The 1049270-nt window shown below is 43.1% G+C and overlaps 13 protein-coding genes, 2 long non-coding RNA genes and 1 pseudogene across 34 annotated transcripts; 7 read left to right on the forward strand and 9 right to left on the reverse strand.

The window, feature by feature from the left end:
* Nucleotides 1-6303: 6303 nt before the first annotated feature.
* Nucleotides 6304-53005, reverse strand: LOC140910216 (uncharacterized). Its single transcript, XR_012158462.1, has 3 exons — nt 52836-53005; nt 9462-9496; nt 6304-6863 (listed from the first exon to the last, which is right to left on the reverse strand). It is a non-coding gene; the product is annotated as an uncharacterized lncRNA (long non-coding RNA).
* IBSP (integrin binding sialoprotein) lies at nt 14024-25372 on the forward strand. The gene is made up of 6 exons (XM_073340649.1): nt 14024-14078; nt 14211-14261; nt 14375-14446; nt 18309-18371; nt 23341-23469; nt 24536-25372. The coding sequence occupies exons 1-6, from the start codon at nt 14025-14027 to the stop codon at nt 25112-25114; spliced, it is 948 nt and encodes a 315-aa protein (XP_073196750.1). The 5' UTR covers nt 14024; the 3' UTR covers nt 25115-25372.
* Nucleotides 53006-101980: 48975 nt separating the features above from the next.
* On the forward strand, nt 101981-109458 carry SPP1 (secreted phosphoprotein 1). Its single transcript, XM_073340651.1, has 7 exons — nt 101981-102123; nt 103475-103541; nt 103647-103697; nt 106289-106393; nt 106803-106847; nt 107546-107815; nt 108644-109458. Exons 2-7 carry the CDS (start codon nt 103488-103490, stop codon nt 109070-109072), a joined length of 954 nt encoding a protein of 317 aa, XP_073196752.1. The 5' UTR covers nt 101981-102123; nt 103475-103487; the 3' UTR covers nt 109073-109458.
* A 4726-nt stretch (nt 109459-114184) lies between these two features.
* PKD2 (polycystin 2, transient receptor potential cation channel) lies at nt 114185-186012 on the forward strand. Of its 8 annotated transcripts, XM_073340655.1 has the most exons (18): nt 114185-114715; nt 124508-124618; nt 128855-128988; nt 131016-131266; nt 132005-132229; nt 133505-133733; nt 135651-135821; nt 139118-139299; nt 140111-140231; nt 143517-143615; nt 147049-147170; nt 148546-148663; nt 148902-149065; nt 151114-151261; nt 151767-151816; nt 165900-165961; nt 174972-175008; nt 181392-181759. In XM_073340655.1, the coding sequence occupies exons 1-18, from the start codon at nt 114253-114255 to the stop codon at nt 181414-181416; spliced, it is 2712 nt and encodes a 903-aa protein (XP_073196756.1). In that variant the 5' UTR covers nt 114185-114252; the 3' UTR covers nt 181417-181759. The 8 variants fall into 8 exon arrangements, with proteins under 8 accessions (XP_073196756.1, XP_073196755.1, XP_073196758.1 ...); XM_073340654.1 differs by lacking the exons at nt 174972-175008; nt 181392-181759 and adding an exon at nt 185758-186012; XM_073340657.1 differs by lacking the exons at nt 174972-175008; nt 181392-181759 and adding an exon at nt 153024-153117 and having other exon boundaries at nt 165900-165966.
* On the reverse strand, nt 155767-193769 carry LOC140910221 (broad substrate specificity ATP-binding cassette transporter ABCG2-like). Its single transcript, XM_073340664.1, has 15 exons — nt 193049-193769; nt 191910-191969; nt 191206-191320; nt 186243-186395; nt 185015-185172; nt 179591-179742; nt 176850-176966; nt 175357-175601; nt 165863-165945; nt 165204-165293; nt 161642-161766; nt 160307-160461; nt 158766-158855; nt 157046-157143; nt 155767-156158 (listed from the first exon to the last, which is right to left on the reverse strand). Exons 1-15 carry the CDS (start codon nt 193255-193257, stop codon nt 156011-156013), a joined length of 1998 nt encoding a protein of 665 aa, XP_073196765.1. The 5' UTR covers nt 193258-193769; the 3' UTR covers nt 155767-156010.
* Nucleotides 193770-195889: 2120 nt separating this feature from the next.
* Nucleotides 195890-234555, reverse strand: LOC140910219 (broad substrate specificity ATP-binding cassette transporter ABCG2-like). 4 transcript variants are annotated; one of them, XM_073340660.1, is made up of 16 exons: nt 233784-234555; nt 226106-226323; nt 221691-221750; nt 220992-221106; nt 217099-217251; nt 216444-216601; nt 216024-216175; nt 215103-215207; nt 213468-213715; nt 211046-211128; nt 209283-209372; nt 208470-208594; nt 206610-206764; nt 205468-205557; nt 204181-204275; nt 195890-202782 (listed from the first exon to the last, which is right to left on the reverse strand). In XM_073340660.1, the coding sequence occupies exons 2-16, from the start codon at nt 226303-226305 to the stop codon at nt 202632-202634; spliced, it is 1980 nt and encodes a 659-aa protein (XP_073196761.1). In that variant the 5' UTR covers nt 226306-226323; nt 233784-234555; the 3' UTR covers nt 195890-202631. The 4 variants fall into 4 exon arrangements, with proteins under 4 accessions (XP_073196761.1, XP_073196762.1, XP_073196763.1 ...); XM_073340661.1 differs by lacking the exon at nt 233784-234555 and adding an exon at nt 223515-223626 and having other exon boundaries at nt 226106-226195; XM_073340662.1 differs by lacking the exon at nt 233784-234555 and adding an exon at nt 223515-223623 and having other exon boundaries at nt 226106-226173.
* Nucleotides 234556-266169: 31614 nt separating this feature from the next.
* On the reverse strand, nt 266170-294042 carry PPM1K (protein phosphatase, Mg2+/Mn2+ dependent 1K). 2 transcript variants are annotated; one of them, XM_073340666.1, is made up of 7 exons: nt 293864-294042; nt 285020-285538; nt 283932-284032; nt 275441-275606; nt 274757-274901; nt 273472-273606; nt 266170-272852 (listed from the first exon to the last, which is right to left on the reverse strand). In XM_073340666.1, exons 2-7 carry the CDS (start codon nt 285457-285459, stop codon nt 272721-272723), a joined length of 1119 nt encoding a protein of 372 aa, XP_073196767.1. In that variant the 5' UTR covers nt 285460-285538; nt 293864-294042; the 3' UTR covers nt 266170-272720. The 2 variants fall into 2 exon arrangements, with proteins under 2 accessions (XP_073196767.1, XP_073196768.1); XM_073340667.1 differs by lacking the exon at nt 273472-273606 and having other exon boundaries at nt 293864-294041.
* Nucleotides 294043-302360: 8318 nt separating this feature from the next.
* LOC140910228 (uncharacterized) lies at nt 302361-325459 on the forward strand. The gene is made up of 3 exons (XR_012158463.1): nt 302361-302429; nt 309251-309326; nt 322202-325459. It is a non-coding gene; the product is annotated as an uncharacterized lncRNA (long non-coding RNA).
* A 2655-nt stretch (nt 325460-328114) lies between these two features.
* Nucleotides 328115-362071, forward strand: LOC140910224 (probable E3 ubiquitin-protein ligase HERC6). Of its 4 annotated transcripts, XM_073340673.1 has the most exons (23): nt 328115-328433; nt 330229-330388; nt 333237-333313; nt 335604-335831; nt 338594-338688; nt 339953-340080; nt 341025-341170; nt 341812-341885; nt 343875-344002; nt 344704-344763; nt 346081-346174; nt 347711-347900; nt 349243-349391; nt 349485-349601; nt 350277-350387; nt 352027-352188; nt 353224-353370; nt 355391-355557; nt 357207-357273; nt 358293-358363; nt 359667-359850; nt 359955-360057; nt 360602-362071. In XM_073340673.1, the coding sequence occupies exons 1-23, from the start codon at nt 328178-328180 to the stop codon at nt 360811-360813; spliced, it is 3126 nt and encodes a 1041-aa protein (XP_073196774.1). In that variant the 5' UTR covers nt 328115-328177; the 3' UTR covers nt 360814-362071. The 4 variants fall into 4 exon arrangements, with proteins under 4 accessions (XP_073196774.1, XP_073196777.1, XP_073196776.1 ...); XM_073340676.1 differs by lacking the exon at nt 352027-352188; XM_073340675.1 differs by lacking the exon at nt 344704-344763.
* A 3831-nt stretch (nt 362072-365902) lies between these two features.
* LOC140910225 (E3 ISG15--protein ligase HERC5-like) lies at nt 365903-412349 on the forward strand. Its single transcript, XM_073340678.1, has 23 exons — nt 365903-366477; nt 368616-368748; nt 370186-370262; nt 371549-371770; nt 372677-372768; nt 373660-373790; nt 374721-374878; nt 377288-377364; nt 378391-378491; nt 379877-379936; nt 380881-380986; nt 381772-381955; nt 382320-382492; nt 383781-383879; nt 390829-390930; nt 391023-391145; nt 401833-401976; nt 402763-402929; nt 405377-405443; nt 405661-405743; nt 406635-406818; nt 408230-408329; nt 410174-412349. Exons 1-23 carry the CDS (start codon nt 366225-366227, stop codon nt 410386-410388), a joined length of 3051 nt encoding a protein of 1016 aa, XP_073196779.1. The 5' UTR covers nt 365903-366224; the 3' UTR covers nt 410389-412349.
* On the reverse strand, nt 394226-394961 carry PIGY (phosphatidylinositol glycan anchor biosynthesis class Y). Its single transcript, XM_073340681.1, has one exon. The coding sequence runs from the start codon at nt 394959-394961 to the stop codon at nt 394746-394748; it is 216 nt and encodes a 71-aa protein (XP_073196782.1). The 3' UTR covers nt 394226-394745.
* On the reverse strand, nt 395027-398506 carry PYURF (PIGY upstream open reading frame). The gene is made up of 2 exons (XM_073340680.1): nt 398243-398506; nt 395027-395168 (listed from the first exon to the last, which is right to left on the reverse strand). Exons 1-2 carry the CDS (start codon nt 398458-398460, stop codon nt 395027-395029), a joined length of 360 nt encoding a protein of 119 aa, XP_073196781.1. The 5' UTR covers nt 398461-398506.
* A 12091-nt stretch (nt 412350-424440) lies between the features above and the next one.
* On the forward strand, nt 424441-537211 carry HERC3 (HECT and RLD domain containing E3 ubiquitin protein ligase 3). 5 transcript variants are annotated; one of them, XM_073340669.1, is made up of 25 exons: nt 424441-424728; nt 444081-444344; nt 466209-466368; nt 468492-468568; nt 469206-469427; nt 476092-476183; nt 476960-477090; nt 478722-478882; nt 480973-481049; nt 482728-482852; nt 483667-483729; nt 485930-486041; nt 492022-492211; nt 493795-493958; nt 495965-496078; nt 497616-497639; nt 497729-497818; nt 499511-499681; nt 500495-500638; nt 502075-502241; nt 503473-503539; nt 505486-505568; nt 513382-513565; nt 515380-515482; nt 535595-537211. In XM_073340669.1, exons 2-25 carry the CDS (start codon nt 444119-444121, stop codon nt 535801-535803), a joined length of 3156 nt encoding a protein of 1051 aa, XP_073196770.1. In that variant the 5' UTR covers nt 424441-424728; nt 444081-444118; the 3' UTR covers nt 535804-537211. The 5 variants fall into 5 exon arrangements, with proteins under 5 accessions (XP_073196770.1, XP_073196769.1, XP_073196771.1 ...); XM_073340668.1 differs by having other exon boundaries at nt 424648-424728; nt 483670-483729; XM_073340670.1 differs by lacking the exons at nt 515380-515482; nt 535595-537211 and adding an exon at nt 513985-514577 and having other exon boundaries at nt 424648-424728.
* Nucleotides 537212-545322: 8111 nt separating this feature from the next.
* Nucleotides 545323-729299, reverse strand: FAM13A (family with sequence similarity 13 member A). 2 transcript variants are annotated; one of them, XM_073340682.1, is made up of 24 exons: nt 729127-729168; nt 725750-725939; nt 719366-719575; nt 710318-710498; nt 695274-695433; nt 688284-688364; nt 651726-651898; nt 604395-604436; nt 593273-593317; nt 590804-590983; nt 587380-587566; nt 583777-583853; nt 582660-582702; nt 576174-576324; nt 567013-567226; nt 565414-565552; nt 564315-564396; nt 563968-564188; nt 562527-562610; nt 557345-557440; nt 555562-555645; nt 551492-551688; nt 551099-551200; nt 545323-549113 (listed from the first exon to the last, which is right to left on the reverse strand). In XM_073340682.1, the coding sequence occupies exons 1-24, from the start codon at nt 729151-729153 to the stop codon at nt 548987-548989; spliced, it is 3093 nt and encodes a 1030-aa protein (XP_073196783.1). In that variant the 5' UTR covers nt 729154-729168; the 3' UTR covers nt 545323-548986. The 2 variants fall into 2 exon arrangements, with proteins under 2 accessions (XP_073196783.1, XP_073196785.1); XM_073340684.1 differs by lacking the exon at nt 555562-555645 and having other exon boundaries at nt 729127-729299.
* A 4191-nt stretch (nt 729300-733490) lies between these two features.
* Nucleotides 733491-733702, reverse strand: LOC140911005 (U2 spliceosomal RNA; annotated as a pseudogene).
* Nucleotides 733703-796031: 62329 nt separating this feature from the next.
* On the reverse strand, nt 796032-852288 carry GPRIN3 (GPRIN family member 3). The gene is made up of 2 exons (XM_073340685.1): nt 852204-852288; nt 796032-800550 (listed from the first exon to the last, which is right to left on the reverse strand). The coding sequence occupies exon 2, from the start codon at nt 800437-800439 to the stop codon at nt 798004-798006; it is 2436 nt and encodes an 811-aa protein (XP_073196786.1). The 5' UTR covers nt 800440-800550; nt 852204-852288; the 3' UTR covers nt 796032-798003.
* Nucleotides 852289-1049270: the final 196982 nt, after the last annotated feature.

The following is a 1049270-nucleotide window of genomic DNA, read 5'->3' on the forward strand; positions in this document are numbered from 1 at the left end:
TATGAATACTCTTGTCTGAACGCAAATATAATAATACTATTCATAATAAGGGCAGCCAATCCCCAAACATGGGTGTGAAGAAAAATACCACATCATATAAAGGTTTGCAAATTGTGAACAACAAGGGACACTAACAACTGTGCAGAATTCAAAGTATTTGTGAAACCTGTTTTGCAGTATTTGGTCAGTTCTAAAAATGAAACCTGCAGGGAAAACTGGAGAAGTAGAATGATGCATTACACTTCACTATACTAACTTTACTAGGGGTGGTTCCTCTTTCATTTCCTAGTCAAAGAGATACACTTATAGAGCCAAAGGTGTTAAGTGTGACTCCCGCTGCCTCTTAGTGATGTGGAATGTACAATAGGCACTTGGTTGGCATTTACCCCCGGCGTGAATTATTAAAGACAATTACTCGGTTGTTAGTGTGAGTTTAGAATCTCCATACAATTTGCTCTGAGCCCAGAATAAACTGTATCTAAAATGGAAGAGGGTATTTAAGCTATTAGTTTTTATTTTACATATATCAGTGCTCTCTGCTGGTCTATAACTGATACACTAACGCATAACCCATAGAGACTTGTAGCGATGGAGCTGAGGATACTAATTTTGAATGCTGCTCATGCCACCAATATACAGCTGGCAGCTGTCTATGGTGCATGCATGTTTGTGGCCATGGATCATTGCATACTGTGGGAAGTCCGCTCTTTCTAATGATCGCTTCATCAGTGACTTAGCCATGCTTAAAGGAGAATGCCTCCGATGATAAGGAAATAACTGAGCAACAGGGCATTATTTCTGACCTGGAGGATTTAAGGGGAGACGTTCAAATGCTTCAGTGCAAGGAGGAGATCCAAAATCATATCTGGGAGGACTAAGAAGAAACTCTTCATATCAGCTATACACAGTCTCAGAACGAAGTTTATGCTCTTCTACGTTTCCATTCTGTGTTGCTCATGTATAAGATTTTATATTTCATTCTGCATTGCTCATATATAAGATTTTGCATAGCAATGGGACTAACTGTCAACTCAAACATCCACATTCAGATTCCAAACCCATCCAAGTTTGGATCAAATAATCAATTGTGCTAAAATTTTTGAAACTTTCACGATTCATGAAAATTTTCCCAAACACCCAGTGGCTAGCTGAATCCACACAAATAACATTTATGGCCAGAACTGGTGTGATAGTGGGGGGAAAACAGCACCCCAAAACCCACTGAAGAATATTTTCACAAACTAAAAGTGCTGATGGGTATTGTAAGGATAAAGTCATTAATGGTTGTGAGGTGCTTAGTATTAAACTGAGGGGAACAGATACAGAATTAGAACTGATTATTTGTACTGGAAGTGCTTTATTCGTTATTTCCCTGTTTTAAGGTTTCAGTCACCTATGTAGGGAGCAGAAACAGTCCTATGCAACTTAAGTGACCAACCCCAACTAATGACTATTGAACAGCAAATAATCTTACCAACATCCAAAAGTAATACACTTTCTTCCAAACTATTTAGCAAATAGGTATGAACAATTAATATATTTAACGGAAAATTAGGATGAGTGCACAAACAATTGAGTAACCAAAATAAAAAGACCAAGTTTGTAAGAAATATGCTTCATGACAAATAGTTAGAGCAACGTTAAACATGAGGCCACTAGTCACAGTACGCATAACCTGGTGTTTTGGAACCATACGGTGTCACTGATTTTCATTCAGAACTTGCACTGAAATCAGTAAGGAGATCTGCTTAAGATGGTACAATATTGACATTCATTTCCAAAAATATTCACAGATTATTTTTTCTCTATTCAACCAGCTCTACCCAGGATCATGCATCTTTTAACTGCAATGCTGTGTGTTGCAGGAGCACTAGCTGTAGGCTTGAAGGAGGGCTCCTCACAAGTTAAAAATGGTCTTGGTTCTGGGAATGATGCCCCAGCAGCACAGTGGTTTGGCGTGGCCCTTGGGTACATGGATATTTTTGTGCTGGCTCATCTCTAGCTCTCACATGAAAAACATTCTTCTATGACATTGTGAGTTTCTCTAACCTATTTTCTTACACTGCTAACTGAATCTGTCAATATAGAGTACGTATAAACACAAAGGCCATATATTTTTCTGTTTTAATGGGTCGTCTTTACTTCCCCACTTCCAAAGAAAAATTCTCTTTCCGAATAAATCATTGTATTAAAATGAATGATTTTGTTGATTAATGATGTTCTCCCCCAACCTATAGACATCTATAAATGGAGTATTTAATGTGTATGTTCAAAGTATGACTTGGAACTGGGCTATGTATATTTCCTATACTATTAAAATATGTACAATGATGGTAAATTATATTTATTTTTCAGCACAGTGCTCCTGTTTAGTAGATTTCTTTTTTTGCTATTATTTCAGCTACTGCTAGTACTAAAGCTCAGGTGCAGCCAGTTCAAACAGCTTCTTTCATGTCTGTAATTATTTACACTTTGGTTCTGAAACTCTCCGTTATGGCTGCTAAATCCATCATAGCTAGGCCATTCTGTACACTATCTATTACAGTAAAAAACCTTGTTTTTATTGGACCCTTCTACGGGCACTCATCTTCTCCTGCCCTCTTGACGAAAATATGAACATAGATGCTAATCCAGCATGCTGACTATTTACGTGCTTTGCTGGATCATGGCCAAAATGTAGATGTCTACTTGTAGAAAAATTCTGATTCATCTTTTGACACCAGAAATCTTTTCTTAGTTTTTTTTTTAATAGGCTCCTTTATTTACATACAAAAATTGTTTCCCTCCATTATCCCAACATTCCCTGGCTCCAATTCAATTTAACCATGTGCTAAAATGCTTTGCTGAATAGGTACCCCTGAGATGAGCTACCTGGGTCGGTGAGGTGCCTTCAGGGCCAACCAATCCCCACCACCAAAAACTACTTTTTAACATTGCTAGTATTGTACATTTTGGTATTTGGGGAACAGATTTCATACAAATCCAATCTCAAATTTTTGCCTCTATGTGGGTTTTTTTGTTCGTTTTGTTTTTAAGTTAAAACTGGGAAACCCAATACAAATGTCATTTGACACAATGCTCCCAAACTATTAGAAAGTCACATAATGTAGACTGAAATTTTATTATTAGCTTGATCTCCATTATCTGCCAAATATTTTTGCAGGAAGTTGTTTGCTTTTACATGTAAATTAATGAGCTAAGATATAATTTTTTAAAAGAATTAGGAATATGCAGTTTAGTCCCCAATTCAGCAAAACACCAAAAACCTGTGCTCAAATGTTAAGCATGTTCCCAAGCGCTTTGCTGAATCAAGACCTTAGAGAGGGTTATTCTGCTAATCAATTCTTGGTAGAGAAAGAAAGGGGCAACATATTTATATGGCTTTTATCAATCTAATGCAGCATTTTATACTATAAATAAGAAGACTTGAGGCCAAAAAGTGGGACTATGGACTTGTCTACATGATGCATCAATGCGCACTAGAAGGGTGTGATTGCTAAAGCACACCAATGCACTGTGCACTAACTGGTCTATGTAGACCCTGATGATGCACGCTAATAGTGCATGATAATGGAGTGCACTACTATTTGTCCCAGCAGGGTCCACACGGGCCAGTTTGCATGCAACATGTTGGTGAGCTTTAGAATTCACACCCCTCTAGCGTGCATTGTAGGCACTGTGTAGGCAAGCCCTCAGTGGAGTAGCTGCTGAACTGAAATGGGAAGATTTCTGCCTATCTACTCCTAGAAGATACTGTTAGAGTAGACTGTGGAGGACCAGTTCCATTAAGCCAACCTCGTGGTACTGAATGAGAAACGAATGGTCTTGCTACACTATGTGCTGAGACCAATTATGTGGAAAATAAAAATTTGCCTCTGAGAATTTTCCATTTTTAACAAAGGGTGGGGAATGTTCAGATGTTCATACAGTTCTACCATCTGGAAACCACAGCAACGACACGTTGATTGGCACTCAGAGGCTAAATGGCACATCTCTTGAACAAGTGTTTCATAAAAGGTGAAAAACAGCTGCTATGCCTGGCTTTTTCCCTACTTAAGTCTGCTGAGCTGGCATCAGATAACAGGGTCTGCTTTTGATTTTGTGGGTTTTTCTGGCCTGAGGCTTCCATCAAAACCCAAACCAGCTCTAGCTCTGCTTTGTAATTAAAGTTCATTACAGTAGCACACTGGGTCTTCGCTAGGCTTTGAAATTCATACTTCATTAAGATGAATGGCTAAAGTTTACATTGACAGTCCACTTGGGAGCAGAATATGTATAAATGCACTGGTTTACATGGTGAAACAATCTTGGACACCAGAATGACTAAGAAAGTTCATTTTTGAATAATAATGAACATTTAGATCTGGAGGAAAGGTTGTAACCCAGAGAAAGACCCATAAGCTGACATTTTCAAAATTAAGTGTCCAACTCCCATGAAATTTCAAGTTAGGTGCCGAACTTACTAGTTTAGGCTCCTCTGAAAATCCTGGTGTAAATTCTCAAGAGTTTAGGTTTGGAGATGATGAAGAATAAATAAAATTTCTTCTTCTCCTGGATACTAGTATTATGTTTTGAAGCCATATTATCAAACTGGGTCTCTGGTTTTAGGCTCTAACTATCCTGCACTAAGGCCTGTTTTTATATCAGAAATAACTCATACCAGTTTTCATAACTTGGTAACTTATACTCCTTCTATACATTAGTAATCATCACCAAGAAACTGATTCTTTAGTCCCACTGTTGCCAAAATGCACAATTTTAGCACCAGTTTTGCGATATTTGCTGTGTTTCTTAAAGCTCCAGCTCCTAGAGACATGTGATTAGGTGACAATCTCAGCTTTCATTTAAAAAACCTTCTAGTCTTCATGGTTCCAGAGAAAAGCTTGAAAACTTGATCCAGGTACTTAGAAACTCAAAACCCAGAAGGCAAATTAAAAGGACCTAAAATTTATTATAAAAAAAAAACCCGTGATTTTTAAGCCGATCTCACGATCTTCTGGGGGCCCGATTTATGTTTTGTAAATGCTTGGGGTTGCAATACTGTAGTCCTATAATTACTGTAGCAAAATTCCTACTAAAAATAAATGGAAGATTAGCCTGTTTCTCAGGGAATTTGCAAATCAACTGATTAAAATGAAGTTGCCTCATTTAAAACCTTAAAGAGCTTTTCTCTTACTCTGTTAATTCAAACTTTGGCAGCTCCAATTTTTTCCTCATCGTCTACATTCCATTTAATTTTCTTCTTATTAACGCATCAAAGATTTCTTGCCTTTAGTGGAGCTGCTCTACAGTAGAATCTGTCAGTTTTTAAGGAATGAATTAACACTTTAATTACCAAATGGAAACTGACCCATCTTTTGCTCTACCAATTATGCAAAAGTACTTTAGTCACGGCTAGAAGTTCAGTTCTATAATGAAATCAGTCGTGTTGACCCTTTCTGAGGAAAGATTACCTAGAATATCACTGGGGTTTCTTCCCTCAGTTAATCCCTTTTTCCTTGAAATGGGTTTAGATATTAGATAAAGTTCAGTCCCTTACCCAGGAGAATATTGGAATATCCCAAATTTCATTTTGTAATGTGGCCCCTCCTGATTCTTTAATACCACCTAACCATTCCAATGTTCACTAATGATCAGATCATTTGAAGAAAATTTTCCCCTCAGCCTCACCAGATGCTCCTTTAACAATATCCAGGGGACCTGTAATGAGTGTACATACTTACGAGGTTTACAGACATTTACTTTAAAACCCATCCAATTTTGCTTGATGATTAAACTACAACAACGTGGCAATAGTCTGTGCTCGTACTGGCCAGGCCACCTCTGCTTAGTTTTCCACTATTTTGTCAAAAAATAGAAATAGGGAAAACAAATCACAATTTAACTAATATCCCTACAATTCACTAATATCAAATATTTACAAGCCTTCCAATCCTTGTCCGATAATTTGCTGGGGACTCCTGCTTTCATCGATTATAAAGGTTTTGTTTAAAATGTAGGCATACTTTGAATATCCTGCTTCCAGAAAATAAGGAGTTAAAATTAAAACTACTGAGATGTTTTCTTGATGTTCTAGGATTTCATAAGCTGTCCTTGGAAAGGAACTGAAAAGCTTAGTCTTTAGTCTGTGATCCAAAGTCCCTTTCACCTTCTTGCTTCAGACTGGTACAGAGCATGCTAATGAGACCTGGTTTATACAAGAATCCCTTAACTGTATACGTACAAAAATCTGGAAAAGCAGGTAAAATATTCCATAGACAGTCAAAGTAATGTAAGAGCTACAACAATAGTCACACTGGCACTTCAAGAGATAGTAAAAATATATAGGGAAAAGTTTAGCAAGACAATTACTCTTAAGGAATGATAGATTAACAGGGTAGTATAATTGCTTCTTTCAAAAGGCACCTACAAAGTCACACTCCCTACTCCCATAGGTTTTCCGTGGTACCTTAACTCACCTAACAGACTCAGTACAATAACACCAGCACCAGCAAACTCCTCGCAGGAATGTTCCTACTCAAAATAAACAAAACCAATTTAAAAACTAAACTTTAGCTTCCTAATGTCCAACCCAGGTGTTTACAACGTAGCCCAGGGGAAACAGCCGGTCTTTAGGAATTTTAAGTGACATAATCTAGGTTTTCCTGCCAGAAGGAGCTTTCCAGTTTGCCATGAATTCAAAACATTTGATTCTTTTCTTTGGCTCTTTTTCATTAGGTGGCAGTCACACTGGTGTTTGCTTTGCTGGTTTGGAGAGTATCCATCACAGTGTCATCACCGTGGCTTCTATACTAGTGCTCCCAATCTGTGCCTAGTCAGCCAGAGGTTCATATTCAGTGCTAGCCACCTTACAGCTATCACAGCTGAAATAAAAATAAACAAAAGTTACAGTCAGTAGCTAGTGCATTACGTTTTCAAAGTGTGTCAGGGCAAAAGTTGGAAACTTTGGTCCTGATCTAAACCCCCAGATCTGAGCACAGTTTGGGTTCAAGTTTGAGAGAGAGGCAGCTGTTCAAATTGATCCTTACTATAGATGAATTGGTTTACTCCTCTAAATGTGGCCAGCTCTGCCAAGTAGTTCCTCAAATGTCTAGCTCCCTTATCAATGTTCTGCGGGTGGGGTGGGGGAAGATGTCTGTGGCCATACGAGAAACGGCCTAGTTACCCAAATTGCTACACTTCACTGATGCTTATAAATGTTTTCAGCGGCAGATCATGCAACTCTTTCCTACTCATGGCCCCTGCTCTCAACTGGGCACCGAACACTGTCTGGAAGCAAATGTGAAGCACAAAGGAGACTGCATGATGGAATTGAACTTCTATGTCAGCAAGAGATGAGGGGCCTGTCTGCCCCAAATCAGCTTGGAACAAGGATTCATTCTTTGGCTAGACTGGGTCTTGGAGCACCTTTGGCCCAATCACGAGAGTGAGGAAAGGAAAGAAAGGGGAAAAAATGAGGGAGGCAGGGAATGGAAAAGAAGGATGGGGAAAGAGAGTGTGGGAAAGTAGAAAGGGGGAGAGAGAGAGCAACAGAAGAGAAGAAGCCTGACTCAAAGCCCTGCAATCAATGGCTTCCACTGACTTCAGTAAGCTTTGGATCAGGCCCAGATAAAGAAGGAAGTTGTAACTCTATTGCAGCATAAGCCCTGCGATAGCCCTACTCATGTTAGCAGATGCTGGGTTTGGTAACCTAGGACTTGAGCATCTACACTACCGACATACCCAGAGAGTCAGAGTTGAAGGCCAGAAGGGACCCACAGATCATCTAGTCTGATCTGCACATCACAGGCCACCATTAGCACCAGCACACTAAATGGAAAAACTGAAATTGAAATTAAACCAAAGTATTCCAGTTTACAGCAACTAGACCATTGTGTGCCATAGGCAGAGAACAGGAGTGACCCAGGTGCACCAGACCCCCACAATGGCACGGAAATGATTAAGTGACATATACCCAGTTAATTCTGCCACATGCTGCAGAGGAAGGCGAACAACCGCCAAGGTCAGTGCCAATGTGACCTGGGAAAAATTCCTTCCTGACCCTACATGTGGTGATCAGTTAGACCCTGAGCATGGGAGCAAGAACGAAGCAAGCAAGAACCAAGCACCTGAGAGAGAGAGGATACTTGACGCTACCTCAGAGCCCAGACTCTTCCCAGCTAATGTCCAGTGTCTAGTTGTGGCCCCCAGGATGCTTCAGAAAAAGGAGATTAAAAACACACCAAGAATACATTGTGTGGAGGGGAATCCCTTCCTGACCCCTGCAGGTGGCCAGCTGAAACCTGAAGCATGAGCTTAGGAACATAAGAAAAACCAGAAGTGAGCCTCCCCGCCAGCTGTTGAGCACCCTACATCACAAGCAACCCCATTATACAATTGCACATAATTTATCCAGAAAGGAGGAGTGAAAGGACATCTAACAGAGACAGGAGTGGGTTAACATGAGGGAAGAGAGAGGTGATTAGAAACAAATGTATACTACATGGACTTGGGATCTGATCCAGAATGACAAGTCCTATTAAACCTCAAATCTGAGAGCCTTGATTCTCAAATCGATAGGCATTGCAGGTGCTCAGCACCTCTCAGGATTTCACCCCAAGGGCGGTATGACTCCCAGCGAGGGTAGGCAGACAAAATTGCAGTGTGAACATTGCACTAGCCTGAGCTGCCACAGCCATGTGGCTATTTTTAAGACACTAGCTCAAACAGAGCTAGCACAAGTCTGTCTGCCCACTCTGGGCATCACTCCTCCCAGCCCCAGGGGGGACACACCATAAAAGAGAAAATGCCAACAGGAAAAATAAGTCAGAGAATAAAAGACCCAAAATAAATAAATATATTTTGCGGAGATAAAAAAAGAGAATGGATTTAGAAAGTAAAAACTTTGAAGATTCAAAGATGTATTAAAGAATCAGTTTGAAGAGAAACTGGTGTTGAAAAAGATTTAGAAAAAGGGAAGGGTAGAGAAAGAAAAAGAAAGAAAGAAAAAGAAGCCAGATCCTCAGCTGATATGAATTAGTGGAGTTCCATTGAAGACAATGGAGAGGTGCTAATTTACACCAGTCCTGGATTTAGCCCAAGGGGTGAAGGAAAACCACCAGCCCCCTTGCTTTACTCAACTCCCCCCCACAACCCACCAAGAAATATAGAGTTTAATTTTTAAAATTGGTATTTATGATTATTTAAATGAATGTGACTTTTGCCTGAATAAGGCCCTAAAGAGCAAACAAAAGCACATACACACCCACACTTTGTGCACATATAATAAACATTGCCATTGTATTAGATAACTGATATCAGACACACCCAGGGATGGGCCGGACAATTCATTCGATATCAGATGTCCATTTCAAATATTGCTAGTCTGCTTTGCCCAGGGTAATGGGCACATTTTAAGCCCCAACATCCACAAAAAGTATAAAATCAGCTCTGCCCTGGAGAATTAGGGATAACAAACATACCTGTAATTGCCTCTCCTTGTCAGCATCTTGACTTCCTGAGAGAAAAAGATCTGTCTTAATTATTCAGTTAGTAAAACCCCCTCCTTCAAGCAATGTCAGCTAGTCCTTCCTGCCACTTGATTCCAGTCTGAGTCCAGTCCATTGTTCAAGGATTTCCTCTCTCTTTGGTGGTGTGCAATACCCTCCTGACTGCAGATACCTGACCCCTCTAATTCCCCTAAAAGTCACCCAATTGGACTGCACTGCATCACTAATAAATAACTGAATGCTATCCTGTACATATAGTTACACTCTCATGCTTTGCCTCTTTGTCCTTCCTGGTATCAGTAATAACCACCAGGTTTGGCTCCTCACAGCCAATTGTAGAATCCAGCCCTCCATATTTTGCTACTAAAGTCTTAGCACTAAAACAGATGAATGTAACCCCTTTTCCAGATACCTCAACCCATACCGTGTGACCACCACATTGGGATATCAGCATCTGTTAGGGCAGTCATCTCTTAAGTGGTCCTCACTGTTTATTGTAAGGTTAGCCTTTGGTCAGAGACAAGCCAACACTCATGCCAACACACTGAAGTGCTTCATGAGTGTAAAATCCAGCCTGGACAGTGCTTTCATGGAAGACCACCAACGAACACTTAGCGGCTGTTGGAAGTGGTGCTAGTAATTCAGTAGGTGGTCATTTACCCTCTGAGTCAGTAATGAACCAGTACCCTATCATGGTGTTAATGGACACCGCTGCAGTAGGTGGCATCTTTCACATGAGCCATAAAACTAAGGTCCTGACCACTTGTGGTCATAGATCTGAAGACATTTCTTCAAGAGTAGGGTTGCTAACTCTGGTGTCCTGACCAAATTCTAACTTGAATAACTACATTCTGCCTATTTAGCTTCCCCCTGTACTTTCCGTTGCATAAGCTGTTCTTCACATTAGGTTCTAAACAGTTGTTTAGCTTTGCAGTACACCATCAAACAATTGCCACGTTTCACCTGAGAAGTAACTGCTTTTCAGCAGTGGGTCAAGTGATCTCTGTGTATAGTTTGTAAAGTGCTTTGGGATTCTTTGAGTTGATAAACAAATTTCTTAGTCTCTAAGGTGCCACAAGTACTCCTTTTTCTTTCTATGTACATTGTATGGTATCCAATGGTTGATAGTAACAGTTTTCTTCCTTTCTTTCTATAAAACAGTAAAATGGGCCAGGTTCTCCAAAGGTGTAAAGTAGCAGAACTATGGTGAGCATCTGGCTTCGTATAATATATATGCTGTGTTTAATTCATATTCATGAGCTATATCAGCACAAATGACACTATTTGTGACCGAATAGTCCTCTCACACTAGCCTTAAACCAGATTGATGCTGGTGTTAAGTGAGAAGAGAATCAGGACTGTTGTGTTTCCACTTCTTTTGTATATAACATTTTCCAAAAAAGAAAGAGAAAAAGCCCTTAAAACAGAATTCCCAATATTTGTTTTAATTTATATTCAGAACATTATTATACATCTCAGCATCCAAACCCTTCATCTTACACGAGACCTTTAATTAAATGAAACGATACAACCCTCTTGGCACTAGAACAGAGCTTTATGTTTATAAACTAAATCTGTGTCTAGAAAAATGTTGAAACTGGGGGGTTTTATGGTGAGAGTCCACTTGCTGACATCACACAGGCAAGGTGATGATTGGCTACTGGAGGGTGAAAAGAGAGTTTATATTCCAGTAGGATGACAGTGAGCAAGCAAAACTATTAAATCTGTGTCCACTGACTTCTTTTAACTAGGCTGTACACTTCAGGACTGCAAACTGGTAAGATTTCTTATGTTTAGTTTCTTTATATGTTGTATAAATTGAGACCAACTTTTTCCACCTGTTTTTCTAACCTGTTGATTCTCTATTTCTAACTGGATTGCAAAATTATGCTTTGTATACTTTGTAAAAAAAGGTATGAATTTACAGCATGATCGTTGTGATAAAGTTGAATGAAAAAGGTAACTAAGTCGTGCCATACCTAATTATAACTTGTCAACCACTCCAATATGAGACAGAAAATGTGAACAAAAAAATTTCATGAGTGAAATATAATCAAAATCCCTACTGAACAACCTAAGAAAACAATTTTTCCTGACTCTTTTCTAACCTGTGTTTAATACAGCATGGGGAAAATTTGCAGAATGGAAGAAACAGATTTTCCCATAGCTTAAAAAAGTTAATACAACTAATCTTGTTACAAACTGAAATATAGAAATGATCCCAAAAGCAGAGTTTTTAGGTGTTATATTACAGACAGGTGTAATTTGCAAGTTTCAGACCAGATCCTCAGTTGGTATAAATCAACATAACTCCACTGAAGTCTACAGAGCTACACTGATGTACTTCAGCTCAAACTCTGACTCCTTATGGCTCAGTGTCTTAATGAAATAAACAGTTGTGCAAGTTATGGATATTTTTGCTTTCAGGATCTGTGTTTATTACCTCTTCCACAGAGAAATCTGTAGTTCAGTGAAGAACCATGACAACCACATTAGAACCAAAATCAGACCACTGCAAGTTCTGAAATGTCACAAACTACAGTGCAGTTGCACCCACTTGCACATGTCTGAATTTCTTTAGTGTTTAGATCTCTCTGATTTACTTTTACTGGGGAGGCGGGTGGGTAGGAGTAGGAGTCTGGTAAGATTCCTAATCACCTTAGCACTAAAAGGTAATTTCCCACCAGGTCTCAGAGCCCACCCAGCTTTAGAGGACTTAGAGAGAAAATTGAATGAGAACTAGAGATGTGTTTCCTGGTCCTGTTCTATAGAACAAGGAAGAAGACACTTCTTCACTTCAAGACATAATTGGGTGGATCTGGCAGGGCTGAAGAGGTAGTAGACCTGCTAGCCACTTATCTCAAAGACAGTAAATAATGGAGTCAGCTGTTCCTCAGAAACCCTACAGCAGGCCACTGTTTCCCCCTGGAGACAACTAAAAGTTAAGAGAGTGATGTCCAGAGCCTGTCAAAGTCCTGAGGTCTCAAGCAAGTTTGAGGAAAGGTGCAATAGACCATTATTCAGATCAGATGATTCAGGGGTATAAATATCATACAAATATCAGGTGTTCTAAACATAAATATTATGTAAGCCCACATTGTGACCTATACTCTCATTGCTAATCAGCTGATTACCAGGGTTAGAGCAGTTGATTACTTGGAAGGGACACCTATGAGGAAAACCCATGTTTGGCAGCCCTGATCGTGGTGACATTAGCATTCTTACTATAGCAAAACCTCAGCTTGAAGTTAGGAAAATGGTGATACAGGAAGTGCCTTCAAACATAAAAATCTACTCGAGATCATTAAAGTTTCCTTTCAGAAGGATGGAGGAATTAACCCAAAGGAATTGGCCAAATTCCAGGGTGGGTAATTACATGCTACCAATCTAAATATTTCCTCCTGAAATTTCAACATTCTTGACTTCCTGCACTAACATGTTACTGTGTACTGTTGAATAATGTGTTGAATAATACAGAAAGTGACTCATTAATATTTTCATGAATTAATGTGACAAGCTTGTGCTGCATAATATCACCCTATGAATTATTCATGAGGATTCAGACAATGGCCAGTTTATTTGTGAAAATGAGTGCAATTCCCAGAGGTTTTGTGAATTCTTATATGAAGGATTATTTGGTCAAGAACTCAAACTAGATGTACATTATTCATTGTAATTGCTCACTATTCATCACTCACTAGTCTCCCGTTTTAAAAACCAAGTTGTCCAATCAGGGAGCAGAAACATTGCCATGTGACTTAGAAACCCAGCCATGCAATGCAAACGAAGGATTAGTTTGCAAAGAAAAACACCGACTAAACATTGTTCACAAACTATTTGGTGAGTACTTGCAAAGGACAACTACATTCACAGATCAGGATTTGTTAATGAATGATCCATCTACAGAGAAAGAAGGCTAAATTAATCAGATAATTTAACTGCAATGAAGTTGACATGCTCTAGGGGCATATTTACTCGGCAGTGGGAAACGTGCCTCCCAGCCTGGGTAGACAGATTTGTACTAGCTCTGCTCTAGCTAGCATGCTAAAAATAGCAGCATGGATATTGTAGCTTGGACAGCAGCTTGGGCTAGCGGCCTGAGTCTATGCCCTCCCAACTCAAGCTTGGATGGCTAGCCCATTCCATTGCCTGAGCACTAGATCCATGCTGCTCTTTTTGGCACACTAGTTCAAGCAGTATTAGTGCAAATCTGTCTACCTAGGCTGGGAGGCACGCCTCCAGCTGCAGTGTAGGCATACCCTCAGTGACATTCAACCCCAGAAATGGCAGTATTCCATTGATGGGAGAAGCGATTCCCCTATGTTTGTCTATCTCCATACATATATATTTGGGTGTGGTTGTGGGTGTGCGTGTGCACACACTTCTGTCTGTCTGTCTAAATGTCACTGGGCTAGTTCTGCATGAAAATACTGCATAAGTCAGTAGCCCAGGAGCTCCCTTGCTCTGCTGATGTTTCATAAATGTGAAGTAAATATACTGACATTACCCTTCTTGTTATTTCCAGAAAATACAACAATGAGGACTGCACTTATCTTTATCTGCCTTTTGGGAATAGCCTGTGCTTTCTCAGTAAGTGGCTTCAACAACTGACTAACTCTTCTAGATCATTTATGAGGCGCTAGAATACCACTTGCCAGTGACTTTGCCTTGCTGGTGTTTTTAAGTAGGAGAACCATTCATTAAAATAACCTTTTCCAACAGGCAAAAAGCTTCTATAGAAGAGCAAAATCAGATGACTCAGAAGAAAACGCGGTATGATATCAGCCTTGTTGGATTATTTTTGTGTATTAGAATTACACTCACTTGTTTCTTAAGCACCAATACCGGAAACCAAAATTGATTTAGTTTTTTTACTTTTTTGCTAGGTTTTCAAGAACAGACATCGATATTATTTTTACAGATATGCCTATGTGTATCCACCACACAGAAGAATTCAGGTAAATGCAGCTTTTTAAAAGGAGTTATAAACATTGCCTGTCACATTATGATCCACACACTTAACATAATTAGATACCTCTTGAACAAAAATAATTGCCAATTTTAGATAATTTAAAGTTATTTGGAACAATTCACATATATTTGAACTCAGCTCTGGCATAAGGAGGAATAATTCCATCAACATCACCTGAAAGTAGAGGAGTTAAACCCATTTGCACCAGGACTGAATTTGGCCTGGGGTGTTCCAAAGACAGTTAGGGATGTTAATTTATTCTTATTCAGATGGGTGAACCTAATCTGCTTCAAGATCCTGCAAATCTCTTAAATTCTCTTTTGGGTCCGTGAAATTTTCTCTATATAGTTTAAAATGGAGCAAAATGAACCATTCATATTGATTTATATATATAACTGGTTCAGTTTTTACAAACAAAAGCCTGTGGGTGAAATCCTTACCGCATGCAACTCAATCCTTACCTCATGCAAAAATCCCCTGGACTTCAACAGGGCCAAGATTTCACCCCAAATGTTTCTCTAGCCAAAACGAAACAATACCAGCTATGCTTTAGAGAAAGAAACCTCCAAAAGCTGAACTGGCACAAGTGCGGGTCCTATGGTGTGTGTGGGGGAGTTGGGGGTGCGCAGATTCTCAGCTAATTTAAATATTGTAGCTCAGTGGAGCTACAGAAATTCACAACGGATGATGATCTGGCCTTCTGGGTGGTGTACATGCACTGGGCCTGATTCTGATCCATCTGTAGTGGTGTAAATTAGGATTAACTCCACTGAAGTCAGCAAATTTATACTAGTGTAAGTCTGGGGTAAGTGAAAGGAGAATCAGGCTCATTATATCCATTTTTTCAGCCACCCTAACTTATGCCGAGGTCTGGCCTTTGGTGTTTTGCTGCCAGAGGAAAAAATATTTTTGGCACCACCCAAATGGCCGAGTTTAAAACAACCCCCCCCCACACACCTCCCCAAAAAAATCCCAAATGGCTGCGTCAACCATTCAAGCAACAGCAACAAAAAAAGAGATGAGCAATGTGGTGCCCCTGAAAATTGCCATCCAGAGCCCCCACCTTGGCTGCCCACCCGTAGGGCTGGCCCTGCTTATGTGCAGTTGACTGTGGGGCTGGCTGACATTCAGAAATAGTCAGATGTGGGAATGCCCCAGGCACACCTCTTTCTCCCTGGGATTATCCCCCAGTGTGACCCCCTGAACTGGGGGCTGCTGCAGGTAACAGAGGAGAGCCAGTGAATTCCCCAGGAATTCCCCACAGTATCTTTACAGCCTTTTATGCTGTCAGAGCCAGTGGAAAGGAGCTGGAGGGCAGTCATAAAAAGGGCCAGGTTTTGAAAAGGGCCTGGCACCCAGCTGCCCCCATTGTAACACTTATGACCAGATTTACAAAGAAGAGCTCAGCACCCCAATAAGTTGGGATCTTTTGAACATCTAGCCCACGAGGTTCATGTTCCAAAGACATTTGGTGTGACTCACAGGGGCACTGACACAAAACATGTCATTTAAAAGAGACTCACTGTTAAATAAGATAAAATAATTACACTCATTTTAAAGCAGTAAACAAAGGCCACTTAATTCCCAGACCTGTCCAGAACTGTGGCCAGTATAGCCGTATGGATTGCATCCTGCCTGACGGTACTGCCAAGAATATGACATCATTTACCTCAGTATGGCCTCTGGAAATGGCACAGACTGGCATGGCTCAGAGTTACAGGAAAGCAGGATGTGTAATTGCATAATTACAAATTATGCAAAGGAGACTCCACTGGAAGAAGTAATTTTGCTTACAACTGAAAAAAATAGGAGAAATGGCAGAATTTACTGTATGCTTTAAAAAAAAAAGACAGCAGTTTGGAATTATTTTTCATAGACTCAATATCTGTATCTTTTGACTGGCATGCAGTTAGATGCAGAGGCACAGTCAGAGATTTCCTCTGAAGCTAAAAACAGTCTTGTGTCTGGGAATGATGCCCCAGCAGCACAGTGGTTTGGAGTGTCCCTCGGGTACAAATATATTTTTGTGCGGGCCCATCTTTAGCTATCACTCACAATGTCAGAGAAGAATCCTGTGAACCCATCTCTCATCTAGTCCCTAATTACGCTGAACGCAAATGTCAACGTACAGAAGATACAAGCTCCAAGGCCAAAAAGGCTTGTGGGCTTCCTGGGTTTCCCTACACCTTTCCTCTCCCCACCTCCAGAAATAATAGTCATAATAAAGCCTGTATGGAAAGCTAATGATTTGGTTCCCAGATAATGTGAGTAGAAATGTTTACTGCCTTTATAGGAAGTATTAACATATCCAAACAAAAAATTACTTATACCTTCAGTGAAAAATTGAATGATGAGAACTACATCTATTTCAAAGCACATCCATTCTCTCCAGAAATCTATGTTTACATACCTATCTCATGGCGAGCTGCAAGTCTAAATTAAAAGGAGTACTTGTGGCACCTAAGAGACAGTGAGCTGTAGCTCACGAAAGCTTATGCTCAAATAAATTGGTTAGTCTCTGAGGTGCCACAAGTACTCCTTTTCTTTTTGCGAATACAGACTAACACGGCTGCTACTCTGAAGTCTAAATTAGTTAAGGCCAGATTCTGGTACCCTTTCTGCCTGCTTAGTAACAAATGGCATAAATCAATTTAATGGCCGAGCAGCACTTTGAAAGTGTTATGTGCTGGGTAAGTAACTGGATGAACCAGGGCGGAAAACCACAGCGTAGCACTGAATGGTGGCAGGGGAAAGGGAAGCTTCTGTCCCCCTATAGCTTATTGTCCGAGGCCGCTATTCTTTTCCATAAAGCTCTGTGGTTCCTGGGAAAGTCTGATGGTGGATAAGTTGTTGGAGAGGCAATATATTTGGCAGAAGATGTTCTGTAGACAGGGAAGCAGATTTACAGTGAAAAGGAGAGGGAAAGCGCACACATACCAGCAAGGGAGCTTTTCAGTCCAGAGAGTGGGATGGCTTAGTGGGCTACACCCCACAGCTGAAGTGTTTAGTCTCCCAGGAGGACAGATTCAATCCGCTCTAGGCCAGGTTGATCCTGCCCTCCATCCTCAATGTACATACTCTGAGTCCCACGAAGTTTTCAGACAAGACCATAAAAATCTGTCTACTGTGTCAGAGCAGCAGCCGTGTTAGTCTGTATTCGCAAAAAGAAAAGGAGGACTTGTGGCACCTTAGAGACTAACCAATTTATTTGAGCCTAAGCTTTCGTGAGCTGCATCCGATGAAGTGAGCTGTCGCTCATGAAAGCTCAGGCTCAAATAAATTGGTCAGTCTCTAAGGTGCCACAAGTCCTCCTTTTCTTTTTGTCTACTGTGTGTGGACTTTGAAGGACCTATGAGGCCATTTGAAAGGCTCAGGGTTTATCAGTGCACAGAATCATTGTGCAGCTCTGGTGTGCTGGCTGGTGGCTGTGCTCCCCCCAGAAGGTCAGTCTCGTTCAGTAAGGTGCATGTATATAATCGGTGCTGAAAGGCATAACATAATTGGGATGAAAGGCATTGTCCACACCAGCCATTTTTTGTACAACATACTCCCCTGAGAAGCTCGTGGAACACCAGTATAAGTGTGGTATACACACGTCTCAAGGGTTCATTGACATTACAAACCCTTCTCCGCCTGACTCTCCACCACTCTCTGCATCACAAGTTTCATGTGCGCCATCATAAGGTCACCAGAATCCTTTAACTGTCTGGCTAACCTTGTAGATCAATTATCCATGTAGAATCTTTTCTGTGCTTTATATGTAATTCTCAGAAACTCTCTCTCTCTCTCCCTCCCCCATTAACTGGAAGCACAGGAAAGGAAATACTCACAATTTTCCCTCTGTTTAGAGCAGTGACTCAGAAGAAGAGGGGGATGGTGACAGCTCGGAGGAGGAGGAAGAAGAAGAAGGGGTATGTAACTTGTGTGGCCATTGTCAAAACAAACCAAGTAGCACAAAAAAATCAAACAAAAAATGGGGATTTTTTAATAGTCTGAACTCTGTGAATGGTCATTGTCAGGATTGCTAACTACCCACAGGTTTCCATTCTGGACTGCTGCTATGTTTTTTAAGCCCTGAGTCATTTTTTTTTAAAATGGGGGAGTAGTCTTTGAGATACAGTCCAGCCTTTCTGTTTCCAACAGTTTAGAAATGGGCAGGGCTTGATAAAATTGCAGAAAAGACCAGCTTCAGGCCTAAGAAGATGAAGTGTTAATAATGTTCAGCACTTCAATAGTGCCCTTCATCTAAGAACCTCTTTAAAAACAACATTGTGAGACAGGTAAGTATTGTTACTAGCTTTTTTACAAATGGGTAAACTGAGGCACTAACAGTGGAAAGCCCTGCTTAACGATTAGACCATAGAACTAGGTTTACTACATTTAGATCAGGATAATAGCAAAGCAAATTGACTGTGGAGAATTATGGAACTAAACTCTTCTTTCCTTAGAGAGTCTGTGGGCCAGATCCTCAGCTGATATAAATCTGAAAAGCTCCATTGACAGTAATGTAACTTTCCTGATTCACACTAACTGAGGATCTGGCCCTATGTCCAGTTCTTTCAGCTGTATGTGTTTGTGTGGGACGTTATGTAGAGCAGCATGCAATCTTCTGCACTGTTCCTGAGTTTGGTGATTCACCAGTCCTTATTTTACCGACATAGAAGTTGTTCTCCCTGTTGGCACACCACAGAATTCTGCAACATAATCCTTAGGGAAATAAAGTGACCCAGAAACAAGAGTGGCCCCAGTGTTAACTCATAAAACAAGCCCATCAACACAGAAAAGGGAACACTGACTACAGAGAGTACTTCCATCACATAACCATGGGGTGTATTTGCAGTACTGGGAGTTAAACATCCTCTCTCATTACTATTTACCTTCTAAATTGTGTTGTCTCCTTCAAAACTGATATAATCTCTTGTGTAAATATGTATTTTGGTGTAATACTATTTTTGGAAATGTATAGTTTGACCTGGACAAGCAGTAATAGCTTCTTTGCTGCCATTATGGTCTCTTGAGTCAATGTGTGCTTAGACACTACTGTATTTATAACACCGAATTTTTGGCTTGAATGACTGTTATGGGTTACAAAGGTGCCATTATATATATATTGTGCTTACCTGGCTTTCCACACACTTATACATCAACCATTGGTGTTAATTATACAGGTATTCAGGGAAAGGAATATATCACACTCCTAAATCTACATACTGAAAATAATCGTGCAATTTTATTTGCAAATACTTAGGGTTAAATCCTGAGGCATGCTACATGGATGCAGAATGCCCAACGGCAGTTGAAAAATCAATATGTCAGGTTCACGGGAGGCAATAATTATCTGAGAGCCTGGTGCATAGAGATTCTGCAACCTATGTGCTGTGGAGATCTCTGCAACTCAGTACAGGGGCAATGGGGGAAGCATAAGCAAGACAGGGCACCAGTGTTTCCATACAAAGCATAAATCTACAGGATTGAAACACCACAAGCAGGAGAACAAACAGTGGACCTTACCCCCCCGACTCACCTCCTTGGCATGTATTAGCAGCTGTGGCCCAGCTAACCAGATATCCTGAGTAGTTGAGTTTGAGTCCACTCCTCAGTCCTGTGGGGCTTTCATGTGGAGCAAGGTGTACCTTCTTTTCTCCGTTTCCATGAATTTGGCCTTTCATGCATAATCAGGAAACCAGGATTTTAAACAGAGTAACTCATTTGAAATTTATTTCCCAATTGGTACCTTTGTTGGCAGAGAAGATGAAACTCGATCTGATGGCGAATAAATTGCCATATCAGTTTGAGAGAAAAGAGGAAAATATATTTCAAAATACCCCCTGCAAAGAACATGCCCCTTGTGGTGGAGCGCAAATAGCTTAAACATTTATAGACCAGCACAGCTAAGATTTTCCAAAGTGAGGAGTTAGTTTTTTTGGGTGCCCAACATGAGTGATTTTAAAGGGACCTGATTTTCAGAACATGCTGAGCACCTACCCCTTGAAAGTCTCTCAATTTGAGTACCCACAAACTGAAACATCCAGGACCATTAGTGTGTATGGAAAATGTACACCTACATTTAAAGATGGGTCTTATCTGGAAAGGGCTTCAACATGGTCTCTGTTCTGGTGGGCACAGTATTAATTATGTGTTCATTGCAGTTGCCATCAGGTAGGTGAGCATTTAATCTCTAACTTTGAGTTTACAGTTATTCACAAGGATAAAAATGGTATCCAAAAAAAACAGAGGCCACATTTTAAAAGGCAGGGCATTACCATGTATATTGTGTCTGTATTCATCTGTAGGCAGAATACTGTCATCTAAAAATAATCCCTCTATTATCTACCTGCCAAGACTAGAGTCAGGTTTCTGCCTTTCCTTTGGGAAGTGTTGATGACATGCAGACAACCTGGAGCAGAGCCAGAATCTGCATCCTGAAACTGTTTAGGTGTTGGTGATATAAACAACTCTGGCAGGAAAAACCCAGACCCCTGAAAGCATAAAACCAGGTCCTGGCTGGATTAAAAAAAAACAACAACAAAAAAAAAACCCTTTAACTTCTCCTTTAAAGTGCATCTACTTGTAACTCTTAAATCTCCATATGAATTTCGTTTACATGACTTGAGGTTTCAGATAGTAAATTTGTGAAGTGAACCAAAGTGGCTTGAAGAAACATTGACTTTATTCTCTATTGTTTTTGTTTTTTTAAAAAGCCGTTTCCAGGCTATGACAATTCTGTGGCAGGCTTTAGCCTTAAAGGCAGTGGAAAGAAAGATAATTTATAATGAAGAGGCAGAACCTCAGCAATGGCTATATAAACAGCATAACTATGATAATTATTTTATTGGGCACATGACAAGTTCTGATACCTATCCGCACAGACAACCACACCATGCAATTTGGTGGCTCTTTCAAGAGAGTAGAAAATAACTTACGTTTTAACTGGCACTAAATTAACCCAAGATTTTAGGTTTACCTTCCTTGATTCCTCTTTAGATACTGAGCAGCGAGTGTTGAAGGTGATCACATTAGATTGTTCCTCTCTTTAGTATCTTACTACTGGTCATGTAAACAAGGCAGTCCTCAGAAGACGGGGAAAGTCTATGGAATTTTTACAAATTCTAACACTAGCAATTGGCTGTGTGCAAAAATAAGAAAGAAAAATTGAGCCAGGCTTGACAGAGGAACAAGAGGAATTACTAAAAGAACCAGCACAAGCACCATGTACAGGTATCTATCTACAATTTGAGAAATAGGTTTCTCTCTTCCCCAGTCTCAGCCTTGAGAACAGGTGAAGCTAGCCATCAGTAGCCTCAGAAGTCAAATGTCCCTCCCATTCAATTGAGATAGAAAACAAACCTTAAAAGTCAGTCTGGCAGAAGTGAGCCTCCTACATCATTTTTATTTGTTGATTACAATTTTTCACTCTTCCCTCTCTGCTGCTTTGTCATTGTGTCTCTATATTTTTTCCAGTCTCCCCAACAATCTGATCCACTTTGCACTCTATTTCTTCAGTGGTGTTTTTTCATCTGCTCCCTTTTCCAGAGGTACTCCAAAGCAGAAAGCAAACCCATTGATGTCTGAGTTCAAATCAAAACTTTCAAACCCACTATGTCTGGGTGCATTTGAAGCAAAAAGAGTTCACCCATCCCTACTTCAAAGCTTAATTTGGTTCTTTCAAATGATATACTTTGTTAAACAAGAGACCAAAACAAAACCATTCAGCTTCAGTCCCTGATGTGTAATTACAAAGGAAGGATGGGACCCGTTTTGGTTTTAATTGAAGTCTCAAAGCAAAAATTCCTGGGAAAATACAAAACCCAAAGTAGTCCCAGTTTTCTGAAGAGTTCTTTGAGATGTTGTGTGATTGTGAATGGGACCTTAGCGGTCAGTTCGAGGATAGCTATATTAAGATATGGTCTGCACTGTGAAAAAAGTTGGACAAACCTCAGCTCTAGAAACACAAAACCAAAAGTGGTCCCAGTTGTCCAATGTTAAAGTAGCATATTTAAATACACACAAACCCAGAGTCTTACTTGAACTGCTCATTATGTAATTACAATTACTACATGCACTATAGCGGTAACTGCTTGTACATTAGGGTTGCAAATGCATGTGCTTTTTTGCTCGAGCAACTACCTGCATATATGCAGATTTAACAGTTTAGCCATAGAGCTTACGTTTTACCATAGAGGCAGTGGGGCTGGATCAATTTTTATAATGGGGGTGCTGAGAGCCATTTAACCAAACTGTAAACCCTGTATAGAATGGAAACCACTTCAAGCCAGGGGGCATGTCAGCACCCCCAGCACCCCTAGTTCCAGCACCTATGCATAGAGATACAAAATTTTACATGCAACTGTGACTACTAAATGGCCAGTTGTGTATTATATGTGCATAATACTAACGTATATAAATAATCATGGTAGCTGAACACACCAACTCAGGCTTCTAGAAAAAATGTGCCCTGTAAGGTGAAATTATCAACGCATCCTCTACCTCATTACTAAGTGTGTGCTTGTAATTTTGTTCACACAATCATTTCGTCTTGCAGATAATGGGATTTTCATGCAGCCTGTTTGTTTAGATTTGCAGATGACTGTGCACACTCAATTTTGAGGCTGCTTTTGAAAACAGAGGTCTAAAATTATTTGTTCTTGAACTCCACAGCCAAGACACAAATTCAGGATTCTTTGTTTTCCCTGCAAGGATTGGCATCGCAAGCTCCTAAGAAAGAGTGCTTTCCTTCAGTATTTAAAGCAGACACAGCAAGGACAGAAGGGAAAGACAATTCCCTCTATTGAAATGTTTACTGCTCACATGATGAGATTATTTTTACATCTCTGTCGAAACTAAAACAGCCTCTGTGACCAGTGCCATGTAATATCTCAGCAGGAGCAGTCAAATGAAGGAAACAATGGAGAGAATGAAGGTGAAGAAACTACGACTGAGGCTCCCACTGGAAAGAAGGCTGTAGGCAAGAAAGGCCTTGGTAACGGAATAACCAAAATCCCTAAGAAGGTAATATTTGCAGCCCTCCAGTAAGTTTATAAATACAATGAAGCCAGTACAAAAGGCTGCCACCCACCCCACCTCCTGGCCCAATAGACTGGCCCAAGGAATCCCAAAATACATTGAGATTGATTCTCTGCTCACCCATTTTACACCGGTGTAACTCAATGGACTCCTGATTTACTCTGGAGAACAGGCCCAGTAAGTACAGTTCAGCTCCTTTATTAGATGGTTCCCATTGTTAGACCTCAATTTGTGTCATAACCATTAGTAGTAGTATTTATGTTTCCAAGAGTTCCTACAGGTCTAGACCAGGTAAGGGCCCTCACTATGGTAGGCACCATACAAAACACATATATAGTGACAGCTTACAATTTGAAGGCAGGCTTTACAGTGCCTTAATGTCTTTCTGTTCCCACAAACCAGGGGGAAATACCAGTGCTATAAAATACAGTATGTATTCAATGCTTCTTAGTCTGGAGCACATTCCGCTTTTTGGCATGGGCTTAGGAGCCAGGGGATGATATTTCTCGCTGTATCTGCTGGGAGGTAAACATGCTGAAAGGAGCCTCTGTCTGCAGCCATGTATTACCAGCTCCTCAGCTTGTGTAAGTCAGCGGAGTCAACATGTGCCTTTCAGACGGGCACAGCGCTTTTTGCACGTTCCCAATTGCACGGGGAGTAATTTATTGCACCATTTTGAAAGCTCTGTCATATTGCTGCCCAGTGGGCCAGCCACTGTGGCTGGGTGTGGGTAGAGAGCCATCCCGCTGCTTACTTCCCTGCCATTTCCCCCTAGAGTGTGGGAAGCTTTTGGAATGCAGTCCCTGCCCCACCCCCGCCCCCAAGGGACTGAGTTGCAACTAACCATCCCTTACATGGGCCATGCAAGAAGCCGGGAGGGAATCTTTCCTTCCTCCTACCCATCTGTGGTCCATTAGGGCAAGACACACCTCGCCTGAAGTTCTCAGAGCTCAGGATCTGGCCCCATGTTAAAAGTTTTTGAATGACTGCGTCTTTCTCTTGTCTATTTATCCCTTTGTAAATCCGAACCCTTTTGCCATATGTGGCACAGGAGCAAGACTGCCAAGGTCCTGAGAATGCTGAAACGGGTGAAAGCGCTAAGAAGGGGGGGGGATGCAAAGCTCCCGGAAAAGGCGGGAAGAGCGAAGGCTCTGAAGGCGAAGAGGACAGCGATGAAAATGAGGAGGAGGAAAATGAAGAAGAGGAGGAAGAAACTGAAAAAGTGGATGAGAACGGGACCGGCGGCAATGGCACGAGCACCAATGGTACGGATACAGAGAATGGGAATGGTGGCAATGGAGAGGCTGAAGAGGAGGAGGAGGAAGAGAATGAAACTGAAGCCACAACCATCGTCATCACCACCCCGACAGATCCGGGGCGAGGTGACACCACGCCAACTGAGGATGAGGTTTATGACACCACCACCCCTGGGGATCTGTGGGGTTATGAAAACGGAGAAACCACCACCCCGGGCTATGAAAATGGCTACGAAAGCCAAACAGATTATAACGACGGCCGGGAGAATGGGTATCCCCGAGGGGACAGCTACAGAACATACGAGGATGAATATGGCTACTACAAGGGGCATGGGTATGATGTATATGGCCATGATTACTATTACAATCAATGAACAGCAAGACTGTGATTGATATTGTTAATGCTCATACTCTGCATGGCAATTGTTTTCAATGTTCTCAGGAAGGTGCAGCAAAATGTAACTTGATGCCGGTAAAAAAGGGGAAGGGGGGGATCCACCTTTAATGAGTGGCATTACTGCTAACTACTAAAATGTGCTCTTTGTTAAAGACATGCTTTTGGACATTATATATGCTCCTGGGGTTTGTAGATTTTTAATCCTGGTACTGAGGAATATTGTATGTCAGGTGGAATTACCCAGTGAGTTTTGTTGTATCCTATATATTTGCAGTGTGTCTATCCATTGTTTATATTAAAGTCAAAATGAATTTTAAAGCAACCAAAATGACCAACATGTTGTAATGAAGAAGAAACAACTTTTTAATTATCTGCCCAATATACCATGTCACTTGCTAGTTTTCCACGAATGGGAGCAAATGCTCAGCTGGTGTAAATCTGCATAACTGCACTGGAGGCAAAGGAGCTACACAGGTTTTTACCAGCTGAGGATCTGTCTCGCTGTGTTTTGAGACTGACTTATTCCTATCTGACCCCATGCCAAAATGCCCACAAGACACCCTGGCAAGAGGAAATGATTGATTAAAAATAGAAAAACTTCTCTAGTCTAACCTCAGAATAAATGAAGGGCCCTCTTTTAGGGAATACTTTATCAACAGATTCACAGTTTTCCTGCTGGCATTATAATAAGATATGGCACTGACCTGGTGCAACTGAGATGAACCTTTAAAATTTGGAGTCAGTGAAAATCTTACATTATCTTTCGTTGCTACTTTAAATGACCATGCATCAAGGCCATATCATATCAATAAGCAACCAGTGGGCTAAATTCTTCTTTATGTTATGCTGATGCAAATCCAGAATAACCCTCTTGTCTTTAATAGTTACTCCAGATTTACATACCGGTGTAGTAAAGAAAAGAGTTTGACTGTAAAATCATAACTGCATCCTGACAGTCTCTGTGTGATAAGGATGGTACTGTGGTTAAGGCAAAGAAAGGACTTTTGGCTAAGGCACATAGGACCTTCTTACGAGGTTCAGGGTGCAACCAGACCAGTAAAGGTTTGTGTCACCACTTGCCCCTGCAACATGGGCGCTTTACAACACTTTGCTGGCGCAGCTGCCAGCCAGGGACCCTCACAACCAACCTACAAGCCTGAAGTGCCTTTGTGCTGGACAGTCCTGGTTCAACAGCTCTGACCCTAGCAGCCTGTCTACAGCCCCACTCTGTACCCCATCCTGTTAGCCTGATAGTTTTGTTTGCCAATATGTGAAAATGGACTTTCATTGTCTTTCTCCGAACACGAGGCTGGTCAGAGAATCGAATACACAGTCCTTTGTCTAGGGCAAACCTGTTTACCAACACCTCCTGACATGCCTGCTTTAAACACACTTAAGTCATAATTCCAGCATATATCCATCCATACACATGGTACATACCCCACACCAGAACGTTAGTGATCAGTGACAGGTTTCAGAGTGGTAGCCGTGTTAGTCTGTATCAGCAAAAACAACGAGGAGTCCTTGTGGCACCGTAGAGACTAACAAATTTATCTGGGCATAAATCAGTGAGTTATTAGTTTTCAGATGATACCTTTCAAGGCATATTTTGTACAAAGATTACCACAATAGTGAATAGGCTGTGAATACAGGAGTGTCCAGGGTCACTCCCCTCCCTTACAAAGTTTCAGGAGAGTTAGCCACTGGCTGACTTAGAGGCAGCAGGTCAGAGCCCTCTTTCCTGGACGGAGCATCTGCCACCACACTTTATTTCCCCTTTGTATAGAAGAAACCTGTTTTGTCACCCTTGTGTACAGTCTCCAGGACATAATCCCAGAGAGTATCCATAATTTCACCGACTGAGTTGTTACAAACATTTCACAGCGACATTAATGATCAGCATGTGAGGTGTAATGAGTATGTCAGGCCTGACAAGAGTTGCTGACACAGTAGTGAACTACCAATGGGCCTTTGTGACACAGTTCTGATATTCAAAAACCGTGTGTCCCAACGGCATGCTCAACTTCTGCAGTTTTGCACACAGATACATCATTCACACCCAAGTGGCTAGTTCTTTGTTTAACTTTGCAATTTTGAAAAACCAGGAAAGCCCAGGAGGATATGAATAAGCCTGGTGGTGTTGGGATTACTCCAAAGGGCTGAGCGAAGGGGAGAGGCAAACCTAAGCAACCCAGCGGTTGACAGTGATCAAGCAGCTTCTGTGCCATGACGACTGCTTTTCTTGCTGATCAATATGGTGTCATCGTTACTTTGGGCTCCCCAGTCACTATTTCTAATAGTTGCACTGTAACCTCTTCGGGCAGAGACCATCTTTTGATTCTGTGTTTGCACAGTGTCTAGCATAATGGGGCCCTGATCCATGACTCAGGCTCTTAGGTATTATTGCAATAAAATCCAACAACCAAGCAACCAAAAGGCAGAGAAAGGAAGGGAGATGCATAGCTGTGAATGGAGAGAAGAAAAAGGAAGTTAGGAGCGATATTAAAGAGAGTCTGTAAGGAAGGTCAGAGATCATTATTTTGAGTTTACATTAGATATGGATGAACTCTCTCTTTCATCCCAGACCATCTTTGAAGACACGGAATAGTTACAATGTTGCCATTCAGTGTTGTCCATGGCTTGTTCCTCCACTGAGCCCAACTTGGTCATAGAATCATAGTACTGGAAGGGATCTTGAGAGAGGGGTCATCTAGTCCAGTCCCCTGCACTCATGGCAGGATTAAGAATTATCTAGACTATCCCTGACAGGCGTTTGTCTAACCTGCTCTTAAAAATCCCCAATGATGGAGATTTTACAATCTGCCTAGGCAATTTACTCCAGTGCTTAACCACTCTGACAGTTAGGAAGTTTTTCCTAATGTCCAACCTAAAACACCCTTGCTGCAATTTAAATCCATTGCTTCTTGTCCTATCCTCAAGGGTTAAGAAGAACAATGTTTCTCCCTCCTCCTTGTAACAACCTTTTATGCACTTGAAAACTGTTATGTCCCCTCTCAAATCTTCTCTTTTCCAGACTAAACAACCCCAATTTTCTCAATCTTCCCTCATAGGTCATGTTTTCTAGACCGTTAATCATTTTTGTTGCTCTTCTCTGGACTTTCTCCAATTTGTCCACATCTTTCCTAAAATGTGGCTCCCAGAACTGGACACAATACACCAGTTGAGGCCTAATCAGCATGGAGTAGAACAGAAGAATTACTTCTTGTATCTTGCTTATAACACTCCTGCTAATACATCCCACAATGATGTTCACTTTTTTTTGCAACAGTTTTACACTGTTGACTCATATTTAGCTTGTGATCCACTATGACCCCCCAGATCCCTTTCTGCAGTACTCCTTCCTAGGCAGTCATTTCCCATTTTGCATGTGTGCAACTGATTGTTCCTTCCTAAATGCAGTATTTTGCATTTGTCCTAATTGAATTTCATCCTATTTACTTCAGACCATTTCTCCAGTTTGTCCAGATCATTTTGAATTTTAATCCTATCCTCCAAAGCACTTGCAACCCCTCCCATCTTAGTATCATCCTCAAACTTTATACTTGTCCTCTTTATGCCATTAACTAAATCACTGATGACGATATTGAACAGAACCGGACCCAGAACTGATCCCTGTGGGACCCCACTTATTATGCCCTTCCAGCATGATTGGAACCACTGATAACTCCTCTGTGGGAATGGTTTTCCAACCAGTTTTGCACTCACCTTATAAGTAGCTCCATCTAGGTTGCATTTCCCTAGTTTGTTTATAAGAAGATCATGCGAGACAGTATCTGAAGCTTTACTAAAGTCAAGATATAAGATTACTAAAGTCAAGTCATGTCCCTACATACGATGTCCTGCCATCTAGTCAGTGGTTGTCTCTAGGTCTGACTGACCTTGGTTGCATTTGCATTATTTTCTTTGGCATTCTATCACCTATCTTCTGCAGCGTTCACACCACTGTAAACTTTTTGATTGTAACCAATCCCATACCTTGACTTCACATTTTGAGACCTATCAGCAGGTTTTAATGCATTTAATGTGTGCCTTGTTGAGTATACCTTGTGCTGTGAGATGCACAATCTGGTTATTGGCAATGCTTGGTTTCCTCACAAAGACATGCAGAAGGTTACCTGGAACTCATTAGGTGGCCAAACCAAAAACCAAAACTGAGCACATTATCAGTAAGATGTACAGATGGTCACTGTTGGATGTCAGAATTCATACAAGTGCCGAGTGTCGTAGTGATCATGAACTACAAATGGAAAGATTAACTTAAAGATGAATAAAAAGATGGGTGCAAATGGAACTAGATTTGCTCGTGATAAATTAAAGATTAGGTCTGTGAAGGAGGCATACAAGGTGATGCTTGGAAAGTATTTCAGGCCATTCATTTGTGCTAATGAATAAGTCTCATTACAGATCAGATGGGGAATATTCAAAGCTGTGATACAAAACACAGTGATACTGGAAGGCATAAGCAAACAGGGAAAAGTTGGAAAAGCAACAAAACAAGAACGTTACAGGAAAAGTGCAAACAAGCCAAGACCTCTGGAAAAGTGGAAGAAGTAAAAGCATCCTGCAAAGTAGTGACGAAATCACAAATATTGGGACAAGCATAAATTTTGGAAAGAAGAGGCTCAACAACTAGAGGAGAAATCAAGAAAACAAAACATGAAAACAATATACAAAAAAGGTTAAGTTGTATGGATGAACTATATGCAATAAAAAAGCTAAATGACACAAAATTCATGCTTTTTGTTACAAATTTGACAATGAGAAGTTTTGTGAAACATTGTGCAAAGGTTTGAACGTTTTTGGTTACAAGCAAAACATGGCCATTTTTCACTGATAATGACCCAATTTTCAAGCAAACATAGGTCTTTTTCCAAGCTAAAAGGGGCAAAAATGAGCCTGCTTATCAAATAAACAGAGCAGCTGCATCAAAAAGATATATAAATATATGCTTTTAACATACTTTCATTGTGAAAATAGCCATTTTGCCCAAATAGCAGATAAAGCAAAATTGGAGGAGAAGTGAAATCACTGGGCATGGAGAGCATTTTTCAGATGAAAACAAAATGTCAATTTTTGCACAACTTCATCTATCTTATATATAGTGTTTTTGTCTGAGGAGCTAAAAGGGCTGAAGAGGTGATTAAAACATCCCTCTAAAGTAGGTAGATATTAGATACATTTTACAGATGGGGAAAGTGAGGCCTCGTATGTAAAGTGATATCACCAATATCAAACATTGCATGCTCACAGCAGCGCTGTAAATAGATTAGAATGGAGGCCTGACCCACATTCTTCTGCTTTGACCACTTGACAACACTCCCTTGTCTTTAACTTAATTCCCTTCCATGTATCTTCTGTGGTAAACATGCTGAAAGTTGCCACAAGCCTCTTATTAATCACATAAGTGGAAGCACAAGACCTAAAATCTATTCTAATTATTGAACAGTTTAAACTTCAAAATAGATATGTATATACTGTGCTTTCTGTTTATTCAACTAGACGGAACATTTGATAGCTGCCTTTTACCACAAAAACATTTTTAGAGTAAAATTACCCCCCATAGTTATCTGTGGGCACTTCTGGTTCTGACAAATTGTTTGCTGGTGCTAAGGTAGCAAGAGCTGATTGGCTACTGGAAATTATAACAAACTTTACATTTCAGCAAAGAGCACAAAGCCTACAAAGTCGGCAGAAGAAATCTTGCAGTCTGAAGATAAAAAGGTAATTTCTCTTGCCCCACTGCCCTATTGCCTTTTAACATTTAATTTTTCCCCTAGTAGATTTGCTCCATCTTTCTCTGCAAGCACAAATCTATTGATTAGTGAAATGAAGCTGATAAACTGTAGCTGAACTTAGTCTAGGCAGTGCATAATTTGCTTAATGCATGCCGAATAGAATAGAATATATAGAAATGTCTGTATACAAGTGATAAAGTATGTTTTTTCTGCAGGTGTTTTTTATATAAGCGTTAACGTAACAAGAATAATTCATGGACTACACCTGTGTAATCCACCAATGACCAAGCAGGACAAAGGGAATATGCTAACAAGCATTAATAAACAAATTATTTGAGTTTATTTACATATATCACAGACACATGGCACCTGGCTTTTATTAGTTTTGGTCCAGCAACTAGCAGCACTCAGAAGAGATAATATTAGTGAAAGCTTTCTACAATAGATGAATTTAGAATGATAATGAAGCACATGCTAAATTAATTACTTCATTTATCATTGTATTTCTTTCCTTACGCATATTAATATACTCATTTGTTTACAACATTCCCCAGAACCTCTTTCATAAAAACTGATCTTTAACAAGGGGTGTATAACAATACCTAAAATAACTTTAATGTCAGACACAAAACTATATCACTATAACACTGAGCTGACATATACTTGTACTACACATTGTAAGACACACACCCACACACCATATTACTTTGTTCTTAAACAACAACAATCCCTGCCATTATAGGCTTCTCTGAGAGAGACAGAGCCACAACAGGGTCAGGTACCAAAGGTCAGAGCACACAAGGGACACCTAGGTAAGTTAATCACCATGGAACTGCCTTTGGTCACTACTGCTCTGGAATGTATGAGAACCAGAGATTCAGAGGAGAATGACTCCATGTTCTGGTCCCTCTCAGACATCCAGTCTCTTCAGAGCAAGTGTTTTACTTCTGAGGAAGTTACTGTAAGTCACCTGCAGACACTTCTTATAGTGCTTTTGATGAGTCACTGCACATCTCTAGAAAAATGAAACTAGGTGAAGCCAGTTGGAAGAAAACTTTAATTACTCAAAAAGAAATTCAAACAGGCTGCATTTTGAGGTTTCAGCAAGTTCTTCCCTCCAGTATGGAACACTTTAATTGTTATGGAATACTACAATTTATATTTGAGGTAAAACCATGTGCCAAATAATTTATTGCTCTGTGTCCTTAGGAATCTCTGAAGATGAAAGTTTCCCTTTTGTGCCTGTGCCTCGTTAGCGTAGCCTGTGCTGAACCAGTGAGTATTTCCTTTTCTGGCTTCTAGATGTATATTTAGTATGGCACGAGACAGTAACCTGTCACAGCACAGTCAGAAGAGATCAGAATTGCCAACATCACCATTTCTGCATCCTTAGGGCTCCTAAATTAAAAAACAACAAAGAACGTGAAGGTGTCTTTTACATTCCAAATGCTTGTTCGGTCATTTTGTGAAGCAAAGCGAACACCCTACATTGACCATATCCTGTCAGATATTAGGATCGTTTCAATGCCACTGGTGGAAATTATTTTTTTCCAGTTTTCTTATGACAAGTCTCTACCTCTGATAAGTGCCACAGCTTTTTATAGGCACAGTAACTGAAGTGAACCAAGCAATACAATGTACTTCATAATATAGTTGTCTAATAGATCATTTTAATGTCATTTTTTGCAGATCAAGATTTTTTGCAGGTCTTCATCCAAAGCCCACTGAAATCAGTAGGAATCTCTCCATGAACTTCCATGGGTTTTGGATCAGGCTCATTTGCTTTTTATATAGGCACTGGGAGGAGTAATAAAAAGGCAAGCTGCTCAGGAAGTACGCCCAAGGTATTAATCACAATGGGATGGATGGAACAAATATCTTTACAGTGAATTCCTATGTTCTTTTCATGTTATGAACATGAAATATTGCTAAAACAAAAGATGAACTAAGATAAAAGTGTTTATTAATCTTCTATGTTTAAAATGTTTTGTAATTTTTTGCCAGGAACTATTCCCAACAACAATATATTTGGAATATAATGGCAACATCTTAAATACATGATCAAATTCTGCCCTCAAATACACGGTTGCAACTCCTAATGGGGTTGAGCAGGATAGGAACTAATCCATTAGGCTAGAATTAAGGCCCATAATATGTATAAATTACTGTCTGATTTAAACTCTGTACAAGCCAATCATCTTCAATAGGAATGCATGGAGGGATGGATATAAGTCACAGCAGAATTTTGACAATGTAGTTACAGTGGTTACCATTACCAAATAGAACTGGTTAAATAATATTTGTGAAATAATTTATTTAATGCATTCCATTATATTTTTCAAACAAATTATTCAACATCTATGGCATTTTTCCATTTGTATATATTCACTAGTAATTGAATAATTCAAAATATTAAATATTTTGGAACATTTTTCTAGGTAACTTTCACTTACTCAAAAATGGGCCTATTTTGAGGGTATTTAATTTGAAATTGCCATGTAGAGGGCTACAATGACACAAAGGAAAGTCGTTAGACAATTGTTTTACCCACTGCCTTTTTACAGTACTTTCACCCCAGCTTTCATACTATTCTGGTAAGTTTGTTTTCTACCTCTTGTTAAAATCGCAGTGTTGATGCTCAAGGGGGTTCCTTGTTTTCCAGTTTAAATGCCACACGGTAGTCACTAAAGTACTTAAGCGGCACGGGAAAGATTTTCAAACGCTCCGGGCAATGGTCTAACCCTGCTCTCACTGAAGTTAAGGGGAATTTTACAATAGATTCTGATGGGAGCACAGTTAGGTTGACACTGAGTGCTTTTGAAAATTCCACCCAATATGAAATTTACTGTAAAATTTACTGTAGCCAATTTAGGCACATGGCTATTTTGCTGTGGGGGATAGGCACACCTCACTATACCTCTGTAGCTGGTTAGACTAGCCCTCCCTCCTCCCATAATTCTGTGTGGCTAGACACCTCAGGGTGCCATTTCCCATGTGATGAGGCCACTACTCTTTGCCTGCCCTATAGGAACACTATCCCTGATGCATAATCTATCATAAGCCGGTTGTACAAAGCTCAGTCATGTTTCTGTGATGGTCCTAAACATGGGAGGGTCCTAGCTACACTTACACAGTTTTCAGCACCAGGGAGTTTCACCAGTTGCTGACACCTATTGTGAAATTCGATATATAATGAAAATGGTTTCCACTACCTTCCCTCCCACTTGGAAACCATGGGCCAGAGCCTCAGCTAATGTAAATCGGCATTGCTTCACTGACGTGAATGGTGCTACACCAGTTTACACCAGCTGAGTCACCTCAGATTTTCAAGACATGTAGAACTTTCACCAGCTATCCCTCAGTTACTAGAAAAAAGAAGCATCACCACAGCACTTTACAAGCATCTTTTTGCAGCAGCCTGCAGTGTTAGAAAAACAAGTTACCACCTGTCACACTCCCGTAAAGTATATGATCACCCCTAACACTGGTCTGAGTCTCTTGTATCAAATCCTGTCAGATGCCTAATACAGACCAAGGAATGCTGTTAAATAAGAATTAATTTATCATTACACCCAAATAAATTATTGTCCGACATCAGATTAGTCAAGGAGAACAGGCAAACTAACAAAAGGTATCTGACATAAGCACACATCCTTGCTCCCAAGAATTCACTCCTCTTTTTCCTCCCTTCTCCAATTAACATCCTGAGTAACCTGGCACAGAGCATCTCATCTAAGTCTTGCCCATCTAGTATAGCACCTTCCTCAATGGGGTCCTGGTCTATGACTCGGCTCCTAAGCACTATGGGAACACAAAAATAAATACAGAACTACTAGTAGTAGTCAATAGGGCTCTCTTTATTGAAACTCTCACTTCCAGTATAATCTCTCCCAAACTCTCAGAGAGGGAGCAGCCATCAGTGCTACTGGCCAGTCTCCACAATGCTATGGCAAGTCTCTTATCCAGAAGAGCAGTCATTTGCATGCGTATATTTCTTGTGCTTGGTCCACATACTCATAAATTGCCCATTTTCCTTAGCATATGTAACTGTTCCCGAGGTACTGTGTGATTCGCCACCCAGAGTGCATTCAAAAACATAGTGAGGCAGGTTGTTTATTGTGAATGCAAGCACACAATTATGGCACAAAAGTTGTTGTGTGGATACAAACCAAATGTTCTTACTTGTAACTGATTAATGGGGCCAACCCTCAAGCCAGGAACAAAATCATGGCTGTAAGTTACAGCGTGGGCATGATAGTATTATGAAAGTCTAACTACAGCGAATTACTATTTTCAGAACATCTGTAGAGAATCCTTCAGTTGTAGTACAGAACCCATTACTTGATATCTTTGCCCTTTTGTTCCTCTCAGGTGTTTCATTCACACTCTGGGAAAGCTAAAGAGAACTGCGGTGAACGCCACAAGGTAAACTCAGTTATTATCCTAACAGAAATCTAATTTCCCTAAAGTGCTGTTAATACGTGTGTGGATATGGGGCAGGGAGTAAGGTGGGGAAGCGAACCTAGAAAAAACATATTCTTTTTCAAGTTAGCCAAGAGAGCACTGGGAAAGGAGACTGAAATTTCACAAGGTTCTTAGACTGTTGTGTTGTATAGGAACATTGGAGGATCAGTTCAGAAAGATCTATGGTGGAAGCGAAAAAGTTATGGTGAATCCAGACAAGAGAGAGTCAAGAACTGTCTCTATCAAAGGGCGCTGGAACCTTTGTAGAAGTGGGGGGGGCCAAGGCCAAAGTGCCCCCTCCCTCTCTGTGGCTGGCTGCTCTGGCAGTGAGCCAGCTGCCCTCTCTTCTGGTGCCGCAACAGCCCACTGGTGGGTGAAAGGTGTAGTTGCAGTGCCTCCCTGGCAGAATCTATTATTCTGCAGGGGGAGGAGGGGGTGGAAGAGGGGGAATCTGCGGAGGACATGAATTCTGCGTTTATATTTCTTGGGACTTGGCTCCCTGGCTCTCCTGGTTCTGACACCAGTGTCTCTATCACCTCCCTGGACAGGACAAATCTGAAATCTTTAAATTTTCGCTACACTGAATTCTATTGTATTTTGTCCCTAAGTAAAAGGAGTGGACCCGCTCCATTTTCACTACAAATACAGGCCCCAATTCAGCAGTCCATCACTATTCAGCAAAGCACTAATGCTTAAGCTTTTTGTTGAATAGGGATGGACTTAAGCACATGCTTAAATGTTTTGCAGGGAGCGTTCACCCTCAACCTTGTTTCGATAGGCACTAGTTTCCTGAACCATAGATGAGTAGATTGACAAAGGTTTTAGAAAAAAGAAAAGGAGTACTTGTGGCACCTTAGAGACTAACCAATTTATTTGAGCATGAGCTTTCGTGAGCTACAGCTCACTTAATCGGATGCATACTGTGGAAACTGCAGAAGACATTATATACACAGAGACCATGAAACAATACCTCCTCCCACCCCACTCTCCTGCTGGTAATAGCTTATCTAAAGTGATCATCAGGTTGGGCCATTTCCAGCACAAATCCAGGTTTTCTCACCCCCACCCCCTACCCCCCTCCAAAAACCCCACACACAAACTCACTCTCCTGCTGGTAATAGCCCATCCAAAGTGACCACTCTCCTCACAATGTGTATGAAAATCAAGGTGGGCCATTTCCAGCACAAATACAGGTTTTCTCACCCCACCCCCCACCCCCATACACACACAAACTCACTCTCCTGCTGGTAATAGCTCATCCAAAGTGACCACTCTCCTTACAATGTGCATGATAATCAAGGTGGGCCATTTCCAGCATAAATCCAAGTTTAACCAGAACGTCGGGGGGCGGGGTAGAAAAAAACAAGGGGAAATAGGCTACCTTGCATAATGACTTAGCCACTCCCAGTCTCTATTTAAGCCTAAATTAATAGTATCCAATTTGCAAATGAATTCCAATTCAGCAGTTTCTCGCTGGAGTCTGGATTTGAAGTTTTTTTGTTGTAAGATAGCGACCTTCATGTCTGTGATTGCGTGACCAGAGAGATTGAAGTGTTCTCCGACTGGTTTATGAATGTTATAATTCTTGACATCTGATTTGTGTCCATTTATTCTTTTACGTAGAGATTGTCCAGTTTGACCAATGTACATGGCAGAGGGGCATTGCTGGCACATGATGGCATATATCACATTGGTGGATGTGCAGGTGAACGAGCCTCTGATAGTGTGGCTGATGTTATTAGGCCCTTTGATGGTGTCCCCTGAATAGATATGTGGGCACAGTTGGCAACGGGCTTTGTTGCAAGGATAGGTTCCTGGGTTAGTGGTTCTGTTGTGTGGTATGTGGTTGTTGGTGAGTATTTGCTTCAGGTTGGGGGGCTGTCTGTAGGCAAGGACTGGCCTGTCTCCCAAGATTTGTGAGAGTGTTGGATCATCCTTCAGGATAGGTTTAGATCCTTAATAATGCATTGGAGGGGTTTTAGTTGGGGGCTGAAGGTGACGGCTAGTGGCGGTTCTGTTATTTTCTTTGTTAGGCCTGTCCTGTAGTAGGTGACTTCTGGGAACTCTTCCGGCTCTATCAATCTGTTTCTTCACTTCCGCAGGTGGGTACTGTAGTTGTAAGAATGCTTGATAGAGATCTTGTAGGTGTTTGTCTCTGTCTGAGGGGTTGGAGCAAATGCGGTTGTATCGCAGAGCTTGGCTGTAGACGATGGATCGTGTGGTGTGGTGAGGGTGAAAGCTGGAGGCATGTAGGTAGGAATAGCGGTCAGTAGGTTTCCAGTATAGGGTGGTGTTTATGTGACCATTGTTTATTAGCACTGTAGTGTCCAGGAAGTGGATCTCTTGTGTGGACTGGACCAGGCTGAGGTTGATGGTGGGATGGAAATTGTTGAAATCATGGTTGAATTCCTCAAGGGCTTCTTTTCCATGGGTCCAGATGATGAAGATGTCATCAATATAGTGCAAGTAGAGTACGGGCATTAGGGGAAGAGAGCTGAGGAAGCGTTGTTCTAAGTCAGCCATAAAAATGTTGGCATATTGTGGGGCCATGTGGGTACCCATAGCAGTGCCGCTGATCTGAAGGTATACATTGTCCCCAAATGTGAAATAGTTATGGGTAAGGACAAAGTCACAAAGTTCAGCCACCAGGTTAGCCGTGACGTTATCGGGGATACTGTTCCTGATGGCTTGTAGTCCATCTTTGTGTGGAATGTTGGTGTAGAGGGCTTCTACATCCATAGTGGCCAGGATGGTGTTATCAGGAAGATCACCGATGGATTGTAGTTTCCTCAGGAAGTCAGTGGTGTCTCGAAGGTAGCTGGGAGTGCTGGTAGTGTAGGGCCTGAGGAGGGAGTCTACATAGCCAGACAATTCTGCTGTCAGGGTGCCAATGCCTGAGATGATGGGGCGCCCAGGATTTCCAGGTTTATGGATCTTGGGTAGTAGATAGAATATCCCAGGTCGGGGTTCCAGGGTTGTGTCTGTGCGGATTTGATCTTGTGCTTTTTCAGGAAGTTTCTTGAGCAAATGCTGTAGTTGCTTTTGGTAACTCTCAGTGGGATCATAGGGTAATGGCTTGTAGAAAGTGGTGTTGGAGAGCTGCCGAGCAGCCTCTTGTTCATATTCCGACCTATTCATGATGACAACAGCACCTCCTTTGTCAGCCTTTTTGATTATGATGTCAGAGCTGTTTCTGAGGCTGTGGATGGCATTGTGTCCTGCACGGCTGAGGTTATGGGGCAAGTGATGCTGCTTTTCCACAATTTCAGCCCGTGCACGTCGGCGGAAGCAGTCTATGTAGAAGTCCAGTCTGCTGTTTCGACCTTCAGGAGGAGTCCACCTAGAATCCTTCTTTTTGTAATGTTGGTAGGGAGGCCTCTGTGGATTAGTATGTTGTTCAGAGGTATTTTGGAAATATTCTTTGAGTCGGAGACGTCGAAAATAGGATTCTAGGTCACCACAGAACTGTATCATGTTCGTGGGGGTGGAGGGGCAGAAGGAGAGGCCCCGAGATAAGACAGCTGCTTCTGCTGGGCTGAGAGTATAGTTGGATAGGTTAACAATATTGCGGGGTGGGTTGAGGGAACCATTGCTGTGGCCCCTTGTAGCATGTAGTAGTTTAGAAAGTTTTAGAGGTTTCAGGCCCAGTTGTTAAAGAGATGTACTTAGGATGGTAGAGGCTGCATTATTAATTGCATTCAGCTGAATATATGGCTTGAATTGTTTGTTTTGAAAGAGTGAATTTGTCTAGGCAAGGACTCAGACTCATAGACTTTAAGGTCAAAAGGGATCATCATGACCATCTAGTCTGACTTCCTGCACATTGCAGGCCACAGAATGTCACCCACTCACTTCTGTAATAGGCTCATGTGTCTTCTTTTGTGTTTGTACAGGGTTTGTGTTTGTCACAACACATTGTGAGCACTACCAGAAACAAATAAATATTAATGGAAGAAAAAAACCTATTACCCTCACAGGAACTAAATTATTTATATTAAAAATAATGTAATTTCCTCCTGTTATTTCAATCAATTTGGATCTTAGACAAATTTAACTCATTTGTTTACCACCAGTGACTGAACTGTTATTTTGCCTAACAGAGAAAGTCCACATTCTAAATGAAAGCAAAAGATGAGAGTTGAAAACAGATCCATTTAAAAAAAAAAAAAGGAAGAAGACAAACTAAATAATTCCCTATTCAGATGAACATGGCCATTATCCACCCTGCAATGATGTTCTGCAGAAGACAAAATATGCCCCCTGGTGGTCATATGGCTGTCATCATCATGAGCCACTTACATCATTCAAAGTGACAGGAACAGACTTGATTGAAATAAATAGAAGGCAGTGAACTGTAATTAAAGCAGAAAACTTCCTCAATAATATTTAAGTTTTTAAAGTCATATTCTGTTGTCCTAGATACTGGTGAGAGGCCACAATCTCAAGCATGGGTATTATATATTTAAGTATGTGTATGCACCTTCAATCCAAAAAAATCAGACCCAGATAAAGGTAAGAGGACTCTAAATTGATATTTTTTTAGTGTGTGTGTAGGCAACAGAATAGGAGAATTGCAACCGAAGAAACCACAATTTTCACTTTGTCCTTAGGAGTCCAGTGGTTGAAGAGTAGCCAACACTTCATGGGCAACTATCTAAGTAAAATTCTTTCTAAATAGATTCTGATATATTTTCTGATTTCTCTCGTTATATTTTGATTGTTCATGATTTATTATTGCCATTTTTGTCCTTAAAGTACCCATAGCCCTCTGAAGAATTAGGGAATCCTCGATTTGTGACATCACACCTGCTTCTTGTGGAAAGTAAGATTGTCACAAAGAATGGAAGTGTACTGTGCCTGTTTATTTTAAAATTGACTGATTAATGCCAGGATGCAAGGACTAGCATATGGCATTATTATTTATTTTATATAAAATAATCCTGTGCAAAACATATTATAAAGTTAAAAATGCAGAAGTCGACGTTAGACTACAAAAAACTAAGTGCCCATGTTGTACTTTAAGCACATGAGTAATTGTACTGAAGTCATTGCACATTGATAGGTGCCTCATTGATATAATGACTGACTAGTAATGACTAACTATGAGGTTAACTTGTACTGAAGCTCACCCATTAATATAGCAAACCTACTATTCTCGCAGTATATTGCTCAAATCGTTTGAAGGTTAGTCACAGGTGGGGGCTAGAACCAACTTTCTTAAAGGACCATCCCATCCGCCCTTTGTCACCCCCTTTATGGTGAAGGAGTGAATGAGCATAGAGATTGAACTCCCTTCCTTGCCTCCAGATCAGACTGGATGCACAATGGAGGACACACTGGAGAAGGGTAATAGGGCACAATGGAGAAGAGTCTACTGCCACTGTCCGTGCTGAATGTGTTCTGGGAATAAATACAGTATTTCAGTTTCCAGTACTACCCAGATAATAAATTCACAACACAAATTTGTGTGTGTGTTTGTATATACAGATAAACAATAGACACAAAACATATACCTATAATGTGTGTATATATATATCTAATATTGCATAAGAATATTCTCAAATCAAATCAACCACCTCACTTTTATACCACAATTTAGAAAGAAGAGGAAAATAATAAAAGCAATGTTTCTACTCACCGGTTTAACAAGGGAGATGAATTAACAAAGCGGACAGAAGAAGACTCCAGGTTCCGAGAGAGAGGTGAAGACCAGAAATACATTGGTGAAAATGGAATTGACAGAACATCTGAGAACAGGAGCATTTCTGATAGCAGACAGAAATTTATTGGAGCTAATGGAAACGCCAGCAGCTGGGACACCCATCATCACTTAGAGGTCATTATACACAAAGATGACACTGAGATTACTACTGGGAATATTATTGCTGACATAGAGGGCAGTGGTGACCTAGATTTTCTAGACCACATTTCTGTTAATGCCCACCATGCTAGAGGTAGTGGCCATAAGGATACAAGGGGCACTGGTCACAAAGATGGAGCTGGAATAACCGGTACTAATGAACCAGAGAGGACTGATTCTAATGTCACTGGAGAAAAAGATGAAGCCAAGGACAGTGATAGTGCTAGAGATATCTCTAAGAAAGACAAAGACATGAGTCAGGACCCAGAAAGCACTGGCTATTCAGACCAAGATGGCACCAAAGATAGAGAGCCTGGCAATGAGGGAAGTGGTTACACAGGCTTTCTAGACAAAGAGGAAGAGGATGTTGCCACCAGCAATGGGAATGCCCACCATGATATAAGAGGCAATAGCTCTACAGATATTCCAGAAAAAATGGAAGATACTAGAGTTGATGCAGAAGGCACAGAGGATTACACATATCTTCCAGCCATAGATAAAGTTAAGACAATTAAGGGGAAGTCTGGCAGTCATGTGGAAGGGCCTGGTTTCACCAAAGAACATAAAAAAGGTGAAGTTAATATCCTTAGCGTGAGGGCTAGTAGCTGTGGAGAAGAACCAGCTGTCACTGACGCACATAAGAAAGAGGAAGGGAAAGGTAACGTTAATGGGAGAGCTAGTAGCCAGAGAGAGAGACTTGGTTCCACCAAGAAACATAAAAAAGATAAAGGTGAAAGTAATATCCCAAGCAGGAAGGTTAGCAGTCACATACAGGAACTCGATGTCAACAAATCACTTGAGAAAGATAAAGGTGAAGGGAGCAGTATGAATGTGAGTGGTAGTGGTCACGTGGAGCAACCGGGTTTCACCGAGACACACAACAAAGACAGAGGTGATGTTAACAAGAGTAATGGAAATGCCCATGATGGTAAATTGGGAATTAGTTACACAGAAGCTCCAGGAAAGGGGAGAACCATTACTGGAATTAGATTTAGAGATGGCCAAAATGGTTTGACAGAAAGAGGTACCAGTTACAGTAAAGCCCTTGGAAATGGTGCCAATGTTAAGACCAGCGATAGAGTTCCCACCACAAAGACAGAAAACATTAGTCACAAGTATATTAGAGGCAAAGATGATACTCGACTCCATGCATCTCAAGACCACAGCAAGCATATTAATAAAATTAAGAAAACTGATGAAATTCATACTTTTTATGTCCTTGGTAATGATGGAAATGTTATAAAAACAAATGACAAAAGCAAGAAGAACAATGCTGGAACTGACCGACAATACTCAGCCAAGACATATCAAGGGAGTGACAGAGTCCTAAGGAGAAAGGGCATTTGTCATGATAAAAAGGACCAGTCAGCTAAGAGCTTCCGTGGCAACAATGACGACAGAAGCCAATCGTCTGACAGTCAAAATTCAAGCAGGAGTGATAGTCACCAGTCCTCTGAGGTTTACCAGAATGATCAGCCTGGCAGTTACCAGTCAGCTCAGGGTATTCAGGATGAGTAATATGGTCTCTCAGCTGAGAATAATCAGAGTGACAACCATAGCTAGATGGCAGAGCAAGAGACTGATTATTCTCACGAGCACTAGCCAACAGGAACAGTTTCATTTACTGAGGTATCATTTCTGAGAACCAAGTTCCATCGTCAGCAGGTCTCACACTGAAAGTGATACTGGAATGTCAAAGTGGGATACATACTACTAGCAGGACATGGGCTGCGATCACCTGACACGAGAGTTGCTTTAGACTATAGTTGGAATAAGAAGCCATTATAACCACACTGATTAATATTAAACATGGCACACCAACTACTTTTGAGTTTTTAGGCAGGGTAAGTTTTAAAGTCTGGGAGCCACTACTATAAACTATAATAGTAGAGCCAAAATAGAATATATAGGTTGAGGGTTGACTACACTTCATATTTTGAAAGCAGTTTATAAATTTGCTGTAGCTCAAATATGTTATGAAGTAATCGAGCAAAATCTTAAAATACACCATATTTTGGCATAAGATGTTGCAATTAAATAAGCAATAAGAAAGTCTCCTGTCTTAGTTATTTCTTTTAAAACGAAAACATTATGTGCACATATTATGGAGAAACAATTAGTTTAGGCTGAACTGACATTTGCATTTGAAATGTAAATTAATTTGGCTTCTTATGCCTGAATAATACCATGTATGTCACTCTTTGGGCACAGAAGGAGTTTTCTGAAAATATACAGAAGAATCGCCTCATTAGTTTAGGAGCTAATAGCGAGTGAAACCTCTGAAGCCATTCCAGACAACACCATTGATTGAAAAGATGAATAATATAAGAACCCTAATCCTGCAAATATTTACTACGAAACATAGTGGTAGATCCTGTGCTGTGTCTTCTGAGAGAAATAGCACCGAGAATGAAGCCCCAGGAATAGGAGAGGGCATTGATGGCTTTATGCTACATTTGTGCCATCTGGATTCTGGACTGCTGTGGTGGCCAATAGCTCTTACCCTGGCACACCCTGGACACCAGAGTCTGTGAGACTAAGTTATTTAATAATAATATAAAAATAATACCTAGCTCTTGTGCAGCCATGCTTTCACCAGTAGATCTCAAAGCCTTTCACAAGAGAGGAAAATATCATTATCCCCATTTTATAGATGGGGAAACTGAGGCTTCAAGTTGCAATGACTTCCCCAAGGTTACCCAGCAGGTCAGGGGCACAGCCATTAATAGAACTCACATCTCCTGCATCCCACCTAGTGTTCTACCCACTAGGCATCTACCCAAGAGTGTAACTAAGGCTGCTTGCATTGGCCCCATGCTGCCCACGTGTCGGGGTTCTCCCCCTGCTCCTTTGCGACTCCTTTTCAGACACCAGAATGAGGCCTACAGTAGGGCGCAGGATCAGCTCCACTGTGTCAGTAACCAGTGATTAGAGCAGGAGTCAGGTTTAGTGGTTAGAGCAGGAGTCAATAGTTAGGGATTGGAGCCAAGGGTCCAAGCCAGAATCAGAGGCCAGATGTCAGAGCCAAAGTTAGGAATCAGAACCAAGGGTCAGAACCAAGTTACCTGAAGTAAGGCAAGGCTGGGTCCCAGGCAGGAATAGGCTCTATCAGAGCCATGGGCAAATGTTCTGAGCATCCACCGAACTGCTGCTGCTGGGTTTAAGAGCCAGTCTGCTGACTCTTCCAGCCAATCAGGAAGTATAGCCAGTCAGGTAGCCTACTCCAGGCTAGCTGCACTTGTTAGGTTGCCTGGAGACTGGCTTTACTGCAGGCCTTGATTCCTGACACGCAGTGCTTAGAACCTGGAGCAGTACCGTTGACCCCCGAACATTTAGAAATGTCTCAGTTAATGCTTCAGGTGAGCATAAGGGGACGGTGTGTACCCTTGTGCTGCTGAGAGGGATCCAACTACATTGCAAGTTGAAGCACAACTTTGACCATGGATAGATTCCTATATGCTTCAACCTGGGAATGCATTTTCAGTCCTTTTCAGTAGCACAGGAAGCACTAACTCAGAACATGCAAAACACTGTGGAGTCTGCTCTTCACTTTGGAGGTCTATCCAGGAAAGTCTGGTTAAGGCCATTTTCAGAGCTGGCTCTGGCCTTCCCTTTCCACAGAAAATCTGTGAGTTTTTTGTATTTTTTAGCCTGAGTTAGCACTGTAATATAGCCCAAAGACAGCTCTGCAGCTGTTTATTACCATCCATGGGCCATGTTCATAGCCATACTTCAGGCCCTGGGCTGTTCATGGGCATGTGCCCTTCTGATTTGTAGAAAACCAGAAAGGTAAAGAAAAAACTCAGCTTTCATTGAAAAGTAAGTAAGTGTCTTTTCCTTGCAAAAGTAGATTTGAAAATGTAACACCATTCCTGGGGTTGTACGGAACATACTGTCACAGTTCAGGGCAACTGCATCTGTCTTTCCCCTTCATGGTCCAGCAAGGGCAGACACCAGATACACTGAGGCTTCTGGCTCCCCAGTGGTCACCTTGCCTGGGTGGAGACACACGTCTCTCTCCCTCCTGACCAGGGTATTTCCAGGATGCACAGCTCCCTGCCTACACTGTGAATTCCCCAACAAAGGGGAAAGTAAGCCAGCCTGCTCTCCTTTTCTCCTCAAAGACATATAACGGTGTAATCGCCACAGTGAAGTTATCACACAGCTCTTTCCAAATCAGCCCATGTATTCTTATGGTAAAAGCATTACAGAGAAAACATATAAAAACAATAAAAAGAACCTACACGCATGCCAATAAGCTTACCAGAGATCACTCCAACTCCACAGGGCTCCGGCTGGCAAACAGTCCTTCAAACCCCACCAAGGGGTTTTTCAGTAATCACAGGTTCATTAACAGCTGTTAGCTCAGAGCAAGCACACCCAGGACTCGAGCGTCCCTCCTCTATGCTCTACGTCCCAAGGCTTACATTAGTCACGTCTCCTTACGCAAAACAACACAAACACTTGCACTTCGAATATGACGAGCTCTTAAGATACTTACATGTAATTCAGTAAGGTTTGTCCAGGACAGTGCAGGCAATTGCCGCACCTGTCACACATACAGCTTGCTCCAGTTCTGCAACAGAATGTTGTGGGGAGCGGGCGTGGGGGGGCGGGAGGGGAGGAGAAGAGTATCCAAGAATTCGCCCCGGCCCCCAGCGTACACAAACTTTGTGTGTAAAGTGAGGCAGTTGAATTTGGAGTGTGTACCTCACCGAATCATTTCACTAGCACTCCCCAAAATCTGCAGGCTGGCTCTGCACACATCAGTGTGATAAATGACCACGAGTCAGTTACATTGTGGGGTGGGGATCAGCAAACAAAATGGTTTCCCAAGATGCCTCAAAACTGCTAATGGTTCTGTCAGCCTCCTCAGCTCTGCAGCCATCCCTAATCCGTAGGGAAAATAACTGGTAACTTAACCTGCCTAAGCCTGTCTCTTTCCCAGTACTGCCAACCCCAAACCCCTGATCTTTTTTTAAAAATGTTGTCTTGTTTTTTGGTCCGTCTTTTGATTTTTGAACCCCCTACCCCCAGTGTGTGTGTGTGACAGCTACAGTGTCACCCACTGTCCCGGATGTGTACAGTGAGGTGATGCTGACCCCTGAGACCTTGCTGGCTGCCTGATGGTGCAGAGCTTCCAATGTCTCCCTAAACTTCTAATGAATTTTGTGCCCCCCCTCCCGCCACTTGGCAGCTGCCCTTGCCCCTCAGGGCACCTCCTCTTCTGCTGCAGCTCCTCAGGTTCTTGACCATCCACACCCAGGTCTGGGGGGTGAGCTGCAGAGGGGTGCCCTTCTCCCCTTCCCAGCTCCCAGCATTCTACACACACCCCCACATTCCCTATCCCAGCCCTGGTGTTGCATGGATGGGGAGGGTCAGTCTGAGCCATTGTTCACTGGAAGGAAGGAGGAGGAGGGAGCGGAGCCACTGGAATCTTGCTGCTCCCTTTTCCCTTCCCCTCCCCCGCAAAAGTCCTCTGGGCTCCTAAGGGGAAGGGGAAGAGTTTCGCCTGTTTTCTCCCGCAGCCCTGATTAGCTGCTCTTCCCCAGGAGGTGGGCAAGTGGGCAAGGCAGCCAATCAGATGGGGTTATTCCCTCCTGCCAGGGCTGAAATTCCCATGAGGGCTGGAGCGTCTCACATCATTCCGGAACTGGTTCCATAGGGGCCAAAATCCCGTCACTCACAAGAGTTGGCAACACCATACATATGCTCAGGGTTTAGCTGATCGCCATATTTGGGGTCGGGAAGGAATTTTCCTCCAGGGCAGATTGGAAGGCCCTGGAGGTTTTTCGCCTTCCTCTGTAGCATGGGGCACGGGTCACTTGCTGGAGGATTCTCTGCTCCTTGAGGTCTTCAAACTACAATTTGAGGACTTCAATAGCACAGATATAGGTGTGAGGTCTTTTTTAGGAGTGGTGGGTGAAGTTCTGTGGCCTGCGTTGTGCAGGGGGTCAGACTAGATGATCATAGTGGTCCCTTCTGACCTAAATATCTATGAATCTATGAACACTAATTTCCCTGGGACAGAGTCTGCAATCCAGCCCTGTGTGGTTGCCAGTAATGCTGGGGCACATGTGGAGCAGGGAGGCAGTGAGGGAGCAGAGGATTCTTTTCGTGCTCATTGGTTTGAGGCAGTCAGGGAAGGTGTTTTTTAAAAAGGCCAAGTGCCAGAAATGCCCGTCTCAGACTGATAATTTAGAAATGGAGTTTAGCCATGGAAGACAGGAAGAATGGTTAAGAACATAAGAGTGGTCATACTGGGTCAGACCAAAGGTCCATCCAGCCCAATATCCTGTCTACCGAAAGTGGGCCAATGCCAGGTGCCCCAGAGGGAGTGAACCTAACAGGCAATGATCCAGTGATCTCTCTCCTGCCATCCATCTTCATCCTCTGACAAACAGAGGCTAGGGACAGCATTCCTTACCCATCCTGGCTAATAGCCATTAATGGACTTAACCTCCATGAATTTATCCAGTTCTCTTTTAAACCCTGTTATAGTCCTAGCCTTCACAAGCTCCTCACGCAAGGAGTTCCACAGGTTGACTGTGCGCTGAGCGAAGAAGAACTTCCTTTTATTTGTTTTAAATCTGCTGCCCATTAATTTCATTTGGTGGCCCCTAGTTCTTATGAAATTAAGTGGTTCAGTGGTTAGGTGTTAGTTTGGGAGACCCAGCTTCAATTCTTAAGGTGATGGGAGCTGTAGAAGTATCTCAGATAGGCCATACAACAAAAAGACATATTTGGAATTCCTCTATGTGTGTGTTTTTTTTAACTTTCCCAACTTGCTCCAAAGGAAGCAAAGGATGCATTCAGCTTCACTGACTGTTATATATAGTCATTGGAGATGCCCTTGCCCAAACAGCTGTAAGACAAAGGTTACAACAATGAAAGATAAAGAGAGCAAGGTTATGTGTTCACACCTTCCAGGAGAGACTATCAGACCATCCTAGCTCCTTCCTCGTCCCTCCCTCCTTTCTTTCGACACTCATTCTCACTTATTTCCCATCATGTCTTGTCAGTAAAAGCTTGACTGGCATGTTGTAAAATAAATGGAGTATTATAAAGAAAGAAATGTGACCTTTCTGTGTACCCAATTTCCACTGTGAATCTAATCCTGTCAAATCAAGATTATTATACAGATCTATCAAAACTAAAGTCTGCTAGTTGACAATTATATGAAATACCATGGCGCCATCTCATGGGGAAACTATGAAACATTCAAAGCAAAGGGTTTTATTTAAATCTCTATTCACATAACAGATCTCTTTCTGTAATGTTCTATGAAAGGCTGTCTATGCTCCCGCAACACACAGGGGGGAACAGTAAGTAGTTCCTAATATAGAACACCTACATTCAAACTGCATTTGAAACTCCTGTCAAATTTGGATTTTTCGTGCCCGAATCAAGGTCTGACAATTTACTTTCATTTTATATAAGCTTTTATCACAGATTCTTGAGGCACAACAGTCTATCTTGGAAGGAAAGTTAAAGGATATTTTCCTTAAAAAGAAAATGAAAAATAATGTTCTCTCATTAGTTTCTAGGGTATTTTTAAAAACTTGAATCTACCTTTCATTCGGTGCCACTTAACTGTATCTATTACCCACTGGCAGCACCTTGAAGTTCTGGTCCATAGTGATTATATCTGCATGCTTTCACATGGCAGAGAGATTTAAAGCCCTAAAATGACATCTAATACCCACTGGCCTCTAGCACTGCCAGGTTCAGCAGCATTTCAGTTTTCTGAACCAGTTCAGCCCATCTCTAATGCGGCACACTCAGTACATTTCTTAGAGGAAATTAGGGTCCATTACAATACTTCTGCTCGTCTCTGGAGAAACCAAAAGTTCAAAAAATCCTTTTGCTCTCTTCCAAAATCTAGTTGCCATATGGAACACCTTGAAGACAGATGATTAATTGCAGCTCGAATATCCAGTAGGGAAATTCTGTACTGTATTTTTAGACCTATGTATACATCTTGTATACTATTAATAGGAATAACTAAATTAAAAATATTCTTGTTAAATATTAAAGCACGGATTTCCCGTCATGCCCAGGAGACTGTGGTCACAGCTGAAGGGTTGGAGGGCACCTGATTGTAATGCCTTGTTCCTGAGACTCATTCCACAACAGTATTGGCCCCAACCTATATTATAGCAGCCTCTAATCTATGCACGGCTGGTGATGGCTCCCCCGAGGAGTACTCCACCAGTCACGGATGGCTACAGTGCAGTGAACTCTGATCATGGATCCTGCCGGCCATTCCCTTCCCTAAGACATATGCAAGGGCTACTAGGGGGTGGCAGAGAAGTCCCCACCTAAGGAGACGCATCTGCTTTTTGGTCCCTTTCCATTATAGGCGCAGTACAGAGGGAATGGTGTGTAGCTCAGGGTTTAGGCCTCTGGATTTGGGGCTTACCTGCACTTCTAAGGCACAACCCTGCATTGGAGGTCAAGACATACCACTTCCCCAGAAGCCCTGCTGAGCACTGTGCCTCACAAAGGCACAACCAACCTGATTCTTCACTGCATTTGCACCTGAGCAAAGGGGGGTAAAAACCCTGCCACTCACCTGAGAAAATGAAGAGTTCTGCTCTAGTAGCACTTCACACCCTCTTTGTATGGGCACAACTGACTACACAAGGCAGGAGCCCGTAGGGGCGTGTAGGAAACACACAGCTGCTACAGACCCCTCTCAAAGGGGGCCATGCCCACTTCCTTTCTCTGCTTTCTTATGCACCAATGCATAAAGGGTGGGGCCTCCTCGCCATCTCCTTTTGGGAGACTAGTCCTGCAGATAGCCCTATACTCATGCAGTTACTGAGCAGAAGGAAGGCCACTGTACCTGGCTTCTGCATGGGAGAAGTAGGGAGGTGGTGGCATGCTCTCAACCCCTTATGCACCCACATAAGGGCCAAGCACAGTCTTGCTGCCATCGACAGCTTGCAGCAGCAGGAGACCCTTCACAGACTAGAATGCAACACTAGCATGCTAGTGTTTTTGACCATTACTATAGAATTCTGTAGGGCTTTTTTAAATAGAGGGCTTATGGATAAAATAAGCCCTACCGAGGAACTTTCAGACAAAGCTTGAAGTGAGCTTTTTATGTGATTAGAAAACAGTTCAGTTAACTACTTCCCATTATTTTATGTTTGTAGTCATCTCCGCACTCTGGGGATGTGTCTGGGTCTGCAATCTCATAGGGAAGCCTTTCCTCAAGAGAGTCCAGGTTTAAAGATCCAAGAGTTTCTGATAACCATTTAAAGTGTTGATGTTTATCGGGCCCAAACACAAACTCTAAGTTTTTTGAGGTTCACCCATTGGTAAATACTGACCAATACTCTGTGTTCCTTGGCAAGTTTTATTCCTGGAGCTGTAAAACTATATATACACACGTCAAAACCAAACAAGGATTTCCGTTTTGTGTTTCCTTTTGGTTTCTTATAGAGAGGGAATAAACTGGTTCAAGACCTTCTGCCTGTTTCTGACTTACACAGTTTGGAGCATCTTATGGGTCTGCTGCTGTACTTGCTAGCTAACGATTGGCAGGTCAAGCAGGTCAGACTATAATCCGCTACACCAAGTTCAAATCAAAACAACAACACTAGTATGACAAGTATGTCTTAACAATCATGCCATGAGTCAGAGCTCCACCAAAACAAATCTGGCTTATTCTCACAACAGCTCCACCCACTTCTTCATGTACTTTTCTTACATTTTTCACTCTGTTTTTCTTATTTCATTTCCTTTGCCACTAGCGGCTGCCATGTCTAAGTCTTAATACACAGGACAGCCATTCCAATGTTGGCTTTTGTACATTTATATTCCCTGCATGTTGTGTTTTGTCATCACCTATGGTATATATTTCACTCCTGAAAGCTCCTCATCCCATCCTTATCTGTCTTTGTACAACGGCCATACAATGCAGCCCCAATCCTCATTGGAGCCTTTGGACACTCCCAGAATAATTTGCCCCTCCAACACCCTTATGTGTAGGAGGAATTCTGTTTTTCTGAAAACTCCAGTAGTCTCTATGAGACCTGGGAGCTTTGTGGTATGTGGCACAGTATCATCAAAAGAGCATAAACACATGATTTTCAGAAGAGCTCTACTCCCCTTTGAACCGTAATGAACTGTCCAGTATTTCAGCCGTGCTCAGATCTTACCTTTTGGTGACCTACAAGCTGTATTCATATTACATCCTCCATACTGTGCTAAAAGGACATTAAAGTTGCAAATTCAAGCACTCAAAAGTTAGTAAATGTCAGCATTAAGGTTGCCTGTGCAACCTTCATTTGCACCCTTTGATCATGTGCATTAAGATACAGTCTTTAACTACAAGATCACAATACATTTTCCACAGGATCTTCTTCCTCATTCAGTGCATAGGATGGACAGTGCTGACTGATTGAGCAGCTATTCATTTTTTTGTTTTAGCCTCATTGTTTGGTGTGTGGCCCCATGCCTGTCCCTTCCAGCCAATCCCTGCTTGAGAGCATACCTAGGGTCCCAGGTGGGTGGGGCTTGCCCATGCCACCACCCATGATGCAGCAGCTTCACTACTATTGTTATTCAAGCTAGCTTTGATCCAAATCAAAAGCTAGACCAAAGCTTACTGTGACATCTTGGGTCCTGAACCCAGGCCTGGGAGTCCCCAGACAGCTGCCACCTCCTAGACTTCACCCAATGTCTTCTGAAACCTGGAAAGCTGAGAAGCCAGTAGGACTATAGCCTCAGCCAAGGCACCACCCATTGGGAGCCCTGTCTGGAGAATCACCCGGCTCCACCGGTTGGTCCAACCACACTATTTAAGCCAGAAGGTGGCACAGGAAGTTTGTCTGAGCAACAAAGTGGTTTCCTGTTGTGCCTACCTCCTGCACCCAACCCTATTCCTGCTTCCTGCTCTGCTTCTGCTTCATCCCTGCCTTCGCTCCTGCTCCAGGCTAAATCCTTGCCTCTCCTCCAGTCCTGCCCTTACATCTTGCCTCCAATCATCAGTTACCAGTCTTGGCTCTGATCCCAGCCTCTGACTTCTGACCCTGGCTCTGGCACTTGGTATCTGACCTCGGCTCTGACCCTCAGCTTTGATTCTTGGTTCTGGCTCTGGCTGGATGCCTGGCTCTGGTAACTGGGGCTGATTCTTGGCTTCGTTCCCCAACCTGGGACATACTGCTCCGCCCACTAGACCTGACTCCTGCTCTGACTACTAGACCAGGTCTACATCCTGTCTATAACACTAACTCAGAAGTGTCTCCCCATGCAGTCAGGCTTCCCAGTTGCAATGTAGACATACCCTGGGTGGACCTCTTCTTGGCAGCCTCAGGAGAGAGGCCAATAATTGAACAGTCTAGGGCTCGTCCCTTGCTCCGTACTGCACATCTCCAGCCCGCTGCCATAGCAACGATTTGCAGTAAGAGAGAAAAAGCTAGTGGGGGTACAACCATTAGCCCAGTGACCCCAAATTACCTGGCCCTGTTCTTTCACCGAGGACCTTGGCATTTGTACCCAACCAAACGAAATTTTTAAATTAGCCTGCAGCACTCATTTCCTTTTACTGACTGTACAATTATTTCATTAAACTGACATCAGTGGCAGCACTACTGAAAGCAACAAACCTGGAACTCTCATCACACCCTCCGAACAGGATACTCTTCTGTTCTGCCAGCCTTCTTTCAGCTCTTCATCCACCAAATTCTATGTGCCTTACAAAACTGCAAAAGCCTTTCGAGCTCCATTTTACAAATGGGGAAACCAAGGCAACTGAATGATACGCAGATTGTAATAATTTATAACAGTTCAGATTGATAGCTCACAGACCCCAAATCCCAACGTGCATTACCAATGATTTTAAACTTTTTTTCCAGGACATGCCTATGTTTTAAACAATTAAAAGGATACAGTTAAACAAAGACACTTGGTTACTCATTAAGCAAGGAATTTGCCTGAAAAGTGAAATATCTTTGTTAGATACTAGAAATCAGTGATCCCTCACTAAGTGCTCTATCCTGTGAAAAGCTGAGTGCCTTCTAAAAGCTGAATGTCCTCAATGCCTATCAAAAGCAATGGGAGTTGAGGACCTCCCCTGTTTTGAAAGAGCTGCTCACAGCAGCAGGATCCAAAGTTTGGGCATGTTTGGATCCAGGGTTTTAATTTGGGCTCATTTCTAACACACACTAAAGTTGTAATGCAAAAAGCAGACATTAAAGTCCTAGGGAAACAGGAAAATTAAGTTTGATAATGACTTGTCACGTGAATCAGACTTGGGCAATGTGATCTATGTTTTCCATGATGATCCAAAAAGTGGAAGTTACCTAAGAAAAAAGCAGGCAAACTGGTTAAGGCGTGGGTCACAGCTGTGAAAATTACATTTCCTTGAAGCTTGCATGACCAGAGAGGTTTTCCAGTAGCACTGGAAATAGCCTTCTGCTGACAAGGTCAAGATGGCATCACACGTACACATCACAATTGGAGAAAACCTGTTTACCACAGCATTTTTATTTCTGTCCTGCTGTGCAAATATTTCCAAACTGTTTCTGGATACTGCCAGCATGCCCTGAGATCTCTTCACAGTTACTGACTATTAAACAATATCTAATGTTCTTACAAACACAGATCAAAATCCTGTCCTGTGCCATAGGGATGTGCTAGGGTGATACTGGGAGGGTAAGAAGAGAGCGTATAGAGACTCCTCCACCCAACACACCTGCTCAGCACCAAAGCTATCCTTGGACTGTTCCGAGCATTAAGAGAGGGGTTCTGGCTAATGCGCTCACATTGCACAAACCCTGACTGTGTGTGGTCTAGCTTGATCAGGACACCTCTGTGTATACACTTCAGTGCTGAGCAGCTGCTAGAGTGGTGTGCTGGACTGCTCTTTTCTGATGGAGAACTCCATGTTTTCAATATAAATAACCTTTGTAATAATTTTTCAGCCACTTTAAAACCCTTGGGGCTTCTCTAGGGCTTATTTTGTCTTCTAAACCAGTAGAGTACCTGGTCAATTATTAAAATGGAGCAGGAATTTGTGCAACTGTGGTCATATGCAATTTTCCCAGACCGGTTAGCCAAACCTTAACTGGCACCGTTCTGTCACTGGGCACCTTGAGACTTGTGCTGTGACCCGTTCACTATCCAAATACCATCTTTAATTACAATGCAGCAATTATTTCTCTTCACCTTCACTGCCAGTAAAATAGTTTCATTCATCTCCTGCCATGGTTGGTCTAATGACATCAGTGACAGTGCTGCTGTGAACAATAGCCTAGGGAAACTATTATTCTGATTCACTAGTTTTATTTATTTATATATATGAATGACTCTTTCAATGAATACCAGAATGGGCAAACTGTATTATTTTGAATAAGAGATATTATTAATCTCTTACATTTCTAAATCCGTCTCTATCTCTAGGGATTGCAGGGCACTTTACAAATTGTACATTATCTGATACACCTTTTCTATCCTAACCAGAAGGTAGTAAATAAAGTAGTCTAGCAAGTCCCTCACATGGGTTAGAATTCATATTAGTTCCTTCTCTCTCTCTTTCCATGCCTTATAAAATAAACTATGTCAGATTAAAAAAGGGTGAACATTTTTAATATTCAAAAATTTACAACCAGATTTTCTCAATTCTTTATTCTGCCCAACTCCACCCCAAACCAGCCATCTATAAGACATTCAAAACTGGCTTCAAGAATTCCCCCAGGATGCTGAAGGTACAGCCAAGAAAGTGTTGCCAACTAAGTTTCTGATTCTGTCATTGCTGAGTGCCTCCTGTCAGGTGGTGAGTATCTCTAACTTCACTTGAAATTAAGGAGAGTTACGGATGTTCAATACCTCACAGAACTGGTCCCTCCCTGGTACATTTTTTGGTCCTGATTGGTCATAAAAGCACAATATTGGCCAACAAGATTGTCCAGGGTTTGCGACAGGAGGGCAACTTGCCAGGAGCCCAAGGGCCACCCCTAATTTTCATATATAATGATTTCATGAGAAAGCAATGCACACAAATAGTTGACCTAATTGCCATTTTGTCACAGTGGTATTCTGCCAGGGTAATTCCACTGACATCAATTAAATGGAGCAGTGAGTCAAGCCAAGTATTTGCTTACATTTGAGTCTTCCACGAAAGATGATCAGAAACTGCTTGCCATTTGAGTTCCCCGCAATAAAATCCTACGAATGAGCCTCAGCTGCATTTATCTGCATTTTAGGACTCCTTGGACCACCCGTGATATATGTAGTTCATGCAGCTGTAGAATTTACACTTTCTACTAATTTTGGTACACTGGATACTATACAGGATGGTTTGCTTTTTCTTGCTAAACCAACCCTTGTGAAAAAAGACATGTGTGGTAGTAGGTCTGTCACGTTTTTAGATGTCTGTGAACTATAATATATGAGACTATCCCCTTCCTTACATAGGTCATATAAGCTCATTACAAACAACATATACTGACTTGTATGTCATATATGTTACATTTATTTTTGTTTCAGATAGGAGGTGGCTTTTCACTACCAAAGTAACAGCTAGGGAAACTGTACTGACACTGGAAAAATAAGGCTCAACCCAGAGATGCTAAATAGATGTCTGAAAATCACTATTATTGTTCAGATAGAAAAGTTAAAGCTGCATTAGAAAATATGGGTGAACTGATTATTCCTTTGATGAGCATTTCAGTAGCGTATGCTTCCCTCCCCCTTTGGGAGGGGGGTCTGATCCAATGCCCATTCAAGACATTGGAGTGTTTTCCATTGATTTCAATGGGTCTTTGTGTTATTTTTATTAGTTGATATCGTACAAATTGTGACATTCATAATTGGTTTTCTCTCCTATTTTCTTCTAAACAAATCCAGTGAAGATTTTTATTTAAGTTTTAAGGGACTCCTATCTCACCTCTGAACATGTGTTTATGTTAAATCAACAAAAGGAGATGAAATATTATGTCAGTGATATTTTGTTTCAGCTGGGTTATTTTCAACACCTCCACATTGCATCTGATATGTTGTTGCTTGTGGGTATTTTGAATCAGAAATCTGTAGGTTTGTTTTTATACTAGCAATTCAACCACTATGTTGTTTAACCTTCTGTATGTTCAATGTTTAATCAGAGCTGAGAACAAGAATGCCAGACTGTATGAAAACATGGGTTGCAGACGTGTTCAAAAAACCAAAAGTAAACTGTAATTTACTGGAAGAGAAGGTCCTCTTTAAACTTACAGAAAGGGGCATATATAGATCCCTAACAAAAACATGTAATGATTCTTTGTCACTGTCCACAGTGGCATCCATTTGCCTTTGCCAATGTGGAATCTGTCATATCCGTCACATGTTGGACACAGTTTGTTTTCGTCAGATCATTATACCACATCCTTGTTGGGGCTTTCTCTTTCTATTCCCATTGTCTGCCTCATCCCTCTTCCCCCCCAACTTCTGGGGGGAAAGTAAACTTTCCATGTTGCTTGTATATATTTTTCCTGTTCAAATATTTTTGCATAGGCTTTTCAACTTAATCATATTATTTATCTGTATTACAGTGGCACCTAGTGGCCCCAGCCAAGATCAGGACTCCACTCTGCTGGGCACTGCACAAACATATAGTAAGAGACAGGCCCCTGCCCCAAAGAGTTTACAATGTAAGCCAACAAGTGAGGCAAAGGAATGCTGTTTTCCTCGTTCGTTACAGGTGGAGAAAGCATCTTGCCCAAGGTCACACAGGAAGTCTGTGGTAAAGCCAGGAATTGGAACTAATCTCCTGAATTTCAGTCTGGTCCATTTGCCACAAGATCATCCCAAACTTTTTCTACCAGCCCAGTCACAATGCAGTGGAATATGACACCTTCAGTTCTATGTTCTTTCTCTGAATTCATTTGGAATAGGTTATTACAATATAAATACAACTTAATCTCTACACTGTTTTTTCTACGAGTCTTTGAAACTCTTTATGAACATTAATTCTCACAACATTCTGATGAGGTAAGTATTACACCATTTTTCCCCTGGGCAAACTGAAGCACAGAAAGATTAAGTGACTTGTCTAAATTCACATAGCAATCCAGTGGTTGAGTCAGGAAGGGGACCCAGTTGTCCCGACACAAAAGTTCATACTCAAACCACTAGGTAGCATTACCAGCTAATACTTCCCCCCATTCAGTCAAAAATAACTCCTAGAGTGACCTTTTGGGCTCTGAGAACAGACTGTGCAAAGATCCCTGGCAGAACTACCAAATCATAGATGAATGTGAAGTAACAACGATTCAAAGCCAACATCTTAATTGTGTAAGCAGTGTCAGGATGAGCTCCACCCTGACATCTGGTGGTGAGGTGTGGCAAGTTGTGGAAAAGAACTTCAGGGGCCGATCTCATTTGTATAGGCACACCCACCACGCCTAGAATGAGACCATAGCTGCCCAAATGGTCACTTTGGCTGCTGTGGGATCCCCAGTGTCTCTGTTATTGGGGCAGGAAGAATAAATTGTTATTACCCTGATTATGGGAACTGTGCTTGGAACTGTACGTGGCCTTTTGTTATGATGGAGGGATTCACCATCAACTAAGTAGCACTCGCTAGGCAAGGGTCATGGGTTCCAAAACTGTGTGAATGGAGAGAGGCTGGGGACAAGTATTAACACTTGGTGGCATGGGCCCCTTGGTGAGGGCCTTACATGCTAATTGCACTTTCTCCTCTCTCCACTGTGGAATATCAGAGCTAATTTTGATTTAATTAGAAGTCTAGCTATAGGCTGCTGAGCTCATTTTGGGCTGACAGTGCACCAGCACTGGGGCTCCCCTACTACAAGCTGAATTCACCTAAGAGCTGAAATCACTGAGTGTTGTGTTAAGTAGTGGGGGAGCCTGAAGATATATTGTGGAGCGGTTGGCGGGCCGGCTGACGGAGCAGTTTGTGGAGCTGAGCGAAGGAGTTCGTGGGGCGGCTGGCAGAGCGGAGCGCAGCTGAGTGAAGGAGTTCGTGGGGCGGCTGGCAGAGCGGAGCGGGGCGGCTGGCGGAGCGGAGCGGAGCACAGCTGAGCGAAGGAGTTCGTGGGGCGGCTGGCGGAGCGGAGCGGGGCGGCTGGCGGAGCGGAGCGGAGCACAGCTGAGCAAAGGAGTTCGTGGGGCGGCTGGCGGAGCGGAGCGCTGCTATGGAGCTATGGGGCGGTCAGCTTCAGATCATGTAAGGTGCCTCTTACCCCCGTCCCATTTCCACCCAGGTTGGGAGATAAAGCTCCGCAGATAAACTTTCGAACTCTGGGGCTGCCCTGACCAGGGACAGAGACTTTTGGGGCATTGGACTTTTGGGACTTTGGGTGATTTGGGGTTGCTGGACTCAAGAACCAAAGGGAAGAGGGCATGCCCCAATTTGCTTGGGGTGGGTTTTTTTGCTCATGGGTTGTGTTATGAATCCTGTTGGTGGTGTTTCCCCAACATAATGCCACATTGTTTCTCTCTGTTATTAAAAGGCTTTTGCTACACTCAGACTATGTGCTTGCGAGAGGGGAAGTATTGCCTCTTGGAGGCGCCCAGCGGGGGGTGGTATATATTTATCCCAGGTCACTGGGTGGGGGCTCGAGCTGGTTTGCATTGTGTTATTGGAATGGATCCCCTAGATATTGAACCCGGCCCTTGTTGCTGCCAACTCTGACGGGCAGAAGGGTTACAATTGATTAATTTTGTCTTTTTCCTTTCTGATTTCACATTGTTGTCCAGCAGCTTGCAATTTTGTCAAACTATTGATAATTTCAAATAATTTCTTAAATATGAGTGCCACAAAAATGCCCATTGAATGTTTGTGAGCAGTTTGCTGCAAATATTCTATATTTGAGAGATGTTAGACAGTTTTCAATAGACACAGTCACACAGTGTTGTTTCTGTTCCCTGATTGGACAAGCATAACTCTTACAATCAAATTTATGGTGCAAATTCTCCTATTTTGAGTTCAAAGCCCTCTTCCCATGAATACTGGCTAACAGTCACTTAACAGTCAAAATGTATTAAAAGGAGAGATGGAGCTGACTTAGCTTTGATTTTTCCAAGCTCAAGCAAAGATACAGTGCATGCCTTTTAATAGTAAGGCAATAAAACCAGCATCTTTCTAGCCAGTTATGGGTCTCTGTACCTGTTTTCAGGATGCTTAAGAATTGCTCAAGGAGAAGAGCCCATTTGGTTGGTTTGTTGCAGTCAGACAGTGGAGCTGCGCTCACACAGTTTCCACAGGAAGGGCCAAAGAAATTTGATTCTCCACAATTTATTTTAAAATAAAATTATGCCTTTTAAGATCCTTGGTTGGAATTTTAAGCTTATTTCTTTTTTCAGCAGGACAACTGAACAAATGCATTAATGGTGTGGGGGTGGAAACTAGTGGAAACCAACACTGCCTCTTTCCACTTTAACACCAGCACACTGAATGAAATGTGTGGGGAAATCTTTTTTGTCGCATGGAAATATCCCTAAATGGGCTGTTGCAGCCCTACTAATTCAGGCTGTCATCTCATCCCCAGTCATCAACTAAACAGGGTTGTGCCAGGTCAGTACTCTGAGGGGAGGTGACCTGGAAAGCAAATACAAAGTATCCACAGGAAGTGGTACTGGGGATTCATTAGGTGGCTCTCTGAGTCTACAGAAACAATGATCCAGCGTGGTGTTGGGAAGGCAACGTGTCACTGAAGGTGATGCAAAACAAGGTCATGACCGTATCTAGTGGTTAAAAACTCCTTTGCACTTTTCAGGAGAGTGGAGGTGTTATGCCACTGTCTGGCCAAATTCCATCAGGGTATTGGTAACTGCATGCTGCCCACTTAAACATTCAACTCCCTCTTCACTTTCAGCTGAACAAGTTTTTCTGTAAATGGTTCCTCTGTACTGTTAAACAGTCACCACCCTTTCCCCCAGCCAGGGGTTAGAGCACTAGATAAAATGAATTCCTATGGCATATAGACTTTGTAAGTCAGTCAGTAAGGTGTGACGGCAAAGTATCCCTTATTATCCTTCTGGCTGAAAGTTGCTATGTTATTTGTAGTGCCCCCAGAACTCCAATCTATGTCAAACCAGGGGAAAAAATATTAGTTAAAGAATGAGCAAACTTGAGAAAGATTTAACCATATAGTATATGCCAGTCACCCAGTATTTAATGTTACTATCTAGTAACCACTGCTTTCTGTCCAATTTTGAGATATCCTCCGAGAAGGACTTTACTGCAGTCTACTCTCTCTTTCTTAACTTGGGCCTCTGTCCTACAAACTTGAAATGAATACAACTACTCGCCTGGCTAAAGTGAGGCACACTACCACTAGTCCACATATCCATCGCTATTGTGTTGACCCTTCCAAAGGCAGTATTTCCTCAAATGGACTGAATGGCTGATTCCAGGTTTGGAAGTGCCAAACTGGGACTTGATCCAACATGCGTGGGACACTCCAATTGACTAAGCTCAAATCCTCGCAGCACTATGACAACGATGGAGGCTCTCAGTACCAGTGGCAGTGAACTTCTGTAAAATTCCTAAACAAAACAGTGTTGCAAAAAGGTGCAGTTGCAACTGTGTTTAAGTGGAGTCCAGCTAACACCCGAACCCACAAGCTATACCTTTAAAAACCAAAACAAAAAACCACCCAAGTTTAGAATATTTGGAAGTGTCATAATAATAATGTCATTCTCCCCCCTCCTGATTTACATCATCCTCCCACATTTAAGTTTGCCCCTAAAATTGCAGAAGTTTGTTCAAAAGATCAAAACAACAAATTACTAAGAGTCGGTTGGGAATGGATCCCTTGAATAGGAAATGAGATTTCATAATCTCCTAATAATTTGTAATTTTGACTTTTGCACATATTCTTGCAAGTTTTAGAGGGTTAACTTAAGGTTGGGTGGATGTTGTAATATTTTTGGGGGGTGGGATCAGAGGGACTCAGCTGAACACACTCTCAGCCTTATTATTAACTGAGTTTTTTGTTTACTAATTTCCATGTTTTTTGACAGAATGCAAAATGTTTGTCAGGTTGATATATAAGGTTTGCAGGAGAGGATCCCTGCTCCCACATATCTTCTTATGTCCACCAAGTCAAGGCTTCTCTTCTGCAGACTTTAGGAAGTTCATAGAAAGTATGTGTGGTGGAGAAAATTATACATGGGAAAGATGTGGGGGAGGAAAAGAAGGGGGGGGAGCACTTTTATCCATACAGAAAACTTTAAGGACTTCAAATGTTTTATTGTATCTAGAAAATCTATATCTAGAATGTTGTTAACATGGATTTCAAACTGCCTTTCCCAGTCTCCCTGTATGCCCCAGCTGGTGGTCCCCTCCATCTAATCTCAATCTAGAGAATATGGGTTTAGAGGTCTACATGTTACAAGGCATATCTGCCCAGCAGTTCACTAGAGAAGTAACTAAAATCAGTAATGGAATTAATTTTCCTGCATTCTCTCTTTTTTTTTTGGTCTCAGAGAGGGGTCTTCTGTGGACCATCTCAGGTGTTCCTCCTGAAGCTCTTTCCAGGTGGAGGAGGTAGCCACCTGGTGTCTTTCTGGAGATTTGAGGGAGATGATAGATGGAACCCAGCGCAGAAACAGATGGCAGGCCATTGGGCTTAAGACACTGAAATACATGGTAAGTGGGAGATCTGTGGGTCAAGGGGTGCTGAGGAGGAGGAGGAAGATTGAGCCAGGTGCTACGAACAGTATCAGCAGATGTTTGACAACATTTCTGAACTTGGGCTGGTGTCCAGGCATATTAGGGAACCTGAAACTCATCCCAATTGCATGTGGATTCTGGGTTTGATGCAAAGGATTTGCACAACCGTAGTGCCAACCCACGTAAACCAAAGCCATAAAACAGGTTTGTCCAGACCCCTGCCAACTGAAACCACTGAATTCTGTGGCTCTCTAGCTGATTGTTTCCAGGCTTCCCAGTGACAAAGGCTGAACTTTTATCCTGGTTTGTGTTTAGTTGCTGCCATTGTTCTGACTTAACTGCTCATAGTTTCACTCCCACCTACGTCCTTTCCTCACATACCTGTACAAAAATTAAAAGTGAACAGCCTGCTGCTATTCTTGTGTTGTGCTTAATCATTACATCAAACCCACGCGAGAAAGGATGGGAGGAAAAGAAAGGCTTAATTATGAGCAACGCAATCAGAAGATCACGGAAACCTGCCAGAAAAGAATCGATGAGCCAGTAACAGTCACTAGTCAGCGGTGCGTCAGCAAGCAGCAGTCGGGATGTCTGGACTGCACAGATCTTTTGAAAGGCTATTCAGGACTGGATTTAAGGATAAAAGTCTATTGGGCAGGAGGCTAATGCTTAGCAAGGGCCTGGGTATTGCGAGCTGGAGAACTGGAGTGAGGGGAACAGCAGAAGGAAAATGAGGTTGACAGATAGTGTTCAAAGGAACTGGATCCAGTAAAGGAGTGTCACCCCTCCATAGCCACAAGCTGGGAAAAGTTTTCGATTTTGTTTTCCTGGAAACAGCAAAACCACAATGAAATCAGATTCAAAACACAGACTAAAGTAAGCATTCTGTACAGGGAAACAGCAGTCATTTAAAGTCTCCCTGTGGTTACTCCTTTCCCCATCCAAGACCTTGATGAGTCTCTTCTTCATTCTTTTATGTTGTCTGAGTTTTCCCTCTGGCTAATTATCACTGATTTTCAATCCCCTTTTAAAACGTTTTTTCTCTCTCTTTCTCTCCCCTTCTCTGATTCAGCTTCTTCCCTACTTACTTTTACTTTCATTTTTTTCTCTCCCTCCCACCTTCCTACCAACCCTCATTCTAAGTTTTCCCTCGTCCCCCTTTCTGCAGTACTCCCTCTCCCTGCTCCTTTCTCCTCACCCTTGGTCCTCTCTGCTGTCCATTTCATCCATGATGGTGCTCTTCACTCCTGTTTCCCTAACTGCATATTTGTACTCCCTTCCATTTTTCTCCTTCATTTCTCTGCCCCATTTTGCTGGCTCTGTGGCTTTGCATCCTGTGTGGCTGCCCCGCTTGCCCTGTCCTAGTTACGATCCTGTTCACATCCATACACCCTATTAGTCCTTTCCTCCCTTTTCCCCTCCCACTGACCATCTCCCCCATGGTCTCTTTCTGCCCCACCCACCTTCACTCAGAGAAATGGGGGCTAATGTTTTGCTAATATATTACAGAAAAGAACAGCAGATTATTACTTAGAGTTTGTAGAAAGCTTGGGGATCATTTAATGAAAGATGTTTAATAAACATCAGTTGTCACTAGTAAGCAGCAATCTTCTCTTCTTTCTATATTTATTTATATCAGGCTCTCCCTACATTTATGGGATTGGGGATCCGCTTTTTAAAACAGAAACAAACCAAAAGAGAGGAAGGATGATGTTGTGACTCCGACCCTGGGCTGGGACTCAGGAGACGGGGGTTCAATACGTGGCTCTGCCACAGACTGTGATTTTGAGCAAGTTATTTAATCTCTATTTGCCTCATTTCCAACCATAAAATGCGGTGATAGAACTTTTCTCCCACCTTTTGTCTGTCTCGTCTATTTAGACTGTAAGATCTCCAGGGCAGGGCCCATTTCCTGCTCAGCAGACGTACAACATCTAGCACAGCGATAGGCAACCTATGGCACGCGAGCTGATTTTCAGCGGCACTCACACTGCCCGGGTCCTGGCCACTGGTCTGGGGGGCTCTGCATTTTAATTTAATTTTAAATGAAGTTTCTTAAACATGTTAAAAAGCTGATTTACTTTACATACAACAATAGTTTAGTTATGTATTATAGACCTATAGAAAGAGACCTTCTAAAAATGTTAAAAAGTGGCACGTGAAACCTTAAATTAGAGTGAACAAATGAAGACTTGGCACATCACTTCTGAAAGGTTGCTGACCCCTGATCTAGCAAAATAGGGCTCTCCTCAGATGGGGCATCTAGGTGATACTGCAATACAAATAACAAATAATGACAAAATAAAGAGTGAGAGCAGAAACACGTCAGAGAGCTTACTGGGCTGGCAGTTCATTGCTCTCAGAGTTCTCCTAACTAGGAGGACTCATTTATACTGCAGGAACAAAGGCATTTTAAGGGATCAGTCTCATCTGGATTATATTTGCATTTTCTATTTACAGTATTTAAGCAATCCAAAATTTCATGGACTAAGTGTCCCTTTTTTGGTGCTGCTCCTCTCCAGGCAGTGACTATAAGACCATATTGAATCACAGTCCTCTTCACTTGCACCTAAAATTGATTGCTAAGTAAATTACATTCTTGTTAGTTATAACTTCAAGAAAAAGCTATAAGTTCCTTACACATGAGTTAAAAGCTGCAGGATGCAGGTCAGTCCTAAGAGGAAAAGAAAGAAAAATTTGCTTGCTGTTTCAGCCTCCAAACATAAACAACTGGAGTGGCTATTTCTCAGCTGAATTCTGAATTAGCATTTCAGGGTCCTACATCTCCATGTAACGTTTGTTCAAATACTACACTGGTAGGGAACAGCTTGGATGTCTAAGCACCAGGTGAATGTAGGCTTTATAGAACCCACAGTTCTAATCCCAGCAGGATCCACCTAACCAGCCTCATTTCCATGGTAGATAGTCAAGATCTATGTTTCTTACGCTACAGTCTTTCAAATTAGGTTTTAAAAACCAAGGGTCTATTCTTTTTTCTATTAACTTTAATGAGACCTTACTAATTTTTGTCAGACATGGTGTTGGCTCTAATGTCCAGGGAGTTCCTTCCCCACACGGTTATAGAAGGTTCTGTGCACTAGTGGTCCATCCGGGGACACTTTCGTCCCAGGAGGTGGTTGTATGATTCCAATCCATACACGCTTTGCTAAATGTTCCAGGCAGACAGGCACTGTAAGAGTACGGCATTAGTACTGGTCTGAATTCTGAGGGGCTTATTTAGCTAAACTCTTTCTATTGTCCTTAATAGAAGCTTGCCTGAATAAGAACGCAGTGAATACCCTGAGATTTGGTCCATTTTATTACAAGAGGTACTTAGAACTGGCCCACTACATTCCAACACCACACATAGTACTGTACATAGCACTAAATCAACATCTTTTAAAAATGCCCTGTACAATATTTGCTATATGTTAGGAGCTGCCTGAGCAGCTGTCTTGATGTAATTTATTCCTGGTATAACTAATGAATTCAGTGCAGTTATATCAGGGATACATTTGGCCAGGGGCATCAAGTTCAAATAGTTAGGGATGAAAAACATTAACAGATCTGCTAAAAAACAAACTAAAGGAAAGAAGCTGAAACAATTAATCACCCCCACATGAAGGGAAACCATTGCAATGGAAGAGACATTCTCCAGCTATCACATGAGCAGCTGATTATGTAGTCATCTCTTTCTTTAGACTCACTGGATCAACTGATCATAGACCAGTCTGAGATAACGTAGGTTTAAATCTATCAGCAAAGAATGTTAAAATTGAAAGTGGGCAAATTTCGGATAAGAAAGAGAAACGGAAAGATAAATCAAAATCTCCGTGCAACAACCTAAGCGAATTCTCTCCCCTCTGCTCTTTCTGGAAATGATTAAATCGTACAGGAAAAGCAAGATAACAGGCAAAGCTTCCTGAAGGATAAAGAGACACCTGAGCTTTGCCAGCTATTCCTGGTGCCGATGAGGGTTTCAGTAACCAATGACAGTGTGATAATCCTTGTGTGTCTAACTACTTTATGTTAGCAGCACCCACTTCAGTACAGGCTTCTATAAGCTTCAGGACTGCTCCTCTCATAAATTTAATCCGTGAACAAGGGGTGCTCTGGTGCTTCCTACCGGGTGAGTAGAAAGAGAATGGAGCCTTTGAAAGAAAATGGCAATGGAGAGATCATGATGAACAAATCTGTGCACTGAGGTAGTGTCTGGGTTTTAAGTAAAGTGCTTACAACCAGCATTTGGATTCTTCTAGTATTGCACATCAGGAGGAGTGTAGGAAAACCCAAAGGCATTCCAAAGGAGCATCTCTAAGTGAGGCTGAAAATATCACACATTAGCCTGAATACTGAAAACCTCAGACCTGAAAAACTGGGCAACAGGCTCAACCATATACTATTAAACAGTGGAGTCACTGAATATTGTTGCAAGACTATTAAACTTTGGAACTGTAACCCTGGTCATGGGATTGTGACCAGGAAACAAAGTTTCTTGCCAGCACTCCTATGTATCAGCCCTTTATTACAAACTATACAACTCCATTCTGACCCCTGTCTGAGCTAGCAGAGATCAGCTGTGTGGTGGGACCAGTGCACTTGATGGATGTAGAAGGCAAGATGGGAATGGGTGCCGTGACTTCTCTAATGGTGCCTGCCAGCCAGTCCTACACTAACTCCATGGGAGTGGCTCATTTTTAAACTTTTCTCCTGTTAAGAGACAGTAGATTTGATAGTTCCATGTCAGCCACAGAATGCTTAGGAGGTGGGGATCAGCCTGAGACACTAAAAGAGGAGCAACCATTCATTCTTGCTTGGGGTTGGGCTCCATTTATAGAAAATGGGCGGAGAGAACACAGCAGTGAATTGGGGACCTCCAGCTGGACTCAGTGAGTCCCCGTCTGTAGTTACATAATGACTGATACATATGGGGCAGGAAACTAAAATGTCATCATTTGAGAACAGCCACCCTGGTGCTAAATGGAGATACTTGTGTAACTACAGTTTGACATGTTCTGATGTTTCCTATACAGGGGAACATTCTGAAGGGTGCACATGTCACCGCTCACTGCTGTAGCATTTTCAGACTTCTTTGGTTTTGAAACCAGACAACTTTTTTTCCTCCCCCAACTCTATGGGTCATTAGAAAAACATGTGAAAGGAAAGCCAAGGCAGTCACTATTTTACCACATACACAGAAGCCCCACCTCAATGGAATCTGATCTGTTTACTGGAATCCAGGCAGAGGGTTTTAAGCTAATTCACCTATCCCAGCAAACACGCCCACTTTGATTTGCCAACAAGTCTGTCTACTGGATACAGAGGCTGGAGTGTGGGGGGAGGAGGTGTGAAGGAAGCATAAGGACATAACACAAGAGCAGCCATCATGATTGCTTTAAGACTGCAAGCTCTCCAGCATTTCTTCTTCGGTGTTTGTGTAGTGCCTAGCATAACAGGGCCTCAATCCAGACTGGAGCCTTTGGTAACGTATATGCCAGACTGTATACCCTTACTCACATTCAGTAGTGATTTCGTCCAAAAGCGAGTAATTACTTAGGGTGAAAGCCATTATTCAGGGTGAGTAATGGTATTGCTATCTGGCTGGAAATGATTAATAACAATGAATTACTGTGGTGGACGGATCCAGTGTGACAAATCCCACAGGCCAGTGTGCCAAAGCTAATATTTTCTGATCTGAAGTTTAATTAATTCTCACACATATTGTAATGGGGATCTACCAAACTGGAAGGATGAGAGAGTCTTTACTTTCATATTTTAGCAAATAAATGGTTACAAATCTTCAGTACTGAATCCTCCATGTGGATAGAAATTCAGTACCTCATGAGCACTGAATGGTGTAGCTGCCCACCTTACGCGTGTGTCGTATTTTCATTGTAATAGTTTATATCTGGTAATCACTCTCATGTGACAACAGTGAAGAATCACAGAAAAGGTCACTTTCTTCTAAAAGTGAGCTAGGAACTTTAATAGAGTAAGGAAAACAGTATTATCTGTGAGATTAAAAATAATAATTAATAATATATTTGAGTTCATTTTTATTTGCCATTTGGTTTTTGAGCCTATAGGACACATTGTGATCATATTTGTGCACTTCTTTTTATAACCAAAAGTGAGGGTAGAGACTTACTTTTAGAAAAAAATGAAAACTGAGATTCTCAGTCAGATGGCTCCAGGAGCAGGGGTATCAAGTAAAACACCAGATATTGAGAGTTGACAATACTGTACCCATAAACTATCCTTTTCCTTTGATACACTGTAGAACTCCTGCCTTAAACCTTTTTCAGCTCCCTCTTGTCTGGATTCCTACTACAGAAGTAAAGAAACACTATCCTCACTGATATCCCTACATCTAAGCTCTGGCAACTTTCCTTATTACAGCTCTGCCTTCTCTCACTCTTGACTGTGACTTTCCCATGCTTCCTCCTACATCTGTAAAGTTCCCCCAGCTCCATTGTGCCAAGAAAACTCACTCTGTCTTCATAATTACCTTCTTTCAGCTAGACTTCCAACCATACTACCTACTCCTGCTCTCATGGCAAGTCCCCTGTCCGTACCCAAGCAGAACTGAAGTCAATGAAAGTTTGGTTCGAGTAAGAATGGAATATGTTCTGCAGGATTTGGCCTCTTATTTAGCCCCCATACTCCTAAATTTTAACTCACATTAACAATGAAAATTATAAATACAAAAATACAACACATATTTGGAGCTAATAAGATGCCCGCTAAACAAACTACATCACGCAATATTTCTGATCCATCCCATCCTCTTCTTATGATTGATTCAGACTAGAAGCTCCTCAAGGTTGTGCCTTTATCTGTAAGATGCTATGCACAACTATGGTTTGGAGAAATACATTTATTTGCCCTGCTCTTTCCTTCTCAGTGGCTGACAGCTATCTCCATTAGACATCTTCCCACACTCACCTGCCTAACTCCACTGTTCTGAAACACATACGGTACTCATTCAAAGGAGGCAGGAGACAGCACAACTGGAAAGTAGAAGTCAGCTGTTCATTGTCAGTTTCCTTATCCTCATTGGTGGTCTCGGGACTGGGAAGGGTACATAAATTGTAGATCCATTCCCCAGAGGTCTCAACAGAGATCAGTATGGAAGGTTGCAGAGTATCTTCCTGTGCTGCCTCACACTCATATACAGACTTTCACCTGCTTTCACAAACAGCAAGTTCACCTATGACATTGTAGCAAAATCTGTCACTAGATAAGGTTAGATTGCAACAGATTTGGTATCAAACGCTACAGCCTCACTTGTCAACTTATCATAAATGCCAGTGCATTTGGGGAATGTAAGTGAAAGCTTTCAAGTATGCATTTATGCCCCTCACCTCCCCATGCGAAAAAGAGATACAGGTCTTGTCTACATGGCACCTTAGTCCTCATTGGCTGCGGAGTAAATTCTATTAAGCGCCAGCGTGTTGCACACTAACTAGTCCATGCAGACCCTGCTGGGATGCACTAAAAGTTCCCGAGTGTGCATTAATATAGTCCTGTTTCAAACAGGACTACATTAACACTCATTAGGAAACTTTTAGTACATGCCAGCAGGGTCCACGTGGGCCATTTCGTGTGCAACACACTGGTGCTCATTAACACTTTCTCCACAGCCGGTGCGGAGTAGGCACTGCGTAGAGTGAACCCTCAACAACAAAGCTGGTTAACAATTTCTCTCTGGTGCCCATACAGGCCTTAATAAAAGGGTTTCATATAAAAGTGTCCCCAATATTTCTAGTGAGGGAACAGCTATAAAAGTCATCTATAGAAATGCCACAGAAAAAAGGTCAAGGTGAGTGAGGTGATATCTTTTATTGGATGAACTTCTGTTGGTGAGAGAGACAAGCTTCTAAGCTACACAGAGCTCTTCTTCAGGTTTGGGAAAGGTACTCAGAGTGTCACAGCTAAACACAAGCTGGAACCGATTGTTCAGTGTAAGTAGTTAGCACGTATTCTAAGGGAGAATTCAAGGTGAAATGGCCCGTTAACACCCCTGTTGTCATACAACAAAAGGAAACGGGGGGGGGGGGGGGGGGCTTAGGGGGTTACAGATTGTTGTAATAAGCCATAAATCCAGTGCCTTTATTAAGACCATGATTTTTAGTGTCTAGTTAAGTTATGAATTTAAGCTCCCAGGCTCATCTTTTGAAAGTGCTGTGTGGGTTTCCTTTGAGGATGAGGACTGACAGGTCAGATATAGAGTGATCACTCTGTGAAAAGTGTTCACCCACAGGTGATACGGTGTTTTTGTCTTGTATGATTTTCATGTGTGAGTTCATTCGAGAGCGCAGTGATTGCTTGGTTGCACCCACGTTGTCGTTACTGGGGATTTAGTGCACTGGGTGAGGTACACAACGTGTTGTGATAGGCATGTGTAGGACCCCTGGATCTTGAAATGTGTGTTGTGGGGGGGTATTGATCATTGTATCAGTGGAGATATGTCTGCAGGTTTTGCATCTGATGTTCTGGCAGAGTCTGGTGCAGCTTTGAGTTGGTGTGTCCTGGTCTGAGGGAAGCTTGCTTTGTCTCCCTCATCAGCAGAAGTTGGTCCAAGAAACAGATATTACCCCACCCATGTTGTCTCTCTAATATCCTGGGACTGACACAACTACAACTATACTACATCAAAAAGAGGAACATTCTTCTGTTCAGGGTGCAGGCAATTCTCTCCATAGACATTCCGTTGCTACAGAGTGTAACTGAACAGTTGGGTAGAAATGCAAGTGTCATCTCCAGATCAAACTTGATAACCCTCTTCACTATTTTGAAGACAGTTGTGAGCTCTCAAAGTGTGTTCTGGGGAGAAACTTCCTTAACCTTTCTTAAAATCATGGATTCTTGTGGCACTGTCTTAGCCACACTAAAAGCTGCACATTCACTAGGCCAAAAATATCCTTTGTATGATAGGGACACTTGTATTTTACATAATAGCACAACAAATATTCTATGGATAACAATGTCTAACCTTTTGATTTAAATTATTCCAGGCTTATCGGGTCACAGGAACATCAATAGTCCAGCATCCAGTCTTCCTATTGAGAATTTCAAGGAATTCCCGTGGCTCCCACGTCATTTTTCTGAACAGTTAACAAGTTAATGTTTGTAAAGCATTTGGAAGGTGAAAAGAGCAATAAAGTGTCAAGTCACTGTCCTGCTTCAGACCCTGATCCTGACTGTCTTCTGTATACAGAAAGCTCTTCCAAGTCAATGGAATTCTGCACATGGAGGGTTTTCAAAATATGGCCTATAGTAATCAAAGTCAAATCCTGTTTTCCTTACTCATATAAGACTTCCATTGCTCATAGCAGGAGTTTTGCCTAAGAAAGTGGAACTGGTTAGTGTGTATTGCATATCCCATTCTGTGTCTATCCACAGAGGATGAAAATCCAATACAGCTTTCTGCTTGGCAGCTTGGCTCTTTAGCTCAACTATAGTGTCTCATGCTTTTAGAAAGACCCCAGTTCAATCCATCATGTTGGCCAAACTGGCAGATGCAACACAAGAACTGCAAGATTTGTCACTTAGGGACAGATCCAATGCTCTTTGATATCAATGGCAGCCCTTCATTGGGCCCTATCCATATTTATCAGAGAGGAATATACCAAACACAGCAATAAAAGCATATCCTTCAAGGGGAAAAAAGTAGTTTCTATCTCAGGTATATATATTCTGTTTCTGTAATGTGTTTCCTATAGAAAATGTTTCTCATGTGATAGCTTTCTTTGGCTAGATAGAGTATCTCCATGGAGATTTTCTCCTATAAAGACTCTCTAGCATTTTAGAGATGCTTAGGCTGCATCTTGCTCCCACAACAGGAGCACTCTCAGGTCATTCATAAGGGACCACCACTATTGCATCCTAAATGAAAAAAGCAGAGCAATGCTGAATATTCATTAGTACTTCGGTCCCCTCTATCTTCTCAGACTAACTGCACTTTGAGCCTGAGCCTGAAAGCTGGTGACTGCTCTCAACTTTCAGTGATATCAACAGGAGCCGATGGCACTCAGCAGCCCGCAGGATGAGGTCCTTGTCACTTTCTGTTTCCCAGAGCACTGTACAAAATCCCAGATAGACACAGCTGTTTACAAGGCACACACTGTGCCAAGCCTGCCTGTAAACACAGACGCCACTATTTAGAGCCGATTGCTTCACTCAGCTGTATTTCCTGTGTAGTCAGACTGGCATCATCACGTGTCCACAAACAAAGCAATTTACTCTTTTCGATCTGTCTGCAAAGTAAATTTTGTAGAATTCTATTGAGGGTGTAGGAGGAAGGAGGCAGTTAATTTTTCACTTCCTCTTACTGCAATAAAGAGCTAACTGTTACCACTTAATGCACTAAGTAAGAGACTTTGTGCTATCACTTTTAATTAGCCATACATCACCCTACAGTATTTTTAATTCAAAGGGCAAATCCTGTTAATCAGCATAGTTCCACTAAAATCAATGGTAGAATATAATCTACACCAGACAAGGAGCAAGGTCAAAGTGCCCCAGAGCGAGTTTCCCAGGGGACCGGCCAGAGTTAAACTGTAAACAATTGCAGCAAAATATTTTTAAAAGATCAACCTAACAAAAAGATCTGAGCAATGACTCTGTTCTTTCAGTATACAAAGAATGAAATTCCACAGCTAAGGAGCAGAGAAATGTATTCCCTTCAGCCTCTCGATCACCTTCTCCAGGGATATGGGTGGCAAACTCAGCTCCCACCCACTCACGAGATGGGCCCAACCTACAAAAGTCAGACCTGGATCTGGAATTTGAGAGCAGTTTGATTCAGAGTTTAACTTTGGTCCATTACAGAAATACAGGCCATTTGTGAAATTCAGAATCCAAACTGGATCTGAACTTTCACCCAGAACATTTGGGAATGTTCCAATATGGAATTTTTGTTCAGACCCATCCCTAGGAAATGATACGATGGGCCACGACTATTGACATATGAAAGATCTTAACATGAACGTTTTGGGGAAAGGAGGAATATGGCTATGCCTGAAGCCTTCACTGAAGTGTATTAAGGATGATGGACCATTTGGTATACACATGGAGTGTATGGAGAGTTGAGCTGGAGAGGTGATCCATATTTAGATTAGATTTAGACTGATTCCAGGCTTTCACTTTGAATTAAGTCTGGCGCTGGGATTCAGGTTCACTGTACCTGAAGGTGCTGAAATCTCACGATACCACTGAAGTTGCTCTGCTGTGTCCGTTGCCAAAGAAAGGACTCAGCTCTCCATCGTACTAAGGCTTCACAGAATATGGTTTTCATTTTTTATAATTTTGATGGATTCTACCAATGTTTATTTGTAATCATTGTTTTAGATTTTTATCTATTTAAATTTTCACCGTTGCAGGAAATTATGGGAGGTGTCACACAATAATTAATATCAGTAGCCCAGAGATTCAAAAAGTTAACGCTTTTGTTAAAACACAAATTGTCAACATCACATGTAAAATATACAAAGCAAATATCCTTAAATCAAACTCTCATAAGTTCTCAAGCAGCATTTTTCTTACTTTGCCTACCTGTAAATTTCTATGGTTATCAATTGGAAAGATTTTTTTCTGTTTGTGTTTGGACAGTGAAATCAACATTTACTTTCATTTAATCAATAAAAACGGAATCCTTCCAAGCCTAACTGCAGCAAAGGCAACCTCATTTAAGCATCCCTAAACTGAAAGTCTGGCGAGAGCAGCTGTTTTTGCAAGATTTTGGCCACATTTTTACAGGAACTGGGAAAAAGCCCCAATTCATCTTTACATCTGACCTAGAACCAAAACCAGTGTCAGATCCAGGGATTCAAATCTAAAAAAAAGGCTCCCCTAAACTGGAATTCTAAGCATTCAGGTGTGAGATCCATGGTTCTTGTCCATGCTGAGTTTCTGTACATAGGGGATGCCACTTGTGCATTGTCTAGCAGCGCAAGAGGGACAGAAGGCTGCCAAATCTGTCCAGCTAAGAACTTGCCTGACCTGGAGGTGTGGCACTGACATCCCCTGCTCTGGCCACCTCCATCACCACCCTAGGTATGGGGAGTGCCAAGGAAGTTGGTGCTGGACCGTGCCATGCTCCAACTGATGTACACCCCTTGGGGACTATTGCCAGCAAAAGGAGGTTACAGCAGTCTGGAAGCTGCTCTGACTTACATTGGGGCCAGTGCAGATGTACCCTGAAAATCATGGAGCTGTAAACAGCATTCTGACAGCTCCCCCCAGCCCAACTTACACTCTGCCAAGCAGAAACTCAGTGGCAACGCTGCTGGGAATCTGGGCTATAGTTCTTAGAACAAGCAAAAGCCACCTAACTAGTATGTGAAGAGAGATGATGAACAAAGAATAAAATGATCTCACAAATCCAATAGAGCCAAATCATACAGTGACTTCCTAGGCCTTCATAGCTCCCTAATTGTTTACTAGAAGTTGATAAAACTTGTTTCAGGTAGAATTAGGGATTAATCACACCCTGTAGACGTCTAGCTGGAGAATGTGGTACCAGCTGCAATAGCTGGAGGGTAATGTCTGGAACGCTCTCAAACAAACAAAGAACTGCAGTGTGCAGAGAGTGGTATTGCGACAGGCTGAAAGAGAATGAGGCTCCCAAATTCAGTCTTTGAGGTCTTTAAGCTTAAGGCAGTTTATTTTCAAAGTATGCAGAAGTGCAAGATGCAAACACCGGTGAGCAATATTTTATGGTGACACACACACAGCAGTAATATACAGACTATTTTATCGCTATTTATATGTGGTTAGTCTGGACCTTGCAGGACTGGAGACACTCTAGCAGGCCACCCAGGGATCTGACCAGTTCAGGGCTTCTGATACCCTGCTGGCTGCTTTCCCATTCCCTCCTGTCCAGCTAATTTCTTACCTCACTCAGTCTCAAGGACTAGCATGGTTTAATAGCCCACAGCACCATTCATAAACAGTTTTCTCTCTCTAACGTAGACTTCTGGCCTGCTTTCAGAAGTCATTATACATTTACAGTGGACGGTTTAAAAACACAGACAGCATCAGGTACCGTTCTGGCAGCAAGTAATTTAATAAAATTCAGGCAACCAATAGCTTATAAACAGCCACCACCCTAGGCCAGTCCTAGACTCTGGTTACATTCATAAAACAAAATTGTGTGTGTGTGTATACGTGCACTCACAAACACACACAAAGTTCTCTTAAATTTTACATCAGCAAGATGCACCATTAATATGACTCAACAGCAATTACATCTGACAACAGGACAACTCAACAATATATCCTTATGGGGCTAGACTCTATCAAACTGCTAATGACAGAGAAAAGAAAGTTCCCAGGGCCCAATTCTCCCCTCTCAGGATAGGAGCAATAACATACCAGATCCCAAGGACCTTATTCTGGGCCATATTCTGTTTGGCCTTTTAGTGGGCGTGCAATGAGGAAAAGTGCAAGAAGATCCCTCTCCCTTGAGCAGCTTATGTAGGGACCAGGCAGAATTGCCACTCTGGCACTTCACACCAGCCAATTGAACTGGCCATCTGTGCAACAGGGAATATGCTGAATCTCTGAATGGTGTGCAGTAGTAAATATACACCTTCTGTGTGCCTAGGAGCTCCAGTAGCTATTTTGCCTCCCCATAGGGCAATGTGGCTCTGCCCCAGCCCTTGCTGTGGGCTATGCCTAAATGGGGCAATTCTAGCCCTCATGTTACCACGGCAACCTTCCCCTGATCTGCCTCAGTCAATGACAAACAGAGCAAGCCCTCCAGGGTGCTGTCTAGAACTCAGCCTCTAAGGTCCATGGTTTTAGGAAGGAAGTGACTTATGTGCTTGTGATTTGATTTTCCTTCTATGTTTCCTGTTAGGAAGACAGCAGGCAAGCATGGTGACAATCATGAAATCTGCCTGCCACACCAAGCTCAGCCCAGCACTGCCTAGAGTTTGTTTTACAGTGGGATGATCAAGTTTTTCACAGGCAGAAGGCCAGTTCTGAGGGCATTTAGTGCTCACACAGCGACTGTGTTCAGAAATGCAAGTGTATATCTGTTCATAAAAGGAGCAGTCTTATTCCTTACTACCCATCACGGCAGAAGAAGGCTAGACACATATTCTAGTTCCTTCAAATTGTGTTACAGAGACTAATACTGCCCTAAATTTTACACATAATGATCAGATCTCCATGAAAACACATATCTTATCAAGCTGCACCTTGTAAAAGCACTGTATTCATCCTGATATCCGTTCACTAATATAATAAGGATCACCTAATTAGGGGACAAACACTTAAAAGTCATGGGGAGGAGAAAGATTTTTAGAAATGATTATGAGATTCAGGAGCATATTGACTTTCAGTGTTTGACTTTCAATGGAACTTGTGCTCCTAAATCCCTCAGACTTTTGAAAAACTCCGCCTTAAGCCAGTCCAACTTGCATAATGCATTATAAGCCAAAGTATTCTTGTTCATCTTCGTTCTTTTCTCTTTTCTGCAATAATCTTGCCTTTGTATTTTGTAGGTACCTGTGGATTTGCCATTTGATGAAGGCCACTGATGAGCTATCTGAGTAAGTCTTTTCTCCACAAAAAAGGGGAAAGATGATTACTGGGTTTTTTATTTTAACATTACTAGAGTGTATAGTATCATTATGCTTACCAGTGGGGTATTGTTCTTTTCATTGTTTTAATCTGTACAGAGGTTTTTCTGTGATGGTATGAGCTCACCACACTAGCCCTGGAAGAGCTGAATTAGGCCTGCTGAATTAGGGCCTAATCAGCTAATTAGGCTACAAACTGGGAGCTTTAGGCTGGAGGCAGTTAATTACAGAGAAGCTCACCTGTGAGGGACAGGCAGGGCTTCTACAAAAGCCAGGAGGCTGGGAACAGAAGGAGTAGTAGGGAGAAGTATGCAGCTACTTCCTGGGAGGTGTGCCTGAGGGGCTGCAGAGATAAGCTGTCAAAAGTTTCCTCTTTTGGGAGGAGGGATTGAAGAGACTGGAAAACCCAGAGGAGTGGGGAAGGCCAGGAGGTATGGAAGTGGCTTAGGAAATAGACCTTGACTACTGTGTAGAGGGTCCCTGAGCTGGAAACTGGAGTAGAGCGTGGGCCTGGCTTCCCCTGCTAGCCCCTGTGGGAGTGGCACCTGAGGCAGTGAGTGGAAAGACTGCCTAGGACTGTTGAAGGAAAAGGGGGAAGGATCACTGAGTGACCTGGAGAGCTGAGTCATGAAGAGGCTGTTGTGGTTTCTGGAGTGAGAGAGGGGCTGCAGATCAGAGAGAGAGATGGAGTGATGGCACGCAACTGCAGAAATGAGTGTTGACCTGATGAGTTAATTTACTCTTGAGTGGCCAGGAGGAGGTGCTAGACTGGTGGTGAGTGAATTCCCCTGTTACATTTCCCCACATGCTATAATGTGCATCGTATTGCTGAAAGAAGTTGTTGTTTGCTAATGGTAGCACGCATGAGGCACTTTCCAGACCTTCAGGTAAGGGTGGCCAATGCATCAAGGGTATCAGTGTCTGTCCAGGGATGGATAGAGAGGCAGGTTAGTACACAGGTCATGGAAGAGAAAACTCAAAGGGATTTTTTTTTAATGGAACTCAAGAATCTTGATAGGTAGCACTACAGAAATAGGCTTTAAGAGGGGCTTAAAAGATCGAGAGGGTAGGACCCTTTCAGATGAATTCAGGGAGATTGAAACATGCATAAAAGAAGGCACCAAGTGCTGGTTTGAGGGATTGAAAAATGGACATCTAAGGGTGAGATTGTTGGTTTTAAAAAGGGGGAAAGAGGCTTACAGCCTTGCATTCCATGTTGAAGATATAGAAGCAATACATAAAAAGAAACGTGAATCTCTGGAAATGGTATCTCTGAAGATCAGAGGTCTAGATCTATATACATGGCTCTGAATGGCAAAAGCTTCCCATTTCCCAATGACCGCACAGATCTCTTTGCATAACCCTCAAACAGAATTGGCTGACTGCCTCCATCGTGTCAGGTGCCCCAGTATTCTGGGTAGCCCAGTGGGAAGTTATTATTGCCATATTCCTTTTTCTTCCTTGTTTCTGTGCATTTCACTTGAGTAGTCATGAAAGGTGAAACATTCTAGCATTGTTTCATGCCCTCATAAAAGAGGGGACATCCTCCTGTTAAGCCAATATCATCACATAGACTGTAAGCTCTTTGGAGCAGAAACAGTCTGTTTGTGTGTACAGTGCCTAGCACAACAAAGCTTCTAGGTGCTACCACAATATAAACAAAATGTATGAATTTCAACTATGCCTGTCCCTGGAAAGTGAATTTCTAGATATGGTCTGATCTTGGGGGCTAACCTTCACTCTCTCTGGGGTATTTACATATCACCAGTCACTGTGGGAGCCCAGCTTACGTGATTTTAAAGGTGTTAAACTATATCCCGCACAAGGGGCCAAGAGTTATGTGAAACCATTCTAGCTAACTTGCTTTGAAAAGGCTTCTTTTTACCTAACAGACTCTTCTTCACCACTTCTGTGGGGGGGGGGGGGAACCCTTGATGAACTCCAGGTCTGACAACCCTCTCCCTGCAACCTCTAACATGCCTGTGACCTCTTGCGGTCTCTTACCCTTTCTCTCCACAGGCTCATGAATCTCCCTCCCTGCCCTCTGCATTTATTACAAATAGTAATAAATAGTAAGAATAGTAGTATTGCTGTAGCACCTAGGACCTCTGTCATAGGTCGTGCCCCCATTGTGCCAGGCACTGTACAAATATAGAAAGACAGTCCCTGCTCCAAAGAGCTTATCCTACATACACACACCCCGCTGTTGATGCATTATGATAAGAGGAGTTCTATTCAGTGTTCATGTTTTCTGGGGTTTCCGTGTCAGAGACCAGCCAGTGTGTTCTGCACACCTCTGATAAGAGAGCTAATGAGCAAGAAAGATCTGAAAGGGTAAGCCAGCCCCAGAACACAACACAGATGATAGAAATTTGCAAGACCCTGGGAGGGGACTTTTTTTTTTTAAATAGAGGGAGGTGACAGGTGGGGAAGACTAACTTCATGGAGAAGGAAGGGATATTCAAACATTTGTGGGGAGCTCTCGAGGTGAACAGAAGGTGTAGAGAAAGGAGGGCTCTGGGGGAGAAACCAAGAAAAGGATGCTTAGCCAAACAACGCTTGAGGGGAAAAAGTGGAGATCAGTTTGAGGACGAGTCTGAGGTTCGGGCCTGTTGTTCCAAACTGTTTCACTCACCCACAGTATAGCACAATTGAAAAGAGTGATTATATATCTTCTTGCTGTTACTTAAAGAATGCTTTGTAGGTAGATGGGAAGGGAGAGTTTGGCTGACTGACAGGAAGTCATGTACATCTCCTGTCCCTACTGGAGCCTACACAGGTTTAAAAGATGTCTTGCTATCTTCCTGCTGCTACTGGCCTGCATTCAACACACTTCCTGCTAAAGTTTGAAAGGTTGCCCAGCCACACTTGGGTCTGACATAAAAACATATGACACAAACACAGGAAGAGTTGGGCAGGCTTCCATGGTGAGAGGAGAGAGTGCATAACAACAACAGAAAATGTCTTCCCATGGTGCTACAAATTCCCTGGGAAAACTAGGCTCCCAGCTGAGGAGTGTCTCAAAGGGACTCTCTGTGAATCCACCTGTCACGGAGTCCCCAGGTGATGCTCTGGAACTGCTCCCTATGAAGCCAGTCAGGACTCCGGTGAAGTCTCCTCTCTGTGAGCAGACTGTCTTCAGGACAAGAAGCTCACACAGCTTCCTGGAACTGACCTTGGAGCGTTCAGCATCCTCTGCCCCTCCATGCACTTCCCACAGCGAGTCCGCCCAGGGGGGGTCCTGGGGAGCCAGAGGGTCCTGCACTCCAACTTCGCAGTCAGATGTGACTCTTAACCAGCCAGTAAAACAGAGGTTTATTAGATGACAGGAACACTGTCTAAAACAGAGCTTGTAGGTACAGAGAACATGACCCCTCACCCGGGTCCCTTTTGGAGGGCAGTGAGCCAGACAACCACATCTGCACTTCACTCCACATCCCCAGCCAGCTCCCAACGGGCTTACCCTCCAGCCCCTCCTCCTCTGGGCTTTGTCCCTTTCCTGGGCCAGGAGTCACCTGATTCCTTTGTTCTCAACACCTTTAGCTATCTCCTTGCAGGGGGGAAAGGCCCAGGCCATCAGTTGCCAGGAGACCGTGTTGGCCATTTATTACACAGGCCCTTTGCTCTGCAACAATTACACCCCCTTATCTCACCACCTGGAGTCCTAAGAAATGCATAGGGGAAACTGAGGCACCCCTACAGTATTCAGAGGAAACATTAAGAACAGTCCCACTTCTTCACACCAACATGTATAGATTGAGTAGAACAAAACCAGACATGGGGACTCCCATAAGCAAATTCCTCTCAGCTTTATGACAGGGCTACTTATGCAGCCACCTGGTGTATGTGATGTTAGGGACATACTGCCGTCTCTGCTGAATGAAAGCCAGACGTGAAATAAACAATATCAGTAGTGTCCTTCCTTAAAACTGCAGCTGCTTAGAAAGATTTGTAACCAAAATGAGATTGGACATATGATTCGTTGGCATACTGAAGTCAGTGGAGCCATGAATACTAACTCTAGCTGAGTATCTGCCCTATAGTATCATTCTTGTCCCATTATTGGCATATTCGAAGAACGCTGAGAAATAATTCAGATATTAAAATAACCAGATAAGCCATTTTCTATCTGCCTTGATTAGCTCTGGCTCCATTATATGCAAGACTACAATGGAACTACACCTCTCACTAAAATGACTCGTGCAGTAATTTGTTTTTGATTTTTTGTTTTTTTCAGGATCAGATTCTTAGGTCCCAATCTTGCAAACACACATTTACTTCCATGTGAATAGCCCATTGGCTTTAATGGGAAAATGCAGTGGCTTAAGTTATACATCTGCTTACATGCTTTGTTCGTGTGGGGGCTAAGTGTGAAAACTTCTTGGGGAAAATAGGATCAATTTCAAATATGTAAGGGAATGGGAAAATGTTCCTATTTTGAGTCCTCCAAATTTCATTGCAAATATCTTGGCCACCTACCTTTTAGTTTTTGCAAACTTTTACTGTGATGATTTTTCCTAAAATCTGATTCATTTCTATGTTTGCCCAACACTAATACTTTGGGGGTTTGTCTCTCTCTGCATGAGAAACCTCATATTTCTCAGTGGGTAATGTTTTTCTACAACTTTTTGCAATTACTCAAGATCAAAGTTTGGGTTACCCAGTTCATGTCGACTCAGGGATCACAGCACAATATGTGCCTGTGGTGGTGTCTGTTTAATCTTCCTGAAACAACGTTTATAGACGGAGGGGAAACAAGTTTCTTCCAGTGAGCAAACTGTCATTATAGGTTACGGCGGCCCTTCCCAGACTGTTGACTAAAACAGGAAGTAAAAGAGACATTTACTTTTTTTCTTAACAAATCTAACTTTACAACTTATGTTGAAATGCATAAACCATAACCCAAAATAACTTCATTCTTATGCTTCAATTTACTTTCACAATTATACCTCATAACAGGAAGAAAACTGTTAATTACATTTTACTAAAGAAACACACGTCTTATTGTGCTTTCCTAAATGTTGTGTAAAGGAAAAAATAAAGATTCCTACTGCTGTTTAAAAGATCATAGGATATCCATTTTCATCGGGGAGCCCAATCTTGCCATCTGTACTCCAATGAAGAGTCCTTGCACGCTTGGGTAGACCCAATATTTAGTAGCAATCTAAATGCATGAGTAAAGGCTCAAAGGTTTGGGGTGTCGGGTACCACCCCTGTATACAGTTACTCACATGAGCAACGTTAGGCCCAGGTATAAAAAGTGTTTCCAGGACTGATGCCTCAGATACCAATCCTGTGAGTTACTCCCTGAAAGCAGGCCAATGCTCAAACCACTGAGCTATCCGTGGTGGTTTGAGCATTGGCCTGCTAAACCCAGGGTTGTGAGTTCAATCCTTGAGGGGGCCATTTAGGGATCTGGGGCAAAAATTGGGGATTGGCCCTGCAGGGGGTTGGACTAGATGACCTCCTGAGGTCCCTTCCAACCCTGATATTCTATGATTCTCTTTCGCTGCACAGAATGCTTAGGGCAGATCCCTGAAAGCAGACTCCTATAATTGTGCAAAGCCCCACTGACTTCAGTAGGGCTCTGCATGATGATGGGGTTCACCCATGTGGAGTTACTTTTGCAACTAGACTCTTAATTTGTGTGTATATATGGTGCTATGTGAATTACATTCATGGCTGACCAACACATAGAGGGTCTTTTCTTTTAATTCTAATTCTTTTTTTACTAGAGGGATTCTGGACATTTATCCTCTCGATTCATGGAAAGAAAAATCTTAAGAGCATAACACACTGCATTCAAATTTCTAGTGTATAATCCTGTTGCGTCAGCACAGATACAGACTTGATGATTTAACAGGTCTTTTTAGCTCTAATTTTTATTCTGGTTTTTAAAAAAGAGGCAAAGAAAAAAGTTCTTTGTGGATCTCAGAATTCAGCCAGGGCAATGGGGGATGGAGGAGAAACACATTTCCTAGAAAGCCATTGGTGGCAGCAGCAATAAGCCAAATATTGCTAAAGATCTATGGCTCAAGTGTGCTGATAGCATGTAAGAAGGGGCAGAGCACAGCTGCATCACACTAGAGGGAATGCTAGAGGCATTGTGCTTCTGAATCCAGATGTTTCCTGCAACATCTCAGTAGAGCTGATTGGCCATCAGAAAATACTTACTTGATGGAATTGAAATAGCCCTTGGGAATGTGTTGATTCCATCAAAACTTTACCAAAGTTTTCAGTCAGACCAGGCACCTCTGGCTCCCCAGACATATATCCTTGGGCTGCCTGCTCCCTGGAGAGCTGGGCTGCATGCGGGGGAGGCAGCTCCTTGAGAAGCCAGTTCCTCAGTGCCCTGGGTTGCTGGATTTTCCCTAAACAGACTGGTCTCTGGGGAATGAGGTAGCATGGAGAGACAGCTGCTAGTTCCCTGACACCCTGAGGGTCTCATGGCTTGGAACAAGCCACAAATTCCACTTTAGGAGATCCAAAATGGAATATTTCAGAACTTTTCCTCTCCCAAAAAAACCACCAAGATTTTTCATAATACTTGAAATTGCATTTTTCAGCCTGTTCTACTCCCCAGTGAGTGAGGCAATGGACAAACCCCTATACTCCTTTAAAGGGTGAAGCCAGTTTCCTGGAGGAATGACCTGTTAGCTCCACAGGCCAGAAGAAGGGAGGGAGTCACAGAGTGGCGTACTGTCTGACACGCACCCCACCCTTTGTGAGCAGGAGTTAGAGTAAAAGGAGACCATGGAAGCAGGGGAACGGTTCTCCTTCCTTTCCCTCTCCTGGCTTCTGGGAGCTCGCCTCCTCCTGCCTCTTTCACTGCCTAGAGAATTGAGGACTTAAATTCTCCAGCCTGCTGAAGTGGGAGCGACAGGAAAAGCTGGTACCTGGCTGGGGAATTTATTGGGGGTCCTAGCCTTCCTATCTGCAGGTGGAGTAGCACTGGGACCTGATGGGAAAAGAATTGTCCAAGCTGGAAGTCCTCTATCTGTCCCCTTTGCCTTCCTGTGGAAGAATGTTGCACCTTCTGATAGCAGTTGTGAATCTTGTCCTGTGTGCCACATGGTGTGGGGGGGTTTGTTTTGTTTTTTAATCACCCTGGGAGGTAAGGAATATCTCCCTCCTGGAATAGTGAAGGTCCAGAGGGAGAAACAAACACTATAATCTGCTACCTCTAACTCACTTTGAATAGGACATTTCTCCATGGGTTGTCCCCGTTAGGCCAGATTCTGAATTCAGTGGAGTTACTCCAGCTTTACGCCACAGAGATCAAAATCTGACTAATTGATTTCAGTGAGCCAGAATATGCCACCCTTACTCATGCTGAATAGGAACTTACTCCATAATTGTCTCCGCTATTGGCAAAATAATGGAAAAGCTTACACAGAATTTGATTATTAAAGGATGGGAATATAATTAATGTGAATCAACATGGTTTTATTGAAAATAGCTCTTGTCAAACTCAGCTGATTTCATTTTTGATGAGATTGTGTGATTGATAAAGGTAACTGCATAGTTGTAATATGCTTATACTTTTGTAAGGAGTTTGACTTAGTACCAAACAACATAAAAAAAATTAACACCATATTGTATCAATAAAGCGTATCTTAAATTAAGAACTAGCTAAGTGACAGATCTCAAGAAGTAGTTATCAATGGGGAATCCTCAGCAAATGGCCGTGTGTGTTGTGGCACTCCACAGCGGCAGTATTACAGCCCAGGCTAGTCAATAATTTTATCAATAATGTGAACAAAGAATGCAGGCCACACCTGCTGAATGGGGCACGGTATCTGGAAAGAAGACACCCCGAAAAAGATTTAGAGGTCATAGTGGACAAACAACTTCACTTGAACTGCTAGTGTTGCTGTCGGCAGGGAGGGTAATAACGTGATCTTTGGACGTATAAACAGGGGAGTAGTGGGTAAGAAGAAGGAGGTGATCTTACCTCTGTGTGTGGCATTGGTGAGACCCATACTGGAGTACTGCATTTGATTCTGGTGTCGACATTTTAAAAAGGATGTTGAGAGGATGCGGAAGAGAGTCACCAAAATATTTGATGGGTTGGAAAATATCTTCTAGTAAAAGATTTAAGAAACTGATTCAGCTCCTCAAAAAGATCAAGAGGTGATTTGATTGCAGTGTATAATTTACCTTCACAGGAAGAAAATACCAGGTATTATAGGTCACCTTTAAGTAATGGAGAAAGGCATAACAGGAACCAATGGCTGGAAGCCAGACCACTTCCAGTTAGAGATAAAGCACTCCTTTTTTAGAAAGGAGACTGATTAGCCATGGACACAGACTACCAAGGGAAGTGGTAGATTCTGTCTCTTTAAACCTTCAAATCAATACTCGGTGCCTTTGTGGAAGATGTGTTTTGGCCAAATACAAGTAATTGGGCTTAATATAGGGAGTAATGGCATGAAATTCTATGCCCTGTGATAGACAGCATGTCAGATTAGATGATCTCTTATGGCCTTTAAAATTGATGACTATATGAAAGCACTATTTAAAAAGCAGCATATATTTTGTGTGTGTGTATGAGAGTCCTGCTAGCTCAGCATGAGCTAATGCACTAAAAATAGCAGTGTGGACATTGTGGCAGAACAGACTACCCGCCCGTGCTCAGGCCCAGGAGTCAGGTGGGCTTGTACTTGGAAGGCTAGCCTGAGCTGCTGCCTGGGCCACACTATCCCCATTGCTATTTTTAGTGAGCTAGCTTGAGCAGAACTAGTGTCTGTCTGTCTGTCCAGGCCGGGAGGCACCATTCCCACCTGCAGTTTAGACAGACCCTGTGCTTCAGCATCTACAGACAGTACTACCGGTTTCTCTCTGACCCAAAATATCGCTCTTTGTGTTGTTTCCAAGACACTTGGCCTAATTTTCCTCCTCCTTGCATCAGTGTAAATTGGGAATAACTCCACTGAGGTCAATAGTTACTGTGATATAAAACTAGTGTTCCTGGGAGCAGGGGCACAACCAGAATTTTTATAAGGGGGAAGGGGCCCAAGTTATCTGCCAAGTAGCAGGTGTTTCCATTTGGTGGGAGCCTGCTTTATGCATGCATTGTGTTCCAAAGGCGCACACCTGCATGGGGTTCCCTACCTATTGCATTGCCATGCAGCACAAGTGTGTCCTCACTAGACAGCCTGGAATGGACCCGGAAGAGGTGGAGGAGGCAGCTTGAGAAGTTGCTGGCCCAGGGTTCTGCAAAGTATGGAGTTTGGGTGCAGTGTATGGCCAAAGGATGGGCATGTCCCCCCTCAGCCACCACCTTGCTATGCCCCTGCAGCAGAGGAGAATCAGAAACTGCTGTCTCTCAGCCCCACTGCAAACAAATTAAAAGTACTGGCCTTCATGGCAAAAAAAAATCCCTGCATGCTAATCACAGGGTCTGAGAAAGTAACAATCAATTCGGGGGAATCCACTGAGTGAATCCACTGAGGCTTGTTAGATGACAAATATTGAGTGACTTCAATTGCTCTGTATAGCTGTGAACATACATGCCTAAGCATTGCTTTTACATCTAAGGACATCTCAGGTAGGCTGTAAGTATTTTATCTATTAAGTTAACTTCTAAATAGAATACACACACACACACACACACACACACACACACATATATATAAATTCAGACATATCTATCACTGTTTGTACTGAGATCCATTTGACCTCCATATTATAAAACCAGCACTGCTTTGTTTTAGATCTAATTTTATATTTATGATCAAGCAATAAATTTATTCTACCCAAAAAAAAATCCTTGCAGTTTAAGTTTGACTTGCAGCTGTTTTTAAATGAAAAATATTGGCCCCCCAAAAATGACTCGGCTGCACAGAGTTAGAGCATGTGAAGAACAAAAGTCCCGACCCACCAGCGGCTTACCCTGATGGGCCAGGAGCCAAAGTTTGCCAACCCCTGAAATATAGCGTCAGCTTATGAAAGCGTCATACAGTTTTTACTATTTTTACCTATCCATCTTGGAGTTGGCTTATAAACAAACAGGCTAATAAACAAGTATATACGGTAATTCATTTGGAATAATTCATCCAACCCTTTCCGCTTATGACATGAGTACTACTGCCACTAATGCACTCTTCTGTCTCATTCCTGTATCCACCTAGGAACAGGTAAGGTGACCAGATGTCCTGATTTTATAGGGACAATCCCAATTTTGTGGTGGTGGTCTTATATAGGCTCCTATTTACCCCCCTCTCCCCCCGGATTTTTCACATTTGCTGTCTGGTCACCCTAGGAACAGGCCATTGGTAAGGCACTGCAATAATATCTCCGCCTCAAAAGGTTTTGGACAACATGAATAAAATATGCAATCAGAAAACTTCAATCAACTTGTGACGTAAAAAAAAGAAGAGTGTGGATTATGAGACCGCTGGGTCATGAGTGATCCCTCAAACTCTTATCCTCTGTGTAATTTTACAGTATAGTCTCACTGTTTCCAACACCTCTGTAATTTTTGCAGTAGGTTCTACATAGCTGGTTACGTTATATTATGTTCCAACCTTTCATGTACAGTAGGGCACACATGTATTGTCACTAGGGCTGAGTGAATCAGTTTGGATGAAAGAAGAAACAGCCTGAAACTTCACCAAAAACTCTCTAGGAGGCTATATGCTCAGCTGCTATAAGTCAGCATAGCTTCATTTTCTTCAATGGAGCTAAACCAATGTATGCTAAGACCCTCTTCTGAAGTTTGGAAAAAGTATGGTGAACTTTAGACTGGATGCTGCTCCTATTAGAGTCAGTGGGACCTATCATTTCCACAGGGCTCTGCACTCCCACTTCTGGTCCCAGTTGGAGCTGGAAGTGCTAAAATACTACAAGAAAGGTCTATTTGACTTGGCTAAAACCTGGGGGTGCTTGTAAGAAAGGCCCTTCTAAGGAGATTCCCAGCCCATGACACAGTCTGGGCCCCCAACTTTTTGACCAAGGAATTTCCAGCAGTCTTTGCGTATGTGAGCAAATGGCAGGGTGCTTCCTTTCACTTGCAGGTTCTACGCAAGCAACTGGGCTCTCTGCAGGTGAACAAACTACCCCACAACAGAGCTGCAATGCAGACACTCCCCCAGCCCACCATCAGTGCCCCTTCCATACCTGCCTATAGGAGGCCAGGGCCGAGACCATCACCCCCACAGTGTGAAAGGGGAGGACAGACCCTACCTGCAAAGCTAGTGGGGCCAGAGAGCAAATACAGGGTGTAGGGTTCGCACTTGGGAGCATGTCAGAGTTTGAATGCTGCCCTTCTTCAGCTCCATCATATAGGAGGAACAGTCTTCTGACCTGAAGAAGAGCGCTGTGAGGCTCAAAAGCTTGTCTCACCAATAGAAGTTGGTCCAATAAAAGATACAACTGGGCCTTATGCCTCTACTATTCAGCAAGGTATCGGGGGTGGGATGCTGAGTTGATGATCCATCTTTTTCCCTTTTATAATCTGTTTATTATGGTGGTATTTTAAGACTAGCTCCCCTCTCTCTGGATTCTTATTGTTCTGCTGGCTGAGATAGGACCAACACAGCTCTAACGACAAAAACTCTTACTGCTCTGCATTGTCTAACCAATTGTTTAGATGCCAATTAGGTCATCTTTTTATTTTTGGTTCAACAGAACAAGTTTCTCCCTTTTAGGAAAGAGGTCACTTCCCAAAACTGCCTGTCACCATCCCTAGTCACATTTTTCCAGGGGTGAAGAGATGTCATTTGACTTAAGTGTGTTAAATAAGATTCTATGAACAGCCAGCAGCACTGACTTCATGCCTTCCAGTGATCTGTTCCCAGATACTGAATACTTCCCAATACATGTCTGCCTCTCTCATAGTTTGTTTTAGAGCCTGGTGACTCGAGATGTTCGTTTCCTCTCCTTAATGTCTGTCTACTAATCGTTTTCCTTCTGTGTACATGTGCCAACCACAGTTTGCCATTTGCTCTGCCAAATTTATATTTACATGCTCAACCGATAATCTTTCTGTAGAGCTAGCATGAAATTACATGCAAAATGTTCTCCTTAAATCTGGATGCTATTATCTTAGAATTTTACATCCCAAAACAAACTCTCTTCTAAGATTTCCCCCTGTGAAGAGTAGTTGTGAGGAAGGTGGGGCCTCCATAGCAATGTATTGCACGCAGGTAGAGCTGGTTGAAATATTTCCAGCTGAATAGTTTTGTGGGGGAAGTGCTGATTTGATGGAATTAATGCATTTTTGTGGAAATGCATTGATTGTCTAAACTTTCAACAGAAACTAAGCAAGCTGTGGGAGGCATGTTTCCTACCAGTCCACCCAGCTCCCCAAGAACCCAGGCTCCCTGCTTGGTGGGTTGCCCAGCTCCCTGAAGGACCCTAAAAACGGCCATACTGGGTCACACCAATGGTCCACCTAGCCCAGTATCCTGCCTGCTGACGAGGGCCAGTGTGGTGCCAGATGCTTCGGGGAAATGAACTGAACAGGGCAATGATTGATTGACAGGCTGTCTGGTTCCTACCCCTACTCCCCAGCTGCCTGCCTGGTAGACTGCTGGGCTCCTGGCTACCTGGGCTTCCCATCTTACCTGCTGCCTAGTTCCCAACGCCTGGGTAACTGGACAGCCCAGGCAATGAGACCTTCTTCAATGCTTCCAAAATGAAATATTTCAGCATTCTAGTCCTATGAAAAATTTTCACTCTTCATCCCAGTTTGAGGCACTTTTTTTAACTTCAGGATTTGTCATGGAACAAAAAATCCATTTCCTGGCCAGCTCTACTGGGAATCTCATTTTGGCTTAACGTACATTGGTTTCAGTTAACACCTAGTTCCTGGGACGTGTGTACTGGGCAAAATATTACCAATAAAATACCTTCAGGCCATGTCTGTATTTCTACTTCCAGCCCTGACCTAAAAAAAGAAATGCATGCAAATTTTAAAAAAATGTAAAAAGTTAACTAAAAACTTTCCCTAAATCTCAGTACAAAACATAGTCAGATATGAGTTTGGGACAGTTCTCACTGTATCTACTCTGGTTATCCTACCTGACTTAAAATCTACAGAGCCAAAATATGGTCATGCACACTTCCACCAATACATCAACTCTGTCTTGTTTTAATACTGGAGCTGAAGAAACAACAAGCTTCAGTACTGAAGCTTAATCCTGCAGTACCTCTCACCGGGTCTTTTTCAATCCAAAATAATCCCTTTACCATTAAGCTTTTTTTTAAAAAAATTAGAGAATCTGCTTGTGAGTCAGGGGGATGGGATGGGGTGAAATCTAGGACTCATTCAATGAGTTCTGGTTCCACCACAAAATCAGACCAAGATACTCCCTGGCCAAGATACTCCCTCCCAATTCTGGCCTAGCTCTTGAATCTTCCTCCCCCAACCCTACAATTGGCTTTTTTTTTTTTTTCCCTCTCTGCCCCCTCACCATGAACCTCCTTCCCCCACACATGCACACACACATCCCGTAATGGATTATTGGTGTTTTTCTGACTCACTGCTACATCAGTTCACCTCAGACAACACTAGGCTGGGATCTGGAGCTAGGCAAAACCTGAAACCACACAACAGTCACTTGGTTACTGGGTTTGTAACCAGACTTGGAACATAGACTGGGCTAATTGGAAAGACCACAAACCATTCAAGCAAGCCTGAACCTATCACAATGCCCCTACCTTAATCCACCCCAGGAGCTTGTAGAGATAGTGGAAAGGTCAGAAAGGATGGCAGACAAAGGGTCTCCTGTACAGATAACCACACATATGTGGCCTAGGGTTCAAGGGATTAATTACATAACACTGGGCAATTTTCCAGATTCCCAGCTCCAACTGTTACCAGGGAAGTGGACATTTAAAAAGATTTGAAAAAGTCTGCCTCAGGGGATTTGTGGCCCCATCTTGCAGACTAACTCTTCCCCGCACTCAGTGTGTGCTCACTCCCCAATCCAGGGGCCTAACTGCAGCACGTGTAGATGTGTCCGAGCTACTTTATCATAGCTAGTTTGGGTACTGATGAAGTGAAGCTGCACCACGGCGGACTTCGGTGTGGACTAGCTAGATTGGACAATCTTGAGTTTGTCACTGAGCTCTGAAGTTGCCATATAGCACAGGGGTATCAACGTAGGGTATGTCTACACTTGCAGTGGTGTGTAGAGTACAGATGTTGCATGTCCAGCTAACCTGGGTATAAATAGCAGTGAAGCACAGCTCCCAAGGGTGTATAGCCTACGTGGGCTCCCTACATGCCCGAGCAGCACTTCCGACTGCAGTGTCCTGGTGCCTCCCCCCCTTGCTGGACCCATTCCCGGCAGCAAGCAGCTACACATGTAGTAGCTGTGCTCTACACCCTGCCCAAGTGTAGGCCTGCAGGTTAGATGAGATGACCCTTGTGGTCTATGCTTCTACAGCCTTAGCGGAATGTCTGCAATGTGCTAAAGGAGGGCGGATACAAATGTATCTCACCCTCTGCCTCGAAAAGGGTCAAATGCACAGGTGTACCTAGCACACTGTGTAGGCTTGCTCACCCTTGACTTCTTGTATCATAGCTCTGGAATTTAAAAATAAACACAGAGCAGCACCCTGCTTTCAGCTACTCTAGTTGTAGTTGATTGAAAAGGATCATTTCATTAATCAACAGCTTCAGAACATGGGCCATCCTCAGTGTGCTCTCAGTGGCTTTACATCAGTGTAACCGAGAACAGAAGTTGGCCCCTAGTCCTTCGCTTACACCTGCTCTTTGCCATGCTCTCCTGTTACCTTTTCTCCCTCCTGTTTTCCTGGCTGTGTGAGGGCTGGAGGTTTCCTTCATGCTGTGGCAGCAGTGATGAGTACAGATGAGGTGGGCACACTGTAGCCCCAGATAGTCATTTCCATCGTGCTCTGCTAACAAGTTTCCCGCGGTCGGTGAAACAGACATCTTGTGACTTTCCAGTTTCACAAGACCAAGAAAAAACCCCTTTCCTCCCTTACACTTCTGCAGCTGCAAAAAATTCCATTATTCCCCATTTTGTGCTTGGTGGAAAGAGAAAATGTCATTATAAGGACCGAAAAGAGGAAAATAAATGAATTCAAGAAAGTGTGTGGGGGGGATACCATTTTTATGTCACCAGCATTTTCTCCCCACCCCGAAAAAAACAACTCAAAGTAAAGTCCCAGCACTTTCAACCAGCTTCAGTTTTCTTTGGAATTAGGGCCACTTCTGGCAAGATGCTAAGTGTCCTCAAATCCCACTGACTTCATTTAACGAGAGATTCTCCAAAGCACCTAAAGGATTGAGGAGCTCAGGTCCCATTGCCTTTCCTTAATTCTGGAGCATTAGATCTGCAGTGGTGCTGAGGCTTTGGGATTAATCAGAAGGGTAGTTTCGAAGCTCACTTCAGTGGGCGCTGGTGGCACTCAGCACCTTGCTGGAACTGCTCAGTATGCTGCAGGATTACACCCTTTTTTTGGCTCTCAAACACTTGACCCGAATGGTATCCAATACCGAGAGAGTCCCTAACAGCATACTCAATTGCCCCACTGGGAACGCGGAATTTCCTGTAGGTAACAGGGACATGTTTTCTATTCTAGTTCATATATAATACTAGTGCAAACTAGAACCAGATTCCAAATTCATGTATAAAGTCAACACGTTTAAACTTGGCACCCAAATCCATAGCTGGACGCCTAAATGAAAACTGCCTGATTTTCAGACTAACTTCAGTCATCCAGGTTTGAACATTTGTGCCTATTTTTGTTTTTGATGGGAACAAAAAACTGCACCCAGGGCAAATAAATATATGTAGATGTTTTTCAGTTATTTTAAAGCTTATATTAGATACTGAAATATATGGTGACTCACTTTTCACACCAGTGATTAAAGTGACTTGAAAATAACCTGACATTTCTGAGTCAAATTAATCTCTGAGCTGTTACTCCATAGATGGCAGTATTAAATATGTCAACGGGGAATAAGAATTGGAGAAATATCTTGCATGGACTTTTGTAGCTGACATTAAATGTCAAAGGACAATAGTTTAGCAGGATTAAATTTCAGTAAACCACAGACATCTTGATTCTATATCTGCCAGTGACAGAGCCAGCCTTTGGGCCCTACAAAACCCAGGACCTACTTTTAGTTCACAGCACCTCCGGTTTGTGGAGCTAGAAATGTACAAGAGAAAATCTCAGCTCTCAAATTCTGAAAAGTTTCCAAACCTTTTCTCTTAAAAAGAAGTTTGAAAATGTAAACTGATCTTCAGGCTTGGAAGGAGCAAGCAGCTTGGCTCAGTTTCTGTAGTCGGGGCAGGGTTGTGCAGACACTTCTAATGCAAAACAACTCAGTTAAATTTGGAAAAAGAAAAGGAGAACGTGTGGCACCTTAGAGACTAACAAATTTATTTGAGCATAAGATTTCGTGAGCTACAGCTCACTTCATCGGATGCATTCAGTAGAAAATACAGTGGGGAGACTTATATACACAGAGAACATGAAACAATGGGTGTTACCATGCATACTGTAATGAGAGTGATCAGGTAAGGTGAGCTATTACCAGCAAGGGGGGTGGGGTGGACCTTTTGTAGTGATAATTAAGCTGGGCCATTTCCAGGACTTCACAAGAACGTCTGAGGAACAGTGTGGGGTAGGAGAGGAGGAGGGAGAATAAACATGGAGAAATAGTTTTACTTTGTGTAATGACCCATCCACTCCCAGTCTCTATTCAAGCCTAAGTTAATTGTATCCATTTTGCAAATTAATTCCAATTCAGCAGTCTCTCGTTGGAGTCTGTTTTTGAAGTTTTTTTTGTTGAAGAATTGCTACTTTTAAGTCTGTAATCGAGTGACCAAAGAGATTGAAGTGTTCTCCGACTGGTTTTTGAATGTTATAATTCTTGACGTCTGATTTGTTTCCATTTATTCCTTTACGTAGAGACTGTCCGGTTTGGCCAGTGTATATGGCAGAGGGGCATTGCTGGCACATGATGGCATATATCACATTGGTAGATGTGCAGGTGAACGAGCCTCTGATAGTGTGGCTGATGTGATTAGGCTCTATGATGGTGTCCCCTGAATAGATATGTGGACACACTTGGCAACGGGTTTTGTCTCTGTCTGAGGGGTTGGAGCAAATGCGGTTGTATCGTAGAGCTTGGCTGTAGACAATGGATCATGTGGTGTGGTCTGGAGGCATGTAGGTAGGCATAGCGGTCAGTAGGTTTCCGGTATAGGGTGGTGTTTATGTGACAACAAACACCTAAAAGATCTCTATCAAGCGTTCTTACAACTACAATACCCACCTGCTGAAGTGAAGAAACAGATTGACAGAGCCAGAAGACACGCGGATGTCACCTACTACAGGACAGGCCCAACAAAGAAAATAACAGAACGCCACTAGCCGTCACCTTCAGCCCCAACCTCTCCAATGCATCATCAAAGATCTACAACCTATCCTGAAGGACGACCCATCACTCTCACAGATCTTGGGAGATAGGCCAGTCCTTCTTTACAGACAGCCCCCCAACCTAAAGCACATACTCACCTGAACCACACAACAGAACCACTAACCCAGGAACCTATCCTTGCAACAAAGCCCGTTGCCAACTGCCCTCGCACTGTTCCTCACACATTCTTGTCAACTGCTGGAAATGGCCCACCTTGATTATCACTACAAAAGGCTTTTTCGCCCCGCTTTCCTGCTGGTAATAGCTCACCTTACCTGGTCACTCTCATTACAGTGTGTATGGTAACACCCATTGTTTCATGATCTCTGTGTGTGTATAAGTCTCCCCACTGTATTTTCCACTGCATGCATCCAATGAACTGAACTGTAGCTCACGAAAGCTTACGCTCAAATAAATTTGTTAGCCTCTAAGGTGCCACAAGTCCTCCTTTTTCTTTTTGCGGATACAGACTAACACAGCTGCTACTCTGAAACCAGTTAAATTTGGGTTGTCTCCCAAATAATCATCTCCTAAGATCTTTGGGCAGCGTCTGTGCATAGTGCTGTAACCAGCAGACCTTCCCAAAAATGCAAAGGCAGGCTCTGGAAAATGTATTGCAATCAGTCTCATTCACTGAATAAGTGTGAAACAAAACCTGCCGTGTGCACAGCTTGTTTAGCCTGACACACAGTCATGCTTCGAATGGTGGAGGGAGTGACTGGGAAACTAACAGACACCCATATTGTTATGGAACTGCCTCTAAATCCACACCATATTTTCCTTTTGAGGAAACCAGCTTCTTCCTGATCTCTTTTTTTTTTTCTCTTTATTTAATGCTTTTAAGGTTACTCAGGAAACAAATATTTAGAGTTTGTGCAAAGCATTTGCATGGAACCTTGAACACCCCTTTGATCTTAGCCTGAGTTAGTGATTCAGGAAGTACAGTGAATGGGGATGGAGGATGTTCACGCAGCTACAAAATTTGAGAACCCTTTCCCTTAATTTTTGGCTGCTTCTCTGAACTGAACCCTTGGAACCTTTTGATGATTGCTTCTTACTAGTAAGAATAGAGCAGCATGATAGATCATGCAAGTGAGAGAGTCCATGATCCTAGGTGGCTTGTAAATAAAAACAGGATATTAACACCACCACAAATGACTCCAAAGACAGTATAAAGTCCACTTGAATTGAACATTTAGGATTAGCCATAACTTGGTGGTGGTTATTTTGCATTAATAAAGGTCATTCTGATGCCTGAGAGTGAGACAGCCTTGTAACCAGGGCCAGCCCTAGATCAAACGGCACCCCAGGAGAGGAGCATCTTCGGTGCCCTCCCTCTATTTGTTTAACTTTTGAATACCTTATTTTTTTATTGCATGTGTAGCCAATTTCATGACTTTGATGCATGGTTTGCAGGTGTGATTTATCCCTGTTATATAAGATGATAAATTTGCACAATAGGATCTGTAGTTATTCATGCTAGCAACAAAAACACCCCCTCTCCCCCAAGCCCAGCACCCCAGATGCTTGCCTGGCTTGCTGGTCCCTAAATCTGGCCCTGCTTGTAGCATCATTATGAGCTCTTGAGACATTTGGGAGACCATTGTATTAATCCAGCCTGCAGGTAACCAGGTACATACAGAGCAAGTACCAAGCAGTCTGAAGGAAAAGATAGAAGAATGATCTAGGTATAAATTAGGTGAAATAATAATTTTCTTGTCCATAGTATCCCTTCGTCTATTTGTTCCTATGCTAGAAGGGGTAGCTTTGATTGAGCTAGTGCCTAGTGCCAGGGCAGCGGGAGGGGCTAGCTGCCCCGAGTGTGTACCTAGGACCCTGCCACCACCTGTGCGGCTGCAGCTATGCTTCTATTCTTAGTGTACGAGCTCGATCAAAACCAGCATGGGTATGAGTACCCTAGCTGGAGAGTACACCTCCAGCTCCAGTGCAGGCATGCCCATAGGCTACAAACGCTTTCTGACAAGGATTGGTTTTTGCTTTATGTTTGTGCAGCACCCAGCATTATAGGACCCAATCCTGACAGAGGCCTTTGGGTGCTATCCAGGGTTGCCATTGTCCTGGAGTCTCCAGGAATTAAAGACTAGTCTTGAATTGAAGATTAATGTCATGAAAGGAAACCTCCAGGAATACATCCAACCAAAACTGGCAACCCTGGTGCTACCATCATATAAATATTGATTTCTAATAGTCTATTGCACAGATAGTAAAGGATCTTTGTAATGCTAGCAATATGGGCCTTAGTTCTCATTTACACTAAGGCCCCTTCTGCTCTGGCAGTATAGAAGGACCTTAAACAAGATGTAAATTATATGGTGTAAAGGGACTTTAGCGTAAATGTGCATCAGGTTCATGCTTCTACCATGACAGTCACCATGAGAGTCAAAATAACACCCAAATTCTGGATCATGAGACTTATTGACATGTTGCATATAAAGAAAGAAGAACTTCTGGGGCCAACATTAGGTACCTAAAGTTAAGCACCCTATTTAGGCGCCTGAATATGCGGTTGTGCGTTTAACTTTGTGCACCTACATTAGAAAATTCTGACCTTTGAATGTAATAAGCTTTTGTGTTTTCAGACACAAGGATCACCGGTGCAGTTTCTTTTCCAAAGTGTTCTGCAGACAATTTTTCCCTCTCCACCATGGATGTAATTAAACTAAGTGGAAAGAGTGCCCTTCAGGAAATGGAAGCAGTTGTTACAGTATAGCGAGACATATGTTGTTGGTGCAAAGGTAAAAATGTGAACTGTAACTATGAACATGTCTCCTGCTCTGGGGCTTTTGTAAGCTAGGAAATTTGGGGGTATTTGGGCTAAATTAAATTAAATTAAGGCTAAAAAGTCCATTTTATGAGGCACTTTTCAGCAACATTTCGTGCCAAGAAGCAGTGCAAAAATGTTTTGGCTTTTGGTTGTTTTTCATATAAACCGCTATTTACTACTAAGCCTGCTTTTATTTGGGAAGTTCTGACCGCAAAGATGTTATTTACAGGAGCACTGCCAAGTGGTTTTTTTTTTAATAGTTTTTCATTTGTGTTCTTAGAAACATGGAGATAACATGTCTGCCCTTCCCAGTTTTGTCCTTTCTCCACCTGGAAGACATTGATCCCTACCCCTCCCACCTCCTCTTTATTATGGGGCACAAGCCAACAGGGCTTCACATTGTTTTTGTTCTGTTGTTATCTTGTCTACCATCAAGTGAAGATGTCACCAATGAAGTCAGTGCGGTGTCTGGCACGTGGCTTTGCTAGTTAAATTTAGCACCCTCTGGTGGCTGGGTGATTTCCCCCAGGCAGTAGCACAACCGGGATCATGAAGTAACAATGGCTGTAGTTTTACTTTTTGGTTAACAGAGCTTTAATTTTAAAATTATTAGATGGCATCGTAGAAATTAAAGGGTATGCCATATACAATCAGACTGCTGGTCCATCTGATGTGGTGTCTTGTCTCTTTCAGTTGCCAGTAGCTGATGCTTCAGAGGAAAACAAACCACATGGCACTTACAAACGAATGCAATACTTTACAAAGGACAGAAGAATCACTCCTGAGCCTCTTAGGGGATGAACTTGCACCTGGGAACAAGAAGAACTGATTTCTATTATCTTTATCTCAGATGGCTAGTTTATAATAGTTTATAGTGTGGAAAATTTGGAGCTGTCCCCCTAAACTAACAACCGGAAACTTTCACTACAAGTGATACCTTTTACTGACATCGTAAGAACATTAGGGGTGTGATCTTATAGTCCTCATACAAGCAAACTCCCACTGAGTTAATGGGAGTTGGCCTGTGTGAGGACTATCGGATAGTAAAGGTGTCCAGAGTGAGTCTGGAGATGTGCTGTGTGTTTATGTGATGGAAGTACAGTGAAACCTACACCAAAAAATCATCATGAGGCAATCTCCTACCTTCAGAGACCACTGCAAAGTGACCCCAAACCTAGTGAATAAGTTCTGCTCCAGCTTTATTAGGAGATGACTTCCACTAAACAACCACATGTGGTCGCTTCTAGGAATAGTCATTTCAGAGAGGCTTCAATGTACATATAAACCACCCCAAGGAGAGATGGGCTCAAGATGAAAAGTTCGGCTCAAGATGAAAAGTTCAGCTCAAGATCTAGATCTAAACCTACCCAGAGTCTGGGTGTATTTGGCTCTCAGGTTTTGGTTCAGGCTCACGTCTAGTTTAATGGTATATAAAAAAGAATGACATTGATACTAACACCGATTACTACTCCAATCCATGGTCAGAGCATCTGCACAATACAGTATCAGACAAGCCACCTACAACAGCTAAGACAAAGTTCTGATGGGAAATACTCCATCGAAAGAAGGAAGTCATGCTACGGCAGGAGAGAGGAAGATGCGGGGGTGGGGGGGGGGAGACGGATAATGGCCACATGTATAGGCAGATTGGAATTTCCTACAGAGGTCAGAGGAACTATTGTCAGCTCCTGTCGCTATACTGAAGACCTAGCCCATGATTTTAGAAAAAGATAGCAGGTTGCATTTTGAAGCATTAGTAATGGATTTCTACAATGAAAAATAACCATGTTTTAATAGTCTAACACCACATTCCTGATGTTATCCAAAATGGAACTAAGTGTTGTTAAAAGATCATGTGTCAAGACAAGTGAATAGCAGATCTTGCCTGCATGCAATGAATTACATCCCTACACAATTGCATTTTGCATAGTCCCAGTTTCTTTGTGGAAAGTCCACCCTATGCAGATTCCAGAGAGCTATTTATGTTGCCCTGTGTATACCCTCTCATGCTCTCCAGATTTAAGCATTTTAAAATGGTAAATAAAAATAGCACACTGATCCTTCCGTTCCATTCTATCAGCCAGTTTGCTTCGGCTTTCGGTAAGCACCCACTTACTACACAGCACCATCCGTAGGAGGGAGACCTTTACTATTACTGTACGATGTTTCTTGCTGGTGGGTAACCACAACTGACAGACATGAGACAAGTGCTAAATTTACATCAGCTGATGTTGCATGAAAATATATAGCAGTTTACTGACAGTCACTTTACGTCCTGTCCCTGAATTATAGCAAAACATCACTGTCGATCCTTAGCTCTTATGAAATCAATACTTCTATAACCCCGAGCACTGCATAAACAACAGAAACAGGCAGCCTGGTCAGCCGTCACAGCAGTGTTCAGAAGCACTGCCCTCTGGTGGTAGTTTGGAAATATAACCTGTTTACTATGAGTACCTTGGGCGGGGGGGTCATAGGGTTAACCCTTGGAAGACAGGGTTCTAACAAATACCCCAGAAATCATTACCTATAAGTAACCAAATCGTCATTTATGCAAACGGGTGGTTACTGAATAAACTGTAGTGTGAATAAAGTTGTAAAGTGTCTGAGCTTCACCAAACAATTTATGCTGTTGTGCTTGTGAAATTCATAGGTTCCAAGGCCAGAAGGGACACTGTGACGATCTGTTCTGACCTCCCATATAGCACAGGCCAGAGAACTTCCCCAGAATCATTCCTAGAGCAGATATTTCAAAGAAATAAATAAAATCATTCATAATCACCCAAATAACAATGCGTTTAGCAGGTTTAAAAGTTAGTTCGTGCGCTTAGAGATATTGGAGCAATTTGCATAATAAGGTGGTACCCCTTAGGTCAAAGATTGGCTCTCACAAAGGGGAAAACGTACGTTTTGAAGGACAAAACATCATGATTTATTTTTTCTATGCAACGTAGTATTCATTTCTCCAGTGCTTGATTAATGGATGAGCTAGAAAATGTGGGTTTCACTGAGCTCAGTATGGAAGGCAGCATACTAGAGGTTAAAACAGGATTACACATTGATTTGCTCTGCATTATGTGCAAGTCACTTAATCTCTCTGTGCCTCAGTTTCTCGCTCTGTTCAAATAGAGGTAATACTTGCCTAGAGAGTTTTGATATTCTTGGACTAAAGGTGCTATGCTATTTAAGGGCTTGACTCACTAAAGGTCCAATGAAGTCAATGGGAGTATTTCTGTTGACCACAGTGGTCTTTGGATCAGTCCCTAAGTGCAAAGAAATATTAATTATTATGTATAAATACTTAGTTTTTCCAGCATCACTATAATTAATATTCAGGCCAAAACTTTCAAAAATTAGTATCTAAAGGTCGACTCCAAAATCCATATTTAAGTACCTAAATAACTGGGCTGGTTTTCAAAAGTCCTAAATCACCGGGAGACACAAAGTGATCAGCATATTTGAAAACCAGGCCCCTCAGAGCCTAACTTTAGGCTCCTATTTTTGAAAATCTCGGACTAAACAATATAGTTCCCTTTACTTCTTTTTTATGTGTAATCCTTCATTTATATTTTTAGGTACTTATACTAAAGAGTTCATGAATGCACAGAATTGAAAACATTAGTAATAAACTACAGCAACTTGACTTCAAAAATGGAGATTCTTACAAAGCGTTTAAATGATTCATTCTAGACATATAGGTTCAGAGTTTGATTATACACTTTTAGAACTATTACTCAGGTAACACTTAGGTCACGCTTATAATGCATCTTTCCTCCATGGATATCAAAGCACTTTACAAACAAGAATTAATTTTCACAACATCCTTGTGAATTAGGAATCTACAGCAATATTTCAAAGGTCCATATATTGCTATCAGCAGCAGCCGTATGCATAAATTCGGTGTGGGATTTTCAAAAGCTCTCTGCATTGATCTAACGTTTTTCCTACTAAGGTCAATGATTAGAGTTAGACTAGTGCTGAGTATTTTTGAAAATCCCTCCCTGATGTTCAAACTGTGCTTTGCACAGTATTTCTAATCATCCGGCAGAAGAGTTCATTATCCCCAGTCTACTGTACATGGGCTAACTAGATTAGAATAATGGGTGCCTGTTAAATTCCTATTAACTAGAAGTGCTGGGTAACAGACAAAAGATGATACCTTGTCACAACCGATGTTCTAGTAAACACCTATGTTTAATTAAGCAATCTGGCTTTGTCTGAGATCAGAGAGAAAGAGAAAGATGCCCTTTTCCCAACAGGTTAGAAATTAGAATGCTGTTTTGCTTTCTAAAATACTACTTGGACTTTTCTTTCTGTGTCAAATTAAAGTTAGTTATTGTGTTGAGGAAATCAAGGTGGGTGCTTAGCGATTCTTCAACACCCAACAAACTAAGCCTGGTCTGTCTAGGGCAATACATTTAAGGAAGGCTTTGCTGGAATAGTATTGAGACCATCAACTGGCTTGTACCACTTCACTCTTTTACAACTATGGAGTTTCAATCCACGCTGTCCCTCACTTCCAAAGGCCACCACTACTATAGTTCACTCTTGAGCAGTGGGTGCCTTTAGTCCTAAACACGTCCAAGAATCTGACTGCACCTGCTTTAAAACTTAACTACATCAAAGTACTCTGGGGTGTATTCGGCACCAAAGGTACCCAATGTAAATGATTGAATTGACATCAGGAAACATCCCTGAAGGCAGAAATGAAACTGGGAAGGAGCCAGAGGAGTGGCTAGAAGAGAACAGGGAGAAATATGGGAGATAAGGCAAAATCTTGTTTTTATCTAGGGCTCCAGTGACTCTACGGCCCACCCTGCTTTCTGGAAGCAGAACACCGACTGGGAGATTTGCATAAAAATCAACATCCTAATCATTTATATGCAAAAGCTAGTGAGCCTGTTCTGCTCCCAGTGCCCAATGTGCAATCCCATTGAAACCAACAGGGTAACACACACACATCACTGAGAGCAGAAGTTGACCCATTCTTTTTTAAGGGTAGTTTTTTATCCTCCGTGACACATTAACTAAGAGCTTTTCTCTCCCAAGCTTGGAAGGAGGAATGAAAGACTTCTGGACAGCTGTTGATTCTACCTTAAACAAAAGTAGAACACGTATGTGCCCTGAAGTCCTCCTACGTGATACTGAATGCTGTATATTCTAACTGTACTGAACTAAATGATATTGAACATAAGTAACATTGGAGTAGCTTTGTTTGCTTTGAAAGCCACAAAACCAAAGAGGAAGTGTAGGAGAATGTGGGCAGGACAGTGGCAAGAAACCTCATGACCTCATCCTTTCCGCCTCCAGGGGATTGGCTGGCTGATGTCTGGAACAGCATTTAAATTCCAGAAGGCTGCAGATGTCAAGCAGTAGAAGAGGAGAGAAAGGGAAGTCTGAATCCTTTCAGAGCAAATTGGCTTGAGCTGCTGCACAGTGAAAGCTAACAACAACCCTGTTAGATTCTACCCTTCTGATCCAGACACCACGAAAGGTAAATGCACATTTCATTACCTACCATTTGGTGCTGCATTAAGTTTTTATTCACATGAACCTCAGACAGTAGAATTTTGAATAGTCTAGTTTTTAGTTCAACTTTAAAAACATTCTAGTTCCTCTGCTGAAGGGTGAACCGTCAGAGCCGTAAAGTTGTCTTAAAGAGGGCTGCAGCACACTTTGTTAAATTATGATTTTAGATCTGTTCGTACATTTAGGGATGGAGGAAAGAGGTGGTTTAAATTCCTGCCACTGAGTCAAGTGCTGGAAATTTGAAGCTGCCATTTGAAAACAAAAGAGTGTACTGACAAAATGTAATCATTGTCCTGTCACATGCCACTTCTTCTGGCAGACTTGCAGGGCTTTGAATGAGCGCCCTGGATGGGATATTTTACTTTTCTTTTATAACAATTGAAATTTCATTACTTCTATACAGTATCTGTTTAATGCATTGTTTAGAACATAAGAACAGTCATAAGTGGTTCAGCCCAATGGTCCATCTAGCTCAGTATACTGTCTTCTGACAGTGGCAGGTACCAGATGCTTCAGAGGGATGAACAAAACAGGACAATTTATTGAGCGATCCACCTGCCGTTGTCCAGTCCCACCTTCTCGCAGTGAGAGATTTAGGGACACCAAATGTATTCTTTACTTAAAAGCAAATATCTCTGCCTCAAACTTCCGATTCTCATAGACTCTGCATGGGCTTTTTTGTTTTGGTTTTGTGTTCTGTTTTGTTTTTTTAATTTGTCCTTCAATACCTAATCAGATACATGGCCTCTTGGGTTCAAGTTTCTGGAAAGACTTGATCTACCAAAAAGCAGCTTTTGTTCATATGAATTGATTTTTGTATTCATTTTATTGCAACTTTAATTCAAATTCTGTTCTGAAAACTAGATCTATACTAACTGTAAGGGGGACAAAAAATAATTTGTCTTGCTTTCTCTGTTTTTATGAAACTAAATCTGTCCTTTATCAGCATTTTTCTTTTATTCCTAATACTTTTCCCTCATTAGCTCAAATCACCAGATTGCAGGACTACATTTTGTAAGGAACTGAACATCGTCAGCTCCTAGCTTAGCACTTTGAAGTGTCAGGTTTTAAATTCTTTACACCCCTTCTGGTGTGGGATTATTGAGATTCTGCTCCCCTCCTCTGATTCGCTGCAGAATGGGGCAGAGGGTGTAGAGACAGAGAGAGAGAGAGAGAGAGAGGTTGGCATGGAGAGTTTGAATCCTCAGTGGAAATTTCAGCTGAGCACAGTGAAACACAAGGAGAGAATCAAAAAGCTTATAGAATGTTTGCAATTTTTTCATATTGTCAGCTCACAGTGACAATATCTTTTCCAGGTATAATATCACAATGAAGATTGCAGTGTTTTGTTTGTGCCTCATCAGCATTGCCTTTGCATTACCAGTAAGTATATCAGACATGTAACAACAAGAAAAAAGTTGTATATTTCCTTCAAATATTAATAGTGAATGTATACTGAAAATTTCTTTCCTCTCTTCTCCCCGCAAGGTGAGTAAATCAAAGCGTCATGCCATCTCAGAGAGCTCTGAAGAAAACCATGTAAGCTTCTTTTACAATTCATCTTCTCTATCATTCACTTACTACTTATTTAATCATCACCACGTCAGCTATGTTAAATTGCACTTTCTGATTCATTGTAACTATAGCTGTTCACAAAACTTTATCTAACTTGAATTTTATGGCCAGATTCTCATCTAGTGTAAATCAGTATAGCTTCATTGACTTCTGTGGAACTGTGCCAATTTACACCATCTGGGTATCTGGCCTAATACCTTTAAAAGATGTGCCCTTGTGTATCTTTATAGATCCATTTGTTTAATCACAAACTTTTAAACTCAAGCTTTTTTTTTTTTGCTTTTTTTTTTTTAAAGGAGTTACAGTATGGCATAGTCTTGATGATTCACACCAATCACTGTGAGCCAGATTCTGATACTTTTATTCATCTTGAGTAGCACATTACTCCATGAATGGACCCACTAATTTCAATGGGACTGTTCTCCGGGTATGGTACTACTCAAGGTCAAGAAGGGTATCAGAATCCAGTGCTGTAAGCTCACCCCCAAATCTCACAAGTTACCGTAGAAGTGGAACTAATGAGATTTAAAAATCAAGGACACCTCATTATAACACAAACATGTTTTGATACGTTTCACTTGTATATTTATATGCACTACTCCACAGGATGCTATTAAATGTATTGCAGAATATTTTGCAAAAGTCACAATATATTTAAGGATGAGTTTCATATTCAAAAATAGATAGATCCGCATTAAATGCATGGACAGAACACTCTGATAAATGTATAGAACAGCCCACTATCCAAAGGCCTGATCCTGTGAAGTACTCCACCTCCTCAGCTCGAATGGATTCGAAGGTGCTCAGCACCTGACAGGAGGTGCTCTGCACAACGTAGGATAGTGTCAAAGGAAAGGTTAATTTATGGTGTATTTGGATGTGTGTGCCTGCATGTATTTGTCAAATAGTTCTACATCACATACTGCTGATTTAATGAGCACACACCACACTTTGCCCTTATACTCTGTGCCGCCCCAGTGAAGTCACTGAGACGCGACCAGATATGTTAGTCAAGAGAGAGTTGGGCTCCGACAGGCCAGAAAATGACTAGCCACAGCAGAAGTGTTCAAAGAGGGGAAGAAGCCAGGGCAATCACAGTCCTTGCATAGTAAGAGCTCCCTCCTACTGCATCTGAAGCATTGGCCACCCCAAATGAGCACAGAGTGGTAATGAGGAAGTGGGGACATAATTTCTCTCCCTCCATGCAGCTCTGCAGGTGCCCAATGGGGAGTATGTGGCACCCCTTATGTGGTGTGGCAGAAAGCATGCTCACCCTGCACCCTGGATCCCTGAGCTCCAGCCTGAGCCCAAACGCAGTGAAACAGCCCTTCAGCTCATTCCCTGTGAGCCCTGGCACAGGCCAGCTGTAGGTTTTTCTTTGCTGTGTAGACATACCCTGAAGGAGATTGTGCCTCCTAATGATCACACTGGGACATTGCCACTCCACACAGCTCCTTTCTTAGAGCTATATCAGTCAATGACATTCTTGTTTCTTACCTTGAGAGAGAAACCCTGTTTGGGCAAGGGACTCTTCTGTTTTTTTCTTTAGAAAATAAATGACATAATTGGTCCAGGTGCCAGTTAATGCTTAACCCTTGTGCCTCACATACAATGATTGCCTAGTAACCACAGGTAATCAGGTCACACACCAATACAGGCTCAGACCAATGACTGCAATAGTGATCGCATGCCTGCAGGGTTGCAATGAGTAAGCTAATAAAGGCAACTGGACCTGATTCTCCTCTCATTTACATTGGTTTTACACTGCTGTAACGACATTGACTTCAATGGAGTTACTTTGATTTATAAAAAGAAAAGGAGTACTTGTGGCACCTTAGAGACTAACCAATTTATTTGAGCACAAGCTTTCGTGAGCTACAGCTCACTTCATCAGATGCATAAAGTGGAAAGTATGCATCTGATGAAGTGAACTGTAGCTCACAAAAGCTCATGCTCAAATAAATTGGTTAGTCTCTAAGGTGCCACAAGTACTCCTTTTCTTTTTGCGAATACAAACTAACACGGCTGCTACTCTGAAACTTTGATTTATGTCAGTGTAAATGAGAGGAGAATTAAGCCCCTTATTTGATTTTATGTATTTTATGTAGAGAGTGGTGCAACCCACAACATTTGGATCCAAATCCAAACTTCCCCAAAACTAGGAGGTGTTTGGTTCTGCGGGTGGAGGAGGAGAGAGTGTTCTGACTATTACTGACACAGGAACCAGCTGCAAAATTCTGATCTGAACCTTCACAAGGCTGTTTACCTTACCTTAATGTTTACCTCCAGGAGTTTGGTACAGGCACACCTCTAATATTATGTCCTTTCACATCTAAATGTATATTTGGATTGTGGACTTCTTCTGCACTTTATTCCCATCTGAGTAAATGATTAAAAACAAATGAGCTCCAAAGGGAGCAGGTACTTCACATGCCATATCTGTGTGAAAATGAGTTCCTCTGATTAAAGCAGATTCACCATTTGCGTTCTCCTCAAGTCATATGCTCCTATATGCTTCATCTTGAATTGTGACCTTGGTTCTTATTATTTTCCAGGATTCCGGGAGCCATCATTCTCACAGACATCACCACCAGCAGGTGCATACACAATCACGTATGAGACCAGCACAAACACAAGAACTTCTGGTGCCACCTCAGCAGGTATCTAAAGCCACTCTATACAGCGACCTGCAGAAATGGTTAGAAGAGAAATTTATAGAAACCCTGCTTTGGTAGGAAAATTTTGTACAGTAAGAAAGGTAGCATATAAGACCCTTACTGATAGCCACAATGGTAACTAATGCAAGCATGGAGCTTCTATCATCTCCCAGAATAACAGACCTAGAAGAAGGTTAAAATTAGAGCAGGTGGAATTTTTCTAATTTCCTACAAAAATGCATCACAATTCTTGTTGTTGCCATTTTTAGACCAGCTGGTCAAAATTTCTCAAAGTCGAAAAAATCTGAATTGTTTCCACAATTTTTGTGGGAAACTTGTCATAATTTTTTTTTACCAGCTTTATTAGGTATGTTTCTCCACATTTACATGTACTTTTCATATTCTTTTTCAGAGCCATTTTTCTTCAGAAGAAAGTGTTGAGGACACGGAGCAGCAGGTAAGTTTTCATTGACACCTCAAGCCTTATTGTATACAGCACAGCAGCAACCCTATCACAATATCTATTTTTTCTAACAACAGCCTCCTCCAAACTAGTTCTTCAGACATCTGTTTCTAAGTAAAACAGAACTCCTGGCAGGATCGATGAAACGTAAAGCAACCAGGTTTCTAAAATTTGCACAGCAGCTTACAGAACCTGAGGCTCTAGTCTCCTGCTGCAAAATGTAATTAGCTTCCACTGAAGGGTTGGGAGAATGGGATCTGAATAACAAATTATATTGAAGAAATCAGCATAGTAGATCCCCAAACAATCTACATAGTGTTAAACCAGAGGGATCCACAAGTGCGTATTTGATGGACATCAGCCTCTAAACAAATTCTGCATCTGTAGCGAAACCATTTATGACAAAACCTCAATTAATGAACAAACCTACTCAAACATACATAAACCTGAAGGACAAATCTTAGGACAAATCATAGTCTCTTTGCTCAAGGAATGTGTCTCACCATGGGAGTAGCCTGGAGCTGCTACCACATTTACCATGCCATGGTAGGATCTTATCTGCCTGCCTCAGCTTTAGAATGTACAACAGTGTCATATACTTTGAGGGAGCCGCAAAGAGACACTGTAATAACCTCACATCTATAACAACGCAATTGCATGCTGCACTATTAAATTGTTTCTATGCTTTTCAGAGCCTTCCCAAACGAGCAAGTGTAAGTAACGAAGATGACGGTGATCATGATGATAATGATTCCAATGACACGGATGAATCAGATGAGGATATTGTCACCTATTTTCCCACTGAAGCCCCAGTAACTACGCCTTTAACTCCTGTCGTCCCCACAAGAGGAGATAATTCAGGCAGAGGAGACAGTGTGGCCTATAGAATGAGGGCAAAAGCAAAGCTGGTAGACGTATACCATAAGGACAAGTCTAGCAAGCTCTACAAAGCTTCGGGAAAGGTAAATACCATTTGGCAATGGTTCCTGGGTTACCATAAATGGAGGATGATGTTCAAAACGGAAATTTCTTTGTGGGCATTAGCTGTGGAGGGGATTGACAAGTCACAGGCAAAATTAGAGGGGTGTATTTCCACTTGTTATGGATACATAACTCATTAAAGTTAATAAGTATTATATTCCTATATGCACTGAGACAGGAAAATAGTCCCACTGTTCCAGGTGGCCAGCAGCCACACAGTATAATCATGTGTGAGACCTGAGGCCCGTAGTGAACTGATGTTTCATATAGTACTATAAAACATTTGTTATAGCTCTGTAAATGTACTCGGTGCTTTGAAGAGCATGGATAACCTCAGGGGTGGTGGAACCAGGAGGGCAAGTGCCCTCGCACTGGAAATATTGTGGGAGCTTGACCACTGCCTAAACTTGTGCACATCTTGTGAGTGGGTGTGGGGTGGGGTGCAGTGGTGAAAGCAGGAGGAAGAAGGGCTGGAATCATGATGGGGAGCAGGAAATGGGAGGGGTGGAATGTGCCCAAGAGCAGGTAGGAACCCCCAGGACCCTCCTTCCCAGCCTGGAGCAGGCTGCCCTCAGCCAAGTCTCAGTACCTCCCCTTGCTCCCCCTCTGATCTCATGCCCTCCGTCCAATAACCTATAGGTTTTGAAGATCACCTGTTAGTCTCTAAGGTGCCACAGGTACTCCTTTTCCTTTTTTTAACTCAAAAGGCATGCCCTGTTTCAGTGAAGTATTGCAGTGTTCAGTGATTCATTGGCTCCTCATAATCTAGGATGCCTGTTCATTATGCTTTACCTTTATGTTTGGCACAGTTCATTGTACATGATGTCACAGAGGAGGATGACAGCACACCAGACGCAGAAAGCCAGCAGGTGGATTCCTCCAAAGCCCCATGTGCTGCATGCCGCTTTCCAGGGAAATTTGACATGAGCGTGGAACTGGATGACAGAAGTAACATTCAGGACAGCAATGAAGTCAACAGGAGGTCACATGATAAGAGCATGGAAAATGACAGCCAACAGCAGCTTGACAGTGTGGAGGCAGACAGCGACAACAGCAAACCTGATGTCACAGAAGACAGTCACATGAGCAATGAAAGCACAGAACAGCAGCAGGCCCAAACTGAGGACCTGCAGCAGGTTGATGTTGTCGCTGAAGTCAATGACAGCCGTCAAACTGCTGAGAGCACTGAAGACACTCAAGACCATAGCAGCATTGAAGACAATGAAGTCATTCTTTAAAACAGAAAAAAAAAATCATTTTTTTTTTTTTTAGTTAAGAGGAAACATTCATTTCAAGAATTGTTTGCAAATGTAAACACATTGTGATTTTGATCTCTAGCTGTAGCAGTGGTTAGTGGCAACTTTATTAACCAGGCAAACTCAAGTATGTTGTATTAGCTCTCCTTTCCATTACAGAAATGTAAGCCCTCCTACTGCGTATTTTACTGTGCTTCTGTTATGTGTTTGTGATTCTGTTATGAAGAGAAATATAGAGAAGCAAGAGAAATATAGTTTTACACACAGAGCAAATGTTACCTGTTATGATACTGTACTTTAATGGTTTTAGAATTCCAGTGTATATTTTGTTGTATTTTGTGAGTTCAATAAAACTACAAAACCCTGTGCTTAGTGTCAATGTAATTATTGGAGACTACACATCATACTGATCTCACCAATTCTTGCTCAGAAAAAATGAGCTATTTGTTTTGATGAACATTACCACTTTAATTTCCTAAAATATGAACGATATTTAGTCACAAAAGTTTTAGGAGTATACAAATGCATTCAAAATTAACAGGGACTTCTTCCGTTATCACAAAGAGTTATCCTTACTTTAACAACAAATTGTTCTTTTAAAAAAATGGAATCTTATAATCACTATTTATTTACACTCACATTGGCTGCTAATGTCACGACTTCAGATTTATCCCGTCCCTACAATACACACACAAATTGACTGCAAAATAATTTAACTATACCCTCAAAATATTATTTAACATATTGTTAAAATTAAATACCATGCTGCCCACTATGGGCCCAGTTCTGCTCCCAAAGAATGCACCATCAAAAACTTTTATCTGCTTCAGTGGGAGCACAATCAAGCTCTTTCCTTCTGTCTATCCCTTCTATATTTAAACTACCATTTCTACTTTTTTGGTCTTGCATGCTAAACTGCGGCATTTCAGTTGCCAAAGTAATGAGTTACTCCAGTTTTAATCCTACCCAAGTCAGTAATTGGTGATTTATGTGGCAGTCTCCACTCCCGATAGAAATCCAAAAAGGAGTTTGTCATGTGTAACGTTACCTAGTAACACAAACAAACAAACAAACGTGTTCCCCCAAAGATTTTCTCAAACTATTTATACAAGGACTTTGTAAAATTCACATTTTGGATCCACATACTAATATTCTCCTTTTGTATTCAGCAGCCACTAAACAACAATCTGACATATTTTTGCTTCGTAACAATGGCTAAACCAGGACAGAATATGAAAGACAGTAGAGATTTTTGGATCTAAAAACTCTCCATGAAGCTGCAATAAATTTTCACTTTACTGAGTCTGTAAATGATTTCAAAAGGGGCCTTGTTTTTGTTTTGCATTTCACGTTTTAAACTTAAAAGTCTGACAAGTATTTGAATTTTTTAACTAAATCAGTAGCTTGCAAGTATTACCTCTAGTGGCATGATTCTAAAGCTAAAAAATGTTAATTTCTCTCAATAGCAATACAGTGAAAATTACTTCTGTGTTGAATCTCAGTTTTGAAAAAAGTACAGAATGAGTAAATTTAATCCAATTATGGAGTACATTTAATCAACTGCTAAAAGAATTTGTGTCCATATGGAATATTTACTCTGTGACAAGAAAATGACGTTCTAAAACCTTTAAATCATAGTCTAAAGCAGAGGTCACCAACTGGTTGATCACGATCAACTGGTCGATCCTGGTTGATCGACTGGTCGATCCTGGAGCCTCTGCCAGTTGATCGTGATCTCCGGCCGCTAAAAGTCCAGCGGTGCAATGGGGCTAAGGCAGGGTCCCTGCCTGCCCTGGCCACATGCTGCTCCCAGAAGTCCTTCTGCCCCAGCCCGGAGCTTCCTCCTGCACCCAAACTCCCTCCCAGAGCCAACACCCTATACCCCAACAGTCTGCCCCAGCCCGGAGCCCCCACCTGCACTCAAACTCCCTCTCACAGCTTGACCCCCTCCTGAACCCCTGCCCCAGACTCAGCCTGGAGCCCCCTCCCACACTCTGAATGCCTAGGCCCCAGCCCAGAGCCCTCATCCCCACCCCCCCGCCCCAGCGTGGTGAAAGTGAGTGAGAGTGGGGGACAGTGAGTGATGGAGGGAGAGGAGGAATGGAATGAGCAGGGCGGGGCCTTGGAGAAGGGGTGGGGCCTCAGGGAAGGGACAGGGTAGATCCTGGCTTGCACTTAAATTCAAAAAGTGATCCTGTGCGTAAAAAGGTTGGAGACCACTGGTCTAGAGAAACAAAGTCTAAAATGAAAACAACAAATGAAGAATGGCGGAGAAGGGGGAAAAAACCTTATAATAAAAGGCAAAAGCATAGGAACTATGCTCACAAAAATGTTTGTTTTTACTATAAAGACCTGTAATTAAATAAACCTGCTGGCTCATTCCTAGATCTTTTTCCCCCCTTGCTCTCTGCTGAGCTGGGGGGAAAGCAGAACACTGTATTGCCCTGTCCAGTCGCCAGTGTTCAGAAAAAAGGAAATAATATTCTCAGATCAAAGGGGATTATTATGCTTGGGACAAAGCCACAGGCTTCCTGAGAGCCAGAACAGCAACCTGACTGGGCTGCGGGAGAGACAGCTGGGCAACAAGTGGCAAAGAGGCGGGTAGAGCTCTTGCTCTTGGCAGGTAGCTAATAGCAGCCAGCAGTAGGCAGTAGCACAGCAGAATTGCCACCCCCACAGGTCAGACCCAAAAATATCATGAGATTTTTTTTTCTAAGAAAATAGTAGGCTGTGTTTTTAGTCAGTCTTTTGATTTTTAACGCCCCCTCCCCAGCCGCAATGTGTGTGACAGTTAACGTTGCCCAATATGATTGAATAAGGTGATTTTGGCATTTGCTGCAGGAGGCCAAGGCAATACTGGGACGTTGCACAGGGTTTACAAGGACACTCTGCTATCTTCATGATCTTAGCCTGGATGGCCTTCATAACCCTAAGGGCTGGGTGGGTTAGGGAGTCGTTTACTAGTGTGGCCTAGGATATTTGCACCTTTTGACTCCAGCAGCCCAACTAAAAGAGTCCTCAGTTACACAAAGTGTGATAGTGTTTATGGGAACTCACTGAGAGGTAGATCCCATAGAATTTAGGGCTCAGCGTGCTTACAGCGCTTGCCTCCACACAGGTGGTACACGTAGAATGCGGCCACTGTATAACACCACTCACAGCAACAATGGTGTCAGTTACAGATTAACTATTCCCTAACTTGGCTCATTTCTTGTAGGCATCACCATAGAAATTAGTTGTGAAGAGAGATTTGTTTAGCAAAGGTGTTCCATGAACAGGGCCTTGCCAAATTCCCGGTCCATTTTGGTCAATTTCATGGTCATAGGATTTTAAAAATTGTAAATTTCATAATTTCAGCTATTTAAATCTGAAATTTCACAGTACTGTAATTGTAGGGGTCCTGATCCAAAAAAGTAGGGGTGGCATGTTATGGTGCTGCCTTCAGAAGTGGTTGCCTGGCCCACAGCCACTGCCCTCCAGCCACCCAACTCTGAAGTCAGCATAGAAGTATGGGTGGCAATACCATGACCCCCCTGAAACTCCCTTTTGAGTCAGAACCCGTAATTTGAGAAATGCTGGTCTCCCCTATGAAATCTATACAAGCACAGAAAAGACCAGATTTCATGGGTGGAGACCAGATTTCACAGTCCATGATGCATTTTTCACGGTTGTGAATTTGGTAGGGCCCTGTCCATGCCTAAGGGCAGCATGGAAAAAAAATGCAAAGACAGTTGTGGAAGAAGAGGGGACACGCACACACAGACTAAAGCTTTGGTGGGGTGGAGGAAGTGAGTGAAATAGCCAGTTCAATTTGGGGTATATGCCAATGAATAAGCACACTAACCTTTCCCCAAACCTTCAGGCTGGCCCTGTGTATGTGATCCTAATGACCAGGAGCCTGTCTGCATCTTTGAACTGTGGTAAAGAATTGTATTGTCGGCTCACCCCAAATGCTAAGAGTGGCTTTGGGTGGAGCTCTCACAGAAACACTGGCAGACAAAGCAAATCATCATCTTGATTTATTATTAGCGACTGACAGAAGATCTACAGTACAGGGTCACTGAAATGGCAGGGACCCTGCGCTGGCCAGGGATGATTTCTGGTGTGTGTAGGTTTCTTGTATGTGTGTGTTTGGGGTCGATGAATGTGTCTGTGTGCGCGTGCATTGCACGGGGGTGCACACAGGGGCTGGATGGATGCAGGGGCAGGGGGAGTTAGGAGGATGCGAGGGTAAAAAGGTAGATGGGGGGCACGTGGCTGTGGAGGGAGGATGTCGGTGTGTAACGGGGTGTACGGGGAGGGAATGGGTCAGGGCTGGCCGGCGGAAAGGAGGAGGCGGCGGATGGCCAGCAGTGGGTGTGTGGGGCTGCGCGCTGGCTCCGCAGCCGCGGTTCCGCCTGGGTTTGAGGCGGGAGGGATCTTTCTCTCTCCCCCCTGCGCCCACCCGGGGCCGCGAAGAATGGTGGGCGGGGGGCTCTGGGGGCCGGTCGGGGCGGGGTTCGCGGGTGGGGGCGGGGGGCTGTCCGGGCCCGGGGCGGGGGCGGGGGGCGGGGCTCGCGGGAGGGGGCGGGGCTCGCGGGTGGGGGCGGGGGGCTGTCCAGGCCCGGGGCGGGTTCCGGGGGCGGGGTTCGCGGGTGGGGGCGGGGGGCTGTCCAGGCCCGGGGCGGGTTCCGGGGGCGGGGCTCGCGGGTGGGGGCGGGGGGCTGTCCGAGCCCGGGGCGGGTGCGGGGGGCGGGGCTCGCGGGAGGGGGTGGGGGCGGGGGGCTGTCCGGGCCCGGGGCGGGTTCCGGGGACGGGGTTCGCGGGTGGGGGCGGGGGGCTGTCCGAGCCCGGGGCGGGGGGCGGGGCTCGCGGGAGGGGGTGGGGGCGGGGGGCTGTCCGGGCCCGGGGCGGGTTCCGGGGGCGGGGCTCGCGGGTGGGGGCGGGGGGCTGTCCGGGCCCGGGGCGGGTGCGGGGGGCGGGGCTCGCGGGAGGGGGTGGGGGCGGGGGGCTGTCCGGGCCCGGGGCGGGTTCCGGGGGCGGGGCTCGCGGGTGGGGGCGGGGGGCTGTCCGGGCCCGGGGCGGGGCTCGCGGGTGGGGGCGGGTTCTGGGGGGGCCCAGGGCGGCAGGTCTGCGCGCGGTCTCGCCCCGCCCCGCGGCGTCTGGGCGGCTGCAGCGGGCTGATGGCGGGGACCGGAGGCGCCAGGGCCGCGCTCTCCTCCCCGGGCGGCGGGGGACCGCTGGGGCTGGGACTGGAGCTGGGGCGGATTCAGGGACCCGCGGGCGGGCCCTACTCGCCGCCGCCCTCCTCCTGCTCGCGGCAGGCCTGGAGTCGGGACAACCCGGGCTTCGAGCCGGAGGAGGCGGCGGCGGCGGGGCCGGTGCTGCGGATGGAGATGGACGTGGAGTGGGGCAGCCGCGGGGCCGCCGCCTCCTCCCCCTCCCCCGGCGCCAGCAGCGCCCGGGGCCCGGCCGGGGAGCCTGACAGCGGCCGGCGGCGGCGCCGGCGGGGGGAACGCGGCGTGGGGGCGGCTCCGTGTCCCAGCCCCGCCGGGGGGGACCCGCTGGCCCCGCACCTGCCCCCGGATGGGGCCCCTCTGCCCCGTCGAACCGCCTGGGCCAAGCGGCTGGCGCGCCGCCTGCGAGGTAGGAGCCAGCCCCGCTCTACGACCTACCCCCCCCCGGGTCCTGCCCCCTCCCGTGTTGTGCCCCCCTTTTCCTGCCCCATGGGCTGCTCCCCGTGTTCTGCCCCCCCCCCGCCCCATGGGCTGAGACCCCCCCAGCTTCCCTCACATTCAGGCCCTGGAGTCCTCTCACCTAGTCACACCCCCCCCCCCCCGGCTTTCAGCCCTTGCCCCTTGTGTTCGCCATTTGGACCTAGTACTCCATTCCCGCAAGCGCTCTGGCTCTTGCCTCTTTTAGATCCTTTCACCCCCACGTTGGCTACCCCCCCCCCCCACACACACACACACATCTGTTCACAACCTCGGCCCCTTGTTTTAAACTGCCCCAAGCTCTTTGCCTTTCTTGCTTGTGCTGCTTCTCCCAGGGTGTCAGTTGCAGGGGATGCTTTGTAGGGAAGAGAGCACACTGAGAAAAGGTAGGTCAGGCTGCATCCAGAATGTGCAACCCTGTGTGTGACCTTTTAATGGATTTTTTACCACGAGTCCTCCCTTTTTTTTTTTTTTGACATTGCAGAGTAGCTCACTGGGGGGGTAGGAAGTCAGCTGGGGTTCAGTTTTGTGGGGGAGAAGTCATGGGCAAAAGCCCCACAGTGTTTTTCTGTTTTGTTTTTTATAGTTGCATAACATCAATATTCATAAAAATTAAAAGGCTTCTGTATTTTAGACTCAGGATTTTTCTTCATTTCAAAGAAAATCTTTGTAACTGTAAAAGTGAATGGTGAATGGAGTGAACCGCTTTTTCCATAAAGTTTGCAACTAGATAGATAATCTGAACTGGTGCAAGCTGGCAAATATTAGGTGACACAAAGTGAACAGATCTATCAAACTACATTCAGTTTCAGGCCTGAGGTTTGCAAATCGGACAGTTGCTTGTCCTTTTATTAATGACATCCCCCAAAAATTTTTGATATAAAAATATTCTGTGAATTGAGCCATCTCATGTCAAAACAAAATGCCCTGTATTTATTTGGATGTGAAAGTCAAAAGTGCACTGTTTAGGTATGCAGCATGCATGCTCTGCATCAATTTTTGTGAAAGATTGCACAATGAAATAAGTTCCTGTTTTGTGGTGTGAGATTGAAAAGTGGACAGTAGTGATTGATTATAGTATATAAAAATAATTATTGTTGTTTGATGGATTTATGGCCTTTAGCATTGTTCCTTGAATGTTATATGTGTGTATAGCTAGTGCTTGGAAAAGGAGCTGGCTTGACAGATGTAGAAAGTGAAGTCCTTTTTTTTTTTTTAACCAAGAAACAGGTACAGTCTAGGCAACTGTAATAAGTTTCCCATATTCCCCTTCTGATATACTTTGCCATGTTTGTCTACATTTAAAAAATAGTCTGAACATGACTGCAAGTACTTGAATTAGATGGCACAATACTGACCATGACTTTGTGATGATCACATAACTTAATACTATTGGATCAATTGTGGTTTGTGAAACAGTATTGAAAACAATCATGACTACGCTAATATGATCAGTGCTAGCATTAGAACAGTTTTCAATACTGGTTTGTGGAACCTGTTGATAAAGATGATTGACTGTACAAAACACCACTTTCAGCAGCAGTTAATCTTTTAGTGTGGATCCAGCTTTTGTCCCCAACTAGCTGAAAAAGACATTTTATTCCTCTGCTAGTCCTCTGAACTATCCAGTTACCTTAATATAATTTTTTAATGATTGGCCACTCCACGCTGGGGTAGGAAGACATTGCCTGCTGTACAGTTCAAACTTTGTCAGTGTATGCCCTCAGGAAATCTGTTTTTTAAAATACGCAATGATCCTACTGTACTACAGTTGAACTGGTTTTAGAACAAGTGGGAATATTTTTTTGGACAAGTCCTTCCACTGACTTGCAGCACAGGGAGCTGGGCCTGAAGTGGAATTAGCATCTGAGAGGAAGACGTTGCCAGGAGAATAAATTGCAAGGTATGGTTCTGTCAGTCAGGGAGATCAGTCTAACACAAATTTCTCAGGCAAAATAAGCAATTTGGAAGGTGGTGCACATCGGTCATTGAAAATTACCTTTTTTTGTGGTGCAGGCCCATGTTGAATCACCAGATCCTCTTGGTATGATGTTCTAGCATGCAGTCTATTGGTGACTGATTTAGTTCTCTTTATGCTGTTGGGTGGGATGTCACTAGTAAAGTGCATGCTTTGTGGAAACTGGTGGGCCTACATTTTATGGTTTTGCAAGATAAGAAAATAAAATTTTAAATTACTAATGTCCTCTAGTTGCTTGGGGCATTCTGCATATTCAGATATATTTTACTTAAATGTATGGGTCCCTTTTGGAAGAAAAATAGCTTGGTTTTGTTTGACTAATATTCGGCTTGTATATGCTAGATGCTTAGCGCCCTCAACTCCCACTGACTTCAGCCCAGTATTTAAATGGTGTGAATCACATGTAAGTATAGCTAAAGTTACTACAGAAGCCTCTCTTCAGTTTCTGAGTGAAGAAAAGATGTTATTACTATTCACTATAAATTCTCAGAGTTTAGAGACAGCACTTATTTTTGCAAGCAGTTACGGACAGATAGTGTCCTTTCCTAGCACATCTATAACAACAATCTTCTCTAAAGAGGATAGTGGATATAGGGTAAGTAATGAAAGAGAGAGGTTCCAAGTCTGAAATGTTAAGGTACAGATTGAAGGATGCTTACTACAGATAAACTGAACACCTTTATATCAAGGCCTAGTGAAATTCACTGTAGCATAACTTAAGGAACTATTCAATCTAGAATTGGAAACACTCTCACTTATTTTTGATGTTTCATGGAGAACAGGGATGTCACTGAAGAATGGAAAATATGGTACTTACAAAATCTTTTAACACACGATATGTTTAAATATGGAGTCAGTTATGCAGCAAAAGCCTGAACAGTATGTTTTAAGTGTTGGAACAGGCAAACCAGATAATTAGATTGAGAAGATTCTCTGCAGTAACTGGTGCATTGTTAGAGTAAATAAATTGGTAACTGGAAGCACAGAAGGTGATAAGTAGGGCCCTACCAAATTCACGGCCATGAAAAACGCATCATGGGCTGTAAAATCTGGTGGCCCACCCTCACCCTATGAAATCTGGTCTTTTGTGTTCTTTTATCCAATACTATACAAATACCATGGGGAAGACCAGCGTTTCTCAAATTGGGGGTTCTGACCCAAAAGGAAGTTGCAGGAGGGTCACAAGGTTATTTTAGGGGGCCATGGGATTGCCACCCTTACTTCTGTGTTGACTTCAGAGCTGGGTGGTTGGAGAGCGGAGGCTGTTGGCTAGGCGCCCAGCTCTGAAGGCAGTGCCCTGCCAGCAACAGTACAGAAGTAAGGGTGGCAATACCTTGTACCCCCCTCCCCAACTCCTTTATGGGTCAGGACCCCTACAATTACAACACCATGAAAATTCAGATTTAAAAAGCTGAAATCACGAAATTGACCAAAGTGGACCGTGAATTTGGTAGGGCCCTAATGATAAGTTGTAGTCATAATGGGTTAAGAACATAATGGCCATGCTGGCTCAAACCAACGATTTGTCTAGGCCAGGGGTTCTCAAACTTCATTGCACCCCAACCCCCTTCTGACCAAAAAAATAATTACTACATGACCCTGGGTAGGGTGGCAGAAACCCGAGCCTGGGGCAGGGGAGGATGTAGGGGCGAAAAGCTGAAGCCCAAAGGCTTCAGTCCCAAGCGGGAAGCCTGAAGCCTGAGCCCCGCCACCCAGGGCTGAACTTGAGTCAAAACAAAGTATTTTGAATTTATCCTGATCTTTGTATTACAAACCACCACATGATCTGTGCATGATGGCAATTGTCTGTTACAGAGAGGGCCAATACTGAGTAAGGAGATATTTTGCTGGTTAGGACTAAGGTATATTTGTAGAGCCAGGTTGGGAAGATCACAATCTTCCTCTTCTGTGCTAGACCTTGCTTCAGTCATTGCTGTTTTTCTGTTGCTTTCATGAATACTAAATGCATCTACCTAGCATTTTCCTTTAATGTTTTTCTTATTTGAATTTCACATTCTTAATCTTTTTTTTTTTTAAACAAGGAGGCTGCTACATTTAACACTTATTGGGTCACAGTAGTCATGAAGTTGATGCTTCACTAAGCAATCTGAACTTCAGGACATGTATAAGGTTCTTCTTTTATGTTTGTTTTGGGAGGAGGTGATGCTTGAGATTGGCAAATTTAGGGAGGGTGAGGTTTTATGTTTCTGATTTGCTGTATAGCTTAACTGTTTGCTGCTATATATTATAAGCTTGCTTTTGGCTTGTTTTGTTTTTTTAATTGTTTTAAAACATCTTAAGGGCACTTACAGCTTTGGAGGTACCTTTTTGTTTATAAATCCAAATATATACAAGCTATTTAAAAATGAAAGGAAATGTAGCAAAACCTGTGTGGCTCAAACAAATTAAATGTATTCTGTGGACAGATTTTTACTATGAGATGACGTTTACTTTGTTTTGTAGTTTCCTCTAATCACTACAGTGTGACACCTCATCTGAATTTGTGTAATCTAAGGATATGCCTTTCAGGCAATAAAAGAGAGAGGGAAAGAGAAATGTTAGTTTATGGATTTGATAAACATTTGATAAAGCGAATAGTAGGTCACTTCAGCATGGATCAAAAGTTCATGAATAACTTTATATGTCAGAAATGGGATGCTGAAAATGGTAAATTATAGCTAGAATTGAGATAATTTTGATGGTTCAATGATGATTCCAATCAAATCTTTACATTAAAATGACTCCTTGAACCTGCAGTATTCTTGATTATCTAGAATAATGTTTCTCAACCTGGGGGTAGTTGAGGGACAAGTTTGGGGGGGGTCGCAAGGAGGGCCAGCATTAGGGGGTAGGAAGCAGGCCAATTGCCTGCGGCCCTGCAAAATTAACTTACATGTTTCAGCCCTGAGCTTAAGGTAGGGACGGGAGTTGCAATTTTTTCTAGTGCGAGGGGGTCACAATTTTTTTTGTAAGTCCAAAGTGGGTCGCCAGCACAAAAAGTTTGAGAAACACTGATTTAAACTAATATACTAGTAAAATGGTAAAGTGGCTACATCAGTCCTAACATTTCAGGCCGAAAAAGAAATATAATGGCCAATAGAATCTGGATTTACTTTATTGGTAAGCCTACTCCGTGAACTTCTGAGCTGGATTTTTCAAAGCTGTAATTTTCTGCTCCATGCTGATTTACAATAATTCTCTAATATGACAGAATTTCAGTTAGCAAATATTTTGCTTGCTACATTTCTTATTGGTGACTAATGTACTGACAACTAGTACTTAGCATTCTTGGGCGTTTTATATGGTAAACTGCAACAGCACTTATCTGTAAATTTTTCAGCCTTGGCTTTGAAGAACAAAGTAAAAAACAAAACCAAAAACCTAGTTTCCTTATGGTAGAACTAATTCCACCCTTTTATTAATGTATATTAATGAAGGGTTGTTAAAGACTGAAAACTGAGAGGAAAGCTTATGCTAAAGTTATTACTCCCTGTGCTGGCCTTGTGGCTAAGTACTGTCTTGAATTGGTGTGCTTTAATGGTTTCTAAAAATATTTGCTCTGTTAATGCTTTTGGAATGAACCTTAGCATTGCGTGCAGTTGGAAGATTGTAGCTTTTATCGTCTTTCTCTTTGTTGGGTGAAGCTCCCATTCAGCAGCTGGATCTTTCAGACTTTATTCTTTGCAACAGCTGGGATTACATTTTTGCTTCATAGTCCAGTTTACATTTGTTTTAATTTTCCATTGTTGCTGTTAAATTTGACTCCAAATTACTGTGATATCTTGAACATTAATTTTTTTTCCTCAGGGATTTTCAGATAATTTTATTTACATCCACTAGTGATCTAAAGGGAATTTTTAAGGCTGGTTACTTAAAATATCTGAAAACTGAGAGTGATGACAGTTTGGCTTTGCAGGAATAAATTGAGTTGTGTTTTTCCCCCATCTTTTTCTCTCTGTCCTCCTTTACACTTAGGTCATATTGGCTTGCTTTTAGGTTAAACAACAGTTGGCTGGAGGTAACAATTCTGAATTGAACATCAACAGCTGGTCCAAGCTTCTCTGTTCCTTATTGCATTCCTGTTATTATTATGATTGCTAATGCATTCTGTCCTGATAACATTCAACAATTGACCTTTTGGTGACACTTTAAAAAAAAAGTTTCCTTTATTTTCTGATCCCCTTTGGGACAGTATAGCAAGGCTGAGGGCTTGTCTACACTGGCAATTTACAGCACTGCAACTTTCTCACTCAGAGGTGTGAAAAAACACCCCCCTGAGCGCAGCAAATTTCAGCGCTGTAAAGCGCCAGTGTAGACAGTGCACCAGCGCTGGGAGCCGCGCCCCTCGTGGAGGTGGGTTTTTTAGAATGCAGGGGGAGCTCTCTAAAAAAGCGACCACCCAAGCCATGTTAAAGCGCTGCCGAGTTGCCAGTGTAGACTAGCTCTCAGTTAGGTGCTCTTGCATGGAATGTTGAAGCTTCTCAAGCAAGCTAGTGTCATAAACCCAATATTGGACCTCAATTCTTCAGCTAGTAAAATGCCCAGATTCCCAGGGAAACTGTAGATATAGAGAAGATTTTTGGCTCTGGAAAAGTGGAACGACAGGGTGTAAAACATTAATGGATGTCCTGACTACAGTTCCTTCTTGCACTGAAAAATAAGAAATGTAGAAAGTCTTATTAAAGCCTCTACTGCAGTGTTCCCCAAACTTTTTTCTTCACACGCCCCCTTACACCGGCTTTCCAGTTTCTCTACATCCTTTCTATATAGCGGTGACCAAAATTGGACACAGTACAGTAACTCCCCACTTAACGTCCTCTCACTTAACATTGTTTTGATCTTGTGTCCCTGCTCCATTACAAAACATGCTCGTTTAAAGTTGTGCAATGCTTCACTAGAACGTCTTTTGGCCGCCTGCTTTGTCCAAGGCTGGCAGCCCCCCATCAGACCCTACACCTCCCCTCCCCCAGTGTCTCCTGCCCGCTGGCAGACCCCGCAGATCAGCGCCTTCCCCCTGCTCCCCTGCCTCCAGTTGGTTTGCCACGTTCAGGAGGCTGGGAGAAGTGGGGAGGAGCAAGGACGCAGCACACAGACTCCCCCTCCCTCCCCTGCCTCCTAAAGGCCGCAAACCAGCTGTTTGCCGCACGCAGGAGGCAGGGGAAGGAGGGGGGAGGCACTGATCCACAGGGTCCACTGGCGGGTGGGAGGTGGTGGTGGGGGGGGCAGGCAGGGGAGCTGATGGGGGGCTGCCAGCCTGTTTAATACCTGTATTAAATTGCTTGTTTAACATTGTTTAAAATATATATGATGCCTTTTGTCTGGCAAAAAAAAAAATTTCCCTGGAACCTAACCCCCCTTATTTACATTAATTCTGATGGGGAAATTGGATTCGCTTCACATCGTTTCGCTTAAAGTCGCATTTTTCAGGAACGTAACAACAACGTTAAGTGAGGAGTTACTGTACTCCAGCTGAGGCCTCATCAGTGCCGAGTAGAGCGGTACTATCGCCTCCCATGACTTGCATGCTATATTTCTGTTAATGCAGCCCAAAACTGCATTTGGGGTTTTTTGCAACATTGCATTGTTGACTCATGTTGAGTTTGTGATCCACCACAACTCCCAGATTCTTCTCAGCAGTGCTGCTGCCAAGCCAGTTATCCCCCATTTTCTATTTGTGCATTTGACTTTTCTTCCCTAAGTGTAGCACGTTACATTTGTCTTTGTTGAATTTTATTTTGTTGTCTATAGTCCAGTTCTCCAATTTGTCAAGATCCCTTTGAATTTTAGTTCTATCCTTCAAAAGTGTTTGCAACCCCCCTAGCTTTGTGTTATCTGCACATTTGATCAGTATGCTCTCTATTCCAATATCCAGGTCATTAATAAAGATGTTAAATTACACTGGATCCAGAACAGATCCCAGTGGAACCCCACTTGACACCTCCTTCCAATCTGACATCATTCCATTAATAGTTACTCTTTGTTTGCCCTTGTTTAACCAATTATGTATCCACTTATGTACATACTGAACCCGCATTTCTCCAGTTTAAAATCTTATAGAAGAATATATAAGAATATATAAGAATATAACTCGGACGAGTTGCATCCGAGAGTGCTGAAGGAATTGGCGGCTGTGATTGCAGAGCCATTGGCCATTATCTTTGAAAACTCGTGGCGAACCGGGGAAGTCCCGGATGACTGGAAAAAGGCTAATGTAGTGCCAATCTTTAAAAAAGGCAAGAAGGAGGATCCTGGGAACTACAGGCCAGTCAGCCTCACCTCAGTCCCTGAAAAAATCATGGAGCAGGTCCTCAAAGAATCAATCCTGATGCACTTGCATGAGAGGAAAGTGATCAGGAACAGCCAGCATGGATTCACCAAGGGAAGGTCATGCCTGACTAATCTAATCGCCTTTTATGATGAGATTACTGGTTCTGTGGATGAAGGGAAAGCAGTGGATGTATTTTTCTTGACTTTAGCAAAGCTTTTGACACGGTCTCCCACAGTATTCTTGTCAGCAAGTTAAGGAAGTATGGGCTGGATGAATGCACTATAAGGTGGGTAGAAAGCTGGCTAGATTGTCGGGCTCAGTGGGTAGTGATCAATGGCTCCATGTCTAGTTGGCAGCCGGTATCAAGTGGAGTGCCCCAAGGGTCGGTCCTGGGGCTGGTTTTGTTCAATATCTTCATAAATGATCTGGAGGATGGTGTGGATTGCACTCTCAGCAAATTTGCGGATGATACTAAACTGGGAGGAGTGGTAGATATGCTGGAGGGGAGGGATAGGATACAGAGGGACCTAGACAAATTGGAGGATTGGGCCAAAAGAAATCTGATGAGGTTCAATAAGGATAAGTGCAGGGTCCTGCACTTAGGATGGAAGAATCCAATGCACCGCTACAGACTAGGGACCGAATGGCTAGGCAGCAGTTCTGCGGAAAAGGACCTAGGGGTGACAGTGGACGAGAAGCTGGATATGAGTCAGCAGTGTGCCCTTGTTGCCAAGAAGGCCAATGGCATTTTGGGATGTATAAGTAGGGGCATAGCGAGCAGATCGAGGGACGTGATCGTTCCCCTCTATTCGACATTGGTGAGGCCTCATCTGGAGTACTGTGTCCAGTTTTGGGCCCCACACTACAAGAAGGATGTGGATAAATTGGAGAGAGTCCAGCGAAGGGCAACAAAAATGATTAGGGGTCTGGAACACATGACTTATGAGGAGAGGCTGAGGGAGCTGGGATTGTTTAGCCTGCAGAAGAGAAGAATGAGGGGGGATTTGATAGCTGCTTTCAACTACCTGAAAGGGGGTTCCAAAGAGGATGGCTCTAGACTGTTCTCAATGGTAGCAGATGACAGAACGAGGAGTAATGGTCTCAAGTTGCAGTGGGGGAGGTTTAGATTGGATATTAGGAAAAACTTTTCCACTAAGAGGGTGGTGAAACACTGGAATGCGTTACCTAGGGAGGTGGTAGAATCTCCTTCCTTAGAGGTTTTTAAGGTCAGGCTTGACAAAGCCCTGGCTGGGATGATTTAACTGGGAATTGGTCCTGCTTCGAGCAGGGGGTTGGACTAGATGACCTTCAGGGGTCCCTTCCAACCCTGATATTCTATGATTCTATGAATATGCAGCAAAAATTGTGTCATGGCTTGTGTCACGACAAAACTGATGCACACTCTGCCTCAGTTATATCAGTAATGTGGCTAATATGTGATGCCTTACGTGCATTTATGTAACTATTTCTCTTTAAAGGTCTGTGGGGTACAAGATTGATGGAAGAAAACACTAGCAGAGAGAGATACCTGAAAAGTGTTTTACGAGAACTAATCACATATGTGATTTTCCTTGTGGTCTTGTGTGTCTGTAAGTACCATTTTCCATTAATTTTCAGATTTCTATACTAATTGTCTGTGCTGTGTGACCCAAGAGTGAACAATGAGGGTTTTTACCCCAGGATGGTAGGACTGTTGTCTCGTGATTAGGCCATGAGGCTGGTATTTAGGATACTTGGGTTCTGTTTCTAATTCTGCCATTGGCTTCTTGTGTGAGCTTGGAAAAAATCATTTAAACTGTTTGCTTCAATTTTCCCACCTTCAAAATAGAATAATACCTTCCGTTTAAAAAGTGGGGACTTTGGTAATAGTTATGATTCCTGTGTGTGCCCCAGTTTCCCCCTGTTTTGTATTGCTACATGGAATGTAAAGGGTTAAAAAGCTGCTCTTGAGACAGAGCAGGAGACATGGGGCGTTGGGTCATGTAACTGGGCTGTCATGAATGCGTCCTTAAAGGACTGACTGAAATTGACCCATGTCAATGGAGGATCCAGAAAGACAATGGGAACCCCAAGGACTGAATAGTTGCTACCTATCCACAAGAAACTCTGTTGGGCAGAACATGTGAACTCAGCCGGCATCTGCAGAAGGACAACTATGGACCAAAAGGTGACAGGAGGTTAGGGTAGGAGCAGGCTTTGGGAGAGAAACAGCAGCTCTCATCTGGGACTGAGACAGGGATAGAAGCAGACAGCAGCATGGTTCACAGGAACCCTGGTTTGGCCAGTATGGATTATGTCTTAACCATTGCTTCTCTGTGCTAACGAAGGACTTCTCACTGCTATATTTCAGTTGATTAATAAATCCTACCCTGTTTTGAAAAGGCTGGCTGATGTCACTGCAAATACTTGCTGAGGTGTATTGATCCCTGAAGAGGGCAAAAAGTCTCTGAACAGGAGTCCGTCTCATGGTGTGAAATAGGAGTTCTGGAGGCTCAGGGCAGGTCTACACTATACAATTACTTTGGTATAACTACATCGCTCAGGGATGTGAAACATCCACACCCTCGAGTGATGTCGTTATACCAACCTGAGCACCAGTGTCAGTTTCCACCGACATAACTACCGCATCTTGTGGAGATGGATTAACTGTGCTGATGGGTGACCGCTCTCCTCCTTCCCACAGTGTCTTCATTAAAGCGCTACAGTGGCACAGCTGCATCAGCACAGCTGTGCCAATGTTCTGCCAATGCAGCATTTGAAATGTTGACCTTTCCCTCAGTCCTAAAGGCGTTGAGGCCATGTGGCCTACCCTTCTGGACGAATTGGTACCCCTTTCAGGTTCTGGCATGCTGAAAGGGGTCCTCCAAGGGACTGTTTAAAAGCTGGTGCATGGCACAAATTCTGTGTATCTGATGCCATCGAATAGTGAAAGGCATGAGCTATTGATCACAGTCAAAACTTAAGGTTCAGAAAGTGTCTGAAAAGGTATGATTTTTATCAACTAAGTCAAAGCCAGGTATCCTTAAGCAAAAAAGTTTCTGTAGTGGTTGAAAGACTAGCGGTGGTAGCCTCTTAAACATTTTTTGACTCTCTACATGTGCACATAACATTGAGGGTCCTAAACAGGCTTGCAGCCTCATGTATGCTAATACACAGAAGTAGATCTTGGGTAAAGTGTGTGGTACTAAACATTGGCATGAGATAGTGAGTAGATGCTTGAACCACGGAAATGGCTTTAATTTTGTTACTATTTATTATTTGTGGTCGCATCCAAAGAGCCCAGTCAGGATTGGCGGCCCCATTGTGCGTACAAATGCATAAAACAACGTTGTCCCTGAGGAGAAGAATTTAGTCTTGCCTACCAACTCCCAACTACCGGGGAGTGAGGTTTGCAAACTCCAACCCCTTCTCCTTTAAGGGGGGATTATTAGGGGGCTGAGAGATCCCCTGTTGCTAGGACCAATTACTTTGAGTTGTAATGTTGTTGTAAAATAATTGAAGATGTGACTATAATTGCTTGGTAAGGTCCTACCTACCAAACATGTCTGGCACACTCAATAAAATTATTGGTTTCAGAGTAGCATCCGTTGAAGTGATGACTTTTTTTTCCAAAAGTTTGTGTGTGTGGTTTTTGGAAAAAAAAAAGGGGGGGGGGTGAGAACCTGGATTTGTGCTGGAAATGGTCCACCTTGATTATCATACACATTGTAAAGAGAGTGGTCACTTTAGATAAGCTATTACCAGCAGGAGAGTAGGGTGGGAGGAGGTATTGTTTCATGGTCTCTGTGTATATAATGTCTTCTGCAGTTTCCACAGTATGCATCCGATGAAGTGAGCTGTAGCTCACGAAAGCTTATGCTCAAATAAATTGGATAGTTCTTGTTCTTTATCGAAAGAAAATAAATATCAGTCTTATTTACAGGGGAGTTTAACTTTCCTTAACTCTGTTTATACTATATAATAGTCAAAGGACTCTGTCACCACAACAAGATTAAAAATTGGTATATAGCCTGGACCTAATTCCATCCCTCAAAGTGGGCTGTGGTATTGGACTTTTCAGGGTTTTAACAGTGTCCCTGGAACCAGTTTAGGTACTGTCCACCCAGCGACTTTAACTGTGCTATAACTGGATCTCCCAATGTTATGCTTACAGTTGTAGTGTAGATGCAGTCTTTAAGTTGGGGGCCTAATTCTCTGTTGTGTCAGTCTTTTCTGGTGGCTGTGCCCTGTTCACTCCAACTGGAAAGATGCTATTATTCTATAAGAGAGGGGCCAAATCCTACCTTTCCTGATACGCCCTGCTATTAGATATTCTGTCCCTTTCCTCTGCCTTCTCCTCATTTGAGCTTTTCTGGGGTTTTTTGGCCTTCCTTGCCTCACCCTTCCACCTGCCTCATCCCTCCAGAATGGCATCTATGCTGCTGCTTGTGCACATGGCCCAGTTTTAAAGGAGTGAGGAGAAGCAACTGATACAGTCTTAGGCCCTGATGCAGCAGTGCATTTAAGTGTGCTTAATTTTGTGTATGAGTAATCGTGTCCCTATGCAGCTAAGCACATAATTGCATGAGTAAGCATGTGCTCAAGTGCTTAGCTGCATAGGGATGGGATTACTTAAATGCTTAAATACATGGTTGAATCAGGAATTTGGTCATTTTCAATGTCCGTTCCTAATGGTGCATAGGGGAAGCAGTATGTCTACGAGCAGCCAACGCTATCCTCTGTGAATAGTCTGCAGTGTTAGAGAACGCTGCATCTCCTGCTATGCGTAGCATCTCCAGTATGCTTGTAGAAATAGAGGGTAAAACTGACTCAGGTCACATTGGTATCACTTGGCTAGTGGAGAAATGCGATGGACGGGAGCCACAGCACAGGCACAGCCTTACTACTGGGAAACTTCAGATGTTCGAAGGTGGTGGAACACCGCTCCTGCCGTCGCTTAAGACGTTGGGCGGTCTTTTTCAGCTGCTCTGTGCTAGACTAGTAGCAGAATCTGACTGAGCTACCATATCCAGCATTGGAAGGATTAGTCTGGTTCAAAGGGTATTCTTCTGGGTCTGATTTAGAGAATCCTATGCCACTTCTATCCCTGTTGTGGGCTGCTCTAACTTCTGACTGGGGATTGGCACAGCACTCAGTGACCCCATGATCAAAGAAACCAAAGTCATCTTTCCATCCCTCTATAACTTGTGCTGTATGGTTCTCAGCCAAGGACTTGGCCCAATAGGAGCAAAACGTAAATCTGTATTCAGGGTTTTCTAATTAAAAGATCTTTTAAAGTTACTGCACATATCCTGTTTCTTACCAATTATTATTTTAAAAGTTTAAGTACCTGTAATTTATAAATAATTAACTAAAGAAAGTGGAATTGGAACATTGAATATTTGAAAGCTGATTAACACTTCTATTCTGTATTCCTTTTACACTAAGGGTAGGTCTACACTGCAGTTAGCCACCAGCTGGCTTGGGTTGCAGACAGCTCTGGGACCCTCCCACCTCTCAGGGTCCTAAAGTCCAGGCTGCAACCTTAGCCCCAATGTCTACCTCTCAGATAAACAGCCCCTTAGCCCAAGCCCCATGAGCCCAATTCAGCTGGCACGGCCAGCCACGGGTTTTTAATTGCTGCGTAAACATAGCATAAATGCTGCGTAAACATAGCATAATGGTGATTATCGGGGGCTTGGTGATAGGGAAAAGCTTGCCTTACATTTTATCCTATTAAAAAATGTTAACATTTCTGTGTAAAATACAATCAGATGTTTTTGAAATAAGCTTTTAAAACTTGGTTCCCTCTTTCTCTCCTCCCTACCAAAAAATGTCTCCTGCAGTGACTTATGGGATGGTGAGTTCCAGTATGTACTATTACACTAGGGTAATGTCACAGCTCTTCCTGGAAACACCTTTATCGAAAATGGAGAAAACCAATTTCAAAACCTTATCCACCATGGAGGACTTCTGGAAGGTGAAGGGGAAAAAATGTATCTTATTGTCACTGTAAATTTGTTATTTTTCCCCCTCTGGACTCTCAACCATCTGTAAATATCTTTTAAATTCTCCATCATAATCAACAAATGCTCTTAGGTCTGGTCTACACTTTTGCCGATACAGTAATGTTGCCTGGGAATGTAAATTTTTTTTTAACTACATTTTTATTCTGGCAAAAGCTCTAGTGTAGACACAGTTATACTGGCAATTAACTGTTTAATTAAGTGCTTTGCCACTGTAGGTTATTTTGTTCAGCAAACTGGAATAAGCTATATAAGCAAAAACATTCTTTTGTCACTATAAGCTGCATTTTGCACTAGGAGGGTTTGCCAGTATACTAAACCGGCAAATCTTTGTAGTGTAGACAAGGCCAGAGTTACTAAATGCAATTCATTACAAGTGTTGAATTTAGGAATCTAGATGTCACAATGGATTAACACTTGTTAGATACACTTTTAGAACCTGGATTTAAATCTTAGTTCACAGGAGAGAATATATTTGGTTCTGATATACTAATACAGTTACTTATCAGGCCTGGACATTACTGACCTAACTAGATGACACACCTGTCGAGTTGCTGAGGTGTGTTACATCAAGTGGTGTTGTTAGGAGTCCTGTTGATTTCATTGGTACTGTAGAACCTCAAGAGTTATGAACGGACCGGTCAACCACACACCTCATTTGGAACCAGAAGTACACAATCAGGCAGCAGCAGAGACAAAAAAGAAAAAAAGCAAATACAGTACAGTACTGTTAGATGTAAGCGCTAAAAAGAGTTTTTAAAAAAAGATTTGACAAGATAAGGAAATTGTTTCTGTGCTTATTTCATTTAAATTAAGATGTTAAAAGCATTTTTCTTTTGCATAGTAAAGTTCCAAAGCTGTATTAAGTCAATGTTCAATTGTAAACTTTTGAAAGAACAACCAGAACGTTTTGTTCAGAATTACAAACAGCCTCCATTCCCACGATGTTTGTAACTCTGAGGTTCTCCTGTACTACTTGCGTTGCAAGCTAACTACATGCATCATTGTTTGCGGCATTTGGGCCTTTGTTTGCTGATCATTGACCTTTCACTCCTTATGAGCCATTATCAGTCCTGGTCCTGCGATGTGCCGGTTGCAGTATTCTTCCATTGTGCAGGGTGTTGCTGTAGCAGTCTGCCCAAGCACAACACAGTGCAAGAATGAGTACATGGTGTTGCTATGACTATTCAGGAGCAGTTAATGTACTAAAAATAATTAGAATGTTTTCAGTATACCAAAATTATTTTTTATTCCTCCCATCTCCCAGAAAACACACTAGTCTATAGACTGAGTAGAAAATTTTAAGATGACTTTTGCATTTCAGCTCCTAAGTCCCATTGACTTTTAAAGACACTTAGGGTCCTAAGTGCCAAAGTCAATTTTGAAAAAAGACAAGCTCCTATGTCATTTCGGCGCTTCTGAAATTTTTACCTATTTTAGCCTACTAATAATTTTTCATAAGTCAATTTGATATATTTTAAGGTTCATATTTCTTATTTTTGTAACTCAAGCAGCCACATTGATTTTTGTATCAATCATACAAAACAGGGCTTTAATAACTCTCAACTGCAAAGAGCATAAATGCGAGCAGAGAAGAGAGCTGCATGTAGCTGAATTCATGGTAGCTTTAGTGAGAATGTTTTCCCTAATGCTGACATGGCCACAGAGGATCTCTCTATTTCTAAAAACTCAGAATCCGTCATTCTTTCTCTCTCTAATCCTTTGCCCAGTGGACGTAGCATAGTTATCATACTTCTGATCATGGTGGGTTGGGGAAATTCCCTTGGAACCCATCAACACTTAGTTGTCCAGAGGAGTTTTTGCTAAGTAACTTTATGTAGCAAGAACTTTTTCTGTTAATAGACAAAAACTAACAATTACAATATTGAACACATCCTTGGCAGGAGTGGAGGTGTATAAAGATACTCAGTGTTGGCTCTCAATGAATTTAGCATCCCTAAAATTCTTTCTTCCTCTGCAGTTCACAGAAGGCCCTTTGCTGGATGGGCTGTACTGGGAGATGTGGTACAACAATAAAACCATGGCAGAAAACAAAAGTTTCATTTATTATGAGAATCTGCTTTTGGGGGTGCCTCGTGTTCGGCAGCTGAAAGTGAGAAATGGGACATGCTCGATACCTGAGGACTTAAAAGATGAAATTAAAGAGTGCTATGATGTTTATTCTGTTGCTAATGAAGATACTGCTCCTTTTGGGCTCCGAAATGGAACAGCGTATGTATTTCTCTCTCATCCACTTAGCCAAGTGTGCATTCTGCAATTCTGTGGGTGTTTTTATCTAATTCTCCATTGATATCTGGTACCTGCCAAAAGCAACATCTTAATTATTGCGTGTTCTGCATGTAAACTCTTCCTTTACAGTTAAATCTAAAACAGTTGTCAACTCTAAATTAGTTTCTTCCACCTGTATGAAATCAGTCTATTAGTTCTGTTCTTGGCCTTACTGGTTTAGATACATCCAAGTCTGCCACCAACGGGTATGTCCATTGCCTAGAAATGCAATGTGATCTAAGCATCACAGTTGAAGCCAGAAGTCTCAACTTCTAATTCTGGATTTGACTGCTTACTCACTGAGTGTCTTTGGTTAAATTGTCTTCCCCATGCACAAAGTGGAAATACTACTTATCTCCCTCACAGTGGTGTTGTAAAGTATTATATGCTGCTTTTTGTTTCACTAAGAGAATACAACTCCCTGTGCCAATTGAGAGTATTCTGTTGTCAAGACATAGTTAATTTACTGTGACTTGTTATTATCTATCTTTACTATTAATTTTGTCTGTTAATATCAAGAGACCCTCTAGTACATCTTTCCAGGTTACAGATACCACATCTTATTAATATCTCTTGTAAATTATTGCAATTGGGGTTTTTTTGTGTGATCAAGCTAGTGTATATGCTGTTACACATGAAAAGAGTGAGTAATGTATTCTTTCTCTTGCTGTCTTAAACCAGCTGGACTTACACCAATGAACAAGATTTGAATGGGAGCAGCCACTGGGGGTTGATTGCCTCATACAGTGGGGCTGGTTATTATCAAGATCTGTCACGAAGCAGAGAGGAGACAGCCACACAGATTGCTAACCTTAAGAAATACTTGTGGCTGGATAGAGGGACAAGAGCAGCCTTTATTGATTTCTCTGTGTACAATGCGAACATCAATCTATTCTGTATTGTCAGGTATTTATAAAACTTTGGATAGCATTTATGTTCTCTCAAATGACATTGCACAAACAGTAGATATGGGATTTGCTTTATTTTGTATCATGGGAATTGATCAATATGCACTGAATCTTACTATGTAGTGAAGTGAGAGCCTCTTGGAACTTTTCAGCAAGAGGAAGAGTTATTTGTATTGCTAATGATTTCCACCCCAAATGCTTACATTTGGATAGCCCTTGGAGTTAGTTGGTTAGCATCTACGGCCCTCAAGGAGTCACTAGAGAAGACACCTGAGTATCCTGTCCAGCATGTCCACAGAGCCTAGCCACCTTTCTCTTGTGTACTACTTCCTTCTAATTGACAATTTTGAAATGAGTCCAATTTTTTAAGGTGTTTTTTCCCCCAGGTAATTCCTGTTTGAGAAGAAAGCATGAATTTCTTATTGTGTTCAGAATTTGTCCGCTATCACTACCAAATATAGGAAGACTTGGTACATTTGAAAAAGATTAGCTGAAGGCAGTTGAGCCTGGGTCAGATTATGAGAGCATCTTTTTGATGTTGAGGATTTATCCTAAATGAGTTAAGGAACCATGTAGCTACGTGGAATGGGAAGTTTATATTCTGAAAGATGCACTACATAACTATTCTTTGTAAAAATCAGGATTCTTCTGTGACTTTAAAAAATTCCAATATTTGTTTTAAACTATATTTCTAAATGCAGTTACTGAAATGATCTGAAATCAGTGACTCTGTTCCAAAGGACAGTGCTGCGTCTTAAAATCACACACACAAAAAATCCTTACATATATTATTAACAGCACCTACAATTATGAAAAGGCCAACATTTTTTTTAAATTGCTGGTTGACGACTTTTTAGTCTGAAAAGTGAAACTAGACATACAAACTTCAAATCCCGGTACTCAGGTTGCAGACAGTAGGGACCAAAGTTTAAAGTGTGAGTGCAACAGAAGATGTCTATGTGCAGATTAGGGATTTGTATACATACAGTCTTGCTTTATACGATGTCTTGTGTGTGTCACCTGAGTGCGAAATTGTGCACATACTTTAAAATTTTGTCTATACAGGAATTTTTAAGTCAAACAACTCCCATCCTTGTTAAAAAATTTTAGAGCTAAAATTTTTAATAATTAAAACTCATGAAAATGTTTTTCTACTACTCTTAGATTTTTGTAAAATTTCCTGCTGACAAATTTTAAGTCTAAGCTTATGTTGAAGTAATTTTCAGACTCTGTGTCTAAAACATAGTATTTTTGTTTTCTTTTTAAAATGCAGGTTATTAGTGGAGTTTCCAGCAACAGGCGGCCTCATTACATCTTGGCAGTTTCAGCCAGTGAAGCTTATCCATTACATTTCTAGTTTTGATTTCTTCCTGGCAGCCTGTGAAATGGCCTTTTGTCTCTTCACCCTTTATTATATTGTAGAAGAGATCTTGGAAATTCGCATCCATAAACTGCATTACTTCAGGAGTCTCTGGAATTGTCTTGATATCCTTATCATTGTGGTGGGTAATGGCTTATGGATATGAATCTTTGATATTCTAGTATTGCTTTCTTTGAAGAGTTTTCCTGGAAGTGTTCAGTGCACTCAGCACTAGTGGCATGGGTATAGGGCACAAATGTGTGCTGAAGGGGACAGTAACCACATTCTAATTACATGACTTCAGTGAGATTACTCATGGCAGAAGGTACTATTCAGTGGGAGAAAGGGTATCACGATTTAGATTATGTATATTTTGCTGAATTTCCTTGATTCTCCTATTCAGTGGCATCTTTAGGAGAGGATCTGAAAGGATTCTACTGTGTACACAGGGATTTTTAGCATTTTTCAGGTTTTTAATCTCCTTCCCTCTATACAAAGCTATTTTGAAATAATTTTCTTCCAATGATTCTTGAAGCTGCGGGGACAGCCATGAGGAGAGGAAACTATAACAATTTCTGCTTTATCGTGGCTCTCCCATACTTCCACATCTCAAATACCAGCAAATGCAATGATTTTTTGAGTGGCATTCCGGTGACGACGTTCTCTGCTTTAAAGCCAACACTTTTGGGAATTTTGAGAGCGTGGGTGGGTATTTGCAAAGTAATACTAACAAATCTTAGTGTTTTTATTCAGATACTTAGCCAGCTAATAACAAGTTTTGAATGACATTGCTTATGACTCGCCAACCAGACCCAAGTGCCAGAGAGTGTAGTTGATTGCACTGCACAGCCTGCACCAGCATGTTTTCCATATAGTACAAGTCAAGTTTGGCTTCCTGATAAAGTAGACCGAATGTTCTCTTTGTACGGAGTGAAAAATTTACCTTTGAACTTCAGGCTCCTGTGTAATCCATGATGTAGACCCCTGTGGTGGGGTTTTGCCAACTTTGCTTTATACAAATACATTTACCAATAATGTAACAATTGAAATATACATGGTACCAGGAGCCAGCAGCTTCTACATTTTTATTCTAGACTCTGATTAGTGTTCTCTAGCCTTGGGCAAGTCACTTTAACATCTCTGCCTTAATATTCCTGTCTGTAACATGGGGAATACCACCTCCCTATTGGGAATTTGTGACTGAAGAGTTTGAATGATCACTTAAACTATATGCCTCTACGGCATTAAGTGGGGAAAAATGAGAAATTTCATTGCTATAGTCAGAATGTACCACATATTTAAATCGGGTTGTCAAACTAATTCAGAGGAGAGGGCTGAGTTCTGTGTGTAATTATGGTCCATGGGCCAGGGTACAAATTCAGGACGATATACTCCCCACAATGCACAGTGCCGTGTTCACTGATGTCATTAAAAGATTTTGGTGATGATCAAGGGTGGAAGTTGACCATTGTGGTAGTAGCTAAACATGTAGTTATTGTTTGTTCTGTGCATTATTGGCCCTTCATGACTCAGTGAGAAAAGTTGCTCGCTCTTTGGGCCATCATTATTCCTGCCCTTAATTTCTCTTCCTCTTCTTTCTCTCCCTGGTCTTTGTGAATCTCCTCTCTTTTCTTCTCTTTTCTCTTCTCTGCATTTCCTTCCCTTCAGCAACTCTCATTTTCCAGACCCCGTGGGGTTCACTCCTGAAACCGTTGTCCAGTCCATCCGCTAAAATGATCAATACAGGGAGAGTGTAGTTGATCTGAGTCATTGTTTCAGGCTGTCTGCAGCTTCAGGCAGACATTAGTGCATTGATTTAAATTATGCTTGTGTTTAGAAAGTAGTCAGCACACACGAGGGCTAGAAACTTTATTGTGGTCTGCATGACATTCAGAATCAAAGCTTTCATTTAAGATAAACATCTTGTGGGCTAGATCTAGTCTGTAGGCACTGATTGCCACACCAGCCTTTTCCTTTTTTGTTTTAAATCTATTTATGTAGTGGCGTTTAAAACCTATTCAGTCAAGTGTTTCTTATTGTGTATTTCTTTTCTACTCAGCTATCCGTAGCAGCTATAGGAATTAACATATATAGAAGGTCAACAGTGGACATGTTACTGAAGAAGCAGCTGGAAGATCAAAACGCTTTCCCCAATTTTGAACCTTTGGCATATTGGCAAATACAATTCAACAACATTGCTGCCGTCACTGTGTTTTTTGTCTGGATTAAGGTAAATCATAATACTTCAGATTGGAATGAAGCTTTTTAACACATATGCTAATGTAACTGCAAGAAATATCTTTGATTTGTTTCTGCACCTTGGAAACAACCAACTACATTCCAAGCTTGCTCACATTTCTGCTGAGGCTAACCATGGAAAATTTCAGACCAAAAACGTGTAAGTGAAACTATGTGCGAGTGAAAACAGGGTTATCTTGAAACCTAATTTTAGAAAAAAAGAATCAGTAATAGTGCTAATGCTGATAGTGCTCATAGTAAATTGTGTGAAAAAATCAGTCTAATCTTGTTGTTCCTTGACCCAGTGACAAGTCACTAGCCCTAATTAGTTCCTGTTCTCTCCCAGCCTGATGCAGCTGTTGACATTTCATCAATTGACTCGTATACAAAAGTCCTATAATGTTAAGACGTGGATAGTTTCTAAAACACATGGATTCCGTGACTGCTGTGTTGAAGCTACATACTCATTAGTGTTTAATATGATAATACTTTTGCTTTCCTGGAGTCTTCCTTGCTGTCTTTCACTTTTTTTGTGTTCTTCTCTTTATATGGCTATTTATGGTTTAGTCAAAACTGACATTATACCAGCAGCAAAGACTTTAAACTAGGGCAGCTGGTTTAAAACTGTGTTTTCTGTCAGACCATTTCTATGGCCTGTCCATTCAGATGAAGGGAATATTAGGATAAGAAGACTAGCTTCATTGAACCAGTAGCTATTATGGATGTGCTTAAAGGTGTAGCCATTTAATAACTAAGCTTTAAAATGGAGCAAGTTCATACCTCTGCTTGTGCTGTTTTAATTTCTCTAGATAAAGGCTAGATAATATTGGCAGTTTTTAATGCTGAAACTATTTTCACAACTGACAGGCCTAGAAACTTTTTAAAAATGGGGATAGACTGTAATAATGACACCATGGGGTTCCATGTTCAATGTGTTTCAGTGATTTCCACATCATGTGTGCTTGGTTTACAAGAAAAAAGAAAAGGAGTACTTGTGGCACCTTAGAGACTAACCAATTTATTTGAGCATAAGCTTTCGTGAGCTACAGCTCACTTCATCGGATGCATACTGTGGAAAGTACAGAAGATCTTTTTATACACACAAACCATGAAAAAATGGGTGTTTACCACTACAAAAGGTTTTCTCTCCCCCCACCCCACTCTCCTGCTGGTAATAGCTTATCTAAAGTGATCACTCTCCTTACAATGTGTATGATAATCAAGTTGGGCCATTTCCAGCACAAGGTAACCTATTATTATTATTATTATTTTATTTATTATTATGATGCAAGGTAATCTATTTCACCTTGTTTTTTCCTCCCCCCCTCCTCCCCCAGGGTTCTTGTTAAACCCTGGATTTGTGCTGGAAATGGCCCACCTTGATTATCGTACACATTGTAAGGAGAGTGATCTCTTTAGATAAGCTATTACCAGCAGGAGAGTGGGGTGGGGGGAGAGAGAACCTTTTGTAGTGGTAAACACCCATTTTTTCATGGTTTGTGTGTATAAAAAGATCTTCTGTACTTTCCACAGTATGCATCCGATGAAGTGAGCTGTAGCTCACGAAAGCTTATGCTCAATGAATTGGTTAGTCTCTAAGGTGCCACAAGTACTCCTTTTCTTTTTGTGAATACAGACTAACACGGCTGTTACTCTGAAAGAAAAAAGATGTCTTTCCTAACTCCCAACCCTGATAGTTTATCCTAGGATCTGAGAGTCATGCTGGGTTATTCCGTCTACACATAATTGCTAGTAATAAAATTTATTTGGGCTGAATCAGGCCCTCGGGGTTGCACAGGTGTCACAATCAGCCCTCAGTGGATTTGCTCAAGTACAACTCACCAGAACTAAAGTTAACAATTCTGCTGATGAATGAAAGAATAGAATCCAGCTGAGTTTTATCAGGGCTGAGAGGAGTAAAAACTAGTTAACAATTAACTTGTATTACTTAAAATTAATCGATATAACTCTGACTATGCCAAGAGAGCTGATTTCTTGAGTAAGAAGGTGCTATATTTGTAGCCACTTTTCAGAATAGAACTGCACTTCAGATAACTAGGTTTTTAGAGCAGCAGTTTCCAACCTGGAGGCCACAGGGATTTCTGAAGGGTCGTGTGGGGCTGCCACTCTATATGTTCCTAGCTTTCCTTTTCCAGAAGCGGCACCTTGTAGTGCTGCCACTGAAACATTGCTTTCTGTGCCTCTGGTAACAAACTGCACTTCTAAAGGGGGCTGTAACAGAATCAAAGGGTTGGGAATCACTGTTTGAGGAAGTCTAGCAAATGTGAAGGAAGACCCTATTTCGACTGATTTCCATTGCCCCTCGCTGTAGGATACTTCTCGTACAGCTTCTCCACCTTGCAAGAAGTAGGTTCTAATGTATATTTAAAATTTCCTCTGGCTCTCCTATGATCTCATTTTATGCATCCAAAATTTTTTAGTAATCTATTAATTTCTGGAAATGAAGTTGATAGTAACTCAGTGTATCTTGATGTGGAGAAGGGAACCTTGAGATATGAATGCATATATCACATGGGACTATTTAAAGTGCTCTGGCAAATCTAAATCTTGGCATTCGAGTAGCTCCCCCATGATAGTTTTTTGTCCATGTCCATCTTTGTTTTCCGTCCTCTAGATGTAATGAGTTCTAGAAGGAAACTTTTTTGTTAATGAACTGGTGAAGCTATCTATTGCATGGGCATCTTAGCATTACATCAATGGAGAGAGAATTCCCTCTGTACGCTTTAGGAAGTAACACAAATTCATTCTTAATCTACCAAGTGACTTGTGTATTCTACCACTATGATATAAAGTATAAAACAAAGCATAACTATGTGCCATTTTTACACTTAGAGATGGTGAATGTTAACTAATATAAATTGAAAATTCCTGACTGTCTTCTGCTTCATGTTTAAATAAAAAACAAAAAACCCAACAAGCCTGTAGGGAGGTTTCTTAAAAAGGCATGCTTCAATATTTCCCCCCCTTCAAAATAGTTCTAATATTGGTAGTCCAACACTGGAATAACTCTGCAATAAAACCAGTGTGCGCAAATAATGGAGCAGGATTGGAAATTTGGTTCTCCCTCAATGAATTTTTCTCTCATTTCTAGTATGAGTGTTTTGATAGAAGGGATATTTGTAAAAATAAAAGTAGATTGATTTTCTGTATCTTCAATATTAAGTGCTATGAGATTTGAATACACTTTGAATGTGAGGGGTTGGAACGTTGCTCATTCATTAGTAGTTGTCTGTCTTGTTTTTACATCTATTTCTCTTTTTTTAACAGCTCTTCAAATTTGTCAGCTTCAACAGAACAATGAGCCAGTTATCCACCACCATGTCTCGCTGTGCCAAAGATGTCATTGGCTTTGCTATTATGTTTTTCATTATTTTCTTAGCATATGCTCAGCTGGCTTACCTTGTGTTTGGCACTCAAGTTGATGACTTCAGTACTTTCCAGGAGTGTGTGTGAGTATAATAATAATAAACAGTTCTTCAGTACATCAGCAAATGACCTCCGCTACCTCATTGAAGACAGAAGGTTTTATTATAGCTCCCAGTTATATATAAAAGTTCTAGAGAGCTGACTGTTTTTGTAGGTATATGGGATTTCTGTTACACTTTTTAGAAACTGTTTCAGTATACTTTGTTGAAAAAAAAATAGTCACTCTACAATACTAAATATGACAGATGCACATAATAAACCATTTTTCTAAAAACTTCAAGTATGTCCTGACAAAAATTATATTAAACATAAAGACGACTTCTTCTTTCTTAACATTTGAAGAGATGGGCAACTCTTTCAAATAGATGGAAGTCATAGGGTTTTGAGAATGTATCGCTGACTGTTACATTACTTTACATTGCAGTAGTGATCTACATTTAGTTACTGAGTGATTGCATAGTACCCTAAAAACTGCAGAACATCCCGTTAACCACGTGTGACTAATTGCTTACTGGATGGTGACTATTCCAAGTTGTACAGCATAATGGTGATTTTAAAAAGTCTTATAATGTGTAAAGAGACGTTGGATTTAGTTCAGTTAGGTTCTACTCCACTGTGACTGTGAGGACATTAGTGATGAGCATGAAAATTTAATTAGCACAGCAACTGACTAACATTCAAAAAAATACAGTTCTCCCTACCACACTTCCTCTCCCCTCCATCCCACTCCATAATGAAAATGCTTAGCTCAAAATAGAATGAAATGTCACAAATTTGCTGCCAGAATTCAAAAATGTTTTAACAGCTGGACATGTTTTTGTTTTGTTTTTAAAGCTTTACTCAGTTCCGCATCATTTTGGGAGACTTTAACTTTACAGAGGTTGAAGAAGCTAACAGAGTTTTGGGACCAATTTATTTCACTACATTTGTGTTCTTTATGTTCTTCATTCTTTTGGTATGTAAGCCTTTGTTTATGGAGGGGGACAGGTGTTTTCAGTTACTTTCATCTTTACATCTCTGACTCCTATTATTTTTGGGTGACAGAAAGCTTATAACACAACTGGAAATTTACCCTTTAACAGATGCCCGTCTCTACACTCTTATTTGTCTTTTTCAAAATAAAGTTGCATTGCATTTCCCCGCCACAGCCCTTCAAATGTTTTCCTGATACAAGAATATTTTTTTCTTCTGAAATCTAACCAGTGACTTGCTCTATAAGCGCTTCACAAGTAGATCAACAGCATTATGGTGAGGAACTGTAGTACTCCACTGTACATGCTGCATCTTTATTTATAAACAGTGCTCATGTTTGGGGCTGGATGTTGCTGTAATCTGACGAAGGAATTGAAATGTTAGACTACCATTAAGCGAGTCTGTTCACTACCAGTTATCACTGGTACTGAATACGTATCATGTTATTTTAATGAATTAAGGGGTTGGGAGTGGAAGAAAGACACTCTTACCCCCCACAAAACATTTTTCATTGTTAGATGCAATATTCTTGAGATCAGAACCATTCACAACCTCTTGAAAGTTGCTTTGACTCTGTGGTGCAATTGCTGGTGGTCTGACAGGCAAATTTTTGCAAGATTGGAGCAATTTGCAGAGTCATTGAAGGCATTCATTTTGATGGTGGTATGTCCACCTTGAAAATAAGCTTGTCCAAGAGTCAGTGTCTTTCTAATCTCCTCCTCCAACTGCTGGATGTGTTCAACAACACTATATTTGTTAAAATATTTTAAAACATTTATGCAGCAGTGGTACACTTTCTTGAATAAGATGTAGAGAAAAGATGGTACCTAACTTGTTTTGACCGGGGTGTTAATGATTTTAGAGCGAATTGGGGCTCTTGTGTAGCAACCTAGCCCCGAGAAGGAAAATCTACAAGGCTAGTGTGGAGAGAGAGCAGAGGTAAAAATTTTCAAAGGGACTTAGGAGCCAAAGTCACCTTGATTTTTTGTCTTTCAGTGAAAATTAAGCTGCTAAATGCCAAAGTCACTTTTGAAAATGGGACTTAAGTGATTTAGGGACTTCAGTGCTTTTGAAAATTCTATTCCAGCTTTTTTAAAAAAACCCTATCTTTTAATAGGAGTAGTAACTTTCCCTTAGCATGCTTCATCCACAGACCAATCACATTGGGTGATGAGAGCAATTTCCAAGACCACTCCCACTACCTTTATATACTTTTCCATTAATTACTACTGCTTTCAAATACCATCACTAAGGCTGCGATTTAGTCACGGATTCCATGACTTCAGCCAGCCTTTGCTGGGAGCTGCAGGGTCCCCTGCCACCCGTGACTTTTACTAAAACTATCCGTGACAAAATCTTAGCCTTAACCATCACCCTAATGATACCACCAATATGGAGTGGAAATCTCAAAGTTATTCCCAAATCTGGAGCTCCCACATGGTGATTTGGTATACTGCTGATAACCTATTAGGACACCATTTTTCTGACATTGATTCTGTGGTTAATTAAAGTACTATTGTCTGAAACAACTTTCTACATTATTTCATGCTGTCTCTTATCTCATATAGTTTTTGGATGTTACGTTGTTTGTGTGTGATAAGTGTTGAGTGCATCTATTCTGTTATAATTATGAGACTAAGAAGTTTGTTAAAAATTTAACTGGTCCAAGGAAGAGTGAGCTAGCAAATGCAACATGGCACACTTGAACTTAGGAGGGACGTTAAGCAGGTTTGAAATCCGTTGTGAAACATCTCAAAGTTAAACAAATGGAGGATGGTATTTTACAGGAGGAAAAAACCCTTTTAATTAGAGTAAGTCACGGCATCACTGATGGATGTGGCCTACTTCTTTTGTTTATGTTAAGCAGTAGAGTGAGCCTCTTACTTCGTGGCTGCTATCTTGTTATAATGTTACAGCCTGTCAGGGAACTTGCAGTACTACACCATATTTTGTGTGTTCATTCCCATTTTCGGGTATTGTCATAAGGATTGAATGGAATTGTGTTGAGAGCTCCTGTAGAGCATTGTGATACAAAGCTAGGAAAGATGCATTAAAACAGCAGCATTCTTAAATCTTGCTGTTGTGAATTGAAGGCAAAATGAGCATAAGTCAAGGATGGGGCTCCAGCCTTTCTTTTTAATTGTCCTGGCCTTTGGCTGTGGTGCACAGTGATATATGGATATACATTTTTAAAATTTCCTTCTAGAGAAAATGTACTGAAGACATAAATGCTTTTTGCATGGGAATGCAACGCTTATTTCAGAGTAGTCCTAGGAATGCCTATCATGTAGACTTGTGCAAAGACACTTATTGGGCATAAATGTGCCTTATTGGTATTTTGATACATATATTTACTCTTTGGTATGGCTTCTTTCAAGTAGTTAGTGTATGTCTGGCATATTAAATATTTGACACATGTAGCAGTTTGAAATGGTTGACTTTTAATTCCTGATATCATTTATATAGCAATTAAATTCTTATCAAATTTCATATTCAGGAAATATATATGTGCACAGTAGTGGATAGTTTTTTAGACCTGCTCTATACTAAAAATAAAACTGTGTTTGTAATCAGGTAGTTACACTGTCATCTGACCTGGTTAAAACAGAACAATTGTGTCCACACACAAGCTTTTAGCATAATACAGTTATGTTTGTAGTGCATATGTCATGCAGTCTAAATTCATGTATAATGGCCTGCTGGGAAAATCTGGGCAGCTGTTTGAAACCATCTCAGCAGGGGATAGTTGGGACAGGAGGGCATGTAATGCAGACGAGAACTAGCTTCTCGTGGGACATGACCCTCTGAGATGTCGTACCACAGCAAAGAATGGTCAAGTAAGTGACATGGGCAGGATTGGGGTCCCATTAACAGTACAACAAAAGTGTGACAAACTGTAACAGGAAGATATGAGTGCCTAGATAGTGTTCTACCTTGCCAGCAGCCTATTAACTGCCGCAACTATTGGAATAATAATTAGTAATCAATTAACCATGTTGTTCATTGGTTACATTCGGTTAAATATTGTTGTGGGTGCAGAACCTTACCTTTCAATATCTTGGCTGTTTAATATTACTTTCTAACTGAGGTCACCCCTCCCTTTAAAAAAAAAAAAAAAAAAAAAAAGTAAATCCATAGGCTGGACTTCGTAGGGTATTTGTGAGATTGCTACAACAATGGTGGTGTAGTAGTAGTAATGGTCAGGTATACTGTCAGACTCTAGAATTGTATTTTTTAAGCTGAATTTTTAATTTGACTTTTTAAACAGAACATGTTTTTGGCCATTATCAATGATACTTATTCAGAGGTCAAATCCGATATGGCCCAGCAGAAGGCGGAAATGGAACTGTCCGATCTTATCAAAAAGGTAAAACAGTTTTGTTACAAATACTGACTTTGTATTGGCCAGATTCCAGACTCATTTCTGCCTGGTTTACTGTATAAAATACTAAAGTGCTGTATGGGCAACACTGAGTCAAACCAATCTACTGCTGAATAAAGCAAAAAACCCAATGGGCAGTAAAGGCAAGTCAGTCAGAATTAAGTACAAATTTTAAAATGAATTATGTAACTTCATGTTGGTTTCTAGTAACCTGAGACTTGGAACACTGAATCCAATCTCCTTGTATGTGATGTACTGGAGTAGCTGAATCGGCATTGATAAAGATTTCTGATGTGGAATTGGATTAGACTAAAACTCTAAATCTGCCAGGGTTTAGTTTGCTTACTTTATTCTATTTCTAATTATTTTGAACTCTGATTTGCAGTACCTTTTACTGCACAACCATACATGCAGGGTATCACACATTCATATGTACAGTAAAAGCTGTTTTATCCTGCACTTCACCAACCGGAAAGCTCTATAAACCAGCATTTCTGATCTTCATTGAAATTCCAGTTTATAGTCCGGTTGGCGTGGGGCTGGCAGGGGGTTAGGGCATGGCGGGGCTTGAGCTGCTCCTAGACCACGGCACGGTAGGCGGCTCAGCCAATGGGAGCTGTGGAGCTAGCCCTCAGAGCCAGGCAGGGGCAGCGTGCTCGGAGCCACCTGCCACGCCTCCGCCTAAGAGCACCCAGGACAGGTCACTGCTTGCGGGGAGCTGCCTTAGGTGACCCCTTCCTCACCCCCGGATCCAGTACCCCACACACTCTCTCCTGTGCCCCAACCTGCTGCCGTGAGCCCCCTCCTACACCCAAGCTCCCTCCCAGAGCCTGCGCCCCAACCTCCAGCCCCGCTCCCACACCCAAACTCCCTCCCTCTTAGTTAACCGGAATTTTTCACTTACTGGCACCCCTCATTTCCCCAACATGCCGGATAAAACAGCTTACACTCTATATTGGGAGTTGCTGATTGCAGCCACTGTTTAGGCTCCTAAAGTTAGCTGCCTGCTTGTGTGTGTGCGCGCGCATGAATATGTAGAGAGATTTATATCTAGACCAAGGTTGGTTTATTTGTGTCCTATATAGAAAATGGCTAAATTTGTAGCCAACATACTTCAAAGTTTTGAATGTGGTTATTAAAGTAGAGGAGAAAACTAAGTGTTGTGTTGTTGTTGGAATGAAGTGGTACAAAATTTTCATCCCCAGAATTTATTTCAAAATTAGATAGCGATTTACAAAATGAATAAACTAAATATGTTGTTTTGCACCCAGAACTACTGGCAGGAATTTTCAAAGGTGCCTAACATAGTTAAAAGCTCAACTCCCATTGACTTCAGTGGGAGTTGGGCATCTGAATTCCTTAGGTCCTTTGGAATCCTAGCCACTGGTGCAAGTATGCCTACCATAATTCATAGAAACAGGGAAATGAGATGAAAAAGATGTACTGGGTTATCTTGTCCATTCAGGGCCATGAGGGCCTGATGAAATACATCCTGAAATACTCAAGGAGTTGACTGAGCTGATACCTGAGCCATTAGCTATTTATCTGTCTTCATGGAAGACAGGAGAGATTCCGCAGGTGCCCATCTATAAAAAGTGAAATAAAGACAATCCGGGGAATTACAGACCAGTCAGCTTAACTTCAGGACCCGGAAAGATAATGGAACAAATAATTAAGCAATCAATTTGCAAACACCTAGAGGATAATAAGTAAACAGTCAGCATGGATTTGTCAAGAACAAATCATGTCAAACCAACCTAATAGCTTTCTTTGACAGGGTAACAAGCTGTGAATGGGGAGAAGCGGTAGATGTGATATATTTTTCCTCTAGTAAGCCTTTTGATACTGTCTTGTGTGACCAACTAGGGAAATGCAACCTAAATGGAGCTACTATAAGGTGGGTGCATAACTGGTTGGGAAACCGTTCCTAGAGAATAGTTATCAGTGATTCACAGTCAAGTTGGAAGGGCACATCAAGTGAGGCCCTCCAGGGGTCAGTTCTGGGTCCGGTTCTGTTCAATATCTTCATCAATGATTTTAGATAATGGCAGAGAGAGAACACTTATAAAGTTTGTGGATGATACAAGCTGGGAGGGGTTGCAAATGCTTTGAAGGATAGGATTAAAATTCAAAATGATCTGGACAAACTGGAGAAATGGTCTGAAGTAAATAGGATGAAATTCAATAATGGCAAATGCAAAGTACTCCATTTAGGAAGGAACAATCAGTTGCACACATACAAAATGGGAAATGACTGCCTAGGAAGGAGTACTGCAGAAAGGGACCTGGAGATCATAGTGGATCACAAGCTACATATGAGTTAACAGTGTAACACTGTTTGCTTTTTTTTTTTTTTTTTTTTTGCACAATATTCTGGGATGTATTAACAGGAGTGCTGTAAGCAAGACACAAGTAATTCTGCTCTACTGCACACTGATTAGGCCTCAGCTGGAGTATTGTGTCCCATTCGGGGCACCACATTTCAGGAAAGATGTGGACAAATTGGAGAAAGTCCAGAGAAGAGGAACAAAAATGATTAAAGGTCTAGAAAATATGACCTATGAGGGAAGATTGAAAAAATTGGGTTTGTTTAGTCTAGAGAAGAGAAGGCTGAGAGGGACATGATCATTTTCAAGTACATCAAAGGTTGTTAGAAGGAGGAAGGGAGGATGATTGTTCTCGTTAACCTCTGATGATAGGACAAGAAGCAATGGGCTTAAATTGCAGCAAGGGAGGTTTAGGTTGAAAAACTTCCTGTCAGGGAAGTTAAGCACTGAGCTAAATAGCCTAGGGAGGTTGTGGAATCTCTGTCATTGGAGATTTTTAAGAGTGGGTTAGACAAACACCTGTCAGGGATAGTCTAGAACAGCAGTTCTCAAACTGTGGGTCACAACCCCAAAGAGGGTTGCCACCCCATTTTAATGGGGTTGCCTGGGCTGGCTTAGACTTGACCAAGCCCCACCACCTGGGGCTGAAACTGAAGCCCAAGGGCTTCAGCCCTGGGCGTCAGGGCTCAAGTTACAGGCCCCCTTCTTGGGGCTGAAGCCCTTGGGCTTTGGCTTTGCCCTCCGCCCAGGGCGGTAAGACTTGGGCGGATTCAGGCTTCGGTTCCCCTTCCTGGGGTCGTATAATTTTATCGGGATTGCGGTGCAATGAAGTTTGAGAACCCCTGGTCTAGAAGATTATACTTAATCCTGCCATGAGTGCAGGGGACTGGACTAGATGATGTCTCGAGGTCCCTTCCACTCCTATGATTACATGATTCCTCCAGTGCTTGTCAGAAAATATTTAATGAGGTTTCGCTTCATTCAGGAATGCAGGCAATCTTCTTTACATGAAACAACAAGCAAAACAAAATTAAGTATGCCATTAGAAGTAAAGTTTTTTTTATTTTCTCTCATTTTATTTTCTCTGATAGGGATACAATAAAGCCATGATTAAACTTAAATTGAAAAAAACTACTGTTGATGACATTTCAGAGAACTTGCAACAAGGTGGGGGCAAGTTAAACTTTGATGAACTACGACAGGATCTCAAGGGGTAAGAAACCAGTATTTTGTATCTTAAACAATATTCCCAAGGGACTTGTGATGCAAAGAATCTGTCTGATTTCCTCAAGGCCTGTAGGGTGTGAGGTGGAGGGAAGTCCTTTTTAAGGTACATTAATGCAAATAACAATATGCAGGAATGCTTCCATGTCTGGTGGGTTGCTAATAAAGCTTATACTTCCTTTTGTAGCGAACAGAAGGGTTTTTATGTAAATAATAGGGTGCTGGAAAATCTGCAGAGTTTCAGGAAAGTCCAAGGGCATTGCAGAAACAAACCTCCCAAAAAATGAGGGGTGCAGGAAGAGAGAAATAATGGCTAATGGTGTGAGCTGGAGTGAGGTAACTAACTTTTCTTGGCTAGTTGCATCGTACTATCTATAAGTTGGACCCTTTCGCTTCATGGTGTGTGAGGATCAGCGGAGAAGTTTTGGCACCATTACTGAAGAGGATTGGTAACAATTCATGGAGAGAAAGATGGTGGTTGCATTTAAGTAGGACCCTGCTCAAAAGGCTTACCAACTATTGCCCTCTTTCTAGCCTCCTCTTATTTTTGGAAGGATTAGAAGTTGGCATTTGAGCAACTCAGTTGCATTTTTGATTCAATATGTGTTCTCCATTCTGACAAGGGGTTTTAGGCATATGTGTGTATGAAGGTGGTATTAAAATCCATAGAGAACAATCTTTCCAGGGATGGATGCAAGCTGACTTTTTTTTTTTCAGATGTCTCAATAACCTTTGAGTGTGACTTGCCTGCAGGATTTCATGAGGATGGAAGGGGGTTGTCTTATAGTAGATGTGTTCCTCTCTCATTGACACCAAAGACAGGCAAATGAAGAACCTTTCCTCCATCAAGTGCTCTTCTAAATGGGGTCCTGTAAAGTTTCATTATGTCACCTGTCCTGTTAAGCAGAATCTGGGGAAGTTCATGAAATGTTTTGGTCTGCAGAGTCACCTTTATACAGACGGTAGTTAGGACTAGAGCTCCTGTTGATCATACAGAGATACTGCATTCTCTTTGTTTTCTCAGTGCTAGTCACAATTGGGATGTGGGTAAGAGGAAACTGTCTTAAATGCAATCCAGTGAAGAGAGAGTGATGCTGTTAGGCAGGGAAAAAACCTCTAAAGCAATGGGCTGGGGCCAAAACTGTTGGTGATATGTACCCAAGCTTTGTCAGCATGATTAGTGGACTTGGATTTGTAATGGGCAAGCTTGTAGGCAACACTGAATTAAGCATGTTCTTTGGCTTTTAGAAAATTTGCTGTAGTTAAGACTTTTTTGTTGTTTCTTCTCCGCAACATTTTTGGCAAAACATCCAAAAAAAAAAAAAAAAAAAAAAGGCAGGGGGTCCATTTTATCTTCTTTTCAGGAAGGGTCACACAGATGCAGAGATTGAAGCAATATTTACGAAGTATGACCAGGATGGGGACCAGGAATTGACAGAACATGAACATCAGCAAATGAGAGATGATCTAGAGAAAGAGAGGGTAAGTCGTGCTTTAGGGCAATTGGAAGACCTTGAACACCATCAGTTAGGTCCTTGGAGTTCCTAAGCACCAATTCTCATTTGCATTAGATTTAGACTTACTAATCTGTTACGTTGTCTAACGTTCACTCCCAACAAAACTATAAAAGGGTGAGGTAGCTCAGTGAATGAGGTCATGCAGCCTTGACCTTCAGCACACAGGTGAGAGTCTATGGATAACATGTTTGTTTTTCATGAAGGAGGATCTGGATCTGGACAGGAGCTCTCTACCACGTCCAATGAGTGGTCGAAGCTTCCCTCGCAGTCTGGATGACTCTGAAGAAGACGATGATGAGGACAGTGGACACAGCTCTAGAAGAAGAGGTAGCAGCTCTAGTGGGGTTTCATATGAAGAGTTCCAAGTGTAAGTGCAAGCAGTCCTGCAGTGTGTGGGGTTGTGGTTTTTTTTTTAAATATATATTTCTGGATATAAACCAAATGAAATCTAAGAAATGTGTTACAAAGCTAACTGTAAATAGCTGTTTATCACTTGAAATCTGTTCTCTGCATTTTAAGTTGTTGTTAGAGGATCCTGGATGAAAATGGAAACAAAAGAAATAGTAGCTCCCAGATTTAAATAAATAAGCAACTAAAAAAAAAAAAGGTTCACAATGAAGGTCACTTACCTGTAACTGAGGATCTTCAGGATGGACTCTGCATAGTCAGCGCAGCACCGATTGGCACAGCCCAAAAGTAGGAATATGCAAAGGACACTCAAAGAAATATGGATTTTTCCTACTTTAATTTGGTTGATGTCTAATGAGGGCATGTCTGTATGGCAATTTAGTGTGCAGCAAGCCCTGCCATGATTCTACAGTGCATTAACTGGCATCCAGTTAATGTACAGGACGCTGTGCATTGTAGATTCACGTACTGGCTTGCCACGCACTAAATCGTTGTGTAGATAAGCCCTGAGTCTCTTTGGTGTAATTACAGTAAGAATGAGCCATATCACACCAGAGTCCAAGTTAACACCTCTGCTCTCAGGTGTTTGTGGAAGAATTTCATCCATGCCCATACAATGGCTGACAACCTGAAAGAAACATTGTCAATGTTAGAGTAATTCTAAAAGTCTACTCTGCTGTTCTTTCATCAGACAAAAATCGAGATTATTGTACATTCAAATAGAATTAAAGGATTGGCAGGAATTGGTATTACTTATGTTTGTATATTTGGCTGAAATGGTCTCTCTCTGTAGGCCCCAGTCACAGCAAGGATGAATGAAGTGGATATGACTTAGGGTAGCTAGAACCTGATTGACCATCTTCCTTGTTCAGTAGTAACTGTGTGTAATGATCCCAAACTGTACTACCAGTTAAAATGTCTGCAATCAAATGCCTGTGTGTTATATGTATTTTCTTTATCCCCATATAGGATGTAGAACATATCAGTTATTTTGCTTGGGATGTGATTAACTCCACTACATATATGACAGCAAAATTAACACTTCCTTTCTAAATCCCCTTCACTTGAAAACATTCTTGCATCCGATGAAGTGAGCTGTAGCTCACGAAAGCTTATGCTCAAATAAATTTGTGGGTCTCGAAGGTGCCACAAGTCCTCCTTTTTTTAAAACATTCCGTTAACTTTAAGGTTGTCTGCTATGTTCACTAGTTTTTATATGAAATTTGTTTGACAGGAAGGGTGGGTGGGTAGTTAGGTAACTAGGTCTAGGGATAATAAATAAACCTAGATGCTGTATTTCTGCAGACCACATGGGCTTCATAATCAGTAGCTCTCAAATCATCATCAAAGATGAAAATTATTATCTTAGAAAATGGTTGTATTTCTTTTTTACACATATATATAATAAAACGTTATGCAAGCCTGTAAACACCTAGCTCAGTTAGAATACATACAGACCAGAATATGGAACCCTTCATTCACCATGGGAATGCATGTCTCTCTTAAGAAGTAGCAACGGTTCTACTTATTTTTTTCTTCTCTCTCAGAGTATTGCAGAACTGAATGTGTTCTAGAGACAGTTTGCTGGGATTCATTTCTGGGCCAAAAATCTTCCACCCAGGATGCTATGGAAGTAGCACTCTCTTCTCTGTGGAAAGCAGAGTGCCTCTTGTACAATCTGTAGCAAACCTCACAAGTGGTACTGACCAGCTCTTGAGTGAGCCCCACCCGGCCTGCCATTCTTGTACAGTTTATATGACAGGATATCCCCCAAAGAGAAGGAAATCAGAGGAAATAATTTAGGAGTTTTAGACTTGCTATTGCCCTTCTCCCTTGCTGAGAAAATTACAAATTATTCCATTGTCATTTTGGTTTGCAGGGTTAATAAAAACAGTACAAATGTCATCTGATGAACTTTCCACTTCCTACACGTCGATTAGCTAAAATCAAATTAATAACTTGAAAATGTCAGTAACATAAAAATTAGCAAATATCTGTTGCCTTCAGGTTGGTGAGACGAGTGGATCGCATGGAACATTCCATAGGCAGTATTGTTTCCAAAATTGATGCTGTTATTGTAAAGCTTGAGGCAATGGAGCGGGCCAAACTAAAAAGGAGAGACGTTTTGGGAAGACTGCTGGATGGAGTTACAGAGGTAGGAAACCCCCAGTCTGACTTGAGCAGTCAGTTGACTGATCATCAACTAAAGAGCTGTTTTCCATGTAAGATGATGAGCTCATTTGTTTCTACTTTGCTTTTCTACTACTTCACACATAGGATTGTGATAACCGAGGTAGACACCTTAGCAATGTTAAGCTGGTGACTATCAGACTCCATTTTGGGTTTATTTACAATCACTTGATCAAAGTCCAGCCAGTGACTAGTTATCATAGTGAATTAACACATCCCTGTGTGAAAGCTCTGTCATACCATGGTAATGGGCACAGTATAAAAACTTCTTGTTGCTATTCTGCAGCTGCTACACAACAGTACCTTTACCTCTTGTTCAGAAGATACAGTGCCGGGTTTAGTCCAAAGCCATACTATGGTATGAATTCATCTGAGATGTCTTTTAGAATATTTTATACCTTCTTCCAGATTTTGTTCACAATCAAATTTGGAAGATTATACTGTGAGTTTGTGTCATTCTTTGTATTTAGGATGAAAGATTGGGACGTGACAATGAAATCCACAGGGAACAAATGGAGAGGTTAGTACGAGAGGAACTGGAGCGTTGGGAATCGGATGACACAGCTTCCCAAATGAGCCACCGCTTGGGAACACCACTTGGACTGAATAGCCAGCCTCGTTCTAGGAATTCCCGTCCATCCTCCTCTCAGTCAATAGAAGGCATTGATGGAAGTGGAGGAGGGAATGGCGGGAGCAACATCCATGTGTAATATTATTTGTCAATGGGTTGTTTTAAAATTTCAGTCCTGTATTATAACAGCAAATACGCTATTTACTATTTGTTTTCCAAAAACAGTGATGAATGTTAAAGCTACCAGTGTCCCCACCTGGGGATTGATCAGTAGGCCATAGGGACATCTAATATACAACCACTGTGTCAGCAGCTGACAGGTGTAGAGTTGGCATAACCTACTTACCCCACTAAATAGGGTGATATTCCCATTGCCACCTACACTGGCTTTAGGACCATAATCCACCAGTAGCATTGCTTAAAGTGGCTGCACTTAATAGGATCTGTGCCCAGAGGGTTTTACAGTTTCCCTGTCTTCATTCAGTAAATGCAGCTGTTTTTTTCCTAAGTACTCCCACCTTAAAGCTTAATGCTTGCTATGCAGCAGGAGCTCATTTTGGTTATGTAAAATAGGACTGTAAGAATCTACTTTCCCATTTTGTAACGTTGGAAATTAGTTTCAAAGTTGTTGAAGTAAGTCTCTTCTAAAAGTTTGGATTAATCGTTAGCCAAAAATGCATTTAACTTCTCAACTCAAATGCTTAGATTTCCAGTGCTTTATAATGGAAAATATTATTCTTAAATTCCTATTCTAAAATATATTAATAAGGTGACTTCCTATATAGTTATTCCCGTTAATTATATTTGACACCACTTACAAACAAGTAACACAATCTCTTTCTTCTTCTGGAGTTTTCCTTTAGTGTGCTAAGATTTTTTTAAATTAATTTAAAAGTAACATTCCCTATGTATCAGTGCACTATTGCCTTTTTTCTCTGACAGAAGGTCGTGTTTAGTTCATTTTTATTACGAAGTAGAAGCATATGCAAGTGACATTGTACTTTTAGTGTTTTAAAAGTAGTTCTTTGGGAACTTCTTTACACATGAGAGACAAGGTGGGTATGGTAATATCTTTTATTGGTAATATCTTTTATTGGATCAATTTCTGTTTACACTTAACTAATGTGATCATTGTTGTCTTTGTGTCTGTCCATAGCTGGCTTTTAGGGTCAAATTTCCAAATAGGAAGTTCTCTGAGCTCCGTGTCCAAAACTGAACCTACCCTTTCTACAATTACATGCAGAAATTAGGTAAACATTAGATAAGTTGTGAAAAACATCAATGAATCTTGGGGGAAGCAGGGGTAGAGAGAAACTGACATTTTGAACATTTCTGACTAGCTCTAGCAAGTATTCATTCCAATTCAAAGGCAGGGGCCTAATTAGCTTCTTATGTATGCACTTACCTGACCTGCATGAGCAATTGGAGGTATATTTCTGCATGTACGCTTTTTTCTGTAGGGAACTTCACTGCAACTTGAAATTGTAGTCTTTAGGATAACCAGCACTTTTTAGTACAAGACTTGTTGGATTTGAGACTGCGGTAGAGCTTTGAAGCAGCAACAGCACTGACAGTGATTTGAGTTTGCTATACAGAAAATTAGAGGCAAGTATGTACAATTTTTGATAGCATATATTTAGATATAGTGAAATATGGGAGTCTTCACTTAAGCTGACAGTTGCCTTAAGACTTATTGTAGGTTTAAAGGGGAACGGAAAACTTAATACTCAGATGAAGTACACAGTATTCTAAGTGCATAGATTTGTAGGATGTAAGAAGGAAAATGTCCATGCCAAAGGATAAGAAGCCTTTTTATTGATGCTGGTGGTTTTCATGTTGTGCTTATTATAGGAATTGCTTCCTGTAATTAACCTTAAGAACCTTATATTCTTGTGTTAGTATTTTTGGTTTGGTATTGGATCAAATACACCTCCAAATATTGCAGAGTTTCCCCATATCTATATATACCAGCACTTGTTGTCCTGTTACGGTGTCATCCAAGACACATTCCATATGATCAAAGCACTTGTCCTTGATAAAAACAAAACTTTTCATATGTTAAAGTTACGAGAAAGTACATGTTGAGTCTTAGATGAAGGGACTTCTCCCCTACTGAGAGCTGAAATTTCCCAATAGACTATGGGTCAAGCTCCACCACTGCCAAGTAGACAAGAAATTAATCCAAATGAATTTACATCATAATAGTTAAGACTAAGATTTTATCACAGTTATTTTTAGCAAAAGGCAGGGACAGGTCACTGGCAATAAACAAAAATTCACTGAAGCCGGTGACTTGTCCCTGATGTTTACTAAAAATAACTGACAAAATGGGGCTGATGGGGGGATGAAAGCCTGAGTCCTGCTGTAGCAGGGGTCTAGAACCTGCTGCCACTGTGGCTCACAGCTCTGGGGTCCCCCTGCTGCCTGCGGAAGCTGGGGGGGGGGCCCTATGTCCACAGTGGCTCAGAGCACCAGCTTCCCTGACAGCTTCAGCCCTGCCCCCATGGGGCTGAAACGGAAATTGTCATGGAGGTCTCTGAAAGTCATGGACTCCTGGACTTCTGTGACATAATCTAAGCCTTAATAGTGTACAAAACCTTCCATTACATTACTGCGTAGGAGGTATATTTCAAGGGGTCAGTTGGCTAATGGTTTGACATATGGTAAGATTGTTTTTGCAAGCTCTAAAAAATTAGCATTTGGTCTATTGGGGCGTAGGAATACCAAAATGCCAGATACAGTATTATATGTCATGTAGTTAAAGTTTAAACCCAATCATCTGACCAAACGATTTGGCTTCACAGGAAAGAGGTTGCTAGTGCTCAGTTAAAGTGATCTTTTGTTATAAAGACAAGACATGTTGGATGTTGCTGCAATATCATGCTGCAGAACTAAGGAAATTTGCATTTGTGAAGCTGTGCCTTTTCAAGACACTACAGCTATCGCTGTGGCTTTAAATGTGTCCTAAAATTGTACCTTTTCTAAACTAATATCGAACAAAGCTTTTCTTTTATTAGTATGTTAATTATGAAAACCAAAATGTCTGCATTCATAGCTATATTTGTTCATCTGTATATTTGTAACGTGTCGTTACTGAATAACAAACTTCATTTTGAAGTGCAGTAAGCTTTCATGGGCTACCCATGTGTGTTGACAATGTGCCATGCAATAAGTACATGGCAACTAGACAAATGTGTTATACATTTTTTATTATGGTTTCATTTTAAGTTTAGATTCTCCTGCAACTGTTGCATAGAAGAAACCTTTTACCCTCGATACAAAGTAAATGTAAAGTCTTTGCATTAACATTTGGTCTTATTAGGAAGCTGTTAATTATGCAAGTCTTCCACAGTTATCAAAGATTTATTGGTCTATAATACTGAGCACTTTACTTCCTAATAAAGATTTTACATATGAAAACCACCACTGTGTATGAGAATTATGCACAAAAATGGGCTGCATTTAAATCTGTCTCCGTATGGTGAGTGTCCTGTATTTGACATGTTGCTTCTCCCTTCCCGCTTCTTCCCATCCCCCTGTACTGTTTTAAAAATTAAAAAAAAAAAAAAATACAGCTACAGGACCACACTGATGCTCCTGTTTGGTGGAACCAAAAGGAAACTGAAGGCCTAGTCAGTTTCACTTACTGCCCTGCCCTGCTGCATGAAGCAGAAGCCTCTGCTAATTAGATAAGAAAACTAAATTCTCATCCAACTTCACTTTATATAGTTTTTTAAACTATATATTTACATTTCTAGGTAGACATGTTCAGATATTTTTTTCAAGTGCTTTCTTCAGCTAGCTGTCTGCCACGATCAATAATGCACACTAAGCCTTTGTTACCTTAGGATGTCAAAGTTGCTTCTCTGTTTACATCTCCCTTACTGCTGATCTGGGGCTTCTACAGCATTCTGTGGTCCCTGGAAATCCCAGGCCTAAATTATAAGCTGTCAACAATCCTCTGCTGTCTTCATGCACATGAGACCTTTGTAAAAGATATAGCTCAGTAGCAAGCAGTATCAGTAAAAACTGAACACAGTTATCAAAATCTTTAATCTTTGAAAATGTTAAACATTTTTAGTCCATTCACTATCAAAACTACCTTGCATTGTGTTATACTAGATGCTTGTTAACTCATCTGAATTAAGAGAACTTCTTCAGGAAGCGCAGTTTCAAATATGCAATTGTAAGGAAGATGAGTGTCATGCATAGAAGAGCCACATAATTCCTCCACATGCCCCAAGCAGACACTTCAATGCCTTGCATTTTCAAATATTCTTCTCCAGTGCAGCTAGTCAATACAAATTAAAGTTTAAAAAGTTAACCCTTTGTAAAGATCTGTAACTGAATATTTAATTTCCCTGTCTTCATAATTTTGCTGAAAAATGCTTTGGTCCAATGCAAACAAACAGAATGGTGACTGAGGATAGATTAACCTGTGTTAGGGGGAAAAAAAAGATTCAAACCTCAACTCTATACTAAATTTGAACCTTTGCTATTCAGTGCGCATCAGCCTGTGTAAATACTTACTCTACTCTGAAGAGGTCTTGGACCTGTAATACTTTTTAGGGCCTCAAGCTAGCAAATTTTGCAAGTTACCATGTTGCATACTGTGGAGAAGAAAAATCTGAATTTATAAGTCTTTGTAAAAAATTTGAAGAGAATAGCTGAGCAGAACCTAGCAGAAAGTACCAGGGCCAAGGAAATTTCTCTTCCCTTCAATATTCTTTGGTAATAAACTATGAGAACTTCTTCAAAGTGCAATTTTAGATATGCAATAAGAAATTAATATTACAAATATACAGCACACATTAAAAATAGTCTGTTGGGTCCTTTTCTACACAGGAAAACTTGTCATGTCCTGAAATGGTTTTCAAAACCATATCTTAAACTGCTCCAGGATCACTACCTGTTCTCTCAAACACTTTCTTTAAAAATTGTCCCCTCTACCTTCTCTAGCACTTTCAGTCATTTAAAATGTCTAAAATGACTTATCTGAAATGAACAGCAAATATTTGAAAACCAGAGACTGCTCCAGAGGCTAAGTATTCAGTTATAAAGCATAGACCCTCTAGCAGCTGAGGCACCAGGAAAACAACAAAAAAATCTCATTCAGATTTGTAGTTTAGTGAACTTGGGCTCCTTGCAAGAACTTGTTTATAACAACTGCATACTTACATTGTAAAAGGACTAGAAGTGATGCAACTTACATTGACCCCAGTCACATTGGCATTCTGGCAAAAGTTTAGACCTGTAAATTCATTAATTTGCAAAGCCTTTAAAGATAAAAACAAAAATAGGTAGTCAAAGGGGAGCCACTAAGCAGGTTTAATGAATTACTACATACTAAACAAACCAACAAAAGTTTCCTTTAAAATGTATATCAAAATTGTAAGCCAAGATCTGAAAAACTGTCTGGAATCAAAGCTTTTTTTCCTAGAGTGTTGAAGAAATCCTTCCACTGAAAACAGTTTTGTCTAATTTTCAGATAATCACATTTAAAGTATTGGTAAAATACTGTGAAAATATCCCCCTTTGTGACTAAGTGCACACGTTGTCTTTGCCATAGGCACAGGGCCTGCTGCTGCACAGACTGCTATTGGGAGACCTGCATGATGGAAACTCATTGAAACAGAGCAAAAATGTCTCTCTGAACTAAAATAATACTACTGGCTCATTTCTCTTATGCTATAAGCCACAATATCTATTCCTTTCAGCTTTTTCTATTTTATTTTATATGACAGGCCTCTGAGGCATGCCACTTTTTTTTCTCCCTACCAGCCCCAAAACACTGATCAGATTGTGTATTCTCTACTAAATTTCATAATTATAATGCCAAAAGGAACTATTGTGATCACCTAGTCTGACCACTTATAATACTCCGGTCACAGAAGTTCCCTAAATTAATTCTTGTTTGAACTAGAGAATATCTTTTAGATACTGTGTTCAGGATTGCAAATCACTTTAAGACACGTGACTGGTCACACAAATCAGAAAATAAGGTCTGAATTATGGTTATAGATGACATAAGTGTATATAGTTCAAAAGATCAGCAACGGGGATACAGCTTTCAGATTAGCACTACTGGGCTCACTGTAGCAATCTTGTATAAACATTTGAAAGGATTGCACTTATTTGTGTTAGTTGTGGCTGATGCCCTTATTGAAATTGGGACTCACTCTGTGTTTGTATATACCTAGCACAGTAAAGACAGTCACTCATCTGAAAAGTTTACAATCTAAATAGGAAAGGTGGAAGAGGTGAGGAAAAACAGGATTTTTTTGTTTGTTTGTTTGGTTGTGGAGCCAACTCTTTTCCCTTCTTGGCAGCTATTGCTAAAATTGACATAATCCAGTTTTTAGATACCCCACCTCAGCCTTACCTATATCTCACTGGTATCCAGGCCTGCTGTTATTAAAATGTTATGGCAATACAGTAAGGGAATTATCCAGTTTCACATGAAATAAGCAATGGCCAAAACATAAGAAATGAAAAATGCAGAGGAGTTAGGAAGTTGTTCATACTTCTAAGAGGAATTGAGAACCACCATTATAGCAGATACTTAAGTTACATTAGTATTAATTATGTATTGTGGAGAGCAGTTCTGCAACCTGCAAAGAATCAGGATGACTCAATCTTTTTCTGGCCTTACTGCTATTTATGATTATCTATTGACCGCATTTTCTTGTGCTATGCTAATTTGTTACAATACGTATCTGAAACGGTGAGACCTATTGCACTGTACTGAGAATGTAGAGACAGGGAGAACTTATCTGTGTAAGTTGTAATTTACCAATTATAACTGGAATAATATTGTTTGACATTATTTCTTACAAGATAATGGTGATCTCTTTCAAAAGGTGTTTCCAGCATAATGCACAGAAAATGTAGCACTCACTGTCAGGCCGTAGCGAGGGATGCTGAAATAGTTCAGCCAGACAAGCCAGGATTCGATGCTTGTGAGATTTACCAGCAAGCCAGAGAAAATCTACAAACAGTAAAGAAACAGTCAAAAGTATGTCATGGGAATTTTGCAGACCTGCGTCACTTTAGATTTTGATACACTTAAGGGCTTGTGTGCACTTGAAACGTCCTTCCCTCCCTTGCCCCCCCCCCCCCCCAAGGCAGCAGCTAGGTCAACGGAAGAATTCTTCTGTTGGTACTATCTACGAAGGGACTTAAATCATCTTAACTACATGGTTCTGGGGTTTGGATTTTTCATAGCCCGCATGCAACAACCTAATTTTCTAGTGTAGACCAGGTCTTATTCAGTGTACAGAAATAATTCCCATTAATGTTAAATGTATACATGCACGATGAGTATAAAATCCTAAATCTGAGCCTGATTCTGTAGGCCTTACCTGCTCTCTGTCAATAGGAACAGGATTAGGCCCTTTGTTACCCGAGATGTTTAGTTGTTCCATGGTCTCAGACAGCAAGGGATGAAATGCAATGGAGTTGTATTTGAGGCAGAAGTTTACTTAGAATCTTTACAGGACAGTTTCTTTCTACCTGGAGCAATAGTGGCCTGTTGGGCCATCACTAGTTTCTTGGCAGGATTTTCACTCAGAAGCACAGGTCTTAAGCCTCCTCCTAAAGCATATGAGTCCTAAGGAACATGAGCCTTTCTCTGGTCTCCAGCAGTAGGAAAGCCTGGAATCTCCCTCAAATCATAGTTGGAGCGTCCCTTTTCTAACCTTTGGCATCCTCAGATAGGAAGAACTCAAAAGAGGGGAAATACAGCAGTTCCTCAGCAACAATCCTCTGACATGACTTAATTATAGAACTAAAAGGCCTAAATCCTGGTCAAGAGAGGCAAGGGGTAAAAAATATAAACAAAACTGTCAGAAATCACCACCACCCTGGAAAAGAAAAGCTCTGGAAGAGCAGTTCAATAGATTATTCTCTTTATAGGTAAGAATAATCCATATCGGAGGGGGACAAAAACAATCACTGAGTTCAAGGACTTTGACTTGGCTCTGGTGTATTCCACAGAATCTTCCAAAAGCTTTCCTCCCTCCTGCAACACTACCGGCAGTTACACCCATACTTGTCAAGGCTATGCAAAATAGTCCCATTTAAGTCATGTAATTCTGCAGAGGTAATAACACCTAAGGAGTCCGAGACCAATCTTACCCAGATTATCAAACGCTAGTCACTTGCAAAGCAATGGGGAACCCGCTGCTCTGGGCTGCTTAGCTTTTTTTACATCTGTTTACTTGAGCTGTCTCACTTTACAGGAGATGTGTTCATAATGTGATCTGATATCAAGAGGAAGGATTAGAAAGTATTCTTAAAATTCCAAAGGGCTCTGCTGATGTGCTTCAAAGCACATATAAATAGATTTTTAAAAACAAATTAATTACACATGGCATTTCATTGTCATCTTTTGTACAACAAAAATTTAAGGGGAAAAAAACAGAAAAATGTATCACTCACAATCATAAAAACAAAGCAAATATTTATGAGGAGATTAGCGACAGCCACAATATCTTGTCCCGTTGCTACAGCCAGAGCCATAGAACTGGCTGTGTGGGCGACTAGTATAAGGGTAACCATCATGATAAAGAACGCCCCAATTGTTGGCTTGAAACCTAAGAAATGGGGGGAAAAAAGTCTCAGTCTATCTTTTCCTAGATTAGGGTTTTTGTGTATACTATACACATACCTCTTTTTAGTACCACAGTACATAGTTTGCTTTTATTTGCAGAAAGGGAGTATCATCAACCATAAAGTGTTCTGTCCTACTGCATGAACACCACTTTAAAGAAAATGAACATCTTGGATTATAAAAGGAATTCAGAATGGAAACCTATATACATTGCACCTATAGCTGAGTCAATTAAAAGGCCAAATAAAGAAGTAGTCCAGCTGCAGGGAAGTAGTAGTAGGGTCATCTCCCTTCCTGCGCACTCAACAACCTCTTTCAAATGCCTCCTCAAAAACCATTTCCTTTGTCTTGTTTTCCACCCTTTATTTTTTACTCTCATGCTATCTGCTCCTCTATATACTCTACTGGTCTATACTTTAAAATATCAGAATCTATAAACAACTGTATAATATTTTCATTTGTATGTGGTTTACTCTCTAATACCCTTCTGATCTACGCTTGCCTAATTTAGAGCAAGATTTTTAATTTTTTTTTTAGTTTCACTCATGGTGAGCAGTCCTACTGATTTGATCGTAGTAGACTGTAATCTCGTCAAGACAGGGATGATGTCTTTTTAATCTATGTTAGGCTCCGTACAATGGTACTATATTGTTTATCAACATGAATAGTAATAACTGGACAGATCCTCAGCTGGTGTAAATTGGTGTAGCTCCATTAATGTCAGTGAAGCTATGCCAATTTACCTCAGCAGCAGATCTGGTCCAATAAATTTGTTAGCATAGTTAACTTGTAGAAAAGTCAAGTTCATTAATACCCTTGGGTCTCTTGCTCCATGAGCAGTAGATTAGACAAATCATAAAAAGGCACACAGAATTTGGGAGGAACGCATAAATCAGTGTACAAGCTTACCAAAGCTAACTTCAGATTTGTATTAACAGTAAATAGCTTCAACACATTCTATTTACCAACCTACTCCCAGAATAAAGGTTTTCTGTGAGCTTATGCTAAAGGGAGGGGGGGGGGATAAAAAATGGGACAAGGACCGTAGCCCTATAAGGAAGACGTGCAGACAGACCACCCATGGATACCTGAATTATTTGCCAAAGGAAAGAGTGAATGACCACAGTTCATTTTGATGCAGCTTTCTTTTATAGGATACTTGCCTATTAAGAAATAATTTATAGAGGTGAAGATGATGCTTGGTAAAGTCCTCATGGGTATTAGATCAGCCATTATCTTTGAGAAAAAATATGCAGATACTCTGTAGTAACCACTGATATATTCATGTCTAGAAAACAAATATATATGTATATTATAGATTATATTTCAGTAATGAAGCCATATAGACTGGGATTTTCAAAGCAGCCTAAGGGAGTTAGACACCCAACCACCATTAATTTTAATGAGATCTGGGCACCTAAATCCCTGCCATCATCTATAGAGACCAACTTTAAAGAGCTCCAGAAAGCTTATAATACAGGGTACATTGGAGTACTGATTAAGCTTCTCTTGTTGTTCATTATTTTGTATAGTTTAATTAAGCACTATATTATTCATCTCACCTCTAATCTAAACAATCCCAGTTTCTTCAATCTATTTTCATATGAAACTCTGTCCGTGCCTCAAATCGTTATCACCTTCTCTGAATCCACTCAATTTCTGCTCTACCCTTTTTGAGATTGGATGACCTGGACTGAATACCATATTCCATCCTTTGTGGTGAAGACATGCAAAGAAATCATTTAACTTCTCTGCAGTGTTTATATTCCTTAATTGTTCCCTTTACTTCCCCGACAGTCTAGTTGATTTATTGATTCTGAGGATATACTTACATATTTCCTTTTTTGATTTTGTGTCTTTAGCTATTTGCTCATCATAACCCTTCTTAATCTTCCTTATTTATATCTTACATTTTTATCTTCCATAGTGTATGCTCCTCTTTACTCGCTTCACTTTTCATTTTTTTGATTCATACTTTACTTAGCCTGAAAAACCTCTTGAACTTTGCCATTTGACCATACTGCTTTTTTCTTGCCCTCCCGGTACTACTTTTGGTTAAAAGGAGATGCATCACTTCTGTGAATTATATAAACTGCTTAAGCAGGCTCCATGCTGATTCTAGTGTTTTCTATCCCTTAATTTTGACTTTAGAGTCTTTTTGATTATCTTCTTCATTTTTCAAAAAACCCCCACCTCCTTGCTCAAGTTTAGTGCCACCGTGCTAGTTTTTGGTATGATTTCTCTCCTACAAATGTTCAGTTTAATTATTTTGGTGGTCACTATGCCTTAGTAGTGGTTTGGTTATAGTTACTTCTTGGACCAGCTCTTGTGAGTTTCATTTAGGACTAAATGGAGAAAAGCCTGTTTAGGCTTATCTTTGCTGCAGAGTTAATTTGGTCTGTTACTCGGGTGTTGCTCCTGTCCACAAACAGAAACATCTTACACGAGTTGGTAACTTTACACCGGAGCTCGTTGGCCCATCCTTGGCTATAGGCTAAAGCCCAGAAATGTTAATACTGAGGGTGGTAGCCCACCGACTGTACTGTGGACACAGACTTTCTTACATGTGCCCTAGAACAGTGGTTCTTAACCAGGGGTACACAGAGGTTTTGCAGTGATACATCCACTCAACTAGATATTTGCCTAGTTTTACAACAGGCTACGTAAAAAGCACAAGCAAAGTCAGTACACACTAAAATTTCATACAGTGACTTGTTTATATAGGCTATATACTATACACTGAAATGTAAGTATAATATTTATATTCTAATTTATTTATCTTATAATTATATGGTAAAAATGAGAAAATAAGCAATTTTTCAGTAATAGTGCGCAGGGCCGGATTAACGCAGGGGCTTTAGGGGCTGCAGCCCAGGGCCTCGGGCTAAGGGGGCCCCGGCGCAGCAGGGCTCAGGCAGGCTGCCTGCTTGCTGTGGCTCCACACCGCTCCTGGAAGTGGCCAGCTGCTGGCACATCTCTACAACCCCTGGCGGGGGGGAGGCGGCTACATGTACTACCCCCACCCCCAGCACTATCCCTGCAGCTCCCAATGGCCAGGAACTGGCCAATGGGAGTTGACGGGGTGGCACTTGCAAACGCGGGCAGCGCACAGAGACACGTTGTCCCCCTCCCCCCAGGGGCACGCAGAGACGTGCCTAGCAGCCGGCCGCTTCCAGGAACGGCGTGGGGCTATGGCAGGCAGGCAGGCAGCCTGCCTGAGCCCTGCTGCATTGCTGGCCAGGTGCCACCTGTAGTAAGTGCCTCCTGGCCAGAGCCTGCACCCCAATCCCCTGCCCCAGGTCAGAATCCCCACCTGCACCAAACTTGCTCCCAGAGCCCATGCCCTTCACCCTCTCCGGCACCCCAGCCCAGAGCCCCCTCCTTCACCCAAACTCCCTCCCAGAAAGAAAGTAATATAACAGCTGTTCTAAGGTAAGAAGGAGGCTATTTTGAATTAACTTAACTATATTCTACGTGTTTTAACACTGAAATGTAACCACAGAACAGCTTTATGTTTATTAAAAGGCAAGTTTAGTATAGCGTTAATAGCCTCGATGCCATAATTGTGATAATTTTGTTTTAAATTAGGAACAAGACTTGTATACAGGGGCCCCACAAAATCACAAGAGAGTTAATCCGGCCCTGAGAGTACGCTGTAACACTTTTGTATTTTTATGTCTGATTTTATAAGCAAGTAGTTTTTAAATGAGGTGAAACTTGTGGGGGTACTCAAGACAAATCAGACTCTTGAAAGGGGTACAGTAGTCTGGAAAGATTGAGAATCACTGCCCCAGAATAAGCATTTCTAAGAAACCCCTATTTAAAATATCAAGCAATTGTTTCTCTAAACTTTGTAACATTTGCTTATTTTACATGTGAGCTGCTGATTGTGGCGAGAGAAAGTTATATTTAAATTCTGCATCCAGCCAATAAATCTTATAGTAGCCTCACTCTTCTCAAATGGTATCTGTGACAGGGCCTGAATGGCCAAGTGAAAAAAATTAATATTTCCTAAAACTCCCTTAATCCTGTTTATATTCTGCTTCTCCTTAAACTGCTACTTCTCCAGGAAAGATTTATAGCCACAGTGACTTTCTTCAATCCCTCTTCCTGAAGATAGGTGTTTTGCCTATTCAATCAAGAAACAGGAACACCACCCACAGCTTTAAAAGTTGTTCTATGTTTCTCACACTTTAACAATGCCATATTCCTCAACTGTGAAAATCAATTACCTGACATCACAGATGTGAAAACTGACTTTTTATGCTAGCTGGCAGGAGAGTTTTTGACCGTATCTATTAAACGTATAACAATGACAACCAGTTTCTGGTTTGGGGGCTATACTTCTATTGAGAGAGACTAATAATCAGGGGTAAGATTGAATAGGACAAAGTGGTAGTAATCTATTCAAGCTCTGCCTCCAGCTCCAGAATAGTTGGGTTTTTCTATTAAAATGATCAGCAGTCAGTTATCAGTGCTCATATTCTCATTATCATTAAACTTTTGAGTTAATACCACAGAGAAAGAGCTGGGATAGTTCACATCTATCTTAGGACCAAATGCAAAGCTGTGCCTTCAGTAACAAATTCATCACTAGACCCTAATGATGACGGATAGATAAGGGGTTATCTACATGGGGAAGTTAGTGTATAAGTTAAAGGTAAACTGATACAGCAACAAATAAAACAACACGCAAAGCTTTCTATTACACAGGGATTTACCTACATAAATATCTTTTTTTCTGTGACAAAGAGTTCAATGGTTGTAACACTGCTCAAACACTGATTGGTGGTCAAAAAGAATAAAGCACCAACTCTGTGGAAAGAACAAACAAAAGCAAGACAATTAGCTACGCAAATAGCTTTTTTAGCTAATGAGGAAGGAAGAAAATTTATCAGAGGGAGATGGGTATGCTGTTACTACATGAAAATGGAATACAGATGCAGGAAGCAAATAAATTGTTTAGTGGAAATAGTTCCCTTTTGATCATATGTTAGAAAATAGTCAAACTTCTGGCTGAGGACAGATGGAAGCTGCTTCCCATGTAGTCCATCAACTACCTTTACTGTATGTACCCTAGGTACTGCTCCATGTAACATAATCTTATGGAGCCTATAAACTCCTCAGGGTAGGGACTGTCTTTTTGTTTGTGTCTGTGCAGTGCCAAGCACAGTGGGGTCCTCAACTGTCTCTTGATGCTACCATGACACGAACAAGCACTGTTTTTCCTCTCTCACAGATACTTCTTAAAAATGTAATTTATATTCTACAGTACGTAGCTGTCTCCTTACTTCAGCACAAGAACAGAGGCTAAGTAAAAATCTAAACAAAATGAACTACAGTGTATGCCCTACTAAAATTGTTCAGTTCCCATGTTTACTAACCTGTTCTGAATGCCACTGGAATCATTTTTTATTCCAGAGAAAATGGCTCCTACAACTACTCCCAGACCGGTTGTAATACACAGCTGAAAGAAAAATCAAGTAAGCTTTTGCATTTTATTACAGATAATTATAATAGAAAATTATAATAACTACAGTAATAACCTAATTAAACAGCAACAGCAGTTACTCATTAGTGAAGTGACAAAAATGTTTTTACAAAATACTCTACAGTATTTTATTGTATTCTATTTTCATTCTAAGTTCTGACAAGAGTAATGTGTCACTGTTCAAACAAATTTCAATAAACTCTTAGACTTTATTTGTTCAACTTCTATAAACAATTTAATGGTAGAAGATGTATGGCTAACTACTGTACAGCTCAAAGGTGGTAGGATTGCTTCAAACAGATATTAAAACTGATTTAATGAGAGAGATCCAGAGATATGCTCCCTACTGGAAAATAAACACCTGGTTCATTCACTGTTGCCTCAGAAATCAGTTACAAGATCAATACAGAAAATCTGTAGAGTAGCCAAAGCAGGTCTGCAATGAAAACTATGACAGCAATGAGAGAAAATAGTTGGCATTCCGGAATCTTGCAGATGAAGCAATATGAATAGCATCTACAAAAAACTGACGTGCATCTGTGGACCAGGAAAAAAAAAAGTGTGATATTCAGCACAGAAGATGACGTAGGAAGATAATTTCAAATTTGTCAATTTATGTCTTCCTGGAGAGCTCTCTTGGATGACATCAGAAGCTTGCCATCAACCATTTTAAGAGGTCAACTGATCATATAAGCAAGATAGAACAAAACCAACTTTAACATTTTTTGAGAAAAATCAGTAAGTCTATATATCAGCTCAAAAGTCACTCCTCACTAGGGTTTCTGGATGTCTTCATCAAGAACATAAAGAATTTAACATAGTCTTTGATGGTTATTTGTATCTATTTGAGAATTTGCAGTCAGGACAAGTGTCTACGTTGTGATTCTTTCCTCTATATCAGAAAGAGAGCAGAATATAGTACGGAAATTACAAGGAGACTTGCTTTCTATGTATCTATGGTTAACGGTTTCATAGTTTTATAAATTTAAGACCAAAAGGGACCATCATGATCTTTTAGTTTGACCCCTTGCATAGCTATATAATATCACCCAGCAAATCCTGCATCAAACCCAGTAACTTTTTTAAAGGCATACAATCTTGATTGAAAGATTACAAGTAATGAATAATTAATTGTGATGTATGATTAAAATATGATCACGTATATCATTCTTGCTGTTATACAAATGTAACAAATCTTATTCCAGGTATGCCATGTAAAGTAACAATGGAAAAGTTACAATCTATCAAATATGATTATCCTGTTTGTATGCATGTATCTTTTTACCTCAAGTTATGAATATTGACTGTATACCTGTATTACAAATAGAAAAGGAGTACTTGTGGCACCTTAGAGACTAACCAATTTATTTGAGCATGAGCTTTCGTGAGCTACAGCTCACTTCATCGGATGCATCCATGTCTGCGAATACAGACTAACATGGCTGTTACTCTGAAACCTGTATTACAAATGTGTTTGCTCCTGGAGTAACACCTGCAAGGTAGTTGGCATTCAGTCTAGCCAACACATTGTGAATGAACCATTCAAGTTGATGGCCCATTAATTAATATAATGAGCCACAGAAAAAAATCTTATCCCCACTCGATGTGCCTTCCTGATGACATTTTAACCAGAATATGGGGTAATGACTGCACCTATGACTCATCAAAGTGTAAGCAGTGTCAGGATGAGCTCCACCCTGACATCTGGTGGTGAGGTGTGGCAAGTTGTGGAAAAGGACTTCAGGGGCCGATCTCATTTGCATAGGCACACCCACCACGCCTAGAATGAGACCATAGCTGCCCAAATGGTCACTTTGGCTGCTGTGGGATCCCCAGTGTCTCTGTTATTGGGGCAGGAAGAATAAATTATTACCCTGATTATGGGAACTGTACGTGGCCTTTTGTTATGATGGAGGGATTCACCATCAACTAAGTAGCACTCACTAGGCAAGGGTCATGGGTTCCAAAACTGTGTGAATGGAGAGAGGCTGGGGACAAGTATTAATACTTGGTGGCATGGGCCCCTTGGTGAGGGCCTTAAATGCTAATTGCACTTTCTCCTCTCTCCACTGTGGAATATCAGAGCTAATTTTGATTTCATTAGAAGTCTAGTTATAGGCTGCTGAGCTCATTTTGGGCTGACAGTGCACCAGCACTGGGGCTCCCCTACTACAAGCTGAATTCACCTAAGAGCTGAAATCACTGAGTGTTGTGTTAAGTAGTGGGGGAGCCTGAAGATATATTGTGGAGCAGTTTGTGGGACGGCTGGAGTGCCTTGTGGACCGGCTGGTGAAGCAGTTCGACACGGAGCAGTTTGTGGATGGCAGGAGCTGCTTGTGGGCCGTGGAGCTGAGCGAAGGAGTTCGTGGGGCGGCTCGCAGAGCAGAGCGCAGCTGAGCAAAGGAGTTTGTGGGGCGGCTGGCAGAGCGGAGCGCTGCTATGGAGCGGTCAGCTTCAGATCATGTAAGGTGCCTCTTACCCCCGTCCCATTTCCACCCAGGTTGGGAGGTAAAGCTCCGCAGATAAACTTTCGAACTCTGGGACTGCCCTGACCAGGGACAGAGACTTTTGGGGCATTGGACTTTTGGGACTTTGGGTGATTTGGGGTTGCTGGACTCAAGAACCAAAGGGAAAAGGGCATGCCCCAATTTGCTTGGGGTGGGTTTTTTTGCTCATGGGTTGTGTTATGAATCCTGTTGGTGGTGTTTCCCCAACATAATGCCACATTGTTTCTCTCTGTTATTAAAAGGCTTTTGCTACACTCAGACTATGTGCTTGCGAGAGGGGAAGTATTGCCTCTTGGAGGCGCCCAGCGGGGGGTGGTATATATTTGTCCCAGGTCACTGGGTGGGGGCTCGAGCCGGTTTGCATTGTGTTATTGGAATGGATCCCCTAGATATTGAACCCGGCCCTTGTTGCTGCCAACTCTGACGGGCAGAAGGGTTACAAAAGCATGAAAGGGCACATGAGTAACTCATGTGACCCTGGACTCCATCTTGTGCCTGTACTTTTCCACAAATTAAGACTGAGAGCTTTCCCTCCACATGGGAGAAGGCATAAAAGGCCCTGGAAGCATCTCCATTTTGACTCCTTCCTGCTCTGATCTCTGGACTTACACTAAAAGGAGCATTCCAAACAATGGGCTGAGGACCTTCCAATCTTTTGGGAAGTTACCAGAGATTTTACAAGCCAGCAGTTTATTCCATCACTGCTACAAACCTGCTCCAAGAACTTTGCAATGAGCGTATGTATTTGTTTTCCTTGAGTATTTTAACTCTCCCCTCTTTCTTTTCTCTTAGAAATAAACCTTTAGATATTAGATACTAAAGTATTGGCAACAGCATGATTATTTTATAAGATCTGAGTTATATATTGACCTGGCTATACGGGATTAGAAGAACCCTGTGATGAAAATGGTTTTAAATAACCACTCATCATATAGTCTGCTGTCTGGCTGGTGACAGAAGGGCTTGAATGCCTAAGGAGACTGCATTTCTGACTTCTTGTTAACCAGTGTGGTGACACAGAAGTTTACTTTTGTTACTGGCTTGGTATATTTTATGGAAGAATAACCACCAGTCTGGGGGTGACTCTGCCCTATTTCTCAGCCGTTTGTCCTGAATCTGGTATTCTCAGCAGTGAACCATTGAGGCACGGTGACATCTACCACTTTCCTTGGATATCTGTTCCAATCACAAGTAGTAGATACCTTCTCCCTGAGTAGGTACTTACAGTCTGTGCTCAAGTCACCTCTTAACCTTCTTTTCAATAACTAAGCATGTTGAACACTTTAAACTCTTAGCTATAAGGTATCTTCATACTTTGAATCATTCTTGTGGCTCTTCTCTAAACATTCTGTATGTTTAACACCAGAAGTAGAGATAGCATTCCAGTGATGGACTCACCAATGCCATTTCCAGAGGTAATATCTCCTCCTTTCTTCTACTCCATATTGCCCTGTTTATAAATTTAAGGTTCTTGTTAACTCTTTTAACTATAAAAGAAAAGGAGTATTTGTGGCACCTTAGAGACTAACAAATTTATTTGAGCATAAGCTTTCGTGAGCTACAGTTCACTTCATCGGATGCATTCAGTGGAAAATACAGTGGGGAGATTTATATACATACAGAACATGAAACAATGGGTGTTACCATATACACTGTAACGAGAGTGATCACTTAAGGTGAGATATTACCAGCAGGAGAGAGGAGGGGCAGGGGGAGGACAACCTTTTGTAGTGATAATCAAGGTGGGCCATTTCCAGCAGTTGACAAGAACATGTGAGGAACAGTGGCGGGGGTGGGGGGGAATAGTTTTACTTTGTGTAATGACACATCCACTCCCAGTCTTTATTCAAGCCTAAGTTAATTGTATCCAGTTTGCAAATTAATTCCAATTCAGCAGTCTCTTGTTGCAGTCTGTTTCTGAAGTTTTTTTGTTGAAGAATTGCAACTTTTAGGTCTGTAATCGAGTGACCAAAGAGATTGAAATGTTCTCCGACTGGTTTTTGAATGTTATAATTCTTGACGTCTGGTTTGTGTCCATTTATTCTTTTACGTAGAGACTGTCCAGTTTGACCAATGTACATGGCAGAGAGGCATTGCTGGCACATGATGGCATATATCACATTGGTAGATGTGCAGGTGAACGAGCCTCTGATAGCGTGGCTGATGTGATTAGGCCCTATGATGGTGTCCCCTAAATAGATATGTGGACACAGTTGGCAACGGGCTTTGTTTCAAGGATAGGTTCCTGGGTTAGTGTTTTTGTAGTGTGATGTGTGGTTGCTGGTGAGTACTTGCTTCAGGTTGGGGGGCTGTCTGTAAGCAAGGACTGGCCTGTTTCCCAAGATCTGTGAGAGTGATGGGTCGTCCTTCAGGATAGATTGTAGATCCTTGATGATGTGTTGGAGAGGTTTTAGTTGGGGGCTGAAGGTGATGGCTAGTGGTGTTCTGTTATTTTCTTTGTTGGGCCTGTCCTGTAGTAGGTGACTTCTGCGTGTCTTCTGGCTCTGTCAATCTGTTTCTTCACTTCCGCAGGTGGGTATTGTAGTTGTAAGAACGCTTGATAGAGGTCTTGTCAGTGTTTTTCTCTGTCTGAGGGGTTGGAGCAAATGCGGTTGTATCGTAGAGCTTGGCTGTAGACAATGGATCGTGTGGTGTGGTCTGGGTGAAAGCTGGAGGCATGTAGGTAGGAATAGCAGTCAGTAGGTTTCCAGTATAGGGTGGTGTTTATGTGACCATCGCTTATTAGCACCGTAGTGTCCAGGAAGTATATCTCTTGTGTGTACTGGTCCAGACTGAGGTTGATCGTAGGATAGAAATTGTTGAAATCATGGTGGAATTCCTCAAGGGCTTCTTTTCCGTGGGTCCAGATAATGAAGATGTCATCAATGTAACGCAAGTAGAGTAGGGGCGTTTGGGGATGAGAGCTGAGGAAGCGTTGTTCTAAGTCAGCCATAAAAAAGTTGGCATACTGTGGGGCCATGCGGGTACCCATAGCAGTGCCACTGATTTGAAGGTATACATTGTCCCCAAATGTGAAATAGTTATGGTTGAGGACTATAGCACTGCACTGTGAAGTCCCATTCATGACCCGTATGTCCTTTTAAGGGGCCTTTCCTGGACACAGCTCTCCATCCTATACATATAGACTACATTCTTTGTTCCTAGATCCTGCAGTTGTCTCTGTTAAAATGCATGTTGCTTGACTGTGCCCAGCTTACCAAGTGATTCACATTGTTCTGTATAAGTGACCTGTTCTCATTATTATTTAGCACTCGACCAATCTTTTTGTCATCTGCAAACTTCATGATGAATAATTAAGGCCATTAATAACATTTTTGCACAGTGTTGAACCAAGAATTGATGTCAGGAGAATCCCAGTAAAAACACCCCACAAAATAACTGGGGAGGATGTGGTCAAGATGAGGGAAGAGATTAAAAGAAAGAGTACAGGGCAGTCAGAGGAAAAAGGCCCAGAAGAGAGCATAGGTAGAAGTCCTCTCCCAGAAGGGATGGGACTTTAAAAGAATCTGGCCAGAGGGTCGGGTCCTGAACATAGGAAACTGTTGGAAAAAGCCACAAAAAAGCTGATCCATAATGGTTGTGCAGCAGCCTAACCAAACTCAAAAGTGTCTAAAAGCGTGATATCACATTCCTCTACAAGACCTACTTTCGATAAAAGCATATTGATTGGCATTATTTATATTTCCATCTTTTAATCCTTTATTGCTCTGGCAATAGGACTTTTCAGTCAGTTCCCCCAAAGCATGTCAAATGTATTTCTTCACAAAAGTCATTAGCTTCCAAAGAAGCACAAGGGCAGCTCCTCTAGAAATATACCTATAAAAACAAGTTGTCCCTTGCCTGTTCAATGTCTTATTTATTGATATTATTTTAAAAGAGCCTCAAATGTTTGTTTAAATACACAGTTGGCACTTGGGAAATTCTAGGAGGTACCAGACTGATTGAAGGGTGATAATTCAGCCACTAAACCATGAGAATTTTCATATTCGAGGAGCCCAGAACTGAGAACTCAAGATTGACAAAGGCTTTCTTGTACTAGATAAAAACTAGCATCCCTGCTCTGCTGATGAGGAACAATGGTAACAAAAGCAAAAACTCCTAACATAATACAAACCAAAGTGAGAATAAATCTCATCTTTTATACAACAAATATCCTCAGAGTTTGCTTTACAAAATGTGTATTTCTAATATTTCCAGCTCAAACAAATATATTCAAAAATAGAACTAGTTTAATAACTATAGCAAAAGGATCTTTAGTAAACTAAGTGCGGAGGAGGGTACAGAGACATTGCTGAAGTAAAGAGAAATCTCCTTCCCTTTTGTACTGAAATAATAAAGCAGAAAAGAAATCACTTCTAAACTATTATTTCTTTCAAATGCTAGGTTCAAACTTAATATTTTTTTAAAGTAGCAACTTTTTGCTTGTAACAAGGGTTGTATTTTTAAGTCTATTCAATAATGGATCTAGGGGGCGTGGAGGAATTGAACCATATTAATAATTTATTTCACAGTAAAGCCCAATAGAAAGGTTTTTAAAGCCTAGCGATTCCAGAACAATCCAATTATTGTTAGTTTTAAGCCAACAGAAACATGAATTTTTCCAACAGATAAAAAAGTATGAATGACTTTAATGACATAATCAGAATGATGAAAATTTGTACATGATTATTTCTTAATATGTAGAAGCAAAAAAAAAATCTCAGCAAAAATGATGGTGTCAGGCAGTTCAGACATGGTTAAGCATGAGGGATGCATGAGTCTTAACACTATAAAGCATTTCATACGTGGTACTGTATCACTAAGAATCTGCTGAAAGGACCAAATGTCAGGGATAATTCAGCCACTAAGCTAATTGTAGTGGAAAACAAGGATCATATCAAGACCAATTTGGAGAGGATTAGCAAAGACGGCTTAGTGAACTGTGTACCATTTATAGAATGTATTTGAAATCCATTCCTAATGAGGTTTGGGAGATAGAAAAGATTGTGAGAAAGAAAGTCAGGACCATTAACCCTGGAGTATTATAAAGCTTGAGAGTATAATTCTTGTCACAAGGTCAAGCTTTTACAAACCAATTATTAGGGATATCCATAATATCAACATACAGATACACACCCAGAAACCTTTTAACTTGAGAGATACTGAACAGCTCTCCTGTATGCTGGTGACCATAGTTTTTTGGAAAAGTTTTGCGTCATTGTTGGAAAAACGCTCACAAAGGTTTGATTGTGTCATTTAAGTATAGTTCAGTGCAGAGCAATGCAGACAGGCATTTAAGTACAGTTCAGAGATGCACTGAGCCAATGAGAGCACAAAAAGGCATTCAGATAGAATGTGTGCTGGAGCTCCTGGGCATGAGGACTCTGCATATGCAGTACTTCAGTGCTTTGTAGGGCGAAGCCTACTCCCCTGCATGGCTGTCCAACATTGGTCAGTGCATAAAAAAGGCAGAGTCATGATCTCACTTCCTATCTGCCCCTCCTCACCCTTTTGGGAATGGGAGTAATATGGGAGCAGTCCCTGCAATCCCCACTTTACGGGGCAGCAATTCTGCCTGATCCTTACATGGATTATCCAAGTGAGGGAGGGAAGGCTTCTTGTGCTCCCGTCTTTTCACTGGCCACCATTGTAGGGGTGGGGCATATCCGTGCGTACCATTTATATTATTTGTTGCTATTAATCTATCAATTCTAAATAGTTTATCAATCCTTCCATTTGCTGCTCCAGAAGTGTACATGTGAAGCAAAGGTAAGAAAAGGGAACAATATGATCTATCCTAGTTCGAACCCACAATATGATAGTCAATACATCAAGAAAATGTAAAATAATATTGCTTTATCATCATTGCAATTCAAAGACAATTATACTATAAATCTACAGAGGCTCTACAAAGAGTGACAATTTAGTGGCCAGACTGTGCCACCTTTACTCATACTGAGTAGTACATTGCGCTGTGAGTTGTTCCATTTAAATCAATGGGACCAAATGCAGAATATAAGATATTCCATGTAAATAATGGTGGCATGATCTGGCACAAAGGGTCTGATCCTATTTTCACGAACGTCAAAAGGAATTTTGTCTGTGTTAGGATTACAAGATCTCATTTATTTCTGAAAACACAATCCTCTGTTTTGGATATGAATGTTATCAAACAGACAGCGTTCTGACATTATTGAATGATGAAATATAAAGAAATGTTGGACTGTGTAGCAGAAAACCTTTGTTTACCACATACAGTAGACCTCCATGGTTACTAACACCTTGGGAATGGAGGTTGCTCATAACTCTGAAACGTTCATAACTCTGAACAAAACGTTCTGGTGGTTTACAACTGTAAAAGTTTACAACTGAACATTGACTTAATACACCTTTGAAAAGTAAAAGAAAAATATTCCTTTCCCTTTATTATTTTTAGTAGTTTACATTTAACACAGTAGTGTACTGAACTTGGTTGTTGTTGTTTTTTCTTTTTAGTTTCTGCTGCTCACGATTCGTGTACTTCTGGTTCCAAGTGAGTTCTGTGGTTGACTGGTCAGTTCATAACTCTGGTGTTCGTAACTTTGAGGTTCTACTGTATTTGATAATTAGCAAAAATGCCAAGGGCAGCACGGACAAAAATGAAGGTCTATCGATTTCTCTGTTAATATGATCTATGACTATGTAAAGATTTCCACTTGAAATCTCCACAGTGATTTCCACAGTGAAAGACTGTTTAAAGTCATATTGTTGGCTAATCAATTGGAAGTTTTTTCACTCATTTCTTAATTATCAGAAGCCAACATTTTATATTTCAACCCAATTCATCTTCAGAAAGAAACAGACTGTAACTGTTCATGTTTTAAAGATTCACTACAATTACCTGGGCCATGGAGCTTTGTGGGTTATAGATCAAGTTTTTAAATGTGCGTCTGGACACCCACTTTAGCTGGTGAAAGAAGGAAGTGCTGTATGTGATTTGTTGGAAATCTGCACTCATCTTCCTTTTATTTTCCAAAGACAGCTTCTCTAATTCTGCTTTTGTTTCTTTGTAATAAGGGGAACTGGAAAACAGCTCTGCTAATTTCTCAGCAATAGTCTTATCACCACCGACCTCTTCAATGGTTTCTTCAGGTTAAAAAGAAAAATATTGTTGTAGGAGCAATAGCAGTAGAAAGCTAAAGACGCAAATTAGTTCATGGCAGTTTAGGTATACTGAAGTCATCCCCATCCCCACCCCGCCCCGAAAGGGCTACATTTTATCCTCAAAATCTCTTACCATAAATAAATAGAGATCAGACTGAACCAGAATCGCACATCCAAACCTACAGAATGTTGCAGCAATTCAGATCAGGATTCAAGCTTCAAAGCTCAAGTTTATTTCCATATCGGGCACAAAGGAGAATCCCAGCAATGGGATAGCTAGGACCAGTTTGTGGACCATGTGGAAATGTTTGTGGAAATGATAACATGCACTGTACAAATTATTGCTGGGTACAATTTATTGCTGGGTATTTTAAATGAATACAGTTGTGGCCTAGTTCAACCACATCTATTGCCTCCTACCTTTTTTTCCAGGGTGGCCAGAATATCTAATGGCAACCAAACATGTCCCAGAATAAACTGTGTGGTTCAGATGCCAAGACTGTAACACAATTTTCTCTCCATGTTCTCAGGGAGCTTGTATTTTCTGAATGCAACTCCCCAAGAAGTTCCCTGAGAATGTAAAGCAGAAAACTACGTTAAAATCTTGGAGACTGAATCACACAATCTAGCCATAATCTTACCCACAAGTAACTGCGGGCACAAAATTAGAAACAAAAGAGTTCCGCTTTTAGACAAGAAGCGGCATATGGAGCAATGCTCCAGTATGTACTCCTCTCCCAGGCAGATGAGACATCTGGAGTGCCTGTTGTTAATAGGCATGGTACAACTGCACAACTGGCAGGTCTTGAAGCCCAGAGACTTGGAATCTGGCATGAGGTGGGAATACCCTTGTGTACAGGAGGGGTGTTGGAAAGCTCTTAGTTAAGTCCCCCTCCCAACAGGCAAAGCAAAGAAAGTAAAGTTAAAAATTAATAAATTAAATCTTAAAAAGCTAAACGAGCTCACATAGTGAGTTAGGAGAAGCTATGTTGCATGAGGCACATGCTGCAGGTGCTCCGGCTCGCACCACAGTTAGTAAGAAGGAACAGAGTAATGGTTGCAGCCTCTTCACCTCTTATCCTTCACCTATAATAGCCAAGGGGTCATTAGGGGTTCAGGTGTGGCCATAACAGATACTATTCAAAAAGAATCCAATCTCACACACATGGGGTGCATGTGCATCATGAGCAGGATCAGCGTGGACAATCACTTGACCTCTAGCTCCCATACCTGATAAATTGCATTGACTGACAGATTCTGATTTGCTGAGTGTCACAGCAGTTGAGTCTCCATTAATGATATCCAGAAAAAAATCAGCAGGATTGTTGTATGGCTCGCATTCATAACCTGCAAAGAAATAATATCAGATCTCTAAAATAAGTCATTCAACAGATGGGAGAAATATGTTGCAATATTAAGGGTAATATTCTTAAATCTGTCTTAAAGGGAAAGCAATTAGATAGCCCACCATCAAAAGGTACCATCTAATGTAACAAGTCAGCTTCACCAAAGACAAAAATAGAATGGGCCAAAACTACAAAGTTCACATGTGTTTGGTTCTAGAATTTTATTGGTTCATTCCATTATGGAAATTGGATCAATGGCACAGTTCAGATTTGGATGATCATCGTGCTTTCAAATGCCTAGTCAAAATAGGGGCTTGAATGAGACACTGAGCTGTCTGAAGTCTATCCAGAAAAAACAGTGATAAATTTAGGGTGGCATAAAGCATCTAAAGGATTTGGAGGGGATGGTCCCTATTTTCACAACATCGGTGTACTGCTGGATCCCTGACTCCTTCTGGATTCCCAGGAAGCATTAGTAGCCTCAAGTGTCTTTTTTCCATTTGATTGTGAACATTTCTCTCTTTCACGAATCTCATAACAATTATCCATGCCTTGTGATTTCCTTATGGAATTATTAAAATATGCTTCCCATGGGGCTACCCATAAAGACCATTCAGAAATTATACTCTGTTCAGAATGCAGCTGCTCACTTATTTAGCAAGGTAGGCTGTACAGAGAACATTAGATCAGTTCTCCAAGGTCTGCAGAGGCTTCCTCCTCTTCATTTCTGGATGCAATTAAGGTATTGATAGTAATTGTTAGGATATAGATATTGAGGCCTGTCGGTAAAGGCCTGTACTCTAAGAATTTAGGTGTATTCTTATCACTTGGCTAGTTATAGAGGTATAAAAGAAAGAATCAAAATCACTGTCTGCCAGTGTAAGATCCTTCTCCTACTGTGACAGTCTGAGGCCCTGTTCTCAGGCTAAGGCCTTTGGCTAAGCAACAGAGGCAGCCATAAGCTGGGAAGCGACTGGTCACATCCTCACATTCCAAACTAGTCACATTGAAAGAAGGTGCTACTGGGCTGTTAGGAATACAATCCTGTCCTGATAGTGCCTATCAGCTCCAGAGAAAGGGAAGTGCCTAGAAAATGTTAAAGGAAACTTAGTTTGATAGTATCCTGTCTGGCAAGAACTCACTTACCAATAGCTGGGATGTGAAATCCTCACTTCTGTATTGTTTTGTCATTATAGTTCCCACTTTGCTATTGTTTGTCTGTATAATCTCTAAAAAAGAAAAGGAGTACTTGTGGCACCTTAGAGACTAACCAATTTATTTGAGCATGAGCTCATGCTCAAATAAATTGGTTAGTCTCTAAGGTGCCACAAGTACTCCTTTTCTTTTTGCGAATACAGACTAACACGGCTGTTACTCTGAAACCTGTATAATCTCTGTTTGGTTCTGTGATTGTTTCTGTCTGCTGTATAATTAATTTTGCTGGGTGTAAACTAATTAAGGTGGTGGGATATAATTGGTTACATAATCATGTTACAATATGTTAGGATTGGTTAGTTAAATTTCAGGAAAATGATTGGTTAAGGTATAGCTGAGCAGAACTCAAGTTTTACTATATAGTCTGCAGTCAATCAGGAAGTGAGAGGGTGGGGGGGGGGGAATGGGAACAGGGAATAGGGGTGGGGAAATTGGAATCATGTTTGGCTAAGGGCAGGAATGGGAACAGGGACACAGGTGTAAGGCTCTGTGGTGTCAGAGCTGGGAAGGGGGACACTAAGGAAGGAAACTGGAATCATGCTTGCTGGAAGTTCACCCCAATAACCATTGAATTGTTTGCACCTTTGGACTTCGGGTATTGTTGCTCTCTGTTCATGCGAGAAGGACCAGGGAAGTAAGTGGGTGAAGGAATAAGCCCCCTAACAGTAATGTATCAAATTCTCAAAGATTTGGGACTTGGCTACCTAATGAACAACGTCTCTCTCTATGTGCATTCTTAACAGCTGCAATTGGCTGAGATGCTCTTGCTCAAAAGTCCTTATATACAAACATCCAGGATTTGCAGGCAGGATGTTATTAGTGGCTTGCCACTGACTCTGGAACATGCTTGCCCCATTGCTCTGACAGAGTCCATTAGACTATTCAGATAAACATTTTAAGCACATTATTTCACAACACTGCTAAGACTTTTGAATTAGGATATGTGGTTAGAAAACATTTGGTGGTTTAAAATATTAAAAATTGCTGTATCTTAATAGTGTTTATATCTCACAGTCCACTTTTGATGTAAGCGCTACAGAAAGATAATGAGCCTTGATGATTACATATGCCCACTTTGGTCCTGGGATATAAAGCTTTTATCATAGTCCATCATCTCAGAGGCCACAGTGACAGGGACTCATGTCTTAAATAAACGATATTTGCTACTTTTTTTAATACTGAATGCATTTTTAAACAAGATTTCATTCCTTACTTATACAGTAGGGCCCAGATCCTCAAAAGTATTTAGGTGCCCAACTTCCACTGAGATCAATGGGAGTTAGGTGCCTAATTACCTTTGAGAATCTGGGTCAAAATCAGTATAATATGCTGGGAGGCTAGAAGCCAACATCAATACAATGTGCTGGAAGACCACCACTGTGACTTTGAAAGCTCCCTTTGAAAGCTCACCAATAGATTTGAAGTACTGCAGAGCATTCCGAGCAGGGCCATGGTACAACAGGCTTCCTGCAGCCAGTAACGTCAGGCTATCAAACAATCTGAATATGGAGTACCGGGGCTGATGGAGTGAAAAGATAATCGTTTTCCCCTGACTTGACATCCTGAATGCAAAAAAAAACAAAAAAACACACCACAAAACAGGAGAGGAATTAAACATCTGCAACTATTCCTTTTCTCTTATATTTTCTTTCTGCTATGAATGGCTAATGCCACTCAATCTGAAGTAATGACAAGCATATCTGGTCAAATCCTGGAGTCCTCTCTCAATTTTTACTCAAGCCTTACTGATGCAAGTGCCCATTAACTTCAGTAGTAGCTTAAGTAAAAACTGAGTAAAAGAAGAATACGGACCTCAGAATTTGGCCCACTATCCATAAATTATTCCCTTATAATGAATTATTCTCATGATGTGTACCTAAGCATTCATTATTCTCTTGATGATTTGATATGTGAAACGAGGTGAAAGGCCACATATTTTCCAACGAACAATGTATAGAAAATAAATTCTTGTGCAAATATTTGTAACTTCTTGGGATAAGTGTCATATTGTTTTACAAGATATAATGGAGCAAACAAAGCAGAAGAAAGTTTAAAAGGGCCAAATCCTAAGGCCCTTAGGAGGTGGGACAAAGAGAAAGTAGGGAACATCAAGTCTTGGCCAGATTCTAAACTCCCATACCTACAGGACAAAGTAATGTAAGTTAATGCAGAAGCTTTTAAGTGTAAAGTAACTAGCAATGTTCTTCCTTCCATGAGGTGTGGCATTCCCTCACCCACTCCAAACACATGACACACTATTCAGAGAGCTGTCCCAGGGATATTGAGACCTGGCAGGGTAGGTAACTGTGGATGCATGAGATTTCTATATCAAAGTTTCTTTCCCTGGGCAGATCCTCCAAAAGGATTTGTTTGTTGGTCCAAATTCCCTGCCCCTTTTGGCACAGTGAGGGTTGTGGGACAGGAGACAAGAGTCTGACCCATTGTAATGTGGCAGACTGGCCTCCCACTGAGTCAGAAGGAGAGGATTCAGAGTAACAGCCGTGTTAGTCTGTATTCGCAAAAAGAAAAGGAGTACTTGTGGCACCTTAGAGACTAACCAATTTATTTGAGCATAAGCTTTCGTGAACTACAGCTCATTTCATTGGATGCATACTGTGGAAAGTGTAGAAGATCTTTTTATATACACACAAAGCATGAAAAATACCTCCTCCCACCCCACTCTCCTGCTGGTAATAGCTTATCTAAAGTGATCACTCTCCTTACAATCCAGGTTTTCTCACACACACCCTCCCCCCATAAACCCACTCTCCTGCTGGTAATAGCAAACCTGGATAGAATAGAAATAGAAAACCTGGATTTGTGCTGGAAATGGCCCAACTTGATTATCATACACATTGTAAGGAGAGTGATCACTTTAGATAAGCTATTACCAGCAGGAGAGTGGGGTGGGAGGAGGTATTTTTTCATGCTTTGTGTGTATATAAAAAGATCTTCTACACTTTCCACAGTATGCATCCGATGAAGTGAGCTGTAGCTCATGAAAGCTTAAGCTCAAATAAATTGGTTAGTCTCTAAGGTGCCACAAGTACTCCTTTTCTTTTTGCGAATACAGACTAACACGGCTGTTACTCTGAAATCTGTCATTATGCAAGGCACTGCATTTAGCCATATGGAGTGGAAATCTATCAACTGCATGAAAAAACTTGTACAGATACAGACAGACATCATCTTCCTTTCCAAATGCAAACAGATGGACATCGTACCAAAAGGACTGAAGGTAAAAAATCCATTACAATCTACACACCACACAGACTATGCTGACAGCTTGTGCCACACGCTCTCAAAGAAACTGTGAAATCACCTGATCAACATCCTCTACAGCAAACAGAGAAAGATTAAGAATGAGCTCTCAAAAATGGATACTCTCTCATAAAAAACCAACCTTCCACACACACTTCCTCGTGGCTGGACTTTACTAAAACTAGACAAGCCATTTACAACACACACCTTGCTTATCTACAAAAGAAAAAGGACACTAAATTTTCTAAACTACTACATGCCACAAGGGGCCACAGCAATGGTTCCCTCAACCCACCCAGCAATATTGTTAACCTATCCAACTATACTCTCAGCCCAGCAGAAGCAGCTGTCCTATCTCGGGGCCTCTCCTTCTGCCCCTCCACCCCCACAAACATGATACAGTTCTGTGGTGACCTAGAATCCTATTTTCGACGTCTCCGACTCAAGGAATATTTCCAACATACCTCTGAACAACATAGTAATCCACAGAGACCTCCCTACCAACACTACAAAAAGAAGGATTCTAGGTGGACTCCTCCTGAAGGTTGAAACAGCAGACTGGACTTCTACATAGACTGCTTCCGCCGACGTGCATGGGCTGAAATTGTGGAAAAGCAGCATCTCTTGCCCCATAACCTCAGCCGTGCGGAACACAATGCCATCCACAGCCTCAGAAACAACTCTGACATCATAATCAAAAAGGCTGACAAAGGAGGTGCTGTTGTCATCATGAATAGGTCGGAATATGAACAAGAGGCTGCTCGGCAGCTCTCCAACACCACTTTCTACAAGCCATTACCCTCTGATCCCACTGAGAGTTACCAAAAGAAACTACAGCATTTGCTCAAGAAACTCCCTGAAAAAGCACAAGGACAAATCCGCACAGACACACCCCTGGAACCCCGACCTGAGATATTCTATCTACTACCCAAGATCCATAAACCTGGAAATCCTGGGTGCCCCATCATCTCAGGCATTGGCACCCTGACAGCAGGATTGTCTGGCTATGTAGACTCCCTCCTCAGGCCCTACGCTACCAACACTCCCAGCTACCTTCGAGACACCACTGACTTCCTGAGGAAACTACAATCCATCGGTGATCTTCCTGAAAACACCATCCTGGCCACTATGGATGTAGAAGCCCTCTACACCAACATTCCACACAAAGATGGACTACAGCCTGGTCCAGTCCACACAAGAGATCCACTTCCTGGACACTACAGTGCTAATAAACGATGGTCACATAAACACCACCCTATACTGAAAACCTACTGACTGCTATTCCTACCTACATGCCTCCAGCTTTCACCCTGACCACACCACACGATCCATCGTCTACAGCCAAGCTCTGCGATACAACTGCATTTGCTCCAACCCCAGACAGAGACAAACACCTACAAGATCTCTATCAAGCATTCTTACAACTATAATACCCACCTGCGGAAGTGAAGAAACAGATTGATAGAGCCAGAAGAGTTCCCAGAAGTCACCTACTACAGGACAGGCCTAACAAAGAAAATAACAGAACGCCACTAGCTGTCACCTTCAGCCCCCAACTAAAACCCCTCCAACGCATTATTAAGGATCTAGAACCTATCCTGAAGGATGATCCAACACTCTCACAAATCTTGGAAGACAGGCCAGTCCTTGCCTACAGACAGCCCCCCAACCTGAAGCAAATACTCACCAACAACCACATACCACACAACAGAACCACTAACCCAGGAACCTATCCTTGCAACAAAGCCTGTTGCCAACTGTGCCCACATATCTAGTCAGGGGACACCATCACAGGGCCTAATAGCATCAGCCACACTATCAGAGGCTCGTTCACCTGCACATCCACCAGTGTGATATATGCCATCATGTGCCAGCAATGCCCCTCTGCCATGTACATTGGTCAAACTGGACAGTCTCTACGTAAAAGAATAAATGGACACAAATCAGATGTCAAGAATTATAACATTCATAAACCAGTCGGAGAACACTTTAATCTCTCTGGTCACGCGATTAGAGATATGAAAGTTGCTATATTACAACAAAAAAACTTCAAATCCAGACTCCAGCGAGAAACTGTTGAATTGGAATTCATTTGCAAATTGGATACAATTAACTTAGGCTTGAATAGAGACTGGGAGTGACTAAGTCATTATGCAGGGTAACCTATTTCCCCTTGTTTTTTCCTACCCCCCCCCACCCCTCAGACGTTCTTGTTAAACCCTGGATTTGTGCTGGAAATGGCCCACCTTGATTATCATACACATTGTAAGGAGAGTGGTCACTTTAGATAAGCTATTACCAGCAGGAGAGTGGGTTTGTGTGTGGGGGGAGGGGGGCATGAGAAAACCTGGATTTGTGCTGGAAATGGCCCAGCTTGATTATCATACACATTGTAATGAGAGTGATCACTTTAGATAAGCTATTACCAGCAGGAGAGTGGGGTGGGAGGAGGTATTTTTTCATGCTTTGTGTGTATATAAAAAGATCTTCTACACTTTCCACAGTATGCATCCGATGAAGTGAGCTGTAGCTCACAAAAGCTTATGCTCAAATAAATTGGTTAGTCTCTAAGGTGCCACAAGTACTCCTTTTCTTTTTTAGAGGGAGAAGAGCCACTCTGTGATCCCTAGTGGGCGGAGCCAGACTAGGCTCGCCCCCTCCTGCAGAAAGCTAAGGGGTGGGGCAGGAAGTATAAAAGGGAGAGCCTGTAATCCAGTTGAGTCTGAGCCAGAGAAGGGAGCAAATATCTCCTGGCTGCTGCAGCTTCCTGGAGCAAAACCTGCACTGTGCCTTGCCATGCCCTGCCACTGGAGGAGACTGACCCAGACAAAGAACTGCCAGGACTGCCACTCACCACATACGCCGAAGAGGCCACGGACAATCCTGAGCTGCAGGTACATGATAATGGGCAAGCAGAAAGTAGCCCAGGGATGGCCAGCTATGGTCCGGTTGTATTGCTGCCTGAATCCAGGTCAGTGTGTTGTGACTGGATTTCCCCCCTGACTCAGTGGAACCATTTGCCACTGTTAGGGCCCTGGGCTAGGACCTGGTGCAGTAGGGTGGACAGCTTCCCCACCTTGGGCCAAGGGGCCTGCATTTGTCTGCTGTCTGCCTGCATGAGGATGACAGACTGTTTGGTGTTCCACGCTGCCTGAAGGCCTGAACTCTCTAAGACTATTTGATTCCTCTGTCCTGGCTGAGGGCTGGAGCCCCGAGACTGTTTGTTTGCCCTACTCTCTCCTGCCAGAAGGGCCTGGACCCCACCGCTTGAATCACAACTTCCCTGAAATGGGGCAGTGCCCCTGTGATGTGGTGAGGCGGAGTGGCCTCTCACTGAGCCAGAGAGGGAGGGATGACCGCTAACGCACTACAGTAGCTGAATGCAGAATTAGAAGGAAATTCCATTTGTGGAAGCCTGCAGTTTCCCTTTCCTTACATGGGAATAACCCAATCATAAACCAATACATCAGGCTGTGACTATTTATATACTGTATCTGCAATTAAGATATGTTTAGAGAGTACACTTCTATCAAAGACCAGATAGTTCTTTCCCAGTGATTCCCTTGCAGTCACCTTTTCAGGAGCAACAAGACAGCATTGGCAGTGCTGGCATCTAGTCCAGTAGTTGGTTCATCTAAGAACAAGACTGCAGGGTCAGTAATGAGTTCCATTCCAATATTGGTCCTTTTTCTCTCTCCCCCAGATACACCACGAATAAACAGGGTGCCAACCTAGTGCAAAAGAAGCATCAGACCTTTAAAAGGAGATTTCTTTATTAATTAATTATTTTTTTATTAACATTCTCAAAATCCAGGAAAATATTAGGGCTAACTTCAGGTGTTAGATCAGAAATATTTACATGAAACAAAAACATTCACATGATTAAGAGACGAAATTATAGCAATGCTTCAAAAATGAACCAGTTTTCTAACAAAAAAATCCATTAAGATCAAGTTAAGATTGTAAATTTAGGTAGCTTTTTAAAAAGCGCCTTATTAGAAGGCTGTAAATTTAAAACAAGAAAAATCTGTCTCTATGCTGTTAATCCCCAGGACTTCTAAGCACCTCAGGATTAAAAAAAATACATATAGACCCATATTTACAGTGTGTGAATGGTGCCACAAATGGTGGGATGTCGGGGAGCAAAGTGCAGTTCTATTCTGAAAAGTGAATATGTAAAAATGCACTTTCTAAGTCAAAAGATCTGCTCCCTGCATGTATGCAAAGTCATATCTGGTTACTTTCAGGACAAAAATAATTTGTACTGCTTTTTACTCCGATGAGAGAGACTGAGATGTCATCTGTTCTTTTAACAGAATTATTTACTAACTTCCATTTGCTCAACCAATCCGTGACATCTGTATATCCCCCATTCACTGAATGAGATTACAGAAGTATCAAAAGGCATCATTTGATATGCAGTATCTTTATTATTGGTGATAATGTGCTCGAAAGAAAGAACTCAGCTTCATCTACAGAACCCAGGATTTAACTACAGAGATGGAAGTTAGAAAAAACACTTTTTAAATTGAACACATTTGATATAGAAATCACTGAGATACTATGTATAGAACATCACAATGCCATTTTTCAAGCTTCTTTTCAGAGTAGATGTATACATTAAGGTAGTCTTAACTCTGAATTTCCTGCTTTTCAAATGTTTGTTGATTGTAACTACAACATTCTAATGAGGTTTGTTTGTTAGTTAAATGTTATGTAATTACAGTGCTAACTTTCTCATACCTTAGCTTTTTGTTTGGTAATATTAAATACCATGTCATGCTATGCCATGTGTAGTTACCTTGGAATCTGCCACTTTGGCCAAATCCAGTTCCCTGATGATTTGGTTCACTCGTTCCTTCTTTTCCTGTTCAGCCACAGTACTTGGCAAACGGAGTGCAGCTGAGAACTCAAAATTTTCTCTCACTGTCAGGGTCCCCATAACCACATCATTCTTACAAGACACAAAAATATTAGCAAGTTTTAGAATCATAGAATATGAATTTGGAAGGGACCTCACGAGGTCATAAGTCCAACCCCCTGCTCAAAGCAGGACCAATCCCCAACTAAATCATCCCAGCCAGGGCTTTGTCAAGCCTTACCTTAAAAACTTCTAAGGAAGGAGATTCCACCACCTCCCTAGGTAACGCATTCCGGTGTTTCACCACTCTCCTAGTGCTAAGGGGATTTCCACTAACTACTTACGTGAGTAAAATTACTTTTGTTTGAAAGTTAGGGCCCTAATTATCTATGGATCAAATGTGCAGTCCTTATCTCATCAAAACTTAAATAGGAATTTTGCCTGAGTGAGGACTGCAGGATTCAACCCTCTATCTATTAAATTACTGGCATAACTGTACTGGTCGGTGCTGGAACTAGGGGTGCGGTAGCACCCCCTGGCTTGAAGCAGTTTCCATCATAAACAGGCTTTACAGTTTGGTTCAATGGCTCTCAGCCCCCGGCTATACAAACTGTTCCAGTACCCCTGTAGTCACGATGTCCCTCTGTATGTTTTCCTATGTACTTTCTTGCATGCCAACCACTGACTCTACAGCAGGGGTTCTCAAACTAGGGGTCAGGACCCCTCAGAGCGTCATGAGGTTATTACATGGAGGCCGCGAGCTGCCAGCCTCCACCCCAAACCCCGCTTTGCCTCCAGCATTTATAATGGTGTTAAATATATAAAAAAGTGTTTTTAATTTATAAGGGGGGTCACACTCAGAGACTTGCTATGTGAAAGAGTTTTTCCTAATATCCAACCTAAACCTCCCCCACTGCAACTTGAGACCATTACTCCTTATTCTGTCATCTGCTACCACTGAGAACAGTCTAGATCCATCCTCTTTGGAACCCCCTTTCAGATAGTTGAAAGCAGCTATCAAATCCCCCCTCATTCTTCTCTTCCGCAGACTAAACAATCAGCCTCTCCTCATAAGTCATGTGTTCCAGTCCCCTAATCATTTTTGTTGCCTTCCGCTGGACTCTTTCCAATTTTTCCACATCTTTCTTGTAGTGTGAGGCCCAAAACTGGACTCAGTACTCCAGACGAGGCCTCACCAATGTCGAATAGAGGGGAACGATCACGTCCCTCGATCTGCTGGCAATGCCCCTACTTATACATCCCAAAATGCCATTGGCCTTCTTGGCAACAAGGGCACACTGTTGACTCATATCCAGCTTCTCGTCCACTGTAACCCCTAGGTCCTTTTCTGCAGAACTGCTGCCTAGACATTCGATCCCTAGTCTGTAACGGTGCATGGGATTCTTCAGTCTTAAGTGCAGGACTCTGCACTTGTCCTTGTTGAACCTCATCAGATTTCTTTTGGCCCAATCCTCTAATTTGTCTAGGTCCCTCTGTATCCTATCCCAACCATCCAGCGTATCTACCTCCTCCTCCTCCAGTTTAGTGTCATCTGCAAACTTGCTGAGGGTGCAATCCACACCATCCTCCAGATAATTTATGAAGATATTGAACAAAACCGGCCCGAGGACCAACCCTTGGGGCACTCCACTTGATACCGGCTGCCAACTAGACATGGAGCCATTGATCGCTACCCGTTGAGCCCGACAATCTAGCCAACTTTCTGCCCACCTTATAGTCCATTCATCCAGCCCATACTTCTTTAACTTGCTGGCAAGAATAGTGTGGGAGACCATGTCAAAAGCTTTGCTAAAGTCAAGGAACAACACATCCACCACTTTCCCCGCATCCACAGAGCCAGTTATCTCATCATAGAAGGCAATTAGATTAGTCAGGCATGACTTGCCCTTGGTGAATCCATGCTGACTGTTCCTGATCACTTTCCTCTCCGCTAAGTGTTTCAGAATTGATTCCTTGAGGACCTGCTCCATGATTTTTCCAGAGACTGAGGTGAGGCTTAAATTTTCCTTTATTTATACCATGTTACAGTATTGTAACGAATAAGGATTAACTTCTGCAGGAAAGGAAAACTACACAAGACCAAAGTTCACAAATATGATACCTGTGATGCAAGAGTCCAACAGAGCTTTTCCATCAACAAGCAATGTCTTTTCAGATTTATGCCTCATCCTTTATAATTAAATGCTCTCTTTACTTTTGAAATCTTATTAACATTGTTTAACTTCTCACGGTGTTATCTGTGCTGAGGGATTTCATGCCCATGAACTCGGGAGATTCCCCAGCACAGAGAAGTCCCAACATCTAGTGGTCTGTTTCCTTGTGCTGGAGAATGCCTGTCTGTGGGAACCTCTCAGGAAATAAAAGCCCAAACCCTTAGTGGATTGGATTCCCAGTGCTAGATAATCTAAAACTACGTTTGGGGTGGGGGGGATATGATAGCGGTCTGTAAAATCATGACTGGTGTGGAGAATGTAAATAAGGAAGTGTTATTTACTCCTTCTCATAACACAAGAACTAGGGCCAGCAAATGAAACTAATAGGCAGCAGGTTTAAAACAAACAAAAGGAAGTATTTTTTCACACAACGCACCGTCAACCTGTGGAACTCCTTGCCGGAGGATGCTGTGAAGGCCAAGACTATAAGAGGGTTCAAAAAAGAACTAGATAAATTCATGGAGGATAGGTCTATCATTGGCTATTAGCCAAGATGGGCAGGGATGGTGTCCCTAGCTTGTTTTCCAGAAGCTGGGAATGGGCAACAGGGGATGGATCACTTGATGATTACTTGTTCTGTTCATTCCCTTTGAAGCACCTAGCATTGGCCACTGTCAGAAGACCGGATACTGGGCTAGACGGACCTTTGGTCTGATCCAGTATGGCCATTCTTATGTGGGAAACCCCAGGACAGGGAAAGTCCATCCTCTGAATGCATGAAGTTTCACCACGTTAGGGAATCCAAGACCATGTCTGGCAGGTATTCTCCAGGATAGGAAGTGCCGCCCCCAAGAGTGGGAATGCATTGTGCTGATGAATCAAAGGCTATACATAGTATGGATTCACCAGGGAAGGGAAATGATGTCCACTGATATGGAGTTTTCCTGCGCTCTGCCTATAAAGTCAGAGCCCAGCTAACTCCGTTTGCCAGCTGGACCTAATCTCTGCAAAATGAGGGGAGGGCAGTAGTCTTTCCCTAAAAGATTATGGTACCTAGTTTGGAATTGCGGGAGAGAGTGGTCCTCTGTGGCAGCTCCCCAAAGATGGAAAAGGCCAGCTGGCTAGCGCCAAATCATATCAGCTGAAAAGATGGAGGAATGTCCATGGAACAAGCCCCACGTGGAGAAGCATAGGAAAGATGGGGTACAAAACATTGGTTTTGTGCTGATCCCACATTAATGTTGACTCTGGGAGGAGTAATTTCTCAGAAAAGGTAAAGTATGTAGAACCATTTTCTGATCGCTGTAGCATTGGTCAAAATAACGTCATGGATTTTAATGGAGTTACTCTGGTTTACACCTTTATATCTGGGCCCACAATCTGGCACGTAGTATCCAGATGGTATTTTAGCTAGATAGGATAATGTTCAGATTTAAGATAGCGAACAGTTGGAGCCTGAACTATATGACAAAGTCTTTTTAAATGGTGGTCTCTCAAATAAGACTCCAGGAGTTTGCTGAATTTTAAGTCTCTTTAAGATCAATAATTTTTTTAAATAAGAAAATTCAGATAACTTACAAGCTTTCAAAGCTAGTTTTTGGTCATAAATGGTTGATCCATAATCTGCTGCTACTCTTCCACAAGCCAGCCCGTCAGCCCTCCACACACACCCCCCCCAAATTTACTGGGAATAATTAGTCGACTATAACTCCAATATGGTCCCTACTCTGGACAGTCCCTACAACAAGTCACACTCCCTCTCCTCATAACTAGACCTGAAAAGCTATGTCTACACTGCAGCTGGAAGTGAGCTTCCCAGTCAGGGTAGACAGACAGACAGCTAATTCTGCTCAAACTACTGTGCTAAAAATAGTAGTGTGGACATTGCAGCTCAGGCTTTCAAAATCACTTGACCCCCTCAGTCTGAACTGAAGTGACTAGTCTGAATCTCGTCCAGAGCTGCAACATCCACACTGCTATTTTAGCACACTAACTTGAGTGAAGCTAGCTAGGAGGCTAGTTCCCAGTAGCAGTGTGGACATACCCTAAGGTCTCTCTAGGATATTGCACTTGGAGGCAAAAAGAGCAAAGCAGAAATCTGAATACAAAAGTAATAACAGGACAAATGAAAAAACTGTATAATGTAGATAATTTTGTACAAAGTTAACACAGTTGGACCCTTACCCTGACTGACACCTCAAGACAATACTGTAATAAAAATAATATTGAAATAAATGTAAAGGAGACACATCTGAAACAATCAGCAACTGCAGGTCATTTTCCTGCAAATTTTCAGCAACAATTAAAAACATAACAATTGGGTTGAAAATAAGAGAAGGATTTCATTGTTTTTAACATCTTCTTGTAGTCTTTGAGGCCAATGAAAATAAATTCAAATTCAGGTGAAATTCAGTCAGGGTGATCCAATATAATAACCAAAGTGTAGTAGAAAATGGAAAAACTACCGAACATCACATGAGGTGTTCGTTTACAATAGGAAAAAAATCATCAAAAATTGGGACATTAGAAAAGGAGTAAGAAACACTACACTGGTTTCTACATTTTTGTATCAGACTCTTTTGTCAGTAAATTTTATATCATAATTCTCATCACGGGTCTGTATGAATCAATTAATGGTTATTTTTAATCCAGATTGTGTCTGTCTGTCTCTCTGTCTCTGGAGGGAGGTTAAAACAGTAAAGGCAGGTAGTAACTGCAGGCTCATTTACCTGTACCACATATCCAGAGATGCATTTAAAATTGGCAGGCCGAGGAGCTCCATTTATCAAAATCTCTCCAGAGAGTCCATGAGGATCTTTCCTTGCAGCTAAGATATCCAATAGCCTAGAAAAAGAAAAATCAGGCTCCCAAAAGGGTTCTGAAGAATAAATCTTTGAACCGTGGAGTAGGTGGAAGATAAATTTGGCATACAAATCCAGTTAACAAAATGTGTTGCACATGCAATTTTGATGCTGAAATGCAAGCTCATTTTGTCTCCTGTGACAAGATCTGCTCACCCAATAAGCAGAGGTGGAACTGTCAGGGTTAGGGCTCCCTGATTTTTAGGGAGCCTTTTTGCTGGCCCTGGCAAAGGTTTGAGCAGCCTATGAGCTGCTGTAATTTATGCCAGCTGGAAAAGTTTCCAAAACTTAGATTTACATGACAGATTTTGTTTGTACACCTAAATCAAGTAGCTGAACTCCAGATACCTTATTTTTGAGCATGGAAATCTGAGTTATCTTTTGGGTGATAAAGATACAGTTTGAGGCATACTAATTAAGAGTTTGGGTTGAAGCCACTTTGAACACTTGGCTCTTGTGTTCCTAATCATCCATACTATAAGTATGCAGGCACATTTTCTGTTTGGCATGGTTTCTCAACATGAGGAATACAGATAATGTAAAATAAGTCCTTTCATTGCTTCAACACTTACGAAGATTTGCCACTGCCAGTGGGTCCCAAAATTGCATTAAGGCCAGGTCTCATAATCCCACTGCAAACAAAAGCAACATTTCCTGAAGTCACTGTTTTATTTGTAGACTAATTCATTTAATTTGAAAGCCTTGTTTGTCTGTTGTTGTAAAACAAAATCCTTTGGGAACTGGTGAAGTTCCTCAGCTATGTGAAATCAAATTACTTGCTAGAAAAAAAAATGTTTATAATTTTTTAGTTTTCAAATATACAAAATTATATTTCAATTTTAGAGGCTTTTTTTTTTAAGCCACATTAAGCTCCTCTTTTTCTCCCGAAGTTCAGGTCCAATTGCATACCTACTTTAGTATGGACATTTACACATTTTTCCTACGGACTTACAGTTGTGCCTACAAACTGGTGACTTGCACACAAACCTGACTAGGCAGCTATTTGCCATCAGAACTAAGATGGGCCTTGAGTTAAGCACCTGCAAACTGGTTTTCAAACTCTCAAATACATCAGGTTTCAGAGTAGCAGCCGTGTTAGTCTGTATCTGTAAAAAGAAAAGGAGTACTTGTGGCACCTTAGAGACTAACAAATTTATTAGAGCATAAGGTTTTCCACTGTATGCATCCGATGAAGTGAGCTGTAGCTCACGAAAGTTTATGCTCTAATAAATTTGTTAGTCTCTAAGGTGCCACAAGTACTACTTTTTTTTTAAAAAAAATACATCAGAGTTTCAATATGAATCACAAATTCCAACTGAACTGAGATTTCTTTGCTGTGCTGCAAACAATGCTTCTGTATAAGGGTTCTAAACTACCAGCTCAGATAATTAACTTTTTTTTCAAATTATCATACAACATTTATAAAAGTAATAATGCATCCAACTAGTAATATATTTGTACAGAATTAAGTTTAAATTAAATAACACACAACTGATGTTGTAACCCTCTTATGTATTAATGTATCAATATCGCATTATGTTTTATAAAATACAAAAGTTAACATCCAAAGTGTGAATTCAAAAACTGTATTTCTTACAGTAATTTCTTCAGTCATTCCTGAATCTATCTCTTGGACGTTGACATGAGGTTGTTGACTAAGTTGTATGAAAAAGAAAATTAACGTACACTAAATATTTTTTTAAATACGTACTTGATATCTTTCAAAATTTCTTTAGTAACAGCTTTTTGACAACATAAAAAGCCACTCTTCACTTTCACTCTGTAGCAGATGTTGTGAAAGGTCACAGTGGCTTCTGCAGGAAACTTTTGCTTTTCTATAGAGGACAGTTTTTTCCAAGGGAAGCCATTGGTACTTGGTTCTGATATCTGAATACTGCGGTGTGGCTGGTTCTCTGTCATTCTGGAAGGATGCTTCTGTCGTTTATAACAAAAATACTTATAGTAAAAGTTACCATAAGCGCATTCACAATATAAAATCAATAGAAACAAGTACCTGAAATATAATGTTAATGTTTTGTTGTTGGATAAACCTACATGTATGGTAACATTCACGACACTCTCATATCCTACTGATTCCTCTTTTTTAAAAAAAAATCAACTATACAATAACAGCAAGATTTCAGTCAATCACAGCATACTAAGACTGAAGCAGGGACTAGCAGCTATAAGCCCTCAGCGTTGGGGCTCCCAAGAGCACAGGGCAGACAGGACTCACCTCCACCTGCAGGAACCTCCTCCAGCTGAAGGAAGTGCTTGCACGTGGAGGCTATAGATTTATATAAATCAATGTAAAGAAATGGTAATGAGACTAAAAATAAATCAACCAAACCAAGAGTTATAAAGACTCAATTGTTTTACAGTGATTTATTTAATTTGAGTATATATTTATATTTGTAATGTTGTATTGACTGAAGTGCTTTTCATACAGACCATTTTTTGCACAGTATTTACTACTGCTTAACTTTACTTTAAATAAGAACTAAAAACATTTCTATAAAGGGACTGAGAGTTATCTACTTTCTCTATAGCTTCTCTGAAAGGATATTTGTATGTGGTTGGGGTGTAGATGGGGGGGTTGTATGGGTGGGGTGTAGGTGTAAATGGGGGTGCCGTTGTGTATGGGTCGTGTGATGTATGTATTTGTGGGGTATAGATTGGGTTAGATGTGTATGGGGTAGATATAGGTGTATGGGTGGGATGTAGGTGTAGATGGTGAGTTTAGGTGTGTATGGGTGGGGTGAGGTATGTGGTTTGGGTGAGGTGTAGATGGGGGGTTGTATGTGGTTGGGGTGTAGGTGTATATATGGTTGTGGTGCGGACGGGGTGTAGGTGTGTCTGAGTGGGTCGTGGGGGGTTGTATATGGTTGGTGTGTATGAGTGGGGTGTAGATTGGGGGTTGTATATGGTTGGGGTGTAGGTGTATAGATGGTTGTGGTGCGGACGGGGTGTAGGTGTGTCTGAGTGGGTCGTGGGGGGTTGTATATGGTTGGTGTGTATGAGTGGGGTGTAGATTGGGGGTTGTATATGGTTGGGGTGTAGGTGTATAGATGGTTGTGGTGCGGACGGGGTGTAGGTGTGTCTGAGTGGGTCGTGGGGGGTTGTATATGGTTGGTGTGTATGAGTGGGGTGTAGATTGGGGGTTGTATATGGTTGGGGTGTAGGTGTATAGATGGTTGTGGTGCGGACGGGGTGTAGGTGTGTCTGAGTGGGTCGTGGGGGGTTGTATATGGTTGGTGTGTATGAGTGGGGTGTAGATTGGGGGTTGTATATGGTTGGGGTGTAGGTGTATAGATGGTTGTGGTGCGGACGGGGTGTAGGTGTGTCTGAGTGGGTCGTGGGGGGGTTGTATATGGTTGGTGTGTATGAGTGGGGTGTAGATTGGGGGTTGTATATGGTTGGGGTGTAGGTGTATAGATGGTTGTGGTGCGGACGGGGTGTAGGTGTGTCTGAGTGGGTCGTGGGGGGGTTGTATATGGTTGGGGTGTATGAGTGGGGTGTAGATTGGGGGTTGTATATGGTTGGGGTGTAGGTGTATAGATGGTTGTGGTGCAGACGGGGTGTAGGTGTGTCTGAGTGGGGTGTAGGTGGGGGGGTTGTATATGGTTGGGGTGTAGGTATGTCTGAGTGGGGTGTAGATCGCGGGGTTGCATATGGTTGGGGTGTAGGTGTGAGGTTGAACCCCTCTCCCCGCAGCACAGTTACCGTCACCCTTAGGTTGCACGGCTCAAGGGGTAGGTGCTCCTTGGATTTTCAGCTGCTGCTGGACCCCGGCCCCGCTCCACTCCCGGACTCAAGTCCGCCCCTCCCTGCGGCAGCGGAGCGCCTCTACCCCCCCGGCACTGGCCTGCGCGGCAAATGGGCAGGCGAGGAGGATGCGCGGGCCGGCACGTGGCGAAGTAGGCTGGCGGGTGCTCGGTTCGCGCCTGCCCATTCCCCCCGTTCTTACTTCTCAGGCAGCCCCGCTCGCCCGCGCGCAGCTGTGTAATGCCTCCCCTCCCCCGCCCCCAGCCCGTGCAGCGAGTAACGGCTTTAACGGAAGCCACTGGCGGCTGCCCCTGGGAGCGCGCGCATGTTTCAACGGCCCGGCCAGGGACGCAGGCACCTCGCTGTTTGTTCTCTGCCTGTGCACCGGGGGGGGGGGCTTGCTCTACGCGCCAAGCCGCGCTTCTGCGCGCTTTGACCGCCCCCCCCCCGCGCCCGCCCGCTCCATAAAAGCGTCTGAGAAAGAGAGCACGAGTGTGGCTAGTGCGGGGACTTCTGTGCAACTGACCAAATGGAAATAGAAAATCCCCTCCAATGTTTAAAAATAAACATCGGTCTCATGCACTGAAATTGTATTTTTATCTAGAGAAATACATTCTGCCAAGGGTAGCGATGTGGTTATCTTGGAAAGCTGTGCAATAAAATCCAATATTCTCCTTTTAATATTACCCATTTGTAGATATGTGAGGCCAATTTCAAGAACCGCGTGTAAGTGGTTGGCTCTAACAACAAAAGAGGGACTAGGAAAATAATTCACTGAAATCAAGAGCACAGTCAGAGAAAAGCTTTATTTATGAGCATGGTACAAACCCATCGTCATTTGCTAAGGAACCTGCTGATTTTAAGGCCACAGCATTGGTGAGCTATCGGCTACTTTGATGGTAATTTACCTTGATTGTGATAGATGATTTTTAGAAGCTTTGCATAATAAATATCAATGTTACATACAAGTTTGCTTCTGTTATAGAGGAATATATCATTTGCATAAACTGTACAGTTCAGATATCTGAATGGAGATTCTGACAAAACAGCTTATTTTGTGAAAGGTCTGAAGGAAACACATAATTAAATAGTACACAGTATTATTGAAATCAGTTCAATGAACGTTAAAAGGTACATTTAATATTTTAATTAATGGAACAAACACACATAATATGAATAAGTAACAATCAGCTATACCACCCAAAAATTGTGTCAGCCACTTACATTGCTGTGTGACTGACCATTAAGTCCCAAAAAGGTTAAAAATAAAATTTCAACCATTCAGAAACCAGCTTATTCATAGATGCACAATATGTTTTTAAAAGACTGTACTTTCCAGAGATGACTTGCTGTGACTGAACGAAGTAAACAGGTGTGATCTCTATGCTAGTCAGAATGTCAGTATATTGGATAGTGCAACAGTGAGAAACCATCATTGTACCAGCATCCATCAGACACCGTTATGAAACAGTGTTATGAAACATATGAAACTGTTACGTTATAAAATCAGGTTTCAGAGTAGCAGCCACTTTAGTCTGTATCTGCAAAAAGAAAGAGTACTTGTGGCACCTTAGAGACTAACAAATTTATTTGAGCATAAGCTTTGGAGAGCTACAGCTAACTTCATTGAATGGATGCAGTAGAAAATACAGTGGGGAGGTTTTATATACACAGAGAACATGAAACAATAGGTGTTACTATAGACACTGTAACGAGAGTGGTCACTTAAGGTGAGCTATGACCAGCAGGAGAGCGGGGGTGGGGGGAGAAGCTTTTTGTAGTGATAATCAAGGTGGGCCATTTTCAGCAGTTGACAAGAACATCTGAGGAACAGTGGGCGGGGGGGGGGGAATAGTTTTACTTTGTGTAATGACCCATCCACTCCCAGTCTTTATTCAAGCCTAAGTTAATTGTATCCAGTTTGCAAATTAATTCCAATTCAGCAGTCTCTCGTTGCAGTCTGTTTCTGAAGTTTTTGTTGTTGAAGAATTGCCATTTTTAGGTCTGTAATCGAGTGACCAAAGAGATTGAAGTGTTCTCCGACTGGTTTTTGAATGTTATAATTCTTGATGTCTGATTTGTGTCCATTTATTCTTTTACATAGAGACTGTCCAGTTTGGCCAATGTACATGGCAGAGGGGCATTGCTAGCACATGATGGCATATATCACATTGGTAGATGTGCAGGTGATCGAGCATCTGATAGCATAACTGATGTGATTAGGCCCTATGATGGTGTCCCCTGAATAGATATGTGGACACAGTTGGCAATGGGCTTTGTTGCAAGGATAGGTTCCTGGGTTAGTGTTTTTGTAGTGTGATGTGTGGTTGCTGGGGGGCTGTCTGTAAAAAAGGACTGGCCTATCTCCCAAGATCTGTGAGAGTGATGGATCGTCCTTCAGGATAGGTTGTAGATCCTTGATGATGCGTTGGAGAGGTTTTAGTTGGGGGCTGAAGGTGATGGCTAGTGGTGTTCTGTTATTTTCTTTGTTGGACCTGTCCTGTAGTAGGTGACTTCTGGGTACTCTTCTGGCTCTGTCAATCTGTTTCTTCACTTCAGCAGGTGAGTATTGTAGTTGTAAGAGTGCTTGATAGAGGTCTTGTAGGTGTTTGTTTCTATCTGAGGGGTTGGAGCAAAGGCGGTTGTATCGCATAGCTTGGCTGTAGACAATGGATCGTGTGGTGTGGTCTGGTCTGGATGAAAGCTGGAGGCATGTAGGTAAGCATAGCGGTCAGTAGATTTCCGTCATAGAGTGGTGTTTATGTGACAATCGCTTATTAGCACCATAGTGTCCAGGAAGTGGATCTCTTGCATGGACTGGTCCAGGCTGAGGTTGATGGTGGGATGGAAATTGTTGAAATCATGGTGGAATTCCTCAAGGGCTTCTTTTCCATGGGTCTAGATGATGATGTCATCAATGTAGCGCAAGTAGAGTAGGGGCATTAGGAGACAAGAGCTTAGGAAGCGTTGTTCTAAGTCAGCCATAAAAATGTTGGCATACTGTGGGGCCATGCGGGAACCCATAGCAGTGCCGCTGATTTGAAGGTATACATTGTCCCCAAATGTGAAATATTTATGGGTGAGGACAAAGTCACACAGGTCAGCCACCAGGTTTGCCGTGACATTATCGGGGATACTGTTCCTGATGGCTTGTAGTCCATCTTTGTGTGGAATGTTGGTGAAGAGGGCTTCTACATCCATGGTGGCCAGGATGGTGTTTTCAGGAAGATCACCGATTGTCAAGGTTCCTCCCCCACTCTGAACTCTAGGGTACAGATGTGGGGACCTGCATGAAAAACCTCCTAAGCTTATCTTTACCAGCTTAGGTCAAAACTTCCCCAAGGTACAAAATATTCCACCCGTTGTCCTTGGACTGGCCGCTACCACCACCAAACTAATACTGGTTACTGGGGAAGAGCTGTTTGGACGCGTCCTTCCCCCCAAAATACTTCCCAAAACCTTGCACCCCACTTCCTGGACAAGGTTTGGTAAAAAGCCTCACCAATTTGCCTAGGTGACTACAGACCCAGACCCTTGGATCTTAAGAACAATGAACAATCCTCCCAACACTTGCACCCCCCCTTTCCTGGGAAATGTTGGATAAAAAGCCTCACCAATTTGCATAGGTGACCACAGACCCAAACCCTTGGATCTGAGAACAATGAAAAAGCATTCAGTTTCTTACAAGAAGACTTTTAATAAAAATAGAAGTAAATAGAAATGAAGAAATCCCCCCCTGTAAAATCAGGATGGTAGATATCTTACAGGGTAATTAGATTCAAAAACATAGAGAACCCCTCTAGGCAAAACCAAAAAAGATACACAGACAGAAATAGTTATTCTATTCTAGTTATAGAATTAGTTATAGAAATAGTTATTCTAGCACAATTCTTTTCTCAGCCATTTAAAGAAATCATAATCTAACACATACCTAGCTAGATTACTTACTAAAAGTTCTAAGACTCCATTCCTGGTCTATCCCCAACAAAGACCAGCATATAGACAGACACAGACCCTTTGTTTCTCTCCCTCCTCCCAGCTTTTGAAAGTATCTTGTCTCCTCATTGGTCATTTTGGTCAGGTGCCAGTGAGGTTACCTTTAGCTTCTTAACCCTTTACAGGTGAGAGGAGCTTTCCCCTGGCCAGGAGGGATTTCAAAGGGGTTTACCCTTCCCTTTATATTTATGACACCGATGGATTGTAGTTTCCTCAGGAAGTCAGTGGTGTCTCGAAGGTAGCTGGGAGTGCTGGTAGCGTAGGGCCTGAGAAGGGAGTCTCCATAGCCAGACAATCCTGCTGTCAGGGTTCCAGTGCCTAAGATGATGGGGCGTCCAGGATTTCCAGATTTATGGATCTTGGGTAGCAGATAGAATACCCCTGATTGGGATTCCAGGGGTGTGTCTGTGCGGATTTGTTCTTGTGCTTTTTCAGGGAGTTTCTTGAGCAGATGGTGTAGTTTCTTTTGGTAACCCTCAGTGGGGTCAGAGGGTAATGGCTTGTAGAAAGCGGTGTTGGAGAGCTGCCTAGCAGTCTCTTGTTCATATTCTGACCTATTCATGATGACAACAGTACCTCCTTTGTCAGCCTTTTTGATTATGATGTCAGAGTTGTTTCTGAGGCTGTGGATGGCATTGTGTTCTACACGGCTGAGGTTGTGGGGCAAGTGATGCTGCTTTTCCACAATTTCAGCCCGTGCACGTCGGCGGAAGCACTCTACGTAGAAGTCCAGTCTGTTGTTTCGACCTTCAGGAGGAGTCCACCCAGAATCCTTCTTTTTGTAGTGTTGGTAGGAAGATCTCTGTGGGTTAGTATGTTGTTCAGAGATGTGTTGGAAATATTCCTTGAAGTCAGAGACATCACAAATAGGATTCTAGGTCACCACAAAACTGTATCCTGTTCGTGGGGGTGGAGGGGCAGAAGAAGAGGCCCCGAGATAGGACAGATTCTTCAGCTGGGCTAAGAAAATCAGTTATGAAACATGGCTTCATACTTTTGATAAATGCCTTTGTAGAAAATACACTGTAATTATATGTTATCTGTTATATCAGTATGGTTTGAACTCACACATGATAGCTGGGTTTCTCCCCATGACTTTAGGAAACAGCATTAGCTAAAATATAAATAGAATTAATGTCAACAACAAAGGTCTGAGACATTTGGAAATTTTAAAACTGCAGCTGACCTGATTTATTTTGCTAGTAACCTAAAATCAAGAGGAGGGAGGATTTCCGTAAAGAAAATTAAAAATGGTGGGATACGAGCGTTTAGGACTTCAGGGGAAACCATGCTGCAGTGTATTACAACCCATGGGCATATAAAAGGGGTCTTCAGTTTTTTCAAAAAGTGTTTTACTGATGCTTCACTAATGACAATGCATATGTTCTCAAGCCCCAGACACAACCTTTTCTGTCCACCATTGAGAAAGACATGAACACATCAGTGATAATGAAAACCAAACTAACACTATTCCCAGGTACATTTGGGCACAATCCTGCAGCCCTACTGACCTCAATTGAACACTAAGAGCTGCAGAATTGGGTTCTTTTTACATGCTTTTATAACTTATTAACACATTTTATTTCATATTACAAATTTCACAGAGAGAAAATGAGTCAGTAGCAGGACTGGTGGTGACCAGTTTATTTATGGATGATCTAGAAGAAAGTAAATGTTGAGACAGTAAAATTTGTGGCTGACAGAAAATTATTTAAGCTAGTCAAGACTAGAGAGGATTGTGTGCAATTTCAAAAGGACCTAACACACTTAAATAATTGGGCCACACAATGTTAAATAGAATTCAGCATGGACAAGGGCAGTAATGCATACTGGAGGGAACTTCACATACATAGTGACGGAGTTTAAATTGTTACCATGTGAAAAATATGAAGGCAGCTCATTGAAGAGGTACAACAATGGAAAAAATGTTAAGATGTTAAGCTCTGCTAAGATGGATAGTGGAATACAGAAAGCATTGTAATACCATCATAACCAGATAGTACATCCTTTGAATAACACATTTATTTTTGGTCACCACATTAAAAAGACACACTATAGCTGCAACAGAAAAAATTGCAACAGAAAAAATCCTAAGGACAACAAAGATAATTTCTTGCACAGGAACTGAGAAGCCTTCCATTCAAGGAGAATAAATACAACAGAGTTATATAAATTAATTAACAGAATGTAGAATATCTTTAGGGTACACCATCTACCGCTTCAGATAACACAAAAATAGGAGGTACTTGACATAAGGAAATTTAAAATGCAACATAAAGTGAGAATTAATTTACCTGTAGAAACTACATATTAATGTATTACAGCTATAGTATGTTACTAAGACAGTGTTGCCAGCTCTCACAATTTGATCATGAGTCTGGTGATGCTTGGTGTTTTCCTTAAACCCTCAACAGCTGGAATCAAGAGATTACATGAGAATTTCAGCTCTCACTTCAAAGAAGTTTCTAGCCCATGTGGTTACAGAATAAAGCTTGAAAACATGAAGCAAATTCACCCAAAGAGCTCGGAAACCAGAAGACAAATAAAAATAACCAAAAAATATTACTTTAAAAAAAATCTCACAATGGAAATAGGATACCAAAGTAGATTATTGGTCTGTTGCTGTATGGTAATTTCTGTGTTCCTAGCTGAAATACTGTGCAAAGAAAAAATGCATTATATTTGGCATGTATATTTTAATGCACATTTTCCCATGCATGATAGTTAAGGTTTGTATTCAGCAATACATATTTCCACATTACTGAAGCCATGCAAACCGATTTTACATCTGACCAGTAAACAAATGCGAGAGCCGGGGCAGAGCCATAACCTCACCCTCTGCCTGCTCCTCCAAGTCCTTTTGTGGCACTATGCACCCCAAGGAATAAGACCGCCCCAGCATGCCACAACTAACCACAGGGGCTACAGTTCTTCCTAGTTCTTATACAGAGTACACAAAGGTTAGGCAGCTTCTTAGCCTTCCCCTCACCACCACCAACAAAGCATCCATGTAAGGGCCAGGCAAAATCTGGCGCATGGCAAACACGACTACGATGTGGTGGAATGTATGTGGAGGAGGGAAATAGGAGAGATAAAATTAGTGATCCAAGACCTTAAAAATAGATTTTCTTTTTTGTCATAATATCACTCTGGATGTGCAAAATTAAGAAAATTTGTCCAACCATGGAACCTTTTCGTTGTGGATAGAGCCATTAATTATTACCATTTCATAATTGTTCTGTATTTTAACAAATAGCATATAGTAAAGAATTGACTTTACAATTGGTCTGATGAAGAGATGAATACTCTTATGTATATTTCATGACAATAAAAAAAATTCAGGCATACTGTAAATTTCAAGAAAGTGCATTTCAATGAATATTTAGTATTGCTGAAGATTTTTGTTAACTTTGTTACATTTTGAGGCAAGAGGTAAAAGATACAAAAGAGTACTGTTAACAAAAATCAAGTCAGTTTTCTAACTTATAAAACTATTCAAACAATGTGAATTACAGTATATTTACACTTTTGTTTTAAGATAACTTTTTCATGAAGTGCAGTTTCAGATAAGAAATTGTAAGGAAAATTATTGTCATGCATGCAAGAGCCACATGATTCTGCCACAGGCCCCAGGAAGTTGCCTCAATTCCTTGGGTTTTCAAATATTCTTCTCCAGTACAATACCTAAAAATATATGTAGAGATTTTTAAAAGTGAATCCTTTGTTAGGTATCTGTTATGTTATGTTCATTTAAACTGGAATTCCACATGACGACAAAGGCATTTTGGCAGCAGCCAAGTCTTAAGAAAAATGCATGGAGACATTTCATGTCAGGAGCTCCTGACCCCAGAACCCAAGGATTTAAATTCCACTTTTTCCTCTTGATTGACTTGAGATAAGATTACAACACTTTACACACATTTAAACTACACAGAAAGGGTGGTCCAATGGTTAAGGTGCTAGCCTGGGACTGAGGAGCCCAAATTCAATTTCCAGTTCTGCCACAGACTTTTTTTTGTGTGACTTTGGGTAAGTCACTTAGGGTGCATCTATACTTAAAATGCTGCAGTGACACAGCTGCACCACAAAGCACTTCAGTTAAGACACTAACTACCCCAACAGGAGAGGTTCTCATTGGCATAGGTACTCCACTTCCCCAAGGGGGCAGTAGCTAGATTGACGGGAGATTTCACCCATCAACCTAGCACTGTCTACACCGGGGGTTAAGTTGGTTTAACTGCTTCACTCAAGGTGTTTTTTTCACATCCCTGAGCAACATAGTTATACCGATCTAATTTCCCAGTGTAGGCCAGGCCTTAGTCTCACTGGATATGTCTACACTCCATCTGGGAATGAGCCTTCCAGTTCGGGTCCACAGACTTGCACAAGCCCGGCTAACGCTAATCCGCTAAAACTAGCTGTGTGGATGTTGCTTTGACACTCTTGTTCAGGCTCTCAAGCCTCCCATCCCATGCTTGGGAGACCCAGGTGCAATGTCTACATAGCTAATTTTAGCATGCTATCTTGAGTCCCACTAGCACAAGTCTATAGATGCAGGCTGGGAGGCTTGTTCCCAGATGCAGTGTAGACATACCCACTGTGCCTCCCCAGTCTGTAAAATGGGGGATAATAGTATTTCCTTTCCCCACAGTGGTGTTGTGAGGATAACTACATTAAAGCCTGTGAGGTGGTCAGATACTATGGTCAGGGGATCATATAAGTCCCAAGATAAGAGATCATTTTCTTTTCAATTAATAATTTTATTTTTCATGTCGTATGATGCTGTTTTGTGGGGTTTTTGTTTTAATAGACATAATGAATGCAAAATGACAAAGGCATATCGATATTGCTATGAATATCTTTACTGATTCTTTTGTTCATGGCCTCTGTAGCATGTTATCTTAGCACATACAATGCAAAAAAAAAATTAAAAAAAAATGCTTTTTTCTTAATACGAAAGAAATATTACTTTAAAGAATCCTACTGTAGGTGGTGAATGCACATCAAATTCTCTAGCACTCAAAAAAACCTTGCAATCTTGTGTTGTAGTGGAATTCATTTTAATGCAAAACATATACTTACGGTTGGCTAACCTCTGTGCAGTTCATATCAGTCTGACTTGTATTAGTGATACCAGTGCATAATTTCAGATCAGTAAATTCATTAATTTGCAAAGCCTTTTAAGATAAAAGAAAAAAACAACAACTGAATTACTATTAAAGCAATGACAAACCAACTGGATCAGATACTTACTAAAAATCAAATTTATCTTCAAAAATTGTATGGCATCATAGCTTCTGATCTCAGACAAATCCATCTTTTCTAACATAGTGTCATAGCTGATTTTGTTGTAAGAGTATAGTTGTATACATGATGTAAGAATATAGTTTATTCAGCACCCCATATGACAGTGGTCATCTATACAGCAGCTATCTAACCCAGCACTTTCAAAAGACTCCATATTTTCCACCATAACTGCATTACTGACTCAGCTTCCTAAAAATAAGATCATAGTAGTTAGAGATGGAAAAGATCCAACTCTTATGAAGTCCACCTCCTGCAATTGCTTATATGATTCCACCTATTCACTTCCAGGTTTTTTTAAAAAGCTAAATATTCTGTGTGATTGAAGCAAATATTTAAAAGACGAAAAAATTCTTTTGTTTTTAAGTAATACAATACTGTTTCATTTTATTTAGTGTTTTTATGCAAACTGTATCCTAATATAGTTGTAACTGAGATATATATATATATATATATATATATATAGTTATTTAAATACCTGCACATCTCTTAACACTTGCAGATAGGAGACACTTATCTCTTACAGGTTTCAGACTGGTAGCCGTGTTATTATGTATCAGCAAAAACAGCGAGGAGTCCTTGTGGCACCTTAGAGACTAACACATTTATTTGGGCATAAGCTTAGGGTTCATCTGATGAAGTAGGTTCTAGCCCACAAAAACTTATGCCCAAATAAATGTGTTAGTCTCTAAGGTGCCACAGGACTACTTGTTGTTTTTACCTCTTACAACCACCTTCAGCTGCTGTATCCATAAATTCCTCATGCCACCTGACTATGGTGACCAGATGTCCTGATTTTATAGGGACAGTCCTGATATTCAAGGCTTTTTCTTATACAGGTGCCTATTACCCCCCATTCCCTGTCCCGATTTTTTCACATTTGCTATCTGGTCACCCTATACCTGACTAAAGTATGCCATGTCAAGTTTTAATTTCAGTATGTTTCAAAAACTTGCCCATTGGTCACTAATCTATGAAACCTGGATTCATTTCTCCCATCAGATTCAGATGGTCCCTTTTGACAAATGTTTCTAAACACAATGCACCGGAAAACAGAGCACTTACTGTCATGCCATATCGAGGGATGCTCAAATACTGCAGCCAGGAAAGCCAAGACAAGATGCTTGTGAGATTTACCAACAACCCAGAGAAAATCTGTAGACAGTAAAGACACAATAAAAAATCTAAGTCCCATTTCACAGGAAAGTGTTTCAGTCCAGAGTCACCATTACTAATCACAAGTAACTCCCATTAAATCTATATGCTATACAGAAGTCTGAGTTGTATTACACTGGGGGATAATAAGGGGTTTATATCCTCCAGTCAGAGCACACAAGTAAATTTCAATAGAGGTTGGTTGCTAGTGTACTATGCTTTTAGTTGTTAGGGGAGAACCCCAAATCAGGTTTTTGCTAAGTTATGGTTTTTAAAATATGAAATTGTATTTTCTATTCTCCAACCTCTGCCTTTGCTTCTTTATGGCAACTGGACCAAAAACAAGGCAGACAGGCACTTTTGAAGAGCCACACTAAGCATGTTCAGGGAAAACTTTCCCGAAGTAGCCCTGAGATCACTGTCCAATGTGGTGTTTCCCCGGGTGGAAAACTGGACATGCTTCTATCCACGCTGCTTGCAGCCAACTCACATCTCTTTCGTATGTGGCCTATTAATAGATAGTTGGGTTCCTTGTTGATGGTTAGTAAGTTAGTGGTCTCATAATTTAAGGGACTGTGGGCTTTACCTGTGGCTGAGCTGAGGAGAGCAGGGGAAATGTGACTGTAAGCCACTTCTCTGCTCCCCCAGCCCTGGATCAGCTAAGGTCCTCTCTAAATCATGCTGGCTGCAACAGTCCTACAGGGAATTATGCACTAGTTGCAGAGCAGATGGAGCATCATGTACCACACCACATCCACTCTTACCACTGGCATGATCCTTCCCCTCTTCTTCCCCATTATTTTTAATCACTAAAACTTGGCCCTAACTAGAACATCAGATCCAAAACCCACCTTAACCCCAAATTTCTGGAGAAGTTCAGAAACAAGCCTGAACTTTGATTTCTTGTTAATGTATTGGGACAAAGTGGAACATGAAAGCCCCAGATTCTTGATCTTTTTGCAGAATTCAAATTGAGATCTCCATCTGGCTCTGAACTTCACAGCTGCTTGGGTTTACATCTAAATAAATAAAAGCATAATAATGCTACTCACAATCATAAAAACAAACGTGATGGTCATGAGTAGATTAGCTACAGCTACCACATCCTGTCCTGTTGCAATTGCTAGCGCCATAGCAGTGGCCGTGTAGGATACCATCATAATAGTAAACATCATTATAAAGAAGGCATCTGCTCTTGGCTTCAAACCTTAGGGAGCAGAACAAGAAGTCTGTCAGTATAATTTTGTCAGCGCTTGTACCATAGTCAATGTGTACTAGCTTAATATATATAGTTGGCCCCACTTATGAGAACAAATTTTGTGGGAGGACTGATTCAAGGAAATCTGCCCTCCTTTCACCACCACACCATACATTTTGGATCACTGGCTGCAAGGACCAAGGATCAGTGTCCCAAATTCCTATGCCTTGCTGATTATGGGAAGGAGTTCAGACTCCCATGGGCACAAAGACTAGGGATTTTGTCTAGAATAGAACTGATGTGTGTATTTGTGGAAGGAGTTTGGGGATTGTAATTGACTTTTTCAATGAAATGGAAGGAGAAAAAGCTGTAATGTGTCTCAGCCAAAACAAGATAAAGGAGGAGATTTCCTGATTCACTAAGGGCTCAAGTTATCACCACAGAAAAACTGAACAAGAAGCAGCTCATGCCTCACCCCATACAGCAGTAGCTCACATGCGATAAACATCCAATAGTATTTCACTTGTTTCCAGTGGGGTCAGGTCTCCCATGAGTCAGGGGTTGTTGGCGGCTGTAGATTAGGCATTAGTTTCTGAACCACCCCTGTTTCACAGCCATGTAAACGTTCTCTCTGTATATCCTAATAGTGTCATAATGTCTCGTTTGTTTAAGGGAAAAAGTCAGACTAGAGCAAGTGATGATTTTTGTTCTGTACTTGCATTCTGCTAACAATGGTGCTGGAACAATTTGTATAGTGGGGGTGCTGAGAGCCATTGAACTAAGCTGTAAACCTGTATATAATGGAAACCACTTGAAGCCAGGGGGTGTGGCAGTACCCCCAGCACCCGTAGTTCCAGCACCTCGGTCTGCTAACATCTTATTATTATTAAGTTTTGAAACATCCTGACAGTTTGTCTGAATTTCTTGCTCCATGAAATATTTCAGTCTGACCTTCCTGAAATGTGTAGTGAGCATGGTGTTTGAAACTGCATTAATGGTCTAAAATGGATGTCTGCAATTTTAAAATTGTCCTTACTACCCGGGGAAACGACTGAAAAGAGCAGGCTAATATCAGTTTCCAGGAGCTTGAGGTTTTTATAATCACATTTTTCTTTGATGGGGGATTTTATCAGCATGGCCAACTGTAATGAAAAATATTTCGTGATAGAATGATTAAAAGTCTCTAAAAGAAAAGATAACAGCATGGAAACCAGTGAGACAGAGCCATCTATAAATGATGCTTAAACCTATGGTGACCAGATAGCAAGTGTGAAAAATCAGAACGGGGGTGAGGGGTAATAGGTGCCTATATAAGAAAAAGACCCAAATATCAGGACTGTCCCTATAAAATCAGAACATCTAGTCACCCTACTTAAACCCCTGTTTCCAAGGAAAATGCAGATGGGATATATCACAGACTGTGACAAGTGTGCTTGAAATTTTGCAAATGTGCCCAGTCCAGCAAATTGCATAACAGCACCAATGGCAATCTCATGACATTGCACTCACCAAGCAAGAGAAATAATGCCATATTGGTACATGGAGTTTAAACAGAGAAAATGATTTTTTTTTTAAAAGTGGAAGAAGGAAGATTTGATCCAACCTACTCCTGGATACCTGAAATGATTGACAGAGGCATAAAATGAGTGTGCATTGTTGGTACTGAAGCAATTTTCTTTTTAATTTTAATGCAGCTTGTGAATAGGGCACTTGCCTAACATGAAATAAACTATACAGGTGAAGATGATGCTTGGTAAAGTCCTCATGGGTATTAAATCAGCCATTAGCTTTGAGATGAAGTATGCAGACACTCTGTAGTACCCACTGATATATTCATGTCTAGAACACAGAAATATATACAGCATATTACAGATTACATCAATTATAAAGCAATCAAATCATTTTCACATATGGACAGGTTTTGATAAGTCATGCATACAATTCCAAATGGAAAAATAAGAATGCATTTGTGCACATACTGTAATTACACATGCCAATGACCAATAAGATGTCATTATAATTTTGATAATTACATATGCAAATATACATGCCTATTGCTGAACACAATTGTGTCCACAGACCTCTCCGAGTATGGCCCATAGTCTTTAGTGTACATCTTACATCATCAAAACACACTTAACATATAGAAATATGTAATTCTCTCATTTTGTGACTCATAAAGCCTGTAAAGTTCCAAGTACCCAATTAATATCAACTCCATATGATTCTGGTAACAGAAGTGAACAGTTCACAAACAACTCACAATGTAAATAGTATTTATCCAAACTATCAGCATTTATGGACAAAACCATACACAGAAATGATGATTGGTTTGCAAACAACTCATAAACAGGATTTAAAAAATACGTTTGCAATAAATATTACTTGCAGTGAATAATCTGACCAGTATGAATAACTAAATTGTCATATTTAGATGACAATTTAGTAGGGCAACAAAAAAGATTAGCAGTTCAATAAGCTTTGCTAACAATAGGCAATGTTACCCGTTACATCAAGCTTTACTTACATAAATATCTTTTTTTCCACAATGAAAAGTTCAATAGATGAAATACTGCTGAAACACTGGTTGGTGATCACGAAGAACATTGCTCCAATTCTAGGGTAAAACAAATATTTACACTTATAAAATCAGCTACATTAGTGCTTTATTCAATTATTTTGAACATATTTTCAGTAGTTTTTACAATAGACCGTGTCTAAACTCTTCCAAAGAACTACTGGCATTCACTAATATGTGCTTTGCTACTTCACATATTCCATAATTCATGCACAAATTGTCTGTCTTTTCTTATTTCTCAGTAGAGATTTAAAGGTGTAATCTGTCGGAGGGATTTATATAACTGAGATTTCTTTACAAAATAGAAATGGACAAAGTATATTTTATTATTCTTTTTTTGTCTTGTTGACTTACTCAACTAATTTACAACATTTAATAACCTATCGCCAGAGAAGCAAGGTGTCATTAAGTGGGATGTCATGAGCACATGAATCCTGAATAAATGTGTCCTTAAAATAGGCTTGGGAAAACAGGTAGAAAAGTTTTAAACCATCTTCATTCAAACTGCTAAATCAATTTTCTTCATAGTTGTATTATTTTTTAAGTTTCCATGAGATCTACTAAACAAGTTAAGGGACTCATCCCACTCCTGGTTAAGTTAATGGTAAAACTTCCATTAACTTCAACAGAAACAGGTTTGGCCCTAAGACTGGAGCTTTAGCAAATCTTGAGCTAGCTGAGTTCAGTGTTTATTACTGGAATATGTGGGTAACATCTGTTGCTTGTCAGAATCAAATAATGAAAAATGATTTGACTGACTTTACTCAATATTTTGTTTAAATTACCTTCAGACTAAGCACAAATATGAGACCAAAAATTTCAGTCTACATGGAATATGAGAAAATGATGAGCAACTGGAGATGGGTTTACCTGCTAAAATGAAAGGCCAAAATTGTCAAATGTGGATGCCAAATTTAAGCCCTTGGCATACACCAATTCTGAGGCACTTTAATAAAAATGGCCAGATTTTAAGAGGTGCTGACTACAACAGCTCCCACAGTTACAGATGTTCAATCCCTCTGGTAATCAGGCCACTTTTAGTTAGGTACCAAATATAAATTTAGGCCCCAGTCATACACACACTCAGGTAACTTCATTCACATGAGCAGACCCCTTAGGTTCACCTCTGTAAAGTTAAGCATGTGTATAAGTGCTTGCAGAATCAGGGCTTTAGTTGCCAAACTTCAGGCAACTAAAGTCTGAAAAATTTGGCCATTGAATTTTATCTCAGGGAAGTCTTTCCAGATGCTGTTTGTTTAATTGTTGAAGTGGTTAATGAACAGTTGTGCATTTTTAATATTTTGTATAATTTTCTGGAATCTTTCACTGCAAACTTAGGATCCAGTGCTGCTACCCTTACTTGCAATGACGAGTACCTTACTATGCAAGTAGCCCCAATGATTTCACCAGGACTACTTGCACAAGGTAGTAGACAACATGAGTAAGGGTTGCAGAAATGGGACCTTAGGCCTCGAGTCTGCAGTGAGCTCCATGCAGGTGGAGGGATCTAGCCACAGAGAGCTCATGGCAGGACCAGCGCTTATTTTGTAATTTATGATTTACAGGTATGCATTTGCTCTAAAGTGGTCGCTATGGTATCTCACAAAAGACAAGAAAAGTTCATTTTCAGCCACAACAATTTTCATTATCTTATGATGGTAACAGCATGGTTTTGTCAGCCCCATTGATATTCAATCCCTGAGTTGACTCGCCTGTTTTGCACACCGGTAAAATCATCTTGTATCCCAAAGAAAATGGCACCTACAACTAGTCCCAGGAAAAGTGTAACACACAGCTGAAATAAAATAAAATAAATAATTAAAAGAGAGAGAACAACTACAATCTAAATTTGTATTGTAATGAACCTTTTTTTTAAAAAAAAGTTCAAAATTGCAAAAACTACATAAAATATTTAGGTGGTGAATACAGATGGAAAAGAAATGTACTCATGGTACCTAGATAGAGAGTGATAAGAGATGGGAAGACGGAGAAGGTCTAGAGCATACAAAAACTCTGCGTGGGATCCACAAATGCACTTAGATGCCTAAATCCCAGACTACGACTATTTAAGTATTTATGCACAGTGGAGCAATCATTAGGCCAGAAAAGGGGTGCGGCAAATGACTCAGTAGCCCAGTGATTAGGGAACCTACCTGGGTCCAGGTCCCCTGCCCTAATCGCACTTTCATTTTTTAATCCACAATGGAACAGCTTCAGCAGGAGAGACTGAGGGATTCCAGCTCAGAATATTCCATAGTTCAGCGGTTAGAGCACTCTTCTGAGAAGTAGGATACTGCTGTTCAAATCCTTTCTCGCTCTCTGGCAGAGAAGGGGGATTTGAACGTGGGTCTCCCACATCCCAAGTGAGTGCTCTAATCAGTGGACTGAAAATTATAAAGTGGAAAGTAGCACCATCTCCACTTCCTCCAGTGGCTGTTTTTGGGTGGTGTGAAGCAGGTACCTAATTTATTCTCACGACAAATGCTTTAGGTAGCTAAGCTGACTGACTCCAGGTAGTGGGTGCCCATTTGTGGATTGCTAAATGGAGCTAGGCACCTCCCTGCCTCCTGGATTTAGGTGCCTATCTCCCAGAGAGGGGAGGACTTCCCGCTCTGGTCAGTATCTCCCATTGGCTAGCTTAGGCAGCTCCTCACCTAGCATGCTGGCTTTTGTGGATTGTCCTTTTTGCTGTAAAGAAGGGCAGGATTTAACCCTAAGGGACAGAGTATTTAACCCTAAGGGACAGAGTCTTACAGCTTTGCATTAAATAGCACTCTACTCGTGGAATAAATGCTATTCAAATGTAAGTAAGGGTATCAGAATCTGGCTCTGTGTAGATAGAAACGTGCAACTTGGATTTTTGTTAAATAGCAAAATTATCAGTGGATTCAGTGATATAATCTGAATGATTAAATCTGTATGTCACAATTTCTTAAGACTAAGAAGAAGCGAAGAAAATCTCAGCAAAAATGATGGTATCAGGCAGTTCAGTCATGGTTACGCATGAGGGATGCATGAGTCTTAACACTGTAAAGCATTTGATACATGGTACCATATCACTAAGAACCTGCCCAAAGGACCAAATGTCAGGGATAATTCAGCCACTAAGCCAACTGTAGTGGGGGGAAAAAGGATCATATCAAGACCAATTTGGAGAGGATTAGCAAACACGGCTTAATGAACTGTGTACAATTTATAGACTGTGTTTGAAATCCATTCCTAATGAGGTTTGGGAGATACAAAAGATTGTGAGAAAAAAGTCACAACCATTCACCCTGGAGTATTAGAAAGCTCTTGAGATCATAATTCTTGTCACAAGGTCAAGCTTTTGCAATGCAATTATTTGAGATATCCATACTATCAACATACAGATATACACACACACAAAGCCTTTTAACTTGAGGGATTCTGAACAGATTTCCCCTTTGCTATTGATTTTATTTTACTCAAGATGTTTTTTTTTAATCCAGATAATTTATAACAGTGATAAGGTACAACTTTTATTATGGGTTGGAGCCCCTCTCGTATTACTCAGATAAAATTCAAATGGGAGTGTTGCTGGAATAAGGACCTCAGGATCAGACCGAGATCATCTCTGTCTTTGACTCAGCTACTAGGACATAATTATGTGTTGAGAGCTAATTAACTGTATAAGACTGGCTAATTTACTTTCCCTTGGGGAAAAAAACAGAACGCAGTGGGCCAGATCCTGGCGTACAGATGACTTGCAAGGTGCACAGATCAGAGGTGAAGACGAGATTCTGAGAATCAGCTTCTCAGAGTAGCATGGGAGGATTGCAGGGGACTACTTGCAGGGTAAGGTACTACTTATTGTGAGTCAGTTTGGGAGAATTGTGTCGTTAATGACATAAGTGTGAGGAGAATCAAACCCCACACACCTAAAATAATGGTAAATGTAAGTTAATAAATTGTTGCATATCCCTGTCATGCTCATTATTTGGGATCATGTAGCCCAGCATTTTATGGCACAGATTTTCAGATACTGACCTCTATTTTAGGTGCAAATTTTAGGCCCAATAATTTGCAGGTGCAAAATTGTGCCTAACCCATCTTCAGATAGAAATGGTCTGAAAATCAAATCAGACTTACAACTGTTATATTAACTATGATTACCTGAGCTATGGAGGCTTGAGGGTTGCCTATCAAGTTTTTAAATGTACGTTTCGACACCCACTTGAGCTGATGAAAGAAGGAAGTGGTATATGTAACTTGTCTGAAAATTGTCTTCACTTTCTTTTTATTCTCCGAAGAAATGTTCTGTAATGTTGCTTTCGTTTCTCTGTAGTAGGTGGAACTGGAATAGTGCTCTGCTATCTTCTCTGCCAAAGTCTTATCACGGTTGATGTGTTCTTCAATGTTATCTTCAGGTTAAAGAGAAAAAATATTAGTTACCTTTTATTGAATTAATAGAAAAAAATAATTCTCCTCTCCCTGAGGAACTTTTCCGATACTGTGTAGGGATCATTCTGCAACCTTGATTGAGTCCCTTCATTCTTAAGGGGTATGTTTTACTCCTACAGCATGTGTGCATATAGGGCCTGATCCAAAACCTATTGAACTCCATGGGAGTCTTTCTCTTGATGTCACTTTTGGATCAGGCTGTCAAAGGGGAAAATAGACTCCCTGCAAATGAGAAATTTTACTTTCAGTAGCAAAGATTTACCACATGGAAGGAAGGGTCTCCCAGCCAATCAGTCCTTAAATAACCTTTTTCCTCACAAAAGTTAGGGGTTGTCTGCACACAAAATCTGTACTGCTATAACCACAGTGGAATAGTTAAAAGTGGTACAGTGCCCCAGAGGGTGGATGCAGTTATATCGGTATAAAAGTGCTTATACCTGTGTCTAGATTCATCCCATATGTGAAGATGAACAAACTATACTAATATAAGTAATCTTTATACTTACTTAGTGTAACTGCATCCACACGAGGAGTTGTACCAATAAAGCTATTTCATTTTTAAAAATCACATCCCTAACTAAAATAGTCATAGCTGTACATAGTCTGTGTGTAGAGCAGGCCTTGCACTGTATAATTTTGTTGAGATTAAAAAGGATCAATCCCTACATGGGGTTGTAGTAGAACAATCCATAGCAGTGTTAATGTGATTACAATAATCAGGTATGGTCCACTTACTGAAGAAAGTGACACTAATGATTGATTACCTCAGGTGAATTTATGAGCAACAAGCTACTATTGCAGAGATGGAAAAACAAAATCAGTCCAATAACATGATAAATATTGTATGCATTAAGTACACATGCAAAGCTAATATCAAGATTTACTGCATATAGTCACAAAGAGTTTTACTATTTTGTTTTTTGACACTACTGTATCACAACAGGGCACTGGATCTGGTTTCCATGAAAAAGACAATAGGAGTTTTGCTATTGAATTCATTGGCAGAACAGTCCTTACTGTTTGAGGAAAAAGAACCACATGTAATAACTGCCATTCACGGAACACCAATGGATATTAAATGTTACACACAAGTCATTTCATACTGTACATGGCGAGATGGCTTTATAAAAGGAAATTTCATGGTGGAGAGATAGACACAAGAGGAGCAGTATCATCTACAGTATATGGGTGTCCAAGTAACTCTTGAGTTTACGTATGGAAGAAGCTATTACTGTTAACTTGATGCACCTGAAAATTATTTTTTCATGCCAGAGTTGATAAATCCAAAATATATTTTGTCACTCTGCAAATCAGCTTCTTACTGTATGAAGAACTTCAGTTTTATACCTAGATCAACATCATCAGCCTTGCTTGCTGCCACAGCAGTTGAGTCTCCATTAATGACATCCAGAAAAAAATCAGCAGGATTGTTGTATGGCTCACATTCATAACCTGCAGAGAAACAGTATTCAATCTCTCAGGCAAGTCATTCTACAGATGGTAACGTGTTGAAAAGCACTTGAGGTAATATGCCATCGGCCAGACTATGATACCCTTACTTATGTTGAGTAGTAACTTACACCACAATGTGGTCCAACTGGCCCAAACTGCTAATCAACATGAGGAAGGAGATTGCCAACTGGCCCTATCAAAGCTGCCATAAAAGGAAAGCTGTAAGAATTCAAAATATCCAAAGGTGACAACTAACAAATGAGCCCTTTCAAATTCTAACTGCATGTCTGTTGTTGCTAATTCTATTCTGACCTATCAGCTGGTACTAATAGACTTAATGAGAAGTCATTTTTCTGCTTCTCCTTATGGCAGGTTTAATCGTTTGGGTTTATTGAACCCACAAATCTATGGGTAAAGTGCTTAAGTGTTTTACTGAATCAGGGCCTAGTATACAATTCATATAAAAAAAACAAAACTAAATACTGTGATATAACGTGCATTACTTTTTACTTTTAAAGTCATTACTAATAAGCACAAAGGGTAACAGTTAAGGTTCAGCCTTCATCCTCAACTCTGCATTTCTCAATTTCTGAGTGCTTGGTTTTTCAACTTTAACTTTGCATTAATGTTACTGTTATATTAAAAAAAACAATTCTTTAGTATGTTTTGGTATGGGAAACAATGAGGCACATTAACCATTGAATCCCATGATTCAAGAGCCATTTTTACTGAGTCACTTTTCAAAACAGAGCTGCATTTTAAGTATGTTCCTTTTAGTGTCCACTGTTGTGACTGAAGCTCCAGAAGAAAACTCACCAATAGATTTGAAGTATTCAATGGCATTCTGAGCAGGGCCATGGTACAGCATTCTTCCTGCAGCCAATAATGTCAGGTTGTCAAACAATCTGAATATGGAGTACCGGGGCTGATGGATGGAAAAAATTATTGTTTTCCCCTGCTTTGACATCCTGAATGTAAAGTGGAAAATAATAGAGGTATCAAATATCTGCACTCTTTGAGGAGTTTTCGTCTTTCAAATTCCTTGCAATACAAATCAGTAAATTAACACAGTTCAACCTGTTGTTGGAGAATCCAATGCAAGGTACAAAAAGGAATAAAACAAGCCCAGCAATATAATAACTACACATTAACCATTCTAACCACATTTTAACTGCAGATTTATGGAGTACATCTCTGTCAAAGCTGGTTCTTTCCCAGTGATTCCATTGCAGTCACCTTTTCAGGAGCAGCAAGACTGCATTGGCAGTGCTGGCATCTAATCCAGTAGTTGGTTCATCTAAGAACAAGACTGCAGGGTCAGTAATGAGTTCCATTCCAATATTGGTCCGTTTTCTCTCTCCCCCGGACACCCCACGAATGAACTGGGTGCCAACCTAGTGCAAAACAAGCAGCTTGTGTCATTTTGTCTGACTTCAAAGTATTCAAGCAAAAAACATCCAACACATTTAACAGCACATTAACTTCTGGGAGAGTTCTGGGTGATTATATTGTGATTATGGATTCAAATATGGATTCAAGGATTGACATTGTTTAAGGGAATAGTGCAACTCTGAACGTTGCAGAAAAAAGGGCTCCCCTTTAAAAGTTTTCACCCTGAAATCTAAGTTTCTTCATGACACTCAGGTCACCTGCTTTCCTCCTACTTGTAATTACTGTCCTGTGTCTGATAGTTTAAGAATAGGTGCACAAGTAACGAGCCTTTATCTTCATTGATACTATGGGAACAGGCAGCTGTGCTGGGGTTTATCAGCCTTTCTGCTATTAGAATAAACCACTAAATCAAAAACACCCCTGCTAAAGTGGAGCCATTTTATCATCTAAAATTATTTAATATTTGCTATTAATTGGGCATCATAATATGACAGCTTACCTTGGAATCTGCCACTTTGGTCAAACCCAGTTCCTTGATGATCTGGTCAATTCGTTCCTCCTTTTCCCGTTCCTTCACAGATGTGGGGAGCCGGAGTGCTGCTGAGAACTGGAAATTTTCTCTCACTGTCAGAGTTCCCATCACCACATCATCCTAAGTAACAAAGTTACATATTTAATGTTCATTGCAGGCTTAATTTTTCCTCTTCTGGGACTAGCATGTGCATCTTACATGTGTACTGTACATGCAGAGTGCATTTGTGTGGCAGTGAAAACTGCTAGAATCAAATAGGCTGGATCTTCAAAACCTGAACATCCCATCAGATATTTGCTTTCAATACTAGTCTCTGCATGTTTGTGCAATTTATGGCAACAAGGGACTATCGTACATGTATCAAATAGCAGAAATATCAATACATGTGTATATACACTGTCCAGATATTTCCCTGCCCAGCGTGTTTTTCAGAGCAGCTAAACATTGGCAACGCAGCGAAAAATTCAAACATAATTTTCAACTGTATGAAGGAAAACCTATCAACAAAATGTTTCTGGATTTGGTCCTGCCCAGGTGCTGAGCACCACCTGTGGGAAACAGAGTGCCCTCAACTCCTCTTGTCTTTAATGGAGGTTGAGAGTGCTCAGCACCCTGCAGAATCTGTATCTGGAAAGAGTTCTTTCTACAGATGTGAATAAAATCTTTCTTCAAATATCTGAGGTTGTGGTTTGGAAATGTGGTAACTGCAGATCACAGCTAAGCAAAAACTAATAAGTGCAGAAAGGTTGTGAGAAGCTTGGAGTGCTGTGAAACTGCTGATTTAAACTGAATCCTCTCTTGAGGTTACCAGAGCAGTGGGTAGGCAGCATGGTCAAGAGGAATGAGCCCAGTGTGGAGAGTGAGGAACCACTGAGTTTGAATGCACCAGGGGCTAGATTATGCCCCATGCTGAGCACTGTGGCCCCATTGCAATTAGCCCATGTTTACTTTAAGTACATGAGAAGTTTCATCAGAATGAACACTCACATGCTTAAAAAATAAAGTGTATGTTTAAGTGTTTTGCTGGATCAGGGTCACAGTGCTTAGCACTTTGTGGGATTTAGCAACTCTTGTTGACTAGATGGTCTCAGGCAAGCTCCCTGACCTTCCTGTCTTAGTTTACCTCTCTGTGAAATGGGTATAATAATACTTATTTATTATTAGGTATTGTATGGGCAGCACTTCGAACATGCAGGGGGTAAGGGTTATTGACAAAACAACTGCAAACTGGAGCTCTGTGTGAGTACATTCAGTCCTACTACCTCCCTTGGATCAGTACTTGTTTAACTAAATACATGCATTGTGGGACCCCATTACATGATGCATCATTGTTCCTTGATACTCTGTTCTGGCTTCAGGTGGCCCTGACAACTGCGTTCTTAGGTGGCCCTACCTGCATTCTCTCTCTTAGATCTGAATCAGCAGCTTAAAGGAAAACACCATGCAGGCAGCCGGAAACCAAGAAAGTGCCAAGTCAGTACTGATGGAATAGAGAAACCTGGTGCCAAATACATTTTGAATTTGAAAGAGAAAAGGAGATGGTGGGAAGGAAAAAAGATGTTACGTGTGTGTGTGAGAGAGAGAGAAAGAGAGAGACATGGTGGATAGAGAAAGCAATAGACAGAATGTAGAGCTTCTCACTTTATAAGATCAGAACAACTTAAAAATGATAGTTCAAGTGAAGAATCTTGTCAGTCAATTATGTGACATCTTTGAAAACCAAAATGTCATCCTAAGGACAGGATACAGAAAATTAAAAAGGATAAAAGGGACTGATTCACTGTGATCCACAATCAAGCCTTCAGTTCCACACCTGTCAGGAGACCACTGCTTTTTAGGAAGCATTATCCGCTGTGATGAGGTACATTGTCCAGCAAGGTCTCTGGACATTTTGAGCTGGTGTTGCCCGGGTACACCGAAGACCCAAGCCACTGTCTTCCCTGTCAGAGTTGTGAAGATTTGGAATAAGACTGTGAAGTGGTAAAGGGAACTGAGGAGCATATGCAGCTGAGCTCGTTAGTCTATCAGCCTCAGCTGCTGTGTATAAAAGGAGGAAGAAGAAGGTGATATGGGAAATTAGATTGGGAGAGTGGGTTGTCTTGATGTGTTCTGAGAAAAGTAAGGGGGAAAATTTTATCTGGGCTTTGTTTATAGCTTATAAAGGGAATGACTTTTTATCTGATGATTGATCATACAATAGTTTAGACATCTCTCTATTAACTTTGTTTTGAGAGAGTACTGGTCAGTGATGGGATGACCATATTTTAATTTCTCTCCCTTTGCCTCTAATAAACCATATGTATTGCACTGAAGATAGGCAAGAGATAGTGGGAAATCTATTCATTTGTTTTTCCCACTGAAGCAATAACACTTTCCCATATCTAAGGAAGGAGGCATCCTCTCTGGCCAAACAAGCTTATGAGCTGAACATCTGTGGAAAACTTTATACTTTGAAAAATGTATTGACTATATTGGTAGTGTAGAGCTGTGTCCAAGCTTTTGAGCATGAAATGGCGGTATGGAGTGATTGTAGAGGAGGCTGAGGGAACAATTTTTGAAAATACCAATCCATCTGGAGCAATCTGGTCTGTTGTAAAGGGGGGGAAATGGCCCTGCTGACATTTTTTTATGAACCCCAGTGGTAAAATCAGCTCTGGCCAGGATCCAGAAAGGGATTGATTCCCAAACTTCCTTTCCATTTGGTGGCAGAATTTTAATATAAGGCTCCCAGGAGTGGCCTCAAAGAATCTCTCCAACATACTGGTGGGCTGTCATGCCCTCTTTTTTTCTTGTGGAAAAGCAGCCAGATAGCAGAGGACTACAGTGATAACAATTGCTAAATTGAATATTCCTTTACAAGGCCTGTGGTGCTTCTCAAGAACCATCCTCCCCCAATTGATAGGGAAGGGACATGCCTGTAATTTCGGATGTGTTTTTCTGATACCTTCTCAGATCTCTACATGAGTTAGAATTCTTACCTGTTTCAAAGAGCAGTGCTAAAGAAAGGTCAATTCAGAATATAGACATACCTTCAAACCTTCAAAATGTGAGGTGTAGTTGCATGTTATGATAGGAAATAAATTATAACATAGGGCCAGATCACCCACTCTCACAGCTACACCCACAGGACAAGATGGGGTGGGGGGGGAACTCAGTGAGGTTCACATTGCAGAGTTTTCCTGGAGACAGGTTCCTACAGTAGTAGGGGGTTAAGGAGGGCTGTGGATTTGACAGGTTGTGCCCCCTTCCACCTCTGTAGATCCAAGGGATCCATAGGGAATGGAGCCTCTTTCCATATGGAAACAGATGATATTCTACAGGGATGATAGCTGTTCCAATGGCTTTGCTCGCCCTTGCGAACTGTACACCAATAGGAACCGTGCTACTATTGGCTGGGTTTCCTTGCAGATGCCCAGTAGCAGTCAGCGGGACATACTACAGTTCCAAGCTGTTTAAACTTCTCCCTGGATTTCTAGGTACTCTGCAGAGAAAGGTGCTGTGGAGGGTTCAGCTCCACTGCTCCAGCCCCTCTTGATCTCTAAACTCAGTGGAGCTCTATGGGCAGAGCAATGGTGCTGTGGAAGCAACATTCTGTATGGGTTTCTTCTATATGGGCAGGGGAAGAGCCACATGTGGAAGGTCCCCACAGCATGCAGAAGCTCAGGGAATAATCCTGGAAATGGAAATCCACTTATCCCATTTACATTTTAGATTATAATGTGTGATTTCTGAATTATATCCTGTGTCAGTTTTGACAAATCAGCTGCTGCACTTACCTCATATTGGACAATTCTGGTGCATTTTGGCTCAGAGGATGTCAAAACGACACAGGCAGATGCAGTCACTGCAGACTGACTTACCTGTACCACATATCCAGAGATACATTTAAAGTTGGCAGGCTGAGGAGTTCCATTTATCAAAACATCTCCAGACAGACCATAAGGATCTTTCCTTGCAGCTAAGATATCCAATAGCCTAGAAGAAGAAAAGTCCATCAACTTAAAGAGCTCCGAAGTGTATATTTTCACCAAGCTGTAAGAGTCGGGGCCAGTGAAAGGCAAATCTGGCAAACAAATACAGTTAACAGTATATAGCCAGCTGTGCACAAGCTTTCCCATATTGAAAATTTGCCACTTACTATAGTTCATATATTTTTAAAACCCCCTCAAAGAACAGAATTGTCTTTTTTTCAGTAAAATAAGCCTCCTGCTGTACTGTAGATTGATGCATAAGGGGAGAATGTCAGGAAACTATTTACTAAAAAGAAATAAATTAGTAAATATAAATAAATTTAGCAAAATTGGCTCTTTTTCTTTTTTTTCCCCTTTTTTGTTGCTTTTAAATAAAATTTCCACTTGAGGTCAAATTCTGCTCTGAAATCCATATAATTATTCTCCATTTATCCATTTACTCTGGTGGAATTAAGATTGAAATCTTTCCCTGGGAGTGTTGTTCACAAATATTTTATATATATAGGTGCATTTTCTTGTTGGCATGATTCCTCTTGGTGAGGAACATGGATAAAGTAAAACAGGTCCTTTCACTGCTTCAACACTTACGAAGATTTCCCACTGCCAGTGGGTCCCAGAATTGCATTCAGTCCTGGTCTCATAACCCCACTGTAAGACAAAACCAACAGGTTTCTCATTCATTGTTTCATTTACAGGTTAGTTCTGTTAATCTGCAGAAATGTATTTTGCATCAAATCCTTTTGCGGCTAGTGAAGTTAGTTGGTTACATCAAATAATGACTTGACTCCTGCTTAGTTTACATTGCTAACTTAAAATGAAAAGATATGGCCCATATTGTTAACTAAAAAGTAACACAGAAACTATAATTATCAAACAATAGCAAGACATATGTTGATGTAGCCATACTAAGCACAAACTCACTCTAGAATACATGCAGTCTTAGCAAGCATGGTTCTCTGGCCATCCCTCTGTAAGAGAGGCATTTATCATGTAGGAAGGGCATCTATATTTAAAAAAATACTTGGAAACCTGACTTAATGACTCTACATCAGATGCAAAGAACTATCTCAAGCTCAGCAGCCAGAAGAAAATGGTACTAAGTATGTTTTTGGTTACCAGTCATTTTGTCTGGAAACAACTCTTTCAATAAAACACAATGGGCAGCTATTTACACTGTGTAGTTTCCTAGATAACAATCAACACTTCCCTTCTTTTGGTCATTGTTACAGATGAAAGATTTAGTGGTAAGGGCCAAATTCTCATAGCTGGCCCCCATATTGCACATGCAGACAAGCATTTGTGCACTTCAGTACAGTTTGCATGTGCAAATGCGTGTCTGTGTGTGTAAATGCAGGCTTTGTTCACTGAAGTGGGAGTTTGACCATGGAAATGGACAATGAGCTACACAAACAACCATTTATATATACAATATAAGTAGCTACTTTTGAATGGCAGCACTGAACTCACAGATACAAGTACAAAGAAAGCAAAACTAGCTGATTGAGTGATAAGTAATGGAAACTTGGTAACTCACTTGTAGTCAGAGAAGCAGCACCAATCTGCATTAGAGCAGAGGACTGGCAGAGAAGATCTAAAAGTATCTATCTGAGGATCTCTCTGATTTGGGATTTGGAATGGGCAAAAAATATCCTTGTAACTAAGAAGTCATGTCCGAATGACTACTACTCAGTAACTTTAACTATATTGTAGTCTATTCCTTTCCCACACTACTTCATCTATGTTTTATCTAATTTAGATTGTCATATCTTCAGACAGAGAACTGGTTTTTTACATGTCTGCAAAGTGCCTAGCATATGAAGGTTGCTACAATAACAAATAAAAGTTAATAATAAACAATTTATCAGAGATTTAGTTTCAAATCAGAGGGACTGGAATCTTATGAGCTCTTCACATAAAATTTTGGGTGCATAGAAACTGAAGAGAGAAAATAGGCCCCTTCCAGTGTTGGATATGACCTGAAAGCAGAACTGCAGGGATGGTTTTGGATAAAGGAAATTTGAGAAGATTTAGCCTCTCTCAGTCTCAGCACAAGGATTTAAAAATAAGTAAATAAATAAATAAATAACCAGAGCGTAGAAGTAGAGTGTTCTTATTGATGAGGGTGAATCTTTTGATGTCTGCAAGTCACCTGGAATAAAACTTCCCTTCTGGGATAGGCTTCTCACACATAGCTCTGTGTGATTACATAACTAAATAGATTTTTGACCAGGCAAAAAAGTCCACTCTGGAATGTATACGACTGACATATATGAACATTATTAGTTAATAATGTCTGAAGTAGCACCAGGCAGGAGGAGGGCTCCCTCACAATCGGTATTTCCATTTGCAATGATTAATTAATGGTGAGTCAACATTTTCCACACATGGCAATGCCCGATTGCTATTTCTTGCCTGGTGTCATTGGATTCTAGTTACTTCCTTCTTTCTGCGATCCATTATCCTTGTTATTTTTCATAAGGCAGCGCTTTCCTCTTTCCCCTATCAAAAATGTCTGGGTGTTCTGCTTTAACAGTTAAAACACAGTAATTAGATAATGAAGTTGCATTATAACACTCAACAAAAATAGTTAAAGACCAAATAAAGTGTGTGTCTGGGAGTTCTACACAGGGACCAGCGGGAATTAAAATAGAAAACAATGTTTTCAATAATGCTTATAATTGGGCAGAGGTGGGCTGAGGGGATTGTCCAATGGAAGCATGTTCCCCACTTTAAAAGCCACCCAGGAAACAGATCATGTCCAATCAATGTAACAACAGAGAACTTAAATGGAAAAGCAAGCTGTTACCTTCATCCCAGGGACAGTAATAACTGTTAATAATTAATAAAGATTTCTATAAACTTTTTACCTGTGCCTCATTCACTCATCACTTTTATTATTTTATTATTCAATTTTATGATTAAAAAAACCTGCACACTTCCAAAATACAACACGCAATCTCACAATGTAAGAAATCATCATCACCTGATTCTTCTTAAATACCCATGTTTGGCAAACCTTCCAAGGTCTTTAGACTGCACCCTGGGAATCACATTAAAGTAATTGTGGTCTAACTGTGAATAATTAATACAAAGACCCACCAATCATGTGAGGAAATCTGTGTGAGCTGACTCTATCTGCCCTGGGAAATGTCAAAGATATTTAATATTGTCTTTCCAGCTAACTGTTGGATAAAATGTTAATTCCAAGAACCACAGAGCAATGTTAGGTTATAATTAAAATGGGTATAAAGTTAAAAGATAAGAAAATTTTTGAGTCATTACTAAAGGTGTCCATTATAAATAAGAGCCTGTTGACTATGTTTGCTACTGAACATGAGAAGGATCTTGCGGTCTTTATTCAGGCAAGTCTGTCATTGATGTCAATAGGAGTTTTGACTGAGAAAGGACAACAGGGGCTGGACTAATTGTGTTAAGTGTAAGGGTCCCTGCACCTACTAAATTTATCATTAATAGGAACGATATTAAAATTGATATTTTAGAGAAACTAACACATATGAGGGTGGCTACTCTTTCAGGAATCTGATTATAAACTGTGACCATCTCACTCTTTAGCATTGCTCCCAAAGATGTCCAAATCTGGGGGTTTGGTGCAGCCCATTAGAGACACAGAAACCAGTTACCATGTTTGGCTATGGATCTAAACTTCCCCAAAGCTCAGGGGTGTTTGAATCTAAAGTTTTCCTGTAGGCCCAACTCTAATTTACAGCACTCTATATTATAAATAATAAAGGGTAGTTTATACTTTGTGTGAAACGTCTTTTATTTCTTTTATCAATCTTTTCTCTGCGCATGGTTGTTACAATAATGAGATATCACATCTACATAGTAAAGACATGAGTACATCATGATAGTTCTGGGTAGTTGTGAGGGATTTGTTTATTTGATTTTCTATCTCATTTCTTGTAGGCAACAAGACAGAAGTTGTTCTTTAGGAGAGGGGGATTTTTGTGTGTGTTTCAATTTAGATATAAAATATCAGATTGAATCTCTCTGTGCTATCCCTCACCCCTTTCCCAGACTCATTATATTTGCTTTTTTTTTCTTTGCTGTTTTAGTCAATCAGAAGTGTGATTTATTTATTTATTCATTCATTCATTTGCATTTTGTTTATGGAGAAACAACATACACTAGGTCTAGAGTCTAAAGGACATATGCTCTTCTCACACCACTGCAAATATGGAGTAACTCTGTTTAAATCTAATGAATTACACTGGAGTAAGACTCTTGTCAGAGAATAAAGATTTAAAATTTCACATTTGGTGGATATAGTCACTCTGCAGCATGGAAGGCTTGGTGTATTAAGAAATGCTGTGTGGGCAAAGAGCAGTACATATAAAGGTCCAACCTTTCATGCATTCTGAGAGCTGAAATTAGAGAACTGACCTACAATTACATCATGGAATGGCAGGTTATACAACTAACTTTCGCGACACACAATTCAGACTTATCTAACTAGAAACTGGCCAATATTGTACAAAGGATCCTTGACAACAAGAGCAATATCATGCAATTACTAAGCAATAACTAATAGAAAGCAGTGCAATAAAATTGTGGGTACCCAAACTCTCACATTCATTGTTCCAGTTACAGAATAATACTCTTCGCTACTTTTAAAGACTTGAGTCTTAACTCAAAGCTAGAGCCAGGGTTATTAAAAATACCTTAAGTTCTGGTCCTACATTCACATCTAGGCAGCTGAGTAAATGACCTGATTTTCAAAAGAGCTGAACACGCTGCAGCTTCTATTGACATCAATGGAATTGAAAGATGCAAGCATTTTTGGAATTCAGGTTAACTTTTTATGTGCCTAAATATGGACTTGGGGAGCCTACTCTGAGTGCCTGTTTTTTTTAAATCTTGACCAATTTCTGTACACTATTATTACACAGGTATTCATGGCTCAGTGACTTATCTGAACCTAACTGTCAAGAAAGGAAATCAAATGAACATGTACTCTATGACAGAGAAGTTTAAGTACATACTTGATATCTTTCAAAATTTCTTTATCTGCCGTTTTTCGACAACATATGAAGCCACTCTTCACCTCCACTCTGTAGCAGATGTTGTGAAAGGTCACAATGGTTCCTCTGCTGACTGATGGGTCTTGAGAGGACTGTTTTCTGCTCGGGAGGCCGTTTGTACTTGACATTTGAATACTGATGTCTGACTGGTTGTCTGTCATTTTGGAAGGATTCCACTTCTGTAAACATAAACATTAACAAAGGTATCCTAGATAGAGAAGAGACGAAAGACCACCCTAGATGCAATGCAGCCAACTTAGTTTATACTGTATGTATCCTCCAATAAATGTGGATGTTATACTCAGAGTGAACCCCACTCAACACTTTTCCTTCTTCCATAATCCTTCCTAATTTTTTTTCCGTGTGCTGGACTATAACATGGGAAAGCCCATATACAGATAACATCTAAAACACTACCTTAAAAGAACATTAGCACTGCCAAGCCACACATTCAGCAGTAAGGAAATGTAAGGATTAAGGTTGCTGTGTAACTTTAATTCTGTCCCTTTTAATTACATGATGGCATACTATTCTTTCCCACTGAGCCCTTGCCTTATTCCATGCACGCGATGAATGCGGTTCACTGAACGAGTAGCTATTCTATTTTACTTTTTATACTCCTTGTTAAAGGCATTACTTTCAACCCCTCCTCTGAATATAGGACTAATAATTATCATTTCCTCATGAGCTGTTCTATGGTACTCTCATCATCGCATCCTAGTGCTTACCAGTCATCAATGATTTTTTTCTTCACCACACCCTTGTGAGAAGTGGTGGTATTAGCTCCCTTTTACACATTGGGAACTAAGGCACAGAGATTAAAGGCAACATCGTCAAAAGTGTTAGCTGAGTGTGGGTGCCCACGTTGAGAAGCCGAGGACCTGAGTTTTCAGCGTAGTGACCATTTTACAGCACTTTATATGTTCAGAGCACTGCTCCCATTGACTTCGGTTGCAGCTGTGAGTACTCAGCAGTTCTGCAAATCAGACCCCAAGAACTTCAGATCGGGTATGCAGAAAATGAGGGATACACAGTGGCCTCCTGTGAAAAATCCGGTTTATAAGACTTGTCCAGCTTTACATAAGGAACATTATGGCAGAGGCAGGGATAAAATCCAGTTCTCCAGGCCAGGGTGCTGGAACAATTTTTATAGTGGGGGTGCTGATCATGGAAACAAGGGAAATCATGTATTTGGTGTTTGTTATTACTACTTCAAGCCAGAGGGTGCGGTAGCACCCCTAGTTCCAGCTCCACTGTCTCCACACTCAGTTGCCTTAAGCATGAGACCACCCTTTCTCTTCCTGCAATCCCCTGCCCCATTCAGCAGACACCTTCCAGCTTCTGCAACAAAAGAGACAGGGGGCATGCAGAGAGCAGTCTCCTTCACTGCACAGCCCTGATTCATTATTTTTATGAGTTGCTAACCATTCGAACATGTTAACTGGCAACTAAATATAGCCTAGACACTAAAATTTGATGTTTCTTTTTTGCTAACCAGGAGGATACACTGTATCTATACACATTTATTTAAGCAATTATATAGCTTAATTTACATTTATTCAGATTCTTAATTTTTACATTTTTTTTATTTTGTTAGAAAATGGTGAATGATGCATTCCCATTTATTAAATAATGATTGATGTTTTCTTGTGATTTGTGTCAAGGACGGATGGAAATTCAAATTCAATTAAAAATGCACACAACCAGCTGTTAAATTTTTTTTATTAAATAAATCTACCTTAAGAGTGAATGTTACATAAGAAAAATTGTTTATCAAAAATGTATGAAAGCATGTTTTGCAGTTCAAACTAACCAATTTATAAAACAAAGGAAATATTATAGAATGTGCAGTTAATGAACTCAAACAATTGTTCCCCATTATCATGTCCTTCAAGAGTTTAGAAACAGTAGAACTCACCCTCTCACATCTAGTTTTTACTTGTAAATTGGAAGAAAACAAGCTTTCCTGCTTTTTCAGCTCCCAGTCAGTCTCTTAACTTTGAATGAACTAGTCATTGTAGTGAAATTGAATAAACAGAACTAAAGAAAATATTTTCTCTGCACCTGCAGAAGAGGCCACAGCTATCAAAAGCTGGTTTAGTACTTCAACAAACTCTGGTTCCTGGTGCTTTGTCAGTGACTTCCACCAATTCAGTAGTTTGACTTCCTTTAAACCTTGGCAGCAAACAGTACTACTTAATATTATTTTTGTATTTAATTTAAATGATTTTAATAGATCGTAATAAGTTCAGGCCTTAACATAGGTTGTCGATTTCAAATTTAATTTTAAAAAGTTTTTTTAAAATAAACCCGTATTTAATTTCCATTCAAAATCCAATTTAAATTAAAATAATCTAATTTTAAATTTAAAAATGCAATTTTTTAATTTAAAAAATCATCTATTTTTATCTGCCCTGCAATCTATTATATTCACAAAGAGTAGGTCTGTGATCCAGACTTCTGCACTGAGAAATAGGACACCTGGAAGGGAATGATCATCCCCATCAGGAGCCAGATTCTCCATTCCTCTCCAGCTGTATGCGTAGCAGGAATTGGGGTAGGGAGAAGGTACAAAGTGCTTAGCCTGGCATCTGGTGCAAGCTGGAACTACTACAGCCCCCAGGAGACCATTCCACAACCATGACTAGCTGGAGTCCAGCATGCTCCAGCCATGCCTCCTTTCTCCTCCCACATGCTCTGATATGCCCCAGTGCACCCCCACACCAAGGGTGGCAAAGGGGTAGCATAGAGTCTTTCTGACATCTCTCTGTCTGCAGGATCTGTTCTGCCCAGTGTCTAGCTGCTTTATGCCAAAACAGCATAAAGAGGCCACAGTGCAACACAGAAGCTGACCCTAGATTTATTCTGTTCTGGTTTTACTACAGAGTGATGTGGGATCCTACAGAATTGAAATTACGTAACACCTGCTTCCTGTAATCTTTCCACTATTAAAGAGACATTTTCAAGGCAGTAGACCTAAAATAAGACCCACCATGCTTTGTTTTGATTCATGTTTGCTCTCAGGGTTATAGGACTCTTTCTTCACCCTATCTATCAGCTCTTTTCTTGTAAGCAGGTAGGCTGGTGCCTTTTGGGATAGGTTAATATGATGTCTGATTAAATTGTCTTGATCTGGAATTCCTCAAAGCAGCTTAATTTTTGGGCCTTAACCAATGCATGGTGGGCACAGAACCTTCCGATATTCTACAAGAATAGATGGGGAGGACTCTGAGTTACTAGTGAGAATTCTTTCCCAGGTGTCTGGCTGAGGGTTTTGCCCACATGATCAGGATCTAACTAATTGCCATATTTGGGGCTGGGAAAGAATTTTCCCCCAGGTCAGATTGGCAGAGACTCTGAGGGGTTTTTTCCTTCCTCTGCAGCATGGGGCACGGGTCTCTTGTAGGTTTAAACTAGTGTAATATGGTGGATTCTCTGTAACTTGAAGTTTTTAAACCATGATCTGAGGACTTCAGTAACTCAGCCAGAGGTTAGGGGTCTATTATAGGAGTGAGTGGGTGAGGTTCTGTGGCCTGCAATGTGCAGGATGTTAGACTAGATTGTCACAATGGTTCCTTCTAACCTTAAAGTCTATGAGTCTAAGAAAGTATTTGATATTGTTGCTGTTTGTCAAGAAACCAGTGGAGCCATTAACACAGGCAACAGTGACCTCCCTGTCAGTGATAATATACCCAAGGGGCTGCTTTTGAGAGATAAGCCACATAGTTGTGTTCCTGAAGCTTTGACAGCACATGGGCTGCCTTGTAATCTTTACTGAAACCAGAGACATAAAGTGCAGCTTGCTTGTTAAAGTTGCTGCTGCCAGTGGCTGAAACAGATGTCTTTCTGAATGACACCCAAAGAGGCCTGGCACGATTGAGGTCTAGGGTTCTTCATAGTTGAGAATACATTTATACTATGTCTCTTGGGTGACCTTTTTAAAAGTGATGTTATGAAGATGAGGACACTCTCCCCATCTCTCCAGTGCACTAGGACAACAAGAAGATCTTAAAAGTATTTTGTGATATGAAAGTTCCTGTTGTTACAAAGCAACGGAAATAAAAATACCACAAAAAAATTAGAAAATTGTTTTAGGAGCAGAAGTGCTGTTCACTAAGGAGACTCCTCCTCCTGGCCTCAGCCATGCCGACTGAGAGCAACCCCTTAGCCACCAGGTGCGATATAGCAAGTTAAACCAACTTCCTGAGTTTCAGGAATTCCCCTACATCAAATGAATTCCCAGATGCCCTGGTTAGGATAGATCTCGGCCTCCTTAGCATGGCCAGAATGGCACAAAGTGACTAAAGCACAAGTTAGAATTTAGCCTGCCCTTAAATTTAAAATTGACTTTCCTGAGCTTGTATTGCTTTATCATGCAACATTACACCACTCTCAGAAATATAGGAAAACAAAATATGGAACATTTGGTGACATGTTGAATAAAACCCCTGTAAACCAGGGACACAACTCTGATCCTCTCCAATAAGGTAAGCAGAGAAAAGCACTCTTTAAGCTAACTGAAGGCCACCTTTTTGAAAACAAGACGTGACCTTGCACAGCTACATTTGTGCATACTTTTACTGCAGTTGACACACAATTGTTAAGACTTAATTAATTCTAAAAAATAATTATTTTGCTGTTCCAGGTGATGTATCAGTCACAAATTAAAATCTGCACTACCTGCCTCTCTCCTCATCTGAGTCTTGTTATAACAAATCTTCCATTGTAGCAATTCCCTATGGGATAAATTGGTGTATCTCTAATCTTGTTCCAAAAGGCAATGAGCCACTAGCAGCAGTAAATAATATCTGTGCATGGTGGGCGGACTTTTCATTTGCTTTTGTTTTTTAGTATTTTTTCTATTAATAATGCAAACATTCACTGAGAGATTATATAGTTAATACTTTACTCAGCAATAGGAAGATTTTTATAGATCAGTAAGCCTCACCATGGAAAGATATGGGCAAGTTCCTTTTGATGTTTGCTTTGAGATAAGAGCAAAGGTTGTTAACATGCTTTACTATTACTTGTTTTCTCAGAGGGGTAGGTTTGTGTCATGTTATTTTGTGTCTGATTTGGCAGTCCTTTTGCAAGTAAAACTCCCAGAGAACAAAGAAATAGCAAAGAAAATATAAATCAAATTAATGCATATATGTGTAATGAAATTTCATTTCCAGTTCACAAAAAACTCTACAAACATATGCTCATCTACTTTAGGTTTTAATGGACAGATAAATATCCAATAAAACAATGTGTCACATCATCATGTATAGGCATCAACATACTATAGGTAAATAATCAGAATAAATTAGTTTGTGTTCAGAAGTATTTTTCCAGTATGATGAACAAAGGGGACCATATCATCATTATATCAACTTTGGTTAAAGTAAGTTATTTTCTCTGTAACTGAAATGTTACCCACATTGGTGAGCTATTCATGAATGGTACATGCTGTACTTGTTCTCTTTCAAAAAAATCTTCCTCGAACACTCATCCTTGCCATCAAGAAGTGAGTCATCAACAGCATTAATTCTTACCCCAGCACCTAATTTAGAAAAACCCAGTAGAAAACTCTTTGGCTCAAGCAGCAGCGTAGTCTCAGCAATATCTTCTATGGATTACTAATATTTCATACTTGATGGATGATCCCAGAATAAATCTAAAAAATCCTAGCTGAATACATTTACACTAGCAAGCTGATGACTTGTATTCATATGATGTAATGCTATAAATGGACTAATATAAGGGCAGCCCTTACAGATGTTTAAATCCCATTAGAATCAATGGGAGTTTTGTGTGAGTATTTGCTGAAGTACTGACCACACAATAGATAAATCACCCTATTTTCTATCACAACACATTATTGGACCTTTAGTGCTCCACTTATTTCATTACTCCATTTTTCTGTGTAACCAGGTTGTCCCCATTAAACCATCCTCAAGAAAGATTCTCGCTTTTCATACCTTCCACTGCATCCTTTCAAGGCAGAAGTTCAGTATCCATAATCTCTCTCAAACTATTGATCATATTACCAAGTCAGGAGACAAAATAATTTACTGGAAACATTTAAAATATTGGATCTTGATATTTAATCTTTCTTCTAACTGAACAGTAAAAATGCCCTCTTTAAAGAAATCAGCATATCTTTCTGTCCATAGATGCCATAACTTAAGGTGTTTTCCTCTTTGGGGTTTGCAAATGTTATTTAAGTGTGTAAATTCGGGTGCATACAGGCAGTTTTCCCATGCATTGTACGTTGACTTGTATAGTCCAAAGGCCTGATTCCCCTCTCACATACGCCAGGGTAAATCAGGAGTCATTGACCTGAAATCAATGAAGTTATATGGCTATCAAACCCACATGAGCCATGGCAGAACCAGGCCTGAGATTTTTAAAGCAACTTTACTAAAAATATTTGCCACCCTACGATATTTTATATTAACAAAGAGATTATGTGAACTCTTGTCTTAGCAATTTCCTACAGTAACCGACCGGCACTGGACAAGTTTTCTAAATCATAAAGGAAGAGCGCTTGTAGCTCAGAAATGAAATTGCAAATCGCAAAACCCAACAACACATATTTTAACTGGTTTTTGAAAGACCAACCAGTTTATTCGAGGTATTTTACCTCTTCAAACAAACACATCAAGAGCTAAAATTAACTAAGAATATATCGTTTTAGAGCCAAAATCAACTCTCGTTAGTGTTAATGGGTTTTCCAAAGGAAGCATGATCAAGCCCTTTTAAAAAGATCCTGATTTTCAACATCCCATAAACCTGCCAGCCATTCATTAGTTAAGCTGTTACTTCTCTTATTTATAATGGGTGCAAAGTTTAACTAGTGCAAACTGTCAGGTGAAATCCTCCATAAAAGCATATTGTAGCTGTACATTTTAGTTCTCTATATAAATACAAATACATGAAACGTATATATAAATCCTGTACTTTGTGCAATACATATGTACACAGAGCACAGACAGGTATATGTATGTACATATGCATATATTTATATAGGAAACCGGTGTGGTATATGTGGATTTATACACAGCACAATCCCCATTTTCATTAATGTTTTGGGGAAATTAAAATCATTTGTGTAAAAGGGGATTCAAGGATTCAGAAAATCAGATATGTTAACAGGTAACTGATATACCTGGGGATGTGTAACCTAGATTTAGAGAAAAATGGTATTGTGTACTAAACAGGTTTGGATAAATGAGCTCTTGTGTATGTATGTGTATTATATATGGTACATACACATACATCCAAACTTCTAAGCAAAATGAACTTGTTTCCCTCTCCATATTCTAGCTCTTGAGCTCTTTAACTATTCAGCCATCAGTCTTACATGAGTTTTCTCCTTAACTTAATAAAATACATTATTATTTTGGACATCTAATTTTGTTGGTAACTTAAATGCAGTGGGGAACTCCAGGCAAATCACAAAACATTTTCTTTCTCACTGTTGGTCAAACCAGCTTCAGAATCTAATTCATTAGTTGGTGGCAGAATAGCACTTCCACTATTGCTTTTCTCACCTCTCCTCTCCCTGGCACAGGGAAGGAAACCGGTCACTAAATTAGACAGTTTAAAAAAATACAATTCCATCAATAAGGTTGAAATGTCCCAGTTGACTTACCCAGTGGATCTCAGTCCGTGCAAAAGGCAGCGGCAGTGAAAAAGTTTACGGGTGATACAGACAGGTACTGGGAGTGCAGCTGGAATCAGGGGAAGAGCAGTGAGTGGCAAGTGTAGCAGTGATCCCAGCCTTTTATGCAGCTCAAAGGAAGGTGAAGTCTCACCAGTGGCTCATCAGGCTTTCTGTAATATCAAGGGCTAATCCACAGGAAACCCCTCCTTTCTCTCCCCCACAGAGGCTTGCAAAGGACAGTCACCTCCCCTCCTCTTTGCTGCTGAAATGAGAGAGGCTCTCAGTCCAGGGGCAGGGACAGAGGCACATGCAGCTCCTAATCTTAGCTGTTCTAGCTCAGGGTGCCACAAATGAACTAAAGTGCATTGGAGCAGGAATTCTGCAACATCTCATCCCCCCACAGTTTTGAGCCCAAGTTCAGTCGCTGCCAGTGGCAGTGTGCCTGAGGACACATCACCAAACAAAAGACACGCTAGTGTTGACTTTCTGACGTACTACAGCAGTGTCACCAACTGTGGACTCACAAAGATTCCACCAAATGGGCTAATTATTAGTATGTATTATGTGCCCACAATGCACATGGTACTGACTGCAACTCGTTGTGGGGTGTTTTCTCTACTCTGTCTACCAGCCCTTCTTCCCCAGTGCTGAACATATTGTACCTGTAAGTGTAGACAAGGCCAAACCATGTTCAATAGCATTTCAGTAACCATGGTTAAAACTAGATTGGAGCAAACCTGGTCACTCTTCCTGGTTAACCATCTCCAGGACCAGTGCAGTAGTACCTGTAAATGACACCTGTTGTCAATTCCTTGGTCTGGTGAAATGTGTGGGTCAAATGGTGCAAACTTCTTTCAGAGACTGTATGCAGTCCTCCAGATCTAGGACTGGATCCTCAGGTGTACTGGAACGCCATGTTATTTCATCTCTGTGTCCTCAGAACCTGGGGGCTACAGGGCTGCTCTAACATAAGCTGGCAGGAACAGTCCCCCAAGGGCCATTACACTGAAAGGGATAACCGGAACACAGCATGCTCAGGCCATACCTCCTCAAGCTGCCACATCTGTCTCACTCTAGAAGACCCCGTTCGTTGGCTTTGCACCACCAGGGGATTCTCTTGTGACAGAGAAATACCCAACTGCCCCTTCAGTCGAGTCCCCTTTATGCCACCACAGCAGTACAGAGGGGACTTAGCCTGTTGGGTATGAAATGTTATATTGTTCATGGTTTATTAAGTTACATGTGTGTATTAGACCCAATAATCAGTTTCTAAGGATATTGCAGCAATCCAAGATGGACTCTTGTGACACCATTTTGTGACCCCACTATGCACTGTCAGCTTGGCCTGGAAGTAACTGGATTAAACTGTTTTTTCCTGCCTCTCGGCGATCTCAAGGCCAAACCGCCTCAGACTGTTTCCCATCTTTCCCAGGAGCATACCATGTTTTCCTGCCACAAACTGTATAAAAGGACTGTAATCACAGACTGGTGGTGCAGTCCATCTTGGGTCTTCCTGGCACCAGCACACTATCGAAGAATACCATTCATTCCTGAGGTGAGAAGAAAGAGGAAGCCGCATTCCACCTTACTTGCTCCTGTTTCTGGGACCGTCAGCAACCAAAGGGTTCTCGGTCTATTTCTTCCATCCCAACGGTCATCGAGGGACTCTCCAGTGCTCCTCCTCTACGGGTTCCAGTTACTCACGGAGTGGAGGTCCTGGACTTCGCCACCACGGAAGTTCTGGGAATATAGTGAGACATAATAATTAGGTTTTTCTTAGTTGGGGTTATGTTTTCAATTGCCAGGGTGGGTTCTGTATTTTTGGGCCTGAGCTTTATGCTCATAGGAAGAGCTGCTGTGTCACTGGCTTTGTGTTTGTTTATATAGTTATTGCTCATTTACATTTATCCCTTCCCTTATCTGTAATTTATCCCTTAATACACTTACCTGTTGTTTTACCCTTATTTCTGGTCAGTCTTTATTATTTGTGCACATAGGGAAGAGGGAAGGAGATCTACACCAGTCCACCGGTGACAGATACGGCAGAGGGCGGGTCTGCTCTTCTGAGAAAAAGGAGCTTGTTTATACTCTGTTAACTACACCCATTTACTCAGTAAGCCCTGGTCTACACTAGGACTTTAGGTCGAATTTAGCAGCGTTAAATTGATGTAAACCTGCACCCGTCCACACAATGAAGCCCTTTATTTCGACTTAAAGGGCTCTTAAAATCGATTTCCTTACTCCACCCCTGACAAGTGGATTAGCGCTTAAATCGACATTGCCGGCTCGAATTTGAGGTACTGTGGACACAATTCGATGGTATTGGCCTCCGGGAGCTATCCCAGAGTGCTCCATTATGACCGCTCTGGACAGCACTCTCAACTCAGATGCACTGGCCAGGTAGACAGGAAAAGAACCGCGAACTTTTGAATCTCATTTCCTGTTTGGCCGGCGTGGAAAGCTGCAGGTGACCATGCGGAGCTCATCAGCACAGGTGACCATGTTGGAGTCCCAGAATCGCAAAAGAGCTCCAGCATGGACCGAACGGGAGGTACGGGATCTGATCGCTGTTTGGGGAGAGGAATCCGTGCTATCAGAACTCCGTTCCAGTTTTTGAAATGCCAAAACCTTTGTCAAAATCTCCCAGGGCATGAAGGACAGAGGCCATAACAGGGACCCGAAGCAGTGCCACATGAAACTGAAGGAGCTGAGGCAAGCCTGCCAGAAAACCAGAGAGGCGAACAGCCGCTCTGGGTCAGAGCCCCAAACATGCCGCTTCTGTGATGAGCTGCATGCCATTTTAGGGGGTTCAGCCACCACTACCCCAGCCGTGTTGTTTGACTCCTTCAATGGAGATGGAGGCAATACGGAAGCAGGTTTTGGGGACGAAGAAGATGATGATGAGGAGGAGGTTGTAGATAGCTCACAGCAAGCAAGCGGAGAAACCGGTTTTCCCGACAGCCAGGAACTGTTTCTCACCCTAGACCTGGAGCCAGTACCCCCCGAACCCACCCAAGGCTGCCTCCTGGACCCAGCAGGCGGAGAAGGGACCTCTGGTGAGTGTACCTTTTAAAATGCTATACATGGTTTAAAAGCAAGCATGTGAAAGGATTACTTTGCCCTGGCATTTGCGGTTCTCCTAGATGTAGTCCTAAAGCCTTTGCAAAAGGTTTCTGGGGAGGGCAGCCTTATTGCGTCCTTCATGGTAGGACACTTTACCACCCCAGGCCAGTAACACGTACTCGGGAATCATTGTAGAACAAAGCATTGCAGTGTATGTTTGCTGGCATTCAAACAACATCCGTTCTTTATCTCTCTGTGTTATCCTCAGGAGAGTGAGATATAATTCATGGTCACCTGGTTGAAATAGAGTGCTTTTCTTCAGGGGACACTCAGAGGAGCCCATTCCTGCTGGGCTGTTTGCCTGTGGCTAAACAGAAATGTTCCCCGCTGTTAGCCACAGGGAGGGGGGAAGGTTGAGGGGGTAGTCACGCGGTGGGAGGAGGCAAAATGCGACCTTGTAACGAAAGCACATGTGCTATGTATGTAATGTTAACAGCAAGGTTTACCCTGAAAGAGTGTAGCCACTGTTTTATAAAATGTGTCTTTTTAAATACCGCTGTCCCTTTTTTTTTCTCCACCAGCTGCATGTGTTTCAATGATCACAGGATCTTCTCCTTCCCAGAGGCTAGTGAAGCTTAGAAAGAAAAAAAAAATGCACTCGCGATGAAATGTTCTCCGAGCTCATGCTGTCCTCCCACACTGACAGAGCACAGACGAATGCGTGGAGGCAAATAATGTCAGAGTGCAGGAAAGCACAAAATGACCGGGAGGAGAGGTGGCGGGCTGAAGAGAGTAAGTGGCGGGCTGAAGAAAGTAAGTGGCGGGCTGAAGACAGGGCTGAAGCTCAAATGTGGCGGCAGCGTGATGAGAGGAGGCAGGATTCAATGCTGAGGCTGCTGCAGGACCAAACCAGTATGCTCCAGTGTATGGTTGAGCTGCAGCAAAGGCAGCTGGAGCACAGACTGCCACTGCAGCCCCTCTGTAACCAACCGCCCTCCTCCCCAAGTTCCATAGCCTCCACACCCAGACACCCAAGAACGCGGTGGGGGGGCCTCCGGCCAACCAGCCACTCCACCACAGAGGATTGCCCCAAAAAAAGAAGGCTGTCATTCAATAAATTTTAAAGTTGTAAACTTTTAAAGTGCTGTGCTTAAAGTGCTGTGTGGCATTTTCCTTCCCTCCTCCACCACCCCTCCTGGGCTACCTTGGTAGTCATCCCCCTATTTGTGTGATGAATGAATAAAGAATGCATGAATGTGAAGCAACAATGACTTTATTGCCTCTGCAAGCGGTGATTGAAGGGAGGAGGGGCGGGTGGTTAGCTTACAGGGAAGTAGAGTGAACCAAGGGGCGGGGGGTTTCATCAAGGAGAAACAAACAGAACTTTCACACCGTAGCCTGGCCAGTCATGAAACTGGTTTTCAAAGCTTCTCTGATGCGTACCGCGCCCTCCTGTGCTCTTCTAACCGCCCTGGTGTCTGGCTGCGCGTAACCAGTGGGAATATTGGTTTCGCTGAGGTCTAAGCGAGTCAGTAAACTGCGCCAGCGCGCCTTTAAACGTCCAAATGCACATTCTACCACCATTCTGCACTTGCTCAGCCTGTAGTTGAACAGCTCCTGACTACTGTCCAGGCTGCCTGTGTACAGCTTCATGAGCCATGGCATTAAGGGGTAGGCTGGGTCCCCAAGGATACATATAGGCATTTCAACATCCCCAACAGTTATTTTCTGGTCTGGGAATAAAGTCCCTTCCTGCAGCTTTTGAAACAGACCAGAGTTCCTGAAGATGCGAGCATCATGCACCTTTCCCGGCCATCCCACGTTGATGTTGGTGAAACGTCCCTTGTGATCCACCAGAGCTTGCAGCACTATCGAAAAGTACCCCTTGCGGTTTATGTACTCGGCGGCTTGGTGCTCCGGTGCCAAGATAGGGATATGGGTTCCATCTATAGCCCCACCACAGTTAGGGAATCCCATTGCAGCAAAGCCATCCACTATGACCTGCACATTTCCCAGGGTCACTACCCTTGATATCAGCAGATCTTTGATTGCGTGGGCTACTTCCATCACAGCAGCCCCCACAGTAGATTTGCCCACTCCAAATTGATTCCCAACTGACCGGTAGCTGTCTGGCATTGCAAGCTTCCACAGGGCTATCGCCACTCGCTTCTCAACTGTGAGGGCTGCTCTCATCTTGGTATTCATGCGCCTCAGGGCAGGGGAAAGCAAGTCACAAAGTTCCATGAAAGTGCCCTTACGCATGCGAAAGTTTCGCAGCCACTGGGAATCGTCCCAGACCTGCAACACTGTGCGGTCCCACCAGTCTGTGCTTGTTTCCCGAGCCCAGAATCGGCGTTCCACAGCATGAACCTGCCCCATTAGCACCATGATGCATGCATTGGCAGGGCCCATGCTTTCAGAGAAATCTGTGTCCATGTCCTGATCACTCACGTGACCGCGCTGATGTCGCCTCCTTGCCCAGTATCACTTTGCCAGGTTCTGGTGCTGCATATACTGCTGGATAATGCGTGTGGTGTTTAATGTGCTCCTAATTGCCAAAGTGAGCTGAGCGGCCTCCATGCTTGCCTTGGTATGGCGTCCGCACAGAAAAAAGGCGTGGAACGATTGTCTGCCGTTGCTCTGACGGAGGGAGGGGCGACTGATGACACGACTTACAGGGTTGGCTTCAGGGAGCTAAAATCAACAAAGGGGGTGTCTTTACATCAAGGAGTATTTCAGACAGGACTTCACGGAGGGTTCCAATAAGAAATGGTGCACCTAAGTTATCGTTCTTATTGGAACAAGGAGGTTAGCCTGGCCTCTGATTGATACATGGCTAGATTTACCTCGCTGCACCTTCTCTGTGAGTGACTGCAGTGTGACCTAGAGGAATGAGTCCCCTAGACAGGGGAGGAGGCAAATGAGTACAAAACAAATCTGGTCTATTTCTTGTTTTGACCCACTCCATCTATCTTTTACATCTTTGGCTGGCAGCAGACGGTGCAGAAGGACTGCATTCCATCCACATCTCATGACTGCCCGGCAGAAGATGATGCAATAGGACTGCTAGCCATCCTCATCTCTTGCCTGCCCGGCAGAAGATGATGCAATAGGACTGCTAGCAATCCGTATCGCCTGCCTGCTCACCATAAGATGGTTCAATAGGACTGACTGCAGGACTAAAGAGAATGACCTGGTCAAGTCACTCCAAATTTAGTCCCTGCGCCCATGTCTGCCCAGGTGCTCCCAGCCGACATGGCCAGGAGCACCTCGGACACGACGAGGACGACTACCAGTCGTATTGCACCGTCTGCTGCCAGAAGGCAATGGGTTGCTGCTACTGTGCAGCAAAGCCGTACCGTGTCTGCCAGCACCCAGGAGACATAGGGTGATGGTTACCTGAGCGGGCTCCATGCTTGGCGTGGTATGGCGTCTGCACAGGTAACTCAGGAAAAAAGGCGCGAAACGATTGTCTGCCCTTGCTTTCACGGAGGGAGGGAGGGAACGGGGGCCTGACGATACGTACCCAGAACCACCCGCGACAATGTTTTAGCCCCATCAGAGTGCTCCATTGTGACTGCTCTGGACAGCACTCTCAGATGCCTGATTGTTTGCCGTTGCTCTGACGCCGGGAGGGGCGACTGAGGACACGGCTTACAAGGTTGGCTTCAGGGAGCTAAAATCAACAAAGGGGGTGTCTTTACATCTAGGAGTATTTCAGGCAGGACTTCACGGAGGGTTCCAATAAGAAATGGTGCACCTAAGTTATCGTTCTTATTGGAACAAGAAGGTTAGCCTGGCCTCTGATTGATACATGGCTAGATTTACCTCACTGCACCTTCTCTGTGAGTGACTGCAGTGTGACCTAGAAGAATGAGTCCCCTAGACAGGGGAGGGGGGGAAGCAAATGAGTACAAAACAAATCTGGTCTATTTCTTGTTTTGATCCACTCCATCTATCTTTTACATCTTTGGCTGGCAGCAGACGGTGCAGAAGGACTGCATGCCATCCACATCTCATGGCTGCTCGGCAGAAGATGGTACAGTACGACTGCTAGCAGTCCGTATCGCCTGCCCGCTCACCATAAGACGGTTCAATAGGACTGACTGCAGGACTAAAGAGAATGACCTGGTCAAGTCACTCCAAATTTAGTCCCTGCGCCCATGTCTGCCCAGGCGCTCCCAGCCGACGTGGCCGGGAGCACCTCGGACACGACAATGACGGCTACCAGTCGTACTGTACCGTCTGCTGCCACAAGGCAAGGGGTTGCTGCTACTGTGTAGCAATGCCGTACCACGTCTGCCAGCACCCAGGAGACATAGGGTGACGGTTACCTGAGTGGGCTCCATGCTTGCCGTAGTATGGAGTCTGCACAGGTAACTCAGGAAAAAAGGAGCGAAACAATTGTCTGCCCTTGCTTTCACGGAGGGAGGGAGGGAACGGGGGCCTGACGATATGTACCCAGAACCACCCGCGACAATGTTTTAGCCCCATCAGGCATTGGGATCTCAACCCAGAATTCCAATGGGCAGCGGAGACTGCGGGAACTGTGGGATAGCTACCCACAGTGCAATGCTCCGGAAGTCGACTCTAGCCTCGGTACTGTGGAAGCGCTCCGCCGAGTTAATGCACTTAATGCACTTAGAGCATTTTCTGTGGGGACACGCACACTCGAATATATAAAACCGATTTCTAAAAAACCGACTTCTATAAATTCGACCTTATTCCGTAGTGTAGACATACCCTAAGAGTTATCTTGGCTCCCCTTTGAGATAACAAGCCTGGGCTAAGGAGCTGGACCCTGGTGATCAGATTTGCCCTATAGATGACTGCAAAACTAAGCTTGAGTGTCCAAAGCTGGCTCTTCAGAGTATTAAAACACCATCTCCTTTTTACCATTGTAGGTGTGTCATCCAAGAAATACAGCCATGTTCTTAAGTTAGTTCTTCAATATTCTGCTTCAAAGTCAAGTCCCTAAGAGAAGGAGTCTCATAAGTGATTAGGCTGGGCCTACAAATACAGGGGGTATCTTTTCCCTGTGAAGTGTGTCTTGGTGCCTGAAATCAGTCATACCTGTCCTCCGAAGTTAGCAGCATCCAACATGTTTGAAAGTTGCTTGGACAAAATAGCTGGTTTACTTGCCCATATTTTCAAAGCATTCAAGGAGATCCACTACTCTGAGATTATTCATCTGAATTTTATTATCAAGCTCTTTGACAAGATTAACAGCCCCTTAATTAGTTTATTGATCAAAATCATTCCTGTTGAAAGTATGACACACACAAATATAAACTAGGGACTTTTTCAGTAAGAATGCTTTTTTTGCTTTCTAAAATAGAAACAAAACCAGGGACTTTTGTCAGCCCTTGAGATGTTAGATAAGATTTATACATTTTCTAAAGAGACATTTTCACTTTTAAGTAAATATAAAGTATTTCTAGAAGAACAACCCAGTCGAGAAAATGCAGATTGGTGATACGTCTAGCTTTCTTGGATATATATATACACCTTGGGCACATGCGTATATCATCATGTATGCAATACCTTTCTCACCTGTTCCACTCTTTATTTTATTAATTAATTTTGATGTAAATAATTTTGTATAAAGATAGCTATACAAGGCTCTGGGCCCTCCAACACTCAATTAATATTAGGTATAGACCCAGCAGAATTAAACAATCAGACAAGGACTCAGCCAGCCAGCCACCTATGAAAAAGTTCCTATTCACCCCTTCATCATTCTGGGAACATACCTGCAGCAGCCCTCTCCAAACCCCAATCAACCTGATGTCTTTTTCAGCATGCCAGGAAGGTCCCAAATCTGGGCTTTCTCAGACTAAGAGGGGGAACAATCTCCAGAGTCCTGACTCCCCCAACTCCCCCAGACAGTTACTGCTCTTATTATCATTTAGTGAAGACTATTCTGCGAAGACATTTGATTTTAAGTCATTTAATCATAGACAGCCAGAATAGAGTATACACATTTTTCAAGATGCTCTGTCACAAAGCCCTACTGAAATCCATGTCAAAACTCCCATTGACTTGAATTTTGCAGGATCAGGCCCATAGTGCTGTTCTGCTCAAAACAGCAACTGCAAAAATGGCATTGTCGGGTTGAATTACTCAGCGTCTCTCTATAATGTCCCTTTATATTTGCTCCGTTTACAAATGAAAGGATGTTTTTTCTAAATGCCGGTCCTGCAAACAGAGCCTGGGCTCATCCTTGAGCATCAGCATCCTTAACAAAGGTTCTGCCGGCCATGTGTTATCCTCAGATACACTTGTCGTGACTCCAATATCTTCATATTATGCCCTCAGTGAAAACTATCTGTATATCGCTAGAAAGCCGAACTGCTCTGCTGTTCTCCCAGCTAAGAATGCATGACAGACACTCATAAAACAATAAAAATATATTTCTAAGAGTATAAGCATATCATAAAAACAGATGGCGAACTTGAGTAACAAGTTAGATGAAGGGTTTGACCTTTCAGACCAGCACTTTATGATCATCTGCCAACTCCATTACACAGCAAACTCATTTCCTCCTGCAGCACAACACAGTCATGTAACAGACCCTGGGCCCACTCATGTTCCCTTCACATAAAACTCCTGCAGAAGTCTTGCGTGAGTCGGATGAGTAGGGCATGGCCCCTTGCAATGGCATTCATAGACCTTATGCTGCAATGGTCACTAAGGAGTTAATGGCCAGAACTGCTACTCCCCGACCTGTGGCTCATTATTTGACTATCAAAAGCTGTGATAAAAAACTGCAGCTCAGGCAGAAGTGGGCTGCTGCCAGAGAGGCAAGGGAGCACCCCAGCAGAGAGCTGGCAAGGAGCTGCTTTCGGAACAGACCCAGAAACCACTGGGGAGAGGTTGCTGGGAAACAGTTAAAAGGGACTGGATTTTCTGCACCTTGTCAGGCCCCTGGGAGGATTACAAATCAGGGATTGAAGAGTAGCTGGCATAGGCAGGCATGCTGGAACAATTTTTATAGTGGGGGTGCTGATGATGGAAATCATGTATTTGGTGTTTGTTATTACTGCTTCAAGCCAGGGAGTGTGGCAGCATCCCCAACATCCCTAGTTCTAGCACCACTGGGTACAGGCCAGATGACCCCCAGAATGGGGTCTTAAAGGACCAATGAACCTTAAATAGTCCCTTAGGGGGAGGGAACAAGCCCTCTCTCATCTCTGTATCAGATGCTGTCATGCTAGACAACGTTTCGTAACAGTTTTTCAGCAGCCTCCATGTCTCATTTAACACTAACTATTATAAAAGGGCGTTGTCTTAAGTATCGACAATATTGTTTGGCAAGAGTCCATACACACATGCCCTGACACTCTACTATGAACCTTCTCAGGTCATCCTAGATGTTGTATGCACTGTTACTGCATTCACTATTCCTGAATCTTTGTCTGGTTAAAGATACAAAGAGCTCCAGTTTGTTTTTACTTATGCCTTGCATTTTGGAGGTTAGTAAAAAAGACAAAATCAAAAATTGGCAGAGGGAGGCGAGTGGCTCACTCGGGTGGTGGGACTGGTAATAAGCAGGACTGGAAGTATGTTGTTGTGAACCGTGGAAGAAGCCAGGGGGCTTGGTTCACTTACACTGATATGAATCAGGAGTAACTCCACTGAAGTCCAGGGAGTCAGTGATCAAACTGGGAAGGGGAGACTGGCCAATCAGTTCTGACCTGTGCACTTACATTGGATACACTTGTAAGGACAAAAATAAGTGGTGCTGAGTTCCCTCAACTCCCACTGATTTCAGTGGGAATGGAGGCCACTGAGTGGCTTGCAGGATTGTGCCCATAATCAGACTCTTCATCACCCACTCAGAAGCCAGATTTCCTACTGTTCATTTGGGGTGCACATTTTCCTCACCCCTCAAAATCACTCCCCCAAATAGTTGCTTAGTGCAATCAGTATTAAAGGGGAAACATGCAGTCACAGTGGTGTTTCTAAGCCCCATTTCATACATAGCATGAAAATAACGATACAGATAAAAACCGCAGCAGGAAAAGTGACCCTGAAAGTCCCATCCCTCAGTTGTGTTGTTAAAGATATTGCTTACCAAACACTGAAATGTTTGTCACATGTCATTTGCAACACCCCTCTCCATGCTGCCTATCTTATCTTTACTCCCAGCTGGCTGGCTTCCCTAGAAAAAAAGCCACAGAAAGGTAGTTACACCCCACTGTCCAACTAACACTGTATTCACTGGGAGACTTCACTAATGGAAAAGGTGAAAGGGACAGTGCAAATTTTATTTTTAATCATTTCTATTCCGGTAATTTTCTAACATATCTGCCCTTTAGGACTATGACTCATGTATTTTTTTTCCTTTGCATCTTTAAGTTGTTTTAAAGACTCTTCTCTCCCCTGCTTTTGTTTGTGTGGGTCACACATCAGGGAGTGCCTGGGGGTAGGGGGCCTAACACCAGCAGCAGCAGATTTCCATCACATTTCTGGATGTTCATCTGTTAGAAGAGAAACAGCTGCAGCTTCTTCCTCGTCCTCCTTCCCTGCAGCCCTTAGCTGCTTGCAGCCTGCTTCCCAGACTCGGTGATTCTGAATCTGAGCTTGCCTGAAATTTGGGATTGTTCAGATTGGGATTCCAGTCCATTCTCCTTGTAGATATATGATCAAGTCATGAGGTTCAGATCCAGTTCCAAATATCCCCAATATTCAGGGGGTTGGATCCAGGGGTTTGGATCCAGAGGATTCTAGGTTAGGTCCATATATCAATGGATGTATTATAACCTCAGGCAGGATTCCTTCAAATACAGAGCCACTGATTTACATATCTTTAAAGACAGGTCTGAGTATTACACGTAAAAAAGTGTTAGGAGATATGAGGACAGGACATTGTGGGAGAGCTGGGGTACAATTTTGGAAACAAATATATGCCAGATTTCTGTGCATATTTATATTAGCTGCATTTTTACAATCATCACACATTTTAATTAGCACAGCACTGTGCTCTTTAATAAAGAAGTTTAGAGCAGGTCTGAGAGCTGCTGATAAATTAATGCTGACACCGTGGTGCTGCTAAGGGTACTTACTCTCCTGTTTCTTTCCATTTTGGAGCCAGGATTCTCTTTTAATTGAATCGTGTGTCCTCTTGTGGTCAAATATAAGTATTAAGTTAACACATCTGACCATGTCTTTGTGGGGAAAATACAGACAAGCACAAACACTTCATCATGCATTTTATTTCAGAGATTAAAAAGGTTTAAATTCAGAATTCATGTTTTCAGCATTATTGGTGCAATTAACAGTCATGCTTTTTCCTGTATCTATATTTATTTATAGAGATGTTAAAGAAACACAGTTAATCTGCATAGGCCACAACATTGACCTGACATTAGAAAGGTAAATAGCATGCAACAGTCCTGAATAATGGATGTACCTGGGCTCTATAGATAGTAATCCCTGAGTCTGATCAGATAAAGCTTCAGCACTCTTAAATTGGAAGCCAGCTCAAAGTTTGACATTGATACTGCAGTGACTTGGGATCAGGGAAATGAAAAGACCTAACAGATGGAGACCTTGACAGACAATGCATGGTTGCTAAGACTGAAATCAAAGAACTGTTTCCTTCACTCTCTATGTTCCCTCCAGGGAGAGAAAAACTTCCCCTTCATTCTCTGAAACTGTACTTTGTGGTGAGCCAAGTTTTGAGTGGCTGTTAGGAGAAATTACTAATGCCAGAGCTTTGTTAGCACAGAGGTAGGTTCATTATGGAGCTGACTCCAGTACTGACACTAAGAGCAAAAGATATCTTTATATTTTTTAGCCAGAGCCTAACCTGTTAAAGCCTTTTTAAAATCTACATGGCCAGCCCATCACCTTATAGGCATGGACAGATCTATTATAGAAAAATGGCTATTGTAGAATAAAATGGCTCCATTCCATTTAAATGGCAAAAGTCTTTAAGAGGGAAAGTGTTGTACAGATCTCTGAGCTCTTAGTATCTCCTAATTATGGATATAGATGTTCTATATCACTCTGGAAATTCTCTCGGGTCTGTTTCTTTAGTCCTCTGCTGGCTTTTTCTCTGCATTTTAAATACTTGTGATTTTCTCTTTTTCCAAACTTCTTTTACTCAATTTGTTCATGAATAGTCATTTACCATGTCAGAACATTGCATTATTAATTATTTATATTATCTGAATTATTGTAGTCCCTAGGAACCCCAGTCATGGACCAGGACCCCATTGTACTGGGTGCTGTACAAACACGGAACAAATAGACAATCCCTGCCCCAAAGAGCTTACAACCTAAGTATGAGACAAGAGACAACAAATGGAGACAGACAGATGGGGAGTACAAGGAAACAATGAGACAATATTGGTCCATATGTTAGGCAGTGGTCTCAGCACATCACCAGCCTAGCTGTTATGAAGTTTTTTGTAGGCATTATAGCAAAGGAGAGTTGTAAGGAGGTTTTTGTAGGAGGATAATGAGTTAGTTTTGCAGATGGTTATGGGGAGCTTCTCCCAGGCATGAGGGGTAGCATGGGAGAAAGCACAAAAGTGCTACTTATCATAGAATCGTTGAAGTGTAGGACTGGAAGGGATCTCGAGAGGTCATCTAGTCCAGTCCCCTGCACTCGAGGCAGGACTAAGTATTGTCTAGATCATTCCAGACAGGTGTTTGTCTAACCTGCTCTTAAAAAATCTCCAATGACAGAGATTCCACAACCTCCCTAGGCAATTTATTCCAATGCTTAACTACCCTGGCAGTTGTGAAGTTTTTCCTAATATCCAATCTAAACCTCCCTTGCTGTAATTTTAGCCCATTGCTTCTTGTCCTATCCTCAGAGGTTAAGGAGAACAATTTTTCTTCCTCCTCCTTATAAGAACCTTTGATGTACTTGAAAACTGTTGTCATGTTCTCCTCTCAGTCTTCTCTTGTCCAGACTAAACAAACCCAATTCTTTCAATCTTCCCTCATAGGTCATGTTTTCTAGACCTTTAATCATTTGTGTTGCTCTCCTCTAGACTTTCTCCAATTTGTCCACATCTTTCCTGAAATGTGGACACAATGCTCCAATTCAGGCCTAATCAGCGCGGAGTAGAGTGGAAGAATTACTTCTTCTGCTAATACATCCCAGAATGATGTTTGCTTTTTTTGCAACAGTGTTACACTGTTAACTCATATGTAGCTTGTGATCCACTATGATCTCCAGGTCCCTTTCTGCAGTACTCCTTCCTAGGCAATCATTTCCCATTTTGTATCTGTGGAACTGATTGTTCCTTCCTAAATGGAGTACTTTGCATTTGCCATTATTGAATTTCATTCTATTTACTTCAGTTACTTCATTTCTCCAGTTTGTCCAGATCATTTTGAATTTTAATCCTATCCTCCAAAACACTTGCAACCTCTCTCAGCTTGGTATCATCCACAAACTTTATAAGTGCACTCTCTGTGCCATTATCTAAATCATTGATGAAGATATTGAACAGAACCAATCCCAGGACCAATCCCTGTGGGACCTCACTTGTTTTGCCCTTCCAGCTGGACTGTGAACCACTGATAACTACTCTCTGGGAATGGTTTTCCAACCATGTATTTCCCTAGTTTGTTTATGAGAAGGTCATGTGAGACAGCATCAAAAGCCTTACTAGAGTCAAAATATACCACATCTACTGCTTCCCCCCTATCAACACGGCTTGTTACCCTGTCAAAGAAAGCAATTAGGTTGGTCTGACACAATTCGTTATTGACAAATCCATGCTGACTGTTATTTATCACCTTATTATCTTCTAGGTGTTTGCAAATTGATTGCTTAATTACATGGTAGCCCAGAGACTGGGAAGTATACTGTAGCATGAAAAGCGGGTCTGTGCTTCTGTAGAAATTGGCAGTTTGCCTGATGAGCAAAGGATTGGAACTAGGCTGTTTCCAATTCTGTTTCCAGCTGTGAGCTCTACAAAGCAAAACTCCAGTTTCTCATGACAACCAGCAGATGGGGCTATTTCTTTCTTTTCATGGGTTTCAGAGTAGCAGCCATGTTAGTCTGTATTCGCAAAAAGAAAAGGAGGACTTGTGGCACCTTAGAGACTAACCAATTTATTTGAGCATAAGCTTTCATGAGCTACAGAAGTGAGCAGTAGCTCACGAAAGCTTATGCTCAAATAAATTGGTTAGTCTCTAAGGTGCCACAAGTCCTCCTTTTCTTTCTTTTCATAGGTTTCAGAGTAGCAGCCCTGTTAGTTTGTATCCGCAAAAAGAACAGGAGTAAAACTTACACAAAGTAAAACTATTTTCCCATGTTTATTTTTCCCCCTTACTGTTCCTCACATGTTCTTGTCAACTGCTGGAAATGGCCCATCTTGATTATCACTACAAAAGGTTTTTTTTTTCTCTCCTGCTGGTAATAGCTTACCTTAACTGATCACTCTTGTTATAGTGTGTATGATAACACGCATTGTTTCATGTTCTCTGTGTGTATATATATATATATATCTTCCCACTGTATTTTCCACTGCATGCATCCGATGAAGTGGGTTTTAGCCCACAATGAAGTGAGCTGTAGCTCACAAAAGCTTATGCTCAAATAAATTTGTTAGTCTCTAAGGTGCCACAAGTCCTCCTGTTCTTTTCATAGTTTCTTTTCAGGGACACGCTGCCACACTATGTTTTATCTACCATGTGTGCACTGAGCTCCTGCATTTTTGATTTCTTTGCCAAATGAAATGAGACACAGAAACTGCTTCTGTAACAGGGTTTTTTTTATTTGATTTTGTAAACAGATTCTCAATTCCCCAGTTGCAGAAGATCCTGCTCCTTTCCCCACTCTCCATGTAACCAAGACTCCTGATTTTCAGAGGTGCTGATCTCCTCCAACTCCAGTTGAAGCACTCTGGGGTCTTTGTGCCTTGACAGCGGCATCAACCAGCCCTAAAACTCACAGATTCAGTCACTAGAGGATGTCCCTCATTTAGGGGAATCCATGGGTGATAGAGCACCATTTTGCTAGCCCTGCCTAGTCCCCAGTACTGAAGGTATTGCCAGGGAAAAGTGATGTTACTGGTCACCCTGTGTTTAGCTGATCCAGGTTGCCAGTTCATTACCATCTAGCACATGACTGAGCAGCCTTCAGCTGCCCCTGGCCATGCCAGTGTCTGATTTTACCATGATGGGGATACACAAAGATGTCTTAAAGGCCCCGCCCCCAGATGTGCGGCAGACATTCCCTGGCAGAGACAGAGTACCCAGCTCTATGTCCTCATTTCTTTTCCCAGAATAATTTGTTTTCTCACTGGAAATGTCTTTCTTACTTTGCAACTTCTCCCTTATTTTTAAACCCTGTGAATTCACAGCAAATATTTCCCCTCAAGTCACGTAGCAGGCAGAAGGCTGATGCTCTGACACAGGAAGGCATCAAAATGTCTTAACTTCATTGACTGTTATACAAAGCACAAAGTATTGGACAACTCGGCTTGAAAAAGTAATACAAAATTTGAATGAAAATCTCACTGAATCAAAGGAAATAATGTTACTCGGCTGCATCTTATGTCTTCTGTTTGTCCATTTACACTTGTGGTGCAGATCGCTGTAAGTGTATTCATACTACTGCTTTTGTCTCTGACTCTCAACTCATTATTACAGTGTAACAAAATATCATCATAATTTAAAAAAAGAAATCTGGACACTATTCTTAAAATATTGTTTCCTGTGTTTTAAGAGAGAATACTCTATATATCCTCTTCTCATTCAGACCTTAGTTCAGCCAGGTACTTAAGCAAGTTCCTGGTCTTAAGCATGTGAGCAGTCCCATTGACGTCAGCTGGATTACTTGTATGCTTAAACTTAGGCATGTGCATAAGAGCTAGATATTATTAAGTACCCCCACTGAATTGGGATCCCTGGGCATAATTCAACTCCCACTCAAGTCAATTGCAGACTTTCCATTGACTTGAGTGGGAGTCGGATTGGATCCTCAAACTCCTTCTAACATTACACTCTCTCCGAGAATGTCCATCAAAAGGGAGTTGATAACATTTATCTAATACAAATATTATGAGCTAATTATTATTTATCGCCTCTTCTGGATTTCCAAGGGTTTCCTGTCTTCTCTGTCCTCCAGACAGTCAGCTCTTTGAGGCAATCACTATCTCTATTTTTGTGTATGCCTCAGAGCAAAGCACACTGATGATGCTAAAAAAATGTATCTTTGTGCCTCAGTTCCTCACCTTTAAAGGGGAATATGAGTACTTCCTATCTCTCAGGGGTGTTGTGAGGTTAAATGCATTAAAGATGGCAAGGTGCTCAGATAGTACATTAATGAGCATCATATAAGTACCTTTGATAGATAATCCCTTCTCCTAGCTCTTAGACATTTGATGGCCCAAAGATACGGTACCTTCAGGACCTAATTCACAACTCTAATATACCAGATCTGTACAGGTGCATCTCCAGTTGTAATGCACTGTTGAATCTGGCCTTCTGTCTCTTCATGTGATGGCAGTGTGCTTTGCTCTTTGGGGAAGGCTAGGGGAGCAGGGAAGGCATTCACTGAGACCTAACAGGAGTTTACTTTCATAGATGGAGGATTGTCTTGCTGATACCTACACTACACAAAAATGGTAGTCAGATAAAAGGGTAGGAATAAGACCAGCCCCATGCTCCCAACTGCCTAGCACCCAGATTTCTGGCCTGACCATTTTACCCAGGTGTGAAATATGAGAGTAGGAACTCATATTCTGTACAGGACTTCTATTTATTTAGTTAGTATCTTTCTGGTCCAGTGAAGGCTGGTAATGCTGGAAAATGGGGAGGTGAAACTGACACAGAAATGTACCCTCAGCTCATGTACACCAGCCAGCTAATCTAAAACAGAGTAAGTAGTATCTGCTGTGTCCACCTTGAGGAGCCTGCTCATCTCTAAGAAGAGTCTTACTGTGAAGAATCACTTTATACCATGTGCTGTGTAGGGTTTATCCATTTGCATGCACCTCTGTACATCAACTACCATGGCAAGGAGCACAGCGTAAGACCCAGAACAGGATAGAGTAGAACTGATCACCCACCTTTATAAAGTGCTTTGGGGCATCCAGCTGACAAACGCTATGTAAGACTTAGGTATTATTGTTAATGCAATATAGATTTTAATGGACCCTGGCAGGGCTGATCATTCCAAGTTTGATTCTTTCCCATAAATAAAAAAACTGAGAAGAGACTCTAGCGAAGCAATTTGTAATGTTAGGAAGGGCTATCTGAAGTGACAATCTGCTCCCTGCTCCTGGTGAGTTACAATATTGTTAACATCCCAGGCAATAAGCCAGCTGCCTTCATGGGCATACATTTGTCAAGAGTGCAGAAGTCTAAAGCTGTTCCCCCTCACTGTGCTCCCTCCAGTGTGTGAGCCACCCCAAATAAATAAGGACTCCACTTTACTCTTCCATGGTACCACAGCCGTCACTTATCTCCTACCGCCCCACACACACACAAACACCCGTGGGCCTAGATGCCACTTTGGAAGTCACTGCCATATTGGGGCAGCGGAAAAAGGGAACTGGCTCAGAGTGAGCTCACCCCACCAGGGTACCGTTTTTGCCTCACCCCAATGAAGACAATTCCCTATGTAAGCAGAGTCAGGATGAGCTCCACCCTGACATCTGGTGGTGAGGTGTGGGAAGTTGTGGAAAAGAACTTTAGGGGCTGACCTCATTTGCATAGGCACACCCACCCCGCCTAGAATGAGGCCATAACTGCCCAAATGGTCACTTTGGCTGTTGTGGGATCCCCAGTGTCTCTGTTATTGGGGCGGGAAGAATAAATTGTTATTACCCTGATTATGGGAACTGTGCTTGGAACTGTACTTGGCCTTTTGTTATGATGGAGGGACTCACCATCACCTAAGTAGCATTCGCTAGGCAAGGGACATGGGTTCAAAAACCTCTGTGAATTGAGAGAAGCTTGAGACAGGTATTAGTACCTGGTGGTGTGGGCCCTGTTGTGAGGGCCTGAAACACCAATTACACCTCTGTCTCTCTCCACTGTGGAATGTCAGAGCTAATTTTGGATCTGTTAAGAGTCTTGCTACAGGTACTGTGCTGACTTCAGTTTGGCCTTATGGTGCACCAGCACTAAGGCTCCCACTACTGTGAGCTGAAATCACTGAGCACTGTGTCAAGTAGTGGGGAGCTGGAAGATCTAGAGTGCAGTGGTGCTGTTTGTCGATAGGCTGGCGGAGTGTTTGTGAGACAGCGAGGTGAGCTGTGCAGAGCGGAGCCGTTTGTGAGATGGTGAGGTGAGCTGTGCAGAGCAGAGCTGTTCATGAGACAGCGAGCTGTGCAGAGTGGAGCCGGTCGTGAGACGGCAGAGCAGAGCCCTGTGGGGCAGTCAGCTTCAGGACAGGTAAGGTGCCCCTTATCTCTTTCCCCCCCCACACAGGCACATTTTAGCCAGACTGGGGAGTAACACTATGCAGATGAACTTTTGAACTCTGGGGCTGGACTTTTTGGACTTTGGGTGATTTGTGGATTGCTGGACTCAAGAGATGTTTGGGTTCCGGCACTCAAGAACCTGAGGGAAAGGATGTGGCCCAATTTGCTGGGGTGGGTCTTTGCTCATGGTTTGGTTAATGAACACTAGTTGTGGTGTTTCCCCAATTTAATGCTGATGTCGTTTACCTCATGTTATTAAAGATTCTCTGCTACGCCGAGATTCTGTGCTTGCAAGAGGGGAAGTATTGCCTCTTGAGTAAGATTTTCCCAGGTCACTGGGTGGGGGCTCGAGCCAGTTTTGCATTTGCTTTGATGAGAGGGAACCCCTGTGTACTGAACCAGGCCCTTGCTGCTATCAACTTGGCCTGGCAGAAGGGTTACACCTAGATTGTAGGCCATGAGAGAAAAGAAAACCATTTGACCATCTTACAAATAAAGCTTCAGGCTGCAGCCCCTACTGAGGTAGGAGTGCATAAAAGGCTTGCATCTATAATAGCTCCTTAGCTCCTGGAGTACTGCCACCCAGACCCTACAGTGCTTGTATTTAGACCCAAGCTCCAGATCTGCAGCCTCCCGGCCATCCTCCATCACTGTGACCATCTGTGATTGGGTCTATCAGGCATCCTCTGCCCTTTGCTGGAGGTATTGGCACCCTGGTGCCACTTGCTCAAAGAAAATCCACTCAAACTGGGTTACCAACAAGACAGTCCTCCAGAGGCCTAGATGGGCCAGGAAAAATACTGACCAATCAAGAGTGAGCAGGCCAGTTAAGAAGGCTTGCCTGCTGCTTCTCAGAGCAATGCAGAGTGAGACTGGGACTGAGGAGGAGTTGCATTGTGATAACCCAGAACCCCAGGGCCAGGTCAGGGCCTTGCCTTCAGATGTTACAGGTAGGTGTTTGCCTTGGAGTTATGTGTTTTTATTTAAGTTTCAGACTGCCGAAGACTGAGTTTGCTACTGAGCTGGGTGTAGACCAGGGGTAGGCAAACTTTTTGGCTTGAGGGCCACATCGGGGTGCAAAACTGTAGGAAAGGCTGGGTAAGGAAGGCTGTGTCTCCCCAAACAGCCTGCCCCCTATCAGCCCCCTCCCATTTCCTGCCTGCCCCCCCTCAGAACCCCCCCATCCAACCCTTCCTGCTCCTTATCCCCTGACTGCCCCCCCCCAACCTCTGCCCTGTACAATTGTTTACTGACTGCCCCCCCAGACTCCCTGCCCCTTATCCAACCCCTTGGCCCCCTTACCATGCCGCTCAGAGCAGCCTGTCTGGCTGCCCGGCCAGAGCCAGACACGCTGCCCTACTTGAGCACACAGCCCTGCCGTCCAGAACGCTGCCTGTGTGGCTGCGGGGGAGGGGGAACAGCAGGGATGGGGCTGGGGGCTAGCCTCCCAAGCCAGGAGCTGGGCAGGATGGTCCTGTGGGCCGGATGTGGCCCCCAGGCCATAGTTTGCCCACCTCTGGTATAGACTCATGCCAAGCTTATGGACACAACCTGTGGATTGAGGCAGGGGGCTCCTGCAGTACCACATTTGGCCCTGCAGGAGGTGCTAAGGAGCAGCCCCATCTGCCACACTATCGGATACCATGGGAGGGCGTAGCCCCTTTGAATGCCTGCCTGGCATGCACAGAACGAGTCACTAGGATAAACCACGGGGACTAATGCAGCACCTACTGCCAGTTATAAAGGCATCAGCCCCCACAGCAGATTCCCATGTGCTGTTGCAATACACAGCCTCATAATGAGCAATTGCTAAACACAGCGCCCTACTTGGGCTGCGGGTTCACTGACATGCCCCCAAAACATTCTGTGTTGAAGCAGCTGACTCTAGTAGTGTTTCTAATGTTCCTCCTTTTTACTTCCTCTCCCCAGTTCAGAGACGCAACCAGATACAGCACTACTGCTTATTCCTGGCTCCCTGCCCACCTAATCACCAATTCTAAATCCCTGTCTGTGCTTTCCTGACGGAACAAGCCTCCAAATCCTGCCTAATTCCACTCTTTCCTCTCAGTGGCTGCCTCTGAGCTGCTTTGACAGACCCTGTGGCCATTCAAAGCCTGCTTGGAGATCTTCTAACCTCCACCTGCACCACCAAGGCTTATGCCTCATGTCGCCCATTCCCACTGACTCCTCCCTATGCATCCTCCATCTGTGCAGCTCTGAACATGAGAGTTTATCGATTTCACAGGCACATGCCTTTCCTTCAGCCTTTGCATGCTCTGTGGATGCCTGGTCACGGCCATCCCCTTTGAAAAAACTGTAGCCCTACTTGAGACCGAGTTGAGCACAACAGCTGAAAGTTGAGCTCAGTTGAAACCCAGATGGAGGGAGGACAAAGATGACTGTGCACCATCTGGATTCTGGAGTCACAGGGGGACCAGAGGCCAGGGGCTGCTCTAACTTACACTGTGCCACAAAGGCTCCCCAGGAGCTATCCAGCAGCACAGCATAGCTGGAATCTGGTGTGCTCCAGCCACACTTCTTCCCTTCCCTAAACTGCCCAAGCCACTCTGGGGGATGTGTGTGTGTGAAGGACCAGTCTAGAAGGAAGACCGGGGTAAGACAGTATACTGGCTTTGCAGCTCTTGTATGCCCACAGGGCCGCAGTGCACACCAGAATGCGTCCCTGTATGTGTACACCTCCTGCCAGCACCCCTGGCTCTTCTTAGAGTGCTTGCTCCTATCGATTCCAATTAGGTGTGTGCATGCCGTGTGCACGATCGTCGGAAGATTTTTACCCCAGCAACACTTGGTGGTTCTGCTGAGGCGCCCCCTGGAGTGGCGCCTTCATGGCATCGGATATATGCCCCAGCCGACCCAGCGCCCCCTCAGTTCCTTCTTACTGCCCATGACGGTCGTTGGAACTGTGGAGCGCAGCGTAGCTGATCTCCACTCTCCCTAGCTTTCTCTCTTAGTAGTTAGTGTAGTTAGATTAGTGTACTTAGTAGGGTGGAGCAGGGTCTTCTCCCCTCTTCCCCCGTCCCAGTACCGGGGCCCATGCCGGGGTGTCCAGGCTTCAAACCCTGCTCGGCTTGCCTGAAGCCGATGCCAACGGGAGACCCCCACGACTCTTGCCTAAGGTGTCTGGGGGAATCCCACCAAGCAGACAAGTGCCACATTTGCAAAGCCATCAAGCCGAGGACCAAAAAGGAGCGGGACTTTAGACTCAAGCAGCTCCTTATGGAGGCGGCACTTAGCCTGGTCCCTTCCTCTGTGCACCGGGACTCGGCACCATCTTCGGTGCAGAGTGCCCCTGCCGCACCAACTGGTCCAGCACTACGTTCAGACTCCACTAAAGACTCACGGCATCAGGCCCTCCCGCACCTCCACCACTGCGGCGTCGGTCCCTGTCTCCGGGCCAGAAGAAGAAGAAGAAGCAGCCCAAGCAGGTGCCAACTGCTTCTTCTTTGTTGGTTCGACAGACACCGACACTTCCCCCACCGCAGCCGGAGCCGCATCCATTGCTGGAGTGCACAGGACAAGTAACAGCTCCTCCACCGTCGACTCTGGTGCTGCAAGGGCTGTTGAGTCTGGTGCATGTTTGCTCCCGTGGTCGAGCTAAGGCTGCCCTCCACGCCGGAGACCTTCTCTACAACTCCCCTGCAGCCAGCAGCACCTCCAGTGCAGGTGGTCCCGTTGAAGGGAAAACCATCCCTGATACGACAGCCGTCACCAAGTGAAGCAGGGCAGCACTGTTCCCGGTCCCGATCTTGGTCACGGCACCTTTCATGGTGTCGCTCGCAGTCCCGGCACCAATCCTGTTCTCGGCGCCAGTCATACTCGTGACGCTGCTCCGGCTCGCGAAGATCCAAATGGCAGTGTGGCCGGTACCGATCGGACTCTCAGAACCGCTCCCGGTACTGATCAGAGTGGCACTCGACCAGGAGCCAGTCCCGGCGCCGGTCTTGTCGAAGGTCTCCGTTGAGATCCAGATCAGGCTCCCGGTACCGATACGACCGCAGGCACCAATCGACATCTCGGTACCATTCTATATCTCGCCACTGGTCCACGGCACCGTACTGCACCGGGGGACTCTGCACTGACATGTTTGGCACCACCTTGGCCGTCTTGCTCCGGCTCCACATCGACACGCTCACAAGGTGGCCACCAGGACCAGGGTGAGGACAGTGGCTGGACAAAGGCCAGGACCCTGGCCAAGGACTTCCACAGTGGTCTTTTTGGACCTCCTGGGCATACCATCGGGCCCAAGGGGTTCCTTCGGGGGCTTCCTGTTCTGCCCCTTCGGAGCCCCAAGTACCAGAGGCCACTGTGTCTAGTGCCCCCCCCGCACCAGGAGGTTCTGAGGGGACTGCCGAAGTGCCAACACAGGTCCATGCCCCTAGCGTGGTGGACCTTGGGCAACAAGTTCCTCCACATGAGACCCCCTCGCAGGATTCCTTAGTCCAGGGGAATCTTCCTCGTCCTCGCCTGATGAAGCAGTGGCAGGGACTACGGTTTCGGGCCCTCCTCCTATGGACCTCCACGCCCACCAGGAGCTGCTCAGCAGGGTGGCATGCAATATGAACCTCCAGGTAAAGGAGGTGGTGGAAGTAGTGGACCCCGTGGCCGACATTCTGTCTGCAGAGGCACTGTCCAGGGTGGCCCTCCCAGTCATACGGACTATACAGGACAATGCCAAGACAATCTGGCAATCGCCAGCCTCTATTCCACCTACGGCCAAGGGGGTGGAAAGGAAGTTCTTTGTCCCCTCAAAGGAGTAAGAGTACCTCTACACGCACCCCCAACCACGTTCCTTGTCGTGGCTTTGGTCAACAAGAAGGAACAGCACGGTCAGCAGGCCCCGGCGCCCAAATCAAAGGACGCTAGACGCCTAGACTTGTTTGGGCGAAAGGTGTACTCGGCCAGAGGCTTGCAGCTCAGGGTGGCCAACCAGCAGGCACTCCTGAGCAGATATGATTATAATTCGTGGCATTCTATGGAGAAGTTCAAAGAGTTGTTATCACAGGAGTCCAGAAAGGAATTTGGGGCTCAAGTGGAGGAGGGCAAGAAGGTGGCCAGAACCTCCCTGCAAGCCTCTCTGGTCATAGTGGACTTGGCGGCTAGGACCCTGGCCTCAGGCATAGCCGTGCACCCGCATCTCATGGTTGCAGGTCTCTGGCTTACCACCAGAGTTGCAGCAGACCCTCCAGGACCTAGCCTTTGATGGCCAGGGCCTATTCTCCGACAAAACAGACTCAAGGCTGCAGAGTCTGAAGGACTAGACTATTATGTGCTCTCTGGGTATGCATTCCCAGAGAACACAGAGAAGGCCCTTCAGACTGCAGCCTCAGAGGTCTTACCCTCCCCCTCGGCCAAGACAGGACTTCTTTAGAAGACGCGGCCAAGGTAGTAGAAGGAGACAAACTGGCCACCAAGCAAGCCAAGGCCAGGACCCAAGCAAGCCAAGGCCAGGACCCTCCCAAGCCATCAGCTGGGCCTAAGCAAAACTTTTGAAGGTGTGCCCGAGGACGGAGCACCAGTCTCCATTCAGGATCCTTCCCCGCCTTTCCAAGATCATCTCTCCCATTTCCTCCATGCCTGGTCTCACATAACAACATCAGACCATTTGGGTCCTTCGCACAGTGGAAAGGGGTTACTCCCTTCAATTTGCTTTCTCTCCCCTGTCCCCATCCCCCCCGGTACCTCTTCAGGGACCTTTCTCACTAGCACCTCCTTCTACAGGAGGCCCAATCACTCCTAGCTGTGGGGGCAATAGAAGAGGTGTCAAGGGGCAGGGGTTTTTACTCCCGCTACTTCCTCATCCCCAAGGCCAAGGGTGGGCTTCGGCCCATCATGGACCTATGCGGACACAACAAATTCATGGTAAAGTTAAAGTTCCGCATGGTCTCTCCAGGGACCATTATTCCTTCCTTAAATCCTGGAGACTGGTACGCTATCCTTGACATGAAGGATGCGTACTTCCACATTGCGATCTACCCAGTGCACAGATGATTCCTTCGCTTTGTGGTCAATCACAGCACTTTCAATTCACTGTCCTTCCTTTTGGCTTATCTACGGTCCCCAGGGTGTTTACCAAGTGCTCGGCTGTTGTGGCTGCCTCCCTCCAACAACGGATACAGGTGTTCCCATACCTCGACGACTGGCTTATTCGGGGCTGCTCCAGGGATCACGTGCAGTCTCATGTCCAGCTCACCATGAACATGTTCAATCGACTGGGCCTCCTGCTCAATGTTGCAAAATCTACTCTGGTACTGACCCAGAGGATAGAATTCATAGGAGCAGCCTTAGACTCAGGCCTAGCCTGAGCATTTCTGCCAGAAGCACGCTTCCAATCCCTGGTGAACGTTGTCCACAGCCTGCAAAACTTCCCAACCTCGACTGTGAAAACATGCCTATGCCTCCTGGGACATATGACCTCTTGCACATATGTGACCATGCACGTCAGGTTGCAGCTACATCCACTCCAAGCCTGACTATCAATAGTATACCGCCCAGGTCCGGACAGCCTGAACACAGTGGTTACCCTCCTGCCAGGGATATTCGCCTTTCTAGACTGGTGGCTGGACCCCAAATCAGTGTGCGAAGGGGTGCCATTTCACGCCCCACAGCCCTCCGTGTCCCTTGTCATAGATGCGTCATCCCTGGGATGGGGAGCCCACCTCAGGGTCCTCCATACACAGGGGCTATGGTCAGCAGGAGAGTTATCCCTGCACATCAACGTACAGGAACTCAGCGCTGTGCGCCTGGTGTCAGGCATTCCAAGAGCACATTCAAGGCCATTGTGCTGCAGTCCTCACAGACAACACAACAGCCATGTTTTACATCAACAAGAAAGAGGGAGCCCGGTTGTCGTTTCCCCTCCTTCCCCGTCAGGAGGCCACTCGTCTGTGGGAATTATGTATAGCCCACTCAATCCATCTGGTGGCGTTGTTTCTCCCAGGAGTCCAGAACACCTTAGCGGACCACCTCAGCAGTTCATTTCAGACTCACAAGTGGTCGGTTCACCTGGATGTCATCCACCCGTTTTCCTGAAGTGGGGCCTTCCCCTGATAGACCTATTCACCTCTTGCAAGAATCGGAAATGCCAAGTGTTCTGCTCTCTACAAGGATGCTCTCCGGGTTCCCTGTCAGACGCCTTCCTCATACAGTGGAAGGATCACCTGTGCTACACCTTCCCTCCATTCCCACTAGTCCACAGGGTCCTGCTTAAGCTGCGCAGGGACAGAGTCCATCTGATTTTGGTCTCCCCTGCATGGCCCAGGCAGCACTGGTATACCACTCTCCTAGAGCTGTTGGTGGACACTCCAGTTCCACTCCCGCTGTGGCCAGACCTGATCACTCAAGACCACGGACGACTCTGTCATCCTGACGTGCAATCTCTCCACCTCACAGCGTGGATGCTGCATGGCTAACTCAATCTGAACTGTGCTGCTCTCTCTTGGTACAGCAGGTCCTTTTGGGTAGCAGGCAGCCCTCTACCAGGTCCATGTACTTAGCCAAGTGGAAGCATTTTTCCTGCTGGTGCGCTCAGTCATACAGCCCCGCTAAAGGCGTCAGTGCCTATCGTCTTGGACTACCTCCTGTCCTTAAAACAGCAGGGCTTGGCAATATCATCCATCAGAGTGCACCTGGCAGCTACTTCGGCTTTCCACCCTGGCAAAAACGGGCATTCAGTCTTCTCCAATCCCATGATCAGCAGATTTCTCAAGGGGTTGGAGCGCCTGTTCTCACGAATTCAACAACCAGTCCTTACGTGGGATCGTAACCTGGTCCTCCCCAAACTCATGGCTGCCCCGGTTGAGCTGATGGCCACCTGCTCTCTCCTGTACCTTTCCTGGAAGACAGCCTGCCTCGTAGCTATCATTTCGGCGAGGCATGTGTCTGAGCTCAGGGCACTCGCATCGGAACCTCCGTATACGGTGTTCCATAAGGACAAGGTACAGCTGCAACCCCCACCCGGCCTTCCTCCCTAAGGTGGTGTCTGCCTTCCATCTCAAGTAGGACATCTTCCTCCCCATCTTCTACCCGAAGCCACACACCTCTAGACAGGAACAACAGTTGCACTCCCTGGACGTACGCAGGGCCCTCGCCTTCTACATGGAGCAAACGAAACCTTTCAGGAAAACGTTGCAGCTGTTTGTTGCTGTGGCAGACCGGATGAAGGGCCTTCCAGTCTCCTCCCAGCGCATCTCGTCCTGGATCACATCATGCATCTGTGCGTGCTATGACTTGGCTGGTGTCCCAACTACACCCCTTACCACCCACTCCATGCAGGCTCAGGCTTCATCTTCTGTTTTCCTGGCACACATACCCATACAGGAGATATGTAGGGCAGCAACTTGGTCATCAGTGCATACCTTCGCCACCCACAATGCGATAATTTAGCAGTCCAGGGGTGATGCCGCATTTGGTTCAGCGGTCCTTCACAAGCAACAACTCTCTCCGACCCCACCGCCTAGGTAAGGCTTGGGAGTCACCTAATTGGAATCAATATGAGCAAGCACTCGAACAAAAGACGGTTACTCACTTTTGTCACTGTTGTTCATCGAGATGTGTTGCTCATATCCATTCCAAACCCGCCCTCCTTCCCCTCTGTCGGAGTAGCTGGCAAGAAGGAACTGAGGGGGTGCTGGGTTGGCTGGGTATATATCCGGCGCCAGGATGGCACCACTCCAGGGGGCGCCTCAGCCGACCCACCGAGTGTTGCTGGGGTAAAAATCTTCCAACAATCATGCACACGCACACACCCCTAACTGGAATGGATATGAGCAACACATCTCGAAGAACAACAGTTACAAAGGTGAGTAACCGTCTTTTACCTCTGGCCATTCTGAAAATCCAGCTCATAATATTTTTCAAAATCTTTGTTTCATTAAAATGTAAAATAACCCTGGGGTTTTTAAAACTCACTTTAGAGTCAAGGGTCAAATGGCTTAGCTGCAGACTAGTAAACAAATCGGTAGCAAACTCCTCCTCAAAATAAAAACACACACTTCCTTGTGGATGTGCTGCTTTATGCACAGGTTCCAGAGAAGACTCGGAGTAGCTGCCAGAAACACCTTGCAGAAGGCAAGGGGGTAGGGCTCGCAGCAAGTTTTTTGGTTGGAAAGGAGCAGCCTCACCCCAAGTGGTGTTGACATTCAGATAATTATAGTTAAAGTCCCTGTGCCAAATCAGCTGTTGGCCTGTGTTAGTCTGACACCCTTCTGGCTGTGCTGTGGAGGTGTCCAATAAAGAGGCAATTATGAAAAACAAACGCTTTGGCTGATTTCCCCATAACATTTTTGGATGGGGAAAGAAATAAGAACAGTGAGTTCCAAAATTCAACACAGCTCCTATGTCAACATCTGAGCCCACACAAGCAAACCAGCTGCTTTGCTAGAGGTCCGGGACCAGGCCTGGAATGTAACAATGCATTATTGTAAGTGCACCAGTTTTACCTCTGGTTTTTCCATAGCCTGCTTCATCCCAGAAGGAGACTCCTGCAGTTTTTCTCCTGGATCAATGGCTAGATTTTTAGAAAGAGCTCAGCTTCCATTTAGGGAGCAGAATAAGTGGCCAACTCTTCAGCAAACATCACCCTTGCATGTTAGGTGCACACTGGGGACTAATTCTTGAAAATTTTGTCCCTACCTAAAATAGAACAAGCTGCATGTTAACAGACTTCAAGTAAGTCTATACGAGCTGCAGTACAGACAGACCCTTAGTCTTTATCTCAGGAGCAGACAAATAATCTGTTTGGGGCTTTTTTAATTTCATTTTTCCATTTAGTATTATGATTATTTTTACTCATTCAGTTCAATATTCAAGCTAAACAGATTTTCTGAATTTCCCAAGACTGTCTTGGTAGCTGCTTTATGAGAGTGCCGGAAAACATTGTCCCTTACAGAGGTGGTCAATGTTTGGCTTTGAGTCTTCACAAGGGTGAAAATTGCGGAGTTTTTATAGGATTAAAATATTTTGCATAATATGCAAAGTATTACTAACAAAGGGATGATGCATTATCCAATGTCCTTGCAGACTGCCAAGTCATTCTGGGTGCTAGTGAGTCACCGGAGCAAAAACCAGCTAGTCCCCACTTAGACCTTACACTGTGTGTAGGAAGCATGTCTGTGCTGCCACCACAGGGTGTGACTGCAGCTCGTATAGACATACCTGAGCTAGTCTGTTAGCTTGGGTCCCAGACCAGTGAAGCTGCAGCAGTACAGACAGCAGCATGGCTCTATAAGCCCACCCAGAACCCTGGGTAATTACTTGGGTGACTAGCCTGCATTGAAGCCCTTTTTTGTGGCTTCACTGCTCTGGTACCCAAGCTAACTTAAAGCTAGCTGGCGTGTAGCTACATAGCTGTAGTCACCCCTTGTGGTTACAGTATAGACAAACCCTTGGGATTTTCCTCAGGAGCAGACAAATGACTGAACTGTTCTGTTTTTTTTTTATTTCATTTTTCTGTTTAGCCTTATGATGAGTTGTATTACTGTAGCACCTAGAGACCCCAACTGAGATTTTGGGACCTATTGTGCCAGGCACTGTACAAACAGAGTATGAGACAGTTCCTGCCCTGTAGAGCTTCCAATCTAAATAGACAAGACAAAGGGTGGGAAGAAGGAAGTATTATTTACAGATGTGAATCTAAAGAACTGAGGCCCAGATCCTCAAGGGTATTTAGGCTTCTAACTTCCACTGAGATCGTTTGAGGAGCTGGGCCAGAGAGATCAAGTGATTCGCCTAGGGTCACACCGAGTCTGTGGCAGAGCGAGGAACTGAAGCCAAATCTCCTGCGTCCCTGTCCAGTGCCTTAGTTTTTACAGAGTGTCCCAGGTTTTCCTCGGAGTCTGACTTGAGTTTGAGCTGCTGGGCTAAAGATAGCTGTTCGGGCTCTGATTCCATCCTACCAGGCCAGATTTCAGAGCCCAGGCTCTCGCCTGAGCCTGAACTTGTACAGTGCTATTTGTAGCCCAGCAGCCTGAGCCCCACAAACCCAAGTCAATTGTTCTGGGCTCTGAGACTCGGTGTCACAGGTTTTTCTTTGCAATATAGACCTACCCTGGGCCACAAAAATGTCCTTCACCCCAACCTATCTTTCACCAACAGCTAATTCGGGGAATTAAAAATACCAAGCGAACAGGAAAGTAGCAAAGATTTGGCTAACTGGCGTTTTTGGATACAATTGGAGAATGTCTGGTTTTTATATATACTCCTCTTCCTCGCCATCCACCCAAACCGCATCACAGGGCCTAATCCTGCTCTCCATGAAGTCAAGAGAGATGGGAGTTGGCCTTTATTTTGCACACCTGGTGACATGGGCAGGCAGCCCCATCAGACAACATGGGGATTTGTTTGGTTTTCAACCAGTAAATACAGGGCTCTAGAGTTGTGAACTGCTCATGTTGAAAACTACATGGAATGTTAAAGCAAAATGTCTGCTTTGGTAAAGTTTTGAGCCAGGCTAATGCTCTTGGCATGAGAACTAATTTACAGACTGAGGAGCTTTGGAATAATGCTCCTTATCTGATAAGCCCTTTGCCTTTTAATTTAGCAGAAAGAATCTCTGGCCCCTGTTGAAAAGATTAGAAGACTTGAAGCTTAACTACATTGTGTAACGGGGGCGGGGGGGAAGAACATCCTCCCTTTTGCAAAGCTTCAGCGAAGTAGGCAAACAACCCCAAACAAAACCCGCAGTGTGCAGAGAATCCCCCTCCCCAGTGGTGGAGGCAAGTGGAAACACAAAGTGCTGCTGGCCCCCTAGACCAAGTTTTCAAGACCAAGAGCCAGTCTGGTCCTGCATTCCATGTGGCAGCACTGCAGAAAGTGGTAGGAGCCCTGCAGAATCATGAAGGCTGCTGGTCCGATGAAGGGCCATGCTCAGGTAGAAGCCATGTCCAGCTTCCTCAGCCAGCAATAGTTACTCTGAAGCAGGGCCTCTGAAAGAAGGTGGGAGAAAAGGGATCCCTGAGAGCCCCTTTCCCTTCGGTAGTAAAGAGAGAATGAAACAGATGGGAGAAATAGCTTGACAAAATTAAATCGTATAAAGAGGGAGGGGCAGGGAAGGACCTAGAAATCCACTCCAAGTAAAACTGAGGGAATGAGGGAGCTCCCACAATCAGAAAGGCAGATAGCGGCCGCTCTGCAAGAAATAAAGGCCTCACAAGCCATTCTGAGTGCAGAAACATGATTGCTACATTAAAAGCCAAATGACTTACCCAGTGCAAGCCCCATGGCATTACAATGCAGATGCATGGAGTGTAAGTCTGGTGGAATTTTGGTCCAAAGCATATAGTAGTCGGAAGGAAGGAGGACTAATAACCCTGAGTTTTAAAGCAAACCCTGTTCAAGGTGTGTATTCTGGGCTGGCCACAGCCTCGTGGGACAGTGCTGGTGGTGAGGCTCACAGACTTAGGAGTGAAGCAGCCCAGAGAAGAGTAAGGACATGACTCGGCACTGGCTGGTCTGACAGAACATAACACAAAAGTCATGTAATCATTGCCCTCATGGGGAGGGACCCAAGTTACTAGGAAGAGCCAGGTAATAGTAATGGGGGATTTGATTATTAGAAATATAGAACTTCATGGTAAATTGACTGCCAGATGCAAAGTTTAAACTGACTCTGGGCCACCTTTCTGATCCAGCAAACAGACAGGACTTCTGGTCCAAGGTGGACCCAATCCTTGCCTTCCACTCAAGAGCACAACCTCAAATATAACAATGAGATGGCAAGTCAGACTGTTTCACACTGTACATACTATCAGGTATGACAAAATTAAACCCGAGCTTTGTTGTTGTCACCAACACAGCTGATGGAGAGAGGTCCAGGAAAGATGAGGGAGAATAGTAAAAATGTGAATAATACCCCCATGATCACAAAATGTTGGGAGAAGAAAAAATAGAGCTCTTGACGCAAAAACTTTATTAAAAGATCCTTCAAGCATTCATATTTAGCCTGTTCACATTGTACAGCTGCTTCGTTAAAAACATGTTAAAAAACAGAACATTCATTTCAAACTAAGTAGTAGATGAATTATAGATTTTGATTACACCAACTATGTACATTGAACCATGGTGAATCTAAGTAGTCCCAAGGCAAACTAGGTAACAAGTTAACACAATTGCACTTTTGCATTTATAGAGTTATGACACGAAAAGTTGCCAAGCACTCAAAACAAAAGGTAAAGAGGAAACCTTGTAGCTGCCTCTGTGTGGAGGCATAGCAGCAAGGAACACACTTGTACAGTGGATATACAGTACATGGATAAATGACCTACATATTTATCTAACGAATGGTAACAAACAGTTTGTCAAAGATGAAGAACGAAGCTTATTCAGTTTTATTAATATAAATTGTTTGCTAGTTCTGTCTTAACTGGAAAAGTCAAAAGCCTTTAATTATAGCATTTCCATCTACAGAAGGTGGAATCCTGACCCTACTGAAGTGAGTGGGAGTTTTCCCATTGCCTTCACTAGGGCTAGGATTTCACCCAGACTTCATTTTCCCCAAACACATAATAAGCAGCAACTTCAGTGCTGTTTTCCCCACCACCATTACTTTGACCACAAATTTTACTCCATGATTAGTCACAGATTCATACATTTTAAAGGTCAGACAGGATAGTTATGATCAACTAGTTTGACCTGTATTTCACAGACCATGGAACTTCACCCAATTTCTGCATCAAGGTCTTAACTTCTGTGTGAGCCAGAGCATTATCTTTTATAAAGATCTCCAGACATGACTTAAACACTGAAAGTGAGGGAGAATTCACCACATCTCTATCTAAGAATCAGCATTTCATTCTCCACTTAGTTGGAGGAGAAAGAACTGTAGCTAGGATTACTCTTGTGACTTCAGTACTCAGCTGCTCCAAAGATCTTGCCAAGGTCCTCCAGCAAAGAGAGAAGAGTGAGGCAAATGGAACCCTCCTAATCTTCGTAGTAAAAATAAATTGCTATGTGTATAATTTTTAAAATACTGAAACAGTCTTTCTGCATCCTAACGGCTACATTGTGATACACTTAGGCACAATGAGTAGCACCTTACTCCACTGAAGTTGCTTTCAGCCCTGTTGAACATGCATACATGCATCAAAATTGGGCCCAGAAAACCAGTGAAGAGCAAAACAATCCTTTGCTTTGCAGTTCACCTCTAAAATACAGTTTAGTTTGTAATACAAAAGCAACCTCCTGTCCATTGATATAATAGATGCATATGGGGTAAAAAAAGCAGAGATTCCATTTAATTCAGTTCACAAAACGTTCAGGTATATAGAGTTAGTGTAGCACTAAAAGCCTCTTACAATAGGCAACTGCTGTCATAAAAGGCCACTGTAACTAGAGCAGCACAGATTTTCAGATCAATTTTGTTGCTAAATTTTAAAGATCCTTTCTATTAGGCCACAGATTTTTGCTGTTCCCTTGGGGCTTAAGACCGGTTTCTCTTGTACGTGTTAGGAGCTGCCAGAGACAGCAGGAGGCTGACAGACTAGAATGTATTGTTTTAAAATGATTCTTTGACGTAGAGAAACACCTGAGTCTGACTTGGACACCTTGATATTCCACGTAAGCAGAGAGCTGGCTAAAAGCTAGAAGGAGACTGTTAATTTGATCCCTGTGCACAATCAAAATGCACCTCTTCCTTCCCTCTGACAGGGTCTAAGCCACCAAATTCACCTTCAATGCCTGAACAATGATATTCAACTCATTAACTAGTTCTCAAAGTCCAAATTCTGAACGGCACATAAATAGCCACAACACTGAAAGGCAAAGGAGTGGTTTTATTCTACTCTTTCCTCACTCAGTGTCTAACGCCAAAACGCAAACTCAAGACCCCAGCAACATCTGTAGTGCCTGACTCATTGGAGAAAAACAGGCCCTGTCACAAATGCCTTTAATTCCACTGACTGGACTGTGGTGGGAGAAAAGTGTGATTGTGGTTCTGAAGAGGGGCAAGTAGCTATGATTGTGTAAGGAAGAAGAGCCCTGAGAAGCAGGATGTCTTCTACAAACAATGCAACATAATGTATTTTTCCTAGCATGTGATCAATGTGGTACTGAGTACACTACTCACATTAGAACCACATGAAAGGCTACAATCTTACATGGAAATGCCACAGCTCTGGTCTTTACTAGGGAGCTAGGCATTGCCATACCGGATCAGATCAATGGGACAGTCAGCCAGTATCTTGACTCCTATAGTAGCTGTACACTTCAGGGGAAGAAGCAAAAAACTCCACAGTGGACAGTTATGGAATAAGAAAAGCTTTTCCTAACCCCCTCCGCTGCTCACTCATAGGAGGTGGTATATGCCGTAAATCCCGTAACCCCCAAGGGCTCAATGATATCTAGTTGCAAGGTGTTCCACAGGCTGTACATGGTGTTAAAAAGTATTTCCTTCTATCAGTTTTAAATGGGGTGCCTCTGAATGTCCCTTTGAGACATGGTGAGAAAGGTTAATGGGAGCCCCTCTACACCACACATTTTGTAGAGCTTTATCATGTCCCTTTCTTGGCTATCTCCGTCCTAACATGATAGGAAATTATTAATGAATTCTTTCTCAGTGAGGACAGCCAGCCAATAGACTGAAAAATCTCCAATTCACTATAAAACTAGGTGACAGGCTATAGGACAGTGATGCAGCAAAACCCTAAGGAACCTAAACTCACATTCCAGTTCAAATGTTGTTATGGGTCATACTTAAACCCCATCTTCAAGCCACTCGTTGAGTTACTCAGCCTATTAACTGGCGCAAAGACGCTCTACGTACAGTATTATTCATTACCCACCAGCCACTCGATAGAGGGGTGCAGCTCAGAAGGTGGCAAACACTACCCCAATTTGAGCACATTGAAAAACAAACAAAAACCAGAACGAAATAAATTGGAACATGTGCTACTAAAAGCCTATGTCTCTGAGGTGCCTTCAGACTGGATACGTGGCTAATGGACTACAGGAAAGGGAGGGATTAAGCACCAGTTGGAGCGAGGCAAAATGTTGATGGACCTTCTGCAAAACTGTTCCCATACAGTTCTGTTAATGCACATCTATCATTTGTTGCCTACGCCACCACCCCAGCTGCTCCACTCCCAGGCCTCACCTGAAAACAAACTGCTACTTGTACCAAGGCAAGGATGGTTTTGTCTTGTGGTCAAACATTCACTAGGGATTAAGTGGAAATCATTGGATTTGTATCGTTACCAAGGCTACAGTTGTCACAGGAGAAAGTCTCATAGTACTGCACACTGCAGCACTTTGTTCTCTTCTCACCACTTTATTATTAGTGGCACGCATTCACAAAGCAGCCCTCAGAACATACACTATGAGTTGAGGCTATTGTAGTACCCATAGAATGATGGGGCCTATCTGTGTTTTATGGATCTATGATACGCATCAAATGACTTCAGCAGGAGTCCTGTGGTTAGTTTCTCTATACATGCAATAGCCACTTTGAAAGTCTTGCTCTCAGGCCTACACGTTTAAATTTAGGAAATAAACCGCTGAGTCCCAGAAGTGCACAAAGACGCAGAGTGGAAAAATGGCCACACTGAAGGCAATGACAAAACTCCCACTCACTTCAGCGGGGCTAGTTCACCCAAAATGCTCAAGGGAAGAAGTGTTTTGTCAACACCAAATACAGACCCAAACCAAGTTTATTGGGGAACCAATTTGTTCCAGACTGAGAACCTGTTCTGACTCCCACTAATGGCAACTCAGGGGAAGCAGGGCTGGGCCCAGGACTTCGGACACAAACCCTTAACCCAAAGCAAAAATCTTACTCCAAACCCTCAGAAATGGGAGCTGGGGGGAAGGGAAGGATTATAATTGTGAAACACGAATATACACCCATTCCAGTGAGCTATGCAATAGCATTGGATATATATATAATATATATTTACAAATATTGTTTCATAAACTCTACTTATAAAAGCAATATAAATATTGTTTACACCATATAATACACTGAGTAATGAGACAAGCAGGACACTTTCTGTATGCAAAGCACTTCAGGACAATATTAAGCATAGTTGCCTAAAGGGTGCCCATGCATCTTTAAATATATGCAAAGAGAAACATCTGGAATGGCTGTACAAGGTGTGAGCCTGAGCACAGGAAGGGTTAAAGTAACAGAGGTTAAGATTCACAGTATAATAAGTGTTTGACAAGGCAGCTCAGCAGAATTTTCCCTCTGGTGATTTATTTCATTTTAAAATCTTTCTTGCCAGGAGCAGGTCCAATGTGAAAAATATGATGGCAAAACTAATGAGAACTCGATTCCAATTTCTCTCTTCCTGACTTTACCTACACTGGTGTCTAGCGAGTGTAACTCTGTTGAGGTCAGGAGAGTTGTGCAGCTGATTTACAACGGAGTAAGTGAGCACAGAATTGGGTGCTCTCGGATGGATCTTTAGCTGGCCAGAACAGGGGCCGTTCACAGAAATCAACAGAATCGGGCCCTTTGTGCCTAATTTGACACCGACTCCCATATTCCCCCTTCCACATTAAAAAAAATGGAAGAGGAAAAAAGAAAGAGATGCTGTCAACTTGAAAAAAATAAATCATATTTCTGTCTGAAAATCTGGCAGCTACTGTTGTTACAAGCAATGCCCAAAGCTAAAAAAATTAGTTAAAAACAAAAAAAGGATATTTCTTCCTGTGGTGGGGTATCTAACCCACACTGGCATGAAAGGCGTTAACCCCAGGAGGGAGCAGTGGAGGGGAGTCCTCCGAGCAACCTAATGTGGCTGCGCGGACTGCAGCCAATCTGAGAGGGGTTGCAGGGAGCAACCAATCCGGGCTCAGCAGGCTCATGTAAAAGAAGCTGCGGGGCCCAGATTTGGGCAGTCATGGCCTGGAGCTCCAGGGGTAAGGACTGAGTTCCTAGCAGCTAAAAGAGGCGTTAGCACCATTGACAGGGCAGCTGCTGGCAGGGACCGGAGTGAGGGAGCTCCCAGCTGGCTGTTGGGACTGAGTAGCAGGGGCCCTGAAGTAAAGGTGAAGAAGGTGCTGGGGCTGCTGGGCAGTGGCTCAGGGAAATGTACTGAACAGTCAGAGGGGACGCAGCATGTGGCTGCCAACTACAGAGTCCCTGGGTTGGGACCTGGAGTAGTAGATGGGCCTGGGTCCCCCACATTTGCCACTGATGGAAATGGGGGGGATGAATGGACTGTGAGGTACTGGCTCCCGGAAGGGGGAAACACAGGCAGTGACATAGCCGGAGGACCAAGTCATGAAGAGGATATGGCAGTTCCTGGAGAGACCGCCAGCAGAAACGGGACAGAGTGACCAGGTGCAAACCGCAGACAGGGATGTCATCCTCGAGCTAATCCCCAGAGTGACCAGGAAAGGCGCCAATTCAGCGGTGAGTGTTGCGCCCCATAACACTCCCCTTTTTCCAGTTTACTTTGTGCACTTGATGGCATCCTGTGCACAGTCAACTAGCAACCGGCTTTTCTGGAGAGTACAAAAGCCCTGACTCATTTTTTTAACGAATTAAAACATTCCTGTTGCATTGTTTCCAGGGAGCTCTACTAGAAAATGGAATAATTAGAAATTAAATAATTAAAAAATGGAATTCAAGTTCACAGTGCCTCTTAATTTGAAAAATATGCAGCTTTTTGAACCCCTGTAGACCAGCTTCATGTTTTTCTCAGTGAAATTGTGCCAGGGGTCTGCACAGAGGACTGCAACGTGGCCTCCAAATAACAAATTGGTCAGAGATGTAGGACAGCAGAGACCTCACAGACTCCAGGCCATTGTAGGGAATATCCCCTCTGCCCCCAGTGGCAGGGTATCTGCTTTGGCTGCCACGCATCTTTGGCTCCTGGCCAGCACACATACTTCAACTTGCAGAGTGTGGAGGTCAAAGTATTGTTCTGCTTAGCAGCATTAATTTACACAGGACTTTTGGGCTAAACTTACACTATTGTGTCACAGGGACTTGCTGTATAGACTAGCCTATTCCTGAATCCTCTCTAGCCATGCCACTATTTTTCACATGATTCTCCTGAAGCACCGAGGGACTTCTTGGTGGCTGTGACACAGTGGCAGACAAAACAGGCACCTTTCGTCTCCTCATGATTACGTGTTTGCTCCCCTCCCCTGTGTGTTGTGCACAGAGGGGAGCACAGAACTCAGTCTATCCAGCGTATCAATCTTTCACAGAGGACTAGATAAATCAGTCAGAACAAAACATGTATTGAATACTGCCCTGCACCTAGTCCATCTGCACAGGACTACCCATCATCTTCTGGGATTCAAAACAAAAAAAAGTCAGCAAAATGAACACCTATCTGAAACCAATTAAAATGGGACATGTACGTGATGAGGGTTTGTTACCCAGGAAGCTTACTATTTTGTACAATATTAGGAGAAAAATAAATGGGCAAGATGTGTTCTCCTGTAGCATGCGGCATACAGGTTATTGCACAGAAAATCTGATTCCAGCAGGTCCTCACGCCCACCTTCCACTCGAGGCAAAGCTGCGGCTGAATGAGAAGCTGACCTCAGAGTTTTTGTATTTTCCCCATGCACCAAATGGTACTATGACAGCAGTGCTGTTATCTTCAGTACCATACTGTATAGCCTGAGAAGAGAAATAAATCATTAGAAGAGATAAGTATTATTATGCTAAAGTACTATTTATCTGTGAGATTGAAATGCTTTACAAAGGAAGGAGAGTATCCAGCCCCACAGATCCAAGAGACCCTCGGTCTCCAGCACCTGTCTCCTCCCAGCTCCTGGTGGATTCATTGAAGCAATTCTGCCAGGGGCTCTCATCCCTCAGGTGCGGTGATGCCCGGAACCCCAAGTGTTGCCTCCAACCTATGTTCCCTCTAATTTTTGACAGGCTGTGTGTGCAAAAAATTTCTTCTGTGCAAATTGTTGTGCTTCTGTGCAAGTTTTTGTGCACGTGGTGTTTTGCCGTATGCGCGGGGTTTAGGATCTGTGTGTGCACGCACACAGTTTAGAGGGAACAGTGCCCTCAACTTTAGCCTGTGTTTGGAAAAAACAAAACAAACCTCATTTCTTGAATACTGAATCCCACTTCAATTGGTGCCAATTTGCTGCCATAATATCATTTATGCACTGCAATAGATCTGTCAGTCTGAACATATTCGGCATTACACAGTCTATTCCCTGCTAACCTGCATTATCCCTGCATCATCAACAGAGCACTAGTTCAGCACAAAGCCAAACATTACCTGCTCAGTCACAACATGGGCTGCTTCAGGGGGATCATGGCACTGGTTAATAAAGTCACATATCTCTTGACTGTTCACCATGAAGTTAATGCCATCTGTAGTAAGGACCAGGAAGCTATCACTTGCATGATGCAACTGTAATCAGACAGCACAATATAAATTGTCTTATAAATAAATCATTGCAGGGCAGAACAGCTCTACTTTTTTTCTTTGTTACAACAGACTTTTCCTGTTGTTACTGCGTGTTCCTCCATTTTCTACATTGGTGATACCAACAGCACCAAAGTTCTTAACTATTTCACCACATTGCTTTAAAGCACTGGCATACGAGAGAATCAAGATAGCCGTATTCCAAACATCACGAGTAAATCACTTGAGGGTGCTTCCAATTCTTGGTAATAACCCTGTCTTGGGCTCAATAAATTGAGACCAAAAGCCTGGCAGATCGGTGTATTACCCAGTTACCAATGAACAATCTCAAGTTATTACAGATTTTAAGGCAAGAAAAGACCATTATGATCATCTAGTCTGGCCTCCTGCCTAATAGGGAAGTGTGCTCTGTCCTCCATCTGGCAACTGCCCTGAGAACACTATCTATATTGGTCCACCTCAAATAGGACCCCCTCAGCTGCTGACTCTTTTCCCACCTGGAGGTGAGGGAGGAGATACTGAGAAGATTAAGTTTAGGTGAGGGTGGGAAGTGGTGGCTGGGGGGGAGGGGGCAGAAACTGAGAGCCATGTTTAATTGATTTTGAGATGCTAATTCATTTTTCCTCATTTGTTGAACTGTGGAGCCCCAATAAAATGTCACTTATACATCTCCTGTATTTCCCCCTCACAGGTGTGCAAAATACATACGTTTGCTATTCTTAAAAATTATTTAAATTCTGGACCAAGCTGTGCAAATCAACATGTCAACCCCACTGCTGAGGTGACATTTTGCTTTCAGCAAATAACTAGTTTCAACAAAACACAACAAACACTCATTACAGTTAACAGATGGCTGTCATGTTTTATTCCCTCTCCTCCCACCCCACCCCCCGACACACTCTAAACCATGCTATTTAAGATCGACATTTATCCATGTCAACATTTATTACTGGGGCCAGATGCTGTTCAGTGTCAATCTGGAATGACCCCCCTGACTACAGCATAAATGAGATCAGAACTCGGCCCACAGTCAGACTCAAGGTCCCAAAGGCATTCTGATTGCTAGACACGCATGCTGTGCACACCACAGGATCCAAACGCTCAGGTTCAATGTCCCCTATTAATCCCCTCTTACCTGAACCCTTTTAGTTTCTGGCTCTGCTGTCACTCCACTGTTTTTAAGATCCAAATCGCCTATACTCCGCGTCATTGCAAGTCTACCATTCACATGGGGCTGCCCCAGACTGTTCCAGGCTATAAAGCCACCACATTTCTTTATCCTGTCCAAAACACAAAATAGAAGAAGGAAAATATGAAATAAAGGGTCAGACCAACAATAAAAGGTGTAAAATTCCTGCCAGTGCCTTTATCTTGGATTATACCATGCAGAGGAATGGGGAGGGTATGGAGTCCCAACCCAGAGACATTCAGAGTCAGATTTCTGTTCTGAGGGACTTCCAGGAGGGGATATGGTTTAGGAGGCTGAGTACTGGATGGGGAACATAAGCACATGAGTTCTAATCTTGGCTCTACCTCTGTGTCCTTGGACAAGTCACTTAACCTTCCAGCCTCAGTTTTGTACCCATCTCTAGATAGAGAGGAATGTCGTGAGGATGAGCTTCAAGATGTAAAGCGCTATGGGCCAGATCACCAGACCCAGTAAATCTACTTAGTGCCACTAACCTCAAAGGAGCTCCACTGATTTACACCAGCTGGCCTTATTTATTTAGTTTGGTTCCCTTTTACTCAGAACAAAATTAACCAAGAGAGTTTGAACAAGGCTGTCCCAAGTGATGTTATTAGCATAACTGAGCTGTACCTTTCCTTCTCGTCCTTCCTTTCTGGAGTATGATCAATGGTGAGTTTTATGGCCTTTCCCTTTCGACACAACAGTGCACGACTGTCCCCAACACTGGCCACAACCAGTTCAATACCATCTCGCAGCAGGGCCACTGTTGCAGTGGTCCCAGCGTTCAGCAGGGTCGCTACAAACATCACGTAAAGAGAGAGAAGATTTAAGACTGTCCAGCAGTGTTGCTGCATTTATAACAGAACAATGGTTTTAACTGTCAAACATGTGTGCTCTAAATTACTCAGTAACTAGATTTAAGTTTCAACTAAAGCTATGAAAATAATGGACAGTGGGGGGAAAAAACATGCATGGGAGGGGGGAGATAAAGGTGTTCTGTGCAACAACATGGCTTCATGCAAAGAGTGCAAATGTGATAAACAGGTGTCGGGGTGTGGGGGAATGGCTGCTCTTTGGATCTGTGGCAAATATATTTTCTATTCCAGTACCTCAGCTTTAGATATGGGACGTTATCACCTAGCTACAATGTAAATGGGCAACAGTGAGGATAAATCCCATGGCAGAGCTTTCCTCCTGTAGATGCACGTGAGTAATTCAGTAATGCTAATGAGAGTTGGGTGTATGCTTTGAAAGAAGAGACATTTTATATCTCCTTCCTAGTCTCAGGTCCTTGTCAGAGTCCTTATGATCCGACCATTTCCCTCCTCCTGCCAATAGGCCAATGTTGCATCCAGTATTTTTCTAGCTGTGTAGGACAAGACTCCCTTCTGAGCTCTTCAGTGCCACTCTATTTGTTGAAAGGGCCTCTGACAAGAGAGCAGATATGCTCCAGACCTGATTCTGCCCTGCCTGGCGCTCTGTGTAGTAATCCATACCGGTGCAGCTGGGAACGCTAGTAAATCACAATCCACCAATTGCCTTGGTGGTGGCATTTTACACAGATATAAATTAACTACACAAAGTGCAGTGGAGTGCAAGACAGGTCCTCCTCTGCCTTCCCCCCTTCCTCTATCCCTTGTGGGGTTGAACAGCATGCTCGGAGCTGGGTTTTTTGGTTTTTATTAGAATGGATTAACTAATGCAATTATAGTTAGCGATTCTGGTTTCTAATACTCATTTGCTTTAAAATCCTTGGGAAAAGTCATTTTGGTAGATTAATACGAATTGTGACTGCACCAATTTGAGCACAGACCAGTTGTTTCATTAGCAATGAAATAAATCCCCAAAGCCAAAGCTGCTTTCTTTTTTTAAAAAGAACAGCTCCCCCTTTATTGCTAGCGCACACACTGTATGCAACTATGACAAAGAGAGCTGCTTAACATGCTTCTGCAATGAGCTACTGCAGAGGAAAGCCTGGACAGGAAGAGGTACATCCAAGAATTTACAGCAGACGTGAAATCAGTTGAAAGCCCTGCTTGGGACCGAGCCATATTCTGGGTTTTTCTTTTCAATAGTTAATTTTTAAAAATAGATTTTTAAAATTACAGGCAGTATTTTTTTGGTTTAAGCAAAAAAATCAGAATCCCCATTTATATTCCTCTACTTCCAAATGAGAAAGTAGTAATTAAAGATCTTCTGCAACCACTCCTTTTCTTTGAAGAATATGGACTTCAGTCTTGCCCACACCTATTCACACTCTAAGTGTGCATCTGAGGATTGACTGGGGGGGCGTCACAAGGAGCTGGCATAGATCTGGCTAATCCAGCTTTGTGAGACTCAGGGATTCCACCCTGCCAGGGCGATCCCCAGTGGCCCCATTAGGGCACAAGATCTGAACAAGGGGCCTAAACCGGTTTCTTTAATGCATTATGGGTCTGGTTCTGAGGGATGCTAAGCACCTACTAACTCTGACTGTGCCAGTGAGAGTTGCAGATATCAGCACATCCCATAGTCAGCCCCTGTCATTTACAGAGCATGATTTTCAGACACGTTGACCACTGGCAGCTCCAGTCAACATCCACTTGAACTGTGGGCGCTCAGCACCTCTGAAATAGTTAGGCTTGTAACATGCTTGGGAGGAATTTTTCATGTGGGCAAGGTGTTTAAAGATGCATTGAGCCATGTTGTAGAGCGAAAACAATGTGAACTGACAAATAAAAAAATAAAGCAAATCCATAAAACAAACAGTCTAAATTAGACCTTCAGTACTATTAAAACAGGTATTATCACTGCACTGAAGTCTTCTGGTTCAATAAATCCATCAGCTCTGTCCTCAAACAAAGTATCAATCATTATATGTCTCAACAACTCCACTGTAATTTGTATCAGATCCTTGATTATTTTGGAACTCATACAGTAGGCAAAACCAGATTTTTCCAGGCACTAAGTTGGCTGTAGCTTTTATGTATTTCAGTGAAGTGTTTGCATTTTATTTCCAATTTTAGAAGACCACACAAGAATTAGTGTGCTGCAGGCCCACTTTGAAACATGATTAAAAATATGCCACTAAAATTTAGCAGTGAAATCAGATATTTTAGCAAAGCCAGTAAAATACCTGTTTTAACCAGACAGTTAAACCAAAGTGAAATGAAAAGCCTAAATAAAACTACCTTTAATTCATGCTAAATATATTTTGTTTAGAAATTAAGAACTAATAAGGAGTTGCCCCTAGCCTCTGATATCATTCCTTGCTTTTGGAACTGTAATGCCAAGTATCAAATGTATTCTAGAAGGCATAAAAGAGAATTATTGCATAGTTATCAAATTCTCTTGCAACGCTTTAAATATTTTGGGATGTGCCTCAACTCGAAGGCACAGCAAACATACACATCCCAAATACTCTTTTGAGTACTTTAAAAAAAAAATCAAATCAACCTTCAGTACCAATTCTAGGGAGATTACTGAAAAGCCGGACATATGTATGGTAAAGCTGCAGTACGTACCATAGTGATAGGCACCTTACAAATACCTGTAGACCAAATAAAAACTTATCATAGTTTGGAAATATAAGTGCCACTCATGCTCCCTTCACTGGGCCTAATTCTGCTCTCAGCAAGACCGCTCATGAAGGTAATAGTCAATGTGAGTAAGGGAGGAAGAATCAGGCCCTTAAAGTAAAGGAGGCTTCAGACTCATTTGGGTCACTAACACAGTTCCAAAATCTAGGAATGATGAATGTATCAAATTTCTAGTGCTTTACTATTGCTTCAAACTTATTTCTTAGCACTTTAAAGATATGCTGCATCAGCACATAACATTGGTTTTAATGTTTAAAAAAGGTAAAAACAAGTTTTTACTTTTTCCTAATAACATCACTATAAAACTAAGATCTTTCAATAGGTTCTTAACACTCACTGGACAATTTTTACTGCATGTCATCTCAACTAATGTGACAAAGAGGATGTGGGAACCTTCCAGTAGTCCAGGCTAGGAACCGCCGGACTCCTTCACCTGAGACAAAATTAAGCAGATCTCTTTTTCCACTGAAGCCCAGCATATAGTGTCCAGGGCCTCCAGTTCTAGAGCTGCTGACCAGGTACAGTCTCTGCCACAAATAACACGTACACAGAGGCAAATAGGAAATTCACCCAGGGATTTTGTTCAGACAAAACAAACCTGCAACACTGGGGATGACAGAATAAGAGCTGCAAAGCAAGGGGAAATGTTCACTTTGGGTTTGCCTGCTCTTCTTTTCACAAGTCTTATGACAATGCATGAAGTCCAATTTGACCATGGCTCAATCTTGTCTAAAGACATACATGGTCTCAAATATGTTCACTTTTCTCAATGATTTTCCTCCTTACACTTTCACCACAGCTGTGAGTCACCTCTGTTGTAGCTTCAGCCTAAACAAAAGCCACAAAGTATTTCAGTAACAGTATTGGGGTGACCAAGCAAATCAATGGAAAATGCCCAGCCATCTCATAGTTGGCAAAGATAGACATTCTAAAGAGCATTTCAAGTACAGTATATGGATCAACCTGTTTACAATCTTCATTTCTAAACAAAAAGGTTCCAAGAAACTGACTGCTAAAAATAAACAGCTTTATAGCCATTGGAGATAGATTCATGGCTCGTCATGACCCATTGAACACTGAATGTGGATAAAAACTTAAGGAAATATTTAGAGTATGCGTCTTCTAACTTGATTAGATAATAACCAAGTACCATTACCAAGACTGAACCTTTTTAGGCTGATGGCTATATTAGATATATATTTCAGCAGCTCTCCCTTTTCCTCAGTGTTGCAGGTTAACATATTAAAAGAATAGTCATGTTTTTGAATGGTAACTTAAAAAAAAAATTAGTATTCTCTTTATAGAAAAAGACCTTCAGTATTTGCACAGCATAAGATTTCAAGAGTGCCCCAAACGTACACAAATACATCAACTAGTAACCAACCTTGTTCAATAAAATGGCTATTCCAGATATGAACGGCCAGTGTGATTAGGGTCTGATACAATGAGCACTGAAGTCAATGGAAAAATTCCTATGGTCTTCAATATGTATTGGATTAGGCTTTCAATAAACTGAAGCCGTAGCGGCACCTTACATGGCTGTCCTAGGCCAGGTCAGGAGAGCTGGTGGCAGTGTTTTCATCAAGAAACTTGGGACGTATAGCACTAGTCCTCTATAAGGTTGAGAATGTGCAAAAATGATCGATCTTCCCTCACATGCTAACTCAGGGTCTCTCAGCTGGGGGCTGGGAGAGCGTCCCTTCAGGGCCAGCAGAGTAGTCCAGGTGGGAGGATGTAAGGCAGAGAGAGGAGCTGTGGGGATAGGGAAAGCTGCAGGACCCTAGATTTATCCTCAAAGCAACAAGGCCAAAAGGAAAAAAAGAAAAAGAAAAACTCCATCATTAGGAAGGTAACTAGTACTGCTTCAGTTCTTCAAAAAGTTTGTATTTATTCAGCTCTGGGGCACTGATATGGGGAGAAAAATGCAGCTTTTTAACATTTTAAGAAATATACTGTCGAGATATCAGAAATGTAACAAACTTTGAAGTTGTACATGCTTGTAGGAACATGGTCCTTGATCCAAATTAGTGGGAGAAGGAGCTTGTTGCATTAATTGCACCTTGCTCTGAACTGAAATTTAAAAAGGACAAAATCTTTGCAAGATTCAAAAAGGGATTGGATGTGTATATGGACAGTAAGAACCTCCAGTTATAACAGTTAATGCTGGTATACATTTTTGGAAGAGATATTAAACCTTCAGGGTTTAAATCAAACTCTGTTAGGGATTAGAAGGAGACCTAAGGTGGAGGGCAGATTATCCTACATGTGCCGACTGAGGTTTCTGGAACTCTGAAAAATCTGGTACTGCCCCAGTCAGAGACAGGATACTGTACTAGATGGACCACAGTCCAGTGTGGCAAATCCTATGTTTCCTAAAGAGCCCATAAAACCCATCTGTTTAGGTGCTGCACAGAAGACACAGCACTGTAGTGTTGAATGTGTAGCTTTTTTTACACTGGAAACTTGATGTAAGCGTTACTTTATATATTTTTTAAGTATTTTAGCACCGGAAGGAGTGATTCAAAATAAGAACCACAGTTCCCAGAAGAATGCACAAATTGTAAGACCTGTTCAATTTCTGCCATAATTAAGTTGATCATCTTTAAACAGCAACTTAAAAAACTCCATTTTTCCCATATTATCTACTGTTTTAGTGACAGATTTGGCCAGTGAGGCCACGATCCTGCAATTTTCAAACATACATTTTAAGTATGTGGAATTCCATTGACCAGTTTGCAGGTTTTAGCAGTATCAAGGCCTCAGTCATCCTAAAAATCCACTGTACTTTAAAAAAAAAAAAATTAGAAGTACAGACCACCAGCCCAAGGAATCAACAGATGGAGTCACCTATCAGAAACATTTAACTGAACCCTTGTTTTCCAATACGCAGGATGAGGCAGGATTTAAACAGGAAGACCTGGCTTGGGTGCCATCACGTATGTCTTGAGCAGCCAGTATTCCAGGTCTATAATTTCCAAGAAGCTTTGGTGACACTCTTGCCTCTATCACATCTAGAATAGCCAAAAATAATCTGTAGCTTTGCTAACCAACTGTCCCGACAGTGCAAAGTTAAGTTTCTGATGAGGATACATGCAAAACAGTTCAATTGTATTTAACGTTGCAAACACAAACAGTCTCAAAAATATTTACAGTTTCTAACACCACACATGCAAAGAGTTAATTATATTAATAAACTGTTATCGGTCTACGTCTTTACATCCCATTACTCCACTCCTTTATGGCCTGATTTCAGGGACTGCTCAGCACCTGGCAAAGAGTGCTGAGGGCCTTCAGTTCCTACTAGCTTCTACAACAACTTGAGGGCAGTCAATATCTCAAAGGAGGAATTCAGCACCCTGCAGAATGAGGCCCTTTCACATCTGGATACCACTTCCTGATGACTGTCTTTACAGAGGGGTTCCATGTCCACTGAGAGTAGGACAAGAAGCAATAGACTTAATCTGCAGCAAAGGAGATTTAGGTTAGATATTAGGAAAAACCTTCTAACTATAAGGGTAGTTAAAGCTCTGGAATCAGTTTCCAAGAGAGGTTGTGGAATCCCCGTCATTGGAGGTTTTTAAGAACAGGTTGGACAAACAACCTGTCAGAGATGGTCTAGATTAACTTGGTTCTGCCTCAGCACAGGGGGCTGCTCAACCTCCAGCCCTGCATTTTAATGATTTTATGAAATTACTCATGAAAACTAACATACCTCTGCTTAATTTTCATATTTTCTTGAGCTGTATTAGTGAAAAGGTTTTACCCAGTGTCTCGGAACTGCATTTGTTTAGCTGTTCTCAAAGCATTAGCATCAAGTTCCTAATAAGTTAATGGGGGCATTTTCAGAGAAGTGCATAGTGGTCTAGCCATGTTGCTCCTGTTAAAGATGGTGAAAATTGCAAGGTAAAATCCCAGACAGCATTTTGAAAGCTCACCCTTACTGCACAGCTTGTCAATTAGAGAGTCTCTTTAGCTAATTCAATAAGACCCAAGTACTAAATGTTGTAACTATCTTCAGCATAACAAAATGATATTTTAAGTACCAGTATTTTCTCTCATTACACTTTCTCCTCATGGAGCTGCTGTGAACACAATAAACTTGCACTGAAATGGGTCACTCTAAACAAGCTCTTTTATGAGCAGAGTTTGACAAATAAAACAAGGGGCCTTCAAGATAAGCCATTCCTATGGAAGCACTTTAGATCATTCAGGTGGGTGTGAGGCAGACTCATTCTTACTGCTGCATTTCAGACCCCCTCAGTAAAAACTAACTTCACAATTCAAATATGCAACTTAATTCTTCATCTCACTCCCCAAAGTCAGTTTCTAATAATCAGAGGTTACTAAAAAGGTAATGCCAATTATTTTGTATTGCTTCTTCAGTCAGGTTAAAAATCACTTTTAAATAAGTAAATACCACCTTAGCTTATTAACATTGTTTTTTAAATGGGTCTCTATTTATCCATTTATGCTGTTTACTTTTTATACTTCAGTTTGAACAAAAACTGGGTCAGTCAGTTTCACTTTCTAGTTTTAGACAACACAGCAATGTTTGGCTTGCAAACAGCAAAGGGGAATATTTAAATCCAAACCAAAAGCGTGTGCTGGCATTTTTTTAATACCAGAAAACATTTCTGTCAATGCTATCAGCAGTACAACATCGCTGTAAAATGGGCTTAGCCAGCCACAGGAGTAACACCCCACTATCAGAGCCCTTTGGTGATACCCACTTCTCAGGGCCAATTTCCCTGTGCTCCTGCAAGCTCCAGAAGTTCTAACAGCCCCTTGGGCCGGTGGCAATCAGCATAAACATATGCTAGTGGAATAACTCACCACACAGCCAGCCCAGGATTAAGGGAATACCAAAATTGCTTAATGCCACCTTTATACACAAGTCGTCCTGAGGCATGCAGCAGGCTCCTCAACCATAGCGGAGGATCTGGGGCATACTTTTTCCTACTGACTATGTTCCTTTCTCTTTGCAAGCATAGCTACATTATTTAATTTATTTATTTGTATAGCAGTAGTATCTATCATATTAATCTCTCTGAGCCTAGTTTGTTACTTAACTGCAGCAGCAGAGCCAAGAGGGAACATTTAGACACTGTTTCTTCTAAAACCCACAGAATTAACAGCATTTTTTTAAAAAAAATGGTGACTGAGTGAATTTCTCTTCATAGCGTGTTTAAATATATACCAAATTTGAACCATTGTAGCATCTATTACATTTGGTAAATAATCTACCTGACAGTATCCCTTTAGGATAAAAACTCAGTGGAATGTGTGGCAAAAGTTCAGCCTCATATCAGCTCCCCAGATAAATTTCAGAGAGGATTTTCATATTTCATTTTGAAGTGCTCAAGCGTGACTGATGCCGGTTGTTTCATTTGCAAGTAATGCTCAAAGCAAATCCTTGTGTTAAATAAAATTGCTTTCAATATCAAACATATTTCATTAATACAAAACACTTGTATTCTAAGAGCAGCTATTTCTAAAACCATTTCCCCCACCGCTGCAAAGTCGAATACAGTCGTTCTACCTACCATCAACAGATAAGTGAGCATGCCTCGCAAATGCTTTGTCTATTTCTAGAAAAGCTTTGCTCAACACAGTTTCCAAATTCTTCTCCTGAGAAAGGAATTCTCTGAAAACAAAATAAAGACAGGTTCAACTTCTTCCACAAAGATACCACTCCATTGACAGCAGTTTCCACAGGCCTGTCTTCCCACTACTAAAGTTGAATCACACTGTATCATCCTTTTGGGGTAACAGGAAGCCATTAGCATTCTCCCCTGTCCTTCTGATAGGAGGGATCGAAGGATTGGTGATTTTTAATCGTTGCCTAATTCTGGTTTATATAGAAAGTGTGCAGCCTTCGTTTAAGCCACCTTAATTATGCAAAAACGGAGTGGTGCAAGTGGTATGCCTTGCACCCGTACTGCAGGCATTGCAACCTGTAACTCCCACATGCTCTTGGCAGGCTCAATCCTGGAGGATGCTGAGCACCTTCAATTCCCAGTGAATTCAATGGGTTTGAATAGACTGGGGCTGGTGGGTAAAATCCCACCCTCCCCAGTGCAGAGGATCCATGTAAGGACTACGACCACTTAAGCTGTGTGCTGTTCCATTGTACAGGGGAAGTTTCATCTTAGGCGAATAGAGGAGGGAAGCACTACCTACCCTCTGCTAATTGCTAGGAGTGCCCACAGGACCTGATTTTTCTATACTTCAGAAAGGTAAAAAAACAAATTGCTCATCACGGCAGCATCCAGTCTCTGACACTGTTCCGGCACCAGGGAATCCTGCCCGACTCCAGAAACAAGAGGCCAACAGTGAGACAGAAGTGCCAGCAAGTTTTATATTTCAATGATCAAAATTACCCTGTGTGATGGTGGACAACTCACTTAGTCTCTCTGTGCTGCAGTCCCCTAGCTCTAAACTAGGGATAATCATATTTACCTTCTCCTGCTCTCTGTCTTGTCCATTTGAACTGTAAGCTCTTCAGGGCAGGGAACTGTGTCTTACTATGTGTTCATACAGCACCTTGGACAAGGGGGCCCCAACCTACTAGGCACTAGTGGTAATGCAAATAATAAAACAAATGCCAGGCATCAAACCCTAGCTTACGTACTGGATGTACTCTTCCATGTACTTAGCACAGAAATCAGCTGCAGCAGCCCCACCATGCCCATCGTACACTGCAAAATACAGGACATCATCTGTCAGCTGAGCATAATCAAACCGGTCCTCATTTTCCTTCCGCTTTCCAATCTGGCTTGCGCAGCCCACCTTGGCCAGACTGATTTGGGGAATCAGTTTCCCATACTTTATGCTGGGTGGGAGGAGTATGGGCTCATCAATGCGATTGTCCCAGATCCCAAAGGTGTCCCATGTGGCTGGACGCCCACTGCCGTCTGGATCAAAGCGGGAAGCCCTGCGTTCTGTGGTGGAGCTCTGGCACACGGCAGTCAAGCGTTTGTCGTCTTGCAAGAGGCGGGATGTCAGCAGCGCTCTCCTTCTCACTTGATACCCTCCATTTCTAACCAAATTAATTAAAGCAGCTGTTGACATAACTTGATTCCACAGAGCTTTGCAGTGAATGAAAGATCAATATGCAGCTTCCAGAATGTCTTCAAGGACAATGAGAGAACTGGTCAGGAAACAAGAAATACAGAAAGGGAAAATTCAAGTTGTACCACCCAAGAAACATTTTCACCATCAGAGATCATTAATTGTGGGCTGCATTGCCTAGAAGCACCTGGAAAGATCCATCTGCAGGATTCACTGAGAAATAACCTTTTACTCAGACTAGCCCATAGATGGGGTTTAAATATATAGTGTTGAAATAGACCAAAACAAGGCATTGGATGATACATTTTAGCTGATCATTTGGCTGCTGACCACCAACTGTAATAAAATGAACATTAGTGGCAATGACTTTATTGCTTGGTTGCTCAGAGAAAACCACCATAACTCACAAGGTAATGTAATGAGAGTGAGCGTATTATAAATTACCTTAATCATGCAACTGCTGAAAAGCTTGCATTGTTGCTCTATAGGGAAGTAAAGAATATCAGACTAAAATGACAAAGTAAAAATATACAGAATTCCACTTTATCTAGTTGTCAGCACATAAAAGTACAGGATGTCCAGTTCCGGCAAATATCTGATCAATATTTTCCAGAACAGATCAGTAAACTGAATCATAACTCTCCCTCTTCTTCTGGAAGCTACAGTTGTTTTGTTTTGTATTAATTCATTTAACAATCCTCTTTAAAGTGTTTCCATGAACTCACACACACTCTTTTCACAGATAACTTTGCCCAAGTGCACTCTTTATAATTTGTCCCCTCTGGAGTTCTGTGCTACTTGATGTTTACATTAGATTTCTCGAACAACACCAAGTTCCCACCTGTTTTCATGTATCTCTTGGTGCCCAGACCACTTCCCAAATCAAACAGGACAGTCATTATCTCAGAATAAATAAAAGCCCCAATGGATGATTCTGAGAGATAATAAAAGGAAAAACTGGACAGCTAAAGTATATCTCAGTTACCTATAACATTTTATTTAACGTACATGTCAGGGGTTGGCAACCTATGGCACGTGTGCCAAAGACGACACGTGAGCTGATTTTTAATGGCATGCTGCTGCCTGCCGAGTCCCAGCTGCTGGCCCCGCTCAGCCCACTGCTGAACCCAGGCCGGCAGCAGGCTGAGCGGGGCCAGGGCCGGGAACCCGGCAGGCAGCAGCGTGCCATTAAAAATCCTGCCCACCCTGACCCCACTCTTCTCCGCCCCCTCCTCTTCCACCCCCCCCCCCGTCCCAGGGGGCAGTGTGAAGAAGCTTGGTCCAGCTGGCTGCTGCTGCAGGGCAGGAAAATTCCCCCTCCCCTGCCTCTTCCCCCGGCGTGCTGGGTTCCTGCCCCTCTTCCTCTCCCTCCCTGCCACCATCAGCTGATGGCCCTTGCCAGGGAGAGGGAGAAGCAGAGCCGTAGCGCGCTTGCTGCTCCGGGGAGGAGGCAGAGACAAGGTGGGGACAGGGCCTTGGGGAAGTGGGGTGGAATCAGGGCATATCCCCTCCAGCCCCCTGCCGTGAGCCACTCTGGGAGCACCCCCACAACCCTAGCCCACACCCCCAGCCCTCTGCCCTGACCCCTGCACCCCCCACAACCCCAGCCCTGACTCCAGCCCCCTCACATACCCAGCCCCCCAACCCCATGCCCTGACTCCTGCACCCTCCTCACATACACCCTGCCCTGACTCCTGCACCCCCTCACATACCCAGCCCCCCAACCCCATGCCCTGACTCCTGCACCCTCCTCACATACACCCTGCCCTGACTCTTGCACCCCCCACATTCCCACCCCCACCCTGAGCACCAAACAGGAGCTCCTGCACCCCTCGCACCAAATGGGAGCTGCCCAGGTAAGCACTCCACATCCAACCTGAGCCACCTCCCTCATTCTAGCTCCTGGCCAGACCTTGCACCCCAACCCCCAGCCCTGTGCTCAGTGCACCCCCACCCTCAGCTCAGTGCAGAGAGGAAGAGAATGGGCTAGAACCAGGGAGAAGGTAGGTACCCACTCTATGTGGACAGGGCCGGGATCCCAGACTGGCAATGGGCTGAGCGGGGCCGGCAGCCAGAACCCTGGCTGGCAGGAGTCGGCAGACAGAACCCCAGAGCTGCTCAGTCCACTGCCGGTCTGGGGTCCCGGTCGCTGGCCCCACTCAGCCCGCTGCTGGTCTGGGGTTCTAGCTGCCGGCCCCTTCCCAGCTGGGGTCCCGGCTGCAGGCCCCGCTCAGCCTGCTGCCGGCCTTGGTGAATGGAACCCCAGGCTGGCAGCGGGCTGAGCGGGCCGGTGGCATAAGATCAGTATTTTAATTTAATTTTAAATGAAGCTTCTTAAACATTTTGAAAACCTTGTTTATTTTACATACAACAACAGTTTAGTTTTATAATAGAGAGACTTATAGAGAGAGACCTTCTCAAAAATGTTAAAACGTATTACTGGCACGCGAAACCTTCAATTAAAAAGTGAATAAATGAAGACTCGGCCCGCCACTCCTGAAAGGTTGCTGACTTCCGGTATATGTTAACGTGGAGGGATTAAAAACAGACAGGCTCAAGGCAGATTCTATTGAATAATAGAAGAAACTGCCTTAACATAATCAAGGAACGAAGGACAACAGTTACATTAGAGATACTGTATATTTGGCCTGTTGCCAACAGTGTGCTGTAATGTCACTAATTATAGGTATATTCTGATCACACTTTTATCTTCAGCATTTGAAATACTTCTGTATAAGGAGATGTGCAAGGTTATTTAACAAAACACCCTAGACAAAACTCTGTGCTTGCCAAACCGACAATCATAGGCAATTCTGTAAGCAGTCATTTTGCTGGAAATAGCTGTACGGTGTGCTTTCCGGTGGTGCTCGTTACACTTGTTCACAGCTCAGAGAAATGAAGGCTGGACAGGAAACCTCCCTTGCTGTCCTTAGCTTATCTTGAATACAATTCTTGGCTGGTGAAAGGAATGTTTACTCTTACCATTTGTATAGGTAAGTGATGAAAGTCAAACATGCTGTGAAGTAATTTGTAATAAGCCAATTTAGAGTTACATCGTGAATGATTTTGGCCTAAAGTGTAAAAATGGCTAAAATGGTCATTTCAACAGGTAGCTAGATTACAGATTGTAAAGAAGACAGATGTCCAAATAGCTGAAGTTTATTATTCCTCTCCATATCACCCTATACCATCCCATCCTTTCAGTAATATCCTGGGTCACAGAGATGGACTATTATTTTCCATTTGTCACCTTCACTTACCTTTTCAGTACATTAACATCCTTTTGTACAGCATGACAAAACTGAAATACAGGGAGTTACTTTGGGATTCACTTCCAAGTGTGAATTTGATGGAAGAGGAACACAAGCATTCGCTATGCTTAGCTCTCATAATACTGCAGCATGAATAAGAGCACTATTCTAAAGCTCAAGTAACAATTTAAGATTCATTTTCCATCAAATTCATCTCTCGAAAGCTAATCCGTCTCCAGACTTGTATACAAAACTGACAATTGGGGGGATAAACAAAAGATACTGGAACTCAACCTTTATTCTGCCACAGCATATAACTGCAGTGTCACTGTTTACAAGACGTATTTGTTTGTATTTAAAAATACAGCAAGGTGGTTTGGCAACACATCACTGCTAGGGAAAAGAAGGTGGTGGGACAATAAGGTATTCTTCATGTATCTAAAGTGAAAGCCCACCTCAGATTTCTGTAGATGATAGCCACTCTTTTTAAGTGGAACTCTACATTAATCAGGTAAATTATACACATTTGCATTTATGAAGGTAGCTACTGAATGTAATCTTATGAACATACAATCAAACAAAAATTCCACAGTAGGTCAAGCTGTCACATGATGACTTTTATTCTTGGAATAGTGGAATTTTCCAGGCTGCTACCCAAAAAAATATGAGAGAGAGAGAGAGAGAGAGAGAGTATATATGTGTGTGTGTGTATATGTCTGCAAAGGGTTAAGACACTGCACAAATATATATGTGCAAAGAAGATAAGTGACCTTGCTTTGAGCGTTTGCCAACAGCCACAAAAGTGATTAAAAACTAACTAGCAACCGAAAGGAAATTGTTGTATATTTAATAGTGATAAGGGGGGAATAACATCTTGTGTGGAAATAATCTGCGTTTTCCTAGACCAAGAAAAAGAGCATAAACTATTACCTTCCTATCCTCTTGCGTACGCAATAAATAACAGGCGCAGATTAATTTAAAGAGGCTTTACATTTTTACAAAGAAAGAAAGAAAGAATTGACCAACTTCAATATACGTTTCTAGCCTATATGTACAAATAATCTGCAATTATTTTAGGTTTTGAGTGTTTCAACAAAGCTATTGATTACACCTGAACAACTATTTTTAAGCACTCCATACGACCTTGGTCTTCCAAGTAAGAAAGCACGTGCTTAACGTTAACCACACAAATAGTCCAATTAAAGTCAATGGAACTATTCACATACATAAAGTTAAGCAGATGCACAGCTGTTTGCAGGATCAGAGCCTTAGTTTTGAGCGGTATCTTCCCCATGGAACAACCACACTGAGAACTAGGTCATGCCCTAAGGACCCTTCACATGCAACTCTCTCTTATCCTATGGAGAAAGGGGAAGGGTAGCTGCCAGTGCAGCAGTCTTCCCCCCCTATGTCCCCACAAGTCCCCGTGGAACGCTCTCTGCATTGGTAAATGGAGAGAAGATGGGGAATGAGCAGCAGCGGGAGCAGACACAACTGTGCTCCCACCATCTCTGTGGACTTCCAGAGGTAGTTAGTAGAGCCAGTGGGGTTGCCTTACCTTTTCCACTGAGCCCCCAGAGCAGTGAGGGAACCATCCTTCCCCGCTTTAAGGAGAGCCCTGGGGGCAGCTGACGTGTTCCTGACAGGAGAGCGCCATTGGAGACTCAATGTAAGTGAGGAGCGGTGGTTAGGAGGCCAGAGCTGGTGTGGAAGAATGCAAATGGCTCCAACTCCTCTGGATCATGGTCTGTTCATAGAGAGGACTGCCCACATGTCCCCAGTGAAACAAGGTAGGGGAAACTCTGCCAGGTTCTCTTCCTCCCCCTTACTCTCTCCCTCAGGTTTTACAGTAGGATGGGGTTATTTGGACCTGATTTATTCTGGCAGGGAAGGATGGCACAGCCCAACACTGGGGGTAGAGAGAGGAGCTCTTGCCTCTCTGGTAAGGTCTAGGACAAAGGTTCCTCAAAGAGCTTCTTGCTTGAGCTCCCAACATAGACTCATAGATTCCAAGGCCAATCTGCCCTCCTGAACAACACAGGCCATAGAACTTCCCCAAAATAATTCCTAGAACAAATTGTGTAGAAAAACCTCTGATCTTGATTTAAACATTGCCATGATGAAGAATCCACCATGACCTCCAATAAATTTGGGGGAAGGAGGTTCTCAATGCAATACCTCTTTGGGGAACTGCAGCATGCTCCCCTTACACACCCCTGCCTTTCTTGTCTTTTGGGTGTGTGGGCTCTCCTCATTCCATAGAACAGCAGGGTGTCAGCTGGGCCCACGGAAAGAGGAAGGGAGAAAACTAAGGTCTGGTCTACACTACAGGGGAAATTTGATTTAAGCTACGCAATTTGAGTTGCATGAATAGCATAACACAAATCAACATAGCTTAGATCTACTTTCCACAGGGTCCATACTACGCAATGTCGACGGGACATGCCCTCCCATTGACTCCCCTTACTCTTCTCATGGAGTACAGGAATCGATGGGAGAGCAATCTGCAGTCAATTTAGTGGGTCTTCACTAGACCCACTAAATTGACCATCAATGCATCGATCGCCGGTAAGTGTAGATAAGCCCTAAGAGACAGCAAAGAGGTGGGAAAAGAAGCAAGATGGAAGGATGGAGAAGGGAAGAGGGAACGGATAGGAAGGAACAAAGAGATAATGCAAAACAAGAATGCTGCTATGGCCTGTAACACTAATAAGAGCCAGTCTGTGTGGTGACAATAAAAGTTAGGCTTAATAAAGAGAGAACAAAACAGAATAGACTAGGATAGAAAATAGAAGGGAGAGAATTAAAAGGAAACAAAAATGGGCAAGAAAACAATAGAGAAGAGGTCCACTATAGCATATAGGTTAGTAAGAGTGTTCTCTTCAGCTGTATTTCTGGGGAATTAATCTAGAGGATAAAAGGTTACTGGCAGACTGCTGCCACTGCTGAGACTGGAATCAAGTAGCTGCTTTTCCTAAAGGCATTTAAACAAGTTAACAGGGCACATAGCAAGCAGGTATTTTTAGAAGTTGCTTGCTACAATGCCAGGCAGACTGCGTTCCAGAATTTCAAGCGCTGATTTATGTTATCGGAACCCAAATTCCTAACTTTGATTCTCAGATGCTTGTGCTTCTAAACCTGATGTTTCTCAGGGCAGCTTAAACGAAACACCTTCTTTAAACAATGCCTTTTATTAACTCAAATCTATATTTTTCTACCCTTTGGACTGAACAGTTGTGGGTTTTTTTTTTAATTTAAATGTGACAGTGGAAATTCAAGTCCTGAGTCTAAATCCTTTTACAATTCTGAGAAATGGATCCTGGATTACCAACTGAGCTGCTCCTGAAAAAAAAGAGATGCTCTGTCGCATAAGTCAACAGTGAAGCTATGCCACACTCCAAGAGAACAGTGATTACCCAGGGAGGCAGCATAAATCATTATATAAAGTTGGAGAGCTATGAGAATTACAGCAATAAAAATAACTGTTCTTCCTACAATGCAGCATGCTTATTTGCAAGGAAGGAGACAAATGAGAGAAAAGCAGGTTTCATTTCCCTTTCCCTGACTAATACAAACCCAGAAAAGCCCAAAACTAACTTTTTTTAAAAAAATGTTCAAATTTCTCCCCTTTTTTGGTGCCCTGACTGAGTCCTTTTTGCACGATGTGGTATCTGGCTCTTTTCTACAGTAGTACTGCCAGTAAACACCTTTTGCCAAGGGTCTAATCTGGGGGCAGATACCCAGAGCAGCAGCCAGGTTCTGCTGGCACACAAACTATGCAGGTTAGGAACCAGCATTTACAATCTACTTTCACTGACTCAATCGCGCAACCTCCTTAAACCACAATTACCTCTTTGCTGGGGGCTAAACCGAGTATTATTCTTAGATTTCAGCATCCACGCCAAGTGCCGGTGAGCTGATTTTATGCTAGGGCTGGTCCGTTATCAAGACCGTTTTCTTCAATTGCATTGACTGGAGGATGGGACTGCCAGGGGGGACACCCAGACAGTTGTGAGTGATCGTGCAAACCATAAATAAACAGGGCGGGTGGGAATCCGATCCTGGGGGCTGGACAGTGGACTGACTTTTTTTTAGAGCCGGGGGTTGTGAGTAGAGGAGGCTACTTTGGTTACCCGCTGCACACTGGAAGACGGCAAAAGCGCAAGCCCCAAGGACAAGACTCTAAAGCAAAGGGCTGGCAACTGCACGGCCTGTGCTCGCTGCACGGAACGGACCCACCCCCCGTCCAGCTGCCTTGCTGTAAGGAGGCGGGAACGCGCCCCCATCCTGCTATTTCTCTCCTCTCCCCATTGACAGGGGTCAGCACAGGAGCGGCCAGATGTCAGGAAACCCCCCCCTCCGAATTTGGAACTCCCCGGGCCGAGTTCTAGAACCCACCGGGCTCTGGAACTCCCCGGGCCGAGTTCTAGAACCCACCGGGCTCTACCCTGCGCCGCCGCCTCTCTGCTTGTGCTGCAGGGGAAGCGCCATTTGTCTCCGCAGCCAGCGAGGTAATGAATGGACCCGGCCTCCCCCCCGCACCCCGCAGCGATCGCCCCCCCCCGAACAGCACCCCTCCGCGGCAAGGTGCCGCAAGGCCCCGCCCGGGGCAGGCCCAGCGGGGCGAGCGTCGCCCGAGAAAACCAGGCAAGGCCGCCCATTCCGCACGGCGATGCCGACTCCGTGCCGCCGCCACACGATGCTCTCGAGTATTTCCCCACTTAACAGCGCATGGCGCGAGGGGGGGTCCCCGGTTTATTTTTAAGCAAACCAAAAAGCAGCTGAAGAGCCACAGCGACCGGCCTGCCTCACAGTGGTCTCAGCCTATGGCGCTCACTGAACTGGGTGCGGGGTGAGGGGGGTGCAGATACGTGCATTTAGTGCCCGCAATCCACGCAGTGTGAACAGGCAGGGATCGTGTTACCGCCCGCGTTTCGCGCTGCAGATCTCATGCAATCACCGGGCAATGGCAGTGGGAGGCGGCTTTCCTTTCGCCGAAGCAAACGGAAACGTAGCTTGAACACGCAGAGCGAGACCACCCCAAACCACTGCAGATTTGGCTGGCTAGGTGGGGCAGGGCGAAGAAGAAGAGACCGAGAGAAACGGGGAGGTTCGGGGCCAGGATTGAGGGATAATTCCAGCACTTCTCTTACCTGGCTGAGACCGCGTCAAAGGGAAAGCGTGCAAAGGCTGTGTCGCCCTCTCTTTTCAGTGCTCCGAACGAAGCTGGGGTTTTCCCAGCGAGCCACCCGGACCGAGCGACCCTCCTTCCGCAGCCGTCTCGGAGAAATTCCCGAAAGGTTTTGCTGTAATTGCCTATGTAAAGGAGGAAATGTGACTCCCCGTCACGCTGGCAGCTGCCTTACCCAATAGATCCACAGATGGGGCCGGGCATGCAACCGCCCTTCTCTCTGCAAGGGCCAATGACACCTGCGAAATCGAACGAGCCTCCTTCTGCCCCCTTCCCTCTCCCTGTCCCCGGGCCCCATTCTGCTCTCAACGCAATGAGATTCCTTCCTGCTCCTGCCGTATTTCAATAGAGTTACTCCTGATTTACACCGGCGTGAAGGAAGGGGGTGGGGGAAATCAGGCATGGTCCCTAACCTGCATGGCAATGAAGTGAGTGACAGCAATCCTACGGGGAGAGCAGATTTCCTCCCCACCCCCTGTTGGCCCCAATGGGAGTGGGAAGGGTTAGGTGTAAGGCTGTGGGGAGTGCCTGGATCTGTACGAGACTGGAGAAGAGACTAGTGGAAGATTAAATTCTCCTTTGCTTCCTGGCTAAAAGTCAGCAATCTGACTAGATGTTTTGGACTATTTTGCATCTTGGATATTTATTGTTGTGGACAATAAATAATTCACTCTGTTTGCAAAATCAAATTATTTGTTTGTCTCTGGGCTCCCTTGGAAAAAAAAATCTGTTTTCAGAGTCATCTCTGACCTTGGATCACATCACCCAAATGATTGGTTTGAATCTCATCTGTAGTCTGACAAATGTAGTCTCATCTGTAGTCTGACCAAACTTTGTAGGTACACAAAGTTTCCCTGCCAAAAGATGGCAACAAAACCAGGTCCCCAAGTGTGACGTGTGCCAGGGAAAAAAACAAATGTTTCCCTGCCAAAAGTTGCGTAATGGGATACTGGACGGCTGCATTTTTCGTTGATCCTTTCAGGACCTGCTATTAGCCAGGATGGGCAGGGATGGTATCATTATTTCATTTCCTCCTCCGTGTGACCCCAGCATGCCCCGGTTCTCCCCTAACCCCCAGGTTCCCACCCAAGTTCCACTGCTTTGATTCTGGACTCTGCTGCAGGAACCTTGTCTTTCTATGTGTTCATGTCATGTCACCCTGATCATTTACCTACAGGCAGGGTATACAGAGCTTATGTCTTCTGTGGGGGGCTTAGCTTGTCACTGGGGCTCTATCATACCACAATGGGAATCTCTTCTGGGAGGAGCCTATCAGCAGGTTCCTCCTTTCCACCAGGAGGTTTGGGAATCCAACACCACATCCTTTTTCTCCTCCAATGGGGAAACAGACAGCTGCTCTTCTTCACCCCTTCCGGGGAATCAGTCATGGCAATCCTAGCGGATAGCTCTCTGTCCTCTCACCAAGCAACGTCCCTCACTATTTTCCCCCACAGAACGGCAGCAACATCCACACATCTTAATTATTATAACACATGGACAACACTCTTCCCAGCAGCCATTTACTCTTCCCACGTGTCTCTGTGCTTCTGGTGTGTGCAACGTGAACCTGAGTAGGAGAAGAGGAGCACCTGAAGGGAGCAAGCACTTCAGGATGGGCTGGCAGAAGGATTCATTGTCATCATCAAAAGCAGGGCCACCTCATGTGCCTCCCTAGAACGTAACAGCTGCCAAGTCAGACTGTGCCGAAAGCTGTCCCTGGCTAGATGTGTTGTCCCATGAGGTACATATTCTGCAATGAACTGAAACAAGAAGTCAGTGGGCCAGACCATATTTTTTATTGGGTGCAGCTCCATTGCCTTCAACAGAGTTTTGTGCATTTTACACCAGCAGAGAATTTGGCCCAAAGCCTGCTTATTAAACCAGTTAATAGTATACATATTTAACTGTACCTAAGGGTAGAATCACATTAATCACTGGTGTAACTCCACCAAAGAGAATATAGTTGCACTAGTTGAATCTGGCCCATTTTGTGTTCATTTTCTAGAGAAGAGTAATAAAAAAAATCATAAGTCATATGTGGCAATAGATTAATAAATCCCTCAAGAAAGAGGGCCTCATCTAGTAAAAAAAGACCAGTTATTGTTTTCTCAGATGTTCCCCTTCAGGGTTATTTGAAGGAAAGAGTGGTGGATTTTCTGCAGTGCACACTTCTCTTCCAAAGTAGTTGGTTGTAGGGAAAGAGCTGACTCATCTTCAGGTAATGCATCCCACAAGGTCACTCTTGTGTTGTGTCATAGGGTGCCACCAAAACGCAATCTTTGACTAGGCACAGAACACAAGATTAATTGCAAAAGCTTTTGAAATAAATCCTCCCATTAACCTTACCCTGTCTACTCAGGGCAAAGAGCCTTCACAGTAGGAATCGAGGAAAAGGAAATCTGGCATCATTTATGAAGATGAAGAAAGGGCAGCATCAGCTTTATTCAGTGTTCATAACACATGGGATTTTTCTTTATTTGGTTAAGATTCCTACAGTATTAGTACTTCATAAAGTGTAACCCCTGCCATTGTTTTCCTTGTGTCTTGCTTTGACATCCAAATCCCATCACTCTGGCAGACTCATTACAGCAGCTGGTGTTACATCTATAGGAACTAGATTTTCAGAAGAGACTAATCATTTGGGGTACCCAATTTGAGCGTCCGATGAAGTGAGCTGTAGCTCACAAAAGCTTATGCTCAAATAAATCGGTTAGTCTCTAAGGTGCCACAAGTACTCTTTCTTTTTCCTTAAAGACACCTAATTTTCAGAGGACTTAGCATTTAAGCCCATTTAAGGTGTCTCAGATTGAGCACCCAAAAACTGAAGCAGCCAAAATCACTAGGAAGATTCTTGGCCATGTATGTGTATATGCAAAGTCATCACAAGGCAACTGTTTTACTCTTTTAGAGCTACCCACAGGTATCATCATCTTCTGCAGTGCCAGCTTTACTCTCTGCTCTGAATCAGACTTGAATGTCGGTTGTCCCTGTTCCAAATCCTCTAATGTCTAGCTAAATAGGCCTAGCGTCAGCCACAGAATCAGCACTTCCATCATAACAATATGTCTTTGCTACTAAATGTATTCACTTCTGGTTTCCAAGTGATAGAAATGCAGCCAAAGAGCCTTCTAAAAGAATCCATCCCTGTGGTCTGCATGTAAAATGAGAGTTAGCTAGCCATAGCAGCAGCCAAGACCCATCAGAACGTTATGTGGTTTCCAGAAGACATACATCCTTGTCAGCCTTCAGAATTAAATCCACCCTGGTAAATCTTATTACTGTGGCATGAGTGTTCACTGAGTCTCTGTTTAAGCAACACAAAGAAAATAAACTCTCTGGAAACTACTAATTATGGAGTCCGAAAAAGAGTTGGAATTCTTTCTGAAGGGAGGGGTTCCTTTCTGAACTGGATCCAAGTGGTGCAGGGCCCTGTCAGTGATGAAAAACAAGGGGTTAACATTTAAGAGCAAAGGCTATTATTGGTATTACAGTAGCCGCTACGGCCCCAACCGACGCTGGTGCATTTTTGTACGAGGCATTGTACAAACAAATACTGAGTGAGACAATCCCTGCCCTTACCTGTTCACAGTCTAAGTCTCTGATCCAGCAAAGCTCTTGATAATATGCTTAACCCTAAGCTTGTCAGTAGTCCCACTGACTTAAACAGGGGCCTAAGACAAAAGGTGTGAGGGAAAATGCTGGCACACTAACTTACAACAATCACACAGACATAGCAGGTCACTGGCAGAGCTGGAAAGAAAACTCTGCTGCCATGACTCCCAGGGCCTTATCCTCCAGACCACACTTACTGTCAGCAATGCTGAGCTGATTTGGACCTTCCTCTCACTGCTGTTTCTTCATGACATGGGAATTTGCTTTTCTGGAAGCAGCCCCTCTTCACTATGATTCCCTGTTCCTGCAAGATTTCCTCTCGTTTTTTCTACCTTACTTTCTGTTTCCTCTTCTGTGTTTCACTCCCTGCATTATTGTCTCTGCCCTCTTCTCCCCAGCTGGGTTTCCCCCCCCTTTCTTCCCATCCTTCATTAGTACACTCTACTCAAGTTCTTCTGCAATTGTCTCTCTCATTCTTTTTATTTCCCTCCTCATTCACATTTCCTTCTGCTCTAAGTGCTTCTAGCTTTGGAGTCTAGAAGCATAATAGTGTTGTCTCATTCAGTTGGGGAATAAGCCAAACTGCCCAGGTGGGGTTTGAATGGTGCCATGTCAATTCAGTAGTAAGTGTCCAGAGCCATGGCTCACATCCACAGGCTGCACTGAAACTTGGAGAAATGTATTTGAATCTCCATGGACAGTTTGTATTAGGTCTGCAATCAGAGCAGAGACTCAGAGGCAATGTAATCTGAATGTAATCATAGGGATTACACTGTTAGGCCATCTCATCTATACCCCTGCCAGTGAAAGATTGTCTGCCCTCTCTAGGATTGGTAATAGAGCGTGGAGCCAGGTAACATCTCCATGTCGTCACTTCAGAACCAGCCCAGGTCAACAGGGACCAAAAATCATCTGAAGGCCTACGTGAACTGAGATGGGACTGTCACCTGATGTGCTAAGACTACCTCTAACTTGTTTTCTCTGCCAGTTTGGGCCTCCAGAACCCTGCCTTGTTGAGCCAGACACTCCAGTCTGCTCCAGCATAGACCCAGGGTCTGAACCACACACCTGAAAGCTGCAGGCTTAAATGAAAACAGCTTAAGAAGTGCTCCTGTCTCTAGTACCAAGACACCCAGCTCCCAATAGGATCTAAACCCCAAATAAATAAGTTTTACTCTGTATTAATCTTATACAGGGTAAGCTCATAAATTGTCTGCCCTCTATAACACTGATGGAGGGATATGCACAGCTGTTTGCTCCCCCAGGTATTAATTACTTGCTCTAGGTTAATTTATAAACAAAGTATAATTTAAGTGGTTATTATACCAATAAAATAAAAACCATCAGGATCTTATTAAAGGGGAAAAGGCAAAATACCACATTTATTGTGAATACAGAAAGAATCCTAGTAAGCAGTTAGTTATAGCTATAACATTCCATTCAATTTCATATTTCTTCACACATTCATTCATACACACACACAGGTTCTGCAAGGTTGTTATCATAATTACCAGCCTTAGAGTTGCTCATGCCAAGCCACTGGCCAGGTGGCCTGGGCACGAGGAGGGAGCAGGGCCTCGTCAGATGCACATCTGACGCTCCTGGAAGTTGGTTTGCAGAATCAGACCCCAAAGTTCTCACTTTCTAGAGTCCATTTTTATAGGAATTTTTTCCTATGTCAGTCTATGGGAATTGCTTCATCAATCAGCAGGTGGCACGTTCCTGACGGCTCCGTGCTGCCAGATGTTATCTTGTTCTTCGGTTCTCCCATCCTTGAGGCTGTTGGGTGGATTCCAGTCTGCCCTCTGGGGGTCCTCTGGTTATTTCCACTTGACGCCTTCTTCAGCCGATGGACACTGGATTCTTAGGCTGGCACCTCCCTGATCATTCATTTATTATCCACACCAAACATCCATCCACATACATCCTCTATCTCTATTTTAATCACGGTTGTTAACAAAGAGAGATAAATCCAACAAAAGGGCAGGGAGGGGGCGTCTCTGTGTGCTGTTTCTGTTGTTACCAAGTATCGCTTTGAGACTCTCTGTGTGAGTAGTTGTTGTTACAAAGTATTGCTTTGAGAGCAGACTCTGTCCTAGGATGTTCTAACGCAATTAACAGCCAAAAACCAAGAGACCTCCCTCTTAATTAGTAATACCCTGGAATTTAAACTATGGGGAATCAAACTCATTTGTTATTTTAATACAGAACTTCTTTAATATGATCCAACATGGTTCCAAGTAACAACAGACAGAACAAAGTAAGTTACCAAGCAAAATAAAACAAAATACACAAGTCTAAAACATTAAGAAACTGATTACAGACAAAATCTCACCCCCAGAGATGTTCCAATAAGCTTCTTTCATAGACTGGACTCCTTCCGAGTCTGGGTCCAGCAGTCACTCACATCCCCATAATTACTGTCCTTTGTTCCAGTTTCTTTCAAACATCTCTTGGGGCTGGAGAGGCCATCTCTTGAGCCACCTGAAGACAAAATGGAGGGGTTTCCACAGCCTTTTATATTCTTTCTCTTGTGGGCGGAAACCCCTTTGTTCTCTTGTGCAAAATCACAGCAACAAGATGGAGTTTGTAGCCACCTGGACAAGTCACATGTCTATGAATGATTCAGCTTTTTGCAGGCTGATGCTGTTGTTTACATGTTAGTTTGAATGTTCCCAGGAAAGCTCAGATGTGGATTGGCAAAGTCCCAAAGTCCATTGTCAGATAAGTGTTTCTTGATTGGGCACTTACTGAGAATAGTCCTTTCTCAAGAAGCTGACCAAATGCTTCACTGTGGCTACTTAGAATCAAACACATTGAGATATAAGTACATAGCCAATATTCATAACTTCAAATACAAAAATGATACACTCATACAGACTGCATAATCAAAATCAGCAAACTACAACCTTTCCATAGACACCCCACTTGACCTCCTCTGTACAAGACCTGGTGCAACCATAGGACCCTGGCGGCAACAATGATCTATACGGTCACAGATCATGTCAATAAGATCACAGTCACACTCCAGCACTCATCATCAAACAACCGTTTCTCTTCTTGGTAGTCCCAAGAGCATTCAACAAAGTGAAACTAATGAAATGGAGACTGATTTGCCCTCTTGACCCTAGAGTAGGCCTCTCCACCTCAGGTATAAGTCACAGTGGCAGGTTAGTGTGGGCAAAGCATGTATAGCTGCCACCCATACTGTATCTGGTTTGGTGGATACAGGAGATCTCTTTCTTCAGGGCTGTCACTCTGATGTATTTCACAAGCATTGCATGTGCTCAAAAATAAAATTAAAATTAACCTAAGGCTGTCATATGATACCAATGAGACAATCTAAGCCATGTGTTCTGATAGACACTGGTACTTCTCAGGTGAGTTACAGCATTTAGCCTTTGACCTGATACTTAGCAAAAATACCCTTATGGTGAGATCATGTATTTGTCATAAGACTTTATTGTGTTGCAAGCCTCTATCCCTAACATACCTTATGTGCTTGCTCTGCCTCTGACTTTGGGCTCACTAGGTAGATAAGGGGATCATGTTTTGAAATATTAATTATGTAACCCAGCTGAACCGTGTAAAACAAACACATTCACAGAGTTGGGTCTTAGATCCAAACACTCCTGATTGGGAAGATCAGAACTGGTTACACACCTGTGAACTATATAATCATCTGGATCCAAACTTCATGGCTGGCTTCTGATCTCTACAAAGGTTCAAACCAGATCCAAAGTTCAGATCAAGAGTGAAAATTAGGGCCCATCTCTAATCACTAAAAAAAAATCTATTGTCTTTAATCAGAGAGTCCACGCTTTCTGAAAAGTGCGCTCAGAAAAGGTTATTTTGATTACACTCCAACTTGAAAAGATTGTAGAATTTGTATGTTGTTTTACTATTTAAAAAATTGACACATAGATGTTTGTTAAGATATTAGTGCCACAGTGTCATGAAAAATCCACTATTTAAAATATATTTTTTTTTAAAATCCATGGTAGAATTGCCCTTGGCACTCTCCCTGAATAGCGTTTCAACTGTCTGAGTTGAAATTGTTCCGGAAAGTTGGTCATTGCTGTAAAGCAGCACAAATTAGGTTTGTGCTGAATCAAAGCATCAGTTAAGCATTATGTACTTGAAATACAATAGCCCAGATTCTGATCTCAGTGATGCCTTTGTAAATCTGGAGTAACCTACCTGACTTCAACGGAGTTACTCCAGATTTACACAGGCAAAACTGAGTTCAAAATCTGGCCCTAAGTCTGCTGAGAGAAATCATAAACACTGTTACAGTAAAATGGTAAATGAACTTTTTATTTTAAGAGTTGTATTTTATTTGTGCCTCTAAAACCTTCGGACAGTTGTAATTCAATGACAGGGAATTATTCTTTCAGTACTAAGTGGTGAATATTTTAAAACAGACTCTTAAAAAGTATCTATAGTAGCTATTCTTCATCAGTTTTGTTAGAGAGTGTTGTTTGATACTAAGCAAGAAGCAATGTTTGGGACAGTCTGTGTTATAGATCAGATATATGGGATCATACACTCCTTTAATATAGTCCCATTTCTCCACAGATCGTGCCTTTATTGCCATCTGCGAAGCTGCTCCCTCCGCTTCCAGCTCCAGACTTGATGCTAAAGTACTGAGAGTAGGGATGACTGTCTGTAATGCACTTGATTATGGAATGAAAGATCACTGCCTGCCTGACTTCTTTCCATGCAACAAGCACACACCTCCCGGCTGTGAAACGGTATGCAGATGGGCGTAGGGGCTGATTTGGATTGCTATTGGTCAACTTCTCATCCAATGACTGCAAAGAAAATAACATTTTTTTCCCCCTTCTCATTCGTATTCCCTGGGAAAGAGCACGCTGGTGACTTGCAATTCTTCTTCAAAGATGTATCATCTACAGGTACAAACTCAGCGTAATTCACAATCTTTGCTGAATAGTTATTTTATTGTTGTCCTTTGCGTGCTCTGCTCTTTATGTTTATTGTATTTCCTCATCTATTCGCCTCTTAACATGTAGTTGAGGCTGCGAGGAGGTTTAATGAGGAAGCACGGGTTGTGGTGTCTTCGGTATGCGTATGCCACACACACCTGTCTCCTCCAGCTCGGATGTTTCAGCTGAGTGCTGCCTTAGGGTCTGGGGTATGGATGAAAGCAGGCTGTCTGAGGCTCTGCTCAAACAGAGGGGATGTTGGTGGCTTGTGGAAAGGAACTGAAAAACATGGGAGGATTGTATCTGTTTTTTCTGATTTGCCTGCTGTTTGTTACTCACTTGGGGAGTCTGGTTCAATCCCCAACTGTTGTTGGGTGATTGTGGGGCAGGCTTTTCATCTACATCTAGCTAGAAGGTTGTGGCTTTTTCTTTCTGATGTGAAATTTGCCACTGTGCTTCATGCCTTTGTCACCTCAAGATTAGACTTGCAATGTGCTGTATTTGGGGTATATGATACATGTTTGTGGAAAACAAAAAGCACATGGCATCAGTGTTACATGGTTTGCCAAATGAAATTTTACAGCCTAAAGTAAATGCACGCAGAGTAGTAAAAGCAGAACACTTGAGTTCTTCATGCTACACAGAACATGTGATATTCAGTGTTTTCAAGACAAAAGAATATGTATAGAATATGAGAAGGGGTGAGGTATTGCAGCAGTTGTTCTCTCTATAGAGATATCCCCTGCTCTCATCCTTAGTGTTGATTTGTGACTAGTTATTGCATTTTCCCAGTGTTCCAGAAATGGTTTCCATACAAAATCAATGTCTTGGGCTTTCCCATCAGAGTTATTCAAAAACTTGTGTTTAGAATTGTCAAAGCTTACTGCTTTTAGCATAAGGAAGTACACAGAGATAAGGCATGGCAATATACAGAGATTTAAACTAACTCTTCAGTCTTCAAAATATAACTTTTCTGGCTATCACAGGCCTGACCCAGAGCCCAATTAAGTTAACAAGAGTCTTTCCATTGACTTAAATGAGGTTTGTATCAGGTCCAGTGAGCCTGATCCTGCAGCCCATAGGATGACAAAATTTTCCATTGACTTAAATTGGAGTTAGCCTAAATCCCTAATTGTTGAAATCTTAGATCATCAGATTTGAGTGGTTATGTTTCTCTCACCCATTAAACCACTGGATATTGGAAACAGCACAGAGCTAGCATTTACTGGAAGTCTCTTGGCTGATATATCAAGTCCTTGAAAGAAGTAACACAGAGATGTGGAATTTTTTTCCAGCAGCCATCACCCTGTGACTGCCCCAGACTAGCTTGTTACATTTCAGTTAGGGGGAAAGTCTTAACCCTTTAAGGTGTGTTTTTTGCTGCATTAGATAAAGTGAAAAGCCTCTGTCTGAATGTCCTGTTTGAACTGCCATGATGAAAACATGCAGCTGTAGCGTCATTTGTGATTCTGAGAGGAAGAATGATCCAATGGTTAGGGATCTAGCCAGGGAGAGGCCTTGGTTCAATTCCCTCCTTTGCCACAGACTTCTGGGAAAGTCACTTAGCGTCTCTCTGCCTCAGTTCCCCATCTGTGACCTGGGGATAATAACAACTGCCCTGTCACACACAGGGGTGTTATGAGGATAAATACATTAAAGATTCTGAAGTGCTCAAACCATATAAGTACCAGGGTTCTTAGGAGCTGCAGGTTGCTTGGCAGTGTGAGGTCAAACAGCCATGTATCTAGGATTAGCACGGTACACAGAAGCTGGAATGCTCCAGCCAGTTGCTTGCATTGCTTGCACATAATGTGGCTGATGTGAGGCCCCGATGAAACATTAAGGAAGAACTTGCATCATCTGTCAACTATCCTTAGGGCCTGCCCGCTTGCTGGTCAGATTCACTGCCCACTTTGCTCCTCTGGTCCTGGGGGTGTGTAAAATTCAATAGACAGTCATATCAGTGTGGTTCTTCTTTCTTCTACAAAAGGGAACATGATGTCAGGAGCCCATACAGTGCCTGGGCACCAAAGGGATCTGTTTATCTAAGTGTTGAGATGGACCTTGGGGTTATCTGCCGTTGGAAAACTAAGATATTCAGCCTGTCAGTTAATTGAAACTGCAGATGCACATTCTAGCCCATGACTCACTGCTCCTTTGGAAGCTTAAAAGGAAACTGCAGTGTTAAGTTATAATACATTTGACAGCTCAGTGTGCGTGTGTGTATGTTTATAACATGGAATGGATCGTATTGATTTGATATGACAGTCAATGAAAATATGGCAGTTTCAAGAAATATCTAATATATTATTTTGATGCTACTAAGGTTTTTAGATTTGTGTTGTTAATAAGTGAAGTCAGCAGTCTCTCTTGTCATATTCACAAATTAGTTACTGAATCTCTATCAGATTCATGAATTAAAAGAAAACATTCCAGAAAGATTTGAACCAGGACAGTGGATAACTGGAAAAGAAATAGAGGAATAGAATCTAAACTAACATTTTCTGTTCTATAGTTGTATTTAGTATTGTAACTGACTTACACTTTAATATCGGTTTCAGTAGCCTGACACAATGACAAATGGTTTGAAGTAGTATATTGTTATGATTGGATTGACTGGGATGTTGTTGCAATTTCAGGTAAGAAATAATATTAAATATGGGAGATAAGGGCCTTGATTCTCTGGTGCATTATAGCAGCCCTAAAGCCAGCAGGTCTGACCAGGGAAGGATTTCCCAGCAGTTCTTATATTGTATTCCCTTCCAGCTGCTGGGGGGCATGGCCAGCGAAAGGGGTTATGGCTGGGTTGTGGCTGCATCCTACTGATCCCCAGGTGCCTACAGGTTGCTCTGACTTATACCAGAGAACCAGATGTACTCGGGAGACACAAAGCCACCTTTTCATGCCATCCACCTCCATACTTTTACCTTGTTCTCCTGGGCCTGTCTGGAGAATTTGCACCACACAGTAGACTCTTTGTCCAAGTGACATTGCTACAATTATCTATAAGATCAGAGCAAACCAGCCTTAAAGTCAGAGCCACTTCCAGCTGTTAAATGGACTGAGCTGTGCTGCTATCAAAACAGGTTGAGCAGGTGTTTACGGGAAAATTTTCCTTTTGGTTAACTCAGAGGGAAGTGTGTGACTGACTCACAATTTCCTGCAGCACCTGGCATTCTTGTGACCAGAGGGATGTCAACCCTGGACAAATTCCAATGTGTATAATTGCATTCTTCCCTCCTGAAACGCCTCCTGCGCTTTGATATGCAGGAGTTACTTTTCCGCTTCGCTCCTTTTTAAAAAAAAAAAAAAAAAAAAGCTGGTTATGTAGTCAAATGTTTCTAGGACCAAATGTGGAAGCTACATTTCACTGCTCCTTTGTCATAACACACCACTCAGCATGGTGGACAACCAAATGGATAACTGCATAGGGTTTAATACTGTAAGCAGGGCCAGGAGTCCTATTCTGCCCTGAACCCATTTAGAAAGGGGATGGGGTTGCCCAGGCGTAAATTGAGTTGCTGATGGCAGAATAGTTCCAGAAGGAACTTTTGATATCTGGAGATCACCTGCAACTCAGCTTCACATGTCACTCAGCAGGTAGCATTCCACATAGATACTCCTTCTCTTGCCCTTGGCCATCACACATCCCAGATGACGTTTTAGCTGACATGGCAGATCATAGCTAACCTAATGATCTCTGATGCTTGGAGCGGCTAAAGAAAAAATCCAGGGCTTTTTACAGGTATCTAGTGTATGTACAGATATGTGAGACTGAAGGTATGTATTATCATTTGTATCCTATACACAGGTCTATCTGATAGACAGAACCAGCAGTTAGCCAGGAGATAAACACACTTAGTGACTGTTTTGCAGTTTGCAGGGTAACAAACCCTAGAATGAGTATTGGTGTATGTGTTGTTATTACTGTATGAATGTAAGCATGTTTGAGTCATTCTGTGTGTAAGTGGATGTTTGCATGGATAAATGGGTGCATATACCTGGATCAAACCAGAGCTGATATTTGTAGCTGTGTGCTTGTGTAATTGGGTAATATGGTGGTGCTTTGCATGAAGGTTAAATTGTCTTCATTTCAGATACTTGGACAAACATCCGGGATCTGAATATTAGCCTTCTGCAAATTTTTCTCTTCCTTATATAGGGTTTAAACCCCCACAATTTAAAAAACAACCTTATGGGGGCCCTTACCCTCGTCTCCTCCCCCCGGCCTAGAAGAATCCTGAACTGCTGGTAGAAATCTGCCTGGATGGTTCATAGTTCTTTTAATTTAGAAAGGCCAATATGAATGGGATGTCTGGATTCCAAAAGTTCAGAGGGGAAACCCCATTTTGGGTATGCCTGTATTCACTCCAACACACAACATGATCCTAATAAGTAGGGTAGGCACATGCATGTTTGCTTTGAACAAGTAGGCACGGAGATGTCTGTAGAGATAGGTGGGCTCGCAGCAAATCACCAGGGGGAAGATTGTTTTGATATAGTATCTGTACAGTGCTCAGCACAGCTGCATCCAGACCCTGACTGGGGCCTCTGAATGCTACTGTAATACAAACAAAAGTAAACTAATAATGGACATACTAGAGCAGGAGACTGGAAGTCAGGGGCTCTGGGTTCAGTTCCTGGCTCTGCCATTGGCTCTCCTGGACAAGTAACTTTTTAAAAGAAAACTCTTTGACTCAGTTTCCCCATCTGTAAAATAGGGATAATAGTACTTAGCCACATCAACACAACTAAAGTGCTTTGAGATAATCAGTGAACTGCATTTATTTTGTTTAAAGCTTCATTTCCCCAAGGTCTCATTTTCTAAATCCAGTATTACTGTAGTTATACTGCACCTTATCTCCATTTAACCACAAGAAATTTGTGGTGGTGTTGATGTCGTCATTGGAAAAATGAAAATTAAAACAGCGGAGGCATTGGTAGAAATACTCAAGTTGTTTAAGTGATTTGTCACTTTACAATATTTACATTAAAAAGCTGGGAGGAAATACAGCATTGCTGAACAAACACAGTAATCTAAAATGTGCTAACGATTGGCCTATTATTTTAAATCATACCCAATTGGCTATGTGATTTCTTATCATACTGGTAATATGGATTGCTGCAGTTTCTTTCTCTCTGTTATTTTGATAATACCAAGCAAATCTTCTTGAAAATGAAATGAAAATATCTTCTTGAAAAGTCCTATTCAATTTTAATAGAAAAGAATAACCTTTCTGTAGGTTGTTTGAACCATCCTATAGACTTTAAGAGAAAATTCTCTCTCTACACCAGAATTCTATTTAAATGGTTAAACAGACATAATTTTCTATTAAAGTCAATACATTTTAGAGTAATTTCTACAGAACCTATTGTATTTCTATACAATCCTTCTGTTTTCTCTCCCACTAAATTCCACAAGGGAATGGCTGATGCTGTATACCAAATGAAGCAAGATGGCATATTGGACACATGCTTTTCAGTGCAAAGAGAGAACCAACATTGAAATATTGTGGGTGAACTCCTGGCCCCCTAAATTCCAACTACTTCATCCTTGGATGCCAATCCTAGGGGCTAGGATTTCATCCTATGAGTGGAAAGTCATAGAAACCGATTTTTATTTTCATATTTGAAGCTGGTTTCTGAAAGTTGGCAGGTCTTTTCCAAAGGCAAGCAATGAGCTCTGATGATCTAGCAGAAAATAACTATATCTTTTTCAGTTGTACAGTCTCAGAAATCTAGGAACCCTAGCAAAAGATCATGCCAACCCTTGAGAACTGCTCTGTAACAGGAAGAGCTAAAGTATGTAAGGAATTTAAAAAGTGAGAAAGAAAAATTGAGAATAACCCTGAGAGAAGTTAAAGCAATAGCCTCACTCTGTGGCATACTGGCAGTGAATTAGAAGGGAACTGTTATGCTAGCCCTGTGAAATGTCTCCTAGCTAGATGATGATAGTGCATTTAATTTCTGTAACATTTGGCAATATCCTGTCATGCCAATAAAGTTTATTGAGCTGCAGCAAAATGTTAGGGTCGGATTCTGCAAATGCTAACTGACTTGAGTAATCCTTACTCATGCAAATAGCCCAGTAAGGGTTCATGGGAAATGTTAGTTAAGGTTTCATGACACATTCCCTTTCCATTCCAAAAACACATGGATACATTATTCCCACCTATCTATGCCCTGGCCCCACAATACATATATTGCCATCCTTTTGGGGTTGCCTATAGTTCTGGTTTCCCTCTCATCACATGATAGATGAGACAGGACAGACAGACTGACAGAGAAGGTAGAACGGATTCGGCTTTGCAGTGTTTGGGGTAATGTTGATAAGCCAAACTCTGAGCCTTTTTAGGTTTGCCTGTCACAACTCTTAATGCATTGTAAATTCAAAGTCATCCCAATGTGCATTTGTGCACCTGTGATATATTCACCACTTCTGTTTTATTAGCCACTTCAGAGAGAGAGATAATTACACCTTAATTTGAGGTGTAGCTGTAGCCTATGTTCTAGCACCTCACAGCCTCTGGCTAACTGTTTGAGCTGTAGCTCACGAAAGCTCATGCTCAAATAAATTGGTTAGTCTCTAAGGTGCCACAAGTCCTCCTTTTCTTTTTGTTTCCCTTTCTGTAATCTTTTAAATACAGATCCTCACATGCTCAAGCATCTCCAAAGCTTCGAATAAAACGGAATAGCTGAATATATCCAACGTGCACATTGGCATGACTTGGTATTTGCAATGGATTAAGAGTTGTGACTAACTGGGCTGTAACTACCCCTTTAATTTGCAGGAGATGTACAACAGCGTGAAAATAAACGGCATTGTGATCCTGAGAGCTGCTGGGCCAGGCTGAGACTCTGCGTGAGGTATAGTAGATTAATGATTGTGAAGATTATTTGAAAGGCCTTTTCTCTGAATCACCACATTGGTAGCATTCCCCCCCATCCACCGTACCAGGACTGACCATTGCAGCTTGCCTTATTCTGCCCTGATCAAAGAGGGGCCTTTTGTAAATGGCTCCCTTTACTTATTAACGTTCATTTTTTGCATTGCCTGGCCAGTATCTGGATTAGCTCAGGAGCCTGTAATTCCTCCTTGACCATTTTCTACATTATTCTCCCTCTTTCATTAATGTCTTGGTGAGAATCCAGAAAGCATTTGATGTTACATTAAATAGGGTGTGTAAAAAGCAACCACAGACTCTTATGCAGATAAGAAAAGGAGTACTTGTGGCACCTTAGAGACTAACCAATTTATTTGAGCATAAGCTTTCGTGAGCTACAGCTCACTTCACATGCATCTGATGAAGTGAGCTGTAGCTCACGAAAGCTTATGCTCAAATAAATTGATTAGTCTCTAAGGTGCCACAAGTACTCCTTTTCTTTTTGCGAATACAGACTAACACGGCTGTTACTCTGAAACCTGTCATTATGCAGATAAGTAACCTGTTTAGATGTGCAGTTTGCATTACAATTGACAAAGGCTCATTTTACATTTGAAATGGACTTTTCATTAATGCTATGGACTATTTTAAAAATACGGGGTGACTTTCAGTCCTGTACAGAAAGCCAGTGCACAGCCTATGCACCACTCGAGTCCCATCGAGGGCTTAAGTGGGATTTAAAACCTTAAGCCTTGTGCTGAAATGAATTTCGCCCTCTGGTTTTGAGTACACCAGATTGTGGTTTTGTGATTGCCTACAAGGTGCTGCATGGTCTGGTGGTTAGGGCAATAATTTGGGAGAGCCAGGTTCAATTCCCTGCTCCATCACAGGATTCCTGTATGACCTTGGGCAAGTCATGTTGGCTCTCTGTGTCTCAGTTCCACAGCTGTAAAATGGAGATTTTAGCACTTCCCTACCTCAGAGGCATGTTGAGGATAAATAGGTTAGTGTGGAAGGCACTGAGGTACTGCAATGACGAGGTACCTAAAGTAGATAGGGAGACATGCAGCTACACACTCTGAACCATCTAGGACCAGCTCTGCCAGGGCTTCATGTGAACAGTCACCCAGGTAAGCAACCCAACAGGTAACTTACCATTCATTGAATGGTGCTGGATCAACTGAATTGGAATGGGAGTCATGACAACAGGTCCCTGGGAGAGGGGGCAGGAATGACATGCAATAGCCTTCCTATGCAAGGCTTCAGTTTCAGATAATAGGAAACATTTTGCTCCATAAAGTTGGTCAAACATTTCTTCTACCCTCTTGGAGAGCAGACAGTTCTCTTATAGATGGAAGAGATGCAGCCTTCAGGGCTCTGCCAATGGCACCAACTGACTTCTTTACTAGGACCGGGTGAGACCCATCCACTTCCATGTCTTTGAATATCAGCGTCACAAGTTCTTGGAGAGTTAGTACTCTGCATTGAACTGCTTGTCTCCACTGGGACCCCTGGACATTAATGCTTTACTCATCAGACCGCCCTTACATGCATTGCCTTCTACAAAGAAGCCTGGAAACTGAGAACAGACACTGACGCTGGCTGTAATATAACCTGACACAGAGCCACAATAGACACCATCCCAGGTTTGACATGACTCTGCTCCATCTGTTATACCAATAAAATAAAAACCAGCAGGATCTTATTAAAGGGGAAAAGGCAAAATGCCACATTTATTGTGAATACAGAAAGAATCCTAGTAAGCAGTTAGTTATAGCTATAACATTCCATTCAATTTCATATTTCTTCACACATTCATTCATACACACACACAGGTTCTGCAAGGTTGTTATCATAATTACCAGCCTTAGAGTTGCTCATGCCAAGCCACTGGCCAGGTGGCCTGGACATGAGGAGGTAGCAGGGCCTTGTCAGATGCACATCTGACGCTCCTGGAAGTTGGTTTGCAGAATCAGACCCCAAAGTTCTCACTTTCTAGAGTCCATTTTTATAGTAATTTCTTCCTATGCCAGTCTATGGGAATTGCTTCATCATGCTGTTGCTGAATCAATCAGCAGATGGCACGTTCCTGACGGCTCCGTGCTGCTAGATGTTATCTTGTTCTTTGGTTCTCCCATTCTTGAGGCTGTTGGTGGATTCCAGTCTGCCCTCCGGGGGTCCTCTGGTTATTTCCACTTGACGCCTTCTTCGGCCGATGGACACTGGATTCTTAGGCTGGCACCTCCCTGATCATTCATTAATTATCCACACCAAGCATCCATCCACATACATCTTCTATCTCTTTTTTAATCACAATTGTTAACAAAGCGAGATGAATACAACAAAAGGGCGGGGAGTCTCTGGGTGCTGTTTCTGTTGTTACAGAGTATTGCTTTGAGTCACTCTCTCTGTGTGAGTAGTTGTTGTTACAAAGAATTGCTTTGAGAACAGACTCTGTCTTAGAATGTACTAACACAATTAGCAGCTTGCAAGTTTCACACATAGAGGGAGAGAAACAGTACCAAAAACCAAGAGACCTCTTAATTAGTAATACCCTGGAATTGAAACTATGGGGAATCAAACTCATTTGTGATTTTAATACGGAACTACTTTAATATGATCCAACACATCTCTTGCAGTGGAAGCTACAGTGCTCATAAAAGGGCATGACCCAGGCCAAGTGACCTGTCACATGGCCTGCATTTTTCTCTCATTCCAACAACCAAGGGTACTCTCACACCACGTAGGACCAAGTGGTTGTCCTTAACGACTCACATTTTTATGTGGTGTGCATGCAGAAAACCTTTTCCTGACACAATCTCTGCTGAAATGCCTAGGCTAAAACTCCCACTGTAGGGCAAAACTCTCATTGACTTCAGTTGGGCCAGGTTTTTACCCTCAGAATGTTGACCTCTAAAGGTATGTCTACGCTGATAGGATCTATACTGCTACTTTTAGGAGTGTAATGGCCCACTGCCTCCCTGCTGCACGAGCCTTTCCCTGCTGTGTGTAGCTACACGCCAGTAACAAGTGTGGACACAGCCTGCCTTTCACTGTGGCATGTAGCTACGTATGGAGTGCCTGTATTCTACCTGCCGCTGCAATAATAGGCATTGTCTGTGTTTCTCCCAGATCTCAGCACTTCCACAGCTCCCTGGTTGATTGATTATTGTTAACAGTTTAGCCATTTCTAATCTATTGTTCTGCAAAACAAGATCATTGACTTGGATCCCTGACACTGAATCATGAAGCACTTGCAATCTGATAATTTACAGACCCCAGGCTAAGTAACTGGCCTTGATTCTTCTGTTGAACCTGTCTAATTCCTCCACGTGTGGTGAGGTTTCTTCCTCCTCCAAAGCAAAGAAAAGCACCCACAACAGGGAATTGCATGGGGCCAGACTTCAGCAGCCCTACAAGTGCTGTTGATAAGCGCTCTCTCTCAGCCTCCCAGCCAGCCCAAGGTTTAACTTGGCAGCACTCACAGTTCTCAGGGAAATCAGTTCTGCTGTTTACCAGCACATCCCTCCATCCTCCCACAAAAATCCCTTAGTATCAAAAGATACATTTTAAAAACCACAAAAAGCCACAGAACCCCTAACCAAAATGAAGCACTAATAATACAGTAAAAAAATTTTTTTGGGGGGGAAATCTGGCTCTATAGCAATAAAATCATCCATTTGAGTGCATTCTTAGCAGCATATTCTGCTCATGTGATCAGATGTTGTTGTTTGTTGACTTAGGGCCAGATTTTCAAGAAGCAGATAGGTACCTAGGGTGGAATTCACAAGGGAGATCTAAGCACCACTGGTATTCACCAACCCCCGCACTCAGCTGCAGTCCAACTCTGTAGGCACCTAAGGGCATGGCTACGCTCGCAGATGTAGAGCGCTGGGAGTTAAACCAGCCTTCGGAGACCGCAGTAGGGAAAATGTTGCCGTGTGTTTACACTGTCCGATTCAAGCACACTGGCGTTGCCACATTAGCAGCTCGTGCAATGCCACAGAGAGCAGTGCATCCCAGCATTCAAGTGGCTACAAAGTGCTTTTCAAATGAGGGGCGGGTGAGGTGGAGTGTGACAGGGAGTGTGTTGTGTGTATGTGGGGGGAGTGAGAGTTGGTTTTTGGGGTGCTGAGAGCATGTGTCAGCATTCTGTCCTGTATGTTCAGACAGCAGCAGACCTCCCCCCCTCCCCTGCCTTTCTCTCTCTCACACGCACCCAGCATGCCACACTAATGGCTGCTTTGTCCCGGAGCAGAGAAGCAGCCGGCTGTCAGAAACGGCGCTTTGAAAGGGGATATCTGCAGTCCTCCAGTGAGGTCAAAACAATGACAAGAGTGGCCAATTGACTTCAAGGGATTATGGGACGTTTCTGGAGGCCGACCGCAGCACAGTAATGCAACACCTTGTTCCCGCTGATGCCCGGGCGTTTCAGCCAGAGCACAGCAAGCGTTAATCTTCTTGCCGAGGTGGAGTACCAGGAGTGCTCCAGCTGCAGAGTTCAGGTGCTCTACGTGCCTTGCCAGTGTGGACGGGTCGGGAGTTAGGGCGCCTGGAGCTGCTTTAATGCGCTCTAACTTGCAAGTGTAGCCAAGCCCTCAGTTTCCACAATTAAAGGCCCCAAGGTGGCTACATTTGAGCAGCTGGACACACGTATAGCTGCCTAAGCCCTGTCCCTAGCCAGTGCCTAACTCACAGCAGGGCTTACAAATGAGGGGCTTCTCCTGCCTATCTTGCTTTTAGGACCAGAGCCTGTGGAGTGGCGAGGCCACCCCCGTGCAAGAGGGGAGGCAGGGCTCAAGGGGGTGGGGGCGGACAGGCAGAGCAGCATTGCCAGCCCTGGGGGGAGTGGCGGGGGGGAGGCTTCAGGTGAGCAGGCCAACCCTGGAGGCAGGGCCTCAGCCTAGCCCCACGTGGTGTCCTGTTTTCCCTTTGGGAAATATGGTCACCCTATGGAAACACCACTAACCTCACTCCAGAAGAGGCATTCATGGCTGTGAATCCCTAGAAGGAGGCACCTTCCTTCAGCCTAACTCCCTTTGAGGAGCAGGACTTAGGCTACACCGCGCTCCTAGGCATTTCGTACTGGCTAGCCTCTGTGGTGGGTCCTCACTCAGCTTTCTGGCTTTTGTGACTTCCTTTTTTTAGTGACTTCCTTTCCAACTCTCCCCAGGCTTTGTACCTGGGCACTTAACTCAAGAGATTGAATTCTATTCAGGGGCAGGGCAGCCCTATAAGTCCCCCTTATCAATCTGGCCCCGAGTGAGATTCCCAAAAGCACTTAAGTGAGTTAGGTGCCTAGTTCCCATTGACTTAATGGGACTTAAGTGCCTTGCCCACATTTCTAGTGGCTGTAAGAGGGTGGTTGACCCACTAAATGAAACTGGGCTCAGCTCTCCTGTTCCAGTCCACAGGCTCCCAGTGGGGCCACTTAAGAGGACAAGATGGCACCTGTGGAGCTATAGAAGCTCATTCAGCCATCAGAGCAGACTGAGTTAGTCAGGAATCAGACAGGAGAAGGGCAACAGATGAGAGCTGCCAGAGACAAGGTTGTTCCTGGGAGAGGGCTGATGGCAGGAGAGCAACAAGAGGGGTTTGCTGGCTGACCTTCCCCAACCCAGAGGGCCAGGGCTGCAGAGGGCCGGAGGCAGGAGCAGCAGCAGCAGCGAGATGGCCAGAGAGGGCTGAATGAAGGGGGAGCAGTGGACAGACCTTGCTGGAGTATTAGACCCTGAGGAGCAGTGAGACGGCTGGGGGAGTGGGAGGCACGTTCCCAGCAGAGTGGGAGTTCCTGCTGAGAGGAGCAGGGTTCCGCCCCAGAAGGAATGTCTGGGTGGTAGGGAGAAAAGCTGCTGGATAAGGGCCTACCCGTGATGGAAGACACTGTGGGGGTACAGTGAGAACAAGGACTATGTGCCCTGGGGTAATATGAACTATGCTTTGGGACTTTAGTTATAGCCTATCTGCACAATGTCCTTGTAATAAACTGGCCCCCAGGAGAAGAATTGTTTAAGTAAGATCCTGAAGTGGAATCCTTTGGGTTGTCCAAGAGGGAAACTGAGGCAAGGAGCTATTAGTAAGCCTGCCATGAGGAGGTGCCCAGGAGGAGGCCACTCTTTTACAGTGGCTAAATACCTTCAAAAATCTGGTCCTTGGGTGCCCAATCCTGCAGCAACATCTGCTTCAGTGGGAGTCTATATAGCCTCAATCCTGCATCCGGATATGCCATCTACAGTAAACAAAACACAAACAGTAATACTAAGATGTTTTTCAACTTTCACTCCGTTTCATCTCTTTGTCCCACTGTTTGTCTTTTTTTTTATTTAGTTAGAAAGTTCTGCAGGACAGCATCTGTTTCTTACTGTGTGTTTATACAATACTCACCCATCACCAAAATGCGGCAGTCATAAGAGCAACACTGAACAATCCCCTTGGGAAAGCAAGTGAAAAGCAATTCTATCACCAGTTAAAAGTGACAGGCGAATTTGGGTAAATAGCATGTTCCCTTAACTAGCTTCTTCCTTTAGGTCCACCAATGACTATTAGCCAATATGGCAAATCCTCCGACTGCCAGATGTGGGGACTGGATGACAGGGGATGGATCAGTTGATGATTGCTATGTTCTGTTCATTCCCTCTGAAGCACCTGGCACTGGCCACTATCAGAAGACAGGATACTGGGCTAGATGGACCACTAGTCTGATCCAGTGTGGCTGTTCTTATGTATCTTACATTTCCATTCCTAATAGCCAAATCCTTTTCATAAAGCTCTTGAAATCAAGTTGGTGTACTGTTAACCTTGTCAGCCACTATGATGCTAAGGAGGTGAAGTAGGACCCTTCCTTTCCTGTGCGTAACTAACATTATCATTATACCCCAGTTAGCTACAAAGCAGACTTATTTTTTTTCCAGCTGTATTTGTTTTCAAAGTGCGGCTGAGGCCTTGTTGTTCCCCTTGGCTTGCTGTCACTTTAAACACAGGCCTCGCTCCTGGTTCGGAAGGATGATGCAAGCAGCTTCTCACTTTGCAATGATGTCTGGCTTTCTCACTGTGAAAACTGACCAGTATGCTACTTAACAAAGTCACATTAGAAAGCTGTTGCTGTCATGAATAAAAATACCTCCCTACCTCATCAACAGCCCTTTCCTCTGAAATGTACGGCTCTTCTGGCTGCCCTATTTTGAGGACTTAAGAAGGACTTGACTCCAGTGGTGAGTAGGCCTTTTGCAGGTCTTCTACATAAGAGTGAATTTCAGCCTGAGAGAGCAATTGCAGAGCCACTAATTAATTAAACCATAGTCTCCTGCTAAGCCTTTTGTAGTTCTAACCGTTAGGCCTTCCCATTGGGGTAATGTTTCTTCAGGAGAATCTCTGATTTATTTTTATGGATGCTGTGCTATGATCAGCACACAAAGGGTTACCAGATAGCAACTGTGAAAAAACGGGATGGGGTGGGGGGTAATAGGCGCCTATATAAGAAAAAGTGCCAAAAAATGGGACTGTCCCTTTAAAAACGGGACATCCGGTCAACGTAAGCACACACAGCCAGGAATACTAAGAGCAGCTGTCCATAAACTGGATGTCAGTGAAGGATGCAGGATCAGGCTCAATGTGATGATGGAACAAAAGAAATATGGGTCAGAATTTATTATTAGACACCTAAAGAAAAGGAAGGAAAAAGAATTGGTTACAATTTGTAATACAGAGGCTGAAATTACATCGTGGTATCACTGCCATTAGAGTGTGGGTCTGGGGTTTAATACCTGTAATAACACTAATTGAAATCAATGGGAGTCTTCCATTGACATGAATAGGAGTATGAGTAAGCCCACATGACTGAGAGAAACTATAGCATAAAGCCAGTGTAGATAATGCACCAGGATTATAAAAAATGTGTATTTAGTAATTGAGTCATGTCACTAACCCTCCATTAATATGAATTTGGGACAATTAGTTACCGAAAGAGCATAACCCCTGCAATTACACTGTAATTCCATGTAACTACCATATAATTAGACACAGTATGATAAAGTGTAACCAAAATATGTGAGAATTATCCCTCCGCTACTTATTATAGTCAATGCATCTATTTTATTTGTTTTCTTTTTCTAAAAGAAACTCCACACTAAAACTCCATCCAAAGCTCTGGGTACGTGCCACATGCATTAAAAACACAAGCATAGGAAGTATAAAATATAAATAGTCCAAAACGGTAGCATGCCTCTTACCACCTTAGCACACATCAACTAATTACCAGCCATGAGACCAACACAACTTAACCACCCTATCCCCCACCCCCAGACAAACTTTTAATATGTGTTAACTGAAAATGATTATGAAAGCCAGGAGTTCTGACATCCTTAGGACCGAAAAGCCCCAATATCTGCTCTCATTTACACTTTCAGCTGCAGCTTTATAGGAATGTAGAAGTGGCCACACTGAGACTCAGTCTATACCTAAAACTTAGGTTGACCTAGCTATGTCTCTTGGGATGTGGAAAATTCACACCCCTGAGAGATATAGTCAAGCCAACCTAAGTCCCACTGTAGACAGTGGTAGGTCAAAGAAGAATTCTTCCCAGGGCCGGTGCAACCACTAGGCAAAACTAGGCAGTTGCCTAGTGTGCCAAGTGATTGGGGGCAGCCAAAAGCGCGCGCTCTGGGGAGGTGGTGGAGCGGAGGTGAGCTGGGGCGGGGAGTTGCCACACACGGCTCCCCGGGCTGAGGGGGGGGCGGCGGGGAGTTGCCGCACAGCTCCCCAGGCCGAGGGGAGGGAGAGAGAGAGGGGGTGGCAGGGAGTTGCTGCACGGCTCCCTGGACCAAGGGAGGGGGCAGCGGGGAGCTGCCACGGGGGGGCGCCTCAGGGTGGGGGGGGAGGCATGGAGCTGCCATGGGGGGGGTGCCTCAGGGCGGGGGGGGGGGCAGAGAGCTGCTGCAGGACTTGGGGGCCTAGTCCTTGAAACATCCTTGCATCGGCCCTGATTCTTTCCTCAACCTAGCTACCACCTCTAGAGGGGATGGATTAATTACAGTGAGGGGAAAAACCCTTCCCTCACTGTAGCAAGTGTCTACACTACAGCCACAGCACCGCAGGTGAGCTGGTGTATTGTCTGTAGTGTAAATGTACTCTAAAATAGACAACTGCTCTGCCCAATCTGGTATCTTGCCTCTGGCAGTGGTCTATACATCTTCCCTTAAGGGAAACCAAACACCCTGTTACTGTATCTAGCCAATTTTGCAATGCTACTGCATGAAGAAACTTTCCTTGACACCTCTCTGCGAGAGATCAACTTGTATCCTGAAGTCTGATAGCCAATTTTCCTTGTGATACATTTTCACCCAGCATCTGAGCTTAGTGTAACTGCCCTGGTTACATTTACTGTAGCTGCCTAGATCAGACTAGATCAGCGTTTCTCAATGTTTTTTCAGGCAGATAACCCCTTATTTGAAGTCAGAAATATTCACAACTCTCCCATTATGTGCACTATAAAAATAAGAATACAAAAAGATGTAGCAGTATTAACATTGATAGGCCTGTGTATGAGAGAGAGTGAGTGTGTGGAGAGGCTGAGAGAGAATACTTGTTCTTGAAGGGTAAGAGTGTGTGACTAATTGGGAAATGAGATTTTCTTTGCTTTGGATTGTAATAAAATGTTAACATCTTTGTGACCCCCCAGTTGTCACAAGCACCAGTTAAGAAACACTAGACTAGCTGATCATAATGGTCTCTTCTGGACCTAAAATCTATTAATAATATACTTATTAATATTCCAGACCCCTTAACTACAGCACTCAACTGTTTGCCTCAGTGATTTTTTACGGTAGTAAATTCCACAAACTGATTAAAAAATACATCCAGAAGTATCTCTCCTCAGCCTACACTCTGGTGTCCAATGTCTCTGTATAGCTGCCACCACCAACTCAAAGAAAACAGGATAACTTAACAACAATAACCCCAAAATATATTCAAATAGCTGTAAAGGATCATAAAGCAGTGTGCAGGTGTGTGCATGCCTTTTAAACTACCTTTTTGTCTGTTGAATTGCTGAAAGCAGCTGGACCTTGAGTATCAGTTATCTCAAAGACAGCAACTGCCACAGAAAAGGAGAAAGCTGAAATGGAAAGCGTCAGTTTCAACAGATAACACACATCAGACGCTAAGGAATGAGTTTGAATGTATAACACAAAGATGGGCCTGAGTCACAAGGTTGAGGTCTGAAGAGCCCCAAAGTTCTGGGATGTTTGAACATAGAGGTTTGGGTCAGACTCCACCATGAGATATAAAAATAGCTTTAAAAAATTCAAACATTTACAGTTTTAAAAATGGAGTATTTTAAACTTTATTAAATAGTACTTTGGGACTGTCTAAAAGACAACTAACGTTTTACTAATCAATTGAATATGAACTAAAAATTCTTCATAATCTAAGTAGAACAACATACTCCTGGAATTATGAGTATCTAGTCTATCTATATTTCCAGGCCTGCCATAGAGTAGGACATGGGAGGACTTGTGTTTAAAAATATTCCAGTTCAAGGAATCATCACAGCTCTACTCAAAATGAAGTCCATTTCTTTCTTAGGGAAGATAAAACTTATGTCAACTATCAATTGCATGTCTCAGTGCTTCAGTGTTGCAAAAGCTGATGCAATATTACAGTGATCCAGTCTGTGGATGCGTAGATTCTGATGTGCAATGCCATCTAGCGAAACCATATGAAACTACAACTAGCATACAGACCTGCTGAAGTCTAGTCTTGCAGCAGTGCAGAAGCTAGGCATATATATCAATCGACTTGGATAATAACAGAAGTTAAGTAAAGTAACCTTGAGATTCAAGCCTTGCAGCACTGGTTTTGTGCACAGGTGACTTTTCAAGACACTGAAGGCCTTGAAATCATCTTATCCTCTTCAACATGGGAACGCAACAACAATCAGGGTTTTCTGTTATAAACTCCTTGGTTATTTCAGAGTAGCAGCCGTGTTAGTCTGTATTCGCAAAAAGAAAAGGAGTACTAGTGGCACCTTAGAGACTAACAAATTTATTTGAGCATAAGCTTTTGTCAGCTACAGCTCACTGCATCGGATGCATTCAGTGGAAAATACAGTGGGGAGATTTATATACATAGAGAACATGAAACAATGGGTGTGGTAACTATGGGTATCTATGTATATAAATCTCCCCACTGTATTTTCCACTGAATGCATCTGATGAAGTGAGCTGTAGCTCACGAAAGCTTATGCTCAAATAAATTTGTTAGTCTCTAAGGTGCCACAAGTCCTCCTTTTCTCCTTGGTTATTGTATTTCTGATTCAAATGGTCACACAGATATACACTTGAGGCACTGTAGAGTTACAGACAGTTGATTTGATTACTCAACTCTTTAAGCCCTTTCAAAATTGTTTGGAAAGTTAATTTCCCTCACTTTTGAAAGCCAACTCCCTCTTTCAGGAAAATAACTGTTTGTTCTGCCCTCTACCTCAGAATGCTGCCATGTACTAGTAAAGACCAACCCATCTACATGTATTCATCTCCAGCTAGGCCCCTGTGCAACCTACACCCGGGGAAACACTGGTGTAGCTCCTCATAAAATGACACTTCCTTTCCTGAGAGAGACAAGGTGAGCAAGATATCTTTTAGTGGACCAACTTCTGTTCATGAAAGGGACAGGCTTTCAAGCTTTACAGAGCTCTTCCTCAGGTCTCTTCCTTTGCTGTCTTACATGCTTTGACAAGCTCCACAAACATTTACAATGTTGACATTTAAAGTATCAGCACTGGCATCTGAGTTAGCAGGCAGCATTGAAGTGACTGGGACAGGTCACACCTCAGAGTTATTGTTTCAGCCTCTCTGCAAATTCAGGCAGACATCACCACATCACTTACACCCAGGCCATATTTTTCATGCTCTTTTTCACAACTAGAATAACTAGAGACTTACTTTTTAAAACAACTGAAAGCTGAGGTTCTGGAAAACAGTTGAAAGCTCTATCCCAACTCTTCCCCTCCTCCCCAGCTCGTCTGCCATGCCCCTCCAGGAGGGTGCATAGAATCATAGAATATCAAGGTTGGAAGGGACCTCAGGAGGTCATCTAGCCCAACACTCTTGGGAAACAATGCTGTAAGGGCAGTAACCTTACTACATAAAATAGGTTATTTGGCTCCAGTCATATAGCAGGGGTAATATTTATTCACTAAAATGAATTTTGTGTGTGTGAAATATGGTGAAAAAGAAAACAATAATCAAGTTATCTGTCCGAGTAGCCCCTGATTTTGTTAAATACAATTAGTTATTAAAGAGCTGTTCTATTGTAAAGGAGAGGGAACAATGTCAGTTTTGATGTAATCTCTGTTAGCTTGCTCACATAAATCCTAAGGGCTTGAAAGAAGAAAGCTAATTGTTTACCAAAGAGTGTTATTGAAATAGCTGGCCAAGATGTGGTCTCCAGCTGCCGTCAAAGGCACACAACCCACTTTCATCACAGTGGTGCGAAGCCTACAGGCCCTGTTTGACTCCTCACTATACTTGGCTAGTCCAGTAGCATCAATTTCCAAAAATGCTTCTTTCACCTCCAGCTTGCCAGGAAACTCCATCCCTTCCCCCTAGATGGGGCCCTACCCACAGTACTCCATGCATTTGTTCTCACCAGGGTGGACGACTGTGCGTATGTTCACACTGCCGCTGGAGGTGTGACTATACCACATGCAGCCATAACTGAGCTAGCTTTAATCTAGCTAGCTGTGAGTACAGTAGCAGTGAAGGGGTAGCTGTCCTATACTGACGTCCGTGCTGCCACGGCTTCACTGCTATTGGTATTTGTGCTAGCTAGAAAAAACTAAACTTGGGAATGTCTACACAGGCTGCTGTCACCTACCCAGATTGCTGCGTCGACATACCTCATAACTCGTTGGGTCAGAGCTGAATGTGAAGATGATGCATGTTCTCCAGCTGGTACAGAAAGCAACTGTCCAATTTCTCTATGGCTCAAGCTGCTGCAAGCACATCAAGCCCAAGCATAAGTCCCGTCACTGGCTCTCAGTAAGTTTCCCGTACCAGTTTAAGGCCTTGGTTCGAATCTCCAACACAATTAGTACCTCAAACCTCAGCTATATCAAAGTCCAAATTTCCATCTATGAATCATTGTGATATCAGTGCTCCTCTGGGACAATGCAGATGACAACACCCGGGACAAAGCATGTGAGAGTTGGGGACACAGTCTCCTCCATCAAGAGGATCTAGCTACGGAACAATCCTCCAGAGGAGATCAGGCAAATCCAGCAGCTGACCATCTTTAGGAAATGCTGCAAAACCTTCCTCTTTAAGACCAAAAGTGATGCTCACAATACAAACACCCCTTTCATTCCCAAACCCAACCAATTCTCCCACCACCCCCCAAAAAAATCCCCAAATCTGTCGCAAGCAGAGTTTTGACCTTGAAAAGGAAGAAGTGTGACAGATTTGTTACCAATCTGCCTGGGGCATCAGGTGATCAGGCTGAGGTTGTGACAGAAGTGCCAGAGACTCCAAGAAGTCCACGAAGGACTTTGCAACTACTATTGATTTTACAGGGAAGGCACTCAGGTACTATGGTGGTGGGTGGCCGAACAAAACCCAACAACAGATAGTAGTTATGATTAAAAATAACTCTGGGCTCAAGGGACAATTAACTTAAAAATCTCACTTCTGTCCAAAAATATTTTACTACTATTGTTGCAAGTAACATCCAGAATGACTGGAATAATGAAAAATATATAGATTCCTCCATTTTTTTCCAGCTTGTGCATTCAGTAGCTCTTTGTGCCTAGTCAGTTTCACTCTCTCCTCTGTATACACTGTAAGGCCCTGATCCTGCAAATACTAGCGCACAAGAATAGATGTACACATATGAGTTTGACAGTAGGGAGTGGGGAGGATTGACCTGGGAGTGTTGCGGGGGAGTTTTACTGGTACTGTCTGCATTGGTGATGGGATATCAGGGTGTGGCTTCACTTGAGGGATGATACCTGAGCACATAACCTGAGTCAGGAGGGGGCTGGGACCAGTGACACCTTCTGCCCAGAAACTGGACAAAGGCTGGAAGAGGAGCTGGGCTGTGTGGCTGGGTGAGACGGCTGGAGGGGGTTTCAATTTGGAGCTGGCTGGGGAAATGGAGGGAGATCCTACGCCGGGGTCTAGGCTCTCTGCCCCCCAAGATGGACCTGACTGAGGGGGTCCTGTTGTCTGGACCTATAAGCTCTGTTTTGGACTGTGTTTCTGTCATCTAATAAACCTTCTGTTTGGCTGGCTGGCTGGCTGGGAGTCACGGTGAATCGCAGGAAGTAGCAGGTGCAGGGCCCTGACTACCCCATACTCCGTGACAATGAGTTGTCCCACTGAAGCCAAAATTCTTAATGAGCCTGCAGAAGTGCAGCCTTGATTAGTCAGTTTGTTGTTTTGGCTGTCTGGGATTTTCACACAGTGACAGGTGAGTGACAACCCATCTATCAAATAGGAAAATGAAGTTATAAAACTGCAAAATTGGCAGATGAAGCCAGGGACAGGAGTAGCATCTGAAACTATTTGACATATTTTTTAAAATGGGCTAGATTTCAAGTTGACAGAGTTTCCTTAATAATATCACCAGTGATGCTGATCAGGTGCTTTCAACATTGAATAATTTCCTGTTCCTTTCAACATTGAATAATTTTTATATATGTTTTTCTGTTTGGTGTTATGATGATTTTCTAAAAGATACATGCTAGTTTAACCACAGCTACTAGACTTGAAGGAGGAATTAACTCAGGGAAGTTCTATGGCCTGTGTTACACAGGAGGTCAGACTAGATGACCACAATAGTCTCTTCTGCCCTTGGAATCTATGAATGTCAGGCAGTTCCCACCGTTCAGCTTGGCTAATTCATAAAGTGGACTCAGCAGCTGACAAGAGCTTCAGTGTTCATGGTCAAGATGTTGATGATTTCTGTGATGTGTTCTCATCGGATTGCAATGTATTATAATGCACAGACAAACTTCTGTTTGAAAGATAATTGGAGCCAGAGTCTAAGGCATGTTTCAGTAGCTGATTATGAAGTGATTTTAAACATCCCTTAGTTGTGATCCAGCTACGTACTTATACAGTCAGATAATCCCTTTCAGGGCCTGGCTCTGGGCCTGCATGACAGGGAATGCTCTCAACTAGTGGTAAAGTGGATCAAAAAGGGAGTGTGGGAGCTCACCAATTCTGGTGATTGTGTGTCATCATAACTCTTGATGTTGTGGGCAAAAGTGACATGATGCATCATCTTGTGTGATTGTAATGGGAAACGGCTCGGGGAAGAGGAAAGAGAGAAGAGATGGAATATATCAGAAAGGAATCTACGTGACCAAATGGGTCAATAAACAGCTAAACAAACTCACTTCGTAATGGGACATTAAAACATTCCTTAGATTGCGTGTGATGGGGTGTGCAAACCCCACACTGGGCAACAAGGGGTTAATGAATTACTTTGGGCCCAGCCAGCCCTTCCCTGCCACACCTGCAGCAAATGCTCCATGTGGCAGAGGAATTAAAAAACAGGGAAACATCTTATTTGGGGGCAGGCCTGTGATTCCTGCAGTGCAGAGCAAAGTTGAAGGCTGAAATCTCTAAGATAACTGTCCCAAAGGGCCCTCCCAGAAGGGAGGAAGGAAGGACGGACGGACGGACGGACGGACGGACGGACGGACCCCCCCCCCCCCCCCCAGAAACAGTCAGAGCATGGAACATTCCCCTTTCCCTCACATATGGATCCTGGATATTGGTAATCCCTTTTTATTCTCTTGGTTTGGACTACCCAAGCAGGGGAAGCCTTGGACTGAGCTAGCTTGGGTGGGTAGGAAGTGACTCAGAGAGCACAGCCTTAAGCAGCTTTGGTTGCCAGATCACTAATAGCCCAAAAAGGCCCTGGGTTGGAGCCTGGTGGAGTGGGAGGACCTGGGCTTTTCTACCAACAACCCCTCTGCTCGTCATGGGTCATAGCCCTAACCACTCGGCCACACTTCCTGACCAACCCCAAGTGAGGACTGTTACACTCTAACTCAAATCATCTTTCAAACAGAAACACTGAAGCTCTTGTCAGCTGTTGAGTCCACTTTATGAATTAGCCAAGTTGAACTGTGGGAAGTGCCTGACATTCATAGATTCCAAGGGCAGAAGGGACTATTGTGATCATCTAGTCTGACCCCGTGTCCTAGAACTTCCCCAAAATAATTCCTAGAGCAGATCTTTTAGATAAACATCCAATCTTGATTTTAAAATGGGCAGTGATGGTGATTCCACCGTGAATCTTGGCAAAATGTTCCAATAGTTACTTTCACCATTAAAAATGTATACCTTATTTCCAGCCTGAATGTGCCCAACTTCAGCTTCCTGTCATTGGATCATGTTATACCTTTCTCTGGTAGATTGAAGAGCCCACTATTAAATATTTGTTCCTTATGTAAATACTTAAACTGTAATCAAGTCACCCCTTAGCCTTCTCTTTAAGCTAAATTGATTGAGCTCCTTGAGTCTATCACTGTAAGAACTGTTTTCTAATCCTTTAATCATTTTTCTGTAGAGTCACACATTTTTCCTGTAAAATGTAGTATAAGAAAAGAGAAATGCCATCCAAAGAATATAAATTGCAAAATTTAGGACCTATTCTTGAAATGCCTTTATGTATGTATGCTCATGTAAGTAAAGTTATTTGCTTGTAACCATTTTTGTCGTTAAGTGAGTTCAAGTACAAGAGATAATCTCCCTCTTTTTATTAATAAACTTGTTTTTCTTTTAATCTAAACCAATCTAGTGAGGGGTTTGAATTGAAGTGATTGTTAACTCCAGTTACAGTAATAAGATGTACTTTGATCTCTTCTGAGCATTCCAGGAGATGACTGGATGCTTCCGGGCAGATGGTTTTGGGGAACTTCAAGACTGCAGGTGTGTTGGGCTCACCCTAAAAGTAGTAACCCAGGCTGGTGGAGACCAGGATGTAGACAGGCTGCTGGGGTCGGAGAGTGGAACGAGGGCTGCATGGCACACAGACGCTCAAGGAACTGCACGCTTGTCTGCTGGATGTTGGTGTCCAGGCTGTGAGCCCCAACAGCAGGGCCATCCCTACGGGTGTGTGGGGCCCAGGGCGGAAGTGATGAATTTGTCACTTCCAGGACTGACCCATCACTTCCGGGACTGACCATGCCAGGTCAATTGCACCAGCCTGCAAGGACCCCCAAAGCATGGGGCCCAGAGCGGTCACCCCGATTCACTGTACCCAAGGGACAGGCTCTGCCCAGCAACAGAGCATTTTAGGCACCCAGGGTTACAGGATTGGCAGTGTCCCAATCCCTTACTGGTCTGAACTGAACCCCCAAATCTGTCAGATACGCTGAATACCATGTAATTTACTCTGTGGCTCTTTCTGATTGCCATAAAAAATCATGTCCCCATCTGCTCTCTGTGAACACTAATGAACCCATGGTGCTGCTTGCAAGGACTGGTCTACACTAGAAAAGTTATACTGATGTATCAGTTAAGGGTGTGAATTTTTAACCAATATAATCATTCCAGTATAAGCCCTAAGTGTACACAGTTACACTAGTATATTGCTTCTTGAACTGGCATAAACTGTACTGCTGTAAACACTGATGCCAGTATAACTGCATCAATACTAGGAAAGTTCTGCCATTTTAACCACATCCTGATTAGATTCCTATTAGAGTCAAGGTCTTCAATCCTGCAAACATTTAAATGTGTGTAATTTTGCCAATGTGAGTAATCCCACTGATTTCTATGGTACTGTTCACGTGAGTAAATTACCCATGTGCTTAACATTTACAATTCAGGCTTTGGTTTGCCCCAGTTGCTTAGCAAAAATGTGGAACCTCTCTGAAAAGCTTGGCCAGCTGAGAACATGGCATCTTTTAACAGAGTATTGGCCTGGTCTATGCTACAAAGTTTTGTGAGCATAGCTATATCGGCTAGGAATGAGGAAAAAGTCACTCTCACTAGCTACCCCGAGTGTAGACGCAACTACGCCACCAAAAGAGTATTCTGTGGATTTAGCTAATGTAGCTATGCCCACAGAAGAATTCCTTCTCCTGGCATTGCTGTACTGACTAAAGCTCTGTAGTGTAGACATGGCCTTAGTTACAGTGTACAGCATACAGCTTTGACCCTGCAATGGTTTCCAGGTGGGTGGTTTTCATGTGCCCACACAAAGCCCATTGCAAATCAGTGGCACTTCAGATGGATGCCGGGTGTGGCTGCAGGAGTAGGGTGGACCAAACGCCTGTAGTCGATAAAGGAGGGCAAGTGGTTTGATTCTGTTCTCCCTGGTTGGCTGGGGTTTGTTTTCTGGTTTGGGGGAGGCTGCTGGGCTAGGGCTTTGTTTATACACACACAAAAAACACTTAGGGGGAGAGATTTCCAAAGGCAGGAAGAGCCCTTTGGTGTCTCCCTCCCATGGGAGTTGGGTGCCTCACTTAGGGTGACCAGAGAGCAAGTGTGAAAAATCGGGACAGAGGGTAGGGGGTAAGAGGAGCCTACATAAGAAAAAGCCCCAACTATTGGGACTGTCCCTATAAAATCTGGTCACCCTAGCCCCACTGCCCTGGGTGACTTTGAACAGAGGCGCCTTCTCTCTGGCCTCCACGGCCCCCTGTAATGCCAGGGAAGGGGCCCCAGGGCAAGCTCCCTCCCCACCCCAGCTGCGAGGCAGGGCAGGCTGGAAAGGGGCCGGCTGGGCTGGGCTGGGCTGGCTCGACACAGAGGGCGGAAGCAGGTTTCCCCGTGGCGGGCAGAGGCTGGGCGAAGCAGCAGCCGCCGCCACCGGTCTAGCATGTCGTACTGCTGGGGAGCCGGCTCCTGCGGGCAGCTGGGGCTGGGCGAGGCGGCAGCCGGCGGGCCGGTGCGGTGCCGGCGGGGGCCAGAGGCCGGCGGCGGCCACACGCTACTGGAAGCGGCTTGCGGGGAGCGCCACACGCTCCTGCTGCGGCCCGACGGCACCGTCTGCTCCTGCGGGGCCAACGCCCGGGGGCAGCTGGGCAGGAGGCTCCGCCCGGGGCAGCGGCCCCCGCCTCGCAGCTACACGCCGGGTAAGAGGCTGGGCAGTGCCCTGTCCCGCTCGGGCAGCCGGGGGCCAGGAGCGTGGGGCGAGGCGGGTGGTTCCGGGGGCTGGGTGCTGGGGGTCTGTGCGGTGCTTCTTCCTCACCCACATCGCTGGGGCCGGAGCTGGCCCGGCACTAGGGCAGGCGCCCAGCTGGGTTCCGCTGGGTGCATGCAGCCGGCTGGGAAAGCCGCTCCCGCTCCGGTACGTTTCCATTTCTCCCTCCTGCCAATCAAGCTGCAGGTTTCGGATTCCGCCTGCAGGTCGCTGCTACATTCGGTTTCGGATTCCTGGTGGGGGCAGTCAGCTGCTGAGAGGCGAAACCCAGCCGCAGCTGCTGCTCTGCTTTCTGCCTCTGGCTGGCTGTCTCTCCTCCTCACCGCTAACTCAGAGAGAGACTAGCGAGAGAAGGTGGCAGCCCTCTCTGCACCTACAAATCAATATCGGTGCCAGGGTGGATTTGATTTAAATCATAGTTTAAATCAGTAGTCAGGAAGACTCGATTTAATCATGGTTTTCTACATAAAAGTGCATTCCTGTTGGTTGTTATATCCTTAATACCTATTCTTCACAACCCAGAGAGGTTTCATTTTTAGGTTTCATTTTTAGAAGGTACAACTATACATTTTTAAACTGATTTATTTTGAAAACGTTTCAGATTAGGTTTACAGCTATATCAGAAAATGAATGATTGTTTGGTTATTTCATTTACCGAAAGTAATTGAAGCAGATATTTCTGAAGTCCTTGGGAGGTGAACTATCTCCAATTCAACAGGTTAATCATTAATATTTGGAGGATTTTCTTGCCATGGTGTATTCGGAGGAGATCACCAGACAGACATTTAAATTGTTTTATTTAACTAAAACAACAACGTTAAGTATTCTGGATTTTTTTTCTTCAACAGCAAATATAATATTTTAGAAAAAAGCATATGTCCCTTGCTTTTCACATTTATCTCCAGACTTCTTGTCCTTGTCCAGATCTATTCCACCCCCAACGATCTTCTATTCACTGAACTTTTTGAAACTTTTCACTTTTAGAGAGAGGTAAGGGATTGACTCTGTACACAAATTTGCAGAGGGACAATAGAGTTGAGGTCTGTTATTTCTCACCTCTATATATTATTTATTTATTGGCCAGGAATGGCAAACCGCAGCCCCTGGGAGCTGTGGGCGGCCATGCCTGCGGACAGTCAGTGTAAACAAACTGTCTCGCGGCCCGCCAGCGGATTACCCTGATATTTGGATATTTCTTACCAATAAAATTATTGCTACAAATTTGGTTTATGACTTATTTCCAGCACCAAAGAAGAGAGAAAGTTCTCTCAACCCATCTTTTCAAGTAAAAGTACAATAACATTGGTAATTAGCAAACTTAGGAGAAATGAAAAGCTGTGGAAGGTGAATTAAGATTTTAGGCTGACGTGTTTAAATATTTCATTCGTATAAAAGTTCTCTTATATTCTTGTGGTACTGCCATAATTTTTTCCCAAGGCACATTAGTGTTAAGTGTTAGAAACCTGAGAGTGCTCTTGTTTTTCCTCTGTATTAACCAACATGCTCATGGTCCTGTGTCAGCCTTGATCTTTCCAGTAGAGGAAGGAAACTCCATTTAGAGCCTATTTATGCTACTTCTTAATTAGTGGGAGGAATCACCAATGTGAATTTCTTCCCCCAGGAGCTGAGTGTTGCTATATGACTAATCCTTTGCTATTGGCAGGTAGGGTTTGTGTATATCTTTTCTTTCTGTAACCTCTGAATAACTTTTTTTCCCCACCAAAAAGAACAAATTCAAGCTTTAGAAGCACAGATTATTGTTCATGTGAGCTGTGGAAAAGAACACTCGCTGGCTGTTTGCAACAAAGGAAAGGTCTTCTCCTGGGGAGCTGGGTCTGAAGGCCAGCTGGGCACTGGAGAATTTAAGGAACAAAGTTTAATCCCGAAGTAAGTAGCCATTTAAGCGTAATGTTTCAGACTCACTGTATGGTCCCCATTTGTGCACGTCACGAAACCACTACAGAATCTGGCCCAGTTTGACATTGGTCAGGACTGGAACTGGAAGGTCTGAGAGAGAAAAGTTGAGTTTTGGGGGAAGTTTGCAGAGCATTGAATCTCACATCTAGCTGTCTCAAAACAGGTGTAAGAGTATTTAGATGCTGTGCGTGGTTTCCTACTCTTGCATAGCATGTTCTTTACTTACCCAAACACAGCATTTCATCCACAAGTTAACTTTGTCTCTGTATGATTTCTTTTATCATAAGTGAGGGATTAGATGGTGGTTCAACATCACCTGAATTGTTTGCAGCTTGTTTAGAAGAGATTTTTCTGCTAACTATGTTGGGGTGATGTAGGCTTCGGCATGCATGGAGAGAGAACTGCTTGAGGATTTCAGATATTTTTTTTTCAAGTGCAGTTACAGGACTTATTTATAAATAGCAGTACACGCACTCATCTGTGAATATGGGACTAAATTCAGCTCTGGCATCAGTGTTCCAGTGGAAGTCAGTGCCAGAGCAGGATTTGCCCCCTGCAATTTTTGGGCAGTGGTGCAGCCACAAGTTAAAGTAGGGGAGACGTGTTTATTTCACATAATCCTGTTAGTTGTTCTTGTAAATAACATTTGTTTTGTATCCCCCACTGCGAATGTCAGATCAATGCAAGTTAGGTTCCTTTGCCAAATACACCTCTTTCTAACCATTTTGCACCTGACATGTTTATGACATGACTACTGAATGGTATACGGAAATGTAAAGCACAAACAGTATGACCACAAACCCTTTGTTTTTATAGCAAGTATATTTCTGTCTGTCTCTTTCCTGTTTAAGGAGAATTGTTGTTTACCTCTCCTTCCCTTATCCCTCCTCCTCCCACAAAGTTGAATGTATCAAAGACTAGATCAGCTACTTTAATCCCGACTAAAGTTTAGGCTGTGCAAGAAGCGTGGGAACAGGTCTCAACTCTCTTGCAGGCTGCACCGAAAATTGAGGATCAAGCTCTAGAGCTTATAGTTTGTTGTGGGGGTGGGGAAGAGGGTAGCAGCCAAACAGAGAAGATCCAAAAGTGGGTGGTGCTGGTCAGGAAGGGGATGTGGCAGTGATGGCTCAGGGATGATCCTATGGGGGCATGACCAATTTAAAGCTGCACTTTCCTAGGGGAATCCTCGTGGTGGGATGGTGCCTGCTCTTTCCTTGACCTTAAGTCTTTCCTTCCTCGACTTTACTCCCCAGCAGGAGATCACCAGACCTCTCCTCACCAGCAGGGATGCAAATAACTCCTCAGCACATCAAGTTCTAAAAAAGCCAGTGAATGTTGTAAAATAGTCACTAACATCTGTACACCACGGAAGAAGAATCGCCTTGACCAGACCATGACTGTTTGGTCACGTGTGAAGTGGTTTAGCTGGCATATTACATTCTGAGGCCTTGCTGAACTCGGGAACAAAATGCTCTGATCCTGTATCAGATGAAACTCTAACACTTCTTTACCCTTTCATAATGTTGTTTTTCAGTCTTGTAAGACAACATTTGTAGTTAGTTAGTTATTCCCCACTCCACCCTCCCATGCATGCCCTTTCTATCTGCTTGCTGGGCATGGGGTTAGGAAATTGTAAGCAGTGTATTAAAACTCACACTTGAAAATGATTTAGTGAAAAATATTGGGCCCATTCTTAAAAGCACTCTACACACAGGCTTAAGTGGGAATTTAGCACATGGAATAGACCCAGTCTGGATGACCTTATGGCATATCAAACATGGCTCCTCCAGGAAGTCTGTAGAAGAGACCGGGTTTTTCAAAATGTATGGAACAGTCAAAAACTCCAGTCAAGTTTGTTCTACATGCATAGGCAATACCAACAGAGTATACTCAGAGAGCACTATTAGAAAAGAAGCTTTTATAATTAAGAAATATAGCATGCTTTTTAGACCCTTAAAATTCAGATATAAGAACGGCCATACTGGGTCAGACCAAAGATCCATCTAGCCCAGTATCCTGTCTTCTGACAGTGGCCAATGCCACTGAGGGAATGAACAGAACAGGTAATCATCAAGTGATCCATAATCCAATCCATAATGGATTTTCATTAGACTACCAAAAAATCTGATCTATAAACAATCTTCATGCTAAATTTTTAGTTTCTGTTCCAAACTGCTAAGACACCCAAGCTCTTAAAAAAACAACCTTACAACATTTTCTCCATTATTAACATTTATGTTTGCTTTCTGTTTCCCACCCTGCCTTTGTAGTAAAACAAACAGCAGAACAATATTTGCTTGAGCTTTCTAAAGACATTCATCATTAGGAAGAAACCAGATCCAGAAAGTTTCACCCCTCCAGGTGAAAGTTTGACAAAGTTCTAGGCAAAAGTCTTGTTAGCATGGGCATGTTCAGGGAACCTTAACTTTAGCTGTAGCTATGCTCTCCAGCTGTAATGCTTATATATGGATACTTTTGCTGTCAACAAAGTTATATTGCAGTGGATGTGTAAGAATCTATTCCGAATAGGTTCAAAATACAGTGCGCGTTCACCTCTGTGTGAATAATAGGCCACTGAAGCACAGGACAAATTAAGTCAGAGTCCAAATGACACATTTATATGCATCTATCTTAAGTAGTGGAGAAACAACCTATTGCAGAAAACTCTGACTGGCTAATGGCCAGGCAAAGGTAAATCAGAGACTGCAGAGTCAGTGTTATAAAATATAATATTACATTATCTGTTTTCTGAAACATAATTGAGTTTTTCATATGCTCTAGAAGCCAAGTTAACTTGGCTGTCCTGTTTCTACTACAGGAAAATAGATGGCCTTTCTGCTCTCCGAATAATACAAGTCACCTGTGGGCATTATCACTCGGTTGCACTTGCACAAGGTAATACACGTTTCATTCTTAAATTATTTCCAAAGTGCCATGCAAGCAATTCTGTTCTTTGGTGCAGTTAATTTATGTGTCAGTCAGATGTTAAGTTGTCCATTACTCCTTTAACAGAAATTGTTAGTAGTAATCATGCTCGTTACAGTAGTGCTCATGGACCAACCTAGAATGGAACCCTATCGTGTCCAGTACAATGCAAACACAGAGTAGTACGCAGTCCTTGCCCTGAAGAGTTTACCGTCTAATAGATGAGATGGAGAAAAGGGAGGGCAAAGGGATACAATATACAAGCAGAGCAATCAGTGTGATGCGGGCAAATGTCAATTTATCTTTTTCTGTTTTTCTTACAGCCCAAATAATGCTTAGTACCTCATTTCTGAAAAAGCCCAGTGGGGCCAAGTTAGCCATTGGTTAGTTATGCTCACAAAGGAGCTGCTAGTAACATTTTTTTGTCAAAGCGTTAGCTATTGTGTTACTTGTGGCACCTTAGAGACTAACCAATTGATCTGAGCATAAGCTTTCGTGAGCTACAGCTCACTTCATCAGATGCATTCAGTGGAAAATACAGTGAGGAGATTTATATACACACAGAACATGAAAAAATGGGTGTTACCATACACACTGTAAGGAGAGTGATCACTTAAGATGAGCTATTACCAGCAGAAGAGCGGGGGAAACCTTTTGTAGTGATAATCAAGGTGGGCCATTTCCAGCAGTTAACGAGAATGTCTGAGGAACAGTGTGGGGTGGGAAATAAACATGGGGAAATAGTTTTACTTTGTGTAATGACCCACACTTTGGGAGACAGGCCAGTCCTTGCCTACAGACAGCCCCCCAACCTGAAGCAAATACTCACCAGCAACCACATACCACACAACAGAACCACTAACCCAGGAACCTATCCTTGCAACAAAGCCCGTTGCCAACTGTGTCCACTTATCTATTCAGGGGACACCATCAAAGGACCTAATCACATCAGCCACACTATCAGAGGCTCGTTCACCTGCACATCCACCAGTGTGATATGTGCCAGCAATGCCCCTCTGGCCATGTACATTGTTCTTGTTAACTGCTGGAAATGGCCCACCTTGATTATAACTACAAAAGGTTTTCTCCCCTCCCCCGCCTCCCCCACTCTCCTGCTGGTATTAGCTCATCTTAAGTGATCACTCTCCTTACAGTGTGTATGATAACACCCAATTTTTCATGTTCTGTGTGCATATAAATCTCCTCACTGTATTTTCCACTGAATGCATCCGATGAAGTGAGCTGTAGCTCACGAAAGCTTATGCTCAAATAAATTGGTTAGTCTCTAAGGTGTCACAAGTCCTCCTGTTCTTTTTGCGAATACAGACTAACACGGCTGCTACTCTGAAACCAGCTATTGTGTTGGGTGTTGTCTGTGATGGGAAGGCAACCCTTCTCAAAACTGCTATTTAGATAAGAAAATGTCAAAAATCTTCCCCACGTTCTTTTGGGGAATTGTTCATTTGATAGCTAAAATCCATCTTCAGTAATAAAGAGATGAATGTGTCCCTTCTTCCTCCTCCTAGTGAGGAACCACAATTCCTGCTACATGCAGTGAGGCTTCTTACATCCAGCACGGATGGTTAAATGGGCAGAGAAGAAGCTTCCTCTGCTGTTGCCTGTTCTGTACTTGTTCTGTGGCTAAACAGAAGGCACTGGGTTCAGGGCTGTCAATCTGGCATTTGTCATGAGCACTACATTAAATATATGCCTTTGGCATAGTGTGTCATGTTTAAGAGGGTGGTATTTTATCTTGTTATACAGGTTCACTGGCATTAAAATGGTAGAAGGGGACGCTGAGAAAAGCATTCTCCGTTCATTATTTGTTGTTGTTAGATGAAAAATGTAACAGTTTCTATGAGCATACAGAACTACCTGATTCCTCAGCTTTGGATGGATTAGGAAACTATAGATACTAATTTCAGTTTGCTACCAACACAAGCTGTGTAAAATTATTCTGTCAGCACAGTGTCATGCAGCTCCAGGTATTTGCCAAATCACAAGCATGAGGAATAATGGGTATGGGCCAAATTTAGTTGTCATCACACCCCACAGTCATTGGGGTAGTGTGTGGATTAGTGAGCATAGAATTCACCCTTATGTAGCTTGACTGAGTGGTAAATCTGCCCTCCTCTGTGGCATCAAATTCACATCAGGGGCATAATTTTTCACAGCTCTTAGTGAGCTAGTTAGTGCACGTGTCACTTGAAGGTGTGTCATCTTTTACTTTGTTTCTCTCTTTCTTTTAATAAAAATAAAGATGGCAGAGTCTTTTCATGGGGACAGAACACCCACGGCCAGCTGGGCCTGGGTAAAGAAACCCCCTCCCAGCCTAGCCCACAGCATGTCACATCTCTCAACGGGATCCCCTTGGCTCAGGTTGCTGCCGGCGGGGGACACACCTTTGCGCTGTCTCTCTCAGGAGTTGTGTATGGGTGGGGAAGGAACAACGCACGGCAGCTGGGATTAAATCACGCTAATACAAGAGGTAACTCTATCCTTTCATTTCTCAAGGAAACTCCATCTTAATTCCAGGTTTCCTCTTGTTGTATAGACTCTCCTGAGATAATGGGATGGACTTAGACTGTTCGCTGGGATGGACTTACACTGTTCGCTAGAATGAACCATGACTAGAACTAGATGAATATGAGGGGGGAAAGGATATGTACATGTTTGAATGAATTTGCACCAACTGTTCATGTCCTATCAAATGAGTTTGTTGGCGAGAAATCACCAAAATGGGAAACTTTAAGCAAACATTTGCAGAATGTTTGCAGGAACACATTTTGAATTCATATTCACACTGGAAGCCTGATTGTAAGAGTTGTACCTACCCAAAGAGGGAGCAGAAACATCCTGTGACGTTACCCAGGGTACAATCTGGACTGATGGACAGCTGTGTCCCCTCAGTTCTCCGACCTGGGGTGACATTTACACTGCTTCGCCGTGAGAGCAACCACTCCTGGTCTGCTCACACACAGCCTCCAGCAAGTAGGTTACTCCCAGCTATACTGTATGAGTACTGTAGCCAGCCAGTCATGAACTCCGCTGCAGGGCAACACCAGCAAACTCCCAGTCCCAGACTTCCCCTCAGAAATGTGCATCTTGTACTGCCCAGCACCCTCCTGGGCAATACAAGTTCATATAAAGTCCTTTATTTCATTAATAGAATAACAGGGGTGGCCAAACTGTGGCTCATGAGCCACATGCGACTCTTTTACAGTTAAAGTGCGGCTCACAAGTCCCCCAGACTCCCTCCCAGTGTCCACCTACCAGACAGGGGGCCGTGGGGAGAAGCTCAGGACCTCACCTTGCAGGGGGGTGGTGGAGTAGGGGCTTCTGTCCAGCGGGGAGGGGAGCAGTCTCAGGGCTTCAGCCCTGTGGAGAGCACGTGCTGGGGCTTGGGGCTTCAGCAGGAGTGGGGCTGAAGCCCCAGTTCCCAGCAGGTGTGACCTGGCTCTTGAACTTCTAAAAATAGTTGTATGTGGCTCGGAGGGCCAGTAAGTTTGGCCACCCCTGGAATACGATACGCACAAATCCTGTTCTCCCAAATGAAGTTTCCCAAACACACTGGTTTAGATAAAACAAATTTATTAACTACAGAAAGATTTTAAGTGATTACAAGTAATAAGGCATAAAAATCAGAATTGGTTACAAGGAATAAAAGGTAAAATGTAACTAATGCTTAACAAGCTAAGTGAATTCAAAGCAAAGAGCTCTCTTAGCAGGAGTTCCAACTGTCTTACTGGCTGAATCCTTCAGTCAGGATCCCTCTCCAATACTGCTTCCTTTGTTTTTCAAGCGTTGTTGATGCTGAGGGTGGAGAGAAAGGAAGAGGTGGTTTGGGATGTCTGCTCTTCCAGCCATTTCTCTTCCACTAGAATCACCTCCAGCTGGCATTCAGGAGACAGAAAGTCTGTCAGGAAGCTCAAGCTGCTGCTTTGTCAAAATGTCAGTTCTTTGCCAACACCCTCTCTCCTGCGGAAGAGTGGCCACTTAATCAGCTGAGGGTCCATTTGATCTTGTTGACACGTGGCTGAGCCCTTGGCTAGCCTTTTGTCTCTGGGGAACTGGTTTGTGACTGCCCCCAGAGCAGGTTGCAACATGTCTCAACAATACCACACAGCGAAATCTTTACATACAGTGTTGCCACACACATTTTACCAAGACAATAATGATCAGCAAATCCTGCGTTTTCAAATGATACCTCCCAGTGCATACTTTGTACAAGTTTTACCATAATCCTCTAAAAGGGGTGAATATAGGGGGACAGACTGTCACACATACCACCTAGCCAATCAAAACAGCTTGAATTTCTAACATTGAACTCTTTTTTTAATGTCCCCCTTACAAACAAGATACCAGGTAAGAACTATTTGCAGAAAATCAGTGAATCACATGAACAGCGATTAAATTTGAGGAAAATGAAGTGTTTGGACAGGAAAAGATGAGATGATTGACTCTATTCAGCCAGCTCGGACCAAAACATTTCCACAGCTTGTATAAAGGGTCCACAGGTCAGGCAGCTGTGGAGACAGTAGGATCTTTGGAAACCAGAAAGAATGACCAATTCATTTGGAAGTGGATGGTATAAAAACCAGCACGTTAATGTGACAGTATTATACTCATAACATTTTGGCCAAGCTAACAATATGCAATTTCTGTCTGGATGGAAATTTTGATGGCTCCCTATTTGCAGAGAATCTGTTAGGCCAGATTTAACCTGTATGGAATGTGAGGTTCGTGAGTGAGTGGCAGGTTGTTTTGTTTGGCAGTCTAGATGTTTAAGCCAGCATCTTCAAGCCCCCTTTGGGTTTCTTGCTCAGCCTGTAAGATTTCCCACCATGAGCCAAACCTGTGGTCTGTTTGTAGATTACAAATCCAAAACAAAGACACAAACTACAGTCAGGTTGAGAGCTTTCAAATGCAACTTCAACATGGCCTAGAACAAAAACTCTTCTGTTTCTATTTCTGCTCACCAGACAAAGCACTTACATTCCTTGCACTAGCTGATGCTGTAGAAGGTGTGTATGTAAATATGAGGAGACGAAAGCACAGATGATCTCATTTTGCCCTTAAACTCCCCTTTCCTTTTAAATATTTTTTAAATAAATCATGGTCAGATGATATGAAATCTCAGAGGGCAAGATGCTAAAAAGCAGGGTTAGGGTAACCCAACGTCTAGTGGATGGTGTTATGAAAGGAAAGAAGCCATTTCACATGCTATAGGAATCTGTGCTTCTCCAACAGAGCAAGTCTTCAAACCGTATGCGGTAGCTGCTCTGAAGACTATTGGTGTGGTCTATATCAGCTGTGGAGATGAACACACTGCAGTGCTCACCCAGGTATGCTCCAAATCCTTCTGTGTGATGCGTGGCCAGGCCATGACTGTCTACAGATAAGTGTACTAAGCTCATGCTTAGTTGGTATGATGGCACAGCAAGGCTTAAGGGTCTGTATTTGATTTTGGGTTGGAGGGATTAGAAGACCTGGGCAGTGCTAACCTTGTGCGAAGACCTTAGGCCTCGTAACTTTCACTGAGGTCTCTGGGATGTTTATGTGCTCAAGGATGTCCGGGTTGCACGTTGCTACAGCCTCTGGCGTTGGAAACCCCTGCTGGGTGTTTACGTGAAAAAGAACAAGGGCAGTTTAAGGTTATGGGACCCTGTCTTGCTCCCATTATATTCAATGGAAACTTTGCCATTGACCTCAGTAAGTGTAGGATTGGGCCAAATCCTGCTCATCTTACTCAAACCTATGATGGGACTACTCAGATGAGGAAGACAGGAAGTAGGATATGGCCCGAAGTGCTGTATAACCATGAAAATCTCCATTATCAATGGATAATTCAAGATGCTTTGGTTCCCAAAACAGAGCTTTTGGAAACACCCTACTTATAGCGACTGTTTTGTAGTTTATCTTAAAATTAACAATTATTCCACTATGTACAAACAGATGTAATAACAAATGTAAACAGGTTTTGTACTCTAGGAAAACGTTGGTATTTTGGAAATTTTTAAAAGAAATTTTACTTTCAGCCTAAACAAAGGACTTCTAATGAGAATAGAAATGGAATATGTATTTTTTTCTAGTACCAAAAGCTGTTTTCTGAAAAATTATCAAAAATTAATGGAAAGCACATGAAGTAAAAGCAACATCCTTGCACTACATCTGACATAGAAATCTTCTGCGACCAGCTAGTGCATATGTTCAGTAGGTTGCTTTTCCCTGGATCGGTGTGCTTGTAATCCACTGTGTGTGTGTGTGGGGGGGGGGGGGGTTGACCACCATTATTTTGGCTACGCCTTACAAGAGGGTATAAATCTCTCTCTTCCATACAGGGAATTTAGCCCTTTACCTCAAGCAGCAGGTTCATGCTTTTAGTATGAGAAATCCCAGGTTCAAACCATGCTGACAGCCCAAACTGGATTAGTTTACGTGCCCGCTGTGAATATGATCCTTCCTTGGTTTCACTTGTGTATGGCTAGTTTGTATCATCTTCTCTCAACAATCTTCAGGTTTTCTTCTTTTTTGCTGGAGGGGTTAAAAAGAATTAGGAGGTGAAAGTCCCATAACCATGGCAAACTAAATTTGCTTTTGTTTCAACAGGATGGCAGTGTGTTCACATTTGGAGATGACAGTGCTGGACAGCTGGGACATTGCTCTTCAACCCAGATGCCTGGTCCTCAAAAGGTCGAATGGATAGATGGTCCAGTTTCCCACTTGGCATGTGGAAGGTGTATACTGTAGCTTGTATGTTTTTCATAATAGTCACATTTTGCAAGGAAAAATAATATTGTTTTCTAAAGGAAGATAGACAATGTTGGGTCTTTTTTTTTTTAACCAGTTGTGTTCCCATTAAAAGCAAATAACTGCTTCAATATAAAGCTAAAGTTGCACAGTTACAATCTTAAGGTCAATTAGTGAAGAAGTTACCCTCCAGTTCTGTGAGAACACAGATACATTAGGTGTTTGCAGCAGCCGGTAGAAACAGAGTTTTAGGGTGAAGTTCAGTGGTATGCTCTGACTGCTTTGCACTCATTCCTTCACTAACAGTAAACTTCTGTAAACCCAGCTTTAACTGGCCTATGAAACTGGATTTCTTGCTCCTTGTCATCACTGGAGGGATGCAAAGCATTCAGAGTATTCCAGTAAAGCCGGCTCTTAATGTATAATTATAATACAACTTGGATAAGCAGATTAGACACTCCTGAGGTAGTTCTGCTGTCTGGATTTTTTTGTGGATGGTCTCTATATAGCAAATTCTAGAGGGTTCAGAGGTCTGATGCATACTGTAATATGAAATAAAAATAAGGCAGGGCATTTATGTATAGTGTATGTATTGCTCTTCATTGATCTCAAATTGTTCTGCAAATCAAGGGCCAAGCTGAAGTCAAATAAGGCAAATAGGCCTGGGTCACTAAGTAGTCCTTCTCAGACAGGAACACTGAGTTACACTGGGACTGGGACTTACTGAACATCTCACAGTCTGCAGTGGTGAAGAATAAAGCCCATCTTGTCTGATTCCCAGTGCTGTGCTCCAACCACTAGATGTCCTAGTGAATTTGTACAAGTGCCTTTATAACCCTGTTTTACCATCAGCTGACTCTTATTGACTGGAAGGGAGAACAGAGAGTTTTCTGTGACAGGTTTGTAACAAGTTATCTCTTCTCTTTGGCAGCTATCACACCCTGGTCTATATGTCTACTTCTGGGCAGATTATATCTTTTGGACGTGGTCCCCAAAGACACATTGAAAATGGAACAGCCAGTAACCCAGGGGAGCAGATACAGAACTTTGACATCAGCAGTCTGGTTTCAGCTAACGGTACTGATTATAAGTGGAAATATGTTTGGTTTTACACAATGCATAATGAATCCGTGGAACTCATTGCCACAAGAGATAATTGAGGTCAAGACCTTTAGTTGGATTTAAAAAAGGATTTGGCACTTACTTAAATAACAAAAACATTATCAGTAATATTAGATGGTATTAGAATATCTATATTTAGAAGGAATATAAAGCCCTCATGCTTCATGACATAAATCTAACACTAACCTGGACTACGAAGAAACGGATGATATCATCACTGTAATATAACTGTCATGTAATTATTTTCAAAAAACAGAGAATATCCAATGAAAATATATGGGGGAGTAAAATGTTGTTGTGGCTCTTGCCTGTATTTTTCTGTAACATCTCCCAGGGTCCAGTCCTGTAACATGCTGAGCAGCTGCTGGACATTTCTTAGCCCTCTCAATTCTCTTGACTTTAATGGGAGCTGCGGGCATTTAGCAACTTGCAGGTCTGGGGCCAGATCCAAAACCCCACTGAAATCAATAGAAGGACTTGCACTGGCTTCAGTGGGCTTTGGATCAGTGCCTAAGGCCCAAGAGAATAAAGTAGCAGCATAAATAGCAGCAGTAGACGTTGAGGATTTGCGGTTGATCTGATTCGTATTCTTGTAGATCTGTCGGGCGTCCAAGTAAAAATGATTTTTGCTGGAACGTATGTCAACTTCGTCAGTACTCTTCAGTCCCAGGTAGTGATACCCTGTCTTGTAGATTTCATTTAACTCATGTGTTTCAGTGATGGTGGGCAGAATTGCAAGCAGTATATCACTAGCATGTTAGCAAATGTAAGCTTTATTCATTTTAAAGTAGAGATGTCGTGTTTATGGAGAAAAGGTTGGAAGCAATTAACAGCTGCAGCAGTTTTTGCCAAGCAGTAGTTAGCAAAACACAAAGGGGAAAACGGTAATTTCCAGTTTATAACTCAGCCAAATCTGAATAGATTTACATGGGGCCCACAAAAGACACCTCCCTGACCCTAAGTTTATTTCCTTGTGAAGTTTCAGTTTTGCTGGCTGTAAACGATGAAGGCATTTGAGGTCTTAATTAAGGTTCTTATTACTTTTTTATGGGAAGTATTATGCAACTTTAATATTTGCTCTCAGTAACTTTTTTCTAAAATCATATTTTATGGGCCAGACCCTGAGCTGCTGTCAGTGATCATGACTGCATTGATTTCAATGAAACTTTGTTGATTTGGCATGAGGATCTGACAGTGTTTTAAGAAAGGAAAATCCATTCCTTAAATATACTCAAGTATATGAACCAATGTTGTTTTTAAAGGAAATATATAACAAGATCGTGTTGCAAGAGTAAATCACCCAGTGTTAACCTAGCACACAGAGAATGGTAGAAAGAATCAGAGTTACAGTGGTGGGTATAATTCTGACCATAATCTCACAAGGAGGAAGTTGAGATTGAAGAGCTGCAGTATAGGCTGATGATAATATTTGGTACTTACATTGAGCTTTGCATCTTCAGTGTTCTGTAAAAACATTAATTAACCATAGCAATAGACTAGTGATGATTTATGGCTTTGAGCCCTTTGGAGAATAGTGGTTCTCCATGGATGCTCCGTTAACCATAAGTCACTCACAAAGCCCTTCCTGGTAGTCTGCTGAATGAAATAGGTTGGAGCTAAGTGATGGTTGTTGGAGCAGGAGGAGGTCCAGGTGAGACTGGAAGTTTTCATTCAGTAATCTGAAGTTAGTTAGAACACAGCTCATTTATCTATATTGCCTGGTTCAGGCTAGGAGAGCCAGTTGAGCAGAGAAGATCCTCCAGTCATCAGCTCAAGGATTTCTCAAGCAGCTCACTTTAATTTCCGGAAAGTGTGATCCATAAATACAAAGCAGATCTGGAGACCCACAGTGGTTGGTAGGAAACTGTGTGGTCCCCTAACTCCTCTCCCTCCCCCCACCCCTCAATTTAACAATTTTAATATCCAAAACCTAGTTAGTGGCTCTTTTCCTGTATTCACCCTTCTTCCTCTCTAGAATTGTGTCCAGATCATTCTAGGGCTGGTTCCACTCATATGGATGTCAATAGCAAAACTCTCATTGACTGCAATGGGAGCATGGTTTTAGAATTGGTTGCTATCTCAAAGAACTGGTTGGCATAGAGAATCAATGCAGGAGCTTTCAGACTGTTACTACAATATACCTTAACCCGTGTCCTTTTTCATTTTGCTAACTCTTGGATAGATGATAAGGGATACTGTGAAGAGGAAAATTGGTGACCTTCAGGAGCTAAAATTAAGTTGAGGGATCCTAGGTACAGTTGGGTGCCATCTCTAAGGGTTAGTAATGATGATCTCCTTCTGCTTCAGAATCCAAGGCACGAGAATTGCACGTATTTATTGCTTGTCCTCCCACTCTGTTACAAAAAGTAAATAAAAACAAACATTTTCTTTTCAATTTGGGAAGTATCAGGGACATCATGGTAGTACACTCAAATAAACCTACTTTAATGTCAGGAAGAGTATTACAAGATTAGAGAACTGGTAGTTTCTCCATGTAGCCTGTTGCATTTACCTGCCTAATGCAAATGCAGGGTCTTCAGTTTGAGCAAAAGTGGGAGCAGATTTGATCAATTGCTTTGTAAAAAGCTTATTTGCAGTGGTGGTTTATAATTTTATATACACTCATATGTTGTATCTTTGCTTTTTGGTTTTATTTAAGGATCTTGAGTATGCACATGGGATCTCTTCCACAGATACCCTGCCGAAGATTAGCAGGCTTGACAGGACATTGATAGATAAATGGTTGGCAGTGACAGCTGGCACTGATGAATTCCAGGAGGCTAAAAGGTTGGTGTCTACCACTTTTCTACATTATGGGATGAGAAGACTTGTCTTTAGACTCTTTTTATAATCAATGTACTAAAAACTGATTCATAAACTTTAAACAAAAGTAGGGTCTGTTTTACTGCCTTTACCTAGGTATGGGCCTAGTAGTTTCAGTAATGTGCCCATACCTAGCCTATAACGTGGCTGTCCTACAATTTAGCCAGCCTTGTATGAACACTCTTTGATGACAATCAGCCATGACTAAACACTGTTTCTGAACTCAATTCTTTAATGGTTTTTCATTGAATCATCAGATACCTGTTTGCTGCTGAATGGGAATGGAAGCAGACTCTAAACTGACTTGAAAGACACCCTCTCATTTCGTTTGGAGTCAGATTAGATTCTAAAGGCATGATGCAAAACCCGTTGAAGTTAATGGAAAAACTGTCTTCACTGGGGTTTAGATCAGGCCCTGAGAGAGAATAAAAATCCTGCAGCAAATCGTATCTTCCTCTAAAGGACATGTCTTAAGAAAGCATCTTTTGGCAGTAGAAAATTCATCATGCAAATAAAACAGACATAAATGTGCTCTCTTAATATCTTAAATAACAGAGTAATTGCTTAAGATTCAATCTTGTAAATGTCTGAGTGCTAATACATTGACCTACTAGGTGGCATAATTGTTTAATGCCTACTTTCTTGTATTATTGTGCCTTTTGTAGGGAAATAGCCCTGATATTTTCTTCTCCTGCTTGTTTAAGTGCAAGTTTTTTAAAACCCAGGTAAGTGATACTTTCAATGCCATTCTTTGCTAAGTTTAAACAAGAAGCTAAAATTGTAAGTGAACTAAATTATGAAGGCAAAACCCTATCCCTGTATCCAGAAGATGTACTTGCTGGGCTTAGGGGTGGCAAGGGAGTTAAAGCAGAGCAGTAACAGCCATTTTAAAGTTTGAATAACTGTCATGTTGCTGCGGGACAAGAAGATTCCAGGTAGCAAAGGGGGATTATGTAGTTGTGATACACTCCGCTACTTCTTTAATAAAGGAACACCATTCAATACGCTGAATCCCCAGCAGTAAATGCACTAGGCAGCCAGACACCCAACCATACCACTAGCCAGCAGACCATGCTTGTCAGCTGGCCAGACTACTGGCCTCCTCAGCATTTTTAAGTGCTCACTAAGAATACTGACCACCTAGTCTGTGAGTGTGCTTAGGGGTGTGTTGGAAAATGCTCCCTTTCTCCTCTTCCCACTCCTTCATCCTGGGCAGGGCAGATCTAGCCCATGGAATTTATCTGAGTTTCCTAAAGCTTTAATTTTAAAGTACCTGAATAAGAATTGCAGAAACAAGCTGTCGGCTGAGCTAAGATGTGTTCTCGTACTCTTCCACTTCACTTAGCAGTTCTACAGCTCTAAGGCTAACAAGAACCCTTCGGGGCTTTTTACAGAGCTACAACAATTCTAAGCTTGTTTATATTAAAAAAACAAACAACCAAAAAAACAAACCCACAGGTGTATCATATAGTTTTTGCTGATTTAGGGGACAGAGTTGGTATTGTGCTATTGAGCCTAAAGAGTCACTGGTTCAAATCCAGCTCATTAAAATAGTGACTGACACTTGGGACCGTCTGAGGGCTTTTTGGTGGCAGTGTGACCTGAGCAGGTCGTCTTAGGTTATTTCCCGGACAGTGGACCCTTGTCCATGTCACAGTTGGAACTGGCCCTCTTTTTTAACAGTCTCAGCAGAGTAACCAAGAATTGAATGGGCACAAATACTCAGCTGTCCTCTCCCCCTTACAGGTGATGCTTGGTTGAGGCACGCTGACTGGGCATTGTGGGAAAGCTTGCATTGCCACTCTCTGCCCTGTAGATGAGCAAAGAGATCCAATTTCTAGGGCTGTCAGTTTGGCACATTGCACAGCACTAAATTCTGAAGAAGAACCTTTTAAAAATCAGTACTTGCTAAAAAAGGAAAGAGCATTTGCTAGAAAAGATTTAAAAAAAAACCCTAAAACCAAAATGTAACCATTGAGGTATATTGCAGCATCCTCCTTTATTATATAAAATGAGGTGTATTTTTTTCCTAATCACCTTAGCTCTGCTTTGGAAGCAAATTGTATTGGTGTTGATCTACAAAAGGCGAGGGACGTATTTGATGAGCTAACCAAAAAGGAATGGATTGTTAACCAGGTAAAACATCTTGCAAGTTTTTGTGCAAATTACATCCAGGGTATAACTTAATTTAACAGGTCATCAGGGGTGCACAGGCTTGGTACTCTGGAATTACTCTGAATGAAGTTGAGACAGGACCCTCTTGTAGTGTGACACCGTGCAGGGCACACACTCCCGAGGGCACAACTCCTTGGCTTCAGCATCTCCTGCGTCTGACCTTGGAGTGTTCAGTACCCTTTTCATGCTGTGAGCTCCCTGCAGTGAATAGGGTACCTGGGAAAGCCTTCCATACAGCCCCAGGGGCCACGAACCCCCAACTTTGCAGTCAGCAGTGACTCTCAGCCGACCTTGTAAAACAGAAGGGTTTCTTAGTCATCTGGAACACAGTACAGAACAGATCTTGTTAGCACAGAAAGTAGGAAGATTCAGCAAAGTCCAATTTGGGGAGCCCTAGAGCCCTGGGCTCTCCCCCCACAAGTCCCAAACCAGGAGACTGACCTGCTTCCAGCAGCTCACCCTCAGTTTCCCCTCCTCCGTCTTTTGATCTGTTTCCAGGTCTTCTTGCAGAGGGTGAGGCCCGGCTATCAGTTGCCAGGACACAGAATGTCTGTCCATTGTCTGGGCCCAGGGTGCTAGGCGGCAGTCACACCTGCCCTCTAGGGTCTCTGCACAATCACCCACCCTTGTTCCACCACCTAGATACTTGTGCAACATATAGGGGAAACTGAGGCACACACCGTATTCCTATAAAACATTAAGTAAATTCCCACTTCACCACACAGGAAGCTACTGATTAATTTAATTAATTAACTTGCAAGGGAATTTTTCTTTGTGTGTTTGGGGAAGACATGAAGGGTCTGTAACGCCATCTGCCAAAGTTGCTCAGGACAAGCGTAGGATCCAAACTCTGCTCCCTGTGCAGTGATGCGTTGCACTTGGATATGCTAACACATGGACTCTCCTCATAGACTGTTAATCTCCCTAACCCTCTCATCTCCCAAAGTCTTCACCGCCCAAGTATGAGGAATTGTTTTTAAACATAAAAAAGAGGTAGCTGGCCAAGTATATGAGAGGATGGGGACAACTCTTTATCCCATGTCGAAATCACCCTGAGTGTGGTAAAATGTCAAAAGTATTTCTGTGTTTTAACACCATGACTTTGGAATTGGGAGACAGACAGGAAACAGAGCAGCAGCACAGCTTCCAAATCATTGGGATAGTTTAGGCATTTGGGCCAGTAAGCGGCTCCTCATCTCTGAATAGAAAGGTGCAAAATAGTCCTTAGGAATCAATTTTAAGGCACAATTGATAGTAAGTATCCAACAACTCTAACAAACAAACCTCTCTTCATCCCTTTTTACCCCAATTTTAACATAGATTATTTTTTATTTTAACTGCATCTAAACTCTACATAAAAAAACTCTTTTTTGCAAAGTTTCGAGTCCAGCATTATGCCAGGTAGAAAGTATTGGCTTTATTGTATATGGCACTGCAAATCATTCTCTAAATGCTTTCTCTCTTCCACCTTTCTTTATTTGATTTTATTGCATACAGATAAATCCCTATCTGTTGGCTGATCTGATTCCTGGTCTTCCACTGCGTTCTCCTCATCATGAGGCTTTATCTATTTTCCTACTCCTGCCAGAATGCTCTGTGATGTACAAAGAACCGAACTTGGAGCCTTTTGTTATGCGACTTGCGCAGGCCATTAATACCATGAGTGACCGCTCCTCAGACATTCTGGGTAAGGTTGTTTCACTTTGAGCCTGAGGAGAAGCCACTGCCTGAGATGGTAACTTCAGCACACATTTTAAAATTACTTAATTAGGACACGGTTAACATACTGGTGCAAACATACAAAGTGATCATTTTAGCCTCGTCCCTTCACTACTTGTGGATAGTGCTGCTGTCCCAAAATCTTCATATGACATGTGTGTGAGAGAGAGAGAGGGAGAGAGTTTTATTCTCTCACACAATTTTTATTAGTTAGAGCCAAAGGTGCTAGATTGCATAGTCAATCAATGCAAACCCTAAAAAGCAAGGAACTAATGTATTCTACACTCCATCTACACTCTACTCCTCAGCTCCTCTTCTCAATTTCATGTGCATCTGTTCCACAACTCACGGACCATATATCTCCACCTTCATCCTAAACAACCAGTGGGCTCCCTTTCTTGTTGTTGTATCTACTACCAGGCCTAGAAACCCTCGACACACAAGCTCCTGGTCCATGGGGCACTGTACGCACAGAACAAAAAGACAGTCGCTACCCCAGAGGGCTTACAATCTAATGATAAGACAAGATAAATGAGGTGGACGCGGACAGACTGGCGAACATAGGAAACAATGAGATAATATTGGTCAGCGTGATTGGCAGTGGTCTCAGCACACCAGTAGCCCAGTTGTTGTCAGGGATGTATAGGCACCTTGGCAGTGGGGTTTTGAAGGAGGATAATGAGGCAGCTGTGTGGATGTTTATGGTACGCACTCCCAAGCCTATGGGGCAGCGTGGAAGAAAGCATGAAGGTGCTTGTTTGAAAGTTTAACAAGTGGACAGTGGAGGCTGGCATCATGGAGGCAGGACTCAACCTTTCGATACTGAATGAGAGGGTAGGGTAGGGATAGATTGTGAAGGGCCTTGAAATTAAGGACAAGTAACTTTTATGTTTGATACAATAGAGAAGAGGGAGCCAGCAGAGAGGGACTCAAAGAGAGGGATGACGAGCCTTAGACGGGCTAGGAAAATTACCCTGGAACTCTGGTTATTGGCCTGAGGTGGTCGTAAGTTCACATGTTTAGGCTTGGTGTTGCTCTCATCTGCTGTAGTTTTGTATGTGTGTTTTATATGAGTGGGTGCAAATAGCTGAAGTATGGTGTCTGATTGCATTTAGTGGCTGCATTGTTTCCCTCCAAAACCACGTTGCATTAAAAAATACTTTTGAATCATGTATCGTTCATAAGTATGCAAGCTGCAAGGTGTTTGTGGAGGAAGGCTGGGAGGTGTGTGTGTGTTTAGAGATTTTTGTTTCATTGGTTTTTTGGCAGGGGAGTTTCATTTACAGGAATATTTTCCCCTCATATTTCAGAAGAATGCTGGTCATCCTTGTCAGCATCCTTTTTGGACAATGTGGTGCAGATGTTGAAAAAGGCTGTAGTATCTCAGCTGCCATATTACGCCTTCCCCCGTTACCAGGACACCAAACCTCTCCTAGAAGTGCTTGAAAAGCTGTACAGAGTAAGCATGTCTAGTCTGAATAACTGCACAGAGAATCGTCACCGGTTCTAAGCAAACATGTGCATCTGAACCCACATTTTGTTCCATTTCAAGGCAAACAGGAAGGCTAACTACACGCTACAGTTAAGCAGTTTTTACATAGATGAAATCTCCGGAACATTTATTCTTTCAAACGATGTATGGAGGTGGCGCTCATGGCAAGTTACAGCTGTGAGTATGACCTTGTACCATCTCCTGGTTATTCCAGAGTTTCTCAGGACAATGGGTGGTTAAAAGACAGCAGTTTCTTATTATGGTAACACCTAGCACCTCCAGCTGAGATGAGGGCCAGACTGTGCCAGGCTCTGAACAGATGCTAAGCAATAGACTGTGTCTGCCCAGAAGAGCTCACAATCTAAATAGAGAAACACACACAAACATGGGAGGGGAAATAGAGGCGCAGAGGGTTGAAGTGACTTGCCCAATTGCACCCAGTAGGTCAGTGACGGAACGAGGAATAGAACCTTGGTTTCCTGATTCCCAATCCAGTGCCATAACCATTAGACTCTGTTGCCTACCTCTGAAATGTCTAACCTTAATCTTCACTCCATATTGTAGCCGTGTTTTGATTTTTTTTAAGTCTGGGTTTAGTTGCAGTACCTGGTTGGTGGAGGAAATGCACCCCAGAACCTGCCCTTGATGCACAGCAACTAATCCAAAGGGGTAGAGGGACAGTTATAATTCCCTCCTAGGCGAGAAAGGGAAGGAGACTGCAGCCTTGCAGGGCCATTTTTTTGTGTGGGGAGGGAGGAAAAAGGGTGAATCCATGAATTAAGAATGCGGAAAGTGGGACTTACCTGTTTTATTTTTAAGTATTCAAAAGATATGTACCATTCTCCTTGGTAGAATTCGTGTCATGAAGACCACGTTCCCGTCATATTCTGCCGTTTCCCTTTTATCTTTAACTTGGTTTCCAAGATTCATGTGTTCCACCTTGATTCATTTTTCATGCAAGAGGTATGACCTGGTCTCTGTATACTCTGAAACACAGTTTATGTTGGTTTGTTTTTTGTGGGCCACAGAACTAGAGTGACATTTCAACCCCAGGAGCATGTGCTAAAATGAGGGGCTTAGAATGTATTCACTTTTTTTTTTTTCTTCCAAACTAAGGCTATGGCTAAACTACAGAGCTTACCATGGTGCCACTGTAACACTGCTTGTGCAGAGTCTATGCCGACAAGAGGGAGCTCGCCCGTCGACTTCATGACTCCAGCCCCCGCGAGTGGCAGTAGCAATGTCCATAGCGCTGTCCACACCAGCACTTAGGTCGATGTAATTTACGTCGCTCCTGGGGGTGGCTTATTCACGCCCCTGAACGACACAACTTATGCTGACTTAAGCTGTAGTGTAGCCATGGCCTAAGTAAAGTATTTTCATGACCCACCAGGTGCTATCACTTGCCAATGTAGAGTATTTTGCTGGAGAGGTTTATATTTTCTTCTTGGGGAAAAATGGCATCGGTTGTTCAAATACTATACTAACATGATCGACCCTGTAACATGACTTGGATCAGTGTGGTTTTAGATTCGGGGGTGAAGGGGGGAGAGGAAAAGAACTTGTAGTGGAGTTTGGGAGCATTGTCTCCCAGGACAATTTTTGAAAATACACTTGCAGTTCAGTGGAATTTAGTTCATTATAAGGTGGGGGAGGGGATTTGTCCTAATTTCCCTGTGTCTTGGTGGCAGAATTTTAACAAAGGGCTTCTGGAACCTTGGCCAGGACCTTGCTGCTATTCCTATAGGAGAAGAGTAGTTCCCCCTAAATGAGAATTATTTAGATCTTATTAAGTGTTGCTACACTGCATCAGCATTCTGAACCCTCGGTGGTGGGGGCGGGGGTCTGACCAGGCTCAGGAGTGTTCCTATGTGGATTGAATTGCAGGATTTGGGGCCATTTTGATGTAACAAAATTTGATGTAACGGAATTTGCAATTGAACATCAGAAGTTACTCCTTTAAACATCACTTAAGTCTTCTTTTACCAATGGGTGTTTTGGTTTGCCATAGAGAGACACGGTGGGTGAGGTAATATCTTTTATTGGACCAACTTCTGCTGGGGAGAGAGACAGGCTTTTGAGCTTACACAGAGCTCTGGGGAAAGATATGAAAGTCTCACAGCTAAATACAAGGGGGATCAGTTTTGGCATAAGCAGTTAACATATTTCAAGGGACCATACCAGGTGAAGTGTCCAGTTAACACCCCTCCAGTCATGGAAGCCATGAGTGTGTGTGTGTGGGAGCGGGGGTAGTGGGTTATAGATAGTTGCAATAAGCCATAAATCTATGGTTTGCCATAGTCATTTCTGACATGGTTTCCTGGAAAATGACTCTTTTGAATGGAGTTAATTCACATTTTTATCTAACTCTCCTTATAAAAGAAGTTCTAATTATGCTGTATGACGTGAATACCAGTTACTTCTAACACAGTAGGTTTCAAGTGAAAGAAAATGGGTGTGCAATGCAATGCAATAAGTTAGTGTTTAGAGCTGGGCAAATGTCACATAGAGGGGGAAATGTTGTACCCATTATCACTGCAGTATTTTTTTCAGGCAAGATACTGGAAATAGTTATATTTTCATTCTTTTTTACGGTGTGAAGGCAGAAGCCCAGTTCATACTGACACAGAATGAACGGCTGAGAGAGAGTGAGCTTCCTGCGTTGCCTGTTTTTCCTCTGCTAGTTAAACGCAGCAACCTGGTTGAAGATACTTTACGTAAACTAAGTCTGGTGGAGGACAGTGTCCTGAAAAAGCAGTTGTTGGTATGGTGCCCCGTCATGTTCTTCCTACTTAGCAATACCGGGGAGATTAGAGAAACTGTATAGCTGGTTGGAATTAGGGCTGATGGAAAAATTTTTGTTTAAACTGCCTCTCAATTACCTGAAATTATTTGTGAAAAGTGCCTGCTTTCCACAAAAATGTCGTCATGTTTTAGTTGGGGGGAAAAAATGAAAACTTTTTGGGTGAAAACCCAAAAACATTTTGGTTTCTGTTTTTGATGAAAAGTCAGAATTTTCCATGGAAGAAAAAACATTTTCTGGTCATTTCTAGCTAGCATGCACCGGAAGACAGGTGCCTAATTAGCCAATTAGCAAGGATCGGTTTAACACATTAGGCAGATTTTTATACTTGGTCACCCTCGACAGCTTTGAAAATTTTAAACAGGGTTTTGAGATTTTAACCATATGATCCCCCCTATTAACAAAGATCAATTACTGCAAGGTTTGTGGTCTTACATGTGCACGACCGTGAACATTTACCCCTCTCTGTTAACACTTCCTGCCCTTGGATCGGCATGACACCACAGCTTGTGGTTCTTCATTAGAATGCAGGCTGACTTGGTGTGGCTTGTCTATTGCTTTGTCATGGGACCTCAGAGGGCTGGTGAGTTCAAAAGCCAACTTCAGCTTATCTTGAGAAAAGAAGAGAGAGCAGTGTGTCTCTGAGCAGACCTAACTTGTACTGTAGCAGTGTGTTGTGGACATCATTTTTCAGGAGGTGGAGGAGGGAAAGGAGGTGAGTCACAGTTCAAAAGAGAGGTAAGAATGGCAATTTGTAAGAGCAGGAATGATGAAGTCTTCCCAAATCATCCCTTTGCAGAGTTGTTCCTGCTCTGGTCTTGGAAAGGGCTGATTACTTCAGACCCTAAAGCCATGCATACACTGCACTTAGTAGTTTGACTCCAGCACTAAGGGATGAATGTGGAGTTGATTGTTCCATTTCTGGGGAAATATTAGTCTGCAATGACTTTGGAACAACGGCCCAAAGAATAGCCATCTTTCTCTGTGTTTCTGCAGGTGCAATTTGAAGGGGAGTTGATGGGCCTGGATGCGGGCGGAGTGACGTTAGAATTCTTCCTGTATGTATTTGAAGAGATGGTGAATCCACAATATGGGATGTTCATATATTGTGACCCTGCGTCCCCAATGTGGTTTCCTACCAGCGTAAGTCAGAATCTGCTCAAACCATTCAGGGTCAAGCGACGAAGTAATTTGCATTTTGACTCCAAGCTTCCTTACCTTCTGCACGGTAGCTGGAGTCGGCAGGGGAGGGTCTTGGAAGGCTGTGGCAATTTTCCAGAGCAGAGGGTCTGTGCCACCTGGGTGTTTTATATTGCGGAATTGGAGAGGGTTCAGAGAATGATTAGGTGCATGGGAAAATTTGAATGTAGAGAGATTTCAAAGACTGGCACTTAGCTTTGTTTACCGTAGAAAGGAGGGGACATGATTAAAGCACATAAATCAATGAATGCTCTATACATGATAAATAGTGAGCTTTGTTGTCTCACAACACAAGAACAAGGGGATGTTCAACGAAACTCAAAAGTATTGAAGGAAATAATTTTCCATTCAGTGAGTAATTAGACTGTGGAGCTCTCTGTGGCTAAGAATTTAATGAGATTCAGAAAGGGACTGGACATTTATATGGATTACAAGTTTATCCAGAGTTATAATAGTACAAATAATAGTTTTTAAAGGGATAAAAATCTCATGCCTCATGTTTTACATCATTCTCTAGATAGTAGGGATTAGGATGAGATCTTTATGAGAGGCAGATTATACCACTTCTACCTCCTGTGGGGGTTCTTGCCGCTTCTGACTAGCGGGACTTCTGATCCAGGTCTGGCAATTCCTGTATTCCTACAAGAAATATTGTCTAAGAAATAAATTTAGAGAACTTTAACCACTCAGACTATATTCCCTGGCTGACCACAGTAATTAACCAGACCACTTTCCATTAGTAAACAAATTGTAACTGATCCTCAGAGTGCATCTCTGAGAGTTCAGGTGAGCTGCAGTCAGATGGGGGACCAGTTCCATGGTCTAGAATTCTGAATGACTGGTGCTCCCAGGCTAACTATGAGCATAGTCAAAAACAATTAAATTCCTACAATCAGTGGGAACTCTTCAAGTGGTCAAATGCTGCTTTTGTACACTTTATCTGGCAGTGGCCCAATTAATTCTGTGTCCTTACTCCTTTGTGAAATTTAGTTTTATTGCTCAGCAATATCTATTTTTATCAGGGAGGGGAAAGAAAAAAGGTAAATACCTTCACCTCGATTTCCAAATAAATGTGAACAAAAAAGGAGAAGATGTAATGCAGCAAATTAAGTCTAAAAGACTGCTTTTCAAGATAATTTTGCTCATTAATTGCCTTTGGTTTGCACTCTGTGAAGTGATAGTGTGTCAGACACCATCTTGGCTGACGCGCCAGGGATTAAAAGCATGAACTGCTACAGCTTGAGTTAAAGAGCCAATGTGTGCTCGGGGCGGCCTGAAACGGACTCTTGTCCTTTGCAGATGAGCCACAGAGTGAGACCTCTAACACATTCCCCAGTGAGACACAAGAGGACAATGAAATCCACTGATGGCAGATCTGTGGCTAATGCATGCCCCAAAGTTGCCAGATGCCCTCTCTTTACCAGTAGCCTGATTCAGTTCTCCTTAAAGAGTCTCACTAACTTCAGTGGATCTTGGATTGGGCTTCAAAACAGAAGCAGGCCTCTTATTCCAGGTGTCCCACCCCCTACTTAGGGTTCTGTCCTCCTCCCATCTGTTTCAATGGGAGTTTTGCCATTGACTTGAATGGAGCAGGGTTGGAGCCTTCGGGAGCATCAGAAGGTTCTGGTGGGGTCTCTTTAAACATAGTTTCAGCTCTTCTTAATGACTGATAGGTTTTGTTGCTGATGATTTTGCTTTTTCTTAATTACCAAAACAATAATGTTTAAAAAATTTGCAGGGGGAGTTACATTTTGCACCGATTGATCTTGACATGGTGCCCCTTTAACTAATATAAAAAATTCTGTCATTAACGTTTTTAGGGCTCAAAAATGAACCAAAAGATTTACTGTAAATTTTGTCTTTCCAATCTCTCTATTCTGGCTTGTTTAGTTTTTTCTGTTCCATGACCTACTACTTACTTGGTTCTCCAGTTATAATTTTGCAACGCTTGTTTTTTTTCCAGTCTTCAGTAGAGAAGAAAAAGTATTTCCTCTTTGGGGTCCTGTGTGGGCTCTCCCTGTTCAATAGGATCATTGCCTTCATCCCTTTCCCACTCGCTATTTTTAAGAAACTTCTGGATAAGAAGCCTTCGCTCGAAGATTTGAAAGAGCTGAGTCCTGTGGTAGGGAAGTAAGTGATTTCAGCTATTGGTTCCAGCTGGATCTCTAAAGGAGTGTGTGCATATACCCACATGTATATGAATGGGCTGGATAGTTTGTTGGCTTTCACTATATTGTCTGTAGAGTAGAGAAAGGTTCGTCTTGTGGTTCAGACACTGACCTGGGACTTGAGGTAGGGTTCCGTTTCCAGCTCTCCCACTGATTTCCTGTGTGTGACTTTGGGCAAGTCACTTACATTCTCTGCCTCAGTTTCGTGTCTGCAAAATGGGATTAACATTTCCCTACAAAGGGATTGTGAGGATAAATTGGCTAATATATGTGAGGTATTCAGGTACTGAGGTAAAATGCGGGCTATATAAGAACATAGATAGATGGAAGCATAAGAGTAGCAAACCTTCTGTTATTTTTCTGTCCTTGAGTTCTGTGTCAGGGTCATGCAAGCTGCCTTTGTGAGGCTCGCGTTGGCAATAATTTGCCAGCAGCACAGTTGCTCTTAAAATAGAGCAGATTGCAGTCTTGATCGAATGGACTTTTATATGCAGTCTCATAATCTCCACTCTCTGGGCCCATATTAAGAACGAGGGCTGCTGTGAGCCACACTGTAGCATTCCACACTTCGGCCACCCTCGTACCAGGTTGTCTGTCTGGCTTTGCCTATTTTTGTTGTACCTTCCTGTCGGTTGTGGTTTGATTTGGGCATTAAGGTCATGCATTGTAACAGGAGGAGAGGCATTCATGAGTACATCTAGATCCATTTTTATGTTAGAGAATCATTAGCACCATGAGCCACACAAAGCCCTAATAGTGAAGATCTACCAGACAGCTGCACATCCTGCCATACGTTACGTCTTCTCTGCTGTCTGTTTGGAACAGGAGGAGAGAATGCAGCATAGGCAGCTGTGAAATACAACATATTACATACATTGCGCTGTTGTAAGGATGTCAGCATAACTAACAGAGCAAAGCCTGAATAGCTTGTGTTGTCATCAAAGCCCAGAGATTCAGTGTTAATAAATAAATAAAAGGACAAATTACAGTTACTGGTAATTGCGCTGGACAATAAAAACATACATATAAGTGACGCAACACAAAGCAACTTATGCTTTATAACAAAACTCATTTTGACTTCTAGGAAGTTGAAATACCATATGTTTTATGGGACAACCAGACTTGAGATACAGGTTTTTCCTGGACAGTTATTGAGAAAACAAAAAATTCCCAGCTTGACCTGCAGTAGGGAAGGGAGACAGATTGATGAGAAGGACAGAACTCTGTGGCATACGGTAGCAGAGATGGGGGAAGTGGGTGTAGATTTTCTCCTGGTTTTTGAGCCCAAAACTTTTCATGGTGGCCTTTGTCTCTGACATGTATTACGTTCGTCTACCCATGAGTGCAGAATTTACAATTTTTTGTTGCTTGCAACTGGAAATACGTTTAACTACAGTATTTACTACTATGGTTAGCATAATTTAATCTACAAACAATCAATAGTTTTTTTAAATTGTTGTCTACTAAACATAATGGCTCATAGTTACTACAAATAGGTAATAAATGGTTGGGATTTCACTACTCACGATGCAGGGTAATTTATCATGTGGTCCGTCATCTAACAGCGTATAAGTATATTTTTGTCTTTTTTTTTCTTCCCACCCCCTTTAGGAGTTTGCAGGCAGTTCTAGATTATGAGTATGATGATATTGAAGAGAATCTTCAGATACATTATTGTGTGAGTACCTCTGGAAGCCATTATGATACATGTCCATTTCATTTGCTGTGCACTACAGTAGTTACAATTGCTGTCACTTTTGAAATGTTGTTCTTTGCTTCACACGGTGGATTGGGTGCTCTTACACTGCTGATGTGGTATTTAGAAGCTTTTCATGAACTTACTGCAGTTGCTTATTACTTTCTTTCCCCCCACATGCTATCCAGTTTAGGAAACAATGACTGTCCCCTTTGGAAATTCAGAATAAGCCACTATGGGAATGGTTTTTTATCAGCTCTTTGAGGCAGGGGCAATCTTTTTGTTCTGTGTTTGTATAGTGCCTGGCACAATGGGGTCCTAGCTGGTGACTGGGGCTCCGACGTGCTTCTGCAACACAAATTATTTTCCCTGCTTCCCAATCTTTGAAAATGAAAACCCCACTTTAAATAAGATACTTGTAGGAACGAACTGATTTTGTTTTGATTAGCATGGCCTCTTACTGGAGTGACGAGCCCTTTGGCTCTGAGGCTGGTCTCTTCCAATCACAGTGGGCCAGATCTCGACTTGTTGTAAGCAAATGCAATTCCATGGACCTCACTGGTGCTGAATTTAGCCCATTCTATCCTGTCAGTCAATGAGCAAAAGCTCTGTGTATGATAGAGAAGACCTGGGCTTGAAGGGGAGATGGGGAAAGCCAAAAAAGAGGACAAAAATCTTCATATTTTCTTTAATGCTGAGAAACATACCCATCTGAAAATGACACATAAGACTCCTACCTGTGCACATTACTGACACACCCATGTAACAGCTATGGGAAGTTACTGAAATTGTGGTCACATTTGCACCAGGCACCTCATTCTCTCTTGCCACTATAATGCAGTTTTGAAGGTGATTGAATTAAAGGTTTCTGTAACATGCACAACACCAGTAAGAACTTTGCAGCCATACTGATTTCAAGTACCTTAGTAGGGAATTATTTAATGGAGAGAAGGTTGCCTGGATTGTTGCCTCTTCTCACAAGAATGTTTTAATGGTTTCAGGTGTCGTGGGACAACAAGGAAGTAGACCTGATTCCAGATGGCAGTTCCATAGCTGTGAACAACAAAAACAAGTATCTTAATGCAGATTGGTTTATTTAATTCTAACTGGTGGGGCTTTCACAGCCAGGCCTCAGAGACAGAGCAACTGTCCAGCTCTTTACAATAGTGTCCTTTTAAGTACTGCAGTTCTCAGTACCTACATGCCAATGATAATGAGGCAAATCCTCCTAGCTGGGAGAGCAGGGATAAGGTGGAAGGTACAGGAAAAGATTAACACTTACAAACACCCCTGTATAGATACCTGAGCTAGCCTCTGTCCATCTCACCATCCTCTCTGTGTGGAAGGCTGGGAGTGACCATGTGTCTCCTTTTTCAGTCCCAGACTCCTCTCCCTATTGAGGTTATGTGAGCCCCTGACTTGTCACCTGATGAGCTGATTTAAAACAACTCCTCCTTTGGCACGTGTCTGTGAGAGCCTCACCAACATTTCCCCCAATGTGTGTGTGCAATTGCATGATACCGGGACTCTCTCCCTAGAAACGAGCAGTCTAAAGGCACTTGTTGCAACTTTACCCACTTCAGGGTCCCGATGAGGACACAATCCCTAATGAAGTTTTTGCCATTTTGTTACAAACTCGGGGCCAGATGCTGTGAATACTTAGTACTGAGTGTAGCTCTTACTGTCATGAGTAGTCACTGGGACTATCATGATTTCAGTGGGATAGTTCGCAGTAGTAAGCAATAAATGTTTGGAGGGTCAGATTCTAAAGTAATTCCTACCCCTGGGATACAAAACAGAAGAACGGCCATACTGGATCAGACCAAAGATCCAGCTTATCCAGTATCCTGTCTTCTGACAGTGGCCAATGGCAGGAGCCCCAGAGAGAATGAACAGAACAAGTGATCATCAGGTGATCCATCTCCTGTCGTCCAGTCCCAGGATCTGGCAGTCAGAGGCTTAGGGATACCTGGAGGCTGGGGTTGCATCCCTGGTCATATTGGCTAACAGCCATTGAAGGAGCTATCCTGCATGAACTCACCTAGTTCTTTTTAGAACCTCAGTAGAAACTTTTCTATTATAACCACCTTTTGAAACTATTATCTGAGCCATTAAATGAACATTTCCCTCTTCCTTAGTGTCAAAGGAATGTCAGTCAGTTTAATTCTAATAATAAGGAGAAAAATACTTTTAAAAAAAAATTACAGGAAAAATTGTGTGTCAAACTGTATCTGAATAAAAGCTATTCTTATTACTATTGTATTTCTGTGAGGTGAGGAGCAAGGTGACCAGGAAAATATATTTACTGTCCTATGTGTATGAAGAGAACAATATTGTGTGTGAGCGAAACAACATCTCTCTTTGCTTCTGTGAAGGAAGGACTTTGTCAACAAGTATGTGGATTACGTCTTCAACAAATCTGTGGAGGTGGTTTATGAGGAGTTCAAGAGGGGATTTTACAAAGTCCTGGACAGAGAGATACTCAGATTCTTCCAGCCTCAAGAACTGATGGAGGTGGCAATTGGAAATGCTAATTATGACTGGAACAAATTTGAACAGGTGTGAAGGGAACAGGGGAAAGAATCTTCTCCAATATTATTCTGATTTATCCACTGAGTTTCACTTCTTTAGAGTAAACATTTTTCCTTTGTTCTATTTTGAAGAATGCAGTCTACTGGGGAATGTACACTCCATCACACCCCACCATCAAAATGTTCTGGAAGGTTTTCCATGAGCTCACAGTGGCAAAGAAGAAGGGCTTTCTCTGTGAGTATCATGTCCACCAACAGATGAGTTTATTTCTCCCAAAATCTTTCAAAATAGAGTAGTTACCATGAGCCACTCTTCCTTGGAGCAGAATTGACTCCTCTGGGGTTCTACAAAGTCTGTCCCAAGGTGTACAGTGCCCAAAGATTCTGTGCAGTAAAAATGACTTCTGACGAAATACTCCCATTGACTTCAGCAGCCTTTGGATCAGGCTATGTGTGTGTTTAGCACCACTGATGTCAATGAGACTATACATATGTGCAGCGTTTGTAGGATCAAGGCCTTAGACTGTAAGCATCTCAACTGCAGGGACTTTGTTTATCTGTTTGGCCTTAAAGCACTATTCATGCCTATGGGGCTGTATAAATAATTTGAATATCATTCTGAAACTGTACCATTCTGAAAAGCATTATTGGAGATAAGTTTATATGAAATGTGCTATAGTAAATATTCCTTCAATGCCTATCACTTTATAAAAGATAACTTGAAATACATACTTCTAACTCTTCTTCCAGCTGAAATCTAATTCTGTTCTGCTCTGTAGTGTTTCTCACAGGAAGTGACCGGATCCCTGTAATGGGAATGGACTGTATAAAGATAAAGTTCAATTCACACGTGTCTATGTCTGAAGATCACATCCCTGAAGCACAGACCTGCTTTCACATCCTGATCCTCCCACAGTATTCTACAATAGAAAGACTCCGGGAGAAGCTTCTTCTAGCGATCGATAACAATCGGGGGTTTGGCAAAAATTGAGTCACAAATATGCACAACATGCATCAGAAACAAAAATGCTCCCTAGTCTCTTTATTCTGGATTTCTTTCTGACCAAAATTCCCATTGGCATCAGGCCCGATACAGGAGAAAAACTTTGGAATAATTTACACACCACTTACAAAAACAAACCAACCCATTTTTGTTTTGTTTTAAATCTTCAGCTTCAGTTCCCAAACACCCTTGTTCAGGAGTGTCAGAATTATTTAGGGTCTCACGTGAAGAAACTGATTAAACCCAAATAATATCTATGTAAGTGTAATAGTTTGACTGAGCCTCACCAAAGCTGAGAAATGAAGAGCCTAACCTAAAATAGGGTTTATAACCAAAACTATGGCATACTCTAACACTAGTCCAAAACTGCAGTGCTATAGGATGAGAATTGAACTGCCCCGTATTAAAAGCATCTAATCACCAAACTATATTAAATTACTGTTATATCACTTAAATCTCAAATTAAAAAAACACTCTAACCCTTCAGAGTATACATTTTTGTATTAGAAACTCCATAAAATATTGTCTTGAAGTTTATGGGAAGAATAGAGACTAGTCGTATACGTTACGATCAAGTATTCTTAAGCCTGCATTGTATTAAAAGACAACTTAAAAGAAAAATATAAAATATCAGTGTCCAAGGAATTATTTTCTCAGTTTTCAACCTAATACGAAATTATAGCCCGTTTACTGCATGCAGCAGATCAAACAGTGAGTTCCAGTTTATAACCTTAACTTTCGTTGTTTGTCAAATTTCACTAGCTTCATGACAACTCTGCCAGTTATTGAAGCAATTTTGACCTCCTCTTTTTTTGGCAGTGTCTTAAGGAGGTAAAATTCTCTAGCCTCATTTTGATGTTAGCAACTTGCAAACACTATTCAATACAATGTAGTAAGAGTGAAATTGCATGTGAATAATTCTGACCTATTTGGTAGTTGGGTGAGCAGGGTGAAAAGAATGTTAATGAAGAAAATACATTTGATGGGATAAAGTCCTATAATATTTTTGCATAGAATGGTGTTTGTACTGTATTTAGATAAAGACAATGTAAACTTTTAGGTCCACATTATATCACTGATGTTTAAATAGAACTCCCCATTGAAATCAATGAGATCTACTTAGAAAGAAATTGCATTACATGGCCTTTTTGTTCTTAGTATTTAGCAGCACAGAATTCTGATTTCCTTGATCTGACTGCTAGTTGCATGTAGTTTGCTAATGAAAGTCATGTCAAATAAAATTGTAACCCGCTTTTATTTCCTTCATTCTTCACATTGTCTTTATTAGTAAAGAAGTCAATCATCTGGTCCTGTTGATATTACTCTAGCGAAAAAAGGGATTGAATGACCTGACACTATTTTATGTATGATGGACATCTCAGGAAAATAAAGGGATTAGGAATGGAAAAGAATATACAGGAGAGTGGAAGTAGTCACGCTTCCTGCTTGGTCCCAGACTCAGCAAGATATTTAAGCACCTGCCTAACTTTAATCACATGAGTACCCCCCGTTTATTTCCACTCACATAGTCACTTAGAAATGATGCAGGAGGCTTAGTAAAAAATGTGCAGTTTGACTAGATCTTGAACTTCTAGAAATAATGGACAAACTCCTATTGCGGATACACAAATGGCAGTGTTCTATGATGTATAATTAAGTGAAATAGATACATTTTCACTTTATGAAAAGGCACAACATCACCTCTTCTACGTCTGTTAACTGCTCCCTACCCTGAGGGCTAAAAACTGTTTAAAAGAAAAAGCAGGAAAACTCAATATTCACATATTGTTCATTGACCTCATTCCTACAAGTGGATGAACTGTTTTTGATCAGACTTTCCAAAAAAGTTTCACCTGAGGTAGGCACAAAGCATGGAAAATTTCAGCCCTAAAGGTTAAAGTTTATCTTCTGAAAACTGGAAGTTATATCATTATAGTGTTAAGCAAACCTTAACTACAGGCATTACTACTTGTGTTGCTTGTACTCTTAAAGTTTAATAGTCAACACAACATTCTCTTTGTTTGCAGAAGGGTGGCATTTTCTGATGGGTGAGAGACAACTGTTAAAAATTGCTCTTCACTCGACTGAGGCTGAGAATCAGTGGGAGAATGCATCCTTCATAAACTGCAACTCCAGGACTGACAGGTGGAGGTGGGAAGAAATGCAAATTCAGATGGATGAGAGAAACCTCTCAGAGTTATATCATGCACACACACGTGCACATGCATACACACACACGCACACACTTCTTCCCCCCAACCTTGTTCTCTGGCCTGGTCTTGTTTCTGAACAGTGATAGAGAAACAACTCAAAAACAGCATCCGTTTGTGTGTTCTGCTCTGGCCCAGAGGCTGTATTTTCTAAGTCAAGTCTCTGCCATCCTTCAGAAGTTGGCTCGGGGTAGAGAACAGGTGTGTCAGTGGAGTAAGTTTTCATCCATGAGAATGTTCATCTTGGGGGGGGGGGGGGGGTTCACTTGACCTGTAGAGAAGATGGCTGCCCGACTCCAGGTCTCCTAAATCCCCGCATGCTAATCCTTGTCAATTAAGGGCTCATGGATACCTACACAATAACTTTCTGTCAGAAATGTACTAATTAAACAAGGGGGACCCTTTTTGTTGTGTTTTTATGGATTCTGCTGGGAAAAATAGAAACACCAAATAACCCAAGCCTGTCTCCAAAGAAAGAAGGCTGAGGAAATGAAGCAGCCTCTTTCACACAACTCGGCAGCTCTGAAGAACTTTCAAACTACCATATTTGATCCTTTATCTCAAGATATACATGAGCTCTCTAAAGATCCAGGAGAAGTCAAAGCTTGTTTCACCTATTTAGATAATGAACTATGAAAAACTGCCATAGAACTGGAGGAAGTTAGAACAGAGAATGCTTCCTTAAGGCACAGACTAACCAGTCTTGAGGAGAAACAAGAAGATCTTGAAAACCAATCATGCAGGAATAATTTGTGGTTACTGGGCATCTCTGAAGGGCTGGAAGGAAAAACATGATTAGTTTTCTCCAGACCATGCTCTCTGAGTTAGTGGAGATTGAAAGTGCCCATCAAGTGATAGGGGCCAGAAGGAGAGAGAACAATAATAACTCTTTAAATTGCTAAGATTTAATGACTAAGTTGATGTCTGCTGCTAGGCAAAAAGGGACTAGGGTATAGGGATTTTAAATTTTCTTTGTGTCCAGACTTCTCTGCAAATTTAACTAAGACAGCAGCATTTAATGGCATCAAATGAGCTCTTAGGGGGTCAGATATTAAATACAGCCTCAGATAGACTGTGATCTTCATAATGAAGTTGACAGACTCTGTGAAATACTTCAATATCCCATTGGATGCTTGGCAAATACAACGGGAATCAAGCCTAGATCTCGCTACCAGCGTGATCTTGGCACATGTAGGTATTTTGGTAAATACAGGTATATTTCTGGGGGATTCTTAATTTGTATTGTGTGTGGGGGAAGGGAGGGTCGGTGCAGGCATACACTGCCTAGAATCTGGACATGCCCATATCGGAAATCTGGACTGTTACAGGGATGGAGGGTAGTATGGGATGTTTTTGTTTTGTTTTTATGGAGAGGTACTTGGAGGCTGTCAATCTATTGGGCATCAACTAGCAGCTGAACAGTCACTGATTTTTCACGAGCTCTTTTTAAAGTTTTGTTCCTGGAATGCACAGTGGTATAATGAACTCCCCAGGAGAAGCAAAACTTTGAGACACTTTTCTTCAGGAGACCCGTTTAAGGAATAAAGATGCAGACAGAATTAAAAAACTGAGGGGGAACATGAATATCACTCCTTTTTCAACTCCAGATGAAGGAAAGTAGTGATATTAATCCACAAGAACCTCATTTTTCAATGTATTCTGTCATGAATCCGATGAAGTGAGCTGTAGCTCACGAAAAGCTTATGCTCAAATAAATTGGTTAGTCTCTAAGGTGCCACAAGTACTCCTTTTCTTTCTGTCATGAGTGGCTCCAGAAGGCAGATACATAATAATTGAAGGCATTTTCAATGCTAAAAGATTAATTTGGGGGAGTGTATGTAATCCTAGGGGTGAGAATGCACCCTTTATTGCAGAAAAAACAGACATTATTTCCAACAGAACTGATGTCCGAGTGGTACCAGGAGCAGATTGGAATGATGTCTTGGTTGATATTGTAGACAAATCTCTAAGCAAAAATCTCAGGCCTTTGCAAACTATCCATTACCCCTGCTGAAGGATAGTGGACAAATGGATGTTTGGAGATTGAAGCATCCTACAAAGCATAAATACACATTTCTCTATGGTTCATGCCTCCTATTCCAGATTAGATTTTTTCTCTGATCCCTCAGGTGCTATCTTGTAAAGGTGTAAATCAGTAATATTATCATCTCTGATCACCCGCCAATTTTCCTTTCACCTAGCTCTTGGTTATAGTGCTACAGGACCCTCGAGATGGAAGTTAAACACACATCTGCTTCGAGACCCTACATTTCTTTCCATGATTAAACCTCCATTACCAACTGGTTAAAAGAAAATACAAATACTGACTCCTCTACTACAACTTTATGGGATGTACCGGGGGTAAAAGAAATCTGGGAGGAGCTAAACATCTCCAGTTCCTCTGCCAGGTGCGATAATATCTGGCACGAGATATGAGAGCACCCCGTTCTCTGTTTTTGGCCCCCAAACCCCTCCTCCCCAGGGTGCTCCGAAAGGGCTGCGTTGTCTGACACAACGCCGGTCACTGAGTCGTTGCCGCCCTAGATTTGTTGTCTCTGCTGGAGACCGTGAATTGCATCCGCTCAGTCACCCGGCTAAAGAAACTCTGCCTCAAGGGTTTCCTGCAAGGCAATGGAGGTGGCTCGACATTTTTCTCTTTTAATTGCCTGACACCTTGCTGCCTTTGTCGGGGACGTGCAAGCTCAAGCGCCCCTCCTCCCTGCGCGAGGGAGCGGGCTTGGGGAGGGAGCCGACTTTCGATTTCCTGCAAAGGCCACACCTCCCCTGAGTCTCTCCCTCTCACCGCAGGCAGAGGGGCGGAGCCATTCGTGGGGATTTAAACCTGTAGCCTCTGCCCTTCTCCCCACTCGCGATCGCGCTCACGGTGGCATCGGCCAAGAGCTTCGGTCATGCAGGGAACTTTTATGGGCTAAACAATCCGCAGGCTGCCTGGTTCTGTTTTCCTTTGGCAACTCTTTAAAGAGTAAAAACCCTTGCCTCTCTCCAGTTACTGCCACAAGCAAAAGCTGAGAGACAGGCGTATCCTTTCCAACGTGGATCCCAGTGGATTTTGTGTTTATCAGCTGTTTTTTTGGCTACATCCGGAGCTGTTTGCACAGTACAGCGTGTCTTGGCTGGCTTTCTCTGGCGTGCTGAATACAGCTGGAGAATAAGAGCATATCTAACAAAATGCCAAGGGACAGCCCGACAGGCAGGCAACAAACCAGCAGCCAAATGAGTTTATTGTCACCACCTCCTCAACCAGCAGGAGCAACATCCTCAGCGTTGTTGTTGGTCCCAAAATCAAACTGCCACCCCAACTTCTTCAAGAAGCACCCCCAAGAAATCAGCCAGATAAACTGCAAAGAGAGCTCCCTAGCTGTCGTGGAGAGAAATGGGAGCATTCTCATTTTTGACAAAGAGGGTGAACACAGAAAACCGGGTGAGTATTTGTTTTTCAAACTCAAGGACCAGGTTTTGATCTGGTGTAAACTGCCATAGCTCCAGAGATGTCAGGGAGCTGCGCTGCTTTCCAGCAGCTTAGAATCTGGACCAATATAAGACATTTTCTTTTTTGTTGTCCTGTACCCAGATCTAACCCCTTTAGAGTTAAATGTGTGATAGAAATGGAAGGTGCCCCTGCTGTGATTCTGTAATACATTGATTTTACAGTGCATTAATATGTTTATATTCTTTCTCTTTACATTAAACTTATCACAGGAGACCAAGGTAATTTAGGACTTAGGTTGATTTTTCACAGGAAACTCCAAGTGGTTTGTGATTTGCCTACTCTTGCTGTTCAGAAGTCCAATTCCCAGGTCCCTGCTGCCACTCTTATTTCTTCCCTTCTCTTCTCTTCTCACTAGAGCAGTTTCCTTTCTCTGTGGTGCCAAGGACCAGTTTCGGTTTCCATTCCAGAGGCTGTGCGGAACATTACTCAGGGGCTTGTCAGGCTGCCTGCAGCTGCCAGGCAATGTTGGGTGAAGTGCAGGAGGCCAAAAAATGGGAATTTTGTTGTTATTATAGATACTTGACTCTCCTTGACTTTTCAGTGATCTGAGTGCCTTGGGCATGTAAATGTAAGCCCTAATCACTGGTTTCATGTTGATTTAGTTTAAGATAAATTTGAATGAGAGGACCATAACTTATGGCATAGTAACGTCTACGTGATAAGGCAAATGAAGGCACAGATTAGTAAAATGGTGTAAAGATCTGATGCGCACTTACTGGTATCTGAGATTCTGTTATATACTGTGAATGTTAAAGCTTCTGCACTAAAGCCCAATTTTAGATAAAAACTATTGACTTGGTTAGGTCCCAGCGTAATCATATTCCCCTTTTCACCCTTCTGAGCAGATTTCTTTGGAAGGAAAAGAACAAACAAACACAAACTCCTGTGTGCAGGAGTCCAAGTCTAATAAGAATGAAGTTCAAGGGCTTTAGTGGGACACTTCTACTTTGGTAATGGAATAGAGTCTGTGAGAAGGGGACCTATAGGGTAGAAAAATCTAATTTAAAGGGACGGTGGCTAATTTTTGCCTCCCTTTTTGATACTGTTGAAGAAGAAGAAGAGTTACAAAATCTAAGCTGACCAGAAATGCTTTGATGATTTCTTTTGCTGTTGCACTAATACAGGTTTTAATTTATGGATGTAACCCTTTCCCTCCAGGACGGTGAACCCCAGCAGGCATGAGATCCAGACAGACAAAATACAACAGTGAAACTGACTAGTTTGTTTTCCATTGTCTAGACCCAGGGATGTGCAATAAAGACAAACAGCCAGAAAAAATAGTGGCAAGCAACTTAGAGTGGTTTAAAACTCTCCTTCATTTGTAATAATCCGCTGGGCTGACTTTCAGAAGAACTGAGCACTCACAGCTCTTGCTGAAGGAGATCTGGGTGCTCAGCACCTCTGAAAATCCGATCATAATTTATTATTAGTCAAGCCACATTCCACTGCATTTGGGAGACTGGAAGCGAAGTGGTCCTGCGTGGGTTCCATAAGCCACAGAACTGAGCTCTGCAAGTGTTTCTTTCTCTATGGGAAGTTGTGGAGGCTCGGACAGTGGGTGTACAAACACCACCACGTGGAGGGGGGAGGAGTAAGGTTTGACCATTCCTGAAACCTGTGGCCCACACCAGAGCCGTAACTAGCTATTCTTGCGCCCGAGGCAAGAATATAAGACTGCGTCCATGTCGGCGGCATTACGAAGTGTGGGGCCCGATTCGAAGGACCCTCGCCGCCAAAATGCCGCTGAAGACGGCGGCGGTGACTGGCCTGCCGGGGAGTTTTCTGTGCCCCTCAGCTTTGCGCGCCCGAGGCAAGTGCCTCACTCGCCTCGTCCTTGTTACGGCGATGCTACTATATCCAGGTCATCTGGGTGCTCTGCAGGCCACCTAGGAGAGAATTGTGTGCCTGAGAGAGGCCACATACCAGTACATGCATATGTGCAAAGCTTTGTGCTGAGGAGCAGAAACTCATTCTGTGATGCATTAACAGAGAGTGAAGTTGCTGAGTAGCTTTTAATATGTTCAATGTCTCAAAATGATTGTGGGTTTCTGTCTTGATTTACTCTGCAGAATACGTGACTTTAGGACCGAACATGAGGGGGCATTCCTTGGACTGTGGAGCAGCATATATGCTCATTCTCACCTCAGAAGGAAAACTTTTTGAGCGGAGCATTTCAGCCACAGCTGATAAGTCAAAGATAAGGTGGGAAATGTCTCAGTGGATGATGATGATGGTGGTTAGAGAGTGAGACCAAGCTGTAGCTCACGAAAGCTTATGCTCAAATAAATTTGTTAGTCTCTAAGGTGCAACAAGTACTCCTTTTCTTTTTGCGAATACAGACAAACAGGGCTGCTACTCTGAAACAAGTTCAGAGAGTGACCAAAAAAGGGGGGAAGTTGGTCCAGAGCTGTGGGTCAAATAATGAACTTAAGCGGAGAAAGATCTGGGCTGAAGTGGCCCAAAATAAGGGTAAATGATTGATTGAGAGGAGAGGGGACAGCTTAGCATCAGTCAGGGCAGGAAATGTGGGGCCAAGTGTAACTGACAGCCAGCTAGAGAGAGCAGGGAGAGAGATAAGAAGGATGAAATGGTCGTCAGAGGAGGAAAGATGAGGGAGGTCCTGAAATAATAACAGGGCAAGAGAAGGAACGCATCCATCACTGTTGCCCCAGCCACTGGGAAGGGAAGTAGGGAATGGTTGTAGTAGGCCAATGGTGCACAGTGGCAGAGACTGAAATAGGGGGGTATTTTGGAGAGATGTTTCCCCTTTGCGTAGGGAAGAAAGAGTTGGTTTGTTTTTTTTTTCAACCAAAGAAAAGATGGGTCTAAAAGGTAAGTTAGGGCGTAGCTTTGTGTATACAGAAAGCATGGTCAATGCCCTGAAAGACCAACTGTGCTGGAACAAGGCTTGTCGTGCATTGAACGTGTCTGAGGATAGCAGTACTTACAAGCAGCATGTGATTGCCTGCCTGTTTCTCCTAACGATGACAGAAAAATGCATCCTACAGCAATGGACTGAGAGGTGCTCCCATTGTAAAGGAGGGGAATGGAGCAGAGTCAGGTTTGGAGCCTACTTTGTTTGTTTTTTTAACTCAGCAACAAATAGACAATTGAGGATTGTTAATAGCACCGGACTAAATGGACTATCTGAGCACCAGATTCCCTTAGCATCAAGCAGTACCTTATTCCATGAGCCCCGCTGGTCTCAGTGGGACTACTTGTGGAGTAGAGGTACTCCTCAGTGTGGTGAGGGTGGGGCCCAAAGTGACCATGGAGCATCTGACTGCACTGTATAAATTGACTCCCCCACTGACCTACAGGAAGCGCATAAGTACACTGCCATCACCTTTGTGATGTTGTGTTCTGTAACCTTGCCCCAGTCAGACTTTAAACAATATGTAAATATAAGGCCTGATCCTACTCTAGTTTACGCTGGTCTCAATCAAGATCAGCTCAGCTGAATGTGCAAAGCTACACCTGGGCAGAAGGTTAGAATCAAGACTATACAACATTTAAGTGTGCTGAAGGTGGTAGAACAGGATAAAAATAGATTCTCAAGCAGGCTCTTCTTGGATTAAGATTAGAATAATTTATGTTAGATTCACAGCACTTCATGTGTTGTTTTGTTTTTTTTTCCAGACTGCTGAAAGAATTAAGAGACAAATACATTGTCCAAATCGCATGTGGGGACCATCATTCCATGGCACTGTCTAAAGGTATTCTCCTTGTTTAGAGTTTTCTCTAAATTATTAAATCGGAGTATTGCAACCCTCTCCTCAAGAGCTAAAATTTTAAGTATCACAATTAGTTAATGGCATTATTATGAAAAGGTAAATACTGGATAGGAAACTCTTTTCACAAGGGCCGGAAAGGAAGAGTGGTCCAGTGGTTATGGGACCATGTAAATACCTAGGACAGATATAACTCTCACTATATTTACATGAATTTGTTAACCTGTATATCTCAAATCGCGCTCTTCTCTGAATGCGCATACTCGTTTTCTCCAAATGACAGAATGTGTTAATTTAACATTAGATAAAAGAGAATGGGGCTATTGTCATACTGCTTCCTATCACATTTCTTTCTGTCACTTGTTCCTGGAAATAAAAAAAAAGCTCCTACTCTGAGCCATAATTCATTCTTCATATTAAAATTGTGTGAATCATTTATTTATTTCTATAAATGTCAAAATTATTCATTCAGGTTTTTCACTTTTTAAAATACTGAATGTATAGAAGTGCCACTTTTCCATTAAAATTGTTTAAGAAAGCTACTCATTATGTCTTTGATGAAGCTATTCCAGAGCAGGGATTACAGGATTGGATCCTTAGTAGATAGCAGAGGGCAGCTACATTAAGTAGACTAAGCATAGGGCTAGGAGTAAGGAGATCCTTGGTTTATTCCTGACTCTGCCAGTGAGTCACTGTGTGCCCTTGGACAAGTTACTGAACTTTACTCTCTCTCTTTCCACATATATAAAATGGGGGCGATAAAATGCTTTGAGATCTATGGATGAAAGGTCTATGAATTGCGGATTGGCAGGGAGGGTTACGACCCATCACAACTTTAGGGCACTCTCTTGATTTTCACAAATCAGAACCAGATCCAGCGAGTCCTGAACTGATTTATTGTCCCCATTTTGGCAACACTGCTTTTTTACAGCCTGACACCTTTATCAGCATGTGATGACATCATTTGATAATGTGATGATGTAATGTAATCATGCACTGATAAAACACTATGGAGCAAAGGTAGAGAAGGCTGGGTTTGGGACCACCTCCTCCAGCTGCTCCCAAGGCTAACCTCGCTATGGGCCTCTGAAAGCCAGTGCTGAGGCATCCAGGGTCTCTGCCATTACTGAGTCTTAACTGGGTCTCAAATCATATATAAAGAAGTTAGGCTCAATCTTTGGGTCCCTGGTGTGAAAGTATGAGGGCCCATTAGGTGGAAACCTGTATGTTTGAAACTGTCATGTGTTTTTTTTTCTCTTTCTTGTGTTAAGGTGGTGAGCTTTTTACCTGGGGACAGAACTCGCACGGTCAGCTTGGAGTGGGGAACCAGATTGACTTTACCCACAAACCACAACTGGTGCAGGAACTCAGAGGCATCCCACTGGCTCAGATTGCTGCAGGAGGAACTCACAGCCTTGCCCTGTCGCTCTCTGGAGCCGTTTACTCATGGGGGAAGAACGATTTTGGGCAGCTGGGACTTGGAGACACAGAAAGTAAGGAAAGACACAGAGCAGCATAAAAATTAGGTGGGGAGGATATTTTCCTAACAGAGGAGCTTGACACAGACACAGAAACTATTAAGGATGTCAACGACCATCAGAGCAATGATATCTGACAATGTCTCTGGGAACAGCAAATGCAGATAGATTGGTGTTCCACTTACTAGTTTGCCCTGATCAGCTACTGCCCATGGAAAAACCAGTTGGAACAAGGGAGTCTGGTGTTTTACTTCCAGAGGACTAATCAATCATTTTACACTCCCTCCCAGATAGCATGGGCTCATAAAATGCTCAGGCCTCTGAGTTCTCTCCCTGATCGCATTATGCTCTGCCGGTAGTTTGCAGCAAGGAAGTACATGTTCTTATACTTACCTCCCTCCTTCAATTTTCTGTTCCATAGATTTTATATGTACAAGGTGAGGGAAAATTAGATATCCAGATGTGGAAATGTTGGTCGATTTTTAAACTAGGATCATAAATTCATAGCTAAATATATATGGCCTGATTTCCAGAGGTACTGAACACCCACAAATCCCACAAAAGTCAATGGGAACTGCAGGTGCTCAGCATCTTTGAAAATCAGGCTACTTATCTAGGTGCATAAATATGGATTTAAGAACCTAATTTAAGGCCCTCAGGTTTGAATATTGGCTCAAGTTTTATTCCTAGCTCTAACTACATAAATATGTAAAACAACCAAATAAACAAACTTGCCAAGGTATTATGAAGCATTATGCATTGTAACGGAAGGTGAATAAGCCTTGTAAGCAAGTTCTATATACAGGGGAAAGGCTTTTTTTTAAGAAGTCATTCCAAGGATGGCTATAAGTATTTTTCTAGACCTGTATTTGCTTTAGACTTACCAAAGTTGTCAATCGACACTGTGTTTTTTCTTTTCAGACAAATATTACCCTTCATACATTAGAGCCCTAGAACATAAGAAGACTGTGTATATCTCATGTGGTGGAGAGCACACTGCCGTTCTCTCACAGGTTTGGTTGAATTTGAATTCATTCACTTCACAGAGCGCAAGGGAAGTTTAGTCCAACAAAGATGATACACTAACTGCTAGAGTGTTGATTCCCTGTATGGGCAATATTTACATTTATGGGAATGTGAAGCTGGCCCCTGGCACTTGCTAACTTGAGTTTTTTTGTAGGACCATAGTCTACTTAAATTCCTGCAGAACATTAAATGAGTTGTTGTTCTCATTCAGCCGTGGGTTATCAAAGAACCGAAGGGACATTCCAGTAGTGTCTGGCAGAAGCTGAAACTTTGAACCCAAGTACATGGGGACTGGATGTCTCAAGGCACTGTTAACAACACGCAGTTAAACTGTCAATGAAGACCAAACATTATTACTTTTTGATGGTTTTTATAGTGTCCTCACTGACTGAGAACAACAACAACTTATTTACTAGGTTTACTCACATGAATAAAGCCCTTAAGCAATAGGACTATTCTCAGGAGTAAAGTTACTCACATGTATAGGTAATGCAGGATCAGGCCTTACATTAGCATTATTCCATTTGTATTTGCATCACCCATTCCCTGATCTATGGTCTATAGCATGTTCTTACATGTATGTAGTATAGTTGGTCCCAGGATATTAGAGAGACAAGGTGGGTGAGGTAACATCTTCTGTTGGACCAACTGCTCAAAAGCTTGTCTCTTTTGCCAGCAGAAGCTGGTCCAACAGAAGATATTACCTCACCCACCTTGTCTCTCTAATGTCTTATATGGATAATCAACAGGACTATCCATGTGAGTGAAGTTGTGTAAGCATTCGCGGGATCTGGCCCATAGTTGGCAATTACCATTTTTTAATAGTGTGTGCTATTTTGAGATTACATGACCCTTATGAGTGTTTGTCCTTCTCCAAGGATGGGCTGGTGTGTACCTTTGGAGCTGGAGATTATGGGCAGCTTGGTCACAACTCCACCCAGAATGAGTTGATACCTCGTATTGTGGCTGAGCTCTTTGGAGCAAGGGTGTCTCAGATAGCATGCGGAAGGTAGGAAATGGCAATGCCTTTGAAGCTTTATAATGACAAAGAGATTACTTTGCGGAGCTTTTGGGAAGCACTGGAGGATGGAAAAGAAAATCTCTAAATTACTTTTTTCAGATCCCCTTATTTTAGCAGCTCACAGCTGATAGAATATTGACCAGACACACATTTTATTTATTAACTTTTCCACACACAGACCCTGCCCTGCATTGAGCTTCATGAGGACAAAGTCCCGCTCCAATGGAGTGAGCAGATTTTAAAATTGTACTGTACCCATAATCCCTGGCTGCTCTCACCAGGTGATGAAGAATATATACATGTGTCAAACAGAAAAAGACCATCAAGTTACCTAACAGGGACGAAATCTACCAAAATTTCCAGTCAATCCCTGTACAACATGGGAAAATGGTGGTTCCTTACAATATAACTGTGAATGATGGAAACTATGAAATTATATTGAAATTAAACTATGAAATATATTATATTATATTATATTATATTAATATAATATATTTATTATATTAACAGCCTGATACAATGTCCATTGATATCAACAGAAAATCTCCTGTTGACTCCTGTTGGCTTTGGATCAGATCTAAAACCACGGAAAATATTTATGCTTGCCAAATGGAAAAATATCAACGCAGAACACTTTATTGTTTGTAATTCTCACTGGTTCAAAATTAGAAAATAAAGAGCTATCTGGAATCAGTGTAACAGTGCTCCTTTAACTAAAGATGCATACTTTGTTCTTTCAGTTCTGCATGCTTATTGTAAGGAGCGCCCTACAAATTTGACTGGAGGTCTTCTGTAGCATGGTTCTTAGTAACTTTAATGGGAAGCATCCCCATGTACTGCTCTGAAAATGTGCCTATCTGTATTATCCTAACTAGCTCAACGGCACTCTTATGTGGTCCATTTTCCTTTTCTGAACAGGTGGCACACGCTTGTCTATGTCCCCTCCTTGGGAAAAGTCTATTCATTTGGTTGTGGAGCAGAAGGACAGCTGGGCAATGGTGACACATCTAATCAGTTGATACCACTGCCTGTTGAATTACCTTCAGATTGGGTGAATGGTGGAAAACTCAACCCAGGTAATTTGCACAGTAGATCTTTTTGAGCTGTACTTTGTTATTTTAGATCCAAACTAGGTAGGAGTTTGTTTTTTAAAATGAAAAACACATTTTGTTTAACGAGGGGCGTGACAAGAGCGTGGGTGAAGAGGGCTGGGAACAAGAAGATTTGTCCCTAAACATTGGACAGCCTGAAGGCAATTGAGACAATTGACCTTACAAACACTTGAGAAGAACTAAGTAGATATCTGTGTGGGGAACCTCCTGCCAGGACAAAGTCACTAACTGCTATCTTCGCCTTCAAATTGGGCAAACTCATGAGAATCACACTCACTTCCAAAGGCAAAACTTACCATCTTTCTCCCTAGCCTGAATAAATGAGTGGTTTCCCTGATGACTAATGTACTAGAAGACTCTGAGGGAAAACAGTCCTGCAGGGTTTCTTAGCCTGAAGCAACAGTTGCCCTGGTATCTTCTTTACCTCTCAGCCTGCACCCTAAATAAGCTGTCACAGGGTAACTGTCCCCTCTAAAGGGAGATGGGGGCCAGACACACCTGTGCCACCATAATTAGCTGCTTCCCACCCTGAGGGGGCAGGACTAAGGAGAGGTCAAGTGATAGATTTGTGAACACCTGGTCCTTTTAAAGGGGCTGTGTGAGATCAGTCTGAGTTGGAACCACAGGGAGTTGGCTCCTGAGGAAGGCCCTGAACTGAGGTTTGGGGGGAAATGGTACTCCAGGGGAGCAAGCCTAGGGGCCGAGTGCTCTATCCCAGAGGCAGCTATATTCTCCAAAGTTAGCCCAGAAAGGGGCTGGGAATGGGGCCAGGAGGGCGTTGCTGAAGGGCAGCCCTGAAGGGCAGAAGCCCTTTTGCTTCTTTGGGAGTTTTTAGTTTGAACTTTTGCTACCCGGGAACAAGTTAAGTTTGTTTGTCACTTGGCCAGATGGTTAAGTCACATCTCCATCACAGCCAGGTGTCTGGAAAGCCACAGAGACAACCTTTGGGAAGGAAACTGTGGCAGGGAGTGCTGGCTACACCACAGGGAGCCAGCAGGGGGTGTTACTGAGCAGCCATGGCATAGATGTTAAGGGTCAACTGTGGATTCTGGTATCTCTGTACCTTTCTCCTCTTCAGGCAATGTACTGCAGGCTACTCTTACTGCTGTGCTGTTCAATCTATTTAATTGTCTCAGTTGCCTCTTCTCTGATCCAGTGCAATTGTAGAAAGAACATCATGCCTTAAAGGGTTGCTTAATAGCTACTTACTTCATTGTACCTACTGCTGGTCAGCTAGATGGGCTGTGCATTCTCATTTGTTGGATTTTTTTTAAAAAAATTAAGTCATTTTAAATTACTTCACACCTTATTCTGAAACTCAGATTTAAACCTCTTCAATTAGTCTTGTCCATGAGGCATTGACTGAGTCTAGTAACGTTAGAGATGTGGAAACCAAGCTAGTGAAGAGCCATCAACTCTGGTGCCAAACTCAATTTTAATGAATAGGACAGCATGGTCTTCTCAACAGCAGACCCTGGCCATAACTAGGCAGTTCTGAAGAGGACTATAACAATAGTTTTTCAGGGTTGTCCTCCATGCTCCTGGGTTTGTAGCTGCTCAGAGCATCTGGGATGTATCCAGATCTCTCTCATATATTGGTTAAACATGCAGTGAGATTGAGGGCAGATCAAAATTAGCTTCTTCTTCCTTTTTTATATTCCCTTATGAAAAAAGTACCATATTACAAAGTTACAGTTGGAAACCATTATATCACACTTTTCTAACAACAAAGTAAGTACGAGTAACAAAGGAAAATATGGAAAATAACGAGGAACACTAGCTAGATAGCACCACAAAAACTGTACAGTAATCAACTACCGAAACAGACTCCCTCTTTATGGGCTTATTATAACCTTAAGGTGACTCAGGTTAACCTGCAGTGGACAGCCTTTACCCTTCTCAGAAATGGGGTTCCTCTGGGTTTTGTATTTAGGAGACTGTGACTTTCCTTGGGTCTCTTTAGGTTTGATAACCACTAGAATCCCACTCATCTGTGGAAGGAGCTCTGTCTCCGTTTTGCAGATCCGGAACCAAGACCTTCCATGAACTAGAAACAAACACAGCTCCCTTCAGCGGGGGCTTCTCCACAGCAGGCTTCTTCCTGCCCACCAGAAGATGCAGGAACTTGCATGCTGCTTTTAGATTGGCCAGCCACCCTCTTCCAGTGTCCCCATGCTGCTTGCTGATCCCATCATAGATATACATTTACTGCTTCATCATGATAAATAAATGTTATATAGAATCACTTCTGGGGCTGGGAGCTTTTGATGAGGTTTTTAAGGTTTGTTTTTATATGCCTTGTCCATGCACTGAACTTTCAAAAGATAAGGGATTGTTCTTTGGCTCATCCTTTTCTTCTTTATCCCTTCACAGGAAACAGTACCTCCAAAAAGATGATTAAAATTATTGCAGGAGGAAACCAAAGCATTGTGCTTTGCTTGAAGAAAAAGGTATGTGAAGTATCTGACATGTTTTTAACAATGTAGTTCCTGGCCAAGGCTTCTGCTTTGCTGCTGTTGAGCCACATATGAATTTGGATTTGCCATCTAGCCCCATAATAGGTTTTTCTTCCAAAATCACAGCACTCTCCACACCTCCCATCATCTCTTCACTGAGACCAAATTGTGTTAGAAAAGCAAATCTCTTTCTCTCTCATGACATCATTTCTGTATTTTATGCTTGTGGTATTGTCTACTGCAGGGGTGGGAAAACATTTTGGCCGAAGGGCCACATCTGGGTGGGGAAATTGCTTGCAGGGCCATGAGTGTAGGGCTGGAGCAGGGCGTTGGGGTGCAGGAGGGAGTGCAGGGTGTGGGAGAGGGTGTGGTGTTCAGGAAGGGGCTCAGGGAAAGGGGTTGGGGTGCAGGAGGGCGCTGGGGTGTAGGCAGGGGGCTGGGATGCAGGGAGTTGGGGTGCAGGAGGGGTTTGGGCTCTGGCCCGGCACCTCTTACCTGGAGTGGCTCCGGGGTGGAAGCGGCATGCACCGGGGCCAGGGCAGGCTCCCTGCCTGCCCCGGCCCCAGCCCCGCACCACTCTGGGAAGCGGCCAGCGCTATGTCCCTGCGGCCCCTGCAGGAGGGGGAGCATAGAACTGTGCACGCTACCCTTGCCTATGGGTGCCTCCCCCGAAGCTCCCATTGGCCGCAGTTCCCCATGCCTGGCCAATGGGAGCTTCGGGGGAGGTACCCACAGGCAAGAGCAGTGCGCGGAGCTCTCTGCCCCCACTCCCGCAGGGGCTGCAGGGACGTGGTGCTGGCCACTTCCCGGAGTGGAGCAGTGGCCGTGCTGCAGGCTGGATCCAAAGCCCTGAGGGGCCGGATCTGGCCCACGGGCCGTAGTTTGCCCACCCCTGGTCTACTGATTGGAAGCCCATTTGTTCACTCCCAGTTTGGCCCACAGAAGGCTGTGATCCTCGCAAACCAGAGTCTCATATACTGGGCTTCTAACCTCATTAACATTCTTGCCCCTTTTATACAGAATCCATATATTACTTTGAACGGAACTGCCATAGTGGAAGACAAAGAGGTGGATAAATGGATTTCTAATTCGGATCCTAAACAGAGGGAGAATATAAAGAAGTAAGTCAGATCCCTGGTGGGTTTTTCCATTAATACTGTAAACTCTAAACCTTCAAAACACTGTATTTTCTTGGTACAGTTCTTCCCTTTCAAAAAATCTTGCAGGGAGTGCAATTAAAAGGAGTATGGCAGAGATGCAGAATTGGATATTTGCTTGTTTGCTGTTTTGAGACTCAGTCCAGCGTGCTTTACTTCGTCTTTGCTCAGGCAAAACTCACATTAGTGAAGTAAGGGCCCTCGTGTTTGGCCCTTGGTCACTATTTTCTTGTGAAGAGATGGAAGTGGACATCTCCATCCTTAGAGGTTTTTAAGGTCCTGCTTGAGAAAGCCCTGGCTGAGATGATTTAGTTGGTCTTGGTCCTGCTTTGAGCAGGGGGTTGGACTAGATGACCTCCTGAGGTCCCTTCCAACCCTAATCTTCTATGATTCTATGATTTCACAAGTACAGAGGTTGAGACACACCGGCCAGCTTTAGGAGCGTGTCCTCCTCTTATTGCAAATATATCATTGCCACTAGTGTTATTGGGAGTTAAAAAGCACACATCCAGGGGGAGACTGAACCCCAAAGAGTGGTGGCCTTAAAACAAAAGAGCCCGATGAAAGTCCATTGAGCAGCATGGCTGGAATTTTCAGAAAGACTCAGCATTCACAATTGGTGTCCAATTTTCAGAAATGCTCAGCTCTCTTTTAGGCACAGAAAGAAGTGGGCCGATTTTCATAACTTGGTACATTGGAATGCTGAACACTTCTGAAAATCTCGCCTTTTTGAGGTGCCTGAAAGGGAGCTGACTTTCTTTCGGGAAATCTGGCCCCAATTACACATGCTGAGTACTTCAAAAACTGGCTCTTTTGAAAGTCTATCCCCACATGGCTAATTTGGAGCTCAGTGATTTTCCAAGTATTTTCAATCTAAGGCAGTGGTTCTCAACTGTGGCCCACCACTTGTTCAGGGAAAGCTCCTGGCGCGCCAGGCCAGTTTGTTTACCTGCCGCGTCTGCAGGTTTGGCCGATCGCGGCTCCCCCTGGCCAATGGGGGCTTCGGGAAGGGTGGCCAGCACGTCCCTCAGCCCACACCACTTTCTGCAGCCCCCATTGGCCCAGAGTGGCGAACCGCAGCCAGTGGGAGCCGTGATTGGCCGAACCTGAGGACGCAGCAGGTAAACAAACCAGCCCGGCACGCCAGGGGCTTTCCCTGAGCAAGCGGTGGACCAGAGTTGAGAACCAGTGATCTAAGGAAAGTGGCATTTAGAACAACTGGCCTCTTTAAATCACAAACCAATTTGTGCACATCTTTGCTGTTTGTTCAGACTGAATAGCTCTTGCTGCTTTTTTTTGTTGGAATGATTAATTCTGGGTTGTTTTTTGTTGTTCTTTTAAATTAACAGGAATATTCATCTGATCTTTTCATCTGTGGCTTGTGTCAATGGAAGTTTCTTGGACAAAAGGTAGAGTGCACTAATTTGAAAACAAAATAGTACATCCACTGTGTATAAATTGGTCAGAAATTAGCTCCATTACAAAGAATGTAGAGATTGATAGGATGATCTGGATTTGTAAAATACAAGTCTGTAGAATATTTTTCAAGAAAAGGCTAAAATTCTCCTCTGATCCACATAATAGATCTTGACCAAGATTTTAAAAAATGAGTGCCTAAAATTAAGCTTCTAAATTCACATTTTGGCACTTAAATAAGTGGTCTGATTTTCAAAGGTGCTGAGCAAACCCAGGTCCCATTGAGGTCAATGGGAACTAGGGGTGCTCAGCACTCTTTCAAAATCTAATCACTTTGTTGCCTAATATGGACACTTGAGCCAAGACTTAGGCATCCAAGTTTGAAAATTTGTCTCCTGGTCTCCAAAACTCTGCTCTCCTTTCATGCTCCCATCTCCCACTAAATGGGTATTTTACATATGTAGAGAGGGCAGAGGATCTGAGCAGAGGTTTATCACATGGATATGAGCAAAGCACTTTACCCAAAATGAAGATCGGACAGGTTTGTCACATATTAACATTTACTGTTGTTAATGAACTTACATTTATACAGCATCTTGTACCCAGAAAGATTCCAAATCATTTCACAAATGTTACTTTACCCAGCGCTGAAATGCAACCACTTCTAGGGTAGAATATGGCAAGCAGCTGATTAACAACACACAGCCACGCTATGTGAAAGTTTAGAACAGGAAGTACGGAATAGCATTCAACTGATGCTGCAGTGCAATTTCTTGGTAGGCAGAATATAATTATATTAATTGGAATTAGGGTTTAGCATTTCTCAGAATGTACATTCCCTTCATACCCAGGGATTGTTAAAATGCGTCAAAGTTTAGCCAGAAATACACAGCAGAGGAGCAGATCTTTCACATCCCTGATTTTTCTTCCCTTCCAGTAGAGACAAACATTTCAGAACCTCCAAAGAAATCTCAGGCGTAGATATGTCAGCAGTGCTTCTTTTTTATGAGAAGATGAACAAGAAACCAAAAGGCTTGCAGGAGGTAAGAAGTGGTGTAGAAATGATACTTGTTACACTGATACTCAGTAGCTTTGGATCATCGCATTTTTTTCCACAAAGGGATGCTGACAAAATGTAGGTCTGGGTTTTTCAAGTGCTTTATAGACCCTAACATAAACAGGAAAAAAACAAATCTACTACCTCTCAGAGCTGCTTCCAGTGGAGCAAAGAGTTTTGTTTGCTGTTATTTCTTTGTATTAAATTAGGAGTTGCCAAGATATTATGGCAATGAAGGCCATATAATGACTGAGGTTGACCTAATGTTTTCATGGTATTTTTGTTTTGTGTTTTGTTTTAAGCTTGTTTTCCTAATTCAAACTCTCCCTGATAGAGCAACAGAAACAGAAAGGGAAACTGACAAAGTGAAATTGATCAATATCTGCAAAATGGTGGTGCAGAAGGTGTGCATTGTGCTAGGCACTGTACAAACACAGGGTGCGAGATGGTGCTTGTCTCAAAGAGCTTACAGTCTCTAAATTGGCAGGCATCTGGACAAGGGTGGAAGAATTATTATTATCCTAATTTTAGAGATCGGGAATATGAGGCACTGACAGATTAAGTGATTTGCCTAAAGTCGCACAGGAAATCTGTGGCAGAGTCACGAATTGAACCCAGATCTCCTGAGTCCCACTTCAGCGTATGAAAGAAGATGGTCCGTGAACATGGGAATTCTATATTGGTCTTGCTGCTATAAGTAATAAATTATTATGGCAAAACTCAGCTGCATTTTTTAATTTCTCTTGTCCCCTCTCTCCCTCAATCCGCCAGGTGATCTCTGCAGTTGAGAAATTGCTGTCATCACTGTCTTCCTCTCCCAGCTCACCTGAAGCTCTCAGGATCTACCTGATCATTCCTGTCCTTTTACGGGGACAGGATAACGTGTCTAACCGTCTTCTTGATCGGCTAGCGGAAGCCATCCTGAGTCTCCAACAAAAAGACCTGAAAGTTCTTGGTAAGGTCTGATAGCAGTACAGCTGGATCACCTGAGTTCTTCAGCACGTTCTGGGGAGGGAGGAGGGAAATACTCCCATTGACTTCAGTGGGGCCAGGATTTCACCCCAGATATTTTCTACAATGGAAAAGGGTTTTGACAAGCTGGTTATGTAGAAAGACATGCTAAGGGATAACTTGTCTGAAGCAGTCTACAGATAAAAGCATTATATGAGTTTGAGATTTACTAGTTTAGTTTAATACCAGTGCTTTATTCGGTTCATTTGAAAACAAAACGAACTGCTGTTTGTCCAAAGGACAGATCTTACTAAGAACTATTTGTATGTTGTCTAAGGTAGAGATGTCAACAGTTGTTTTCTTTACAGAATCCCTGTGGTCAAATCTAGAAATATCTTTTTTCAAGGACCTAGTGAGCACGTATCAAAGGGTTTCCAGAATCAATCTACTTAATTTCATCATGCAAGTCAGAAACTCTGAAGAAGTTACCTGTGAACCGCACTTGAATAGGACTTTGAAAATGCTGCAGATTCTTTACCAGGTAGAAAAGCAGTTGACTCTGGTGGGTTAGAAAATACACATATGATTAGAATATTTTTTCATGTATTTATTTCTTGAATTTACGAATACGTGGCTTTTATACCTGAGGTACAATTGCTGATTACAGAGCAGTATGCACTTTGTCCCATCAGTGCTAAGAGAATGGAACTGTAATGTCAGATCATTGTTGCTTTGCCCCATTACCAGGCCCTATTGGTCCACTACACAAGAATAACCTGCAAAGGGGTCTGCAATCAGTGAGTCTGAACTCTATTTCCCTCTTATTCTTCCATTAGGGGACTGCCCCATGTCTTGTGGGCCCCATCCCAGGGGCAGGTTGAAATGTGAGTGTGATGTTTGCTGATTGCACTCTAATGCTGCAGAAGTTTTTTCACACTGATCAGCTGCTCTGAGGTCATAATAAGTTGAATCCTCTGGAGAGCTAGGGGTTCTCTCCCCTTTTATTACTGTCCTGGACGTGCAGCATCACAATTCCACCCCCTTTTCCTGTTTCATTCACCACTTTCTTAACTCTCTCTCAACAAGCCCGTGCACCAGTTCTGGACACGTGACTTTCTGACCACCCCCACTGGATTTGCCCCGGCATTGGCTTAGGATTTGGGGGCAGATGGGAAGTTGGAGGGAACTGGAGTAAACTTACACACGGATTATTGGGCCTTAAATCATGGGGACCCTAAGCTATTGTCTTTGCTGGAAGCCCTGGATTTGTTTGAATTAGCTCTGCTTATTTTTATTTACTGACCTGATTAGAATCTGTTTCTTTTCTGATTCCTCCCCGTCTCCCCATATTTGCCACTTCTAAGTAAAAGGCCTTTCTTTGTCGCTCTCATCCCCGTTTGGTAGAATTTTCTCCCTTGGGTAATCTACACTGCAAGTTCATTATGTCATTCTAAGACAGGGCATAATACAAAGGGCCTGATTCTCATTTACACTAAGGCCCCTTCTCCCCATTCTCATAATAAAGAAGGGTCTTAAATGAGTGTAAATGCAATATGTGCTCACTGTCAGAGTTGTGTAAAGGAGCTCTGGTGTAAAAGAAAATGAGGCCCTGGAATTCTCAGTTAATGCACAGAGTATGCTACGATTCTTAGCTGTATGGTTCTATATTGATTGTATTGTTTTTGCACTTCTGCCGTTGTGCACTGCTTTGCTCGTTTGTGAAAAGTGCTGTGGTACATTTGCAATATAGTTCTGTTTTGCAGGTTAAGTGTTCCTAGCTCATAGGATCTGCTGGCCATTTCCTTTTAACACTGTACGTATCGATGCAGGTGAATTCCAGTGCTGGTTTCAAAATACAGGAAAACAACTTCTATGTACCTGAAGTGAAAGGGATTTGGGGACAGCCTTGGCTTTCGAATGAAGCAACGGTAAGTATAACATCTTTCCAAAACTGCAATATATTTTCTTGTTGTTATTTAGGAAATTAGAGATATTGGGGCCAAATCCTTGGGTCCAGCCCTTCTATCCCCAGTACAGCTTAGAAAGCTCTACAACCTCTCCGATCCTGTGGCTACTGGGCATTGGGCTGGCCCCGATACGCCATTCAGAACAGCAAGGCTCTTCTAAGTTGTGCCAGCTGCCCATGACTTCCAAGGTTGTTTTGGCAGTCAGAGATCGACTGGGCACAATCACGCCCCAGCTACACCTCCTTTTCCATGGCCACATCTCCCCTTCACTGAGGGCTTGGAAGCAGAGTTAGCATAGGAGGAAACATTGGTGCTCCATGATCTGGAGATTCCCCCATGCCTGACGTAGCCAAGCCATTGGCCAGTCATTGCAAAGCAGCTGCAATGGGAGCCAGGATCTGGCCCATTATATTTCCTCTTATTTTTGTGTTTAACCATTCAGAATTAATGTACCCTTATACAGTCCTTTGAAACTTTTTTCACCAGGAAGCCAACAGAACATTTTAATTTCCTTTGAGTCATGGAAGGGCGCTACGTAACAACTTCAAACAAATTTTCACTCCAGATTTTGTTTGTTACTGAGACCCACTCTGCAAACTAATTTTCACTGGTTTAACCAAAGGCATTGTTTCCAATTCTTGCAGTTAAACTGGTGCAAAGCCCATTTTGAATGATATTAAAATTGACATAAGCCATTTTTAAACTGATTCAAGAGTGTCCACACAGGGCTTTGCACTGCTTTAATTTAAATGAGTCTGATACAGGAATATGCAGAAATCGCATCCGGGAGAATGGGGTATGACTTCAGGACTCATGCTGATTGGATGTGTATTCATTATTTCTAACTAGCAGCTTTAATTCTGCACACAGTACCAAGTGTTTGTTACATGAGGCTGTTTTATAGATTTTCACCTTTTCTTAGCCATAGATTTAATCAGGTCTTTTCTTTCTTGGGGAATATTCCCTGATTCCATATATCAGTGACTAGCCACTGATACAGCTGCATCAGGGCAACTCCTAGTGGGTTATAAGCCATGATGATTTGCACTATGCAAGGGGAAGGTGCACCCATGCAGATCACAGCTGCTTGTGGCTTTCCCTGTCAATACTAGGGGTTTGCACTAGTTCAGCTATATCCGTGGTTTGGCACTGATAGCTGAAATCCTCAGCATAGACAAGGGCTAAACTTCATCCTTGAGGTCTCTCCTATCTTTATCTAATAGTGGACTTTGTTTCTGAGTCTCATTGGTTCTTAGTTTGCAGAGTTTTGATATCTGTTTGTTGTGTGCTTGCTGCTTGACTGAAGTATGCAGTGTGGTTTGTTGAGGGGCCGGTGTGCTGAGTTTAGTGGCCTGCTAGGCAAGGCTGAGAGCTTCTTAAGGAGGCTTTGTTGCCTAAGCCCTTTAGGATCCATTAACTGTTAATGAGGGAGCAGGGCTACTCTCCCTCTCAGTTTAACATTCTCTCAGTTTAGGCCAGGGGTGGGCAGACTTTTTGGCCCGAGGGCCCCATCGGGGTTGCGAAACTGTATGGAGGGCCGGATAGGGAAGGCGGTGCCTCCCCAAACAGCCTGGCCCCTGCCCACTATCCACCCCCTCCCACTTCCTGCCCTCCCCCCTCAGAACCCCTGACCCATCCACCCCTCTGCTCCTTGTCCCCTGACTGCCCCCCCCCCCGGACTCCACTCCCTATCCAAGCCCCCTGCTCCCTGTCCCCCGTCTGCCCTGGCCCCTATCCACATCCCCGCCCCCTGACAGGCCCCCCAGGACCCCATCCCCTATCCAACCCCCCTGTTCCCTGTCCCCTGACTGCCCCCCCCAACCTCCGCCCCATCCAACTGCCTCCTGCTCCCTGTCCCCTGATTGCCCCCCGGATCTCCTGCCCCTTATCCAACCTCCCCCCCCCCCCGCTTCCTTACCATGCCACTCAGCAGCAGGACTGGCTTATTGGAAAGCCTGGGAGGTGGCAGGTGCAAGCAGCGTTGCCTGTGCGATGGCGTGGCTGCGGGGGAGAGGGGACAGTGGGGGAGGGGCTGGGGGCTAGCCTCCCTGGCCTGGAGCTCAAGGGCTGGGCAGGACGATCCTGCAGACTGGATGTGGCCCACGGGCCATAGTTTGCTCACCTCTGGTTTAGGCCAACAAACACCCCCCCACCCAAAAAAACTGCAGGAATATAAAAGAATGCAGGCAGAAGTCCAACAGTAGAGTGGGGTCGATCCAGTTCATTGCATGAAATATATGATTACCTGCCTGTGGGCAGGTGGCATGTGTGTGCATTCAGTGCAAGGAGCTCATGGTCCTCACAGACCAAGTGTGGGCTCTGGAGACCAAAGTGGCCGAAATGGAGGAGCTAAGGGAGACAGAGAGGGACATAAATAAGACTTTCCAGGACAGTGTAGAATGGTCCCTCCCCGAGTCTGACAGCCCCTGAGAACATCAAACTGGTGCAGAGGGAAATGAATCCATAGTTGGGACGCTCCTTCCAGATGTCACGGTATCCTCTTGCACTGAAGATACCTCTCTGGGGGAAGAAATCTCAGTTATTAGGAAGAGATGGCTAATAGTGATGGGAGATTTAATCATTAGAAATATAGATAGCTGGGGTTGTGATGACCGGGAGAACTGCATGGAGAATTGCCTGCCGGGTACGAAGGTTGTGGATCTCTCCAGACATCTAGACAGTCCTATGTGCAGTGCTGGGGAGGAACTGGTGATCGTGGTACATGTAGGTACCAATTACATAGGGAAGGATAGGAGAGAGATCCTGGATGCCAAATGTAGGCTATTAGGTAAGAGATTGAAGTCCAGGACCTCCATGGTAGTATTCTCTGAAATGCTTCCAGTTCCACACACAGGGCCAGGGAGAGCTGCAGGGTCTCAATGTGTGAATGAGACAATGGTGTAGGGAGGAGGTTTTAGGTTTATTAGGAACTGGGGCACCTTTTGGGAAAGGAGGAACTTTTACAGGAAGGATGGGCTCTTCCTAAATCACAATGGAACCAGATTGCTGGCATGTAAAATTGAGAAGATTGTAGAGGAGCTGGGGGAAAGCTGACCGTACAGAGGATTGAGACATCCCACAGAGGAGACTCTATTAACAGGGATTCTCTATATCCTAGTAAAGATGAGAGGATAGAAGTTGCTAGATTACAGCTAGGACCTGAAGAGAAACAGTCAAGTGAAAAAGTGTCCCATTCAATTACATCACATGAAGGCAGACAACTAAAAAATGACACATTTTATAGAGTACTTGTATACAAATGCTAGAAGTCTAAATACTAAGATGGATGAATTTGAGTGCCTGGTATTAAGTGAGGATATTGATAAATGAGGATTAAATGAGGATTTTGATGCATCAGAGAAACTTGGTGGAATGATGATAATCAATGGGATATGGTAATACCAGGGAACAAAATATATAGAAATGACAAGAGTAGATCATGTTGATGGGGGAGTGGCACTAGATGTGAAAGAAAGCATGGAGTCAAATATAGTAAAAAAAAAAAAAAAAAAAAAAATTAAATGAATCAAATTGTATCATAGAATCTCTATGGATAGAATTTCCAAGCCTGAATAACAAGAGTATAGCAGTAGGAATATACTACCAACCACCTGACCAGGATGGTGATGGTGATTGTGAAATGCTCTAGGAGAATAGAGAGGCTATAAAAGTAGAAAACTTAATAATATTGGGGGGATTTCAACTATCTCCATATTGACTGGGTACATGTCACCTCAGGATGGGATATTGAGATAAAATTTCTAGACACCATTAATGGCTGCTTATTGGAGCAGCTTCTCCTGGACCCCACAAGAGGAGAGGGAATTCTGGAATTAGTGCTAAGTGGAGCACAGGATCTGGTCCAAGAGGTGAATATAGCTGAACCACTTGGTAATAGTGACCAAAAAGTAATTAAATTTAACATCCTTGTGGGAGGGAAAATACCAAAGCCCAGCACAGTAGCATTTAACTTCAGAAAGGGGAACTTCACAAAAATGAGGAAGCTAGTTAAAGGAAAATTAAAAGGTACAGTCACAATAGTGAAATGCCTTCAAGCTTCATGGAACTTTTGTACATGAAACTTTTTAAAAACACCATAATAGAGGCGCAAATTAAATATATACCCCAAATTAAAAAACAAAGTAAGAGGACCAAAAAAGTACCACCATAGCTAAACAACATAGTAAAAGAAGCAGTTAGAAGCAAAAAGGTATCCTTTAAAAATTGGAAGTCAAATCCCACTGAGGAAACTAGAAAGGAGCATAAACTCTGGCAAGCCATGTGTAAAAATAGAATTAGACAGGCCAATAAAGAATTTGAAGAACAGCTAGCCAACGACTCAAGATCTAACAGCAAATTGTTTTTTGCGTACATTAGAAGCAGGAAACCTGTCAAACAATCAGTGGGGCCACTGGACAATGGAGGTGCTAAAAGAGCACTCAAGGAAGACAAAGCCACTGAGGAGAAGCCAAATGAATCCTTTGCATCTGAAGGATGTGTGGAAGATTCCCACACCTGAGCCATGCTTTTTAGGTGACAAATCTGAGGAAGTGTCCCAGATTGAGGTGTCAATAAAGGAGGCTTTGGAACAAATAGATAAATTAAACAGTAATAAGCCACCAGGACCAGATGGTGTTCACCCAAGAGTTCTGAAGGAACTCAAATATGAAATTGCAGAACTATTAAGTATGGTGTTGTTAGCCGACGGCCAAGGATGTTTGGTGAGGTGCCAGCTATGCCCGTTTATACCATCCGTGACTTTAACCGCTAGGACGCACTGTCCCTTTGCGGCGGGCAGCCCGGGCTAGGCTGACGGATGCCCCAAGGTCCTAACCACCCGTGACTTTAACTGCTAGAGCTCAGAGCTCCTTCGCAGCGGGCAGCCAGGATTGACTGACAGGTGCCCCAAGAGTTTGCCCCGTGGAGTCGGCACAACTCAACACTAGGCTCTTAGTACTCTCACCTAATGGCCAGGCTTTAGAGCCAAAACGGCTGAGGTTCTTTAATTGTGTTGGCTGCTTTACAGTAAACCAGAGAAAACAAGTCAGGCTTATGCACAAATGGTTACCACAATTTATTAAGCTAGATTCTAATCATGTGGTTACAAAATTGCTAGTGCCTACTTATTTAAATGTAGAGATGTTACACACACAAACAAGTTACAAAACTGAAGCCACAATCCCAAAGAAAGAAAACAAAGTATAGAGCTCTATTTCAAAATATGTGTACACTAAAGATAGGAGATCAGGTGTGGGTGCTTCTTACCCTCCTTGCATCTCTCGATTCCAGCGGTGCCAAGCCAGGATCGGTCACTCAATTCCGCGGAAAGACGAATAAGGGACAAGGCGTAGGGACCCTCTTAGCTGCAGAAGCCTTGGGAGGCTGTCACTTATCTGACCAGCAGATAGATAGTGAAAAGCACTCAAAAATCATGGTGCTGTAGGTCCCCTACTTATACCTCTGTACTCCTTTATTGTCTTTCTCCTTTCTTATGCCAAATTGAGGCTGGTCTGTCGGGGTGACGCCAGCTCTCGCAAGAGTAGTTTACACTTGCAAGGGAGAGAAACAATAAGTTTCGACTACTGGACATTTCTTTTATCAGGGTAAATATTTTCCCACCTAGGATGTTGGTGTGTGTGCATCACGCTATTTAGTAGGGGCTAAGAGCCATGTCTGTCACAGGGCCTCTGCCTGCTGTGAGCTTAATCCTTGTATCTGCTCCCAGAGGCACATTGTAGCAGCACACCTGTGCTTTCACAGCTTCAAAGGCTGTGCTGGAATATATGTTAAATGCCCTGTTCCGGCTTCCTCCTGTGTTTCCAGCAATGCTGGTCTGTTGGGGGGGGGGGAGGGGGCTGGCTGTCTGGCTACAGGTGTAAACAATCACTTAAATGGGCTTTGGTACCAGATGACTGGCGGATAGCTAATGTGACACCAGTTGTTTTTTTTTTAAAAGACTCCAGAGGCGATCTTAGCAATTTTACGCCTAACTTTAGTGCCAGGCAAATTGGTTGAAACTATAGTAAAGAACAGAATTATCAGACACATAAATGAACACGATTTGTTGTGGAAGAGTCAACATAGCATTTGTAAAGGAAAATCATGCCTCACCAATCTGTTAGAATTATTTTAGGGGGTCAACAAGCATGTGGACAAGGGTGATCCAGAGGATATAATGTATGCGGACTTTCAGAAAGCCTTTGACAAGGTACTACACCAAAGGCTCTAAGAACGTAAGAACATAAGAATGGCCATACTGGATTAGACCAAAGGTCCATCCAGCCCAGTATCCTGTCTACCAACAGTGGTCAATGCCAGGTGCCCCAGAGGGAGTGAACCTAACAGGTAATGATTGGTGATCTCTCTTCTGCCATCCATCTCCACATGCTGACAAAAAGAGGCTAGGGACACCATTCCTCGCCCATCCTGGCAAATAGCCATTAATGGACTTAGCCTCCATGAATTTATCCAGTTCTCTTAAACAAAGTAAGCAATCATGCTCACTGCTATAACTATAATGCCTGGGGCCAAATTTCGAAAGCAGCTTTCAGAAGTGTACCGAGTTTGTAAGTGAAAACCTTGCACTTGTGCATGCAAAATGCCAAGGGCCTGATTCTGATTTCAATGGGACTACTTGGTAATGAGGTATGGTGCATTGTGAATAAGGGTGCAGAATATCAGGCTTTAGAGCTGAGGTACTCACAGTAGGGAACAGAACCTGTAAGTGGCTATTTTAACAGACTAATGGGGGATTTCACTTCTGGACATTCCTTTTAGAAATACTGCCTTATGTACATAACATGACTCTGAGATAGGACAGAGGAAGAACTGATAATCCAGCTTGTCTTTATCACAGTGACATTCTAAATACATTTTCCTAATTGAAAATGAAACTTTCTTGTAATTTCAGAAGGCTTTGTTGAAACTGACTGCATACCCTTGCATCTTTGACATGCAAGATAAGATTGCGGTTTATGAAATTGACCGCCAAATTCTGTTCAGGATATATAACGTAAGTATTGCCAAAGTCAATGGGTTTTTTTTAACAATTTAAAAACTAAAAGAATGTAAAGCTTGTAATGCATTGTCTATTTTGTTTTGTAGGCAAACTCTTTCCTGGTGCCACGAGGTCTGTGGTGTTTAGAGATCAGAAGAACACACCTTGTGGATGATGTGTGGCAGTATTTGAGGAGCGCACCACCTAAAACATTTGAGAAATTCTTGAAAGTAAGAAATCAAGCTTGATTATTTTGTTAGCTCTGAATATATTGCTCTAGAGTACTTCGCCTTTATTATAGCTCATAACCAACAAGGACATCTTTTCAGCATTCATCAGGCATTTTAAAATCCAGTTAAAAATGAAGGAGGGAAAAGTATCATGGAAATTACTGAAAAGCATGTTCCATGTAGGCTAGAATTAGCTTCTCAATCTTGGCACACGTGGCAATTAAGCTTTGTTTGATTAAAGCAAGGGGCTAATACAAATACCCAGTGAATGGCAGGTGGTTTAATTAATTATGAAATAGCTTGGGTGGGGGGGGATGACTTGCTGGCTAAGGGAACTGGTCATGGGCAACCTGCATAGATCTCACTACATAGGTTTCTATTTTCCAAACTCATATTAGCACTACCCAATGGAGTACTCTTTCACTGCTAGGTCACCTCCTTATGGCTGTTGGGTAGTCTGCTGTATGTGAAAGTGGTGGCCAGGCAAACCAATGTGTGTACAACACATCTCCATGATCAGCGCTAGGGGCCAAGAATTGACTTGGCCACAGAGACTAACTGCTGCTGTCCTGAGTGGAGATGGTCCCCCGCACACCATGGAGGAGACGCCCCAGTGGCACAGCATGGGAGATGACTGTGTTGCTCCTGCCTCTGCTGTACCATCATGTAGTTACAAAGGAGGCCTCCCTTTCGATTTCTGTCGGTCTGGCACCAACGGTGATGGAAAAACAATTAGATGGATGAGTGACTAAGGTCTTGACCTTGCAGGAAATCTGGGTAGTGGACTTTAATGGAGCTCAGCATGGGCACAGGATCAGGATCTGCATAGATCTCACGACAGCATCATAGGGTCATAAAGGGCTCTATGTTCCAAACTCCTAGTATCAGCACTACGCACTGGAGTGGTCTGGTTATCCGATCTATGCCACGAGAGACCGCAAATGCAATAACTCTTATTATCCAATATTTTTTTTTCTTTCGGTGGTGGCCCTTCTTCCCTGCCAGCGGTTCCCACCCCGCATCTACCGCAGCAGTGCGAACACGCAGGTTCACTCGGCCGTTTATGCCATGACTTACAGCATCCAATGCCCTGCTTGCAGCTTTGCTTCATTAAGCAACACATCAAAAATATTGTCTGCCCTCCCAGATTATAACTAGTTGCTTTTCCCTAGAGCATCTTATGACTGTCTTATTACTGTCTTCTGATGTCTCAGTAGCTAAGTCTTTAAGAATATTTACCTGTAGTTTGGTTTCTGTGAAAATGGGATAAATATGCTACCTGATTCCTCTCTACCTCATAGTGTTGGGCAGTGTCATGGCTTGCTGTCGTCTTGTGCTATATCCAAAGGGGGCCAGCTCTTGTTTCCCAGAGTTAGACTTGAGGGGCAGGGAGGTAGCAAAGAATGAATCTGGTAGACTTGTATTCTTTGATTTATTGCTGTATTTGTTCTGTCAACTTCTACAAGTGGCTCTATCTTACTTAGGGTCATAGTAGTTAAGTTATAGACGCGCCCCACAGATGACTGAGTCTATCCCAATGCAAGGAATAGCTTTCCCCTACGCCATTAGAAGCCACAACCAATGTTAACCAGTCCCCACAAGGCCGTCCCTAGGGGGATGCAGGACCCAGGACATGGACGCTGAGTTTCTAATCTGCTGGGGGTTGCTCCCCCTGCTCTGCCTGGGCCCTGCCCCCACCCCGCCCCTGCCCCCACCCTGCCCCACCTCCCCCGAGAACACTGCGCCCTCACTTCTCTCCCCTCCCTGCCAGCACCTCCTGACACCGCAAAACATCTGATCTGCGGTAGGCGCTGAGAGGGAGCGAGACCTACCGGTGGGCAGGAGAAGGTTCTGGTGGGGAGGCTCCTCACCCCTCAGCTCCCCGCTGCCCCCTGCGGGGCCCCCAGCAGTCATCCCGATTCACCATACCTAAGGGATGGCTCTGAGTCCCCATATATGTGACCAGCCAGAATCACAGGCTCAGAGATGCACTTTGCGGGAACGTATATAAATCGCACTACCCAGATAGGTATCCAACACACAGATGTTACTCTTCAATTTTAAGATGGAGATATTTGTTACTGAGCTGTAAATGGAAGCACATTTCCAACCTAAGCTTAAAAGGTTACGTAGGGAGAGTTTTCTGCTCCTTCACCCTTACCCTCTTGCATTTTACATCAAGGTGGCAACAGTATGCATAAGGACAATTTGTACATGTATGGTCTAGCTCATGCAGGGGAGTCACTTTTGCTACCACCATTCTGTGTCTCAACATCACAGCTGTCTCTCTCTGTCCATCTAGGAGTGCCTATTTAAGTTAATATGACTGGCACTGGTTGATTAAGGGCTGTCTACATGGTGGGGTAATGTACTAAACGTGGCTGTGCTTTCTAAAGCGCACAAATGTGTTGTGTGTTAATTGGTCCCTGCAGACCCTGCTTTTGCACTCTAATGGTTCCCTAGTAGTGCACTTTAACACCGTAGTTTCAAACAGAACTATGTTGAAGTGCACCACCAGGGTGTACCCAGACCAATTAATACACAACGTGTCCCTGCGCTTTAAAAAACACTCCACCTCCATAGCGCGCATTACCCCACCTAAGACTTAGAAATGGGTGAGAACCAAGAGTCACCTAACAGCAAACAGCGGGTACTTTAATAGGCCAGATTCTAAGCCCTGCTCTACTCCCTTTGTACTGCATTTCCCCAGACAGCATAGATCTGGCAAGGGGCTGGGGAGAGGGTCTGGTTGCTGCAAGCCGCACTACTGCTATCCCCAGCTGGTAGGGACCTTTGCCGGTTGGCACAGGTTCCAGGAGCCCCCAGGCTACTATCCCATGAATAGGTGTGCCAGCTCTGCTATCCTGGCAATCATAATAATGCCTATTTCAGTAATAACAAATGCCCTGTCTTCCTTCCCCCTATAATTTAATTAGAGACATTACTTTTCACTACCCCATCTAAAATTAGACCTATAGTGTTACAGGCACATAAATGGATGCCACCTACAACGTGGCTACATTTCAGTAGGGACCGAAGAGCTCCTAATGCAGAGTCTGCAAAGCACATGTGGATACAAGTTTGATGTATTATACTCTTTATTTCCATAGTACAGTAAGACAAATGCATTCTACTGCAGACATCAGTTCAAACCAGCAAGGCAACTACCGAATTATGGTGCTGCTCATTTAAAGAGGCATAGTGAAACTCACCATAACCTATTTAAAAAAATTCATCTCAATCAGTGCACAACATTTATTCTTTTCAAAGACACAACAACTTTGACGGGCTAGTAGCATAGCCTTACAACTCACCAATAGGTTTTGCTGGGACATGCTAACATGGAGGAGGAACAAGAGAAATGTTATTTAATTATCTCTCTCAGCAGTAATGAGGCCATTGTGCATCAAGGCTTGTGCAGAAAGTTACATTTTCAGGCATCATTGGGAGATTAATAAAGACCACCACTTATGCTAGGAGACTATTGCAACTGCATGGAATATAATATTAGGGTGTGGGTAGGTGAAGATACATCGCTCTCTCCAAGCAGCCACAAGGTTGGCAAGTCTATTTTTGTGGTGCCTTCCAAGCTTTTCCTTATTAGTTGTGTCTAAAAAGTTTAATACCCATCCAGATCCAAAGGTGAAAGAACACGTAAACTGGTATGGTAATAGGAAGAAGCAGACTGTAGAAACACAAACTGGTTGTGCTGGTGCAGCCCTCTGGGAACTTTTCATCCACACTGGCTGAATAAAACAGACCCACTAAGGACAACAGTGGAACAAGTACAGTTAGCGTAGGCAGTGACAGAAACATCTTTCTTCCCCAGTTACTGTGGGCGTAGGTTAGTCTTCAGGTTTTGTCTGAATGATGACGGCTATCTAGGTTTGCTTCGGTTCCTCACCCTGGGCCTTTCTGTCAATCATCCTTGCGGCCTGAGGGATCATATTAGGAATGCCATCAATGATCGGATACGCGATGCCCAGCTCTTTGTTAATTAGTTCATTGGTGGATGCTTCATACCTGGTTAAAAAAAATTGAACAGTAGATACAATGACCTGGGTTGTTGTTGTTGTTGTTGAAGATTTTGGGTTGGGGTGTTTTTTTTATTTTTGGAGGGGGGTGAAAGACAACTGAAACGAACATCTCAATGGAAGTATGTAGCTAGAAACTATGGAACTAGTAGAATTATCCTAACAGAAAGTAACCAGGACACATTCTCAAAGCAGGAAATCATGCCTTCAGATAAAGATACTATTTAGAATGGAGGTAGGGTGTGACTCTTCATAACAATTTATAACATTTAAATTATGAAAATGAAAACTCTCCTTAAGTGCTTGGGCACCCTACAGCAGTGCAGTTGTGAACTAAGATTTTGTGTAGAAAATGCCATTCAGCTCAGTTGTACTTCACAATTATATTCTCAAGGCTATTCATAGGGTACTTTCCGATTGTGTTTGTGTCTGCAATGGCAGAGGTGTAAAAATAAATTATGGCAAACTGTAGCTTCCACAGAGCACATGTGCTAGTCATGAACCCTAGAGATTACATTGAGTTCTCACCTTTTTGCTGTGTTTCAATTAATTCTAGTAGATATAAATAGCATGCCCAAGGAGGTGAAAATGGAGGAAGAGCATGAGTGGGTGTGACACACACAGACACCCCTACCTTCCATTGTAACTCCTTTCCTTCTCCCAGGCAGATATACAGTTCAGTTAATGAACAGCTGCAGAAAATTGGAAGTGAGTGACCTGCCAAAATTGACTTATCTGATGGTATAGGCTCTCATTCAAATTAACTTTATGGCTGATTTAAAAACCAGCTCCTTTTGCGATGAGAGCAGAGGTTGGCAAACTATGGCCCGTGGGACCCTCCTGCCTGGCCCCTGAGCTCCTGGCCCGGGAGGCTAGTCCCCAGCCCTTCCCCCGCAGCCTCAGCTCACTGTGCTGCCAGTGCCGTGCTTGGGGAGGGGGGGGCTGTGAGCTCCTGGGGCAGTGCAGCTGCAGAGCCCGGCGGGACCTGGTGCTCGGTGCTGCGCAGGGCGTGGCTGGCTCCAGCCGGGCGGCACGGCTGCCTGTCCTGGTGCAGCCACTCGGGAAGGGGGCAGGGGGATTGGATAGAGGACAGGGGAGTTCAGGGTGGTGGTCAGGGTGTGGGTGGGGCTCTGACAGTTAGAGAGCAGGGAACGGGGGGGTTGAATTGGGGGCAGGGGTGCCAGGGGCGCAGTCAGGAAGGAGAGGGGGGACTGGATGGGGTGGGGGTTCCGGGGGCAGTCAGGGGACCGAGAGAAGGGGTGGATGGATGTGGCGGGGGGCAGTCAGGGGACCGGGAGAAGGGGTGGGTGGATGGATGTGGCGGGGGGCAGTCAGGGGACAGGGAGAAGGGGTGGGTGGATGGATGTGGCGGGGTCCTGGGGGTAGGGGCAGTCAGGAAGGAGAGGGGGGGTTGGATGGGGTGGGGGTTCCAGGGGCAGTCGGGGACAGGGAGAAGGGGTGGGTGGGTGGATGGATGGATGGGGCAGAGGTCCCGGGGGGGGGGGCAGTCAGGGGACAGGGAGAAGGGGTGGAGGGATAGGGCAGGGGTCCTGGGGGGGCAGTCAGGAAGGAGAGGGAGAGTTGGGTGGTGGGGGGGTTCCAGGGGCAGTCAGGGGACAGGGAGAAGGGGTGGATGGATGTGGCGGGGGGCAGTCAGGGGACAGGGAGAAGGGGTGGTTGGATGGGACAGGGGTCCCGGGGGCGCAGTCAGGAAGGGGGGGGGGGTTGGATGGGGTGGGGGTTCCGGGGGCAGTCAGGGGACCGGGAGAAGGGGTGGATGGATGTGGCGGGGGGCAGTCAGGGGACCGGGAGAAGGGGTGGATGGATGTGGCGGGGGGCAGTCAGGGGACCGGGAGAAGGGGTGGATGGATGTGGCAGGGTCCCGGGGGTAGGGGCAGTCAGGAAGGAGAGGGAGGGTTGGATGGGGTGGCGGTTCCGGGGGCAGTCAGGGGACCGGGAGAAGGGGTGGATGGATGTGGCGGGGGGCAGTCAGGGGACAGGGAGAAGGGGTGGAGGGATAGGGCAGGGGTCCTGGGGGGGGCAGTCAGGAAGGAGAGGGAGAGTTGGATGGGGTGGCGGGGGTTACTGGGGAGGTCAGGAGACAGGGAGCGGGATGGGGCAGGGGTCCCGGGGGGGGGGCCAGCAGGGAATGGAGGGGTTGGATGGGGCGGGGGTCCCGGGGGGGGGCCAGCAGGGAATGGGGCGGGGGTTGGATGGGGCGGGGGTCCCGGGGGGGGCCAGCAGGGAATGGGGCGGGGGTTGGATGGGGCGGGGGTCCCGGGGGGGGGCCAGCAGGGAATGGGGCGGGGGTTGGATGGGGCGGGGGTCCCGGGGGGGGGCCAGCAGGGAATGGGGCGGGGGTTGGATGGGGCGGGGGTTCCGGGGGGGGCCAGCAGGGAATGGGGGGGGGTTGGATGGGGGGGGCCAGCAGGGAATGGGGCGGGGGTTGGATGGGGCGGGGGTCCCGGGGGGGGGCCAGCAGGGAATGGGGCGGGGGTTGGATGGGGCGGGGGTCCCGGGGGGGGGCCAGCAGGGAATGGGGCGGGGGTTGGATGGGGCGGGGGTCCCGGGGGGGGGCCAGCAGGGAATGGGGCGGGGGTTGGATGGGGCGGGGGTCCCGGGGGGGGGCCAGCAGGGAATGGGGCGGGGGTTGGATGGGGCGGGGGTCCCGGGGGGCGGGGGCCGGGCCACGCCTGGCTGTTTGGGGAGGCACAGCCCCCGCCCAACCCTCCCTCCATGCAACTTCCGAAAGCCGGGGCGGCCCTCAGGCCAGCAAGTCTGCCCGCCCCGCCTGAGAGGCTCTTGCTGTGTTTTCCAGCAGGACAGTGACGTGTCACTTCGGGTCCCTGCTGGGTTAAAATCTCGTCTCCCAGCAGGACGGGGCGGGAGCCACGTGGCTGGCGGGCAGAGGACGCCGCGGGGGCGGGGAAGGGGAGCGTGCTGGCTGCCGGCAGGAATTACGGGGCCAGGGTCTCGGGCTTGCCCCGTGCGGCGGCAGCAGCAGCTCCCCAGGGTCCCCGAAGCTCTCCGAGCCCAAGGGAAGGGGCGGGAGGCCGGCCTCACCTCAGCGGCTGCTTGGAGAGCGGGCAGACCAGGAACTGCAGCACAGCCGGGTCGAAGGCCGCGGGCTGCTCCTGGCCCTCCGGCCTGTCCGAGGAGTGGCTCAGGGCTGCCCCCGGGCCGGGTCTGTGAGCAGCCGCTGCCGCGCCGGCTCCCGCGGGCTGGGGCTGCCCGCAGAGCAGCACTGAGGCGAGCGTCCTGCTCACAGAGCGTCCTCGCATGGTCCTGCTCTGCCGCGGCTGTGCTGACTCACAGGGCCAGCCTCCTCCTCTCTGCCCCTCCTTCCTTCCTTCCTTCCTGCGCCGGCCTGGGAGAGTCCCTGTGCAGCCCGGGCTGCTTGCCCCTCGGTTCCTAGTCATCAGCCGGTGCTGCCTTGCTCTCAGCTGCGCCCACCCCCCTTGCTTCTCCTGCGCTGCGGTATTCATAGCAGCTGCTCTTGCCTTGGTCCCAGCTCCTCTTGCCCTTCGGCCCCCGCCAGAGGTATTCCGTTATCCCTGGTTTCAGCCCTGTTAGTCTGTATTCGCACAAAGAAAAGGCTTCTAGTGGCGCCCTTATCACTGTCACTTGGCTCGCCACGCTGTCAGCTAATTAAGCTATTTCTCCCATGGTGTGGGAGGCAGGCACGGTGGTCTCTATTTTCGAAATACTTGGAGACTCTCGGAGACTCAGGTGTAGGTACTACATCAGTACCATACTAGATTAATGGATCAACAGAGGTAGCCATTTAATCTCATTCTCAAACAAGGAGGAGTATAAATCTGTTTGAAGGTGCCACCAGACTCCTCCTTGTTTTTGGGGATACAGACTAACACGGCCACCCCCTGATACTTAATCTCATTCGAAGCACTTCCCTGAGCAGGTCAACCATGGCGACAAGCTGAGGCTACAGCTGTTTGTGCACCTCTAGGAAAAGTTGTTGGACCATTCCCATACATACATTCCCATACATACACTCCCCCGGAGTTGACAAATTGTACTCGTGTGGAGGGTCAGCAATACTTCCTTGTGGGGAGTTAATTTTTAGTCTATTTTTATTTTTAATCTCACTGATGAGGAAAGAATTTGTTGAGTTGATTTCAGTGGGACATTGGAATTTCTTTTGAAATCTTGCTTGTTCAACACATTACAGCTTGACTGCTCTAAATCTTTGTTTTCAGAGATTTATAACTTGCTCAGGAAAAAATGGTTCCAGTGGGAAACTGGGAAAAGAGAATCTAGGGTGTTTTAAACCCAGTTAAAAAAAGAAAAACAAACAAAAATACCAAATACTTAGTACCTAATGTCATTCAGTGTCATAAAAATAATGAGACAAAAATTATTACATTTTGGCAAGTGAGCTTCCCCATAGCCCGCATTTAGACCTGAATACCTGCTGACATACAGAAAAAATCTGAACTCCCCAAACTGGGTCGGCAAATGCCCCAGATAATGCAGCACTTGCTTTGATGTTTGATGTCGCAGAGCTGCCCCACCAGAAGAGGGCACTCTATCAAATATTTCAGTAATCATACAAAAGGTAACTGAAGCACATGGAAGCCACATGTGTTCCGAATGTGGACACGGCTACTGGATTTTGTAGATGCTATTTACTGCTGCTATGATACGACAGGGATGGAGCAGCAAAACACAACTGGGAGGTGAAGTGGAGGAGCAAAGAGGGGAAGGGAACGTATGGGAGAGATTGGAGGAGTAGAGAAGTATATTGGAGAAGTTGAAAATGCATTGGGGAATAGAATGAAAGAGCACTTCAAAGAAAGCATACCACAAGAGAAGACTTGAGAGAGAGAGAGACCCTGTATCAGGCATGAGAGAGCACAGAATAATGGGAGTGGGAGCCTGAATTTATTACAGACGTGCAAGAGGACATTTCCTTGGATTCTTTTATACTTTACAAGTTGAGGCCTATGTGACTACTATACATGCTATAATTTTTTTTTCATAAGCATGTCTAACACTCATTTTAAATTAACAAAGTATTACATTTATTTACACAACAGTCAGGCTTAGCTGTTCAGGAAACTCCTACCTGGATAATTTATTTCTATCCAGGGGTTCTGAGATTATCAGAAACCATGACCCAAAAGATCATGTGATTTATTATTGTCGCTAGAATGGCAAGAAGGAATTACAGCTATATACAGCAATCCACATTTGGGGAGTATAGAGTTTTCTGAGAACCAGTATACAAATGATGCAGAACAGTAAATACATATAATTTTATTTTAATGGCATTGTGTGTGCATGTGTGTGTTATATATAACAAATATCAGGGTTTTTTTTAATGCAGATATGGCTATTATTTGGAATTAAAATTGGGTAATACCAACTGATTTCCACTAGATGGTGCTATGCTGTTTATAAAATAAGGTTTAAGCTCAAGCTTCTGTGCTTATTCCAATGTAAAAAACTACCAGTAGTGTTTTCGGTAAGTGAATGTATTGTTATCAAAAGGCCAGTGTCACCTTTCCGTTCTCTTCTCCCACTGAGCCATCTCAAAAGACAGCCTTGGAAATAGTAGTCTCCTGCTTATTCACACAGCAGGCATGGTACATAAAGCCACAGTGCAAATTTGCCCCTTGTGTAGCCATTTACATCGGGGCAAAGGGAGTGTAGAACATTACCAAGTCAGAATGATAGCCTTTTCCACCCCCCACTTGGCCCTGATGTAAATAACTGCACAGGTTTCAGACCAACAGTGATATATATCCTAGGGGTGAAATTTTGTCCCCATTGAAATCAATGGGAGTGTTGTCACTAATTTCTTTGGGGTCAGGATTTCACCCCTCATGCATATAACATTCACGTGTGGCTTATCATCATTAAAGGGGGTGTCAATAGCTGTCTAGCTGGCATCTTTCAACAGCACTAAGAGCAAATATTGGTGAAGCAAAGGAACCTGTGAAAACTGGGCAGGGGAAGAATTAGTGCCTTGGATTTAAGGATAAGGATCTAATTTGTCAGATTATGGTACCAGTACTGCCAACTTCAAGCATTCAAAAAAATCACTAGTCAGGCCCCCAAAATTATAAAACTGTCTTAAAATGCATAAGATCTTTAAAAATAATACATTTTGGATTCTTTTTATTTGCTTTCTGGTTTTAGGAACCTGCGTTCATGTTTTGAAGCTTGCTTCTGCAACTACAAAGGCTAGACATTTTTTTCAAAATGTTTTTTCACATATGCACATGATTCCAAGAGCTGGGGCTTTCAGAAAAATACCAACTAGCACAAGACTCGAAATAAAATTATGATAGCTGACAACACTGTGGTATCACTTATAACTTTTCCTCCTTCTATCTCCATCTCCTGTCCAGTATAACAGATGATGATCATTCAAGGGTAAACACACGGAAGTGTTTCATGCTGAACAGCCACTGCAGTTATGGGTATTCAATTTGTTATTGCCACCTCTGCAAACGAGGGCCCCAATCTTGCAATTTCATATGCATTGACAGTCCCTTGCACCTACATCGAGCTCTCTGCAGATTTCAGGGCCCAAGTAACTGCCTAGTGCTGGGAGGAGTTGTACAAGTGATCATTTCAGTATGGACACAAGAGCAGTGATTTTCTTGGGGTCTTTTTGGACTGTTCAGGTGCAGTTCGTTGGAGAACAAGGTATTGATGATGGAGGGTTGTCCCAGGAGTTCTTCACTATCATTACAAGGGAACTGTGTTGTCCAGAAGCACAGATATTCAGAAGTTTGGAGGACTCCAAGCTGATTTGGTTCCCCTCTCAGGTGAGTTATTAAGATGATACTATTTTTTAACCTCACCTTAAAAAAAAAATCTCCTTTTAGCTGGTATTTCCCCATATGACTGTCACCCCTTCACGTTTTTATGAACTGGCTCACCATCTGGGTCATGTCTTCTGTGAGAAACAGACTTAGAAATGCTGCAGGTCTCCCTGTGGGCAGTGCTTGGATTCCACTGAGCAAGCTCAGCCTCCATTAGGGGAAATCCTGGAGTCCCACCAACAACCAGATTCTCAGTTAAAGGAGTTTCCAGTTCATATTTTGGGCCTCAGAAATGCTTGCTCCTTTAAATAACAGGCATAGGGTTCTGTATGTATGCCGTTACTTCTTTATTTATGCATAGGGTATGTTCACTGCAATCAGGAGGTGTGATTGTAGGACACGTAGACAAACATGAGATACTTTTGAAGTTAGCTCAAGTAACAATCGCAGCGAAGCTACAGCGGCACGGACTAGCCCTGTCTGCCCAGGACCCTGGGCATATACTTGAGTGAGTGTCATCTGTGCTGCTGCAACTTCACTGCTATTGTGAGATCAAGGTTCGCTCAGGTGTATCTACATATGCTGCAATCACACCTCCCAACTGCAGGTTAGACATAACTATAAGAGAGTGTCAGTGACTTGCCCAGGCACTCAGCAGCAGAACGATGAATACAATTCACGGATCCAGATACCCAGTCCCCTGCCTCTAGCCACTAGACACACTCCCTCCCCACCATAATAAAAGTCAGTAATAAGGGCTTTGTTTTGTTTTTTAAACACACAAACTAGGTACCAGGAAGCGAAGACACCTTTTTCCTGATTGGCACTCTGTTTGGAATGGCACTGTATAACATGAAGATCGCTCCCTTTCATTTCCCTCTAGCTCTGTACAAAAAGTTGCTGGATATTCCACCCACTCTAGAAGACTTAAAAGAGCTGTCTCCTACAGAAGGGAGGTATGAAAACAATTTCCCAAGCTTTGTGCCATTAAATAAAAGTATGTGGGGGGGGGAGGGTCTCCTACTTTGTGGTGTGCATAGAAACCACTAAAAACAGAGCTAAATACAGTTATTCAAGTACATGCCTTCAATGAACTTATAATACCATACTGCTTTTGATATGATAATACTAGGACAGGGACATGCTCCAGAGATGAGACACTCAGGGTACGTCTGCCCTGCAAGTGGATTGCAGCACGTGTATACAAACCTGAGTTAGCATGAGTACCACTAGCAGTGAAGCTGCAGCAGTGTGGGCTAGCTGACTGGCTCAGTACTCAGAGTCCTGGGCGGGCTTGTATAGTTGATACTGATGCCCGCGCTGCCGTGGCTTCACTGGTATTGATATTCACGCTAATTAGATTGCGGATAGCTCGGTATGTCCACATGTGCTGCAGTCACTCCTTCGATTTCAGTGTAGACACACCCTAAGGGTGAAACTCTGCGCCCACTGAAGTCCACAGTGAAACTCCCTTTGTCTTCAGTGGGGCCAGGCATTGGACAAGCAGGAGGTTGAATTGCACCCCTGCAAACGGACAAGTTAAGGGCTTGTCTACGCTACCAAGTTTTGTTGACAAAACTTATGTCGACACCCAAAAGTCAACAAAACAAAAAAATCGCCACAGGGTGTTCACACTTGCTCCCTCTGTTGACAGATCATGTCCACACTGGGGAGACCATCATCGACAGGGTGAGCAATGCACTGTGGGTATGTATCCCACAGTGCAGTGTTGTGGGAAGAAAGAGCTGATCGCTGCATACCTTGAGATTCTCTCTGGGTTCTCCCACAGCCCCCTCAGCTGCCGAGAGCAGCATCGTGAGTAGCTGTGGGAGCTCTCCACAGTGACACGAATGACAAAACAGCGCAGCAGTCTGGCCTCCTCCCCCACAGCAGCAGTCTGCCTGCCGCTATGTTTCTAGCGCAGGGCAGAACAGGAGCATTCCAATGATTTGCTCTTTCTTTGTTTCCCAAACGGAGCAGCACACAGATACTTCCCGGAGCTTTGAAAGGGGAGAGGCACATGGCTGCAGGGAAGCAGAGATCAAAACACTGAGCAGAGCAATCAGGGCAGGCATTGTGGGATACTGGCAGAAGCCAGTTCTGTCGACAAAACAGTCAGCAGTGTCTACACTGGCTCTTTGTGGACAATAAAGGGAGGGGGAAAGACAAGTCTCTCATTGGGGTGGAAGTTTTTTGTCACCAAAACTGGGTGCTTTTCACGACAAAAGTCCCATTGTAGTGTATATGCTCTTGCTGTTTTGTTGCCAAAAGGCAGTTTTTGGCGACAAAACTTGCGAGTGTAGACAAGCCCTAAGAATGTTGTTGGCTATAATTTAGACCTGGCTGAAACAAAGCTGCATCTTATTTAATAGTCTCCTGATTGGTGGGTTATACATTTCTGTTGTGATTCCATTTTAACCAACTTAAATGTTTAGTATAACGGAATTATTTCTCTATGCTGTGATCATGTCAGATCTGAAAAACTAAGCTTTGGTTGCATTAGGTTTTGAATACGAGATTTCAGATATGTACAGCAGGAAATGGTGGTGGTGATTCAGTAGATAGTGTTATTATATTGGTTATGTTATAACCAATGTCCTATCATCAAGATGGGGATACTGTGGTGCTCATTCTGGCTGAGAAGTAAGAGACCAGGATCACAAAGACTGCATGGCAATTTATTTTGTTTGTTTTTTAATAGCATGTCTATTTCCTTCAGTGTCTTGGACAAGTTCCAACTTAGTTACTTGCATTCTGCCTACCCAACCTCCTCCCCCTGCTGTTTCACTTCTTATTTCACTAACTTGCACCGCACTTATCACCATGGCAACTAAGTGCTTCACACAAAAATTAAAAGAACAAACTATGAATTACATCAGTGAACCAAATTACCAAAAAATCTTCACTTCCTGTCTTAAATTGCTGTGTGGTGCTGCTGTGCACAACAAAATTGTTCTTATCTATCATCCCCATGGTCCATGATGGAATTGTCTTGACTCAGTAAACATAGCAGCCTCAGGCCTTGATTCTGCACACACTTACATATGTGAGTAACTGTCAGTGGGACTATTCATGTGTGTAAAGTTATTCACCTATATAACTGTAGGATGGGGGTCCGAGGCTCCAGTCCTACAATGACCTGGGTGCAAACTGACCCATACGTCTGCATGGAATTCCTTGAAAGTCAGGGGGGCTCTGCTCAGGCCACATGAAGCTCATTGCTGGATCAGACCTGAAGTTTATAGACCAGTTGTAGACCAATTTGTGGGTCATTCGGAATGAATGGTGCTAGATAAGATGTAAGACAAAAAATGTGTATATGTACAGAAATAGAAAATATTTTGCTAATTTGCATTAACAAAATTATTTAGAGTCTATTTCCATATTGCTTCTTGTCTGACAGGAATCTTCAAGAAATGCTGGATGAAGACTATGATGACATCCTTGAGAACATGATGATGGATTTCACAGTAAGCCATTATCATTCTACTTACGGGCCCAGCTCTGCAAACACTTATACACAGAGTAACTTGATTTATGAGTAGTCCCGTTGAAATCAGCACAACTGATCATATAAGTTAAGTCCTCACCTTCATAAGTGTTTGCAGTATCAGGCTCAGTATAAAGAATAAGAATGGTATGAGTAAACCAGCATTCAATTTTTTACTTTGCCTTTGACTGTTGTAGATAATGAAGGAACAAGGAGGATCTATAGTTTCCATCGAACTTAAAGAAAATGGTGCAGACATTCCAATCACAAAGCATAACAGGTAGTTTTCTCCCTCTTTCTCTACACACACACGCACACACTTCTTTAAGCATCTAGTGTTTTAGTTTCTGTCCTGGAAGAGGTATCGATTTATTTATATATATATATATATATATATATATAATTTGATTTTAAACTGTAAGATTTTTCTTTCGAGCAAATTGTTTGTTACATAGGACAGAAGGATAGTTGGAAGTAAAAGTTCATTAACCTTACAGTGTATCAGGGATAACCTCAACACAGGGGTAACTGGGAGATGATAGTCTTTGGTCTGTGTTATGCAGAAGCTCAGAAATGGTCCCGGCTGGGCTTAAAATCTCTGAATCTGAAAGCCCTATTTAAGCCCTATATATAATATTTAAAATGGGTAGATGATATAGAACTACAATTCCAGTGAATCATTCCTGTCACAAATAAAAAGAAGAATCAAACTGAGTTAAACCTGTGTAAATCCAGAATAATTCTGTTGACTTCAATGGGTGTTACTCTGGATTTATTCCACTGTAAAACAGAGCAGAATATGGACCAGGGGTCTGTGTTCATAAATGTGCATTCAGCACAAAATAAAGAATACCTGCCGTGTCTTACTCTGGGACCCTTGGCTACTACTACAATATAAACAATTAATAAGAATGACCTTATAATGTATAAAAATAGCACAGAAAATGCATTCATGGGGGTGACTGAATTGACAGTCATTTGTAGTGGCCATTCGTGTTTGTTTATGTACATAAGTAATCCTATTGAACTCAGCGGGATGGCTACGCATGTGCACAATGTTTCTTGCATGTGTTGGATTAAGGCCATATTGTAGGTTTCCCCTTTAAAGTTGTCCCTCAGTCTGTTTCACTAAAAGCAAGAAATCTACAGCATTCGGTTGATATCTTTGCAGGAAAGAATACGTCAATGCATACGTGAATTATGTGTTCAATGAATCGGTAAAGAAGCCATTTGAGGATTTCAGGAATGGGTTTTTAAGAGGCTGTCCAGCTAAAAAGTGGAAGCTCTTCCTTCCTATCGAGTTCCTTACTGTTTTCCGTGGACATACAAAATATGACTGGAAGCTGCTGGAAGAGGTAATGCAGTCCAGCAGAGCATGCACCTGCTTCACTTGCTGAATATAGGTTCCCTGTCTTTGTTCTTTTGTCGAGTACATATCCCATGAATGAGAGAATAGGTGGTTCAGGGGCCTGGTAAGAGATGAGGGGCTTTTCACTTAGGTTCACACCAGTGACCCAATTAATTGTTCCTAGTGGCTACTAGTCATTTTGGGGCTAAACAGGTTGATATTCCTTTAAATTCTTTTGGGTTGTGCTGTTGTCTCATTTTTAGTGCTCTGTAGCCAAAGAAACATGATCTGGAGGTCCATGCTGCAGAGTACCGCACCAAGCATGCTTTGGGCACTCAAAGTAAAACAGTAGAAGAGTGGTGCCTTTGCTGACTATGCGTATGTACAGCATCTAGCACCATGGGGCCCCAGTTATGGCAGGGGTCGCTAGGCATTACTGTAATACAAATACTAATTACAATTTTCAGAGCTCCACCCATTACACCCTTGTTGGAAATTTGCCCCATATGAAAGACACCCCTTTGGTTTTCCTGGTACCACTTCTTAAGATTAAAAAAAACAACAAACAAGAGAAGAATTAGAGATGGGCCTAAAGCAATACCCCGGATCTGACCTGAATCCTTCCCTCCCACCACCTTCAAGCTGCAAAGTGGGCATGTTAGAAATCCATTCCCAGATCTGAAATCCATGTACTATACTCCTTTCTCTCTAGCTGGTTGAGGCAGACCCTTGATTAGAGTGCCCTGAACTTCTGCGTTCGTACAGGGGTGTTTAAAAATCTGAAATAAATAGGATGAAACTCAATGAGTCAACAATGTACCACTGTTGCAAAAAAAGTGATAATCATTCTGGGATGTATCAGTAGGAATGTTGTAAGCATGCCATGAGAAGTAGTTCTTCCACTCTACTCAGCACTGAGAAGGCCTCAACTGGAGTATTTTGTCCAGTTCTGGGCAGTGGGCACCACACTTCAGGAAAGATGTGGACAAATTGGAGAAAGTCCAGAGGAGAGCAACAAAACATGACCTATGAGGAAAGACTTAAAAAAACTGGGTTTATTTAATCTGGAGACGAAAAGACTGATGGAGGACATAACAGTCTTCAACTATGTAAATGCTGTTACAAAAAGGAGAGTGATGCATTGTTTTTCTTAACCACTGAGGACAGGACAAGAAGTAATGGTCTTAAACTGCAGCAGGGGAAAATTAAGTTAGACATTAGGAAAAACTTCCTGTCAGGGTAGTTAAGCACTGTAACAAATTACCTAGGCATCTTGTGTTATGTCCATAATTGAAGGATTTTAACAACAGGTTAGACAAATACCTGTCAGGGATGGTTTAGATAATACTTAGCAAGGTGCCTTCCGGTCTTATATTTCTAGACTAATGGGGCAGGGCTATTTTTATTCTCTTTGACAGAATACAAAGTACACAGATTATGAAAAGTCTGATCAAACCATCAAGAATTTTTGGGCTGTGTTTCATGAACTCCCAGAAGAAAAGAAGAAGAATTTTCTTGGTAATAAAACAGGCACTTTAAATAATGCACTAAATATTCTCTCTCTATTTAAAACACAAAAAAGCATTTTGGTTGTAAAATAATTTTGCTTTAAATTGCTTTTTACTGTATTTGGCCTTGTTTTCATCATTTCCATGCCAGAGCCTTCTCTGCCAAATTTTAGTTCTGTTCCTTTAGGTCTCACTCTTAGACTCTGCCCCAGTGCATCTGACTTAGCCATGATTCTTCTGTACTTCATTTATTCTGAACATCCCTAGGTATCCTAACTTTATTCCACCTAAGGCTAATATAGAGCAAGTGGAGGTGATGGGTCATGAATCAGCATGCAGCTGAGGCCAGAGGTATTTGATTAGCTTCACAGCAATTACCTCATGAGAGTATTTAGTTTGACTAAATGGAAGAATATCTACTTCTTAATTCTTCATCTGCTGGAAATATTTTAGAAGTATGTGTTGGTGGTTAGAGCAGAGGACGAGGAGTCAAGACTTCTGCCTTTTTCCCCAGCTCCCTCTTTGATTATATTGATTGATTGATTATTAGTAGAGCTGGGGTGCAGATTTCTGTCACAATATTTTTTCTAACAGAAAATGCCATTTCTACAGGCAAAACTTACATTTTGCTGACACTCTTTGATTTTCCAGGAAAATCAAAACAAAATGTTTTGGGTCAGGTAGCCCCAAATTGAACATTTTGATTTTTTTAAATGAATCAAAATGTTTAGTTTCAGGTCAGTTCAGCATTAATCTATGCTCACCTGAGCAGCCCTAGAGCATTATGGAATTTGTAGTTCAGTTGCCCCATGCCCCCATTTTCTTTTATGGGCAAGTGCTCCCTGGCTGGACTGCATTTCCCATGATGCACCATAATGGTTCAACCAGCAGGGAGACTGTGATGCATTATGGGAGATGCAATCCAGCCAGGAAGCCCCATCCATACAGGAGAATTGGGGCATTAGGCACCAGCACTACAACTCCCATGAGACGCTGTGACATTTAAGGAAAGCCCCAGATTAATGCTGAACCAAGTCAAAATGAAACTTTTTAATTTGGTTCACCAAACCAAAATGAAATGTTTTAAATTTGGGAGTCCTGAAACATTTAATTTTGATTGAAAATGTTGAACAAAATGTTTAGACATTTCCTAATTGAAATGTTTATGACCTTTCCAGTCCATGAAAAAAATTGAAATTTGGACTTTTTTTCCTGATTTGGGATGACAACAAATGTCAAAATATCAGCAATTCCCCACAGGACAGAAATTCTGCTACATCTACTTATTAATCTCTCTCTCCAAGGTATTTCAAGACATCTATTGCCATAGTAACTTAGTGCAAGATAACCAAAGATAGCACTGATTATGCCTCCCCCCCCAAATTCCTGTGTGTCTTTTTGTATTTAATTTTATAAATTTTGAGGTGAAATTGTGGCACAGATCAGAAGGAGGGGGCACAAAAGAGATGACTTGGTCGGGGCCTAAGTGGAGTTCTTAATTATGTGAGTGTTCCTTACTGACACAAGTAGTCCCAGCTTTATCCAAGAAGGTTGCTGGATCAGGTTCATAGTTTTTAAACACAGAAAGCCTAGCCTCGCCTTTCTAACTTAAAAAATATTTTTAATTAAAAAAGAAAAGAAGGGATCATTCTCATTATAAGTCAGCAAGTAAAAGGATTCAAAATATTCAAGTACACTAAGTGCAAAACAAAAAACACAAAACAAGTAGCTTGTACAATTACCTGTATATTTACTTTGTGATTCTCTGCCCCCGCCACCCCATTTGTCCTCCAGTAATGTTATCTTAGTGTGTTTTCTGTCTGCATCTTATTGACTTTTTTTTTCTCCCCTCAGCTTTTCTGACAGGAACGGATCGAATCCCTGCCGAAGGGATGAGACATTTTCAATTCACTATTGCAGACTTTAAAAAAGAAAACCCGGACCTTTTCCATCCTGTTGCCAATACCTGCTATCACATCTTGGCGCTCCCAAGATACAGCAATAAAGAGATTTTTCGGGAAAAGTTCCTGAATGCCTTAGAGTTTTATGAAAAATTTAACCTATCATAAATTGTGGCCAAGAGCAATTTAAAAAAACATTTTTCATGTCTTACTTGCAATAGTATTCTATTGTTGGAGGAGATGCCACCAAATCCTGTCTTTTATTTGTACTGCACCTTAAAAACATTCAGATTCATTCATCCATTGGGATTGCACTTTGATTGACTGCAGGATTGACTGCAGGCCTGAGAATCACCACCTTTGTTAAAGTACCTAAGATTGTAGAACAGGTTTGTAAAAAGTCAGTGAACTAACTAACCAAGTGCAATATTGACTAAACGAAAATGTATTATTGGTTAAATGACTTTTTCCCTGCATAATCTCTTACATTGGATATAAAGTGTGTGTGTGTATATAAATATATATATAGAGAGAGAGAGAGAGAGAGAGATTGATTTTGTGATATGACAGGTGTATATATAGTACATAGGAATTTCAAAGGTACCTAGTGGATTTAAATGCCCAATTCTCCTTGAATTTCATTTGGATTTGGGTGAATGAGTCTCTTAGGTTCCATTGCAAATCCCAGCCTTAATATGTATCAAAAGAACACGTTGTAATTAATTAGTAATGGTATATAAAATAGGTTGACAATGTATATAATAGGTACTTTTAACTTGAGTGCTACCTACCAGACTGCTGTGTTAGGCAAAATCACCCTCCCGGTCTTAACTCTCATGCTTCCTACATTCCCACCATTTAAAAGAATCTTGCTGCTTCACAGATGTTTCTGGCTGGGGTTTTCAAAGGAGCATATGGGAGATGGGTGTTTAATGGGAGATGGGCAACTGACTCCCTGCAGCCACTTGGAAAGTCTCCAGCACACTGACACATTCAGCGAGCAAGAGGTTAATTGGATGCTGGGAGGAGGGGTTGGTAAAGACAGTGATGACTCTGTAACTCTACAGTGCTCTTATTTGACATGGACCTGATTACTCAGCAAAATAAGTCACTATCTTTGCCAGCAGCAGAAGCCTGAATTGTGTTCACAGGGTGACCTCAAGAAGCAAGTCAACAACTGTAATATTAACAAATAACAATTAACACTTCTCCTATAGGTTTCCCAATGCATCCTGTCTTCACTGTGTCTTTTTTGGATTTGTCTGTAAGCTCTTTGGGGCAGAGATTCTCAATACTTTGTATCTTGTATAGAACCAAGCATGCTGTCAATGCATTCTTAATAGTAGTAATGCCAAAGGGAGAGGATGATGAAATTTCCACTGATCAGAAATATTAGTGATGAGTTCTCTAGCCTTACCCAATACCTAAGGGGGCCTGAACCTGCAAATTTGTATTGGACTGAGCAGTCCATACTCTCACAAGCACTGTCTTTGACTCCCCCAAGTAAGAGGTTTCAGGATCAGGACTCAGCATGGCAAATATTTTATATTCTGTCAGTCATTTCCAGGCTTCGCTAAAAGCTGTATTTTTAAAGCATTAATGCAAGGGCTTTGCATTCCCAACATGCTGTGAACTTCTTATTTTCACTGTACGTAATTTTTAAAGGGGGTGTGTGGAGTCTTAAGCAAATAGATTTCATTTTCAAAAGCACAATGTTTTTTTAAATAAATGTCACTGCTATCATAAGTTAAACTCTTTGGGTCCAATTATGCAAGCAACTCCATGTGCATGGATCCCTGCACCTATGCAGGCTTCCTGGTGGGCCCTGGGAGCTGGCTGTACTTTGCAGAATTAAGGCCCAACACTGATAATACTATGCAAGGTTGTAAACACTGCAGACTATACTTTTTGTATTTTTCTGTGGTTTTTCTTGTAAAAAGCATATAAATATTGCATCTTTTTCATTGTCCGACAACTGTGCTCATTGCTTACCCTGAGTACCGTATGTTTGTTATACATTGTTGAATACGTCAGTGGGCAGGTACCTAAAGCAAGTTTCATGTGTAAGAAAGTGTTTTACTGGCCCTTTTGCCAAATGTTGTGTTGAAATAAATGAGGATAGCCTTTCATATGTACAGCTGACAGTGTTTTTCTTTGTTGTACAACTGCCTGTGTACTGTTGTTTCCTTGGTTCTCTCTCTTCGTAAAGCAAATTTTCAGAAGCGGGCACAGTAGGAAGTGAAGGCTGAGCTAAGAGTGTTCAAGTTTATCATGTGCAACATAATTATGTTTCTGATCCAGTTTCCTATTACATTAGTAAGCCAGGTCAAGTATGTTGCTGTGTGGGGAGATATTTGCTTTATGCTGATTTGTAAATCTAGGACAAACGTTATATACAGTATTCTTCACTTCCAGTCCTAAACTGTGGTGTTGCTGCTGTGTGCTGTGTGACAAGCCCTATGTTTCGCGCCAGAGGCGGCTGCGTTTCAGTGATAAGTGAGGTGATTCCTGTAGAGGGCTGGCCCCACACTCCCTTTGCTTCTGTCGGTGCAGAGGAAACTAAACTATTGGATCTGAGTAGGGTCACCGCGGGAGCACCAGCTCCACACATGCCTCCAGAAACTTCTCTGTGGGACGGGCAGGTCTGGCTACTCTCTTTGGCATCCTGCTCCTTCCTCCTAAAACTGTAGGCCAAAGCAGAGAAAGTGCCCTATGTTGTGATGCCTCCTCCCACACATCCCCGCTACAGGAGTTTCAGAGAGCAGCAGCAGCTGAAATCCCTGACTCTGTCATTCCTAGAGGAGATAGGTTGCCATGGTGTTGCAGGGGGTAAAGTGGAAGTGTGTGATGAAACTGGCAGGACCCTGTGCCACTTTTATGCACTGCCTTTTCTTTCATTGTAGTGATGAGATTTAATTGGGATGAACGTTCTGCCATATAGTATTCCCAAATCCTAACCGAGCTGGGACTCCCACTCAGCTTTCCTGCATGGCGGCTCAAAGCACTACCCCAAGCCAGCCTACTGCTCATCTACTTGTTACTTTCCTGTTATACTTTCTGATTCTACACTAGGGCTTGGAAATTCTGAGTGACTGTAAGTACTGTGCAGCTATAAGAAAGATGGTTTCTGTCTGGATTTCACAGTAACCCATTGCAGATTAAATGATTATAGGTTTATCTGCAGCCTGCAGGAATTTCCTCTATCTCATATGATGCATGAGAGAGAAAGCCTGGAGTAACTTGCAAGGCTATTTTTAATTCATTCTCAAATAAGCCCTGATCTTAGAAAAATAAACTCCCTCACAAACAGTACTTTGGGCATCAAGTTGTGTCTACATTACAGCTCCTGGTACATTACCCAAAACAAACAAACAAAAATCCACAGGAGCTGAACCTATTTTAAGACATTAATTCAAAAGAGTCTGTGTTGGCCAGAGAAAGTGTATGAAACTCACATTAGAAAGTGTTTTCTGAGATGCTTCCTCCTGTCTAAATGTCTGATTATCACATTTAAAGAAGCCCTAACGCTGTTTGCAGTGAAGAATAGCTGATTTTGTCAGGCATCCTTTTAGAACAAAATCTCCTTGGAGTTTCTAGGTCAAGATAAGCCAAAGGGTGTGAGATGTGCTCTGTGAAGAGGTTTAGCCAAGGGTGGGGAATGGATGTTCTGGAGGAAAGGCTGGCAAGGGCTGGTGGAGAGCCACTGGACCACTTGTACACACAACTGCACCTGCAGTATGGTTGGCATAACTTCGGCCTTGCTGTGGAGTTCCTGTATGGGATACAGGCATGATAGCCCGTCACTCTTGGTCCAGAAGGTAGCTATACCATGGAAGGAATACAGAAAAAAAACATACATGGGTTCATTCCCTCCAGTGACAAAGAGACTTTTATGGTCAGCTCAGGGTTACTACTCCCCCAAAAGATAGCTCTCATGCATGTTTATGGATGACGGGTGAACAATGTCTGGCTTATGTCAGACGGCATCTTCTCCCATTAGACCAAGAGTTCTGCCTTTGTGAGTCATTCTTACTTTGAGTCGCTTGCTGGCTGACGGACAGATCCCTCCAGGGACTAGATACATCAGCACATATCTGCCAAGGACCATCTACCAGACCTTTAATAGAAGTTTTTAATCTGCCTTCATTTCAGGTCTAAAACATTTCTGTTCCAATATTAATATAAGGCTTGTTTTATTTCTTCTGAGACAATGCAGGGACAATATGGATGAGAAAAGACCTGTGCACTTATGTGTTAAGACACTGTAAGGGGAAATAATTCCCAGGATTAGAAGCTAAATAAAGAAATACAAATTTAAAAAAAAACCATCAGAAAATAAGCCACCAGACACAAGAGATAATATAAATTTTAACAAGAGTGGACAGAGAATGTTGGAAACGTAGGGGCCCAAATTCTCTGCTGCACTGAGTTTCTGTGTGGCACAGCAGAGGGGACAGCTCCCTGCATCTCAGGGTTAATCTGAACCCAGGGTTGGTTAGAGCAGCCCCTAGGCTGCCATAAAATGTCTGTCAGCCATACTGTGGGGCCATGTGGGTACCCATAGCAGTGCCGCTGATCTGAAGGTATACATTATCCCCAAATGTGAAATAGTTATGGGTGAGGACAAAGTCACAAAGTTCAGCCATCAGGTTAGCCGTGACATTATCGGGGATACTGTTCCTGACGGCTTGTAGTCCATCTTTGTGTGGAATGTTGGTGTAGAGGGTTTCTACATCCATAGTGGCCAGGATGGTGTTTTCAGGAAGATCACCAATGGATTGTAGTTTCCTCAGGAAGTCAGTGGTGTCTCGAAGATAGCTGGGAGTGCTAGTAGCATAGGGCCTGAGGAGGGAGTCTACATAGCCAGACAATTCTGCTGTCAGGGTGCCAATGCCTGAGATGATGGGGCATCCAGGATTTCCAGGTTTATGGATCTTGGGTAGCAGATAGAATATCTCAGGTCGGGGTTCCAGGGGTGTGTCTGTGCGGATTTGTTCTTGTGCTTTTTCAGGGAGTTTCTTGAGCAGATGGTGTAGTTTCTTTTGGTAACCCTCAGTGGGGTCAGAGGGTAATGGCTTGTAGAAAGTGGTGTTGGAGAGCTGCCGAGCAGCTTCTTGTTCATATTCCGACCTATTCATGATGACGACAGCACCTCCTTTGTCAGCCTTTTTGATTATGATGTCAGAGTTGTTTCTGAGGCTGTGGATGGCATTGTGTTCCGCACGGCTGAGGTTATGGGGCAAGTGATGCTGCTTTTCCACAATTTCAGCCCGTGCACATTGGCGGAAGCACTCTATGTAGAAGTCCAGTCTGTTGGTTCGACCTTCAGGAGGAGTCCACCTAGAATCCTTCTTTTTGTAGTCTTGGTAGGAAGGTCTCTGTGGGTTAGTATGCTGTTCAGAGGTGTGTTGGAAATATTCCTTGAGTCGGAGACGTTTGGATAATTTTTCTTCAGGTTTTGAGTCTTTAGGGTGCATTCACGTCACTCTCTCAAGCTTTTCTCAGAAAGCCCCAGAGCTAGAGAAACCTGCTTTTTCGAAAAGGAAGCTGGGAGTCTCACGTTGTCAGTCGCTTGGGCTTTAGTTAGCTTGGGATTGTTCTGATCTCTTCTGGGAGTCAGTTCCTGAGTGCAGAGCCCTCTGTTGACAAGCTCTGCCCCTTGCAAGTTGCACTGTGGGCCTCAACAGTTTCACCAGCCCTGATGATGACAGCTGTGTCGATGGTTCCTGGCACAAAGGTCTCAGAATGCCCCAGGCTCCTTTTGGATCAGTTTTCTACTTGATTTTGGGGAGTACACACAGACATTGTCTTTGGAATGATTTTAATATTACTTTCAAGTGATACTATATGAATGCTGGCACCTTTTCTCTTACTGCTGCATACTGAGAAAGCTGATTATCTGGCTAAACAGCACCTTTGTGCGATTGGCACTAAAAACGGTATTTAAAGCAGGGCTGTTCCTCTTCCCTTTCCTCCCTTTGTTGGTCACTTGGCTTCTCAGATTGTAAACTCTTCAAGGCAGGGATTATGGTTTCATACTGAATGGACGGTAACTAGCACTAGCAAGGAACAGCAATGAGAATCATGATAATTGTTTGGCTACTAATAACATGCTTAACTTTGCATGCTAGGATTCAGGCCAGATCCTCAGCTGGTGTAAATCAACAATCAGTTAATAGTGCTACCCTGATTTACACCAGCTGAGGATCTGGTAATCAAATGTCATGCTTCTGGGTGCAAGCTGATCATCACAGTAGTCAGGAAGAGACTTACCCTAGATACAGCATTGAATAATTACCCATATAGCTATCAAGCTACCAGGAACAGCATTTTGGTTAGGTTTGTGTGTATTTTTACTTTGCTTTGGCCTGCCTCTAAAGAATTTAGGCATTGGCTACTGGTGAAGGAGAGACAGAAGATTTAATGACCTGATGTGGGTATGACATCTCCAATGTTGCTAAGTAATAATGACCAAGCACAGGCCAATGCTATATTTGCATGAAAATACAGCCTGCAACTATGAATTCCTGGGTCAAGAGATATGATACTCTACATCACCATGGAGACAACATGAGCTGAAAGGTAAAAAAATAAAATAGAAAACGGTAACATTCCACAAACTATGGAAGGTCAGCTTCTTAACTGTGCCAAATAAACCATGGGAGCAGAGGGAAGAGCACAAAAGATGTTTGTGGCTCCTTGATGCTGGGGCAGGATCTGCCCTTGCCAAGTCCCTAATGTGGTTTAGAGCAGCTCCAGACAATTATTTTCTACCAGTTCCTTTCAAAAACATCATTCCCTCAAAATATGAACAGTACCTGCTTGCCTCCTTAAATCAGAAGTCTCCAACAGCTCTCCCATAACAGTTCTTAATGGATTAGAAATCACGTCTGATTGTCCACATGTGCTGACAACTATGGTTGGTTGCACCCACAGTGAGGTCAGCGCTTGATCAGCTATGACTCAAGCTGGTGTTCTGTATGGTAGGAGAAAGATCCATCCATAGAGGGTTTCCCTCTGCAAGGATCTCAGCAGGATGGTCTGGCCGAAAGTCCCCCGGCTCTGGAGTATCTGTAATCATACTCTCACATGCAATCTGTCTCTTTTCCCCTCCAGGCTGGAAAATATGTGGCCAGACTTTAATTGACTCACATGGATAAGAACAAAGAGAACTGAAATGGTATTTAAAGAGAACTGTGGTCTAGGATTTGGAGCTTAGGAATGGAAGCTGAAAACAGCAGCATTCTAAACCTGGAGCTGCCACAGGTTCACCATATGCCTCTCAGAGTCAGTTTGCATCTTGAGAAACTGGTAGCCAGTTGAAATGAAGCCTCTTACAGCTTACATCGTTGATAGCTGTCCCACTGCTGAAGGAGCATATTTCCTCTATAACAGTGGTTCTCAACTGCGGTCCACCGCTTGTTCAGGGAAAGCACCGGTGCGCCGGGCCGGTTTGTTTACCTGCCACGTCCGCAGGTTTGGCGGATCGTGGCTCTCACTGGTCGCAGTTCGCCGCTCCAGGCCAATGGGGGCTGCACGAAGGGCGGCCAGCACATCCCTCGGCCCGCACCGCTTCCTGCAGCCCTCATTGGCCTGGAGTGGTGAACCGCGGCCAGTGGGAGCCGTGATCGGCCGAACCTGCGGATGCGGCAGGTAAACAAACTGGCCTGGCACACCAGGGGCTTTCCCTGAACAAATGGTGGTGGACCACAGTTGAGAACCACTGCTCTACAATAACTCCTAATTCCCAGGGGGATTTAGAGGGTTATTTTAGTACCTATTTGTGAAGTGTTTTGAAGAGGAGTAGCGCTAGTCAAATGCATAAGTATTATTATGATCACCAGATAAGTCACAGTTAAAAATTCATACCATGAACAAAGATGGAAGAAGTGCAATCAACATTGGACTCTGAAACACACACTGAAGTTAAGTTTCAGAGGGGTAGCCATGTTAGTCTGTTTCAGCAAGAACAACAAAGAGTCTTGTGGCACCTTAAAGACTAACAAATTTATTAGCGCATAATAATATTTCACACCCATCTCTGTAAGTATATATTTATTCATCTGCCAAACTCCAGTTTAAACTTCTACATCTGAAGAAGTGGGCTAAAGCCCACAAAAGCTTATGCTCTAATAAATTTGTTATACTGAAGATAGATACCTATCGGAAGGAGCTTTACAGAATAGATGAATGCTGCTACCTCATCGTCTTTCTTGAGCCTAAATTGCATTTGGAACAGCAACCCCACCTTGGGATGTGTTGGACAATGTCAAGTTCCCGCTCTTGCGTTGTGGATTCAACTCCAGACCTCTTAAAAACAGGCCAAGGTAACTAGCTTTGCTGGGCCAGCATTCCATCCACAGAGCTAGTTGGCTGCAGTGAGGAATGCATTGTCTTAAGTCAGTGGTTCCCAAACTGGGGTTCATGAACCTCTGGGGGTTCATGAAATGTTACAGGGGGTTCTTGGGGAAAAATTCCCTAATGGCAAACAGAGCTGTCCCTAGGGATCCCGGGCAGCACAGGGCCAGCAGCGCAGAGCCCCTGGACTTCCAAGAGCTAAGCAGATCAAAGCAAGCATATCTATCACACTGAGGAGATTTAAACTTCAAGACTCCTTATAAGAAATGGAAAGGGAGGTGGATATTTTTTGCTGTTTTTAAAATTAAAAAGGCAGCTAGTATTGTTTTTAAAATTATGATGAAGAACAAGTTTAAGCTTTGTTGTACCGTGCGTTGTTTGCCCAGACTGCTCAAGATCTGAATGCTGGTGTAGGAGGAACTCCTTGAGTTGGCTTCTTAAATACCTTCATGCTGCTTCACATCTGATACTCCTTGATGAAGGGTTCACGAGACTTGACATTTTTGTGAAAGGGGTTCACAGGTTGCTAAAGTTTGGGAACCACTGTTGTCAATGTTCCCTCCCCACTCTGAATCTAGGGTACAGATGTGGGGACCCGCATGAAAGACCCCCTAAGCTTATTTCTACCAGCTTAGGTTAAAAACTTCCCCAAGGCACAAATCCTTCCTTATCCTTGGATGGGTACTGCTGCCACCACCAAGTGAGTTAGACAAAGATTCAGGAAAAGGACCATTTGGAGTTCCTGTTCCTAAAATATCCCCCCAAGCCCCCTCACCCCCTTTCCTGGGGAGGCTTGAGAATAATATACCAACCAAATAGGTAAACCAGATTCTTAAAAAACAGAACTTTATTATAAAGAAAAAAAAGTAAAAGAAGCACCTCTGTAAAATCAGGATGGAAGGTAACTTTACAGGGTAATCAGATTCAAAACATAGAGGATTCCCCTCTAGACAAAACTTTAAAGTTACAAAAAACAGAGACATAGGGAAAACTCTAAGCATAGGGAAAATTCACAAGGTAAAAACAAACGATAATCTAATGCACTTTGCCTTATTTACTTACTGTTTTTGCAATACTGAGACTCATTTTAGGAAGATTTTAGGAGAAGGAGTTTTCTGACCTGATGCTTCTCTACTTCCCCAGAGAACACACAACAAAGAGCACAAACAAAGCCTTCCCACGCCCAGATTTGAAAGTTTCTTCTTTCCCCATTGGTCCTTTTCGTCAGGTACCAACCAGGTTATTTGAGCTTCTTAACCCCTTACAGGTAAGGAGGAATTCTAGGCTAGCCTTAGCTGTATGTTTATGACTACTGTCTTAAGCTGATGGCTGTGTCAAGTATCCCTCCCCTCAGCTTGTATGAAAACCAAGCTGTCTAAAAAGCGTTGCACACTTACATTGAAAAGCATCACGGTAATGTTTTATCATCCGTGTTCATAATAGCTGCATGATCTCTTCAGAAGTGAGATAGTCAGAGAGCTCTGCCAATTATATTTCATAGGTAGGGAAACACGCACATCTTGTTGAAGACAATAATCTCTGAGTCAAGGTCTGGTTCCTCTGTAATGACCACCATTGCTGGAATCCAATATATGTAGATTGATTTTTCAGAATTACATGTGGAACTATAAAAAAGAGTCAAACATTTCACAGCATGTACTGCTCTTCACTCCAGTGGGGCTATAATAAACTATTAAGGACCATATTGTTAATGGTATTTAGACACCTAATATACAGATAGGTGCCTAGTGGGATTTTAAAAATGCCTAGGTGCCTAATGCCTATTGATTTTTGCACCTTTAGGTGCCTAAATACCTTTAAAAATAACGAAAGCACTACAAAATTGAGTGTAGACCAGGCCTGGATTTTGTGTTGTAGAAAATGTATACACATGCCAGGATATCTCATTGTCAAGTAATTGCATAGGAATGTCAAAGAGAAGGTGAGTGAGTGTCAAAACTCACCAGCCTGTCATATGCAGACTGAAAAACCAGAGCAAGAAAGTCTGCAGCACATGAGAACCTGAGCTCAGGATGCAAGAAATATATGAACATAACAGTAAAAAGAATAGCAGGGGGAAGAGAGATTATTTTATTTATTATTTTAGTTATTGGTACTGCAGTAGCTTTGAAGGATCTCCATCAACTTGACACCTAGCTAATTAAAAACATACTTTAAAAATAGTTTCAGGTGTCACATTTGCCTTGCGTTCCTCTCACAAATGTTGTGGTTTTATAATCACATTTCCCTATACTTCTCATGGTTTCCTTCTCCTCTTATAGCTCCGTCAACGACCCATGCAAACAACAGAGGAAATTAACAGTATATGGGAGAAAACACAGAAAGTGACTAAACACAAAGTGCTTCCAAATCACAAAGTAAACAAAGCAATAAATAAAATAAAAAGAGAAGTATATTTTTCCTCTAATCCCTTATTTATAGTAATCTAGAGGCAACTTGTAAAAACAGTACACGAAACATTTTCAGTCAGAAGTGTAATTTTTAAGTGGATGGTCTTTTAAGCAAAATAAATGTGCTAAATGCAACATATAAGGGTGGACTGAACTCCATCAGTGTAGAACCCTGGAAACTGCAAGGGAAAGAAAGACTGTAGATATTGGGCCTCATTTCCAAAAGGACCCTCCTTTTCTGCCCATGCAAAAGTGTGTGTCACTGTTCAAACACTAACATAGGATACCTTAAGTGGCACTGAAGCAGTGTTGGTCCTCTGCACAGGGGTGATTTTAATACTAGGAGCCTGACTTGAAAAAAGACTATGGAACCTGGCCTATGAAGTATAGACTCCTTCACCTACCACTGAAATGCAGGTAGCCTTTGGGAGGAACGCAGAAGCTTTTAGACAGCCCAAAGCAATATTGCACAACAATTTAAAATCAGAAAATGAGTCACCAGTAGTTATAGCTGTGTTCTCACTTGAAACCCCCCTCCCCGAATTTATAATTTGGCTGAAACTCGGTAAAAAAAAATCTGAGCTTTAGGGCAAATATTTTTTTTACCAAATGTCTCCAAAAACTCCAAAAATTAAAAGATAAAAATGGGGAATACTCACTTTGACGTGATGTTGTTATAAAAGAAGGGATCTTTCATGCTCATACAACCACAAATAATATTTTGACAGAAACAGAGAAAAGGTGAACCTCACTTGAATAAAATATCTTTACAGATAAAGGCCCCAATTCTGCAAAAATGTATGCACATGCTTAACTTTGCACATCTCAGTAATCTCAGTGCTTTAAATACAATTACGGATGTGCTTAAAGTTAAACATGAGCTATATGCAGGATTGGGTGTGATTGCTAACAGGGTGACATTTTTCAAACATACTCAGTTTTGAAGTCAATGGGAGTTTTACTACTGATTACAATGGGAGCAGAAGTAGGCCTGCACTGATGATTTTGGAGACCCCCATCCTATGTCTTCAATAGTCTCCTTCACTTCTGTGGACTGGGAGGACCTTACATGAGCAGATATCCCTAGAGGAAACAAAAGACAGGGAGGGAGTGCTGCTTAGAGTATAAGAACGGCCACGCTGGGTCAGACCAAAGGTCCATCTAGCCCAGTATCCTGTCTTCCGACAGTGGCCAATGCCAGGTGCCCCAGAAGGAATGAACAGAACAGGTAATCATCAAGTGATCCATCCCCTGCTGCCCATTCCCAGCTCCTGGCAAACAGAGGCTAGGGACACCATCCCTGCCCATCCTGGCTAATAGCCATTGATGGACCTATCCTCCAGGACTTTATCTAGTTCTTTTTGAACGCTGTTATAGTCTTGGCCTTCACAAAATTATCTGGCAAGGAGTTCCACAGGTTGACTGTGTGTTGGGTGAAAAAATACTTCCTTTTATTTGTTTTAAACCTGCTGCCTATTAATTTCATCTGGTGACCCCTACTTCTTGTGTTATGAGGAGTCAATAAATAACACTTCCTTATTTACTTTCTCCACACCAGTCATGCTTTTATAGATCTCTATCATATCCCCCCTCAGTCATCTCTTTTCCAAGCTGAAAAGTCCCAGCTGTTCCATACCCCTAATAATTTTTGTTGCCTTTTTCTGAACCTTTTCCAATTCTATTGTATCATCCCCCTTCTTTCAGAGTAACAGCCGTGTTAGTCTGTATTCGCAAAAAGAAAAGGAGTACTTGTGGCACCTTAGAGACTAACCAATTTATTTGAGCATGAGCTTTCGTGAGCTACCCACCACCTGAGTTCCATGGGGCTCTGCCAGGTTTATGGGGGAGGGAGGGATGGAGTCACTGTCTTTCATCCCTTTCTCAGCAGAGGAGATGTAAGCAGCAGAGCTCCATGCCAGAATTATTGCTGCTTCAAGGAAATGCCATGGTTTGGGTGGCCTCTGCACCCTCACTCACTCCCCTTCTATCCAGGGGGCAATCTGAAGTAAACTCTTTGAGATGAAACAGCTGGAGATTTCTTGTCCCTCTGGTTTCTTTTGGGGTGCACGCCAGGACAATTTTGCTCTGGCAGCAGCAGGTACATTTAGAGACAGAGATCTTCCCCAGTGCATTTGTAAAACGCCTCCTTCAAGAGCTCATGAAAACCTGCCTGTCACCATCAGAAATTTTACTTTCAAGAAATTAAAAGCAGTATTTAGTGTGTTGTGCAAGGCACTGCCTGCCTGCGCCATATCCACAGCACTTGCGCACGGGGGTGGACAGTCCCCATGTTCGCTGAGCTGTATGAAATCATGTGAAACCTCTGGTTGAAACAAGCAACCTTTTGTGATTATTATGCAAATAATGAGGCTCCCAAGTCTGATTCACCCCATGTGATCCTTACACATGAGCCTTTGCAAAAATACCAAACTGACTGGTGCCATGGGGCATCCTAATTCAGCGAACTCATTTTTTATCGGATATACATGTAGTTACCCAGACCTCTCTCTTGAATAGGGGCTCATTCAGTGAGCACCATTCCTGTCCTCTGTATGAGGCAGGGGTCCTGTGGAAAAAAACAGTACATGATCATAGAGAGATACGCCGGGTGAGGTAGTATCTTTTATTGGACCAAGAACAGCTCTGGGTGGCTCGAAAATTTGTCGCTGGACAGTAGTTGGTCCAATAAATTACCTCACTCTGTCTAATATCTTGGGCCCAACACACCTACACCGGGTAGTGCATGATCGTTTAATTACTGCTGGTATCACAAGGCATGTGCAGAAGGAGGGTGAATTTAGGTTGCACAGGCAACCGTAATGCTGGCCTTTCCTAACCGTAGAGTGCTTGACTTTGTCACCTTAGTCTTTTCACATATTTAATGGGAAAGATATAATATTTATCACATGATTTCTCACTTTATCCCTGCGATATCAGCTCTATATATGTAGCCTCTCTCTCTCTCTCTCTCGTTCCGTCTCCTGAGTGAACCCCAAACACTCTCATTTTGAAACCATAAGGCTGGCTGTCTTCCTAGCACTGCCTTCCTTTGATTTCACCCATTTAAAAGCCCAGGAGCAGATGCTCGGGTTCGGACCGTTTTCTGTGTAGCTCCTCCCCACTTCCACGTGGAGCAGCGGCCCCAGCCTCGTCCCGCAGCCCAGTGCAAGTGATGTAACTACGTGCCCCTTGGACACGCCACTTCTGCCAGGCTGAACAAATCGCTGCGCAGTCCCGTCCTCCTCCCTCCCCTGCCAACCCAGGCCTTAGCCCCACCCTCCCTGATCCCTTCTAGGACATGGCGATTGGTGCAGCCAGGAGAGTGGATGGGGCCCGCATTGGACGCCTCGCCGCGTCAGTCACCGATGTCGGCCGGGCTGCTTCCTTGCTCGGGCTAGGGGGAAACTTCCTTATTATTGTGCTCGCGAGTGACCCGCAGGGTTCAGCCGCGGCCCGAGCCAGAGGTGCCGCCGCCGCTGGAAGGAACGCGGGGAGCAGCCGCCGCCGCCGCTGCAAGGAACGCGGGGAGCAGCCGCCGCTGGAAGGAACGCGGGGAGCAGCTGCCGCCGCCGCTGGAAGGAACGCGGGGAGCAGCCGCCGCTGGAAGGAACGCGGGGAGCAGCTGCCGCCGCCGCTGGAAGGAACGCGGGGAGCAGCCGCCGCTGGAAGGAACGCGGGGAGCAGCTGCCGCCGCCGCTGGAAGGAACGCTGGGAGCAGCTGCCGCCGCCGCCGCTGGAGGTGAGTAGCGTTGTCTGGCTCGCTCGCTCACACTGCAGCCGGGTAGCCCTCCATGGCTGTGACCCCAGCTTGCTGCCGATTTCAGATTCCCCCCCCCCCCCGGCAGGCATTTTTGCCATGGGGTGGGTGGAAGGAGGCAGAGCCGCCGCGTTCAGCTTTCCGGGAGCGGGGGCGGGGGGGTGGTGGGCAGGGTTGTGAAGCTGTAACCAAGTCAGCCCCGTGAAGCCCTTTCCCCCAAACGCGCTCTCCTCCTCGGGGATTGCCTGTGTCGACAGTGGATGGGGCTGCTGGGAGGGAGATTATTGCTGGCGTTTATTAGCCCGAGGTACAAGCAGGTCTGCCTGACTTTCCCCCTCCCCCTTTCACGTTTCTGTGCATAAGGCGAAAAGGGCCAGAAAAAAACAGACAAACCCTCACACAGTTCAGTAGAGGCTGGGCTGTGCAAGGGACTAAATTACCCGCTCATTTTTTAGCGAGATAACAGGGATTTGCGAGCTATGTACTCAGCTGCCGAGCGAGGAGAGCAAGCAAAGATCATACTGCATGTAATCCAGGGTAGGCGGCTTCTTGCAAGCTGCTCTGTCGCTTCTTTGCAGCCTACCAGGGTTAGCAGCATTAGCATCCAGGCTTTTCTGGGGAGATAGGGAGTGTGCATTTAAAGGACTTGTCTGGGTGGTGTGGGGTTTTCATGGCTTTCCTGGGATTGTGGTTTCTCTCACAACTCAGCTGATACACACAGCACAGTTGGTAAGAAAGATTGATCGCTTTTATTAGTGAGGCACTGCTTTGCTGCAGAATTTGTCAAGATCCAAATGATGTGCCCTGGATTTTATTTAGGGCAGATCTTATTTATCTACCTTGTGCCTGATACCTCCAGGAATGTATTTAGAGGGATGTTGCTTAGTTCTGCAGTTAAGTCTTTATCCTTTTACCCATTTCAGCATCTTATTCTCTCCCTGTCTGGCCCTCTGTAGGGGGCAGAGACCAATTCTTAGTTTCATTTTGGCCTGATATTTTCAGAAATGCTGCGCAACCCCCGACTCTCCGCCTCAGGAGCTCAGCGGCAGCATCTTTGAAAAGCAGACCACGTGTTCCATCAGAGACTGCTGCTTACATACCTTTGTGTGAGTGTGTGCACACGCGTGCAAGCATCATCCACAAACTCCCCCTGGGCTCTGAGGACAATGAGGTCAAAGATGAACTGGCTTATGCTAACAGTGAGCGGGTCTTGGTGGTGACTTAGATATTTGGGTATCGTATAGGAATTACAGTATAGTAAAGTTAATACACTAGCCCACCTATATGTTGATAGAGGAGTGGCTTTAATAAGAGGGTTTTTATATGCGGTTGCAAAAGTCTTAGGGACTATAAACGGATGTTATGAGGTGTAGCTCTACAAAGGAGTACACTGTACTTCTGCGCACCTTAGTGGCATGTGTCTGTATATATGCTAAGAGATTAAATTGTAATATATGAAAAATTCATTCATCTAAAAAACCTTAAATCACTATTAGCAGTTTAATGGTCTAGCCTGTACTGTACTGTTAAAGGTACTCTAGAAAATTGCACAGGCAAGTATCCTGCAAGCCGTTTTTACGCATGTATAACTTTAGTCATGCGAGTAGTACCACTGACTTCAATGGGACTACTCTCTTGAGTAATGCTATGTGTTTGGCAAGATTGGGTCCTAATTCAGTGTCCGTTTGCATATGATTTATTTTTAAGAACAAAAATTGGCTTCCGTCCACATAAGGCAGGGCAGATGTCCCAGAAAAATAGATTCTCAGGGTCTTTTAAATGCATTGTAGGCAATTTATTTATGGCTGTGTCACCCAGACAAAGAAGCACCCTCTAAAAGTCTAAAGCATATAGCTAGTGAATTCTCTCTGGGGTTCTTAATGACTAAAATAATCAGCTGAATTAGCATTTTGCTTTCAAAAGCATTTTCCCCGTCCTAGTGATCATGTGGCCCGTGGGCCGTAGTTTGCCCACCTCTGCCCTAACTACATCGACCTAAGCACTGTGCCTCTCGTAGAGGTGGAGTTATTAAATTGATGTAGTGGGCGACTTACGTTGGCTGGAGCACCATTGTAGTGTAGACACTTACAGAGTTAGGTTGACATAAGCTGCCTTATGTCAACCTAAAACTGTATGTAGACCAGGCCTAAATCTTGAATACTGGGTGTCAGAGTATGAGTAGGCAGTAAAACACTTCCAGGGAAACAGATTCCCTTTGGCAATCTCATACCTATGGCCAGAATGCCTTGTGTTATTGTATGTTGATTCCCCCGCAGTAATCCAGCCCTTTATGTGTTTAAGAGTGGGGGCTGAGTGGGGGGAGCACTCTGCCTCCTGTAGACTCTTGAGCATCCGTGCGTGTGAAATTTCAAATGGTGTGTGTCACTCTTTTAATTTTGGGGATCCCAATTTGTTGCACTCAGGCCGTGTCTATGCTACCACTCATGTCACTCACGGGTGTGAAAAAAAACACATGAGCTTCTCCCGCTGACGTAGCTACTACCCCTTGTAGAGGTGGTTTCATTATATCGATGGGAGAGCTCTCTCCCGCTGGCATAGAGCAGCTACACGAGCGATCTTACAGCCACACAGCTGCATCGGGTCAGCTGTGCCTCTGTAGGCTCGCTAGTGGAGACATGGTCTCAGACTAGTAGATAAGGGCATCATCCTGGAGGGTGCTAAGTGCTGGGGAAGAGTTCTGAGCATCCTCTGCTTTCGTTGAAGAGCAGGAATTGAGGGTGCTCAGTGGCCTTTAAGAAACATTTGGTACATTGCAGGATCTTGTCCAGGCATCGTGTGCTGAATGCCGTCTCCAAGAAATGAGACGGAAATCGATGTTGACAATACTTTCAAGATGTGCCCATGTAACTGACATGATGCTTTTGTCATCTTGTCCCTCCCCTTGTGCCCCTGGTGTCCGCTTATGATCCTCACTTGTTGTGTTGAATTTAGATTGTGTGCTCCTTGGGGCCAAGGGCACGTGTCTGCCTTTGAAAATGACAGCGCTAACTCAGCCCTGGTCTACACTAGGACTTTAGGTCGAATTTAGCAGCATTAAATCGATGTAAACCTGCACCTGTCCACACGATGAAGCCCTTTATTTCGACTTAAAGGGCTCTTAAAATCGATTTCCTTACTCCACCCCTGACAAGTGGATTAGCGCTTAAATCGGCCTTGCCGGGTTGAATTTGGGGTACTGTGGACACAATTTGACGGTATTGGCCTCCTGGAGCTATACCAGAGTGCTCCATTGTGACTGCTCTGGACAGCACTCTCAACTTAGATGCACGATTGTTTGCCATTGCTCTGACGCAGGGAGGAGCGACTGACGACACGGCTTACAGGGTTGGCTTACAGGGAGCTAAAATCAACAAAGGGGGTGGTTTTACATCAAGGAGTATTTGAGGCAGGACTTCACGGAGGGTTCCAATAAGAAATGGTGCACCTAAGTTATTGTTCTTATTGGAACAAGGAGGTTAGTCTGGCCTCTGATTGATACATGGCTAGATTTACCTCACTGCACCTTCTCTGTGAGTGACTGCAGTGTGACCTAGAGGAATGAGTCCCCTAGACGGGGGGCGGGGGTGGGTGTTTGCAAATGAGTACAAAACAAATCTGGTCTATTTCTTATTTTGATATACTCCATCTATCTTTTACATCTTTGGCTGGCAGCAGACGGTGCAGAAGGACTGCATGCCATCCACATCTCAGGGCTGCTCGGCAGAAGATGGTACAATAGGACTGCTAGCCATCCTCATCTCTTGCCTGCCCGGCAGAAGATGATGCAATAGGACTGCTAGCAATCCGTATCACCTGCCTGCTCACCATAAGATGGTTCAATAGGACTGACTGCAGGACTAAAGAGAATGACTTGATCAAGTCACTCCAAATTTAGTCCCTGCACCCATGTCTGCCCAGGCGCTCCTGATCAACCTCACACAGGTGACCAGGAGTACCTCGGACATGACGATGATGGCTACCAGTCCTATTGCACCGTCTGCTGCCATAAGGCAATGGGTTGCTGCTACTGTGTAGCAATGCAGTACCACGTCTGCCAGCACCCAGGAGACATACGGTGACGGTTACCTGAGCGGGCTCCATGCTTGCCGTGGTATGGTGTCTGCACAGGTAACTCAGGCAAAAAGGTGCGAAACGATTGTCTGCCCTTGCTTTCACGGAGGGAGGGAGGGAGGGAGGGAGGGAACGGGGGCCTGACGATATGTACCCAGAACCACCCGCGACAATGTTTTAGCCCCATCAGGCATTGGAATTCTCAACCCAGAATTCCAATGGGCAGCGGAGACTGCGGGAACTGTGGGATAGCTACCCACAGTGCAATGCTCCGGAAGTCAACTCTAACCTCAGTACTATGGAAGAGCTCCGCCGAGTTAATGCACTTAATGCACTTAGAGCATTTTCTGTGGGGACACACACACTTGAATATATAAAACCGATTTCTAAAAAAACGACTTCTATAAATTCGACCTAATTTCGTAGTGTAGACATACTCTCAGAGAGAACTCCACCGGCACATTACTGCAGGTCTTAGGCCAAGAGCAAAAAGTAAATGAGCTGTCCATCCCTAGGTCGGCCTCCTAGGCAGAGGCCTCGGGGAGCCCCCTTAGCTATTCTGTTGATGCTGAGGCTTGTGATTATGTAGCTGTCAGAAGCTGTCTGAGGACTCAAGGAGACTCCACCTAAAAGTCTGTCAGTGCTCCTACCTGATCAGCTGGCAGGATTGTCAATGGAGAAAAATGTGAAGCCCTTCCAATTTCTTTTGCCCTCCACACCAGGAGGATTCTCAGTCTCTGGAGGATGGGTGGGGGGAGAAGGAGGAATGAGGTGTTGTACCTGGATCTCCTGCAGGCCAGGGCAAAGGTGGCCCCCAGGTGATCATCTGACCCATTCACTCACCCACCACTTCTTCACATTGCCAAAGACTTACGCCCCAGAATTTTAAGGAGTTGGCTGGATTTTTATTTCCGTAGTCCAGTGATTTCACCTGTATTTTCAGTACCAGATTCCTCTTTCAGCCCTGTTAGCCCCATGAATAGGTGTCCGTGCAGTGGCACCAAGCTTCTGGGATACAGTCACGCTCTCTGACTTTTTTTCCCCCTTTATATACTAGATATTAAAAGGGACACTGTCCTCACCTGGCCTATAAAATAGGGATTAGGAAGATTTTTGTTTGAAATGTCCCACGTGTTGAGGATACTTTGCTTATACAACAAAAGTGAAGGTGCCGTGTATTCTCTCACACGGGGAACTGTTCTTGTAAGCCTTGCTCTTTTTTGCTGCATGTCCTGTTTTAGCTCAAATGTCGAGTTGTAGCAAAATGAGGGTGGCTAGGACAAGAATTCCTTCCGTTAGGAGAAAAAACATTGGACTAGGGCAGTGGTTCCCAAACTTGTTCCGCTGGTTGTTCAGGGAAAGCCACTGGTGGGCCGGGCTGGTTTGTTTACCTGCTGCGTCCGCAGGTTCGGCTGATCACGGCTCCCAGTGGGACGTACTGGATGCCGCTACCAGCAGCCCCCATTGGCCTGGAGCAGTGAACTGCAGCCACTGGGAGCCGCGATCGGCCGAACCTTCGGACGCAGCAAGTAAACAAACCGGCCCGGCAGGAACAAGTTTGGGAACCACTGGACTAGGGGCTTAGCGAAGGGACCGTGCAGTAAATTCTGTAATTATTGGGGCAGTGTCAGTAGAAGAAGCACATTAGTTACCACTAACAACAGTGAAGGAAAAGTTTATTTGTTCATGCTCCGCCAATTGGCAGACATCACTGTTTTGGGAGTGCTCAGCATTGAGCGTTTTGTTGTGAGTACAGTACCGTGTTTACTTTAACTCACTGTCTCAGAGGTGGTGTGTTTAGAACAGTAAGTTCCTATAATCACATGAGGAGATTATTAGACGCCATGTTGGAAAAAGAGCTACCTATGTTTGTTTGGTATGATGCAGTGTTGTGTAGGACAAAAAGGTGTTAGTGTCCTATGACTACAGGGGTGTTAATGGGCCACTTCATCTTAAGTGGTTCCTTAGATTACTTGTTAACTACTTGTGCTAAACCAGGGGCCAGCAAACTTTTTGGCCCAAGGGCCACATCTGGGTATGGAAATTGTATGGTGGACCATGAATGCTCACAAAATTGGGGGTTGGTGTGCAGGAGGGGGTTAGGGCTTCGGCTGGGGGTGCGGGCTCTGGGGTGGGGCCAGAAATAAAGAGTTCAGGGTGCGGGTGTGAGGGCTCCGGCCTTGGGGGTGCAGGAGGGTGAGTACAAGGGGTTCAGAGGGCGGGAGGGGAATCAGGGCTTGGGCAGGGGGTTGGGATGCTGGAGCGGGTCAGGGGTGCAGGCTCCAGGCTGAGCTTACCTCAAGCAGCTCCTGGAAGGAGCCGCATGTCCCCCCTCTGGCTACCCCTTCTGCAGGTGCCGCCCCTGCAGCTCCCGGTGGCCGCAGTTGCTGGCCAATGGGAGCTGTGGGGGCGGTGCTTGGAGCAGGGGTTGCATGTGGAGCCATCTGGCTGCCCCTATGCGTAGGAGCCAGAGGGGGGACATGCTGCTGCTTCTGGGAGCTGCGCGGAGCCATGGCACATGTGGAGGCCGTGCTCCCCAGCAGGAGCTCAAGGGTCAGATTAAAATGTCTGAAGGGCCAAATGTGGCCCCCGGTCTGTAGTTTGCCCACCCCTGTGCTAAACTGTTCAACCTTGTATTTAGGTAGACACCCTGAGTACCTTTTCCAGACCTGAAGAAGAGCTCTGTGTGATGCAAAAGCTTGTCTCTCTCACCAACAGAAGTTGGTCCAATTAAAAGATATTACCTCACCCACCTTGTCTCTCTATTTAATTAAGTTATATCTACACTGCACTTTGGTCAGTAAAACTTTTGTCTGTCAGGGGTGTGAAAAAAACGCTGACCGACAAAAGTTTTACCCACAAAAAGCACCAGTGGGAGACACAGTCCCACCGACAAAGCTACCACCCCTCATTGGGAGTGGTTTTATTTTGCTAGCTAGAGAGCTCTTTGGAAGGTTGGGATTTGCAGATGTCTCTTCCTTGTTTAGCATTGGAGAGTCTCTGCAAACAAACTGATGTGCTGCAATACAACCATTCTGTAGATGTTAATACAAATCCCACATGGAGGTGGTTGTGTTCAGATTTACATGTCGGGTTCTATTGAAAATCAGTGAGGAACACAGTGGGTGTGTGCTGTGGTTGGACTTGCCAAAGATCTTTGATCTTGCAGATTTGGGCCTAATTTACAAAAGGGACTAGTGACTTTATTAATTAATGGAGTCGCCAATGGGGTGCTGTTGTGGAAATAACAAATGTCATTCTGGGGTGTATGGCATAAAGTGGCCACACGGGATCAGACCAATGGTCCATATAGCCCAGTATCCTGTCTTCCCACAGTGTCCAATGCCAGGTGCTTCAAAGGGAATGAACAGAACTGGGGATGGATCACTTGATAATTTCCCTATTGTCCATCCCAGCATCTGGCAGTCAGAGGCTTATTAACAGGCGTGTTATATGTAAGACAGGGGTGGCGGTTGTTCAGCTCTACTCGGCACTGGTGAGGCCTTAGTTGGAGTATTGTGTAGGTCCCTCCTCCCTTAACATGCTCGTCCCCTCTCCTCGGCAGCCGAGCCCGGGCCTGGAGTGAGCCACTGCTGCCTCCCAGACAAGCTCTCTCAGGCAGAAGCAGCTCTGTCCCGCTCCCCACCTGGCTGCCAGGGAGAGCGGCTGAACGTGCCACGGGGGAGGTGCAGGGAGAGAACGACAGAGCACCTCTCCCTGCACACCAGGCCAATCTGTGTGTGTGGAGGGGGGGGCAATTGACCCTACATGCCCCCCCCTACATGTTGCCTCTGCCACCTTAGACAATTTGGGGGCTTTCACTTTCACAGGATGGCACCTCTGGAAAAATCAGATTCCATTTCCCAGGGGTGTCTCAAGTTGTGCACCCATAATGACTAGTCACTTTTGAAAACTTACATATATATATATATATTTTCCCTTTACCTGCTGCCTGTCCTGGAAGATTTCCACATGGTGGCCGTCAGGATAAAGGCTTGTCTACACTACAGAATTAAGTCGACTTAAGTTACGTCGACGACCATAAGCCGTTTTAATTGCATCGGTTGTGCATGTCCACACAACGCTCCTTGTATCGGCAAAGCGCATCCACAGTCGTTGCTCTTGCATCGACAGAGAGAGCGTTGCACCATGGGTAGCTATCCCACTGTACAACTCGCCACCCTCTGTAACCCTCTGCCTTTGGGAGCTCTGGGAATGGATTGAGATGCATCATGGCGGGGGGGGCGTGCTTGCCATCCCATGATGCAGTTGTTTCCATCCCATCATTTCATGGGCTTCCAAATTTGTTTCGTGCCGTTTTTCAACAGCCCTTGTAAACTGTGCACCCGCCATCTCTGTCTAACAGCATGGATCCTGAGTTGCTGACCATTGTGGTGATGAACGTTATGAACACGACACGTCTGGTCCTGCATTATTTCATGAGCTGCGAAACAGAGAATGACTCGGTGGTGCCTGCCCTGCTGGCTGCCATGGAAACAAATAATTCAAGATTGCTGCTGGCATTCACGGAACAGCTGCACGCGGTGGACCGTCGGTACTGGGCCCGGGAAACAAGCACTGAGTGGTGGGATCGCATCGTGATGCACGTCTGGGATGATGAGCAGTGGCTGCAGAACTTTCGGATGCGCAAATCCACCTTCCTGGAACTGTGTGCGGAGCTCGCCCCAGCACTGCGGCGCAAGGATACCAGAATGAGAGCTGCCCTCACTGTTGAAAAGCGAGTGGCGATTGCTGTGTGGAAGCTGGCAACTCCAGACTGCTACCGGTCAGTCGCAAATCAGTTTGGAGTTGGAAAGTCCACTGTGGGGGCTGTGGTAATGCAAGTGTGCAGGGCCATTAATCGCCTCCTGCTACGAAGGACTGTGACTCTCGGTAATGTGCAGGAAATAATTGATGGCTTTGAGGCAATGGGATTTCCTAACTGTGGAGGGGCAATAGATGGAACTCATATCCCAATTTTGGCCCCAGACCATCTTGCGAGGGAGTATATCAACCGAAAGGGCTACTTTTCTATGGTCTTGCAGGCGCTGGTGGATCACCGGGGCCGTTTTACTGACATCAACGCAGGGCGGTCAGGGAAGGTGCATGATGCACACATTTTTCAGAACACTGGACTGTATAGAAAGCTGCATTCTGGGACGTTCTTTCCAGACCAGAAGATCCCAATGGGGGATGTTGAAATGCCCATAGTGATCCTGGGAGACCCTGCCTATCCCTTGCTGCCATGGCTCATGAAGCCTTACACTGGGAAACTAGACAGCAGCAAGGAGCGCTTCAACAACAGGCTCAGCAGGTGCCGAATGACCGTTGAACGTGCCTTTGGCCGATTAAAAGGTCGTTGGCGCTGCCTTTTTGGCCGGTTAGATCTCGATGAGGAAAATATTCCCATGGTCATTGCGGCCTGCTGTATTCTGCATAATATTTGCGAAGTGAAGGGGGAAAAGTTTCCCCAGGAGTGGAGCACTGAAGTTGATCGGCTGGCTGCTGATTTTGAGCAGCCAGATACCAGGGCAATTAGAGGGGCACAGTGTGTGGCTATTCGAATCAGGGAGGCCTTGAAAGAGCATTTTGACCATGATTCCCAGTAATGTGTCTAAGCATTTGGCCAGGCACTGTTTACTTGCTGCCTTGAATGGCACCTGTAGTGCTTGCTTCCTGAGCTTTAATTGTAGTGAGCAAATGTTCCTGCCTATAGCCACTGTGTTTAAATGTTAGCACCAACTAACTTGTGTATGACACAAATAAAAAGTCAATTTGTATCAAAGAAGAAAGTTTAATAACAGGTCAAAACACAATTTTTTGGTCAAATTAGGGACATGGAAATGAAGAACGGTCTCGGTTACAGCTCTCGCAGCTGAGTATAACTCCAGCTTTCACTGTGAAACAAGTCCCTAGAGGTGGTGTGCAAGGCGTACTGCGAGGGACCGGGAACATGCGTAGAATGTGGTGGGGAGTTTGGGGAGGGCATAGAATGGAGTTCTGTATTAGCTGCAGGGGGACTCGTGTGTGGATGTGCTCTGACTGCAGCATGATGAGTTCACTGCCTTATCTGATGGTGGCACTTCACCGGTGTGGAGGAGTGGGTCCTCAAGGGCACATCTGCATGAGCCAAAGAAATAATGAACAGCTACAGTATTGTGAATGCGCTCACAGCTGTGAATCATAAAATGTACACACACCTCTTTCTCACTATTCCTTGGGTAACACACAGGTCAGCGCAAGTCCCAAATGTGGTGTGTTTGGCAGGGGGCGTGGGGGAGAATTGGGAAGAATGGACGAAGGGTCTGGGTGGTTTCTGAAGGGGGTTACTAGAAGCCCCAAGGGAGACTTTTCTGAATATTGGTACACTTTTCCACAGGCTAGGGTTATCGAACCCAATATCTCACTCCTAAGGGTAACCTAGGATGCAAGGGTACATCTCCTGCTTGCGTGTGGCTTCAGACTGGCTCTGTATGCTGCTCACCTATGTGCCACTCTGGTCCCTGCAGAAATAATTGTCAGGTGGTGCAACAAAGTTTCCTACAGCAGGGGGGAGAAACAAGGCAGTTCTGCCAGGGAACTTTTGGCAGAGGATTGCAGAATACCTACAGGAAAGTTTCCTAGACATCTCTATGGAGGATTCCTGGGACATCTCGGTGTATGTTAACAAACTTTTCCGCCTGGCCCCTACTGCGTAGATGCAAAGGCTCTGTTGCATGTCCCTTTCATGCCCCTTCTTCTTCATGCCACTAGCAATCAGCCTGTAGGTTTCAAAGTTCCTACAGCTGGAGCGAAACTACAACCCCATACACCCAGCAGATCCAGCAGCTCCCGTGTTCTCCACACGGGAGTGCATCTGTTGTGGAAAGCCAGCATGGTCTGCTGGGAAGGTGCTGTGTGAACCGTCCATGGAAAGCAAACAGGAAGAGGAATTTCAAAAATTCCCAGGCCTTCAAAAGGGGGGGGGGAGGGGCGCATACCAATGTACCTTCAGGGCAGTGGAGTTCAAACTGCTGACCAGAGCAGTCAGGATGGGCATTGTGGGACACAGGGCCGTCCTTAGGCATAGGCAGAATACAGGGTTGCCTAGGGCACCTGAAAATTTGGGACACCACTGGGTCTTAGTGTTCACCCAGCCGGATCTTCCTATCCCTGTTCTGACCCTTCCTGCAGACTCCCACAGCTGGCTGCTGCAGCCTGGTGACCCTTACTCCAGAAGGGATCTAGTAACTTAAAAGTGAAAAAGCCTGCCTGCCTGCCAGCCCTATTAGTACGACATTGAAACTGTTAAAGAGCCATTTAAGGGGTAAATGAAGCCATTTAACAGGCATTTGCCAACCCCCAGGTATATACTGTCAGTTTCTGGATTTACCGACAAAAACAGTAGTGTATTACTGTAATATTTACTCAGAACATGCTAGTCTACATGACCTTAGTTTAAAATTTGCTTTAAAAATATTTCATTAGTGAGTTGGTGATTTTATAATCTTCACATCTCTAAAAAATCCTTGCATAGATTTTTAGATCCACAGTCATCTTTAGTCTGAAATGCTTGGATCTTCAGAGAGATGTTTTTTTTAAAATAAATCCTACAAAAGGCCACCCTTATCTAAAATACACATTTTAATTACTACAGTAAAAAAAACTTCTGAAGTGTTCCTGTCCTTTCTGTTCATGCCTTTCTCCCTTCACACTTTCTCCCTCCTTGAAGAGAGCCCTTAAAGGGACAACAGCCCTTTCCTTCCAGATAGCTGGACAAAAAGTTTCCCTTTCTTTACTTCTGACTATCTGATGAACTAGTTTTAAGAGAACCCTCCAGCAAAATCAGTACCTAGTAACATATAAAATCCTTTGTTATGCCTAAAATCTTTGGAAACGTATTTTTTAATGTTGGTGAAATTTCATGAACATGTCTATTGTTGTGGAGATCACACAAAGTAAATTAGTGTTCCCTTTTTCTAAAAGCAATGAACATTGTTCTAAACACACTAAACCTCTATGACTGATTAATTTAAAATAATGTCTTTGTTTCAGTGAGTTAAATATGTAGTAATCTGGAATGAATCATAGAATATCAAGGTTGGAAGGGACCTCAGGAGATCATCTAGTCCAACCCCCTGCTCAAAGCAGGACCAGTCCCCAATGTTTGCCCCAGATCCCTAAATGGCCCCCTTGAGGACTGAACTCACAACCCTGGGTTTAGCAGGCCAATGCTCAAACCACTGAGCTATCCCTCCCCCTTTAGTTATACTGATCTAACAACCTAGTGGAGACCACAGAATCATAGAATATTTGGGTTGGAAGGGACCTCAGGAGATCATCTATTCCAACCCCCTGATCAAAGCAGGACCAATCCCCAATTTTTGCCCCAGATCCCTAAATGAAATTATGAAGGTTTAAGAGTACATTTTAAAATATAAAATCAGCTTAGAAATACTGATTAAGAAAATGTAAAACAGAGAAGAGTTGCATCATGTATTCCATAATATGTAATGCTGTATTCAGCAAGACAGTTGACTCGCCTTTACTACAAAGTTTTTGCAAATCTCTGACAAACTTCAGGGCATATCAAAAAACCTGTGACTGAAAGTTTTTATTCCCAAGTTTAGTGCTTTTAATTAGGTACCTTCTGCATGTCTGGTCTTCACCGTCTGGCATGCAGTGGAAAACATGCTCCATTTTCTTTAGAAAGAAATGGCAGAGGAGTGTTTTTTTTTTTCAAATGTCATTTGCTTCAGTTGGGTTCGGGGATTTGGCTGGAAAGGGGTGAGAAGAGTGGGGGAGGGAAGAGAGGAGGGAGACGGTGGGGAGAGGCCAGGGCGGAGTGAGGGTGAGGTCTGGGGCAGAGCAGGGGTGGAGCATGGGTGGGGCCACAGGCAGAAGAGGTGGGCTGGGGAGCTAGCCTCCCCAAGTGGCAGCTTCACCCACTGCCCGTCAGGGTGGATTTGATTTAAATCCAATTGATTTAAATCACTAGTCAGGAAGACTCAATTTAATCATGGATTTCTACGTAAAAGTGCATTCTTGTTGATCGTTATAACCTTTATACATATTCTTCACAACTCAGAGATAGATGTAGGTTTTATTTTTAGAAGGTACACACTACACATTTTTAAAGTGATTTATTTTGAAAACTTTTCAGATTAATTTTCCAGCTATATCAGAAAATGGATGATTGTTTGGTTATTTCATTTACCAAAGGTAATTGAAGCAGGTATTTATGAAGTCATTGGGAGGTGAACTGTCTCCAAATCAACAGGTTAATCCTTAATATTTGGAGGATTTTCTTGTCATGCTGTATTAGGAGAACATCACCAGACAGACATTTACATTGTTTTATTTAACTAAAACAACAACGTTAGGTATTCTGGATTTTTTTCTTCAACAGCAAACATATATTTTAACAAAACAAGCATATGAATATTTGAATTTAGGTAAACATTCAAGTTTTTTAAAATCAGGTTTGTTTTCGTTACAATTGTTTTTAACTAAAATAATTACATGACATTTTTTAAAAGAAAAAATTAAATAGACGGTCAGCCAGGTCAACATGAGAAACTAAAATGTTGGTTTCTGCAGCTAACTCAGTCACCTTCACCTTCATTTTTCTGTTTGTTCATAATCTGGAAAAGAAAAACAAGCTTTCTTGCTTTTTCAGGTCCCAAACAATTTTTCAATTTGGAATGAATTAGTCCAAAGGAAGAAAATATTCTTTCTACACTGGCAGAAGAAGCTACTGCTGTTAAAAGTGAGATTATCACTTCAACAGTCTCTGAATTCATGTGCTGAAGTAACTTTCACTGGTGTGACTTTCTTTAAAACATCATCAGCAAACACATATTTTTTGAATGGTGGATAGTCTTTAGAATCCGGTATGTTGAGGATGGATTCTCATAAAGAAAATCAGTCAACGCAGTTATTTAATTATTATTACCATACTGCTCATTTAGTATTGCTCATTGCATTCACTGACACTCAGTACTCCTTTAAAGGTGAAATTGTAAAAGGAAGATCTGCCTATTTCAGCTATTTATTTTTTTATCACAACTGCATCTAAAATGATAGTACCATAGAGTAACAACTATACTTTTTGCTCAAACATGAGAATTCAAGAATAGTCCAGAAGGAAGACAGGCAGTCCTTAAGAAAGAAGTATGAAATAAAAAAGTATACCAACCTGAAGATCCTGCATGTTCAGACTTGTTGCTTTCATCATCTTCAGTGCAGCTTCCCCCTGAGAAGGAATACTTCTCATTATGTTGTTTAACTCGGGCAACCAGGCCTTGCATTTCTTTATTGCACTGTTTGCATTTTGCACACATGCCTGTTTTACCCACAGGTAGAGGAACTTCATTCAAATATTCCCAAACTGGGTCTCTTTTACAGCCTGTTGCCATTATAGGTTTTCTCTTCTCGTGAGAGAATGGTATGGTAGATCTCAAATCAGTGAAGGCTACACTCAGAAAGACCTCAAGACTTCTGGAATATGCTGCTCAAACAGTTTCACTTTTGTTTCCACTGCCTGTCCCTCCCTTCTCACATTCATCTCCAGACTTCTCCTTGTCCAGATCTATTCCGACCCCAGCAATCTTCTATTCATTGAACTTTTTGAAACTTTGTACTTTTAAAGAGAGGTAAGGGATTGATTCTGTGTACACAAATTTGCAGAGGGACAATAGGGTTCAGGTCTGTTATTTCTCACCTCTATTTATTTATTTATTTTTTATTTAAAAACATTTTTGCTGTTAACAAGCATGTTATCTCTGGAGACACAAATCCACAGTTTGAGAACTGCAAAACTAAGCATCTCTGATGGTGTCTTCTAGACTGAGCACTGAATCCCATTGAGTAGATAGAAAGATTAACCTAAATAATCTATACAGAAGCACCTGGAACCCCGTAAGACTGGATCCCTAATCCATGAACAATTGGAACTCATGTACAAAACTTTTCTTAAACATTACATGAATATATTGTCTCATACCATAGAATTAGAATTTATAATCCCTATTCTATGATGAAAAAAGAAAAGGAGGACTTGTGGCACCTTAGAGACTAACCAATTTATTTGAGCATGAGCTTTCGTGAGCTACAGCTCACTTCATCGGAACTCACGAAAGCTCATGCTCAAATAATTTGGTTAGTCTCTAAGGTGCCACAAGTACTCCTTTTCTTTTTGCGAATACAGACTAACACGGCTGTTACTCTGAAACCATTCTATGATGAGATATCTTTGAGCTATAATGTATTTTAATTAAAACTATCTGTAGATAGATTTTTTCTTCAAAAAGCATTTTATCAAAAAAATCCGATGTAAATAAAAAAAATCCGATTTAAAAAAAAAAAAAAAAAAAGCATTGATTTTTATCCACCCTGTTGCCCATGACAGGATATAAGAGCAGGTCGGCTCCCGCACACCCAGCGAGCACTGCAGTGTCCTTAGGTCGGGGCCGTATTCACAGAGCCGAATGCGCCAGCGGTGCGCATTCTGCGTGAGGGAGAGGGTACGGGGGTCTCTGAGGAACTGTGACTCTCTGCCGCCATGAGGCGAGCCGGGTGCCTTGGTATCCTTTGCTGCCCCGCCCCGGCATAGGGGCACCCGTTTAATAATACTGCGTAGGGCCCCATAAATCCTAAGGGTAGCCCTGGTGGGACAACTCATTTTGTCCCATTAGGGCGACATAACCAACTGCAGGTCTACGCTGGCGCTGCATCACTCTAACTGCGTCGCAAAAAGCTCTGAGCCGCTCGTTGAGGCAGTTTTATTGCGTGGGCGTAACAGGGGAGTTACATCTGCGGGAGGAGCATTTTGGTGCGTTCACCGCCAGTGTTTTGTCGACGCAAGGGGACTTTTGTCGACAGAACTGTCTTGTGTAGACAAGGCCAGAGTTTTTTAATAGAGCTTTCAGACTCTAACTCCCAAGATAACATGAAGCTTCCACTCACTACATTCACGGCAAGGAAGAGTAAAAGCCTTAAATAGAATCGGCAGTGGACCAGGAAGCTTCCATTGTGAGTCTCATGGATAAGTATACAGGAAACACTGCACCCATTTGAACATATGACACACAAAACTTGCAGCCTTCTTGCATGATGCATTTATAAACAACAAAGAATTTTAACTTAAACTTTAAAACGCACAACGTCTTAGAAATAAAGCAGTAACAGACAGGGACTTACAGGACCTTTGGAAAATCTGATTTGTCATTCTTTCAAATAGGCGCTGCATTTGTGTCTTGTTCTGCTTCCTGCAAATATAGCACTTCCTGGGAAGTGTCAGTAAAAAAGCCTGAGAGACACAATGGTGCCCTTTGCAGTTATGGAGATGGTGAAACAGATCTTCCTAAAAACGGTTTAGAAAACTCAAGTTCATGGTCACTTATGCCACCATGCTGTCAAAAGAGTTCAGCACACAGCATCTCCCATTGTTTTCAGTAGGAGCTGCTGGTTCTTCAGCACTTGCAGATCTGGCCACTTAATTTGTGGGGCTAAATGGGGGCTGAGGTACTTTGATAATCTGGACCCGAGTTTGTATTTATATTACAGGGGTTCCCAAACTTTTTCATTGCATGGATCCCGTCTTGGGGGCCACATTCCCTCCGATTGTCAGTCACTTACCATCCCGGTGGCAGTTACTGCAATTGCTTACATGGGCAATTAAATCAGGGAAAATAATTGTTCCATGTATTTTTAACTTTAGCAGCTGGAAACAAGACAGCCAGCTCTACCCCAAACCACAGCCTAGCAACTCTTGGGGCGGGCTATTTCCTTCTCTTCCCCCATTTCCTTCTTCCCCCAAAATAGTAACATTGACTCAGTCCTGTTGTATTCTTAGAGCAGACAAAGGAGTTCTCTGAGGCTTCAGGGGTGGAGTTTTATTGTTAGTGCAACATGTTGTAACAAATGACCCAAATACTTTGAGATTCGGCCTTCTGGGAGAATTTCACAGTTGCTTCTTCTGGAATGAGAGGTTGTTTCTCTGCATCCAGCTCCAATGCACACACCCAGAAAATTAATATATAGCTAATATATTGTAAGAAATCAGTGTAGCTCTTTGGTATAAACAAATGCTGAAGACCAGATGTAATGTTGGTGCAACTCTTGCAGTCAATGGAGCAGCACCTGTTTTCACTATCAGAGCTTTTGGACTTGGACATGTAGGGCTGCTGTTTTGTGGATAGCTGTTGAGCAGTCTGCATGCTGGGAAGAGAGTCATGTCCCAGAGCGAATGTTGAAGCTGCAGCCTCACTCTGGATCACGCTGGCTGTGTTGCTACCCAGAGGTTGGATGATGGGCTTCTTGGAGAGGGAATGTGAGTTTAATACAAGTAGATATCATTTGAAAAACAAACCATCCAAAACCTCCGCACGCCTCTTTTACCGTGCTGCAGCATTGCCTCTTCTTAGGGAAATACTGTGGTACAGTTAACTATCACTGCATGGTGATTATCAGCTGGGATCTATTTTAGTGTCAGCTACCGTACAAATTATCTTTCACCAGGCATCTGTGTCCAGTATAATTAAAAAACAAAATACATGGAAGAACCAATTTGCACAGGTGGACAGAGCCCTGTCAGCTGGCACAGGAGGAATCCTGACAGGAGACTTTCACCTATCAAAAGGATCAGTTCCCCACTGGTGCAGAGGATTTAGTCTATACCATGGGGGCGGGGTGGGGGGGTTGAGGGGATGGTTGGGCGGGAACAGCCCTGAAAGTTTTTAAAAAAATGGCCAACAAAGACAAATGGGATTTGCAGCATGTTCTAAAGCAACCCAGCAAGGGACTCTCCCATACCCATTCCAGGAGAAAACTCCAGCCTTCTCAGTCCTGCCTTAGTGGAATTGAGAGCAGGTCTACCTCAGCTGACCTCAACCAAGATACAGGGTGAGAGATGATCATTCAAATGTTTAGGGCCTAGATAGATATAATAGAATATCGGGGTTGGAAGGGACCTCAGGAGGTCATCCATTCCAACCCCCTGCTCAAAGCAGGACCAATTTCCAGTTTTTGCCCCAGATCCCTAAATGACCCCCTCAAGGATCCCGAGGGCTATTTCCTTCTCTTCCTCCATTTCCTTCTTCCCCCAAAATAGTAACATTGACTCAGTCCTGTTGTATTCTTAGAGCAGACAAAGGAGTTCTCTGAGGCTTCAGGGGTGGAGTTTTATTGTTAGTGCAACATGTTGTAACAAATGACCCAAATACTTTGAGATTCGGCCTGCTGGGAGAATTTAACGGTCGCTTCTTCTGGAATGAGAGGTGGTTTCTCTCGTTGCTGCCAGGTATAAACCAGGAGTGAGCTTGGCTTATGGCATTGTCAAGTGCTGACTGACGGCATGTTTTCTTCTTTCCTTCCTTTTTTGTCTCTCTTTGTTTCTTTGTCCCATATTATTGTTCCCTCTGAAGGTGCTGGCTGTTAGATGGTTTAGTGGACCCAACAGAGGATGGGGAGTCAGGAGTTCTAGTATGTGGGTTTGGGCAAGTCACTTTAACATCAGTATCTTGTTTGTACAGCTCTGTGAAATGCTAAACTGTTGTTGTGATGCTCCGTGGGAATTGTAGGCAGTGCACCCTTTCTCCTGGACACTTCATGGCCTTGGGGTGGGTGGGAGGACATGTGTGCACACGAACATATTTTGGTGATGCTCAGTAGTGCGAATTCCTTCTCTACCTGGATTTCTCAGCTAGTAGCGTACAGTGGTATTGCACTTGGCCAGTACCCTGTAAACAATTGAGATCAATCTAATCGGGACCTGTTTAAATAACTTCTTTGCAGATATCCTCCTTTAAAAAGGTGTTCTATTGTAATTGCCCAAAACATTGCACTAGTGCAGTTAGAAATTGGTGTGTTTTGAGCCATTAGTTTAGAACACTGTAGTGGGCTTTCAAGGGTCGGAGGAAGAATATTTTTGTCTAAATAACAATACTTAGCGCTCTCGTCTAGTGCTTTTCTCTGCTAGATCTCAAAACACTTTAAAAAGTAAGCACCCTATCCCCATCTTATACATTGCCAGGGCAGCTAAATAACACACAGTAGCTGTGACACACTGAGTCTATAGCAGAGTGGGAAATGGAGCCCATGTGTCCTGATTCTACTGTCTAATGCCCTATTTACTGGTAAGGATTAAAGGTGAATCCATGTAGCAAAAACACAGACATGACATGGTTAGACAGGAAATATTTTTCTGTTGGTTCCGCTTCCTTCTCAGAACAGGCTGTGGTTGCGTCACTTACTCATCACTTTTCATTTCTCTTCTTCCCCAGGAAGGAAAAAGCTACATGACTTGCTGAAGGGAGAGAAAATGTTATGTTGGGGATGTTGGTCTTTTGGCCAGCCTGGGATAGGTAGCAATCTCCAAGCAATCATCCCTGAGCCACAGGTGTATGGGTTCATTCACGACCGAAACATCAAGGAGGTGGCTTGTGGAGGAAACCATTCTGTTTTCTTACTGGAGAATGGAGAAGTTTATACCTGTGGCTTGAACACCAAAGGACAGCTAGGCCATCAGAGCGAGGGAAGCAAGCCAGGTACATGGATTTCTTTTTGCATACTTCAAACACCAGCTGCGGTGGTGGGGGAACATGTTTGTTTGATTCTTCATGTGAAAACTCTTGTATGAATTCTTTGTGACTCAGCAATGAATGGAGCTGATGGTTAATCATGCTTAATTGTAGAGAATTAGGGTGCTGATGGTTAAATCATGCTGAATTGTACAGAATTAGGGTGCTGAATAAGGTGGGTTTGGTTACTGGAAACCATGATGTATCCAAGCATTGCACAAAAGTAGAGGCATCAATATGGGCATAGATGATCTGGTGTAGAAGTTTCCTACTTTGTGTAAATGTGGCTTGCTTTCTCTTAGCGTTATAGGAAGGGAGGGCTGTTAATTACAGTGCTCTCCCCTGCCTTTCAGACTTTACTGTGTTCCCCAGAATCCAAGGTCTCATTAGTGTAGGGGTTGACATCTTGCTAGGAGCAACCTCAGGGGCTGATCCTGCTCCTTGTGGTATCAATGGAAGCTTGGTCATTGATATTAGGGAGAGTAAGCCTATTTTTAGCACAGTTGCTGATAGCAGGGTTTCTTTAGACAGGTGGGGAACAAGAGGGTTTCTTCTGGTAGCAGGGTGTCATGGGGTACAGCCTTCATTGCCAGACAACTGCCGTCTCCTGATCAAGCTGGGGATTAGCTTGAGGCCGACGCCCACGTCAATGGTCTGCATGCCAGCAGTCTGTCTCTGTTCCCGCCTATGGCTCCTCTCAACTCCCAGAACGGCAGTGACTTCTTTGCGACTCCAGCTAGGTCATCATCTGTGTTTTGCTGTCCAACAGTCCAGCCACTTCCCCAGTGGTGCGTAGTAGGGACCCGGTAACTAGCAGTCTCCTGCTGTTCTTCTGTGCTCTCTGTCAATGCTGCTATATTTCCCTGGGCCACTTCCCCATGGCCCCAGCAGCTTCTTCGCCCTTACCCAGGGCACTCAGCTGCTCAGCTCCGTCTTTCTTCCCTGGTTCCTGCCAGCAGCTGCTCTGTCCAAGATGCTTAGTTCTCTCAGCCCTTCAGGGACACAGTCCTTGTCATAGAATACCAGAGACAAATAGAATACCAGAGACAAATAGAATACCAGGGTTGGAAGGGACCTCAGGCGGTCATCTACTTCAACCCCCTGCTCAAAGCAGGACCAATCCCCAATTTTTGCCCCAGATCCCAGATGGCCCCCTCAAGGATTAAACTCACAACCCTGGCTGGGTTTAACAGGCCAATGCTCCAACCACTGAGCTATCCCTCCTGCCCAGGGCTCCCTGGGCTCCATGAGAGAAACTGACCCTATTTTGCCTTGCAGCTCCCTTTTATCTGAGCCTGCTGGGCCCGGACTGGTTGCTCCCTACAACTCTTCCCTGATTGGCTATGCTTCACACAAGGACTCACCACCATTGCTCCTTCTGGGGCAGGGCAAGGTTAACCCTTTTATGCTGGTGTCGGGTAGGCACCCCATCCCACAAGGTTCTCAGAAGAATCTGTGCCACAGTCTGTCCCTGTCTTTCCAACTCTAGAACAAGGTATTCCCCCCCCCCCGCCTCCTCCCCATTCTGTGTGAACTGGCAGAGCCTGTGTGTGCAAACTGTGGGTTCTCAACCCCTCCCCTCCCATGTGCCCACAAGGGTGAGTCGATCCCCTTACCTTTATTTTTCTGGAAGGCGTTACAGATGCTTTGTAAAACTCAATCTCTCCAACAGTAACATCCCAGTTTGCTTGGAGCTGCTTTATATCTTTCTCATTCTAGTGTGTTCCAAAGAGCCAAGAAATCCAGCTGTGATTTTTACTGAAACCAGAATATTAAACGGGTTTAAAAAAAAAAAACAACCCCAAACCAACACTTCCCACCCAATCCAGGTCCAGGCTACTTCTCCCGTGTGAGGTAGAGATGTGATTCCCTTGCTCATGTATTTGTACTTAGGCTAGCTCTGATTGAGGTATGGCGAGGATAAAGAGCAGCCTATCCGCAGTTGCTCGGGTAGCAGCCATGGAGCCATGACTGAGCCGTGTCAAGCACAAGCCCTCCTGAAACTGGGGCGCGTGTGTCCCTGCTGCTGCTACCCATTCTACTCTGGCTGCGCTGCTGTTTATACTCAAGCTAGCACAAGTAGGTGAATCACACCCCTAGCTTGTCGTGTAGACGCAGCCTGAGCGTGGTGTTCAAATTCATCGTCGTTTCCCGTTCGTTGGCTCGTGTCCAGTACAACTGGAACAATACGGATAGTGAAAGCTTCCACGCTTTCATGGGATGCAAAGATTTAAGTGATAGAAACCTTCATTCTGCAGGGCATTAGCCAACCACTAAGGGCAGGGGAGCTGGGGCGAGGAAGTAACTTCCCCTGTGGGACAGTTTATTCCTTATTTGTCTGCTCTGGAGTTGTCTTACACCTTCCTTTGAAGCATCTGGTTCAGGGCCCTGTTTGTGACAGGATACTGGACTAGTTGGATGTGATCCACTATTGTAGCAGTTCTCAACCTGGGGTGGGGAGGGAACATCCCCCATCAAACCTTCTAGGGGGATGTGACCAGCCTTCCCACTCACAGGGTTGCAATCCCATTCGCTCTAATTTGGCCCGGCCTCCTCTCTGTCTTGTCAAATTTGAATGAGTGGGCTTGGGACCTGTCTCACGGGGTCATGATGCCCTCAAATTTGGCCCCACTGCCCCTCCATCATGATAGTAGGATGTCTGGGCCAAATTTGAGTGAGTGGCGTTGCAACCTGGTGCATGGGACCGCAATACCCCTTAGCACTCTTCAATGCTGAAATGGAAAAATACTTCTCTGAAAACTTTGTGGATATTCAGATATGTGCTTTTAAAAGGTTTCCTAGCCTATACACAGTTAGACAACAGGATCAAAGGACTGATTTTATTCAAAGTAGAATTCCCTTCTTGAGATTCACCGGTATATTGGAATGGCCCATTTTTAAGCCCCTTAGATTTCAGTTTAAACTGATATTTTGAAAAAATCCCAGGTTATACAAAAAGTATTATTCATTTTTTCCTGATTTTTCACCCTACTTTGTATCATTCAAATATATAAAAAATAATTTGTTTTATTAGGAAAATACAATACATTGTATTATTACAATAATACATTCATCTGTGTGTGTATGCAAAGTTGCCTGTTGAAGTAAAGCTATGTATTAGTCTAGAATATACTCACAATAAACAAACAGGCACTCATGCAAACTCTGAAGTGTGTGTGCATCTGAACGTACTGATGAATCTCACACCCAACACGTACACATTTGAAGCTGTTAGCAGATAATGGTTTAAAGATCTGACATGCTAAAACGGGAAGACAACAAAAGTCTGTATCACAATACGTTTCAGAACACAAGGAAGTATTCAAAACTTTAAAAAAAAAACAAACAAAAAACCAGGAGAAAAGGATGAAGTTGAGTGTATGCACTGTAAATGGTGTGGCCCAATTATTAAATGTAAATATTTATAGGCTAATAGTTCTAAGTCTACAACAGTAAACTGTTTATTCAAATGAAAAGTTTTATTTGGGGATTAGAGATATATTGTTTTCTTAAACTCAGAGGTGGCGTTGTGTTTTGAGTTCTGTTTTAGTTCTGCAGCAAACCACATTGAATTCCATCCATCAAAGCATTAATCTACTGAATACTTCCCCCCAGTCCTTCCATGCACCAAAATAAACCCCTATATTTACCCAGAAAAATTATCAATAGCTTTTTCCACTGATTTTCGACCTGTTTTTGTTGTAATAGTAATCAACACTGATAAATTCCCAGATAAAATTAAATAAAATAAAAACAGAAAACAAAGGGCCCTACATATTTTGTAAAGGGTGGAGTGGCGCAAATAAGAAGAAAGGTGGCGGGTGACTTGGAAATGGTTGAGTACCCTTGTCCTATTGAAATTCCTTTGGTCCTACAACTTATTTTTCAATTTGTTATTTATGGAGGATGAGGTTTTCAAAAGTGCCTCGCTCACTTAGGAGCACAAATACCATTGATTTTCAGTGGGGCTTGTGCTCCTAAGTGACTGCAGCATTTTTGAAAACCCCACCCAGAATCAGAGACTAACATTTAAAAATCACACACTTGTGTGGCTTAGTACCCAACTGAGTCATTTTTATTCATCTGGATACAAATATTTCTTCCCACAGATCTTACTGATTAGTTGTATTGCTGTGGCACATAATGGCATCCTGATCTTGCTTGTGGCTTCTGTGCAAAGGTACTATATGGAGACAGACTATACAGAAGAGTTTTCAGTCTAAATTCACAAAATAGACAAAGGTGGGAGGGGGAAACGGAGACACACAGAGGTCAAGTGATTTGCCCTAGGTCATACTAGTGCCTGCATTCGGAATAGAATCCAGCTGTCCTGAATCCCAGTATGGTGCTCTGTCCACTAGATCATGCTGCTTCCCATAAAGATTTTGTCAAGACTGCAGCATGGGATTGGGAGGCTGGGGTAGGAAGCTCTTGGATTGATCCCGAGTTCACCTTTCCAGCATAACCAGAGAGCCATTTCACCTACTGCTGATTATCTCAAATATTGAATTGCTTTTGAAAATGTTACCCAAACCACATGCTCTCAGAGAGCATGTCATTGTCATTTGTAAGGCGTTGTGTCGCTCATGCTATCGTTCAAAGCAGTGATTCGGGTCGCACCTCTCCAGGGTTTAGAGCTTGCTATGTGAAAAGCAGCTGGGGATGCTCAGGAGCGCAGTACTCTAAAAGAAAGGAAAGCATCTTCCCATCTCAAATTCCTAGTTCCTTTATACCCATACAAGAGTCTGAATGGTGAGAGAAGTTTTAAAGCTCCTGAAGGCTTCCAGCTTGCTGCTCCGTTGGCGGCAGGAGGCCTGCCTGCAAGGTCAGGGCCTAAATTACTCAGCTTAACTTGTGAGTAGGGACAATAGGAACTGCCTCCTTCCCCCTCACTATCTGGATTTTTATGGCTAGAAATCGAAATGACCCGGCTTATTGTCCTACTCTCTGTTAGCAAACTGTGAATCCATAAATAAGGCTTCACTTTATAGTTAGGGGAGCTACGGAAAGGGTAGACTCACTGGTGACCCAAAGTGCTGGCGGGGGAGGGACTGGGTAATGCATTTGCATTCGCTTCCGATCTTAGCACCTGCATGTGTGAGGTCGGGGGGGCGGGGCAAGGTGGAAAGCAGGTGGGGAAGTCTGGTGGCCAGTTGTTGAGCGTTGCTGGAAAGGGCTGCATAGGGAGAGGACCTCACAGCCTAGCTCTTTGCTTTGCTTAAACTTAAAGCCAGTGCTGTTACTTTACTGCCTTCTCCTTTGGTCTAGGCTTTGGGGCCCAGTACGTACCCAAACTCCTGCCGGCTTATTGGCACAACCCTGGCTGTGGCTTCAGCAGTGCAAATAGCCTGTGATCCCAGCTGTGCCAGTGGGTTTGTGGCTGGCTGGAGTAGCCCCAGAAGTGGGCCAGGGTCCCCTAGGAGGCCGTTGAACCCAAGCTGGCCAGAGGGTAGGCACAGATTCGTTGCGTCTCCCAGGCAGCCTTGGCTGGAAAGGCAGCTGCCGAGCCCCACCTGGAATGTGGAAAGGTTTTCGTTGCCCTACTGCCCAGCTTTGCTGTCTCAGAGAACAGGGAAAATGTTCGGCGGTCCTTAGCCTTCTGAAGTCAGTGGGGAAAATCTCAGTGACTTCAGTGGGGGTAGGATCAGGCCCCCAACAGTCTGCATCTCTAAGGGGAGATTCCCATCCCCACTCGTTATTGCCCTGTGGAGACTTTTGCAGTTGCTGCATCAAAAGCCTCCAGTAGCGTTTTGGGATCGTGCCATTCTGTCGTCACGGCCCAGATGGTTCCTTCCCTCGGTGACATCTGCTCTTTAGCAACATTCTGGGTGGGACTTTCAAAAGTGCTGCACATCAACCTAACTCTGCTCCTGTTGAAATCAATGGAAGTTTCACCAGCCACTTCAGTGCGAGCAGAGTTAGACCAGCACTGAGCACTTCTGAATGTCCCACTTTCTGTCCCTGTCCTAATTCCAGCTGACTAGTGATTTCTCCTGCCCCACATCTGTTCATTGATAAATTAGATGGTCACTTTATAAAGCCTCCTTCTGTCAATGTCCTTAAACATCAAACAGTAGGATGGAGTGTGTGTGTTCAGGTAGCTCCTTCTGGATGAGTGTCCCACACTTACAGAGAGCAGCTCTGGAGATGCAAGAGGTCTCAGAAAGTGGTTACTAAAGAGGTCGAGTGTATTTTCACCTCAGGCAGGCACATGGCTGTAATACAAAAATCATACAGGAACAGCCGGTAAAATCCCAGTCTGACAGGCTGGACTCTGGTCCTCCCTCCAGTCTGGGGTATCAGACCCAATGGGGATAGGCTGTAAGAGTAGAACTTTTAGAGATGTCTCCTTTTCTGCAGGTTTCAGAGTAACAGCCGTGTTAGTCTGTATTCGCAAAAAGAAAAGGAGGACTTGTGGCACCTTAGAGACTAACCAATTTATTTGAGTGAAGTGAGCTGTAGCTCACGAAAGCTCATTATCAAATAAATTGGTTATCTCTAAGGTGCCACAAGTACTCCTTTTCTGCAAACTCCCTTCTCCCTAATTCAAGCACTTGTACAGAATTGGCAGATCAGAGCAGTTAGAAGTGGAAGAGCCCCATTGAAAGGACCCTCTGCAAAGACAGGGTATTTCCTCCCCTTTGTGCTCTTCTCTTCTCTCCCCTCCCCTTCCCCCCTGAGAGTTACCAGTTTAATGTCTCCACATCTCCAACTTCACATGATTACTTTCTATTGGAGTAGATATAAATGTGCTCCCCAAGACTTAATTTGTAAATTTCGACTGAGTCACCCATGGGTGTAGAAGATCTTTCTCCTCTGGCATGGGTTCCTTAGAGTCCAATCTCACGTTGAGCCTTGGCTGCCCAGTATGACCCACAACTTGTGCAGCTGCCCAAAGGGGCATGTAACTTCAACAGCAGTTGCTTTTGCATGGAAGTGTCAGAACAGGTTGAGGGGCACTAGGCAAGGGTTCTTGTTGGGTGTATGGTGTTGGCACCAGGGGGCTATTACCCCGAATGGATCTTCACTGGCTCCCAGTGGAGCAGATTACTGTCATACCAGTGAAAAAGGTCCACAGTAATTAATTGGCATACACGGCAGTTTATTCGAGAAGGAATTACAGAAGCGGTAAAGGGTTACATTAAGCACATAACTCCTATGTTAGACGTGAAAGAACTATACAATAAGAAAAGGAGTACTTGTGGCACCTTAGAGACTAACCAATTTATTTGAGCATAAGCTTTCGTGAGCTACAGCTCACTTCATCAGATGCATATCGTGGAAACTGCAGCAGACTTTATATATACACAGAGAATATGAAACAATACCTCCTCCCACCCCACTGTCCTGCTGGTAATATTCATCAGATGCATATCGTGGAAACTGCAGCAGACTTTATATATACACAGAGAATATGAGCAAGCTATTACCAGCAGGACAGTGGGGTGGGAGGAGGTATTGTTTCATATTCTCTGTGTATATATAAAGTCTGCTGCAGTTTCCACGATATGCATCTGATGAAGTGAGCTGTAGCTCACGAAAGCTTATGCTCAAATAAATTGGTTAGTCTCTAAGGTGCCACAAGTACTCCTTTTCTTTTTGCGAATACAGACTAACACGGCTGTTACTCTGAAACCTATACAATAAGAGCTATACATTCCTCTTAGTGAGCCTCTCTTTCGCAAACATACACAAACAGGCCCTGTGCTGGCCTCACACAGTTCCTGCTTGGCAAACAGAGAAGGTGGTTACCAAATTCTATGGACGACTTCTTTTCTCCAGGTCTGGTCTCCTCAGCCCTCAGGTCTGTCTCGGATTCCCTCGAGGCAAGGCCTTGGCTGCCTGGAAACCCCTCTGGCTCACAGGCCTACTTGAGACCACGGAGCAGAGTTTTGGCCATTCTGCCTAGCAGCGTTGCTTCTTTAAGCGTCAATTAAGGAATTCCCCAACAGTAATTTAATTTGCTTGATTTTTATACTCTTTTTCCTCAAAGGAGTCACATGTCTTAAAAGCGTGCCCGGTGGGTGTGTAGCTACTCATTTTTAACCTAATTAATACTTTAGGAGGAGACTGCAGAGTGGTGCCAACTGAATATTACCCCACATTCGCTCCCTTACCAATCATTCACTTCAGCCCCCTGCGTGATGTCCTTCAACAGGGTCGAGATGCCCCCGTCAGCCCATGCTCCCCTTCGGGTGTTCTACACGTGTTCTTTGCTTTCAGGTGGATATATTTGCTGACCCAAAGATCAGTACTGATCATACACGCAGCATGGAGCCAGTCAGTTTCACCTCTGCCATCTGTCTGATGCTAAGAGAAAGATTTTGCTCCCAGAATCTTCTTTTGCAGTTCAGTCATGTGAAGCCATGTGCTCACCGTTCGTTCAGTATGGCCACACCAATTTGGCACCATTCCAACATATGGTATGCTGTGTAACAGCGTGAAGTGGCTCACCATGCTAATTATTCATGCCGCACCAGAAGTGTGCTAAGCCATTTAAAAGACACAGGCGCTGTTTATTCAGGTTTTTTTCCTCGTACCTGGACGTATAGTGCCAGGAGCTCCATTTGGTGTTGTGGGTCCTTGGTCCTCACGTCCTACAAGGGCCCACTTTTTCAAATGGGCCATGTCCCAAGGAGCCTATAATATTAAGATGGTGGTGGGGTGGGGTGGGGAAGGAAGCTTGCACCTTTCCTCTAGCAACAGGAAGCAAAGAAAACCATGCTTCCCTTACCACCATTGCCTGGAGAGCTGCAGATCGACAAGGCATTAGTGCTTCAGTTTGCATTGTGGAGTCTATCGGCACAGCCCAGAGGCTTGACATGTAATTAAGCTTTACTTTTTTTTTTAAAAAAAAAGGGGTTCTGGGGAGTTGTAGGAATAGCCACAGAATGATCCCTATCCTCTGGATTTCTCTGTCCCTGACCGCCTGTATTCTGCAAATTGAGCTGCACTTATTCTAAACTCCAGTACAGGGTTAGCTGTGCCTGGAAATCTCAGTGCTCGCTCTGGCTCATCTGTTAATCATAACCTGCGAACAGATGTGCATCTTGACTGGAAAGGCCGTGCGGAGGCTTGGTCCCCGCTTAACCTCTTGCAGGTGGTTGAGGAGTTAGCTGTGCCAGGGCTGCTTCATTTAGACTGTGGGAGGAGCACGAACGGGAGTTGTTGCACTCACTGGAAGCAGCCCAGGAGGGAGCAGGTCACAGATGGAAAGCGGTGGCTGGGGGCAAGGCAGGGTTGGTGACTGTACGGACTGGGTGAGCCGTGGGGTAAATTGGAGAGCCACTTGGCAGGATGGCAGGAGTGGCACAATTGGGAGGGTTGTTGGTTTGCAGCTGTGCTCCCCTCTTCCCCCTCAGTTTCCTTTCTTGTTTGCAGAAAGACAAACTGAAACAGGAAGGAGAGGAAATAAAGGCACTTTAAACACCAGTGACTCTCTGGGCTTGGTGCTCCCACCCATGCAGCCCAAGTAAAGAGGCATTTCATGAGGGAGCTAAAGGGAATGTGCAAGATTCTTCCCCCCGCCTACACAGGGAGCGGCAGCACAGCTCAGAGCTGCCGTAGTGCACTTCCTTAGGCCTGTGGCAGATTTGCTCTCCTGGTTTGTATTTGTCCCACCTCCAAGCCCTCTCTCATCTCCTCTGCACTGCAAAATAGACCTCCACAGTGCACTGGGAATAACGCACAGTCCCACTGTCAACTCTGCGTTCTGCACTCTCTGCAGCAGAAACACAGCGATTCTGCTTTTAGGAGTCGGTTCTGCAGGAGCCAATCAGAGGATGCTCCTACTTTATGGTCTTGTCCTGCATGACCTTTCTGGGTGAGGGAAACCCGAGCAGAGGAGCACAAACCATTTTGGGACCACTGAACTTGTTAAGCATCAGAGATTGCAGATGGAAAAATGTCGAAGTGGTCAGAAATATCTCTTCTGCAATCACAGAAAAAGTTAACCTCCCTTCAGAAAACAGTCCAGCCCCTTTACCCCTGTAAGGACACCCGCAGATCATCATTCATAATCACAATCACACGTTTACCTGATCTACCTTTGTGTGAAACATGCCTCTGCTAGAACAATTTGTGGGATACATAAAGATGAAAGTCAACATTCCCATTATTGATTGTTTAACTTTGGCATCCTTTGTCTCCTTCACCCTAGTTCCCCCCCGTCCCCCAAAGTGTATAAACTCTGATTAACGTTCATTTTGTTTTTCCAGTGAGACAATAAAGAAAATAGTGCTGCGAGTTTTAACTCTTAGCTAAGGGAGCAGTAGGACAGATTCTAGCAAGTTAGGGGAAAATTGTAATCCACCTGGCACTTGCTTGTTGCTGTTTCTCTTCTGACAAGACCTGAAATGTCCCAGAGGCCTGGTAATTACCCAGCAACTGTAACCTCAGATGTAAACCTGCATTCTACAGTTCCTCAGTTCCACTCAAACCATGAACAAAGCACTTTTTTTTGTCAGGATAATCAGTTGACTTACTCCAGCTGCTCCTTCTACACAAGGGCTTAGAATGCCCTTTGAATGTTGTGCAGACAAAGAAAACTAAATTTATTCTTTTTGTTTCTTTAGTGTAATATCATTACAGATTCCTGGCCTTACTCCTGCACTAATGTTGGGGAGCATATTTCTTTATGCCTCACCACTGCTCTTCTAGTGAACAACCACTATTAAATTACTGAATTGTTTAGCCTTGAACTTCACAATGTTTTTACTGTGTTTACAAGAGAAGACTGGAGTTTTCCATTAATGCCTATGTTCTAGCTACGGTATTTTTATGACTCATTTGTACTTTAGCCCCGTGGCAATGAGAATGTCCAGCATTTTGATGTTTTCTCCAAACACCCTGAATATATTCACAAGCACTACAGCAAGAATCCCTGCCCCCCTTTTTTTAAGCTAGCTGGTTCCAGAGACAGCAAGTTGTTTTCATACTGTATCTATCTGGGAGCTGTGAAATCACTGCCTCATTGCACATCCTATACTTCCTCAAACTACCACTTTATTCCCTTACGTATCATTGCTAAAGCAACAATGTGGTTGGAATGTGCTTTCTCATGAATTTATCTCCCTAAAGCTAACCAAAAGTGATTCATGAACCCGGGTCCGAGTAAACGCCAATCCACACCAGGGAACTGTCTCATATTACTCTGAATGTGTGTAAATGACATCAGTCTATCTCAGGGCTGAGGGTTACTTAAGTCATTTTAAAATGTCAGTAACCGTATGAAATGCTGTTTTAAATCCCTCTGCCCTCTTAGTAGCAGGATATTCTTGAGCAGTATTTGTGAAATTGATCTGGATTGCATTGGAGAGGAGGGAACCAGTTCTAAGAGAAATGATCATAGAAATGCAGGGCTGGAAGGGACCTCGAGAAGTGAAGTCCAGCCCCCTGTGTTGAGGCAGAACCAAGGAAACCTAGACCATCCCTGGCAGGTTTGTCTAAGCTGTGCCGGAGCTAAGACCCACTCCCCTGCCATGGAACATCGTTCTCTTTGTTGACATACTACAGCAGACCAATGGCCCTTCAGCTTGAGTATCTAGGTGCCCACAATGATAAATACCAGATACTGTGGGGAAGGTATTCAATAATCACCATAATACACCCCTGTGGGCAGTATTACATGGACAGAGGCTCTTGTGATTTTTTTTATTAAGCTGTAGATGATGTTAGTGTTAATGTCCAAGCCCTTTAATCTATATGTCCATCCAGCCCTCAAGACAGGTAAGCCTTCGCATGCTGTGCTAAGGCAGCTGATTACTGAGCCTGCCTGATTGGGGAAAACCAGTGTGCAAGCAAGGCGGGTGATCCGATTTTCCCGTCATGGAGTGGTGGGTGGTGGAGATGCTTTCTGCCTCCTGAGTAGTGCTGCTTGCCTCATATTGGTTCCCTTCTCTTTTGCCCTCCCCAGCTGGCATCAGAAGTCACTACAATTTACAGGGGTTGTATTAACCCCATTGTGCAACTGCTGTGGGAGGGAAAGAGAGGAACCTGTCTTCGCTCCCCCGTTCCTGGCCACCTCTTAGTTATTTAGTTATAACTAAAAAATAAACCATTTGCCGGGGGCTGACCTCTCCTTCTCTGACCCTGGAAAAGAGCTGGGGAGGTGGGATTCCTGCTCCTATCACTGGTGGTGGTCCCCTTGTAGAAGGTGAGCTGCCACTGCTGCCACATGACCCACGTGTAAGGCTACGGTTTTGTCACGGAGGTCTGGAAGTCATGGAATCTGTGATTTCCAGAGACCTCCGTGACTTCAGCTCACGGTGACTGGGTGCTGCAGGGTCCCCTCACGGCCTGTGGCGGCTAAGAACTGTGGGATGCTCCTGCTGCCAGAGATGGTGGGGGCCCCCCGAGCTCTGAGCCGCTGTGGGGGGCAATCCCCCCCCCCAGCCCCCCATTTTGTCATGAATCATTTTAGTAAAAGTCACCACTAGGTCACAGGCTTCCATGAATTTTTCTTTATAGCCCGTGACCTGTCTGTGACTTTTACAAAAAATATGCATGACAAAATCTTAGCCTTACCCATGTGGGAAGGGAGAGTGTTTATCCCAACAGGGCTTTCTTCTCCCAACCGATGGCCTGTCCTCAGGAGCCTTGTATGTGCACGTGGCCATTTTAAGAACCATCTCTAGCTGATTGTCAGCTGCGAGAGAACCAGCCTGTCTCTGGGTTGTCGATGAGGCATTGAGAGTGCTCATAACATTCCCAAGGGCTGGGCACAGCTGAGGACCAGGCAGCCATGTATGGCCAAGAGGAAACTTCACCTTCATGACCGTCAGCTGTGCCTATGGCTGCTGAGTTGGGGTAGCTGATGAAGTAGATGCAGTGTGATGCCCCGGGGCTGCTCTGAGCTGTCAGCTATTCTGGGTATACAGATGAGCAGGGAACATGTCACGTTTTGCTCCTGAATTCTTATATTTAGCCCTACCATAAGTAGCTTCATAAACTGGAGCAGGGTTTACTCAGGCCATGTTCAGTGTGAAGTGGCACACGTTACATATAGGCAGATAAGCATCATTAGAGTGCCTTGGATGAAAGAAGACAGCAGAAGTTGAGGCCCCATTGCCTGGCAGTCACCAGCCTTGATTTGCTGGAGTCTGTAGCTCCTCTGGTGATCACAACATGCCCCAGGACAGTTGCCGCTGCCTTACCTTTCCTTTAAAATTTCCATTTCTCTCTCTTCTCCCCACTCCTAAAATTGTTATTTCATGATGCAACATTTTATTTGTATCTGTTTCCATTTCTCTTTCCCTTCCAGTGCAATTCAGATGGCACTGTAGTGAACATACCAAAGGCCTTGCTGCACTGCAGCTTCCATTGTTGATGCAGCTAACTGATCCGCACTAGTGGTGAATTAGGCTTCAGATGTGAATGGAGCTGCCTCCTAAAAGACCAAATCTGGCTGCCGGAAGATTTTGTTGCAGAAGATTTTGGTTCCAATGAAACTTCCTGTTCTCTTTCTCCCCCACCTTTCCTCTCCAGAAGCATTAAAAGGGGCCTCAAATTTGGGAATTGTAAAGCATGGCCATTGGATGGATATAAGAAAGAGCAAGCCTCGCAAGTTCCAGGGGATTATACTTTGGTGTTTGAGGCGGCTGAGCATACAGAGACAGTTTTCTTCTTCTCATATGCAGACATCCAAGCTCAAAGACCAGAGGATAGTCTCTGTATCAAGGGAGGGTAGGTGATGTAAACTGCCCTTCAAATGCCAAGTTGGGAACTCTTCTATCAGATGAATTATTGTCTGTGATTCTTCCCCACAGTCACAAAGTGGAGAGGACGAAAGGCCAATCTGGTGCATAATTGCAGCAACTCTGGTTGAGCTAAAGAGTAGTTTGTTAATCTGTGATCAAGTGGAGAAGAAGGTGGGTGTGGAGATGGACTCCTGAATTTACTTGTTACTCTCTTTTTCCCACCGATGCTTCTACTCAATAAGAATGTAGCTTTCAGCTTCCTGGCCAGGGCTGCTGATCCATGCATGGGAAAGGGCCAGTAACCCTGTTGTCCAAAGGGTGTTGAGAGATCAGCCATAGTGTCACACCCTGGTCTGCAGGAGTGGTATTCCTCCTGTGAATATGAGTGAACTTTTGAGTTGGTGCCGTGTGTCGTTTCCTGTCTGAAAATGAGTACTTGTGGCACCTTAGAGACTAACCGATTTATTTGAGCATAAGCTTTCGTGAGCTACAGCTCACTTCATCGGATGCATACTGTGGAAACTGCAGAAGACATTATATATACAGAGACCATGAATATATAATGTCTTCTGCAGTTTCCACAGTATGCATCCAATGAAGTGAGCTGTAGCTCACGAAAGCTTATGCTCAGATAAATTGGTTAGTCTCTAAGGTGCCACAAGTACTCCTTTTCTTTTTGCAAATACAGACTAACACGGCTGTTACTCTGAAACCTGTCTGAAAATGGGCTATCAGTCATCCGGAGCGGTGATAGATTGGTTTCGGCCTTCACAGGTCTCCAGGCAAACTTAACAGGAATGGCATCTTAGGAGTGTCCTAAAGTTGTGTTGGTATTTACGGCACCTTTAGCATGAATGTTGCTTTACGGATGTTAGAAATAACAGACTGAGGAGCTACCAATTATACTTATAGATAACACAGTGGTAAAGATTGCAACTGATCAGATGATGTGGGTGGTGCTGACAAACCACAGAGAGGTGATCAGAGTGTGATGAGGAGAGAGAGTTCTTGGTAGGTTTTTACCTTTGAGTGCTTTTGATTACAATCAGTTGAACTGTTGTGTTACCTGAGTCTTGCAGGCACCAATTCAGCAGGGTGTCTAAGCATGTTTTAAACTCAGTTGACTTCAATGAGGCTTAAAGCACAGGCTTCTGTTGTTGGATCATATTAAAGAAGTTCTGTATTAAAATCACAAATGAGTTTGATTCCCCAGAGTTTAAATTCCAGGGTATTACTAATTAAGAGGTCTCTTGGTTTTTGGTGCTGTTTCTCTCCCTCTATGTGTGAAACTTGCAAGCTGCTAATTGTGTTAGTGCATTCTAAGACAGAGTCTATTCTCAAAGCAATTCACAGAGAGAGAGACTCAAAACAATACTCTAACAACAGAAACAGCACCCAGAGACTCCCCGCCCTTTTGTTGTATTAACCATTGTGATTAAAATAGAGATAGAGGATGTATGTGGATGGATGCTTGGTGTGGATAATAACTGAATGATCAGGGAGGTGCCAGCCTAAGAATCCAGTGTCCATCGGCTGAAGAAGGTGTCAAGTGGAAATAACCAGAGGACCCCACCCGGAGGGCAGACTGGAATCCACCCAACAGCCTCAAGAATGGGAGAACCAAAGAACAAGATAACATCTTGGAGCCGTCAGGAATGTGCTATCTGCTGATTGATTCAGCAACAGCATGATGAAGCAATTCCCATAGACTGGCATAGGAAGAAATTCCTATAAAAATAGACACTAAAAAGTGAGAATTTTGGGGTCTGATTCTGCAAACCAACTTCCAGGAGCATCAGATGAGCATCTGACAAGGCCCTGCTCCCTCCTCATGTCCAGGCCACCTGGCCAGTGGCTTGGCATGAGCAACTCTAAGGCTGGTAACTATGATAACAACCTTGCAGAACCTGTGTGTGTGTGTGTATGTTTGTATGAATGAATGTGAGAATAAATTTGAGATTGAATGGAATGTTATAACTATAACTAACTGCTTACTATGATTCTTTCTGTATTCACAGTAAATGTGGTATTTTGCCTTTTTCCCTTTAATAAGATCCTGCTGGTTTTTATTTTATTGGTACAACACTGTGTACTGTAGAAATAGGGCCATTATGAGGAGGTGCAGAAGCATCTGTTGGAAGCCCGTGATGAGAAGGTTGGTGGTGGGATGCCAGCTGAATGTTCGTGTTTAATACACCAAGCCCTCATTCTCTGGAGATTTGTGACCTGCTGTTGACACTTGACCACCTTTTGTAAAGTGCTGTGATGAAATGCCGGTGAATGACTGGTCCAGGCCACATAGCGCTTTTCAGCCAACACCTGCTGAGCTCAGTGGAAAGAACCCATTGACTTCAGTGGTCATTGGATCAGACCTTATAAGAACTAAGTGGTGTTACTAGATCATCTTGCAACACAATACTATATTATTCTAACTGCTTGTGCAATAGAACAGGGAATAGCTAAGTTTCTTTCATGTGATCTTTCTTTTTTTGATCTCCCTTAATCAAGCAGAGAACAGAGAGAGCTAAAGGGAAAAGTTAAGGTTGCTGTTAGTACCTTCACTGAGTAAACACTCAGCAGCCCGGTGCTTTGAACATGCCTTAATTTGAAAACATTTTAGTTTGAAATTTAATTCTGAATTGCCTGACTTGCCAGCGTTGTTTTTAGTAACTACCCCATTTGAGTTTTGGCTTTATTAACAAAACAACAATCAGGGAACATAAATAAATAGGCTCAAACTTCCCCAAACTTTGCTGCTCCCAGGATTCCTCTCTCAGGCTTCTCAGCCCACATCCTAGATGACCCTCACTTCCCCCCTGTCCCCATCTCCCTTGGATCCAGACCAGATAATGAGCCACCTGCCTCAGTGAGTCAATCAAAGCTTTCCCAGAAGCAACCAGAGTAGAGTGTTTCAGGCAAAGCCTGTTACGCTCCTTCATGATCCTAGTCACTTACAGGGTTGCCAACTTCTAACTGCACAAAATCAAACATCCTTGCCCCACCCCCTGCCCTGCCCTTATCTGAGGCCCCACCCCTTCTTGGAGGCCCAACCCCCAATCACTCCATCCACCGTCCCTCCATCGCTCACTCTCCCCCACCCTTACTCACTTTCACCAGGCTGGGTCAGGGGGTTGGGGTGTGGGCTGGGGGTGTGGGCTCTGGTGTGGGGCCAGAAATGAGGGGTTCAGGGTGCGGGAGAGGGCTCTGGACTGGGGCTGGGTGTTGAAATGTGGGAGAGTGTGAGGGCTTTGGCTGGGGGTGCAGGTTCTGGGGTGGGGCTGGGGATGAGGGGTTTGGGGTGTGGGAGGGGGCTCAGGGCTGGGACAGAGGCTTGGGGGTGGGCTCTGGGAGGGATTTTCAGTGTGGGAGGGGACTCTGGGCTGGGGTAGGGGCTTGGGGTGTGTGAGGAGGTGAGGGGTGCGAGCTCTGGGAGAGAGTTTGGGTGCTGGAGGGGGCTCAGGCCTGGGGCAGGGAGTTAGGGTGCGGGAGGGGGCTTGGGGTGCAGGCTCAGGCCAGTCGGGGCTTACCTCAGGCAGCTCCCGGAAGTGGCCAGCATGTCCAGCTCCTAGGTGGAGGGTCCAGTGGGATCTGCAGTTCCCGGCCAATGGGAGCTGCGGAGCCGCCGCTCAGGGCAGGGGCAGCACATGGAGCCTCCCTGGCTGCCCCGCACTTAGGAGCCGGACATTCCGGCTGCTTCCCGGAGCCGTGCGGAGCCAGGGGAGGCAGGGAGCCTCTTCCTTAGCCCCGCTGCGCCGTCAACCGGACTTTTAATCAAAAACTGGACGCCCGGCAACCCTAGTCGCTTAGCCGAGCACTGTTTTTTCTGTTGTTAACTAGGGATTCTGCTGCTTATTGCCATAACCTGGGTTTCTTCTTGGCTATAAAAAATCTTTATATTTGAGTTATCCGGCTCTTTCTGGAACAAAATCCACAGATCCTGAATCACTGTGGTTGACTTCATCCACGCTGCTGTGATTCAGACCAGCACAGCCACCTCCGTGTTCTGCACTGCAAAGGTGACTTTTCTAATTGGCTGAGTCAATGTGCGTGGTTGCTGTCAGCCTTAAAATAGAGTGACTTCATATGTGCATGGGTGAGGGGAGGTGGCATTCTCCAAAGACATGCTGGGGGGAGGGTGACATGTCTGGGGACTCATCCCACCAGGTACTTTGAAAATGGGGTTTGATTTAAAAGTTAGTGTGAGGTATGAAGACACCGTAACCCTCCGCTTCCCAGTCTCGTTTTGTTGGACCCCCACACACAACTGTTTTTTTATTATGTATTTTTTATTGTGTCTGTGTTGCTGTGCAGTCACGTGCTGTTATTTCGGCTGGACCCCCGGGGAGTGAGTGGCATTTATTAAACATGGTCATAATGCTTATGCACAAGGAGGCAGAATGAGTTACACGGGCCGACTTCGGCATTTCCTGCCTTTTGAGCGATTCAAGTTGCAGCCTTAGTACTCTCTTGGTGTGGCGTGTGGGCACTGTATGGGACCATACATGCCCTGTGTAACACTAGCTGTCAGATATATCATGAGCAGCACTCATCGCCCTCAGGCAGTAAGCTGGTAACTGCTGGTCATTTCACCTAACCTACATTGCAAAGCTGCTGTTGCCAAGCCTTGGAGGAGGTGTGGTGTCTCAGCTGGGAAGGCACACCAATGTGTTGGAAAAGCCTGCACCTTGTCTACACTGCCGTTTCCACCAGTTGTCACCATCAGTGGAGAATGACGGATCTGAATTTTGCCAGTGCAGCCTCAGTGCATAACATTTGTTACATTTAGATGGCACAGTTCTTGGGGTAACTTTTTTGTTCTATATCTGTGCAGTACTAGGCTTGCTTCTGGTGCTATATGTACTAGATGTATAATAAATCATCTGGTGAAAACCTGTCTTGCAAATGCCAAAGGGTGCCTCTTGCGTCGGGGAAGGGAAGGCCTGATTAATGGTGCAGTGGTTTTATCTTGCATGCAGACAATCAGGGTGGATTTGATTTAAATCAAATTGATTTAAATCACTAGTCAGGAAGACTTGATTTAATCATGGATTTCTACATAAAAGTGCATTCTTGTTGGTTGTTTAACTAAAACAACCACTGGATTTTTTCTGGATCTTTTTGTTCAACCGCAAACATAATATTTTAACAAAACAAGCATATGAATTTTTGAATTTAGTTAAACATTCAAGTTTTTTAAAATCAGGTTTCTTTTTGTTAAAATTGTTTTTAAGTAAAATAGTTAAATGAAATATTTAAAAAATCAAAACAAAAATTAAATTGACCGTGTGAGCCCGGTCAACATGAGAGACTTAAAATTTTGCACTTCTAATAGGCCCTTGCCTCCAAGGATCTCACAGTGTGTTACAAATAAGCTTCCTTGGGGAGTAGATGTTATCCCTGTTTTATAGATGGGGAGGGAACCAAAGCTCAGAGATTGAAGGTGGTATTTTCATTCCCATTCAGCAGGGGCCTACCTCTGCTCCCATTGAAATCGATGAGAAGCTCCCTTTGTCCAAGGCTGCAGGGTCAAGAATAGAATGCAGGGGTCCCAATTACCAGAACTGGGCACTACTCCTACACTGCTGTGAAGTCAAACTGTCTTGAAGACAGTGGGCCTCTTCACCATTGTACACTAACCCTTCTGTGTTGCTCCACTGATGCAAAGGGGCTGTAAAGCTGGGGGATGTTATCAGCTGGGAAAATTCCACCTGTGTAGAGACTGTGGCTGCAGCATCTCTTCATTCCAGTTGCTAAAATTGCCCCTTGGGGCCACTGACGGGAATAAATCAGAGCAAACTTGGGGCTGATCTAAATGTACACTGGAAGCCAAGCCACCTTTACCCCTAGCTCTCTTGGGACAGACCTTGCACCAAGTATAGCTTGACAGGGCTTGATACTTAGGTCCAATTTGTATAAAAAAAAATCTAATGAGGATGATCCTAAAATAAACCAAAGTTTGTTACCTTCTCCTAGGAAAAGTGGGTGAGCGGGGAGCTGGTGAATAAAGTGGCCCTGTGGACCGAAGAGCTACATTTCAGAACTCCCTCAGGGATTGCCAGCTGGCACGCTGGCTCCGAACATAGATGCTGCAGTGGGGCGCGGCTGTTCTCTGAAATGAAGGGATGTGACTGGGTGTGTTTTCTATAAACACTTGCAGTTTGGAGTTACAGAGCTGTCAGATGAGGTTGACTCTTTAACGTAATTGCTTGGATACTTAAACACTTTTCCATTCTCTAAGGATTCACACCATTTTACTTTGTGCATTAAACTACCTCAGCTGGGCCTATGATTCTCCAGCAAATATGGTAAAAGGAAGATAGTGGGAATAAAAAGCACTAGCCACACCCTTCTCCTCTGCATATTTTCAATCCAGTAGTGCCTGTTGCTGACATCCAGTTATCGCATGCCATTGCCAATGGGAACCTGTAAACATGCATCAGACATTTAAATGGTCTGTCTTCTACACTCTGTGAGGGGGTGACGGAGGATGGGTTAGGGAAGTAGTTGCCCATTGCCTGTAACACTTTGTACTGTTCAACAGGGAAGCAGTAGATTCTATAGCATGGTGCATTGCACGTACCAGAGGTGTTTGTGGGGCAAATAGCAAAAAACAGGCCACAGAGTGCTGCAGTTGGGCACTGAACTGCCCAAACCTGGGACTCGTGTGTGTAACTTACATGGCTGCTCTTGGCAACTGGGTCCTGAGCTAGGCATGCCACTTTTCCTGTTATATGGCAAGGTGAAAATCTTAAGTTAGGTAGAAAAAGTTACCATTACAGAGACTAAGTTACTAAGTACTGATCACTATTTTCATAGAATTTAATCTCACCTCCCTTCCCTCTCCTGCTGTAGGCAATCTGGTTTTCTTATGAAAATGAATCCCTTGTCTGCATGTTACAGAGCAAAGCCTTTTTGGTCCAGTCTGAAAGCTCCATCTGTATTTAATTTTTGTCTAATAAAAAATAATTCTGAGTTTACAAGTTTGGTGGGAAAGTTTTGCTACCAAACATGTGCCAGCTTATTGCAAGACAGGAATTTTCCATTTAATTAGGTAAGCACTTAAAAAAACCCCTGTGTAATGAAAGTGCCGTGATCGCTGATGCTACAATAGCATTAAAGCTATTTCAGATGCATAGAGTGACTTAGTAGTGAAAAATTAATTGAGGACAATATTCTTATGGCAGGGTGACAGACTTTTACTCCTCTGTAAAATCTCTTGATGTACTCACTGTTTGATGCAAACAGGAGAGAGTGTTATAATTTGTAGTAATTTAATTGGGTCGATTGATTTATACCTGGTTCAGTCTGGGTACTGTGTGATATGCTAGCAGCTCAGCTTTGGTAAGCTGGGTACTGCCCCAAGAAACGAGTAGGGAAGAGAGGTGAGTGGTGGAGCTAGCATTAGGAAGATGGGTAAAGTAGGGAAGGAGTGAGGAGTTTTGGAGGGGCCTGCTAGATCACTCACTGGTTCCTCACAAGAGAGCTGAGTGAGGCAATCTCAGACGGGGACAGTCCAGTTCATGAATAACTCGCTTTATTAGCTCCCTAAATACTTAGCTGCAACATGCCCTGCATCTGTACCTTAATAACACTTGCTTTGATACACATTACTCGCATGCTACATCAGGCTAGACTTTCAAAAATCTCAGCAGCCACAGTCTTGGCCAGACTTTCAAGAGAGCCCGGCGTGTTGAGTACTGAGCTCCCCTGAAAATTGGGCGATATGTGCCACAGTGGAAGCTGCTAGTTCCTGAGCTCTTCTGAAACTCTGTCTTTCTCTGCTGCAGTGTGGGTGTTGGGTTTTTAAAACTACATTGATCACAAATGCAACATGTTTGTGGAAACAGTTCAGGAGAAATACATTAAAGGTTATGAGGTGATCCGATACCATGGGTGATGGGGATGCAGGTAAGCACCATAAACAGAGGTGTAATTCAATTTTTGTTTCATCGTTTGTATTCTAGTTGTGCGTAGCGGGCTTCCCAACCGAGCCCGGGATTTCATTATGCTAGGTCCTGTATAAACACACGTCTTCTTTATACTCAAGTATATGTGGTGTATGTACAGGGCTGTAATGTCCATGCATAAATATGAGAGATGCCCTATTGCTTAGTGGGTTTCCTGTCTTCCTCAGAGCAAATTGGAGCATTGGCAGATCAGCACATAGTCCATGTTGCCTGCGGAGAGTCTCACAGTGTGGCACTCAGTGACCAGGGCCAGCTGTTTGCCTGGGGTGCAGGTAGTGATGGACAGCTGGGGATCACGACTACAGAAGATTCTGTGGCAGTACCAAGGTAAAGTTTACAGGAACTAAATGCTAAAGTTTTCACATGCAAGGTATAAAGTTAGATCTTCTAGTTCTTCTTCCTGGGCCTGGGTGAATCTTTTCATTAACTTCAGTGTGCCCTCCTTGTTTTAAGAGTAATAAAGGGAGGACTTTTCTCCCCATCTGTATTCTGCTTATCAAGTCATCAAGGCCCTTTGGGTTTGGTTTTTATTGGAAAAAATCTCAGGTTTTACAAAAGCTATTATTTGGTTTTCACTGATTCTCTACCCTCCCCCCCCCCCCCCCCCGGTGCAATGAATGTTGGTCCTTTCAAGTACATGAAAATACGGATTAAGTTAAGACAATCCAGTCCGTTACATTATTTATGTTAATTATGATTTAGTCTCAGTGTAAATGCAAGACTGTTAAAGGGAGGCAATGTAGTGGAAGATACACATGCACGTGTGTGCTCCAGTACTCATAAAAGAAGGGTCGGAACTCCCTGGATCAGTAGGAGAGATGGCGGCTCAGTAACATGGGCCGCCCAGGGTACTGAGCAACCATCTTGCCTTCTGGGTGAGAAATATTCCTACTTTCTCTATTGCCTTTTTTCTGTCCTCTCATCCTTCCCTAGTGACCCCGATTTTGACCCTGAAAACGGAATTGAATTTTTTTGCACTTATTTTTCACTTGTGTTTTTTAATTTTTGGTAATATACACCAGTCAATTCTTGGGAAATTTTAAACACAATAAAAACTACAAGTGAAGGACCTTGCAAGTCATTCGTTCCTTTTGGTCCAGAGATGAGTTTTTGTTCTGCTGTACAACCCAGTACGTTATACGACGGTATCACAGACGAAATGGACCTCCCACTCTGGTTTCTCAGGAGGAAAAATGGGGCATGAATTAGCAGATACTTTTTTCCCCTGATGATATAATGTTTTAGAACTTTGTGTGAGAAGGGCGGGGGGAGTTGGGATGCAATGAAAATGCTGATTAGCACCCAATCACCCTCTTACTCCCTAAAAATTCTTGTGCTATGGGATCTGTCTTTCAAGATTAGAGAAGTAAACTTGGATGTATGAATGAGCACTGTGATTTTGAAAACCTCATACAATGTTGCCTATTCGCTCATTTCACTTAGTTGAGTTTATGGCACATCACAGTTTAATAAGGAACTATGAAACTGCCCATATCAGCACTGTCGTTAATATTACTCAGAAATCTTTAGATAGCGCTGATGTTTTTAACGTTTGTTTAATCTGATTTGTTCCTATCATTTCAAAGTGTCTTAAAAAGCATAATAAGCTTGGTATCATCTGAAAAATGATGAAAAACATCACCTTAATCCAGCTACCTAGTCCCTGTACGTATTGAGTCAGATCGCCTTACTTTAGGGGCAGATATATGCTTTCTCTGTTACTTGTTCCTGGTAGCCCAGCAGAGCCAATACAGAGATGGACGAGGAACCTTGAAAGCTCTTCTAGGTTGTGCATCATGAGCAAAACGGTTAACGAAGTTCCAGTTTCAGAATCTTGATGATGCATGGTCTGAAGTAATCCAGCTTGGCTCGCAGATGTCAGGTTGACTCTACAGTACTGGCTGCTAGGAAAACATCTCTTGTGACTTGAGCAGAGTTATACAAAAATCATTGAAGCAAAAATGGAAACCCCCTCAGTGCCATTTTCTGAATGTTTCAAAGAAATAACTACATCTTATGAGCCTTAAGCCGTTCTCCATGCAAGACCTTAAGCTAGTAAATGGAAAGAAACTGCACGTCCCATTCATTGACACTAGAAAAACACCAGTTGCTTGACAGAGGCTAGCGTTATAGACGCTGTGAACGAGCTGTTCTAAGCAATTTACAAATGATAGAACTCAGCTGTACTGAAAAAGTTTGCTTGGCTCTATTAAAGCTAGTTGAAGTCTGTAGTGTCCAGGGGTGTTTTTAGCCTCTCCACTACTTTGTAACCCAAATGGGTGTGACTATAATCTCCTCAAAATTAGGACTATATATCACAGTAGGGGAAACAGATGTTGCAGGTAAAATATTGGTTTGGGGTTAGAATAAACATGTGTGATGGCAAGATGTGATGAACTCTAATCTCCTTGTGTGTGTGGTTACATTTTAAAAAAACCTTTCCTCTTTAGGTTAATAAAGAAACTGAACCAACAGACGATACTGCAGGTTTCCTGTGGCAATTGGCATTGCCTAGCTCTTGCGGCAGGTACTGTCACATTCAGTCGATGGTGTTAATAATAATAATAATAATAATAATTAATAATATTTGTGTTGTGGTAGTCCTTAGAGGCCATGGGCCCATGGTGCTGTGCTCTGTGTGCTCACATAACAAAGAGACAGCCCTGCCCAAGGGGCTTGCAATCAAAGTAGAAGACTGTAGAAAACCACTGGAGACAAGAAGCGGGTGGAGGGAGCCCAAGGAAATGAGGAGAGAATTCTGGTCAGGCTGTTGTAGGGCAGCTAGAGTTCTTTTTAAGTCTTTGCAGGATTAGAGTCATTGTGACATTGGGAGAAGCATTCCTGGGTGCTGCTCTTCAGCATATAGAACACGGGCCTTTCTCTATGTGGCAGTGTGTGAGCCAGAGTAGTTTTCCACTCCGTGAATCCACGGTCTGTTTTACCATAATATCTGCTGGATCTCCTAAGTCAGTCACACACTTTATTTATTATTTTACCTGGTAGCTCCAGAGTGCACATTTTTGTCGCCAGTAGCGTATTGGTCACCGCTCCTGCCTTCAGTAGCACTGAAGCCCACAGCACTGTTTCTTATTCAGGCGTAACAGATTTGTTTCCATGTTGGGCAGATTTTACTTACTAACTTCAATTGTCCTTCTTCATTTCAGACGGCCAGTTCTTCACGTGGGGACAGAACAACTATGGCCAGCTGGGCCTGGGTAAAGAATGCCCCTCTCAAACCAGCCCACAGCGCGTCACATCTCTCGATGGGATCCCCTTGGCTCAGGTTGCTGCCGGCGGAGCTCACAGCTTTGCTCTGTCTCTCTCCGGAGCTGTGTTTGGCTGGGGGAGGAACAACTCAGGACAGCTGGGCTTAAGTGATGAGCAAGGTATTGGAACCTTTAACAATGGAGGATGAGCTGATTGCTGATCATGGCTTTGCTTTTTGTAATAATCCTTCATCCTACCAAGTGGCCTATAGGAGAGAGCACGGAAACGTGATTCCTCCCAAAGGGTCCATGAGCCTTTTATACCATCAATGGAAGGAAACTCTGCGGATGTAAATGGGAATTAGCAAGGTCAAAAAGATTGTAGGCAAACATTTCTGGGTGCCTATATTTTGGCACCTAAATCAGTGGTCTGATTGTTTTTGCAGAGGCACTGAGCATATGTAACTCCTGAGGAAGTCAGTGGGCTCCACAGAGGAGCCAAGATCCACCTATGTGGAACAGCCTGCAGGATCAGGGCCCTAAGTTGGTTGAAGCTAGCAGCAAGCAGGTATACAATCTACAATGATTAGCAATAGACATTATCACAGTATTGCAAAACTGTTTATTGGTAGTATGTGGCCAATGACTTTTTTTTTTTTTTTTTATGACAGCCGTACTAGCCAAAGCTCGTTGTAACCTAGTCTCCAAACAGTCTGTAGCATGGATTTAGAATCAGTTTTGGAAAAGCAAATGCCATGTCCATCCTGGCCTGGGACACCTTGCTATTGTTGTTAACACATTTTCAACTTGGTGTATATATCAGAGGGGTTTTTCTGTGGGTGCAAATGAGCCTATCAGCATTCTTTAAACGTTTTCTGAGTGGCTTTAACTACTAGATAGGCTATTGATTATGCAATGCGGGTAAGTTAATGATGATTCTGTTTTGCCGTTTTTATAAGTGTGTATATATACAGTACATACTGCCTTTTGTAATATGCTGCATTTTCATAATGTAGATTGCAAAATATTATCGATGCATAATACTTATATATGTTGCAAAATAAAGCCATGAAGTTGCTCCACATTTCACATACATGTAAGTGGAAGTTACAGGTTTTAGCAGCCCACCTAACTAACACAGACATGTATTTTGAAACTTCACAGAAAATGTGCAAAGAATGTTGAAGGTATGACTTGAACCTGCAAAATGCTAAATGTGCACGGTCTCATCAGTGCTGGAGAATTCCTGCAGTGTCTGGGCAGGTCAATCCTCCATTCCATATTATTATTTATTAGCATTGTGGTAGCTCCTAGGAACCCCATGGAGCAGGGTTCCTAGAGAATTCCATTGTGCTAAGCACTATACAGACCCAGAACAAAAAGACAGTTCCTGTCCCAGAGCTTGCCTTCTGTAGCTATTAAGTTTCTCTCTTTCTCTTTCAACAGTAGTGGTGTGTGATTAATGCTTTATATGGTATCTCCTTTATTTTTGTTCTTTTGAGGAATGGCAGAACACATTTTGAAAAGGTGTGGGGGCATTTCATGTGTGTTTTTATAAGAGCTAAAACTTTTCTCTCACATAAGTGACTCATCTAAGGTTTAGCTGTTGTAAATTATTCTTAATGAACATTAACAGCATGATCTATAGGCATTTGCGAGTGTTTCGCAGCACTAAGTATTTAAGTGATTTAATGTTCCATCTCTCTGTAACAATCCACAGAAGTACCGTGCCAGCAAGGTGCCCTAAGCCTTGCATCAGAATGGTGGTCATAGGGTGAACAGGCAAAGCATTATGGTTCTGTTATAATTCAAATAGAAAAAAAAAATCTATAGAATGGCACAGGTCTCCCCTCTCCACCTGTTGGATACGTGGGCTAAAGATTTCAAAAGTAGGTGCCTAAAGTTAAGCTATAAATAGGTGGCCTGATTTTCAAGAGTGCAGAGTATGAAGTTGCTCCCATTGAAGTCCAACAGCTACCGGACATTCATCTTTTCTTAAAATGCTTGGCCATGGTCATCAGTAGCACATGTGACATTGTTTTGTGTGTTTGTTATGGAGAAGACAGACTTCTACATATTGTCTATAAAAAACTTGGAGAGAGAAGCATCCCATTACCTTCTGCAGAGATTAGTCTCTGCAACTAAAGCAATGACTCTTTCTTAAAAGGTGCCAAATCAGGAAAGACAATGCATTTACACACCGTGTCTCCTGAAATACTGGACACTTTCTTTGTGTTCTGCTTGAGATGCCCTGGGCAGGTGGTGTCATGGATGTCTCCCATGTGTCCAAATCCTTCCTTCACAAGGTGACTCTTATCAGGGTTTTGGTAATAAGTTACCATCTAGTGTTTTGGAAGGCGGCATGAGTGTGAAGGTGGACCTAATTAGGATACCTAATCCTCTGAGTCATGCAAATCAATCCACAGGTACAAGGTGAAAAAAGGGGAGTTATTAGCAATTATTTATAATTATGGTTACTAAGACACAAGAACGGCCATACTGGGTCAGACCAGTGGTCCATCTACCCCAGTATGCTGTCTTCTGACAGTAGCCAGTGCCAGATTGAACAGAACAGGGCAATTTTGAGTGATTCATCCCCTGTTTTCCAGTCTCAGCTTCTGACAGTCAAAGGGAGACTTGGAGTATAGGGTTACCTCTTTGACCAATTTACCTAATTCTTTTTTGATCCCAGTTATACTTTTGGCCTTCACAACAGCCCCTGGCAATGCATTCCACGGGTTAACTGTGCTTGTGTGAAGTACTTCTTCCTTTTCTTTGTTTTAAACGTGCTGCCTGTTAATTTCATTAGGTGACCCTTAGTTCTTGTGTGGTGTAAAGAGGTAACTATCACTTCCTTATACACTTTGTCTTCAGACCATTTATGGTGGTATAGACCTTTCTCATATGCCACCTTAATCATCTCTTTTCTAAGCTGAGCAATCCAAGTCTTTTTCATCTCTCTTCATATGGAAGCTGTTCCATACCCCCATTCGTTGTTGTTGCCCTTCTCTAAACCCTTTCCAATTCTAAAATACCTGGTTTGAGATGGAGTGACCAGAACTGCATGCAGTATTCAAGGTGTGGGCATCACATACATTCATATAGTGGCATTATAATATTTTGTGCTTTATTATGTATACCTTTTCTAATGGTTCCTAACCTTCTGTTAGCTTTTTTGACTGCTGCTGCATATTGTGTGGATGATTTCAGAGAACTATCTACAATGACTCCCAAGATCTCTTGCTTGTGTGGTAACAGCTAATTTAGACCCCATCATTTTGTATGTGTAGTTGGGATTACTTTTTCCAATGTGTATTACTTTGCACTTATCAACTTTGAATTTCATTTGCCATTTTGTCACACAGTTTAGTGAGGTCACTTCGTAACTCTTTTCAATGTGCTTTGTATTTAACTACATTGAGTGATTTTATATTTTCTGCAAATTGATCCTTGGGGAGACTCCTCTATTTACCTCTCTCGATTGGGAAAACTGACCGTTTATTCCTTCGCTTTGTTTCTTATCTTTTAACCAGTTATTTGATCCATGAGAGGACCTTCCCTCTCATTCCATGGCTCCTTACTTTGCGTAAGAGCCTTTTGTGAGGGTCCTTGTCAAGGCTTTTTGAAATTCCAGATATACTACGGGATCACTCTTGTCCATGTGCTTGTTGGCAGTCTCAAAGAATTCTAATAGATTGGTGAGGCATGATTTCCCTTTACAAAAGCCATGTTGACTCTTCGCCAACATACTGTGTTTATCTATGTGCCTGATAATTCTGTTCTTTACTATAGTTTCAACCAATTTGCTTGGTACTGAAATTAGATTTACCAGCCGGTATTTGCCAGGATTGCCTCTGGATCTTTTTTTTTATTTAATTAGGCATTACAATAGCGACCTGCAGTCACCTGGTACAGAGGCTGAGTTAAGAAATAGGTTACATACCACAATTAGGAGTTCTGCAATTTCATATCTGAGTTCCTTTAGAACTCTTGGGTGAATACCATCTGGTCTTGGTGACTTATTACTGTTTAATGTATCAATTTGTTCTAAAACCTCCTGTACTGACACCTTAATCTGGGACAGTTCCTTAGATTTGTCACTTAAAAGGAATGGCTTAGATGTGGGGTTCTCTCCCATATCTTCTGCAGTGAAGACTGATACCAAGAAATCATTTAACTTGTCTGCAACAGCCTTGTCTTCCTTGAGTGCTCCTTTAGCACCTTGATTGTCCTGTGGACTTCCTGCTTCTGACGTACTTAAATTTTTTTTTTTTTGCTGTTAGCTTTTGTATCCTTAGCTCAGCAAATTCTTTCTTGGCCTGCCTTGACTTGCCAGAGTTTATACTCCTTTCTATTTTCCTCACTAGGATTTGACTTCCAATTTTTAAAGAATGCCTTTTACCTCGAACCTCCTCTTTTACTCGAGTGTTTAGCCATGATGGCATTTTTTTGGTTCTCTTACTGTTTATATTTATTTGGTGTATACATTTAATTTGTACCTCATGATGTTTTTAAACAGTGTCCGTGCAGTTTTCAGGCATTTCACCCTTTTGACCGACTGTTCCTTTTAATTTCCAATTAAGTAGCTTCTTCATTTTTGTGTAGTTTCCCTTTTTGAAGCTAAAAGCTACCGTGGTATGGGTTAATTTGGTATTTTTCTCCCTGCAAGGATGTTAAAATTATTATATTATGATTGCTTTTACCAAGTGGTTCAGCTATATTCACCTCTTGGACCAGCTCTTGTGCGCCACTAAATCAGGAATTGCCTCTCCCTTTATGGGTTCCAGGAAACAGTCATTTGTGGTGTCTACAAATTCTATCTCTGCATCTCTTCCTGAGGTGACATGTTCCCAGTCAATATGGGGATATTGAAATCAACCATTTTATTATGTTTTCTGCCTTTGCAGTCACTGTCACCATCCTGGTCAGGGGGTCAGTAGTATATTTCTACTGCTATGCTCTTATTGTTCGAGCATGGAATTTCTATCCATAGAGATTCTATGGTATGGATTGATTAATTTAAGATTTTTACTTTGACTCTCTGCTTTCTTTCACATATAGTGCCACTCCCCCACCAGAGCTGCCTACTCTGTCATTCCTGTATGTTTTGTACCCTGGTATTATCGTGTTCTATTGATACGGCTCCGTGCTGGTCACAGAGGTCACGGAAGTCATGGATACCCTGACTTTTCACTACCTCCGTGACTTCAGCGGGGGCCAGTGTGGCTGACTCCAAGGCCACCCAAGCAGCTGGCTCTGGGGCCAGATGCTCAGGTGGTCCCAGGGTGGCCATACCAGCCCCTGCTAGAGCAGCTCTGCAGCCAGCCGCTCTGGTAGCCTTGCAGTCAGCCACACTGGCTGCTGCTGGAGTGGCCCAGGGGCCAGCCTCACCGGCCACTGCTCAAGCGGCCCCAGGCAGCTACCCCTGGGGACTGCACGAGCAGCAGCCAGTGTGGCTGACCCTGGGGACCACCTGAGGAGTGGTCTCTGGGTGGCCAGTGTAGCGGCTGCCAGTGGTGGTCCCTAAGCAGCTGGAATTGCCGCTTCCCTAGGTGGCCCCTGGTAGTGGTGCCCGGTGCAGTCGCTGCCGGCGGCCCTAAGTGGTGGTCCCCAGGTGGCTGGTGCAGTTGCTGCTGGCAGCCCCCAGCGGCTGTTCCCAGGCAGCCGGAGTAGCCGCTTCCCCGGGTGGCCCCTGGCAGAGGTGCCCAGGTGGCCGGTGCAGCTGCTGCTGGCTGCTCCCAGCAACGGGTGCCGCAGCTGGCCCCAGCCTCCCCCATCAGCAGCCTCCCAGGGTGACCTCCCCTTCCATCAGAGGCCCCCCCCGCCCAGCTTTCTCCCCAACAGCAGCCCCTCCAGATGCCCCCACCCCAGCTCTGGCCCCGGCACCCCCCAGCAGCAACCCCATTAAGATTTAGTCAGGGATATTTTTAGTAAAAGTCATGGACAGGTCACGGGCCCGTGAATTTTCTTGTATTGCCTGTGACCTGTCCATGACTTTTACTAAAAATACCCGTGACTAAATCTTAGCCTTACCTATAGATTATCCTCATTCCATCAAGTTTCTGGGCTGCCTATTGTGTCACTATCCTCATTTAAAGCCAGACACTCTAGTTTTACCCTCTTAGTATTTAGACTTCTAGTAACCATCTTGAAAGAACAAAGATTAAAACCAGGGCCACTATCAAATAAAACAAGCAACAATGTATTGGTAGATGGGAAATTGTTACACATGAAAATGCAGTCTTAAAAAAAGTCCACTGACCACATTTGAACTGATTTCAGGTACTCTGGCCACCCCAGTAGATATCTTTCTTTTTTATCCTTTCACCCTTGTCGGATATTCTCTCCAGGTGAGTCATTTCTTTGTCGCTCCCCGGGGGGTTGTCTTTGTCCAGCATCTCTTCTTCTCCAGCTAGAGGTGGACTGAAACACTCCATCTAATTCCCTGACTCTCTGCCTCTGCCAGTTTGGATGCCAAAGTATCCCTGAGTGTGACTTCGCAAGTTTCTCTTGTATCCCCTGCAGCGTTATCCTTGAGAATGTCCTCGGTCTGCAGAACTTAACTCTGTCGCACGTGGTCTTCTGGCAATACGTTACCTAGCTGGCTCACCTGCTGACTATGGCTGGATCCTGCTGTGGCCCCTCTTAAACTTTGGAGATGGAAAATGCTATTTAAGCACTTAAGAGTCTGATATTTTTTGGAGTTGCTCAGCACCTGCAGTTCCTGCTAATGTCAGAGTTGTGGGTGCTCGCCGCCTCTGAAAATCAGGCTACTAGAGTTTTTCAGATACTTCAGCACCTTGTTGATGAGTTGCTTCTTTTGCTCCCATTGTCTCTAATGCAGACCGAGAATCCCCTTGCCATGTGAAGCTCTTACGGACTCAGAAGGTCGTCTACATCAGCTGTGGAGAGGAACATACAGCAGTCCTGACAAAGGTAAAGGCACCAATCCAGGAATTCCTTACTAGCTTCTTACTTCCTGGGTTTGCTTAGTTTAGCTTTCTGGGTGATAGAAGGAAAGAACTTTGTGGCTTTTAGCACCTCTCTTCTCTCTCCTGGCCCCAGCATGATTGTCTTTAAGTGTGAAATCTTGTTTTACTTTAAGATTCATCACCAAACCACCCTCCCTCTACTCTTCTGTAGTGGAGATGTTAACATTTGTTGGTTTGGATTTGGATTGAATTATTTTTTTTATATTCGCCCCCCACCCCCTGTACCTTGGCAAGACATCAAAAACACAGTGCATAACAATACAATTCGAACCTGAGCAAATCAGTGGCAGAGCTCACAAAAATACAGCAGCTCATTAGCAAATATCACAGCCTTCTGCCTCCGGTCTCCTCAAAGGGAGTGGACTCCAAAGTTATGGGGCAGCAAAGATGCTGATCCAGGAGTGGGGGAAGCTGTCTTAGTCATTTGTGCTATTTGACCATCTGAAAGTAGCTGGGATTGTTAACAGATGTGAAGGATCAGCGTGTGTGGCATAGAAGTACTTAGAGAGAGTTCCAGCAGTTGAGTTGACCATTTTAGTTTTTATAAATGCTTCCCTGGACATTGCACTGTCAGGAATTGTGAAAGCTGCCTTTTCATATACCTCCATACCTAGCACAGTCTCTCTTTAAGCTGGGGAATGGTTGTGAAACAAGACGGAGATATCGGCTACTGGGAAATGGCTCAGTAAATGGTGCATGGGCTGTCTGATTTGCTAACAGAGTGGAGGCGTGTTCACATTTGGTGCGGGTTCCTGTGGGCAGCTTGGCCACGATTCCATGAATGATGAGGTTAACCCCCGGAGGGTTCTGGAGCTGATGGGCACCGAAGTGTCCCAGATCGCTTGTGGCAGGTGAGTGCTTGTGTGGAATGGACAACTCCATCTTGTGGAGGATAGCCCAGATGACAGCCCTTGTATTTTTTCAGGTGCAGATAGAGGGGTTAGATAACTCTCTGCTTGTAGATCACACTTACAGGTCACTAGGTTATAGCCTCTTGTATGTCTGAATTTTAATGTTCTCTGTAAATGAGATTGTCTCTGATTTCAGCTGTTAATTATGCTATGGCCTAGTGCTGTGTAAGATCCCCCTATACAAAAAAAAATCCAACTGGATCCTAAAGTGTTATTACCATTATACGAGTCACTGGTGAGACCCCCATCTAGAATACTGTGTGTAACCCTGGTCTTCCATGTTTAATAAAGAGGAATTCAAACTGGAACCGGTGCAGAGAAGGGCTACTAGGATGATGAGAAGAACAGAGAACCTACCTTATGAGAGGAGACTTAAGGAGGTTGGCTTGTTTAGCCTAAAAACCAAGGCTGAGGGGGGATATGATTGCAGTTTATAAAAACATCAGGGGGGTAAACACCAGGAAAATAGAGGAGTTATTTAAGGGCCAATATTGGCAAAAGAACAAATGGATATAAACTGGCCATCAATATGTTTAGGCTTGGCATAGGATGAAGGTTTCTAGCCATCAGAAGAGTGAAGGTCTGGAACAGCCTTCCAAGGGGAGCAGTAGAGGCAAAAAACCTAACTGGCTTTAAGACTGAGCTTGATGAGTTTATGGAAGGAATGGTGAAATGAGATCACCTGCAGTGGCAGTGACCCATCCGCCAATGGCCAGAGATGGGACACTAGAAGGGGAGGGCTCTGAGTTACTACAGAGAATTCTTTCCCAGGTGTCTGGCTGGTGGGTCTTGCCCACATGCTCAGGATTTAACTGATCGCCATGTTTGGGGTCAGGAAGGAATTTTCGCCAGGTCAGATTGGCAGAGACCTTGTGGTTTTTCACCTTCCTCTGCAGCGTAGGGCATGGGTCACTTGCTGGTTTGAACCAGAGTACATGGTGAATTCTCTGTAACTTGAAGTCTTTAAATCAAGATTTGAGGACTTCAGTAGCTCAGCCAGAAATTATGGCCCTATTGAGGAGAGGGTTGGTGGGGTTGGGTGGCCTGCAATGTTCAGGTCGGACTAGATGATCACGATGGTCCCATCTGGCCTGAAAGTCTGAGTCTGTAGCTGCAGTCTCCTCACCCTAATTATTTCCAACCTCGCTCACAGCAAGAGAGTAAGTTAGTAATGCTACATTCTGTAGTAGCCTTGTGATGTGGACAGACCTTTGCAAATGACTAGGCCAACACCAGCAAACTCATTACATTTGAGGGATGAACCCAAGTGTGTTTAGGAGAAAGGTTGAGTGTGTTTTCACACTGTGCTATGCATAGAGCTCCAGTTGTGTCCCAACTGTCTTAGGTATCCACATCCCTCACGTTAGCATAGGGGATTCTGTCGCACTTTATCATGGCTGAATGCTCCTGTTTTGGTGCAAATCATCAATCTGCTGTTGATGTAAATGGAGCTGTGCTGATTTACTCCAGCTGAGGTGCTGGCCCATAGTTTTCCTGGCTAGTTTTTAGTCTGCTTTTGAAAAAAACATTATTTAAACTTGGCACAAACACTGTAACTGTCTTCATTGCAGACAGCACACTCTAGCCCTTGTGCCTTCTTCAGGACTGATCTATGCATTCGGCTGCGGAACAAAAGGCCAGCTGGGAACTGGACACATATGCAATGTTAAATGCCCATCTCCAGTAAAAGGTCACTGGGTGGCTCACAATGGGCAGCTCTCAGGTAGAGCTGGTAAGTGTTCTGTTTCTGTGTGTGATACGGAGTAGCATATCAAAGAGACAAGCACAGTGTGAAATGAGCTAAAGACATTTTGCATTTGACTTAGGCCTGGTCTACACTGAGGGGAGAGATCGAGCTAAGTTGCGCAACTTCAGCTACATGAATAACGTAGCTGAAGTCAACGTACTTAGATCTACTTACCGCGGTGTCTTCACTGCGGTAGGTTGACCGCTGACGCTCCCCCGTCGACTCCACCTACGCTTCTCGCTCCGCTGGAGTACTGGAGTCGACGGGAGAGCGCTCGGCAGTCGATTTATCGCATTTTCACTAGACGCGATAAATCGACCCCTGCTGGATCGATCGTTCCAGAGGTAAGTGTAGACATGCCCTTAGAGTGGAACTGCAAACAACAAAAAAACATAACTGGGAGGAGCCCTGGGAATTCTCATTTTCTGCCTGGCAGTGCTGAGCCCGAGACTGGGCCACTGGTCCAGTCTGAAATACTGATGAGTCGTTCAGTGGCTGACTGCTGGGAAACCATCCCATCATAATTAGGGAATGAGGACTTTTCTCTCCATAGACATCATACTGGCTTTCTTTATAACGATGTTACAAAATAATTGACAGCTTTTATTTTAAAATTCAAAAGTAGGTGTAGTTTTAGTTGGTAAAACATAGGGTGGGGATTGATCTTTATCATTGTAAGCCTGATCCAAAACTCACTGAAGTCAGTGGAAAGGTTCCCACTGATTTCAATGGCCTTTGGGTCAATCTCCTAGTTCATAAATTTGGCCAAGCGTGCTCCTCTGTTGGAACTAATCTCCTGTTCATCTGAATGGGGTGATGTCATCCAAATGGTCACAAGTGAACTTTGAAGTCAGCTCATAACATTTGAATCTGTACAAGAGCAGCTGGATGTAATTTCAGATTTGATTTCTAAAAATCAAGGTATAAAATCTTTTCCTAACTAAAATGGACCCTGCCCTCTCCCATCTCAGAATACTTACAAGGAGAGTTTATATTCCCCTCATTGCTAGCATTAAAGTAATACCAGGTTTTCTTTATCCCAATTAATATTTCTGGTTTTCAGCTGTTTGTATCAGGATTTTATTTAAATAGAGGCCATCAACTTGAAAATCACATTTCTGTCTGAAAACGACCTACTAAAGCTGCAAATAACATGTAGGATTACAAAAACTGAAAAAAGAAGTTAACACAGTTGTATTTTTTCCTCTGTTTTAAAGCTTAATTACTCTGTCCATTAAACAGCACTTTGTGTATAGTCAGTTTTACTGGTTTGCCTTGTATAGTCAGTTTTTGTAAATATTATAAATATTAGCAAGGGAGCAGAAAAAATATTAAACATTTTTTAAGGACTTTAAAAAATGAACCAATTAAAAAAATTTCAGGTCTCACTGTTTAAAGAGAGCCCTTTACTTGATAAATAGGAGATTCTCATAAATGTGAAAATCAAACAAAGTTTGAGACAGTAGTCACAGCTTTGGCTAAGACAACTAGTTATTAAATACCAATATCAGTCTTGTCAGAATTAGTTAGACAGTTCTAGCAAACAGGGCCAAACACCTTGGAATGCATACGTTGTGTCACTCATATGCTGATCCTGCACCATTCAGATCGGAGAGTTTTAATCATTGCCTTCAGTGGCAAAAGATACAAAAATATAGGCCCTGATCCTGCAATAGGCTCTGTGCAGGTGATAGGGACCACCTGTCTGATTCAAGTTGTAGGATCTGGGCCTATGTTCCTAAATAACCCCCCTCCCCCAGGTTGTTGGGATGGTCAATTGCATTTAATTGTGACTAATTGCAAATAGATGAGATTTGTAAAGAGTCTCTCTTGCCCTATTCTGCAGTCATGATGTTTCTTTTGTGATACGAAAGTGGAGTTTTTATGCCCCCTTCTATTTTAAAGGCCCAAGCCCTGAGCATCTGCTAACAAGGCGATGAATACTTTACGCTCCCATTGACCTCAGTCGGAGTTGAGGGTGCGGAGGGCCTTAGGCAATATAGGTCCATAGTTGAAAGAAGTAGGAAACTTGTGTTGATCAATCTGTAACACGATTGTATCTCTTTCTTCAATAGATGCCTTTAAATATCACATTGTTAAACACATCTTCTGTGGAGGAGACCGGACATTTGTACTTTGCTCCAAATCTGAGGTAAGCAAAGAATGCTTGCTCTTTTCTCTACAAGAGAGTGTGTGTAGGGGTGGGGAGAGTGTCTCTTCTTACTTTGCAAAAAGAAAAGGAGTACTTGTGGCACCTTAGAGACTAACCAATTTATTTGAGCATGAGCTTTCGTGAGCTACAGCTCACTTCATCCGATGAATGAATGTTCACTCCATCACTCTGTTGCCAGTGGCCCTGCGTTGTCACCTTCTGCTGCCACCTGCCACTGTGACCTCTGTGAGTTGGTCTCTTGAGGTTCCACCCAGCTCTCAGAGATTTCAGCTGAGCTCTCAGTGTGGGAACCTCGCTGCTAGTGCAGACTGGGCCGTGTCTTCCACAGGAACGCTGTCCCACAGCAGGTCTAAGCACTTAGACCTGATTCTCAGTGATTTCAGCTGTAGTGATCACTTAACAGAACAAAAGACTATCTATGGAGCCTAATCAGCTCTGTCTTTAAACAGTGGAGCGGGCTAGGTCAAATAGTACTTGTCACTCAGGCAGACCATCAAGCAAAACACCTGTCCCCCCCCCTCTCTCTATGCCCTCAATTAGCACAGGCTAAGTACAGTTCTACTGCCCTTTACTCATACAATAAAAATAACATTTCATTACTCTCCCCCCCCCCCCATTCAAGTGATTTATAACCCAGTCCCAGCCAAAATCTATCACTTGGGCAACACAGCTCTGTTGGCTGGATACCTAGGTAGATTAGGTATGAATGTAAATACAATCTGGTCGTGAAGCCTTTCCCTCCAGCCCCCAGCTCATCACTAGCTGTCAGGGAGAGCTCATTTAGACTTCGCTTACACATCATGGTCTGAAATTATTAGGTTGGCCAACATCACCGACATGAATGCATTGACATTGTCATAAAAAACAACAACTGCATAAGGAAGCTAGTCTGTGTTCATGCTTTTCAAATCTATTATACTTTTTCAGATACACGTATTTTATCATATACTTTATATGCTTTTAAAGTGTATATTAATGTTTCAGTTTCAATTCAAATTTCCAAACAATCACTAAATTGTCAACACTGCATGTAACTAGTTCATAAAACTGGGGCGGAAATTCGGGGGGGTGTAGGGAAATCCCTGCCTCTGAGGTCCCTTCCAACCCTGATATTCTATGATTAACAGCAGTGAAAACTCTAAAAGAGGGATATTTTTCAGTTGTAGAACAGGGGTCCCTGTTGTGTGGTTTCTGAGCATGATGATGATCTGCCAACATAAGCTCATGATGGAGTTTTGTGACCACTGAATTGAGAGATCTACAGTGGTGATAGGCAGGGGATAGGGAGGCGTTAGGTGACCTTTTTTCCCCCCTCATTTCCTCAGAGATGGGTGCCTTAAAGTGACAAGCATCCTTTGTGAGCTATATAAATCACATAGTCACTGTTATAAAACCAGCCCCTTGAGCCCACCCAATCTATACTTGTCAGTGGTGGCTTTGAAATGGCCTTTGGCACTGTGTAAGAAATCTAATTCTCAATTTTTTTTCTTTTACCTCTTTCCCTTTTTAATTTTGTTTGGGAGTATCTTCTCCTTCGGAGGTGGGGGAGAGATGCCTTTGGGATGGTAAACGATGTGACATCCCTAATATCAACCCACCCCAAAGAAATGTGTTATGTGTCTTCTCCTTAAATACTGAGATCTGTATCTTCTCACAGAATTCCTTGCCTGCTGACGATTTCCGGACCATAAATCAATTATGCTACACTTGTTTAATAAATGATGAAACTATAGCCGTTTGGAAACAAAAGCTGTTAGAACGGAACAACTCTAATTCGGTCAAGTAGGTGTTATTGTATAAGCCACCCTTTTTTTTTTTTTTTTTTTTTACAAGCTTTTCTTTAATTGTTTTGTTGGCATCTGTGCTTTAGAATTTAGCAGCATTTTCTAGTTTGGGTCTCGCTCATATCACAGGGAAAGGCCAGTAGGTGAGAATTCAGCTTTTCGGAAACTGTTCAGATGCAACCCTTTTAAAAAGGTACGTATTTAGGTACATTTCACTACTCATGGTCCACTCTGATTATTGCACAAAGTTTGCTTTGAAAGTGGTAGAGAAATCTAAGGGCCGAACACACACACACAAACTCTCTCTCTCTCTCTGTTTGAACTTCAGCACCAATTTACAATTTATATCAGGAATCCCAGGTCAGATCTTCCTAACAAAACCAGGAAGATGTGTCAGAGCTTTCTCAGACCCTAAGTGAAGGATGGGGGCATTGGATTCGAAAGAAATAATCTTTTAACACAAGAGTGGAGCTCACAGAAAGAAGCAAGGAATTTTCAACAGTCTGATTTAAAACATCCCTTCCCTCTCCAATGTGGGCGGCCTAGGGAAAGCATTGTCAGTGAAAGGAAGTAGTGCCAGCCCATCTCTGCCAAAAAACTTGTCATGGGACGTTGAGGAAGTCGCTTAACCCCTGTGCCCTGCAGTCTCCCCACTTATAATACAGGGGTGGTTATGGTAATACTTTTGCATGCAAGGGATAGAAGGGAGACCACTCGACTTGTTGGTACAAGAGCAAATGAGATCTGCAGAAGTGTAGCATGACATCTGTTCAGACTAGCACCCCTCTTTCCTTTTGTCTTCCCCCTCCAAGCAGTGAAGTTGTGCAGATCTTGTCGTCGTCTGCCTGTTGGAATGGAAGCTTCCTGGAGAAGAAGTAAGTAGCCAAATGGGGTCAAGAATCATGACTTTCTTGTGCTTGCTGTCCTGTAGAGACAAGATGGGAGTCACCTACTTTATTCACTGCTGCAGTGGGCCGTGAGACAAAAGAACTTGTGATCAGGCAGAGAGTGATGGGATGGAGAGGGATGACTGGATAGATGTAGTGAAGAGGTTTAGGGGCAGATTCGTGACTTGCTGGTAAAGGAAGATGAATTGCTTAAAAAAAAGACTTGTGAGTTTGTTGTTAGTCAGTGTGTCTGTTTCTATTGAGGGATCAGAGTGAAGCTCACCAGACTTGAATTGCTTTATTAAATGTTGCTTAAACGACTTAAAGACATTGGGGTGGCCCTGTGGGTAGTTATGATTATTTTTTTATCTGAGGAAATAGTCATCAAAACAATATACTCTAAAGGAGAGAGTTGGAGTATTTGGGTAAAGTGAAGTGAAAATGACAGTAGGTATATGAGCTGGATGAGACTGCCATTTACAGTGCAATAACACAGAGAAGGTTTGGGGATGATAGCAAACTAGGCCCAAGCTCACAACATGTCACTATTGGGAAATACGTGCTCTTGCGGTGGAACTGCTTGAGTACAGGTGCGGCCCGAGGCAGTAATTCCAATTTGGTGATGTCATCCTTGGAAAGTTTTGAGCTGCTTGTTTTTACCCAAGTGACCTATAGAAAGTGAGATAATTCGAAGGAAGGTGACCAAGATGGGTAAAGGATTAGAGAGCGTGACCAGTGGGAGGAGGCTACAGGAAGTGAATATGCACAGCTCAGTGGAAAGACCAGGGTGGGTTGGGAAGGGTTTGGGTTGTGACTACTGAGTCTAAAAATTGTTGGGAGGTGATAGAATAAAATGAGGTTGAGGAGTTTTTTTATGGGGACCTGATGAGTCATGGCCTGCAATTAGGTGAAGGAAGACTTGTTAAACTGGGCAGACTTTTCCAAGAGCAGCTCAGACAGGAAAGAAAAACACCATTTGTTCTTCCCATCTTCCAGTGGTGTGAAGCCTTCAGCTCAGACCCTCTGAGAAGGCAACACACAGTCATTTCAGGGGTATTTGGGTGTAAATTCAGTTTTTATTTAAAATATTCTATTTTTTTTTAACTTTAAATGCTTCTATTTACTAACCCTAGAACCTCATTTGAATGGGGAAGATAAGCGGGGTGCAGGTGAGAGCATCTAGCATTGTTCAGGCCTAAGGCTGGCTAGTTCCCACAGTGCTCTGGGGAAATACTTGGTGCTGGTGCTTGGGATCTGTGGAGTTGTGGAAATTGCCTTTTAACTGCCATCTGCAAGTTGTACAGGCTTTTTTACCTGCGTAGAGTTGTGCTGTAGGCATCTGATACAAACCGTTAAACCTGTGCCAGATGCAGGGTCAGATCACTTACTAAGTGCATTGCATGAAGCTCCAGGGCCTAGTCAAACGGTTAGACTGCTTGTCCTCTGCAAGCTTGACGTCTGTCTCTTCAACTTCGGCAATTCCAAGTGAGATGCAGCCTTTTGCATTCAAAGATGTCTGTCAGGCTGAAAAAGAAAAGGATTTGTGGCTTGATCCAACACCAGCTGAAGGCCATGGAAAGACTCCTCTTAACTGTATTGGGGGTTAGATTGGGTCCATGATTAGTTGGAGGGCTAGAAGATTTTAGGGTGAGGTGGTCAGAGGAGGGTAAGAGAGTTAGCCCATTGGAATTGGGGGTTTAGCTCGCTTAGGCTACTTTGAAAAGCCCAGCCTCATCTCCTTTGAAAACCATTCCATGTTCTACTGTGTGGCCCTAATCACAGTCAACATCTTTGTCTGCCCTCTCCTGAAAAAAAACAAAACAAAAAAAACCTTGAGTACCCAGGGGAAAATCAAAGGGACTCTTGCCACATTTAGCAGGACTGCCGTTTTGCAAGCTTAGGTCCCAGTCCAGCAGCTGGATCTGTGTGGGCAGACCCTTTGGACTGTGTGCAATCCCACTAACATCAGTGGACTCAGTGCAGGGCTCTGGTTCCCAAATTAGGACCCATAGGGAGTATAATAAAAGGAATAGTCTATTTTGCACTATTGTATTTAGCCAAAGATTCCAGGTTTTCTAAGTCTTGTTATCTCTCCGTCTATAGACCCATTCCCCATTGGTGCACTTTGCCTGTGTATCTTGTATCTTTCCTATACTCATGTCTGTCTGGGGCTTGTTTTTTGTTTTAGAATCGATGAACATTTTAAAACCAGCCCCAAAATCCCTGGAATTGACCTGAATTCCACCAGAGTGCTGTTTGAGAAGCTAATGAACTCTCAGCATTCCATCCTGCTAGACCAGGTATAAAGGTGTTGTATAAGTATTTTAAAAATAACTGTTTTTCATAGTGTTGTCAGAGGGGTTTTTTGTGTGTGTGTGTGTGTGCATGTGCGTGTGAATTTTTAAAATGTTAAGCAGTTTTTATTGAAAGCTACAGGGGCTAGATCCTAAACTAGCGTAAATCAGCATAGCTCTAATAATCTCAATGGAGCTACACTGATTTTCGCCAGGTGACAATCTGGCCCTGTACTTGTTTTTAAAAAGTGTTTGCAATTAAGTGCGTGTGCAATATGCAGAGTAGATGCTTGCTAATCCCCTCCACCTGTAAATTCAGCTCTCTGTGAATGTCTTAGGAAAGATTTAATAATAGAGTGCTGTAACTAGGACTTCACAAAACGTTTACGAGGACACTATGAAATGTCACATAGAAATTAAACTGCGCAAGTACATCTTGTGATGCAGAATTTTAGTTTTGCATGCATCTGTATTTGGCTACTCATTGCTTTACAAAATTCAGTCTATCACAGTGGGTCTCTGCCATTAATGCAAAGTAGGACCTTCAGCTGGTGCGGTGACGTCCGTGGACCTAAATTGCTTTACACCAAGTGAGGATCTGGCCCATAGTCTTTTAAATAACTACTGAAGATGCTCTGGTGAGAAATATTAACGTTTTTCTATAACTCTGTCAGACTTTCAGGAGTTGTAAAGTAACTGCACTTCTTAGAGGTCTCTTCTACCACTGATGTTAATGGGAGATGGAGTTGTATGTGCTTGCGGAGGAAATGAGACCCCTTTAGATACAAGTATATGGTTTACACCAGTGACTCCATTGACTTTTGCGCAGCTATTCCTGATTTACAGTGGTGTAAGCAAGAGGCAATATACTCTCTAGTGCAGCATTAGTTAATGACGGATGGATTTGTTTCCTAAGACCTTTAGGAGATATGGTCCTTTTTAAAGCCCCCTGAAATACATTTGTGTCACTTATGGACACAGATGTTTACCACTCTTCTAGCTATTATCATGATGATAGAGTGAAAGCGCTGCTGGAATTTTCATTATAACCTATTTTCTGGGCTTTATAAATGGCCTGTTTAAAAGAGAGATTTTTTTTCTCTGAGTGAAATTTAATAGCGATGCATGTTAATTAAAAATTGAAAAATAGCTTTTAGAATTAACGGAATAATAGATCTTAATATGCCTGAAGTATTTAAAGCCGTCTTAAGTTAGCCAGTTGCCCTGTTAGATTTTTGTCATCTTGCACCTCAGTCTCAACCTGCTTTTTTAGTCCTCGGTTTCCCCAGAGCAGAGACCACCTAAGTGTACTGAATTGTATAGTAATGTTGTGGGTAACATGACTCATAGTATCCTTGTTGCATGCAGAGTGGATCCCATTTACAATGGATTCCAGTATAATGAAACTCCATTTGTTATAGGCAGCCCAGGTCCCGGTACCTGTAGTTAAGGCTGCCCTATACTTCCAGTTATAAGACCTTGCTTTCAGCTGCTTGTAACATTGCTAAATTTAAACCTCAAGCTGAAATTTTCCAGGCTGGCTGTCCACTTCAGGCTGACTTCTCTGAGAACGTTTCAGCTAGAATTGCTCGTCCGTTTCTCAGAATGTGTTTAGAAGAAAATACAGTGTTTTGGCCATGTTAAAAAAAAATTCTTGCAACCGTTCCATTGAGATGCTTTGGTGCCTCAATGCTTTAAAGCAAGGACTTGATATTTGGCAAGGGAGTTGACTGGGTGTCAGAGATGAGCCCTCTGCCCTCCCTGTGAAAATCTACCCAATTTATAAACCCCTGAAAAAAAAATCTGAGTTTGCACATGCTCAATAAAGACTTGTTAGAATTTGGCAGCTAAATTCTCTGAAGGTTCCATCTGCACTGAGTATGTTCTCACAGCTCCTACTTGCCAACCAGACTGCACCATCCCCAAGGAGTGACTGACCATGCTGTGAACCGACTCAAAATGCAGAGGGTTAAGGAATGGGGAAAGGAGGTGCAGGGCAGAGGGACCGGAGCAGAAGACGGTGGAGGGGAGGCAGTAGCAACAAGTGGGGGAAGAGGGGCATTTCCTAACTAGAGTGCTTGACTCTGCAACCTTAATGTTCTTTTAATGTATTTTTGGATACAGTAGGTAAATGGAATGACAGTTCTCCATTATTGCATTACGCTGCAGCCTCTAGGTTTCTGTACAGTGATCCTATAGTCTTTGTATGGGTTAAAAATGAATGCACTTTAAGAGGATACTGCTGTACGCACCTATCTACTCACCACCTATCAAATACTGTATTTCAACAGCGCCAAATATAGGAGGGTTTTTTGGAAAGGGGAGTGTGACATTGCTCATGTAAACCCCCAAAACTATAATAATAAAGTGTAACAAAAGATGATTAGAAAGAATAGAAACTCAGGTCTGCAATAAGGATTTTTAGTATCAGTGTCAGATTTAAGTGTACAAAAGCTTAAACAATGGATTAAATTACTGTCACTTTACCTTTTTCCTCCTGCTGCCCTTCACTCCCAGAGTCCACCCTGCAGGGAGAGAGAACAGATGGGAATGTCAGCCTGGATTTTCAGCCTTCACAAAGTACTTCCTTGCTTTAGTGGGTTATTTTCAGACCCTTAATCGTACTGACACATAGCAGAGTACAAAAGAGCTGGTAATGAGATAAATGTGCCAGATATTGTGAGCACATGTGATGCGCACAGCATGGTCTTAGGTGAGCACTGAGCCAGCCTTTTATCGTTCTTCAATTTTTAAACTAAGAGAGAGGGAAAGCCAATTGCTGCAGAGGAGCATGTGGTTCAGGCAGAGACTTCTCTCAGAGGAGAGTCTATTGATAGAGATTCTCTAGGTTTTAGTCAGGAGTAGATGATGGAAAAGGAGAAAGCATGAGCCAGATCAGACAAGAAACATTCACATAAAAAAGAATCTGACACATCAGAAAAGGGCAGACAGATAAACAGCGACAAGGTTTTAAAGTGCTTGTACACAAATGTTAGAAGTCTAAATAATAAGATGGGTGAATTAGAGTGCCTTGTGTTAAAGGAGGATATTGATATAATAGGCATCACAGAAACTTGGTGGAGTGAGGACAGTCAATGGGACACAATCATTCTGGGGTACAAAATATATCAGAAGGACAGAACAGGTCGTGCGGCTGGGGGAGTGGCACTATATGTGAAAGAAACTGTAGAATCAAATGAAATAAAAATCTTAAATGAATCCACATGTTCCATAGAATCTTTATGGATAGTTAATTCCATGCTCTAATAAGAATATAACAGTAGGGATCTATTATCGACCACCTGACCAGGACAGTGATAGTGACAATTAAATGCTAAGGGAGATGAGAGAGGCTATCAAAATAAAGAACTCAATAATAGTGGGGGATTTCAGTTATCCCCAGATTGTTTGGGTACATGTCACCTCAGGACGAAATGCAGAGACAAAATTTCTCGATACTTTAAATGCCTGCTTCTTGGAGCAGCTGGTACAGGAACCCACAAGGGGAGAGGCAACTCTCGATCTAGTCCTGAGTGGAGCGCAGGATCTGGTCCAAGAGGTAACTATAACAGGACCGCTTGGAAATAGTGACCGTAATATAATAACATTTAATGTTCCTGTGGTGGGAAGAACACCTCAACAGCCCAACGCTGTGACATTTAATTTCAGAGAGGGGAACTATGCAAAAATGAGGAAGTTAGTTAAACAGAAATTAAAAGGTACAGTGACGAGAGTGAAATCCTTGCAAGCTACATGGACACTTTTCAAAGACACCATAATAGAGGCTCAAGTTAAATGTATACCCCAAATTAAAAAACACAGTAAAAGAACTAAAAAAGAGCCACCATGGCTTAACAACCATGTAAAAGAAACAGTGAGAGATAAAAAGTCATCTTTTAAAAACTGGAAGTCAGATCCTAGTGAGGTAAATAGAAAGGAGCATAAACACAGCCAAATTAAATGTAAAAATGTAATAAGAAAAGCCAAAAAGGAGTTTGAAGAACAGCTAGCCAAAAACTCAGAAGGTAATAACAAAATGTTTTTTAAGTACATCAGAAGCAGGAAGCCTGCTAAACAACCAGTGGGGCCCCTGGACGATTGAGATACAAAAGGAGCACTTAAAGACGATAAAGTCATTGTGGAGAAACTAAGTGAATTCTTTGTTTCAGACTTTATGGCTGAGGATGTTAGGGAGATTCCCAAACCTGAGCCGTCTTTTGTAGGTGACAAATCTGAGGAATAGTCACAGATTGAAGTGTCACTAGAGGAGGTTTTGGAATTAATTGAGAAACTTAACAGTAACAAATCACGGGGACCAGATGGCATTCACCCAAGAGTTCTGAAAGAACTCAAAAGTGAAATTGTGGAACTATTAACTATGGTTTGTAACCTGTCCTTTAAATCAGCTTCTGTACCCAGTGACTGGAAGACAGCTAATGTAACACCAATATTTTAAAAGGGCTCTAGAGGTGATCCCGGCAATTACAGACCGGTAAGTCTAACGTCAGTACCGGGCAAATTAGTTGAAACAATAGAAAAGAATAAAATTGTCAGATACATGGAAGAACATAAAAGTCAACATGGTTTCAGTAAAGGGAAATCATGTCTTACTAATCTATCAACAAACATGTGGACAAGGGGGATCCAGTGGCCATAGTGTACTTAGATTTCCAGAAAGCCTTTGACAAGGTCCTTCACCAAAGGCTCTTATGTAAATTAAGTTGTCATGGGATAAGAGGGAAGATCGTTTCGTGGACTGAGAACTGGTTAAAAGCCAGGGAACAAAGGGTAGGAATAAATGGTAAATTTTCAGAACGGAGAGAGGTAACTAGTGGTGTTCTCCAAGCGTCAGTCCTAGGACCAGTCCTATTCAACTTATTCATAAATGATCTGGAGAAAGGAGTAAACAGTGAGGTGGCAAAGTTTGCAGACGATACTAAACTGCTCAAGATAGTTAAGACCAAAGCAGACTGTGAAGAACTTCAAAAAGATCTCAGAAAACTAAGTGATAGGGCAACAAAATGGCAAATGAAATTTAATTGTGGATAAATGTAAAGTAATGCATATTGGAGAAAATAACCCCAACTATACACACAATATGATGGGCGCTAATTTAGCTACAACTAATCAGGAGAAAGATCTTGGAGTCATCGTGGATAGTTCTCTGAAGACATCCACGCAGTGTGCAGTGGCAGTCAAAAAAGCAAACGGGATGTTAGGAATCATTAAAAAAGGGATAGAGAATAAGACGGAGAATATTTTATTGCCCTTATATAAATCCATGGTATGCCCACATCTTGAATACTGCATACAGATGTGGTCCCCTCATCTCAAAAAAGATATAGTGGAATTAGAAAAGGTTCAGAAAAGGGCAACTAAAGTGATTAGGGGTTTGGAAGGGGTCCCATATGAGGAGAGATTAAAGAGGCTAGGACTTTTCAGCTTAGAAAAGAGGAGACTAAGGGGGGATATGAGAGAGAGATCTAAAATCTTGAGTGGTGTGAAGAAAGTGAATAAGGAAAAGTTATTTACTTGTTCCCATAATATAAGAACTAGAGGCCACCAAATGAAATTAATGGGCAGCAGATTTAAGACAAATAAAAGGAAGTTCTTCTTCACACAGCGCAGTCTACCTGTACAACTCTTTGCCTGAGGAGGTTGTGAAGGCTAGGACCATAACAGGGTTTAAAAGAGAACTGGATAAATTCATGGAGATTAAGTCCATTAATGGCTATTAGCCAGGATGGGTAAGGAATGCTGTCCCCAGCCTCTGTTTGTCAGAGGGTGGAGTTGGATGGCAGGAGAGAGATCACTAGATCATTACCTGTTAGGTTCACTCCCTCTGGGGCGCCTGGCATTGGCCACTGTCGGTAGAGAGGATACTGGGCTGGATGGACCTTTGGTCTGACCCAGTATGGCCATTCTTAAGTTCTTATGTTCAGGGATGTATGCTGAGTCACCTTCTCTTGTCCTTTTTTCCCTCCAGATCTTAAAGAGCTTTGAAAGCTTTTTGATTCCCCAGCTGTCCAGCTCCCCACCAGACGTTGAGGCAATGAGAATCTACCTGATTCTCCCTGAATTCCCCCTGTTTCAAGACTCGAAGCATTACATAACATTAACACTTCCTCTCGCGATGGCCATTCTGCGACTGGATACCAACCCCAGCAAAGTATTAGGTAAGGGATGAGCGCCATAGGGGTGCATCTTGTTCTGTGTCATGCCTTTAACACCAGTCTGGGGCACTAGGGGGAGATCATTCACAAAACATAGACTTGGGACTTTCAAAAGCACTCCCTGTTGGCTAAACTCTTCTGCTGTTAAGCTACTGCTGGCTTCAGTGATAGCAGAGTTAAGCTGGTACTGAGTGTCACTCACGGTGCTCTGTTGATGGCTGGTTTGAGGTTCAAATACTTGACTCTTCCTCTCTTTGTTCATCGAGATGTTAGTACCAGCTGTGCCTCATCCATGAATCAATCTCTATAGAAATCCTAGTTTTTTGTGTTTGTGACTGTCTAGAACTGTACAGGGTGCTTATACCCCTCCCTTCCAGCCTCTATTTTTTTAAATACTAAAACCTCCAAGTGGTAAATCACCAGATAGTGGCTTGTTCCTAATGCTTGAAATTAGTGGTTGAATTCTAAATGCTATTTTGTTTTTCACAAAATTTAAAGGCAGACTGGTTCTAGGGGTCGTGGTCCGGTATTGAGAGCAGAGCAGTGCTAGAAGCTAACAGGCAGTGTCCCAGCAGAGCCTGGGCTGGGGGTATTGCCTTTGGCTAGAGAAGATCTCCCCCTCTAAATAGGTGGTGTGGGCCGACCTTAAACACTTATGGGATTTTCATGGGGTGTGGGGAGAGGGAGGGAAAAGCCCGCAGGCAGATGGATTGAGAGGGGCCAGGCATAGGAATGGAGTGATGCAGAGGGGTGAGCATTTCTCCTTCATTTAAGAAGGCATGTTGAGTTCTCAGCAAGGTAACGGAATCCTGCAAAAAATCGATGTGGGCTCAACCACTGCTGGGAACAGGGGGACTACTGACGAGCTAATTGGTTGTTGCTAAGAAGGGAAAGAGGGGTGGAGGAAAGGGAAGAGCCTAGGGATCCCCTGAGTCGTCCTGGGTTCAAACTGCTGCTCAGGGCTAACTCCTGTCTTCTGCCTGTAAGCCTCTTGAGAGGGAACTGGAATCTAGATCACTGTGTGTCATTGCGTGGGGGTAGGAGTGTATTGTTTAAGGATGGAAATGGCACATGGGAGTTTCCCAGTAACCAATGACTGACTTGTGGGTGTAATGCTTATGCTGTATCCTAGGAGAAGAGGGTTTGGACAGGTTGTGGAACAGCCACTCTGTGGTCTAGTACAGTCTCTGGAATCGGGTTAGCTTGTTGGCAGTCACTGGACTATTGGGCCATGGTTGTCACTTGCTCTACAGGATACAGGACATGTGACTAACGAATAGGAATACAAATTATGGCCAAGGAGGTGTGTGGAAATTTCCCCCAACTCCACTGCTGAAAGGAGTCCTTGCTTACAACCTTCGCTTCACAAATGCATATATGTGTTCTCGTTTGGGTCAGTGCTTGCATTTTTCAGAGCTTTTAATGAAACTGCGGAGCCCATCTTTAAAACAGAGAGAGGCGGTACAATATATTGTATTGTGTTACAATACTTTTTTCTCAGATTCCATCACTGTAATGCCTGCTATCACCAAGTGCTCTAATAACAATATATATATAAATATATATATAATCTTTTTCCCCTGCAGATAACTGGTGGTCTCAAGTATGCCCAAGATATTTCCTGAGGTTAGTGAACCTCTATAAAGGCGCAGTAGTTTATCTCCTGAATGGAAGAAAAACATTATTGATCCCTGTCCTGTTCAGTAGTTACATTACAGCTGCTCTCAGGCTGCTAGAGAAACTTCACAAGGTAAGAGGCAAGCATGTGTGTTTTGGAACAGTGCGGTGTCATAGTTCAGGGGCTCTCTGACCTTTTCCATACCAATCCTTCTTCCCTGAGCAATGTGGGAGGGACCGGGTGGTCGCAACCCGTGACGCCAATTCACAAGCCCCAGGTTGAGGAGCCACATCATCATCTACCACAGACATTTATAATGGCAGCCAAGGAAAGAGAATGGTAGCCCTTCAACTGAACTTGAGGCTACGTTGTTTAAATTTATAGGGACTTGTTTGAAACAGTTTAATAAATAGCTGAACTTCGGTAGACCACCCCACCAGCAAAGCACATGGGACGCTGCACAATGTTAACACTAAAACACACACACACACACACACCCCATTCTCTTGATATCTATTTTCTTTTCTAAAAATAGCAGTAGCACAAAGCAACAGGAAAGATTAAATCTTTTTGTACATAAGAGGAGGAGTTATTTCTTGATTGTATTTTAGCGTCTTTCCATGTGCACTGTAACTAATGACACAAGTTTTTGGATGCAAACTAAAATCTGAGGCACCTCAGTTGTTTGCAAATGCTCTTTTTGGACTGTTGCCCGATCTTTAGATTATATATTAATTATATTGACTATGTAAGAATCCCCAGTGATCACTTTGAGGGTTAACAGGTTCGTGCCCCAAGTATTATTTAAATTATTATGTAGTTGGGAACCCCAATGTGCACAGTTGCAACACTCACACTATGGGAACTCTTTTATATTTACAAATATAGTTTATTAATACCTTTAGCACAGTCACAAACACCCTAGCTCAGTAAGGTAGATAGAGATACTACGGAATGTATATCTGCACATCTGTACACTCACACCATCCCTTGCAGAACAACCTGAAATGTTACCCATCGTCTTCCTCATCACTATCACCTCCCTCATCATCACCAGTGGCCATCATTCTGGTACCTTCCAAGGACTACATCTCCTTCTCCAACCACCCCTCGGCTGGGATGCCACTTTTATAATACGTTATGCTGACGCCGCTAAGTTTGATGCATATTCAGTATTGAATTTTCCCCTTTTCCTTATTTCTGTTTACTCACCTTACTAATGTTGGAGTGTCTTTTCCCTATAGGCTAGTATATCAATTATTATAACTTATTATTATACATGTCAATTCGTTACCATGTCCCCTTTTGTGGTTAGGTATCACATTTGTTATTTCGGTTCTTTCCAAGTTGTGGCGTACCTGTTAAGTTTAGAAGGGTATGAACTTAGGAAAGCCCCTATGCCAACCTAATTCAACGCATCCTTTATGTTAAAGGTCACAGCCATATATGGACCTTATGCTTCAGCTCATCACCATCTATCTAGGTGAAAGATCCCAAACATATGTATGCTAACTTTGACTTAGCTGAACATACAGCTCAACATGTGGCCTGTAGATCCCTTGTATTACAGCCAAAATATACTCTAATATAAACCTATAAACCTATTATAATAAAAGTCAAACCCATAAGAAACTTATGAGAAAAGATATATAGGCAAGCAAGCAAGCTAGCCTTAGATGTATCTCACGTACCTGTTATGTACATCAGTTCATTACCAGGACACTTCTGTGGCTGAGTCATATACCTGTGGTCAAAACTTCCCCTTATATTCTATTTTCGGCTCCCCAAATACTGGAGGTTTTCTGTTGGGCCATTTATCTGTGCAAAGTTTATCTGTTCAAAGTGCATAGGCCTCAAGCCTTATGCTAACTTGCTGATGCTAATGTCTTACAGGATACAGGCCTGTAGGTTTCTTGCATTACTGCTGAATATAATGCAAAGCAGAATATAATGCAAAGCAGTGAATACTAATAAAGGCAAGCTAGCCCACTGGGCTACAGGACCCAATCCTGCAAGCTGCTTTACGCAGGCAGATCTGAGTATGTGTGGAGTCCCCAATAAAGGAAAAGAGTCTGTGTTTTAAAGGTGGGAATAGGGCATATACCCTGAAATTTTAAACCTTTTGTTTTCTTAATCAGGTGAATCTGAAAGTTAAACATGTGGAATATGACACATTTTATATCCCAGAGATTTCCAATTTGGTGGACATTCAAGAAGACTATCTTATGTGGTTCTTGCATCAAGCAGGAATGGTAAGGGGTTTTAATGAGTTATGAAATTGCTGTCCGTCTTTGCCTCTTCAGTGCTATTTATAAATTTCAGTATCCCTAGTAATAATGATTGATTGCTGGTGTAATATATTGAATACAGGAGCATATGTGGGTAAGCCGTCTTTGATTTGGGTACTTACTAGCTCGATGACGATAACTTAAAACAATGCCATCAGAAGAATAAAGCTATCAAATATATATATTTAATGTCTCCTAAATGATCTCTAAAATTCACTAATGTGGTGTTATGCCTTCAGCTTAATTCAATCACTGTTTAACTTGATCCTCTTAATTTAATCAGAACCTCAGGAACCAAATCATGTATAATAAAAATATAACTTCTACCCTTAACTTCCATGCAGTGTAGCAGTAGCCATGTCAGTGCAAGGATATTAGAGACACAAGGTGGATGAGGTAATATCTTTTATGGGACCAACTTCTGGTGGTGAGAGAAGAGCTCTGTTTGACTCAAAAAATTGTTTCTCTCACCAACAGAAGTTGGCCCCATAAAAGATATTACCTTATCCACCTTGTCATCCTTTACTTCTATCGTTAAAGAAGAATAAGATGATCACTGGCTATATAATCTGCTCCCTAGAAAGAAACATTGTCATCCCAATGAGCAGGGCACTGCACTGGGGCTCAGGAGATCAGGTTCTATTCCAGGGTCTTCTGGTAACCTCGTGGGTGATCTTGGGAAAGTTCCTTCATCATTTAGTGCCTAAGTTTCCCCATCTGCAAAAACAGAGGTAATGATACTTGCCTCCTTTGTAAAGCACTTTGAAAGCTGTGAATGGCGAATGTGATATAGAAGCTAGGGATTGTTAGCATTAATAATGACTATGACCAAATTTCTGAATGAGGGAGAAGAAAAATATCAAGGGAGGCCACAATAATAAAAGATGGTTGTAACTAAAAGTTGTTTATCTACTTTTATGGACAGTAAAGACTGCAAAGTACGTGCAAGCTGTGACACCCCTTTTCAGTTGTATCATAATACTGTAATATCCTATGCTTGTTTTAGCCAAAGTGATGAGATGTGATCAGAGCAATGAGGCAGCTCTGTAATGGTGAAACTTAGTCAATTTATTGAAAAGCTGGTTAAAGGGATAAATGTGTTAAATGAAAATTGTAGCATTTGGTAATTGACTGAACTTAATGTTGTCACAGTTGTGGGCTTAAAGTAGTATCTATTTGTTTGCGATAGTCCCACTAGCAAAGCTAGAGAGGAAGTAATAAGAAGTTAATAAGTAAATTTTGTTGATTTTTTGGGGTGAAATTCACCCCTGTGCATAGGGTCAGCTCAAGGCTTACGGACCACTTGGGCTTTAAGTGGGGTCTAGCTGGCATATAAGCCTTGACGCAGCCCTCTGCTCAGAGGAAGAAGCAGGGGGTTTCATCCCAAAAGATACGAGATTCAGAGGAGCTGGATCTCCACTGAACTAATCCGTCCAAAAAAGCAAGACCTGGAATATCGAACCAAAAGAATTAACCTTTTTTTCCTTCTCTCTTTCCACAGAAAGTAAGGCCATCTATCATGCAGGTAAAAAAAAAAAAAAAATTGACTCTTCTCTTCACAAGTGCTTGTCCAAGTCGTAAACAGCAACTGAAATTTTCCTTTCTTCCTTCTAGGATGCTGTGACACTCTGTTCTTATCCTTTCATCTTCGATGCTCAAGCCAAGACCAAAATGTTACAGACGGATGCTGAACTGCAGATGCAGGTAGCCAGCTCTCCTCTCTTTCACTTTGCCTGTCCCTAGTCTTCTCTCCTGCCTTCCCCCACGTACTTAGGTGAAGTTTGCTAATCATTTATACATGGGCAGGATTTCATCGTTAATGTAGTTCTGTGACATCTCGCGGCTGTTAACTATCTGAAGGGCCTCTTGCTACTGGATTCCACTGAGGCGCTGCTAGAGTCCTTATTGTGCAGTAATCCTTTATGTAAATAGAGCTATTTCACTAGGAGAGGTTCACTGTGGTCAGAATTGTGATTTGCACCTTGGAATACATTCATAATGTGAGATTTTCATTCTGTTCCCCTAAGTGGGTGGCATCAAATACGGCTTCCGCCTGGAGATCCTGATGTTGAGTGAGTGATTCTCAAAAACTTAGTGCTGGGTTTATCATAGTATAAATGATCAAGCACCAATTTGGATCAAATTTGTGGCCACTAGTCAACATCATGGTCCTCAACTAAACCACACTTGTGTGCTCTAGGGAATGGAATCCAGAACTCTAGTGGAGGACAGTGGCTTGTGGTTGATCAGGTCTGATACATCCCTTTCAGTAGATGGCAGTGATGCCACATACTAATTAGCACATTACAGGGTGCTTCCCTCGGTTATCTTTGTGAATGTAAAAATGGCGTGTGTGAACAATGGGGTCATTTCTGTCGACATTCATCGAGGACCAGGGCGGGTGGAGGGGGTCATTAATAATGAGCCACTGGTTAAAATGTAGCACAGGTTGCTAGTGTCCAAAAGTTGTTACCATCTGATGCCTGTTTTGCGGACTGTGTGAAAAGAGAAAGTCTAGTTCCTAGCTGATGGGTTCCCTCACAATGAAAAACGGTCACCACAGTCACTAGAGGTGACTCTAGTCTCGGTGGTAGGGTTACCATCTTTGAAATGGAAAAAAAAAAAAATTGGCACCCCAATCCCCAAGGCAAGCCTGCCACAACCTCAACCCCCAACCACAGGGCAACTGCAGAACCCACTCACTCTTCAACAGCCACTTACATCGACTCAAACCCTCTCTGACACACACAAGGTACACTTGGGTGTTGGTGGGAGACAGCTGCTGTATTTCCAACAATTTTGGTCTGTTATTGCTTAAACTGCGGAAGTGGGAACACTGCTGCGTCTTCAGCTGGACACAGAAACTTTTAACATTAGATATCCTAGTCTATTTTGGTTGTGATGCAAATCTTTAGACCCACATAAAAAAACCCCAGCAGATTAAATTATTTTTCTGTCAACTGGCAAATCCATTAAAAAAAAAAAAAAAATGGACAGGTCGGTCAAATACCAGCCAAGTAGTAATCCTACTCGGCAGAGAGGCTAAAAGTTGAATGATCCACAGCGTCCTTCCAAGTCATGACCACGGGTAGCGTGGGAGCAGCTTGAACTGCTGTTTCCTATGTTGCACCTGTTCTGTATATCGAGGACTTCAGGTTCCTGGGAGGCAGTTTATTTATGAGCACTGTGCTGCTGTGAAGAGAGTATTTGTAGTGAATCCGCTGGGTCTCACGCTCAACAGTAATCAGACGGCTGTTGCTGGTGTAACAAGAGGCAGAAGGGAGGAAGACCATGGATTGGTCACAAACTAGTTGCTGGTGGTGGTACGACAAGAAATAAATAGTGCCAGGGTACCCTGCTTTTTTCAGTCTCTCTCTTTTTTGTGCTGTTTTATAGGTGGCGATCAATGGGGCGAATTTGCAAAATGTTTTCATGCTTCTCACTCTGGAGCCTCTGCTGGCCAGAAGCCCTTTCCTAGTTATTCACGTCCGCAGGAGCAACTTGGTTGGCGATGCTTTGAGGGAGCTGAGCATTCATTCAGATATCGATTTGAAAAAGCCTCTGAAAGTAAGATCCTTCAGGAGTTTTTTCCCTAATCTGCCTTATTTTCCTTGTTTCCTTCTCAATTCTCTTGGAAAACTGTTTCCCCCAATCCCTGCCACCCACACACTGGGCTCATAATAAGGTATATTATCCACCAGAGCTATAACTAGTAGCAGGGCTTCATCCAACCAATGGGGGGATGTGTCTGCCTCCTTCCTGATCAGCAGGCTTTGTTGGGACTGGTTGGCTCAATACCTTTGGGCTTCTCCCTCCTTGTAAAAGGACCAGGTAAAGGAAGCCCTAGGGAGGGGTTTGGCATCCGATGTGGAGGACTCCGTTGATGTGGCTACTGTATGTGTGTGGATGGGGAGGGGGATGTGAGACCAAAGTGAAAACAAACCCCAGAACAAGTATCTTGTTTTTATACAGTGTTATGCAATGTCTCTTTGCCATTTTGCAGGAAGAACTAGGCTGGGTCACCTAATAATGAACGTGTTTTATGTCTGAGAAGATGCCGCAGAGTTCAACAGCTGCTGGTATCCGTGCCCCTAACACTTGTGACCAGGAGAACTGCCCTCCTACTTGTGGGGAGGGAGTGTGCTATGACCTGCAGAGCAGCTTATTATTTATGACTTTTCCTCCACCCTGCCCACCCAATATGTTGAATCATCCCTTTAAAAAAAAAAAAAAGTCTTCTTAGTACTTTGCTTTCCCCCTTGCCTCCTGCATTGAAGCTGGTGTTGTATGTTATTCATTTGCATGACCTGTGATTAAATTTGATGCCTCTAATCTACAGTCACATTCGGTATCCTGATCAGTTACTGGTTTTCATGGCAGGTGATCTTTGATGGCGAGGAGGCTGTTGATGCTGGAGGGGTCACGAAGGAATTCTTTCTCTTGTTGCTAAAGGAACTCCTGAATCCCATCTATGGAATGTTCATCTGCTATCCAGAATCGAACCTGTTGTGGTTTTCAGACACGGTGAGTCACTGACCTGTCTGCATTGTTAGCACACACGTGCTACATTGAAGTTAGTGACAAAAGCTATGTGAGAGAAAGTAAGCTTCCTCTCGTTTTTTTCCCATGATGCTAACTGATAAGTGTGGAGCAATTGGACGGTGTGTATTCATTGCTTGATTCGATAGTTTGGTGTCTCAGCTATACACTGGGGAGGTACAAAATCAGAGACTTCCGATCATAAGGACTCCAAATTTCTGTGCATCCCCTGCTCTTCATATGATCATAATCAATACACTACAATATCTCATTCGTGCACTGAGCTTTTTAATGTACAGTGTCAGGCACCCGTGACATAACAATTAAAATAGCACAGTTACTCTGACTTGCCTACCTCTGTTTTGAGTGGTGTGGAATGAATGTCAGGTATACAAGAAACGGGTCACTCTCTCTTCTTAGCTGCAGAATTGAAAATTGCATTGTCGGGTAGTTGTTCAAGTATGTATGGTGCTTTTTTTTAAATAACCTGATTATTTTTAAACTTGAGAAAACAGCACATTACATTTTGTAACCCACAAATAACATTACTCTGCAATTGTTAGTACTAACATTGTGAAAATAGTAAATCAGACGGTGCTAAGAATAATTGTAGTATACACATGAGAATATCCCATTTAGATGGTTGCAAAGTTTAAAAAATGTGTGCAACGCTATTGTCACTGACACACAAATCTCAAACCAAACAGCAATGAAGACGGACGTGAAATACATCAGTAGCGACTTGTGTGCTCCTGGATAACAATGCCGTTATGCATGACTTTTAAATGAAAATAGGCTTTTTTGTTTGGATTGAAACATTGTCCTGCAGTGTTTGGAATGGAAACATTGTGGCCTTGGGAACCTGGCTCTTCTCTCATTAGGATCCAACTTCAGGGATGTGCAAAAGGCATAACAGATTAAAAGTAATTCGGCTGTAACAATCTAAGGTGGTGATTCGGCTGAGGCTCCAGTCCTGCCATGAGCTCTGTGTGGACTGGGGGTTCTGCTCACAGGGAGCTCATGGCAGGAGTGGAGCCTACAAGTGATATTTTTACATCTGTCCCTCTTAAATATCTGGGGCCAGTTCATTCACAATACAATTATTAATAATGACTTACAGTAACATTTACTGGATGGGCGGTGCTGTCCAAACAGTCAAGGAGCACAGTCTCGGCTCTGAGACGTTCACAGTCAAAGGCCAGATTTTCAGAAGAGCTCAGCTTCCATTTAGGCAACCAACTGAAGTGGCTGTGTTTTCAGACAAGCTCCACATCTCTACAGCAGCTGCTTGGGGGCCGAAAATCAGAATCCAAATTGTGATGCTGCAATATGTTTATATCTGCAGGGGGAATATACGTTGGTGTTCCATTAAGCTGCGCAATGAATTTTGTTCTAACTGTGACTTCCCTATGTGTTCGAAGTGTTTTGTAGAGCACAACTGGTTTCACTTGATCGGCATAGTGTGTGGACTTGCTATATACAACTTCACTGTGGTGGACCTCCATTTCCCGTTGGCGCTGTACAAAAAACTATTGAATGTGAAGCCCTGCTTAGAAGACTTAAAGGAGCTGTCCCCTACAGAAGGAAGGTATAATGCTGAAGGACTATCTAGGCTGCTGCTCTGACTTCTAGTGGGGACTGGGAGGGGAAGGTGTTCATCTGAGAACAACGTATGTTAAACTGGTTAATGTTAGTTAAATAAATGACCTGCTCACTCGATCAAGTAATTAATTCTAGGGGCCCTGATCCACCAAAGTGCTTAAGTACATGCTTTATTCTAAGCACCTAGGAGTCCCATTGAAATCAGCGTGCCCCCTCACGTGCCTAAGTGGCTGACTGAATCTGGACCAGAGTGGAGTAGGGTCGTGGGGGAGGCTGCTTGTCTTTTGAAGCTTTCAGCAGCCACATGGGCATGTAGTGGGCTGCAGGTCGGGGTTCAAGAGATCTGGGTTCTAGTCCGCGCTCTGCTGCTGACCTGCTTGGTGACTTTGGACAAGTGACATTGCCTCTCTCTGCCTCTGTTTCCCCCATTCCAACCTTGGTCTGACTTATCAGTTAAGACTGTAAATTCTCCACCGTACAAGCTCTGTCATCTGTTCATTGCTTGGCCTGATGGGGCTCTGATCTCTGTTGGAGCCACCGTAAGCGACAGTGATGATAACCGGCGAGAAAGGCAATCAAATGTCAAAGAGGAATGGCTTCTCCTGAACACAGGGAAACTGAAGAGTTACTCGCTGAGCATTGTTTTTCCCTAGCTCTCACAGGTCGCAAGGTTCAGGTCATATGAGATTCTTGGTCTGATTATCATCTGACATAGATTGCTATGTGATTTTTTTTTTTAGCTCAGAGTTGAACTATATTTAAAAAAAAGAATTGATGGGGCAAAGTGAGAGGCCAGGAAGGTACAGGAGTCCTGCAGCCACATTTTGGGAGACATTGGTGGGACTCTAAAAAAGGGAACTATGGATGTGCCCCCCCTTCTGCAGCCCTCACACCTATCTTGTGGTCCTTCAGAGCTAGAAATCAAATGCTTTTTCCAAGCAGTGGGCCACTAAACAGGATCCTTGTTCTTGTCAGACACAGACTAGATTGAGAATTTGTAGTGCTTCATTTATTCTAATGCACACGTGTATATGGGAATGCATGTCGTTGGGCTCCTTTACACAACCCAGAATTTCTCTCTATCTTGTCCTGTTACTCTGACTTATATTATTTACATTCACTGCTGGGGTTTTTCCTTTAAACATAAAGCACAGAGAGTATTGCCTCTTGGTTGTCTGATTTGTCTCCTTCTCCTCCCTCCCCCGCCTGTCTCATAGGAGTCTTCAGCAGCTTTTAGATTATCCTGGGGATGATGTAGAAGAAACGTTCTGCCTGAACTTTACAGTAAGGCAAATTAATACCATTTGTCAGTGATGTGATTTGTTGTGTTGGTGCCCACAGAGGCCACAGACACGTGTGGGTGCTGTGGGTTAGACACAAACATGCCCATAAAATACGTGCTGCATATTGCAGAAATGTTAAACTTCCTTGCAGGTATTCTACTGTTCTTGTGTATGTGGTCAAGAAGACTGCGCTGCTCAGTGGATTAGTTTTCAAAAGTGCCCAACTCCCATTTTCAGAAATCACCTAGGCACTTAGGAGCCTGTGTCTCAGTGACTTTCACTGAGGTGTAGGCTCCAAAGTCCCCCTTGAAAATGGGGCTTTGGCTCCAAAGTCACTTGGTTGCTGTTGAAAATGTTACCCCATACCCATCTTTTTTTTTTTTTTTTTTTTTTCCTTTTTCTTCTTCTCATAGACTTTAAGGTCAGAAGGGACCATAATGATCATCTAGTCTGACCTCCTGCCACTTCTATCATTCTGTTGTTGGTAAACAGTGCAGACTCCTTTTGTGACTTCAAACATTCACAGGGAACGATATTTTACTATTGTGTCAGACCTTCCTTGAGCCAAAACGCTGCACTACATCACGAGGACACTGGCTTTGGCAGGCTGAAATAGTGAGGCTGCAAAAGATTTTCTCCCAGCTAGTAAATGCAATTGATAGCCTCTGCAGTGGGGTGGAAATCCAGGAGAATCTCTGGTTTCTCTGCCTGGTTGCTCAGTCTGAAAACATGCCCCCAGAGGCACCTCGCTCACTTCAAAGTTACGATACCATGGCAGGCCCCAAGCTGAGATGGTCTCACATGGAACAGGATGTTCTGGGTAGGCCCTAAATTTACAAGTAGGTGCTTATCACTGTCCTGTTTTATACAGAGGAGTGTCTGGGGTGGAGATGGATGCATTAGTCCAACATCTGAGCACACCTGTTACTAGCAAGAAGACACGAAAGCTCCTTTCCCAAGGGACTCTGATATAGCTGATATGGCCAGGTATTGGGTTGGATATTGTGAAGAAATCCTTCCCACCTCACTGTGCTCTGGGAAGGCTAGACTTCATCTTGTTTGATAAGGGAGGGCTTTTAAAATAAAGCTGGCTTATAAATCTTGGCTCTAGAGTGAACCAATTTTGGGTCTAACACAGCCACACCCCGGTCTGTGCTACCATTCAGGGTGAAGTCAGGAGGCTTTAGCACTGATCCCATCCGCCTATAAAAAGAAAAGTTAAAATAACCTTATATAACTTCCCCCAAGCGCTTTTGTGCCTGGTTTCAGGCAAAAGGACATCTTTACTGCTGTGTTGATGCCTTGAACTGGATTCATAATTTTCCCCAAATGGTCTGAAGGAGATCTGTTTTGTGGCTCATTTGTGCTGGCTGGCTAAAAATCTGGCTCATAATATTTTATCAATGAGACACTTTAAAATAATGATTATGTATGGAGTGCCTTTGTACTGCTGGCATTCTAGCTCTGTTATGAACAGAGACAAAAGTGGCACATTAGACTTATCAAGTGGTCTGGTAATCTACTGTGAGAGTAGATTAATTGAGCATCCTGCATTGTCATTATTCAAAGGGGACTTTGTTGGTGCCAATACACATGGCATTGGTTAAATGTAATTTTTAGCAGTTATCAATCTCTTGTTTTTCAGCATGCGGTTGACTTAATAGGGTGGCTTGGTTCTCTTTTAGGTTTGCATTTGGCTTTGATTGCAAATCATGATCTAAGAGCAAATGTTGAGTATGAAAAATGATGCAAGCAGAGAAGGGTGTCTGTGCATTTTTTTTCTCTAACTCATCATATCTGTTTTCCCAGCCTCCTTCCCTAGCCCTTTGTGTGTCAGTAGCTATGCACTTTACCTGGAGCAGGTAAAAGAACCCTGCACCATCCTGCAAGCTTGTATGGTGACACACACAATGGGAAGACAACTTTTTTATTTTTTTTTAAACATAGATATGTAGAGAAAGCTATGGCGTGACAGAGCAGAAGAAGCTAATACCAGAAGGAGACAAAATTACTGTGCAGAAGGACAATAGGTGAGTTACTATCATTGAGAATCCATGGCAACCGAAACGCTTTTTTGGTGATGCCTACATCAGTGGGCACATGGATGATCACGAACTGAGACAGGGGATAGATAGGTTAACGCAGGGGGAAATGTTGGGCCAGACTTTGAAAAGATGTCAGAACCCAGTGGGTCCCATTTCAGCACTTAAAGTGACCAGATTTTCAAAAGAGTTTAACTTCCTACCCCTTATTGTTAAGGCCTGGTGAATGACCCTCACCCCATCTCACCTGCACTCTCTGTATAAGGCCCTATCCATCACTTAAGCCCATAATGCAGCTGCTAATCTCCCTTTGCAACTGATTATGGGGGAGACCAAATACGAAAACACGCATCAAGACTGTAACAGAAGACATAGACGTCCATATAAATGGCCCTTCCAAAGGCCTGAGCCAAAGATGACACTTGAAATCGTCCGTTCCAGAGTGGAGGGATTCTCTGCAGAGAAGGCTGCCATTCTGTCTGGTATGGAAGCAGACATATGCCTGCGAGAGAGAGAGAGAGAATAGCACCATACATCCCTGGCATGCATATAGGTTCGAATGCTGAATGCAACGTTTATGGCAGCACAAATACTTGCATGTGATAAAAGGCTGACGAAAAACAGTGTTATGAAAGATCATGGTATCATGGCTGAACTTGACCAAAGCAGTACTTTCTGTTACATGTGAACAGTTTGCATGGCCAACTGACTTCCGCCTGACAGAAAAAACATGCCTTTTCATAGGCGACTTTAAGAGTCACCGGACCATCTGGGGACATCCCAGCAATGACAACCATGGGGAAGAAGTTAGGAAGTGGGCAGCAACAAACAACCTGACTCTGCTGTATGACCTCCCAGGACAAATGCTCTTTCCAAAGTGCATGGTGGAACAAGGGGATATATCTAGCTCTTGCCACTTCTGAAAATGCAAGTAACTTCAGAAGGGAGGTCATGGCAGCAATCCCAAGATTGTGGCATAGGCCAGTGCAAGTCACAGTAGAGGCTGCAGTACAACCCAGGAAAACAAAGTACCTGCCAAGATTCAACCTCACAAAGGCTGACTGGGAAGACTTTACCTCTGAATTGGATGAATCCATCTGTATAAGTACTGTGACACACGAGAACTCTGGAGAATTTGTCTTGCTGTTGTGGAAGATTGCCCAAAGAACATCCCAAGACATTGGACGTTATATGTGGACTTTCAGAACAAACCCACCAACAATATAAAAGTTATTCAGAATTGTTGACTCAATGAAGAAACCACTGGGCTTGGGGAAATGCTTGTGAGAGAGATGACAAAGGACGGGTGCAACTGCTGGAGGTAGATGGTTGAAACAACAAACCTGTGGCACAATAGCAAAAAAGGATGAGTCACCCTTCGCAAGCTGAACCCGGATGGACAACAACCAAAGCACACTGCCACAGTCTGTCCCAACCAAAGTGCGCACTAACTCATCCTAAATGGGAACCCAGCCCACAAAGCACAGTGTGAAACAAAACAATTCAAGTGGGAGGCTCACTCACTCCTCAGAGACAGCAAAGTCCACAGTGAAACAGCTCAATACTGCGGAGCTCACGATAGCTATGAAAATTCTGAAATGTGGAAAGGCAGCTGGATGTGATGGTGTATCTAATGAACTATTACTACACCTAGGGCACAAGAGCACAGAAGTATCTACCTGATTTCTTTAACTCTCTTATACGGAGACAGTGCAGATACCCAGGCTGTGGAGAGAGGTCAAAGTGGTTGCACTACTCAAACCACGTAAAGACCTTAACGATGCAAAGATTACTGTATCCTTATTGCATTACCAGTATCCTTATTCTGATCAACCTACAAGTTACATAAGCCGATGAATATAAGTAGAATAGTTTAGTTGAAGGGCAACTGATTTGATGACCAAGCTGATTTCCGCCCAGGATGTTTATGCTGTGGCCAAGTTGTAAACCTAACTCAATAAATTGAAAATGGCTTTGAAACCTGCAAAATTAAAAGGGGTAATGTTTTATAGGTCTGTCCGCTGCTTATGACACTGTGAACCATTGTTCACGTCTTCTGAACCTGGCAAGAATTTAGAGCAATATTAAGATGGTCCAGGTCATCTCCTCTCTGCTCAAGAATCGATGTTTCTTTGTTGAGATGGATGATTAGAAAAGTAAATGGCGAACTCAACAGAATGGGTTGCCCCAAAGTTCAGTTCTAACACCCTTGCTGTTTAATGTTTACACAAGTTACCAACCAGAATTCCCCAATGTGTAAAGATTTATTTATGCAGATGAGCTTTGCATCGCCACCCAGTTGGAAAGATTTGAGGATATCAAGCACTTTTTAACTGGCTCCCTGTGCATAGGTCAAGAATACTATTGAAACACCATCAGGCCAAGAGAAAACTCCAGATATTGGGGGATGATACAATCTTTGAGCAGTATAAATATCCATTGTACCTTGGGGGTCACATTAGACTGAATGTTGACATACAAAGAGCACATTAAGACGTTGAAAAAGGAAAGTGAACTCCAGGAACTGTGTACTTCAAAAAAAATTGCGAATACAAAATAGGGAGTTGGTCCCAAACACTCAGAGCAACCAGTGTTGCCTTGTGTTACTCATTTGAGCAGTTCTGTGCACCATTATGGTCGCATGTGAGCCATGCACACAAAATTGATACTGACCTCAGTCAGTCCTGTGGGACCATCACAGGGACTTTGAAACTGACTTCTACACTGCCTTGCGGTGATTGCACCACCATCAGTGAGCTCGATGCTTTCAGTAGGAAGGCCAGAGAGACAAAACCAGGTGCATGATCCAAGACAGTCATTGTATGGATGCATTCCACCACCCAAGAGGCTGACGCCCAGAAAGATCTGTGCCTCTATAATTCCTCACCACAAAATACCACAGGGGAAGGCTACAGAATAACAAAATGGTGAGAGAGGCTCCTGATCCTGGAGAACCTGTCTCCTTCAGAATAACTGCCCTCATGCACTGACCTAGAAGGAGAACATTGGTATGCTCTAAACTGAGTGAGAGCTGGGGTGGCAAAGACTGGTAACAATATGACTTAAGTGGAAGCTGAGGAAGGACCCCAAATGTGAATGCGGAGAGCTTAGGCAAACACGTGAACACTGCCTAAGGCAGTGTCCTCTGTCAACAGCTTGCACCCCTGAGGTACTGTTTAAGATAAGCGATAACACCAGGTCTTGGTTGTGGTTTTGGAGCTAGATGATGATGATGAGCTGCTTATGTAGTGTATAGAGCACTGAATGGTCACTCCACAAATGGTGATTTTCACCCTTGAAGACTAATTTGAGATTTTGCAGGACAAATACTGGACATGACAGTAAATTTACTGAATAAGGTTAAGTCCAGCAGACTTAGACTGTTAACTCTTTGAAGTAGGAACCATCTATTTTTATGCATGTCTGATACAGTGGGGCCTTGATCAGAGGCTGTAGGTGCTACTGTAAGACAAATGGTAATTAACTCCTTTCAACTTGAACCAGCTCTTTGGATTAGAACCAACACACCTACCTTTTTTCTTTTTTTCAGCTATTAAACGGTTTTCTTCTCTTAATCCTGTAACTGGATTTTTACAAAGACTGTTTTTACTGGAAACGGCACATAATTCTTTTTGGGATAGTGAAACAGTGTGATTCAGTGACTGCTCGTTAGCATGTCTTGGGATTGGCACTGGGAATCTTCAAGAAGTTGGCAAACTTGACAAAGTCCTTCTAATCTGATTATCTAAAAAAGGGGTCTCCACTGGGATGTAAATTACGCACCTTTCTGCAGATGAAGACAAAAGCTTAGGACACGTCTATCTTAGAGAAAGAAGTGTGTATGTTAGCTTGTTCTAGGGTAAAGCACAAATGGCTGTAGCCTGGACTAAACATTTGGGGAGTGTTCAGTTTAGTCTTTGCAAATGTGTTAATGACCTGGAGGCTGAAAAACTCTGGAGAAGGTGGAGCCTGGACTAGACTTTAGCTCAATCAGTTTAGCAAATGCTGAAGTAGAACTGTTTTCTCTTGACTAGAATTCTGAAGGTATAGATTGTGCTAGCAAACCTGATCTAGTGTCTAAAGTCTAGTGTAGACAAAGCCTAGCTGGCCAGCCATAGTCACCTGTCAGCACTACTGATTAATTTGCCCCTTGGACTTTTCCCTCATTGTTGAAAATTCATTTAGATCCACTTGTTTCCACCTTCCCAGGGTAAATAACACTTCTTGCTCATTATTGTTCCACATACCACACCAACATGCCCCCTCGGAGTGCAGATGAAACAGGATCTGGTTAATTAGTGACTCTCAGGGTTTCATTGCTTGATGATTTTCCCCTCCATTCCTCTCTGCTTTGGAGGCAGTGAGATAGATCTGCTGCACTTCCTTACCCCAATAACCTGCTGAATGCACACCCTTAGGTATTTCATACTTCGGAACTGCTTACCTGGACATTGATATACTGGATATGTGGATAATACCAAAGACAGGTGAACTGTGAAGCATCTGCAGTGATCCCTTCTCATAGTTGCCACGTAGGATTTTACATCAAAATGACCATGTTCCAGCCAATGTTCAAGTAAAAAACTTCTGTTGAAGCCACAGGGGCAGAAAAAGGATGTTGGGCAACAGATCAGTGTTTAGTGTCTTGCCGTTATCAGTGGGAATTTTCCCCAAGGGCTCCGTCAACTGTCAAGAAAACAACAATAAAAGATGCACACTGGATAACCAGTTTTCCCTCCCCCTGCTTCCTTATTTCAGGCTTTCATGTCTCTGTCTGTTGTTTCCTTTCTTTATTTTCTCACATTTCCCTTGTGCATGCTACCCAAGAGCATATATAAGAATCTCTTTCTCCCACTCTTCGGGAGGTCACCGTTTTGTTTTTTGATTGTGTCCTCTTCAGATAGAGACCCAGCTATTGGACTCTGCTCCATTTCCTGACTCGCTTAGCAAGCGAACAATAGTGTGAACTGTTACCAAATGTCACGCAGAAACAACTGCTGGAAGAATTCGGGGAAGTCAAGTCCACCCACATCCCAAAGAGAAGCCCACAGACAAGCTTTAGGAGGTCTCTGAGTTTGCCATGTTACTATAGGGCATACTGAAAACAGCTTTAAAGGGAATTATTGCTGGGTCTTTGCATGAATAACGTTCTTCTGAAAGTAGGCATTTGTGAACTATTTTGGTAAAAGTGTAGTGAGGAGAGGGAGGAGGGTGGAGAATAAATGTGTCCTTAGCAAGAGGTGGAGGAGTCATAATGATGCCTGGCGCAAGACTCTGGCTTTTGGTGCCAAAGGCTACAGGATATTGTGTTTTATTCCAGTATTGTTCTGGACCACCCTCAAAGCAAAACAGTGTGTAGTTCTTGTAATCTGGGAGAAGCCTGCTACTTCTTGCCAAGCTCTCTCAAGGCTGGTCTGCATAGTTTTTTGCACCAATTGAATGCTAAGAAAACCATTTTACTCAAATTGGTACAACCCCTTTGTTGTGTGGACCCAGTTATACCCTATCAAGGTGTTTATAACAGGCTATACTCTTATACGCACATTTACCCCGGTATAAATGCATCCACAGTAGGGCTGTACCACTTAATAACTCCATCGGCAGCATTCTGCACTCAGCCACGTTCGGACAGTGCATGGAAGGTGTGGCTATCTCCTCCACAAATGGAAAATCAAAGAATCAACAAATTGTGACCCACCACAGACAACTATCCCACCCCCACAACAAATTGTGACCCACCCAGCTACCCCAGAAGCATTAGAGTGGCTTTTGAATGTCAAGATTCAATTATAATCCCAGCTAATTGGTTTTTAAATGCCATATGAAAGAAGAGGATGACTCCATTGGGTTGTTTACCAATTTAGTAAGCTGGAGCAAAAACTGTGTGTAGAAATACCCTAATATTTTATTCTAATCCAGGAGTTGGCAACCTTCGGCACGTGGCCCGTCAGGGTAATCCTCTGGTGGGCCGCAGGACATTTTGTTTACATTGACCGTCTGCAGGCACGGCCCCCCACAGCTCCCAATGGCTGCGGTTCGCCATTCCCAGCCAATTGGAGCTGCGGGAAGCGGCATGGGCCACAGGGACCTGCTGGCCGCTGCTTCCCACGGCTCCCATTGGCCAGGAACAGCAAACCACGGCCACTGGGAGCGGCGGGGGGCCGTGCCTGCAGACGGTCAATGTAAACAAAATGTCTCGCAGCCCACCAGTGGATTACCCTGACGGGCCACAGACCCTAGTTCGAATCTTTTCTAGATGACTTTATCCTTATGTAGAAACCATGGCACCCTCTACTGGGAATCTCCAATATTGCATGAGTTCACTTAACCATATTAGCATCTTTTAAATGAAGAAAATCTCACATGCATTTGTAGGAATAAACACTTCAACTGAGTCACTTCTTTCACCCTGCCTGGCCCTCTGTGTAAATTAGAGCAATGTCAGGGCTTCAACTCTGCTTCCCAGGGCCCCCTATCAATTCTTAAAAAGCCAGAAATAGCTGTAGCACGGGGCTCTTGATTCACAACACCCTCCTGCCCTCAGCTCTCCTACTTCTTCCTCCAGACCGTCCTCAGCATACCCCCTACGTTAGGGGTGCAAGCAGGGCTGGCATACAGCTCTGACACCAGTTCTGCATTGACCATGGAGGCCTTTGTGCCAAGGATATTCTCAGGGAGTAATTTCTAGCTCTTTCCGAGCTCCTTTACACTGCCAGAGTGGTGCAATGAGATCTTAGTGTAACTAAGAATCAGGTCCTTTGCCTTTCGCTGCTTTCTGTCTGTTACTTAGGTTAGCTGTTACTGGGATGTATCTGACTCTAGAATTTCCTTGTATCTTTTTTCTTCACAGCCCTCAGCACACACAGCATGTGTGTTAATGGAAAAGAGATGGAAGTTATTGTAGGTTTAGACCAAGGCTTTCTAAAATAGGACCTCCAGTTTAGGCTCTTCTGAAGTGCTGAGCACCCAGCATCTGCCAGTGAGCTCTGTCCAACAGGTGCCTAAATATAGACTTCTTAGGCTCTTCTTTTTGAAAATCTTGGCCATAGTCTCTGTCCCTTTGGTTTGACTCCCAGCCATGAGGAAAGCATCAACTCAGGGCATCAGGAAGTAGCAGGTCAGTGTAGAGAAAGTAGGAAATGCTGTGCTGAGTGACTTCCCCCCTCCTGCCCCAGTTCCCTAGTCACTTTACTGGATGGCTGAAAGGAGCAGTAAGTTATTTCGTGCACGTCTTAAACATAGGGCTGGGAGAGCTGTGCTGAGGGGCTGATGTGTCCTATGGAGACCTAATGCTGACTTCCGCTTTAGTGGAACATCAGCTGTAATGTGGACTGAAATGTGCACAGCAAAGAGAAGGACTCCCTGCCTCAGCAGCTCCCAAAGGCTCAGCTGATGCCTAGCCCTCGATGCTCTGGGCATCTGGATGCTCTGCCCATAAGTGGGTCTGTCTTCATAATGCACAGCATGTGCTATCTGAGGAGCTCTCCACTGCCAGTGAGTCAGACAGGCCTACGATGCCACTTGCTCTCTGACTCTTTACACTCGTGTGTACCGTTACCGGAGAGCCTTGAGACATGGGGTGGACTGGAAGCGTTTCACTCCAGCCTCCTGAACAGCGTGTCCATTTTATTCATAATACACAGAAGTCCCCTTTTTAGACCTGACTGAGCGTGTGTGCCTCTATAGCTTCCAGCCCACTGCGTGAACGGTCAGTTCCTGACAGTTTTTTAATAAAACACAGCAATGTGAATAACAATATTTTCTCTCTCCTCTCTCCCCTCCCCTTCTCTCAATACACCAGGCAGGAATTTGTTGAGGCCTACTTGAATTACATCTTCAATCTCTCCGTCCATGAGTGGTATATCGCTTTCTCCACCGGCTTCCTGAAGGTGTGCGGTGGGAAGGTCCTGGAACTCTTCCAGCCCTCAGAGCTGAGGGCCATGATAGTAGGAAACAGCAACTACAACTGGGAGGAAATGGAAGAGGTAAGCTGACATGGACATCTTTTCTGTTTGTCTTCTTGGCCACAGAAACCAGGAAGGATGGCCCAGTGCTTAGGGCGCTAGTCTGGGACTCAGGAGATTGGTTCCTCAATTTGACACAGACTTCATGTGCAACCTTGGGCTTGTCATATAGTCTCTCCCTGTCTTAGTTTCTCATCTATAAAATGAGGGTAATAGCACTGCCCTGCCTCGCAAACGGTGTTGAGAGGAGAAATCCACTGAAGATTGTGAGGTGCTCAGATATGATGGTAATAGGGGCCACATTAGTACCTAGAAGGTAGCTATCATGGGGGTAGTATTAAGTATATCCATGATCTGGACACTGGGTGCCCACTGCAAAGGGTTCGGATGGGATAGAGCCCTCAGCCTCTTATGGGAACTTTCTCTTGTCTCCTCACTAGAGCACCTTCTCCTGATTCCCTTGAAAGTCGTTATCGCCCGTCAGCTTTCCTGCCACCAACAGAGGAAGGCAGGAAGAGAAGGATTTGCACTATCTTTGTTTAGGGGTGAAGTCTGGATTCAATGGAGGATATGAACACAGAATAGCTGGTCCCTCTCTCAGGGGGAAATTCACCGTGGGGCAGAGATGGCAGCGGAAGGCCAAGAGTTTGAGTGGAACTCGTGTAGTACACAGGGCTTGTGCTGCCCCTCTGCATGAGGGTGAATTGTACCCTCTAAATACAAGCATATAATCTAGTTTCTTTCCCTGTTCCACACCTTATAAGTAGTACTGGGCTTGTACTGTAGACCAGTGGTTTTCAAACTGCAGGTTGCGACCCAGTACTGGGTCACGGAATGTAAGGCACCGGGTTGTGGCAGCTCTGGTCACACTGCCAACCAGGCCGTTAAGAGTCCTATCGGCGGTGCTGCCCGGCTAAGGCAGGATAGTCCCTACCTGTTCTGACACTGCGCTGCACCCCGGAAGCAGCCAGCAGCAAGTCCGGCTCCTAGGCGGGGGGGGCCACAGGGCTCTGCACACTGCCCCCGCACCGAGCACTGGCTCTGCACTCCCATTGGCTGGTTCCCAGCCAATGGGAGCTGGAGGGGGGGGGTGCCTGCGGGCGAGAGCCACGCTTTGCTGCTTGCATGCCTCCGCCTAGGAGCTAGACCTGCTGCTGCCCACTTTCGCGGTGCCAGGACAGGCAGGAAGCCTGTCTTAGCACCCGTGCTGTGCCGCTGACTGGGAGCAGCCTGAGGTAAGCCCGTGCCCCAAGCCCCCGCCCTGAGCCCCCCTAAACCCGGAGCTCCTTCCTATACCCCAAACTATTCATCCCTGGCCCCAGCCCAGAGCCCTGACCTCCTCCTGTACCACAACACCAAGCCGCAGCCCTGAGCCCCCCTCAAACCCAGAACCCCCTCCAACACCCCAAACCTCTCATCCTCAGCCCCACCCCAGAGCCTGCACCCCAAACCCAGAGCCCTGACCCCTTCCTGCACCCCAACCCCTGCCCCAGCCCAGAGTCCCCCCCCACACCCTGAACCCCTCGTTCTCGGCCCCACTCTGCCCCAGCCCTGATTCCCTCCCACATCCCAAACCCCTCATCCCCATCTTGGTTGGGTTGTGGGCATCAACAATTTTCTTCAACTGGGTCTCCAGAAAAAAAGTTTGAAAACCGCTGTTGTCGACAGTAAATGATCACGCATGGTATTATTCGTATATCAGCAGTTATTCTTAGATTTTTAAACTGTGCTTTTTATTAATTGAATTCCTCCTGCTTAGGATTCTAAGGAAGTGGAAGTTAGTGGAGGACCATCACTTTCTCTCATAAGCAAAAAGTTTGTGCCTCTTTTAACAGTGTGCCATCTACAAGGGGGACTACTCCGCTACACACCCGACAGTGAGAATGTTCTGGGAAACCTTTCATGAATTTCCCTTGGAAAAGAAGAAGAAATTTCTTTGTAAGTATCTTGCAGTGGTATTAGCCACGTCTTGAAATTGTAGACCCAGATTCGAACCTCAGCTGTATGGGTGAAATCTAGAATAGCTACATTGACGCTTGCTGCACAATCAAAGTGGAAAGGTTGTGTCTAAATAATAACTACTAGCCAGAATAGTTTTTGCCTTTCTCCTCCTGTTCCTTTTCACTCCCATGTTAAGTTTGGCACTAAAAATCCCTGTAGTCCAATGGTTCTCAAACTTATTTGGTTGTGCCCCCACTTCCTTGTGTCTTAAGTCGCTTACGCTCCCGCCCTCCCCTAGTACGTATATTGCCACCCAGCTCTGAAGGCAGCACCGTGCCTGCAGCAGCTCAGAAGTAAGGGTGGCAATTTGAAAAGGGGTATTTGTCAATATCACTTTTCACAGCCTATTTTGCATGCCATTGCCACCCTTACTTCTCTGCTGCTGCCACCCCGGAGCTGCCAGCTGGAGCCACGGCGCCGCCTCCTGGTGAGGGATTGGGCAGGGGAGGGGAAAGGAGAGCCCAAGTCTGGGCTCCCAGTGAGGGATTGGGGTGGGTGGGGGAAAAGGGGAGCCTGAGCCCAGTCAGCGGGGCTCTGACTGTGCTGCTCCCCCTTATCCCATCCCCCCCACCTCCTAGGTGTGCACAGCCCTTCTGCACAAGCCCCAGCCGTCCAGGGCTGACAGCTAGAGCTCTTAAAAAGGAAAAGGAAAAAAAAAAAAAAAAAAAAAGGCACACAGCTCACACCTCCCTTGACACGTTCCCAAGGAAGGCATGGAAAATACAAAAAGGAGTAATTTCTCTCTAGTGGGAAGTATAATGCAGCTATGTTCCCGCTGTATACCGCGTAAGTACCCTGCTTCTGCAGGGGAAGCCAAAGCTGCAAATAGCTTTCCAAAGCTTTCAGTCCTGGTCAGCGTGGACTTTCAAGTGAACTCAGCGACCTTACCCATGATCAAGGAACTTTGGATATTGGCCCATTCCTGAAAATCCTTCAGCTAAACGTTCCATTCTCTAGTCCCTAAAGTCGAAACGTAACCCAGTTGTAATCTGCCTCCAGGAGACACATCATCTCTCTTTCTGCCAGCTGCCTTAACGTCAAAGGTTATGACCTTTTGCGTGACTCTCTGCATAGTAAACATAGCTGTGCTGCCTATGTTAGAGCCAATCTTGCTGGCACGGAACCACTCCCAGTTAATTCAGACCTCTATGATGCTGTGAGAGTTGATCATTTCAGAGTGGCAAATGTGTACAAGTCACCCGGCCTACTCCAAATGTTCTTCTTAGGGTACCACACCATACCATCTACGCTGGAAACTTTACTAGCCACTGTATCCCCTAGGGTTACAGATGGTCTGATCAAAATGGAGTTGACATTTTTGACTGAGTCTCACTCCATGACCTTCACCTCATCCATGATCCAGAGCAGCAGGATACTTTTCATTCTGCCAGATGGAAACAAGACTACTTCCCTGGCCTCACCTCGATCATCAGTACACATAATCATTCATTTCAGGCTGTAAGCAGTGTACTGAAAAACTTTCCACACAGTCAACATAGTTTGATCCTTATCAAAGGTGGAGTAATTGTACCTATTGGGAGTACCAATAAAAGCCCTCACTGGAATTATTAGAAGGCAAACTGGCCCAGCTTTACCCAGTTCACTGACTGCTACATCACTTGTATCCCACACATCTCCATTGAGGACACTTACATGTGGTTCATAAAAGCCATATATGAAGCTGCCATGGAGTCAATTCCAAAAGGTTGCTATGAGACCTACATTCCCTGCCGACCTGCGGAGTGTGTAGAACTCCTTCTCAAGCAGTATGTAGAGTGTGGTGCCCAGGCATTGCCACACATCTCTTGGACAACTTGAACTTCAGAGCTTCTGGAAGAGCAAGATGGGAGCAGGCTACTGAGGAACCAAACATATTGAGATCCTGGGCCCTCATCAGAAAAGTGTGGTGCTTCTGAGAAGCCTTCAGCAGAGCACTGTTACTCAGCCTTTACGAAGAGTATTGCCACCCTCCTGATAAATGTTACAGACGTGGACAAGGACAAAATGTTCAAAGGAGAGGTGAAGAAGAAATAGCGACAGTACAAACAGTGAATACCAAAAAACAAAGACGACCTCTAGCCTTTCACCACAGATCAAATTTAAATTGAAAACAGATAACGTCTATGGGCTTGGTAACCTCTCCCACAAATTCCTGAAGAACCTGGTAAAAACTAGCAGAAAATGGCTAGCCATCTTTCTGTCTAGAGACATCAAGGAGAATAAAATACTGAAGATTTGGGGCAGAGCAAAAGGAATAGCCCTGTCAAAACCTGACCACCAACTGCAGCATGTTACCAGCCCATCGCTTTGCTAAGCTGTGTGTACAAATTACTGGAAAGGCTTATTCTTCAAAGAATTGCCTCCTCCACTGATAGTATCCAAAGTGTAGATTTAAGCAGGTTTCAGATCAAACTGCGTAATTGTCATCAAATCCTGGCAAAATTTGTCATACAGGTCTACTCTACTGACTGTCATTGGCCCTACCAAAGTGGGTTGTCACAGCTGTGGAATTGTTGCAGAGAGGCTACCTGTTCCAAGGTCTGTCTGCTTGGACAAAAGACCAGCTCCTGGAGGTCCCAAAATCATGGTTTACCTCAGGGCTCAGTTCTAGCACTAACACTTTTCAACCTTTTCCCAACTTACCTACCCAATGCCGCTGCCAGGCATTTTATCGATGCAGATGATAGCTGTTTGGCAGTACGGGACTGGGATTTTTCAGTCACCGAGGAGAAGTTCTGAATGCTGACATGAAAGAGATGGCCTGGTGTTGTAAAAGATGAAGACTTAAACCTCGTACCAAAAAGACAGTTTCCAGCTGCTTCCACATAGGCCACACCAAGGTCAATAAACTGCTCAGCATCTTCCTGAATGGGCATAGGCTGGACCAGGACCCAAAGTCTGTGTAAGTGTATCACACCTTCCCAAGACCTTGCTGAGCCAAGGGTTGAGCAGTGAGCAACCCCCGGCACACTGGAAAGTTGGCGCCTGTAGCTCCAGCCCTGGAGTCGGCGCCTAGACAAGGAGCCGCACAGTAACTTCTGAAGAGCCGCCCATGTGGCTCCGGAGCTCTAGTGTCCACCCCTAGGCCACCCCTGCTCTAGTGTCTGGGCCACAGAGAGATTTGAGTCTGCAACCATGTGAACGAACGGACCTGGGTCTTTTTTTAGCTCAGGTAGTAGAGGCTCTTGGTTTTAGATCCAGCAGTCCCAGCTTCGGTCCCTGCTGCTGCTGACCCCTCAGGGGCAATGGAGAGCACAGAAAAGAGACAAACTTTGGTTTCCTTCAAGTATAGTAACAATAATAATAACAATAACTGGTACCATTCTAATCAGTGGAGGATGAAATTCTCAAAGGCGCCTTTAGGGATTAGCTGCCGTTTTCACTCAGGGTCACCAAAACTTCATCTCCCTGCTCCTTTCTTCTCGTCACACATTCTTCTTTCCAAACTTTTCCTTGGTCCTTCCGCCAGCACCCAGATGGCCCTCTGTCCCACAGAAACCTGGTGAGATTAACAGGCCTGCTTTCCAGTAGCATTAATTACTCCAGAGCCCTGGGGTGAGATGCTAGAAAACTGGGCCATAGAACCGAATCCTGTAGAACATGGAGCTTTCCCCACCTCCCATGTTTTGGTTTCTAAGCTGTTGGCGGCGTGGCAGGGAGGAGGCAAGTAGAAGGATATTTTTGATTTTTATACAGGTGTCATCGTTAAGGGGAAACATTACTGCATGTCTCCCTTGGTGGATCAATGTGTAGATGATTTTGAAAATCTGCATGGCAGAACGATTGGTGAATGTTTGATAAATGTAGCTCTGGAAGCTTCCCCTCTTCTGGGCTGTAGATGGCCCTGATGTTCTCATGTGGAGGCTGCCTGTTGTTTCTTTCACCATCTCTTCCCCCCCGCCTTTGCATGGATTCTTCTGGCTGAACAGCCTGCCTTCCCAGCACGCAGCCCCTCCACACACGTCACAACTCCTCTTCTACCCATTGCACCACTGGTCTACATTAGTAAGCCTCTCCCTCCGGCCTGACCTCATCTCCTGGCTACTGTCCTCTCCAAACCTCTCCCCCCTGGGTACTAGTAGGGGCTGTTCTTGTTCTTGTTCTGTATCTATATCAGTTTAGAAACCATTGGTGCAAAGCCCATTGTGGAACCAATTATCCTGATGTAAGCCCTTTCATAGTAGTATAACTGGGTCTGTGCCGGGGGGGGGGGGTTGCACTGATTTAACTCTTCTAAACCAGTATAGTTAAACTGGTACAAAAAGAGTGTGTAGCCAAGCTCCTCTAAGTTTCCAAGCCTGATGCTTGGCTCAGTGGCCACCCCTCCTTTTAACTAAACATCCAGAACTTGCTTGTGAACTCCCTTCCCAAGTCAGGTTTCAGAGGAACAGCCGTGTTAGTCTGTATTCGCAAAAAGAAAAGGAGTACTTGTGGCACCTTAGAGACTAAGCAGGAGAGTGAATTTGTGTGGGGGGGTGGAGGGTGAGAAAACCTGGATTTGTGCTGGAAATGGCCCACCTGTTGATCACTTTAGATAAGCTATTACCAGCAGGACAGTGGGGTGGGAGGAGGTATTGTTTCATGATTTCTGTGTGTATATAAAGTCTGCTGCAGTTTCCACGGTAAACATCTGATGAAGTGAGCTGTAGCTCACGAAAGCTCATGCTCAAATAAATTGGTTAGTCTCTAAGGTGCCACAAGTACTCCTTTTCTTCCCAAGTCACTTACCCTTGCTGTTCTTAGCCAGCATCCAAATCAGCAGCCCTCGCTCTCCTGCTCCCTTCCTGGAGCTGTCTGAGTACCCTGGGCTGTGTATAGAGGAGAGATGTTCCTTCCCTGAGGCTGGAGCAAAGGCCTTGTTGCAGGCAGGGGGGAGCTGTGGAATGTTGCATGCTGAGTCGCTGGCTCCGTGAAAGAAAATGAAACACAAGGATTGTGAGCTGTGAAAAGGCTCTCTTCCCTCAAAGCACTGTGAAAACCCTTCCCCGTGGGAAATCAGGGTGGGTTTTAGATTTGCAAGTTGGTTGGGGCTCCTGTGTGTCAGTTCAGCACCCTGGGTGCCACTGTAACAGGAGAATCATGGTTTGTGTTGCATTTACCATGTGAAACCAGTTCAGCCACTTTTCTTTCTCTTACGGTGGTGAAAAATGGAGTTTGCTTTTAACAAAGGGTGCAATGGGAGGGCCAGAAGGGAACTGAAATAGAAACAACAAGTAGTGAATATGCAGCACCCTCTCCCTCCCCTCGACTTCTTTGCAGGGACCTCTCTGGTGGTCTCCGCTTTCCTTCTTGTTGGTCCTTGGCTTCCTGGGTAGGCCTCTTGTAGGGCCTGTGGTAGCAGAGTGGGATTTTCCAAAGCACTCAACGCTGGCCGAACTTTGCTTCTATTGAAGTCTATGGTAACTCTCCCGCTGACTTCAGTGGGGCCAGGTTTGGCCCACTCCTGCATGCTTATGAAAAGCCCACCCTATAGTGCGTGGTACTCCATGTCCTACCAGCTGCTGCTGGACTTCTCAACTAATCCTTTAACTAGTTGTTGGAACTCCGCAAGCTGAGGCTCTCAGACGATTTGGTTTGTCCATAGGCAGAGGGGTTTGTTACAGAGGGGAAACCTCTTCCTCTCCCCTTTTTTGGTCATTTGTTCTGCTGTAGAAGTGAAGATGCAGAAGTCTGCAAAGTAAAACTGCTGAATTCAGCAGAGCTTGGGCCCTTGTCCCCATAGAGCACTGTCAGCTCAGGCTTTACATGCCACGTGGGCAGCACCCCAGGCTCTGCATTCTTGCCGGTGCTTGCTGCCTCCTTTGCCAGCACACTTCCTTCCTCTTCCCTCCCTTGCCCTCTGATTCTCCGCAAAGCTGTACTGCAACCCTTCAGGGTGAGTTGATGCCAGCGAGAAATCCAGAAGGAACCAGTGCTCTCATCTGCTCTGAAGGCTGCACATATCTGTGTCCAGAGCTGTGCTGAGGTTCACACAGGGGGGCAGTCCATCAGCATTTTTGCAAGGCTAACATTCAAATGAGCAAGTGTTTCTTTGCCTGCGATGCTTGTTTAGTGGATGATCGGGGTGCTGCATATGAAAGATCTGGGTTTGATCTAGAGCCTGGGAGTCTGTTGTTTAAGGTCAGGACAACAGCTATTTATAACTGCCCTTGTTTATTTTCACATGACAGAGGCCAGGTTGCATATTTGTGGCTTTTTTTCCATGTTCCAGTCCAGTCTCTTTGTGGTAGCTCTGCTTGGCAAGCAGCCACCAGCCCACTGCTCAGCTGGCCCGGGGCACGGGGAGGAGGCAAGCCTGGAAATTGTTGTCAATTTATTTTAGCTGATTCCTTTTAACAAATCCAACATCACAGGGCCAGATTCCCTGCTGATGTCACGGCCAGCTGGGCAGGAGGCTGGGGACACCCATCAGCGGAGAACAGGGCCTGAAGGATAAGAATATCTCCCTGTATTTGAAAAGGTTTCAGGGTAAATCCTCCTCTTGCAATAACTAAATGCAGGTGGCAGAGAGTGAGTTTCAAATGATCAAACGTTTGTGAGATGTCATTGTTTCGGCTTGGAAGAGGGGACAGCTTCCCGGGGGAGCCAGATGGAAGTGGGCGAGTGACACATGTATACACAATCCCTATGGGGCTCCTGCTGATTGCAGAGGGCATTTCCCTCGCTGTGTTTCCTGTTCCTCTCTGGTTTTTGTTACCAAAGGGCAGGGACAGTGTTTGCCTTGCTTACAATAATAACTGCAGTCCCCTGGTGCTTTCCCCCCACTAGGTCTGAAAGGGTATGGGTAAGTCTCTTTGTAGCAGGGGGGCTGGCAGGGGAGGCAGAAAGGGAAAGGCCAACAGTACAAACCTGGGTGCTTAGGCACCTACACTCATGTGTAGTGTTACGAGCTGCCCTTCCCCCCCAAGCAATTCAATCATGTTTGAGAGAGACCAGCTGGTTTTAACAAGTTATTGAAAACTACAACAGGATCTAAATATATGGTCCTAAGTACAACTACATCAGGTAAGTAAGATCTCACTTCCTGCTGGGTGGTCCGGCAAGGCATGCCAGCTGCAGTCAGATAAATCTGTTTGTCGGTCTAGAGTCTGTCACTACTGCACCACACACCACCCAGAGACGCTCTTAACACACCCATATGTACTCTAGGCCAGTGGCTTTCAACCAGAGATACGTAGAGGTCTTCCAGGGGGTACATCAACTCATCTAGATATTTGCCAAGTTTTACAACAGGCTACAGAAAAAGCACTAGCGAAGTCAGTTCAAACTAAAATTTCATACAATGACTTGTTTATACTGCTCTATACACTGAAATATAAAGTACAATATTGATTTTCCAATTGATTTATTGTATAATTATAAGATAAAAATGAGAAAGTGAGCAATTTGTTAGTAATAGTGTGCTGAGACACTTTTGTGTTTTTATGATTTTGTAAGCAAGTAGTTTTTAAGTGAGGTGAAACTTGGGGGTCTGCAAGACAAATCAGACTCCTGAAAGGGGTACCATAGTAGGAAAGGTTGAGAGCCATTGCTCGAAGCTACACATGTGCCCTGTGACAGCACATACACAGCATCTCCAGACCTGCCTCCACCATCGCTCCCTCTACTGCTAGAAAATGTAGAATACTTACTAAAAAGATAAACATTAAAAACAAGAAAGGGTAAAAATGCCTCACCCCGGGGACTCAAGAGTGTCTCAGGGTGTGGCCTGTATGGGGGGTCTCCAGTACCATAACAATCCATCCCTCTTGGCTCACTGTCGGATTTTACCAAGTTAGTGTCAGGCCGTACCCACATTTTAGTGAGTATCCTCATACCGCTTTTTCCTTTACCGTTTGGTTAATGCCATTTCCATATTGATTTGTAATGGCAGAGCAAATAACACATTCCCAGCATCAAGATTGCAGTAATGCTTTGAATTGCAACTGTGAAAGCAACTGTGTGCATCAGCATCACTACCTGAACTTGAGCATTTTAAAGCATTCTGGTGGGTTGGCCAACCTTCAGTTGGATAGGTCCTGCAGATTCAACGGGCAGCTTTTGCTGTAATGATTTAGGAATTGGCAAAAGAGTAATTTTGGGAGCAAAAGTGGTATTAACCTCATGATTGCTAATGGACAAGCCTTAAAATAAGTGATTCAGCACTTTTCTGTGGACTTACATATAACTTAGAATAATAACTAAAATTTATATCATTAATAAATGTAAAGTTAAACCAGCATTCCCCATAGTACATGCCTCCACAAGTACTTCAACCTCCATCATACCAGGTTTCAGTTGTTACAGTAGATTCAACTGAATTGGCAGAAAAGGTTTGCCATGCACAAAAAGACCATCTATTACTATCTGACGGGGGTGATCAATTATTTTTTGTCAAGGTAAGTCACAGGAGTGTATGTATTAGCAGGAATGTTGTAAGCAAGACACAAGAAGTAAATTCTTCTGCTCTACGGTGAGCTGATACAGACTCAACTGGAGTATTGTGTCCAGTTCTGGGTGCCACATTTCAGGAAAGATGTGGACAAATTGGAGGAAGTCCAGAGGAGAGCAACAAAAATGATTAAAGGTCTAGAAAACATGACCTATGAGGGAAGATGAGGAGGGAGGGAGAAGAATTGTTCTTACTAACCTTTGAGGATAGGACAAAAAGCAATGGCTTAAATTGCAGCAATGGAGGTTTAGGTTGGACATTAAGAAAAACTTCCTAACTCTCAGGGTGGTTAAGCACTGGAGTAAATTACTTAGGGAGGTTATTGAATCTCCATCATTCGAGATTTTTAAGAACAGGTTAGACAAACACCTGTCAGGAACGGTCTAGATAATACGAGTCCTGCCATGAGTGCAGAGGACTGGACTAGAAGACCTCTTAAGGTCCCGTCCAGTCCTACAATTGTATAAGAGTTTCTATAAGTTCCAAATTTCTTGGTCAAGATATAGTCAAGATCCAGACTCCAGAGAACATAACAAGAATAATGATAATAAGTAAATAAAAAGATTTTGAGGTCCATTGAAAAGCCTCTGGTGGTCCAGATTTGGCCCACTGTCCTCCTGTTTACTCTGCCTCTGCTACATAGGGTAGCAATTCTATATCCTAAATCAAGCTAAGAATCCATTTTTCCAATAGTATCCACTATTGTAAGCTATTCTATAAAATGAATTATTTTCTCCTAATATGATTTTGAAAGATAAAATCCTCAGATTTCTGCCAATGATAGCTCAGACCATGGCCCCTCTACCACTGAGGGAGCTTGATAACTCAGAACAGCTCTCCCCACGTAAGTCCAATGCTGCTGCATCCCGATAACTTCGGCAGTTTCAAATAGATCTTGTAGCCATGATCCCACATAGTAGATGCCAGGATTCTCATAAAATACCAGGTGGTAACAATGTTCTCATAAAATACCAGGTGGTAATGATGTTCCCTGCACATGTTTCTGAAAAAGAACAAAAACAGAGGGCTTCTTGCCCTGCTTAAATCAATGACAGAATCTCTAACTTTTAGGATTTACCAAAGGGTTTTAATTATCCCCTGTGGTACCACTTTAACTGTCTTCCTTTTTGAGGTAAACGTACTTGATAGAGGAACTCCGCTTACCAGTAATAACTAGGGCTGTCAATTAATCGCAGTTAACTCACGCAATTACCACAAAAAAACAATAGACTACCAATTGACATGTATTAAATATTTTTGGATGTTTTTCTACATTTTCAAATATATTGATTTCTGTTACAACACAGAATATGAAGTGAACAGTGCTCACTTTATATTATTTTTATTACAGATATTTGCACTGTAAAAATGATAAAAGAAATAGTATTTTTCAATTCACCTCATACAAGTACTGTAGTGCAATCTCTTTATCATGAAAGTGCAATTTACAAATGTAGATTTTTTGTTGTTGTTACATAACTGCACTCAAAAACAAAACAATGTAAAACTTTAGAGCCTACATGTCCACTCGGTCTTACTTCTTGTTCAGCCAATTGCTAAGACAAACAAGTTTGTTTACATTTAGGGAAGATACTGCTGCCTGCTTCTTATTTACAATGTCACCTGAAAGTGAGAACAGGCGCTCTCATGGAACTTTTGTAACCGGCGTTGCAAGGTATTTATGTGCCAGATATGCTAAACATTCCTATGCCCCTTCATGCTTTGGCCACCATTCCAGAGGACATGCGTCCATGCTGATAATGCTCATTAAAAAATTAATGTGTTAATTAAATTTGTGACTGAACGCCTTGGGAAGAATTGTATGTCTCCTGTTCTGTTTTACCCACATTCTGCCATATATTTCATGTTATAGCAGTCTTGGATGATGATCCAGCACATGTTCATTTTAGAACACTTTCACAGCAGATTTGACAAACGCAAAGAAGGTACCAAAGTGAGTTTTCTAAAAATAGCTACAGCACTCGACCCACGGTTTAAGACTCTGAAGTGCCTTCCAAAATCTGAGAGGGACAAGGTGTGGAGCCTGCTTTCAGAAGCCTTAAAAGAGCAACACTATGTGGAAACTGCAGAACACGAACCACCGAAAAAGATGCTGGTGGCATCTGACTCAGATGATGAAAATGAACATGCATCGGTCCTCTCTGCTTTGGATCGTTATCGAGCAGAACCCATCATCAGCATGGACACATGTCCTCTGGAATGGTAGTTGAAGCATGAAGGGACATATGAATCTTTAGAGCATCTGGCATGTAAATATCTTGCAACACCGGCTACAACAATGCCATGCGAACGCCTGTTCTCACTTTCAGGTGACGTTGTAAACAAGAAACAGGTAGTATTATCTCCTGCAAATTGTAACCAAACTTGTTTGTCTGAGTGACTGGCTGAAGTAGGACTGAGTGGACTTGAAGGCTCTAAAGTTTTACATTCTTTTATTTTTGAATGCAGTTATTTTTTGTACATAATTCTACATTTGTAAGTTCAACTTTCATGATGAAGAGATTGCACTACAGTACTTGTATTAGGTGAATTGAAAAATACTATTTTGTTTTTTACAGTGCAAATATGTGTAATCAAAAATAAATATGAAGTGAGCACTGTACACTTCGTATTCTGCGTTGTAATTGAAATCAATATATTTGGAAATGTAGAAAACATCTGAAAATATTTAAATAAATAGTATTTTATTATTATTTAACAGCGCGCTTAATCGTAATTCATTTTTTAATTCCACGATTAATCACAATTAATTGTTTTAATCGCCTGACAGCCCTAGTGATAACATAGGGTCCCTCCCAACAGGGAGAGAAGGCATATTCCCTTTTCCCTAGATGTTTTACCATTACTTGACTCCCTATGTCAAGCTCTATTCCTTTGTTATGGAGAAATCCTCTTTGCAGTTTCCATCTGCTTTCTCCTTGCTGCTGAGCTGCTCTTTTGCTCACTCCAGCAAGTCTAGTTTTCAGTTGCTCTAGAAATCTATCAGCAGACACTACTGCTTGCCCCTCTGTTGGAACAGGAGCATACCAGATCTCTGGTAACTGCATCAGTCTACCTGTCATTAATTCAAATGGGCTAAATCTGGTAGAGACACTAGTAGCTGCTCAAAGAGACGTCAGAATTTGTGGTAACTGAATGTCCCAAATTCGTTTCCACTTTCGGTCACAATCTTCCTAAGTGCCTCTTTAATTGTGTGGTATGACTGCTCCACGTTCCCACTGGCCTGAGGATGGCAAGGGAAATGCTTGAGTCCATAGAGCTTGCATAGTAAATGGGATCCCTGGTCAGATTCAAGAACAACGGGAATTCCCCACCTGGGCACCACAGGTTCAGTAAGACACTGAGCAGTATTTAAAGCAGTGTTAGTTTTTACAGGGAAAGCTACAATCACAAAAAGTAGCCACTGTTATCAAGAGGTATTTATTTCCTCTACGTGTGGTATAATTGACTTGAACCATGGGATTTTTAGGGGAATCTTGCCTCTCCCCTGATCTGCATTAACCGCAACACACTGTCAGTGACTTCTGACGTTGGTCAATGTCAGATTTTACAGAGGGCCGCCAAGCTGTTTGCAACAGACTTTCAGTTGAACAAGCAATGCCCTGATGACCCCCTGGATCATGTGCAAGATAAATGATCTCACTTCTTAAATGTTTCGGCACTACCCACATCCACTGGCCTTGGGGCTTTGCAATGAGTAGCCCCCGCCCCTTCAGGTAATATTCGAGAGAGAAACTCCTCCCTCACTAGCCTTTTTAAAGAGACATTTCAGAGTTAGAGCTTTGCCCTGCTTTGCAGCGGGACTATCTGTATTTTCTGGCTCTTTGGTTTGAATCCTTGCTACAACATTTTGTTTTGGAGGTTGCCCGCAGGGTCCATTTAATGCTCCCGGTTTAGCTTCATAGTCAGCCCAAATATTCCATTCTGCCACGGGTCCTTTCTTTTGATGAGCTTTAACTTTGCCAATTAATTCTTCTTTTCAAAAGGGTAATTATATACAGGTATCATTCGGCATGTGCTATAGATTACCATCTGAGCAACACACAGCGTTTTCTTTCCATTCTGGAAGCCAGTCCACTAGAGCCAGTCAGACCCATTGAGAATGGGAAGACTCGGATAGATCTTTTTCTAAAGAAACATTTTCGAAGACACAGCACGCTGCAGCCAAGTCACATACAGAGCCGAATGTGTATTACATTTCCTTGCAATCAGTGTCTGATTGACAGGATCTACAAGTGCAAAATCAGTGTAGGCTTTTCCAGCTACGTGGGACAACCAGACCTGAATAGATTTTTGTTCAGAAAAGGAGTCTCAGAAAGGTACCTCTTTCAAATGGTCAGCTGAGGAAGTGGGCGCTCATGGGGATTCCCACCTACCAATATAATAAAGCAGTTTTAGATGGTCCAGTTGGAGCCTCTACCTGCAAATCTCGATCCTTAGAGCGAAAGTCCAGCAAGCCAGCTGAGAATTTGATACCTACCCATCTTTAATTTTCCCAGAGAAAAGATATTTTACAGGGGTGCGGGGGGCCCTCAGGACAACAGTATTTAATCCTGTAAGAGACTCAAAATGCTGAGTGGCCCAACACACTACTAGAACTTGTTTTACGCATGCAGAATTTTTTTTCTCCACTTGGCTAAAAAGCTGAGAAGCATAGGCAGTTAGTCTCTAAGGTGCCACAAGGTCTCCTGTTCTTTTTGCGGATACAGACTAACATGGCTGCTACTCTGAAACCTGTCATAGGCAATAGGTTATCATTGCCCAACTGATGCTGCGTTAACACAACAGAAAGAGCAGTCGATGAAGCTCCTATTCTATAATAAAAGGTGTTTGTGGGTTAGGACGTGCCAGTGCAGTTATTTGGACAATTTTTTATTTTAAGACCTGTACTGCTTGACCGTGTTCAGACTTCCATTCCCAAATTTCTCCCTTCTTGAGAATTTTATACAGGGGTTTAGCAATTTCAGCAAATCCTGGAATACATTCCCTATTGAATCCTGCTAATCCCAGAAAGGTTCTCAGTTCATGTTCAGATGTTGGTATAGGGAGGTCTAAGATAGTTTGGACTCGCTCCTGAAGGGGCTGTCTGTCATCAGGGCCAATTTCAATTCCCAGGAAGGATACTTTATGACTGGCGATCTGAGCCTTTTTCACATTTAATTTTAATCTTGCCTCACTCAGTAATTTAAACAACCAAGTTAGTACTTCTTTATGTTCTTCCTCAGTGTCTGTGGCAACTAATGTGTCATCAACACACAACAATACTTGATTAGTTTCCAAAAGAGGAGCCAGAACTTTGGTCATGGCTGCAGAAGATAATGTGGGAGAGTTATTAAATTCCCGAGGAAGTCAGGTCCATGTAAATTGTTGACTTTTATTTATGAAGGCAAACTTTCATAGATTCATAGATTCATAGATATTTAGGTCAGAAGGGACCATTATGATCATCTAGTCTGACCTCCTGCACAATGCAGGCCACAGAACTTCACCCACCACTCCTAAAAAAGACCTCACACCTATATCTGTGCTATTGAAGTCCTCAAATTGTAGTTTGAAGACCTCAAGGAGCAGAGAATCCTCCAGCAAGTGACCCATGCCCCATGCTACAGAGGAAGGCGAAAAACCTCCAGGGCCTTCCAATCTGCCCTGGAGGAAAATTCCTTCCCGACCCCAAATATGGCGATCAGCTAAACCCTGAGCATATGGGCAAGATTCATCAGCCAGATACTACAGAAAATTCTTTCCCGGGTAACTTGGATCTTACCCCATCTAAAAACCCATCACAGGCCATTGGGCCTATTTACCATGAATATTTAATTACCAAAACCATGTTATCCCATCATACCATCTCCTCCATAAACTTATCGAGTTTAATCTTAAAGCAAGATAAGCTTAAAACTTGTATTGGTTTGGTTTGTTTGTTTTTATGACCACAAGGACAGACCAGATGTCGTTAGTTCGATCGAAAACCACTTCTTTCCATCAGTTACTTGTTCTAATAGATCCTGATAGGATGCCACCACTGGGAAAACTGTAGGAGTATGTTGATTGAGTGCTTGATAGTTAGTAGTCTTCAGGAACCATCCAGTTTACAGGCCAACCAAACAGGAGAATTGCTTTTGCTAGTTGTGACGACTAGTATCCCCTGGTCCACTGAGGACTTTTCCCTTTATAATCCGTAAAATTTGTTTCCCATAATCAGTGATAGCAGGGGTTTCCTGGAGAACATCACTCCCAAGAATCCCTACATCATCTTCCAAATTTTGTTTCCCAAATTTTGCTTCGGTCTGTACCCCGGATATTATTACTGGACTTTCACCTGTAAAAGGTACTGAATGGGTTTGACTGGTGTATCCAGCCAATTCATGTCTCTCCTGGGTTTAAGGACCCCACCTGCACTTGGTTCTATAGGTAGGATACTGTTGGATGCTCCGGTATCTACTAATATTTTATATTGCCTATCCTCTATCATGATTTTAACACTGGGGCACCCCCAGGGATCCCCGGATAAGGGAACCTCCCTAGGTTGCCAGGACAGGCTGACCTATTGTAGAAAGGGAGCACTAGGCTCCAGTCTTGGGCACCAGCCAAGGTTCTAACTGTGTTTACAGGCACAGATTTAATAAAAGGCTTTCCAGATGTTATGTGGTCTTGTTTAGAAAATCTCAGTATTAGCTTCCAGTATGGAATTCCTTCCTTTACCGCTCCATATTTTTTTTTAATGGTCCCTCAACTCAGAAGATCCCTTTTGATCTTTTCCTTTTCCTTTATCCCCTTTTATCTCTCTTCTGTGACCTCTTTCCTCTCCTTCCTTTTTTCATTGAATGGTTGCAACAGATCCTGTTTTTCCTTTTATTTTTAAGTCCTGCCTAGTGGAGCTATCCTGCCATGCTCCATATGCATGGATTTCACCATGAGTATTATTTGAATTGACCACAACAGCAGTCCTATTTGTAAGACCAGGATGGACCTCTGCTGTTAACATTTGTTTGTTGACCAAATTATCATGATTGGCACCCAGGAAGATTAAATTGTGGACTTCCCAAAAGCCAGAGGGCGTCTCATTTTATATTCATGGCACTAGGGTACAAACTATTTTCCCCTAAGAGTGTGGCAGCTAGTTTCTTTTGAGTTTCTCTTAGTTGCAGTTCCTCATCTACATGCTTTTCTAGAATCTCGGGGGGAATAGCTGATTTGAGATTAGGTGACAGTGAAGCTGCAACCACAAAACAAAAATCTTGATTTGTCCATCCATTTACTTTCGTTTCCCTTTCCCAATTTGAAAGCCAGCTCCAAATGGTTTCTGCTGTTCAAGGTCCCATGGACTGAGCAACAGCTTGAATTTGTTTGGGAGAAAGTGCAGTGGTTGTGGTCTCATTTACCACTTCTTTGCGGCCGCCATTTTGATCGCCCCGCTTGGTTGGTCTCCATCTGACACAGTGGCTTCTAGTGACTGGGCCATAGGATTTGGGTGACAGTCTCCCTGATCTGGGTCATCATGCCATAAATCACACTCATAATCATATTATGGGGTATATAAATCACCCTCCTCCTCCTCTGAGAAGGAGGAGATTGAGAACTCAGTTGCACGGGAATCTGTAATGGTGGCCATCTTACCCCACCTCACTTGCGACTTGGCTTGTAATTTAGCAATGACTCGATTGCAGTGACCATGGGAGGCTGCTCTTTTCCATTCCTGATTCTCCTGCATTAGCGCTCAAAGGGCAGATTGAGCATCTTCCAATTCTTTCTCTAATTCTCCTGCCCAGGTTGTTGACATTTCTCAGACAATGCCTCCTTTTCATTAGTGACCATTTCCAGTGTCACTAAAGAGCTCAAGATGGAGGCTTGAGAAGCCTGCAGATTGCTCTCAAGGAGCTGACAAGCATGCAGTTCTCCCACCAATTGCACTTGTAAGTCCTTCAAGGCTGCATGGACCTGACTCAGGGTTAGTCTACACTGGGAGCGGGGAGTCCAAAGGTGCTCTACACCAACAGGAAAGAGCTTTCCTGTCAGCATAATAATTCCATCTCAGCGAGAGGCGATAGCTATGTTGGCAAGAGAAGCTCTCCCGCTAACCTAGTGCTGTCCACACTGTCACTTAGGTTGGTGTAACTTATGTCGCTCCAGGGGTGGATTATTCACACCCCTGAGCAATGTAAGTTGTACCAAAGTAAGTGGTAGTGTAGACAATGTCTCAGCCTTTCATGGGTTTCAGAGCCAGCCTTCCAGCATCCTAGAATTAGGGCCTTTTTTCTGATAACCCTTTTAGGCTTAGTAGTCATGAACTTTCCCCATTGCTCGTGGAGCGAAGCCCAATGGGCTTGTTGAGAGTCCACCAAGAAGGCATCTCAGGACCATTAAAGTCCCCCATGGGAGGAGATATAACTGTGTACCTCTTTCTTCACCACCCTCTTTTTGTAGAGGCTTTAGCCCACCACTATCTGTCCTCAAGAGACTAACATAGCATTCCCCACCTGGAGTGCATGGTTGCAATCCCTGACCCCAAGTGTTGTAGTTTTACAAAACTGGTAAAAATCCTCATAGGGGGCACCAAGTGTTATGAACTGCCCTTCCCCCCTGAGCAATCCCGTCACGTTTGAGAGAGACCAGCTGGTTTAAAAAGTTATTGAAAACTACAATAGGATCTAAATCTATGATCCTAGGTACAAGTACAGCAAGTAAGTAAACTCACTCTCTGCTGAGTGGTCTGGCAAGGCGTGCTAGCTGCAGTCAGATGAATCTGTTTCTCGGTCTAGAGTCTGTTCCTGTTGCAACACACGCCAGCCAGAGATGCTCTTAACACACCCGTATGTGCTCCTGAGCCAAAAAGGGCTGAGAAGCACTGCTCTAGGCTGTGCATGCGCTCTGTGACAGCACATCGCAGCATGTCCAGACATGCCTCAACCATGGCTCTCACTACGGCTAGCAAACATGAAATACCTACTGAAAAGATAAACGTTAAAAACAGGACAGAGAAGTGGTGCCTTAGCCCTGGGGGACACAAGGGGCCTCTCAGGTTGTGGCCTGTATGGGGGCTCTCCAGTCCCTTAACAGACGGCACTTAGGGCATCAGCTTGGTTTCCGTAGTTTCTTTCTGAGCCGTGTGACTAGAATTCAAGACACGTGGCCTAAACAGCCTGTTCAGTATCACCCAGAGTCAGTAGCCTTCTGAAGCAGGGGAATCAGAGAGTAAAGTTGGAGGTAGCAGAGGTCATGCAGGGGTCAATGAGGAAATAGTTGTAGGCAGCTGGGATCATGGAGGGTGAGTGGAGGCAGTGGGGTCAGAGTGAATAAGGCTGGAGGTAGATGGGGGTCACTTAGGGTCACAGAGAGGAAGCTTGGAGGTACTGGGGGTCATACAAGGGTCAAATAGGAAAAATTTGGAGGTGATGGGTCACAGAGGACAAATTTACCGGTAGGTGTGGTCACAGAGGCGTCAGTGAGGGTGGATATGAAAGCAGTGAGGTCACATAGGGTCAAGGAGAGAAAGACGAGAGGTCTTGGAGTTTATGCAGTGGTCACTGACCCCCTCAAGACCCGAACTATCTATAAATTTATCCTTTGAGACCATCTGACCCTAACTGACTCCAGATTTTTCCTCCTTGACACCAGCATGACCCCCTGTACAGTCTGCCTTACGCTCTGACCCCACAGCCTCCAGCCTCACACTCAGTGGCCCCCTCCATAATCACAGCTGCCTCCAACATTTTCCTCATTGATGCTTGCATGACCCCCACCACCTAGAGCTTGTCTCTCTGTGACACACCGACTTCAAGAGCAGCCTGGTTTAGATCACAGCTGAGAATGCCACATTCAGGACAGACGAGGAACCAGGTCAGACCCCGAAACTGGTGGTTTATTGTTAGAGATCACCAAACGAGTAACAAAAGTGAGCTCCTGTATCACTTCTATGAGTTAAAAAGGAGCCAAAACAGTCCTCTAGAGGCAATCCAGCCCATCTCACCACCCAGACAACTGGATTTTTGTGATGTAGGGTTATTAAAACCAAAACCAGCACGTTAGTTTTTTCCAGTTCCAAAGAACCAGCCACACACCCCAAGATATAGCTCATGCCTTACCCGAAGACCACACTTGTAGCCAATCCTCTGGTAGCTAAAAACTAAAGGAAGAGTTATTAAGAAGTTAAAATATACATTATAGTTGATTTCCGAGTTTGTAGATTAGGCTAATACCAGTGCTGTTAAACCTCCTAGTTTGCAATAAGTCTCTCTGGATCACCCAAAAAGATTTGGGGTCATCAGTCCTTTATTCAAAGCTTCCCTTTCTTAGAAATCGTAACCCAGAGATGTGAAGCAGGAATGAAAAAGAATGATGTCACAGTCTGCAATGTATGCCTCTTAGTCCAGGTGCATGGAAAGTTACATACACAAACCTGGAGGCCTGGGTCACATGTCCTTGCTGAGTCAGGAGGCATTCGTTGGCTGCATGCTCCTGAAGAGACCTCAGAAGGGAACCCTGGAAGAACTGATTTGCCTGTAATAGGCCATCAAGCAGGCTGGCTAGCCCAGGTGTAAATCTGTCTTACCCAGAAACAACAGGTTTGAGATACAAGCACACAGCAAAGTTTCATAACTTCATATACAACTATGGGATGGTCCAGCTAAATAGGATAACCATACTCAGTGGACTAAAACTTTTCCAATGATACCGAACACAGCATACTTTGTATGAGATTTATCACAGTTTGGCAGCAGTGATGATACATTAGTGTAACATGGGCTCCTTTCTTTCCTACAGTGTCATGCGGGCTATAACACAGAATGCCTCTAAATGTTTCCTCGTTGGCCCTCCATGACCCCCATTTCCTCCACCCTATCGCTGTGTGACTCCACTATCGCTATACTCACCGTGAGTGACCCCACTATGAGCCCTATTGCCTCCACGTTTTTCTGCACTGACTATATAACCCCCACTATCTCTAGCCTCGCTCGCCTTGCTCCATGTGCCTTCAGACCCGCAGTCATTCACACCTTTCAAATTTGAAAGCAGTTGGGGTCAGCTGGGGTCACTGAGAATGAATTTACAGGCAATTGGGGTCATGCAGAGTTCAGAGAGGGTGAGGCTCAAGCCAGGGAGGTCATCCAAGGACACAGACAGTAGGACTACATGCATTGGGGGTCACAGAGAGGTCAATGTGGAAAAATTTGAGAGCAGTTGGTGTCAGCTGAGGTCACTGAGGATGAACTTCCAGGCAATTGGGGGTCATGCAGAGTTCAGAGAGGGTGAGGCTCAAGCCAGGGAGGTCATCCAAGGACACAGACAGCAGGACTACATGCATTGGGGTTCACAGAGAGGTCAATGTGGAAAAATTTGAGAGCAGTTGGGGGGGTCACTGCAGATGAATTTACAGCAATTGGAGTCATACAGAGTTCAGAGTGGTTGAGGATGGAGCCAGGGAGGCCATTTGAGGACACAGACCCTTGGGCTGAATGTTGTGGGACTCACAGAAGTCAATGTGGAAAAATTTGATGTGGGGATTTTAGTTGGTGACAGGATTTGCCGTCCAGTTTTGGTGCCTTCATTCATGTGAGGCTGCCTTCTTAAAGTTATGTGTTTTGTTTCTGGTCTCTCAGTGTTCCTGACCGGCAGTGACCGCATTCCTATCTATGGCATGTCAAGTTTACGCATCATCATCCAGTCCACGTCGAGCGGGGACCAGTACCTGCCCGTAGCTCACACCTGCTATAACCTCCTCGACCTGCCCAAGTACAGCAGCAAGGAGACCCTGAGCATGCGGCTTACACAAGCCATCGATCACTATGAGGGCTTTAGCTTGGCCTGATCGGCAAGCGACAGAAACGGAGACAACAAATGGAGCAGGTTTTATTTTTGTGACGTAATGGATCAGAATGTTTTTTTAAAATATTAGCATCAAAGGACACGGAGGCCCAGCATGAGACTGTCAACTCTTTCTGGGATTTTTAGCAGGGAGAATATGTGCACTGAAGTCTCGAACCCATCAAACAAAATCAGTTCAACTTTTTTTTTGGTTAATTGTTTTTATTCCCAGCAGTTGCTTGCAGTTTTCTTTCCACCATCCCCCATTTTTTCTTTCCGTCATCCTCAATATTTTGATCTTTGCTGCTCCTTGTGTTTCTGGCAGTGGGTGAAATGGTGGATTTTTTTTTGAACTGTCCAACCCTCCCTGCTTTACTACTGCCCTCTCCTCCCCTCCCCCTGCACCCAACCCCCAAATGCAAGCTGGGTCTTGCTTACATAGAATTGCTACATCTAATGCCCACTACCCTCCTCTCTGCAGGACAGTTGGGTACTGGGATGGGAGCACTATTGTGACACTTGTCTCCAACCCCCCCCCCCCCTTCTTAAGGTACACATTCAGTTTGTTTGCACCAGACTCTGGATTCTGTGTTTTTTCTTTTGGTCTCAAATTTTGATTGTGTCTTTCCCTGCTTAGCCTTTTTTAGAGGGTTCTCTTGGGGGCAAGGTCACTTCTTTTTAGTTCTGAGGAAGAACAAAATTTGGAAATTGGTTTCCCAAATTGAATCTCTACCAATATAGAAGTCTACAGTGGGGTTAACCTAGTCCTAGTTTCCCTCCTCACAGGCAAGTGATCCTGATCAAATGTGAGATGGCAGCTCCAAGAAATCAGAATCAAATCCACAGGACAATGGATCAAACCCACGGGCTTGTAGATGTTTGGAATCAGGGGTTAGTTTTTCAGTGCAACATTTCTACTTTCTACTTGACACTTTGTGTCTCCATTAAATGCTGGGACTTAAAGGCAATCTTTGTTATAAAGGTTCTGTTGATCACATTTGAAATGTACATTAATGCTTCTGGGTGGGTAAGAGGATGAATTAACCACCCATTTCACAAAAGATTAGTGAGCCCTCCCCCTATGATCAGTTAAAATGGTGAACAATCTCTCATTTTCCAAGAGTCGGTGTAAATCTAATTTTAAACCCTGTTGGAGAATGGACATATTTATGGAACATACAGTATTTATGTACCATGTTTGATATGTAGTATTGAACTTTGGACCTCTCTAACAAACGGTTGTAGGCATGGGTTTTTTTTAAAATGTGCTGATTACTACATTGGTAGCTTGTCAGCCTCTTTATAAAACAGCATTAAAGACAAAAATACAGCTATAGAAAATGTTTATTTTCTATGTGTGTGTGTGTGTACATACTTCAGTATTATGCAATAAATTTGATGTTTAGTTCCCCGATCATTTGCTGTCTTTGTTTGAAGGTGTGGAAGAGGGATGGAAATATTGTGTGTGGGCGTTCAGCTTGGAGAGAAGCGTGGTAGGAAAGTATGGCTTCCTCACTCCACTAGGATCTGCTCGCTTCAGTGGAAGCGCTGATGGTGCTATAGTTCTCTTTCCTCTGCCTTTTCCTCTACACCAAGTGACTTTATGGGTATATGCTATAACTAATGGCTTCCCTCTTGCATCAGAAAGATGTATGTTAGTCAGCTTCCCTTCAGCTGCACCAGTAATATGGAACAAACAGACAACTCAATTATGTGGTGGGAGAACCTAAAGGACCCCCTCAAATCAGGGCTTCCTTGAACAAACAGTGTGAGAGGCCCTGCCCCCAAAGCACATATTGCCTAACTAGCCAAGATGGAGAGAGGTAGTAGTATTCCCATTCTATAGGTGGGAACTGAGGCAGAGAGACACTTGTCCAAGGTTACACAGGTAATCGGGGTACAACCAGGAACTGGGTCCAGCTCTTCGGCGTCCCAGCTAACAGCTGTGCCATCTTTCTTCTCCTTGTACCCCACCTTGTGGAGTGCTTTGAGAGCCGCAGAAGGGTGGGGCTAAGTGTGTGCCTATTTCTGTCATCTTCTCTGGGTACTGTTCTGTCAGTGCACAAGCAATTCTGTAAAATGGTGTTTTGAGTATCAGGGCGCAGTTCATTACGGTGTCAGACTGTGGGCGCATGAGAACTTCCCCAGGCTTCAGGAGAGGGGAAGAATGTTCTCTGCTGGCTTAATCTCCCAGAGGCTACTGAAGCCCATCCGGGAGATGTTAGGCCGCTAAAAGTCCAGCAGCGCAGTGGGGCTAAGGCAGGCTCCCTATCTGACCTGGCTCCGTGCTGCTCCCAGAAGCGGCAACATGTCCGGCTGCAGCTCCCTAGGACGAGGTGCGGGCAGAGGTCTCCGTGCACTGCCCCCACCCCGAGCACTGACTCCACAGCTCTCATTGGCTGGGAATGGGGAACTGTGGCCAATGGGAGCTGTGGGGGCAGTGCTTGCAGGCAGGGGCAGTGTGCAGAGCCGCCCGTGAGCCTAAGAGCCTTTGCTGGACATGCGGCCACTTCTGGGAGCCATCTGAGGTAAGTGCTGCCCAGCCAGAGCCTGCACCCCAAAACCCCCTCCCACACCCAAACTGTGTCCCAGAGCCTGCACCCCAAACTGCCTCCTACACCCCAACTCCTTGCTCCAGCCCTGAGCCTCCTCCCGCACCCAAGCTCCCTCCCCCCAAACCTCCTCCTGCACCCTAACCCCCTGCCCCAAGCTCAGCCCGGAGCCCCCTCCCACACTCTGAACCCCTTGCCCCCAGCCCAGAGCCCGCACCCCATCCTGCACCACCACCCGGTGAAAGTGAGTGAGGATGAGGGAGAACAAGTGACGGAGGGAGTGGGGCTGAAGTAAGTGGGGGTGAGGCCAGGCAGGGCAAGGGTGTTTGAGTTTGTGCTATTAGGCAGTTGGCAACCCTGTGCTCACCAAGATGGTTTTTTGGTGCTATTACTGTCATTACAACCTGGAAAAGGGAAAGCTGCTCAAAGCATTGATTAGGTGCACAGAGCAATCCTTTCCTTGTGTCTTTTGCTGCTGGAGGTTAGAGGTTTCATTTCTTCATAGGCTGTTGCTCTGCAGGGGAGTGCAGGAGGGGACCAGTGCTTCCCCCATTTTATTCTTTGAAGTGGTTTGGCTCTGATTTCTCTATGGTTGGATTCGTGTGGCTGGGGTATTGTGTATGCCTAAATACCCAAAACTTGTTAAAGGATGATCCTCAGGTGCTGTGGAGCTAAAAGCCCCTAGCCGTCGTTGTGGATGCAGTGGCAGCTGAATGCAAGAGGGGTGTGCAATGCTGGGTGGATTATGGGTGACCATTTACAATGCTGTTGATACCACTATTACAAAATATGCCATATAAGGTCTCAGTGAAAAACTTATGATTTGCCAAGTATGATAATCTTGTTTATACATTAGTAACGTTGTATGGCGCGCAATAAATATGCGTGGCATATCTGTATCTCAAACCTGTGCTGTATATCTATGTGCCACCCACAGCCAGATTGGCATCAGCACTTTCTAGCCTGCCTGATGGCCGAGCAAAGGCAATCAACTGTACAATGAACCCATTGAGAGAAGGCAGGGATACACCTATGAGTCAGCAGGACACCTAGGGACATGCCCGTGGACAGGGGACTCTGCTTTTCCATGCCCATGTTCGGTAAGTTTGTGTTTAGGACAAAAAGTACAAACCACACGGCAAAAGGTTGCTGCTGTTTCTCCATTTTGTCTTCAATCTTGCTTCTTTACGCTGGAGTAACTTATCTGGAAGCTGAACAAAGGACTGAATGAGTCCTCCAAGCTTTGGATGCGTTTCAGAGGGACTCTCCAAGCCAGCAAACTCACCAACTGCTAAGAACCTGATATATGGACTCTGAAGCCTTAGTTATATATCTAATTGCTTTACCATCTAACAACTCTCTTCTCATTCTTTTCTAATAAACCTTTATTTTTAGATACTAAAGGATTGGCTAGCAGCATGGTATTTTGAGTAAGATCCAAATTAATATTGACCTGGTAATGTGTCTGGCCCTTTGGGGTTCAGAAAAATGTAAAGCAGGCTGTGCGATTCCTTTTTTCAGCTTCTTGATAACTAGTGGCGGGATCAGGAGCACAGTTTGACTTATTGGTCACAAACCCCTAGTTTTTGGAGAATCTGCACTTCTTTTTGGAGCCTGCCCTGCCCTTGGCATTTTCACTCTGGCATTTTCAGTGAGGGCTACTCTAGGCACCCTGGGTCACAGGGTGTTCCTCTTGGTGTCTCAGGCCCAGGTCCTCAAAGGTAGGATGGTGATCAACTTCCAGTCTGGTTCTCAGGCTTTGGAAAATATGGTAGCTATGGGAAGAGGTGAGTGGGGAATGCGAGGAGGAAAAGGCTTTAGCACAAAAGCTGATGCTATGTCCACGCTTTCAGAAGGACTTTCTCAGTCTCCTCCCCCGGCAGCACCCGAGTTCAATGCTGAGATTATTTCTAAGAACCTATTGTTCATGCTTGCTAGAGGACAGAGAACTTACTGCTCAAGGGAAGGGAGACTGGACATTTCTGTTCTCCCTGTCTCCTGCTACACAAACAACGTCGGGTTGAACCGACGCAAGAGGTGGCAAGTTCAACCCTGCTAAGAATTACTCTCTTGCACAATGAACCTGGGGAACTCATTGTCACCCAAGAGATTAAATCTCATTAGCAGAGATTAAAAAAGGACTGGATATTTCTATCGGTAACTGAAGCCTCCATACTTTGCACAAATAGGAGTATTAGCATAACCTGACATCTAGCTTCCAGGAGGAAATTGTCTGGGCGGTGGGATGGGGGAAGGAGCCGGTTAGCCCATCGCTACCTACTGCATCGTCTTCTACTGAAGCATTTGGTACAAGGCACTGTTGGAGATGGGCAACAGGGCTTGATGGCCACTGGTCGGATCCACTCTGGCAGTTCCTGCGTTCCTGAGAGAGAAGCTGCTCTGGGTGCTCTGCTTCTGACGATGGGCATCGTGTAGCATGGTAGTGCTTAGAGATTATGACACCTGGCTTCTATGTGGCTGCTTCATTCTTCCAGCTAGGCAGCCTGTACCAACCAGAGCATGCACCTCCCATGAGTATCTCCCAAGATAGCTCTTCCTGTCTCAGGATTGGCTTCTACTCTACCAATGGGAATTTTGCTTGAGTAAGAAGTCCTTAGCTAAAGCCTCAAAGAGAGACAAGATGCTGGGTTAGAAGAGTCTGGCTCCTGAGTTTGCTTTGAGAGAAGGAGTTAGCCGTGATTGGGTCTGTTCGGGAGAGAACTTGGATGGGGAGGAGGGACCTCTACTTCCCAGCCATGCTCCTGGCAGCAATCGTGCACTGTTCAGAGCAGCAGATGCTTTCCAGCCCCCAGAGTAAGAAATTCACAAAGCTTTACAGCATAGAACTCCTCCACTAAGGGAAGGAGGGCGGCAGCCTGGAGGGAGGTGGTCATGTGCACTTGGCAGCAAGTCAGCACTTTAATGCTCCAAGATTAAAGGAACCTGTGGGAGAATTAGAGGATCACAGATGTTTTAAACAAGTGCAACAGTCCCTATCCCAGAGAGCCACACAGGGATGGAGTTTGCAATGCAATTAAACTGGGAAACGGCCATACCCACACCATTTTGCCACTAGGGAGCGAGTGCTAGAGTCCTTTAAAAATGGCTTTAAGTTTGCTTCTGTTTGCAGAAAACTCAAAAGCTTTGAAGTGAGGGTGTGACTTGGAAACATGGATGCCTTTTGCATGACCTGCCTCTTGGTTTTTATCTTCCTGCACACTTTACAGTGGCATCCCCCTCTCTACAGCAGACTTATATAAGGAAGCTCCCTGTGTACCCTATGAGATAATATATCAGAGGGGCAGGGGATGGGCTGAAGGGGGGCCCTTGTAAACATTTTGTCACCAAATTCAAAGGCAGGTGGGGTGATTTGCCCACCTCTCATGGGGTGCACACTTCTCTTTAGATATTGCTAAATCATCCCTGCTGCAGGTGAGAGAACCTAAAGCTCAGAAAAACACTCTTGCAGGGCAAACATTTTGCCTTTAAATGGCAAAGATTTATTTTATCAAATCAGCAAAAATTCCCAAGGCAGGATATACCTAACATTTATTTCCGCCCATGGTGATCAGTGCCAAATGTCTAGGACCAGCAGGGCAGTTTGTTAGCACCCCAAGTTCAGGACTTAACTTAGCAAGGCCCTCACCTCAGAACAATATCGTATTCTATCCCTGGAGATGCGTGCAGCTCCTTTTTCCTCTCTTCACCCATAATCTTCGCCAGCCAAATCCCTAATTAGGGTTACCGAGCCTGTTGATTGTTGCACCAGTCCCTTTTATTATCAATTCGCGCAGACGTTCACCGTGGCATGCAGTTGGCAAGGACTGCTAGAGACCTGCAGTCAAAATAGTTTTATTTCCTTTGTTTCATACAAAATACAATCATGTACAAAAATGTACACATAACATTTGTCAATCAGTTTACATTAAAAAAGACACTGTAGATTCAAATTAAATTTTGCTTACATAAATCATGTAAACATAGAACTGGGCCCACACTGGCTAAAATTTCATTATTTGTTAAATATGTCATTTGCACGAGCCGGTTATGAGTTGCTTTCATACAGAGAATGAAGTCTGCAAAAGTGATTTTTCTCCAGCCATGCATCTGGCTGTTACTGGCTTCTGAACTCCAAAATCAAATTGTATACACTCACACTCAGTCATTTGTGTAAATATATACCCCTCTATGTATATACATATACACATAATAGAAGATGGTTTACACCAATGCATGCAGATGTCCACAGAGAGGCACAAGTAGGCACAATGAATACTTTGAACATACAGGTTGTAGCAAGCATTAAATACCCTGTGTCATACAGAACAGATAATATACAGGTTGGACAGAATTGGATGCCCCGCATGCCATCATGAATAGCTTGGATGTGCAGATCCTCTAGATGTACAAGGCCAAGAACTTTTACAATTCTTTTTGCCAAGGACAACAAGATACTTCAACAATACATCGAAATGTAAGGGTAGCACAGCATATGGTTCCTTCATGGATAAAGCTAATAAGGTAACCTGTAGAGGACTCACCAATCTCACGTCCAAAAATAAAGAGGCATTATACACTGCAAATGATGGTTTCCATTGGCAGAAATCTATTTGCCTCAAAAGAATACGGCCTTTCCTCATCCTTTTTTTGTTTTTTTTGTTTTAGTATCTGCTTATAAAAAGCATGTAGAAATAGGGTAGGAGAGAAAAGCGGTCAGAGGTCATTCTGATGAAACCACGTTCCATTCTATCTAAAACCCGGTCCTGCTGTAGTCAATGGCAAAACTCCCATTAACCTCAGTGGGGTCAGGATTTCACCCCATAGATTTTTAAAAAATATTTTTAACTATGCTGATTATTCATAATGCATTAGGGTTTGAGACAGAGCGAAACTGCAGCAAATCTTCTCGCCCGTCCTGCGGCGTGTTTACTTTCACGCAGCAGGGACGTGAACAAACACGGCAAGCAGTCTCACTTTCTGGTTTGCATGCACGAGCACACAGCTGCAACGCTGTTTGCGAACACGACCATAGGCATGTTTGCATTCAGATGGAAACTGGCCGACATGCGCTTTAAAAAAAAAAAAAAAGTTACCCCAATATTAGGTTTTGAAGGACCAATATTTTTTTTTAGCCTGGTCATGTCCCTTTAAAATCCTGGATCCTAGAACTCCGTATCGTGCAGTTGAGGATACAGGGTGGAATTTTCAATAGCGCTGAAGGAAGTTAGATGACTTCCGGAGGGAGCTGGGTGCCTACCTCCCTTACGCTCCTTTCAGAAACCCACCCTAAATGCACAAACAGGACTTAAAAAAAATAAATGGCACTAAGTACCTCCCCCTTTGCCTACCAATAAAAAGGCTTGCAGATTGTCAGAGTATTTGCATAAAATCCACTCACAGAAATGTCTCCTCCACTCTCCTCACTGCCCACGTTAACTGGAAGGATTTAGAATGTCATCACATTTCCCATGTGTCAATCCCTTCCCCTGCTTAGTAGGGGCCACGCAGACACTTACAGGGAAACCAGAAAAGAAACCACTTTCCGAAATGGTGAGAGTTGGATTAAGGCTCCCAGAAGCAGCCTGTCAGACTCATGTGTATGTCACCATGCAGGCGAGGTTCAGAGTCAGACCGGTCTCACATATCTGTGAGGTCAGAGTCCAAACCCTTTTCCAGCTGGCACCTGGCCTTCACTAAGGGCCAGTTCCTGTGCAAATCAACAGGTCCGTTGCTGTGGACTCTAGGGGCAGCAGGATCAGGTCCCAACACAGCACAGGCATTTCAATAACCCAATGACTCCCTGAGGGGAAAAGCAAGAGGAAGCAGTCAAACTTATGCATTTAACTGCACTGCAAGGATTTTGGCAGGAAGTGGGCATACTGTCGATGCACTGAAAAGGTTCCTTCTTGTTCTGCAGATATTGCCAGTTCAAACAATGTTCCCAAGATACAGAATATCACTAGAGCCAGTAATCTCTCAACAACTAGACAGCACTTTTTAAGTGTGCACAGTGTAGCAAAGCACTTACTTTCTGAAATACACACAAAAATGAGAGACATTATTCAGAACATTAGCAGCTGCAAACAGGCAGCAGCTGTTAACCACATGCAGTGATTCCCCAAACTAGCACAGAGGCATAGCTAATGATAACTACTGCAACATGGCACCAATTCCAGAATTCAAAGCTACTTTCCTCTCTAGAATGAACAGGGGTGCACAAATTTCACTCCCCCGCAATCACTGGCCACCGATGCAATTTCTCTCCCACATCAATAAGAAACCCAGATGTTGCTGTGGGTCCTCACTGCGAGTTCCCTGGGGCACGGAAAATGTGAATAAGTCAACGGTACAACTTTGCATACCACCTGCAAAGCATTCGTGTGTGACAAAATCCATGCTATAAACACACTGCATGTTAACTACTGCACTAGAAGCCTCTGCAAATTTAACAAACACCGTACCTAAACACCAAGGCTACAAATAAAGTTCCCTCTGACTTCTAACCAGCTACTTCCATTACAACCTAGACATGAGATCTGTACAGAACCAGGCATCGACTGTGATATCTTACTCTCAGTGATTTATCCACGTTATACTACTGGACAGCAAGCACGCTTCTATTTCTGTTCTGTTTCCAGTGTGTCCGAATCACCATTTTGCAAACATTTCCCTAAATGGAAGTCTTGCTGAGATGTCACTAATCTATGCTTTTCCCTCTCAGGCACAAGGGCTTTTACCATGACTTGACGGCACTTATGAATTTTTGCACATATATGGAATAAAAACTGAATCCTAACAGCATGATCAAGAAATAAGATGCTTTAATTACACCATATTTAATATAAACATCTATTAATTGAGGGTTTACGCCAAAGTAAACAGAATAAAAGCAAATGCTACCTGTGAAAATTACAAGCTTTTGCCATCTTTAACTCTTTCACTTTTATCATTATATTTGTACCCTGTTTATCATCATCATCATCATTTTTAAATAAACCTCATTTATTATGTTAACATTTAGTAATACACAACCACGCACTCCTGAAAAAACAAAAGGACATGTGTCGGTATCATTTGAGGCCATGCGAAGCCAGTTACCAAACAGACCATAATGCCACGAGAGAACAGACTACAAGTTCTATTGCCATGGAAGTATATTTTGTCTTATTCCAACAGCTTACTCATTTTATTTGAAGTAGATACTTGTACTGCACTTCACTCCTATTAAAAGCACTCTCACTTGCATTCAAACATGTTCTCATGTAAACAGCAATATAAATTGGGTTATACACTCAAGGGCCTACAGTAAGTGAAATAACAAAGGAAAACTGAGATAAAAAAATGATAGCAATGATTTGATTTTTGCATGAAATTTTTTGGAGGTGGCAGGGGTTGATCAGTACCTGAACGGCTATTTTGTGAACTGCAGTAAATTCTACTAAACTCAATCAGTTTGCATGAGATACATCTCAACTGGTGCTATTCATTTTATGTTTTTGTATAAAGAACAGCTTTTTAACAACAGAGAGCTAGACAAGGATTTTTAGAGTACAATTTTGGCTATATAGGTTTTGTTATTAGCTTTCAAACTTTAAAAATATAATCTCTCTAAAGTGCATCATTATACTTATAATTTATATAAAGTATCTGAAATCATAGCAAGGTGCCATGTAAACAGCAGTAGCTAGGCAGTCAGAAAACCCTACAGTCTTATAAATTTAAAAACAAAGTATTTTGCTATACGCGGTTGGTCATGAATGGTCAGGGGCAACAAAACAGTTAATTATCAGTACACAGTTCAAGCAGGCTTTTAACAACAAAATGTAGTCTTTGTGACTTCTGGAGTTTTGCATGATGGCTACAGACACTGATGGCTAGGTAATCGCAGCCACTGTAATTTAGGTATTAAGGAGATACGGCCCTGATTCAGCAAAGTATTCAAGTTTGTGCTTAAGTCGATCTCTACTCACAAGAACACCAGCCACAGGCTTGACTTCAAGCATGTGCTTATTTCAATAGGACTTGTCACATGGTTAAGTTAAGCATGGGTTTGAGCGCGTCACTTAACTGGCACCTAATCGTACAAAAGGCAACCAGCAATATTGACTTCTGAGAAACCCAGCAGCCATTTTGTCCTACCATTTCTGCTACTAAACACCACTGTCATATTAAACAGTTATGCCCAAAATACCCAACCCTCCTCTGCACCCTTTCAACTGGCATAAAGCTGGTTTGGAGGACAATGGCACCACTATTATTTCCTGGAACTCTCAGACATCTTGCATGCAGAAGAGAAAGAGGACTGTCGTCAGCCAATCTGGCCCACATTTTCAAGTCACCTCTGCATGTGTGTGCCCAGGTATAGACATCTCTGGGGTCCGGTTCTCAGAGGAGCTGAGTGCCTACAACTCAGAGGTCAATGGAAGCTGTGGGTGCTCAGCACCTCTGAAAATCAGGCCCTAGGCTGGGCACCCAAAAACTAAAGGCGACCTTTTAAAATATAGGCTTCAGTCTTTCCTACTTCTCCTATTTCTTCTAGGTGGAGGGGATAATTCTGTGATCGATGAAGAACAACCTGGAAAATCCCCCTAAGTGCAATGAATTTGGTGACTAGCAAAAGAAAAGACCCAACTTATTTATACTACCTCTTACCAACTGGCGCTGGCTTATCTTTAATGTACTACTTCTCACAGGCCCTGTCTGATGCCTGACAGTTCTAGATAAACTCGCCAGGGTTCATGGATGGGGAAGAGAGAGACATTTCTTTTTAATATGTTTTGAAATACAGAAGCTATTGAAACATGCTGTAGATGTTCTGTATCTACTGTGGCGAGAATCAACATAACATAGCAAAGTGGGGGAAATGCGCTGAGGGAACATGAACTGCCACGTATCTTGGAGCCAGACTGTCCTTGTACGTAAGCATGGGGTAGGACGCAGGCAGGCTTCCCACCTCCTCATCTGACCTACACCAGGGCCAAGCACAATTGCAATCCCTGCACTCAATATCCACTGCCCTGCTCCTCCACATTGGCTCACTGATGGGATCAGTATGCAGGAGGGAGTATGCAGGCTTGCTCCATCTACATGCAGCAGGGATGAATCCTGCCCTGGGAAGTCAGAATTCTTGCCCTAGTTCCAAGTAGGGGCCTCTCCCTGGGCTGTGTGAAGCTGCACATTGAAGCTCTTGAGGGTGATGCAAGGAAATAATGGAGGCCAAATGCTCAGCACGACAGTAATAAGAGCCTTATACTTTTTTTGAGCTCATTTCCCTTCAAAATAGCAAATGTCTAACATCAGCATCTAAAACACCTGTCTATAATTCATTCACAATGTTTTCCTTTCTGAAAATTATTCATGTTGACTTGAGTGTGTTAAGTTCCAACTTTTGACCTCAGACTCGCACCCTTCCAAGGGCAGAATTTGGCTCAAAGTTTCCCGTTTCCTGAAGCATCCTCTCTCCTCCAAAGTATTTAAATTTGCAATTATGAGCAGGAAGAAAAGACCATGAGTTCACTGTGTTCTGTATCCCCGTCTCTGCAATTCACACTGAGTGCTGTAATCCATGTGGTCTTACCATTTAGTGCACAAAAGAACAAACCTTCGGGTGTGTGCGCTATACGTATATGGACCGTCCAGCTCAGCCTTTCATGTCAATATCAGACACTGAAAGATTGGTGGGCTGTTTATGTTGATGTGGACAGATCTTCAATCTGCTTACCAGACACCTGAACGGGGAGAGCTGTAGTGACAGAGCAGCTCGTTCATTTCAATATAACATCTCAGCTACTAAAATCCAATAGGATTCTGACTACTGCCGTCAGAACCTCCACTCTGATCCAAATGCTCAATCACAGTCCTCGTGTCACAATTCAAAATGCCAGCTAAGATGACCCGGCAACTAAGCGTATTGCTGAACCTCCTTTGACAGTGCTTTTCTGATCAGAGGCAGCTACCATTTACCTAAGCAGAAGTGACAGTTAGAAAACACATGGGTAAGAAATCAAACACTAGGAAAAGTCACACTAAAGGCCAATGCAGTAGGCAGGGTGTTGATTAATAGCAATTCTCCAGCACTCAATGGGGTAACCGAAAAGGCCAAATTCCCAAACACCAAACCTACAGGTAATTTGGGAGCCTGAGCTCACTGTCACTGTAGCTGAGAGAGAACAGCCTCAGGACTTCCCAACAGCAGGAACCGTGTGTCACGTTCCACTGGAAAGGGCACTCGTTTGGGAAAGAGGAGGTTATTGGATGATTCACCACTATTCATACCAGTCAGCCTCTCACTATGATTCTCTGGAAAAACATAATCTGACTCTGATATGCTAAACATGACAGAATTGGGAAGCGAATCAAAGCTAAGGACCCTTTCCGCGCAGTCTCTGAGCGTAGCATCACCGCTCTCTTGCTGGAAACCCCAGTCTAGGTGACTGGCCTGGTGGCACAATGGACTACAGCAAGTGCAGAGAGCGATGTAAGCCACCCTTCCTCCACCTCCCACCTCTAAAAATGGCCTTTCAGTTCTTGGGGAGCTGCTAAGCCCCTCATTGTAGGGCTCCTGCTGCACCATTCATGCATTCATCTGGTTGTCTCGGTCTCTTCTTAGCCACTCTGCGAAGTCGATCAGCTTCATTACATAATCTTGGAACTAATATCTCTTTTACTGATCAGCACCTCCAGCAACCTCAGCTTTGCCTTAATCTGCTTGTATTCATTGTATTCTTCAGCCATGGGAGTGCGATCTTCTTTCTGGACATTTCTAACAGAAACAAGGAGGAGATGTGAGAATTTTCTGCCAGGACATTACTTCCCCAGCTATCCCCCACTCCGTTACTTGTCATCTGCAGAGAAAAATGATGAATGTCATGTTTAGTTAGCTACAAAAGGAAAAAAAGGTGCATAAACTAACCTAATAATGGGGTGTGAAACTCAGGATATTTCTGTGTCAAAGCTGAAAGTGATCCTGATACTGTTCTAGAGTCAGAACATATTGACATTCTTGTATCAGAGCCAGTTATACTATCCCCCCAGACTTCAAACAGTGTTCAGTTTATCATGTCTTATGACAGCTTCCTGTTCCATTGAAACTCTCTCACTGGTTATAACAGAAGCTATTATGAGCGGGTACCCCTTTCCAAAGGTATAAAAGTTTCCATTTCCAGTTCTGGAGGGCCATGGGATATCAGACCATAAGTCTGTCAATGGAGCAAGACTGAATACTGCCAATCCTGGGACCTGGGCCACACATTTTGGGCAGAAACTTCTGCGACGACAGAAAGAAGGAAACTTTTTGTTGCAAGTTAACCCTGGGTCCTTTTTGAAGCTGAGGAGAGATTCAGAATGTTAGAAAAAGTCTCTGCGAGTGATGAGCCACGGGACAAAAGGGCTGGTGAGGTAGTCAAAGGAGCATAAATAGATGCATTTAGCACATGGATATTATCAGCTCATATGCGACATAGATACATGTCCATGTACAAGTGTATATATACATACACACACACACACCAGCAGCCAATGCAACCGAACTGAATTCCCAGCTGCATTCTTTTTCTGAGCTCTGATGCTGTACACAGAGTGAGTGCTTGAGCTGCAGGCTTATGGCCAAATTCTCCACTCAGATGCACTTGGTTTATACTGAGGTCAATGGGAACCATGCTCGTACAAGGAGAAAATTCGGCTCGTAGGGTTTATGATATCAGTTGAGCCCCTCCCCAAAGTGGGCCTACCTTTGCGTTCACTGTAGGACCATCTTTCCCCCTAGAGTACATATTTTCAGTATCCAGAATCTCTAAAGTCTAGGGTGTAGCATGTTATTTCTCATTATGGAGACTCAAATATGGAACAGACTCTTCATATACACAATATGTTACAAGAAATCACATGCATTTAACTATCAAGTTTCACATTTCTTTTTGAGAGATGATTACACCTCTTGTTGCACTGTTTTAAGTGCTGCTATTTAATGAATTACCCATTAAGTACCAAAGTAGTGTTTGCACAGACCAACAAATGGGAGGGAGGGATAGAGAGATACATTTCTATAGTGTCCCTTCAGACAAGATTATTCTTCTGTCCCAAAGAATTACATTCCTAGGAGTCAGTTCATGAGTTAGCTCTAGGTTTTAACTTATGGTTTATATGATTTACTGCTCCAAGCACATTAGAGGGAGCTTGGAACACTTGGATTTTCATCTTGGGTCCGTTGCTGCGTTTGGGACTTCTGAAAATTTTGCCCTAAGTCCCTTAGGTGCCTAACTCCTCATGGGATTTAGGTGCTTTTGAAAATTTTACTCTTAAACTCAATGGGCTGTGGCTCACAGAATTAACAGGAAGACTCTCAGGCCTGGTCTACACTGGGGGGCGGGGGGAATTGATCTAAGTTACGCAACTTCAGCTATGTGAATAACTGATGCGATAAATTGACCCCTGAGCGCTCGGGAGTCAACGGAGAGCGCTCGGGGGTCGATTTATCGCATCTAGACTAGAAGTGATAAATCGACCCCTGCTGGATGGATCGCTGCCAGCCGATCCGGCGGGTAGTATAGACATATCCCTGCTGACTTCAACAGGCTTTGGAACAGATGCTCTGTATCCCAGCTTACCTATCAACAAATTGAGGATAACAAAATGAGGATTAATTTGGTAGCATACATAGGGCACTTTCTATTTTCAGAGCCTTTTGCTCTCAGTAAGTATTACTGGCAGTAGTTATAGAGATAGATGGATGAATTAGAAATGAAATACCTTCCATTTTGTCGGAAAAAATTATCTTCAAATTCTCTCAATTTTTTTCTGATCCGTTTTTTCTCTTCCCTGACTTCTTGGAGCTGCTCTAAGAGTTCTGGCCTGTAGGGTTAAATTATAGATATAAAAATTACATAGAAAATTAAAATGGGAATGGTATAGTAATTCTACAAAAACATATGTAGCCAATCCTACAAACACTCCCTAACAAATTGACACAACTCTTAAGTTTAAGAATGTGAACAGTCCCATCACTGATCAGCAAAACAACTAAGCATGTGTTTAACTTTAACCATGTACTAAGGTCCCTCTGGCTTCAATGAGATTTAAGCACATGCTGTGGTTTGCTGCATCCAGACCCACACCCGGTATAGTTCAAGAGACTTGACATACATAGAAGCAGCATGGAGGGTAGAAAGCCCCATGTCCTGGCTACTCTTTGAAGGCATCTTATCATCCACTGGAGAAATGAAGCCATCAGCCTCATCTTCTAGTTGATCCAGGAAACTCCGCACGCTGAAATCTGGTTTCAGGGTGACTGTGAAATCTGGTTTCACGCTGCCATCCTCATCGGAACCCTCCTCTTCCTCCTACAGAAGGAGACACAGTGCCCCCATAACAAGAGGTTACTACTTCTCTCTGCAGATACAACCCGCATATCATATTCTTTTACCACAAGCACTGGGCTACAGATATGGAAAGAGGTCGACAGACAGAGACAGCACCTTAATTGCTCTAAGATTTACAGTGCACTAAAAATATCAGTAGTAATCAGTAATATCAGTAGTAACACAGAGCCCCAACCCATTATTAGTAGAAACCACCACCACAAATTCAGCTTTGTTAGTGAGACAAAGTGAGGCAGAATCACCATGGTGAAAAAAATCAGAATTCTTGGCATCCTGCTATTTTTTGTTCATTTTCAGCATTCTTGATTAAGCTACAAGTACTTCCAAACTTGACAACCATTGGACGCCATGTCTCAATGGTACCAGTGTCCTCTCTCTGTATCCTCCACACCTAAGCCCCTCAGTGATTTAGTTGTGACAAATCCACAAGCTGCCCAATTAATTTACATGAAACCTCTCCTATGGTGGATGCCTCCCAAAGACTCTACAGCGCTTGGCATGTTGCTGATAACTTTTGCATATGGTGATGATAGAACACAGCAAGGAACTGTCAGAACCAGAGAGCTAAAGGACTGATTTGTGTTGTGACAAGGAGTTACAAAGGGAGGGTTTGTGATATTTCAGTCCAATGGAGAAGTTCAAGAATTAGACTGTATCTTGATGAAACTATAACATTAAAAAGTTGAAATACTTTAGCGAGAGCGCTTCCTTCAAGCTACATTTGGGGGCCCGGCTAAGTGAGAGCTCCCTGCGTTTACAGCTACACAATGTGAAGGGCTCTGAACAGCCAAGTACACCCCCCGCTCCCTGGCACTCCCAAATGAGGAACCTGTTCTGGGATTGAGTTATTTGTTCAGACCTTGTTCCGGCTTTTAACCAATTGGTCCCTGTCCTCCTCTCGCTTCAAGCTAAGTTGCTGTATGCCAGTTGTATACCACAATATAGGTAGCAAGGGAATGAGACAGCAAATGAGATAAAAGAAATAATAGGATAGGGAAGAAATATTTCAACTAGGGACTGACACATGCCTGGTTCAGCAAGGTACTGACGCACCCCTCTAGCTTTAATGAGCTCCTGAGCAGTCCCAATGAAGTCTTGAAGGAAACGATGTGCTAACACGCACTGCTGAATTGTGGCTAAAAATAGCAACTTCTTTTGCCGGTTGTCCTGCGTTCCCTTTGCTAGTATTGCAGTTGTTTCTATAAGATCTTTCTCCCTTTCGAACCTAGATCTCCTTCTGCTTCATTCAGAAAGGAAGCAACAGAGGCAGATTCAGAGTTTGTGTACTCAGGTCAGAACCCACTGAGGTCAATGATGTGTAAATGGCCAAGGGTATACCAGGTCTGGCTTTGGCCTGTAATCATGTATTTATGAGGTCCGTGGCCTTTCCCATGGAAATGTGATATGAAGCCACAGACTGAGAATTACGACAGATTGAGCACCCACTGGCTAGCAAGGGAGAAATGAAATAAAAACAGAGACCTAAAAACATCTGAAGAAAAGCAGCAGGGAACAGGTAAAAGATAACATGATTTTTGATTGATAATTAGATTTTAAAGCTTTTCTAGAGACATACCATGACACAGCTTCACTGCCAGTTATAAAACTTAGGCCAAGCAAGAATGACTGCCAGTGCCTTCTGTTGTGTACTGTTCTCACACCTGACCCTGCTGGCTAATTCAGAGAGCAGTGCATGGGTTTTTGTATCCAGGTACAGGGTGCTGTGCATACTAGCCCTAAGTTCTAGGATAAAAGCAATGAAGAATGGGGAAGGCAACAACAGATCCTGCTCAGATGTCCGGGAGTGTTTGCTACTCTCCTTTGCCATAGGGAGAGAAATTTTAAAACTGATTATTTCGGGCCCCTCCCCCTCCAGAGTGTGGTGGATATTATAAGTCACTGAAGTCTATCCCAGTGGGGCTGGTTCAAGTGGCTTGTTCCAGTTCGAACCGCACTGCACTCGCTGCCACAACTGCCAAGGAGCAATTCAAAACCATGGTAACAAGCTTTTGCCAACTGGAACCAGAGGGATGACAAGACACCATCAGACACAGCACAGAACTGTCACTTGTCTGGGGCCAATTTATGGTCACAGATCATCTGCAAAGGTTTAAGCCCCTTGAACTGAAGGGGGCGAATCAGGAGGCTCCTTAGTAAGAATTCAACTGGAAATGCCTCAGACAGACGTGTAGAAGTATGATTTTAAATGGGCCTCGACCTGGCCTCTAATTTTGTCCCCACAATCAATTCACTTCCGCAGTTACAGTCTGATTGGCTACAGGTGACTATCTACATCTGCAATCAATTTATTTTTAATTATTTTTTCACCTTTGCGGGCATCTATTTGGAGCCCCCAGCACCTTAAAACATTCTAAAGTATACAATTTTCAACCCAGTACTGTAGTGCATCAGTTTTCCCAGAGAACAAACTTTCCAATGAATTGACCTGGCTATGGCCTCTCAGGGAGGTGGACTACCTATGCCAATAGGACAACCCCTCTCATCGGGGTAGGTACTGTCTACACTGAAGTGCTCCCGCAACCCAGCTCAGCGGCACGGCTCTGCTGCTGGAGCATGTTAAGCGTAGACAAGCCCTTGGGCAGATAGCCACGACTTCACTACCGCGGGTACTCATGCTAGGTAGATTAAAGCTAGCCTGGGTATGTCTACACGTATTGCAATCACACCTTGAGTTGGGAAGAAATCACAGCACAAAGTTGGTGGTGCAAAATTAGAGGACATTTTAAAAGAATATGGCCCTTAATTCAAGCTTGGTTCAGCAATTATCTATTAAATATTAAGAACAATTCACTGAGGGATAAGCTGCTATGTAAACACACAGCCACTTAACAAGTATGATATTGTAGCTTCACCTTAGTTAATATGTACTTCATATATGCAATTAATATTTAGCCTGCAATAATATAACCAAAGAATATTTAGTTCATGGTATCTGCAATATTACCCAGTTTTGGATGGTTAACAGACAAATGGGCAGAGGGGGTGTGAAATCAGAATGTACGGTTGTACATTTCTCTTGTTCATACTGTGATGGCAATAAAAAGCATGCAGATAATTGTGTCATATGCTAAGCCCCTTGGTGCTGGTGATTGGACTTTCTTGGACAAAAGTAATATGGACCAAATTAATCCCTAGTGCGTTAACTATTTAAGGCACATGCATTTAGGCCAGTAATGAATCTGGCCCAATGTTTTCACATCAGTGCTTAATGCTGGGAAATACCAACTCATGGCAGCAGAGAGTGAAAAAAAAATCCAGCCAAACCAAGCAGATCAAATATTCACTAACGTAACTAAGCTGTACTCACTCTGCTTCCAGAAGTGTCGTTTCAAGTGTAAAGTAAGAACTGGACACAGCCAGGAGGTGAACAGGTGTGGGTAAATTTCCATAACCTATACGTGTGTGTGAGCCGAGACCCTATTCGTGTTCTGGGAAAGCCCAACCTAGCCATGGTGTGGCAGAAAAGCCTCAGAGCTTTGGTGTGAGGAAAAGAACAGCAAAAAACTGGTGCGGAATACTCAAAAGAAAAAGAAAGCAGAGGTGCAACCAACAATCGTGAAGTTTTTATCAAGTAAAATACGTGCGGAGAGGGAAAACACAAAGCCAAGGAAATATTGTAGGCTGATCTGCAGCAACGGAAAGGAGGGATTTGTTCAAAACTGGCTCGGCTTAAGCAGCTACTGATTTCTATGTTTTTGGAGACACTGCAAAGAATCAATACTAAACGAACAAAATCAATCAATCAATCCGTCATTGGCGGGAAGGGGAAACTGATGCAGACTGAGCAATTAGTTAGCAGCTGGAGGTCTTCACCTTTATCTCCTTGAAGAAGGAAGCTGTTTCACCCTCGATAATTGGCTGCAGCAAAGGGCTTCTCCGCTTGCTGGAGGGGGAACCCTGTGACAGGTGTTAACAAGTAGGTTACATTGTGAACCCCTTTCTCCTCCACCACCTGTTCTCTTGCTCTCCTCTCATCTCCATGACTCTTTTAGCTCATCCAGACCATCGGAAGAAAACAGCTGCTTAAAAAGAAAAAACTCCTGGCGAAAACCTTGAAGCAGAGAGAGGTTTTTTTTTTTCAAGTCGCTGCTGAGCAATGGACATAGGTGCCAAAGGCGTGCAAACAGAACACGATGCATGGAAGGGCCAGCTGTGCGTGAGCGGGAAAATAAATGCTTTAAGGAAAAAACAACAACGAAAGCAACCCCATAGATGTATAAAGACAACATGTGGCTCTGTATGCCCTGTAAAACTCCATTGGGCCAATTTTCGAAAGCGCTCAGCACTCCCAACCGAGGCCAGACTTTCAATAACTCAGTTCTCATTTAGGCACCTAATTGACACAGCTGGATCTGCAAAGGTGCTCTGCCCCCAGAGCTCTCACTGTTCTCAGAGGGGTGGGGGAAGGGGAAAGACATGTACCGTTGTTCTCAATGGCAGCTGCTGGGGGCTGACTGAGCACTTTTGAAATTCTGGCCATTTCAATTTTGGTGCCTGAAAGGGAACTGAGCTCCTTGGAGAAGCTGGCGCTAAACTGCCAAGAGGTGGCACTGGGTTGGATGGCTTCCTTCTACTTGCTAGCCTTACGTACCTCGTTCACACAGGGGACTATTCACAGTAATGATTCCAGGAGGTTTTTTTTTTTTGTTTGTTTGTTTTTTTTAAATAGAGCAGGGCATGCCAAGAACGTCCAGAAAAGTGTGCTCGCCAGTGTGTCTGACTGCTCTGAGTAACACTTTGCCAGTCTGTTCTTCTGAACAGATGCTCTGTTAAAACAACTGCCAAAACGCAAGCATGGCCTGGCAGTAGAGAAAGGACACAGGATCATCTGTGAAACAAACAGCAGGCAGAAATCAATATAAAACAGCTTACTTTCACTGGCAGGGTGAAATGAGTGTGCGTATGTGTTTTATAGTACAATAATTTTAGGGCCAGTGACGAGGGCAATACCAGTTGTGTGACATAAGCAGCTTCAAATTTGGGCCACTGAAGATAAAAACACGTAAATGGAACTGACGACAATGACCCTGCAGGACAGATGTGTGGGATTCCATGGAAGCGGTAGCACTCCTCGCATCAATTTAGAAAGCAGCAGCCATTTGTGTATTCTGCTAGTAAGTGTTGAGGTTTGGGAGGCTGCCTGTCCTGTCCTGTTCTCTCCTTCAGACAAACTGGGCAGTCTGGCTGCTGGTGTAGTTGAGCTCCTCAGCAGCGTGGGCAAGACACAAGTCTCCATTCCTGCCAACGTAAGTGACCAACACTGAATCTACGATGTTGAGTGAAAAAGGAGGTGAGGCCTTAGCCAAAAACTATGTAATGACAAATCAACAGCAACCCAATGGAAGGAGGAGCACCACAAGGTGAAAAGTGCTCAACATCCATGGGCATTGGAGTCCTTGACCAGCTCTTCACTAGTCCCAGTTGCTGTGGTATAATTGACTTGCAGTCGTTCAGGTACTCGGTTCTTTGGTGATGGGAGAGGTTGGGCCTCTGTAACTGAGCGGAGTGCAGAGGTGTGATTCTCCTGTCCTCCTCCCGCCAAAAAAGCTCCCTCACCAAACCAAAGCAACCCCCCCTAGAGAAGTACTGTACTCACAATAACAGGAATGGTGTTGGCCCTGGAGAGGATCTGTTTGACCAACCGGTACCTGTCATACAAGGGCTTCATCACCTGGCGCTCATTTTTTGTTACCTGAAAAGCAAGAAAGAATGAGACCATGAGTCTGGCAGCAGATACTCTAGTCTGTAACGTATGCTCCTGCACCCTCATTTATCTGGGTTCAAAAGAGAGATGTGCTAACGGCAATGGTCCTGAGATTAGTATAGCGTGAACTTTGCCACTCTGACCTGCCAATATACCTTTAGCCCTGCTCTTCCAATCCTTGGCCTAACTTCCAGCTGTGTGGTGCTTTTGTAATGTGGATAAACGGAGGTTAAGACATTTAGGCTCAAACTAGTATTCATTTGTTCTCATTACAAGATCCCTACACACTAGGCAGTCTGCATCTGTGGCCACTTCTGTACTTGTGGCCAAAAGCACAGGGCTCATACCCACATTCTTGTGTCTGGGATCCCGGAACAGGGTGATAATTTTGACCTAGGAAGAAGCGAAAGGAGTTGTGATGACTGACTGCCTTCCCTTGCAAGTCCCTCCCCAAGCATGCTGATCTACAGACCTTATGTAAAATGACATTGCAACAACTCTCCTCTGCCTCTGCACTTTCTTCCCTAAGATGCCTGCAAGTTGTTACCACAGAATTGCTCATTTTACTCTCCAGCTCATCTTCTGGAAAAATGCTAGGGAGTAAAAATCCCTTTTAATGACTGGGGAGAATGGAGGAGAGGAGAGGGGGAGATTTAAATCTACACTAGCTAACAGTGGTGCATGAGAAAGTGAAGCTCTACACTTCTACAGAATCGTTTGATTAAATGGGTTTCTGTATCTTTAATATCTCGTGGGTGAGACTGGAAAACAACAAGTAGAATATTTCACATGACCATATAGTTTATCTTCTTCATTTTATTCACCAGTGTCTTACCCACATCCTTGGTCTGTTCTTCCATTGTATCTTTGCTCTAAGTTTACATTATAAGGGCTCTTTAACTGATTTTGATGTCATTTCTATCGACTTTTAAAGTGCTGCTCATCACTGTAGTATCTGAGCACCTTCCATGTAAAACTGATAGCAACAGAAAAGTCCCTAGCATAAAAACTCTGCTTGGGGTAGGGTGTGCACTTCGGATATTTTAGATTTTATCATTTTCCTTTTGTGCTGTTTTTGTTTTAGGTTGATTCTTTTCAGGATAGGTTTCTTCTTTTTCTAAAGGTGGTGTTTTGTGGGGTTGGTTGGATGTTTTGGATAGAAGGGAGGAATGTAACCAGCAGTATGGAGCCCAAAGATACACCACCCATTTACAGCATTCACAAGTCTAGGTTCACCATGGTCTTCCCTGGGTTTCATGCTGCTGAGATTACATTCGTTAGCTAATGCAGTCAGTGTTGCCTTGTAAACTGTGGACTATTGTCTGTAACTAGATGGTTTTAATGGTGTTACGAGGGCACAAAATGAAGTAATGCAGTGGTGAATCAGGATCATATCCTCCCTGCCTAGGCTATGTTGGGACCTAAAAATGGGCAGAATGCCCTGGCACTGCTTTTCTGTTGGACTATGCTGTCCTTAAGGGTTAGAAAACGACATGGAAAGGTGCCTGTTGAGGCAGAGAACCGAACCGTCAGTTAATGCCACTTCAAAGAGGATAAACTCCCATGTTTTGTAAATAATTAAATAAATAAATGGTTTGGACTGGGAAAAAGAATCCCTAAGCGCACTGAGGAAATAGAGGCTCTTTACCTGTCACTAGAGGGTCTTCAGGATGTGTCTGCGATGCTGCACTCTAGCATATTTTCATAAAATCATATAATGAGTGTGAATGTAATTGTAACTGGAATATGCTTCATGCAAAAGGTCTCTTGTCAGGGTACAGTTATAAAGCTTATAATCTACTGAGTGTGGTCATCCTATTTGTATGTATGTATGTATCACTCTTGTACGTGAAACTAGAAATATAAAATATAACTCTGAGGTCCTATTGTAATTATGCAAAGCGTGGGCCATTAATGGTGATTTGGAATTTTGATGGTTCCCATTAATCATGACAATTGACTGTAGATGGCTCTGTTTACTTTTAAGTCTTCCTGCATACCTATGTGCTGGCAAGTGGGTAATGAAGTCTTACAGTGACATGTGATCATGTCACCTGAACTGGAATCCATCTTTAACCTGGTGCTTTTCCATTTAGAAGGAGGGGTGGGAACCCAGAGAGGGAGAAAGGATTCCCGCCTTGTGCAAAAGCTATGTAAGGGGGTGGATCAGAACAAAGGGGGCTGCAGTCATGAGAAATCCCCTAGCTACCACCTGAGCTGGAACAAGGACTGTACCAGAGAAAGGATTGTGCCCAGACTAGGAAGGCGTCCAGTCTATCAAAGAAGCTTATTGAAACATCTCTGAGGGTGAGATTTTATCTGTATTCAGTTTTCTTACTGTATGAGGCTTAGACTTACGTGTTTTATTTTATTTTGCTTGATAATTCACTTTGTTCTGTCTGTTATTACTTGGAATCACTTAAATCCTACTTTTTTGTATAAATCACTTTTTACTTAGTAATTAACCCAGAGTATGTATTAATACCTGGCAGGGGGGGGGGGCAAACAGCTGTGTATATCTCTCTATCAGTGTTACAGAGGGTGAACAATTTATGAGTTTGTCCTGTATAAGCTTTATACAGTGTAAAACAGATTTATTTGGGGTTTGGACCTCATTGGGAGTTGGGTATCTGAGTGCAGGAGACAGGAGCACTTCTTAAGCTGTTTTCAGTTAAGCCTGCAGCTGGTGGGGGATGAGGTTCAGACTTGGATCTGTGTTTGCAGCAGGCTAGCGTGTCTGGCTCAAACAGGCAAGGCACTAAAATCCCAAGCTGGCAGGGAAAACAGGCTCAGAGGTAGTCTAGGCACATTAGGTGGCAGTCGCAAAGGTGTTTCTGTGATCGAACCCATCACAGTGTGGTCCCTATCTGTATATCTGAATATTTACATCAATGTTTTAGATAATGGCATACAGAGTATACTTATAAAGTTTGTGGACGATACCAAGCTGGGAGGGGTTGCAAGTGCTTTGAAGGATAGGATTAAAATTCAAAATGATCTGGACAAACTGGAGAAATGTAAACAGAATGAAATTCAATAAGGACAAATGCAAAGTACTCCACTTAGGAAGGAGCAATCAGTTGCTCACATACAAAATGGGAAATGACTGCCTAGGAAGGAGTCCTGTGGAAAGGGATCTGTAGGTCATAGTGGATCACAAGCTAAATATGAGTCAATAGTGTTAACTGTTGCAAAACAAAAAGCAAACATCATTCTGGGATGTATTAGCAGGAGGGTTGTAAGCAAGATACAAGAAATAATTCTTCCGCTCTATTCTGTGCTGATTCGGCCTCAACTGGAGCATTGTGTCCCGTTCTGGGCACCATATTTCAGGAAAGATGTGGACAAATTGAAGAAAGTCCAGATAAGAGCAACAAAAATGATTAGAGGTCTAGAAAACATGACCTATGAGGGAAGACTGAACAAACTGGATTTGTTTAGTTTGGAAAAGAGAAGACAGAAGGGACATATCAGTTTTCAAGAACATAAAAGGCTGTTACATGGAGGAGGAAGAAAAACTGTTCTTCTTAGCCTCTGAGGATTAATGGCATAAATTGCAGCAAAGGCAGTTTAGGTTGGACATTAGAAAAAGCTTCCTAACTGTCAGGGTGGTTAAGCACTGGAATAAATTGCTTAGGGAGGTTGTGGAATCTCACTCAAAGGAGACTTGTAAGAGGAGGTTAGATAAACACCTGCCATGGATGGTCTAGACAACATTTAATTCTGCCCTGAGTTAGGAGACTGGACTACATGATCTCTCGAGGTCCCTTCCAATCTTATGATTCTATGAAAAGGCAGCTAGCATAACAGAGCCTTTGGTCGAAATTTCGGGCCCACGCCATGTGGCGAACAGCAGCTAATGAAGAACAGACCATTTCTTGCTTCGTTAGAGTGGCTCTAGGAATTCTGCAAAAATAGACTCTCTGGTTTAACTACAGCTGTTTAGTGTCTACCTCTGCAGGTTCATCTGACACTGGTGCAGACTCAGTTACACAATAAATCTGAGCTCCACTGATTTTTATTGTTTAATTTTTTTTTTAAGTGGCCCAACTATCCACATTATCCTGGATCTCTCAGTACTTTTCCACTGCAGCAATGCCAGTAGCTGGAAACAGGAAAGATGGTCAGCTGCAGCCTCCCTGGCTACTGGGTTCAGTTTTGCTGGGTTGTAAAAGTAGCTTATTTAAAAAAAATTAAGAAGCAGTTATAATATATTTTTGTTTGTTTTTTATTAGCATAACAATAGGCCAGATTCTGCTGTCACACTGGTTTTACACGGGTGTACGTTCATTAACTTCAGTGGGGGATTACCCGATTTACAACACTGTGAGAGCAGAAGCTCGACTCAGAGAGGAGACAGGAAGGACAAATCACCTCCCTGGAATGGTTTTGTTGCTGTGCCTTACACAGTAATAAAAGTCTACTACCTAGATGGCTGAGTGTAGGCAGTAATAATCATGTGACCTTTGGGTAGCCATCTAGATGGTGATGAGAGGGGGAAATTAAAATAAATAATTTTAGAACAATGGGCTCAGAAGCAAATATTTCAGGCATGAGGGAAAAGAAGGGATCAGGGACTCCAAAGCATCAGCACACTGAAGGGGAGAGAGAATTTGCCAACTTGGCACCTTCTGATACATTGGCAGCAGAAGACAGGCGAAGTGGAACGAGAAAACGTTAGCATTTACCAGAGGTGTGCGCTGTTTAAATGATTGTTACAACAGTCTCAAAAAGGTGATAAATGAATTTACTCTCCCTCACACTATCAACGTCCCAAATGAGTTTCTCTTTACATCCAGCCAGCTTCCACCAGTGCAAGACTCAGGGATACCAATCATAATTAAGAGCCTGTTGCTCTGATATACACTAAACCTCGCAGTTAATGCAAGTCTAAAAGCACTTCTCACCAGATGAGTGATTGCATTGAGTAAAGGGGCTGGGACTGATTAGCAAAATCATTGTGCTTTCCCCCCACCAGCATGGGTGTTAATATACTTATAAGGTAGCGGGAGGTTAATTATGACAGGCAAAGACAAGTCAAGCAACTATTTTACATGTGTGCTGCTGTACGTACCGGTCTTCCATGAATGCTTTCATAATACAAGAGTGCTTTCTGAAGAGCCACTTTCTCAGCTGCTATCTCATCTCTAGTCATGTCCTAGATAAAAGATGGAGGGAGGGGGAAGAGAAAAAAAGTCATATTTCTGCACTCCAAGAACACTGAGCTTTAGCCTTATCTGCATTCATACTGTAGTTTGAAAAAATAAGCCATATTATTTTGCAATAAAGACTGCAATACTTGCCACTACTTCCCGAGTCCCTTATCCTGTGATGCACTTTAAGAAACCATTACCACAAAGGGTCCACGTTATGTGTTATGGAAACAAATTACAGCTAAATGACATTTAGATTTCAGGGGTAACGGTTTGTGTGTTTATCAAGGGGATTAATTAGTTTTTACAGTGCTTTGAAAATGTAAAGTGCTATATACTCGTTAAGGTTTATTGTTTATTTTGATGTAAGAGGACATAACAGTGTAAGTCTTTCACGAGACACTTGCCCTTCGAATCCAACACCATATATTCCATCACTTGTTCCATTACTGCACGCAATATTACAGTAGGCCCCACAGAACAACCACAGACTCTTTTTAAATCTCTCAACTTGCTGCTTTTTGTCCTGCAAATTCAAAGCGATGAGAGAATTCTGTCTGCACCTTTTCTAAAAGCATTCGTCAGGGATTATATTTTTATTTTTCAAAAAAGGTTTTGCTTAGTTGGCATGTCAGCGAACTCAAGGCCTAAATGTATGAGGCTATCAACGTTTCAGGAATTAGCTACATCAGACCGAGACCGCTTCTCTGCCAATCACACTCAGAGACAACCATGTAGCTAACGAGGCCAGATATGAAATTCTTAAGAGTGGACATAAAGTGCCTTCAGACAAGGGTGATCGACTTTGAACGAGCTACCATGAAAGATCAGACAAAGCCAAAGCATGCCCATCTTCAGAAAGTGCAAAAAGACCCACGTGATTTGCCTAAGCCTTCTTGTCATAACAGAAGATAGGGAAACCCAAACATGGGAAGGGGGAACCCATGAACAAAAGCACATCAAACACTTCTTGGAACCTGGGAGAGGCAAAGAACAGAATCCATTATGAAATTCAGTGTGGATGGTTCTTTGACAATCTAAATGATCAATTCCGTACTTCAACCCTATGGTGAGGGATGCCACAGAAAAACGAGAGAGAGAGAGATAGCGAGAAAGACTAAGCAAGACCAGCGTACTATCGTAGTTCAAGATTATTTGACAAAAATTGATGTTACAGTGCTCCAGTGAAAAGTAAAACTACTTTAAAAATGCGGTATGTTAAACATATATGAATATCATTACATTCTAAACACAGCAGTGTGCAAGGAGGCCTTGCATGGATTTCAGAAGCTGTCAGACAGCTGAGCATTACAGGACTGTATCTGAAGTCCTAACATCCAGCCTGACCTGCGTGCACTGTACCTTAATGTCCTCAGGCCGGTTTGTCTCTGCTCGTTTTTCTTGCAGCTTCTTCTGGATAGAGTCCAAGGTCACCTCCACCGCGGGTTTTGCAGATTTATCCGACAGGTCTTGCTGCTTGTCATCCTCCTTCTCAAGCTGTGACCCGAAGCTCTTGGGCAGCGTGTTGCTCCGCTGGCGCATCACAGGAGCCAGATCTTCTTCCGATCTCTTCAGTTTTGACTCTAGATGGATTTTTTTTGGGTGGCGATGGAGAAACAGAGCGTTTGCTGTTACTGAGTAATAGCGCCAGGCAGCATTTCAAGATAGGTCAAAGTCAATCTAAGCCATTTCCCCCTGCAGTTACTCACCTTTAAGCTGCTTCCGGAATTTTGCCAGTTCGTTTGTCCATTTCAGCACCTCTGGGTTGGCTGCTTTGTCACTGTGGGAAGGCTAGAGGAAGAGAACAGAGACCCACAGTGAATCATCCTGAAGGGAGTGGAGAGAGAACCTCAAACCGAGATCTGTATAAACAGGTTTATTGTTGTCAGCAGAGGTTTCGGCACAGCAGAGGGAGCCAAGAACTTCTGCTTTCCCATCACAATTCTATTTATTAACTCCCCCTGTGGCTTGGGGTTACTTTCTTAAAACTTCTTGCCTCAGTTTCTCCCTCTGTAAAACATGGATAACAATTCTCATGCAAGGGTGTTGCAAGGGTTAATTCATGCGTGTAAAGCACTCTGAAGGTGGAAAGTACGAGATATTATATTGTAAAGGAGAAACACTGAATCATCACTGCCATCTGCAGCAGCTCCAAAACAAGGCAGGAGGGCACTCTTCCTGTCTGATGCCAGCTTTTCCTAACACAGACAAGACTGTTTCAGAACTAACCTTTTCAGTTTAAATCACTAGCAAATGTGGGTGTGTGTGAGAATCTTTTCTCAGTTACAAAGCTTCCTGTGCATCAGAAGAAAACATCAGCAGTGACTGGAGTACTGTTCACATGTGCTGCTCAGCAGCACTTTGCAAGGGTGCAGGAACCAGAGTCAAGGAGCTCATTCCCCTCCCCTCCCGAGTACATGAGTACCCTGGAGTTACTGCTTTCCCCAGAGTGAGAACCTCACTAAAACAAAATGTGCATCCCATCAGCCCAACTGTCAATAAATAAGAGGTTTAACATAGCCATTCTCTCACACGGTTACCAGCTTTGGGCATATTTACTAAACAGGTAATAAAAATCCTAGCAGTTTCTTAGATGACTTCCTGCATGCACTCCCAGCATCTAATGCTTTGGAAGGGAATTCACTTGGCAGTGCTAACACATGAATATGTGCTTTCCATTGGTTGTGGGGCAGCTCCACCTCCCTCTGTTTCCAGGTACTCGAGCTGTATCTGAAAATCTCCCCTGAAGATTTTGTCAGCTTGGGCTCTATTCATTTGGTTACATGTGCTCACTTGCAGAGAACTTACTCTGTATTTCCTCTCCTCCTCAAATCTGTCCTCAAACTTCCTGATCTTTTTCTTAAGCCCCTGAATCCTCCGGGTCAGCTGTGCAGGTGTCAGATCCTCTCGGTCATCCTCACAAGATCCTAAAGAAGAACTCCGTCTCCTGTAGGGAGCACAGAATGCAGTTAAATCTTCTGTAAGCAGCCAATGTACATCTGCACGCTCAGAGGGTCAATTACACCTCAGTGTAAGTTCATTCAACTCCCATGGACATCACGAAGCTAAATTTAGGCATGATGTAATTGGTAGTTAAAGGGTTAGAATCCAGGAGCCGTGAGACCAAGAAATGGGGTGTTAGACTCTTTGCAGAAGACTGAAGGTGAGTAGGTTGACTGTTTGCTACGATTCAGAAGAAAGTAAGCAGGAAATTTAGGAGAAAGCAGGTCCACCAACTTGCTCTCTAAAATGAGGTACAAGACCTGAAGATTAGCTGGCCAACTCCAGAGATGTGATGGAGAACTGGTAACTGGCCCTCCATCCAGAAGACACCTTAAATGTTAAAAAGGAGGGGAGGAGGGAGGCGAGGAAGCCAGACAGAGGTGAGGGAATAGTCTCGCATTATTCATTGTCCAAAATTTAAACATTTTCCAAAGAGCAGGAGCTCCGAATAAAAACATCTGAATGTCAATGATGAGCCACTCCTGCATCACTACTTCCAGGATATTTCATACTTCTGGAGTGGTTCAAGTTACTCCACCCTTAGCCCGCATGCTAAAACAAGATTAACAGCACCTGGGATGAGCTACAATTGGGCCAAAATGCATAGCCTGTGATGTGCTGTTGTTCAGACTGAATTTAAAAATATAAATACATATATATCATGTGGAACTGGCAATAAAAATAGTGGGAGTGTCTACATTTGTTTTGCCATTCTTTGCCAGAATTGCCACCACATTTGTCATACTCCCAGGTCCGAATGATTTCCATTTAAAAAAAAAAATCTGATCTCAGACCACAGATCTGATCTCAGTGGGGAGAAAGTTTTTATGACCAAATTATAAATCCCTTTAAATACATATCAACCAGTATATAGGACATCACAACACAGTTTTCACCAAGCCAATACCTGGGGAACCTCATCGTCATCATTAGCACTTCAAGTGCTTTTTACCTGCAGATGACCTCAAAGCCTTTTACACAGGAGGGTAAGTATCATTATTCTCATGTCATAGATGAAGAAACCTGGGGCACACAAAGTTAACTGACTTTTCCAAAGCAACACAGTCAGTGTCAGAGCTGGGACTCCAATCAGGTGTCCACTGCATCGCACTGCCTCTCCGTAATGACAGACACACCACAGCAAGATGCGACAACATCTTTATTGTGACAGAAGTATCCTGGGGATCCACGCACAAATCTGGAAGCCACTACTAGAAATCACTGGAATAGAAAGTGAGGAGGCTTCTGTTGGTGGGGATCACCAGCCCCACCCACACATCAGGTTACATGGCATTATCTTGGTAAATGAGATGCAGCTCATTACCACTCTGCAGTCCTTTGCTACTGGGCAGTGCTGGGAGCAAAGCCTGCAGCTCAGATGGCTGCTGTGAAATCACCACCTACCTCATGAATGAATGGGAGTTGGGAGGGGAGGGAGGCACTTCTGTATCATCCAGGTACTGCTGGCTTTGCCCATAGGCATAGAAACGAGGGGACAGCATTGGATCACTGTCCTCATCCAGAAGCTGGCGAATTAGACATCCAGCCTGAGGGGACAGGTGAGCTTCGTCTGAGTCTAAGCCGTCTCGTTGCCTGGAGGAGAAAGCTGGGACGGGCCCTAGAAATCAATTGAAACCACTCAATGAAAGTGAGCTTTAATTTTCCTTATTCTAAATGCATTCAATGATCACCACAGACATGGGACAATTTTTAAAGCCCTATTCTTCTCAACTTTTCCCCTCCTTTACAGAGAGGGCCGGATTCTTCACTGGCTGGCACCCGCCGTCACCCTTTACTTGTGTGCAAAGTGAGTGCAGAAGGAGTGTGAAATGCTACCAGATTGAAATGGGAGCACGCTGCACAGGTGTGTATATGACTACACAAGGTGCCAGGCAGTGGAGAACTAAGCCCTAAATCTGGCCAGTCATCATTGCTCACTATTTCCAAGAGACACTAAACTTGACAGCACCTTCCCCCTTTGCTGTCCAAACCTTTGGGGCTGGAACTGAACAGACTTGAATATATTCAAGTATAAAGGAGGTAACTGAGGGCTGCAGAACGGTACGTGCAGGAGGAATCAGTTGATTCACAAGATGTGCAAATGCCGTAAATGATTAACAAGGTGATCACATTGTTATGACCCCTCATCCTTCCCCACCTTATCCCCTCCCTGCTTTATGATACCCTCAATCACTGCATCATGGCTAAAAGTCAATTTTTATCTCATGGGGGCATGGTTCAGATCTTACTATTGTTCTGAGTTGCGTCTAGCCTATTGCAGCTGTAAAAGTGTTAATAATTAATCATCCAGGCTCAATTAATTCTCACGTTAAAATAAAATAAATAAATAAATAAAATAAATAAATAAATGACACCAGGAGCCACCCAGTCACTCTCACACTAGCACTGTTCATAAATCTCCCATCCACGGGTTGAATTAATCGGCTGACGGTAAAAGTAACCATCTCGGAAGACTGGGGGTGTGAGAAAGGGAAATCTGTTTTGGGAATGCCAATTAGCATACTGGAACAAACTGAAAAAAAATCATCTCAATCCCGTGATCACTCTGTCCAGATGCCATAAGGGGTCTAACATTCTCTGTTCAGATAGTTTACTAATCTGGTTTGCATGCTCCTACTTAGCACCACAGGATTAGACGATCTAAGAGTTGTGCTTTGAACAAGTAATTCTAACAAGAAGTTCTGAAATCAAATAAAAAAGTTAGAAAAATCATCAAATAGTGGGTGATGAATCATTGGAAAGAGCCTGAAAACAGCGATAGAACCATCTGCTTCCTGCAGATACAGGTTCTGATACCGATCTTATATCAATGAGAGAGATCAGGCCTTTTTATTTTGTAAATTTTGAAAAATGTAGCCCTTCCATTTACTGCATAATGTTACATTTCCGTATTCCTGTCCTCTTGTAAAATCACCGTATGGCCCAATGTCCTCTGCATTACTGAATTAATGGGAATACTCAGTTCAGTACCAACTGGGGTGTAAAGTGCTTTACATCATTTATGCATCAAAAGCTAGATGTCGCCTCACTGGTATGGGAGAGAAAATTGCACCCCTCTGCCTCAATGACTGATGCTGCTCGTAGAAACTTAAGTCACTCCTGAAGGAATGGTAGGTGGTATCCGCACAATGGCCCTTCTATAGGGTTCTGAGATTGAAAAGGCAAACTTTCACTTGTGGCCAGATTCCAGAAAAGCCCCAAAGGACCACAGATGCAGAGAAGATGCACTGATTCAGCTGTGATGGATGTGTAATTTTTTAACCACAAGACACGTGTACATCATGTTACCACTAGTTTATACATATATATAGGGCCCTACCAAATTCTTGGCCGTGAAAAATGTGTCACGGACCCTGAAATCTGGTCTCCCTGGTGAAATCTGGTCTTTTGGCTATTTTTACCCGAAATTATACAGATTTCACCAGGGAGACCAGCGTTTCTCAAACTGTGGGTCCTGACCCAAAAGGGACTTGTCGGGGGAGTCACAAGGTTACTGTAGGGCGTTGTAGTATTGCCACCCTTACTTCTATGCTGCCTTCAGAGCTGGGTGGCTGTAGAGCAGTGGCTGTTGGCCAGGTGCCCAGCTCTGAAGGTAGTGCCCTGCCAGCAGCAGCGCAGAGGTAAGGTTTGCAATACCATACCATGCCACCCTTACTTCTGCCCTGCTGCCTTCAGAGTTGGGTCAGGACCCCTACAGTTACAGCACCATGAAATTTCAGATTTAAATATCTGAAATCATGAAATTTACTATTTTTAAAATCCCACGACCGTGAAATTGACTGAAACGGACCGTGAATTTGGTAGGGCTATATTATATATATTTATATAAAAGGTAAATTTCAGTTCCCTTCCATAATCTCTGCAGCAAATGTCTTCTAAATTGCCTTATCCTTGACATTTCCTGGTGTTGAAAATGCTTTGCTCAAGGAACCCAATAATAAGGAGAGAGAGAGAAAATACAGAGGTTTAAGGTTAAAAAATAAACCCACAATCTACGAGCCCTTGAATCAAACTTTGATGATTTGGGGCCATATGCATTCCAGAATCCAACTATTTCCCTGAATTTAACACAGCCCAATGTTTTCAGAAAGGTATTTTGAGGCCCCTTGGTAGTGAAATGTGGAAACTAATGTCCAGTGCAAAAGGGGCATCCTTTGATTCCCCACCCTCACTGGTCAAATTAATCTCATATAATTCTTCTGCTTATCCCTCTTCCCATCACGGAGAATTAACAACTTTAGAGTCGGACCTTCTAAAATAAGAAGCATTTGGGTGATTTACAGTCAGTGGGATTAGCATTATGCCTTGCTGGGATTTAGAAGGGAAAAAATGAGGGCAAAAAGGAACGCATATAGTAGTAAACAAACTCAGCTACTACGCAACCTGTGAACAAAGACGTATGTGACTTTGTCCTGAGGCAGATTTACATTTCTGATATCAGGTACCATAAAATGACTCAAGAGGGCTCTGAGACAAGTGGTTTTACAGTCAGCAGCGACCGAGGCATGTGCGCTACCAGATTAATTTCAAATACAGATGACAAGCTGAAATGCACATTCTAAAGGAGAATGGGTCAGAAAGGGGAGGAGAAGGAAGTCCTAAAAGGAACGAAAGTTTGAAACTTGGATGGAACAAATGGCTGCTTCAGAAAACGGACTATTTCCCACTTTCATTCCTCGAGGTCTTGACTCTTTGGGTTAGTTGTTCCACTTGCGGTGTGTAATATTTAGAAAAAATTAGATCAGAAGATCACAATGGCTAACAAAGCCTGACCAGAAACGGAGCAAGTAGCAAAGGAACACATGATCTGCTGTATGGAATCAGATCAATGAATGGTCCAACTAGTCCAGTATCTCGTTTCCCAGAGTGGCTAGTGTCAAATGCTCCTTGTCATGCACAATTATAGAGTAACTGATCCAAAGTTCCTCCTGGTCCCTCTCAGTTAGTGGTTGGCTTATGGCCTGAAGCATGTGGATTTGTATTATTTATGTGTTTATCTTACCTAATGTCAGACTCTCATAATGGAAGCTCTCATTCCCTATCTAAACAACTAAGACTTTACAAAACCTGCTAAATTCTTGGACTGGATAAGTTTCACAGGTTATTTATGTCTTGTGTTAAAAATATTTTCTCTTATCAGTTTTACGTGTATTTTCAGCTTTACTGAATGTCCCTTGTTCTTGCATTAGTAAAAAGGTGAATAGGAGTGCTCTATCTATTTTCTCTAAGCCATTCATTAATTTGAATACCTTTATCATGTCTCCTCTTATTCACCTTCTCTCAACTAAACAATGCCAGTCTTGTCAACCACTTCTCCATAGGGGAGTCTCTCCATGCCTCTACCCAGCAACCAGAGCACTTCTATTTTAGGATATCTTTTTTCATTCTTCAGTAATAAGGGACATGCCTAAGTACAGGGAAGAAATTACTTAGAGATTGTGCTCATGGGTGTAAACACTTCAGAGTGTGTATGTATGAACATTCTATTTGTTGGTTTGGAACTTCCATTTCAATTCCTTTAGCCTTGTCTCTTCCGAGTCTGTGTGGAAAAGGCAAATGTGAGTATTATGTTTGTAGCCTTCACTCTCCTCTTCAATACTGGTATATTACCTTTCACAGTCCCACAGCTAATCTGCCATTGAATCTTTCAGCCACCTGTTGTGCATGCGTGCAATTCTGTAGGTGCAAATATATATGTTACCATGTTCCCTCTTTAACAAATGGCCATATGAAGGATAAGTGATGTTCTTCAGTTGACAATAGAAGTATTTTAAATCAAGAGGTGTGGAAAATGCAGTGTAGTGGTCTCTAGGCTGAAGAAATGTATATGGTTATCTCAAGACCATCTGTTATCCTCTTATAGGGAATGTTCTATATGTTTATTTTGTTTACTCACAAAATTCATGTGGTCCTCTACAGGATGAAACGTCACCTAACCATATTTAAAATCTATGCATACCGATGCAAATGCAGTTGTGAAATGGATCCATAGACTGGACAAGGATATACAAAGTGCTGTACAGCACTGAAAGGAGCACTATTTCTGAAAGGAGACAGATAGCGGAGTAACACATGAAGGCCAGATTTTCAGATAGTGTGAACTGGTGAAGCAACTGAACGATACCAGTGTTTATCAGCTGGGGTGCTGCCCTAAATTCCATTTGAAAAAGCTGAAGAAAATGAAAGGAATTAAAATGACCTTTTAAAATTAATTAATACAATTATTGTATTAATTAACACACATACTAGTTTTATAATGAATGAAAGGTGTTGTATCAGTAGAGAGAATAACTTTTTATTTTAAAAAAATATTCTTATACTGTGGCCCCTCTTAGTGTATCAAAATAATATATAGCCCTAACGAAGCATTATCACATCTTAGCTCAGGGATAAAAAAAATTTATATTAGAGAAGTCAAAGCACTGCTGTTGATTGTGGGTTTTAACAGAAGATTTTTATGACAAAATCTGGTCTAAATTTTAGTTTATAGTGTTCTTTTAATACTCTAAGGCAAAATAAATAAGGCAAAGTAGACAGCAAACTGGGGGACAGACAATTTGGGTCACCCCAGCAATATTCCACTTTCCCATTGGAAAAAACATGACTAGCCTTAGGCAAGTGGGAACATTACATATCATTAGTTGTTTTCACTTTCATTTTCATTGTGGTAAAGGATGGGGGAGTAGGTTTGGGGCCCAAACCAGTAAAGTTTTGTGGTAATTTTGCAAAGCAACGTTTGACTATGAAAGCAGCAGGGTGTCCCTTCCACTCCTGGCAGTTTGATCCACAACAACTAGATTAAAATCCTTTGTGATGGGAGCGGTTCTGGAAACGCTCGGTTTTATTTGTTGCCAGCCTGCACAGACTCACTGACTTTGCAGGCTACCCTAGCAGTCAAAAACAGCCCCCAGTACAGAACTCATTTACAGGCAGCAGAGATGAGGTGCAGGGCCAGTGTTGCTCTTTGTGAAATGCATTTTATCGGTACCTCACCTTAGCATTTGATGCAGAAACAGCCCAGTTCACCCTCTGCATGCTCTGACTGAGAACAAAACCTGCTCAATTTGTGTCAACTGAATGTATCCTATTAAACCATGGCATCGCTGCACAGCAATAGCTTCTTTTTTCAATGCCTATGGGCACCACAGTGAAATTCATTCTGGTGCAAGGGGCTGTTGCAAAGCATACTCTAAGCCCTGCAGGGGCTGCACCAGAGTGCCCGTGCACACCCTATGTAGCGCAAGACTGGTCTGTGTGCCAGCTATGTGGGGGGTGGTCCAGGGAGGGCCCACATCAGGAGCCGCAGATTGTTTTTATGCAGATCCACTGGCTCCCGTCCTTGAGAGTTTGCAGCTGCTACTCCAGCCGAATGGTAGCCCTTGTGTGGGGGGGAGAGGGGGGAAAGGAGAGGGGGAGGGAAGGAAGAAGAATTGCACCTCCCCAAACTCCTCCTACATAGGACCCATATAGTCAGTCTTTATGCAGACAGAACAAATGTCACCCCACGTGGGGATAACCATTCTCTGTGTAAGGGCCTGGACATACAGAAAGTTAATCAGCAACAACTCCACATGTAGACAAGCCTCAAATCTGAATTCATTCTAGCTGCCAACAAGTGGGCCACCTCCGTACACCGCTTAGATCAGAGCAAGGAGCACAGAGGGGCTGGGGTTCACAGAGCTATCCATGCACTCAAGTCTCAGCGGTCCCAAAGATGAACATTTTCTAACCTGATGCTGACCTCAGGTGGGTAGCGTAATTGCTACTTTGTGTCCTCACCCCCAAAAGATACTCAGTGATAACAGTCACAGTTCTAGTGAAGTGCCTGGAAGAATCCCCCAAGGGAGAGAGACTTTAATTTGCTTTAAGACATTGTGGTTTAAAAATGATGAGATTTAGTCTGTGTGTGTAAAGGTAAGAGAACAATAGCCACTCCCCACACAAGACTATCTTGTAGAACTGTTTTCATATCTGCTTCCCCTCAGATCTTTCCTAAGAATTTTAATTGGAGGCTGTGATACCTGGAGGTGAAGGGAGTCTCAGCTACTGAATTTGTGTTCACAAGCCAATTATGAGTCAATCCACCAGGAACCCAGAGTTCTGTGGCATCTAAACATGTAACAGCGTATGCAATGAGAAGTACACAATGCTAGAATTTCACAGGCAGTCCAAACCATGAGCTGCTTTCCTGAGGAACTGGCCATTTCACTGATTTTAAGGAAGATTCCGAGCTCAGTTATACTGTATTTGAATTTGGAAGATTTTGCTGTTTACCATGGAAGCGAGCACAGCTGCAGGGCCAATTCAGAGGAAGAGGGAAGACATGCAGGGATGTACACTGCCACGCGGGTCAGACTGCCCAGATCATAAGAATGGGGCCAGACTGTGAACCCCTTACTCATATTTGTGAGCAGTGACTCACGAGTCATCTCATGGACAAAGCCGGGCTCTAGACGTGGAAATTATGTATGAGTTTGGGCTAGCATCTTCCTCTTTTTAGCCACTGCCAGCTTGATCACACATTCATAGCTGAAATGGTTCAAAGTCTCCTGTTCACCAAGAGACAGCAGCCACCATTTTGCTGCACTCGTACTGCAGCTACAAAATGGTGACATTTGGAGACAACTGACACATGTCTCATCTGCTCTGGCTGTCCCTTTTGCCAAACTCCTCTTCCGTCACATATGTATTTTAAACAGGAAGGAGGAAGAAAAACAGCCTGAAAGAAGTGCTTTTTAAAAATACACCCACACGTACCCCTTTCATTTTCATGACAATGGTCCAGAGTCTCTAAGCAAGTCAGAGCATTTCCAGAAAAGTTCTTTGAATCGGAACTAAAGCACATATCACAAGGTGGGACAGTTTCTGGGAGACAGGCTTATAAGTCTATTCTCCCCTTGAGGTCTACGTACAACTCCGTTAATGTCAATGGGAGTTACGCACAGGCATCAAGGAAAGAAAATAATTTTTATTTTAAAAGGTTCGAGTGACAGCAGAATACACAGGGGAGACTCTTGCCTATGTCACCTTTGAAAACACAAATACTCGTATGCTTGTCCAAGCCCTTCAGGTTATGGCTAATGAGAATCCCAATAAAATATAATGAATCAGAGGTCTCTTGGGAGACTTCCTTCAGTACATGCTGCCCTTTCATCAGATGTGTTGTACATGATGATATCATCCAGGGAATTCCCAGGCTGGAGGTGGGGGTGGAGAAATTCAATGCAATTGAAGGTAGCTGGTGGCCTGACTTTGAATCAGGAGCACCCACTGCTACTGGTTTGGTCTGCCCAGCCCTACACTGTCATGGAAAGCAAAAGACATGTGTCACGTAGGCTATGGAACCAGGAACAAAGAACCTGGCCATTGTCAACATGCTGCACTGCTCACAGGTTTTGTTTTTCAGAGTAGCAGATGCCTGTTACACGCTTCTCTCTCTCTCTCTTTTTTAAACTCTTTTTTCTATATCAAGAGCTCCTCCCAATCCACGCCTGCCAAGTTTCAGGACTAACAACAAAAGCACACTCACTTGCACACTGAAGAAAGGGATATATGCAGGAATCATAATTGATCTGATCCTGAAAGATGCTGAGCACCTTCAACTCCTCTTGATGACAGTGGAGTTGCTCAGCATCTCGCAGGATTGGGCCCAAATTGTGTAATTCAACAATATGCATTAAAAAAAAAAAAAGTTATTTTCCTTCGCAACTTGGTCCCTTAGCATCTCTGGGATAGATCAGAAAGCCTGGACATTTTGCTGATTGGAAAATGCTTATTATAGTAAGCGGCTCCTCTCCCCACAAACATGCAGCCTACATGCTGTAAATTACTCAGGAGTATGATTTCAGTGTTTATTTACATGCAATGCAAACAATAAAACAAACACAACTCCTGCATTCATCTCTGCAAAGTGCTATACTGAAAAGATCGTTGAGTGCATCTGAATATATGTAACCCATTAATGGAGTCAGTGCAAAAAAAACCTCTGGAAAACCAAACTAAGACACAGCATTAAGACATTTGAACTGCAAGCAACTTAACATTACTTTTTTACCTGGTGAATAGAATTCTACATGGAGTATAACACAGACTAGGGAAGCCTGTCCCTAAGGACCACTGGAGGATAGGAAATAGAATAGTCTTTCTTGAAACCTGATTTTCATATCTATGTAGGGTGGGAGTGGGGAGGGGTAGCACAAGGAGAAAGCAGGATATTCTCTTTTGTCTATAAAATGATCAGTTTTGTTTAAGTGGGATCCAGCTCCTCACTAGCCTGAGCTGCAAAACACCATGAAAAGAATAAACCTTAAATCAGAAAGGAAGAATCATTGCAAGAAAGGAGCAAACACATTCTCCCGCCTTTCCCTAAATTACAATCCGACTTGGCACCAACCCAATATTCCATTTCCAGTTCCTCCAGACTTCAGATCAAAATACATTTCCTGTTGTTTTTGGCCAGGCACTGTAAACCCAAAGATACGTCCACCCCACTCATGTTTCCCTCACTCTCTCTTTGTGTCATACCAGCAAGCACACAACTGTACCTTCCCAGCTGTTGTCATCGCACAATGCTGTCAAGTCCAGCCGAGGCACTTCTGAAACGAAGCTATCTTCCTGACCATCAGCATCTTGGTTCCTCTGTAATTTGGTTTCGGGAATGCTCGAGTGCTCCTGAATCTTCATGCTTGAAATCTGCTATAATCCCAAACACACAGCAAAAGAAAAAAAAGAAAAAATAAAAAAGTAATGTTCAGAGAGGGAGGTAAAAAATACCTATAGCTGCAGCAAAAAGTGTGTGTTCCTTTAAGCTAAAAGATTAAAAACAAACCGTCCACTATGCTTCCAGCTCAGAAACTAAATTCCCTGTTCAGTGACCCCAAAATGCTAATTGGTCACTCACAGTGGCAAAAACATCCGTCCATCTGCTTTCCTTGAACTTTTCCTTGTTTAGGAAGCCACAAGGAGCTCCCAAGGCTGCTTGTCCAGACAACTGCATGCAGCTGAAAAAAGCCTCGAATCACTGACTGGGAAGAACAGGGATGGAGGGGGGAAGAGAGGGTGGGTGCGTTTCCTTAAAGAAGTGAAACTCTTTGGAACATCAACAAAAATGCCGTTGCTGTTGCTAAGGCTACAGGAGCACCATGGTGTCTTTTAAAAGCAGCGGTCGCTGCTCCTGAGGCAGCAGCTCGGGAGAGCGAGAAGCGCAGGCCCCGTACACCAATGCTCTCATGCAGGCTGGGCAGGCTCAGATCAATTAGTGCCAGCTAAGCTGTGCTGGCTGCACATGCCCTGATTTCCTGTGGTTGTTTTCTAGCTGGGCGTGGGGAGAGCAGAACTATTTATGGAGGAGCTCTGGGCTTTAAAGCAATGTTGCGCAAATCTAAACGGCAGTAGGGTTTGGCATCTCAGCTGGAAGTAGTGCAGACCCTGGGAAAAAGCCAAAAAAATGCAAGAAAAGAGCAAGTACTTTTTTTTTTTTTTCTTTTTTAAAGCACACAACCTGCTGTCAAGTAAGTGATCCATAATTTATATCTAGCAGGAAGCAACGGCTGCTTGCTTCACTATTATTCACCCGCTGAATACTACATAGGCTGCGTGTTCATGCAGAAATCACTGCTATTCTCCCACTCCATACACTGCAAGTGTGTGCATAACAGCATAGATGCTGTGCGTGTGCACACACGGTGTGTATCACCTTCTGATCTCCTCAATAGTTCTGTCACTATCAGACAAAGTAGGGGAGCTGTCCCTGCGGGCTGCTAACGCACAGGAATCTGAACAGTCTTGAATAATGACCTTCATAACTACTCAGGATGGTGGGGGGGAGGGGGGGCAGAGAAAAGAGAAAGTAAAGCACGTATGTATGTATATAGACCTATACAAACACAGAGCATTCAGAGTAGGCAGTAGTTATAATATATAAACAGTAGTGATGATCTATACATAAACGGTTACATAATACTTGATTTCAGTACGCATAGTTTATTCTTAACTGATAGAACACAGTGACGTAAGTAACTAACAAGCAGAATGTTAAAAACAAACGAATGAACAAACAAAAAGAACCTCTAGCAATCTAGTGAGCGATATAGATTATACTGAGAGTTTCTGTGTCCAAAACACTTGACACCAAAGAGAATTGTCATTGTACAGACAATGACACTGGATCCAGCCCACACTTCAAAGCTGCACGGAATGAGCTGTCAGAATTGACACTGCATACAAGTGTGTCCCTAACTCACATACAAATTTTGTGTCCTACTTACAATATTCTAAGACATAACAATTTTATTGTATTCAGCAAAGCAATGAATATTCTACAATAGAGAAAACTGCTCAGAGAATATGCATGATATCTTGACTTTTTAAATATTTATAACCTTGATGCTGAAGTTCCAGGTATTTAAAAATACTGCTATGTAATGCTTTTGTATAACTTTGCATTTTGTTTCTCTTTTCTATAGGTTAACTTTTTTAAACATTATTTAACAAAAATAAGGCAATGCTAGCTGATATTACTATGAATTAGGAACTTAACTCTCCCTGTTTTACAGTGCACCAAGGAAATACTTGACAACACTAAGCGTGTGTATCATAAGCACAAATGTCAATTCCCTACCCAGTATCTTACAAGCTGCTTCCCACATGTGGACTTAAAATATTTCCTTACAGTCAACAAAAACGTGGGTTTTTTTCCTGAAGAGATTTAAATGATGACAGATGCCTATAACAACAGGATTCATGACAGGGCAGAAACAAAGAGTGTTATCCACTCCCTAAAGGACAAACTGTACCATTTTATAATTTGCCCTTGTGTTGTCATCACACTAATTTAAGACTAAAAATCCTGCAATGAGCTTTCGAAGTGATGTAATTAATAAAAGCATCGTAGGGGAAAAACCATACTAAGTTTCTACAGCAACTGGAGTATACTAAACTATTTTCTTTAGCAGCTAACAGAACATTCAGGAATAAAGGGACCATTTAGAAGGCAGCAACCAGAAAATGTAATTTACCTTATTACCATCATTTCTACTTATTACAGAATTAACTGTTTTCCCACAACAACCTTATAATTTCATGATTCATCATGATTCTGGATACATTATGCCTGCAGCAGATATAAATGCATGTTCCAGATAGGTACATTTCACCACACTGTAAATATTTCCATGGACATAGTAACTTAATGACATGTGTTTTCCTTTGAGGTCACTTAGTTGATTGCAATATTTGAAATTCTTGCTTAAAAATGGATCTGTCCTGTTATAACAATCAGTTACTCTCAGTTCTTGAGGGCCTGGGCTAGTTACTCACTCATGTAACTGCTAATATTATGAATAAACCATTAGACATTCTGAAGAATAACGGTGGCATAAACCCAAGAGAGACAAAACGACAGATGTGCACTAGTGTAACCTAATGCATTTGAATTAACAATCTCAACCTACAGTTCCATGGATAGTTCACTATTTTAATGACAAAAATTTTCTTTTTGGTTGCCTGATGCAAGTGGCTTCCAGCCGTTATGAAGCTGAGTTGGCAGTATAAATAGCAACAGAAGAAATGGGAAGCGGCATGCTTTAGGGGTCAACAGATTACCAGGCCTTACAAATCTAAAGAACTCTGTACTGATCTTACTAGCCTGAAGTCATAATATACTCTTGGCATTAGTAACATTAAACAACAAAAATCGTACAATGAGACACTTTGGATAGGATTTTTAGAAATCTTTCACAGCTACATTTTGTAGGAACAAATATTGTAGTTGTAAATAACTGGGATTGCAACTGATGCCACTTAGAGTTTAACTACATGACTAAATCAACAAATCAGGTAGGCTGATATTTACATGATTTATTTGTACCTGGCAAAACTGGAGCTGCAAAAGAGAAGGTCAGGTTCTGACCCCTTTCAAAAAAATCAGGTCCTTTACTGAGCTGTTCATTTTAGGGGTGGAAGATGCCATAGGGGCAAGCAGCACATTGCAACACCATAGTTGAAATGCTGGTGCTAGAGCCAGAATGGAAGTGAATGACATCGCTACAGGTATCGCTCATTCCTGTTTCTTCATGGGTAAGACAACAAAGCAGAGGTAGCCTTTTATGCTTATTATGGGGAATGAGGATAGCGATTATCGTTTTGGTTACAGTAAGTGTACAAGGTGCCGTCTAAACAGAGACCAAAACATGATTCTTATTCTCAACTGTGTATGACAATGCTGTACTCAGCCATCTCAAAATGTAAGAAAGAAACAGAAATGTGTCAGAAGTCTGTATTCTACTAACATCCAGAAGTGAATCCAAGTCTCTTTTGCATTTGTTTTAAAGGGCTCTTTGACCCTCCCACCAACAAACTACTAGAACTGTGAAACATGGAACACCTTCCAAGAGAGACAAGACACTAATCATTCTGTGGCTAACCCCCTGAATTATGCAAGTCTCACTGCATCTGGGGAATCATTCGCAGCTTTGCATAAATGTAAAAAATGAAAGATTTTAGTGATTTAACTGGGGGAAAGATAATGCCACCCGACAGGACCCCTCTGTTAGTTCATTTGGCATTCCATTCCATTTATTTTACTCAACCCCTGAAATGTTTAACGTGCTGCAGAGTTGAATACTGGAAATGCATTAACTGTATTATAAACACTGGCAGGTGGAAGCTAGAGGTTTTTGCAGTTGAAGCCCCTCACACCTTTTTTTTCTTTTTTTTTTTTTTTACGACCGGGAAGGTCTGGGAAGCCATTCTAGTTTGAGGAATGAGCACATCAGCTGGATGTCACTATAATCAGCAGTTAATATGCTGATGAACAGATTGACATCGTTACATTTCGAAGTCAACACTGAAATGAATGGGAACAGTTTACATGCCTCTGAGAGCTACTGTTTCAGGGTGGATGCAGATGCAGACAGACATCATTTACATTGGTTATATTCAGTTCCGGTTTGGAAAGGTTTCCTTTGCAACCCTAAGTGCTAGAAACTTTTTTTTTTTTTTAAAAAAGGAAAGTTTAGATTCTGGAGCACATATCTACGGCAAAGGATGGACTCTGGCAAATTCCAATGCTCCAGAAGTGCAGAACACATGGGGCTCTACATGCATGCATCCAGGGTCCAGTGCAAACCGAAAACTGTATGTGCAACAACCAATGCCAAAGTGGGTGGGTGGAAGGGTAAGTAAAAGCCTTTCACTTATTGTGAGCGAGTTGTTTGTTACAAAAGGTATGTTTTAAGCTCCCCTAATCAACAGGCTTACAAGGCACAAGGAATGTAAAACTACCGTGAAGGAATGCAACATTTTCTTGACCTTATAATTCCTATATAATGCGATCTCAGGGGTAATGCTGCACTTTTCTTATTGAATTTTAAGTTCTTTATAAGGAGAAGTTCATTCTGAAACCATAATTTAATATTCCAGATTTTTTAAAATAAAATGAAACAAAAACAAAACTAGTTTGAAATCCAAGGGTCAGTTCTTAGAAGTTCCTGTGGAAGTTCCCATCCACATCATGCAGGAGCTTGGAGACAGCAGCCTCTGCAGACCCCTGTGTCCTCTCCCACACAGCATGGAGAGGTAGGGGCAAGGCATGATTGAAGCCTGGGCTGTACCCTCTGTGCCCCCATAAGTGTGTTAGCCAGCCCAGCTGAGCCAGTGTGGAGTTATCTGTACCTGGTGCAGGGCAGGCACAGATTGTTTCCCTCCCTGGAGCCAAGGGGAAACTGGGGACTAGACTGCATTTCTGAGTCACAGGGTGAACTCTGGTCAAGCTGAGAGCTTGTGGCAAAGCTACAAATTGAGCCTTAAGGCAGAGCCACCTCCCTCACTGAAAACATGGCCTGCATAACCTCTGTAGCAACGCGCCATGACAGGGCTACGCTGAGCCCAATAATGCATCATTTTCAGACAATCACTTCCCGTTCTCCCTTCCCTTCCTGCTTCTTGAGAGCGACACTGCTGGAAATCAAAGAGTCTAACAACGTCAACAAAAGAGCAGCTACTATTTTTAAACAGTGCGAGATGGGTTAAAAAAATATCAGCTGCAGACCCCCTCTCAACCTCCAACCCGTCACGTGGAATTCAGATAGCCCTTGTTCACAATAGCTTTTTCTTTTCCCCATGCCTCTTAAAATCTCCCTCTGCCACTGATGCAGCTCCACCAGTGGTAGTAACTAAAGGGGCATTACTGCAGATAGGTCTCCAGTGGCATTTTAACTGCTGTGCTGTCTAAATGAACCAGTGATGAAAATGCCCGCAGCCTACTTATGCTGGCGCTCCTTCTTGGCACTTACCAGCAGAGCTGCACTTGTTGTATTGCCACTTTAAGGGACAAAAAAGTCTTGTGGAGTAACCGGCACAGGAAAAGAAATGTGCAGTAAAAAGACAGCATGAATGCTTTTCAGGTCATCGCTCCAATCGCACCGTACCTTGCTGGCTTCTCAGGGTATGTTAGAATACTTACAGAGTCGCTGGCAAGAAGCCAGGGTGAAAAATGATTAGCATAGGGCAGAAACAGACCCCTTCTAAATAAGCAATTCCCTCCCTCAAGTCACCATCCCCAAGACAGAAAGGGGGAAAAAAATTCAATTTGCATCAGACAGTGTCATGAAAATTTATCCACCAAGATTAGGAAGCCACAATGGGAAGTCATATAGAAAAGACCAAAATTATTTCAGAAAAAAACAGGAGAGACAAAGTTAATCTCAGTACATGGTGAACTAATCAGTCACATGCCCTGCTCACCAGGATCTTTATGGAACTCAATGTCAAACTGCTGACTTCAGTGACTGTGTTTTTTTTTTATAAGTAGGGGTTACAGGGAAAGGAACAGATGTTTTAAAGACACCTCATTGTTCAACTATATCCAGGAGAAAAACAAAGCAAACTCCATTTTGGAGGTCAGGGCGCTGCCTCACAGTTACAACATTTCGTTCGAAGCATTTACCGTCCTGACCAGCTAGTTCTATAAAATTCAATGTTTTTGTTTGTTTTGCCCAGGACCAAATCTCAACAAATATGAAGATACCAACCTGCGAGTGCATGAAAAACACATCATCGTTTTCATTTTCTTTGCTATTTAAAAAAAAGAAAAGAAACAAAAATAAACCAGACTGTCTCATAGTGAAAGGAAACAGACTTTTGTACCCTCTTACTTTTTATACTTTGGCTATCATTGCCAATACCATCTCTTTTAAAAGGATTTGAGCGTACTTGCTATTGCTTGTAAATACAGTAAATATGCGATACTCAGTGAGTGTCACAGCACTTTAAGCTGTTATCCCATCCATTTTGCTTCCTCGTAGAAGCTATCTGTGGAAAATATAACAGAATTAAATTCTGCTGCCCTTAATCCAAACAAATTCACATCTCCCAACAAACCCTACACTCACAAATGCAGTGATGGAGTAAAATTCTCCTCACTCAAGCAAAGTTGAGTGATTGGGCTCGGGGGGTGGGGGAGGAAAATGAAGTGCAGGAAAGGGGGTTGGGACCCCCAAACTTGGGGCCAGGGAGCTGTGCTGAAGTGCATCAGCTGCCCTTCTGCAACAGTTGTCTTGGGGTGTGTGCTGGGGTTTACAGTACCCATGAGAAAACAGATCCTGGGGCCTATCTCCCTACTCTCCATGCTATTCTATGTGGCACAGGTGCCAAGCCCCTTTCTGGTATACAAGAGAGGGCCGAGGCTTTCCTGCAGAGCCAATCTCCTCTCTATACCAGTCCAATGTGCGGCTAATGTGGTGATGAAGCCCCTCTGCAGCAAACTGAAAGTCACCCCCATGGGCTCCTGAGGGTTTGTCTATACAGCAGATGGGAGCATGCTTCCCAGCGCAGGGAGACAGAAACATGCTAGCCCTGCTCGAGCTAGTACACTAAAAGTAGCAGCGTAGCCATGGTAACAGGGGTGGTTCCGGCTAGTGCCCGAGTACACACCCACCCATCACCCCTACATACACATAGGGTGGCTAGCCCAAGCTGCTGCCCACTACCCACGCTACAGCGTGATTTTCAGCAAGCTAGCTTGAGCAGAACTAGCAAGTGTCTGTCTGCTTGCCCTAGGAAGCATGCTCTCAGCTGCAGTGTGGATGGAAGAAACAATCACATCATACAGAACCACTTGGAGAGCAAAACGTAAGCTATAAAAGTCACCTTTCATCAGACAAAACCTCCATGTCATCAGGTCCTGCTCTGGCTGTCGGCCTTGAGGAGCTAAAACTTTCCATACTCTGTAACACAGCAAATGTTAAAATAATAAATTAGGTAAAAAGAACAACAACGCTGGAGGCTATTACAACACTGTATCCAAACCAAGTATTACATAGAACAGGGGAACAGCAGCCATAGGTCTATCTTTCATACAATTACAATTTAAAAAAGCATGCTTTATTATCAATTTCCTGCAATAGAAACAACAGTGTAGCACTTAAACAAGTACCTGTCACCAGAAACCCTTAAAGTGTTTCACAAAGAACAGTTGGCACGGGCCAAGGGATGTGCTAGCCACTGCTTCCCGCAGGTCCCATTGGCCGGGAACGGCAAACCGTGGCCAGTGGGAGCTGCGGGGCTCCGTGCCTGTGGACACTCCAGATAAACAAACCGGAACGGCCCACCAGCGGCTTTACCCTGACGGGCCAGGTGCCAAAGGTTGCTGACCCCTGTTATAGGCAATGCAATTTGATGGCCCTTCATTTGAGAGACGTTAGAGAAGTGGTCACCAACGGGTCGATCACAATCGATGGTTCGATCCTAAAGGATGTCCCAGTCGTTCCCAAGCTCTGGCAGTGCAGCGTGGCTGCTGCTAAGGCAGACTCCCTATCCCAGCCCCACGCCGCTCCAGGAAGCGGCCAGAGGTCTCCCTCTGCGAGCAGCTCCTGCCTGCAAGCATCGCCCCCGCAGCTCCCAATGACCGGGAGAGCTGCGAGGGTGGTGATTGCAGAGAGGGACAGCATGCAAAGCCACGTGCCCCTGCCCTCCCTCAGGGGCCGCAGCAGCGTGTTGGCCCCTTCCAGGAGGGCTGTGGGGCCAGGGTAGGCAGGGAGCCTGCCTGAGCCTCGCTGTGCTCGCTGCCGACCGGGAGCTGCCAGAGGTAAGTGCTGCCCTCCTTCTGCACCCCAAGACGCAACCCTGAGCCCCCTCCCAGAGCCAGCACCCTGAATCCCCTCCTGCACCCCAAACCCCAGCCCTGAGCCCCCTCCTGGAGCCAGCAACCCATACCCCCTTCTGCATGCCGAACCCCCTCCTGCACCCAAACTCCCTCCAAGAGCTTGCACCCCAACCTCCTGGCCCAGGCTCAGCCCTGAGTCCCCTCCCACACTGCGAACCCCTTGGCCCCCAGCCCAGAGCCCGCACCCCCTCCCGAACCCCAACCCCCTACCCCAGCCTGGTGAAAGCGAGTGAGGGTTGGGGAGAGCAAGCGACAGAGGGAGCGGGGGATGGGGTGAGTGGGGCGTTTGGGGAAGAGGCAGGGTAGATCCTGGGTTGCCCTTAGATTCAAAAAGTTATCTTGGGCATAAAAAGGTTGGAGACCACTGGGTTAGAGCCTCGCCCACCCCTCAACCCCAAGGTATTCAGTCAAGTAGATATTTTGACAGTCTTTTCTTCTTAAAGACCACAATCTGGGCCAGATTCTCATTTAGACTTCACTCTGGCTGAGTGAAGGGGCCTGAATGGGAACATCAGTGTAATGTCCTCCCACTTTCAGGCCTCTTTACACTGCAGGAGTGGTATTAATGGGCCTTAGTGTAAAAGCAAATCAGGCTCTCAGTGGTACTTCAGTGGAAGTTGCACATGTGTATCCAGAGCCAGAACATGGCCCCACATCTGCAGAAACTAATTTGCTTCACATTTATTTAAAAGAAAGAGAGAAGTATTTCCCATGTGTGTGGACTGTCACTGTACCATCCATTAATGCAGTAATGGGAAGCAGAAGAAGAATCCCCCACCAAAGAAAATGATAAGTCTTCCCCATTAGAGAGAGGGAAGGGAGGCAACTGCATATACTGTCCCACAGGGACGCTACTGCACGGTCAGTGCTTGCCGCCAGAGAGCATTTAGCTCGACTCTGGCCAGTTACTTCAGAATTGTAAGTACCTTGTGCAAGAGGATCTTTTTTGGATGGGGAGGCTCCTTGCATGTCTTCACCTCCTGGACACCCACAAAAGAGCCTTGCACTTACACTCTTGGCCCAAACGCTGAAATCTGTCTCGTGTGGCAGCTCTAAGGAGAGAGTGTCTCAAAGGGTGCAGACATTAAATGTCTATTATATGCGATCGGATACTGTTGCTTCATGTTAAATCTAATACACAGAGCCTATGATTTCTCAGTTTCTTTCCTTCATTTTATCAATGCCATTTCTATCTAATACACAAAAGAACCCAACTCATTCCCTCTTCGGTATCTGTGTACATTTTAGTCTGATAAATAAACCACGGCTGTGTAATCTAAAACAAGTGTGCCAGAACACGATGTACTTTTTCAAAACAAAACATATCACATTTAACGGGCACTCACCTATAGGAGACTTTGGAACTCAACCAACAACAACCAGAGAAAATATTCCACAGCTGGTAAAGCCTACTCTTTTCTCAGGGTATTGTAATGCTACCAGCGGTGCTAAGAGTTTGTGATGTGCCAAGTATCATGCAGCATTGCATGCCTGTCTTCATCAATGGCCCACGCTGAAATATGCTGTAAGTTCTAAACTGCTAACACAACATTTAGTGCCTGTGTTGGCTATACGGGGAAGGAGATGTTGCATCAGCGATTTTTGCAGTTTGTCACGGTGGGCAAACTGTCTTCTACTGGGAAGGTCAAACAGGGATCACAACATTCTGTGATTCAAAACAAAAAGGCTGCACAATGTAAACCCATGTCTTCTACAGGCTGTGCACATTCCACTGTGCTCGCGACATTGCAAATGCGCCAGATATGTTTGCAGTCAAAAGGTGTGATGTATCTAGATTGATCACCTTTCATCCTAAAGACTCCGAAGCATTTTGTATACAGCACCTCTGAAATGCAGCTGCTGCTGAGAGGAAGGGCAACCACCAAATTCACCCACTGATAATGCCCTGGCACTCACTCACTACAAACACCACACCGATAAGCTACATTGTGACGGAAAACTATCGGACAGAATTAAAAAAAAAAAAAAGCCCCACACAAGCTGATGGTCCAACCTGTGAGGTGCTGAACAGGCTCAATCCTACTAAAATCTTGCAGGCTTGGGGACAAATTTCACTTCCTTACTCTATTTTTGAAACCATATTGTTTTGCTCTATTAAAAACAAAAATAGCTATGTGTAGACTAAGAGGGTCAGTGTCTGAATTTGGCCCTTCTGTAACCACAATGCACTTGTTAAAAGTAAAGGTGTACTTGTGGCACCTTAGAGACTAACCAATTTATTTGAGCATAAGCTTTCGTGCATCCATCTGATGAAGTGAGCTGTAGCTCACGAAAGCTTATGCTCAAATAAATTGGTTAGTCTCTAAGGTGCCACAAGTACTCCTTCTCTTTTTGCGGATACAGACTAACACGGCTGCTACTCTGAAACTTGTTAAAAGTGTAAGGCCTGATTCTCCATGGCCCTAACCAGCCATTTACATCTGTGCAAAGTGCAAGTGATTACATCTGTATAAATGGCTACACAAGGTACAAGGCAGTGGGGAAGCGGGATGCTTGATTGTGAGTGGGATGCTCTTTCCCAACATGATACTGATGCTCTCTGTACTTTGTATGGCATGTTTGCTTACCACAGGGCTATCCTGGTTATCGTTAAGCTCAGAAAGTTTGGTGCTGGATTTCTGCCGTTTTGGTTTATTCCTTTCTCCAATATACCCGGAGTTGTTTTCTTGTAATTTTTCTACTTCCTGAGGAGTCAGAATACAATCTTCAAGGCTTCCGAATCCAGAAGGAATGTTTTCTTTGTTGATGACCTCTCTGAGGAAGGCAAATTACATTGCAACAAGCTGTTTTTTAAAAACACAATCCTATTGCATTTATGCTATTGGCAGAGAAATGCATTATGCTGACTGGTGCAGTTCTGGAATTGTCTCTTAAACCCCATCTGCGTTTAACCTATTGCAAGAAACACAACAAAGGTTGTGACATCCGAAATCCCAACAAGGAGTTAAAAACAGGTGCACTACATCGCATGAGAAAACATGGTCATCAGCACTGGGGAAACGATCCAACTCCCACCAAAGTCAGTGGAAAGAATGGATCAGCCCCTGGCTGTACTAGTTATTTTTAAAAGGTTATGCCAGTTAACTTTCCCAGAGACAAAATGTTTGGGTTTTTTTTTTTTTTTTTTTTTTTTAGCAACTAACAACTTGTAATAATTTCCGGTATAATTGAAAGCAGAATTTGGGCATGTCTCCCAAACCTACTGTAACTCATCTCTTTACCCAAGTTTGCAGGGTAAGAACACACGAGGGATTTCCACTGCACCACCACCCCCTGCCTCTTTTGGGAAGGGTGAGGGAGTGATAAATAACAGAGAACAGGATGGGGACGAAAATGCCTCATCAAGAATAACTGGACTGCTGTGAGAGAGGGCTGTGTGATTTGTTGTGTTGCACGGAAATGTGTTTGCTTGCTTAAATGCTTCTTATTGGACACTGGGATAAATTCCTGTTTTGTCTAGTCAGATCTGTGTGTTTTCCAGACATGTCATCTATGCTCATCTTTGCCTCCTTGTTTAGGAGGGTGAAGATCTTCTGCTAGCTCCCTTTCCCTGCAGTTGTTCTTCTGCAGTGCCACTCCTCTGCCCTCCTTAATAGGTGTTTTTCTATTACGTGCAATAATAGAGACACTTTCAAAAATACAGGCATCACTGTATCTTCTATTTGTATATCGATATGTATCTCCTTCCTCCCAACCTCTATGCTCCCTCAGGCTAAAAGCACATCTATCATGCCAGAGATGGAAGGCTGGAATGGTGGGTAACAGTTGTAAGCATCCACAGCAGTTTTGTACAGCGAGGTACAAAGCTCAAGTTCTGCTTTCAGTAACATCAGGGAAGTTGCTCTGGTGTGGCACTGGTGTAAATGAGAGAGGAGAATCTGACACTGAGGTGTTTGGCTAGTCCTCATGAGGGCAAAAGTATTCATAGTTTTAAAAAATGCTCTAGTTATTTTCTAGGTCACAAGTCATTTCTATGTTTTGTCCCTGGAAAAGGTAGATGACAGAGAATTATAAATCTCTGGATAAGGCTTACCAGACCCATTTAACTTTGTGCAATTATTATTTTTAAACCACTGAGATGTCATTCATTACATTTAGACGGTAGGTCATGTGGTGTGCAAAATGTAAGCCCATCCATATATTTATGGCATAAATACTATCCCAGTTGTGTGCTGCCACTGTGTTGTGTGGCACCATGGATCTTCTTTAGATCTGTGTCCAGACAGAAAAGAGATAAAGCCAGCCAAAATCAAAAAGGTCTCAAATGAAATTTTCAATTTTCACAATTTACCATGACAGATTGCAGGACATTTTATCCCTATGAAACCAGAGAAATGACCTGATTTGTCGGTGCCATTTAGGACTTTTGATTTGCTTTAAATTAATGTCTGGGGCTTTGGGATAAATACAGGACTGAAGAGTTAGCAGCTAAATGGGCTACAAAGCACGAACAGCAAATATACAATGCGATGCGGAGGCTGTGCAGAAAAAACTGCCTTGCAATATATGCTGCCAAACACGTACACTAGCCCGCTTCTGACCTACTTACCTGAAAAGTCAGTTAGAAATGCTTTTACTGCAGGAACATTTCTCTGCTATGTTAACATCCCATAGTTACCGAAAGTCGTGGTGTATTCTCCATCCCTGACAATTTTTAAATCAAGACTGGATGTTTTTCGAGAAGATATGCCCTTAGAATTATTTTGTGGAAGTTCTATGGCCTGTGTTATACACAGTGGTGATCACAATGGTCCCTTCTGGCTTTGGAATCTATGAATCTATATTCCTGGATGTCAAGTAGCATGGATTATAATTTTTGAGCCCGGGTGCCTAAAGTTAGGCCCCCGGAAATAAAAGTGGCTTGATTTTAAAAAATGCTAAGGCCTGTAGCTCCAGTAAGATTTGTGGGTATTCAGCAGCTCTGAAAATAAGGTAATTTTTATAAAGGCACCTATAATATGTATTTAAGAGCCTAACTTTAAGCCCTCAATTATGCAAACACTTATGCACATGATTAACGTTAATATGGCTACTCATACGCTTAATGTTAAACAGACGCGTAAATGTTTGCAAGATCAGGGTCTGAGTTTAAACATGTTGGCCGTCGTATACAGTTGTACTGCCCTACAAAAAATAGCAATATATCAAATTCCCCTCACACACCCATACTACACATTCTTGGGATGAAGTCTTCTATATATGTATTTTGAAACAGCTTAGACTGGGCAAACATCTTGACCATTTAAAAATACTTTTTATTTTCTAAAAGTGGGGAAAGGTCACATTTTTTCCTTTCAGTAAAAAAAAATCCTTAGATCCGTGCGTGAACACAACCTCTATTCAGAATGCGATGGTGACACATCTGTATTATATGCTGTATGTCATCAGGAGGAATACTATGTATGACTAATCCTTGAGAGGCATTTAAAAAAAGCTGTCTCAAAATACTGTTTATCTGTCTTATAACCACTGAGATAAAAATGGTCGATTTTTGATTAATAAAAGGGGCACGTTCTTCTCCCAAATGCACACACAGAGCACTACAAAATTTGAACAGAAGCTGTCTTTCTACATGTGAAACTAGAATTTGGTCCCAATTTTGTAGCTGTTTCGTTATACAAAAGCATTTGAAAGGGTTATTTTTTGTCCAGTATTAAGTTACAAATGCCAAAACTGATTTTTTCCAGGAGTATTACTGTTTCCAGATACATACAATTAAAACAAAAACCAAACACTACTTTTAGGCTGACACCCGTCAGCCCATTCCGCTGTGAAACGACCACAAACCAAGGCCCTGGTTCTGCAGCTCACAGCTCCAAGTAAGCCAATGGAGCTCATCCACAGGTGCAGCAGTCAGTCTGTACGCGGTCAACTGCGGAACGGGGGCCAAGGCTTGCAATAACGGAGCCACTGTCTTGCCTATTTAATGGGTGTGATTATGATGCTATCAATGAAATATCATTTTTAAAGGAGAAGAAATCGTGAACATACACGTCTCTGTTTCGTCGGCCTTCATCCTGCTCTTTGTGATGCCGCCTCCTCTGCCTGGTGGATACATTTGAAGAGGCTGATGATGTTCCTGATTCGGAGTCCTCTGAACTCTGCCCACCTGAGCCATGAGCATCAAAGAGATGCTGTTCCACTGCTGAGCGGATCGTCTTCTCTAAGTATCTGTCAAGATGAAAAATAAGGTCAATTAAACTTACAAACTTACCAGAAAACCTCTCCCTTTTTAGAAGTCACAATTTTTTAATAACTGCAGTAGTGTCAAAAACATGCTAAGGATGGCAGACGCATGGCAAGACATCAGCTAAATTGTTCAGATGTGGTTGACTAAAATGGGGCACGTTAAGCAGTGACCCAAATTTTCAAAAGTGCTGAGCATTCTCAGCTCCCATTAGCGTCAACGGCCATTATGGCCACTCAATACTTCTGTAGAGGAGTCCATTTTTACTTAGGTGCCTAACTGGAGCCCCCCCGAATTAACAGACCCCGACATGAAGAACTTTAGTTTGAAATGAGAATTTAAGATTCAAGTGATTAGACAACCCATACCAAGATAACAGGGTCTACAGCTTTTTACTGTGTGTTTTTAAATTCACTCCCAGTTCTGGGGAGGGAGGGGGAAAACTGGGGGGTGGTGGTGGTGGAAAGAGGGATACAACATGGGCAAAACACCTCATGCTGGGTGACCCATGACAAGCAAACCCAGGGTAGGGGGGTTGCTTTAGGTTTGGATGGCTGGTGCATGCATGATGCAAATATGTGCAAACGGGCCTGCGTCATCCCTTCTCTCACCGGCTCTTCATGTGCTGACCCACACCCCTAGCGGGTGGAGTGGTGTGTACGGGTGAGGAACAACACTTCTCACAGCTCCCTGGTGCACCGGCAGAATGCTCCTGCGGCACCTCCGCTTCCGATGGTGCAGCGCACTTCCCTCACTGCACCTGACCAGCATTGTTGGCCTGGATGATGTGAGGCTGGGGCTATAGTCATGCCTCCTCTTTAACTTGCCCCCATCCTTCTGGGGTGACTGACTCCCAGACGAGCTAGGAGGGAGCAGTCCCTTGTGACAGAATGCACAGACTGCAACTGTGATTGGCCCCTGTGAAAGGCCTGCCAGAAGGAAAGGCTCTTTGAAGTAAGGACCTTAAGTGACATGAATGTGTGTGCAGCAAGTTCTTTAATAAGTGTATGTTAAGGGCATGCTACTGAAAGTGTGGACAGACAGGTTATCAGGGTGAATGCTATTCATAGTTACACTCATCATATATCTCCACCAGGTGAAACAAAATTATATAAGAAATAGTAGCACCTGTGAGAATGATGAGTGATTACCTTCTCACAAGTACGACCACACAGTAGGGCAACTCATCATAAACTTTACTCAACTATATATATATATATTGCCCAATTCTGATCCCATGCTGTTTTAACACTGCTGCAACTTACTGATTTTGATGGAATGACTCCTGTTTGATTCTGGTGTGAGATTGGAATAAGAACTACTGTGAGCAGCAGAGCTTTTATTCACTTCAGTATAGTGATGGAGTCACTGTAGTGACACTAGAGTCAAGGTTGTGAGACTGTTTCCGTTGTAAACCTAACTGAACCCTCGCATTCTCACTTTGTGGAAAAAATGTTCCTTTTTTCTTGAAATTTCTTCTGCTTATTTTTGGGACAGAGGAGGGTTTGGAGGTAAAGACTGAGATAAATCAGACAAACATTTCCGATACATGACAGTTTGAAAAAAAAGGAATTTCTCTCGCACTTCCCCCGATATTTTGAAGTATCTTATGTTCTCTGGAACATCATGGCTCACAAAAGACTTGATTAGAAACTCCAGATTTGTTTCATTCATTCATGTTCAATAACATTTAGCGCACTAAAATGTTCTATGTTAAAATGATTTCTTGAGAGAATCTGATGGTTAATTTTGAAAGCGTTAGCTATGAATGTGAACCTCTACATGGGCCAAGAGGCCACTGAAGAGTTTATAAACTTGTTGCTAACTATTATGTTAGCTGAGTTTGTAAACCCTCAGAAAAATCAAACAAATCAAAAAAATTAGCAATATCATAAAAGTGTATTTTAACTTTGCTAAATGTGTATGTGTGTGTGTGTATATATAACATATGGGCAAGAATAAATTCATATGCCAAAATTTGGGACCTGAATGTCAGGCAGGTAAGGAGTCTCTTTATAGCACAGTGAGGTTGTGCTTCTTGAAATCTCCGTGGTTACATAACCATAACATCCCACGGGTGTGGGGAAAAAAGCAAGGAACTATGACACCCAGGCACTTATTTGAGAGGAAGTGGTTTATGATCACTATACACAATGCACTTTTCTTTGGACAGTACTAGGCTATTACAGAAAAATAAGAGAATAACATTTTTAAAAGCTTAAGTAGACAACAAATGACAGCAACAAAACTTAAAAATAAACAGAGACACTTACTCTCCAGTAGCAGGAATGTTACTGCTCACTTGGGATACATGGGCACTGTGGAAAGGGAAGAAAGATCTAATTACCAAAGTACTGTCGTGGAACACCTGAAGGAGAACGTTGGCTTTTCTTCTCTCATTGCCTTTTCTTAGACACTAAACCATCTACTAAATTAATTAAAGGTATGATTCATCAGCAGGAATTCATCTCCTAGAATTACATATGCACATGACAAGCTTAGAATCATAGAATATCAGGGTTGGAAGGGACCTCAGGAGGTCATCTAGTCCAACCCCCTGCTCAAAGCAGGACTAATCCCCATTTTTGCCCCAGATCCGTAAATGGCCCTCTCAAGGACTGAACTCACAACCCTGGGTTTAGCAGGCCAACGCTCAAACCACTGAGCTATCTGACCCCTCAACAGAATTTTGACTCACACTATTAGAATGTACATTTATACAAGGCTAGTACACTCAGAATTGGATTGCTTGTCATTTACTACCAAGAGACTACAGTCAAAAGGAAGGTATTTTAGGTATAGCACCTTATGATTCTTCTCTTGAATATTCTGCAGCTGTAGATCACACTTAGTTTAATCAAATGAGCTCTGTTCTTTTGAGTCAAGATTTCAAAACGTACACGCTATAAAGTGACTCAACATTTAACAGGTTTTAAACTACTCATCAGGAAAAAGGTAAAACATATTTCCTCTTCCCAGATTCCCCTGCCCCAACTCCCTGTTTTTCATGTTCTTAGCTCCCCGCCACCATTTGTTTTTAAGTATATTTTCTCGCCTTTCTGTTTGCCTCTAAGTCTGACTCCAGGCTCAGGAAGAGGTAAAATAACAGAATTCTAGTTGTCACCACTCACTGTTCAAAGCACTTTCAAGTAAGGTGACGTGCCATCCCACATGGCCATTACTGCTCTGCAATCTAACTGCAGGGTCAGATTAGATTAGGCCAAAGAAATTCCCTCCCCTTTCCATGTACCATCAGATTGCTCCCCAACTCAACTTTGACTCAACTTTGAAGATAAGAGGGCACATGAGATTTCACTCCTGTTCATCCCGCCTACAATATTAATTAAACCAAATAAGTTAGCTTAAACACTGCATTTGGCTTTATCCTCTTATCAGCAACAGAATCAGTAGCAGGGTTGGCTGGTGTACTCAGAAGTAAAACGACCCTATGCTAGATTACAAGAGGGACTTGTGAAAGTCTTACTCAAGAATTCTAGGTTTACTGTGCCGCACTAATAGAAATTTAGTGTTTTTAATCTATACATGCAAGGTGCATCCTTTCAGAAACTTTAATTGCTGATGATTCAACAATTGCTCTATTACTTTAAACCAATCACAGTTTCTAAGGTTTCTTCTATCCTTTCTCTTTAATATTTCTCCCACCAAACTACTGTAGCTTCCCTGCAGAGACCTGATGCCAGCCAAAAGGCTGGAGCACTCGCTCTCCTCAGAAGGCAAGCACATTGTCACGTCACTGGTAGCAAGTGGTAGGGAGAGGAGCTTGAACTGGTGGGAGGAGGTAAAATAAAAGTGTCACAAAAATCAGTTTAGTAAAGTCACACAACAGCACACGTCTCTACAGGTCTAGAGGACAGAACTACTGCAAGTCCACATGTTGTAGATAAGCCAGAAGGCTTTTAGTTCCTGCAAGGGATTGAGTGCATCCCCACTAACCAGCTTGGTGTGTGTAAATTAGTGCAGTGCACCCACACACGCCACTCCCTTCAACATTGGCTTCACCTGTGCACTCTTCACCTCTGCACTGTTCACCCAGACACGGTTCCTCAAAGGATTCACATAGCATGAAAGCACATGTGTATTTGGCAGTCGATTCCATGTATATACATGGATGTTATACCATTAGAATACACATACAGTTGTATATTTCAGATTAATACACTTATCATTTGTATCATCTTATTGTATTTAATATTATCCTTACACACACACACACACACACACACACACACACACACACACACACACACACAAGAGACAGATATAGAGGAAGACTCTCCTCAATACACATGTAGGTGATATCTAGCTGATTAACTTAATTTATCCCATGGCTATACTACTGATCATACATATTTGACCATTTCACCTGCTGTCTACCCACCCACTACAGTCTCTTCCCCATGACCCCTCAGCAACTTCAAAGAGTTGAAATTTTAAATATTTTTCTTGGAAGGTTTGAATAAATCCCACAGAGAATGGGTTGCTTGGCAGAAGGCAGATGAAGTGGCCAAAGTTGCATAATAAATGTAATTTCTCACAAATGTATCACTGCCACAAGTGTGGTTGTACTTTCTCATATCAATATTTGATATGTATTATATAGAAATAATAGAAATCTAACACACACATATTCACTTGCCCTTTATCTCATCTCTCTTCGCTTCTCCATCCCCAATAAGCTTTCTGTTAAAAAGACATGGGGTCTAAAAAAGGAGAGGACGCTTAAGAGGAGATTAAACTCGGAAAATAGCATTTTCCTTCACTTTATACCATATAATTCCAGCAAAATTACTGTTGTGGAAAAAAAGGAAACTCCTGTTTCATGACTGTAGTGTTGAGCTCTTCATTCCATTTGTTTACTAGTGATATTTCACACTTTGGGCAGAATTTTGAAGGTTTATGGGGGAATGATTATTATTCCCTAAAACTATTTTTTGCCTTTTATCATGTAATTTCATTTAAACTTGGGGAGAAAGGATTATTAGAGCATGCAGTTTCTTCTTCTAGGCAAAAAGTAAATAAAAAATCAAATGCAAGACAGTGTATAAAATTCCAAACATTTTCATAACCTTCACATATATTGAGTAGTGATTTTAACCCATAACAAACCTGACTTCATCAACACTGATTCAGTTTCAAGTCCATTGAACCTTCTATTTTCTGATGACACATATACATATGGCAACTATTTAGGGGTAGCTGTTAAAATATCTACTAAGGGACTGTAGGTTCTATCTGAGAGCTAGACAATACTGATTTTAAAATTACTTCATGGACATAGAGAGCATGAAGTAAATACACACACACACACACACACCCCCCATCACCACCACCACCACCTGGTGAAGAGAAAGTACTTCAAAAAAAATTTAAGCTTCATTAGCCCTTTTAAATTTTAGAAACTACCTCTTTATGTAGTAAGCATGGCCATATAAAAGAAATAGGATTTAACTTTTTCTTGGTCCTGTGATATGTTAATGCTCTTTACTGGGCCTGTCTCTCAATAATAGTGGGATTTTGAAGGAGAAGTTTTCAGATACACTAAATTTCTTATAATTCCACAGTAATTGGCCTTCCATGCTATTTAATTTTGAAGCTTAATTAAAATGCACTGCTAAATGGGTTTATTTACTCTATTCTGTAACATTAGCCAGGAAGTTAGGCCATTTTTTAAAAAATCTCTTGACGGAGTCAACAGAATTATGAAATAGCTTTAGAATGTTAGGCACAAACGTATTTCTGACTATGTTAATTTCCAGTAAATACATGGAGATATTTAATGAGAAATTCTCAAAAAGCTAAGAGCAAAGAAACACTTCTGGTAACAATTTCCTAGGGGTTTGCTGAACTTCTTGGGTGGCTGAAGTCACTTGGTCCTCAGCTTCATGCTTCACAAGGCACCCAAAGGCATGCTATGAATGCCCCAAACACATTACTTGTCATGTCTTACTGCGTAATTAATTGCCTCTAAATAGCAGCTTTGTTCATCAATCAGTGAAACAATGTGAACTCATGTCCTGCTTGGTGAATAATTTTCTCCGTCTGCGTTTGACTCATTGATATATACAGTCAATTATTTTCATTACATTATAATGTACTTCTACTGCTCCACCCCAAGCCCCACTGACATTAGTTGGAGAGTTATCCAGTTCTGGGATTTCATGCTCCCTCAGAACTAGCCTAGGCCACTAATTCCTGACAAAAGTCTTGTTTTAAACACCAACCCCTCACTGACCTGCTCCCACAACCCCCTCACACTTCTTCCCCCGGGGGGGGAGGGGTCTGAATCACCAGAGAGCCCCAGTGTTAGCTTACACCTGGCTCCCTAGACTTGCAAATACAACCTAAGTCTCATGGACACCTCAGCTCTGTCAGGGCCACATCCTCCAGGTCCTTCTCCATCTCGGACAACAGATGCTAAATTTTTCGAGTACTACTCCATTAATACAGGACAAGCCAGTTAATATCCAGCTACATAAAGGCCAAAACATTCAAACCTGGGTGCCTAAAGGTAGGCCTCCAAATTCATATTTAGGCACCTAGTTATGGGCATCTGAATTTTACAGGTACTGAGCAACCCCAGCTCTCATTGTTATTAACTCCAATGAAAGGAGGGTCGGGGGGAGAGGGGTTATATACTGTTCCATTTAGGCCCATTAGGCAAGTGGACTGATTTATTTCTGTTACAGTTCAACAGACCAGTTTTTATCAGAATTAGCTCCAGTCTCACCTAATATTACAAAGCTGGGCACGTTCATTGTAAGGGGCTTGATCTTCCTTGTACACAAGGGCAAAACAGAAGTAACTTCACTGAAATTAATGGAGTTCCAGTGGTGTCAAACTGACGTAAGAGGAGAATCTGACCCAAAGGATCTGTTAGCAAAGAGTAAGCCTTCATCACTTGCTCAATCATTTCTGCCTCTGTTCTCCTTGTTTATTTATGCTATTTTAAAATATTGCAAATAAACTTCTGACACGAATAAACTGAAAGCTGGAAATTACAATCAGTGTAGCATGGACTTAGGCAAACTGAACACAGCAATGTTACGGAGAGGCATGCATCTCAAGGTAACTAGTTACTGGTTGGATATCTTTGGAAATTAATCTTAAAAGATCTTGAGTATGATTTCACATGTAAGTCATCAAGGTAAAAATATAGGGTTAGATTCTCATCTCTGCTCTGGCACCTTTACAAGAGGTAAAAGAGCTGGAGTGGTGTAAATGGGCCCTAAAAACCCTGTTTCTGTCTTGAGGAGGATTCCCCTCCAATGTAAGCACTGCGGAAGACAGCCATAAGGTTGTCCTCTGAGAACCCCATTACAAGACCAGGAGTAGCGGAGCTGCTGGGAAAGGGGGATGGAGACAGGAGCGGGGGGTGCTGGGCTGGGCTGCAGCACACAACACTGTGGAGATTCTGGGCAGGGCTGTGGCCCTTGGGGTAGCCCAAGGAAGCAGCCATAAAACTTAGACAGGCCCTGAGGGCTGTCTAAATTATGCCAGAGTCCTCTCCAGCTCCCAGGGAAGGTCAAGACTTGGGAGATTTCGAAGGTAGCTTAAGCCACCTTCGCCATACCCCACTTGGTCTACAAATTCTGTGTTTGTGTCTCTTAGAGAAAGTCTACACTGAAAAAAAAAAAGATGTGTTCTTAACTCAGGTTAACTAACTTGGGTTAAAATAGCAGTGAAGATCCAGCAACTTCACTTTTAACGCATGATCATGAGGGTGCCCTGCCTTCTAGGTTTTAACTCACACCGTTAACCTGAATTTAAAGCCAAGTCTCCCTCCCTTCACTGCTATTTTAACACCAGTTAAGAACACAATTTCTTCTGCAGTGTAGGCATAGTCCAGAATTTCACGTATAGTTCTTTGTTACAATAAAGCTACCAAAAATGTGCAAATGAGGGTGATTTCATTTTGCACTCGATCCCACACATTTGTCATGGCTCCCACAGAGGTCAGAACTAGAAAAGTTTGGGTACCACAACTCTTTACCTTTTTAATTAATCTTAGTCTTTTAATCTAAACTGAATATACCCTGTCATGATTTTGAATTAAACTTCCCAATATCTGCACCTTGTGCAGAGTGTATCATTTACCTATTATTGCACTTGCCATATGAGTTACTCAGGAACTGAAAACCTTCTCCCCTCTCCCCCCTTCCCTCCCCACGCAATAACAGAGGCACTGCAGAGCAAAATGTATTACTGTCGAATATTAAACATTGTAATTAGAATTAGTCAGAACATACCGTACTATAATCTTGCACAGGACTGGCTTTTCCCTTCTGCCCCAGGGAAGGCGCATTAAAACAGCATGGAAAACATCTATAAATTTAATCTAAAACATTAAAAATATTTTTAAAAGCATACAGTGTTGCTTTCTGGCCATCAATAATGACCTATAATTATCAAGGTCTCAGGCTATGGAGAGCTCAGAGCTTAGGACTAATGCTATCATTTGCACAGGAGGTTACTTACTTTATGCAGAGAAGCAAAATGTTCAAAAAGAAAACGTAAATGATAACCAAAGGAAAATTACAGAAGAAGCAAACAAGTTCACTCTTCTAGCAAAGCTGCTTGAGGAAAAATGCCAATGAAAACAGTTTCTACAGCTTTTTAAAAACAGAAAAATTCCGAAGTCTAGTTGGTACATAATTCCTCTGGTTTAACAATGGGACTTTTCAATATTTAAATGTATCAGAAGATGTTGGAATCTATCTAAAAGTTATTTATTATCCAGAATCGTAATGTTAGGTGCTTTCTCCTTTATAGTTTAAGGTCTGTAACAGACCTTGTTTTGTCTCGAATTTACAATTCCATTATAAAAAATTTGCTTCATGCTGAAATTTGATGTACAAATCTTCAAAGCAGGAGAGGACTCTTTTTTGTGTATAAAATCTGAAAATGGTGATGTGCTGCAAATGCCTAGCTATGTCCAACCATGGTAAGGACTTGATTTCAACCTTCTCTTAATATTTTCATTTTTTGGAAGTTCAAATGTAACACAATTAGCCTTACCGTAATGTGGTATACTGTATTTTCATGGTTATCTTAATGCCAGGAAAAATGAATCCCATGGAGAACAGCAATTCTCCTTTGCTTTTCTTATATATGCCTCCCTTTATCCCTAGTTCGGGTATAATCTCCTGTGACTGGTGGACACTGGCACCTACTGTTCAAAGCAGAGATATCTGAGTGACGCAAGTACCCTGGCTAAGGCTAGAACTCTACTGGAGTACAGCAATAAGTACGCAGAGATCTATACTCCAGGCTTCTGTCGCCCCTTCCACTTTCATCTAATGCACATGCAGTGGAGCACAGAACCACCAGCCAAACAAGGTTTCATTTTTTCAAAGGGCCCAACACTGAAAGGGTTCTGACTAGCTAACATGACTCTGAGTCTCTCAGGAGGTGCTCAAGACATTGACGGATCAGCCCCTTAAGTAACAGCCAATAACTCTGCAAACAGATTTTCAATTTTGTCCTGAAAGGCTGACATCTGAATAAATACAGTAAATGTCACTGCATGACTTACCCATACAGACCCTACAGGCTAACACTCTTGTCAGTAATGCTGCACTGATAAGACCATTTCTCTTGTGTAACATGGGACAGATGTTAAAGAGAGAAAGAGTGGGAGGGGGATTACCACAAAGAAAGAGAATGGTGGCATTGAAAGGAAAAACACAAGGATAACACTGGGGAAAACCACCTGATGGATGAATGCAGTGTGTGTAGGGCCAGACTTCAAGTCAATCAAGTTTTGCCACAGACTTCAGTAAGACCTGGGTTGGGCATGGTATCATTTCAATACAGTGTTCATCAGTGGTGCTGGAACCCTTTTAATAGTGGGGAGTGCTGACAGCCAGGCCCCTCACCCCTGTCCGTGCGTCCCCCCCATGACAGCTGGGACCGGGAGCAGTGCCGTGTCTCCGTGATGGGGGGACCTGGATGGGGTAAGAGGACAAAGGCTGGGGACAGGCACGGAGCCAGTTGCAGAGCCCCGGCCCGGATCCTGGGAGCAGAGTCCCGAGACTGGGGGGTTGGGCACACAGCCAGTGACCCCACGTAAAAACCTGAGGGTGCTGCAGCACTCCCCGCACCTCTAGTTCCTGTGCCTCTGGTACTCATTAGTGAGACAGCCCTGCATCTCAAAGCAGCTCATTAATAGTAACTCATGAATCAGGCTATTTGCTTTTTCCATTCCTTTGGTTTACATCAAGATATACCCATTGAGAAATTTCTTTAAAAATAGTCTATATGACAACATAATTTCTAGAACATAGTCTTCACCACAGATCACTATTACCTTCTATTAGTTCATCTTACCAGACTGGGCACAACTGCCCTTACTTGGAATTGACTTTGCCAGCTGCTCCTTGCACGTGAAACTACGTTATCTAACACAGCTGACATTTGCTTTCCTGTTGTATAAGCTAAGTAGTCCAGAGCACTCCCTCTTATGTAACAATTTCAGTTCTAATGTTCACATGGCTTTGATGATAAGACATTCTGGAACACATATGCCCTTCAAGCATGAACTTCTAGGACAATCGCCAGTAAGGTTTTCCTTTTCTTTTATTATTGCAATATTCATATTGCAAGGTATTCAGTACAGCACCTCTGAGCAAGTGAACTAGATCTTCTTGATCAGACTTACTTGAGTAGTATTCTCCCCCCAGTTTCCAATAAAATCCCCAAAAGATGGATTTTTTTAATTAGTATATTTTAATAATAGTGGGTTACGAACAGTTTTGATTCAAAATAATAAGCGGAACATCATTTAAGTACTAATTCTTGCCCTTCGGTTGTTTTGTTTCTTTCTTTTTTTTTTAGTAAGATCAAGGAAAAGAAAGTTGTTTCTCACCAGGCATGGACTATGAAATACAGAATCAAGTAACTGAGTTTAATAAAAACATCATGACATTCACAAAAGTGATAGAATGTTCTTCTAGTTGGCAGAAGCCAAGAATTACGTAGCATTTGGAATATGAACAGCTCTTGTTCACATCCACCCAGCATGTTACATAACTGTCTGCATGAAATTACTGTACTACAGTACAAACCCAGAAACCGCTACACTCCTAGCAACCCATATCCCTATGTATTTACATTAAATTATTCAGTTGTTATATCACATGAATAAGGCTGCAGACTATGTAAACTTGGCTAACGGCAAACCAGGACAAATAAAATGGACCAGCAGACCAGACAGACTTATGCACTGATTCAAAGAGCTCCCCCTCCCCCCCGGAACAAAGTTGATTACAACACGTCATTTGCTTCCCTAAAGTCACATGGGAAAATCTGCCACCCACCACAGGAGCTCTGAACTGAAAAAGCACCAGCCGTTGCCCAGCATGCGCTGGCTCCCCTGTCAAATTACCTCCACCTGGCAACCAGCCTAACAATTACACATTTCTGATGTGTGATAAACAACACATCAGAAATGTTGGTTTTATTTACCAGTAATTGCTTCTCAGTGTTGTTACAAAGAAACAAGCTAGGCATGAGGGTTTGTATCACAAGGTGTGCTACTCCCTCTTTGCTCTTATTTGCCATTTCTTCATTTTCAAACTGCTTATTGGCTCTCATTTACTCCTCTTCAAACTTGCAAAGTACATCCTCCCATTCCCATAGAAGTCACCCTCCTTCAGATCGCCTTCATCCATTCCCATTAAAGTCAAACCTATACTTAGGAGACCACTTGAATCTTTCTAATTTCCTCCTCCTAAGAAATATTGTTCCTCTAATCCCACAGAGTCCATCCTTCCCTTTAATAGGCTTCTTGATTCTTCACCAATAATTCCACTCAAACCATGCATCCTAATCTCTCTTGATCACTCCAGCTCAACTGATATTTTCCTGGATCTTCTTTCCAGGAGATTTCTGCTCTAAGGGAGGTCTCAGCCCTCACTAGGTCCCAAATCAGGAAAGCACTTGGGCATGTGCTTTGTCCATCCTTAAAAAAAAAAAAAAAAAAAAAGTACAGGCTTAAGAGCTTTCCTGAATAGGAATGCTTTCATGTATCAGATCTTAAAGGAATATAAACTTCATTTTTAACAGAAAGGAGACTCAAAGGAAAACAGTATGGCACATAATTAGTAAGAGTCCTTATTATATTCCCTCCCCCTACCACAACCTTCAGGGTTAGTCAGAAGGAAGTATATCTGTTTCAACTTTTGTCCAATGATCTTTTATTTTTAGCTATTGTTGTAACAATATCTACAAGGAATGGTCTATTTTAGAGTAAAAATAAAACACAGCATTAAGGCATAATAGATCCATGAAAATGCATTGAGATGTGGGGAAGCTACCTAGCATGGATACTACAGGCATCTATGTTAGGGTCTGATCTTGGTTTACATCTTCATTAATGATCTGGGAGGTGGAATGAACAGCACGTTAATGAAATTTGCAGATGATGCTAAAATGGGTAAAGTTGCAACACCAGGCGGGATAGAGGGACAACAACAAAGGACTCTAACGAGGTTAGAAATATGGGCAGAAAATAACAAAAATGAGATTCCACGTGGAAAAATGTAAGGGAAGGAAAAATAATCTAAATGGGAGGGAGAAACATGGGAATCAGTAATTCTGACAGAGAGCTAGGAGTGAAGTTTCTAGGCAACAACTAACAGGGGAAGGTGGAAATACAGTGAGAGTCCACCAGTATCCAAGTGTAAACACCAAAGAGGGAGGGGAATTATTCAGAGTGGTAGACAGAGATACAGCTTAGAGCGATGGGCTGAAATTTTAGGCTACCTAGCAATCTGCAAATGTATCTCCACTGCTATGACAATCAATAAACCACCCCCCAAACACACCTTTCAAGATCTAGGAGTCCTACACAAGCCTCTCTCTCTCTCATCCAGACAGATGGCAATTCCCCCCTGAACAGGCATGTCTGGAAGTAAGGCATTTTCTTATTTTCCTGCACTGGCTTCCTGCAATAGCGGGAGAGCAGCCACTGCATGGCTGCTGACTTTCCACCCGGTTTCTGGGGCAGTGCAACTATGTGCTGTCTCTTACTCAGGCTTGTGGCAAAGCCACCATTGAGCTGGTACAGCACGAGTATTATTTAATGAACGAAATGATGTAATGAAATTATGTAATCAACATGAAAATCAAGTTCATCCGCTAACTGAAAAGTTGACCAGTCTGATGTTAAATCAAACCCCACGCCCACAAGCTTTCAATCTTTTTACATCTCAGAGGATTCACCTGCCCCACTGGCCGGTGATCATGACATTAAACAATAATCTTAGACTTAATTAGAGCCTGTTCACACATATCTGGCATCATCCCCAACATTATATTAAAATATCAAGTCCTTCCCAAACAGAGAAACCAACAAAAAGGAGGAGTAGTAAATACCTCAAATAGAAGGGTGACATAGGCCGCTCATCTTCTTGGGAACTAAAAATAAAACACATTTTTAAAGTTAGTATGTAGTTCTGTTCTTTATTAGCAGGTTAATTTGTAGCAAAACATTTGCTCTTTCAAAAACAAGATAAAAACAAAACACCATGTGTCTGGCCCAGAGACTATATTCAATGCATGTATTTTGTTCTACAATAACTTATGGAAGGGAACTTTAAATTATAGTCCTCAAAGTCATGAAATCCCAACTAATTTGCCAGTGATCATGAATGTGGAATGATCTGCTGTAGAACCGTCAGGAGTCACTGCAATTCTGCAGCACTTCAAGGACTATTCCCATAGCAACAATACAGAAATTCTGCCAACAGAATAACCGGACCTTTTGCTTCATGCAGTTCCAGAATTGAATAACCTGCTAGTAAAGGTAAACCAAAAAGCTTCTGTTAAACAAGAAAGATTATTTAAAAACATTTAAGATGCCAATTTAGTAACTAGGTGTGCACAGAGTGAAAAATTCTAGGCCTGATTCACCACTGCAATATGCTGGTTTTATTCTACTTAAACGAAACTGAGTTGCACTGGTATAAAACTGGAGTTGCACAGTCGTGAGTCAGGCCTGAGTAAAACTCAACCATTTTTAAAATAAATACAGATGAAAAAAAACCAGTTCCTCCTTGACTTGAGTCCATTGAGTCTCTGATTTGAGATTACTGGCCAAATTCAGCCCAGGCCCAACTCCACTGATTGTAGGGCTGTTGACAATTAGAATCAATTTAGCGCTAAAGGATTTTCCTCTCCAAAGCGCTGTTCAGTATTTGCCTTTGTATTGTTTAAAGGCCCGCTTGTTCTAGTTCCCTGATCCTACTTATATTTACGCAGGTGCTTAATTTTCCTGCTGCGAATAGGGCTACTCACAACAGTAAAGTTAAGCACATAAGTGTTTGTAGGATAAGGGCTGGAAGTCGAATTGTGTCAAGGAACAGGTGTCTACATGTTTGCTATTTGTAGCATGGAAAAAAATAAAATAAAAGATTAGAGACTCATGCCAAGGAACTGTGTTGCACTCTCAGTCATACCTAAACAAGACACTGAGCAGCAATTCAGTGTTCCCACTTCAGGAATGGGATCTCCAGATTCTAAAGCAGATTGAACAGTGCAGGAAAAGACTGTTTCTGGTATTATCAACTCTTATTCACAGACCCTCCTCCAACACAGTTATGTAATCATGTCCCAGCCACCATACAAACCCAGCGTTAGAACACAAACTTCCCTAATCAAGCCATACAAAAATGCATGTTATGGTCAGATGCATCGGGTAGACAGAGACTTTGATTGTAAGTCTTTGGGGCAAGAAACTTTGCCTTACTCTACACACGTATAGGACATGATCCAAAGCCCACTGAAATCAGTGGAAGTCTTTCCAACGTTGTCATTGAGCTGTGAATCAGGCCCACAAAGAGCCGTGTAAATTTGGGGATCTGTATAAATTATTTTAAACATAATAAATAATCATAGTAAAAGATTTGAGAAACTCATGTGCACTGGAAACAGAGAATTCTCTACAGTCTTTCCATTGTTTCAGAAGCTTGATATCAGGATCACAACCAGGACATGGTGGTCAGGGCCAATGGTCAGAGCCAAGGGGTGGCCAGGCCTCGAGGTTAGCGTGGAGCTGGAGTCAAGAATAAAGACCTTGGGACACACCCGGGAGTGTGGCCGGGAAGCAGAGCTGGAGGTCAGAGCCAAGGATCAGAAGCTGAATGCCACAGTCAAAGGGTGAGCCAGAGAAGTCAAGGATGGAGAAGGGTAGGAATTGAAGAGGGCACAAGAACAGGAAGCAGAACCAAGAGCAGCTGTAGCGTGGAATGTGTTGAGCAGCCAAGCAAGCTCTGGCTGCTGCTGGGCCAAGTAGTAGCTTAGCTACACCCCTCGCCCAGTGAGGAAGTGCAGTCAACCCAGCAGCCCCTGCCAGCTGTGCCCAGTGAGTTGCCAGGAGACTGATCCTGCTGCAGCTGGCTCCCTGACACTTAAGATGTCATCAGCTCTTGAGAGAGAGATACAGAATCTTGGACTTTGGTCTTATCAGATAAATCAAGAGGGAAACTGATTTTGTTATATGAAAATTACTGCTAATGTTTACATTTACACAGGGCTGGCCTAACTCTGCCTACACCGAGTCAATTGAGTTTGATTTCGTTGAAGTCAGTGTAGACTCCCACTGGCTTTAATGGGAGCAGAGCTAGGCCAGCAGCGAGGACTAGCGAAACACCTACCCTTAACTCCATGACTCGTTTGAGATGTTAAACAGTGTAATTTCGTACATTTACAAAAGTATCTTGGTATATATCTTTAAGAACAGAATAAAAGTGAAAAGAAAGTTTCTGTGGATTTGTTGGAATAGGGCCAAGTACTGAACTCTGACATACATCAGCAACTCCCAATGGAGTCAAACGGAAGCTGTCTGAGCATCCACAAGTTGAACTTGACCCTGAGCCAGCCACATACAGCTTCATAAGCGAAATCTGCCTCGGACTGTATTTACTGACTCTAGCCAATGCAATTACAGCCCCACCATAATGAACACCAAACATATCCATAAATAATTTTTTAAAAACAGAATGAAATCAAGCCAGCATATAGAGAGTACTACAGGCATGTTTCTGCATTATCCTTTTCATCCCCCGTTGGAGTGCAAGTAAGGGAAATGTCTAGACAAGATGACAGATATCTGTGTCACTAGATGGCAAATAATCTTCATGATGAAATGACAGCTCCATTCTCTGAGAAAACACCTGTGTTTTTAGGTTCCACAGTGGTCTAGAAATCTAAGGCAACATAAAATACCACCGAGAAGGGAATGGAGGCTATTGTTGAAATTACGAGATCTGGCAAAACCCAGGATGACTACTTTGTCTGGAACAACAATGACTCTGCAGCATTCCCATTCCTCTAACTGATCCAACAATTCAACCATCCGTGGAAAGTTTGTTGTTCATTTCCAAAGATTAGTTCTACACTGCTTGGGCAAGATTATGCTCAGCGAGAGGGGGAAGCGGGGGTAGGTGCAATGGTCCCCCACCTCCTGCACTGGCTGGTTTAGCTGTTCCTGTAAAGGGGAGCACACAATGTACTTTTCAGAGGTGCTGTGTAATCAGGCTCCCCTGTGCCCTGTCAAGTCACTTAGTTAGCATCTCTGTTTGTGTTTAAAGTGGGAACAACACCCACCTCCCAGGAGAGCTGAGAGCAGTAGTTACTGCTTGTACAGTACTCTGAAGAATTAAAGAGAGTCATGTAAGGCCAATTATTATTGCTTTGCAGAAGACAAACTACAGCATGTGTACATAACACATTCTACAAAGACAAGCATCTATAACCGAAAGAAACTAATCACAACAACATATGTAGTCCTTATGTGTGTATATTTGTCTCTCTGTAATCTGTTGCACATTCTTTATTAAATCAATAAAAAGGTTCTTATGATTCATAAGGCCAGAGGCAGAGTTTTCATCATTTACTCATTATACTTCAATAACATAACAGCTTTATTTATAGCCTGAATGCCAATACAGTCCCGATGGCCTATGCAGAACATAAAAAAATAAAGCCGAAGTGCAGAACAATCCACAGTGCTGTCAGAACTTCCAGACATCAGTGTAATTTGGTATGACAACATCAAATGCCTTTCAGTACAGAACAGACATCAACTTCGTCGCACCCATACACATTGTCTTTCCCTATCTTAGGGCTCCCAGTTAGTTCCCAGGTCACAGAAAACATTACAATGACATTAAAAGGTCAAAATAACTTTCTTATATAGATATCCACTCGAGATTTTTTGATGGGTTTGTTGAAGTGATAGCATTAGCGGAAGAAGTTGCTGTTTGAGTTATATTTTCATTTGATTGTAAGTAAAATCATTGCATTATGAGTTCCATTAAACAAGTTTTCTACGTACACAAACATATATATTCATCACTATATATTTTTGCAAAGTAAACCAGAAGAAAAACTACACTGACAGCATTAGTCAGAGGGGGAAAAAAGAACCATCTCATTTAGCTTACAGAGTTATGAAATTTCACAGGCTAAATAATAACTTTAAATGCTTTATAACTGTCTATATCCACCAGCACTAACAGACAGCCACCTCTGGGATGAATGGTGGCAACATACCGTGTCACAGCACCATCACAGGGAGAGGGGAAGACTTTGGGACAGGAACACTGGGTTTTACCCTAATCTTACGAAGTATGCTATGGTGCTTTGATATCCGCAAAGAGCGAGTTATCTCAGTTTTTAAGATCTATTCCAAAAAGCACATCCTCCCCCAGACAAGTGCATGTTAGTTACTTGATTGAGTGTGCACTGGAAGGTTGAAGACCTGTAAACCATGCCCAGATTTGAACCACGAGTTCCATGTAACCTAGGCATTCCCAAAACTGGATGTTAGATCATCAAGCCCCCTGGAAATCCAAATAAAATTCCCACATATAAATTATTACCATTTTTAATTTAAAACAACATTTCGTAGCCTGCTGCTGTAAGGTAACATCTTGTTTACAAAAACTCACAAATTGTAGTACGAGCAGAATTGGGAGCCTCACACAAGAGCTTTTAAACTAATTTCTACCTACTTTAACGCATGAAAAATCAGATGCAAGATATACAAACAAACAATGTGATTTAAACCATAAAGGGTTATCTTCCAATAGTTACACCATATCAGTAGGATGGTAATGGATTGAAAAGTATTTTGCACAAGACTCCTTTACTGCCAGCGACACTTAAGATGTTTCCTGACAGAAAGATCACAGAGTGGCACAGTGAAACATCTTGTTCTGAGGGATCTATCATTGATGACACACAGTAAAAAGTACTCCTCACCTGCTCCCTTTCAGAACATGGCCCTGAACAAAATGCTTGAAGTCTTTAAGAAATCGTAAACATTTAAGTGTACTGCACTGTGTAATAGTGATTAGACAATGACCTTTTCAGAAAGAAAGGATTACTTAGCATTTACCGCTGTAAAACCAAGTCAACTGTTTGCACAGTGGTAGAATGAGTGAGCAATTCTAACGTTAATTTCCGGTACCTTCTAGATTTCTACAGTCCTCAACAGACTATCCACCCATTAGAACCTGCTAGTCCTTCTGTAAACTACAGAACACATGAAGAAAATAAAAACTACTGGGTTTTTGGTTGTAAATTATGATTTTCCACTCCCACCATCTCCCTGTTAAACGTTACACACTATTTATAGCCACAAGGCACTGAATATATATGGGGAGAGGAGAAGTGATTTAAGTTAATAGTTGTCTGTTCAGCTTCCATTCACTGGCATGGCTAAGCAGTTGACTGGGAAGCAGAGGGGTTAACTGTGCTCCAGACATTGATAGATTTTCCACAATTAGGATTTTGAACAGACGTGCATGGCATTTTCAGACAATCCTTCAAAAGTAGGCAGTTTCTCGCTCATCCCACAGCAACATCTAAATCCTGATCATGTCCTTGCTGCTAAAATAAATAATAAATAATAATAATCTCAATGCATTTATCTTTAGTTGTCCTTGCTGCTAAAGAAATGTTGCATTCCTGTCTCCTACTGAGCTGATGAAAAAAAATCTGATTTGAAAGACTGGTCGAATGCCAGTAATGTTCCCTAGCTGGTGTAACACATAATAGGCTACTTGATCTTGAAGCAAATATTTTTCGTATGGAAAAACACACAAAACATATTACCCATAAAGAACAAACCAAAAAAATATTTAATGCTATGACATCCATGAAGTTTGAACTGTTTATTGGTACACTGTCATAATCCAAAACAAACAACAAAAACACCCTTGCACTATATTTGGCCTGGCAGGAATTGTGCCATGCAGGTAACACACTGTAAGGGACGTATTCATGAACTCTGACTCAGTTCAAGTCAAAAGAGGGTTATTGTTTTCTCTACAAAAACTGACCAACACACACACACTGGACAACTATTATTACGAATGTGGAAATCTGAATTTAAACTTCTGAATGCTTATAAAATACAAAGCTGCGCCATTGCTTTCCTGAGCTTTTGTAAGGATGGACTCCACTGGCTCCCCAAAGATGTTCCCACCATCATATGGCAAGTTCTCAAGGTTCCACTGTGCCTCTGGTTGAAGGCCAAACATTCACAGCCAATGCATCTGTGAGTACCTATCCTGGAAGCTATTTCCCTTTCCCATGGTCATGAAAGGTAGGCTGTACCTGCAGCTGACCTGTGTTCATGCTCTCAGTGAAGAATATTTTTTAAAAACAATATTCCTCATATTTCTTGTTAGATAAAGTAAGAGAACAGGTGAGCCTTTCCCAGAGCTTGAGCTAAATTCTTGTCCATTTGGACTGATAGTTTTTGATTAGGGTAACCAGTACTGAGGACTGACAAACTTTTCACCCCAGGATATCCCAGAACCCTTACGGCCCAGGATACCAAATGGCCAATCCTGTACTTGGCTAGAGCTCTCCACAATCACACCCTTGTCAGAAAGGCAGCTCTGCAAAGGTACAGAGACTGGGAAGGACCTTGATTTTAATCCTTCATTTGTTTTAAATTAGAATAGTTCAAAATGTACTTTGACTGAAAGGTCAATGTTTTGCAGTGGAGACAAAGGAGCTAGACATCAGTAGAGTATACTATTCAGCCAAGGTCATGTTTTCCTACTGCTGTGCCATAGACCGCATGTTTGTTCTGTCCCCAAAAGTTAGATAAAAATAAAGGCTCTTCTTTCCTCTCCATCACATTTTAAAAAGCTATTCTGGACTTCAAAATAAATCAATTTATTTTTTGTCACAACACTTTTTATGGAAATACACTGTTGTTGCTACTTTTAATACAGACAATTGGAGGAGCCATGGAAAAGCCAACGGTATCAGTTTACTACTGGTATCTATGCTAAAACAGGTTTTGTTATTTTGGGCTCAACTGGGAGATCTGCTATTCTGAGACCAAAAAGATATCACAGTCTAGTTTTCTTCCTTCCATTCACAATGAGCGTGTAAGGCTAATGCACATGTGTAAGAGACAGCAACACTTTTCTTTTGCAAAAGATTTTAGTGGCACTTTTTTGTTTTGCTTATTTTGATCTTCAATATTTATAAATCTCTATAGAATATTGCATAATGAAGTTATTGGAAACATAAAACAGTCCTCACAGAAAACCAATATCACGGTATGGTAGTATTTTGCACTGAATGTACAGTTTTCCCCACAGATTCTTCAGCACTCCATTATTTTTTAAAGCCGACGTGGTCTGAGTGAAAGGTGCAAGATTGACATACCTGATTAATCTTTATTGCATGTGATTTCTTAACATCACAACTGTTCCCTTGTACTCTCCTCCTCCACAACCGTGGGAGAAAGGGAAGGATTGCTAATGAGAAATATTATCAGGATATTTCAGGTTCTTTGAAGAGAAGAAGCTTCATGCCAAAAACATTAGCCATACTATCGAGGTGGGTGATGGAGAAAAAAGAAAGGAGGAGGCATAATAACTGGTAGAAATAAAATCCAGCTTCCTTTATGTAAATAAGAGGAAACACAAGTTTAACAAAGTTGTAACAGCAGTTTCAGCACACTGAGTGGTCACCATTAAAAATCAACATTTACTTCAGTTATTAAGAGATACCATTGTGGTTTCCTACTTTAATTACAGAGGGGGTGCTGTGGCATTTCAGAAACCACTGTGGAGTAACTGTTGGCATGACCTGTCTTTGTTTAAACAGAGACCAGTGCTCTTCATTTGTTCTGTGGATGACCTAAAGATCAACTTTCATATCCAGCAAATTTCAGAAAGATTTTATGTCTGTAGCACTTCTCTTCCTGATGGCCTCAGTGCAGTAAAGTATTTAAGGACGTGTATAACTTTAAGCATGTCAGGAATCCCACTGAAATCAAGTTAGGCAAATAAGTACTTTTGCTGATTAGGGCCTATGCAACAAAGCATTAGATATCTATTCAATAACAGTTATCTTTCTCCTGAACCTATGCCACATATATAATCTAAAAGGCCCTTAAAAATATTTCGGGGACCAGCTTGGCATTGACTTAGAAGGGTCAGAGGAGTCTCCTACTCCATTTTCCACAAAACCGGAGACTTTCTCTTTCTCTCATCCAAGCGTTGACCCAAGAAGACCCTGCCTTAGCTTGTAAGATAATGGCTTGTGGTGGTATGACTGCAGGCTGCAAGGAAGGCAGAATGACCTCTTAGTATGAGGTTGAGCATCTGTGCTGATCAAAGCACTGATTTATCTGGCATTTTAAAAATGGCCAATTTTATAAAAACAAGCTGAGAGAAATGTGCAGGATTAGTATGTCGTACCACTGAGAAGGTCTTATTATTACCTAACCTATGTCTCAACAACAAGACTCAGGCATCAGTACCAAGTCTATAATAGGAAGTCATTCTCTTTTAACCCGAGAGAAATCCACTAGACAGTATAGGCACGTATCATTTAAACCACAACCAAGTATCTACATATGCACTGCCTCAATAATATATACTGATTCCTGAGGACAAGGAGATGAAGGACTGCAGACTCAAAAAGAGCAGTGACACTTCCTTCAGCCTGGTCAGAGTTTTGCTGTATATTTTGCTAGTGTTCTCACATTACAAAACAGCAGCGTGGAAAGAGAAATTATTTTAATACGGCTACGATTTTGGTGCAGAGGTCACAGTTTTCAAGGTAACTGTGAATTTGAATGAAGTCCATGACCCATCAGCAGTACCTCCTGTCCCACAGAGCTGGGCCTGGCTCCCCGTTCCAGGCATTGTGACCTGGCCCATTCAGTTGGAGCATCTACCCTTCTGTAGATGGAGACAGAGGGGAAGTGAGCCAAATTTGATCAGCGTTGTGACCTAGCGCATGGGATTGCAATGCCACTCACTTTTGGTCCATCTGTCCCTCTGTCTCCATCTACGGACTGGTACTATGAGCACGTGGGCCATGTTGCAACACCCAGTCAGGCCCAGCCCCATGAGACAGGAACCATCGCAGAAGAGTGAGTGTGGGTGGGCTTGTTCTCCAAAACCCCCCCCCCATGGGCTCCTCACTCCCACCTTTCCCTGACTTATCTTTTCCCACACACCTCTGCTATGAAATTTATTAAAAATTTCTGTGACAAAACTGTAGCGCTAATTATAACAGCACGATAAGCAGAGTGGAATCACGCCCTTCCCCCTGCAAACTACAGGCCATATTTATATTTAATTTTGTTTATTTGCATGTTGTGGAAACTTATGATTGTGTAATTTTGTACAATTATTTTCTGCTTGTATCTTGTTATATTACTGATATGTTTATCTTTGTAAGCTGCTGTAAATAGTATTCAACCCTGTTCCTTCCTTCCTTCTTTTTTAATCATAAACCTCAACTAATTTTAAATCTTAAAAAAAAAAAGAAAGAAGACAGGGCAGAGTTTTGTCTCCTTATTTGTGGTTTGGCAATGCTCTCCAGTTGGATAAAACCAGAAAATAGGTTAGAAGGAGGTGGAAGGAATGACTCCAAGTGTACTCCAGCCAAAGTTGCACCCTTTCCTAGAATTTAACAGTGGCAAGATGTACAATCACTTTTACACACATTGCACAATAAAGGAACCAAACTGACTAAGTAACTGTAGGCCTTTTTGTTTCTGGACTGCTTCTAAAAAGTTGATGGGTGTCAAGTGAACATATGGAGAGGCCCAATCTTTCAGAATAAAAATCTAGATTTTCTTCTCTGATCTGCCGTTGCTGGCAAGAGAAAGTAATTGAACTTGGTTACAGATAGTTCAAGTTAACAATACTATATTTCATTTACAATGTTGATCACATCCAGAATATTTATCACAGAAAAAAAACTGGAGGCAAAGCTTAATAAATGAGAAGATTTGCAGATCGGCTTGCACTTTAGGAGCTGGAAGCCAACTCTCATTGAAGTCAATGGAAAGACTCCCATTCAATGGTTTCAATAGGCACTGAGTCACAGATCTAGCAGATCAGGCCTGGAACTTGAAGTCAAGAGATATAGACTGTATTCCTTGCTCTGTCATTGTCTTCATGTCTGACCTTGCATATGTCATTTATGATCTGTACCTCAGTTTCCCCTACCTGTAAAATGGGTTTAATAATTCCAATCTCTACCCCCAGAGTTCAACGGTGAAGCTTATTTCACTAATGTTTATAAAGCACTTTGGATTTCTGTATCACCTTCCCTCCAACGAACTCAAAGGATCAATATGATTTCATCAGGCTTATCTTACAATACAACTTTCTGATCAGCTGCTCATTGCTCTGAAAAAGAAAAGCTAAAACAAACAACCTGTCCACAATTCCACCAAGAAGAAAACGCACTAGAATAGGAACATTTTACTCCAGCGAAAATGCAGTTGTACTCATAAAAACAGAGACGGTAAATGAAACAATCAGATTGGGAACAAAGGGAGTTCGGCATCACCAGCAGCCCAGTTGGAAATCATTAACTACACTCATCAGCCCATAAAAGGGTTTAAAAATATCTGACATGGTTTTCTTACTCCTTCCTCCAATTTGTTAATTTCTGGCAGATTGTAAAAAAATTAGAGGCCACTGAGAATCTAAATCACATACATGGCTCTCTTATCAGCCAGCTCCTTGAACCTGAGATGTGGAAGGTACATTTTGTGAAAGCAGCCACATGTTTCAACTTCATGAAGTCTGTAATATGATACACACACTCAGCTAAAATAAATAAGAAATTTTGAGTCAATAGTACTGCTAATAATAAAGTTATGTTACTGTTATTCAGAAGAATACTTAATGTATTAACTCAGCGGTTCTCAAACTGTGGGTCAGGACCCCAAAATTGGAGAACCCCTGTATTAACTAAATGAAATGAAAAATGTCATTTCCTGATGCTGACTTTGAAAAACAGGAGTGCAATAAGTGTTTTGGGAACAAAGAAGTACCACATACACTCGACATTCCACCTCATGCACCACAAGAAAGTATGCCCTGGACATGTATACTGTGTTTCTCTCTTACAAAGACAGCATGTCTATTCACATACCATTCCTTCGATAAACATCTATATATAGTATGAAATGTGTATGTACAGTACACATGGTTATGTGCATAGATAATTATATAATATTCTGTGATATCTAGACAGACCTTCCCCGACATGAATATCTTGATTAGAGCTGGGCAAATTTTTCAGCTGAAACTTTCTTTGCCGAAAAAAGCAGATTTGGGTCAACCAAAACATTTTGCCAACGTGTGTCTATTTTGCCAAAATGAAAACAAAACAAAAACAAAAATTCAGAAGTACTGAAATGGTTCATTTTATCATTTACAAAATGAAATATTTTGATTTTTCAGGCTAGATTCAGATATAGATCAGAGACCAACAGTTGTGGACATGGCATAAACACATCACAGAAAGATGGTCTGGGTCCCCAAGACCTTACAGTCTATTTTGTGCTTATGAGCCCTGGTCCGTGATGCAGAGGTTCATCCACACAGATATCACTGCAGGATTCAGGCCAAAATTTAGTGGTTGCTGGGAAGAGATTTGTTTTCTGAAAAGGGAGAAGGGGACTGAAGCTCATTGCACAAGTGCTTTCATTTGCTGGTCTGTGGAGTAGCACTTGGAAGTTGTCACTAGTCTGCCTAGCCAATGGGAGCAGTGCACTCAGGAATCTAAGGCTCTGTCTTCACTGCTGAAAAAAATACGTTTTACCACAGGATACCGTAACACACATCAGCTCTCCATCTGTAAAGTATTAATGGTGCCAAGGCACTGCACTTTTATCATGAAATAAACTAAGCAAGGTCAACACCTGGTCCCTTGTCTCCGCTACAAAAGGTAAGGCACAGGATCGGAAAGGCACAGTGATTCCTCTGTAAACCCCACCACCACCTTTTTTGCAGTGAAAACACAGTGTAGGAAGAAAGGAGATTTTACGTTAGGAAGTTTTAGGATGAAAGAATTGTGTGGTGGAGAGAATGATGTTGTAGGGTGCCCGCAGGACTTTATGTGCATCTGTCTAGAGGTTAAGGGAATTTAGGGGGTGTAGAAACCAAGGAGATACAATATTCATGTCTCTATTCTAAACTGTTACTTTAAAATAGGAAACCTAAATGATTCTACACCATGTGCACAGTTTCATCACCGATTAAGAATTTTAAAAAAGCTTCCTTTCTTAATCAACTGCATTATTGTTCAAACACATTGCATTTCTAATTGCTCTCAAGTTAAATCATTTCAACTAACAGAAACAAGGAGCATAGTCAAGACAGCCCTGTGAATAAGAGCTACTTTCCCCAGAAGAGCACACATTTACAGTCAAGAGGCTGCTACAGAGAACACAGTAACAGCCACTGGTTCTGACGGCAGAGAGACAGTATCTTGGAATTGAAATCATCACAGTGAATACTTGATCCTGTAAGGCACAGACAGTACTTCTGTTTCTCTGCAGACATCCACATGAAGGCCTCTTGACTGCATCACTGCAAAACAGAGCTCCTCCACATCTGCCTGCAGAGCTGATTCTCCATGTTCCACAGCACATTGAGTCCAGGAGCAGGGCAATATGGTTTGGACATCAAATTCAATTCCTATTTATCATTGCAAGGAAAATACAGCAACTTTAGAGAAGCTGTTAACAACGCTAACTCCTTAGAACAATGCTGAAAAAGCACGGATCAATCACTTACTGCATTCACTGGTCTTTAGTTTGCATGAAGGTGAATATTCACCATATTTTATTGAAGAGGAAAGGAAACACACCATTTAGAAAATTAAAACACCAGCCAGCAAAAATATTACTGACATAATCAAAGGACTGATTACATTTCCCCCTTAATTGGTTACATATTTCCATTTTAAGAGCCCAGTTGCAGTTTACCCTACAGTGTTTTAGCACAGACACACATCAGCAGTTGTTTCTAAGGAGCTGTGTGTCCAGGTGCTATGAAAAGAGAACAGTCCAGTGAAAACCCCAGCTTTTCCTGTTTCTAAGGCAACTACAAAGGAGGATTACACCTGACATGTATCTGGATGAAAGTATTCAGAGGATCAGGGCATCTCTAGTTGTGTTCTGTCAGTCCAGCTGTTAATTCTTCGTTACTGCACAACAGCTATACATTACAGGAAAGGGATGGGAACTCCCTGTCCATCAATAGGAGAGAAATTTACAACAGCAAAAAGGGCTTTTAAGCCCTCAAATCCCATTGAAAGTTATTTGGGCATCTAAATCTCTTCGTGCCCTTTCAAAATACCCGTCTGTGTCATCATGGTAGGCTCCCTGGAAAGGAATGGGGTCATGTTTGTACTAAGCACTGAAATCAGGGGTGCTGGAACAATTTTTATAGTGGGGGTGCTAAGACCCATTGAACCAAACTGTAAACCCTGGGTATAAGGGAAACCACTGCAAGCCAGGGGGTGCTGCAGCATTTCCCACACCCTTAGTTCCAGCACTTATGACTGAATCCTTCACACAGAAAACAAAGCAAAGATGTGGCTCATATGCTCCAAAGAATTGGTAAAGAAATGGTCAGACACATTCTGTAAACCTGCCTCAGGAACTCTAGAAATTCAGCTAATTGCTATAAAGAATAGGCAAGATATGTTTGAGGTGGAGGAGATTAAGGAGGCAAGTCTAGTATTTTACATTGAGGCTAATCAGGAATAAGATGAACTTTTAAACAACTACACAAGTCTCACGCAGCAATGAAAAAAAAATCATATCCTGTAAACTGTTAGAAAGAAGTCATCCATACATAATATACAGTGCTATTACAATGTACAAGTGCTACTGCCATGGCATCACTCCAACCCTGTTAATGATTAATGTCTACATGAATCTAAATAATAGCTAGTAAAAAAAAAAAACCAGCAATATACCTTTGCAGAGGCATGATTTCACAAGCCATTCCTGAAATGAAAGTTTATACTGGTAACATACAACTGTTTCTTCCCCCAACAGGTTTTTCTCTGCAGCGGAGATCTTCTCACACTAGTGCATTCCTATTTCCTAGCCACAAGAGAGAGGCGCAGGATTAATACTGCAATACGCGACACAGAGAAAACTCACTGGAGGAGAATACAGCAAGCTACTTCCACTCTGGGAAGCTAGCGCCCAAGTACCCTCTCCAAACTTCTGCAAGTAAAAGTAATGCGGTCTGATCTGCTGCTGCAGTACTCCTTGACCTTTTGTTCCAGAGAAGCAGCTGAAGCGTCCAGCCAATCAGGCATCGCAGCTGCAGCAGTTCTGTCTGCCTACCTCCTCCTCTTCTGTGGGCTTGCCAGCCTGGTAACTGGAAACTTTCCCCCACAACGATTCCACTGCTGAGGCTGACAATCAGAGGCCACGGCAACCAATGGCTGCTCCTGAGAAAAACACACGCAGCCTCTTAGGGAGACAAAAGGTTCCAGCAAGGAACTGCATTGGCACGAGGAAGTAATTGCTAGTCCGCCAGACGAAGATCACCAGGAAGATTAAAAACACAACAACATGGGTATCAGCAGCAGCAAGATTTTTGTTTTTTAAATTGACGTGACGACGTGAAAAGGCACAACAGGTCCCTCTAGGGGGAAGCATCCTACGTGATCCCTGTGCATGCCATGCCTGCTTGCATTTCCTGTCGATATTTGTTTTCACCCTGCTGCAGGCATGTCTTCTGCAGATTGCAGTCCTGACTCCAGACCTATGACATCACGTCAGGCACGTAGCTCTCGCTTCTTGCGGGGAGGACAGGAACAGAACATCCTTTGATGCAACTTTGTCCTGCTCTTAATAGACAAAGCCCTGCCACATACACACAATCAATGAATGTCAAACCCAAGTACGCTGGGAAAACAACTGGTTTCTAATGACGAAGGGATTGGATGGGTCCTGAGTCACAATGGAAAAAGAAAAAAATGCATAGCTTTGGGGATTTAAACAGCCATAAAGTCACAGACATGATCCAAGGGAGATCAGAATCCAGTTGTCCTGAAAATGCAAGTTACAGCTGTTGAGCCATTAAGTGGAAGAGATCTTTTTCTTTCCAGTGAATTTTGTGCAAGTCAAAAGTGCCAGGCTGAAAGCCCTGGGGACTGAAATCTGTTTGTCCTCAGAACAGGAAAAAACACAGGAATCAGCAGCACTTCAGTTATTATTTAACTATATACAGCACCTAACACAAAGAGCCCTAATTTCAGTTAGTGTCTCTTGGTGCTACCACAAGGCAAATAATTAATAATAATGTTAACGTAGTGCATAGAGGCCAACCAGGTTAGGCCCTCTTAGTCTACAGTAGAAAGGATGCTATACCAGCAAACCCTCCTAGTCTACATGCAGCTTATACTTGCAAAAGGGTGCTTTTGCTGGTATAGCTTATAATGGTTTCCCGAAAGAAATCAGCTACAGTGGCAGAAGTACTTTTAAACTGGTATAATTTCATCTACACTAAAGCTTTTGCCAGTATAGAAATGTCATTTTAAAAAAAATCACCCCTGAATCGACATTACTGTACTGGCATAAATTGCTAGCACAGATCCCAACCTTAGAGGCTACTGGAAATTCGACATACCTAAGCAAGATGCCAAACTTATATCCTTTGTATTTACAGCACAGATACAATTTCATGAAACAGTGAGCAAAGCCTCTTGCCTAATTCACCATAACTTAACTAGAAGTTTATTTGTGTTTCAAAAATGTCATGAGTGACTAAGAAACACTTGTTTCAGAGTAGCAGCCGTGTTAGTCTGTATTCGCAAAAAGAAAAGGAGGACTTGTGGCACCTTAGAGACTAACAAATTTATTTGAGCATAAGCTTTCGTGAGCTACAGCTCACTTCATCGATGTGCATCCGAAAGCTCACGAAAGCTTATGCTCAAATAAATTTGTTAGTCTCTAAGGTGCCACAAGTACTCCTTTTCTTTTTAAGAAACATTGAAAATACAATGACCTATTCCAGCCATGTGCACAGGTCCATGGTGGAGCTGTGTGTCCTAGTGAATTGGACTAATGGTATAAGACTGAGGGCTTGGCTACACTTGCGAGTTATGGTGCAGTAAAGGAGCCCCGGGCACACTAGCTCACTCCCCATCCACACTGGCAAGGCACGCAGAGCGCTCTGTCTCCGCGGCTACACTGCTGCTGGTCCTGCACCTCACTGCACTGCGAGTGGAATAACGTTTGCTGTGCCCCCGCTGGAGTGCCGCGGCCTCACTGTGGACGCCCTGGTCTGTTAGTGGGCTCTGATCGGCCTCCAGAAACGTCCCACAATGCCTGTGCTAGCCACTCTGGTCATCACTTTGAACTCTACTGCCCTGCCCTCAGGTGACCAACCGTCAGACTTACCATTTAAATTCTCTGGGAATTTTGAAAATCCCCTTCCTGTTTGCTCAGCCAGGCGTGGAGTGCTCTCAGCAAATCTTTCCAAGTGACCATGCCTCCACGCGCCAGGCGATCCATAGTATGGAGCAATGGCGAGGTGCTGGCCTCCCTCAGTGTTTGGGGGAGGAAGCTGTCCAGTCCCAGCTGCGCTCCAGCCGTAGGAATTACAGTACCTTCGGGCAGATATCAAGGGGTATGATGGAAAGGGGCCATGACTGCAGTGCAGGTTAAAGTGAAGGAGCTGCAGAATGCCTAGAGCAAAGCCCGCAAGGCAAAAAGCCACTCCGAAGCTGCCCCTGCGACCTGCCGTTTCTACAAAGAGCTGGACGCGATACTTGGGGCCGACCCCACCTCCACTCCGAGGACCACCATGGACACTTCAAAGCCCAGTTCAACAAGGCAAGAGGAGGAGGAGGAGGAGGAGCAGCAGCAGCAAAGCGGGAGCGAGGGTACTGAGGAGGAGGAAGACACCCCGGAATCCCTAGAGGCATGCAGCCAGGAGCAGTTCTCAAGCCAGGAGGAAGGTAGCCAGTCGCGGTGGCCGGTGCTTGGGGGAAGGATAAACACCAGAGGAGGTTCCCGGTAAGCGGCTTTTATTTTGGGAAGGAAGTTATTCGGTGTGGGCTCTTAGGGTGAGGAGAGTTAGGGCTGCATGCATGCCTAGGTGCGGAATAGGGCATTGACGTGCTCTTTCACATCACGGTAATCGGCCTCAGTGATCTCTTCAAAGGTCTCAGACAGAACTTGGGCAATGCGCTTGCGCAGGTTTCTCGGGAGAGCCACTGTGTTTCTTTTCCCAGTCAGGCTAATTTGTCTGTGCCACTGTGCCGTGAGGGGCGGGGGGACCATTGCTGCACACAGGCGCGCTGCATATGGGCCACGGAAGAAGCCGCATTCAGAAGAAGACCCTCCCTTGCTTCCCAGGTCACCCTCAGCAGCGAGATAGCTTCCAGGATGAACTGCTGTGGAAAATGTGGGGACAGTGTTCAGTATAGGGGCCCCCTGCCGCTGTTGGCTCTCCCCAAGGCACAGAAACCCAGAGGACAGTATAGCGTTAAAACCATCAGTCACACTTGACCCTGTGCTTACTCACAATTTTGGGGCTCCCGTGTGTTATGTGCGCTCGCTTTGGGACAGGCAAATTATGCTATTGTGTAGACTGTGCTTGCTCTTGAGTACGGGGGAATCATTGCTCTGTCTGGCGTGAACAATGCTGCCTCTGTTAAGTGTTGCATTTTGCCTTTACAGATGCAACCTTGAGATCTCAGCCGTCTGTGTTATCAACTGCTGAGAGACTGCAAAGAATCAGGAGGAGGCCACGTAGAAGCAAAGAGGACATGCTGCATGAAGTCATGCAGAATTCAACTAACGAAAACAAAAAAGTGCAGAAGTGGCGGGAGAGTGAAAGGAGGGTCCTCCAGCAGAATGCAGATCGCTGGCACCAAAGCACAGAGCGGCTGATAAGCATCATGGAGCGCCAAGCAGACTCGATCCAGGCGCTTGTAGCCATGCAGGCGGAGCACTACCGCCCCCCTCCCCCTCCGCCCTTGTCCCCAAACTCTTTCCATTGTGCCACCACGTCACCTCCAAACCACTTTCCCCAACATCCGGGTTCTTACCGCCACCTGCTGCCTCCAACACCCGTAGCTTCACCATCCAGCCCTGAAAACTATGACCCTTACGCACTGCACTCAACCCCCATCACCATGCAGTGTAGCCATCCTGAAGTGCAGCACGCATTGCACAGCACTCTAGACAGGACATACACAAATCTGTGATTGTACCGTTCCCCACCCCACCTCGCCCCCTTGCCCTTTGTGATTCCCAAGCAGTTGTGTTGTTTTTCTTTTCAATAAATTGATTTTTTTGGCTTTGAAAACATCTTTATTATTGCATAACGTAAAAGAAACCTTAGCCCAGGAAAGCAACAGGCACTGCAAGTCAGTGTAGCATACGTAGAAAACACAGATTCCTACCGCACTTCACTCCTGTGCAGGGCACCACACCAGACATTTCTGTTGGCTTTCAGCCTCAAATTTCTCCCTCAAGGCATCCCTAATCCTTGCAGCCCTGCACTGGGCCCCTCTAATAGCCCTGCTCTCTGGCTGTTCAAATTCAGCCTCCAGGTGTTGAACCTCCGAGTTCCATGCCTGAGGGAATCTTTCACCCTTCCCTTCACAAATGTTATGGAGGGTACAGCACGCAGATATAACCACAAGAATGCTGTAATCGGCCAGGTCCAGCTTCCCATACAAAGAGCGCCAGCGAGCCTTTAAACAAGCAAACTCGTGTCATATGCGTTACTCGAGTTGATATCATCGTTGGAGTCCTCGCTGTCACTTTGAATCTTAAGGAATAACTTGACTGCCAAACGTGACGTGCTGGTGAGACTCGTCAGCATATTCCTCAGCAGTTCAGGCTCCATTCCCGCAGAGCGAAAGGGAAGACAGAGCACGCAGTACAAAAACTGTTGAAAGATGGTGCCAAATGTGAACGGAAGCAAAGGGAATGCTGGGATGCAAACCGATGTATCAAGGGGCATTGGGACAGGACCCAGAATGCCCCGCACTCCCCACCCCCTTCCCACAAGCCACAGGGCCAGAACGGGAAGAGGTGGTCTGTGGGATAGCTGCCCACAATGCACCGCTCCCAATGCCACTGGTGTGGCCACATTTGCGGCACCTGCAGTGTGTTTGCAGCTGTCAGTGTGGACAGACTGCAGCACTTTCCCTACTGTGCTGTACGAAGGTGGGTTTAACTCACAGCGCTCTACATCTGCAAGTGTCGCCATGCCCTGAGATTACAACCAAACTGCCTCCCTTTGACACCGACTAGCTGCAAAGGGATTCTCAAGGAATTACTGCTATCCTCAGCAATGTGTACCAATGTTTCTAAAGGCATTTCGAATGCACCAGCCCGAAGTGATCTCTTTAAACCTTAATAATGATAAATAATCATCATCATCTATTATTTGTATTGTGGTAGTGCCAAGGAGTCCCTGTCATGGACCAGGGCCCCACTGTGCTAGGCGCTGTACAAACACAACAAAAACATGGTCCCTGCCCCAAAGAGCATAAGCTTTAATGCCAGAAATCAGTCTCTTAAGAAAAAGGGGCCAAATTGAAACCTAGTATACACAAGCACAACTCTAGTAACTTCAACAGAGTTGCATCAGGTTTGAATCTGGCCCAGTAGCTTTTTCTAATGTAAACACCCTTCAGTGTTCAAAAATTATATAAAAAAAGCATCAAAATAACTGAATCTTTGCGATAAATTGAGCAGATAAATATTCTCATTACTTGTACATTTTTTCTAATATTTTACTGTATATACAGTGACTGCCATTGATATCAAAAAGATCCTAAAGTGCTTTAGTAATTAGACACATCTCTGAAATGCAGACATCTCTGATGCTGAGGGTAAAAGGCACACATCACACTACACAAAAGTGCAAGGAGTGAAATTCTCATCAAGTACACAGCATACACTCCATACTCTTATGAAAAATACCACGAGATCTTTTACACGCACACACACACCCACACACACACCCTTCATTTAAGGAATCTCTCTCTAGCCTGACTCGTGTGTTCTACTTTACTACTTCTATCCTGGTTTTAAAATCCATGTATCAGGATAGACGTATTCAATACCAGGGAACGAACAGAACAGGGCAATCATCAAGTGGTCCATCCCCTGTCATCTAGTCCTAGCATCTGGCAGTCAGAGGCCGAGGGACAACCCAGAGCACGGGGTTGCAGATTTGATTTCTCCTCTCCAACCACACAGAGGATCTGAGTCATAGGCGCCAACTCTGTGGGAGCTCCCCCGGCTTCCCTCAGTGCCTTCGGCCCGCCGGTGGCCCTGTTGATCAATTCCTCCCCTGTCCTTCTCAGTGCCTCCTGCAGCCACGGAACAGCTGTTCTGTGGTATGCAGGACGTGCTGGGAGAGAGGGGAAGGAGCAGGGACAGGTCACGCTTGGGGGAGGGAAGAGGCAGGGCGAGGTTGGGGCCTTGGGGGAAGAGGCGGGTGGGGATAGGGCTTGAGGAAGGGGTGGAATGGGGGCGGGAAGAGGCGGGGTGGGTGAGTGGGGGAGTCTTGGAAGAAGGGGTGGAGTGGGGTGGGGTGGAGTGGGCTGAGGAGGGGGTAGGGCAGAAATTGAGAACCCCCCCCAGTAGAGGAAGTTGGCGCCTATGATCTGAGTAAATCTGTTTTAACAAGGAGATTATATTATTAATAATACTTTATATGGATTTTGTTTTATTTACATCTTGGGCTCTTCAAGACAGTGACTGACTCTTACTCTGGGTATATACAAGGCCCAGTGCAATGGAGCCTCAATCTCAGCTGGCGCCCCTTGCCACGAGCGTAATGCAAATAAATAATAAATAGTTTACACGGTATTCAACAATACAAAGCCAGGCTCTATACAGTGGAGGAGAATAGACAGGAACTGCACATTTCAAATGGTACAAGGAAAGTGCACTGAAGCAACAGCACAGGTTAGTTTTACTGATGTTCCCAATATGTCCCTTCTGACTTGGTCTGCCAACTTTCCAATTTCTTAAGATTGGACACTACACCCTCCCACCCATTGCTTGATCCTCCCCTGCCCTACCCCCTGCTGGTTCCAGTCTCTCCCCCCTCTCTCAGGACTTTCCTGTGCCCTGCAGAGTCAGGCTTGGAGCTGACCCAGAGCCTGCTTGCCTGCCTAGTTAGGAGTTGCAGGTAGGAGGTGGCCCTGGCTGAGAAGGGGCTGGTATGGGTTGACTACCCGGTGCCCGCCCCATGGTGCTCTGGCCCCTCCCAATCCCCAGGCCAGGCTGGCAGGGGGCAGGCTGGTGGTGGCATTTGCAGGCAGCAATCCTCCTGTTTCAGTGCCCTTGCAAGTGGTAACTGGACTTTTGGTGTCCAGTCAGTACTTTTGACCGGACGCCTTACAGGTTCCCCTTCGACCGGACTTTCTGGTCGAAAACTGGGCACCTGGCAATCCTACTTCTGATGCCCTCAAAATCTGCTGCCTCCACATACTCTGGCGCTGCTGCCAATGGCAAACTAAAACCCTGACCCCTCGATCTTCATGTTCCAAGATGAGGAAAGCTGGGGGGGAAAATAAGCTGGGACCACCAATGGTGGGATGCGTCGGGTCACTAACCAGTTGTTCTAGGACACTGGGGTCTTGGAAAACAAATTCTCTGATACCTGGAACATGATCCTGCATTCAAGGGACACTGAGGCAGGCATGTAGAGAGTTTCTGGCATCCCCGCATTACCCACTGGCCAAGAATTCCCAGGAAATGAGCAATGACTTTGCTGCCACATCTAAAATAAATAAATAAAAAAACCACTGTGCAGCAAAAGTTACTCCTTGGAAATGGATGATTTTGCTTGTTGGATAGGGATTAAAGGAAGGGATAAATAGTGCCCTTGGTCATTCCCATTTAGGAGCTAAAATTCTAGTGATCTATGGGCTGGTTCTAACACAGTGGTTCCAACCCCATCTTGTTACCCTGATTTAATATCAAAAAGAAAAGGAGTGGCACCTTAGAGACTAACCAATTTATTTGAGCATGAGCTTTCGTGAGCTACAGCTCACTTCATCGGACGCATACCGTGGAAACTGCAGCAGACTTTATAACACACAGAGATCATGAAACAATACCTCCTCCCACCCCACTCTCCTGCTGGTAATAGCTTATCTAAAGTGATCATCAAGTTGGGCCATTTCCAGCACAAATCCAGATTTTCTCACCCTCCACCCCCCCCACACACAACATTGACAGCATTGGCCTAAAGAGACATTAAGGCCCAGAGGAGCCAGACACAGACTCAGGGGAAGCTATGGCCAGAGTCTGTTAACTACATGTTTAAAGCTTCCATATGGATGTAGATCATATGAATTAGTCATGAGCAGTCAGATCCTTTGAGAACCAAAAGACCCCCAGGGATTAGCACAGGTTTGCCAGACATCAGACAAGGATGCCTAAAATCTACACCTCCTGGTCCCTCACAGCAGGAGAAGGAAGAGTTTGCATTGAAAAAACAAAACAGAACAAAAACAATGGACAGTCCTGCAGACACACAGGAGCAGGGTGTGTGTCATGGAAACACATAAAAGAGGCTAATAAACTGAGAAGTGGCTCTGCTTTAGTGTGTTAAGCTGTTTGTTTTATGCTTGCTACTATTGACAGGCTCACTGGAAGGTCACTAGCAATGCTTCTGTAGATTGTTTCAGATGTAGTGCTCTGTGGCGTAACAATCACACCCATGCACATTATAAAGTGGTTCTGGTTTTTAAAAAAAGAGCAGCAGTGCTGACATAGGCTTCTCCGCCCTTTCAGATCCTGGGTGTTATTATTGACCTTTCTCTCAAGTAAGTGACTATTTGCAACACACAAACCTCCATGGTTTCCTGTTAAATTAAATGTGTTTTTATTTATCTAAAACCAAGCACAAGATAAGAGGAAGATTTACATAATCTTATATATAAAATTGCTCTTGATCTTAAAAAACCCTTGCATAGTATAGTTTCCTGACTTGATATTAAATGCACCTGATATTTATCAGGCAGTGTTCTATTTTTCATATAAAACAGCAATTACTGCCATATGATGTTTCTATAAATCCAGGTACAGTAGAACCTCAGAGTTATAAACGCCAGAGTTACGAACTGACCCATCAATGACACATCTCATTTGGAACTGGAGATGGCAATCAGGCAGCAGGAGAGACAAACGAACAAAAGTAAATACAGGACAGTACTGTGTTAAATGTAAACTACTAAATACATAAAGGGAAAGCAGCATTTTTCTTCTGCATAGTAAAGTTTCAAAGCTTTCAAAGTTTCAAAGTCAATGTTCAGCTGTAAGCTTTTGAAAGAACACCCATAACATTTTGTTCAGAGTCACAAACAACCTCCATTCCTGAGGTGTTCAGAATTCTGATGTTCTACTGTATTGCCAACAGAATGCTAAATCAGCTTTAAAAAAAAAAATCAGCTCCCACATTTAACTCAAAGTCTATTGATTGCAGAGAATTTTCAGATGAAAGGGGAGGTGATAATTACCAAAAGATTAACTTGGAAATTTGCATCAGAAGAGGACCATTCCTGGCATTATTCTAAAATAAGTTGTAGGGCTCAGGCGAGTATGCTTAAAGCTCCCTACAAAGCCACCACTTTCAAACTCAGCTTCACCCTCTTTGTGCCTTTTCCCCATGGTGTTTCCCTTCAAGGGGCCTTCACTTCCTGCACCCCTTCCCTCAGCTGAATCTTTAACATTTCTAAAATGCTAAGTCTGCGGCAAGGTATCATGGCTCTTGTTTCCCCACACGTTCGCTGGCACGAAACTTTAATGCCCATTAAGTGCAGAGAGATCAAAGATAGAGAAACCTAACTTTTGGCCTTTTGCTAGAAGCCCTGTTTTCCCAAGGCTTTAATTATTTCTGGAGTAAAGGCAGCTTTAAGAATCAAATGGTGTAGACATTGGAAAATGTGAAAAAGAGTCAAAAAAGAGTCAAGTTGCAGTGGGGAGGTTTAGGTTGGATATTAGGAAAAACTTTTTCACTAGGAGGGTGGTGAAACACTGGAATGCGTTACCTAGGGAGGTGGCAGAATCTCCTTCCTTAGAAGTTTTTAAGGTCAGGCTTGACAAAGCCCTGGTTGGGATGATTTAATTGGGGATTGGTCCTGCTTTGAGTGGGGGGTTGGACTAGATGACCTCCTGAGGTCCCTTCCAACCCTGATATTCTATGATTCTACTCTATGGGACTGAGATCAGCCATGTCTATGGCTAGGACTATCTGCTATTCAAACTGGGGTAAGTCACACCAGTGCAAACCTGCATTGACACTGGTGCAGTGCATCACTGGGGATTTTATCCCATTACTACGTTTGTGTAGCTACACCAGTGCAAAATTCCCTTATCCTTGATCTCTCAGCACGAGTCATTTCTCACTATACACTATGCAGACCAGGAACACTTTATGTCACAAACCAAAAACCTCTGCTTGTTGATATTTCATATTGGAGATATAAATATATATATCTATATATATAGATGTATAGGTATATATATATATATATACACACCTATACATCTATATATATCTCCCTCCTTTTACAGTAGCTACCTGTAATAGTAATATCAGATTGGACAATGCATATTTAATTTGAAGTCATTTCACTATCTTAAATGTAGCAGAGATTTTTTTCGGTCTCCCAATCATACTTTTAAATTATGCTCCCACACAATTGAGGCTAGTTATCACACGTAAAACTTGAGCAACACACAAGTTTTGTTGTTGTTGATTGTTGTCTGTACTTGTTAAATCTGTTTCCAAGACTAAACGAAATAAAGTCTCTTATGCATGTTTTAATCTCTCTATGAAATTTCTATTGCTTAAGCTGGCAAAAACTAATTTGCCTGCAGTGGGAGTACATTTCACAAGCTGTGTGCTTATCATGGGATAAATGGCATCACCACCTCAAGAGAACATCAGCTCGAGGTTTATCCCTACCATATATCAGGAAGGGCTCAGAGTGGAATCAACCAACATTCTTACATGAGAGGCAAAATGGCCTAGTGGACAGAGCTTTGGCATGGGAGAACTTGGGTTCTATTTCCACTAGCCTGGTGGATCGACTTGGGCAAGTCATGTCACCTCTCCAAAGCTCAGTTTCTCATCTATAAAATGGGGATAATACTCTCCTCCTTTGTAAGCACTTTGAGAACGACTGCTGAAAAGATGTAAGAGCTAGGCATTGTTATGATGCAACCCCTACTCTCATACACAAAGGTGTGTGCGCTTGCATAGAAAGAGTATAGGCACGATAGAAATTAGCTAGTTTGGGCAGGGACATGGCCTTCTTTTGTACCTATACTGCTCTTAGCATATTGTATGCACTAGCAGAAATAAACAACAAAAAATGAGTGAAAAAAGTAAAAGTGTCTGAGGCCAAAATATTCCAACTGGGTTACTTAAAACTAGGCATCTAAATCCATATCGGCACCCAAATTTGAACAACTTGCACTCAATCTTCTATTAAGGTTTCTTCAAAAAAAAAAAAAAAAAAAAAAAAGACACCGGCTGCGACAACACACAAATAATCTCAGCTTCCCAAAAATCAACATTTAGAGGTTGAACATAAGGATTTGGACAGAAAGCATCATGGCAATCATTATTATACTGTTGCTTTCTCCTCTTTCCTTACTTTAAACACTTTACTGCATTGTAAGTATTTTCCCCAGAGTATGAAAAGAGACAAGAGACCAGGAACTGTGAACAGCACAGAAGTAGGAGGTTGAGGAAATAACTGATCTACTTAATGGATTTTATAAGGATGCATCCGATGCAGTGAGCTGTAGCTCACAAAAGCTTATGCTCAAATAAATTGGTTAGTCTCTAAGGTGCCACAAGTCCTCCTTTTCTTTTTGCGGACACAAACTAACACGGCTGCTACTCTGAAACCTGTCTTTATAAGGATTGTGGCGGTGTCTGCCACTTGAAAAGCAGTATAGCATTTATCCAGTGCCTCCCTTCACTGTGATACACACATAAGATACCCACTGAAAAAATAAGATCCTGACTGTTCTGATGAAACTTTTAGTTAAAGCTAAAGATCAGTTCTGTGCCTCTTAAACACTGCTTTAATATTTAGTAAATTATGTAGTAGCTTCTCCTTTTCGGAAACATCACATGTGAAGCAGTGATATAAGCACCTCCTAATCAGATGCCTGATGGAAGTCTGATGTATGTTACAAGGAAAAGAAAATATCTAAACAACTTAAAAAAATAACCCAATACTAATTGTGAACACAATGGATAGGTGCAGTTTTTGGTGTAATATAATTTGTGAATGTAAATGATGGCATTTCTATGTGAAAAATCCATTGGAAAGAGTTTTGCTTATGTAAGATGGTCCCTGTGCATAATCAAAACACTGTGTGCATATAAATAGAAGGTGCATTTTCAAAACGTAACCCTTAATTGTCCACGTAAAGTAGCCTGAATATCCCATTTAAACAGTCCTGTCCAAAATAGCTATATATATTGCATGGGATTCAGTTTATTTCAAAAGGATGAATGAATAACTGATAGATCTCAAAGCGTAACTGTAAACAGGGAACTGTCATCAAGCAGGTGTGTTTATACGCAGGCCTCGCAGGACTTAGTTCTTGGCCCTACACTATTTTAAACATTTTTATCAATGACCTGGAAGAAAACATTACTGATCAAGTTTGCAAATGACAAAGACTGTGGTAGTGGTAAAAAATGAAGAGGACAGGTCAGTGATGCAGAGCAATCTGGATCGCTTGGTGAACAGGAAGCAAGCAAACAATCATAGAAATGTAGGGCTGGAAGAGACCTCAAGAGGTCATCTAGTCCATCCCCCTGTGCTGTGGCAGAATTAAATAAACCCAGACCATCCCTGACAGATGTTTGTCTAACCTGCAATGGCAGGGATTCCACAACCACATTTCAGAACAGCCAAACAAAGTCACACATCTAGAAACAAAGAATGCAGGCCATATTTACAGGATAGGGGACTCTACTGTGGGAAGCACTGACTCGGATAAAGACGTGGAGGTCATGGTGGCTAATCCACCTGAACATGAGCTCCCAGTGCAACACTGGCTAAATGGGCTAATGTGATCCTTGGAGGTATAAGTAGGAGTAGGAAGGCTATATTACCTCTGTATTTGGCACAATACAACTGCAACTGGAAAATTCTGTCAAGTTCTGGTGTCCACATCCAGGATTAAAAGATTGGAACACATGCCTTTTGGCAAAAGACGCAAGGAGTTCCATCTGTTTAGCTTAACAAAGAGAAGGTTAAGGAGTGACCTGATGAACACAGTCTTTTAGGATCTACATGGGGAACAAAAATTTGATAAAAGAGGGCTCTTCAATCTAGCAGATAAAAGTATAACTATATCTAATGGCTGGAAGCTGAGCTAGACAAATTCAGATTAGAAATATGATTTTAAAAATTAACAGTGAGGGTAATTAACCACTGAAACAACTTACCAAGGGTTGTGGTGGATTCTCTTTTGCTGGAAAATTTTAAATCACAATTAGATGTTTTACTAAGAGATATGCTTGTTTAACCACAGATACTCGGCTCAAAGCAGGAATTAATTAATGGAAGTCCTAAAGCCTGTTTTATGCAGGGAGGTCAGACAAGATGATCACAATGGTCCTTCAAAATTTATGAGTCTATGAATGAAGTGACCCTATGAATAGAAGCCGACTCTGTGGGTGCTCGGGGCTGGAGCACCCACAGGGAAAAAATGGTGGGTGCTGAGCACCCAATGGCAGCCTCCCTATCAGCTTCCCCTCAACCCCCCAGCGCTGTATCACTGACCTGTCCTCATTTTTCACCACAACCACAGTCTTTGTCATTCGCAAACTGAAGTTCAGGGATGATCCATTTCTCTGCATAAAATTCTTCCCACACCAAAAAAAACCAAACAAAAACACCCTGCATCCATTTCACTGTTTCCCATTCCCAAAATAACTCCAACAATCATGACACACAGGCCACTCACAAAACACTCACTTTTTCCCTCGTGCTCCAGACCTCCTATCTCTCCACCCACTATACTTCCTAAAACACCTCACAGAAGTTCTTAAGGTGTCAGCCCATCAGGCAATTGATTCTTACTGTAGTAGAGGTGGTGAATGATGATGATCATCCTGTGGAAACTGGCTGAGATGTGACTGGTTGTGGGGGGTGAAGAAGAATGTATTGGGTGTCTGGTGGTAGGCTGGATGGTAAGTGGCCGAGTACCCTGTTGGGAATATGTCCCTTTGGTTCTAGAAGTGAGCAGCTCTCCCCTGACTACTAGTAGTCTCCCGTAGCTGGTGACAATATAGAAGGCTCTCTCTCCAGATGATTAATGAGGATCAGGTGGATGTGAGTGTGAGCAGTTCCTAGCCCGTGCTAGAGGAAGTGTGGGGCTCCAGACTTGCTCCCAGGACCAGCTCTTCACATTCCAGGCTGGAGCTGGGCAAGGAGGCACCACTGATGGAAGGGGTGGGGCTGCAGGACTCAGATTTAGGGCAGCAACAGCAGTTTAGCTCCGACTCCTCTTTTCTTCTCACTGCACTGAGCTGCTCCTGGGCGGGACGATGTTTCTGAGAGCTGTTTGGTATGTGTGTACCTGGTGAGTCTGAAACCTGGAGAATTTATGCAAATGATGCAATAGTTCAATTGACATATCTGAGGAATACACATGACCCCACTGGCCTGCTCTGGGTTTGCTTCTTTCTGTTTTCATTTTCTGCTTCTGCCCCCTCACCACAGTACCTGTTGCTCTGCTACAGTAACAGGAATACCACAGCAGTCAGTTAAAATAAAATAATGTTACTAGCCATTTAGGTGTCCTAGAGACAGTGAAAGATAAATACAAACTTAAGTTAAACACTTGGAAATAGGACTTTTAAACCATTGTTCACTGACACCTGATGAGTGGGCGGGGGGGTGTCTCATGTCAGAAACTTCAGCAGCCACCAAAAGAGGGCAAACAAATAACATAGACATCCGGGGGTGGGGGGGCAGGGGGACCATATCCCTGAGATTTCTGGTTCGTTCAGGGGGGACTGTCTCTCTGGGTACTGGTTTAGACTCACCTGCCTAGCTCAGTGAGAGATGGGATCCTCGAGGCCAATTCCAGCCCCTGCTCTGCCATTACTGCTGGTCCTGCTCTTCTCACCACAGCTCTCACTGTGAAAGCCCCTCCCTGCTACACAAGGGGAGCTACACACACTACCTGCAATACAATGCATAATCTCTGTGCTCTGCAAAGAAGTGGGGGCGAGATGCTCTGCCCCCATGCTTCTAGTCTCTCTGGCCTCACCGAGGTTGCACTGTCCCTAGATTAAAGCTGAGACGACAGAAAGCAGAAGCATTTGAGAGTACAGCATCTCACCTCCACTTTCTGTTTAAGTCTCCTTGTTTTCCCAGGAGATTTAGCCCTGGTCTACACTAGGAGTTGAGGTCGAATTTAGCAGCATTAAATCAATTTAACCCTGCACCCGTCCACACGACGAAGCCCTTTTTCTCGACTTAAAGAGCTCTTAAAATCGATTTTCTTACTCCACCCCCGACAAGGGGATTAGCGCCGAAATCGGCATTGCTGGGTCGAATTTGGGGTACTGTGGACACAATTAGATGGTATTGGCCTCCGGGAGTTATCCCAGAGTGCTCCATTGTGACCGCTCTGGACAGCATTCTCAACTCAGATGCGCTGGCCAGGTAGACGGGAAAAGGCCCGCGAACTTTTGAATGTCAATTTCCTGTTTGGCTAGCATAGCAAGCTGCAGGTGACCATGCAGAGCTCATCAGCAGAGGCGACCATGATGGAGTCCCAGAATTGCAAAGGAGCTCCAGCATGGACCGAGCGGGGAGGTACGGGATCTGATTGCTGTATGGGGAGAGGAATCCATGCTATCAGAACTACGTTCCAGTTTTCGAAATGCCAAAACATTTGTCAAAATCTCCCAGGGCATGAAGGACAGAGGCCATAACAGGGACCCGAAGCAGTGCCGCGTGAAACTTAAGGATCTGAAGCAAACCTACCAGAAAACCAGAGAGGCGAACGGCCGCTCCGGGTCAGAGCCCCAAACATGCCGCTTCTATGATGAGCTGCATGCCATTTTAGGAGGTTCAGCCACCACTACCCCAGCCGTGTTGTTTGACTCCTTCAATGGAGATGGAGGCAACACGGAAGCAGGTTTTGGGGACGAGGAAGATGATGATGATGAGGTTCTAGATAGCTCACAGCAAGCAAGCGGAGAAACCGGTTTTCCAGACAGCCAGGAACTGTTTCTCACCCTGGGCCTGGAGCCAGTACCCCCCGAACCCACCCAAGGCTGCCTCCCGGACCTGCCAGGTGGAGAAGGGACCTCTGGTGAATGTACCTTTTAAAATACTATATATGTTTAATATATAGTCTTTTAATGCATGTTTAATGATTAATTTGCCCTGGCATTCGCAGCTCTCCTGGATGTACTCCCAAAGCCTTTGCAAAAGGTTTCTGGGGAGGGCAGCCTTATTCCATCCACCATGGTAGGACACTTCACCACTCCAGGCCAGTAGCACATACTCGGGAATCATTGTAGAACAAAGCATTGCAGTGTATGTTTGCTGGCGTTCAAACAACATCCGTTCTTTATCTCTCTGTGTTATCCTCAGGATAGTGATATCATTCATAATCACCTGGTTGAAATAGGATGCTTTTCTTAAGGGGACATTCAGAGGCGCCCATGCCTGCTGGGCTGTTTGCCTGTGGCTGAACAGAAATGTTCCCCACTGGTAGCCACGGGGAGGGGAGAGGGGGGAGGGGCTAGCCACACGCTGGGGGTAGGCAAAATGTGAGCTTGGAACAAAAGCACATGTACTATGTATGTAATGTTAACAGCAAGGTTTACCGTGAAAGAGTGTACCCACTGTTCTATAAAATGTGTCTTTTTAAATACCACTGTCCCTTTTTTTTTCTCCACCAGCTGCATGTGTTTCAAGGATCACAGGATCTTCTCCTCCCCAGAGGCTAGCGAAGATCAGAAGGCGAAAAAAACGCACTTGCGATGAAATGTTCTCTGAGCACATGCTGTCCTCCCATACTGACAGAGCACAGACGAATGCATGCAGGCAGACAATGTCAGAGTGCAGGAAAGCACAAAATGACCGGGAGGAGAAGTGGCGGGCTGAAGAGAGGGCTGAAGCTGAAAGGTGGTGGCAGCGTCATAAGAGGAGGCAGGACTCAATGCTGAGGCTGCTGGAGGATCAAACTAATATGCTCCAGCGTATGGTTGAGCTGCAGGAAAGGCAGCAGGAGCCCAGACCGCCGCGACAGCCCCTGTATAACCAACCGCCCTCCTCCCCAAGTTCCATAGCCTCCTCACCCAGACGGCCAAGAATGCGGTAGGTGGCCCTCCAGCCACCCAGCCACTCCATCCCAGAGGATTGCCCAAGCAACAGAAGGCTAGCATTCAATAATTTTTAAAGTTTTAAACTTTTAAAGTGCTGTGTGGCCTTGTCCTTCCCTCCTCCACCACCCCTCCTAGTGCTTCTCTCCTCCACCACCCCTCCTGGGCTACCTTGGTAGTTATCCCCCTATTTGTGTGATGAATTAATACAGAACGCATGAATGTGAAGCAACAATGACTTTATTGCCTCTGCAAGCGGTGATTGAAGGGAGGAGGGGAGGGTGGTTAGCTTACAGGGAAGTAGAGTGAACCAAGGGGCGGGGGGTTTCATCAAGGAGAAACAAACAGAACTTTCACACCGTAGCCTGGCCAGTCAAGAATCTGGTTTTCAAAGCTTCTCTGATGCGCACCGCACCCTCCTGTGGTCTTCTAACCTCCCTGGTGTCTGGCTGTGCATAACCAGCAGCCAGGCTATTTGAGTCAACCTCCCACCTCGCCGCAAATGTCTCCCCCTTACTCTCATAGATATTGTGGAGTGCACAGCAAGCAGTAATAACAGTGGGAATATTGGTTTTGCTGAGGTCAGTAAACTGCGCCAGCGCGCTTTTAAACATCCAAATGCACATTCTACCACCATTCTGCACTTGCTCAGCCTGATAGTTGAACCGCTCCTGACTACTGTCCTTGCTGCCTGTGTACAGTTTCATGAGCCATGGCATTAAGGGGTAGGCTGGGTACCCAAGGATAACTGTAGGCATTTCAACATCCCCAACGGTTATTTTCTGGTCTGGGAATAAAGTCCCTTCCTGCAGCTTTTGAAACAGACCAGAGTTCCTGAAGACGCGAATGTCATGTACTTTTTCCGGCCATCCCATGTTGATGTTGGTGAAACGTCCCTTGTGATCCACCAGTGCTTGCAGCACTATTGAAAAGTACCCCTTGCGGTTTATGTACTCGCCGGCTTGGTGCTCCAGTGCCAAGATGGGGATATGGGTTCCGTCTATGGCCCCACCACAGTTAGGGAATCCCATTGCAGCAAAGCCATCCACTATGACCTGCACATTTCCCAAGGTAACTACCCTTGGTATCAGCAGATCTTTGACTGCATTGGCTACTTGCATCACAGCAGCCCCCACAGGTGATTTGCCCACTCCAAATTGATTCCCGACTGACCGGAAGCTGTCTGGCTTTACAAGCTTCCACAGGGCTATCGCCTCTCGCTTCTCAACTGTGAGGGCTGCTCTCATCTTGTTATTATTGCACCTCAGGGCAGGGGAAAGCAAGTCACAAAGTTCCATGAAAGTGCCCTTACGCATGCGAAAGTTTTGCAGCCACTGGGGATCGTGCCAGACCTGCAATACTATGCGGTCCCACCAGTCTGTGCTTGTTTCCCACGCCCAGAATTGGTGTTCCACACATGAACCTGCCCCATTAGCACCATGATGCCCACACTGCCAGGGCCCGTGCTTTGAGAGAAGTCTGTGTCCATGTCCTCATCACTGTCGTCATTGCACTGACGTTGCCTACTCACCCAGTTTTGCTTTGCCAGGTTCTGGTGCTGCATATACTGCTGGATAATGCGTGTGGTGTTTAATGTGCTCCTAATTGCCAAAGTGAGCTGAGCGGCCTCCATGCTTGCCTTGGTATGGCGTCCGCTCAGAAAAAAGGCACGGAACGATTGTCTGCCGTTGCTCTGACCGAGGGAAGGGCGACTGACGACATGGCTTACAGGGCATTAAAATCAACAAAGGGGGTGGCTTTGTGAGAAACTGAATGGCCCCCTCAAGGACAGAACTCAAAACTGGGTTTAGCAGGCCATTGATTTCACAGAGGTAGGGAGGGAGGGAGGAGAAAATGAATACAAAACAAATCTGGTCTATTTCTTGTTTTGAGCCACTTTGTGCAGGAAATGGCCCAACTTGATTATCATGCACACTGTGTAGAGAGTTGTCACTTTGGATGGGCTATCACCAGCAGGAGAGTGAATTTGTGTGGGGGGGATGGAGGGTGAGAAAACCTGGATTTGTGCTGGAAATGGCCCAACTTGATGATCACTTTAGATAAGCTATTACCAGCAGGACAGTGGGGTGGGAGGAGGTATTGTTTTATATTCTCTGTGTGTATATAAAGTCTGCTGCAGTTTCCACGGTATGCATCCGATGAAGTGAGCTGTAGCTCACGAAAGCTTATGCTCAAATAAATAGGTTAGTCTCTAAGGTGCCACAAGTACTCCTTTTCTTTTTGCAAATACAGACTAACACGGCTGTTACTCTGAAACAATTCATCTACCTTTATACACCTTGCTGGCAGCAGACTGTGCAGTATGACCGCTAGCCATCATCATCTCCTGGGTGCTCGGCAGAAGACGGTGCAGTATGACTACTGGCCATCGTCTTCTGCTGGCTGCTGATTAAAAGACAGTGCACTGCCGGTAGGACTCAATCGCCATGAGACGAAACTTAAAAGGGAAATGACCTGGCTGAGACACTCCCATGTTTGCCCAGGCGCCCCTGACCTCATCGAGGTTGGTTAAAAGAGCACCCAGGACTATGTCGACGACGGCTACCAGTCACACTGCACTGTCCGCTGCCAAAAGGCAATAAACTGTTGCTGTGTAGCAATGCAGTACCACGTCTCCCAGCACCCAGGAGACATACGGTGATGGTTAGCTGAGCGGGCTCCATGCTTGCCGTGATATGGTGTCTGCACAGGTAACTCAAGAAAAAAGGTGCAAAATGATTGTCTGCCGTTGCTTTCACGGAAGGAGGGAGGGAAGGGGGGCCTGATGATATGTACCCAGAACCACCCGCGACAATGTTTTAGCCCCATCAGGCACTGGGATTTCTACCCAGAATTCAAATGGGCGGCGGAGACCGCAGGAACTGTGGGATAGCTACCCACAGTGCAACGCTCCGGAAGTCGACTCTAGCCTCGGTACTGTGGAAGCGCTCCGCCGACTACATGCACTTAGAGCATTTGTGTGGGGACACACACAATCGACTGTATAAAAACGCTTTCTACAAAACTGACTTCTATAAATTTGACCTAATTTCGTAGTGTAGACATACCCTCAGACTCCTAATTAGGAGCTAAAGAGAGAGCTTCCGAAATCAGGAGCCTGACAGGGAAGATAGGAGACTTCACAGGTGTGTGTAGAAGCATTTATTGTGATCGTACATGCAAATGCATGTGCAGGTGGCTAGTTATGCATCTAGGTACCCGTTTCAGGAGGGAAGGTCTTGGTGCAGAAGTTATTGAGTGAAGTTCTTTGGCCTGTTATATCAGAACAGGTGGTCATAATGGTCCCTTCAGGCCTTAAAAATCTATGAGTCTATTAATCTAATCCTGAGTGGTGTCTTTCCATGCTACATGTAGCACGGAATACAAATAAATAAAATAACACACAAGATCCCATAGAGGTGTGACGCTTCTAGATAGAAAGCTAACTACTCCTCCAGCACAGTGGCACCGATGATTAAAAACAGACTTTTTTCATGCAGACTAAGAGCATATTTAACATTAAGCAGATTTAACATCAATTTTGCTTGAAAATAGTGAACAATTATTCTCTCAGGGGTGGAGAGGGTTTACCACTGGGTGAAATGCTAGTGCAGATAAGGCCCTGGAGCCTGGAACCATTTTTATAACCTTCTTGAGCACAAGGGACTGCTACCAAGTGGCTGGGGAATGCAGAGGTTGTGTGATGATAGTACCACAGACATAGCAGCTTTCCCAAAGACAGTGAGGAAAGACAAGATAAGGGTGAGCCCATGATGATGAGAAAGCCATTCTCTGGTTGCTAGTTAGAGCTGGCAGAATGCAAGGCCAAGCAAATACATTCAGGCACTGCAATGTAAACTCGCCGTCAGAGCTCTCGGGATAATTCTGCCTTAGTCAGCCCCTGTGATGCCATTCCTAAGTGCAATGCTTCATTCACATTGATTGGCTAGAATGAGCTGATTTTGCCTGCCTTTGCAATGACAAACACTTTGAATATTAACTGCGGCAGGTGGGATTTTTGAAAGTGCTCCTTACTCACCTAACTCTGCTCCTAGCAATGACAACTGTAAAACTCGCCCTGATTTCAGAGGGAACAAGTCCACTCTAATGGCCAGATTTTATTCTGCAACCAGCAGCTCCCATTGTGAAAAATCAAGCCCGAACAGTTAAAATTACAAACAGTTTTTTTTAATTGATGTGAAACACTGACAAAAACATGCAGTTTTGAAAGATCAATCTTCATATCCATCTAGAATTAAAAGAGAATCATACAAAAATGTCTTTTTTATTGATTAAAAGCTAATCTGTCGCTCTATGTATTTACAGCACATTGTTTACTCTGGAATAGACAGTGTGGAAGGGGATAAGCTGCAACTGTTTACAAGAAGTTTTAGAAGAGTCACACAAAAATCCACTGTTCTCAATCTGCAAGCAGCAGATTCATGGAAGCCAACTCTGACAATGATGGGTTGTGTGACAGGTGGTATAATACGCTCCAGAGTTAGTGCCTCTTCCGGAGCAAATGATATACTACAAAGGAATGCTCTTTTTGAAGCAATTACCAGACAGTCAAGTGGTTTACGAGATGGGTGTTGGGAGGAAATGACTGGGCTCAGGCTCAGCTGGGAGGCACTATGTGAACAACCCTTTCCTGAAAAAGATCCCTCACTCTCACAGATCTTGGGAGACAGGCCAGTCCTCGCTTACCGACAGCCCCCCAACCTGAAGCGAATACTCTCCAGCAACCGCACAACAGAACCACTAACCCAGGAACCTATCCTTGTAACAAAGCCCGATGCCAACTCTGTCCACATATTTATTCAAGTGACATCATCATAGGACCTAATCACATTAGCCACGCAATTAGGGACTCGTTCACCTGCACATCCACCAGTGTGATAGATGCCATCATGTGCCAGCAATGCCCCTCTGCCATGTACATTGGTCAAACTGGACAGTCTCTATGTAAAAGAATAAATGGACACAAATCAGACATCAAGAATTATAACATTCAAAAACCAGTCGGAGAACACTTCAATCTCTCTGGTCACTCAATTACAGACCTAAAAGTGGCAATACTTCAACAAAAAAACTTCAAAAACAGACTCCAACGAGAGACTGCTGAATTGGAATTAATTTGCAAACTGGATTTGCAATTTGCAATTAACTTAGGCTTGAATAGAGACTGGGAGTGGATGTGTCATTACACAAAGTAAAACTATTTCCCCATGTTTATTCCTCCTCCCCCTCCCCCCCACTCTCCTGCTGGTAATAGCTCACTTAAGTGATCACTCTCGTTACAGTGGGTATGGTAACACCCATTGTTTCATGTTCTCTGTGTATATAAATCTCCCCACTGTATTTTCCACTGAATGCATCCGATGAAGTGAGCTGTAGCACACGAAAGCTTATGCTCAAATAAATTTGTTAGTCTCTCAGGTGCCACAAGTACTCCTTTTCTTATTACACATATTGAATCTATTTCCCCATATTAAGTATCCTCACATCTTCTTGTCAACTGTCTAAATGGGGCATCTTGATTATCAATACAAAAGTTTTTTTCTCCTGATGATAATAGCTCATCTTAATTAATTAACCTCTTAAAGTTGATATGGCTACTTCCACCTTTTCATGTTCTCTGTATCTCTGTGTGTGTGTGTATATATCTATCTTCTTTCTATATGTTCCATTCTATGCATCCGATGAAGTGGGCTGTAGCCCATGAAAGCTTATGCTCAAATACATTTGTTAGTCTCTAAGGTGCCATAAGTACTCCTGTTCTTTTTCCGGATACAGACTAACACGGCTGCTACTCTGAAACCTGTCACTATGAGAAGAGTGAGCTGTAGATAGTAACTTGATCTCTGCATTTGGATAGAACTGGCAGTCAGACCAATGCTGGGAAGAGGGGAGATGTAGACTGTGAGAAACCCTGTGACTTAGGGTATGTCTGCACAGCTGACGAAGAAAGTTTTAGCGCTGTAAGTGGCAGTGTAGACAAGGCCTTACGCATATTAACCCCCTACTGCAAGAATCCTGTTTGCCTTTAGCTCTCTGAACCCAAAATTGTGGGCTGTTTCTGCTGCACGCTAGCCTCACTTTACCTGACCTATCACATTAACGAACATGAACGTTGCTTTCCTGCACAGCTGAATACATTGGTGCCAGCTCAGCAGCCTATTAATCAGTGCCATTCACTGCTATGACCAGTGTTGAAGATTCACATTTGATCCTTAGCTCTCAGGCTGATGCAGGCTGTGAGCATTGCAAAAAGAGAACACTTTGCCTCTGAAATCTGAGGCAGAAGATGCTCTTGTGATTCTGAAGTGGCCATTTTGAACAATTTATGAGTGAACAAGATACCACTGAGGGTAAGAGCTTGGCTGGATTCAGAAAAGGACCGGCCATTTGCATAGATAACAAGAACATCCAGAATTACAATAGAAAGGATTAAAACAACAAAACCAAACCCCAAGTTGTCTGGATGGGATATAAACATTTATGCTTCAAGGCATAAGATGATCATAAACTAATGAGGGCTTTAAGAGAAAACTTTCCCTACAGACCTGTTATTTTATAACTGCTTACTGTAGTATTTCTTACACCTTCCTCTTAAGCATCTGCTACTGGCCACTGCAACTATTAATTCCTGAAATGACCAGACAACATGCCAGGCCTGTGCAGTAATAAATGTCTAGACATAGCAATGATAGGAACACTTGAGCCACTCATTTTTAAAATCTTGATTACAATTTTAAAAAGCCAGAGCTGCCCAGAGGGGCAACTACATCTCTAAAGGTTTCAGAGTAACAGCCGTGTTAGTCTGTATTTGCAAAAAGAAAAGGAGTACTTGTGGCACCTTAGAGACTAACCAATTTATTTGAGCATAAGCTTTCATGAGCTACAGCTCACTTCATCGGATTCATCGAAAGCTTATGCTCAAATAAATTGGTTAGTCTCTAAGGTGCCACAAGTACTCCTTTTCTTTTTATATCTTTAAAAATATTCTGCAATCCCTTCGCAGAGTCTCGTGATACCAACAATCCAAAGTAAGGTAAACAATTCATGGTAAGAAGGTTCTGAATAAGTCCGCTAGCTTGTAAGCATCTTGGAGCAGGGAACTTCTTTTGGTTTGTGTTTGTAAAATGCTGCATAAACTAATGGTGCGCTATGCACAGCAATAATAATCAAATTATGTTTGGGTAATTTCTAACAGTAATTTAACTAAAACACATCATTGGACATCAGCAATACTGGGAGAGATGAGCTGGAGTGCCAGTGATAAGTGCAGTCGAGAAAGTAACTGAAACACTTCTCTGACGGATTGTATTTTCTAAATACAATTTTGTAAATTCTCAATTACTGAAGGACAATCTTCACTCAGCCATCAATTTGCTTTCCACAACCAACTCTCTGTATAACTTTTTCCCTGAGTGATGTACCCAAATACTTGGATGCTAATATCTAAATTGTATTGTTATATTTATTAATCTTATTTGGGTTATTGCTGATTATGTACTATGTATATTGTAATGCTTTCAAACCAACCTTTGTACTTCTGAATAATTTAAGCACTGCACCCATATGTACCCTACTCTTTTCTTAACCTATGTATTTTATCATTTTAACATTCACTCACTACCAATCACAGCTTTATGAATCCATCCCCACTTGAACCTAAAATTCTGAGGGAATAAAATAAAATAAGGAAGTACAGAAATTATGAGAGGCCTGGCTGACTCAGTGAATTGGCAATGGGGTAACAGAACCTTTTGACTGTGGAGTAGCAGCCGTGTCTGTAGCTCACGAAAGCTTAGGCTCAAATAAATTTGTTAGTCTCTAAGGTGCCATAAGTCCTCCTCTTCTTTTTGACTGTGGGTCACCAGTAAGATTCCTGCCAAGTCATTAATGACGGGAAGTCATTAACAGCAGATGGACATTTGGGAGTTTCCCAGTGATCCACAGCACCATAGCACTCAAATCATGCTACCACAATTGGCAGAGTGACCAGGGACCAAACAGATATGGAGACAAAACTACTTTTTGACCCCTAAACCAGTGGTCCTTCTGAGTCAAGTTTGAGGCAGGTTGCTAATGCAGCGAAGTGCAGATTCCACTACTTCTGGGTAAGCAGACCCTTTCAGTACCCAAATCACTTACAAAAAATAAAAATAAAAATACAAATCTGTTTTTCCTTAGGCCATGAAGGAGAAGGATTTTACAGGACTGAAATGCTCAGATTACAGATACACCGGACCGGAACGTGGGATTTGGGATCCATGCCAAGTATTGCGTTATAGCGGGGACCGTGTTAAAATGAAATTACTGTATACAGTAAATGTCACATCTATAAAGTATAGAAAACCTTAGAAAATAAACTCCTACTTGAAGGAAAGAAACGAGAAAAGAAGTGTTGCTTTATTAGAGATTTAAACATTACAATAAACTAGTCTAGTTTTTCTTAAAAAAGTCGGTGAGTTGCTTTTGCTTCGTGCTGCTGTGCTGCTTCGGCTTAGCAAACTGCAAAAGGCTATGTAGCTGCATAATTTTTATAGGCTCAACGTCTTGCGTCTCACACCATCTCAAAGCAGTCTCTAAGCCAGCTACGGTCGCAGCTGACGTTGGAACGACGTCCACTTCATCTTCCTCTTCTTCTTCCATGGCGAAGGCCAGTTCTTCAGCTTCTGGAATGTTGTTTGGTCGTACTGCCTGTAAATCCCTTGAAGTCGAATTCCTCATCAGACTGTGATCTGCTTACTTTATTTTCTTCCAGGAGCGGGTGGCCAAACGACTCTCTCATCCCACCATCCAACAGCGGTTTATCGTTTCAGCACATAATAAATTCCAGGAATCGCCACCAATGTAAAAGAAGTCTTTTATAGTCAACTTCTTCAGAAAATCGGTGACAGACAACTCGCTTTCTATCATTTGTCGTATCAACGTCCGTCAATAGTGCTGCTTAAAGTGGCGATAACACCTTGATTAAGCGTGAATAGCTGATGCTTTCCCATCGATTGTGCTTGTGCTTCTCATTCTGGTGGAGTACTAGAGTCGACAGGACAGCGCTCAGCGGTTGATTTATCGTGTCTATACTCAAAAAAATTGTACTGTACAGTACTTAAATTTGGGATCCATAGCTGCGGCCGCGTTATATCCGAATTCGCGTTATATAGACGCGCATTCTAGCGAGAGTCCGGTGTCCAAGCAAAATGACAGGAGCACCAAGTGACAAGCCTACCCTTGTAACCCCTCTCTTCACTTGACATCCAGCTGACTACCTTGATTAAAAATCTCTCTTTGTCATGGGAAATCATAGCTGAACTCCTTCAGCAAACACTACACTGCACACGCACACAACATTCCACACCACATTTCTTGCAGCTGAACTGGGGAAAGTGCACAAGTAAATGCATGATTCTGATTCAGCACTGGGACCTTTTATACTAGTCTTTCCTGGAGATGGCCAGGGAAGATGCTCTCTGGAAAGCACAACAGGAAGAAAAATCACAAAGCTTCAAATGCAAAACTACCTGGTGTATTCGTGTCTGAAAAGGAATCCTGCTACCGGGGCGGCTCTACAAATTTTGCCGCCCCAAGCAGTCACCGCGCCCGGAAGAGCGGCGGAGCTGCCGCCGAATTGCCGCCGCGGGACCCGGACGGCCGCCCCATTCTGAATGCAGCCCAAAGCACCTGCTTGCAAAGCTGGTGCCTGGAGCCGGCCTGCCTGCTACACTGATCTTCAGCGCTGAACAATGCAACTGGCACATGAGAGAAAACACCAAGAATAAAAAGAGAAAAGGATCCACTGATTCTCGAGTATTAAACATTAAATGGTCAGTGCTCTGAACTGTCAATTTTATCTGTTTATAATGAACTGCTGGGGATGTGCAGAGATGTACATCTAGGTGTCCGGGTTAAAAATCAACTGACTTTTCAAGGATAGGCTGAAACTTCATCAGCCATTTGAGTACTGCCTGTTCTTCTGTGCAAGAGCCCATTGATATCTCATGCTTGAAAAGGCCTCCAAACTCTTCGAGGAGGAGTGCAGTCCAATTTGCTTAAGGTGAAATGTAGCATGACTACTCCATCTGACTCCCCAGGCACCAGAGTAAGGAGTTCTCGCTGGCCTCATGAGAAGAAAAATCTTTCTCCACCAGGGAAAAGCAGGAAGTACTGAACAATCCTCCCATTCAGTGAGGAAAAGCCTGAACTCTGGAAAGAGTTTCATTTCAGATTTCTCTTTATGCCTCAACTGGGATACAGAATCTTTCTTAGAATGACGTGCTCGTTGGGGCCACTGAAGCTACATGTATACTGCAAACAACAAGCCGCAGCTGGCATGTGACAGCCGACTTGGGCTACTGTGTCTGAAGCTGCAAGACTATTTCATTGCAGCATAGACTTGGGCTATAGCCTGAGCTATGGGACCTCACAGGGTCCGAGGGCCCAGGTTTCAGTCTGAGCCTCGAAGTCTACACTGCAATTAAACAGCCTCGCAGCCCCAGCCCGAATCAGCTGGCACAGGTCAGCCAGTGTCTAACTGCAGTTTAGACATACCCTTATAGTCCTTGAGTCCCCAGAATAGTTTCCACACATAGGAAAGAAAGTCCCTTTGCACACAAAATGAAAGAAGTATCTTTTTTCCAGATCAGCCACTAAAAAGATGAGTCAATCAAATGCAGTCTCACACGTACAGCTAGTGATAGACCTCTCTCTCACATGTAAGCTGTTAGTTCTTTGTCCCATCAAGAACTCTTGCTGTTTCCACTGGTTGAACCTCTACTTATGATGCACTGTTCAGACCACAAGATTTAGAATACTCTTCAGCTTTCCAGCCACCACTGTGTCACCAGAGAAATTCTAGGCAAAGAGACAAAAACATGATTGCTAGAAACAAGGAGGTGCCAATGCTCACATGGATTGATAATAAGGTGTTTTGATTCTAGCATACAGACTCTAAGCCCAAAGAGGTAGCAATTTACCTGTCCTGGGCTGATGAAGAGAGGGGCATCTGAATTTTTTATTTTTTATTTTTTTTTGCAATCAAACCAGGTGAATTACTGGAGGAGAAATAATGTGTTCACATGTTATTTTAATTGACAATGTGACCTGATTATAGATGGCCAAGGGACAACAAAGTGACAGTTCAGACCACAGCCAGCTACTAGATCACAATCACCTAAGCTGAACAAACACATAAATCGCAAAAGTCTTTGTTACATTCTCCCAAGGCACAAGCATTTCTTGAAAACTCATTATGTAACAGTTCATACTGCCAGCATCTCACAATGCAAGAAAGAAGGGAACTGATTGCATATGAGGGTAGAGAGAAATGTATTCTCAAGATTAAGTGAGTCAGCTTGGAAAAACTAACTCAACAGAGCCTAAAGCACAGAGAGAGGCAGACACAGAGAAAACAAATCTTGATTAAATGAAAAATAGTGCCTCACTGAGCCATTATTTATTAAGGATATTACTACAGCCCCACAAAGATGCTAGACACTATGCAGACATATAGGAAGATATTCCTTGTCCCAAAGAACTTACCACCTCACCCTAAACCTTTGCTCCATTGTTGAGAAATCAGCAGTTTTCTCCAAGATTCAGGAGAGCTCACAGGGCAGGGATTGTTGTTTGGCTCTGATCCCTTATGCAAACCTGTTATAGAGGCTCTTGTGTGATAAGGGAAGTTGTTAGTTTGGGTAAGAAATATGTACCTAATATAATGCCCAGATAAACTAAAAAAACAGATCTGCTTGATTTGTTCTCTCAGCACTATGTAATCAAGTTCTTATCACATCACATACCACGGAACAATGACAAGTTTTTGCTTGTGTTGCTTTTAAAGGAAAGTTGCTAAAAAGAAAGTCACAAGTGAGCAAAACAAAAGGCAAGTGTTTATATTATGTACATATTTTAAAGCGTACAGATATACGTATTGACACCTCAGCAGTTTACGGTTTGAACACACAAACATCATCCTTAAGAACAGGGTGCAGCTATGTACACAAACCCACACCTTGTTTTAACGACATATGAGCCAGTACGATGGTAGGAATTAGGACAAGAGGCAATATAAGTTACTTTGTGAAAGAAACGCTGACGTAAACAAGCTTCCCTTTGAAAACATTCAAAGGTTGGAAAGCTACTACACGGTAGTTCTGCTGGCAAATCCCACGGCAGCTAAGACTGCAGCCATAAACAAGAGTTTATGATCTATGACACAAGGTGAGAATGGATGAAAAGCACTCCAAAAGCTGGTTTACAATTTAGGATCCCCAAGTGACTTCAGACTGGCGGCTTGCTCTAAGGTTTCAGGTCCTGGAATCTGCATGTAATTTTTCTTTCAAATTTCCCTGCAGATTTTTTCCCCCACCACCTGAATATGTAAATTGGTGATAAAGCAGGTACCTGGAAAAACACTTCTTAGCCAGGTAAGTCTGTGTGTAATGGCTGTGTCTAGCAAGGAGGGTGTTAATCTCCCAGTACAGGCAAATGTCCTTGAAAATGCTGCCAGGATCAAGAATGGATGCAGCCCCAATATGCAATGGCTATGAGCGATACGCAGCAAAGCCTTATTAATTGGCAGGGGATTCATGATGGTAGATGCTAACAAGTCTATAGGTAGCAAACATCTGGTACTCTACAGAAATATAAACAGCATCCGGAAAGGACCTCTGCTCAGCACAACACACTCCCACCTTGGGCTTTGGCTGTGGGAAGCATTTTTCACTCTTACCTTTGTGCTGTAGAAAGCCTTACGCTTTCTGTTACTGTTATATTTGGGCACACGTAGCTTCAAACTTGTATGTTAGAGACTTTGGCAGAAGGAGGCCTTTCCTCCTTTGTGACTGAATAAGCTTCACAAACCCTGTTCCTGAAACAAAAAATCCATTTGAACCTCAATCCAAAGCACTTAAGCCACGCAAAACTTTAAGTGCACAATTAATCCCAATGAAGTCAATGGGACCAGTGCTTAAAGTTAAGCACGTGCTTTGCTGGATAAGAGCCTTATGCATGTTCCTCTTTTCTAGCTGGTAGAGCTCTGACAGCCATTTATACCCACGCAGTTTCAAAATGGGAGAAGTCCTGGGAAAATGTGCGCGCGGGCATGCTTATTCACTTTACCCGTTCTTCCACAGGGCCTGGCTTAAAGTTGTGTTTTTCTGCTACTGTATGCAAAGCAGTTTGCCCTTAGCACATAGTTTTAAAGATGATGTAATTCTTGAGAGAACATATATATTAGGTACCTGGCACAGATTGCTGGTACAAACAGTACTCTACCTATTTTGAAAGACAAAATTATCTCTTTTTATACGTACAGAAATACTTCAACCTCAACATAAAATTGTTCTCTATATCAACAGTCAACATGGTGCAGGGCAGGGACTTCAGAAAGGATAAAATACATATTTTATGCACTGCAATATACCTTGACTGCAAACAATACTTTGCATAGTTAAATTTGTAAAGGGAAATCATGCCTCACCAATCTATTAGAATTCTTTGAGAGAGTCAGGAAGCATGTGGACAAGGATAATCCAGCGGATTCAGTGTACTTGGACTTTCAGAAAGTCTTTGAAAAAGGTCCAACACCAAATGCTCTTAAGCAAAGTAAGCAGTCATGGGATAAGAGAGGGTACTCTCGTGGATCAGTAACTGGTTGAAAGATGGGAAACAAAGGAGAGAGGTAAACAGTGGGATCTGTGCCGTGCAAAATATTCATAAATGATTTGGAAAAAGAGGGTGAACAGTGAACAGAAAATACTAAATTACGCAAGATAGTTAAATCCAAAACAGACTGAGAAGAACTCCAAAGGGATCTCACAAAACTGGGTGACTGGGCACCAAAATGGCAGAAGAAATTCAATGTTGATAAATTCAAAGTAATGCACATAGGAAAACATAATCCCAACTATACATACAAAATGAAGGGGTCTAAGTTACCATTCAAGAAAAATCTTACAGTCATGGAGGATAGTTCTCTGAAAACATCTGCTCAAGGTGCAGTGACAGTCAGAAAAACTAACAATATTAGGAACCTTTAGGAAAGGGACAGATAATAAGAGACAAAATATCATATTGCTTCTATGTAAATCCATGGTATATCTGCACCTTGAAGACTGTGTGCGGTTCTGGTCGCCCCATCTCAAAAAAAGTATATTACAAATGAAAAAAGTACAGAGGTGGTCAACAAAAATGACTAGGGGTGTGGAACAGCTTCCGTATGAGGGGAGATTAAAAAGACTGGGACTGTTCAGCTTGGAAAAGAGATGACTGAGGGGGGACATGACTGAGGTCTATAAAATCGTGAATGGTATGGAGAGAAAGTGAATAAGGACGTGTTATTTTAACACAAGAACCAGGGGTCACCCAATTAAATTAATAGGCAGCATGTTTAAAACAAATGTAAGGAAGTTCCTCTTCACACAATGCACAGTCAATCCGTGGAACTCATTGGCAGGGGTTGTACTTTTCTATAAATATTGTACTTACATTTCAGTGTACAGTATATAGAGCAGTATAAACAAATCACTGTGTGAAATATTAGTTTGTACATGTGCATCTGAATATCTGTTTGTACTGATTTCGCTAGTGTTTTTTATGTTGCCTGTTGTAAACCTAGGCAAATATCTAGATGAGTTGATGTACCCCCGGAAGACCTCTGTGTACCCCATGGGTACAGGTACCCCTGGTTGAGAACCACCGCACTACACAACTCATTCGTTCCCAGCGCATCGTCCATCCTGTGTGTGCACGTGCAGACACATACAGATGTAATATATAATGTACATATACACACATTTTTAGTGTGCTCACATTTACCCAGCAGCCTCAGAAACCACTGCACCATATTGACCGTTTTTTTTAATTATTTTAATATTTTGTACTTCCTTCCATTCAAGGGTGACTTTAAAAACTTTAATGAATTTAGCTTCAAAACCTTCCTATAAGCCAAGTAAGTATTATTATCCCATTTTACAAACAGAGAAACTCAGACACAGAAAGATTAAGTCACAAGACTAAAGTCACATAGGAAGCCTGCGGCAAGAGCAACCTTCCTTCAGTTTGTGTGTTCAGTTATTCCAGAAACACATCTACGTTTCTCAACACAGTTTCAAATGTTTAACAGCTTTCTCAACCACATTCCTTTACAAAACAGGCCAGGTTTATATGCATGCAAATTTTTATGGGGAACAAACTTGTGTGTTCTTTTTATATATGCATCTGAATATCTGTTTGCACACAGTACTCCATTTGGACCATGCACGTTTTTAATAATTCAGCCCTATGTGCAAGTGTGCCATAAGAGTAGGCACATGTGCACATGAACATGTGTATAAATGAAGAAAAGAGCTGGATTGCCAGGTAATGGTATATACAGAAAGCAATATGGGATTAAGTTCTACCAGTTAGTGAAATTTATTTCAATATTAAACTTAGCGTAATAAACTGCGAAAAAAGCAAAAATGAACTGATGCCCTTTTATTACAGTATGGCTGAGAAATTTTATTTTTTAAAAGTATTTTTAAGCTACCCTTTTTCCCTCTTCACTGGCTCCCAACAGGAGTGCTTAAAAATTGCCCCCACATGCCTATGAAACATAAAATTGAAGACATCATAAAAACGGCTTAGGTATGTATCCTCTTATTAAGAGTATATTTGAATATTTTCCATAGTTTCCAATTAGTATCTTAGAAATACATTAGTTTTAAATCATGGATGTCTTAAACTGCATTTCAAAGAGCGTCAGGGCATTTGGGAATCTGGGTGAATTATGGTCCCCTTGCTTAGTTAGGCATCTAGCATAATGTTTTATTCCATGCAGATGGTAACATGATGCAGGCCCTATTCAATGTAAAAGGAACTGGCTGCTTTAAGATTAAAATCTGAGCATCAGCAGCATTTACAATACTGATACAAAGCTACACACCTGCTTTCTGTCCTGGCCATATAATAATAGTCCGAATATAAACACATCCACAGATGTATTTTATGAAAAGAAAGGAGCACTAACCTAGAGAAGAATGCAGCACTGTTAATGAAAGAGATTTCATCTGGTAAATCCATTTTCTCCAAACATGCACTACTGTCAGTTAATCGGCGGCTGACCTGAGGAATTCCATCCGACAACTCTGGTTGTGGCAAGAGACGTTCCTGTATAGACCCTTCCCTGATGGACTTTGTGATCTAGAGAAGAAAAAAAAAGAACAAAATGAAAATGAAAGAAGGGCACAGGAACCTTTCCAGCTAATTTGTAGTAGAAAGCCAAGTTAGAATAGCGTATAAATAACAAAGAATGACAGACTGCAAAACATTTGTATAAACCAAACCTTTTACTAGATGAAAACAATTAAAAAAAAAAAAAGACTGAAAAGATGTGTCAGCTGATCATCAAGGAAATTAACCAAAGGAAGGTAATTGCAATCACTGTAAAGTTATTTTCTACATGATGGTAGGATATCATAGATCACTAAAAGACAAATTAATTATTTCTCCTTGAGATGAATAGGAAACAGAGACTGTAAAAGACAGGAAGTACTAGCAATGGAATTAAAATCTGTTAGGGCAGCTCAAACTTCTAACTGCAGTTAATGTCAACACAAACTGCATGACTGCTCCCCAGGATAAATATATCCATAACAATGCTCAAAAGTAGTATGGTTTAATTTTGGACAAAATCTCTCAATGCTGAATTCTGCACTCATGTGTCCATGCAGGACTCCCACTGACTCGGACAGGTGCCAAACACACACATCCAAATGGGAAATTTGGACCGGAAAGGTTAGGAAGTATAAACAGGAGCCGAAAGAAAAATATTTTTACAACACAGGAAAAATATTAGTTCTTGGGGACAGCAACTGATAGAAGTCATGCAGGAATTAGACTTAAAAGGAGGGACAGGATGGATTTTCTTGAAGCAATTACATATGGAACACCTGTTACTTGGGGAGGAAAGAGATTTACATATTTCTGTTGCCAAAACTTTTGCTATGAAGCCACTGTGATGTTTTTGAAATCACCCAGACCTGTAAGGGGTTCTGTCACCGCCTGTCCTGTAACCTTAAGGTGTCTTAATTCTGTGTTGCTATGGCTTGGATCCCTGACACCAGTATTGTGCCCACAAGCACAAGGTCTCACTCTGGCTTTCACCAGCCTAGTTACCTCTTGGAGGGTGACACCAACAGCCTTTGTAGTCCCAAGTCTCCCCATATCTGTGCTCCCCAAGTTCTTAACTACCAAACACTCAGCCAGTTCCCCTCTGGTTCATCACCACTGACGGCGTGAAACCAGCCCCCCCAGTCATCACGTCACTTGTGCTCCCCACACTCCACACAGTTTACACACCAGAATCCTGCTTGGAATAAAAACCAAAAGTTTATTTAATAGAAAAACCACAGATTCAAAGATGAAATAATATAGGGAAGCAAACACATACAAATCACACAAACTAAAAGTCGCACCCTTGGATTTTACACTTCCATAGTAGATAAAATCCTTTTTTCGAATACAAGTTAACTATTGCCTTTGCACAGTTTCCCAGCGTACCTCCTGTCAAAAGGAGGAAACCCAATATTCACACACAGCCTCCTGCCTAGAGGCTGTCCCTCAGTTTCTGGATGGATTTCACTTCAAACCCCTTCCATTTTAAAAGGGGTTGCGGTATTTTTCTTCAGTCATTATTGGTATGAAATGTGAGGAAATTCCCAGCTGAGTCAATGTCTTCACATTAACTCTAATGGTCCCTCACTGTCATTTCCCAGGCTGGATAATGGAGGGGTACTTGAAGTTGGCTTTGTGTAAACATCTGGCTTGGGAGATGCTTCTCCCTTCTTGACTGCTTCACCACCCTACTGTGAGGTGGAGCTAGGGTGAGCAGATGACAAGAACAAAATATCAGGACACAGGGGGGTGGGGGGACAACCACAGACTCACCCCCCTCCCACTGGAACTATGGGGGAAGGAGGATACAAAGCCTGAGGAAGCCACGGGTTGGGGGCGCAGGTCCCCAGCCCCGCCATGGGTCGGGGGTACACGGCCCCCGCTCCAGCCCTGTCAGAAACATACAGCCCCAGCTCCCGACCGCAGCCCTGCCACAAACTACGGGCACAGGGCCCCAGCCGCAGCCCTGCTACTTACCTGGGGGTCGGTTCCCACCCACTGGGAAGCACCTGGCAGGTTCCTCTGGCTCCTAGGGTCAGCAGCGGCCAGCGGGGTCTCCACTCCACGTGCTGCACCTGCCACAAGCACTGGCTCCAGCTGCCATTGGCTGGAAGTGGTGGGGGCAGGACTTAGTTGGGGGCGTGAGTAGCACGCAGCGCCCCAGGATCAGGGTCAGCCAGGGGGGCTCTGCGCCCTGTCCGCACCCGCAGCTCCCACTGGCCACAACGGAGCCAGTGTTTGTGGTAGGTGCAGCAGGCAGAGACCCCGCCCTGGTCGCCCCGTGCCTAGGGGCTGCAGGGTCCTGCTGCCCGCCGTTTCCTGGGAGCCGCCCCAAATAAGCACCGCCGGGATCCCAGGTGACCTCTTACCAGTGTACTCCTCCAGTCCCGAGCCAAAATATCAGGACAAATGGCGTCCCAACCATACATCTGTTGGCACGCAGGACAAACAACTAAATATCGGGACGTCTGGTCACCCTAGGTGGAGCTGAAGCTTCCCCAAAAATTAGAAGTACAGTTTTCTACAAACACAAATACATACATTTATAACCATAGTCTGTGTACATATCTGATAGCCACCATCAAGTACAGAACAGGGTACACTTTCATAAAAGACCTTAATATATTTTATAGTACACTAGCACTGGATACAATTAGTTGATTTAACTGCTTATTTTGCAGGTTTAAACCTTCTGTTCTCCCCTTGGGGTGATTGGACGTTGATTTTTACAGCCACTCCTGTCTGTTCTGAATAATAACAATATATCTCAGACACGGTGGGTGAGCTAATATCTTTTATTGGACCAACTTCTGTTGGTGAGAGAGACAGGCTTTTGAGCTTACTCAGAGCTCTTCTTCAGGCCCTGAAGGTCATTTCACAATGACCTGAAGAAGAGCTCAGTGTAAGCTCGAAAGCTTGTCTCTCTCACCAACAGAAGCTGGTCCAATAAAAGATATTACCTCACCCACCCTGTGTTTCTAATATCCCGGGACCAACACAGCTACAACAACACTGCATAAGATAACCCTGAGGTGATCTAATAGAGATTCTCTGATTTATGAGACAGAATGATAGATGTCTCCGGAAACTGGTTATGAATAGGTTTATAATAATTGCACTCATATCTGATACGTAAGGATCATAATAATTGCAATCATATCTACCTAGTTTCAGGCTTTTGGCCTGTGACTCTCACTGTTGAGGAATTTCTTCAGCTGTCAGAACACTATCCAAAATCTCAGGACCATTGGTGGTGATGCAGCTGCAGGCTGGTATGGAATCGACAGTAGAGGAGCAATGGAGAGGTCCTGTTCCAACAGGAGACAATTCCTACCATCCTCTGGATTCTTTTAAAGGGGGCATGTAACCGAGGAACTTCTTGGTGTCAACTGACAGAGGGCACAGGTGTTTAGGTGGCATATGAGGTCTCTACCAAGAACCAGGAATTCACTGGTCATCCTAGTCATTATGAAATGTACGTATCACTAATATTTATGAAGTTAGGCTATACTGGAAATTAAGTTCTTAAAGCCTTGAAGTTAAAAGTAGATCACCAGGAGGTTCAGGCAGGGGATAGGACATGCTTCTCTCTCTCTGTCTGGTCAACTGTATATTTTGCATTTTGTGTCCCACAATGTAAGCCTGTCTGCAAGTGGAGACAGATACAAATTAAAAGACTGTAAGGTCAACAAGAGAAGGAGGCCACAGGAAAGAACAATGAGTAGAGGTGTCCTGTTTACAAATAATAAGACTGAAGGACTGTTTTGATATATCTGGGATTGCAAAGAGACAGGGGATCTTTCCACTGAAGAGGCAAGGGGACAGTGTGACTTATCTTGTGAACGTGAGACCACAGCCAAGTCTGGCTGTAATACACGGGAAGGATTTGGGTAAGCTTTTGCTCTATGTGACATGACAATAACTATCTAAGTAAGTTCAGGCTCTAGAAAACATGTTATAATTTTATTTTGTATATGTAACCATTTGTTTCCATTAATTCTACTTGCTTCTTCTCAAATCTCACTTCTTTTTTAAACAAAATTCTTCTTTTTATGGTAAATGTATCTATGTGCTGTGTGATGAGCAGAGTGGTGATCCTGAGGAGTAACTGGTAAGCTGGTGTGTACTGGTCCTTTGGAAGTAGTGGATCTGCAAATTCTCTTGAGTGTCCAGTGGAACAGGAGCCAAAAACTCCAGGGCATGCTCAGAATGCTGGAAGGGAGAGGGGGGCATTGGGGTGTACCTATTACTTACCTGCAGAGAGGCAGCCAAGTCTGCAAGGGCTGAGAGGGGAACGCTTGTGTTGCCTCTGGCTGCCGGAGTCCTCCTCACACTAAGGCAGGGAATAGTGAGGTGCCTCATAGAGCATTATTATTTTCCTTATGTAAAATGAAAACCGTCAATGTATTCGAGATGTCAGTGCAAAGAGAAACCGAGGTACACCGGTGCAGGCCTGAGGTCAATGAAAAGGGAAATCTCAGGCTTTCAATTTTCCACTGTAGGCAGGTATAATTTCACGTCATTCGGCCACCATTTCACCACTTGTATGCACAGGCACAAGAGAAGGCCTGAAGCTCGCCTGATCTAAGTTTCTACAGTGGATAAAATAAGGGTATAGATGACCATAAGAAGCATTTACCCTTGTTCCTGCATGAGCATGGGACAGACACTATGGAAACAAAGGAGGAAGGTGGGATTAAGATGAACTGGGAAGAGACAGGCACCTCAGGCTGAGTCACCTTTCCCTGTTCTACCATTTATGTCACATGCACCAGAGACAGAGTGACTTCAGCAACAAATAAACTAAGTGAAATAGCATTTGCTCAGTGTCTCTGGCCTACAGCCTGTAGGCTGCACACCTAGGGTGAAACCCTGGCCTCCCTGAAGGCAATAGGCCTTTTGCCAGGGGTAAATAGGGCCCATTTGTCAATGGGGCCCAGGATTTCACCTTTACAGCCAGATTTTGCCACCGCTCCTCAAGCGGTAGCAATTTTCTATTGAAATCAGTGGGGCTGTGTGCATTGAAGTATGAGCCTCAGAATCTGGCTCTTAGCAGCTCCATACTGCAGTTTGGACTGGTTTGAATGTGACTGGAGGAAACAAAAAGTGAAACTGTGTGTCCTTCTGGGAGATATGGGGGGTGTCTGAAGCCAGCACTGGGGTGTGAGGACTCCAGTTCAATAAGTCTATTGGATACTTTTTTGACAACGTGGAGTGCCTTATTTATCCAGATATCCCTGATGCTACTATAGTTTATGTTGCACAAGGAGATGTATGTATATAGGAGCTGATATAGAGATCATTTGGTTGTGCTGCTTTGAAAGCTATAAACATTGATGACTGAATGAAATATAAAGGATTTACCATTATTAAAAGCCTTAAATAGAACAGAATTTGCTCTGCTGTACTTCAAAGAGCAAGAGGACATGGGCCTGATGCTCCAATCCTGACAAATGCAACAAGCCTTTTGCTTACCCAGACAGCCAGTGGGTTTCAAAGGGGCTCCTCATGCAAAATCATAGTTAAAACTAGAATCAGAGCATTATAAAATAAACACACTTAATTAGCCACTAAACTCATCAAGGGAAGAAGAAATGACCTCTCAGTGGCAATATTTTTTCTTAATGTGGCAAGTGTATTTTTCTTTGAAAGCTGGCACTCCTAGCCTTCACTTTCCTGAGGCTGTGGGGTCTGTTGTCATTGGTTTTATGTTTGTACAGGGCCTAGCACAATGAGGACCAACTTGACTGTGGCCTTTAGGTGCTACCACAGTATAAATGTTAAACAACAACTCCATTCAAGTCACAGCAGCAGAAAACTCCATGCAATTAATAAAATCATAAATTATTTTTAGTATTTTAGTATTTGAATAGAGAGCTTTTCTGCCTCTGTGACTTGAATGGAATTGTTGTTATTCAACATTTATGTGTGAACACACACACACACACACACACTCGTTATTCTGTGCAAACTACAAGGCTCGGTTGTAACTTTAAGGTACAGCTCCATGTTAGAGGCAGCAGGAATTACACTCTCGAAGATGTAAACAATTCTACTATAACACTGTAATGAATAAGGAATAAATGAATAAATAAATGTGTGTGTAAACAGAGCAGACTCACATGCCATGCTAGATATGGGAGTAGTGATCCAAGGCCAGGAAGTAGCAGAAAGTTCCCCTTATGCCCTTAACAAATTGTAGGCAAACTGATTTAAGTACAAGAGCAGTCATGAGATAAGAAGGAAGGGCCTCGAATGAGTAAGCAATCATGGGATAAGAGGGAAGGTCCCCTCATGGATGAGTAACTGGTTAAAACACAGGAAACAAACGAAGAGCAGGAATAAATGGTCAGTTTTCAGAATGGAGAGAAGTTAATAATGGGCTCCCCCAGGGATGTGTACTGGAACCACTGCTGTTCAGCATATTCATAAATGATCTGTAAAAGGGATAAACAGTGAGGTGGCAAAATTTGCAGACAATGCAAAACTACTCAAGATAGTTAAGTCCAAAGCAAACTGTGAAGAGTTACCAAGGGATCTCACAAAACTGGGTGACTGGGCAACAAAATGGGAGATGAAATTCAATGTTGATAAATGCAAATTAATGCACATTGGAAAACATAATCCTAACTATACATACAAAATGATGGCATCTAAATTTGCTGTTACCAGTCAAAAAAAAGAGATCCTGGAGTCACTGTGGATAGTTCTCTGAAAACATCTGCTCAATGTGCAGTGGCAGCCAAAAAAGCTAACAATGTTAGGAACCACTAGAAAATATCATAATGACACTATAAATCTACAGTATGCCCACATCTTGAATACTGCGTGCAGTTCTGGTTGCCCCATCTCAAAAAATATATATTAGAATTGGAAAAGGTACAGAGAAGGGCAACAAAAATGATTACGGGTATGGAACAGTTTCTGTATGAGGCGAGATTAAAAGACTGGGATTTTTTAGCTTAGAAAAGAGACGACTAAGAGGGGATATGATAGAGGTCTATAAAATTGTGAATAGCGTGGAGAAAGTGAATAAGGAAGTGTTATTTACTCCTTCATATAACATAAGAACCAGGGGCAACCCAATGAATTAATCGGCAGCAGGTTTAAAACAAATAAAAGGAAGTACTTCACACAGTGCACAGTCAATCTGTGGAACTCATTGCCAGGGGATGATGTGAAGGCCAAAACTACAACTGGGTTCAAAAAGAATTAGATAAGTTCATTAAGGCTATTCCATCCGTGGTTATTAGCCAAGATGGTCAGGGATGCAACCCCATGCTCTGGGTATCCCTAGCCTCTGATTGCCAGAAGCTGGGAGTGGATGACGAGATGGATCATTCAATGATTGCCTATTCTGTTCATGCTCTCTGAAGCACCTGGCATTGACCATTGATGGACCATAGTATAGTGGGCTAGATGGATCCTTGGTCTGACCCAGTATGGCTGTTCTTATGTTCATGACCAATACCGCCACAGAATATTTCTGCCAGACATTTCATCTGTAGAATCTGCCTCACACAATGCTAGAAAAAGTAATGGAAAGAGAGCCTTTTGGCAAGTCTGCAAAACAAGACACTATGTATCAGACTGAATTTTTAGAGCTGTTCACACCCCTTGGTCTGTAACACCATGACTTATAAATGCTTTGATATCTTGAGGCTTTCCAAATAAAAAACTATTGTTCAGGTTGTGACGTTGCACTCTATATGATTTTATGAAAATATGCTAATGAGTGTGAATATAATTGTAACTGGAATATGCTTCATGCAAAAGGTCTCTTGTAAAGTATCATTACAAAGCTTATAATCTACTGTGTGCGGTCATCCTATTTGTATAAAGGCATCACTTGTATCTGAAACTAGAAATATGAAATACAACTCTGAGGTCCTATTGTAGTTATGCAAACTGTGGGCCATTAATGGTGGTTTGGAATCTTGATGGCTCCCATCAACCAGGACAATTGACTGTGGATGGCTCTGTTTGCAGGCAGGCCCTCCTGTGAGTCAGGCTGCAAGAAATGAAGGCTTGGGTTCTCACAGGACTTGTGATCATGTAACCTGAACTGGAATCCATCTTTAACCTGGTGCTTTTCCACTGAGAAGGAGGGGTGGGAACCCAGAGGGACAAAGGATTCCAGCCTTATGCAAAAGATATATAAGTGGGTGGAACAGAACAAGGGAGGCAGCCATCATGAGAAATCCCCTAGCTACCACCTGAGCTGGAACAAGGACTGTAACAGGGGAAAGGATTGAGCCCAGACTAGGAAGGCGTCCAGTGTATGATAGAAGCTTACTGAAACATCTCTGAGGGTGAGATTTTATCTGTATTCAGTTTTCTTACTGTATTAGGCTTAGACTTGCGTGTTTTATTTTATTTTGCTTGGTAATTCACTTTGTTCTGGTTTCAGAGTAACAGCCGTGTTAGTCTGTATTCGCAAAAAGAAAAGGAGTACTTGTGGCACCTTAGAGACTAACCAATTTATTTGAGCATGAGCTTTCGTGAGCTACAGCTCACTTCATCTGACAATCACTATCAGAGAATAGGTATTCTATTCCAGCACAGCAAAGTTTTACAGCCAAGTTTTGTTTGTTTATTTCTAAACCTCGGGTGTAAAGTTAGTTAAAAACAGAGAGGTTAGAATGACAAAATCCGCAGCTCGACTACAGCTGGAATTAGCCAAATTTCAGGCTGAGGAAAGACAAAGGGAACATGAAAGACAGATAGAACTCATGCGGCTGAAGAAGGAACAAGAAAGGGAGGCAGCGAGAGAAGCAGAACAACACCAAGCGGCTGCTCACAGGAGAGCTATGGAAGCAAGAGACAAAGAACTGGAGGAGAAGGAAAAAGAGAAACAAAGGGTCTGTGTGTCTGTCTATATGCTGGTTTCTGCCGGGGATAGACCAGGAATGGAGTCTTAGAACTTTTAGTAAGTAATCTAGCTGGGTATGTGTTAGATTATGATTTCTTTAAATGGCTGAGAAAAGAATTGTGCTGAATAGAATAACTATTTCTGTCTGTGTATCTTTTTTGTAACTTAAGGTTTTGCCTAGAGGGATTCTCTATGTTTTTGAATCTAATTACCCTGTAAGATATCTACCATCCTGATTTTACAGGGGGGATTTCTTCATTTCTATTTACTTCTATTTTTATTAAAAGTCTTCTTGTAAGAAAACTGAATGCTTTTTCATTGTTCTCAGATCCAAGGGTTTGGGTCTGTGGTCACCTATGCAAATTGGTGAGGCTTTTTATCCAACATTTCCCAGGAAAGGGGGGGTGCAAGTGTTGGGAGGATTGTTCATTGTTCTTAAGATCCAAGGGTCTGGGTCTGTAGTCACCTAGGCACATTGGTGAGGCTTTTTACCAAACTTTGTCCAGGAAGTGGGGTGCAAGGTTTTGGGAAGTATTTTGGGGGGAAAGACGCGTCCAAACAGCTCTTCCCCAGTAACCAGTATTAGTTTGGTGGTGGTGGTGGTAGCGGCCAATCCAAGGACAACGGGTGGAATATTTTGTACCTTGGGGAAGTTTTGACCTAAGCTGGTAAAGATAAGCTTAGGAGGTTTTTCATGCAGGTCCCCACATCTGTACCCTAGAGTTCAGAGTGGGGGAGGAACCTTGACATGGATGAAGTGAGCTGTAGCTCACGAAAGCTCATGCTCAAATAAATTGGTTAGTCTCTAAGGTGCCACAAGTACTCCTTTTCTTTTCACTTTGTTCTGTCTATTACTTGGAACCACTTAAATCCTACTTTTTGAATTTAATAAAATCACTTTTTACTTATTAATTAACCCAGAGTATGTATTAATACCTGGGGGGAGGGGGCAAACAGCTGTGCATATCTCTCTATCAGTGTTATAGAGGGCGAACAATTTATGAGTTTACCCTGTATAAGCTTTACACAGAGTAAGACGGATTTATTTGGGGTTTGGAACCCATTGGGAACTGGGTACTTGGGTGCTGGAGACAGGAACACTGCTTAAGCTGTTTTCAGGTAAGCCTGCAGCTTTTAAGGGACATGGTTCAGACCTTGGTCTGTGTTTGCAGCAGGCAAGTGTGTCTGGCTCAAACAAGGCAAGGTTCTAGAGTCCCAAGCTGGCAGGGAAAATGGGTCTGGGGTAGTCTCAGTGCACCAGTTGCCAGTCCCAAAGGGGTTTCTGTGATCCAACCCGTCACACAGGTGTCCATAGGAGGAAAAAAAATCCTAGTGAATCCTTTTATTTTTCTCTAAAGTTTTTTTCCCCTCTTTCCTGTGTTGGTATTGGGATCACTTATATAATGCTACTGCTACAAGCCAATATCTGTATCACACACAAACTCTGAGGGACAATTATGCTTGTAAAACCAGATTTTAGGCTAGGATTTTCATTGCACAATTACAACACACCAAACCTAATAGCTAAAGGGAGAAAAAAAGGAATGCTTCATTCTCTATTCCATACTATTTGGAACCAAGCAACAAGACAATGTTATAACACAACACCATAGTATTGTGGTTATTTGCTGGACAACAGTTCCCCACTTCCCCTGTGAGACCTCCTCTGCCTGAGGGGAATACCATCTTGCTGCCTCACATGTCATAGTTCTACACACTGGGCTAGCTAGAGCTGGTTAGGAACTGAAATCCAAGGGCTATACAGTGAGAGCTGGTGGGGGTGTGTTACCAATCAGCTCTGTGTTGTTGGGGAACCAGGACGCAGTACCCAGCCTGTCTGACTCACAAAAGACCTTCTCCCCTCCCCCCAGCTCCCCCAGCCTCTGCTTGAACCAAAGCCAATCAGAAGAAAGGCTTACAAAAAGCAATGAAAAGGTAGGGAGAGATGCACCTAAACCCCTCTGGACAAGGATGACAGGATTAAGGAAACTCCCCTAGCCTCATCTGCATCGAAGATGGGACAGAGAGGGATCTCCATTAGCATACAGAATGGAGAACAGAAATTCCAAGGCAAGAACTGCATTGAACTATCGGACCAGAAAAGCAGGAAAGCACTGCATGATGGGGGAATCTCTGCTCCAGATGTTAATGAACCCACACCTGCACACACCCAGCTCAGTAGTTATCAGACCAATTCTAGTAATAAATACTTTATTGGTATCCAAAATACTGAAGATGCCTAATTGCTTCGTGAGCTCCCTCGAAGGAACACCGCCCATAGAAATGATCAGTTCCTATTGTCTAGCCTGAACAAAACAACTTTGGTATACTCTCTTGAGCCATCAGTTTACCCACAAACAAATCTCATGTTCTCCCTTGAACCATTGTTCTTTCCCTACAAAAACCCCTACCCTGCTCAGGTAAGTGCTCTGATGCCTGGATCCAAAATCTGCATCAGTTCCATTGGGACTTCATCTTCTCCTGACTGATCGTGCTGGGGGCTCTGCCCGTCTCCAGCATTCCAGAACCTCAGCCATCACCAATCGACTCAAGCTTCATGGAGTGGTAAGGACCCATCTCTCTCTTTCTCTCTCTAGGTATAGCCTTCTGACCCTGACTTGTGTGATCAGTCACTTTTCTAAACCTGACTTTTATAATCAAATTTAAGTTAGATTTAATATTATAACTGTTTTGTTTGTTTGGCTCTCCTGTGGTTATTACCTGGCAATAAATAACTTCCATGGTTAAGCTGGTTGCTTTTCTCTCTCTCTTCCCCTCTTGGGTGTTTTTTGGCTTCCTCATTCGCTCTGCAGCAACGCTCCTCATGCCTAAGTTAAAGATCCCTGCAGCGTCCAAAAATCCTCTGGGGTTTGCTCATCAAGTGGGTTTCTACCAGAACAATTGTAACGTGAAAGTGGGGATAGGGACATGCTGAACCTGGGGTGTACGAGGGTGGCAGCTTGGAAGTGCTGCTCGACCCAGCCTGCTGAGTCCAGGGGCATATAAGGGGTCAGCTTGAGTGTGCTGATGAACCTGTCCTCTCAGATGCGCTCTGTTATTATGTGTGTATTCATCTGATTCTGGGGCTGGAAGATCCCAGCCCTGGGGAACCTAGGTCCTGCAGGATAGCTCCACTGGGAGGGAACGTGCAGAAGTAGAGCTCCATATGAGAACACAAGTGACACAAGGAGTACATTGACAGAATTACAGAACCCACCCCACCCCCCTCCCCCGAAAAAATGAGCATAACCCAAAGTAACAGGCAAATCTGGTAACAGATGGGAGGGTAAATGTCATGAATCAGAGGTCAGCACTAGTAACCTCTGCCTTCTCATGGTGGGATTAATTGGTCTGCCAGTCCTGGCCTGAACTCCTGCCCATGTATATCTCTGTCCCATCTCTAAAGCTCTCTCTGCAAGGAGCCCCTTCCTCCAGCTCATCAGAGCCACACTGTTGGGCTCCGTAGGGGTCAAGATTTGCTGCAATCCCAAATGTCCCCTTAATTCCTCACAAACAGGACAACACTAGCACGACATGGCAAGTTTGTGCAGGTAACTGTACTCTTAAAAAAAGAAAAGATATCATTCCTCATTAATTACAAATAACTCCTCATGGAGGCAATAGTTTTGCCTCCCTCAGGCTGACCTTTGGACACAGCAGAGTGTTTCTGATTTTTGCTTAAGGCCACTTGCTTTTGCTTTGGGAGATGCCTTAAAAAATTCTGCATGTTCACCATCACATCCACAAAAGTTGTTACCTTCTCTATGCTTTTTATCAACCTCCTGCATTCCCAGCCACCAGTATACAGCAATCCTGGTACAATTAGGAGTTGCTGCAGATTGCACTGGAGAAAAATGGTTGGCTTTTTTTCTGGCACGATGTTAACTGTACCAAATGGGGATGGTCTCCTGTTAGAATTAAAATCAGTGCATAAGCCTCACACCAAGCTGAACCACAGAACAGAAATCCTTCTGAATGAGTAAACAACTTAATGTTGTTTGATGTTAAGAGATACCGATAAATTCAAGGACAGGCCAAACAGCAAGCTTTGTTTAGGGAAAAGTGAAATGCCTAACATCTGTCTGCTGATAACCTTTTCATTGATGAAGCTGAACCTCAAATGACACATGACAAAGACAGGAGTATGCCTGACCCTTTATGCAAAGACTGTGCTACAACTGCTATTAGCTATCCCAGCGGGACAGCAGGACGGTGAGATATGGTTCCCTCTCAAGGGAAGGAGGCTTTCACTGAGGAGAGCACATGCTGCACTATCTTAAGAGGTGGGTCTGTGCAGGAAGGGTACACTGCAGCAGGGAACGTGCTTCCCAAGCATAGGCGCCGACTCTGCCAGCTCCCCCCTCCTTCAGCGCTTCTCCTCCGCCCGCGGCCCCCCCGCCGATCAACTCCTCCCCCTTCCTCCCAGCGCCTCCCACCCGCTGCAATCAGCTGTTTCGCGGCATGCAGGTGCAGGGGAGTGGGAGGTTGAGCACCCCTGGGGCCTGCAGGAAGCCGGCACCTGTGTTCCCAAGTCAGGTAGACAAGACATGCTAACAGAGTGGCTGTGTGGCCCAGGCGGTGGCTCAGGCTAGCCACCTGAGTGCATACCGGGGTGGCAGGTGAGACTGTACTTGGGTGGCTAACCCAAGCCACTGCCCGTGCTGCCATGGACACACTGTAATTTTTAGCGTTCTAGCTCAAGCAGAGCTAGGGCGTGTCTGTGTACATACATTTTACTGTATGTATTATTTAAGACAATAAAAATACCTATATTTTAAATCCAGAGACAGCTGTTTCATGACTTGAAATTGAATTGATTTTGTGCTGAATACACAGATTTTGTGCTCTGGTTCAGGTGCGAGGGGCTGTCCAACAATATGAAAACAAAAAGTCTCTGAGTGAAATTAGCCATCGGATCATGTAGAATTAATACAAGGAAATACCAATTCACACAGACTGGATTCAGCCATTCACTGTCCCAGCAAGGTCACAGAAGTCAGTAACTGTATCTGAACTTTAAGAGAGACTGGATACTTTTATGGCCAATGTAAAAATTTGTATTGAATCACGCTGAAATAAGGATAATTAAATCTCTCCCCTCAAGGCATATACTGACCATTCAGGAAGGCATCCATTTGCAGTCCTCACTGTTAGTATTTCACAACTGGCTAGGTGCACTATGGGGGTTTTTCCATCTTCCTGTGAAGCATTAGACATTGGCCAAGGTCAGAGGAAAGATAACAGATCTTATAGACTAAAGATCTGGTGCAGTATGGCAAATCCTAGCTTTCTGTATTCCTAAAGAGGAGGCTGTGATGCTCCGCAGAGGTACTCAGGGTTGAGAGACACCTCACCATCATCTGCCCTTAGCATAAGGAAATCTTGTCTGTGCCTGCTATGGGTCAACTCACTGAAACCACCAGTCTCCTGGCAACACAAACACTACCTTCCAGGCCCCCACAGGCCTTGCTTTCTCTATCTGGGTCAGCAATAGGCAAGCACCAACCTCTGAGTCCTCCGAGCATTTCCTGTGGCATCCAGCCCCTTATCCACTGGACACTCACAGAATTACCAAACCAGCTGTTCACAAAGGAACACAACGTACCAAGCACTTAGATATATTTATAGTGAAAACAAGGATAAGTTTATTATCAAAGAACAGAGATTCAAGTGATAGCGAATAAGAACATCGGAAATGAATGGTTACATATAAAAACAAAATCATAACATGCTTCTAGAGACTAAACTTAACTAACAAAGTTACCTCCTGTCTAAAGAAGCTTATTGCACCCAAATTTCTCTCCCGAGTTTTCAGTCAAGCCTGGCTGAGACCCCTCTTCCATGAAGCAAACTCAATGTCCATTCACTACTTATGTGAAGGATGATAGGGTCTCTTCTTTGCCCCCCAACTATACTCGATCAAATCTTTGATATGCACCACAAGGTAGGTCCCCTCCACATCCCACTGTTTACTTCCTCCAGTTATTTTTATCTTTCTGAAGTTTTCACAGTCCTTCATTAGCATTCAGTTCAGACTGGTGAGAGGAGACCCAGCATGAAAGTATCCAACATGTAAGCAGATAAAAATTTCTTATCTGACAGAAATCCTGTTTCTTATCTTTGCTGGCACCAGTCCCTAGCCACAGCCATTAAGAACATCATTTTCAGTGTACATAAGTGATGTCTTCCACACCATCGGTACGCATATTTCACAATGATACTGATGCCCAGCATGACACCGGCTCTTCTTGAGACCTCATATGACATTCTTTGGTGAACTAGAATGTATACACTGGAACCAGGAGACCCCTACAGCCCCTATACACCCTCTGTACTCCTGGCCAGTTGGCACTCAGGGTCACAAGGGATTACAAGTATTCCATGAGCGAGGCAGTGAATATATCTAGTTATATCTTCACTGGCACGCAGTAAAGTTGCAGATCCTAATACAGATCATCCTTCTTCACCAAAGACCTTCACTCATCCTCTGAGGGAGGAAAAAAGATACTCCCCAGTATCTTAAGTTATACATCCATGTACAGATATAGTTAGGATAACTCCATAATTATATACATTTAAACAAAGATGAAGTCAGAATAAGGCAATCAAAATAAAGCGGAAATAACATCGGCTAGTTATAGTTTAAAATAGCATACACAAAAATATGCCTTCAGTTAGTATTTCATTATAACAGCACTCTCCTGGTTGCAAAATCAACTACATTCAAAATATGATTTATACAAGTGAAACTGCAATCTTAAAAATATAAAAGTGGTCTGATACTAACATGATAGGAACCATATAGGTACCTAAATACAGATGTATGTGTTATTTGAAGGGCTCCACATTTTACCAATCTAATCTGTTGCAAAGACCCTCTTCTTTTTCCAGGTTGATATATGTTAGCCTAACCACTATACTGAACAGGCAAAGCCTCTTGGTTTTGCTAAAGCTGGGACAAGACAGACTGATTTAGAACCCGCAGAATGCTATTTGAATTTAACACCAGTCTAAGATTTTGCCTAAAACACTTCAATTAGCTCTCAATGTAAGCTGTATATTTTAACATGCAATCTATCTATCAGCATTATTTCTGCTTCATGAACAATTGGGGAAGTGGGAGGAGCCTTAGCCAGATGCATCTCTCACCTATAGGACAACTAACTTGCTCTCACTGAACCTGACTTACCCAATTTGTCTAATCAGGTAACTTGGAAATGAGCCGCCTGCCTAGTTACCTACATTTTGAATTTGACCACTGGTGCCTCTTGACGCAAACATATTCACTCCATTTGAATGATCAATAGTTTTGATGTGGTTTCAAATCACGTATACACAGACCTGTAAGCTTACCACCTGGGTCATTCAAGATAAACTATTTTAGGTTCTGTTTTAAGACAGATTTTCTCAAGAACTTCATGTTGTTCCTAGTTGTTTATTTTTTTGGGGTAGCAGCATCCTTTAAGTCCCTTACGGAACTCCCAGAGATCTCAATTTCTTCCTGCATTATACTCCATCAAAGGTTGTGCAGTGTCACAACCCTCCTACCAGCCCAACATCACAGCCATTCATTACAGCTATAGACTTGCTTGGAGACGGAGCAAAGTCAGGAGTACACTGTGTCTGGACACCCCCGCACCCATGCCATCCCAGGATGGAGGAACTAAATTTTGGATTTTAAATCTGGGGAGTCATTTAAAAAAAATAAAATTAATTACCTCTTCCCCTTGTTGCCAAAATGCCATCCCCTCTCAAGTACTATTTGTCTCTAACAATTCAAGGCCTGATTCATTACATGACAGAACACATTACAGAATATCCCCGTATGCAGAAGCAAGTGCCAATCTTGATTCTGCACATCTACCAGGCTTCATTTCCATCTCTCCCAACATAGGCTGTTACAAAGGTCACTCATTCCCCCTGATATTTTATTAACCAAATAAATTAGAACTATAACGGCATTTTCCGCAAACAACTACGACACCAATTCAGCAAAGCCCTTAAACACATGCCTAACTTTAAGCACAAGTACCCTACTAAAGTCAGTGGGATTACTCAGGTGCTTAAAGTTAGGCATGTGCTTAAACACCCTGCTGAACTGGGGCCTAAATCGTGAAAATATTTAAGAAAATAACTTGACCAATCATTTAAAATACCGTCGACATTATGTTAAAAATATACACACAAAGCATGTTTGAAGAGGTTTAATTCAAATCAAGTTTTCAACTAGAAAACACACCACCATGTGAGTCTGAAGAAAGCGAGAGATATGTCTTACCAAGATTTATTTATGCACACCACCAGAAAGGTTAGTATAGGCAGCAAAGGCAGCTGAACACACCAGATTCAGTCTTTAATTCTCACACTCGCTCAAAACCAAAGCACAAGCTCTGCCTTTCCAAACCGCCACAGTGATGTCACAAAATTCCACATCCCGTCATCACATTCTGTGCTGCTGTTGCCACATCCACCACTGTCTACGTCAGATTCTGATCTGAGTTACACTGCTGAAACTTCACTTCAGTGGAGTTATTCTGGGTTTACACCAGTGTAACGGAGATTAGAAACTTGGCCTCTGTTATTCAGGGCCCTGGTAAGTCATATGCTGCTGACAGCTTCTGAAGAAACATGGTTGAGCCATTTTGGTTGTCAATAACTTCTTTAAAAAAAAATCTAAATAATTACCAGGGAAGGGTTAAATAAGGTTTATTAGTATAAATAAGATGCCATATGTGTAAAGGATTTATCTGACATCAAAAATCTTAACTGAATCAACATAATTTTCATTTACAATGATCTAGATTGAATGGTTACTGTATCTGTATGTTTAAATAATATATCACTAAACCATTTACTCTGTGCAGCTGGCCTTTTCAAACATCAACGCTTTTGATTCACTGCTATATTAAAATGTCTGAAGCTTTAAGACTCACCCTGGCACTGATATTTTAAGGAGTGTTTCTCCACTCCAGCCTTATGGAGGACAAAGTTGGTTGGGATTTACAGGGTTGGATATTACTTTGGGGCCTAATCCTCCTAAGCACATGCTATCTTTAAAGCACGTGAGTGGTCCTGTTGACTTCAGCGGGGGTAATCACATACTTAAAGTTAAGCGCACATTTAAATACATTGTTGGACTGGAGCGTTAGCCTTTTTTAATTCCAGAGAGGAGATGCCAGAGGATACTAATTACTGAGGATAAATCTGTGTCACAATTGCTCGAATATATAGAACAATATTTCACTAGTAGGGTGGAGTTCTGTCGGGATGACTTCCAAGCAACAGTTCACTCATTCAAGAAATCCTGGTTCTAGAAACCTCTCCACTTGATTTAAAAAGCAAATTTACTCTAGAAAATAACTGTATGTAGGGCATTATGGGGTTCCCTATTTATTACACCCCCTTGGTGAATTCCACATCAAGTGTGCTCCATTTAACAAGGAAAAAGGTATTTCCCCCTACTCACCTAATCCTGCTGTTCCCCAGTGTGAAGGCAAGGTCCTGTCTTTCTTGCTCAAGAATCACCATCAATAACAAAGATTCTAGGAGTTAAATTCGATCCTCAGTTATACTTGTCCAATCCCATTGGTTTCAAACAGCACATAAATTACTTTTATTATGGTTTGCATACCAATAACAAAATTGTTAACTAAATTGCAATTACAGTGCCAACTTTTGCCTTCACTTATAGCTACCCAACTCAGTCAACGGATTGAACAGGTATCTCTCAAGGTATAATTTGGGCACTGTAATTGCAATTTTGTTAACAATTCTGTTGTTGATATGCAAAACTTCATGGTCTCTCACTTGCGTTGTCTCTGAAGGCAAACTCAAGTAAAGAGCAATAAGTTTAGTTACTCAAGTAAACAGATATGATTCTGAACATAGCCAAGGAGCAGATCTGTTGTGAAAGATGATGCCATTTCTCCATAGACACTTTTTCTGAGCTTAACCACTTTTATAAAAGACTTTTGAGACCTAACCTCAGAGGAATCAAGGAATCAGATGGAGGAATTTGTTTTGAGAATGAGGGAAAAATCAATACTGGGAGATACATTCTGTTCTAGAGACATGAGACCAGTTTGGGAAACTGCTTTCTGCATGGCTTTATCAGAGCTCCTAAAATGATGGCAGCATGCTAAACATATCTGAACTTATTTATTCACTGCTCTTGGTAACAGCACGTGAAGAAAGAAGGCACGAAAAGGAATAGACTGCAGCTGTCCTCATCCTTAATAAGAAAATGCAGCCCATGTATACCAGACGTCTCAGGCTACTAAAATCATGAGAGAACATTGCATACTTGCATTATTAATATGACTTGAGTCTGTATTAAAAATAAGGCAGCTTTGAACAGCTTTGCAAAATTCCACATGCCACATTTTGCCATCCCTGGCCTTAGCTGCACTTAATTGTGTGTGTGTGTGTGTTGTTGGAAAGGCCTATCCATATGCCTGCTGCTTCTTGATGGAGCAAGACATACTGCATTTCCTTGTGCCTCCATATTTGTTTACATAAGTAGCTGCTGTCCTGATCCTAACTGTTCCTTGTTTGACTCAGAAGGGCTGGTGTTAGGCTAAATAATGCTCTACATGTACAGCTCATGATAAGACCCCAATCCTGACCCCCACTTTTTTTTTAAACTAAGTTCTTCCCCCAAGTCCCTATCACATGGACTACCAACTCATCAAAGCTTCCAGTGATAGGTGGTCTCTTACTATAAATCAGCTGTTGTACAGCATGGGAAGGATTAGTCCAATACCAAAAACTAACTCTGGAAGTATTTCTGACAGGATGGATTGAATACATGAGTTTCCAAATCTCTCACAAAAACAGTAAAGACAGAACATAATATAACTGAACTCCCACAGCCACGTACTTCTAAAGTTCATCATATGCAATAAACCAAAGAATTAGACTATGTTGGAACCTGGGAATTCTCCCACATGGCAAACAAAGAACTCAATATAGGTGCAACTCTGGCTTGGGAAATTCTCTGGCTTGTGTTATACTGGGGAACTGGAGCTCTTATTTTAGCTTCACTTTTCATTACTGACATGGGGTGCCATGAAAAGACAGTAGACTTACTCTGCTGTTATGCAGGAGCTCAGATTAGATGACCTAATGGTCCCTTCTGGCCCTGAAAATCTATGCATCTAAGAGTGTTTTGCTAAAATGCCAACAATATCAGACATATTTAGAGCTCAGTCTAGAAGATGTTCTGTGCTCAGAATGCTCATTGATTGCCATGCGAGTTCTGCCTGCAGTACGCAGCAGATACAGGATCCGGCCCTAGTTGAAAGAAGTATGGGACAGACTTGGCCCTGAGGATGAGCATGCAGGGGACATTCCGTGTGAAGTGTCCCCCTCTGCCCATGGAACAGGGGGCTCAGTCTACAGAGCTCTCTGTGAGTCGACAAACGGTGAATGGGCACGTAGGGGTTGCCTGCAGCAGGACGACCCACACAGTGCCCACTGCACCCAGTGCAAATAGAAGAGGAATGTGAATATGATCTCTGCACTGGAGAAACTCAGTAGAGGGGGTTCCAGAGGAAGGTGTCTGCTGGCAGCCTGGGAACAAAGCACAGGGTACCCAGTCTCCGCATGCATAGTCCTGGACCTCATCCAATGGACTGGATGCAAACCCCCTCCATAATCAAAAGATTCAGAGGAAACTCTGCAAAGGGAACGGCATTGACCATTCTGTCCTCTGTGTATGTATTTCCGCACGGAGCCAGAAATCATCTTCTTTATCCACCAAAAATGGGGATTCGAGCTCATGAGTGTATCTTTCCCCTCTCAGTTTTCACTGTTTATTTTTAGGCAAGTTGAGATGTATTTAGTTTGACAATGACTGGTTTGTTTAAATTGGTGTGTAAAAATAAAAAGATTTTTCTTGGATTCTAGAAAAGGAATGGGCGAGATCCCTGCAAGCACAGGGGAGCTTTTTAGAGCTTGCTGCATACAATTTTCACTAATGGACCAACTATGAGTAGCAGGGAGGGGCTACAAGAGATACGGATGGGCTTTGTTTTCGAAGACCTATTCTCAAAAACTGCCCTGGAGAGTTTTATTGGTTTTAACATAAAATAAGAAGCCCTAATCATTAATATTTCCACCCCAGATGTAAATGTGATTTTTCACTGTCTTGCTTTTCACTGTGGTTCTCACACTTGTGCAGAGCACTGATATCACAATGATTGTTTCACATGCCTTGTGTTCAGTCCATACATGGTGTAAATGCAACCACCAAGTACAAAGAAGAAGTGAATCAGGCCTAATATGCCAGTAATTCTTTAGCTGTAAATCCTTCTTCTTTCCTCTCTCCAACATTTCTGTTTTGCATGCAGACATGGGTAAAAAAATATATGCAAAATGTCTTGTGTTTGCATGAATCTGGCAGGGTGACACTCGTGGTGCTATAGCAGGTAACTGATGTTTGGAATGGTGCCTACCTGCATGCTGGTGACTGCATTTTAGACACAGATTTTTAAATGACAGGGCTTACAGTATAGTAATGATTCAATATCTCAGATTACTAAATTAAGCTTTGTCGTCAGCCCTTTGATGACAATTATTTTTAAACATATACAATAAAGTAAAACTAGTAGAGAAGAACACCAAGATTTATGCAGAATAATGCAATCCTGGCTAATCACCCTAGGAAAGCGAGCAGGGAAGGGAGACAGACTGAGGGAATGGGGGATTTGCGAATTTTGTAATGAACTGTCAGTCTAGTGTTTCTGCAGAACTACAGAAATGTATTTGTATACTGCCTTCCAGTACAAATATGATCTCTTGCCAAAATCAATAGGAGAGAGACACATACAGGTTAATGTTTAAAGCAGGGATTCTCAGACTTTTGTACTGGTGACCCCTTTTCACACAGCAAGCCTCTGAGTGCGACCCCACCCCCACTTATACATTAAAACACTTTTTTATACATTTAACACCATTATAAATGCTGAAAGCAAAGTGGGATTTGGGGTGGAGGCTGACAGCTCATGACCCCCCCATGTAATAACCTCGTGACCCTGAGGGGTCCCGACCCCCACTTTGAGAACCTTGGTTTAAAGGATTCCTGAGTGCTTTTGTTGCATTGTCTGTGTGCATACCCCTAGTTCATTCTGAGTGTCATTCTGTATAAATGAAATGCAAGTTTAGATTAAAATGAATCTGTCTACAATATGCTGTTTAGTATCCATGATGAATCACTTACTAGTTACTATCAAAGGGTCACCTGCTTTCAGGCTCTTTCTGTTTTTCATCTCAGTTCCGCAGAATGAAAGCAATTATTGTACTACTTCATTCCTGCAACAACAGAGTCTTACATGGTCATCTTTGTGGTGTTCTCGTCTAAAGTGGGTTTCTGATTCTCCTCTCACTTAACTCCCAGTTTTAAATTCTCCTCAGGGGCATTACTTCTAGCTTCCACCAGTGCTAGTGTAAGAAGAATCTGGCCCAACTTGACTAGATGAGTAACTTCTCTTATGAGTCACTTGTCTGTCATAACTCCTATTTAAAATTAGAGGTGTGCCAACACTAAAAGCAAAATGTTATGAAAATTGGGGATGGAGAAGATGATTGAGATCACCCTGCTCTCCCTGTGTCAATACAAGATTATTCTCCACAGTGTATTTTCCAATGCTTTGTCCAGTCTAGTTCTAAATGTTCCAAGAAATGGAAGCTTCTGCCTCTTCCCATGGCATATTTTTATACAGTCGCACCATTACAGAGATTTTCCTAATCATCACATTAAATTTGTTAATTTAATTCTGTAATTATGCATGTACCACTTTAAATAAATTCTCTCCAAATGAGAAACAGGAGAGAGGCTGCAAACTGGATATCTTACAGTGGGTCACTTTTATTCCGCTGTGGTTCTTTGCTCTTGATTCAGATGGCCACAACAAACTAACAGCGGTGACAGAGCAACTGTGTTTCTGTTGCTGTTCTACCAGTTTGTTTTGGACGGATAAAATACTACTCAATGAGAGTAACAGTGGCAGAATTGAACCCAGGATAATTATTTCAGTGCTTTAGATTCCTCCCCTTTTTAATGAGCTGTTAATATACAGTATGGGGTAGGAGAAAAATAGGGTGTAAATATAAACTATTCACTTTCCTTGAAGGACCTGCCTATGTCTCTTGATTAATCATGCAGGATAGGACCATGCCAATGATGTCAGTCAGGCACCACAAATACTTTTGTTAGTCTGTAATTCTTTGTGATGATGGTAAGTTGAGCAACACCATAAATGGAGAAAGACAAGTTTCCCAGCAATGTATTCGAGCCTTTCAAACCTACATACATGGACTTCAGTGGAGCAGCTCTGGTGTATTGGCACATCTGCTTCTTTTACTAGTGCAGAAATCTTATTTCCATATTTACAGCACAAGCACTTTGCTAAAAGGATGGAAATATATGATTGGCACGTTGTTTCCTTACCACTCAAGCCTACCCTTTGGGGGTCATATTACTATTTGTTTTTTAACACTGGGACTGATCTTTTCAGAGTCTCTGCTTGAAGATTCCTTTACTGTAATTTGTACATTTGTTTTCAGAATATGTTAAAAACAGCCAATAATCAGCATCCATTGGGACTACTTCAGATTATTACTATTATTCTGGTGGCGTGCAAGTGCTAAACACAGGTCACACGGGTACCAGAGGCAACTCATTAGGACAAAATGCTTGAAGAAAATCTGCTCAGCCACAGGATGATAAGAGAAGTCCTACATCATGGTTTGCTGAAATGTTGAATTTTTCCTAGGGCCCTCCTTTGTATGCCACTTACTGCCATGATCTGCACTCCTTATCCAGGCAAAACACTCATTCAAATCAATGAGAGTTCAAAGAACCAAATAAATGAACAACAGGAATTTTGTCAGAGTAAGAAGTTCCTATTTTTAATATGGCCCAGTCCTTCACTTGTTGAAGTCAGCAGCAACATTCTTATTGGTTTCAATGATTGTTAACAAGTCCACCTTCTTTAAGATCAGAAATAAGGGCACAAACAAAAATGAAAACATGGTACCTGAAGGCCTAACATTTGCAGGATATTCGTGTTCATATATTGACTCAAACTTAACGAAAAAGTCTATTAGATTCCTTGCTATTGCCAATTTTGCTTTTCCATATTAACTAGCCAATATTACTGTCACTCTGTCTGAGGTTGTTATTCTTTATATCCGTCACTGCTCTTTTGGAAATGGGTTCTTTTGTTTTTCAGTCCCACTGGAAACTCTGGGCTTAAAAAGAGTAAACAGGCTAGCTGGAGGAGGGATAAAACTAATAGCAAAAGGGAAAGGTAAGAAGAAGGAAGATATTGGCACTAAGCACAAAATTGAGATATTGAGAACAAAATTAATCAAGGAACCAAAGGACAAGAAGAGAAGAAATTCTTGATTTGCTTATACACCAATGCTCGGGGCCTGGGTAACAAAGAAGAGGACTAGGAATTGCTCATTTAAAAGTATAAATTCAATCTAGTTGGTATTACTGAAACCCGGTGGGATGACTAGCACCACTGGACAGTTAAAATCTATAACCAATTTAGGAAGTCTAGAGTTAGCAAAAGGGGGGGGGGGGAAGCGGCACTTTACGTCAAAATTGGCATTACCTGTTTTTAAGTCACTGATAACTCAGATGGACCTAGGTCAGAGGTGGGCAAACTGCAGCCCGCGGGACCCTCCTGCCCGGCCCCTGAGCTCCCAGCCAGGGAGGCTAGTCCCCAGCCCCTCCCCTGGTGTCCCACCTCCCTCGCAGCCCCAGCTTGCTGCGCCGACAGCGCAAGGCTCTGGGCAGCCGGGCAGCGCAATTTCAGAGCCGCAGCCTGACCCGCTGCTCTGGGCGGTGCAGCTGCAGCGCCGGCAGCCATCGGTGCTTCAGGTAGCGTGGTAGGGGGACAGGGAGGGTTGGATAGAGGGCAGGGGAGTTGGGGAGGGCGGGTAGTCAGGGGGTGTGGATAGGGGTCGGGTCGGTCAGAGGGCAGGGGGGTTGGAAGGGGCAGAGGTCCCGGGGGCAGTCAGGAGTTGGGAGGGTCTGGAGGTGGTCATGGGACAGGGAGTGGTGGATGGGGCAGGAGTCCTGGGGGTGCGGGAGTCGGAGAGGGGGGCGGGGGCCGGGCCACGCCTGGCTGTTTGGGGGAGACACAGCCTCCCCTAACCGGCCCTCCATACAATTTTGGAAACCCAATGTGGCCCTCAGGCCAAAAAGTTTGCCCACCCCTGATCTAGGTCCTAACAGATCAAGCACAATATGAGGTACCAGTCGGTGTCTACTACAGACCACCAAATCAAACTAGGGAGCAGGATGACAGCTTCATTAAGCACCTATTTACAAAGCGGGGGTGTGTGGGGTGTGGGTTGGAACCGTGTGATCACGGGGAACTTCAATCTGAGTGACATATGCTGCAGGTCTCATGCTGCCAATACTAAAACATTATTGGAATTTCTAAACATTATAGATGACAATCTCCTAATTCACAAAGTGTTGCCGCCAACATAGGGGAATTCTATATTAGACCTTGTTGTAACAGATAAAGAGGAACTGATCACACAACTAAAATTTAATGGTAGCTTAGGTACAAGTGATCATGACTTGATCACATTTATAATATGCAAGCAGAATAAAGTCCAGACGAGTGATATATATACTTGGTGCTTTAATAGGGCCAATTTCACAAACCTGAAAACAAGTATGAGCCAAATCAGCTGGGAGAAAGAATTTAATCAGAAAAACGTGAATGACAATTGGAAATCATTTAAGAACACCTTCCTAGATGCCACAAAATGCCACAGGCCACAGCGAGGATTTTTTTAAAAAAAAAAAAACCTGGTTTAGAGGGGAAGCAAAGGGAGCTGTAAAAAAAATTAATATATATATTACAAATGGACAAAAGGGATGGTTGACAGTAATGAATATAAATCAGAAGTTAGGAATGGTAGAAAATTGATAAGAGAAGCCAAGAGACACAAGGAGAAATCTATGGCCAGGAGAGTTAAGGACAATAAGGAGTTTTTAAAATATATTAGGATAAAAAAAAATCCTGAGAATGGTATCAGTCCATTACTAGATGGAAATGGTAGAATTATCCATAACAGTGCAGAAAAGACAGAAGTGTTCAATAAATATTTCAGTTCTGTATTTGAGGGGGGAAAAAGAATGATGGTGATAACACTCTTTCCATTCCACTAGTATTTCTGGAGAATGTTAAAATGGAACTTACTAAAAGGTTAGACATTTTCAAATCTGCTAGTCCAGAGAGCTTTCATCCAAGAGTTTTTAAAGAGCTCACTGAGGAGCTTGCTGGCCCATTAATGTTGATTTTCAATAAGCCTTAGAGCACCGGGGAAGTTCCAGAAGACTGGAAGAAAGCTAATGTTGTGCCAATTTTTAACTGCAGTAAAGGGGATGAGCCAGGTAAGTATCGGCCTGCCAGCCTGTCATTGATACCAGGCAAAATAATGGAGCGGCTGAGTCAGGACTCAATAAATAATGAACTAAAGGGGTGAAATGTAATTCATTCAAATGAACATGGGTTTATGGAAAATAGACCCTGTCAAATTAACTTAATATCTTTTTTGATGAGATTACAAGCTTGGTTGATAAACCAAATTGGAGAATTTCTGCTGGACAGGCTCTAAAAGAATATTTCCATTCAGTGTTGGTACAACTCCTGGAAAAGGCTATGATACTTCACAGGTGCATGGCAAGCACCACATCAAATACTGAATCAAGGTTTAACAGACAGCAATAACAAAGGATGAATTTCCCACAAAAGGTGACATCCCACCATGTTGCTCTTTTTTACTCTCAAGTATTCCCTTCCTGCATGTCTTCCCCATCTTCAGCTTTATAGACTACCAAAGCTAAAAGTAATATTTGCGTTAGATTTCCAAACAGCCTCACTGGGGGTGGGAGGAAAAGACTGATGACTTGCATCCTCTCCTCATCCTTGCCAAAAACCTTGGAAAAACCATGCTGTATACACCCAGATTTCAGGCTAGCATCTGAAAGGCAGGACTTTTGTTTTGTGTTCTTAACAGCAGTTCCAGATGACCTCTGCATGTACGTTCTCTACTATGTTTAAATTCCTGACCTGTGTAATCAGCTTGTTTACATTTGGAAAATTACCCACTACCCTGATCATTTGCAAGGCTCTTACAAAAAAACACCCTCTGCCAACTGGGGATGGGGAAGTTGGCCCCCACAGCACCTGCAGGGACTTCTCCCATGTAGGGTTTACTGCCAGTAATAAAACCCCACAATGTAAGTCCACATCTTGGTAGGCTGAAATAAATATCTAATATCCTTATGATAAATTGTCAGAATCCACCTTTTGGTCATATCACTTAACAGCACTTCCCTCCCAAGCAGGTAGGTGCATAATAATAAGGAATGGCAGAGAACGTACATTTAACTTGCTTTCTTTGATAAGCAGCGACTCCTGTCACAAATCTGTCAGCATGATGTGACACCTCTGTCATCCCTTACATACTTGCTCGTGAACTGAGGCACTTTTAGACCACCCTTTTTTAATCGACCTTCTGTGGAAACAAATGCTTTGCTTAACCCCTTCTGGACCATGTATTTAGCTCAAAATGACTATCATTATTATTTATAATTCATATTACAATAGCATCTAGAGGCCCCAACCAATGTGCTTGCTACTGTACAAAGTAAGGCTAATCTCTATGGAGTGTGGACAGTCCTTTTGCTCTGGGTTTGTACAGATCCTAGCACAACAAGGTCCTGGTTTATGGCTATGGCTCCTATGCACTATGACAATACAAATAATAACAGTGAAAGACGGAGTCCTGAAGAGCTCACAGTCTACATAGACAAGCCACACAAAAAGTGGAAGTAGAAAGAGAGAAGTGATGTAGGGTCACACAGCAGGTCAGTGGCAAAGCCAAGAAGAGAATCCAGTTCTCCCGAGTCCCAGTCCAGTACCCTAGATCATGCTGACTGTATATTTCCTCAAACAATGAGCTCCTTCTCCCTACCACCAAAAACATCCCGCTGGCCAAGAATCTCTCTCTCTCATGTTCCCAAGTTCCTTACACGATCCGTAAGTGACTCTAAAGGAAGTTTCTGCTTTTTCAATGTATTAGAGACCTCACTTGGATACTATTTTAAACCAATTAACTACAGAGATCTCCCTGCTTAGAAAAGATTACATCACTTCAAGAATACTTTTCGTCCCACTCATTTTGTAGGTGAATAATCCCTGGATGTGAAATTGAGTTGACATTACTCAAGGCAGGTAGAAAGGAGGAGAGTAGAGCCCAGGGCGTTCCTAGAGGGGATAATGGAGCAGCATGAGGGGGGAGCATGGCCAGGGAGAAAGGGGAATACCGTGCAGGGCAGGCAGTCAGCCTGTGATCCACAGCTCAACCACGGGTTAAGGAGTGCTACAGCAAGAACCAGGGGGGTGGGAACAATACATGAGGTCATAAAGCGGGATGAGAGGGGAACACGGCTGGCTGAGCAAATCTGGAGAGGATGGCCTGTGTGAACGGGGAGAGCCAGGGAGATGGGAAAAGTGGGGCCCCTCCGTTAGCAAACTAAGGAGGTTCCCTGTTAGCTCCGATCACTGATAAAGATGACAGCTGTTAGAGTTGAAAGTGCATCAACTATGCCAGCCTGTTGTGTCCACCCAGGCACAGAATCGATCGAGTCTGCACCAGTTCAGGCTATCCCAGTTCTTATCTATACAGTTTTTGAGTAAGGTAAATGGATTGATGCTACCTTTCCAGAAAATTGAGTGTGGTCCTTTTGCATGTGGGCACAAGGGCCTCTTCAAATTCTTGAAAGGGGGAAAAAAAAATCAGACTAATTTTTCTAACTGCCCAAAGCTGACAGTGCTCAGAAAGCAAGATGGGACTCAGTCTTCTAGCAATGACTTAATGTTCAATAAGTACTTTAAAATTACGGGACAAATCCTTTCTTACTAGCCCCAGTTGCCAATTGCCCAGGGAATCCTGCTTCAGGCTGCAGAGCAGGCTCCACACCCCCTCACACTGACCTCACAGAGCTGGGGAGGAAAAGGAGAATCTGCATCCCAATGGATTCTCTGCCTCCACTGGTCCTCCTGCCTGGCCTTCCCCTTCGGTGCTAATGCATAGGGGACCCTCCTGGGGCTGAGCTCTCTGGAGGGATTATGCACCCACTCGATTCCTCTGTGACACACATCAGTGAAGACTGGACTGAAGCCAAGATAGCTGAAAAAAAAAATGGCTCCTGCTGGCTTGGTGATGGGTCTGAGATGTCCACATATCAAAAGGTGTGTTGTTAATATTTCTGTGGGCTCTGCATTATGACTGTAAAGAGCAACGACAAAAAGACTTTGAATAGTGCAGATCTGCAGCCATGTATTTATTTATTTTTGACAGTACAGACTGTCCATTGGTTCCTTTTTAGGCTGCCATTACTCAGTAGGAATAGTCCATATTACATGTTTGTATCTTGCATTATTGTCCTGTTACAATACGAAACTCAAACTGGACAGGATATTACATTTGTCTCTGCCCTTTAAAACAAAATGCTGAACAAGTGTAAACAGCCTGCCAGGCATCAACCTTTAATATAGTGTAATCTCAGAGCTATAAAGCTTCTCCGTAAAAGAGCAGAGTTATAAAGGAAACGCTGACAGATCTTTTATATCTGTAGCACACCATTGCTTTGTATTGCAGTTGCTTAAGTGCATTAAGTTTATATTAAGTTTGAGGTTTGAAAACTAAGCTCTTTTTAGGTATTAACAGATGCCAAAACACGTTAGATCCTTCTACCAACATTTCAAATGTGACTTGCCCCGACTCCATTCAGCTGGGTCCGTTTCTTTGGAACTTGGCAAATAAATAAATAACCAACCTTCCTCTGAGACTAAGCATGGAGTTTTGAGAGGCCAAAAGGAGGTTACTTAATGAAATTAACACAGGAAGGAGGGGGGCGGCTGAAAATAGGGCTGGAAATGGGACGCTGGCAAAGCTGACTGTAAACCCTGTCTCACTACCTCCATAGTATTTAGCGAAGAAAGTTAACATCCACCAATAAAACAAAACTAACAGTGTTTACCAACCCTCATTCCCTATTGCCGTTGATCTAATCACAACCAATGCATTTCCAATACCGTAATGCAGAGCAATGGTGATATCTTAAAAATACCCACAAACATGTTAAAATAGTTACTCTATGAATATTTTTTGACCAACCATCATGGCTCTCTCCATTTTTAGTGAAAACTTAGATTAGCACTGACATTTGCAGACTTAATCTCCAAATGCTTAATAACTGGTTTCTCCAGTCAGAGCTGCTCACATAGAATCAGTCAGTAAGCAAACAAACCTTTACCAACACTTTCTCTTCAAGACACAGAGCCAAATTCCCTGCTGATATCAACGTGGGGCTGCTGTTCTGAAGTCAATGGAGCTGTGCCGGCACTGTATCAGCAGTGACTATGCCACACAGTTTCTGCAAAACTAGTCTGGGAGTGCATGGGGATGGGGGGGCGTGTAAAATCTGTGCCAGATCTACACCTGGTATAGACTACTTCCCCAGCTGCCCTGGCTCAGTTGTGCTAGCCAGTGGCAATGTGGGGGTATAAGAGGGAGTAGCTACTTCATGGAAGCTCTTCCCGCCACCCATGCAGTGAAGGTAGCTCACCAAAGGAAGTAAGAGGGCAGTTTACTCCACCTCTCTCCCCTGCATGGTTGTGTAAAGTGGTTCACTATTGAGCCCTAATGAATTAAGCTTCACAGCAGCCCTGTGAGATGGTAATAATCTTTACCTATTCTCGACAGCTAAATTAAGGTACAAAGAGGCTAAGCCTGGGAATTTCAAAGCAGCCTAAGGGAATTAGGCAAACAACTCCCATCAAATTTCAGTGGGATTTGGGTATCTGACTCCCTTGGACTCCTTTGGAAAAAAAACAACAACTGAGCCTGAATAGATTGGCCAGGGTCAAAGAGTGCTTGGAACAGAACCCGAGCCTCGACGTCCAGCCCCTTGCTTTAACACTCCCTTCTCAGCACAAAGAACCATGTTCAAACAGACACAACTTTAATCTTATAGCAATAAGTCCTTAAGTTAAAATGCTGACCTAAAAAAAAAGGGGGGGGGGGAGCGGGGTGCAGTCCTAGTGCAGCAGAGTTCTCTCAAAACAAAGGGCTGCCGAGAAGTCAAGAAAGCTAGCCGAAAGGAACAACGCCATCGATAGGTCCATCAGTGGCTATTAGCCAAGGCAGTCAGGGACACAACCCCATGCTCTGAATGTCCCTAAACCTCAGACTGCCAGAAGCTGGGACTGGACGACAGGGGATGGATCACTCGATAAATTGCCCTGTTCTGTTCATTCCCTCTAAAGCACCCAGCATTGGCCACTGTCGGAAAACAGAATGGACCACTGTGTCTGACCTAGTATGGCCGTTCTTAGATTCTTAACTCATTTTTATTCATTTATCTGTTCATGAAACCACCACCGTGGTAAGTTTTCTTCTGGGTAAAACCAAACATGCACAGCGATTTAACATAAGCATGAAAACCCCCTCTGCTGCCACTAGTGTTCCACACCCCATCCCCCACTATGTGAACCTATTTGCTTTCAGCTTCACAGGAAAAGAAGAAAAAACATCCTTGTTGAAAGAGGAAATTATTTAAGCAAAGTTGTTTAGATAAAAGAATGATTAACAAGGCATATAATGAGGTATAAAAACTCCTGTTTTAAACATGCTGATTTCATCTCGATTGCTACTGAGGCCTGGGAAGGAAAGTTAAGGTGCATCAGAACCTATTTTACGATCTTTCCAAACAGAGACTTTTGAGATGGAAGTAATAAAAAGTGCAGCCAAATAGCTTTCAAATATATATCACCACTGTTTCACTGTGTCACCAATACCCACATTCAGTTCTCCTTTCGTTTCCTTTTGTCCTCCCAAGATATTATATATGTGGCCTTTTACCTGAGACCATATCTCTTACTAAAAAAATAAACGGGACTTTGCTCTGCTTTGACACAGCCTTAATCTACTTCATTTGTTATAGATATTGCAACAAAACATACACAAGGGTCTTGAAATGTAGTCTGTGATGAAAAAGAGATGGAGACACCCATTTTTTAGAAAACACTACAGCATACAATAGTAATGGTCCAAACACAGCAGGAACGCTCTGATAAGCCGGAATGTTGGGGACTGGTGCTAGAGAACGTAGCAACATTTTTATAAGGAAATGAAAAGCATCTACAAAAAAGTTTTGCTACGCATATAAAATACACTCTTTCCCTGTTGCCAAGTTGCTCTTAATTGGTCAACTTTTAAAATTTCCCATTTTCCTCTGTTCTTAAAATGTGTTCTCTCCACAGTTGCCAGATAGGGATTTTATTTAATTATATGTGTGAGGCAGAGAGACTTTTCCATATTCATACAGCAAAACACACATTTTGGCAATCAACGGGCATTCAATAATAAATGCATGAAGGGTTAAACAGACAATCCTGCAAGCACATGTTGAGCTTGTGAGTCCTGAGTTTGGAAAGGGCACATCAGTAACATTTTAAGGTGGCTCGTTTTCTGCTGTCCCCTTTCTGTGACTGTAACCCCCACTGTTATTAGTTCAACAAGTGGGTTCAGGAGACAAAAGACCCACATGTGTTTCCATCTAGCATAACCATCTGCACACATTCAGCATCTGTCACACCTGACACCTTAAGAGCTAAGATGCCATAAGCAAAGTTAATGAGAATGATTCAAGGTCTCATGACTGTCAGGACGTTTACACTGCAACATAAGCCCGGGCTGAGACTCAGGCTTGAGCCCAAACCCCCATTTCCATCTACACACAAATCTCTCAGGTTAGGGTCTATTGCTTTGCAGTTTAGAGGCAGCCCTCTCGACTTGGGAGTCCACCAAAAGTATCCCACAGTCCCATGGGCCAACTTCCTCTCTAACCACAATCCTTATAAAGACAAGTTTCAGAGTAGCAGCCGTGTTAGTCTGTATTCGCAAAAAGAAAAGGAATACTAGTGGCACCTCAGAGACTAAAAAATTTATTTGAGCATAAGTTTCCATGAGCTACAGCTCACTTCATCGGATCTATTCCATTTCCACTGAATGCATCTGACGAAGTGAGCTGTAGCTCACGAAAGCTTATGCTCAAATAAATTGGTTAGTCTCTAAGGTGCCACAAGTACTCCTTTCCCCTTGGTACAGTACAGCAGCTCGGTCAGTCAGCATTTAACACTTCCATTGGCTTCCGAACACCAGGTTACACACACACCAGGAGAGAGCCTTCTGTGCCAGCAGTAGAGACTGACCAGAAGTCGTCTTTCGTGAAGCAAGCAGCTTCATGGTCACAGGAGCACAGCCAGATTTTGGTAAATCTCTGGTGCAAGGCCAGAAAAAACAATGGACTTCAGTAAGAGGACCAGGAATGACCACTCATACCAGCAAATAGCGAAGAAACTAGGAATGATGCAAATTTACTGGATCAATGACCAGTGCAGGGAGCGGATTAAGCATCTCAAGATTGAGTACAGAAAAAAAGAGAGACCAGAACCACACCTCAGGCAACCCATCATCACACCCATTTTATGAGGAGTTTGATTGGGTGCTGTGCTGAGCATGGAGTCAATGGTGGTGTAGGATGACCTGGTCAGCCGGGATGGTGCTCTACTGGCCCCAGAACCCAGCATGGGGCCTGAAGGAAGCCAGCAGCAGGTGCCGAGTGAAGACAGTGAAGTGACCTGTTGCATTCAGCAGCCCTTTGCTGTCACAGGTCCATTCAGGGAGACATAGCTCACCCTCGGGCACCACAAAGACACAGCAAGCTACAGTAATGCAGACAGCACTGATGACTATGGAATCCAAACAGATATGCAGACACCTCCAGAGGGATTTCAATCTGCCAAAGCACATTCAACCACCATTCTACACCTGCTGAGAGTGTAATTAAAAACTGTCTTCTGTCAGGGCCTCGGAAATCAGGACACAGTTTCATGAGCCCAGACAAAAGGAGGTATTCAGGGTCCTCCAAACCAATGGTGGGGACAGTAATTCAATTTATGACAATATCATTTGGTAGGAATAGTGTCCCAGCCTATCCGTGAATGTAGACTCCCAACCGGCAAAAAACCCTGGCATCATGAACTTTTTCATTGCACCCCGCTAACATTCATAAATTGACCTCTGTTATCCACAAAAGCCTACATCTTTGTGGTTTATGTACTCATGTACAACTTGAGGATGGCAAACTAAGGGCACAAGACTCACAAAGTTCCAGAAGTGTACCTTTCTTCATGCGGGGGCTCTGGACTATCTGCTGGTCATCCCAGGTCTGCAGGACAATGGGATCCCACCAATTTGTGCTGGTGGCCATGCTTCGGAAGTGGCTGTACCAAGTGTCATATGCAGCAACAACTAGTTTGAGTCCGCCAGGACTGTGTCCTCCTCCTTCTCCATCATAAGGTCTGTGAGGTGCCTTCGGTGGGTCAGAAAACACTGCTGAACCATGCATCCGCATCTCACGGAAGCTCTGTCAATTTCCTGACACAGGAGTGAGTGAAAGTGCAAGCAAGAGAAGTTCATCAAAAGATGCCTCCTTCATGTTGCTGGGTCCCGTAGCTAGGAGCGCAAAGACCAAAATGACTGCTTGGCAGGATGTGTTGGCGGGCTGTTCAAACTTCCTGCAATGTGCAGGATGGACAGTCACGTTTTCCCACAATGCATCACAGTCAAAGGGCTAGAGCAGCCACATTTCAAGAGGGTGCTAGGGATTCTGGGATGTGGTTGGATTGACTCGGGTCTGCGTGCTGCAGCGTGGACATCAGAGATCGAGGTTCGAACTCGGGTTAGAAAATTCTTAAAGTACGGTTAACAATCAATCAACGTAGACACTCAAGCCCTTGGTTCTTGAACCCCGGGTCTGCTGATTCGAGTCCCACTAACCTGGGGCTTACACTACTGTGTAGACATACCCTCACTGTCATGCTAAATAAGGAATCAGTATCAAAATTAAAATAAAACCCGCAAAGAAATATTGCCAAAGCAAATGCATGGCTAAAATTCCTTGCAACTTACCAGAAAGCTAGGTGTACGTGCTGTAACATGGGTTTGTTTATGGAACAGCAAAGCTTGGATCAGCACTAAGGACTTTTATTGTTCTCTCTGAGTGGTTTAAGAACAGGTGTCTGATTTATCTATTTATTGTAAAGTAATCCATAAATAGAACATGACCTCAAAGAAAAGCATGACCTAGATGTGGGAGAAATTCAGGCTCTCCAGACTAGCATCTCATGTTACTCTTGCTTTGAGCCAGCCCTGAAAAAGTAGAAGTTGGGCTGCTGATCTAAAAGTCAAGCACACGCACAATAGCAGAAACTTGCCATAGAGAAACAGCCCAAAGAGAATTCATCAATTTGAATTTTAAAATAAATAATTTACTGGAATGCCAAATACTTACTTTTAAATGTACTTACGTAGTTCGTTCAATTACTGTCCCAGAGGTTCCCTACGTACACAAGATAGGACTTTTCTAATTACTGGAAATGTGCTATTAACTACATGCAAGCTTGTTCTCTCTAAGTATAGACAATCGGGGCCTAAGGGTGGTTGGACCTGGTAGAAGAGACACAGAATGTGTCTAACCGATAGCTAGAGCTTTTGTTCCCTCTCAGACCTGCACAGGAACCAGTCACAACTGCACTTACTGGGCTGTCCTGAGAACAGAGACTGCTTACTTCGAGAACATTCTGGGGCACAAGCCACAACCTAAAGAGCTACAGTAGAGGTGCGGCAAGGACCCCAACCCCCATGCTCCGCAAGGGCCAGCAGAAATGCAGAGAAGATCATGTGGCACTCTCTTAAGAAATAGTGCATCAGCTGTGCTTGGACTGTGTACCCAGGAACCCAGGGAAGCATTCTGCCTTCCCACACAGCCCCTGGGGTGGTGTGACTCCACTCAGACCCCAACACAGGCCAGTATGCTACTAGGCATTACCTGTCCTTGAACGTATTTAATGATGGGATTTTCGCAAGTGCACAGTGCCTGCCGAACTCTGCTCCCACTGAAGTCAGCGGGAGTTTTGCCACTGATCACAATGGGAGGAGAGTTGCACCAATGCTAAGCCCTTTTGAAAATCCCACCCTAAAAGTAGTGAAGATCAAAACACCATAGTTCAGAATCTGGTGAACTCCCCACAGTGAAAAATATCTACACTTAACCTGTCTAGAGTAGGTCTGCCTTCTCATAACATGCCCTTCTTCTAAACACGGCCTCAAGTTTATCAAACTTTAAAATGGTTATAATACGTATCTATCGCTCAGGGTTCCTGTGAAACTTGACTGGTCAATTGTGTGACTGATTAATGAGAAGCAGCATGAAGATTGAGGAATCTGAAGAAGAGGACCAAGGGGATCTTGGCAACATGAAAACCTCTCATTCCCTTTACCACCAGGTAAAAGAATTCTTATTTCCCATCTGGCGGGGAAACTGAACCACAACAGAATGGTGTGTCTGCAAATATGCCCATTTTACTGTACCTTGCTTCGTGGCGTTGACTTCGGTGCCTCTCTTTCTAAAGCTCTTGTCAGACTGATAGGCAGGGACTGCTCACAACTGGCCTAATATAAGGAGACCCCAAAAATAAACAGACAATAAAAATACTTAAAAATAAACATGCACACACACACAAATAACTTTCTATTTACTCAGATCACTCAGCATTACTGCCAAGCACCTGCCTGCTTATATATACACACACAACAGGGCACCAAGCAAAGGCAAAGCTCCCTCATGATTTCAAATGACAAAAATTTGGTGGTTCTCTTTAAAGAAGGTACCCGAGAAATAGAGATGGAAGGAGGCAGGAAAAGATTTGCCACCTGATTCAATAATAGTTGAGATCTGCTGTACCTTAAGTACTCTATTTTAGCCTCACAACAGAATATTTCAATGCAGTCTATCACTTCACAGTGGCGTTCTATGTAAAAAAAACATGGTGCAGGGAAATTTTACATCCTTGGTGCACATGCAGATCTGTGTATGTCTTTAGGATTATATTAAGGGCTCGTTAAACTAGCTCCCCCAGGGACGTAAGTATACCCGCAACTCATACTTCGGTTTAAGTTGTGTCTACATGGAGGGAGGGAGCATAGCTATGAGGGTTAGGGATGTGATTTTCAATTCCCTAATTAATAAAGCTATGCCAACAAGCAGCATAGACCTGACATTAGCAACACCACTATCTATTGCTTTATAATTTTGCAAGTGCTTCAGCTAAATTCAACTAAATGAACTCTTATGTATTAATAACATGAAAACAATAACTCTGTTTTACGTAAGTACAGGGTGTAGTACAGTGGGATCCTGGTTTATTAATAGGGCTCCCACGTGCTAAAGTAATACAAATAATTAAGTATTATTGATAATAAATAATAATAATACTTAAAGCTCCTGAGTCAAGAGCATTCGAAAGAGATGCCAAAATTATACATGTGATTATTTGAGGATCATCTGATCTTTCCCATTCCTACTTGACTTATACATAGACTAAACATAATAGCATTCCTTTCCCCCCCCTTGGCATTAAACACACTGCTGTAGGTGAAGCATTTGGAGGCTTGTAAACTTTCCCTTACACATTTCATACTGCTCATTTCCTGTCAGCTCTCATCTTAAAATGTCACCCTAGCTAATCACTTTTTGCTCCTATTATAAATATGCCCATCTGCTCATTGGTGGATAACACTGAAGTACAATAGTCACTAAACAAGGAAACATTACCCAGAAAGCCAAAGAAAGATATTCACAGGTGCTTTTCTCCACACTGCTCTCTTATTTGAATCTGCTATCATAAACGCTGATTGCTCTGTAGGCCAGGTGAGAGAGACCGGTTGTTGTCTTGTCCAAATATGGTAATACAGAAAGAAAAGAAGCCTGCAAGGTTCATCAGGGCTACTATAGCCTTAAGGTGGGATTTTCAAACAGGATCAATTCCCACGGACTTCAATGGGAGAAGAGTTAGGCCAATGCGGAGCCCTTTAGAAAACTCTGGCCTTTGTACAATGTTAGAATGGCACGGAAAAATATTAAACTGGACATAATTAGAAGGAAGCTGTTCAGAACTTCAAAAGCTTCCCAGGGGAAGACACACATTTGGGACTACAGCATGGGTCCTTCTTTTCCTGACCAGTGGAGGGACAACTTGTTCGTGTTTGTTACATATATAATGTCCAGTATCTCAGCAGAGATGAGTGAAGGGGAAGATCAGTTGACTAAAATTAGGGAGGAAGTGAGGGACTTCACCACCAGCCACCCAAGGGGACAGTTTTGGGAAACTCTTTCTGGCCATTGTCATAGAAGTGCTTAGGCTGTTTTACATACTTGTGAGAAGAGGGCTGAGGAAAGGGAGGGAGACTATTATTTTAAAAATTGCTGTGTGCAGGATGTTTTCTGTCCAGTAACCTCAGGGTGGGGTTTGCAAAAGTACAAAGTGGAAATGGAGTTTTACCACTGACTTCCATGGGAGCAAAGTTAGACCAACACTAACTACTTTTGAACCTCCACCTTCATTGTTCTACCTGGAGATAACATGCTTGATTCTGCAAGGGGCTGAGCCCTCTGGCCTGATCCAATTAAGTATTTAAGCATGTGGCTAAGATTGCAGTCAATGGGATCACTCATACTCTTAAAGTAAGGCACATCCTTAAGTATTTTGCCTCACTGGACTGGGCCCAGAGTGCTCAGCACCTTGAGGATCAGGCCCCAAACGATTTCATTTCCAAACACAATTGCACTGGATAGTTCTCTCACAAAAATCTAACTAAGCATTCATAGACCAACAGTGGACATGATGCTGGGCTAGCAGCACACACGTCTGCTAGAACACTGCTGTGATTTAAAGCACCAAGTGCAGAAATCTGGTTTGCCAGCTAATCCCTATGTGAAGTGGAACCATTTAGCTGAATAGTAGAAATGGGTGAAGGGAAAACTACAGACCACCTAAAAAGAAAAAGCTGGCAGGAGATCAGTTTTCATATCACTCCACAGTTTCAAATCCCCTAACTAACTTCCCCTCCTCATCGGATGCATGAACTATATGAAATGTAGCTCATGAAAGCTTATGCTCAAATAAACTGGTTAGTCTCTAAGGTGCCACAAGTACTCCTTTTCTTTTTGCGAATACAGACTAACACGGCTGCTACTCTGAAACTAGAGATTACTTGTAATTTTATAAACAGAGTTTACTTGGTATTTTGCATCCAGGCAAACAGGGGCTGTCTGCTCTGTCACTAAAAAGGGAAGAAAAGGACAGTTCCAAGGCTTTGCCACATCTCCTATAGCTAAACGAGGAGCAGCATCAAGCCCTGTTCAACCCACTGCTTGAGCAGGTTCTATTGTGTTTCAGTGCAGGCATTTTCATCTCTGTGCTGTCAGCTGGTCAGTGATTACAAATTTAAAGTGTTCTGCTAAAAAGATATTTGGGTGGGAGACCTCCAAAGGAAAAAACTTTGCGTGGCCGGGAGCCAGGTTGCACTTTGCCATCCAAGTCAGCACTCAACCAAGGCCTTAGCATGTTGCTGAGAGTCACCCTGCTACTGGAGTGTCACCTTTCACCTGAGATATAATGTAAGGCTGAGGTCTTGATGGTTTCTGGTAATTAAAAATCCCACTATATTTTTTTTGTAGAAGTAGTTATGTGGCAAGACTCACTGGGGTAATTATATTCTGCCTGCCTAGATTCCCTCCTCAGTTCAAACTGAATAAAGACATTCTTCACTTCCAATTCATAACTGTTGGGATTCATAACAATTAGCATTATTGATCACTGCTAATCAGTTGTCACATTTCATCACAGATGTGGCTGCATAACAATGGCTAACTGTATTATTGGACTGTCTATAATTGCAGTTTGAACAGCACTTTGAGATCCTCTAGAATGAAAGGAACTACATAAAAATGGAAGGAAGCATTATTATTGGGTAGGTTTCTTAAACAAGTTTATTCACAGGTCAGGTGATAAATTGCAATAATGAAATGGGGAATTGATTTATATTTTAATTATGTACGTTATTTTTCAGTTTAATGCCACAAAACTGAGTCAAGACCATATCTAAACACGCTGAGAATTCTGCTACAAAGCAGAACATGAGTAACATTTTCTTTTAGCACACATACACCCACAGTGCAGTTCAGACACAGCAGTCCAGTTATGCTGTCCCCTTTCCTGGATGGATGGTCAAGGAATCCAAGTTCTGATGTGACACTACTCTATAAATGCCGAAATTAGGAGGGTGCACTGAGGTCTTATTTTATGGTTCTTGTAAATCAGAGGTATGCACCACAAGATAGGTATCTAATCTGTACACACAACCCTTTTGTTAATGTGCATCTACTCTACTAGTTTATCTCTTATCTTTAGGCTGGCAAATACCACAGAAAGGAGTCACCCCCAATTTGATAATTATGCCACTATATGATAGTGGTCCAGAAACTCTCTCAAGGTCATTGAAGGGTACCGAAAATTAAGGAACAGCCTTGATGATTTTTTCATTGCTTTGAGATTATAATCTTACAATATGGCCTGAGTAACAGGCAGCATGCAGCTGTACTGTCCCAGGAGCGAGCAAAGCAGGGACTCAACTGCAACTTGGAAAGTCTTCATTCAGTCCCTGCTTCCCTACTGATCCATGGGGAAAGCCAACCCTTTCCTTGGCACATCTTATATTCCTGTGCACGGCAGCTGAGCACGTAGGGGAGTGGAGCCAATGTCCTGTCCCCACCCTTGCCCATCTGTGAGAGAGGTGAAACACATGCAGGGATGAAGATGCTCACTAGGCCCCCCCAGCCCTGTGCAGGCACACAGCAAGAGTCACAATCTCGCCTTTGATATTTTACATTGTTATAGCATTGTGGAGTCACTTCTCTTTTTTCCTTCTCATAAAGCTATTTACTTTTGGTTTCCTCCAAAACACTGAATTTTTCAAAACTCTTGCACTTTGTACAATAATAAAACTACGAGGTGCTGAGTTTTAAATGCTTTGCATCTTGCATGGTTTTTGCATTCAAGAGTTTTTTCAAAATGCAACTCAAAAACCACCTGTGATTTTTGCATGGCCTTGGTCGACTGATCCACATTTTTAGTTTTAAAAAGAGCATATTCCCTTCCTTTAAGGAAGCAAAAGGTTTTATTTGTAGTTTGGGCAGATCTTAAGATATCCAGGCCACAGGGCGTCATGTGTCACGTGAGGTCAAGAAGGTGATGAGCATAACGGAGTTCAAGGGAAGATGCTACAGTCCCAAAGTGGGAAGCGATGGCAAAAGCCATAATCCCCTTGTATCATGTTTTATCACCAAATACCTAGAATAGGCCTGGTGCCTGTTCTAAAAGTAGAGCATTACATATGCAGGATGTGAGGACAGCTGGCAATCACGTGTCTGAAATGCACTCATGAAAGACAGAGAAGATACGGGGAAGAAAAAGAAAAGAAAAAAAAAATCTATACTCAGGCTCTGTCTAAAAGCAGGTTCCTGATTTCCATGCCACCTTTCAGCAACAAAATAAATACAAAAGGCCTTTGTCCAAGGCCCTTGGCACTTGCCCCCAGCTCTGCATCAGGAATCTTTCTGTGCCAACACTGATGTTTTTAAAAGTCTAAACCAGTGCTGGAGAAACATTTTTTAATTCATTTTCTTCACCTATTTACCCCTCTGTTCCCATCCCCTGGTCTCTTCATGTTGCATTTCAAAATAAAGGATTCCCACAGAATCGTGTCCCAGTACCCTAGTGTCGCAGCACACACCTAGGAGGAAACAAGGCTAAAAATACACCAAAAAGGGTGGAGGAAAATATATAACATACAGACACAATGATCAGGGGTAGGAGAGACCAGGGCCTGATAGCACAAAGTGGTTATTTTACAACATTTATTTTATTTTTACAATATAAATTTAAATTTGGATTGGGGGCAGAAGGACAAGTTGGGGTTAAAGTATAAGGACAGGAATTGTGGGATGAAGGGAGGAAAGAAGGAGAAGCGAAGAGGCTGGGAAGGGGAGAGATGGGCACTGTGGACTGGGAAGGTGAGGCTGGGCACCTGCAGGACTGCAACGGCAGGAGAGGGAGTTGGATGCAAGGGTAATACAACCAATGGCAATACAGATAATGATGAACGGGATGGAAATACCCCATGTCCAGATTTCAGAGTCCAGGAAATGATGATGTCAGGAGGCTGCAAAGGCTCCCCCCAGCTGCTGCTCTTCTCCATGTGGAATGAGGGTTGGGAGGCCACTGAGACTGGCACCCTAGGATGAACCAACTGGACCTGGCAAAGAGGAGCTGGAAGGCTCTGGCATACCTGCATTTTCAAATTGTAGCCAATGCTTGCTGCACCAGATTCTGTTTTGGTTCATACCCCATGCAACATCAGAGTTTAACGGGATTGCATGAGGGTGTAAATCGGATCAGAATTTGGACCAAAAACTCTTCACTTGTGCAAACACTGCAATTATTGTAAATCTCCCACTAGCCAACGGTAGATGGGAATTATTCAATAGCTTTGCAAGAAGAATTGACTTTGCACACAAACCACATGCAAGTTGCTGGACTGTGTGACCCGGAGCAAGTCAATAAATCTGTAAAGTAATTGTATTTTTGTGACAGGGAGCAATGTGCTGCTACCTTCTGCTGATGCATGAGTTTTTGTAATCTGGAACCTCATTGACTTTCTCCTGCATACTGAACTAATTTATTATCATTCCTTTTTTAAGTTCCACTGCGCCATCTAGAATTTATTACACAATCAGCAGGTTTAGGGACACTTGCCAGGATACAAGGAAGGTGACTTTCAGGAATGGCAGAACACACACCGTCAAAGGGCCCATTAAGTAGTTATGCAGCTTTGAGTAAACAGGTTGCTCTTATTCTTTTTGCCCGAGTGTTTGGTTAGATCATACCAAATCGACTGTGAATAACACCAAACATTAGCCACAGGTCTACAATTAATTGCTTCCAGAAGTACAGGTCTTTCCAGGAAGGTGATACTTTCTTTACTGCAAGTTAATGGTGAGGGACTATGATGTTTTAGGTCGGTGCATGACTGAACCTTTGCCAAGGTGGCCCCTGGGCATTATACTCGCTTGTCTTGGACACGGACCTCCGTCACCCCCTCCACCCCACCACTCTTAGATCCACCTTTTTATTTTAACTAAATGAAATTATTAGAGATGTTTCCTGTTTAATCATAGGCACTCGCTATGTTAAATTTAATAGAGAATAAACTTGTTAAATAGAATAAACTCCCAGGGCATCAAAAGGCAAATGGCAGTAGAAAAATGACCTGCTAAAGGACAGTCATTAGAAGAGTGAAATAGTGGTAGCAGCATATGAAGGTCAATATCAGAGAAATGTATTATACCAGTATCAATGCCTCCCATCCAGCTTGTGAAGAATTCTAGACTGCACCCTGCATGGTCTCACCTGTATCACAGCATTGCATCAAAACTGAAAGGGCAATATTACAGGTACTCACTTTCACTAAAATAATTCTTGCTAGCTCTTCACATGCATGATTTTCATCATCCTTCTTTGTGTGCTCCAGCTCAAACAAGGTATTATAGTTTTCCAGCATTTTGGCCATTATTTTGTTGCAGATTTCCTGTTCCTTCATACCTTCAAATCCAGAAGGCACGCTGCAAAATTGGATGAAACATCAAGCAGAGCATTAGAAGGACTCAAAATACCAGTGTTCTTGGAAATAGCCATCATATTGTATTAGATACTCTTGCTGGTACATAGAAAAAACTCCCTTTACCTGTGAATGGGCTTTCAATGAAAGAAGTTCTAAACATTCAAACTTTGCCTTGGTTACAATTATTGCATTTGTTCTCAATTACTTTGACCCGCTATTAAAAATGTGGTCACACCTTATATTATATGGTACATTTATAAATAATTTAGAAATCGCTAAATAGAGGTTATAAGCATGCTACAGACATGAGCACTATGTTGCATAGATGGTTAAAGTAATTTGTTAACACATTGGACTCAATACATGGCTAATCAATTGTTGTTAAATCAATTAACTGATTAGCAATTAGTCATTTATAACCCCTTAAGCTAGTTATAAGTGGACATTATAAAGTGTGACCAAAATTGCAAACATTTCAAAGAACAGGGGAAACATGTAATCTACTCAATTTAAAAAAAAAAAAACAAATAAAACTTAGTAAAAAGTAGTTTCAAGCATGACACCTGCCCTTGTATCCCTCTGACAATTTTTGTGGTTTTACAATCATATTTTCTTATTTTTTAAATGTTTTCTCTCTCCTGTTGCCATGCGACAGATCCACACAAACAACAGGGGACCACCTGACTCTACTGGTGGAACACTTAAACTGACTATACACAAAAGTGCTATTAAATGTGCAACATAAACACACACACACACACACACACACACACATTAGAGGCTTAACACCCTGTCTCTGTCACTCCCCTTGCTATCTCAACACTGGGTTCCATGTCAGAGCAGACTGCTCAACAACAGGAAAGTTAACCACACTGCTTAATAACTCCCTCTGCTTTTGCCAGCCTTAATATCAAATTTAAACAGTCCCTTTGAAAATCACAGTCCTTCTTGATACCAAGTAAATGTACCCAGGTGATATCAGACCCCTTTCACCATATCATCACAGAAAATCCAAGTTCCTCTGTTCCTGAAGGACCAAACACATGCCATTGGTCAGTTCCTCCTCATATCTCCCTATCCAATAAGACAACACTAAGTCCGAACCTGTAATAAACTTATCTAGACTTTATTCATTTTAAATGAAAATGTAGCAAGACACAGTTGAACAAGAATATTGGACAGACAGACAAAGACAAACTTCGGTTATTATTTTATAAAACTTCTGATCAAAGTAACAGTCTTATAGGTTCAGCTTCTGAGGCTTATCCCAGCTATGGCAGCCAAGGGTCCTTTACCTGACAGACAAAGTTGTTGCCTCTTAGGATCCAGTCTGGTAAAAAGAATCTTGTTTCCTTCCACTAGTCAGCTTTTACCCCAAACCCCTGCCATATGACCGTTCTAACCCCCTTGCTCACAGATGCAAAAGGTGATGGGAGGAGTCCATGAGGTAATTCTTCGGTGAAGTCATCCTGTGTGGGAGTTCCCCCTTCTTCGTTGTCCCGTAAGCTGTTTGCTACCTATTGTACGGAGACTCAAGGAGTTCCCTCTGGACATGTTGCTTTTTAATGGGCATCAACTGACCCGTCTCTCCTCTAAGTGGTGTACCAAAACTCAGCAATGACTTGTTATCATGAAATCTGTCCCAGACATATGAGAGTTATATAACATACATGTATAGATATTACTCTTAACAGGAGAAATACAGAGATGAGCATGAGTATTAAAGTCATCCGTTCACCAGCATTTAGGAAAGTCCAAACACTACATATTTTACTGTGATTTTAATCACTTAAATTGAATAACGTTCCACCAGCGTTAAGCCTGAGAGACTCTCAGTTGATACGTAGGCCTAGAGTTGGCCTAAGCCTTCAGCTTCACAATCTCTCTGATTGGTTTTAGACCTGGTCTACACTACTAAGTGATGCTGACAAAAGCTGCCTTGCATTGCCCTAGTTGTGCATGAGTCTACACTTAAATTTGCCTCCCACTGATGTAAGTGGCCCATTACACGAGCACAGTAACACCATCTCCATGAGCGGCGTTGCAATCTTTAGTAGTCACCAGTTCATTTCATATACAGGATGTGAGGTGACAGAACAGACATATGATAATTACCACTGAAACCCAGTTGTGCAACAGAAACTCAACAAGTGGGGAAAATATACAAAATAATCCTAGATATGTAATAGCCCACAAAATACACCAGAGGAATGTCACACCTGCAAATATTTTCATGTTATTTAGGAACATGACTGGGTGCAATTTTGGTGTTATTATCCTATGTCTAACATTAATAATTTGAAGTAGTACTTATAATTCAAATTATTAATATTAGACATAGGATAATCTAGTAGTGTGCTAGATTTCTATTGGATCAATTATTTTCATTCTCATTGGTTATCGCATTACTTCAGCTATCCACTGAAGTAACACTCTACCAACATTCCAGACATTTTATTTACATACACACACAATTTTACAATGCAGTTCTACTCTTAACAGCATCTGTTTGCTCCTTTCATGCATTCAGAGTCATATCCGCCAATGATAGTGACAAAAATAAAGTTTTTACTGCACTTTACTCCTGCTCCTCCTTCAGAGTTGATAGAGCTAAGAGAGAATGAGCTGAAATCTATTTCATTTTCATGCATCAACAGATCCAATCACTGGCACTTCTACGCCACAACCAAAAGATCACTGAGGGCATCATGCAATAACAACAGAGTTGTAAGTCCAACCACAGGTGTATCCAGGGGCCTCGTTTGCCCTGTCTTGTAACAGAGGCCTTGAACCTTTTTAGTGGTGATGATGCAGATAATGGAAATAGAACATGACTCTCAGATTGCAGGGTGAGTCTGAAGAGCTGAAAATTAGAAAAGTAAACATTTCTTTACTTGTAACCTGAGCCTTTTTAACCTAGAGATCAGTAAGAGGCAACAAACAAACCCCACAAAGTTACTTTTCAGGAATTGTTTTTTCCCCCCACAAAACCTTATTACTGCCTTTAAGGCCAAGATCAGGGGTCTCAAACTCGCAGGGCTTCTGCGGCCCACAAACCTCCCCAATGTGGCCCGTGGGGCTCCAGCAGTTTTGGGGCCCCACCTCCCTTGGCCCCACCTGCCACCCCGGGCGTGTCTCCCCCCGGTGATTTACAATGGCCCGGGGCCCCAGCAGCGCAGCGGAGCTGAGTGGCGTCTGCCTGCTCGCTCCACGTGTCTGCCAGGGCGGGGCTGTGCCTCCTCACGCTGCCCCATCCCCGAGCGCCCGTGCGGCCAATGGGAAGCTGCAGGGGTGGTGTCTGGGGGCAGCAGCGCACCAAGGCACCCCGGCCCGCCCCGGAGCCCCAGGTAAGCGCCGCACCCCCTGACCCTATCCCAGAGCCTGCACCCCCTCCCCACACACCCCCTCCCACCCTCAAACTCCTTCCCAAGCCTGCACCCCTCCCCCCTCCTTGAGCCTGCAACCCCACCCCCTCCTCCTGCACCCCCACTCCCTGACCCACCCCAGAGCCTGCACCCAGCACCCAAACTCCATCCCAGAGCCTGCACCTCAGACCCCTCCCCCAGCCAAACTCCCTCCCAGAGCCCAACCTCTCACCCCTTCTGCACCCAAACTCCCTCCCGGAGCCTACACTCCAATTCCCTACCCCAGACCTCCTACTCTCTCTCCCAGAGCCTTAGGCAAGTGGGGAGGGGCAGAGTTTTGGGGGGGCGGGTTCTGGGTGGCATGAGTGGCATTATTGGCCTGCTGGGAGGATTTGAGGACTGGCATTGGCCCTAAGGTAAATTGAGTTTGAGACCCCTGGCTTAGATTGTCTAGTTTGGATCAGGTGAGGAGTGAAAATTACACTGGTAGTGGGTTCTAACCACACACAAGGGGCAGCCTGTAGTCAGAGGCAGTAGCCCAGGTCTACAATAACAGGCATCTTACAGGTCAACGAGTGAGCAATAAGGTGCAAACTTTAATCTCCAGCCAGTAATATTCATCCCTCACAAACAATAAATCCACTCACAGAATTTAAACAAATAAACAAAAAACTAACACCTCCACTTAGATGATAATGCTAAAATGCTAGATTGCTGGGGATTAGAACTAACTCTGGAATGCTTTAGAAGTGATAAATCTTCAGACTTTGCCTCGGGTTACGTTGTTCTCACCCATGGTCTACAACAGGACTGGCCATACCGTTTCTGTGTCAGAACTTCTTGTGCTATAGGAACTCCCCAAAGAGGGCAAACACTGGGCCTGATCTAAAGTCTACCGAGGTCCATGGGAATCTTTCCTCTGACTTCAGTGGGTTTTTGACTCAGTCCCATTTTGCTCAAGAACAGCTTTTCCAGAACTCACTTAGCACCTTACAGGATTATAGTATTGTAACTAATAATTAGATGCCAACAACTATGTTATGGCAACTTAATCATTTATACAGGAAAGAAGTCAGACAATATTAAAAGTTAAGGCCCTCAGAGTAACATTACCTCCTCCACGTTACTCCAACTGTGTATTAAAATGTAACTGTAACTGCCTAATTAACAATAAAGAGCTATTACATAGATATGTGAAATAGGAATGATTTGACACTCTTTTGAGAGCCTTCTTTTATTTTCTGATATTTTCCATGTTGCAGTTTACTGCCTTAACATGGCATTGAAATAAGGAAATTAAATGCAAAAAACTTGGTATTTTTGTGAACGGGAAAAAGAAACAAATGGGACTCCCTAAAACTCCCCCCACTCACATTAATTATTCCTACTTCTCCTCTCCTCCTACTCACATCGGTTCAACTTTGCAACCAGTCCAGAAACAGAGTCCTTTTGATCCCTGCCCTGTGAGCTCTGCCCATTCCAATGAATGCTCCAGTAGCATCACGGAGAAGGAGTGGCTTCAGAAGCTCCCCTCACACCTCACTGATGAGCCCTTCAATGGGGAGCTGAAACAATGCCTACTCCTACTCTGCTGAACATGATCACTGGGGACCAGAGGAGTGAGCTGCTGTAGCTGCGGCAGTACTAAAGTCCTGACTAGCACTGGGTCTAGTAAGAGAAGGGAAATCATACCCTTTGGTCACATCTTTGTGGAGAATACAAGGGACAAATCAACAACACTTCTTCCCAAGCAGCACCAGAGATTAATTCCAGGCCAACCCCTAGCAAGGCAGGACAAATGTTCAGAAATCTCCTCATGCCTGACTGTGACATAATGATGTTTATATGTAGGTCTGGCTCTAATGCTGGCCCACACACAGGATATGTGGCCTTGCACTACTGGCTGATAACTTTTCTTTTTAGCTCAAGAGGTAAGGGCCTGTGTTTTGGAGCTGTAGGACCAGAATTTTACTCTTGGCTGGGTGATTTTATCAACTAACCCATGTCTGTAGCGTTTGGATTTCATTATAACAAGGCTTCCTTAGGCTCTGCAAAAGTCTTAGAAATTCCCTACTCATCATGCTCACAAGCAAATATTTCAACTCGTCATTTTTTTTTTAACTCAGAATTTTCTTCCTTCACAGCTGACAATAACTATTCCTCACTGAGGACTAGGTATGTGCCACATCTGAATTTTTTGTCTAAGTGATTTTGAGCTACCAGTCAGCAAAAAAAAAAAAAAAAGGTATTTATATATTTTAGTTCAAAAATATATTTCCTTCATTCTTCAGTAGCTCAAAAATGGCTTAAATTGCTTTCTTCAAACCCAAAATTAAAAAATAATATCTGGAGTGAGCTCCTACAGAGTTTCACCTCAAAGGGAAAGTTCTTCAAAAAGGTTTCAACCAGTGTCAATAGCACTGTACATTACAGGAGTTATATTCCAAGCTTAATTTGTGATAGTGACTATTACAGCAATTATGTATGTGTGTTTTGAGGTGTATTTTTTAATGAATACCCTGGCTCCAAATGTACAGTCCAGGTGTGTAGAGCTCATTGCAGGCGCAGGGTCAGTGGGGGCTGAGACAAAATGGAACCAAAGAGAGCCTGAAAGGCACTTCGGGCCAATGCTGCAAGTTAAACAACAATTCTAGTTTTAAAGATTCAGTCCCTCTACTTTCATTCGAATAGTCTGTGTGCTATGTCTGTATGCGTTACATGTCACCAGCAGCCAAAATAGGTACAATTCAAATGAATAACCCCTGTTGAAATTTAGGTCGCTTTTTTAACTTTTGCAAATTAAGCAATAAACCAAAAGCACAGTTTGGATCCTTGGATTTCATACAGCAAATATGCCCAGCAAACAGCCCTTGCACAGAATCAATATATTCCATGCTGGAATCCCAAGAAATACTTGACACATTATAGAGGGGGAAAACAAATCTAAGTCTCAGCCATTACAAATATTAAAATCCCATTTTGGGTTTTTTTTTTTTTTTTTTTACACAGAGATTTTATTCTTCCAAGCAGTAAACAGAAGTTGAAAAGCACATTTGGTTCATAGCGTACTATTAGAGTTATACTGTGGTCTATTTCCACACCTTTTCTTCCTTTTCCTCGCATTCTTCAGACACAGTGATGCAAGGGGGAGGGATAGCTCAGTGGTTTGAGCATTGGCCTGCTAAACCCAGGGTTGTGACTTCAATCCTTGAGGGGGCCATTTAGGGATCTGGGGCAAAAATTGGGGATTGATCCTGCTTTGAGCAGGGGGTTGGACTAGATGACCTCCTGAGGTCCCTTCCAACCCTGATATTCTATGATTCTAAGAGTAAATCAGAGACAATTTACCGGTACTTAAAATGCACACACACTGGCGTTTGTACACTGGCAGACTACAAGAGGGTATAATGATTTAGCTGTGGGTGAAATAGTTATCTAGGGCAAATAAGTGAAGCAGAAGTGCAGTCTGTGCAATGGTGCAATTCACTGTTGGCCTAAAACCCCATAGCCAGGTTTGGAGTGCAAGAGAATTGGTGGGAACAGAAAACAAAAGGTGCATGCAAACAGGAGAATATGCACCCTCTCTGAAAGTTTCATTCATGCGCCAGAGCCTGGTTCCAAGAGATTACGAGTCAAACTACTGTTTGGCCATGACTTCAACCCTATTCCTAGCAGGGCATCTGTCAATGTCCAAATTTACCTGCCCAAGCAAAAGAACATGTCTCACTAAAAAAAGAAAAGAAACTCAAAGGGATGGCTTTTTCTTGACAGGAGGCTACATGTGCAGCCCCACATGATCATCTGTGAGTGGGTTTCAAGTAGGCCGCAAATTTATTAGTTGCAGATACATAAACAGAGTTGCACAAAGTACTACACCATATAGGTTTGATTAAGAGGACACAGTTGGGGGGGACCCTTATTCAGAACCCACAGTAATCCTCCATATGAAATATTTCAGATATTCAAAGGGCCAGATCCGGAAAAAATTACTCAGCACAAGTAATCCTCCTGAAACCAAACATGTGCATACTTTTGTAGGGGTGAACCAATAGCTACTGGACTAAAACAGCCAATATTTGTTGTGCATTTGATCTGTGTAAATTTCCTCTATTCCCTGTTATAAAATGTGTAAGATGGGTTATAAAATCCAGAGGCGTCAAAATCCATGTATGTACAAAATTCTTCTGAAGAATTATCACCATCCTCTGGAAAGCGTTCTCCAGCTACCACACTACCATCAACAAAAAAGAAAGACACAAGGGACGAGAAAAGGGCACAATGCCTATTTATGGAAACCAGCTGCAAAACAACAACAACATCAGAAAGAAAAATGTTCTTGCCCATCACAATAAGAAGCCTTCACCTGAGGCAATTAAACTTATTTTGTCATCACAAAAGGGCAAATATCCAGCAAGCAGAAAAAGCAACGCCGTTTAATACTGTGCTTTAAAATAGCATCCATCTGCTTTTAAAGGCACTCACAATTTGCACTATTTTAAATTTCATCACTGTGGCTGCTTTGTCTTTCCTGATGATCCACCACATCATCATTCCATAAAGGAGCTTTCCTACAGACCTTCATCACCAATTTACAGATTTAAGTAATACAAATGCAGAATAAAGTAATAAGCAGAAAAAAAAATCAGAAGATATAAAAGAAAAACATGTTTTTTAGCTGTGATTTCAAGAAACAATTATACAGGACCACAGTTTACCAGCGCTGGCAGAGGAAGGTATAAAATTACACCTTCCTAAAGAGCTATGTTTCCAGAATAGAAGCTGTTTGGTTTGAAGAGCTTACAAATGTTTCTCTGTGATCTGTCAAGCTTCCAAACTCCTTGAATAAGGCTATTTGGTTTACACAGTTTACAAACTCCACAGACTATGGAGTTTACAAAATGTTTTGTGACACTTATAAACAAGGTGGAGTTTTAACGGCTAAATCTATCCTTTCAAAATTACAGGGGAGGAGCATACAGCTTATAAACCATGGTAAGCGCACCTTTCAGATGTGGGACATTTTCTATGGCAATCAGTTGCAGTTGACGGGAGTCTGGAGACAACACCCCAAAATAAGGATCCCTCATACTGTGCCAACTCAATTCACTTTGACACTTTATTTTTGATCAGAGCAGCAGCAACAACCAGTGAAAGCCACTGTGGTTAATTAAAAAGTCATGTTTTGTTTAATGAATTGTTGGGAGACACATGAAATGTCCCAACATGGTGTTAGGGGCACTGGGCTGTCTTTCAGATGACACATAAAACTACAGTCAGGACCACATGTGCTCTTTGGGATCCTATGGAAACAGGAGCATTAGCCCCACCATTTCAGCCATATTCCAATTAGCGATATCATAATGGGCCTGAACCAAATGGAAGACACCCATTGGCTTAAGTGGGGTTTGGATCAGGCCCACTCTGCCTACAAATTCTTCCATCAGTTTCAGCTAGCTGAAGTATTTTTCTTTGTTTCCTGTCCAAAATTGTTATGTCGGTTGTGAGCACTAAAAGTAATAGCTGTCACATTCAATCCTAGAGATGAACTCCACTGAGGAACAGAAAGATTCCTATATCCAGCTTGAAAAGTTGTTTGGATGTCCTTCCAGATGCCAAGTTCTACATAACTACAAGGTTTTATTGTTATTAATTTGTAGACTATGACACGAACACTAGGCCACCACCAGCCCCGATATTCAAGGCTAGATGCTGCCCTTGGCTACATTTTATTTTATAAACAAATTATTAGTTTGTTGTGCAAGGTCTCTCTCTTTGTTTCAGCTGGGCACATCTTTCTACAGGTTCTCTCTGCACCATTTACACTGGATTGTAACACTTTGCAACAATTTGTGACAGTTCACAAATACATGCAGCAACTGCGTTCCAAAGGAGAAAAGGAAGTCAAACAAGTACATTACATTGTTCTGCCTGAGTGTTTTTGCCAGCATTTAATTTACTAATAAAAATGGATCTCCATGTTGCTAACATTGGGAGCCTTGTTCATTGTTTAACAATTTAATGGGGTGGGTTTTTTTTTATAAAGCTATTACTCTAGACTCATTTACCATGCAATCAAACTCAAATAAGGAAATGTTTCTGTAAAATAATCCATAAAACAATCAAGGCCTTAAATTGTTAGTCGACGAACAGGTTCTGAAACAATCACCAACTAATCGACACCACCAGAAATCACTTTAGCATTCACTGACCTCTCTCTTAATCAATACTGGGAAATTAACAGTCGTCAGTGAGCACTGTAAATGTGTCAACAGGCAGCCTTTTAATGTTGTAACAGAAAAGGAGGAGTGAGAGGGGGAAATTGTCATGCAGCAACATCAAAAAATATTCATGATTGACCTAATAATTATTTACACACCAGTATCACATTTCTGGTATTTGTTAATTTTTAGCAGCATAAACTTTGGGGCAGTTTTGCAATTTTTCATGCTTTAATTGCTATTTCTATTCTCCTAGTTCATGTCAGAACGCAATTTTGTCTTTTGCCCTGTGGGGGCTAGAACTTCTAGCATGCTGCTAGTTTGCCTCTGTCTTTACATGAAGAAATTAAGAAAAAGTCAAGGGTTTGGGCATGAAAATCCCCACCACTTCAAACAGCTGCTGCAATGTACCGATTATAATGTAGGATTGATAGAAATGGAAGACATGTGTGAGGATCTAGGAGAGTATTACAAACAACAGTATTCAAATCAGAGCTACAAAAATAAATCCCTTATTATCCTAATTCAAAAGACACCCTTACTAAATATTTCACTTTGGACTATACTGGAATTGGAATTAGTGGTTAGGATTTACTGAACTCTTCCTTCCAGCTCCACTTCTCAGTGGAAAAATCAGCATGTCTGCAACGCTTCGCTTTTGCCCACACTCAGGAATAGTCTTATTCAGCAATAGATATGGCTGCATCAATGCTGACCCCTAAGCATAGACAAAGGCATGCAAGGGTTTGCACAGACCAGGCTCATGGAGGTTTATCCCTTCTCATAATCGGGGTAAAACCTGATTATCTCAATCACTGCAAAACTCGGTTTGCCCTTGTCTACTCTTATGGGTCAGTCCCAGCACAGCTCCATCAACTGCTTAAATCGGAGGAATTTCCGATTGCAGACAAGGCCTTGTGGGAGAGCAGGAAACCTGCATTTTTATTATATTTTTCTTGGCTCCACAATGGCACGTGGGATGGCCTTATCCAAATAAAAACAGACATACACTGGAGGGACCACACCATACCCTCCTGTGGAAATACCTACTGGAGGTGTACAAAGGATCTAGGTGATTCCAAGAAGCTCACCTACGGAGTTCCCGTCTAATGCATCTCCCATGAAGGGAAGAATTTCCTAATCCCCAGAGATCCTTGTGTTGGCAAGATGCTCTACCTCTATGCATGGTCAGCTCCTGCCTGCTCCTCCTCTCCCCTCCCTTCACCCCCACAGGAGCATGCCACCATTCACCACCCACCCAGTTCTTACACAAAATTCCCTTTTCTAACTGGCATGCAGGCATGGACCATTCCAGCAGCACTCACTTGGGTATGAATATCGACTCTGTTGTCAGAAGGCTTTGCAGAGTAGAATGCCACTGAGTGCGGCTGCATCCCGGCTCCATCTCTGCACCACAGCCCCTGTAGAAGACCTTCCACGAACTCTCCCTCACAAGTAGGGGAGGCCTGATCAGGAGTATGGAGCTCAGGAGATGATTGGGCAAGCTAAGCTAAAGAAGAAGGGAAGTCTCAGAGGAAAATATCCAATTGCTAACTATGCTCCACTCCACAGATCAGACAAGGAAATTTTCCTGTACTATTTCCAAGCAATGTAACCGGCATCACTAGACAACTTATATCAACACTTACAGTTGGATACATGAGCTTCTCCCTCTCAACACAAACCTCTCTGTGGGGGAGAAAAGAACCAACAATATTGTTCATCTACTTCAGAGTGAGATAGGTTTGTTCAGGACAGAAACCCTGGGGTGACGCACAGTGTACTGTTAGCCAGAGAACCCTGCATCCCTTACAGGTGACCATCCATGAGCCGACATTTAGCGCTTCCTGAGCTCAAGAACAGGACACATCTGGGAGCCTCTGGTACTGGACGCAAAGAAGGGAGGGAAGAGCAGCGTGAGGACAGAGCCTTGGTCCTACGTTCCCCTTCCATGCTAGCCAGGAGAGCTGAACAGGATGTCATACCACTGAGTTGCAGTTTCACGCACTTACACAACCAGAAAACTGGGCTGAAGAAATCTGAATTATTGCTCATGGTTTAAAGCCTCTCTCTCCTCACTATAGCGTATAATTACCTATTACCAGCAGATCCCTGAACAACTGAGGACCGTTCCTTCAATGACACCATGCTGCTAGAAGAATGGGTCTGATGAAATGTTTAAAAGAATTTTCTTGGGTTGAAAATAAATGTGGACTTATTAGAATAAGAATCTACATCTCTTCTCTCTGACATGTCTCGATCTTGTAAAGATATAGCAGCCAACTGTCAAAAGCTAAGAAGAAAAATAAGCCAACGGGGACCGGCACCTGCATGTCTTCCCTTTGGGAGATTACCATCAGTGGTGAATACCAGACATTTTTCTTAAACCAGAGTATTGTTTAATTTTAGCAGCTGGAACAAAGCATAAAGACCAACACGTTTATAGGCGTGCCTGTCTTATCCAAGCCTCACCACCCTTTGGCAGGGGGCCAGGGAGGTTTTGATTCTTCAGACCCTCCAGTGGAGCATGTCTCTTATCAATTTGTTTCCAAGGGACAGTTTCCTGACAATGACTCCCCTGCCCAAGAGAGGGACTATTGAACTGTTTAGTGTCCTTCTGAGTGTTTGGATCCCAGCCGTGGCAAAACAAGGCTTATTACTCTGCTAGTACTTCCCAGTTAATAGCTCAGGCAGGAGGCTGCTCATCTGGGACCATTGTGTTGCCTTCCTGTTAGTTTCCTATCAGGCCTGCTATTAAACTAAACCAGCATACGTATAAAACATTCTACTAACCCAGTACAGTCATACTGCTACCATCCCCAACACTGGGTAACATACAGTATTTGTAAATTAATACAGATCAGCCCCACGACCTTCTCAGTCACTGCGACCTTAAAACAACAGTAACTAGGCATAGGGGCTTTATCTTTTCTGTGTGGAGAACTACACTGACCTGGTATTTTGATCTTTTCTTTTTTTCACTTGAGAAATAGTGACTAAAAAGGTGGAAACACACAGAATCCTGGCACTTCACTTTCCTGGGCATCAACACTCACTTTTCCTTTGTCTCTAGATTCTGACCATTGCCAACAACAGTGACAGAGCTCTAGTACAGACCAGACAGCAGCACTGTAACCACCCGGTCCTTCAACCCTGTCAGAGCAGGTCTAAAACGCCAGCAGCTACCAGGCTACCATCTATGCTAGCACTCCCCATTGCTATCATGGTGTAGCTGGCAGCAATGATGGAGAATTTTAGGCAAAATAAATCTAACCTACATGAGCCCAAAGGCATCCCCGTCTGCCTGTGTCCAGGCACAGCCTCAGCTCGAGCGTACCAAATACTTAGGTTTGAAATCCACTGATCTGCTTTTCTTTGGAAGTTTTCCATTTCCACCTGTGGGTCGTGCCACCTTTTCCTTCCCTTCTCATCAAAATACATCATTCCACCTAGCTCTGTTGGACAGAAACGTCATCTTGAGAGTCATTCATTAAGAAAATGAATGAGGAGTTGGAGGCTACAATGCAGAATTTCACTTTCTTCTTGTAAAGCGTTTTGTTCTGCTTTGGTAAAAAATTAACTTCTCTGCTTACTCACTGATGAGCAAGACCACAGATTCCAAGGACAAAAAGAAGCCCAAGAACATATTTTTTAATATTTAATGCCCTGCATAGCTGCTGTGACACCCATTTCTGGTGCTGGGTGGCAGCAGCCTTCCTGTCCTGCGAAGCTTTGAGATTTCAGATGTTTCCCCCATTGCACATCAAGGAAAAAACCAAGACCTTTCAACATTTTTTTTAAACCAAAAAAAAAAAAAAAAAAAAAACCCAAACAAAACCAAAGACACACCCAACCCAAACTAGCCAACAGGCTGGTGGTCAGGGCACTCACCTACGATGTGGCAAACTCAGGTTCAAGTCCTGCCTGATTTGGGACAGACACTTGAAACTAGGTCTCTCATAACCCAGGCAAATGCCCGGGCCCCTGGGCATTTAACTATTCTTGTGTTCGACCAGAAATTCCATCTTGGACCTCAGAAACTTTCCCCAACGAAAGTTTCATCAAAACTTGCCCATTTCCAGGAAAAGTTTTGGTTTCAACAAAGCAGCATTTTCCAATGCAAATCTTCAGTCACACAATTCATGACCATTTCTACCCCAGGGTGTAACAGCTGGTAAATGTTGGCTTTTTAACGGTGACCTACATATGTGACTCTGTATACACCAATCTTTGCAATCCTGTGGTACTGAGTTTGTTTTTTTCTGATTCCAGTGATGGAGACTAACACCACAATAAAATTTACAATATTATTATCTGTAATTTTCAGGTTTATTTATGGACTCTTCAACCTCAAAGGAAACCAAAAACACCATGTCCCCACCACCAACAGGCTGGTTAAAGTTTCAAACGACAATAATTCGACACTTCTGGTAGCACGGACTACTAGAATACTCATCACTTAATGCAGTGAGGTTATCTAAAATAATCATTACTTCAACAACCACCTGGGATTTTGAAGCATGGAGGTTAATGGCTGTAAAAACAAGTGAGTAGGAAGAAACTCTGCATCTCTGCGCAGGGCCCTACTATCTGAAACTCCATCACAATGAACTCCAAACTTCACATTAGCACTGGAGGAGTCCATTACATCCTTGCCTCCAGAAAGGAGGAGGAGGAGTCTGGACCAGAAGGAAGCAGTCAGTAGAACCAATGAATCTAGTGTCAAATCCCACTCCCACTTTCTCTGCAGAGTCCCATCCCCTCCAGATAGGTCTCTGGGTCCTCTAGGAGCACAGCTCCTGTCAGCACCACAGTGCCATTGGATCTGGATCACACACTCCTGAATCAAGAGGATTTGCATGTCTCACTACCTGGAAGCATGGAGCAGGCAGCATCCAGCAGCTGCCCTGTGATGCTCTCTTCCCTAACTGCCTCCTCTCTAGATGTTGTGCAGAGAAGCCTCCCTGGCGTGTGGCAGAAAAGGAAGAAAGCTGTGTAGATGCAACTTTCTTCCTTCTACAAATTTGGGGGATTTTCTGCTCCATTTTTCTCCGGTCTACACCACCTAACAAACTGCTTAAAAAAGAAGTGTTTCAAAATGCCAACAAACTCCCTCCTCACGCCCCGAAAGGACAACCAAACCCCAAATGTTACCTCTAAAGCCTGCATCCATTGTTCAGGGAATTTATAAGATCAACTGAAATGGTGAGAATTCTGAGCTGCGTCTCTTGCCACCTGCTTCAAAACGTGCTCAGCTGAAGTGAAAGAAAGGGGAGGGAAAAAAAAAGCCCCATGAACTTACTGAAAACAAGTTGGTCCAAAAACGGTGGCCAAATTGAAAACGTTCATTCTGTTTGCCGTGTGATGCTCAGCAACTCGGGTCAAGAACCGGCACAGGTACTTCAGCAGGCAATAGTTGGCATCAGGCAGCTCTTTTATTAGTTCTTTCAAGTTGTTCTCCTTCTCAGCATTGTTTCTAGTGTCTGGGAAGAAAAGGGGGAGAAAGAACATGGTTTCTGAGCTCGATCTTTCCTCACCTCCAATTTATTGATGGACATTAACTAAACTAATTAAATGATCAGGATCAGATTCTTTTGTAAGGGCTGGTCTACACACAAACTTGCACTGAAATAACTAGATTGCAAACTGATGCAAGCTTGTTTGTAGACCAGCCCGTATTTACATAGGATTAAATCCAGATTAATGCAAATTAAACTCAGTGCAGTTATACCTGTGTGACAAACCTCTGCCCACAAATCCTGCCTCAAAACACACTTTTACCATTCAAGTATCAGAAGGGTAGCCATGTTAGTCTGGATCTGTAAAAACGGCAGAGTCCTGTGGCACCTTATAGACTAACAGACGTATCGGAGCATAAGCTTTTGTGGGTGAATAGCCACTTCATCAGATGCATGTAATGGAAATTTCCAGAGGCAGGTATAAATATGCAAGCAAGAATCAGGCTAGGGATAACGAGGTTAGTTCAATCAGGGAGGATGAGGTCCTCTTCAAACAGTTGAGGTGTGAACACCAAGGGAGGAGAAACTGCTTTTGTAGTTGGCTAGCCAGTCAGTGTCTTTGTTTAATCCTGAGCTGATGGTGTCAAATTTGAAAATGAACTGAAGCTCAGCAGTTTTTCTTTGAAGTCTGGTCCTGAAGTTTTTTTGCTGCAGGATGGCTACCTTTCAATCTGCTATTGTGAGTCCAGGGAGGTTGAAGTGTTCTCCTCCCAGGTTTTTGTATATTGCCATTCCTAATATTTGATTTGTGTCCATTTACCCTTTTACGTAGGAATTGTCCAGTTTGGCCGATGTACATAGCAGAGCGGCACTGCTGGCACATGATGGCGTATATTACATTGGTGGACGTGCAGGTGAATGAACCGGTGATGGTGTAGCTGATCTGGTTTGGTCCTGTGATGGTGTCACTGGTGTAGACACCTGAAGCATATTCTCATCAGCAACTACACACCGCACCATAGTAACTCTAACTCAGGAACCAATCCATACAACAAACCTCGATGCCAACTCTGCCCACATATCTACACCAGGAACACCACCACAGGACCTAACCAGATCAGCCACACCATCACCGGTTCATAAGGGCTTTTTTTGTGTGGGGGAGGGGGCTACGATTCCCCTTTCCCTGCTCTCCCTCTATACTTGACCTATCTTCTCCCCTTGCTTCTTCCACTAGTCACAAACTCTCTCTCTTTGTACCATACCTCTCTAATTTATCCGATTGCTTTCTCCCACTCAGCCATTCCATGGGCTCTTTCCCAGTCTCAGAGGATGGCTCTTGGATCTTGCAATGTGTCTTGCTGCAGCTCTACCATTCCCTTTGCTCTATGGCTGTATGAAGAAGGTTCTCTGATTTTTTAAAAAAAAGTCATTTTGGATCAATCAGATCATTTTGTTTTGACAAAATCATTTCGTTCAGAAATGTTTTGCTTCTACCTAATTTTAATGCTGCAAGTAAAACTGACAGGTAACAAAGGTTTTTTTCCTCAGACTGATTTAAGATGTATTCAGTAACACTTATAGCTCCTCATGTTTCTCCCTTCCTACCGGAGAGACGTCCTTGCTCCATCTAACCCCACTTGAACTCTTCTGTCTCACCGATACTGACCTACTTTGTCAGGGATGGACAACTGGGGCCATACCTAATCTGCCGGATAACTTCACTTGGCCTGAACTTTACTAGTTCAGGGCAGGCGATCCCACAGCACCAGGGCCAAGAAGGGGGCAGGACATGGAGTCACAAGGGGAGGCCCCACCTGTGTGCAGACATGCATGTCACATGATGCTGAGGCAAGATCCAACGGGCCACAGCAGGGAGCTGTGCCACCTCTTCAGGACAGCAGCCACCCTGGAGGAGTGAGCACAGGGTGGGCTCGCTCTCCACACCTCTACCCAGCCTCTCCCCAGGACCTGACCTCTCTCCCCCACCACATCACATCCCCAGGCCCACCAAAGGGTTTTAGTGGATTCTGTCACCGTGTACTACCTTAAAGTTGCCCATCCCTGTACTATGTGTTCCTAGCAGAAGAGTGTCTTGTCCCGAAGCAGCTAGTGGTTTGAAGAGAGAATACATAATGCTGAGAGTCAAAAAGAGCTTCTTTAGTTCAAAAGGTAAAGCCTTCTGGTTTTGGAACAGAGCATCCTCTGGTTAAGTCCCAACGAGGTCAGGGACTTCTGAGACCCGTGTCCAGTAAACAGCCATGCATGTTGTGACTTAGGCAGCTCAGCAAGTGCGTACTGGAACAATATACATGCCAAGTACATGCTGCTTTGGAACAGCTCGATGTTTTGTGCACTTCGTGCAGAGTGCTTTGCAAAAGAAGGGACAGGACGTTGTGTTGTGGGCTTGCCCTTTCATGGCTGGAGGCTAGGATAGAGGATACATAAAATGATGCTACTGCTACTGACAGCCAAGATGGAGGTTATGCTTTAAGGCCTGAACTGATGTTTTTGATATAGTGCCCTCAGTTTCAAATACCAGTAGGGGACAATTCCGTACACTAAGTCACAGGTCCAAGGACTTTCAAAACAATCCTATTTTTGGCTTACATTTTCCCAAACCCCTTTAACAGAGACTGTGAATAATAATAATAATAATAAAAAAAAAAGAAGTAGTTGGTGTTTTAAAAAACACTTTTGTGCCCAGTAACTATTTTCAGGGTGAATTACAGAGTACCCTGGGGAAAGAAGAGCGCGAAGTAGAAAAATATGAATGATCAACATGCTTACAACTGCCACAGTTTGGAGACTGAGGGCACGATCGTTAGGTTGGGATGTGCTTTATATTTTGCGCAGTCAGACATTCTTACAGTTAAAAATTAAACAAGACTTATCTTGCATGTAATTTAGGAAGGCCAGGCAATAAATGTTCTCACATCTGTCACTCAGTATAGTTTCTCATAAATTAGATTAACTGGAATTACAGCATGTTGAAATACCAGAGACAACTGTTTCTCAGGCTATGGTTTAGTGATTATATGATGTACTGATTTGAGAAGCCCTTTAAAAAAAAATCTCAATGCACATTACAAATTAAGCTTATTTCTATCTCTTTTTACACTACAAGCTTAAATCAGAATTCATTCACAGTTCATGTCTAAACATACCTGACAATTCCAGGACACACATTAATTTTAATTGTGCTGGTCTCTCTGCAGCCAAAAGCTAGCGCCTTCCTCAAAAGGAAAAGGTCAAACATGGCACGAAGCAGATTTGCAAAATTCTGCTCTCTCACTTAATCCATGGCAAGTAATTTTTTTTTTTGAAAGATATATGCTAAAATACCATTAGATGCCTCATTATCATCCATCAGCATATGGTGAGACAGTAGGGTTTGAGTAACAACCGTGTTAGTCTGTATTCGCAAAAAGAAAAAGGAGGACTTGTGGCACCTTAGAGACTAACCAATTTATTTGAGCATAAGCTTCGTGAGCTACAGCTCACTTCATGTAGCTCACGAAAGCTCATGCTCAAATAAATTGGTTAGTCTCTAAGGTGCCACATGTACTCCTTTTCCTTTTAGTAGGGTTTTTGTTTATTTTTTTCCTTTCTTTCTTTTTACTAGGGCTGGTAAGACTTTTATGACAATTTTGAAAGATTGGGATAATAAGCGATAATAATAAGGAAGTTAATAGTATCTCAATTTGCACAGATAATTGGGTAATCCCTTTGATTTGATTTCTAACCACCTTTTTGTTTTAACAACAACTGGTTAAAAAGCCAGGTCAGTATCACTGCCACAAGGTTGCGAGAACATTAGAATTAAACCTCCACAAATACTTCTGATTAGGCAGCAAACACTGCCTACTATTCTAAATATTTGTTCCCCTAAGAAGCTTACAGTTATGATCAGTAAAGCCAAATCCTAACACTCAGGGAAAACATGTCTCCCCACACCTAACTACCTGATTAGGAAATGCCTTTGAGAGCTAATTGTCTCTCTCACCTTCCAACTGGCAACTGAGATTGTTCGGTACTTTTCCATCTACTGAAGGTTCTTTCATTCCTGGAAAAACTGGCAAGATGCTAATCCTCTCTACACTATATTTTGAAGTCAGGAGGGCATTCTTGCGGTAAACAAAGCTACCAATATCACAGCAGCAGACTTAATTCAATGGCCTTGATTTCCCTATTCATTAAGTGTACTATCCTGCAAGGTATTCATCAGGAGCAGGAGGAGTATTTAGCCCTGCGCAGGATCCAACCCTCACCCTCGCTCAGCATTACTCTGATCTTAGGCATGCCATGTCCAGTGATTTCAAGAGAAGCTCAGATTGTTCGGTGGTCAGACAGGAACAGTCTGGGAGTGAGAACACATTTCTACTGAACAGCGTGAAGCACCGATCCCTCTTCTCCTTCATTGAACAGGCATCTATACAGCTTCTCCGCATCAAGCTGAAACGGGGATATGCAAAGGTGGCTGCTCTCTCTCGACACCCCCTGCGAGGCGGGGGGAAGGGGGGAGAAGCATATAAGAGGGGCTGGAAGTCAAGCCTTCCCTCGCCACCACAATTTTAAAAAAGAGGCACAAATCTACAAGTTGCACCACTAGTGACATTCCATTTTATTCAGTCCCCTTAATACTTACAATAAATATGAAGACTGATGAATTGGGAGGAGGCAGGAAACATACACATAGCATTGCATGGGCTTTGTAAACGTGTTAGGGTAAATCTCTCTCAACCACACTTGACAGTATCTCTCTAAATGGGGCACTCTCTTTGAAGCTTATCAGAGGGCACAAATGTTTTCGTGCCATGACAACCAAGCACACAGACTACTCCTGGCTTGTTTGATCATCTGCTATTACAGTTTTCTATTCCATTTTAAATCGAGCATTAAGAACCACTTAACAACTAGTGGACAGCACAGAAAACACAATAATTTATAGAGTGTCACTGCTGTTCACGGTACTATACAGACAAGTAAATAGCAGGTAGTCAAAGTCCCAGCCTCAGGACTTCACAATCTAAAGCTCTGATCCTTATGCACCTTATGCTCAGCTTTATGCTCTGTGAGTAATCTTACTGAAGTCAGTAACGTTTATGGATTTTGTATAGTCCTATTGACTTCAATAAGACTACACACAATGCACACCGTTAAGCATGTGCTTAAGTCTTCGCAGCATTGTGACCTAAATTACCAGGTGAACATCACTGCAACAACATGTGACAACCCGGATTTTCAAGGAAGCACAGCTCCAGTTTGGGCACTTGAATCAGGGCCCTATTTTCAGAAGTGCTCAGCGCCCAGCAGCTCTTACTGTGACATACAAGGCCAGATTTTCAAAAACAGTACAGGATCCAGCGTGCTGAGCTCTTTTGAAAATTTGGCCCTAAATGGTGGAAAGGAGGAAGAAGGGTAACAGGGAACAAGTGAAAACTGCTCTTGGGTGAGTATCGTGACAACAAGGTTTGCTTAGTTTGTGTGTGAGCACACATACTATTTAAAAAAAAAAAAAAAAAATCAGGCAACAAGACGGAGCAGAGATGAACAAGAAAAGCCCAGCCAGAAGAAGTGCGCTTTGACGGAAGACTTGAAGAAAGGAGAGAAGTTGGAGAAAAAGGGAGCTACTTCCAGACATAATGCACAGCATCGAGAAATGCACAGAACTGTGATTGGGTGCATTAAAGAGAGAGAAGTAAGCAGACTACCGTCCGTGAGGGGAGGGATACAGTTGTGTGGTCGTTTTTAGTCTCATGGCATGTCACTACCCATTCACATAATTGAACAATGGGGACAGCTTTGTAATGGGTCATCATATTTCTATACATATTGGGTTTCTCTGAACGAGCAGTAAGCATTAGCTAATCATCTAATTCAATCCCTTTTGCCCCTTACTCATTTCCCTCCCATTTCCAAACACGATGACTGAGAATAATTAAGAAGTGCCATGCAGTGAGTTAAGTTTTACAATTGCTACTGTGGTTAATGGGGAGTTGGGAAACTTTGAAACCCTCTTTTATTCATTCATACACCATCCTAAAAATATACCTACATCAGCTCATCTGTCAGACACAGTGACATGTTTAAGATGTGGTCCTGCCTTTGGGCAACAGATCACACCTTGTTTAAGTCAATAAAAGAAATACCAAAACCCCACCTTTTATAATAATGTAAACAGGTAGCTCAGGGGTAAACTACCCAAAACAGGAACATAATGACGCAGAGATGGGTCTCATAATCCACTTCATAAAGCGGCATTTATTCTCCCTCTCTAAAGCTTTGCGTCCTTACTGTTATTACTGCTGCACTAAATGTTATCTACACATGAAATGCAGATTCAAGTGTTATTATTGGTTGATAAGTATCTTGTGCATTTAGACAACAAACAAGTTGTTCTTTTAGCTCCTTGCTAACCATGATATTAATCAAAATGAAAATACAAGCCAAGCAATGTTCAAAAAAATGAACAGTGATAGCCAATAACAATGCACCATGCAGGAAGTCGGGCCAGCTTTATTACAGTGCTGGATTTGAAATACTTTGATGAAGAGATCCGCTTCCATTTCCATTCTTGGACCCATTTCTCAGGCTGAAACTTGGCCAACAGAAGTTGAGAACCCATATTTTAGCTCTGTCTTTAAGGAGTTAATTGGGACAGCGCTTGGCTATGAAGCAGGATATAAAGGGATACACAGGAATGAACTGTTGTTGCAGAACAGATCTTCCCTTCTCTCGTACTAGGAAGCCCTTCCAATGATACTACAGAAAGCCAGAAATGTGCCTCACCTTGCCAAACAAGGCTACTGATGAGAATGGAGAATATATGATCTCACTCTAGATACAACATATGAAGAAAGAACACTCTCAGATGGAGCCATGACTGCACAGGAACATTCTTTAGCAAGCATTATAATTAGGTTGCTCTTCAACATAAATACACAGAGTGCCAAAAACAAACAATACACAGTGGGACCCACTTTTCAATACATACCTACTCCAGGGAGGAATGCAACAAAAGGCTTATACAAGAAAAAGCTTCCTGTGTTCTGGAAGGAAAGTTACTGTAACAACTTGGCCTGCTGAAAGGAAGTGACTTGTGAAAGGGGATAAGGGCTTTATGTACAGAGCTTGTGCTTGACTGGTTCCTAGAATGTACCAGGGTCTTTACAAGGCAAAAATCAAGCAGCAAAAAGATAAGACATGAATGAATAAACAATCTTAGACAGGGGACCCTAGTCTGGGGGCTGGAGAGCACTTCCAAGGGGGACTTGATCACAACAACAAAATCTCCAAGCAGTGATGCTTCCTGTTAGTCTATAGGTTTGATTCACGCTGCTTGGGTGGGCAAGTACCAATCACACTTCCCTGTACCAATGAGACTCTCTGTACAGACAGAGGGAGGGATGGACATGTCCTCTACCATGGCAGGGAGCATTAATTTCTGCCAGGTGCACCACAGAAGCCAGTTGGCAGAGGCTGCAATAGGGATGTGCTAGAACCAGTGCATCACCTACCCATGCATCTTCTCTGGCCAAAACCACCACTTTTGGGGCAATGGTGGCCTGCTACAAGCACCTTGCCAAAGGCATGGCAGCGACTTGCACTGCTGCAAACCCTCTCCTGGAAGACTTGTGCCAGGGCCTGGGTGAGACTATGGAGCGGAGCTAAGGGTGCCTTTAGAATATGTTGTGATATTTTATCTGGGATTGTATGAACTGAGAGTGTATTGGTGTTCATTTCCATACATTTAAATCCTCTTTTCCATACATTTAAATCCTCTTTTCAGTGGAAATAAATAGTAACAACCTTAAAGCTAACACACTTGGTTGTCAATTTCACTTAAACAATTTTTAAAACTAAACTAAGGGGTTTAGCAGCTCTCTCGCTCTCTTTCACACCCATCCACCCTGCCTTGCAAAGTGGAAGTTCACTAACAGCTGGTGTTTCTGGTTTCCCACGAGCTGACTGTCATGCAGAACTCTAAAGCTCTACAAGATTCTCAGCTTTCCAAAGATTCTATTTGCTGTTCTTTATAGGTTGTCACTGCACCAATGTGTTTTAAATGCAACAGTGGCATTCAGTGGCCAGATCTCTCTGTTAATTAGAGAGGAAATGAGTATATATCTCCATCCAGAGGAATTCTCCATTCCTAGGGGAAATTGCCTGTGGATTCCAAAGTATGAATGGAGCTTTCCAAATGGCTGGCTACCTGTGTTGTTCCAAATGGCTGCCTACCTGCGTTGGTAATTCCCAACATAATGCACTGGTATGACCTTTTGGAGGACGAGGCATTAAACAATTTTCCATTTCATAACAGCAATGAAATACAAGAGGCACTATAGGTAGATAAGTCACAGCTGATGAAATCTTAAAATAATAATCATCATCATCAGTAAGTATGGCTGTAACCAGGAAAGGGCCCTTCTGAACAATGACACCTTCTTTTCAACAATGGAACAGTGTGTCCTTGTGTATGTGAGTATTCAGTGTGGAGAAGGGCGCAAAGAGCTTTCTCCTGCATTTGCACAGCCTGCACAAGGGCCAGTTACAAAAGCAATTCCTGCACTCCTGGACTGCTTCTTCACTGCATTTCCAAGAGAACACATCACCCCAAGGTGGGGCATGGAGAAAGTGCGACTGTGGCCTTGCTTTCTCTTCTCATCAGTGCATTGTTTTGCACTCAAATTGTTAGGAGTGCGTGTGTGTGCACACACACGCAAGCAAGCAAATGCATTGGGAGGAGATGGTGATTGATGCCAAGGGAAATCCAAAATGGAAAGAGCAAGACAGTAAGAAATGCTATACGGGCAGGTGGAGTCTGTAAATTCTGGTTCCCAAGAAAGCCACTACATGTAAGGTTATCAAGGGATTTTACTTGTACTCACCCTGATAAAGCCGTATAAATCTGGGATGCAATGCAGAAGTGATCACCCCATCTGGCAGCTCCCTCAGAAATAATTTCAGCAGACTGGCTACTGAGCACACATCAGCATCTTTAGCCAGCTCCACTTCCTCCCCTTGGTCATATTTCAGACGCAACTGATCCACCATTTTCATGTTACCATTCACCCTGAAGAGACCTTCCTGTGTCAGCCCTGTAATTACATATTAATCATGAGTAAAACAAACAACATACACTTGGCTTTCAGTTAGCACACCCAACAGTACCATTCTGTAAGTAACCAAGACACCACAAATATCACAAAGCTATTAGCCAGTGGATTCTCTAGATAAAGTAATAATGAATGTTGAAGACCAGCTCCTGAGTCCTACAAATATCTACCAAGCACCCACAACACCTAATGACTTCAGTATAACTTGTCAATATTCAGCACCATTCTGGATTTGGGCACAAATGGCTGGAACCTATTTCCACATACTTCAGTTGGTGCCCAGTCAGGTCCTGATCCTGCTACCACTTATGTGAGTAACTTCATTCATGTGAAAAGTCCCCTATTTGCTTCAGTGCACCTGTTCAGGTAAGTAAAAGAAATTTACATCTTCCATAGAGGACACCAGGAGAACTACATCATATTAAAAAGTTCACTACATTCCAAGGACATTCCTAGATTCAAACACTTAAGTAGAACAACTCCACAAAACTGAAGAGCGTCAGTATATTTTCTTAAAAAGCACCCCAGTAACCAAAATGTAGCATTCTTTCAAACCAGTTCTGCAGAATTACTCTTTCATGCTGAAGCTTAATACTAAAAGGATTACAAACAAAGCATGGAACATTTTAAAGAGTCAGAAAGAGACATGGTTAAAACACAAGGCCCAACTTGCAGAATACACCTGTGCAGAAAGCAATCTTGCAATGTGAAATGCTATTCTGACATCTGCTGGACAATGGGAAGCACTGCAGAACAGTAACGAATGGCATTGCTGTGCGAGAAGTTGGGCAAAGTAACAAATTCCCCACAGAGATAAGACGTTCTTTACCTTCCAATAAGGAAGTCATTCTGGAAAAAGGCTAGGCTAGATGATTTTGGAAAAAAATGGGCTATTTTTAACATTTAAAGAGGTAACTTCCCCCATAAAATGCAAATTCTGTCTGTATAACAGAGCGTCACTAGATGATACAGCTGACCTACAGCCAGAGCAGCTAGCTTGGCTAGGCATTCGGTTCAAGACGAACTTGAACAGGGGTTCTGTAGTGGGTTGTCCACATCTAACTTCAGATGTCAGCAGTGACCATTCATGTGTGTTTTCACTCTAGTAAGAGCACCAGGATGGAACTGAATTGGCATTAGTGGTGGTGCACTGTGTGCCTCTTATTTCCCATCTAAATTAACCGAGTTCACATGGAGGGCTGTGTTAGTTATTCTTCCTAGTTAACTTCAACATCTATGCAGAAAATTGCTCTTCCAGGTTAGCTTAGGAGCTCATGGCTGCCTTGAAAACCGTGAGTTTATCTCAGGCTCTTCTCACCCAAGCGGACAGCTTTTAGTTCTTGTTTTCACGTTGGAGAAGGATGGGGATTATATCTTTATCAGACCATCACCGTCTCAGTTTAGAACCCAGGGCTCACTTAAGTTTCCACCAGGGACGAGGATCTAATTCCACCAGGGACGAGGATCTAATTCCACCAGGGACGAGGATCCAGTCAGTTTATATTTGCAGACAGATGGGGGCATTTGGGTGTCAGGTTTCTTTAAGGGAGCGTAGTGTGCCACCACCTGTCCATTTTCTCAATACACCAGTAGGATACTACCATGATCTTTTCCCCTTGACCATTAGTTGATTGGCTCCCAAGCATCTTCTCCCTATCCTTCATCCTCACAAGTCATTGTGCCACACGAATAAAACAACACTGAAGCATGGTGGTGGTAATCTCACTCCAATCATCTGTAATACACAGAGCATGTCTATGCTGCAATGAGATGCCTGGGACTGGCCCGTGACAGCTGACCGGGCTCACAGGGCTTAGGCTAAGGGGCTGTTTAATTGCAGTGCAGACATTTGGGATTGCACTGCAGCTCAAACTTTGGGACCCTCCCACCTCACGTAGTCCTAGAGCCAAGGCTCTAGCCGAAGCCCGAACACCTACATTGCAATTGCAAAACACCTTCGCCCGAGCCCCGTGAGCCCAAATCAGCTGACATGGGCCAGCCGCGGGTTTTTAATTGCAGTGAAAACAAACTCACAGAGTCTCTTCACCCAAGAACGTGGCAGTCAAAGGCAGCCCACAGTAGGGTGACCAGGTGTCCGGTTTTGGACCGGAACACCCGGTCCAAAAGGGATCCTGGCAGGCCGTTGACTGTGTGATTCGTGGCGGTGCCGCGCCATACAGCGAGGTTGGCAACCTCCCTGCTAGTCGCCGCGCGGCTCCTGGGTCTGGAAGCAGCCGGCATGTCCAGCTCCTAGTCTTAGGGGTGGCCGGGGGGGCCACGTGATGCCCCGCCCCACGCCTGCAGGCGCAGCTCCCATTGGCTGGGTCAGGTCAGGGGAAGAACTAGCACAACTCACGAGCGCTCAGCAGACGGCAGTTGAAGGGTCCCATGGTGCACACCTCTCCTGCTGCTGCCTGGCCCTCTTCTCCTCGCGCTGCTCGTGTGGCTGGGCTCGAGCTGAGCCGTAGACCGTGGCTCGCCTAAGGGCATATCTGTCGCCCCACTGCCGGCACCCAGGAGTTTGAGGTATGTGTATCCCCGTCTCCGAGTGCTGGGAACGGGGCCGCACCCCTGTCCCCCTCACTGCGTCCCACCTCCGCACCTCCCATCGTTGCATCCCTCCCCGTCCCAACCGCCCCGAACTCCCATCATTGCATCCCTCCCCGTCCCAACCCCTCTACGCTCCCATCCCCCTCACTGCATCTCTGTGCATGGAGCTGGTTACGAAAAATGGGAAGAGGGGAGGGAAAGAATCATGAAAACCTTTGTGAAATTTCATTTTTTTTTAAATTACCCTTTTTGATGATTTTGCTGCCAGCTCTAGCGTCCTGTAACAAATGAAACCGAATTTAGCATAATACATCTGTCAAAACAATAAATATGCCTGGTTAGGCCTTGCAGTGAAAATGAGCACAAGAGAGAGGGTGGGGGGAGAGCAAGCGACGGAGGGAGGGGGAAAGGAATGAGCGGGGGCAGGGCCTCGGGAAGGGGCAGGGCTTCAGGGAAAGAGCGGGGCAAGGGTGTTCGGTTTTCTGGAATTAGGAAGTTGGCAACCCTAGCCCATGGCCTCGTGAATCTACTGGGAAAGAAGAGTATTTCTCATTATGCAGATTAGATCAATAAAAAAGCAGGTCAATTCTCTTCTGCTGTTGCTTGTAGAAAAACAGAGGACACCCATGGGTTCAACAATGGAGGGTGCAAGAAGGGCACAGTAGCAGGCACATCCCCTTTTCTCTCAATAAATGTAGCCAGAAGGTTAAGGAAGGGTTGAATAGCAAAGATCCCTTTCCTCCCTCCTGACCCCTCCTTACACAACCCTGCTCACTCACAGAAGCCATTTGGAGTCCTCGGATTTGCCTTCCATCAGTCTCACTTTTGACCTAGGGGACTGTGCTAGGCTTGCTGATGAATGATCTCACATTAGCTGTTATTACATGCTTACTATTGCACAGGTCCGCAATATCTACAAGGCCCTGCCTTGGAAAGCTTACAATCTAAAGATCAGAGATGCACAGAGCAACCAAGAGGAAGGAGTCATGTATCTAAAGAAAAGGGTACATTCACCAGATGGGTCTCAGCTAATCCCCTACCTGATTTCAGTACAATTCCTCACAGAGTAACACACTACTCAGAATGAATAGGGGTGACAAAATCAGGCACCGCATTGATTCACATTTGGAAGGTTGTCTCCAGCCATACAGGCTAGAACAGGGTTCATGGGTTGTTGTTTTTAAATCCTGCAGAAATCGACTGCTCCAGTTCGCCCATCTCTGCTCCCCTGCCATCCTCATGAGAGTGACAGTAGAAAAGGAAAATATGTAATGTAAAATTAAACTCAAACAGCAAGGTGTTGGGACAATAAAGAAAAGGAAATCTGTCAGATGATACATAAAGAGGCCACACTCAGAGGTACAGAAAGGGGAGCCATTCTCAGCCTGTAAACTCCAGAGGAGTTTGTTTCTCTCACTAACTGAAAATGTGAAGCTATTAAGTTTGGATAAAGAAGAATCCAAACAGAAAACAAAACCAGAGGAAGAGTCCCCGAAGAAACCCAAGTGAAAGAAGACAAGATGATGGCCAGAGGGGTACCGTGGGAAAACAGAAGGAGCTGAAGAAGCTGTGCAAAACCCAGCAGCATCTCGTGTACGCAGAGGAATACTCATTTAAGTGGTCATGGCACTGTGGGAGGCTTGCTCATTCACACCCACCCACCACTGGGGATCAATGCCAAGACGCCTTCTAAACAAAGTCCACAGTCTTGCTCAGAGACTTTGGGAAAGCAAATTGTAGTTGCAGAGAAATGTTTTCAGTGGAGAGGAGAAAAATCCACAGGAACATCTGCTCTAGGAACCTTCTTACAAAAAAACCACCAAGTTTTCCAGCCTACTGCCATTACTATATGCTATCACAGTCCACAACGCTCTCTCATGACAGTTAAGAAGGAACACTGGAAGACTTCAAAGGGAGCACCAGTCAATCTTCATCCCCACCCCAACCACACTTTAGCCACAAGGTAATACAGGTGCAGCACTGCACCACTATAAAATACACGTGGCTTGAGACCCCACTGCACTGCATCAGTTTATGACAGTGACCCTCCCCTGGTGTCAGACAGGCAAAGTAGTGGAGAATCTGGCCCAAGCACTGTATGTTACTTCCCAAGGGCAGACTATTGGCCCTTCACAACGCATATAACAGAGGAATACTTATTACTAATCTTCTCAAGGGTTTAGGGAAGATTTCACCATAATGTATGCTGAGAATCCTAATCATTTTCCAATGTACATTATTACACCAGTGGACTGGTATTGTGCCTCCAATTCCAAAGGGTTGTGCATGCTACAAGTACTCCATCAAGGCATTACCAAACTGGCCTCCTCATTGCTATGACACAAAATGAATCTAACAAGGATCAACCCTCCTTCCCACTAACCAAATCAATTAAACAAAAGTGAGGTCCAAACCATGACCCCAAACAGCAACCACCCACATCACCTGTTATGAAAAGGTCTTGGGCGGTGACTGAGATCTCACACCACTTTTATACCAGTGTACCTCTAGTGACTGAAATGGAGTTATACAAGTTTAAGTGAAAAGAGACTCAGGCCCTTGATTTCTCCCTCCTCCAGCACATCTGAAATATCTTACGGCTTGTCTGACCGTGGAATAATCCAGGAACAGCTCTTCCTGAATAACTATAGGTGGACACTTATTCCAGAAGAAGAGTGCTTTGTCCCTGTTTAGCTTAACCCACTTGGAAAGTTATTTGTTAAGAGTTAATCACAAACAGCTATTGCACTGGGAATTCACCTCCTATATTAATCCCTGTTAGCTTATTATGAGTTTTTTTTTAAAAGCTTGGTTATTTTCTCAAAGTGTGGGCTGGAAACCCAACACACTGCAATTTAACCAGGGCTTGTAAAAAGCAGGCATGAAGGATGATCCTTAAAAAGGACATTGTTCCACTCTCCAGGGTGAGATGAGAAGATGTAAATTCTCACAGGGTGAAATTCACTCCTATGTAGCAGGCCAGCACAAGGCTTAGCCATCATTTAAGAGCCACGGAAGGGCTTTGCATATATACCAATGGCCTTCATTGGCCCTCTGCAAAGAGGTGCATTTCATCCGCTGAGAAAGAAGTTCATTCTGTTCTACAACTTAAAATGCATGTAAGGAGACGTTGGAAGTTCAGAGGCTTACATGAAACCTTCCAGTGCTAGTTGATAAAAACAAAAAGCCCATTCTGGGGCTTACAATTACACATGGCATTTTATTCACTATCATACACATTCACTACTATGCTTATGTGTAGGACCTAGAGTCGGAAATGATGAGCATATCTGGTTAATTTTAATCAAGCAATAATAGAAGGCTAGTTATAAAAACATTTTGAATTATAAAATGAACAGATTCTTTATAGTCACTTTACAACACAGCAGATTACATTTGCGAATGTCCCTTTGAATATACTTCCACATAAAGGCAACCAAACCACGAAAGGAAAGCCAAATGCAGAATTGTTTTCAGCACATAGTTTGATCCACAACTTGATTCAGTTTTCATGCCAAATAAACGAAAATAAACAAACAGAAAACTTCCTTTGCAGAGGCTTACATAAATAACACTATTAAATGAAAGAGACCGTGTTAACTTTACCATGCTGGGTCAGATATTCTACTGTATTCCACACCACCGCTGGGAGGCCATTCTTGGTAAGACCCTGCTGCTGGAGGTCCTGGAGACTCACACCAAACACCTTCTGACAGCAATCGTCCCTCTGCTTGTTCAGTGGCAGTGCTGCTATCTTTTTCATGTCTTCTTTCAGCCTCACTGCTGATTTACTTTGCTTAAGGGAGCACAAGAGAGCAGTCAGTCACATTTACTACACATTTATTTGCATAGTTACAGCACAGGCATGTCAGTTAAGAATTAAGCTTTTGGGTTTTGAAATAGAACAGTCTGCAGGGCTGGGTTTTTGTTTTGTTTTACTTTAATCCACAACAAAATCTCTATGAAGTAGCACATTATAAACTGGTAGGACAGAGAACAAGGGGAGCGAAAGGAAAAAGAAAGTAAGGCGGAGGAGCCCAAAGCAACAACTTATCTGTAACTAAGAGACAGGGTGGATAACACACTGCTGAGTATCCAAGCTATACTGCTACAGTAACCAGTGGGCCAGACTCAGGAGAGACCACGTATGTCAGCTGCAAAATCTCAATCATCAACTTCGACTCTGATTTTAAGGCCAGAAGGGACCACTCTGACCACCGAGTCTGACCTCCTATATAACACAGAGAAAAGAACCTCCCTCACCCAATAATTTCTGCATCAAGCTCATAACTTCTGTTTGAACGACACCATTACCTTGTGGAAAGATAACCCACCTTGACTTAAGACTGCAAGAGATGAAGAATCCACAAGATAAAGTGTCCAGATAAAACCTAATGGTAACAGGGTAAGTAATAGATAAGAGTAAAAATGTAAACCAAGATAGGGTAGCTTGCGGTTGAAAGAGGAACTCTTTTCATCTAGCAGTAGCTTAACGCACCATCCATCACATCATCTTTGGTTTATTTAGGTAAGCAGAATATAACTCACCTAAATCCATTCAACCAGCATTTTTAAAAAAGTGTTTGCACATATTTCTGGCATCAAGTTTATTAGCGGCTAACAAGACCTGTGGACATGATCCATGACACAATGGAATTCAAAGTGTGGCACATGAGAAACAGCTGAATCTGGGAATGTATTGATAACAAGCACTGATACCTCGCTGAAACCTGGTAGAAATGTCTCAAGTCTTGTCTGTGATTTGTGCGTTACAACATAAAGGGACAGAGCTATTTAACAATACTCACACTGATGATTTTGTTTTCAAATAAACATGACTATTTTCTAATCTCTTTAAATGCAACATGATGTTTCAATTCCACCTCATTAACTAACTTGAACACTTGCCCAGACTTTGCTATTAAGCCAGGCTGTACCTTGTTCCAGGTACAAGACAGAGAATTTGCATTAATTGTTTCTTACTAAGATTGCTGCATCTTTTTGCTAAGCACAGCTTCTCTGAGGAAATGTGTACTAGAATCATCTGTTTGATACCAGGACTTGGCAACTTCGTTCTATCTGGTATGTAAATGACTTTCTTGGACTGTGTTGGTCTGACATACACAGAAGATGTTGCTTGTGTATCTAAGGCTATAGAACAAGTTATAAATATTCCATACTTTTGAGAAAGGGTTTAAGTCCACGTAATTAAAAATTATGCTGTAATGATCATCTTTTAAATACATATGATAAATAAGTATAGTTCATGTTCAAAGTCCAGCTTCCACTGACTGATGCCAAGATGCCATTTAAGAAATAATATTTCTTATGAGAATGACAAGTGACTACCATAAGCTATTTTCATTTAAGATATATGCCAACTCAAAGATTGGGTTGTAAGGACCAGACAAATAAATAATAAATAATTATACTTCCATCAGAGGATCTTGAAACACTTTTCTAATAAAGGCCCCAAACTTGTAAAGTCTTATGCATGCGCTTAGCCTCAAAGAATCACTGGCTGGTAAGTGGTAACCCATTTCGATTTCACAATGGGGAAACTGAAGCCCCAAGGGGTGAGGTGTGTTGCTCAAGTTTACAAGGGAAGTCTGTAAAAGATCCAGGAACAGAATCCAGATCTCCCAGTCCTATCCTTTAACAGAGACTAGAAAAAGGAAATTGTTTAAAGCTGACATATCCTGTGTAATTCCTGACATATTTATAAATCTTTGTTAGACCTAAGTATGTAAAATATAAAAGTCTTGCCTCTAGCAGAAAGAAAAACCCCTACTTAAGTGATCAGTAAGAAACCATTCCCTGTGGAATGCATCCAATGAAGTGAGCTGTAGCTCACGAAAGCTTATGCGCAAATAAATTTGTTAGTCTCTAAGGTGCCACAAGTCCTCCTTTTCTTTTTGCGGATACAGACTTACACGGCTGCTACTCTGAAACCTGTCATTCCCTGCGGCAGTGTCTAAGCAGCCGACTGAATCCTACCTAGTCTCAGTTGAGAAAAAAAATCAATCAAAATATGGGTATACTTCTCTCTTTTTTAAATTCACTGATTCCTGTAATTGGTTGCTTTTTTAGATAAAGATATAAATGATTGGCCCACTTAACCATTTTTTTGCTTAATGGCATTGCAGAGTGTAACAAAAGACAGCAGTATGAATTTTAGAAGACTAGTCACACACTTCAGAAACACGTTTTTTCACGTCTTCCCTTTTCAAATTATCTTAATTAAACTACATGTTGCAGTTGGCCTGTGGTTAAAAAACAAAACTGTCAGTCAATTTCACCATCACTAGACACTGTTTTGAAGGGGCAACAGGTCATCTAAACATAAAATAGAGTGAAAAGACTAGGAGCAAAAACAAGAGAGGAGAAATAACAATCATACCATTTTAGTTTACTGAATCAATCAAAAACATGTCAGTTCTAGTACATGTACCATGTTCCCAGTAAAAAGAAAAGGAGTACTTGTGGCACCTTAGCGAAAGCTTATGCTCAAATAAATTGGTTAGTCTCTGAGGTGCCACAAGTCCTCCTTTTCTTTTTGCGAATACAGACTAACACGACTGCTACTCTGAAACATGTTCCCAGTGTAACAGCCTCCTGAACAAGGTGTCTAATATAAACAGGAGAGAGAGAGCACTTGTATTTCAATTCAGAGTCAAAGTGAGAAAGAAACTAGGAAATATTCACTCATTCCCCCCCCCCCCATGAAATTAACAATCGCTCACAGTGCAAGGATGTTGTGGATGGAGCAGAAGAGGAAAATCCCTACTAGATCCACAGTGATTGGTTAGTTTAGATTTGAAAGATGAAAAAAAATAAGCCAGCCAATCCGAGACATGTTGATACTATCCAACATCTTCCCCTGTAAATGCAGACACTGTTAAGTTTACGCAGTTTAATAAACTAGAGGCCTCCCTCCGCATACTCGGAGTAACCACAGCATACAACAGGCAGCCTGTACTCACACAGATGGCTAATGCACCTGCCCCCATTCTTTCAGGAAGTGTCTAGACGAACTGATGAAGATGGGATGAAAGCATTAAGCAGAGTACTGACGGCGATTAAGATTCCATGCCATGAAAGCCTTACAGTTCAGGGAAAAAGACAAAAATATCCCCCCAAATATGGGCCAAAAATTGCTACGGAACTCTTATAATTTCGTTGGATGAATCTCCTGCGACGTTAGCTTTTGATTCAATACACATGGCTGGGATCAGCCCCCTGCAGTTGAAATCTGATTCCAGGGAGTCTTTTATTGGCAGTCTGGAGGAGTCATGTGACTTGGTACTTAAGTCGTTAACATCTCTTCATTAATTACCAGGCATTTCTTACAGGCAGGCAGAGGCTAACGCTGGGTGACACTGCGGCATTAGCATCATTGTTCCCATTTCTGAGTTAGTGACACTAATACTTCGCTCTTCCTTCCAGCCTGTTACAAAACTCAAACATACCTTCAGGCTGAACAAATCCCTTTGCGAAGACTCCACACTGCACTACTCGCCAAGGCACAAACTTTTCAACTTTCTGAAGCAATGCTGATTTTTCAAAACAAAATACATTCTGCGTAGAGTGCATCTCGCATATATCACTCCCTCTGTATCATTTTGACTGCTCCATTTAGCCGAACCTAGTAAACTGCAGTTGCCATTCAATTCAAAGTAGCAAATGCATTAATTCCTTCTAACATTTTGGCAACAAAAATAATTAAGTAGCTATTGACAAATAACCGTGGCACCTCTCTGGATGGCATCAGAACAGGGGCAACATCTAGGCCTTTTGCATTGATGGGGCATGTTCCTGCAGCAATTTACAGTGACATTTTTTCACTTAACACATTTAACAGTTAAAGCGAAAAAGTCTTAGACATCACAGTTCTGTCACCAATATTATGTATGATTAGGTCAGCCTTGCAAAATGTCTCCATTCACCCAGAGAGAATTATCATTATTATTTTTACACAGGTGAATGTTATCTTTTCCCACTGCTATTAGCCTCAATCACGGCAAAAGGTAGGCAAGTAGATTGGTGCATGAGCTGATAAATTTTCATGTAAGGTTTCTGAAGGCATAATTCTATTAACCTCAAATTCAGCACTAATATGCCACCTCATCTCAATCCAGTAATGTACTTAGAAATGGCAGGGTAGACTACAGTACTAGAAGACCCATTACACGACCTGAATTTTGAAATGCCTGTGATACCGCTCATTCCTCTCTCCTCTCCCCTGAAACTTAAACGACACAAACAATCCTCCTGGGTCATCCTCTTCTCCTGTGGTATTGGTCATATGGCAAAAGGAACAGAGAGACTAATGGCTTGTCTACACAGAGACATAGTGGATGGCAAGCCAGGGTTTAAATCTACAGCATGGTAGCCCGCCATGTACTGGGCAAGTGGACCCTGCAACCACGTACATCAAAGTGCACTACAGAACTTATAGCACGTGGTACCAGGGTCCACATGGCCAGCTTGTGTGTGGCAAGTTAATGTGCTCTGGATTCACATCCCTGCTTGCCGCACACTAGAGCTCCATGTACACAAGCCCTAACACAGCCAGGGGGAAGGAGCATGAGACATGCTACCAGTAACTGACAGTATTCAAGCATCCATAAAATTCCAGATTGCAACACTTGGAAGAGCACTAGAGAGAGTTCCAGACTCTGCCCAGTTCCCTTTCATTCGGGCTTGTACCAGAGTTTGATTCCCAGCAAGGATCAGAAATTACTCAACTAGGAGTTAAGGAGTACTTAACATACAGACTAACATGGCTGTTACTCTGAAACCTGTCAACTAGGAGTTGAAAATCTGGGCTGGATTTTCAAAACAGCTCAGCTCCCGTTAGGCACTAAAAGAAGGGCCTAGATCTTCCAACTGCATTCCAAGTGCTGAGCTCTTTTGAATATTCGGCACTCTTTTGGAATCGCACTTCACCTAACCACATCAGCCACACCATCAAGGGCTCATTCACCTGCACATCTACCAATGTGATATATGCCATCATGTGCCAGCAATGCCCCTCTGCCATGTACGCAAAAGAATAAATGGACACAAATCTGACATCAGGAATTATAACATTCAAAAACCAGTAGGAGAACACTTTAATCTCCCTGGACACTCAATAACAGACTTAAAAGTGGCAACAAAAAAACTTCAAAAACAGACTCCAACGAGAAACTGCAGAACTGGAATTAATTTGCAAACCGGACACCGTCAAATTGAGCCTGAATAAAGACTGGGAGTGGATGGGTCACTATAAAAACTAATTTCCCCCATTGTTACTTACATCTTCTTGTCAACTGTTTGAAATGGGCCACTACAAAAGTGATTTTTCCTCATGTTGATAATAGCCCATTTTAATTGAACTGTCTTATTAGAACTGACCCCCCCCCACTCGGTAAGGCAACTCCCATCTTTTCATGTACTGTGTATATATATCTGCTACCGTATTTTCCACTCCATGCATCTGATGAAGTGGGTTTTAGCCCACGAAAGCTTATGCCCAAATAAATTCGTTCATCTCTAAGGTGCCACAAGGACTCCTCGTTGTTTTTGCACTTCACAAGAGCACTTTGGCATGTACTGAAGTCCATTTCTATTCAGAACAGCACTTTGGCATGTGCTTAACTTTAAACATGTAATTATAGTGCTGTCAGGAATACCTGCTGCTTTTCTGAATCAGGACCTAGGTGCCTAAGTAGAGGTTGAGCTCCTTTGAAAATCTGGTCCTTAGAGGTGGGCTGGGCCATCAGGTACAGGAGCATTAAACTTCAAGAGAAAAAATTAGGTGTCCAGAGACAACAGAGTTTTTTCAGGGGTAGGTTAGAAGGAACTGAACTGCAAGTCAGACGGGAAGGGGATGGGCCCAGCTGACATCAGCCACATAAATATTGCCTTGGGACCAAGGAGATTTTTTCTGTAAGTGACGGAGTCTTTTTTGTAATTAGGTGAAAGTATTAGAATCTCCTATATTAAATTTCAGTTCTCCTTTAAGAAAAGTTTTGTCAATTTAATACGTCCATTCCCTCACTTTGCAGGTGAAGGTAACAGTAACAGATGGTTACTATTACCTTAACATCAACTGTCTTTTAGCTTTCTATTTCCTTCAAGGAATTATAGGACTCAAGAGTGGATTTGAGTCAACATCCTCCTATTCCATTCCCCTCCTTAAGCCCCTAATGTGCTTTTCACAAAAATCACACAAAGCCATGTTCTTCTTAACCTCCATTGTAGTTACAAAGGTGAAACCAGATAACATCTCAGACTAGGATCTGGTCAACAGTCTCTGGGGAACAGACTGTCCATGTGGACCGCAAGAGTGATGGGTTTAAACCATGATCCCAAGATAAATAACAAGCGATTTATTAAAAGGCTTTCATAAACCTATTTATTGGAGTGGACAAGAAATTCTCATTTCCATAATAGTGGAAGAGTAAAAAATTATCAGTTGGCCAAAGGCGGCAATGGTGAGTAGTGTTCACCAGGGAGAAGTTACTGCAACTGAAAGATGCAATTAACAAGAATGGACAGGAGCCAGAGCCTGCATTTTTTTAAACTCACTATCTTCATTAAAATGCAATGGGTCTCCTCCTTCAGTATTATTATTATGTACTTGCTTAACCTCTTCAGAGAGCTCACAGGTACATACATCGTCTACTCCTCAATCCCTCTTCCAAACCAGAGATGCTTTCCAAATGCTGCTATCCCCATCCCACCTCCACTTACTTTGCCCATTGCAGCACCGCAACTCAGCGTCCCATTGTCCACACAGACACAGTCCAATCTTCTCTTACACCTGCCATCTAATACCAGCCTAGGTTTAAGCATTCCCTGGTCCTTCCCCTGGATACATGTTCCTGGGTGACTTGTTCCCCCACTCCCAGCAGTTACTGGACCAGGGGTCAGGCTGAGAATTGTCAGAAGGAAAACAGGCTGCATCAACAGCTCCAAGGATCAGTTTGTATTTCTGGCATTGGAGAAGTAAGGCAGACCCAGACACACAGAGGTTCTTAACTGCAGTGAATCTCCCTACCTAGGAAACCTTCAATGATTTGCCATAAGTGACTCACAAAATCTGTAAAGAACAAAATCAGTAGCAATCATCCCTATCACAGAGAGTCACCAAATAATTCCTGTAAGACATCCCAACTCTGCTTCGGGGTATTTGGTTGTGGTATTGCATGAAACTAATGTGGTAAAGTCACAGTGATGCAACATTGCAACTTAATACCATGTTCCACCATGATTGCTTTTTGCTTCTACACCACCATTTGACATAACATTGGCTTCTCTCTCCCTCTTCCTTACCCCCCCCCCCCACTTCCCCTCCAAAAGATGATGCACCGTTTCTGGAAACACTGCAATACCTGGTCAATGCATGGGGTGGACAGAGCAAGCTCCTCTTCCATCCCCCTGTTTCAAAAATCAATTAAATATACAGTCCTCAAATAAAGGACATATCAGATATTAAACTGATAAGAACAGACACTACACTTTGATCTTAGCACGTCCTAAGCACTTAAATGTGTCAGGCAGCAAGGAGAGTGCTCCTGTATGGGAAACATTTATGCAACCACTGTTCCGACCCCAAGAACGGCCAGCACATGAAGGGTTCCGATCAGACTGTGCATTTCACAGGCGATATATCCAGGGCCCTCTAGAGCCACAAGCTGAGTATCACTGGCTGCCAAGCTAGCTTTAATCACATAGAGGTTTCCTGCAGCATGGAGCTGTACCACCACATTAATGCCGGCAGAAGATGCTGCTTGAAGGCTTTTGAAATAAATACACTCTGTTGTAATCCAGAGGACATGATGTACAGGTCTATATTATCAGCTCTCTAATTAGAGGTAATAACCAGCACGTGATGCAAAGACACTCAAGAGCACAAGCTAACTCCAAAATTATTTGGCTAGGCATATAAATCTAAACTTCAGGTGATGAATCAACACTCCCTAGAGGAAAGGAAAGGTTTGAGGAGTATTTAAATGTTCAAAGGAATTTCCCCACATCCCTCCCACAAATAATCCCCCTCTTCCACGGTACGTAATATCACAACGGATCGAAGTGACTTTTGTTCATGGGTTCCACTGTGACACCAGAATACAGCATTGCTACCATGACAGCCCACACGTAGCAGGGAGTTGGCCTTGACAACAGCCAGTCTATGTATTCCTGGACCCTCCCTTCATTCCTTTCTTGCCCACACAGAGGAAGAACTAGAGAATTCTCTGGTAATGCCGCAAAGAGTCCTGTGGCACTTTATAGACTAACAGACGTATTGGAGCATAAGCTTCCGTGGGTGAATACCCACTTCATTGGATGCATGTAGTGGAAAATGCTGTGGACAGCCGCAGTAAGAAAACAGCTACAGCTGACCACACTGCCTGACCTTCTGCTGGGCTGAAGAACTTCCACACTCCCAATTCCTTTTTTTTTTTTTTAAATTTAAGTTCCCTCTTCCCACTAATAATTCCAGTGGGGCAGGAGGCATGCGCATCCCTGGATACCACAACTTAGAACAGTGGAGAAAAAAATAAACTCAGATACTATGGTGATGAGCACAGATCTGGAGAGAGATTAAGGGAATTGTACAGGACAAGAAACCTCAGGTGTGGCCGGAGTGCAGAAAACACTGGAAATGCACAGACTGACCCAATCTGGTCCATTTCCTCTCACAGCAGTCTCTCTGGCACCATAAGTAGTCCTTTAATCATTCTCGTGGCTCTTCTCTGAACCCGCTTCAATTTTCCAATGTCCTTTGTGTCCAGTTCTAGTGCCCACAATTCACGGTGTTCCAGTAGTGGTTGCACCAGTCCCAATACAGAAGTAAACTAACCTCTCTACTACTCAAAATTCTCCTGTTTATGCATTCCAGGATCACATGTGCCCTTTTGGGCACAGTGTCACACTGGGCGCTCACATTCAGCTGATCATCCACCATGACTCCCAAATCTTTTTCAAAGTCACTGCTTCCCACGACACAGTCCCCCATCCTGAAAGTATGGCATATATTCATAATCACTTGCTTTAGAGCTTGTGCAGGCAGAGCACCAGCACTGAAACTCCTTGCTGTTTTCATGCTCTAGAACTAGTTCAGTGTGTGGTGGAGTTTCAGAAAGCCAGGGAACATGAAAAAAAATTTAGCGCATCTTCTCATGCATTATTTTATAAAGTCACGTTGCAAAGGATGCAACAATACTCACTAAAACCAGTTGAATTTGGGACTCTCAGAAGTATGAAAAAGAAAATGCAACAAAGGAAAAGAAGGTTTACAAACAAGTCAGCCCATCTACTATACCTCAAATACCACTGCCAGATGTACACACCTTTTTCTGAACTGGGGATGGCAGAAGAGTTTGATTTATTGTACAGTAGGGCTGTCAAATGATTTTTGCACCGTAAAAAAAGATAAACAAAAGATTGTGCTTTGACTTGTAGCTTGCACTAAAGGGCATACAAATGTTTACCGGATCTGGCACATAAATACCTTGCAATGCCAGCTACAACAGTGACATGCAAACACCTGCTCTCACTTTCAGGTGACACTGTAAATAAGTAGCGGGCAGCATTATCTCCCGTAAATGTAAACAAACTCATTTGTCTTAGCAATTGGCTGAACAAGAAGTAGGACTGAGTGGACTTGTAGGCTCTGAAGTTTTACATTGTTTTGTTTTTGAGCGCAGTTATGTAATAAAATAATTCTACATTTGTAAATTGCACTTTCATGATAAAGAGATTGCACTATAGTACTTGTATAAGGTGAATTGAAAAACACCATTTATTTGATCTTTTTATAGTGCAAATATTTGTAATAAAATAATACAAAGTGAGTACTGTGCACTTTGTATTTTGTGTTGTAAGTGATAAATATATTTGAAAATGTAGAAAAACATCCAAAAATATTTATAATAAATTCAAATTGGCAGTCTATTACTAACATTGCAATTAATCATGATTCATTTTTTAAATTGAATTCATTTGTTTTGAGTCACAGAGGTCTTCCAGGGGGTACATCAGCTCATCTAGATATTTGCCTAGGTTTACAACGGGCTACGTAAAAAGCACTAGCAAAGTTAGTACAAATCAGTATTTTATACAGGCAATGACTTGTTTATACTGGTCTGTATACACTATACACTGAAATGTAAGTACAATATTTATATTGCAATTGATTTATTGTATAATTATATGGTAAAAATCAGAAAGTAACCAATTTTTTTTACACCTTTTGTATTCTGATGTCTGATTTTGTAGGTAAGTCGTTTTTAAGTTGAAGTGAAACTTGGGGGTCCTCAAGACAAACCAGACTCCTGAAAGGGGAGTATACAGTGGTCTGGAAAGGTTGAGAACCACTGCCCTAGATAACAGCACCTCTTTAAAAAAGCCTATCAGTCTGCCCAGGGGTTAGAAGACAGGGCTGAGAGTGGAGTCAGAGCGGCCTAGCTTCCATTCACACCTTTGCCACAAATCCTGTAGGGCTGCGTTGCCAGACACTGCGTCCAAGGGTTGAGTAACCGATTTCACACAATTCGGTTTTGGAAATTTGGAGCCCCGGTGATCAGGGGTCACTTCTGAAAATGTAGCTCTTGGCCTCCCTGTTTTTAGTTACACCAGCTGTAAAGCTGGGCTGTTTATTTCACAGACGGGGCACTGGGAGGATTCACTCGTTCACGTACGGGGTACGATCGCTATTACTAGCCTCGTAGCGGCGCTGTGCCCGGGCCTGCAGCTCCCCATCTCCAATGCTCCCGGAAAGAGAGCGGCCAAGGGCACAGGTAGGTGTGCGCTCCCCCCCACGCTACCACGAGGAAGTGCGGAGAGATCAAGAAGGTGTTTCCCGCCCCCGCAACCAGGCACAGCCCTTGTTTTCCTCCTAGCGCCATTCCCCGGGGAAGGGGAAGCTCAGGGCACCGGAGCAGGGACCATGGGGCGAGGGCGGTGCTGCCAACCCCCTTCCTTCCTCACCCACGCCTGCGCTCCCTACACAGGACAGAGCCAGAGGTTCCGGGGAGGGGGGTGACCCCACCCCCCCAGTCAACAGCGAAAGCACCGGGGGGCTCCTGGGCTGGCATGCCGGAGAGCGCTGCCCTCCCTTAGCCTCAGGGGCGAGGGGGCGGTCACACACCCCCGGCCGCAGCGGGCTCCTCCTCCGCCTAGACCAATCGCCGCTGCCTTGCGCGGCGGCGCTTGCATGCAGGGGTTAAAGGGCCGAGCCCCGCTCGCGGCTGCAGCCCTCCGCCTTCTCCTACCTGAGTAGTCGCAACGTGGGAAGCTGCTGCAGCTGCTGCTCAAGGCGCTTCCCCGCCTAACGTGGCACCTTCCGCCTCATCGTCTGCAGCCGGAGGCGGGGGAGCGCGGTAGGGACACCCCCCACGGCACCTCCCCGGGCCGTGCCTGGGTGGGGTAAAGCGGGGGCACCTCCCCGTCCCAACTCTGTTTGTAAATACGCTCCACGTGCACGTTGCCCCCGCCCCCCCTCCCCGCGATTCACCATGGCTTTCCGGCCCAGCCGCCGCCCTGCTCAGGGACAGGGCGCTCCGCCCGAGGCCGCTAGGCGCCCGCAAAGCAGCTGTGGTGGGTGCCTAGCGGCCCTGTCTCGCGCCTGCCGACACAACGTTCCATCCTGCCGGGGGGGGGGGCAGCCCGCCCAAAGCCGCTTAATCGCGCCTGCTGCGCTCTAGCAAGGAGGAGAAGCGGGGTAGGGATGCACCCGTGACAGTCTGTGAAATCTGTGGGAGCTTTGCCATTCACTTCAATGCCAGCTGCATCTCACTGCCTCTGCAGGGGCACAGCAGGAAGGGGCGCAGCCCTGCAGCAAACATAACTTTCCTCCTCTTACTATAGTCACAGCTAGGTTGGCTGCCCCTTGCTGCTGGGTGCAGGGTTGCTATGGGACATGCTGCAGGGTAGGCTTTTCCAGGGCACCCTGCCAGACAAGCTTTTGGCCCTGCAACAGGGCGCCTGTGAAAGCGAGAACCTGCCAGTGAAACGGAGTCCATAACTAGTCCTAGCCTAAAACCAGAGGGCTTCCAGTAGGGGAGCAGATTACCATGGAGAGTGACAGGGGATTTCCAAATTCTTTCCCTTTCAATACTGGCTTGATGCTGCATGACCCCCACCACTGCAGGCTGAAGGGAGTGAAGTGTAGCACCTTGCCTGCCCAGGCACAGTGGAAGGGTTCACGCTAAGATACCTTTTCCTAGCCCGGGCACAGGGAAAAGGTGTGGTTGGATCACTGAATACATAAGCCTGTGGCGAAGAATAGGGGTTTATGTGGAAGAGGGAGGGGAGGCTAGGCAATAGCAGGAGGAGGTAGAAAGGCCATTGTCTTAGGGGGACAACAGCTTGTCCTTGGCTGCCTACCAAACCCTGTCTGCTGATCATGGCAAGGCAGGAAACTCTGACCATTTCTCCACCCCTACCTTCCTTTTCTTACACTTATGGTTACTAATGCCTTTGCTCCTGCCCTGCCTCACCTTACTGCTTCCCCCACCTAAAAACAAAAACCAGGGCCCAGCTCCTTACAGATATTTAGACTCCCAACTTCCATTGACAATCTAGGCCCATTGAACTAGCCAGCTATGCCCATCGTTCACCACGTTCACTCTCTTTCATGTTATTTTCCCTTCCTGAACTCTTCCTGGTTGGTGCCTTTTAGATGGTGAATCCCCTACAGCAGGGACTGTCTTTATATTTGTGCAGCCCCCAGCCCCACTGGAGTCTTTGGGCACTTATCTAATAAATATTTCTTATTACCATTCCTAATAATAGCAATAGAGGTACATTTGTACACGAGTGTTATAGTTCTGGCACTCCTTAATAGCATGAAGAATGCCAAAGAATTATCCAAACAACAGTGGCATCAGCTGAGAAGCAAGTACTCTGCTGCTGGCTTTGGAACTGCTTTGACACAGGGTGGAATAACAATTGCAAGCATCACCATTTTGCTGATCTAAAGCACCTGTAGCAAATAGGAACACAGGAACTCACCTGAATTTCATCTCAGCCTATACACATACATTGAGAGATAATTAACACTTTAGTTATTGGACTGACAACTTTACAAAGCAGATAGCCAACAACTGTGACACTAAGCACATGAATAGTCCCAGTTGTGTAAAGTTAATGAAATATGTAAATATGCTTTCATGTTTTGCTGGCTAGGAGCCTATATAAGTATGACTACTGCACATTTTAAATAGAAGTTGATTGCTTAATACAATTGTAGTGAATGATGTATGCTTCACCTTTTAAATTTTTTTATTTCTTGGGCTACAAAAAGATCAAAATGTAATAATAAACTCAAACACCAAGTCCAAATGATGTTCTGTTTGGGAGCTGCTTTTTTTTAAAAAAAAAAAAAAAGACTTTTGTCCTCAGCTCGGCTGAGCTAAGGAGAAAATTTGTAGATTAAAGTTTCTGGCCCCTAAAATAACCCTTTGATCCCAATGAGAGAAAAGGCCCCAGAAGCAGTGTTAGGGCTGGAGGCATTTGGGAAACCTGCTGTGGTACATTAGTTCTCTGTCTGCGTGCTGGGATCTGATCCCTGCCGTCTGTAGCCTACACAAGATCCATGCCTTTGTCTTTCCTACCTCAGTGAGGGACTGACAGAATGTGTTTTCAGCCAAGGAAAAATCTATGGATTTTATTTTATTTTATTTTCTCCCCCCCCCCCCCAGTTTTTACTAGGAAATTGAAGATAGTCACCTACATTCTGTTCAGAGGAACAGTTTATCTGGTGAAGCAGACAAGTAATTTCTTTTAATGGACTTTAATCCTAAACCATTTAATCCTTCCGCCTCTGCTTCTGAGTTGCTGTAAGTTTTTAACTATTACTTTGTCAGAACAGCTGAGGATTGCCCCCTCTGAAATTAAATTCCTAGAAGTCAAACTTTTGTAAGATTTATTTCTGATTCAAAATCATTACAGTATCACCTTTCCAAGAGTGTTCTTGGCACTACATGTTGAGAGACCTGAAAATTAGCTGCAAGTAAGCTGTTGTAGAGTAAGCCTGAGGCATTCTAGGATGGGTTGTGTTATAGTCAAGATATCATTCAACAAAACAAAGCACTAATTCTAAAAACACGGTTTCAGCTTCCCTCTCTCTTCAGTCTATCCCGAACCACAATTTTCCTTATTGAGTATTTCTTTCATGGAGGGTAGCCAAACACATCATTTTCAATGCTAGCTTCCTGAACGAGGACTCAAGAGCTGCAAGTGAAAGATTCTTTGAATAGTGGAAGTCTGGGGCGTCAATGACATTATTGCGTAAAGACCGCACTGACAGTTCTTGTGATGTGTTTCCCCAGATACTTTTATGGTAATTACTTTGATTCAGACTCTAAAAAGAAAGTTCATACACTTTGGATTCTGCAGCTGCTGCAATGCAAGCAGTTCCTATTGGCCTTTTCAGGAGTTGCTCATATGCAGTGGATGCACAATCAGGCCCAAGCAGATGAGAAAGGGTAAAAAATGGAGAGGAGAGAGGGAGCAGCACTGGAATTATGCCAGCACTGAGCACTCCTACACAGCTCAACAAGGAGCCCAAGTACCTTTTATGATGGGAGGTCTGGCTATATCACAGTGGGTCCCTCGGAGCTGGCAGCCAAATTCCAGTACTAGAGAAAATAGTTGAAGTCATATGCCTCAAGCTTTTTGGCAAAGGTTCAGGAACTCAGACTCTTACCAGACAAGATTCATACAGAAACCTACTGAAAAGAACTGTAGTTTGAGTTGCACACACCATTTTTCAACTTGCAAAACTCCTGCAGAAGGGCTACAAAATCACCAGTCACTTGGAAAAGGCAGAATTGTTTGCACAAATAGCAGCTAGGAGAGGGGGAAACTGCAGTATTGCTAGCCCTAGGAATTCAAAAGTCATGCATCAAGCCCCCTAGAAATCATGAAACTGGCTTAAAAACATGACATTTTGAAATACTGGATTTTGCATTTTTTCTTGATCTTCTAGGTTTTGAACCCTTAGAGGTTACATTTTCAATTTTTTTTTCTCTGAAACAAGGGCTAGAAACTTGCTTTTTTCAAAAAAAAAAAAAAAACAACCAAGCATAAAGCTCTGATCCAGGTGTATTTACCCCAAGGTCTAGGGCTTTAAGAAAAAAACTCCACCAAATATTGTGGATTACAATAATAAAAAATCACAGCATTGTAAGACTGTCAATATTGACTGCTTGAATTGGCCTGTAAACTAGTTAACTGCACACAAATAGATACTTATAAATCCAATCAGTGCATGCAGTTTCAAGCTCTGCTGGCACAATTATTCAGCCATTATTGAAAAATTAGTTTGTTAAGCTGAGTGTGGATGAGGTTCTATTTGCCACTCTGGTTTAGTCAGCTTTCCATTCATCTTTGCTTGATGACAGTCGTATAGTCACCTGCCAAATACAATCACTGAAGGGTCAATAGAATACCAAACCTTCCCCCAAATCTTTGTTTTGTTTTGTGATAAAAACTTTCAAAACATTTTTGAAAACCTAAGAATAATGCAAGTGTGTCCTTGTTTTTATTTTGATTCAGTTGAAAACATTAAGAACCAAAACAAGCAAACACTCATGTCCTGTGCCAGCATTGTGGTAATGCATGAAAATCAGAAATTAAAATGGACTAGAAACTGACTAGCCTATGTTCATTGTCCAGACTTAAAGAAATGAATAAGGCAGCACAAACAGTGAAGAATAAATTAGATCTTGAAAATGCTTCCAGTTTTAATCAATAATCCGGGCATATGATTGTGTTACTCCAATTTTATATCAATGTAACTCAAAGTATTGGAGATGAATTTGAACCCCACCCCCTTCAAACTCATCCTGTTTCTTGCTGGAGGAGAGAGGGAGAGATCATTATTCTTACTCTTAGGAGGTGCTCAGATGAACTAGAATGATGTTGTTCAGCAGGATGAGTTTTCCCCTGAGCTGTCTTTTTAACCCCCACTTTATTTATATATCCAATATTTCACTTAATGTTAATTCTTGTTGGAGGCAACAAATTCCTAGGTGTGGCTACTTTGATATAAAAAACTAAATAGCTTGAAAAATATGTCTCTTGACTATTTGTCAGACTAAAAGTTATCATCAATTCAGGAAGAAAAAAAAGTGGCAATGTCTAGGAGAAATTGTTTTTGCCAACACCAAATATCTATCTGTCTAACCATTTGTAAATCTGCTATTTGAATTCTTGCCTGTAGGAAATGCTGAAGATAATAAAATACGGGTACTTACATATAGTATTTGCTTTGGATAGTACTTGAAGGTTTAGGACATTTGGAATAATCCACCATTATCTCTTTTCTCCAAATAGTATTGCATGAACCGGGTTAGAGATCTCACAATGTGATAGAGGTTGATCCAATGGCCGGACTCCGATTGATTTCTATGAGCATGAGATCAGGCCAACAGTGGTGAGTGAGCTAGTTAATGAACTAGACTAACACATAGCGATAAAGATTTAGTAGGACACTGGCCAAGAGTGCAAGACACTGAATTAGCTCAGAAGGGGATGGGAGAATAGATGGTACAGAAATTAAAATAAACACATAAGTCATGCCAAAGGTCCACCAAAACCAGCAAGGGAGGACTACAGCACTATGATACAATGTGTAATGAGATACTTATTGTGTCCAACTTGTCAGCCACTTCCAGTTTATCTCCCTGTGTATTTCCCCACTTTCACACCCAAAGCAAGTAATTGTCAATTTAGCAAGACAGCTCAGAGATCCTCCAGCTTTACAGGGCAAATCTGCTGGATAGCAGTCTAATGCAGAGAGTTTTTAGACTGGACTTTCCCCCTCAGTGGCCATATTATAACTACAGTATTACTGATACATACTGATGCGAAATTCAAAAGACGATAAAAGTGTCTCAGATTAGCCTCCTTTAGTTTTAGGTGTCTGTAAGGAGAATATTAGCCTGTACTTATGGATATAAAATTCTTTAGATAGAGGCTTGTCTCCTACTGATGCTACTGTAATTCTGACATGGAGTTGTCACAAGCCAATATTATATAAAATATAATACATAAATATTCTATAAAATAGAATAGACTACATCAGACAGATGTTTTATCCACAGTGAAGGGAAGGAGTGTTTCAGATGCAGACTTCTGAAAATAATTACAGGGAAGAATTCAAGCTGGTACTTCTAAATGAACAAAATCTTGCTTGTGTGGACTCTACAGATAATAGCTGCAATATTAAATAAGTTCCCAAGGGGAGAATGCCCTGGAGATTCATCCTCACAGTGTAGAAAGCTGATTGCTACACTTGTCTGATGGAAGTTAATCTAGACTTCAATGTCAGATCTGTGTTCTCTGTAGAGAATTTAAAGTGTTATCAACATTTTTAACAACATTAGGAAATTATCCTAATTTTAAATACATATATAGCCAATGAAACAAACCAACCAAGTGCATGTGAGAAATCTCCAGCATGCTGGCCCTGGGGTGCTCAGTATTGTGAGTGGTTTCCTCTTGGAGCTGAGGCGACAGATGGTGTTGCACCGTCACTGATCCTTTGCACACTGTTGGTCAGGAGCAAAAATTGGCCAGGCAGGGGAGTCCAAACCTATTCCTCCCAGCTGCTGTTATCTTCTTGAGGAGGTACCTCAGGAGACCATGGGCTGGAGGACCTCTTAGGGTGTCAAAAAGATGAAGAGGTGACTTGATTGTGGTGAGTAAGTACCTTCACAGAAAGAAAACACCCTGGGAGGAAAAAAAAGGGGGGTGGGGGTCTTTATCTAGCAGCGAGAGACATAGCAAGAACCTATGTCTGGAAGCTGAAGCCAGGCAAATACAAATTAGAAACAAGGCACACATTTTTAACCATCAGTTTGTTACAGCTCTCCTGAATAACCCCCATGAACCTTCACTAGGCTGTTGTTCTGGACCCAAACCATGTGCTCTTGGCTTGCTAGGTAGAGCTGAGGCAGTGTCTCTGGGTCTTCCCCGGAGAGTGCAGCGAACTTGGCAGAAGAGACTATCTAGGCTAATTGCCTAGGCCCTGGAATAGTGCCAGCTCTCCTGAGCCTCCCTAGTAGCTGTTATATGTTCTGAGTTCCACCAAAGCTGTGGACTCTCAAGTTTACTATTTCCCTCTTCAGGGAGTGCATGACAGTGTAAGCAAGGAACACCTGGACTCTGCAAAGGGATTTCACACTTTCCTCACAGAGAAGATACAAGAGGTATACAGATCTATAGAACAAACAACAAAACCTGCACACAAATCTCTCATCCACTGTCCTTGCACTCCAAGAGCCCTTTGGGAATCGGTCAGTCATTTCTGGGGTTTCAGGTCCTCCCCACACACCTCTCTTCCTGCTTAGCCTTCAGGTTCCAGTCAAGGTCTTATCCCCACAATTCCGGAGCTCTCCGACCTTAGATTGTCCAGGTCCCACAGTCAAAAGGCCTCCCCACACAGAAAGCATGTGTTTTTTGAACATCAGCACCTAACACTTCTTTGTTCCTTTTCTTTCCTGGGGATTTTCCATTCCAGCCCCACCCTGCAAAAGACAACCTGGGAGAACCAGCTTCTGTGAAGGTAGACAATCACTTTAGCACATTCATTGTTCTACTAGGGCACATTAACATTTTGATTGTCTTTCCATAGCAGTTTCCACACAGGGTTTGTGAGATACATGACCAGTCTTTGCTAGCAAATGGCTGTTTCAATACACATTGATGGTCAGTGTTATACATAGACTTCATAAAAATCAATCCGAATTTCTTAAGTTTTACACAGACAAATTCCCCAAACTGTCACAGAGGATGATCAACCACTAGAATAAACCACCAAGGGAAGTGGTGGATAATTTCAAACACAAGTTATTAGGTTCAATACAGGGGTAACTGGGTGAAATTCTGTTCATATACAGGAAAACAGGCTAGAGGATCACGAAGGTCCCTTCTGGCCTTAAAAAAATCTATGATCTTCCTATGAAGAGACTCTCTCAAATTTTACTACAGAAAATTTCCCCTCTTTCTGGAGCATAAAAGCATTCAGGGCCCAAGTTCTATGTGGTTAGTCCATCCTTATTCAGATAAAACTCTCATTGGACTATGCACTGTGGCACTGGGACCTGAGTCAATTCTGATCTAAAACACGGCACATTTTCAATGGAGGAGCAATAATGGTGCATCCATAAATCAGCATTATTTCCACGTGTACGTTCAGTGAGTGTGTGTGCAAGAGGGTAATTAATTAGTTAGTGAGTCATGTTTAGAGCACAGAAATAGGAGAAGAGACATAGGTTCCAGTCCCAGCTCTGCCACTGACATGCTATGTGAGTTGGGGTAAGTCACTTAACCTTTCTGTGCCTCAGTTTCCACATTTGTTTTGAGACCTTTACATGAAATGTGCTATATAAAGGCCCAGTTCTGCAAACCCTTTCTCACACATGAAGATCCATTCACGTGACTAAGGATTGCGGGTCTAGGTCCTATGTGCAAAATGATTATTTATTTCCATCTTTGAAAACTCAAATCCTTCCATGGCAAAACTCCACCCCTTCTGCCTACGTGACTGTCCCTTGAGCAGTTACCCCTGCATCTGGGGGCAAAGCTTGGAAAGCCTGTGGAGGGAATGTGTGATTTCCTTGTGCTGAACAGCTCTGCTCCTTGTGACTTCCCTGTTCTTTAAGAAACCGCCTGGTGTGGGCAGAAGGGTGAGGCTAGTGGATCTGCAATTATACAGCCCCAGTGGCCTACATACATCTCACAATGATTATGCGGATCATTATGACATCAGCTGCTATTAGATATCTCATGTATTATTCTTTATGGGTGAACATTATGAAAGGAGTGTGCTAGGTGTAGTGAGTTTGTCAGGCCTGATAGGAGTTGCTGATAGAGAAGTGAACCTTTTACCAGCTGGCATCAATGGGCCTCTGTGTCATAAATGCACACTGGAGGGAATAATTTAGACTACTCACACCCCTATACTCTTCAACCCAAGAAAGGGACATGGGTATTACTGTAGACAGGTCAGTGAAGACCACTGCTCAAAGCTCAGCCACAGTCAAAAAAGCAAAGATATTAGGATTTAAGGACGAGACTAATAGGGAGACTATAGATCAATGGTGTGGCCTCATCTGGAATACTGCATGCAGTGTGGGTCAGTGATGAGTGATCGAGGAGATTGGCTTGTTTACCTTAAAAAGGGAAGAATAGGAGGGGACACTGTGAAAGTATATAAATAATGAATGGTCTCGGGAAGGTAGATTGGGAACTTCTGTTTTCCCATAACACAAGAAGAAGTGGACAGGCAATGAAACACATTTTTTACACAATGTATAATTAGACTGTGGAACTTACTGCCACATGAAACTGAGAATAGGAATTTAGCCAGATTCAAAAAGGGATGGGCATGTATATGGACATTAAGAATATTCAGAGTTATCAGAATTAATGATAATTTGCTGGAAGTGATATTAAACCTCAAACTTCAGGGTTTAAGACTATCTCTAATGATTAGAGATCAGGATGAGAACTAATGTTTGTGGGGGGACAGGGAGGAGGAAATTATCCCACATCTGCCTGCTGCAGGGTTCTTCTCACAGGGTTCCTGGAGAATCCAGTTTAAAACAGTATATTCATGCCTCTCTCCAGTTAGTGGTAACTCTCTAGAGATGTTGCAACCTGACTGAATTTGCCTAACTGCCCTCCACTGTTCTTAGTTCTGGAAAGGCTGTGGTCCCTCTCTCCTATGGAAAAAGGGAGGGATAGCTCAGTGGTTTGAGTATTGGCCTACTAAACCCAGGGTTGTGAGTTCAATCCTTGAGGGGGCCATTTAGGGATTTGGGGCAAAAATTGGGGATTGGTCCGGCTTTGAGCAGGGGGTTGGACTAGATGACCTCCTGAGGTCCCTTCCAATCCTGATATTCTATGCAATACATACCAGCCCTGGGGCCACAAGGATACATAAACCTAATTCGCTGTTTAACTTAATTCAATAAGGTTTGACCAGGGTATTGCAAGAAATTGCCCTATCTGTCACAGAGGCCACCATCAGAGAAGGCATACTGAAATAGATGGACCTCAGTTGTGATGCAGTCTGGCAATTCCAAGGTTCCTGTGTCCCAGTTGTTCTAGAAACATAACTTTCTGGCTTTGGTGATCGCTTTGTCTTCCCTTTGTTTAGCCAGAATTCGCTCCAGCTAAGTTTTGGGAAACATCTTTAAAATTTAACGGCCTGGGAGAAGAAGCAAATCTCAGATGGATTTCAAAAAGCCAAACACAGCAGCAACCGTTGCCACCAAGTGCCCCTACCACACTGCCTCCAAGGCTGTTGTGAACAACCACTGGGTTTGCTGGTTGGCTCATTCATAGGATATACACATTTGTAACCGAGCATAAAGGATTTATTTCACCTTCAGAACAAGGACATTGGCAGCCAGGGTTCTGTAGTGATTAGTAGTTACGTTAGATGACTGATGTTGCCGCTTTGGCATAGAGAGGACTGAAGTATGCAGCACATTGAGTCCCAAGAGACAGGAAGGGTTATAAACTGTTTACATAATTAGTCTGGTGGGCGTTGCAAAAAGAATCAAAGAATAACCAATCTGATAGGGGGAGGGGAAGGAAGAGAGCAGAAAGTCTGTAACAAATATACTGCAGCCCCATAATGTAGTGCAGAGTTGCCAGCAACCGTTTGGGAACAATGAAGAGAGTTTTATGAACAGACAGTGTTGTCCCCACTAACTGAGCCTACTTCAATGATTAAACTACTGAAGATGAATTATGTTACAAGAGGAGATAAATGCTGGTGCCTGATGGCATTATTACCCAGTAATGAAATGCTGCCCAGTGATAAATGGCAATAATATTATAAAAGTGATGTATGATATATGATGAACCTTGCCCAGATTTTCTAAACCCGGCATATTTTATGCATGCACTTGGCAGGATCTAGCCTGCTTAAGGATTTTTAGGAGGCATATGAGACAACCAGTGTAGGAATATGAAATGATGAGCATATGCACTTGTATCAGGATTGTAATATTTTTAGTTTAAAATGATATGGACTTATTCTCCAAGCCCCACCTCCCAGCTGCCTCAAAAACACACACCATAAAGCCCCAGGCCAAATACTGAAAGGTGTTTAGGCATTGCTGTGCTCAGCATTGCAACGCCTAACTGATTTAAGAGCCTAAATTGCATTTGCAAGAGGAATTTCGGAACATTGAATCAACTGTCAACGGGACTTTGGCTTCTATGTCGACTTTGGGCTTGTCTACACCAGCAACTTACAGCGCTGCAATTTCTCACTCGGGGGTGTGAAAAAACACCCCCGAGCACAGCAAGTTTCAGCGCTGTAAAGCGCCAGTGTAGACAGTGCATCAGGCCTGGGAGCTGCGTTCCCAGTGCCGGGAGCTGCGCCCCCGTGAAGGTGGGTTTTTTAGAGCGATAGGAGAGCGCTCTCTCCCAGCGCTCTGCCGCGACCACCGAAGTCATGTTAAAGCGCTGCCACGGCAGCACTTTAGCGTTGCCAGTGTAGACTAGCCCTAAGTGAGATTTAGCCTCTTAAATCAGCAAGGCATTGCAACACCGAGCACAGCAATGCTGAAATACCTTTCAAAAGCTGGGCCCAAGAGCTGATAGTTCAATTCCTCTGGCGTAGAAACTTAAATACTGACAGACTCTGTTTGGATATGTATTCATGCATTACTACAAATGATGGGAGAGGTCAGCTGATTTAATAGGGCACTAGATAGCACTAGAATCCAGCTGCAACCCCTGCTTTACTGAGAGAAGAGTCTGAGCCCACAGTGCTGGCCTATCCGTGCCGCTGGTTGTTGGGAGAAGGTAAGTACCTCTCTGAGTGTGGGGCTGCTGGAGTTTAAAAAGCAATAAACAATCCAAACAAATGCCAGAAATCAAGGGAAGCAGCTTTCAGCACCTCCTTCCCATCAGTTCAGAGTATCATACTGAACAGCAGTGCAGCGGGATGGGAAGCAAAAACATTAGGGCAGAAAACCCTTCTCTACCGTATTTCCTGGTACAGTACTAAACCCTCTGAACAAAGCAGAGGTCATTTGGACAGCCATAAGGCAAATACTTCAAATAGTAATAATAAATAAGTGTTCATAAATCAATTAAACCACACCATTTACAATAGATCAATTGTAACTGAGGTTGAGTTATTAACTATTTGCCAATTCCTAGAAATTTTCAACTGTAGGAAACACTGTTATGACAGACATCACCAGATGGCACAGTGACACAAAATCTTACAAGTTATTTTTCTTAACACCTGAAGAGGTTGTTAGACTCTGGAAGATATGTCTGTTAGTTTTTGTCTTGCAGTTATCCTTTGAGAGCAGCTGTGACAGGAAGCATTGGCTCTTTGCTTTACTCTCTATATTTGGAGACGTCCAGGCCCGCATCCCAAAGAAACTCACTAATACTCTTTCAGTCTGTGCACTAAACTCCTGTTCCACTTCCTTTTTCAGTCACTCTCACCCTTTTTGGAAAAATAAAATGCTGATAATGACAACACAACTAAGAGCAGTGGATCCACTGTCTGTTCTTTCTCAGCTCTTTCCTGTTTTAAGCCTTTCTGGCATGTCTCAGGTCATCCAGAGCTGTGAGTCACTGTGTTAAAGCTCTGTCTCAGCAAGAACAAGCTTAGCTGTGGGATGGCTTTTCCTGGGTATGGATCCCTGGTGAGTGGGGTTGTAGTGTTGCTTGCCCAGTGGTGAACCCCTTTGGGTGAATTCTACTATCAGGCACCCTCCTCCCTGGTGGAAGCTAGCCTATCTCAGGGATGACTCAAGCCCAAGATGTGTAGCACTGGGGACTTTTGAGTAAACACCGAGAAGGTGGGGTGGGTCAAGCCTGTGGTTTTGGGATGGACACATAAAAAATGGCAAGAGGTTGGCATATATTGACTCATCAAGGAAAGAATAAGTGGAGGAGTATATCGTGTAATGTCCAGGGCACACATATAGTAGCTGCCCAATACATACAGTAGTATGTCTAACAAGAGACAACATAGTGGAGATTTGTGCCTAAAATTTGTGAATGCAATTGGCATACAGGTGAAAAGTTATCTCATGAATTCAAGTGGCGGGCATGTGGGAATACAGGGAGGAAGGACAGAATTTTATTTGAGAAACTTTAACTCTATTTCCATATGACCTGATGGGCTTTGAAATTGTAACAATAACTTAGAATTTCTTTGCCTTCCAACAAACTACAATGTTCTACTTTCCCCCTCCCTTTTCATAATTGATACAAATTTGCTATCTTGACTCCAACTTAATCAGTTTTGCTTGGGAAGTGCATTAATTACTGTGCATGAGCTAGAAGTCATTAATCAGGCGCTTCAGGGTAGGGTAGGGTGACCAGATGTCCCAATTTTATAGGGACAGTCCCAATTTTTGGGTCTTTTTCTTATATAGGCTCCTATTATCCCCCACCTCCTGTCCCGATTTTTCACACTTGCCGTCTGGTCACCCTAGGGTAGGGCCATAATTGTTGTTTCATAGAGATGCTGATTGCTGATAGCCAATGCAACACAAGGTGGCAGTGCATCACAATATCCTAACACAGCCGCTGGTCAGCAATGCTTCCGTACTCTCCATTGCTCACGAGGTTTCTGCTTTTTTATTACTACTCTTCATTGTAAGTGAGCAAGTCCAGGCTGTCCATCGGAAGAAACTATTTCTCAATGTCCCTGCAGCTCTGCAGGGTATTAATATGTTCAATCCCCCTGAAACCTCAAATTAGATTAAACTATTCCGTGTTTCAGAGTAACAGCCGTGTTAGTCTGTATTCGCAAAAAGAAAAGGAGTACTTGTGGCACCTTAGAGACTAACCAATTTATTTGAGCATGAGCTTTCGTGAGCTACAGGTGAGCTGTAGCTCACGAAAGCTCATGCTCAAATAAATTGGTTAGTCTCTAAGGTGCCACAAGTACTCCTTTTCTTATTCCGTGTTTGTTGGAGATGCAATAAAGTGGAGCCATCCAGCACAGACCTTTGCCCTGCCTGCAGAGCTACTTTTTCCTTGTGTGAATAGGAAGGCTTCAGAGATGACTATTAAGTCTTATAAACTGGGATCCAAGGCAGTCACAGAATCATAGAATCTTAGAATATCAGGGTTGGAAGGGACCTCAGGAGGTCATCTAGTCCAACCCCCTGCTCAAAGCAGGACCAATCCCCAACTAAATCATCCCAGCCAGGGCTTTGTCAAGCCTGACCTTAAAAATATCTAAGGAAGGAGATTCCACCATCTCCCTAGTCACTGGGGGGGGGGGGGGAGGGAGAAGTACAAAATATTGGAAAATATTTGATCCCCCACCTCCAAATACTGCCAGGATGTACTCAGGACCAGCAGGGATTAAGCAGCAGATGGCCTTGGTGACCCTGCCATTTGACCTAGCAGAAGATATATAACATGCAGACTTTACCTGAGGAAAGGGCTGAGAGATCACACAGACAGGCCAGAAAGCATACAGGAAGGATGCTTGCCTCGCTAGCAACGGGGAGGATTTACCCATGTTTGGATTTTCTGTTCTTTGGCTTGTCACAGTTTGTTGTCTGGTCAAGAGATGTTTGGCCTGGGACTCTGGACACCTATGTTAGATACTGGATGCATACAACTCCCATTAATATGGAGGGGAGAACATGTCATGACATTACCTTGCAAAGCATGTCTTTTGCAGTGGGTGATTCCTGGGCCTTTTCCATTTTTGCTTTGTGTAATAGCTATATTGCTAGCCCTTGTATAGTATTTAAGCACATAAGGCCAGATCCCTGTGTTGCTCAGCCCATGACCTGGACTGGGTTGGGGAGGAAGATAACTCTAAACCACCCGTTATCCTCAGCCTGATCACTATGGGCAGATCTAAAGTGCGGCTGGGTCGAGGTGGTCCGTGTGGAGGGACAGACTTGCATTAGCTTCGCTCGAACTAACAGGGTGGATGTTGAATGGGGAGACTCAGGCTAGCCACCCGAGCTCAGACCCAGGGGGTTGGGTGGGCTTGAAAGGCAAGGAACAGTATATTGAAGAATAAGCACAATACAGAAATAGCATAGTAATAATAAAACCTATCACTCAGGCTCAGGATCCCTTAACTAGCGTTTTCATGCTCTCTGAACTTCCAGCCCTCCTCGCAAAGGCATCCACTTCTTTAAGGAGTCTAAAGACAAGTCTTTTCTCCACATTCATCTACTCCAAGCTTTGTCACTCTCCAGATTCAACCTGCAGCTCACTATACACTTACATTATTTTCTATTGCTGCGTTCATACATACAATATCAGGGTTGGAAGGGACCTCAGGAGGTCATCTAGTCCAACCCCCTGCTCAAAGCAGGACCAATCCCCAATTTTTGCCCCAGAGCCCCTAAATGGCCCCTTCAAGGATTGAACTCACAACCCTGGGTTTAGCAGGCCAATGCTCAAACCACTGAGCTATCCCTCAGCTGTCAGTAAAATGCTTTCCAGTGGCCCATTGTGAATCGCGACAGTGCTCTCATAATATCTGCAAGATGCACTCAGTCTATTAAACTTGCAAAGACTGAGCAGACACCTGAGAAGGATGCAACCAAAGTTTTGGGGTCAAAAATATTCTCAGGAATGAGATATTGGCAGTTACCCCATCTGTAAAAGGGGTTATCTTCCTTACCCACCCTAGTGAAGCATATTGAGCTCAATATTATTATATTACATTTGATCTAAAGTCTGCCCATAAAGGCAGGCTATATGAATAGCATCCTATTCACCTCATACAGTAGCTACATGGCTTGTAATATCCCTATTAGAAAAACATCTGTATTTTATTTAATTGTTAAGATGTGTTTAATGAATTTCCTTCCCCGCCTGTGTGTGTTGTGTGTTGCTGTGCACCATTACAGAGCTGCCATGTTCCCAAAGTGGATGCTATTCAGTCGTGGGTGAAGTGATCCTTGCACAGAGGGTGGGCTTTCCAAAAGTGCTCAGCATTAGCGGAACACTGCTCCCAGGGAAGTCAATTGCAAACCTCCCATTAACTGCGGTGGGAGCAGAGTTAGGCTTTTCACTAGTGGTCAGCATTGGCCTACAAAGAGCCTGTGAAGTGCTTTCTAATCAAAATGCAAAGTGCATTGGGAACCTATACTCATGCAGATAATCCTTACCTATTATCTGGTGACACTATTATCCTGGTGACTTCAGTGGAGTCATATGGCAGTGAATCCAGCACGAGCTGTTCAGATTTGTTAGAAGGGCAACAGTCATTTAAAGTATAGCTCTACTCTGAAACAGAACTTTATGCCAATGGTGTCGCAAGGCCCCACTTTTAGCGGCTTTGTGATTTCCATGTCAACGTACTCTGTTTCTGGTAAAATGATTATTTTTTTCCTGAGTGCCAGCCCTGCAAACTTACCTTTGGATCTGAGTTACACAAGAAGGAAAGAACTCCGTATATCTTCAACAGGAAGTGAGCTGTAGCTCACGAAAGCTTATGCTCTAATAAATTGGTTAGTCTCTAAGGTGCCACAAGTACTCCTTTTCTTTTTAGGAATAACAGTGTTTTACAAGCCAAAGTGCGTCCTCCTCAGTGACACCTGAACAACCTAATTACCTTCAATGAGGTTGAACAGGTATTACTGACTGTAAGCAATTCTGTGGCTCCTCAAAAAGGAACGAATCCAGCTCACTCTCCCTAAGCTTTGTTGGCTCTGGAGGACTAGAGGAAGCAGATTTGAATCTAAATACACACCCCAGCTGTGAGCAAGAAGGTGCCATTTTTACATAGTCACTTTTCACAGTATTAACACTCTTCAGCAGTAAGTTAACTCTTGGTATTATTATGGCAGTTCACTGCAGGCTCCCTTTAATGGGTTCATCAGCTTCCCGTCAACAGCAGTTTTGTTTTTCACTGGCTACAAAGTATTCCAGGATGGTAATTGAAACAATATGAATCATTTGGCTGACTAAATATGTTCAAGATTTTGGAAGGGATTCCATGGTCCGTGCAAAATTACCTCAGAGCAAGGATTCCAATGTATCCTTAATGTAACTCCACTGAAGTGTTTGGAGTTACATCAAGGACGGATTTAGCCAAATAGTTCTTATTTACACTGTCGTACAGCAATTGGAAATACATTAGTAGTCCCACCGTAAACTGGTAAAAAGAATTGGTATATTTCTAGGCCAAGGTTTTCTTTTTTTAAATTTTTTAAAGAGGCTTCTAAGTTGATATTTAGGCACCTGAATAACCTGATTTTCAAAAAAGTGCTGGACACTCAGTTACTCTTTAAGGAGTCTAAATAAGGATTCAGGGCTGGAAATATTAAAAAAATGCCTAAAGGCGTTAGGCACCCAACTCCCATAGGTCTCTGAAAATTCCAGCGTAGGAGCCTACATTTTGAAGATCTTGTCCATAGAGACAGATACTAGATAATTGGAGAACAAATACATGTTAGGTCAGGTTTTCAGAAGAGCTCAGCCCACAGCTGCTCCCATTTGGGCACCTAAATGAAGTGACAATATTTTCAAAGGTGCGCCGCACCCAGAAGCTCCCACTCATTGCAGTTGCTGACCACTTCTGAAAATCTGGCCCTTTGCCAGGAAATATTTTTTCCACATTCTCTCATTTTTCTAGTCATACTGTAAATACCATCCTTGTGTACATTTCACCCCCTCCGCCAACATCATTCTGGGAAATGTAGTTCACAAAGCACTGAACGAGCACTGTATTTGGATTTATTCTTACACTACTTTTAAAAATCCTGTTTATTTAACACCACATTAGAAAGGTTGCTGAGCTGGAAAATTTATAGTTGGATCCAGACTCAATATTTCCCAGAGTTCAAGTACGCTCTGATCCTGATCCAGGATTTGGCTCAAAAGCAATCTCAGCTGCTATGAAATACACATGAACACTGACTGTATTCTCTTCATGGATTCCAAATGCACGAGAGTTTCTGGGAGAAGTAGCAGAATCCGACGCTCACTCTCTGTCAACAAGTCCCCAGTTATTAGACCCTGGCTGCATGGAAAGAACGTTAACATACCTGACACATCAGCGACTGATTGTTCTGCTTTACCCCAATTTCCCCAGCCTTCCTTCCCTGCTGTAGCTGACAGCTGACTTAGCTGTCAGTGCTGGTTTGGAGAATACAAAGTTACTTCTACTGTCTTTCCCCCATGGAGTGGCCAGTGATTTCTAGCCAGTGAAGTCTAGCACCCTTGCCTATACATGGGAATATGCAGCATAGGGACTTGCTGTTAACTGCTCAGTCTGTCCTCAGTAGAAACAGGAGGTCTCTGTGCTCAAATGATCCTGGCTACATTTCTTAGTTCTTGAATGGCTTTACCTTTATGTACTTTACAAAGTGAACAGTAGGCTATTCGTGTAGCCTGTAAACAACAACACTTCGCAATTAGAGTACTGCTCATTCATAGATCTCAGTGCACGACATCAGAGCGGGTAAGCAGCATACACCCCATTTTACAGATGAGGTAACAGTCACTGAGGTTATATCTTCCCAGAGGAGGACCTGGCCACAGTGATCTAATGCATTTGTCACCTCCACACTGGATAACTAATTCATTGAATCTAAACTCAGTGTGAAAACAATGCACTGACTCTGGGTGATGGAAAATGCAAAGTATTGGGAAATATTTACTCCCCCACCTCCAAATACTGCCAGGATGTACTCAGGACCAGCAGGGATTAAGCAGCAGATGGCCTTGGTTACCCTGCCATTTGACCAAGCAGAAGATATATAACATGCAGATTTTACCTGAGGAAAGAGCTGAGAGATCACACAGATGCCTATGCTCTGGTCCCTCCTCAGGCTCTCAGCCTGCTTCTGTTGTCAATTTAAGGGTTTGGTCCTAACCTTGAAAGCAGTTAAGGTATCAGAACCCAGCTACATTAGCAACCACAGCTCCATCTATGAACTGCCGTCCACCTGGCACAAAGCCAACCACAAAGCCAGAATGACCTGCATGAGGTCTAAGGTTAAAGCATTCTCCTTGGATGGGTTTCAGCTCTAACTTACACTGGGGGTTGAATCAGGGCCTAAATGCCACCTGCCGCTGTGCTGAGGGCTGTGAGAGGATGAGACAGTGCTGGCTTTTCTGGCTCTAAGCCACATGGAGATTCCTTGAGGCCTCTTGGGTCAGCCATTAGCATTGCAAAGCAGCCATGCTGGAGGCTGAGGACCTGGCCTAAAATACCACCGCTGCCTGCATACCACCAATGAACTACCACTTCAGTTACGTGGGTTAAGCACCTACACATACCATGAAGGGAAGCCATCAGATTTTCCTCTTCACCAAGTGTTATTTTGGGGGGAAATCATAGAGCCCCAAATTTCTAAATGTTGGCGGAGATGGATATCTAAATCTATAACAGCACACAGATCCCGAGCTGGTGTAAATCAGCACGGCTGCATTGACTCCAATGGAGCTACACCAGGTTACACCCGCTGATGAACTATTTAAGCAAGAGATTCACAAGACACCACCCCCATCCCAAAACACACATATAGTTTGTCAGACCCTACCCTTTGGCTTCTCATCTGGTGAGTGACAGACTCCTGATTCTTGAGGTCCAACTACTGCTCTGCTCTGGGTTAGCATTAATCCCAAAGATGCTCCTGACCAAAGTGTTCAGTCTCATCAGAAAATTCATGCTGCAGTGGGTCTGCTGTTCCCCAGATACTCAGACCATTGCATACTGAACATGGAGTTGAAGGGTCAAGCAGCTCAAAGAACGTGTGCCATATGAAGCTCCTCCCTTCCAAATGAGAGTGGATGTAAAAACAGAGGGGATGAAACCACATCTTAGCCGATAAAAGATTGGATTGTAAATGGTTTTCCCATGACATGGCCATGTGAGGTATATCATTTTTGAAGCTTTGAACCTTCTCAATTGCCTTTGTCTTACTATAAAGTGTCTCAGAGCAGGGGCTTGGTGACGTTGCAAACCACCTATTTGAAAGCACACTTGCGAAGGGCTCTTTTGTTCTTGAAACTGGCAATTATTTTGTCCCTGTACTCAAGGCTGAGACAGGTACAATCTTTTCCACAGCCGTTAGACAATGGACAGAACAGAAGCTTTTATTTTATGGAAATAGACAAGAAGGGCCTGAATCTCCACTACCTGGCACTTTGTGTTTTCTCTTACAGCTGGGCAAAACGAAGAACACAACTGTTCTGATTTGCTACATCCACTTTACGCAGGTGTAAATGACCACACAAGGTGCCAGGCCGTGGGGAATCAGGGCCTACAATGTTAGGCTGTCTGATATAAGGTTGCACTTTTACCCACCCAAATGGTTTGTTAAAAAAAAAACAAAAAAGAAAATCACTGGAATCTTGAAATAAATATACAGTGCCTGGTTCTGCTCTCACTCTGGTGAGAATGTGGAACAGCTTGACTGACATTCATAGAGTTACACTGGTGTAAAACTAGTATTAGTAGGATGAGAAACAAGCCCACAACCTTAACTGTAGCTTTGGTGACCTAACCAACCACAAATATTCTCAGCTGGTGTAAATTGCCATAGCTCCATTGAAGGTAATCAAGCAACAATGATTGATAGTCAGAGGATCTGGCCCAAGGGTCTTCATTTTTATTCAACCACATAATTATTTCAAACATTGTTTCAAACTTCTTATGGTCACTTCTGTCTTTGTTTGATACAGCTACCTAATTATCTACAATGGCCAGTTAACGTTAGTGTGTGGATGGGAATTGTATGGTTTTCAGCCATTTGTCCTTTTCTGTCCCGCTGCAACCTTAATGCAGCCTCCTTGCTCATATGCACGATGCCAGTCTCGAATTACATGGTCACCTACTATTTCCCCCCTCATTCAGTGCACCAGATGGACTATTCAATATTTATTTTTATGCTCATCATTCAATGTGCAGCCCCAGGCCTTATTTACTGCACATCATCCAAACACTGTACTGAATACAAAAGTTATACATTTCCTTCTGGCTTTTTTTTTTTTTTAAATGACGCTCATCACCACAGCATCACTGCCAGCTCTGCCTAGGAGATCTTGTTTCATTATCTATTTCTTTCTTTGCTCCCAGAACGAATAGTAACGCCATGACCTTTTGAGGACATTTGGCATCTGTGAAACCAATTAAATTTCTCTTAAAATGTAGGTTGATGCATCCTGTCTTGTAACAATTCAGTGGGCTAGTTTTTGTTCCTATTTACCACAGGGTAAATCTGGAACAGTTTCTAGTAAGTGACAGTAGGGAGGAATGAAACTATAAAACCCCGGGACAGGGACAAAAGGCCCATGAATCTCTGAAAGTTTCACCTGGGGGAGAACCTCAATCATGTTCCACAGGAGTGTGGGAGAAGAGAGTTCCAAACCCCACAGATTTTGCAGTTCCTTGGGGAAGAAACCATGATGCAGCCCATAATCTATGTGCACAAATACATGTGACCATATCACCCTCTTTCTCAAGCAGCTTTTCTGACCTCCCCCCGCCCATTAATTTAATTACCCAATTAAAATATATGCTCTTTTAATAAAAAAAAAATAAGGTCTGGGGGCTTCCCTCAGCCTACCTCATAGTTCTTGGGCCAGATCTTCTTCTGGTGTAACTTCACCATGGGCCAGATCACAATAAGAAGAGATCCTGTATTTACATCAGCTGAAAACCTGGTCCCTTGCTCTCCCTGTTTAGGTAAAGGGCCAGAAAGTGCTGAATAAGCTCACCACTCTTGGTGTAAGAACATTCTCTGCTCCAGCAGCCTTCCTGTATCTCTCCGTCTCACTGACTTTTCATCTTTTTTCAAATTTGATCCTCAAAGATTTCTCTTTTCCCTCCTGTTCATACTGGCTAATTGCCATCTGCTTCTGTGTTTTATATCAGTTTTGTAACTGTATTTGGGACAGGGTTAAAAAAAATGCACCCTCTCCCCCATCAAATACAAATGCCATGAGTGTAACATGGCAAAAATAGGATTTCATCTCAGCCTGAACCTTTCAGCTGTTATCTGTGGCTGATGAGCTCCAGAACAAATGAAGTCAAAGCCAGTTGGGGCCTCAAGGATAGCTTTAAAGAGCTGCTAAGGGCTCATGGAGAAGTCTGAAAAAAATATAGCAAGAATATTATTTTCTCCAATGTGTTACTGACTCAGGGTGGGGTTTTCAAAGGACTCGTGTATGAAAACAGAGGAACAGCAGGCATGAAAACAGGACTCAGAAGCACTGAGATTAGAAGGAAGAGGTTTGCCATCCCAGGATTCCAGCAGGTTCCCCCTCCATCACTGAGGATACGTCTATACAGCCAAAAAACCCATCCCACAGTCGCAAGTCTCAGAGTCCAGGTCTGCGGATTCAGGCTATGGCACTAAAAATAGCTATGGAGCTGTTCCAGCTCTGGCCCTGAAACCCTCCCCTCTCCCCAGACCCTGAACGCCACTCCCCATTGGAGTGTCACTGCAGCTACTTTCAGCACTGCAGTGCAAGCCCCACTAGTGCGAATTCTCAGCAGACCCCAGTTCTGAGACTCGCGGGTGCAGGTTTCATTTTTGCTGTGTAGATGCACCATCTGAGTCGTGACATGGGTGAGCAGACAGCTTTAGACCTCTCAACCAATAGGAAGAGGGGTACTGTTTAAAGAAAAGCCTCTTCTATTAATGTCCCTGTACCACCTAACTGGCTTTAAAGAAGAAGTGTGTTTCCAACCATTTTAAAGTTAGCAGACAGTGCTCGTGATATAGACATGCTGTACCAATATTATAACATGGGGTGTCTAGTGAAAATATACCTTGATTAACATTTTACATTTATATGACTTCTCTGCAACCATGAAGGCTAGAAAACTGACTTTTTAAAAAAAATCAAAGCTGAAGTTTTCCCTTAATCAAAGGATTCCAGCAGCTGGGGCTTTACGAAAACCACCAAATATCAGAAGACTTGGAACACTGTGGCTGCCACCAATCTGTATTACAAATCACTCCCTCTCAGGGGACACCTGGAGTGGGAACACCAAACTCTTTAAACACCTGGCAGGATGTTATGTATGTGTGAGCTTAAAGGCAAGGACTGTAGGCACTCCAAAGAATAAACATGAATTCAAACCTCGGTATGACAAGGGGGATTCATTTTTGGTGTGCTCTTTATTTTAGGAGCTGAACTGAATTTTTGGAGGAAGTCATAATTTGTTTGAATGTTTATCTGAAGTTTGTTATGTTTTAAATCAGTGTCTAGGGCTTCAGGCAGGTACTTTTTCAATGTATCCAAATAAATCAATCACTCCAGTTTTGCAAGCTACATGCACAACATACATGGGTCATGTTGGGCCATAACTTATTGTCTGTTCTATTTTTTATGGATGTGTCAGGACAATAGTATTTTGAATTTCAAGAGTTCTATGGTGACAAAAATAAGGCCCCAGTCCACCAAAATACTTAAGCATCTGCTTAACTTTAAGCACACGAGTCATCTGATTGAAGCCAATGGGTTTACTCATACGCTAACGTGCTTATCTGGAGTAGGGCTCAAATATGGTACATCATCTAGTTTTCTTTAAAAGATATTTTAAGAGGACTGTTGATATCAAGTTAACAAAGTTACTTCAAGTTACTTCCCCATTGATCTGTCTGTCTCCATCTGTTGCCTCTTGTCTTAGCCTTGGATTGTAAACTCTTTGGGGCACAGACTGTCTTTGTTCCATGTTTGTACAGCACCTAGCGCAATGGGCTCCTAGGTGCTATAGCACTACAAATAAAACTCAGATTGGGACATCAGTTATCCAAAGAGGGACTAATCAGGACTGTAGAAATCAGTGTCACCAGAGCTGAGCAAAAAAACCGAGTAAGCTCTGCTGACCAAAGTGGAAACAAAACATTTGACCATCTATGGGTTGAGCAACCTACCTACCCACTAACCACAGTAATGGACAACTTTAGATGGATACCTATCTAGGTTCTATAATCTAAATCCATCAATGGTATTTAAGTGCCTCTAACAATCACCTGACCATGGAAAGAAACATTTTTAAATTCTGCTCTCCTTTTTCACTGGATTCAGTGGGAAAGTGACCTGTCACGGTGAACAACTCTTTCCGGTTCAAAACACGGTAGGATTCTCCTGCATACAGAAGTGCTGTCGCTGTGTCAACTACAAGAACAGGAGAGAGGCTAGGTGAGTGAGGACCGTCACTCTGTTGGTCTGTTCACTGGACCGTCTTCTGTTGGTGAGAGAGAGACAAACTTTCAAACTACACAGAGTTCTTCCTCAGGCCTCGTGAGAAATTCACCATTTTGATCAGTGGTGGATAATCCCAATTTACGGTGTGTCATCACCAATTGCTCCATTAGCTGCAGCTGCAGACACCACTATGAATTCAAATTCATATTTCTTACTGGGTGATATAACCACTTGAGTCCAGTGTCTAAACCCACCATTAGTGTAGTCTATTTACATTGAAGCCAGTTAGCCTGTAATTGGTGTTTTACCTCACCCCACAGTATGCAAATTAGGTCTGAACCCAATGGTATTACCGATTGATACAAAATAGGATTCCTTATGTTCACACTTCCTAATCATATAATAATTGTATACCAATATCACATCACCGGTACTCTGTCTGCCAGAAAAAGTACTGGGGAGATGGACAAACATTCCAGAGCTGTGAACAACTGCAACCTGCTCTCAATATCTTTTAAAAATCAGCTAGCCTTCCAGGAAAATGTTTCCTCCTCCTTACTCCAAATAGGGAACTGCCCTCCCAACACTTTGTACTACTGTGAAGCAAATATTCTTGGGTTCTCAGTGGAACACACGGCACTTGCTTCTATCTCTCAAAGAGACCAAGATATTGGACTTTAAAATCATGACATTTCTAGATATAGGAAAGCTATTTCAAGTCATCGTAGGGGGTGTTTTACATTTATTTCTCACCCGGCTTTACAGATGGAAGATATATAAAAATAGTCCTGACAGAAAGTTTAAAAACTCTCAAACATTTCTAAAAGATTTTCCTGTAACATACATGGCAAATACAAATTCTGTGATGGTGTATTGTAACAAAGGTATTATCAGCAGAGGAGTCCCTATGTTATTCACTCCTGATTTCTCCCCTTGTAAGTAATTCAACAATCCTACACTCATGCCAACAAAACACACCAGCATACATGTAGGACGCTCGAGTTTCTGGCAGCTTGATAAGGGTCATGTGAGGCTTTTTGACACTTGTAGAGGAGCAGGAGTAAGTTTGGGATCAGCACACTAGGTGGATGTTTCTACTCAACTGAGCAGCAGTGAAATTGTTAACAGTGTTGCTGGTTCAATTGTCGTGTTTAGGTTTCAGAGTCAACCACTCATTGGAGTGGTATTGGGCAGTTTGCTCCTCCCATAGCTATTGTTTCAGGCTGTCTGCAAATTTAGGAAGACAACACTGCATTGGTCACCCTTTCAAGATTTTCTTCACAATTGTTAAGTATATGAAACTTTTGTTTATAAAATGAAAGCTTGAGTCTGTGTGTACAATTTTGTGGAAAGGGGCGGATTCATTGATAAATGCTGTGGCCATATAATATATGGGGCCTTGATTCTCAGGCTTTTGTTTAGTTAACAAAACCTCTGCTCAAGAAATCACTCCCTGCTGTAATTGCAGCTCTCCTAGTTTTAATTATAAGCAGTGTCAGATTGCAGTACCTAGGTCTGCAGAAAAACAAACAGATTTCAGAAAATAGCTGGATGGCAGCCTGCATTCAGCAGGGTTTTAATGACTCTACCCTGAGCCTCATCTCAGCTTCATGCCAGTCACACACAACTGGATTCAATTTCAGTCTGCAAGTCTAATTTCTGCACTGTGGGATGTGCACCTGTGAATACACATACTGCAAAAATATTTCTATTAATATGGAAATTCACCAAAAAAAGTTGTGTTAAAAGAAAGTGATTTTGAATCATTTACTTCTATGACAAAACAACACCCCAAAGTTGGACCATCTCCAGGGGAAAGGAAACTAGCCAACATTTTTAATAGGTTCTTGGGGGAGGGCCAATCAGATAAGTAGTCTTCAGATTGTTCTTAAATTAGGTCACACTGGAATATAAAGAACAGGCTGCTATTACTTATTTGACTCATGATTGTGTCCTATGAGAAGCATATAAACTGCTGGAGTCAGCAAATAGAAACACTAACTTGCTCTGCAGATGCTCTTGTACTAATATACAGCACAAGGCTCTTATGTTTAGATGAAAGCTCCCTCTAGTGGCAACATCACACTTTGTAACAATGGAGCCAAGCAAAGTGACTTTCTCAGGGGCAGAAAGCTACCTCTTAAATTTTGGTCTGCAAATTTAGGTCATATTTGTATTTTAGAAGATATTTATCTTCATAAGGACAGCTGAGCATTGCCCCGCATTTTCCATTCAGTTCAAGAGATGGGTGAACATTTGAGACAATTCTTGCCAAATTGGTTCTTTCAACCTCAGACAAAGTTCAGAATTGAAATGAAACACAGTGGAGGAACAGCTAAACTGAACCCCATTCAAAACCATGACACGCACAGTTAATGCACAAAAACAGCATCTTTAACCCACACGTTCTGCCTCAGTATTATGTTCACTGAACAGCAGGGATCCTAAAAATCCATTTGCCATGGAAAAACGCAGAATTCACTTTTTTTTAAAAAAAAAACACAGAGACTCTTTAGTTTTTACATTTTGTGAAAAAATAAATACTAAAATTTTACTGAAAGTACCGGTGTCACTTATTCAAGGTGCACAACCTCCCACTCTTGTGGTTGATTTTTGAATGTGCTTTAAATTTACATAGCTAAGCTCCAATAAATTGCTTCTGGCATATATAGGTTACTCAACGGCGCATAGGGTTCATGTTCTAATGCATCACAAATTTCACTTCAGCCTTCAGTTGTGAGTAATTAAAGTTATGAAAAGATGCCAAAAACTTTAAAAATCCCCCCTAAAGACCATGTCACTGAGTTTGGCAAGGACAAATTTCATGTCGATGGTAATGTGCTGTTCTGTACTTTAAGCAGCAAGGCTGTAGGTTACGTTTGAAGGCAGACAATTGTAGAACACATGGAAAGCACTAAACAAACTGAAAAATGAAAACAAGAGGCTGAAACAGCAGGGCCATTGACAAAGAAACAATGCACTCTTACTGGATCATTGTGTTAATTGTATTATAATGATTGATGGCACTGGTAGGCTTCAAACTTGCTGAAAAATTGTAAATATAGCAATAAAATATTGTGTTCAACTGATTCCCTATTTATATAAATAAATAGGGAAACTAAAGTTCAGCATTTTCCCACTATTAAAAAAAACCATAAAAATCCGTGTTTCATGTTGTCAGAGAATTTTGTTTTTTTTACATGGAAAAGCAAACAGTGGTGGATTTTCCTTCTTTTAGTGCTCAGATACCATGGATAGAGATGTTAGAGCAAACAGATTACTGTAGATAGAGCCTAGAGCGGATGCAAGAGCTATACACGGGGTAGGTTAAGGAGAACAAAAATCCTCTCAATTCTACATTTCCTGACTTTTGCCAGTTTCAGTGAACCCCTCTGGGTCAGATCCTCAGCTGGTTTAAATGTGCATAGCACAATTGATGTCAATGGAATTATGCTGATTTATGGCACCTGAGGGTCTAGTCTATTATGAAAATATTGTCAGTATTTAATTTTCCTTTTTAAAGCTTGTTTTGAAAATGTATTGAGGCCCCAAGTCTTGCTTCAGGTTTGGCTATTGACTTGACAGGGAACAGGAGCGGGACCTGAGGTTTTACATATTAAAATAGAAGAAGATTCTGAAAAGTCTTGTCAAAGTATTAACAGTGCTGTCAGCTCTCTTGAATTGATTGCCAGAATCACACTATTGGGTGTTTTTCTGAGAGCTCAAGCTTTGGAATCATGTGAATGTGTGAGGATTCAACTTTCATTAAAAAAAAAAAAAAAAAAAAAAGGTTTCTAGCCTCATGGTTGCAGACAAAATCTTGAAAACATGAACCCTAAAAGCTCAGAAACCAGAAGAGAAAGAGCCCAGATTTTAAAATTATTTTTAAGCTAGTCTTGTCTTATTCTGGGGGAGGGTCTGATTTAAAGTTTGAATGAATGGTGGGAGGTGGATTTGGCATTACTGAAATCAATACAGTGCAGTTTTAGCCATGTAAGTCCCAGGATATTAAAGAGACAAAGTGTGTGTGTGTGTGTGTGTGTGTGTGTGTGTAAATGAAAGAGAATACCTTTTATTGGGCCAACTTTTGGAGGAGAGAGAGAGAGACAAGCTTTCAGTCCACACAGAGACCTGAAGAAGAGCTCTGTGTGGCTCAAAAGTTTGTGTCTCAGTCTCTCATGAACAGAAGTTGGTCCAATAAGAGATATCACCTCACACACCTTGTCTCTCTGAAATCAGAATATAAACAACAACAATCGAGTAATAACTGTCTACACATACTATCCCCTACCCTTCGTCAAATAATTCTCCAGAATACTATGTTCACAGCTTTAGTTCCCTTTTTATTAGTGTGGATTTATTAATTAAGAGGAAATGATTTCTCAGGTGTGCACCAGGGCTGAGATGACAGATCACACCACCATGTTTGTCTTTCACAGCTGAGGTGCAAATCCCTAAAATACCAGGTGTGGATAATGACAGTGCTGACACACCATTAACAGCAGTGGTGCTGCTGTCAGGCTTTGGTGTTATTTGGGAAAGAGAAAGAGTGATCAGGGTGATGTAATCAAGGATATTTTAGTTTTCTGCAACCATCATTTTAATCATTACCTTAATGAACATCTGTAAAGTGAGAAATCTGGGGTATTAAAATTCGGAATCCACTATTCAACATGCCTCCAACAAAGTAAACAGGAAAGGTCTAAGTATAAAAGGGCTTCAAATAAATGAGCAAAAAATGGCAAGCACACCATGAAGTGAAAACTGTCACAAGATGCTGCATACATAGCACAGCTCTTATTTTTATAAGCCAAGTCAAAAATAGGAACAACATAAAGGCTTCTTTAGGAAAACTAGCAGTTCTTGGGATCTTGTTTTCATTACTATGTTGTCTGTGGCTTTAAACAAAAGTTTCTAACACAAACAGTCCCTCATGCTGCATGATTTGCCATTTTCGCAGCGTTTGCTCTCTTCAATCAACTTGTTGCCAAAGTCTTCACATGTATTTATTTGTGAAAGTAGGTTTGGTGAAAGTTTCTGCATGAACAACTCTGGAGAACTGTCCATGTATCCACAGGACAGGCACACAGCAGAGGGAGTGGAAATGCTTGCATTAACAATGTCTCCGAACCCGTAGCTGGAGACTGACCGTTCTAGGGCCACGTTCAAATCTGCCAAATGAGAAGACGTTCAAACATCGGTTGTTGACAAATTGGAAAGGGTTCAGAAAAGAGTTAGGAGCAATACAAAGTCTGGAAAACCTGCCCTGCAGTGAGAGGCTCAAGAATTTCAGTCTTTTCAGTTTATCCAAGAGATGTCGAGGCTATGTCTACACCAGCACTTTTGTCGCGCAGGGATGTGAAAAAACACCCCTGTGAGCGACACAGGTTACACGGATAGAAGCACAGGTGCGGACGGCACTATGTTGATGACAGAGCCCTCTCCTGTCGACACAGAGCGGCTACATGGGAGATTTTACCACGGCGCAGCTGCAGCAGTACAGTTGTGCCACGGTAAGGTCTCTAGTGTAGATGTGGCCTAAGACTTTATTAGATCATGGTTTACATCTTGCTAAAAGATATGGTCTAGCTCAAACATAAGTTATGGGCTTGATGCAGGAATCACTGGGAAGAGGTTCTATGGCCTGCGTATACAGAAGGAGATAGCAGATGTTCAGAATGAAGTCTGTGAATCTAAAATACGGCTGATGTTGCTTTAAAATCTGACTCTTGGAAGCAGAGCTGTATTTTTAAACAAATACATTTTGACTGTTCATATGCCACTTCCATGTTCAATATCTGCTGATCTAGCAAGCAAGTTTTTTGACAGGGATATTTGTTTTTTTTTTAAAAAAAAGTGATTTTTTTAATCCAGTATTGCGGAATAGTTAATACAAACATCTGATTCTAGAGAATTACTGTCTCCCATTATGGGGCCAGCCAGCTAGCCAGTTAGTTGTACCACTATCCCTATTTAAAGCAGCCCTGAAGCATACATGTTGCTTAAAAAAAAAAAAAAAAAAAACACACCCAACCCATGTTCTTATAAGCTTTGCTGAATCAGGGTCTGGATACTGAAAGGACCATTACATTTTCTTGCAGTCTCCCAAACCAAATTTGAAGGGAAGAAAATGGGAAGGAATGAAAAGGGAGACAAGATTGTAGTAAAATAAGGTCTGAGCTCTGTTTGTAACTCACCTAATTCAAACCTAGTGATATTGTGCATAAAGTTTTTCATGTTCCTTTAAACAGACACAAACAATTCCTCCAGTTACAATGCCCCTCAGGATATGACAGTGGACGACAGTTTACGTTTGCTGATGGAGGGCTGCATTTATATTTATCACAGGGCATTTGGTGCAAGTATCCTTGACTTTTTCTTGGAGAGTGCTCTTTCAACGACCACAGAAAATACTTTTGTTCAGGACAGTGGTCTATTTCTCTCTCTTAGGCACACTTCCTCTTACTGTTCAATAGTGGGTTTTTTAAACACTGAGGAAGAACGCTAGCTCAGTGTAATTTGAGGGGCATTTTTGTCATTGAATGATGTATAAATCTGAGACACGCCTACCTGGGAAGGCAAGGAAAGGTAAGATTGCTCACTGCTGCTGAGCCAAGGAGCATCTCATAAATAACAGTGCTGATTAGTTTAGCTTAGGCTGGTGCACCATCCACTTAAATAAATGTCAGAAACACTGCATGAAAAGAGTTACAGCTAGCTGCTTAATGGTTTGGAATCATTTTTTAAATACTAAGGAGGGGAAATACACAGGGAATTTGTGTCAGGGGCTCAGTTGAGCAGTGAAGTGAAAATGCATAACAGATAAAAGCAGATAACCTTTCTGAACAAAACTGACCTCTCAGGTCTCGGCAAGACTTGCTTCGTGATTGCTCAGGCCTGTGATAAGGAACAAACGGGGCCGTCCGTCAGCAAAAGTGATAATTATTGGCCAATGTCATGGGTGGACCTGACAGACTTGTTTCATTGTAGCTGGAGTCGTTTTATGCTTGATAAAGGAATGTAAATAAATGTTATAGATTTAATTGCCGCCTTTCATTTAAGATAGATGAGACAGGTAAGCATCTCACTGCCCAGAACACTGATATGCGAGTCCACTCAGGAGTTCAAACGATGTGGGGATATTGGCGTTGCTGGATATTGTTTTGGCGCAGAGAGAGAGTCAGAGAGCAGAAAGCAAGAGACAGCCTGAATAGACCCTCTGTAGCAAAACACTGAGAAAAGACTGGAGAGGGCTTTTGGGTGGGGTACTGGCTGACAGGAGTTTGGTGCAAGGAAACGGTGATTTGGTTCCTCCTCTCATCTGTGGAAAAAGGAATTCGTACATTCTTTGTAGAGAAGATTGAATCAAAAGGTACCAGACTCCATCAATTTCTCCTCCTGACTGGGACAACCGACAAGATCCTAAATTTTGGCTAGCCACTTAGGGCAAAAGGGGTAACAAGAACTTGACTCCTAGCAGAACTTCACTGCATTAAAGTCTGGCTGGGGAGATTTTAGAGTCTGATTTTCAGCTGAGCCTCAACCTGGCAAATAATTCTTACTGCATTTTTTGCTTGAAATGCATTCTGGAAAACATCTACCTACTTGCGGTGAAATCCTGTCACTAATGGAGTCTATCAGAGTTTTAACATTGACTTCCATAAGGCCAGATTTTCAGCCAGCTCTGTGGGTGCAAATGTAGTTATTGCTGGGCAATTTCAGACCCTTTCCCCTTCATATCCACTTCTTTCCCTACCCCTTCCACGGAAAGAGTTACAGTAGTATTGCAAATTAATCAATCGAATGAAGCGTCTAGTGCAAACAGCTTTTGTTACAACCTAATGATATTCCACCACTGGGAGGGATAGACTGGATGTTACTTTAAACTCTCCCAGCAGGAGTTACTCCAGTCCTGCAAATTCACTGCTAGACGTACTTTTTTCTTTGTAAAGACTCAGGAAATCAGGACCGAGACAGACGTTAAAACCATAGGAAAAGCTGCAGTCATCCTTCGCACTGTGTGTTGCCCAAGGAGCCCCTCATAGTTGATATTTTAGTGACAATAATGCCCAACACAGAGCTGCTGCTCAGAGAGAAGCAAATATTAAAGCAACGTCACAGCAACTTGTTCAGCCCTTGTGGGCTTTGCTTGAAGTTCTTAATTCTTCCCCAAAGGCAGACACATCAGTGCCTGGAAGAGTTAAAGACACCCTGCTTCTACGATAGTGCTTGCTTTAAGACAGTTTATAGCCTGTTCATTTAATGGTTTATACCTTTTTTAACCCATGTTCTTTCTTGGATTGTATATTGAGCAATTAGCTAGTGGATGAAGAGCATTCCAAAGGGACCATAAGAGCGCTGGAAATAAAGTATAGCACAGTCAAGAGCCATGCAAGCTTCCCTATGGTGCATCAGCAGTGCGCCTCATTGCTTGTGGACAACGTCAGGGGTAAGACCAAAGTTCAGTCTCCAGGCCTGTTAATTCATCATACCATAGTTCTAAAAGAACCGTCTAGGACTTCAAACAGTTTACAGCAAAAGAGGAATATTTTTCAAACAGGAACATTATGACAAATGGCTAATTCAATTCACAGAAATACAAAACAAGCCGCAGGTCAGGGCAGGGACGGTCAGCACTAACTGCGCTGTGCTTACTGTCTAACTGCGCTGTCAGCATTTAACAAATACATTATTTTTCATTATTGCAATAGCACCTGGCGGCCCCAATCAGGGATCAGAGCCCTGTTGTGCTAGGTGCAATGCAGACTCATAAAAATAAAGGTTTTCCCTGCCCGTGAGAGCTCGTAATCAAGGATTATGACAAAACAGTGAAGTAAAAGAGAGATTGGGGCAGGGGATGAGCAGTAACAGCAAATAGATAATAAGATAGACCTGACTGAAGTGGAGTGTAGGCCACCAGATTATGGGTCAATAAACCTGAGCCTCAAAGCTGGGATCAGAATCAAATCTAAGCTTCCCCAAACCTTTTGGGATCTAAGGTTTTGATTTGGCTTCTGATATATTGTGAGGCCAGCAGTGAAATTCAGATTGAGATCTGAAGGGGTATTCTGAATCAGAGCCACAGCCTCCCCTGGTGAAAGGTAGCATAGTGCCTTTGCAGCCAATGGAGCTACACCAGTTAACACCAAGCTCAGGATCTAGCCCATGGGGTTTTGATTCAGACTCAGCTGTAACTAAACGAGACAATGAGACAGATGTATTGGACTGCATGCACCCTCAGAGAGAGGTGAACGCTTTAGCTCTAACTTGTACTTAGATTTTATTTTTTAAATATTCTACTTAGGATATGCTATATAAACCAAAGTTTAACATGAAAGACATATAGCTAATAAAGCCTGTGTTGATGTGCAGTATTTGGGGAGGTGTCCCTTGGAGAAGGCTCTCACATCATGCCATGGTGAACTTCTGATCTGCTCGTAATCCCTGAAGAAGCTAGGAACTTGGAGGCTGACTGGCCCAGAGATGAAATTTTTTCCAGGAAATAGGTAAAGGCAAGAGGCACATTCCCTATGGCTCCCAGATGGAGATCAAGTTAGTTAATTTTTCCTGGAAAATCCCTTAATTTCGTAAAATTATTAACCACCAGAGCATTCGTAGAGCAGGAGTTTCTCTGTGAGGCCAAAGAATTTAGGAATTTTATTTAAATCTCAACATCACTCATGGGTAAAGATCAGAGGGATGCCCTCTGTCGGTCAGCCTCACTGGAAAAAAAATAATCAGGACGTAGTTTATGCTCAGTGGAAAGAAAGCTACCAGAAGACTCCATGGCAGAAAACATCCTAAAGTAAATCAAAGGGTGCTAGGAGAAACAGATGGCATTAGCTATAGCACAGTGTCTCCCACGTTTACTGAACAGTCTGAAATGGTGCAAAAAGTCTTGACAATGTAGACCTCCTCCCAGTTAGTGCGGAAGTTTGTTACCATACATTAGCATCTGTCAGGTCAGGTCGGGCCCTTAGCATTGCTCCATATAGCACAGACTCCTGGCCAGGAAGCTACACCTGTTCCATTGTGCATGGGCCTGTGAGATTCTTTGTAACACACCTGAAGGGCTCTTGTACCCAGGATGCACTATTTCAGTGAGCACCCTTTAGCCGCTTTTGTTCTAGAAACTTGTGATCTTTTCAAGCTGCTGCTGACCTCTCCTCTTTCCTGCTCCCGAATGGGAGCTATCCAGTCCAGCTGCCCTCCTGAAATGGTTCACTGGTATTCTATCCCTCTCACTCATCACTATTACTTAACAGAGATTGGAGTTCTGTTGTGTTATTCAGACACAGAGTTTACAGTCTAAACAGACAAAGGGAAGCAAAGCTGAGATGTAGTAACACAGCAGGGAAAAGAATCCACATCTCCTGGCTTCCAGTCTAGAGTCCGATTCCTTGAACCATATCACTTCTACTGTAGGTACAGTCTCATCCCCGTGACATGCATTATGTAGTCTGTGTCCTCTCCTTGCACTCTAAGGGCCTGATCAAAAACCCTTTGAAGTCAATGGGAGCCTTTTCAATGACTTCCTGGGCTTTGGATCAGGCCTCGAGAATACCCTGTGTTCATACAAATCCCACTGTGATGCTGTATAGAAAGAAAGATAATCAGGTGCCCACTTCTGTTACAATCACTACTGATGCACAGTTGCACTAAATCTGATAAGGTATGTAATGCAAGTTATCAAGGGAAAAGTTGCAATCTGTTAAATACGATAATCCTGTTCATAAGCATTTATCATCTTTGTATCTGAAGTTAGGAATATTTGCTGTGTATTTGTATCTCAACCATGTGTTGTGTTTCTGGGTGACACCCCCCAGGAAAGTTTACATTCAGGCTCGCCACCATTGGCTGATGGCCATCCATGTGGTGATGGGCCATTGAAGGAAATCAGCTTTTCAGGGAGTCCTTCCTGAAGACACCTCAGAGACAGTGGAGTCAATGGCTACCCCTCTGATTCAGCAAAGCATGTAAGGACATATGATCAAAGATTCCATATTGGTTAGTATGTAACTTTCCATACAGAGAAGCTGAGCTATAAATAGCAAGCTGTGACATCACTGCTTTGTCTTCAGTTCTGTTCCACATCTCTGGATGGGATTTCTAACACAGAGGAGCTTTAAACAATGGACTGAATGACCCCAAAACTGTTTGGGTAAACCGGAGACTTTTTTTTTTTTTTTTTTTTTGCAAGCGAGCACATTTAACATCACTGCTGTGATCTTCATCTATGAGCCTGGAAAATCACTTGCCATGTATATGATTCTGTAGCGAGGCACATGCTGGGCCCCTCTGGTTTCGGCCCCTGTTGCCCGCTCCAATCAGTCAGGAACGCCTCAGCTTGATGCGACACCAGTGTTCTTTATTTATAATTGCTTTCCCACCACCACTGTCCACCTATGTACAGGTTTTGCAGCTGACTTTGCCAAGTACAGGCCTAGCCAGCAACAGACCAGAAGGCTCCTTCTGTGCCTGGCCTTTCTCTCCCCCCTTCCTCACAGCTTTTATAGGCCTGGCTAATGAGGCTGGCAGGTGCTGTCTGTTACCAGATACAGGGCTATCCAACAAGCCCTAATCCAGTCCACGTCTGGGTGGTGATAAGGGCTGGATTGCCTGGAGGACTGTGTTTTTGGCGGCTTTTTAGCCAGTGTGGTGACACAGGAGCTCAATTTTGATACTGATTTGGTGAATCTAATTATAGAATAAGCCAGGAGTTTGGGGTGTGTCTGCTCTGTTTTACCACTCTGCCCACAGTTTGGCATTCTTAGCTGTGACCCACCTCAGCCACCGCTCGGACCCACCATAAAGCCCACTTCTCCCACAAAAGTTCTCAGTGCTAATCAGCAAAGGGCTACACACGTAGCAATACACAGAACAGAACAAAACAAAACATGCACTGCTGGAAGGCTGGCGTTTCAAACTGTAGATCATGTGGCTAGACCATGTGGTCTGTGTTGTGCTCCCCTTTCCATCAGCTTAATTAGGGACCAATTTGAGAGTGCTGAGCATCACCAACTCTCAGCTGTTCTCAATGGAAGGTGAGTGGGAGGAAACATTCAGTATCTTGCAAGTTTAAGCCTTCTATGACATCATGCACAGCCATATGGAGGAAGAGGAGCTCTTTAGATTTTTACATCCAGAAAGGACCATTATGATCGTCTTGTCTGACTTCCTGCATAACACAGGCCAGATAACCTTGCCCAGTAATTTCTGTGTCAAGCACATATCTTGGGGCTGAGCTAGAGTATATATCGGAGAAACGCATTCAACCTTAAAAACTTGAAGCTATGGAGAATCCACCACATCCCTAGGTATGTTGTTCCAATGATTAATTACTCTTACTGTTAAAACCATGCATCTTATTGCTAGCCCCAGTTTATCTAGCTTTAGCTTCTAGACACTAAATCTTGTTTAAATTTTCTGGAAGATGATCTTAGTTGCAGGTTGGGTGGCTTGAAAAATTTCCTGCCTGAGATTTGTGCCCGCTGAAGCAGATGGACGAACACACTTGGACCAAGCAGAGAAGCTGAAATATGTTGCGACAAGCTGAAATATGTTGCGACAAGCAGCGTGACTTTTGGATGACCTTTGGCAAAGAACTCATGCCCTGGCTCCTCTGTTGTGAGAGGGTCATGAAGAAAAATATTCCCTCAGGCTCTGGGTGAGGGCTGGTGCACTCGTCACATGCAAGGACTTCATTTCGATTTATGTAATTACAAGGTTATCCAGCATTAAGCCAGAGCCTGCGTAATAGAATATAGAAGAACCTTTCACTTCTAGGTCATCAATTCAAATGCAACCCTGGCACTGCGGGCCAAAAGTTCCTACTGCCTGGTGGCTATTTGGTGGTCTAGGTGAAAGGGATGGTTGTCTCAGTCCAGTTTCCAGTGGATAGATACCGCAGCTCCAAAAACAGCCACTACATTTGGCACCACTTAACCACCTTGTGAAGGCATGGATGGGCACTGGAGAATGGGCTCACCCTTGGAGGCAGGCCCACTAAGTCAGGCTGGAGGCGCACTGGCGGAGGGTGCTGATGGGGAGACGGCACTGCTGCCTGGTTTGGTGGGTAAATGGTAGACTACTGGTTTTCCCCATTTACTAAAGCAATGCATGCTGGAACTAAGCTCTAGACCTAACAAACATGTGTCCAATGCACAGCTTCTTAGGGTGAAGTCTGCCTCCCTCCTGCCATGTACATCAAATGCAGCCAAAGTGTTGCTCTTGTGAGCAGGAGGAGCAGGCTTCATGAGTAGACGCTGCATCTACTACATGCTGTTAAGTTATGCTCCACCATGGCTTGCTCTGTGGCACTGCAGAAGGGAGGGGGTCGGTAAGGGGGAAGGGATCGCAGCAGATCCACTGATGCATTTACACGGTTCTCCATGGAAGGGAGGCACAGGGGCTCCAGACGCTAAGTACTGAAACCCTGTCATAGCAACTATGGAGCAGTGTGACTGACTGGTGCTCCCCTTCTGCCAAGCCTGTGCATACATTGAAGATTTAACCCTTTGTGAACAACACATTATAGATTTCAAACCACGGTAGAATTGTCACACCTGCAGCTTAGGTGGTAGCGTGCTGCAATATTTTATCACGAAGAATGCTAATCCATTGGTCACATGACTGTGTAGACGTGAGGAGGGTCACTTTTGCTCCTGGCAGACAGTTAGCCATGCAATGCAAAAGTGCTGCCAAGGCTTGTTGTCTTTTCAAGTCTTGTCAAGGTTTGACAGCTCATTGAAAGTTTTGAAGTGTGATCCTCAAATCCTGAACACACATAAATGTAGAACTGAGCCAAAGTCATTTCTGGTGACACTGCAGTGAACCAACAGAATTACTCCAAAGATCTGGCTGCTTCCTGTTGCAATCACTAGGAAGAGATTCTAACCTTTTACTTGCATGGGGAAAAAGAGACGCCCGCCACACTCACTGGCTCCCCTGTGCCACAACAAAGCTAACAGCAAGATCTAGCTCAGGGGGATCAAACTCAGTCAGAGGAGAGAGCAAATTGTGTGTGTAAAATGGCAGTCTTTGGGCCAGGGTATAAATTTAAGACTAGGTACTCCCCACTGTACACAGTGCAATGCTCACTGACGTCAGTAAGAGATTTGCAGAGCGTTCAAGACAAAAAATGGCTTGTGTCATAAGTGTTTATTTGTTCAAAGCACTATTTTCACATTCATCATTCCCTGAGAAAAATCTGCCTCCCTTTAAGCGGCTGGTATTTCTGCCCTGGGTTTCTTTTCCTTCCTCCCCTCCTTTCCCGTCTTTGGAATGTTCCCCATTTTCTTTTCCCCCTCTGCATTTTCTTCCCTGCAGCAAGACACTCGTTTCCCCTCACTCCATGGGCTTCAAGCCCGCCCACCCCCTTTCTCCAGGCCTTTCACTAAAACGTGAACATATCATCACTGGGTTTTACAGCTAGCACTCCTATCAGATTAATAAGGGAGAGGGGATTTCACACTGTGAGGAATTGTTTCAGGCTGCTTGCAGATTTAGGCAAACAGGACTGCATTGATTACACTTGGGTTACATTTAGAAGGTTCTCTTTGCAGGCCTGAAAGATAGAAACTTGTTTTTAAATGGGAGTCTGCTGGCTCTGAGTCTGCCTAGATTTACAGGCTAGATGCAGCCCACAGGCCATGTTTGACCCCTCTGATCTAACTCTTAATTCAGTGGCTCTCAACCTTTTGAGACTACTGTACCCCTTTCAGGAGTGTGATTGGTCTTGCATACCCCAAGTTTCACCTACATTCAAAAACGAGTTGCTTACAAAAAATCACACAAACAAAAAGGGGTTGCCCTTGACGGGGCCCCATTTTACTCTCCCCCCACCCCGCACAATAGTTCCCGTGCATGCTTTGGCTGCTTCTCCATGTTTTCCGCTAAGGAAGCCCTCTGTATAAAACGCTGAAGCAGGGGGAAAGCTGCGCTGTCAGGATCATATTTCTTGTTGCTGCCAGGGCAGCCTTCTGCCATGAATACAGAACTGCAGCATCTAAACATATAGCAGAAGGATGGAGCTGAATTACTGCTGCACGCACGTTTTCCAGTCATTCAGCTCCCTGTCACTTTTCTTTTGGCGCAGAATATTTGCTGTGCAATTCTTGCATGTTTCTTCAATGAGCCTGCCAAGATCAAATGTGGGGGTAATATTGACTATCAGAGGCAAAAGAAACAATAAGCCAGGTAGTGATGTACAATGTGGGATGTATGTAAGCACAGTGGTTGAATGGCATACACACCCAGGAGAAGAGACCTCTGCTTAGGGTGAGTGAAGGGACATGACTGGATAGAGTGGAATTAAACTGAAAAAAAGAACAAAGTTTAGGGTGACTATCAGGAAAACTTCCTAACAAGGAGCTGTGACACAGAAGCCCATTTGTGGTTCACTGCTGTGCGTCAGCAACTCGTCAGGCCTGACATACTGCACCTCAGACACTAATGTCACGATATTTATTTTAAAAGTTGATATGCACTATATTGTTTGAAATCACGTGGACAGGAGAGGACACCACAACAATGTACCTGATTCCTACATAAATTAAACATGGTAGAATCAAAACAATGGAAAGCCCATTTACATGCAGGGGTATGGGAGGCCCACAGGAAGGGGAAAAACAACATGAGGTCATCCTGCCTTTTGAAACAAAGCCATTGAACTTGAGACAATATAAGCAAAGACCGAAGCCATCTTTGGCATCAATCACTAGACAGATAAGGGTCCAGAGCTCTTGCAAGCTGGGAGAGATGCGTCCTTCAGTGAAGGGTGAGATTAAAGTCTCTAGGATCTGAATATAGGTGAGAAACTTGCTTAGGCAGACCTCTTTTTAGGAAGACAAGGGAAGCCAGCCTCTTGTTCTTCTGAGGAAGGTTCTGATGGAGGGAAAGTTGGCCATGGTTGGTGAGTGGCTAGTGAGAGAAACTATCTTGAACAAAGCCTGTACTTTGCTCGATCAAGTTTTAGACTTTTAGATGCACCTTTTCACTTTTGCTTGCAACAAGCTCGACTTCTATTCCTTTTACTTGGCATCACTTAACACAGCATTTCTCAAACTGGGGGTCCCCACCCAAAAGAGAGTCACAAGCTAATAGGGGGTTTATGACATGGCTACCTTTACTTATGTGCTGCCTTCAGAGCTGGATGGCCAGAGAGTGTTGGCTGGGTGCCTAGCTCTGAAGGCAGTGCTGCCATCAGCAGCAGCGCAGAAGTAAGGGTGGCCATGGTATAGGGTGGTTGTCACTTTTTTCCGGGGGGGGGGGGGGGAGGGCAGGAGGAAGTGTTGTCACAACCTGAAATATTTTCAAAGGGGGACCCAGCAAAAAAAGTTTTATTTTTACCATAAGCCAACTCAGTGCAGTGTTTACTGGAGTAAGTAACCCCTTCCCTTCAAAGTTAATAAGCTTTAATCTCTTTAAAGGAGCAACAAACCTTATTATTTCTGAGTGGTTCAGGTGAGGGTTGGACGCTTCAGGGCACACAGTTTAGGGGAAATTCAGGACTGCCAGTGTGTTGAGTTCATCCTACTAGTTTAAATAAAGGCTGGTGGAAGCCAGTGGGGGGCTGTACACAAGCAGCTGGGGTCAGAGCTGCTGAACCAGGGCTGTCTAGCGGACAGATGCTCAGGGTGTGACCTGCATGCTTGTCTGCTGTTGCTGGTGTCCAGGTTGTGAGCTATAGTAGCAGGGCATTTTGAGGCACACAGGATTCCAGGGCAGGCAGTGACAACCCCTCACTGGTCTGGATTGCACCCCTACAACGTGACAGGAAATAAATTAGAATGCAGAATTTTCCCCACCCATTGCTTGGGTTACTTAGACATGGGCAAAACATTTGAGAATATACTTTAGGGAACAGCCTTGTATTGGCCCTGATTTAATTTCTTATGAGAGATGGAAAAGTCAGTCCTGTTTTCTAGCAAAAACCAACCTCTACAAACCCTTAGTTTCATAAGTCACCATTTCTGATGTAACTAATTGATCAGGGGACTGATACTAGAGTGTGGGAAAACAGTAGTGGTGGTGAGGTTCATACGTGGAAGGGAAAGAGACATACCTGAACAAGTGTCAGCACTGTTCTCCATGCCTATCCAGCTAGAAATGCTGTGCCACACCCCTCAGAGAGGCCTGTGCCTTGATGCCAGAGCAGCATGTAAGAGCTACTGAACCACAGATATCCCGTGGAGACAGAGATACCCAGAGATCTTGTCCCCTGACATCAGCCACATGAACAGGGGTTGCTGAGCCAGCAACTCTGGACCTTTACTGAAGAGCAGCATGCTAGATATTCTTAGCTGGTAACTTCACAGTGGCTTGTTCCTCGAGATCAGGTTGGCAAGATATAGACACTAAGCCAGTAAGCCTCAAAGACTTGTGCCTTGAATTCATCCCAGCAAGCTAAATGTAGAAAGCTCGCTCATGAGAAGGAGAAGGGCAACTCCACAACCAAAGGGGAAGAAATATGTCTGCTCTTCTTGAGTTGTTACTGTCTTCTTTGCTCTGCCAGTGACTCCATCCTCATTTGCCTACCCGACAGCTCTTCACAAAAACCTCTCTCATCTCCCACCCTGCCCCGGCATACGGAATGCTCTCCCTGGACTGATTTGTAACCCTCACTTCGAGGCCCACCTCTACCAGAAGGTCTAGAAGAGATTTGCTGACATGCACTTGAAAAATTAGCGCTGTAGCCTCCACCTGCAGATAGTGCTGACATGCATTATTATTTCCAGATTACTACTAATGAACACTTACCTCTGTTGAGCATCACATGGGTCCTCTCTGCGATCCATACACTGATTATCACAGGGCACCATCCTCAAGCACTTCACTTTGCAGCCCGGTTGGTGCTTAAAATCATTTACTCAGACTCAGCAATTGAGAACAAGATGCCCCCTTTGTAGGGTCTTGTTTACTAACTCCTTTTACCAAGTGCAAACCTATCTCATTAGTCCCTCAAGTCCAACCCGTCTCCTGGCCTGGAGCCAATCCCAACAAGCATCTTCTCTGAGCACCCTCCTCCCCAAGCAAGGTTATAGTTTTAAACAAACTCACACTCCTCAAATAAGGATACCACTCCTCTCTTACTGGAGCAGAGTAGTGTTTCAGGCTAGCTATAAACCTTAGTCAGCTTATTCAACCCTGCTCCCTTGGTTCCCTTTAAATCAGTCCCGTCACCTGGTGGCTTAGGGGAAATTCGCAGGCAGTAATCACAGCCGCCTTCTGCTGCTACTGCCTTCTCTGGGAGCTCCTCTCCTTAGGAGCCTTCCATCTCTAAAATCAACCTTCTTGGGCAGAGTTCTGGTAGCTTCTTACCAGCTCCAGGTGATTGTTATTTCGCTGCCTAGCTAGCAGCTAATTGCTTATAGGAGGGCTGAGATGGGCTCATTCTCCTTAAAGAAGCCAGGTTAAGTGGGCCCTGACTCCCTTCAGGTTAACCACCCCATGACAATGACCTTATGCAACAGTGTAGGTACACAGCTTTACTTCCTTTACTGAGCCCTGTGGGCATTTCTATATGGAAGCCTTCCGTATAGGTGCCAAGGAAACCATGAATGCTAGTTCTCTAGCTCTCTGCACGTCTTCCACCCCTGCTCAGCAGCCTGTGGGCACTGAGCTCTTAAAATCATCACTCACCTGCATTTTTCTGATATGCTGTAATAACAGGTTAAGCTGGGACTGAGTAACAGGCATAACCAGCGAGACAAAGCATTAGCACGAGCAGAGTTCTCAGCATTAATTAGGAAAGGAAATAAATGGAGTGACAGAATTAAAGCAGAACCTCAGCACGAATGACCCAATTCCCGTCTTTGTGCTGGAGCACACAGCAGGCCACAAAGAAACAGGTTTTCTTCAAAGTTCATTCAACACTGAGCTGGAATAGCAAAGGCAAATTCCTTTACAGGCTAGCCACCACAGCTCTGATTCCCACCTTCCTGGATTCTAGTAAAGATACAGGACTACAGTTTCAAAAATGTGCATCTCTGTGGCAAACGCATCCCCCTGCACACATGCCCACCAGTACTGGTATAAAAAAGGGTAAGAGGTTACCATTTCCTGATGGCTAGTTGACACGTGGCTGCATGCACAATTCACTGCAGGCCCACATTTTGAAAATGTATGCTAACCTTTTCAATCCTAACTGCCTACAGTGAAATATCTAAGTTGTCTAAAGGCATCTAATGAAAAGTGGCTTGATATGCAGAGATACTGAGCAGTTATGGATCCCAGTGATTTTAGTGGGAGTTTTGGGTGATCACTGCCACTAAAAATTCAGTCATTTTTATTTCAGTGCCTGCTTATGGATTTCAGTGCCTAGCTTTAAACACGTTGGTTTTAGAAAACAGTGAGAAGCATCTAAAACGCAGGTTGATTATCTATATGTAACTCAAGCTCCTGGGCTTTGAAATCTCATGAGAAAGCTCCTGAGATTTCCACTCACAGTACATGTTGCAGTGTCTTTGACACAAACTGAGTCCCAAACCGCTTTGCACTTTTGTTTTCTGGTTTCATAGTTTACTAAGCTCGGGTTATTCTGATGTTTTCTCCTTTTACGTTGTGAATCTTGTGGCCTCAATAAATAGAACTAATCTGCACAGATAGGACCAAACTGATTCTTGAGTGGATGTAAGCAGATGCAATGCCACTAGAGTTGTTTCCTGGCATTGTATCAGCAGTGAAAATGGGCCATATTTCTTGGCTGCTTAGATTCATGCTCACATGAACTGGCTCCCAACTTACTGTCCGCTTATCGCTGCAGGATGGTATTGGGCAGTGATGGGTTTATACAAGCAACCCAACAAGGGTCATGTTTTTGCAAGCCCCCTCCGTGGGCTGGATGGGCTCTTTAAACTTTAGCGTACATCTGCGCCATATTAAGCATCCCTGAGCAGGGTAGGAAAGGGAGAGCTCTCATAGGTTTTGCTGGCGATAACCAAGAGACTCATTGGCAGCAAATAGCTGGAAAACCCTTGAAAGCCACATTTGTTGTTGAAATACAGTAGGCTCCAGGCGCTCCATGTGCCAGCTAATCCCTGGCAGACAATGGCACCTGGATGAACTGAACCACACCCAATAGGATCCAGGAAAGCTCATTAATAAAGCAAGTTGTGTAATTGTCCAAAGAAATGGTTGTTTGCAGCTTGGGCTCATGCTATTTCGTCTAACAAAAGGGCGTGTGAAGCCCCATATACACGTGGCACAGGCAGCAACAACATCATGTGACTTTGGGGGCAGATGCTCATCTGGTGTAAATTGTCACAGCTCCCTTTGAGTCAACACAGTGATGACAATTTACACCAGGTGAGGCTCTTAGTACTCCAGGCAAGATTAGAGAGCGGAATGCAACTCATGGACCTGCTCCCACCCAGTGTCAATGCACAGATGAGCCAGTCAGGCCATCTGGGACACCTGCTGGAAGAGAGCAGGAAGGCACATGACAAAACCACATCTCCCTATGTGATCAAACTGCCATAAGGGGTAAGTCAGTCATCCTCTGTGCTGTGACAACAGTATTGTTGTCTCTGGGAAGGTTATTCTGAAACCCACGCTCTGAGCACCCTCCTCCACAGGCGGAATGTGGGGAAGACAGAGGACAGCTTGCTCCATGGCTGTGGTGACTTAAGTTACATTTCTCCAGGGCTAAACAACTGTTTGACCTGGAAACAGGATATGCCTCCTGGGGAACTGTGCTGGATGTAGCATACTTTTCTTCTGGACAGGGGGTGAGGAGAAGCTAAGGGTGTGTCTGCACTGCAATCAAAGGTGTGACTACAGTCCACAACGACATACCTGAGCTAGCTTTGGTCAAGCTAGTTTGAATAATAATAGCAGAGAAGTCAGTGCAGCATGGACTACCTAGTCTGCTGTCTCCCTCGATACCTTTGAGGAGCAGTAGGTGCTGTCTGGGGTTTCCCCGCTTTCTTATTAGCGGTCCCCCAAAATCATTTGGGCCCCGGGTTTAGTGGCTCTTCCCCTTAGGCTGGGGGGAGGGGCCTTTTGATGTGGGTGGACTTGCACCCGCCCACCTCCCCTCAACTCAACAGGTATGTAGCCAGGACGGCAGGTGCGGCGGTACAGCTTCTGTTACCTGAACTAGCTCTCTCAAAGCTGGCTACAATCTCTTCTCCTCCCCCGCAGGGACTAAGTATGTTGGTTTTCCAGCACTCTTGGGCTCCGATTCCCAGCGCAAGTAGATGTACTAGGGTTAGTTCCCATCGGGCTAGCATGCTAAAAATAGGAGCGTAGCCACAGCAGCATGGGCGGTAGCATGGGTTCGCCTCCATGGGTACAAAACTGGCTGGGCCTTATCGGGATGAACTCAAGGGGGTTCGCCTGCGCCACCGCTCCCTGGGCGACTGTGGCTACCCTACTATTTTTAGTGCACTAGTTTGATGAGAACTAGTGCAAGTATATGTATGCAAGCTGGGAATCACAGCCCCAGCCCCGGCCATAGCCCTAGTCTTTGCTAGGCAGCCAGCTTCACACCTAAATTTCAGAAAGCACTCGTCTGTTGTTGCGTGTAGATACTCATAGGCTTACAGTGACTCTTATAAACCTATTTCTTCTCCACATTCCCAGCCCACACCCAGAGACCCAAAAGTAATTAAGACTGTTCATTTTATTTTATTTATTGTGGAAACCAGGTGATGTAAAACACTGAACAGGATTTCATAAGAGATACGACCAGGTCTAAATGCAATGTTAGTATCACTGAACAACGTCTTTACATGCACGTTTCTAATGTTAGTTCTAAAATTAATGCTGAAGTACATTCTGACGCCGAGAACTAGCTCTACTTTGTACAGTACGCCACATTCAGTCATTTTGATTAGAAAAAGAATGAAGCCACAAGAACATTAGTCAGCATTAGGAGCCCATAAATAGGTTCTAATCTTTTGACAACAGATTTGTGGCCATCTTTCTAATGACATTTTGGAATGGCCAAGCATTTAAAGTTCACCCCCATCTCTCCATTTATCGTTGGAGTCAAATTCCATTAATTCCTCAGTGGGCTGCCGAGACTAACTCGTTTTTATAGTTGGCTTTGTGTACCACAAGTGGACAGATCCTTCTCTTCCATAGAGGTGCAGTTTTTCAAGATAGCTTCTAAATTTGGGAGTTTCATACAACATCTTTGAAACCCTTTGTTACTTATAAAGGAAAAAGCTATCGGGAGAACCATCTCAGAATAAAAGGATAAGTTACTGTGTCAGAACTGCTTAGAAGGGTTTGGTAAATAATGGATAATATTCTGTAGCAACACCTGCTAGAGTCTCTGCTGGCAGCATTCCTATGATATACATCATTTGTTCCAGGGTTTGACATTAAATGCCTAATATTTTAAAGGGAGGGGAGGTTTCGTGGGTGTGTTGCAAAACTCCACCAATGTGTGCAAAATGGGCTCTTATGTTTGCAATTACCCGTTTTCTATGCACACAGGTTAGGTTACATGTGCAAATGTGGGTTTCTGCAGGCACACTGAGCCAGCGTGCATTTCTGCAGGCTCATCTGTTGCACACTCCTTTGATGATCTGGACCCCAAGATCAGTTAGTTGTCTTTCAGCGTGGTGCGGGGAATCTCCATTGAGGCCAGCATCCTTGCCCTTAGGCTGCAGAGCGCTCTGCAGCTACCCCAGGGCAGTAATGGACCACATCCAAAGGGGGTGTGAAATAGCTGATTGGCCACATAGTCACAGATACACTAACCTCCACCCTGCTCTTTCCTGAGCCTTCAACTCCTCTGCTGTGGAGAGAAAGGATGCCACTTCCACACAGGAGCAGAGTTTCACATGGATGCTGGCATCCTGCCCCCATGCAGAGAGGAACACTCCAATGCTGTTGTTTTCTGGACCCTCTATATCCAGGGGATGGAAAAGAATTATTTCAGTCACAAACAATTAGACATTGCCCATTTATGCTAAGATAATGAGTATCTGCTATTGGAGATGCTGCTGTATCACAATAGATTAACACTGATAATTCCTCCATTTACTGTTCTGGGGTTAAGCCAGTGCCTAACGTGACTTTAATGTCATCCTTTGTTAGTATGTACGCAATGTGTGTGTGAGACCCCTCTCCAAAACACACACACACACACACTCACTCACACTCTCTCTCTCACATGTTATAAACTTAGTACCAGAGGCAAAAATACTTCCTCCCAAGTGAGGCTGGTACTTGTTAAAAGTGTTGCCTTTGTTAAGTCTGCCTGAATGGTAAAGACAGAATTCCAACTCTCCAAACCCGTGACACTACACCTCATATTCATCATAGTAATATTAGGATGTGATTATGGCATAATTATGATGCATTTTGCAGAAGATGGGTCACATAAGGGGTCAATTGAAAAGTTATTTGCACGATATAATTATCATTTGTATGCATGTATCATTTTGGTATCTGAAGTTATGAACATTGATTATGGATCTGTATTTAAATGGGCTTACTCTGGAAAACACCCACAGTCAGCCTTTCAGGTACAACAATGAAGAAGCCAAACAGTGCTAATGGCTCATCAACAAAAAGACAATGGGCAGTTGAATAGCTTAGCCTTCCTATGGACATTTCGGCCAGCCTGTAAGTAATGGCAGCTATGACTCTGCAAGGGCATGTGACCAGACCACGTGACTCTGGACTCCATTTTGGGTGCCTGTATTTTTCCACAAACTGGGCTGGGAACTGCTTTTAGAACAAATGGTTCCTGCCCTATGCTAAAGCTATATAAGGCAGGGAGTGACCTCATCTGTTATTCTTCATTCCCCCACAACTCAACACCTAAGAGAAACTCCCAAGGAAAAGGACTTGGAACGGGGGTGGAGATCCCAAGCTGCAAAGCAAGTGCAGCTTGTGCCTTGAGAATCTGCAAGCCTGCTCATATCATCAGTCAGGGTGAGAAATTGCTAATTCATAGCCAATCTTTCTAGTATTTTAGGCTTAGTCTGTGTTGTTTATTTAGTAGGTAATCTGCTTTTATCTGTTTGCTATCACTTAAAAATCTATCTTTTTGTAGTTAATAAAGTTTTGTGTTTTTAATCTAAACCAGTGTGCCCTTGACTGAAGTGTCTGGGGAAAATCTCAGCTTGGTTTAACACTAGCATATTCCTCTCCACATTGAGCGAGAGGCGAACTGAGTAATAAATTCTTACTGGTAGGGGTTTTGACCAGGGCAGGACCAGTTCTGGGGTCCTAGGCTGGAGAGCTGGGAGTTATTTTGGCTTCAGCCTCTCTATTGGTTCATGCACTGGCTGGCCAAAGCCTGCATGTAACTACAGGTGTGTCTGAATGCTGGTGAGAGTGTAGGACCGGGAGCGGTCTATAGCCTGTCACAGCAGCATGGTGCTGAGAGGGAGCCCAGGCTGGTGAGTCAGAGGGCTCAGTGGTACCCCAGTTCCATGTGGCAGCGCAGGGGGGAACCTGTCGCACCTTCTTTGCCAGGGTCTAACTTAAGATACAGTACAAAACACTGGGGAAAACAACTGCTTGGAAAAGCACAGAGGGGAAAAGTAACTAGTCACTGCCCTTCAAAATAACTGATGCTGACTTTTATTTCATTTTGGGTGTTTGATCATCTTCGGCCCAGCTATACTCCTTTGCTTTTTCTTTGAAATGCCTACAGTGGCCAAGATGGGTAACTAAATTTAGGCTCTTAAATTTATATTGAAGCTTTGTAATAAGTAGCTTGATTTTCAAGACAGCTGAACACCTGCAGCTGCCACTCACTCCCAAGGGATTCAGGAGCTCAGCACTTGGAAATAAGGCCAGCTGCTAACCTGGATAAGGAGAGACTTAGGAGCAAAAAGAAAAGGAGTACTTGTGGCACCTTAGAGACTAACCAATTTATTAGAGCATAAGCTTTCGTGAGCTACAGCTCACTTCCTCAGATGCATATCGTGGAAACTGCAGCAGGCTTTATATATACACAGAGAATATGAAACAATACCTACTCCCACCCCACTGTCCTGCTGGTAATAGCTTATCTAAAGTGATCATCAGGTGGGCCATTTCCAGCACAAATCCAGGTTTTCTCACCCTCCACCCCCCCACACAAATTCACTCTCCTGCTGGTGATAGCCCATCCAAAGTGACAACTCTTTACACAATGTGCATGACAATCAAGTTGGGCTATTTCCTGCACAAAACATGATACAGTTCTGTGGTGACCTAGAATCCTATTTTCGACGTCTCCGACTCAAGGAATATTTCCAAAATACCTCTGAACAGCATACTAATCCACAGAGTTCTCCCTACCAACACTACAGAAAGAGGGATTCTAGGTGGACTCCTCCTGAAGGTCGAAACAGCAGACTGGACTTCTACATAGAGTGCTTCCGCCGACGTGCACGGGCTGAAATTGTGGAAAAGCAGCATCACTTGCCCCATAACCTCAGCCATGCGGAACGCAATGCCATCCACAGTCTCAGAAACAACTCTGACATCATAATCAAAAAGGCTGATAAAGGAGGTGCTGTTGTCATCATGAATAGGTCGGAATATGAACAAGAGGCTGCTCGGCAGCTCTCCAACACGAGTTTCTACAAGCCATTACCCTCTGATCCCACTGAGAGTTACCAAAAGCAACTACAGCATTTGCTCAAGAAACTTCCTGAAAAAGCACAAGATCAAATCCGCACAGACACACCCCTGGAACCCCGACCTGGGATATTCTATCTACTACCCAAGATCCATAAACCTGGAAATCCTGGGCGCCCCATCATCTCAGGCATTGGCACCCTGACAGCAGGATTGTCTGGCTATGTAGACTCCCTCCTCAGGCCCTACGCTACCAGCACTCCCAGCTACCTTCGAGACACCACTGACTTCCTGAGGAAACTACAATCCATCGGTGATCTTCCTGATAACACCATCCTGGCCACTATGGATGTAGAAGCCCTCTACACCAACATTCCACACAAAGATGGACTACAAGCCGTCAAGAACACTATCCCCGATACTGTCACGGCTAACCTGGTAGCTGAACTTTGTGACTTTGTCCTTACCCATAACTACTTCACATTTGGGGACAATGTATACCTTCAGATCAGCGGCACTGCTATAGGTACCCGCATGGCCCCACAGTATGCCAACATTTTTATGGCTGATTTAGAACAACGCTTCCTCAGCTCTCGTCCCCTAAAGCCCCTACTCTACTTGCGCTATATTGATGACATCTTCATCATCTGGACCCATGGAAAAGAAGCCCTTGAGGAATTCCACCATGATTTCAACAATTTCCATCCCACCACCACCCTCAGCCTGGTCCAGTCCACACAAGAGATCCACTTCCTGGACACTACAGTGCTAATAAACAATGGTCACATAAACACCACCCTATACCGGAAACCTACTGACCGCTATTCCTACCTGCATGCCTCCAGCTTTCACCCTGACCACACCACACGATCCATCGTCTACAGCCAAGCTCTGCGATACAACCGCATTTGCTCCAACCCCTCAGACAGAGACAAACACCTACAAGATCTCTGTCAAGCTTTCTTACAACTACAATACCCACCTGCAGAAGTAAAGAAACAGATTGATAGAGCCAGAAGAGTTCCCAGAAGTTACCTACTACAGGACAGGCCTAACAAAGAAAATAACAGAACGCCGCTAGCCGTCACCTTCAGCCCCCAACTAAAACCCCTCCAACGCATTATTAAGGATCTACAACCTATCCTAAAGGATGACCCAACACTCTCACAAATCTTGGGAGACAGGCCAGTCCTTGCCTACAGACAGCCCCGCAACCTGAAGCAAATACTCACCAACAACCACATACCACACAACAGAACCACTAACCCAGGAACTTATCCTTGCAACAAAGCCCGTTGCCAATTGTGCCCACATATCTATTCAGGGGACACCATCACAGGGCCTAATAACATCAGCCACACTATCAGAGGCTCGTTCACCTGCACATCCACCAATGTGATATATGCCATCATGTGCCAGCAATGCCCCTCTGCCATATACATTGGTCAAACTGGACAGTCTCTACGTAAAAGAATAAATGGACACAAATCAGATGTCAAGAATTATAACATTCATAAACCAGTCGGAGAACACTTCAGTCTCTCTGGTCACGCAATCACAGACATGAAGGTCGCTATCTTAAAACAAAAAAACTTCAAATCCAGACTCCAGCGAGAAACTGCTGAATTGGAATTCATTTGCAAATTGGATACTATTAATTTAGGCTTAAATAGAGACTGGGAGTGGCTAAGTCATTATGCAAGGTAGCCTGTTTCCTCTTGTTTTTTCCTACCCCACCCCCCCTAGATGTTCTGGTTTAACTTGGATTTAAACTTGAAGAGTGTTCAGTTTGGATGAGCTATTACCAGCAGGAGAGTGAGTTTGTGTGTGTATGGGGGTGGGGGGGATGTGAGAAAACCTGGATTTCTGCAGGAAATAGCCCAACTTGATTGTCATGCACATTGTGTAAAGAGTTGTCACTTTGGATGGGCTATCACCAGCAGGAGAGTGAATTTGTGTGGGGGGGTGGAGGGTGAGAAAACCTGGATTTGTGCTGGAAATGGCCCACCTGATGATCACTTTAGATAAGCTATTACCAGCAGGACAGTGGGGTGGGAGTAGGTATTGTTTCATATTCTCTGTGTATATATAAAGCCTGCTGCAGTTTCCACGATATGCATCTGAGGAAGTGAGCTGTAGCTCACGAAAGCTTATGCTCTAATAAATTGGTTAGTCTCTAAGGTGCCACAAGTACTCCTTTTCTTTTTGCGAATACAGACTAACACGGCTGTTACTCTGAAACCAGACTTAGGAGCATAACTTTTGGCACCCATTTTTGAAAAATGTGGCTTCTTTCTAGATCACAAGTACAAATACATTACCTACGAAAACGAAACCAACCAGCGAAAGGTGAGATCGTTCGGATCTCAGTGGCTTTCCAAACCCTGAACTGAAATATCAGGTGGCACACTACTATCATTATTCCTAAACTCAAGGGGCTGGATGGCCTTGCACTGTGTGTACTCATTTACACATGTGCAAAGAGGGTGTAAAACACCCATTCTGACTGGGTGGCACTTGGCACTCGCTTTGCAAAGGTGTAGATGGTTACACAAGGAGAAAGGCAGTGGAGACTCAAGTCCAATATATTGATAGCGCTTGTACTTTTTATACATACCTTGGTATATGGTAAGAAAGAAAAAAGCCCCTCTTTTTAAAAGTCAGAAACAGTTTACAGTACTGTAATATTTCCCCCACATACCGATAATATAAACGTGAGCTAATCTTTTTTCTGCATAGGGAAGAAGTCCATCATTCAGTTATGATTTCAAAGCCATCACCACACCTATATAGATACTTCCATACACAGTATTTTGGTTGCTAGAGAGTTTAGTTTGTTAGTTTACCCCCTTTTGTTACCACACCACTGGCAACAATAAGCACTCTGGTGTTTATACTTTTTTTTATTTTGTCTACACTACTCCTGACTTGTCCGTCTTTTCAACTGACTTTGGATCACCTTCCTCTCACTTATGATTGGAGTTTATTCAATAACTACAAGATTCTGGGGCACTTTTCAACATACCGCTTCTGTTTTTTCACCATGGGCTTGATCCTGCCAAGGTGCTGAGTGGTCTCAACACCAACTGATGTCAAGGAACATTAAGGGTGCTCAGCACCAATCAGTAGATTCTCAGCACCTTGCAAAATTGAGTCCTAAAACAAGGGACTACTGATATTGTGGTCTCTGTTACATTTCCCAATTTAAGGCCAATGGGAAATCAATGGGAGTCTTTCTATTGATCTCTATAGGCTTTGGATCAGGCACTAAATCGGTCGTCATTTATCGGTCGTACATTTATAGTTAATGTTGCCGATGACACACAATAATGTAGAATAAATCTCAAAAAGATTAGTTAAATATGAAGGCTAGTGAGAACACTAACAACAATAACTTTAGAGAGCACACTCACTTTCCCCACATCCCTAGGACATACTTTGACTTCGGGTTTGTTTCTCAAGACCCATGCGTAACAGGGGTACCAACAACAGATTGAGACTTTTCACCTCCGGTGCTGCCAGTTACTTTTACCAGTTAGGTTTCATGACAACAGCATTTATATGCATCAGCAAAACAATCAATGTCTAGGAACGTACAATAACCGGGACTATTGCAGACACAGATTCTTTATTTCAGAATAAGCCAAAGGCAAGAATTGCAAAAAATAAACCAGTGTGTTCCTGGATACAGGATTTGGGGAGTCCCTAGTAAAGGCCCTATCACTCAATTTCTCCTCCTTTTTGCTCCCTCTCCCCCATTTTTCTCATCCCTTCTCTCCTCTTCTATGATAAGAGGGAAGGAATAGGTGGTTGATCATCCTTCCTTGAGAGAGGGGAGGGTCATATTTCTTTCCACCTGCCACTCATAGGTTGGTTGCCAGAATGAGTCCTGCCCACGTGGTCTTTTCCCAGAGTGGGCTAGCAGAAAGCACACAGATCTTCAATCTATTGGCTCTGCCCAAGCCAATGCAAAGCTAACAGAACCCAGATCAATGACCTCAGACAACAGCAGACTCCACAGATGTTTGGGACTATCCTGCAAATTGCCTGAGTCGGGGGGTTCCCCTTGGCTTTATGTTTATGGATCCTAAAAACTGGCTCAGGCTCCCAATCTAGAAAAATATAGTGTTCCTGAGGTCAAGATGGAAACAACTTTTCTATTTCCATGAACTCCACTTATCCCAAATCTATCTGGCCACTTATAACTTTCCAAGAGATACACCAACATGGAACTTGTTCCCTTTCCTCTGACTGGTTTCCACATTTTCTTTTTCCTACAGCAAATTAAATACAAGGGTTGCTTCAATCTGTTACTCTACCTTCTGTTTCGAAACCTGGGGCTTTTCAGACATTTTTACCCATAGGAAAGACATATGTCGTTCAGTTTCACTTTACATGTGGACCTTCTTTTCACCATTCTGTATAGTATTCCTTCATATTATTAACCATTTAACTGCCGCAGTGTGGTTTTGGGTCACAGGGCAAGAGGAGTGCAGGGAGCGTGTGTGAAGGCAAACAGGACTTTTTTCAGTATTTTCTTTCATCCCACCAGGCTGATTACACACTTCTGATTTTGACACCAACATGGCTGAAACCAAGAACAAGTTTTCCCAGCCAGTGGGAGGATGGCTACATAATCATATTCCTTGCTAAGCTCCATGACAGGTCAGTGCTGCCCCAAGCATAAGGTTCCTTTTGTTGATGATGAAATCTCCAGTAGCTCCAACAAGGTTCATTTTAAACATGGTTGTCTAGATAGCTTACGCCGGAGAAAGCTCTAACCTGGCATTTAGTTATCAAGTTGCTTAAATTCTGCCCTAGTAGAGCAAAGTAAAAATATAGACTAGTTTACATGAGCTGTGCTGGTGTTTATTGACTCTTTTGGACACATTATTGCTTGGCTTCAAATGCATTTCAGTAGGCGGTTGTGCCCACGTACAGTTTCACAGACATTTCTGAGATTAGCATTAAACAACGTTTTTAAGGATCATTCTGTTGTCATGCTCTGCTGACCATCTCAGTCTTTCCGCTGATGCCTGAGCAGTCTTTTGGACGCAGCCGCCTGGCAGTCTCACTTCTTTAGTTTTAGTTTATAAATGTATTGGCGATACTTTACTTCGAGAGAGGTTGTTTAGTTGTGATGAGGGATGGATAGGCTAGTGAATATTACAACTAGAAACAGCTGCAGGGAATTAAGACAGATCTTGCCGATTCCTCATGAAGCAAAACAATTATTTTACTCAGTTCATCTACATGTTCATCCTCCGTCATTAAGCGCCAAGCAAATTTTGGTCTAAATTGAGCAAACTGAGCCCAGATTTTCAAAATATTTTTTGGGAGTGGGCTGCAGGATGAAGTCCATGGAACTCTGTAAATATCCATAGCCACAGTTCGCCCCCAGGACACTCTGAATCATACATGTATATGCTCCTATTAACAAGTTCATACAGGGACAATTCAGACTAGAATGAATCACAAAAGTTTATAACAAGGGGAATAATAGAGGAAGGGACAAAAGGCTCCTCAATTGACATCACTTCACAGGGCATCAGGCATGGCTACCGCTGATGAGGGTGCGAGCAGAATTGAGCTGAAGTCACAAGAACAAACAGCACAAAAGGCTTAAACCTGAACATGAAACAACAACACTGCAGCAAATATTGGGAACTTCTTTGGTGCCAGCACAGACACAAACGTGGTAAGAGACGCCAAACTTGTCAACTCGCCTTACCAAACAATACTGCCCACATTTAATTCCACGCAAAAATCCACATGAAATTCACAATGCTAGGAGGGGATGGAAAGAAACAAAAAGTATGTCCTTGACAGACGTACATAGGAAGAATCCCTATATGTGTCAGCCCAAGTTCAGTAGTAAGACTGGATGCCACTTAAAGTAATGTGACATGACAGGGTGGAGGAATGGAATTAATGTATTGTAAGCCTGAAAATATGCCAAAAGGAAAGTTAAGAATCAATTCAGTACTGAGCTTAGAAATAATAACTTTAATTAAACTAAGCTAAAATATTATATTATATAAGCTTTATGGGATTTAAGTCCCCTTTGGGGACGAAAAGGGCCCCAAAGTGGACATACCCACAAATTTTGGTTCCATCAATGAAAAGGTAATTACTCAGGGCTGTTTTTGAGAAGAGCATTGCAGTACATTTACATTTGGGAAGTATAACACGATCTACAGTATAAGAAGGTATGTGGCATTGCAGACAGGAATAAATGACCATCACCATTCCTGATCAGTCTTTGGTGGAAGCAAAATAATTCCTATTTAACAGTCGTCCTCGGCGGAAGTGCAAAAACCAAAGCTACAAAGCCACACAGTGCTGAAGACAGGATTTTCTACAAATCACAGCAATTTCCCCCAAATATCCCACAGACGGTAGTGGACAGTGTAGGAAAATTAGTGGGAAATAAATGCTCAAGCTTGGAGAATATTGCTAATCTTACAAATGTGGAAACATACACTGGAAACACTATTGTATATCACGCTTTTGGGGAAATAGTCACTTTGCTACCATTTATTAGCAGATGCTATTTACTACTACTCTAATATTATAAACACAGTAAAGACTGTCTCAAAGGCTTCTGCTGCTGCATGGTAATGATTTCAAATTTACAATATGAGGGATTATAATGCATGCCATGTAAAACGTGAACTATACACAGGATAATTAAATGGAATGGCCTTAATGAAAGGCAGCAACAGAACTGTGAACCTATTGGAAAAACAAAGATTTAAACAAGAAGTCAGGAAGAAAATCAAGACAGCGTATATACACTAGACAGATGGGCAAATAGATCCAGATGAGCTGCATGGCCTCTTTTAACCTCAAAATATTAGTGTGTGCCATTAAAGACCAAGTCCAAGATTTTCCAAGGTGATTTACACAAGGCAGCTGCTCAGCCCTTTCTGAGAATCAGCTCCCTTTACACTGATTCAAGTTGGGCACCGAGACCCACCAGCTACTTTTGAAAATCTTGGCTAAAATATTGTAGCGCGAGTGATCGTGCACTCATTAGCCAGGGGTAAGTCTAGGTAAGCATCATTCCATGTTGCCTGTATGCACACTCCACTTATTGTCAGTGCGCACAGCTGAAAAAAAAAATTAAATGCCAGTAAAAATCTATTTCTTCCTCTCTCACTTCTTGTTTTGTGTTCGAAAGCCATGTCTGTTTAGGTCACTTCTTCTCCAAATTGAGAGCATCTCAGCTTGGATCTCCACTCTTATCTTCAGGAGTTTTAAATCAAAGGCAAAGTCATCAGACTTCTGTTAAAGGTACTGAGCCTTCCTGTGCTAGCCCCAACGTGTAAAATGAAAAGTGGGGAAGGGGTCAAGGAACACCCAAAATAGCATCTGATAAATATGGAAAGCTGCACTCGGAAGCAGATACACCTTTCTTAGTGAGAAAGCTCTTATTCAGGAGAGATATATGACAAAGTACTTAATACCTTTCCTCTCACAGGATGCTACACTCAATATGTATCAGTCATACAACTCACCTGAGGCCTGATCCAAAGCACACTGATGTCACTAGGAATCTTTCCATTGACTTCACGGGTTTTTGCATCAGGCCCTGGGTGAGCCTCAATGCCAAAACTGAAGGTGGGAAAACACTTTCCATTAAAAATGCAGATAACCTACAAAACGTAACAGTGACGCAAGGTAACAGCTTTGCTTTCTAGTTGCAATGCATCAGAATTCATGGTTTTTTAATTGGGCTGTTATTTTCAGGGTTAAAAAGGCAGCGGATTGCAGAACCACAGCTTATTACAAATGTTGCACTCCTTCTATCATCAGTGTATTAAGATCATGTCAAAGCGGCTTGCTTTGCAGAAAGGCAAACAAACAGCAAGACTAGGATAAGACATCCTGCTGGCTGAAGTCCACTGCCACAGCTAGCTGCTTGAGCCCCAAAACTCAGCCAGGATCAAAATGCAAAAACTTTACAAATCACAAAATAAAACTTAAAAAACAACCACTTTCCCCTCAGGGGACATCCCAATGAAGAGCAGAATAAACCTTTTCTTTTCAGGTTTCAAAGTAACAGCCGTGTTAGTCTGTATTTGCAAAAAGAAAAGGAGTACTTGTGGCACCTTAGAGACTAGTCTCTAAGGTGCCACAAGTACTCCTTTTCATTTCTTTTCACTCATTTGGAATGATCCTGCAACTCGGCCTCACCAAACTTCTCACAAGTTATGTGGTCACCCTGAGCGTCTGTAACACACAAGACTATTACCCTGTGATCATTTATACAAAAGGGTCAGATCGTTAAGCTAGTGCAAATGAAAAGTTTCATTGACTTCAATGGAGCTGCTCCAATTTATGCCAGTGGAGTATTTGGGCCCTGAAGTTTGTTATCCTGCATGATTTCAGTATGTGCATTTACATGACGTTAAATAGGTTGCAGTACATGTACATATAGATCATTGTGTTGCACTAGTTATTCTGCACATCACAGTGTAAGTACATGCATGACATGAATTACACTGCACTATGACAAGAGCAGAGCTGTCACCTTGAGTCACCATTGTATTTCGGATAGCAGCCCCGTATTTTGTGGAAAGTACTTGCTACCTTTGAGTTTTGGTATTCAGTTCACTAAGGTCTTGGTTCTGCACTGGTTTGCCACTGCTTATGATGGATGCGGGATCAGGCCACAACAGTGGTATAAATCATACATTCATAAACAGAATGGGAGTTTTGCTTGAACAGGACTGCAGCACTGGGCCCAGTACCAGATTTTAGTTACAGTCTGTTCTACCTTGAACCATAGCAGAGGATGACTAGAAACATTCCTATCTAGTTCCAATAATGCTGCATGCACAGTATATTGTGTCTATATATTAAACTAGACACATCTGTTTGAAAGAAACATGGGGCCAAAGCCTTAGAGGGTGTAAGACTGGCATACATCCATTAACTTGGATGAAGTTATGCCAATTTCCACCTGCTGTGAATCTGGCTCATGAAGATTGGAGCTGAAATAATTCCAAGTGAATACTTTACTCAACTAATTTAGCCTCCAATGGTATGTCTACACTGCAATTAAAAACCTGCAGCTGGCCTGTGCCTGCTGATTCGGTCCCATGGGGCTCGGGCTAAGGAGTTGTTTAATGGCAGTGTCGATGTTTGGGCTTGGGCTGGAGCCCGGGCTCCAGGACTTGGTGAGGTGGGAGGGTCCCAGAGCTTGGCCTGCAGCCTGAGCCCAAACATCGACACTGTCATTAAACAGTCCCTTAGCCCGAGCCAGTTGGTACGGGCCAACCGCAGTTGTCTAAGTGCACTGTAGACATGCAGCAAGTAGATCAGGATTTTCTCAGGTTTATTCCAATTGTTTGAATTTGTTCAGCATATAGTTATCTCTTTACTTTATTAATTGATTGCTAACAGTTGGCTGTGAATATTTATTTGGGGCTGTGATGGCTAATTGGGGCTCTTCTCTCTGACCAGTTGAGCAGCACTTTTAGGATCAAGAGGAAGTGTCTGAAAACGTTACTGAGGCTTTGACTCTCTCAAGGACAGGTAACAGTTTAGGGAGAGGTAACCGGTAAGCGGCAATACCTGGGAAATTTTAGATCAATTTTTTAAACTTTTTTTGTCCTGGATCTCTCAGAGGCCTTTCTGGAGGCATTGTTCCTATACAAGTTAGACCTCTGTAAAATTTACTACCTGGGTGAGGATTTTAAATATATTTTTTTCTCATCGCTACTATAAAAAGTAATGTATGACTTTGCTTGGTCCTACTAGCCAAGGTGCAGCCAGATCTGCATGGCTGGCTGATTTAACTCCTTCCATACCTCGCTTAGTTTTGTCTGGTGGTACCCTCTCCCCTGCAGTGACAAGCCATGTCCAACTGCATATCAAGTTTACTACTTCCGAGTACTCATGCATGTAATTTTAAGATTTGTTACTTACGAGCACTTAGGTGTTCAAGCGTGGAATTCATTTTCCATGAGCATCTGTGTAAAACTCAACTGCATTAATGTTAGTGCAATACAATTAAATTACTTGGAATCTGCAAGTTCATGGCTAAGGGCCCAATGCTGCGAGCCCTCCACAGGAGGCGCTCCCATAGATTCGCAGGACTGGGCAATAATTTATCTGTACATTTGTGGTGAATTCTTCAAGCTCTCCCAGTTTGGAATTCCTACCAACTTGCAGGCTTGAGAGACAATATGGGCTCAAGTCAGTTTTCACATGTTCAGAATCTGAGCCAGTTCTCTCCCCCTGGAGTTTGGAATGAAGATTTACCATCACACAAAAGGTGACTTGCCACCAGATGCAAGTAATTGTAAGTAGAGAATCTCACATGTTTCAGTGGATGCTAGAATGATCTGAGAGCTCGTATTTGATTTGCTCACCACTCTTCTCTTTGGAAAGAATATGCCTGAAAGCTCTTTTCTTTTAAAATAAACAGAATTCTAAAAGGACTACAGAGCATTCCTCATAATTACTTCTCTACTTCTGAATTTTAATGGCTAGCTCTAGTGATTCCCCTCATCAACAGTTACATCTTTTATTAGTTAATGCTGGGATTTCCTAAGAAGCCTAATGGTGCTAGGAAACCAAATGTTGTTATATTTCAAGGGGAGATGAACACTTACCTACTTTGGTGTCTTTTGAAAATTCCCCTTTTCTATGTTACCACTCAAAGCTTTTAACCCCTTATTCCTTTCATGCACTTAACTCAATGCAGATTTTTTTTAAAGGAATTTGTATTTGTTAGTATTGGAGAGTATGTGTGTGTTTACAGCTATTTAAGGTTAGTTTAATTAAAAAGAACAATCACCACCACACCTTATGCTAGTCCTTGTGATACAACAAAAAATGACTTTTTATAAACACTTATACGATTCTTCTCTCTGCCTCATGTCTTGTCAGGAGATCCCATTCTCACTGCAGTCAGTTGGCAATTTAAAATTGTGCTTTTGCAAAGTGCCTCGCTTTTCATTTGACCGTAGACTGGGTGAGGGTCTACTATGGAAACAACAAAGGGGTGATACCTCATCAAGGGACAATGGAGTGACTATTCTGAAAATTTCTGGTAAGAATTTCCACGGTCACTGCATTATAATCCCAGATAATACAACTGAGCAGTGGGGTTTATTTCCACCTTTGGGGAGAGGGGGTTGTACCTGTGGACACACAAACCCCTATCAGTCTAACACAGAAGAAGGAGCAGGTCGGACACAGCAGTTAGGTCGCCTAAAGTTCTGCAACATGGACTGGAACACATTATGCTGCCTCCCTTTAAGTTTCTTATTTGAAGATGTATCCGAGGAAATCGATTTCCGGTTCTGGGTGCTTTGTGCCTTGATCAGTTTCTCATGTTCTCGTATTTGTCTTTGTAAGTGATTTTGGATAGCGATCCCCAGTGACTCTGGGTCTAGCGAAGCACCATATACCTCCCATGTCATGCCTTGTTCATCCCACACAACATCTCTGACGTGCTTGGATTGCTGCACCTGTACTTTGGCCTCCATGGCCACAGTGGGCTTTTTCTTCTTTTCCCCAAGATGTGGCAGTCGTGGAGCAGAGGCAGGAACAGCTGTTGGTTCCTTCCTGGTTTCACTGGCCTTGCTAATTTGACATGGTGGAGCTGTTGGGGTGCCCAGCCTATGGGTGTCATGGGTAGAATTCATATTCAACTCAGGTGTCAATCCAGCTTGCAGACTCGGGCTGCTGGACTTCTTTGCCTGATTAGTTTTTTCCAACATCTTGTCCGGCTCCGTTTTAACCGTACGTGGTGCATATACCTTCGCAGAGCCAGCAGCAGCTCCAGTGCCCATGTTAACTCCTCCTTTAGCCTCAAGCAACATGAACTTTTCTTCCTTCTTTGGCTTTCTCTCGGTTTTGACATTAACCGGACTGATTTGCATTTCATCAACACGCGGGAACTGCCAAGGCTTCCTACCAGTGCTGCTACCAGCTGCGCTGTACAGGGTCTCTGTCTGCTCAGTTCCATGGAGTACACTACCGTGTCCGTGTCCAGGTGACTGGTTACTTTCTGAATCACTGACTTGGTGCAGAAAGTTGTTGCTTGTTTCAGGGACGGCTGTAAATGGAGATGGGTGGGGTTCACCATCTCCAGACTGCTGAGGTGCTGCAGGTTGATTACTGGTGTTAACCGTAATCTGGTACACAGGTTTTGCCTTCAGTGAGACTGCAGCGTCTGATGGCAGTGGAGGAATGTCCGTGCTGTCTCTGGCCAAGCAGGCTCCTTGGGTTTCTGCCCTATCAGCCGGCGTTCCTTGGGTGTTCCCGGCTCCTTGGGGGCATGGACAGGCAGGTGTTATGCTACCTGCCAGCACTGGACAGATGGTGTCAGGTGGGTCTCCTTGATGCTTTTGCAATTGGGCAGGCTGAGCTTTCACTGGATCCATTGCAGCTGTCAGAGCGTACCCTTCTGGCATGATATCAGGACACCAGGCTGGCTTTTGGAGTGATGCAAAGTTGTCAACAAGTTCTGACTGGTTCTGCCCACCACCACTCTGATAACTGACGTGCAACTGCTCCTTTGCCTCTGAAGGAGGATTCCCCTTGAGGAATGCAGCAAGGATACTTGGGCTGGTGGAAGCGGATTTGCTCTCCATACTGGCCACTGCCTGAACCTCAGCATCACGCCATGTCCTGATTACTGCCTCCCGAGTTAAAGATGTGCTCTCAGGCTGGACTGTCATTGTACCTACTTCTCTGAACCTGGAGAGCTGGGGCAGCACTGGTCCTGTTTTCTCTGCCTCGCACAAGGGCTGTGTCCCCTCAAGGCTGGATTGTGGCAAAGCCTTATTGCTCTGTGCAAGTGCAGTCCTAAAAGTGGGACAGGATTTCACATCACTTGCATCCCTTATCTCTGCTTCTGAATAAACCTGCGGCCTGATCCCCAGAAAAGGAATAGCTTTGAAGTCCCTCACTGCAGTGGCTGCCGGAGAGAAGCCAGGGTCAGTTATTTCCACTGCTTTCTCTTTTTCCATGTCTATTCTTTGCAGGGTATTTGCCTGAGAAGAATGGTGACAGGACTCACTACCCTTGATAGTGTTGTCTAGGGATGGATAATTTAACTCCTGAAGTTCCGCTGGATCATTCATCCCACAGACCTTCACTGCACAGTCATCAACTTGTGCCAGTGACCTTATCCTTGGTAGGTCGCTTTGTATAAGCTGGTTGGAATTGTGGGTAGCTGGCATCATATCTGTTGCATGTCCAGCTGCAGAGGTTTTTGCTACAACCTGTGCTTGCACTGTGGCGTCACGGCTGCCCGTTTGCTCCGAGTTACTGGCCGACTTGGTACATGCAGGAGGCACTTCTTCAGCTTGGCTGAAGGACCCAGGCAAAAACATGTCTTGCTGGCTAGTATCATCCCCGTAGAGGTGCTCATCCCTTTGGATGTTGGAAACTACAGTACAGTTCAGGTCAAACAAGCAAACTCCAGCAGATTCAGCCTTGGTATAAGAAATGCCATTACTGCTCCTCTCTATGCTTGCTTGTTTGTGCTGGTGCTTAGTGGATTGCGGATCTCCCAGGCAATCTCTCTCTTCAGAAGCGGCAACCAACAAAAGTTGGGCAGACCTCAGAGGATCTGGTACCGTCCCCATGGAATTTCTCTGAGCTGTAGCTTGCAGTCAGCTTCTTCCAGCAATACTCTTGCAGAGCAGTGTTTGTATCAAGGGGAATGTGGTCAGGAACAACTTTCCCTTAGAGCCAATCTGTTAAAGAAGGAAACACAGCGTTAACAGCAATCGGATTTAAGCAGGGAAAATACTTTTTAATATTTAAGGGAGATGTTCAAAGGCACAAAGGGCTGACAGGCGCTTGACTCGCACTGAGTCAATGGGAGTTGGGCTCCTAACTCCCCTTTGTGCCTCGGAAAATCTCCCCCTAAGTAATTTTTCACTTGCAGAATAAAAAGTATTTGAATTTCAAATATTTTTCCATACAATTATTTCCAAGGTAGGATCGAGAAGCAGAGGTAGCCGTTAGCTACAAATGCATCAAAATCTGCCCTGGTTGTTGACTATTTTATGGAAAAGAATAAGAATGTTGTGCACTGATTTAGTCATGTGATTGACCTGGCACCTAAAGCTATTAAAAAAAAGGGGGAAGTGGGATCTGGGTGGATGGTTTGTGGAAAATATTCTGCCGTCAGAATTGAATAAATAACGTTAAGTAATGCAAAGCTAGAGATACAAGAACCTGCAGAAAGGAAGTTTGATCCCATGGCGAGGAGACTAGCCTGGGACATGGGAAATCCAGGTTCAAATTCCTGTTATGCGTCACACTTCCCATGTGACCCTGAGCAAGTCATTAAGTCTCTCTGTGTGCCTTGGTTCCCCATCTGTAAAATGGGGTTAATACTTCTCTAACTTCACCGACTTGTGGAGGACCAATACACTAAAGATTGTGAGGTGCTTTATATTGCAATAGAATTATTGAAGATAGACAGGTCTCTGTGTCAAGTTTCTAGTACCTTCAGACATAGGCGCTGGAGCGCCCACGGAGAAAAATTGGTGGGTGCTCTGCACCCACCGGCAGCTCCCTGCCCTGCCCCAGCTCACCTGTGCCTCCACCTCCTCCGTGAGTGTGCCTGCTTTTTTCCCCCTCCCTCCCAGTGCTTGCCGCCGTGGAACAGCTGTTTCGCGTGGCAATTGCTGGGAGGGAGCGGGGAGGAGGGGAAACGCGGCATGCTCAGGGGAGGCGGCAGAGTTTGGGTGGGGATTTTGGGGGAAGGGATTGGAATGGGGGTGGAGCTGGGGGGCACAAGCACCCACCGGCGCCATGAGAAGTTGGCGCCTATGCCTTCAGACTAATACTTGTGAAGTAAAACCTGGTTGCTAAAATGAACTGCTGAATGAAATACTGTGGACTAATGTTAAGAAAAACACCAGAACTGATTCTGGCTGTGCTACTGGAAGTACTATGTATACTTATGTTCATAAAGGAAAACAATTCTGCATTTATAATCTTCTAGAAGCATTCTTGACAAAATGTATTAACTGATTTACGAACTACAGGTAGATCCTGTATACACATCTGTTTGCCCACTGCTGAAGAGTAACCATTTGTCCAGTGAAACATAGCTAAACTCAGTACCACCACGGAACAGGATATCAAGAAGAATACCCTTTCCAGATGAAACAGCAGGGGGGAATTTTAAACAGAGGGAGCAGAATTATCTGAATCTCAGGGTAACTCTCATTTTGAACTCGGAATACATTTTAAAATGTGCTTTTAGAGTGGAATTCTCAAAAGAGCTCAGTGTTGGTCAAAACTTTGCTCTCACTGAATTCACTGGTAACATTCCTATTGACGACAATGGAAGCAGAGCTAGATCAATGGTAGCACTTGGGAAAATCCCTGCCTTGTTCTTTTACGTTGTAGGTTGTCTGTCTCCCCCAGAAGGCTTTCATTTCAAAGCCCCTCCCACATCTCCATTGCCAGTGGAGTGCTAGACTGGGACTCAGGAAACTGGGTTCTGTATTTCCATCTCTGTCACTGGCCTGCTAGGTGACCTTGGGCAAGTCATACCACCACTCTGGGACTCAATTTTGCCATCTGTAAAGTGGGGATACTGATACCAGCAGTGCCCTTTTCAACAAAAGGTCTCATTCTCCCCTCATTGTACACCAGACTTGCGTTAGTGAAACTCTGCCACTGACTTCAGTAAAACTCCCCCTGAGATGCAGTGCATTGAGAGTGAGAGGAGAAGCAGGCCCCAGGGGTTTAATGGAAACAAAATCAAAATGAATACAGCAAACCTAGTTTTGCACACAGGAAAACATGGTGACGCATTACGAATTCATTAACTTGATGTCCTCCAGATATTCATAATTTATCATTTTAACTCTGTATCTCTAATTTGGCGTGCCTTTGGGCTCTACCCAACCAAAAATGTCCAGGGCTAAGCCAGCCCTAAAATACCATGGCTATTGGTCCCACTGGCTATTGAACTTCTTAACAGGAATCTTGCTGCGGTATCCCATACAAATTCACAAACCAAATTGCTCCAAGTACAACTTCTGATGAGCTGAGCAGGAAGTGGGGAGTTTATATAAAATAAGCCAAAAAAAACTCCTTGCGTGAGGCCACAAGTCCTCATTTCTCAGTTGATGTAAAGCCAGTAGCCATCACTGTGCACACAATGAAAGTTATCCCACCTTTAGACACCAGTAATCATCCTTCGTGGCTGTGCACTGGGGAATGGGCAGGTTTGGTGGCTCCTGTTCCAATTTTCTTGTTTCCCTCCTCCTTCCCCTTCCAAATATGATCAATATCAAGGGAGTCAGTGGCAGATAAAACTGACATCAACATGGTCCCTGATCTCACGATGGTTGCAGGGGATCTCCAAAACCTTTGTAAAAATCTACATCTCATGACAATAAGTTTCAGCATAAATATCGGATGCAGGTCTGTGTGGGCAACATGGAAATTCCAGGTTTATCTGCATGCAATATTCCCTGGCTGACCTCAGGAACAGATCTGTATGAGACGGAAAGAGCACAGCAAAACTACAACCCAGGACCTTTTACAGGTCTTCTCCAGCTGAGCAGGTGAAGAACCTGCCCTCACATTACACTGATGAGGGCTGGGAGAACTCCTTAGTCTTGCTAAAGGGGAGTCCCCCTGGTGGTGTTCAATGCCTTGATTGCTACAGAGTGTATGCGAGTCTGGCTAGGAGAGTTAGAGACTCTGGAGAGCAGGATTGTGCTCCCTAGGTCTATCAATTGATCTATGAAGCAAGCAAATGTACTTGCTAGCTCCTCTCACAGACCCAGTGAAAATTAACGAAGAAATGGCTGGATTTAAGCAGTCCTCCCTCATGATTTGATCATTAGCGCACCAGACAGGCTTCACCCATTGGGCTTGATTCTCCTTTGACACTAGAGTAATGGAGTCACAACAGAGTAAAGCTGGTGGAGTCCGATCAGAATCAGGACCACTCCTTTCTGGTCGTCAGAGATTTTGTTAGGTGACTTGCTGGTGGAAGGAAGGAAAGAGAGAAAACTCTTTTCAGTGACAGGCAATGCTTAGATACAAAACTTTGGGGACATGGCATGTTATCGAAAACTAACCTGCTGAGATTTGGATCCCTACTTTTTAAACCCGCCCACTGGAGGCGCTGGGGTCGGGAGGGCCATTCTTTTAGGAACTGCTTTAACCCACACCTTCTTGGGAAAAACTGAGCAAGTCTCACAGCCTGTAAAGCCAGAAGGGACCATCACGATCATCTAGTCTGACCTCATGTACATTTTGTCTATTCCAAAGGAGTTACACTTGGATGTAATATCTCATTTTTTTGACACAGGGCTTCAAAACGTACCCATCACCTACCAGCTGAAGCAATAAAAGTCTCACTAGTGAGACATGATCCCACAGCCATGGCTTCCAAGAGTCAGGATAAGTTATTTTTTAAAATTGATATAGTATCTAAAAACGGCAACCAGATGTATTACATATACTCCGTTGTTTTCTCTTATCAGGACACGCATTAGGACGCTTGAGTGGAGCACAAGCTCTGAAATAGGAATCCAGAGAAGAGCAGTGGATGATCAGGGATTCACAAGGAGTTCCCTGTCCCCTGTGTTGTGGAGAGAATAATCTGGTCCCTGGTGTGTTCATATGACTGAATTATTCACTTATTTTTCCTAAACAATTTTCTGAGGGTTTGGTCCATCCTGCCAAATGCTACTGGCAATTCACGCTTCTGTTGGTACTGATCGTAAAATGGCCATAGAAACTGCCCCTTAGTTAATGAGGGATGGACCACACATATGCAGATGCGTACTTCTGGACACTGGAAAGTAAACTCTGTAGAATATTACGTAAAATAAAATGTTGGCAGCTTGTATAAATATTTTTGCTTGTTGGGTATACCTCACTTGTAGCTCTTCTGCAGACTTCCACGTGAATTTGAGCTCTTTCCTAACTTGTATAAATATTTCTCATCTCCTAACCCTTATGTATTTGCCTACTGGATGTTCACATACACACACGAGAGGAAACTTGGCAGAAGGATCAGTTTGGTCCACCCCTGTTTTGATGGGTATGTTTGATTCATCCCTGCCAAGAAAGCAGCTTCTAACAAGCTTCTTCATGCCAAGGCAGGTCTATAAGGTTATTTATAATTGGCTTTGTCTGGCCCTCCCACAAGTGTCTTCAGCTACAAACTCCCTTCAAAAAGGTGAGATTCCTTCCTATCTTTGAAAACATCAAAGAAATTGCTTCTGAATGAAGCATATAAGCAAGTTCCCAGGGATCTGCAAAAGTGAAGTGCAAATGCATTAGCATCTATAGAAAATGGCATTGGAAAGTTGTTTTTATTCTATTCATTCAAATGACCTGTCAAGTCGTGATCACTAAAACTATACTCCACTGCCTATCCAAGGGATAGCCACTGCAGAGGGACAAGATCCTGCCCTCAGTTACCCCCAGGACGCCTTGTTGACTTCAGTGGGGTAAGAGAACTTAACACAGATGTTTCACTTAACCTCAGAACATTAAATACATTTAATTAGGCTCAGGTTGTGGAGACTTGATTCATGTTTGTGAGCACTTGTTCATGAGAAGTCAATGACAATACTGCTGTGAGGAAGTGCCCCCCGAAATGAGTGATGGCTCCACAATCTGGCCCTTTTCTAATAGGCAAGGTTGTCGAACAATACCTTACCCCTCAAGTAGCTCTCTAGACATCTGTGGAACTCCTGGAGGAGTAAGTGAGGTACAGAAGCAGAATCTGGCCCTCTGTGATCTGTCCAACAGGCTGCTCTCCACCTATTGTGACAAAGGCTGTACAGGAACACCTACTCTAGTTACAGCGTACCCGGAGTGATGATCACTTCGCTGCTCCAGCTGTATACGGCAGGCAAGGGTATTTCCATCTACAGTACAACACTGTCTTTTCTGTTTCTGGGCACACGAGCAGAATGAAAGATCTTGAAAGGGAGCTACAATCATCTGCTAGAATGACAACAGATATCAATGACCTAATTTATAAGGAATGGCTAATTAAAACAATGGGGAAAAACTGACTCTGCTATCACCAAATGGGAACTATTCTGCTATCTAATTTAGGCAAGGGTCAAATTCTCCACTCAAGGTATGTCTATACTGTGATACATGACACAGCTGCGGCTGGTCCAGGTCAGCGGACTCAGGCTCATGGCTTTATAGCTGGGGGACTATAAAATTGCACTGCAGACATTCGGGCTGGGGCTGGAGCCCAGGCTCCGAGACCCTAACCCTTGTGGCGTCTCAGAGCCCAGGCTCCAGCCTGAACCTGTCTACATTGCAATTTTTAGCCCCGTAGGCCAAGTCCTGCAAGCCCCTGTCATCTGACTTGGGCTCTGAGACTCAGCACCATGGGTTTTTTATTGCAGAGAGTCGACATACTCTCAGTGACTCCGGTGAAACCCCACTGAATCCAATGGGCATGCACAAGTGTAAACGAAAGCAGAACTTGAACCAAGCTATTTATATTGTCAGAGAACAACCAACCAACGGGAACTAGAGTATGACAGTTCAAAATCAGAAGCCAATAGAAACTTTATGTAAAGGAGACCAAATGAACTGACTACAGCATGTGGAAGTTATCTTTGTTACTGCTTGCAAGCACACGTTGATCCTGGGCTCCTTGAATAAACTATGCAAAGACTGTCCGACAGACACTGCAGTGAAAAATGCATAGGAACAAAAAAAACCTATGGCAGGCGAACAGCCACTGGAGGAAATATGAAAATAAAACCCAATATTAGGAAGGAAAACATGCCAAGACAAACCGAAATCTCTGTGGAATTGCTCAGGTGAAATGTGTTCAGTGTTTCACCTGGAGAAATCATCTGAAATTTAATTTTATGAGGAAGAGGTGTTAGTGTCACCATAAAGATGGAAAGCAGTTCCCAGTAATAACCATGGATTTTCAATACCAAAATCATTTGTTTCAAACAAAAATCAATCCACCTGAAAATTTCACGTCATATCTTATTCCAGGGTGGAATTTTCCTGGACATCTTGAGACAAGTAACACAAAAAAGTTTTGAAAGCCTGCCAGAGTCCATACATGACTTGTATAGGCAGACAGAATCCCTGTGTGGTTTGCGCATCTTTTTTAAAATCTAAGGCATTTCCCAGGCAAACAACTTTGTTAACTTCAAGTCAAGGTGGAAAGAATCTACCACTTATTTCAGCATATCCCCCTTTTAAAACAATGTTATAGTTTCCTCTATTGTCAAAAAACAAAAATCCTGCAAATGTTAAAAAAGCCTGAGAATTGCAATCTAAAGCTCTACTTTACAAATAATCTGCAAACATGTGGAAGTATGCCAATGATTAGTTAACATTGTCAATACTGCCAAATCCCAAGGTTCAAAAGTCATGAGTCTGGCCTCCAAAAAATAATGAAATTGACCTAAAAGTCACAAGATTTTTTATTTGCTGTCTGGTTTTTGAGTCTTTAGGGTTCACATTTTCAAGCCTTGCTTTGTAAACATGAGGGTTAGAAACTTTTCAAATGAAAGCTGAGAGTCTGATCTCATCACATGGCTCCAGGAGCTGGGGCTTTAATAAAAAGCACAAAATATAACAAGAATCACAATGAAACTGCAAGAATTGACAACACTCTGACAACATGTATTCTGCAACAGTAGCAACATCAGCCTTCCCTCTGGGCTTTTAATTTTGGAGAAGACATGGATGTTCTACAATTTGCTGTGGAGTACCGAAAATGTGAATCACAGAGCACCAGTTTTGATATTTAGCTTCATACACACGTCTCTGATACCAAGACTTATTTCCACTTCAGTCTTTCCAGGGGAGTGCTGTAATTTCATGGTCTTAGCATAGGAAGGTTTGTTTTGTTTTCTCCAGGGGCTTCTATTAATAGGTTGTAGTTTATTTTCTCATGGTATCTGAGGGACCTAGATCTGTCATTATGAATGAGAGACAGAGAAGTAGAGACAAATGACAGCTGAGAAAGTAAAGCAGTTTGAAAGGAATTATCTTAACTCAAGACACTCTGGACTTATATCATCCTGCCTGGTTTGGGATACATAGTTGAAAGAAAGGAATTAAGATGCTCAAAGTAAGATACCATCCTATGCTAGCATCATGTGAAGGTGATGGATGATATTATGGGATGCACCTGGATTCCCTGTGTTTCATGTGCGTTGTAGGGAAAGTGGGTATAGCTTTCCAAAAAGCCACATCTCTCACTTAGCAGGCTCCAGTCCAAAAGCAAAGCCAAACTGTAAGCAAGAATTATTTAAAGCTCCATTCCCTTATGCACATGGGAACACAACTGTTATTAGTGCTGATGTGTAGACATTACTCCTTGAAGGGACAATGTGCACTGGCAGGATGGGCTGGTGACACACTCACTGGGACTTATTTGTGATAGGTCATACTGATTTGGTAGCTACAGTACAGGTCTGTTGGAACCCGTACGCATCGAGATGTGTGCCATTTGTCGTTCACGTTTGCTTTCGTGAGTGCAGGGGAATTGTGTCTGAGACAAATTGGTCTCTGAAAGAGTTACAAGTCCATTACAGACATGATCTCTTTCTTTTGCTGTGCTGCTGACATTTCTGATGATAATCAGAGTCTGCATTTCCAAAACCAGGAAGAACACTGTTTCAAAGCTGACAGAGGCATGCACAGATTTGATGTTAGAACACGGCACCAACAATTTCTGTAAGAATTTACATGAAACCCATGTGACTATCTGTTGGTTGCTTCTGATTAACAATGGAAATCGAAGGTTATCCACTAGGCTGCAGTTCAGCAAATTTTACATGTAAACTTAACCAACCCTTGCACAGAATTTATTGGCTCACCCTTGATCATGAGGACTAATACCGAAAAAATTGTTTTACTCAGCCCAGGTGAGAGGATGGGTTGAATATTTCAAGGTTGCTCTTCTGCCGAGGTACATTCCCATTATCCACTCGGCTACGCTCATTCTGTCTGTCTGATTGTCTGCTGTATTATCTCCTGCCTTACCCGAGTCACAACTGTACAATACGGCCGGGAGGGACCACCGGAGCATCTACTCTGACTGCCTGTATATCACAGGCCACCAGCCCCACCCAGTGCCCGCACACTAAATCCAACAACCAAAATTAGATCAAAAAATTACAGCCCAGAAGACACTAGGCCATTCTTTGCCACAGACAGAGAACAGGATGGACCAAGGTGCACCACTGCCTAAAGTTCTCCACAATGGCAGGGAAATGATTCAGTAAGATATCCCCAGAGAATCCAAAACCTTCCAGGGACCACGAGTATGCACTCTGGTTACTAGCCCGTGATGAAGCCTGTGCCATCATGTCTACACTGCTATGGTCATTCATGCTACCTCGATTAAAACAAACACAGGTGTGCCTACCCGTGCTACAATCACCCTTTCACTTTGCAATGTAGACACACCCTTAGGCATAGTCCTAAGCAGGAAGCAATAAGGAGCCATGCTGCCACAGGAGCAGTTTGGGTGACTGTTCTTCATGGAGCTCTCCTATGTGCACGGAGAGAGCAGAGGCTGCACCATCCTTCGCCTGTTTGTACGGATCAGATGATACGGAGCAATACTGAAGCACTTCTTCTCATGAGTGCTTTCCCCACCCCGGAATTTCGATACTACAGATCACGGATCGTTCGTGGATTCTTTTCTAGCCTTTATTATAGACCACGTTATTTTTGCAAACAGGGAAACTTATTTCAGCATCATTTGTTAAATGTATTAAAAGGGCTTGTATGTAGCACAGGACAAAGACAGGCTACACCCTGAACCCTTCTGAGTCTGGAAAAATAATGCTGTTCAGAGTTTAGAGCATGCTTTCTGTGCATCGTGAAAACTTGCTTTTAGCTAGAAGAGGGTTAAATCTGAGATCTATACAATTCTAATGGTCAGGCGATACAGTAACCGTTACAAAAGGAGTGTATTATGATCAGAGGTGAGCACTGCGATCAGAGAAAATGTGAATGTCCTGCCTATTGTTGCTTTCTAGGGACCAGATCCTTATCTGGTGTAAATTGGGATAGCTCCATGGAGGTTAATGGAGCTCTGCCAAGTTACACCGAGAATCTGGCCCAATAATTTGTAGTATATGAAAGAACCATCCTCACCAACCCCCTGCCCACAAACATCCAGCTAAAAACAACAACAAAAACAAAACACGGAGCACCAGTCTAACACTTTAAGTGCCTTTGACATAAATTACAAAAAAAACAACCCCATCAACAGCCCCCCTCACAAAACCTCTCATGCTCCTCCTTCCCCGAAGTCTGAATAAAAAGATGCACTTTGTAGCATCTCACAATTGGCTGATGCCACTGTCATGATAGGATACTCAGACGTGATAAAGGAGAGAAAAGGAATAGGTTATGAACCTGAGAGGAATAACTGGGGAAAATTGCTTCAGAAAAACATCTGCTTGTACTCATGCTTTCTTTGTAATGGTAGTTAGCAGGTGAAAAAATAGGTGAGAAACCAAGGGCAAAATGCTGGGAACAAAGCATGTGATAACACAGTACTCCCATTTTGACTGAAAGGGAGCAGCTACCAATCACTCTGAAGGAATTTTTTCTGGAGTAGCTTTAGCGTAAGTGGAAGAAACATGTTTTTGTGACAGCTGAGTCCTCTCCCTAACTCCCACTGCCCAGGGAGACCTTAATTCTGTAACGTGCTGAGCACTCTAGCCCCAAACCAGCAACGCACTTATGCACATGCTTAACTTTAATGCATGGGAGTAGTCCCTTTGAAGTCTATTCCCCTATTTCCTCAGGCTCTTTCCTGTACCCCACTACACCCCCCTATAGCTATACCCCATTTCCACATGCCTGCTTTTTACATTCATCTGTACCCACATCCCATTCCCTCCCCCCATCGCCCCGGCCATAGCGCTCGCCGCCTTCCTCTGGACCCCTCAACTACGTATATTAAGAATAAGACAGCTGAAACTTGACAGATTTTAGTCAGAAGCCAATTTAAAATATTTTCTATTAAAAATCTATTACACAAAACCAAAACAAAAAAACACCATAAAAAATTCAAACATACAAAAACTAACGTGAAATTTCACATCAAGAAAAAACATGAATTTATGCCCCCACCCCCAAGCCCATTTCAGAACACAACCTGAATTACAGAGCTGCGACCAGTAGCTCCCTAATACACACAAATTATGAAATTGTGTCTATGTGTATAAATATCATGGGAGAAAACTCACTTTATTCTGCCATCCTCAATGCTAAAGAAAGAATGGCTTAAGTGATCCCTGGAAAATAGCACAATATGCTATGGGCCTGATCCAAAGCACAGTGAAATGAACAGAAAGACATTCTTTCAGAGTAACAGTCGTGTTAGTCTGTATTCGCAAAAAGAAAAGGAGTACGGTATGCATCCAATGAAGTGAGCTGTAGCTCACGAAAGCTTATGCTCAAATAAATTGGTTAGTCTCTAAGGTGCCACAAGTACTCCTTTTCTTTTTGAGAAAGACATTCTGTAACTGATTAACCCCAGCGGACCAGACGCAATACAACTTCGTTTATTTCAAATTCCAATTTTTCCACAGTTGTAGCAGTTCCTACAGACCATATGCTGAGTGCTCAGAGTTTGTTTAGGTGTTAGCTACCCTAGCCGCTGTACTATGGCCTCCTGCTGCAAAATGCGTAGTGTTTCCTGTGTGACATTAAGTGCCCTTGATCCCACTGAATTCAATGGGCATTTAAGGTGCTCAGCACCCCACAGGAGCACTCAACAGTTTATGGATTGAGCCCTTGAATGTAGAGCTATTAAATACATGGCACTGAGCGAAAGGGCTGGTCTAGACAGGTTTGTACTGCGATGGCTATATCGGTTTAGAAATCGATACAGTCAAAACAGTACAACCCCTAGTCAGATAACCTGTACAATCAGTACAGATATAAGCACCTTTATATCGGTATAACTGCATTCACATTAGAGGGTTGTACCTCTTTAACTAGATCAGTTCCTAAACTGATATAGTCATAGAAGTTCAAAAACTGTGTGTAAGACAGTGGCCAGTGCCAGATGCTTCAGAAGGAATGAACAGGGCAATTGATTGAGTGATCCATCCACTGTCATCCAGCCTCACCTTCTGGCAGTCAGAGATTGATGGACATCCAGAGCATGGCACTGCATACCTGACCATCTTGGCTAATAGCCATTGTGGACCTATCCTCCATGAATGTATCTAACTCTTTTCTGAACCCAGTTATACTTTAGCTTTCACAACATCCCCTGGCAATGAGTTCCACTGGTTGACTGTACATTGTGTGTAGAAGTACTTCCTTTGGTTTGTCTTAAATCTGTGTATTAATTTCATTGGGTGACCCCTGGTTCTTGTGTTATGAGAAAGGGGTAAATACCACTTCCTTATTCACTTTCTCCACATCATTCATGATTTTATAGACTTTGATCATATCCCCATTAGTGGTCTCTTTTCTAACCTGAACGGTTTCAGTCTTTCAAATCTCTCCTCATATGGAAGCTGTTCCATACCCCTAATCATCTGTTGCCCTTTTATGTACCTTTTCCAATTCTAATATATCATTTTTGATACGGGGTGACCAAAACTGGACGCAGTATTCAGAGTGTGGGTGTTCCAGGACTTTACATAGTGGCATGATGATATTTTCTGTCTTATGATCTCTCTCTTTCCTCACGGTTACTAACATTGTTAGCTTTTTTGACTGCAAATTGAGAGGATATTTTCAGAGAACTATCCACAATGACTCTAAGATCTCTTTCTTGAGTGGCAACAGCTAATTTAGACCCCATCATTTTGTATGTATAGTTGGGATTATATCTTCCAATGTGCATTACTTTGCATTTATCAACACTGAATTTCATCTTCCATTTTGTTGCCTCGTCGCTCTGTTTTGCGAGATCCTTTTGTAACTCTTCACAGTCAGCTTTGGATTCAACTATCTTGAGTAATTTTGTTTCATCTGAAAACTTTCCCACCTATTTACCCCCCTTCCAGAAGGGGTAAATGAAGTCTTCTTAATTGATTGTAATTTAAAAGGAAGTGTAACTTCTGCCTTAATACTGTATCTTCCAGTCTGTTCACTGTGTGCTATACCAATTTTCCTTATGCCAGTGGAATACAAACAACAGTCCCTTGCAGCTCTAGCTCATATTCTCACAGTCCTCCTGAGAACTTGCTTGCTATTCAGCAATTCTCTGATATATACCCTTTGGGTGCAGGTAATTTGGGCCAAAGTTCACTCTTAGGTTGTTTTTTTTTTTTTTTTTACACTCTGGCAGCCAGTATTATACCATAACAAATAAAATTCTCCAGGGGTTAAAATCAGCTTCTCTTCACTTCGCTGCATCTTCATATATTGCACTTGATTACAGATGACTGTACCAGTTGCACACTCAGGTTTCTGTGTATCAGGCTACAAACTTGTGCTCCATCTTGCAAAACGACCCATCTTTGCAGATCTTTATACCCATGAAGTCTCCCCCATTGAAGTCAAGGGGATTCCATGTGCTGGTGAAGGTCCATGTCAGCAGACTCCTTTGCAGGATTGGGGCCTAGGGCTGTGAAATGTTTGCAATGAAATCTGAAACCTGAAATTAGAGGAGTTTGTATTTCATTTTAAGTTTACAAAAAATGTTCTGATTTTGCGGATGTTTAACGTTTTCCTTTGAAAACATGGTCCATTTTTCACTCAAAACCCCTGCATTCCCTCATCTCTGTTTCACCCCTGTGTGCTCCCATGCTGGCAGGAGGTAATGTCAGAAAATGCAATACCTTGCTAGTAAAGCTCTGCCTATAGTCCCCTAAGTTGGTAAAGCTGTGACTTCTGCCTTTCAGTCAACAGGTCTTGACTGGAAAGCCTCATTCCTGATGCTCTCTGTCCAAGGTTACAGTGCTTGTTAAAACAACAATTCCTTTTGCAAGGTACTTAAAATTCCTTGCCAGAAAACAAGCTCATTACAGAACACTGCTAAAAGCTCAACAGTCATTTTCTTTCAAGGTGAAAGGAAAGGATAAATGGTTTACAAGTATATAGAAATAGCCAAATCAAACAATGACTAGACAAATTGCCAGTCAGCTACAACAGTTATATCAGCTAAGGTTACACTTACATTCGTATCATTGCCAGCCTAGCAGGGACATGATTGGTTGGCAAAACCCTATTTGGTTTCTTTTTATTGCACATTGTTACATTTATCCTACTACTTATCTGCATGTTCTATTCAATTTAATAATTTCACATATGAGATTTCTCAAAGGCAGCATGGGATCATTCTGTTTATGGCTGATTTCTGGGGTAGATACGGTTTTGAAGGAGCGAACATGTGCGCGCACAACAAGCCACCTATTATACAAGCAGTGACTGCACTGCCTCGTCCCGTCCCCCCCGCTTTCTTTTAAAGATGAAAATGGTGATGAAATCTAAAAGCACCACCCAACACCTTTTTAAAAAAAAAATGCATTAAATTTGGTGCAGTTGAAAGGTGACGGCACTGAAAACTGACGTTCTATAGCTCCACAGAGCAGCTACAATAATATCAAGTAGCCATACAAGTTTCCCCACACTGCAACGACAATGTGCCTTAATCTGAATGCAGAGTGATCACCTCAGAGGTGAAGTGACTGTACAAATCTTGTTCTCTCTGCTAATGCTGTGCCAATTAGGATGGTGGCTTTTATGATGTGGGCACATGTCTACTGGGTTCTGGACTGAGACCAACACCACATTCCGTATTGATGTGAGAAGATAATTACTCTTGGTCACTACTGATCAGGGCCGGATTTGAACTGATGCCCTAAAAGATAAAAGGTGCCATCCATCTCTAAAACACTTTTCAGTTCTTAAATGTAAATTGCCAACATTTACATTTTTCCAATGGCATTTATTAAAAAAAAAATAAAAAAAATAAAATAAAAAAATCCAATAGCAAGTCACAAGTAAAACACCCAACAAACTGTGGAGAAAGAAAACCAGAAATGATGGTAGCATCCTATTCAATCTGGACTATTTGCTACTGCACCAAGAAAAGTACCATAGCAGCACCTGCCTGCCACTGTGTAACTCTAACCTGTAAGGAGATTCTGCCATTGGAAGAACCTACAGTAGGAGAAAAGCTGCTCATTTTTTATCCTACACTGGACCTAAGACTTGCCTATAGTCTTTTGTTTTGAGGCCTGGTCTACACTACAAAATTAGGTCAATGTAAGCTGCCTTGTGTCGACCCGTCTGTGCATGGGTCTACACTTAAATTTGTCTCCCCTCAATGTACAGTTATGATAATGCAACACCGCCACCTCCCCAAGCGGTGCTCAGCCATGGATGCGTACTGAGGTCGATGCAGCGCGAATATAAACACTTCAGGACTTATGTCGATGCGAACAGTCCTCCAGCAGATGACCCACAACCCCTGACACTGACCACTCCGGTCACAGTTGTGAACTCCACTGCCTAGGGGTCACGGAGACCAGAAGTCCCACCCACTCCCCCTTAAAAACCCTGTGAATTTATGAAATGCCTTTTCCTGATTGCCCAGCTTGGCAAGCACACCTAGCACCTCTCCGTTGTTGTGCGCAACTGCCCAACTGACTGTGCTGGCTACATGCTCCAGCCTGGAGTAGATAAGAGGTATTGGATTTCCTGGGCCCGTGGGGAGAAGAGGCTGGGAAAGCAGAGCTATGAAATACTGACATCTGCAAGCAGACTGCATGGGGAATGCAGGCAAAGGTGTACGACAGGGACCAGCAGCAGTGCTGCGTAAAAGTGAACGAACTGCGACAGGGAGGCCAACAGTCAATCTGGTGCCGAGCCGCAGACTTGCTGCTGTTACAACAAGCTGTATGCCTGGCGGAAACCCCACCAGCACTACACAGACCACGAATGATATATCCAAGGAGCCCAAGACACAGACCCCGGCCATGAACAGGGAGGAGGATGAGGAGGGGGACATGCGACCAGGAGGTCCAGTTATGCCACGAGCCAGGACCTGGTTGAGACTCCACCACAGTGAATCCCGGTGGCTGACCACCAGTGAACCTGATTCAAGGGAAGAAACCTTGGGTAAGCATATGAATGCACCTCCCATTACAATGCGTAAACGTACTGATGGCGCCCAACACCAGTATGAAGCTTTCATGGAGGTACTCTGCTATCCTCTTCTGAAAATTTCTATGGATGGCGGCCTTATTTCCTCCTCCATGGTAGGACACTTTCCCACGCCACTTGGCAATAACTTCAGCAGGCACCACTGCAGTACACGGGCTAGTAGCATGTGGGCCCAAGTGGCTTTGGGATGTCAGCAGCTGCTGTGTGCTCAGTGCCTCTGTTACCCTCAGAATTGAGGTATCAGCTACAATCATCATCGCCTGTAAAAAACGGGGCCAGTATTCAGTGCCATTTCCTTAGACTCATATTGTTTCATGCAACAAAATAAATCTCTCATTTCCCTCCAGCCCCTGACTCTCGTTCCCTGATGGGCCATACTCACCATGGCTAGGCCTGGAGAACAGTGCCATGTGCAGATGCTCTGAAGTGTCAATTACCATGCTTTGTTTAAAACTTCAGGGGAGCAAGGGAAAGGCGCTCTGAATCTTAGCGTCCGCTGTCCATTGCGACTAGACTGACAACGGTACCTCTGTGTGTTTTATCTGTACTGCTGCCATTGCAGGTTTGCGGGGTGTCCCCCCCACACCTGCGGAATGCCTGAGCACGACAAGGAGGAGAGAAAAATGCGACTTGGGACGACATATTCAGTGAGATCCCGCAAGGCGGTGCTGTATCAGACTTGAACAGAGGCCCTGGAGGGTGAATATATCCGACTGTAAGGAGAAGGAAAGAGCAGCTAGGAGTCCCTAGCCCAACAGTCCCTCTCCTTTTCCTGCTGGGAGATACACCAGGACATAGTGGACCTTCTCCGGCGGAAAATACAGATCTTGCCAATTCCTATGGATCTAGAGGTTCAACAAGCATGGACTTGCCTCCCTTTGCAGTCAGTGGAGAACTCTGTTTTAGCATTCCCCCCTCCCCATTCCATGCGGCGTCAGGGGCCGCACCCCTACCCCTCCATGCTGGGGGACAGTATGAACACAGCTTCACATACACTGACCTGAGAGCGCCGCAGTTGCTGTATGTGTAGCCAAAATGGACATGAATGCTCCTTCCGTGTTTAGTGTTGTTCCTTTCATTTATTTCAGAAGTTTTTATTAGATTTGTTTTTTAATTGCACATAGTTTCTATGCACTGATTTTGGTACACAATCAAAATCTATTTTGGGGAACATAATTTATCGTTATTATTTCACAACATATGATCCAGAATACTTAGCACCTCCTGAAAGCACCCATTACGTATTACTGTGCAGGGCAACAGAACTCATTGAAGGTTCGAAACAAAATGAGACAGTGTAAAGTTCTTCCTGTCTGCGAGGCCCCCGACTGTGCCAGTGGAAATGGTATATGTCTGTTGCAATGATAAATGAATGCATAACAGTTACCAAGCTATACGTTCACCAGAGCATCTTTCACCCCAGCATGGCACCAAAGCACTTGGTCCTGAACCAAAGCCAATGGGAGTCTTCTCATTCATTCCAGTGGGCTTTGGGTCAGGGCCTAACAATATACAATGTAGCAGAGCCCTGTCTGAGCCTGAAGGCAACAGCGAATCTACCACTGACTCCCAAAGAGAGAACACTTTAGACAAGGGCACCCAGGAAAATCCCTACCCTTACAAAACGTATCATTGCATCTTCAGTATCCACACATGGCTGACAGGGTTCTGGTTTCAAAGGTCTCCTCTGAAAGACCTTACACTGACTTTGCCCCCATGGCAGCCCTGAGAAAATAAGACTGATTGGATGAAACTAACTGGTCAGATCCCTCTCAAACCAAAAAATAGAAGGGAACTGAGTGCTGTACCGGTAAAAGATGCTGTATTGGCAGCCCTGGGGGCTGGAATCCAGAGAACAATTACCCTATAGGCAGTGGCAATGAAACTTCCCCCACCCTGCCCCACCCATATGCCTCACTGCGTGGCTGGTGGGGCCATCCAGAAGGACCAGACGATAGTTCTTTCTCTGTGCACATTCAATTATTGGCCTCTCTGCTGACGAACACAGGTACTAATGATTGTGCCTGTCTGTGCTGTGAGTGTATGTACACTAGCAACTGGGCCTACAATTCATGACATATACTCCACCCAAAAGGCATCCGATGGTAATGAACTTCAGTCACCGCCTGTAATGGATTTGGACCGGTGACCTAGGGCTAGAAGACTATATGTCCCATTAACAACCTTATGAACCAACCCCTCTCCTTCTGATTACATTCTTCTTCTTCTAATTATCTGTTTATTTCAAAGTAATGTGTTCATTTTTTATACTAAATTTGCCCCCATTTTTTCCATCCTCAGTGAAGCGAGTACGATGATGGCTGACCGGGTCATGCTACAGTTTATTCAGGTCAATTTACTCGTGTATTAGATCAAAGCGATTGTAAATGTGCAAGTGTTTTGGATGCTTCACTTCATAAAATTAATGGAAGGTTACTTGTATTGTTTTAGCTTGTTTATTCCTGTCACAATGTAATAGCAAACATTTACATGGTAAATGCCCTTGCTATTAAAATTATCCATCAAAGAAATTGTGTGAAATGCTAACGAAGGACTTAAGGACTTTAATGAAAAACGCTCATTTCATACCAAAAAGAAAAGGAGTACTTGTGGCACCTTAGAGACTAACCAATTTATTTGAGCATAAGCTTTCGTGAGCTACAGCTCACTTCATCGGATGCATACTGTGGAAAGTATAGAAGATCTTTTTATACACACAAAGCATGAAAAAATGGGCGTTTACCATTACAGAAGATTTTCTCTTCCCCCTACCCCACTCTCCTGCTCGTAATAGCTTATCTAAAGTGACCACTCTCCTTACAATGTGTATGATAATCAAGGTGGGCCATTTCCAGCACAAATCCAGGGTTTAACAAGAACGTCTGGGGTGGGGGTGGGGGGTAGGAAAAAAAAAGGGGAAATAGGTTACCTTGCATAATGACTTAGCCACTCCCAGTCTCTATTCAAGCCTAAGTTGATTGTATCCAATTTGCAAATGAATTCCAATTCAACAGTCTCTCATTGGAGTCTGGTTTTGAAGTTTGTTTGTTGTAATATCGCAACTTTCATGTCTGGAATCATGTGACCAGAGAGATTGAAGTGTTCTCCGACTGGTTTATGAATGTTATAATTCTTGACATCTGATTTGTGTCCATTTATTCTTTTACGTAGAGACTGTCCAGTTTGACCAATGTACATGGCAGAGGGGCATTGCTGGCACATGATGGCATATATCACACTGGTGGATGTGCAGGTGAACGAGCCTCTGACAGTGTGGCTAATGTTATTAGGCCCTGTGATGGTGTCCCCTGAATAGATATGTGGGCACAGTTGGCAACGGGCTTTGTTGCAAGGATAGGTTCCTGGGTTAGTGGTTCTGTTGTGTGGTATGTGGTTGCTGGTGAGTATTTGCTTCAGGTTGGGGGGCTGTCTGTAGACAAGGACTGGCCTGTCTTTTTGTGAGATTTATTTTAGATGTTCAGTTACATTATTTGGCCATCATTACCCTGGATTGCATTTCAAACTGGTGACCTACAGATGAAAAGCTGTATACTATCATCAGTCCACTGAGGCAGCAACACAACTAGCCCATCTCCAGATGGATTCTCAAACTACCATGCAATTCTTTCATCCTCTGAGGGCCAAATGAGCCCCAAAATGTCCAAAAAGCGAGACTAATATGGCCTTAAAGTTGTATTTAGTTTGTCAGCTAACATCCAACAATTGCTTGTCAATCTAGATGACCCTGTCTTCCCCCCGCCCCCGCTTTCAAGTAGTTTTAGCTATCCCCACTCAAATAGCTCTTCCACTTAGTCTGTAAATCTTAAGAGTGACCTGAGGTCATGCTGCATCTTGCTAGAGAACAGCTGCGAATAAGCAAGGTTGTGTGAAATTTCTTTTCCTTGTTTCCAAGTCTGCTGGAACAGAACCTAGCAGAGAGTGAAAGCAGACCATTCACAGCTTAGAGCTCAATTACTGGCCTCAAATGAAAAGCAGATGACATACAGACAAATGCTTACCTGAGGCAGTGAGAAAAATATATGGCAACTATACAGCCATTATGAATAGCCAGATACTGTGATTTATTTTCATAGAGTAACGTCCTTGCAGACTATCACCAAATGCTTCACACGTCCCTTGCCAGTTACAGAGAAAAGGAAGAGTTTAAAATGAGGTTTAGAGAGGAGAACACTCAAGGGCCCAAAGAGAGAAGGGCAGCACCGAGTGACCGAATGATCCCTCACTCGGTCAGGATCAGGAAGAGGTTGGTAACACCAGTAAAAAGAAATGGTGTGCTTTTTAAAATGGGCAACTTTTTATTACCACAAAAGTCTGTCTGTTCCTAGAAAAGGGCAACAAAGGTGTGACAAGATTATGACTGTCAACAGATGGTTTAGGCAGTGGTGCTATAAGGAGGGCTTTGGGATGTATGGCCACTGGGAGGCATTCATGGAGAGAGGACAGTTCTCTCGGGATGGACTTCATCTGAGTAGGGAAGGAAATAGACTTCTAGGATGGAGGCTGGCACAACGGATTAAGAGAGCTTTAAACTAGGAATTTGAGGGAGATGGTTGGGAGATGTCCAGGTAATCTCTAAGCCGGATTTTAGCATTGAGAGGGAAGAAAACGAAGAAAGAAAGGATACAGCCGTGGGTAAGAAAATGGACATAAGGAGGAAGGGCAGTGTGGATACCAGTCTAATAGGGTATACTGGCTGTAGAATGTCTGTGCCTAATCGGGTACAGAATGTGAGCGAGGCCAAACAGCAAAAATTAAGATGTTTGTACACCAGTGCGAGGAGCCCAGGTAACAAAATGGAGGAACTAGAGCTACTGGTGCAGGAAGTGAAACCAGATATTCTAGGGATACAGAAACATGGTGGAATAGTCGTCATGACTGGGCTACAGGTATTGACGGGCATGTGCTGTTTAGGAAAGACAGAAATAAAGGTAAAGGTGGTGGAGTTGCTTTGTATATCAATGATGAGGTAGAATGTAAAGAAATAAGAAGCAATGGAATGGATAAGACAGTCTGTCTGGGCAAAAATTACACTGGGCAAGAAAACTACTAGAGCCTGCGTGGGGTGTGCTATAGACCGCCGGGATCTAAAATCTGGATATGGATAGAGCCCTCTTTAAATGTTTCTAATGAAGTAAATACCAATGGAAACTGCGTGATCATGGGAGACTAACTTCGAGCGCTAGTAATAATAATAGGGCTCAGATTTTCCTAGATGCGATACCTGATGGATCCCTTCATCAAGTAGTTCCTGAACCGACTAGAGGGGATGCCATTTTAGATTTGGTTTTGGTGAGTAGTGAGGACCTCACAGAAGAAATGGTTGTAGGGGACAATCTTGGTTCAAGTGATCATGAGCTAATTCAGGTCAAACTGAATGGAAGGATTAACAAAAATAAATCTGCAACTAGGGTTTTTGATTTCAAAAGGGCTGACTTTCAAAAATTAAGGAAGTTAGTTAGGGAAGTGGATTGGACTGAAGAACTTATGGATCTAAAGGCAGAGGAGGCCTGGGATTACTTTAAATCAAAGCTGCAGAAGCTATCGGAAGCCTGCATCCCAAGAAAGGGGAAAAAATTCATAGGCAGGAGTTGTAGACCAAGCTGGATAAGCAAGCCTCTCAGAGCGGTGATTAAGGAAAAGCAGAAAGCATACAGGGAGTGGACGATGGGAGGGATCAGCAAGGAAAGCTACCTTATTGAGGTCAGAACATGTCGGGATAAAGTGAGACAGGCTAAAAGTCAAGTAGAGTTGGACCTTGCAAAGGGAATTAAAACCAATAGCAAAAGGTTCTACAGCCATATAAAGAAGAAAACAAAGAAAGAAGTGGGACTGCTAAACACTGAGGATGGAGTGGAGGTCAAGGATAATCTAGGCATGGCCCAATATCTAAACAAATACTTTGCCTCAGTCTTTAATGAGTATCTGAGGGATAATGGTAGCATAACAAATGGGAATGAGGATATGGAGGTAGATATTACCACATCTGAGGTAGAAGCGAAACTCAAACAGCTTAATGGGACTAAATCGGGGGGCCCAGATAACCTTCATCCAAGAATATTAAAGGAATTGGCACATGAAATTGCAAGCCCGTTAGCAAGAATTTTTAATGAATCTGTAAACTCAGGGGTTGTACCGTATGACTCGAGAATTGCTAACATAGTTCCTATTTTTAAGAAAGGAAAAAAAAAAAGTGATCTGGGTAACTACTGGCTTGTTAGTTTGACATCTGTAGTACGCAAGATCTTGGAAAAAATTCTGAAGGAGAAAGTAGTTCAGGACATTGAGGTCAATGGTAAATGGGACAAAATACAACATGGTTTTACAAAAGGTAGATCGTGCCAAACCAACCTGATCTCCTTCTCTGAGAAAGTAACAGATTTTTTAGACAAAGGAAACGCAGTGGATCTAATTTACCTATATTTCAGTGAGGCATTTGATACCATGTCACATGGGGAATTATTAAATTGGAAAAGATGGGGATCAATAGGAAAATTGAAAGGTGGATAAGGAAATGGTTAACAGTGAGACTACAGCGAGTCATACTGAAAGGTGAACAGTCAGCCTGGAGGGAGGTTACCAGTGGAGTTCCTCAGGGATCGGTTTTGGGACCAATCTTATTTAATCTTTTTATTACTGACCTTGGCACAAAAAGTGGGAGTGTGCTAATGAAGTTTGCAGATGATACAAAGCTGGGAGGTATTGCCAATTTAGAGAGAGACTGGGATATCATACGGGAAGATCTGGATGACCTTGTAAACTGGAGTAATAGTAATAGGATGAAATTTAATAGTGAGAAGTGTAAGGTCATGCATTTAAGGATTAATATCAAGAATTTTAGTTATAAGCTGGGGACGCATCAATTAGAAGTAACGGAGGAGAAGGACCTTGAAGTATTGGTTGATCATAGGATGACTATGAGCTGCCAATGTGATATGGCAGTGAAAAAAGCTAATGCGGTCTTGAGATGCATCAGGCGAGGTATTTCCAGTAGAGATAAGGAGGTGTTAGTACCATTATACAAGGCACTGGTGAGACCTCATCTGGAATACTGTGTGCAGTTCTGGTCTCCCATGTTTAAGAAGGGCCAAGATCAGGGCCCTATTGTGCTGAGAACCACACACACAAACACAGTTGCTGCTCACAGTCTAAACATGCAAAGAGTGGGCAGTATTATGAAGCCTACTCTACAGACAGGGAACCGAGACCCAGAGAGACCCAGTGACTTGCCCAGTGTCACATAGGAAGTCTGAAAAACAACCTGGAATTGAACTCAGATCTCCTGAGTCCCAGTCCAGTACCTTAATAAGGCCAACCTTCCTCTCATTTATGCCACTTTCTTAAGTGCCTAAATGTGGACATAGGAATCTGCATTTACGTATTCATTTTTTAAAACATTTCCAATTTATGAAGCTCTAGAGGGGTTTCCTGCAGCTGGATTGCTGCCGTAAGGAATGACTTGGATCAGTGCTGGGCCAGTCAACCAGCTGCCTTTGCAATGCTTCAGGGTGGGTTGAAGCTGAAGCTGAGAAAACAAATGGGTAGCTTACAGAGAAAGCTGCCACAGAGGGACTTGCTGACCTGCTATTGACTCTCTTAAGAATGGCAGTGCACGAAAGAAGCTACCCTAGTAACCGCACAAGCACTAGATGCCATTGACCAAGAACAATAGTTGGCCTGGGGGAAGTGCTTGCTGCTATTGCGGCTCTATAACGGGTCCCAACGGGGTGCAAGAATTAAGCAGGCAGTCTTGAGAATGGCCCTATTTATGCTGCTGCACAACACTATCACCTCTTGGCTGCCGGATATAGGGAGGCAGGGGATCAAGAATGACAGTGTAACTGGAGAGATGATATCCAATGTTAACTAAACATCGGGTGTCATGACACTGAGTTAGTGACCAGCCATGTGTATTTTTGGTATAGACACTATTTAGTTTTTACAAGGTACGGACAGCCCAATGATTGTGTTTGGTTTCTAAATGGACTGTTTGTACATTCACAGACAGCTGGCAGGAGTGGAGGGGACAAAAAGGAGACCAAGAATGGATGAAGGACGTGAGCAGACACAGGGATAAGTGGCTCAGAAAGTTGTGGCCCAGTAATCCCAGGCTGGAGACCTAGAAAAAGCGAGGAGAAACTTATTTATTATTTGTATTGCTGTAACACCCAGCAGCCCTAGCCATGGATCAGCACCCTATAGCACTAGGTGCCGTACAAACAGAACAAAAAGATGGTCCTGTCCCAAAGCGGTTAGTTGTCACTAAGCTCAAGAGCCTCATTTGCGCTATCCCCAGGGTTCTTATCTACCCATTAATCAATAAAGATAATTTCTCTAACCCGACTCAGACTGGTCCCACAGAATCACTCTGCTCCCTGGTTTTCTAAAAATTGCAGATGTCAAGCTTTGGCAGCTGTGGGAAAACTCCTAGATTTACTGTACATCAAGTTACTGGGAAAACAAACATCTCTGTGAATACAGACAGGCTACGGAGGTGGCTAGAAAGAGTCAGCGTTTAGCTAGCGTTGCAGATGGACAGGAATATCCCATGGCCCCATTTCAACCCTCTCACCCATTTCTCTTTCCCAGCAGAACATGTAGCTGATTCTTTCCCCTGATAATTGTGGGGAATTTGCTCTCTAGTTTAAGGATCAGGTTGAGGCTGATAGAAATTCATTAGCTCTAATGTCTGCTCCGTGGGGACTCACAGCCAAGCAAGGCATCTAGCTAAGTTCCATGGTTATCCGATAGTCATCCTATTTCACCAAGTCAGAGCAGGAAACTTGTCCTGAAATGTTTGTTCCATTGATCTCTGGAACACTATAATTCTCCAGTACTGGGCCGCTGAACTCCGCCCCATTTATATTGTATATTTTGTACAAATTGTGAATGAATTTGTGGTTGGTAAGCAGGCAGGAGGGCAGCATGAAAACAAAGACAGCTGAAAGAGAAAGAGGGAGCAAAGAGGAAGAATGTAAACTATCCCCTTTGACACAAAAATGTGTTGGCCTTCTGGCCCTGGGCTTGAGTGCTCTTTCCGCATTTATTCCTTATCTGTCATTTATTCCATTTCCCTTGCCAGACTATTCTACAGCTTAATATATCTCAAGGCCAACAGGCTATTCATGATGTTCAGTATAAATGGACAATTTTTTGTAGTTTCAGCTCATTATTTTTTAATTATCCCATCTTGTACCCTCCAATCTTAGTCTTAACGCCCTTCAAATATTTGCCACTGTTACCACCTCTGCAGTTGCGCGTCACACAGACAAGCGCTACATATTTTGCTCTTCAAACCTTTCTAGCATGACTCGGTCCTTCTGAGACCCATATCATCATTGTTTTTTTCCTTCTCTGAACTCACTCTAATCTATCAGTATCTGTTTGGTAACATGGTACCAGAACTGAACGCAATAATCCAGATGCAGCTGTACTCCTGCCATATGGAAAGTGATTCTCTGTTCTGGGACATGGAAGACAAAAAGAAAAAGGAAGGAGATGTAACAGATAGAGAGAAAAGCAGGGAGAAAAAACGGAAGGAAGAGGAATCCCATCTCTGCAAAGCCTGCTCTCTGGTCAATCACAGACAGGAAATACTTTCTCAATAAGGACAGATTCAGTCATTGGCACCTGACAGGAGAAACTGATTAATTTGGCTTAAGGTAGGGAAGTCAAATTGAAAAAGGGGAGAATAAATAAATAAATAAAATAAATAACATCAGTACTGATAATGTATGTGGAGGACATGAAGATTGGCCAAAAGATAAACCATCATGAGGCCAGGGCAGTCACACAGAACTGTCTGGATGGCTTGAATAGGCTGGACTCATGCAAACAAAACGCAGTTTAATTACAGCCAAATAAAAATGTGTATACACACTTAGAAACAGAGAGTGCAGGCCAGACCTACAGAACGGGGGATTGTTGCCTGCAAAGCAGTGACTCTGAAAAAAAGATTTAGGGCTCATAGTAGATAAACAACTCAACACAAGCTCCCAGTATGATGTTGCTGCAAAAAGAGCTAATGTGATGTACAGACAGGGGAGCAGTGAGGAGATTTCACCTGTGTACCTGCCAGTGGTGAGACTTGTGCTGGAATACAATTATGGTGTCCAAATGTTTAAAAGGACATGGATAAAAGTGAACAGAAAAAAGTCTTGACAATTATTTGGGGGGGGGGGGGGGGAAGAGTCTTGTAGAGCTCAGAGCTCAACCTGTTTAGTTTATCACAGAGAAGGTGACTTGACAACAGCATATACATACCCTCCCAGGGAGAAAATACCAGGTGCTGAAGGGTTCTTTAATCTAGAGGAGAAAGGTGTAAGAAGAACCAGTGGCTGGAATCTGAAGCCACACAAATTCAAATTATAAATATGCAAACATTAATAGTGAGGGTGACTAATCACTGGAACAAACTACCAAGAGAAGTGATGGATTCAAATCAAGACCACATGTTTTTCTGAAAGATGTACTTCAGTCAAGCACAAATCGTGGGGCTCCGTATGGGGTAACTGGTGAAATTCTACGGCTTACATATACGGGAGGCCAGACCAGATGATCTAATGCTCCCTTCTGGCCTTAGAATCTGTGAAAAGGGGGAACAAGAGAGGGAACAGTAGCAAATTAATAGGACATTAAAATGTTTTCCCATTTTTTCCAAAGTTTTCCAAAGGGAAACCAAAAGATCCCCACAAACCGGATACAGCCTCCATCAAATTGAGCTCCCCCCATCCCCCCCCCCCCTTTTTTTTTTTTTCAAGTTCTCTTCTGTAGCCTTGCCTGAGCAGAGTCAGCCAGGAAAACAAAAGAAAGGACTTTTCACTAACTGGTTTTAATTCAAGATGTGGGCAAGAGAAGCTCATTCAATAACTGGCCAGAAAAAAAAATCCAGTGAGCTGACAGGAAAACTGCTCCCTGCAGCCAAATCAAGAGTGAGAAGAGGGCTAAAAGCCCACTCAACTTTCCTTCTCAAAGCCTTTTTCTTTGGTGGTGCTGTCTACACTTCGTGAGACGATGTTGAGACAAACCATTGTTTGGAATACTTTGAGCTTGGAGTGTCCATGCAACACAACTACCATGCTTTACAAACATTGGCCATACCATTTTGTTGCAAAACATGGGATGAAGTCTTTAGCGCAGGTTCCACTAAACCAGTGCAGTCTACAATGTTTTCTCTGCAGTGTGGACAGAAGACAAAAGCAGCATAGCTACACTTATTCAGCTAGTCTTCTTAACGCAACCCCATAATATAGTGCTTGGCATTTGGAAGGTCTCAAAAATTTCTCTCAGTGGTAATGGGATGGATTCTTCAGGACACCCAGAATACACTGGTACAACCAAAGCTCTAGGCTGTGCTAGATGTGAGCACCCCAAAAAGGTTCTATCAAAATCAGCATTTGTGCATGAACTCACTAAGGCCCTGATCCTGGAAGCTGTTCTGGGTGGGCAGATCCTTATGTACTTGGGGAGCCCAAAAAAGTCAATGAAGTCTGCCCCTGTGGAGTGAGTTGCAGGATCAGGGCATAAATTGTTGCAAAGTGTGATGGGATGTGTCAAGGCTGAATCCCCACTCTGTCACTCCGAGCGCAGAAGTGGGGGCCCGCAAGGGTTTTAAAAATTAATACTTGCCACTCTGAGCTAGTATTACACTCCCAAGGTTACAGCGTCTCTCGGACCTTGGCTTGGTAAATGCTGCCACCACCCAAATGCAAAAAAAAACCCAACCCTTTGAACCCAGGAAGGAGCACTTGGGAATTCGTTCCTGTGGGGGACCCTCAAGCCCTTTCACCCACTCCCCGGGAAGAGCTGAGGGGAAAAAAGAAAAAAGGAAAGTAGGTGTGGTTACCAGCTAATCAAACGACATGCACAAACCCCTTAGGACACCAAAAATCCAATCCCACTCTTAAAAAAAAAAAGATAAATTTTATTAAAAACAAAAAGGAAAAAAATTACATCTGGAACTTTCGCTTTTTGCTAGATCTTAAAAGAAACAATTACAGAAATTAAGCACCCAAAATAGCTTTTTGGGGGGTTCAGCTTAAAGGTTACAAGCAAACAAAAGCATCAGGGGTTAGCACAGAGCAGATTCACAAGCCAAAATTAAAAATAAACCTGATTGTGTCGAACTAAACATTTCCTATCCAGATAATTTCTTTAGGTATGGAAGATGAATTTTCATACCTGGTTCAAGCCTTACACAGCATTGCTGCTCCGTCCCTGCAGCCCAGAGAACAACAGACAAAGGGAAAGTTTCTTTTTCCATTTTAAAAAGTTCTGCCTTCCCATTGGCTCTTTTGGTCAGGTGCCCACTCTTTCTATTACCTGTGGGCCTGTTAATCCATTACAGGTAAAGCAAGCAGAGAACAGACCAAGACGGATTTTACAGCTAACTGGCTGGCTGTCCATCGGAGGGAGCTACTTCCCCCTGCTTCATGTATCACAGGATGTCTACCCAACACAGGTCGCAGAAGGTGGGCAAGGACTAGTTAGAAGCAAAGCCCAGCTGGGGGAGAGCAAGTTTTCTCCAAGAAGAGTTGGGTGAGTCTGGTTGGGGAGGAGACTCAGAGGACAGAAGGTTGGAAGTGCCCGGATATGCGCAGTCTCCCTCTCTCTCCACTGCCTGAAGAGAAGGCTGAGAGGAAGACAGACCAGACAGACTTCTCCAGAGGCAAGGTGGAAGCCTGACTAAGATGGGGACACAGAAGAGCTGGAGCCCACCAAAAACTCTGAGTAAGGGAAGAGGTGCGCTAGCCTCTAGACTGGGGGACAGAGGTATGCCTCTGCCGAGGACTGCCCGATGAGCCCAGGCTGAAGGTTTGTTTTGTATACATTTTTTTTGGTGGACTTTGCCAAAGGACTTTGGGCCCAGGGAGAGGCTGGACTCTGTGAAGTGGTCAGTCAAGGGCCAGGAAACCCCTGCACCATAGTAGGCCAAAAGAAGGTGGGGAAGGCAAGTCAAAAAGTGTTGCAATACCACATCCAGCCAGGAGGGGGCATGGGAGGGTCCAGCAACTTGTCCACACAAGGACAAATGGTACAACAAGCTATATATCCAGTCTATGTCCCTACTACTGTTTACACCATTATTGGGCCTAATCACATCAGCCACACTATCAGAGGCTCGTTCACCTGCACATCTACCAATGTGATATATGCCATCATGTGCCAGCTACATTGGCCACACCGGACAGCCTCTAGGTAAAAGAATAAATGGACACAAATCAGACGTCAAGAATTATAACATTCAAAAACCAGCTGGAGAACACTTCCATCTCTCTGGTCACTCGATTACAGACCTAAAAGTGGAAATTCTTCAACAGAAAAACTTCAAAAACAGACTCCAATGAGAGACTGCTGAATTGGAATTAATTTTCAAACTGGACACCATTAAGTTAGGCTTGAAATAAAGACTGGGAGTGGATATGTCATTACACAAAGTAAAACTATTTCCCCATGTTTATTCCCCTCCACCCCGTTTCCTCACACGTTCTTGTCAACAGTTGAAAATGGCCCACCTTGATTATCACTACAAAAGGTTTTTCTTCTCTCCTGCTGGTAATAGCTCACCTTACCTCTCATTAGAGTGTGTATGGTAACACCCATTGTTTCATGTTCTCTGTGTATATAAAATCTCCCCACTGTATTTTCCACGGCATGCATCTGATGAAGTGAGCTGTATTTCATGAAAGCTTATGCTCAAATAAATTTGTTAAACTCTAAGGTGCCACAAGTCCTCCTTTTCTTTTTACACTCTTCAGTGTTCACCTAGAACTTAGGCCTTGCAACTGCACTATCTGCAGCTATATGGAGACATCTGTGTCTCCCTGTAAATTCCAGGAACCTTTTTAGGATCACTTGGCTGTAGAATAAGAGGATAAGGATTTAAAATGACATCCTACACACTAGATACAGTGTAGAGTCCAGCCATCCCATCAAATCATCTCTACCTCATCTGCCCTCCCTTCATTCTGAATCACTTACCTACATACAGCTGACTGCCAGGACATTTCTGGTTGACTTCCTGTGTCAGGATTGTAGGAACCTACAGTGCTTTGGATACATATGTTAATATTTCTGTCTCTACACCTACGTTAACAGGCCAAATTTAACTATGAGCTAGTGCAACTCCACTGATCTCAAGAGGATTGCACCCTTTTATAACAGGCCAGTTTCACTCACTGAATTTATGCTAAGCAGTGTCTTGCTTGCTAGTTACTTTACTCAGCATAACCTGCTTTAAAGTAATTGGGGTTGCCTTGGTTGCCAGCTAATTGAACTCCTGTGGTCAAAACTGGTGGCTAGAGGCTAGTCTGATTGTTAAACAAAGCTCAGACCACTCACAATGACCACAACTAAGTTTAAAGACAATTACAGGAAATGTAGGGTAAAATGCTAAGTATGTGAGATTCACTACTCACTAGAAGGTGGCAGATGGTCTTAGTGGGGAGCACGTGATAAGTGGGTTATCTTGGCATGTGAGTCCAGGATGCAGTTAATTACTGAAGGTAACTGACTCTTGTTATATGCTTGATTGTTAAAAATATGACGAGAAATGCAATAGAAGATAATTGAATTGCCATTGCCTTGCTTGTTAGCTACTTAAAAATATTACTACCTCTGTCCCCCTTTCAGCTTTTTTTCCTCCTGGGCAATACTGTTGTGTGGCTACAGTAGTCATGGTTTGGATTCTTTCCTTTCATCTGCCTATTTGGGTTGACTCTCAGCGGTAACTTCTGCTCTCATTCTCACAAGCCTGATGTTACGGATCATGCGAATACCCACAAATACATGGTGTACAGGAACCCTGCTGAGGAAACCTTGCGTGCTACATCAAGACATCCAGTATATTTGTCTTGTTTTTGGGGACAAAGTGTGGGTATACTTAATGCCAATTGCTTTGGCAAGGCGGCCTTCCTGCCCAGCTGGGAAGAGTACAGTTCTAAAATGAACCAATTTATAATAAAAATACATTTTCCAGAGGATATTCCCCGGAGCCCACTTGAGTCGGATGCATATTACTCAGCAATTTCCCAGTATCATGCCAATGTGTATTTCTGATATTACCAGGCATTTTCTGTTTGGAATTTACTTCCAAAAGGAACCATTTTACACAGGAATTTTTCAAGGGAAGGCTTTGCAGGCCTCTTTTCTTATGGCCTGGTTGTACAATTTGACATCCTGATGACTACAGATGATGCAAAGCTGTACCACCACAATGGCTAGGATTGTGCCTCACCTCCTCCTTGTCCCCTTCAGAGTGATTTGCTCCCATGGAGGGGATGGGGGAAGGGGGAAGAGGCGGGAACAGTTCCTATCCTCACCAGAACAGAGACGATTATGTGTCTGGGATGCTCAAGGAGGAGGGGGAGAAGACTGCTTTTTGCCCTCCCCTTCTTGTGCATCTGCTAGGCCAGACACAATCTGGCCCTTACTGTTTAATTCCTGTGTGGAAAAGGGCATGGATGGCTAAACCAATCAGATCAATCCCACTGAACCCCCTATTTATGAAACCTTTCCATGGTCACCACCGATCCAACTTGTCCAACCTTCCTACAGACTAAGGACCAGGTTTTGTTCTCACCCCCAGCACAGTAACCTCACTGCCTAGAGATGAATGAACCAGCATGGGTGAAACTAAAGGCTGAATTTAGTCCTAAAAACCGTCTGTGCACAGAACAGGTACAATAGGAGCAGTGCAAATGCCTAAAAACTATCTCGCTGATGGGCCTCAAATCTGACCTGAAGCATTCAGCTCCAGAGGGTGGGACTCTTTCTGCCCATTCAATCCTTGGCTGAAACTGCTGATAACAAGAGTGCCAATTAGTGCCAGTTGTACAAATGTGAGAGGCAGCATGGTCCAACAGACTGGGAGCCAGAAGACCTGGATTATGCTATTCCCTGCTCTGCCACTGACTTCTTTGATGACCTCAGGAAAGTCACACTCTCTCTGTGCCTTGATTTCACGATCTGTAAGAATGCTTTGAGATCTGTAGATTAGAAGTGCTAATTCTTCAGAGTCCAAGGCCAGAAGGGACCATTGTGATTATCTAGTCTGACCTGTAAAACACAGAGCATAGAACTTCCCCATAATAATTCCTAGAGCACATCCTCTAGAAAAATACCCAGTTTTGATTTAAAAACGGTCAGAGATGGACAATCCACCACAACTGACAGTAAATTGTTCCAATGGTTAATTACTCTCACCATTAAAAATTTACACCATATTTCCAGTCTGAGTTTGTCTAGCTGCAGCTTCCAGCCATTTGATCATGTGTTATCTTTTTCTGCTAGACTGAAGAGACCATTATTAAATATTTGTTCCCCATGCAGATACTTACAGACTATAATCTAAGTCACCCCTTAACCTGCTCTTTGTTAAGACAAATAGATTGAGCTCCTGAAGTCTATCACTATAAGGCAGGTTTTCTAATCCTTTAATCACTGTCATGGCTTTTCTTTGAAGCTTCTCCAATTTATAAACATCCTTCTTGAATTGTAGGCATCAGAACTGGAAATGGTATTCCAGCAGCAGGTGCACCAGTCCCAAATATAAAGGTAAAATCATCTCTCTGCTCATACTAGTGAGTACCCTGTTGATGCCTTCCAGGATCATATTCACCTTTTTCAGTCAGTTTCACACGGGGAGCTCATGTACAGCTGATTTTCTATCCCTTACCCCTCAGTATCTTTTTCACAGTCACTGCTTCCCAGGTTAGAGTGCCTCATCCTCCAAGTATTCTTTGTTCTTGGATGTATACACTTACATTTATCTGCATTAAAAACAAAAACACACACACACACACAGTGTTTGCTTGTGCCCATTTTACCAAGCAATCCAAATCACTCTGTAGCAGTGATCTGGCATCTTCGTTATTTATTTACCACTACCCCAATGTGTGTGTCATCTGCAAACTTTATCAGTGGTAATTTCATGTCTTCTTCTAAGTCACCCATAAAAAGCTGAACTAGCGTAGGGCCAAGAACTGATCCCTGCAGGAACCCACGGAAAACAGACCTGCTGAATGACGATTCCCCAATTACATTTACTTTTTGAGACCGATTAGCCAGCCAGTTTTTAATCCATTTAGTGAGCACCATATTAATTTTATAATATTCTAGGTTTTTAGTCAAAATGACGCATGATATCAAATCAAATGCTTTACAGAAGTCGAGGAATATTACGTCAACTATTACCTTTATCAAGCAAATTTATAATCTCAACAACAACAAAAAAGACATCAAGTTATTTTGACAGGATCTATTTTCCATAATCCCATGATTTGCATTAATTACATTACCCTCCTGTAATTCTTTACTACTTGAGTCCCATATCAGCAGCTCCATTATCTTGCCCAGGATCAATGTCAGGGTGACAGGGCTATAATTACCTGGGTCATCCTGTTTAACATCTTTAAAAACTGGCATAATTTTAGCTTTCTTCCAGTCTTCTGGAACAAGACTTATTGAAAAATCAGCATAAACAGTCCAGGGAGCTCCTCAGCCAGCTCTTTTAAAAAACTCTTGAGTGCAAGTTATCTGGACCTGCCGATTTGAAAATGTGTAACTTTCGGACCTTCTGTTTCAAATCCTCCAGAGCTACTAATGGAATGGAAAGAGTGTTATCGCCATATGATACTATTTCATCTTCCCACCACATCAAAACAGTAATAGTCATTGAACACTTCTGCATTTTTTTCTTGTAATCCTCAGGAACGAGATGGAGATCAGTAACTCAGTGAAGTGTAGTGACCGACCAGGATTACTCAGGGGAGCTTTAAAAATGGCGGCATTAGGGGGTAAAGCCTGGATGAAAACGTGGGTTTCTCATAATCCTGTGCTGAATTTAAGCCCGTTCACTAATTATCAACCCTGCGGGATGAATTAGCATTTTGTTTTAACAATACTCAGATGACTCAGCATGACACACTGCTATAAAACTTAACTACTGTTGTAAGATACTAGATTTCCAGGGTGGTATAATTCTGTCATCATGTTTCCATACAATTTTGCTGAGTATCCTCTTCCAGATAAATGTTTTATCACACTTGTTCTGCCTCCTCCAGTGCCACCCTGCATATACTTATGTTTTATCCTTTTCCGAATGACTCATCTTTGAGGCTGAACCTAGTATCAGCCAGGACATTCCTTGTGAAACTGGTGCTTAAAAGTGACAAAAATTAACAGTAACGAGAGTGGCATTTGAATGGAGTAAGGTTAAGATGTTAAATACTAAAGGCCAATTTCCCCCCCCCCCCCCGATTCAGGGCCAGATCCTCAATTGTACCAGTATGGTTTCTAGCACCGCTGGGAGGGGACAACTCATTTACCCAATCTTTAAGCCCTGGACATTCTGACAGCGGGATTGGCTGTGGTCCAATTTGTTCCCCCAGTACAATTTAGAGTAGCTCTGACGGCAGCTCTAAACTGTGGTCAGATACAATGCTCCCCCGCACAAGGAGCTGTTCTGACAGCCAGGGATTACCAGAATGCAGCAGCACCTTGACTATACCATCTTTCTCTTTGTCACATGCCCTTACACTAAAGGAATCCCCACATAGCCAGGTACATTGGATTTGCAGAGGATGTAGCCCCTCTGGTTCTTATATTCACCCTAAAAGGAGAGAGAGAAGAAATAAGTCTGAATACACAAGAGAGGAGACACAGAGTGGAGAATTTCATCCATCTAGCTCCAACCCTCTATTGTCTGACTTGAGTAACTAATTTTAAATATAGGTCTCTGGAGTAGGATCAGCCAGATATCTGACACTGTACACTTTTCCCTTGCAAAGGAATGGACTCAGTGATTTTAAACAGGTCTTTCTCTATCTGCAACTTCTAGGATCATACCAAACAATATTCTAGTATCCATTCCAAGAGCTCTTATAATGGTGGTTTCTCCTTCATACCAGAACATTCCTTAATTCATGCCAAATTGCTGCTGGGTTGTATTATAATATAACTTGGCAAAACCTGCCAGTGAATAGAGGAGTTCCCAACAACATGTAAAGACTGAACACTTACTGTTTTCCTCTCATATTGACCTGAGTGAGTTTTCCTATGGCCTAATGATAATTCTATTAAAGCAGTCACAAAAGTTATAGGGGTGCATGGATTTGGAAGCTGGGGTTATCCTTATGAACAAACAGAAAACAGAAGTTTTTGCCTCCTTAGGAAAATATTCATGTGCCAGATCCTGAGCTAATATAAACCAGTGTAGCAGCATAAACCTGGCTTTTGGAAACATACCATGGTCCAGATCTTACAGCTCTAAAGCAGAAAGGCTCTATTATTGGCTTATTTGGACTCAGATCACCCTGGTTTGAATCTGGCAGAGTAAGTGTAGAGTGGGTGTAACACACAAGCCTTCTGAGTTGGGAGTGTTTTATAATCACCTTATGAAGGTGTAAATGACCACACAAGATGAAAAAGCACTGGGAAATCAGGCTCAGTGAGTTTAGTCATGGGTTTAATTGGTTAATTCTTGCTCCACTGTTCAAATGCCAGAGCCAGCGTTCCCCAAACCCCACAAAACTACAGTTCGGCTCTATCCCTCTCTGATGTAAGCTAAACCCTTTGGCTGAAACACCTCTCACCCCTTCCTCCAGGCACTCGTGTATTGGATTGTGAAATCAGATCAGTGTCCTAGGCAGTCTGGGTCGAAACAATACTTTCACACAGCATTTTTTCCCCCTCTCCTCTGCTCACCCCCAAGAAAAATTTGGTCTTAATTCCCCTCTCATTTAATTTTTTTTTTTTACATGTTGTCTTCAATGTAGCTACTCCTGAATTACACAAGTATCAGAGAATAGTCAGACCCTTTGAGTATCCCCTTTACAGGAAATTCCAGTAGATTCTATTATAATCCTTCACTTAGTCTCTATGTCTCTGTTGGCTTCTGATGGACAACTAGTAGTCTCAGGGAGCGACTGATCACTGGGCTTTGTTGCTGTGTTCCAAAACCTACTAGATTAGATGGAATTTAGTGCAACTAGCTGAAAATTTCCAACTAGAATCTTTACTAGGGACCTGTCTTCTCACTTCTTGCACCTCCTTGTCACTCGGGGAGAAGACCCACTGGATTGATCTCTTACATCACAGAACTCCAGAATGGAGCCGGACTTTCAGTCAACACCTCACACATCTGCATTTTAAGAGGGATTATTAACACCACACTAGCCCTGGAGGAGTTAATGTAGGCAAGAGAGGCCAAATTAGCCATAGGCTGTACCTGGAGGAGAGCCAAGATGCAATGAGGCTTAATAGGGGATGAAACTCACCTGGGCAGAAACAGGCAGGGCTTCTTTAAAGCCAAGGAACTGGCAACAGGGAGGGGGGACTTCTGTGAGGAAGCCTGCAGGTCACAGTCCCTCATACAAGGGGGGAAAGTAGGGAGCAGTCCAGGGAAGGAGAAGTAAGGGCCTGGAGAATTAAAACCTAAACTTCAGTTTTGAAGCTGCTGTAGAGAGTGGACCCAGGTTCCCCTACAAGCCACTGCGGGAGTGGCATTCTAGAGGCAACCTATTTGGGGACTGCTGAGGATAATACCCTGGAACGGGGGGGAGGGAAGAGAGGAGGAGACACATCAATGTGACTTGGCGTAAGGCTAAGCCACGAAGAGGAAAGTGCTGGAGCTCCAGGGGCACAAGAGAGGCCGTAGAGCAGTGGTCTCCAACCTTTTAAAGCACAGGATCACTTTTTGAATCTAAGGGCAACCCAGGATCTACCCTACCTCTTCCCCAAGGCCCCGCCCCACTGACTCCATCCCCGCTCGCTCTCCCTCACTTTCACCGGGCTGGGGTGCGGGCTCTGGACTGGGGCCGAGGGGTTCGGAGTGTGGGAGGGAGCTCTGGGCTGAGCCTAGGGCTGGCGGTTGGAGTACAGGAGGGGGTAAGGGCTTCAGGAGGGAGTACGGGGTGCTGGCTCCAGGAGGGGACTCAGGGTTGGGGGAGGAGGGCAGGACGGGGTATGAGGTGCTGGCTCCGGGAGGGAGCTCAGGGCTGGGGTGCGGGCTCCCGCTGGGCGGTGCTTGCCTCGGGCGGTGGCGCAGCAGGGCTAAATCAGGCTCCCTGCCTGCCCCAGCCCCGTGCCACTCCCGCAAGCTGCCAACATGTCCTTGCGCCATGGCCCCAAGGGGTGGGGGGAATATGGCTCCGTGCGCTACCTATCCCTGCAGGCACCCATTGGCCGCAGTTCCCCGTTCCCAGCCAATGGGAGCTGTGGGGGCGGTGCTTGCAGGCAGGAACGGCACACAGAGATCAGCTGGCCACCCTCCCCACACAGGGACGTGCCCAGGGCCATCCCTATCCATTTTGGTGCGCTATGCAGCCCCCTGCAGGGGGGGGCGGGATTTGTGGTTTGGGGAGCAGGGGGAACCGCCCCTCAGCACGAGCCGAGTTGGGGTTGGGTCGCTCCACTTCCTGCTGCCCGGTGAGTGCAGGGTGGGCCCGACCCCACACTCATGGGGTGGCTGGAAGTGGAGTGATCTGGCCCCAGCCCGCTCCGCCCAGCACTCACCTGCGATGCAGCTGGGAGCCAGGGGAGCAGAACAGGCTGGGGCCAGGTCGCGCCACTTACTGCTGCCGGTGACTGCAGGCCCGACCCCTGCTGCAGTCCTCAGGGAAGTGGGGGCAGGGCTGGGGCAGGAAGAGGCGGGGCTGGGGCGGAGCAGGGGCTGGAGAAGCACACAGCTGTGTAGGGCACCAGGAAATTTGGTGCCCTACACAGCTGCATACTTTGCATATGGGTAGGGATGGCCCTGGACGTGCCGGCTGCTTCCGGGCATGGCGTGGGGCCAGGGCAGGCAGGGAGCCTGCCTGAGCCCTGCTGCATGATCAGACTTTTGGTGGCTGGACATTGTGATAGACTGGCAGAGGTTCTTTGATTGACCAGTCGATCGCCATCTACCGGATGGTGACCACTGCCATAGAGCAAGTAAGTGGGACAACAGGCTGAGCTACCCCAGGAAAGGGCGCCAGACTATTTGGTGAACTAATCCCCAGATGGGCCACTAGGAGGCGCCAGAGTCAGAAGCCAGCAGCCGCCCCATTATACATTCCAAGAAAGGACTTAAATACAATTCCTTGCCAATACAATCAAACAAAACCTACAGGGTCTGATTTCCCACTCCCTTACTCCTTGAGTAGCTATTTACAACAGTGCAAGATAGGAATCAAACGCTACCAAATCATAGTGGTTTATACCCAGTTTGCACAAGTGTAAATGACCACAGAAGATTCAAGAAGTTGGGCCCCATAGCCTGTAAGCAACTCCGACTAAAATTAATTATATGTAATCTATTCCTGCCACGTCTCCATTTTTTAACTGCTTCACCTTCTGAGGGTAATTCAGTGAGGATATCCATTTTACCTTGCAAGGTGCCTTGGTCATCTCACATGCCTAGAATATTTGCATCTGGAAGAACAGCAGAGTTCAGCAATTTGCCAAGATGATCCTTCCATACTTCCAACACTTCTTGTCATTTGTTGTCAGTTCATTTGTTGCCTCTCTGGTCTGACTGTGTTTCCATACAACTTAATCTTTTCGTATATCATTTTCATACGGTTTGACTTTACCTGAATCGTAATGTTTCCCATTAGTTCATGATCACTGCCACACTCAGCATTTCTGTAGACTCCAAAAGCTGGTGGGACACGTGCTCTCAAAGCATTGAAAGAATAGGAGCAAGAAGAGGTAGCAGAAGACTGGCTAATGGCTATAGTTGTACCAAACCTGAAGAAAGGAGCGTCTCCTGATCTGAATAATTATGAAAGTATAAGTTTATCATCAGTACTGGGAAAAATCATGACGGAAGTACTGCAATTTGTCAACAGATTAAGGCCAGTTTTAGAAGAAATAGTAGGCAAGAAACTGTGGCGTCAGACGAGGCTGAAGTTGGCGTAGGGTGATCGAGAGTTAAGCTCTCTAGCTTGTGCTGATGACCTCATACAATTTACAGACACATCTGAATTAACGAAGATACTCTTCGTTACCTCAGATAATTGTTTAGTCCACTTGGGTTTAAAATAAATGCCAAGAAGATGAAGTGTTTGCTTTTTGGAAAAGGGACCATAGATCAAAGGTTGAAATGCAGCAGTTAAGTGGTACAACAAGGAAAATCTTAGCTATACCAAGAAAGCTTGATCAGTGCTGATGGTTACATTGACAAGGAGTTACAAGAAGATACGCTTTAGCTACAAGTGCTGCACACAAGTTGATGAAATTATCGACGGATACAAACGTTAAATTTGGTACCAATGTGAAATCTTATCAAACCAGTGCACTAACAGTATTACTCTATGGTTTGGAACCAACTGAGTTAAATGAAACAGACATCAGAAGGCTAGAGGCAGTAGGAATGAATTCCTTGGAAGATGGCATGTATAAAGTTGAATGATTTTTAAGGCAAAAGAAGAAGTTGGGAAGGTAGGATGTGAAATCAGGGTATGGGACTGGCTGCAACTGAAAAAATTATGATCACGGGGACACAGCAGAAGACAAACAGATGATAGGATCCAAAAAAAGGAAATCTAACCAGTCTGTCAGAACTAGAAACTGACCACAGACTATATGGTGGGGTGTCATCTGCAGGTATATAACCAGGCTGGGCTTAATGGAAGAACAAGCCATGGACAGGAATAAAGGGTGATGCTATACCACTCTCTGTGTCTCTAAAGATCCTTTGGGATGAGAAGGTGGTGATGTAAGTAACATCGATCAGAAGCAAGATAATTCACTGGGCCAGATCCCCAGCCCTGATAAGTCTCCTTTGTGTTGTTCTAATAGAGCTGTCCTACTTGTGCAACAGAGGATACTCCCCCCCCCCACCCATCCTTTTCTCAGTCCACCCCAGTGTTCTTTTTTTGTATCCTTTGGCTGTTTATGGTTCGTTATTTTTATGGGCCTCGAAGAGCATATCAGATTCTAGCAACTAAACAAGGTCTCTACCCCCTGGCATTTGAAGGGCCCACTCCTTCAAACACACTCATGTGAGCAGCCCTTACTTGGGCAAGTTCTCCCAGTGAGTCTTACCCTGGTGAGCATGAATTCATAGGGCCAGGACTCAATCCTGATAAACAGGATACAAATCAAATAACTGGGGTGAATAATGGGTGGAGGCAGAACTAGCGATCAGGTTCATGTGTGAATGTTAAGTGCAAGTAGTGGGTTTTAAGGGGGAATTGCAGGAAAACTTGTCAGCCAAGGCAAGAGACCCAGTCATAGTTCCAAATGCCTGCATCTTCCATTGACCATGTGTGCTCAGCACCTCTGAACCTCAAGCCACTTACTTAGGTGTCTAAATATAAATTTAGTTGCCTAATTTTAGGCACACTAAATTGAAGATTATGACTTGACTTTCTCTGCCTTGTTTTCCTTCCGGGGGGTAGTTGTGAGAGTTCAGGTTTGTAAAATGCTCTGAACTGTATTACATGGGGCTACTGCAAACCCCACTGACCTCAATGGATGCTAGATCAAGCCCTACAAATGTTTGCTATCATAATTTGAGAGGAAGCTATTTTCTTTTACAACCCCTTTTAAAGTTAGTCATCTTCTCTAGCTGTACCTGTTTACCGCATGCAGTCCCCAGCAGCGGTTAGTATTAGTGTTCCCTACCCGAACCAGCAGTCCTTCTGCACAAAGGAAAGCTTAGCAGCAAAACTGACTGCGTAACACCTTGTACAGGTTGTTTGTTTTATTTTTTGGCTTCTCTTTGTTTGCTGTCACATTCACGTCACTGGAAATGATGAACCAAAAGATCTTCGTCACTAGAAGGCAATCTGGGATCCTGATCACGCTAACTAATATTTGTCTGTCATGTTCTCTTAAGAAACCCCCCGCACACATACATACAAAAATAGCCTATTTGTTTTCTGGATCACAACAACAGCTAATGTTATAGCATGACCTTGATGCCACGCCAAGAGACGGCCGTGACATTTATTAACTTGGGTCAGTTATAGCAGGATATAATTTAATTCATATCATTATCTATATCTATATATTCAAGCGAAGGTTTATCACTTTCATAGAGAATTAAATTCCAGGAAATGCCTGCTCCCTTTAGCAGAGAGAAAACCTGCTCCCTTTTTGGTGCTTTTTGCCTGTCATATGCTCAGGGTTTTGGGTTTTTTTCTGACCACAGGGATGCAGTACTGCTTATCTGAGCCTTCATTTCAAGCAGGTCACTATAAACTATTTGCTTCTCTCTCTCCACCTACATTTGAAAGAACAGGTACCTAACTGTAGTTAACAATAATCCTGAAATATGGCTCTTCCAGCCTTTCAACTAGGCAGACTGCTACTCCTTTAAAGAAATGCAAGCCTTCCCACTGTAGATTACATACACAGAGACTTCATCCTTCACTACCTATTTGGAGGCCTCTAATAATAAACCTGCTCTGATTTACGGGAGGACATAAAAAAAAAGATCAATATGGTGTGTAATGGTGTTAATAGCCAATGATCTATGGGCATAGTTCATTAGAAATTTGTTCTCTGTAGCTGCTGACTGCTCTACAGGCTTCTGCTGCTTGGACACGCTGGCTGTCAAATCATGATGCATGAGTTCTACATCATTGACCTTGCAGACGATTTACACAAAGAAATGAAATATATTGGGGCAGATTGGCCTGAATTAATTTACTTTGAAAGATCACTGCTCGCAGGCAACTAGGCATTCAGAAAACGAAACCCAAACTCTAAAACCAAGGCACTTAAAACATGTATGTCATCTGTTAACTAGCAGGTAAGAAGGGGGCTCTGCACCAGAACTGGATGGTGTGTTGTACTGCAAGAGCTGGACTGACACTTGAGATCTGGATCTATATGCCTGGCTTTCCAGTATCCTTATTATATGAACTTGATTTTTTCTCTCTCTCTCTCCTGCCTCAGTTCTAATACCTTTACCTCCACCTTCTGTCTTGTCTACAGAGGCCCCAATCCTGCCCACAGTTGTGTGCATGTGCACCCCTGTGACTAAGTGCAGTCAGTTACATGACTGAGACCATAGATTTGGGGCAATCTCACATTAAAAAACCAACCAACCAACCAATCTTGTTGAACTCTGAGACAGGAACTGAACATACAGATAGCAATAAACAACTATGTACAATTCCGAGCACAATGGGGCCCTATCTTGATTGAAACCTCTAGGTGCTATCATAGATTATCATAATGTGTAGTATCTTCTTAGCTAGGAAGTTAGATCACAATATTACAAAGCTTTTGGGTTGAAGCAGCTCTACCGAGGAAGCGGAGATGGAATCCTCCTTCCAGGATAGCACAACTGGCAGAGGGTATTGTGAGCTGGGTTTTGTCTTGCTCTTAAGTATCCCTCACTGGCACCTCTAGGAGCAGGATATTAGTTCAGATGGACCCTGTTGTCTCATCCACCATGAGTAACTCTATGCTAATGGTCTTATTTACCTGGGGCTGAGGAAGCTGTTAAATTAGATGTCCATAAAATACCATCCTGTCAGGCTTTCCTCGACTCAGACCTGAGCAATAGCTAAAAATATCCCATGTTTCTCTCCGCTCAGCACGTCAGCCAGGTCGAGAGGCAAAACATAGTGGAAAAGCTGCCAATGTTTTTGGACTAATTCCAACTGTTAAAACACTGCAAGAAACTGCTCTATCATTACCTACATAAACTCTCTGAAAAAAGCAGTGATAAAATAGATACAAATCACATTACTGTATGTGGCACTTAATTGCAGTAAATTTCAGTTGGTGAACACTAGTACTAGTAAGTAATGGTGTTACTATGCATAAAATCAGTCAACAATCTATGAATCTATAATGGGTTCTATCTTGTCCAATGCACCAAGTCTCCAACGCCACCCTTTCAGCCTGTGTTGATTAGCTCTGCTGTACAAGAAAATTCATCTCTTATAGGATAGGATGAGTGGAAGTGGAAAAAGAGAGCCAAGTTTCAAGAGGGAAGCAGACTGGTTAGGAACCAGATTCTGAAGAATTCAAGGGTGGGGATGGCTGTTCTGAGAAATAAATAGCAGAGCATGTAAAATGACCTATTTTATAAAGCTCTGTTTCTGACAGCTCTGCTTGCTTGCTGTGCCACTCAGCGCTAATTAAACAATTAGCCCTGTCAAAAATTGTGGCCACATGAGGTGGTTAAAAGAAGATAGAGCAGGGGCCATGGGTTTCTGCAGATAAGTGTATGCTCAGCGTGGATGCTGGCAAACCTTTTACCAAACATGCTGAACAGACCAGTGCTTGGGGATGTGAAGAGAATGAGAAAAAATAATACCAGGAAGGAGACAGTGAAATAAAACAGAATAAAATGAAGCCAGGGCAGGATTCCAGTCACCTTAATTTTTTAAGATCAGTGAAGGGAAACCCTGTTTGGTTTGTGTCTGACACTCGAGAATCTTGGCCTGAACCAAAGGGAAAAAGTAAAACTGGAAAAATCTGTTTCCCTCTGAAAGTAGTGTGCTATATAGCATGACCGCAAGAAAGGAGGGTTGGGATCTCTCACTAAGAGGGAACTGCTGAGCTGTCACTTTTGACTGAAAGAAGATTTGAAACCTGGTCTCTGGGATAGAAGGCTAGTCCATTAACCAACCTGCACCACCTCCTCTTTAGACTCCCACCTCAACTCCAGTCTAAAATTATCCTCCACTTCTACGAGAGCAGCCGTATCGTCCTCTCTCCTCCTCACCCCCTTTTTTAGCTTCTATCTTCCACCTTCAAGACAGTGCTGCCACTTCCAGTTTTCCTCTTACATTCTTCCTCATGCCGCCCTCAATCCTCTCTCCTTAGTGCTCCCTAGTTCTCCTCCTATCAAAAAACTACTATTTTCTGAATATACATTCTTAAGACAAGATGGTTGAGTGTATTATAATCTTGGTATCCACATGCCTTTATCCAATAGGTAGCCCTCTGAATGCAGCCACCTCTACTTACAGCAGCACTGCCAAAAAGAATTTATGAAAATAAAACCACCACCCATGTGTGTTCTTTGCCAGCTTTTCCAACCAGCAACTTGGTAGGTTGCAAACTACTATGTGCTCCTTAGAGCTTCAACTAAGGCTATATCTACACTAGCGTGGTAAGTCGACCTACACTACGCAATTCCAGCTACGTGAATAACGTAGCTGGAGTCAACATACCTTAGGTCAAGTTACTGCACAGTCTACACCGTGGGAGAAAAGTCTCCCGTCAACTTACCTTACTCTTCTCGTTGGGGGTAGAGTAAAGGGGTCAACTGGAGAGCGATCTGCAGTCGATTTGGCAGGTCTTTACGAGACCCGCTAAGTTGACCACCGGTGGATTGATCCCAGAGCGTCCATCCCTGCCGTAGTGTAGACCTGCCCTGAGTCCTTCAACACGGAAGCAAGGAAAGAGCTAGAGCAGAACCTCAGGGTTATGAACACCTCGGGAATGGAGATTGTCCGTAACTCTGAAATGTTTATAACGCTGAACAAAACGTTATGGTTATTCTTTCAAAAGTTTACCACTGAACATTGACTTAATACAGCTTTAAAACTTCACTAAGCAGAAGGAAAATGCTTTTAACCATCTTTAATTTAAATGAAACGAGCAGAAAAACAGTTTCATTATTTTGTCAACTCTTCCCCTTAATTTTTACCACAGTACTGTACTGTATTTGCTTTTTTTTTTTTTTTTTGGGGGGGGGGGGGGGGGTCTCTGCTGTTGCCTGGCTGCATACTTCTGGTTCCAAATGAGTTGTATGGTTGACCGGTCGGTTCATAACTCTGGTGTTCGTAACTCTGAAGTTCTACTGTATCTCTGTAAATTCTCCACTACACTAATTTACCAAAAGCAAGGGCTAACAAATGCTGTCTCTTACGTGAGCATGCAGTGTTGTATTTCATCCTTTGAAGGAGTTGCCATGTACACTGGCCAAATCGGACAATCTCTACACAAAAGAATAAATGGGCACCTGACATCAAGAATTATAACGTTCAAAAACTAGTAAGAGAACACTTCAAATCTCCCTGGTCACTCAACAACAGACTTAAAAGTGGCCATTCTTCAACAAAAAACCATCAAAAACAGACTCCAATGAGAAACTGCAGAACTGGAATTCATTTGAAAACTGGACACCATCAAATTAGGCCTGAATAAAGACTGGGAGTGGATGGGTCACTCCAAAAACTAAATCAATTTGTTATGCTCTAAGGTGCCACAAATACTCTGCGTTGTTTTTACAAAAACTAATTTCCCCTTGCTAAATACTCACACCTTCTTGTCGACTGTTTGAAATGGGCCACCTTGTTTACATTGGCCTCATTAACACTACAAAAGTGATTTCCACTCCTTCTTGTCAACTGTTGAGAACAGCCTACTTCCAACTTAATTGAATTGGCTCGTTAGCACTGACCCCCCCCCCCACTTGGTAAGTCTACTCCCATCTTTTCATATGCTGTGTATTTATACCTCCCTACTGTATGTTCCACTCCATGAATCTGATGAAGTGGGTTTTAGCCTATAAAAGCTTATGCCCAAACAAATGTTAGTCTCTAAAGTACCACAAGGACTCCTCGTTGTTTCTGAAGGGTTGAACTCTCATGATCTTGTCATCAGAATGACATGAAATCTTTCAGCACCCTTAAGAAGCTTCTTTACGTTGTGGTAAGAGAGATCACCTTGGGAAAGCAAAAGCAAAATCAAATAAATGGAACTAAACATCCCATGATGCTACTATTAGTGTATAGTAAAGTGAATAGAGAAAGCAACTACTGGAGCTACTACTATCTACAGTCCAGACAGACATCATGTTGGAAAAAATGTGACCTGCAGCTGGATCCTTCTTAAAACAGTAGAATCTTTGTCTTTTTGAATGTGAACTACACCTTGTACTTGGAAAACTTGGTAACAGCAACATATCAGATTTCTTTTTTACACCATTTACTTTTTATATCATATTAGTCCGGGGTGGAAAAGACTTATGAAAGCACAAAGTTGGTCTCTCCAAGAGGACAGGCTATAGTACCCGGGCAGGGGGACTATAACTGGTGAAATAATTGATTGTGAGCAATATTTGTTGTGCATTTTGGCATTTCCCTCTCCTCCACCTCAATTAAATAGTTGTACCCAAGTAAATGTGTCCATTCTTCAGCAGCGGACAGATGAGAGTGTGAAGCAGTACTAAACTGCCTCTTAGCCACAAAGCTCACTCTCTCTCTCAAACTAATAGATTGAATGGGGTCGTGAGTGTTGTCGATTACACTTTTTCCATGTTTACACAGCAGGGTACCGACATCTCTGCTCTTTCATATTTGCCACAAATGTGCAAACTCAAACATTTGGCCACTGACTCTAAACAAGAAGTGAGTTGCTCCCCTTTAATAAGTAACTGAATCGCTACGATTCAAATATCAATCAGTGCATGTCTTTGTTGCTATAGAACAGTTTCCGAGTTCAAAGTCCACGTGTACAACACAATGGAAAACACACACATACACCTCGTTTTAATTTGTTAGAAATGAATGTAAAACATTTATTCAGAGACACTATCTAAAGCATTCTCTTTGTGGGGGGAGGGGGAAATCAATTTTCTTTGACTCAGAAAGTACCAGGAATGATTGTATTCCAGTTAAACATCTTTTACTGCCATTGTTTTGCACCTCATCCTGTCATAAAGTCTCTTGTAAGACGGTGGGGTGTAATCCAGGAAGCAACTGAGGAGCCTCGGCGCTGCTGTCCTGGGGCGTGGCACCACTGCGATCCACAAACTCCCACTCAGCTGCTGCCTCATCCTGCAGGTGCCTAAACTCACTCGGTGCCTAACTTTCTGCTGTAAAAGTTCCCTATGTGCCTAGGTTTTATACCCTGGGATATGCGCACTGCTGCTCACTATAGGCATCAGGACTCCTACCTCCTGCCTAAGCCTCAGGGCAATTCATGAATTGAGGGAAGATGTGCATGCCATGCTCTAAGTCATGGGTAGCCTCTGAGCATGCCTATAGGAACATATCCCATTCAAAAATCCAGCTGGAAGAGGAGATAGTAATGGTGCCCACCTTATAGCTTTTAGCTCAGTGGTTACAGCATTTGCCTGGGATATGGAAGACCAAAGTTCAATTCTCTCTGCCAGAGTGGGAAATAGGATTTGAACAGGTGTCTCCCACCTCTCAGGACAGTGCTCAAACTAATAGGCTATATTGATGTGTGGCTCCCTTTGTCTCCTGCTGAAGCTGTTCCACTGTGGATCAATAATTAGAGAGATTGGAATTGGGGACTGGATCAAGCGTCTCCCACCTCCCACGTAGAGACCCTAACCACTGGGCTACAGAGCTACTGCCATTCTCTCTCCCTCTTTCAATGATTATTTATGTATTTATCCACAGTGGAACACTCACTGGGCCAGAGAGAGCACCTGGTCATAAAACAAAGAAATAAAATGAAACCAAGAACACAGTGCAATGCGTTAAAAGACTGTTTTCAATGTTTTGCAAGTCACCAGTAAAAATTCACTCTAGGTTCCTATCTATTTTATGCTATCTAGTTTCACTCTCCATATATATCTGTAATTCTGAAAGTAGCAGGTTGCTTTTGCCTTTTGCACCAGAGAGGAAACCAACAAGTAGCATTTGGCCCTTAATATTAACGATCTGTTGCATGCCTCAGCTTCAATTTTTATGTGTGGTGTTTTGTTGGTTAAATAGTAAAATAAAAAACATAAGAATAGCAAGGTTTTTACGCCTCAAATTTGACCTACTTTACCATTCCCAGAATGTACTAATATAATCCACCTGCTTCTAAGCCATCCCCAGAGGGAAGACTTGCAGGAGTAAGTTCATGTCTGGGCCTTTAATGTTTGCAAATGAAGCAATCTTTTGTAGTTTGAAAGAGAAAGAGAAGATGGTTAGCCCAGTCATGTTTTTTTACTCTTATAACTTAAAAATAGTAACTGATAGTCTTTAAATTGTTCTGTAATGTCCCTCATGCTTGAAGGCATCTGCCCTCAGATTGTTAATAAAGTCCAAAGCATTTCAGTCCTGTTACACTGCTAAATGTCACTGGTTGCTCAAAAAGCCAGTGTCAAAAATACCCACTTCCCTCTGCCAGAAAGTTGAACCCCATCACATCAGACTCAGTGTTGTTCACATTGATCCACATACATGTGATCTCCAAGCGTGCAACTCATAATACATAAGAATGAGGCCACACATCCTGAATAAAGCTCCAATGGGTACAAAACAGGAGCCCAACCACTTAGCAACACAGGTCATTGTGAATGCATCATCTGGGCTCCATCCTTGGCCCTGGCTTCCCATTGAACGGAGTCCTCTTAAAAGTCTCTGCCCTGGTATGGAAACCACACATGGGATTGCACTTAAATGCCCGAGAGAACATTTCTCTGACCATGATCATGGCAGACATGATCCACTGGAACGATGAAAGTGTCAGCCAGTGATGCTGGAACAATTTTTATAGTGGGGGTGCTGAAGGTGGAAACCATCTATTTGGGTTATTAGTACTTCAAGCCAGCGACAGCACCCCCTGCACCTCTAGTTCCAGCACGTATGCCTTCAGACAATACGGGGAGGCTCAAGAGTGAAAGAGAAAGAATTTTGCCAGTAGCTGGATATGGACCATAGAACTCACTCCTGCAAGAGAGAAGACTAACGGAACCAACTAAAAGGAAAAATTCACTGCCCCCTCACCAGCTTTGCTTCCTTGCAGAAAGAAGCTCTTCATGGGCACAGGCATGCACACAAAACTAAACGTCAATCAAGCCATTGCTCTTACAGGATATAAAAAGGAGGTTATTTCCTTTAAAAAATTCACATATTTAATAAATTGTCAAAGAAACATTGCTGTAGTACTAACTTTATAATTCCACCAAGAATAGATTTGACATATATCATTTCCTATTTTTAAATACTTGGGAGGCATGCAGTCACTGTGGTGATGAGGGACTGATAGATAGATATAGTGAATATCTGTGCTCACACACTTGCTGTTTAAGAGGTAACCCAAAGCAGGTGCCGCAGTGATCTCAGACATCACTACATACACATTGGACTTGTAAATTTATGAGAGAGAACAAAGCAAATTCCTTTTTCTAAAGGCCAGCAAAATAAGCAGTATCCTTTTAACAGAGCTGCATGTCCTTATGTTTGAATTAGTTCATTATAAATGTAGAAAGTTATAGATACTCACACATAATTTAGTTACCATGCCCATGCTCTACCTTTCTTTAATTAAAAAAACAACAAAAAATAAAATAAAATAAAAATAAAAAAAATCTACTCCTTGGTGTGATCTTTATTTGAGAAGCAAGAAAATGTAGACCTTTATTAATTTCTAGTTAGCTTTAAAGAGCATGAAACAGTGGACTTTTATCTATTTCTTCTATGGACTGCTTTATGCACCACCATTAAAAGAACCTGCCATCCTAAAGTAACGTACCTGGTAGGGACAAGCATTTATTATAATGAATTGCCCAATTAATGACAATCTGAAAGGCTAAACTCTTTACATAATAATACAACACTTCAGCGAGAGGTAAATTGTTCATTCTTAGCTTGGCCAACAATATGGACTACCATTCACACTGGTTCAAGAGGCAAAGCTTTGAAATGTCAGACAGAGCAGCATAAAAAGAGATACAAGAGCAAAATGTATAATACTGCACTGGCAGGGGATATGACTAAATTGCTTGTTAAGTCTTTTCCCTCTCTGACTTCTATGATCCCACGATCCACAACAACACATGACAGGACAAGGAAGGCTTGCATCTTCCACATGGAAAGGACAAGAATCTCAACCATTCAACAAAAGTGTCTGAAGAAGGAAAAGGAGAAAAAAGAAAAAGTAGTGGTAGCAGATCAAAGTTCTTAACCTCTTCTGCTCACATCTAGTTCTTTACCCCCAAAAACTAGAAAGCGTGGAGAAGCACCATTCATGTTTCACTGAACTAGCAACAAAACACAATGCTGCTCATAATCCATCTTTCCTCAGGTTCACAGAACCACTGTAGAGACAGTCCGCCCCTACAGCTCACTTCATTGGAAGTGTGAAGAACTTCATGTGAAGAACTGTGATTCCCCCATTGTAATACATCAGTCTCTGATTTTGAGGTCAACTGGAGTTTTCCCATTGACTTCAGTGGGAGCAGGAACAGGATTTTGGAAGATTTATGAACCCTGAGGTATGGAATGGCAGTAATGCTCAAAGCCAGGGATCTCAACGTTTTTTACAGCGTGGCCCACATCTCAGAGTGATTGTCGTTTGCACACCCCCACTCCTATTCCTGCACGGACAAATGTCATCTCCCTCAGGCAACCGCTTTACTACAGCGTGGCAACTACAGCACTGGTTTACAGGAAAAAGTAACATTTGGAAAGTATTTAATGGAATGTTAATTTCTTTTAATTCACTTTAGCAACTGGAAACAAAGAGAACTAACATCATGTGACCAGTCAGCTCTCAGCAGACTTCCACTGAATGCACAGGTTGGAAAACTCTGGTTTAGGAAATACAAGGGGAAGGATAGGGTAACATGTATTTTCATTCCTCGAAAAAGTACATTCCAAGGACAGAGATTGGGAAGGGGATACAAAGTATTGCTCACAGGCTTTTCTCTAGTCTCTTTTAGGATGCCTGCTGTGAAGCCTCATTCTGTCATCCACCTCACTCTTATTCCACCCAACCCTTCCTTTAAAAACAAAAATCTGTGCAAAAAAAATCAAAGGTTTTGAAACAAATGACACCGCAAAAAGATATGGAGTGTTTTGTTTTTCGTCACTTGTGTCTGGGCAAGTAGTTGTACTGTGCAACAGTGCTGTTGCTAGGGCAATTACTCTCCCCTGTTGAATAGCAAAGCAACATTGCAGCAAAACTCATTTTTGCCACTCAAACCCATCTTTTACAGATGGAAATACAGCACCTTGTTTCCCTCCTCTCTTCCTTTAACATCCGACTATTCTGTTTATTTCATTTTGAAAACCAAAAACCATACCAGCTTCCCAGAGACAAACCACAGAAATAAAAGCAAACAAAATAATTCTGAAACCAACAAACAACTGAGCAATTATCTTTTCAAGACTCATCTGGGTCTCTCTGCCCAGATCTACAATGGAGAGGTGACCATTACACTCATGAGAAGAAGCTAAAAAAACAACATGCAGCACTTGTGACTGGAAAAAAATAAATGGGTTGGACCCACTGCTGCACTCCTTACTCAGGCAAAACTCCCACTGAAGCCATTGAGAAGACAATTCTGCTTTCTTACACGGTCTGCGTAATTAAAAGCAGAATTAGGCCCTCTTTGACTTCAGTGGAGGGTTTGCCTAATTATTTTGTTATTATTTTTATGGCAGTATTGCCTAGCAGCCCTATACTAGACAGTGTACAGACATATAGTAAGACACACTCCCTGTAAAGACTTCAGGATTTGACCCTGAGCTGGTATCTGGTAAAATGCCTGCAATGTATTTTCAGAGTCAAATATTCAACAGCAATTCCCTCCACCTGCTATAAATGGGGTGTAAATACGTTATGAATCTGGGCCTGCATCCCAACCGTTCTGTTTATCTTCCTGCTGTAGTAAACATTTCTTCCAGCCCCAGCCACGACCCAGACTCCTTGGAGGGGGGGATAATCCCAAAGGCACACCAGCTTTTAGCAAACAACGTCCAAGTGTTTTGGATGGGAACGGGTTCTTCCCCAGTGCTGCACTAGGACAGAGAAGAGGACCCAGACTGCGGTCCCCCATCCAACTGCAAGGGTCACCCTCCTCCTGTCCACGCTTCAGCCTCTTAAGAATTCACAGCGACAACCTTGGGCTGCAGACATGCAGGGCACAGACGCATCCCCCACGCCGGCCCCGCCACGCTCCCTTTACCCAGACCGGTTTTGCTGCTTATTCCTCGCGCATGCAGCAAAGCATTTGGGTGGGTGGGTGGGTGGGCGGGCGGGGGCGTTTTGTATTCACCCCATTTGCCAGCCCCGATTTCCACTGTCAGGCAAGGCATCCCCTGCTGTGCCTCGCTGGTATTATGCCCGTCCCCAGCCCTCTGCAAATGGCAATGCCTTGGGGTTGCTTTGCCCTGATCAAACTTGCAGGCAGAGTTCGCCTCCAGGTGCAAGGCGGTTTCTTTCCCTCCGTGGCAAAGCAAGCCAGGTTGCACTGAAGCGACGGGGGGAGCAGGACCGGCCCCGATGACCGCGTGACACCCACACCACCCCAAGCACCGGCCACGTACAATCAACATACACCCGCAAGCCACCGGCCCTGGGCTCCCTCCCTTACCTTCAACGCCGCCGGGCAGCCGCCGCCGCCGCTGCAGCTCAGCCGAAGGCACGGATGACCTTGCAGAGAAATCCATCCTCTGTGCAGCAAAGGAAGCGCTTCCTCCCTGGGGGGCGGCCGCAGAGATCCCGCGGGCGAGCCCCCGCTGCGCTCCCGCAAGGCAAATCGATCCAGGGAGCGGCGAGCCCGCCCAGGCAACACGCGCGGGGAAGCGCGAGCCCCGCCAGTGACCGCGCAGCCCGCGGGCGGGGCGGGGGCTGCAGGGGCGGGGCGGGGCGGGAGCTCCGCGGCCGGCCGCGCAGATGGGCGCCGCTGGCGCTGCCGGGCGGCCAGGGACTGGGCAGCGGCGCGCGCGACGGAGCCGCCCGGGTGGGATCCGCCGCTGCCAGCCCGCGCCCTGGCCGCCATTGCCCGGGCGGGGATGGTCAGGCTCGCCCCCCCAGGAGAGAGCTGGCCCTTTACATTCAAGGGGGGGGAGCTCTTCCCCCTGCTGCACGTGCACCCCCCCCGCCCGCCCGCCCGCCCCTGTCTGGGGAAGCAAACTGAGTCCCTGCGCCCCCCACCTCTGCCATCTGCCCCGTGGGGGGGGGGGACCGAGCCCCTCTGCTCCCCACCTCTGCCATCTGGCCCCAGGGAAGCAGGGGACTGAGCCCCTCTGCCATCTGTCTCCGGGGGAGGGGCAAGCTCCTCTGCCCCCCACCTCTGCCATCTGCCCGCAGGGGAGTGGGGACCGAGCCCCTCTGCCCACTAGCTGGGATGGTGGGTGAGCCCTTTTGCTCTGTCTTGCTACCTCCTATCGCTTCCCCTGTCCTTTGGGCAGGCGGGTAATGCCAGGGATGTGTTTGGAGGTGCTGCCTCCCCAAGGCCGCCTGGTTTCTGCCACTCAGCGAGCTTGCCCCCAGCACGTACCAGCCCCACTTCTGCTCCCCAGAGCTCTCCCTGCTGCCAGCGGACACTTGCTTCTCCCAGCCATGGGAAAGGAGGCTGCAAAGCGCCCCAGTGGTGGTGGGGAAGGGATTAGTGACTTTCCCCTCACTGGCAAGAAATGTCAGAGATAGAGCTGCATACAGCAGCAGATAGGCTGGGGTTGCTGAGGGTGCTCATGCAGGGTTGCTTTGCATCATTTATTAGGCCTGAGCAGTATCTTTTCTCTCTAGCTCCTAAAGTGAAGCTCTTTCTCTGTATTCTAGACACAGGTGGACATAGCAGGCCATCATTTTTATATGGGAAGAGGGAGACCCGTGCATATTAAATCCATTAAATCCATAAGCATTTACTAGGGCTACTTGTGCAAATTAAGAAAGTTTGTTTGCAAACAGCTGTTTATTTAGGTATCTAACTAGAAACTTGCTTGCACAGCTATACAATTTACTTCTAGAATTGTGGCAAATGTGTATGTGAAGAAAGGTAAAACTTTTGCTGTGACTTTTTCCATACACAAATCTGGTCTCTGCTTTGAAAATTCTGCCCAACTTGCCCGTCGTGAACCAGAAAAAACAGGTATGCTCTCTGCAGTAGTGGCAAGCATATCTGTAGATTTTCTGCATTCAAAAGTTGCTCTAAAAATTGTAGATAGAATTTCATACTACTAGGAAGAAGGAAATACTATCTATATCTATTTACTGCAAACTGGAGACAATGATTCTACGCTGCCAGGGAACAAAATAAATGATGGGTTCTCAACAAAGGGGTTCTTAACCATCCTCCCTTTCTTTATGGCTAAATGAGGGTAGGGTCCCAAATGCTTTATGGTTAAAAGCAGGAAGGATTCTGTTATAAGATGGGGTTACAGTATGGAAAAGTTTAAACAACACTGGAGTAGGTGATCTGGCCAGTCTTTTCTATCTCTGATGTGAACAATAAATCACATTTCCCTGATCCATATTAATGCAAGTGTTTGTATTGGACACACACAACAAAAGCTTCCGCCCACAGTTCTGCAGAAAACCCCTTAGGGCTTGGTATTGATTCTCTCCCTCTCATGAGTTAAGTAGGCATCTGTGAGTCAGAAAAAATGGAACACTTATTACACCCCCTCCAATTGCATGTTCTATTTATATCCCACCAGTGGCCATAAACATCAGCACATATTTATGTAGTAGGATTTATTCCAGACTATGGCTTTCTGGGTTTATACAACAGTGTGAAATCCAAGATATATTTTTGATGATTACTATCAATTCTTTACACTTGTGCCAAAAGCCAACAGCCATTATTTTAACCGTCCAATCTTCCAACTACTAAAACTCATTCCCTGGAGGCAGGGGAAAGTGTACAACAATAACCGAGGGGGACACTTTTAAAGAGCAAGGCGTAAAATTTCTAATGTAATTTAGGAGCCTGTGTCTCATGGAAAGTCAATGAAACACAGGCTCCTAAGTCATATAGGCCAAGATTTTATAGGTGTTTGGGGGTCACTGTGCTGAGCACAGCAATACCTAATATATTTATATTTTCAAAAGGAATTTAGGCATTTAGGAGCCAATGGGTATTTAGGCTCCAGTGCCTAAATCATCTTTGAAAACGTGATTTAGATGTTGCAACGCTGAGTGTATTGGAGTAATGTGTCCAGTCCTGGGCGCCACATTTCAGGAAAGATGTGGACAAATTGGAGACAGTACAGAAAAGAGCAACAAAAATGATTAAAGGTCTAGAAAACAAGACCTATGAGGGAAGATCGAAAGAATTGGGTTTGTTTAGTCTAGAAAAGAGATGACAGAGGGGACAGAACAGTTTTCAAGTACATAAAAGGTGGTTACAAGGAGGAGGGAGAACAGAAGAATTGTTTTTCTTAACTTCTGAGGGTAGGACAGAAGCAATGGGCTTGAATTGCAGCAAGGGAGGTTTAGGTTGGACATTAGGAAAAATTTCCTAACTGTCAGAGTGATTAAGCACTGGAATAAATCGCCAACGGAGGTTGTGGAATCTCTGTCATTGGAGATTTTTAAGAGCAGGTTAGACAAATGCCTGTCAGGAATGGTCTAGATAATACTTAGTCCTGTCATGAGTGCAAGGCACTGGATTAGAAGACCTCTTGAAGTCCTTTCCAGTTCTATGATTCCTTTTTCCTGACTGGGCTTTTCTCTCCCACCCATCTTGAACTCAAATTTAAAATCTTAGTTAATTCCCTCCTACAGCTATGTTCAGTGCACAGCAGGAAATCACACGCCATGTAAAGATGTAAGAGCAGTCCTTATCCCAACTCTGGCATTTTTTGGAAACTGAAATTTTTCATCTCTGTATTTATAGCTGACGCTTACCTCGTTTTTGGAATCCAACCTTAAGTCTGATTGAAAAAGAAATGTGAACAAAATTATATGGAAGCTAAACATACAAGGAGATGTACAACACTTTTTAAATGTTCTCTGTGCCTTCCAAATTATGGGTTTGATCCAAAGCCTACTAAAGACAATGGAAAGGCTCACACTGACTTCAGTGGGCTTGGATCAGGCCCCATCGGACTTCAATCTGCCTTTCTTTGAAATGGGCTAAGTATAATTTTGAAAAGAAAAAACTAATATACAGGGATAGCCTGCAAGTAGCATACATACAATGCAGGAAGACTCCTTTAGGAAGTCTTGAGCTACCTATCCTTGGTGTCATTGAAGTCCCAATATTCTTGAAGTGCTTTTTCTCACTACATCCATCCTAATACATCAGAGAAAAGGGAGACTGAGGGATACTATATAATCCAAATTATCATGGGGCACTCAAAGGGGGGGGGGGGAAAGAGCATTCCTTGCTCCCTCCCTTGGCGCACACACACACACGCACGCTCAAGTGCTTCTCACAGTCCAGCCCATGTGTTTTCTCGAGTTCTAATACCCCTTAACTTTAAGCACATGCTTAAGAGCTGTCCAGTATAGGAATGGACTTAAGGACATGTTTACAAGCTTACTCTGCATTGGGATCTTAAGACGGAAAGTTTTTGTGGTCAGGGACTGTCTTCTAATATGTATTTTCACAGTGCAATAGGGACCTAATAGTAGAGTCATAAAAGTTTAAGGCCAGAAGGGAACACGAAATCATCTAGGCAGACCTCCTGCATAGCACAAGCCAACACCACCCAGCACCCACCCACTAAACCCAATAATCGAAACAAGACCACAGAAGACCAGGCGATTACATGCCACAGGCAGAGAATAGGAGGAACTGAGGTGCACCAGTGCTCCAGGCCTCTGCAATGGAAGGGGAATGATTAAGTGAGATATACACAGTTAATCCTGGCACATGACCTGCACCCACATTCTGTAGAAGAAGGCTAAACCCCCTAAGATCAGTGTCAATCTGACCCAGGGGAAAAATTCCTTCCTGATCCCACATATGGCAACCAGTTAGACTCTGAGCATCTGAGTGAGAAATCCTGATTGGTCTTCTACAAACTACTATAATACATATAATAATGCACTGTCACAACAGAGCGTCTATAGTGTTTTGAAGGCTAGTATAGGATATTGAACAAGGAAGGTATCACAGTTCAGGACTCCTGCACCTGCGATTCCCCCGGTCCACCCAGGGCACCCACTTTTAGGCTTCTGGTTCCTGAGTCATCACCTGTCTTGGCTGCAGACTCACCTCTCTCTCCTTCCTTACCGGGGTTTTTCCCGGCCGGATGGTTCCCTGCCTGCACTGTGAGTTCCTAGGCAAGTCAGACTGCCCAAACAGACCTGCTTTGCTTCCTCCTCTGAGACTATAAACAGTGTAATTGCCACAGTTAGAAGTTACCCCATATTGCTGACAAGAGGGGAGGAAAGGGCGGATAACAGTATCTGTAATGTCAGTGTAAGTTAAGTGAAATGGGGGGGTTGTGGCCTCGGTGAACATGATGTATTGTGGCTCAAAATTTCTCTCAACAGGCCTGCGCACAGCCACTTCTAAGCCAGTACATTTATTCTTAAGGTGAAAGCATTACAGAGAAAACTTATTAAAAACAATAAAATATTACATGCCTGCTAATAAACTTACCAGAGATCAACCCAACTCCAACAGGGGCTCTGGCAGGTGGTCAAACCTTAAACCTCAATAAGAGGTTTTTCTGTGGTTACAAGTTCATAACACCTTTGGCTCAGAACAGGAACCCCCATGAATTGGAAAGTCACTACTTTATAGTTTGGGCCTTTGATCCTGGGAGCCTAGGAACAGGTAATCAGCTGACAATGGGTTTCTTTCCTCCTTCCAAGTATTTCCTAGGAAACCCACTCAAGTAAAAGTTCATTCTTGTTTGGCACATTATTTAAGAGAGTCCTTTGTAGCTCATAACAGTTCCTAGGGTTTACATTAGTCATGTCTCCCCACTAGAGATGTTACATACTGTCCCACAATGAACTCCTAAGATATTTACACTTAATTCAAGAAGGCTTGTCTAGGCTACTGCAGGAAATTGCCATATCCGTCATAGAAGGGTACCAGAAATATGAGGTAAAAAGTTTATCACCAAGCTGCTGAAAGAAATGAAAGGAATTTATTGTCACTGAAAAAATAGGATATGATATAATTGAGAATTTTTCTAATTTAAAAGTATAACATTGTTGGTAATGAAACTATACCAGTTTACACCAGCTGAAGATCTGGTCCATTGTTTGTAATAGTGTTTATATAATAGTGCTTTGTACAGCTTTTCCTGAGGTACCTAACAATGAATACTGTCTTATAATTATATCCAAGTATGTTTTAGACAGCACATTGTGTGTTCAAGAAAATGAATACAAATATTTTGAAAAGTATATGAAAGGAGCCCAAAGGCACACACTGCGTGCCTGATCCTGCACTCCTTAGTCAGGCAAAACTCCCATTGAGGATTGTGCTGAAAAGCACCATAAACAAAATGTTAGCAATAGTAAAGTTTAATGATCTTATGTAGGTTCTCATCCCCTTCCTAAAAACAATGCATACATGAACAAAGAAATGTATTCTCTTTACAGTGGGAAGATGGTAGTGTTCCCTGATATGAAACAGCTGTATTGTGCTATGTAATAACCGTACCATTAGAGCCAAGTGCATCAAGAAAGAAAATACGTGAAGTGGTATGGTATGTGTACCTTCTCTGATCATGCACTCTCCACACAACCCAGAGAGTGCAGTAAATATTCATTCCACGTGTTTCACAGCATCTCACGCTCCTTTCCCCTCTAACATACTTAATGGTCTGTACCAGACATCTCACAAATGGATGCACAGTTCAGCCACAATAACAGCACTCTTATACCATTAGACAGGGAGAGAGAATGCAGCTTACAGCGGGGGAGTGTGGGTACTGCTGACAACATTTTCCTCACAATTTTCTGAATTTCTCCCCTTAAACCTTCTGGGTTAAAAAAAAAAATATCACATGAAATGAGCAGTTAACATGAGCACAGTCTACAATTATTCAACTCCACTGTGTTATATTAACTCTGCAAATCCTTACACCAATGTCACATTTCACTTTGAAATACTTGAAGAAACAAAGGGCCACAGTGGACCCTCAGCATAAGTCTCCTGACAACTTCAGATTCTGGTTGAGCTGCAGTTTCTCTGGTATGATGGGAATCTTCTGGTCACTCTGTCATGACACTTATGGGGTCACTGTAGCTGGTTGTGTAGTGTATTTACATATGATTGATCCTACATTCTGCTATTTTCTTTTCACACATATTTTGCATATTCAATATTGTTAAATGTGAAACATGCCATACAAAACAATCCCCCATCTCATGAATGGCTTAAAACAATCATGTGATGAGTCAGTAATTTATACTGTTAACTTCTGATTGTGTCAACAAAATTGAGTTCCATTATGCAGTGATTTCTTATGCACCCATCACATGGTATGTTGGTACATATGCAGCAGTACCAAGGTCAAACAATAGGGCCACAATACCTACCTGCTTATGCAACCACCTTGCTGCATGAACCCAGAAAGAACTGGGATAGATAACAAGTGTATTTCCACAGATCACAACTGTAAATCTCTTTCCTGATGTTCTCATTAAAGTGGAATAACAATTTTTTTCCAGAGCTATAAATTCACCTTCCCTTTAAAATGTTAGTTTTAAAACAAAAACCTGTCATACTTTAAAAATTCATGGCCGTAATGGGGAGATGTCCAGATATTTCTGATGAAGTCATTCAGCGTATATGTAACAATGCATACACTGACTTCCTGCTTTGTCAAAGACTGAGATTTTGTTTTCATCCCGCAAGTCAACCGAGTACAACATTTATTTGAACAGAAGTCACTCTTGGCATATCATCACTGAAAACCTTTTAGACCGATTGCCCAGCTAGACAGTAACCACCACGTCTATCTTTAGAATTCCTTGCGGTTGAATTATTGCCATCACTGCACAGGAATCAGCTGGTATTGATTGGAATCTGATGACATAGTGCTGCCATCTATATAAAAATCTGACTGATTGATTGATGCATGCCTCTTGTACACTTCCATTCTGCTTCTCTCCTGAATGGAAATGAAAAAGGAGATAGCTTGGTTTTTTAGAGAAAAAAATCAGAGCATGATAAAGAACCATAATTATAGCGAACATTTCACTTTTAGGCCAACACTGTATACGCCTTCCTGATGTGTCATCTTGTACTACACCCCTGCAATATAAAAACCATAGTGTCCAGGTCTAATTTTACTCTCAGTAGTTATACTGGTTTTACAGCAGTGTAACTCAGGGTATGTCTACACTGCAAGAACTGGAGGTGTGGTTGCAGCTCATATAGGCATAGTGGCTCCAGCTTTAATTTACCAAGCGTGGCTAAAAATAGCAGTGAAGACACAGCGGCATGGGCTTCGGCACAGGTTGTATAAGCCTGCTTGGAACCCTGGGTATGTACTAACCGGGCTAGCCTGTGCTGCCATGTCTTGACTGCTAAATTTAGCCACGTTAGATTATAGCTAGCGTTTGTAGGCCTACCTACCCACTCTGCAATCGCACCTTCAATTGTAGCATAGACACACCCTATCTTGGCCTCAAAGGAGTCAGCCTGTGCAAGGCCAGGGCCTTTATTGCTATATACTGTTGGGAATAATCTTGCATTGGCAGGAAGATACCTAGATTGCCTAACAGATCTCTCTCATTACACAATGTAGGTTGTACATGACTGAAAACCTCTTGATATTTTGATGGGTTTAGGCAACAGGAAGATTAGCTAGGGACTCTTTTAAGGGGCAGTTGGGAGTGATGTAGGGAGCTGTAAACTAAAAATACATACGCTTCTAAATATAAATTTGGGTAGTTAAAAAAATCCATGATATGGTGGCACTATAAATCTCACGTCTACCGTGTGCATTAAAGTTCAGGTCATGAATCCATTAATTAGAAGCGTTAGTATAGCTCTGCATATGAATACACCTCCTCAGAGCTGGTCCATGCGCTATGCGGGTACAGCTTCCGACACAAGTTGTTACCAGAGGGTGAGGCCTATGTTTGCTGCTACTGCCTGCGATGTGTCTCCCAGACAGTAGCAGCTACCTCCTGCCCTTCCAACTCAGCTACCATTGAGCTGTACAGAGAGAGGAGGATAGGGATTCCCCTCGCACTGCGCCCAACAGCATCACTGGCTGGACCACCAGGAAGGGTGATCTTGAATCATCATTGCCTGCCCTGTCCAGGCCTCACTGCATGGTTCTTAGGCCAGTTGCACCCTGCGAGGAAAGGAGCCAGAGCAGATGCTGAAGCGTGAACATATAGGTGAAAATACTGTAGGGGAAGCATAGAGGACAAAAATCCATGAGTAGTAGGGAGAGGGGACCTGAAAGGGGGAATGAGAATGAAAGATCTGAACAGGCGCAGAGGCTCTTGGTGAGGCCAGGGAGAAGACTGCATGTGCAGGTTACTAGAAGCCACCCCCTCCCCCAAGGAAATGCTCACACATCAACCTTGATTTGTAAATACCAGTGATAATTGTTGCAGCAAAAAACCCCTTGAGTTTGAGCTAAACTATATCCTACAATCAAAAAACATATCTGGCATGAGGAAGGAGGAGCTAAGCACAGAAATATAGCAACTGGCGTAACAGATCAAAGCAATGACCCATTCAGTCTAGTATCTCATCTCAGATACCAGAACCATCTGCTTCAAAGGAAGATGAAACACCAGTGAATGAAATAAATTGTCCAGATGGGAGGCTTCTTCCTAACCCCATCAATTAGTGCCCTGAAGTATAAAGCTTTACATTCTTCAGAACACTTTATCCTATCTGTTGTAATTATGAGTGTTCTTATTCACCATATAAATGTCTAATCCTCATTTGAATCCTACTAAGCTATGGGCTCAGTGGTGTCTGTGGCAAGGTTTCACAGGATAATTCTGCACTGTGTAACACAGTATTTCTTTTTAATTTTTCAGATTGCCAATTCTCAGGATGTTCCCTTGTTCCTGTATTCTGAGAATGTGCCTCATTTACCTTCTTTAAACCATTCTTTATTCTGTATACCTCATCTGTCCCCTCTTATTCATCTCCTCTCCAAACAAGCAAACCCAAACTTTTCAATTTCTTCTGGTAGGTAAGTCTTTCCATGCCTCTAATTATGTCCAGTCCCAAAATATTATTGTCATCAGACAATGCTATTGGTGTTTGTCATGTTAGCTCTATTTATCTGAGTGAATAGGAGTTAGATCTTGGATAAATGCTTGTTGTCAGCTGTGATGCAGTTATTTTTACAAACTGTGCATATAAGCAGTAAAGTCCGTTCTGCCTGAGTCTATCTCATGAAGAACAATTTATTTAGATGTAGCTGCTGCTTACAAGTTATCCGCAACAAGCAACCAAACAAACGTGCCACAATATTAAAAACCCTTTCTGTTTCTGCTATACCTTTATTTATAGGTGAGGGAACCAAAATATAAGAACATAAGAACAGCCATACTGGGTCAGACCAATGGTCCACCTAGACCAGTATCCGGTCTTCTGACAATGGCCAACGCTAGGTGCCCAAGAGGGAATGAACAGAACAGGTAATCATCAAGTGATCCATCCCCTGTTGCTCACTCCCAGCTTCTGGCAAACAGAGGCTAGGGACACCATTCTGGCCAAAGTAGAATTATAATACATATTTTCTCTCTTTATACATCCTAACAATTTAAGAGCTGTTATGGTGAATCAAGCAGATGCTTTCATTGAGTGGTCCACAGTGATGCCTAGGACATTTTGCAGGGTAGTTAGGTAATTTAGAACCCAGAAATCTTTAGGAGTACTTCAAATTATTCCTTCCAACGTGCATTACTTTGCATTAATCAGCAATTTTATCTACCACGCATCTAGCTTTGTTTAGCCACCTCCGGTGTTCTTTGCAGTTCATTCTACTTTGAACAAAACTTTATCATTTCATGTCATCTGCAAACACTGTTATGTATACCCCTTTTCTAGAATGTTAACACTTATGAAAACACTGATGAAACAGACACTGATTACATTAAATGTGTTGCAGTAGTCAACATATCTGCTATTTTATCTGTATTTTGGTTCAACTGAATAAAAGTACATATTTTCTAATTGTCTAGTTTTTAAACTTTACAGTGGGCCAAGTACTATTTTTGGGGTAGCTATCAAAATTCTACTTTCTTTAGAGTTTTATACCACACCAATCGCTGCAGTTTGAGTATCTGACATACAGGGTGATCTATAGGTATGCTAAATCCTATAAGGAAGCATGGCAAGTTAATATAATATAGTACAAGAAAAATGGTCATGTCTTAGGTTAGATTCTGGCTGTGCATTGAGTGGGGAGGGAATAAGGAGCCTGAACACCTTTCCGTGGTTTACTCAAGGCAGACCTGAATTGCACCCTTTCCTTTCGGGGGACTGCAGAGCTGTTTCCAAAGGGTAGTGGGGTTTGTGCAATCTCTCACACACTAGGGAGCTGTGGGAAGTATTTTGCCCTACTGAGATGGCACATCTGTGGTGCATCTCTGCACCATCCCCAATGCAGGGCTGTGCCAAACAAGATCAATTTAGCCCTGCATTCAAAAATGACACAATCATCATCATCTATATTGCCGGCTTTTCTTTAGAATGCTGTTTTTGTGAGATGCAGGACATCCCTGCAGAGTAGGCTCACTGAGCTTGTGATAGGCTTGCTAGATGGTTCACAGCCACAACGCTTTCCCCCTTTTTAAGCAGGGTAGGAGCACGGATCACTTTCTGTGAGCCCAATCCAACTCCCATTCATATCAATAGGAGTCTTTCTGCTGACTTCACTGGAAGCTAGATCAAGTAAGATATCAAAGCAAACACATTCTATTTCCATTTTAGTAGCTCAGATGCCAGGTGAACAGAACTGTGTGTTCAGAGCAGGACACTTTTGGGAATATTTGAAGCTAGAGTCCCTTACAATAATGTTAGTACAGTTTAATCTCATCTCTGAGCTAAAAAGTAGATAGACTCTAGTTGACCAGACAAAGGGAGATTTGGGATTAGGTTCAGTGACTTTCACCAATCTTTTATTCTCTTATATACGGATAAGAGTTTGAATGCATCACAGCTCAGGAAAGATAACTCATTTCCTCCTGTACCTTCAATGGGAGTTTACTGTCCCAGGCTTTAAGGGAGTCAATAGTCAATTAACTCAGCATCTCTTCCTTTGGCCCAGTGCTAAGAGACTGTTTGTTTTGAAGTGATTGAACCTTTGTGATGTTTCTTGTTCTTTTTAATGCTCTCCTTGAGAATCTAAAATCAAGAGGAGGCTCACTGGAATAAGTTACATGAGCCACACTCTGCAGGTCACCTACATCTACTAAATTTTAGGATGCTACAGTGAGTGAAGGTGGATTTGAAACTGAAATCATCACTATTAACTTACATTTCTACCATTTTTGGGACCTGCAGTTGGAAGGAGTAAAGGAACCTAGACAAATGGTAAAATGAAGAGCAAACAGACGTTTGATTAAGTCAGCTTCCCGCCCCGCAAGCTAAGTCACACTCCCGTAGTACATCTTCACACATACAGAAAGCCTTCACAGGAGATAAGATGCTGGAAGATAACACATTGCTGTTCTGGTGCAAAGGTATTTGCATGCCGAGTTCGTTTGAAAATTTTGGCCTTACTGCCTAGATGCCGTGGTGATGGTCATTCTTGAAATAAAGAAATTCTTCTTAATGATCCCTGAAAAGCATGGTGTAAAGTCAGCCAGCACATAAGCTGACAGTCTCCTGAGCCAGATCTTCAGCTGCTGTAAATGAGTACAGTTCTGGTGGCCTCAAGAGACTCCTCAGAAACTTAATGGCATGGTCTCTCTCTCTAGTTCAATCATATTTTTTCCTCAATTAGGGGAAAATCCGTGGCAGCTGTGCTGTCTCTAACTCTCTAGAGAACCTGCAGGTTCAATATGAATAACGGAAACCATTTGAGACCTGTTTCATGCGCAAAAGGGCATCTTCCTTCTCGTAAATGGGATGACACCACTAGAAGTTCCAATTAATCAGATTCGTCCGGCCTCTAACACCGCTGTGCGTTGGAGACATTTTGAAGCATATCACCCACTGGTCAATAATTTATTCCTTTTCTCTTAATGTGTTGGTGTTAGAGAAAGAATTGGGAAAACTACTCTGGTTAATTAACTCTCCTTAGGTTACAAGGAGTTCCCAGCTCACTGAGAAGCCAGGGATCATTCTTCAGGGCTGATGTGTCGAAGCTCAGGAGCAAGACAGTGAGGAGTAAAATGTTCCAACTTAAAACCTTTAGTGAATATTTTGTTATAGTGAATGTCGAGGAAAACAAACCAAACAAATGCCACTTTCCAGTGTAGGGAAAAGCACAGAGACGGAATCACTGTCTACATGACCAGTTGTGTGCATGAAATTACTTGCACCTCCATCATTAATTCTTACCTACCTAGGCACGTGCTGAGTTTGTGGCTACACGGGGTCAGAAAAGCAGCCGACCCCAGTTCACTTGCAGAGGGAGGAGGCTGGCTTGCCATGGACATCAGGCTGTGATCACCCCTCTTCACCATGAACATCCTGACGAGGGGGATGTTTCAGATTAATTGTGATCAACTTAATGAAAAGCTGGCTAATAACCACCCATGTGGCACTCCCCTTTCTTCTTCCGCTCCCTCCGTGTAAAGCCCTGGTGCTCCGATTTCCACTCTCCCCATTGGAGACTACATTTCTGGGACTGTTTGTTTTGTTTTTGTGCAGCATCTCCGATCCTCTTGCAAGCTGTCATGCCCACAGACAGGCTGTACCCTGGGCTCTACAAAGGGGATATGACGCAGCAAGGAGTGGGGAGTATTGACCTGGGAATGCTGCAGGGGAGTTTTACTGGAACTGTCTGCATTGGGGATGGGAGACTTTCCTTGAGGGAAGATACCCGAGCGTGTAACATGAGAGCCCAGGAGGGGGGTTGGGACCAGGTGACACTGTCTGCCCAGGAAACTGGACAAACGCTGGAGGAGGAACTAGAGGGAGGCTAGGTGAGACGGCTGGAGGGGGTTTCAATTTGGAGCTGGCTGGGGAAATGGAGGGAGCCCTAGGGCTGGGGTCTAAGCTCTCTGCCCCACAGAAGAACTTGACTGAAGGGTCCTGGTTGTACCTACAGGCTCTGTTTGGGACTGTGTTCCTGTCGTCCAATAAACCTTCCATTTTACTGGCTGGCTGAGAGTCACAGTGAATCGCAGGAAGTGGGGGTGTAGGGCCCTGACTCCCCCTCACTCGGTGACAGGGAAGATTTCAAATTCATGCATAAAGGAGATGAGAGCTCTTCCCCTTTGATGCAGTGGAAGAAGAGACTAGATTGCTCGGGGGTACAAACTGGCACCTTCTACCCAAGTGGCCCAAACTAGGACCCCAGCTTACAGAGCCCTCTGGGGCAGCTACAGGGACACACTCCCAGCCCAGCTCCCCTTGGTGCCAAATTCTTGGGGCCTCCCACCCCACCTCCTGGAGCTACAAAACCTGCCCTGTGCTCTGATCCCTCCAGTTACCAAAACCTTCCCCACCCCAGAAGTACACTGACCCTCTAGCTGGCTCCATTTTCCCCAAGCTTCTAGTGAGAATTCTCTCAACTCCACCCTCACCTGATGAAATCCTCACTTCCCTCACCTTTGCCCCAGCCGTGAAAAGTTCCCCAAGCTCTCTTGCTGTCAGATCTTCCCTCCCATCCTGGTGAGAGCAAGCTGAAAAAATCTGGGGATGGCTTTGCTTCTCTTTTCATCACACACGATGCAAGGTCTTGCACATTGTCACAAGATAGGATTAACAATGTCCACTTAACGAAACTAGAGGCAACCAGACAAAATAAAACCCTCCGTGCTTTACAACTTCCTTATGGTGTAAGAAGAAATAACAACACCATCCATCAAATTGTGTAAGGATTTGCATGAGGGGTGACAGCAATATTAAATTCTTACTGGCCTTGCGGCCATCGGCAGGCTGGCCCGGCCCCCTCCTCTGGATTCCTAAGATAGATGTGGCTGAAAGTTACAGATGTCTGTAATAGCGAGCTCTGTTCTACGCTGGTGTTCCTGTTGACAAATAGACCTTCTCTTTTACCGGCTGGCTAAGAGTCACCTCTGACTGCGGAGTTGGGGTGCAGGGCCCTCTGGCTTCCCCAGCAGCCCTGCCTGTGTGGACTCACTGTGGGAAGCGCACGGTGTGAAAAGGGGATGCTGAATGCTCCAAGGTCAGACCCAGGAAGGTCAAAGCTGTGGAAGCTTTTTGCCCTGGAGACAGTTTGCTCAAAGAGCAGAAGCTGCTACAGAACTTTTCCTGGCCCAGGATCTTTGATACCCTCCAGCAGTACTGCAGGTACTGCAACCACTGCCAGAGGGTGGGGAAGGCCCGGGACAAGGGGAAAGCAACTTTGAGGCCCTTGCCCATCATAGAGGAACCTTTCAGAAGGTGGCTGTGGACGCAGTGGGATCCGTCAGCAAGGCAACTCGGACAGGGAAAAAAAATACATTCTGATGGTGGTAGATTTTGCTACTCCCTATCCCAAGGAGATGGCCATGTCCTCTGTCGAGGCAGATGCACTGCTGACCGTTTTCAGCAGAGTGGGGTTCCCCAAGGAGGTCCTTACAGACCAGGGGTACAACTTCATGCCAGCTCTGCTCTGGTGCTTGTAGGAGAAGTGTGGGGTGCGACACACCTGGGCCTCAGCGTATAACCTTCAGTCCAACGGGCTGGTGAAGAGGTTCAATGGGACCCTAAAGATAATACTGAAAACCTTTATGAACCAGCACCTACAGGACTGGTTCACATACTGGGAAGTGCCCAGGAATCAATTGTGTTCTGTCCTTTTGAGTTGCTGTATGGGAGGAGAGCGAGGGGCCCTCTGGACTTGTGGAGGGATGAATGGGAGGGGAAGGCCTCCCCCAATGAAAAATCAGAGGCGGAGTCTGTACTGACTTTCTGGGAAAAGCTTGCTGAGCTCCGGACTTGGTCAGGGAGAATTTAGCCAGGGCCCAAGGGAAGCAAAAGTTCGGGTACAACCACTCAGCGTGTGCTTGCTCCTATGCTGCCGGGGACCAGGTGATGGTTCTCATTCCAGTCAGAAAGAACAAAGTACAGGCTGCCCAGGATGGGCCCTTTAAGGTCATCAAGCAGCTGAATGAGGAAAACTATGTAGTGAAACCCTTGTGACCAGAGTCAGGCGCCAGCAAAATGAGAGTCCATGAAAATGTTACACTGCTTCTGGGACGATTAGATCCTCAATAGCTGAATACATCTTTATGAAACTTATTCAACACAAGAATGGCCATACTGGGTCAGACCAAAGGTCCATCTAGCTCAGTACCCTGTCTTCCAAAAGTGACCAATGCCAGGTGCTTCAGAGGGAATGAAGAGAACAGGGAATCATTACGTAGCCTACCCCATCAACCAGTGATGAGCTGCCAGAAGCAGAAGAATCGGTTCCTTCAGTCACTCCGGGTCTTCAGCAGCACTTCGACGGCATGTCCTTCAGTTGCTCAGGGTCTTCAGTGGCACTGAAGAACCTGCCACCAAAGTGCTGCCGAAGGCCCGGAGCGAGTGAAGGACCCGCCGCCGAAGTGCCACCGAAGGCCCGGAGTGCCGCTGGGTGAGTAAAAATTCTCAGAGGAGCTTCCCCAGCTGAGAGCTCAGGCGGAACGGAAAGGACGGTCCCGCAGGGCGCATGTGGCCTATGGGCCACAGTTTGCCCACCCCTTTAACAACCGGTTCTAAACCGTGGTCACATTCAGCCTGCAGCCCCCTTGCTGGGCTCAGCTACCCTTGTATGCCACTTTCTTGGGGTTGGTAGGGGAATCCAGTCCCAACCTCAGTTCTGGGTTACAGCCCAGGGCCCTGTACTGCACAGCTAGTCAAATCCTCTACCCATAATGCAGTTTTCCCTGTGCTATTTCCTTCCTCACCTCTTTACTTCCCTTCTAGGTCTCCCAATCTGTCCCCTCGGTGTTCACTGAAGACCCTGCAGGCACCTTTTGACTCCCTGCATTCTCTTTCCTCCAGCCCTTTCTCAGCTAGGCCCACTCAGTAGTAAAACCTAGAATCACCTAATTTCTCTCAGGTGGGGCCCATTCTGTAATCAGGGCTGACTTAGTCAGGGGCTGTCTATTATTATCTCAGAGCTCTGGATGGTCTTTGAGTGTTGATCTCGCTCTCTCTCCATAAATATATGAATTTTATTGTCAGGCTTTGGCTCTGACCTTCTTACACCAATCACTGTAACTGACTTCTACTCTGGGTTATCGGTTTTCTTCTAATGATATTGGGCCAGCCAATGGTGCCATGCTGCAGTTCTCTCCTTCCTCAATCTGTTAGGTAATTTGCATTAAAACAGATGCTTTCTGGCTTGCTTTTGGATCCAAAGCCATCAGCAGCTCAGAGAATCTGTCTTAAAAGGGACACAATCAACTTCCACCCGAGTTTTGATTTCTTTTCACTTTCAACTCCTGCTTCCAAAACACACAGCAATCTGAAAAAGACAATACAACCTATTGTGGCTCCCTTTAGAGCCCTACCAGGATTTTAATTAAGTAGTATGTTTTGTTTGCATTTCTTTTACCCCTTCTAAAATATACACTGCACATATCCTGGGAAAAATGCACATTGCTTTCATAGTTTAGCTTCTATAACATTATATTAGCCATATCAATTTTTACATAAGGAAAACTATTTCTTTTGTGCTCAGAGTTTTCATGTCCCTTTATCAAAGTAACAGTCTGATTACTCAGAGCCAACTTAAGGCTCAGTGTTTCTAATGTTGCTCCTCTTTTTTGTGCACCTCACCCCTGCTGTTGCTCTAGAGGGCCTCCCCTAGCCAGCCCATCTGCGCTGCCTGGCCCTGGCCCTGGGGGCTCCGGTGGTGATTTAAAAGGGTCTAGGGCTCTGGCTGCTGCTGTGGTAGCAGCAGCGGCAGCCAGGAGCCCTGGGCCCTTTTAAATTGCTGGCCGTGGGGCAGCTGCCCCTTTTGCCTCCCCCATTGGTGGCCCTGCCGGTAGGGTCCCTACCAGCAGGGCCGCTGACAGGGAAGGGGCAGCGCTTTTACAGGGGCTGCATACAGGCCGGTACCGGCTTCTTAGCGGTACACCGTACTGGCCCGCTTTCACCCCTGATTTGCATGCAGAACTCCTAACATTGCATTAATGTCTGGCTAATAAAAATCTACACCTGATTTTCCCCTCTCTCAAATTTTAAACCAATACAACTCTAGCGACTTCAGTGCCACTGCTCCTGATTTACACAGCTGTAAATTAGAGGAAAATCAGGTCTTGGAGTGCATGCTGTTTTTTAGAAAAGGCCTACATTATGAGCTGTACTGGTGCTCCAAACAAGGTTGCTTTTTGCTTCTCTAGGGACAGATCCAGAGCTATGACAATTTACACCAGCTGAGGTTCTGTCCCAAGCAATGCACAGAAACTTTACAGTTGTCCTAAGTGGTTCACTGGGAATGCCCTTGGGGTAAGGAAATCCTCAACTGCTCTCGACCTCTCCCAGCTGGCTGTAGGTCACTCCCCCAAAGGGGGCATGCTGGGGGCTTGTTTAAGGGGAGGGGCATTGACCAAGAACAGTGCTCTCTGGCAATCCTTGGTTGTTGCAGTGTCCCCTTGAGGACCAAAGCAGGTGCTATAAGTTAGAGTAGCCCTGAAACTGCTTTACTTTATGTTTCAGAGTAACAGCCGTGTTAGTGTGTGTTCGCAAAAAGAAAAGGAGTACTATTACCAACAGGACAGTGGGTTTGTGGGCGGGGGGGGGGGGGGGGAGAAGAGAAAACCTTTTGTAGTGGTAAACACCCATTTTTTTCATGGTTTGTGTGTATAAAAAGATCTTCTGTACTTTCCACAGTATGCATCCGATGAAGTGAGCTGTAGCTCACAAAAGCTTATGCTCAAATAAATTGGTTAGTCTCTAAGGTGCCACAAGTACTCCTTTTCTTTTTACTTTATGTTGGGCACTGAACTGGCCCCTGGAACCCATAGGGATCAGAGGAATGCAAAGGTGGCATAAATTTACCTTTGCTCCCAACAAAATACATTGCAGCTCAGCCAGAACCAAGGATCAGGTCCCTATGAGTTTCAAAGATGCTATTGAAAATTGTAAATCCCTCGTGCTCTTCACTTTTTAGAATACACAGAGTGAGCGTATTCTTGTTTCTAGCCAAATAGTACACTTATCTCTGGAATAACAAATGTACAAGGGTCTTTTTATATCAAATTTTTGTCCAAGACATGAATCATTTTTAATCAGTTAAAAAAAAAGCATAAATACGGCTTAACATTCTTATCACTTCCTCAGTTTCAAACCCTAAGATTTACTGTGTCGCTTTCTGGAAAACATGCTAAAATTAAGGAACTCATTTAGAAAACCTCAGAAACCAAGTAACCTTTTGCACGAGAGAGGTGTAAGTTAAACTACAGTTATTTCAAGCCAGAGGCTACTACCTGCAATGTTGCAAATATTGTATACAACTCTACTGTTCGATTTATTTTGCCACAACCATATTATAGAGCCCACGGTGTCATTATGTTTGACAGTCTGACTATCATTTTAGTTCAGCAGAGAGCAGTTTAATATTACAGATGGGCATATGATTTTTTTTTTAAAAAAACAGTGTGAATTATTTGCCCAAATAATATCGTGGAATCAACTGAAAAAAATTGAGGAATATTGTTTGGTCAGTTCTAGTCCCTAGTAGCTAGATTGTACTGAGAGCACTTAGCTTGAAGCAAAGGAGGTACGCAGTGCTGCCTGCTTTCCAGTGAGAGACACCGGAGCCATTCCATCTCAGACAAAGCGCCGCTGGGGACTCTACTTGTACTAGGGCTTTGCAATCTACTACACACTCTCTCTGGGGCAAGTTGCTCTGGGAGAAGCAGTCCATGAGTTCCCCTAAGAACAGTGGCTGCAATTCTGGCTAGCATTTATGTGGCTCATTCTAGGGGCTGGGAAGTCAGCCTCCTGCAACTCTCTACATGCAGCTATTTAAGCAACATATTGAATAATGAAGCCATCACCATCTGTAGCGTGAGAGTTCCTTAGGGCACGATCCTTGTCCTTTCTACCTTCTCTACAAAAGGTAAACACAGCGTCAACACTTAATGCATAAATAAGCAAACAACAATATTAATGACTGAGTTCTGGACTACTCAGCATCAGAAGTTTTCTGTTTAGATGAATAGCAGTGGTAACTGAGGTCAGGACTGCTCTTACTCCAGTTGAGGTGAATGGGAGTTTGCCATTCATGTGAATGGGGGTAGGTCCAGGCCCCCAAAAACATTATGGATTGCCTATGTGTAGACAGATATAAACACACACTCAGATCATTCCATCACAAAAAAACCCCAACCCTGTTAAAATCCACTGGTCTTCTTTGGGGAGGAGTGTGAACCACTCACAACTGCCCCCCCTGCACGTATGATCCAGTCTATATTTGTTGGGACATTCGCAAAGCTTTTGAGCAAAAGTTTGAAGTTTGAATTGAGTTGAATTTCTAGTAGCTGTCTTAAGTGACACAGCATTAAGAAAATAACGTTTGTTGAGCCTGATTCTCATTTATACTAAGGCCCCTTTATACTCTGGCATGTAATGTACATTGTAGCTGTGTAAAGGGACGTTAGGCCTGGTCTGCACACAGTTTTTGTACTAGGGTAACTATTTTGGTGAAGGGTGTAACTTTTTACCATAGTTTTTATACTGGTACAAGCCCTAGTGTGGGCACAGTCACAGTGCTATAAAGGTGTCTTATACTGGTTTAGCTTATTCCCCTTCCTGTATGGGAAGAGCCTTTATGGTGGTGTAACTGCATCCACACTAGGTGAATTGTATCACTTTAACCACACCGGCATAGTTAAAGTGGTAGAAAGGATGTAAATGAGAGTCAGCCCCTTTATTTAAACTTTGAAATATATTTCTGCCTGGCCAGTCATGTTTTCCCTACCCCACCTTGTTCCCTCCCTCCCCCCCCCCAAAATGTTTGATTCCCTCTATTTGCTTTTTATTGTGTCATTGTAAGCGCATGCAGGGTTTTTCAAAAAATTCTTCTCACAGTAGTACTGAGTGTGTTTTAGTTGTTGTACAGCACTCAATATGTCTTGGCTAGGCCACTCTAAAAGTAATGGGCCAGATCTTAAGCTGGTGTAAATTGGCATTGTTCCATTTATCAACTCAGCTTGCTTTGCTGATTTATACCAACTGAGGTTCTGGCTCAATTTTTTGACAACAGTATTTTCCATGTCTTGCTGTGCACGCATAACAGGAAGCAAATTTTGAGAAATCTGAAGTCTTAAGAGCTAGCATGGTCCAAGTAAGATGAAGCAAACAGACGTCTTCCTCTCAGCCTGGCTTTTCTCGAGGATGGCTTTCTGAAACATCTCTTCTAGCACATGAAAGGAACATACAGCATACACTCTTCTAGCCACTGGTGCCTCTTCAACTTCTTCTGCCCACAGAAAGTGCACACATCAAGCTCTAGCTAAACAATTCAATGAGATATTGGTAAGATTCAATTACTTTTCTGCAAAGTGGATATTACTGTGGTATGTATAAGTACATAGTTACTTTAATAGGTAGCAGGAGAATTGTTCATACCTCTGCCAAAGGCCATGAGTATCTCACAGAGGATATGATTTACAACTGGAAGAATACACTGGGTATTAAGGGTGAACTGACTTACTTTCCTAAAATAGGAAACAAGACAGCAAAACAAAACCTCCATTGCGTTAAAAAAAATCCCCTTAAAGGCTTTTTATTAAAATCTGTAAACAAAACTGGGCTCAGTTGTGACCGGACCCTGGTTTTACACTGGTGCAACTCCACTGATCTCAGTGGAGCTACTCCTGATTTACACAGTCAGGGCCAAATCCTGCTCTTGGTTTCCTCTGTTTAAATCAGCGGTAACTCCATGGATGAACACCAGTCTAATGGAGAGAGAACCAAGCCCTCTTTGCTCCTTTACCAGTATTGACTCAAAGAGGCCAAGTTGATGAAAGTGTTATTCTGTCTCCCAGTCACCTGTATTCCATTATTGCACAGATGGACCTTGCTGCCCATGGGGCGATCCCTCCAGTGCAGGGCTGAGAGACTGTGTATGCTTTACCTCCTCTGCAGATAGGGGTGTAAGATATCCATGCATGAGATCTAAACACAATACAGTGCTGAGAAACAGAGGATTCCTTCTCCAGGTCTTTCCATTAGGCATCTTTCACCTTCACTAAATTCACATTATATCTATTTTTTTTTAAAAGACACTTGTCACAGCCAGATGCTCATTTATGTCATTTGGAATCCAGCTTTTTACTTCAGTAGGGGCAGGCCCAGGGCTAGTAGCAGGTCTCAGTACCAAACATATAGCCACTGATTTCCAGGGACTTGAGATTCCTTGGACTTGGTTATTCAAAGCACTAACAACTCCAAATGAAATCAGCGGCTACAGCAGATGTTCAGCACCTCTGAAAATCAGGCCTTCGAGATGTCTCAGGCTGGGACTACCCCATAGGCATAATTAACCCTTGCAAGATTGGGGTCTATATTTGACCTTCTTTGAAATAGTCTAAACGTTTAGATTTATACTCTGAATGTACCTTCCAGGCAGTGCTAATCGACAGAGCACTAAGAGCAGAACCAGAGCCCCACTGAGAAAAATCTCTCACTCCCTCATTCTATTTCTCTCTCATGTTCCAGTCACTTGAAAGTGAATGGAAATCTCTGTCCTATTCATTTCTGTGAGTTTTGTGAGTGTTACCTTTGGTAGCAAACACCCCAGCTGATCTAGGGCTTTCCCAGTGTTCGTCGGGTCAGGTTACCTGTGATGTGTGTGCATGTGTGTTATTGCTGGCACCCTTTTAATTTTCCATGCCAGTGAATTTTCAAAGAGTGCATGTAGTGATGCCAAGGGATAAACAATGCAGCGCTGGGGCTCAAGTTGCAAGCTTCACTCAGAGAAGTCGTCCCAGTGACCTCAGTGAACTTGCTTGTGGGCCTCACTGTGGTATTCAGCCAATGGGCTGAGCAGAAGGGAATTCTGAATCACACCACCTCATGGGGATCTGCATAGGCCATACCACCATTAAGGAAGGTGCTACCTAATTCCCTCATGTGGCCAGGCTGCTCTGTGGGCCAGCGTTGAAGGTGGTGGAGGACCATGAATTTGCCTCCTCCTTGCCCCTCTGGTGAACTCTGAGGGAACTGTCCCTATGATCCATTGAGCATAGTGGCTGCAACTCTGAAGAGCCCGTGCATGGGCTGTACAGTCTGGCTGAAAAGCTCCTCAGACAGTTCCCTCCCCATGCACTGGTGTAAGAGCTTGCCACACTCTAGCCTTCTGGGAGTAAAGGTTATTGAAGAGACTACCAGATTGAATCCCAAGTTGGAAAGAGACAATATAGGCCCTGCTCCTGTTCCCATTGAGAGCACGTTTGGACCCAGGATAAAAAACCAACCACTAGAAAAGTCTCACAGTAGTGCTAGAGCACAAGTTACTTCCCCATAACAATTCTGTAGCTTCCTCGTAACAGCTACAATTTACACTAAAGCAATCTCTTTACAACACCCCCATACTGATAAACAAATACTTCCCTGACCAAAAAAGACAGAGTAGCAGCAGTTTTTCCCAGAAAACACTGAATTTCCAAAACATATTCCGACTGAATTTCCATATCTGTAACCGACTCAGCTGGGATAAGAAAAACATCTTTCTGTATATAGGGAGGACGGGTAATGGTTATGTGGACAATTCTAGAAAAGCTCCTGTTCATTGGATATGCTGAGGCTTGCCAGAATAGCTTTAACTGATTCTACCCAGACATTAATTCATGTTAAGATTGTGAAGTGAGTTGGGATAAATGAGTTAATTTGAAGTTTCCCATACAGAAAAGTGATAACAGTGTGTTTGTAGTGTAATCAGCACACTGCTTTTCCATACGGATCAGCAGTGGGAATCTTTCTAGCACAGCGTGTGGTGTTTGCCAATTTGTTTTAATCTCGTTTCCCTAGGAGGCAGAAGTATGATTGCTTTCCATAGAGAGTGACCTTGAACCTGCCCCAACCATTACCCTCCAGGACCTAGTTCCTGAAAGATTATACAGGGGAGGGAGTGGGGAGTGGAAGGAAGAAGAACACAGAGTGTGTGGTTTCAGAGTAACAGCCGTGTTAGTCTGTATTTGCAAAAAGAAAAGGAGTACTTGTGGCACCTTAGAGACTAACCAATTTATTTGAGCATAAGCTTTCATGAGCTACAGCTCACTTCATTGGATGCATACTGTGGAAAGTACAGAAGATCTTTTATACACACAAAGCATGAAAAAATGGGTGTTTACTACTACAAGAGGTTTTCTCTCCCCACCCCCCACTCTCCTGCTGGTAATAGCTTATCTAAAGTGATCACTCTCCTTACAATGTGTATGATAATCAAGGTGGGCTATTTCCAGCACAAATCCAGGGTTTAACAAGAACGTCTGGGGAGGGGGTAGGAAAAAACAAGGGGAAATAGGCTTGAATAGAGACTGGGAGTGGCTAAGTCATTATGCAAGGTAACCTAAGCTAATTGTATCCAATTTGCAAATTAATTCCAATTCAACAGCCTCTCGCTGGAGTCTGGTTTTGAAGTTTTTGTGTTGTAATATCGCAACTTTCAGGTCTGTGATTGCGTGACCAGAGAGATTGAAGTGTTCTCCGACTGGTTTATGAATGTTATAAATTCTGGACACAAATCAGATGTCAATTTATTCTTTTACGTAGAGACTGTCCAGTTTGACCAATGTACATGGCAGAGGGGCATTGCTGGCACATGATGGCATATATCACATTGGTGGATGTGCAGGTGAACGAGCCTCTGATAGCGTGGCTGATGTTATTAGGCCCTGTGAGGGTGTCCCCTGACTAGATATGTGGGCACAGTTGGCAACGGGCTTTGTTGCAAGGATAGGTTCCTGGGTTAGTGGTTCTGTTGTGTGGTATGTGGTTGCTGGTGAGTATTTGCTTTAGGTTGGGGGGCTGTCTGTAGGCAAGGACTGGCCTGTCTCCCAAGATTTGTGAGAGTGTTGGGTCGTCCTTCAGGATAGGTTGTAGATCCTTAATAACGTGTTGCAGGGGTTTTAGTTGGGGGCTGAAGGTGACGGCTAGTGGCGTTCTGTTATTTTCTTTGTTAGGCCTGTCCTGTAGTAGGTGACTTCTGGGAACTCTTCTGGCTCTATTAATCTATTTCTTCACCTCCACAGGTGGGTATTATAGTTGTAAGAATGCTTGATAGAGATCTTGTAGGTGTTTGTCTCTGTCTGAGGGGTTGGAGCAAATGCGGTTGTGTGTGCTCACTTAGGCTGTATAGTGCTGAGATGAATACAACCACCTTAACCACAAACAGAAAGGTGCAGAGAGGGCTGTGCTGAGAGGAAAGGCAGCTTCTTGAGAGGCTTCCCCTTTTTGGGTCTTGTCTGAGCTGCATATGCAGCCCATAGGCCTTTTGCAAAAAAGGGGAAGTGGCCAGGACCGAGCATCCTTCGCTGTCTATGTGAATGAACGTCTCTATGACAAAAGACTAGTTAATACTGCACTCTGAGCAGATTCACTCCCCATGTGCACTAATGTATAGGAGGCCAGAATCTGGCCCTGAAAGCCCCGAAAGCCAGATTCCGCCTGTGAAGTAGTACCTTATACGAGGAGTGGATGTCCTTGAAGTCTTTGGCGTATCTTGTGAGGGTAAGGTGTTACTAACTGTGGAAGGGTATCACAGTCTGGCCCTAAGAAAAGGTTTGAACTGCTTCCATTCATCTCATGGGGATATGACCTAAACAGCCGAATGATGAAAATTAAAACATCAGCTTTGTTAACAATCCATCCCTTGCAGGGCTGGATTATTCCTCTCCGTGTAGTAATTTCCAGTACTTTGGCCACTTGGAAGTAGCTGAAGTTTTGGGGCATCCATTACTTTCCTTGGGAGACTATTCTGCTGATGCCACTGATATGGAAGTTTCCTGGTATTGCTAGCCTACATGTTCCCTTTCTGAGTTTCTTCCTGTTCCATCACTTCTAGTTATACCCCAGAGTTTGAAGTGAAACAGAACTGGGGCCAAGATGGCAGAAGCTTAGGCCCCAAATAACTTTGAGCAAAAATTTAGGCCTGGAGTGAATTTAGGGACCCATGGGGTCGGGTGGCAATGGAGTGGGAGTTCTGTGGATTGAAGTGGCCACTAAATCTGGGCTTTATGTACCAAGGGCCTTTTGTGGATGTGCCCGTTACCACTTCCGTCTGTATGAGAGCAGGAAAGAACGCTGCAGAGCCTGGGATGTCTCTCAGAGCTTTCTCCTAGTCTGCAGGTCCATGTCTCTCTCCTGAACCTTTGCTAGAGCTCCGTGCTTGGGAGAGGGTCCAAACTCCTACTCTCCCCAACCACCTTCCTTCTACTGTCTGAAGTCCCTTCTGTATGAGTTGCCTGACCTGGCACCAGCTCCTCCTAATGCCCCTGCACTCGAGCTGCACTAGTTGCTCTCTGGCTACAATTAACCCTTTCGCTGCCAGTGTGAGGGTACATAGGCCATCACAGCCTGATTCACCACTGTCAAGTCAATAGCATCATACTGGCATAAAACTGGAATAATGAAGTGGTTTATTAAGCCCAATAAATATAATGGTGCAAATTCTTCTCTTGTAGAACACCACTGCAGTCAGTGGAATGACTCGCGGGTCAGGGATAAATGGGGTCCAATATGTATAACACCTGTTTAATGTATAAAAATATGAATTGGCTTTAGCAAATATGTAATAATGTATCTGCTCTCATCATCTGTGTAATAAAAAATCTGCTGCAATGTTCAGCAACTGTAAGTGAAGCCTGGAGCCACATGAATGGGGTTGAGTGAGCACGGTTTGCTTTTCAACTGCAAGGCTGTAACACTGTCCGGAAATTTGATTTATGAAGCCTACCTTCCACGTCTGCTCTGGTCCCTGTTCTGTTGCTTAATTTAGCAACATGGAATAGGCTCCTGATTGGCTGCCTCTGACGCATCCCAGTGATTGGTCTCTATAGTGTAGGTCCCTTTCTTCAAGGGTGTGAAAGCATGTTGTGTTGCATAGAGATAGAATGGGATAAGGCAAAAGCCTGTTTTAACAGCTGCCTGGCTTTACGTTGATCAGTGACAACACTGTCTGCCGGCATCCCTCAAATCTCTCCTTAAAACATGGTCATTGCCGTTAGTCTTCCAGCTGCTACCTCCATCTATGCTCTCCCTAGTACCTTATTCTTCAGAGAAAATTGAAAACTCTGAGTCAGGGACTACGGGTCTGAGCTTGTTACCATTTAAAGGCAGGCCAAATGGAGAGGCAATATAGAAGATGGTATGAGATATATATATCAGTAAGTGGATGCAAGTAGGAGTAACTGACTGCTGTACTGTAACTGTACTGGCTGCCCTGGTGGTCCGGTCCCAAGATAGGGATATGGGTTCCGTCTATAGCCCCACCACAGTTAGGGAATCCCATTGCAGCAAAGTCATCTAGTATGACCTGCACATTTCCCAGAGTCACTACCTTTGATAGCAGCAGCTCAATGATTGCACTGGCTACTTGCATCACAGTAACCCCCACAGTAGATTTGCTCACTCCAAATTGATTCCCAACTGACCGGTAGCTGTCTGGCATTGCAAGCTTCCACAGGGCTATTGCCACTCACTTCTCAACTGTGAGGGCTGCTCGCATCTTGGTATTCTTGCACTTCAGGGCAGAGGAAAGCAAGTCAAAGTTCCGTGATAGTGCCCTTATGCATGCGAAAGTTCCGGAGCCACTGGGAATCATCCCAAACCTGCAACACCATGTGGTCCCAACAGTCTGTGCTTGTTTCCCGAGCCCAGAATCGGCATTCCACAGCACGACCCTGCCCCATTAACACCATTATCTCCAAATTGCTGGGGACTGCGGTTTTAGAGAAATCACTCTTGTCACCATGCTGCCATCGCCTCCTCGCCTGGTTTTTCAGGTTCTGCATAAACTGGACAATAATGCGTGAGGTGTTTACAATGGTCATAACTTCTGCAGTGACCTGAACGGGCTCCATGCTTGCCAGGCTATGGCGTCTGCTCGGGCAATCCAAGGAAAAGGGTACGAAATAATTGTCTGCCATTGCTTTCATGGAGGGAGGGTTGACTGACGACATTTACCCATAACCACCCGTGACAAATTTTGGCCCCATCAGGCATTGGCAGCTCAGACCAGAATTCCAGTGGGCAGTGGGGACTGCGGGATAGCTACCCACAGTGCACCGCTCGGAATGTCGACGCTTGCCATGCTACTGTGGACGCACACCGCCGAATTAATGTGCTTAGTGTGGACGCGTGTACTCAACTTCATACAATCTGTTCCCCAAAATCAACTTCTGTAAAATCAGAGTAATTTTGTATTGTAGACATACCCTAACAGATGTATTGGAGCATAAGCTTTCATGGGTCAATACCCACTTCGTCGGATGCATGTAGTAGAAATTTCCAGAGGCAGTTATAAATATGCAAGCAAGAATCAGGCTGGGGATAACGAGGTTAGCTCAAATCAGGAAGGATGAGGCCCTCTTCTAGCAGTTGAGGTGTGAACACCAAGGGAGGAGAAACTGCTTTTGTAGTTGGCTAGCCAGTCACAGTCTTTGTTTAATCCTGAGCCGATGGTGTCAAATTTGAAAATGAACTGAAGCTCAGCAGTTTCTCTTTGAAGTCTGGTCCTGAAATTTTTTTGCTGCAGGATGGCTACCTTTAAATCTGCTATTGTGTGTCCAGGGAGGTTGAAATGTTCTCCTCCAGGTTTTTGTATATTGCCGTTCCTAATATCTGATGTGTCCATTTATCCTTTTATGTAGGAACTGTCCAGTTTGGCCGATGTACATAGCAGAGGGGCATTGCTGGCACATGATGGCGTATATTACATTGGTGGACGTGCAGGTGAATGAACCAGTGATGGTGTGGCTGATCTGATTAGGTCCTGTGATGGGGTCGCTGGTGTAGATAGGTGGGCAGAATTGGCATCGAGGTTTGTTGTATGGATTGGTTCCTGCATTAGAGTTACTATGTTGCGGTGTGTAGTTGCTGGTGAGACTCTGCTTCAGGTTGGTGGGTTGCCTGTGGGCGAGGACTGGCCTGCCTCCCAAGGCTTGTGAAAGTGAGGGATTGTTGTCCAGGATGGGTTGTAGATCACTGATGATGTGTTGGAGAGGTTTTAGCTGAGGACTGTATGCGATGGCCAGTGGAGTTCTGTTGGTTTCTTTCTTGAGCTTATCTTACAGCAGGAGGCTTCGGGGTACACATCTGGCTCTGTTGATCTGTTTCCTTATTTCCTCGTGTGGGTATCGTAGTGTTGAGAAAGCTTGGTGAAGACCTTGTAAGTGATGGTCTCTGTCTGAGGGGTTGCAGCAAATGTGGTTGTACCTCAGTGCTTGGCTGTAGACAGTGGATCGTGTGGTGTGTCCGGGATGGAAGCTGGAGGCATGAAGGTAGGCATGGTGGTTGGTGGGTTTTCGGTATAGGGTGGTGTTAATGTGACCGTCATTTATTTGCACCGTGGTGTGTAGGAAGTGGATCTCCCATGTAGATTGGTCCAGGCTGAGGTTGATGGCAGGGTGGAAGCTACTGAAATCTTCCACGTGGAATCCTTCCAGGGTTTCCTTCCCATGGGTCCAGATGATGAAGATGTCATCAATGTAGCATAGGTAGAGAAGGGGCGTGAGTGGACGAGAGCTGAGGAAGCGTTGTTCCAGGTCAGCCATAAAAATGTTGGCATATTGTGGAGCCATGCGGGTGCCCATAGCGGTGCCACTGGTATATATGGTCACCAAACTTGAAATAATTGTGCGGGAGGATAAAGTCACAGAGCTCAGCAACCAGGTTCTGTGGCATCAGGGATATGGTTCCTGACAGCTTGTATTCCTTTAAGTTTGGCGCTCTTTTCAAGGGTTCCCCCTGAGTTTATAGAATCAGCTGCACTACTTTAATTTACACCTTCTGCGAACCACTTGGGGGCATATTCTGTTCTCAGTCAGACCAGTGTAAAGGAGGAGTAACTGCAATCACTCCAATGGAGAATTTGACCCACATGGGAGGGGGGCGGGGGAAGAGAACCACACACCAGCGGCGTGCTCTCCATTTCTGGTGCAGTGTGGGAAAACTTGCCTGTCCAGAGGCCAGAGAAAGTCAGCGAATAGGATTGGGGAATACTTTTGGCAGACTCCTAAAGCACGAGTTGAATAGGGCTGTGTCTACACTGCAGAGCCACAGGGCCTGAAACCTCCACACCCGTGGCTCCAGGGACCCTGGGTCAACACTATTTGTATGTGGATGGAAGGGGTGAGTGTTAGGTCTGAGAAAGAGTGTGAACCCTAGGCTTACACTGCAGTATAGACATAGCCTCAGAGGCCTGTTTAACTTTGTGATTGCAAAGCACCACACACATTTATGATGGCATATAACTAATTTATGTCTCAGCAACAGCTGAATAGAATTTCATGGAAAATTTAGAAGGTACATCTGTAGCCTGAGTGTGTTTCCCCTGCAAGATATTCAAGGCCTGCTGCAAACAATGGAGGTGTGAGAGCTTCTTGAAGAAGGTCACCAGATTCATTTATAATGATCAAAAGGAGATTGCCAGTTTCAGTGTTATGACAGTGGTTCTCAACCAGGGGTACACATACCCTTGGGAGTACGCAGAGGTCTTCCAAGGGGTACAGCAGCTCATCTAGATATTTGCCTAGTTTTGCAACAAGCTGCATAGAAAGCACTAGTGAAGCAGTAAAACTAAAATTTCATATAGACAATGACTTCTTTAAACTGCTCTACATACCATACACTGAAATGTAAGTACAATATTTATATTCCAACTGATTTTATAATATGGTAAAAATGAGATCGTAAGCAATTTTTCAGTAATAGTGTGCTGTGACACTTGTGTATTTTTAATGTCTGATTTTGTAAGAAATAGTTTAAGTGAAGTGAAACTTGGGGGTATGCAAGACAAATCAGACTCTGACAGGGGTACAGGGGTCTGGAAAGGTTGAGAGCCACTGTTACATGGGACTCCTCGGCTGCAATAAGTTGCCGAGTTGTTATTTAGCATTAGGTTCCCCCATGACCTTTTCTACTCCAAAAGACCAAATCAGTCACTTGAGAGTTTTAAGAAGAATGGGGGTGGGGTGGGAAGAGATTCTCACTGAAGTGAGCTACTTAAGACATGATGTTATGGAGGGGTATGAAAAAGAAAAATGTGTCTTTTCTGCTGCATCTCGCAAAGAAAGGTCTGAGCAAGTTTGGTCAGAGTTGCCTAGGGCAACAGGGGAAAATTTCTGATGCTCAGCCACTCCCATGGTGCTTCCTGTCTGACATAAGCATGGCAATTATCAGGATACCTGCTTAGAGAGGGCGACAGGATACAGAGATTGTGACAGCTGCTTCTTGTGTATCACTGTTTTATCAGCCTGTTGCAAGCCAACAATTAGCCTTGCCCAGCTCTCAGAATGGAAAGCAGGGAGGGGTCTGATGAAGGAAAATAGAAAGAATCAAAGCAACAGTGTTAATTATTAGTGTTAGTAGCATCCATTGGCTCTAATCAACATCATGGCCCCATTGTGCCAGGTGCTGCCCATACACATAGTAAGAGACAGACAACCCCTGCCCTCAAAACTAAATATACAAGAGGGACAAAGGGTGGGGAGGGAATTGATTTTTGGTCAAACTAACCAGCAAATGTGAATTCATAGTCTAATCAGAGCCCTGTTAGTGAGGAACAGCTACTGTAGAAACATCATGTACTTCAGACTGGTTTGGATCTTGACAGCCACATCAGAACACCACACAATAAGTGGAAAAGGCGGCCCAGGGATTTTTATTTAAAAGTAGGGATCAGACTTCTGAACCATTCCCTTTCAAAGTTCTTTGGAAGGGATGTTAAATGCTTTTCCCATGTACACACAGTCGATAGCTCCATTCTCCTTACAATCTGCTGAATTGGAGCAGGAGACTGGCAGGCACGTGTGCTCGTGGCAATATGGTAGAGGACTTCACAGTGCCTGGGAGAGCCCCTGGAGGTATGTCTACATAGTGCTCCAGCTGCTATCTGTGCTTGAGTGAGCATGCCAAAAATGGGGTGGATGTTGTGGCAGGGGCAGTAGTTCAGGCTAACTGCCCAACTCCACGCCTGTTGGACCCTTTGAGTCTGAGCTCCAGTGGCTAGCCTGAACTGCTGCCCCTGCCGCAATGATCACACTGCTAATTTTTAGTGTACACCTATAACCTCCAACGAGACAGTGATCTGTGGTTTCAGAATGTGATTGCTTCCCCAATACACCACATTTGACAGAAACAGTTGGTCTCTTGGCTGCTATAGTACAAGACCGCTGCCTATGTAGGAGGCTAATCCCATTCCCCCTCACCCGGTGGCTGGATTTGGTTACTAGGGGTGGTGAACTGGCACCCTGCTGTTCTCACTTTCCGGTCTTTGGGATGAGACCTGAAATGGAGGTCCTGACCTCCACAGGTCTTTATAGGTCCCCCGCCACTTTTACAAGAGCAGAGAGTCAAAGTGAGACTTCAGCTGTTGGTTTTTAAAAAACCAGGAAGCTATACAACTTGGGTGAAATCCTGGCCCTACGTGGCTCTTCCCCGCCACTCTGATGTTAGGGACATTGCTCTCTTGCTCTTGCATGACTGCTATTGTTAGAAGTCAGTTGTCTCTTTCAGACTCCCACCAGCTGTATTTTGGCTATTCATTCTGTTAGGCCTGCCAAGACATGCAATGCCTTGGCTCACATTTGTTTCCCATCAGAGTGCCTGATGTTGGCACCACTTGCCTGTCATTTACTTCCTCTTCCTGTGCCGTGACAGACACAAATAGTATCTGATTGGAGAGCTGCAGGTAAAGTTAATGCTGAGATGGTCAATGCTGCTCAAGGGATTTGGATTCCCAGAATCCATTAAAATTAATGGGAACTGAGTGTCAAGATCTCCTAGGAGTTTTGAAAAACCCTACTCTACTGCCTGCACCTAGCTAGTCAGTCAAACTTTTCACTCCAACACTTTCCCCCAAGCAGCTTTAAGAGCTATTTGAAGTGGCACTGTGACCTGAGAATATTTACACCATTCAAACTGTGACATTCCTAATTGATCCGAGCGACCTGAAATGAAGTAGATTCAAAACAGCAGCGTGCACACAGCTGTTTGCACTTTTAGCTAAATCAATTTAAAAATCACACTATGTTACACAAGTGGCAAATAAACCCTTAGTTGAGGCCATGCAACTCTGTACTCTTGTCCTAAGAGTAAGTAGGGAAACTACTAGCATAAGAGCATTCTAATCAGCCATGTTCTTTCTTGGCTAGGATCAGAGGAGTTGGATTTACCTCTTCCTAGCAGTGTAAAGGTGGTGAAAATGAGTGGGGAAGTAGGCCCAGCGTGTTCAGACTGAGTTCAGATATAACAAACACATGGAAGCTGTCTGCCATTTTGTGCAGGGGGAGTAAAGAAGGGGATTTAATTATTCCAGATGAACAGTTTCACTTTTGTTTCCAGCTTTTGGTTTTTGTGCACTAGGAAAATGATGCTGTTTTGCTACAGGGGAATGTGGTAATGAGATGTTTCTTTGCAGTTAAAAGAAGAAAATCAAAATCTTTCTGGTCATCTTACAGGTTCTGTAAGACTTTTAATAAAACAAATCTAGTTGGCAGTAGCCCTTTAGCAGACTTAAGTGCAAGGAAATAGATAGCTGCTGGCATTCACCTGCTGTAAGCCTGGTACACTGGCAAGCAATAAATCAAATTGTAAAGCCTTGATTCCAAAGATCAGTCCAAAGCAGTAAGTGCTGAAGATTTAAAAGTTGCATTGTTTCTGCAGGGAAGGTGATCCAGCCTTAATATAAATCAACTGTCAAAAATTAAAGCAGAACTGCCAGCTTCGATCCTGCCTATAGACAGTATGAAGGATGCAAAGACACAGGCATTTTAGTTTTGTAACAGCCTCATCAGATATTAAGGCTTGAGGTTGGACTTCACACCCACTCCCATATACTCTTTTGGCTTTACATCAACTTCTGTTGAAAACAGAAGGAGGAAAAACCTTTCAGTTTATAAGATTCACAAACAAGAGGGGCTTAGTTAGGTCCCATTTTTCTTAAGATTAAGTGTATGTTTAGTTATAGTAGGCAGAGTGCCAGGAAGCAAAATAACAGCTTCTACAGTGATCTTGGCTTGGATCCAGCCGCGGTGTTCTTATTGCTCCTGGGAGTACGAGTCCCTCACAGTTTAGCTCCGAGTCTCTGATCAGCCATAAGAAACCGGGGTTTATAGAGGATCCGTCATACCTAGTGTATCCCGAAGTGCATGACAAAAGCAATGCATTAGAAAGGGTTAATGCAGTGGCTGCACAGACAAATGTGGCAGGTATCATGGGCACAGAAGTAACTCACATCACAAACAGCCTTGAACATTCGTGCCTGTTTAGAGAGAGGAGGCAGTGTTAGGCAGGAAAGTGGGATTATCCCTTGAACTTTTGGGGAAGTGCCAAAGCACTGTAAACTTCTAGCTGGATACGCAGGAGAGATTGTGGTTTAGTCTCTCGTCATAAGTATGGAACTTCTGACATGCAGCCTTCCCTCCCCGCGCCAAAGGTGCCTTAGGACTGCAATGCTGTGTCAGCATCTTCTAGGAACCCCAGTCTCTGGTGAGGAGAAGTCAAGACTTGAGTTATTTTCAAAATGTGGATACCCACCCTTCCTCTCCAGTATGTACCATTGTTCCGTCCAGAAAGATGGTCTGGTTAATAACCGTTTACATATGGGAGTAGCTCCCCATAAAAAAACTCCCCCCCCGCTACATTATTCTCCTTTAAAAATCCCCTTTGCCATGCTACCTATTCCATACAACAACGGTAAGGCAGCTAGTGTGCCAAGGCAGTCGGTTATTCAGCTGATCTTCGCTATAGCACAGTTTCCTTTTTGTTCCCTCATCCATTTGTTGTAACCACCTATTGTCTCATCTTATATGTAGATTTAAGCTTTTTAACCGGGACCACCTTTTCGTTATGGTCACACAGTGCCTAGTACAATAGGGCCTGGATGTCCGTCGAGGGCCTTGTAGGTGCTACCCCCGTACAAATAACCAGTTCTCCGCGGTCATAAAAAAGATTAATAGCATAAATGAGCCCCTCACTTGGCTTCATCTTGAGAGAGGAGTTGGGAGAAGGGCACTGTCAGAAGCCATTCCAAGAGAAGAGTTGTGAAGTGTGGAACTGTACATGTTTGAAAAACAGACTCAGGTAGCTATAGTTCCCCCCAGGATAAGGTATGGAATATGCTAGTATTCTAAGGAGCCGTGGAGGACAGAGTCATTGCTTACAGAGAAAGATGGGTAGTAGAGAGGATTTTCTCTGCAGTTGAGTTAGTCACTGCATACAGTGTCCTTGCATTACCAGCCTGATATAACCTACATAGTTTAGTTCCAGTCTTAGGAGCTCACAGATGTTGAGTTTTAGGTCTCACAGGTGGACTGGTAACAGTGAAGTCAACTGAATAATTTAAGAGGAAAAATAAAAATGGAGGCTGGATAGCAGAGGGGATTGTAATGGACTGCAGGAGCTTTCATCACTATGTCACTTGTTAAAAATACACCCAAGATCAATAAGTCATTGATGGCTGTTTAGTTGCCTTTATTAAATGCATCAGTGGTTTCAGTCTCCTTGGGAGCCAAGACACATCTACATCACAAAAATCATTGTAATGGGTTGTTGGGGCCCTAAATCCTGCAAGCCCTTCATATGCGGGGCTCACTGATATCAGGAGTCAGGCCTTTGTCAGCAGTCTCAGCCGAGAGGCCCAGGGTAAACCAGGCAAGGAGACCGAATGACCTTATCTGTATAGATGGTCCCTTCTGATGAGGTGTGGGGAACTTAGGGTTTGTTTACAATGGCACTTTGTCGCGGTCATTCAGGGTTGTTAAAAACCCCCCAAAACCACACCCCCCTGAACGACAAAAGTTTTACAGATGAAAAGCACCAGTGTGAACAGCGTTCTGTCGTCAGGAGGAGCGCTCTTCTGCCTACAAAGCCGCTGCTGCTTGTGAGGGGTGGAAGTTACTGGTTGTCAGGAGAGCTCTCTCCTGCTGACAAACAGCAGCTACGCCGCATGCCTTTTAGGGGCACAGCTGCAGCGGCACACCCGGGTCGCTCAAAGCCTTGTAGTGTAGCCATAGCCTTAGGCAGAGCAATGGCAGGGAAGCTTGTGCCGCTCCCCCTGCCCCAGGCCAAGATAACTCTATGGACAAGTAGTTAGTTTCAAGGCCTTTTTCACAATCACCGAACACTCAGAGAGTGGAAGGGCAACAGAGTCCCAAGGGAACAGTGGGGTAGTGCTTCCTCCTTTTCAGATTAATTCGGTGCCTCACAACTTGTGTCAACAATGCTGCCCTAAACGGCACTGTTCTTTGCTCTCTATGAAGAGGACGACCCATCAGTGCTGCTCATTTGAGTTTTACCTGTTGAAAAACCACCACTGGAAGTGCTGTCACTAGCTAGCAGATTATTCCACCAGGATAAAATTCACCCCCTGTGACAAGGGTCAGCACAAGGCTTACACAGAACCTAAGCCTGGAAAAGAGGGTTTAAGTGGGAGGTATGTTACGCACGGGCCTTGTGGGGGCTCTTTTCACACAGAAGGCGATTTTCACCTGAAATGTGCACAGGCCACAACCTTCTGCTTCACTCCTATTCATGTGCCTGAGTGCTTTGTTGGATTGAGGTCAGATTTCTCTGCATGTGGCAGGATCTTGCCCTAACAGAACTGGCCTGGGTCCTTCCTTAATATTTGACAGGGCACTAGCCATTCAGAGAATTGGAGTAGTTTTTCAATCACTGCTGTTCAGTTGTTCTCCAAACACTCTGTATCAAGGGCATGCCCTCCCACATCCCCCCCCCCCCCACTGTCAGTGTGAGCTGGTGGGGAGGGGTGGAGAAGAGCAACCAGGGGGTGGGGTGGCATGAGGGGCGGGACCACGCTTCAAGCACTGCTGTAAGGAAACTTCTGCTGCCCATTTGGGACCTGGAAGGCCTGGGTTCACTTCCCTGCTCCGCCACAATCGCCCTGTTACCTTCAGCCAGTCACAGGCTTGGTGCTGCTGTGCAATGGGGACAACAGCAATGTCCTACCACACTGGGGTGTTGTGAGGATAACTGCATTAAAGATTGCAAGGTGTCCAAATACGATAGTAGCGGAGGCAATATAAATACCCAAGTTAGATACACATTAGATGGTTATGGGCTCAGAAGTCGAGATGGAGTTGTGGAAGGCTGCTTTTGGAATGTTAATATTGAGCCTATGTAAAATGTATTAAGTCTTAAATCACATGCTAGTTCTCACATATAAATATTAGACCTTTTTGCAACATTAGAGACCAAGATGCAAAGTGTTTTTTTCATTCTGATCTACTTACATTATTTCCTGGTCAGAATGGTCCAGCATAAATTTACTTTTATTAAAAGTTCCTTGTCTTAACCTCTGCATTTAAATAATTTAATCAGCCACTATGTATTGTAAAATTTCTTCACATCCAGCAATACAACCTTCTTTAGGTTTAGGAGAATATAGTCCATGAAACAACTACCGACAGAGCTAAAGTAAGGTATGTCTACACCACAATTAAAAACCACAGTTGGCTTGTGGCTGCTGACTCCGGCTCAGTGCAGTGTAGATATTTGGGGTCAGGCTGGAGCCTGGGTTCTGGGACCTTCCCTGTCCCACAGCCCAAGCCCCACAGCCCGAGTCAGCTGAAGTGGGCCAGCCACGTCTATTGCAGTGTAGACATATCCTTAGCAGCCAACTGGAAAGCCGAGATGTTTGTTCCCCTTTCTTACTACTACAGCATTAAGCAGCGGTGACGAGGTTTATTTTTGCGCAAAGTGACTGAGTTTAGGAGAAAATACCTTAAAAGGATTGTTTAAGGACTCAGAGGAAGAAATACTACTAAGACAAGACAAACATTCACTTATTCCCCTCTTCTTTTAGAAAGTCTTAAGGGGCTTCCTGCCCCCCCCCTTGCTTTTTTTTTTTTTTTTTTAAATATAAAGGGAAACTAGAGCTGGGCAAGTTATTGCTAAGAAATAGTGTATTTGATAGAATTTGCCCTTTTTGTCTGTTCACAAGTTGCCCAGGGATAGCCTTTGATTTTTACAAAGGTGTTATTCTAAATTGCTCAACACCCCCCTTTATTAAAATACATTTTGGCTTCCAGTTCACTGAGTTTTGGCTCATGTGCATCTCTAAATATTTCATCTTGTCATGACCTCTATCAACTGTTAATGTTCTTGTTGTAGTATTGCACACATTACACTGAATACCCGTCTGGCTCTTTATAATATATCTGTTTGAATTATGGAGGTCACATTGGAGACTTCGGCTTGGGGGAAAAAGCCCGTTCATCGTAACTGCCATTGATTCCATAAATGTCTGCATAAGGGTTGCACAGCAAATAGAAAATGGATGAAAATCTCTCTAAATGCTAGTTTAGTTACAGACAATTACATAATTTGCATTCATGCCAAAAAGGACATGCATTACCTCAGGAAAAAAAAAAATCTTGTTTTATGGTGGTATTAGTTGGCAGAGATATTAGGAGGATGTTTCCTTCTAGCAGTCTCTGCGGGCTGCATCATGCAGCTCCTCTTAATTCATTCTTCACCTTTATAGGTAAGAGTTGGAGAATGGCCCTGTGATTAAGACATTGGGGTAGGCCTCAGGAGACTTTGTTCAAGTGCCTGGTTCTACTAAATGCCACCTTTGTGACCTTGGGCAAGTTGCATGATGTGTGCCATGCCATCTGTAAAAGGGGGATGCTACTTGCTTTCTCCCATTGTCTGTTTTGATTGTGCACTCCGAGGCAAGGATGGTATTACATGTTTGTATAGCACCTAGCATCATGGGGCCCTGATTTTGGTGTGTCATCTACACACTGCAGTAATACAAACCATGACCACCACCATGCTCCAGGATGCAAAGTATCTCAAAAAAAGTGTGAGGAGAAGAGGGGACCAGGATCCTGCTCCCTTCTAACCAGCTATCAGTGCTGGCTAGTTATGCAGGGAGGGGCATGTTGCACTATCCTCAGTGACAGTGCAGTGGGCATTCTCATGGGAGCTCCATGAGAGATTGTGCTCACCCCTTGAGCTTTGCAGTTCCCACTGCCAAACTGAGCCCATAGCAATCTGAGGTTTTGAGGGAGAAATGCTTGGAAAGGAGTTGGAGTGACACAAAGCTTGTACAAGTCCTTTATATGTGTATATGAACTTGCAAAGGTCTCATTCTAAGTTAATTGAAAGTAGAACCCATATGGCATTACCATGTTGTTTCAGCATCTTCAATAGATTTGTCCAATACTGTATCAGATCACAATCTGCATTATTGGGTTTTGGGGGGCATGTTAGATCAGAGTGGACATGCAAATATATTTTCAGTTAAGAGAGCAAGGAAGAGAGGAAGCAATTTGAAGCCTTTCAGGGAACAAGAACTATAACACTCACAGGCATATTGTTGCCAAATACAAACTGTGGTGATGATAGGCAGAAAAACACCACAACACTAGGAACAAAGAAAATCTGTTGTCATTGCACTGCTTCTTTCACGATCCAATTTTGCTGTGGGTATGAAATTTCCCTTCTTTTTCTTAGAAAAAGAGGTTGGACCAAGCCATAAAAATAAAACCTTCACACCAACATTGCTTCTGCTTTCATGCAGAGAATAGGGAAATTAAAGTTCAAGGATGTTCCAAAGGAAGCTAAAATGATATCATCTGAATAGGTGATCCACTTAAGACAACATTAGTGATCTTGGAAAGGACCAGGCAAGTTTGTTGTGTTATAAGAAATGTATTCTCATAATCAAGTTTTAGTTGGTGTTATTGGTCTCTTCCCCTCTTACTGTGAGCTGTGAGTCTCTTATGAGCCATCTGGTAGTGAAGAGTCAGGACTTCCTGCTGATAGTCAGGAACAGTTTCGGCATTACTCTGCTCATAGTCTGGACAACTGATGCAGGCTTGGAAGAGTTTGCAGAGTGCTGGGAGACCAGCTGGTAGGGACAGAGAAGAGATAATGGAAGGTTCAAGAGTGCAGCATGGGTGAAGAACTGGAATAGAGGACCTGGAGCAGTAAGTTTCCCTTGTAGTAAAAGTATAGGGCAGGGGTAGGCAACCTATGGCACGCAAGTGGATTTTCAGTGGCACTCACGCTGCCCGGGTCCTGGCCACCAGTCTGGGGGGCTCTGCATTTTAATTTAAATTTTAAATGAAGCTTCTTAAACATTTTAAAAAACCTGATTTACTTTACATACAATAGTTTAGTTATATATTAGAGACTTGTACAGACAGACCTTTTAAAACATTAGAATGTATTACTGGCACACAAAACCTTAACTTAGAGTGAATAAATGAAGACTCGGCACACCACTTCTAAGATTCACACTTAACATGCTCCAGATACACAAGGTCCACCGTAAACTAGGATTTAGGAGGATAAAGAGTGTAGTTTTAATATTATCTTTATTACAGTAGTGCCTAAGGACTGACCAAGAGGGGGCATATTTTGTTAGGCATGGTTAAATGCAGTAGCAGGCAGTCCCTGCCCCAGCAAGCTTACACTCTAAAGTTACGTCTACACTCGTGGCAGCATGTTGAGTACAGATACTGCACACCCAGCTAACACAGGGATAAATAGTGTAGACATAGGGGAACTGCTTAGAGGAGTATAGATGTGCCCTACCCGGCTCTCTACATGCCCAAGCAGTGCCTCCCTAGTCTACTTGGCTATTTTTAGCCGTGTGATGCCGCACTGACTCCCTGCTCCCAGAGCCTTTCCCCGCTGCCAGAGGCCTTGCTCTGTGGCATGGAGCTACAGGTGGACAAGGCCTAAATAGATAAGGCAGACTCGGGGGGAGGAAAGGAAGAGGACATGCAAACAGACTGAGCTCCTGACCAAGGCCAGATCCTTACCTTATCCCCCCGGGGCAGGGGAGAGAGCGTGCTCACCCCATAGGATTCCTCTCCCCATGCAGAAGGAATGTTGGGGAAGTCATCTGCCTCAAAGGCACAAGTCCCCATCCCCACCCTCCCATATAGAGGGAGGGCTGTTGCTCAAGATTCATACTCCCAATATATGGGAATGGTACCAAAATGTGAGATATACATAAGCAAGCCAAACGTAAGTCACCTGTTCCTACAGATTAGCTGGTGATTACACATTGTAAGTCCAAAATTAATTCCCAGACAACCCAAGTCCTAGTTCAAACTACTTACTACAGTGCATGCACTCCTTGGAGCTCTGCATACATTATTGGTGCTCTGTAAAATAAGCAGAAGAGAAGAGACACGATGTCTTAGTTGGACATGCAGTTCCTGTTTTCTTCTCCTGTTCTGCCACTTAGCCTGGTGGGATATATATCTAGAGAGATCAAGCTTAACAAGTTTGAAGTAGCTAGCCTGCCATATCAGGCAATGCTGCCTCAGTATTTTATCTGCATAGCTCACCACGAAAGGGTTAACATTGTTTACCTTATGTAAGTGACAACACTTGAAAAAGCACCCTCTAGCCAGAGACGTTTGTACTATAACCAGAACCATGTAAATCCTTTATCACTAGTCTTGTAAAAGAGCAAACGTTGCCTGGGTTCAGGGTGTCATTAGGAATGCAAAGTTCATTCCAGCATCACAAAGCTTTCAGAACCATGGATGATTTATTGTCTTGAGCTGAAATCATGTGCAATAACTCAGCTGAAGCTGAGTAACACCCTGGGGTGAAACCCTAGCCCCCACTGAAGTGAAGTCAATGGGAGTTTTGCGGTCACTGCAGCAGAGCCAGAATTTCACCCATGGTGTTTTGTATTTGTTGGAAGTAGATGCTCAATATTGAATGCCTGGGATGAGAACCAAGGTGATGGTTTGTCAGGGCTGGCCTTCCCATGAGACAAACTGAGGTGGCTGCCTCGGGTGACAGACGGGGGGGCAGGGTACCACTAGGACCCAGAGTGTAGAAAATTGTGTCTGCTGTTGGTGCATAAGTATTCTCTCTGCTCTAGACACAGACGGTGGAGTGTTGTGCTGGAGGAAGGAGGGCACAAGAGACTTAACAGGCAGGCGAAAAGGTGAGTGGGAACAAAAAAAAGCAGCAGGAGCCTCTTATGTACCTCTCTAGCACCCCCAGGAGCCTGGACTGATTAACACCAGCTTCTCAGGGAGCTTCCTGTTTCCTGCTACTTCCCTGAACCCACTTGAGGAGAACAGGCAGTCAACTGAAGTAGTAGGAACCAGTTAGGCCCTTAAGACGCTGATATCTTCCCCCACTCAGGCCCTGCTACCAGCCTGCTTATTTGTTCCCTTTAACTGAGTGTTGAGAGTCTCTACAGCTGGCACAGAACAGCAGTCCTGAGTGAAAGAAGGAAACACCCCACTGGGGCAGCATTCAGAAAAAGAAAGCAAGCAAGCAAAGGAAGCTTTTCTATCTAAGCAGGAAGGAGCTCTCCTCAGATACCTAGACAAATGTTCATGGTGAGCCTTCTGGCCCCAGCGAGGATGTGAATGGTGAGGAGATGCCCGATCTTCCAGTTAGAGGGCAGGTGACCTGGCAGCAACTGCAGCATCCATATCTCCAATGGATGTAACCATGCACATTCCTAAAGAAAAAAGTGTTGATCAGAGAAGAGTGGTGGAGGCACAAGAAACAGCTGCTGCTGAGTTTAGTTCTTTAAGTCTAGATGATCCAGGACTGTGGACCTACTTGAGCAGTAGCCTGAGGGACTTCCTTGTACTGCATGGGCCACAGCAAGTGAAAAAGTTTGTGTTCCCCAAAGACAATGAAAATAGTTTCCAAACACCACATTACTGGCGTGAAATCCCCAATGGTGACAAAGTGCAGAGGCCATGGCTTGTGTGCCAAAACCCAGAATGCTGCATACTGGTTTTGTATGGAAAGGACTGGAAAAATCTGGCTAGAAATCTGGCATGCCATGAGAAGGCAGCAAATCACCAGAGAGCATTCCATAGGTGGAAAGAACTTGAGATGATCTAAGGGTAAAGGCCACCATAGATGATCAGCATCAAGAGAAGATTGCATCAGAGTCTCTTTACTGGCAAAAATGTTCTGAAAGGGCTCATTTCCATGGTGAGAATGCTTGCTACCCAAAACCTAGCACTGTGTGGCACTTCAGATCAGCTGTACGTGCCAAACAATGGAAACTGCATTAAAATTGTGGAGCTGATGGTGTACTCCAGGAGCATCTAAGAGGAGTCACCACCACCTTGGAAAAACAATTCAAAATGAGATTATACAGTTACTGGCAACAAATGTCAAACAGAAGATTGTGGCAGATCTTAAGTCAGCAAGATATTACTCTTATTCTGGACTGCACACCTGACATTGGCCATATGGAACAAATGACTTTAATGATGCGTTTTGTAACAGAACCTAGTGAAAATGGCCCTGCAATGGTGACCGTCAGAGCATTTTCTAGATTTTATTGACATTGATACTACAGGAGCTGGTATGACAAATGTGCTTCTTAAAAAGCTGGAAGATACGGGAACTGTGACAGCGGACATGAGAGGTCAGGGCTATGATAATGTTGCCAACATGAGAGGAAAGAACAGGAGTGCAGACATGGATCTGAGAGTTAAACCCTTGAGCTTTTTTCGTCTCATGTAGTTCTCATTCATTGAACTTGGTGGTCACTGATGCAGCATCAGCTTCTAGTGAGGCTGCTGAATTGTGGGTCAAAGCATTTTTCTCTGCAACAATGCATCGATGACAAATTTTGAAGCAACATCTGGGAACATCTGACACTGAAACCACTGAGTGCCACATGATGGGAAAGTCGAGTGGAGGTGATAAAGCCTAACTCACACCAAATTGGAAAGATAGATGATGTTATAGTTGCCATTATGGAGGATAATGCTATGACAGGAACTGTTCGTGGGAGAACAGTGGCAGAGGGAAATGGAATCACCAGAATCACACAACTTCAAATTTCTGTGTTGCTTAGTGTTGTGGCATGACATACTATTTGAAATAAATGTTGTAAGCAAGAGACTCCAAGTTGGTTGACCGATATATCTGGAGCAATGGAACAACTGGACAAAGCAAAGTCATACCTACAGTCTTACTGGTTGGATGAGGGATTTCAAAACGTTCTGAAGAGTGCACAGAACTTGGTAGAGGAACTTCACACTGAAGCTATTTTCCCACCCATTCAAAAATACAAGAATCATCGAAGAGGACGACATTTTGATTATGAGGCATGGGATAATCCCGTAAGAGACCCCAAACAATTCAAAGTTGAATTCTTTAACCAGGTGCTAGATTGTGCAATACAGTCAGCTGAAGAAAGTTTCACGCAGCTCAGGGAGCACAGCGGTATATTTGGGATGTTTGATATGCCAAAACTCCTCACTATACCTGAAGACCTACAACAGTGATGCAGGGCACTAGAGACAGTGTTGACACACGAGGACATGTGCGATATTGATGTGAGTGATTTAGGCGATGAACTGAAAGCCCTTTCAAGATACATTTTGGCAGGATCATCTCCTAAGGCTGTTCTGGAATATGGGCACAACTAAGATGACCACCCTCTTTCCAAATGCTTTTGTTGCTCTGTGCATACTTCTAACACTTCCTGTAACAGTTGCCAGTGGAGAATGCAGCTCCTCCAAGCTGAATAATAAAAAACACACACATCTATGCTCCACAAATGACACAGGAGAGGCTGGTTGGCCTTGCAACCATCTCAGTAGAGCATGAACTGGCCCAGACTGTGGACCTTCAGGAAGCAGTTCAAACCTTTGCAACCGAGAAGGCACGGAAAGCACCACTTAGAATAATCTAACAGATAAAAATGCCAGTGTTTAGCATGCTGACAAGAAAAGTTACATTTGCTGTTCAGGCATTTGAAAGTTAAGTGTCACTTAAAATGCCTTGTTCAAAAATTGTAAGTTGTTAGCAGAGCAGTACCATGAGAGGAGAAGAACAGGAAGAAGGCAGAGTTAAGACCTTTCAAAGTTTTGGCCCAAGCGAGGTGGCAGGGGGGCATCATTTGAGCTCCCTGCCTCAGGTGCCAAAATGTTGTGGGCTGGCCCTGTGTATCATCCCCCTGTATTTTTTTTGCATCACAGGTTTGCCCTAGGGATAGGCAAGCTCAAAAATCTCAGAACTAAGCAGTCTCCATCCTTTGGGGAAGTTTGGCTTTTGATCCAGGCATTTTTTGCTCATGCTCAGCTTGCTTTTTGTGCAAACAAACACAAAAAAAACCACATCATGTGCAAGTGCATATGTTCTCTCTAGTGTAAAAGCTTGTGCTTACTTTGGGAGAGCAGAAAAAAAATATCACTGAGAAACAAAAAACTTCAGACAGGTTTTTAAAGGGAATCTCAGTTCTATCATCTACCACATTCAAGAAAATTATGCTTTTATGTACAGTTTTGAGTCAAAGCATTCCCACTCTATCTTCCTGTGTATTTAAAAGCACAGTTTGACAGGCAGTTGAGTGCCTATAAATGGCCATTTGTTATTTATGGTGACTAAGTATCCATGTTTTCAACTGTATTACGTCTGCAGTGATGCAAGGCTTCTATTTTAAAAGATAATATTTATTTATCACACCAGAAGCAGCCAATGTCTGGAAAGGTTATATCCATAAAGCAAACACAAAGCTCTCCCAAACAAAGTATACCCTAAATGGTCTGTTTGCATTCAGTATTGGATTTTTAATCTCATTTCCCCATTTTGTTACAAGCAGTAAGGGGAAAAACTAATACAGGATCCATAGGAAAAGAGTCCAGAACATTGTATAGAAGAACTACTGCTCTCCACTCACTTGTAGTTTGTTGCTACCAACACTACTGACAAGGAACAAGTGGTTGTCGTCAATAGCTGAAAGACATCCGTTGAGTTTCTTTCCTGTGCCAGAGATAAACCCTGCAGTAGATTTACCCTCCACCACTTTCATCCCTTGATAAAGAGGATTTCTGAATGTCTTCTTGTTTAGATCAAGTGTTATGTAATGGATATTCGAGTTCCCCCACCTGCACTGGCTGCTTAGAGTTGGGCAGGAAAACAGGTTGGAGTATTGACTCAGTTCTCTGGGCCATCGGGAGGTAGCGGGTTGACATCTTGGAACCCCTTAAAGTAGTGTTCCCAGGCAGGTCTGCCATTTTTGGATGCAGCCACCACAGAAGGGAGCACACTCCACCCCCAACTCCCTTACAGTTATGGCCCTGAAGATCAAGGTGAGATGGAGCTGGAAAAGCCAGTGAATGTGTAGGAAGTGGGGTAGCATCAGGCCTGGAAAGAATGGGACTTGCTTAGCTGCACTATGTTTCATGCTGCTTGAAAATAATCTGCATGGGATAAAAAAGTCATTACACAGCAATAAGATCTGTTCAAGCCTGTTGGGTCTTGCTGTTTGAAGGGGATAGAAGTAGTTTACTCCCCTGTAGGTATCCTAGCGATTGGGATGCAAAGTCAGATTTAATTGGCCAGTCCCATGAAGAATAAATATAGGGTACGACTCCTTGGAGACGTTTTCCCTCATCCCCAACCACATAGAAAGGGTATGGAGATGCAGACCATGGTTACCTCAGAAGACATCAATCTGAATCCTCTCCTCTTAAAGGCCAGAGAGGAACTGTACACTCATCTACTTTCTTCATGTGGGCAATAGAACTTTACCCAATAATTCCTATCTCAAGCCTATAACTTGAGGAATGGAGCTACAGTATCCTTTATAAAGGTCTCAATTTAAGGGCTCCAGCTGACTACCACATCCCTTCAAAAATTGCTCCCTTGCTCTTAAAATTCTGTACCTCATTTCCAGTTTGAAAGTGCCAGCTATTCTATCTTCCTATGTCTTTATCTGCTAAATTAAAGAACCCTTTGGTATCAGATATTTCCCTCCCAGCTTCTAGGTACTCAGCCTGTAATCAAAGCATGTCTTAACAAATAGATTTTCCATGAGACAAAGTAACACACTTATGCTTTCCACAAGCATGAGTTGAGGTCTGGCACTGCTCTAAACCCTCTCCATTCAACATCCTTTTTAAAGATTAGACACCAGAAACAGATGCAGTATTCCAGCAGTGGCCTCACCAGTGGTGTGTACAGAAGTATCCTCACCTCCCTAGCTCTACTGGGCTCATTGTGGCCTTGCCTGGGTCAATGGGGAAGCAGTAAAATAGTATCCTAGAGAGGATTTGTCCAAGGTGATGGTTTCTGGGGCAAAACTCAGTGCAACTCAAATTTTGCACACTTTCCATATCAACCAAGTTTCCCTTGTCAGTTCACAGGGAGTCTCACTTTGAATTTCTCATTTGACCCTGAAACGCAGAGAGGTTCAAGGTAAGACCCAACACCAAAGATCTGCTAAACCTTTTGCAAAGCAAAACCACAAGGTTTCAAACATCTCTATGGATATGGCCTTAAGTTGGATTCCTTTTTCCAGTCAGTCCTCTTTGTTTTAACTACAGTCCAACAGCCAGCCTCAAACATTTTTATAAACAGTGAAAGCAGTGCAAAGTAAAGAACCACCAAGCAAATCAGAACGGACTACTATTGATTTTGTGATAAAGGCTCCATGGAGACCAGCTGTTAGTTACCTTCCTAGAGGACAATCTTGTTTAGCCTGGAGCCAGTTTCCTGCTCCTGCTCTGCTGCTGGCGTTAGCATAGGATTCAGACCACAAGTATGCATTATGAGTGGGATTTTCAAGACTGCTCAGGGCAGACATAACTCTGCTCCCATTTTGGACAGAGGGAGAACTCCAGTTAACTTTAATGAGAGCAGAGGTAGGCCAATGCTGTGTGCTTTTGAAAAACCCCAACCGATGTTTCTTTCTACTACTCACGTCAACTACATTGTGGCTCAATCCTGCCAGGTACTGAGCATGCTCAACTCCCTCACACTTCAGGAGCTGGACACTCAGTACTGTACAGAAGTGTTCAGTACCTTACAGAACTGAGTTACAAGGTCTGGACCCTGCTGTCTGGCTGAGCTGCGCAAGGCAAGCACACGTGTGGCTTGGAAATCATCTCTGCTCACCTGATCCTGGAGCTGGCTGGGGACCAGCCCAGTTCATGGCATGGCTGCTGTAACTTCTGCTGGACCCTCCCCCGCCCCCTTACTTCCTACATTAAAGCAATTCTAGTTATTTGTAACAAGTACAGAGCTTGGTGGAAGTTTGATTTTTATTAAAGCCGATAGGGTCTTTAATAACCACATAGAAAACACTCCCTACCCCCAAGCTGTACACACAAAACAGGCAGTTATGTGCAAAGCCAAGAGTGTCATAGGGTTCCCAGAATTGCTAGGAATATTGCAAAGAAAGTAGGGCTACCTATGCAAGTAGAATGACTGACACCGTCAAGCCTGGTTAACACTTGTGCTTTTCTCTGGAAGAGACTGATCATTGCTGAGCCTGGTGCTGTTCCACTCATGGTAGCGATGATAGCAGTGCTGGTGTGGAGATCTGTTGGCTTTTCAACCAGTCGAGGAGACTTTCAAACACACAGAGGACAGTTAGGCATTTCACTGTCTATTGAAAGTGAGTGAGAGCTGGGTGCTTAACTGCCTTTGAAATTTTCTCCTTGTGCCAGCTAGACCTCGCTCTGATGCCATGGCGGTTAGGACACCAGCAGCTTCTGGATGCCTTCTACATCCACCAGCTCTAACTAGTGTAGGGAAAAAGGCTATTGCCAATGCAGTCAGAGACCTGCTGGGGCTGCAAGGGTGGTGGCAAAGCTAAAGTTCTTTGGTGTAGACAAGGCCTTACAGACCCTCTGAGTATTCAGGCCCCCCTTCTCTTAATCTAGATGTGCTGCACCAGTTTAAATAGGCTTGAGAGCTAGGGAACATCCCGCCAACCAAAAAGCCAGCCCTCTTTCCCCCTGCCCCCCCAGTAGACTGGACACAATCAATACTCACCTCAGTTCACAGAGTCTCCAGTTTAACAAGCAGTGACTCAGATTAAGTCATCTCCCCCACTTCCCCTTCCAAATTCATGGTGCCTTGAAAAACATTACATCTTAAAATACTGTTGTGTTCAATATGCATTGGGTACAGTGCTGTAGGTCTGTTCCAACACATTTCACATGGCCTGGGTAAAGAAAATTTGGTCAATTCTATTTATAGAAGCCTCCATGCTAGAAATACAGCCAAGTGGATTTCAGTGGACAGTTTTGCTGGAATAAGGATTGCTGAGATCTGGGCCCACAAGTTGCTGTGCATATCACAATATCTGATATATAATCTGTGGTAAAGGGAAACGCTGAATATTTTGGAAGCCTCTCATACTGTGTGTCAGTTTAGTTGCAGTTTATAGTAGTTATATGAAAATTTTGTCTACAATTGTAAATGTTATTTGGGGAGGTGGGACAGCTTGTCAAAATCTAGACTCAACCTATTTGGGGCAGTCAGCTAAACACTTAGCTGTTAAATCAGGAATGTCTCATCTCAGCAGAGATAAAAATGTAGTTCCTGTGAGATAAAAAAAATGTCCTAGAAATTCTAGTTTAAGAGTCAGATCCTCTGGTGGCATAAATTAATATAGTTCCATTGAATTCAGTGGGTTATACCAATTTACACCTGCTTAAGATCCGCTCCCAAAAAGGTAGCGAGAAAGGAAAAACTTGGAGGAAGACACATGTGGGCCCTGATGAGTGCCTATTACAGGCTGTTTTACTCAAAGGTAAAACTACTAATTAGATTTTTTCCTGGCAGCATCAAGTTCAGGAATGGTTTAGAATGCAGCACGGTAGTACCTGAATAGCTTTCTCATCACTACCAGCAGCAGAGGGAATATAGTGCCACCTAGTGGCTTTACAAAATGTTTTCCGATGAAGATGCAAGGCTGAGAGAGATGCTTGTCAGCATTACAGATAGCCGGGGATTTGAGGGAAGAAATGCTCAGGATCTGGCAATGAGTTAATTACAATCCAAACACAAGTGAAAAAAAGCAAGCCACAGAATAAGAATGAACAAATACTGCTGAGATGTATGGTCTTACCCCACCCCAACTATGACAGCTCACTTCTTGATTAACGGACTAGGCTTACAGCCTGATACAAAGCCTGCTGATATAAATGGAAGACACCCTCCCCCCTTTCTCACTGAATTCAATGGGTTTTGGATCAGGGCCTTGGCAACAGATGCTGGGGAGAGGGACAAAAACATGCTGACATAATAAAACCACTTAGTCCTCTTAAAGAGGTTTGGGGCAAGGGGTGAAATTAAAATACAATTAATTGGGAAGATAATTCGGGGGAATTAGCAAGGGCTGGGACTTCATCCTTAGCAGATATCTGACTGAGGGTTTTCTCCTCCTAAAAGCGGTCAAGACACCTCAAGCCTGGTCTGCATTTGAGGACTTATGCATTAAGAAGAGCAGGGAAACATTTGCAAATTTCAGCTCCACTGGTGCCAGGAAGAGAGAGAGAGAGAGAGAGAGCGAGCGAGCGCACGCTAGTATGGGGAGACTGACACTTCTGATTTAAGCACCAGGTTGATTACACCTTCTCTAAGCAGAGTTAGGTGATCCTTTGCTTAAGACACCTGTGGCAGCCAGCCTATCTGTACTCCAGCTCTGATCCAGCAGAGCTGTTAGGCCTTTTCAGTATACAGATCAGCATCAGTTTAACCAAACTTGGTTTTAAAATCAGTTTAAAAATAAGAATATTCTAATTACAACAATGTCAACCACTGTAGTTTATATTGTATAAATCCTGATGTGTGATACCCACCTCCAGTTTATCAAGGTGAAGGTGTAGTGAAAAATAGACTGTTAAGGAGAAAAGAGACACCAGTTAGCACACAAAGGGCCTGATCCACTCACCTTGCACCTGACAGTCACATATGTGCAATATGAGTGTAAAGAACCACCCAATAAGAATGACACTGCTTTACATTTGTGGAAGTGACTAAATATGCTGCATGACAGTGGGGAGTCATGCCCAGCCTTCTTGGTGACTAGTAATTAGACTGACACTTTAATAATAGATATGTTATGGCCATTAGTTAGACAGAGAATGCAGACTCACCATTCTCATGCACTGAGTTAGTATCTGATCAGCTGTAGTACAAACTATAAATATTGGATAACAAGGGAGAGCCAATTGGCTCACATCAATTTAGTTTAAGTGAGTAAGGAATCAACTTAAATTGGCTTACAGCTGCCTTGTATTGATTTAGCTTAAGTGTGTCCCCACAGAAACGTTTTGTTAGCAAGAATGTATACAGAAAGTGAAAGTATAGTGAACAGGTGCAGACAAGCATTTACAGGGCTGTCAGAGACTTGTTTGTGCACATGGGAATCAGAAATAGCATGTGTCTAATCAAAGGTAATAGCAAATTAAGACCATCAAATAGCTGAAGCCTTTTTTGCAGTGAATGTCAGTTTCATTGTAATTGGTAGCCATTGTGAAATGGTTTCCTACTCACAATTTTTCATCATTACACATGTATTTGGAATGTGGGACAGCTTGTCAAAATCCAGTCTGAGTGCCTGCTGGGGGAGTCAGCTAAACACTTAGCTGTTAAATCAGGAGCAGTCCATATGTGGAGCCATGTTCACAAACCATTTACCAAATAATTTCAGAAAAAACCTGTAAAAAAATCAAAGTCTGTTTGCAGGTAAAGGGAAAAAAGCGCTCCGCTCATTCAAGAAATTCTGAATATTTTGCTGTAGATGTGATCAAGAGGGTGTTCTTCCAAGTGCCAGCAATATTTCACCATGTAATGAGGGTGATATCACCATGGATATGTGGGGCTGATGATTGCCTTGCATTTTCTGTAGTCATTTTCAGCAGTGCGGAGTATAGATTGGCACTAAGTCAGAATGGCATCTCTTTACACCTGCTTTGCACTCACTTCACACTCCTGCAAATAGTCTTCATTGTCCTGCACATTAATGCCCTCTTCACTGCATATAGACATGTCTGGGTTGCTGAGCAGAGCTTCCCTCCTTAGAGAAGGCCATCATGAGAAATTCCTCCCCTGCACCCCAAGCCTCCCCCACTGACTCCAGGTTCCCCTTTAAGTCAATGTAAATAGAGAGTAGGTTGGTCATGCTTTGAAAGAGGGCCTGCAGTGTACTGTGGTTGTGGTGATGTCAGCATGGGGATATGATCCATCACCACATCTCTGTGCCTGGATCAAGATGACCTCACTCCGCCAATTGTGGACGCTTGCTATATGAGAAGCTGCCTTGATTGACAAAAAGTGCACCAGGTTCAGCCCCATTACAGTGACTGAAGGGGTTAATGACAAAAGTAGCAAGGAAGAGGATTTCAGAGCTCGGTGCATAAACTAAAAAACAGAGGTGAGAGAAGAAAGCAGCGCCTTTTATATAATGCTAGTGACAGTGTTTGAGGATCTCCAAATGCTCTACAAACATGAATGAATTTAGTGTTACAGGGATGGTGTAAGCTAAGCATTATCCCCATTTGGCAGATAAACAGAGGCACAAGGGGATTAGGTAACTTGCCTAAGTTCACATGAAAAACTGTCAGTGAGATTTGACCCTAGGCCTCCTTACTCAGCCCTGTGCCTTCCTCTCAAAATGACCGTTCCTCCCCCACATTTAGTACGGAGTTGATTCGCTTCTCATTAAGCAGCAAGATTGCAATCTCCCCCAACCCCACCCCAGAAGAGTCCTTATAAAATAAACCTGCTATATCTGACACAAGCAGCTTTAACTTATTTTTAATCATTGTTTCAAAGTTAGATTCTCTATGGTTGTTTTTCCTTCCTCTCTTCCCATGCAATACTGATGGGCTGATCAACAGGGAAGTGGCTTTCAGCAAGAGGTCTGTCTCCTCCGGCAGGAGGTGATTGTTACCAAGTAACTATCAGCAAGGAAGATATGTTATCGGAGCCATCACCTTGCAGAGTTTGTAATTTAGATACAATAAAAGATGGCAAATCAAGTGTTACTACTCCAAGAAATAATCGATTAGAATTGCTTCATTTGGTGCTTTTAAATTAGCATGTGTTCAAAAGCCACACTCAACTTCAGTTTTCTAAGCGGTCAAAGGTCTAAACTTTTAGCTGGACTTGAACTGGAGTGAGACAGTTGGTTCTGAGTAGTAAGTGACCTAAAACTTCATCTGTCACTTGAAATGGACTTTACAGGAAGTTTAAAATTTAATCCCCCCCATCCTGTTATTACACGCTTGCTCAGCTCTGCAATTCCTGACTCTGTCCAAGACTGGCAAGAGAAGTGCCAAAACAAAAGAGTTTGGACTCAAACTTGCTTTCCAGCAACTATCTTCAGGAGTGGAGTCCACAGAGAGTTAAATATCTAAGGGTGTGTTTTAAAAGCTAGCTCTAGATTCCACAAGAAAAATCCAATATGCTGTTTTCCATGGAGAGCTGCTGGAATTCCCCTCTGATAGTGCAGGAGTTTAGCAACCACAACAGTAATATTGGTACCACAGTTCATAGACAATGCAAACACACTAAGTCCTTCTTTCCCCATCTCAGGGAGAGTGAGGTATGCGGATTTACACCAGCTGATGAGCAGGCCTGATGTTTTAGTCATTAAGTATCAGGCATTTTCTACCTACATTTCTCTAGATTAACAGTTTGCCATTGATTTCTTATCAAGACTGCTCCCTTAAGGGCATAGGTGAGGTGAAGTTTCCCCAATATCCATCTGTTTTTTTCTTCTGATTCAGGAAATCAAGTAGCTGGGAAAGAGCCTTTTGTTGGCATTTATGGAAGGAAAAATGCAGCTGCACCATACATTACTGGTTTTAGATCTAGTCATAAGGCAGAGACCATTATACAGAACACTTTTCTCCTCCCAATTCCCTTTAGCTCAGTTGAAAAGTTGTTTCATTTGGTAGACAAGCTGGGCACCATACTCTGAGATCATTGCCCTTCACTCTGCATCTCTCCCTTCAGATCTGTGAAAAGCCTCATTTGCAAAGCTACCTCAGGAACTGGACTCAAAGGAACCCAGCCTGTGCTCAGCTAAGAGTACTTGGGAAAGGGATTCCACATGCAAAATAATGCTGACAGGAGAGTTACTTCTTCCATGTCACCACACCTCCAGTTGTTACAGGCTGATGGGACCTTCAGTATCATCTATTAGCAGCCCTGATTGAGTGATCGTTTGCTGCTAGTAGGCACCAAGCTGCCTTTTTCTATTTCCAGCTGCACAACAACTAAGCAGGCTCAATAAATTAGGGGGGTTCCTGTAGTGTAGGGAAATATACTAACCCCAAAAGATTGACAGCACAAGATAGTGTCATTCTAATGGGCCCAGAGTTAAGGGTGTGTGTGTGGAGGAGTAGTACTTGAACTGAGCAGTTTTGGGTTTTCAAACATTAGAGTTGGGGCTTTTGAAGTCCTGCTTTCTGGAAGAGCCAGGGGATCAGAAAGCCATGTTGTGTGGTAGTGTGATCTAATGGACAAGGCAGTGAACTGAGGGCCAGGAAACCTTGTTGCTATGCCTGCTAATCACCTGTTGTATGATCTCAGGCAAGTCACTTCACCTCTTTTGAGGTGATCTCCCTTGCTACTTGTCTATTTAGATTGTAAGCTTTGAGGTAGGGACTCCCACATTGTGTGACTGTCAGGCACCTAGCAAAATGGGACATTGAAGTGCTACCATAAAAATAACTGTTTTTTAATAGGTGAGTTAATGAAGCATATGTACAGAATATTTTCTCTGCTTATCCCATATTTGAGAACAAATGATTCTAGGAAGTGAACAATGGAAACATAGGTGCTGCTTAAGAACCAAATCTCTTCACATTTCATTCTAGGCACACAAAAGCCCAGGCCTGCAAAAACACTGTAGTGTAGCGCACATCTTAACCTTCAGTTCGGGAGCTCCAATGACTGTCGTTTTATTGCCTTAAACCCTGTAGATACCAAGGCCAGAAGGGACCATTGTGCTTTAGGCTGACCTCTTGTATTACACAGGCCATAAAGCTACCCACAAAAATCCCTAGAGCATCTTTTAGGGAAAAGGAAAAAAAAAAAAAAAACTCTCTCATCTTGATTTTAAAGTTGCCAGTGACAGAGAATCCACCATGACCCTTTAAGTTCTTCCAGTAGGTAATTACCCACCTTGTTAAAAATGTACCTTCTTTTCAGTTTGAATTTCTCTAGCTTCAGCTTCCAGTCACTGGATTGTGTTACACTTTTCTCTGCTAGACTGAAAACCTGTTATCAAGTATTTATTCCCCCACCTCACCCCCACGTAGGTACTTATGGGCTAATCAACCCACTCCTTAGCCTTCTTTTTGTTAAACTAAATAGACTCAAGGACCTCAGTCTATCACTATAAGGCATGTTTTATAACCCTTGAACCATTTTTGTGGCTCTTCTCTGAGCCCTCTTCAATTTGTTAATACCCTTCTTGAATTGTTGGCACCAGAACTGGACACAGCATTCCTGCAGCAGTCACACCAGTGCCAAATATTGAGGCAAACTAACCTCTGCTCCTACTGAAGATTCCTCTGTTTATGCATCCCAGGATCACATTAGCTCTTTCGGCTACAGTGTAGCCCTCAGAAGTCATGTTCAGCTAATAATCCACCAAGAGCACCTCAAGTCTTTATCAGAGTCACTGCTACCCAGGATAGAATCCCCCTTCTTGTAAGCATGGCCTACATTCTTCATTCCTACATTTGCTTGCAGCATTTCACCAAGCAATCCAGCTCACTTTCTATCAGTGACCTGTCCTCTTCATTTACCACTCCAATTTGTGGGTCATCAGCAAGCTTTATCAGCTATTTATGTGTTGTCCCAGGTCATTGATAAAAGTGTTAAGTAGCATAGGGCCAAGAACAAGTTACTCTGGATCCCACTAGAAACCCCTGTTGATGATTCCCCGTTTACAATTACATTTTGAAACTTATCAGTTAGCCAGCCTTTAATCAATTTAATGTTTCCTTCTTCATTTTAGATTTAAAAAACCCCATGTACGATCAAGGCAAATGTCTTACAGAAGTTTAAGTATTACATCTTTACTTTTATAACAAAAAGATATCAAGTTAGACAGGATCTATTTTCGTATAAAGCCCCACATTGATTGGCATTAATTATATTAACTTTCTTTAAATTCTTTAGTAAAAAGAATCCCATATCAGCCATTCCATTATCTTGTCTGGTATCTATGTCAGGCTGACAAGCTTATAATGACCAGGTTGTCCCATTTACCCTTTTTAAAATTTGAAACATTAGCTTTCTTCTAGAACCTCCTGGTGTTCCAAGACTTGTTGAAAAAACCCCCACAATATTAGTTGTTCAGCAAGCTCCCCAGCCAGCTCTTCTAAAACTCTTGGATACAAGTTATCTTTAATGGCCGCTGTTTAACATCCTCCCAGGATGCTAGCCAAATGGAAAAGTGTCTTATCATGAGGTCATTACATCATTTGTCCCCCTCCCCCAAATATTATACAGACATGTTTATTGAAAGCTTCTTTTTCTGCATTATTGATAATGCTCCTGTGATGGGTTGGACTCCTCTTCTAAGTTGCCACCTGATGTACTGGTATTTCACTGAGCCTCTCCTGCTCAACTTGCCTGGGTTCCCTCTCCCTGTTTTGCTGAATTAGGCTCTCTGGCCTCTTGCAACACACACACACACACACACACACTGCCACACCCAGCTGCAGCCACAGACTGAAGTTAGCTCTGTGTGAGAGGTCTCCCCCAGCACTCACTTGCACACCCCTCTTGGGAGATAAACCCAAAATAATACTGTCTTGCTCTGTATAGAAAAATCTGCACAGGGCAAACTCATAAAAATCTGCTCTTCCTCAATGTGAGGAGACCTGTGCATGACTTCTTGCCCCACCCCGTGAAATTATTAAACCCAGTTTATGTAAACAAAATAAGTAACTACAAAAGGTAGATTTTAGGTGGTTCAAGGGATAGCAAACAGAACAAAGCAGATTATCTTAATAAATAAACAAAACATGCAAAACACATACTAGATGGGTAGGATACAAATTAGCAAATTCTCACCCTGAGTGATAAACAGGCTGGCAGATTATTAAGGCACAAGTTGCCTTGGCTGTCCCAGGTTTTCATACACAAGCTAAAGATCTTAGCCTGGGATCATCACTTCTCAGTTCAGTCTTTGTTCCTCAGGTGTTTTCCAGGTGTGTTGTAGGGAGAGCAAGGGCCCCCCATGTTGTCATTGTCTCTCTTCTAGATCTTTCCCCCACTTGCTGGAAAGCTTTTTTTGCTATGACTTGGGTCAAACAGTTCTCATTGTATAGAGCTATCTGAGAGGTTTCTAGTGCACAGAGTTCCTGGAGTGATCCTTATGTGCATTTCGTCAATAAGCTACTACCCTTGTTTGGCCTCATCCAACATAGCACATTTGGAATACAGAGACATGGTCAATATTCCCAGCTTCAGATACAAAAGTGATAGATGTGTACAAATTGGATAAACACATTCAGCAAATTGTAAGATATCATTGGAAAGGTTATAAGACCCATCTTGCATAAAGTACATCTTTGTTATACCATATTAATATCATATGAAGAATATGGGGTGTAACATCACAGCCACCATTACCATCTAGTAACGGAACAATACCATTTACCCTCTCCCCCTCATTACCAGGAGAATCCTCATTAAGTCTCAGCTTTGCAAGACTCAAAGCTTCATTCTGTTGAGTCAGCCTGCGAACTTCCAAATCTACATTATCTGCCTTCACTTAGATGCAAGTTTCAGAATCAGAGGGTATATAGACAGGTTTCAGAGTAGCAGCCGTATTAGTCTGTATCTGCAAAAAGAACAGGAGTACTTGTGGCACCTTAGAGACTAGCCAATTTATTTGAGCATAAGCTTTCGTGAGCTAGAGCTCACTTCATCGGATGCATTCAGTGGAAATGGAATGGATCTGATGAAGTGAGCTGTAGCTCACGAAAGCTTATGCTCAAATAAATTGGCTAGTCTCTAAGGTGCCACAAGTCCTCCTGTTCTTTTAGAGGGTATATAGTGTCTATACTCTAGCTGCGCTGCTCCAGTCAGCCCTGAAAAAAGTTCCAGTCATTTAGTTTATTCTGCTGGGAAAAGCAGCAGCCGGCACCACGTCATAGTTTATTTACAGGAGTGTCTTGATAATGCAAGTTCAAATGGTATTGGCTTACCAGACACGGATTGTTTTGACTCAGTATGTTAAAGCAAAAAAACCAAACCCCAAACAAAAAGCCAAGTAAAATCCATGTAAAAGGAGCCCCTCCTTTCCTTAGCGTGCGGTCTAAGAATAAACCTTTGGGCCAGGAACCAAGTCTGTCTCTAGTTTGTAGAGTGCTTGGCACAATAGGGTTCCCACATATTACTGTACCACAATAGTAATTCAAGCACAGAAAAAACAAATTATGAGCAGAAATAAGACCAAATGGAAGGAAGCCCTAAGAAAAGGAGGGAGGAAAATTTGGCTAAATATTAGTTCTGCAAAATATAAATAAAATCAATCTCTGAAGAAGAGAAAGTTCTTGGGTAGCCCTGGAATAAATAGAAAGTTTACCTGCACAGGCAAGTCTGTCAACTAGATTGTCCTTTGCCATGATGATGTTGGGAACCAAGCTAATGATATTCTACTAGCCCATCAGAAAGGTTACTGGCCAAAGACATGCATGTGAGTTAAATTTTGCAAGTATAACATTAGCAGGACTTCCAGGGAGGCAGGATGGAATTATGGTTAAGGCACTGGACTGGACCTCAGGAGATCTGCTACTGGCTTCCTATGTGAGCCAGGGCAAGCCACTTCTCTCTGTACCTCAGTTCCCCTGCTATAAATGGAGTCAACTTCCCTACCTCCCAGGAGTGAGGAGAAAGATGTTCTGGTGATAGGGGCCCTGTGGATAGCTAAATAGGAATCAGGTAGCACTATTTCAGATAGTCTTGCAAATTCTGAACGCAAAGGTCTTGAAGAAATGCTTATTAATAGGGATGCAATTTTTGGTAAGCTGAATATCACTAGAAAAGTTGGTTCCTAGCCTGTCTCAGTCTGATATATTTCATAGGTGCAGCTGCTCCTTACAAGATATTTGCCTGCGAGCTTGCTGGGGGTTGGCAGAGGGATGAAGCTCTCGAGCACACTCCTGTTGATGGCAAAGGTGTATGGGACTAGTTGGTTGATTGCTTTCCACTCCTCTGAGTGCCACTCTGGGGTTCAGTTTGTAAACTCTTCCATGAACTGAACCCCAAAGGTGGGGAATTTCACAGCCCTGCCATAGCCTCTGGAGCAACCGGACACTCATCAGATCTCACTTGCTCAGAGTCTGAACAGAGTCATTAATATTTTTTGCTACACGGCTAGCTCTTTTTCCAAGTGAGGAAGCCTCATGACTGTTAGCTACCCAAGGAATTTCTTGCTTTAGCTGAGGCTTTAAGCCTTTCTGAAGATACCATGCTAAGTTCCCTTCTGTTCAGCTTGGCCCATCTTGGGGATTCTTGCTGTGGGATTCTATTCTGCCTATAATACTTGTTGGTCTTCCTCTTCTCCCTACCGCTAGTTTTAGAGGACTGCTTAGGAAAGCAATCGTTCTACAAACATAGTAAAGTTTCCAATTTAATAGCAAACCTTGATTAGTACTGTTGCTATCCCTGCCTTAGCCCAGAAACAAATTAGCGCCTAGCTCACAAACTGTTGCTTCCCTGCCCCACCCCCCCAAGGGCTTGATATAAACAGGACTACATTTCTCATCTCTTCCAGTTATGCATGTGCCCCTTGACTTGTACATCACATCTGTTGTGTGGCTCAAGGAATGAATTACACTCAGTATTCTGAGTTTGCCAGTTGCACTGTACACTGAAGCGACTGGACTGGACTTTAAATGCTCTACCATTTGACATTCATGTAGCAAGATGTGTGGTTGTATTATTTAGAACCCCATCTGGCAATGTGCCCAGCATCCTCCACTGCCACTGAAGTTACTAAATTTACCACAGCCAGCCCAGCTCTGCTCTCATGACAATCCCAGCACGTAGGAAATATAGCCATGGTCACTTTCTGAACCAGACAGTTCATATTAACCCATTTCTTAGCAATCCCATTGGGGTCGATACACCTCATCACATCTATTTTACAAAGGAAGTAGAATGTTGACTACAGTTAGTTTATACTTATCAGGATGGCCAGCTGCCACTGCTAAGCTACCCTGCAGCAAATCTGGGATACAACAGTTCTGCATCATTCTAAATGGAGGTGGCAGGGAGGGATTGTGGTAACTCAGATAACACTGTATATAGTATTGTGAACAAACATTGACTCTTTAGTGGTGGCCATCATCTTTTAGCTGGTTGTTAGACACTAACATGCCTCGTTTAATCGTGAGGTAAGGTGGGTGAGGTAATATCTCATTAGACCAACTTCGGTTGGAGACACACAAACTTTCAAGCTTACATGGAGATCTTCTTCAGACCTGAGAAAGGAACTCCCAGCCTCATACCACTGCTGTCTTGTGTCTGCACTTTGTCTTTTTCTTCAGATTATTATTATGCATTATGGGAGCACCTAAAAGCTCCAGCAGATGATTAGGTCCTCATTGTGCTAGGCAATGTACCAACACTTAGAGAGACTGTCCTAAAAAGTTGAGCTTCTAAATAGAAAAGGCAAACAAAAAGTGGGAGCAGGAAAACAGAAGCACAGAAAATTGACTTGCCCAATGTCACACATCAGGTCAGGCACAGAGCTAAGAATAGCAATCAAGTCTCAGTCCAGGAATCTATCCACTGGACTACACTGCCTCTGCATGTGCGATACCAGTCCTCTAGAGAAACTTGAGCAACTAGATAATGCAAGTTCTATATGTTGTTATTTTCTTCTAGCCAGGAAGAGTCAGCTCAATTTCTAAGCTAGCTTCTGCTTCTTGTCCTGATCCATCTAACAGAGGACTCTAAGTTTTGTCTGCACTTTTAATCTTTCAGAGATCTCATTCATGGTGATCACAAGATCCTTTAGGCTTCAGTTTTGGGCCCTCATTGTCAGGTAATACCCAAATATTCCCTGCTACAGAGGTTAAGTCACATACTAGGGATCATTCAAACTTTGTCCTGGCATGGCTTAATTACAGTTCTACACTCACTTGCCCCTTCAGACTACTGAATGCTAACTAGTGCTGGGAGAAATTATGGTCAAAACAATTTCAGAGGGGAAAAAAAAGCAGATTCAAGTTGCCCAAAATATTTTGTGAATTTGTGTCAATTTCAGTAACTTGTTTGGGCTAACCCCCCTTAAAAATCCAAAAGGATTGATTGGAGACAACTTCTTCAGAAACATCCTTTGATATAAAAAAATGCTCAAAATCTAAACAATGTTTTGAGTTAAATGACACATTTCATTTGAAAAGTCAAACACAATTATGACTATCTGCGAAAAATTCAGAATAGTTTTTCTTTTGGAGTTGACACAAAACCACCTTTGTACTTTCCAGAATTGACAGCAACCCGCCAAATCCATTATTCTCACAGCTCAAATGGCAGCAGAGTTGTATGCACAGCCGAAGAGACTAGGTACCTACTCCAGTGATCTTTTGGAAAAAATGAAGACCTATATGTGGTTCTCTGATAATTTCTCCAGGTTTAACACATCCTTCTATTTTGTAGAGTAGAAGATGGTGTTCTTGAGTGACTTACTACCCCTTGATTTTCATACACATTGTAAGGAGAGTGGTCACTTTGGATAAGCTATTACCAGCAGGAGAGTGAGTTTGTGTGTGTGGTTTTTGGAAAAAGGGCGGGGGGTGAGAAAACCTGGATTTGTGCTGGGAATGGCCCAACTTGATCATCATACACATTGTAATGAGAGTGATCACTTTAGATAAGCTATTACCAGCAGGAGAGTGGGGTGGGAGGAGGTATTGTTTCATGGTCTCTGTGTATATAAAGTCTTCTGCAGTTTCCACAGTATGCATCCGATGAAGTGAGCTATAGCTCACGAAAGCTTATGCTCAAATAAATTGGTTAGTCTCTAAGGTGCCACAAGTACTCCTTTTCTTTTTACATTTACTATGAGGCTGCACAGAAAGAAGTCTTGATTAGAAGAAAGATGTGTTTGTAGCACCCTCAGCATTGGTATCCTGAACACCCCTTGCTTTGGATTCTTCAAAGGACAGTACTTTGACCCTTCCTAGGGACAGGCCAAGGCAGAGATACAGGCCTCAACTCTCAGTGAGATGTGTGAAATCCAGTGTTATTCTGATTTTAATAACGTTACTTCCTTCTAAATTCAAAGTAACTCAATGCTGAATTAGGCCCACAATCTCAGAACAAGACTTCGAAGAGGGCACGGGTCTTTCCCACAAATATACATGTCTCAATAGGTTACTGGAGCTTAGAGCTTGCCACATGGGCACAGCCTAGCATAGGGGGCAGAGCTGAGCCACACTGCACCATGGTGAGCATTGAGAGGCACTGTGTACTCCCTGGTGCAAAAGCACACCTGCATATCATTCTGGCATATGGCCTGCTCCCCCCTTACACTTGGAAGTCAGGGAGATGGGTGTCAGGAGCAAGGTACTACTCAGCATTCACAAGGGGGCCAAATCTGGCACATAATGGATTTCATTTCATGATTAAACCCCCTTTGGCTACCGGCTTGGAATTCATTGATCACTAACATTTATATGAAAGTCTTCATTGCCACAAGCGTTCACAGACAGCAGGAAGAAAGGGGTGCAAACATGATGCAAAACTATTGGTTTTAGATTTTGCAAGATGTTCACAGATTCTTTGCCCCAGTAGTCACCCAACTCTAGTAATGACCATTATCGCTGTTGTCAAGATGAGGAAAGAGAGACACAGAAGTTAAATAATTTCATGGATTCATAAGGTTCTTTTTAGGCCAGAAGAATCACCCAGCCTGACCTCCTGCATAACACAAGTCATGGATTTCACCAAGTGATGCCTGCATCTAGCCCAACAGCTTGTGGTTGAACTAGATCATAGTATTTATTCTTGATTTAGAGCTTCCAAGTAATGGTGATTCTATCAAATCCCTTAGGATCTTTTCCAATGGGGAATTGTCCTCATTGTTTAACATTTACATCTTGCATCATAATGGTCCCTTTTACCCTTAAAAAAAAAGCCCCATCAAATGATTATTGCTACAGTAGCACCTAGAGACCCCAACTGATACCAGGGCCTGCTCCTCAGTCACTGCCTAATCGTCAGATGAGGGTATGACGACAGGCACTTTTCTGTCCTTGGTACTCCCTATTGATAGCTGCTCTAGCCCTACAGTGGTTTGTCCCCTTGTAGGGCTCAGTCCTTGAGCTGGCCCACAAGTTGCATCCACTCCTTTCAGGATACATAAAGAGTCCCACAAAAGACTAGTTCTACCCTCCAGAAAGGTGCTTCAGGTTTCACCCTGCCCCATAGTCAGGATTTTCTGGGATATCCAGTCTTCCCAATCCTGAGTCTCTGGTATCAGGTTTGGGCTTTTTGCCTCCAGCCTCATCAAGGGTAGGTAGGAGAATCCCCCCAGATTCCAACCCAGGGCCCAGAGATAGGTCACTGAGTCCTGCACCCTAGAGTGCTATGCAGCTGCCTACCTCAGTCTTTTCCTGTGATCCTTCCTACACAAGAAGGGAATACAAAGACACAACCAAAATAAATCCAAGAAGAAGTCTCTAACCTTGCAAACAGCCAGAGTCCTTGTTCCTCATCAGGTCAGGTAAACCACCAATAGTCAGGGACCCCAGGAGCTAGGCCTCCCACTGTACTCCTTTTGCAGTGCTGCAGAGCTATTCACCTGCACCAGCTACCTCTAAAGTAAGCTACTCCATTCTCCTTTTAAGCTCCTCCTCCAGCCTGTGTATGCATTGCAGGTGTGGCAGGGTGGAGCTGTCTGGGTCTAAAGTAGCTCCTTAACCCCTTTCTCTCCAGTGAGGGTTTGTACAGTCCATCACAGGGCCCCATTGAATTTGGCACTGTGAAGTCACATAGTGTGAAAGAGTCTCTGTCCTGAGCAGCTTACAGTGTATATACACAAGACAGACAAAGGGTGGGGATACCGAGGCACAGAGGTGAAGTGACTTGTCCAAGGTCACACAGCAGCTCAGTGGCAGAGATGATAATAGGACTTCAGACTTATAATGTGCTGCTTACCTGTGAGTATCTTCACAGACAACTGAAGCACTGAGAAGTGAAAGCCTGGAGCACCTCAAGGAAGAGATGATTAATTATGATCATTTTAATATAGCATCATCATAAGTGTATAAAGTGAGATCCCAGGTCTCCTGACTTCTAGTCCTCTGCTTTTAACCACCGGCTCATCCTTCCACTCCCAAAAGGAGCACTGTGTGTTAGAGGCAATGATTCTTCACAAATGGTACCCTGCCATTCTAATACAAGGATCTATATTTTTCTCCTGTTCTCTGCCATGTTTCTGGCTGGAGTGTGCACAAAAATCTATAGCAACATCTATGCAGTGAAATTCTGAAAGTTTGCATTGACTTTCTAGGAACATACACTATGAATAGTAAACATAATCCTGCAGCTTCTGGGGGCTGCTACTTGCAACTAGCCCATCTTTCTCCAGGATGCTTTTTAGACTCAGAATCTATTGTGCTGTATGTATTGCCAGGGTTAGATTTTTCACTTTGTATCCATGCATATTCACATTCTGTTCAGTATAGTGGGTATTAAATACCATGGATTTGAAGGAGTTTTATGTGACCAGGCAATTTCCATCAATATCCTGCACAAACCTGATTGAATTAAATTTAAGTATATTAGGCGTTCATTGTATTACAATGCAAAAGCTCATGTGTGATTGTGGCATTGTAGGTAACATAAAGAGGAGACCTGACGAAAGCAAAATCCTGGGAAGTGTTATCAGCTTCAAAGGACTCTTTTAAACACTATGACCTTTCTAAAGTTAAATGGGTTTCCCAGGAAGTCTCTAGGGGGAGGTGTATGCAAATGTAAACGCCTCCCGGTATGTAGGAATTCAGCCTTTGAAGCTTTGCCAGGAGGAGAAGACCTATTGTCTGCGGATCGCCTGTTACATGAGGATGGACCAAAAAGGCCCAAATTGGATAAAAAAGTGTCTCCCAGATTAATGGGTGGTTGTTCTGAGCTGAGGTGGTTTATGAACTTGTGACTACACAAAAACCCCTACGTGGAGTTTGAAGGCCTGTTCACCTGCCAGAGCCTTTGCTGGAGAGGGGACGATCTCAGGTAAGATTATTAGCATGCATGTAGAGTCTTTTATTGTTTAATATCTTTTCTCTGTAATGCTTTTATCGGAAGAATAAATGTGCTTGCTTAGAAAGAGCTGTGTGGTAACTAAACTGTGGGCAATCACTGTTTAAACCCTCTGGGGAAGGAAGGCAAAGCAGGCCTGCTGAAGCACTCTGCATTGCTGGGGAATATCACAGGGCAGCCAGGGAACTGGGTAGCCTGGAAATACTCTGGTCAGGTTGGAGAGACATGTGGGTCTCTGCCCAAGAGTGGTAATGGCTAGAGTGGGTGCCCTTGCTGGACCATGAGGGGAAATACAGGTGCAGTTGCCTTGAACGGTGATGCTGTAAACATGTTTTAGCTGGCTAGTTAAGGTTTACATGGGCTTTGTGGCTTAAAGCAGCCAGAGTGTTCCAGTGAATCCAATCCACTATGTATACAGCATCACTAAAATGTAGCCTCCTCTGTTTGCCAAAGGCACAGGGGCAATCCCCTACTTCCAGGAACAAAATCAGGCCTGTCTTCAATGGATGGAACTACCACAGAAGTCAACAGGAATTGCACCCTTGGAAGTCAAGGCTGAATTTGGCACAAATAGAGTCCACGCAAAGCAGACAGGACCTTCATTTTTAAGGTTTCATCTGAGAAATCCCCAGAGAGTTCCATGAATTTTACACAATTCCCCTCACTCAGACAGACAAAGGGCTGAATTGAAGACAGTAAAATTTGAACCTGAATTCTAGAATCTAGATGGTTCATGGCTGATGCTTAGACCCAGTGATGAGCTGCCAAAATCTTAACAACCGGTTCCCTATAAAAAGTTCTGATTTAAGGGATGTGCCAAGAGGTGGAGGGGGCGGGGGTGTAGTGGCAGGGAAGAGATTGCACAGAGGCAAAAGGGGCTTGTTGCAGGGGGTGCAGTGGCAGGGAGGGAGTGGCACAAGGGAGAAGTGGGCAGGAGGGGGTTGTTGCAAGGGGCTGGCAGGCGGGGGTGTGTATGTACCTAGGGTTTTTGCAGGGGGGTGAAGGTGGCAGAGAAGGGTTTGCACAAGGGAGGAGTGGGCAGGAGGGAGATGGCAGGCAGGGGGTCCCGAGGTTGATGCAGGGGTGAAGGTGACCGTGGCTGGCTGGGGGGTGGGAAGCTTGGCTCGGCCCGCGGCACGGGGAAGAAGACACAACTGCTAGTGCTAGACCCCCCCCTTCCCTGCTTCACCGCCGGCTGCTCCCCCGGGCGGAGGGACTGGCCGCGCCACGGGCGGCCCCTCTGGAGCCAGGAGGCGGGGAGCAGAGGCAGCCTTGTGCTCCGCTGTTTAAAAAAAATTTGGGGGGCCCTCAGCGGCTGCCTAGTCATTGCACCAGCCCTGCCCAACAGACCCCCCGGAACTCCCACGCCTGCCCAACCCCCCCCCGTTCTCCATCCCCTGACCGCCCCCCCAGAACCTCCACCCCCTCCCACCGCTCTCTGCCCCTTATCCAACCCCTTCTCCCAGCCCCGGCCTGGCCCCCTCACCATGCTGCTCAGGGCAGCGTGTATGGATGCCGTGTGGCCCGCTGGAGCTCGCAACCCCACCCCCTTACCATGCCGCTCCAAGCGGCAGGAGCTGCCGAGCTGCCCAGGAGTGGTCCAGAGTGCTGATCACGGTGGCACGGCACGCTGAGGCTCTGCGAGAGTGGGGAAGGCGGGGGAGAAGCCGGGGGAGCCTCCCCGGCCGGGAGCTCAGGGAGCCGTAACAATTTTTAACAACCGGTTCTAAAACTGGTTAAAAATGTAACAACCGGTTCGCGTGAACCGGCTCCAGCTCACCACTGCTTAGACCTCTAGGCCAACCCCTCTAATTGTAAACTCACCAACGCCCAGGCAGTACAATACTATATGTCTGCTAACAGCTGCTGCTTATTCCAGAATACCCTGATTAGAGCCATATGGAACACCCTCTCCACATGAAGTACCTTTGTTACCTCCTTAGATATACAGGGTGAAACCCTGGCTCCAGTGCAGTCAATAGGAATTTACCATTGATTTCTATGGGGCCAGGATGTTACCCAAAGACTTGGTAATGACTGAGATTTGTAAAAATTGATCATATGTTATATTGGTTCATTACCTACCTTCAAAGCGTATCGCAGCTCATACTAATGTAAAACGTGAAAATCTCCATGTGCATGCATAGGTTAAAGGCATATAATTATATAACTGGCAATATGGATAGTTTTCATAATTTGTTGGCAGCTAGCGTCTGAGGTGAATGGCTCATTTCGTGGTACTTTTCTCTTACTACTGTAGGTGTCACTATAAAATTGAAGATCTGTAAGTACCAGATGCTGTTACAGACAGTTTGCTGGGGGAAGGTACACACTGGGATTTAATGTGAACTGACTATAAAAAAAAAATCCTTTTGAGAACTGGTTGTTCTCGTTATATAATGCAGAAATTATGCTCTATTCTAATTCTAATCCTGCTGCTCTGTTTATATTTGGAGGTTGTAAATCTATTCAGAAGAACAATTGTTGTTGCGTTTATCCCCCAAGCTGCATTTTTGTTTGTGATACAAATTCATAGCATCTTTGAGCCTGAAATTCAAAGTATCAGTTATCACTATTTTAAGGCCAGGCAAAATACACCAGAGCTGTAACACAATTTGGTAACAGAGTGACGCAATTTGGTTCCATCTTCAGCTGGATAAATTGGAATCATGTTTTCCACAAGTCAAAGTCATTCTGGGCAGAACGATGTATTTCTTATGGTACGTGGGGTAGGTCTACAAAGTTATTAGGGCAATATACTACAGTCAGGCTTCTGACTGGAAAGAGCGGGGAGGTTTACACAAAAATTTGACCCGTATATCAGTTAGAAAAGTTACTATTATATTAGAAAAGGCGGTGAGTTGGGTGTTTAAATTGCTGGCTGAGGTGTTGGAAGGCCAGGGTTCATGGTCTGCCACAAACTCCCTCAATAACCTTGCGCAAGTCAACTGGTCTTTGTGCCGCAATTCTTTATCTATAAAATGGGGATAATAGCACTGCCGTACCACACTGGGGTGCTGTGAGGATAATTATATTAAAGATTGTGAAGTGTCAAGATAGATATTTATTTGGCCCCTGTTACTGTACTAAGACAGGAAAACGAGGCAGGACACCTGTAGGGTCATCCCTTTCTCTGCCCTGTGTTTTTTGGCCAATTGCACATGCAGCGATCAGATCTGAGGGCAAGATTTACACCAGCTGAGAGTCTGGCCCCTAGTGTTGTAGAGCTGCTTTAAAATAACTTGCTTTTGGGGTTTGGTCTCAGAAAGAACAATATCGAATTGATCATGTAAATCCAGATGAATCTAGCCCTATGGTGATGCTGGAGATTTCAGTGAGCCAGCCAAACATCACACTGTCACCCTTCCAAATGAATATCATGAGCCTGACTCACCACTGTGTTACTCTAGCTTTACCCTGGAGTAGCTCCATTCATTTTAATAGAGTTACACAGGTGTAAAACTGGAGTATTGACATGGTGAATTAGGTCCCACGTCTTCCTTCCAGAGAGAGTCCACTCTCCTTTTGCCCTAATCAGAAACTCCTGCATTTTCCTCAGATCTTCTCACTTCATTTCCTGCTTCCACCCAGTGTTCCAGATGTTGATATACCCCATGAGGATTGCTACCTGTCAATCACAATGGAAGCCAGGAGCATTACTGAATCAAACCATCCAGTATTTACTGCTTGCTCACATCTTCTAGTGGTGTTGACAGGCTCGGGTCCTGCTGAAATATTGCACAGAAATCAGAAATGAAATGAAGTGAGTTCGCCTTCCTAGCCAAATTCCTGATGAATAGTTGTGTCCAACACACCACTTCCTCTTCCCCAAAAGGGAGCTTAAAATCTCCTCTACCCATTTTCACCTAGTCACTTCTCGCTATCTGATCCTGGAGCGCCCTATGCCACTCTTCTCCTTCCTTAGTGTTAATGCCACTCAAATACTCGTACACAGTTACCATAACTGTGCCCTGCCCCAGTGACAAATATTTAGCTCCTTTTATCTTTCCTCACAAGTCACTCCCTCCAGCCCTTTAATCATTTTTGTTGCCTTTTTCTGAATATCAATTTTCTACATCTTTTGGTATTGAGGTACTCATATCGTAATCCAGGATCTCTCTCACAGAGTTGTGTAGAGCAAAGAGGTCCATGTTTATGATGGTAGGCCTCTGTGTTTGAAGGCCAAATTCACATTTGATGTTCATCCAGATGCATGGCAAGCACATTGTATCTAATTTGCTGGTGAGCAACCCTATGTTTTTTGTAGCATTCCTGTTTCTTAGATGCCTGGCCCTGGAAGTTGAGGGCACTTGGTGTCAGGCAGGATTGAATTCCAGATCTGTAGCTGATGTAAACTGACATAACTCCTTCAAAGTCAGTTATTGCAAGCATGGATTTACACAAGCTGAGGGTCTGCTTCCAAGTGTTTCCATTCATCTGTTTAATATCTGTGGTTTGTATTATTTCCCACCACTCTTTCTTGGCATGCATTTGCTTTCATTTTTCTTAGCTGCACCTCCATTACTTGTTGTCCGTATTTCAGAGCTCTCTAGGGGTCTGATCTCATGCCGATGAAATTCAATGGAAGGTAGGCGCTTGGCTTTTGAAAATCCCACTAGCTGCCTATCTGCATCCTGAGGAGCCTGGATACCTTTGTAAATCTAGCCCAAGACTCCTTTGAAGACCCCAACTCTGCTGTTAACAAAAGTATTAAATAAAACCAGGTCTTGAATTTCATTCTGTTTCATTAAATATGTCTTTAAAAAAACAGGAATCTTTCCAAGGTTTGAGCCTTAATACAATCTCATCTATTTAAATCCTAGCTCTAACTCACTAGTCTAATGATAACCAGGGCTGGCAGCAGGCACTCCACAAAAGCAGGATTAAGAGTACCGGCTGCCTGGAAGGCATTAAACTCCCATCAATCCATTTGTTCCTTTTCTTCTACCACTACACTATTCCTTGGCGGTATCCTGGGTAACAAACACTAAAGGAACGATTAAGAGAGTAGGGTTCAAATGCTGCCCTCAGGTATGTGTCTGCAGCTCTTATTGATCTCAATAGGGGTTCTGCGCATGTCTCTCAGCCAAAATTTGGCCCTAGCTAGAGTAGAGGGTTAGATTTCTACAGGCAGCATACTCCCCGCATGCTGTGCGACTTGGCATGTTCCATCTAGTGGCATCTGACAAGAAATGCAGAGAAACCTTGTTGGAATGCAGTTTCCAACTCTCAATTCTCTCCAATGCATATGAGAATTCCCTACCTCCTGTCTCTCCAAAACTAAATACTGTCATGCTAGGGATGCTCCTGACCCCTATTGTCCTCCTACATGCTCGCACAGGGTACAAGGGCACCCTTGCTGAACTGTCCTTCCTCACAGCAGAAGACTTTTCTTTGTATGTGTCCGCTAGTGGGCTACAAACCCAGCACTCCCAACACTAGTGGGAAGCCCTTTATCCAGGTGTCTGCAGCCCTCCCTAGCAGCCTGCCCTTCCACCTATCGCGGAGAGGGTCAGGAAAGCACTGGGGAGCAGAGAGCTAGCAGCCCTGTGTTCTGCTGGAGACCTGCACTGCTCCCACAGCAGGGGTTCAGGCCAAAATTTTCAGACTTAAGCACCTAAAGAAGGGTCAGAATTTTAGAGGTGCTAAGCACCCAGAGCTCCCTATGAAATACCTGCACATGGATTTAGGTGCCTTGCTATAGGTGCTCAAACATGAAAATGTTGGCATCTGTGCACCCCCCCCCCCCCAGAGTTCTGTGCTCGGGACAGGAAGTACTGCCAGCATGCACTGCTGCACAGAGCATTACTCCCCATTATTCAATTTCAATGCTTCACTGCATCCATGTCTAGGAAGAAAAATCTAAATGCTGTAGTTAGGAAATCATTTTGCAGCAAATGGAGCTCTAAAAGCAAAGGATGGGCGACAGCAAAGTTTCATGCACCTATGGGTTTCTTGGATAACTATTGCTCCCTTGGCCATTTCAAATTATATGCGATCACTGATAAGCTGTCTATTAGTTTTTTACTGATTGCATATCAGACCTACGTATAGCAATTATCTTGTCTGACAGCTGAGCCTTAAAACTGAGCAGGAAAAAAAATCAAGCTAAATTCCCGGCTCTCCCCTCCTGCTGTTTACATTGTAAATTGCTGGCCGCTGCAGCTTGCCCAGCTCTGCCTCTTAAGAAAAGAAGAGACTGAGGATCCCAGTTCTGCCCTGTGATATAGCATATGGGTTCAGTTATTAGTGATTTCAAAGCACACTGTGCGGCATCTCGTCAGCAGCACCCTGATCACTGACATTGCTGCAGCCTGTAGAAGGCTACAGACCCAGTTGAGGGCAATTATACACTTTCTGTTGTGGGGTTGTGAGCACCTGGGTGACAATCACTCAGCTAACAAGTTCAATGGGGAGAATATAAGGGGAGGAAACAGGAAGCAAGAGGTAACTCAAAAGGGGCTCAGAGGATGGGGTAGGGGGAGCCTGAGCCCAAAACTTCATGGCATGGTATTTCCATGTAAGAGAGGAATAAATACACACCTTGGTGAAAGATAAACTGCCTGCTTTCTGTCTGTGACTGTGAAACTACTGGAACTAGCCAGGCGGTGCGGTTCACTGGATCACAACTGAGGCGCCCTGTGATATGCACTCTTATCTCTGAAGACAGAAATAATCCATGGAAAGTGTTGAGAGCTGGACTCAGGAAGCCATTTGCAGTTCACAAGACCCACTAAATTATGCTACCTACTCTTAGATGTCGGTCATAGTGGTCCTGTTCACTGCCCAGCTACGCACACACATACAGATACAAGGTTCCAGTAACAAAGGTGAACCCAACTATGCTGCAGGACAGTCCATATGTTGTTAATGTTTCCTTTGCTAAACATTCATGGGGTGTGTGTGTGTGTGAAGGGAAAGAAATAAAAGAATTGTTAGTGACCAGTTTAGGAGTTCAAATACTAAACTGGCAAGACTAGACCAGCCGTACTTCTCCAGTATTGAAATGGATTGCTAACAACATCGATAAATGCTTAATCCAGAGGGGCACAGCTAGCGTCACTGCAAAAACTAATTGCTCAATATGTTTCTGAGTTGGCTCATAGGATCTCCTGTAACATTTTTCTCAAATGGTGGAGGACAATTTTGAGCTCTGGAGTTACAGTCCTGTTCCCATGAGGAACTTTTAATATTTACTTAATCATACAACTGTAGTTCTGCATTTGAGGTGCAGTTCTGCGCAGTTTGACTAAATAAGAGTTTGACTCAATCATTTTAAATAGGGGGCCTCTTTCAACATAGCCAGAACTCTCATCCCAAAAATGTGGCCTTTTCAGTTGACACATGTAGCAAGATCCTAGCCACAAAATCGCCTCTATTAGTGCTATATCATTTATTCTGGTTCAGACTGCAGCTAACATTTGATTAAATGTATGTTTTACTATTCATTAAGAAAATCATGTTTTGAGAATGGCCACACAGCAGCCATAAAGGTGAATGTACCTGAGCTTCGGGCTGTTACAGAGTTGGATCCAAATTCTGTGGCTTGAGATCCTCTCTAATAAAAAAAATGATTCATGAATGTTTTCATGAGGGAACTTCTCAAGTTCACACCACTGTTATTGATAGCCTCATATTATTTGCTGTTCATAAACCTCCATCTGACTGCAATTACTTGTCAAACTGTTCACAAATCCAAAAAGCACCAATTATCTACACAGACATTCATACTAGAAGTGTACTATTCATTATTTGTCATTCTGCTTCTTAAAAAGTTTCAGACATCCAATCAAGGAGCAGAAATAATGCCATACAACTTCAATGACCAACAACAAATCCTGACTAGCGAACGGTCAAAGTGGACTGCTCACAAATAACGCAAACTGAAATTTGTTCACATAAACTATTGAACAAATAATTTGATCAGCACTACTGTCTATAATCTGTAGTATTTATAAGGAGCTACTGGTGACGCCTTGTATTGTCTAGTGAATCATCTATTGTTTTCAAGCTTCCTATGTTTTTCCCAGCCCACAGTATACAGTCCTAATCCAGTTTATATAGTCTTGTTTCAGTAGTTTAAATTGGGCATCTTTAGGAGCCAAACAGCTTTCAGTCAATATTTTGGGCTATGCATCTTCCAAACAGTTCTCATAGCTTGATTCACCTCTAGCAGGTGTAAATCAGAGGTGATACCCCGGGAATTATTAATTTACACCTCTGCAAAACCAAAGTGAGATGACTATCCAAGCTCAATGACCTCAGTGGATTAACTCCAGAATGCCCCTGGTGTTAATGAGGATAGACTCTGACCTCTGTCCTTCATTAACAAATTCTACTGAATGTAGACTTTCTTTGTGATTATTTTAAGAGATTCAAAGATTTTAAGGCCAGAAGGGACCATTAGGATAATCTAGTCTGTTTTAATAGGCTTCATTCCATGTCTTTGGTCCATACTTTATTATAGGACTGTTCACTGTAGGCTCTCCAGTGTTTTTAGAAGGTAGCCTCTTGGTAGCTTTCCAATCATAGTTTTGGATGTCGTTCTGTTTTGACCTATGAGTGCACTCCTCATTGGGTTCCCTTTCAAACTTTAAGAGTTACCTCATGCTCTGCAAAGTCCTTCAACATTTTACCTCCTACTTGACTATCACATGCTGCTCCAGCTGAACAATTGATGGCACTGATGAAAATGTCATTTCCCTTGCTCTGACTCCACCAGTCGGTCCAATCCTACCCTAAAATGTTGCTGCTGTTGATAAAAGTATTTTAAGAAATGCAGGACAACAAAATAAAAACCATAAGATTTCAAACCTTTGGAAATCTTGGAAAGCTTTCTGACAAAGTAACTCATACTTGAGATATTTGTACAGTGACCGAGATCCTTATTGGCCATGCTAACACCTGTCTAGCAAGAACCATGTTTAAGCATAATTCACTAAAAGGACCAATACAGTTTCCTGACTAATGTAAACAGGGCGTGAGAACACAGCTGCAGCTCCAGACGTACCATTCTGTGCACTACAGGCCTAAATCAAATGTAGCTTAGCATTATCATAATATTAGCATCTAAAATATGAACTCTTACTGTATTAAACACTAAAAGGGCAGCAAATCCTTTCCCAAGGGGACTTTTGTGATTGACTTTAGTGGGGCTGGGATTTCACCCTGACTCTACAGCATAGTTGTAATGTAATGCCTACCTATGAAAAATATTCTAAGAAACGTATTAGGCCACAGATAATTCTGTAATTTCTATTAGAAGGATACACAGTGGCTCCTTTGTTTGTTATCCTGATGGAGCTGGTCTGTGTGTGTAATGGGACGGATTTGGAAGGAAGATCCTAGCAAATATACAGGAAAACAGAACAATGTGCAGGGACTTTGGTGCCAGAGTCTATTACAGGGACAATGAAATAATGTTTCTGAGAAGGACAAAAGTTCTCACCTTCTGATATTCAGCATGATTCCATTATCACAGCTATGGAAATGGAATAATATTTTTGTTTTTTTACATAACCCAAAGGAAATCTATCACATAAGGTATAATGCTGCTTCCACCCTGATCTGAATGGGACTTCAGGATGGCAGATAAACCCTGATAAAACAATGCCAGCTGAAGAATAATGTCCCCTTCCAACCATTCCATCAAAGTTCCCATGCGGAGATTCCTCCTATCACCCCACTGGGGAGGCAGAGTTTGCCCCCTATGGAAAAGCCTCCCACAACCATGACACATCTCAGATATATTGCTTTTGAGTACTGAGCCTCTGTACTAGCAGAGAGAGAGAGAGGTGGTTCTTTATCAGCTTTTGGTGGTGTGCTGTATACAGCGGTGAATTTAAATAATCCATAATTATATTATCAACATTTTGTAGCTACCTGATAAACTTGTTAAATGGCAACAGTTTTTAGAAGTATAGTCTCTTTTCCCAGCAGTTTACCGTTACTATCAATAGGTGTTACAGAGCACTGTCAGTTCAAGACAGAATAATATACATTATCGGCTATTGCATAGCTAACGCGGAAGTTTCTTTGGCATTGGGATGCTAGTCTGAATTCTTCAGTATGGTGTCAGTTTACAGGATGATGGCACAGAACCTAGGATCGTGTTAGCAGAGTGCAAAATTAATGTTCTGCTAATTAATGTAGAAATGCATCTTTTCTGATATTAATACTGTTCAGTCAGGGAGCTACACTCGAGGCTGACAGCCAGATCTCCTCAGCTGGAGCAAATTAAAATAGCTTCTTTGAAATGGATGGATTAATTGGAGCTATGCCTATTTAAACCAGAGGAAGAGCGGACCCTGCATTTATTGAAAAAGAAGGAGAATAAAATAAGTTTGGGTTTCTCAGGGAATGAATGCTTTTCCTGTACTTTGGTGGCTTTTCTCTCATGAAACATTAATTGTGAAGCAGGAAAACAGTTGATATATGCTGTAGGATTTGATTCCTCTCTTTCCTTGAACCATCACATCTAAGCTCTCAACAAATCTTGTCTCTTTTATCAGTCTAACCTTCATGAAATCTGCCCCTTCCTTTCTGTTCCTGCTGCTAAAGTTCTGCTTCACACCTTTGCTCTAACTCATCTGAACTACCGCAGCCTCCAATTAGGCAGAAAAGGATAAGGAGCAGTTGGAGTCACATCTGGGCAGCTATGTGGGGAATATGCTGCACTACAGTAAGAATGCCACAAGTTACTTCCTACTAATTTATCCATGGAGCCCCCTGGGAGGCACTGTACTTTTTCGGAGCTGCTTGCAAATAGCATCATCTAGTTAAGAGCTCCTGAAGGCAGAGATATTGTCTTTTATATATGAAATAACAACAGGAAGTTGTGGGTAATTTTTGTAAAGTAGGACTGGCGATGATGGATAGGAATGCATTTGACGTGGATGTTGAGCTGCAGCTCCTTGAGTACCAGAAGAAACAGACAATTTAATGCAAGATGTAAGTCCAAAGCCAGCAACAATTACAACATGCATGCCTAGTCCAGTATCTAGAGCAATGCACCATTTGGAGTCATCGAGGATAGTTCCCTGAAGACGTCCACGCAGTGTGCAGCGGCAGTCAAAAAAGTGAACAGGATGGAAGGAATCATTAAAAAAGGGATAGAGAATAAGACGGAGAATATGTTATTGCCCTTATATAAATCCATGGTACACCCACATCTTGAATACTGCATACAGGTGTGGTCCCCTCATCTCAAAAAAGAAAAAACTGGCATGAGAAAAGGTTCAGAAAAGGGCAACTAAAATGATCAGGGGTTTGGAACGGGTCCCATATGAGGAGAGATTAAAGAGGCTAGGACTTTTCAGCTTGGAAAAGAGGAGAGTAAGGGGGGATATGATAGAGGTATATAAAATCATGACTGGTGTGGAGAAAGTGAATAAGGAAAAGTTATTTACTTGTTCCCACAATATAAGAACTAGGGCCCACCAAATTAAATTAATAGGCAGCAGGTTTAATACAAATAAAAGGAAGTTCTTCACACAGCGCACAGTCAACCTGTGGAACTCCTTGCCTGAGGAGGTTGTGAAGGCTAGGACTATAACAGGGTTTAAAAGAGAACTAGATAAATTCATGGAGGTTAAGTCCATTAATGGCCATTAGACAGGATGGGTAAGGAATGGTGTCCCCAGCCTCTGTTTGTCAGAGGGTGAAGATGGAGAGAGATCACTGGATCATTGCCTGTTAGGTTCACTGCCTTTGGGGCACCTGGCATTGGCCACTGTCGGCAGACAGGATACTGGGCTGGATGGACCTTTGGTCTGACCCAGTATGGCCACTCTTATGTTCTTACACACAGTATGAGAGAGTCCCTACCCTGAAGGAAAGAAGTCCTCCTTTTCTTTTTGCGAATACAGACTAACACGGCTGCTACTCTGAAACCTACCCTGAAGGGTTTACGGTCTTCCTGGGGCTTGTCTACAAGGCTAGTTAGTGAGCAGCATGCCAGGATGTGAATGTGCAGCACCAGGCACTAACTGGCTATGTGGACCCTGCTACTGTGCACTAAAAGTTCCATAGTGTACTTTGACATACTCTAGTTTGACTGAATTAAGTGGCATCCCCTACGTGACACGGGAAGCCTCTAGGAGAGCTGGGAACTGAATGCAGATCTCCTCAGGCCCAGTCCAGTGTCTTAACCACAAGACCATCCTTTCTCCTTTCTAGGATGAGCAGACAGACAGAATCCTCTGGCTCCCTTGTCTCTGAGCTCCAAAAATGCCAGGCCTCTCTGCTCCCCCAGCCGCTGTTAAGATCCCTCTGCGGGGTACTATGTGAAGGGGATAGTGCTACAGAGGCACCTGATCCCCAACTGCAGGGCTGGCTGGGGGAATGAATAGTTTCCAAAAGGCAATGCAATGCCTGGACCAATCTAAAAATAGGGAATTCAACTGCCAATTAAAAGAGACATGGTTATGTGAAGGGCACCCTTTGTAGTCCAGTCTGAGAACCTATAAATTCCATGGAAGCGACATTGAGGATATGAAGTCATTTAAAGCACAGACCTCTGTATTTAATTACACTTATTCCTCTAACTGCCATACCATTTCCAAACACTGTAGCTCAGTGAAATACAGTTCATTGTCTTGTGATGCAGGAGAGAAGATAAATACTTCAATTCTGCTTGAAAGTGGCAGGCTCGCAAATCAATGAGGAGGAAAAGGTATATTTATTGAAACAAAATTAGATAAAATGAGCAGGTTAGTAACATGGGAGGCAGGAGAAACCTAATTAATTCATGCTGTTAATACATTCAGTAGATTTTTATGTATTTTTCCTTTGTTAGGCGAAGGTTTTTGGTAGCACATTTAATTTTCTCTCCCTTCAATGATTAAAAATATTATCCACAGCTTACATTTCCCTGATAATCACACCCAGAAAGTCTTTTCTCTTTCCCCTTCTTTGAGAAATGGTGAGTGTGATGAATAAGATTGGCCTGGTTTGCCTCTACAATTGTGTTGCATGGCGCAGACCTATTTGGTTCATTGGTAGCAGCAACACATGGTGTTAAAAAATGCACCTGAAGGTTTTAAAAGACTTAATTTGGATCCTTTGGCCTCTTTCCCATTGGTTTATCATCACTTGCACCTGTCAACTTGTTGAAGTAAGGGAGATAGAAGAAATATAACAATATAAAATAGCCAAGTTCCATTCAGGGTAGGTAACAAAAATCAAATATAAAACTAAATTTCTGCTCTTTTAATATTCTGAAATGGCCTTCTTGATATTCCTTACCAGGATTTTGGAACAACCAAGGTGGGTCCCTTAAATAAAAAAAAAATATTAATCGGTTGATTTGCATATGGCTCCCTACCTAAATGATTGCTCTTTTATATTATTGCAGGTCTTTTATTGCTGAGAGTGCAGCAACAGTTTATGCGGCTCACCGTGGAGTTCCAGAAGTCTCTGCAGAGTCAGTCATATTATCTTTTCTCTCCTCACCCCCATGTTCATTACCTGTGCACGAGAAAAGGAGAGTAAATGGAGGGCCTGTGAAAGGGGAAGAGGGAAAATATGGGAATAGTGAGCATAACATTCTTACCCTGTCCCCATATTATTAGTTGCTGACAATAATTGAACGGGTCCTAGAAAAAGACAGGTGTTTTGAGGGCTCTCAAATGCAGTGATAGAGCCTGCAAGTTCCTGGGTGTGGGGAAGGGCTGCTGGGCATTTGAGAGCAGATACACGCACAGCTGACAAGAATGGAAAAACTGAAAAACTTTTCCTTTTGGCTGCCACTCTCAATTCCCAACCCATACCTTTGGCTTCTCTCTACCACTTTTAATATTCGTCAATAGAAATAAATAACATCCTCTGTGTTACGTTGATCTGGACAAGAGCGGGACATAAGAACACCATTACACTATGGATATTCTAGCACCACTGGAAGCCCTGACCTTTCCTTAGAAACCCCTCATTTACACAGACTTTATTCTCTATAGGTAGCACTGTAACGCCCTAATACGCAGCCCAATGCATTGCATTTTTGTATGGTATTGGCCCTCTGCATCAAGTCTTCCTTTTTGCTGAATAGGTAGAGCCAACATCCAAAAGCTGAAGCTTCAGAAGTCTTTTGCTGGAGTGGGGTCTTAGTGCTCTGTCTTGCAAGATGCTGATAACTCTGGCCCTGATCCAGCAAAGCACTTCAGCATAGGCTTATATTTAAGCACATGCTGAAGTGCAGTGCTGGATCCGAGACAGAGTCCTCAACACATTGGAGGATTGAGCCCTTAGGCTGTGCACCAGCAAGAAAGGGATTTGAAGTATTACATGAGATTCATAGAAAACAAATACTTTTCAGTAGGCCAGCAGTGGTGGTGGAGACATTTCCTTTTGTTTTCTTGGGAAGGAAGGAAAGGGAGAGTGGAAAAGATGGTGAATTGCATGAGTGTTTGGCTCCAAAATCAACAAGTCACAGGTGCAGGTTTGTTTCCTTTGTTGGCCAGGGTTGTAAACTCCATGCTGAAAGCAAAGTGGCTGGTAAGGAGAAGTAGAGGGAATTCAACTTGGGCATCTTTCCTAATGCTTCATTAAATTCACGCTGGCCTGGGAAAGAGCAGTGAGGATGAAAATGAGGGCACGGCCTGCGGCAAGAAGGTGGTCTGTGGTTTTGAGTTTGATCATAAACCCATGGGGTCAACAGTCTACCCGTCTGTGCTCATACTGTTGGGGCTCAATGAGTAAATAATCACCATTGTCCAAAGTCACCTGACATCAGAGACGGAAGATGGCTGCCTGACCAAGCTCCCTAAAAATGGAGTGTTCCTTAATTGATATTTACACCAGAATCTCTACTGCATTTAAAAGATATTTAAATATACTGGCATTAGCCCATAACAAGACACTTTGCATCTCCAAGACTTCTGAAAAAGCTGAAACAAACAGATTCCATTCCTCTCCCTGACACAGAGACTGATTATGTGATCTCAGCCATGCAGCCAGGTCATGAACTCTTGTCCAATGTGATCTTCTCTCTCTCTCTGAGCACAAATTTCACCCACAGATTTTGCTAGGACTTCCTTAGAGCTGACCATACAGCTCAACTACTTAAAAGAGAAAATTGGAAAGATTGGTGGGAGGGGAGTTCACACACACTTTACTTTTGCCTTCTTAGATAGGGAGGATAGATGGGTCATGATCTCCTTAGAACTGGGACAGCCAGTACTCTCAAAGATAGTTGGAAACATCAACTTCTCCTCAGAGTCTATAAAAATAATACATCCTAAGAGTGTACAAGGGTAAATGTTACAACAGAAGAATGTAATAGATTATAAAGTAACCTCATTAAAACATTAGCTAGGAATGTATGCTAATGCTCTTTTAGAGCTCTTAGTTTCATAGAAAAGATCTATCATTTCTCTCTTTGGTGCTGATATAGTGCTATACTTTTGTACAGAATATAGAAATATCTAATTCCTTTCAGTTTCATTGCAAGGTGTGCTCTCTCTCTCTCACTCACACCTCCCCAGCAGAAAGCCTGTCATACCAATCTCTGAGCTCTCCTTTCTCCGGGGGGAGGGATGAGTCACCACCAGTTTATTAATCTCATTCTTATTTACTGTAGAAAGAGTATTCTTTGATCTTTCAGGGATGGGTAAAGGAGCAGTCCTTTCCTATATCTGTTTGCCTCTCTCACTTGATAACCTTATTCTAAAAAACATCCAGAGAAACCCCTTTTGATTTTAGTTTTACAGAAAATCATCATTTTTCAGGCGTCTTTTTTTTTTATCTCTGATCCAAACTTTCAGTGTGAAATAATTGAATTGCATTAGTATCTAACAACAATGTTCACTGAGTTAGGAGCCTAAATACCACTGTGGATTTGGGCCAATGTAAACATTACAGATACATTTTTAAGTCACTTCCCTTTCAGATCCCATCTAGGAAACTAGTTTAGAAAATCCTCAACATGGCAACCAGCACACTGGTATAAAGAATAGATGATGGGAGTCAAGATCCACAGCACAAATCTCAGAAGAAAACATTTGCCCCTTACTTGTGAAACACATTTCCTTTTATTATCTGTCTACTGATCAGACTTTCTAGCTATCATTAAATTCATTTGAAGAAGACATTTATACCAATTTAACTTTATTTAATTTGATTGTCCAATTGTCCCGAGGTGTCAGTTTGAAGAGTACTATGTCACAATGTGGAACACCGCAGATACATATTTCTGTAGAATATCGTTTCTTTAGATGAAAAGATGTCTCGATTATACAGTAGAAGATCCATCATGCATGAGAAATACATTTGCAATGGAGTATCAGATGGCTTTCTTTAAAATAATTAATAAATAATAATCCCACTGGAAGAGTATGTGCCATAGCTGAAATATTTGGCAGAGTCCCTTCAGATTTTCTGAGCACAAATAGGGCCCGATCTTCTGTTGGTTTTAATCAGCTTTGCTCACTTGACTAGATTTGCCCCAGCTGAGGATCTCACCCGTAGTATGTAAGTGCTTGATCCTGAATGTGCTGAACACCTTCACATCCTACTAAATTAGTGACAGCTACAGACTCTCACAGCACTTCCAGGAGTTGCTCAGCACCTTGGCGGAGAGACCCTTCAAAGAATATGTTAAAGCAATGTATTTATGTTTTCAGGAAGTCCCTTTCAATAGTCTGGATTTTCATCTTGTATTAAACCGGGAGCGCTTCATTTGGTGTTCTGTACATGAACTACAATCATTATCATACAATCTTTGCTAAAAAACGTTGGCTAGCACAACTGGAGGGCAGCCTTGCATAGAAAGATGAGAGGGGAATAATTACAAGGATTTCTCCTTGAAGTGAACACTGCATGTGGACTTTAGAAAATGAAGACTTTTCAGTAAAGGGAATTTGACCATTTCATCTATAATTAATCTAGCACAGAGGTAAAAACGCTAAATCATGGTGCTTCTTTATGCTTTCCTTCCTGTAAATGAAAGTAGATAACTACGGACCTTTTGCCAGCAGCTCAAATAAATTGGTATGTTCTGTCCCCTGTAGCAAGTAGAAATGCCCTATAAAATGTACTCAACAGCAGCAGCCAGCCTTTTTAACACAACTTCAGACTATATGCCATATGCATGGTAAGAACTTAGGGCCTGATCCAAAGCCTAATAAAGTCAATGGGAGTCTTTCCATTTATTTCAATAGAATTTAGAGCAGGATTTAAAGATTCTATCGGTACAAAAGTCCAATTTTCAGGATTTTAGACCCTCTGCATTCAACAGCCCCAAAAGACAAATCAAAGACTGGTCCAAGATCAGATATTGCGTATGCCTTGGGTAGACGTGGGAGTTAGAGCTTTAGCGATAGCAGATGGATGATCCTATTTATCCAGGTGACTTAGAACACAACTTGTTTCTTCCCTGATTTAGTTCATTTCTTTCCATTCCGGTATCTCCTATAGTCATGGCTGATGGCTGTCCGTGCATTCTGTTATCCCCAAGTGTTCTTCTTGGATTACTGAGGCTTTCACTGGAACACATAATAGATGGAAAGTGGCTTGTAAACTGTCTATATTCCTTTCCACCACCTTGTTGATACAGTGGACTAAATTCTGTTGTCCCTGACAACCAATGTAATTCCAGAGTAGCTTCACTGACTGCAGTCAGGTTACTCTGGATTTACACTGATGTAACTGAGATCAAATCTGCCCCGCTTTTGGCATAGTCATTTCAAAAGATATAATAGTGCAAGGTATGTAATGCCCCCAATCACCTTAGAGCTGGAACAGAAGAGGATTTTCCTTACAAAAAAGATGACCCTAATGGGACTAGCTAGTGCATGAGGCTAGGGCAGTGACCTTTTATGTCTGGGGCATTGAATCCAAATCCCAGTTTACACTCTCACTGCTATGGGTACTCGCATGGCCCCACAGTATGCCAACATTTTTATGGCTGATTTAGAACAACGCTTCCTCAGCTCTCGTCCCCTAAAGCCCCTACTCTACTTGCGCTATATTGATGACATCTTCATCATCTGGACCCATGGAAAAGAAGCCCTTGAGGAATTCCACCATGATTTCAACAATTTCCATCCCACCACCAACCTCAGCCTGGTCCAGTCCACACAAGAGATCCACTTCCTGGACACTACAGTGCTAATAAACAATGGTCACATAAACACCACCCTATACCGGAAACCTACTGACCACTATTCCTACCTGCATGCCTCCAGCTTTCACCCTGACCACACCACACGATCCATCGTCTACAGCCAAGCTCTGCGATACAACCGCATTTGCTCCAACCCCTCAGACAGAGACAAACACCTACAAGATCTCTGTCAAGCTTTCTTACAACTACAATACCCACCTGCAGAAGTAAAGAAACAGATTGATAGAGCCAGAAGAGTTCCCAGAAGTTACCTACTACAGGACAGGCCTAACAAAGAAAATAACAGAACGCCACTAGCCGTCACCTTCAGCCCCCAACTAAAACCCCTCCAATGCATTATTAAGGATCTACAACCTATCCTAAAGGATGACCCAACACTCTCACAAATCTTGGGAGACAGGCCAGTCCTTGCCTACAGACAGCCCCGCAACCTGAAGCAAATACTCACCAACAACCACATACCACACAACAGAACCACTAACCCAGGAACTTATCCTTGCAACAAAGCCCGTTGCCAATTGTGCCCACATATCTATTCAGGGGACACCATCACAGGGCCTAATAACATCAGCCACACTATCAGAGGCTCGTTTACCTGCACATCCACCAATGTGATATATGCCATCATGTGCCAGCAATGCCCCTCTGCCATATACATTGGTCAAACTGGACAGTCTCTACGTAAAAGAATAAATGGAAACAAATCAGATGTCAAGAATTATAACATTCATAAACCAGTCGGAGAACACTTCAATCTCTCTGGTCACGCAATCACAGACATGAAGGTCGCTATCTTAAAACAAAAAAACTTCAAATCCAGACTCCAGCGAAAAACTGCTGAATTGGAATTCATTTGCAAATTGGATACTATTAATTTAGGCTTAAATAGAGACTGGGAGTGGCTAAGTCATTATGCAAGGTAGCCTGTTTCCTCTTGTTTTTTCCTAACCCCCCCCCCCCAGATGTTCTGGTTTAACTTGGATTTAAACTTGAAGAGTGGTCAGTTTGGATGAGCTATTACCAGCAGGAGAGTGAGTTTGTGTGTGTATGGGGGTGGGGGGGATGTGAGAGAACCTGGATTTGTGCAGGAAATAGCCCAACTTGATTGTCATGCACATTGTGTAAAGAGTTGTCACTTTGGATGGGCTATCACCAGCAGGAGAGTGAATTTGTGTGGGGGGGTGGAGGGTGAGAAAACCTGGATTTGTGCTGGAAATGGCCCACCTGATGATCACTTTAGATAAGCTATTACCAGCAGGACAGTGGGGTGGGAGGAGGTATTGTTTCATATTCTCTGTGTATATATAAATCCTGCTGCAGTTTCCACGATATGCATCTGAGGAAGTGAGCTGTAGCTCACGAAAGCTTATGCTCTAATAAATTGGTTAGTCTCTAAGGTGCCACAAGTACTCCTTTTCTTTTTGCGAATACAGACTAACACGGCTGTTACTCTGAAACTCTCACTGTAGTTCCTATTTTTCAGATTAACACTGCCCACCCCTTCGAAGCACATAAAGTAGCATAATTGATTGTCTATGTTATCAAGGGTCACAGGGTTGTTAAGGCAAGCCTTGATTGCAGTTACACTAATTTATACCAGCTGATGATCTGGCTTTAAGTTTTTGGATAAATTGTCACTGACTTCATGGGAGCTGGATCAAGCCCATGTGCATGAAGTGCAAGTTGGTGGCTGTGCTGGAGGAAAAGATTCTTGGATTTGAGGGGGGAGTTGAGATGCCACTGAGAACCAAAGAAGCTGAGGAGTTCTTAGTGTCACAGCTGGGTCTTGGGTGGCCAGATCTAGTTGTCAGAGCCAGATTCCACAGTCACAAGATCGGGGTCAAGAGTTGGCTGGGGAAGGATACCAGGACGCCAGAAGCAGGAGACAAGCTGGACATCAAACCCACAAGTTAGGAACCAGAGTCAGGCCAGGTCGGGACTCCAGGCAGGGCCGTTCCTAGCTATTCTGGGGCCCTATGCACCCCCCGCCACCATGAACCCTGCTGACCTGGATTTGTAGACCCGTCAGCTATGACTGACAGCCAAGTTCAAGAAACACAGCAGGTTCAAGGAAGAATGTAGCTGGCCACCAAGGAATTGGAGAGAGAGCAAGTCAGACAGGACTTCTGGTGGTTCCTAACCATTGGAGGTAGGAACTCACAGCAGCATTCTACATGGGTGGAGACAGATAAGGATGGGTAGGCTGTGGCTATCAGAGAGAAAATGACTGGGAGGAATTCAACACAGCTAGAAGTTTCAAATCAATACCAGGTCCTCAATGTGGAAACTTTGGAAGGTTCCACTCAAGATCCAGCAGGTCCCCGTGAACAGACAGATGTATGGGGCACAAATGTGGATGGCACCTTGGCCCAACCTGTAAGAAATCAAGCTTCCCTGCAAAGAGTTCTCCAACTGTCCAAGGAAAACAGATGATCCTTGTTGGAGATTCAATATGCAAAAGAACTTTCTGCAAGGGACAGGCAGACAACAGGAGAGTGTGCTGCCTTCCTGGAACCAGGACATGAGATATCACTCTAAGACTGGATAGGCTTCTGAAGTCAATGGGCAAGGATCCATTGTTGACGATTTGTATCAGTAATATCTTACAGGCAGTAGTTGACTTCAGGGGACTTGGAAGTATGCTGAAGAGGAAGAATGGTCAAACAGTCTTCGCCGAAGATCCTTCCTGCTCTAGGAGCAAAGGAAGGCAGAAGATTCTGGTGAGGGTTTTGAAACATTAACATGTGAAATAAATTCACCTTCGGTGGGGAGAGGGGGGCAGTATAGTTTGCATGACTTCCACCTCATTAGAAGGGGGACCAGTCTCCTTGGAGACAGGCTGGCTGGAGTCAGGAGGGAGTTAAACTAATAACACAAGGAGAAAATAAAAAGAGGGAAGATACGAGCACTTTGCACAAAATTGAGATGTTAAGAACAAAATCAAGGAACCAAAGGACATGAAGAGAGAAGAAATTTTTGAATGAGCTCTACTCCAATGCTAGGCAGCTGGGTAACAATCAAGAGGAACTGGAATTGCTCATTTATGAGAATAAATTCAATATAGCTGGAATTACCAAAACCTAGTGGGATGATTCCTATGATTGGAATGTTAAAATCTATAGTTATAACTTCTTTAGGAAGAATTGAGTGGGCAAAAGGAGAGGGGGAGTGATATTCTATGTCAAAAATGGTATTACCTGTTTCTGAGTCACTGATGACTCAGAAAAAAATGATCTTGAATGCATATGGATCAAGGTCCTAATAGATAAAGCAAAAGATGGGATATTAGTTGGTGCCTGCTACAGACCACCAAATCACACAAGGGAACTGGATGACTGCCTTCTTACACACACACCTGTAATGTGCAGGAAAAAACATTAGTGATAACGGGGGACTTTAATTTGAGTGACATATTCTAGAGGTCTCCTGCTGTGACATCTTTGTGATTTCTAAACATTATAGACGACAATTTCCTAACTCAAAAAGTGTTGCAGACAACATGGGGGAATTCTTTATTAGACATTGTCCTAACCGATAAAGAGGAACTGATCACAGAACTAAAATTAATGGTAGCTTAGATATAAGTGATCCTGACTTGATCAGATTTATAATGTGCAAACAGAATAAAGTTCAGACCAGTAACTAACACTAACACCCACACACAGAGTCTTTATGGAGCCAATGTCATAAAACTCAAAACAATTATGAGTCAAATCAGGTGGGAGAAAGAAGTTAATCAGAAACATGTGACTGATAATTGGGAATCACTTAAGAACACCTTACCAGATTCCTAAAAAGCCACAAGGCCACAGATGAGGAAGACAGCTGTCCTGGTTAAAAAAATGACCTGGCTTACAGGGGAAGTGAAGATAGTTTTTTTTTCTTTTTTAAATATAACAAATGGATGAAAGGAAAATTGATAGTAATATAAATCAGAAGTTAGGAACTGTACAAAATTGATAAATGAAGCAAAGGTACACAAGAAGAAATCTATGGCAAGCTGCATTAAGTACAACAAGGAGGAGTTTCTTAAATATATTATGAACAAAAAGAATCCAAACAAAGGTACTGGTCCATTACCATACGTAAATGGTAGAATTATCAGTAATAATGTAGAAAAGGTAGAAATGTTCAATAAATATTTCTGTTCTATATTCGGGGGAAAAACAGATGATGTAATCATATCATAAAACACTCTTTTCGTTCCATTGGTATCTCAGGTGGATGTTAAACAGCAGATACTGAAGTCAGGTATTTTAAAATCAGCAGGTCCAGATAACTTAGCAAGAGTTATAAAAGAGCTGGTTGAGGAGCTTGCTGTACCACTACTGTTGATTTGCATTAAGTCTTGGAACACCAGGGAAGTTCCAGAAGACTGGAAGAAAGCTCATGTTATGCCAATATTTAAAAAGGGTAAATAGGATGACCAGCATAATTATAGACCTGTCACCGTGACATCGATCCCAGGTGAGATAATGGGGCAGCTAATACAGGACTCAAGGAATAAAGAAGTAAAAGGAGGGTAATGTATTTAATGCCAATCAACATGGGCTTAGGGAAAATAGATCCTGTCAAACTCACTTGATATCTTTTTTTGATGAGATTATAAATTTGGTTGATAAAGGTAAGAGTGTTGATATAATATACTTAGAGACTTCTGTAAGGTGTTTGAGTTGTACACATGACATGTTGGTAAAAAATAGAATGATGTAAAATAGATATACATTAAATGGATTAAAAACTGGCTAAGTGATGAGTCTCAAAATGTAATTGTAAAAGGGGAATCATCAGCAAGTGGTTCTGTTTCCAGTGGGGTCCCACAGGGATCGGTTCTTGGCCCTACACCATTTAACATATTTCTTAATGACCTAGAAAAAAACAAAGTTTTCACTGATAAAGTTTGCAGAGGACATAAACATTGTAGAAGTGATAAATAATCAGGAGTACAGATCACTGATTCCAAGCAAACATTATATATTTTTTAATACAGCTAAATGTAAATGTATACCTCTGTATGTACAAAGACTGTAGGCCATACTTACAGGATGGGGGCCTCTATCCATGAAAGAAGTAACTGAAAAATATTTTGGGGGTGAGGGTGGATCAACAGATGAACATGAGCTCACATGAGCCCAGTGAGATACTGTGGCTAAAAGAGCTAATTAGATCGTAGCCCGCATAAACTGGGGAATCTCAAATAGCAGTAGAGAGGTTATTTTATACCTGTATTTGGCACTAGTTCAACCATTGCTGGAACACTGTGTCCTGTTCAGTTGCCCACAATTTCAAGAAGGATGTTAATAAATTGCAGAGGGCTTAGAGAAGAATGGTGAAAGGGTTAGAAAACATGCCCTATAATGACAAACTAAAGATTGAGCTCTTTGAGTCTAACAAAGAGAAGGTTAAGGGATGACTTGATCGTAGTTTATAAATATTTATATGTGCCCCAAATGTTTAATAATAGGCTCTTCAGTCTAGCAGAGAGAGATATAACAATGGCTGGAAGCTCAAGGTAGACAAATTCAAATAGGAAATAAATTGTAAATTTTTAATGGTGAGAGTAATTAACCATTGGATCAATTTACGAAGAGTTATGGTGGATTCTCTATCACTGGCAATTTTTAAATCAAGATTGGATGCTTTTCTAAAAGATCTGCTTTAGGAATTATTTCGGGGAAGTTTTATGGCCTGTGTTATACAGGAGGTCAGACTAGATGATCACAGTGGTCCCTTCATGCCCTGGCATCTATTAAATGAAGCTGCTGATCAGCTGGGGGCATTATTCATGAAATGGAAAGGTACTCAGATACGTTTTTCTTTGGTCTTTCCAAGAAACAATTTAATACAAGCTGAGGTGACTTTTAGCAGAGCAGGTCAGTGGACTTTAAAACCTCATGTTCAGCCAGCTTCTGCATATGTAAAATTTAGTGTGCAGAGCCCTAAGGGCCCTTCAAGATACAGAAAAGGTCTGAGCACAATGTTAGAATGGAAAAGCAATAACTCTGGCTTTCAGTTTGCATTTACTTTTCAGGTCTTACAGTTTTTAATAAAAAGATAACCAACGGGCAATTCCCAAGTCAGTGTAAAATTGCTTTAACCCTGTAGAGATTTACTTTTTGCAAGATCCACACTACTTCACTTCTTTTACCCATCAACTCAATGGGAAACCATCAAGGAGAATGTTCTTCTTAGTAAGACTAAAATAGCACAGAAAATGGACAGGGTTTTGCCAGTTTTAGGCAGAGACAATCATTTCAGTTTTGAGGTTTTGCTCTTGCAGGTCTGAGCAAAGACCAATTCCACTAAATAATATTCTCTATGAAGTGTGTCAATATGAACAAAATGCAACACTGCTTTATATACGACATTCTTAAAATGAATTTCTGTTCTGAACTATCAAAATAGTACCTTCTTACTCAGTGTGATTGGGTGTGACTCAAAACTGCAGCGCCTCCTGCTGGCTGTCCTGGGGATTAGCTCTGCTAGCCAATGTGCCCTCTTCTGGTGGTGTCTCACCACCATTACTTCTGCTCCATGACCCCATCACTCCCAGGACCATGGCATCCTCTTCATGACACAGGTCTCTGGCTGTGCCACATTCTGTTCTCCCCACTTCCGAGGGAACTGCAGTCCGGTGTCCAGCCACTTCCTTCAGTGGCAACTGTAGCCAATTGTATGGCCACTTCTTCAGTGGCCTGGGTGGGAACCTGGGCCTCCCCACTACTCCGGGTTCTCGCCCAGAGACTCTGTAGATGGCCACCACTTGCCGCATCCCCTCCAACTCCTCAGTTCATTTCCCTGGGCCACTTTCCTGCAGCCCCCAGCACCTTCTTTGCCCTTACCTGAGGGTTTCAGTCTGCCAGTCTTTGCAGCTCGCCAGGAACACTCTCTTGCTTCTCCAGGCCCTGCTGGGAGCACTGCTCTGTCCCCGGTGGCTGGCACTCCTTCCTCCTGCTAGGAGCCTGATTTTTCGTTCTCGAGCTCTGGGCAGCTCCTGAAGCTGCCCTGCCCTGCAGCCCTTCTTATATGGGCCTGCCCAGCCCTCATTGGCTTCTCCTTGCAGCCCCTCTCCTGTTGGCTGCTTTCTGTGCAGCCTGCCTAGGCTTCCGTTAACTCCTTACAAGCCACTGTGGGGCAGATGCCCCTTCACACTCAGTATGCTTGCTCCCTGTGTGTATTCAGATTCTTAGGTGCTCACTGAAATGACCAAAACGTTTATTACATTTTACTTCCATCGGCTCTTCAGAACCCACGTATAAAAATGAGAGTGAACTGGATTATTTTCCAGCTTTTGTATGAGAATTATTATCGGTTCCATTTGGACAACCATTTGTGCAACCCCATTTCCTTAAAAAATTACACCTGTGCAACCCCACCAAAGGCAATAAGGTAACACATATTTAACTGAAGGAACAATTTGTGGACAATGGAGCTGCACAAAGTCAGGCTTGACGAAGCCCTGGCTGGAATGATTTAGTTGGGGATTGATCCTGCTTTGAGCAGGGGGTTGGACTAGATGACCTCCTGAGATCCCTTCCAACCCTGATATTCTATGATTCTATGATTCATAATTGATAACAATGTCTGGCCAGCCAAATTTTATTACTAGAGATGATGCATGAGCCAGAAAAAAACAAACAAAAAACCAACAGCTCAATTTTCTGTTTGCTGGACTGCCAGTTAGACAAAACATAAAAGGACCAACTCATCTCACAGCCTCTGAACATGCATGATTCTCAAAATGCTTCGTTCTACAGATCCTCAGGAAAAGTGCTGTGGCCCCCCAATTGTGAGCGATGGGCAAAAGTTTGAGAAAACTGCTTTAGTAATTAATAGCATTAATTATAAGAGCTAATTATTATTGTTTGGTGCTTTTCATCCTGAGATCTCAAAGTGGTTTACCAAAGGAGGTTAAGAATCTTATCCCCAGTAACAGCAGATTAGTGATGGATACAGTAATAGTTGCAATGTAGTAAACTGACATCAGAGTAAATAATTATACATCACTACAGAGAGAAAAGTAATTAGGAGGAATATGGTTTATTCTGGCTGAATACCTCCATATTTGCTGAATATAATGAAGCGGGAATTCATTTTTCTGTTTTCAAGAAACGTTAGCAACAATATTTACAGAGAACAGCAATACAGAGAAATCTACTATAAAATATCTTCCTCCGTCCCCTCAGTTTTATAATCAGTTTCAAAATGATTTTTTATTTTTAATTCTAATCAAAATGTATCTTCAGATCAAACAGGATTGTTTTTATACAGCAAAGTTATGCTGCAGACCAGCAAAGCTGGTGACATTACATTTCATAGCCTCATACTGAAGCAATATTACAGGCAGGCCCTGTGCCAATTTTTTTTATCAGCCCTTTATTGCTCTTTATCTGGCTTCTCTTCAGCTCCTTTCTCTTTGCACCTCTATAAACTACTTGAACTAAATTCGGCTCTCATTCACACGGGCATAAATCTATAAAAACTCACTGGTGTAACTGACAGCCACGCTTGGCCCGTTGCGTTCAAAGTTCCTACTGATCACAGTAATGCATTCATGCATGATTGTGCTAACCTGTATCCCTGTCTCTGTTCGGGTTTTATACCGCTGCCCAACACTCTTGCATACATGTGAAACTGATGGCAATAGTCTCTTGACATTTCTCTGATGCCAGTAGAATTATATCAGCCATGAATCTGTTCCTCTTTGTTTTATCTAACATTCTTACCAATTCCCAGGCCTGCCAGTGATTATTTCAGTCCTTCAAGGCTGCTCTAATTTATCCAATTTTGTAACAGCCCCCTTCCAACCCGGCATGCTCCCTACCCTGAGAGGGGTCAGGACTTGGCCCATGGTCCCATCTTCTTTTTATCTTCTAGGAAATTCAGCAGAAACATTTGCTGTGTGCCTTAATAATTTCCCCAGCATGTTTCCTTGAACCCTGGACCCTCAGATCCAATTAAACTAATCTATAGCTATAAAATAATATAAAGTTAAACTACAGTCTCTGAAAACGACACTCACAGTAGCTACTTATGAGGCCTGTGCCAATGGCTGCCCGGTGGTAAATGTTCAAAGCAGTGCTCAAGCCCTCCAGCTCCTTTAAAAGGCACTGGGAGTTAACCAGTTGAATCCTAGCTCACCACTTTGAAACTGAAGGAGAAAAGGGCTTTCTGCCGAGAATTCACTGCTAGCTACACCCATACACATTTAGTGACTGTTGGTGTGTCCCGCAGCTGCTAGGGTAGAGCACAAAGAGAGAGATGAGCTCTAAAACACACAGTACCCAAGCCAGGGAGAACTATCTAGATTAGAATCAACACCTTGAATTATATCCAGCAACAAACTGGAAGCTGATAGAAGGAATCTATGTGCATAGGCATAAGATGATCCATGGACACTGATGAGTTAACATGCTGCAACATTCTGTATCGTCTAAAATTTGAGTGGTCTTTATGGATAGCCCCCACATAGACTATTGCAGCAATCTAGTCTGGCGGTGACTAAAAGGGGAGTGTGGACATAGAACTGGGAGTCGTGACTTGAACATATAACCACTCTGTTCTACATTTACCTCATCTGTAACCTGAGGCTAATGAACATAACATTTACCTGCCTTTGCAGAATGCATAGAGAACTCCAGATGAAAAACTCCCTATATAATTATTAAAAATTATGGACCACTTGATAACTGTAGTGAGGTCCACATAGTAAGGATACAAACCTCATGGCCAAGTGCAGAGTTAGACAAAAACAGGTGTGTGTTTACTTCCTGTAGCTCGTATTTCATAGAGGCCAGAAGGGACCACTATGATCATCTAATCTGACCTCCTGCATAACACAGGCCACAGAGCTTCCCCGAAATAATTCCTGTTTGAACTAGAGCAGACTTTTTAGGAAAATATCCAACCTTATTTTAAAGATTCTTAGTGATGGAGAATCCACCGCAACCCTTGGTAAATTGTTTCAGTTGATCATGGTTAAACATTCACACCTTATGTCCAGTCTGAATTTGTTTAGCTTCAGTTTCTAACCTTTGGATCTTTGTCTGCTAGATTGACAGAATAATTTGTTCCCCGTGTAGGTATTTACAGGCTGTGATGAAGTCGCTCCTGAACCTTCTCTTTGTTAAGCTAAGTAGATTGAGCTCCTAGAGGCTATCACTATAAGGTGTGTTTTCTAATTTTTTAACCATGTGCATGGCTCTTCTGTGAACCCTCTCCAATTTATCAACACCCTTCTTGATTTGTGCACACCGCAGTACAGGATTTGCCAGTTTAAATTATTGTCTAAGTGGTCCTGTTGCCCTTTAAAGTGGCACCCCGGCTAATCATATCCCCATGTCAATTAGCAGTGACTGACTAACATGGTATGGTAGCCTCCTCTACTGTTCAACATTTTCATGTATTCATAGGCATGTGTCCCCTAGAATTTTGCAGGATAGGGTGCCTCCAAAATCTGAAAACAGAGCCCCAAAAGAAAAAAAAATCTTTCCCCTCTTGTGCAGTGTTTAAAGAGAGCCTCTGCTACTGTAATTGACGCCTTCAAACATTTCAGGCATATTGACTTTGATTTTCTCATTTGCTCCAGTCTAACCACTCCAATTTTAATAGAGACATCAATTGCATCTGACTCGCTCCAGTGGTATGACATTGATCTTTTAGCAGGCTTGTAACCCTGAGAATCGTATTAGGGAAAGCTGAACATCAATGAAATCAGAGATTACATTTTAATCGGGTTATAGTCAACATCATTAAAGGGAGATGACGCCACCATTAAAATCTCCTTCTGTATTCTCTCTCTCGCAAAGGTGAAGTAACAAAGCCAATCCTGATATGTGCGCATGCATTTTGTTTCCTTGCTTCAGCTGCTAAACATCACCGATCCATTTCAAGGTCTGTCATACGGCTGCCCTTTCAATGGCATTACATTTTCTGGACAGCCTAATGAAATGAGTGATCCTGTTAGCAGCTCTTTGGCAGAGTTCACAAAAAGCCAGACAGATTTTTCACTTGCCTTCAGACCACAATACAAAATAAAACTGACACAAGAATCTGTCAGAATTCAGCATTTCAGGATATGTTACCAGTTATCAGAACTACCTCAGAAGCAACAGTCATTTCTTCTTCTTTCTGTCTACTTGTACCCAATCAGTTTCCCAGGAACCTTTTGAGTGCATACAGCCAAGTGACGTCTTCCTATGGCATGCTTTTCATGCAGCGGAGGATCTCTAATAATAGCTGTTCTTATACCATTAATTATCTGTGCTGCCCACAGAGGCTTCTGTAAAATTTGGACCTAACCCTGTTTCCATTAATGTCAATGAAAAAGATTCCCATTGACTTGAATGGGAGTAGGAGCAGGCTCTAAATCTGATACAAATTATTTTCTCCAATTCAGAATCCCCATGCTGACTCAGTAAACTCTCAGAGGCTTGTGCCTTTGTATAGACCCAGAAAATTAGAGAGGCTGAGCCAGTAACTGTGTCTATGCCTTGCTTTCAGCATGAAAACTGAATGGCCTGTGTTTTGGTTTCAGCACACAAGGTAGAAATGCAGAGCAAGAGACCTTCTTGCAGAAGCCTATGCCTTAAAATAATCTCAGGATGCTAAAGATGGTGAACCAGTGACTCACAGAGGCTTAAGACTTGGTATCAGTCCAGCATGCTAGAGTGCTTACAAAGGCCTATATCTTAAAATCCACACAGCAAGCTGGAGGTTCTCCAGAGCCAGTGATGTCACAACAGCCTGGTCTGTGACATCAGAACAACAGAAGAAGGTCCTGAGTAAATCTCTCAGAGAGTCTTCTGCCTTGACATCAGCCCAGCCCACTATGGGAGGTGAGCCAGGAATCTCACAAAGGCCTGTACTTGGACATCAGCCCATGTAACTAGAAATATGGAGTTACTTACCTCTTGGACACTTTTGTCTTCACATCAGCTCAGCTAGATGCCGATGCTTATCTGCTTAAACAAGAAAGAGAATTTCCCTCTATTCTCTCGCCTGGATTTTGAGAAGCTCAGCTCCCACTCCTGCTGCCTCTTCACTGCCGGGTGAAATGCGGATGCAGACAACAAGAGACTCTGAAGTGCAAGCAGCAGGAGGAGCTCATGCTCCATGCTCTCCCACCAGCAGGTCGAGGAGCACAGGCACCTGACTGGAGGAGAAGAAGAACTGTCCAAGCTAGGATTTTCCATCTACCTCCTTTCTTTTACGGGAGTATTTACCATTAGCAGTTGAATCCCAGAATATTTTGCTGTGTCTGACCATAAGAAACCACTGTCAATAGAAGCAGTGATGTAAGAAAATAATTCTAAAATTCATACCAAGTTTGTAATACTTTAATATAAAGGAATACCATGTAAGTGAAACTGCAGGGGGGAATTTAGGCAGAATAAAATGGGGACACTGGGGTTTAATGCTCGTAACTTTTTGACAAGTGCTATGGGATCTTTGATGACCTGTGCTTGTGTTGTCCTATGGGGAAGAAAAAAAAAAGAGAAGACAGACCGGCATGGTTTCAGCAAACGAAAGAACCATGGTGAAATCTTGGCTCCATTGAAATAAACTGAAATTTTGTCACTGAGCCCAATGGGACAAGGATTTCATCCTATGTCCTTTATTTAAAAAGTAGGCAGAGGGCACAGATCCTCTCCTGCTGTTGCTATTGGTGTTATCAATTTGCTTTTCTCTCAGATGCAGAAAAACCAGCTAACACTCATGAACGTCCTTTCAGCCTTACTTCCTGATAAAGGACCAGCCCATCTGGGAGGAACCACATCTCTAGGAGATGCCACTCACCCAGCTACCATAGTAAACTCTATTATGCTGTTGTTTAGGTTGTTAGTCTAGACATGAAAAATTTGTCAGCGCGTGAAGCAGTGTTTCAAAAAGCAAAAAGAAGAGGTACGGAATAGGATGAGAAAAAAAAACCCTACTGAAAATGTAAAAAAATGTAAAAAATGCTCTCTCTTGGAACAACAGGGTTCAAACTGTGAGCTGCCTCTGCCTTAAAGAAGATATACCACAAATAGAAAGTGCGGTAGAGATGGGTGTAAAACTGATTAAAGGCAGAGAAACTTCCATATGAAAGAATGAATAAAATTGGTGGGACTGCTTACAGAGGACTGAAGAGTGTTTAGTGTAGCCTAAAGAAAAAATATGGGATGAATGTAGTAAAAATAGGTTGTGAGAATCCTGACGCTTCCAAGAAATAACCAAACTCTACTGGAGAGGGTTATAGAACTAACATTTCCAGAACACAAATGAGACTACAAAATGAAATTTCAAAGTTTATTGTCAGATGGCATTGTTCAAATGGTAGCAGGCTCCTTGTATCTTGGGAAGTCATCGTTGGGTGTTGTCACTGAAGGGCTGTTTCTTTTTGCCATAGCAGATGGTGCAGAATGCTGGGTCTATGTTGTGCACAGGAGAATGGGAGAAATCAGGAAATTAAAAACTCCTTCTCCTCCTCCTCCTCCTTCGGGTTCGACCTCTACGACCTCTCCTCCTTCGGCCATGTCGTCTCCTTCTCCTCCTTCCATGTCGACCCCCACGGCCTCCCCTTCGTCGCCTTCTGCGACGGCTCCTGCTTCTGCTCCTGCTGCGTCTGTATCTTGCCATTTCTGGAGATGATTTTGACTTTCAAGATCTCTGCAGTTGGAGCACCACCTCCGTAGGAGGCAGCCAACCTGTCTGGTGGATTTCCTCAGTTTGCGAGTTGAGCTGGCAGCTCTGGCCCTTATATAGAGGGGCTGATAACTGTGACAAAAACCTACCAGGTCACTCACCTGTGATGAACTATAATGGGCTTGTTCACATATGGGCAACAATTTTACTGGATAGCAAAGTGCCCATAAAAGGGGACAAAAAAAAAAAGGGGGGGGGCTAATGTGACCATATATGTCCACTAAATATCACTATCAATTGAAATGACTGTATAAGGAAAAAGCCACACGTTTTGACCCTACCTGACCATAAAATGGCTCTTTGCTGAAATAACCGTACAGGTACAAAGCCTGAAATTTAGATCACAAATGATAATGATAATAAAAAGGGAAATTAAACAGACCCTACTGCCTACACAAAGGGCCATTTTGTGCTATGCTCCTGAAGACACTCACTCATCTGTGATTAACTGTTATGGGTTTTGCAATATCTGACTATCAAATTCATCTGTGTATAAGACTAGTATATAAGAAAATATAAACTGTTTCAATGACAAGGGAAATATGTTCAAACTTTTTATGAAACAACTTCTTGTATATTGTAATTAAATAATAAGAGAAATAGAGCATATATTCTAATTCTAGAAAGGCAATGTCGTTTCCTTCTGAAGTTTCTATGGGCAATATGTGGGGTAGGGTGGTGTGGGGGGTAAAGTGAAATTCAAAAAAGTCCAGGATCATCAAGAGTTTTGAATATTAATCCACCATTATGTTTGTATATTGATGAAAAGAGGATTGCAACATCCGTTCCTCTAGAGAGAAATTCCCATCTGCAACCACTGTAATGGTGTGAATGTGTCTCATCAAGAATTATATGTTTCTCCAAATAAGTAAAATATCTAATATTTGGATGTTAAAGTAGCTTGACCCTTTTCATAAATTAAGTAATGAATCATAATTAATGTTCATTATTTTTTCTTAATGTTAGAGGAATCTAGTACTGTTCCATATTTGATGGAAAGATGAATGCTTTAACCAGCTTCAAAAGAGGGACCATTTTTTATTCCAATTATTACATAAAAATATCTTTAAGGATCTCTAGAGCATTGGCTTTTAGGATCATTTTTAAATGCCAAAATCCTTAGTGTGCATGATCTTGGAGGGTGGGGAGATAGGGAATCTGTTGGAGGGAAAAGAACACACCATGGAAATTAACTGCAAGAACTGTGTATGTGTGCTGATCCAATTTCTGAATAGTCACCTTGTGTTGAGGAGGGGGAAAGAGTGTTTTGGATCCTGAATGCTTTCAAAGGAGGGATAGCTTGCTTTTAACTTTGGGAGGATGCTTTTGAAAAATCACCTGTTCTCTGTATGACCATGACATCTCTTTTCAGAGGAAAGAGAGGAGAATGAAAGGTGAGCAAGATCAAATTAAAATCCACACAGACAGAATACAGCCATGATTTTAGGGACAAATCTTTCTTGGTTAAATTCCAAAATGGATGATTTTTAACACATCTCTCAAAACTGCACAATCTATGTCCTTAAAACAATGAAAAATGTTTCTACTGAAAAGAATAATCTCAAAACATACTCACAAATTAATCTGGATTTGGATTTTCCATGTTTTCCAAACCACGTGTCTTTCCCCCCAAAAATATTTTTCCATGGTACGGGTGCATAGGAATGAATGGCTTTCCTTATTGGCAATGTTGTTGTAGCCATGTTGGTCCCAGGATATTAGAGAGACAAGTGTTTGAGTTACACAGAGCTCCTCTTCAGTTCATATGAGTTTGTCTCCTTCACCAACAGAAGTTGGTCCAATAAAAGATATTACCTCACCCACCTTGTCTTTTCTTATGACACATGCACGTTTCATACCTCTATCATGCTAAGGAATAATTTTCAAAGTGGAGAGCTTGTTTTTATCAGGGATTTGGAAAATCTAATCTCACACTGATTTAATTTATGACAGTGGGATGGATTCTCCCACTGTTTATACAATGGTGTCATTCCACTGACCTCATTACAGTTACACCTAATACATATATGGTAATTTTCTAACACAACAATGGTGGGACCCTATTTTAGATGTCCTTATGATGGATAAAAATGAATCTTTTTTCTGTCTAGACTAGAAATTGGTGGTCACTTAGGGACCAGGGATTATGACCTGATCATCGTCAATATGAGAAACTGAGGACAGTCTCAACGAGTAAAAAAGATACGCATGCTCCTTCAAAGGCGCTATCGGATAGATGCTGCAATATTGTTAATGGTGATGAAGAAAAAAGCAGGTGTCCAATCAATATTTCTGTTCAGTATTTGGAAGAAGTCAGGTAATGAACTACTTTATCATCCACCCATAGTCACTAACGGAGGGGGAAAAAATCATCTACTAGTGATAAATATTTTTTACTCAGCAGGCCCAGATAGTTTGAACTCAAAAGTCCAAAATGAGCTGGTTGAGGAAAGATCTCTAGTCCAGTGATATTAAATTTTAATATAGCTTGGAACACACAGGGAAATTCCAGAAGTGTTATGATGTTGTACCATTATTCACAAAAGACAAACTGTATAAACTGAGTAACAGTAGGCTGCTGAGCCTGAAATCAGAACTGGGCAAATGAACAGAAAAACCGATATGAGATTCAATCAGAACAGAGCTAAAGGTTGGGAATATAATTAGTATCAGTCAACACATACGTTTTCTTTTCTCCCAGATACAGAAAAAAAGCAGGTGACACCCATGAGCTTCTCCCTCAGTGAGACTCTCTGAATCAGGTTGTTCCATATGAGAGGAGGCAAAACTGTTAGGGAATGTCTGTGGGTGTGCCAAGAAATACCCACTCACCCATCCAGTCAGCAAAGTAAACTGTTACACTACCATGTCATTCAGATGAATACAATGGTTTCAGAACTAACTGCAGAGTTCTTTACTGGAGGCAAATATCTAGGAATAAGCGGTCAATATTCATCTCAGCAAAAGGACTTAACCACAAGTGACACAAGGTTCCATAGTTAGACCGAAGGCAAAGAGATTGAACGAGCAATATGAGATGGGAAAATGTTTAAGGGGTGAGTCTCAGCCTGAAGAATTTGTCAGGATGTGCAACAAAATAATGGGTAAGTGAAGGAATGGAATATTACTGAAAATATTATGCTGTTATAAAATGAGAACAGACCTGAAGTATGTTGCAGCACTGTTCAAATTCCCCTCCCTGAAGGAACGGAATGGACAATAGTGAAAATAAGCCATCATAAAATCACAAATGCTTTCTCCTGGAACAGGGCAGCCTATCCCATCTGGGGGCTCAGAGATGTGTGAAAAAATATGATCAAAGTTGGAGAAATTTCCATATGAAAAGATGGAAAAATTTGAGACTGTTTATAAAGAAAAAAACAGATACACAAGAGTGCAAACTAGAAAAAAAAGTAGGGATGAATGTAGTAAAAAGGATGTGAGAAGCCTGATGCTTCCAGGAAACATCAGCCTCTGAGAGGAGTGTAGCCTAGTGGTCTTGATCCTACCTTCTTCCTATCCCACAAACAACTCGGAGTCCTTCTTCACCTTGTGTAATTTACAGTGTTCTTTTCCACCACCTTTACAGGCTATCAGCCTCATCCCAGCGGTAATACAGACTCCTCAGCTCCTCAGGCAAGGAGAGGAGAGGTCTCTCATGGCTCTGACTCTACAAACCTGCTGGCCTGCCTGCCTTGGTCTCACCCCACTCACTCTCTTCCTCTCCTTCACCACCTTCCTAGTGTCTTTTGTACCATCTGGGCTAATGAGTTAATTAGCCTTTTAACTCTCTCAAGCCATTTCCCAATCTATTACTGGGGTGCAGTTCCCATAGTCAGGTGTGCTCAGGGCAGCTAATTGGAGCCACAGAGATCATAGTGTAGGTTCAGCTGCTGTCAGGGAGAATTAGGAAGAAACTGAAACCTTCCAAAAATACAACCCCTATTTTCTAAATCCAGGCAAAACACAAAGACCCAATGAGACTGCAAAATGAAATTTCAAAGTTTATTGACAGGTGGTATTGTTCAAATGGTAGCAGGCTCCTTGCATCTTGGGAAGTCATCGTGGGGTGTTGTCACTGAAGGACTGTTTCTTTTTGCCATAGCAGATGGTGCAGAGTGGTGGGTCCATGATTTGCACAGGAGAATGGGAGAAATCAGGAAATTAAAAACTCCTCCTTCTTCTTCTCCTCCTCCTTCGAGATCGACCTCTACGACCTCTCCTCCTTCGGCCATGTCGTCTCCTTCTCCTCCTTCGATATCGACCCCCGCGGCCTCCCCTTCGTCGCCTTCTGCGACGGCTCCTGCTTCTGCTCCTGCTGCGTCTGTATCTTGCCATTTCTGGAGAAGATTTTGGCTTTCAAGATCTCCGCAGCGGGAGCACCACCTCCGTAGGAGGTGACCAACCTGTCTGGTGGGAGTTACTTAGCTTGTGAGTTGAGCTGGCAGCTCTGGCCTTTATATAGAGAGGCTGATAAGCATGACAAAAAACAACCAGGTCACTCACCTGTGATGAACTATAATGGGCTCGTTCAAATATGGGCATCAATTTTACTGTATAGCAAAGTGTCCATATAAGGAGAAAAACAGCTAATGTGACCACTTATGCCCACTAAATACCACGATCGACAAAATGACTAATCAGGAAAAGAGACACGTTTTGACCCTATATGGCCATAAAAAGGCTCTCTTTGTTGAAATGACCATATAAGTAAAAAACCTGAAGTACGGATAGCAAACAACTATATCTTTTAAAGTGACCACATAACGGAAATTAAATAGACTTTAGTATAACTTTTATATATATAAATTTTATAACAAGTAATCTTTCCCCTCAAGAAAGCTTTGCTCCATTAGAGGACCTGGAAATGAGTGTCTGTCTTTATCACAGATGCAACAGATTTACCTCTAAAAATATTATAGCTGCTCTAAGAGGCAGTTTACATGGGAACACTCCAGAAAGATATTCCAAATTAACTGAAGGTGTGAATGTAAAGTGGATGAGTTAAACTGCGTTGCATTCAGAATTAAAGTAGCTTTATTCAGTTCAGTTTAGTTTAGTTAAACTGAATTAAGGCCATCCACTTTAATTCTGAATGAGAGGATCCAATGAGGGGCTCAATGCAATTTAACTAATCCTCTTTAAATTAATACTTATAGTTAATTCAGATTAACTTTCCTGAGTGTTCCTGTGTTGACAAGCCTGAGAGGTGTACCACAACTCAGAGACAAACACTGAAGACATTTCAGCTGTTAGGCCTTGTAAGACATTAGCCCTAGTTGGTTCCCCTAACAGCTTTAATGCATGGCTAAAGTGAAGAGGTATTTTTCTGGAGCTGACAAAAAAGGGAAGGGTTGCAAATACCCCAAGTATTGTGGTTTAAACAGTTACAACTCTGGAGAAACAATAGCAGTTCTTATTTGGGCCTCTGATTGGGAGTGGGGTGGAAGAAGTGGCAATCTAATAGAGGATTAAGGTTCTTTGGAGTAGGTCACTGCTGTATAGTCCAGTCCAGTCTCTTATTCCACGCAAACAGGAGTTTACAGGTTTGCAGTTAGTGGTGTCTCTCACTGGCGCCTGTCTGCAAAGGTTTCCTCCTCAGTCGCTGCTGTTTCCACATGCCCAGACCAACTCCCAGCTGCAATCTAGATTCATAGATATTAAGGTCAGAAGGGACGATTATGATCATCTTGTCTGACCTCCTGCACAATGCAGGCCACAGAATCTCACCCACCCACTCCTGCAACAAATCCAATCTCCTTCAGCCACACCCTATTCCATATGCAGTTCCTCCGCTTCTGATGATGCCTGCCCTAGACACAGTTCCCTGGGGATTTCTCCATGATCCAGCTTCTCTGATGCTCCTGGTTTCCAAGCCACAGGTGTTTCCTCCCCACCCCGCAAGAGCTCGGGTCCTGGCTTGGGTCTTTCCTTCTCCCTGGCTGGGGGAAGGGGATGTACCGTGAGAAAAGGATAATGGAAATGATAGTTTCTTCCATACCAGGTGCATCACAAGCTTATCAGTATAAGGGAAGGTTTTAAAGTGGAGGTTTGGTGTCTGTTTTCAGCAGGGATTTGGCAAAAATCTAATCTCATGCTGGTTTAAATGAGGAGTAACACAAGTCCATGGACCTGATTCTGACCTCACGCTGTTCATACAGTGGTTTCACTCCATTACCTGAGTGTAGTTACCCCTAATTTATAGATGTTAATTTTCTAACACAAAAGGTATTTCACCCAATGTGGGGTAACTAGTTTAGCCCTCAGTATGATGATGAAAAAAGGAACTGATCACTGGAATGGAAATTGGTAGTTGCCTAGAATCTTGTCTTCATGGCACAGTCTCAACCAGAAATAAACATACATGGTCCATGATGGAGGAGTGGCCAGGCAAAATTTGAGTGAGTGGGTGCTGCAACCCTATGCTCCAGGTCACACTGCCACAGTCTCAAATTTGTCTTGCTGTCCTTCCATCAGCACCGAGGGGCTGCTGGGGAAAAACTGTGTGCTGTGACCTCATGGACCAATTCAAAATGACTGGAATGGGGAGTCAGGCCCAGCCCTGCAGAAGAGGAGCTGCTGCTGTGGGGTAAGTTTGCTTTTCAACCCCCACTCCTATGGCCTTCCCTCCACACGAGGACTGTTAGCCATGGAGAAACTTCCCACAACCCACTGGTGGGTCACAACCCATTTTTTGGGAAACATATTGCTTTAGAGGATGTTTTTGTGGGTGTGTCAAAAAATACTGACTTACGCAGGCCGCGAAGTAAACAATTACATTACTCAACAAGAGAAGGAGTACTTATGGCACCTTAGAGAGTAACAAATTTATTTGTGCATAAGCTTTTGTGAGCTACAGCTCAGCTCACGAAAGCTTATGCTCATATAAATTGGTTAGTCTCTAAGGTGCCACAAGTCCTCCTTTTCTTTTTGCGAATGCAGACTAACACGGCTGATACTCTGAAAAAAGTTACATTACTGTATCATTCTAATAAGTACAGAGGGTTCAGAACTAATCGTTACATGCCTGGTACAGCACACGCTTTTCTGCAGGCAAACAGCTTGGAATAAAATTGGTAATTTTTCATATCTTGTTAAGGCCATATAGTCCATAGTAAGGCCATAGGTCAACAGATTGACCTGAAAATATGCATATGTTGGAGAAGGTATATTGGCTGTTTGTCAGGATGTGCAGCAAAACTGATAAGTGAGACAAAGAATGGAATAGTACTGAAAATATAATGCCCATTATAAAATCAGTAGGCACCAGAGGAATGTTGCAGCCCTGTTCCAAAAAATCTCAAGAAGGAATGGAATGGATAATACAGAAAATATGCCATCATCAAATCATAAGACTGTCTAACAACAGTGTTCAAATTCTGGGCAGCTTATCTCATCTGGGTTTCAGAGTTGGCTGAAAAAAATGATCAAAGGCAGAAAAACTTCCATATGAAAAAGAAAAACCTTGGGACAGTGTATTGAGGAAAAAAAAGAGGTACATGAATGATAGCTATATGATAGAGAGACAGTATAGAAGGTAGTAAAAAGGATGTAAGAATCCTAATCCTTCCAGGAAGTAACCAACCTCTGACTGAGACAGCTAGGAAGAACTGTAAGATGTCATAAAATACACCCAATATTTCCAAACCTATGCAAAGACCCAATGAGACTGCAAAATGAAATTTCAAAGTTTATTGACAGGTGGTATTGTTCAAATGGTAGCAGGCTCCTTGCATCTTGGGAAGTCATCATGGGGTGACGTCACTGAAGGACTGTTTCTTTTTGCCATAGCAGATGGTGCAGAATGGTGGGTCGATGACTTGCACAGGAGAATGGGAGAAATCAGGAAATTAAAAACTCCTCCTTCTTCTTCTCCTCCTCCTTCGAGATCGACCTCTACCTCTACGACCTCTCCTCCTTCGGCCATGTCGTCTCCTTCTCCTCCTTCGATATCGACCCCCGCGGCCTCCCCTTCGTCGCCTTCTGCGACGGCTCCTGCTTCTGCTCCTGCTGCGTCTGTATCTTGCCATTTCTGGAGAAGATTTTGGCTTTCAAGATCTCCGCAGCGGGAGCACCACCTCCGTAGGAGGTGACCAACCTGTCTGGTGGGAGTTACTTAGCTTGTGAGTTGAGCTGGCAGCTCTGGCCTTTATATAGAGAGGCTGATAAGCATGACAAAAAACAACCAGGTCACTCACCTGTGATGAACTATAATGGGCTCGTTCAAATATGGGCATCAATTTTACTGTATAGCAAAGTGTCCATATAAGGAGAAAAACAGCTAATGTGACCACTTATGCCCACTAAATACCACGATCGACAAAATGACTAATCAGGAAAAGAGACACGTTTTGACCCTATATGGCCATAAAAAGGCTCTCTTTGTTGAAATGACCATATAAGTAAAAAACCTGAAGTACGGATAGCAAACAACTATATCTTTTAAAGTGACCACATAATGGAAATTAAATAGACTTTAATATAACTTTTATTAAAATAAGTGATCAATGCTCATGTGAATTAGTCTTAATATAAGAGCCATTCATCAAGGTCCAAAGTCTGGTGGAATGATAAATGCTTTGTCAATCTTAAAAAGAGGGGGACCACTATTAATTCCAAATATTAAATGAAAAATATCTTTAAGACTCTCTAAAGAGATTAGGCATTTGGGATAATTTTTGAAACTGAGTATACCTTGCTGTAAATGAGATGGGCGGGGGGGGAATCTGTAGGAGGGAACAGAACGCACTGTGTAGAATAACTGCAAGAATTGTGTGTGCGCTGATCTAATTTCTTGATAGTCTTCTCATGTTGCAAAGGGAGAAAGAATATTCTGGATCCTGAATGCTTACAAAAGAAGGATAGCTCACTTTACCTTTAGGAAGAATGCTTTTGAAAAATCTCTCAGCAATGACCATGACATCTCTTTGTAGAGAAAAAAGAGGAGAATTAAAAGTAAGTGAAGTCCAATGAAAAGAAACATGGTGAAAATTCAGGTTATTTTGCTAGGGACAAATATTTTTCAGTTCGGTTCCAAAAGGGATTATTTCAAACACAGATATCTCAGAACTGCAAAATCCATTTATAAAACTGTCAATAACATTTCTACTAGGAAGAGCAATCACTAAATACAACCCCTAGTTAATACAGATTTATGTTTTCCCATTTTTCCTAGACAAGTAATCTTTCCCCTCAAGAAAATTTTTCTTCATTAGAGGACCTGGGAATGAGTGTCTGTCTTTATCACAGATGCAACAGATTTACCCCTAAAAATATTATAGCTGCTCTAAGAGGCAGTTTACATGGCAACACTCCAGAAAGATATTCCAAATTAACTGAAGGTGTGAATGTAAAGTGGATGAGTTAAACTGCGTTGCATTCAGAATTAAAGTGGCTTTATTCAGTTTAGTTTAGTTCAGTTTAGTTTAGCTAAACTGAATTAAGGCCATCCACTTTAATTCTGAATGAGAGGATCCAATGAGGGGCTCAATGCAATTTAACTAATCCTCTTTAAATTAATACTTATAGTTAATTCAGATTAACTTTCCTGAGTGTTCCTGTGTTGACAAGCCTGAGAGGTGTACCACAACTCAGAGACAAACACTGAAGACATTTCAGCTGTTAGGCCTTGTAAGACATTAGCCCTAGTTGGTTCCCCTAACAGCTTTAATGCATGGCTAAAGTGAAGAGGTATTTTTCTGGAGCTGACAAAAAAGGGAAGGGTTGCAAATACCCCAAGTATTGTGGTTTAAACAGTTACAACTCTGGAGAAACAATAGCAGTTCTTATTTGGGCCTCTGATTGGGAGTGGGGTGGAAGAAGTGGCAATCTAATAGAGGATTAAGGTTCTTTGGAGTAGGTCACTGCTGTATAGTCCAGTCCAGTCTCTTATTCCACGCAAACAGGAGTTTACAGGTTTGCAGTTAGTGGTGTCTCTCACTGGCGCCTGTCTGCAAAGGTTTCCTCCTCAGTCGCTGCTGTTTCCACATGCCCAGACCAACTCCCAGCTGCAATCTAGATTCATAGATATTAAGGTCAGAAGGGACGATTATGATCATCTTGTCTGACCTCCTGCACAATGCAGGCCACAGAATCTCACCCACCCACTCCTGCAACAAATCCAATCTCCTTCAGCCACACCCTATTCCATATGCAGTTCCTCCGCTTCTGATGATGCCTGCCCTAGACACAGTTCCCTGGGGATTTCTCCATGATCCAGCTTCTCTGATGCTCCTGGTTTCCAAGCCACAGGTGTTTCCTCCCCACCCCGCAAGAGCTCGGGTCCTGGCTTGGGTCTTTCCTTCTCCCTGGCTGGGGGAAGGGGATGTACCGTGAGAAAAGGATAATGGAAATGATAGTTTCTTCCATACCAGGTGCATCACAAGCTTATCAGTATAAGGGAAGGTTTTAAAGTGGAGGTTTGGTGTCTGTTTTCAGCAGGGATTTGGCAAAAATCTAATCTCATGCTGGTTTAAATGAGGAGTAACACAAGTCCATGGACCTGATTTTGATCTCATGCTGTTCATACAGTGGTTTCACTCCATTACCTGAGTGTAGTTACCCCTAATTTATAGATGTTAATTTTCTAACACAAAAGGTATTTCACCCAACATGGGGTAACTAGTTTAGACCTCAGTATGATGGTGAAAAAAGGAACTGATCACTGGAATGGAAATTGGTAGTTGCCTAGAATCTTGTCTTCATGGCACAGTCTCAACCAGAAATAAACATACATGGTCCATGATGGAGGAGTGGCCAGGCAAAATTTGAGTGAGTGGGTGCTGCAACCCTATGCTCCAGGTCACACTGCCACAGTCTCAGATTTGTTTCGCTGTCCTTTCATCAGCACCGAGGGGCAGCTGGGGGAAAACTATGTGCTGTGACCTCATGGACCAATTCAAAATAACTGGAATGGGGAGAGGGGCCCAGCCCTGCAGAAGAGGAGCTGCTGCTGTGGGGTAAGTTTGCTTTTCAATCCCCACTCCTATGGCCTTCCCTCCACACCGGGACCGTTAGCCATGGAGAAACTTCCCACAACCCACTGGTGGGTCACAACCCATTGTTTGGGAAACATATTGCTTTAGATACAAGGTAGTAAAAAGGATGTAAGAATCCTGATCCTTCCAGGAAATAACAACCTCTGACTGAGACTGCTAGGAAGAAGTTGTAAGCTGTTATAAATACACCCAATATTTCCAAACCTATGCAAAGACCCAATGAGACTGCAAAATGAAATTTCAAAGTTTATTGACAGGTGGTATTGTTCAAATGGTAGTAGGCTCCTTGCATCTTGGGAAGTCATCGTGGGGTGTTGTCACTGAAGGGTTGTTTCTTTTTGCCATAGCAGATGGTGCAGAGTGATGGGTCGATGACTTGCACAGGAGAATGGGAGAAATCAGGAAATTAAAAACTCCTCCTTCTCCTCCTCCTCCTCCTCCTTCGAGTTCGACCTCTACGACCTCTCCTCCTTCGGCCATGTCGTCTCCTTCTCCTCCTTCGATATCGACCCCCGCGGCCTCCCCTTCGTCGCCTTCTGCGACGGCTCCTGCTTCTGCTCCTGCTGCGTCTGTATCTTGCCATTTCTGGAGAAGATTTTGGCTTTCAAGATCTCCGCAGCGGGAGCACCACCTCCGTAGGAGGTGACCAACCTGTCTGGTGGGATTTCCTTAGCTTGTGAGTTGAGCTGGCAGCTCTGGCCTTTATATAGAGGGACTGATAACTGTGACAAAAACCAACCAGGTCACTTACCTGTGATGACCTATAATGGGCTTGTTCAGATATGGGCATCAACCTTACTGTACAGCAAAGTGTCCATGTAAGGAAAACACCAGCTGTCCTGATCACACTACTAAATAGCACTTTCCATTGAAATGACTATATAAGGATAAAGCCACAAGTTTTGACCCTATATAGACATAAAATGGTTCTTTGTTGAAATGACAGTATAACAAGAACAACAAGCACACCCTGAAGTTTGGAGGACGCAGCCAACTATGAAGCTATGGAATTGTTTGTCTCGACATTACCCTTGCCTTGTTGGATTAATTTTGAAAATCTTTGGGTGATTTTATTTAAACTGTGGATCTATTCAGGCTACCTGTCTTTGGTGGAGTTTCCTGAGCTTGTTAGCTGAACTGGCATTCTGACCTTTATATAGAGAGGCTGATAAGTATGACCTACATTGCCATATTATTCAGCTGTGATAAACTAGAATTTCGCAACATATGGCCATCAAATTTACTGTACACCAAAGTGTCCATCTAAGGAAACAAATAGATTTTACCCCTTTTATAAACACTTCAGAAGTTAATTTATGTAGGTCACGCTTATAAGAGGGGAAAGCAGTGACCAGTTGGTATTATCTTATCTCTTCACTACATAATGGCAACACCAATCATGACACCCATCCATCAGAAATGAAAAGCTGACCTTCGTAATTTGATCTACTTTGATTACTACCCATGTGTGCATTTAAGAAGTCCAGGAGAAGGCACTAACTCAGTCCTAATTGTGTCTTCTTGACTTTGAACATTTCGGTACCTAAAATGGTGGTTTTTAATATCACGTGAAATGTTTTGGATCCAGTGCTTTTTTTTTTTTTTTGGCAACATGGCAAAAAGTAAGTTATAGCCCTACAAGGTTTCACAGTTGTTTCCTGAGGGCAAATGAAACAGTATGTGACTTACAAGTTAAAACAGATGGCTGTTTTCTGCTGTGTGTAAGTTTTTTCCTGCAGCAAATGAAGAACTTCAATATTGTTGTCAAATGCACATTGTAGTGTTTTGGGGTGATAAACTAATTAAGTGTTGAAATGTTGTGATTCATGTGTCATTGAGAGGACTAAAGATATTTGTGAAAAAATTGTCAGAAGCTTATAACCAAATCCATGATTTGAATACAGTGGGTCAAATTCCCCTTTCCATTTCTGGCAAGCAGCAATGTAACCCATTACATTTCTAGTAAAAAGGAAGGTACTTTTACCACTAGAATGAACAGTCTTTCAATAGCAGCTGTTACAATTTGAAACTAGTAGGCTTGATTCTCCATTCACACCAGTTTTATATCACTATAATTCTATAAACTCCCAATTGACACTGGTATAACTGAGAGGATAATCAAGCCAGTCCTTTTGGACTGGAAATGTCTAAATTAAATGTGTTATAGACTTTTCCATGTAATATTCTACAAAATCTTGGCTTTATCCCTCTTCTCAGTCACCTGTGTGATGCGCACCATTAGTCATGCACTCATACTCGCCTTTAGGGAAATAGTCTTCTCAAAAGCCAAATTAATGAAACTGGCAGCAAAAGGACAACTATATTGCCAGCGCTCCTGTCATGCCTTTATTACATCTGACCAGGCAAGTCTCAGAATAAGGAAACCTCCCAATAGAATCAGTACTGTGTGTTCCATTTGGACAAGGTGGTCTTTCGAACTGATGTGGCATTCACCCCCAAAGTACTCCATCTTCCATAAATCCCGAGGTAGTCCTGCTGTCCTTGTGCTTATCCAAAGCATTCAGTCAAAGAAGAGACTCTAGAACTTGCTGGATGGTCACTGGCCCTCAAAATATAGATTGAATGTACTCAGTTCCTCAGGAAATCCTAGGCCCTTTCATGTTTTGCCACTCATGTATGAAAGCTGAGAAAGCTTATTGGCTGTCTCAGTTGGTGGCAGGTCAGTTTGATTGATTTGTTTTATTTAGTTTCACACCTCCCTCAGCCTTCCTTCTGTTTTCCCACATTCCCTACACTCCCCCCAGTCTGTTTCCTCCTTCCTGCTCTCTCATAGTTTCCTGTCCAATTTCCAAACAAAAGAGCCGCATTACAATCACATTTTCTGAGGTCAGGCCAGGTTCAATTTCTTCAGGAAAAAGATGGGAGTCATCAGTCAACTTTACTGCACAAGTTTCAGAGTAGCAGCCGTGTTAGTCTGTGTTTTTTTCGCCCCCCACTCTCCTGCTGGTAATAGTTCACCTTTCCTGATCACTCTTGTTACAGTGTGTATGGTAACACGCATTGTTTCATGTTCTCTATGTATATAAATCTCCCCACTGTATTTTCCTCTGAATGCATCCGATGAAGTGAGCTGTCACTCATGAAAGCTTAGGCTCAAATAAATTTGTTAGTCTCTAAAATGCCACAAGTCCTCCTTTTCTTTTTACTGCACAAGCCTTTTTTCTCCACATTGTTTCTCTGGCTTTCACTGAAAAAATAAAACAGTGCAGTATAAAGCATGTGGGTTACACTTTAACTTCAATCCAACAAGCCAAAGCTGATGAGCCAGTAACCTCACCAAGGTCTGGACTAGAGACCTCACAAAGAGCCAGAGGCTTAACGTTAGCCCAGAGAGTCAGAGGTGCTGATCTCGCCAACCTTACAAAGACCCGTGCTTTGACAAGAGCCAGTATCCTCACAGAGGCCTGACCTTTGACGTTACCCCAGCAAGGTAGAGGTGCTGTGCCAGAGACCTGAGGCCTGTGTCCAGACATCATCCTAGGAAGATGGAGGTACCGAGCTAGTATCCTGACAAAGTCCCACTTGGCTTCAGCCAGGAGACTGGAAGTCCTGTGGCAGGAACTCTGTGCCAGTGCTTTGCCTATTACCAACCCAGCATGTCGTATGTGCTGAGCCAGTGACCTAAAAGCAGCCCATTCTTTGATATCCACCCAGTATGCTACGTCTGAGGAACAAGTGACCTCATAGAGGCCTGTACTTTGACATAAGCCGAGAAACCTAGAGATGCTGAACCACTAACTACAGAAAGGCCTGTTGCCTTGGCGCCAGGCATCATTCTAGAATGTGTTCAGATTTGACTTTATCCCTGCGAGCTAAAGGTCCTGAGCTGGTAACTCTCCAAGGCCTGTGCATTTATATCACCGCAGCATGCTATAATTGGAGAGCTGCATCCGATGAAGTGAGCTGTAGCTCACGAAAGCTTATGCTCAAATAAATTTGTTTGTCTCTAAGGTGCCACAAGTCCTCCTTTTCTTTTTGCGGATACAGACGAACACAGCTGCTATTCTGAAAAGTGACTTTACAGAGGCCTTTGCACTGAATTCAGCCTGTGGTTATTAGATCCCCTTTGCTCTTCTGGAGTGATACAATCAAGATTTAAGAAGAGCTGAGGAGTTGGCCTTCTGCAGTTATAAAAACTCAGGACCTATTTATTTGGAATGACAACAACACTTGGAATTTATTAAAAATCAATAATAATTCTGTTTTAACATGCAGTGGCAAATGAGACATACAGCTTGTCTCAGTTGGCTGTCTTCACAGATTAAGTATATATAATCCAAGCCTTTTATTTGTTTTGACCACAATACCTTTCAATTTGAAATTCTATCTGTCCAATCACTGAAGCTTGCAGCAACTGAATAGATTTATGAACTAGAGGTTACAATTTTAATTATGACCTGCATTTCGAAAACTTTAGCCCTCAGTCTCTCAGGATGCTGTGTTTTGTGTAAAGCTTCACCGGCCAACTGGAATCCATCATTGAACCAAATGATACTGTTTTGAACAATACATACATGCCTTCACTTGACAGGAACACTTTTCCAGTTTGCATGACTGAGAGTTTAGCTGCAACAAATGCGCGGACACAAATGGCATTTTGTTAAATACAGTCGTCTGGGCAAGCGTGACACACACTGAATAAAACCACATGAAAGTAGGTGGATATTTTTGGGGCTCTTTTGGCAGATAAACTTTACATTCTGCCTCCGTTACTTCTAAAATTACAGTCTGTCTTAAAGTAGAGAAAATAAATACAAAAAATCTCCTCTCACAACTAAAGAGAGTCCTGTCAATTGAAAGGGAGTAAAATTTTAATGAAGGTGTCCCAACTCACACTAAAAGATGAAGATGCCACCATACAGGTAATTGTTTTACTCAATAGCCATTTCAGTAATTTAGTTTATTTTCAGGAGTATTTCACAGCTATCAATGTTATTGGGCCAACAGTGATTGAATAATGCAAGTATTGTACATTTGTAATGCACATATTGGGCCATACTGAATTAAATGGAAGTTGTTTGTTAGTGTTTTAGAACAAATTTTAGCTCAGAATATTTTATATGAATCATTTCATAAGAATATAAAAATTCTTCAAGCAGGGAAATGCTATTTAGTGCAACATGCTTGTCTCTATTTTCGCTTATATTCAGGGGACAATGTTAAGGTAAAAATCACATTTTAAAAAGCAAACAGATATAATTATCTCTGTTACTAATTGCACTTTAAATTATTACAACTGAAAATCAAGGCATAGATTTTTACAGATATGCAGAAATGGAAGTGCAATTACTATGCTCGTAGAACAGGTCATTTTTGCCCATCTCCTGATTTGCATGTACCCTCATGGTTACTATGCATGCAAATTATGTGTAAGTATTTTTGTGCACACAGTTCCAAAAATCTGTGCTAAGGTTCACCTTTCACTAATTATGCCTTTTGTTTATTTTTTTGTATTTGACTGATTGGGCAATAAAAATAGACCAGTTAATTTCATTATTGTTTACAGTCACTTTCTGGTTAGTTTCAATTCCAATTCCAATTTCAAATTCTATCATACCAGCACAAATCAATTTTATGTTACAATCCTCCAAACCCTTACACACTTCAGTAGTCCCAGTAAAGACAGTAAAATGGATATATTCATATGCATAAAGTCACTCGTGTGTATATATGTTTGTTTTGAGGCTTTGTTTTGCAAACATTTTAGGAGGTTGTTTATTTGCTTTTTCTAGGAAATTGCTTCCATTTCCTTTACAGGATAACAAACAATTTTTAGTGGAATTAGGTTACGGAAAGGCTTGTTTCTGTATAACTTAAATTGAGACCTGACTGTGTCCTTTTCAGCCCATTTTCCTGCTTGTTTACTATACCCCTCAATATCTTACTCCATAAAATAAACCTCTTGAGCCCATTCCACTCTTTACTCCAACTGCTTTCCCCAATAATTTATTTTATAATTTTAATCTCCCTTTGTGTGAAGTAGGTCTGCCTAAATGCCTTATTTATTCCTGTGTTCCTACCACTAGTTTCCCCAGCTCTATCTAGAATTTATCACGGATGTTCTTTTTAGGATTTGAGATATCAGTGGTAAAGCTGACTTCATGTGTTTACTTAACCCTTACCATATCTCTTACATTAACAATTTAGTGCACTGAGCAAGGGACCGACAGTATAAAGTCCTCCCTAAAAAACATCCTTTTTAAATGCTCTAAATCTGACCTATCAGACCTCGTCCTCAAAGGTAACATGCACAGTACTAACAATAGTTGAGCCTGGGAGCTTAAATTCATAACTCTGCGAGACACTAAAAATCATGGACTGAACAGGGATACTGAATTTATGGCTTATTATATCAGTCTGTAACCCACTAACTGCCCTTTTTGTCCTATGGCAGCAGAGGTGTTAACGGTCCCCTTGTCTTGAATAGTCCCTTAGAATATGTGCTAACTACCTATGCTAAACAATCTGTTCCTCTTTGCATTTATCTGTGATGCTGGGAGTACTTTTCCCAGTCCTGAAGAACAGCTCTTTGACTCAAAAGCTTGTCTCTCTCACCAACAGAAGTCGGTTCAATAAAAGATACTACCTCACCTGCCTTGTCTCTGGAAAAATAAGGCTTTATCAAACAATGTGCTGGTGCAGTATAAACAATTGAAGCTATGACATTGTTATTTGTTTAGGCACAGAGCCAGATCCTCAGCTGGTGTTAACGGGCATAGCTCCTTAATTTATACCAGCTGCGGATCTGGCCTGTCCTATTGCCTACTTGGTTATTACTGGTCAGGAGTTTTCAAAGTTGCTCACCATCATTGGCCTAACTTTGCTCCTTCTGAAGTCACCTCCCATTGAAAAATCCCACCACACATAATCAGCTAGCTTTTTCTTTTACCTCGGTCACATGATGTTGCATTTTAACATGAAGGTATTGAGAACTATAAGTAGAAATTTCAGACTGTAATGTTTTGTTTTAAGAAGCATTTTAACCACTGTTCTGCTTCTAAAGTTTTATCAAGTTTTAATGTATTTATTGTGTCTCATCATCATCAACATTATTATTTGCTGACTCTGGCAACAACAATAAAAGGGAAGGCCTTTGGAGCTTGTAGACAAAGGTGTTTGGACCTGGCATGTCTATTTAATCCTGCCACACCTCCAAAAAAAAAAAAATCAAACAAAGGCTTAAATAAATTGCAGAAAATGGATTTATTTGCTCTTCACCCTCAAGGAGATGCCATGAGCACAGCTTGCCTCCTTCCCTTTCTTTCTCTGTCTGTGGAAAGGACAGGGTTTAAACAACCCTTTTTCATCATGCTGAGCTCCAGTTTAAAACTGCAACACACCTGTGAAGCACAGTGGAAAAGTGGTGCAGTGAAAATATGCTAGAGCCAGAGTTCAGAGATTGATGGACATAAATCACCTTCTGCTAGGTGCTAATTCCTAACAATTTGTTAGGTGCCCAGGTACCATGGGGATGGGCACAGTGTAAAAACCTTAAATGAAAAAAAAATACATTCCCAATATATTGGGTGGTCCCAGCCAGTCTCTCACTCTCCTGGTTCTAAGAGAGAGAGAGAGGCTGGAACCACCAGGAACCTGACTGATTCCTTCACAACTGACAGGAGAAGGGAGTTCCTGCTCACCGAACTCTATCTTCTGGCCCTAAAGCTGGGGTCAGCAGCAGAATCATCTTCATAAACCCTTGACTACTTCCCCAAGACGGCTTCCTTGCCCTTATTAACCTCATCCCTGAGTGGAACAGGTTCATGCTGGACCCAAATGGTTTCCTCATCAGTCTTTCAATCCTCATACAAGTCCTATTATGCTTACAAAGCAGTAGCTGGACAATGTCATCTTTTGCTTTTCATATTCAGCCAGCATTTCCTTTTAAAAAGAAAAGGAGGACTTGTGGCACCTTAGAGACTAACAAATTTGTTTGAGCATAAGCTTTTGTGCTGTCCGATGAAGTGAGCTGTAGTTCACGAAAGCTTATGCTCAGATAAATTTGTTAGTCTCTAAGGTGCCACAAGTACTCCTTTTCTTTTTGCGAATACAGACTAGCATGGTTGCTACTCTGAAACCTGTCATTTTCTTTTACTTAAGCTTCAAATGCCCATTACAATTTACATCTGTGTATTCAGTTGTCTTGTTTATTCTGATTGCTAAACTATTATTGTTTCAGAGATGCTATCTTGGAGGTTGTTCCTGCTGATTCTGTTACTGACCCTAGTCAGTCATTCACAATCACATCCTCTCTTTAATTTATTCCTCTGTTTAGGGTAACTAGCATTGTTAAGGATCATCAGTTGACTGATACGATCTTTTCATCCATTTCCTCTCTTTTGTAAAAGGCCAGTATTTTTATTAACATCACAGCAGCTTGCTTGCCAGGGGGAAGTCACTTCTCTGGGGTTCATTGTTTTGGTCTGTTCACCCTGTGATCTCTGTGGCCCCTTTATTTTGCTGTGATCAAGGCCTCTGCAGTCCCAAATCTCTCCATTGATTTTTAATAAAAATAAACTTTAGCTAAATATCCATTCTGTTGAACATTTTCTGAGCCTGCAGTTATCCAGATTGATCCATCTTATCTGCCAGCACCTCAAAACCTCCATTTTGGACCCCTTTAAATCTGGATACTTATTGAAACTCAGACAGGTATATGCACTACTAAATAAATAACATGTGCATCAAAATTATTCTCTTTGCTGCCTTTGAAACCTAGCTTCACTCCTTCCTCCTCAAGACCATATCTTCCCTGGGCATATATGACTCTGATCTCTTGGTTCTCCTCATAGAGCCATTCATAGATTTTAAGGCCAGAAGGGACCATTGTGATAATTTAGTCTGTCCTCCTGTATAACACAAGGAAAAAAATCTCACACAGTAATTTCTGCTTCAAACCCATAACTTCTAGTTGAAGTACGGCATATTTTTTAGAAATATCTTGATTTTAAAATGTCAAATGATAGCGAGGTCACCGTGTCCCTAGATAAGTTGTTCGAGTGATTAATTATCCTCCCTGTCAAAAATGTGTTGCTTATTTCTAGTCTTAATTTGTTTCGCTTCAGCTTCCAACCGTTGGATTGCATGATGCCTGTTTCGGTTAAAGTGCTGACTATCAGAGATCAGTTCCCCATGTAGGGACTGGTAGACCATGACCAAGTCACCACTGAAATGTCTCTTGGTTAAACCACATAGATTTGTCACTACTTGCAAACAGCAATTGCAAAGATTTCCATAATGTTATCATAGAACTCCCTACCAACTGTGGGAAATGCAGCAAGTGGCACAACTACATAAATTAGGCATAGGGTAAATTTGTAAATTATTTTAATTTCAACCACTATTCCTTGAGGACCACTTGAGTGCCTCCTCCCTTATTCTCCCTGCGGACATGCCTAGGGTCCTCTCCTGGGTTTTTTTCTCTACACATTGCCAGAAAACATTATCCACTCCGACAGTTTCAGTGAGCAAATGACTCAAAAATCCTCCTCTCCCCCATCTTCTATCACACATCTCTGTCATCCCCTGGGTAACCCAGTGTGCTCTCAAACTCAACTCAACATGTCAAGAGCTGAAGTTCTGATTTTTCCTCCAGAACCCTTTCTTCTCCCACTCATATTCAGGCTCCTGTCAAATCCTGACATCCATACAGCACTTAAATCCATTCTTCCCCTTCTTCCCAACATCTTGGTTATCTCTTGGTTTAGTAACTATACACTGATTGCTCTACACAGCAGAACCCACACTAACTTGTTTGCTCTCATCTCCTCTTACAACCCTTCATGTTTTGTCCAATCCTTTTTCTTTAGTTCTCCATTTATCTCTTGATTCACATCTTTGGGGCATCTTCATGCTGTTTCTTTCACTTGAAACAGCTTCCCTCCTCTTAAACATCAAAGACAAAAATCATCCTTATGCAGAGGGCCAGTCCAGGGCCTATGCATTCCTCAAAGCCCACTTATGTGCTATTTTGAGAACTTAAACACTTGGGACTTACATGGTGGATAGGTCTTGTGTTGGTCCTCTGCACAGGGGTGAATTTCACCTGCCCATCCTCATTCACATCCTAATTTAAAACATACAGATGCTCTGGTTAATGCAATTCCATTCTAGATCTCTGTTCTCAGTTGCTCATATAATTTTTTCAGCAACAAAACAACAAAATGTGGGTTTAAACTTTTCATGAATAGCTGAAAACAGTCATGAACTCCCCTTATTGAGTTATGCAATGGGATATTGCAGATAAACTCCAGCAATTGTTACATAATTTAGCTTTTTACATATCGTAAATCCTGTTAGTTGAATCCTTTAATGTTTGTGCTAAGCTTTCCTTACATGAAGCCCTCACATCATATCAGAAATGATGGTGTGTACATTTATTTTTTTGTTAGCTAGTAGTAGGATTTTTCCTACTATAATGCACTCACACACACACAGTTTTAGAAGGATAATTTACCCAATAGATTCCAGGGATGTGGATGCAGTAGAACAACCTAAAACAAAACAGAGCAAGACACATAAAATAGGGATACCAGGAAAAGAATAGTAACAGGACACCTGACTGGCAATAGATCACTGTAACAGATCATTCAAGTTATCGTCCTTCTCTTTAATTGAGGGAATTCATCATAATGACATGCACGGATGAAAGGAGAGCTATAGTTTCTCTCTGATTTTTGAATTCAGATGAACAGACCATAGAGGTTGTGTTAGGAACAAAGCCAAAGCTAGTAAGTTACACATAAATTAGGGATGTTATCTAACTTGCACATTTTCATTCAAGGGAGAGAAAGCAGACCTGCCTGTAGATATAACATTATTCATGCACTTTCTTTCTTCTGCATTCTGTATTGTATGAACACTTTGAACTGGTTTATTCCAGAGCAAAATATTTTCACGAATGACTGACAGGTCTCCTCCACCAATATCTGCCAACACAAAAGACTTGAAGGCTCTGCACAGCTTTATTTTTACTATTTCTACAAAGGATTTGGTATTTTGCTATTCCCATGCAGGCTCTGGGGCATCTCAAAAGTGAGCTGCCAATTAATTACTTCCGAGCACTCTGGAGAAATTCAGTCTAACACAAAGTGCAAGTATTTTTTCCTGAGCTAAAAGTACTTAAGCTTCCTGCATTTTTAGCTTGTTTGGAAGCAGTCAATTGTCCTATATACTGAAAATATTGACAGGTTGTTTTGTAATGTCCACTTTTAAAACATGAATTGGAAATTGAACAGCATAGAAACCTCAAAAGGAAGAATATGACTCGCTATGGGGAGCAATAATAATTTTGCTTCTTACTTCCATAACACTTTCCAACCTCAAAGCAGTTTGCAGACATGTGCTAATTAATACTCACTGTACCCCTAAGGAAGTAGACAGACAACAGTATGTGGATAGAGTTTAGGTCAATATAGTGGTATTGAAATCTTCGCACTGAAATTCCTCCTTGGAATTTTGCAGGGCTAGACATTTAAAAGATGTCAGTTCATAATGCCTGGTTGCTCTGTGTTTTGGTCACATGACTTCACAGACTCTAAAGATGTTCCATGTCTTCAAGGGATGTAATCAGCATGAAGGGAGCAATGCAATTTGGGCACTAATTCTATTGTATACTGGGCATTTCTTATATACCCAGTCATTCAAGGTTTTGACTTCTGAAACAGAGTTTGATGAGGCGTATAGCTTGTTCATGAACCAAACTCCCATAATTCTCTATGGTCATGCTAAGAAGTGAAAAATACAAGTTTGGTAAACTCACTAATAGTGCTAGTGACCTTTAACATAGTGCCTGCTCTTTCAACTGAGCAAACAATGTTTCAATCACAGTAAGCAGGAATACATATCATATACCAACAACAAAAATAATGAGTAAGCAGCAGATGTCAGGGTTAGGAAATTTATGAAATATGACAAAATCTGGAAATATACTAACATAAGATATATTTGGGGGAGAAAAGAGGAACTGCTAGGAGCAGAAATTGTAAACCTCCTCTTCCCCCAAGAATTTAGGTGACAGGCTGAAAGCGCACAGATAGAACAGGGAAGGCTGAGATGGACTGAGACCAGACTTGCTGCTGCAGGGATCAGTTCTAATGGATTTGATCCAGCAATGCATATCTTTTCTGTTAGTTAGTGCCAACAATTGCTTAGTAGACTTATTCAAGCAGAGTTATCGGAGGCCTTTTTAATTGTTGAATATATTGAAACCCATAAATTGTTTGTTGAGTTTTGATTACAGATTACAAGGGCTGCTCCAACAGGAGAGGGACCTGGGCCTCATTGTAAATAGCTCAATGAAGACCACCGGTCAATGTGCAGCTGCGGTTAAAAAAACCCCACCCAAACAAGATACTAGGTTACATAAGAAATGGGATGATGACTATTATAATGCCTTTTATAGAAACGAATGGTGTGGCCTTATCTGGTTACCCCCATCATAAAAGGATATTGCTGGAATAGAGGGGGTTAAGAAGAGAGAGATGAGACTGAGAAAGGATATGGAAAAACTCTCTTAGGTAAACAAGCCCTGTTTTTTTTAATCTCTCTTCATAGGAAAGGAGATAAATAAGGAGAGACATGATAAAAATATACAAAACAATTAATGGTCTAGAGAAGGTAGACTGGGAACTTCTGTTCTAGCTGTCCCATAACACAAGAACAAGGGGACATTCAATTAAATTAAAAAGCGGGAAAGTCAAAACTGATAAAAAACATTTTTTTCACACAACATGTAATTGGACTGTGGATTGCACTGCCACAAGAATGAGGCCAAGAAGTTAACAAGGGTCAAAAAGGAAGTGGACATATACATGGATCCCAAGAATATATACAGTTATCATAATTCATGTTAACAAAATTTCTGGAGGAGATATTAAACCTTATGCTTTAGGGCTTAAACCAATCTCTGACTATCAGAGATCAGGATGAAACCTAATATGTGTGTAAATGGGAGGGAGATTATTCCACATCTGCCCACTGCAGGGTTCTGATGCCTTGCTTGGAAGAATCTAGAGCTGGACACTGTCAGAGACAGGATACTGAACTAGATGGACCATGGGTCTGATCCGGTCTGGCAATTCCTATGTTCCTAATACTTCAGAGTGGGCAACTTTAGTCATACATCTCCTCTGTTAGCCACATGCACCTTCCATGGAATTCATCTGCATATCTTAAAAATACCTTGCTCTACACAATGGGCCTGATTGTTCACTCATACTTGTTCACACCCCCGAGGGCAACTGAGTTACACTCGTGTAAAATGTGCATGAGCACATCATCAGGCCCAGCCTCTGCGCAGCGTATTGAGATATTCGTAGGTATGTTCATGTGTGTGGGAAAAGTGGGGGTGATGCTAATCTGCCTTTTAAACAAATTATTCAATAAAATATTCTGATAAAATTTTTGTCAGATCCCAAGCGCATGTCTTAAGACACAGCTCAGGGACCATATCTACTTGTGTGTTTGTACAGTGCCCCGTACAATGGGGCCTTGATTCTGATTGGAGACCTTAGGGGTTTTTACAATACAAATAAAAAAAAATCACCCCTATATAAATAATTTACAAGTAAAAGCTGTCTTTATTTTAAGGTAACATTTAAATTTTCATTGCCATGAGCCAACTGAAGTGGATTTTATCAGCCCTGAAAGCTAGCATCATGAGCAATTCACAAGCATCCACAAGTACTCCTTTTCTCATGGGATAACCACTCTTAACTGCTTGGGATTGTGAATGTCAGGCTCCCTGCAGCTGATTCAGGGCCTGGACGCCACCTTCTCTCAGCAGAAAGTGAGCAGAGCCTGTCTGTCCTCTTGTTAGTTTTTCATACGGTATGGCCCTCCTTGTCACCATAGTCTGGGAGAGCCAATTCTCAGGGAAGCCCTGTCATTCTGAACCCTGTGCAGGTTGGAAACAGCAGCAGAGGCATGCTTAAAATGGCCTGCCAGCTTCCAGACAAGCAGTATGTCTGCTACTCAGGCTTGTTTTAACAAAGTGGGCAGTGTTAATAAGGGGCACCGTTTAGGGTGTGTGGGCAAAGCACCACAAACTCAGCACTTAATCAATGAAAGCTTTCACTGTGCTTACTACTACTATTACTCATATTTACTACAGTAGTGCCTAAGGATCAACCAAGAATAGGGCCTCATTGTGCTAGGCAGAATGCAGACGCAGAGTAAACAACCGCTTCACTGAGAAACTCTCATACAATGCTTCTCTTTGCCTTGCTCATGTTCTTCCCAGAGATGGAGCTCTTGCAGAAAACAGAGAGAAACTGGCTGATTTTAAAGACTGATCCCAGTATGCACACAGGTGATATGTAGGTGACTAGTCAAAATATGTGCATTTGTGGGGTCTGCATGTGAATGATTCCAAATAGTTCTAGAGAGGGATGGATGCGTGATCACTGAATCCAGGTTGGGTACTGAACCCACCCCTGCAGAATATACAGGATATTTGAACCAACTGGTTAGAAATTAGATGGTTCTGGAGAACGGATGGTGGTGCTTCACGTGTAATTCTACTCCCCAACATCAACAAGACAGCTTGAAAACTAAGTCTCTACAGGACTATCATGTGGGAAGGTGATATTAATGAACACAACGAGTGAGAAATACCTGACACACAAAAAGATATGCTCATAGTTGTACATTTGTCTTGAGTAGATCCTTCTCCAGTTTATGTATGAAGTTGTTTTCTGAAGCAGAATTGGGGTAACAGGTCACTGTAGCATAGTAGGACACGGTGTTCATTTACATATTAATCCCAGAATGCTCTGCCCACCGCACAGCATCCCTAAAGCAGTGCTGTCATCTGGCAACAAATAAAAAAGGGTAGGTTTGTTTGTGTCTGCACTGAGCTCCCTCCTGCACTGTGCTTGGAAACAGAAGGAGAAAGCCTGCATATTTTCATAAACTGACATTGCTCTTTTGCCTAGATGACAGCACATTCTGAGTTAGGATGAGAACCTACTTTGTATAGTTCTTTTTTAGAATGTGCAGATTTTCAAAATAGGTAAGAACCATCATTTTAAAGCCAACATATACCTTTTCTTCAGAATGACGGGGGGTGAGGGGGGGGGGAGAGACAGAGGATGAGTGTGTGTGAGAATTAGACATTGAGGAAGGGAAATCTAAAGATTTTAAGGGATTCTGATTTTACATGGGAAGTAAATAGAATTTGCCATATAAAATATATAAAAACTGTATACCAAATGTAACTAAAGGATGAATGAGCATGTAGTTAAGGTACTGGTCTGGTACTTAGGAGATCTGGGTTAAATTCCCGATTCTGCCAGTCTTGTGAAAGTCACAATTTATTTTTGCCTTATTTCTTTATCTGTAAATGGGATACCAATGCTTCCTTTCTCCGATTTTTATCTGTCCTGTCTATTTATATCAGAAGCTCTTTTGGAAAGGGAACATCTCTTACTCTGTGTTTTCAGTATCTGGCACCCTGGGGCCCTAATTTTGGTTGCAGTCTTTAAACATAAAACTAGTGGTTTTATTCACTTGTTCGGGCAGGGATCATCTTTTCATTGTGTGTGTGTGTGTGTATACAGAACCTAGCACAGTGGGGCCCCCAATCCTTAGTGGGATCCTCTAAGTGCTACTGCAATACGAATGAATAACTAAAATATATCTTAGCTGAATTTATTAAAATATTTGTATCCTAGGGCCTGGCTTTACTGAAATAGTCAGTAGGGGTATTAACAATGTGTTAAATCTTAATCTCTACTGAGGTTTTTACACACTGTCACTGAAGATGAGATCAGGGCACATGCACTTCACACTACAGCATCTCAATGCTTGCCTCTGCATGCAATCGTTAAGCCTTTCAATTACTGAACATTTTTAACCAAGTTGATACAATGCATCTGAACTCCAGTTGAGAAATTGGTCAGGAATGAAGTATTCCTCTTGGTTTTTCTTACAATCCGCATCTTCGGTTACTGAGACAGAGATTAATATTAATTGCTGCCTCTCTCTCCCCACTTCCTTCCTCTACACCATAAGCGTATTTTCATACATGACGTATGCGCACATATCTAATGGAACCGAAACACATGCACCAACACATTTATTGGGCCACCTTTTCAAAGAAGCCTCAACACAAAAACACAGTAGGTGAGCAATTGTGTCCCTAATTGGCATGCACAATTACAGTGACTTCATGTACTATGATCCTGCAAGGTAAGGAGCACTAATCCAACAAAATACTTAAGCAGGTGGTTAATTTTGTGCATGAGTCATTGAAGCGAAGCCAATGGGACCAGGCTCACATTAACCATGTGCACTCAGTACACTTGCACAGGGTTCATATCTCATTGGGAAAAAAAAAGTCACACACACAAAACCTACCCAAGGCCAGGAAGGGGCTAGGGTGTTGTGTGCGAGGGGACCTATAGCTGCCCTGCATGCTGTGCCAAGAGCCAGTGGGCCGGAGCTGGGAGTTCAGCCAGCCCCATGAGACAGTAGCTGCTGCAGGGTAAGCAGGAGGCAGGCTCCCTCTCCAACCCTCCCCCTGCCAGGGCCTTCCATGCTGCACAGGGCCCCAAAATTCTTTAATACGGCACTGAACGGCACTACTCCCATAGTCACATTCTCAAAGCCAAGGATGTGATTCAGTGCTTTGCTGGTTTGAGGCCAGAATACTCACCACTTTTCAGAACTGAGCCGAACTACGTTTGCAGGACTTTGCACATAGAAGAACTTGTAGAATCATGTGGTACTTCCTTGCCTAACTGGTTTGATAGTATGACCCTACAGGCCTAACTGACATGTGGGTGCAATCAGATAGCTAGACATCTAGGATGGGATTTTCAGAAGTACTCAGCGTTGGCCTAACTCAGATCCCATGGAAGTCTGTTTGCCCATTAAGAGCAGAGTCACCCCTAAATGAAATCCCCACTCAGTTGCAGGTACAAAATTTGATGCTGTTTAGTTAGCAGAGATGTCTGTTTGCCATTGTATCGTCGGTCTGTTTTACCTTAGCATAAGGAGTTTAAACCACTCTACTTCCGTGTTGTATTCATTAAAAAAATATCCTGTCCTATGGCAATACAATAGAAGACTAGATAAAGACAAGGCATGCTTCTTGCCTTTAAGACCAATAGGAATACACAGCCATGATTAATGACAGAAGACAGTTCCTCAAGTGTTTTAGTTCATGGCGTTTTAAAAAGGATGCAATTTAGGCTTGTGAAAATGAAGCCACAGTTTGGCTGGTGCTAAGGGAGTTCAGAGCCCAGAAATCAAAATTTAATAATGTGTCATCCATAATAACACTTTGCTAAAACGACCATTAGCTACACATTTCTATTGCAACACTGCTTTCAAAGGAGATATTTTGCCTCACGATATCGCACTGTGAAGGCAATAGCATCTGATGCGGGTGCCTAAGAACTCTAAAATGAGTTGCATAATGCAAAGACAAAATTAGCTGCCGGATAATGTTAGTCAACATCAGAAGCGTTCCAGGGAGCGGCTGGAAAATAAAAATAAAATCACCCAGCAATCGCACCCACACAGCATACACATTAGTGATTAACCTTTTAGTAAGACACATGTCTGACAATGTGGGATAATTGCTAACACTCAACCAATATTACTGCTTTAGTTCCAACTTCTGGGTTTAGAGTATTGTACCAGCAGCTGTAGCTTAGAGCATGGTTTGAGTTTAGTCAATGTAAACCAACTTGATAGCAAAAAGAAAGCATTAATAACTTACTGATGTTTTAGTGCCGCACATCCATCACCTTTCAGAGGAGTAGCCGTGTTAGTCTATATCAGCAAAAACAACGAGGAGTCCTTGTGGCACCTTGGAGACTAACAGAGAACCAGCTGGCCGTTTTTGTTTCGCTATCGCTTTAACCATCACACACTGAAATAATCCTTAAAAATCATAACACAACTCCAACTCATGGTGTTAGCAAGAGGCCCAAGGGAAGGTAACAGAGAGACAAGCAAGTAAGGGACATGCACAGACACTCGTCTAAACATTAGTGATGTTATTTAAATTAATATAAATGCTTTCATTTTAAAGTACTATAAACTTGGAACCAAACAGCTTTTACATGACACTGAGGTGTAGAGATGTCTGAAATGCATTATGCATGAGACCACTGGTGAGGAAAGGTTATCAATTAGCTTTATAAAGGATACCACCTTTCACCCAGAAAGATCCTAATGCACTTTAAAGATAATGGGCCAAATTTAGACTTAGGCCCCAATCCTATACTAAGAACCATGCAGCACCTCTCTACCCTGGAAGCTGCCGGAAAGCCCCTTTGACTTCTGTGGGGATTTGTTTGCAGTTCTCAGTGGAGAATTGGGGCCTTAATGTGTATAGTGATGTAAATTAGATGTGAGTCCAAAGAAATCAAGCTAATAGAACAAACACTGAAGTAGCTAGAAGAGGTGCAGGTTAGGTCTATTTAGATTCTCTTAGACTCACCTTTGAATTAGGTGCTATATTATTATATATGGGGCCAGCCCCTCTGTTTCAGATAGCTACCTTGATATATACTGACTCACAGTCTGGTCACAAAGTTCCACCACTTCCCACTGATGCAGCCAGTTCTGGTGTGGAATGTGGCAGATGTGCACTAGCAACATGACAAACTGTTCATAGGGGAAAGTGCCTCTTATTCAAAGAGGTATTGAAAAGAAACATAAAAATAGTGCAGAGTACTGCAGTGACATACATTAAGGAGCAGTCCCTTGTTTTTTGCACTGATTCTTCAAGTAGTGTTAAATGGTGTACTTGCTAACAGTTTGTGAACAATGGAATTGCTTCAAATTTCTCAGAGGTTAATCCTGTTTACCCCTTTACTTCTTGTTTGTTCCCAGACATTATGGATCAAATTCAGACATGATAGAACCCACATGGCTTCAGAGAAGTTGAATGTTCCTTACGGTTCGGCTCATGTTGTTCCTATATTCCAAGTTTCCTCTTTCCTGTTCAACATCAGAGTTATTGTCCTGGCTTTCAGCTCAGTTCTGTGACAACAGTTGCTGCATAAAAATGCTTTCATTGTCCATTTGTGTTGGCTGACCTTCCTCTTCCTTTGGCGTGAGTCTTCCAATTATAGCATATTCTTTCAGAGCTGAATTAATTTCAATACACAAGACGAGAGGAGATGGGAACATGTATCCTTTCTATTCAGCCTTTCTGTATAGACTGTAACTTGTATTATGAGACTTTAACTTAAGAGCTTTGAACAATTCATTACTGAAATGGGAGGCCATTGCCAAGTTGTTCTCATAGCTGACATATTTTCTGCTATTATAGTTCACTGTGGCTATTGGCCAAGTAAGGTACTATTCAGTGTGAGTAAGGGGCAGAACATGGTTCCTAAGTATTTACCAATCACTGCTGGATAGATTATTATTACTTGGCTTCCAGAAACAGAAATCAGGGCCCTCTGTGTTAGAGCACAGGTGTATACCTTTGCGAGGTGCATCTTAGTTTGCTTCACTGTTTGATTATGCCCTAGCCTTGCCACCTTGCTAAGCCAGACAAGGCTGGAAGAAGCGATCTCTCTTTATGACCAAGTTCCCCACTGCACATCCACATAAGGGCCTGGCAGCATCTTGCGCTGAGTTATTTTCTCTTTAGAAATTAATTCTATTTTTACCCCAGCACTGGAAGGGGGGGGGAAGTCTACAATGGAAATTGTTTATTTCACAAACAACAGTCTAGTTTGCTGCCATAACTTTCAGAGTCTGCGTCACACACTCAACGGACAAATGATAATAGAGATTAAAGCGTTCACACAAGAACATTTCCAAAAACATGGTGAGTGCATTCCATCAGTAATGCCCCCCACTCCATCCCAGATCTTAGAACTTATGGAGATAAATGTCTTGCTTGACTTGAAATGGGGCATCAATTTTTTAAAGCATAGGTGATTATTTGGCTTATAAACAAGAACCCCATAACATGCCACATGAAATAACGGACACTATTTGATTAGGTTCCAAACCACGGACACTATTTGATTAGGTTTCAGAGTAGCAGCCGTGTTAGTCTGTATCCGCAAAAAGAAAAGGAGTAGTTGTGGCACCTTCGAGACTAACCAATTTACATGAGCATAAGCTTTTGTGAGCTACAGCTCACTTCATCGGATGCATGCAGTGGAAAATACAGTGGGGAGATTTATATACACAGAGAACATGAAACAATGGGTGTTACTATACACACTGTAACGAGAGTATCAGGTAATGTGAGCTATTACCAGCAGGAGAGCGGGGGGGGGGGCGCGAACCTTTTGTAGTGATAATCAAGGTGGACCATTTCCAGCAGTTGACAAGAACGTCTGAGGAACAGTGGGGCAGGGAATAAACATGGGGAAATAGTTTTACTTTGTGTAATGACCCATCCACTCCCAGTCTTTATTCAAGCCTAAGTTAATTGTATCCAGTTTGCAAATTAATTCCAATTCAGCAGTCTCTCATTGGAGTCTATTTTTCAAGTTTTTTTTGTTGAAGAATTGCCACTTTTAGGTCTGTAATCAAGTGACCAAAGAGATACAAGTGTTCTCCGACTGGTTTTTGAATGTTATAATTCTTGATGTCTGATTTGTGTCCATTTATTCTTTTACGTAGAGACTGTCCAGTTTGGCCAATGTACATGGCAGAGGGGCATTGCTGGCACATGATGGCATCTATCACATTGGTAGATGTGCAGGTGATCGAGCCTCTGATAGCGTGGCTGATGTGATTAGGCCCTATGATGATGTCCCCTGAATAGATATGTGGACACAGTTGGCAATGGGCTTTGTTGCAAGGATAGGTTCCTGGGTTAGTGGTTCTGTTGTGTGGTTGCTGGTGAGTATTTGCTTTAGGTTGGGGGGCTGTCTGTAAGCAAGGACTGGCCTGTCTCCCAAGATCTGTGAGAGTGACGGGTCCTCCTTCAGGATAGGTTGTAGATCCTTGAGGATGAGTTGGAGAGGTTTTAGTTGAGGGCCGAAGGTGACGGCTAGTGGCGTTCTGTTATTTTCTTTGTTGGGCCTGTCCTGTAATAGGTAACTTCTGAGTACTCTTCTGGCTCTGTCAGTCGGTTTCTTCACTTCAGCAGGTGGGTATTGTAGTTCTAAGAATGTTTGATAGAGATCTTGTAGGTGTTTGTCTCTGTCTGAGGGGTTGGAGCAAATGCGGGATTACTTTAACAACTCTAAAGGCCACTTTGGTTTACACTCAGCTGTTTTTAACTCCCCTCTTGCTGTATTGGCTTCAATGGTTAGAGAGTGGTTCCTTACACTGCAGGCAATTATTCCAGACTCACACCAATAATAGCTCACAATCGTATGTTTTACATGTGCACACACACTCAGCTTCCACAGGTGAGAAAGAGAAAAAAAGAGAGAGTGCAAACAGTTACCATTCAGTTGCTGATATTTTCCAAAGGTTTTCAACAATGGTTAAGGTAGATTAAAGCAGCAGGGGGGAGCTTTACTCACCAGCCAAGGAGAAGGAAGAGGATCTGTGCTTTCCTAACACTTTCCTCCCCTTACTTTACCCCCTGGTTACCACAAAGTGGTACCATAGATACCACAGCTTCACCCTCAGCTTGGAATAGGAAATAATTGTGCCATCTCTGTACCAGTTACCAAATTTTATTTGATTTATTTAGTTAGTTCATGTTATACTGATAAAAAAAGCACCAAATCTCGGGCTGGCTGCACTTCTGAGTGAGATCCTCATCTGGTACTGATTTAAACCAGCTCAAATCTCTGGGCCTGGATCCCCACAGGGATTTAGGTGTTACACACCTAACAGATCAGGCCCTGCAGGTGAGAGAGGCATTGCTCCACCTATTGTCAGCTGGTTTAATGACCACGCTGAGGCTTAGGTTTGACACAGACATCCAGATGCCTGCTTGAGGCAGCAGAGTGCATGCTCAGAGAGGCAGAAACGTAGGCACTTAGGAGACTTTTACAGCAAAAATGTAGCTGCCAAGTGCATTTAGGCACCTCCAGGGTTATGAGACAGTTGCGCGCGCAGAGCGGGTGGTGGTATTGTAGATCACAATGGTGCCTAAATCTGGGCTGTAGGTGCTTAAGTCCCTTTGTGGATCTGGGCTTTGGTCCAAAGTCTATCTAAAAGGTAACAAACCCCGTGACATATCCTAACCAACATGGCAGCAAAACGAATCCACTGATTTAAAATTATTCCAACCTCCTCAGAAACCCAACCCCCTCCACCATCCTGCATTCCAGCCTCCCTCTTTTCCTCTTCAGACCACAGATGTAATAGGATGTAACCATACACACAAAGGTTGAAACACCCGTGTTTACAAACTCTATACAACAGGCAAGGCATAGCTACACATACACACTGCTGCTCTGGCAGGGTTCTGGTGGCTCCTGGAGCACAGAAGACAGTAAAGGTCACAAGAGGACGCACAAACTATGTGTGTCTGTGCAGATGCTGCAGGTGAACAAATTGGTGGCAATTCTGGAACAAGGGAGGAGGGAATGAATTCAAAAGATGAGGGTCAGTCCTTGAGAATATCTTACCGCAGTGGCTCCAAATTGAGCGGCCCGGCTGATGACAGCAATAGGACCACCCCACGGGAAGAGAGGACGTCTTTCAAATGCTGACTCACTCATAGTGGGTCGGTTTTTTTGGTGAACGTTCAAGTCCTTTCTGTACTGATAATCAGTCGAGCTCAGGGGTGGCCAACTTGTGGCTCCGGAGCCACATGCGGCTCTTCAGAAGTTACTATGCGGCTCCTTGTCTAGGCACCGACTCCGGGGCAGGAGCTACAGGCCCCAACTTTCCAGTGTGGCAGGGGGTGCTCAATGCTCAATCCCTGGCTCTGCCACAGGCCCTGCCCCCACTCCACCCCTTCCCACCCCCTTCCCTGAGCCTGCCGTGCCCTCGCTCCTCCCCCTCCCCCCAGAACCTCCTGCATGCCACGAAACAGCCGATCAGGAGGCACTGGGAGCAGGGGGGATGGAGCGGATGGGGGCCTGCTGACGTATTACTGTGGCTCTTTGGCAATGTACATTGGTAAATTCTGGCTTCTTCTCAGGCTTAGGCTGGCCACCCCTGGTCGAGCTGTTTCTAAGACCCTGAGCCTGAAAACACAGAAATGCTTAACTTTACTTCTATGCATAAATGTTTCCAGGAACAAGGCTAGAGTATTTGGGGGACTATTTCAATCAGTTTCTATATTATAGATTTTTAATTTTTATTTTTCTCTGCATTATGCTGTGAATTACATTGCTTTCATAGATTTTAAGGCTAGTGGGGACTATTACATCACCCACTTTGAACTCCGCTATTATTGCTTAATCATTAAAATATAAGGGAAAAGAAAAATGCTAAATATTTTTCCATTCATTTGCTTTTGTTTTCAAACAGCAAAAATGCTAGTTAATTCTATTCTGCCCTATTTTATTCAGGCAATAACATGCCAATCAGAGTGATGACTGAGCATCTAATCAGGCAAGAGTTTAGAACATAGTAGCACAGAGACATTCTTACACTGATGCTAGGAAATTGTTCAGAGTACAAACAAAGGCTTTGGAAGTTTTGAAATGTAGTAACTGTGATGGTATAGACATGAACTGTGACTGTATAGATCATTGTTGCAGCCAAGGTCCTATAGTTGCACCAAATCTTGTACAAAGGAGATCAAGTAAGGTGCATCTGATGAAGTGGGTTTTAGCCACGAAAGCTTATGCCCAAATAAATTTGCTAGTCTCTAAGGTGCCACAAGGACTCGTTGTTTTTATTGATACAGACTAACACGGCTCTGACTCTGAAACCTATAGAAAGATTGTAATTTTCTGGTTATGATTATGCTGTCTGTATATGTGTATCATTTTTGTATTTGAAGTTATGAATATTGGCTATGAACTTGTATCACAATGTGTTTGATTCTAAGTAGCCTCAGTGAAGCATTTGGTCAGCTTCTTGAGAAAGAACTATTCTCAGTAAGTGCCCAAACAAAAAAACACTTAACTGATAATGGACTTTGGGAGGTAGCAATCCAGCTTTCCTGGGAACGTTCAAACTAACATGTAAACAATGGCATCGGACTGCAAAAAGCTGAATCATTCATGGACATCTGACTTGCCCAGGTGGCTACAAACTCCATCTTGTTGAGGTGATTTTGCACAGAAGAACAAAGGGGTTTCTTCCCACAAGAGAGAGAATATAAAAGGCCCTGGAAGCCCCTCCATATTGTCTTCAGCTGGCTCAAGAGATAGCCTCTCCATCTTAAAGAGATGCCTGAAAGAAACTAGAACAAAGGACTGTAACTATAGGGGTTTGAGTGATTGCTAGATCCAGGCCATAAATGACAACGTTGGTCTGAAAAGGACTGGGCCCAGACTAGGAAAGAGTCTAGTCTGTGAAAGAAGCTTATTGGAACATCTCTGAGAGTGAGATTTACCTGTATGCAGTTTTCTACTATATTAGGCTTAGACTTGTGTGTTTTGTTTTGCTTGGTAACTTACTTTGTTCTGTCAGTTATTACTTGGAACCACTTAAATCCTACTTTTTATACTTAATAAAATCACTCTTTGTTTATTAATACCTGGGGGGAGCAAACAGCTATGCATACCTCACTATCCGTGTTCTAGAGGATGGACAATTTATGAGTTTACCCTGTATAAGCATTATACAGAGTAAAACATTTATTTGGGGTTTGGATCCCATTGGGAGCTGGGTGTCTGGGTGCTAGTCAGGAGCACTTGCTAAGCCGTTTTCAGTTAAGTCTGCAGCTTTGGGGGTGTGGGCCAGACCCTGGGTCTGTGTTGCAGCAGATTAGCGTGTCTGGCTCAACAAGACAGGGGTGAGGCCCAAGCTGGCAGAGAAAACAGGCTCAGAGGTAGTCTCAGCACATCAAGTGACAGTCCCAATGGGGTCTCTGTGACTGAACCTGTCACAGTAACATTATAGAGGAATCCTTTGAATTAAAAATATATTTAAATTTTCTGAGGCTTTTTTTACTGGGATGAATACTTCACTTGTTCATAGCTGGTTTTATTTCAGAGCCTCTGTGAAAGAGCTTCGTCAAAACTCGTAAAGATATAACCTTGGATGAATACCAGATGCATACCAGAATGAAGGCAACATCAGCAGGATCTGCATGTGTGTTCTAGTTACAAGTCTTGATATAGATGAGTAAATGAGGTAATGCTGCAGGCAGTGACTGGGTGGGGACCACTTCCTAGGCAGAAACTTTCTAAAAAGTCTTTACTTGTGCAAAGAAGACCTACAGGATTTAGGATAGCAAAATATTTCTCCACATATTATATTAGATAGTTCAGTTTCTTCTGTTGGGCAAGGGCTTCAGAGGCCTGAAACTTGCTGGAAATATATATATATATATATATATATATATATATATATACACACACACACACAGCTTACAAATGTTAAAAATGAACTGATATTTCTTCTGAAGATAAAATATATGCTACCCAGCTATGTGCACATTGGTGGTATATAGGGCATTAACAAACAATGAACCAGTTGTGTCACACACACAGTCCAGAATCAAAGAGCTGTGGAAACACTGAGAAAATAATGGGCTGTTTTTTCTCTATATCTTTCATGGTTTTATACAGCTCAGTCGTGTTTAGGGGCATTTCTGGTTTCTTCTGTCTTTATCCAGTCAAATCTTCAGACATTTTTATCTTTCCTTGTATGGACCTCTCCCCATACTTCTTTTGGCAACTTTTCTAGCTCTTCTTTGTATTCACTACTTATGCTGTCTTGAGAGCTGATGTTTTCAATGATTATATACAACTCAGCTGCCTGTTTGCTGTTCCTATATGTGAGATTTTTCTGTTTCCCTTTCCCTCATGCTACGAAAACAAATAAACAAAAAGTTTGCTGAGTTCTGTTCCTCCCTGGCTTTGTTCAGTCAGATTAGTTTGGATGAGCATTACTTCCAGAGTGAATAGGCACTCTGTCTGCTAATAAAGTGTTTCAAAAATAGTTAAGTAAAACAAAGAGCAGCCCAACCTATGCAGATGGTCCACATGTATAAGCGAGCGGTAGCTATCCTTACAGATGTGTGTTCATCAGTGGCACACTGTACATCTGGTTGTGTTACCTACTATCAGTGCTACGAGTTGGGAACTGGGAGTCTAAAACTGTTAAGCAGCTTTGATATTCTGAAGGGAAGGATGGTTCGGAGCTTTAGGCACCACAACACTGCCACGAGTAGGAAATTATATATATCAAACATGGTTTGAATGTGTTCCATGTCTCTAACAAAATGTCTTTCAGATAGGATGACCTCACTGAAGTCTTTCCGCCAAGTTTTTTTTTCACCCAATATTTCTTCTGTCGCATCACACAGTAAATAACCAGTTAGTGTAAAATTTTCAAAAAGTGCCTCAGTGACTTAACATCCTAAGTTCCATTTTCAAAAACATGTAAGTCACTGAGGAGCCTAAGTCCTATTGACAGCCAGTGGGACTTAGGCTCCTTTTAAGGTAAAATTTTCAACATCATATAAGTCACTAAGTCTCTGGGAAGTACAATTTTACTCCGTCAGCTGTTCCATCCCTCGGTGTCCTCTGTCAATCACACTATCAGTTGACAGGTTTCAGAGGAACAGCCGTGTTAGTCTGTATTCGCAAAAAGAAAAGGAGGACTTGTGGCACCTTAGAGACTAACCAATTTATTTGAGCATGAGCTTTCGTGAGCTACAGCTCTTCATCTGATGAAGTGAGCTGTAGCTCACGAAAGCTCATGCTCAAATAAATTGGTTAGTCTCTAAGGTGCCACAAGTCCTCCTTTTCTTTTTACTATCAGTTGAATAGAGGATTACATTATCATATCATTCTTTACAGTTCTGAGCAACAGCTAGGCACAGCTGTATACTTTTTTATATTCAATCTTTGAAAAAGAAAAATGAGAATCCAAATTACCAGTAGTAAATGACTTAATGATTACATTATAGCAGCAAGACTCATTGGTCTATAAATAGTCAGAATCAGGGACACGGTTTCTCATCCCATTAAAATTTGTCTTTTTAAAAAAAATGCACCTATTTCCCCAGAATAGCCTCTAATTGCTTATTGTGCAAGCCTGATGACTTTGCTTTTGAAACTTTGCCTGGTAGGCCATTATCAGGAGACAAATTAAAAAAAGAAAAAAAGAAAAGATTTTCTAGTCTCAATTCTAAATGTTTTTCTATTTGGTCTGCTCTGGTTTTTCCACATGTTTTCCATTCTATGGTCTTCCAGCAAAACCCAATCACGGTTAAAGTGAAGTCATAGAGTTTAAGGCCAGAAGAGACCACCGAATCATCTAGCCTGACTTCCCATACATCACAGACCCAATGGCAAGGAATGGACTATGTAAAATATACTCAGATAATCCCAGCAAGTAACCCAGACACCCTGCTGCAGAGGAAAGCAAAAAGCAAACCAAACCTACACACAGTCCCCCAATGTTTCTGCCAATCTGACCTTGAAAAAAATTCCTTCCTGACCCCACATATGGGGATCAATTAGGCCCTGATTTTGTCTTATGGAGCATTAGTCCACGGGAGGGGTGTAAATTCTAGTGTGCACTGACATGTTACGCACTAACTGACCCATGTAGACTCTGCTGGCATGCACCAAAAGTTCCCTGGTATGTGTTAATGTGGTATTGTTTCAAACTGTACTACATTAACTCACACGAGAGAACTTTCAGTGCATGCTAGTGTGCTCCACAATCAGCCAGTTAGTGTGCAACCCACAAGCGCACACCAGAATTTCTCTCTCTCTAGTGCAGACTAGTGCATCATGTAGACAAGCCCTGAGAAAGACAGGGAGATGAGAAGGAGAAAAGGAAATGTACTGAATACCAAAACATGGATTGTAGCAGAGCCATTGACAGGGAAATAGTGGAGAGGACTGCATGAATGAAGCCCTTAAGTAGAATTGTTTTAGACATAACAGACAGTGGGAAATGAGAGTGTGTGCATGTGCGAGAGAGAGAACTGCAGAGTAAAATGGGAAATATGAACAAAATGTGCACAAAACAAACCTTACACACAGCTGCTATTAATCAAATATTTTCCTATTTTACAGTAAACCGGGTGGGCCTAATGGATAGTCCATTAACATTGCAGTTTACCAATCTGATTCTCTCGTCATTTGCATTGCACCTACATCATCATCAATTACATAGTTGTCTCTTGATTACCATAAGTTAAGCTACATTTATTATTCCCCCACATAAAGTAATAAACGTTGAATTTTGTGTTTCTTGCTCACAGATGTTACTCTCATACAGTTGGTAATAAGATATGGCCAGAGTTACCATCAAACTACCCTGACTATCACCTACTGTCCCCAAAACAACACCACTGTTTGTGGGAGTATCCCTACTTTCATAATGTGATAGCTCAATACCACAAATGCTTCTGAGACAAAACCAACACCTCAAAACTCTTTACCTTTCAGTAGATCTTCTAGGAATAAACATAGGAAACATATGGATTGGGGGAGATTTAGATATTATTAATCCTATCTTCATTGATGCCCAAGAAATAATAATGAAACTTGTGCATATCTAATGTCAACCAAACTTAGAAAAATTAAAACAAAGTTAATAGTTGGAAATGAGTGAATATGACACTGAGTGGTCAAGTTAATAAATGACATGAAAGATTGTTCCGGTGTAGGACACTTGAATTTGAAAAATTAGAACTAAATGGCCACATTAATGAAATTCTTGACAGAAAGGAATTGCTATCTTACAAAACTGCTCTTCTAAACCATACCTCATACATAATCAACACTTAATGAAGACTTTTCATTTGTAAATGTAATTGTCTTAGCTCCTTAGATACATCACTATATGAACAGTAAGTAAATATTCTTTTCTGGGTATAGCAGAATCATATATTATATATGTCTCATTCGAGGCATGTAGGGGTAAATCAACATTTGAGCTAGGAGGTGCGATTCCCAGCTCGCACAGACATACCGGTGAAAGCTTTGCTTGACCTAGTGCTTAAAAATAGCAAGGTGTCTGCAACGGCATGGCGGTTGCTTGGGACAGACACCCTGAGTACAATCCTGCCCGATCCCCGGGGTATGTATTTGGGTGGCTAGCCCTAGCCACCGCCCTTGCTGCCATGGACACACTGCTATTTTTAGGTGCTAGCTCAAGCAAGTCTATGTAAGCTGGGAATCACACCTCCCAACTCAAATGTAGACATCTGAATCACATATAGGGTATATATTTAGACCATGTTGCACTAAGGCACTGAAGACTTTAGGATGATGGAACAAATTCATATGGTTTTGTTTTCTACTAGTGTACCATAGAAAGTTAAATACAGTTGCGAAATGACAATATTCAGGTTGCCTCCACAACCACGACTGAGCGCTCTTACACATATCTATAATATGATGGTCTTTAATTGCATGATCACAATTTCCCTCCCCAACAAGTCTTGTTGTGCCTTATTGGTTGAACTCTGTTTTAAACTAAAACAGATAATTTAATTCATCAAACATGTTTCCCCCACAATTCATTCAAGTCGAGAACTAATCACTTCTGAGAGCACGTTTCTCTGTATTGTGTCTTTACAATAGAGTTTTTCTCTGAGTCTAGTGTTTACATAATCAAGCTAAATTCTGGGTTTCTTTTGTTTTGATTTCCCAAAGGTCACATGAAACACTGTCCACTATTTTGGGTCAGTTCAGCCACTGGTATATTAAGCATTGTATTGAAAGATGTTTATATAAACATTAGTCAGCTTTGAACAAAGAACGTTTACCAAAGAAATGCCTCCAAGAAATTCTCTGAAAAACATTGAAAGTCAAATTTAGATTTACAATTGGTGAAATTCCCAGAGGCACAGGTTTATTCTTGTTATTATGACTCAGTAAACTATAGTTTTTGTTATACTGGGAAATTGTTCATAAGAACCACCAGTGTGACTCATGTTTTTCTGGCAATTATAACAGATGTCTTCAGAATTAAATGCAACTAACATGGAGGAATTCAGGATACCAAGATCAACAGGTGACCATTAGCAGAGATGTCAGCGAAATCTACTATTGTACTTAATTTCTTACTCTACCTTCCAGACGTGCACAAACCTCAAAATGTACATAGATTCATTCAGTTCATGTAAGCACCCCAAAGTCCTGGTGCTTTTCTGAATTTCACAGGTCTAAAACACTGGGCTGGAATACTTATTTGGTAAAGCTGATGAGAGTTTTAATACTTCATACTTCTGAATCGACTGGAAATACCATGACCCTTTCTTGTAGTTAGAATTGGACACTCATCTTTGCTAAAGACTCAGAGATTTCCACTGATCTTGAGTATCTGCAAGGAAAACTTTTACAGTTCTTCTCTTATATTTGTCTCTGCTAATGAACTTTGCCATCATCTGTGATGACTGGTACAATGTGTTGAAAAGTAACTCACTCAGTAGCTTTCTCATATTTATTAACTTTATAAGCCTTATACTTATATTCTGGAATACAACCTTATATAGATGAACAGCATTCAGTACAAAATATTTAGCTGTTAAGTTTAAATAGCTGCCTTGTTTAGCCCAACATTAGCACAGGCCCAGCAAGTGATCATAATAGAACACCTTGACCTCCCAGCTCCTCCTCTCCCCAGATGCTTAGGAGGAAAGATGGACCTTGCGGTATGCCTGGTATGTGAAAGAACCAATTCATACTCAGGCTGATTAAGGTGGAAAGTGAGTTCTAAAATTGAAAGGGATACACAGAGAATGCACTGGCAGGGGCCTCTTCTCATGTCAAATGAGGGAGCTCTGTCATTGGTACCTACCTCCACCAACTGCAACTGTGGTAAGTATGGCACGAGAGGGATGCTTTCTCTCAGGTAACAAGCCATGTGTGCTCTGTAGGTATCTCGAGAGCTTTATACACTCTATTACTGTAAAAACACCTGGAATTCTTATTGGAAATTTACTGGCAGCTAGAAACATGATTTTAGATTTCTTCTTTCCTTCTAGATGGACTCCCTGAGACTATTTTATGTGATTTATTGTGCTTAGACCTTTTTGTGTGTAGAAGGAGACAAAAGATCATCAGCCAAATCAATATGTCCTGATGGGGGGTGGGGGGGAGATTGTTGTTAAGGTCCATCAGATATTGGTCTTCTTATCTGCTTTTCCACATTAACTGATATGTTGTAATGAGAAACTGTAAATCTTGGAGCATTAGAAACAGTTTCCACTCATTATCAATTAAAACTACTGAAAGATGCTATTTTATTCAGTCACTCATGGTTACCTTTTTTTCCTCTGAAGTGAAGGAGCCAGTATGCTCTCCAGACATACTGAAAACATCCATACTTACCCTTCCTATGAATTTAGTAATCATGAAAGGTGCTCTACTGACAACTCTGGAGACCAGAGTCCTCTACTAAGCCCAAAACAGGTAGTCTCTCTACAAGCATCCCCACACAGTCCTTCCAATGTTTCTAAACCTGATCTTCAAGGGACCGCCTCTAGCTCAGTCCCATAAATGTTTAGTCCTTGGCCTCCCTGCTAAAACTGCCAACCATTGTGCCAATGTTTGGAGATATGGACACTTGTCCCTTGGGAACTGGACCAAGACAACCAAATTAATTGAATAAAATGTGTCAAACAGCCATCACTAAGCACGTAAAGGAAATCGGAGACATTAGCTGTACTAGTATGGGGTGTGTGTGTTAGTGTAGGAAGCCGCATTCTGTACCAATAACTTAAACTGGAGACCAGCCATCTCTTTTTTTGTCTATTAAATGACCAGTCATTTCTTGGCTGAGGTGCTTAAGGAATGACAAGTTGCTAGAGCAAATACAACATTAAAGCAGGAAATGTCACTAAGGGTGGAAAAACCTCAATTTTGTGGAACGCAGAACCCACTCCAAAGTTATTTGTTGTTCTTGCACTTCAAACAGATCTCTGCACATTCGAGCTTTTGGACTGCTCTGGCAGAATGTGTTGACGTGCTTTGGCTCAACTGCCATAGCTACACGCCCACATCCAGCACTGCTCCCAGGTGAAAAGCCAGAAGTTGCCTTTCTTTTTTTAAATTAAATTTCTCTTGGGGAAAAATGGTTTAAATTAAAGGAGGAAACAGTTTTGTGAAACCCAAAACTTCCGAAGAAAGTTCCAGCAGTTTTGGAAAATCTGCAAGGTCTCGTCACTGCTTATTCCTGTAGATCTGCGGGTGGTGGTGCCTGATGACATGCCAGCCTGTGCTTTCCACCTGTTATTTAATAACTGGTCTGTGTTGAGTTGTGTCCCTGCTCCCCAGAAGCACGACTTGTGTTTTGTGTGGATCCATACTGTGCACTTTGAAGACAGCCACGGTGACAAAATATTTAGCATAGTTAAGAGAGGGTATATCTATATAGCCATACTCCAGGAGATGAGTTAAGTGCCCTGGTCTTTGGCAATACATTCAACAATTTCCTAGTCAGTTTCTAAAGCTCCTTTATGTAATCTACTCCATAATTTTCAAGGATCGCATTTTATCATCTGGTCTACGAAGGAGAGTGAAAACCATGTAAATCAAGCAAAAGTCAATACTGCAATGCACATCTGAATCAGTTACAATTTAGGTTGGTTGCTATGAGCAGGAAAGCTAATAGCCCTTTAAAAATGGCTGCAGCATGTCCAAATAAAATGAAATGCGTGCAGAGCAGTGATCTGAGCCTGCATAATGAGCTGCCGCATCATACTCCATCTCTGATACACAATCATACAGAAATATACACAACTGATTAGACTGCGACTCACACAACTGTAAACTAAAGTGTATTAGCCACTTCAGTGCTGGGTCTCCATCCCTGCATTCAGGCCATTTTAACTGATGTCACACAAAGGAAAGCTACGTCTCAGGCTGCCTGAATCATTTTGCTTTTATTTTGCCTGGGTTTTGCAAAGGAAGCCATGCAGCTTAGATGTGCAGAGTTTCATAGCCCTTCACTTTCAGGTGCTCGTGAGCACAGAAAGGTCAATTCAAGTTGGCCCAACCCCCAGCACAACTGGCCAGTTCCAGGCACAAACTGAGTTTCATGAGTTTTTCCCCCCACCCCAGAGAACGCAGACAGAGCACACCACGCAGCCTAAGTGATCTTATGAGGGGAGAGGAAACCTCTGAAACCTCATCTAGTTCATATCTTCTGTGGGACTCAGGTATCCTGCTTATGTTGAGTGGTCAAAAAATTCCCATCCAAACTTTTAGTCAGGAGAAGACGACTTTTTGACCGAAACAAAAATTTTCATTTGGGTCATATAAAAAAAACCAAAAAACAAAAAAAAACCAACCAGTCATGATATTTTGGTGGGAAAAAGCCCACTTTCACCTTTTAAAAAAAATTTCTACTTGAGTAAGTTGCTGTGGGGGGTCTGGGAGAGAGAGAGAGAGAGAGAGAGAGAGAGAATACTTGCTCTCACTTTTTTATTTTGCCCATACCCTTTTTGCATGTGTGCGTTTGTTTGTGCGGTGGGGGGCAGTTAAAAAGTAAGAAAGCGCAGAGGTATTTTTCACCAAAATTGAATCTTAAAGAGTTGAAAAAAAATTCATTTTGAAATTTTCCCTCAGAGACACTCGCCCTTTTTTCTGACCAGCCCAACTGCTCACCTCTGCTATGATCTGCAGGAATGCTGCTGCTCCCACCTCCCAGTCCTGGAAAGTCTTCTCTCAAAGCATGTCAGTCTTGCCCCCTCCCCATCTTGCAGCAGCAAGTTGTGTAAGTCTCCTCTTTCGGCTGCTGCCTTTGTCTCCCTGAAGCCAGAGTTCTGGAATTAAACTTAGTTGTCCCTAGTTAGGGCCTTAAACTGATTGCGTCAGAAGCAACAAGGGAAACAACCAGGCCTGCTCCACGGCAGCACAGCCTCCCGTCCCGAGAAGCTTACTCCTCTTAGGAAGCAGCAACCCCACCACACCATTCCACCAAACTCTGGTTTTGACATCAGGGGAGACAGATGAAATCTGATGGGAGAGGGAGTTAGGGGGATTGGGCTGGGAAAGGTGTGTTGCTTTGCAGAGGTAGTCAGGGGTCAGCTCTGGACAAGGTCAGATCATCTTAGGTTCATAGGAACCTCCCCCGCAAATCCATAAGCTTGAATAAGAGGTTCCCATGAACCTTATAAGAGAGTTTAACTAGGTCTGGTTTTTCTCAAAAGATCTACCCAACGCTTCTCGTGATGTATTTTGTCTATGTGTACACACTAGCATCAGTGGTTTCCCTAAGTCTGTGACCGGCCTGAGCTGAGATCACCACTCTGAATAATATTTGATGGGAGAGCTGGAGCTGAATTTATTTTCAACACTCGAGTAAATTTATTTTCAACACTCGAGTACAAAAGTGTGACTGGCTCCCATGGAGTGCTCCCGGTAGCCACCAGATGGTGATATAGTGTAAGTAAAATTTATTGCAATTCACTGCTTCCCACTCCAGGTGATGTTCTATGTAGAGCATGCATCTCGGTAAATAAGCACATTTGGCATAACGCCTCTGAAGTGCACTGCCCTTCAGGGTGCACCTTTAGTAAAGTTAACTAGCTGATCCCCTCCCCCCACATTCCTTTTTGTGAGTATAATATATTTCTTGCTGTCACAGTTCACCATGGACCCAGCTCAATATGATGCAAGCTTTATTCTTGACACCCGCCCTTACTTATTTCCCCACTAATGTCCTGAACAACGTACTCAGACAAAACTCCTATTGAAAGCATTAGTTTTCCCAGCATGCAGAGTACTGTGTTCACTATATAAACTGCTGCAGGCAGTGAGGGACAGTTTGTACCATATAACAGGAACAGCTATGCAGCTTCATTGGAACGTGAGTCAGTGTTACATTCAATCAGCTTATAGTGACGAGCTAAAGTTGGACTTCCTGTGAGTGTTCTTAGCCTCTCTGGTTAGAGTGCTCAGTGACATCACCTTCTCTCTACCACACATCAGCTTTCCCATCAGAGTTCACAGATGCTTAACCATTTCAGCTGACATTCAGGACTTTCAGTGCCAGTCTGCTAGAGGGCTCTGAGCCTATTTAAGCAAAACTGTACCTGAACGTTTTAAGACTGAAAAGAAATTCCTCCAGTTACTTGCCTCTTCCGTAGGTGTAACCCATGTCTTCTGGGCTTCAACCCACGAGATGTTCTGCCACCAAAAGCAGAGGTGGTTGAATAAGCACCCTTGTCTTGGTTGCTCTGCTCATACACCAGTTCCAACACATTACAGCTGCGCAGACAGGTGTGAAGTGGGGTTTCTGAGAGGACCTAACATTTTTTAGGACACATTAAATGAAATATGCCTGCATTTTCATTAGGCTCATTTTTGAATGCCATAAAAGAGTATGTCTCTACAATATCACCATAACTGTCACGGGGCTGTGAAAACAGGTGGAATAGGGACATTGCATAGATTCAAGCAGTCGCAGTAATTTTCCTCCAAAATGAGCTCAGTTTTGCTGCAAAGGGTTGTATTTTACCACCAAAGTTCATGAAAACGGGATAATTTCCTAACGTGTATTGAAATGCAGAAGCCCTCCACCATTTATGATTTAACTACAAGTATTTTGCTCATCTCTAGTGAACACAGGGGGACCTGATAGGTTCACAGGACTTGTTCTGGGCCTCTGAATGGAGAAGAGTGCAGACTTGTCAATAATAAAGGGAGAATAGGAAAAAAAGTGAAAGGGATTAGGAAGAAAAATGAGATGTTTAGCCAGACTGTTTGACATGGCTGCGGGGCATCCAAGAACAGATATTGAGAGACAGTCTGAGATGCAAGGCTACACAGAGAGGTAACAAAATTGGGATAGACAGGTGAATTTGGGAATCAAAGAGGGGGTGGCTGGTACTAAGGGAGGGGGAAGAGGACATCTAGCAAGAATGAGTTATGATGTCTGGGGAGAAGAAGAGGCATGAGCTTCACCAGAAAGGGACAAAGGGGAGAAGAACAATAACGAATAGCTCAAACCTTCTCCACAGGCGTGGCTACTCCCAGGATTCCCCTCATGACTGTGCAGCCTACATGCAAGGTCCTCTCCTCCTTGGAGGACCACTCCCTAACCCAAGTTGGGTAATGAATCCCTTGCCTCAAGGAGTCAGCAGAACCCACTTAATCCTTTTCAAGCAGAATTAACACCAGCTAACATGGCAAACACTCATTCCTATAAATCAATCATTTGGTTTTTCTTTCTTCTAATTACAGTGTATAACATTTAGGAGGAGAACCAGCGGACAAGATCATTACAGAAGCCCTGAACACAGAGAAAGTGAAGCAGGAGGCAGTGATCAGCTGTGCTGAAAGCAGCAGAGTTCAAAGAAGAACAGAAAAACTATTTCTCAGAATTTAAATATTAGCAAGAGGATGCTTAGCTTTGTCCTCCGGTTTCAGAGGAACTGCAATCAGCCAAATGGTGAGAGTCACCAGAATAGTATGTGAATAGTACAAAGGCAAATATTCATCTGCATGGCTCTGAATTAAGTCAAATGATCTGCAGTATACATTGTGTGGAGGGGGGCAGAGAGAGAAATGGAACCATTGTCAGAAGAGCTCAGCATCCATAGCTGGAGTTGGATTTCTAAGAGAACTTGGCTTGGCTCCCATTTAGGCACCAAAATAAGTGGCCAAAGTTTCAAAAGTGCTCAAAGGACCTTGGGGCCCTTTTGAAAATCTGGCCCCAGTTGTGGTATTGAGCACCTGAAAATCTGGAATGACAGCAATCTGTCTTCTCCTACTCCTTTCAGTTATACCAGCCTGTGTAAATCCATTGTGTGTTTAGTCGGTCTTATAAGTAACGTGTTGTTTGTCTAATACAATATGTTGTTGTGTGCACTACAGGAAAGGGCAAAAGTTGCAGAGTTTAAATTAAACTGAAGTCAGTGGGAGTTTCTGCTTTCATCGACATGGGTGACTTTGCCCTGAAGTGTTTAATTCCCTTTAACTATTTATTTCATCTCTACTTTAAAGCCATGCCATTTTTCAAGAATGACAACTTTAAAACAGGTTTCAGAGTAGCAGCCGTGTTAGTCTGTATCCGCAAAAAGAAAAGGAGGACTTGTGGCACCTTAGAGACTAACAAATTTATTTGAGCATAAGCTTTCATGAGCTACAGCCCACTTCATTTTAAAACAATGGGTGAAATTAACCTGCCTCCATTGAAATTACTGATGTTGTTCCAGGTATTTGAGATCAGCTTGTTTGCTGGTATAACACTGTTTTGATTTTCTAACACTGTAGGATAAAGAGAGGAATAGTTTATTCAGAAATCAGTCTGAAGAACTTAATATTCAGCCATTGATTCTTCATATTTTAAATCTGGAATCTGCAAGAATCTCCTAAAACTATGAGGTTGACTTAAAAATTCTGAAAGTAGAAGAACAGGCCTGAAAATAATTTAGGATTCAATCCTACCATGTACATAAAACTCTCATTTACATTAATGGGAGCAATATGTTCTGTTTATAGAAACATGAAGATGAGGTGTGCATTTGTGTGCCTTGATCTATGGTACAGTTTTTAAAAGCACTTAAGTACAGACAGACATGCCAGAGTTAGACTCATTTATAATGGATGCACATTCTGGGTCACATGTATCATGGGCTATTTCTGTACCATGTAAAAATGGAGAGAGCTGAAGCTGCAGTTCCATTCATATATTTATAATTTTGAATGGACAATTGCTATTCCTGCCAGGCAAATTCAGAGAAATAGATTTTCTAAGGAATTTTTTGCTGCTATGCTATATGTTGTATAATCTAAATTAAACCAGGAAAGCCTCTTGGTCATAATCTGAGCAAACTAATAGACATTCTAATCACTATTGATTTACAATAAGTCTGATAATGAGCTGCTGGAAGGACTTTTCTAAGCTGCACATAAGTGCCTGGAAAACACTCAGTCAGTTACAAAGGAGAGAGGGAAAAACAGATGAACAAAGTATTATAGACAAACGGTCCCAGTTTTCATGTTGAAATAAATTCTCGCTTTGCCGCAAATGTGAGTAAGAGGTAAAGTTTGTTGTCCGAGGAGTAAGCCACGGACCATATTGTGACTCTAAGATTCCTTCTGAGGTGGGAAGTGATTTGTGCTAGCCCTATACCTGGTGCTACTTTCTCCCTCCTCCACACTGGCTCAGTTATGATAGCTGCCATGGTGAGGGAGGTGGAGCCAAGACTTCTCCCACTTTCCATACCTTTCCACCCACTCCCCACCCATCTGCACAGCCCTATGCAGACTGCTCTCCCCTCCTATGCTGCTACCAGTGTATAGGTAGCCCATCGAGGGGACTAATGGCACCCCATATGCCTCCTTATTCCCCTGAGGCGGCACATAGGGCAAGTAATGATCTCACCATTTATTTTGAGAAGGAAAAGTTACCTACCTTAGAGGCAGTCTGTATAATAATACGGCAAAATGCTCTTTAACATTGTTAAATTTGCAAAAATCACATTGCTGGAGGGTATCTTTGATGGTCTCTTTGTTCTGGGTGTGTACAGTCTTTTGCCCAATGGGGGCCCAGCCTCTAGGTGCTACTGCAATACAAATACATAATGATTAAATAATATATATATAAATATATAAATAATAATGTAATAAAATAATAAAAGTCTATACACTACATTGGTTGAATAATATTCATCTATTCTCTACATTTCACATTCTTCAAGTACATGATGTAAAATAAATAAATAAATAAATCTATTTTCTGTTTTTCATCCCGCTTAGAGATTTATGCCAAGGACCCAGGGTGGGACAGAGAATCCGACGCATAACCTTTCATCTCTTTTATCAAGAAGTTTATTTCAAGTGTCATTAGCTATTGTTTTAAAGAGAAAAAAGTCACTGTGGTTCAATCCCGCCAAGATTTATGAACATAGTTACACATGAGGAGTAGTCCCGCTGACATCAACAGGACTATTTAGAGTATGTGGCGTTGAGCATGTGGGTAAACGTTTGCTAGATCAGGCACTGAATTGCTCGTCTTTTTTTCCAGATCGAGACTGGCAGATAAATTGGCCTGCACTGCTGGCAATGGATGAAATTCACATTCCTGCTCTAGCACCTTTAAGGCAAGCGCATGGTTTAAAGCGGAGAAAAGGGGCTGTCATACAGCTAAGGGTAGAGTAAAATCCCTCCTTTACCTGTAAAGTGTTAAGAAGCTCAGATAACTTGGCTGGCAACTGACCAAAAGGACCAATAAGGGGAGAAGATACTTTCAAATCTGTGGGGGAAGGTTTTTGTTTTGTGTTTTTGTTGTGCTCTCCAGAGACAAAGAGAGAGACCAAGCAAGTAATCCAGCTCCTACTGAATGATACATCTAAACTTTCAGAAATAGTAAGTAATAGCAAGAAAATGTGTTAGAGCATCTTTTGTTTTAGCTTGTGAATTTTCTCTATGCTAAGAGGAAGGTTTATTCCTGGTTTTTTGTAACTTTAAAGTTTTGCCTAGAGGGGAATCCTCTGTGTTTTAAATCTTATTACCCTGTAAAATTATCTTCCATCCTGATTTTACATAGGTGTTTCTTTTACTTTTTTCCTTTTATAATTAAAGTTCTGTTTTTAAGAATCTGATTGGGGTTTTTAGTGTCCTAAAAACCCAAGGGTCTGGTCTGTGCTCACCTTGTTTATGCTCAAGCCTCCCCAGGAAAGGGGGTGAAGGGGGTTGCGGGGGATATTTTGGGGAAACAGGAATTCCAAGTGGTCCTTTACCTAAATCTTTGTCTAACTCACTTGGTGGTGGCAGTGATACCGTCCCAAGGACGAGGAAGAATTTGTACCTTAAGGAAGTTTTTAACCTAAGCTGGTAGAGATAAACTTAGAGGGTCTTTCATGTGGGTCCCCACATCTGTACCCTAGAGTTCAGAATTGGGAGGGAACACTGACAGGGGCTCTCCAAGCCTTGGACCTGGCCAGGATAGGATTTGCTTGGTGCAGGAACTGAAGAAGACAGTTACAGTCTGCTGTCTGAGGACACCCTTCCAAGCCTCGGAGTAGAAGGGATGCCATGAGCATATTAGCACAGAGCTTCAACATGAAAGTCAAAAAGGAATCCTACAAAGATTGGAAACATGGACAAATTGCTAAGGAGGATGTCCAGGGGTGCATCACTCACCATTGGGCTGGCGTCTCCTCATGGTACTCTGGGGATTAGTTGAGGATGATGCTCCCCCAATCCGCAGCTCACACACCATCAGTCTGTCTCTGTCATCTGCCTGCAGCCCCTCTCGCAGCCTCAGGAACTGCAGCATCCTGTTTGGGCTCAACCCTCCAGCCATGTCACTATCAGTGTTCCCCCTGCATTTCAGAGCAGATTTAGCTTCTTAATATTCCGAGGCAGTCTTCCCACTCAGTATCTCTAGTACCACTTGCTCAGTGACTGATAGGGGAACCTCAGCCCGCCCTTTTCTCTGGATTCCAACCCAGAGACCCTCAGCTCAGAAATCCAGGCTTCTCTCTGGCCTCAGTGCTCTTCCTTTTGCTGGTTCCCCTTTTTGTCCTGGACCTACCAGTTTCCAAAGCCTCCTCCCCAAAAAAATGACTGTACCCTGCAGTCTCCACTCAATACTGCTTTTCTCCTGGGAATACCTAACTTTTCCCCCAGCAACCTTTCAGCCCCTAGACCCCACCTATTCCTGCCCAGCTGAGCCATCTTAATGAGCTTCTTAATTGGCCCATCTGGCCTTTATTAAACCCTGCAGAGTGAGCATGGGTTAGATATCCCATCACAGAGGAGAACAAAAAAGACTAGCACAAGCATGCAGTGAAAAAAGCAGAAAGGCTAAGGCACAAAATAAGTTACACATAGCAAGGGACATAAAAGGCAGCACAAACAGGTTCTTTAAATATATTAAGAGCAAGAGAAAGATGAAGGAAAGTGTAGCTCCTCTATTTAATATGGAAGAAGAGCTGATGACATTAAGAAGGCTGAGGTGTCTAAAGCCTTATTAAAAATATTAATGGCAACCAGATATTCAGCACAATTAATATTAACAGAAAGGGGGAAGGAATGCAAGGCAGAATAGGGAAAGAACAGATAAAAGAATATTTTGATAAATTAGATTAGATGTATTCAAGTCAGCAGGGCTTGATGAAACTCATCCTAAGGTACTTAAGGAACCAGCTGAAACAATCTCAGAACTGTTAGCAATTATTTTCAAGAGCTCATGGAGAATGGGTGAGGTCCTAGGAAACTGGAGAAGGGCAAATAAAGTACTTATCTTTAAAAAGGGGACAAAAGAGGACCTGGGAATTATATAACAGTCAACCTAACTTCAATACCTGTAAAGATACTGGAACAAATTATGAAAGAATTTTTAAGTACCTAGAGGATCACAGAGTTATAAGAACAAACCATGCCAAATCAATCTAAATTTCGTCTTTGATAGAGTTACTGGCCTACTGGATAGGAGGGAAACAGTAGACATGATATAACTCTATTAAGGCTTTGGACACAGTCCGACATGACATTCTCAAAGGGAAATGCAGTCTAGATGAAGTTACTATAAGGTGGGTGTACAACTAGTTAAACATGGTCAAAACAGGGAGTATATATCTTGTGGGGTTCCACAAGGGTTAGCCCTAGATCTGTTACGATGCGATAAATTAATTAATGACTTGGATAATGGAGTGGAGAGTATGTTTATAAAATCTGTAGATGACAGCAACCTGGGTGGGGTTGTAAGCACTTTGGAGGACAGAATTAGAATTTAAAACAATCTTGACAAATTGGAGATTTGGTCTGAAAACAATCAGAAATTCAATAAAGACAAGTTCAAAGTACTTCACCTAGGAAGGAAAAATCAAATGCCCAAGGACAAAATGGGGAGTAACTGGCGAAGCAATAGTAATGCTGAAAGGGATTTGGGGGTTAGTGGATCACAAATTGAATATGAGTCAACAATGTGATGCAGCTGCGTAAAGGCTAATATCATTCTAGAGTGTATTAACAGGAATTTGTATAAAAGAGGTAATGGAGTTAATTGTCCCACTCTATGCAGCAATGGTGAAGTCTCAGCTGGAGTAAGGAGTATTCTGGAAGCCACACTTTAGGAAGGAAGTGGACAAATTGGATAGACTCCAGAAGAGAGCAACAAAAATAATAAAAGATGAGGAAAAGTTAAAACCCTGAGCATGTTGGGTCTTGAGAAAAGACCGAGGGGAAACCTGATAAGTCTTCAAATATGTTAAAGTCTGTTATAAAAAGGACAGTGGTCAATTCTTCTCCATATCCTCTAAAGGTAGGAGAAACTGTAATGAGCTTAATTTGCAGCAAGGAAGATTTAGGTTAGATATTAACAACAACTTTCTAACTATAAAGGTAGTAAAGCTCTGGAACAGGCTTCCAATGGAAGTTGTGAAATCCCCATCCTTGGAGATTTTTAAGAACAGGTTGGACAAACACCTGTCAGCGATTGTCTATGTTTATTTGCTCCTGCCTCTGTGGACTTAATGACTTCTTGAAGTTTCTTCCAGCCCTACATTTCTAGGTAATGCTGTGGAGATTCTGGGCAGTGGGCAGCCTGGGGGATAATAGTTTAGATGCTTCCCCTGGGCTGCCTAAGTTGCACCAGGGGCCCCTCTAGTATCCAAAACATCCCAGGACTGGGAGGGTACAAAGATAGTTTAATGCCACTTACCCTCTGCTCTCTGTGGACCTTGAGACACAGTATAGTATCTCACCCAATAGCTTTTTATGATCCTATGCGGCACAAAATATTGAGTAATTTACAATGTGAGCACAAAGGCCATGTAACAAAGCATAGGGGTATGAGCCTTGGGATTTTTTTGGTTTTTCCCCTAAATACTTGCAGTTTGATGCATTGCAAAGCAAAACCAAAAAAAATTGTTCAAGGTTATCTTTAAGATCAAAGGACAAAAATCAGCCCTGGCAGCAATAGGTTAGAATTTTTCAGAGAAGGAGATGAATGCAATGGTATCATGTTTGAAGAGAGTTGGTTTGTTTTGTAAATTTCACTGAGACTACAGAACTATGAATGATGACTATATACTGTGAAAAAACTTGTCCTACATGAGATTGAATAAGGAATTCCTATAGAATATAGGCTGTTACAAGACAAATAATTTAAAATTATATATAGAAAGTCCATAATTTTGAAAGGTATAAACACAAAAGAACAGAGTTAAGATTGTGGTTCCATTTTAACTGTATAATTCATGACTTCTGAGTTCTTGATTACTTGATGTTAAAGTTCATTAATATTAGAGATAGGGGGACATCTATTTGTTTTGGGCTTTTGGGTATTGAATCAGTACATAGGCAATGAACAGGTGATTTTAATCTTCGGTCAGATACTGGGGCCTTGCACGTCCCTGTCCTGTTGGAAAAGCAAACAGTGACGTGAAGCCTGGGTATATTCCTAGTTCCACTTGTTTTATTCACACACACACGCACCTGCCTTGGAACAGAGAAGGTCACAAACAGCACACAAGCAATCCCCTCTTTAAGGGAATGCCGCCCAACACCAATGCCCACTCCCCAGAGAGCAACTCCACCTGAAGACGTAGAGGGAGTATGGCAGAGAGCAAACTCCCTTGCTGCCTGCCACAGCTCCCTCAAAGATTGAAATGGTATAGAGAGCCTGCCACTCCTGGGTAGCTAGTCTAAGTCCAGCTCATATGAAGAGTGACGGAAAGTTGCTACCATCTGGTGACTGTTTGTCTGGTGGCCTAAAGGAAACGTAATTTGGTGAGGTTATTTCTGCGCCCAGTGGACAGGTATCCAGGTTACAAGAGAAACAACCAAAACTGGAATGAATTGGCTCTGATTTTGGTTGGCTCAACAGAGAGGTTGAGTATTCAATGGGCATAGAGAGTGGATTATCCTCTCATCAATCCAAGTCAGGGCTGAGGCATGTTGGCACAGTGCTGTGCTGGAAGTTTGCCCTACCACGGCTTTTGCTGCACCTGGTTTGTGGATGAACAAAGGACCTTTCTCAAATGTCGCATGGACAAAAATAATTTTAAAATATATTATTTTAAAAATTATCACTAACAGCAATCTCTGGCATGGCAAAGAAGGGGAAGCCCCTGGATTTACTACCACTGGCTGTTAGTTTTTTCCCTGTGAAGAAGCTAAGTTCAGTAAACCTCTATAGAGGACATACCGTGATATTTCTGAACTGGACCATGTCCCTAAAGAATTTCAGTTTCCTGTTCAGTGGCGTCTCAGCAAAATGATTGCAATACACACAGAAATCATCTGGGAATTGCTTTGAAACCACTTACTTTCCTGCATTCTGTTTGCGCAATACAATATAAATCTGCTGCAGCAAAGTGACTCCGGTTCAGCTGTGTTACCCAAACCCTGTCCTATTAAGCTAAATAATCTTGGTAATTTAAAGTGTGGCTCCTGCTGGGATTGAGGCCAAATGGAAATTTGGATAACACCCTTTTTTGTGTAAAACATTTATATTTTGTTTTGGATTCATATATGAATTAGATAGTGTTGCCCCTGCTTCCAACATCAATGTTTCATCTCTCCCAGTGTTGTTCCTCTGCCATTTTACAGGTAAGCTGTGCACTGGAGGAGAAATCAGTGATGTGGAGTCCAGGTATATTCTAAGAGTAACTTACTTTCTATCTATCCATACACCAGTCCTGGAACAGAGGCAGTCACAAACAGCATGCAGGTAATCCCTTTTCCTGAAATTGCAGGCCACACATCAGAACCTGGTTTCCAGGAAGCTACTTCTCCCCCTGCCTCCCTTGCAAGAACTGCTTCCAAATATAGAAAATAAAGCAGAGAGCAAATGCTGCTCTCTGCCTCAGTTTCTCTTAAAGGATAACTGTATAACAAACAAAAATATAGCAACTCGTCAAAGACTAAAAACTTGCTCACATACTAACAAAAATTGTTGGTAATAGAATAGTATGTGTAACAATAATATCTGGTGACTCTCACCACAACAATACTGTGGGAAATTACAGTAGAACCCGCTTAGTGAACATGTTTATAGCGAAGTTCCACTGGGTGTGGAATCCTGAGGTGTTTACTCCATTTCTACTCAAGCTAATTTCTAATGAAGTCAAAATAAAATCTCAGCAAAACCTGAGAAGAGATCTCAGGATTTTTAGAGAAGTGGAATAGTGTCTTATTTTTTCCTTGGTGTTTCAGTGACCTTTCATTTGTAGGGCCTGGTCCAAAGCTTGCTGATGTCAGCAGAAGTGTTTCCATTGACTTCAATGGGCTTTGAAACAGGCCATTAGTGAAACTTGGCTCCACTATGAAAACATTTCACTGTGGTATTCCCAGTGGAATGAAATAATCAGCCTAGAAGATAAGTGCAAATGCTGCATTATAGTTAGAGCTGGTCAACATTTAAATAAAGCAATGACTTTTCCAAAACTACATTTTTTGTGCAAAATTATAAACATTGTCAACACTTTTTGGTTCTCATAACAATGTCATGGCTTTTTACCCACCCTCCCACCTCTCCTCAAAATTTGTATCAGGCTACAAACTGAAATGTTTTAGTTTACTGAAATGGCTTTTTAGTAAATGAAATATTTCAATAGCCTTTTTGATACCATTTTCAATAAATAAAAAGCAAGACCTGAATGAAGCACAACTGTAATGGGGAACCTAGTGAAGATAGAACCAACCGCTTCTATTTGTTTCCTTCTGAACTGCTTCTGTCTGCTCTCTCTTGATGTCCCTCAGCCACTGACATAGAGGGGAGGGCAAGGCGATCATCCATGCTGCTAATAATAAGAATAATGCCTAAGTCTTATATAACACATTGTATCCGTAGATCTCAAAGTACTTTACAGAGGAGGTCAGCATCATTATTCCTGTCTTTACAGCTGGGGACTTGCCCAAGAGCTCGCTTTGTTGATTTTCCATGAGCACTGCAGGCTACATGGTGCCATCTGCTAGACTCCTTACATTGTGATGTGTACCTAGCACCCAGAACAGCACTTCAGAACCCAATGCCCTACTGAGGAAATGGGTGGTGAGCTGCCTCCCCGTGTATTTGTTTTTATACATCCCAGGCTTTTAGACTGCTGAGGAAGCTAGTGAAAATTAATGGAGCACCTGAAGGGGGAACAGAATGAATTATATTAGAGCCATGAGGAAGATAAAGAGAGAGAGAGAACTTTAAGGACAAAATGCTGAGCATAACAAGGCAAACACTGGGCAATGCAAGATGCAAAAGAATCAGAAAAGAGTTGTCTCTTGAAGGGTCTGGGAAGTTGCATTTCTTTTAGTAAAATAAGATATAAGATGTTAGTCAAATCCATGAGAGGACTGCAGTCATCAGGATGAATGCTACAATACTTCGACCCTTAGCAGATTCTGTTACATAGGTACCTTGAAACTAATGAAATCCAATTAAACTAGAACCTAATTATACCACACCTGGAAATCCAGTCACTATTGGCCCAGTTAATAAAGTCAAATTTCAGTTTCTAGCATTAAGTAAAAAACAGAACCCAAAAGCTGGGATGAAGCATATGTATTATCCTAAGAGGATTGACTAATGAGACTTTAATGAGAATTAAATGAACCACTGAAATAGGTAAAATTCACATTAATGGTATATAGTCAATACAGCTCTACCAGTCCAGAGATTTACTACATGGGGAAATGGGACTCATAGACAGTTTGGGGTCTGCCCTGTCCCCGAGCCTGAGGAGAACAGGTGTCTCAGGGACTTACTGAGCTTGGCCTTCTATGAAGTGGGCAAGGGTTGTGCTGAGCACAGAGCTCCTCAGCACACTGTGAATGGAAGTGAACTACCAGTGGAGATCAGGCTGTTTCACACAATGTTACCAAACATGGAGCTGCCATGGGGCTTCGGGATCATTGGGTTCCAAGCTCACCACAGGCAGAAATGCTTGTGTGAAGTGTAGTGCAGGCTCTCCAATGCAGGATGAAAAGTTTCTAACTAACACAGCTTTGTGGAAGTAGCCTGAATGCCTTATTTCTTCTTCTTTATCACAAGCCCTGGCTAGGGCACATCTCAGCTTTCCCTTTCCTCCTCTTGTAATGGAGTTTACAAAGCCCTATACTCAACCTAGGCAGCAGGAAGAGGAGATTCTTCACTGCTTATGGGCAATCAGGCTGACCACACCCTCACTCAGGTGACAGAATTTGAAATCCTGGAGGCCTACACCCACAGCTGTGACCAATATAGAAAACAAGCCCAGAGGGAGAACAGAGAAGGAGGGGGTAGAAAGGCCTAGGATAGTAGAAGGTTAACAATCCTGTGCCAGGCTGCTGCTAAGCAACTGATAAAAGAAGACCGCAAGACCTGGAGTTTATGTGCTGATAGACTCAGTTTAGGATAAGAGTCTATGGACTGGTCTAATTATAGGCAAATTGAAGGGGACTAGGTAGGAGAAAGCTGGGACCCCTAGAGAGATGGCACCAAGAGCAATTGAGACCTCTATCCATTCTTCTCCTAGTTCCCCATACAAACACATCCCAGCTCTGGACACAATAGCTATTATTCCACCCCACTTCTACACAACTGAGTATTTCCTCCAGCTGGAATGGCATAGGAAACTAGGACATAAATTTAGGTGGGAGAGAAGTTTGGGCATCACAGCTTGGGGGATTTGGCAGTAAAATGGCTTTGCAATGAGCCCCAAAATTGTTTGAATCTGCCCTACTAGAAATTGCATTTGTCAGCACTTCTGGCTACACATAAAATCACGAGTTAAGAAATGAGAGGCTGAAAACATCTTCAATATAAAAGTGTTACCATTGCTTATATGTAAGCAACAGCCTCATTGTTGTCTTGATTTTAGTGCATTAAAACACCTCCAGACCATAACAATCTCACTACTACAAGATTAAGAGAACCATATACAAGGACTCATTCTAATGTGATCACACTGTTTCCAGTTGGAGAGGATGGGCTCCAGATTTCATTGACAATTTAGAGATATATCATTTGGAATACCAACAAAGCAAAAAGACTAAATGAAATATTCAGTTAATTGTTTTAGTACATTAGTTTCATAGACATTTTTGTGTGATTTACCGCACCCATTAAAATGCTAGTAAATGTTATCTACATTATATAAATTAGAGGTGAGAAGGAGAATTCACAAAGCATATTTTTGTTTGGCCTTGCGTTACTGTTGGCACAGAGGTCTTTAGACTATGATTCATGAGCTCTAGTCTCAGGGTGGGTTTACTCTTAGCCTGGAGGTACACTTCTATTAAATTAGCACTTTGTAATGCATTCGCTACAGGTACGGGGGGGAAAAGAATCCTGATGGTTAAAATCAATTCTGGATTTCAGACCTGTTTTCTCAGCAGCCCTGGCACAAATTAAAAAGATCGTCAATTTTATCCTCAAATGTGGGGACAATAGGGTAGGCAAATCAAGAATATGTATTTCTTATATTGAACATTCCATAGAAACACTTAATATAACTAAAACAATGAATTAAAAAAAAAAAGCAAATTTTTTCCTGTGCCCTTGTAGGTGATTGACCATGGGTTACTCGAGGACATGTGAGGCTCTTCTGATATTTCAATTTGCTTATTAATCTGTATTCAGTTATTAAATTCCAGAGATACAGAAGAGGAAAGAGAATTTTTTTCCCCAATATCAGTGGGGTGCCAAAATTTGATTAAGGTTTCTATTAAATCTTTAATTCACCATCTGCGTCTATTCAATTATAATACTCTTTCCTAGGACATTGGAAATTTGTAATTTTAGGATATTGGGTAGATTCATTAATGTTTGTACATCGCTTTGAAGATGAAATTTGTTCAATCATCAGCGCTAAATGTTATTAAAGTATTGTTAGTAGTGTTGTAGCTATGTTGGTCCCAGGATATTAGAAACAAAAGGAGAGAACCTGAAGTGAAGCTCTGTGTAAGTTCATCTCTTTCATCAACAGGAGTTGGACCAATAAAAGATATTGCCTCACCTACTTCGTCTCCTTAATTAACATATTGATAATGCCAAGAGTTGAGCCTAACAACCCTATTCTTTGGAAAACTTCAGATCCAGATCTGGATTAGAACTCTGAGGCACAGACATAGTGCAAAAGCCAGGGAGGAATTTCAACATCCTACCATCCAGTTTTTTTAGTGATGATAGTGTGGTGAATTGGTTTGAGCAATTAAACTTGCAAACGTTATCTTTTCTTTCTTCACCTTAATTCTTAACTGCAACAAAAATAAATAACTTGTCAGCTAAAACAGATCAACACATTTGAACAGAAGTTTAAAAAAAACACAACAATGATCAAGTGTTATCAGAGCTTTGAGAGAACTGAAATGTCCTGTTTTTCCTACTTTTCTCGTTATTAGTGTTGTACAACTTTTATAATAAAATAGATACATAAATTGCAAGTATCACTAAATAGAAAACATTCTACTTATCTTTACTGCAATGCATACGTCCTGTATCTTAGCGATGACATCCACACTCAACAGAGAACAAAGGGGTGAAATCCTGGCTCTGCCGAAATCCATGGGAATTTTGTCATTGACTTCAATGCAACTAAGATTTCACCCAAGGTTTTTCTCTTTCAGTCTTCTTCAGCCCTAGTCACTCAATAGTTTCTCTTACAAATTAATTTTCTTTCATATTTGTGTCTGTGTATGATTACACATTACATCAGCTAATGATGTTCCTCAATCAATCAAACATATACACTTGCCAGCATTTAGAGGATAGTGGAGCTGCTCCAGTTGAAGTCAATGGCAAAATTCCCATTGATTTCAATGGTCCAGGATTAGTCCCTTAATGACTTTACCTTCCCAAAGCAGTTTCACAAGAAGAATGAAGTATTCTGCATTAGCAGTAAGAGGACCAGGTAACCAGATTTGTCGTCTCCACTGCGAATGACTGTCATTCTGTGTGATACTGCACGTGTCTGGAAATGACAAGCATCTAATAAGTACATGTAATAAAATGAGACAAGTGGATTATCTTTCCACACCCTCCTCAGGACAGGATCTTGCACCACTGACATTAGTAAGAGCTTTGCTGTTGATTTCAAGGGTGACATGATTGAGACTTAAGAGCTAGTCTCCCTAGAGGCACATGCTCCCCTCTCCTGTGGCTCCAGCCCCACAGGCACTGGTGGGATTGGCTGCCCTGGCCCAGGGAGGTGGGGCTGGAAGTTCCTCCCAGAGGAGACATGTTGGGCAGTCACGTGTCCTCCCCTTTACATTGTGCTCCTCCAGTCATCTATGTCTGCAGCAGTGTTCTGGATGAACTGAAGAGGATAGAGAAATGAAATGGAGAGACCAGTGGGAAAAAGATTAATAGATTTTAAGGCCAGAAAGGTCCATTATGATTATCTAACCTGGCCTCCTGCATAACATAGGCCAGAGAACGTCAACAAGTGGATCTTATATCAAGACCATAATTTCTGGGTGAGCTAGAGCATAGCTTTTAGAAAAAAGTATCCAATCTTGGTTTAAAGTCTTGAAGTAATGGAGAATCCACCTCACCCCAAACTAAGTTGTTTCAATGGTTGATTACTCTCATTGCAAAAATATTGCACCTCGAGCCATTTGGAAAAAAAATGGTTCCTTCCACCTCCACAGAAAATTTCAGTTGTTGGGAGAAAATAAAAAACTAACATTTCCATCCCCCAGCTCAGGTGCCTCAAGTGCCCATCCTTCTCTATCAAACTACCTCTCACAGGATGCAGCATGACCTCCCTTCTTGGTGAGGTGATGCATCATGGGAGATGCAGTCCAGCTGGAGAACCCACCCCATCGAGAAGAATGGGGATATGAGGCAACTGAACTCCAACTCCCACAAGGCATTGCACTTCCAAAGTGAAATATTGTGGTGTTTGGGAGTTCAGTTTTTCAGTGCTGAATCTGTTTTCCATGGAAAGCAAACACTTTGTGTAAAAAACATATTTAATGGAAAGCCAAATTTTACTTGAAAGGAACAGTTCTGATGAAAAATCTTCAACCAGCTCTCATTGCACCCTATTGGTAGTCTGAATATGTAAAGCCACAGCTTCCAGCCACTGGATCTTATTATGTCTTTGTTAAATTAAAGAGCCCTCTGCAATCAGAAATCTTCTCCCCATGCTGGTACTTAAAATCACCTCTTAAATCTTTTCTTTGTTGCAGTTGTGGAGGTAAGATGTGGCTAAGGTGTCAACAACAGTTCTTACCGTGGAGATGGGATTCAGAGATTTTGTAGAAGGAAAAATTGACTGGATATAGAGCAGAGTGAGATAAAGAAGTCTAATATGACCACTGAGGTTGTGAACCAGGATAACAAGGGATACTGAAAGCGATGAATTAGAGAGGGAGAGAGCAGGGTTTGGAAAGAAAGATAAGAAATTCAGTTTAAAAGAGAATGAATAACAATGCAAATTGCAACAGATTTGTCACTGCAAAGAAGGAGGCCATTGTATTTAATTAAAACACACTGCTATTTCATGTAAGAACACTCTGTCTGCATCTTGCCATCATGCTGCCTGCCTAATTGGAGTATAAAAGGAGCTGGTAGTATTGAGATAAAACAGAAGCCAAAGCAACAGCTGTTTTTAAAAATTGCCTGTCCACTTCATGACTTTTTTTATACACAGTTATTAAGCAGCCCTATACTTTATGAAATAAGGAGATTAGATCATTCAACTTGGAATTCTACAACAGCAGCAGTTGAATCTAGAGGACAGATGGGATTTCAGTGAAGACATTTGCCATTGCACATCAGGCTATGGTGGAACAAGAGATTGTTTCCAAATCCCATTGGGCCAAATCTCTGTGGTCTTGTCTCCGTTTTCACCCAGACAAATTTCTACTGGGTCAACAGGAGTAGAAACGGTAAGGATGATAGGGATTTGTCTACTGAATTTTGTGACTAGCCCTATAAAAGAGCAAGAGAAAGGAGATTCTACATATTGCAGAGTCTCATTAAGTCCTTTTGTAGACAATGGGTCTGATCCAAAGACTTCCGAAATCATAGGAATCTTACCACTAACTTTGATGGTTTTTGGATTGAACCCAGTAGGCAGTTTGGAAAGCCTAACCAGGCAGTGCACAATTCTGATATGTGAATTTCAGGCACGCTATCTTCTCACAGGTGAAATTACCCATGAGAGCTGGACAAAGCGCATACAGTGAAGTGCCTGGTGCCCAGCTTATTTCTATTTTAAATTTTCCTAACTTGTATAAATCAGAGCCAGTGGCTGAGAGGTCAAGTGGGTCTGTGTAATCCAAGTCCTGTCATTCTGTGAAGGAGTTTATGGAGAGATTTACACTGCTTTCAAATTCCAGAAGGTGCTTTTAGCACCATTATTAATATGATCTATTCTAGCTTCTCTTTTTAACATGCAAGGACATTGGGAAGGGAAGGTGAAAAATGAGAAAGCATAACACCACAAGCATGAGCGAGTTTATTTTCAAATGCAATTACAACACAAAACTAATGAGCTGCAGTAAAGCAAACTAAATGGTTGAAGTACTAGTACTTTATCCACTGATTATACACAAAAGGAAGCCTTGAAGGAAAGCTGTGTAAGTTATACAAAAAGGATAAAATTACTCGTTTAAATTCTATTTCTTTTTTCTTTCTACCCAAGGTTTGCAAGGTCTGTGAAACAAAGCCATTCGACACTGAGCCAACAGAAGTTGCATAATTCATAGAGTTAATTAGTTTTGTGTCTGGAGAAGTCTGGCATCATGTACAACAGCTTCAAAAACCAACTGGACAAGGATCAACATTAATAGCTGCAATATCAGTGGCTTCTGATAGAGGAGCGATGCATAATAAGACTGGGACTTTTCAGTTTTGAAAAAGAGAGATGACTAAGAGGGGATATGATAGAGGTCTATAAAATCATGACTGGTGTGGAGAAAGTAAATAAGGAAGTGTTATGTACTCCTTCTCATAACAAATGAAAGGGGGGTCACCAAATGAAATTAATAGGCAGCAGGTTTAAAACAAATAAAAGGAAGTATTTCTTCACACAATGCACAGTCAACCTGTGGAATTCTTTGCCAGAGGATGTTGTGAAGGCCAAGACTATAGCAGGGTTAGAAAAAGAACTAGATAAATTAATGAAGGATAGGTCCACCAATGGCTACTAGGCAGGATGGGCAGGGATAGTATCCCTAGCCTTTGTTTGCCAGAAGCTGGGAATGGGTGACAAGGGATGGATTACTTCATGATTACCTGTTCTGTTCATTCCCTCTGAAGCACGTGGCATTGGCCACTGTTGGAAGACAGGATACTGGGCTAGATGGACCGTTGGTCTGATCCAGTACAGCCGTTCTTATGTTCCTTCATATGATTCCCATGCATGAAGACTCCCAAATTGCTAGTCAGAGGTGTTTCAGGTTCCAGAGGACTAGATTTGATCCTGTACGGAGATCTGGTCAGCAGGTGGCAAAGGATGGGTGTCAAAGAGCTGCTTCAGTCTCACTGGTTCTGAAGGCACAGCTACTCCAGCCCTGATGTAAATTAGAGCAGTCTAGGGTCTTGTTCTAATTTGTGACAATCAGCTCTGACCCAATGGACCACACACCAGCTGAGACTTAGCACAGCAGAGCTGCATCCCACCCCCCTCTACCTATCCTTCCACAAACATGCCTTGTTCTTCCACCATCATACCCCCGACAGTCTAGTAGGGAAGTTGATTGCCAGATGAACTAGTTCCACCTGTTTTAAGTCATCTGAGAGCTCCCCACACTGGAGGAATTTTCAGCTGGCCAGCTGCAATCAGATTCCAGGTTCTTTGGTCCCACTCAGGTGACTCAAAGGAGCCAGATCATGAAAGAGAATCCATCCCAGCCAGTTCGTTCTGCTTGGTATTGCTGATCCAAATGGCGGCGGCGGGGGGAATGCACCTAGAGCAATAAATGACCATATACAGATATCAGAACATCTATGGGTAATACTGATATAGTGGTCAGACATGAAAACATTTTCCCCATTTTCAGAGATTCAACCATTTTGTGAGCTATTCCTTTTACAGTACTCAAAACACTGAATACTGCAAGAGACAACTGCCTTTCCCCAAATGGACTGAACTTTTAAGGTTTGCCTTCAGCACAAAAAACAGATAAGGAAAGCTGCCATTTCTCAAATTCACAACAGAAAGGTATCTGCTTTTACAAATTCTTTTTTAGTCAGCTGTTCCTCATCAAAACAGCAATTATTGTAATCTCTGCCATGTTTACCCCCTAAAAGTTTGCAGCCTATGTTGGAGCTGGAGAAAAGAAAGATGATGCTCTTGAGGCTCCTATATAACACTGAAAAAGCCAGTGAAAGAGAACAGTGTGGTCAGCTGTTTGCATTGGGAAGTGAATATTCCATTTCTGGTTTAAAATGTGGGAAAAAGATGTCATTTAATTTATTTATCAGTATATTCTTTGTTTTCCAGGATGTGCTTTTTTTCATAGTTAAAGAATGGAGCACAATGTGTTTCAGGTACAAACTCTCTCAAAGTCAGGAGAACACAGTAGAAGTGTGGGCTGCTGTACCACCCCCCGCAGAACACACTCCCTCATGTGCCTACCCAGCTCTAGCCCTATTCCTGCTCACCTGCCACAGAGCAAGCAGCAGTGTTAGCATTGTCATCTTTGCTCTGACTCAGTCGTGGTCTGCAGGTTGAGGGGTGACCTCATACCATCCACTCCCATCCCACACACCCATCCAGTGCCAGACACAGTATTACCCATAATCCTTTGTAGGCCAAAGCACTGACCCTGTAAAGGGAGCTGAAAACATGGACATTTCTTCTTGCACTAATTCCCACCAAAGTCAGTTGAGCTCCTTGCGGGAGTATAGGTTCCATGCTTAGAGATCTCTTTTGCAGGATGAGGGCCCAACTCTGTAGTCTCTCCACACCCCAAGTCCTAGTTAAGTCTAAAAAATTTCCACATGTGGAGCTGGGATCACAATGAAACCCTTGATTTCAATGATGTAGATAATTATTAATCAGTCTCATAACCAATGCCACTGCAAGGAGATGGTAGATGTAACATCATCAGCCGGGACATCTGACCTTGAGCCTTCACTGAGAGATCATCCAGTGCAAACAGTGCCATCTCTGTGACAAACCCATGTGTAGATACCAGGAGAGTTGTCTCACAACAAAAGTTTTTGCAACCTTAACCCAGAAGGGAAGATTTCAAGTTGGACAGTAATTATATAGACTGCCAATGGTCAGTTAAACAGAGGCAGCAGCGCCCTCTCAAAGGGAGATGCCAATCGTCTCCATTAGCAATTTCAATTATGCTGCTCTTACCTCACAGCCACCAATTGCACTGTTTAAGCCTGAGCTCGAGGAGAGAAACTCCACTGTTTTGTTTTTGTGTCCCATCGAATGACACTACACAAAACCCATCAAGTGAAACCCAGTGAGTGGCCATGTTCTATCTTTAAAACAACTCACTTTTCCTTCGCCATGCTCACAGTTTAAAGGGAGCAGTGGCTTTCTTTTCTCATCCTTCGAATGCAGCAACATTTGATCATTTAGGGTGAGATTTTCAAAACCACCCAATTGGAATTAGGCATCTCAGTCCCATAAAATCCAGTTTGACTCCCTCACACATTTTGGAAAACCAGAGCTCAAATATGATCCACAGTGTCTCTCTATAAAAAGAGTAGCCAGTTGGGCACTAGACACTTTAGGAATAAATGCAAAAAGTGTGTTGGGGCATGGGCAGTATACCACGTAGCACATGTGAGGCCCTCAGTTTTCATTAAGCCTTTGGGTGCTGTCACTATGATTGAAATAATAGTGAAAACATGGCCTCTTTTATGAAGAGCACACAAGTTAAAACACCAACCTCACCACATGTTGCATCGATAAGCAAACAGTTTAATGTTGACTTAAAATGAAATATTTTTTTTCCTAATGGAAAGAAAATAAAAAATATTCTATCATAAAATTCCCAACAAGCTCTACCTGTAGGTTACAGATGTGTGTATGCACACTTGTACATGCATGCATACGTGTGGGTACATACACACACAAAATACCCCTCTCTTCAGGAAATTACCTCAGGACATGAAGTCACTGGGACTGTACACATGCTTAAATTTTGGCACATGCTTAAGTACCTTCCTGAAGAGGGGCCAATATTAGTGAGTGACAGAAAGGAAATGAGTATTAAAATTAATCACAAGAACAATTAGGTTTACTACAAAAGCTCAGCTCATTTGGTGAGCAGGATGTATTGATACTTACCATAATTTATCTTTTGCATTCATCTTCATCTTAACTAACGATGCTTCAGATTGTAGATGTATAAACAGGAAGAAAAATAAAATGAACAAACATTCCCCCATGAGCCAGATATAAACTAAAAAAAAGATGATTAATTGCAGATCTTTCAGAGAATAAGTTTGCAGTCTGGACAGAAATCACTCAAGCACTGTTCCTGGTTAAAAATAGTGTAATAAATCAGGATAAACAGATCAAGGTGCAAAAGGATAAAATACATGCTTTCCTGTGTCGAAAATATAAATACCAGGCACGACACATGGCTGACAGAGCAAGGTGATGTATGGACTTCCTCTAGTTCATGTGATAGCTTTAAATTACAATACGCAGTACTATATCTGAGTTTGCTTGCATGTTCCCATTATCAAAGATAGGATGACAGAAGCTACCAGGTCTCAATGTTTATGATTTGTTTAAATTCAATTGCAGGGCACTGAAGGCCTGAAGCAAAACTCACTAAAGTCAATGGGAGTCTACTGACTTCAGTGGGCTTTGGACTTTATATTAAAATAGTATTTCTTCTGGAAAAATACTTTCTGTGAAAGGATACATGTTAGCAGGAGCAACCACATCTATTATTCATAGAGAGAATAAATTCTAATGGGACCTGCTTGATCATCTGTTATACATATATTACTTGTCAGGAAGTCTAAGGCACAGATCAGTCAGTCTTCAAATCAAAGTGGCTGTTTCTTCTCATTTAAACCACAAACAAAACACTAGCAGCTGAACTTCTTTCAGACTTTAGTCACATTTCAGAAAGAGGTGGCCTTGTGAGGAAATGTTTTGTGTGACTCACAACAGGCACAGATAGGATAGTGCTCCTTTGAAAAATTGAACAAAAAATGATGAAGGTGAAAGAGCAATTGTATTGCAATGATGTTTTCAAGGATTTTTTTTAAAACAAACCCCTCTGCATTAAAAAAAAAATGTTGAGGATAACATGATTCATTTTCCCAGCACTTAGCATTTGGGCTGCCAACTACACATCGAGCCAGTGATCACTACCCATTGAGCCTGACGATCTAGCCAGCTTTCTGTCCACCTTATAGTCCATTCATCCAATCCATACTTTTTTAACTTGCAGGCAAGAATACTGTGGGAGACCATATCAAAAGCTTTACTAAAGTCAAGATATATCATGTCCACCACTTTCACCATATCCACAGAGCCAGTTATCTCATCATAGAAGGCAATCAAGTTGGTCAGGCATGACTTGCCCTTGGTGAATCCATATTGGCTGTTCCTGATCACCCACCTCTCCTCCGAGTGCTTCAAAATGGATTCCCTGAGGACCTGCTACATGATTTTTCCAGGGACTGAGGTGAGGCTGACTGTTCTCTAGTTCCCCAGGTTCTCCTTCTTCCCTTTTTTAAAGATGGGCACTATATTTGCCTTTTTCCAATAGTCTGGGCCCTCCTCCGATCGCCGCAAGTTTTCAAAGATAATGGCCAATGGCTCTGCAACCACATCAGCCAACTCTGTCAGCACCCTCAGATGCATTAGATACTGCCCCACAGACCAGTGCATGTCCAGCTTTTCAAAAGAGTCCTTAACCTGTTCTTTCATCACTGAGGGCTGCTCACCTCCTCCCCATACTGTGCTGCCCAGTGCAGCAGTCTGGGAGCTGACCTTGTCTGTGATGACTGAGTCAAAAAAAAGCATTGAGTACTTCAGCTTTTTCCACATCATCTGTCACTAGGTTGCCTGCCCCATTCAATAAGGATCCCACACTTTCCCTGACCACCTTCTTGTTGCTCACATACCTGTAGAAACCCTTCTTGTTATTCTTCACATCCCTTGCTAGCTGCAACTCCAATTGTGCTTTGGCCTTCCTGATTACATGCTCGAGCAATATTTTTATTCTCCTCCCTTCTCATCTGTCCAAGTTTCCACTTCTTGTAAGCTTGCTTTTTGTGTTTAAACTCATCGAAGATTTCTCCGTTAAGCCAAGCTGGTCGCCTGCAATATTTGCTATTTTTTCTTCACATCGGGATGGTTTGTTCCTGTGCCCTCAGTGAGGCTGCTTTAAAATACAGCCAGCTCTCCTGGACTCCTTTCCCCCTCATATTAGCCTCCCAGGGGATCCTGCCCATCAGTCCCCTGAAGGAGTCACAGTCTACTTTTCTGAAGTCCAGGGTCCGTATTCTGCTGCTCTCCTTTCTTCCTTTTGTCAGGATCCTGAACTCAACCATCTCATGGTCACTGCTGCCCAGGTTGCCACCCACTTCTACTTCCACTACCAATTCTTCCCTGTTTGTGAGCAGCAGGGCAGCAGAGGCCCCTAGTTGGTTCCTCCAGCACTTGCACCAGGAAGTTGCCCCCAACACTCTCCAAAAACTTCTTGGATTGTCTGTGCACGGCTGTATTGCTCTCCCAGCAGATGTCAGGGTGATTGAAGTCCCACGTGAGACACAGGGACTGTGATCTGGAAACTTCTGTTAGTTGTCCAAAGAAAGCCTTGTCTACCTCATGTTCCTCATCTGGTGGTCTATAGCAGATGCCCACCATGACATCACCCTTGTTGCTCTAACCTCTAAACTTAACCCAACGACTCTCAACTGGCTTTTCTCCAGTTTCATATCGGAGCTCCGAGCAGTCATGCTGCTCCCTTACATACAGTGCAACTCCTCCACCTTTTCTCCCCGACCTGTCCTTCCTGAATAGTTTATACCCACCCATGACAGTGCTCCAGTCATGTGAGTTACCCTACCAAGTCTCTGTTATTCCAATCACATCATAGCTCCTTGACTGTGCCAAGACTCCAATTCTTCCTGCTTGTTTCCCAGGCTTCTTGTGTTCGTGCACAGGAACCTAAGATAACTAGCCAACTACCCTACTTTCTCAGTATGAATCAGGAGGCCACCCCTGTTGCATCCTCCTCCTTGTGTTTCCTCCTGGTATCCCACTTACTCACTTACCTCCGGCTTAGGTCACCATCCCCTGGTGAACCTAGTTTAAAGCCCTCCTCACTAGGTTAGCAAGCCTACCTGCAAAGATGCTCTTCCCTCTCTTTGTTAGGTGGATTCCATCTCCTCCTAGCAATCCTTCTTCCTGGAAAAACATCCCATGATGATCAGGGTTCCATTATGCTAGTGTTTTACAAATACATGATAAAAGATAGCCCCTATCCTAAAGAGCTTACAGTCTAAACAGACAAGCCGGAAAGGAAGTATTACATTTCCCATTTTAGGCACGTGAGCTGAAACATGGAGAGATTTAAACCCAGCTCTTCTTAATCCCAGGCCAGTGTTTTAAACACAAGAACATCCCTACTCCCAATGTTAATTAGTTTCTCTGTACACATTCCTAGAGGTGGTGACACTGGGGGCGGGAGATTAAATCAGTACGACATGTGAGAGAATGGTGTTAGCCCGAGAGCTAGAAGGGTTAGAGGGACAGAACTATCCGCTCCCTCTGTAGGGGAAAAGACAGCTCTGGCCAGCCTCATTTACATGAATTATACTGAATAACTCATGATTTCACATATTGTACTTGGTTACTTGAGCTGGAATTTGTCCGTGCACTGATGGTATAAATAAGAGTGTTACTGCAACTGCACTCATGAAGGGGCACAACAGTTGTGGAATACAGGCCCTGGGATAAGTGGGTCACCCTCACACTATGGGCATATGCGTACGCATGATGATACTGTCTTTAATGACTCAATCACCTAATACTTTTTCCACAGGACCCTGACTTGGATTACTCTATTACTGGATTATCTCCCTCACTTTTCCAGTCTCCCTTGCTGAACACATGGAGTCCTTGTGGACTTGTTTTTCGTACCATTCTCCCAGAGACTTGAAAATTGTTCGTGCACATCTGGCATTATTATCCACTGAAAATGGTTAACAGCTTTAAAATTTTTTTTACTTGAATAAAACATTGAATCCCCTTTGGCTGTGTTCACACCTATATTGTGCCTGCTTTCCCTGAATATCATAGTGAGGGAGTATGTTGTCAGGTGTTGTCCGTCATTTTTGTGTTCTATGATATACAGGCTTTTATATCACATCCAGCATCATGGTGCTGAAATCGTAGTCTAGAATGTGCCTTTAGACTGAGCAAGGAGAGGTTCATAAACTGCACTGCTCCAGCATGTTCCTCAGAAATACTTCCCGGCTTCCCTCTTGCTCCAGGGATGAGGGAAGTAGTAATTTACTGGAGGCCTATGCAGTAGTAAATTATGACATGCCCATCACTGGCTGCTCTAGGGAAGGAGTAAATGAGCACAGATCACTTTCCTCTCAGACCCTACATTCAGGTAGCCCATACAAAGAGATGAGGGGAAGGTGGGGTCTCATTCCCGTCCATGTAGGTGTGTCATCCAACTCTCAATCTAGCCCCATGGGAGTCATGTGTACATATCAGAGGGCTCACTTTGACCCCAAAGAAGCAGTTTAACTTTAAAAACCAACATCTGATGTGTTATATATCTCTGAATTCACATTCCAATACAATCGGACATCCCTCCCTCCCTCCGAACAGTGTATACAAACACAAATATTGATTTAACCCACTAGCTATGGAAACTGCTTTGCTATACTAGTACATATTCTATCAAAGACATTTTTATTAGTCTTTACAACTAGAAAACATATAGAGCACAGGTAAAACAGTTATTAAAAGCAGCATTTAAATTTCCATTTAAAAGCATTAAAAATCAATTCTCTGCCATGCCTGTAATTCCCCGATAGCAAGATTGGCTTTGTCATTTCACCTGGGTCTTAGAAACAGAGCAAATCACAAAATATTAATGGACCTCTGATGGTCTACTGCAACAGGACAGAAATTAACCCTTCGTATTTACTTACACCAATGCTGTGATTTTTCAAAAGAGCCTAATAGGACTTGGATACCTAAATGCCAGATGCTCCTTTGAAGATTTCAGCCTAAATGAATGCAATGATGATGTAGCCTACCCATCATTTTTGCTTTTCTGTATTTTTTAAAAAAAACATTAAGAGTCACTGATCAAAAAGTACAGTGCATGACTCAGGCACTTCCCTTCTGTAGTAAGGGGAATTGAATATACACCAACCCATTACATAATGGAAGCAGAATGCACTGACCCTCTTAAATAATACTTCAGAATAGAATACAGCATAGTGAACAGCCTGGAATGTTTTGTAGTTGAATATAAATATATGCAGCCTATGACTTGCATTTGATTCTTACTGCTGTTAAAGAAATATTGTGAAAGAAATTCTATCTTCCTTACAAAGGTATACCTTCTGAAGTCCTACCCATTCCTCATAGCTATATAGTTTAATGGATCTGCTGCATATGTGAATATCTGTAACACTGTATGGTTACGTTGTGCAGTTTCAAAACATGTTGCAAGAGATAAGCTGCAACATTTTCTGAATCTTTTGAATCTGCAAAACTCATCTGAAAATCTTAGACAGTTTGTGGTAACTCCTACTTCCACCTATTGAAGCACCGGGGATGGGAGGGCAGAAGCCCACCTACATCTAAATGACCATCCCCACAGCCTAAGGGGAGGAACCATCGGACCCAGGTGTCAAATGATTACAGCAGAGAACAAATGAAAAAACAGGGACAGGACTGGGGGTCACAATCAGGGATTCAGAGTGGAACACTGAGCAGAGAACCTTGGACAGCATCCACTGCTCCTTGGAAGCATCCAGGGAGCCAGGGGACATGGCCCAAAGGAACACTGTCTGGAGACGTGATCTTAAGGGAGGATCGGAGGCAGGTCCCACAGTCCAGTTTCCTTCTCCTGCTACTCTGGTGGATGGCCACGTTGGCAAGCATCAGGACAAGGCTGACAAGGAGGTCTTGCGACTTAGTGGGGCCATGGATAGGGTGAGTGTAAATCAGGAAGTGAGGGGGAAAGTGCAGCCAGAATCAGAGGAGGTGGTGGTCCTGGAGGAGCCGGAAGAAGGGCTGAAACCTGGCACACTTGATGGAAATGTGCACCGGGGTCTCTCTTTCACTGCAGAAGGAGCAGGCGTCGGGGGAGGTCATGAACCATGCCAGGTGCACACCCATGCTCATGGCTCCATGCCAGAGCCACTACCTGATATCCACGGTGGGCTGTGGGACCAGGGTGAAATATGGACCAGCCCATTGGGGTTCCTCACCATCCTTGGGAGGCATGAGGTCCCACCACTTGGTGTTGGGGCAGGACATGAAGGGTGCGGAACATGAACACATAAGGCTATTTTCTGGGCACAGTTCAGAGATGGACTAGCTGTATGTCTTGCAGCTGGCTCAGATAGTGCGTGAGGGGCAGCCGGGGAGGCTCACGGAGTTGGGACCAAATAGGAAGGTCTGTAGCACCAGGAGTGAAGGGCTGGTGGGGAGTTCTCACTCAAGGAAAGTGTGGGAAGCAGGGGGTAAGGCTGCCCTCATCTCCTTGAGCACATGACTGGGGACACGAGGGGCGGATAGCCTTATGTTCCAGCTCAGCACCAAGAGGTCCAGCCAGTCCCTCCAGTCACAGTCCAGGACTAGGGGCGGCAGGTTTGTATAATTTTTGGTGGTGCCCAGAACAGGTCCAAGTCCTGCCTCCACTCCCACCTGCCTTGTAAGCCTATATATCTTTTTTTAAAAAATAATGTACAAATGGACTGGAAACAGAAGCATTTAATAGTTTCTCTATACTGCACAATGTAGGGATGTGTGTGTGTGGGATGAGGGCTCTGGGATGGGACTGGGGCTGAGGGGTTTGGAGTGTAGGGGGGCTCAGAGCTAGTGCAGATGGTTGGGGTGCAGGGGTGAGGGCTGTGGGGTGGAGTTGGGGATAAAGGGTTCACAGTGCAGGAGGGGGCTCAGGGTGGGTCCGAGGGTTGAGGTGCAAGGGACTGAGGGCTCTGCCTGGGGGTGCGGTGGGGCTGGGAATGAGGAGTTGGGTGGTGCAGGCAGGCTGCCCTGGGGCTGGAGCCCGAGAGGAGGTCTCAACAGTCCCCCCGGCCCTCTCCGCCACAGCAACACACTCACCTGGCACCGTCACTGCACATGCTCCTAGGGGCCGGGCCCCTTTCGGGGCCGGGCCCCTTTCAGGTCCAGGAAGCCCCCTTGCCTCCCGTGTGGTGGGTGCCAGTGGGGAGGGGGATGCCATCACATGTGGCCTCCTGCCCTGCTGCAGCCTGCTGCCTCTCACCACAGCCTCACGGGGGATGGGACTGCCCCTTGCCCAGCGTGGGAAGGAATAGTGGCTGTGGGTGGGGCAGGGGCGGCGTGGATTACATGATGGGACACTCACCCAAGCCCCAGTAGCTGCTCAGGTAAGGTCCAGACTCCATCTCCCGGAAGCCCCTCAGTGTCGCCTCCTGGTGGGTGCGGCGGGAGGGCTGCCAATCCTGTGTGCGCCTCCTCCCCTCTGGAGGTGCAGCAGCCACCTTAGCTTGCCGCCGGTGCCGCTCTTGCATTGTAGGTAGCAGTGGCCGGCGGCGGGGACGAAGCGCAGCGCGGAGCAGCAGGGCAGCCACCTGCTTGAGGCAGGGATTGCTCTGGGGCCAGGGGAAGGTGCACAGGAGTGGCAGGTGGGGGCCAAGGGATGCTCCAGGGAGGCGTGTGTCAGGCAAGGCCAGGGGTGAGACCCGGCTCCAAACATTGGTGGAACCGGACCCCCAGTCCCTGAATATTCCTGGAGCCTGGGCACCACAGGCCCATACAACTCGCTGCCCCTCTCCAGGACATCTCTGATCCTGGCTGTACCAGCGAGGATCAACCTCCGAGCACACAAAGGGGAACTCTGCCACCTGCATACGTAGATAGAGATTGAGTAGCAGAGGCTCTGCGAGGAGGTCCTCTCACTCAGTGCTGCCATGGAAGCTAGTCTTGGTGACAAGGTCCAGGTCCTGAGGAGGTCCTGGTAGAAGACCAGCAGCTCAGAGAAGTCTCAGGGAGACATTTTAGGTGGAGGTAAAAAAGCTTCAGGTCAGATTGGAGCCCTTGGAGATAGCAGAGGAAAGTGTCTGCTAGCATGCTCCATGTCTGACTACCTGCACTGTAAAGGAGTCTCTGCAGGGCCTGGAGGCAGAAGACCTGTACCTGACTGGAGGCCCAGGACACCTGCAGAGACCCAGTTCAGCCCTGACCTAACAAACTCCAGGATTTTCCTCTGGAGATGGGCCAGCGTACCGGGGGGTGTGCTTCAGGCAGGGGTCTCAAACTCAATTTGCCTTAGGACTAGTGCCAGTCCTCAAATCTTCCCAGCGGGCCACTAATGTCACTGAAGATGGTGTTCAGAAAAGAAAACGTTTCTATTGTATTTTTTAGTTTGAATTTCTTAGAAATAATAAAGCTGTCATACAACTTTATACAATTCTTCGCCTGCCAGAGAGTTTTTAGACACCTGGCAACGCGTCAGTTCTGTCAGTTTGTTGATGTTGGGCCTCCGTGACTGGGCAGTTGAAACCTTCAGGATTGCAGCAAGGCGGGCATCAGAGAGTTGTGTTCGGTATTTTGACTTGTTTATATTCATTGTGGAAAAAAGTGATGCTGCCTCCATGGCTGACTCTGCCCAGCAACTAATGATGATATCTCTGTTCCTCTCCCCCAGCCAATGGGAGCTACGGGGGCGGCGGCTACAGCAGACAGAGCCGGCAGCGTGTCTGCCTGCATCTCTCCTCCGCGGGCCACAGTCGGGAGGTTCTTGGGCCGCAGATGGCCCGCGGGCCAGGAGTTTGAGACCCCTGGCTTAGGATGTTAGTCCGGTGCCAAAGCATGGACAGGACCAACGGCTTGAACACCAGCCTATCTAAGCAATCGCAGTTAGAAAAGCCAGATATTTTCCATTCTGGAGAAATGTGTGTGTCACAGCAGACAATCTTTTTGCAGGCAGTTTGTGGCAGCATCATGTGTGCCATGGGTAAACTCAAAAGGTACAGCTCAACTGAATAGAAAGTTTGACACTAAACGGAAAAAAAAATAATCAGGCATAAGGAATGGACTATATTGCTCTCCAAATCTGCTGTGACAAGGGGTGCATCAGGGCTGCCTGTTCCCCGGCCAACTCTACACCATTGCCACTGAGAACCTTCCTCTGTTTCCTCCGCAAAAGGATGATGGGTTGGGGCTCCGAGAGCCAGATTTGCAGGTGGGCCAGTCGGCATACGCCGATGACATGCTCTTCCTGGTCCAGGAGCCAAGCGACCTGGTGCAGGTGGGGGCTTGCCTATTCGGTGGCCTCCTCCGCCCACATCAACTAGATCAAGAGCTCTGGCCTGATGGTCTTTACCGGTGGCAGGTGAACTCCCTCCCACCTGCGCTTGAGGCCATCCAGTGGAGCATGGGTCCGCTGCTCTACCTGGGCTTCTACCTTTCTGCCTCTGATCCATCCCCCCGAGAGAATCTGTTAGATCACGAGGCCAGGGTGGCTGACTGGTTACGGAGGTGGATGAGGCTGCTCCAGTGCCTTTCCCTGAAATTAAAAAAGTTTATCTACTGTGACACACAGACTTCTCCAGAATGGAAAGTATCTGGCTTTGTTAACTGTGATTGCTTAGATAGGCTTATAGCTGTGCAAACTCAGCCTTATTTAATTAAACTTTTCCTACAGTTGCATTTAATTAGGCAGAGAAGTGGCTCATCTCATGGAGCAATTCTCTGTTTAGTGTGCAGGTCTCCAGCTCTTTTGTAATTTTTTCTCCAGCCCACACTACAACACTCAGAACTCCCACGTATAGGGATATTAAATGAATGTTGCCATCAGACTCAGTCACTGTAAGCTGTAGCACGTGTGAATAATTCAGCCCGCTGGCTCTGTGACTGAAAAAGCAAATGATTATCCATATTCCTGCCTGCACCATTGCTGTTAGCCACTAGGTTTTATTTTCCAGTCTACATCCCTTGCATTTTTTTAAGTTGGGACTTCAAGGGTCCTTTATAGTGCAGACTCCCCTAACTCCACATATTAGCTGCTGTGCTGGGAAGTCCATTTCTTCTCCATGGTCCCTGCTTGCTTAGTGGATGGGCAGAAAGTAGGAGCTGGCATCTCCACTCCCCCAGAGCCCTGTTTGGTTCGAGAGCCGGCAGGGAAACCTCACCCCTGACTTTCTGTGGCCAGTTCCCCACCCAGGGAAGATGAAAAGGGAATGCATGATCCATCTGCACAGGCACATGCTGTTGCTGCCAGGATGCAGGAAGCCCAGCTCTCAAGGCTGGGAGACAGCCCCGGGGGAAGCTTGAGTGCATGGCCACACAACTGGGACATGGGTTGTCAGGCCTAAAGGTCAGAGCCATGGAGGTAGCCAGGCCTGGAGGTTACAGCGGAGCTAAGAGGGAGTCAAGGATCTGGGCCACAGGACACAGTCAAGAGCAGAACTGAGACAGAGCCAGGGATCAGAAGCCGAATGCCAGAGCCAATGGGTGAGCCAGAGACTTGGTCAGGAAGCGGAGCCAGGGATTTTAAGGATGGAGAAGGGGAAGGGTGGAAGTGGACAAAAGAGCAGGTGGGGCCAGAGCTGTCACAGGAAGCAGGACCATGCATGGCTGCAAGTAAGGAACACGTTAAATAGCCAGCAAGTGATGGCGGCGGCTGCTGGGTTTAACAGAAGTTAGTTTCACCTCTCCATCAAACAGACAGGGTAGTCAATTGGGCAGCCCCTGTTCAGGTCAGCTGTGTCTTTGATAGGTTTCATTATCGTTCCTTTAACTGTCCTATTTCATGATTCTGTCCTTGCTGAAAAAGGCCCTGAGGTTGATGTTTGCATTGGAGTGAGTTCTGGCCTAGCTTAAGGCTCTAAGAGGGTTCCCCACCAAAAGGCCTAGGGCTGGGAGTTTTGGAACTAGCTACCAGAGAGGGGACAGTCTGGTTTGTAGTGCATGTAAATACTAAAAGAGAATCAGGCTTCAGCTTATTTGCTGCAACAGGTGTTAGGAAAGAAGGTTGTTTTTTTTCTTGCTCGTGCACTCTTTCTGTGGGCCAGATTTTGACATCATTACTCACACTGAATATTATCTTACTCTGGGAGTAGTACCCCTGAAAGCAACGAAATGTGACAAAGTCAGACTGGACAGGTATATCAGCCCTAGAATGGGGAAGGCCCTATTCCATATGAACTGAAAAGAAGTTACCACAAGTTTACTAGAGATACCCAAGTCCAATTAAGGGCTGCCAGTGATTTTTGAAAACCTCTCTTTTGGGTGTGTGTGTGAGAGAGAGGGGGAGAAACAAGCTGTAGTAGGTTAATAGCAGTAGGGAGAAATGTTTCCTCTCAGACAGAAAGCTGTCATGCCTCCCTTTAGGGCATGTAACCAAGTTAACTGCTATTTAGGGAAGAACTGGTAACCAGGAGTTAGTGCAGACAGGCAACACACTGGAGAGGGAGCAGGAGTATACTTAAGAGTATACTTGGGCCTTCCCTGAGGCTCACCTTGTAAATACTGAAAGCTAAACCAGAGTGAAGAATAAAAACCCTTTGGAATAGGACTGATTCCCTCCAGGCCTCCCACCACCAGCAGGAGAAACGCTGCGGCTGACAAGGCAAAGGAGGTCCCTTGCCACAGGAATTACTAATGGAATAAGGTACTGTTCAATATGAAAAGGAGTACTTGTGGCACCTTAGCGACTAACCAATTTATTTGAGCATAAGCTTTCGTGAGCTACAGCTCACTTCATTGTATGAGTAAGGCTGTGACAACCCAGCCTCTGTTTATTTTTATGAAGCGTGTAATTCAATGTATTGTCATGTGCATCTGCCAGGTCCTATACTGTAAGCAATAGACGGTTCTGTCACCGTTCACATTCTAAGAAATTCTAGTAGGTTTTGGTATCTTATGTGATATCAGCTGGCGCCTCTATCAAGGTTCCTCCCCCACTCTGAACTCTAGGGTACAGATGTGGGGACCTGCATGAAAAACCTCCTAAGCTTATCTTTACCAGCTTAGGTCAAAACTTCCCCAAGGTACAAAATATTCCACCCGTTGTCCTTGGACTGGCCGCTACCACCACCAAACTAATAATGGTTACTGGGGAAGAGCTGTTTGGACACGTCCTTCCCCCCAAAATACTTCCCAAAACCTTGCACCCCACTTCCTGGACAAGGTTTGGTAAAAAGCCTCACCAATTTGCCTAGGTGACTACAGACCCAGATCCTTGGATCTTAAGAACAATGAACAATCCTCCCAACACTTGCACCCCCCCTTTCCTGGGAAATGTTGGATAAAAAGCCTCACCAATTTGCATAGACCCAAACCCTTGGATCTGAGAACAATGAAAAAGCATTCAGTTTTTTACAAGACTTTTAATAAAAAATAGAAGTAAATAGAAATAAAGAAATCCCCCCTGTAAAATCAGGATGGTAGATATCTTACAGGGTAATTAGATTCAAAAACATAGAGAACCCCTCTAGGCAAAACCTTAAGTTACAAAAAAGATACATAGACAGAAATAGTTATTCTATTCAGCACAATTCTTTTCTCAGCCATTTAAAGAAATCATAATCTAACACATACCTAGCTAGATTACTTACTAAAAGTTCTAAGACTCCATTCCTGGTTTATCCCCGGTAAAGACCAGCATATAGACAGACACAGACCCTTTGTTGCTCTCCCTCCTCCCAGCTTTTGAAAGTATCTTGTCTCCTCATTGGTCATTTTGGTCAGGTGCCAGCGAGGTTACCTTTAGCTTCTTAACCCTTTACAGGTGAGAGGAGCTTTCCCCTGCCCAGGAGGGATTTTAAAGGGGTTTACCCTTCCCTTTACATTTATGACAGCCTCGAAGACGGGTCAAATTTCCCCCGTGCAGGATGGAAGTGTCTTACTGAACTCCCTTGTGTCTAGATCATAAAAAACATCCCATTTGGCACAAATGGTCACTATTGGCAGCAGTCTCTGTAAGAGGCATGGGCTTGAGTGGTCATGGAGGCTGCATTACACATTAGCTATGAGTGGGCCTGTCAGAATAGATTTGAGACCTCTTAGTGAGGCCAGCTCCCTTGCTGCTGCCTGTGGTACAGAACCTATCCTGTGCAGAACGTTGTCAGATAGAAAGCTAAGAAACCCCATGCTACTCCGTGGCCAGAGTAAAATCTCTCAGCGCTCGGAATGGTTTGATTCTTTGTGCATTCCTCGATGGACAGGGTCAGTTTCTAGCAAGCAGTCAGACATTTCTCTACTGGCCTATACGGATCTCAAAACTATAAGACAACTGGAATAGGACAATCATCTCCTAAATCCAAGCAAGACAGGCTTGTCTTATCTCCAGAATAATCAGTGTGCTTTGAAAGCAGAATATTTTTTCTGGAATAAAATATTTTTTATTCCAGAATGGAATTCACATGGGAAGCTATTCCAAAATAGCTTATTCCCTTATAAGTATGCCAGTCAATTTTCCCAGGTAGATAAGCCCTTAATTTCTATTGTTGTCAGTTTGGCACCTTAAACAGTAGTATATTTATGCACTGATACTAACCCACTCAGGAATTCAGTTCTGTCAGTAAGAAATGTGACCACAACTGCCTTCTGCCCTTTGCTTTAAGCTAATAGAGTTATGACTAAAAGGAAATTCAGGATGTGGTAGAAACTTATCTTTACCAGGATGGGTGTGTTAGAACTGTATGTGCCAGGGTACATTTAAAGGCATGCTTGTTTTTCTATCGTCGCTTATTGTTCATTTATAATTCACCTCACATGGAAAAGGGTCACATGAAGTCTCTATCAAGCAGCAAGGTTTTTAAAAACAACACTATTTAAAGCAGCTTGGTTAGCGGATGGTTCCCTTTTTGGTAGGCACAGTCTGAACAACTGGCTAAAGATGCCAGAGTGAGCATCACCCTAACAACCCTATCTCAGGAAAATGAGGAAGGGTCGGCAACAGGACAAAGAATCTTGGAACATCTTTGGAGAGTCATTAATGGCATAACTTTGAGGAGCGATTAAGGTGGCAGGCACTGAGCACTTTTAAACATATGGGCCTTTGTAATTAAAGACCAGATTTTGACATCCTTATTCATGTTGCATAATACCTTACACATGAGTGGTCCCACCTTAACCCCACCCCCACCTTTGACCCTATTTGCTTCTCTAATTACCATCCCATCTCCTCCTTCGTCTAAGATCATTAATGCACCGTCTACCATCACTGTCTGGAGTTCCTCTCCTTCTGTTTATTTCCTAGATATTTTCCAATCTGTCTTTAATCCCTTGCATTCCACTTGAACTGCTCTCCCCAAAGTCTCTAATGACCTTTTCCGAGCCAAAGCTCAGAATCAATACTCTATTCTCATCCTCCTTGGCCCGTCAGCCTTCTTTGACATCAGTAATGCTCTCTTTGAAATCTTGTCCTCCATTGGCTTCCATTTGTCTGTCCTCTCCCAGTGAACCTACCTCTCTAAGCTTTCCATCAGCGTTTCATCAGGAGAATCCTCCTCGGCCCCCCTCCAGCTTTCTGGGGGAGTCTCTCCTGGCTCCATTCTTGGCTTCCACTTCTCCCTCTTTACCTTGTCCCTGGGTGATCTCATTCACAAACATTACTTCAGCTATTAGCTTTATGCTGGTCATTTACAGATTTACCTTTCCACTGTAGTAGACCTCTCCTCTCCAAACTAAAATCTCAGTCTCTGTTTCTGACATCACCTCATGGATGTCATCAGCTGTTACTTGGAGGTCTTTATGACCCAAAAAGAAACCTTCCCCTTCCCCCCAAAACTTCTCTCACCATCCTTTTTTCAATTACTGTGGACAGCCATCTTTTCCCTCTCACTCAGGTCCATAACCTGCGTGTCATCTTTGACTCTGTCCTCTCTGAAGGCCTACACCTCTAAATGTAGAAATCTTGCCAATTTTCCTGCACAGCGTAAGATCCAGCCTTTCCTTTCCATTGATAGGGCTAAAATGCTCCTCCAAGCCCTTTTTCATGTCTCACTCACTGCAACATCCTCCTTTTGGGCCTGGGGGAATTCAATCTTGCCTGAGTTGTGTCTGATCAAAAGACTACTGCAATAATAATTTTTCTGGCTTGTTGTTTTGATCACATAATCCCTGACTTTGCAACCCACTGCTAGTTCTCACTTCTCGACCACAAACAAACACAGATCTATTGGTCGTCACTTTTAAGGAACTTCACAGCCTATTCCTACACTACCTCTTCTATACAAACAAGGTACCAAATTAGGTTTCTGTTTGGTCAATAAGGCAAGTTTAAATTGCCTAGTTGTCAATATTTCCAACAAGCACCTTTGTGGTTTCTTCAGCGTTACCCCCATCCATAAGAGGAGCTACTCAAAACAACTGCTAAGTCACCTCATTGTTTTCCTCCAAATCTCTCTTTAAAATTTTACTTTGCTGTGATGCCAACAAGAAAGGTTACAATGTTTAGGTAGCTGGTATGCTGTGGTCGCTTCTTACCCTGCTGACTGGTATCGTCACTTTGTTACCTGGTGCTCCCCTGTTTGTTGTATCCACTTTTTGCCTTTTCATCTTATACTTGGATTAGAAGCTCTTGAGAGACATATTTTGGTTCTGTATTTGTACAGCACCTGGCACAATGGGGCTCTGATCCTTGACTGGGAGCCCTAGGTTCTACAACAATACAAATAATAAAAGGGATAAAAATTTGGCCCGAAGAAATTAGTCACATATTGAATTGCAAAGAAATACTAGAGCTTAGGCTCAAATAAATTTGTTAGTCTCTAAGGTGCCACAAGTACTCTTTTAAAAAAAAAATAAAGAAATACTATACTCTCTAAAAGTTTTCCAAGGAACCTGGTGGCTGCATCTCTAATGCCAGTCAAGAGCTAAGGATGCATCCATTAAATATTCAGTGTTCACAACTTGTTTACTTCTTACTATTGGCCTTTTAAACCTCAATGCTGGGCTAAGCAAAGTTAGTGCAAATTTATTTTTTGAGGAGAAGGGATTGGCTGGAATATCAACAAAGGATGTTCATGTGTAAAAATACTGTGCTATTCAGGATTCTGCTTCCGGAACCAAAGGTCACAGGCAAAAGGTGTTCATCAAGGTACGCTGAGAAGACAAGTTACCTATGGTTTTATAAAGTTAGGTTTAGAAATATTTAACCGCCAATGTTTTTTTAAATTTATAAAAGCTGTAAAAAACATTAAAAAAACCCCAATAGGCTGTGTATAGACATTGGCACTAAGTGTGAAATTTTGACAAAATAGTTGAAGATTTATTTTCAAAAAATAGTTTGGGGTTTTGATCAGCGTGCAGAGCTGGCTGGAATTTTTTTAAAAATTGCAATTTCAATGACAATTTTTGGCAAAAATGGTCACCATTTTTCATCCTGCTCTAGTGCTCAGTTGTACGTGCAACACAAATGTCTTCATTTAGTAAAACAGTCAAATGGATTTCACAGACACTTAAAAGTTGCAGCTGAATAACAGATTCATGAAAACCCAAATATGAACTCCAAAGTCTGGGTCTGAACACGAAGCAGATTGTTTTACCACAACTCAGCAGACTGTTATACCATAATGGTCACTCCTCAGACCAATCAGACAGTGATTCTAGAGTTTCTTTTCCATAGCGTATATTATTATCAAGGTTCACATGATAGCTGGTAACTCTAAATAGCCTGTAAGCAGTTTTGTATTATCCTTCTCTATTAAATCCATTAAACCATACTACCCTTTGCAAACAGCTCCTTTGATGACATTCCAGGAGGTGCTAAGCTTAGTTTGGGCAAACAAGTTATTGAAGTTATCAGACACCAAACTCAAACAAGCTGGTTTTCCCTGATTGTGTGGGTTTAAGCCAGATTCTTGATATTTTGTGTGTGTGGTTTTAGTCTCATTTTGTGCTTTTTAAAATAAAAATAAATAAATAAATGAATGATGACATGGCTAAGACAATGTTATAAAGGGATTCTTTGCCACCATGACCATCTACTTATTGCTTAGGAACTAATTCCCAGAAGGTCATACTGAGGTCCAGAACCATTTCACACCTCAGGGTTGTTAATTAAGGCCAATCTGGTTATCAAGCCTGTTCATCCACAAAAACGAGAGAGCCTGATGGCTTAAAAATGAGAAATAAGTGGTTGTGTCAAGTATTCTATTTAAAAAGAAGGTGGGGGGAAAATTGGGGAATTTAGTACTATACTCCAGTTACCACTGAATCTGTGCAGCAGCAACAATCCCGGCTTCCCCCCTTTGCCTCATTACCCTTTCTCAGCCTTGACATGGAGGAACCACCTTTGTGTATGAGAGAGGGTTAGTAATTCTCCTCGTCCATATAGCACCAGATTGTACATCACTTACTCCTACGGGTAAGCAGCTGCAGACTTCAATATAACAGCTCACCCATGAGAGTAAGTGAAGTACAATCTGGCCCTTAAAAGATTTATTTTTAAGGTGCAGTCTCTAGAAAAATTGTACCTGAATTTGCTCTTTAAGTATTCATATCATGGTGCAGAACAAATAGTCAAACAGCTAAAATACAGTGGAACTAATGATCCTACAGCCCTCAAATGGCAGCCTCTTCGAAAAATCTTGGCCAATACAATTGCTATTCTTCACATGCTGGTAGATATTAGCCTCCATACTACATCAAGCAGTCTCAAAATACGTTTTGTTAACAATCCATCATCTTCTACCATTATCAAAGCATCACAAGAGAGACAAAGAGCCTTTCTGCACCCTCAGCAGATTTACAAACTGTAAAGTTTTAGATTTCTTTTCAGCAGCTCTCCTTGACAGGAAGAGACAGAAAATACTGAACAAGCAACAGAGTTCGCCATGCAGCTTTTAATAACAATTCCTCTGGAGGAGGAGGTGGTGGTGGTGCTGGTGAGGGAGACAAATGGGGAAAAAAGTCTACAACTTCTACTAGATCAGCTGCATGTCAAAATCTGTAATCCCCATGATTCACTCAGATGGAATTAATTTATGTTGTAACAAAGAGGCAATTATTGCTTTCCCATGCTCAGATTTTATTCTCAATTGCTCTTTAATTATATCACAGCCCTGCATTGCCTTATGCCTTATGCTGAAGGTCATGTCCCAGGATGCCACCTGCAGTTCATTGCTAGCATTGTAACTTCATTTATTTTTGCTAATGTGAGTTACACCATTCCAGGGAAATGTAATGGGGGTGGGGGTGAAAGTCAGGCTGCAGATGGATTAGGAAACTAATACAGTGCTATCTCACCAGACAAAATATGGATCCCCCTTTCCAGTGGTCCTGAGACTGCCTTGTGTACCCAAGTGCATAAGGCTTGAGTCACAGCTGCTGGGAACCCAAGACAAACAGCTGGATCCTGTAGTGAACTTTTAAAGGGAAAGGAAGAGATGAAAGAGAAATACTGGAGGGCTGTTATGCTGGGGTTAAGGGTAGGGCAGGAGTCTATGAGCATAGGAGCTGGCCATAGGGTGGAAAGTTGGGGGTGGGGTGGTGGGGGGAGATAAATGGCCTGTGAAGAGTCACAAAGGGGTCATAGGGAGGTAACAGTGCAGTGGCAGGGTGGGGAAGGAGGGGACTAGAGACTGGGATTTAAAGACTGGAGATCTTGCATTGTTGGCTATTGCTATGCCAACTTTCTCAGTCAGCTGGGAAGGAGAAAGCACCAATTTTCCCTTTTCCTTCTCTGTAGGTAACATAACAGGCACTCTCTCTCTTCACACCTTATCACGTCCTCTTTGAAAGTGGAAAAGATATGATCTGGGTGAAGTTCAAATGTGAAATCATGACACATTAACAAATTGGAGTTCCATTTGCATGGAATTAAATCTCCTTTAAAATTATATTAAGGAGCCAGAGAGCTCCTGTTTCAAAGGGCCATGTGAACATTGTGTAATGGAAACTCTGTGACTGTCAGGAGTGCTGCAAGAAATACTAATTCAGTAATGGGAAATAAATTCTTCTGATATATTCAGTGCGGAGTTAAATGTGGATTGTTAATAATGCTTAAGCAGAGCCCGTCTGCTTTTTCTATCTCAGCAGATGCTGTTTTCCATCTGAGCCACAGACTGTGCATGACAGAATGCTAGCGCCTTCTAATAAACAGGAATTTAAAAAGCAAGAGTACACCCCTCAATGTGTGTATGTGTTTTCAATCGGACTGAGTAGGAGTCCAGGGTAACCCTTGGTGTATAAAGAAGATGCATCAAACAGCTGCATTAAAAGTTGTTATTCTGGCCTCTGCCCTGATCCTCTTGGAGCCAGAATTCGTGGAGCCAGATTTTCAAACCAGATCAGCTCCTCTTTTGGGACCAAACTAAGATGTCTGACATGGCAATGAACTCTCTCTCAGAAAGATGCTCAGACAAAAGATTATATCTATAATGGCACTGCGAGCTATTTGCATTTCTAATGTTGTAAGGAACTCATGCAGTCCGTGCAGAGCTTGTAATTAAATAGCATAGCTTACCTTCATTGATTGCTGCCCACGCTGGCTCTAGAAGAGCTGACTGGCACTTGTTTTGTCTACACCAGAAATGCTACACCAGCACAACTTCAGCTGTGATGCCATAGTGTAGACACTAGTGATAGAAGAGGCTCCATTGACCTAGTTCTGTCTACTGGGGCTTAGGTCGGCTTAATTATGTCATAGCGATGTAGCCAGATTGACCTAACTTTTTAGTGTAGAACCAGCCTGCAGCATCTGCTCAGTGTTGTGGCTGCCTTGCTCTTTACCCACTAGGTGCTGTGCTGTAGTCTTGGAATGCCTGATGCTGCTTCAGCTGAATCTGGGTGTGTTGTAAGTAAGTGTTCTTGTTCCATGACATGTATCCATCACCAGGGTATCTACAGAACCTGTTACAGTGCTCAGACTTCACAGAGCTCTGTCAGTGTACCTTGCCGTTTAGAACAGATTTAATGTGACCAATAGAATCCAGACTCCTGCTCTTGAACACTTAAGTGGAGGCATGCAATGGTACAATCCAGTGAACAAACTGATGTGTTTATCACTGATGGACTTCTCAGACCAGGCAGGCTTTAAGGTGTGATCTAAAAGATGGGCTAACTGGGAGTCCATTAAGTTTATTAAAGTAGGCAGGAAATTTGGGCTAGGAGAAGCAGCACTGAGCAGAGAGGCACTAATGAGTAAACTGAGATCAAATGCAACATCTTGTTCCCAGCAAGGTCCTGATCTGTTTGGGAGCCAGTCAATCCAATTGTATTTAAATAAGGTATAAGGACAACCAAATGAACCAGTGGTTTAGATAAGCTTAGAACCTATGTAACCTGACTCACTGCCCCCTCTGCTTCTCAGCCATTGTACGTGGCCTTCCTCTGAATGCCAAATGATGGCACAAAACAAGATATAAAGCATGAGCATAAGAACGGCCATACTGGGTCAGACCAAAGGTCCATCTAGCCCAGTATCCTGTCTTCCAACAGTGGCCAAAAATGGTGATGGTGCAGCTCTTCAGCAGGGGCATTTTAAAAGAATGTGTTATTTTTAAAAAAATAACCCATTCAATAGCTGAGTTTGTAGGGAAATGGTTGCATGTGTGCCACTTAATGTTTCTTGTTGATGTGCATAGACTTTTAAAACACCTACATCATGAGTGCTTGGCAGGTAGCCAATGGATGCTATTACAAAGGTAGCATTTTCAGTACCAAATTGTAGGGAAGGAGTGTCCCATGTTGTCCAAGAGCAACCTCTGGGAACAATTAACTATCAGCAGGTTCCAAAAGAGTTTATTCTGGCTGAGATCAAGCATGAGGCATTTCAGCTCACTGATTTAGAAAGGGGTAAGCAAGTGTCAATTGGGAATTATAGTGAAAGGGTCTTAGCAGTGCACTCTCTACCAGAACTGTTCAGAAAAATTCTGACAGAACCATTTTCTATCGGAAAATGTAGTTCCTTTGAGATGCTTCAACAAATAGTGTCTATTTCACCAACATTTTTTGTGGAGAAAAGCCCTTCGCCCAAAAGTTCTGACAACGTTGGAATGTCTGTTTCTACATTTGCAGAATGACATGTTTCAGCTTTTCATTTTGAGATGATTTTCTTTTTCCATTTTGTATAATGTAATATCAGAGACAAAAAACAAAAGATTTAGATAATTCTGAAAGGTTTCAGAATTTTCCTTCTGAATTATTATTCAACTGGGATTATTTAACTGGGAATTGGTCCTGCTTTGAGCAGGGGGTTGGACTAGATGACCTTCTGGGGTCCCTTCCAACCCTGATATTCTATGATTCTATGATTCTGAGAACTTCAAAATTCAGGTTTCATTAGGATTCCAAATTAAGTCAAATTTCAAGCTCCTTTGTGAATCAGAATGGTCACCCTTCCATCAGCGCTATACTGTACCAGTCAGTGTTTAATAGAATTTCCTCAGGTGCGTCCCTTATCAGGAGTGACTATTATTGCAGCATGCTGTATTTCCAGTTATTGTATTAGTCCCCACTCCCAAGAACACTGGTGCACGTTTCACTGTATGCCTAAGAGTAGTCACGTTGACTTGACTTCAAGGGAAGCACATGTATAAGGGACTGCAGGCGTGAGGCCTTACTGGTGTTTTTTCATTAAATACAATCATACTCAGGGACAACGCAGGAAACTCACACTTATGGCTCCAGTTGCAACTGCAATGTTGCATTAACATCCGTTTTGCATTTATCTTTCCTCACACTTAGTTTAGTGTGTGTGTTTTTTTAAGAAAAAAAAAAGTGGAAAGAGCTGAGTTGTGAGGAGGAAATGGTGCCTAAAGTAATGTCGACTTCCATTTGTCACATACTCAACTAAACATGCATACGCTTATTTGAATGTGCAATATAAAATTGACATCTTGCATCTCGTGTTGCATCTAGTTTCCCCAGACATCCTTCCTCCTGATTCTTCCATCTTAAATGTACAGTACATTGTTCATTCAAAACCAGTAGGAAAGTGGTCACTTTTAATATAGTGTTATCTTTGCTCAATAGATACCTCAGTATAGGCCTGTCACAGGGACCATCGCTCACTGTCAGACTGATGCCTCCTCCTGGTCACTCTGGGGATTAGCTCAAGGCCAACACTCCCTGTCCACAGCTTGCACACTATCACGCCATCTCTGCATCTGCCTGCCACCTTAGGAACCGCAGAGTCCTCTTTGTGACTCAACCCTCCGGCTGTGTCACCATCCATGTTCCCCCACCCTTCCAGGGGTTAGTGTCTCAGTCCAATAAACATGCCACTTCCCCAGTGGCAAGTGTGTGTGTGTGGGGAAACTGGGGCTCACCCACTACTCCAGGTCCCAGCCCAGAGACCCTGTGGATAGCAGCCTGCTGCTGCACCTCTAGTTCCTCTCACCGCTGCTGCAATCCCCAGAGTCACTTCCCCATGGGCCCAGCACCTTCTTTACCCTTGCCTCAGGGCACTCAGTTGCTTATTCCCTGGCAGCAACTGACCTCTCCATGTGCTAGCTTTCTTTCAGCCTGCGAGGGACACAGTGGTCACTCCATGGACTCCCCAGAGCAACTTACTGTCTCTGACCTGCAGCTCCTTTTATGTGAGCCCTCTGGGCCCTGATTGGCTGCGGTGTGCAGCCTCCTTCCAGTTGGCTGCCTCCTGTGCAGCCACCCTAGGCTGCTTGGAGGATGCATCTCCATTGTTCCTTTTTGGGAGAGGGTGTGGCAGGCCCAGCAGCACTCTATTAACTGCTTCTTCTCTGGGTGTGGGGTGAACATCCTATCACAAGGCCTGGTCCAAAGCTCATTGAAACTGTTGGGAGTCTTCCATCGACTTCAATAACTTTAGGATCAGGCTCTGTTTGCATTATTACCTATCCTTACCTAAAGTCATTGAAGGGAATATAGTGTGTTTTCACTTAGTTATCAAAGGCAGCAGGCAAATTTGTAAGAGTGACCATTGTAGCATAGGACTAGTCACTGCTGGTGGAGTAGCATGGTACCCACAATCTTGTAGATGCCTTAAGACATAGAAGGGACATGGGCTTGATCCTTATCTCCCTTACCACTGTAAACAAGGAGAAAGTCTAGTTTATAAGACTGCACACTTTTGGGGGCAGTGTCTGGCTGTCACCTGGATATTTACAGCAGCTAATACAATGGGGCCACGGTCCTAAATGAGGACTTCGGCTGCTACCATAATACAATAAATAATAACTGAAGCAAAATGATTAGGTTTGGAGAAGTAACTGGAGTCATAGATGGAAAAAGCCCTAATGTTACAGGTCTTTCTGCTCTGTACCTATATTGTTTTGTTTCTTCTCAGTCATTCAAGTTAATGAGGTATCCACTGCAGTTGCCTGGAGTTTTATCTACTAACATAATACCAATAACAAACATCTTCACAGCATAATAGCAATTTAAACTTAAGCATTAAGAATAGAAACCAATTTTAGGTCACTGCATTTCAAAAAGACACAATTTTCTGTGCACTCAAATCTTCTAAATGACTTCAGTGGCATTTCAGGGGTGCACATAATGAAGGATCAGGCTTTAAGTGTAAGCAGTGATATATTTTTGTACATGGCATGCTTTGCTATATTCTTTATGGCGACTTCTTACATTACAGTCCTTGTAAGTACCAAAATCATGTTCACTCACCATTCAAATTTGCTTTTTGCTTGTGTGACAACCCTCACTAACAAAACAAATAAGTGCTTGTTCTTTTAGATAAAAGTTCAAAGAAATGAATGGTGTACCTGATTCTCATCTCAGTCACACCAGTATGAAGCGAGAATAACGGCAATGAATTAAATGAAGTTAGATAGGTACAAAACCATTTTAACAGGAGAACCTGTTTCCGTGCTAAAAAAAATTCTCATGGAATGACAGACGTGTAGTGGCAATCAGTCCTCTAGTCCCTTGCTGTTTATAATGAATGTCAGAATCAGAATTCTTATTATTGATGTCACAGAAAAGGGGAGATCTGATAATTGCAGTTAAACCCCCTGGCTGACATTCTAACAAGGTGCTTTTCTCCCCTTTAATCTTACCACAAGCTCTATTGATTTTGTCAGCAAGATCTAAAAGGCTGAGGTAAGATGAGGCGATAAGCCTGAAGAGAAAAATGGTATGGTTACTGAACCAGGAGCTCGAAGAGTGAGACTACTTGCCAGTAATGGGAGCCCTTGTTGTATTGTCATTCTAGAACCAATTTGGAAGGCTGTCACCATGAATGTGAGCCATGGAATAATTCAAGGGAGTGGGGGGATACCCACAGTATTCTCTAACATCCAAACATACCCTGACAGTCTCTGGTGCCAGGATGTCTACACTGCAATTCAATATCACAATTGGTCTGTGTCAGTTGACTTGGACTTATGGGGCTCACGCTGCAGGGCTGTTTGTAGATGTTGGGGCTCAGGGTAGTTCCTGGGCTCTGGGACCCTCCAGAGCTTTGTGGAGTCCCAGAGTCAGGCGTCAGCCTGAGCCTGAGCATCTACCCTGCAATTAAACAGACCTGTAACCTGAGCCCCGCGAGCCCAAGCCAGCTGACACAGACCAGCCATAGGTGTCTAATTGCAGTGTAGACAGACCTTAAAAGGCCCAGCCCCTATGCCCAACTTCACTTATTGTTTTTTCCATTTGCAAAAAGGTTGTGTAACCACCACTCTCTCTTAGCTAGCAATAGTAAAAGTTAATATGAGTTGCAGTACTAGTTTTAGTGCAGTTATGTGCCTGGATCCCTGGGAGGATTGTTAAAAGACATGTGCATCTCTGAGAACAGGAGTCATTGGTTCCTTTGATAGTCAGTCAGTCAATCAAGTTGTACATTGGACCCACTGTAACAAAGTGAACCAGCCAAGCCTCTTCATTACAACAGATCAAAATTACATCTGTGCACCAAACAGTTGTAAACATAGTTCGAAAACAGTAATGCTTGACAATAGAATAGCCAGTCAGCCCTCTTGTGTGAAATTACATTAAAGAATTGAGAGATTCATTTAATGAACAACTTATTCACTGAATTTCACTTTTTGTGTGTTGATGTGGCCATGAACAGTCTGATTTTTCTCATGTGCATTCACTTTTCAAAGCTATTCACCAAATAATTCTTGCCCTGTCGTTGGTTTGCAAGTATTCATTGTGAGTATTCAGTATACAAATGAGCTGATTTGAATGGCTGCACAATGGATGACATGTTTCATTTCCTTAATTGCATGAACATAACTCTTAGAACCATGCTTCCTTGGCGATCACTTGTAATTAAAAAAACCCAAACATTTACCTTCAGCAAATGTTCTGGAATCTGCACTTAAATTCAGTGCTTGGATTAACATTCCTGCCCCAGTAAACTCAAAAGTGAATTAAAAGGGCATGAAAAGAGCCAAATGATTTTGTATTGCACAAATTAACGTTTGTATTTTATAAAAAAAAAAATTCCAGGAAAATATTTTTGCTCTATTTGCACAGCTCAAATTATTAGTCTGTCTCCACCCAGCATAACTGGGGCTTTGTCCTCTGTTCTATTTGCCTCAAGTAGAATGACAAATGGGGATCTCAGAAACCTTGAGGTTATGATTTTTTTAAAGTCAGCCTTCCATGAGAGGATATAGATAGAACTCCATCAACAAAACACCTACATAACATAGCTCAGCGTGTTGTCTTGCTCTTTAAATTTGGCAGTTGCAAGCTCAGTTGACTTTACTTAGTCCTCTTCTTTCATTCCACATATTTTTTGTGCTTTCCTTAAGGAGTATAGCCATTCAACTTTAGTTTTAAAAAAAGTATGAAAAGTGTGAACGGATTTTTAAAAAAAGGCAAACCATGGAAACAGCAAAACATCTGTACCCAGTTCTTTATTGCTCCCTTCCTCCCAAGTGCAAAGAGTCTAGGAATGCGAATAGGCAGATCGGCCTAAACACCCACTTAGGTCCTGCTTCAATACCAACAAAAATGATACTTTTATTTGTTGATGTCAGAGCACTTAACGAGTGTTACCATCCCCGTTTCACAGGGGGAAAACAGTCAGAGGTGAGATGACTTGTCCATAGTGACACTGAGTAAATGGTAGATTCTGAAATTGTCCAGCTCCAGATTCAGCAAACAAGGTTGTACGAGGCTGTTTGTCATCTAACGAAGCTATGTTGGAGCAGAAGCTGAACTTACCAATTGTTTTAAAATGTCCTATAGCTGCCACCAGTCCCTTGACCTAAAGCCCACTAAGGAGTCAACCTATCCAGGCCAGTCCTGCCTTGGGGGCAGTGCATGGGTATACCACTACTGCAGGCACTCAAGGAAACACAATGCCTCCCAGGGCTCTAGAATCCACGGCAGCTCTGCAACCCTTTGTAACAATGCAGCATGTATTCTCCTCTGTCCACCTCATTTTATTGGCCAAAGGAGTCTGTGCAGGCCTCACACAGACTTCGGTTCAGGGCTGTCATTGTTCCAGCCCATGCATAGGAGTGTGTCTGAGAGAGAGTTCATTGTGCCCTCTTCCCATCTTTGCACACCTGATCAGGGCCGGGAACAACCTTGTGGTATGTCAGCATGTTTTCTGGAGGATGAGCCTCTGCTAGTCAGTAGAGGAAAGCTGCCTCTGGAAATGCAGCAATGAAAGGGAGGCATTTCAGGTAACTTGCCTTCAGTGATGATAAACGTTTCTGCAATTAAGTAAATTTACATCTTATGTAGGGTTGCAACACCTGCTTTTTGTTTACAGACACAGTAATTAGGAGCCTGGAGGCACATGAGACAAATAACAGTTTAAGAATTGCTTAACCACACTGCAGGAGCGGGAGAGAGAGTTCTGGTCCCCTACAAAACTCCATCCACAACATCCTCCAGCAGGGTATCTAGTGACAATACACCTACCTGGTGAAACTCCACCTGAGAACCACCATGTATCATTCTCATTATTTATCCTTTATATTCCAGCCATGCCTAAATGCCCCATAGTGCTAGGTATTACATAGTCACAGAATTGAAGATAGTTCCTGCCTAGCACTTACAATCTAAAAGATAAGACAACCAGCTAACGACAGACCACAAACAAAGCAAGTTGCCAAAAGTGAGGTACACTTTCTCCCTGCTTTCCACACATCACAACCCCCTCACCCTTCCTCCTCTCTGGTCAGCCAACCCCAAGTTCCCTTCTTCAGCTTTACCCATCTCCCATAAAGGAGCAATCAGCCTCACTCTGGTTTCATCAGCACTAACTTGCACTGGCTGGTTGATTAGGGTACAATGCTGTATCAAACGACTTCAAAGAGCTGTCTTTCGCAAGTTAATCCTTTCATGGCTGTCACAAATAGGAACTTCAGGAGCAGCTATAATATGAAAAAGCGTGTGAATATTTTGCAAAAGGGACTCAGGCTATAGTTGCACTGCAATCAGGGGCTGTAATTGCAGCACGTGGAGACATAGCTGAGGTAGCTTATTCTAGCTAGCCCAGATACTAATATAGCAGTGAAGTCACAGCAGCACATACTTCAGCATGGGCTAGCTGCCCAGGTAATTACCCAAGATTCTAGGCAGACTTCTACAGCCCACGCCCAAGCTGCCACAGGTGCACTGCGATCCATACCCAAGCTAGCTATACTAAATCTAGGTTGAGTGTGTCTACATGTACTGCAATCACCTGATTGCAGTGTAGACATACCCTAAACGCTAACTGTGCTAGCCCAACATTCCCACACGAAAGATAGCAGTGCAGATGCCATGGCATGGGCTTCAGCATGAACTAGCCATGCATGACCATACCTGGGATCCTTGCTGTGCTTATACAGGCCGTGCTGCTGTGTCTATGTTTCTATTTTAGCTGTGCTGCAATCACACCTCAACCTGAAGGGTAAACATACACCTAGAGATTTGGTACCTTAAGTCCCATTGAAAGTCATGCTCAAAAAGTCAAAGCCTCATGAAAGTCAAAGGCTACTCTGTGCACAAAGCCATATCTACACTGCAAACTTTTGCTGTCATCACTGTCAGTCAGGGATGGGAAGAGAGGTGATCCCTGACCATCATAGCCATGCACCGACTGTCGGTGCAGTTATATTGGCAAAACACTCCCTAAACCTAAACATTTATTGCGTTAAATATTTGTGACAATTCCACATTCTAAGAAATACCACAATTACTATAATTACTGCAAACATCATACATAATGGTAGTTGATGTCCACTGGGTTGAACGTATCTGTAAACACACACACAAGTATGTCACTACAGAAATGTTTAGGACCTGACCTACCTGTAAAAATAGAGTGCTCTGAAAAGCATGCAACAATCTCATGGGAAAAGATAAAAGAAGGACAATTAGGAAGACAGACAACTTTTCCAGAGGGTTTGTCCTCATGAAGATATTTAAAACTGTGTGTGTTACTGGACACATACTTACTAACATATAGAACATTTCTGAAAATCAGAGAAGTAATACTTCCAGACTTCATGAACTCTGCACAACCATGTTTTCAAAAAGTTCCTGCAACTCTCCAGCTGGTGCACCCAACAATAAACCAAAATTATAAACATGTAGACACTAAAGAACTCAAATATAATGGGAGTGGGGTGGGGGAGGAAACCAGGTGTCTGCAGTGAAGAAACCCATCTGTCCAAGAAATGCATTAATATATTGGAAAAGGAACTCTTTCCATTTTCTGCACTGCAAGATCACCACCTATCTCACACACATAACAGCCTGAGATTTTGCTGGGTTTTCATAAGACTGAGAATGAAAAAGAAAATTAAAGGTTGTTGAATTTATCTTCATTTCATTCACACCTAAGAACATCCAGTTATTCAGATGAAATGTGATGCTTTTTGTGCAATACTTGATCAGGGTGTTTTTAGGTGATAAATGAAAAGTTGAGCTTTTGTTTATTTCGGTTTTGTTACATAGCCCCAGTGCAAACTGAGTAGCGGGTCTTCAAGATGCAAAAGTGCCTCGAAGAAATTGCCACATCTCCCCTGCCAGTTAAAATTGCCACTTAGGGAAGTGAGATAAGATTTTATTTTGACCTCATTACATAGCATTTATAAACGACTGTTCTTTACACTTGCACCATAAACAAACAAAATTTACCCCCAGCAGTTCAACATAAAGGTTTTGTCTTTTGAGTTAGGGTTGCTACTTGCAAGTATTTGTCTAACACTGATCATCAGGATGACTTAAGGGTGGCTTCACTGGATGGTAGATTAAATCTTACCAAATGCTAACATTTGCTGACCATCCATTTTGGTTTTTAAATATTTTAGGTGGTTTATCATTTCATTGTGTATGAATAAAACAAGTTGGACAATACAGCATTGTATTCATATTTGCATTATACAGTCCTCTTCAGTGCTACTGATATAGAGTGTGTATATGTAACCTGTCATATTCTCTCAAATATACTTTTGCGGTCTGTTCATGTTGTGCAGAGAGCTGGTGGGGAGAGGGAAAATAGAGAAAGAAACGGAAAATAATAGAGCAAATACTCTGGTATACAAAGGCTACTTTGCAGTGCTCTGGTTGAGCAAACATCCCTACATTGAGTTTAAGTGGCTGCTTGGGGATTACATGTGTCTAGGGGAATTGCTAAGTGGTACAGAGCCATGTGCCTCCCCCAGGTAATGGACACAGGGAGTTAGTGCAGTGTAAGGAGGGGGGCACCTATCCTTTTTTCCCTGCCCTGACAGAGATCTTGCCCAGGCTCTTATCTCCAATCTTGGACACTCTAACCTCCTCCTTTGCCTTCCTAATACCCATATTGACCCCACTCAAATCCCTGTAAAATACAGCTTCTGCGATGCAATTGTGCTGTGTAGTTCTTAGATCCTACCACCCCACGTATAGCATTTGTGCAGCCATGGGATCCTCCGTGGTTTTGGAGGAGGGCATGAGCTGTGGTCTTTGCTTTGCTCTGCTCAGAGAGATAGCTGTCTCCTTGCCTGTTCCCTCATGGGCTCTCCAGACCCTGCTACAGCCTCCTCACAATATTTTAGAGCACTTCACCTGGACCAATGCATTCCAGTGAAAAGGAAACTGGGCAGTGAGGAGAGGGAAAAGAATGGAAGAGAAATTGAGGGCAGAAGTGTCAGAATATTCCAACATTATTAATGAGGTCAGTACTGCCAATCGACAACATATCCTTTAGCAAAGATCTTATGCAAGTAATGGAAATGAGTAGATGCCATGCTCTTTTTCAAATAAATCTCCTATGGATAAGACAGACCAAACAAACCAGGCATCATTCTCACTCCCTTTCCAGAGAAATATACTGCACAGATACTGGCTGTTTCTAGAGTCTGGCATATAGATAGGTTTTAACGTTCATGGAAAGGACAAAGTCCACCTTTGTGTTTCCACTGAAGAATCCGTTTCTAAAGAACCTCCCTTAACACGATAGGAAACTGGGTCTGCTGATACCTATCTCGTTAATTACCTTCTGGCAATCTCTTCTGTGGCTCTGCCTGCTGCTTCTCCATCTGCTAGATTTTTTTTAGATCAAAGAAGCCCTTTTTTGAATTATACAACGAACGTCAGGCTTGTTGCCAAAAGGCTTATGGCTGATTTTAAGCAGTTTAAAAATGCTCATTCTGAGTGTGTGATGGTTGCACCCCTTCTTTATATTGAAGTAACTAAATTTTAAAAAAAGTGAACCATCAAATACAGATTAAGAATAGGACAAACACTGCGAAGAAACAAACATGGAGCTATTAAAGGCTAAATCTTCTCGATTGTACTGGTAATTCAGGAGTGACTGTTGAAATTAATGTACTTAGGCCTGATTCACAGCAGTATAAATGAGAGCAGCATTCAATCTTTTAACATGTGACTCACATCTTGGGCATATATTTATTTTTTATTTGTATTACAGTAGCATAGAGAGCTCCATTTGAGATCAGAGCTCTATCGAGCTAGACATTTGACAAACCGACACAGAGTGAGATTGTCCTTGCCCTGGAGAACTTAGACTCTAATTAGACAAGATACACAAAGGAAGTATTAACTCCATATTATAGATGGAAACTGAGGGCCAGAGGACTTGCCCAAGGTCACCCAGCAGTCTGTCAGAGCCGGCAATCAAACCCAGATTTCCTGAGTCCCAGTTCAGTGCTTTAACCAAAAGATGACCCTTCATCTCACATTATATTTTAGAGTGGAAGAAAAAGAAAAGGAGTGGATTATTGAAAATTCACCCAATGATATCCATTTTCTTAAGCAGCCACTTAGGGCTGCCTTCTTTGGGGATGAAGCTGTTCTCTTCAGGCACATAAAGCAGTATAGGGCAAAAAGTTCCTTGCTGTGCTTTCCAGCTCTACATCTGAGTTATGGTACATCTGGGAATGACATTTACAGTGCTGAAAGGATTGATCCTCCCACGTTCTAGCAGCAGCAGGTTCCATGCAGATGGAAGAGGTTTTGTCATGCTAAACGTAGCTCACACTGAGCCTTAGCTGGTGTAAATGGGTGCAGGTCAACTGAAGTCCATGATGTTGTGCCAATGTGCATCAGCTGAAGAGCTGGCCCCACCATCAGGGCTGGCTCCCTTTAAGGAGCCTGATGTACTGAACTTCTACCATCCGCACTTTCCCTCTGCATTCTAAAGGGGGAAGAATTTGGGTCTGATCCAAAGCCCACTGAATTCAATGGAAAACCTCCCATTGACTTTGAATCAGGTCCCTGGCATATTCCCTCAGCAGTGGGCCAACTGGTCAATATAAAAGAGGCTGGAACGATGACTCATACCACACATTTTGACTTAAAATTCCCTAAAGTCATAGGCTTCAGTCTCAGCCCTGCCAAAACATTCCACGATTGATGAAGATACGACCTAGACAAATGGTATCTAAAAAACAAAACAAAAAAAATCCCCCCCAACAGTTCCTGCCTTACCAGAATGGAGAGAAGACCAGGAAAACTCTTTTGAAATCCACTGGGACCTCACCATGTTGATTTGCTTTGCCTGAGAAGAGCTTAGGTATCATGTTATGGGTGCTATAGAAGTCACTCAGATGAGGCCCATTTCAAAGGCCGTTGAAGTCCACGGGAGTTTTGACTGTAACTGGGCTTTGGATCAGGTCCCAGAGTACCCAGATAACATTGTGTGATGCATAAATATTTTATGGATACCTGTCGGCAAGACCAAGATACTGTCCACAACTGCACTTCAAGATGGGCTCCAGCAACTCAGCAAGTAGCACTTAGCAAAGCCTTTGGCGGCAGTAGCCTCCATTCTTGATGCTCTGTATTTGAGAATTACACTTTGATATCCAAGTCATTGGGCTCCATTCATCGCTGTGGTTAAGCCAGGGATGAACATAACCCAAAGTGTTTCCCTGCTTGTCAGGAAACTTCTGGGTTTGCTATCAGGTTTGCCAGAGCGAAAGAGTGAAAGATAGGAAAATGCAATGTGGAGGTGAGTCAAGGAGCAAAGAACCCCAGGAAAGCACATGCATGTCCCAGTGAGGAAAACAAGTTGTCATAAATATAAAGGGAAGGGTAAACCCCTTTGAAATCCCTCCTGGCCAGGGAAAAGCTCCTCTCACCTGTAAAGGGTTAAGAAGCTAAAGGTAACCTCGCTGGCACCTGACCAAAATGACCAATGAGGAGACAAGATACTTTCAAAAGCTGGGAGGAGGGAGAGAAACAAAGGGTCTGTGTGTCTGTCTATATGCTGGTTTCTGCCGGAGATAGACCAGGAATGGAGTCTTAGAACTTTTAGTAAGTAATCTAGCTAGGTATATGTTAGATTATGATTTCTTTAAATGGCTGAGAAAAGGATTGTGCTGAATAGAATAACTATTTCTGTCTGTGTATCTTTTTTGTAACTTAAGGTTTTGCCTAGAGGGGTTCTCTATGTTTTTGAATCTAATTACCCTGTAAGATATCTACCATCCTGATTTTACAGGGGGGATTTCTTTATTTCTATTTACTTCTATTTTTATTAAAAGTCTTCTGGTAAGAAAACTGAATGCTTTTTCATTGTTCTCAGATCCAAGGGTTTGGGTCTGTGGTCACCTATGCAAATTGGTGAGGCTTTTTATCCAACATTTCCCAGGAAAGGGGGGGTGCAAGTGTTGGGAGGATTGTTCATTGTTCTGAAGATCCAAGGGTCTGGGTCTGTAGTCACCTAGGCAAATTGGTGAGGCTTTTTACCAAACCTTGTCCAGGAAGTGGGGTGCAAGGTTTTGGGAAGTATTTTGGGGGGAAGGACGTGTCCAAACAGCTCTTCCCCAGTAACCATTATTAGTTTGGTGGTGGTAGCGGCCAGTCCAAGGACAACGGGTGGAATATTTTGTACCTTGGGGAAGTTTTGACCTAAGCTGGTAAAGATAAGCTTAGGAGGTTTTTCATGCAGGTCCCCACATCTGTACCCTAGAGTTCAGAGTGGGGGAGAAACCTTGACACAAGTACATCCTGAGGAGTGTTAATCCTATGCAAGTTATTTTTCCAGATAGCGTACAATTTACTCTAACCTCATATTAATGTCTAGAGGGAATGTTCTGGCTGAAGTCTCAGTTGGTTATTTTGCGATGGTCATTTCTTGCATTTTTCCCTTTGGCAAATACAGTTTTCTCAAAACCATTGCATCAAAAGCATGTAGAGCAAATCTTAATGACGCCATGATTTACAGATATTTTGGAGTCATTAAAACAGCAATTAAGGCGGTCAAAATAGGGAAAAAGCATCAC

Source organism: Lepidochelys kempii, chromosome 4, assembly GCF_965140265.1.
Source record: "Lepidochelys kempii isolate rLepKem1 chromosome 4, rLepKem1.hap2, whole genome shotgun sequence".
NCBI lineage: Eukaryota > Metazoa > Chordata > Testudines > Cheloniidae > Lepidochelys > Lepidochelys kempii.

Coding starts and splice junctions, on each gene's coding strand:
- IBSP (XM_073340649.1), top strand. CDS start 14,025: ATGAGGACTGCACTTATCTTTATCTGCCTTTTGGGAATAGCCTGTGCT. Junction 14,447..18,308: donor CACCACACAGAAGAATTCAG/GTAAATGCAGCT, acceptor CCCTCTGTTTAG/AGCAGTGACTCAGAAGAAGA. Junction 23,470..24,535: donor TAACCAAAATCCCTAAGAAG/GTAATATTTGCA, acceptor TATGTGGCACAG/GAGCAAGACTGCCAAGGTCC.
- SPP1 (XM_073340651.1), top strand. CDS start 103,488: ATGAAGATTGCAGTGTTTTGTTTGTGCCTCATCAGCATTGCCTTTGCA. Junction 106,848..107,545: donor TTGAGGACACGGAGCAGCAG/GTAAGTTTTCAT, acceptor TATGCTTTTCAG/AGCCTTCCCAAACGAGCAAG. Junction 107,816..108,643: donor TCTACAAAGCTTCGGGAAAG/GTAAATACCATT, acceptor TGTTTGGCACAG/TTCATTGTACATGATGTCAC.
- PKD2 (XM_073340652.1), top strand. CDS start 114,253: ATGGCGGGGACCGGAGGCGCCAGGGCCGCGCTCTCCTCCCCGGGCGGC. Junction 124,619..128,854: donor CCTTGTGGTCTTGTGTGTCT/GTAAGTACCATT, acceptor TGTCTCCTGCAG/TGACTTATGGGATGGTGAGT. Junction 128,989..131,015: donor CCATGGAGGACTTCTGGAAG/GTGAAGGGGAAA, acceptor CTTCCTCTGCAG/TTCACAGAAGGCCCTTTGCT.
- LOC140910221 (XM_073340664.1), bottom strand. CDS start 193,257: ATGACAGAGAACCAGCCACACCGCAGTATTCAGATATCAGAACCAAGT. Junction 165,946..175,356: donor CACAAAGCTCCATGGCCCAG/GTAATTGTAGTG, acceptor TTTTTCTTTCAG/CTGTGTATTACAACCGGTCT. Junction 165,294..165,862: donor TCCAGTGGCATTCAGAACAG/GTTAGTAAACAT, acceptor TTCTTTCCACAG/AGTTGGTGCTTTATTCTTTT.
- LOC140910219 (XM_073340660.1), bottom strand. CDS start 226,305: ATGACAGACAACCAGTCAGACATCAGTATTCAAATGTCAAGTACAAAC. Junction 216,602..217,098: donor CCAAAGTGGCAGATTCCAAG/GTAAGCTGTCAT, acceptor GTTTTGCACTAG/GTTGGCACCCAGTTCATTCG. Junction 202,783..204,180: donor TGCACAGAGGTTAGCCAACC/GTAAGTATATGT, acceptor ATATATTTTTAG/GTATTGTACTGGAGAAGAAT.
- PPM1K (XM_073340666.1), bottom strand. CDS start 285,459: ATGTCAACAGCTGCTTTAATTAATTTGGTTAGAAATGGAGGGTATCAA. Junction 275,607..283,931: donor TGCTCACTTATCTGTTGATG/GTAGGTAGAACG, acceptor TGATGTTTGTAG/CGACCCTGCTGAACGCTGGG. Junction 274,902..275,440: donor AGGAAGGACGAGAAGGAAAG/GTACAGCTCAGT, acceptor TGTTTTGGACAG/GATAAAGAAATGTGGTGGCT.
- LOC140910224 (XM_073340673.1), top strand. CDS start 328,178: ATGTCGTACTGCTGGGGAGCCGGCTCCTGCGGGCAGCTGGGGCTGGGC. Junction 330,389..333,236: donor GAACAAAGTTTAATCCCGAA/GTAAGTAGCCAT, acceptor TTTCTACTACAG/GAAAATAGATGGCCTTTCTG. Junction 350,388..352,026: donor ATTCATTTTTCATGCAAGAG/GTATGACCTGGT, acceptor TACGGTGTGAAG/GCAGAAGCCCAGTTCATACT.
- LOC140910225 (XM_073340678.1), top strand. CDS start 366,225: ATGCCAAGGGACAGCCCGACAGGCAGGCAACAAACCAGCAGCCAAATG. Junction 368,749..370,185: donor GCTGATAAGTCAAAGATAAG/GTGGGAAATGTC, acceptor TTTTTTTTCCAG/ACTGCTGAAAGAATTAAGAG. Junction 373,791..374,720: donor TCTCAGATAGCATGCGGAAG/GTAGGAAATGGC, acceptor TTTTCTGAACAG/GTGGCACACGCTTGTCTATG.
- PIGY (XM_073340681.1), bottom strand. CDS start 394,961: ATGTTTCTGTCACTGCCTACGCTAACTGTACTTGTTCCACTGTTGTCC.
- PYURF (XM_073340680.1), bottom strand. CDS start 398,460: ATGCGAGGACGCTCTGTGAGCAGGACGCTCGCCTCAGTGCTGCTCTGC. Junction 395,169..398,242: donor CTCTCCAAGCAGCCGCTGAG/GTGAGGCCGGCC, acceptor TTTTTTAACCAG/GTATGAAGCATCCACCAATG.
- HERC3 (XM_073340669.1), top strand. CDS start 444,119: ATGTTATGTTGGGGATGTTGGTCTTTTGGCCAGCCTGGGATAGGTAGC. Junction 466,369..468,491: donor GATTCTGTGGCAGTACCAAG/GTAAAGTTTACA, acceptor TTTCCTCTTTAG/GTTAATAAAGAAACTGAACC. Junction 500,639..502,074: donor TGTTGTGGTTTTCAGACACG/GTGAGTCACTGA, acceptor ATGTGTTCGAAG/TGTTTTGTAGAGCACAACTG.
- FAM13A (XM_073340682.1), bottom strand. CDS start 729,153: ATGGGGGCAGGTGCATTAGCCATCTGT. Junction 725,940..729,126: donor CAGGTGCATTAGCCATCTGT/GTGAGTACAGGC, acceptor TGCTCCCTTAAG/CAAAGTAAATCAGCAGTGAG. Junction 604,437..651,725: donor AGTGCTGCATTCTTCTCTAG/GTTAGTGCTCCT, acceptor TTTTATTTTTAG/TTCCCAAGAAGATGAGCGGC.
- GPRIN3 (XM_073340685.1), bottom strand. CDS start 800,439: ATGGGGACGGTACCAGATCCTCTGAGGTCTGCCCAACTTTTGTTGGTT.